This window comes from Tamandua tetradactyla, chromosome 5 (genome assembly GCF_023851605.1).
Source record: "Tamandua tetradactyla isolate mTamTet1 chromosome 5, mTamTet1.pri, whole genome shotgun sequence".
In the NCBI taxonomy this organism is placed as follows: Eukaryota; Metazoa; Chordata; class Mammalia; order Pilosa; family Myrmecophagidae; genus Tamandua; species Tamandua tetradactyla.
Genome location: NC_135331.1, coordinates 190,223,344 through 191,376,776, shown reverse-complemented (window position 1 = coordinate 191,376,776; position 1,153,433 = coordinate 190,223,344). Strand labels below are relative to the sequence as shown.

The 1,153,433-nt window shown below is 40.9% G+C and overlaps 2 protein-coding genes, 2 long non-coding RNA genes, 4 other non-coding genes and 1 pseudogene across 18 annotated transcripts; 4 read left to right on the top strand and 5 right to left on the bottom strand.

The window, feature by feature from the left end:
• The first annotated feature begins 26,259 nt into the window (after positions 1-26,259).
• Positions 26,260-48,385, top strand: LOC143682946 (uncharacterized). 2 transcript variants are annotated; one of them, XR_013175383.1, is made up of 4 exons: positions 26,260-26,676; positions 28,936-28,987; positions 36,849-36,916; positions 47,707-48,385. It is a non-coding gene; the product is annotated as an uncharacterized LOC143682946 (long non-coding RNA). The 2 variants fall into 2 exon arrangements; XR_013175384.1 differs by having other exon boundaries at positions 36,820-36,916.
• Positions 48,386-114,146: 65,761 nt separating this feature from the next.
• LOC143685318 (U6 spliceosomal RNA) lies at positions 114,147-114,253 on the bottom strand. Its single transcript, XR_013176564.1, has one exon. It is a non-coding gene; the product is annotated as a U6 spliceosomal RNA (small nuclear RNA).
• Positions 114,254-123,525: 9,272 nt separating this feature from the next.
• LOC143682945 (transmembrane emp24 domain-containing protein 10 pseudogene) lies at positions 123,526-124,177 on the bottom strand (annotated as a pseudogene).
• Positions 124,178-230,853: 106,676 nt separating this feature from the next.
• ARHGAP18 (Rho GTPase activating protein 18) lies at positions 230,854-354,349 on the top strand. 8 transcript variants are annotated; one of them, XM_077162876.1, is made up of 16 exons: positions 259,449-259,641; positions 259,872-261,936; positions 286,980-287,179; positions 289,915-290,150; positions 294,921-294,984; positions 300,105-300,277; positions 312,866-313,031; positions 315,259-315,350; positions 319,943-320,020; positions 323,678-323,837; positions 325,393-325,475; positions 329,893-330,099; positions 331,339-331,479; positions 346,329-346,453; positions 351,592-351,653; positions 352,837-354,349. In XM_077162876.1, the coding sequence occupies exons 3-16, from the start codon at positions 287,002-287,004 to the stop codon at positions 352,935-352,937; spliced, it is 1,866 nt and encodes a 621-aa protein (XP_077018991.1). In that variant the 5' UTR covers positions 259,449-259,641; positions 259,872-261,936; positions 286,980-287,001; the 3' UTR covers positions 352,938-354,349. The 8 variants fall into 8 exon arrangements, with proteins under 8 accessions (XP_077018988.1, XP_077018987.1, XP_077018989.1 ...); XM_077162873.1 differs by lacking the exons at positions 259,449-259,641; positions 259,872-261,936 and adding an exon at positions 230,854-231,043 and having other exon boundaries at positions 353,341-354,349; XM_077162872.1 differs by lacking the exons at positions 259,449-259,641; positions 259,872-261,936 and adding an exon at positions 230,854-231,043.
• LOC143685376 (U6 spliceosomal RNA) lies at positions 343,754-343,860 on the bottom strand. The gene has a single exon (XR_013176618.1). It is a non-coding gene; the product is annotated as a U6 spliceosomal RNA (small nuclear RNA).
• A 75,603-nt stretch (positions 354,350-429,952) lies between the features above and the next one.
• On the bottom strand, positions 429,953-976,254 carry LAMA2 (laminin subunit alpha 2). Of its 3 annotated transcripts, XM_077162869.1 has the most exons (64): positions 976,149-976,254; positions 844,709-844,879; positions 834,485-834,597; positions 805,678-805,920; positions 759,322-759,501; positions 756,370-756,459; positions 754,902-755,019; positions 748,733-748,911; positions 745,900-745,999; positions 742,082-742,242; positions 729,496-729,636; positions 726,259-726,414; positions 679,872-679,973; positions 678,371-678,582; positions 668,927-669,038; positions 663,003-663,056; positions 662,723-662,836; positions 656,799-656,926; positions 648,049-648,135; positions 642,133-642,344; positions 638,964-639,070; positions 633,021-633,201; positions 630,058-630,194; positions 619,164-619,400; positions 617,757-617,900; positions 616,842-617,021; positions 616,561-616,749; positions 616,330-616,463; positions 610,120-610,237; positions 595,668-595,802; positions 584,615-584,739; positions 579,291-579,377; positions 576,786-576,979; positions 558,351-558,493; positions 555,634-555,732; positions 547,732-547,843; positions 542,553-542,715; positions 541,075-541,285; positions 535,601-535,717; positions 534,760-534,923; positions 533,255-533,393; positions 516,233-516,335; positions 503,938-504,054; positions 502,265-502,447; positions 497,351-497,505; positions 489,404-489,547; positions 488,387-488,520; positions 486,324-486,483; positions 483,161-483,285; positions 477,403-477,565; positions 476,556-476,700; positions 466,488-466,626; positions 461,094-461,214; positions 459,156-459,332; positions 454,796-454,944; positions 450,370-450,546; positions 449,965-450,133; positions 440,573-440,685; positions 440,068-440,257; positions 437,637-437,792; positions 436,174-436,327; positions 433,615-433,745; positions 431,532-431,754; positions 429,953-430,214 (listed from the first exon to the last, which is right to left on the bottom strand). In XM_077162869.1, the coding sequence occupies exons 1-64, from the start codon at positions 976,237-976,239 to the stop codon at positions 430,057-430,059; spliced, it is 9,366 nt and encodes a 3,121-aa protein (XP_077018984.1). In that variant the 5' UTR covers positions 976,240-976,254; the 3' UTR covers positions 429,953-430,056. The 3 variants fall into 3 exon arrangements, with proteins under 3 accessions (XP_077018984.1, XP_077018985.1, XP_077018986.1); XM_077162870.1 differs by lacking the exon at positions 663,003-663,056; XM_077162871.1 differs by lacking the exon at positions 663,003-663,056 and having other exon boundaries at positions 576,924-576,979.
• On the top strand, positions 956,260-956,367 carry LOC143685278 (U6 spliceosomal RNA). Its single transcript, XR_013176526.1, has one exon. It is a non-coding gene; the product is annotated as a U6 spliceosomal RNA (small nuclear RNA).
• A 30,387-nt stretch (positions 976,255-1,006,641) lies between the features above and the next one.
• LOC143682944 (uncharacterized) lies at positions 1,006,642-1,142,553 on the bottom strand. The gene is made up of 5 exons (XR_013175381.1): positions 1,141,994-1,142,553; positions 1,129,285-1,129,429; positions 1,128,962-1,129,064; positions 1,007,087-1,007,287; positions 1,006,642-1,006,717 (listed from the first exon to the last, which is right to left on the bottom strand). It is a non-coding gene; the product is annotated as an uncharacterized LOC143682944 (long non-coding RNA).
• On the top strand, positions 1,116,490-1,116,595 carry LOC143685361 (U6 spliceosomal RNA). The gene has a single exon (XR_013176604.1). It is a non-coding gene; the product is annotated as a U6 spliceosomal RNA (small nuclear RNA).
• Positions 1,142,554-1,153,433: the final 10,880 nt, after the last annotated feature.

Sequence of the window (1,153,433 nt, the reverse complement as noted above, 5' to 3'; positions counted from 1 at the left end):
GAATAACATCTTCATGGGTGGGAACATAAGATGTCCTTCTAGGGCCAGAGGGTGTTTCCATCAGAAGAGGAAGGAGAATACCTGCCCAGCAGAGAGGAAGGAGAAATTCAAGTGTGCCCCCGCCAGGTTCCGCTCACGCCCTCTCTCTTTTGGTCCAGGAGCCCGACCCGCCCGGCGACCACGCGCTCTGCTTACAGCACCTTCTCGGAGGCCCTGCAGCCCCGGCAGCCCCTGGTCCAGCTCTGCCCAGCGGGACAGGGTCAGAGGTCAGGGAAAGGCCCAGCCAGCCCCTCTGTGGCCCTCCACCCCTCGTCCCTTCTTGCTGGGGGGCATGCAGGCGTGTGGTCCGGTTAAGAAGACACTCAGGAGAGCCACGAGGGCAGCCCAGAAATGCGGGCTTGGGTCCCGGCCGCTCGTCCAGCAGCCGCAGCTCCCCAAGCGCACCCGCGGCCTGGCGCGGCGAGATGACTGACCCTGCGGGCAACGACCGGCCTGGAATGTTCTGCGCTGGGAAGCCAAGCGGATCCCAGGCGGGCCTCCAGGGCTGCTCGTGCGGGCGGCAGAAGGCCTCGTTTTTGCCCCCGGCTTCAGCACGACAGGTCCGAGCTGAACAGAGCGCGCAGCCCCTGTGTGCGCACCCCACCTCCACCCCCGCGGTCCGCGGCGCGCTTTGGGCATGCCTCTGTCTTGGGGCGCCACCAGGGCCCACCATGCTGTGACTTTGGTTGTTTTAAGGGGAAAATGCATGTGGAAAAGGCCTTCGGATGCGCTAGCACGTGCTGGAGCTCAGCCCGCGGCCGCGCGCAGGGCTGTCAGTCGGCGAGGCCTTGGGTGCGTGTCCGCGGGCCGCTGTGGTTGTGTAGGAGGTGGACGATATGTGAGCAGCATAGAGTCAGACTCACGCAGGGGGGACATTGTCAAGGAATCTTCTACCTGGAAGATGTCTTTGCCCCCCAGAATTCAGCCTGGCCTCTAAAGCCACTCCCACGGCTACGACAGAGCAGATACAGCCCAGAGAAAACTCTAATAGAGACAAGGTTCTTGTGGGGTCAGGGCTGGCTGTGACAGCGCTCTTGTCCTCGCGAGGGAGACCCAGCCGCGTGGGGGCGGTCGGCTCTGGTGGAGGGGTACGCGCTGACCACACCAAGGCCCCGTGGGGGGCAGTGGGCTCCGGTGGAGGGGCACACGGTGACCACACCCAGGCGTGCCTGGTTCCCGCGCTCTGTTCCCTGCACCCAGGACCCCATTGTACGGCTGCTGACTGGGTGAAGTGTGAACTCTCGGCAGGCCTAAGAAGAGACGAAGAGCCCTCCACAATGAAGGGCAAAATAAATTGGGTGGATGGAAACACTAGTCCTCAGGGAAAGGGAGGTGAGGGGTATGGGCTGCACCGGTGTTTTTCTTTCTCCTTGACTAAACCTTTTTCTGGAGTGATGCAAATGTTCTAAGAAAGATGATGGTGATGAATATACAATATGTTGTGAGCCCTTGATTGTACACCATGGATGGAATGTTTTATGTTAAGAATGTTCGGATGTTGGTTTACCAATAAAAATATATAAAAAGGAAAAAGAAACAAAGAACTCTGCACAAAGCCTCAGGAAATGGCCATCGGACCCAGACCCATGGCCTATAAAATTCCTCCGATCACCAGCTGGGAGCAGAGCGCAGGTGGGGATGCGGGGTGGGGGCGGGGAGGTTGCTGAAGGGTGGGGCCCACCTCAGCACACATCTCCTGGGAGGCGGAGCTGCGCACCCCCATCCCGCCCCCAGGCGTGTGCACCCCGTGGGTGAGCGAGTCACGTTACTTGGTGAGAGGGAAAAGACTTAGAGTGACCAGAGAGGCCATTGCACTGCGACCAGTTCACACGCGCGGTGGCTGGACTGGAGAGGCACGGCCTGCCGGTCAGGGCCCTGACTGTACCACGCGGCGCCATCGAGTCGAATAATCTAGGGGGAGTTTAATAAAGGGGGTGCACACAAACGCATGCACAAGGAGACAAGGGGTAGGCAGCTTGCAGCAGCAGGGAGCCCCACCTCTCAGTCTGAGGGGACAAGGCGAGGGTGCCGGCGTGTGGGTATGTGAGACCCTGGACCCGAGCCAAGGCCTTCGGCAGAAGGACAGCTTGTGTGTGTGTGTGTGTGTGTGTGTGTGTGTGTGTGTGTGTGTGTGTGTGTGGAGGGGTGATAAATACCCTGACGCCACTTGCCCCCCGCCCTGGATCGCTTGCTGGTTCTTCCCTTCGGAGGAACCCAAACTGAAAGTCACTGGGCAGGGGAGTCCAGTGGGGCAGTCCAGAAGGTCCAGTTTGGGGGGACACAAACTATGGTGGAAGAGCATGGAGAGTGGGGTTTGGAGGGAACACCCAGCTATTCCAGATGGTTCTAAGGGGGAGACTTTAATAAGAGGCCACAGGGGCAGGCGTCCCCGAGACACGCCGGAGCACCAGGAGCTAGAGACCCCCAGCGCAGAAGGGACACGCGGCAGAAACCCCTGGGGGGCTGCAGGGGAGGGCAGGCTGCTGTTTTAGGGACCTTCGGTCGCTGCCAGGGGCGGGGCCCTGCAGCACCCAGGAAGCAGGGAAGGAATTCTGCAGGTTCTCCTGCCCTGCCCCATCCCTTGTCAGCGCTCCCCAGGAACCTGCCCAGGAAGGGGGCGGAGGGCGGATGTCCACAGGGTCAGCCTCCCAGGGCCCAGCGCAGCGCAGAGAAGGTGGGGACGGACACGGGGCGAGACCGAGCACAGCACCCAGCAACATCCATGTTCCCTTTAGTCCCGTCCACCTCCCTTCTCTGTGGGAGTGACTCCCTCCTAGCACGCGCCAGCCGCGCTTTCTCGCTAGACCTGGAACGTGAACGAGACAGCCTGGGGTTCACGACACTTACGACACAGCCAGAGAGAGAAAGAAAATGAACAAATGAACATGCAGGGTGACAGTGACGAGTGCTGTGAAGGCAAAAACACAAAAGCTACAATGACGAGTGGGGGTGACACTTCAGATGAGGTGGGAGGCTCATCACAGGGGTGGAGGGGACATGTAAGCTGAGACGGATGATGAGAAGGAGTCAACAATCCAGGAAACCAGAGGAACAAAATATTCCAGACAGAGGGAAGAACAAAACCAAAGACTGAGAGAGGGGAATTCGTTTGACATGCCCAAGGATCAGATAAAGGACCGAGATAGGCTCACAGGAAGAAGACAGCTCAGGAAGGCAGTCAGGGCCCCGATGGGGGCAGGCCTCGGAGGCCGGAAGAGGTGGCGTAAAGGGAAGCTGCCCGGAGGCACACTGCGGACCTGGGGCACGGCCTGGTTTCTATCCCAAAAGCTCACTCTGCCTGCTCCGGGAGAAGGGGTGCAAGGTGGAGGGGTGGTAGGAGTGGAAACAATGCTGGGACTCAGACAGTGAGTGGACATGGATGCGACTGGATTTGGGATCTAGTTCAGAAGGAGAGACATCAGGAGTCACTGCCGGCTTGGCAGTGGGGCATAAAAGAAAGGAAAAACACGTGGATTCTTTCCAAGCTTTGAGTTTGGGAAAATGGGTGCAAGGTTGTGTCACTTTCTGAGCAGGCAGAGGGATCAAGCATTCCCACTGAAAGCCTGTGCACAGACAAATGCTCATTCTGCCACTGTCCTCGCCTCCCGTTGCCTTCAGCCACGACCTCGTCTTTCTGTCCCTTCCATCGAGCGTCTTAAAAATGTTAGCTGCACCCACTCTCTGTGCGTCCACTCTCTCCACGTCGTTTGCCTGTGCTGGCTTCTTAATGCTTCCAGCATAGCAGCTGAATAATACTGTCCTCTCTGACGTCCCCTGCAGGGACACAAGTCAAGCTGAGGCTTTGGATGACTGTACTGGCTGGGCGATTGCTTCTGCCTACTAAGGGGAAACCGCTCTGCTTCTCTCCAGTGGGGGAAAGCAGGAGTGTGTCTGGAATGCGTTTTAGTCCTCGCATGCCCTGTGATTAAACAATGGTAAAGCACATCACCCCAGTCCAGGCAGGATGCTTACTGGAGCAGACCCTTCAGGAGTGAAGACGGACTCACCCACCAGGCAGGGCGGCCCAGCTAGCTGGGGCACTTGCTCAGGGCAAAGGGGGAGGGCAATGGAGATGGCAGTTATGGAGAAGTCCCGCTGGGACCACCTGGCCTGAGGCAGAGGTGAGGACTGTAATAGTTTTGAGTATTTTCTCGCTACTCTAACCCTATAAAATAACTGTACTGAGAACTTTCTATCTCAGTATTAAGTCAGGGGATATCACAGGGTGCATGCAGCTCAGCTAGAAGAGGAGCGAACACCACCTGAAGATGGAAAAAGGGCTTTCACCTTCTCTTTTGGGAAAAGGCTTCATGTTTCACCTTTCATTTTTTGTTTCTTTGCTGTGGTTGCATGTGGGACATTTGCATCAGATTAGGCAGGAACAGGATTTTGTTCCTGTCTCTGTTTGGAAGTTAAGTATGGTTACAAGAGGCGTCTATGGATGGCAAGTTGGCAAAGGGTAGACCGTGGGGGGCTCTGTAGCATGTAGGTAGAACTGCGTTTCTCAGAATTCCCCTTCCTGGGTGCATTCGAGTTAGCGTCACCCATAAGGGAAATCTGCAGGAATTTTGTAACATGGAAGGGAAGCTGCTGCCATTGTGTGACACTCCGAAGGCCAATGCAGAGCACAAGGCCTGGTGGCACTCGCACGCATTGTCTGTCTGCTAGCTCACCTTGTAGGTGCAGAACCAGCTGCTCTTCCCACTCCCGCCACACTGCACCCCCCGCCCTGGCACCCCCAGGGGCAGCTCCATGGTGGAGAGGCCACTTGTCCTGCAAGTCTGTTAAGGCGTTGGGTCACAAGTGGAGAGAAACAGACTTGGTTCTAGCGTGCCCATGCTTTCATCCACACCTGTCTTTCTTTCCTGATTGCTGGTCTGGTTTCCCTACAGCACTTGAGCCTTAACACTAGTTGCAGAAGCAACAGCCTGCTAGACTGCTCCACCAGCTCTGGCAGTTACATAAAGATCTAACCCCCATGATAAACCCCCCATTTTATATCACCTGCAGTGCTCTGCTTTGCTGTTCAAGCCCTGACCAATAGGCCTGTGTGAATGCTCATCTTTCTAAATTCTGGAAACAATCAAGTAGACTTTTCTGTTTTGTTTTTGATGTTTCATCATGTTGACACATTCATAGAACCTGGGCCAATTGTTTGGCGACTGCTCGACTTGGATTTCTTACTGTGTTCACATGAGTAGGTTCCATGAAGGCTCTCACTCTCCAAGGAGTTTTGTTTCCCCGTCAATGCTCACATCAGCGCACACTTGATTTCTGTTGGTCTCGTTATTGCTGATGTTAAATCTGAGCTCCTTGTTGAGACCCAATGCCCATATCTCACCTTTGGAAAGGTGCCTCCTTCCTTTGAAATCGCCATGTAAACTTACTGAGTGATGTTGTAAAACTGCGCATACTTCTTGCTCCCAAGGAATCTTTAACTTTCCAGTGACCGTCACTTATTACTATGGAAGTTGCAAAACAGTGATTTAGACATCACATCTCCTTGGTGGCATTCTCTGGTGAAGAAGAGCTTTCCATTCCTCCTTTCCTCCTCTTTTAATGGTCGTTGCAATCAGCATGAACTCATGCATTCTTTTATTTTATTCTGTGTGTTAAAATCTATTACTATCATTATTCATTTTAAAGCTTAAATTATCAAAAATTCAGCTCCTTCAAACCAATTCATATGCCCAATAGTGGTCTATAAATATTTTCTGCATCTTTTCATATATTTAATTCTTAAAAATCTTGTTTTTAAATATTTAAATGATATCTTTTCACTTCACTGTCATCTGTTTATCACTGATCTATAATACATAATCTTTGCATACTGATTTTGTATTCATCAATCTTGCTACTTTCTCTTATTAACTTTAATAACTTAAATCTAGATTTTTTGATATTTCTGTTCACTTGGTCATATCATCTGAAAATAATGACAGTGGTATTACTATATTTCCAGTATTTATACCTTTAATTTCATTTTGCCTTCCTGTACTTCCTAAGACCTCTAGTAAAATGTTGAATAAAGTACTGGCCATTGGCATTTTCAGCTTATTGCCAGTATTAGAAAGAAAGATGTTAACATTTCATTAAGACTGAGTGCTATAGGGTTTGGTAGCTATCCTTGTTTAAAATTTCAATTGAAGGCAAGATTAGCGGCTTAGCGAGGTGTGGGATTTAGTTCATCCTCCAGAGCAGCTAATAAATAACCAGAAACAGTACAGAACAACTGCTGGGCCCACGTCAGTGACCGGACACACAGCGTACCCTAGTCTTGACCAGCTGGACTGGCTGTGAGCCCCCCAGAACCATGAGTTCCCCAAGCCACGGTGGCCGGCACCCCTCCCCCACAGGCTGCTTCCCAGAGGGGGAAGGAAAGGGACTTTACCAGCAGCAGGGGCTGAGCACAACCAAACGCCAATTGTGGAATTAATTAATAAATTCTGACTACTAAAAATAGGCTCCCAGCTCAGCTGAACCTTGAGTAAAAGCAGAGGTCGCTGGTTTTTGCCCTGGCACAGAGGGGGCAGGGCTGACAGAAAAAGAAAAAAGAGAAAAAAAAAGAGGATTTTTGGATCTGAAAAGGTCTGGGCCCTGCAGGAAAGGAGGGGAACATAGGACCTGGAGATACACAAAGCAACATACCAACTTAAGCTCTTGATTGGCAAACCCGAGGAATGTGTTCCTGCTCTGAAAAGGAATTTTCTTTTTCTCTTTTGTGGCTGTATTTCTACAGGCTAATAACTCTTTGGATACAGCTGCAGGGCTTCTTGGGCTCCACTGCTCCAGGCATAGGCAGAATTAAGTTTGTTTGTTTGTCTGGAACCTGTGCCTTCCCCAGGAGATGGGTGGGGCCCAGCTCAGATGAAATCCCTTCCTCAAGGAATTCAGATCCCAGGGTCTGGAAAAATAAAGCAGTTAGAACCAGCCTACAATCTCTTCTCTGTCTCCACCATGCCCCAGGCAGGGAGAGTCTGCTGAAGTTAAAGGTACCACATCAACTTACGCTGGTAGGACCAGGCAGACAAGCACCACATGCTGGGCAGGTAGGAAAAACACAGAGTCCAGAGACTTTTAATCTGTTGGATCTCACCCTCAGGGAAAATTGATGCAGGTGACACTTTCCTCCTGAAAGGAGACCAATTTGGTATGGGAAAATCTGACTGGGGTCTATAATACATAAGTAGACCCTCCTAAGGGGTGGGAGAAAGGCACCATACAGGCAGGGCAAGAAAAAAACACAAGAACTGAAAAATTCAGATCTACTAAACAAAACCTAAGCTAGAGGACTAGAATAAGCTGAACTGAATGTCAAAGAACAGATAGACAACAAAGTCATCCAACAAGAAAATCCTAGGAAAAAAAAAGTGAAAACAATCTCCAGAATAAACTAATTAAGGTAATTAAATGCCTAGACACCACCAGCAAAAAATAACGCATCACACTAGGAAAATTGAAGCTATGGCCCAGTCAAAGGAATAAACCAACAATGCAAATGAGATACAGGAGTTGAAACAATTAATTCAGAATGTTTAAACAGACATGGAAAACCTCATCAAAAATCAAATCAATGAATTGAGGAAGGATATAAAGAAGGCAAGGAATGAACAAAAAGAAGAAATCAAAAGTCTGAAAAAACAAATCACAGAACTTATGGGAATGAAAGGCACAGTAGAAGAGATGAAAAAAATAATGTAAAGCTACAATGTCAGATTTTAAGAGGCAGAAGATAGGATTAGTGAACTTAGGGTGGGACATCTGAAATCTGACAAGCAAAAGAAAATATAGGGAAAAGAATGGAAAAATATGAGAAGGGACTCGGGAAATTGAATGACAACATGAAGCGCATGAATATACATGTTGTGGGTGTGCCAGGCAGAGAAGAGAAAGGAAAAGGAGGAGAAAAACTACTGGAGGAAATCATCACTGAAAATTTCCCAACTCTTAGGAAAGACTTAAAATTACAGACCCAAGAAGTGCAGCTTACCCCAAAAAGAACAGATTCAAATAGATGTACTCCAAGACACTTACTAATCAGAATGTCAGATGTCAAAGAGAAAGAGAGAATCTTGAAAGCAGCAAGAGAAAAATAATCCATCACATACAAGGGAAGCCCAATAAGACTATGCACAGATTTCTCAGCAGAAAGCATAGATGCAAGAAGACAGTGGGATGATATATTTAAGACACTGAAAGAGAAAAACTGCCAACCAAGAATTCTATACCTAGCAAAACTGTCCTTCAAAAATGAGTGGGAAATTAAAACATCTGCAGACAAAAATTCACTGAGAGAATTTATGACCAAGAGACTGGCTCTGCAAGAAATACTAAAGGGAGCACTAGAGACAGATGAGAAAAGACAGGAGAGAGAGGTGTGGGGAAGAGTGTAGAAAGGAAGACTATCAGTAAAGGTAAAAAGAAGAAAAATTAGATATGACATATAAAATCCAAAAGGCAAAATGGTAAAAGAAAGTACTGCCCTTACAGTAATAACATTAAATGTTAACGGATTAAACTCCCCAATCAAAAGACATCTACTGGCAGAATGGATTTAAAAACAAAACCCATACAGGAAACGCATCTTAGACCCAAGGATAAACATAGGTTGAAAGTGAAAGGTTGGGAAAAGATATTTCATGCAAATAATAATCAGAAAAGAGCAGGAGTAGCTATACTAATATCCAACAAATTAGACTTCTAATGTAAAACAGTTAAAAGAGACAAAGAAGGACACTATGTACTAATAAAAGGAACAATTCAACAAGAAGATATAACAATCATAAACATTTATGAACTTATCCAGAATGCTCCAAAATACATGAGGCAAACCCTGAAAACACTGAAAAGAGAAATAGACACATCTGCCACAATAGTTGGAGACTTCAATTCCCCACTCTCATCAATGGACAGAACATCTAGACAGGGGATCAGTAAAGAAACAGAGAATTTGAATAATACAATAAATGAGCTAGACTTAACAGACGGTTATAGAACATTACACCCCACAACAGCAGAATACACCTTTTTCTCAAGTGCTCATGGATCATTCTCAAGGATAAACCATATGCTGGGTTACAAAGCAAGTCTCAATAAATTTAAAAAGATTGAAATCATACAAAACACTTTCTCGGATCATAAAGGAATGAAGCTGGAAATCAATAATAGAGTGCCATAAAATTCACAAATATATGCAGGCTCAACAACACACTCTTAAACAACCAGTGGGTCAAGGAAGAAATTACAAGAGAAATCAGTAAATATCTTGAGGCAAATGAAAATGAAAACACAACATATCAAAATTTGTGGAATGCAGCAAAGGCAGAGGGAAATTTATTGCCCTTAATGCCTGTATCAAAAAAGAAGAAAGAGCAAAAAATCAAGGAATTAACTGTCCACTTGGAAAAACTAGAGAAAGAATAGCAAATTAACCCCAAAGCAAGCAAAAGGAAAGAAATAATGAAGATTAGAGCAGAAAAAAATGATATTTCATGTTGAGAACATGAAAACAATAGAGAAAATCAACAAAACTAGAAGTTGGTTCTATGAGAAAATCAATAAGATTGATGGACCCTTAGTGACATTGACAAAAAGAAGAAGAGAGAGGACGCAAATAAATAAAACCAGAAATGAAACAGGAGACATAATCACTGACCCCACAGAAATAAAGGAAGTAATAGAGGATACTATGAACAACTTTATGCTAATAAACTAGACAATGCAGATAAAATGGACAACTTCCTAGAAAGGCATGAACAGCTAACATTGACACCAAAAGAAATGGATGGCCTCAACAAACCAATCACAAGTAAAGAAATTGAATCAGTCATTAAGAAGCTCCACAAAAAGTAAAGTCCAGGACCAGATGGCTTCACATGTGAATTCTACCAAACATTCCAGAAAGAATTAGAACCAATCCTGCTCAAACTCTTCAAAAAAATTGAAGAGGAAGGAAAGCTACCTAACTCATTCTACAAAGCCAACATCACCCTCATACCAAAGCCAGACAAAGGTATTATAAGAAAAGAAAACTACAGACCAATCTCTCTAATGAATATAGGTGCATAAATCAACAGAATTCTAGCAAATCAAATCCAGCAGCACATTTAAAAAATTGCACCATGACCAAGTAGGATTCATCCCAGGTATGCAAGGATGGTTCCACATAAGGAAATCAATTAATGTAATATACCATTCAACAAATCAAGGCAGAAAAACCACACGATCATCTCAATTGATGCAGAAAAGGCATTTGATAAAATTCAACATCCTTTCTTTTTGAAAACCCCTCAAAGGATAGGAATAGAAGGGAACTTCCTCAACATAATGAAGGGAATACATGAAAAATCCACAGCTAACATCATGCTCAATGGGGAAAAACTGAAAACTTTTCCCCTAAGATCAGGAACAAGGCAAGGATGTCCACTATCACCATTGTTATTCAACATTGTGTTGGAAGTCCTAGCCAGAACAATTAGACAAGAAAAAGAAATACAAGGCATCCAAATTGGAAAGGAAGAAGTAAACTCTCACTGTTTGCAGATGATATGATACCATATGTCAAAAACTCTGAAAAATCCGCAGCAAAACTACTAGAGCTAATAAATGAATACAGCAAAATGTCAGGTTACAAGATCAACACTTAAAAATCTGTAGTGTTTCTATACACTAGTAATGAACAATCTGAGGGGGAAATCAAGAAAAGAATTCCATTTACAATTGCAACCAAAAGAATAAAATATTTAGGAATAAATTTAACTAAAGGTACAAAAGACCTATGCAAAGAAAACTACAAGAAGTTGTCAAAAGAAATCACTGAAGACCTAAATAAATGGAAGGGAATACCGTGTTCATGGATTGGAAGACTAAATATAGTTAAGATATCAATTTTACCTAAATTGACTTACAGATTCAATGCAATACCAATTTAAAATCCCAAAAATTTACTTTTCAGAAATAGAAAAACCCAAAACCAAATTTATCTGGAGAGGCAGGGTGCCCTGAATAGCTAAAAATATCCTGAGAAAGAAAAACAAAGCTGGAGGTCTCATGCTACCCGACTTTAAGGCATATTATGAAGCTACAGTGGTCAAAACAGCATGATACTGGCATAAAGATAGATATACTGACCAATGGAATCGAATAGAGTGTTCAGATATAGACCCTCTCATCTATGGACAATTGATCTTTGATAAGGCAGTCAAACCAACTCACCTGGGACAGAACAGTCTCTGCAATAAATGGTGCCTAGAGAACTGGATATCCACTTGCAAAAGAATGAAAGAGGATCCATATCTCACACCCTATACAAAAATTAACTCAAAATAGATCACAGACCTAAACATTAGATCTAAAGCCATAAAATTTTTTGAAGAAAATGCAGAGAAATATCTTATCAATCTTAAAATAGGAGGCAGTTTCCTTAGACCTTATACCCAAAACACAAGCACTGAAGAAATAAATAAATAAATGGGAGCTCCTCAAAAAAGACCTTTTGTGCATCAAAGATCTTCATCAAGAAAGTAAAAAGACAGCCTACACAATGGGAGACAATATTTTTTTAACTTTTTTTATTAATTAAAAAAATTAACAAACAAAATATTTAGAAATCATTCCATTCTACATATATAATCAGTAATTCTTAATATCATCACATAGTTGCATATTCATCATTTCTTAGTACATTTGCATCGATTTAGAAAAAGAAATAAAAAGACAACAGAAAAAGAAATAAAATGATAATAGAGAAAAAAACTATACGTACCATACCCCTTACCCCTCGCTTTCATTTACCACTATTTCAAACTGAATTTATTTTAACATTTGTTCCCCCTATTATTTATTTTTATTCCATATGTTCTACTCTTCTGTTGATATAGTAGCTAAAAGGAGCATCAGACATAAGGTTTTCACATTCACAGAGTCTCATTGTGAAAGCTATATCATTGTTCAATCATCATCAAGAAACATGGCTACTGGAACACAGCTCTACATTCTCAGGCAATTCCCTCCAGCCTCTCCACTACATCTTGAACAACAAGGTGATATCTACTTAATGCGTAAGAATAACCTCCAGGATAAACTCTCAACTCTGTTTGGAATCTCTCAGCCATTTCACTCTTCCCCCTTTGGTCGAGAAGTTTCTCTCAATCCCTTGATGTTAATTCTCAGCTCATTCTAGGGTTTTTCTCAGTCCCTTGATGCTGAGTCTCAGCTCATTCCAGGATCTCTGTCCCACGTTGCCAGGAAGGTCCAGACCCCTGGGAGTCATGTCCCACACAGAGAGGAGGAGGGTGGTGAGACTGCTCGTCATATTGGCTGGAGAGAGAGGCCACATCTGAGCAACAAAAGAGGCTCTCTTGAGGGGTGACTCTAAGGCCTAAATTTTAAGTAGGCTTTACCTGTCCTTTGTGGGTTTAAGTTTCATATGAACAAACCCCAAGACTGGGGGCTCAGCCTATAGCTTTGGTTGTCCACACTGCTTGTGAGAATATCAAGAAATCAACTTGGGGAAGTTGAATTTCTCCCCACTCTCACCATTCCCCGAAGGGGGCTTGCACATACTTTTCCAGTCACTGATCAAATCATTCTGGGATTCATCGGGGCATCACTCTGGACAAACCAACAAAATCTCATGTCCTACTTGAGATTTCGAGTAGTTATGACATTCAATCAAACTATCTACATGAGTTATATTAGGAAATGCTCTAGTCAAAATATAAATTTTATAACAAATAAACATTTTTTGCTTTAGTCTCACACATAAGGTGACATTTTAAAGTATTAATTATCATCTATTTTCAGCACCCTTCAATAATGACATTCCTTTGTTCTTCTTCATGCAAAAACATTTTTAAAATTTGTACATTGTACATTTCACTATTATTATACACTCTAGGCATTTCTAGATTATACCATCTCAATCTTTAACATCTATCTTTCTTTCTGATTTATTTATGTCCCCAGCCCTCCTCCCTCTATCATTCTCACATGCAGCTTCATTCAGTGTTTTAAGATAATTATATTACAGTTAGGTAGTATTGTGCTGTCCATTTCTGAGTTTTTGTATCCAGTCCTGTTGCACAGTCTGTATCCCTTCAGTTCCAATTACCCACTATCTTACCCTATTTCTATCTCCTGATGGTCTCTGTTACCAACGACATATTCCAAGTTTATTCATTAATGTCAGTTCATCTCAGCGAGACCATACAGTATTTGTCCTTTAGTTTTTGGCTAGTCTCACTCAGCATAATGTTCTCAAGGTCCATCCATGTTGTTACATACTTTATAACTTTATTCTGTCTTAGAGCTGCATAATATTCCATCGTATGTGTATATACCACAGTTTGTTAAGCCACTCATCTGTTGATGGACATTTTGGCTGTTTCCATCTCCTTGCAGTTGTAAATAATGCTGCTATAAACATTGGTGTACAAATGTCTATTTGTGTCTTTGCCCTTAAGTCCTCTGAGTAGATACCTAGCAATGATATTGCTGGGTCATATGGCAATTCTATATTCAGCTTTTTGAGGAACTGCCAAACTGCCTTTCACAGTGGTTGCACCATTTGACATTCCCACCAACAGTGAATAAGTGTGCCTCTTTCTCCACATCCTCTCCAGCACTTGTCATTTTCTGTTTTGTTGGTAATGGCCATTCTGGTGGGTGTGAGATGATATCTCATTGTGGTTTTGATTTGCATTTCTCTAATGGCCAGGGACATTGAGCATCTCTTCATGTGCCTTTTGGCCATTTGTATTTCCTCTTCTGAGAACTGTCTGTTCAAGTCTTTTTCCCATTTTGTAATTGGATTGGCTGTCTTTTTGTTGTTGAGTGGAAATGATATATCAGATAAAAGTCTAGTATCCAGAATATATAAAGAGATTGTTCAACTCAACAACAAAAAGACAAACCAATTACAAAATGGGCAAAAGACATGAACAGACACTTCTCAGAAGAGGAAATACAAATGGTCAAAAAGCACATGAAGAGATGCTCAATGTCCCCGGCCATTAGAGAAATGCAAATCAAAACCACAATGAGATATCATCTCACACCCACCAGAATGGTCATTATCAGTAAAACAGAAAATGACAAGTGTTGGAGAGGATGTGAAGAGAGAGGCACACTTATCTACTGTTGGTGGGAATGTCAAATGGTGGAACCACTGTGGAAGGCAGTTTGGCGATTCCTCGGGAAGCTAAATATAGAATTGCCATATGATCTGGCAATAGCATTGCTAGGTATCTATTCAGAGGACAAGAGTGCAAGGACACAAATGGACATTTGCACACCAATGTTTATAGCAGCATTATTTACAATTGCCAGGAGATGGAAACAGTCAAAATGTCCACCAACAGATGAGTGGATTAAATAGATATCACCTGCTTAGTTAAGGTGTAATGGAGAGGCCAGAGGGAACTGCCTGAAAATGTGGAGCTGTGCTCCAGTGGCCATGTTTCTTGAAGATAATTGTATGACGATTTGGCTGTCACAGTGTGACTGTGTGGTTGTGAGACCCTTGTGTCTGATGCTCCTTTTGTCTACCTTATCAATGGACGAGTAAAACACATGGATTAAAATAAATAAATAATAGGGGGAACAAATGTTAAAATAAATTTAGTAGATTGAAATGCTGGTGATCAGTGAACAGGAGGGGTAAGGGACATGTTATGTATGAATTTTTTTCTGTTTTCTTTTTATTGCTTTTTCTGAATTGTTGCAAATGTTCTAAGAAATTATGATGATGAATATAGAACTATGTAATGATAGTGTGAGTTATTGATTATATAACAAGAATGGAAGTATCATATAATAAGAATGTTTGTGTTTGTATGTGGTTATGTGTCATAAATGAAAATAAATTAATTTTTTAAAATTTCACTTTTATTACTAGTTGATCACAAAGATTTTTCTTAAATTATGAATTCATGCTGAATTGTATTAAATATTTTTGAATCTGTAGGATGATCATGTAAATTTTATCCTTTAATCTGTAATTTGTGAGAAATTATATTAATTTATTTTTTAATGTTAAACCAATCAAATTTTATTGAGTTAAATCCAATTTATCTGTGATCTGTTATCTTTTTGAGATTTTTTGCAACTATGTTAGTGAATGGACTTGACCTTTAATTTTCCTTTCTCTTAATGTGATTGTCAAGGTTTTGTATGAATATACCAGCCTCCTAAAATGATGTTTGAAATGCGATCTTTTTTTTATGTAAAGTATGTATAGGAACAGAATAATTTCTTCTTTGAGCATTTGAGAGAATCATATGGCTCTGGAATTCTCTTTTGTGGGCAGGACTTTCCTGATTCAAAGTCTCTAAAATGTATAGAACTATATATGTTTTCTATTTCTTTTCTAGTCAATTTGAGCCACGTGTATTTTTCTAGGAACTTGTCCATTTTGTCTAAATTTTCAAATTTTTTGGCAAAAGAACTTTATAATATTTTCTAAACTTTTAAATATTTCTAGTAATGTCTCCTTCATTCCTGATAACATTTTTTCATTTAAGTTCTCTTTTCTTTCTCATTCTCTATCTCTTTTTCCTTTGCATGCATTTTATTCAGTTAATCTCTGGTCTTTATCATTATTATTTTCATCCTCATTTTATTTTGCTTTTTATTTTTTTTTTCATTCTTGCAGTGGATGCTTAGCTCATTAAATTTCAGCCCTTTTTATTTCCCTAATACACACATTTAAGGTTACATTAGGGTTATAAATTTTCCTCTAAGAACTACTTTAGTTCCATCCCACAGTTAGTAGTGACCTATGGGTTAATTAGAACTGAATTCTTTCATCTATAAGCATTGGGATATTCTAGCTGCCTTTTTCAAAAAATTGATTTCTACATGAAATGAATGTGATCAGAAAATATGTTCTGAATTACTTCAATCCTCTGAAATTTAATGAAATTTGCTTACAGTTCAACATATTGCCAAGTTTTTTAAATGTTTCAGTTGTGCTTGAAATGTCTGTATTCAACATTAGTTCAATTTGTTCCTTAGGTCAACTTTATTAACCTTAGTTTTCAAATCTTGTATGAGAGAAGTGTGTTAAAAATATCTTCTGTAATTGTTGGTTTCTCCATTTCTCTTTTAATTTGTTAATTATTGTTTTGAATAATAGAATTGAAAGCTCTATTATTAGGTGAAGACCAATATACCGCTATATCTTCTTGATAAGTTAAAGCTTTTAATCAATATGATTAAAAGTAATCCTCTGTACTCTAGTAATGCATTTTGTCTTAGAATTTTTATTGTATAGTTTGTTTTTACAACCTTTCATCTTCAATCTTCGTATAAATATATTTGAGTTATACTGTTACACACTTCATGCAGTTGTATTTTTTGATTAATTTGGACAATCTTGTCTTTTAACTGGAAATTTAGCTTATTTGCATTAAATGCAATTTCTATAGTTATATTTAGTATAAATCTAACATCTTATTTTGTATGTTTACTCTGTCCCACCTATTCTATGTTTACTTTTTCTTCTTTCCTGTTTCTTCTGAATTCTGTACATGTATTTAAATTACTGGGAATTATTTTGAATTCGTTGTTTAGAATTTATCCACACTTTCTCTGTTCCTTTAGTGATTGCTCTGGAAATTTAAACTGTGTATTTAAAATAACCAAAATCAAAGGTAATCATTGCTTTTACTCTAGAACATTAGAACTTTTTAAACTCAATTTACTGCCCTCCTGATTCATATATGTTAGCTGTCATTTTCTCTTTATTCTTACCTTTAAAAAATATCCCACTATCATTATTATAGTTGTTACTATCACTTTATATTGCCAACATTTATTTAGATTTACTTACCTGTTTACCTTTTTCTTTACTCTTCATTCTTTTCAGCACCTGAACCACTATTTTGCCCTTTTTTCTTAAAATGTATTTTCACTGGGCTTAGGTTAAAAGTCGCTTCTTTCAGCATACTTTTTGAATGCCTCACTTCACTGTGCTTAGCTTCCATTATTACTGCTGAGAGTCAGTTGACTGCTATTCCCCTGCAGGTAACTGATCTTTGAGTTTTCTGATTGACTTAAGAAGTGGTTTGCCTTGGCTCTGGTATTCAGCAGCTGGCCTAGGAGACAGCCAGTGCTGGCTTCTCTTCATTCATTCTCCTTGGAATTTGACTCTCTCTGGGTCCCCATTTTCTATTTGATTTTGTCCTGGCAATTCCTTCCTTGTTTATTTGCATTTCAGTGCTTTCAAGAGAGTCGTACCAATTATTTTTTCTGGGTTTGGATTGTTTTCGTTCTAGAGTTGGTATAATTAGCACAGCCTGGCTTTCCCAGGAAGGGACGTCCCCACCAGAATGACCTCTCATCAGCGCAGGCCACAGTCAGCAGAGCAGTTCTCTCTAGCAGCTGCTCATGATGCTTAGGCCCAAATCCCAAGTTTTAAACCTGTCCGAGTTAAACTCTTCATCCACCTCCTGGAAACTTCTCTCCCCTGCAAGCTCTGCTCCGGTCCTGCTCTCACAATATCTGCACTGCTTTTGCAGAAATAGTTCCCACCGTAAGAAACAACTCCTCTCCTCTCTGTTATTATTTCCCTTGCCAACTTCTAGTTATATTTCAGTTTTTAATATAAGCGTTCTAGGAGATGAAAAAGGCTTATCAAATAAATTATGAGTGAGTTTTCTCTGTACCCTTCACATCACACCAGGTAAATTTAATTGCTTCCACCTCATTCTGTTCATTTCAATATATATTTGTAAGCACTTCTATATATCAAGTACTGTGTGGGAATTGGGGGTTCAGAATATGACATCATCCTTTCATCTCAAGGACGCCACAGTTTGCTGGGGAAGGCAGATACCTAAGAAAAGAGTTTTAATAATTGCTAGTTGGATGGCCATCTGCAAAGAGTTCTGGCGCCCAGTGCAGCGAGCCCCCTGGGCTCTGAGGGAAGACGTCTTGGTTCCATGCAGTCCCTGTGCCTGGAGTCAGGGGAAGCTTCGCTCAGATTACACTGTGTGGCGAGACAGGTAATTTTAGATCTAAAGATACTATTGTTCTTTGGCAGGAACATAATCATTTATTTTACTTAATGTAGCCAAAAGGTTTCTTTTTTACACACAACTAATAAAGAGTCAGCCAACCTTTTCAAAGAGGAACTTTTAAAATAATGATATTATTAGGTTTATCGACTGGGAAGTGAACTGTGACCAGCTGGTAAAGCAATGTCCGCACAGCCTATGTCTCGGCCGATAACTCCTCTCCTGAGAGTGGAGCAGCGCCTTCAAACCGAGGGTGCGTGCGCCTGGAAGCCCAGGAAACTGCTCGGCTGCACAGGCGAATGGCTTTAAAGAAACACATCCCAGATCTTCAACCTCCACCTATTCGCTCTCTTAAAACTCTCCTAAAATTCCCTCCTGTGCTTCCCATTTCCCACCGCTTCTCCCACTACCGACAGAGGGAAAGCATAGTACTCATCCCTCCCGCTGAATTTCCCTTGTTTGTAAAAAACTACGGAGGCACCAGTGAAGACCAAGGGGCAACCCCAAATATCAGCAACAGTGTTGAGAAAGTAAGTCTGATGATTGCTTAGCAAATCCTTCTAAGCTGAGAGGTTTCCCTTTCGGTTTTCCTTTCATTAAAATTCAATGGGGATCTAATAGAATTGCTAACTGGTAGATCATTAAAAACTAATTTTTGATGATAGATCGCTATGGAATTCTCATTACATAACTTCAGAAGGAGTTCAAATGATCGAATAACAGAGCCGCAACGAATTTCCTCCCAACCCCATCTTCTGATTTAGGTGAACTGGGCTTCTCAGTGCTTACATTTATAAAAATGAAAAATGGAAATATCACTTTCAATCTTAGTAATAAACAATATTCACATATAGATATAGCCCCATTGATCTCATTAAAAGATGCATTTCCAAAAAATTTTTTGTTTAATGTATATTTAGCAAAGTTTATAATACATGCTGTATTGATCAGCTGCACAGCTGCACACCACTGATAATCATGAAATAACTCAATCCAGACAGAAGTTTTGTTTGTTTGTTTTGTCTGGTGAGGGTCACATTTCCTTTTTTTTCCATGTGAGTACCCCGTTATTGTGGCACCATTTGTTGAATTTTTTGTTTGTTTGTTTCTTTGTTTTGGGGAAGTATATGGACTGGGAATCAAACCCGGGTCTCCTGCATGGCAGGCAGGAATTCTACCACTCAACTACTCTTGCACCCCGCCCCACACAGAATTTTTTTTAACATAGTCTTATGTTTGCAAACCTTGAAAAATTCAAATTATATACAAAAATGTTCCATAGATTAATAAAAGACTCTCAAGCAAAAATGTATTATAAACATATGTTAAAATCCTGTTGGAGGAGTAGATTAGAGGTAAGTATTTAAAAGAGAAAAGGAAAGATTTAAAATATCCTACAGTTAGGGTGGAGCTCGTCTATATGTCTTACTTTGATATGGGAAGATACAATTGTGATGGTAAAAAAATTTCCTTGATACAATTAAAAGGGTGAAGTAACTGTTTTATTTTAATAATACATGGATATTATATCCCCTGCATATTTAACCCTTATGATGATCACTATCCAAAGGCAATGTAACAAAATTTAAAAGGTTACAACTTTTCAAAGTTGGTTAAGGGGGTGCATGAGCAAAACACGTGGAATTCTCTCGGAGTTAAGGTGCTCGTTGCCCCTGCACTGCCCAGCCCCATCTTGAGAAAGCCGAGCTAGCAGGGACTGAGGCCAAATGCTTGCGCAGGTTACAATCTAGCTCACATACTTTTTAACCTGTGAAAATGCTTCTTTTAAGGAACAAAATTAAGCTTTCTATGTTTTTCACACCAAGTGTCAGCTCCTGGAGGAGAACAGATGAGGAGGTGAAGGGAACCACTTTTTCAAGAAAGTAGCACACAAAGTTGGCCTATTGCACATATTTAATTCTGTGTCTCGGAAAAATATGACCATCTATATATTCTTTAAAACTACTCTATCATTCAGGGTTGGAAATATTTATTATTACAAGTAATCTGACACTGTAATCTCCTCTTATGCGTCATTCAGGTAAGACCCCACACGACTCAGTGCTTAAAGGAAACCAAAACTAGAAGGAGAAAAATTATTTGGTCATTTTAACTGAGGAGAAAAAATATTAAGTTTGGGTGGATATTTATATTACTAGGGAAGTAAAGAAGGATTCAAGAAGCAAGCAAACTCCCTTTACTTATAAGTACATGTTGAATGAGGAATACCACTTTTATTTAAATTCAATTATTATAATTTTAATGAAAATCCCTTGACTTTGAAAGCAGGATTCAGAATGAATAGACTGGGGCTTTTTCTCAAAAATGGCTTGTTCCTAACTGTGGGTAATGAACTAGGTTTTAAATTTTTTGATTTTACTGAAATTGATTCCTAGCATCCATGTCAATTTTAACTTGATCTTTTTTCCCCAATGCTGGAAATCAATTCATAATTCAAGCCTATTTAAATCAGGCAGTCAACAAATATTGAATGCCACAGCCACCCAAGGCAACCAACCAGTCAATGAGCGATAAATGCATAGTGATTGCTCACTCTGTTTCCAGAATGGCTTAGAATTTCATCTCTGCCATCAAAGAGCAAACAAGATAGTCATGGCAACTGCACTGACAATTCAATGGAGTGAGCGCTAAAAGACACTTTATTTGGGTTTGAAATGCAGACAGCGATATTCGTTTAGTACAGTACACATTTATAAGCATCCACAAACATTACGTGTGTGCATGTGTGTGTGCACGTGTGCAGGTGTGATGGAGAGCCGGTCATCCTCTCCATGCTATCGTCTGGCAGTGGTTCTTCTAGGCACTAGAACAAAGGTAATCCACATCTGAGATTACCTACAGATCGGCGGGCTCCGACAGAGAAAGAACCTTTTAGAGTGGAAGGAGACCTGTGAGACTGAGCTAGGGCTAAGATCTCTCTCTGCCCCTACCTAGCCTGGACGGCGCTTTTTCAGGTGTGCTTGTCATTGTGTGGAGTCAGGAAACTGCTGGTTGGCCACAAAGAAAAATTTGGAAATTGAGCATAAGTGTTTGGAAAAAGTTACTGAAACATCCAAGCCTGTGGATCAGTGGACTCACCCCAGGGAGCAGGACCAAAGGGCTCAGGTGTTCCCGAGCTCACAGGGCAAGTCCTTACACAGCGGGCAGTGCCTACGGGCTGGGCGCTTCCCTATCCGGTTACAACGTGGCATCTTAAGGTTAGTCTGCCAGCTGTAACCCCAAGGTGTCTAACATCTAGACTCCAGTTCTTTCATTAAAAAGAATTTAAATTGAATTATGACTTCACAGAATAAGTTGTTGGAATTGACATCAGATAGAAAATAATATACATTCTTAATATACAGTAGCATTTGCTTCCTTTTGGATAAAAGTCAAAAATGAATACTCCATGATTGCTGAAATTGCTTCAAAATGCCTTCTTCCATTCCCGTCGGCATAGTTGATGTTTCTCTCTGCTGTGAGTGCTATTAAAACAAAAGAAGACCAGAGAACTTAACAAGCAAGAAGCCAGATTATGTGTCAGATAAGAAACTGTGTGTAAAGCTTGCATATAGATGTTTATTTTGGGAAATTGTTTTTCATAATTTTTTGTTTAGTTCCAATTATGGAATGACGGAAAGTTATAAGTAAAATAGTGATTTTATATATTAATTTTCCATATATATATTTTTTCACTGAACAATGTGCAGAGGTCTTCTATTTTTTAACGTTATGTTTGTTCCAGTAGCATTAGTTGAAATGTAATTTTATCTCTATTGAATGTAACAAAAATTGGACTTGGATTTTGTATGTGTTTTTCATTGGTTTATTTAAATTTCTAGTAGTTTATTTTATTGTATTTTTCAAAAGTGTTAGTTCATGACTGATTGGGGAAAAAATAAACAAGCAAAAAGCTCGTCCTTAGCCACAGATGATTTGAGAATTGCTGAATTGGGAGAACTTTCTGAGTCTGTTTTCTCTTCTTCTATAAAACAAGAACATCAATATTTTAGAAAGATATTGTATGATTAATAAAATTATGAAGAAGACATCCCTAGACTATAGTACTCATTCAAAAAATGAAAGTTATCAATGTATACACATCTAGACCAGTTTAACAATAATATCGAGCCTCGACCAGGCTAGGCATTGTTCAACATTCTATACATGCATTAACTCATTCGATACTCCCAGCCCGCTAAGATAAAGAGTAGTAGTAGTCCCATTTTTCCAGTGAAGAAACTGAGGTAGAAGTCATTATAGTAGTCAGTTTTCACTAGGTAATGCTATGGCAACAAGCAACCCGCACAGTCCAGAAGCTTATATATTCCTCATTCATCATAAGTTTCTGGAACCGTGGATCAGTTTCTCTCGCTGTCTTCTAGAGCGAGCTTCTCGTTCGGGCTCCAGGCAGCAGGAGTGGCCAGCTCTTACTAAGGACACTTCGTTCTCCTGATAGAGGGAAATGGTGAGCAAGCTGGTGGGAACCCAGAGCAGCTCTCTCAGCTGCTGCTTCCACATGACTACAACGTGTCTGCTCCCGCGCAGTTAGCCAAGGCAAACACGTGGCCAAGCCGAAGGGGATGGGGTGAGGATGTCTTGTCTTCTTACAACAGGGGGAAGTCAGTATGTGAGAGCAAGAATAGAATCTAACACAGTTATACACACTGTAAGTGGCATGCTAATATTCAAAGCTGGCAGTCAGTCTAGCTCTTAACCACAATATCGTATTTCCTATTGTTTGTTCCCCAAGTGGGTTGAATCAAATGGAGGAAGAAAAATCCCAACAGTATTTTTCTCTCCTCTACATTCATGTTATGAAAATTGATGACTGCGAAGAATCCACGAAGCCAGACAAGAGGCACTAGAACAATACATTCAAGGTCATTCAGGGTTATAGTACTTCACTGCCAGTGGAGCTTAACCACAGAGCGATGCCTTATTGGGGGCACAGATGAGGGAAATCATGAATTCCCAGTTCCACAAAAATGGTAAATGTTAAACTTTAAAGCCAAATATCTTCCACACTCACTCTTTACACACACACACACACAGAGTTCACTTTCATTTAAGACAAAGGAATCTTCACAGGGTACATTTTTCAGTATTTGTATCAGCCTTATGGTTCGAAGAGGCGATACTATAACAATATAGTAGAAGAGGCTGTGCTTGCCAGACATTTTGCACTGTCTAGTGTAATATGCATATATGATTCAGTGGATTTATAGATTTCTCTTTTGCATAATTCTATATGTAGATTGTTTGCCATCTAGTGGCAGTTTTCAATTCAAGCATTAATATTCATGATCAATCCTAATTTGGCAATGTGCTTTTTTTTTTAAGGAAAGATCCCAAAGTCATAAAATGTTTAAAGTAGTGACAATGACATTATTCTACTCTAGCAAACTTACAAAAAACACCTTGCAAATTTGGTTCATATTTAATCCTTGACAATGACAGATGGGATGGTGCATTCAAAAGTCATTTCTGTTGCAAGAAGAGTGTAGAGAAGGATAAAATGAACATCTCAGGTTTTAGCAAATAATCCTAAAATGTTCTTCAGATGCAGCGATTTTGTGTTTTGCATTCAGTATTACTTAGCAACATATATAAATAGCTGTGAAAATTCATTGATTAATCATATGCACAGTTTGGAGTATGTGATACTAAAGAGTTAATCAGTTGTTCCAGGTAGACATGTTCTAGTTTTCAGTATTTCATTAAAATTTATTACATAGTCAAAACTTCACAAAATCCTGGGCAGCAGGATTCAAATAATTGTCAGAAAGTGAAAATTAAAGCTAGAGAGCACGTCACACATATTAGACGAGCACAGATCAGAAAGCTGGCTCAGGTAAGCTGTTGGCAGGGATGTAGGGCCCTAAACACCCTGATGTGTTACTGGTGGGTGCGCAGACCAGCAGGGCCATCCTGCCTCCAGTAAGTGCTTTCCCTGTGACCTAGCACATCCACTCTGGGGTACCCACAGCCGAGACATTCCCAGCAGGCCCCCAGAGACGTGCATGAGCAAGTTCAGTACAATACTGGTTATAGTAGAAAGTCGGAAATAATGCAGGTGTCCATCCCTGGGGAAATGAACGGACGTTCCCCTTTACTACTACAGCAGTTAAAAGTATCAGCTATATGTACAGTTAGCAGAGAGAATCTTAAAAACAGTCCCAGGTGGAAAAGGGAAGTCAGAATGAGATTACATGTAATGGAAACCATTCTGCAAATTAAAAATACATGACCCAAAGCAACATTTGATGGGAACATCCAATCTCTGAATTGTGTATTTATTGTATTTCAATAATCAGACATTTGGAAGAGGGAAGAGATGGGATTGGGAAGTGGATATAAAGGGAACAATTTAAGGAATGAATTAATGACTAAATTAACTGGAAAGGGACTTTTTAGAGCTCAATGATGATGATGATGTTTATATGCCTTAAGCTAAGAGCTCGAGGATGATCAGCTCAATCTCTAAACATATCCAAATAATAATGATGTTGGTGATTTCAAGCGTCAGAAATAAATTTAAAAGTATTTTTAGTAAGCAAAGCTTTTTTTCCTAAGCAAAGGAGATATTCTCACAAGTTGAGGAGATATGTATTTTAGCTAGATGGTTTTGTTCTTTGGCTAAGTGTCAATAGCCTGACACTATTTATGCTTCGAGTTCACAGTGAATCAAGATTTTGGCTATACAGTTATTTCGTGGACAAAGCCTTGAGTTTAAGAAGGAAGGGCGCGAGCTGACCCCTCGGCTGGGCTCAGGCTTTCTCAGATGGCAGGAGCCCCCTCCTTGGAAGGCCCCTGGGCACCGTTCGTGGAAAACGTGGTGCAGCTGTGACAAAACAAACCTACGGGGACACTGTAAATTCTCCTCATTTTGCAGACTCGCAGAGAACACAACGTTAATGGCTCAGACACGTTCTGCATGGGAGAAGGAAACCTGTTTGGCTTCACCTAACTCACTGTTTCTCAGACTTTTTTGATAAAGGCGTCTTTCAGTTTTTCCCTTTGTCTCCTTTTTTTTATTTTTATTTTTATCTTTAAGCCATTAACATCCCACAAAACCAGCCTTCTGAGTCCTTTTTAGAAAATTCTAGCTTAGGGAGACTCCGCACCCGCCCTCGGGAAAGCCTGCGTTTCTCACCTCATCGGTCCGGACTGGTCAGTCAGCCCAAATTCCTTCCTCTCTACAACACAACGTGTCCTAGACCAGCTGGGCGCATTACACGCGCACACAGCGTCGCACATGTGACGGAAACAGCGGCCACAGGGAAGCAGCTTTTGTTTTTAAAAACATCCTGAAACGTACCTCCTCTTCCCCAGCCCAGACAGACCCAAGCCAGCCCCGGGCACAGCATCTCCAGCCGCGAGCGTGCGTGAGTGGGTGCATGCATGAGTGGGTGCGTGCGTGGGTGGGTGCGTGGGCGCGTGCTTGAATGCATGCTTGGGTGCATGGGTGCGTGAGTGAGTGCGTGTGTGGGTGGGTGCGTGGGCGCGTACTTGAATGCGTGCTTGGGTGCATGGGTGCACGCGTGGGTGCATGCTTGGATGTGTGGGCGCGTGTTTGAATGCGTGCCTGGGTGCGTGGGTGCGTGCGTGGGTGGGTGCGTGCATGCGCTCTCACAGCGCCGGCCCTGCCAGGTAGGCGCAATGCCCAGCCTGCGCGCGGCCTTGGCACTGAGTGTGGGGGCGCAGGTGGCTCGCCCAGGCCTGGCGGTGGGGGCGGAGGGGCCGGGCGGGGGGAGGGTGGGGCCGCGCGGACCCCGTAGCTGGCTGCCCAGCGCGCAGAGACCTAGGGGCCGTCTGAAAGCCAGAGGGCCTGGGGCGAGGCCCTGCAGGAGAGAGGACGAGAATCCGTGGCGAGTGGGGCAGGTCTCGGAGGAAAACGTCCCGCGTGTAGGAGCCGAGCGGCATTGCTGCAGTCTGAAAATGTGCATGCGCTAGACACTGAGCTTCATGCTTTCTACTTACTATTTTCTTTAAACTTAACACCCTTTCCCCGCCCCCCCCCAAAACCCCACCATTCTGTGGGTTAAGTGTCATCGTCATCACTTTGCATATCAGAAAACCAAGGATTAGAACATTGGAAAGAATTGCCGCGTCCCAAAGCTCGGACAGGCCCGGCAGAGCCGGCGGCCGCACGCCACGCTGTGACCCGGCGCGGGACGCAGGACAGGCCGTTTGCCCTGGCGGGGGCGCGTTCGGGGCAGCGCAGGTGGGGGCGCACCGCCAGCAGCTGGGGGAAGTGTGTCGCGCCCTGGTGTCTTCTCCACACTTCCCAGTCGGCTTCCTTTTGTGTTCTCCAAAACTGCTCAGGCCGCACACCCTGGCTCTGCTTCCACGAGGGCCTTCATTCCTCACTCCCTTCCGCGCGAGGCCTCCCTCGTCGTCGCCCGCGCCCGAGCTGCCCTCACTGCATTCGGTCGTGTGTCCCGCAGGGTAGGAGCAGTGACTCGGCGTCTTTGTGCTCAGGGTATCTGGCACAAAGAACAGGAGTCCAGAGCCTTGGTTGAAGAGATGCTAAGAGTTGGCCAAGTTCGGTTGGAAGAGAAGACCCGATGTAAGAGTCGCTCTCACGGTGTCCATGGCAACGGGATGAGAGGGAAAGGTGAGATCACGTGGCTGGGCACAAGGCCAAGAGGTTCACTAGGCAGGTGGCCGGAAGGTATGCAGCTCACTTTAAAAGGAGAAAGAAACGGAATCGAATTTGCCCATTTTTCTGTAGGTGCTTTACTCAGCCTATTTATTTTATAGTTTGTGCATAAAGAGCCAACTATAAATATATGTGTGTGTGTGTGCACTCTATTTATATATATGTGAGTGTGTATGCAATGTGTATTACCAGTATTATATATTTAATCCCCAGCTAAGCAGCCTAATCATCTATGCCTTAAAATCCACCTGCATGCTCTATGCAATTATAGGTATTGATGTATCATGATTTTATTGTATGAAGCACTTCATCATGAATTAGTTCCTTCCATATTGAGTGAAGATTTCTAGAACAAAAAGTTCTCACAATAGGGATGTTGGTGAGTCACCCCATTTTGGTGACTCATGCTACTTTGGTTTTATAACCTTTTTTGTAATATGATAATAGTATTGCTTAATTTGTATGTGCCTCTAGACCTCGAAAGAGCACAGAGGGAATGCAGAGCAGCAAACAGAGGCTTCGGAGTTTTAATTCCAGCTAGATTACTTCTGAAGTGTGTGCATTTGGGGCATTGGGTGCATTAAAGTCTCTAAGCTGTAATGTCTGTATGTGTAAAGGATCTACCATAGACAACTATTTTCTGGAATAAAGGAAGTAATTAACCAAAGACCCTACCTCATATTATAGTCTCAAAAACAGCAGATGCATTTTTATCCTCTTCTGCTCCTCTCAAGGACAAGATGAGAGTGAAGCAACAGGCACAACAAATATTAGCATTAAGTTAAAAATGAATGCATACATTTTATCTTATTTTTATCAATAGTGAAGTAAGGCTTCACCTTAGTTGCCCACCTGAATGGTATATGGTGAAGGCAAGATGTGAATTCATAATTTTTGGTCCAGGGTTTTCTGTTCTTTAATGGAACACATATTTTGAGCATTGACTTCTCACATTATGTTTGTAGGGAAGAGAGCATTGTAAGTATAATAAAGGTGAGGCACTGAGAAGTAAACTCGCTCCACATACTAAATCTGGAAAAGTATGAGTGGAAAACCAGCATCGTATATAACCAGCAGTCTCTGCGGTTTCCTGTTATTGTTGTGACTCTGACTTCGTACTATTTGTATGCTGCAGCAATGTTCAGCAATCCAAGGAAGGTGTTATTAAAGCCCTGTGTGGGTCAGCTTTTGAATATTTCAATTCACCAATATTTATTGACCCCAGATTGCAAATGTTAACTCTGAATATTTCTGGTATCCTGCTTTATCTCTCCCTGAGTCCTTTTGCTGATTAGTGAAAGCTCACCATTGGAAGTTAAGCCTTTGGATTAATGGTTTGTTCCTTGTCAAATTGCAAAGAGGTTTTTTGTTTGTTTGCTTTTGTCTTAGTATCACTACCAGGTGTTTTGGGTTTTTTTCCTATATTAATTTTCCCATATCAGCAATTTGTGCCTTAAAGTGAATTAGCTTGTCAGACCTTTGGCTACATTTTAACAATGGTGAGGAGTGAGCATCACTGAGCAGTAAAGAGTGAAAAGGAAGCCTGAGGCTACGCTGTGTTGCTCTTGTGTAATCCTCTGGCCTGATTCTCGACTCACCAGGCCCATTCAGCCCAGAGAACATTCTGGAACACAGCTGGTGCCTGTAGACAGTGGAATGTTCTGCACTTATGAAAATCAGATTTCTGGAGAAAGTGTAATAAAATAGGAAATCACTCCTAATTTAATATTAACTAAAAAGAATAGGAACAAAAAAATTGTACTTACTACATGATCCTAACTTTTCTTTTTGATCCTAACTTTTTTAAAGCATGTATGTGCATGTGTGTGAGGTTGAGTGTGTGAGTTCAGTGTGTGAGTTTGAGTATTAATGTGTGGATGTGTCTGTGGGTTTGAATTGGAGTTTGTGTATTCGTACGTGTGAGTGGGTGTGTGAGTACTAGGTGTGTGTGTTGGTGTCTGGTTGCATGTGGGTGGGAGAGTATTTTAGCAGAGTCAGAGACGAGAGTTTGTGAGCGCTCGCCGGGCCTGCAGAGGTGCAGAGGTGCTCTCAGAGCTCAGGCAGACCAGCCTCCCGCCTCTCATGAAGTGGTTCAAGGGTAGCTGGTGCTGTGTATCCTTCCACTTCCAGCTAAAATATAAAGAGAAGCACTTAAAACTGTGCAGCAGGGTGAGTGTAAAAGGTCTGACCCTCTGCCTCCTTTCCACCTCCCAGAATTGCACTCAGTGTTCCTTGTAGTGGCTTCTGGAACTGTTCCATTATGCAGGTGTGTATCCCACCCCTATCATTTCTGTACATATATGGGATTACATTGCTCTGTATCATTTTATTTTTAATTTTATGTACTTTAAACATCTTTCCTTAACAGTTTTTATTTCCTCTCACAAACACTGGTCTAGTGCTTCTATGTACCAGGCCCTTCTCTAAGCATTTTGAAAATACTGAATCATTTAATCCTCATAACAGCCTACGAGGCAGGTGCTATTCTTATGTCCCCTTTCAGACAAGCAAAGTGAGGCATATAGAGATTATGATACCTGCTATAGATAAATCCAGCCATAAGTGGTGGGCCCAGGATGCAAACACAGTCATCACTCCCAAGGCCGCCTTGAGGCTCTGGAAGCTTCCACCAGGCTAAGCAGCCTCGTGCATGGTTAGGTTCTGCTTCTGATAAGACAGCTGCAGTCTCCAGCCTACTGTGAGGAAGCTGCTTCCCAAACTCTGGTCTGCACTGAGGAGTCTGCCATCCAGCCCCACCTGAAGAGATTAACCCTTTAGTGCCTGCTATCCCTGCGGAATAGGCCTCACTCCTTGTCTGGAAAGATAGTCCTTTTCTCCAGATAAAACTGCAGTGCAGTGCCCTGAGGTAACCAGCTTGAAAGACGCTTCTACTCCTTTTCTGACCCACCCCCACCACCCCTCTTTTCTTCCAGGCCTATAACTAGATGAAGGTCCCGACAGGCTGTGAAAGGTGAAGTGCAAATTGTGACCCACGAGGAGGCACCTTACACTGCAGAAGGACTGCATGAGTTTTCCGATCTGTATAGACAGGAAGTGGGGAGTATGTGTGCAAAGGGATACCAAGGGGTGGGATAATGGTGGAAGGCATATAAAGTTGGATTCAGTGAATTTATTGCTATGGGCCCACTAAGCAGAGACTCTGCATTCAGTGGTGTAGCTCAAGGGGTTAGAAAGGGTGTTAACAGTTTGTTTGGTTGGTTGGCTGAACATGGATCAAAAGTGGCCAACATAATCTGAGGTCAAAATGCCAGAACTGCCGTGGTAGAATGTAGATGAGGGGATCCAGAGGCTTAAAGACATGGAAATGGTAGAGCGGATTCGTCATGCAAAGCCTGCTCACACCCCCAGGAATGTCCAGAGGATGCACCTTTCACCAGCACTTTGAGAAATAAATTCATGAGACTAGCTCCATCATCCCTGATGAGCCCTGTAGGTCAGCTATTACTGTGGGAACTGCTGTCACTGAGTGGAAATCCTTAAACACAATGGGGATGACAAGATCCTGAGTTGGCAGAAGCCAGGTGGTGACAGTTACTCATCATAGACAAGGTAGGTGTGGTCACCATAATGGACAGCATACTCAAAGCAGCATATGTCAAAATAATCCGACTTGTAGAGCTTGTGGCATTGGCTAGTAGATCATGGGGTACCTAGAAATACAATAGATGGGCAGTCTACTAAATTCTTGTTTGCTCTGTATAAACAGAGAAGTTCTAGGTCAAGTGAACATAAGTGTAATTTGAATTAGAAAAACACAGAGTCACATCCCTTTAATTAATTCCCAAACTTGAGTTTATAGACCCAGAGCCTCTCACATGAAGGGAAGTCCAGGTCCCCTTGGGGAAAACCCTGTTAAACTGCCGCAAGTTTATTCTGTTAATCTTCTTCCCAGCCTCCCCTAAAGAGATCTATGGCCTTTTACCAGGGTAACTATGCATTTGGGGAAGAGGAAACGATCAGACACTTCAGGGATTATTAGATACTGGCTCACAAATGACATTAATTCCAGGAGACCCAAAACGTCACTCTGGTCCATCAGTCAGAGTAGGAATTAATGGAAGTCAGGTGATTGATGGAGTTTTAACTCAAGTCCATTTCATAGTGGGTCCAGTGGATCTCTAGACCCATTCTGAGGTTATTGCCCCAGTTCCAGAATGCATAATTCAAAGCGATATACTCATCAACTGGCAGAATCTTCTCATTGCTCTCTGACTCATGCAGTGAGGGATAGAGGGTTATTATGGTAGGAAAGACTAAGTAGAAGCCACCAGAACTACCCCTACCTAGCAAAACAGTCAATCAGAACCAATACCAGATTCCTGGAAGGATTGCAGAGATAACTGCCCCTCTTGAAGACTTGAAGGGTGCAGAAGTGGTGATTCCTGCCGCATCCCTATTCAACTCTTTTATTTGGCCTCTACAGAAAACAGATGGATCTTGGAGAATGACAGTGGATTATCATAAGATCAACCAGGTGGTAACTCCAATTGCAGCTGCTGTTCCAGATGTGGTATCATTGCTTGAGCAAATCAACACATCGGCTGGTACCTGTTATGCAGCCATTGATCTGGCAAATGCTTTTTTCTCAATATCTGTTAGTTAGGACCACCAGAAACTGTTTGCATTCAGCTGGCAAGGCCAGCAGTAAACCTTTACTGTCCTAACTCAGGGTTATATCAGTTCTCCAGCCCTATGTCACAATCTTGTTCACAAGGAGTTTGATCATTTTTTTCTCCCACAAGACATCACACTGGTCCCTTATATTGATGATATCATGTTGATTGGACTTAGTGAGCAAGAAGTAGAAACTACTTTAGACTTAATGGTAAGGCATTTGCATGTCAGAGGAGAGGAGATAAATCCGACAAAAATACAGGGTACTTCCACCTCTGAAATTTCTAGGTGTCCAGTGATAAGGGGCATGTCAAGATATCCCTTCTAAGGTGAAGGATAAGCTGTTGCATCTGGCCCTTCCTATGACCAAAAAAGAGATGCAACACCTAGTTGGCTTCTTTGTATTTAGGAGACAACATATTCCTCATTTGGGTATGCTTTCAGCCTGTTTACTGAGTGACCAGAAAAGCTGCTAATTTTGAGTGAGGACCTGAACAAGAGGAGGCTCTGCAACAGGTCCAGGCTGCTGTACAAGCTGCTCTGCCAATTGGACCATATGATCCAGCAGATCCAATGGTGCTGGAAGCATCAGTGGCAATAGATATACTGTCTGGAGCCTTTGGCAGGCCCCTATAGGAGAGTCACAATGCAGACCCTTAGGATTTGGGAGCAAAGCCTTCCATCATCTGCAAATAACTACTCTCCTTTTGAGAAGCAGCTTTTGACCTACTACTTGGCCTTAGTAGAGACGCAGTGCTTAACCATGGGCCAACAAATTACCATAGGAACTGAGTTGCCTATCATGTGCTGGATGTTGTCTGACCCATCAGGCCATAAAGTTGGGCGTGCACAGCAGCACTACATCATAAAATGGAAATGGTATATACGAGATAGGGCCACAGTAGGTCCTGAAGGCACAAGTAAGTTATATGAGGAAGTGGCCCAAATGCCCATGGCCCCACTCCTGTCACGTTACCTTCTTTTTCTCAGACTGCAGCTATCACCTCTTGGGCAGTTCCTAACAGTCAGTTGACTGAGGAAGCAAAAACTCAGGCATGGTTTACAGATGGTTCTGCCTGATATGCAAGTACCACTAGGAACTGGACAGCTACAGTGCTACAACCCCTTTCTGGGGTGTCCTTGAAGGACAGTGGTGAGGGGAAATCCTCCCATTGGGTGGAACTTCAAGCAGTGCATCTGATTGTCCATTTTTCTTGGAAGGAGAACTGGCCAGAGGTGCGTTGGTATACTGACTCATGGGCTGTTGCTAACAGTTTGACTGGATGGTCAGGGACTTGGAAAGATCATTTTTGGAAAATTGGTGACAAAGGGGTCTGGGGAAGAGGTACGTGGATAGACATTTCTGAGTGGGCAAAAAACATGAAGATATGTATCCCACATGAATGCTTACGAGAAGGTGACCTCAGCAGAGGAAGGTTTTAATAATCGAGTAGATAAGATGACTCATTCTGTGAATACCAGTCATCTTCTTTCTCCAGGTACTCCTGTCATTGCCCAATGGGCTCATGAACAAAGTGGTCATGGTGGTAGGAATGGAGGTTATGCATGGGCTCAGCAACATGAACTTCCACTCACCAAGACCGACCTGACTATGGCCTCTGCTGAGTGTCCAGTCTGCCAGCAGCAGAGACCCACACTCAGCCCCTGATATGGCACCATTCCCCGAGGTGACCAGCCGGCTACATGATGGCAGATTGATTACATTGGACCACTCCCTTCATGGAAGGGGCAGTGACTTGTTCTAACTGGAATAGACACATACTCTGGATATAGGTTTGCTTTCCTTACACAAATGCCTCTGCCAAAACTACCATCCGTTGAATTACAGAATGCCTTACCACCATCATGGTATTCTGCACAGCATTGCCTCTGCTCCGGGAACCCACTTCATACCGTATGAAGTGTGGGAATGGTCACATGCTCATGGAATTCTCTGGCCTTACCATGTTCCCCATCATCCTGAAGCAGCTGGGTTGACAGAAAAGTGGAATGGCCTTTTGAAGACTCAATTACAGCACCAACTAGGTAACAACACTCTGAAGGGCTGGAACAGTGTTCTCCAGGAGGCTGTGTATGCTCTGACATGGTGTCAACTTTATAATGCTGTTTCTCTCATAGTCAGGATATAGGTCCAGGACTCAAGGAGTGGAAATTACCCCTAGTAATCCACTAGAACGGTTTTTGCTTCCTGTCCCTGCAGCCATAAGCACTGCTAGTCTACAGGTTAGTTCCAAAAGGAGGTTGGAGTGCTTCCACCAGGAGACACAACAATGATTCCATTGAATTGGAAGTTAAGATCACCGCCTGGACATTTTGGGCTTCTCATGTCTCTGATCAACATGCAAGAAAGGGGATTACTTTACTGGCTGGGATGATTGATCCAGACTATCAAGGGAAAATAGGACTGCAGCTACACAATGGGGGTAGAGAAGAGTTTTCCTGGGATACATGAGATCCCCTAGGGCATCTCTAGGTATTACCATGTCCTGTGATTAAAGTCAATGGAAAACTGCAACAACCCAATCCAGTCAGGACTATCAATGGCCCAAGCATTTCAGGAATGAAGATTTGGCTCACTCCACCAGGCAAAGAGCCACAGCCAGCTGAGGTGTTTGCTGAGTGTAAAAGGAACATGGAAAGGGAAGTGGAAGAAAATAGTGGTAACTGTGATCTACAACTATGTGATCAGGAATAGAAATGATGACTGTGATGGTATGAGTATTTCTTCCTTGCCTTGTTATGAGTATGTCTGTATATATGCATAAAGCAAGTATCTTTGTTTTCTTCTCTATCTTATCCTTTTATCATAAGACATAAATTTTATTGTTTCATATTGTAGTGTTTAAGTTATAGGATATCAAGTTCAAGGGTGAATCTCACCCAAGGACTTGTATCCTATTCTGGAAAGATTTAGTGCTTTTTTTGTTATATACAGGACAGTTGAATATTGTTAGATGAAAAATGTGTCTGTTATTGTTTTTTTATTTAGAGATTATCTATGATTTAAGGTGATGTGTATAGCTGCCAAGTTGATAAAGAGTGGACTGTGATGCTTGGGTTCAGGTGTCAACTTGGCCACATGATGGTGCCCAGTTGTCTCGTCAGGGAAGCACTGGCCTAACTGCTACTGCTAGGACATTTTGTGGACTTAAGTCATTAGTAAATTGATTGCATCCATGGCTGATTACATCTGCAGTCAACTTCTGCAATGAGTGATGTTTAATCCAGTCAGTTGAAGGCTTTAAAAGGAGAAGTGATGACTTCAGCAGTCAGAAGAAAGAACTTTTGTCTCTGCTTCAGCCAGCTAGCTTCTCCTAGAGAATTCATCAGAAACTTTCATTGACATGGAAGAACTGGATTTCAATAGCCAAAAGAATGAAAGAGGACCTCTACCTTACACCCTATACAAGAATTAATTCAAAATGGATCAAAGATCTAAATGTAAGAGCCAGTACCATAAAACTTCTTGAAATAAATGGAGAGAAAATCTTCAAGATCAATTAATAGGAGGTAGCTTCTTAAACATTACACCTAAAGTACAGGTTGTGAAAGAAAAAATAGACAAATGGGAACTCCTTAAGATCAAGAGCTTCTGTGCCTCAAAGGGCTTTGTTAAAAAGTTGAAGAGGCAGCCAGCTCAATGGGAGAAAATATTTGGGAACCACATATCAGATAAATGCTTGATATCCTGTGTACATAAAGAAATTATACAGCTCACCAACAAAAGAACATAAAGAAATTATACAGCTCACCAACAAAAGAACAAACAACCCAATTATAAAATGGGCAGATGAAATGAATAGGCACTTTTCTGAAGAGTAAATACAGATAGCAAAAAAGCACATGAAGAGCTGCTCATCTTCATTGGCTATAAGAGAAATGCAAATTAAGACGACAATGAGATATCACCTCACACCTGTAAGAATGGCTGCTATTAAACAAACAGGAAAATATAAATGTTGAAGGGGATATGGAGAAATTGGAACACTTATTCACTGTTGGTGAGAATGTAAAACGGTTCAGCCACTGTGGAAATCAGTTTGGTGATTCCTCAGAAAATTAATATTGAGTTGTCTTATGATCCAGCAATACCAATAGTCAGTATACACCCAGAAGAGTTGAGAGGGCAGTAACACGAACAAACATTTGCACACTGATATTCTTAGCGGGACTATTCACAATTGCCAGGAGATGGAAACAATCTAGGTGCCCATCAACAGATGAGTAGATAAACAAAATGTGGTAAATACATATGACGGAATATTATGCAGCATTTAGACAAAATGATGTCCTGAAACATATGACAACATGGATGAACCTTGAGGACATAATGCTGAGTGAAATGTCAGACACAAAGGAACAAATACTGTATGATTCCATTATTGTGACTCTGATAAAGCTGCCAGTGTTTTGGAGCAGCTAGAAGGAAAAATTTGAGTTGAGGGCATAGTAGCCCATGCCAAACTCTGGGAACTGTTCTGTAGCTGCTTGTTGAAGTGTGCTTTGAAAATTATTTCTCTGTTTCTTTCTTTATAAAATATATATGTTATATTTTTACAACTAAAAACGGTTTTAAAAAATTGGGGGGAGTTATAGCAATATTGGATAAAATAAATTCCTGAAATCAAATATTTGAAAATATCTACTAAACTCACTACTATAACAAAATTAATATTTTGTAATAACTTTTTCTTGATATTTTCAGAATGCATACAGTTTTGATAGTACTCAAATGGAATTTAAGATATTGTTTCATATTTATAATTCAAGTAACTCTGATATCAGTATTTATAGATTTTTTTCCTTTTTTGCTTTAATTTTAAATTGGTTTATGAAACATATTGTACAATCAGGCTTTATGATGACTACTTAGATATTTTTTTAATATGCCTATGGATAAGCTGACTAAGCTATCCATTTTAGGTGGTTAAGATTTCCATATGTTAATTGTAAAAATATTTGTATCTTCATATTTTCCTGAAATAAGGAAAATACTTAGTAACAGAGGTCATAACAAAGCAATGCAGATATTTGTAAGAACTTTCTACTTGATATTTTGAGAACATTCACAGTTTTGACAGCTGATCAAATGCTGTCTGTTAGTTTTTAATACTTAGAATGTAAGAACTTTGCTATCTGAATATGTAGTTTTTTTCTGGTTATCTTAATTTTAAATTGGTTTATGAAACTTACAGCAAGCACAGGCTTTACAGTGATTGTATGGATACTTTATTTAAATATGCCTATGGTTAAGCAAACTAAGATATCCATTTTTGGTGGTTCTAAGTGTATTGTTTGTTTTCTTAAATTAAAAAAACATTAAAATAAATAAATTTAAGAACCTCCATTGGAGTTGCCAACTTGAAGCCTGATCTATGGAATTTGGACTCGGGCATCCCCACAGTTACCTGAGACAGTTATAAAATCTCATCCTATTTACAGAAATCTCCTGTTGGTTCTGTTTCCCTAAGGAACTCTGACAAATGAATATGGCAGACATAAATCCTTGTGGATAAATATACATCGTTCTCCTTCACAAGTGAGTGCTTTTCCATTGTAGGAATTAACACAATCTTTACATCTAATTACTTGTTTGTGGGCACCTAGATTATTTTCTGGTTTTCTTACTCTTACAAAAATGGCCATAAAACATTGTATTATCACCTATTGCTGGGTAAATGTGCAGTATAGCCTGGGGTGACTGTTCAGCAGTGAAGTTGCAAAATCAAAAGATAAGGCATTTAAACATTTGATAAGTAATGCCAAATTATTTCACAAAAGTTTGTACCAATTTCTCTTTTAAAAACAGCCTAGAGAGTACTTTGTTTCCCTCACGCCCTAATGCTCTTTGCTTGCCAATTTATCCACAGGGGAGGGAAGAAGCTGAGAGTAATCTCTCATTATTTCTATCTGCAGGTTTTAAATTAAGTGTGAGGATGGGCATATTTTTGTATGTTTATTGAACAATTATACTTTTTCTTCTAAGAACTTCCTTTTATGTCCACTATCCTTTACTAATTTCTCTAGAGTTTTTTGTTCTTTCTTTTTTCTTATCAATTTGCAAGTGCCTTTTGCTTTTTAAAGATCTTAGCTTTCTGTCTGTCATATGTGGTCTATATATATTCCCCAGTTGGGAGGAAACCAGCATCGGCCAAATAAGCTTGTGAAATTGTGGGTCTGACAACACTGGACAACTGTGCGTCTTCATGTGCAGTGAAATGTCGGGTGAACGGGGCCCAGAGACTAGAGACACAGAAGAGCTGAAGTGGGGGTTCTACCATGTGCTGCACGGGCCGCACTGAGCCCAGCCCCGTCAGAGCTCTGCCGGGGAGAAGACCCAGCAGCTTCCGAGTCATCAGGTGCTTGGCCTACATGACCCTGAAATGAGTCCTTGCAAATGTGACACTGTTCTCACTGGCTGTTCAGGATGGTGAGATGGTGAGACGCAGTCTTAAGTCAGCCTGCCTGCCTTCGAGCCGGGGCTGTGATAGTGCTAGCTCCGGACCAGCTGTGTACTCTGTGTGTGTGTTTCTCACCCACGGGGGCTGGGGGCGCATGCCATCACCAAGAGCTGACGTGCACCTGCCCGTAGGAAGGCCCAGTAAAGGGGGGCCCTGGAGACAATGTGGGGGGCACCAAGGGGCGTGTCCAGCCCAGACACACCTGCAGTGTCTCCAGCAGGTGGGATCGTGGGAAATTTCGCCTTCTTTTGACTTCTCTGCATTTTCTTTAATGAACATATATTTTCACCACCTGAATGAAATATGATTTTTAATAACCTATTACCCCTCAATAGGCTCTGTTTATTAACCTCAACCCAGTGTTTATTAGTCATCTACCTAGCTAGTTGAATTTCTTCAACAAAGAATTTAAAATAGCATTCAGAAAATATACAGAGAAAATTGGGCATTGTAAATTCTAAAATAAAAACAAGTCCCGGGGAAGGAAAAAAGGAACATGCTCCTAAGATGTACGTAGGTCCTAAGATTTAACAGAACTGTTATCTTTTCACAACGGCTTTGACTCTGAGTTTCTGGAAAGACAAAGAAAAAAAAATGATCTCATTTTCTTCAGAGAGAAGAAAAAAGCCCTCAGGGAAAAGAGCTCTTCCTAGGTTAGGAGGCAGGATGAGATACAGTAGGCAGTATTTTAAGAAATGGTAGTTTACACAGCTATTCTTGAGGTGTCTCTCGGTGAAAAGTAAGGTAGTGATAAAGCTCAGTTAAAATAATTTTGGGGCCCAAGTATATGGCTTTTGGATGGTTGCACATGATTAGAATTAGAATATATGGTGAAATAGAGATACTACTTATGCTTTAAAAAAATTCTACTTTACTGAACACTTTGTGAGCCTTTCCTTTTAATGCTTGCGTCTCTTTCCTCTTATTGACTTATTGGCTGATACTATACATTTCATGGCACGTATGCCTTATCTTGAGAACAAGGATAATATTTTCCATTTTTGTTGTTTTTATAACCACACATAGTATATTTGGAAATCGGTATCTCACTAACTTGTTTGATCCAGTATCACATACATATTCCTTTTCATTTTCAGCTATCAATGTATGAATTTCAAATGTAATTTATTTTTAAATTTTGTTTGGACAAGATTAATTTGATGGTTTGAATTATATGAAGGCTTTATAAGAAAACATTAAAGTTAAGATTTTTTTATTGCCTGAAATTCAGAAAAGCCTTACTATACAAAATTGGGGTTGAAATATTATGTTAACTTCTGTCTTTCAATCACTCTGCCTTTTTAGAAAACACTTCAAATTGATGAGGTGCTCTCCTTATCAGACTGCTTGATGCTGAAATTTAGGGATGGCTCTGATTTCCCTACATTGTGTGTTTTAAATCTGAAATTTAAAGTAATGCCCCAGTTTATTTAGGTATGATAAAAATGGAGTTAAAAATACCCAAAGACATTCCCCTCTTTTATATTAAAGTTGAAGCAAATAGTCATAAATTACAACTCCTTCAATAACCTATTTCAAAAGTGAACATTACAATATTTTCAAGAAAAATCTATTCTTCTTAACAAATGTGGGAGACATTGATTTTTCCAAGAGCAGTTTTGTTTCTCCTTTATCTTATTGGCATAAATCCAGAAAAAAATGCAATTTCCTAAAATATTACAAATTTGGGATAATGACAGATTTACCTTTTTGTCTCTGGCATAATTATATAGGTTAATTTTGCATCTATTTTATTACTTGTCAATCTTCCATCAATTCAAATCATGGAGTCTTTTAGGGCTTTGTATTGTTTTAATAACTTTCCTCTTGATGAGAAAAGCCATCCCACTGTCCAAATACTATTAACCTGTGCGGTCCCTGTCTGCATTTATGTTGACAGCTTATTTAATTTTAATTTTATCACATGGGAACTGAAGTAATTTAAGATGTAGCATTACACTTTGGTTACTAACAAAAACTCTTTTTACACTAGAGCCTTGCTTGTTAGTCGGTTGCCCTCTGGGGGCGGGTGAAGGGTCTCTGAAGGACGACCCCACAGGAATGAGGGTTCTCTGCTCCGCTGAGAGTGATCTTTCCTTGGAGATGGTTCGAGATGGAGCCGCTGTAGAAGATTGTGTAATTTCAGCACTGTGGGGGATTGTGTAGCCCAAATTTTTATCCAGCAGAATGACCAATGAGATTCAAAATAATTTTAAAAAACTAAGGAGCAAATTTAGGCTCTTGAGAAACTTGAAGTATATTTTAAAAGCTTATTGAATATCGTGCTAACATTACTCCGAACAGTTTTTTCAGTGTTGTCCTGAAAGCGGGTCTGAAACAAGAAGCTCAAAATGCAATTAAGGTCTAAGTGGAATAAAAGTTATTTAGTAAATAGAGAAATTTTAATTATGAGACATCATAACAAATCATTATTGCTAATAAAAATACTGAGCTAGACAAAACATCACCCAAAGACATGCGGTAAAAACATTAATGCAAAGGATTCCTAAGCTCAATGAATTGCAGGCTCTTGTCTAATAATTTCAGTTACACTGTGATAAGTATACACAGCTGACGGTTAACACGAGCGGGTGCTTACATATGCCAGCAAACTCTCTTTAAATTCTCACAAAAACTCTCAGTGGTAGATGCTATTAGTATTCATGTTATGCAGGGGGGGAAACACACACAGAGGGTAAAGACATTTCCAAGGTTGGGGAGCATAAAAATAGCATAGCCAGAATTTGAACCTGTGATCAGGCTTCATTGTGAAACATCTTAACCTCCATAGAGGCTAAACTGACTCATCCACATTTATAAGTGGTTTTTGTTTAATTAAAATATGAGTTACTACATAACTATAACTAAATAATTGTGGGCCAGAAAGGTTAAGGCAGTTTCCCCAAGTTGTTCAGTTATTTGGTGGCAAAGTCAAGAATCCTGGTTCCCCTGTTCAGGTGTTTCTCAAAACTGTCCTGCCTACCAATGATAAATGTTAAGAAAGCAAAAGTAAATCTAGAGAGAATCTGCGGCAAAAACGACCACAGAATAATTAAATATCACCAAAGTGATTTAATCATCTCAGTTTGTATCGCCTGTCCAGGTTGCTGCCCCCACCTCCAGGTTTTCTGTTCATCGGGGCATTTTAAGACGCTTCAAGAAATTGAGCTGAATATTTTAGACACGTATAATTCTGCCCTAGTCCTCACTTATGACCGTGGAGACAACGCAGTTTTAGCTCTTTTGTGAATGGTGTTATTAGAAGACTGCCATTGTTTGGATCATAGATTAGAAAGATAGGAGCCTTCTGAGCTATGCATCTGACGTCCTTTATTAATTTTAAATTAACTCAGAAATTAAACTGAGTTCCTTTATTAGAAAGAAAAATTGGTTTGGCAATTATCTGAGTAGTCACTAGCTTGCCTTTTATGCTTAGGTCATATCTTGAGTTGCTTATATAACCTTCAGAAAGTCAATAAATCTCTCCTGCTCTTAAGATAAAAATGCTGAAGCATACTCTCATCCTGCTTTCTGCCACTTAGCACTCCCCAACAATTCTCCTACATGCGGTGGGTTCTGTTCACAGGGTTATTTGAAATAAACAGATGAAGTTCTAGAAACACGGCTGCACAGGAGCTGAGCCAGGCTTCCCTCAATCCCTCCCAGACAGGAGACCTGTGGCGCTGTCCCTTTATAACCCACGCAGGCGGGGGCAAGGCTGGAACCCGGGGTTGAGAAGACAACCCCACCTTTCTCCTTCCTCGGCGGTGTGGATGGCTTAACCTTGTAGAGCAGCATGTGTCAGTACCCAACAGAAGCCTTAGGCCTAGCAATTCCATGACTAGGAAGTTCCCTTAAAGAGGTAAGCAGAGATATAGCCAAAGATTTATTCACAATCACAAAAGAATTCACATTATGGCATTGTTTAAAATAGTAACACAGCAGCAGCTTCACAACCAAATCTGTATGCGGCACAAGTCAGCGATTAGGAACGGGTTAAGTAAAATAATGCTGTTCTGTATTGTGGGGACTGAACAGTGTTCCAAATATGGAATGGTTATTAGCATATGGAAATGCCAGTTATAAGTTTATAAAGTGTGATGTCTATTTTTAAATACTATATTAATAACTCTGAAATTCAATAAAGGTGGCCTCTGAGGAGTGAAGTTAGCTGTAGGTTTTATTTTCTTCATTGTGAATTTCCATATTCCCTTCCTTTTCACCAGTGAATTTGATGAGTCTCCGGGTCTGACGGTATTACAAGGCTGACCTGGGGTGGTTTATCTCCTGCTGGATTCTCACCCCACCTGGGTGCTGCTTCCAGCGCACCTGTCTTAGGGAAGCCGACACCTCCATCTCTTGCCTGGTATTGGTTTGGCCCTTACTCTTTCTTTCTTTCTTTTTTTTTCTTTCCTTCCCCCAAACTTTTTTTTTTTCTCTGCTGTTGTTTTATCAATATTCTGTAGGTGAGGTTAATGGGGGAGACCTTAAGAAATCTTCTTTCCGTTCTCTTTTAGTAAACCTTGAGCATCTTACTCATCACTGTGAGTTAAATGATTAAGAAATTATTAAAATCAAAACTTCGGAGTAACGAAGTGGGAGAAAACTTTCTCAAATAGTTTTACTGACATTTATTGTGTCAGCATATATAATGCCCTGGCAATGGCCAGGCTTGGGAATGAACAATTAGGTAAATACTGACAAAGGGAGTGGCTGTTTAGGGAGGTTTTCTCCAAAGTCTCTTTCTTATGTAGTAGGTGTGCTCCCCAAAGTAAGAAGGCAGAAAGAAAAGCCTTGTGAACTTGCAACTGAAAGGAGGGGGGTGGGGGGAAAGCTTCTTATAAGAGGAATATTCATTCTTTTATTTTGTGACTAGTATGTTTAAAATTTCATACGGAGTACTAAACATTTGCTGTCTTAGAGAAAGGCATGCTAAAGCTTTGCTGGAGAAAGCTGAATAGCTTCAGTTTTGCATGGGTTCAGTTTCATTCATTATTTTGTTAGCCCGTGTTGAAGAAACTGCACCAGTTTAGATTACAGCAATTTGTTAAACCTGCCTAATTTAATTAATTAATGTATCACGCCTTGACTCACCTGTGGGTTTTATGTAGCGCTTCAAACTAGCCAGGAATGTCATGGCTATAGGCAAGTATAAATATCCTGTGTTGGCACAGAACCTTCTGTGTAAATTTATATTTATTCAACTGTGCTCAACAGAGTTGCTGGACCCAAGAGCCATTAGGAGTGAATTTCAGAGGAACCCCAGGCTGGAAGTACAGAGCAAACAGAAGGTATGGGCTCGTTTATGGAACACCTGCCTGCAACGCGGTCCTCTGAAACGGTTTTACTGAATGGTTGGTTCTTTTCATAAATATTGAATATATTCAGTTCTGTCATACAGCATCTATTATAAGTCCAGCCGCAGTTTGGGTTCATTTATTTCCAGGTAGTTTTCAAGTGCTCTGGGCAAAACTCCAAAGCACTTCACCAGGCACCCCACACTCCCACCTCGTCAGAACTTTTCAGACTTCAAATTTAACTGAGTTCTTCTACAGATCTGTGTTAAATTAACCACTTATCATAGTGTGTTTTTTTCCTAAACTGATTTCTAAGAAGTTGTAGAATCTAGTTCATGAATTGTGGCTACTGTTTCTCCTCCTCCTTTTAAACTATAGGAAAGATGCATCCTCCAGTGCTCGGCAAAGCTAAATCTGGAAAGATTTGGAAAATTCAGCTTATTCTATACTTAGATTCCATGAAGCTTTGAGTGGATTCTAAATTTGGTAAAACCTGTTTTCTCATTTTTACTGTCAGCTTGCTTTAAAGTCATCTGGACTTGATTTTCATAAAGAAGAATCTGAAAATCAAAACTCAGCTGCACAACTTATTGCTAATCCAATACTTTACAGATGTACACGTGTGTGCGTGTGCATGTGTGCATGCATATCTGTGTTTTAATTAGAAAAACAAGCTGTTCATTGAACCTAGTGGTTATTCAAGTTTGGTGCCTCCCATCTCATCCCCTGGTGCTCACTGTGGCTTTGTGCTGGAAGGAACAGTGGAAAACTGTCAGGAAATCGGCCTAAATGTTCCAAAACTCTTTTTGGCACTATTTTCTTGAGGCAGCAATGCTGAAGGCAATCATTTCTTTCTGTAATTTCTGGGCCAAAGCACTAATATCTTTATTGGCCTAAGTTATGTTTGAAAAAAGGATGACAGAAATCTTAATTTTTCACAGCTGCTTTCACGGGACTATTATATAGCAGTTATTCAATAAATTTTAGTCAAGTAAATATATCAATGAATGGATGCTCCTATCTGTAAGAATATTTGGAATTTTCTGTGGTAAATACAATATCGTATTTTATGTATATACTATAATTAAGCATTTCTATTTAACACTATATTGTGACATTGTTGATTGCCATAATTGATTCACTCTCAGCCTTCATCACCGGTAAACAGCCTCCTTAGTCCTGGGACATCACCTCCTCGTATTGTCTGCCCACAACATTACCATTCAATGGTACTGGTGTTAACTAGCCTCCAGGGCAGCCCCAGTGACCTGTACCTTCCTGGACACCCCCAAGAGTCCCCATCTCTTCCCTGATAGACGACAGCAGAAGTGACAGGTATGACACTCACGATCAAGAAAAGCATTGCGCCTTCCACCTGCCCATGTGGGCAGGTCACCCCAGGGATGCAGGCAACCGTGTCACATCAACCTCAGGCAGCCCTTGGGAGAGGAACCTGCCCAACAGCCAGCGCCAAACTTCCAGGGAGATGTGGGCACTTCCTGGGACAGGATGCAAAGTCCACAGCTGCCCCCCGCACGGTCGGTCTGAAACGGCCAGAGAGCCCCGAGTGAGGGTCGCCCCACACGGCCCTTCCCCAGTTCCTGACCTAGGATCCATGCATGTAATAAATTGTCTTCTGCCGTTAATTTTGGGGTAATTTGTTACTCAGTCACAGTGACACTGGAAGTATGTCAGTGCACATGCTGTACATGTGACTCCGATTATTGAGAGTTTAGAACCTCAGTAGTGATTGTGAGATGAGGCACTTAGACCCCTTCACAGTCTTTGGTGAAACAAGTTTCTACATTGAGTGTGTTTGACGCTGGGCCCTTTAAGTCCCTTGCTGTCTTAGATGTTATTTAACATTGGAATTCTGTGAAGTCGTCAGTTCAGGGTCAGATTTTCTAGCCTTTAGACTCTCCAGTGAATTTACATCTTATCCTGCTCTGAAGACTTGCCTCCTTGACAGCATCTACCGTGGTCCCTGGGTTTGGTGAACTAAATCTAGTGAGTGAATGAATAAGGGAAAAATTAATAATGGGAGATAAACGTATGACACAACGAAGGAATTTGGGGGCTGACTATGTATCTGGCACTGTATTAAATGTTTTCACGTATTATGCCCCCTGTTTCTACTCCCTTTACCCATCTGTATGTGTGCAGTGCTCTTTCTAGTATTTCACATGGGTTTAAATGTCCCAATAATTCTATGCACTCAAAAAAAAACAAGGAGTCTTATGGACAAAGAAAGTTTATTGGCATCTAGAAGCTTCCTGACATGATTTTCTTTTTAAGGAAATACTCAGCTTTCGGTTTACAGAAAGGACATCTGAAAACAACTAAGATTTGTTCTTTACTAAGAACTTTGACTTTCCCAAAAGACATAAAGGCCCTGCTCTCAAAGTGCTTCATTCTTGCGAGGAAACCGGCAATAAACAACAACCAATAAAGAAAAATTACTCAACAGCGATAGGTTCTACGCAGAGACGTAAAGCAGAATGGCATGCTAGAGTCAGCCGATGGGTCTCTCAGATGACACACAGCCTTGAGATCTGAGGAAAAGACGCAGATGACCTTCGTTTTGTCTGCGCTGCTATGACAAACACGATGCAAGGGGACGGCTTACACAGCCAGCACTTATTGGTGCACAGTTTCGGAGGCCAGAAGTCCACTGAGACGTTGGCAAGGCCTGCTGTGTCCCTGGGGACTGTGGCATTCTAGTGCCAGCTTGTTGCCGCCCTTGGGGTTGCTTGCCTTTCCCACCACCTGGCGACGTCCCCTTCCTCTTCCAGGTGCAGTGATGTCTGGCTCCCAGCCCCTGCCCATGGCTTTGTCTTAGCTCTGAATTATTTCTGCTTATTTCAACACCGTATTACTGGGGTGTTGAGGCCATCCGCTTCAGTTGGGCCCCACCTTAACTAAAAATATCCCCAGGAGATGCCGCCTCTAATGGGCTCACACCCACAGGAACGTGGATTAGGGTGAAGAACATCCTAAACTGGGGGACAGAGTTGATCACAGGAGCAGAGTGTAAAGGCCATGCGGGGAAGGGCTTGGCATACTGGGGTACGGAGGAGGACCGGGAGGTGACACAGGAGTGCACACGGGTGTAAGATAAGGTCAGGGAGGTGGGCAGCGTGGGCTGGTATGGTGCCATAAAAAGTTAGTGTCGGGAGGTGCAAGGATAGTTCAGTGGTCGAATTCTCTCCCGTCATGCTAGAGACCCGGGTTCGATTCCCGGTCCATACACTTCCCCCAAAACAAACAAAGAAAAAATTCAACAAAAGGTTCTGCAATAATGAGATACTCCAATGGAAAAATAATGAAGTGAGACCCCACCATATAGCATACAAAAAGAAATTGGAATCTTTTCCCTAAAAGTGATGAGAAGCCAATGAGTGATTTTACTTGGGCTTTAAAACCATCCATCTGCCTGCTATCTGGGAACTGGGGTATCAGATGGGGACACAAATGCAAGCAGGGAGTTGTTAGGAGGTCGTTCGAGCATCACGGGGTGGATGATGCTGGCCTCGCTGGGGAGAGGAGGAGAGGATGAGGGGAGGAGAGGTGCACGGGGTGGGCTTTTGGAGAAGAGCAGAGGAGCTTGCTGACGGAGGCTGCTGCTGCCAACCTCGGACCATCCCGGCACTGCCACCTTCCTGGCCTGATGCACCAGTGCTTGTACAGTGCATTGTCTGTATTTAATCTGCATTGTCCTTTCCCTCATTATTTCATAAAGCAAGAGAAGTTAGAAAAATGTATATGCTGGTATCAGTGATAAACGCATAGGCCTCATAAACGTGAAGTCTCAAGACAGGTGGATGGCATTAGACACGCAGAAAGCAGCACGTTTTTAACTTTTATTGGTTTCACAATTAAACATCAAGCCGTCAACAGTGTACTCCAGGTTGAGGAAACGAAAAGTAGATGTTGCACAATACATGTTAATGATCACTGAAATTTGTTTCTAACAGAAAATTTGTACTTAAATTTTCCTGTAATTTTTGTACGACTCTGGGTGTGAGAGCACCAACAAGAAGGTGGGTGAATTGGCGTGGGGGTCTGAGCTGCATATTCTGTAGAATTGCGCCCAAGAGCTGGTCACCTGGCTAAGGTGTGAGCCCCGCCGTTCACCCAGCAGCCACACCTCGGCGTAGCATTTTCTTTTCTGTCCAACGTGGTGCATGCAGTAAGTCTGGTGAAGAGACAGAAAAAGTGTGTTTATCTTTTTAAACTAGCCATGGAGAGAAAGTCAATTGTTAAGGCCAAAAATAGCAGTGAAGATGAAATAAAATGATACAAGAAATAAATGGTCTTCAGCCAGGAAAATAGAAATCTGTGATATATTGAAAAGTAGTATATTGGGTTCACAATGGCCCTGCCAAATGAGCACCTGAGCTTCCCTGTGGGTTCTAAATGGACTCAAGAAAAGGCAGAGTGTGCAACTGATTCACCAAGAACCAGAGCCCATAAAGTGTACTTAATCAGTGAGGGAGAGAACTCATGTTTCTGAGGAAGTATACAAAAATGTTCACCTCTTTTTCTTGTTCGTTTTTGTTTTGGCTTTGCAGGAAAACAATATATTACGGTGGAATTCTCAAATTTGGGCAGTCGCAATGCTCTGCACAGATCCTGCCTGTGAATAGGAAGGTTCCTGCGGCCTTCTGATAGGTATCATATCTCCTCCAAAGAAACAACTGTAGGAATCTTGCATTTGTACACTGAGTCCCTCTCACCATCTTCTGAATAAATCCACCCACTTTTGTATTGCTCTTTGACCTTTCAGAGATCCTCTTCCCTCAGTGTGATATGGTATTGCCAGAGTCAAGAAGACAAGGGGACTGGCTTTCAAATATTTCAAATGTTATTTGGACAGCTAATTTAGTTTTCTGAGAAATGGATAAATCCTGGCAGCATCTGCTCTACAAATGACTGCCCAGTTCATCTTGGATTCCACTTAAAGCCTGCTCTTATTACTAGCTTATTAGCCAGAAATCTAAGTGCTTATTGATAAGTCTTATGCTCACCTGGAACCTTCCTTCTGAGGAGTTAGACCCCACCTACAAAGTCAGAAAAAGTGAGTTCACCAGCCCAGAGTCAAGAGCAAATCTGGAATAAGTCGAGGCTTCTGAAATCCTTGCTGAAATCCTGTGTAATAAGCCTAAATTATAGTCCCGTGGGGTGAGTACAATGAAGAGCATGATACTTTCTGAATTCCGTCCCCACAGATGGTCCCTCCGTGCATTCTATTCCTCCTATTTTCCCCTCATCAACAGATAGTGAACGTTTAGAAAATGTCTATCTGTATTGACATATTGCATGAACATAGATTTATTGTATGAGTAGGATGCTGTTTTTTTCTATCCACCAGAAAAAGGAATGGAAAAAAATATGTGCTGAAAAATATTTAGCACAATGAAGACAAAAAGACTGAGATTAAATATACATATTTACATACATATATGCATTTTCCTCATAAATCTTTTTGTTAATGCACGTTGTGCAGGCTTATAAAGTACCTTCGCGCTTATTTTGGCTAGCTAAGGCACCAGTTAGGGGAAATCTGGCTCTGTCTTATCCGATACTCGAAGTACCAAATGGACCTGGTGATAGCAAGTCTCACCCCGAGGGTATCTTCTTACTGGCATGCTGTGCACTTAAAAACAAACAAAACCGAAAGTACTGTAGACAATCATGCTATAGGTAAGCTTCACTAAGTGTTTTCATAAAATTCATCATTTTAGTTATTTTTGTTTATTTTAGTTTCATTTAGGTTGAGGGAGGGGAAAGGCCAACAAATAAAGCATTCCCTCGACAGCAGCAGGGTGTCCTACAGCAGTATCTGTGGAATTTGAGCATTAGAAGCTTATAAAACTACTCCATTTTGTCTCCATTTGATTTAGATTTGCTCTTAAATGCCCTTGGCCCGATCCTTTGAGAAGCTTGTGCTTGTCTGTGGAATTGCTAGCTGCCGCACAAGCAGAACTCATGTCTTCATTAAGTCACAACCAGGTCACTCTCAGCCCTTTTTAAAAATTACTATTGTAGCGTAGTGCACTTTATAGCAATGAAAGAATGTGGCAGAGTTTTGTGTCTACCAAAGCATCTCAGATTATCCCTCAAATGTTTTCGGTTCGGTAAAATCCCAAATGCCTTTGCCAAGGGCCTTTCCCTCCCTGACTTCCAAATCCATGCAAATTTCAGAGAAAATTTAATCCGTATGTTTCTGATTCATTCACTCTGAACTCATCATATTGTTGTTTTCAAAAAAACAATTCTTACGTCCAAGAAACCCTAGGGGTATTTTGAAAATATATATGTTTAATCTGTTTTTAATAAAATTTTCCCTCAGTTGGAAGTTCTGCATATTCAAGTATTCAACATTGCAGGAACTCTGCGCCCCGCCTGGGACCCCATTTTAACTTCCCATTGTTCTGGTAAGAGGTAAGTTCCAATCGGAACCCACAGGATGTGAAATGACTGCACATTTTCTGCCAGCAGGCAGCTGCCTTGCCAGAACCCGGGCTGACTTAATGCACTGAGCCTGCCGAGCCGAGCCGAGCTCGTCCTGCCGTCCCCAGAGCTCCCTGGCCAGCTTCCCCTCCTGAGTCAGCCCTGGAGGAAGCCGTGCTGCTGGGACCAGACCTGCCATTTTGCAAAAATGGTCTGGACGCTTCTGGAACAATGGAGTACCGTCCTTGACAGCCATCGTCTCCAAAGGGGGAAGAAAGTCTTTCTACAAACGGTACACTCCACAACTACCACGACAGCGTTTGCTTGCTTCTTTAAAACATCATTTTAAGGTCAAGTTGGTTTGGAGCAAAACCATCAAAGTGCATCAATATCCTGAGCACATTAACAAGTAAATAACAAATACATGTTTATGCATTGGCTTCTAGTTAAAGCAGTCTGGTTGGCATTTTCTCAAGGGGGTTATTTAAATTTTAAATGGAACAATTTCTCATTTCGATTTCTACAAATAAGCTAGGGCAGAGAAGTAATTTATATGTACATGACAACTCTTCATTTACACACCTGGGTACTCGAAAATAATTAAAATATGAAGTAGACTTATTAACTTTTCCTTTTCAACTTTCCACCCTCTTGCTTTTTCACAAAGACTCTGAGGAAATTTCGAGAGTAACTCCAAGTGGCCTTAGGTTCCTTGTCCCGCTGCCATGCCATGTCTGACTGCAAGTCACTCTTGACTCTTTCTGCTGCATCCTTCAACGGAAAAGATGCCACATCTTGTCTTGTATACACATTGACTGCTTTCAGAATGAGTGTTTTTATTTCTTAAACTTTCAGTCTCTTTTAGTCCACCTGCCAGACACCACACATTTATTTTACCTTAGTACCATCAATATAATTAAGGTAATAGAGGGTATAAAAATGATGAAAAGAACTATAAACCAGACATCTCCACGACCTAGTTTCAACAGTGGCCTGGGTATGGGAAATGTCCAGGTCTCCACCCCCACCTCCACCATCATTAACTGTCTTAGAAGACATTTCATGTCAGTGTTTCCCAAGGTGCGCTGCCCGGAAATGCCACCACTCAGCCCCACTGCTGTCCTGTGAATCAGCAACTCCGGGGTGGGACTGGGCAGTCGGGGCTGCAGTGACCCATCCGTGTGATTTGGGTGTGTGCTGAAGGCTGGGGTAGGACTGAGGCTCGTGTGCTGGACCCACTTAGCTCAGGCCCTGTCTCCTTAACCTCACCACTCACATCAGTAGCATCGCAATCTCCTTAAGTTGTTGATGTCAAGATCTTGAAATCATTTTCATTCGTCTTCATTTTGCTTTCTTTTCTAGACCCTCTTGATGAATGCTGCCTCTTTTGTCGCCAAAATGTCTTTTAAAATCTAATCCTTTTTGACTTAGTCTAGGCCCATGAAACCAAATTCCCGTCTTTTCTCATAGCCAACAGACATTCTCATCCTAGTCATTTATTTTATTTTGTTATTAATATAATTGTTCATATGTGCTGAGTTCTAGGCGTCATGCCCCTGCCTAAGGACTGTGCTATTTTCTTTTGAACCAAAATGATGCCAATCAAAAGCTGGGGGGTTTCTGCCCAACACACTTAAATGACCAAGTCCTGAGACACCAGAGTTTCAAAGAGAGAAAGATTTACTGCTAAGCATGGAACAGGAGATCAGATGGCCTATTGGCCTAAACATCTGCCTCCCCAAACTGCAGGAACTCTGATAGTTTTATAGCATGAAAAGATGCACAGATTTTAAGATAATGAGCACAATGGCTCGAGATGACATAGTTAGAGATGATCTAAGTATTGAGCATGCACAGACTGATTCCATGCCTAATCACGGAACATATGTAAGAAAACAGCAGCCTTAATATGATGACGGCTGTGATTGTTAGTACTATAATGAGGTATAGGTTACTTATAGGTTAAAGTTTAAGCTACTGCATGTGTCAGATGGGCCAGTTTTGGTTTGATCCAGCTTTGTCTAGTAAGATAGCTTAGGAATTGGGGTGGGTTAGCTCTGGGCTGACTCAACTTCCTTCATTAATAAGCACTAAGGGATGTCTTTTGTGATCTAAGACTATAAAGCTGAAAAGCAGAATAAGGGGGTACAAGGTTTTTACCATCACAAGATAAAGGTTTCATCATTATACAGTCATTACAGAAGATTGAGTACAGTTCAGTAATTTCAGATACTTCCTTCTACCTATCTTATTACACTAGAAGGTAAAAAGAACATCTATATGATGATTCAGTAATCAGAATTATTTGTTAATTCTTAATTTCTTGGTTATTAAAACAAAATTCCCCTGCCTGCCCTGTAGGGCCTCCCCCAAGCATTCTCCAGGGTCTTCGTTCTCCAGCGGAGACTCTCTGGTCCTCATGGGCTCGTCCTCACGAGCAGGTCTTTGGACTTTGACTCTCTTACCTGGAATGTCCCCCCACCCCTTCCACCACTCATTAGGTCTCTCCCGACTGAAATACAACTCACAATTCTTTGTGCCAGGGCCACAACCCTGGCATCCAATGTTTACTTTCACTTGGGGTTCATTGTATTGGATTTGTGCTGATTTATATGTTTCTTTCCCAAGCATTATTTCATGTTGATATTACGTACACGCTCACCAGTTCTTTCCCATGTCCTCCTAGTATATTCCCAATCTGATGTGCCTAATACAGGTCAGCACATGGTCAGCTGACTTAGACGGAGGCAAAGTTAAACTCGGTTTACTTTTATGGGAGGGAGGATGAAAACCCAGCATCTCCTAAGGCTTTGGATGTTCCCGGCTGATCATCGTCCTTTGTGTCCAGCGAGCCATCAGCTCCGACTGTGTCTGATGCTGCACCATCACCATTCAGTGGTCCTGTCCTATTGTGACTTCATCTTTCCAGACATAGTTTATTTCTGGACAAATCGGAACAAGGCAATCAGCGTGTTTCTTCTCTTTAACGTGGCCCCAGACCTGAAGGAAACTCCAACAAGACTCATTTTGATCATTATTTCTACCACTCCCTGGGATAAGAGGAGTCTGTTTGTTTTTAATATATATTTGTTATGATTTAGTGATATCCTGTAGGGCACCTTGTTTTAATTTCAAAAAGGCAGTGAATAACACATATGTTAGAAGGCCCTGAAAGAGAGAACTGAATTTGAGAAATCAGTAAAAATTAAAATATTTAACAGCAGGCTTACAAAGCAAGGCTGGCTCTAACAGGATGAGCAGAAGGCATTATGGGAGTCTGCTTCATTTAATGCTGGCACTAGGGGCAAAGGAAGTTTACTTCTTATTTCTTCTAGATAATCAGACATTATTAAAGGAGCATCTTTATCTTTCCCGTGTCATTTAAAAGTGTGTAGGAATTTTCTCATCAACACCAAACTGCAGTCTTATGATTACATTGTCCACTGTTCCTTATCTGTGAATCTAAAATCTAAAGGCTCCAAAAACTAAATAAAAGTATTTTTATAACCCCTATAGTGGCAAAACCCTACCTGACCTGTACAGGTTTGGTGGCAATACCTCACCTGAACTGACATCATATTATTTACAGTTTTTATTTATTCCCCTTGAGGATGACTCTTCACATATTTTGCTGCTCAGTTGTCCAAATTGTACAACAGGGCTGAAGATACTTGAAAACATATCAAAGCACAATAATTCAGTACCCAAGAATTTAAAGAGTTTTCTGTATTTTTATTTCTTAAGTTCCATATGGGCTGTGCTACATAACTATATATACATCTACATATTTACGTACATTACGGGTGTGTTTGTGTGCATTTTATGCATCTAACGGCAAACTTGGAAAACAGATTTGGAGCCTTTGGATAGCATGTCCTACTCTCAGAATAGATCAGGGCATAGTTTAAATCAAAGATGCTTGCTGTCAGAGATGCAATCATATATACAGCCAAATATAGCCATTATATTCTGTTGGCCATCTAATTTTTCTAGTGTGTTTCTCTCTCTCTTTGTAGTTTGAGCAGCAAAATAAAATAAATAGAAAATTAGTATTTCTCCATATTTCATCTGGTGGAGTCACTGTAAGGAAATAAATGTATTGGCCCCCGACGCGATAGGATGCGTTCTGGGGGCGCCCCGGGTCCCTGGGAGCCGAGCTGCACACAGAACCTCCTGCAGAGCTGGGGCAGGGCTGGGGCCCACGGCCGGGGGCCCTTGGGCTCTGTCCCGCGGCCTGACCCCCGCCTCAGCAGAGCCGAGGCTGCCCCAGCACCGCCACCAGCACGCCCAGTGCAGGACGCCAGATGTGGGTCAGCCTCTGATGGGCGCCCGCCTTGGAGCCGGGAAGCGGGCCGGGTGGGCCAAGACACGCTAAAGGGATGTCAGGGAATGCTCAGGAAAGCATCGTGGTGTCGTGCGTGGGCATTACCAAAGTCCGCTTTAATAATCTACCTAGACGAACAATGCCAAGGGGGTCTCCTCCTCTTTCCGGCTCGGTGCTCCGTGAGAACTGCGGGACGCGGTGTGAGGATTGCTGAAGGGGAGGAAGGCGCCCGAGGGGGAGAGCGCGTGGAGGGTGCCGGTGAACCCCATCTACACACGGTGTCAGTGCAAAGAGGTGGGACGGCAGGTTTGCCGAGCTTCGGAGCACGGCAAGGCGTGGGGCTCCCTTACCGCCCCTTCCAGTTTCTGAAAACCTTTCACAGATTACCTAAGAGCCACTATTTTAGAGCACAGGGACCCTTCTGCTTCCTAACAGAATTTTAATATTCCTTTGCCACGGTGTAAAGGCGACTAATGATTTCTTTCTTCAGAAGTACGCGGCCCAAAGGAGTGAAACAAAAAGCACATGGTACACTCCCGCGGAATGGCAGCGAGGCAGGCCACCCTTACAGACCTCCTAATGTGAAAACCCATGTTTCCTGAATTTCAGTGTGGGCCTGTAATTACTCATACAGCCAGGGAAAATTCACGTCCCCGCCCACTTGCAGCGCTGTCTAAGACCACTCAACTCATCTTTCCAATCCGACCAAACTACAAACGGTGAGGAGGTCAGTGGTCCACTAGGACCGCCGACTGCACGCTCAGCAGTGTGCGCGCTGCTCCCAGACGGCTCCCCCCTGATTTGGGGAAATCCAATCCCCCTGTTCCACTAGTCTCACACTTACACTTTGGGAGTAATTGAAAAGCTCCCAGTGAAAATGGACTTTTCCTCCAGATATCTTCGCTCTGAAGAGCTGCTTGGGCTTCCTCACCTGACGGAGGACGTGCACCTGGCTCTTAAGGTCACAGCGGCTCCAGGCAGGCAAGGAGGAGCCAGCCCTGGCGGAGAGGGCTTATGAAAGGCCTTGCTGTGAGCAGGCACTTTGCTTCACTGTTGGCCGGGCACCACCCAAAAAACCTGCGGCCCCACGGCTCACGCCATGTGGCAGTGATGCAAAAGAGAAGCCCCCGAAAGCACCGAGAGGGGTGCCTGTGCAGGAGGTGCCATCTGACTCAGAACCCGGCTCTCTGGCACAACACCCGTGCTGTGGCTCTCGCTTTCTGAAATCGCAGCAATCCGTCCTCAGCATCTCTTCCTGCAGGGGCTGGCTTTTATTTTCTAACTCCTAAGGAGGTGAAGACTTTAAAGATAAAGTCTGGAGACATTTGAAGCTCTAGGCTTGTTAGCTTCTTTTCCCCTTGAGGTTGCTGTTAATAGTTGAGTTTTATTTCAACATAAAAATATGCCTTTAAAAAAAAAAAACAAAAAACAAAGCACCTAAAACGAGGAAATAGGCAAAGCCACAAAGCAGCTGTAAAAATTAACACAGGCCTTGGGCCTATAAAGAGCTAGTCTTCAGGGAACGGCACTCTGGAAAATCAGATTTTTACTTAAAAATTATATTATGGTTATGAATTAGTGCTGAATTCATTTTAGTAAAATAACAGTGCTCTGTCTACTTCCTCAAGCTTTCTCTGTTCACTGCCATCATCACCACATACATCATCAGTGAGAAATGTTAAGTATGGCAACAGCTAAAAAAAGTTTTCTAGGTCAGTAAAAAAATATGATATCAGGGAAAAAACATTTTTAAAAACTTATTTTTAACAGGACTCTAAACTGTTCATAATTTATGTATAGTTTTGGATTGAACTAGCAATGATGAATTCTGTTGGCAACATAAAAGTTAAAATACAATATCCTTTTTCCCTTAAGTAGCTTACACAATGAATGGGGACTCTATATTTAGCCTGGACGTAAGTGTGGCCACACATACCTCACACACTCATTCCAGCTGAAATCTCCAGGTATTGCTGCAGCTCCTCACACTTTAAGAATCCCAAGCCTTATCTAGACTCAGGGCTTTAGAACATTAGTCCAATAGTGAATATATTCAAAAATGGGTACGTTGCTGAAAATCTGAATTCTCACGATGCATCTCAGTAAGTTATGAGTTAACTTTCCTTAAGTCCTTGTTCATTGTCAACATTATCAGCCCAGGACTTATTTATGTGCTCATAAATTAATAGTAATAGCAAAAGTGACCTTCATCTAAGGATAACACTAAGACTAGACAAACATTTATTGAGTGCATACAATGTGCCAGGCATTGGGCTAATTAAATTCCCCCTCTATCTCTACACTTTGAGAGAAAAGATGACTCAAGGGAAAGAGTCATGGCCAAAGGTCATTTAATTAATTTGCTGGCTGGGAAATAACACAGGAACTGGGAAGAAAGCCTAGGTATGAAGACTGCTGGGATGCTGTAAAACGCCAATGTATTGTTGTTTCAGAACACAGCATATTTTATTCCTGTAGGGTGCATATTTCATAACTACACTAAATTAGTGTAAACTTACAGTTGTAAAACAATGCTTAAGTTGCAAAATACTTAATGCTAGGAATTTTATATATGTTGAGAATTCACAACCTCTATGAGGTTTTACTTTATTTTATTGATGAATAAAACAATATGTTAATGGCCAATGTCACACACTTGCCAGAGAGAAAGCTGGAGCAGAAATCCCAGAGTATTTGATCTGAGTATTAATGGACTATGGTTCCCACTGAAGCAGGCTTTCATTAATTTTTTTTTTATTCCTTCATCCATTCACTAGCATTCAAGATATAAAGAACGAATACTCATGAAGGGCTAAGCAACTTTCATTGCCGCAGAATTAGACATGATTAAGTCAGTGTTTCTGTCTTTGGAGAAATGGACACCTCCAAAAATCAGTATGATGCTATCCGATCTGTATGTAAGACAGATGCAAAAAGCTATGGGAGCTATGATGAGGAGGAATTGATTTTGTTCTGGAGAGAGAGTTTGGGGGGAAGATAATATATGGGCTGGACATTGAAGGATCTCTCAGGCAGCAAGGGTGTACTGCTGTGCAAATTCACGTAAGGACTTCCAGTTTTCACAGAATAAATGGAGAAGGTTATTTTAAAAGACTAGGCCATTAAAGAATTCACAGGGTAATTCTTCTAAATCGTCAAAGATTATACTCTCCTGAATGCTACTTAAACTGTTTCAGAGTACAGAAAAAGAAGAAAAGCCACAAAATATTTTTATATAATAAATATTACATTGTTACTTAAACCTAATGAAGGTAGCACAAAAAAACTACAGTGCAATCTCCCTTATGAATATGGAAGCAAAATCTAAAAACACAATCTAAGAACTCATTATAAAAGTGGTAATTCATGAGAAAATGAGACTTATTTCAGAAATGCAAGGACGGTTCAATATTAGATAGTCTTAATATAATTAATTGCTGTTTGTAAATCTAAGTAGAAAAATCATATGTTCATCTCCATAGATGCTAACATGGCCTTTGACAAAGATTGACAATTCCTGATCAAAACATTAAATAAAAAAAGAGCTGACAATTTCTAATATATCTAGAGCTGCACACACAGACATGCACGTGCACACACACACACACACACACACACACACTGCAGTCCTAAAGTCAGCATCTTACTTCCTGGAGAACAGTAGAACCATTCATAGAAAAGCCAAGAACAAAGCAAGAATTTTACTCACTGCACTACTATTAAATATATTAGAGGCATTAGTCAATGCAATCAGCCTAAAATAATAGAATTGGATTAGAAGAGGTAAAACTATCTCTAATTACAGATGATATTGTAGTGGAGCTGGCAAACCCAAAAGAATCAATAATAACACTAATGCAAAAAATCAAAATATTCATAAGTTTATAGGATATTAATTAAAATTAAAAATCCAAAGCCTTTTGCCTTTGTTTCCCAGATGCTATGATAAGGATCCCACAATGGGTAGGCCTCACGCTGGGAATTTATCATCTCAGGGGTTCAGAGACCAGGAGGTTTGCACCCTCCTGGGGTAGGCAGCGTCTGGCTGGCTGGCAACCCTTGGGGTTCCTTGGCTTTCTGAGAAGCCGGTTATGTCCTTTCCTCTCTCTCCCAGGTTCTGTTGGCTTCCGGCTTCTGCTCCGCATGTGGTTCTTTCCATGGAACCTCCGCAGCCACAGGAGTAAGGCCTAATCTCCTCAGGTGGGCCACACCTCTACTCAAACTAAGCTCTTCAAAGGTCCTGTTTACAATGGGTCCATGCCCACAGGAAAGGATTATGAGGCGTTGTTGTTGTTGTTGTTGTGTGTGTGTGTGTGTGTGTGTGTGTGTGTGTGTGTGTGTGTGTGAGGGGGTATATAATTCAACCTACCATACTTTTATAAACACAAGCAACAGCTATTTCCATCATGTAATGCAAGATAGAACTTCATTTACATTAGCAGTAAAAAGAGGAACTATTTAAGGAGAAACAACAGGAAGTGTGTAAAATCTATATAAGGAAAGCTTAATATACTCTTGAAAGACACAAAAGCAGATAAGTTTGGAGAGATTTCTTGCTTGGGAATGTACGAGTAAACATTATAAAGCTATCAGTTATCTCCATTTTAATAATAGACTTATTATGATCCTGATGAAAATGACAAAGTTGTTTTATGGAACTATTCAAATAGCTGTTGAAGTTTATACAGGAAAATAAACCTGAAAATTAGTTATGAAACCCTAAAAAAAACAAACAGTGAGAGGTAACTAGCTTTACCAAACATTAAAATATACTATGAAGTTTCTATAATTAAAACAGTGTGATGTTGGTCCATGAACAGATAGAAAGACAGTCACCAGTGGAAAAGAACAGAATGTCTACAGACAGACAGACAGATGTGCACATGGAAACACAGTAATGAAGAAGGTGGTGTCTCACTAGGGATGATTTTTAAGGGCTTCTGGAAACCAGATAGTCATTTGGAAAAGGACACAGTTGAATCCATAACTTACATCATATATCAATAAACTAAGCAGGTCAGAGATATAAATATAATGAAGGAAAGTTCACAAATGACTCAAAAAAAAAATGAATTCCTGTACAATCTATGACTTATTTACTATGACTTTGACTGTGACTCAAATTCTAGATTTAATGAAAAAGAAGATTAAAGGATAAATCTGAGTATATAAATGTTTTTTTAAAAAACAACCTTTTAGCAGAGCAAAAAAATAAATTCAAAGGACAGATAATAAACTAAGAGGAAATATTGGACACAAATGCCTCGAAAATTAAGGCCAATCACCCTATTGTAAAATAACTCTAAAAATAAAGAAAAGAAAGATCAAGACCAAAACTCTATAGGAAAACAGGCAAAACATAGGAATTCACAGCAAAAATGCATGCAGATAGCCTATATACATATAAAAGACCCCAGACTGGACTTATAATAAGAGAAATGCAAATTGAAACTACATGAGCTACCATTTTTCTTGTATCACTTTGGCAAAAATTCAGAATTGGATAATACACTCTGGGAAGCCTGTGGAGAAAGCTAGCACAGGTACAGGATGATCAAACACCAGTGGCAGGGGTCTTGTCATATCTAGCAGAATCAAATACGCATTTACCCTAGGACTCAAAAGTCCCAGTTATAGGCGTTTACTCGGAATATACACCTCTACAAAAACCAAACAATATATGTACAGGGCTATTTATTGTGACATTATTATTAATAGTACAATATTGGAAACAACCTAAATGCCCACCTGTGGTGGCTGGTTGAATGAACCATGATATTTCTGCACAATCTACTCTACAACCATTAAAAACCTAGAGGTTTCCTATGAACCCCACAAGGGATGGTTCCCAGAATGTATTCTTACGTAAAAAAAGAGTAGTGCAATATCGTCCAGAGCAGGATTTGGCAAACTACGGTCTGTGGGCCAAATCCACAGAGGTGACCGGCGCTTTTCGTAGGTGAAGTTTGATTAGGACCCAGCCCTGCCCATTCGTTTACGTTTTGTCTTCGGCTGCTTCTGCGCTGGGGGGCAGAATGGGGTAGCTGTGAATGGGCAGCACGACCCACAGAACAGAGAACATTTACTCCAGGTCCAATTCAGAAAGTGTCTCGAGCTCCCGGTATAGAGTTTGCTATTTTTTTTTCACATGGGCAGGCACCAGAAATCGAACCCAGGTCTCTGGCACAGCAGGAGAGAATTCAGCCACTGAGCCACCATTGCACTACCCGAGTTTGCTATTTCTGAGTAAAGAAGAAAAGAGAAAATATGTAATATTTTTATGAAGCCTTTTATGTCTCTTCTGCCAGATAGTTTTGCCCTTATAATCCGACCACAAATCTTACTTTTTTACTCGGAGTACATAAAGTTGATATGAAATTGAAACTTCCCAGGACCAGCTGTGAGACCTTGTGAAAATCACTTGATTTCTCTGAGGCTCCATTTCTTCATCTATAAAGAGGTGATTATCATCCTGGCCCCCACGTCGTTTCAAAGGGTGAGCAAATCTACACGAGCAGCCTTTATGGGGGCATCACTCTGGGTAGTTTGCTTGTTGTGATCATTCACTGGGTAATAACTTGGTCTCATCTCACTTCTCCTGCATCCCCAGGAAGTTTGAAAACAGCTTTGGGCACCAGGTCAGTGCAGTAATTATCTGCTTATTGATGACCATCTCATGGGGCAGCAGAGATTGCTTTTCTTTGGGGGTGGCCTGAGCACAACCTATCCTAGTGAACACACCCTCACCTCGCAGGCGTCCTGCCGACCCTGCTGCGCGGCCGTCACGCTGCCACGCGGTCACTCAGCTCATGGTCACTGAGCCCCTACCGAGCCCTCACCTTGGGTCAGGGACCACAGGAGGGCAGGGCCGTGGCCCAGTCCCTTCCTAGAACACGCGTGTAAATGTTGCCGAACAACAGGGTCCACGCCTTTTGGCAGTCACCTGGAGAACTACCGTAACTCAGCGCGTGGAGACATCCCGCGGGGCGCTATTGCATGCGGGAGGGAGTCTAGAAACAAATGAAAACCAGACTGAAGGTGCTGCAGGAGAATGGAAGGAACATGAGCGATTCCTGGCGGGATTATGCCCCGTGAGCCAGTTCAGTGAGCTGCGTGCTGGCCTCGCACGGGCCACCGAGATTCACATTCTCAGCCACGCGCCACGTGCCCGCGCTCGCTCACGGCCTGGGGTCCCAGCCTGGCTCTTAGAAAGATACTAACCCTGGTCTGGGGGGACTTCTGAAGCCTCAACCCAACGGGACTGTCTTCTCCTCCTCTCTAGGAGGTGTAGTCCTGCCTTCATTTCAACTCATTTAAAACCACTTTATTGTTTGGAACACTGAAAGGAAAGCTGGCATCAAAATGTTTCATCAGAAATGGTGATGTAAGGGCCCAGTGGGAGCACGCAAAATTTTTCAAAATGTCTTATAAAGCATTTGCACAGCATAAATTTGCTCTCTTTGTAGATTTGCACACATGTATGCCACTTTCAGAATAGTTTTACAAACTGTGCACAAACAAAAAAAGGAGTGCAAGGTTTTTAAGAAGGAAATTGTATTTATAAATGGCCTGTATTATAATAGAGCATATTCCCAGCTTTGGCCAATTACCAGCCATATTAAGATGAATGAGGTCTCTGATACAGAAGAGGATGGTAAAGACCACCTAACAAAGAATAAAATGCCAAGGAAGTCTTCTTGGAGGAAGTGAGGTCTAAGCTGAGCGGGAGCTCACTTTCCAAAACCAGGAGCAGTTGGGGCTAAGAGGGTGGGAATAGATTGAACTTCCCCAGGAAGAGAACCCTGGTAAGTGTGGCTGGAGCGCCAGGGTGAACACAGGGGAACCGCAGGCTCTAGCGGTGAACTTCATACATGCAGGAAGATAATATTGAGAATCATTTTTGTGTTTTCCCTCTGACAGTTCCTCAGTTGCAGATGACATTGTCCCAGGGAATTAAGTTTGCTGTTGCAGAACGTAGTAAAAAGGAACTTTTGGAGTTGAGGTTGTTTAACTTCCGAATGTTCTCGGACATGAGACTTAATAGAGGACCCCAGAGGCACCCTGACCACCTCCCCAGGGATCCTGCTAAGGGGCGCCCAGATCTGGAGGAACGGAGGGGGCCTGGTGGGGAAGCTGCAGGGGCGAGAACCGCAGACTAAGTTGCAAGGAAGGACAGCATCTGGAGAAGGGCAGAGGGGGTGGGAGAGAGCCGCCTAGAACGCTCTGTGGCTCGTTCCAGGAAGTCACAATTAAGAAGTGCCGCGTATCCCCACTGGCGTGCTGTGGGCATGGAAGGCGTTTTACTTGTACCTGTGAGGGGCAGCTGACTGCCTGCCCCCTGCCCTTGGAGAGTCCAACAGAGAAGCCGGACTGCCAGGACCCTGGGACTTTGTTGTCTCCTTAGAACTCCCCAGGGACCCTCTTTCTCCCACCTCAAAGGTCTGCAGCACCATAAATCTCCTGAAACAGTTGCTGCCCTTGACCCCAAAGGAACAAAGAAGGGAAAGCCTTCTCTGGTTATCACAGATGCCGACACCGTTTCCTCGTGGGCAGTGTTGCTGGAACTCCAAGGAATCAAGGTTTGCAACGTGCTTAGCTTCGTGCCCGATGCCCAGTGGGGAGCAAACCAAGGACGCCCACATCCCCAAGAAATAGGGGCACCTCTCACAGCTTCATTAACTATACTGTGAAACCTTGCAAAGATGTTCTGTGCTTAAATTAATTTATTGAGAATTTTATTTTTATTTTTATTGTATAATATAACGCATATACAAAGCAAAACAATAAAAAAGCAATCATTTGCAACACACTCTTCAACAAGTAGTTACAGGACAGATCCCAGAGTTTGTCATGGACTAACATATGATCTTCTCACATTTTTCCTTCTAGCTGCTCCAGAATATAGGAGGCTAGAGGACTTAAATACTTTTTTATCACCACAATTGACTTTTTTTCTTTATTTTTTTTGTGAAAAATAACATATATACCCAAAAAAACAATAAATTTCAAGCACAGCACTACAGTTAGTCGGAGAGCATATTTCAGAGTTTGACCTGCATTATAATTCCACAATTTTAGGTTTTGACTTCTAACTGCTCTAAGATACTGGAGACTAAGAGAGATATCAATTTAATGATTCAGCATTCATATTCATTTGTTAAATCCTCCCTTCTCTGTGTAACTCCACCATCACCTTTGATCTTTCTGTCCCTCTCTTTAGGGGTATTTGGGCTATGGCCATTCTAACTTTTTCATATTGGAAGGGTCTGTCACTAATATGGGGTAGGGAGATGGAACTATCTAATGTTCTGGAGAGGCTGGGCCCTTTAGGTTTCAGGATTTATCTGGACCAGGGACCCATCTGGAGGTTGTAGGTTTCTGGAAAGTTACCCAGTGCGTAGAACCCTTGTGGAATCTTATATATTGCCCTAGGTGTTCTTTAGGATTGGCTGGAATGGTCCTGGTTGGGGATTGGCAGGTTATGATAGGCAGCAAGGTCTACCTGAAGATCTATGTAAGAGCAACCTCCAGAGTAGCCTCTCGACTCTATTTGAACTCTCTCTGTAACTGATACTTTACTAGTTACACTTCTTTTACCCCTTTTGGTCAGGATGGAATTGTTGATCCCACAGTTCCAGGGCCAGACTCATCCCTGGGAGTCATCTCCCACGGCGCCAGGGAGACTTTCACCCCTGGATGTCATGTCCCAACCCCCGTAGGGGGAGGGCAATGATTCCACTTGCAGAGTTGGGCTCGAAGAGACTGAGGCCACATCTGAGCAACAACAGAGGTCCTCCGGAAGTAACTCTTAGGCACACCTATAGGTAAGCTAAGTTTCTCTGCTACCTACATAAGCTTCACAAGAGTAAGCCTCAAGATCGAGGGCATGGCTTATGATTTGGGTGCCCTGAAGTTTGACACAGTATCAGGGATTTCCTGATGGTAAGGTTTAATAGCTCCATATTTTTTCTCCCATCCCTTGAGGAATTTTGCCAATATTTTTTTGTTTGTTTTTAAATTTTTTTAAAAAAAACAACATGCAAACACTCTTAACTTTTGATCATTCCATTCTACATATATAATCAGTAATTCACAATGTCATCACATAGTTGCATATTCATCATGATCATTTCTTAGAACATTTGCATCAATTCAGAAAAAGAAAAAGACAACAGAAAAAAATTCATACATACCATACCCCTTATGCCTCCCTTTCATTGATCACTAACATTTCAATCAATTTATTTTAACATTTGTTCCCCCTATTTTTATTTCATATGTTTTACTCATCTCTTGATAAGGTAGATAAAAGGAGCATCAGACATAAGATTTACACAAACATACAATCACATTATGGAAGCTATATCATTATACAATCATCTTCAAGAAACATGGCTACTGGAACACAGCTCTACATTTTCAGACAGTTCCCTCCAGCCTCCCCATTACATCTTGACTAACAAGGTGATATCTATTTAATGAGTAAGAGTAACCTCCAGGATAACCTCTCGAATCTCTCAAACATTGTCACTTTATTTTGTTTCATTTCTCTCTTCCCCCTTTTAGTCCAGAAGGTTTTCTCAATCCCTTGATGCTGAGTCTCAGTTCATTCTAGGATTTCTGTCCCACGTTGCCAGGAAGGTCCACACCCCTGGGAGTCATGTCCCACGTAGAGAGGGAAAGCAGTGAGTTTGCTTGTTGTGTTGGCTGAGAGAGAGGCCACATCTGAGCAACAAAAGAGGTTCTCTTGGGGGTGACTCTTAGGCCTAATTTTAAGTAGGCTTAGTCTATCATTTATGGGGTTAAGTTTCATATGAACAAACCCCAAGATTGGGGGCCCAGCCTATAGCTTTTGTTGTCCACACTACTTGTGAGAATATCAAGAATTCAACTTGGGGAAGTTGAACTTTCCCCCTTTCTCACTATTCGCACACAGACTTTGCAAATACTGTTTTATTCACTGTTCAAATCACTATGGGATTTATCAGGGCATCAATCTGGAAAAACCTATAAAATCTTACACCCTATTCAAGGTTCCATGTACTTATGGTGTTCAATTAAGCTGTCTACATAAGTTATATTAGGAAATTTTGCCAATATTTTTTGATTATCCGCTTGATATATTCTAGGATGTATCCAGGCATTGCAATAATCTATACAGGATTAAAGGACCTCTTTCTTATTCTGTGCTCCCTGTGTTTCACTTGTTCAAATGAGCTATACAGATAGAATGAGTTAGATTATGTGCTACAGAAAATTTTGGCTCCAGACCAAATAAACCTTTCTTCCTTTGGTCTCAAAGAGTATGTGTGGTTCTAAAATATAAACATTGTCTTCCTTACCCCTGTGTTCTGAATCACTTTAACCTCACCTGATCAGCTTCATTCTTATCTCTAAATATCAAGTTATATAATCACCACTCCAGACTAAATGTGTCTGCCATAAAAGCGTGCAATCTAGGCCCCTGTTTTCTTGTAAGCATTTTCTAAAGGAGACCATACCACATTGTTCTTTTGTTTCTGGCATATTTTGCCTCACCAAATGTCCCACACATTCATTTACATCCTTGCATGCCTCATGACTTTGTTCCTTTTTGTAGTAGCACAACCTTCGTTCATAAGCATACACCATCGTTCGCCAATCTACTTCTCTGTCAGTGCATCCTTCAGCCACCTGCATTCATTGGGGATCATGTAGAGGGCCCAAAGTCCACAATCCATCAACATTCTCAATTTTAGATAATTTCATTGTTCTCAAGAGAGAGACAACCAATAAACACACTCTCACCAAATAAGAAATCTAAATCTGCACTTATATGAATTTATTGAGAATTTTTAAAAATATGAAGTAATTAAAATGTGTATTATCATATACTGAGCTCTACCAACCAATCACACAGCTTCCCAACGATCCGCTCCTGTCTCCACCTATTTCTTCACCATTTTATTTTGACACCAGCGTGGACTCATATTATTTTGTCTGAAGATATTTCTATGTTTCTTTAAAGATAAAAATTAAAAAACCACAATACCATTAATTTGTCATTTTTATTTTTACAGTTTGATTCAGGATGCAAATACATTTTTTTAAATTTTATTTTTAAAGATCAATAAAACTTTTGACAGTAGCTAAATATCTACAAATTTGATCCTCATATACTAGATGTTCCTAAAGTGCAATAATGAAATTGTAGTTCGTCTTTGGGCAGCATTACACACACCGTTTTTCCTAAATTCAGTGCTGTCACCAAATAAAGTTGTGCCTTGGGCCATTTATTTGTCCCATCTGTGGTAGTTTAGAGCTCTGTGCACCCCAGAAAAGCATGTCCTTAAACTTAATGCATTCCCACTTGCTGCTTGAACCCAAGTAAGCAGGACCTTTGGATGAGGCCACTTCAGTTAAGGTGGGGCCCCCTCAACCAGGAAGGGCCTCCAGGGGAGGGAAAGCCACAGGAAGCAAGAAGCTGAAGGTCAGTGGAGCTTAGACAAGAACAGGAGGCCAAGAGAGGCGGTGCCATGCAACAGAGGGGCCCAGGAACAGGGTCCCGCAGCCAACCCCATACGCCAGAGTCTTTGGGGAGAAAGCATCCCCTTGACGATGCTTTCCGTGATGTGAACTTCCACCTCACCTCAAAACAGGGAGCAATTAAGTTCCCATCGTTCAAGCCAATCCATTGCATGGCATTTGCTCGAAGAGCCAAGGAAACTAAAGCACCATCCAAGTCTCGGTTTCTGTAATTGCAAAAAGAAAGCGTTGAGCTAGAATTAAGTCTTCAAAGTGCCTTCATGGTGAGCCTACCAGGTGGGAAGTTGAGCAGAGTCTCCAATGCTCCTCATGTCTGGCCATAGCCCTGCCACCTACACGCCACAAGAGCTGAGATGAATTTCTTAATCTTCTTTTGCCTCAGCTTCCTAATCTATAAAATGCAGATGATGATTACTCAAATCCAAATAATTTTTCATAAGTGTGGGGGGGTAGATGGGGGATGGATAACATGAGGAAATATGAGTCCAGTGTTTGGCACTTAGCAATCCCTCAATAACCAGTGGCTGTAGTTAGCCATCAGCTGATTGGGGCAAGGGTGAGGGGATGAAGCATGAAGGACAGCAGAGACTGAAACTGCATGTCCAATACAGCAGCCACGGGCCACATCTGGCTATTGAGTCCTGGAACTATGGATGCAGCTAGGCCAAATTCAGATATGCTATTAAGGAAAATATGTACTGGACTTGGAAGATGTACATAAAAATGAACGTAAAATATCTCCTTAACATTTTTTAAGCATCCACTGCATGTTGAATTGATAATATGTTGGTTATACTGGGGTAAAGTAAATTTATTATTAAAACTAATTTTATCCCTATTTCTTTTGACTTTTATTACTCTATTTACTAGGAAATTTAACGTAACCTCTGTGGCCTGCATCTTATTTCTATGGGGCAGCATTGGCCAGATCATCCACTGCTATTCCAATCATTTTGACTTTGATTTGTACCTTTTCCTGTGGTCCATCCAAAGTGAGAAAACTGGGGGACATGGTTAACTACTGCCTCTCCCTCAACCCTGTAACTTCTCAGTTCTGTTTCCTCACTCACTCACACTCTGTCCTCTTGTCCACCCCACTGCTGGCATAGAGTGTTCCAAGCATACTGACGTGCTCTGCCAGACCAATGGCCCATTACCTACACTCTACACGGTTCCTTCTTAAATCATTCACAACCTCCCCACAACTTTCAGACCTTCAGAATTCCTCATCATGACACAAATTCCCTTCATGATCTGATCTGGACTCTTCCAGCACTCTCTATCATCCCTCCCCCAATTCCAAGTTCCGCTTGCCTCATGTTTTTGTGGGTGCTTATCTTTTGCCTATACCAGTGCCTCACTCTCACCCCAGCTAACCCATGGGTTCATGGACCGGGAGAGATATTATTAAGATACCAACAGTACCCAAAGCAATTTGCAGATTCAATGCAACCCAATCAAAATCCCCATGGTCTGCGGTCTCTGCATCATTGTCGAGAGCATATGATGGTTCTGTGGCCAGAGGCCACTTCTCTTCCAAGCCATAGGAGAATTCTCCATGATTTCTGGGCATGGAAACTTGGTGCAAGGAGTTGCCAAGAGGGTGGGGAAGGGAGACTTCGCCAGATGTGACCCTGTCTTCCAGCTCTGTTCTTGTTCTATGGCTCTATGTGGCTGCCACTCAGAGCTAGAGGGATGGGCTGGCTTCTTAATAAATCAAACCAAGTTTCATACTTTTAAATTGATATTTCACAGGTCATCAGCCTACCTCACGGCCTGCTGCTCTTGGAGAGGATGGAGAAATAATTTGAATCACATGAACTGGTATGATTAGAATCGTGATGTGGTTTGGCGTGAAGGCTTGCCTTCCCTGTCCTTGGTAGCTAATTTGACCTCCTTCCCCCAAACTTAAACCCTTCAGAGACAAAGCTACACTCCTGCTCAGAGAACTTTTCCCATTTTAAGAGGCCAGAAGGCACCTACTCCCCCAGAGGCGAAGGCTGTTCAACCACCACAACAAACAGCTGGAAAGTGAAAACCTCACCCTGCAGTGGCTGCCCGCTCCAGCGCAGGGAGCAGTGGTCTGGGCAGCGGTGGGCACAGCTGTGGATGCCACAGCTGAGGATGCCACAGGGGAGGACACCACAGCTTCCAGACAACCTGGAGGACTGCTAACGACCCAGAGGCTCCGAGCTTGCTGGACAGACTACGTCACACTTGCAAAGCAGTAACAGAAGTGATAACGTGGGGGAAAGCTGGGGGTTACATAAATGAATCTTTGTTAGCATTAAAAGAAAAAAAATTCCAGCAGCCTGCTTGAAAGAGGAAGGAAAAGCCAGTCAAATTCCTAGAGAATGGCAAGGAACTCCAAATAGACAAAATTGTCTTGAAAAACAGCAATGTTGGAGAACTCCCAATATCAAAATTAAAAACTACAAAGTTACAGTAATCAAACAGTGTGGTCCTGGCAAAAGGACAGACAAATAGACCAATGTAATAGAATTTGATTTTTGACAAGGGTACCAAGTCCATTCAATAGGGAAAGAAGGGTCTCTACATTAAATGTTCAGGGAAAACTGGATGGCATGTAAAAAAGAATGAAATTGGATCTCTATATCACATAATTAATCATGTGAGATAATTAATTTAATAACTAATTTAATAATTAGTTAACTTATTAATGCACAAATAATTCAAATGGACCATGTAAATTTAAGAGCAAAAACCTTAAAAATCTTAGAAGAAAACAGGAGAAAATCTGCAGGAGCTTGAATTAGGCAAAGGATTCTTAGATATGACACCAAAAACACGAGCAACAAAAGAAATAATAGATAAATGTGACTTCATCAAAATTTTAAAAATCTTTTGTGCATTAAAGGATATTACTAAGAAAGTGAAAGAGCAATGTATAGAACGGGAGAAAATATTTGGAAAGTACATATCTGATAAGAGTTCAGTATCCAGAATATATAAAGAACTCTTAAAATTCAACAACAAAAAGACAAGCAACCCAATTAAAAAATGGGCAAACTAATTAAATAGAAATTTATCCAGAGAAGATACACAAATAGCCAATAAACATATGAAAAGGTGCATGCAACATTAGCCAGCAGGGAAATGCAAATCAAAACCCACAATAATAACCACTTCATACCCGCTAAGACGACTATTTGAGAAACTGGAAAATATTGGCAAGAAACGATATGGGAAACTTTGTACATTGTTGGTGTGAATGTAAAGCGGCAGCCACTGCGGAAAGCAGTTTGGCAGTTCCTCAATAAGTTAAACATAGAATTACCATATGACCCAGCAATCCTACTTCTAAGTCTATATCCAGAGGAATTCTGAACAGAGACTTGAACAGATATTGTATAGCAAAGGTCGTGGCTACGTTATTTATATAGCTATAAAGAGGGAGCAACTCGAGTATTCATAAAAAGACGAACGGATAGAGAAAACCCGGTATATACACTCAATGGAATACTATTCAGCTTGAAAAAGTTCTAACAGAAACTGCAATATAGATCAACTTGAAGATACCATGCTGAGTGAAATAAGCCAGACACAAAAGGATAAATACTCTCTTACTCCACTTCTGAGGTACCTAGTATTCTAGAATAGGCAGAAGTACCTAGTATTCTAGAATAGGCAGATTCATGGAAAGTACGTTGCAGCGTACCAGGGGCCAGGAGTGTTGGGGTGAATGGGGAGATACTAATTCACGCGTACGAAATTTCTGTTTGGGGAGATGAAAAGGTTTTGGTAATGGATGGTGGTGATGATAACACAATATTGTAAATATAATTAATATCATTGGATCGTACACATTGAAGTGGTTTAAATGGAACATTGTGCTCTATATATGCTGCCACAAAAAATGAAAATAAAAAAGACCGGGAAGGGGCGGGCCACGGTGGCTCAGCAGGCAGAGTTCTCCCCTGCCATGCTGGAGACCCGGGTTCGGTTCCCGGCGCAGCCCCTGTGAAAACCAGCCCAGACAGAAGAAGGGGATGGGTTAAGGACAGGGCCGATTCTGACGGCCCCTGAACCTGCAGCCCGAGCTTCCCGTGGCCCTCGGAGGCCTGACACTCCCGGCATTAACTAGTTGAAAGAAGTAAGTGCTTCCGAGAGTGGTCGGTTTTGACCGTTGGGCCGACTGGTTTTTGTGTGCTCGGCTGCTAACTCCTCGTAGAGAGCTCCCTCTGCACCCAGGGAGTGCAGAGGAAGCTCTGCACCAAAAACATTTTTTGTTGTGAAATATGGACATAATTTAAAGATGTGGTGAATTGGTCAAGCACAGAAAATGAAGAATCCTAAAGCTACAATATTGGCCAACTAGAAATTAACTTTGAAAGAGATTCCAAAGTAAGAAGAACCAACTCAAACATTTCCACGTGATTTGCTGAAATGCCTGTTATAATTGTAGGAATACTTTTTAAAATATTAATGGGGTGCAGCACATTTTCAAATGTGTATCGGCTTTTTGCATGCTCCTTGTGAACTGCGTATTTATATATTTTTCCCACTTTTCTATTAGTTTGTCTTTTTTAAGAATGTATATGAGTTTTATGTATTGGAGCTGTGGATCCTATGCCTGTTGTACACCTTGCAAATATTTTCTCCCAATCTGTTTCTTGGTATTTAAGCTATTAATCCCTCTGGAATTTATTTCGGAGTCTGGTATAAGACTGGAAGCTAATGGGATTTTTCTTCCTAGACGTTAGACAATTTTCACAACACCGTTTGTTGAATAATCTGTCTGGTCCATATTAATCTGTGCTGCTTCCTTCTGAAGTCTCCTATGTGAGCCCATTTCAGGGCCATCTACTTTGTGTTAGCTAATTAGTCTGTAAATTCTTGTACACAGATTTAATTGTCATATTATTAAGCGGTTTTGATCATATTTCAAAATTTCTTAGTTGTTCCTGTATGTTTATTATTATTACAGCTAACATTTAGAATCCTTTTGGCAAGCTAAAATACCAATATTGACACTTAGGAGGTTTGTTCAAGTGAATGGAGGGTAAGTGATAAGGGTTTATACACCGCCCCGATCCACAGTGTAAATGTAGAGTGCACCAGCCTCTCCAACAGCAGCCCCTTCATGACACACATCACGGTTCTCCAAGCATTGCACATCTGGCCAATATGGGTTAGCAACTATTTGTCATTTTAATTTGTCAGACTAGCAACTAATAACCATGTAACAAAGCTCTCGGCTTTTGGACTTCACACCTGTGCTCCCTGCGTTGTTTTCCAGAACCTCCTTTTCTGTGTCATCCTGCTCTACGTCAGGTACCGCGTGCCTCTGAGCACGCGTCACATCATGCTTTTAAGTAGCTTATTGTCTTCAAATGGAATTAAAAAGCTAAGATTGAATATGAACGCAGTTCATATCTAACACTTGAGGTGTCTTTATGGAATAGAGGATGTGGATTTGTTTCTCATTCTTCATTTACTTTTTATTTTTTTCACAGTCATGACAGTCACATTGTAAAAACTATACAGTTATACAGTCATCTTCAAGAATCAAGGCTCCTGGAACACAGCTCTATAGTTTCAGGTACTTCCCTCCAGCCACTTCAATACACCCTAAACTGAAAAGGGATATCTATATAATGTTCTAGAATAACCTCCAGGATAACCTCCTGACTGTTTGAAATCTCTCAGCCACTGACACTTTATTTGTCTCATTTTTCTCCTCCCCTTTTGGTCAAGAGGTTTTCTCAATCCCATGATGCCAGGTCCCAGCTCATCCTGAGAGTCCTGTCCCACGTTGCCAGGGAGATTTTCACCCCTGAGAGTCATGTCCCACATAGGGGTGAGGCCAGTGAGTTCACCTGCCAAGCTGGATTAGAGAGAGAGGCCACATCTGAGCAATAAAAGGGACCCTCAAGGGTGACTCTTAGGCATAATTATCAGCAGGCTTAACCTCTCCTTTGCAGGAACAAGCTTTATAAGGGCGAGCCCCAAGATTGCGAGACTATCAGGAATTTCCCAGATGGGGAAATTTAATATTTCCTCCTTTCTCCCACATCCCCCAAGGGGATTTTAGGATAAAGATTTTTAAAAGATGGCATTTTTTTTATATTTTAAGTAAAAATAAGCAAATATCCCCACTTTGAAAATGATAAAAGTAACAATCACAAACAGAAGTGGACAGTGACAGGCAGGGCTGTTTCTCTTTTTTGGAGAACGGTTATGGAAAGAAAATGAAGATGTTACTCCTTGAGTTGTTGTTAAATAAGAGGAGGTTTGAACTAGAAGAGAGCTTAAAGATCATCTAAATCCATTTTCATCATTTCTGATATATACTAGAAAATAAGTTTGGGCTGCAATTCAGGAGAGCTGCATTCCCGCCCAGGCACTCACTGACTTCCAGGGCCATCTTGGCAAGCCATAGATACTCTCTTATTTCAGTGCCTTCATTTGGTAAACAAGGATAATAATCCCAGAGAAGGTTATCTTGAGGGCAAAGTGGGATAACACATAGATTGCTTCTGCAAAACATGTTTTTTTAAAACATTTTTTATTGTGAAATATACTGTATATGCAGAAAAGTGATAGACTTCAAAGTACATTTTAATAAGCAATCATAGAACCAACTTCAAAGTGTGGTATGGGTTATGGTTCTACAATTTCACTGAATATTTCTTTCTAGCTGCTCTAACACACTGGAGACTGGATGTCCATATAATGATTCCATAGTCGTATTCATTTGTTAAATCCTAACATCTCTGTTACAATTCTTCCCTCTCATCTGAGCCTTCTCTCAATCTTTATGGATTGGGCAATGACCATTCTAACCTCTTCATGCTGAGAAGGGGTGTCAACATTATGGGGTGGGGGGATGGGACTGTTAAATTCTTGGAGAGACGGGTATCTCTGGGTTTCAGGACTTCCGTGACACAGGAACAATCTGGAGGTTTGAGGTTTCTAAAAAATAAACTCAGTAAAACTATTATAGAATTTCATATAGAGCCCCGAGAACACTTTAAGGTTTTCAGGAATACTATTGGTTGGGGCTTGGCAAACCGTGGCAATTTATAATATCTACCTAAAGCTTGCTTAAGTGGAACCTCCAGAGTAGCCTCTTGATTCTATTTGAAATCTCTTAGCCACTGAGCCTTATTTTTTATATTTCTTTCCCTCCCTTTTGGTCAGGAAGGCATTGTCGATCCCATGGTGCCAGGGTCAGGCTCATCCCTGGGAGTCGTGTCCCACATTGTCAGAGGGACTAATATCTGTGAAAGTCATGTCCCATGTAGGGGCATAGATTAATGAGTTTATTTGCAGAGTTAGGCTTAGAGAGAGAGAGAGAGGCCACATCTGAGCAACAAAAGAGGTTCTCTGGGGGTGACTCTTAGGCATAATTATACGTAGGCTTAGCTTCCCCGTTTGAATTTGAATTTCCTCAAGACCAAGGGATTGGCTCATTAGCCTGGGCATCCCTAATACTAACACATGCATAGATACCTGGTATCTATTCTTTGTAATTGTGGGACATTGAGTTTTCAGGTAATTTTTTTGTCTTGCTATAGCGGAATTTTTTCCCTACAAAGTTATATTGCCAATAAATTGATTGCCTTAAAATACAATATGTATAATTACAAACAATTTTATAGATGTTGAGTGTTTATGTAATTTAATCTTATTACTCATGCAAGTAGTCTGTGCCTCTCAATAACAATAGACAAATTAATACCAAAAAAATTCAGCTATACCAGCTTTTGCAATGGGAAGTATTTTAGTTTGCTAGCTGCTAGAATGCAATATACCAGAAACAGAATGGCTTTTGAAAGGGAGAATTTAATGAGTTGCTGGTTTACAGTTCTAAGACCGAGAAAATGTCCCAATTAAAACAAGTCTAAAGAAATGTCCAATCAAAGGCATCCAGGGAAAGATACCTTGGTTCAAGAAGGCCGATGAAGTTCAGTGTTTCTCTCTCGAGTGAGAAGGCACATGGCGAACAGGGTCAGGGTTTGTTTCTTGGCTGGAAGGGCACATGGCAAACATGGCGTCATCTGCTAGCTTTTTTCTCTTCCTGGCTTCCCTTCATGAAGCTCCCCGGGAGGTGTTTTCTTTCTTCATCTCCAATGGTCGCTGGCTTATGGACTCTGCTTCGTAGTGCTGCAGCATTCTCTGCTCTCTCTGAATCTCTCATTCTCCAAAATGTTTCCTCTTTCATAGGACTAATCAAGACCCACTCAAAGGGGTGGAGACATGTCATCCCCTAATCCAGTTTAACAACCATTCTTAACTAAATCACATCATCCAGGGAGATGATCTCATTACAGTTTCAAACATACAGTATTGAATAGAGATTATTCTACCTTTATGAAATGGGATTTATATTAAAACATGGCTTTTCTTAGGGGGCATACTTCCTTTCAAACCAGTACATTCCACCCTCTGGCCCCTAAAAAAGACATGCTTTTCCCATATACAAAATACACTAATTTCATAACAATATTAGAAAACCTTAAACCTTTCAGTAGCAATACAATGAAGTACAAAATTAGAGACAGCATAAAATCTCATCAAGTCAGTTACAGGCATGGTCTGTTCTAAGGCAAAATTCTCTTCATTTGCTATGGACAATTGAAAACTCATAACAAGTTATTTGCTGCCAACACACAAAGGAGGAACATTCACAGGATACATATACACATTTCCATAGGGAGGAAGGAACACAGGGGTCACTGGGCCCATACAGTTTCAAAAACCAGCAGGGCAAAGTCTATTGGATTTCAAAGTCTGAGACTCATTTATCCTCAGGGCTTTAGAAAGCGGCAGTCCCACCCTTTCCAAATGCCTACACAGAGGCCTGCCTCTCTTCAAATGCAATCTTGGGGAACATTGGGGAGACCACCTTTTTCTCAGCTCCACCCTCTCCAAGCATTGGGGCCACACCTGGGCTTTCTGCCTTCTCCGGGGCACACGCTCAACCCCTCCATGTGGTGGCAGCCGAACTCTCCCCAAACCCCAACGAATGTGCTTCACCTTCTCCAAGACCTGAGGCGGCATGACTCTTCCACTGCAAAGAGGTGGAAGGCCCATTCTCTGCCTTTGGGGCAAATTCACCCTCTCCACGGGCTTGGGTGGGTCCGCTCTCCTGGCCCAAAGCTTCTTGACTTTAGACCTCAGCCTCCACAGTTTTGCCTCTGAAGTTATTTTTCCTCCAATGTGTCCCTTCTCTGAACCCCTCAGTCCCAACTGGCAGCAGCTCTGTTTACACAGGTCCCACAGCACTCTCGTTGGCTTTCTATGCAGTAGCCTCGGATCATGCCCATCAGACAGAAGGAGTTTCCACAAATCCTGACTTTCTCTGAAATGGCTGGCTGGTTTCACATTTGGTTAAGACCTCATGTGGGGCACTATTCTCTGGGGTCTCCTTTCCTGGAGGCCCAGAATTTTCCAGAACTTCAATTTCTGGTTTCTTTGTATCTAAGAGTTCAGTTCTCAGCTTATCTCTTTCCTGTCGCATTTCACTATAAGCTGCAAGGAGAAACCAGACTGCACTTTCGACATTTAATTTGGAGATCTCTTCTGCTAAATATCCAAGTTCACAGCTTTTAAAATCTGCCTTCCAGCCAAAGCCACTAGTCAATTTTGCCAGATTATCTACCATTTTAAAACAAGGATCACCTTCCTTCCAGTTTGCAATAACACATGCCTCATTTCTGTCTAAGGCCTCATCAGAGGTATCTTTAGAGTCCACATTTCTACCAACAGTCTCTCCAAAGCATTCTAGGACTTCTCTATCAAACTTCTCACAACCCCTCCAGATTCTTCCCTTCATCCATTTAAAAAGCCGTTCCAACATGTTTGGTATCTGCGAACTGCAGCAGCAGCACCCCACTTGCCGGTACCAAAATCTGTTCTAGTTTGTTAGCTGCCGGAATGCAATATACCAGAAATGGAACAGCTTTTAAAAGGGATAATTTAATGAGTTGCTGGTTTACAGTTCTAAGACCGAGAAAATGTCCCAATTAAAACAAGTCTAAAGAAATGTCCAATCAAAGGCATCCAGGGAAAGATACCTTGGTTCAAGAAGGCCGATGAAGTTCAGAGTTTCTCTCTCAAGTGAGACAGCACATGGTGAACACAGTCAGGGCTTCTCTCTTGGCTGGAAGGGCACATGGCGAATACGGCATCATCTGTTAGCTTTCTCTCCTGGCTTCCTATTTCATGAAGCTCCCTGGGAGGCGTTTTCCTTCTTCATCTCCAAAGGTCGCTGGCTTCTGGACTCTGCTTCGTAGTGCTGCAGCATTCTCTGCTCTCTCTGAATCTCTCATTCTCCAAAATGTTTCCTCTTTTATAGGACTCCAGAAACTAATCAAGACCCACTCAAATGGGGGGAGACATGTCATCCCCTAATCCAGTTTAACAATCATTCTTAACTAAATCACATCATGCAGGGAGATGATCTCATTACAGTTTCAAACATACAGTATTGAATAGAGATTATTCTACTTTTATGAAATGGGATTTATATTAAAACATGGCTTTTCTTAGGGGGCACACTTCCTTTCAAACCAGCACAGGAAGAATATTCTTCTGTGTGTTTACAGACAAACTCACTGGGGAAACCCACTGGTGCTCACACAGCCTCAGCTGCTGCCTGTGACTGGGAAGGTGTGGAAAGAAAAGAGACACTTCAGGACTCTCCGAGGATGGGACTGGGGAGGTGTAGTGGGTCAGACCCAAGGAGTCTGAAGTAATTGGGCTTTAAATTTCCACAAGGCAGCTGATTGACCAGCAGCACACAGCTACAACTACAACACAACTCAGTGGAAAGTCCAAGTGTATACTTTATGTATATAGACACAGATTTTAGGACAAGGAGAGATCTCAAAAGCAATTTCTTCAATTTACAGATAAGAAACTGAAGCCAAGCGACGTTAACTTTCTACGATCACAGATGATGACACCACCAGGATTAAACTAGTTCTTCTAGCTCCTAAGCCTGTAGTCTCCCCACCCTATCAGGCTCTCATCCCACCTATGATGAAAGGAGCTCCCAAGATTACAGCTGAGACCTCAAATATGTTTAAGTCCCTGTGGTGGACAGAGGGGTGTTGTTTGGACAAGGAGGACAATGTGGCCGGAGAGTGCCTTTAGCTGCCACCAGAGCCAGCTGGTTCCCCCGATGTGACAGAGCCTGGGGGTGGGGGGACAGGTCACTTTGTATGTGACCAGTGAGGGCAGAGCCTTGGACTATGGACTGCCTCCTGCAAAGGGAGCTATTGCAGCTGTCATATCTGCAGGGCACTTGAATTGGATAGCCTGGCAACGTTTGATTTCAAAGCAAATCCCTCATGGCTCAACGCAAATTATAAAAGTGATTGGTTTTAACTTTTTAATCTTTGTCAACTTTGTAAATTGAGCATCTCCAAAAAGCAAAATATTTTTTGTCTCATGAAAGTTACAAAAATACCAGGCCTTCTTCTCAGCCATCTGTATCATACATCAGCCTTCAAAAATTAACCAGGAAAAGTGCCATAAAAATGTTTAGAGTGGTTTTTCCTAGGAGATGGAACAGGATGGAATAGATGGAGGGAGTAGAGTTCTAATGTGAATTTTATCTGGTAATATTATGGATTATTTTTTGTGCATTTAAATATTTTTCAAAGCAAAGGAGGAAGAATTATTTAATGTACTGATATAGATATGAAATAGAAATGCAGATTACAAAAGAGTTTGCACGTTGTAGAAAAGAGTAAAACACCCGATATCAGGGGTAAGAGGTCTGGAGAATTGAACTCCCAGCTGGCGTAATAGAGAACTTTCATTTTTCTGCCATGTACATTTCTGCTTTGTTTTAGTTTGTTTATTTGCAAAACTAATACGCAACTTTTTGCAAAGGCAAAACAACTCAGATATGTCTATGAAATATTTCTATGTCTAATATAAATATGTCTATGAAAATATGTCTATGAAATAATTACTAATTGATAATTACTGTGTTCAGAAATCTTACATGTGGGACTCATAGCCCGTTTGGAGTGAATATATGTCTAGTGTACTTGCTTTCAGGATGTTTATGGTGAGTTTGCCCAACAAAGATTTAAAAAATAAAATGTTAATGTTATTTTTCATTATAAAATAATACATAACAAGTAATGAATGCTTAGAAAATACCCACAGGTAGAACACAGAGAAGAATTTTGAAAACAATCACAATTTTACTTTCTAAATGAAATAATTCTTAATATTCTCTTAAATTCCTCCCTACTCTTTTTTAATGCCTGGTAGATTCTTTAAAGATTGCAATTATCTAGAGAACGATTGGATAATCTTTTGGGGGGACAAATATGCAAATAAACAAAAATCACCTGAGGCTAAAGAAACCAGATTTCAAATATGATTTATATAGGAAACTTGGTCAGCTAAAGTTATTAAATTGAAAAGAATAAAAAGCTTTACAACAGCCTCCTCAAATGGGTAATCCCGTTTGGTGCCATAATTGATTCAATTTTCTATAGACAAAGAATCTGTGAGGACAAGAGACTTTTGTCCTAATGGGAGACAAGAGGTCATAACATTCTATCATAAATTTCTCTTCAGGCACTTCCCACTGCAGATGGAATGAGCTTGTTTTCTAACAAGACTACGGCATGATAAGGAAATCAACACTTAAAGAGTTCAGTGCTGGTTATGTTTGTGTTTTGGGGAGCAGAGAAATTTAAATCCTAACCGTCCTAATTTAATTCTTGCCTTTGGATCAAGGGAAGACAGGACAATGGCAGAGGTTTGTTGTAAAGGCTGTGTTTTTACATAGCGGAGAGCAGTGACACTGCCCCAGTGTGTCTGGCTCAGTTTACAACCGCACATGAAACACTAACATTTATGCAGCGATACATTGAGCCCTTAGCGTAGTAGAGCTTTAGTTTTGGGTGTGGGGAGATAAGCATTACAGTGCTTCAAAGGTGTTGCTTTGAGAATGTAGGCGCTTTCAATCTTGGAGATAAAATGAATGAGTAATCACAGAGCCTGGGGCACTCAACATGAGGTTTCTCTTCTGTTTCAATAATTCTGTCACCCTGGATATCTGTCCAGTAAGGGCACTGGAGAGCGTGAGTCCAGGTAAAACATTTTGATTACTAATAACTTTCCTTTGAGTGGCTGAGTATGGTTTATAAATTTCTTCCACTTTAAATTAAAATCCTCCAAACAATCTGTGATGTAGGTAAGACAGTTCTCCACTCCCCAATTTACAGGGGGGGAAACACTGACCCAGAGGTTAAAATCCTGTCCGCAGTCTTAGAACCCTTAGCTGAAGGGCATGGCAAGAGTTCTGACACACTTCCTTCAAATCCTCTACTATGTCCTTTAAATCATGTTTTCTTTCATATCATAACAAAGATAGCCATTCTCCACCAGCATACGCAACTACAGCTTTGCGAGACTGAAATTGCTCTCTCCAAGCTGCGGCACGTTCACTTCCAGACTCTCTAAATGCTGACAGAAGGGGCATCTCGGCCTCTCTATAAAACCGGAGGTTCTGTGGGCCCTGACGGAGCAAGGAGTGGAATTTTGATGTGGGGAGCTGGTGTCACTGTCATCCAGCCCTGCAGCTCCTTCCACACCCTGAATTTCAGGGGGCAGGATATGCTGACCTGAGCGGCATTGGTCAAAGGAATTCCCATGCAATAGAGGGAATAAGGTGACTTTTCCATTCAACTTTCGAATTCTGTTGAGTTGAATTAAATCGAATTGAAGAGGAATAAGTGTGAAGCCCTTTAAAAGGATGCCATGTGGGACCTGCTCATCTGCTGAGAGTCTTGCTCACTCACTGGGGCACCGCTGGGTGCCGGGTGATCAATTACTTCTGCACAAGGGGGCACCGGGTGATTGTTTTACTTTTTACTTTGAGAGACATGGGGTTGGCCTGCCTAGATTTATTGAGTCCTGAATTATATGAACATACAAATCATTTACCTCGTATTACAAGGCAAGGAAAGTCATTTTTGTTGAAGGTAATATTTACAAAGGGACCTCGGCAGTAGATTAAATGTATTTGTCACTTGAGAGTTTGATGGATCTCTCGTTTGAAAGCACTGAGCCTAAGCATCCATATCCAAAACAAGAAGCAAAAGAACCCCTCTTATGGCCAGGGTTCTCAGAGATTTGTGGTCCTGGTCCGAACAACTAGTTCTTTTTACATGGTCAGGAAAGCACAGCCATGGCCTTAGAAGAGCAGCTCCTTCCCCACTGTCATGTGTGAGACAAATGTCCCCCAGGCGACCAGTCATCTTCCCCAGTGACTACCTGAACACACCACTTCATTACTAAGACCCAAAGGAATGCACTTTCAGGTTACGCAATGATTGGTACTAAAGAAACACGGCCGCTCAATAAATTCCTACATTTTCCCCCTTTCTGAAAACTCAGAATGGAACTTTTCATTAGTTTTTAATACATTTTAAAAGGAGATGTGAAATCCAATTACAGACCAGCATGTATCGGGGGTACTGTAACTTTATTGTATTTCATCTTCTAAAAAGCTAAGTATAAAGAATGTAGAACAGAATTTATATATTGTTAGTTTTATAGATCTAGGGATTAGTGAGAGGTGGAATATGTTAAAGAAAATTCTTACCCCAAATTTGAGGATTATTAAGGGAAAGGACATTTTAAAAATTCTTAGCAAAATTCCTTGATAGAGTAAATTTTGATGATCTTGTTCTTAATCGTATTTAAAACTTGCTAGCTGCTCTTGTCCCAAATAATGGCACTTTGCCTTTCCCTTTGCAGTTCTTTTAGATTCAGCAGAGGTCACCTACTGTGTTTTTGGATTACTTTTCGATCTGGTTGTGGAAGAATGGGTTTGGGGTTATGCTGTTTCAGTAACTATCCTTCATGTTACCATTATGTCAACTGGTAAGCAAATTCAAAGCAAAAGAAATGAAGAAAATGTATTCAGTCTGATGTTGCATCTAAGTCACTTCCTAAGAGAAGCAATTTCCTATATGCACATTCTCCTATGATAGCTAAACAATGAAAACTAATGAAGAAAGTTCTTTGAACCTCTCTTCACTCTACCTGCTCACCAAATTCTTTCTCTTTGAGAGATTTTGGTAGCTACATCTTCCAATGTAGAACAGTAGGTGTGCCGGTTTGAAAGGATTTATGTGCCTAGAAAAGCCATGTTTTATTTCTAACCAATCTTGTGAGAGCAACTGTTTCTAATCCCTCTTCAGTACCGAAGGCTGGAAACTTAATTAGGTCATCTCCACAGAGATGGGACTCAAGCAATTGCGGGTATTAAACTTGATTAGATGGAGACGTGTCCCCACCCATTCTGCATGGGTCTTGATTAGTTTACTGGAATCCTGTAGAAGAGGAGGCATTTTGGAGAGAGTCCTTTTGAGAATGAGGAGAGAGCCATGACAGAAAGATGAGAGAACCACAGAGCCCACCAGCCAGCGACCTTTGGAGATGAAGAAGACTTCTGGGGAGCTTCAGAAGCAAGAGGCCTGGAGAGGAAGCCAGTGGGTGTTGCCATGTTCGCCATGTCCCTTTCCAATGGAGAAAGAAACGCTGAACTTCATTGGCCTTCTTGAACCAAGGTATCTTTCCCTGGATGCCTTAGATTGGACATTTCTATAGACTTGCTTTTGGACCTTTCCATGGCCTTAGAACTGTAAACTAGTGACTTCTTAGGTTCCCCCTTTCAAAAGCCATTCCAGTTCTGGTGTATCACATTCCAGCAGCCAGCAAACTATAACAGTAGATCTTTCCTATATTTCTCTCTCATTCAGCCTATCATCAAACTGTATGGGATTTGCCTCTAAAAATAACATTTTTCCTCCAAAATCCTTCCCAGAAGCAGAAATTGGCCAAAGACTGGGAAAACTGGGATCTGAGGAAATCTTCCGTACTTGTAGGCCTGCAAATTTTTCATAAGTAAACAGTTATGTTACAAGAATATAGGGGGTGCACAGGTGGTTCAGTGGTTAGAACGCCTGCCTTCCATGTGGAAGACCCAGGTTCGATTCCCAGACATGCACCCCCCTAAAAAAGAATATAGGATTCTTAGAGTATATATTTTTTTCTTTTTCTATCTATGATCTTTGGAATCAAAAAGAGATGGATTCAAATTCCAGTCCTCCCTTTTACTAGGTATGTAATCTTGGGCAAGTCATAACATTTCATATATCCATTTTCTAATCTACAAAATAGTAAAGTTTCAATGAAATAATGAGAAATTGTCTAGCACAGTGTCTGGCATATAATAAATGCTTAGTAAATGACAGTTTCATCCATTTATTTATCCATTCATTCAAAATTTATCTTCCTACTGTAACCTTTTCTTGCTTACTATCCTCCATTATGAAGTTTTAAAAAGCATATTAGTTAAAGCATGGGTAGTGGTCATTCACAAGATTATAACTCAAAATTTATTACTACATATGGCCAACTTATATCACTCTTGTTTTTTCAATGTCCTGGTTTCTTATTATCAATTTCCAAATGGCTTGTTACTTCCCAGTTTCATTGCTATTAGAGAATGTCATATTGACCCTTGGCATCAGTTTCCTCAAACACAAACCCTCCCTCAGTAACTGGGAAAATCACTGAAATTCCCATCTCAAGTGCACTGTTTTACCTGGGGGATGAAGCTTTTGCCAAGACAGTCGTAGAATATTGCAGAAGGGCTTGGGGTTCATCAAAGTAGTTCAGTCCTCAGAAATGAGTTGGGAAATAGATTCTGGATGCAGGAAAGTTCTGAGTTAATTTTCCAGCACATGGCACATAGAAATGCTTAACAACTGATTGCCAAATTGAATCGAGTTCAAACTGAGGAAGCTGAGCGCTGCAGAAGAAGCTGTGCACTGAGGACTCAATCTCGCATTTCTTTAAATCAACTTTGTGCACTGGTCTGAGAACATAACTATTCGTGATACCTTTTCCAGGAGAGGACTTCCAAATATCTGACTTAAATGACATTTTAGAACGCAATTTAAGTACAACTTTGAGGCTACTTGATTTTGTGAGCATGGATAAAATTTCTCCTTGTTATGTGTATATCACTTGCCAAAACAAAAGTGTTTCTTCATAAGTAAAAAAAATGAATGCATGTTTTGAAAGTGAACAACCCCTTCTACATTTTTTCTGTTACAGTTGTACTGGAAGTCCCCCTGATGTCACTTTGGTAGGCTGTTTTAGGTATATCAGAATTTCTCCAGTTTAGATTCTCTAATGCCTAAAAATGTTAGGTTTTTGAAATGAATTTTATTATCTTAGATATAGATTTTATTACACTATCATCTTTCTAAATTAGTAATGCCTAAGATAGTAAAAATAGTTTATTTTCCATTAAAGATGGATCCATGTGATTTTCTCTTCTATCTTTACTCTCAGACCAGCCCAAGTATGTTCCACATGTGGGAAGCTGTCACCTGAACATGTACTTGGAACAAAAACTGATCAGTAAATAGGAAAAATCTATTATACCCTTCTTTACTTTTGACAAGTTTGAATTTACAAAGGAATAACATAAATTTTACTTTGTATATTGAGCAATGCTGGAGGGTTTGGAAGTGAGCAAAGGTCATAAAAGCTCTGCATCATGGCACAGATTTCCTTAACTTGTCCCCAAGTCTGTCCCACACCAGTTGTTTCCTCCCTTTCTTTCCTATTGTTTTTCATTCATGGCAGGAAATAAGGGCTGTGCTACCATGAGTAGATAAATAAGAGCCGTCTATCTTCTGCAAAGCAAAATGTCTTTTTTAATGCAAGTTTTGCAGTTTTACTGGAAACCAAATACAGAGCTTTGATCATATATGCTCAGGAGTATCAAATATTCTAGTGCCCTAGAGGGCGACCCGGGGGGATGCACAGGTGCACACGAGACCTGATGCTGAACGATGCTGTCCCCCTACTTTCCTTCTCTGACGTCTCCTTGTCTCTCCTCAGAGCTTCCTACCTGCTCACACCTTCTCATACCTTCATGGGACTGTCATTCATTGGCTCCCTCCAGTTTCCTAGTGGACACAACCTGTTTAGATAAATCTTCTTCCAAATTTAAGGATCCTCTAAAAAGTTGAATGTTTAAGTAGGGCAGGTGGGTTGAAACCTGGCTTAAGGGTCACTGGAGGAAACTGCCCTGGACAGGAATAGTCAAGGGACAGCTAAGAGTCCAGGGAGCTCTATAGATAAAGTCAAAAGTATGGCCAAGGGAAGAGCAGTAACCACAAGAAATAAAGAATGAAAGGAACTCACGGGTAAAGAACAAGAGGTATAGAAGTTACTAAGGTAAATTATCCTCCATTCTTTATTCCCCTATTAATATGGAGACCCAGAAGTCTAGCTTAGGGCAGAGCCTCTGAAACTTTAATGTGCACAATGCATGGGAATCACCTGAAGATCTTGCTAAAATGTAGATTCTGATTTAGTCGTTCAGGGCTAGGAACCAAGATCCCGCATTTCTAACCAACTCCCAGGTGATGCCGGCACCGTTGATTTTTGGACCACACTTCACCTTTTTTTTTTTTTTTTTTTTTTTTTCGCATGGACAGGCACCAGGAGTTGCGCCCAGGTCTCCGGCATGGCAGGCGAGAACTCTGCCACGCAGCCACCGTCACACGGCCCCGTTGGACCACAATTTGATTAGCCAGGACGTAAAGCATGTTCTAAGCCTTTTTTATTCTCTTGTGTAACCCCTAACTTCAAATGCAGTCACTACATTTATAGCTTTACAGGATTTTCAAATTCTTACAATTGAGAAATTCTTCAGGACATCTACCTGTAATCTCTCCTGTGCTTTTCTGATACCATCATCCTTTAAAAGTGAAGGGATCATCACATTAGGCTCATTCTCTGTTTTAAACAATTCAACTTAAATATTTGGTTTCCATAGAAATCTATTTTATGAAACAGAAAAATCAGCACATGTACAAGCAAAAATGTATGAAATGAGATTGTTATAATACCATTTTTATTTATTTGCTTCCTTATTCATATTATGTAATAATAATCAGAAATTTAGAGAGGAAAAGCAACCTCACAATATTAACACTCATTTGTGTTAATAGACTGCCACAGAAAGCAAAGTTGGATGCTTTTAAGCAGATTTCAATATTTGTCAAATATGGAAACTATTCCAACTCTGTTGTATCTGGTTTTCAAATATAAAGGTCATATACTATTTTAAGTAATTTTGCTCTTCTAGGTTTGGCAATAATCTTGTCTAATATTGTCAATCTATTTCTGACAATAGCAAACAAACCTAATCATGCTCTGGTATTGCCACTCAATTTTAATGGCCTACACAATAATAACAGAATTACCATATTGACTGCTTAATATGAGCCAGGAACGCGGCATTTATCTCACTAGCAGTTGTTTCAACCATGTGAGACAGGTAATTTTTTCCAACTTTGCAGATGTGGAAACTGAAGTTTATGAAATTTAATAATGTATTAGAGCTTCTACAGCCTCTAAGGTGAGCTCCCTATCTAGCTTTTTCTTTGAACATAGATTGCCACCCTTGAGGCACTCCTACGCAGAAATCCTGAAGCTACTGTGATGCAAATGTGATGGCTGCTCCTTCTGCAGTGCATCAGATCTCTGAGTTAGAGAAGAAACAGTAAAGAGCAGAGGTACAGAGAAGTCCACTGTTCAGGCAGGGGAAAGTAAAGGGAAGCTGAAGAGAATATGAGTAATTAGCATCTCAAGCTCTGATACGAACTCCCTATTGCTTCCTCGTTCTATGACTGTTATTTAAAATTGAGCAGAAGTAGGTAAATATGATGTGACATAGAGAAAAACATGTAGGTACATGGTCAAATTATTTGTTTTTAAACTCAACTGGAAAAAAATCAAAATGCTGCTTTGTCCTTTAAAAAAACTATAGAATAGCTTAACTTTTATTTTCAAGTATTTAAAATATTTAAGATTAAAATATTTATAATAAAATATTCAGTCCCAACCACAGTACCCAAACACATCGGGGAGCCATCATGAAAATGCATAAGTGTGAATGACTTCAGTTAGACGGTTAAATAGAAGATATTTCCCTAGTATGTAATAAGTACATTTTGGCTGCCGCAAAGAACACACCACAGGGGAGGATTTGGGGAAGATGGCAGAGCAGGAAGCTCCAGGAATCAGCCCCTTCACCAGGATAACCATTAAACAGACAAGAACTATCTGAACCAGCTATTTCAGCCTCCAGAGTTCAGCAGAACCACGACCAGAAGGAAGAGGCTGGCAGAGCGCGGGACACACCAGGGACTTGCCTTCTTGGGGCAGTGGCTCCATTGCTCGTCCTGCAGACTCGTGGCGGGCACAGCAGTGAGGTCCTCCACTGTGCCCCTAGCTCAGCTCACTGCTGCCAGGGTAGGGTATAAAGACAGTTCTCCTGCAAAAGAGGCAGAGAAGGCTTAAAGGCCCTTCCTCAAAACAACGGAAAACAGTTGAAAGGCTGTATTTACTGGGCAAATCTGGGAAGCACAGCTTCAAAGAGCCATGGAATATTGAGGATGAACAAGATGGAAAGGGGCTGTATAGACCTACGTGCCCCACTGACTCACACTAGAAATATGAACGAGTTCTTGCAAGAATTACTTCAAAGATATAATTCTTGTACAAAGCATGTTTAAGTCCAGGATACAGGGGGAAACTGCCATTGCATGTTCTGCGCTATGTTCAAAAGGAAACCATCAGCACTATCACAGCAACAGCAGAGGTAAATAATGGGGGGAGGGACAAGAGGTAAGAGGAGGTTTAGATTTCCTGTTTGGTGAGGGTGTGTTTATTGGTTTTCTTTCTCTTGGGAACAATGAAATTATCTAAAATTAAGAATGTTTATGAACTGTGGACTTTGGGCATTATATATGATGCCCAATGAATGCAGGTGGCTGAAGGATGCACTGATGGAGAAGTAGATTGGTGAACTATCATGTATACTTATGAATGAAGGTTGTGCTGCTACAAAAAGGAACAGTTGTGAGGCATGCAACGATGAGAATGAACATGTGGGACATTTGGTGAGACAAGATAAGCCAGAAACAAAAGAACAAGAATGGTATGGTCACCTTTAGAAAATGCTTATAAGAAAACAGGGGCCTAGATTGTAAGCTTTTAGAGCAGACACATTAAGTCTGGAGTGGTGATGATTATTTCTGGATTTTGAGAGGCTGTTTTATATATATTTTAACCTGATATATAGAGATAAAAATGAAGCTGATCAGGTTGGGGTTAAAGTAATTCAGAACACAGGGGAAAGGAAGACAGTGTCTATATTTTAGAACCACACATACTCTTTGAGACCAAAGGAAGAAAGGTTTGTTGGGTCTGGAACTGAAACCTTCTGTAGCACATAATCTAAGTCAACCTATCTGTATAACTCATTTGAACAATTGAAACACAGGGAGCCCAGAATGAGAAAGAAGTCCTTTAATCTTGTATAGATTATTGTAATGCCTGAAAACATCCTAGAGTATATTAAGTAGATAATCAAACAGTATTGGCAAAGTCCCCTGAGGGAGGGGAGAAAGACTATGGAACTATTAAACCTTACCTACAGGGAATCCCTTGATACTGTGTCAAACTTTAGGGACACCTAAATCAATAGGCCATGCCCTCAATCCTGAAGCTTACTCTTGTGAAGCTTATGTAGGAAGTGGAGAAGCTTAGAGTCTAGAAAACATCACTGAAGAAGATCAGACTATGGACAAACTAGACAGAGACGTAAAATAAAATGGTCCTCAGTATGTTCAAGGAGATAAATAAAAATACAGAGAAAGAACTAAAGGATATCAGGAAAACAATGGATGAATAATATGAGACTCTAAATAAAGAGACAGAAAATTTTTAAAGGAACCAAACAGAACTACTGGGGTTGAAGATCACTGTAACCAAAACGAAACATCTCCCAGAAAGTTCCAACAGCACATTGAAGCTGGCAAAGGAAAAAACTCAGTAAACTCAAAGACGAGACCATTGAAAAGAGTCAGGCTGAGGACCAGAAAGAAAAAGAGTCATAAAGAGCAAAAATAGCCTGAGAGAGAACCTCTTTTGTTGTTCAGATGTAGCCTCTTTCTCTCAGCCAACTCAGCAGGTGAACTCTCTGCCCTCCCTTCTACATGGGTCATGACTCCCAGGGGTGTAAATCTCCCTGGCAATGTAGAATAGAACTCCCAGGATAAGCCAGAACCTGGCCTCAAGAGATTGAGAAAACCTTCTTGACCAAAAGAGAGAAATGAGACAAAATAAACTTTCAGTGGCTGAGAGATTTCAAACAGAGTCAAGAGGTTATCCTGGAAGTCATTCTTACCCATTATATAGATATCCCTTCTTAGTTTATGATGCATTGGAGTGGCTGGAGGGAAATATTTGAAAGTGTTGAGCTGTGTTCCAATAGCCTTGATTATTGAAGACGATTGTATAAAGGTATAACTTTTACAATGTGACTGTGTGTTTGTGAAAACCTTGTGTCTGGTGCTCCTTTTATTCAAGGTATGGACAGATGAGTAAAAAAATGGATAAACAATAAATAAATAATAGGGGGATAAAGGGTAAAATAAATTGGGTAGATGGAAATACTAGTGGTCAGTGAGAGGGAGAGGTAAGGGGTATGGTTTGTATGAGTTTTTTCTTTTTTCTTTTTATTTCTTTTTCTAGAGTGATGCAAATGTTCTAAAAAACAATCATGGTGATGAATACACAACTACATGATGATATTGTGAGCCATTGATTGTACACCATGTATAGGCCACATGTGTGTAAAATATCTCAATAAAAATATTTCTTTAGAAATAACCTGAGACATGCGGGACACCGTCAAGGCGAAGTGAATGGACATGCATATTATGGGACCCCACAGGGTGAAGAGGTAGAGAAAAGGGCAGAAGGAATATTCAAAGAAATAATGACAGAAAACTTCCCCAAGCTGGCAAAAGATGAGAGTATGCACGTCCAAGGAGCCCCATTAAACACAAACAGGATAAACATGAAGTGAAATACATGCAGACAGACGCATGCCAAGCTGTCAAATGCAAAGGGCAAGTAGAGAATTCTGAAAACTCTGAGAGAAAAACAATGTGTTACATACAAAGGCATCCCAATTAGATTAAGTGATGATTTCTCATCAGAAACCATAAAGGCAAGAAAGCAGTGGGTTAGAGTACTTTAAGTGCTGAGAGAAAGCATTTTTTTAAATATCCAGTGAAGCATTCTTACAAAAATGAGGGTGAGATTAAACTGAGGGAGTTCATTACCACTAGACCTGGCCAGAAAGCAATGTCAATGGAAGTTTTTCATACTGAAAGGACAGTAAACTAGATAGTGGATCAAAAGGGAATAAATAAATAAATAAATTCTGGTAAGGGTAAGCATTGGGGTCATTATAAATGCTAGTATACTGTATATATATATTTTGGGGGGGGGGTATGTAACTCCATTTCTTCTCCTGGGTGCTAAAATGCAGATGCATGAAAAAGGATGATAAAGCAATGGCTTGTGATACACAATGCAAGAAAGAGAAAATTTGTAACAAGTTCTGAAAAAAGGTGGGACATCAGGGGGGTATATGCTATTGAAGTTATGTTATGATCAAATAAAAAATTATTGTTATATATTTAAGATGTTAAATTTTAACTACATGGTAACAACAAAGAAAGCATATGAAAATGTATGCAGAAAGAAATGAGAAGAGACTAAATAAATAAGGAACTGGGCATTATCAGAAGAATTAAGAGTTAAAAAAAAGAGTATAAGATTTAAGACTTGCAAAAACAAAATACCAAAATAGCAGATGAAAGTCCCGCTTAAATTCAAAATAGGATAAAAGGAAAAGGATAGGAAAAAAATATAGCATGCAAATAGTAATCAAAGACAGCTAAGGTAGCCATAGGCTTTAAGTAAAAAACAAACAAACAAAATTGTTACAAGGGATAAAGAGGATCATTATGTACTGATAAAGGAGTCAATTCAACAAGAAGACATAATAATTATAAATATACATATTCACCTAACAGTGGAGCATCAAAATATATGAAGCAAATAGTGACAAATTTAAAGGGAGAAAAATAGAGTTCTATGGCCATTATCAACAAAACAGAAAATGACAAGTGCTGGAGAGGATGCGGAGAAAGAGGCACACTTATCCACTGTTGGTGGGAATGTCAAATGGTGCAACCACTGGGGAAGGCAGTTTGGCAGTTCCTCAAAAAGCTGAATATAGAATTGCCATACGACCCAGCAATACCATTGCTGGGAATCTACTCAAAGGACTTAAGGGCAAAGACACAAACGGACATTTGCACACCAATGTTTATAGCAGCGTTATTTACAATTGCAAAGAGATGGAAACAGCCGAAATCTCCATCAACAGAAGAGTGGCTAAACAAACTGTGGTATATACATACGATGGAATACTATGCAGCTTTAAGACAGGATAAACTTATGAAGCATGTAATAACATGGATGGACCTAGAGAACATTATGCTGAGTGAGTCTAGCCAAAAACTAAAGGACAAATACTGTATGGTCCCACTGATGTGAACAGACATTCGAGAATAAATTTGGAATATGTCATTGGTAACAGAGTCCAGCAGGAGGTAGAAACAGGGTAAGATAATGGGCAATTGGAGTTGAAGGGATACAGACGGTGTAACAGGACTAGATACAAAAACTCAAAAATGGACAGCACAATAATACCTAATTGTAAAGTAATCTTGTTAAAACACTGAATGAAGCTGCATCTGAGCTATAGGTTTTTGTTTTGTTTTGTTTTGTTTTGTTTTGATTTTACTATTATTACTTTTATTTTTGTCTCTATATTAACATTCTATATCTTTTTCGGTTATGTTGCTAGTTCTTCTAAACCGATGCAAATGTACTAAGAAATGATGATCATGCATCTATGTGATGATGTTAAGAATTACTGATTGCATATGTAGAATGGTATGATTTCTAAATGTTGGGTTAATTTCTTTTTTTCCGTTAATTAAAAAAAAAAAAGAGAAGGGGTAATTGGAGCTGAAGGGATACAGACTGTACAACGGGACTGGATATAAAAACTCAGAAATGGACAGCACAATACTACCCAATTGTAATGCAATTATGTTAAAACACTGAATGAAGCTGCATGTGAGGCATAGGTTTTTTGTTTTTGTTTTTTTTTCTTTCTATTATTGTTTTAATTCTTATTCTGTTGTCTTTTTATTTCTTTTTCTAAATCGATACAAATGTACTAAGAAATGATGAATATGCAACTATGTGATGTTATTAAGAATTACTGATTGTACATGTAGAATGGAATGATTTCTAATTGTTTTGTTAATTCTTTTTTTAATTAATAAAAAAATAGAGTTCTACATTAATAATAGAGGACTTTAATACACAACTTTCAATAATGAATAGACCATCTAGACAAAGGTCAAGAAGGAAATGGAAGACTTGAATGATACTCTAAACCAACAAGGTCTAATGTACAATTCTCAGAGCAGTAGCAGAATACACATTCTTCTTGAATGCACATGGATCATTCTCCAGTATAGACCACATGTTGGATCACAGAACAAGTTTCAATAAATTGAAAAAGACTGAAATTGTACAAAGCACTTTCTTTGACCATAAAGGAAGGAAACTGGAAATCAATAACAGGCAGAGAACTGGAAAATTCACAAATATATGGAGGTTAACAATACTCTTAAACAATCAGTAGGTCAAAGAAGAAATTGCAAGAGAATCAGTAAATAACTCCAGATGAATGAAAAGGAGAGCACAAAATATCAAAACTATGGGATGCACCAAAGGCAGCGCTGAGGAAAAATTACAGCCCTTTTTAACAACATTTAAAAAGAAGAAAGAGCTAAAATTAAAAAACTAATTGCACACCTGGAGGAACAAAAAAAAGAACAGCAAACTATTCCCAAACCAAACAAACAGAAAGATATAACAAAGATTAGAGAAGAAAGAAATGAAATTGAGATTAAAAAACAATAGAGAGAGTTAACAAACCAAAAGTTGGTTCTTTGAAAAGATCAATAAGAATGGCAAACCCTTAGTTAGAATAACAATAAGAAAGAGAGAAAATGCAAATAAAACCAGGAATGGAGGAGGCATCACTACTGACCACACAGAAGAAAAAGGATCATAAGAGGATGCTTGAATAACTGTATGCCAACAAATTAGACAGCTTAGATGAAATGGGCAAATTCCTAGAAACACACAAACAACCTACACTGACTCTAAAAGAAACAGAAGATCTTAACAGACTGATTTAGTTTGCTAATGCTGCCAGAAATGCAATATACAAAAAAAAGGAATTTATTAAGTTACAAATTTGTAGTTCTAAGGCCATAAAAAAATGTCCAAACTAAGGCATCCAGGGAAGGATACCTTGACTCGAGAAAAATCAATAGATCTGGAATACCTCTGTCACCTGGGAAGACATGGGGCTGGCATCTGCTGGTCCTTTATCTTCTGGTTTCAAGCAGCTTTCCTGTTGGTGTTTTCTGTCTACATCTCCAAATGTCTTTCTGTGTTGGCTCTAAGCTTTTTCAAAAATGGCTCCCTCTTAAAGGGCTCCAGTAAGTGGATTAAGACTCATCTTGAATGGGAGAAGAGGCATCTCTATGAAAACCACCTAATCAAAAGTTCCACCCCCACTTGGGCACATCACATCTCCATGGAAGCAACTTAATCAAAAAGATCCCACCTAACAATAGGTGTGCTCACACATGATTGGATTAGAATAAGGAACATGGTGTTTCTGGGACCTAACCACACACAGACCAATTACCAGTGAAGACACTGAATCAATCATCAAAAATCTCCTAACAAAGAAAACTCAAGACCAGATGGCTTCACAGGTGAATTCTACCACTCACGCCAAGAAAAATTATAATAATCCTCAAATTATTATAATGCTCAAATTCTTCCAAAAGAAAATGAAGAGAAGGGAACACTACCTCCTCTATCTAACTCATTCTATGAAGCCAACATTGCCCTATTATCAAAACCAGATAAAGACACCACAAGAATACAAAATTTCAGACCAATTTCTCTAATGAATATAGATGCAAAAATCCTCTATAAAATACTTGCAAATTGAATCTGATAGCACATTAAAAGAATTATATGACATAATCAAGTGAGTTTTATCCCAGGTATGCAAGGGTGGTTCAATATAAGAAAATCAATTAATGTAATTTACCATATTAACAGAATGAAGAGGATAAAGCACTTGATCATCTCAATTGGTGCAGAAAAAGCATTTGAAAGCATACTTTCCTGATAAAAACATTTAGAAAAATAGCAGTAGAAAGAAACTTCCTCAATGTGATAAAGGACATAGATGGAAAAAGCTGCCACTAAAATCATACGCAAATGTGAAAGACTGAAAGCTTTTCCTCTAAGATCAGGAAGAAGACATGGATGCCCACTGTCACCATTGCTATTCATCATTGTAATAGAAGTTCTAGATAGAGCAATTAGCAAGAAAAGGAAATCATTCATATCTTGCAGTAGACAATGGTTTCTTAGACTTTACACCTTAAGCACAAACAATGGAAGAAAAAACAGATCAAAGAGACTTCCTCAAAATTAAAAACTTTTGTGCTTCAAAAGACTTTGTCAAGAAATTGCAAAGGTAGTCTGCTCAATGAGAGAAGATAGTTGGAAGCCACATATCCAATAAGGATTTAATATCCAAAATATATAAAGGAATCCTACAACTCAACAATAAAAAGGAAAACATTACCATTAAAAATGTGCAAAAGACTTGAATAGATATTTTTCCAAACAGGAAATACTAAATAAAAAGCACATGAAGGGCAGTGTGATGGTAGCAGAATTCTTGCCTGCTATGCTGGAGACCTGGAAAAGCCCATGTGAAAAAAAAAAGCACATGAAAAGATGATCAACATCACTAGCTATTAGGGGAATGCAAATCGAAACCATAGTGAGTTCACACCTACTAGAATTTATGAAAAACAGAAAACTACAACTGTTGGAGAGGATGTGGAGAAAGAGGAACACCCATTCACTGCTGGTAGGAATGTAAAATGGTGCAGTCGCTGTGGAATGCAGTTCCTCAGGAAACTAATTAACTTGTCATATGATCTGGCAATCCCGTTATTATGTATGAACCCAGAATAACTAAAAACAGGAAAGTAAGCAGATATTTGTACATTGACATTCCTGGCGGCATTGATCACAATTGCCAAAAGATGGAAGCAACCCAAGTGTCCATCAGCAGATGAATGGATAAAGAAAATATGGTATATACATATGATGAAATATTATTCAGCTGTAAAAAGGAGTAATATCCTGATGCATGTGACAAAATGGATGAACTTTGAGGACATTATCCTGAGTGAAATATGTTAGACACAAAAGAACAGATACTGTATGATATAACTAATATGAACTAATTATAATAAGCAAACTCAAAGGCATAAAATAAAGAATATAAATTACCAGGAGATAGAATGAGGGTATATAATTAGGAGCTGGTCCTTAATTTGTGCAGAATTCCTAATTAGATTGATGGCAAATGTTTGGCAATGGATAGACATGATGATAGCACATTATTGTGAATGTAAATAACAGCACTGACTTGTGTGTGTGAATGTGGTTGAAAGGGGAAGTTTAGGGTCATGTATGTTACTAGAGGAAAAGCTAGAGAATAAAGCATGGAACTGTATAACACAGTAAATCCTATTGTCGATGATGACTGTGGTTAATAGTACAAATATAAGAATGTTCTTTCATAAACTATAACAAATGCATGTCCCTATTAAAAAAGGTGTTAATAATATGGTGGCATGGGGAAAATACACCTAATGCAAACTATGACCACAGTTAACAGTGATATTTTAATGTTCTTTCATCAGTTGTAACAAAGGTAACACACCAATGCTAAGTGTCAGCGATAGCAGATATAACGGGTATGGGATTTTCTTTTGGAGTACGAAAATGTTCTAAAATTGATTAAAAGAGAGTGTGATGAAATTCAACTCTTTGATTTTATTAAGAGACACTGATTGTACTTCCTGGATAGATTGCATGGTGTGTTAATATATCTCATAAAACTTCTTATGAAAAATTATATGGAAGAGTAATGCTACCTGAGTAGGCAAAGCCATCTTGAAAAAGAAAAACAAAGTTGGAGAGTTCCACATCCTGTTCTCAAATCTTTATTACAAAGCCACATGTATTAAGCTGCCAGAATGTAATATACCAGAAATGAAAGAGCTTTTAAAAAGGGAATTTAAGAAGTTACAATTTTGCAGTCTAAGGAAGTGAAAGTGTCTAAATTAAGGCACCAACAAGAGGCTACCTTCACTCAAGAAAGGCTGATGACTTTTCTGAACACCTCTGTCAGCTGGGAGGTCACGTGGCTGGCATCTGCTGGCTCCTGGGCTCCGTTGCTTTCAGCCTCTGTTCCTGTGGGGTCCCTCACTTGGCTTCTCTGGGGCTGGCGTTCCTCTCCTGGCTCCCCTCAGCTCTCCCCAGGTTCTGGCTTGCTTGACATCTCATGGGAAGCCACATGGCAATGTCTGCTGGGCTCCAAGCATCTCCAAACATCCATATCTGTGTTCTCCAATTGTCAGCATCTGAGTCAGCTCTGCTTTCTCCAAAATGCTTCCTCTTTTAAAGGATTCCAATAAACTAATCAAGACCCACCTGGAATGGGTGGAGTCACATCTTCATCTAATCTAAATGTCATACCCACAATTGGGCATGCCACATCTCCATTGAGATAATCTAATCAAAAGTTTCCAGCCACAATACTGAATCAGGATTAAAAGAATGGCAGCCCCACAAGATAGGATCAGGATTAAAACATGGGTTTTCTGGGGTACATAACAGCTTCAAACTGGCATAACACTGTAATCAACACAGCATGGTATTTGTGCCAGCCTAGAGACTTCCCAGCTGACAAAGTTTTTCTAGACCCATGGCTTTCCTTGAACTAAGGCATCTTTCCCTGGATGTCTTAGTTTGAACATTTTTATAGGCTTAGATCTGTAAACTTATAACTCCTTATTTTCCCTTTTTAAAAAACCATTCCATTTCTGGTACTTTGCATTCTGGCAGCTTCCAAACTAAAATAATATTGGAAAAGGACAGACACATAGACCAATAGAACCAGATTAAGAGTTCAGAAATCAACCCTCATATTTATCATCAACTGACTTTTGACAAGGGTGCCAAGTTCACTCAATGGGCAAAGAATAGTCTCTTCAACAAATGGTGCTAAGAAATCTGGATGTTGCATGTGACAGAATGAAGGTGACTCCTACCTCACACCATATACAAAAATCAACTCAGAATGGATCAAAGACCGTTTAAATATAAGAACATGAACTATAAAATGCCTAGAAAAAAACATAGTGAGGCATTTTCAAGACCTTGCATTAGGCACTGGTTCCTTAGAATTTACACCCTAAACACAAATAACAAAAGAAAATATAGATGAATGGGACCTCATCAAAACTAAAAACTTTTGAGTATTGAAGGACTTTATCATGAAAGTAAAACAACAACTTACATAATGGGAGAAGATATTTGGAAACCACATATCCAATAAGGGTTTAATATCCAGAATATATAAAGAAATCCTACAATTCAGCAATAAAAGTACTAACAAACCAATTTTAAAATGGGAAAAAGACTTGAATAAACATTTTTCCAAAGAAGATATACAAATGGCCAAAAAGCACATGACATGATGCTCAACATATTTATTAGCTGTTTTGATTTGCTAAAGTTGTTGAAATGCAATATACTAGAAGTGGGTTGGTTTTTACAATGGGGATTTATAGCCTACAATTTGCTATTTTAGGCTGTGAAAGTGTCCAACTCAGGGCAACGACAGGATGATACTGAGACTTTGAAGACAGGGTGCTGGCATTTGGGGCTTTTCTGTCAGATGGCCAGGCACATGGCAACCTCTACTGGTTCTTCACTCATGGGTTTCATTGCTTCAGCTTCCAAATTCTCCCTCTGTGGCTTTTCTCTAAATTTCTCTGGGTGTTTTCTCTGTAAGCGTCTCTTAATTTCACCTCTAGCTCCCTTGTGACTTTTATTCTTTCATAAAGTGCTCCAGTAAGAGGGTTATTGACCTCAAATGAGGTGGGTCACGTCTCAATTGGAACAACCTACTCAAAAGCTCCCAACTACAATAGGTCTGCACCCACATGAAAGGACTAAAAGAAGATGTCGTTTTGGGGGGTACATAACAGCTTCAAGCTACCACATTAGCCATGAGGGAAATGCAAATCAAAACCACAATGAGATAACATTTCATACTCACTAGAATGGCTGCTATTAAAAAAATGGAAAATTACAGGTGGTGGAGAGGATGTGAAGAAATAGAAATACTCATTCATTGTTTCAGTGTAAAATGGTGCTACCACTGTAGAAAACTGTTTGGCATTTCCTCAGAAAATTAAACACAGAATTACCATTTGACCCAGTAATCCAAATTCTGGGAATGTACTCAAAAAAATTGAAAGCAGGAACTCAAACAGATATTTGCACACCGAAGTTCATGGTGGCATTACTCACACTTGGTAAAAGGTGGAAGTAACCCAAATGTCCATCAGTTGACAAATGGAAAAGGAAAATGTGGCATATGCACACAATGGAATACTATTTTCCCATGAAGAGGAATGCAGTTCTGATATCTGGGAACCTTGAGGACACTGTGTTGAGTGAAATGAGCCAGACATAAAAGGACACTATTGTATGACCTCACAGATATGAAGCAATTAGAATAAGCAAATTTCATAGTCAGAAACGAGAATATAGGTTACCAGGGGCTGGGGTGGGGAAAGGGTGGGGAGTTGATGCTTAAATTGTATAGAGTTTCTGTCAGGGATGAAGGAAAAGTTATAGTAATGGATGGTGGTGATGGTAGCAAATATTGTGACTGCAATTAACTACACCAAAATATATATTTGAATGTGGTTAAAATGGGAAATTTTAGGTTGTGTATATGTTACTAGATTTAAACTTTTTAAAAAATCCAGAGGAATGGAGAGCACAGTGAACCCTAGAGTAAACCATGGACTATATTTAATAATACAATTATAAAAATGTTCTTTCATTAATTACAGCAAAAGTACCACACTAACGTAAGGTGCTAATAATAGGGTAGTATATGGGAACTTCCTATTTTATGCATGATTTTTCTGTAAACCTGCAACTTCTCTATTTAAAAAATGATAATATTAGCACACTGCAGTGAACTACCAAAGGATTCTGCTTAGTTTTCATGCTGGGAAATTTCAGAAAGAAAGTAGATAATTGCATGTTATGGATCATTACCTATTGTAGGCCACTTTATGTATTTATTTTTATATTTAACTTTGTAATTTAATATACTAATATATAATATATATAGTGGGGCATAAAATATACACATTTTTATATTGGTTCAGGTCAGTGGACCACAAGACCACTCAAGAGCTTTATTCTTTTAAAATTACAGGTTGTATAACACTGGGTATGTATTTGTGACACATTCTTTTGGGTCTCTTTCCTACATAAATGAGGTTACTATCTTTATAGTGATACCAGAAGTGGCGCAGTTATTCAATGTACTTGCTTTTTGCCCACAAATTGAACAACTGAATTAATCAATCATATATGAGCAAGAAAATTAGCCAACGGAAAGCAGATTTTTTAAAGCTCTTTCTTTAGCGCATGCCAGATAGTGATGAATAAACATTTTCAGGTGTTCTCTTTTAAGAAAATTTAGTAATAGCTTATATCTAATCTTTATCACAATTAATGGTGAGGAATGGAAGTGTGGCACTTTATCACATTCCTTTTCCTAAAGACAAGCTACCAGTAGTAGCTTGTGCCAGTATCACTGACATTACCTTCTAACCCCTTCACTAGAGTTCAATTATCGACTCCTCTTGCACAGCTGTAGGTCTCAGGTGTGTACTTTTCTCCAGCAGTGTTTACTGTATACAGAAAACACATGACAGTCCGCATTGCTTTTCACAAGCCTTTCAGAGTTGTAAATCTTTAATTGCAAGAAAAAAAAATCTAAACTAAAAGAGCTGTAAGTCTAAGTGTGAATAATATTTTCTCTATTGAACACAAGAATTTTTCTCTTTTGGAGTTTATGTACAGTGCCACAAAAGATACTGTCACCTGGTGAGAGCCTCCTTGATGCTAAGTGGCACCAAACCAGGCATAATGGATGCCCCATAGAATATACTAAAATAGGTATGTGACTATTTTAGTTTCAGTAAATGAGATTAGATTACTCAGATGACCAGCTGCCAAATGAAAGCTGATATAACAATTTTGGTTTCTCCCTGAATGAGAAATTCAGCACAAGAGAAGCGTGACAGAACGTCTTAGAGACTGCCTTCCAGACTCTTCTTGGGTGTGTGTCTTTGTGTGAGGAAGCTGTGTGGACCTACAGACGACTTGCCTAAGGGAACTTTACCTTTTGGTGGAGTTATGCTGTTGCACCCATTCAAGGAACCACAGATTTATGAAATCCTGTAAGGCTGGATCAACATTTTAAAGAATTATCATTAGGCCACTGAAATCAGAGCTAAAGGCATTCTCATAAAACCAGAGTTCTGGTAGGTGGAATTCTGATTTTCAAAATATTTTCTATATTTAAAAATATTTTCCAAGTTGGTGGTCATGCTTTACTTTAAGGGAAAACACCTTATAAAATATATATTTTAAAATAGTGATAACACAGATAGATGGCAGATCTGAAAGAGCTAAAGGAAGGATTGAGAATTATGATTTCCTGGCATGTACTCTGACTTCATTGCCTTCGAATTTCTGAGTTTTAAGAGCTCCTGACTATTTAATTTGACAGAACCATGCACCTACTTCCTGAAGGAATTTTTGAATTTCAAAAATTTACCAGACTTAGATATATACCACATTCTCTTAGCTGAATCTATACTCTATTTCAAATGTTACATCAGTTTCAAGAACATTATTTCAGTTGACAATTGTTCTTATTCATAATCACAGCAATGAATTATTCATTATTATTAGCTAACCAAAACTTCCTTATCATTTTTCAAAGTATCTGGCTTCATTTCAATGATATGTGGAGGCCAGATTTTATCATACTATTTGTTTAAGATGACTAGATCCAGCTCTGAGTGATTTTAATAGAACAGCTGTATTAATTTGCCTCAGAAATTCTATGCTATTACCCTGTGTCAGAGTTAAATTTCTTTTCATACGTATATTGCAGCTTGAATTTATTCAGGATACTTTAAAACTACAAAAAGAAAAGGAGAAGTTAATGGCAAAAAAGTGCCCTGTAAGGAATTCATGAGCAAAATGTTGCAAGATTCCTGAAATGCAGTGTTTTCCAAAATGTGCTCCATAGAGCACTGCTTCTGAAGCATGGCAGTGGTTTCATATAAGGAAAAAATAAAAGCTTTTATGTTTCATGATATTTGTGTAATCCCAGGTTTATGTAAAATAAACATAATAATTCTCTGAATCTTTGACACACTATTGTGAACAGGGTATCTCTTCCATGATAGAATACATATGTACTGTTTCCAAAAAATATTTGATCAAGGACATACTGTTAGGAATTGCTATATAATGTGGGGAGGAAAATAATGTAGAAAAGGAGAGATTTAAAGCTGCTGCAAGTTTCTGCACCCAGAATTAGATTATATTATTTTTCCATAGTAGTTGTTTTGTGTTAGAGCATTTCTTACATAATTAATGCTTTTTTAATATTAATAGCTATTTTCTTCCTTAGTCAGTGATCTTTAACGCAGTGCTTCCCAAGGGCTGACCCAATGGTCCTGTTCACTGCAAGTGCTGGGGTAAGGGTTGCAACACTGGGGGACATTGGGGAGACCACCTTTTTTTTTGGCTCTACCCTCTCCAAACATCAGGGCAGCACCTGGGCTGTCTGCCATTTCTGGGGTACATGCTCAACCCCTTCAAAACAATGGGGTGATCACCAGCCTACCCCCAAGCCCAGGGGAATTTGCTCCACCCTATCTGGGGCCTGAGTTGGTGAAACTCTTCCTCAGCAAGGAAGTAGGAGGCCCACCCTCTGCCTTCCAGGCAAACCCTCCCTTTCCATATGGATGGGTGGGTCTTCTCTCCTTTCCACTTTCCTGGCTTGAGGTTTCTTGGTTTCAGACCTTAGTTTCCATGGTTCTACCTTTGAAGATATTTTTCCTTCAATCTTTCCCTTTTCTGTCTTTTTTAGCCCAGACTGGCAATGGTTCCATTTATACAGATCTTGCAATGATTTTCCATGTAGCACACAGGGTCAAAGCCATCAGACAATAGGACTTTCTACAAATCCTTTCTAAGTAACTCCATTTCCAGTCCTGGCTTTTCCTATAATGGCTGACTGGTTCCATGTTTGGTTAAATCCTTATGTGGGGCACTATTCTCTCTGGTCTCACTTTTTGGAAGCCCAGAATTTTCCAGACCATCAATTTTTTGTTGTTGTTTTCTTTGTATCCAAGAGCTCAGTTTTCAATGTGTCTCTATATGCTGCAAGGAGAAATCAGGTTGTATTTTTCACATTTCATTTGGAAATTCCCTCGGCTAAGTATCTCAGGTTATTGCCTTTAAATTTTAACTTCCATCCAACAGCAGTACACAATTGTGCCAAATTCTCTGCAACTTCCTTCCAGTTTGCATTTCTGTCTAAGGTCTCATTGGAAGTGCCTTTAGCATTCACATTTCTACCAACAGTCTCTTCACAGCATTTTAGGCCTTCTTTACCAAGCTCCTCACAACTCTTCCAGAATCTTCCTCTTATGCATTTCAAAAACCATTCCAACATGTTTGGTATTTGCAGAACACAACACCCCACTTCTCTGGTACTGAAATCTGTTTTGGTTAATGCTGCTGGAATGCAATATACCAGAAATGGAATGACTTTTATAAAGGGGATTTATTAAGTTACAGGTTTACAGTACTGAGGCCATGAAAATGTCCAAACCAAGGCATCCAGAGGAAGATAACTTGACTCAACAAAGGCTGATTCTTCACATGGGAAAGCACATGGCTTGTGTGTGCTGGTCCTTGTTCCCAGATCTTTTGTTTACAGTTTCTGGTGCCAGTGGTTTCCTCTCTAAGCATCTGTGGGCCTTCCCTTTCAAAACAGCAGAGGGGACATACTTAAAGCACTGAAAGAAAAAAAATGTTACCCAAGAATAATACACATGGCCAAGTTGTGCTGGTTAGAAAGTTTTGTGTATCCCAGAAAAGCTATGTCCTTTAATCCTAATTCAATTTGTGTAGTAGGAACTTTTGATTAGGTTGTTTCCATGGAAATATAATCCATTCAATTGTGGGTGTGACCTTTTGATTAGATGGAGCCATGACTCTGCCCATTTAAGGTGTGTCTTGATTAGTTTACTGAAGTCCTTCAAAAGGGGAAAACATTTTGACAGAGAGAGCAACACAAGACCCAGATGTTTGGAGATGCAGACACTAAATGCCCCATGGGAAAGCTGCTTGAAACCAGAAGCCAAAATTCTAGCAGATGCCAGCCATGTGCCTTCCCAGCTGACAGAAGTGTTTGGGACCCATCAGCTTTTCTTGAGTCAAAGTATCTTTCTCTGGATGCCTTAGTTTGGGCATTTTTTTTTTTTACTTTAGAACTGTAAACTTGCAACTTGTTAAATTCCCTTTTAAAAAGCCATTCCATTTCTGGTATATTTGCTTTTCAGCAGTATTAACTAACCAAAACAGTTGTCCTTCAACAATTAGGAAGAAATTAAGACATTTTAGGACAAACGAAAACTGGTGGATTTCGTTACCACAAGACCCGCCTTACAGGAGTTGCTAAGGAAGTCCTGCCAGTTGAAAGGAAAGGACACTAGGCTATTTCAATGCTTGTGTGAAGAAATGAAAGGTTCTGGTGTGACTACACGGTAAATATAAAACAAGTATTAGTTCATTTTTCATTTGTAATGTTATATTTTAGATAACATACAAATGCATAAAAACAAACATGTCTTTGTTACTGTGCACAAAATGCATAAAGCTGTAATTTGTGGCAGGAACAGCATATAAGGGAGGGATGAAAGGATATAGGTATTGTGTATGTGTGCACTATTAAAGTCTAGTTGGAATAAACAAAATCAAATTGTAATAGGCATAGTATGCTAAATGTAACCCTCATTGTAACCATAAGAAAGTAGCTTTAAAAATCTACACAAAGGAAAGGATAAGTGATTCCAAATGGCTCATTATAAAATAAATAAAAAGGAAGACAAAGCAATGGGGAATGGGAGGAGCAAAAAAGTTATAACTTACAAAACACAATTAGCAAAATGGCAGAAGTAAATCTTGCCTTATCAGTAACTTTCTTACATGTAAACAGATTAACCTCTCCTATAAAAAGGCAGAGATTGGCAGAATGGATAAACATGACTCAACTATATGCTGTTTACAAGATACCTATCTTAGATCTCTAGATATAGATGAGTTGAATGAGAATGAATAGTAAAAATATTTCATGTAAACATACAATATTAATATAAGACAAAATAAATTTTAATGAGATAAAGACATTATTGATAAGAGGATCAGTTCAACAGAAGATTTAACAATTGTAGACATTTATACCCATAACAACGGTGCACCAAAATATATGAAGCAAACATTGACAGAACTGAAGAAAGAAATAGAAAGTTATATGATTATAGTATGAGATTCCAATAAACCACTTTCAATACTGGATAGAACATCTGTTCTAGTTTGCTAGCTGCTGGAATGCAATATACCAGAAACAGAGTGGTTTTCAAAAGGGGGGATTTAATGATTTGCTAGTTTACAGTCCTATGGCCGAGAAAATGTCCCAATTAAAACAAGTCTATAAAAATGTCCAATCAAATGCATCCATCCAGGGAAAGATACCTCGGTTAAAGAGGGCCGATGAAGTTCAGGGTTTCTCTCTCAAGTGAGGAGGCACATGGCAAACACAGTCAGGGTTTCTCTATCATCTGGAAGGGCACATGGCGAACATGGCATCATCTGCTAGCTTTCTCTCCTGGCTTCTGCTTTCGTGAAGCTCCCGGGAGGCATTTTCCTTCTTCATCTCCAAAGGTCACTGGCTGGTGGACTTCCTGCTCCGTGGTGCTCCAACATTCTCTGCTCGCTCTGAATCTCCCATTCTCCAGAATGTTTCCTCTTTATAGGACTCCAGGAAACCAATCAAGACCCACCCAAATGGGTGGAGACATGTCGTCACCTAATCCAGGTTAACAACCACTCCTGACCAAATCTCATCATCCAGGGAGATGATCTGATTAGAGTTTCAAACATACAATATTGAATAGGGATTATTCTGCCTTTATGGAATGGGATTTTGATTAAAACATGGATTTTCTAGGGGGCATACTTCCTTTCAAACCAGCACAACATCTAAACAAAAGATCAACAGGGAAATAGAACAACACTATAACCCAACTAGGTCTAAATGACACCTAGAGAACACTCCACCCCACGGCAGCAGAATTTACATTCTTTCCAGGTGCACACTGATCGTTCTCTAGGACAGACAACACATTAGGGGGAAAAAAGCCTTAAAACATTTTAAAGTAATAGAATCATAAAAAGTGACCCCTCTGACCACATGGACAAAGCTAGACACCGAGAGCAGAAGGAGAAATAAGTGAGTACGTGGAAATTAAACCACATCCTCTCAAGCAATCAATGGGTTAAAGAGAAATTAGAAAATATTTAGAGACAAATGAAAACAAGGATACAATTTACCAAAACTTATGGGATGAAGTAAAGGGAGTGCTCAGAGGGAATTTTTTTTGTTGATCTATATTATATATCCAAATACCAGATACCCATCCAAAGTGTGCAATCAATGGTTCACAGTATCATCAAATGGCTGTGCATTCATCATCACAACTGATTTTTGAACACTTTAATTTCTCAAAAAAATAAAAGTAAAGGTAGAAAAGAATATCCAAAACATCCCATACTGCTCATACTGCCCTATTATTTATCTATTTTTTTCTCTTTTTCTTACTTATTTGTCCAAACACTGATAAAGAGAGTGTTATGCACAAGGTTTTCACCATCACACGGTAATATCATAAACGCTGTATAGTTATACAATCATCTTCAAGAATCAAGCCTGTTGGATAACAGTTTAACTGTTTCAGTTATTTCCCTCTAGCTACTCCAAATACATCGAAAACTAAAATAGATATCTATATTTTGCATAAGAATAACCTCCAGAATGAGTTCTCAATTCCAGTTGAAATCTCTCAGCCACTGAAACTATATTGTTTCACTTCTCTTCCCCCTTTTGGTCAAAAAGGCTTTTTCAATCCCATAATGCCAGCGCCAGCCACATCCCCAGGCATCATGCCAGGGAGATTTACACCCCTGGGAGTCATGTCTCACATAAGAAAGAAGGCAGTGAGTTCACCTGCTGGGTTGGCTTAGAGAGAAGCCACATCTGAGAAAGAAAGAGGTTCTCAGAGGTAAATTTATAGCCATGAATGCCTATGTTAAAAAGGAAGAGAGCGGTGCAGCGTTGGTTCAGTGGCTGAGTTCTCACCTGCCATGCCAGAGACGCGGGTTCGATTCCTGGTGGCCTGCCCATGCTAAAAAAATATATATGAGTAAAAAAGAAGAAAGATTTAAAATTAATGACCTGACTTTGTATCACGAGGAACTAGAAAAACAAGAGCAAAGTAAAGTCAAGTTTAGAAGAAAGGAAATAATAAAGATTAGAGAACAGGAAAACGAAATAGAGACTAAACAGAACAACTGAGAGAGTAAACAAAAAAAAAAGTTCGTTCTTTGAAAAAATAAAATTTACAAACCATTACCTATACTGACAAAGGGAAAAAGAAAGATGCAAATAGCTAAAATAGAAAGGAATATGGTGATATCACTACTGACCTTATAGAATTAAAGGGATTATGAGAGAATATTCTGAACAGTTGGCCAACAACAAAACTAGATAATCTAGAAGAAATGAAAAAATCCCTAGAAATATGAAAATTGCCCAAATTGATTTAAGAAGAAATAAAAAACATCAACAAACCTATGACAAACACAAGGATTGAATCAATCATCAAAAACCTTCTACCAAAGGAAAGTCCAGAGCCAGATGGCTTCAGTGGTGAAGTCCACCAAAGATCTGAGAATAATTAATTATCAATCCTTCCCAAACGTTTCCAAAGAATTTAAGAGGAGGGAACACTTCCTAATTCATTCTATGAGGCCAGAATTACTCTGATACTGAAGCCTGATAAGGACAAACATAAGAGAGGGAAAAAAAAGAGCAATTTACCTTGTAAATATAAGTGCAAAAGTCTTTATCATAAAACTAGCAAACTGAATCTTTTTTCTCATATTAAAAAGATTAAACACCATGTAACAAGTGGATTTCATCCCACCTATAAATAGAATGAAATGAAAAAACACAAAATTAGCTCAAAAGAAGCAAAAAAAAAGCATTTGACTAAATCCAGAGCACTTATTTGATAATAACATTCAGAAAAGTACGAGTAGAAGAGAATTGTCTCAACGCAATAAAGACCATTATGTAAAATCCACAACTAACATTATGCTCAATGATGAAAGACTTAAGGCTTTCCCCCTAAGACCAGGAACAAGACAAGTATGCCTACTTTCACCACTACTAGTATATAAATAATATCGTAAAATAAGTTCTAATAAAATATTCAATGTTATACCATAAGTTCTTCTTGCCAGAGCAATTAGGCAAGAAAAAGATTGAAGCACTTTAAAGCGCCGCACGGTCAGCACCCGGCCGCGGGTGGGGTGGCACTCAGTAGGGACGCGCACGGTCAGCACCCGGCCGGGATGGGGTGGCACTCAGTAGGGACGCGCACGGTCAGCACCCGGCCGGGGATGGGGGGGCACTCAGCGGGGATGCACCGCACGGTCAGCACCCGGCCGGGGATAGGGCGGCACTCAGCAGGGACGCGCACGGTCAGCACCCGGCCGGGATGGGGTGGCACTCAGTAGGGACGCGCACGGTCAGCACCCGGCCGGGGATGGGGCGGCACTCAGCGGGGACGCGCCGCACGGTCAGCACCCGGCCGCGGGTGGGGCGGCACTCGGCAGGGATGCGCCGCACGGTCAGTACCCGGCCGCGGGTGGGGTGGCACTCAGTAGGGACACGCACGGTCAGCACCCGGCCGGGATGGGGTGGCACTCAGTAGGGACGCGCACGGTCAGCACCCGGCCGGGGATGGGGGGGCACTCAGCGGGGATGCACCGCACGGTCAGCACCCGGCAGAGCAGATGGAGCCCAGGTGGGAGAAGAACACATCGACCTTGCACAAGGTGGGGTCTGCCACGTGCCGACTGGGGGCCCGCGGCGCCCACCAATCATGAACGGTTGGGGAACTTAGGGATAACTTCCGTTTCTCAGTAGCTCTGAGAAGGAATTAGCTTTAACTGGTCATTTCAGAAGATAAGATCAAATATGTTTAATCCTGTCTAATAACTATCCCCATTGTTTTTAACCAGAATGTCCTGTAATCGTCTCTAAATTTGCTGCTTTTTAAATCTTTAAATTTTAAAGATTTCAGATTTTCATTTTCTCGTCAATCCTAAATTGTGCGTGTGTATATGGCTCATTCAGGAGCTTTCTAGTGGACTTGCAGTTTATTTTCTAACAACCCTGAAGTAGTCAGCAAGTGTTCTAATGAGTGTATCAGTGGAGTCTGGTACGACTCCCCTGATACGAGCATCCCCTTCTAGGAAAGCACTGTCACAGGATGCCTAAGATGCTCATGATAGCTAATGAGGGCGAGAATTGGGCACAAAAATTACTACTTGGTACTTTCTGAAAACTTAAAGGTTTTTCTGATAACCAGACTACGGTAAATCACGTAAAGTGTGAGCAAGTTCAAACCATGTCACTGCTGACAAGTGCATTCAGTCACAACTGTGAGTTTACGGGTCGGGGCCGCCCCTTGGGTGGCAGCCTCCAACTCAGGCCCTGCCGCGTCTGCTTCACCCACTGGCTGCCTCCTGGTCTCCTTCACTTTCCTCCACGCCAGCTCTTTGGGCGGGATTATTCCTTTGAAATGTTTCCTTTCATAACAGTTTAATGCCTCCTCCTGATCTTGCCAAAGCTGGGACTCTCCGTGCCAAAATTTGAAGCAGACCCCACGGCAGCCCCTCTCCAAGGTCAGTGTGGGCACCAGGACAGTGTTTTCCACAAGCTGCCCGTACACAGGCTAGGATGGTGGAGGTCGCAGGAAGGCGGATGCAAATCCAACTTCCTCCCCTCACAGCAGCCTCACTCTAAGGAGGACTGAGCCCTGCTGCAGGCCGAGTGCCTGGGCTGGCTTCCCCCGGCCTCAATCCCCTGTGATCTGTTTCCCCTACGTCCACACCCCTCCCCTCCCAGCTTCAAGCACCGCATGGACCCGGGACCTGGACTCAGCGAAGCCTCGTCGTCTCCCAGGAGCCCCACAGCGGGAAGGACGCAGGGATCTGTAGGAAAGGGGGCAGCTGCTGGACGCGGCCATTAGGAAAGCAGAGTCCCAGTGGTGTCCCATCCTCCCCGAACCCCACCCTCCCCGGAACCCCACCCTCCCCGAACCCCATCCTCCCCCGAACCCCACCCTCCCCGAACCCCACCCTCCCCGGAACCCCACCCTCCCCGAACCCCATCCTCCCCGAACCCCATCCTTCCCGGAACCCCATACTCCCCCGAACCCCATCCTCCCCGGAACCCCACCCTCCCCAAACCCCAATCTCCCCCGAACCCCACCCTCCCCGGAACCCCACACTCCCCGAACCCCACCCTCCCCGAACCCCAACCCCCCCCGAACCCCATCCTTCCCCGAACCCCATTCTCCCCGAACCCCACCCTCCCCAGAACCCCATCCTCCCCGAACCCCACCCTCCCCGGAACCCCACCCTCCCCGGAACCCCATACTCCCCGAACCCCATCCTTCCCGGAACCCCATCCTCCCCAGAACCCCACCCTCCCCAGAACCCCATCCTTCCCCGAACCCCATCCTTCCCGGAACCCCATCCTCCCCAGAACCCCACCCTCCCCGGAACCCCAACCTCCCCCGAACCCCACCCTCCCCGGAACCCCATACTCCCCGAACCCCATCCTTCCCGGAACCCCAACCTCCCCCGAACCCCACCCTCCCCGGAACCCCATCCTCCCCGAACCCCATCCTCCCCAGAACCCCAACCTCCCCCGAACCCCACCCTCCCCCACCTCAACTCACCCCCACAGAGGAACCCTCTGGAAGATCTGGTCTGGGTCAAGCAACCCAGAAAGGCAATTCGAGGAAACCACCCCCCCAAACCCGAGCACAGCTCGTGTGCAGAAATCCCACACAGCCCTCCCCGAATGACCGGTACATTGAAGAAACCCACCTCCGTGAAGACAGCACATACAGGATACAGAAAATTTCAACCACAGAGATAAAAATATTGCAGCAATTAAAAAAACACACACAAATAAATATAAATTCCCCCTCAAAGAGAAATCAGGGGAAATATCATCTCTGCAATGAAAACAGTTGGTAAGCATCCCAAGCAGGCAGTTATATATAAGATCAATTTAGAAATCATGGAAATGAAAAATGTACTCATTGCTATAAAAAGCTAATTGGACAACATAATTAGTGGTCTAAATATGGCTGGGAAGATGGAATTGGTGACATGAAGAAAGAACTGAGAAATTTACTCAGAATCCACCACAGAAAAAAGAGATGGGAAATATGGAAGATAAATTGAGACAGGGAGGATAGTTTGAGAAGCCAAGAGCAATTTAATCAGAGTCTAGAAGGATATATGAGTAAAAATGAAAGAGAGAAAACAGGTGGGTGTAATGGCAGGAGGGTTTCCAGAACTACATGGCCACCTGCGTTTCTGGAATCAAAGGGCTCACCACATGCCAAGCCAGATAAATGAGATGACCCAGACCTGGGGATGGCACACAGTGAGGACCAGTGATGGCGAAGATAAAATTCCTAAAAGCAAGCAGAGATCAAAGAAAGGAGACCTAGTGTAGGAAAATGGACTTCCAGAGGCAGAGATTCTGCCGGGATTGGCTTCCCGCCCCACTCTCCCCCAGCCCCCACGCACCACCCACCCCCACCCCCACTCAGGAGAGGATCTGGCCTCACTGATACTGAGTCTGGTGCAGAAAGCCTCGTGTTTACAAACATATAAAGGAAGCAAATAGATTATTGGTGTAAATTTGTCTTAAATGGGACTGAAATCCTTGATTATAAAACAGTGGTGGCATTAAAATGAATTATTCTTACCAGATCTGACAAGCTTCCACCTTGTGTGAAAAAGTTCTACTACTGATCAAGACAGAGAGAAAAAAAAAACGATGATATTAGGAATAGCAGATATAATTCAGGTGCAGTAGAGGATTTTTTAAATCATAAAATTAAAACCTTGAGAACTTGATAAAATGGAAAATTTCTAAGAAAAAATAGAAGATATTTTAGAAACCCTAAATAAATCAATAAATATTAAGGTACTTAATTTGGCAGTGAAAATCAATAATCCTCTCCCTAAGAGCATATCTAACTCAGGTGGTTTTATAGTAAATGATATCAAAGCATTTATTTTGGATAGAATATAGGCTATGTGAATATATCTCAACAAAATCTGCAGGTCCAAAATAAATTAACAAACTTAAAAAAATCCTAAGTAAACCTATAAGCAAATTTAACCCAACTGTGTATTTTTTTATTTTAATTTATCACTGTAAAATGCATCCCAAGAATGCAGGGAAAATTCAACACTTGAAAGTCTATCAATATAAGTCATAACGTAGCAGATTAATGGAGAAAACTGTTATTCTTAAGAGAAGTCAAGAGAAAATTGACTTTAAAAAAATCATATTTTAGAAAAAAATCCCAAGCTAGAAACAAATTTATTTAATTAGAATTACTTCTCAAAACCTAAAGTAAATAGTATATTTAATGGTTAGACACTATGCAAATAATAAATTAATAATGAGACAAGAATATCTATTACTTCTCCTTCGTTATTCAACATTCTATTGAAAGTCTTAGCCAAATCAATGAGATAAATAAAAACTAAAGATTAATGGATCATTGTTGATAGATGGCATGACACATGATATTTAAAATAAGAAAGAAATGAAACATCTAATAAGAACTAAAAAGAGAATAGAGCAACGGTGTGGGAAATGAGATACACATATGATAGTATGTAATTCGTTCTCTCCAACAGCCAATTAGAGGATATTCCAACAAAACAAATTAGAGAATAAATTAGAGAATATTCCAACAAAGTGAAGATCTCACTTAAAATTAGCCACGAGAATTATAAATTACCAGGAGTAAAACTACACAGGTATGTTTAGGAAAAATTGTAAAACTATTCTGAAATACACTTAAAAGTCATTGAATAACTGAACAGATGTCCATGGACGGAGAAAAGTAATCCTGTAAAAAAAATTAATTTTCTCCATATTAATGTCTATGTAATTTCAAATAATGCTATCAATGGGATTTTCAATGAATTAGGCAAACTGATAGCAAAATTCACGTAAATGAATGGAGATCTAAGAATAGCTCAGATAATTTTGAAAAAGAAGTTTGAAAGAAGATTTGCTATATTTGATATCAAAATTTGCTATTAAGCTGTAGTAAAAAGCAATTAGTTTTGGAACAGATAAAAAAGTCAATGGAACAAAATAAAGTCTGCACATACCCGCGGAGGTAGAGGACCAAGGCTGCCTTATCAACCGGTGGTGAAAGTATGTAACATTCAATAAATGACTTTCAGTAAGGAAAAAAGAAACGTTAGGCTTCTTCCTTACATCATACACACACAAAATGCTCCTGGTGGATTAGAAATCTAAACTCTTTAAAAAGTAAACAATATTTTCTAAGAAGAAACTTTGAGACAGAAAAAAATTGGCATCACAACCAAAGTTAAAAGACAAGCAATACCCAGGCCACAGTGTCTCAGTGGCAGAGTTCTTACCTGCCATGCTGGAGACCCGGGTTCGATTCTTGGTACCTGTCCATGCAAAAATAATAATAATGAAGTAGACATAAAGTTAAAAAATAAAACAAGCAATACAATGTGAAGTTATTTGCTTCATGCTATCCCTTTATATGAAGACATAAATTCTTTTACGTAAGAAAGTACAAACAGTGCAATAGAAAAATGAACAAAGGATATAAACTTAACCAGAAAAGAAATACTGAAGGCAAATATACCTGTAAAAAGTTGTCCAACCACAGTGGAAATCAAGAAAATTTCATTTAAAATGATTGTAAAATACTTCTTTTAAAAATAAGTTAGGTTAAAATAAAAATTTGATACAGTCAATTTGTGTCATCAATTTTACTAGATGTGGTCAAATGGCAAACTAAAGTGCACACACCGATCAATTTGTACTCTCTTCAGAGAGTGACACTGCCCCCGCCTTGCGGCCACCACTCGCTCCTCTCTGTGGATCTGTGAATGACACTCAGTGAGAATGTGCTTTGGAGCCTTCGAAAGACGTCTGCACTTACGTTATTGAGGCACTTTGAAGTTTAGATATCCAAGGTTGCTGTGAACATATTGAATGTGAGAGAGCATTTGGTCGTCAGATATGGATTAGACCCTTTCATTTATGAAAATGGATTGTATCATCAGGGTGTCATGCAGCGCAGGGTTTCAGGAGAAATTAATAGGGAGGGGATTGGCGCATCCAGTTGGTATAGCAAAATTATATTACAGATTATATTTGGGGAACTTGTCAAAAGTGGCTTACAATTAGAGAATTTCAAATTGAAAATGCAGATGTTGTCAAGGACGTAGAGAAAATGGAATGCTTACCCACTGCTGCAGGAGTTACATTGCACAGCCTCTTTGGAGCGCAATGTGTACTTAGTGTTATAGTACGCAATACCCCAGCAAGTCTGCTTGCTGCAACTTTGCAATAGAGAAACAAAGAGGCCCATTAATGAGTATGGGGTTTTTTAAAAGCTTGGTAATTGGAGAAATACTATACAGTCCTTAAAGAAATGAACAAAGGTTGATGAGAGAAAATGATAGATCTTGAAAATATATTTTGTGCAAAAAATTAAAAATGTATGTTATTTTCTTTATGTAAATTTCTAACATGCATGCAAATACTGCTATATATGATATATTGTTGCGCATTTGAATGAAAGAAATGATAAGGAATTTCACCTCAAATTCATGATATTGATTACCTGGGGCAGGGTGAGAGGGACTGGGAATGGGACAGAAAAATAAAGATTTAGTTTAAGTATTAGGCATGTTGATTTTGAGCTGGCAATAGATTTTCAAACAGAAATATCCACTTGACAGTTGAACATGTCAAACTTGGTCTCAGTCAGCCTTTTCCAAAGAGCATTTCTCAGGTTCCTTGTGAATTTCAAGTTACTGACCACTCAAACTACCATAATAGACAATTTTTAGGTGTGTATCATAGTTTGAAAACTTACCAAAGTTATAAGCTCACTGAAGTTTCTCAGGCTTAAGGAAGTTCAATTCCAAATGTAGCTTCAAAATATTGTAGTACAAACAAGATGGGTTGTGTATCATATTGGTTAAGAAAAATGTGAGATTCATTTTCTGAGCTAAGTTGTCATTGCTGGATTCTCTTCTGCTTAGGACAAATACTCTATTGACTGAAGTACTTGGTCCTATGAAATAAGACCTAATTTGCACTTACATTTTTACAAGATATATTTTTCTTTTTTTGTTTTTAATATGGAACGCTTCACGAATTTGCGTGTCATCCTTGCACAGGTGCCATGCTAATCTTCTCTGTTTCGTTCCATTTTTAGAATATGTGCTGCTGAAGTGAGCACTACAAGATATATTTTTATAATAAGGAAATCTAATGTTTCCAAATACTGTTATTTTCCTGACCACTTATAAAATCAAACTGAATCTGATTTGACAGTTACATGGAAGTTTAATTTAATATGTTCATTTTTCTTTTTGTGTTGTTTATGCTTACACAGTAAAAAGATTAGGCAAATGGTGCCAAGTTTTGCTTTGTTATTTGTACCAGGGACATCAGTTCATTTTCACAGTCATTAACTGACGTTTATCCTACAAATGTGTCCTACCAGTTACAGGATAATTGTCCTCGAAAGTTTTGGTAGGTACTCAAAAAATATTTGTTGAATTTGAGCAAGTGAATGAATGAATTATTGTCTGTGGAAAGCTACTAGGAATATAAATCCAAAACCATGTTAATGCATATATTTAATTGTATAATTTTTCTACATGAAAATCTAGGTACCAATGGCATTGCAGATGCTCCATAAGTGTTTATTGAATGAATGAATAAATGGATACGGTGTACTATGTTTATAACCTTGGCAAAAACTCAATAATTACTTATTGCCTGTGTTCTTACAATCATGAGCTACACCAGAATTATACAACATTGTCTATATTGTATCGGTTAAGATCTTTGAAAATGGCAGAAACTGATCTTAAGAATAAAGACATTAATTGGCATATGGGTTTGAAAAGTTCAGAAGTGTGCTGGCTTTGGGTGAAGTTTGAAATGTTGGTTTATTTCTCTCCATTCTCCGATCTGCTCCCTTGTTGGGGCTCCACTCTTGGCAGGTTTCACCTCCTATATTTCCTAACCGGTTTCCCGTGGCTCAGGATCCCTGCCTGGATCCAGTGGGGAAAACAAGGGCATTTCTTTTCCACAAGGGGACCACTAGGTCCTGAGTCAATCACTGCCGCCAGACAGTGGGTTGTGCTGGTGGCTTAAGCCCATCTAAATCCATCTGAAACCAAAGAGCTATTTTGAAGGAAATGGAATTCTGAATGGAAATTGGGTTACTGTCATAAGAAGTTCAAACAGCAAATGTCCACTCTACCAACCAAAAGAAGCTAGTGCTTAGTTATGGAAATAAGAGAAACACGAATGAAGCAATGAATTGGCAAGGTGGTACTATGTGAAACATTATGCATTGATAATAATTGCTTAATTATGTAATACACAAAAATAATAGAATAGAAGGAAGGACAAAATAAACAACTCTGCTGTGGGTTTACAACATCAGAAAACAACCCAAATATTTACCAGTCATCTACTTTATGCCAGGAACTCTTCAAGGCTCTGCTGTTTACCTGTGAAATCATTGCTTTCCTTTCTCGGATATTAAAATGGTTAGAACACTCACCCGACTTTTCCCAAAAGATCAAAGAAGTTAGTCTATGTGCAAGTATCAAGGATATGTCACTACATAGATGCGGTACAATTTGCAATGACATGCTTTGCTGTCTTAACTTATGCTCTTTCCTTTGCTGGGAATATTTCCTTCTTGGTTCAGTAAAATCCTACTCCTCATTCAAAACTGAACTAGAAGATAATTCCTATGAGACCTTCTCAGGTATCTATCTCTTTCCCAACTGAGGCAGACTTAGTTACCCCTTCTGCTTGGTACTTTGATCTCACCTCTGTGATAATAACTAGCATGTGACTGGGATGTGCTGTTGGTAAAGCGTTTCCAAGTCCATCATCTCAGCTGATTCTCACAACTCCCTGTGGAGGAAATTGTCCCCATTTTTGCTAAAGAGGCTGAAAGTGCCTACCAAATCTTCAAAGATTTGACAATCTATTGCTCTTTCATGACACTATTGAAGAGCATTCCAAACGAAGGAAGACATCCTAATTTTCTATGAAGTAAACATAACATTGGTGATTAATCCTGCTGAAGACAGTACAAAAATAGAAAAATGCAGTCCAAACTCCTTTATGAATATTGATGCAAAGATTCTAAATACTAGAAAGAAAAACGATCCAATTCCACATTAGAAAAAGTAATAAGCTATAAACAAGCAGAATTTGTCAAGAAGGCTATGTTATTTCAATATTAGAAAAATCATTAGTATTATACACATTGTTAAAAATTTTAAGAAGAAAAATGATATGACTGTCTCCATGGATCCTGTAGAAAGTCTTAGGAAAAATATTCAATACCATTTCCTATAAAAGCACTCAAGTAAATGGGAACTGATAAATACTTCCTTAACACGATAAAATCCATTCTTCTTGGTCCCAAGGTCAGGGCTGGTCGCTTCATCATTGACACCAGAGAACTGGCTTGGACACTCGGAGTCTTCCCTAGATTTTGAGCCCCCAGCACAGAGCCAGGGTGTGGCTCGTGCTACAGGCACTGCCTTGGCAGTGAGGCTTGTCCTCTAAGACACTGTCCAGTAGTCCAAGATGCAATGCCCACAAGGTGTCATTTGGATCGGCATTCACACCTGAGCTCTCTGACCTTTAGGAGCAGGTGTCCACCTCTGGGTGAGAGGCAGCATCCATTCCCGTGGTGATGGTGGTGGCGCCTGATTGAGGAGGGGTCCCAGCCAGCGGCCTGGGGTACAGCAGCATGGCTCGCCTTCACAGGTAGAGAAGGATGGCAAAGATAGGCAGGCTGGCACAGAGATTCAATTCCGACTGGAAGCCAGTGCTAGTTGGAAAGTGGAACCCAGTCCAAGGAAGGTGCCCCTCTTCTGTGCACCCCCTGCGGTTGACCCTTTTAGGGCTGCTCCCGCGTGAGCGCTCCCGGCGTGCGCGTCCCCGAAGCGCGCGCCCCGAGCGGCGTCTGCTCGGCCAGTGCCTGGGAGGCGGGTGGGCGGCGCGTGGGGACCGCGCGGGCACGCGCCCACCGTGGGGAGCGAGGAGCCGCGCGGACGCCGAGGGGCCTCTGTCCCGGCGCTGCGGGGGCTGCGGAGGACGCGGGGGGCGGCTGCAACAGGGCGCGAGCCTCATCTCCCCCAGCCGCAGCCTCTCCCCTGTGGAGGCCACTGCCTCAGTTTCCCCGGGTACCCTGGACCGCGAGGCCACCCTTTACTGGCACCACCTTTCGGTTCGGAATAGGTTTAATCTGCGCGAGTTCCTCCTCAGGTCTAAGATGAAGTTATCATTCCGTTGGTTCCGCATTGGACCCGCTTCTGCCATCTGAGAGAACTCAAGAATTCTGATTGTTCCTTCTTATGTTTTAGGTGTGATGAGAAACTTAGAGAAAGCTCACCGTGTTGGAAGGTACACCCCAGTTTTTCTTCCAAAAACGCAAATGCACCCGCCTTCCCGCAGGGTCAGCATCCTCTCCCTCCTCGGAGCCCCGAGGCTCCGCTCCTGTCACGCGCTGCCCGGGTACCTCCGGCCTGCACGGGGCTCTCTGCTCCCCAGCACCCTGAGGGGCACGGAGCCCTCCGCACCCTTGACAGCGCTCCAGCCCTCCAGCCTCGCGCGGGCTTCTCCTCCTCTCTCCCCGAGGAAGCGTGGGTTTCCTCGGCCCGGCCTCAGCCCTCTCCCCCTTCTCCACCCTCTTCCACCTTCTCCACCCTCCCCCCGGGAGATTTCATTCACTCGCCCCTTGGCTGTGCTTAACTCGCAAAAATTATAGGCAGCGCACTCATAAATCTCTCTCCGTCCTAAATCACTTTCCAGGTCTTCCGACACGTGCCTGCACCTGGCCACTAGGCCTCTCCCGGAGGACTCCCTGCAGGACCGCACACTCCGCATTTCCAGCCTCGGGCTTCCAAGCCAGGATACGGGGGATCTCCCTGGATTCTTCTCTCTTCCTGCCACAGCCTCTCTCCTCCCCCCCACCCGATCGTCACCAGACCCTGTCAGGCACGTGACCTGGATTCTCCTCAGTCCATTCCTTGGACCTGTTATCCCCAGCACACCACGAAGGCTCTAGCTTTGCTTCCTGCACGCGCCTCCGGCCGGCCAGCCTGCCTCCAGGCCTGCTTGCTCCCACCGGGATACCTCTTCTCCGTGCACACTGCACCCTGCCGCAGACCCCCGGGCATCAGCCTGCACGGGAGAGTACAGTCAACCTACTGGTACAAGCCCTGCAGAGCCGCAGCTACCCTGCGCTTTTCTGATGGCACTTGGGGCCTCAGCCAGGCTGAGCTACTTTAGTTTCCCCAGTTTACTCACCTCCTCACCGTGCGTTTTTGGGAATGCTGGTCTCTCTCGCTGAATCTTTCTCTACCCGCCACTCCTCTTGCCTGCATCACGCCCCTCCCTTTTCCTGGGCAACGCTGTGGCCTCAGTTTGGACGCCCCTTCCTTCAGGAGGACGTGTCTTACCCTCTACCTCTCAGAACAGGGGCAATCCCGCCCCTCGCAGAGCGCCCTAGAGCCCAACAGCTGTGCTCCTCGGGGCTCCCCCACCACGACACTGGCCACTCCTCACTGCCAGGGGCCCCCGCCCTGTCCTTGCCCTGGGAGCAGGAAGCACTCCACGTGTTCACAGCTGTCCTGGAGCCTGACACCGTGCCTGACACTGTACGGTGCCAGGAAGTCCTTAAGTGGAAGACACCTGCATTTTTTTTATTAAGGAAGTTGTAGGTTTAGAGAAAAATCATGCATAAAATTCAGCATTTCCATATACCACCCCATTATTACCACCTTGCATTAGTACAGTACATTGGTTGCAGTTCTCAAAGGAACATTTAGATAATTGTACTGTTAACTATAGTCCATCATTTACAGTAGGGTTGCTGCTGGTACAGCCCTGTGTTCTTCTAATTGTTTTAATTCCAGTGACCTACACACAGCCTAAAATTTACCACTTTTAACCACGCTTACATACGTAGTTCAGGACTGCTGATTACATTCACAGTGTTATGCCACTATTTTTCTAAAATATCAGATTTATAAGTACATGGTCAAGTAGTAGGGGACAGCTTTTTAATTTGCTAATGGGGTGGGCTTTGGCTGTTTCCTGGAACACTGGTGTTCCACGTTGGTGTTGAGGAAGGGAAGGCCAACTCAACTCAACTCTAAACGCTTTGAGCACTAAAGGATTTTCTGGTTTTCTAAAGCTACACTGTCATTTGTTCCAGTACTGGGCAAGTACCCATAGCCTTTTCCCCAATGCATCACAAATCCAACCAGAAATTATTATATCACAATGACCAAAGATTTTTGATGCTTAGCATATTCAATATGTGAAGAATATTTTTAAATTTTTAATGAGATGCAGCACTCAGACAATGGGGTTTTGGTTTGCTAAACTGCTGGAATGCAGTACACCAGAAATGGAACAACTTTTAGAAAGGGGGTTTATTAAGTTGCAAGCCTACAGTTCTATAAGGCCATAGAAAATGTCCAAACTAGGACATCCAGGGAAAGATACCTTGACTCAAGAAAGGACCAATGACATTCAGAGTTTCTCTGTCAGCTGGAAAGGCACAGGGCCATGTCTATTTGCTCTGTCTTCTCATTTCATAAGGATTCCCCAGGGACACTTTCCTTCTGCATCTCCAAAGGTCTTTGGGCTCTCTCAGCAACAAAACTTTTTCCAAAATGGTTGCCTCTTAAAGGGCTCCGGTAAGCAACATCTCCCCCAAATGGGAGGAGACACATCTCCATGGAAACCATCTAACCAAAAGGTCCCACCCACAACTGGGTGGGTCACATCTCCTTGGAAACTTAATCAAAAAGATCTCACCCAGCAATATTGAATCAGGATTAAAGGACGTGGCTTTTCTGGGAACACAATAGTTCTAAACGAGCACACATGGGTAAACACTAACAAGGAGGACAATAAAAGAATTGAAGTGGTGGACATGTAAACAGAGAGAAAGGGACAGAATAGAAAAGGAGAGGAAAGTCTATAAGATTGTGCTGGCGATTTACAGCTTTAGGGAAATACTTTATAATAGTAGCCTAGGCTATCATTTCTGACAGCCATAATTTTTTTCCATTATATTTTCTAAGGAAATACCCTATTTTCACTGCAGATAGGATAAGGATGGGCTATTTTTCAATGACAAGATGATACCATTGTCATATCTAGCACACTTTATTGCAATTGTTTCTATACACCAGAGTAATTTTTTTTTTAGGGAAAAAGTAATGACAAAAATAAACAAGCAACTCACTGTCTAGATTTACATAATAATCTAGGCTAATTTGCCCAAACATTTTTCAGGTTAGAAAGTTAACTAGCCCTGTCTGCTTTATTCAATGTTTCATGAAGGTGATTCTGGTGTGAACCAGTGATTTATAGATCAAGGTACATAACTGCAGCCTTCCTTTCTGATTTCTTTTGACCTTGACTGAATTTCTTTAGGCTAATTTACTTGCATCGCTGCTCTCCAGAGTTACCTGTCTCTTCTATCATATGACCCCTGGGTGCTACTAGGGTGATTATCAGGTATGTATCCAGACCCCCTGTTTGTTATTGGAATCTGATTTAATGACTGTCAACCAGTCTCCAACCCATTGCTAACTGTTGAGGGGCATGCGATATACCATAGCACTAAATATCCAAACATTAAAATTAAGCCATAATATTCTTGAATAAAATATTTTCTATCTCCCTACTGTGTTAAAACAATATATAAATGACAATAAAATTACCAAAATAAGTAAAGCTATGACTTCTATATAACAGAAAGAGAAAAAGATGTCAGGAAGAATAATTTCATTAATACTGCCAAAATCTGGGAGGTTTATAGACGGGGTGGTGTTGTGTGAATGAGTAATAAAATGAAGAAATTTCATAGTTCATAAACTATAATATATTTATTCCATAAAATTTCTTTCTCATTTGAGGAAATAAATACTATTTGTTAGAATCAGGATTTTCTCAGTTTCTGTTCTATTAACAGTAATGCCAAATTGAATCATCATAGTTCTTACACAGTTTTTAATTCATTTAAATTTGGAAAACACTTTGCCCTGCTGAAGAACAGTAAATGAAGCTGTTAATAAAATGTTCAATATGTATATTTGGGAATGAAGCAGAACTTTTATGTTTAAACATTATAGAAACTTTTAGGAAATAGTTCATTGTCATCATAAAAACATCTAATATATAGGTGGAGATTTTCATGAGCTCTTAAAGCAATATCTTCATTCAGTCTTCATTTAAGAAAGACTATAACACTGCGTGGTTTTCATTTGAATTGTTCAAGTTGTTGGTTTGATAAAAATAATTTTTGCTCATTTCCATCATATTAGTTAGTAATGAAAAACTTTATTTACTAAAAATTTGTAATGTCCTGTTTGCCAATTTTATGTAGGCCACGTTCAATATAAATCTCACTTTGCTTCCAGTTTTAAAAAAATGTAAGCAGGCTGTCTCTCTGAAGTTTTCTATTTCTTTATGCGTCTCTGTTTTTACCCCTTGAGTTCTACTTAGGCATTTTCTGTTTCTAGTATGACAGCAACTTGAACTCATTCTCACTGACTGTATTGGTCAGGGTTCTCTAGAGAAACAAACCAACAGGAGAGACCTGTAAATATGAGACTCATAAAGGTGTCCCCTGCAACCGTGGGGATGCAGGCGTCCCAAATCCGTAGGGCAGGCTGCGAGCTGGCAGCTCCAATGAAGGGTCAGTGAAAATGCTCTCTTCTCCCTTAAACGTCTTCAGCAGACTGGATCAAATCCAGCTGAGTGGATTCTCCCGCTTCCCTTAATTGGTGGTAGATGTCATCAGCCACAGAGGCAGTCAACTGACTGATGATTCAATACACCGGCCTTCTGGTTTATCAATTAGCCATGAAACACCCTTGCAGCGATGGTCAGGCCAGTGCTTTCCTGAGCAGACAACTGGGCGTCATCACCTGCCAAGCCCACACCTGCATCTAACAAACACACTGACCTGAACAAATGAGAAATAAAATGTGCTTGTATTCAAAGTGAACTCAATTTGCATTTCTTTTTCCATTAAAAATACAAATTAAAATTTGACTTATATGGTTTAAAAAAGGTGTGTTCCAAAATATTTAAAATGATATATTGTAATTTAAAATGATAAAGGCAAATTAAAATGAAAAAAGTATAATTATTCATAAAATTCTCTATTTGAAATGATTTATTTGGGGAAAATTAATAAAATGTCATCAAAGACTTTTTTGTTGTTGTTGTTCATAGCAGCTTCACTCATAATGGCCAAACTCTGAAAACAACATGGACATCCGTCAGCAATGAACGGTTAAACAAGCGGTGGTGTGTCACAACACGGAATACTGCTTAGTGATAATAAAGAACAATCTATTGATACATGAAATGACTTAGATGGTTCACAAGGGAATTATGCTGAGTGAAAAAAATTTCAAAAAGTTATCTATTATATGATCCCATTTATGGAACATTCTTGTAATGACAAAATTAGAGACATGGCATTTGGGACCAGGTGCCAGGGCGGCTGGAGTGCTGCCACCGTGGAAGAGCCTACCTGGGTTTACGACGTGGCTCCGACACACACCCAAATCGTGCTCTCCACCACCATTTTCCATAATGTAGAAGAGATTATTGGCCGCCAGTGGTCGGACAGAGTGGAGAGGGAGGAAAGGGAGGCGTCCAAAATACAAAGAGCAGCACAAGGGATCTATGTGATATGACTGTTTTGTATCTTGGGGTGGTAATCACACAAATTTACACATGATAAAAATGCATACAAGTAAATACATGCACAGAAAGGAGAGTTCAAGCGGTTGGGCACAAATATTTTAATTCTCTGAACAAAATGAAATTTTCTTTAAGAGTTATCTACAGTTCAAAGCTCACTTCTATGAGATGCCATGCCCTCCACCCTTTTAAAAGATGAAAACTATGAGAGTATATCATAAGAAGCTACCTAAACATTTCAGCTAAGGGTCAGAGAAAGTTAAAGGTGTTTTCACAAAGAAACGCAAAAAAAGAGAATCCGAACGAAACAAGTTCGGTATGGTCACACAAATCTCTGTAGAAGGACTAGAGTGGAAGCCCAAGCTGGTGGGCAAGTGGGAGAGGGAAAGAAAACATGGTTCAAACAGATCACGCGAGGAAACCCAGTACAGATGCTGGCTCTGTCACCATCTAGGCAACCCCTATTGTTGTTGTTGTTATTGTTATAGGTGACCCTAATAATAGTCTAATTTTGCAAAACCAGTCCAAACCCTACCAAGTTAAAAAGACGTCACTCATTGGCCTGTTGGGTCTAGGCGGTCCAGCATGTCGCCCCACCCTGAAAGAAGTCAGTTCTGTCGAGAAAGCTCCAGCGTGCCCTGGCGGTGCTGTTGGTAAGCTACCACAGACCAAGCATGCTCCAGCGATGCTTTGCTGGCTGAGACACGAGGTGGGAGGGGATGCACCTCATTACTCAATCAACTTCTGGGCCTTGAAGAAGCGACACAGGTAGAAGACCTGCCAGGTGGCTGGTCCAATGAGGCAGAACATTGGAAAGATGCTGATGTACGGGACCCAAGTGTGTGTGGACTCACTGGTATCATGTATCTCCTCCTCTCGCTCCTTCATGCAGGCAGAATCATCAATGGTGGGTTCTGAAAGGTTCTCTAAGCATCGCAGTTCTACTTCTAAAGGTTTGAGCTTCTCAACTTTTGCCATCTCCTCATAATTTTTTGTCTCCACTCCAGACTTCATGTCACGAGTTGGTCAGGTATCTGCCCTGTTCCTTTGCTCTCAAAACATACTTCAAACATATCATAATCTTCAGTGGTAAAGGCAAATTTGCCCTTAGCTGCATCTTCCTTGGAGTACAGAGTATGGCCAGCAGAATCTGTGATCCTGAGGTGGGGGCGCAGGTTGCCAGCGCCCCCAGACTGGTCGGTTGTGTCATGCGCTCCTGTCACTAGGGGGTCCTTGTGAATTTCCCCTGGAGGCACTCACGGGAGTTACCGGGAAGATGGAAGAAAATGGCTAGGAGCGAGCTGGGACCAAGCAGCAGCAAAAACAGCAATACCAATGGGCAAGGGCCAGGCTGGGGTAGCAGCCCTGGCAAACCAGACATCCTCTTCAAATACTTTCATGAAAATAAAACTGTTTGCAATTCTAGCATGTAATGTTCATTTAATCACCATTGAAATGGGCACAACCCCCCACACTCTGGCCAGCCATAGGGGGAGACGCGAGCTGCTTCCCTGCCAATGGGAAAGTGGTGCCCACAAGAGCAGATGGCCAGAGCTGTGCGGCCTGGTGTGCCTTGCCAAGCACCAACTCACAAGGGACGCGAGGGGCATGGCTCTTTCCCAGGTGTTCAGGGCCCCGGGGACCCTCTGAAGTGGGGGGTCCAGCTGGGAGCTGGCTCTGACCGTGGGGAAGCCTCCCTGGCAGCTGTGCTCTTCAGAGGTGCTGGTCACAGCTCATAGGGCATTTGGGACCAGGTGCCAGGGCGGCTGGAGTGCTGCCACTGTGGAAGAGCCTATCTGGGTTTACGACGTGGCTCCGACACACACCCAAATCGTGCTCTCCACCACCATTTTCCATTGCGTGGTCTTGGATAATGTGCTACTTACTTCTGTTGGGTCTTGGTTTCCTCTTCCAATAAATGGATTCACTAAAACTACTTCCCAGAGTTGTTTTGAAGATTAAATGAGCTGATGAATTACAAAAATATATTGCCCATCGCCTAGCAGATTCCTATCGACATTAGCAGTAATTACTAATTAGTAGTAAGGCACAACTTACGCCTAAACCCTCCATCGCACTGTTTAACCAATAAGCTCTATGGACTCTCCCAGAGATTCCTTTGGATAAGAAAATAGATGGGTTGTCATCTACAGCAATGTTATGCCCAAGAAAATCACTCTAATCAAATCTGTAGGAAAGGGTGACCACGTTTCCATGGCTGGGTGGCAGTGAGGCTGCAGGCCTGTGCTGTGGCTCCGGCTGAACCAGAGGCACTCATCACCTGCCGTGCCTGTACATGGCTTCCGGTGGGACCTGTCACCTGGAGTCTGCACCTAAATTACAACACACAAGTAACCACCCGGAACAGCGCACTTGCCAACCTGTCAACCCTGGACATTCTCAGCTCCCCACTTCTCCCCACCTACACTCATGCAGCCTGTCACTGCTGAGCAGCCCAGACAACTCCGCAGCAGCCACTGCTTTAAATTCAGGGGTACACATTTTATCTAGACCCTCAGCCCCAACCAAGAATCCTGACGTTTCCTTGTTGGTCCAGTGACTGTTTCAGAACTTGTCTTCTTCTGTCCAATACTCCACTTCTCGCCATCTCAACAGGTTAGCCTGCCTTTTATTCCACAGTGGAAATAAATTCACAAGACAGGAACTCTGAACCAGGCCTGTAAAAGGAATTTCTGTGTACTCATCCCTTCCATCTTCGCTCTTCTTAGCTAAGGTTAGGCCTTTACTTGTATCATGGTCACATTTCTCCCTGAGGCCTCTTGGATTTTGCATCATCCTTTATCAATTTCTCCTTTCCCCTTAGGTCCTTTCCATCAATATTTAATCATATTCATGCTTGTTTCATCTCAAAAAAGAAAAAAAAGAAAGCCTCCCTAGACCTGCCCCCACTAGCTTCTAGGATATCTCTTCTTCTTCTACAAACCCCAGCTCTTGAATAAGCTGTCTCTATTCATGGTCCCAATTTCTCCAACTTCCACCCCTTCCTCAGCCATTTACCTCAGGTTCTCCTTCACCACATCACTTCACTGCTCTCACCAGCACTTCAAGGTCATTCAGTCAGTTTCATGGCACCAAAGCCAATTTTCCAGTTGTATCTTGATTGTCCTTGGGAAGCAGTTAATATTGGTGATCCTTCTCTGCTTCGTGAAGCTGCCTTCTCATGACCATCATGACACCCGCTTTCTACCTCTCTCTCTGTCTACCCACCTACTCCTTCTCAGTCCCAGAAGAAGTAAAGTGAGGAGCCCCCACAGGAACAGAGGCTGAAAGCAATGGAGCCCAGGAGAAAGGGACCAGCAGATGCCAGCCACATGACTGACCAGCTGACAGAGGGGTTCCAGACCCATTGGCCTTCCTTGAGTGAAGGTAACCTCTCGTTGGTGCCTTAATTTGGACAATTTCACTTCCTTAGAACTGTAAATCTGTAACTTGTTAAATTCCCCTTTATAAAAGCCACTCCCTTTCTGGTATACTGCATTCCAGCAGCTAGCAAGCCAACACAGCTGGCTGGTGACCCTAGTTCCTAAACTTTGGGGGATTCTGTCGTATAAATTAGGTTGGTTCCCTGCTTTCCCCACTGTTGGCTTGGGATTCAGTTTTCTTGAGTCTGCTAAATCCCTTACCATATGCCAAATGTTTCCTAGCTTCCAAAATTTTATGATGCCTCCTTTTCTATTCTCCTCGACATCTTGGGATTATGCCTTTTAAAATAATTACCTTTGCAGTCATTTTAGAAGGAAATTGCAGAGCAGTTACAGTCGATATGTTGTATTTGTTCTATCTGCCATATTTCCATAAATATTCCCTATTTATTCTGCATATTTATGTTAAGAATGTAAGTCTAATCATGTTGCTCACTTGCTTAAAAGTCTTTAAATACTCCCTAGTTCCTTTTTCAAAATTTCAAAATTTTGACAAGGCTGAGAAGCGAGCCATAGGACAGCCTCCAGCCCCCCGCCGCCTTCTTTCTCACAGTCTCCAGACACCACTGCTGTCAAATCGCCGTGCTCGTCACCACGGCCATGGACCACAGGGGTCCATGAGTTCCTTTGTCTGGATTTATCTTCCTTTAATAGTCACCTGACTAAATCCCCCCACAGTGCCCTCCCCTCCAACTTGTACGCTTTTTACCAAACTGTTCTTCAAAGTCTGTGTGCCTCATCTATGGTGGCTGTTCCAGCAGGTTCATGCTCTTTTGTGGAATCTTTTTTTGACACTTAAAGTTAAGAAGCCATGAGACAAGGTGGGGCAGGAGTGCTCATTTTGAAATGTTATATGCATTATACTGATGATGGACTTGCTTTTCCTCACTGCTGTTCCGGAATGCTGAGGGGCTCAGTGCATGCTAATTTGAATAAAAGGATGTCCCTTGCGGTCAGGAAAAATACAGAAAAGGGCTAGCTTGAACTGGGAGGTGTGACTCTGAGCCTATGATCATGCCAAGACCAGATGTCTTAGTTTGCTAGGGTGCTATAACAAACACCACACAATGAGTTGGCTTAAACAATAAGCATTCATTAGCTCACAGTTTTTGGAGCAACGAGTCTAAAATCAAGACATCAGGAGGACCATGCTTTCTCCCCAGGGTCTGCAGTGTTCTGGCGCTGGCATGCCAGGATGCTGGTGGTACCTGGGCTGGCATCTCTGGCTCCCACCGCGGCGTGATCACTCTCTCCTTCGTCTGTTCTTCTGGTTTCTGCTGAGCCCTCCCTATGGCTTTCTCTGCGTCTGAATTTCTTCCTTCTCCGGTGATAAGGATGAAGGCCAACCTGATTCAGTTGGACCTCACCTGAACTAAAACTAACACCTTCAAAAGGTCCTACTTACACATGAGTTCACACCCACAGGAACGTGATTAAGGTTAGGTGCCTTCCAATCCGCCACAGCAAATCAGGACATCAAAACATAAAGGGATGGCCAAATTTGTGAGTCAGGAGAGATGGAACTGGTTGCAAAACACAGGGACAAAGTATGGAATGAGTTTGTCACATGGGGTAAAAGACAGTAACAAGGCTGAAGAAGCAGATTCGACTGGATATTGCATTCTGAAGGAAAGGGACTCATCATACTACTTCGTAGGGTTGTTGTGGTAGGAATAGGTTGAGTCTATAAACTATATATGCATGTTTTACATGTTAGGTTTTTAACAAATAACACCATCATATTACTTTTATTTAAGATGGCACCTCACACTTTTAAAATTAGATTTATTTTCAGATATAACCAAGGGGAGTGTATCTGGAAAGTATTTACGAAGAGATCATATGTGGTCCTGGAAACAGATATGAGTAATGCACTTTGAGTTTTGTATCCTTCTAAGCCTGTAATTGATGCTTTCTGTGTCACTAACAAGAGGGAAAATCCCATAAAAACTGAAACAAAATTGAGGGTTTGAGCCAGAGACCACAGTGAGGGGAGGAGTTAAAATCGACTGTCTAGAACTTCCATCCAAAAAAGACAATAATTGGCCAAGCTGGAAGATAAAAGGGGGGAGGTGCAAGGGTAGTTCAGTGGTAGAATTCTTGCTTGCCATGTGGGAGACCCAGGTTCAATTCCCAGTCCATGTACTTCCAAAAAATACAAACAAACAAGCAAAAACCAAACAAACAAACAAAAATTCAACAAATGCTGCAGCAATAATGGGATATTCACATGGAAAACTAATGAAATGTGACCCCACCAAACAGCATACAAAAGCTTGGGTCCTATCGGGGAAAACGAGAGGATATTAAGGGAGCAGTTTGGGAGCTCTATAGATTCTAGGTCAACACTGTTGAATGAAAGCTTCAAGACCATGTGGCCAATTTTTTAAACACAAAAGAAATGCCAGCAAACAACTCTGATGGTCTCACTTGGATGTGTGTGGTAGTCAGCTCACTTCTCAAGGAAAGGGACAAAAGTCCTTTCCTTCCCTCCTGCTAATTCTCCAGGGGTCCTTTCACCTTATAGCTCTCGGGGGGGTTGCATGGGGAAGCACCCTCACGTGGCAGTAAGACTGTGACAGGAAGACCTGGCTTGGCATCAACACCACGGGACAGCCAGCTAGCAGGGCTTCAGTGCAGATGGTTTCCTCCTTCTGAGAGTTCAGGGCCAGTGATCCACCATGCTTCCTGGCTTTCTCTCTGCCCACGTTGCCCGCTGTCTCCTGGGCTGCAGCCCTTTGCTGTTCTCACCTGCTTCAGCCTTCTCCTGTCATCCGCCTTCCCTCCAATACCCTTACCTTCAACACCACAACTTTTTGTCTTTCCACATCAAAGACCCTCTTCTCTTCTAATAGCTCAGATTGGTTAATCGGGAAGTGCAAGGATCACCAATTAAGTATGGAACCCAAAAACTAGCAACAGGAAATCTCATCATTCTTCCTTGGGTAAGGCAAACTCTGACTTCAGAAACAACGTTGGCTCATACCCATTCTGTGAGGCTGAGAGGTGTTTTTGTATTACTTTTTGAAGAAAATTAATCCACACCTTCACTATCACCACTCATCTCTGCCTGACTTAGAATGGGGCTGGAATTCTCTTAATGCAGAAACAAGGTTTCATTTTCGTTTAAAATCAGGTTGAATATTCTTATCCCACACTCTATCTTTAGAGTTGGACTAAAAGCTTCACTTGTGCCCCTCTTTCTTTTCCTGATTGTTCCCTTTCTGCAAACCTTCATTTTCTTCTCTTCCTTCCTTCCTAGGTATCTTATTATACACCAGACACTGGGAGATGCTGAGGTAAAAAGAGCATTAAAGCAGTTCCTCTGATCCTGAGTTGTGCTGTAGACGTACTTGGCACAGGCTGCCCAGCGACTTCCCTAATTGTGGGAGAGACACTCGATGTGGGCTCGGCCAGTTGTATGTCCCAGCCCACGACATGAAATCTCAAGGAAATGAGAGATATGCAAAAAATAACTAGAGAGTATGAATGACAGATGCAGCTGGGTTGGGAGTTTAGGGCAGCAGTACCGAGTGTCCATGGGCAGTGGCCCCACTGCATCTGTCCAGAGTGGTGCCGTGGGGCAGTCGTGGCTGCCTTGCCTCCCTTGAGTCCTGCCCATGTTCTGAAACTTGGTCTCTGCTTTCTAGTCAATTCCTCGCACTAGGCATTATCTTTTCAATTAATATATATATATATATTTTGCTTAACTAATCTAGAGCTAGTTTTTATGTGTGTGTGTGTATGCTGTCTGAAGGGGTCGCATTTCACTATTTTTCCATTTGAGTATCCTGGAATTGCAGCACCATTTGTTGAATTTTTGTTTGTTTGTTTTTTGGAATGTGGACGCACCGGGAATCACACCCGGGTCTCCTGCATGGCCGGTGAGAATTCTACCACTGAACTACCCTCGCAACCCCCTCCCCCATCAGAGCCACTTTTTATTTGTTTGTCTATTTTGTTTTGTTGTGTTTTGGTTTGGAACCAAAAAGCTTGATCAAATTTGAGGTGATCTCAATTACTTAGAGAATTCTGGTTAAGAGCAACAGAAATCAACTATGGCTGACATGAGCTAAAAAGAAACCTTTGAAGTATTCTGGGTATCTCATTCAACTAGATAAAATGCTGCCCAACCTTGGAGAGGACAGGAACCAACTAGCCTCCTAGGGTCTCTCCGGCAGGAACTCACAGATGGCTATCTCTGAGATGACTCATTGCCTTTCCTTCCTATCTTCAAATCTCCACTGAAGATTCAAACCCCCAACAGAGTCTAGTTAACTTAGCTTGGGGCTTGGTGCCCATCTCACAGGGGTGGCCCAAACAATTACAGTAATAATAATGATAATACGACCCAATGTTCCAAACACGGATTCAAACCTAAAGAGGAAATATCAATAAACCATGAAAAGTGCAACAATTGTGATCTAAAATTCACTTTACTGGATCCACTTAGGCACCTCAGGGCAGTGCTTTGGTGCTTTCTTTGGAAGCCAGATTCCAGGTTAGAGTTCTCAAGGCCTGAAGGGAATGTGCTGCAATCGCCTCTGTGAAATTCCCACTTCCCCTCTGGCGTTTCAGGCAACAGGAAATGCGATAAAGGCCGTCCCTAAACGATGACTTCACCTACCCGAACCGTATCTCTGGACGGCCTGATATCTAGAAACTTAGTACTTTCCAGTTTTGATGGCAATTCGTCTTTGAAATCACAGCAATGAAACAGAGGTTGCTATTTTCTTATGCTATATTGTGCTATTCATCATAGGTAGCCAATGCCTTGTTTACATTGCATTACACAATGCCTTATTAAATAGCAATCCCATTTCACTTCTTTAGAAAGGTTTCTTTTCACATTAGAGAAATGTTGTTAATTTTTAAGCGGTCAAAAACGAGTTATAACACTTATTCAGCTAAACAAAAACGATGGAAATAAAAGGACAAATGGCAGGTATATAAAGGGGCTGCTGGGAGAAGGTGGGCTATTTCCCTTTTGACTTTAGCTGCTTGTTGTTATCTCTGTATAAGTTCTATTGATCTTAAATTTCATCTATTTCTTTAATAAAAACAATTGGGTTCTACTGAATTTTATATGCAGTCAAGGCATTTCCTATATATTTCTGATTTTTACACATAGACAGCATGAAATACTTGATATCATACTCAAGTTTGCCAATTTTTATCTGATATTCCATTTCAGTAAAAAATATGACACTGATCTAAAAGGAAGAATTTCGGGCTGCATATAAGTGACAGACTTTTATTCTTATAGAATCTGATAGTGTAAATGACAGTAAAAAACTTGTAGAAGAAATATTCCAGAAGGAAACTGAAACTCTCTGTTTTGTTCAAAAGCTGTCCTGCAACTTTGGAGGGCTGTGGAGCTACAAAAAGCTCTGGTCTGGGAGGAGGGGGGCGGGGGGTCAGAAGATTTGGGATGTGCTTCTGGCTCTGCTACTAAAACACCCGCACGATGCTGAGGAACTCGCTCAGCCTTCCGCCACTTGTTTCCCTCTCGGTGCAGCGTGGCAGGGCTAGGGGCTTCCACCTGCCAAGACTCTACTGGTAACGTCATCACAAGCAAAGTGCTGACAGCACAGGAAGAGCTGCTAACTGCCGTGGTATTTCTACCTCAGCTCAGCCCCGAACATCTCTGTGACCTCAGGTGACTCACAAACCCTCAGTCTCCTTACATATTTACCCAGGGATAGAATCACACACCTCACAAGTTTTTTGTAAGGATTCAAGATAAAAATATATTTTTTTCTTAGCAAATTAAAGGACGAGGTCCTGTTATTCTCTTATCCTGATTACATGACACTTCAAACATCCCCAAGATTTCAAGAAGCAGCAGAGTACTCTTTTTTCTAAAGTTATGGCATACATAGCATTGTTTTTTTAAGTATGACATTGTATGAATGCACTAATTATGTACATTTTTTAAATATTTTATTTCAATCCTTAATCAATATATGCATATTCTGTTAAGTTGTTAATAAAATGTGAATTAGTTTTTTTGTTTTGATGTTTTGACATTATTATTCATTGTCTTTTCTATATATCTATTTAGTTTTCATATGCATTCTCTTTAAATCACCTTAACTGAAGTATAATCTACATACAATAAAAATCACCTTAATTTTATATAGTTCAGTGAATTTTGACAAGTATGTGCCGTTGTGTAACCACACCACAATAAATATATGGAACAATTCCATCACCCCAAAAAGTTTCCTTGTGCTCCTTTCTAATCGACCCCCTTGGCCCCACCAAGATGCTGGCAAACTCCAATCTGCATTCTGTCATACGGGCTAACCTATTTCAAGATAAAATGGAATCACTTACTACATCATATTTTCTGACTTACTTCACTTAGCATAATGTTCTGAGATTCACTGATGCTGTTGAATACATCTGTAGTTTATTTTTTTATTTGGTTGAATACTATTTCATTTTATGGGTAGACCTCCCTTTATTTATCCATTATCTAATAAACAGATATTTGGGTGGGGGAGGTTCCAGTCCAAGGCTGTGTGCTGGTTTGGAGCTGTTACCTTCCCCAGAAAAGTCATGTTCTTTAATCCAGTCCTGCGGGGGCAGACCCGTCCTTGGGGGGGACCTCTTCATTAGGCTGTTTCCATGGAGATGTGACCCTGCCTATTCAAGGTGGTCTTAATCCACGCACTGGAGTCTAAGAAGGAGACATTTTGGAGAGCGCCACTGAAGCCAGAGCCCAGGAGAGAGAAACTGGCAGACGTCGCCATGTGCCTTCCCACATGACAGAGAAACCCTGATACCAGCAGCCTTTCCTCTGAGAAGGTGTCTTATTGATGCCTTAATATGGACATTTTCATGGCTTTAGAATTGTAATCTGTAACATAATAAATCCCCCCTACAAAAGCCAATCCATTTCCAGTATATTGCATTCTGGCAGCTTTAGCAAACCAAAACAGGCTGCTATGAATAAAACTTCTACAAAAATTCCTGTATCAGTATTTGTGTAGTCAAATGTTGTCATTTCTTTTGAGTGAACATTTAGGAATGGGATTGTTGGGTCACATTATAAACGTATGTATGCTTAGCTTTATAGGAAATCGCCAAACTGTTTCCCAAAGCGACTTGATCACTGCATCACCACGGGCTGTGTATGAGCATTCCATTTGCTCCTCTATCGTGGTAACATTTGCTGTCGTCAGCCTTCTAACAGTTGCCACTGTAATGAGAATGTAAGCCGTTGCACTGCGGTTTTAATATGCACGTTCCTAATGACGAATGTTGCTGAGCACCTTTTCACGTGCTTCTGTGTCACCTGTCTTTCTTCTTCAGATAAGTTTCCATTCAAATATTTGCACATAATGATTATCACGTTGTTTTCTTTCCTATAGTTGAGGCCTTTCTATATTCTGGATACAAAAATATTTGCAAATATTTTCTCCCAGCTGGTGGTTTGCCTTTTGTTTTCTTAACAATGTCCTCAAAGAACAAAATTCTTTAATTTTTTGAAGTCCAATTTATCAATTTTTTCTATTATACTTTGTGCTTTTGTAAAGAAATCCTGCCTAATCAAATAACACAAAGATTTCTCCCTTATTTTTTTCTAGAAATTTTGTATTTTATCTCTTACATTTAATGTATCATTAATTTTTTGTTATTTTTCATATGGTTTGAGGTACAAATCGAGTTTTATTGTTTCAGCGCTTGGATGTTGAAAAAATTATCTTACGCCGTTGAATTACCTTGACACTTTTGCTTAAAATCAGTTGGTTAGATATATATATATGTGTGTGGGTCTATCTCTGGACTTACTCAATTCCAAACGCTCTATGTGTTTATTATGCCAATACCACACTCTCTTGATTACTGAAGCTTTAGAGTAAGTCCTAAATCATGTAAGATAAGTCCAGAAATTTCACTCTTCTTTTTAAAAAATACTTTCATTATTCTAGGTCATTTGCTTCTCCATAAAAAGTTTAGAATCAGCTTATCAATCTCTACATTTAAAAAGCCTGTTGCAATTTTTATTAGGATTGTATTGAATATATAGATCTATTTGGGTTTCATTGACATCATAACAATATTTTCCAATATATGAAGAATATATTTCTATATGTAGTCAGTCTCTAATTTGTCTCAGCAATATTTCAGAGTTTTAGTGTATAGGTCATGTACATATTTCACTAAATTTATCCTTAAATGCTTCATATTTCTGAGGCTATTGTAAATGGCATTTTTTTTTTTTTTTTTTTTTTTTTTTAAAGGAAAGACAGAGAGAAGGAAGGAAGGAAGGAAGAAAGGGAAACATCTTTAAACATTTTCTTGTTTTATTGTATTCTGTTTCTCCGTTTTTTTTTGTTACATGGGCTGGGGCCGGGAATCGAACCGAGGTCCTCCGGCATAGCAGGCAAGCACTTTGCCCGCTGAGCCACCGCGGCCCGCCCTGTAAATGGCATTTTAAGAATCACTTTCAATTGTTTATATAGGAATACATTTATTTTAAAAAATATTTTAATGAGAAATATCCACACATGTACAGTCCAACCATATTATACAATCAATGGCTCACAACAGCATCACACAGTTGTGTAGTCTTCACCATGATCATTTTTAGAACATTTGTATCACTCTAGAAAAAGCAATGAAAAGAGAAAATAAAAAACTCATATACCATACCCCTTACCCCTTGCTCTCACTGACCACTAGTATTTCCATCTACCCAATTTATTTTACCCCTCATTCCACCATTATTTATTTATTTTTATCCATTTTTTTTTTTAACTCATCTGTCCATACCCTGGATATAAAGAACATCAGACACAAGTTTCTAACTATCACACAGTCATATTGTAAACATTATATCTTCATGCAATTGTCTTCAAGAATCTAGGCTACTGGAACACAGCTTAACAGTTTCAGATACTTCCCTTCAGCCACTCCAATACACCATAAACTAAAAAGGGATATCTATGTAATACATAAGAATAACCTCCAGGATAACTTCTCGACTCTGTTTGAAATGTCTCAGCCACGGAGACTTTATTTTGTCTCATTTCTCTTTTCCCTTTTGGTCAAGAAGGTTTTCTCAATTCCCTGATGCTGGGTCCTGGCTCATCCCAGGAGTCGTGTCCCACGTTTTCAGGGAGAATCACACCCCTGAGAGTCATGTCCTCCGTAGCGGGGAGGGCACTGAGTTCACCCACTAAGTTGGCTTGGAAGGAGCAACAAAAGAGGTTCTCTGGTGACTCTTAGGCATAATCATCCGTAGGCTTAGCCTCTCCTCTGCAGGAATAAGTTTCACAGGGGTGAGCCCTAAGATTGAAGGCTCAGCCTATTGAATTAGTTGTCCCTACTGTTTGTAGAATATCAGGAATTCCCCAGATGAGAAGTCGAATATTTCTTCCTTTCTCCCCAGTTCCCCAAGGGGACAATGCAAATACTTTTTCATTATTTGCCCAAATTACGCTGGGATATATCGGGGCATCACACTAACCTATACAAACCAGCAAGATCTCATGCCCTATTCAAGGTTCTGTGTAATTATGGTGTTCAACTAAACTGACCATACAAGTTAAATTTCATAACATGCTACCCAAAATATAGATTTTGCACCCGATAAATACCTCTCCCTTTGATCTCTCCCAGAGGTTGAAATTTGAAAATATGGGCCATATCATACTTTACCCTGTATTCTGACTTACCTTAGTCTTATCCAGACCAGCTTCATTCCTATTTCTAGTTGAAGTCTGATCGCTTTCCCAGCTATTTTAACAGTTGCTGAATGGGGTCATGCTGACTTCCATAGCTGCAGTGCTCTAAGTCAGGGTCTCAGGTGTCACATAAATACCTGAAGTTTCAGCCAACAAGGAGGTTATATTCAAACAACTCAGTATCTCAGAATTTAGAAGTATCAGTTACAACTCCTAAATATATGCGACTGCTGTAAGAGTTTACAATCCAGGACCCTTTACAATAGGCCCCAACCTGACAATCCGTGCTCTTGACTTCAGTTCTCTGACTTCGTGTATTACAGTTAGTCCACACGAGTGAGGCATGGTAATATTTGTCTTTTTGTTTCTCACAATTGCAATGATTGTCGTGTATTGACCTTGGGTCCTCCAATCTAGATCTTCACATTTACACCCCTTTTATTTTTGCAGTGTCTAATATACTTACTGTTAGTCCCCTCCAGTGTATTTTTCATTTCGGATATTATGTTTTCATCTCCAGAAGTTCCAGTCAGCTCTTTTTTTATATCTCTAATTTCTCTCAAATTCTCACAAATCATACTGTGTTTCTTTACATATTTGAGCATATGCATCCTATTTATAATAGATGCTTTAATATCCTTTTCTGCTAAGCCCATCATCTCTGTCATTTCTTGTCTATTTCTAGCGACTGATTTTTTTCTGGTTATGGGTTACATTTTCCTTCTTCATATCTGGAGAGTTTTTGTGGGTTGCTGAACATTGTGAATTTTATATTATTGTCTGCTGGCCTTTGATGTATTTTTAAAATACTACTGGATCTTTTTCTATCAGGCAGTGAAATTTCTTTTCAAATGGTATATTCCTTTTGAAATTTTGTTTTAAGTAGTCGTTACTCTGGAACCAATTGAGACCCACTTTTAATCAGAGTTCCTCCTGGCCTCGCGTCTGCAGTGAGGTTATTTCCCTGTGGCTGAAGGGACTGGACCAATGTCGGGGTCTGTGTGGCCTCGGGGAACCGGCCCTATAAATCCTCGTTAATTGTTTTTCCTTTAAAATTTGTTTTCGTCTGACCTTATGGAGCATGTGTCCTATGCACAACATCCTGGTATTCAAACAGACCGAAGCATTCCTTACTGCGGATTCCCAGAGACTTTTCTTTGTGTAGCTCCTCCTTTGGGGAAAACGCCCCACAAATTCCATCTAGCTGGCTCAGCCTCTTTAGGTTCTGATCCTGGTCTGTTCTGTTCAACTCAGTGACTGCCAGACTTCATTCACGTTCCCTGTAGGTGCCACACGGGGTTTCCTCTGGGCAGGAGGTCCGGACATCGGTAGCAGTTAATCAGTTTCTCCCATCAGGGGTCACAGTACTGTGCTGCCAGTTCTCCAGCGTCTGAAAATAGCTGTTTTTCTAGAACTTCCAACTGTTTAGGTATTTGTGACTGGAGGTTAAATCTGGACTGTCTTACTCCTTTATAGACTAAAGAAAAATTCCACGTACTCACTTTTCATCCTATCATTATAAGCCTTCATATTGTGTTGGAGGGACTCATGTTGATAATTTTTTAGTGTTACAAGTTTTCAAGCCTTATGTAGATAATATATATCTACTGGAGGGCCAGAGTTGGGGTATGAAAGTAGGAGAGGAAATCTACGATTTCACAGGGAAAAGAATCATGTCCAAATGATATCTTTATTCATACAATTAATCATAATGATTTGGTTCCTCAAACTCTGGTCATCAATGAGCAAAGGAAGGAAGCAATGGATGAGTGAAAGTTTTTTTAAATGCTATATAATCAGAAATTCCCTTCTTTTATCAAGTGATATAAATATATTTTTAAGATCTTGTTACATATTGCCCTTTTGTTCCCTAGAAAAATGGCACCAATTTATATTGCCATCAGCCTTACAGGCATTTACTCATTCCCTTGCAGCTCTGCCAACACTGAGCTAAATCAATTTCATGTCCCTGAGAATTGATGAGCATCAAACATTCAGTACCGTTAATTCACAGGCTAGACCTTCAAAACATGATGCAAATTTTCTTATTAGAGTTAGGATCCCTTTATAATAAATATTTTGCCTAATAAGACAATTTATTCACACAATTATTCCATCATAATGACTTCTGTAGTCACTGTTTTTTGATATGAGGAAGTTGCAGAATTTCTAGACCATTACACTATGTATTAACCTATGATCAGAATGTCCAAGTGGATACTTCAAAAATTGATAAATAAAATAATGACATCACCAATGAGTGGAGAAAAGGTGAACTTTTTAATAGGTAGTTCTACAAAATTAACTATCTATATGAAAATAATAAAATTGGGTTCTTATCTCACAAATACTAAATAGATAAATAAATTTTAGCTTGACAAACCTAAATATGAGATGCAAACTTGCAGCGATTTTAGCAGAGAATTTAGGAGAATATCTTAATGATTTTGGAGTGGGAAATAATTGTTTGAGACACAGAAATCTCAATCCACAAAGGAAAATATTGATAAATTTGACCAAACACTGAGTGGCAACCTGAGTAAAGATATTCATAAATATAAATTGATAAAGAATTAATACCTCCCAAAATAAATTAACCCCCCCAAGTTGAGAGGAAAGGAAGTAATAATCCAAAGAAAAAATTAACAAAGGATATGAACAGGCAATTCAGAAAAGGGAAAATGCAAATGGTCAAATGAAAATATCTGAAGATGTCAAACTCACTACTTAATCAAGGAAATGAAAAATGAAAACCAGATTGTCTGACATTTGTGTTTATCAGATTGAAAATTTTACTTTAAGTTTGACATACCAAGTGTTGCTGAGGATGAGAAGAAATGGGAAATCCCGTGGCAGCACGACTTGTTAGGAAAAGTCTGGAGAGCACCACGGCAGTATTCATGAGAATTAAAGGCGCCGTTCTCCTTGTGCTCAACAGCCTCACTCTTAGACACACATAAATTCTAGAGAAACTCTCTCATCTGTACACCTGGGGCTGTATAATAATAATAATTATGGTGTTATACGAAATTGTGAAAATTTATGAAAACATAAATGCCCAACCACAGGAAAATAATGAATAAGTTGCAGTATGTTGTTACAATGGGGTCCTACGCAACTCTTGAGTAGAGCTACATTTATCGATATGGATAAATCTGAAAAAGAGGGTACTGAGGAAAATTAAGCTACACAACAACAGATTCAGTCTGACAGCAGTTACACAAAATTTTAAACAAGCAAAATTTTTTAACTTAAAAAAATCAAAATCTAAAAAAGCCAAATTGCCCTGTCTATTTTCAGGATACGTGCAGACTGAAGGGAAGTGTAAAAGCATGACTGGCCTCGCTCCCCTGGGCGGACCTGTGTTCTCTGTATTTCCCTGACTCTCCAGGTTTAGGGGGGCAGTTTGCCCTTTGCCCTTGAATCTCTGATTGCTCTAAGAAAAGCTGCTGATGCTCAGTTCGCGTAGTTTTCTCCTGGCTGAGAAGGCAGGAGTTAGGATGTGTGAGTTCTTTCCGTGATGGTGCGGAGACCAGAAACTTCACATCTTCTCTGAGCCGGCGTATTTCTCGGTCTCACCGTGGTGGCAGCACAGCCTCTGCCTGAGTCACATGTTGGGTCTTAAACGCTGTCCGAGGCACTGTTTGGTACTTGACATCGACTAAATTCACCTCTCCAGTCTTCAGCTGCCAGACATTCAACCCACGACGAGGTTCAGGCTTCCGTCAGCGACGCAGAAACGGATCTCCATCCCTACTGCAGCAAAATTATCTTCCGTCATATTTTTTGAGTAGTTTTCATTTCCTTTTGTTTTTTCTGTTTCATTCTGTCATGTGAAATGGATATCACTTAGCTTATCAGCCTTTTCCCTGAGTAGAATAATCTGCCTCTCAAAAGAAGGGGGAATTTTTTATTTTCATAATAGTTTTTGGAGGATTTTCGGCCAGTCATCTCCAATTTTAAAGGACTTCAAACACCTCCGTTTTTAAAAAGTGGACTCTCTAGTTCAGCCGTGCCACTCACCTCCCGCGCAGCCTTCCCCTCCGTGCGCAAACGCCCCGCCTTCTCCCCGACAGCTGGTGCGCGCGGGGCCGTCGCGCGGCCGCTGCCCCGGGTGGGCCGTCACGCGTGCACATTCACTACACTGCTTGGCAAATGCCTGTGTCGCATGGCGGGTCAGGAGGTGGGCGACGCATCACACGGAGGAAGAACTGATCTTGCCTTGTGTACTAGGTGAAGAGGCCAAAGGGTCCAGAGACGCGGTGAGGGCGGCGTGGGGCGGACTCAGGGCCAGGCGTCTCAGTGCCGCGGCCTCATCGCGGTCTCCGGCCTCAGGAGCACCTGCCGAATCCAGGTGTCGCCAAAGTGAGCTTGCAGGGAGGCGGGGAGGGCTCTTCCCGGCTGGGTGCACCTTCTGGCACCCCTGCTCCTACAGCCTGGGGTGCGGCTCCCACGGGACCCCTCTTGCGGGGTTCAGCCCACGCTTGCGGCGAGTTCCCAAGGCAAGCCCCGCCTGGCCTTCCAGCCGGGGGCTCAGCGGGACCTCCTGAGGGGCCGGGTCCTCAGGGCCATCGCCCCCGCTCTCCCCAGCAGCTTCTGGATGAGTTCTCAGCCACCCCAGCTGATGCCACCCCAGTAACCTTAGAGGAACTGGCCTCTGAGGCCTGTGGATGGCTCCACGGGTGGGTTCCGGTAAGTGCTGCAGGTGCCTAGAAAGTTGAACAGTAACCCTTGCAGGGCCCCCCACCTTTCCATCACGTTCAGCAGCCATCTCTCAGCACATCTGGTCAGCGCCTCCTCAGGCAGCATCCTTCCAGTAGCCTGAGCCCCTGACACCTGACAGGGGGCTCCTAGCTTCTGAGTCCAGCTGCTGTTCCCTCCCCTGCCTGGACCAGCCCTGGCCCCAGCAGCCACCCAGTGCAGGTCACCATCCCTGGGCAACAGCCTCTCTCCCTCCAAAGACATCTGAGCCAGTTTGAGAGTATTATGTCCTCCAGAAAAGCCCTGTTTAATCCTGACCCAATCTTGTGGGGCCAGACCTAAAGTTTAGGGTGGAAACCTTTTGACTGGGTTGTTTCCATGGAGATGAGATATTCCCAATTGTGGTGTGGCCTTTTGACTAGATGGAAATGTGACTCTGACCATTTGAGGCAGCTCCTGATTAGTTTACTGGAGTCTTAAAAACAGGGAATATTTTGGAGAACCCTCAGAAGGGACAGAGCGGGCAGAGACAACAGGAGACCCAGACATTTGGAGATGCAGAAAGAAAATGTCCCCAGGGATGGTGTTTGAAACCAGAAGCCGCAGGACCAGCAGTCGCCACCACGTGCCCTCCCAGCTGGCAGAGGTTCTGGGGACCCATCAGCCCTTCTTTGAGCCAAGATGTCTTTCTCTGGATGCCTTAGTTTGGACACTTTTTATGGCCTTAGAGCTGTAAACCTGTAATGTAATAAATTCCCTTTTTAAAAGCTGTTCATTTGTAGTATAATGCATTCCGGCAGCTTTAGCAAACCCAAACAAGTTCTGACTCCCATTTTTGGGGAGTTCCATCCTGCATTCCCTTCCCTCAGCCTTAACGTAGGCTTTAGGATTTGCTTTTATTCCCTCTTTGAAGTTAAATCTCTGCATATAGTTATAGCTTCTTTATATTAAACTGTCTCTTTTTAAATTACTGTGGGATTGATCTCTTTACTGGACCCTACTTGACACAGGCCCTGTTTGTTATATTTTAACCATCAGTAAATCCATTAGCCTTCGACAGGGAGGCTAGAATGCTATTGATGTGGGATACAGCGATGTGCCAGAGTATGTGTTTTACACATTTTTCCTCTTAGCTTAATAACTTATACTGTATCTTAAATAATCAGATTTTTTTGTCTCCTTTTTTTACCTAGGGGCCACTATTAATCTTCCTTTTAACTGAGCAATTTACCTGAAACATCTATTCTCATGTAACCTAAAAATGAATGCTGAGGACATAATACATAGTGCATAAGGCCAGAGAAAATGAGTTCTCCAGTCAGAACCAAAATCCAATTTCACTTGCCTTACGGATTATGTTTGTGAAGAATGGGGCATTTATCAGAACCCCCCCCAGCTCGCTGCCTCAGGACACTGACAGTTCAGAATAGACCTTGGAGGTGGGACACTCAGGCCTCCTGGACGTCAAGACCCAGTAAGGGAGACTGAATATATGTATACACACACATATATACACACACATATATGTGGTGGAATCGTATTCTACATCTTCTGGGAGCAATTTCTCATGCCTTTGGTGGGAATCGCCGGGTCTTTTTTGTAGGGAGCTGCTAGTCGGGGGAATGAGGGAACCGCCCACAGTTGAGGTCCGCGCCAGCCCGGGCTGCCGGGTCCTCTTACAGGAAACTCACATCCCCGGGCCTGCCCTTAAGGGGCCTGTAATCCAATCGGGAAGAGAATCACTTCTGTGACAAACAGAACGTAAGAAATACGGAAATCACAACTGACAAAGAGCCAGGCAGCTCGGAAAATGTGCGTCTGGAGCCCCCAAGCGCAGAGGGCGGGACGGCCGGGCCGCGGTTGTGCTCTGACGTCACCGCAGCTTTGGGGCCGAAACTGCCCCTCCTGCTCCGGGCTCGGCCACACGAAGCCGCCCCTTTCTGGGTGATACGGTGCTCACTCGGCCGATGCCCTCCTTTGGCTTGAGGACTGGCTCACAGGACTCTCCTTAGAACCGCACTGCCCCAATCTTCCTTCCTTCCCCCTCCCCGCTTCCTTCTTTCCTTCCTTCCTTCTCCCTCTTCTCTACCCAAGGTCAGACATATGTCATGGCTCTCCCAGACCCCCCCCCCCCCCGGCCCCCTGTCCATTTCATCTTACGGACATTTTCTTTAATAAAGTTCTTACACGTTTATCCCTGTCCTGTGTCTGCTTCTTAAAGGACCCAGATTTGCACAGAGCAGTATAAGCAACATGCATAAAAATATAGAAGGAGGGAGCATTAGTTCTGAAAACATATTTCAGAAAAAATGTCTTTTAATCCGGACCTTGAAGGAAGAGGTAGACTATGGAGCACAAAGGCAGGTGGGGTTGTGGGAGAGCAGAAGGCATGGTTAGAGCAAGTGTGCAGCATGGCGAGTAAAATGCACCGCAGAAGATGCTGCGAGACACTAGAACAAAGACAGACGACAGACGGGGCCGGGAGAAAGCTCAAACACCATGCTAAGTGGTTCAGCTTATTCTCTGGGCAGAGGGAAATAATCACGGCATTCTTAGAAGGAAAATGATCAAAGCTTGTCTCAGACAAGAGGCCCTTTGGCTACTAACAGAAAACCCAAATTAATGGGGCTTTAAGTAAAATGTATAGACTCACACTCCCCCCAAAATCCAGAAGTGCGGCAGGCATTTGGGTGAGTTGATCAATTCAGTATCACCAAGGGCCAAGCTTTTCCGTGTCTGTCCTTCATTCCGAGCAGTCTCACTTGCTCCTCAGCCACCACCACGGAATTCAAAGCTTGCCCCCCTTTCAGCCCTTAAAGCCTTGTTTTCGCCATCTGTGCAGTGCAGACAATAATATTCTCTGCCTTTATCCATTACCAGTTGTTGCTGTGTGCCTGCTTCCTTTGGACATAAACACATTCGTCTACACCATAAATCCACACGGCGAGGTTGCAGAGTGTGCTCGTGATGGGTAAATGTGAAGAATTTAGCGTGGCCTGGCAGAGAATTGGGCACCAGGTAAACGGCAGCTCCGATTTTCATCCAGCCTGACGGTGTCTTGGGTTTTGATGGTTGGGGCACCTCTGATGACCTGTGGGAACAGGGAAGGCGGAGGGGAGGACCGTGCTGGGGAAGGTGAGAGCCACCAGGGCCCAGGTGCCAGCCCGGGTCTCCGCCTCTGCTTCGCTTCCTCCTGGGGGACGGAGAGGCAGGGAGGAGGCCCTGGGCAGCCCGGCCCCCACCTGCCCTCCTCGGGTCTGCACGGACACGTGCGCCTCCTTTCCGGTTGCCAAGTCTTTGGTTCAGTTGTACTGAAAAAGTTCCTTTTTCCTTACGGAATCGCTTCCTCAGGAAGTGTCCCCAAATTAACTCCCTCCACTTTGTCGTTTGTCCCCACAGTCCCGGCTCCCTCCTGTGCCTTATCTAACCTGACAGCTCCTGTGAACCAGGGATTGTGCAGAGCCCTTAACCCGGTGGACATAACTGAGCAGCACTGTCTCTGCCCTTTGGGAATTCGCAGCTGGTGGGAGGCGGGACTGGAGGCAGCCAGGGACAATGCAGAAACTGACCACTGTGGGCGCCCAAAGGAGAGGCTAGGGGTGGGGGAGACATGGCACCCCACCTCTCTTAGGAAAGAAAACATGTTTCCACCCTATTTGATTACGATTGTTATATGTTACACAATACTTGTACAGCCTCCCATTGCGTGATATTAACTAAGCCTTTTCTTGGGAACATGCTCTCTTAAAACCCCTAGCCAAGTTAATGGAACTGATACTGCCGCTATTATCAGATGACATTTTGAATGGTTTTTCTTCAATAGTACAGAGTTAAATACCTTTATTCAAATGCTCTTGCTTTACTGTCCTAAAAGTCTTAAGTAGGTGGGTAGCTAGAGGAGGAGGAGGGGAAGGGAGGGAGAGGACTTCCCTGACCCAAGGGACTGGACCATGGTGCAGGCAGGCACCTGGCTGGGACTTACCGTCCGCCCGAGGCCCAGCTGACCCTCGTTTTCTTTCTGGTCTCGCACAGGTGCGGCTCCCAGGCTGGTGCCTCATTTCAGCCGTGGCAGCCTCTGGAACTCACCCTCCACAGACCCAGCAGCAAAGGTTGGCTAGAAGATTTCAAAATGAAATAATTTTGTTATTTGCAAATCATGGAGAGTCGGCGTCCTTACCTGGCGACCTGGTGAGTGGCATCCTAGAGGACTGAGACAGAAGGAGAAAAAGGGCCACAAAAGGCATAAACATGAAAATCATATTTAAAAGCAAATTTGCTTATTCATTGGACACTTACATGGAAATATTTTATAGTGTATTCTTATTTTCAAATACGCCAAGTCCCAAGTGGAAAGCTGAGAAGGATTTAGAAGTTGAACTCCAGTCTCCTGTCGGTGCTGTTTACAGCATGCCTGCACTAACAGGTATGGCTTACTGGGTATTTACCAGCAAGAATTTGGGTCTACAATCCCCAGTAAGCCAGACATTCCCTGCCTTCAGGGAATTTGCGATCTGAAAGGTTTAAGTTTTAAATGTATGTTATTATAACAAAGGCTGTTAATATTTAAATTTAAAAAACTATGGTTACTTGATAAAATTCTTGTGGCTGCTTAAGAAAAGTCATTGCGATGAGGTTGATTTCACTTGTGCAGAGATCCATTCATTCAGGGCACATTCCCTCGGTTTTGAGTGATTGGCAACCCCATCCCTCAACATCTAGCGGCAGTGTTGTGATAGGATTAAAACCCTCTCACCGCCTACACCGCCTGCTTGCCCCCAGGGAACACCTGATCAGGCCGGGGAAGAGTTAAAGACCCGAGGCTGGCTGAGAGCGTCCCAGCCTCCCACCCGCCGATCTCGTCAATCCCTAGGGTTGGCTCAGCGCAGCCACGGCGTTCCTTTGTGCTTTGGGGCGCGGAGGGAAGGGGGTGGCACGCACCGCCGAGAGAAAGAAATAACTCCACCGGCGCTCGGCCTCCGCCCCTGGACCGCTCTCGCTCTGAAATCAGGAAGAGAAGTTGCTGGAAGCGGAGCATGTCCAGCAGTGGGGCAGCCGGCCTCGGCCTCGGCCTCGCCGCCGCGGGGGACTGGGCTAGTGGGGAGGACGCTTGAACTCTAGCCAGTGGCTTGTCAGGGCGGCAGCGGGTCCCAGGCGCAGGGCGGGCTACGGCGCCCCTGCCCGCGCTGAGACCCTGCCTGCCGCACCCCGGCCCCTGCGCCCCTGCCCGCCGCGCCCTGGCTCCTGCTCCCCGGCCCCTGCGCCCCTGCCCGCCCTGCGCCCCTGCCCGCCGCGCCCTGGCTCCTGCTCCCCGGCCCCTGCGCCCCTGCCCGCCGCGCCCTGGCTCCTGCTCCCCGGCCCGCCCCGGCCCGCGCTGCTCCCCTGCCCGCCGCGCCCCGGCCCCTGCGCCCTCGCTCGGACCGCCTCCTCCGCCTGCAGCTGCGGCGCGCCGGGAGGTGATGGCCGGCGGTCCCCGACCAGCGCGGACGAGCCGCTCTCCTCTCACGCGGGAGAGGTAGGAGGTGTGCCTGGCAGAAAGGGCCCTGGAGAGATTCTTGCAGGGTCTGGGTGTCCGCTCTGTCGACACTTCTCGTGATCCCGACCCGGGGACGAAGTGACAAAGCTGGCCCGTCGCCTTGATCTCAGGTAAGGGGAGCACCTCCAGGTTTTCTCTTTTCAGCGCGTTTAATGGCTCTGAGGTCTGCAGCCCCGCAAGGCGCTTTTCAATACTTGCCTTGTTCTCACACTGCTAGTTTGTTCAGGATGAAGACTGGGGAAAAGGACTTCGTGTGAGTTTTAAGATTCTTTCAAGTTAAGGTTGAAGCCAAGCATCAGAGTTCTGTCCTTCTTGGCTCTGTCTCTGACTCTGGGGCACCTTTGCCTGAGCCCACCAGTAAGGTCCCCAGACGGGAGGTGAGGTGAAGGTTTCTTTAAAAATGCTGAGCTCTGAGCTAGTCTGTGGAAAGCTACTCCATGTCAGACAGGCAAACGGAGATCATAACTTACAGCCTTTCTGAGGCGATTTCAATTATAGTTAAGAGAGAATAATTCATAATATTATACTTCAATGTCAACCTTGTTCAGTGCTGAACTTAGGCTGACTACCGGAAATACTCACACACAGAAAGCAGGCAAACAGAACCACCGCCTCCGACAAAAAACATCAGATTTTCAACTCATTAAAAGGAGCCCACGACTTTACACAAAAATTAAAAATACCCCCTCCCATTTTATTTTGGAGTTGAGCAAGGTAGCTCCTGGCTAACGACATCAGTTCAAAAGTTAGAAAACATTTTCATAATGCAGTTTTATGTTTGCAAATTAACGTTTTAAATGAAAATTGTGGAATTAACATCTCCAGATAATTTTTCAAATAAAAGAAAAAAAATGAGAGAACAGACTTTAGGACAGTAAAACAAGAGCATTTGAATGAACATATTTAACTCTGTTACTAAAGGGAAACCATTCAAAATGTCACCTAATAATAGCTACAGTATCAATTACTATTAACTTGGCTGAGGTATTTTAAGAGCATTTTCCCAAGATAACCTCAAATTAATATTAGGCAACAAGAGGTTACATTTATTGTGTAACATGTCACAATTGTAATCAAATAAGGAAGAAAATAGTTTTCTTTCCTAATTTGGGATTTAATGTCTTCATGTCTTGTCTAATCTAAAGGTAATTATATTAATAACATTTAAAATAATAATTATATGTAATACATCAAAGGAGTTTTTTCTTACCAAAACTATGGTAACACAAAGGAAAAAAAAGATGGGGAAATATTTGATGTTGCATGGTAAATACTTGACTGGAAAAAAGTTGGAATTTCTAGAAGACATACTGCTTTTACATTCTTCTTTTGAACATAATTTAGTATTTATGATGCATTTGTGTTGCCTCGTGCTTTCGTTTCACCAAGAAGAATTGACAGTAGCTTTGTAGGCAGAACTCAATATGGGTTCAAATTTTGCTTTATAATAGTATAAAGCAAAATTCACTTCACAGGAGCACTTGCTATTTTTCCAAAGCTTTCCCTAGCAAGTCTATGCAAGTTTATAAATACATGCCTGGTGCATGAAGTTAAGACAGATATAAAGAATGAGTGGGTCAGGTGGAAGAGGTATACCTCAGTCCTGAGAAGAGTCAGCTTCGAGATAATGACTAGAAAGAGTCAACAAGTTCTGACAATGAGAGATAAAAGGGAAGGAGGTGCAAACTCCGGGAAACGGCCTCTTCTAAGCAAGGGTAACAGATCAAGAGTGTACAGAACTGAAAATTCTTATTTCTAGTTTATTCTATTGGGACTAAAACCAGAGTACCTTCAGCCGCCAGACTTTGTTTTACACAGAGAGCAAGAGTTTTTAGAAAGTCTGATTAAGTATCTGGAAGTTTAGAGAAAAACCACTCCTTCCTCCTCTTTTTTTGTGTAAATGCCCCCAGCTCACCCATTCTGGGCACCCAGGTCCTCAGCTTTCTGCGGAACCCTAGGAAGACAAAAGCTGCCTGGGGGACTCTGTTGTTGATAGCCTGCCCTCCGATCTTTACCTAATCACAGGCGCTCCCTTGGGTCCCCAGCCAGGCAGAACCCCACCGGGTCGGCTCTCAGGGGCACTGGCATACGATAAGATGTGCCCTGTTCAGAAGACTCCCGGGCACCCAGGATTCTACTGAGAAAAGCTGTCTGCCTCTGGCCTGACTGCCTGTGCTTGTTCTGGGTTGTGATTTCCTGGAGCTGTCTTTGAGTTCCTGATCGGCAGAGGTCGTTCCTTTTCTAGGTAGACGTAAGATTTGTCCTAATGCAAAGCACTGTAGTCAGCAGTCCTACACACTGACAGCACAAGGGTCGGAGTCCCACACAGTAACAGCACACAAGGGTCGGAGTCCCACACAGTAACAGCACACAAGGGGTGTGAGAAGAAAAAAGTGGGAAGAAAGGTATTCTGCATTTGCATACTGAGTGGACTAGGTAGGAAGCTCTGTCCCTTCCTCTCCTTCTCTCCCACATTGTCCAGTTCTGGCACATGATGAAGAGTGTATTAGTTTCCCAGGGCTGCTGCAACACGTTAGCACAACTGGTTAGGAGAAGTTTATTGTCTCACAGTTTTGGGGTCCAGAAATCTAAAATCAAGGTGCCAGCAGGGCCAGGCGCCCTCTGACACCTCTCGGGGGTGGTGGGTGAGGGAGCCCTTCCCTGCCTCTTCCAGCCTCTGGTGGTCCCCCAGGTGTTCCTTGGCTTGTGGCAGATTCACTCTAATTCCATCTCTGTCTTCACATGGCCATCTCCCCTCTGTGCCCCGTCATTGTGTCCTCTTCTTACAAGGACACCAGTCATACTGAATTGAGGGCCCACCCTAACCCAGTATAAACTCATTGTTCTAGCTTGCTAGCTGCCAGAATGCAACACATCAGAGATGGATTGGCTTTTAATAAAAGGGGATTTATTTAGTTAAAAACATATAGTTCTTCAGAGGAAAGGCAGCTAACTTTCCACTGAGGTTCTTTCTTACGCAGGAAGGCACAGGGTGATCTCTGTTGGCCTTCTCTCCAGGCCTCTGTGTTCCACCAACTTTCCCCAGGGTGATTCCTTTCTGCATCTCCAAAGGCCTGGGCTGAGCTGCGAGTGCTGAGATGAGCTTTGCTGAGCTGCTTGGGCTGTGCTACGTTGTGCTCTCTCATTTAAGCACCAGCCAATTAAGTCAAACATCATTCATTGCAGCAGGCACGCCTCCTAGTCGACTGCAGATGTAATCAGTGACAGATGAGGTTCATGTACCATTGGCTCATGTCCACAGCAACAGAACTAGGCACCGTCACCTGGCCAAGTTGACACCTGAACCTAACTACCACACTCATCTTACCTAATAAGTGCAAAGACCCTGTTTCCAAAGAAGGTCATGTACTAAGGTTCCTGATAGGCATGAATTTAGGGCCACTGGTTCAACCCAGTACAAGGAGTAAAGCTCTTTTCCAATGGAAGCCATTATTTTCCCCATGGTTGAGGGTCGAGAATGGCGGCAGAGCTGTCCCTCCTTTGTCACTAACCTGTCCTGCCCCCACTACCTACCTTTGGTATTTCACTATCAGATTTTACAAATTCTGGTTTCTAAAAATTCTGGTTTTTTTAAAGCAAACTAGTAGTACCAGAATGCCAGTTCTAATATATATATCATCCTTATCTTTTCTTTCATGAAGGAAAAATTGTGCCTGCTTCTTTTTTATTTCAGTCATTATTTTTGAAATATGTATGTTTAGGCTGAGAACACTGTTCAGCTGTTGTTTGCTCATTCTCAACCTGGAAAAGATGTATCCCAAGTACTTCCAACAGAGGGCCATATGATCAGAAATGTTTTTATTTTAACAATAATAAAATATAGGATGTTCTCAGCTATTCCAAAAAAGTCAGTCTTTTTTTAGACTAAAAAGATTTAGTCAACTGTATCTGTATAACATGGAAGATTTTAAGCGTAGGACTGGTAACTGATTGATTTTGATTTTGATTTCATAAATGAATTTTCCATTACTTAGGGTGATTCCTAGCTCTGGTTTCAACAATTCCCTGAAAGCCATAATCATACCTTTACAAAGCTAGCAATATTCAAACATTAGCTTGAATCTAGGCAAGAACCCAGAAATATCAAAATAGTTCTGCGATTGATAGGTTCATGTCCAAAATTCCAGGGATATTATGTCTTCCTCAAGGACAAAATTGGCTTCCAGCCCAGCCAGGGACTTTTAGATTTTTCACTTTGCCAGGAATACAGCTTTAGAACACAGACAGGTCCTGAGGCTTGAGGAAAAGTGTGGTATTTTCTCTCTGTGACATTGTTTCTTCCAAATAGGTCAGCAAGAAGGGATGAGAGTCAGGCATGGTTGGCATCTTTTCAAATATACAAGTCCAGTTTGACTCAGTATCTACATTTCTTAGACAAATAACTCGTATTTATTTTCCACTCCCTCCCCGCTGCATCTTTTTCATTCCCTCCTGCATCTTGCATTATTGTTTGAATATCTTGATTATATTTTGTTTTTTGTTTGTTTTTTAATGTCATAAGCCCCTGCAGAGCTAACCTGATGAATCCCTTAGAGCCCTTCTGTTTCAAGAAGTCTCCAAGGGAAAACATGCCAAGGAACTATCGTAACCTAAATCTCCACTTCCTGCTTCTACTTTAGTACATCGCACAGACTGGTTATGTTCATGCTGAGAAAGAGAAGGCACATCTTAATCATTTCCTCAAGCACATCACGAAATAAACTTGATGACAATGTGTAGATAAACTCTTTCCAGCTGATACTTATTTCCTCCCTCCTGTGTCACAAGGTCTGCTGTAGATATGGGAGTAGACCTTAGAACAGGTCTACTTGTCCTCGAGGAGCTTATAATAGAGTTGTGGGGGGAGGGCAGTGGCGGCCGAAAGGAGACAGCAAGTAAGGCAGTAGCAGATGTGCTGAGTGCTATGCAGATCAAATGGGGAAATGGTATGGAGTGTGGCCTGAGATAGGGAACTCAGGGAAGCCCTCTCTGAAGAAATGACATTTGCTGTTAGACTGGAAGGAAGAGGAAATATGGGGAAATGTTCTGTGTTGCATGATTTTCCTAGGAACAGATATAAAGCAGGGTGACCAGAACTTCGAGCATAGAGTGGGGTGTCAGGAGTTAGGGCCAGAGAAGCAGACAAGAGCCAGATCAGAGGGTACGGTAAACCATGCTCTAGTTTTATAAGTGTAATGGAATCCACTGGAGGACCTTAAATGTTAAAAAGGAGCATCATGGCTGCTTGGTGGAGAAAGCTCTGTAGCCTCAAGAGGGAAGCCTGAGATGCGCAGTAGACAGAAGAGAGGTACTGGTGGCACAGAGTCAGAGGGACTGACAGACATGGAAGTCACCGCATAGACTTTCTTTCTTCTATAGATTGTATTGTACTTTTTATTAAAAGGTATTTTTGTTGAGGGAAAATCAGAAAATACACAGACATGTCCCCCAAAGAAATTAAATCATCTATAGTTCCACTACCCAATTAATCACTGAAAATATGTTTGGTATCTAGTCTAGGAAACCTTTTGGAAGCCAATGTATTCTTTTTAGGAAAGTGGTTTATTTTGGATATTTTGATAAAATCTCTCTTTCAGCTTAAATAAACTAAAAAAGTACCTGCTTTAAGTCCAGATGGAAAACTGAGTGTGTCTGCCAAAGAGTAACTTCATCCATTCATTGAACGTTTTCTTGGGCCCCAGGGGTTGGGCTGGGCTCGGTCATCCTTAGCAGTCACTCTCAGTAACTACCCTCCCCAATCCAAATCATCCCCCTCTCTTCCTCGGAGTTTGGAGGGCGTAATTTGACCCTCAGGCCCTATACGTAAATCCTGCTGTCACTACTTTAGCAGTGATTTGGGTATGAGAACTCCTGGGGCATTCTGGGAATCCTCACACTCAAGGAAGAGGCTAGACTTGGCCGGCCAGAGTGGACTCTGAGCTGGGAGGATCAGACATTTTTTTTCTTGGTTTTTGTCATAGGTCTTCACCTTTCCAGAGGTACGTATCAGTAAGGCAGGAATAGGGCTGCCTGAGACATGAAAGGGAGATACCTCACAGTAGTGTTAGGAGAATGTGCCCACATCACCTCTGTACTCTGGCTCCAAATTATCTTACATTTTACAAATGTGTCATATCTTGATTATTATTTAAAAATATTAGTATTGTTTGTTTGCATTGCATTTATTTATTTGAGAAGTTACAGGTTTACAGAAAAACCATGCAGAAAATACAGTGTTTCCATATGCCAACCCCCCCCCCCCCCCCGCATGCACACTTTCCCTATTCAAAACACTTTTGATTAGACTGGTGCCTGTGTTCCAACTGATGAGACAATATGATCATAATTATACTATTAACTACAGCCCATAGTTAACATTGGGGTTCGTTGCGTTGTACATACTATGGTTTAAAATATATACCATATTTCCATTTTAATCACTTTCAAATATGCAATTCAGAGATGTTGGTTACATCGACAAAAGGTGCAGCCATCACCACCATCCTTAACCAAAAGTCCTCCATCACCCAAGACAGAAACTCTTCACCAATTAAGCAATAGATTCTATTCCCTAACCCACCCACCCCCAGCCCCTGTTAACCTGCATTCTAGTTTCTGATTCTATGAATGTGCAAATTCTAATGCTTATAAGTGAGCTCATCTAATATTTATCCTTTTGTGTCTGTCTTATTTCACTCAACAGGATGTCTTCAAGGTTCATCCATGTTGTCACATGCATCAACACTTCATTTCCTTTTACAGTTGAATAATGTACATTGTACATATATATATATGCAAATCATTGTGTGTATATATATATATATATATGTATATATATATAAAATGATTTGTTCTCCATCTGTTGATGAGCACATGGGTCACTGCCATCTTTTGGCAATTGTGAATAATGCCACTGTGGACCTCAGTGTGCAAATATCTGCTCAAATCCATACTTTCAATTCTTTTGGTATATACCTAGACATGGGATAAATGGGTCAGATGGTTATTCTATCCTCAACTTGATGAGGAAACTCCAAAGTTTTCTCCACAGTGGTTGCACCTTTTTGAATTCCAGTGGGTGTGTTCCTACTTCTCCACATCCTCTCTAACACACGTTGTTCTCCAACTTTTAATTGTAGCTATTTTAGTTTCCTAGGCTGCTCAAACAAATGCCATGAAATGAGTTGGCTTAAACAGTGGGAATTTATTAACTTATGGTTTTGAGGCTAAAAAATCCTAATCAAGACATCAGCAAGGTGATGGTTTCTTCCTAAACACTGGAATTGTGGGACAGGCTGCCAGTGACCCTTGGCTTTTCTGTCTCATGGCGATGTACATGGCAACATCTCCTGGTATGTCCCTTCTCTTCTGAGTTCCATCTGTGTCCAGCATCTTGCTCGCTGTGGCTTTCCCTATCTCTCATGTCTGAATTCATTCCAGTCGTAAAGAACTCCAGTAATAGGACCAAGGCTCATCCTGACTGAGGTGGGCCTCACACACCTTAACTGACGTGACTTCATCCAAACATCCTGTTTACAATGGGTTCACACCCACAGAAATGGATTAACTTCAAGAACCTGTTTTTCTGGGGTACATAGAGCTTCAACCTACCACAGCAGCCTTTCTAGTGAGTGTGAAATAGTATCTCATTGTGATTTTGATCTGCATTTCCCGAAAGGCTGATTATATTCCACATCTTTTCATGTGCTTATTGGCCATTTTTAATATCTTCTTTGGAGAAATGTCTAGTCAAGTATTTGGCCCATTTTTCAGTTGAGTTGTTTGGGTTTTTTATTGTTGAGTTGTAGAATATCTTTATACATTGTGAATATCAAACCCTTCATCTGATATGAAGTTCCCAAATATTTTCTTCCATTGTGTAAATTATCTTTTTACCATCATGATGCCCCAAAGTTTTTAATTTTGATAGAAGTCCCATTTATGTAGTTTTTTTATTATTGTTGCTCATCTTTGTAAAGTCCAAGAAATCATTGCCTAACACAAAGGTTCTGGAGATATGTCCTGTTTTTCTTAGTTTTATAGTTTTGGTTCTTATATTTGGGACTTTGATCCATTTTGAGTTAATTTTTGTGTATGGTGTGAGGTAGGGACCTCCCATCCTTTTACATATAGAGATCCAGTTTCCCCAGCATCCTTTGTTTAATAGACTGTTCTTTCCCGATTGAGTGGGTGTGGCACCCTTGTCAAAAATCATCTGGCCATTGATGTTAAGGTTTATTTCTGAACCTTTTGATTCCATTGGTATATATGTCTTCCCTGTGCCAATATCATGCTGTTTTGATTATTTTAGCTTTGTAATAAATTTTAAAATCAGAGATTGTGAGCCCTCCACATATGCTCTTCTTTTTAAAGATGGGTTTAGGAATTCAGGGCCACTTATCCTTCCATATAGATTTGATGATTGGTTTTTCCATTTCTGCAAAGAAGGCTGTTTTTCCATTTATGCAGAGAATGAATTTTGATTGGATTTTCATTGCATCTGTAAATTGCTTTGGGTAGAATTGATCTCATAATAATATTTAGTCTTCCAATCCATGACATATAATGTCCTTCCATTTATTTAGGTCTTTGATTTCTTTTTGGCAATGTGTTACAGTTTCCTATGTGTAAGTCCTTCATATGCTTGGTTAAATTTGTTCCTATTTATTTGCTATTGTAAATGGGTTTTTTTCTTGCTTTCCTCTTCAGATTGTTCACTAGTGATCTTTATGTATTGCTCTTGTACCCCACCACTTTGCTGAATTAGTTTATTAGCTCTAGTAGCTTTGCTGTGGATTTTCAGGATTTTCTATGTAAACTTTCATGTAATCTGCAAATAAGGAAAATTTTACATCTTCGTTTCTAACATGGATATCTTTTATTTCTTATTGTTGCCTAATTTCTCTGGCTAGAACTCTCTGTACAATGTTGATCTTAGAGGGAAAGTTTTCAGTCTTTCACTGTTTAGTATGATGTTAGTGGTGGTGTTTTCTTTTTCATATATGCCCCTTGTCCTGGTTGAGGAAAGTTCCTTCTATTCCTCGTTTTCTTGAGTATTTTTATCAAGAAGTGATGCTCAATTTTATCAAATGACTTTTCTGCATCAATGGAGAAGAAATAGAATTCCTTCTATTTATGTGATGTATTACACTAATTGTTTTTAATATTGAACCACCCTTGCATGCCTGTGATAAATCTCATTTGATAATTCTGTATAATTCTTTAATGTGCTGGTGGATTTTGTTTGCTAATATGTTATTGAGGATTTTGCATTTATATTCATAAGGGATATTTTGTCTGTAATTTTCTTTTCTTGTCGTATCTTTATCTGGCTTTGATATTAGGCTGATACTGGCCTCAAAGAAGCAGTTAGGTAGTGTTCCCTCCTTTGCAATTTTTTTTTTCCTGAAGAATTTGAGCTGGACAGCTGTTAATTCTTCTTGAAATATTTGGTTAAATTCACTAGTGAAGACACCTAGTTCTGGTCTTTTTTTTTGTTGGGAGGATTTTGATGACTGATTCAATCTCTTTATTAGTTACTAGTCTGTTGAGATCTGTTTCTTTTTAAGATTGTGTAGGTAGTTTGTGTATTTCTAGGAATTTGTCCATTTCATCTAAGTTACCTAATTTATTGGCATAGAGTGTTTTCATGGTATCCTCTTATAATCTTCTTTATGATGTCAGTAGTAATGGTCCCATTCCATTTCTGATTTTAGTTATTTTCTTTCTCTTTTTGTCAGTTTCACTAAAACTTTGTCAATTTTATTGGTCTTTTCAAAGAAAAAACTGTTGGTTTCATTGATTCTCTTTATTTTTTATTCTCTATTTCATTTATCCTGTTTCTAATTTTTATTAATTTCTTTTTCACTTTGGGTTTAGTTTGCACTTGTTTTTCTAGATCTTCCAGTTCTTAAGTTAGGTCTCTGACTTGAGATCTTTCTTCTACTTCTAATGTAAACCTTTAGACCTACAAATATCCCTCTCAGCAACGTCTTTTGCCACATCCCTTAAGTTTTGGTATGTTGTGTTTAATTTTCATTCGCCTCAAGATGTTTCCTAATTTCCCTGTGATTTCTTCTTTGACCCAGTGGTTGTTTGAGTGTGTCATTTAATGTTCATATATTTGTGAATTTTCCTTTTCTCCCTCCCTTATTGATTTCTAACTTCATCCCATTGTGGTTAGAAGAGATACAGTGTATTATTTCAATACTTTTAAATTTATTGAGACTTGTTTTATGACCTAACGTATAGTCTATCCCAGAGAATGGCCCATGGCACTAGAGAAGAATGGGTATATCTGCTGCTGGGTGTCAAGTGTTCTAAAAGTATCTTTTAGGTCTAGATGGTTTGTTGTTCTGTTCCAGTCTTCTTTTTTGATCTACTCTCTAGATATTCTGTTCTTTATTGAAAGTGGTACATTGAAGTATAACTGTCTATTTTTCCCATCAAATCTATCAATAGTCAAAGGGAGAGATGTTTATTTGGTACAAAATTTATAATTTGGGTAGCACATTATCTAATCTAACTTGTATGATCACTTACTTGAACATCATAATTACATGAAATCTTGAATAGGACATGAGATCTTGTTGATTTGTATAGGCTAATGTGATGCCCTGATATATCCCAGAACAATTTGGGCAAGGAATAAATAAGTATTTGCAAAGTCCCTTGGAGGACTAGGGAGAAAGGAGGAAATATTCAACTTCCCCATCTGGGGAATTCGTGATATTCTTGAAAGCGGTGGGGACAACCCATTCAATAGACTGAGCCCTCAATCTTGGGACTTGCCCCTAGGAAGCTTATTCCTGCAAACAGGAAGCTAAGCCTACTGATAATTATGCCTTAGAGTCACACCCAGAGACCCTCTTTTGTTGCTCAGATGTGGCCTCTCTAACTAAGCCAATATGGCAGGTGAACTCACTGTCTCCCCTCTACATGGGACAGGACTCCCAGGGGTGTAAATCTCCCTGGCAATGTGGGACCTGATTCCCAGGGATGAGCTGGGTCCTGGCATCATGAGAATAAGAAAGACTTCTTGACTAAAAGGGAGAAGAGAAAAATGAGTCAAAATAAAGTCTCAGTGGCTAAGAGATTTCAAAGAGAGTCGGGAGGTTATCCTGGAGGTTTATTCTTATGCATAATATAGGGATCCCTTTTTAGTTTATAGTGCATTGGAGTGGCTAGAGGGAATTACCTGAAACTGTTGAACGGTGTTCCAATTGCCTTGATTCTTGAAAAAGATTGTATAACTATATAGCTTTTACAGTGAAACTGTGATTGTGAAAACCTTGTTTATGATGCTCCTTTTATACAGGATAATGGAAGATGAGTTTAAAAATAAGGATAAAAATACATAAATAATAGGGAAAGATAAAGGGTAAAAATTGGGTAGATTGAAAGGCAGTGGGTCAATGAGAAGGAGGGGTAAGGGATATGGAATATATGAGGTTTCTTTTTATTTCTTTTTCTGGAGTGATGCAAATGTTCTAAAAGTGATCATGGTGAAGAATATACAATTATGTGATGATATTGTGAGCCATTGATTGTATAATATGGTTGAACTATATGTGAATGGATATTTCTCAATAAAAATATTTTTAAAATATCAATATTTTCTTCCTATAATTGGGGGCTCTGCATTAAGTACATATATATTTATAATTGTTATGCCTTCTTGTTGAATTGACCCCTTTGTCAGTGTACTTTTTTGTCACTCATAACAGTTTTTTAATATATATCTGATATTATATATATCAAATATATTAGTACACCTACTCCAACTGTCTTTTGGTTACTATTTGCTTGGTATATTTTTTCTGTTCTTTCAGTTCCACCTTTCTTGTGCTTTTTATTATAAGTTGAGTCTCCTGTAACAGCATGTGCTTTTGTCATGCTTTTTAAATTCCATTTCTGTCATTGTCTGCCTTTTGACTGGAGGGTTTAATCAATTTATATTTAAAGTAACTACTGATAATGCAGGATTTTTTTCTGCCATTTTACTATTTGGTCTTTGTCAGTCTTACAATTTTTGTCCCTCAGTTCTTATTCTTCTACTTATTTTTACTTATTTGATTTTTTATATTGTGTCATTTTGTATCCTTTCTCACTGATTTCTAGATATATTTTTCAGTTTTTCATGTGTGTGTAGTTACCATAAGGCTTAAATTTAACATGCTAAATATTTAATAGTCATGTTTTCTTTGAAAGTAAAAAGCAGAGTTACATACCAAAAAACAGTATGATTCTACTGGCATTTGTATTTACCGAAATGGTTAGATTTACTGGAGCTTTTTTTTAGCTCTTGAAACTCAAGGAAATACATGTCATATCAGGAACTGGACACAAACTTGAGGAGCTTCAGGCAGCTTTGATCCACTGTCTACTGGCCTTTCCTTTCCATCTGAAGAGCTCTCTTTAGCATTTTTGTAGGGCAGGACTAGTGGTAATACATTTTCTCAGCTTTTGCTTTTTGGGGACTGTCTTAATTTCTCCCCCTTTTGAAAGACAGTTTTGGATGATATAAAATTCTTTTTGCCAATTGTTTTCTTTCACCACTTGAAATATTTCATCTCACTGCTTTCTTGACTCCATGGTTTCTAATGAGAAATAGGCTCTTAATCTTATAGGGGTTTTCTTGGACAAAGCACAATGCTTTTCCCTTTCAGCAGAACTTGCCCTTGGCATTTGACAGTTTGACTACTGTAGGTATTGACATGGTTTTCTTTAACTTTATCCTGTTTGGAATTCATTGGTCTTCTTCAATGCACATATTCATGTCTTTCATTAAATTTGGGAGGTTTTCTGCCATTTCTTTAATTATTTCTTCTTCCCCTTTCTCTTTTGCTTTTCCTTCTGGACTCCCATAATGTGTATACCTTTATGCTTGATGGTATCCCTGCGGTCTCTTAGACTGTTCAATTCTTTTTTTTCATTTCATTCTTTTCTCTTTCTGTTCTTCTGTCTGAGTCATCTGAATTGTCTTTCTTCAAGTTTACCGATTCTTTCTACAGCCCACTCCAAACTGCTGTTGAATCACTCTGGGGGACTTTTTATTTCAGTTATTGTGTTCTTCAACTCTATTATTTCTGTTTGGTTCTTTTTTAAATATTTTAATATTTTTATTGAGATTCTCATATTATTTCATCATTTTCTTGATATCATTTAGTTCTTAATGTTTTCCTTTATCTTCTTGAACATATTGAAAATCATTTTTAAAAATTTGTTGTCCAGGAGAGAAAGACACAGAAGTCAAGAGAGCAAGTCATGGAAACCAAAAGTTGAATGCAAGGAAACCTGGAAGAAAAGTAAGAGACCAACAGACACTGCCATCTGCCTTGCCATGTGACAAAGGACTCCAAGACAGCCAGCACCTGGGGAGGGAGTATTACATGATAATGATTTGATATGGACATTTCCATGGCCTCAGAACTGAAACATTTTGGAGAGAGCCAGAAATGACAAGCTTCAGAGATGACAGAAATTGCTTCAGAAAACAGAGACATGGATATTTGGAGATGCTTAGAGCCCAGCAGATGTCACCATGAGATGTTAAGCAAGCCAGAACCTGGAGAGAGCCAAGACCAGAGAAGCAAAGTGAAGACCCCCTACAGGAAAAGAGGACGAAAGCAACAGAGCCCAGGAGCAAGGGACCAGCAGATGTCAGTTGTGTGACTTCCCAGCTGACAGAGGTGTTCCAGAATGGTCAGCCATTCTTGAATTAAGGTTTCTAGGAAGAAGTAACATGCAGTGTTAAGGGGCAGAGGCCTGGCTTCGAATCCTGGCTCTACCACCTATTCACTCTGGGACTTTAGATAAGTTGCTTAAACATTTTATGCCTCATGTCATTCATTTTTAAAACAGTGACATTAATAAAACTGATTATAACCCTGGGTTATTGTGAGGTATAAACCAAATAATTTCAGTCATTTTGCCTAACATACTCACCAGTTAATATTGTAATATTAAGGGAAGCCTTTTATTTAAAAGGTTGCCAGACCTCATTATGTAGTCATCCATGCAAAACCATAGAGGTACTTCTGCTCTGGAATTACTGATATTTGGCATAGGGTGGTGTACCAGTTTGAAGCTATAATGTACCCCAGAAAAGCCATGTCCTTTAATCCTCATTCAATATTGCTGGGTGGGAGCTTTTTTGATTGTTTCCATGGAGTATGACCCACCCAACTGTGGGTAATAACTTTTGATTAGATGGTTTCCGTTGAGATGTGTCTCCACCCATTCAAGGTAGAGCTACTTACTAGAGCTATTTAAGAGGGAACCATTAAGGAAAAAGCTTTAGAGCCACCAGAACAAACAGAGTTCACACAGACAGAGGCCATTGGATGTGAAGAAAATATCCTCAGGGAAGCTATTGGAGAAAACCAGCAGATGTTGCCATGTGCCTTTTCAGTTGAGAAAGAAACCCTGAACATCACTGGTGTTCTTGAGCCTAGGAGATTCATGGAAGCTGGAAGGACTTTGAAGATCCTGTTAAGAAAAGCCTGAAGGGATTTGAGGAGTGTGTCATTGGAAGCCTGATGAGATTTGAAGACACTAATGATGCTCATCCTTGGAACCCAGATATCATAAACTGAGGAAGCACAAAAAGACTATGGAGAGTTCTATCTGGGGAACAACTTAAGTCCTCAGTCTACAGCCTTGGCTGGCTTCCTAATCACAGCCAGCACCAACTTTCCAACCAAATAAGTAAGGCATTTTGGAATACCCAGTCAGTCTACTCCAGCTGATGCCACATAGAGCAAAAATAAACCATACCATGCTACCCAAATTGCAGATGCATAAGCAGAACAAGAATGCTGTTTGGGGGTGGTTCTGGGGTGGTTTTTTAGACTGCAGTAAATAAATGGAATAGAAATAAATATCTCCAAATCCTTTGTGGAACAAGATGAGATATAAATATATAAATTAAATTAAAACATTATCATTGATTAATAGTAGCCTTCTGGAATCAGCAATCTCTAGCTATTTCATCAGCAAGTTAAAAAAAATTGTGTGTGTGTGTGTGTGTTTGTTTTAGATTATCTAGAAAATTACCTCCAGCAATTATTATGGTCATAAAATAATTATAAAGACTGTTTTGCAGCGCATATGAAGGTGCAATTGGAAAACCAATCATCACTGATTCTACACTTTCCAAATTACAACAAAGTGGTTGATGTACATGACGTTAGAAGAAATAAAGCTTCTATGAGTCCTTAAATAAAAAAAAATTGTTGTCCAGTAAGTTCAAATTCTGTTCTTCTTCATTGACAGTTTCTTGTTTTTTGCTTTGCTTTGTATTAGTCATCATACCTCGTTTCTTTGTTTGTCTTATAATTCTTTTTGCATTCTGTAAGTTTTAATATTTTAAAGTTTTAACTCTGGGATTTAGTCCCTGAACTGTCAGTTCATCAATATTTTTGCCCCATTTCCTCATATGACAAAAATTTCCTTGAGTGTCAAGAATTAACAGAAAAACTAATACATAAAGTACCTTTCACGGTCTTCTTAAATTGGCTTAGTATTGACCAGTGTTCTCCTGTAGAATTCGTGCCTCTCATGCAGAAGACCAGCCTGAGGGAAAGGTGAAGTGCCCACAGCCTGAGATGTGTCCTGATCTTGTCTGCACCCATGACCTTAGGAGCTTCCCCCTTAGTGTGGACTGGGAAGTCCCCTCTATTCCCTCTGAAATAGACTTTTCCCTTCCAGGTGCTCTGTTGTGCGTCTTAAACCAGGTAGTCCTTGCCCCAGGCCTCTGAAATTCAATAGTTTCTTACACTGTTTTAGGTTTATGAAAGTTGCCTCTGCCTGTAGAGCAAGTTCTGCCGGGGGGTCCAAGAATGAGTTTCTTGGTTTAGCCACTCGGGATGCCAAATGATAGACTGGCATGAGCATACAGGCACCTCGATACACATAGGGGTTAATCTGCTCCCTCCAGAACTGGGCCAGGGTCCCATCATGGGCACTCAGAATGGCTCCATACCCTGCTGGGGGCTGAGGGGTCAGAACTAGGGGACAGGCCAGCCATGGTCTGAGGGCTTTCCCTATCTTTTTTCTTTTTTTTTTTTTGATGCTGTATGGTGGGGGTCACATTTTATGCTTTTTCCATGCCACTACCCTGTTATTGCAGCACCATTTGTCAGTTATTTGGAGGCAGGGGGCATGCATAGGCTGGGAATTAAACCTGGGTCTCCCAAATGGCAGGTGAAAATTCTACTACTGAATTATCCTTGGATCCCCTTTCCCTACCATTTTTAACATACGTGTTTTCTTGATTTGATACTCAGTTACTACAACCCTTTAACTACTTTCTAGAAGTTTTGAGGCTCTGCCAGTTTTTTGCTGGTTGTACACAATTCAGCAGGAATGGCAACCTGGGGTGTCTTAGGCCACCATCTTAGCCAGGTAGAACTGTTTGCATTGTGTTTTTAAAGCTTCCAGAGTGCTTCTCCATGTTAAGTAAACATTAGAGACTATGCTTCTTTACCTGTCCCCAGGCATTTGATTATGACAGTCACCACTTATACAATACCACATATCTAGATAAAATTCAAACTTCTCAGTCAGACGTTCAAGGTGCATCTCAATTTGCCTCCATTTCTAACTCTGTGTCCTTCCCTTCCCCACCTCTTTGCCGCATGGTCCAGCCATGTCCGTCCTCCTTTTGGTTCTTGAATGTGTTAATCTTGAACGTTATGACTTTGCACAGGCTATTTCATCTCCCTGGAATATCTTTCTTCTTTTCTCAGTGGCTTAATCCTATTCACTCCTAGAATCTTACTCATTCAAAGGTCATCTTTTGTGAATCATCTCTTGGCTTCTTTGTAGCTTCTTAGTCACCCCATCTACACTCACAGACACATTGACGCATCGGTATTAAAGCATTATTTCTTTCTCATTTTTCCCTTTTAAATGTTTTCTTCTGTTGGACTTGGGCCTCTGAGGACAGGGCCCTGATGTTTGGCTCTAGGCACATAATTAAAATTTACTCTGTGAATGAATGATAAATTAATGGAAGAGACATTTCTCTTTTTCATATCTAGTCCTTCTCCAACTGGAAGTAGCTACCACATTGGATGTGTTTGTTCTTATGGGGGACAGTGTCTTCAGGGGTGAGGGATGATGTGATTTTTCCCCCCAACTGGTCTGCCATCATTTCTTAAATTCTGGGCCAGCAAACTATAGTATTAGGTGATCTACCACTTGCTTTTGTAAATAAAGTTTTATTGGAACACAGCTGTGCCTATTCATTTATGTGCTGTGTAGACCAAAGGTGAGTAGTTGTGACACACCCTGTGACCTGCAAAGCTGAAAGCATTTACCATCTGGCCCTTTGCAGCTCTAACCCAGGGAAGGAACTGGAGGCTGAGATCAGGTTGGCAAAAGTGATTGTTTCTAAGAACATTTAGAAAGTAACAGCTGTTAGGTCTTTTCATGGAATAGTAAATTCTGCAACTTATGTTGATTTGTGTGTTAAACATAAAAATTACAAAAGAAATTCTGGAGAAAACCTTGGTAGGTTTGTTTTAGAAATTAAGACAGATGATTTTGACCTAATTCATCTTTAGATTGAATGGTGATTGTTAAAGATACACACGCCTTGGAGTAACCTGGAGGGCTTATTAAAATACAGATTGCCTCCCTACCCCACCCCCCACACGCCTCGCACTTCCAGTTTCTAGTTGAGTCGATCTGGTGTGCTGCTTTCAAAGTGTGAGAAGAGTGTTTCTAACAAGTTGCCAGAGGTTGGTGCCATGGTCTGGAGACTCCACTTTTTGTCCCTCTAGTCTAGAACAATGGTTCTGAGTTTTCCCTATGTCTCAGAATCACCTAGGAAGTTTTAAAAATGTCATTTAAAACATTTTTATATTAATAATGAACATACTTGGGCCTCACCCCAGATTTACCAAATCAGAATCCCCAGGGTTGGTTGGTATTTTTAAAAGAATGATTCTGAAGAATAGTTAAATAATCATCATGCTTTCAGAACTAATCTTACAGGCTTTGCTGGTTTAGGTTTCTATGAGATGTTTGGATTAATAAGTTTAAAGGCGCAATTAGATATACATTTCATTAAATTCTGTTTCAAGAAAAGCTATGCAGTGGAACATTTTTTTATTGTGTGTATATTACATTTACTTATCAATGGACTATAATAAAACTATAGTACAAAAAGCACATGGTTCAATTCAGCAAAACTTTTTTCTTCTCCTTAGTAAATTTGTTGGAGACTGATTTGTAGATTTTGCGTGTGTTCTCACTGTCACCTGGTACCTGAATGAGTGACAGTTCCATACCTGATACGGTTCCTTTCCGCGTTTCCTTGGAAGCGGGTGTGGTTTTCACTTGAAGGGCGTGTGAACGGCTCACATCCCGCCTTTGCTCTGGGGGTTGGCGGCAAAGCACCTTTGCGCGTCCAAGTGCACCCAGAAGAGGCTCTGGTCCCGGGCTGACCTTCTCTGGCCCCTTCTCCTGGGCTTCAGGGGAGAAGCGCCCCTTTTCACCCGGGCGGAGGAGCTCTGAACGGCAGGCAGCCCAGTGCCTTCTGTATGTGCCTCCCTTTGGGACCGTGCCCCCACCACCGTGCTGACGTGCTCCACGGCTGTGCTCGTCGGACTTGAGCTGATTGCTCTTTGTAATATTGAAGCCAAGTCTTATTTCAGAACACGAATAAGGCAAAATCAAAACGGAACTGAAGATGTAGAAAGACCAAACCCCTGGCGGGTAATATGGGAGCCGCAACAAACCCTGAGCCCCACAAACGACTCCCAGGTGTCCATGAAGGGACAAGGAGGTCTGTCCAGCTTTTGTCCAGAATGCTTTTTTTTTTCTTTTTAACTTTTTGGCCTTACAAAGATAAGGATAAATCACAAGATTAGGGTTTATAGGTCCCCAAATCCACACAACAGAACAGTCATCAGTTTCTTAAACTACATAAATCTGTATTATGGAATCATGACGATTACTAACATGAAATGTCAGAATATGAGTTTGAAAAATGGCTTAACAGCAATAGTGTTCCCAAGAATGGAAGAGTTCATTGATTAAGTACATTTGATTAATTCAGTTTTCAACCTGCCTGTGTTGCATGAAAATCTTCTTATTCTTTTTTTTTTTTTTTGGTATTTCATGAAGATTAGAAAGGGTATTTAGAAGCTATTTGGGAATTATGTAGAAAGGAAACTCATTATTCTTTTTCTTGAACCCATCTATTTCACTTGGATATACCTTCATCTGCCCTACAAAGGGGAGACTTTCATTCCTTAGGATTTATTTTTACATCTTCTAAAAAGAAATAGCTTCCAGGAAACTATCAAACTAATGGAGACAGTGAATTCGTTCTTGCTCTGTCATTCTATTTTAAACACAATCACTGGAAGCACAAGGACCAGTTATTTATTCAGCTAGGAGAACTGTTGAAATAGAGTCTGTTCCTTAATGATAATAAGTATTCTTTGGATAAGCTCATCACCTTTTGCCTGATTGAATTTCATTTCTCAGGTGGGAATGTTCTGGACTGCCCCCTCCAACAGGCAGCACCAGCTTCATGACGCATCTCTGAAGACTCTGCTTGTGCAGAGAGCAAAGGAAGTGCACGCTGTTGCTTTTTGCATTGCTCATGAGAGTGTAGTTTAGGTCACTTTATTCTCAAAATGAATCTGTTTCAGACATCGTCAGTGGACGGTTGAGTAGTTGAGTAGAAGAGGGAGTATTCTCTCGCCCCAACTCAACCTTTCTGAGTCAGAACGTCCTGAGAAAGAGGCTCAGGAATTGGGCATTTAAAAGTTTCCTAGGTGCTGTGCCTGTGTACGGAGCACAGCCTTCTCATACACGGCTCAACGCTGTCTACAGCTCCAGCCGTGGAAGTGGGTGGGTTTCTCTTACGCAGGATGGAGTTTGTCAGTTTTCATGAAAAGCCCAACCCCAGTGACCTCAAGTAAAATTTAGGAGAAGATGGGGGAGTAAAATTGAAAACTATGCTCAGAAACACTGGAAAATCAGGGTAAGAATGAGTCCAGTGTACCTGGGTATGAGATGTTCCTCAGTGCTACCAACAGGGCTGCCATTTGTTGAATTGCCCACGCCCCTGTTGGAAGGGATGTGGTACTCTGTGAAGTTGGGGTTCACAAACCCCCAAAGTCTGAGGAACAGGCTGGCCTGGCGAGTGCTGCTACAACATGAGGTGCCCTGCTGGGCCCCTGGCCCTCCTAGGCTTGGCAAGATGAGCTCTACCTCTAAGCGGAGAGGGCAGGGGGCAAATGAACCATGCGCTGCTTGGATGGCCAACCTGGTGCCTCATGGAGTATGGGTGTGGGCCTTGCCAGCACCTCCACAACTTGCATTTTTTTTTGGCAGGGGGCCAGGGGGAAGGTTGGACTAAAGGGACTTGTGGAGGTAGACTTGTCCATCTTCCACAGTACTGAATGGGCTTTGCACTATAATTGAGAAAGCAAAGGCTCAGAGTGTGAGTGCCATCTTAGGCATGTCATGGTCAGAATGGTATAGAGTGTTTGCATCTACTGATGGGAGGTAAAGATGCCGACATAAAGAGCATCATAAGTCTACACATGATGGAGATGGTCAAGAAAGCGCATGCTGCTGTATAAGAGCATCTGGTCCAGGAGACGATCTTTAAGAAAGAAATTTAAAAGGAAAGGTGGAACCAATCCCCAAATGTCTCTTGTACTGCAGAAGGGGGTATGCTTGGAGGGCAAGCATCCTCAGAGCTCAGGGGGAAGACCCTAACAGCCAAATGCCAACTATCACTGCCTGTCATCCTCTATGAAGCTTTTTCAGATCAAGACACATTGGTTGGCCAGAGTGGGGGAGATGGTCATAGTGGGTGGAGAGGTGGACGATAACCAACAGCAAGGGCTTAGGGATCAAATTTACCCAGAAAAAGGAAGTCATAGTGGAACAACTGGTAGGATCTCATCTTGTAACTCGGTAGATATGTTCTGTGTATCCACTCTGGGCTACAGGGCACAGAGGTGAGAAGAAAGGAAATTCCTGATGTCACTTTGGGAGACAATTAATAAACAAACACACATTGCACTATGGGCACTGAGGACACAAGGCAAACCGTGTTTTGTGAAGGACTGTGGGCCTCACAATGGACAGTAAGGGACGTGGGGGTGTCCTCTTCTTTCGACACTCACATGTTAATTTGTGAGCTTGTCAAGAAGGCAATGCTCTTATCTCAGGAGCCACTACAGAATTCACAGTCTGGGCCAGTCTGTTGAACAGCCCCAGCTGTTGGGGAAGAGTTAGGGAACTTAGATTTAGCTCAGTACCATCTCCTCTGGTTCCACAATAGCTGGTAGCTGCGTTCCAGCTGCTGGATGCATAGTCAATGACTGCTGAATTACGTAGGATCGCACCAGTCTTACTGTCCACCTATTACTTTAAAATTTGGTTGGCCTACTTGAAGAAAATAAAAACAAAATGCTGGTAGGTGATGGTTTCCTCTTAATGTGTAGATTGACTTGTGATGGATTTCCCCTTGTTTTATATTTACTAAAATAAAGAAATTAGGACTGGTTGATGAGTCTAAAGAGATGACATTTTCAATGTTAAATATGTAAATATTATAGAACAAGAGAAGAATATGCAGAAATAATCGAGAAAGCAATACCATATTAAGCCATATGGTATTGCTTATTTTAATATAGATTTAATATATCATATATTTTGCTTGAGAATTTAAACCCTCTGGCATAGGTTTTCAGACATCATTAAAATGACCAAATACAGAGTTGTATACGAAATAATAGATGTCCTTATACCATTTGTATTTGAAATTAGATATCAAGTCTAACCATCTATCTTTTAAAGTGATATAGATGACATAAATTTTAGAGCACCAATTAGAAAATCCAACAGAAAAATCCTGAGCAGATTTTTTTTTTAAATTTTTAAATAAATAAATTCCTGGACTTACCAACCAAATGAAGTAAAAATATTTACTTTAAATTCTGGAGTTGGCAGCATTTTGGACCCTCTGATCCTATCACTGATTTCATATCTAAGGAAAACTGGGACTTTAGAGAAGCTAGCAGTTTGCTTAGGATCTGGGGATTATTTCATTTTGAATCATTCGCAAGACACTGATTTAACTATTTACAAGTGAAAAGGCAGTTTACATAGTAGTTATAAACATTTCTGGATTTGGACCCTGTTTTTTGTACATTTCTCATTTATGCAGTCTAGAAAATGGTCATGGTTTCTTTCCTCAGATGTTGTCATGGGGACTAAGTGACGTTATAACTGCCAGCACACAGCATGCTTGGTATGGGGTGTTTAGAAAGAATTCCAGGAGTGTCAACTATATTATTAATTAAACTTAAGTATGAATATTTCTATAACCCAGATTTTCCAGAAAATGATGTTTTAAAAATAGTATTATTAGAAACATCTAAAATATAAAATTTTCTTAGTTAAGGCTTGTTGTAGTTTGCTAGCTGCCAGAATGCGATATACCAGAAACAGAATGGCTTTCAAAAGGGGGAATTTAATAAGTTGCTAGTATACAGTTCTAAGGCCGAGAAAATGTCCCAATTAAAACAAGTCTGTAGAAATGTCCAATCTAAGACATCCAGGGAAGATGCCTTCGTTCATGAAGGCCAATGAAGTTCAGGGTTTCTCTCTCAAGTGGAAGGGCACATGGCAAACCCGGTGTCATCTGCTAGCTTCTTCTCCTGGCTCCCTGTTTCATGAAGCTTCCTGGAAGGCATTTTCCTTCTTCATCACCAAAGGTGGTGGACTCTGCTTCTTGGTGCTACAGCATTCTCTGCTCTCTCCGAATCTCTCATTCTCCAAAATGTTTCCTCTTTTATAGAACTTCAGAAACTAATCAAGACCCACCCAAATGGGTGGAGACATGCCTCCACCTAATCCAGCTTAACCACTCTTGATTAAATCACATCTGCAGGGAGATCATCTGATTACAGTTTCAAGCATACAGTACTGAATAGGGATTAGAAGAAAGGGCTACCTTTACAATTTGGGATTAGGATTAAAACATGGCTTTTCTAGGGGACACACATCCTTTCAAACCAGCACATTCTACCCTCTGGACCCTAAAAAACGCATGTTTTCCCCATACAAAATACATTAATTTCATAACAATATCAGATATCCTTAAATGATTTCAGTAGCAATACACATGAAATACAAAGTTAGAAATGTATGAACTCCTATCAAAGTTAGTTACAGGCATGGTCTGTTCTAAGGCAAAATTATCCTCTGACTCTGGACCTGTAAAAACCCAAGACAAGTCATTTGCTGCCAACATATAAAGGAGGAACATTCATGGCATACATATACCCATTTCCATAGGGAGGAAAGAACACGGGTGTCACTGGACCTATATAGTTTCAAAAACTTGCAGGGCAAAGTCCATTAGATTTCAAAGTCTGAGAGTCATTTATCTTTGGGACTTTAGACAGCGGCAGTCCCACCCTTTCCAAAGGCCTACGCAGAGGCCTGCCTCTCTCCAAATGCAACCTTGGGCGACACTGGGGAGACCACCTTTTCCTTGGCTCCACCCTCTCCAAGCATTGGGGCTGCACCCAGGCTCTCTGCCATCTACGGGACACACGCTCAACCCCACCATGTGGTGGCAGCCAGGCTCCCCCCAAACCCCCAGAAATGTGCTTCACCCTCTCCAAGGCCTGAGGTGGCATGACTCTTCCACTGCAACCAGGTGGAAGGCCCATCCTCTGCCTTTGCAGCAGATTCACCCTCTTCATGTGCTTGGGTGGGTCTGCTCTCCTGGCCCCAGGCTTCTTGACTTCAGACTCCAGCCTCCATGGTTTTGCCTCTGAAGTTATTTTTCCTCCAATGTGTCCTTTCTCTGTCCTCCTCAGTCCAGACTGGCAGCGGCTCTGTTTATACAGGTCCCACAGCCCTCTTGGCTTTCTATGCAGTAGCCTTGGATCGTGCTTATCAGACATAAGGAGTTTCCATAAATCCTTCCTGGATAACTCCATGCCCGAGCCTGACTATCTCTGAAATGGCTGAGTGGTTTCACATTTGGCCAAATCCTCACATGAGGCACTATTCTGTGGGGTGTCCCCTCCTGGATGCCCAGAATTTTCCAGAACATCAATTTCTGGTTTCTTTGTATGCAAGAGTTCAGTTCTCAGCTTATCTCTCTCCTGTTGCATTTCACTATAAGCTGTGAGAAGAAGCCAGGCTGCACTTTCCACATTTAATTTAGAAGTCTCTTGTGCTAAATATCCAAGTTCATGGCTTTTAAAATCTGCTTTCCAGCCAAAGCCATTCGTCAATTTTGCCAACTTATCTGCAATTTTAAAACAAGGCTCGTCTTCCTTCCAGTCTATAACTCACGCCTCATTTTTGTCTAAGGCTTTACCAGAAGTATCTTTAGAGTCCACATTTCTACCAACAGTCTCTTCAAAGCATTCTAGGCCTCTCTGTCAAGCTCCTCACAACTCTTCTAGAATCTTCCCCTTATCCATTTAAAAAGCCGTTCCAACATGTTTGGTATTTGCAAACTGCAGCAGCAAGCACCCCATTCTCCAGTACCAAAATCTGTTCTAGTTTGCTAGCTGCCAGAATGCAATATACCAGAAACTGAATGGCTTAAACAAAGGGAATTTTAATAAGTTGCTATTTTACAGTTCTAGGGCTGTGAAATTATCCAAATTGAAGTGAGTCTACAGAAATGTCCAATCTAGGGCATCCAGGGAGAGATACCTTGCTTCAAGAGGGCTGATGACGTTCAGCGCTTCTCCCTCAGCTGGAAGGGCACGTGGCGAACGTGGCGTCATCTGCTAGCTTTCCCTCCTGGCCTCCTTTCGTGAAGCTCCCTGGGAGGCATTTTCCTTCTTCATCTCCAAAGGTCGCTGGCTGGTGGGCTCTGGTTCTCTCATCCTTCTGTCGTGGCTCTCTCCTCATTCTCAAAGGGACTCTCTCCAAAATGTCTCCTCTTCTAGAGGATTCCAGTAAACTAATCAAGACCCATGCAGAATGGGTGGGGACACGTCTCCATCTAATCAAGTTTAATACCCGCAATTGCTTGAGTCCCATCTCCATGGAGATAACCAAATCAAGTTTCCAACCTATAGTACTGACTAGGGATTAGAAGAAACCATTGCTCCCACAGGAGTGATTAGGATTAAAACATGGCTTTTCTAGGGTACATAAAGCCTTTCAAACTGGCACAGCTTTTAAGGAAGAAGAGAGACATTTTTGCTGTTTCTTCAGCCCATGAACCTCTTCTGTGGAGTTCGTCCAGACCCTTCATAGTTGCTGCCAGCCTCACAGCCTGCCCTAATGAGTTTGGACTCTTCCATCCCAACAGTTGCATGAGACACCTTTATAAATCTCCTATTCTCAGCTACCTACTATTGGTTCTGTTTCTCTAAAGAATCCTGACTAATACAAGGCTGATTAAGGAACTCTTCTTCCATATTGTAGCATCTTTTTCTTAACAATTTAGGTTATGGTTAAATAAATCATTTACAATAGTGTTATTAGCACATAAACCAAGAAAAGGATTTTTTTTTTCCCTTAAAGTACAGCTAATACTTAACAACAGCTAAATTATAAAGCACTTGCTATGTACTGGCTACATTTAGCTTAATCCATACCAATTGTCATTGAAACGTTGCACCCAGAAGCTGAGCAGAAAATCTAAGGTGGCTGGGCTGGTGTGGACAAGCTGGGGTTTGAATCCGCAAAGGACACTTTCGTCGCTGGGACAAACTGTATGCAATGATACCCCATTTACAGACGATGGGACCGAGTCCAAATGACGGATGTAACTTGTCCCAAATCAGAGTTATTTGTCTCACTCCAACCACTTAATTTTCTGCAATGAAAGTAAGCGGCACTGTGTTTCTCTCAATTCCGTGCCACCGAAACGCTTCATAGATGATGATTATGAACAGTGAATGAAGTCACGCTCAGGTCACCACTGGCAGTTACCTGTAGAATTATCCAGAAAGCAGGGATTCTGCTCTCTAGAGCAGGGGGCAGGGCGTGCCACCAAGCCGGGCCAGCTGCAGGCCGGGTCTGGGCAGGAGACCTTAGCTGGGTGTTCCCATAAGCAACGCCAGATGGCGCCCGAGAACAAGAGCCCGAGGCGTTCCCAGCCCAGGCAGCCCTGGTCAGCCTGGTGACCGGCTGTACCGCTTAGTGAGTCACTGATGACTTCGGGCTACTGATAACCCACATAAGGAACACGTTTTCCTTGATCCGTCGCCAGGCCTGAGATTTGTCAATATAGAACTTTGTCTTCCATACGCCTTGGAGCAGAACATTGATAAATCTCAGCAGGGAGCCAATTATGTTTGGCAAAATGTGAACCAAGCAGACCTCCTGGCATCCTTTCTACTACGTCACACTGTCCCTAAATGTTGCGAAATTTAAGTAACTTGGGTGTCTGAAAAGGACGATCTAGTTGAGGAACACTCCTGTGAGCTCCATAAATTGAATTGCTCTTCCTTTTTGGAAACTACGGCAGGTGTTGTCAGGAGCAGCTGGCTGATGACATGCAGGGCCCAGGAGCACAACCCAAAACGCTGCAACGTCGACTTCCTGGATTCTCATGTCTTCAGCTCGTGAAACTTCGAGGCATTGGTCCCTGTTGACTCACTTACTTGGATTTCCAACTCTAATTCATACTTTTTTTCATGTTCCACATATCATCTGCGTGTCTTTTGAGAAGCAGAACCCACTGAGACAGGATAAAGCGAAGGTCGGGGACAGAAGGGTGTTTGTTACCACGGAACAGACAAAGAATGAACCTTAGGTCAGAGGCTTCGGGCAGCCGGGACCGTGGAATCGTACCTCCTTCTCTGAGCGTCTCCAAACAAATAAAAATAATGGTGAGCCGAAGGATCAGTTTAAACCCTGTAGCTCCAAGAAGGAAACTTCAAAAAGGGACACACTAGTCTCTGTTAATTTTTTAAATGCAGTTTTCCAAGAGAGAAGAAACATAATATCCTTGAAGGAAACACTCTGTGAGCCTGCTGCCTTTTCATAACTCCACAAACCATTCAGGAGCAAACACTTCAAGTAAAGACAAACCAACTGTGTTCATGCTAGTTTAGAAGCCAGTTTATAGAGCACTCGCCACACGCTTCACACCTGCCCTGATCGTGTGTGCTGTTTTATTTCACTCTCCTGGCAGATCTGTGAGAGGGTTTGGTGGACACCCACCTTACGGATGAGGAAACTGAGGCTTTGGGAGAGAGCGTCAGAAGCCCGGGATCTCATGGAGTGGGGTGTGTCCGATTCTTAAGGCCCGACTCTCAGCCTTCGTGTCTTCCCTGGGAGAAGCGCGCTGGGAGCCAGGTCCTCGCCGGAATGTCCCGTAGCTGCTCTGTCCACGTTCCGTGTCTCTCTGTCACTCGCATTAATCTCCAGAGTCCTCACTGCCCACTCAGGTGGCCTATTGCTGTCCAGACAACCTGGGCACTTTAGGTCACTTAAAACAAACAAACCCTATTTCCCTGTCGCCGCTACCCCTCTGTAATGCCACCCTTGAACCCAGGCCTGATGGTCCGAGCCAAGCTGAGTGGACTTTTTCACCTCTAGGCACGGCTTTCGTGTATTTGAACACAGCTCGTCTCTTTCAGCTCCAGAATCGCAGGCAATTCATCACGCAGTGTTGAGGAACTGCGTTTTTGGGGGTGACACGACTGGGGAAAATTTCAGGAGGGGAAACAGGTTTAAGCAGCCACGTGGTCTATTTTACTGCAAAGACCTTCCACCTACATGCTGGCCTTGTGGCCAAGAAAGTTAATCATAAACTTAATTGATTATTTTGGTAACTTAGGAGATGAGTGGGTAAGGGAGGACTGTGTTGTTTTGGCAAGAGCTCAAGCGAGGCCGCAGAGAACAGGATGTGGTCTGCTCTCTGCTAAGGCAGCCTCGTGACCAGCTGGGTGAGGCCGGGCAGACCTCTCACCCTCAGCAGTCTCAGAACCCTCGTCTGCAGACCGTGAGGGTGAGACGTGGGCTCTGAGATCTTTTCAAGCGCTTGCTTTCTAGGATTCTTCCGTGTCCCCATCTTTCCAGAGTAACCGAAAGTAGGGCACATAATTTTAATCGTAACCAAAAATTATTTCAGGACAGTGTTGTTATAATTAATATTCAAAGGTTCTTAGAGACACGTAGATGAAAGCTCAGAAGGAAAGATGATCATGGCACTGAAAATTCACTGAGTAATTAATTACAGGTGGCTGCTGTGCTTCCTCCTGCCCGCCTCTCCTTCGGGAACCGAGGACAGGGCAAGCAAGGAAAGCTGTGAGGTCACACACACGTGCATGCACACACACACACACACACCGGCATACCTAAGAGCTGAAGGGAATTTCGGATGTGATTTAACATCCACAGGTTTCTATCCTGGTTGATTATTGTGAAATAGAACATGCTTAATATCTGATAGTACGTCCAGCCTGATTTGTAATTCAGAACATTCTAATAACATCCTTTGTATAATACCATCAAATAATGACCTTTCATTTCACATAGGTTCTGCTGACAGTTCATCCCTCCTGCCTCCTGAGCTCTGCATTTCTTTTTTGCAAAATTAGAGCAGGTGTTTGGTTAGCTTTGTGGCAGAGAGCTCTCCCCACTCCTTGGGGGTGCTGGGTGATAAAAATTTTCCAGCTGTCTGGACACCCTGCTTAGTCCAAGTAAAGGCTCAAGGTTGAGAAGCTTCATCAGAGGCTGATCAGTGGTCTCTGAAGTGGAATCAGAGCGGGTTGGACCAAGAGGGATCTTAGAAATTATTTCTTCGATTTCCCCTTTTCACATATAAGGAAACCAAGACCAGAGAAGGGAAGGCACTTGCCCACAGTCACACAGCGAGTTGGTGGTAGAGGCTGGACTAGAATCCTGGGCTCCCGGCACTCAGGCTCTCCCAGCACACTGCACTGCCTGCCCGGGCAGTGACAGGATGAAGAGGGAAATGGAAAGCAGATAAAATGCCAACATGAAATCCTGCTGAACGTGCCGACTTCCGTGTTGGATTTCTCCTTTTGACAGCAGGAGACTTCAAGCCCTCCTTCTGTGCTCTTCACGTTACAGCATATACGGCATCTGAGTGATCTAATCCTTACTTTCGGGAGAAAAGATATGTGGAAGGACTTGTCTTTTCTTCCCAAAGAGAAATAACTGCATTTTGGGACGGGCTCAGGGTACTTGCTGCTGGCATTCATGTTTTGTGTGATGCTCACTCGTCCTAGTGACCCGTTTGTATGGCGTGTGTGCCTGTGTGGAAGTAAAAGCAAAACCAAATGACTCATTAAGACAGAGAGAAGAGTCAGGGCGTGAGAGGGCCGGGTGGGGGTGGGGGGATCCTGCCCGGCTGAGGGTGGAGGCCCCATGACCCACCTGCTATCTCCAGGAGCCTGTGGGCCACGCGGCGTGCGCGGGGACTGGTTTGGCCTCGGTGCACCCAGCGCTGCGCCTTTTCCCTCGGCCTGAGCTCCTGGTTTCAGTGGATCGAGAAGATTGTGCCACTCGGTGGTCGCTCTCGAGGATTTTATTTTCATTTCTTGAGATATCCTGGAGAAATTTAGAGACAGAGTCCTCAGTCTCTCCCACGTGAGGCAAACTGAGCCTTACGGAATACACTCCTACGGTAGATTTTGATTCATTGAGCTATTATCAAAAAAAAGGAAGACCTGTGTCCCTGCTCTGGGCACATTGTACCTGCTCTCGCCTGGCATTCAGGGACTTCCAAAACTGAGTGTGAATTCCGGTTTTACCCCTCATTATCCAGAGAGAAACAATTAGTGAGCTTGGATTTCCTCTGCTTATGAGCTGACATTGGGCTCGACACCTGCAGCGTGGTGACTACCATTCATGTAAAGGCTGACTGGTATTTTAGTGGGTCAGAAAATCAAGTTGAATTCTTAGAGAAGAAAGAACGGAGTATGAAGAGGGTCTTTTTTTTAATGCTATGCTCTAAGGTTGAGATTTATTGGGAAGGGGAAGTGCATTAGAAGAAGTGTTCAAGGATACCCGAATATCTACTTCCCAAAACCTCCAAAGAATTGTGAGAAAGGCATAAAAAAAAGAGCTGCATTCTTATTTCTGATCCCCAGTCTTTTTAAATTATTAGATTACCTTGTAGCTAAATTATAGCTGTTCTTTTAGAATTTGTTCTTCATTATAATTCTCCTTTTAAGTAAACTTTTGTTTTAAACAAAAAAAACAAGAGAGTTCCTTCGGAGTCTTTTCCTTTTTATGCGTGGGAATTTGTCATTGGACCTTAATGTCAAAGTCCCCTATTCCTTGCTAGTAACACAAATTGAGGCACCTTCCCATCCGCTGCTTCCTGTCCACCGGAGACCAAAGGGTAGCGCCACACCGTCAGGGTCAGACTGTGACACACGACGGGCATTGCTTGGAGGAAACCCCAGAGCTAAAAGATTTGTCCATCGCTCATGCCCCATTCATTTCACTAAAGGAAAACTGAAAATCCACAGAAGGCAAGCTCACTCGGGACCACAGGTAGGTCTCTTGGCCACAGACGTTTAAACAGCCAAAGTTAATTTTTTATTAAAATACTGCAGATAAACAGGGACAAGAAGCCGGGTTCTCTAGTGGGCCTGCGAGTAATATTACCATCCTGAAGACGGACAAGAGGTTGTGTAGACCTACGTGTCTCACTAATTCACATGAGAACTATGAATGAGTTCTCACAAGAACTACTTCGAACATATGATTTTTGTATAAAGAGTGTTTAAGTCCAGGGTACAGGGGAAAACTGCTATCACATGCTATGAGCTATGTTCCAGAGGAAACCATCAGCACTACCACAGCAACAGCAGAGGTAAATAATGGGGGAGGGACAAGACTTAAGAGGAGGTTTAGATTTCCTATTTGGTGAGGGTGTGTTTATTGGTTTTCTTTCTCTTGGGAACAATGAAATTATCTAAAATTGAGAGTTCTGATGGACTGTGGACTTTGGGCCCTATACATGATGCCCGATGAATGCAGGTGGCTGAAGGATGCACTGACAGAGAAGTAGATTGGCGGATGATGGTGTAAACTTATGAATAAAGGTTGTGCTGCTACAAAAAGGAGTGAAGTCATGAGGCATGCAGTGATGTGAATGAACATGCGGGACATTTGGTGAGCCAAAAGAAGCCAGAAACGAAAGAACGACAGTGTTATGGTCACCTTTAGAAAGTGCTTATACTAAAACAGGGACCCAGATTGTAAGCTTTTAGAGTAGATACATTTATTCCAGAGTGGTGATTATATCACCTGATATCTAGAGATAAGAACAAAGCTGATCAGGTTGGGGTTAAAGTAATTCAGAACAGAGGGGTAAGGAAGATGGCGTCTACATTTTAGAACCACACATACTCTTTGAGACCAAAGGAAGAATGGTTTATTTGGTCTGGAACTGAAATTTTCTGTAGCACATAATCTAACTCAACCTATCTGTATACCTCATCTGAACAATTGAAACACAGGGAGCCCAGAAAAAGAAAGAAGCCCTTTAATCTTGTATAGATTATTCCAATACCTGGATACATCCTAGAGTATATTAAGCAGATAATCAAACAGTATTGACAGAGTCCCCTGAGGGAGGGGAGAAAGAATATGGAACTATTAAACCTTACCATCAGGGAATCCCCTGATACTGTGTCAAACTTTAGGGACTCCCAAATCAATAGGCCATGCCCTCAATCATGAGGCTTACTCTCGTGAAGCTGATGTAGGTAGTGGAGAATCTTAGCCTACCTCTAGGCATGCCTAAGAGTTACTTCTGGAGGACCTCTGTTGTTGCTCAGATGTGGCCTCAGTCTCTCTAAGCTCGACTCTTCAAGTGAAATCATTGCCCTCCCCCCTATGTGGGACATGACATCCAGGGGTGAAAGTCTCCCTGGTGATGTGGGAGATGACTCCCAGGTATGAATCCAGACCTGGCACTGTGGGATCAACAATTCCATCCTGACCCAAAGGGGAAAAAGAAGTGTAACTAATAAAGTATCATTGGCAGGGAGAGTTCAAATAGAGTCGAGAGGCTACTCTGAGGGTTGCTGTTACACAAGCTTCAGGTAGACCTTGCTACCTATCATAACCTGCCAACCCTCAACCAGGACCATTTCAGCCAATCCTAAAGAACACCTAGGGCAATATATAAGATTCCATAAGGGTTCCATACACTAGAGTAACTTTCCAGAAACCTACAACCTCCAGATGGGTCCCTGGTCCAGATAAGTCTAGAAACCTAAAGGGCCCAGTCTCTCCAGAACATGAGATAGTTCCATCTCCCTACCCCATATTAGTGACAGACCCTTCCAATATGAAAAATTAGAATGGCCATAGCCCAACACTCCCAAAGAGAGGAATGGAAAAATCAAAGATGGTGGTGGAGTTATACAGAGAAGATAGAATTTAACAAATGTACATGAATGCTGAATCATTTAAACTATCTCTTTTAGTCTCCAGTATCTTAGAGCAGCCAGAAGTAAAAACTAAAATTGTGGAATTGTAACCCATGTCAAAGTCTGAAGTACGTTCTACAACTAATTGTGGTTCTGTGCTTTGAAATTTTTTGCTTTTTTGTATATATGTTATTTTTTACAAAAAAAGTAAGGAAAAAAAAGTTTATTGTAATGATAAAAAAAATTATTTAAGCCCTCTTGCCTCCTATATTCTGGAGCATCTAGAAGGAAAAATATGAGAGCATCGTATGGTAACCCATGACAAACTCTGAGATCTGTCCTTTAATTACTTGTTGAAGAGTGCCTTGAAAACTATTGCTTTTTTATTTCTTTGCTTTGTATATGTTATAGTATACATCAAAAAAGTTAAAAAAAACAACAACAAAAAAAGAGAAACAAGAAACAATGTGGAGCTTAAAGCCATCTGTGGCCACTAAGAGTGCAGCAGCTGCGACACAGCCAGTCCCTCGGCACCCAAGGAATGAAGTCACAGATTCTGGAATGTGGATGGCAGAGATAGTTCACTGTGGTGTTTCCCCTCTTGCAAAAAAATGTACTCTGCCAGGGAGGACCAAAAGTGATTTTCATGCAATGTCTAAGCATTGATTTTCCTAAAATTAGTCCCATGGTCTCTTCTTTCTTTCTTTTTTTTTTAGTTAAAAATAATTCAAATTGAAAATTCGTCTTCTGAATTTTCTTCTGTTGACATAAATAATAATGCTCATTGTAAAATATTCAATTGATAAAGGAAAGTATGAAAGAAAGTTAAAGAGGAGGAGCCATGATGGCGGTTTAGTGAGATGTGGGATTTAGTTCGTCCTCCAGAGCAGCTAGTAAATAGCCAGGAACAGGACAGAACAACGGCTGGGGCCCTGTCAGTAACCAGACACACAGCATACCCCAGTCTGGACAAACTGGACTGGCTGTGAGCCCCCCCCAGAACCGTGAGTCCGCAAGCCGTGGAGGCCACCCCTCTCCCCGGCAGGCTGTTTCCCAGAGGGGAAAGGAAAGAGACTTTACCAGCAGCAGGGGCTGAGTGCAAGCAAGCTCCAATTGTGGAATTAATTAACATATTCTGACTACTAAAAATAGGCCCCCTGCTCAGCAGAACCTGAGTAAAAGCTGAGACTGCTGGTTTTTGCCCCAGTGCAGAGGAGGCAGGGCTGACAGAGAAAGAAAAAAAAAAAAAAGGTTTTTTTTGGGGATCGGATAGCACATAATACTTGAAATAGTCTGGGCCCTGAAGGAAAGGAGGGGGTACATAGGACCTGGGGGTACAGAGAACAACATACCAACAAGTTCTTGACTGGCAAACCCAAGGAAGAGGGGTCCTGCTCTGAAAAGGATTTTTTTTCTTTTCTTTTTTGTGGCTGTTTCTATGGCTTGACTGCTCTTTGGATACAGCTGCAGGGCTTCTCAGATTCCAACTGCCCCAGGCATAAGCAAAATTAAGCTTGTTTGAGTGTTTGTCCGGAGCCTGTGCCTTCCCCAGGAGAGGGGTGGGGCCGAGCTCAGATGGAATCCCTCCCTCAAGGAATTCAGACCGCAGAGTCTGGAAAACTGAGGGATTAAAGCCAGCCTACAACCTCTACTCTGTCTCAACAACGTCCCAGCAGGGAGAGTCTGCTGAAATTAAAGGTACCACAAATAACTTATGCTGGTGGGACCTGCAGGCAGACAAGCACCACATACTGGGCAGGATAGGAAAAATGGAGAGTCCAGAGGTTTCACAGAAAAGCTTTTCAACCTGCTGGGTCTCACCTCAGGGAAAACTGATGCAGGTGACTCTTTCCTCCTGAGAGGAGGCAAGTTTGGTCTAGGAAAATCTGACTGGGGTCTATAATACCTAAATAGGGTTTCTTAAAGGGGGGGTGGGGAAAGGCACCATACAGGCAGGGCAAGAAACAAGAACTGAAAAATTCTGATCTGTTAAACAAAACATTAAGCTTAACTGAATGTCAAAGAACAGATGGACAATAAAGTCATCCAGCAAGAAAATCATAGGTAAAAAAAGTGAAAACAATGTCCAGAATAAACTAATTAAGGAAACTAAAGGCCTAGACACCAGGAAAAAATAACAAATCATACTAAGAAAATTGAAGATATGGCCCAGTCAAAAGAATAAACCAAGAATTCAAATGAGATAAACCAACAATTCAAAGGAGTTGAAACAATTAATTCAGAATGTTCGAACAGACATGGAAAACCTCATCAAAAACCAAATCAATGAATTGAGGGAGGATATAAAGAAGGCAAGGAATGAACAAAAAGAAGAAATTGAAGTCTGAAAAAACAAATCACAAAACTTATGGGAATGAAAGGCACAGTAGAAGAGATGAAAAAATAATGGAAACCGACAATGTTACATTTCAAGAGGCAAAAGATAGGAATAATGAACTGGAGGTCAGAACATCTGAAATCTGACAAGCAAAAGAAACTATAAGGAAAAGAATGGAAAAATATGAGCAGGGATTCAGGGAATTGAGTGACTACATGAAGCACACAAATATACTTGTTGTGGGTGTCTCAGGAGAAGAGAAAGGAAAAGGAGGAGAAAAACTAATGGAGGAAATTATCACTGAAAATTTCCCAACTCTTATGAAAGACTTAAAATTACAGATCCAAGAAGTGCAGCGTACACCAAACAGAATAGGTCCAAATAGATGTACTCTAAGACACTTACTAATCAGAATGTCAGATGTCAAAGAGAAAGAGAGAATCTTGAAAGCAGCAAGAGAAAAATAATCCATCACATACAAGGGAAGCCCAATAAGACTGTGTAGATTTCTCAGCAGAAACCATGGAGGCCTGAAGACAGTGGGATGATATATTTAAGATACTAAAAGAGAAAAACTGCCAACCAAGAATTCTATATCCAGAAAAATTGTCCTTCAAAAATGAGGGGGAAATTAAAACATTTTCAGACAAAAAATCACTGAGAGAATTTGTGGCAAGAGACTGGCTCTACATGAAATAATAAAGGGAGCACTAGAGACAGATAAGAAACGACAGGAGAGGGAGATGTGGAGAAGAGTGTAGAAAGGAAGACTACCAGTAAAGATAACAAGAAGAAAACTTAGATATGACATATAAAATCCAAAAGGCAAAATGGTAGAAGAAATTACTGTCCTTACAGTAATAACACTAAATGTTAATGGATTAAACTCCCCAATCATAAGAGAAAGGCTGGCAGAATGGATTAAAAAAAAACATCTATATGCTGTCTACAGGAGACACATATTAGACCCAAGGATAAACATATGTTGAAAGTGAAAGGCTGGGAAAAGATATTTCATGCAAACAACAATCAGAAAAGAGCAGGAGTAGCTATACTAATATCCAACAAATTAGACTTCAAATGTAAAACCATTAGAAGAGACAAAGAAGGACACTATGTATGAATCAAAGGAACAATTCAACAAGAAGACATAACAGTCATAAATATTTATGCACTAAGCCAGAGTGCTCCAAATAAATGAGGCAAACACTGAAAAGAGAAATAGACAAATCTACCATAATAGTTGGAGACTTCAATTCCCCACTCTCATCAATGGACAGAACATCTAGACAGAGGATCAATAAAGAAACAGAGAATTTGAATAATACAATAAATGAGCTAGACTTAACAGACGTTTATAGAACATTACACCCCACAACAGCAGGATACACTTTTTTTCTCAAGTGCTCATGGATGATTCTCAAGGACAGACCATATGCTGGGTCACAAAGCAAGTCTAAACACATTTAAAAAGATTGAAATCATACAAAACACTTTCTCAGATCATAAAGGAATGAAGTTGGAAGTCAATAATAGGCAGAGTGCCAGAAAATTCACAAATATATGGAGGCTCAACAACACACTCTTAAACAAGGATTGGGTCAAGGAAGAAATTGCAAGAGAAGTCAGTAAATATCTCAAGACAAATGTAAATGAAAACACAACATATCAAAATTTATGGGATGCAGCAATGGCAGTGCTACAAGGGAAACTTATTGCCCTAAATACCTATATCAAAAAATAAGAAAGAGCAAAAATTGAGGGATTAACTGTCCACTTGGAAGAATTAGAGGAAGAACAGCAAACTAACTCCAAAGCAAGCAAAAGGAAAGAAATAGCAAAGATTAGAGAAGAAATAAATGAAATTGAGACTATGAAAACAAGAAAATCAACAAAACCAGAAGATGGTTCTAGGAGAGAATCAACAAGATTGATGGACCCATAGTGAGGTTGACAAAAAGAAGAAGAGAGAGGATGCAAATAAAATCAGAAATGGAAGAGGAGAAACAACCACTGACCCTGCAGAAATAAAGGAGGTAATGAGAGGATATTATGAACAACTTTATGGTAATAAAGTTGACAATGTAGATGAAATGGACAACTTCCTAGAAAGGCAAGAACAACCAACATTGACTCGAGAAGAAACAGATGACCTCAACAAACCAATCACAAGGAAAGAAATTGAATTAGTCATTAAGAAGCTTCCAAAAAAGAAAAGTCCAAGACCAGATGGCTTCACGTGTGAATTCTACCAAACATTCAAGAAAGAGTTAATACCAATCCTGCTCAAACGCTTCAAAAAAATTGAAGAGGAGGGAAAGCTACCTAACTCATTCTATGAAGCCAACATCACCCTCATACCAAAGCCAGAGAAACATATTACAAAAAAAGAAAATTATAGACCAGTCTCTGTAATGAATATAGATGCAAAAACCCTCAACAAAATTCTTGCAAATTGAATCCAGAAATACGTTAAAAGAATTATACACCATGACCAAGTAGGATTCATCCCAGGTATGCAAGGATGGTTTAACATAAGTATATCAATTAAATGTAATACACCATATCAAAAAATCAAAGCAGAAAAACCATATGATCATCTCAATTAATGCAGAAAAGGCATTTCACAAAATTCAACATCCTTTCTTGTTGAAAACACTTCAAAGGATAGAAATAGCAGGGAACTTTCTTAACATGATAAAGGGAACATATGAAAAACCCACAGCTAACATCATCCTCAATGGGGAAAAACTGACAACTTTCCCCCTAAGATCAGGAACAAGACAAGGATGTCCACTATCACCATTGTTATTCAACATTGTGTTGGAAGTTCTAGCCAGAGCAATTAGACAAGAAAAAGAAATACAAGGCTTCCAAATTGGAAAGGAAGAAGTAAAACTCTCACTGTTTGCAGATGATATGATACTACATGTTGAAAACCCCAAAAACTCCACAGTTAAACTACTAGAGATAATAAATGAATACAGCAAAGTGGCAGGTTACAAGATCAACCCTCAAAAATCTATAGTGTTTCTATAAACCAGTAATGAACAATCTGAGGGGGTAATCAAGAAAAAACTTCCATTTACAATTTCAACCAAAAGAATAAAATATTTAGGAATAAATTTAACTAAGGATACAAAAAGTCCTATACAAAGAAATCACTAAAAGAAATCACAGAAGACCCAAATAAATGGAAGGGCGTACCATATTCATGGATTGGAAGACTAAATATATTTAAGATGTATCAATTCTACCTAAATTGATTTACAGATTCAAGGCAAAACCAATTAAAATCCCCAAAATTTACTTTTCAGAAATAGAAAAACCTATTACCAAATTTATCTGGAAGGGCAGGGTGCCCCAAATAGCTAAAAATATCCTGAGAAAGAAAGATGAAGTCAGAGGTCTCACACTACCTGACTTTAAGGCATGTTATGAAGATACAGTGGTCAAAACAGCATGGTACTGGCATAGATAGATATACTACCAATGGAATCAATAGATTGTTCAGATATACACCTCTCATTTATGGACAATTGATCTTTGATAAGGTAGTCAAGCCAACTCACCTGGAACAGAAAATCTCTTCAGTAGATGGTGCCCAGAGAACTGGATATCCACATGCAAAAGAATGAAGAAAGATCCATATCTCACACTTTATACAAAAATTAACTCAAAATGGATCAAAGACCTAAACATGAGATCTAAGGCCTTAAAACTTTTAGAAGAAAATGTAGGGAAATATCTTATAAATCTTATAATAGGAGGTGGTTTCCTAGCTGTTCACTGAAAGCATGAGCATTGAAGAAAGAAAGAAAGAAATGGGAACTCCTCAAAATTAAATACTTTTGTGCATCAAGAAAGCAAAAAGAAAGCCTACACAATGGGAGACAACCTTTGGAAATGATATATCAGATAAAGGTCTAGTATCCAGAATTTATAAAGAGATTGTTCAACTCAACAATATAAAGACAGACAACACAATTACAAAATGGGCAAGTGACATGAACAGACAATTCTCAGAAGAGGAAACATAAATGGCCAAAAGGCACATGAAAAGAGGCTCAACTTCCCAGGCTATTAGAGAAATGCAAATCAAAACCACAATGAGATATCATCTCACACCCACTAGAATGGCCATTATCAATAAAATAGAAAACCACAAGTGCTGGAGAGGATGTGGAGAAAGAGGCACACTTATCCACTGTTGGTGGGAATGTCAAATGGTGCAACCACTGTGGAAGGCAGTTTGGCGGTTCCTCAGGAAGCTAAGTATAGAAGTGCCATATGATCTGGCAATACCATTGCTAGGTATCTACTCAGAGGACATGAAGGCAAGGACACAAACAGACATTTGCACACCAATGTTTATAGCAGCATTATTTACAATTGCCAAGAGATGGAAACAGCCAAAATGTCCATCAACAGACGAGTGGGTAAACAAGCTGTGGTATATACATATGCTGTAATATTGTGCAGCTGTAAGACAGAATAAAGTTATGAAGTATGTAACAACATGGACATTATGCTGAGTGAGATTAGCCAGAAACAAAAGGACAAATACTGTATGGTCTCACTGATATGAACTAACATTAGTGAATGAACTTGGAGAATTTCAGCTAAGAACAGAGACCATCAGGAGATAGAAATAGGGTAGATACTGGGTAGTTGGAGCTGAAGGGATACAGACCGTGCAACAGGACTGACTGTAAAAATTCAGAAATGGATAGCACAATACTACCTAACTGTAATACAATAATGTCAGTACACTGAATGAAGCTACATGTGAGAATGATAGAGGGAGGAGGGCTGGGGGCACAAATGAAATCAGAAACAAAGATGATAAAGACTGAGATGGTATAATCTAGGAATGCCTAGACTGTATAATGATAGTGACTAAATGTACAAATTAAAAAATGTTTTTTGCATGATGAAGAACAAAGGAATGTCAATATTGCAGGGTGTTGAAAATAGATGGTAATTCATATTTTCAAACTTTAACTTCTGTGTATGACTAAAGCAAAAAAGTGTTTATTTGGTACAAAATCTATAATTTGACTAGTGCATTTCCTAATATAACTTATGTGGACAGTTTAATTGAACACCGTAAGTACATGGAACCTTGAGTAGGGAATGAGAGTTGGTAGGTTTGTCCAGCATGATGCCCCGATAAATCCCAGAGTGATTTAAACAGTGAATAAAAAAGTATTTGCAAAGTCTGCTTGGGGGAATGGTAAGAAAGAGGGAAAATTCAACTTCCCCATGTGGTGAATTCCTGTTATTCCTGCAAGCAGTGGGAACAACCAAAGCAATAGGCCGAACCCTCAATCTTGGGGTTTGTTCATATGAAACTTATCCCCACAAAGGATAGGTCAAGCCTACTTAAAATTAGGCCTAAGAGTCACCCCCAGAGAACCTCTTTTGTAGCTCAGATATGGCCTCTCTCTCTCAGCCAACACAGCAAGCAAACTCATTTCCCTCCCCCTCTCTACGTGGGACATGACTCCCAGAGGTGTAAACCTTCCTGGCAACGTGGGACAGAAATCCTAGAATGAGCTGGGACTCAGTATCAAGGGATTGAGAAAACCTTCTCAACCAAAAGGGGGAAGAGAGAAATGAGATAAAATGAAGTGTCAATGGCTGAGAGATTTCAAACAGAGTCAAGAGGTTATCCTGGAAGTTATTCTTATCATTTTATAGCTATTACCTTTTTAGTTAAGGTATATTGGAGAGGCTGGAGGGAAATGCCTGAAAATATAAATCTTCGTATACATTGAAGATGATTGCATAATGATATAACTTTTACAATGTGATTGTGTGATTGTAAAAACCTTGTGTCTGATGCTCCTTTTATCTATGGTATAGACAGATGAGTAAGACACATGGATTAAAAATAAATAATAAGGGAACAAGTGTTAAAATAAATTTAGTAGATTGGAATGCTAGCAATCAATGAAAGGGAATGATAAGGGGTATAGAAAAAAAATAGGGGAAACAAAGGCTAAAATACATAGGGTAAATGGAAAGTAAGGGTTATGGTATGTATGAGTTTTTTCTTTCTTTTTTTGAATTGATGCAAATGTTCTAAGAAATGATCATGGTGATGAATATACACCTATGTGATGATATTGTGAGTTATTGATTATATACCAAGAATGGAATGATCATATGGTAAGAATGGTCATGTTTGTATGTTGTTACATTTAAAAAAATTTTTTTAATGAAAAAAAAAGTTAAAATCATTCCAAGTTAACCACCATTACTATTTCAGTTGGCCATCCTTTCAGGTTTCTCTTTATAGTGATGTTTATTTACTGTGTAGCATATTTTTCTCATACAGGCTTCCCTATACCTCTTCCCAATAACCTCTTTAAGACAAAGTAACACAGAAACAGGAAACTCGCATTTACAATCTGGGATGTACCTCTCTCTGTCCTTGTCCAGACTCATATAATCAGACAGACACATATGGACATAAACGTATTTTGGAGGTGTATCATTTTATAAAAACAAGAATCTTACTTTTGCATGTTTCTTGCTCACTTACATCACATTGAAGAATTCTTCCCAGTTGACTGGTAAAATCTACTGTTTCCCCTCCCTGTGCCCTTCTGCCTCCACCCTATCCAGATCATTAGGGAGAGTTAGGAAGTTTTTAAGGTGTTTGGACACCTGGATATGCTCCTCTCGGACTTTTCTCCTCATATGGCTGCCCACTTTAAAAAATTAGGGACTCTTTATCTTATTTTTGTACGTGGCAGGGGTCTGCTTTTATATTCAGTTAACTAGCCAGTGGTACCCGCACCATGTGCTAGATCACGGCTCTCCTACTCAAATAATTTAGTATCAGCTTCTGTATCAGATTCTCGTGCACAGCAGGCATCCGTTTTTGAACTCTGTATAGGTTCCATGTTACATAGACTGGCATAGAGGAAAAGGTTATCGGTTTTGGTGAATTTTATGTGTCTAGCACCTTACCAAATTCTTGTATTAATGAGCAGATTTTTCCTAAGACCATTGGATTTTATAAATATACAAATTAGCCATCAGCAAGAAGAAACAATTTCATGCTCCTTAAAACGATTTAAACTTTCAACCTACTTGTGGCTCATGGATAGTTCTCTGATTCACCCCCAACAATTTCATGCTCTGTAGTGAAGGCAGCGCAGCCTGTGGCTGAAAGCGCTGGCTCCAGAGCTGGGCTGCCTGGGATTGCATTTTAGTTCTCCTTGAAGGCTGGGGGACTTTAGAGAAGTCATCAAACTTATCCGTGCCTCAGTTTCCTCGTCTGTCAAATGGAAATAGTAAAAGAGCCCTCCTCGCAACCTTTTCTCGAGTGCTGGTGATGGAATGTAATGGGTGTGGGCATTACTTCCTTCTGATAGGAGATTGGGTCACATGGGTGCTGCCTGGAGGGTGGGCTCCTTCCAACACCTGTTCATTCAAAACCTCGTGGTGAAGGCGCCGTACGCTCCGGAGGTGGGTAAAACATGGCTCCTGCCCTTGAAATGGAGCCTGGCTTCTGTGGGGAAAAGGGCGGATAATTACAACACACTGTAAAAGTGTTGCTCATGTGTAACACCATAGACAGGTAAATTTTGCTCAAATATGCGTCTGTGAGGAGCGCGGGGTAGCTGAGTGTGTAATCTCGATCCTTTGACAGGTAGCACGTTCCTCCCCTCATCTCTGCTCCCCTTACAGGAGCTGGTGCATGGGGTAACACAGGTGTGGCTGCAGTGCACGCATATGTATTTTGAATCTCTGCGGGTTTTTGAAATTTCAAAGGCAGTGCACATTGTGAAGTTTTCAAACAATTTAAGTGCATAGGAAAGGGAATGACCGCTGTTAATATTTGTTAGATTTTTAAAAAGATACTATGTGTTTTTCAGAATGAAATGTATCTTCAGGGTCCTCAGTTCAAACACAGCAAAAGAATACACTGTGCCCTTTATTCACTAGCTATACAGGCATCTGCAAGGTCTCACCCTGTACCTGTGCACTTCAGAAGGCCCTCCTGGGGCAGGTAAGTGCTCTCCCACCTGGATCCGCCCACTGCCAGCTGCTCAGTCTCCTCCCCAGAGGCCAAGCGCTGGTGGATGCCTCAGTGGGTGGTCTGGGCACACAGCACAGGCTTCCTACCTGATGCGCTTACCTGGCACCATCAGGGTCTACCATTGGAGAGGAAACTGAAAACTTGGTGCAAAGTGCTGAGTGAAAAAAAAAAAAGGAACATATATATATATATATATTGAATATTTTAAAACAAAAAACACAAATAAATGTCTATTTATTTGCAGTCTTGAGAAACGGGGCCGATGCCTCTACTTTGACGATGGGTTGTTGAGACTGAAGTGGCAGCTTCTCATCCCTGTGTAAACCACACCTGTCCTACATCATATACCATTTCCGGTTCGGATTTCCTCAAAATCGTACTAGAGCTTAAAACCTCTTCTGAAATGAGTGGAGAATTTGTCTCGATTTTTATACATTTCTCTCTAATTTTTCTGTTGTCTCACTCTCACCTATGTCAGCAGCCTTTATCGAGGATGCCCAAGATATTCAACTTTAGTTTCATAGAAATAATTCCTTTTGAACTCTCATTTCATCAGACTGAATAATACATAATTAAATTACTTAATTAAAATAATTGGCCCAACTAGGCCAGACGACTTGATAGCTCTCCACTAACCCAGCGTAAGTGTGCATCGCCCGCACTGTGGTGCAGAGGCTTGGGAGGCTGTGTGACAGCTCACTCGCTTTTCCTGTCTTCCCCCAAACGGTAGAAGCCACACAACCCGTTCCGTGTCTCCCCCATGGGTCAGCCCCATGATATTATCCAGAGAGTCTTTTAATTTGTCGTTTCATGAAGGGGAAAAAAGATTTGTTGAGGCTGAGCAAACTTACTATTTACCAACTGTACTTACAATGTGCTTTAAAGACTCTATAATGTGCTCTGATACCAGTTCCCAGTTCCCCTTAGGAAATACGGATGATAAACCTTATTTGATGCCACATGTGGTGGTTGTGTTGAGCCTCGTGCGTTGTTTCACATTTTGTTAACGAGAGATAGCCTTTACCTTGATATATTATGTCTCTCCTTGCATCAGAGTCCTTAGTGGCAGGACTCAGTCTTTGGCTATGAAGATGTGTCTCTTCTCCCACCCCCCAAAAGAGCCTGGGGATATAACTACAAAATAACTTCATTATGTTGTGGATGACGCAGTTTAGAAGTTCAGTTGAGTCACAGCCTGGGAATTTGTTCAGCCAGCAGTGAGCTGGCTGCTATCATCAGTCTGGCGAGTGAGAAGGGAAGCTTGGGGAAAGTGGCTGAGTTATGAGGAATGAATTGGGAGCCCACAGCCTAGGCAGCCGAAGTGTCCAATCTGAGAAACTAACAGGGGGATCAGCCAGAAGCTCAGGTGTAGAACCCTGTGGAGAAGAAGCCACACAACCAGGCAGAAGAGCAGCCCGGCCAGGCGTCTGGGAGACCTGCTTGGCGAGTCCTTGTGCCTGGACCTAAGACTCGGCCATGGCAGCAGATCAAGGGCACAAGGCAGGTCATGCAGAACTAATGCTCGGTTTTGCTTTGTACCCCTTCCCTCAGTTTCTTAGTGTTCTAGTTTGCTAGCTGCCGGAATGCAACACACCAGAGATGGATTGGATTTCAATAAAAGGGGATTTATTTCATTAGTTCTTCAGAGGAAAGGCAGCTAACTTTCATCTGAGGTTCTTTCTTAGGTGGGAAGGCACAGGATGGTCTCTGCTGGTCTTCTCTCCAGGCCTCTGGGTTCCAACAACTTTCCCCGGGGTGATTCCTTTCTGCATCTCCAAAGGCCTGGGCTGAGCTGCGAGTGCTGAGATGAGGAAGGCTGAGCTGCTGGGGCTGTGCTATGTTGAGTCTCTCATTTAAGCACCAGTCAATTAAGTCAAACGTCCTTCACTGCAGCAGGCACACCTCCAGGCAGACTGCAGATGTAAATCAGCAACAGATGAGGTTCAGGTACCATTGGCTCATGTCCACAGCAACAGAACTAGGTGCCTTCACCTGGCCAAGTTGACACCTGAATCTAACTCCACACTTAGGTACCTGTAAAATGTCCCCACCTGGCCTAGAACTCTGAATGAGTCAGAGGCCAGGATGAAAGGTGGTGGCGGTGCTCAGTGCCGTGGGTACCACCTGCCATAACTGCTCAGGGGACAGAAGAGGAGGCGCCGCCTTCCTGTGACTTTCTTCACTCATTCTAGACCAACTGGCTTCATCAAATCTACGATTTCGGGCTAGTGGTCTATAAAAAATAGTGGAACAAATAGGCCCATTAACCCAGGGTAGCTGATAGCAGATTGTATAGTGGAGATGATAAAATTGCCACGATTCCTGGTGTTATTGTGGATAAACATAAGGTGACAGGAAATTCTAAACTCGTCCCCTGCCAAATCATGAAGTCAATGGTTGTTTCCCTCATCTTTTATCACATTTGATTAAGAGAAGTAATGGCTACAAGAGGTGAGCAGAGAACATTCTAGAAATATGTATATGTTTTGTTCTAGAAAGTTTATATTGTTTCATATTATTCTGTAACTGCTTTTAGTAGCATGTCTTTTCTGTTGCTGGATTGGCACATTTTATGTGATTAATTGTACTTATTTCTTTTTCTTTAATAATCGTTTCTCATCACGGTTACATGTTACCATTCTTATGATGGAAAATGGGGGGTCTTAAGTAAGGCAATTTAAAAGGTGTTTATTTTTAAGTATGGCAGAAATTCAAGAACCAGAATGTTTCTGATCTGGGTATCTGTAAGTTATGGAAGGATGGACCCAGATGAACTGTTGTTGCTTTTTCTGCACATGTTGCAAATACTGGGGATTTGGGTTGAGGTTCTAGAATCAACAGTTTGCTGTAAAGTTACTACTGATTGCTCTAAAACAAAGCAGAGATGTTGTCTCTGTTGAGGGAAATCTATGAGGAGTACATGCCTTGGAGATATGCTGCTAGCATGAGTCTCTCACGTGTTAAAGTGGTTTAGGGTTTAAGGACTCTTTGCTTGGGTATCTTTTAAATTGGCTTATGAGCCACATAAAAATCTGTCTCCTAGACCATTCTTGGGTGGCGGTGTTAGAATGTCCTTTATTGTAAAGCCAGTTAACTGACTTTATAGTCACATATGAGCTGTAAGCTGTTATTCTCACGTAGGTAGTTCTAATGGGCTTCTCATTTACAACGTCGTGTCTCTATTTTCTCTAATTAAGGGACTCATATTTTAATTTCATAATAAAAACACATCTTTGCTTTTATAGCTTTTTTCACTTACTTGTTTTTACGCTTAGTTTTCTGTTTCATTTCAGTTCAGCACATTTTAAAAAGTGCTGGTGTATTCAAAGAAAGCATAAACACAGTGCATATGTATTGTATTACTTGATTAAGCATGTCTTCCCCCTTGAGAACCATCAGATAATATTTGTTGTGTTCTTTTGCTTCTCTGTCAATGACAAATGGGGAGAACTAGTGTCATGTAGCAGTGCTTTTAGTGAGACTACAAATGCCAGGCGTTAGTTAATGAAATAAGAATCTGGGTGCCGTGAGGTCACTGCTATTCCGTTTGATTCCTCTCCTGGAGAAGAACTTGTGTCATAATTTACTTCTCATTCATTTACTTCTTCATTTAACCTGGATTTGTTTAAGAATCACCTCTCTGCTACTGCACTAAGTAAAAGGTCAAAGAGAAAGGCCTTCTGTTCCATCTAGGGACCTGCCTGGACGTGTGTGGCGGCCCCACATGGAGGCCACCGAAGCTGGACACACTGTGGCGATGCCTGTCCGACGGCAAGACCTGGGCTGCAACAGAAACTGGGGCAGTAACGCTCTTGAGAGGATGAGTGGGCGTCGCAGGCACTCAGGGTGTCAGTGGACGCGAGGAGAGGTGGGGTCAGGGCGAGAAGGGGAGGCCCTGCTGGGCCCAGGGCAGCCTGTGCTGGCCTCCAGCGTGGGGTCTCACCCTGCAGTGTGGCCTGGGTCGGGTGTGAATGCAGTGGCGGGAACTGCGTCCTGAGCCCACCGACCCAGGCCCCCCCCGGCCCCCACTGGGAACTGCTGCTGGGGGGCAAGGGGCCGTACCCCACTTTATTCTTGGGCTCTCTAATCTGCCTGTAAGGTTGTGGATCCTTCGGGTAGTGTAAACCCCGACGGTACACAGTGATGGAAACGAGGGGTCCTCGGGCTCAAGGCTCTTCTTCAATGTGATTGAAACTTACTTTGTAGCGGTCACCTGGGCCCATATTCCCTTCGTTTGCTGTGAAAAGCTGTGAGTACAACACACCATAGCTGAGTTCCGTGTTTGGTTGGTTGTTCTGTTTTCTATGATGATTATGACTTGGGGATGAAGAAAATGCAATTATGATGACACTGAACTGGAATAAAAATAGCAGAGCATGACGTCAGCAAGGAGTGCTTCAGAGGTTTCAGATCAAGTTATGTTATTAGCTGTGTATTTTTCTGGGATTGGTCAAAAGAAGTTAATAATCACAATAGATGATCCATTTTTCTCTTTTTTATCACAGTTTGTTTACTGCTTAGAACAGGGCCTATGCACGCTCTCTTGTGAATGCTGCACTGGGGATGCGCAGGTGCCCTGAGTACACAGCGGAGGGAGTCGGGCAGGTGTGTACCTGTGTGATCACGGGCCCAGGTGGTGACATTTCCATCCTCCGGAAAGGTCCCCATGCCCTTTTTCAGTCAAAACCATCTCCTCTCAGCAAACTGTTACAAATTCTTTCAATTTGCCTGTAAAAATAAAGGCACAAGCATAAGGCACACCTTAAAAGCTTGATGTCATTTTAATGTTTGTTTTATATTTGTAGCTTTTCAAAACATTAACAGTGAAATGAGACCCTAAATACTATATGTGCCAATCTCAATAATGAAAAAACTTAGGCCCACAAAAACTGGAGATAGTGCCAGTCTTTAATTCCCAGTGGTATAAATTCTGTTATATCAGGCTTGTTACAAAAAAGACAGAAACTCAGATATCCAGGAATGAATCATAAGGATTGATTCATAGGAAGCCCGAAATATTTGCTTCTGTCCCACTATTATTTATTCCTTTAGTCCTTTGTACATTTACCAAGTGGTAGATGACAAATAAAGCAAATGACCCTGAAATCAATTAAAAAAACAAATCTGACTCCTCTCTCCCCCATTCTGATTTCCCCATCACAGATTAGCTTTGTCTATTATTGAGGTTCATTTAAAATGTAGTCATATAATATTTATGCTTTTTATCCTTAACCAATGCTTTTGCAATTCACCTGTATTGTTTATGTATCAGAAGTTATTTTTATTTTTATTTTTTTTGCTGGGTAGTGTTCTATTGTATGAAAGTACCAGAATCGGTTTATCCATTTTTCTGTAAAGGGGCATTTACATGGTTTCCTGTTTGGGGCTAATATTAGTGAAGTTAGCATCCCATCTTGATTTGGATTATTCAAAAAAGAATAAGGACAATAAAAAAGGAATACCAGAATCAAAATTTTTTCATTCAATGAGTTGATTTCTCAAGGATGAATATAATTTTAAGTTAAGACCTTTATACAAAGTTAACTATTTAATTTCAACAAATATTCTTGAGCTCTTATATTCACCTGCATGAAATATAAAGATGAGTAAAGCTTTAAAATTTATGATCTAGTCGTGTAGATAAGGCTGGAATAGCGATATCCACAATGTAAAGCATAATATGATAAACAGAATAAGATAAATAGATTGCTATCAGAGTCAACAGAAGGAAGCATTTTTTAAAGATAATAGCTATAACATTAACTGAAATAGTGAAACTGAGGGAAAAGGACTTGTATTAGAGTTCTCCAGGGAAACAGATCAATAGGAGATATATATATGTGTGTGTGTGTGTGTGTGTGTGTGTGTATTTATCTATCTATCAATTTCTATCTATCATCTGTCTATCTAAATGAGATTTATTATAGGAAGTGGCTCATCACCTGTGGCGATGGGCAGGTCCCAGTTCCTTGCAGCAGCCACAAGCTGGGAACTCGGATGAAGATTTGCGGTGAATTCCCCAGAAGAAGCTGGCTGGCTGAAGTCAGGATGGACATTCTCTCTCCTGACTGCTGAAACAATAAGTTCTCCTCTGTTGGTTGTAGATGTAATCAGCCATAGATGCAGTGAGTTTACCGATGATTTGAATTCATGAAGTTTTCTCGCGGCCACATCTGGCCAGTGCTGTTTGTCCAAGCAAGTAGGCACCGTGCCCGGGCCGAGTCGTCACGTCATCTTCACCATCGCAGGGACCTTGGGGAAGGGGGATATTACGAGTTTGTTTCGATTGTAAACAGTAGAATGAGAAATAGCAAGAATAAGAAAGAGGGGGGAAAAGAAAATACAAGAATGAAAATGAATAAACAGGAGCTAGCGAAGAGCTGAGAATACCTTTAGAGCACCCTCCAAAAGGTGACCTCCAGCACCTTTCAGCAGCAGCAAAGGTTCTACCTGTTGGCGTCGTGGGCAGAACTCGGGTCTGTGAATGCAGATAGGGAAAAAACTACATCTTTATCCTCACTAACATCTCTCTGAAATGGAACATTTCCTTCAATTAGAAATGTGAGAATAGTATCAGCAGAACCTGTTAGTTTGTCAGCAATACTATCGTGGATAGTTTCCCATCATGTAACTGTAGCTGCAGATATCTTGAAAAGCTGTTGATCACTGGTTTGAAATTGTAGAGGTTATAGACCCACCACTAGACTGGGTTATTGCATGCATAGGTATCATCATGCTGTGAGAGTCACCACATATTTGACGAGACTAACAAACAAAGGGGTCCGGCCACAAAGGTAGAAAGCTCCTGACCCAGGGACCCTGCGGGTACAGGAAATCAGCAGGCCTTCAGAGGCTCACTCTACATAGCACTCACCGGAGTCTGAAGCAGAGATCAGCGTGCCAGCGCATTAAGTTGTAATGAGAAATAACTGCCACATAAAATTGACAGGACCTTAAGGAGAAGTGGACAGATCTGCAGCCATGATGGGAGATGTTAGCACTTCTCTGTAAGTAACTTCTAAAGCGAGAAGGGAGAAACAGGAAGGAGTAGAAAATTTGAATAGATTAGTAAATCTGACTTGATAAGCAGATACGGAGCTCACAGACTGCAGTACAAAGGCCCGTGTCCTTCTACTGGACTTTGTTTTATTGCCCTTCACAGATACTGTGGTTTTCACAAACTGAAGGTTTTGGCAAGCCTGCATCAAGCAAGCCTATGGACACCATTTTTCCAGCAGCAGGTGCTCTCTATGTCTTTGTGCCCTGTTTTAGTAATTCTCGCGGAGTGTCAGACTTTCGTTATAATACCTGTCATGGTGGTCTGTGATCTGTGATGTTACTACCGTAACTGAGGGTGCCGCGGTCCACACCCGCACAGGACGGCTAACTGGGCCTAGAAATGTGTGCTCCGACGCTCCCCCAACCACCCTCCCTGTTTCTCTCCCTCTCCTCCAGTCTCCTCTTCCCTGACACACAACAATAGTGAAATCAGGCCAGGTAACAGGCCTGCTGTGAGCTCTGAGTGTCCACGTGGAAAGAAGGTTCTTCCTAAGGCCGCAGCTGCTGTGGGAAGCGGTCCCTCTGGTGATCTGGGCAAAGTCAGCTGAAAACCCTCTGGAGAGGATCCACCATTCCAGATGCCATTGAGAAGATCTGTGTTGGTGGGAGGTCGCAGGAGCGGCGTCAGCAGGAGTTTGGAAGCCGCTGATTCCAGTCTTCACGGACGACTGCGGGGTGGAAGACGTCAGTGGAAGAAGCAACTGCGGGTGTGGTAGAAACAGCAAGAGAACTAGAATTGGAGGTGACACCTGAAGACGTATCTGAATTGCTGCAATCTCAGGATAAAGCTTCAGCGGATGCAGAGCTGCTTCTTATGAGCATGGAAAGTGGTTTCTTGAGAGATGGACTCTACTCCTGGTGAAGATGCTGCGACCATTGTTGAAATGACAACAAAGGATTTAGAATATTACGTAACTTTAGTTGATAAAGTAACTGCTGGGTTTGAGAGAATTTTTTTAAAATATATTTTTATTGATGCCAGAGACCCAGGTTCGATTCCCAGTGCCTGCCCATGCAAAATAAATACATATATGCATATATTTTTATTGAGATATATCCACACACATACAGTCCGACCATATTGTATAATCAGTGGCTCACAATATCATCACATAGTTGTGTATTCATCACCATGATCATTTTTAAAACATGTGCATCACTCCAGGAAAAGAAGTAAAAATAAAAAAAAAGAACTTGTACATCCCCATACCCCTTACTCCTCCCTCTCATTGACCCACAATATTTCAATCCACGTAATTTTTACCCTTTATCTCCCCCTATTATTTATTTATTTTTTATCCTTATTACTATTATTATTTTTTTACTCATCTGTCCATACCCTGGCTAAAAGGAGCATGAAACACAAGGTTTTCACAACCACACAGTCACACTATAAAAGCTATATCTTTTATTTTTATTTCATTTTTTGAGTGCATGGTACAGGAATCAAACCCGGGTCTCCCGCATGAAAGGTGAGCATTCTACCACTGATCCACCCGTGCACCCTAAAAGCTACATCATTATACAATCATCTTGAAGAATCAAGGCTGCTGGAACACAGTTCAACAGTTTCAGGTACTTCCCTCCAGCCTCTCCAATACACCATAAACTAAAAAGGGAACCCTATATAATGCATAAGAACAACCACCAGGATAACCTCTCGACTCTGTTTGAAGTCTCTCAGTCACTGAAACTTTATTTTGTCTCATTTCTCTCTTACCTGTTTTGGTCAAGAAAGTTTTCTCATTCTCATGATGCCAGGTCCCAGCTTGTCCTCGAAAGTCAGGTCCCACATTGCCAGGGAGATTTACACCCCTGGGAGTCCTGTCCCTTGTAGGAGGGAGGGCAGTGAGTTCACCTGTTGAGAGGCCACATCTGAGCAACAAAAGTGGTTCTCTGCTGGTGACTCAAGCATAATCATAAGTAGGCTTAGCTTCTCCTGTGCAGGATATAGGCTTCCTAGGGGTGAGCCCTAAGATTGAGGGCTCAGCCTATTGAATTGGTTGGCCCCACTGCTTATGAAATATCAGGAATTCCCCAGATTGGGAAGTTGAATGTTTCCTCCTTTCTCCCCAGTCCCACAAGGGGACTTTGCATATACTTTTTTATTCTCTGCCCAAATTACTCTGGGATATTTCGAGGCATCACACTAACCTGGGAAAACCAACAAGATTTGAGGGGGGTTTTAAATCCTGCAATTTTGGAAGAAGTTCTCCTGTGGCTGAAATGCAATCCAACAGCGTCACTTGCTACAGAGAAATCTTTTCTGGACGGAAGAGTCAATCGATGCAGCAAAATTCAGTTTGTCTTATTTTAAGAAACTGCCACAGCCACTCCCCTTCGGCACCCACCACCCTGAGTAGTCAGCAGCCATCAGCATCAAGGCAGGAACCTCCAGCAGCCAAAATGCTACAACTCGCTGAAGGCTCAGATGGCGGTGAGCATATTTAGTAATAAAACATTTCTAAGTTAAGGTACGTACCTTGTTTTGGTTTTCTTCAGGCATAATGCTATTGCACACTTAATAGCATTACATAATAATAGACTACAGTACAGTGTAAACATAACTTTCATATGCACTGGGAAACCAAAAACTTACTGTGAATTGCTTTATTGCAATGTTCGCTTCACTATGGTGGCCTGGACCAGACCTTGCAATGCCTCCGAGATAAAGCTGTGTACCTTTTTAGCAAAACATTGGGGAAAAGAGGCAAGATTCTGGGCCGAAGACAAGTCTCAGCAGATGTCAAAGGACTGAAGTCTTACAGAGTAGGTTTTCTGATTACAATTCAAATAAGTTAAGAAATCAACAAAAAGATCATTAGAAAAATCCCATGTGGCTGAAAATAAAGAAATATACTTCTAAGTAATCTTTGGGTGTAAAAGTAACTCATAAGTAAGATTAGAAAATATTTTGAGCTGAATGAAAATAAAAAATACTGCATATTACTACATGTGCGATGTAGCTAAGCCTGAGCCCTATTTAGAAGGAAATGCATAGCTTTATGTGCATGTGTTACAAAAGAAAGTCTGAGTATCAATGGTCCAGATGTCTTCATTGAAGAATTCTACAAAACTCTCACAGGAAAAAAGTGACACGAGTGTGTGTCAAACTCTGAGAGAGTAGAAAAAGATGGCACATTTCCATCTTTGTAAATGAGGTAAGCATAAATTTGATATCAGACATTGACAAGGATATTACAAGAAATTGATATGATAAGCAATGCCTTGCTTTTTAAATTTTTAAATAGAATTGCCACTGAAGCACATGTTTTAGTCTTCTATTGCTGCTGTAACAAATTACCACAAACTTAGTGGTCTAAAATAATACGAACTTATTAACTTACAGTTCTTTTGGTCAGAGGTCCAACAATGGTTGCATGGGGCTAAAAGTAGCGTGACAGCCAGGCTAGTTGCTTGCCAGGCCAGGTTCTAGGGGAGAGTTTGTGTCTTTGCCATCTCCCACTTGCAGAGGCAGCCAGCATTCCTTGGCTTGTGACCTCTTCCTCCCTCTTCAAAGCCAGTAGCAGCAGCTGAGTCCCCCTCACATAGCATCCATGAGAGCCTCTCTGCCTTCCTCTTCCACTTTTAAGGACCCTTGAAAATTACATTGATTCCATCCATGTCATCCCAGATAATCTCTCTGTTTTAAGTTCAGCTGACTAGCAACCTCATTTCCAGCTGCACCTTTAACTCTCTGGACAGAATGCCTGCACTCCGAATCTGGCAATATGTGAAAACAGTAATACAGAGCAACTGAGTTGGGTTTGCTCAAGAAATGCACCATTGGTTTAATATTCAAAAGTCAGTCATTGCGGTGTCAGGGCAGCTCAGTGGTAGAATTCTTGCCTGCCATGCAGGAGACCCAGGTTTGATTCTGGGCCCGTGCACTTCCCAAAACACAAACAAACAAACAAAAAGAAAGAAAAAAACCAAACCAAACAAAAATTCAACAGATGGTGCTGCAATAACAGAATACTCACATGGAAAAAGAATAAAATGTGTCCCCCTTCATATAACATACAAAGAAAAAAAAGTCATTATAACTTATCACATTAGCAGAAGAATGGAGAAAAATTATTTGTCTAAATAGATACATACAATGTCTGATAATTCAACTCTGTTTATGATTAAAGAAATATTCCCAACAGACTGGCTAAAATTTAAAAGACTGACAATACCAAGTGTTGACAGTGATGTGGAGCAGGAGGGATTCTCCTGTATTGCAGAGAGAATATACAGGCCCAGCCCCTCCGGAGAACTATTTGGCATTATCTGCCAAAGTTGCAGATATGCCTGCCCTAAGACCCAGCAGTTCTATTCTTCAATGTGTATGTAATTATACCACATGCACCAAGAGACACATATAAGAATATTCACAGCACATTATTTGTATGGATGAAATCTGGAAACAATTCTAACGTCTGTTCATGGTGGAGTGGGTGGGCTGTGTTCTTTTCACACAGTGGTACCCTGTATACAATTACAATGAATAAAATACACCTCTAAGAACAATGTGAGTGACGCTTGTTAACATAAGTTTAAGCAAAAAATGTAGGCATTAAAATAGTACGCATGCAGGCAGCAGTGGCTCGGTGGCAGAGTTCTGGCTTATCATGCTGAAGACCCAGGTTCAATTCCTGGTGCCTGCCCATGCAAAAAAAAAAAAAAAAAAAAAAATTGGGCAGGCCATGGTAGCTCAGCAGGCAGAATTCTCGCCTGCCATGCCTGAGACCAAGGTTCGCTTCCCAGTGCCTGCCCGTGCAGAAAAACACAAACAAACAAAAACAATACACGTCATACCTGCCCCAGTCAACATATCGGAGTGAAGTGCTTCAAGGCTCCGTTCCACCCGGGAAGCACTGAACCATCAGCAAGAACAGGCAGAAACATCTTTCTACAACTCCAGGAAACAGCTGGAAGATGGTGGCACTAGGGTGATCTCCAGCAGAATGCAGAATTTTTTTTAAAAGTCCACGTTTTTAAAGTGGTGAGATCCAGCGGTGCCTGGCCAGACTCTCCCTGCCCTCAGGGAGACAGCCAATGCCCCAGGGCAGGTCTCTGGCCTCAGTTTTGGAGGGAGCCGAGCAACCCTTGTGCACATACCAAGAACCTTTTTGTCTGGCTCACTCTGTCTGCTGCTGGCCTGAGGGACTCCCTGTCCCAGAACTTGAGTCACCGAGTTCTCCTGCAGAATGCTGTAGGGAAACAGCAGGTCATGCTACCTGGGGTGGTTTGTTGCTGGCTGTAGGACATACAGCGCAGTGCCCAGGGCCAGGAGGAGACGGCTTCGTAGGGGAGAGGGAACATCTGTACACTTGTAAACAGTGCAATTCCATGCCCTAGATAAGACATTTGCCCAGAAAAGATCAGGGAGGCCCCTGTGCTTTGGCCTGGAGCTCTTCTCTAAATTCATTGTACGGATAAGCCCTGAAGGAGAGCATTTGCACAGGTCAAGCTGCAAAGGCTGGGGAATTTCTTCATTTTCTCCTTCTTTCTGTTAGCTCCTGGCATTCAGTGGGAGCTTCATCATAACACCAGCTGAATACAAGCTCAAGGAACAAACTCTAAACCAGTGAAAATACATTAAAATATCAAAATGTCCAAGTTTCAACAAAAAATATGAAACACACAAAGAAACAGTAAGGGACGGTCCAGACAAAGAAGATTAAAGCATTTGAAATGGTCAGTGAAGATCAGAATTGGGGCATACCAGACAAAGACTTTGAATATGTGATCCTAAACGTGCTCAAAGAGTGAAAGGAAAACATGAACAAACTACGAAAGGAAACCAGAAAACAATAGAGGAACGCAAAGAGAATATCAACAGATACGGAAATTATGAAAGGGAACCAAACAGAGCTGAAGACCACAGTGATCAAAATTTAAAATGTCCTGGAGTTGTTCAGCAGCGTGAATGCAAAGACAAGACAGTGGAAATTGTTCTGTCTGTGGAGCAGGAAGAGGGAGGAATGAAGACAAGTGAAGAGAGCCTGAGGAGCCTGGGAGAGGCTGTCAGATGTCCCGTGTGCATCCGGTGCTGTGGGAATCCAGGGGAGGAGGATGAGAACGGGACAGAGAGAACATTCACATGGCTGAACGGTTGAAAACCATGGTTGAAAACTTCCCCAATTTAACAAAAGACATGAATATCCACATCCACGGTCTTCGAACTCCACACAGGATAAACCTAAATAGACCCACACTGTAACCACAACGTCAAATGCTGAAGGCAAAGGGAGAACACTGAAAGCTGCAGGGAGGAGCTCAGGTCACAAACAAGGGTGCCTCCACGAGATTAAGGGCTGGTTTCGCATCAGAAACCACGGAGGCGATAAGGCTGCAGGAAGACATAAAGTGCTGAAAGCAAACATTTGCCAACTAAGAATGGCAAAGTTCTTTCAAAAATAAGGGAGGAATTAAAACATTCCTAGATAAATAAAAACTGAGGGAGTTAGTCACCATCAGACTTACCCTACCAGAAATGCTTTTAAAAGGAGCTGAAAAGAAAGGACACTAAACAGTTGACAGAAGCCATATGAAAAAATAGGGATTTCTGGTAAAGATAATGACGTGGGTTAGTGGACATATCGGTACTACTGTATTTTTTCATTTGTAACTATACTTTTTCTTCCTACAAGATCTAAAAGGCAAATACATAAAATGGAATGACAAAGTAATAGTTTGGGATTCAAAAATGAATAAATATGGCGTTGTGACTATATAAAGGTGGGAGGAGGGGATGGTATAGGAACACAGCTCGTGTGTGTTATTAAATAATTGACATTACAGCACACAAGATTGCTGTAGGTGTGGGCTGTGAAATTTAGGCCCCCCGGTAACCACGGAGGAAATATTGGAGACTGTAGATTCACAGTGACGGAAAGGGGAGTGCAGGTCGCTGGGTGGAGGACGGGGCAATGGGAAGTTACTGCAAAAGGAGCATTTGGATTCCGTATGGGATGAGGGGGGAGTTGTGGCGGGAGGGGGTGAGGGCACAGCCACCTCGCGCATGTGAGTAACTCACCGCACGGTTTGCTTACGAGGGGCTTGGGATGGGAGAATTTACTGTGTATATGTGTTTCCACAATAACAACATAAAGATAAATTGGGAAGACAATGACAGCTGAAATGCAAGCATGATACTGGATGGGATTTAAAAATGGAGGGAGAGGGCTCAAAGGATGTTATTGGGGCATAAAAAATTTGGAGTGTTGGATGTAAGTTTTATGTCAACGTGAAATTTCTTGAACTTGGATAACTGCACTTAAGTTGATTCCATCAATGAAAATCGTTGTTCGTAGGAAATGGACACGGAGATACTGAGTATTCAGAGATTATCCCAGATAATCTCTCTGTTTTAAGTTCAGCTGACTAGCAACCTCATTTCCAGCTGCACCTTTAACTCTCTGGACAGAATGCCTGCACTCCGAATCTGGCAATATGTGAAAACAGTAATACGGAGCAACTGAGTTGGGTCTGCCCAAGAAATGCACCATTGGTTTAATATTCAAAAGTCAGTCATTGTGGTGCCAGGGCAGCTCAGTGGTAGAATTCTTGCCTGCCGTGCAGGAGACCCAGGTTTGATTCTGGGCCCGTGCACTTAGTCTGGCAAGTGCCCAGAAGATCAATAGGGTGAGGGGTGGGTAGGGAGAGTGATATGGCAAAGGGGGTGGAATGTTGAGGTATGTGGGTCTGGGAATCGGAGTCGGGGGGTAAGGGGGTGTTGGAGTTCTCTGTGTGGGGTTTGTATTGTTTTTGCCACTATCCTAAAAGTTTGAAATTATTTCAAAATAAAATTTTTTTCAAAAAATGAATATATATTGTATCTTTACATTTATATAAGGTTCAAAACACAGGCAAAACTCTTCCAGGGATGAGTCCCGCCCTGGCACCATGGGATCAACAATTCCATCCTGACCAAAAAGGGAAAAAGAAGTGTCACAAAGTATCAGTGGCAGAGAGGGTTCAAATAGAGTGGAGAGGTTACTCTGGTGGTTGCTCTTACACAAGCTTCAGGTAGACCTGGCTGCCTAGCATAACCTGCCAACCCCCAACCAGGACCATTCCAGCCAACCCTAAAGAACACCTAGGGCAGTATATAAGATTCCACAAGGGTTCCGTGCACTAGGGTAATTCACCAGAAACCTAAAACCTCCAGATGGGTCTCTGGTCCAGATAAGTCCTGAAACCTAGCCCAGCCTCTCCAGAATATCAGACAGTTCCATCTCCCCACCCCATATTAGTGACAGACCCTTCCAATATGAAAAAGTTTCATATTGCCCATTCTAGGGCCTAGCCCAAACACCTCTAAAGAGTAGGAGAAAGATCAAAGGTGATGGTGGAGTTGCACAGAGAAGGTAGGGTTTAACAAACTAGTATGATTGCTGAATTATATTGATATTTCTTTTAGTCTCCAAGACCTTAGAGCAGCTGGGAGTAAAAACCTTAAGTTGTGGAATGTAACCCATGCCAAATTCTGAAATCTGTTCTACAGCTAATTGAAATATATTGCTTTTTTGTATATATGTTATTTTTCACAAAAAGAAAGAAAAGTCGATTGTGGTGATAAAAATATTTATTCCTTCTAGCCTCCAATGTTCTGGAGCAGCAAGAAGGAAAAATCTGAGAGGATCGTATGACAGACTCTGGAATCTGTCCTATAACAGCTTATTGAAGAGTGCTCTGATAACTATTGCTTTTTTCTTTCTTTGCTTTGTATATATGTTATACAATTTAAAAAAGCCAAACTTGCACCATGGTTTTAGGGGTTACTACTTAGGTGGCAATTCCACAAAGAAAAGCAATGTAGAGATTATCATGGAAATTCAGAGAGTGGGGGGCAGTGACTGAGAAGGAAGGGGTGCAGGGTTTCTGGGGGGGCTGGCAGAGCCCCGAGGTGATCCCTTCGGGGTTGGCCTTGCCATGGAACACGGAAGTGTCTATTCCTCTTCCATCTGCTTTTCTTCCAGATCCCGAGAACTGAGGACTCAGCGGGTCTGGGTGTGGGCACACTCTAAAGCTGTGGCAACTGGAAGGCGTTTTGCTCCTACGTGATGAGACCAGCGACACAGAAACAGATGAAATTCTCAAGAGTTTGTCTGATGAGTCCAGCGTCTCCTTGTAGGCAGGGCAGCATGTCAAGGCACGCCACAAGCGAAGGGGTTTTCTCTGCAGAAACATGGGGCACTGGGGCTGCTTTTGCTGACAAACTGTGCACGAATGCAAAACGCCGTGTTTGTTTGTTTGTTTGTTTCTTTTTGGGGAAGTGCATGGGCCAGGAATCGAGCCCAGGTCTCCTGCATGCCAGGCGAGAATCTACCACTGAAACCACCCGTGCTCCCCCTTGATCAGACATTTTACCTGCCATTGCTTGTTATCAAATAAGTAACGTAGAAATTTCCATATTCAATCTAGCATTCAAATCGGTGCAATTTCAGTTCCACAAAAATGAAAACCTGTAAAGAAAATATCCTGATGTCCTGTGTTAACCAACCTTATAGGAGAAGCCTATAAAATGTACATTCCCTAAATCCCTTAGTATTGAACACTGCAGCAAGTAATACATTGCCTTTGTAGGTACTCTTAATTCCCTAAAGCACTGCAGAGACTCAGAATGCCTCTATTTTTAAACTTTTCAGGGATGTGTGCTATCGTTTCATGCATCTCCAAAGGCTTGGGGTGTCATGTGATGTGTGCTGCACTTTCGTTTGATGCATCACCGTCTGCAGATTGCAGCGTATGCTTCCTGTAACTGCTGAAGAAAAATGGAAAGATCAGAGAAGATGACGATTTTCCTTAATGGTTTGCTTATGTTCACCATTCTTTAGAGGTGGGGCCCTTTGCAGTAGGCTCTGCCGACCCCCAGCGTGGGCCGACCAAGCTGGGATGGTGAAGGGGTGACCCATGGAGATGTCTCCAGGCAGCTAGAAATGCAAGACCGGCATTGAGGAGAGAGACAGAGAGAAATCACAACTGCAAGTCATATCCATGCGAATGATGGTTTAATTTTTAGAGATGGCTGTACAATGTCAACTTACCGTCCAGGTCTTAAAATTATTTACTATGAACTTAGTTTGGTAGAAAAATAATTATACATTGTCAGCTAAAACATTTCTATATTTGAAAGTAGATTGTTCCAATAAAGACCTTCAACATGAAGATTTTTTTGTTGTTGATTATGGATATTCTTGAAATATTTTTCATTAGCACTGCCAAATCTATAATATATTTAACCTAATTTAAGTCTGTAGAATCCTTTTAGCACTTAAGGGATTCAGAATTTGATTAATTCCCTTAAAAGATATGCCTGCGATATAAGAGAAAAGTAACAAATGTAAGGTTAACAGAATATATTATTAGAAATATTGGGTTTTATAAAACGTGAGTTTGGGTCCTATTTTTGGCTCTATTACACCAGTTTTAGGTATATATCAAAATACTGATAGAACAGATATTATTTAACACGGAGTGGATGAATTTCAGGCCCATGTTTTCATTTATTCTGTTATTTTGTGGCTCTTTGCATTGCATTTTATTCTTGAGCACTGCTAGAAAAGTTCATGTGTTGTAGACAGTTGCTCTCTGTAGTTCTCATTTGTTCTAGTTCTGCCATCCTGAGCCACACAAAATTAATCCCTCCCCTTTTCAGTCCATGGAGATATTTGGAGTTCTAGAATTCGGGCTAGAAGACGCTTTAGCGACCACCCCAACCCTGGTTTCACGGGTGACGAAGCAGGGGCACGCTGAGGCGGTTGGTCCACGGAAGGTGGCAGCGGCAGCGGCAGTGCCACTACAGCTTCTGTCTGCTACCGCTGTGTCTGGGCAGCTAGGCAGCTGCCGTGGAGGACAGAGCACGACAGGATTTGTGTAAGGCGGATGGCAGAGAGGCTGCCTCTCCTGTGTGCTCACTGGCCATCTTGGGTAAGGACGGACTCTTTACACGCCTCGGCTGCTTCCTCTGAACACTGTAACTATTCTTACGTTATATGGTGCTTCCGAGGGTTCAATGAGATAAGACTGTGAATTATTTAGTACAGTGCAGGGGACATCGTAAGAATTCAATAAATGTTATTCCTGAATAACTTGTTATTCCTGAATGTTTTTTCCTTCTCAAGGGAAAATAAGAAAAATCCTTATTTTCTTTCACTTTCTTTCATGTGGTTTATTTGGGGCATTTCATATCATCCTGATCACCCTCTCTAGATACACATTTTTCTTGTTGTGATAGTGGAGCTTGGGACATGGGCAGTTCATTCAGCTCAGGGACATCTGTCTTTAAGTTACTGGCAATGATTCTAAAGCGTATTAGAACAATGAAAATGATAAACTCACTGGTACAATTCTCCATAGAATCACCTGCAGTTACTAATGCACCTTTTTCTCTTTGCACTAGTTTTTTCTCCTTCCGATAGCCTAATAGAAGAAAACAAACCCATTACTGTATGGGAAATAAATATAAGCTTTAATGCCCTGAGAAGTGGAATAAAATGAGTCCCACATTTTATTTGGGACATTTGTTGAATTCCTTTGGTCTATTCTCAGGTGACCTCCGGCCTTGACTCTTTCTAATTCTGGACGGGGTAATTTCCTTACGTACCTATATATTACCTGTCTGTCCGTCTGTCTGTCTGTCTAATCATCACATGTGCACACTGCCTTCAGGGTCACCATTTTGTGGGATTTGGTGGTAAACACTACTTATAACTCTGTCTTCCGATTATGGCAGCTTCAGATGAATGTGAGAAATGTTTACTAAACAATAATCTGTATTCCCCCTAAAACTTCCGAGTAAAATTTCATCTGAGGATGATGAATTAATGCCGGTGTACCTTCTAGGGGGGTGTTTGGTGTGGAGCGCAATTCTCGTATCTTTCCAATGAACTCTTGAATTTTAACCAGAAGCTAATTATCCTCATAATTTGATAAACCGCATAGATGGAAGCTCCCACGCCGGCCTCGCCGAGGTGCCCGGTTAATTGCTCCTCCTTGCTTCCAGCATCACTGCTTTGTGCCGGGCCCCTGGGTCTCCAAGACAGAGGACGAGCTGACAGCCGGATGGGGAAGGCGGACAGGCAATTACAGCACTGAGCGGCACCTCTGGCGGCGGGCAAAGTGAAATGGGGCGAACCAGAAGGAAGGATTTTCTGACAAGGGTTGGGAAAGCACCAGGGATAACCATTCTGCACGCTTCAGCCACCCCATGAGCATTGCTGAGTCCCCGTCCAGGGACCCCACAGCCTGGGAAACGGTGGACTCGGCCCTCCAGCACCTCATCACGGCCTGGCACGTTTGCTCGCTCTCACAGACCGGGAAGGGGTGAGAAAGGACAGAACGATCTGGGAAAACAGCCCACACTTCAAGAAAAGTAGGTACCGCCGCAGCGCTGGTGCCTGGTGGAACTGTTTTCACCCACCCGACTCTCCGTCACCCAGGGCATCCCTCTTTGGCCAAGCTGAATTCACGTCAGTGCTTCATAAAGGAGTGGTCTGCTCTGAGCCACTGTCCGGTCAGGGTCCCACCTCTGCAAACCCCAGCCTCAGTCTGCTGGTGGGAAGAAGAGACGAGGCATGACGGGATTCACGCGCAGATTCCCAGGGTGCGCGTCACTACCTGCGCGTCCCCGCCAGGCCCTACGCAGTCTCGGGGCACTACGGGCTGTGATGACAAAGCTGCCTTTAACCGATCCATGCCACGTTTCAGGCATGTCCCAATAAGTTTCGCTGGACTGATACATTTATTTCAATCATATTGGCCATGATTACAGAACCCTTTTAGGGGTCTTCTCTAGGAATTCATGTTTCTAAATGTCATTTTATTTATGTCATTCTCCTTACCCAGATTTTCTTCTCCTTGCCAGTCCCCATTCCTTGATTGTTATTTTTGAGCTTGGCTGTGAAGTCACTCACAGCCTCCGAGCACCCTTGCTTTGAACAAACCTACTCTGTTGTCATCAGATCAGCTTCTGTTCCAGCAACTTCACCTTGAACCCCTTTAGGTCACGAGCACGGATCATCTCACACTTGTTGTATTCTGATTTTCATTTTAAGAAGCAGCACAATGCTAAGAGCCAAAATTTAGACCAGTGAGTAGGAGAATTAGGTTCAACTTCTGGCCCTGCTGACCACTTAACTGTGCAACATCTGAAAAGTGACTTGACCTTTCTGTTTCTGTTCTGGGAAATAAAATCATGCTCCTCTTGAGAGGCCATATAGTCACTTTAGTTGAACACCATAAGTACATGGAATCTTGAATAGGGCGTGAGACTTTGCTGGTTTGTCCAGGTTAGTGTGACGCCCCAATATATCCCAGAGTAATTTGGCCAGTGAATATAGAAGTATTTGCAAGGTCCCCTTGGGGCACTGGGGAGAAAGGAGGAAATATTCAACTTCTCCATTTGGAGAGTTCCTGATATTCTTGCAAGCAATGGAGACAACCAAATCAATAGGCCAAGCCCTCAGTCTTGGGGTTTGCCTCTATGAAACTTATTCCTGCAAAGAGAAGCTAAGCCTTCCTAAAATTAGGCCTAAGAGTCACCCCAGAGAACATCTTTTGTTGCTCAGATGTGGCCTCTCTCCCTAAGCCAACATGGAAAGTGAACTCACTGTCCTCCCCTCTGGGACATGACTCCCAGGGGCGTAAACATGCCTGGTGATGTGGGATCTGACTCCCAGGGATGAGCCAGGACCCAGCATCAGAGGGACTGAGAAAACCTTCTTAACCAAAAGGGAGAAGAGAGAAATGAGACAAAATAAAGTCTCAGCGGCTGAGAGAGTTCAGAGTTGAGAGGTTATCCTGGAGGTGATTCTTCTGCATTATACACATATCCCTTTTTAGTTTATGGTGTATTGAAGTGGCTGGAGGGAAGTACCTGAAACTGCTGAGCTATGTTCCAGTAGCCTTGATTCTTTTTTTTTTAATTTATTTATTAATTAAAAAATTAAGAAACCAAATAAAACATCAACATATAGAATCAGTAATTCACAATATCATCACTTAGTTGCATATTCATCATTTCTTAGAACATTTGCATTACTTCAGAAAAAGAAATAAAATGAACACAGGAAAGAAAAAAAGAAAAAAAAATTATACCTACCATACCCCTTACCCCTCGCTTTCGTTGATCACTAGCATTTCAAACTAAATTTCTTTTAGCATTTATTCCCCCTATTATTTATTTTTATTCCATATGTTCTACTCCTTTGTTGACAAGGTAGATAAAAGGAGCATCAGACACAAGGTTTTCACAATCACACAGTCACATTGTGACAGCTGTATCGTTATTCAATCATCCCCAGCAGTCTTGATTCTTGAAGACAGTTGTATACGATATACCTTTTACAATATGACTGTGTGATTGTGAAAACTCTGTGTCTGATGCTCCTTTTATCCAGGGTGTGGACAGATGAGTAAAAAAAAAAATGGATAAAGAGTAAATACATAATGGGATGGGGCGTGAGGGGTAAAATTAATTGGGTAGATGGAAATACTACTAATCAATGAGAGGGAGGGTTAAAAGGTATGGTATATATGAGGTTTTTATTTTTATTTCTTTTTCTGGACTGATGCAAATGTTCTAAAAAATTAATCATGATGATGAATACACAACTATGTGATTGATATTATGACCCATTGATTGTACAGCATGTATGGAATATTTGTGTGTTAAGACTAATCTATAAAAATATTTTTTTAAAAACCTTACTAAGAATAATAATATTAATTTTAAAAAGAGGCCGTATAGTCTACTGGTTAAGTGTACAAACTCTGGAGCGAAGTGCCTGGTTTTGAACACAGCTTCCATCACTCAACAGACCTCTAGGATCTTAAGCAAATTACTTAACCTTGCATCTATAAAATAGAGATTAAAGATGCACATATTCTCATATGGTTATGTGGAGATTAAGTTAGTTAATTTATGTAAAGTGCTTGGAACAGTGCCTGGCAGTTGTCACACAAATAGTAGCCATCTTGGCGAAGGGCAGTACCTCTCAGAGACAAAAGGAGACGTTGATGAGAGGGGCTGGGAAATGTCTAAGGAAATGTGCGGGGGTCTCCCTTTTATGTTTGTGTCTAGCCAACCAGACCGCAAGCCCCTTGAGGCCGGCTGTGTGGGTGCGTCAGCAGAAAGAAGGGTGTGCAGGTGACAGCTTCCTAAACGGGCAAAACAAAAACACGCAGTCCCCCATTTTCCTGCTAAAGGACCGAATGTTTGAAAGGATCATTTGGGAGTCAATGTTTTTTTCCTGACCCTTGAAGTCACTTTTATGGGATATTCTCATTCTACCTTACTTTGACTAAGTTTTGATGCTCTCCCTGCCAAATTTATAAAGCATTTTCCTGGCCCGTCTCTGCTTAACTCGTGACATATCATGAAGGCTTTGCGACTCGCTGCAGGGAGCTGCAGCTCTGCCCCTCGTATGGCTAAGCCTCGACGCGACTGCATTTTCTGGATGGTGCGAGGTCCCTTGGCCATGCCGTGGTGAAGGAGCATCCTGGGAGCATGAGAGAGGAATGCTGGTGTCTGCGTGAAATCCGGTCTTGACTCTTCCTCCGCCTTCTGGCTGTGTCATCTGAAGCCACCGACTGGTTTTCCCTTCTCCACCTGCGCAACTGATACCAAGTCGCATGGCTTGGGGCTGATCAGCTGTGATTATGCAGGGGAAGCACCTCGCACCGTGCCTGGCATTCAGTAGACACATTCCATACCAGTTCCCCAAGAACACTTGATGCTGCCAAACCTACTGTGCCAGTGGCATGGAATTCATCTGTCTACGCTGGTCCTTACCAGTTAGTTGTCAAGCGGATTTTGTTGCTGAAGGAAGATTTTGTCTTTTAGCCAGCAGGTGGCAACCAAATTAAAGCTAAAGTTCCCTTCAAGATGATAACAGGTTTCCCTTTTTCATTTTAATGCTGGATGGAAAGGGCCGGTAGAGGAAAAGCATTTGGTGCTGACGAAGGCATTTTCAGCAGTGGGGCAGCTGAGTTTTCCCATTGCTGACTTTGATTTCAATACCTGAATTGTATTCTCTGACCTCTTCTGACAAGGCTTGTCAGTGGAATCGTGATTATGCAACATTGTGTTTAAGATAATGAATCTACTCACTTGGTTTGGTAGTTTAAAAAGAATAAAAAGGAAGTCAGTTGATGAAATAAAAAGGTTATAAATGTATTACTTCATTTTCTTTTTAATCTGTTTTATTGCGATTTTTAATTTTTTTTTATGGTTTGGTTTGCCTGCTATGAATTTGGGTGTGATTTTAAACATTACGCACCCTTGACTAAAAAGTCTTTAAAGGGTATAAGCGATGTTGGGATTTTGATGGGGATTGCGTTGAGTCTATAGATAAATTTGGGACATTTGCCATCTTGACAATATTGAGTTTTCTGGTCCATGAGCATGGGACATATTTCCATTTGTTTAAGACTTCTTTGATTTTTTCAACAATATTTGGTTATTTTCACTCTACAGGTTTTGCACTACTTTTGTTATTTTATTCTTAAGTATTTTTACATTTTTTGGTACTGTTGTGAATGGAATTATTGTCTCAGTTTCATTTGAGGGCTGTTCATTGCTAGTGTATAGAAATACAATTGATTTTTTGTATATTGCTCTTGTATTCCTCCATCGTGCTGAATTCCTTATGCTATAATAATTTTTAGTGAGTTCCTTAGGATTTTCTGTAAAGAGGAACATATCTTCTGCAAATTAGTTTTGCTTTTTCCTTTAAAAAAAAAAAAGTATAAGCCAACTCGAGCCCCTTGCAAACATTGTGTCTTAGAGTCCTAGCGGTTTTGGCTGTAGGATGGGGATATCCCCATCGCATCCTGTCGTGGGCAGGACACGTGATGGCGTGTGAGAAGCAGCTGCTCTAGTGCATGGGACTCGGTAAGCACGTGTAAGGAAAGGAAACTTTCAGATGACTTCCCTTATTTTCACAGAACCCCTAACGGTGGAAGGGATCTGAGAGTGCATAGGGTCTAACAAACCTTTTTTCTGATGAGGAAACCAAGGCATAGGAAAGATAACTTGCACAAAATGCCTAATTAGTGATTGGAATCCACGTCGATTCTGGGAGCAGGTCTGCCGAGGCTCCCCGGCGCGCTTAGCTGTGGCTGGAGCCAGACAGCACCGAGAGGCTGCGCGACCCGGTCGCCCCTTTCCTCGGGCTGAGTGGGCGCAGTGGCGTTTGCGTTTCGAAGAGGTGTCATGTGTGACCCGCTGTCCCATGAGGTTAGGTCAGCCTAACGAGAAGGTAAGTCCCTAATACTGGCTTCTGGTTCCACAGCAAGTCCCTGCGAGGCCACCTCCCACCCGGGAGGCTGCGGCACCTGATGCACGGTCAGCATCCCGGGACCGTCCGCCGCGCCTGCCTGTCACCCCCACCGTCCGTACGCCAGGACGCTGCTGTCCCACGGCTCCCCTTGGTGACTCACACCGTCTCCTGAAAGGTCTTTCCAGGAGGAGGAAGCCGGAGGAAGAAACATTTTTCCCCTTGCTGCTCGTTGCTCGCGGCCCACCAGTGTCTCCAGCTCAGGGACCCTGGGCCGCTGGGACGTGGTCAGCGTGTGACAGTCACCGTCACGTCTCCATTCCCTGCGAGCGCGTGAGTGTGTTCCACGGTCAGCGGGCGCAGCTGTGCGGTGACGGGCCTCCAAGGTGATGCGCCTCCAGCCCATCGCGGCGGGCCGGGAAGGTTCCGGATGTCCTCAGGTGCGCGTGAGCCCCAGTTCCAAATCAGAAAGCTCCGCGGGTGCCACTGGGACCTCACATCCCAAACGGCCACACTGGTTTCCCCTTCCTTTCCTTTTCAACTGTATTCTGATTTAACAGAATATATGTATATGTGTATATTTATATATATAATAAAATTTGCCATTTTACCCGATTATAAGTGTACAATTGAGTGACATTAACCATATGCAATGTTGTGCAACCATCCCCACCATCCATTACCAAAACCTTTTCATTATCCCAAACAGAAATCCTGTACCCATTAAGCAATGCCCCCCATTCACTCATCCCCCAGTGTCTGCTAATTTCTAATATTACTGTCTCTAAGAATTTGTGTATTCCAGGTATTTCATATAAGTAGTATTGTGTCATTTTTGTCGTTTCATGGTGGCTCTTTCACTTAGCACAGTGTCTTTGAGGTTTACACGTGACAGGAGTCATCAAATCTTCCTTTCTTATACGGCTGAATAATATTATATTGAATGTACGTACCACATTTTGTGTATCCATTCATCTCTTGATGGTTCATGGATTGTTTCCACCCTTGGGCTTCATCAGTGACGCCGCTGTGAACTTTGGAGTACCAGTCCTCCGTTTTTACGCCAGTGCTTATACCTGGAAACCACCTCAGGGGTCACTGGAAACATTCAACACCCACTGGGAGCAGAATTGAAAGCTGTTCAGAGCTGGAAGCAAGCAGCTGGTGTCTCTACCATGAACTTGAATATATTCTGCATCAGAACTCTTCCTTTCTGAGACTTCTTTTCCCATTTCAGGGCTTTCCCAAACTCAGATCTTTATTAATTGATAAGGATAGAATATGCCACATGACCTGGGACTATTTATGTAAAGAAATCATACCAGGACCTCAGGGAAGCAATTAAAATAAAATCTGAGGGTGGGCCATGGTGGCTCAGCAGACAGAGTTCTTGCCTGCCATGCCGGGGACCCAGGTTCGATTCCCAGTGCCTGCCCATGCAAAAAAATAAAATCTGAAACCCAAGGGGGATGCTCTAGGTATATGCAGAAGAGAGGGTAGGGTGGGCAGCACACAGGCGCCTTCCCAGAGCTGCTCAGGTCCTGGGAAGCGAATTGCTGCCTCTGAGCCCTTCCAAACCTGAGGCGGGGATGGGATTGCACAGCTGCTTCCAGTCCACATGCCTCAGGTAAGAAAGCAACGATCACTGGAAGGCTATTTGCAGCCCTGGAAAAATTTCAAGTTGCTGAGTTAGTTAACGTTTCTCGCGTGTAGGATTTATAAAGCAAAGGCCTTCTAAAATTAGATACTTGTAATTTATAATTAGATTTAATTATAGTTGTTAATTAGTGATGCCAGTGCTGTTTTAATGCTGTGCTGTGCAATGTTAGAAGCTCTATGTTCTTCTCTCGGTGCATTTTTATCATGTATTCGGAAGCGCAGAAAGATGGAGACAGGTTGAGACCACTGACAAATTAGGCAATTCTACAGTGGCAGGGATTCTGTTTTCTTTAAGAGAGGGGAGGTAAAAGAATAGAGTGAAAATGATTATTTTTTCTTCCTATTTCAGAACGTGCAGTTGACATTACTTTCCCTCCGCAGGTGATGTAGGGTGTATTAACAGTGACTGATTCAGAGCCAGAGCTGCCTCTTACCACAGATTTCCTGCATTTATCTTATCAGACAAGAAGCTCTTCTTGTGGGGATCCAAATCTACTGAATTTCTCTCTTATGCTGTCCTCAGTCGTTCCACAGACCAGCCACCTCCTTGCGGCGACAGGCAGCGCGCTTGAGGCTTCAGTCGTGTCCCTGCCCAGATCAGGAGCTTTTATCTCAGCCTGTCTCACCTGCAAACACTAGTGAGTGACATGTGCCCGGCTCGAGACTGGCAGTACAGAGATGGTTGGAAGTCCTGCCTCAAGGGACTCATGGTGTGTGTGTGTGTGTGTGTGTGTGTGTGTGTGTGTGTGTGTGTGTAGGGGCATGGGGGTTGTCGGAAACATAAATAATTCTAGTATAGCATGGTGAGTGGGAGGATAAAGGATCAGGCATATTCCATGGGAATGCATCATACACAAAATAATCACAGCATGAGGTGGTTTTCGTACTTCAGTAATTGAATCTTTCTAAAATGCTGCCCAAGGCATATCTAAATCAATACCTAGCTCTTCCCTGTGGGAAATAAAGGCTTTCACTTTTCAAAAAACTTGTTTTAGGGACACACATTTAACTAAAATACTTAGAAGAACAGCCCTGAACACCTCTGAAGTGGGGCAGGGTGCAGAGAGAGAACGAGAGAAAGCAAGGGGGCAAGTGAGTTGCCTACAGCCGGCTGTGATTCGAAAGGACTTCTGTTGGGACTAAGTGTTCCCTCGGTGTCAGAGTGGGTCACCTGTGGGATAACCCTTTGTTATGGACCTGAAATACATGCTAATGAGGTTCCAATGACTACATTATAACTTTGAAATATATTAATAGCTTAATGTTTTCTCTAAAAGGACAAGATAGCTCATTATAGACAGAATTTGTGGAGCCCTTGTATGAATAAAAGATGAATCATGGTATACATCCTTTGTCAAATGAAAATAAGTATGAGGGGGTCTTAATTGTCTACCTGTTGAATTGAGGGATTTAATAGCGTTCAGACTCCTGTAGCTTTAGTACTTGCCCCAGCGGCCGGGACACATAGTAATTTGTGCTCCTAAGTTTTATTAATGGCCCAACAGTGTCCAAACCAACACAAGACAGGCCTCCTGAGATGGGAGCTTCTGATGGCACACCACGCCCCTTCCCAAGTGGGGAGCCGTGAACAGCATGCTTAGTAAGAAGAGCATGTGAGTACCAGGAAGTCAGGGGACATGCATTGCCTCTGTTATCTCCAGTAAACGGCTTAATCCTTCTGACTAATCTTTCAGTTTCCTCATTTGTCAAATAGAAGCAAAGAGGTGAGGGTTAATTGAGATGGAAATGAGATAAAACAGAGTCACATATAGTTGGCATTTAATAAATGCCTTTGTTTTTCAGCTTGGGGGTCGGAAGAATTTAGGTTCATTAGGTTTTTTCCTTTTTTTGCAAGCATAGTTTTTCATCTTTAAAAAATCAATTTATTGCTGTCAGCCATTACAGTACCTGGCATTAGGTGTAGGTGCATGTCAGAAGAAATTGCTGAATGAAAACATTGATGAGTGGCCAAGGAACACATCTTCATAAAACAATAAACAAATGAAGTGACAATATTTATGGCATGGTGATATTTTAGAACAATTCAGTGACCTCACAGTAATCCAGGAAATGGAGAGTTCAGAGAAAATTCCTGAACTAAAAAAAGATCGTTTAGGAATCTCGCAAAAAATTTCCATTTACAATTGTAACTGAAAGAATCAAATATCCAGGAATAGGTTTAACTAAGCATAGACTTACAGATGGAAAACTATAAAACATTGCTAAAAGAAATCAAAGAAGACTTAAATACATGGAAGGACATTCCACACTGAGGGATTAGAAGACTAAATATTGTCAGGATGTCAATTCTACCCAAAATGATTTTTTAATTTAATGCAATCCCAATCAAAATTCCAACAGCCTTCTTTGAAGAAATGAAAACTCAATCATCAAATTTATTTGGAACACTAAGTGGTCCCAAATAGACAAAAGCATCTTTAAAATGAAGAATGAAATTGAAAGCCTCATACTGCCCGATTTTAAAATCTACAGTGGTCTAAACAGCCTGTTACTGGGACAAGGCCAGATATCTAGACCAAAGGAATCAGAGGTTCAGAGATAGACTCTCACATCATAGCTAACTGGTGTCTGACAAGGCTGCCAAGTCCACTCAGTGGGGGAAGAATAGTCTCTTTCAGAAAGGAAGCTGGGAAAACTGGACATCCGTATGCAAAAGAATGAAGAGGGAAGTGTAGGGATGAAGAGTTAGAGCTTCGTTGGTGCAGAATTTCCACCGGGGGTGTTGGGGAAGTTGTGGTCGGGCCGGTGATGATGGGATCATAAACTAGTGCATGTAATTAACTGCAGCGTGCGTCGGAAAGTGGTCAAAGGTGGGACTTTTAGGTCATATATATGTTAATAAAACACAAATTGTAAAAGGAAAGGTGGTTTAGGAGTTTCCTTCTTTAGCTAATTAACTTAGTTTGCTGGCCTGTGAAAGGGACGAGTCAGTAACTTTGGTGTTCAGATCCCGGACGAGCAGACCACTGCGGGCTTTGTGCTCAGGTCCGGATGAGCAGACCGCTGCGGGCTTTGCGCTCGGGTCCCAGGCAAGGAGACCGTTCCGGGCTTTGCGCTCAGGTCCGCACGAGCAGACCGCTGCGGGCTTTGCGCTCAGGTCTGCACGAGCAGACCGCCGCCGGCTTTGTGCAGCCTCCGTCCTGCCGCTTTCCGTCGCCGCGCCCAGAGCACTCAGTTGCAATGCTTTGGGAACAAGTTCCTTTCCTTCGAGGGCAGTGACAGTGCCAAGCACGTGTGGTTAAATAAATGAATGACTATATTTTAATAAATGGCTGCATCAGCATTACTTATTAAAGGTTTGAAATACCTGCTAAATCTTAAAAGGACCAAGTTTATAACTTTTGGGTGAAATTAAATAATTAGTTTTATTTGGTCAGTTTATTTCTGTATTTCATCAATTCTAAAAAAAACCCATTTATTTCATTCCCGTTTGAACATCTCTGAGATTGTGATGCGCCTTTCAGCTGATGTTGTTTGCAGTTCAGTCGGCAATATTCTTCCTTTACCGACTGAGACACAGAGAAGGTGGCCCAGCAAGGGCCCATAATACCAAGACTGAGCTTACCCTGGCGGCGCTCGGGGCGCCTTATTCCTGGGACAGAGTAACAGGAAAACAATGGGTTTAGGATCAAAAGCATCTTATTTTTTGTGCTGGCTCTGTGTCTTTTTTTTTTTAATCTGAGAGAAGAACCGACATTCTCATCTGTATGACGGCGATAAGCAGTCATGAGGATTCTGTGCTATAGAGACACTGAATGGACAGAATCGGAGAATGCATGCCTGCCCTTTTCTCTCCCCACGCCCTCCACGGGCACATCCGGACCTTAGAACAGCCTTGTTGGGTGCCAATGTGCGGGCTGAGAAACGGAGTCTTAGCAGCTAAGAGAGAAGCTAAAAGAGCTGCCTCCCTGGAGCTTGGGTCTTCCAGTATTCTCCAGTGTTTCCACAAACTTCCAGCCAGTAATGCTCACAGAGGCGAGAGCCTTGCTGCTCCTTCATTTCCTTCGGTGGCCAGTGCAACGATTTTAGACAATAATTTCATAACAATTTCATCCGACATCCTTTTTGGAAAGGATTTTGCCTCTTGCCCTCATCCTGTGAACACAGATGGGCTCTATTTAAGGCAGAGGAAAAGGAAGAAGGAAAAGGATGTTATATCACCTAGTCCGGCATTTTTGGGAGCAGATGTTTTCCTCACCTCATTGTTCACAGAAAACTGGTTCAAGTGTGGTAGAAAGCAAATGTGTAAAAATACTGTGATCCGTAAGTCAATTCGTACTATTCTTTAGCTTAGATAGAACAAAACTATGAGAAGGGATTGAAAATTAAAGACCGGCATTGACACTGCAGGGCTGGGTGTAAAACGCAAAAGCAAGCTATCGCTTCTCTGCCTGATGCAGCAGAGGCCCGTGGACAGGGGCCCTCAGCCTTACACTGCCACGTGGGGGCCTGGCAGGTGCAGTATTTTCTCAGTTTAGCTCCAAAATTCAATGACAAGAGTTCTTTCTAACCTCAGAATTCCTTTTTTTCTGTTAAGCAGTCACACTGTTTAATTTGGTTATAAATGGATCAAGTAAAAAGGGAGTAGACTTATTTCAGTAACGAAATACCAGACCTGAGGAGTAAACGATGTGGGTGCCGATGGTCTGAAGTTGCAGTTGGCCGAGCGAGCCTCGCCTACTTCCACAGCCGGCCGAGGACTCACTGTGATGTTGGACAAGTTTCTGATGCATCTTAAAACTCTGGCATGCCTCTATGTATAAAATTGGGGATTAAAAGAGAGAAAATATTTTAAATGGCTTCATAAATGCCTGAAAATCGGTAGCTGCTCAGTAAATTTACCTTCGTGATTTTTCCTGCCTCCTCACTCCTCAACCCTTTGTCCTTGATTCACAGTCTCACTGCGATGCGTGAGAATTTAGACATCTCTGAGAAATGGAGAAATGCATCCCTTGGGTCCATGAGGCAGGTACAGGAAAAACCCTTTGGGCAACTAGTTCTCTTGGAGACAGTGGGCTCGAAATCCGAAGCACCACGTATGCCAAAAGTTTTCCCCATTTTTTGCTCACCCATCATCTGCCACCTGGTTCCTCAAAATCTCACGTTACCTGACGCCTTTCCACGGTGGGCCATATCTGAGCCTGACCCCAAAACTTTGCTTCCCAGCTTTTGTTAGACATCTCCGTTGATCTGGACCCCTCCCTCTTCCATTGCCACCGACCCCCATCTACCAGGCCCCGACAGCTGTCCTGCCACAGGGTCTCTGCGCTGCCACCGCCCTACCCAACACGGAGAGGGGAGAAGAGGAAGAGCAGACGGAGCTGCCCCTGCTGTCCCGTTGCAGCAACCTCCACGAGCCGCTGATGCACCAGTGGCAGCTGCCTCCTGACCAAGGTCTCATCTCTGCCTCCTGCCTCGCATCTGTGCTCTTTACAGCCACCGCTGCATGCTCTCTGGACATAGCTCTGAAGGTGCTTCTATTTTGCTCAGTAACCTTCAATGACTCCCCACTGCTGTGCGACAGAAAGTAAATACTTGCAAGACCCTAGGCGTCCCTGTGCGCCTGTGTGAATTTATGTAGTTTTGTATATTTGGGTCCCCTGTTCCGTCTCCCATCCACTGCTCTGCATTCTTCACAGCTCCTTTACTCTGTGGGAAGAGTCCTGGAAATCTGTGCATTAGCTGCCTTTGTCCTCCCCTTTCCCCGCTGGAAAGCCCTGTTCTACCCTCCCCAATTCACGACCACCTGAACAGTTATTACTTTATATACGTCCACCAGCATTTTCTCTAATTATAAAACAATAAATGTTTAATACAGAAAGCTTTGGGGGAAAAAGCACATACACAAAATACATTTAGAGCAACCTCTTCCCTGAAACCCCAATGCTGCTTCCCCTTGAGATTCTTTTTCTGCAGTTATCGCACAGTGCTCAGTGCCTGAATGAGATACACAGTTCTCTAAGATTCCATCTTAGTGGAATGCCAGCTTCTAAGGGCGGTGCTGCCTCTGGCCCGTCTCTGCCTCCCCAGGGCTTGGTGTGGGGTGCGCCCCTGGCTGTGCAGTTAAACCTACCCCGGAGCTGTCGGGGAATTACGCTGTGGTTGTGGTTTAAGAGGCTTGTTTATTAGTTCCTCCCCAATGCTTGCGCCCAGTGCCTGCTCTTGGGACAGTCCAGGAATCTCTGTGGAGGCGTTTCCTGCCCCGTTGTCCTCGAGGTGGAGGGTTTTTACTCTGGGTTGGAGCCTTTGACAACTTTTATTTTTCCCTTTCTTGGTGACGCTAGTGCATCTCGTTTTCTGTTTCTCTCATACCTGCGTGCGCACAGCATTGCCCTGGAATTCTGGAAAGGCAGTCTCTCGGGAAAGAATCCAGCTCCTGAGGGACTCTGCTCGCTGCCCTCTGTTTTCTCTAAGTGATATGTTCATTGTTCACCTCAGACTTTATTTTCATGCTCTTCGTGAGGTAAGACAAGTATTACTTTTGAGAAGGGCAGACCTGCCCCAAGGAGAATTCTGCTATAGTTCCATTTTCGTGACCAAAAATGTGACTCTACTGCCTTGATTTGAATCCTTGATAATATATGGTAATTTAAATTCCCCAGAATGTCACAGAGTCTGATTAAAGCAGCTCAAAGACTTGAAGGTTATTTTCACCTTCTGGAAAAATTTAAAATGACTTCTGTCCATCATTATCTGCCATGATATAATGCATGTGTGGGAACTCCTAAAGAACAGTCTACATTTGTCACACCAAGACTCTTTACTTCTTGTTTTTCTTCTCTCTCCTGCCAGTTTGTGATAAAAAGCTGTTCCTGATGAATAGGATGTCTCTATTCTGCAGTGTTTGTGGGTACTCGATGTACGTATAGGTGCACTGTGGCAGAGGCCTGGTGGCAATTTTATTATGTTTATTGTTATTTATTATATCTTACCTGCAGGAATATGACAGATGTGATATTAAACATGCAATTTCAATATTGGGAACTGAAATATATATCTTACATACTTCTAAAGAAAAATACAAAGATGAAATATAGTTTCAGGGAAGGCAGGGTGATGGAAAATAATATATTTTCCATGCAGACTACGTAGATGAATTAAAATTCTTTCACTGGTTGGATTATATAGACCCTTCTCGTTTGTTTTTCCTTGAAGGAAAGACAGAAATTCTGAAGGTGTTATCTGGGGGTGACGCCTGGGAGTTTGGCATCAGTTCTTACATGGACATTCTGATGCTGCCAAGACTGGGTGTTGAGGGAATCTCCAAACTTGAGCAGTTTAGACTGCAAGACAGCATTTGGGTGCGAAGGTACGGAGTTTTCCTCAATGCCACAGCCCTGGTCCTGGGACTGTCCCATGCACCAGCTGTGAGCGAGCTGCTCTTTCATTAGTTGCGGCTTCTATAAAAGAAGGAGGCTGCTCCAGCCAACCATTGGCTCCTCAACCCTGTCATTCTAAGTCTGTTATAAAACTTCTAAAGGTCGAGTTCCTCACCATGATAGCTGTGCCCTTTGAGCCTTGAAATAAACCAGCTAGCTGAATTAGGATGCAGAATGATGACACGCAACTTGTCCAGATATTTCCAGAGCCTATTTCAGGAGCACAGACAATTTGGGGCTAGGTTATTATGTAGGGAAATCTTTCTCAATTAGAGCTAGGATTGAGACATTTGGGTGAAACACCTTTTCAGTAATGCCTGGAGCGATGCTTCTTTATCTTTTCTGGAAGGACTTTGAAAATCTGTTAAACCTTGCCTCAAAAGAAAAATCATTATAAACAATTATACTCTAAAATTTGAATATAATCTCCTTATTTGATTGGAAATTTATCCTGTCACAGAGAAATCCATTTCCAATGAAATCATTGTAACCAATGAGGCAAATAAATTATACATGATAAAGTAAATTAGAATGATATTTTGCAGATAGATTATTTTAGTTCCTAGATTCTAGATTGCCAGTAACTGTAAGACAAGCCATCAAGTTAATAGATTTTGTCAAAAGATTTCACACTGATTAAATTGTCTAATTGATTTTAAGATACATACTAACTTCAAAAGATGTTCAAATCTATTCCTTGGAATATTTTTGCAAAGAACTCTGTCTCACTTATTAAGAAGTTATTGGTTATCTTCTAAAAAAACAAAAACAAAAACAAAACAACAAAAAACAGAACACACACACATACACAAAAGCAAACAAAAAATAAACCCAAATCTGCCAGACAGATTAAAATAAAGCAAATTCTCAAAATAAAGTTTAATAAAACAGCCATTTTTTTTTCACAAAGCAATGCACACATTCTTTTATATATATATATATATATTTTTTTTTTGCAGGGGCAGGCACCTGGAATTGAACCCGGGTCTCCAGCATGGCAGGTGAGAACTCTGCCTGCTGAGCCACTGTGGCCCACCCATAAATTCATTTTTGAGTGTTTTAGTAATAACAATTGCTGAAAACTCTCATTCTCAGAGACACAGAGTAGTAGAAGAAATTAAAATTCATTCTGAACACAAGTGAGTTTGAATCCTTGAAGCCTCTGGAGTGGAAATCATGTCAGGAAGTCAAGAATTGTTACTCTACCATTCATCTGAGCATAAGCAAACTTGAAATAGGTCTCCAGAGAGTTTTGCTTTTAGAAAAAATTGAGAACTTATAGTATTTCTCTGTGACAGCATTCAAAAGTTTGCCTAGTATTTCAATTTCCAACCTCCACTGACATGGTCCAAAAAACCCCTACTTTTTCTGCGTCTTTAAAAACGAAAAGATTTACTTATGCAACTGAGCAGAAACAATTACCATTAAGTAAACCAAGTCCCCTCAAATTCCTCTTTAAAATTATCTTAAGAGTAGGTTTTTCTTTTCTCTTACAAACTAAACATTCTCCATGAAGTACAAACACATGTAGACATCTTCTGGAAAACTAGTGAAGCTCTGGGTAATAAAATGAAGGTTAAGCTTTACCTATTGCTTCTTGGCACCCAATGCAAACTGAAGGACTAAGGCCCAAGCTCTGACGTTGTTGACACTTGATCATTGTTTTTTCCCACCAGTTCTACACATGAAGAGAGCCTTGATTCATGATGACATGTGAATTTATTTTCTTTACTGGGAAACAAAAGCAAGCTTGTGGCTAAGCAGGTGCTCCCTCCATAAATAGAGTGCCAGGATGTTTTTTTCCAGTAAAATTTTGCTTCACCATTTTGGAAGATATTTCTATCCTTAGAAATTTCCCTTAGGGCTCACAAAATAATTTTTTTCTTTAATGACATCTCTGTAGTTTCATGAAGTATCTTGGTCAAAGTAATTCGATAACTACTCCAGGAGTTATACTAAAATATTAGAAGAAACACTTCATTCTGGAGCGGACGCTGTCCTGTTTTCCAATAGGCTTCCATTTCCTTCCTTTTCTCTGAGCCACCAAGCAACTCAGCCCTTCCCTTAGATGTGCAACACTGCAGGTCGTCCCACTGTCCACTGCAATCGTGCTGTCGCCTTTTACTGGGCAATGACATAAGTCTCCTTTGTCGTTTGCTTCAAGACAAGGCTTTTATAGTAGAGCAAATCTAAATATTGATAAAATTCCAGATTTGAGCAAGTTGAAATTCCTAACCTATTCATTAGCAAACTTCCACCTTTCCAGCATGCTCCACAAGGCCTCCGGTCTTGTTGGCTTCATGCTCTCATTTGCAGGTGTTTCTACCACGCGTCCTGCTGTGTCCAGCAATGAAAAGAAACCTGGAGGAAACACTAGGATCACTACGACTTCTTTTCTTGGATATTTTCTAACGAAGGCAGCTTCGATGTTAAGGTGGCTCTACCATGAAGCTGAACGAGGCTGAACCCCCAGAGTCGCTCGCACTCTTGCCTGTGCCCTGTCTGCGGCACCTGCTTTCACAATGCCACAAACTCAGGGTCCACAGAGTTTGATCTGTCTTTGTCTGATATCTTTAAAAGCGTATGTTCATCATCATGATGGCCACAGCATCCTTTTCCTTCCTTCCTACCGGTGACAGTCATTTCAGACACAATGGCATAGCAGGACGATTCGTATAGGAGTCTGCACGGTGCGTCACACTGCCCCAGAACTTGACATAAAAGTTCCAAATGACAGAAGAGACACTCACGTATTTGTGCCTGCGTGAACGCCAGTTGTGGCCCTCTGTGTCCGTCACTATCCATGCAGGTGAGCTGTTGATTGTTTTACCTTGTTACTTACTCCTGCCGCTCTTCTCTCGGAAACCGTGGGGTTGGCTCGGGGATGGAGGTGGCGGTGCCCGTGTTTGGGAGCCCAGGGTCAGGTCACCTCCAGGCCAGGGATGGCCCCCCTTCTCCTTAAGTCCTGACACTCTTCCTCTCTCACACAGCCCGAATACTCCTCTTTTAGGATTGCGACAATTAACGGAGAGCGTGTGTCCCAGGCCCGAGAAACAGCGAGACTCAAATAGCAGTGTGTCTCGGCACCAAACTCTTCACCGGTGTGCAAGGCTTTCCCAGACGCTTGCCAAGGAGCCTGAACGAGCCTCAGCAGTTCCCAATCATCCCAGATATGGCAACTACTTTTTCTCCTGGAGTTAGGAAAACAGCTTTGAGGGTGGGCAGAAATGTTTAGAACACAGTGGGAGAGAGGGAAAGGTTTATTCCTTGTTACCGCAGAGGGCAGAATAGTTAACAAGTGCGGTTTCCAAGGAACTAGGGTTAGAACCCATACAGGGAGGAATTTTAGTCACAGTTTCCCAACACAGAACTGGGGAATTTGCACTCATGAGAAATCTTCACTACAGCCTGATACAGCAGCTGGCAGGAGGTACTGGAAACACTCCATCTTCATTAGGCAATGCTCCTGTGTAAATCTAGGTTTTATCACCCATGTAAAGCTTTACCTTCACAGATGATGAATAATTTATTCAAGTTCTTTTTATACTATATTATTGTAAGTTTGATGTAACTTTGCCAATGAAACGATTCGTTTTCACGTGGCTTCGTGTCCCTAAATTGGCTTGCAGTCACTTAACAGAGAGATCAAGTGGACATATTCCCCTAAGTTAAGTCCTTTTAAAGCAAAAGAAAACATTTGAGAATATCTCTGATAAATATGTTGATTTTAGTGTCCTACAACTATGCTGACTATAATTCCACATTAATTAATAGGCTTCCAAATCAAAATATGAAAACCTGTTAATAAACTTTTTGATATTACTAGAACAGAACTTAAAAACAAAAATTTCATTTATTTTTCAACATGGCTGTCAGATCGGATGAGGCTTCAGTACTCTCTCCACCCTATTTTTAACAATCTATTTGTGCACATAAATTATGGCTTCCTTTTTCCTCTCTACGCCATCGGGGATGCCACATTTAAAGTGAATGAGTGAGGTGAAGGTTTGCAATGCCTTGATGATGTGAATTACTTGGTAAGATATTTCATAACAGGAAACCATTTGGCCCGCGGTCAGTACCCTAGAATATTAACATCTTCAAGGACATTAGATTCCAGTGTTTGTTTAAAATAGTTTGTTCAAAAAGGAGCAAGATAGCACTGTTTTCATAAAATGTGCCTCTGTGTGAAAGGTTGGGGTGCTGTAAGGGATGGACCCCAGCTAAGTCTTGTTGGTCTGGGAGTGAAATAAAAGGTCTGTCAGGGAGCATTTAGGTAGAGAGGCTTAGTTAGAGGGAAACTCTGGAAAAAGCATTTCTGCCTACCTATGCCTGCGTTTGCGGCTGCCCAATGGCCTGATTCGACCAGCCACGAGAGGGGACAGCCGAGGCTCTTGGGGACAGGGCATGGTGGGAGACAGGAGGAGCCAGGGGACTGCCATGTACCAGGATGTGAACCGAGCAGGATTCAAATTATTTTGCAAGAAGTTGTGTAAAGCAGACCATCTCACTTTTTATTCTTTGCCTCACAGGAATGAACAAACAAGGTTATTCTGAACCCAAATATCATTTCCAACTTGTTAAATATTTACATTTCAATCTATGTATTAAATGATGTATTTGTTATTAAACAAGTGAAGAGGATACAATTAGACAAAGCTGTAACTTAGTCACTGTTTTGGCTAATACTGGACAAAAGCCCTCTTTACTGTGACTTGACTCAGGAGAGTCAGCAGTGCCCGGGGCTGCAGTGGGAGGGAGCAACACAGGGTGACAAAGGGAGAAGGGAAAACGGGAGAGAAATAAAGGCAGAAGATCAATGGAAGCCAAGAGGGTGAGGGAAAGGAAGGAGGGGGAGGAGAGGAAAACGGAAGAGTTTCCAAAAGATAGGGTGTGGGTGACTAAGAATGGGGGGGGGGGCATCTTGTTACTTATTTCTCCACCTAAGGACATAAAAAGACAGAGCTCATACCTGCCAGTCTACTTATCCTTTCCTTCTCTCCCTATATTCTGCTTTTTGCCTGAACTGGTGGACAGTTCATCACAGTTTAGCACTGATCTGTGCATGGAAACTGCTTGTCTAAAGTTACCAATTTTATATATTTTTAAATACTCTTATTGAGATCTTTTCACATACATACAGTCATACATGTACGATCAAAGGCTAACAACATCATTGCATCATTGTTTATTCATCACCATGATTTTTTATATTTATTTTTTATATATATATATTTATTTTTTGCATCACTTCAGAAAAAGAGATAAAAAGAAAAAACTTACGTCCCATATCCCTTACCCCTCCCTCTCACTGAACACTAGTATTTCCATCTACCCAATTTATTTGACCCTTTGTCCTCCCTATTATTTTTTTACTTTTTTATTCCTTTTTTTTCACTCATCTGTTCATACCCTGGATAAAAGGAGCATCAGACACAAGGTTTTCACAATTACATGGTCACACTGCAAAAGTTGTATCATTATACACTCATCTGAAAGAATCAAGGCTACTGGAACACAGCTCAACAGTTTCAGGCAGTTCCCCTCCAGCCACGGCAATACACTATAAACTACAAAGGGATATATCTATATAATGCATAAGAATAACCTCCAGGATAATCTCTCGACTCTGTTTGAAATCTCTCAGCTACTGACATTTAATTTTGCCTCATTTCTCTCTTCCCCTTTTTGGTTAAGAAGCCTTTCTCAGTCCCTTGATGCTGGGTCCTGGCCCATTCCGGGAGTCCTGTCCCATGTTGCCAGGGACATTTACAACCCTGGAGTCATGTCCCATGTAGGCGGGGAGGGCAGTGGGTTCACCTGCTAAGTTGGCTGAGAGAAACAGGCCACACCTGAACAACAAAACAGGTTCTCTGGGGGTGACTCTTAGGCCTAATTTTAAGAGGCTTAGCCTGTCCTTTGCAGGAAGAAGTTTCATAGGGGTGAACCCCATGGCCTGGGACTTGGCTTACTGACCTGGTTGTCCCCACTGCTTGAAGAATATAAAAAATTCTCCAAATGGGGAAGTTGAATATTTCCTTATTTCTCCCCAGTCCCCCAAAGGACTTTTTTTTTCCCAGATACTTTTTTATTCTCTGCCCAAATCACTCTGGGGTATATGAGGGCATCACATTAACTTGACAAACCAACAAAATCTCACGCCCTATTCAAGATTCTGTGTATTTATGTTGTTTAAGTAAATTGACCGTCTAAGTTAAATTAGGTATGTGCTACCCAACATATAAATTTTGCACGCAATAAACATCTCTCCCCTTTGGTCTCATACAGAAGTAGAAGTTTTAAAATATGGACGATATCATCCTTTACGCTGCACCCTGCTCTACCTTAGTCCTGTCCAGATCAGCTTCATTCATACCTCTATTTGAAGTCTGATCCCCTTTTCAGCTTTTTAAGCAGTTCCTGTATGGGGTATGCTGATATTCATAGCTTCTCAGTCTCAGTTGTCATATAAGTATCTGAAGTTTCTGGGGACTGGGAACGACCAGGTTATAAACAGTTTGCTCAGTATCTTAGAAACCAATTTTAATTTAAAACATTAATATGCAGTTTGAGGACACTGTATGTACTCTGCCTTCACTGTGTGGCGGGGGACGTGGGAGCCCCCCGCGGACAGCCTGTCAGACCCACAGGGAAGGGAAACAGCAGAGGCTTCAGCGATGCATGAAAGGTGGCACCTGGGGGGTGGGCGGTGGGGAGCCAGTGAAGGTATTTCACCGGAGGAGAGACTTGAGTTCTGTGCTTGGCTGTGATAATAATGTGCAGAGGACGGAAGCAGCTGCGCGAAAAGGGGTGTTGTCATAAGGGAGCGAAGACTGAACTGGAGGGCGCCGTTGGCGCTGGGCCCGGGGATGGGAAGGCGAGGGCAGTGAGTCCTGGGAAGGCAGAAATGCACAGGCTCTGCAACTGGGTGCCCAGGGGGAGGAGGGAAAAGGCAATGGCCAGCCCCATTTTAGGGAAGCTTTTGTAAACGACAACTCGCTGTAGAGATATGATTATTTGTAAAATCAAATTTGATTCTTCATGAGTATTTAAGTAGGACTCAACTACCTATTTCGCATGATGATTTTAAGAAATGACAAAGTAAACATTTATGGAATGATGAAATTGAAAGCTTGCTTATGATGAATTTTAGATAGACCAAGAAATAATGAAGATAAGATTTAACAACAAGGTAAAACTTTCAACTATTATGTATATAGAAGAAGGCATAAGTTTTTCGGCGAGGACGGAACAGAGCTGCCTCTTGCATTTTTCGTAACACTTGTATTTTTCTTAACTTTTGATCTTGTTTTCTAATCTACACAATAAAGAGCAGCATGGTGGTTTAAAAAGAACAGGATTTGGTCTAGAATTCAGTTCAAATTCAGCCTGTGGCACTTAATGACCGTCCCTCAGCCTCACTTTCCTGCCACTATGTAAAACACAGATAATAATGATACCTATCTTATAGTGTGTGTGTGTGTGTGTGTGTGTGTGTGTGTGTGAAGGGGGGATGGAGAGAGAGAACTGAGTTGACTTGAACTGAGGTCAGGTATGTAAAACATTGGTCAAGGAGCATGACACCTGGAAGGTTCTCACCAAAGGACAGGTACCGCTGCTAGACTCAGCAACAACTTTTGAAGGTGCACTGGTGGATGTGTCTCTATTTAGTACTGAAGGGTGTTGTGACAAAGCAAGAGGTAAAGTAAGCATTGGCTTGTATGGAAAGAAGATGGCATTCCAGGGCATACAATAATTCTTAAATACGTATTTTTTCTTTTATTTGTTTAGAGAAGTTGTAGGTTTACAGAAATATCATGCATAAAACAATAAAATACAGAGTTCTATATACCACCCCACTATCACCGTGCATTAGTGAGCTCATTTGTTCTCATTCATCAAAGAATATTTTCATGATTGTACTATTAACTGAAGTCAGCTGTTTACAGCAGGATTCACGGTGTTGTACAGTCATGCGAATTTTTTTCTTTCAATTTTTATTCAGGTGCCATATATACACCTAAGATTTCCCCTTTACATCGCTTTCCCCGGACACGCTAGGTAAAGGCTCTCCCGTGCGCTGCACCGCCGGGTGGTGCCGCGAGTTCCTGCCCGCGGTCGGGTGAAGGCTGAACCCGAGGGGTGCAGAGCGCCCTGACTCCCGTTACGCAGGTAGCCAGGGAGACCAGGTGGAGGCAGGGGGACGCGGGGGGGGCGCGGGGGGCGGGGCGGCAGCCCCCTTCTGCCTGCCTGGGGGGCTCTGCGGACCCTGCGCTGACGGCTTCCTTGGAGTCGGTAACCCCGCAGTTTACTGAGATCCGCAGGTCTGGGGGGGCGGAGGCACCCTCCGCTTTGACAAAAGCCTCTGGGCCAGGACTGCGGGCGGGGGCGGCTGCGGGCTCCCAGCTTCCGATTGGAGCGCGCCGAGCGGGGCGCGCCCGCCCCGCCCGAGTCCCTCACCCCTCCGGAGGAGGGGCCCATGCTAATGAGACCCGGGGGCGGGCCCATGCTAATGAGCGGCCTGGCCGGGCGGGCCGGAGCTCCTTCCCGGTTCCCCGGCCAGGCCCGCAGGGATTATGCCCCTGCCCGCAGCATGAGCTGGCTGAGCGGCTCCCCGGGCGTGGTGCTGACCGCCTACCACCCCAGCGCCAAGGACCCGGCGGCCGAGGGGCGCCCCGCGCGGGAGCCCGCGCCCAGGTGAGTGCTGGCTCCGGGGGGAACCTACCTGCGGCAGGAGATCCGAGCCGGGGGTCCTACCTGTGTCGAGGGCACCTACCTGCGTCCGGGAGCCGAGCCGGAGGCACCTTCCTGCGCCGAGGGGAACTACCTGCGCCGGGGAGCCGAGCCGGGGGAACCTACCTGCGTCCGGGAGCCGAGCCGGGGGGACCTACCTGCGCCGCGGCGACCTACCTGCGCCGGGGAGCCGAGCCGGGGGACCTTCCTGCGCCGGGCGGCGGCGGGCCGCGGCCAGGGAAGCCGCTCTCGGGCCGCTGCGGAGGGGCGGGGTGCACTTGGAGGCGGTCTTGGAGTTGTCGAGCCTGAGCCGGCCGCGCGGCCTCTCGGTGGGGCGGGGGGCGGCCGCGCCGTCGGACCGGGGCTCGGCAGGTGGCGGCGGCGCGGGGCTGCTCGCCGCGCCGGGGGGGACAGACGCGGCGGGCCGGCTGGGGTGCGGGCGCGCGCGGCTACCCGCTGGGTTGTGCCGAGAGCCGCTGCCGCGCTTGCTGCGCGCGTGTCTCCTGCGCTCGCGCCTCGCCGGAAGCCGGCCTCTGGGCCGGGCCGCGCGCCCTTCGCTCCCCGGGCTCTGCTCTCAGGCTCTCGGGAAGGAGTGTGCAGGGGGCTGCGCCCGGCGGCCGAGCCGGGGGTGCTGGGTGTTCAGTCACTGGGTAGAGGGCGGCCGCTCCGTCGGCAGAGGCGCGCTTCCCACCGCGTCGGTGGTTCTCTTCTCGAGGGCCGCGCCGCCCCCCCCCCCCACCGCCTCTCCCCCCCCCGCCCCCCCCCGGCGGCCGCGTCGGCTGGACGCTCTGTCCCCGTCTTAGGTGTGTAAATGGGAACCGTCTGCGGGAGGCAACCCCCCCCCCCCCCCCCCAAAGCCCAGAGCACCCACGTAGCGAGCAGGAAGCACATTTCCTCCTGGATGGTTGGAGTGATAATACAACCTTCTTTGTTCTGTGACTTATGCATGTGCCTTAAGCTGAAAGAATGCCCTCTTTCGCTTGGTTTTAAAATCCCCAAATACGGGGGAGGGGGAAAATCAGAGGAATCCCTGGAAGGCACCCTACTCCCGGGATGAACAGATCTTTTTTCTCACCGTGATCGCGGTCAGTATTCCATTGAATTAGTTTATTTCCAGAGATACAAGGGAACTGCAGTTTGCGCTTTAGATATGTTCCCGGTTCATTTTCTGAGAGCTCATAGAGTGTTTTAATTCATTTTTCTGTAGCGTGCGGAGGGCATCACCAACCATTCAGCAGGAGGCAGCCTCCGGTGTCAACCCCACGCCGGATATAATTTGGTTTCCTGTGACAAAATGCTCCCGGAACGGTGCAAGCTCAGCGCGAATGGCCTGAGGCTGGGATGGCCTGAGGACCTGAGCTGAATTTGGGATCTTGGATTGTGAAAGTGGGAAACAACTTTTGGGACCTTTCGCCCAGTCCCTCCTTGTCACCCTGCCGGCTCGCAGGGCCTGGATTGTTGCCAGGCCTTTGGCTCTGGGCCTCTGCCTGGGGCTGCAGCGCCGGCTCAGGAGTCTACTCACCCGCGCTGGCACTCTCACGGTTCCTTGTGGGTGGGTGGCCTGTATTGGAGTGGGTAGAGAGAACTGAAGAGAGGAACACATCATTCTCAGCCTGTGTTACAGCTTGACTAGGTGGCAGGGTGGGTACCTGCTCACCAGGCCGGGGCTGCTCTGCTCTGGCTGCCACATTGCATACACAAACATATCTGTCCCAGCTTCCATGCCCAGGGGACAGTTACCTGCATTGCCTGGAGAGGATGGGAGCTTGGCTGGCGGCCTGGGAGAGAAGGGCAAAGGAGGAAGGAGGGGCAGTCCTCATTAGTTTTTACCCTCCAGCTTGGAGTAATTGGCCAGTTAGGCTTTTTGCTGCTTTGGGATAGGTGAAGTTAGCCTTCTGCACTCTCTCCCTTACTTTTAAATAAGCAGGGAGTGCAGAAGTCTAACTCTGCTTCTTGGAAGACTTTTTTGTGCTTTGTGTCCATCCTTTGTGTCCCCTGGCAGGGTTGACATCCTGGGACTGGGGTGGCGGTGGTGATGGATGGAGGGAGGAGGGATTTTAGGGTGGGAGAAAAAAACAAATAAAGGTGGTCAGGGGTGGGGTCGACGGGGTGGGCTTTGGTGCTGACTGGGTTGGTGGGCGCCTGCTGGAACATTTGGGAGGCAGCTCCAAGGAGCTGGGCTGATGGTGGGTGTCTATTTTTAAAAGCTCTTAAAGCAAAGCGAAACAAACAAAAAAAGTCTCCAAAGAAGCAAAGTTAGACTTCCGTGCTTCCTTATGTAAAAGTAAGGGAGAGAGTGCAGAAGGTGAACTTCACTTATCACAATTTTGTTTAAGTAATATGGATTACATGTCAAATATTTAGCTTACTAAGATGAACTAATGCATATATTATGTCCTTTAAAAAAGTGTAAAGGACTGTCAGTTCAATTTAAGATATTTATAGAAAATGTTTATGATTTTTAGCTTTGCCTTCCCAGATCCATTTTTGTTGTTGTTTTGGTCTTTTGAAAAGCTGGGATAGTAAAGAATGAATATTTTCATAAATAATCTATTAATCTAAAATTCCCTTCATTCCATTCTATTTGTCCTTCTTTATCAAGACATGTTCATTGAATGCCAGATTAAAGAATTCCTCCCACTCCTGGGAAAATCCTCTCAAATATTTGTACAATTCAGTTTTCAGGTTTTTTTTTAGCAGGTGGGGGAGTGAAGTAATATTTTCTCCTGCACATCTCAGGATTTAAAGAAATGGGGTAAAAGTAGTTGTTCCGTCTGACTTTTATGTAGTCAGATGTTCCCAAAGGAAACTGCATTTTACAAGTAGCTATATTTAAAATAAGACTTTGTTTACTTGTTAATTTTTCAAATGACTTTCTTATTATTGCCTTGTGAAAAGCAATTTTCCAAAGTAGACTGCATTTTGCCATTTCTTATTGTGCTCTCTTGACTTTCCTCCCTTTTTTTAAGAAAAACTATTCTGATCATTGGTGTCTTTTTTTGCTAATATTTTGACTGAAACCTCAAATGATATTTTCCTTCTTATTGGGTCTTTTAATTCCTCTCTGTAACTGCCTCTATAGGATTATGGCTGTGTTATTTTTATCCCTCCAAATTTATCTGTGACGCTCATTGTTTTAGTTTGCTAGCTGTCAGAATGCAGTATATCAGAAACGGAATGGCTTTTAAAAAGGGGAATTTAATAAGTTGCTAGTTTACAGTTCTAAGGCCGAGAAAATGTCCCAATTAAAACAAGTCTATAGAAATGTCCAATCTAAGGCATCCATCCAGGGAAAGATACCTTGGTTCAAGAAGGCAGATGAAGTTCATGGTTTCTCTTTCATCTGGAAGGGCACATGGTGAGCACAGTCAGAATTTCTCTCTAATCTGGAAAGGCACATGGTGAACACGGTCAGGGCTTCTCTCTCAGCTGGAAGGGCACATGGCGAACACAGCGTCATCTGCTAGCTTCTCCTACTGGCTTCCTGTTTGATGAAGCTCCCCGAGAGGCATTTTCCTTCTTCATCTCCAAAGGCCACTGGGTGGTGGACTCTGCTTCTCGTGGCTATGTCGTTCTGCTCTGCTCTCTCTGAATCTCTCATTCTCCAAAATGTTACCTCTTTTATAGGACTCCAGAAATTAATCAGGACCTACCTGAATGGGTGGAGACATGTCCTCACCTAATCCAGTTTAACAACCACTCTCGATTACGTCACATCTCCAGGGAGATGATCTAATTGCAGTTTCAAACATACAATGTCGAACAGGGATTAGAAGAAACGGCTGCCTTTACAAAATGGGATTAGGATTAAAACATGGCTTTTCTAGGGGACACACATCCTTTCAAACCAGCACATTCATTGTGTGAAACCTTGTTGTGTTGGTCCCATTTACCACTGGTACCAGATGAGCAGGGCTAAGGGGCCCTGTTGCATGGGGAAGTGAACCCCCAAGGCCTGCCTCAGGAGCCGACCTGGACCTGGAGGAGATACTTAACTTTCTACCTGATTTGCAAATTGAATTTCCTAATCCCACTGCCAGTGAGGGGAGGGGCACGCAGGGGATGGGTGTAGGGCCACGTCTCTGTCCTAGCTAGCTGTCACTTTCCTTAACACCAGAAAAAGAAAAAGAAAAAAATTATTGAGCTTTCCAGGATATAGCATATTCTTCCTAGTTTCAGGAACATTTTATAAATAAATTTTGGTGTGTATTGAGAAACCTGGTGACTTTCCATGCATTTAACTAAGGATGGTATAACTCACTCACCTGATCCGTGCCGTAAAATCTGGGCCTTTGAAGATTTAAAGACCTTGGAAGGGCTTTGGATGCACAGCAGCATTTATGAACCCAGCTGGGACAGCAGCGTGTCGCAGGGGGGCCCAGGGGCCTGGACCGCAGGCCAGGCTGAGGCCTGGAGACGGCGACCTCTGCGGCAAGGTGAAAGGGGGCGAATCCCGGTGGGGCTGAGTGGCTGCACCCTCTGCGCCCCCTGTGCTTCCTGCGCCCTGTGCGCCTCGTGAGCTGGGAAGGAGGGCGGGCATCCTCAGACCCTGAGCTGAGACCCAGCCCTCTGCAACCCTCACCCGTTTCCTGATCTGCCGAGCACCTGAGCAGGGCAGCAGCCCTTGGGCACTTCACGCGCACCCACCGCGCCCTCAGCGTGCGTGGGCGGTTTCTGGGCAGGAAAGTGGCCAACACCGGCGTGTGTACGGGGTGGGCGTCAGGGGAGAGTGGAAAATGAGCTGAAGTAGGTTGGGGAAGAGCCCCACGGATATCTGGGGGTCGCGAGGGGAGGAGCTTTCTGCAGGGTGCAGGGGGTACAGGCTGCACTTCCTGGCAGACCAGCTGGGGGTGGTGGGAGGAGAGGGGCGGGGGTGGGGGGGTGTGCAGAGCAGATTAGAGTTCCGAGGTCTCTGCTGCTGCACTGGGGTAGACGGTTACTGGGGAGCACTCGGGCTCGAGGGGTGGCGTGGAGCTGCGTTGTTCCGGGTGTGGAGGCGGTGAGGGGAGAGCTGTCTGCATCATGCCCTGGTGGCTGGGTGGTGCCGTTTATTTAAATGGGGAGGACCCCCACATCTGCCAGCGGGGGGTGGGCTGGACACGGTCTGAAGCCCAGTTTGGGGGATACAGCTCAGAAACACCCTTTTGAGAGAAACATTAAAGGTCAGCATTTTTACATGAAATGCACAGCGTGCTTTTTTAAACTCATGTACCATAGTTCTTTCACCCTGACTTAGTAGTAAACTGTGTGATGCATACTTTTTGGTGAAGGAAGGGATGGTAATGATGAGTTTTATAATGCAACTGTGTAATATGTGAAGTAGCATTTCCTTTTATTTCTCCTAACCCTAGCTTTTAAGACATTTTGTTATCCCAATCCTGCAGGATTGTGTGCATTTTTATCCTGTCCTGATGGCTAATTGTTTTCTAAATCAGCCTGGTCTTCAATTTCATGACATAAGGGTATTTTTTGGTAACATTTTTATTACTGCGTTTATTATTCTAGAAGTCTTCTTCATAATTTTCTGTTGAATTTGTAAAGCTACGCGCGGTATAACTGGACAGGTCTTAGCTTCATTTAGGGATGGGGTGATATTTTCCTTGAAGTTGACCTCAGCTGGGAGACTGTGACTTCTGTGGGAGGTTTAAAGTCATCTTTGTGGAACTTCTGTCAGGATTATTGCACTCAAATATAAGGATTTAGAAATCATTAAAAAAAATAAAGCAATCCTTCCCCCCAAAAAACCTGCTGAAACTGTATTTTCCCTAGCACCTCTTCTGCTTTCATTGTGCAACTACGCCGTGAACGTTGGGCTCTCTTCTGCATTGCGCCTGCACATTTTAAAGGTTTGTCGTTGTTCCTTCTATGTTTTAGGTACTTAGTCCTTGTCACACTTTTTAGAGTGTTGCAGCAAAGTAAATTTAAGAGCACTGATGTATTTAATGTTGCACACGTCTGCCACGTGAGTGTGGCAGTTAGGCTTAAATAGCTTTTAATAACTGGACAACTAATGCAAATTATGTTTTTCCCTTATTTTTTAAACATTTCTCTGACTGGTAACCTTGATGTAGTTCACACATTAGGGAAGCGGCGCAGCCTCCTTGAGGCCAGGCGAGGTTGTCCGGAGCTGTGCTGGGGCCTGTGCGCTCTCACTCCTTCACTCTCTTCTCTCTCCGGCCTCTCCTCGGCGCTGCCCAGGGGTGTCGAGACGCCTCCTTCCTTGCCATCCAGGAGGAATGAAAATGAGGAGCTGGAACCTGCGTGCCGGCTGTGTGGTCAGGGAGGGGTGGCTGGGATGTGAAGTCCGGCCGCCTGGTTCCAGGAGGGAGGCTGCTGGGCCACGCGGTGACAACTGTGCGGATGTCCCGGTGCTGCCATCGCGAAGGGCCACGCGTGGGCAGCTTACAGCACCCGTGTCGTATTTTCTCACGGTTCTGGAGGCCAGGAGCATGAGGTCCAGGCACCCCCAAGGTTCCCGGGAGGGGTCCTGCCCTGCCTCGTGCAGCCTCTGGTGGTCCCAGGTGGTCCCTCCAGCCTCCGCCTGTGTTGCCACCAGCCGCCTTCTCTCCATGTCTCCAGGCTCCCACCCCTCTCGTAAGGCACCGGCCATCCTGGATGTCACGCCCCCGATCCTGTAGGATTAATCTCACCAATTCCATCTGCAGCAGGTCTCTTTCCAAGCCAGGTCCTGGTCGCAGGTCTTGCAGGTAGGGGGTGAGCCTCTCCTTCAGGGGGTCACAGGCCAGCCCAGGACAGCTTCTGCTCACTCCTCGGGGGGCTGACTCAGACTTTCCTTCCAGACAGGGACTGGCCTGTGCCTAAGGTGTTGGTCAGCACTGAGATTCAGTGGCCTCTTTTTTCCTTTTGATCAAAGGAGATGGAGGATGAGGAGAATGCGGGGGATGGGTGGAGACAGGTGTCAGAGGCAGAGCAGGAGGCCTGTCTGCAGGATTCCGAAGACATCTTTTTAAAAAATTTTTTTTATTAAAAAAAATTTTTTTTATTAGAGAAGTTGAAGGTTTACAGATACATCATGCAGGAAGTACTGAGTTCTTACTCATCCCCATGTTTCCGTGCTCTCGGTTTCCCCATTGTTGGCACTCTGTGTTAGCGAGGTGCCTTTCTTTCAGTTGATGAAAGATATTCTAATTGTGCCATTGGCCGCGGAGTACAAGCTTACACTGGGGCACTGTGTTGTACAGTCCTGTGGGTTTCTTTTTTATTATTATTTTTATTTGGTAGACTACATACAGTGTAAATTATTTTTTTACCTCTGCTTGTTGCTGTGAGCTGGACACCTTTATCCTTCCTGTAAGATGCGATCAGAAGCCCGGGGCCGCCTTACATTGTCCACAGCGTCAGCAGTTCTTTCAAACCCAAGTCCATGAAGCGTCTGAATTTCCATGTGGAAAGAGTCTGAAGCATCCTCTCCTCCACGCCTCCTAGATGCTTTTTGACTGCAAAGGATCCTGACGTTTCTTTGGGGGGAATGAGGTGTATGGCAGGGTGAAATCCTGGTAGACGGACCAATCCGAAAGCCAGAGGGGAAGGAGGCACTGCCCCCTCCCGCGGCCCCTGCTCACGGGCTCCCCCTTTCCTGCCTGTGGGTCTTGCATCTTGTCTCATCTCTCGTTTTCCTAATTTCAGATTTTTGGAAGGGGATTTGATTGGCCCAGTTGATCTTTCTGAGCAGGCCATGGTGGATCCCTGGGGCGCCTATGAATTGGCCATTTGGGGTCTCGTAGAGAAGGTAGGACAGGCACCCACAGAAGGAGTGTTCAGGACCTCATACTTTCATGTTTCCTCATCTGTAAAATGGGTGCAATAATGTTCCTTCTGCCTGAAAAGACTTGTTATAAGGGTCAAATGTGTAGCTTTTGAGACTTTAAATATATATATATATATACAGACGGGCATTATCGTTATTAAATCCTTTTCAATAGGGTATCTTTCCCCCCAGACATTTCACCTACAGAATTGTCGTACTGAACTTTGTGTTCTGTTTACATTTTGCTTCTTTGTCTGTATATACTGAGATGTGGTTCCTTGAACATGGAGATGGTGCCTTATTTGGCTTTTAATACCTAGGCCTTATCTGGCTTAGCGCTTGACCCACTTAGACAGGCAAGCCGAGTGTGAGTGGATGAGTGTGAGCGGGCTGGTGCGTGTGGTGTCGCACACGCACATTTTGCAGCCAGACTGCCTGCTTGGAGTCCCGCTTTTGTTCTTTAATAGCTGTGAGACTGTGGGACTCAGTTATTTCTTTTCTTCCTGCAAAATGGAGATTGTAGTAGTCCCTTTGTCCTAGGGTGATGCGTAACTGAGTTGACATCTGTAACATACTTAGTGGCCTGCTTGCCCTAAAGAAAAGTCCATGTTTCCTATGATGTTGAAAGACAGTCAAAACCCATCACCTGTCAGTTATTTAATTTGAGAATCGTATTAAAAACTGTTTTCGAGATTAATTTGTAAGTGCTTTGGGAGAAGAATGTTTGTGTTAGCACATTTGCAGAATAACTTCTTTATTTTACATGATATTGATGAAGTAAGTTAGGAAAAAATATCCTGAAAGCCCTTAAACCCAGGTGAAAAGAACCTTTCCAGGTGGCTGTTTTGAATAGCATATGTAAATTAATTTGGGCCAGTATAAATTTGTGAATCATTTGCTGGTCTCAGTAAGATGAAAGACCATCTAATGTACAGAAAGGAAAAGCTGCCTGGGCGTGTTCTTGAGAGAGCAGACCAACCTTAGGTGGGTGGAATATCTACAGGTAAAATGCCAGTTATCGCTGCCGCTACAGCTAATATTTCAGAAAAAGATAATTTTTACCCCTTTTTCCCTTCAAATACACTTAGGTACTTAGTGGACAGTTGCTGGTGTTGTAAGCGAGGAGGGATGTTTCATGAGCAGAGAGCTAAGCTGAAGGTCTGATGTCTAAGACACAGGTCTGGGGGACTGTGCTCCCCAAGCATTTCCCCTTAAGCTCACTCCTTGCGTAGAGCAGTCTCCCTGTGCCTCACCACCATCCCATTTAGCGTGAAATTTTGAAAACTACTGTTAGTTTTTGTCTTCTTCTCTAGCATGCAGGATGCATTTATTCTGGGCTGTGCCCTCAGCGTTAGGCTGGGAAACCTAGAGCCCCTGCTCTGTCCTCCTGGTCAGTTCTTCTCAGACCCTCCGTGCCACGTGCACTTCAAATTCCAGTGCACCCAGGAGCTCCTGCCTGTGGACGGCTCGTGAGCACAGGCGGCTTTGCTGCCACCACTGTCTGGGGACTCTTCGGTGAAAATGGAAGGAGCTAGAAGATGGGATGAGACGGGGAACTGGAAGGAAGGTAGAGCGGTATGTTTATTAGAGAAGCAGAAACCCTTTTCCATAGGGGGAAAAAGGCAAATATGGTATTTAAATTCCATAGTGCTGTAAATTTCCCTCTTCCGCCATATTATGGATTTGAAAGATTTCTTTCTTTTCACTGTCCAGAAAATTCAGAACATTATGTACACCACCGTTGTGAAGGGAAAATGTGTTCTGAGGTCCCAATGACAGGTTTAGAAATAAACTTTTCAAACTCAATTAAATATTTAACTCATTTGGGGCTTACGGTTCAATATTTCCTTGTTGCCTCTCAAGACCATGGTTAGTTGAGAAGGGAAAGTGTTGTGGTTTCTGCTGTCTTAGTTTTATCTTCCTGTAGTCCAAGCTCCTCCCCAAGGCCTCCGAGAACTTTGCACACCGCAATAAATATCTTTTTCCATGTCTCTTAAGCACATGCTTGTGTGTCACTAGAAATATGTATTTGTTAAAATTTGTCATTTATTTTGGAAGATGAAGGAAGGTGAAAATTGGCACATGCCCTTGTGATCCTATTGTATTATGCCAGAACTGTATCATTTAACTTAATAAATCTGTAAACACCGTAACACGCTACTGCTGTGAAATTAGAACTGTGTAAATTAATATTGGGGTACCAACCAGAATTTCAAATTTGAGGGGTTTTGACTGTTTATTTCTAAATGCTAATGTCCATCAGATATCATCTATTTTTTTAGGAAAATAGGAAGAACTATAGATTGTTGATAATAAAATTCAAATCCCACTTGGAAAGTGATTTGAATAGCCCAGAAAAGCAGTAAGGATATGCATGTATGGAAGATCTTAAATTTTTTAATTGTTTTAAAATAATCTAAATAGATGTTGTAGTTAAACCACTGTGAAGGAAGTGGTGGTACTTGCTGGGTGAGAAGAATAACTGAGAATAAAAGTACATATAATTTTGGGGGATCTGGAGGAACTTGCAGTATAATTTATGCAGATTCTAAAATACCTTTTTCTGCACCCTGTTTAGGAAGCCTTGGCATGGCTCTCTCTTTTGAGGTATAAAAGTTCAAAAAATTTTGTTGCTGAGTATTTGGGCTCTAGTTTGAATAAGAAAAGGTAAGTTGGCAACTGAATGTTGGAACTTAGACTATTTATAGGTGGTCTAGAAACATGCAACTTGATCAACTTATTCTATAATTAATGTTTTTACTAGAGTTACTGGGTGTGCACCGCTTCATTTCTCTCTGGTCCCAATAATACAGGCACAAGTATGGTTCATCATATGATAGAAGAAGTTAACTGGGTGAATTTAGAAATATATTTGTATAGTGTCTTAGTTTTTCTAACTAAATCATTAATGGTTTATTATTATTATTGGAAATGGGGATATGTACTTTAGTACTTCCAGAATAAAATTCTTTTGAATTATAGTATTTGTGAAGTGTGCTGTATTATAGGGTGTGTCATCACACTGGATACATTTGAGTGATGAGATAAGAGCATATTAAATCTTTGCTCCCCGTTTCTTAGAGTGAGATGAGTGTACTTAGGACTCACTAGAGACCCGGGAGGTGATGTGATAAATGAGTGAGGTGGGTGCCCGCAAAGTGCAGGCCTTAGAGAGCATGGGCTTTGGTAGGAAGTGTTGGCTAACGTGTTTTAAACACCGTGTAAGCCAAACAGACTCCGCGTGCAGGCTGGCTCTGGTCCAGGCAGCAAAGTGGCTTCAGGCACAACGCAGTGGCCCGAAATGATTTTCTATCCTAATTCTGAGGGTCGCAGTCAGGTGCTTCCTTGGGTCCCCTGCAGAGCCGGGCTTAGGCTGGTGTCACCAGAGGCTTCATCCGCGGCGGGGCTCTCGGGGCCGGATCCCAGGGGTGGAGGGAGCTGCAGGCCTGTCCTCACCTCCTCAGGTCTCTCCGGTCATTTCACCGTGTTGGTCAGCCACACAGGCCAGTGCAGGCTGATGAGCGGGAGGGGGGATGGTGTCGCCTCTCGGAGGGGGAGGGCTGGCTCCCAGGGCAGGGGAGCTGCGGGGGTCATCTTTGGGGACACGCCACACGGTTGTCCCCCCGTCTCCCGCTGTGGGGCTCTGCTGGCCTCTCCGTGGCTGGTCACTCGCTGCTCTCATGCAGAAACGTGGACTTGTGGAACTGGGCTTCAGAAATCCACATCAGCATTTGCACCTTCCCTGGGTTTTTACCTCACTGCCTGGCTTTCTCGGGCAAAATCACAACAGGTGTTTATCCCTCACGAACAGAACTGCAGGAGCCTGGTGTTAATTTTCCTTTATCCTCGGCACCAGGTGGACCCAGGGCCCTGCTTGTAGCAGGAATTCGGTTGTATTTGTTACTTGCTTGATACTAATATTTTGGTAGAGTTGTGCTGTGATCATTTTTGCAGGACAACTTATTATAGAGACTCTTTTTCTTCCAACCAAAAAATTAGGCTTGAGCCCCACAAAAAGTTTTTCAGAGGGGGATCTAAATTTGACTTTTAGTTTAGGCACAAGTGTCAGTTTGCATCTGGGAAGAACCGAGTCCTGGGAAGAGAGGTCCTTATAAAGAGCGAGGCGGGGTGTGGCATGTAGTACGCTCCCTGGAGCTGCTGGCTAGCTGTTCTTCTTTGCAGGATAATAAATTAAGCATTTCCCTCCATTTGATGGCCACAAAATTGCCAAAGGCCCTTATTTGTTTGCATCCTGTGAAATGTCCTCCAAGGGGCTATTGGACACAGATGTAGTGTTTTGGATTACAGGCTATTTCTGAGACCACTTTTTATGTATGGAAAAGAGTCCAGAGGCTATATGAAAATTAATTACCAGTATTTGAGTTTCGTGGTTTCCTACTCCCAGAACAATCGTTACATTTAGCCGTGGTGCAGTAACTGTTTACCAGTGTGCCTTAGCATGTCTAAATAGCGTCACTGTAGGATTTCCTTTCTGTGTTGTTTAGAAACTTGGGCTTCACTGCACTATTGCTCAACTGTACTTGCTTCTTTCCACACTTCCCTCAAAGAAAGGAGAAAGGTAAGTGGCTAGGAAACGCTCTGAACTCAGGAGGAAAAGTCTTTTCCCCTTAAATAAATAAGGGTCATTATTTTTTTTCTTAAAACAGTACTCCAAGATAAGAATATATTTCCATTTCCTTTAAAAATACTTTGTATTTCCAACTTCTGACTGCCTGTGCTTTCGCAGGAGCCTCGTGTAAATTTAAATGATTTATCTGTAGAAGTGATGGTAATGTGTTGTTTGTCAGCTCACTTAAATCCTGAGATTTCAGTGTCATTTAGAGAGAGAAATTTTCACCAGTTTTCTCATCCCAATTACCAGCTGCAGATCAAAAATCGTATCATCCCCATTTTGTAGCAAAGGAGAGAAACTAGCACTGTTTGAGCTCAGTCCAGGCTCGGGGTCTTTGAATAGTGAAAGGTGCATTTTCTTAACTATTTAAATGTTTCAGGAAGGACTCACACTGTATTAATCTGCTTAAAACAAAATTTCTTCAATAAATAATCCTAAGTGTTTGATTCCTGTTTCCTAAATTGTATGTGGACCCTGTTAATGGGTGTTTTGTAGAAAGGGTTTGTGGCCTAATGTTGAGAGGCAAACAGAGTTTGCTGCAGGACTTCTGGTACTAATAGCCTAATGTGCATTATGAGTTCCTGAAAGAGAGATGGGGAGGTTTTCTGGTAAGGAACATATTACATATTTATTTAACTTTGGAACCCTCATTTTTTGAGAACATGTATTGCCAATGTCTTGAGGAACACAATTTGTAAAATCCCCCCAAATTGCTACCTTTTTATATGTCAGAAAAAGTTAATTGCATGCTCAAGAATTAGTGAGTTTTTGTGCCAGTAGTAGTAATAACAATTATATTGTCATTGTTGTTAACCTGCCCTTCTTTCTGAATAGATTCCAATAAAAATGTTTCTTAGTTTTTAATACCTGAGCTTCATAAAACACGGGTCTCTCATACAACATTTTGTGGCTTTTATTTCCATAGGAAAAACTTGTATTTATTTTACCAAGCATTCCAATGCATTTTTTCAATGCATTTGAACACAGATGTGGGAGAAATGTCTTGTTACCTTTTTAGTATGCTGTAGACATTTTGAAAAGCGTACAGAGTGTCAGGGAAGGCGCTGGGTGCCATGCTAGCACCCAGAAGCAGCATTAGCCATATGCATTGTTTCGTCTTCAGTGGACAGTACTTTAAACGTTTTGGGTTCTGACATGATGACTAATTATATATTGGAGTTTTGCTGTGTGTGTTAGGTTTGAGCAAACTGGTTGGGGGTTTTGGATAGCTGTGTAATATGTGTATTTTTTTTTCATTTAGAAGAATGGGACAATCTTGGTTAGTGGTTTCCTCGCAGAGTACTGATTTTCAGATGAAGGTCCTGGCCGTGCGGCAGAGAGTTGCCTTTGCAGGGCAGGAGGTCCTCCTCTGAGCTACTTTAACCCATTTCCCGGACAAAGAAGAGGAAGCGTGGAGGGGAAGCCCCCGGGTCGGGGCGCGCAGCCGGCGGCGGGGTGGGCTCTTGCGTGCGCAGTGCGGTTCCGGGGAATTGTCTGGTATGAAGTGGGGCGTGGCCGCTGGTGGCCTACGCTGAGCAGGCTCGAGCGGGACAGCGTCCGCGCGTGGGGCCCTGCGTCCACGGGCGTGGCGGGCGGGCGGGTGCACAGCCGCCTTCTCGGCGCCCAGCAGCCCGACGTGGCCAAACGGGCTCACCTAAAGCGCCCTGGAGACTCCCTGCAGGCTTGACATCCCCTTCACCGCGCAGCAGGAGTAAGCAGTTTTACTAAGTTCTGCCACTTTTAATAAATTCTACACTGTACACCGTCTAGTGTAGCCTGGAGCGCCTCCGGGGTGCTGTGGTCAGTGATTCCCATAATGGACACTTTCTGCAGCATGGGAGGGGACAACGCAATCAAATAGTTATCGACCGCTGCCACCTTCACGCACTCTAAAATGGGGTTTTGCTTAATCCTTGGAAGGGGAGAATTATTTTCCTCCTCGTGGGTATGGAATACCTGGTCGCCGGCCCCAGCTTGCGTGGGCCCCAGCTGGGTTTGCACCCTGGTCATTTTCACCAGGCCAGAGGGGGATGTGTGCAGTCACCACTGGGCTGCCTGCAGGGGCCCTGTGCAGGGGACAAGGCCTGGGGGCCAACCTGGGGCCATGGGGAGTCCGTGTCCCTCCCCTGTAGACGGAGAGAGAGAAAGGCCTGCGTGCCCTGACTCCATCAGGAAGCGATTGTGCCCGGGCAACTCTGCAAATGCTTCCCAGCTCTCCCGCACCCAGTGTGACACAGCCACACAATCTGCCTTTTGACAGCGCCCCCACCATCCCTGCTGCCATCAGTGGCTGCACTTTACTGTGCCGACTGAATAATCCACTTTTCCTTAGCCCCCCGAACCGGACGGTCAGGTGGCTGTGTGTCCACAGTGTCTGTGGGTCTCTACTCAGCAACCTCCAAGGTCTCAGGACCATTTCTGTATCCTGAGAACGTCTCCCTAAAATCCCGGTGAGCAGCTCCCTTTGCTGTGATCAGGGTGGTTCCCACCTTTGCCAATGAACAGTTTCTTTTCACTCAGTAAATTCATTCAAATACTTCGTAGGGCCACAGCGACATTCGACTCTTGGCCTGCCACAGACCCAAAGGTCCCAAAATAAAATGACCTATTTGGAGTTTCAAAAGGGCCTTTGATGAAATTACCGAGAATACTGGAGAAGGTGTGCGGGAGGGCTGGCTGGAGGCTGCGTGCTGCCTGCTGTCTCTCAGCCATGGCTCTTGTTCATGCCATTTCGGTTCTCTTGGTTTATAAATATTGACCAAGTGACCCATTCGGGGCAGCTCTTCAGGAGCTCCCCTGTTTTTAGGCAAAGTCATTTGAAACTTGTCAGAAAGCCTAAGGTGGCCATTGCCGTGTTCTTGGTCCCCAACCCAGGACTGTTTTATAAATATTAGCTGTCCAGGCCAAGGTGTCCCTGCCTGACATGTGCTCGTAAATGTCCAGCTGCCACGGGTTGCTAAGCTTAGCAAAAATAGAATCCTGTGTCCACCCACACCATTCCTGCTTTCCTAAGGTGTCCTGTGTGCTTCTGGCCAGTACAGCCCTTTGGGCAGTGTCTGTGCTTTTGTATTTGTCCATCAAAGCCCCAAGCCCGGCTCCTTGGCCTTCAAGCCTTAACTTGGCCCAGCCTGTGGTCTCTGTGCCCGAGGACGGGGTGAAGGAGGACGGGCCTCGGGCTGCTGGAGTCTGGCCTGCAGGGGAGGCTGGGGACGGGACTCCTGGACGAGCAGCCTCTGCTGAGCTGTCAGGAGGGATGCACGCGTTTCCACACAGCAAAGCACTGCCAGGACAGAAGCAGAATATAGCTGGGGTGCAGGGCCTTTGGCTGGGATGAGCGGCCGCGGAGGAACAGAGGGTGCCCTGAGGTCAGGGGCTGGTTCAGCCAGAGGGGCAGGGGCCTGGGACTAGAAAGCAGGCGTGGGAGGGGCTGGTGGGGCCCTGCCAGGGTCAGGGGCAGGAGAGGGGCTGCCTGAGGGGGCAGCGGAGGTGGCCTGCGGGAACAGACAGCGATGGAGAGGTCACGGCAGCTGACCTGAGAGTGCTGGTCCTGAGCTCCTGCCAGGAGGCGGGAGGGCATGCAGCCCCTTGGCAGCCCTCGAGGAACCCGCAAACCAACTGGGCAGGAGAAATTCCCACCAGGGCTGGCTAGGGTATCAGCTGGACACCACTTATTGGTGCCATTGTGAGAGGGTTCAGACCCCTTGCTTAGGCTCCTGGGTGGGTGACCAGGGACACATCTGGCCGAGGTGAACTTCCTTTTATTTCCTAACTGAAGCCACAGCCAGTGGGTTTTAAAACAGGGAGAGCCAGGCTCCAGATTTCCACCTGAAATCTTAGTAATCTGTGCATGCTGAAGAAATGCTGAAACAGTGATTTGGAAGGTGGAGCAGGGTGTAAAGTCCATGGGACTTGCTGTAGGTTGGGGGGGCCCTCCCTGCGGCTGAGGGCCTGCCTGGCCCAGGCACTCCTGGCACCCCACTCCTGGCTGTCTAGGTGAGTGGCCCCAGGCCCGGTAAGGGCTGGGTGCTGTCCCTGCAGGCCCTTAGGGAGGAGGGCTGAGGGAAAGGGTCCACTCTGGAACTGGGAAGGCAGCATCTGCGCCACTCGCTCCCCACCTCCCTCCGTGCAGGCCCACGCCACCTCCCGCACGTCGGTTTTGTGGTGGGCTCGGTTAAGGGCTCAGTGACCTGTCCCAGTGCAGGGTCTGTGGGTAGTGACCTAACGTGCCTTATGCTGCTCACCGAAGGCACAGTGTCAGCGGGGCCCCAGGTAAATGATGAAGACATCCGGCAGCTGTGGCCCTGCTGTTCGGGCCCTGCTGGTGTGCAAAGAATAACGCCACATCGTTCGAATTGAACTGAATGAAGCTGACTGTGAGAAGGACAGAGGGAGGAGGGCTGGGGGCTCGTATGAAATCAGAGGGAAAGATAGACGATAAAGGCTGAGATGGTATCATCTAGGAATGCCTAGAGTGTATAATGATAGTGACTAAATGTACACATTTAAAAATGTGTTTGCATGAGGAAGAACAAAGGAATGTCAGTATTGCAGGGTGTTGAAAATAGATGGTCATTCATATTTTAAAACTTCAGCTTCTGTGTGAGACTAAAGCAAAAAATATTTATTTAGTACAAAATTTATATTCTGAGTAGTGCATTTCCTAATTTAACTTTATGGACATTTAATTGAGCACCATAAGTACGTGGAACCTTGAGTAGGGCATGAGATTTTATAGGTTTGTCCAGGTTAGAATGATGCCCTGATAAATCCCAGAGAGATTTGAACAATAACTCAAGAAGTATTTGCAAAGCCCCTTGGGGGAATGGCGAGAAAGGGGGAAAATTCAACTTCCCCATTTGGAGAATTCATGATGTTCTTGCATATCAGACAGTAAGGATAACCAAATCAATAGGCTGAGCCCTCAACCTTGGGGTTTGTTCATATGAAACTTAACCCCACAAAGGATAGATTAAGTCTACTTAAAATTAGGCCTAAGAGTCACCCCCAGAGAACCTCTTTTGTGGCTCAGATGTGGCCTCTCTCTCTCTCTCTCAGCCAACATGACAAGCAAACTCACTGCCCTCCCCCTCTCTATGTGGGACATGACTCCCAGGGGTGTGGACCTTCCTGGCAATGTGGGACAGAAATCCTAGAATGAGCTGGGATTCAGCATCAAGGGATTGAGAAAACCTTCTTGACCAAAGGGGGAAGAGAGAAATGAGACAAAAGAAAGTGTCAATGGCTGAGAGATTTCAAACAGAGTCTAGAGGTTATCCTGGAGGTTATTCTTACGCATTATGTAGATATCACCTTTTTAGTTTAAGGTGTATTAGAGAGGCTAGAGAGAAGTACTGAAAATGTAGAGCTGTGTTCCAGTAGCTATGTGTCTTGAAGATGGTTGTATAATGATGTAGCTTTTGCAGTGTGTACTGTGTGATTGTGAAAACCTCATGTCTGATGCTCCTTTTATCTACAGTATGGACAGATGAGTGAAAAATATGGGTAAAAAATAAACAAATAATAGGGGGAACAAATGTTAAAATGAATTGAGTACATTGAAACACTAGTGATCAATGAAAGGGAGTGGTAAGGGTATAGGAAAAAAATAGTGGGAACAAAGGTTAAAATAAATTGGGTAGATGGAAATACTGGTCAATGAGAGGGAGGGGTAAGGGGTTTGGTATGAATGAGTTTTTTCTTTTTATTTCCTTTTCTGGAGTGATACAGATGTTCTAAGAAATGATCATGGTGATGCCTGTACAACTATGTGATAATATTGTGAGCCATCGATTGTACACCAAGTATGGAATATTCATATGTTAAGAATGTTTGTGTTTTGTATGTTGTTGTGTCAATAAAAATATTTTTTTAAAAAAGATAATTTGCATTGAATAGAGAATGATAGCACTGAAATGACTTTTCATTTTCGGAGATGTTAACAACTTCCTAATGTTGTGGAAAGCATGTAAGATTTTGTTCCTCCTGAATCTTCTAGCTTGTGGTGTCTTGTTAACCCCCTGAGAATAGAGCAGGAAATATTCTTCTTCTTTTTGAGAGGAAGATTAAAACCCTGAAGTGTGCAGAATGCTGCGTTATTGTAATGTGCCCTCTGTTTTATGCCTGGATATTTCCAAAATGAGCATTTGCCCTTATAAATACATTCTTTGCTTTACGTTTTGGATAAAAGTAAACAAGAAAAATATTACTTGGCTGAAAACAAAGCTTATCTGTAGATTCTAAAATTGTACTCATGAGTAATGTAAACAACCTCCTGTTTCCTTACTGTCTGGATTGTCCTCGTGTTTATTATATTTGTGACATGACTCATTTTGCATTTTGGAGAAGGTATGTGTTATGTATAATGACGGAGGCCTAATTCAGCAGTGGTTTCATCCATTTTCGTGGCATGTACCACTTTAGGTGCTCCTGTGAAACTACTATTAGTATTTTATGAATAAATCATTCAGTGCATTTTTTACTTATAGGCTCTAAGTGTATCACTTCATATACACACATAGCTGCAGGTTATTTGGGCAAGAAATTTATATTGATTTTATGATTTATAAAATGCTAAAAATCGACTGGACAAAGTGCTTGTATATCTTCTCGTTATTAACATTAGACATGTAATTCAAATTTATGTAATGATTTCAAACAAAAATTAGCCTCCTTTTGAAATGAAATGACAAGTTGGTATTACTCATTAACAGTCAAGCTTCTTTGTAGTTTCTGAATGAAGATTTGAAGGCTGAAATGCCGTGTGTGAAGGAGTTATAGAAATAATTATTTTTCCCAGGGGTGCTTTTTTCCAAGGTTCCCTTGAAAAGAAATATTAAAAAAGCATGATTTTTTTTTCCAGTGACAAAAAGGAATAAGTGATAAATCAGAGCCCATATGCATGCATTCTGCCTTCCTACATCAAATGATTTCTGAATCTATCAAAAGGCCGTCTCCGTGTAAGTTGGTCATTCCTGAGTCCTTGAGTGAAGTGCAGAGAAGCTGTCAAATGCAGAAACAACATGTGCTGTCTTAACTTGCTGGCCACTGCGGCCAGTGGCGCAGTGTTGGCTCAACCACAGGGAGTCGTGGGCTCTGGTGCTGAGGCAGCCCAAGTCCAAGATCCAGTTATTGGGGGCGGGGGGCTCGCGTCCCCTGGCACCTGAGCCTGTGGGCGCTGGCTGTCGGGCACCCCTCCCGGCTCATGGCGACATGCTCTCCATCCGTCCCCTCTTCTGGCCAACCCCACCTCCAGCTTCTGACTCCCGTCATGTCCCTCTGACTTCTAGTTCCTTCTTTTTATAAGGCCTCCAGTAATGGGGTTGAAGGCCCACCGTGATTCCGGTGGCTGCACCTTGGGCAGGCCCTGTGTCCCCGTGCACGCACAGAGCACAGGGGCGATTTAGGGCCAGCTGTTGCTGGGGTCCATGGAGCAGCCCACCGTGTGCCCAGTTCTGGTCCACAGGGACGCGTCCCTCTTCCCTGCAGGCAGGATTCACTGTCTCAGCTGGTGGGTCTCTCGCTGTGTCCTTCTTGCTTGAGATTGAGAAGTTTGATCCCGGTTCTGAGGCCTGGCAGGGTGTGCGTGGTGGTGGCACCCACTTTTGCCTCCAGAAATTTATAGGTAGAGCTTTTATTCTCCTTGTCCAGTCAAGTCTAGGTAAAGGAAAGGAATGGCATGCACTTTTTTGGATGTTGAAGTACTTGGGATCTGCTGCTTTATGACCCTGTAACATTGACATCCTCGAGGGAACAGGAAAAATTGTTTTGTGACTATTTGTCAGATTTTTATATTAGACAATAGTATAGATGCATGCACTTAGCATTGGTCTCCTGAATCTCCAAAAGATGGAACCACTGTGACTAGTGGCAGCTATATTTGGTTTTCGTCACCCAGCATAGCAGCTATCGATGGTGAGGCTTCATTTAACTCCTTGGAGTTTGTCGAGCATCCACTCTGTGAGCCATCCTGTGCGATGCGTGCTGTGCTGCACAGGGCTGCACTCCTGCACGAATTTGCACATTTCAGCTTTGGGCGATGAGCTGTGTCTCATATCTGTTAGAAAGGACAATCAGCTCTATGGGCATTTCTAAAGGAAGGACATCTTACATCCAACCACAAGGATGAAGGAAATTTGCAAGTTTCGTCTTGCTGTGGTTGGCTGGGTAGGATTTGGCTTTGAAGGAAGAAGGGAAAGGTCCTTTCGAAGGGGGGGGGTGGGTGGTTGGGGTTAGCACTGTGAGGGTTCTAATTTGGAAGGAGGAAGAAAAGCCTGGAAGGGGAGGTTGAGGCCAGTTTGTGGCAGGCCTTCAAGGCCAATCTTCAAAGAAGAACTGGGTTGTCTTTTTTCTTTTTTGAGACTTTATTGCAATCTATTTTCAGCAATAAGTGGAAAGTAACTGTAAAGACTGATCAGATTTTATTCAACAAAACAGTTTTTCTTGAATGCTTAAGGTTAGGGCACGGTCAGCTCAGCTTCCAGTGTCAACTTGAGTATCTCATCGTGGAAACTGATGCCAGAATGACAATTCCAAGGCATTGCAAGCTCCTGATTCATCCAGGAGTAAACTGCATTTTACATTGTATAATTTTTACAGTGGTCAAGTATACTAACATTCTACAAGTTAGAATTTGAAAAATATATTGCTTAGCTCTTGTTAACTAAATTCAGTTATTAGCTTCTTCAAGTACTCCTTGATTGTACTTCAAGAACTCTTTTTCCAAAGATAAAACATTAGTTCTTGTTATGACAAAAATTAAGCCTAAAAGCATATTTACACTTGTCCTTGAACGCATGCTTACATTACGGACGACATGACCACTCATGCCTGGAGACAAAGTTTATGTGGCAGAAAGAGATACATGCAAAGAACGAGAGGGGAACCTCCTACATCCTCCCAAAAGCCACACGGCCTCAGTGTAAAAGCCGTGCTACGAATGTACGGAGTTGTCACGGACAGGGAGAAACAAAACAAAGAGTGGGGAGGGATGAAGGGCAAACAATGCTGTTAACATATGATGAGGTTTAATTAACGGTGGTGAGTTTGGGGAATATTAAAAATCCAAACCAAAATGTAAAATGCTGATATGAAACCACACTAAAAGACACTTTATGCATAACACAGTATCACTTATGTCTTTTATTAGAAAATACAGAATGTTCGTAAGAGAAATTAACCATAGCAGATACAATTCACATCTCATATACAAGAATTGGGATTTCCTCCGAGCAGTATCTGCTTGAGACCTGCCTGCTCTTCAGAAAACCCGCCTCGTTCATCAGAGGCCCTTGCCCCTGCCTGTTCTGTGGGAGGGCATCGTGGTGAGGGAGGGGCTCGGAATCGTGAGGCTGTTTCACATCCTGGATCCATCGCTTACTAGCTCTGTGAACTGGGGCAGGTTAAGGAGCCTGCCTGGGTCTCGCTGCTGGGGGAGGCTCTAAGGAGGGAATCGCTGTAAATAACTAAAAACTCTTGGTCCCTCCCGATTTCTTCCGCCATCTGAGAGCATCCGCCCCTTCTGTCTTGTGGGAGCACAGTTTGTGGTCCGTCTGTGGGTGAATCCAGGTAAGCAGCGTGTGATGAGGTAGGGAGATGGTCAGTACAGTGAAGATGCACTGAGAAGGGACAGGATTTGTATGAAAAGTAGGTTGTTGTTGTTTCCTGCAATGCCTGCCTTCTGGAATGCCCACCTCCCTCCTTACCATGCTCAGGGAGGAAAATGGAGCCGAGGCATCAGGCTAAGCCGATGGGCTTTGAGTGTGCCTTGGGGTGTCCTGACGGACCCTGGGAGAGGACAGAGGCCCACCGCTGGTCAGGCAGTGCAGGCGGGAAGCGCTTTCTTCCGTCTGTGGGGCCGAGGTGACAACCCCGTGGTCTAGACCCCCCAGGCCCTGGGCTTTCCCAGGGTTAGCATTCCTTCCCTTTGGGGTAGCTGGGAAGGTCTGGCCTGGGGGTATTTCACAGTCCCTCTGAGGCCTGTCCCACGGACGCACAGGCCCCGAGGCTGTGGTCACTGGAGGTGGGTCCTGAGCAGGTGAACTGAGCCCCTGCACGGGCCCTGCACCCTGTTGTCTTCCTGACGTGAAGACGTGTCAAATGGCTTTTTTAGGGAGCAAATCCAATGAAAGCGGACAAGGCGACCTCCTCATTTCTCAAAGAAATGAGAACCTGGAAAAAGCCAGAAATCTATATAAACACTTCATTGGTTGCATCTGCCCCAGGCCTTCTAAATACCAGGGCAGTTGGCTTTGTCTGCGCCCTGGGGAGGAGGCTGAGCTCGGAGAAGACACTCCTGTGCAGCCGAGGGAGTTCTGCGAAGCCTCTGGCAGCTGGCCCTCACCTGCCTGGGAACCTCTGAGCTGGTATTTTATTAGTGGAGCCCTAGGCAAGACAGTACTGCGGTTGGCTGGATTTGGGGGTGCGGCGCCACCCTGCCCCTCCCAGGAAATAGGCTCAGGGAGCCCTTTCTTGGGTGTTGAGCAGAGCCAGTTCTCCCCCGGGGCTGCAGGGCAGGTGAGCGGCTGCAGCCCTGGTAGAAGGACCCTGCAGGTGGCCGGCCTGCAGGGGAAAGCTTCTTTTATCCAGGGAAATGACTTGGGGAGATACTCTAGTGGGTTGAGGAGGGGCCGTCCCATCACTGGAGATAATCTACCTTTCCTAAAACATATTCCTTTAATTTTCCTCTTGTCCAGACTTTTCCCTTTGCAGTAGAGTTAATTTGCTTTTGATTTGGAAAGTTCTTGTTAACATACTGGGCTGGTGAGTGAAGAAGCTCCCCTGGTTTCCCAGGGGACGGTTTGGGTAGGGAAAACTGACACAGCAAGGGAGAATATCTGGGCCTCCCGCTCGCTCGCAGGCTGATGTCATTTTTGAAGCACTCTGGTGTCAACATTCATCTCTGCATGTAGGTCAGAGGGGAGAAGAAGAGGAAGCGGGAGCAAAAGAGCGCCTTGTATTTTTGACTTTTGAAAATATCAAGTGATCAGCAACACGGTTAGCGCGGTTTATGGCTACATTTAAGGAGCGTTTGGGGGAAGGCTGGGCTTTTCTGACATCTTGCTTTGAGATGAATTTGTGCACAATAACAATAGCTAACCCTTAGGCAGCCTCGTCTGGCCCTGTCCGGGGTGCTGTGTGTTGTCAGTCCCCGTGTACTTCAGACCGTTCGGTGTCTGTCTTATCTCCGGTTGACAGTGGGGTCACTGCGCCCAGAGATGAAGTAATTTGCTGAAGGTGACATACCAGGGAAGGGCGGAGCTGGACACCAGCCCTGGCCCTGGAATCTGCTCCTGTATCGCACCATCCACTCTCCCAGGTCTGGGGTAGCCTCAGGGCTGCTTTATGTCTGTTCTGTTTCAGTAACCAGGCACACGGGTGTGTCCTGTCTGCTTCGAAGTCCCCATTCCACTTTTCACAACCTTATTCAATACTAGAAAACCTTGGTGATACTGTCGTCTGCCATTCTTGAGGGCTGGCTTCTCACTGATCTCTGTGAAAAATTCCATGTGATAAAAGTTTTTGGTGAAGTGAGGCTTTAGGTTCAATAAGTTTTTATTGGGACTAACTTTTCTTGGCCTTCATGATAAACTATGGCTAAATTACGGTCAATCTTTGTCCTTCTGAAATATGTTAAATATCCCAAATTCACGAGATGTTACCTTCAATGGAGATATTTTGGAGTGATGTTTTGGGGTGCCTCCGATGTGCTAAGGGCTCCATAATACTTCAGGTAGACTTGCTCTGTGTGTGTTCATGAAACTTGCAAACTAACACACAGCCTTCTGATACTAATATTCACTTATGAAATATCACAGATTCAACCAAGCAAGCAATATATACTTAGAGAAAATTTGGAAAAACTAAACACAGGACACAGAGGAAAATAAAGTTCACTTACAACAGTTCACCAGAATCAGCCACTAAATCAATGACTTTCCTCCAGTATTTTTTTTTCTTCCATGTACATTTCTGGACACATTTTAAAGCAGCAATTTGTGTAATTAATCTTTAGTTAAACGTTAACCGAGGCTGAGCCCTCAGGACGTGTCACACACGCGTCTGAGCTGGAGAAGCCGCAGCGCTGTGGCTATTTACAGGGTCTCCGAGCACCTCCTCCCCCCACCCTGCACCCCCGTGGTCCCCTCCTGACACCTGAGTCATCCCTGGCAGCGCTCACCTCGGGCCAGCTCAGGGACCCGCTGCTAAGCTGGGCTGTTTTTCACCTCCTCGAAATTTCTCAGCTGTGTACTTGCCGTCTCAGCCGCACAGCTGGGGCGCTCCTGTCATCCCCTGGCCCCAGCTTCGCCCTCCGCGTCCATGCGTGGAGAAGTGGCTCTGGCCTGCGTTTGCTCAGCGCTTCGTCCCCCGAGGCGTCCCCAGGCAGAAAGCCCTGCAGCCCCGGGGTAGCCCGGCCCCTGCAGCACTGGCCGCCTTCCTGACCGCATCTCCCGCCCCGGCTTCTGCAGGCGAGACGGACGGGCCCAGGGCTCCTGGTGTCGGCGTCCCCAGGACCAGTGGAGGCCGGTCAGTAGGGCTGACCATGTGACAGCTGGGAAGTAAGGCAAGTCCCGCTGCTCGCCATTAGGTTTCAGCCTCGTCACAGTCCCCTCTTCCTCCATGGCGTGGTTCGCTGCTGTCTGGCTTGGGAACCGGAGTTAATCAGAAGGGAAAGTCTCTGGTATTGAGACCCAGATGTGAGTGTGTTTCTGGCACATATTCTTTTGTGGGCTTCGAGTGCCTTTAATGGAATGAAGCAAATGCTCGTAGATACCATTTTTCATGTTTTAAGCAATACCCCTATTTGACAAATAAAATGTTTGTAACTCTAATTTGAGTCCCTCCAACCCAAACTAAAAAAAAAAAAAAAAAATTCCTGAATAACTGAAGTCTGCAAATAACTACTTTAACCACAGCAATAAAAGAGGAAGGGAGAAGCAGAAGTGAGGGAGAGAAGGAAGTGGAATAGCCCTTTGAAGATAGCCTTATCAGGCTGTGTCTTCTGATGAAAGTGCAGTCTTACGAGGCTGATTTTGTAGGATACCAGTGCGTCATGGCTGCCATCCTTTCAATAAGCAAACCGTATCCTCTCCATCTGGGGCTTAGCCCCTTCTTACTTCCCAGCTCTGTGTCCTGTTAATGTGTCCTTCTTAGACTGGAAGCCATAAAAGCATGGCACACGCCATTCTCTTTATTTATTTTGCACCTCAACCTCTAGTTGGTGCCAGCTATTCTTAATACATATTGGCTGGTTTATGCAGCAATGCTTTGAAACATAAGAATATCTATCTCTGAGGTTTTAGTTGATTTTTAACCAAACAGAATTTAAGAGTTTGACTCAACAGCAGTATCAGAAATCCATGTTTTAATAGCTGCGTATGACCCCTGTGTTCAAGGAGACTCCACCTGCCTGCTGGGTGCGGGACGGCCGGGTCAGTTCCTCTCAGGCTCTGAGCGCTCAGCGCCTGCTTCGGGTCAGCAAGGGAAGCCCACCCCAGGCCACCTGCAAGGATGCCTTAGTCGTCGTGTCCAGATTCTGGCTTGGCAGCGAGAAAATGCTTGGCAGTTTTAAATTCCAAAGCCAGAGTTATGTCTTCTGTGGCTTTGGCACACCTTTGTACTCACACATCCTGGTTCTGTCTGTTCTTTGGTTTAGCCAAAACTGGGGGTGGGTGGGGTGTCAGGTGGAGGGACTTCTCCCCAGTAAGCATGAGAGAAATTGATGCAATGGCTGCTTTCAGGCACCCATCTCCAGTACCCTTTCCTCTTTTCTAAAAGTCTGTGATTCTGTAATTATGGTGCATTCTATTGGCACAATCGTCACATTATAAATTTAGATTAAAATGTACTCTCGGAGAATATAGCCTTCTCACTGTAGTAGAAGGATACTGCATGGTGAGATAACAGAAAGGAAACAATAGACTTATTATGTAGCTGCTAGAACATCTGCTACCTGAAGGCAAGCCAATACATGAGGGAGAGGAGAGGATAGCTTGCCTAGCCTGTGAGCTTGCTCGCAAGTTGTTTGAAAAGAAGAAGGTGAAATTCACTGGGTTATGTCTTTGGACTATCGCAGTGCTTGTCTACATCTGAGAGCGCATGACTAATATGCCAGGGGTTTTAATTTGTTATTCATTTTGCATCTCCTTTGTGTTGCTGTATTGTAGGCCGATGCAATAATTAAACGAATTATTTCATTTTGTTTATAAAAGCAAAAATGGTTAGCAGCCCAAATAAAATGGAAATATATGCACTATAGCATCGTGGCATGTGAAGTGGTATTTTTGTTCTTGTCTGAGGCTGTGGACTGAATCTATGCACTAGTTCAGACCTGGATTGGGAAGAGAATAAATGGGGCTTGCGTTCAAGCGATTTGTGTTAGATTTCCGAGATCAGGATGTTTTTTGTTTTGAAGGATATTCTTAAGTATTAACCATATCGAGAAATATTTCTGAATATGATTTTTGGTAAAGGGCTCAGACAGATTGAATTACATACCCCAGAAAAAAACAAGTTCTTAATGCTGACGTGCGCCTGTGGAGGGGAGCACGTCGTGAAGAAGACGCTGTGCAGGTGTTGTTTTTAGTCCAGGTGTGGCAGCGGCCTGGGACCAGCCTAACTCCTACTGAGGCGTATGGAGAGAAAGCCCCAAGCAGGGGCAGGAGTCTTACAAGGAGAGCTGGGGGTCAGGGAGACCCTGGAAGTGAGGGGAGAGGCCTTGTCCATGGAAGGAAAGCTGGACCCCCCACGGGCGGGAAGCTGGACCCCCCACGGGCGGGAAGCTGGACCTCCCCCCCCCCCAGGGCTGCCAGCCCAGCCGGCACTGCCGACAGGGAAAGTCCACCTTTGGCCTCTGGAACAGTGACACTATAAATCCCCACTCTTTAAGCCAATCCATGGTGTGGTATTTGTCATAGCAGCTGGGAAATCGAGGCCACAGCCTAATGGGTTCTAGGATGGGAGCAGAACCCCACATCGAGACGACTGGGGAACGGGGCAGCCGGGTGGGGTGGTCTGTGCGGGGCTCACCCAGCTGGGTCGGTCAGTAGAGGAGGACTGGGTCCAGCCTCCACCAGTGGTGGCTGCAGGGCAGAGGCCGCGTGCACCTCTGCTTTTGCTAGACTGTCGAGGCTCCTTCCACCTCTGTCTTGTCTGTATACTTGTGGCCCACATGTCTGGGCATCTTCAGCCAGGGCTTAGTGTTGTACTTATGCAACAGGAAGTCCCTGGGGCGTGATGCCTCCCGTTTGAGAGACAAAGCTTCAGGCTCCAGGGCCCCAGCATGGCAGCCTCGCCTTTGACTGGCCTTGCCCCTGGCCCTGGTGACTGCTGGGACCACTGGCCCTGGTGACCGCTGGGAGTGCTGGCCTTCGTGACCTCTAGGAGCCCTGGCCCTGGTGACTGCTGGGAGTGCTGGCCCTGGTGACCACTGTGACTGTTGGCCCTGGTGACCGCTGGGAGTGCTGGCCCTGGTGACCGCTGGGAGTGTTGGCCCCAGTGACCGCTGGGAGTGCTGGCCCTGGTGACCGCTGGGAGTGCTGGCCTTCGTGACCTCTAGGAGCCCTGGCCCTGGTGACTGCTGGGAGCCCTGGCCCTGGTGACCACTGGGACTGCTGGCCCTGGTGACCACTGCGACTGCTGGCCCTGGTGACCACTGCGACTGCTGGCCATGGTGACCGCTGGGAGTGCTGGCCCCGGTGACCGCTGGGACTGCTGGCCCTGGTGACCACTGGGACTGCTGGCCCTGGTGACCTGCGACTGCTGGCCCTGGTGACCACTGTGACTGCTGGCCCTGGTGACTGCTGGAAGTGCTGGCCCCGGTGACCGCTGGGACTGCTGGCCCTGGTGACTGTTGGGAGTTCTGTGTGGGGGCCACCTTGCCAAACTTTGTTGGGCTCTTTCTCCCAGGACATAAAATAGTGAAAACTCACTCCAGGTCCCTGGCGTGGGTAAGTGAAAGCTAGGGGAGCTGTTTTGGGGGGACTTTCAAAAGAGGGGAAAATGGTACTTGGTGTTTGCATGCTCCGTGGCAGTCTCATTTCATTAGATTCTCATCATGAACACGTGAAGTAGCAGAGGAGTCACAGCCTCGGTTTCACAGACCTGCCTGGAAGCAGATAAACGCTTCAGATGTGTTTGGAGATGAGCTATAGATGCTCTGTTTCGGTGAGGTGGCTTTTTCATATTATCCTTTGACTCTTTCACTTTTTAAGTTTTCTGCATGCGTATGGCAAATGGATGGCCCCAGAGACATCAGGTCTTATCCCCAGGACCTGTAAGTGTTCCTCTTTCTGGAAAAAGGGTCTCTAGCTGTGATGTAGTGAAGGCTCTCGTGTTGGGGAGATGAGGGGGGCTCTGGGAAGGTCTAATGCAGCCACATTGTCTTTCTGAACCAGGGGAGGCTTGACACAAGGCAGAGCCTGGAGTGATGTTGCACAAGCCAAGGAATGTTGGTCGCTACGGGAAGCTGGAAGATGGAGGAAGGGGTTCTCCCTGCTGAGCCCCGGGAGTGCAGCTCTACAGGTGCTGATTTCTGGCTTTTGGCCTCCAGAACAGCAAGAGGATGAAATAGTTGTTTTAAGCAATTCAGCTGATGATAATTTGTTACAGCCTCTCTGTGAAAGTAACGTGGTAGGGAAGAGAAATAAAATGGAGCAGAAGGGGTGGGACACGGTGGCTCAGTGGCAGAGTTCTCACCTGTCATGCTGGAGACCCGGGTTTGATTCCCGGTGCTGCCCATGCAAAAAAAAATGGGCCAGAAGGAGACCCAGTCAGGAAGACCTAGAATCAGACTTAATTTTTGTGCATAATATACACTTCTAATAGAGTCAGGTTTAGTTGATCTTAATTCAGATCTTCAGATTAACTTGCCAAAAGCGATCCTCTCGTCGTGCTCTGTGTGTCTGTGTCCTGATGTAGCTGTGAGTTGGGGACCTGTTTGATCTGTTTATAATCGTGTCTACACTGCTTGGGCACAGCAGCTTCATGGCACATATTTTCCAAGTTGAATATACACTGAGTATCAACATCCTCTTAATCAGGGCTCCAATCTGCCTTTCCAGACATATTTTTTTACTATTCTTTTTATGTTCTTGCCAGGGAAAAAAAAATCAAGTTGGTGAGATATAAATAATGACTAAAAACCCAGTTTCCCTTATGAATAATAACTGTCCAGAACACAGGTGGCACTAGAATAGACTGATTGTATAGTAAATATTCACTGGAAAATTTTTGGGCTTCTTTTAGGAGAAAGAGGCAAATTAGGACAAATCCGATGTATGAGAAGGATTTATTTAAAGATGAACTTTAAAGTGTGTTTCTAGGGTCAGTATAGAGAAAACCAAAATGCCTTCTATGACTGCAGTGTCCTGTAGAGGCGCTTAACATAAAGACTAATGGCAAGGAGGCAGTGAAAGGCAGGATGATTTTGGACTAAAATTTTTTTACATTTAAAAAAAATAATTATCATCGAAACAAAAAGTATTTAAAATAGTGTGAGTATTTTAATAAATTGAAATTAAGCTACTTGTAGAATTCTTAAATATTTGCTGTCATCTGAAATTGGTTCTCTGCTTGTGATGTGCTGACTTTTGTACTCAGGATAATATTGTGTCTAAGATTATCAAATACAGAACATGGCTGATTTTGTCTCCCCCACTTTTTATCATGAAGAACTGAAGCATTTAGAAACGTTTTTAAAATGGATTGATGAAAGCACATAAGTCTAACATCTGAATTTGAACTTTTTAATCAAGTAAAACTTCATTGGGACCATTATCTCTGAATGTTCCCTTTTCCTTCCTTCTTTGGGAAAAATGTACAAGCAATTCTTCATCTGTTTTCAGACAAATCACTCACTCGAAGATAATCTTCAAGAATCTTAGCTTTACCCCTTCCTCATAGATGTGTGCCCCAGGGATCAAGTATCAGTTGGCTAGACCTGTCCTTCCACGCAGGAGGTTCATCAAAGAAGTAACCTGATGACTTGGGTTATTTGCATCCAGCTACATGATGCCACAAAGAACAGAACTTAGAATCCCTGGTGAAGTCAAGTGCCTGCTGCATGTATCTTACTTTCCGCATATTTTAGAGTATTACTACAGCATTCTATTACAGAACTCTACAAAGTGTAGTGTTTTTATGGGGCTCCATGGATGGGTGTTTTCATTCCATTTTCAACGATGGAGGAGATGTCCTTAGTACGAACTCCAAGTTTGAAGAGCTGGATGTGATTGACGGCTCACAAGCTGTCTCCAGGGCCGTGCCATGCCTGTGCATTCCTGGGGAGTTGGCAGTTGCTCTCAGATCGTTTGGTGGTTTCATGTACAGTATTGGCACATGTTCAAGGACTAAAGCCCTTAGTGGATTAGCCAAGGCAGCAGTTTGGTGGTGTTACTGACCTGCTGACCCTCTCTAGTCCCCGGGAGTCATTTCATCTTTGTGGGTGAGCAGGAGTCACAGGTGAGGAGACGTTGATGCCTTTTGTCCCTGATTGATGACACATGCACTGTGTGGTCCTGGCCACTGTGTCCGGGCTGAGGAGGCCTGGCCGGCCGGCCGCCCCACCTGTTCCTTCCCAGGCTACTCAGTGTGCCCACATTTTTCTGGAATGTTGCTGGGAGAGAATCAGAGTTGGATGCTCAACACAGGAGCAAGCATCTGACCCTGCTGAGAGCAACCAGAATTTTTGGTGTATCTGTTTCAGTAAAAATAAGAGCTGCCGTTTAAAATGACCCTGACCGGTTATTGGTCAGCCCTTATATGAGATACATTTGCTCCTCCGGTTGCTGTTCAGCGTGGAAGGGACGGGTGGAAGGGGTGGTGCGAAGTGGCTGTGGGTTTGGTCTTGGAGCAGGGGTTGTTCCCGAATTGGGAGCTGTTTGATTGACAGCCCAGGTAGGCCTGGGGAGGTGGTGGGGGGGCTGATTTACGTGCCTCATCGAGGGAACGAGGGATGGGGAAAAGCTCTGCTCTTCATTCCTTCCGAGATACTGTCTCTCAGGGCTGGGACCAGGACTGCTTTCTGTGGCTATAGATCTATTACTGGGTAGGGCAAAGGACAGATGCTGCCGAGAGAAATGCCACTATTTTTTAGGTGTCTGCAGGAAAAGCTCATGTGAACTTTACAGATTGCAGCACCAGACAGTGGGATATTAGAGCTGTTCCCACATCCACCCTCCCGCTGTAGATGTGGGCAGTGTGTGTACACACACACACACTAATCCTTTGTGTAGTCATGCTGTAGAAAAATAATTCAGTACTTCTTTGGGGGTAATTTTCAAGAACTATAGAGTTTTGGAGCTGAAACAGACATTATGTTCATATGCTCTGCTCCTCCGAGAGTAGAGATTTGAGTGGCACAAGCAATGCCACACAGTTAGTGAACGAGCCCGGCACTGTCCTCCCTTTAGCCTGTAGAAACGGATCACAAGTCTTCATGTACATCACCCGCCTCGCTAATGTCTTATTCTAGTTTGCTACGATACTGAGTGGTTGTAAAAAGGAGAATTTCAGTGAACACCTTTCATACAGATAGAAATAATTAATTGACATTTATAACGGTTTAGAATAGGCTTCTATAAAAGGTATTTTCTTAATGGTGGAGATTGAAAGGTTGAGGTATTGGGAAAAAATGAAAAACAGATCAATGACTGTCACCTTTTTCAAAGGGTGGCCTGTTGTGTGTGTGTGTGTGTCTGGGTGAGAATTCCTCTGCGGGTTTAGAGGTTAAGAAGATGAAATTTGAGCCAGTATGTTGGAAACTTTTCCCTATTTTATCGTTCAATTGAATGGCTTTGGGAAAATATATTAACTTTCCTTTTCCATATTTTGATGATGTTTAAAATAGAGCATAAGATAACCATTCTTCAAAAGCTAGGAACACCCGTTACAGCACTGGTGGGCTCACTCAGTGCAGTGACAAATGGCAGGTGGCTGAAAGCTTGAGCTGAATTCGCATTATGGATTGTGACTGGGGGCTTCTCTTTAGAAGAGTCAGCTGCTGGTCAATTAATTAAAAAGAGTCAAATAGTCTGTGAAAAGAACAGAAATAAAGTAATTTAATCTGATCATTCAAGACATTTGCCTTCTAAATAGCTGTGAGCTGAGAAGTTGTGAGGAGACAAAGAATGTGTGGCTCCTTGCTAACTAATTTGCAATAGTTAAGCATGCAAGGCACACTTCTAAAACTTAAGAAATGATTGCAGAGTAAATGACTTGATTTTCTTTACCACTTCCTTCTTTTATAGTCATGAAATAAAGAGAAAAAACACTCATAAAATAAACCTTGTTTCAACTGAAGTGCTGTAAAACATAGGAAACTTCATGTGGGACATTAATTTGGCCACTCCATTTAAGATGGCTATTTTGTACTGGAGGCAAACTGGAGATGGTTTTTTGACTTGAAAAATTGGAATGAGCAAGGAAAATTGAAATGGAATATTTGCATTAAATTTTTGTGCAGTGTGAAAATATGTAGCAAATGAAAAAAAAATCCATGTTAAGAACTGAATGGATCTCAAGGACACAGATTGAAGGTGAAAGGATGGAAAAAGATCTTCTATGCAAGCTGTAACCAAAAGAAAGCAGGAGTAGTTATGCTAATATCAGAAAAAGTAGACTTTAAATGTAAGAGCAAAGAAGGACACTACATATTAATAAAAAAGACAATTTACCTGTCTCCTGACATCCCCAAAATGCTGTGGCTATGATTTGAAGAGGTAGGTTTTCCAACATGGGGGAGTGTTCAAAACAGCCAGCATGGGCTGGGGTGAGAACAGACACCTAAATCCAGGCAGACCCAGGAGGCTGAGGTCTGTCTGGAGGGAGGACATAATGGGTCATCCTTCCATCCATCTGTCCTTCCATCCCTTCATCCATCCGTCTGCCCATCCATCCATCCATCCATCCATCCGTCCGTCCGTCCATTCATCCATCCATCCACCTGTCCATCCATCCACCTGTCCATCCATCCCTGGAGCTGCTCTTGCTGGTCCCAGAGCAGGCAGGGGTGAGGAAGGGAGAAGGATCCATCCTGCTGCTGGTTGGGCAGCTCCCCTGGGAAGAGGAGTGGCAGGGAAGGCTCTGCGGGAAGAGGAGATTTTTTCAAAATTGGATGCAGGACTTCACCATCATTATTTCAGAGCTGCAGCTGGATGATTCTCCTTTGATGGGAAGCAGGTGATGAAAGAGATTTTTCAAAGAATTTAGCAACCTGCCCATGTCTCCCTTTCCTCTGGCAGCTTATTTAGCTTTAAAATTATGAGACAGTGCCGTCACTTATCATCAGTGAGTGTCCTCTACTGGAATGTAGGAAAGAAGTCAGCGGTGATGGTTCGGTGGACGTGCAACCCCAGCTTGGTTCTGGAACGCCCTGTGGATTCAGGCAGTCACTGCTCTGATTGTGACAGTGGCAGGCTCAGCGGGTTTGTCATCAGTCGGCTGATTGCGTCCAGGCCTGAATATATCTGCCACCGACAGAGGAGAGGGTCTCGGCCCCAGAGCTCTTCTACAGCCATCTGGAGGCCTTACGGGGAGAAGTGATGACTCCAGCAGTCGGAAGGCAGAACTCGCATCTCTAGTCCAGACAGCCACCTCTGGAAGATTCTCGAAATCTTCATGGGAATTCCCAGCGTGTGGCTCCACCCTCTGGAATTCAGGCTTTCCAATCTCCACACTCATGTGAACCAGTTGTAGGATAAATTTCGTGTGCGTGTGTGTGTGTGTACACGTGTGTGTGTGTGTGTGTGTGTGTATATGTATATGTCGTGTCTGGTCTGTTTCCCTGGAGGGTCCCTGTTAATACGCTACCCATTTTATGTGAGCTCCCTTTTTATTCTGACAGGTCCTCGGTATTGCCACTTCAGTTTGAGAGAATTTCCCCATTTTCCTTGTGTAAGCTTGAATAGTATATAAAAGAATATCAAAAATATTAAAGCTGCGGGTGACTGTGGCTACCTGCCATATGAGAAAGTAGGAATAATATCAAAGTAATGAAGCTTCCCTTCAGAAAAATACTGTAGGATTTCTTAGTCTCAGTTCCTTTTATTCCCCTCCGAGTTGATTTTAGACCCAAGGAAGTTTGGACTTGAAGTTGACACCCAACATTGACACACTAGGATCACAGACGAAATCTGAGGAGATATTGTAGAGTAGAATTTAAGGGGAATTTTAGTAAAACTTGTCTTCGTTTTGGCCTTAAAGTTGCTTTTAATAAGCATAAGTTTTTGAGGAGAAAAATTAGACAACACATGAAAGGATAGACACATATAAAGTCATATGACAAAAGGAAACAATTGTTAATGTAGTTTATTTAGATATGAAATGAGTATGGGGGCTACAAAGTTATGGTGTGACATCAAATACATTTAACATCACATTTATAATATTTGCTGCCAATTGTTTCCTGGATGTATCCAGGCATTACGTTAAACCATACGGGATTAAAGGCCCTCGTTCTTATCTGGGCTCCCTGTGTTTGGATTGTTTAAATGATCTACCCAGACAGGTTGCGTTACATTATGTGCTACAGAAAATTTAAGTTCTGGACAGACCTTTCTTCCTTTGATCACAAAGCCAATCAGGTCAGGATTAAGGGAATTCAGAATACAGGGATAAGGAAGACACTGTCTGTATTTGGTCACAAGGAATAGATGAGGTTCTAAAAGCCTGATTGGTTTCATTCTTATCTCTAAATGCCAGGTTATGCATATGTAAAACAACCTCGCAGTGCCAGGAGTTTTAACGCGGGATTAAAGGTCGGTGGTTTTAACATGGGCTTGCTGTCCTGCCACTCAGTTGCTTTGATGAGTTTGGTGCTGATGTGAAGGCAGGTGGAAGATCCTGAGGGCTGGACGCATTTAGAGAAGGAGAAGCAAGGTGCCGAGTGACGCTTCATCACTTTGCAGTGGGGACTATAGGAACTTAACACGCGCCTAACAAGTGTCAGGATTCGGTTTGCACAGTGTTGAATTTTCACTGCAATACCCCACACAGGAACTGTTTAAAAAGTTTAAAAAGTGATCAGACATTTAGTAGAGCTATGAATGAAACTGATCTAGATAGGACTAAGGTATATCAGAAGACTGGGTAAAGGATGATACTGTCCACATTTTAAAACTTCAACTTCTGTGTGAGACTAGAGAGACAGATGTTTATCTGGTGCAAAATTTATGTTTTGGATAGTGCATTTCCTAATTTAATTTGTATCGTCAGTTTAGTTGAACACCATAAGTACATCAAATCTTGACTAGGGTGTAAGATCTTGTTGGTTTGTCCAGGTTAGTGTGATGCTTCAATAAATCCCAGAGTGATGTGGGTAGTGAATAAAGAAGTATTTGCAAAGTCCCCTTAGGGGAATGGTGAGAAAGGGGGAAATATTCAACTTCCCTGTTTGGAGACTTTTCGATATCTTCGCAAGCAGTGGGAACAACCAAACCAATAGGCTGAGCCCTCGATCTTGGGATTTGTCCCTATGAAACCTATTCCTGCAAAGGATAGGCTAAGCCTACTAAAATTATGCCTGAGTCACCCCCCAGAGAACCTCTTTTGTTGCTCTTTTGTGGCCTCTCTCTCTAAGCCAACTTGGCAGGTGAACTCACTGCCCTCCCTCCCACATGGGACATGACGCCCAGGGGTGTAAATCTCCCTGGCAATGTGAGACAGAAATCCCCAGATAAGCCAGGCCACACCATCATAGGACTGAGAAAGCCTTCTTGACCAAAAAGAGGAAGAGAGAAATGAGACAAAATAAAGTATCAGTGGCTGAGAGATTTCAAACAGAGTCCAGAGGTTATCCTGGAGATGATTCTTACTCATTATATAGATACCCCTTTTTAGTTGAGGGTGTATTGGAGTGACTGGAGGAAAGTACCTGAAACTGTTGAGCTGTGTTCCCGTAGCCTTGATTTTTGAACACGATTGCATAATGATATTGTGTGATTATGAAAACCTTGTGTCTGCTGTTCCTTTATCCAGGGTCTGGATGGATGAGTTAAATATATGGATAAAAAAATAAATAAATGATAGGGAGACAAAGGGTAAAATAAATTGGGTAGATGGACTGTGAGCTTCCTGAGCGCGTGGCTTGCTTTGTGCACGCCTGATCCCCAGCATTTAGTATGACCCTGATATGCAGTAGATGCCCCGCCCATAGATTTATCCTTCGCATAAATGAACCAGTTTGAGGAAACTGGGACTCGAGGGTTTTAGACAATGCGCCTGACTTCTCATCGAAAGTCTCGCAGCCAGGTTCCAAATTCTAGCCTCTCGGACTTCCCAAACCCCTGTGATCCCTGCTTCACTGATGCCTGTTCGTCTGAGAAAATTCCTTTATTTGAACACAATTGGGGGAAAGGCATCTCACGGGATTTGTGAGTTGGGAAAAATCAAAGCATCTTAAAGAGCCAGGCCAACTTTGCTATTTTATAAATGGGATGTAACCGGAGGCCCACGGGGTTGGGTGACGCAACCCCGTCCGCTGTTAGTGAAGGCAGGACTTGAAGCCACACACCGTCTCCCAGCTGAGTCCCGTTTCTCCTGCCTGCCGCTGCACTTTCTTCTTGATAAAGTAAGCCTTCCTTTGATGCAGATTTCAGTTATCAGTTGCTGGCACTGGGTTTGAAATAGTGTGCCCTGTTATTTTATTTTTTAGGGGCATGGTCCGGGAATCGAACCCTGGTCTCCTGCATGGAGGGCGGGCATTCTCCCACACTCTGTTATTTTACATGCCATAATATTAATGCAGTAAAGCAGAGACTGCACACCCCCAGTGCACAGGGACCAGCATGGAGCCCACACAGGGCACGTGGGACTGGTGGGGACTGCGGCTAACTGGAAAGTGTACCCCCGTGCAAAGGGACAGCCCTTCCACACCTGCATCACAGAATCGTGCTTCCAGGAAACACGTGGAAAATCAATCTAAAAATGGTTGAACCACCACACTGGCCAAACAAAACATAGCTGCCAACAGGTCTGTAGCTCCTGGTCTGTGACTGTGGAAATCTTCCTAACAGCCTTTTCTTTCCGAAGGAGCAAGGTTCAATTAGTGAGAATATGTTGGCAGGTATGTGAAGTGCTCTTGCTGTGGTTAATTGTTCTTTAGACTAGCCAAACAATCAGTTCTTGGGCTGTCAAAGTTCACAGAAGGAAAATAATTGTGAGCAGGAGAGTATTTATTGCCTCTTTTTTATTACCCTGGCGATAAATTTGAGGAGTAATATGTTTTCTCTGTCCTACCGCCATCTGTGCTAATGGAGGTTGCCTGGCGATGCTGTTTCTTGACTGGGAACCAGGAAACCCACTTACAGGGTTGGCTCAGCGATGAACTACCTGTGTGCTACTGGACACATCACCGGTTTTTCTGGCTGGCAGTATTCATATTTGGATAATTACTGGCTGGATCTTATAAGGCCCAGGAAAGGAAGGGCACAGAAGATTTCATCCAGAACTTGATCATCGTATCTAGAAAAAAAGTCAGTGTTGTCGGAGAAAGACCAAGATGGCAGAGACAGTCTCCATCGTGTGTGACTCCTGCAGATCGATAGCCGCCGTGTGCCGTGTGCCGTGTGCTGCTGGCTCTCGCCTGACCCGCCTCTGACGCTCAGATGGGCTGCGGACGAGTGAACTCAGTAACCTCCAATGGTCATTCCACCTCCGAACCCCATCACTCCTTGACTTACCTTTCCCGGGGCACACTGCCCGTTTTTTGTGGTTGTTGAGGCTGGGAGCACGGGGTGCCCGGCCAGGTACCCGGTGCATCCTGACTTTGCTGGCCAGGCCACGTTCCATTTCTCCAAGCCTCAGTGTCCTCATCCTGAAAATGGGGATAATAGTAGCACTCATTAGTCTTGCTGCTGAGGGCAAATACTAAGTTAACAGATGTTCCTTTTATTGTAATGGAGCAACCAAATGGCGTAGATAATCATTAATGTAACATTTTAACCAAATGGCGTAGATAATCATTAATGTAACATTTCAACCAAATGGCATAGATAATCATTAATGTAACATTTACATTTGAAATGCAGCAGGAGAATTTCCCCCTGTCCCTCGCAGAGTTTGGATTACAATTTTTTTTGGAACTAAAATGGGTTGGGTTTAAAAGTTGGCAGAGGTCGTGGGTATTGTGCAGTATTCACATACTCATTGCAGTTTTGTGTGCCTCTTGATATTTGAATGTTGCCAGTTGATCAGGGTGCGGATCTAAAGACAGACCAGCCTGTTCGCAGGTGGCACGAGCCTTAGGTATCCTGATGTGAACTACAGCGCCAACTCTTGGCCACGTGGCCCGGCAGAGGTACCCATGGATGCTTCCTCAGTGAGGCAGAGACAAGTTGTGCCTGAGTCGCTGGCAGGCCATTTGAGGCTGGGATGTTTATTCCGTGAGAAGATGCCTCTGTCACTTCCAGGAGCTAATGTGAAGGGCACCTGTACTGGGGTAACAAGCCCGCTGCTCCAGGTAATTGAAGGCCATGGGTGACAATAGACAAATCACACCCATGGCAGCTGGGGAGCGAGACTTTGCGATGCGCGTTTGTGCCAATTTGCTGAGCAGTCGGAGCCCCTTGCTGGGGCCTACGGTCATTGCTGAAAGAGCAGTCTATCCTTCTGCCATGCCCCGAGTGTCTCTGCCGTGTGCCCATGTGTGCTGGTGCAAAATGATTAAAAAAATAGTAAGTCTTTTATGTGGAACAGGCTCCGAACTGAGTGAGAAGCATCCTGAGGGTCCTGAGTCGTGGGCAGTGGTGGGTGTGGGCTCGGGTGGGCACCGGGCGGCAGGTAGCTGCACACTGGGCATGCGCTGGGCAGACCGGGCAACAGCCTCGGCGTCCTGGGGAACCAGGACACAGAAGAGCTCTTGGTGGGCGTGAAGCCAGCTCCAAACAGCTGGTGGATTCTGCAGAAAACATTGGGAAGTTGTTTGCTGGGTGAGGTGGTGGGATAAGGAGGTGGGGAAGGGCCAAAGAGTGGAGAATGGAGCGCTTACCGTGGACACTTTACACATTGAGGTCAGAGGGCACTGGAGAGGCAGCACCGGGCTCTCACCTTGCTGCCAAGGTGTAAAGGCACAGCTGGACATGACCTTAGAGAAGATCTTGCCCTCAACCCCCTTATCGTACAGCTGAGGTGGACAGAGTGCAGGGTGCTGCCTGGAGAAGCTGCTGGAATCCAGCCCTCCTGAAGCCCCCAAGGCTCCTCTCCTGGGTTTCCGTCCAGGCCCACCTCTGTCCAGATGCGGTTCCCCACCCTGTGTGTGTCTTAGCTTCTGTGCTTCCCACTTCCTGGGAAGCCGTCTGGTCACTTTCTGCCTAGCCCAGTCCTACTAAGCCTTCATGACCCAGCTCATTTCACTCTTCTGAGGCGCTTCAGTGAGTCTCCCAGGAGAGCTGTGGCCCGCCTAGTCTGTGCTCCTTGGCCGTCACCATGTGCAGTCTGATGTTTGCCTTGGTTGTCCAAACTTTGGTGTCTTAAGTCCTGTGCCCACCTTGTTGTAAATACGTCTGCATCCCACAGGTTTGCGTGGCGTGGAGGCAAGTCGGTTTTCACTAAATACTTGCTGAATCAAGGAAGAAACAAATATTCTGTAGATGAACGGTAGTAACTATTGCCTGGCAGAGCGGAATGACATTTACGTTATGGGCTCTCCTACGTGCCGACTGCCTCATTCCCTCTGGAGCTGCAGATCCAGAAGCCAGCAGCCACCTGTGGCGATCGGGCACTGGAAATGTGGCTGGTCCAGATGGGGTTGCAGTGTGTGTGCACGTCTCACACTGGATTCAGAAGATGTGGAACGAACCAAAATAGATGAAAGAGTTCATTAATAATGTTTTATAATGATTATATTGGAAAGATCGTATTTTGGGTACATTGGATTAGATTATTATATTCTGATTCATTTCACTTGTTTCTTTTTACTTTATTAAAAGGGTGGTTTTTAGAATATTTAAAATAGCTTTTGTGGCTGGCCTTTTATTTCTATCAGACAGCACTCTTCAAAAATAATAAATTGCTTGTACATTCACACCTTTGCTGAGTCACAGAACTGACTCAAGAACTTTACTTTGACGTCACCTGTAACATAAAACCCAACATAGTTGTTACTATCATGATTAGCCATGAGTTGGAAACAAGAAGACGTTGGGTGTGAGCAGTTTTAGTGGAGACTTCGCAGAGACCTGCCGCCAGCCCCCCACGTGCATGGTGGCTTCTCCTGCCCGGCCCCAGGTGTGTGCCCCCCAGGCTGGGATCACAGAGTGTGCAGAGCTCAAGGTGGCCGCCAGCCCCCCACGTGCATGGTGGCCTCTCCTACCCGGCCCCAGGTGTGTGCCCCCCAGGCTGGGATCACAGGTAGTGTGCAGAGCACAAGGCTGCTGCAAGCCCCCCACATGTCTAAAAATTTGAGGTGTCTGAGGCAATCGTTTTCCCCATTTCCTGCAGTCCTGGTAGAACCCTTCTTGTAATGCTCCTTAAATGAACCCGGCATGCAGAGGCCATCCTGCGCCTGTTGCCTTTGAGGGGTGGTGAATGGCGGCCCCTCCCTGCCGCGCTGGCCTCGCTTTCTTTTCACCGCAGCCACTAAGGCTCCTTGAGGCATTCTTTGAAAAATACAGCACTACGCAAAATGACAGCCTAAATTAAGGCTTTATAGGTGAAAAAAGTCCATGTGAAAAGAGTGGAGTTCTATAACTTTTCAAACTGGAGGAGACTTGCAGCATTCCCCCACCTCTTATAGGGTCAGTGTGCATGGCCCGCCACCCAGTGAAGGGCAGAGCTGGAGTCCAGCCAGCTTCTCCTGTAATAACTGACGGTAGTGCTCAGAGAGGCTTCCTGGGACGTCAGGCTGACCTAAGAATAATGGCTGTGCTTCAGGGTGAGTCAGCAGCTAGTGGAGATAAGGCCAGGGGCAGGACTGATGCAGCCCGAGCCCACAGAGGGTTGGGTGGCCACCCAGAGGAGCCAGTGAATGCCGGTCTCTGCCCTCCCCATGCGCCCCGTCCCGCAGCCCCCCTGCCCTCCCCACGTGCCCCGCCCCGCAGCCCCCCTGCCCTCCCCACGTGCCCCGCCCCGCAGCCCCCCTGCCCTCCCCACGCGCCCCGCCCCGCAGCCCCCGTGTCCTCCCCACGCGCCCCGCCCCGCAGCCCCCGTGTCCTCCCCACGCGCCCCGCCCCGCAGCCCCCCTGCCCTCCCCACGCGCCCCGCCCCGCAGCCCCCCTGCCCTCCCCACGCGCCCCGCCCCGCAGCCCCCCTGCCCTCCCCACGCGCCCCGCCCCGCAGCCCCCCTGCCCTCCCCACGCGCCCCGCCCCGCAGCCCCCCTGCCCTCCCCATGCGCCCCGCCCCACAGTGCGTGTCCTCCCCACACGCCCCGCCCCGCAGCCCCTCTGCCCTCCCCACGCACCTCGCCGCCCCTCTGCCCTCCCCACGCGCCCCGCCCCGCAGCCCCCCTGCCCTCCCCACGCGCCCCGCAGCCCCTCTGCCCTCCCCATGTTCTCCACGTCTCACTGCAGTTCACTGAAGAGACATTAACATGGCCCAATGAATTATGCAAAAGCTGTTTCTGCAGGAGAGACTGTCTTGCAGCTAATGCAACACAGATGGAAAGATCCTCTTTTAATCATTGTTCTCACAATACTCGGAAGCTTTTTGAGGAATAAGCACTCAGAAGTGGAAGTGAATGGCTTTCCCCAGTAAATGGATTCCGTCTGCAGAGAGGAACTGAAATGTACTTGTGATGCAGACGCTTACCCGGGGTCTTGAATACTCATCCTTGGCGGAGGTCCTGCTTAGAAGCAAAATGTCTCCTGGAATACTGGGTTTTACATGGTTGCTCTGGAGAAATTACTTCTGCCCAGGCTGATCCCCCATATGTACATATATATATATATATTTTAAATGATGACAATTTTTAGATGCCAATTCATTTCAATCAAGAAAACATGCAAATTACCTCTCAGATCCTTGGTTACTGCCGCAGAGACTGAATTAGTTAGCATCCCCTTACTTTTATTAGCATAATATCAATGCAGACCATCAGCAAAGGCTTTTTTAAAAAGAAAGCAAGACCATGGAAAGCAATTAATGGCCACGCTCGTTCCCACAGTAAGGAAGGATGAGCATTTGTTCACATTTCTGAGTTTGTGTCTGTGCCAAGGGCCTCCACCTGCACTGCCAGGGTGCCTGCTTCTGAAGTGGGCGCCCGCGGAGGTCTCACTTGCAGGACAAGAACCAATCTACAGAAGGTCCACAGGAAGGGTGCCAGAAGATGATACCTGCAGAACTACCTGTTACCTGCATGCAATTCTTCATAATTCAGGGGCCTTTAAGAATATGTGCTGTAGTGTGCATTCCTAAGGAATTACTTTTTAAAATGTAGGAGGAAGAGGTTAAGGGGTTGATATTAGTTAGCAGTTGATATTCCTCAACTCAAGGTCTGATCTGATAAAAGATGACTTTTCAAGCTGTTTCCCAGAAAAGGGGTTAATATAAAGAGGACACTGATTAATTCTTTATTTGCTCAGAGGAAATGGGCTTGAATTAGAGGGAAGTACAGTTGAATCAAACAACAGGAAGATGTTGTTGGTGATAGAGGAAGCTTTATAAAACTGGAATGGGCTACAGCAAGGTCTGGAATCTCCCTTTTATCATCCTGTAGAATCTTTGCTCTGTTTGGGAATAAACACTGCAGCACCTGTTGTCTGCACCTCACATGTGGTCTGAAGCAAACGTTGCCTTGCATTGTTGTTTTTCTACATTCTTCATCTCCTCTGTTAGTGTGTCGACTTGGGACCATCAGAGGTGAAGCCCTGTCCTCTGGGGATGTGGACACGCGCTGTGCCTTGCATCCAGCGAAGCCTCAGAGTTCATTGAATATGCATTTGCATCATGAATTAATGATCCGCTTGTTATTAACGAGCAAGAGCCCAAGTTCTGTAGGTTGCGCCACCAAAAAACCGAGACATAGGCTTCCAGTGCAGTGTTCTTCTTAGTGCCCAGTTTATTTGCTTGAAACTAAAAGCATACTTCATTGTGTGGGTTAATCTCACTTTAAAACTGTAAATACGTTAATTTTAGAAAAATGAACCTTACATACAGTATGGATACAGTATCCATAATGCAGGAGAACCAGTGAAGATGGCCATTTAGCATCGCCATCTATTCACAAGACTATTGGATTAGATTAAAAGATTGGCGTTGCTTTACTATGTGAAAGGATGCTTAGAGGTACACAGATATTTGACTTATAGTAGCTGTGCATTGTACTTTATGGTACTGAGTTCAGCAAACAACCAAAGTCCTTTATGAGGTGGGAATTGTTAACTGTCGGCCCTTGAACACCTCACCTGAAAAGAAAATAGAGATAGATTGTAGATTTTATAGCTCACAGGAGGGCAAGAAGGGATTATTGCTTAATGGGTACAGAATTTCTGCTTGAGGCGATGGAAAAATTAATTAATAGTCACCAAATTGGATATTGGTGAAGGTAGCACAGATGTGCGAGTGTGATTCATACTAAGGATTGGACACTTGAAAGTGGTTAAAAATGGAAAATTTTGAGCTGTATAAACATATGCTGTTACAACAAAAAAGTTTTAAAACAAAACAAAGAAGAGGAAGTATTTCTGAGCCTTGAATCATTCCCTTAGAGTAGCTGACAGCCCCAGGTCGTTGAGGGAAAGGCAGGAGAGTAAAGGAGATGCATTTTTGATGCCTTCCTCCACTTTCCTGGGTGTTTGTTTCTTGATATCAATCCTCTCCTCTCCTCTTCTCCCTTTAGAATTTAGACTCTTCCGGTCTTTAGAAGCTCTGTTCTTTCCCTTGTCTCTTGGCAAAGCCCTTCTGGAGCATCACTGCCTGGTGTGGTCCTTCCTGGGAGACATCCTCTTTACCATCCTCTTCCGCCTCTTTGCTGACAGCTGAGGGCGCGGCACGGCCACCAGTCCTGGAGCTATGGCCAGGGTAGCGTTTAAGGCTCAGGAGGGCCATCCTGCCAGCAGCAGCTTGGGGAGAAATAGAGGTCAGCCAGCCTAGGTTATTTCTTTCAGGGACGGGGCAGACAGGATCCAGACGTGGGGCAATGGAGAAAGCGGAGGAGAGAAAGTGGGTTTGAGACACAAGGCTGAAAGAGAAATCTTGAGTTAGCCATCACTTTAGTATGAGCTTTGTAGAGGTGCCAGCAGACTTGGCAGGGGCTGGGGAGGGCATTGGTTTCTTTGACTTTCTTAACTGGTTTGAAAGTCCCACGTATAATGACATTTTAGAACTGGATGCCACGTTGATGCTGTGTTGCTTTTGGATGTGGGAATCCTGGGCCCCATGTGAGCAACCCAGGATGGAAATAAACGTGGGCAAATTCAGAAACTTCCATTTTAGGCGGTTTATTTCTTGCAGGGTTTGATGTGTCTGTGAGTTGTAGTTATCAGAGTTTAGTATGCCAGTAAGTATGCCAGCTGAACTCATAATACTGAGGAAGAATATTGTTTTCTCCTTAGGAAATTTTGTCCCTTTATGTGTTGGTTTGACCCCAGAAAAGCCATGTCCTTGGATCCTCATTCAGTATTGCTGGGTAAGAGCTTTTTTGATTGTTTCCATGGAGTTGTGACCCACCCGATTGGGGTGTGGTATCTGTGATTAGGTGGTTTCCATGGAGATGCTTCTCCACCCACTCAAGGTGGGGTTGCTTACTAGAGCCCTTTAGGAGGGAACCATTTGGGAAAAAGCTTTAGAGCCCACGCAGCCAGAGACCTTTGGAGATGAAGAAGGAAAACACCCCTGGGGGAGCCGGGAGAGAAAGCTAGCAGGTGTTGCCTGGTGCCTTGCCCGCTGAGAGAGGAGTTCCAGATGGCTTCAGCCTTTCTTGAGTGAAGGTGACCTCTTGTTGCTGCCTTAGTTTGGGCATTTTTGTAGCTTTAGGACAATAAAGTTGCAACTAAATAAATTTCCTTTTTAAAGCCATTCCATTCATGGTATATTGCATTCTGGCAGCTTTAGCCAACGGAAACACTTTACTTTCTGCATGTCCTCCCCTCTTCCTTGCATGTTCCCACAAGCCCTTGTCCATTCTCGTGGTCACCTTGGGTCTTACTGCGCTGTGAGCCCTGATCCTTCCTCTAAACAGAGCCCAGCAGCTTTTACTGAAAACATTTAGCTTTGGTTTTTTTTTTTTTTTTTTTCTTGGTTTGTTTATTCCTTCAAATAAGAATAAAGCTCCCCAACCCCACCCCCAGCAGTGTTTTACAACTCGGTTTTCATGGAACAGCCACACTGTTGTAGCTGCTACTCCAGGGGATTTTATATTTCATGCAGCTTTTAGTAAGAAAAGCGTCATCACGGATGATCTCACATAGAAAGGGAAAATTGTCCGATGATTATTCACACTCTGCTCGGAGATGGCAGCCACACTTCTGCAGAGGAAGGCGTCATGGATGGAGTGTGTGGGCTTACGTGGCTTTGATGAGCTTCAGCTCTCTCCTCTCCTCCATCGCCTCTCTCCCTGTCCTCCGTGGAGCCGACACTTCACTCCTGCCTCATGGAGGTGTTTCCTGGCTGTGGAAGTGCCCCCTGTAGAAGCTGCAGTACCTCCTGCCAGGAGCATTGCAGTGCTCGCAGGTCTTAGGGAGCCCCCCATTGAAGTCACACTCTGCAGCCTAAGGGAAGCAGCTCCCCTCCCCACCCTCCAGGTATTGGCCACTGTGTTGATGCCATTTTCATTGTTCAGTAGAAGAGTTAAGTAAAGGGACAAAATTTCACTATTTTTACAGGTGTTACTGTAAAAAAAAAGTCCTCTCTTTATTTTCCAGTGCACACAGAAAAAAATCTTTCACTTTTACCATTTTAGCTCAGTTTTTGTCAGTGGCTTGCCTTTGCCTGCTGGTGGAAGGTTGGTTTTTTGTCTCTCTAGCTCGACTTGACACACGAGATCATTTCTCTACTTTGTTGCAATAGATAATCGCAAAGAACTAAGACAAGTTTGATAATAAGTTATATATCTCTTCCATAATATGCCTTTGCACTTAACTTTGGTTATTGTCCAAAGGGATTTTTAAAATTCAACTCTGCCTTGTGTCCTAGTTTTTCAGAATAGGAAAGTTGATATGACTATGTATATGAGAGTCGTATTGAGGGGCAGGAGGTTTGCCTGTAGGAAATAAGTAAAGCCAGTATTCCAACATTAAGTTAATGTTTAAGATTAACATTTAAATTAAATTAGAAATATTAGTGTTTATATTTTTGCATTGTCAGCAAACATTTTGTTAGTGCCTATGCCCTGGCAGATATTAAGAGTCAATATCAGTCTTCCTTACAAACTGGAGAGAGATCAGAAAATTGTAATTTGTGAATTTGCAGTCAATTCCAAAAGTCCATTCCAAAGAAAGGAATTCTGGCCCACATTTAAATACCTTCCTGGACCCCAGAGCTGAGAGAAGATTGTGCAGTCTCGGACCTGAGGGAAGGTGGAGCACTGGTGGAATTGATTGGTATCTCTGTGTTTGAGGCCATGGCCATGAGATTCTGACCTAAGGGAGGGCGTGATGCGGCTTCCGAGCTCACAACACTCAGGGGGACAGGAGGCTTAGGTCTTGACTGGGGAATTCCTGTCTTCATCTCACCTCTGAAAATACGTTGAGAACTCAGTGGATTCTTCAGAAAGAAGACGGGAGCACAGCTTTGAAATGGAAAAGGCGAAAATTGAGTTTGCCAAGGGCAATAGAAGTAGCTGGAGAGAAGGCAAACATTTTGGATGCTGACCCCCACCTGTGAAACCCCACGGCCGAGAAACAGGAACCAGGCACTGGACAGGCGTGGGAAGGAGGCTGGGCTCCTTCTCTCAGGTCGACCTCGGTCATGGGGCAGCCCTGGAGCCTGTGAGACACCGGCCTGGGGAGAGGGGCTTCGAGGACCTCAAACCGCTGGCCTGAACGTAGGGAAGTGATTGCGGAAACGAGACACGGACGTGTGGTGGCAGTGGCCGCTGTAGCCGTGGTCAGCCAGGGAAGTGCAGCCCGTGCTGGGGAGGGAACTGGAGAGCCAGCCACAGTGCGGCCCGAGGGGAGGTAGGGACAGTGCTGCAGCAGAGGTCACGACCCAAGGCCCATCCTGGAATGCTGTGTGGGTCACTGTGAGGATCTGGAAAATTCCACCTGTCCCTGGTGCAGGTGCCATTTAAAATCTGCGTCCCTGTACAGGCCGAACAGGCAGCTCTGATCAATTCTGATAAGGTGCCCAGCACATAGCAGGCACTCAGTAAGTGTCCACTGCCTCAATAATTTTCAGATTTCCTGATGATTGATAGTACTTTATTGTGTACTTTATAACAGTCCTGCCTGGGTTTTTGTAGTTTGTGCAGATAAATGAGAAATGCTTTAGAAATGAAGAAGCAGTTATTGTTTCAGAGACAACAATAGCTCAGTAATTAATAATTCAGCAGTTCACCAGTGTCCGCTAGGGCGAGTGGCTTTCTCAACCGGGGATCCCACACTGAAGACAAACACACACGCGTCTTTGCTCCAAGGCACACACAGTTTAGTGGTGGAGACACAGACGTGGGCAGCTCATCTCGGGTCAGGATGTGGTCAGGGCTGTGGGGAGCCTAGAGACGTGAGGAAACGTTCTTTATTCCAGCCCCGAGTCGTGAGGAAACGTTCTTTATTCCAGCCCCGAGACATGAGGAAACGTTCTTTATTCCAGCCCCGTGGGCAGAGGTACCTGCCTGGGAAAGACAGGCTGGAAACCAGACCAGACTGGGGCGCCTTAGGCCAGACGCGAGCTCAGTGCTGATGCTGATCCCCAGGCGACAGGTTTCTCTGCGGGAGTCCTGGAGGAGAGCTGCAGGTCAGGCTGCCAGCTGGATGCGAGCCAGGGTGACACATACATGCATGAAGTGGATGGGTGAAGTTTGACCTGCTCTGAGCCATTGTCCTGAGACCTGTTTTGCCATGAAGACCCCCTGGCTCCCGTTGGGAGTTTATTGAGGTGTCGTACCGCATGAGGAAGAAAAACTGTGTCCTGGGAGATTTGGGGAGCTTAAGACCAAAGGTCTCACTCCTCTCCAGAACACGAGCTTGCAGCCTTGTCCCTTTCCATGCCGCATATTTCTTCTTAAAGGAAGTGAGTTTTGGAGCTTGCCTCATCCGCCTCCTGACTTCCCTCTTTCCTTCCCTCCTTCCTTGCCCCTGAACCTGGTGGCGGTTGCTGCCTATGTCCCTATCCAGTAAAAAACAAACAAGCAAACAAAATGACATATATGAATTGGTTTTGCCATATTTTCTTTAAACAAGATAAAGGCCAGCTTTGTTAGCTAGCTCTCAAGAGTGTCACCGTCGGACCCCTAAGTTTTGCTTAGGTAAGGGCGCGTGGACAGTGGGTCGCTGGGTCACCTGCCCACTGTTTTGCTGCATGTCAGAAGCAGATGGAGACTCTTGGAAGATCTTCGGAGGACTATAAGTGTTAGTGTTGCATGAAGCAGGGACAAGGCTGCAAGCACCCTGGAACATCATGTGGAAACAGACAAACTGGGGCCAAGGCTCTGCAGTTTCAGGAAGTAGGTTTCATTCATCTGCGGCCGTAGGGCTCAGCCGAGTCGCCTCTGAATGTCTGAGCCCCGGACTCAGTTAACGCCAGTTTTATAGACAGTATGACAGGTTAAAGACAAGGTAATGGTTGGCTGGTTTGAATCGGGAAGGGCGTGAAGCTGGGTTTGGAGGAGCAGATGAGCGGTTAGGGGGGCTTCGCAGGGGCTTCCTGGGACTTCTCTTGTCCTGCCCATTGAGTAGCCTTGGGGCCTGGGAGATTGTTCAACAGGGAGTGGCCTGACAAACAGGGGCCTGCCTGCTGCCACAGGAAGTGGCTTTAACAAACCAGGGCTGCCTGTAACAGTAGGTGACATTTATTTTTAAAGAAAGAGAATAGGGTAAGATATGCAAGGAGAAAAAGTTAATTTACATGAAGTATGAAAATTAGCTACTTCTTTCCTGAAATCCCCATAGCCATTGGGTGGGGGGAGGGACAAGGGGGCCTTCCCTGGACTCTGCCTGGTCTGGGCTTGGACAGGGACACTGTGGTCTTCGCTGCACGTCGCCTCCTTCCTGCTCTCAGGCCTCGCTGGCATTTTCTTTCTTCTTGGACGGCAGAGCTCCATCTAGTAATAACCGCTTTCAGTGCAGCGGCAGAGACGCTCACTCCCAAGGAGGGACAGTGGCTTGGGCCGCACAGAGGCTGCAGTTCCCCATCGCCTGTCACATTTGGCGTGTCTGATGGACAGGGCCGTTGCCCGGCACCCATCACGTCGCCATTGCACAGTGGCAGGAATTACTTCTTTACCGTCACTGTGAAATGAAAGAGAATGTTTTTCACAGCAGAAACTAGCTTTTTATTTTTTAATAGCAACAGAGAGATAATGTCAGTGGAGAAGCAGAGTGAATTTTAAAAATACTTTAAAATGTTTAAACTTTTTCAAAACAAAAGACTTCTATTGGCAGCCATGGCCCAGCATGACACAAATCGTATTTCAGAGAGTTCATCAGATAATCAGGTTTCTCATGTATTTTTAAGAGGTATGGTTTGATTTTTAAGTGTATTTTTTTCTAGGTAAGTGTCACAGTCATTTAAAAGTGCTGATTGTAGACTGTCACTGAGATCACTTTTGGTTTTGCTGTGTACATAAAAACTCGGAATGAGTGGAGGATCTGAGATAAGAAAAGTGAATGCCACCCTTTCTAGTCTATTTGGTATAAGAAAAAGACTGAAGGGAGAAATGCAGAGACTAATCTTGGTTCTCCGACTGCTTCTGGGGTGACTTTGGGAGAAAAACTAACGTGGGAACCTCATTGTCTGATTACAAAAGCGAAGGGATAGCTGTGAGTCTCTCCGGTGCAGTCCAGCTCTCTGATCTGTGGTTCAATAACTGTGATTTTATCTAAAATAACTCAGTCATTATGTTTGATGACAAGTCAGAATCAGGTAAAAACTCTGTTTTTTTTTCAGGTTAAAAATAGAACAAAACCAAAATAAACCTTATTTTTGGGTCTGATGTCCAACGCAGTCCCTTCTACGACGTCGGAAATAAACGTAGGATAAGGAGCATGAAGTACAGCTTTTCTAGAAAGGATCTTGTAAGAAAACAAAACGAAACACGCGAAAACGAGGCCCAGTGTCTGAGGACTTCAGGAAAGCTGCTTTGAGATTTTAAAAGGGTCTGGATGGGTGGAGTCAGGATGGAGACGGGACATGGGATGCAGAAACGGAACCCTCAGTCAGGGGTAGGAGACACGAAGTAGAAACTGCACCAGAAGGTGAAATCAAAGTTCAAAGAAACCTCCTATTTTTTTTTAATCTGTCTTGAGATGACTGTAAGAAGAGGACACAGATAACAAAGGACCATTAAGGAAAATACCCATTGTCAAGTCACTGGCCGAAGGAGGGACCTGGAGAGAACTGCTGGCCTCACATGTGGCGGGTTCAAGCACGAGGTAGAGGCTTTGCGAGGTGGAGGCTTTAAATGACTCCTTTACTCGCTCTGCCGTCATAGTAGAGATTAAAGACAGTCGTATCACTGGAGTAAATCCTAGTTTTGATGGAAAGCCACAAAACTAAATAAAATGAGCAGAAAAGTACGTCCGGAGTCTCTAGGAAAGCACGTGTTTCTTTCCGTAGAGCTTTCCAGAGTGTCGCTACCTTCAGGCTTGAGAAGGGCTTGTCCAGCTTCACGAGCCCTTGTGTTTGAGAAATTCTCGAACGGCAGCTCCCTAAGTGTGTCCTGAACACTTGGGCGATCCTCCGGCTGCTTCAGGGCTTCAGGAAATCAAAACTATTTTCATAATAGCGCTAAGAAGATATCTGCCTTCTGCAGTCTCATTCTCTCGTGAGAATATGGTGGAGTTTCCCAGAGACTGCATGAGTGCAGCATTGCAAAAGATTGAATGCAGACGCATACGTGAGGACCTGCTAAATCTGTCTGTCTTCTGTTAAACCTGGCATTAAAGATATTTTCAAATATGTAAAACAGTGCCCTCATCTCAATATATTTTTCGATTGAAAAGTAGTTATTTTTTCCAAAAAATATTTTATTTCTGTTGACATGTTTATTATTCTTATTTTTATATGAATCAATATTTTCAAAAATTTTAGTTTTAATTTTAGTTCTGTACATAAGCAGAAGCTCGTGTAAAGGCATCCTGAGGATGAAAAGTTTGAGAACCGCTACTTTAGAGGCTGATTCCTCTGAAGCTTAGAGAGGGCAGTATGACCTTACCAGACCCAAGGAGGGGCAGTGAGGGCCAGGAGTTCGGGTGTTAGGGTGCCACTAGCCTGTGGACCTTCTCCATGGGGGTAAAGGCGCCTCAACAGAAATTTTCATTTGCTTCACAGCAAACCTGTAGGATCGGTCAAGGGATTGGCATTCTTCCCAGTTTATAGAGATGGAGAGTGAAGCTCAGACACTCGAGGACATGATTTTCCAAACATGATAGAGATAGGAAGGAGAGCTGGAACTGTCATTTGATTCTTAACGACCCTGTGCTAGTTTGAAGCTATTATGTACCCCAGAAAAGCCATGTCCTTTAAACCTCGTTCGATATTGGTAGATGGAATCTTTTTAAATTGTTTCCATGGATGGTAACTTTGGATTAGATGGTTTCCATGGAGATGTGTCTCCACCCTTTCAGGGTGGGATTGTTTACTGGAGCCCTTTAAGAAAGAAACAATTTGGAAAAAGCTTTAGAAATACCAGAACCAACTGAGCTACCAGAATGGACGGAGTCCACACAGCCAGAGACCTCTGGAGATGAAAAAGGTAAACAACCCAAGGAAACTTCATGATTCCAGGAGGCTGGAGAGAAAGCCAGCAGACGTCGCCACGTTCGCCGTATGCCCTTTCCAGTTGAGAGAAACGGTGGACTTCATCGAGCTTTCTTGAGTGAAGGCAACCTCTTGTTGGTGCCTTACTTTGGATATTTTCACAGCCTTAGAACTGTAAAAGTGCAACTTAATAAATTCCCTTTTTAAAAGCCGTTCCGTTTCTGGTGTACCGCTTTCCGGCAAGAGCAGGCGCCTAGTCCTGTATGCTTCATTTCAGGCGCTGACTCCACAAATGAGGATGAAACGTGGGAGGACCATCTCAGTCCTCTAGCAGAGCCCAGGGCCACCAGCCCTTTCTGCGAAGAGCAGATTGTGTCGGACCAGTAATACCTGCTGTGGCAGTGTGAATGCCAGGCATTACTAGTACCTTGGACGACAGTAGTGACCTTGAGATTCACTGACTACATGTCATGGACGTGTGGGATAAAATATGTCTGGGGAACATTCCAGGAAACAAGCCCTTCCATTTACTAAATACAGCGTGGCGGAGTACTAGCAACATTTTTTAAAAAAAAAAGGCCCATTCCCTCCAGGTCCTGAGGCTCAGAAAGTGAGCGTGTGCCAGTGCCATCCGTGTCCTGTGAGAAAAGACACAGTGGTAACTCTGTGATGCGTTGGGAAGAGCGAGGCGTGTGCAGCCTGCCAGGAAGCCTCTCTGTAGAGCAGCGCAGGCAGCTTCTTTTAGAGCACGAGGTCTCCTGTGGTTATAGTCGCCCAAGATGAGACATGGGGAGTTTCTGAAAGTGGCCGTCCATGGCCGATGAGCACAGGGGATTCTGGAGCCAGGACAGAGCAGTAATTCGGGTGGGGGTCATTTGCAGCTGCCTGTGGTGTAAACCATGTTTCTCTGAGTGAGTTCAGCACTGTTATGTCTGCTTGGTTCTTTCTTTTGGAAACATCAAGTTTTCCAGCTCTGCAATTAATTATGTCTTGCTGATGTGGCTTTGTGTTTTAGAACCTGATTTGCAGAATGCACGTGGTGTTGTAGAACATGCTTTTTTTTTTTTTTTTTTTTTAAATGGGCAGGCACTGGGAATGGAACCCAGTCCTCTGGCATAGCAGGCGAGCATTCTTGCTTGCTGAGCCACCATGGCCCGCCCAGAACATGCTTTTAAACACAGGAAAGGGAAAATCAGTTGACCAGCAGAAGACATAAAACAGTTTCAAGAAGGGCCAGGCTCATAGCTGGAGTCTATGGGAGTCCAAAAGTGCAATATTCCAAGAAGGAAAGACTTGACATGGCAAGTTTATCAGTGTAAAGTACAATGAAAGAATATCCAGTTGCATTTTTGCAAAAAATATAAAATACATGACAGGCTAAGGAGAGCATTTTATTAGTGGCGGAGCCCCTGCCCCCCACCACCAATGCTTCAGAAAGAAAAGGCTTCTTTTCACCTTTACCAGCGGTCTGAAACCATAGAAAGCAACGCACTAGCCAAACAAAACCCTGCTTTCCATGAGTCGGTGTCTTCAGGTTGTCGGAACTCATTCAGCTTCGGAATCTTATAAACTCAAATACTGGTCAGTTCAAGACTAAGCTGTTGGACTCTCGGTCTCTGCGTGTTTTGAAGCAGGGTGTGCTGTGGATGGTGTATTGAGCTCACAGAGCTGTTACTCAATGCCATTGCATTTTTCCACACATGCTATCTTAATGGAAATTTACTGGCGAGTCCTTGCCAAAATAATACATTCCTTCAGGAGTGAAAGGCTTGATGTGCTTCTAGTTCAGTGGCACCTCTTTCTTGTGAACAGATAAACCAAATTATTTGGCATTTGTCGTTGTACTTCACTCAGTCCAGAGTAATGATTGTGGTCTCCGGTGGGGGCTAAGAGTTGGAGGAGACAAGAATAAGATAGGCAGTTTTGTTCTATCATGAGAGGTTAAGCAAAAGCAAGGATAGGACAGCTACATAGTTGCCGCGAAATAAAAGTGAATCTGGTAGAGGTTCTCTAAATTAGCTTCAATTAGCCCGTTAAAGCAAGATTAAGGAATATGACCCATTCATAACCACTGAAATAAAAAAAAAATACAATCTGTTTTTTTTGTTTTTAAGAGCTGCCCTTAGAAATGCTCTGAAATGAAATGCTAATTGCATGATAGTGACTGAGGAGAGAAGGGCTTGGGCTCGGAAACAGATGTTAACAGGGTGCCTGGGGCCAGGGAGGGGGGAATGGAGGAGGCAAACAATGCACAATGGAGGTTTAAGGAAGTAGAATTACACGGGCACCTCGCACTTCCTTCTCTTGGTCCTGACTCCAACACCACCCAGGGCACCCAAGGCTAGAGGGGAGAGGTGGTAGCAATTGTTCATTAATTCCTGCAGCCACGTTAATCTAGTTGGGTAGTCAAGGCCGAGGGGCCCATCGTTAATGGAATAAAACTAGCTTATTAGCCTATCACGGCTAATTACTCAATTATATTGTTATTTGCAATAATGAGCAACTAAGCTCTGACTTTTTCTAATAAACCAGTTGGATATAAACTGCTGGATAGATTTACATAGAGTTTAGTGATCCTCTTTCTCACATAGTATGAACATTCTACTGTCTTAAAGTACTCACAAGAAAGACCAGTTTAAATGTGGCAGTGTGCTCATGCTATTAAAGAATTTTTAAAATTGCTTTTCATTTTATTTTCAATATGTGCAGTACTGTCTGGCATAATATTACTTCCTTGAAGTCATTTTTGGGATGTATAAGAGCAGTTTGAAATTAGAAGATCAAAATGCTAGTTCGCCAGTTATTGTCCCTAACTTGAATTGTAATTTTCAAAAAAATTTTCGGGAAGGCACCATAGCGGAAAACTTTCCTCTTTCAGTAATGAGCTTTTTTCTGTGCCACAATAAAAATTTAATATTTCTATTATAGTTGTGTTTTTACTGTAAGTCTCTCTAATTTACTTTTCAAAGTGGGTGGGATATGAATTATAAAGAAAATTTTTTTTCCTTGAAGTTTTAAATGGCTTCATTTACTCAACGTACCTTTCTCTTCATACCTAATATAGTAAGGTAAGTCTTTAGGAGGTAATTCCCAGCTATTTTGGCAGAATCGCCAAATTGGTGAGCTTTTATTGTATTTTTAAATTATTGGTACACATGAGTAATGACTACATTTGTAGTAAAGAGTAAAACTTGTTCTCTACAGTGGAGTGTAACAACAAACTTTGTTTAAATTACCCTCCTATTTTTATCTTGATTCAAAAAATAAAATGGAAATTCACATAATAACTTACCCCTCATCACGGATCTTTGCTATGTAAGCTTAGGCTTGCAAATAAAGTTTGGTTTACAAATATAAAGTTTAAATATCAAATATTGTAGGGTCTTCAGTCCCAAATGTAATTAATTAATAACCTCTTACCAGGATCCAGCCTGCCGCTTCCCAAGGGCATTTGTTTCAGGTGTCAAGGAGTCTTAAAATAATTTGAGTGAGATGTAAATGGAAAAATAAGTTAGCACACTGCTAATGGCTCTACCCCATACTTCTCGGTAGAAGCATATTGCAATCAGTTGCACTTCAGTGTAAACTGTTTCAAAATACATGTCTCTTTGGTTTTATTAAGGAGAACTTAAAGCGTTTCTGTATTTTCCACCTCCATGCTATATGATGTTTGAGAAATTGTGCTGCTTCCTCATGTTTCCCTTTGACTTTTCAGTCGCAGACATGGCCAGTATACCATGAGCCCGGAAAATGCCACCGGAGCTACGGAGAAGCCGCCGTTCGACCGCTCCAGTTCGCAGGATTCTTTGGACGAACTGTCTATGGAGGACTATTGGACAGAACTTGAAAATATCAAGAAATCCAATGAGAATAGACAGGAAAACCAAGAGGTGGTGGTCGTCAAAGAACCTGATGGTAATAACCAAATAAATAAAACTTTTGTTGTTAAATGTATTTATGGGATTTGAATGCATGGGAAAAAAGTATAGAAGGAAAAAAAACAGTTGTGCATAAGAGGCAACATTACTTTTCAACTTGAACATTGCTGGTTTGTGGCAGGTTTATGCGTTTGTGGCGTGAGTAAATTCAGTTGACCCTAGTTGTGGCTAGAATTCTGTTGGCTAAGCTTTGCGAAGCATGGACTCTTCAGGTGAGCGTTGGTCTTGGAGGGCTTTGGACTTTGCTTCTGTGAGACCTTAGGCCCCTGGCCGCTCAGCTTCTGGGGAGGGTTTGATGGTGATGGAGCATTTATTGCTTTGCAGAGGCACTGCTTTTCCAGTGGCCTGGCAGCCTGGATTGTTTTAATATTCCTCATTTTTTTGACTTACAAACTGTTTTCCTCTGACTTAGACTGCCTTAGTCATGGTTCTGCCTTCTGGTAGAGCTGAAACAGTCTATTCTGTTTTTGATAGCCTTTTAAATATTTGAGGACAGTTATCTTGTTCCTAGCCAAGTTTCTTCTAGAAGGAAAATTCATATAAACCAATCTTTGTGGGTGGTTTCGGGCTAGGCCATCCCATCATCCTGCCTTCCTAGGTAGGACACCCCGCGTAGGCTCAGTGCCACAGGGTTAGCCAGACAACCTCAGGCCTAGAGTGGGCAGGGGAAGTCGGTATTTGCATTTTTCCCTCCGTATTTGCTCCTTTCCTGTATTTGGCCCATAGTTTCTCTGGCCTCTTTCCAGTTGTATGTCCCACAGTCTCCATTATTGTACTTTATTTTCTGCAAGAAAAATTGCAAAACTTGACATTTTTCCCCTTAAATTTCATATCGTTGGTGTCAACCTCTTGTATTCAAAAAGTCATAAGTTTTTTGCTGCCCTATCCTGTCGTCTGTTATGGAAGCTCACTTTCTCTGCTTTTTCCCATACACGTATCTGTGTGTGTGTTTTGTGTGTAAGCTGATATAAATGCCGAGCAGGTGAAAGAGCTGTGATCAGTGCCTCATGTGACCCACTAATAGAAGCTGCTTCTCAACTGGATGCCACATTAAGTGTCCCAGGCCCGAGTTGTTTATGTGGCTAAATCTATGTGATGGGTTTTCCCCCCTTACTGCAACATTGCTTGAAAAATCTACCAGTGATACTTTAAAAAGAAAAATTTAGGATTATTGTCAACATTCCTTAGCTTTTCAAAGGAAATCGTGTCATCATAGTCTTGGTGTTGGGTCTCTTCCCTTTTACTCTTATTCATTCACCAATACATTCCAGTAAAGTTGAGCGTATTTGGGGTAATGGGTAGCACCACTCAACTCTCAGTGTTTCAGAATGGAAGCAGCTCTGCTGAACGGGGAGAGAGCATGCTCGAGCAAAACCAGCATTCAAACCTGCTTTAGATTATGTTTCTTTTTCTCCAAGGATAAAATCAACCCATATATTACTGTTCACAGTGTGATTGTGTTTCTACAAGCCCACACTTTTTCGTGGACTTCACACTGTTTGACTTTATTTCCACTTGCTCATGGAACAGGCAACAATATATGTGCTTGATCACTCCTCTTCTCTCTCTCTACATATATGTCGCTTGTTTGTTTTCTTTGCCTTGGCAGTGCCAGCTTTTTTCTGGCAGTCTGGTTTTACTGCCAGAACCACCCATACAGAGTTCTCTCGACAGCATTAATAATGGTGATTGACTTTTCACCTCTTGGAAACAGTTACTGCTGCCGGCACGCGGAATGCCTGGTCCTGGGCAGTGATGCTCGAAGCCCAGGTCGCTGATGCTTGCTTTCTGCCCGTAAGGAGTTTATGCTCCTCCTGCAGAGCATTCCCCCCTGCGGCTGTGAGCAGCAGGCTGCTGGGGCTCAGTCTTGGTTTCCACATAAGAAAATGGGGTGTCCAAAGCAACATGGCTCTCCAGGTGTAGACATGGATTCCAAGCCCAGGCCTTTTGTGTCCCGGGGCGTTGCTTTTCTCACTTTCTCTCTTACCGACATGGCACCTGGAGTGAGCCCATTCTGGTTATCTTTCTGTCCTTTACCAATTTTCATTAGCTCTCATACAATACTCCACTATTTACTACCTGCTTTTAGTATCTAGTATTGATTCAGTTGTTCGGTTAGTTCCCATAATAAGCTCTTCTTTGCTGAAAGATAGTGTGTTGCTTTTTTTATAAAAATAAAATGAACCTGATATGCTGACCAGGTGGATTAAAAAAATAAGTGAGGAATGAGTCGTTCCTGATGTCAAAATGATCTATTCTTCTTTGCCACTTTCCCTGCCCACTGCAGAGAGCAGAGAAAAACAAGTGTATCCATCCGTTAGTGTCGGATTTACTCTGAGAAACCAGGGTCCAGTATGTATCCCCAGTGTTGGCTTCCTTTGGGACCTCACGGAAGCAAGTTCTCTCTTCATCGCTTGCTCATCTCTGGAAGAGGCAGTGTCTCATCTTCCCTCATTAACCTGCAGGGAAATGTTGGAGGTTAATCACATACGGAGTTATTTAAGTTCTCAAACGGAGTCTAGATGAGATTGATCTGAAGTTTGGTGTCTCTGTGGGGCTGGAGTCCGTGGCCGTTCTTCAAGTCCACGATAATGGTCCGTAGCGCTGCGGGTCGGTTGTGATGGGAGAGTTCAGGAAGAGTTTTAGCACTTTAGAAGAAAGTGAAAGTTCTCAGGCTTCGTGATTGAAGTACCATTTTCTGTGCTGTTTCAGAGGGAGAACTGGAGGAAGAGTGGCTCAAAGAGGCCGGCCTGTCCAATCTGTTCGGGGAGTCTGCCGGCGACCCCCAGGAGAGCGTGGTGCTGCTGTCCACGCTCACGCGCACGCAGGCGGCCGCCGTGCAGAAGCGGGTGGAGACGGTCTCTCAGACCCTGAGGAAGAGGAATAGACCGTACCAGATTCCTGACGTCAGAGACATCTTTGCTCAGCAGAGAGAGCCAAAGGAAAAAGTAGGTTCTGTTTTGATGGTGACGCAAAGGAAAGGCTGCTTCCAGTCCCCTTGGCCAGAGTGGTTTAATCCCCATCATTAGGAACTTAATGCACGCCACGGGGCACACCTGTCCCATGCCGGCACTGACGCTCCTGGCTGGCTGCCACCAAGAGGGACTGAATACTTGCCCTCCCAGGACCCCTACTGATGGGGCAGAAAACCAGGCAAGCTAAAATTCAGTGTAGAAATCCTTGCGTTAGGGGACAGTGGTGTCCTTGGAGCATTAGAAGTGGGCCTGACCCCAGTGGCGTTGGCAGAGAAGTCTTCCCAGGTAGCATGTTTGCCAGTTATTACCTCTAGGCAAGTGGGAAGTAAGCGCTGCTTCATTCCAGCTTGTGTAGGGACAGTTGGCTATTCACAGGCCCATTTGGGGATGGCTGGAAATAGATTGTGAGGGAGCTCATTGCTGCAGAATTATAAGGTAGGTGCTCTGAGACATGAAATAACTTCCCCTGTTTGTCTTGGGCTTAGCATAGAGCCTAGTGCCTGGATAACATCAGTGAAAATTTGTCAAAGTGATTAATTTATTAATGGAAGTGATTGGCATCTGCTAGGGTACTGAGATATCACAGAAGAAGTTCACAAGCTGTGTGGCCCAGAGAGCGGGTAGACTGTTTGATACCCATCTGTGGGGGAAGAGGCGCTTGCCCAGAATATAAATGAATATTGCTCCTTCCTCATCAAGGAAGTCTTGCTACCAAAAATCAAAAATTAAAAGGGAAGCTGAATTAAGAGTGTGCTTGAGCTGATAGTGTGCCTAGGGTTAGTGGTTTCCGTCCTGGCCTGTCCACAGACCACATTTTGAGGATCTCTGGCCTGGAAGACCCAGTGGGGGGGTGAAATGGGAACAAACAAAGGGAATCTTGGACAATTTGTTGACAACAATAATTGCTACCGCCACTGCAGACACTGTGGTTTTATCTTACGCCATCTTTACTGCCGTCCTATGAGACACAGTGTTTCCATCCTGTTGCTGAGGCTCACAGGCTCTTTTTTCTTAGATGAAAATGAGTTTTAATTAGTTAACTCATCATTAGCAGGTCCCTGTTTTTCTTGTTCCTCACTGAGCACCACCCACTCTTCTGCAGTCGTAGAGTCACCACCTTGAATGAATCTCTCCTGCAGCAGATGCCTCCATAGAATAGTGCGTGGCAGCCCCCAGCATCTCTTCCAGTTCTAAAATCCTGTGAGTTTAGAGGCTGACCCCCGACTCCTGGCCTTTGCTGCTGCCCCAGATTCTCCCGTCTCTCTAGCTCAGCAGAGGGAGCAGAAGGGATTAGCCAAACCTCACGGGCAGTGCAGAGGCACCAGGAGAATCTTCCCAGGCCAGGCCGAGCGGTTGGCATCCTCTGGAACCCGACACCCCTGTTCCCAGATGAGTTTGAGGCTAGAGCTGTGTCCCTTTAAAGGCAAACATCAGACGGCCTCAGCCAAATGAAAACGGTTTTCTCTGGACAATGACAACTTTGTGTGTGTTGGGGGGGGGGGCGGGGAGGAGAAACTTTTCTTCATCTAGTGTTTTAACTTATGGGGAGAACAGATGAAACCGAAGGAGAAGGAACGTGTAGAGGCCAGCACTCTGGATCTGCCTGGTTTTGGGTATCTGTGGCTCAGAGAGGACCCCAAAACAGGGCACTGTGACCCATTACCATCCTAAATAAAGGAATAACAGTGGCAGCATTTACATTCGCTCAGGGTCTCCACCTAAGAAGTTCATGATTCACCTGCACGCCCTCAATTCTCATGACATCATGATGGAGAATGGGGACAACGAGGAGTCACAGGCGGCTCTTTGTCATGAGAGTTGTTTGTCAGAGCCCACTCTCCGTGAGTCAGTCCTTGGAAGTTGGGTTCAGTGCCGGAGGCAGGGCCGCTGGCTGGCTTAGCGACGTGTCCACCAGGCTGACGCTAGCATCATGCTTTTCAACGTCCTCACAAAGCATCCAGGACGAGTCATGCTCGAGTCATTGGCACCAGGGAAATCATGTGGACAGCGTTCCCCATTCCTTTGGAGAAATAATGGAAAAATGTTGCTGACACTCTCCCGTTTATAAAGGTAATAGATGTTGCCAGGTCTTTTCCCCATATTACCAGCTACATGGTGTGAGTCGGCATCTCTCCGAGCACCTTCCAGTTCCTTCCTGGCTTATTATTCTTACAAGTGCTGGACTGGCTCAGCTGTGACCACCAGCTCGTTGGTGGCATTTGCTCGGATGAATTCACCAGCATGTCACTGACCATGTCTCTTGATTTTCAGGGATTCCCTTGACTGCGCTGGCATTGCAGCGCTTTAGCCTCCCTTCTCCCCACCGAGGCCTGTGAAGTAGCTCACTGTCCTCTGGACGGCAAACCCAGAACCCATCTGACTGTAAATACGTGCCTTAAACCCTCCTTCTGCTCTGTTCCACGCAGGAGTTTGCTGCTAAGCAATCTGATTGTCAGATTCTATATTTACTGTAAGTCGAGGGTTGATTCTTCAAAAGTAAGGGAGGCGGGTAACGCAAGGGCTTGTATGTAAGCTATTTTTCTGTTATGTAGAGATCTTTTGCTTTTCCTAGGTATTTCATTCTTCCAAGAAATCATTGGAAGCCCGTGCGCACAGTTGATTGTGACTCAGACCCAGGCTCTGTGGGCGCAGGGGTCACGAGCCAGGCCCACAGGCAGGCGTCCGGCTGCGGTGAGGCAGTCAGGACTTGCTTACCACCCTGTGGCTGTTTGGGGAAGCCACCGAAGTTGAAGGAGTAGATTGAGTTTCCAGCTGTAGAAAAATGAATGGTCAGGAAATACAGTATTATGACATTTCCTTCTCAAATCAATGAACCCTCCCTAAGAGAATTACGAGGAAGTGAAAGGGGGAGGGGCAGGGAGCTGAGCCTTAGCAAAAGGACAACATATACTGTAGGATTCCTGCCAGCCTCCAAATGGATGTCACTGCTCCACGCTAGCAGCAGCAACTTCCAGCAAGTTCTTGGTAATGTCTAAAACCGCTTGGTTTGAGTCCAAAGTAATTGGTGGATGGTATCCATCTGATGACGGCATTACGAGAGAAGTAGCACAACTGAATGAAAGGATGTGAACTGGCTTAAACTGCATGCCTTCAATCGAAACACAGCCCCGCCTCCTGTTAGAAATTTGCTTGGCACCCCCCAGCCGTCGAGCAAATACAGGCCAGCCCCCCTCATGGTCAGTTCTTCTGTTCTCCAAGTGGAAACGCACTCGGCTCGTTCATTTTAATTGCATCTTCATGAAGTGCTTGCTGACACCGGGAAACCTAACACAGGAACGAATCCCAGCTGCACTGTCGTCATCTGTTGCTAAGGAAAACAGTTCCCAGCCACACTCATCTGCATGCACAGGAGGATGACTCACCGTGCTCATTGGGCCTGAGGGCGTGCCCTCTGTGGCCGCGGGCAGAGGGGGGGTTGCTCTGTCCCCGGGGGCGGGGGAGTGCAGCTAAGATGGGTCCATGCACCCTCCAACTGCTGCTGCTGTGCTGGTGGCTGGGCACCGGTCTGGGCACTGGCAGGCTGTAGGCAGGACAGCAGGGGCCTGTCCACACCTGCCCACGGCTTCTCCATCCTCTGTTGGGCTGGAAGTGGAGGGGGCAGCCCTGGGCCACCAGCCAGCTGAGGGTTGTGGGGGCGGGGAAGCGGCAGGGACCTTCTGTCTCTTGTGTGGAGATGAGCGTCCAGTAGAATGATCATTTAAAGAGTAGTGCATTCAAGTGGGACTCTAGGTGTTGCTCCAGCACCCGTTCCTCCTCTCCAGATTCCCTCCGAAGCCTTCCTGAGCACAGAGGAAGTGCTGTCTGGTCGCTGCAGAAGCACGTCAGAGCTCTTGGTTCTTCAGGTGTCACCGCCCAGCCCTTGAACAAGGAGTCCTTCGAAAACGTCTCCCTTAGCGCCTGCTTCATCATTGGCTCCATGTTATCTCATGGATGACAAGCTTTTTTTTTTAATTTTAAAGAATTTATATTTTTATTACCTACATGTCAGCTTGTAATTTTGTTTTATAACAGTGTCATTGAGATACAATTAATGTCCCATATAGTTCACCAATCTAAAGTGTACAGTTCACAGGTTTTTAGTGTATTCACGGTCATCCAACCATCACCACACCCAACCTCAGCACATTTCCATCCCCCCAAAAAGAACCTCTGTGCCCGTGTGTCGGCACTCCCTCTCTACCCACCTTCGCCCTCCGCAACCTCTAATTTACTTTCTGTCTTTACAAATGTGTCTGTTTGGACATTTCGTCTAAGTGGAACTGCACAGTGTATGGCTCTTTGTGACTGCTGTGTTTCACTTAGGTACTGTTTTCAAGGATCACGTGTGTTGTAGCGTGTGGCAGTACGTCTCTTTTTCTTGTCAAATAGTATCCCCTTCTGTGAGTATACCTCGTCTTGTTTATTTGCTCATCATTGGATGAATGGGACTAACTTAGTAACATGCTCTTCTTTCATCACCAACTAAAGAGCGGCTCTCTGATGTCAGGGACGGTCGGTGTTTTTCATATTCCCCACAGGACTCAGAGTCGTTTCGCAGCTTGTAGGTCATCAAATATTTGTCGGGTGATGGCTTGTAGGTTAAAATCAAGGCTTTAAAATTTTTTTTTTTAACTGTGCTTCTTTTAATTATGTACTCTGAAGGTTGGTAATGGAATTATTTGCAATACCGTTTTCTCTGCGTGTGAGTTGGAGACGACTAAATGGCCCATTTTCTCTCTTTAGGCTCCAGATGGCACTGAAGCACAGTCAGTCGGAACAAACGAAAACAAATATCCAGAAAAAGATGGTATGTTGGACCTGTTCACTCACATTTTCCCATTTATTAGTACGACAGACAAGTCCATCAATAAACACTCATCCTCAATTTTAGTGTGCAAATCGTATTAAAGGGCGAAGGTGAGATGTCCTGTGGATAATTACAGAAGGATGGCGTGTAGTGGGCGTTGGTTTTTAGGTTTGTGTACCCCTTGCTGTCCCGTCTCAACCTCATCTTTCCAGATGCTCACCAGGCACCGGGAACTAGGGGAGAGGTTTGCCTCCCTTAACATACTCAAGGGCCCTATGGAGGAGGTCAAGGCTGTGTCCCATTTTACAGATGAGGGAACTGAGGTTTAGAGATGCAAAGTCACTTTCCCAAAGCCCCACAGCTAGAGAGTGGAACAGCGAAGTGGGAACCTTGTTCTCAAATCACAGGCTCGTCAGTTCGTAAATGACTTGCTCTTCAGGAGGTTTAGAAACGTTTTAAAAGGATGGTTCAAGGTTTCTTGCACAATTGATTACAATTTCCCTTTTCATAAATTCTTCTTCTGTTTTTGTTATGTAAGAAATAAAAACTCAAAGCCTGGATGAAAATACATATTAGGACTTTTTTAGTACTTACCAAGAAATAAATTATAGCTCTTTTATTCGTTTACAAAAAGAGAAAGAATTGTTCATTACTGGTCTGGGTTAAGCTTATAACTTTGGTCCATAACGTGTTATGTAACAAACTCTGACTGCGTGGACAGACTCGGGGACTGTCCTTCTTGCCTGTCCAGATTCTTAACCCCTGCCTGCCTGACACCAGTGGGGGTGCCCCTGGGTTGGGATTTGGGGGGGAAGGGAATGTGGTAAACCGCAGAAGAGGGGGAGATGGCTCCCACCTTCCCGTAAAAATCGTGTGTTCGTCCAGATTTTATGGGACATTCTGAAATCCCAGCATCTCTATTGTTCCTTCTGTAGTTTCCTCAGAACATCTCTCCGGTACCTGTCTCAGATTTTTTTTTTTTAATGTGTGTGAGACAGATACATATCCATATAATATTTATATCTATAAAAACTTGATTTTAACTATTCTGCGAAGATTTGTTTGATTACCTGTTTTATATCAGGATGAAATTGCAAGGCTTTTCCCTAGATCTGCAAACACCGAAGCGGCCAGCTTGCCGGCCTAGCAAGCTCTGGCCTGCTGGAGAGCCGGTCATCACGGCAGACGAGCCTTCCGTCCAGTGTCAGTGTGCTGTGGGTCTGCGGGGAGGGGGACCACAGCTGCGGAACAGTTAGTGAGGAAGACGCTGTCCTCTCCTGGTGGCGTCCATCCTTGCCAGAGGTCATGACGCAGGCTGTGCAGACAGCAGTTCTGGAAGATGAGTTTGTTCTGTGAGCACTTTTTGGCACAGCTTGTGGCAAGCATGGGAAATGTGACAGACTTGCTGCCTGATTTACCTCTACTTTTGCTGGAAAGTGGGCGTAGAGCCTCGAGTCATGCCGTGAGGCTGTGTCCTGGCATCCCGGTCAGAGAGTGTGGCCGCTGCACCTGTTCTGGGCGGCCCCTCCGCCGGCCGGGCAGTCAGCCCGGGAGTCGGCCGGTGTCCTGCAGACGTCGGAGGGCTCCTCAGGAAGTACCCGGGAAGTGCTGTCTGCAGTCCAGAGGGAAGCTGCTGCTGCTGCAGCCCCCGGGAATGGGCGGCATTGTCCATTTCGAACGTGGCACCCACCCTTGGGTTTTTAATCATGTTTAATCAAAGATACTTATTTAAATGAAAATGGTATAACATTTTAAGGCTACATGGGTTGTCGCATTTCAAATTAATTAATCCACTGTTAAGCATCAGGTTTTTTTCCATCAAATTTCACTACTCGGTACATATGAAAGCCTTCGCACTGAATATATACATTTAGAGATATTAATAATACCAAAATAATTCCTTTTTTTAATAATTATTTTTAACCGCCCCATAATGATATATTTATTTTATTATTTTATTTTGGATTGTTGTGGAGAAAGGAAAATTATTATTTAAAATAAAGCACTTCAGAATGTTTTGGACAACTGCAAACCTTTGAGGGACTTTGTAAAATTTTCTAAAATAGTACTACTGTTTATTTGAAAGCCAGAGGAGAACAGAGTAAAGAAATAATAGTGTTTATGCTTTAGGACTTTAAGAACCAAAATCTTATTTCAGCATTTTTTGTCAACTCTTCTGTTTGAGAGTAGATAATTGATTCATTAGATACTTGGCTTAATCAGCCAATTAACCTTCCAGTTCCTGTATTTCTTATAGTAGGGCTCCCTTCGCCCCCAAACTGTTTCTCCTACCACCAGCTGCCCTAACTTGGTTCCCCATTGGGACCTTTAGGCTTTTAGCTACCATATTTTTATTTGCTGTGGTTTCAGAGGAAATTTCATCGTTTAACTGTGCCCTAACAATTCTAATTCCTCTGCTCATTTTGAATCCTGCAAAACCCAGCTGTGGGCAGAGGGGGAGTTTACCTTAACTCTGGAATCAGAGTTTGGGAGAAGAGGGAGTCATTTTAAAATTCTTGTCCATAGACACTTGGTTGCTGGATAGATAGCTTCTAATTTAAGAAAATGGCTAATCATTTTTCCCTTCTTAGAATAGTTTCCTAGGAAACCAACATACATATACACAGTAAAGCATAAAACGGTACGAACCAGTGGGAAAATAAAAGAAAAGTTTGTGTTGACTTTTATGTTAATACTGTAAAAATTAATCAGAAAACAGTACAGGTATTCTAATTTTAAAAATATGTTACCATAGGCTGTTAAAAAAACAATATATCAATGGCAGCAGATAACAATTTATTAACAGCTTCAAGGAGATTCAAATTTATTCTTAGTTACACAGGTAAATAAATGTTGATTTACTTTGTTAACTGAAACACCTCCAGCACCAGCTACATAATTTAAGAAGCCCAGGGCACAGAGACCTTGCTGACAATCCAGTTGGCTGGAGGGGGGCATCAAACCAGCCTGGCGCTGCTGAGCTGGGGACACTGCTGAGCTGGGGGCACTGCTGAGCTGGAGGTACTGCTGAGCTGGGGGCACTGCTGAGCTGGTGGCACTGCTGAGCTGGGGGTACTGCTGAGCTGGGGGCACTGCTGAGCTGGGGGTACTGCTGAGCTGGGGGCACTGCTGAGCTGGGGGCACTGCTGAGCTGGGGCGCTGCTGAGCTGGGGGCACTGCTGAGCTGGGGGTACTGCTGAGCTGGGGGCACTGCTGAGCTGGGGTACTGCTGAGCTGGGGTACTGCTGAGCTGGGGGCACTGCTGAGCTGGGGGTACTGCTGAGCTGGGGTACTGCTGAGCTGGGGGTACTGCTGAGCTGGGGGCACTGCTGAGCTGGGGGTACAGCTGAGCTGGGGTACTGCTGAGCTGGGGGTACTGCTGAGCTGGGGGCACTGCTGAGCTGGGGGTACTGCTGAGCTGGGGGCACTGCTGAGCTGGGGGCACTGCTGAGCTGGGGCGCTGCTGAGCTGGGGGTACTGCTGAGCTGGGGGCACTGCTGAGCTGGGGGTACTGCTGAGCTGGGGTACTGCTGAGCTGGGGGCACTGCTGAGCTGGGGGTACTGCTGAGCTGGGGCGCTGCTGAGCTGGGGGCACTGCTGAGCTGGGGGTACTGCTGAGCTGGGGCGCTGCTGAGCCTAGGCCCATCTGAGCTGGGGGTACTGCTGGGCTGGGGTACTGCTGAGCTGGGGGCACTGCTGAGCTGGGGGTACTGCTGAGCTGGGGCGCTGCTGAGCTGGGGGCACTGCTGAGCTGGGGGTACTGCTGAGCTGGGGTACTGCTGAGCTGGGGGTACTACTAAGCTGCAGTGCTGCTGAGCCTAGGCCCATCTGAGCTGGGGGTACTGCTGGGCTGGGGTGCTCCTGAGCTGGGGGGCCCTTCTGAGCTGGGGGCCTTCTGAATTGGGGGCGCTGTGTCCCTGCGTAGGTAGGTTCAGGCCCATGAAGCTGCCTTATTCAATGAGTCACACTTACTTGCTGAATGGGAGTGAGTAAGGTTGGATTTATATTTACTTGTTAATTTTCTCTTGATTGAAGGAAAGTTTTTTAATTTAAATGACTGTAAACCTGATGATTTTCTGAAGACTGCAGTGTTTAATGATGTGCCGCGACCTCGCCAGCACTTCCTCTTCAGTCCCCTTTCCGTGTTAGTGTGTGAGCACATGAGTGCATCATGCAGGTCATCCTATACGAGCATCTCACCATGAATTAATGGTCTGCAGTGAGAAAATATTAGTAACCCCTGTCATTTTTTGGTTTTGTTTTTGTTTTTGTTGTTTTAATGTGAGTTGCGTTAAAAACCAAAAACTTCCTAAGTAATTGAGTTTAGAGGTTATTTTCTTCAAAGGTTGAAGCTGACGTTTCAGCAAAGATGTTTCTGAACGTTAACCCTTTCCTTGAGGCTTAATAACAACAAACAAACAAAAAGAAGAATTAAACTTATTTTACCCTTGAAATGTTGACATAAATATCTGAAACTTACTTGACTAGTGTTTGTATTTGTCTTAGCTTTGTATGCCCTTTGATAGGAGATCAGGTGTAAAGCCTGTTGGTTCCTGTACCAGGTACCTGCAGAACTCGCTCCTGCAGTGATGTGTTTTGGCGTGAATTCTTGTTTGGAATTTTCTCTGCGATGGGTGGGTAACATTCCAGAAGAGAAATGTAGGGTGTGAAAGAGGTTTATTCCAGGAATCTGCTCAACTGGGAGTAGATGAGATGGTGTGTTGCTAGTTCAAAGAGAGAGTACATGTCATCGCTCTCCTTTTTTTTACTTTTAACTCCTCACTATAATATAAAACAAACAATCTACTTAATCTCTACTAGGTTTTTCGTTAAGGTTTGGATTTTCTCCAGCGATGTCTTGGAATTGGATCTTGTTTAAGGATTGTGGTCACAAGGAAAGATTCCACAACTGAATTATGACTCTCTAGTCATTCCTTCCCTCTTCATCCCCTGACTGTTGGTAGGGTTCCATGCATATACTTTTTTCCCATTAAAATAACAGTTTAATACCTAGAGAAAATAGCACTTTTCCAAAGATTTTTGTACAGCCCATGTATCAGAAGGAAAAAAAGAAACAAAGCTTGTGGATTGGGGTCTCTCTTCTTTCCTTTTTCCCTCAGATCAGGCATCTACCTTGGACGGCAAAACGGTGCTGGGCCCTTGCACACCTGAGGAGGCCCCTGTGTCTGAAGCAGACATCAACCTGGAGGTTTCCTTCGCGGAGCAGGCGGTCGGCCAGAAGGAGAGCGCGAGGAAGACTCAGAGGAGCGGAGGCCATGACGCCCCGTTACCTGTACGTAGCTTCCTGTGCAGATGTCACTAAACTTGATGTAATGTATTTTTCATCAGGTTTTAGTCTGAAGACTCCCACACCTGTGGAGAAGTTGAAATAACAGTGTAGCAAACACCCATGCAACCTTCACTGCAATCAAAGCCGCCTGGCTTTAGGTGGCTCAAAGCCATCCTGACCGTACCAGCTGTCACTATATGCTGTGCTGTCAGGTAGATAAACATCTGCTTTTTTTTCATTCTTCATTTTGAGCTTAACATGGGCATATGAAACACAACAGTTATAATGCTCAAGAAACTGAACACTGATGCAAAAACTGTGACTTACACAGCCATATTAAAACGTCCTGAGTTTGTCAGCGTCATCCCGAATAGTTTCTTTCCCCACCTCCATCTGGAATTCACTCAGGGAATTTAATTGACCTATCTTTTTGGTTTCCTTGAATCTGGATTAGCACCCTTACCCTTGCTTTTCTCTTCTTTAATATTTTTGAAGAGTCCAAACTAGTTTTTGGAATTTGCTGGATGGGTTCCTCATAATTGGATTCAGATCATATATATTTAGCCAAATCCTACTGCACAGATATATTTCTGGCTTCTGTTGCATCATAGGGAGAGGTCCATAGGGTCATTTGTTCCCATTATTGATGAAAGTTTGATCATTTGGTTCAGGAGGGGCCCACCCAGTCTCCCCATTGTAAACGGACCTTTTTTCTATTTACAGTTATTACGAATTTGTTGGGAAATCCATGACATTGGGTGAATATCCTATTTGCCACTAATGACCAAGTGCTTACCATTCACTTGTAATCCTTGGCTGAAACCATAATTGAACCTGGTGTCTGAATAATAGCAATTTTCTAATCCTCATATTCCTTATTGGCTGACATCCTTCTGTAAATGTGCTTTCCTTCCCTTCTCTCGTTTTGTTTTTGAATACCACTACCACACACTGCTGGCTTCTTTTTTATTCAGTGTTTATAGATCATTATTGTCATCTGTTTTTGATGATGATGTAAAATTTACCTGACTTTCACCAGCAAGACCCCTACAAAGCTGGTTCCTTTTACTTCTGAACCTTCTAGCACAATTGTTCCAGGTTCAGTTTCCTCCACTCAGACCTGGAAAGTGTCATTTCTTCATTTCTCCAAGGCTTCAGCTCTCCTTCCTTGTCCTGGCAAATTGTATTTCGAAAACAAACTGGGCACTGAAAGTTCTCACTGCCCCTGAATGCCTTGTGTTTTTAAAAATGCAGAATTTCAAAAATGCAAAATTTAAAAAGAATAGTATAAGGAACTCCCACAGGCGTTAACCCATGGCCAGTCTTGACCTCTGCATATCCCCATCCGCTTTCCTACTCTGTGTTGTTTCAAAACACATCTCTGAATCATATCTTGTCATCCAGAAATATTTCAGCATGCATTTCTGAAAGATTAGGAGGATTAAAAAAAAAATTCATATTATCACATCTAAAAAATGCGAATAATTCTTTATTTGCTATGTGCAGTCAATGTTCAAATTTCAAGTTGTATTACAAATTTCATGACTTTTTTTGGGTACAATTTGTTTGAATTAGGATCCAAAAAAAGTCCATGCATTGTAATTCTTTCCTTCCTTCTCCCTTTCTCCCTCTTTCCCTTGCAATTAATTTGTTAATTTATTTGTTAAGGTCCCTCATTGTTAACTTGTAGAGAAGTTTACCCTTTGGCTGATTGCATCCCATTTGAACCCATTTATCTCTTTCTTGTATGAATTAGTTGGCTCTGGAGGCTTTATTGGGTTCAGGACAAGTCTGTTTCCTACATGGAGCATTCTATCTGGAGACATGCATTCTGGATGGTCTCTCTCCTATGGTGATATTGCCAGCTGTTGAGACCAGCATCTGGACCCATTAATTTAATTAACAGCTGCAGAATGGTAATATTCTGTTATTTTCTTTCTCTTTTTCATTTATTACAAAATACTTCTTTTAAGTAAAATCTTCCCTCATTTATTGTCTAGAGGAACAGTTCATGTAGGGAGAGAAAGATAAATACTTCATTCATTCTTTTTATTCTTTTTAGCACTTTCTAAAAATTTTAAGTTCTCTAGGAGAGATAGGAATATGCATTCCTGGCTGCCACAGGCACATGGCTCTGGGTTGCTTAGGGCTCTCCAGCCTCTCCCGGGATAGAAGTTCACCCGTCACTCCTTTCTCTCATGTTAACAGCCTCAGTTCTCAGGGGACAGTGGAATTCCGCCCAACTGATTGTTTACATTAATGCATGGTATTTTCAGAATAGCAACTAGTGCTACCATCCGCAGTTCAGTTACCAAAGGACAATTTCAACTTGGTTTAGGTTTTTTTTCGTCCTCTCCTTTTTTGTGTGTCATTAACGGTATATCCCAGAAGGAATGTACAGAAAATTCCCGTATTTTAGGATGCTGGCACAATTGTTTTCTGTATGATGAAGCCATCGACTGCACACCCAAACTGGGTTCATTTGTTTCATGTTCTTTACAACTATTAAGGATTGCTTTTATGAAATGCCCTTTTTTCCCCTTTTTTTAATAGTACATAATACATTTTATGACTCAAAAGTCGAATCTCATATCAAGTTGTATTAAAATTCTAGCTTCTGTCCTTGAGTCACCACTCTAGTCCCTCCCCCCTTTAGAGTTAAACTTAAAAAAACGTATATATATGTATATATACATTTTTCTCTACCTTAATATTTTCTTAATTTAACAGTATAGTCTGGGGATCACTTTAGAGTAGCACAGAGTAGTATTTCTTTTTCCTTTGTAGATATATTATATTCCATTAAGAGGATGTACCATGCTTTATTCAACCAGAGAGCTAGAGATGAACAGCTGAATGTGTTCCAGGCTTTATCACATACTTTTTCCCCTTGACTTTTATATTTATTTTATTAAAGCAGTTGTAAGTTTCCAGTAAAATCAGCAGAGGATACTGAATTTTCCCATATACAATCCCCTCACACAGTTTTCCCTCTCCTGGACAGTTGGGTTAGTGTGTGGCACCTTTGTTATAATTGACAAAGCAGTATTATTATACTTGTACTATTAATTAGAGTCATTACACTAGGGTTCACCTGCATTGTGCTAGTCTATGTGTTTTTTCTTTTTTTTATTCTGGTAACAAACAACCTAAAATTTCCAATTGTATGCTATTTCAAATATACAATTCAATGGTGTTATTTCATTCACAGTGAGGGAAGGATTATTTTTGAGATCTTAGAAAATGTCTTTTTTTTCAACTCTTGCTTGATAGGGAATTTGGCTGGGAATTAATTCTGGGTGGGAAATATACAACTTTTAGCATGGTTTGCTATTTCTAGTTTTTAGAAAATATTGCCATTGAGAGGCCAGATGTCCTTCTGCTCCCACGGCCATCTCGTTCGCACGCTCTGTGTTCTTACAGTTTTTTTACACCTTAAGGTTTTTAAGTGTTTTTTTTATTGTGAAAAATAACATATATACAAAAAGCAAATTTCAAAGCACACAACAACGATTAGTTGTCGAACAGATTTCAGAGTTTGGTATGGGTTACAATTCCACGATTTTAGGTTTTTACTACTAGCTGCTCTGAGACTCTGGAGACTTAAGGAAATATCAGTATAATGATTCAGCTCTCATACTCGTTTATTGAATCCTGTCTTCTCTATTATACTCTTTCTTCTGTTTGAATAACGTATATACATAAAAGCAATAAATTTCAAAGTACATCACATCGATTAGTTGTAGAACAGGTGTTAGAGTTTGGTATGGGTTACATACAGTTCCACAATTTTAGGTTTTTATTTCTAACTGCTCTCAGATACTGGAGACTAAAAGAAATATCAGTATAATGAATCCGCAATCATACTCTTTTGTTAAACCTGACCTTCTCTGTATAACTCCACCACCATCTTTGGTCTTTCTCCCACTCTTTCAGGGTATTTGGGCTGTGCCCATTCTAACTTTTTGATGTTGGAAGGATCTGTCCATAATGTGAGGTAGGGAGATGGAACCAGTTGATGTTCTGGAGAGGCTGGGCCCTCTAGGTTTCAGGACTTGCCTGGCCCAGGGACCCATCTGGAGGTTATAGGTTTCTGGAAAATTACCCTATTGCATGGGACCTTCGTAGAATCTCATATAAGTCCCTAGGTGATCTTTACGGTTGGCAGAAATGGTTTAGGTTGGGGGGTTGGCAAACTGTGATATGTAGCAATGTTTAATTGGAGCTTGCAGAAGACTAGCCTCCGGAGTAGCCTCTCGACTATTTGAACTGTCTCAGCCATTGATCCCTTATTTGTTATGGTGTTGTCGATCCCACTGTGCCAGAGCCAGGCTCATGGCTGGGACTCATCTCTCACACCACCAGAGAGAATTTCACCCCTGGATGTCCTTATCATATATATATATATATTGTGTGTGTGCGTGTGGGGGCAGGCGCCAGGAATCGAACCCTGGTCTCGGGCATGGCAGGTGAGAACTCTACCACTGAGCCACTGTGGCCCACACCCATTATCATTATATATTTTTAAGAATCTGTTTTTATAGGTAGTGGGAAAAGAAAAGAATCATTTGGCCTAAAGAGATGATAGTTATATTCAGATTATCCTTAGCAAAAGGACCTTTAAAAAGTGATACTGTCTTTACCTCAACATTTGGAAGTGTTTTAAACTGAAGAATATTAGGCTTGACTAAAGAAAATTAAAACATTGCTGACTTTTAAGTTCTTGATTAAAACGATATATTAAGTATAAGTTAATCTTCCACTTGAAAACGAAAACTTCTTCTGCCATTTTATTCTGCTTAACAAATCTGTGCTCGTGTCTCAGCTGTGCGGGCGCTGTGCCTGAGCCCAGAGTGACCACCCATTTCCATCGCTCTGCTGTTTGCCAGAGGTCTCTGCTCAGTGACGCCACTATTACATGTCCCGATTGTGAAGACTTGAGATTATAGTGTGTGGGATTACCTTTTCAGCTGTCAGGTGCCGTGCTTCTGATAATGATCAATCCGTGAATGCTGTTATGCATGTCTCCACCTGTTCGCCTGTGCAGCCATTTGTCCGTCTCCCAGAATCAGGCACATCGTGTGTCTCCCAAGGTCACAGCAAGGTGATAAAGGGACGGTTTATAGTCACCACTCTGGGACAGGTGTCTAAGCAGATAAACCCTCAAATTCCATTCCTACGCCATACTCTCCTGCCTCTGGAAATGAGCAGTAAGGCTGGTATGTAAGACCCTGTTCCCTGGTGACCCTAATTCACATTCACTTCCTTTTCTTAAAGCGTTGAGCAGTCTTCTGTCAATTCTTTAGGATCTCCAGCAGTGGATTCAAATTTCTCTTCTTAAATCTGGAGATTGGATTTGTTACCCTTTAATTGTTTCAGTTTAAAAATGTAGCTATGACCTATTGGGTACCTACTGTATCTCAGAGATTATGCCCTGTAATTATTTATTTAATACATGATCTCTTGAGATAAATACTATTTTCTCCACTTTTCATACAAGAAAACAGATGAGAGAGATTTTATGTGGCAGGCTGAGTCTGGCTTCAACAACTGAGCTTTCAAAGCTGGAGCTTTCTTTGGATAAGCATCGACTCCACTTAATGTGCCTTACGGGTCAGTGCCCACCTGATGCAGGTGTGAGTTTAAGTGCCCCAGTGTTGGAGCTTCTGACAGCTTGCTCAGGAGAGTGTAGAAGAGAATACAAAGAAGACTCTGCTTTACTGGATCTAATAGCCTCTGTTCTGCCCCAGTGACTGACCACATTGAGGCTTTGCAGAGGTTTCTAAGATGATAGCTTTGAAATAATAGCTGTGATAAATCCCATATGCTAGATGCATGCCTGTATCTTCATTCTGAGGTGATTATTCAGAGTCTTTTGGACTCTTATTGACTCATGTTTAATTTGAGTTTATCACATTTATTAACAACCTCTGCTGCCTGGGAGCGACATCCAGGGCATGCTTGGGCCACTAACTGGACAGGGAGGTACAAGTGGGAGGCTGTGGAGGATGGAGCTTCTCAGGGGTGGGCAGAAGGACAGTGGAGGAAGTGACGGGTCAGGATTGGGTGAAAAGACTGACACTCTAAGGCAGACGCAAACTTGATTGTTAGACAGTATTAAAATCGCTGTTTCAGGGCACAGTCCTGAATTGTCATGCAAAAATTAAATTGTGCCTCTTGTTATCCATGATAAAAATAAGGAAATATGGAAAAATGCAAATTTGAAAGAATCCTAACACATTGATTATCTGAAAAAGTATTTATCCTCTGGAAATGACAAAGAATGAAATGCTATAATAAGTTCACATTTCACACATGGAAAAATCTTAGGTCTCAAATGCCTTTCCTAGAAGATGATGGAAAGAAGCCATCTGTGGAAGCTGGCTGTTGAAGAAAGGATTTTCTTGCCTTCCAGGGTGAAGCTAGAGTGATTTGATCACTGAGAAAGTCAAGTTTATCATTTCTAGATGAATCTAGAAATTTCTACCTATCATTTCTGAGCAACGTCCCATGGGACGTCCGTCCCCAGCTGCCCAGCCCACTGAAGAGGCTGAGAGAGGCAGAGCTGCCTCAGTCATTTCCAGTAATTCTGGGGGTCAAGGACCTTATTATTATTATTTTTTTTTTGCATTTTATTTTCCTCTTTTTTTAAAAACTAGACACATGTATTCAAGCGGTAAAAAGCTTTTTTTTTTTTTTGCCAATATTGCACTGCCTTCTCCTAGCCAAGGAACTGAAGCATCTAGTCCACTAACTAAACAAAACGACAGGAAACTTTATAAATATTTGAAGCCGCTGCTATGAATTAAACATCAGGATAAAGAACTAAACTCTTTTCATTAAGCACCATGTTAAAGTAAATAAATAAATAAAGCTCATGATATGCATTGCCAGGCAAATCAAATGTTTGAACGAATAAAATTTCAGGTGTCTCTTAAACATTTGCCTCTGGTAATGCTTTAAATAACTCTATTACATGTTTGGCCCAAAGCCATTGATTTTAATACAATATTTAGAACTCTTATTGCATGTATGGGGTGCAGGGGAGTAGACATGAGATAAATGTAAGCCCTTTTGCTTGATTGGAAAAGTCAAATTCAGTGACCATCATAGGAAATCAGGGCTGCTTCCAGCCAGGATATCTCACCTCACTGAGCTTGTTTCTGGGCTCTTCTCCCTGGGAGAGGCTGCTCATTTCATTTACCTTAGCCTGCCAGTTTGGACCTCTGCAGTGTCTTTAATTTTCCCCTTGATAACCTGTGGCCCTTCTGAAGTGACCTCATGACTTCTGCTGAAGCTTTAAAGTCCTGAATTTTGAGCAATTTTTTTTTTTTTTTTGCGTGGGCAGGCACAGGAATCAAGCCTGGGTCTTCGGCGTGGCAGGTGAGAACTCTGCCACTGAGCCACCGTGGCCGCCCTTGAGCAAGTTTTAATGTTTCTGAATCTTGACTTCCTTGACTGTGAAATAAAAATAGAAATGCTTTGGGGGAACTTCCTGGTATAAATCAGTTTGCTTCTGGCATCCTTGCTGCAGGCTGTGGGATTCCACCCTCTTGCCTTTGGTAGGTCAGTTGTCTTCAGACTCTTTTGCAGGAACGCATCCTTACAATCTCGGTACCCAGACACACATTTTAAAATTTGGCATTCCACATTATCGAAAGTTTAGACAGATGCTAAAGTTGTTGTTTCTGACACACTATTAAGACATTTTGGAGTGAGACTCATATTCTTTTAAATGTATCCAAAAGAGTCTAAAAGGCAGAGCAAGTTGATACCCAGTATTCCCTGAGCAGACCGCGGACAGGGCACCTGTGGAGGGTCAGGCCTTGGGGCAGCAGGTCACCGAGGCCAGGGGACTTGGCTTCTGTCCGTAGGGGCTCGCACTCCTGCGTCCGTGACCTTCGCCCCCGAGGTCCTTCTGCCTGCTGGGTGGACTAGGAAACTGCAGCACAACGGAGTGGGTACCGAATTCAGAATCAGGAGAACTGCATTTGCATCGTCCCTGCACCCTGTGGCCATGCGTAAATTCTTACCTGCACCGAGCCTCAATTTCCCTGCTTAGAATATGACGTGATAATTCTTACCCTATTGGGACTTTTGGGGAAGATATATCCGATGGGAGTATTATCCTTACCAATTTTGTTTTACCTTGCCCTGATATTAAGAAGAAAAGGAAAATGTGATTTTTTTCATCATTCAGGGTTCAAAACTGAAATTATTTAGTGCTGCTCAAAAATACAGTAATCATTTTTTTGAGCGATTACTATGCACCATCTGCTCCTGACCACAACCCCACAAGGAAGGTTCTGTTGTTGTTCCCGTTTTGCAGGGAAAAGGCTGAGGCACAGAAAGTGATGGGATGTGCCACCTGCAGGGCGCCGTGCCACAGAGGCCATTGGTACCTGCGCCACAGATTCACTGCAGCTACGTCTTCAGTTATCCCCAGCACTTAAAAAAAAAGTATTATAAAAGTGTTCGGAAAGACCCCTCTTCTCCTAGAGTGGACTTGAAGGTTCCTTCTTGGAGTTGAGTTTTCCTGCATTAGCTGCTCGAGCACCTGAGAAAAGTGTTAGGTAGAGGGGATTGCTCTGGGACAGTGATGGGACATTGGGACAAAATGTTGGTTTCTGAGTCCCTCTGTGTTCTTCAGAATGGCCAAGAACTTCAGGAAGTTTTGGTTTGTGTGACCTTTTGGTATTTTTGGTATTGGAAATTAAATTGAAAAAAAATTAAAAACCCATTTAAATTAAAAATAATAAGGCTGATCTAGATAATGTTTTTATGAAAAATAACTTTTCCAATAAGAAAATTAGTAAGACATGGCACATGGTTTTGCGTTAATCCCGTAGATTCTCCTGTCTGCTCCTACCTTCAGTCTGTTGCAATAGTTTACATCATGTATCTCTGGAAAATTCCACAGGGCCCTCAGGCGATCAGGAGAGTGAAAAAGGCGATGAAGTTTTGCTGTTTATTCAGGGAAGCCTTGGCGGGTCTTGGGACTCCCCTCCCCAAGGACCTCTGGAGCACAGTTTGAGAACAAGTGCTCCGGGATATGTCTTATGCACTAGTTTTTTTGTTTTGTTTTGTTTTTTCCTCTATTTTTGGCATGTGCCGGCTCAGGGAATAGAACCTGGGTCCCCCTCATGGCGGGTGAGGATTTACAGTAGCTTTTTAGGCCATGAAGTGTTGATGACATAGTGCAGAAATCATAAAGCAAAGGGAATAAAAAGGAATCATTGGAATGTCCTTGGCAATTAAATTAAACGAGGAAGCCAACTGATACAATCTTGATAATAAGATATTGATCAAGCTACCAGAGAATGATCGTTGTTTTAGCAATGTAAATTCAGTGTAACTATAATTTGTATTGAACATGCTAGAGAAATTTACAGTTTTACATTACAGCCCTTTCAGATTGTGGTTAGTTAATAGATACTTGAGAAAAGCAAAAACAGTAACTGAACACCCAGCTCTTTTCCCAAAAAGATTTCCCTTCTCTCCAAGCTGGGAAACCAAGCCCAGCAAGCCCATTGGTTTGGGGTAGAAAATAACGGTAACATGGGAAGTCCGAAATAAACTAGTATGGGTGCGAATGCTATAGCCTAGCTTTTTCAGTGGTATCGATTTGGTATAGAAGATACGGGTTTTCTTTTTTTTTTTCCCCCTTCTCCCTAGTTCTTTTTGTGTTTGGGTGAGAGGGGAGATAGAAGTAGGGAGGATACCAAGAACTGAGTTACTAAGAAAAAACACCAGGTTTCTTTTCAGTTGAGGCTGTTTCTGTCTTCTGCCTTGTCATCACCAGAGGTGCCTGTATTTCCCCCCTGGGGGTGGTTTTCCAGGCTCAGGAGTGAAGACGGGAATGTGTCTGGAATTTGCTTCCTGGGCTCTCTGTCCTTTTCCACCCACCGCATGTCAGGCATGAACTGACATGGTAGCAAGAGGGGACGAGGCCTGGCGGAAGGCGCCCGTCCAGTTCGTGTTTGTCCCGGTGCCGCCATTGGTTTGGGTCATCTCTTGAAGCCTTGATCTCTCCATCTGTTCCGTCGTAAGAACGGTGACAGCAGCCATGTGAGAGTGCTGAGCACGTGCTCGGTGTGGACGCCTCACGGCCAGCCTTTGGTTAGGTGGCCTTATCATCATCACTCACAGAAACAGTGCGCCCTCATCACGTCACCCGGCTGGCACGGTGGCTCGTAGGCGTTCTGGCCCTCATGTCTCTGTTTGTCCCCCTGCCCCAGACAGCCTTTCTGTGCCCACCCCACTGGGCTTTCATGACAGTTAAAGGTCCGTCGTGTGTGGAAAGGCCCCTGGCCTTCCCGAAGCACCCGCCGCGGCTGCTGTGCCTCCCCCTTCCTGTCTTCCACGTCCCCTCCGCCTTTTCCTTCCAGCTCTAGTTTGCTGGACTTGTGAGCGTCCTTGGCTCCTGAAGGTCATTAACAAGGGTCTTTTCTCTTTCGGGTGGGCTGGGCCCCCGGCCTGCTGGGGGTTCTCCTGGGCTGGGGGTCCCGTGGGCTGAGGGTCCTCCTGGGCTGAGGGTCCTGTGGGCTGAGGGTCCTGTGGGCTGGGGGTCCTCCTGGGCTGGGGGTCCTGTGGGCTGAGGGTCCTGTGGGCTGGGGGTCCTGTGGGCTGAGGGTCCTGTGGGCTGGGGGTCCTCCTGGGCTGGGGGTCCTGTGGGCTGAGGGTCCTGTGGGCTGGGGGTCCTCCTGGGCTGAGGGGCCTGTGGGCTGAGGGTCCTCCTGGGCTGGGGGTCCTCCTGGGCTGAGGGTCCTGTGGGCTGAGGGTCCTCCTGGGCTGGGGGTCCTGTGGGCTGAGGGTCCTGTGGGCTGAGGGTCCTCCTGGGCTGAGGGTCCTGTGGGCTGAGGGTCCTCCTGGGCTGAGGGTCCTGTGGGCTGAGGGTCCTCCTGGGCTGAGGGTCCTGTAGGCTGGGGGTCCTGTGGGTTGGGGGTCCTCCTGGGCTGAGGGGCCTGTGGGCTGAGGGTCCTCCTGGGCTGGGGGTCCTGTGGGCTGAGGGTCCTCCTGGGCTGAGGGTCCTGTAGGCTGGGGGTCCTGTGGGCTGGGGGTCCTCCTGGGCTGAGGGGCCTGTGGGCTGAGGGTCCTCCTGGGCTGGGGGTCCTGTGGGCTGAGGGTCCTCCTGGGCTGGGGGTCCTGTGGGCTGAGGGTCCTGTGGGCTGGAGGTCCTCCTGGGCTGAGGGGCCTGTGGGCTGAGGGTCCTCCTGGGCTGGGGGTCCTCTTGGGCTGGGGGTCCTCCTGGGCTGAGGGTCTTGTAGGCTGGGGGTCCTCCTGGGCTGGGGGTCCTGTGGGCTGAGGGGCCTGTGGGCTGAGGGTCCTCCTGGGCTGGGGGTCCTCCTGGGCTGAGGGTCCTGTAGGCTGGGGGTCCTCCTGGGCTGGGGGTCCTTTGGGCTGAGGGGCCTGTGGGCTGGGGGTCCTGTGGGCTGGGGGTCCTCCTGGGCTGGGGATCCTGTGGGCTGAGGGTCCTGTGGGCTGGGGGTCCTGTGGGCTGAGGGTCCTGTGGGCTGGGGGTCCCGTGGGCTGAGGGTCCTCCTGGGCTGAGGGGCCTGTGGGCTGAGGGTCCTCCTGGGCTGGGGGTCCTCCTGGGCTGGGGGTCCTGTGGGCTGAAGGTCCTGTGGGCTGGGGGTCCTCCTGGGCTGAGGGGCCTGTGGGCTGAGGGTCCTCCTGGGCTGGGGGTCCTCCTGGGCTGAGGGTCCTGTGGGCTGAGGGTCCTCCTGGGCTGAGGGGCCTGTGGGCTGAGGGTCCTCCTGGGCTGGGGGTCCTCCTGGGCTGAGGGTCCTGTAGGCTGGGGGTCCTCCTGGGCTGGGGGTCCTGTGGGCTGAGGGGCCTGTGGGCTGAGGGTCCTCCTGGGTTGGGGGTCCTCCTGGGCTGAGGGTCCTGTAGGCTGGGGGTCCTCCTGGGCTGGGGGTCCTCCTGGGCTGGGGGTCCTGTGGGCTGAAGGTCCTGTGGGCTGGGGGTCCTCCTGGGCTGAGGGTCCTGTGGGCTGAGGGTCCTCCTGGGCTGGGGGTCCTCCTGGGCTGAGGGTCCTGTGGGCTGAGGGTCCTCCTGGGCTGAGGGGCCTGTGGGCTGAGGGTCTTCCTGGGCTGGGGGTCCTCCTGGGCTGGGGGTCCTGTGGGCTGAGGGGCCTGTGGGCTGAGGGTCCTCCTGGGCTGGGAGTCCTCCTGGGCTGAGGGTCCTGTAGGCTGGGGGTCCTCCTGGGCTGGGTGTCCTGTGGGCTGAGGGTCCTGTGGGCTGAGGGTCCTCCTGGGCTGCGGGTCCTCCTGGGCTGAGGGTCCTGTGGGCTGAGGGTCCTCCTGGGCTGGGGGTCCTGTGGGCTGAGGGTCCTGTGGGCTGGGGGTCCCGTGGGCTGAGGGTCCTCCTGGGCTGAGGGTCCTGTGGGCTGAGGGTCCTCCTGGGCTGGGGGTCCTGTGGGCTGGCCTGGAGCCATGGTCCATCGGACCCTGATGACCCTCGTCGTGGGACAGGGTGAGGAGGAGCCACCAGGGTGGTGCTCATGTCAGGTGTTACCGTTATTTCCTTCTTTCATCAGGAAAAGTGTTTGCACGCGGCGAGCCTCTCCTGCATTCATGGTATCTATTTCAGAGTTTCAGATTGCCAAAAGACAAGACGGGCACCACGAGGGTGGGGGACCTGGCAGCTCAGGACATGAAGAAGGTCTGCTGCTTAGCCCTGATCGAGCTCACCGCCCTCTATGATGTGCTGGGCGTTGAACTGAAACAACAAAAAGCTGTGAAAATCAAAACAAAAGGTAATCTGAAGATGAAAAACGGGTTTCTTTCTAAAGTAGCAAGGGTGGACTTGGTTTTTATCAGGATTCTTGGGAGGAAAAACACATACAAAGCAAACTGACCCTTGGATACGTCTGTGGTTCAGATTCTAAGTGATTGCTTTCCAGAATTTTGTGACTTGATTGGAATACCCTGTCCCCTAGACTTCAGGTAATAAAGAAATGAGCAAACAATTTAGTTCCCAGGGAAGGAAATTCTTAATCAAGGAGTCAGAACTTTGTGTGCTCTCCTTTTGAAAACTATACGTTTAAAAGGACACATTTGGCACATCTAGCTATTTATTTCAAAATTAGATCTTGAGAAATGATGTTAAGATGGTTGAGCCTGACTGATTTCTGTTGTTCTCCGTCTGGTGAGAAGTGCATATGGCTGTTCAGAGCCCATCCCTTTCTTCTTTTGTGTTCAACTTTTACCTGTGTGCAAAAATATTCTTCATCAAGAAATAGTGCCATCACACTCACCATGGATACGTGCAGTTTTTCTTTTGAAAGAAGCTTGCTTTACCCATTACATACGCAGAGTTCATTTTTCATAACATGGTAGAGGACGGATATTTCCTCAGTTTTTATTTTTCCTAGATTTTGTGTTCTGAAATCCACAAAATTCTCTGTACATGAAGGTTTACTGTTTAGGAATCGCTCCTCTTGTTCAACCTTAAAGGTTTCTCCTAAACAGAAGCCACCACTGAGGAGGATTGCGTTGCTATAGTAACATTAGCAAGGCCGAGCATTCACCTGATTTAGGTTTTAGAGGCGCTTTCTCCATAGGACTCAGGTGAGTCTTCCCCTCAGGTCCACCCATCCACAGCCGGCCCCTGAAGAGCTCGTTCCGTGTTCATTTCCTTCGAGTATTTTAGCTGGCGGCCTGGATGATGAATTTCTGCGTTAAATAGTGCTTCTGGTTTTGCACAAGCCCTGACTTCTTATACTTTTTAACATGCTCATGACAAAGCCTTCTCCAAATATAAAATAGAAATGTAATTTAAAAAGTTGTGACTCAGTGCAGGAGGCTTTTGAAATGGCTTAGGGAGGTTATTTTTTTTTATTTTTTATTTTTTTTGGTCTTACATCCTTGCAGAAATACAAATGTTGCCATTCTTGTTAAGATTATCACTGTTAATAGAATAGATTGACTTTCTATTTTTTTAATATCTGTGTATCTTGTCCAAGATGTTCTCTTATAGTATAAACTAGATCTTGATATTCTAGAGGATTACATCTTTCCATAATTTCCCAACTGAAAAATTATTTGATGGGTTATTGGCATTCTTTGAATGGCATCTTGATTTAAATGTCACAGTTTCCAATATCTGTCCTCATGTCACTAGGTAATCCCCTTTTCCATGTTCACAAATGAGGCGTGTCTCCCCTGCAGATGCTTGTCAGAAAGGAAAATTTTATCATCACTTCTACATTAACTATATACCCAGCAGTGAGGGCGGGGATAGAGATCCGATGAGAAAAAGATGTTGGGGAGATAGAACATATGCTTACAGCTGACTCAAGGCATATGATTTTAATTTAGAAAAATTATAAATTGTTACCTGTCATTGCTTCTGGGGTTATTGACAAATAACCTAACAGTACAAATTTGAAATCTAGTGTATGCTCTACTTTCTAAATAGAAAATTTGTGAAACAAGACCCTAATGCTGGTTGATTTCCCAGAAAACAGGTACTTTAGTCATGTATTTTGCTGTGTTGTAAAATGTGGAATTTCAGTTCAGTGTGGAGGAGATATGTGATATTTGCCCAATGCCAGAACTTTTAACTTATTTACGTTCAGAGAAGTATTTGCATGTTTTCTGACTCCCACAGCACTCTATTTGTCTTATCTAGAAGTTTGTACTTTTCGAATTATTTTGGTAATTATTTGCAGTAGTTTCCATTGACTGTTTTTTTTTGCATGGGCTAGTACTGGGAATCAAACCCGGGTCTCCCGGCCTGCCTGCTGAGCCACCGTGACCCGCCCTCCATTGTCTTTTGCTGCTAGATTGCTCTGTAAGACAGAGTCAGTGTCTCCTTATTGGCCTCTGTTTTCTGATGGTGAGGACAGCACCCTTCACTTAGGAGGGCTCAGTAAATAATTGTGGGATGGAGCATCAGTACAAGAAATCCTATGCCTTACATTTTTGGTGTTAATATTTTATAGATTTGTAGAAGTGAAGAATTTTCTTTTCTTTTTGCAGACGTTGGTCTTTTTGGTGTTCCATTGACAGTGTTGCTAGAGCAAGATCAGAGGAAGGTACCAGGAGCTCGAATTCCTTTGATCTTTCAAAAGGTAAGTAGGCTGAACAGGTCAGCTTAAAGAGAACATGCTTGCACTAATAGTGATTTTCTTTTTGCAGTCATACTATTACAATATAGTTTTCCAGTGGATATGCTTTTTTATTTTGTACTTTGATTTTCTATTCAGGAAGCAAATTTGTTTCAAGGGCTCATAATTTTTATTTCATGATGGTGCTTTGCGTATTATTATCACTGTAACTGTGGTTACCCAAGACCCCTTTCCTGTCTTTTGTGGCTGGTGTTGTATAATTGAGATTTCAGTTCTATACTGCATAGGAGTGGGAGTTGCTTAGAAATTTCTAGGGAATTGAGTCCTCATGAATATTTTATGCTTGTATGTATTTCCCCAGTTTTGCTATTTACAGTCAGGATGTCAATTTAATTTACCATTGACTACTTCTAGAATAGGCAGAGAAACCATCAAGTAGAATTAGAAGACGATGGTTAAACTATCAAGTCATTCTTGTAGTCAGCACTCAGTTATTCGAAAGGGATTTATTCATGGCGATATAAAACTTTCAGCTCAACCTCTGAGCCATCCTGCTTGCATTTGGTGATGGCCAGGCAGTGCACCACCCCAGCAAAGCAGGTCTGCTCCCTTCAGGTAGCTTCCAGAGAGAAATCAGTCATGCACTGCCCAAGCTCTAGGTTCTTTTCAATAGCCCAGGCATATCACAGTTTCTGAAATTTCTGGGGCAGCACAAGTGGCAACTTAACATTGTTAAATGCCTGAGAAAATCCTGTTACAGCACTGGCCTCTCCTCATTAAACTCATACTTAATACCTCCAAGAAACTGTCCCCGCGGAAGGCGCCAGTTCTATTTCCAGGAACAGCTTTGCCATCATTTGCCTCGCTGAAGCCAATAATCTTGTAGTTATCCTTGACTGTCTCTCACTTCTGCCTTCCATATTCCGTCAGCTTCTAAGTTTGTACCTCTCCAGCATCTTTAATTCGCCGTTTGATTCCTATGGCCATGTTGGAGAACCTCATTACTTCTTGCTAAGGCTTATTAGCTTTGAATGTTGGGTAACTTTTAATGTTTCTGAATTGTAGCTTCCTTGACTATAAAATGAAGATAGAAATGCTTGCCTTTCGGGTATTTTCTGATAGAAACCAGATTGTCTCTGGCTTTCTTACTGCTGCCGTTAGGGTGCATCTCTCTTTCCTCTGCTAAATCAAACTTTTTTGCAGAAATAAACGTTTATAATCTAAGCACCCTGTTGTGCATTTTTTATTTGACATCTAAAATTATCGTAATTTTAAATAGATGCAAAAGATATAATTTCCAGCATAATATAAATATTGACATTTTGGAATGAAACTCACATCATTCTAATGTATCCACTAGAATCTGAGTACCACTCAGTATCCCCTATCATCTTTCAAAAGATATATATATGCAAGTGAGCTCTTTCGTATGGGCGAATTTTACACCATTTTCTTTTCCTTCCTTGAGTTTTTTATTTATTTATATTTCATTTCCTACATAGAATTTTATTCTAGCAACACAGAAGTTGGAAAGGCTTTTGTCATTTAGTATGCTTTTATGTCACAATAAATGTTTAATAAAATGAAATCTTAATATATAAAATACCATTTTCAAATGTAAGTTTCTAAATATTAAAAATATTTATTTTGAATTGAGTTCTCTTTATTTGGAATTCAGAAACATGGGCCAATAGATAGAAATTTTAACAAGTAATTAATAAGGAAAAATAAAATTTTATTAAATACGTGTGTATCTCTTAATGAGATATATCTTTAAGAATATTGCTTACTCTATGGGTGAACATCTCTTATTTCTAGAGTGACACATATTGGTTCAACAATGTCTAATTCCATTTTAGTTTTTATCAATATAAGCACTGAAAAGCTTTGTTCACAGTAAAATTAAAGAAGACTGGAAATACTTTACTCTCAGATAACACTCATCTTTTTTGTCTCCCCTCTCTGTTATTAACAAAATTTCACCATGCTCCATCATGAAATACATATTTTTTTCATTTATCAGCTGACAACTCAATTAAGTCCTCCTTCAGTTTTGTAGAAAGGATTTGAATAATTTGAATAATGCAGTGTATTGTGGTAGCTAAAAATATGTTATTTTCAAAGAGAAGTGTGAGAAAATATATGTCATTCTATTGTCCAGTGTACAGTTCATACCTCTGTCGAGCGCTGGCATTCAGGTTTAGAGAATTTTAAAATGGACGTGAATATAAACATTCATAAATTACTCCATTCATTAATTTAAAAATCACAGTCATTTTATCCTGTGTATTTAATGAAAGTGAATGGCGCATATTGCTAAAAACTAATTTGCTCCAGCAGCTAACGTAATTTTATTTTTTGTCCATAGGAGAGAGAAACATTTTATAAGATGAAATAAAATGAAAACTCCCTGTGCATTGAATAAATTTTGCATGGTGTGATTCGATGAGCTTGGCTTTAAATACTTGAGTAATGGCCGCCTAATCTAAAATGATTCATGTAAACTTTTTTGCTCTGGGCAACTTTATCCCAGTGTAACTTTAAAAATGTGGTCCTGAAAAATATTCCAGTCGAAGTTTTAAAAATCATGTATGCCTTTGACTGGTCAAAGATGCTTCTCTTTTCAGCTAATAATAAGTCCTTGGGAGAATTTTGAGGCTATTCTTTGCTTTGTTCTTGCCAGACTCCTTCAAGAGCAGTGCGTTCTTTGGCAATAATCCAGAGATAGAAGAGGTGAGGTCATTAAAGAAAAACTGCCATCCCTTCCAGTGTCTACACACTACAGTATCTCTGATTTCAGAGCATCTAGGCAAAGGTCAAAAGACTTCATTTGTGATGCATGTTTTGCTCCTGATACTGGTATAAGCAAGGGAAAACAGCAGGCTCTATGTAGTATAGGGCGCTGTTCTAGTTTGCTAGCTGCCAGAACGCAATATACCAGAATCAGAATGGCTTTTAAAAAGGAAAATTTAATAAGTTGTTAGTTTACAGTTCCAAGGCTAAGAAAATGTCCCAATTAAAACAAGTCTATAGAAATGTCCAATCAAAAGCATCCATCCAGAAAGATACCTTGGTTTAAGAAGGCCGATGAAGTTCAGGGTTTCTCTCTCAAGTGAGAAAGCACATGGCGAACACAGTCAGGGTTTCTCTCTCATCTGGAAGTGCACATGGTGAACACGGCGTCATCCGCTAGCTTCTTCTCCTGGCTTCCGGTTTCATGAAGCTCCCTGGGAGGCATTTTCCTTCTTCATCTCCAAAGGTCGCTAGCTCGTGGACTCTCTGCTTCGTGGTGCTGCAGCATTCTCTGCTCTCTCCGAATCTCCTTTCTCCAAAATGTTTCCTATTTTATAGGACTCCAGAAACTAATCAAGACCCACCCAAATGGGTGGAGACATGCCTCCAGCTAATCCAGTTTAACAACCACTCTTGATTAAATCACATCTCCAGGGAGATGATCTGATTACAGTTTCAAACATTCAATACTGAATAGGGATTAGAAGAAACACTTCCTTTACAAAATGGGATTAGGATTAAAACGTGGCTTTTCTAGGGTCCATACTCATTTCAAACCAGCAGAGATGCCTTGCCTAATCATTAAAAGAAGCTTCCCTGAAAAAAAATAAAAATAAAGATTTACATTCCTTTAGCATTCTGTCAGATTTTGCCCCTAGCACAGAGAGTGTTGTAAGATTGAGGATGAGGGAAAGTGAAGTAGGAGAAGGCTGTTGTGAAATGGGAGTGGGTGAGCAGGAAGGAAAGCCTACCTGATGCTAGCAAATGCCTTAACTTTAGATTGAGGACAGGAACTTGGACTTCCCTAAGACAGCAGAGTTCTTCCTTGATAGTCTTTGCGTAACCTACTGCCTGAGGAATGCAGACTCCCCCCCAGAGACCACTCTGCCAAGAAAGGAACCACTCTAACCTGCTTCCCCAGCCTTCAACAGCTTGTCATTGCATTTTCCCCATTTGCCTTATCCTTGTGGATTTCTGCCTTAAAAAAAAAATCTTCAGCTGTGATTTTAATGGGGTTCTGAAAGTAGAGAAGATTGGTATGTTTCCATTGGGCATTGGGTATGACTGAGACACCAGAGACAGAAATTGTTTACGTCTACGACCAAACGCTTAAAAAAGGATATTTGCAAACAGGTTTTTTTCTTCTCATCTCCTCACTTAAATAATTATTTCTTTGAACAAACTAAAAACAAGATGCAAATGTGCAAATACTAGAATTTCATAGATTTATTTGATTGCAGAATGTAGGTTTCTGGAAAAGCAGATGAAATGGATATTTTCAGTTGCTTTTAGAAAATGAACATCTTCGGTCTCCATTTGTTTGGAGTACTACAGCTGTTGTGTGAAATTCTACACTCTGCACAAAGGAGAATAAGACCCAACTTTTTCTGAATTTAACTCAAGTCTTGGGACTTATGGGTTGAAAGGATGGGATATTGCAATAGCATATTTACAAAAGCATTGTAAAATTCAGTTTACGTCTTATTGTAATCAGTTTCACTTTCTTATATGTGAAACAGATGTTGCATTTGGAATCGTACCTGTTATGAATACCAAAATCAGAATGTTCTGTTTACACACAGCTGGTTTCTCGTATTGAAGAAGGAGGTTTGGAAACTGAAGGCCTCTTACGAATTCCCGGAGCTGCCAGCAGAATCAAGGTGAGCCTCTAGGTTCTCCTAGTGTCCAAATTTATTGTTTAATTATTCTTTTGTATTTTCAAAGTGAACTTGTCCCTCCCGTGGTTAGTAAAGAGGATAAAATAAAAAAACAGTAGCACGTCTACAATTCAGTGAGAATTTGGTTTTTTTTTCCAGTCACTTCCTTTTTTACAAATAAAATAAGAATCATAATAAGCAAGCGAGAAACAGGAGCAATGCTGCACTTCTGATGAACAGACAGCACAGAGTCCCAGCGTTTGCAAGGGCACGGGCAGTGGGTGTAGTCAGAATGAGTGATACCAGTGGAGTTAAAGGAAAAAAAGGCAGAATCATGGGCTCCAGCAGGTGAGCAGGTAGGGGATCTTGACAGCAGTCTTATGGGGCTGGTAGAATAAGCGCTTTGCGGCCTGGGGCTCCTTCTCTGCGCCCGCCCGCAGGGTCCCCTGTCTTCCTGAATCCAGGTGGTCTGGCCTGTGGAAGGGGCCTTCCCCTTTCCTTGTCTCTTCTCTCCGGGTGGCATTTTCTTCCCCTCAGGTGATGCTCTCCCTCCTGCTTTTATCTCTGTGGCCCAGCTCCTGCCCTGGGGGAATAAGCTGCAAGAAAAAGGTGGGGTGACCCAGGAGGTGGTGCCCAGGAGGGGCTTGAGGTGCCTCCAGGATATTTGCATTTTAAAGGGGCCTCCTCCTTGGAATTTTGGCTCGATCTGGAAAATCTGTCTAGGGAAAATTCTGGGCTAGCCATCACTAGCTCTCTCTGTTACCCTAACTACCCTGCCAGTCCAGTGTTATCACTAAGCTTTGATGGCACAAGCAACTGTCCATGGCCAATATATTGTTTTCCTGAATTCGAAAATCCAAGCGAAAATGTGATGAAAGCGGATCTATTACCTGTGCTTTTCCTTCAAACCTGTTCTCTGGAATCTGTAGAGCTGGGGCAGGCCATACTGATTTTTGGTGGGAGCTGTCTTCAGTGCTCCTGGGCTGTGTTCTCCCAGCAATGGAATTGTCCGTCATCTGCTTCAGCCTTGCAGCACCTGCTTTTTTTTTTTTTTGGATAAGTTTCCTACATTTGGAACGCTGGCTTCGGCCTCCTTGGGTCTTACTACACAGTGAGCTCAGTCGAAGACCCTCCGGGTATCCTGACGTGTCCCGCTCACAGGTTTCAGCTTGTGTCCCCAGGGTTTGGTTTCGGGTGCATAGAGGCCCCCCAGATGTTCGGGTGGGTCTGCATGTTCGGTGACTTGCCAGCATCTCACTTCGTTGACTACTACCTGAGGTGGTTTCACCCGCAGCCAGTAATCCGTTGTGTGTGCTTCTGAGTTCTGGGAAAAGTACACTTTCTTAAATAGGAATAATCCCACAGAAACAGGTACCCTGAATCGCTGTTGCCCATATCAGCAGGAGCACCGCGTCTCGATTCCCTGCCGACATCCCGCAGCAGGCTCTCTCCTGCGCGGCGAGGCCCTGGCAAACTGCAGTGTAGACTGACGGAAGCAGGGTGTTTTGTGTTGTGCCTCGAAGGCTGTCCCGGGAACAAGTTCACTGCTACAACTCAGTGAGTGTAATTTCCAAAAAAGCCAATTAAGTGGATTCAGCTGGCTCAACTCTTCCAGCTATAGTCACATACCAAACTATGCAGCAGCTGGTCCATTATAAATTATTTAAAGATAATATGCAAAAATTTCAGTTGGCTCTTCCCCCTTGCCCTACCAAATGTCCCCTTCCCCAAAGATCTCTCTCTCTTTACTATTTCTAGTGTCACCTTCATGTGTTTCACAGATGACAAAAATCATTGGTAGAGGATGGGATTGTGTGGGGAGATAAAATGTGACAAATTCATCTTACTAAATAACCAAAATATTCTGAGAGAAAACTGTTTCCAATATTAGAAGGAAGTAGCATAACCTTGGAAGAATTTCTAACCTACTAGGATTTTTGCCGCCATAAAAAAGCATACAGGAAACAGTCATTGTGGGACAAAACAGATTTACTAGTAATAATTTGTCTGGCTAGTTTTTGTAGAGTCTTTAGGGTGCACAGACTAGGTATTTCTAGTTCTGCATGGACTCAACCCCTTTCCTCAGCTGGCTATGCTGTTCCTTACCGTGTGTGCACTTACAGTATATTGATGAATTTTAATGTTTTGTTTGCTATAGAATTTTGTTCTCCATTTCCCAGAGGTGACTAATCACAGGTAGCCTTCTGCCTTAGCCCCAGGGATTGTGTTTGAGTTACGTAACAGACTTCTATATAATTGAAAACATAGACTTGTTTTTTCTGTTTTTTGTTTTTCACATAGGCAGGTACCTGGAATCGAACCTGGGTCTCCCTCATGGCAGGCGAGAATTCTGCCACTGAGCCACCGTCGCACCAGATTTGGTTTTTTAGTGATTTTTTTATTTAATAATAAACTGTAGTATTTAGATAGAGTCCCCAAATGGGAAGATGATTTTAACTTTTTTTTCTTTATTAGAGAAGACATGGGTTTACAGAACAATCAGGCATAAAATATGGGATTCCCATATACCAGCTTATTATTAACCCCTTGCATTGATGGGAAACATTTGTTACAATTGATGAAAGCCTATTTTTTTTTATAATGGCACTGTTGACTGTTGCCTGTGGTTTAACTGGCGGCTGCCTGGGTACCGCAGTTCTATGGACTTTACTGTTACCATATACAACATAGCACTCCCTCTTTTAAGCACATTCAGATATGTTTCAGTGCTGGTCATTATGTGCAGTGTTGGGTGCCAGCATTACCAAAACATTCCTCTTGTTCCAAATAGCAGCCTTGTCCCCACCCATCCCCTGGTGACCTGTTTTCTAGGTTCCACTCTGTGGGTTCACTGATTCTAATGACTTCACATCACCGAGATCATGATACAATTCTGATAGACGTTTAGTGTCCAGAATAGAGAAGGAAATCCTTCAGTGCAGCAACAAAAAGACAAACAATCCCATTTAAAAATGGGCAAAAGACTCAAGCAGACATCTCTTCCAAGAAGTTAGACACATGGCCGATGAGCACATGTAAAGAAGTTTAATCCTTAGCCAGCAGAGAAATGCAAATCAAACCCTCAGTGAGACACTGTTCACGCCCGTTAGAATGGGTGCTGTTAAAAAAGTGGAAATTTACAAGTGTTGGAGCGGATGTGGAGAAATAGGGACTCTCAATTGCCCCAAATTGGAAGCAACCCAAGTGTCACTGATGAATAGGGAGAAAAAGGTAATACATACATGCAAAGGAGTATTATTCAGCCATAAAAAGGGGAAAAAGTTCTAATATGTGTGACAACAGAATGAACCTTAAAGATATCAAGTTGAGGGAAATGGACCAGGTACAAAAGGACAAATATTGTCTGATCTCACTGATAAACTAATATTTCAGTGAAACTTTAACTACCTAAAGTTTATTGAGTGTCCAGACAGAAGTTTAAAGTTTTTGAACTTTTGGTCTTGGGTACAATTTTTCATTGATGGACTACAATTGAAGTGGTAACAGTGGTATTTTCTTGAGTACAGAAAGATACTGGCCTTTGATAATCGTTTTAGATGTATTTTCTAAAGAGTAGACTCTCTTTCGGCAAATGTATCACACTCTCAGCAGGAAAGAAAAAATGCACTTGCTGGTAATTTTTTTTTCTTCTCTTTGCAGAATCTTTGCCAAGAACTAGAAGCAAAGTTCTATGAAGGAACTTTTAATTGGGAAAGTGTCAAACAGCACGACGCAGCCAGCCTTCTCAAGCTCCTTATTCGGGAGCTGCCTCAGCCCCTACTCAGTGTAGAATATCTCAGAGCCTTCCAGGCTGTCCAGAGTAAGTGTCACCACCCGGAAGCATCCGCAGTCGTTGTCCTGATGACACTTTGTATGACCAAGAGCATAGCCAGAAATATATGGGTAGACACAGGCACTTAACGTCAATTGGTGCTTAAATGCCACACATCATTTTCCTTATACTTTATAAATATGTGTGTCTGACTGAGTGCATAACACAGCGTTCTCTTCCGGTACCGATAATTGCATGACATTTAAGCAAGATGATATATTTTAGTGTTACAACCTGGAAACTTCACATTCCTTTTGTAATAGCATGAGTCATATGAGATTGCTGGTCTGTTTTTCTTGCCAAGTATTAAAAGCAACACTTACTGGAGGAGCTGTGGATTAACAGTTATCATAAAAGCCAAAAGAGATGGGGCAGAATCTGTTAGCATTGCCCAAGAAATTAAATTTAAAATCATCATGCAGGAACATGGAACCAAGCCTTTTGTTGTCTCGCTGGTGCCGGGCAGCAGACTTCTCATGTCCTGCCTTTCTCTGGTCTCGGACAGGGTCCGAAGTAAGGTCTCCAAAAGTTCTTGGTTGCTTTTCCAGAGAAAACAGAGCTATTAGAAGGCTTATGTATTGGCCTAATTATCCCATTTTCTCTTAGAAGCCATGGAAAAACTCAGCAGCCTCCCTTGAGTCACTATGTTTACTACCAAATTGGAGGCGCGCTTTTGAGCATGGAAGGGGCTGTTAGTGGTCCCCGGGAGCTTGGCCCTCAGCCACAGCTGTTCTAGGCTCTCCCTGAAGCGGACAATGGCGCGATGTCCTCATGGGTCATTTTGTATCAGAACATTTCATTTCCTCAGAAGTTCCAAGAGAGAAGAGACTAAAATTATCCTCTTTCTAAAATCTGTGTTTTTAATAAATAAATAGTTTTTATTTTAATGATTAATTGCACACACCCTTGGATGTGGATTAAAGTACCAAATTTATCCCTAATAAACACCTGCTGGAATAATTCTGAATATCCATGAGCATTGCTTAAATGAATACGGAGGACTGAAAATGATGGTGTCCATGATACTGTGCCTTTGAGACTCTTGAATTGCTGCTCGGTTTTTTGATTCATTCCACACGCATTTACTGAGGTCCAGTTTCATCTGTTCCCATTGGAATTAACAGACTCTTCCCATGCAGTTTGTTCACTTCCCATTAACAGAAGCAAACTTCAGCCCATTGTAGATGTATCTGACACTGTATTATGGCCGGCCCAACCATCTATATTTTCTCATTGGGAAATGATTCTCATGCAGAAGTTAGTTCATGTCCAAAGCCCCGTGGTATGTCTGCAGACCTATGAGCACAGCAGCAAATGAGCATTTTGTACCCACCTGGGTAGGAAGCCACCCTACCCAGCTTCCAGGTCTCCTCGTCTCCCACAAACCACGCTCAGCAAGGCTTATGGCTCAGTCGTCGTGTCTTGCATTTCACAGTCATGTTTATGCCAAATCAGTTTTTTTTTTGCTGAAAAATTGAAAAAAGAAAGGAAGGGAAAATGTTCCTTAAAGAAAAGAGTTCAGTCTTATTTAATCTGTCTACAGATCTTCCAACCAAGAGGCAGCAGCTCCAGGCATTGAATCTTCTTGTCCTCCTGCTTCCTGACACAAACAGGGACATGCTGAAGGTCAGCCGCTTCCATTGCCTTCGGTTCCTCTTACAGCTAAGCAGGGTGATCTTGCATTATTTGTGGCCAAACAATACTTTATTTATCTTGGAAATATTAAAAACAGGCCGTAAAGAAAAGGCCTATTTTCAAAAACAAGTGGTGAAAAGAAATCTTTAAATTCTTTATTTATTAATTTATTGGATTGGTTATATTATTAGCATTATTAGGGTTGTGCTTTTTTTTTTTGAGCTTTCACGATAGAACATTTCTTAAATGAAAACAAATGATCAGAGTTCACCAATTAATAGAAACTTGGGTACTTTTGAGTTTGCCTTCTTTTCATTTCCCTGCAGTTTCCAGATTTTTAGTTTAATGAGCATGTATTATTAGAGTGAAAAGAATAAATGTTTCAAAAGAAAATCCCAAGGCTTTTCAATTAGGACTCACTGTTGGCTTTTCAACGAAGGTGTTAAAATTGTTTGCAGCTCCAAATGGTAGAGTTGTAAATGAGCCATAATGATTTTGAAATGTTTGCTAGCCAGAAGGCAGGCCAACTGGAACAAATTCTAGTTATATCTCTAAAAGTCCGCCCTGAGTTTCTGATTTATGTCATCATTTCAATGTGATTTGGTCTAATAGTCATATAATTTAAACCGTTTTCTAGATGTGTTGTCAGACGCTCTTATGGTAGCTGGTGGAATGTTCCACGTTGATTTATTTTCCTTAAGGGCAAAAGTTTATGGAGTAGTTGTAAAACTCTGAGTCAAACTTTTATAAAATAATTAAAAAAAACAAACTCCTTTAATTCAGAAAAGGTATCTAGCTTAAGTTTTGTCAGTACCTTAAAATTTTGGGGTGGGCCGCGGTGGCTCAGCGGGCAAAGTGCTTGCCTGCTATGCCGGAGGACCTCGGTTCGATTCCCGGCCCCAGCCCATGTAACAAAAACGGAGAAACAGAATACAATAAAACAAGAAAATGTTTAAAAATGTTTCCCTTTCTTCCTTCCTTCCTTCCTTCTATCCTTCCTTCCTTCTCTCTGTCTTTAAAAAAAAAAAATTTTATGTATCAGGTAAGGGGCTCTCTCCTCTTTAGGGTTCCCCCCAATTTAGCATGCTGAGTCGGCAAACGAAAGCAGGCGCGGCGATTGGGAAACCTTGGAAAAGTTTTCCTGTAACTCATCAGACACCTTCATCTGCCACTGTGTGAATGATGTTCCTTTAATGCCTGTGGAATGGATTTTAATACTCACCTTTTCCGGGTGAAGCACCTACGAGGATTACTGGGATAAAAGCACTCCATCCACTGCTGGAGCTTCCAAAGTCCTGCCCTTGGTACCGAGTCGGGGAGACCGCTGCTGCGCCCACTGTCTAATGAGTAACTGACCAGCGACCTTAGGTCTCATTGGATTTGAACTGAGGCCGAGGCCAGCTCCGGCCGCTTAGGTTCAGGCGTGGCGTGGCTGGGTCTCGGGGGGCGTGGGCTGGTGGCCGTTCCGGGATGACCACACCGACGCTGGGAATTGAGAATCACATGGCTTGCTGACAGATGCCCTCAGGAGAGCTCAGATAGCTGTGAGGGAAGCACCCATTTGACGACGCCTGGGGCGACGAGCCGGCCCAGAGGGCTTCCTTGCATGCTGCCTTCAAAGACCCTGTATAATGACACTTTACAGTTCTTAGGGAAGCGCTCATTTTCTCATAGAAGGTTTTTTTGGTGGTCAAAACTGGGTGTCTTTGGCTGCCAGGCTGCTACAACAAATGCCACGCAATGGGTTGGCATAAACAAGGATGTCTTTTGGCTCTGGGTTTGGAAGCTGGAAGACCAGGTCCAAACTGAAGATACCAGCAAGGCTTCCTTTCCTGGAGCCCGTGGCGTGGGGACACTGGCTCCCGGCAACCCCTGGGGTCCCCAGGCTTGTCTCTGCCTCCCGTCCCCTGGCAGTGGCCTTTCCTTCTCTGCTTTTCCAGTTTCTGCTGGCTTCTAACTTCTTCCTGTGTGGGCTTCTCCAGCTTCTGGTCTTTTCTTTCCATAGGATCACCAGTGATATGGATTAAGAGCCGCCCGCATTCACTTGGCCACAGAATAACCTGTGGAGGTGGTCTTGTTTACGATGGGGTCACACCTGTGGGCAGGTGAAGACTCTGGCTACGCTGGGGTGCCTCACTTAACTGCTGCTCTGGGAGATGCAGAAAAGTATTTTTCCTTATGAAGTTTGCCTTTAATGGTTTAATTAAGCAGTCCCGATGAAGGTTTCAAACAAGGATTCTGGTAATGGAATCATCAAACTAAGTATGCTCTCTGCGCCAGAGAGGCGGGTTCTGCAGAGGAGAAGGGTCGCTCGGTGGCAGGGTAATGTCAGGAAGCCTGACCAGAGCTCTTCGCACGTCCCGTGCCGGCCCCGCTGCTCCGTGTCGTCTCCCAGTGGCCTGTGGAGGAGACTTCTCCAGTGCACCCAGGGGGCCGAGGCTCCCCGCCGAGCCCCATGTCCTGGCTGGGCATGCGGTGGCAGGAGCCTTGGGGCCGCCGCTGGATCCCTGAACCTTTTCACCTCGGATCCCTGAGCCCTTGGACTGGGGCAGTAACTCCCCTTGACCTGCGGGAATACTGAGGATTGGTCTTAAGACACCCACACAGCATCCTTGGTAATAGAGCTGTTGACAGCTGTCTCCCCTTCTATTTGTTTTAGGAAGGCCTTCGTGACGTCCGCCCAGGCTACGTGGTTAATATACCCGTTTCACAAATGAGGACACTTTAAAGAGCAGAGATGGAGAAAGATTCACTCCCAGAGCAGGCATAGCTCAGGGGTCACGGACAGTGCTGTGACTCCACAAGGCTTGCAAGGGTGGGGCAGCGTATCTCACATCAGACTGTGATGAAGCAAAGGTGAAAAAGGAAGAGGCATTATATTCCGGTGAAGAAGAAACACTGCAGTTCATTCAGCAAAGGCTCAAGGCTAGACTTGCATCTTATTTATCTCATGTCCTCACACATGCACATACATCCTAACAGTAGTATTTTGACTCACCTTACTGCAGATGCACACCGCAATTGAAATGGCTTATTACCCAGTCGCTGTAATTTATGCCGTTAAAGAAAGTGAGATGCTGTTCCCTGAACAATTATCCTAGCCTCTCAGGAACAAAATTAAATATTTTTCCAAACTTTACCAATTAATCTTTTGTCCTCATTTGAGAACATGTTGTCTCAGTATAATGATGTATTTAGATTACAATTTAATTTTCTAAGCACTTTACTAGGAATTAGAAACATAAATCTCTTTGTTAGATACTAAGGTTATACTTTTACCTTGTTTAAAATTTTTGAGATCTGTACAGCAGCTGCAGTTGATTAAAGGTCTACCTGTTAGCACAAAGAAGGCTTTTTCCCTTGCAATCCTCTGAGATAGGTACATTTTTTTTTCTTTTGCCATATTGTTATAGTTTAGTTGGCCTTTTAAAGGTAGGAATTTGGGGCTAACATTGAAAAACAGGCCTGTTTTCATTCTCAAGTGTTCAGAAACAAAAGCTGAATAGGTCTGTGATTACTCTCCTTCTCTGGGCTTTGTTAGCGGGATGCTCCCATCTCTGTTTTCCCATCTGTGAAGTGGGGAGAATGAGCACACCTGCCCCATGGGGAGGGGGAGGATATAGTGAGATGCCCTTCCAGGTGCTTTCTGCAGTGACCGGCCAGTAGGGAGCGTTGCCTACCTGGGCATTTTCACTCTTCTGGACTGGAAGAATTAAGAAGTGAAGGGTTTAACCCCTGTGGAACTGGCTCACCTGTGGCCTCTGGGGTGGGTGACTTGAGGACTCTGGGGAGCTGTGAAGAAGGTGGGAGCTGGTGGCCTCAAGCTGGCCGTCATCTCGCTATTGTGGTGAGAAGTTCCCACCCAGTCATTTATTCTTTTCCCCAACTCTCTTCTCCTACGGTTCTCCTCCTTCCTCCCTTTCTCCCATCACCACATCCATAACTTTTAGGTTTCATGGCAGCAGCTGTTGGCTGCTTAAAAGCAAATGAAACTTTTTAGTGGGATCTTTGTTCCCCCACCCACAAGGAAGAGAGTACATCCCTTTCTGAAACTGTTTGTGGGGAGCCCGGTGGCTCCGGTCCCCTCGAGCCCGGTGGCTCTGGTCCCCTCGAGCCCGAGGTCTGTCCCTCTCCACCCTGCTTCCACCTGCACCCTATGTCGCGTGCCTGGTGCCTCGGTCCTCAGGAGAACAGAGCCCTGTGCAGGTGTATGAGCCGAGTGGAGAGGCTGTGACGACAAGGCCCGCTGTGCGGCTGCCTGGCGGGGGTGATGCGCAATTTGGTCCTAAAATTAACTAGAAATCCAAAAAAATAAAATAAGAAATTAAATGAAAATCCTGTATGCTGCGGTGCACTTATCTCCTACCTCACATACGACGCAGATCTCAAAGAGTCACTATTGTTCCAGGCTCTGCTCGAATTTCTCCAGAGAGTAATTGACAATAAAGAGAAAAATAAGATGACGGCCCTGAACGTGGCGATGGTGATGGCTCCCAGCCTCTTTATGTGCCGGGCTGAGGGTCTGAAGGCCAGCGAGCAGCAGGAATTTGCCATGGCAGCGGGGACGGCCAGTAGCATGCACTTACTGATTAAGTACCAAAACCTTCTGTGGACTGTGAGTATGTATATTCTGAACTCTGTGAGTGACCATATAAGTTCTTAACATAATTGTTGACAGCAACTTTAAAACGTAATTTTATAAAATGGTGGTATGGTATTGACAAAGCAATATCTTTCTTTCCTTTAATGGTTTAAAAAAAAGCACATTACATTTTGATTTCCGGCTTTATGGAATTATGCTTAAAATTGTGAGTGCAGAAAATATTAAAGATGACTTGTTCATCTGTGTGGGGAGGCTCTGTGAATTGCTATTTTAAAATAGTGACATTATGTCAAACAAACATAGCCTGTAAGAATTGCTTTTTATTTACTTCTGCCCATTTTCCTTTCTCTCAGTATTTAGATCTGTCATCTATTTAAAAGCTCATTATATCTCGGAATAAGCTCATTTACAGTTATTTTTCATAGACTCTTTATTCGAAGGGGCATATGCATTTTGCACTGTGATTGCTGAGAATGTCTTGAAAATGGTTTTCCCATTTTAGCCTTATTTTGAGCTCTAGTTTTGACAGATAATCAGCATTTGCTTCATGGTGGTAGATGAGAGGCTTAGTTGATTAAGGTCTCATCTTCCAGTGAAATTTATAATTTTTGAGAGAGACATCTTCTTAGCATTTCGAAAAATGAACTAAAGAAACTCTAAGTAAAATTATAAAATTTAATGTCTTAATCTCTTATTTAGGAACCTCCAAATATTAATTTATTGCAGTCTTTTATTTAATTCAGTTTTATATTCTCTAAAAAAAAAACAACTGATACAGGGGGACTCAGAATTAAAAAGAAATGTAGTGCGCGTTTATTAGATCTGAATTTTAAAATGCCAGTGTTGTTTCATGATTAAATTCCAGTAGCTTTTGAAATATCTCGTTTTGACTGACGTGCTTTCTGAGGGTGACTCCTGCCTGGCTCGTGCTGGGGTGCCTTCCCTGCAGCTCCCCGGTGAGGCCAGGCTCCCTCTGTCACAGAGGCTGCTTATTCAAGGAAAGGAGCTCGGTGCCCGGTTGCCTCGGCCGGCTGCCCTGGAAGCTGGACGCTGTCCTGGTTCCTCGCAGGATCAGCAGACGCTATCACGGGCGCTCTGTGCATACGGTGCAGGGATGATATGATCCATCGAATAGAGGGTTTAAAGTGGCTTAGTGGACAGTTGGCAATGCCAGAAGGACAGTTGTCTCTGCAGTTGACAGTACTGCCATGTCTTTTTTCCCTCCCTAAACTTAATTTCATTTCTTCTTAGATTCCCAAGTTTATTGTCAACCAAGTGAGGAAACAAAACACCGAAAATCAAAAAAAAGATAAAAAAGCCATGAAGAAACTGCTGAAGAAGATGGCTTATGACCGAGAAAAATATGAAAAGCAAGAGAAGAATTCAAACGATGTAAGAAAAACTTGAAGATGGGTTTTTCCGCAGATTGATTTTCCACCCCATAAAAGAATTCTGTTTTCCTGCTGTGGCTTGCTCCGCACTTCCCAGGCCCTGGGGCTTCCAGGCGCTTAACGAACAACCGGTAGCCCCAGAGCCCCCTGGGCCGGAGCCCCCTGGGTGCGTCCTTGGCTCGGGCACGTGGCCTAGGCTGGGTGACTGGGCCGGGAGTTGCTGTTGGGACGCAGGGGCCCGAGAACACCTGAACGCGTGACCCAGTAGCGCCTTCACCTGGTGAGGGTCGCAGGGGCAGGTAGCGCGCAGGTGGCCGTCGGCCACAGCCGGGAGACAGAACCCCGATGCCAGGTCTGTGCCTAGCAGAGCACCTGGGCTCCAGTGAGCATCTGTGGACCTGGAGAAGCATTTGGTGAGTTGTTTACTTCTGAAAAGAAGAAAATTGAGATGTTCCAAAAAAAAATCAGCGGTTACAAACTGCTGCAAAAAGCAGATTGAGCCATTGGACTTAGAGTATTTGTGCGAGGGCGCAGTCCTGAAGCGAGCCTGGCCAGCATTGCAACTTTTGAGGGTGAAACAAACGACAGTGCTTCTCTCTGCTGTTCCCCGTGTCTGACCCCCAGCCCCCAGCCCCCAGCCCACTGGGGTTCCCAGTGAAGTGCTGACATCTTGTGGAGTGACGTGGAAGTGCACTCACCTGCTTTGGTCTGAAATTCTGCTTTGACCTCCTTAAAGACGCAGCAATGATAAAAAAATTTTCTCCTACTTTTATGGACAGATTTTCCCCCTATAAACACTTTCTTGGCATTATTTGATTAAGTTTTAAGTACTTTTTTGAAAGTATAAAATTTAATAAAGGGGAGAGGGTAGCTACTAGTGGCACTTTGAGAAAAAACTTGAAAATCGTGCTTCTCATTGGACTCAGACATTTCTTCAAAGGGAAAAAACTGAGCATGCCAGTATGCATGCTTAATTTCATTGCCATTTTTTTTTAAGCTGGCTGAAATTAGAAATGATCTGAAAGGATGCAGGTCAGTTAAATATGTGACAGCATATCCATAGAACCATGTAACATGAAAACATATACCTATATATAATGACATGAAAAGATATTCATAATATTCTACTATGTGGGAAAAAATACAAATGCAGGTGGGTAGTATACTCCTGTATTTGTAAGGGGTTATATTAACTGTCGTTTATAGAATACTTGCCAGAGGTCAGGCATGTTGCTAAATATTTTGCCAACACTGCCCCATTCAATATTCATAGCAGTGTAACCGGAGTGTGTTGTCTCATTTTTTACAAATAAAGAAAGTAAGGATGAGCAATCTTAAGTAACTTACTTAGGCTTATCTGGATAGGAAGTGGTAGAGCTGTAACTGGAAACCGAATTAGATGACTTTAAATCCGGGTCCCAGCATTATCCTGTTTCGCCACGTGTCACAGTAAAATTCTTAGGACACATGCTGACCTACTGGGCTGGGCTTGCGGGTGGTAACCGGTAGATGTGTGTTGCGGCTGTTATAATGTCTTTAATGCACAGCTTTTAAAACTGTCCTGGGCCCAGCCAAGCCCAGCAGTGCAGGGAGAGGATGTTCTGAATGTGAGACAGAGCGACCCGCAGGGCTTGGAGGCAGATGGAATGTCTGTCCAATTGGATGAGGAAGATGGAGGAATCCAGGGTTTTACCGCTGGTGCTTTATCATCAGACGCTGCATCAAGGAAAATGCACAACGTGAAAGAAACGATGAGGGAGTCAGGAGCTGCGTTTTGGGCAGATCATCAAGCCCAGGGAGGAGGGTGTCCGCTTGGGCTCAGCGTAGGTTCTGTCATTGGAGCCGTGGAGTAGTTCATAATCCACACAGCGGTACATGCAGCAAGAAAAGAGAAGGCAAAGGCAGGTGTCTGGGGGCCCTGAAGCAGTGGGCCGTGGAAGAAGGCTGGTAAAGAGGCCGAGAAGTAATAGAAACTAGAATATGGTGGAGAGTGTAGCCTCTTGGAAACCCAAGGAGAAAAGTTTTCTGTGAAAACCAGCTTTGTCACCCCTGCCGGTTGCCACAGAGAGTTGAGTGTGGTTGATGCTGAGCCCGCTGCGTTTGCATGGGGGTCAGGTAGGACCTTCTGCAGAGGATTTTGGTGACTTTTGATGGAAAAATGTGGATCACCAAGCATTGAAAAGTGACAGAATGTGGAGGTCATGAAAATGTATCAGTGTAACATTTTTTGAAACACTTTGTATGCTAGTAATGCTAATGGTATAATTGGACGTTCTTATCATTAAGACATGCTTGACTAGGTAAATTAATAGTTTGAACCGTGCTGTAAGGGATGCTCTCCATCTACTTAAAAAGACAAACGTTTTTAATGACTACGGCATATTAATTGTTTAGTGCAAACATAGATGTTCTTAAATACTAATGAGACATCTCTGTTAATTACAGCAGGAGGAACACTTGGTAAAAAATAACAAAATTGTAGACCACTAAAAATAACTATTTCCCGATAGTTTTAATTTGTGATTGTGATGGATGCCGTAAAGACACACATAGTCCCACCCTGTGCACACCGGAACTCACGTGGCTTGGGGGTGTAGCTCCGCTCTGCCATTAACGAGTGTGGCAAGGCATTTTTTCTCTCTGGACCTCAGTTTCCCTGTAGAATGAAGAGGTAACGTCAGAGTAGTGGTGCTCAGCCAGCAGTGTCAGCCCAGGCCTCCGTAGTGTTGCTAGAATTATTTTTTTAAAGTACGTGCCTGGGCCAGGCAGGAATCCACTGAATCAGAACCTCCTAGAACAAGAGCTGGGTGTGATATCTTACGACAAATTGTGAGGGTGTTTTTAAAAGTTTTCTGTTTGGCATGTGTGGATGCATATTTCATTTTCTTATGGAATTTTTCCCCCATGAACCCATCTCCAGTACATAAACGCATTTTTCTGGTAGCATTTCATTTGGTATCCCTCCCACCCTCTGTTTTCTCTTAGCGGTTTTGAGAAAATTGTGGCTTTCCAGTCTTTTCACCCAGAATTATTCGAGGTTGCCTCCCTACCCAGGGGTGACCTTCATGTGCCTGTGGCTGGGAATTTTATTTTTTTTCAAAATTTTTTTTTAAATACCAAAAAAAAAAAAACACCAAACAAATGCAGACATTCTTATTTTTGATCATTCCGTTCTACATATATAATCAGTAATTCACAATATCATCACATAGTTGCATGTTCATCATCATGCCCATTTCTTGGAACATTTACATCTATTCAGAAGAAGAAATAAAACAAAAACAGAAAAAAAATTATACATACCATACCCCTTACCCCTCCCTTTCATTGATCACTAGCATTTCAAACTAAATCTATTTTAACATTTGTTCCCCCTATTATTTATTTTTATTCCATATGTTCTACTCGTCTGTTGATGAGGTAGATAAAAGAAGCATCAGACACAAGGTTTTCACGATCACACAGTCACATTGTGAAAGCTATATCATTACACAACCATCTTCAAGAAACATGGCTACTGGAACACAGCTCTACATTTTCAGGCAGTTCCCTCCAGCCTCTCCATTACATCTTGTATAACAAGGTGATATCTACTTAATGCGTAAGAATAACCTCCAGGATAAGCTCTTGACTCTTGTTTGGAATCTCTCAGCCATTGCTACTTTGTCTCATTTCACTCTTCCCCCTTTTGGTGGAAAAGGTTTTCTCAATCCCTTGATGCTGAGTCTCAGCTCATTCCAGGATTTCTGTCCCACGTTGCCAGGAAGATCCACACCCCTGGGAGTCCTGTCCCACGTAGACAGGGGGAGGGTGGAGAGTTTGCTTGTTGTGTTGGCTGGAGAGAGAGGCCACATCTGAGCAACAAAAGAGGCTCTCTTAGGGGTGACTCTTAGGCCAGGTTTTAAGTAGCCTTAGCCTATCCTTTGTGGGGTTAAGTTTCATATGAACAAACCCCAAGATTGGGGGCTCAGCCTATAGCTTATGTTGTCCCCACTGCTTGTGAGAATATCAAGAATTCATGTTGGGGAAGCTGGGTTTTCCCCCTTTCTCACCATTTCCCAAAGGGGACTTTGCAAATACCCTTTTATTCACTATTCAAATTACTCTGGGATTTATTGGGGCATCACTCTGAATAAAACCACAAAATCTCATGCCTTACTCAAGGTTCCATGTACTTATGGTGTTCAGTTAAACAGCTTATTGAATTTCCTAATTGTATTAGGAAATGCACTAGTCAAAATATAAATTTTGTACCAAATAAACATTTTTTGCTTGTCTCACACATAAGTTGAAAATTTTAAATATGAATTACCATCTATTTTCAACACCCTGCAATAATGACATCCCTTTGTTCTTCCTCATGCAAAACATTTTTTAAGTTTGTACATTTAGATGTGGCTGGGAATTGATGAGTTGTCCCGGCTTCGGGGTCAGTGTGGACGTAGGTTTGTTTGGTTCTTCGGCCGCTGACGCTCACCTCTCAAAGTACAGGGAGCTGTGCGTTTCGGAGAGAGGTTGGGCACAGACCCGGCTCGGGGAAGGTCTCCGAAATGGGCCCGGCTGCTCCCCACAACCGGTCTTTCGGTGGCGGGAACAGGAGATCCCTCCTGTGGAGTCAGCGGGGGGTGATCGGGGCCGCCTGAAGTGTACAGCCGGGCGGCGTGTTAGAGAATGCCTCGTGGCGCGCATTTCGCGGTTGGTTCTTGGAACACAGGGAGTACGGCGTTGAAGAGCCCCGAGTTGGCAACGGGGCCTGGCTCGCGGTGGCTGGGGGCGGGTCTCTGGCCACTCGGTTGACTGCCTCACTCTGGCTTCCCCAGCAGCTCTGACCAGCGCGTCCAGCGTCTGCTTTAGGTCCGGAAACTGTTCAGATTACGTGGAGACCTCGTATCGGAAATCAAATTGCAGTTACAAGTACAAGCTCTTGTTTCTTTTAAAGACATTCCCTGATTTTTTTCCTTTATAAGAGAGTATGAGAGTAAAAGAGAAAATGATCAGAACTTATTTCACTGTAAATCAAATGCTTATTCCCTGTGGACATTATTTCAGGCCCTTTTTACAATTCTCCAAATCAGTGAGTTAGATGCAAGTTTAAGACATTTGTATAGCAAAGGCCCAATTATGATCAGAACATAGTTTAAGGTAGTAGAGAATTTCTTATGTATCTCCACCCCCCAGTACTGTCAGTTCAGCCTAGCATGATGAATACACCATTTTAGTTTAAGATACCTTGCTAAAATGTCCTCATTTGATTTGCTAAACTATGTGTTATATTGGGCCTTCTTTAGAGAAAGCTATATTTCCAATTTGTCCTTTTTAAGATAAAAGGTTTTTCTGTCGTATTAAAGATGACGGTTTTACATTTAAATTAGACTTTTTAACAAAAGAAAAAGTGGAAGAAATTAATGCACATCTTCCAAAGGTCTGACAAGGGCTTAAATTTCTGATCTCTAGAGTGCAAACTTCTGAGCTAGGAAATGTTTATCTACCCCTTATGAAAAAATATTAAAATCCTTGTTTGTTTAGTTGAATACCAAGAAATAAAATCAGATTTAAAAAATACTTTAGTTCAATATGCAAAACATGCCAAGTCCATATGAGAGCATGTGTTCTGTTACAATGGTCTTTGTATGGTTAAGAAATTAACTGTAACATATTTTAAAGTTGTAAAATCCTTTGTGACTAAACTGAAGTCGTTTGTTAGTCAAATACTGCTTTTTTACAATAGCTGCTGTATGTACATCACATAACTTCAGTTCACAAGCATGCCAAAAAAAATAATAAGTAGGGGGTCGGTTTACAGCTGTTAGACAAGAAAGCATGAAATAGGAAGGTTACAAGGATTATACTCTGCACGGATTCAGCTATTATGATAGCTCAAGTTAAGACCGGAGGGTTTGGCCTAATGATCAAACCTATCTTTTCAGACATATCTTTTCAGAGCTTGGAAGCTCAATATAATTAGTGTACTAATAGCTTTAGTATTTGATGCAGCGTTATTTTGGAGTTTATTAGTAGTTGTCATACACCATTTAAACGGGAGCTTTGGTATCATTTATTGTTTATCGTCTTTATGTAAACAACATTTGGTTGTTTACAAACCAAACTATCCAGCAAAAACTTTCCAGAACAAATTTGAAAATTCTCCTCATTTACCATCAGGTCTGCCAGCTAAACTCCTTTCTGCTGCAAAGGCAGGGTGTGTCTGAGTGTGCCGGGTGCTGGTGCAGGCAGCCCCCAGTGGGGGGCCGCCCATGGGAATGCATCGGCTTGGGGTTAGGAAGGCAGTGAGCCGTGGGGCAGGGCCGTGCCTTCTCCCTGCCCTGGGGTGGGTGGCGCCGGCCGCGGCGAGCCTTGGGGAGCCCTGGTGGCGGCTCTGCTCCAGCACGTGGCCAGTCGCTCGCTCCTGGTCCGCACCCCTGGGTCCGCCGACCCCAGCTTCTGGCTCCTCCGGCTACCTCTGCATGTCGCCTCTTAGTAAAGCTCGGGGAACGCCGGGAAGGCCACCCTCGCCCAGTCGGGGCCCACCCACGAGGGGCTCAGGAGCCGCCCGTCGCAGAGGAGTGCACACCGGGCCGACTCGCCCGGAGGCGCTGTGACACGCGAGGGCACGTCCACAGCAGGTGGGCTGACACGAGGAGCTCCGTCTAGTGCACCACGCTGGGGTCAGCGTCAGACCCTCCGGCTTTGTGTGGGTGCGAGGCTTTTGGATGTGTTATCGCAGAAATAGACGGACTGAGAACCGGGCCTGTCCACGCGCGCACGCGGAGTCGGGGTACCAGGCCGGCCACCTCCTGTCTAACCGTGCGCGCGCTGCTGGTGGAGGACGTCCTCGCAAGGGCGGCGGGGTGCCGGCTCCCCTCTATGTGAAATGGGGTACGGGTTTCCCAGCTTGGGGAGGGCTCGGCCGCGTCAGGGCTGCCCCCTTCTCGTCCCTGCTTGGCGCCGAGGCAGCCGCGAGGAGCGTGTGGGCAGCGCTCACGCCATTCCGCCCGTGCAGCGCAGCCCGCTCCTGCGCCCCGTCGGGCAGCCCTGCTGGGCCTTCCCGGGCACGGGACACCCCGCAGAAGCCGACCCAGGCGGCCAGGCCGGTGGAGGTGCTCTCTGTGGCGGCCATCTCCCTGCCCCGCTTCGGACGAGGAAGGCCCGCGGGCTGCGGGACACGGCTGGGGTCACCTGCCCGTGCGGAGGTGGGAGGGGGCCGCCCCTGCAGGCATGGGCGCGCCGATGGGGGGCCGCGCGTTTCTCCTCGGCTCGTGGTGGGCGTTGACTGAACTGTGTTCCCGTCACCTTTCCTTCCGTCCCTCCCAGCTCTCTTCTCCCCCTGCCTTTTCTCAGCAGTACAGGGAATAACGGGGTAGATGGAAGCAGTGTGACTTGTTTAGACAGTGTGTTTCTTCCTGCAAATTCTATTGGATATAGTCACATACCATATAATCCGTCCAGAGTATACAGCCAGTACCTCACAGTGTCCCCACCTGATTGTGCAATCATCACATTCAGTTTTTTGTTAATTTAATTTATTTTGCATTATAAAACAAAAACAGCATACAAACATGGACGTTCCTAACATACAAATGTTCCATGCATGGTGGACAATCAATGGCTCACAATATCATCACACAGTAGTGTAGTCATCACCATGATCATTTTTTAGAACATTTGCATCACTCCAGAAAAAGAAATAAAAAGAAAAAAGGAAAACTTACACATACCATACCCCTAACTCCTCCCTCTCATTGCCCACTAGTATTTCCATCTATTCAGTGTATTTTAACCTTTGTTCCCCCTATGTTTTTTCTATACCCCTTACCACTCCCTTTCATTGTTCACTAGTATTTCAATTTACTCAATTTATTTTAACTTTTGTTTCCCCTGCTATTTATTTTTAGTCCATATTTTTTACTCATCTGTCAATATCATAGATAAAAGGAGCAACAGACACAAGGTTTTCATAATCATATAGTCATATTGCAGAAGCTATATCATTATACATTCATCTTCAAGAAACATGGCTACTGGAACACAGCTCTACAGTTTCAGGTACTTCCCTCTAGCCTCTCTAACACACCTTAAACTAAAAAGGGGATACCTATAAAATGCATAAGAATAACCTCCAGGGTAACCTCTCGACTCTGTTTGAAATCTCTCAGCCATTGACACTTTATTTTGTCTCATTTCTCTCTTCCCCCTTTGGCCAAGAAGGTTTTCTCAATCCCTTGATGCTGAGTCTCAGCTCATTCTAGGATTTCTGTCCTACGTTGCCAGGAAGGTCCACACCCCTGGGAGTCACGTCCCACACAGAGTGGGGGAGGGCAGTGAGTTTGCTTGTTGGCTGGCGAGAGAGGCCACATCTGAGCAACAAAAAAGGTTCTCTGGGAGTGACTCTTAGGCCTAATTTTAAGTAGGTATAGTATATCCTTTGTGGGGATAAGTTTCATATGAACAAACCCCAAGATTGGTGGGTTAGTGTATTCATTTGGTTGTCCCCACTGCTTGAGAGAATATCAGGAATTCTCCACATGGGGAACTTGGATTTTCCCCCTTTCTCCCTGTTCCCCCAAGGGGACTTTGCAAATACTACATTCAGGTTTAAACCATTTCGTTGCTCCAAAGAAAAAAATGACAGACATAAAAAAAGAAAACCCAAACACCCCAGACCCATTTCCCCCATTACTGACCCTTTGTACTGGAGTGGTGCGTCTGTCACCATTGATGAACAAATATTAAGACGCTACTATTAACGATAGTCCATCCCTTGCAGTCGGTGCTTTTCCCACACATACCAACCCGCTACTGACTCATTGTACAAGTTAGACAATATGCTCAAGGTCATTTTTTCCCATTAAGGAATTACATGCAGGAATACTTTCTTTCCTTCTTTAGTGAGGAATGTTGTTGTGTGATTCATTTAATCAGCATTAATGAGTGCTGGGACACACAGGTATGGATGTCCTATGTCAGGGTGCCCCTTCGGAGGGAGGGTCAGCTGTTGGTGAAAGGGCACAAGATTCCTCCTGACCCCGGGGCCCACGACGGCTCCATGGGGCCTGAGGAGTTAGGGCTGGGCGATGACAGTGGGTCAAGGCCATGGACAGGGTATCTCCAGAGGGCACTGGACCGTGCACAAGGCTAGGGAAGCCTGCCACGTTCTCAGGGGATTGTGAGTGGGCTTTGTTTTGTTGTTTAATCTAAACTGCCGAATGTCACGGGGAGTAGTGGCAGAGCAGTGAGAGGCTAAGGTTGAGCTGGAACCCTCTGTGGCTCTATGTTATATTTCTGGATGATCTGGGTTTTCTGATGCATTTATTGTGTGCCCTCTCTGTGTAAAAACTGCTTGTCATCTTACCTCATTTTAGGTGTCAGCATAGATTTTCCTTTTTTGATATTCTAGGATTGGGTAAAACATAATTATGGGAAGAATTTTTGTCACTATTATTCATCAAATACAGCCTCTGTGTTAAGGTCTTTGCCACCGTGACCTGGCCAGGATTTCCTAACTATTAACATCAGCAAAAAGTATAGGATACTTGCAAACACCAGCCTGCCACAGAATCCAAAATACCAATATTTGTTGCCTTTACTGAGAGGACAGGTGGGCTGGGGGTTTTACTAACACAGACTCAGTGCTTCCAAGGTTGGTATTTCAGCCCTGACTGCATTGCTAAAGTCCTCTCTGCCACGTTATCGTCCCCACCCCCTGGGAGGAATTAGAGCGGCCAGGCCAGGCCAGCAGGGATAGTGGCCAGCACAGGATAGAAGCCGGGGATTGAGTCCCAGGGACAGCCTCGTGTAATGTTGTTCCTCAGCCACGAGATTGACCCTTAGATTAATACTCCCTCCCAATAAATGGTAACAGCACCACTGGGTGAAATGCCCCATCTACTATAAGAAACAGTTCCTTTTCCACAACGTTGCAAATGAAAATGAAGTCTGTCTCAGAACCAAGGGCAAAGGTAAATTAAAGACTGTGTGCAGTTAGTTTGCATCCTCAGGAAGGGTCAGGGCTGGGAACTAGACTAAGGCACTGAGTCCCACTACGTGGCCCAGAAAGTAGAAGTCGGGAAACAAGCCCAGGGTCCAGGCTGGACAGGGGTGGGGGCTGGGCACGGGCTGGCATTTGGTATCCCACAGACACTGCGTTGAGCACTCGCGCCCAGGAGTGAAACTGGACAGGATGCTATGCCTGGGTTCCTTACCAGCAGGAGTGCAAAGGGTTTTGTCTGTCTCAGTCCAGGTTTGAAGTAAGAGCCCTTGGTGGACCATCCCTGAGTGGTCAGCTGTGGGCTGAAGATGGGGGCCGTGCCATTTCTGGGGCTGGGGTCACACCCTCTGGGGTACGCTCACAGGTGTAGCAGCTGTTTGCAGTCCCATGGGGGGAGAGAAGCCTTGGTCTTGCACGACTCTGTGCTCCCTTGTACAGCCGTCAACAATGTAGAATCTTTCCTTCCTTGTCTCCATTCTAAATCTCAGATGTTACTGAGCAGCAATTTTAAATCTTCTTTTGGGTCATCTATATTTTTATATAGCCTAATTGTAAAGCTTTGAAGGAAATCAGATTAACGACACCTTTAGTATCTCTGTGCTATAAAAAAGCAATGCAGAGACATCTAAATTGCAAAAGAAGAAGTAAAACTTGCCCTATTTGCAGATGACATGATCCTATAATTAGAATGCTGACAACCCCATGACAGCTACTAGAGCTAATAAATGGATTCAGCAGAGTGGCAGGGTACAGCATCAACACCCAAATGTCAGTAGTGTTTCTATACACTAGTAATGAATAATCTGAAGAGGAAATAAAGAAAAACCTCCATTTACTATACCAAATAAAGGAATCAAATATCTAGGAATAAATTTAACCAAGGATATAAAGGATTTCTACATGGAAAACTACAAAACTGAAAGTTTGCTGGAAGAAGTTGTTGTAGTTTGTTAATGCTGCCAGAAATACAATATACCAGAAATGGGTTGGCTCTTATAAAGGGAATTTATTAAGTTGCAAGTTTACAGTTCTAAGGCCTTAAAAAATGTCCAAACTAAGGCATCCAGAGAAAGATACCTTGATGCAAGAAAGGGCCAATGGTGTTCAGGGTTTCTCTGTCAGCTGAGAAGGCACATGGGGACGTCTGCTAGCTTTCTCTCCCAGCTTCTCCTTTCAAACGGCTTCCCTGGAAACATTTTCTTTCCACATCTTCAAAGGTCTCTGTCTATGTCAGTTCTGAAGCTTTTTTCAAATGTTTCCCTTGCTAATCTTGTCTGTATCACTTGAACAGATATTTGCACACTGATGTTATAGGGGCATTATTCACAGTTGTCAAAAGATGGAAGCAAGTTTCTATCAACCAATGTATTGATAAACAAAATGCGGTATATTCTTATGATGGGATATTATTCAGCTGTGAAAAAAATAAGGACTCCATTAAGTGACCCATTTGGAATGGAAAGAGAAATATCTCCATGGAAACCACCTAATCAAAAGGTCGCACCCACAATTGGGTGGCTCACATCTCCATAGAAACACCTTAATGAAAATATCCCACTCTGGGGTGCACAACAATTTCAAACTGGCACAGAAGTCTAAGAAGACTTAAATAAATGGAAGGACATCCCATGTTCATGGATTAGAAGACTAAATATTGTTAAAGACGTCAGTTCTACGCAAAGTGGTCTACATTCCCAGTCAGAATTCCCACAGCATGTATACAAAAGGAGCCCCAAATAGCCAAAACCATCTTGAAAGAGAAAAAAATGTACTACAAATCTACAGTAATCAAAAGACTATTGTCTTGAGGACAGACATATAGACAAATAGAATCAAATTGAGAGTTCAGAAATAAACCCTCATATTGTGGCTAATTGATATATATATATATTTTTTTATTATTTATTTAATCAAGGTGACAAAAATTTGAAAGTAAATAGAGTTTCCATGATTCTGAAAGGACATTATTTTTTTTAAAGTGAAGAGGCATTGTCTAAAACAAGGAAGGAGACGGTCAACATGCATATCAGTAAGTACATCGGTCTGATAAGACGTAGAATCTTCCTCATCTAAGTAGATTACGCAGATGGTTCAAAAACCGTTTATAGCTTCTCACTAAGAGCAAACAAATAATCCAAGAAAACGTTGTCATTTTAACAGAATGGAAACCAAATTCTTGTCTTGTGTGAAATACGTCTGCTATGAATGCTATGAAAAGTATTAAAAATCTTATAAAACTATAAAATCTTAGCTGACCTTAACCACACCCTCCAATTGATTTTTTTTCTTTTTTTAATGTGAATGCTTCATGAATTTGTGTGTTATCCTTGCACAGGGGCCTTGCTAATCTTGTCTGTATCACTCCAATTTTAGAATATGTGCTGCTGAAGTAAGCACTCCAAATAATTTTTTTTTTGCATGGGCAGGCCCCGGGAATCGAACCCGGGTCTCCAGCATGGCAGGCGAGAACTCTGCCACTGAGCCACCGTGGCCCGCTCCCCAAATTGACTTTTGACAATGGTGCAAGAACACTCAGTGGGGAAAGAATAGTCTCCTCAACAAGTGGTGCTGGGAAACTGGCTATTCGTATGCAAAAGCATTTTGTATCTTACACCAGACACAAAAAGTAACCCAAAAATAGGTCAGAGACAGCAATACCAAACTAAAATTATAAAATTCCTAGAAGAAAATATAGGGAAGTGTCATCAGTACCTTGAGTTAAGTGATGGTTTCTTAGACTTTCCACCAAAATCACAAGCAAACAACAACACAAAAATAGGTAAGTGGGACGACATCAAAATTAAAAACTTTAGTGCATCAGAGGACTTCATCATGAAAGTAGGAAGACAACCTTTAGAATATGAGAAAATATTTGGAAACCACATAGCCATCCACTGTGTTTAATATCCGAAATATATAACTCAATAACAAAAGGACTAATAACCTGATTTAAAAACGGCAAAAGACTTAAAAGACATCTTTCCAAAGAGGATAGACAAATGGCCAATAAGGACATGAAAAGATGCTCAACATCATTAGCCATTAGGGAAATGCAAATCAAAGCCTCCATGAGACGCTACTCAAAAAACAGAAAATGGTAAGTGCCGGTGAGGATGTGGAGAACTAGGAACACTCATTCATCGTTGGTGGGGATGTAAAATGGTGCAGCTGCTGTGGGAAAGTTTGACAATTCCTCAGAGCTAAGTATAGAATTACATTATGACCCAGCAGTCCCACTCTAGGTATATACCCAAAAGAGTTGAAAGTGGGGACTTGAACAGATATTTGCACACTGATGTTATAGGGGCATTATTCACAGTTGTCAAAAGATGGAAGCAAGTTTCTATCAACCAATGTATTGATAAACAAAATGCGGTATATTCTTATGGGATATTATTCAGCTGTGAAAAAAATAAAATTTTGATGCTGCAACAACATGGGTGAACCTTGAAGATATCATGTTGACTGAAATAAGCCAGACACAAAAGGATAGGATATGATCTCACTGATGTGAAGTCATTAGAATAAGCAAATTCATAAAGTCGGAAGTTAGAGTCCAGGTTAGCAGGGGCAGGGAAAGGGGAGTTAGTGCTGAATTTGTGCTTAGTTTCCGTTTGGAATGATGGTTTGGTAAAGGATGGTGGTGATGGTGGCACAACCTTGTGAATGTATTAACTGAATGGTGTGGTTAGAAGTGGTTAAAACGAGACAAGTTATACGACTTGTGTATATTCACCAGAATGAAAAATTTAAAAACCATTAAACCGTGCCACACAAGCAGTGAACCCTAATGTAAACTGTGAATGGTAGTTTGTAGCATAATCGTAATAATATTGTCTCAAAAATTATGGAAGAGGTTACACGCTAATGCAAAGGTTTAAAAGGGGAGTGCAATATATGGAAACTATTTTTGGTAAGATCTGTAAATCTACAACTGTTCTAGTAAAAAAAAACTAAAGATCATTTACATTAAAACTACTTGATATTGTGGGCAAAAAAATAATACTGTGTCTTATTCTATATATCTGCGAGGTAAAGCGACCTAGCACAGTCCCTGTAGTTGATTAGTAATTTTGGTGCATTAAACAAGGTACTGTTTTTGTATTGGTAGTGCTTAAAGCTTTATCTCCAAACATAATTTGTGCATGCTGCTTGTTTAAAGGCCTAAGATCTGTTTGACGTACAGTTATAAATAATATACTAAAGTTTACTTTAGGAGAAATATCTAGGAATTCATTAAGTCTTTAATTTTGGGTGCTTTGACTACTATTTGGTACTACAGAACCTCAAAATGTTCTTGTTTCCCCCAAATACAAATAAAAGGCACTTAACATGGGCAAAGGGCTTAGAATTGGTTAAAAATGGAAGCTCATTAACCACATGGGGAACAGAAACAATTTTGCTATATTAGGAAAATATGTTTTCCTTGACTTTTGGGAGCAAATTTTTGCATGTGAAGTTTTATGAATGTACAGGACGATTTTTTAAAAAGCATGAATTGCAATAGCCCGTGAGGTCCCTGCTTTCTGATTCAATTTCCTAAACTGCTACCTGCAGGGACACCCTCTCAAAGAGAACGCTCAGAAATCAGCACTTAATACAGCAGTGATGGTTATTGCTATCATTCTTTACCTCTTTAAAAATAATTAAGCATCACTGCACAGGCATTATAAGGTTCCCCTACTGCCGTTAAGAGGATGTTGGAGGTTTGATGTCATTTAGCAAATTGCATTATGCAGTAGTTAAGGCTTTTATGTAGTGAAGTGTAATGTGCCGTCCCCAGGCGTGCTTCCTGGTGGCGCGGCGTGCCCAGTGTCACGAGTGTGTGCTGCCAGCTTTGCTCCAGTGTCGCCATTGCTTTGCAGGCTGACGTTCCTCGGGGAGTGATCCGAGTGCAAGCTCCCCATCTTTCCAGAGTTTCCATGGCGATACAGCTCACGGAAGAACTGAAAGCCGGCGACGTTCTTACCAGGTTTCTCAGTCAAGAAAGGTAGAGACGTGACTGTCCCCCCATCACTCACTTTCTGTGTCTGTGCCTCTGTCTCCTGCCCACCCCCCGCCCCTTTCTTTCTTGAACTGTGGCATGGCATGGAGTGCTTAGAGCGTCTGTCTCTCCAGCAATGAACACGAGCAGGCTTGACAGTTGGGGTGTTGGAGCGAGCTCAGCCTGCTTGTAGTTTGTTTCCAAAGCTGAGCCTTTCGAGTGGAGTGTCTGAGGGTTCCTTCACCTCCTGCCTGTGGCCTTGGCACGGGAGGCCACTCAGTATTCCTTCCAGAATCTGCTGATTGGACATTAATTACTGTCAATAGACTGTTAGGAAATTGCTAATTAGGAGACAGTGGGATTCAAACAAATACATTAAAAATGCAGCTTTTTAAGAAATTAAAGATAATGAATAAAAAGTAACCCCAAATTTAAACAGCAAGGGTGCATGGGTGGTTCAGTGGTAGAATGCTCGCCTTTCATGCAGGAGACCTGGGTTCAATTCCTGGACCACGCAGTCCCCCCCAAAATAAAAATTAAACAGCAAAATCTAACGAAAGGTCTAAAGAATTGGGAAACAACAGCCTGTTCCTGAGCTGGACCCCAAGGCAGCAGAGCACCTGTCCCCGTTCGAGGTGACTGACCCCCCCCCCTTTTCCTGGGCTTTTCAGCGCAGTAAAGTCCTTTGAAAACCACTGGCAACTTTAGCACACTATCAGATATGCGCTTTCCGAGAGACATTGCACAGTATCTCCTCTTGAATTTTAGGGGTTCAGTCAAGTGTGTTGAGTTTTCAGTTTTTACACTTTGAATTCTTATTTTTAGCTACAGTTATATTACTTTTTTTCAAACTAAATTTATTTTAGCATTTGTTCCCCCTATTATTTATTTTTATTCCATATGTTCTACTTGTTTGTTGACAAGATAGATAAAAGGAGCATCAGACACAAGGTTTTCACAATCACACAGTCTCATTGTGACAACTATATCATTATACAATCATCCTCAAGAAACATGGCTACTGGAACACAGCTCTACATTTTCAGGCAGTTCCCTCCAGCCTCTCCATTACATCTTGGATAACAAGGTGATATCTGCATAATGTGTAAGAATAACCTCCAGGATAACCTTTCAACTCTGTTTGGAATCTCTCAGCCATTGATACTTTGTCTCATTTCACTCTTCCCCCTTTTGGTCGAGAAGGTTTTCTCAATCCCTTGATGCTGAGTCTCAGCTCATTCTAGGATTTCTGTCCCACGTTGCCAGGAAGGTCCACACCCCTGGGAGTCATGTCCCACGTAGACAGGGGGAGGGTGGAGAGTTTGCTTGTTGTGTCGGCTGGAGAGAGAGGTCACATCTGAGCAACAAAAGAGGCTCTCTTGGGGGTGACTCTTAGGCTTAAATTTTAAGTAGACTTGACCTATCCTTTGTGGGGTTAAGTTTCATCTGAACAAACCCCAAGACTGAGGGCTCAGCCTATAGCTTTGGTTCTCCCCACTGCTTGTAAGAATATCAAGAATTCAACTTGGGGAAGTTGAATTTCTCCCCATTCTCACCATTCCCCAAAGGGAACTTTGCAAATACTTTTCCAGTCACTGATCAGATCACTCTGGGATTCATTGGGGCATCACTCTGGACAAACCAACAAAATCTCATGTCCTACCTGAGATTCCAAGTACTTATGGTGTTCAATCAAACTATCTACATAAGTTATATTAGGAAATGCACTAGTCAAAATATAAATTTTGTAACAAATAAACAATTTTTGCTTTAGTCTCACACATAAGGTGACATTTTAAAATATTAATTACCATCTATTTTCAGCATCCTGCAATAATGACATTCCTTTGTTCTTCCTCATGCAAAAACATTTTTAAAATTTGTACATTTAGTCACTATTATTATACATTCTAGGCATTCCTAGATTATACCATCTCAATCTTTAACATCTATCTTTCTGATTTCATTTACGTCCCCAGCCCTCCTCCCTCTATCATTCTCACATGCAGCTTCATTCAGTGTTTTAACATAATTACATTACAATTAGGTAGTATTGTGCTGTCCACTTTTGAGTTTTTGTATCCAGTCCTGTTGTACAGTCTGTATCCCTTCAGCTCCAGTTACCCAATATCTTACCCTATTTCTATCTCCTGATGGTCTCTGTTACCAATGACATATTCCAAGTTTATTCACTAATGTCAGTTCATATCAGTGGGACCATACAGTATTTGTCCTTTAGTTTTTGGCTAGACTCACTCAGCATAATGTTCTCTAGGTCCATCCATGTTATTACATGCTTCATAAGTTTATTCTGTCTTAAAGTTGCATAATATTCCATTGTATGTATATACGCAGTTTGTTTAGCCCAGTCATATTACTTTAATTTATTTTTACAAACACCCTCCTTTCTGAATTTTAGGCTTTGTTCCCCCTTTCCATTCATTGAAATACACCAATCTTATTTCAGAAAAGTGAAAGCAGAAGCATTGGCATCCTACTTTACTGATGCTCGTTTTTGGTCTTTTGTGGAACTTTATCTCTTTGTTCTAATATTGAGGGGCTTCAATCAAGTTTTCTGCTGAAATCACCAATTTTAATACAGGCCCACAAGTATTTAGTATGTGCTTGCTGGGTTTAAGGCTCTCTGCTGGGTGTTGGAAAGAATTAAAACTACATTTTAAAGCACCTCCTCTCGGTTTATAAGTTGGAAAAGGAGAGAAGTCTTTGCAGTTAACAGATGGTGATAAAATGAAAGAGAGGCTGTTTGGAAATATCTGGGCTTCCAGGAAGCCAAGATAAACGCTCTCAACAATACTCTGAAGTAAGTACTATTATTATTTCTGTTTTGCTGATAACAACACTGAGACTTGACAAGGGGTAGGGGGTAATGCTGGGACTCCAGGCCTGCGGTTTCTGTTTCCAGAACCATCCCTTATCCATCTCATCTGCTGGCCACAGCGGCACTGCGGGGCTCGCAGCCATGGTGTGAGGCTGGGAGGAGGTGGGATTTCTTGGGATTTTAAGTCCTGGGAATAACTGGAATTTTTGAGATGTCTTTGGTCCTTAAAGGATCTCTCCCGTTCAACAAGTCAGTCCAGTTCCTCTGTACTCCCTCCCTTCACCTAGTACCAACTCTTCCCGTCTTCCCACCAGAGAGAACTCCCCTTCCTCTCCCCGAGTGTGTCCTGAAGATCTGACGTCTCATATACACAGCTCTTACAAACTGGACCCAAATAATTGGTACAGCGTTTGCTTCCAGGACCAAAGTGCTCAATTTAGCCTGCGCTTTGGTTCCTGCACTGGCTGAAAATGTACAATGCAATAGGAAGTTGCACGCAGTGCTCAAGGTGACTTTATAGAGCTATTGTGAGAGAACACCCGAGTTTTGTGATGATCGCCCTCCACGTCTGGGCATTTTCAGTTGTGCTTTTAATAAACAAGCATTTGCTACCCCCTGAAGCTGCATCTCGTCTTCCACCTCCACCCCTCTCATCCTGCTCACCCGAGGCTGGTCCCGTAAAGCCCCTTCTCAGTTAACTGGAAAATGACCAGGGCATGCTTAGCACTCTGTCTGCGCCCCGCAGGAAGGGAGACCTTCAGGACATGCTCGTAGGTTTTTCCCCTTATTCCCGACCTTCTCCCACTTGCCTTCCACCTGTGGGTGGGCACGGGAAGCCCTACTTCCCTCTGTCCTTTTCCTCCTCCACTTTCTCCACTGAAGCCAATGAACTCGCAAATGACATAAAATAAATGTACAATACATTGTGCATTCACTCCCCGGTCTTTGGTGAAGGACTCTTGCCCTTTTTCTGGTGATGGATTTGTTGATTAGCATTAAGCAAAGGTTTGCATTTACCGGAAACTCCAGTTTTGCTTTCTTTCAAGTGGAAAAGGAACATGGATTCCTTAGCATCAGTCCGAGAGCAATATCTGATAAGAACTTTTTTTATGAAATCTCCCAAAACATTCAACTTTCTCTTCATAGAACCAATGACTCTTTTTATATTTAGAGTTTATTGGCTTGAATACTATATTGTAAATAACAATAATAAAATTATTTAATTAAAAAAATAAGCACACAGCAGTTTGGAAAGAAACTGAGTTGACTCTCAGCCTCTGACTCAGCAGGTGAGGGCTGAATGGAAGGGTTCATTCACCCAGTACTAGTGTCCTGGTGTGCCGAGGGCAGCAAGGGGACAGGAAGCTGTATGATCAGACGAGTCACCCAATAGATGCTGCCGGTTAGGAAAAGCTTCTGCTATGCCAGGTTTTTTTCACAACAGCTGGGATAACAGTTGAAACTGGTTTTCTCCTTTCAGTTCCAGGTAGTGTACATTAGTGGCTCCCACACCTGTCTGTGCATGGGAATCCATGACAGGGCATTTTAAAAGCAGATTTGAGGGGCTTTATCCCAGACACAGTAAATCAGATTCTCTAGAGCTCTAAATCTGCATTTTAAGGCTTCCAAGAAAATTCTTAAACGGAATGTTTTTGGAAACCACTGAACTTTACAGATTTTTATCGTTTGAGCCTTGTGTTCTGAAAGCGTTATTTCTCGGAAGAGTTGATTTGCAATCCATCACCCTTCCTCATAAAGAGTATTTGTGTCTGCTCTGGGTGCGTGCCCCTCCCTCACTGGGTGGCCCCCCAGGCGGGCTCTAAACTGAGGCTTACTCCTTACATCCCCTAGCACTCTGTTAGGGTTGTCAGCCCAGCAAGCACATGGTAAGCACTTACTGAATAAACTCGGGGTGGAAACAAAGGTGGAAACATTTCCTCTTTGAGGTTTGCAAGGACTTTCCTGCCCCGCCCCCCACACAAGTAGGCTATCATCTTAATAATTTAATTGGCAGCTAAAATGTTGCATGTCACTTTTCTTTTTAATTTTACAAATTTAGATACTTATCTCTTCTTTTGCCTTCAAACGTAAGATGCAATTTGTTTATTTTAATTTACAGGAGTGGCATTTTATTACTTATTCGCCACATTTATCAGATGGGAAAACACAAATGTGTAGCTAATCACAGTGTGGCTAAGTTATGGATTTTCCATACAAGCCAAAATTCCCCAAACCCATTAGAGTGATTGACTTGTGAGCTCTTTGATGATGCAACTAACTAATTGGTTTGTTTTGTCCCTAATAGTGGGGCTGCTCCGACTCTCCAGAGAGGGGACATTTTTTTGTTTGAAATCGGAGGAAATATTGGTAAGCACTTTGTTTTTTCTGTGTATTCACATGCTGATTTAGCACTGCTGATGGTTATTGTTTGTATATTTGGAGAGGAAAAAAAAAAGGAATATACCAGGCTGTAGGTAGTTGCTAACTAGTACAGATCGCTTAGTGGTCTTACCTTCCATTCTGAATTCTATTTAAGCTCCTTCTGTGCAACTGCGTAAGTGTGTTCAGCCTCAGCAAAGGCAAGTTTCCCACCATAGGGATAACTTTTAGCATGCTTAATGATGCAAAGTTTTCAAAACTTCTTTTTTATGTACTAAGTCACATCTTAATAATGAAAACAGTTGAGTTTATTTAAGACCAGAGTAACACTTCTATTATAGTACAATGCTAGATCTTTTTATGAAAACAGAAATTGTTTTTGCCTCAGTTAATCTCCTACTAAATAATATATATATACATTGGTAACATAGGAAATGGAAATAGGATAATGAATTTACTTTGGCCTAGTCTTCTATTTTATTTTGCCCGTGTTAAATTATCAGCATAGTGGCTCTTACTCATCTTTTTAAAAAATTTAAAATAAATGTTCTCTATTTTCCTTTTATGATTCTCGAAAATGGTAATGTGAAATTGTTAAGAAATAAATAGAATGATGTTAAATTCAAAATAGAAAGGGAAAATATTTTAAGGTAAATTTCATTGTTTTTTTTTTACTTCAGGGACTTAAAAATGTTAACAAATAAAAGTCAAATACAAGAAGATGAAGGCTTGTACTTAAAACTTAAAGAAACCATAATGAGATTAGACCCATGAAATTGCTAGCTCTATTAGTAACTAGTATTTGAATATTAATGTATCTGATATTTCAGTTTGCTTGGAGATGATTGGGAATTAAGTGTGGTTCCCGATTTAGGTGGATTCGAAGTTGGTGCCACTCTTTATAAAGGTGAATAAGCTTTTAAGGAATCCTTTAAAAGCCCGTTTCACCAAGTATTTACAACTTCCTAATTTGAAGCCTGTTTATATAGAGAAAGGCTACTCCATGGACTTTTCAAGCGTTTTGGCCAAGTCCTGAGATGTTGTTAGGGGAGGCGGGAAAGGACGCGAAGGGCTCTGAAGTCCACGACTGCAGAGTGAGACCAGCAGGCTCACGTTTAAAACCGCATTCCCGTGACTTTCTGTACTGAGGTGACGAACTGTCTCTGTGTAGGGGAGCGCTGCCTCGATGATGACACTTACATGAAGGATTTACATCAGCTCAACCCAAATGCCGAGTGGGTGATAAAGCCCAGGCTCCTGCAGAGGACTTAACCAGCGGCAGCCCAGCCGGGGGACTTCGTCGTACTGCCAGGTCGAGGGGGCCAATGAGAGAAATGGCAGGAGCCTCTATTTTTCCACCACACCCAACTATTAAACAGTGACACGCTCCAGCCTTTAAAAAAGTGTGGGTTTGTGCTGCTGCCAGAATGACAGGTTTTGTTGGTATTGATGTTATTATTAGAAAATGTCTATCTCTGGAGTGAGAGAAAAGAGGCTTAATTGGCTTGTGGGCTATTTTCAGAAACGCCAGGAAACGTGCCCAGATGTGACATACATTTTTCTCATATGAAAATATACTCTCTTCCCTCTCGTGCTTTTCTCTTAAAATCGTTTCTACTGTGATCAGTGCTTTCTCACCATTCTGTCCTCCTCTCTGTTCCCTTCCCTCACCCAGGTGTGCCTTGAACAAAAAGGCTGTCATGATGACAACTGCAGGTATGCCCAGTTGTCACGGCAGCGTGCCTCAGAGCAGACTGAGTTCAGCAGTATTCCCGTCACTACCGAGCGTTAATATTCATCTCTTTGAATCATTTGTTCAAACAATAACGTCTTACTTTTTCCTGCTGTAGCACATGAAGTGATTTGGATTTTTTCAGCTCATCTGACATACACAGAACTGCCTCCACTATCAAGAATTTGGAACTGTCAGAAACTGCAAGTTGTTACTGACCCATGAAATATGGATATATGGAGAGTAAATAAAATATATCCAGGTTGAAGAGCTGGGTAACAAGCTGAGTACAAGCGAAAGCAGTCAGCGTACTCTGTACTCTTCAAAATGGAATTTAAAAAGTCATAGCTGGATTTACCTGTTGGCCTGTTAGCATTATAAATACACATTGCATTATAATCCAGTAATGGAGAATGTATTCTACTTAAAGAAGGATTTTTTTACTCATAGAATATCTGCCAGAACAGTTATTCTTTTGGGTCTGAATGACACAGTCAGTCACGTGAACAAGTTTTGCTTGTGTACTTATTTTAAATAATCAGAATAAATTTATTAAAATGTTGTGAAAACTACTCCTCCCAGGGATTTTAATGCATAAACCATATTGCAACAAAAATGAGCCTCCTTACATATGTAGAAGAGTGAAATGAGAGCGAAATATTAAATGTTTTACAAGATCAGAGTGTAGTAAATAAAAGGTGATGTAGATGAATACTGCACAAACTGTGTATGACACTTTTAGTAGTACTTTAGGAAAAATTACACATTCTCAGAAGCTCTTGATGTCACTCTAATTAGGAGGGAAAATGCTGTTAACGAGAACAGTCGTAAATTTTATCGTATAATTGCAAGAGCAGCCTGTGGACAGGATCACTTAAATAACTTTGTGGTGATTAGTGCCATTGCTTTTTTATTTCAAAAGAAATTTTATAATTAAATGCATTTTTCTAAATTATCTTCTCTTGGAATTATTACTTTTTATCCTATGTGTTCACGAGTCAACTAATCCTGTTGTTATGGTTACAAAGTGTTTCTACTGTTTCATTGCTTCTGTGTAATTTTGAAAGTGGGAAAATATCTTGGAAATATAAGTTTGTTTCCCTAATTTTTGGGGGGAGGGGGTGCACTTTTCAAAACACATTGGTTACTCTGTTTCTGGTTTTGACGATGTGTTTCCCAACAGCATTTCCCAACAGCAAAATGATATTCAACAGTTGGACTTAATTGAAAAGAATTAACAATATGAAAGATCAAAATGAAGTGCTTAAAACATTTTTAGAGGTCAGAACTTCAAAACAGGAGGGAACTGCCTTGAACAACCTGGACACAATAATTGGTTTCCTAAAGTGTGTGCCAACTAATTTTCACTGTGTTCACCACCCTCCTGGGGCAGGGAGGACGCATCGGAGGTTTATAATGAAAAACTGCCAGATCTTGTTAAGTAAAAATACAGAGGCGACTGTCTTTTGAGTCTGTGTTAGGACTCAGGCCAAAGAGAGTCATTGCCATCATACAATATCTCACTTAAAAACTCTAGAAAGATGTCTTTACTTCTAAAGAGGAGAAACTTGACAGTGTATGTATAACCTTAAATCAACAACAACAGCATTTTCTCTGAGGCTGTAACTTTGAATCTCATATTGGACTTTCGGGTGAGTGGTCTTCATGGTAGAAGACGGATCTGGCTGTCCCTGTTTTGGGGATGCTCCTCTTTTCTGAGAAAGGTCATTGTAATTCCGCACAGTTGCCTGTATTGCTGTTGTCGAATTCAGTGTAAACTCCTTGCCAGCAGTCTTTGGGAAAAGTTGTTTATTTTACTGACTTCAGGGATTTTTCATTGCTGTCTTTCCTATGTTTCACTCCATGGAATCCGTTTCTACCTCATTGTCCTGTTTTCTCACCTACTTATCAGCAGGTGGCAGCATTGGTCAGGGATTTGTTTGCATCTAAACAAGGGGAAGTTCTGAACGTGCACCTGAGTTCATAGGTAAGTTCCACACACGCAGTGTCCAGGTGTCCGAGGCAATGCGGTAGGGTGACACGAATCTCTCCTCTTCGTCTCTGATGCTGAGGCTGTAATTCACTTTTAACTTCAGTGATTGTTATGTTCAGTCTATTAGTCCACTTTTATCCTTAGCCCATTGAGTGGGAAGGGAGGGAGTAAAGGAGGTTTTTTAGAGTGAAAATGAGGTGTTATGGCAATGTCTTTTGTAAGCAAAAGGATTATGACAAGAGACAAGACAGTGAACCAAGAAATTAGACATGTCTCGTAGATAGAGGGACAAAATATCCCTCTGTCCTTATTTTAGTGTATACATGTTCCTTTCTCCATTCAGCAAATATTTTTGGACACCTATGAATGTGCAAACATGTTCTGCCCTTGGGATCCATCAGTAAACAACAGCAAAAAATCCCTCTTGCATAAAATTTACCTTCTCGTGGAGGTGGAGAGTTGACGAATCAGATACAATGCATTGAGAATAAATAAAATCCCAGTGTGCTGTGAGGTGCAAGTGGCATTGGGGACGGAAAGCAGGCCTGGGCTCAAGGGGCCCCACGGTGGTGGGAGGCAAAGGTGTGCACGTGGCCGTCCGAACAGGTCACATCCAAGGGCCTGAGCCAGGGCGAGCCGGGGTGGCCAGGGCTTAGCAGGAAGAGCAGTGTGGCTGGAACCGAGCGAGCCGGGGTCGGGGAGGTGGTGGGGGCCCGTGAGATGATGGGAGCCTCTGTCCCTGCTCGTGTCAGCACGTTGCCGAGTGAGGGCGGCCCTGGCGTGAGGGCGGTGGCGGTGGGGATGGTGGTCAGATGGTGTAAACAGCTCCAAAGGGAGAGTCCACAGGGTTCTGGCCCGAGAGCGTGATCGTGGGTAACTAGGAGGCGTTTGCCTTGAGTGGTTGGAAGGGCAGTGTCTGCCACCACCCATGAGGAGGGTGGAGGTGAAGCAGGTCTTCTGGGGAAGGAGGGTTTCAGGAGTTCGGAGAATTTGAGCGTTGAGGTGCCTGTGAGACACGCGAGTGGTGACATCCAGGAAGCATTTACAGGGCTGTGCGCTGCAGAGTGAAGGACTTAGCACTTCAGCCAGGGCTTGGTGAGGTCACCAAGGCAGCAACGTTGCTGTGGACGAGATGACCGAGGCCAGCCTTCAGGGACCCCAGTTAGACGTTAGGAAGCGGAGAAAGCATCAGCAAAGAGCGAGAAGAACTGGCCTTGGAGATGTGGGGAGCCGTGGTGTGGCCAAGGAAGAAAGCGTGGCAGGGACAGGGGCCTCCGCCCGTCCGATCGCACACAGCCCGCATGAGCTGCCGTAGGAACTGGCCTGGGTGTGGTCGAGTGGCCGCAGGTCCATGGGGAAGGCTGAAGGCCCGACGGCGGAAGGGGGCGGAATTGAGTCTGGGCAGCCCCGGGCGAGGAGTTCTGGGCACGAGAGAGCAAATGTAGGGGCTGCTACCCGGGGGAATGAGGAGGGGAGGCGGGTAGCTTATTTAGAGGGTCTTGAACGTCAGGCCAAAGATTTGTTTCGCATTTTTGCGGTTAACTAATATTGGGGAGAGGTGACGTGAGTACTGAGCGAACACCCGGGTAACCACAGGCCTGGCCTGGCTTCCCTAATGTGTGCCTCCTTTCCTGCTCTGTAACGAAAGTGGTGAGAATGTTTACTTCTTAGAGGCTGTTAGAATGCAGTGAATTAATCCATATAAAGGGCTCCACAGAGGCCTGCCTGTAGTAAGTATTCACACCTCTGAGGGTTTTTTATTAATGGTTTCATGATCAATACTTTCAGAGCTGTACCTTAAAAAGTTAACTCAAAACCTTCTGCTGCCATGATCTTCATCCGTTCTCCCCTCAATATAAAGAAGAGGTGTGTTCTAGTTTGCTAGCTGCCAGAATGCAATATACTGGAGATGAGATGGCTTCTAAAAAAGGGGAGTTTAATAAGTTGCTAGTTTACAGTTCTAAGGCCGAGAAAATGTCCCAATGAAAACAAGTCTATAGAAATGTCCAATGAAAGGCATCCAGGGAAAGATACCTTGGTTCAAGAAGGCCAGTGAAGTTCACGGTTTCTTCTCAAGTGGAAGGGCACACGGCGAACACAGCGTCATCTGCTAGCTTCCTCTCCTGTCTTCTGATTTCATGACGCTCCCTGGGAGGTGTTTTCCTTCTTCATCTCCAAAAGTCTCTGGCTGGTGGACTCTCTGCTTTGTGGTGCTGCAGCATTCTCTGCTCTCTCTGAATCTCCCATTCTCCAAAATGTTTCCTCTTTTATAGGACTCCAATAAACCAATCGAGACCCACCCAAATGGGTGGAGACATGTCGTCACCTAATCCAGTTTAACAACCACTCTTGATTAAATCACATCATCCAGGGAGATGATCTGATTACAGTTTCAAACATACAGTATTGAATAGAGATTATTCTACCTTTATGAAATGGGATTTTGATTAAAACATGGTTTTTCTAGGGTCCATACACCCTTTCAGACCAGCACAAGGTGTCCGAGGAGATTGCCCTGGACAAGCTGAGAAGGGAAAGGAGGGTGGGGGGTAGCAGCTGCATCATCAGACCCCTCCCCGCAGCTCCTGTGCCCTCTCCTCTCCCCGGGTGGGGCCAGTTCTCGGATATTTCAGGAAAGCCTCCGCGTCTCAGTCAGGGGTTCTGGCCCTGAGGTCTCCTGCTTCCCCACAGGAAATGGGCGGCCGTGGCCGCAGCGCTCCCTCCGTCCGTCTGTGGTCCTGGAAGGGCACGGAAGGGATTCTCGAGCGTCTTCTCAATACTCCAGGTGAGCTCAGCTCAGCTCTGAGGATTATTTGTTTCATTACAGTAAATGAACGGGCAGAAGGGCCAGAGTTCTCTCTCTGAAAGAAAGGGAAACAGGCGTTTGCCCCGGTTGTTTTCCGTACTTGGGAACTTACTCCTGGAGTGACTCTGGGACCCTCCCGTTGGTGCAGCCGCCCCTGCCTTCAGGGGTCCCACCTCGTTGTCCTGGGTTTTGTGGGGCCTTTGTCTTGCACATTTCATATTTGGAAACTAGTAAATAGCAAGAATAATTTTCCTTCCATTTCAGTTGGCCTCACGTCGTGGCCGCTAGATTGGCCTTCTAGCTTCTCTTTTTCACGTCTTCGTCTGAAGCATTGTATTTTGTGACTTGGCTCTCCTAGGAGGGGTTAAAGGAAACATTAGAGCCCCCTTCCTCCTCAAGCTTTCTTAAACTCCTCAAGGTTTCTATGAAGGTTTGTGTGTTGTTTTCACCCGTAGTTTTATGCTGCGTAAGAGAATCAGATCGGTTGCAAGAAAAGCGGTGTTTTCAGTATTTCCAACTAAAACCAAGAGGTGCTGGCTTTGTCACAAGCAAGCTTTTTATTTTGAGATTTCGAGTCTTGATTACTCCACCAAGGGAGCCGGAATAAGCTTCAGAGAAAGCCGCCCGCTCTCCCTGTCTTTACCTCCCTTTTGATGTTCACCCCTCATTGCAGCAGCTCTGTTCTCTTATCGAATCTCCTGTAACCTGTACAAAATGGCTGTTTTCATGTAGTCTGTGCCCTAAATCAGGCTCCCCTCCAGCCGGGGCCGCAGCGAGCAAGGGCTTTCCCCTGGAGGGAAGAGTCCCAGAAAATGGCCCAATTCTGAAGAGTCCATCCATTAAAATTTTCTTTCTCTCACCTGACAGAAACCTTGCTACAAATACAAAAAGGCAGTGATTTAATCGTTATCTGTGCCTTTAAAGCTCTTTTTTCCGCAGAGAAATCTTGGGGCGTCTTAGCTGGGTTGCTTGCATTACCCAGCTTGTCTTTGGCAAGAGGGAATTCTACTGAGATCAGCAGAATTAACAAAGGATCTTTGAGAACAAAGAATCAACTACTGAGACAGTATCACCCTTGTCCCAGAATCTTGAATCGCTGCTTAGGACGCATCTTATTTTCCCCTAGCTTGTCTTCATGTTAAGGGGGGGTGATTTACATTCTTTGTTCTTAAAAAATTGTTAGACAGAACCATAACCAGATAATGCCTTAAAAGTATACTCTTGAGTTCACTAGAAAATGTTACTATGATTAAACTATTTTAAAGTTTCAGAAAGAAACATGGCTCTCCATTCATGCCTCCCTCTTTCTCTCCTTTCCAAGTATTTTAGCACTTGCTATGAGCTGCACCATGGTTTGTATCGTGGGGATGTAAAAATCAGTCCTGTGATGCATTTCCAGGAGAAGATTGGCTGTAGGCTTGTGGGCGGCACTGAAACAGGCTGGTGATCGGGAAAGCATGCTTGGTGAATGGGCTCTGGTTTTAGGGAGGCACATGCCGGTACAACTGACTGTAAAATGTAAGCAGAGCAGAGAGGAAGCACAGGGTTAGCCGAGGGCTCACGGAGGCGTGTAGAAGCTGGAAGACCAGTTAGGATGCCATGACATAGACCAAGACAGAAGTGATGAGCCTTGTGGGCAGTGAACACCAGCAGGGATGGGTAGACTGATGTTGCAGGGGGGCGCCCAGAGGACTCGGTGATCTCACTGGGTGCAGAGTTGTGCGGGAGGGGAGCGGGAGGGACCCCATGCCTGAGCCTTAGAACAGAGGGAATGTTGGTTGGAGATAAATGGATTGGGGCAAGAGAGATGGAAGTATTAGGGCCTGAGAGGGGAGAAAAACAGTCCCTGTAATTATAGCTTAAACGTTACTGTTCTGATATTAAAAATTAAGAAACTTCTCCAAGTATCAAGCAAAATGATTTAAAAATAAGCCTGTTTAGAAGTTGGTGTTAAAGAAAAGGGCTGGTAACTGATACATTAAAGTTCGGTCTGTATGCGAGCTCTTTTTTTTTTTTAATATTTTAATTGAGAAATATCCACACACATACAGCCCAATCACATATTATAAACACATTGGCTCACAATGTCATCGCATCACTGTGTGTTTTTCACCATGGTCATTTTTAGAACATTTGCATCACTCTGGAAAAAGAAAGAAAGAAAAAAAAACTCAGATCCCATATCCCTTACCCTTCCATCTCATTGACCCACAGTATTTCAATCTACCCAATTTTTAAATATTTTTTCTTTGATTCGTGTTAATTGGCCCAATTTTTGCCCTTCATCTCCCCTTATTATTTAGTTTAGTTTTTTTTTATTTTTAACTCATCTGGTGCGAGTTCTTGATAATACCCTTGGTTAGGAAATGCTGCCGTCTCTTGTCTTTTTCTATATCACCAATTATAAGAGTATTTCAGTCTGCTGACGATGATCTACCAAGAAAAATCTGTGAAGTGTAAACTGGATAAGTTGGAGAATACGAACAAGTGTTATGTAATGTTTTGTTTCCAAACCCTGCTTATTGAAAGGTAAGGAGAACCATTGAAGTGCTCTATCTCTATTCAAATTTTTATACTTTGTAGGCTCTTAAAATTATTTTTACAAACCATGTATTGCCTTGCCTAACTTTAAATTGAAATCAAAATTGTTTTTCAAAAATTTAATTAATTGCTAAGGATATTATAATGCATTAAAATGGTTACAGTGGAATTTCAAACACAGTGATTTAATACTCTGCCATCTGTTTAGAAGAGTATATGAAAGTTCTTCATCGATAGCATGAAATTTCAGTATCTTTTTTTACCCTGAACTATTTCCATTGCATTTTCCCTTAGAAGTTTGTTCTCTACTGCATTTCTCTGCAACAAAAATATGTGTATAGATTGAAGTTATTGTGACAATTTTTAGTAATATAAACTCCACCAAAACAGCAGTATATAAAAAATTTGATGAAGTTACTAAATATAAAAAGTTAAATTTTATTGAAAATGGGGTTCTTAATGAGAGGAATAGGGTTTTCGTTTTTTCTCAGTGTAAGTTTAAATGTTCCTAAGTGCAGCGTCAATTCTATTCCTAATTTATAGATGAGAAATGTGTTCACAGATGAAAGTAAATGGAAATGAAAGACTTCAGTTACAAGCAGCAATGCTCCATTTTTCAGAACTCCTTTGAAGGTTGCTTTATGCCCCAAAGCAGTACGCTCTGTCTTTGAAATCGTTTGTGATACTCCACCAGCCAGCGGGTCCTTGTTCATATTTGTTGAAAGCAAAACGTCTTAAACCTTCGGACTCCCTTGGTGATCTGTTACCCGGCCGTCCGGCCACCCGATTTCTGAGTGTGTGAGAAGGGTGCCAGGAAGTGGCTGTCCGGGGAGCACCCCTCTGTCTGCTCTTCTCACCTCGAGGTTCCTTGTTTGACCGGATGTTCTCAGAAAGGGCTGGACGCATGGAAACATTGCCGTGGCCACTGAGAGAGATTGTATATTCGTACAAACACTGATCGTATTGCTGATCATTTGATAATCGGTCTTAGGTGCTGTTATTGTACATATTTTTCAAACCTTGGCAGTGTCTACATATCATCTAATCAGCCGCGTAATCCTCCCTGCTAAGCCAATCAGCCAAGTCAGACTTGTTTTCTGTCTGAAAAAGTTGGGCTTCATGTTTCCATGAAATAGCTTGTTAGTAAGGGACCTCACGAAGCCGTCTCACTTCTGATATGATTTGAGAGAAGAAGGCAGAAGCCTTGTCATGGGCTTGTCTCCTAGTTAAGGTGAGCCGCCTCCTCAGTATTCCCTCCAGGCGCTCTCTGCTTTGCTTTTCTGGGACTCTCTGCTCACAGTGGTGCCTCCTTTCTCGGCGATGGGTGCAAGAGGCGAGCTGTCCCTTAGTGGACAAGGCTGTCACCCTTCTCACACCATGCTAGAAAGAAGATGGATTCTGCAGGGACCACACACCCTGCTTCTGATGCCACCCTAAGCTTATCCTCGAGCAGATCACTTCTTAGGAATGAGTTTGCAAGAAAGTTTAAAACCTAGGTATTGAGTCTCTGAAAATGACTTGTCCCCTCTGGCACTTGAGCAGTCTACTTGTCTCAGCGGGCGAGAGGCACGTGCTCTTAGGGTGCCAGCGGGAATCACTGGGCGCGGGGGACCCGGGAGGTGGGAGGGTCAACACGAGGCAGGTCAGCAGGGGTGGAAAGGTACAAAGTTACACAGCAGAAGAGGAGGCCGTTCAGACCTGGGAGACACCGCCGCCAAGCTGGGAAATGCGTAGAGCAAGTACAAGCGTGGTGATTTATTTTTAGTTCCCATGATGCTAGCAGATTGTAGTATTGGCTGTGACGTTTGGGTTGAGAAAGCGACCTTTGCATGCAAAGGTTCTCGTTCGGGCCTTTAGTGGGGGCGTGTCCAATGCTGGTGTCACACGAGGAAACGTGATGGTGACAACCAACCAGCAAAATGGGGGATGGGAACTAAAAACTAATGGGGCAGATGGTAGAAGCTGGCATTATTTTGTGTAGAACAGAATTCTAGTGAATCAGATATGCACTGCCTCCAAATATAGTAATGATTAATTAATTTTCCGCGTCCTAAAGTAAGATTGTCCCCAGAGGGCAGTATTCATGTTTAATGGGCTTGTGTCGTTTTTCCTGGTTTCTTTTTTTCTGCTTATACACATGATTGACAATTTGAAAAATATTTTAGAAAATCAAAAAGGAAATAAACATAATTTCACAACTAGAGAGAATTGCTGTTAATATTTTATTTATCATGCTTTTTATTTATTGTGGTTTTTTGTCACAATATATTTAAGAATTTCTGGTATTTTACAAATCATTTAAAAACATTTCAATGATTCCAAATTTCCCATTGCATTGATGTTTAAGTAAACAATAACTTATATAGTGAGCCCCCCTAATGTTGGTTATTTATGTTGTTTTTTATTTTTTTCACCCTAAAAAACAATGTTATAAATTGGGGACCCTAATATATAACAATAGCTTTTCTTTCCTGAGCACGTGTTATGGTCCAAGCACTGTGCTCGCTGCTTTGCATGGATTATTTCTTTTAAGCCTTTTGCTCTCCAACTGAGAGGAGAACATCTGGCACCAGAGAGGCAAAAGTCGCCTGCCCCACACCTCTGTACTGCCCAATCTTCCGTCCTGAGGACAGACTTCCAAAGGGGGAAATGACAGGCTCCAAGTTCATAAAAATGCTTCGAGGGCGTGTTACAGGTATTGCCACAGTGCTTGGGGGAAATTTTATACTAATTTATGGCTCCATCAACGGCACGTGAAGAATGATCTTTATGTCTTCCCCACCAGTATTATTTTCCTTCACATTCACTGATGTTGTAGGTGAAGAAATGACATTTTCCTGTTTTAATTTGTATTTCATGGATAACTAATAAGGCCAATCATGTTTCATATATCTATTCATGAATTCATAAACCCAGCAAGGTTATCTCTTTATATTCTTTGTCCATTTATCAATCATAAGAGTATGTATGTGTGTACATATATGTATGCATGCATGCGTGACGCACATATATTTTCATTTAGGATACTTAGACTTGTATTTGTGCATTAAGTGAATATATGTGTATGTACAAATGCATGTTTTTCACACTAGACAGAAGAGCACCTGGCCCCTAGTAAGCAATGCAAGTCAGTCAGCATTGGGATTGTTATTACCAGCGGAAAATAGTTCCCCTGGTTTCATTTTAGATGTTTTGATTTTTCAAATATCATTTAAAAAAATCTCAGTACTTAAGAGTTTGTCTGAGCTGGGTGCAGGGGTCTTGTTATTCAGTAAAGAAGGCTTGCTTAGGAATTATGAACTTCCCATCTTTGCCAATATAGGGTCAAAATAGCCGTGATCCTCATGTGTGCCTGTAATGGAGGAATTGCTGGAGAATAAGGATTTCCTTTCAGGCCCTTTTATCTTTGGATTTCCTGACATTCAGTATTTTTCTTGGAAGTCAAACAATAGTTACAAGTTTTCTATCCTATGTTAAAAAGCATATGCGTAATCTTGTGGAGCCAGGCGTGATGTTCTAATTGTAATTCCAGTGTGGCAGCACAGGCGCTGTCTGACCAGAGTACTCATGTGCTTCCCCCCGAGTGGGGTGAAGAGACGATCGGATGGAGAGAAACCGGTTTCATGTATTTGAGATTTAAAAGTGTTTCCCAAACTTGTAGATCAAGATCCATCTAAGTAAGTTCAACTGACATTTCTAGAGAATGGTCAGGGTTGTTTGGCTAGGGAGCTCTGTATAGAAGCAATGATAAAGGGGCAGGATAATGAGCTTCTTGATTATGTCATGATTGAGTTATAAGCTATAAACTACATTTTACACCTCTTTGATTGGAATAAGCTGCTTTGGAGTCTGACCTCTGACTCTAAGAAAAATGTGCAAGTCTCTGAATGGATGGAATGCAGCAGATGGCCTTTAAGCATGGGGAGGACAGAGCCACGTTTGGGAAAAACATTAATTCAGATTTGACACATAATATCCATGACCCTGGGGCTGAATCTGGGGTAGGATCTTGGTAGGTGCTTATGTGGGTTGTTCCACGGAGACAACTTGTGGCCGAAAAGCACACTGACCGTCTGGGTTTATCAAAAGAGGTGCTAAAAGCCAGGCCTACGCCTGTGGTAAACCACCCCCACGGAGGCTGCACTGCATAAGAGTCCGTCCATGTGAACACACTTGGTAGGTTGTGCACGGCATTTCATCCATGTGAACACACGTGGTAGGTTGTGCACGGCATTTCGTCCATGTGAACACACTTGGTAGGTTGTGCACGGCATTTCGTCCATGTGAACACACTTGGTAGGTTGTGCACGGCATTTCGTCCATGTGAACACACTTGGTAGGTTGTGCGCGGCATTTCATGGACATCAGTGTGCGTGCTGGCCATGGTGAAGGTGCTGTTTTGATGGAACCCAATCATGTCTTACATCCAAGGAAGGTTGGTAGTTACGGCACGAGGGATGCTGTGATTGGGAAAAGATGACTTTTCAGTTTGAAAACATGGAGACGGGGAGGTAAAATCACTGCAAGTTAAGTCGTGTGAATCGTGGGTAGGTGAAGGTGAAGGGAACGTGAAACTAAGTCAAGGCAGATGGTGCCTTCGGGAGTGGCCCTGCCCTTCGTTAGTGTCTCCAGCGTTTAGCGTGGCAGTTGGCGCGTGGTAGTGCTCAGTGAATGTTCGTGTGGAGTCACACCTGGCATTGCCCCACATGCCATAATGGCAGGATGCTAATAGGATTCCAAGTGGATGGGCAAGGTTGCCGTGAGAGAGGCTGAAAACTGGGATTGTTGTAATATTTAAAGTTGTCGTTGGGGAAGGTATCTTTGCCAACCTGTTAAGCCTTTGGCTGGAGGTACTGGCCTTCCTTCTGTTACTTCATTTCTGGTCCTTGTACTTAGGAAGTACTCAGATGGCAGTGAGATACAAACGGTGCCCTCAAGAAATAATAACAAGGATGATATTAGCATTTATTGAGTTACTTTGTACCAGACCATGTACCCTATATTTCATGTTGCCACTTAATTGCCGTGACATACCTAAGGGGTAAAGAGCCCCCCCCCCCCCCGCATGGATCACACAGCTCACGGGGCTGAGCCAGGATTGGAACTGACCATGGAGCACCTGCTGACCACCGTGCTCTATGGTGCTTCCATCCTAGTCAGGAGAGGACAGCAAAATGCTCTTGGAATGGCAAAAAGGAGAGACATCCAGTCCCGTCCCGATGAGAAGGCCCTGGGCTGGGTCTGCACGCTAAGCCTGTGTGCTCGGCGCCTGCTGGGCCACAAGACTGCAGATGAGAATCCCATGCCCCCAGACTGATGCCTTTCTGTGACTGCATGCTGGAGGCCGGGTCGTCCAATTCAACAACACGGCACTGGGGATGCCAGTGTTTTTCCTTTTGTAATTTAAAGTTGGATTCATATAACAAATAATTTATCATTTTAAAATGTACACTTCACTAAGCCTACTTATAATTATGCCTAAGAGGGCCTCTTTTGTTGCTCAGATGTGGCCTCACTCTCTCCAAGCTTAACTCTGCAAGTAACATCACTGCCCTCCTCCCCTATGTGGGACATGACATCCAGGGCTGAAAGTCTCCCTGGCAGCGTGGGAGAGGACTCCAGGGATGAGCCTGGCCCTGGCACCATGGAATTGACAATGCCTTCCTGGTCAAAAGGGGGAAAGAAAAGCAACATAATAAGGTACCAGTGACTAAGAGATTTCAAGTAGAGTCGAGAGGCTACTCTTAAGCAAGCTTCAGCCAGATATTGCTAATTTTACATGGTTTACCAAACGCCAACCAACATCAGTCCTGTTAATCTTAAAGAAGGTCTATCTGAGACCTACAGAAGTTTCATGTACTTAGTTTACTTTTCTGAAACCTAAAACCTTCAAATGGTTCCTAGGCCAGATAAGTCCTGAAACCCAGAGGTGTCAGTCTCTCCAAGAAGTCTGACAAGTTCGATTTTTGCATTTTTGCAAAAAAAAAAAAAAAAATTAAGTTTTACGTTTTGAGGATCCAAAAACTATTTTCCACAGCAGCTGCACCATTTTCCATTCCCGCCAACACTGTATGAGGGGTCAAATATTTCCATATCCTCAACGATACTTGTTAGTTCCCTTTTTTTTTTTACTATAGCCACCCCATTGGGTATGAAATGATATTTCATTGTGATTTTTGATTCGTGAGGCTCTTTTTAAGGTAATTATATACCATGTCAAAGAGAATTGAGCTTAAAAGAGATTCCTATCGTTGACACCCCTTTTCAACATGAGGAAAGTTAGAACGGGCAAAACCCACATACCCCTAAAGATTGGGAGAAGAATCAAAGGAGAAGAAGGAGTTAGGGAAGACAGGATTTAGCAAATAAGGATGACTGCTGAATCATTATATTGATATCTCTTTTAGTCTCCAGTGTCTTGGAGCAGCTGGAAGTAAAAACCTGAGATTGTGGAACTGTAACCAATACCAAATTCTGAAATCTGTTCTACAACTACTTGTTAAAATGTGCTCTGACGAGAATGAAAGTACAAAAAGCACTTCTGGAGAACATGGCGGCTTAGTAAGACGCGCGGGTCTTAGTTCCTCCTCCAGAACAGCTACTAGGGGAGTAGAAACGATACAGAACAGCTCCCGGAGCCATGACAGAGATCAAGAAGACAGCGTACCCCATTCTGGAATGGCTGACTGGCTGGGAGAACCCGCTCTGGTGAGATCGCCGAGGGGCGTGGGCTTCCCTGGGCCAGGGTGGCAGGCAGCCAGAGTCCCTCCCTCCCTCCTTCCCGGGTGGGCTGGGAGAACTGGACAGGCGGTCCCCTCAAGCCGCGGCGGCTGGCGCCCCCCCCACGCGCGGCCCCCCCGGACCAGCTGGGAGAATTGGATCGGAGATCCCCAGGCCGCGGAGAATGGTGACTGGGGTCTCTTCCAAACACGTGGCTTCCTGGTCTGGCTGGGAACAGTGCACTCCCGTGGGCCGCGGCGGCTGGCGCCCTCCCGCCACGCTTGGCGCCCCAGGCTGGCTAGGAGATTCGGACGGGCGCTCTCCCGGGCTGCGGCGGCCGGCGACACTCCTCGCGTTCGGATCCCCGGGCTGGCTGGGAGATTCGGATTGGCACTCCTCCAAGCCACTTCGGCTGACGAACCTCCCCCACGGCGAGAGTTTTCCACAGTTAAAGGACCCACAGCACCTTGTACTGGTGGGACCCGCAGACAAACGAGTGCCACAAGCGCCACCTACTGGGCAGGATAAGAAAAACAGAACCCAGAGATTTCACAGAAAAATCTTTCAACCTGTTGGGTCCAACACCCAGGGAAATCTGATTAAATGCCCAGACGCCAGCAGAAGATAATGGATCATGCTCAGAAAATTGAAAATATAGCCCAATCAAAGGAACAAACCAATAGTTCAAATGAGATACAGGAGCTGAGACAACTAATGCTGAATATACGAACAGAAATGGAAAACCTCTTCAAAACGAAATCGATAAATTGAGGGAGGACATGAAGAAGACATGGGCTGAACAAAAAGAAGAAATAGAAAAACTGAAAAAACAAATCACAGAACTTATGGAAATGAAGGACAAAGTAGAAAAGATGGAAAAAACAATGGATACCTACAATGATAGATTTAAAGAGACAGAAGATAGAATTAGTGATTTGGAGGCTGGAACATCTGAATTCCAAAAAGAAACAGAAACTATAGGGAAAATAATGGAAAAATTTGAACAGGGGATCAGGGAACTCAAGGACAATATGAAGCGCACAAATATACGTGTTGTGGGTGTCCCAGAAGGAGAAGAGAAGGGAAAAGGAGGAGAAAAACTAATGGAAGAAATTATCACTGAAAGTTTCCCAACTCTTATGAAAGACCTAAAAGTACAGATCCAAGAAGTGCAGCGCACACCAAGGAGAATAGACCCAAATAGGCGTTCTCCAAGACACTTACTAGTTAGAATGTCAGAGGTCAAAGAGAAAGAGAGGATCTTGAAAGCAGCAAGAGAAAAACAATCCATCACATACAAGGGAAACCCAATAAGACTATGTGTAGATTTCTCAGCAGAAACCATGGAAGCTAGAAGACAGTGGGATGATATATTTAAATTACTAAAAGAGAAAAACTGCCAACCAGGACTTCTATATCCAGTAAAATTGTCCTTCAAAAATGAAGGAGAAATTAAAACATTTATAGACAAAAAGTCACTGAGAGAATTTGTGACCAAGAGACCAGCTCTGCAAGAAATACTAAAGGGAGCACTAGAGTCAGATACAAAAAGACAGAAGAGAGAGGTATGGAGAAGAGTGTAGAAAGAAGGAAAATCAGATATGATGTACATAATACAAAAGGCAAAATGTTAGAGGAAAATATTATCCAAACAGTAATAACACTAAATGTCAATGGACTGAATTCCCCAATCAAAAGACATTGACTGGCAGAATGGATTAAAAAACAGGATCCTTCTATATGGTGTCTACAGCAAACACATCTTAGACCCAAAGATAAACATAGGTTGAAAGTGAAAGGTTGGGAAAAGATATTTCATGCAAATAGCAACCAGAAAAGAGCAGGAGCAGCTATACTAATATCCAACAAATTAGACTCCAAATGTAAAACAGTTAAAAGAGACAAAGAAGGACACTATATACTAATAAAAGGAACAATTAAACAAGAAGACATAACAATCATAAATATTTATGCACTGAACCGGAATGCCCCTAAATATGTGAGGAATACACTGTAAACACTGAAAAGGGAAATAGACACATATACCGTAATAGTTGGAGACTTCAATTCACCACTCTCATCAATGGACAGAACATCTAGACAGAGGATCAATAAAGAAATAGAGAATCTGAATATTACTATAAAGGAGCTAGACTTAACAGACATTTATAAGACATTACATCCCACAACAGCAGGATACACCTTTTTCTCAAGTGCTCATGGATCATTCTCAAAGATAGACCATATGCTGGGTCACAAAGCAAGTCTTAACAAATTTAAAAAGATTGAAATCATACACAACACTTTCTCGGATCATAAAGGAATGAAGTTGGAAATCAATAATAGGCAGAGTGCCAGAAAATTCACAAATACATGGAGGCTCAACAACACACTCCTAAACAATGAGTGGGTCAAAGAAGAAATTGCAAGAGAAATTAGTAAATACCTCGAGGCGAATGAAAACGAAAACACAACATATCAAAACTTATGGGATGCAGTAAAGGCAGTGCTAAGAGGGAAATTTATTGCCCTAAATGCCTATATCAGAAAAGAAGAAAAGGCAAAAATGCAGGAATTAACTGTCCACTTGGAAGAACTGGAGAAAGAACAGCAAACTAATCCCAAAGCAAGCAAAAGGAAAGAAATAACAAAGATTAGAGCAGAAATAAATGAAATTGAAAACATGAAAACAATAGAGAAAATCAATAAGACCAGAAGTTAGTTCTATGAGAAAATCAGTAAGATTGATGGGCCCTTAGCAAGATTGACAAAAAGAAGAAGAGAGAGGATGCAAATAAATAAGATCAGAAATGGAAGAGGAGACGTAACTACTGACCTCACAGAAATAAAGGAGGTAATAACAGGATACTATGAACAACTTTACGCTAATAAATACAACAATTTAGATGAAATGGACGGGTTCCTGGAAAGACATGAACAACCAACTTTGAATCAAGAAGAAATAGATGACCTCAACAAACCAATCACAAGTAAAGAAATTGAATCAGTCATTCAAAAGCTTCCTAAAAAGAAAAGTCCAGGACCAGATGGCTTCACATGTGAATTCTGTCAAACATTCCATAAAGAATTAGTACCAACTCTCCTCAAACTCTTCAAAAAAATCGAAGTGGAGGGAAAGCTACCTAATTCATTCTATGAAGCCAACATCACCCTCATACCAAAACCAGGCAAAGATATTACAAAAAAAGAAAACTACAGACCAATCTCTCTAATGAATATAGATGCAAAAATCCTCAATAAAATTCTAGCAAATCGTATCCAACAACACATTAAAAGAATTATACATCATGACCAAGTAGGATTCATCCCAGGTATGCAAGGTTGGTTCAACATAAGAAAATCAATTAATGTAATACACCATATCAACAAATCAAAGCAGAAAAATCACATGATCATCTCAATTGATGCAGAGAAGGCATTTGACAAGATTCAACATCCTTTCTTGTTGAAAACACTTCAAAGGATAGGAATACAAGGGAACCTCCTTAAAATGATAGAGGGAATATATGAAAAACCCACAGCTAATATCATCCTCAATGGGGAAAAATTGAAAACTTTCCCCCTAAGATCAGGAACAAGACAAGGATGTCCACTATCACCACTATTATTCAACATCGTGTTGGAGGTTCTAGCCAGAGCAATCAGACAAGAAAAAGAAATACAAGGCATCAAAATTGGAAAGGAAGAAGTAAAACTATCACTGTTTGCAGACGATATGATACTATACGTCAAAAACCCGGAAAAATCCACAACAAAACTACTAGAGCTAATAAATGAGTACAGCAAAGTAGCAGGTTACAAGATCAACATTCAAAAATCTGTAGCATTTCTATACACTAGTAATGAACAAGCTGAGGGGGAAATCAAGAAACGAATCCCATTTACAATTGCAACTAAAAGAATAAAATACCTAGGAATAAATTTAACTAAAGAGACAAAAAACCTATATAAAGAAAACTGCAAAAAACTGTTAAAAGAAATCACAGAAGACCTAAATAGATGGAAGGGCATACCGTGTTCATGGATTGGAAGACTAAATATAGTTAACATGTCAATCCTACGTAAATTGATTTATAGATTCAATGCAATACCAATCAAAATCCCAACAACTTATTTTTCAGAAGTAGAAAAACCAATAAGCAAATTTATCTGGAAGGGCAGGGTGCCCCGAATTGCTAAAAACATCTTGAGGAAAGAAAACGAAGCTGGAGGTCTCGCGCTGCCTGACTTTAAAGCGTATTATGAAGCCACAGTGGTCAAAACAGCATGGTATTGGCATAAAGATAGATATATCGACCAATGGAATCGAATAGAGTGCTCAGATATAGACCCTCTCATCTATGGACATTCGATCTTTGATAAGGCAGTCAAGCCAACTCACCTGGGACAGAACAGTCTCTTCAATAAATGGTGCCTAGAGAACTGGATATCCATATGCAAAAGAATAGAGAAGACCCGTATCTCACACCCTATACAAAAGTTAACTCAAAATGGATCAAAGATCTAAACATTAGGTCTAAGACCATAAAACAGTTAGAGGAAAATGTAGGGAGGTATCTTATGAATATTACAATCAGAGGCGGTTTTATGGACCTTAAACCTAAAGCAAGAGCACTGAATAAATAAATAAATAAATGGGAGCTCCTCAAAATTAAACACTTTTGTGCATCAAAGAACTTCATCAAGAAAGTAGAAAGACAGCCTACACAATGGGAGACAATATTTGGAAATGACATATCAGATAAAGGTCTAGTATCCAGAATTTATAAAGAGATTGTCCAACTCAACAACAAAAAGACAGCCAACCCAATTACAAAATGGGAAAAAGACTTGAACAGACACCTCTCAGAAGAGGAAATACAAATGGCCAAAAGGCACATGAAGAGATGCTCAATGTCCCTGGCCATTAGAGAAATGCAAATCAAAACCACAATGAGATATCATCTCACACCCACCAGAATGGCCATTATCAACAAAACAGAAAATGACAAGTGCTGGAGAGGATGCGGAGAAAGAGGCACACTTATCCACTGTTGGTGGGAATGTCAAATGGTGCAACCACTGTGGAAGGCAGTTTGGCGGTTCCTCAAATAACTGAATATAGAATTGCCATATGACCCAGCAATACCATTGCTAGGTATCTACTCAGAGGACTTAAGGGCAAAGACACAAACGGACATTTGCACACCAATGTTTATAGCAGCGTTATTTACAATTGCAAAGAGATGGAAACAGCCAAAATGTCCATCAACAGACGAGTGGCTAAACAAACTGTGGTATATACATACGATGGAATATTATGCAGCTTTAAGACAGAATAAACTTATGAAGCATGTAATAACATGGATGGACCTAGAGAACATTATGCTGAGTGAGTCTAGCCAAAAACTAAAGGACAAATACTGTATGGTCCCACTGATGTGAACTGACATTCGAGAATAAACTTGGAATATGTCATTGGTAACAGAGACCAACAGGACTTAGAAACAGGGTAAGATAATGGGTAATTGGAGCTGTTGGGATACAGACTGTGCAACAGGACTAGATACAAAAACTCAAAAATGGACAGCACAATAATACCTAATTGTAAAGTAATCGTGTTAAAACACTGAATGAAGCTGCATCTGAGCTATAGGTTTTTTTTTTGTCTGTCTGTTTGTTTGTTTGTTTGTTTGTGTCTTTTTTTACTATTATTATTATTTTTATTTTTTTCTCTATATTAACATTCTATATCTTTTTCTGTTGTTTTGCTAGTTCTTTTCCTAAATCGATGCAAATGTACTAAGAAATGATGATCATGCATCTATGTGATGATGTTAAGAATTAATGATTGCATATGTAGAATGGAATGATTTCTAAATGTTGTGTTAATTTCTTTTTTTCTTTAATTAATAAAAACAACAACAACAACAACAAAAAATGTGCTCTGACATGTATTGCTTTTTTTGTATATATGTTATATTTCACAATTAAAAAAATGTACACTTCAGTGCCTTCTGGCCCATTTGCCGTGTTGTGCAGTTGCCACCACTATCTAATTTAAGAGCATCTTCATTGCCACAAAAAGCAACCCCACGCCCCGTGAAGCAGTCATCCCCCAGTCCCCCCTCTCCCCAGCCACTGGAAGCCACTATCTGCTTTTCGCTTCTATGGATTTGCCTCTTCTAGACATTTCATATAAATGGAATCATGCAGTTTGTAGTTTTTTGTGTCTGCCTTTTTTCGCACAGCATAACGTTTTCAAGTTATAACGAGTTAAACGAGTTGTAACGTGTCAACAGTTCATTCCTACCGATGCTATTCCATTATGTGGACATCAGAGTTTGCTTATTCACCAGTGGATGGACACTTGGGTTGTTTCCACTTTTTGATTATTATGAATGCTTTTAATTATGAATAATGTTTCTATGGACATGTCTGTAGCAGTTTTTGTTTGAACATCTGTTTTCAATTCTCTTGGGTATATTCTTAGGATTGGAATTTCTGGGTCATGTGGTAATTTTAAGTTTTGCATTTTGAAGATCCAAAAACTGTTTTCCACAGCAGCTGCACCATTTTTCATTCCCATCAAGTCTCTATGAGGGCTTAAGTGTTTCTGTATCCTTGACGATACCTGTTATTTCACGTTCTTTTCTTATTATAGCCACCCTGTTGTGTATGAAATGACATCTCATTGTGATTTTGATTTGTGATGATCTTTTAAAGGTAATTTTGCTGCCATATCAAAGAGAGTTGGGATTAAAAGAGATTAAAAAACCCCAGCGCCTGACTCCACGACATGGGGACATATCCACACCTGTCCCTAGACAGGAGCCAGCACACACCAGAAGCTCCGTCTCTGAACGTCTCCATCTCAATGCCGTCTTGTGACCTTTACTGAGACCTGTAGCCTTCAAACTTACCAAAGTATAATTTGTTTGCGATCTAAGGGTCTGTTTGTGTATTCTGACCAATTCCTAAACTTAGTCCTTGCAGGATATATCTCATTTCTTTTTCAATGGGTAAATCGATGCAAGTCGGCATTCCAAACTGAGGAAGTCAGGAGGAAACCCAGAGGCAGGAGGTGGAAGGAATGGCAAACCGCCTAAGGTGGCCGAGTGTAAGCACAGGAGGGAGACTGAGGGAGAGGTCGGCTCTCCCAAATCCAGGCTCCCCCTCCCAGTGCATGCATGTGGGTCTCCGGCAGCGCGTGTGGGGGTGAGCTGGCATGACTAATTGGACCCACGTGGACACTTGTGATGAACGGTCACTGTTTCCTGGGGACTTTGGATTTGGAAGGTGTGGAAGGAGTTGCTGTGTGGAGTGGAACACTGGCTAAGGCACAACAGAAACTTCAGCAAATGACCGTTTGAATCTGTCATGAACCCCAGAGAAGCCGTGCTCTTTAGTCCTCATTCAGTATTGCTGAGTGGGATCCTTTCATTGTTTCCATGGAGATGTGACCCACTCAATTGTGGGTGGGAAATTTTGATGGTATGGTTTCCATGGAGATGTGATGTGTCTCCACCCATCATTCAAGGTGGGGTTGCTTACTGGAGCCCTTTAAGAGGGAACCGTTTTGGGAAAAAGCTTTAGAGCCAACAAAGCCCACACAACCTTTGGAGACACAGAAGGAAAACGCCCCCGGGGAAGCCTTATGAATGAGGAGAGAAAGCTAGCAGACCGTGTGCTCTCCCAACTGAGGGAGAAACCCTGACCTTCATTGGCCCTTTCTTTGGAGTCAAGGAATCTTTTTCTGGATGCCTTAGTTTGGACATTTCTGTGGCCTTAGAAATGTCAACTTGCAACTTAATAACTTCCCTCTTTAAGAGGCGTTCCAGTTCTGGTATACTGCGTTCTGGCAGCTTTAATAAACTAAAGCACTTATATAGCGCAGAGGATCCAAAGAGCGAAAGAAGAGATTGCATCATGACTGCAGTGAGGTTGGCGGGGGCAGCTCGAGGTGCCCCCCTTCCCACCAGGCCTACTTCATTAGACCTAACATCTCCTCTGGGCTGACGAATGGAAGGACACAAACCTCTGTGCACATTAGGAAAGGAGGAGGGTAGGCAAGGGCTGGGAGATGCCTGCCCTGACCCACTCAGCAGATAGCATCACCTTGTTTCCCACACATGCCTGGTCTGCCAGAGACGTCTAACACTTCCTGGTTCCGAGAATGGCTAAATCCATTTTCTGAGAGCCATCCCAGTGCAGATCTACTGCACTTCGCTGAGATGGAGTCAAAGTACCTCCTTCCCACAGCGTCTCCTGCGCTTCTCTCAGCCTGAGTCCGGGGTGCCAGGAAGGAAGAAAATCAGCCAAACGGTTCTCCCCTTCCCCCCGCTTCTGGAGGACGCCCAGTCATGAGGACTTTCCTTCCTTTCCGTTGACTTCCACTTCTCCCCTTGGCGTTTTGAAAATCAGATTTTATCTATTTTTTTTTCCTTAACCATATGCAACTTGCAAAGCTTGGCAGGCCAACCCTGTTGGAAAGCTCGAAACACTGGGCTCCTTTAGTCTTGGCAACATCTCACGAGATTGTGTCTTCAGAATTTTATTTAGTGGCGACAGCTGCCTTGTTATTTCTAAGTGGTTCTTTTTCTTACTCAGATGGCAGGCACTTAATGCCCTCTGGGGTAGGCTGCAAACAAAGAGCTTCCCCCTTTCACTTGAGGCTGCCTGGGCCGGTTGCCTCGGCGGGGGCAGCTGCAGCCAAGAGCAGGACTGCTGGCCTCCTCGTCCTCGTCCTCTGGGGCGTGGTCAGTCCTGTGAGGGCCGCCGGCCTCCGCGGGAGGAGCTCCCTGGGCCCCTCCCCGTGGCTCTGCTGGCCTCTTCTCTTGCCTGCTGTTTGCTGACATCCTTCACCTGTGACACGTTTCCCGGGCCTTGCTTGAATCACAGGCAAGTATGTCCTTTGGTAAAGATGACTCGGCTCCGACCCTGCCTTCCTCTGCTGCTCTTGGTTCTCCCAGCCCCGGCCTCCCTTACCTCCCAGGATTAGCTATTCACGATGACCATGAAAGGCCTGGGATGATGACAGCACAAGGAACCACCAGCATGTCCGCATTCGATGATTAGCGATGACAGGAACAAGATTGGGGCACTAAACGTGCCGGACACTGCGCCAAGCCCTTGCCAGGGGCTTTCTCATTTCCTTCTGATGAAGACCCAGGCAGGAGACATTTTTGAATTATTAATTTCATTTTCAGAAATAGTAACTGAGATTCAAAGTAACTCTCCCTGGGTCCGAGCCTTGAACCCTTCTCGTGCCCTGAATCTCAGGGTCACCTCATGGCTTGGTGACACTAAGGAAGGCACTTCTGAGAACCCCCAGCTTTGTTCACGTTTGTAGTAGTCTTTGGCAAGCAGACTTCCTAGGGGTGATTTATTTCCCCCTTGTTTCATTGTTACGGAAATCCGATGCCGAAGGTCTCAGCCCATGGCCATCCTGTCCCCCCGCAGAACCTGCCTTCCCGGCCCACCAGCCTGCAGGCCCAGCCCCTCACCCCACTGCGCCGGCGTCACGGCTCTGTGCTTTTCAAATCATTTGGGTGAGGTGTATTCAGCAGCTTGTTTCCTGTTAAACAGTATCCCCAAGATTTTGCGTTAGGAATGGGTAGGTCGGATCTGACTCAGAGTCACGACGCCAGTAACCAGAGCATTTTCTGTGCCGCCCAACGTCCTTTGGGAATTCTCCTTGAATCATTTCAGTAGGCAGGTGAGGTTGATAAAAACAGTTTGCAGAGAGGAAACGAAGACTCAGAGAAGATTAACCAACTTAGATAAAATAGACTTAGAGCCTGGTCAATATGACTTCACAGCTGGTGTTTTAATGATTCCAAAAAATAAGCCACTAAAACAAAAAAACGAGCCACTGTCACTGGATGACGGGTCAGTCTCTGAGCTGGCCTTTTCACACACCCTTTGGTTCTTCCATCCTTTCTCTACGTTACTGCCACAGTGATAGGTTTTAAAATGTAAATCTGATCAGGCGACTTAGCTCTTAACATTGCTTCAATGGTTTCCCATTTCCTCAGAACCAAGTCCAAAATCTTCCATGCAATTTAGGAGACTTTAGGTCTCCCCTGACTGAGTTCACCGAGTCAGATCTTACCGCTTTGCTCAAAACTTCCTAACCCAACTCTACTGGTTTTCTCTGCATCTCTAGTATATGGCTAAATAGAAATTATATTGTCTGTCTCCCGAGTTATCTGAGGAAAGCATGATTCCTTATTTGTGTCTCAGTGTACCTGATACACCCGCAAACAGACAAGTTTCTTCTATGTCTCTTCAGCTGCTGCCTGGCCCCAGCTGGGCTTCATGTAGTCAGCCACAGGACTGTTTCTACACGTGGTTCGCTGAGTAATGTTGGCCCCTAAGACAGCCATATCCCATTCCCGAGGACATGTAAATGTTGCCTTATATTGCAAAAAGTACTCTGCAGGTGTGATTAAGTTGATGGGTTTGAGATGGGAAGATCAGATCGCTTATCCTGGATTATCTGGATGGACCCAACGCAGTCACAGGGTCCTTATAAGTGGGAGGTGGGAGGTGGGAGATGAGCGTGAGTAGGAGATGTGACAATAGGAGCAGGACATTGGAGCAATGTAAGGAAGGAGCTGGGAGCCAAGGAACACAGGCTACATATAGAAGCTAAAACAGGCAAGAAGCAGGCTCTCTGAAACCTCTAAAAGGGAAGCAGCCTTGCTGACACTTCAATTTCAGACTTCTGACTCCAGAGCTGTGTGAGAATATATTGTACAGTTTTATCCCAACTCAATTTGTGGTGATTAGTTTCAGCAGCAACAGGAAACTAACGCACCACGTGACCCAACATTCACAATTCCAGATAAGTGAGCGCCTGCAGTCATTCATTCAGTCGTGATGGAGAGCCAGGTCTCTGTCTGAGATCGTACCCTCATGTGCTTGTATTCTAGCAGAGGGAAACTAAAACAATATAATGTTGGAGTTATAAGTGCTATATAATTAAAAAGGAAAGACCCGCAGGATGAAGGAGATCTGTGTAGAGATTTGCATGGCCGGGAAGAGACTGGGAATCGCGGTGTGATGTGGGGCGGTCAGCAGGGCCTGACTGGGAAAGCGAGCCATCGAGAGTCAGATACCTGGACTTCTTGGGCAGGGACATTCATCAAGCGAATGGAAAACCAACACAAAGGCAGTGCGAAGGCAATAGGTCCGGTAGAGGCCAACATGGCTGGGGCAGAGTGACTGGGGAAGTGGGGTACGATGAGGAGCTCCAGTGGGATGGTGGGGTAGGGAGAGGGTTCCTTTTGGAGGGACATGAGCAGAACCATGACACACACTCCTGCAGGTTTAGAAAGAATCACTCTGTTCCTTCACAGGGCTGGGGGGGGGTGGGGACTCACCAAGGCAGGGACCACTGAGAAGCCCATTCCTACAGCTCAGGCAAGAGATGATGGCAACTCAGACCAGAGTGGGTGCTGTGGGTGTAAGGAGAAGTGGCCACACCCTGGTTAGGTCTCGGAGGATGGGGCCAGCCCGATTTCCTGAGGGGATGGAGGTGGAATTGCATCTCCAAGGTCTTTGGTCTAATCAAAGGGAGACTGGAGGAGCCATTCACTAGGATGGGAAAACTGTGGGTGGAGGTGGGTCAGAGGGGAGAGTTCAGTTACAGAAGAGTCCTTAAACATTTATTAAAATAAATTTGTATGTGTGTGTATGTGTGTGTGTGTGTGTGTTAATGTAGCTCAAGGTAAGAAATTGAGTAGAGCACAAAAGAAATTGAGTAGAGCACATTTTCTGGGATTGTTGGAAATGATTTCTACTAGCCATTAAAGCTCTGTAATGTGTAAAATGTAATATAAAGAAAATTAGACTACTATACATAATACACTTCTTCTAGGGAATTACTCTTTCTTAATTCTTCTGTGCTTGCCTGTTGAACAGATTATTTTGCAATAGGGCATAACAGTTTCTTGAATGTTCCAAAGCAGCCTTGAGAGTGGTTGATGTTGGAAAGCATCACATAATGGCTGTTGAAGAAGACTAATTATATGCCGTGGTTCATTGAAATGGGGCTTGCTAAAGGCCACAATCATCCTAAAATATCTTTCTTAAGTTCCTGTTACCCTTCTCTTATGTTTTTAGAAAACATAAAATCTGTGCCATGTGACTTTCTCACAGAGAATTAAAAAGCAATATTCTAAGAATTAGTGAACCATTTTCTGAGTATTGCTGCAAAGAAGAGGCTTATGGTAAGTGAGGATGTACCATCACTTTTATAAGCAGTTGGCATGAGGGTGAGTTTCTAGCTTAGTTATTTGCTATCATGGGTGACAAGTTTGGCGTCATATGGAGGAAGTGTCAGATAAGTGGTCTATTGTAGGCACCACTTTAAGGTATTAAAAAAAAATGGGAAATCTTTGAAGGAAAAGGGACTGGAAATATAAGGCTAGTGCTGATTGGTGAACCCCCGATATGTAGACGGCACCAAAGGATGATTGTAGGAGGTGGTTGGAACATGGAAATGATGTTTAATAAGGTACACATAGAGGTGGAGATGAAACAATAGACCCCAAATTGTGGCAAAATGGCAGTTGTATCTGGATGCCTCCATGTGAAAGAGAGAAGATGTCAGAGAATCCACTGATGGTGTGACAATGAAAAAACCAATAAAGAGATTGGTTTGGTAGAAATGGGCTGGCGTGGGGAGAACACTCAGAAACGGTTAAGATTGAATGGTACTGTCTGTTCCTTAGTCCACCTCCTACCCCTATATTTGAACAGTTATATGCAAGGCACTTGTGTTTCGGGAGACTACTATTGGCTTAGTATAATCAATATGTCTGCTTTAAATAAAGTAGGCTGTTCCTGAAAGCACTGATGCGGGCACTTCATGGCACTTACAGTTGTCAAGGATGTATGCCCATCTCACTCTATTTTCCTAGGTTTATCTATGGCAGAGAATAAATGAAAATTGCTATTTACCTAGGCTAAGATAACGAAAGAAGATAGTAGGCGGCAATCAAAATGTTTATAAAAAGTTTGTTTTATTATAAAGAAGAGGAAAACAAATCTTTAGAAAGAAAATTATTAGTTAAAGACACTATTGATCAATAATTGGGAGAAAGTCAAGAAAAAGGAATCTTATCTTTATTAAATGCTTCAGTAGTAGTTTCGTCCTTGCAACCAAATTGTAATAAAGGTATTGTATTGGATTGCATTCTCATTGACACCTAAAGAAATGAAAAACAGAGAGGTCAGGTAGTATAGTTGGTAAGTTTTACATTGAAACTAATCCTGACACACTTCCAAATGTATCTGCCTTTTCATTCAGAAAGAAAATATAAAACTCGTCTAAAGATTTTACATTCTCCCCATTGTTTATTTACCAAACTACTGTAGGAAACATGTTTCAGAAAGGTCACAGGAAAAAGGAGCTGTGATTCTCCATCGAAGGAAACTGCATCCTGTTCAGTCCAGAGCTAATACCATGTATGTATAGCTGCGATGACTATAACCCACAGGCATGGTTATGAGGGCCTGCAACAGGCTCACTAGGAAAGTCATCCCAAGTGAGTCTCATTTTCTTTTCTCTCTCTTTTTTGTAAGCTAGGCCTAGTAAATTAGGAGAATGCCATAGAATTAGGCAAGTGTTTGGCCACATCTTTCTTGTTTTCCAACAGAAAATTGTGAAATGTGAGTTCAATTATAGCATGCTAACCTTAAGCAAGTTCTCAAACAGGGTTAATTGGGTAGATCTTTTTTTTTTTTTTTTAGTATAGAGAGGTCTCCAGCATGTTGCTAAATATTCTGTTGAAGATTTTCTGTGGTTCTCAACTTGGATGAGGAAAAAGACAAATCAAATCGACAGATTGAAGACAGCTGGTTATCCCCGGCAGTTAAATTAAGGATTTTCACAGGCCTGGCTTTGAAGTGAAGCATGCTGGGAACAGGCAGCGACAGAAGGACGAGGGCGAAGGGGGTGGAGGAGGGCTGGGACTGGGCTGGCTGTGAGGCTGGACCGACTTGGAGAAGGCAGGCCTGCCTCTTAGATGCTGTCCAAGGGGACTGCCAACCTCGGCTTGATTAAGCAGCCCAAGACCTTACTTATGGCTGGGGAGGAAAGCAAGCGATTAAGGTGAAGACAAGATGCCAGGTGTCAGGTACGAGGAGTGAAACGGCACCACTGAAGGGCAGAGGCATTAGGAGACCAGAAGCTAGCAGCCTGGACACCCGATGCATGGCGGGAGAGTCCTGGTTCAGGACCGAGGCCCCGAACTGCAGCAGGGTGGGGAGAGCTGCCAGCAGGAGCCAGGTCCCATGGCAGCCCACTCAAGGGAAGGGGCCGGCGGCGCTGGCCAGCAGCTGATGCCTTCACCAGGTCCCATGGCAGCCCACTCAAGGGAAGGGGCTGGCGGCGCTGGCCAGCAGCTGATGCCTTCAGCTTCTGAAGCTCGTTACTCTACTGAAAGATGAACTGACAGAAATTGGAAAGTCTTTTGTCAGGATTTTTCAAAAAGTAACTTTAAGTGAACAGATTTGATGCAGCTCTCTGAGCAAAAGTTCCTCTGAATTAAGAGAGTACATTGTTCTTGAAATTATGAAAAAAATGGTGGAGTAAGAAGCTCCAGGAAACCATCCCTCCACCAGAAGAAGCGGAGCCAGGCAGAACGGTCTGCAGCAACTGTTCTGAAGCCCTAGATTTCAGTCCATCAGGCGCACCCAGGGGAGTGCAGGGGGAGAGGGAGGGAATTACAGCAAATGCCAGTCAACTGCTCGTGTCCTGCGGTGGTTGCCAGTGTCCCTTCCCCTTTCTCTTAGGGGCCTGCAGTGGGTCCGGCCCCTGTTGGAGCTTGTTCCAGCTGAAAGAGGGATGTAAAAATCCACATTCCCGTGCTCCGGGGGTGGTGGGGGGCAACGGGTGGGGGCGGGAGCAATGCTGACCACTGCTTTCAATGAGCTGTTTTGGATCGCTCCGCAGATGGGCATTGGACCCGTCCTGGACCAGGCCGCAGTGAAGACTTAAAAATAGGAGCTTCCTTGGGTCTGTGGAGGACAGTTTGGCAGTCCCCAGCGAGTTAGGTGCAGCATTACCATGTGGCCTGGCATCTACACGAAGAAATTGAAAGCAGGGACTGGAACAGATGTTGGCTCAGATGTTCATAGCGGCTTTATTCATAATTGCCCAAAGATGGAAGCAACCTGTCCATACACAAATAAATGAACAGACAAAATGTGGTACATGCACACAATGGAATATTATTCAGTTGTAAAAAGGAATGCAGTTCCTCAATGCACAACAATGTTGGTGAACCTTGAAGACTTCATGTTGACTGAAATATATCAGGTGCAAAAGGACCTGCTCATATGAAATAATTAGAGTAAGCAAACTCATGTAGTCAGAATCTAGAATATAGGCTACCAGGGAAAAGGGGGGAACAGGGAGTTACGGCTTATGACGTCACAGTTTCTATCTGGAATGATGGAAAGCTGTGGTAACGGACGGCAGTGATGGCAGCACAACATTGTGGCTGTAATTAAAAGCACTGAAAAGTATATATTTGATATGTAATACCTAATATTATATACTGTGGTTTTAAAGGGGGTAATTTTAACCTGGATAGATGGTAGTAGAATGAAATTTTTAGAAAGTTCATGGGACAGGACAGCAGAGCGAACCCTAGTTAAACCATGGATACAGCTAATTGTACAATTCCACATGTGCTGTAATCATCTGTAACAAGTGTACCACACCAATGCAAGGTGTTATAAATAGTGTGGTATTTGGGAACTGTGTATTTTACACATGACTCTTTGCAAAACCACAACTTCTCTAATGAAAAAAATATGTTCTCTAGTTGACGCCACATTTAATATCCTCTGCATTGTGCAGTACATTTGTGGGATAAAAGCAGTGATCCTGAATGCCATCAGCTAAAGTAGGGAGATCAATTATAGGGAAGCAACAGCCTCCAAATCTGGATTTTCCAAGTATCCCTGAGGAATTATAGTAAGAGGATGTGATGGTCAAGTTCATGTGATAACTTGTCTAGGGTCCCATTGTTAGGTCAAGTAAGCACTGGCTGATTGTTACTGTGAGGTTATTTTGTGGATTTAAATCATTAGAGGTGATTGCATCCATGTCCAATTACATCTGCAGTCAGCAAAGGAGATGGCCTTTGGCAATGAGAGAATCTCATCCAGCTAGTTGAAGGCCTTAAGGGAAGAACTGAGGACTTCATCAGCCAGAAAGAATTTCTATCTTCAGCCAGCCAGCTTCTACTGAGGAATCCATCAAAACCTTCATTGGAGTTTCCAACTTGCAGTCTATCCTACAGAATTTGGATTTGCCAATCCCCATGATTGTGTGTGAGCCAATTTCTTTGATAAATCTCCTTAATATTTGCATGTGTATATATATATATATATATATATATATATATATATATATACACCATCAGTTCTTTTTTTCTCCAGAAAGCCCTAATACAAAGGACTTGTGATAACCCAAAGAACATTCAGAGAATGAGGACCATGGTGGCTGGCATGATGTCACATGAGACACAGTTGAAGGTAGACTGGGAAAGATGGGCTGGCAAAGGTAGGCATGGCAGCAGTCTTCAGATATTTAAAGACCTTTGGTCTGTGTGTAAGAGCAGACAGATTAGATGTATTCCAAGTATTCTAAAGAATAAAACTCAGATCATTGAGTAGAAATTTCTCAAAAGCTTATAGCAGGAACTTAGCAGTCATTTCTTATATTAAATAAGGTAGCTCTTTCTAACAATGAAGAATTTCAGCACCGAGTGGGCTGTCCAGGTATTCAGGTGGAAATGAGATGTGACCATCTGTCAGAAGTCCCCTATAGGATTCTCTTATTGCATGAGAGACTTTATGGCAAAAGTAAATAGCTAAGGCCCCTTCAAAAATATTGTCTCAACATTTAGCTTTGTTTTAGTAGCATAGACATATACCAAAACTGTTTAACCTATAGTAAAGAAGCATAGATTGTTCTATGGGGTGTCGTAACTTGATTTGAAGCAATTGTATGTTGTGATTGATGCAAAGTACAGTGATTTAGAAATTAGAAGAGAGTCTTATTACCAAGTTGCAGTTGGGTGAGTGTTGAGCAAGTCGCTCTATCTGTCTGAGTCTTATTGGTGTCACCTAAAATGAGGATGTAAGCCTTGGTAAATTGGCCAGACTGTTCATCCGGCATTTTCTGGACAACCTCTGTATGCCTGGCTCTGTGCTTCATTTGGGGGATGTGGGGTCATCTCAACCCTCCAGAGCTTCAGTCTGGTCTGATTGCTGTAAAGAGTAAATGACTTAATGAGATGCACGTGACAGCACCGTTAGGCTCGTGAGCCATGACGCAGTGTAAGGTGGTAGGACTTGCGTCGGTGAGCATTCATGAGCACTGACTGCGCAGTAGACCCTGAACAGACATAAAACTAAAACATTGTAGGAGAACATTGTACTCTGCTTCTAATTTTTCTTCCCCTTAATGTTTGTGTTTCTAAGTAGAACTTCCTTGCAAACAAAGAAACTCTAAGAAGTATCACAACCACGATAAAACCCTTTATTTTTAGCTTTCTCTCTCTATTATTTAGAAAATACAAAAGCTGAAAGAGAGAAACTCCCAGGAGGAAGCGTGAGGAAAACGTCACCGTTGCCATTTAGTGAACAGCAGAAATTTACAAGCAAAGTGCCAAATGTAACACTGTGGGCAATTTGAAGGTAGCAAAAGGATTATTTTCTAATGGTTTGGATATGTGGTTGAGAGTAACAAAGGGTTCAAAGCTGCTTTCAAAGATCTTGGCTTGAGAAACTGAAGGGATTGGTTTGCCGTCATTTAAAATGAAGACAACTTCTGGGAGATAAAGTTTGGGTGATGGCACCTTTCAGGTATTTGAGATGTCTGCCTCCCATGTGGAGATGTTACTTAGCCATTAGGATATGTGCATGTATAGTCGACGCTTGAAGTCTGGGCTGCAGATGTAAATCTGGGAGTCATTACTGTCTTTGAAGCCAGAAGACTGGCCTGATGGCCAAAAGAGTGAATCTCGGTTGAAAAGAGAAGAGGGTCAAACTGAGACTCAGCGCACTCCAGCGTTAAGGAATCAAGGAAAAGAGGAAAATGAAACTGAGAGATGAGGGAAATCCAGAGGCTGTGGAGTCCTGAAGCCAAAGTGGGTAGGTGGGAAAACCAGCTGTGGCACCCAGTGGGATATATCCTATCTAATGCTGACAGAGGCAAAACAGGATTGACAACTGATCGTTGAATTTAGAAACATGGAGACCATTTGTTCTTGACAAGAGCAATTTGGATAGAATTGCAGAGGGGAAAGCTTGGTTGAAATGCACTGTGGTTGCGAGATGCTGTTCCATTTCTGGGAAGGGGCCCCTGGTCCCAGTTTACCCTGGACTCAGGGATTTCCTGGGATGTGAGACTGCCAGCACCTAAGAATGGGATAATCTTGGGCACACCAGGGTGGTTGATTACTCTGTCCCCGCTAATGAATTGGGTGCATTTACCATTATTATTTCTTATTCTGCAGCCATGACTAACTAGTTTCGGCAGGGGCAGGATTAAAATAGGCAGAGGCAGAGAAAGTTGGTCAATGTTGTGGTTTTACCAAAGAATACAATGAACGAAGCAAGACAGTGGCAAAAATGTTGGAGGAAATTATGAAGCAATCCAAACCAACTTATGTATAACCAATTATATACAACTTTTTTTTTCTATAGGAGTTTTGATTTTTCTTTTGGTAGGGTGGGGAAGAAAAGGTCAAGATTTGGGTTTTGGATATATACAATTTGAGATGCCTGTTAGACATCCAAGTAGAGATTTTGAAAAGGCATTTGGTATGTGGAAGGTCTGAGCTTTAGATATAAATTTAGGTGGTAACAAGTACAGTAACTCATCATTATGGGGCTTTAAGATTTCCAAGATACCGGCAGTGTTGGCTTGGGAAGGCTCATTGCATCCTGACTGAAATGTTTAAAATTCATTTTTAAGATTTTTATCAAAGTAATACTTTGCAGGCTATTTTACTTTTTACAAAAGAAGTGGCTTGGTTTTCAAACAGCAATCCTCTGCCTCATGGATACCCTCACCCCCGATCGCCTTAGTTCAGCTCTTCCCCTGGCATCCTGCATATTTCTACCTTTTTCCTACCTTTAAAATACCCGCAATGCTGCGTTGCCTTGATATCCAGATCTTGTCATGCATACCCGATGTATGTCCATCTGGATTAATCCTGGGATTTGTCTCTGCTTATGTCAATTGCCTCCAAGAGGCCCCACCTGCCAGGAGACCTTTCAGCTCCTGTTCTCTGACCCACAAAAAACCTACCCTGACTTGTCTGGCCCCTTCCCCCTTCCTGAAACTCTGCGAAACACTGGAATTCATGGGCCTTTAAGAGCAGCATATTCTCTATCCCCACCTCTGTTCTCAATGGTCAGGTCACTGTCTTCTTAGGACTCTGCCTCCTCTGAAGCCTCATTTTCCCCCATGGTTCTTGTTCCACTGGGGTCTGCAGGAGGAGTGTGTGTCCTCCAAGCCGTGTGCCACGTCTAGACCATCTCCCTCTCCTTTACCAAGGACAACAACAAAAAGTGGACTTGATAGCAACAGTCTGATCCACCCCAGTCCCTCCTGCCTTCCTCACCAGCAACCCTCCCTCTTCTCGGTGACTTTTATTCTTGGCTCCCTGGTGCCCCTTCCTACACTGCACCAGTGTGGTGACCAGTGTGTGCGTGAATGGCAACTGACCACCTCTCCCCGAGCAGCTCCTTCTGAAGATGTTGACTCCAGCCCTGCCATTATCACAGGGGCTCTTTCCGCCACACTTGACTGGGGAACGGCCGCTGTGGCCGGCCACTGCACATTAACTGGCTCTTAGTGGATCTGTCATAATCGAGGTGCCATGGAGGGAGGTGCTGTGAATGTGCGTCGTGGGAACAGAGGTACGGGGCACAGCAACACCTTCAGCAAATCACGTCTTTATTACTTGCATGGTGTGAAGCGTACAGAAGGGAAAATAATCTCTTGTCACTTGCACAACACAAGGAGTCCAAAAGAGCGGGGGAAGAGTGCCCATCATGACTGGTCTCCTGGGGAAGCTGTAAGATGCTCCGTGCGGACATCAGTAGACGGCAGCTTCACGTACCCCACTTTACACTGTAGTGCGAAAACCAGGAACAAGGCCACAGGCCTCCGGGAAAGTTCTGCGAAGTTAGAACAGGCTGAGACTAAGGATCCGCAGTTTCGGGAAGCAGGTTTTTATTAGCTCGTGCCCACGAGGGCCCAGCTAAGTCACCTCAAAAGTCTGAGCCCCGAACAAAAGGCAACCTTAGCTTTTATAGACTTTTTGACATGTTAAAGACAAGGTACACAATTGGCTGATTTACGTTGAGAATTGCCCATTGCTGAACCTTGAGGGGCCCCCACCCCAGGAATGTCTTCTTTTGCCTATGTGCATTTTTACCAGTACCTGAAGGCTGGGGGAGGGGGTTTCTATACCAGGAAATGAACCTTATCTTATCTCACTTGCCTGCAAGGAGAGGGAGTTTGGGGATTTTCCACAGAGAGCACAGCTAAACCAGAAAGAGGGCAAGGCCTGCCTGCTGCAACACCAGAGAAGAGAGAACCAGCTGTGCTGTTTGAGTGTGGATCTTATCCACCTTGGCTCAGGTCCTGCCCCCGAGAAGTCCTGTTCTGCTAGCATCTGAACACTGGTTAAGATCTGGACAGGCCTTTTCATCAGACCCTGTAGGAGTTAAAAGGTTGTTGTTTAACCTAAAGCTTGCAGACACAAGTCTATGAGGAAATGCAGACTTGAGCTTTCAGGATCTGGAACTTCAGCAGAAGCTGAGATATGTAGATAAAGCACAATGAGGTGTGGAAGAGACTTGCTTAAGGGAAATTAACATCCTAGCGTTAAAAGTATTTACTTCCGGAACTTGTTTTTGCATTGTATAGCTTTTGCATGCAAGCAACCTTTATCACCTTTCTTTCTAGTATATAATTTTGTACTTGGCTGAAAATAAACTTGTCTGAAGACTGATGTCTCTGGATCCCCTGATCCTTTTCTCTCTCTCGTTTTACTTTAACATTCCTTAGGGTCATAGCTGCGGCCAACAAGACACCACATCTGCTCCAGGCTGTGGGTGGTGCACAGTAAAACAGAAGGTGAGGGGAGCAGAAGGCCGGAGGATGGCTGCTCACCATATGTGTGTGACTTCACCAGAGAAGGAGGTGGGGATAGGGGAGGGCAGAGCACTGGCCACTTTACAAGTGTCTGTGATTTCCCTGACAGGTGCTAACTGGGGGCCTCATAACTGTGCCTGATTCCACCACTTACTAGAGTTGCTCTCACCCTGGCATGCAAATTATAATTGCTAGAGAACATAAAAATACTGAAGCTTGGCCATCCTCGGGTATTCTGACTCAATTCAAAAGAGCATCAGTTTTATGTTTTGTTTTGCTTTTTAATTTGCCAGGTAATTCTAATGTTGAGAACCATTGAATTAATCACAAACATGAGCAGAGCCTTTTCTGGATGAATCACAAATGCTCTGATCCAGATTTTCTCAACCTCACTTCACATTAGAATCTCCTGGGAGCTTAAAAAAAATTCTCCAAGCCCAGGCCACACACCATATCAATTAAATTCTGAAGTTTGGTGGGGGACCCAGGTATGCCTGAAGCTTCTCGTGTCGTTCTAAGTGCCGGCTATGGTTGAGAACTTTATAGCTCTAAGGTAGCTGGCGCCGAGGCATGGAGGTTGGCACAAAGGGACTCCTTTGAGCTACCAGCAGAGTCTTGAGAAAGCAGGGACAGGAAGCAGTTAGGCCTACAGAAGAGGTGGCCTAGCATCTTAGGTTGTTGTTCTAGTTTGCTAGCTGCTGGAATGCAATATGCCAGAAACGGGATGGCTTTTAAAAAGAGGAATTTAATAAGTTGCTAGTTTACAGTTCTAAGGCCAAGAAAATGTCCCAGTTAAAACAAGTCTATAGAAATGTCCAATCATAGGCATCCAGGGAAAGATACCTTGGTTCAAGAAGGTCAATGAAGTTCAGGGTTTCTCTCTCAAGTGAGAAGGCACATGGCAAACACAGTCAGGGCTTCTCCGTCAGCTGGAAGGGCACATGGTGAATACAGCATCATCTGCTAGCTTTCTCTCCTGGCTTCCTGTTTCATGAAGCTCCCCGGGAGGTGTTTTCCTTCTTCGTCTTCAACAATCACTGGCTTATGGGCTCTCTGTTCTCATGGCCATGTCGTTCTGCTCTCTCTGAATCTCCATCCTCCAAGATGATTCCTCTTTTATAGGACTCCAGTAAACCAATCAAGACCCACCCAAATGGGTGGAGACATGTCGTCACCTAATCCAGGTTAACAACCACTCCTGACTAAATCACATCATCCAGGGAGATGATCTGATTACAGTTTCAAACATACAGTATTGAATAGGGATTATTCTACCTTTATGAAATGGGATTTTGCTTAAAACATGGCTTTTCTAGGGGGCATACTTCCTTTCAAAGCAGCACAGTTGTAATGTTTGAGAGCCGCTGTATCTTGTTCACACGTGTTCTACTCTCCATCCAAGGAGAAATACTTTCCACTGAGAGGACAGTATCATGACTGCTTCAAATGGACTTGTAGAAATGGAGTCTTGAGTGTAGGCAACTGGATGAGTAACAGGAGAAGGAACCTGTATCTGTCCGTCATAAATCTGATTCTGGATGGGATTATTCTGTGGTGGGCTGAAGCTGTATGTACCGTAGAAAAATACTTTCTCAAATCTAATCCATTCCTGTGGACGTAAAGCTGTTGTAAGTGGGGCCTTTTGACGAGGCTACTTCAGTTAAGGTGTGGCCCACCTTACTCAGGACAGGTCTTTGGAGTCCTTTATAGATGGAATGAATACAGAAGGGGTGGGGGAAATACATGGAAGCAAGAAGCTGAAAGCAGTGAGAGGTGGGAGAGGAGGGAGAGGCAGCTGAGGCGCCACATGCCCTGCCGTGTGGCTGAGGAGCCCAGGATCCCTGAGAGCTGGTCTTTGAGAAGAAAATTGCCTTGATGATGCGTTGATTTGGACATTTCCTCAGCCTCAAAACCGTACGCTAGTATGCTCTCCTTATTTACGCCAACCCATTTCATGGTATCTGCTTTAAAGAGTCTAGGAAACTAAAACCATTCAAAGAGCCCAAAATAGGGGCCTAACTGTTTAGAAGTGTGTGAAGTGAGTTCAGATGAGGAGTCACGCAGAACCTCATTTTGTCACCTTCCTTGGCAGCAGCTGCTCCTCCAGTTCCGCTCCCCTCTCAGCCACCCACAGCGCTTCCCTCCCATGTCCCAAGGTTAAAACGTGAGTCCTCCAGCCCCTCCGCCCTTACCTTTGGGTGCCTGTCGTCCCCTCTGGTGGGGCGAATCTAGTCCCTCTACAACTTCAGGGCTCCATGCTCAGTGCCTCCTAAACACCTGTACTCTCTGGATTTAGTGATTTCTAAATCCCCTTGGGGCACCCGGTGGCGGGGCAGCAGGGGAGGCCTGGGGTGCTGAGGCTGTGAAGGGGGTCAAAAAGAATACAAGGAAAGTCAAAACCCAACCTGTTTTCCCAGGCACAACCTGGGCTGAGCCTCGGGTCAGTGCTTGCTCAGGATCTAGGAACTGGGTTCCATGCCATACTCTTAAGGGAGTGAATTCCAAACGTGCAGCACACAGCTCTGCGCCTGTTCAGCCTGCTGTGAACTAGAACTTGACCATTAGTATTCTATGCTCAGGTTTTAATTTTTCAGATGACTCACTCTTTATACGCAGAGGTTCATTTGCCTCCCTAGGGGAATGACCGGAGCCTATTTGGGCCAAGAGGACTGAGTCATTGGAGGAATCAGATCAGAGAAATACCTCTGGAGTCCATGTCAGCGCCTCTAACTTTACCACCTTCACTGGCCTGCAGGTTACTGTGCTGGAACACAGAAAAGTGAGTCTCGTGGTGCGTGTCTTTCTTTTATAGGGTTCATGGGACGTCAGTTTGTCACTCCTCTGGTCACACACTGGGGAGTTAGGTAATGAGCACGGGTCCTCTCTGTGCGGGGACCGGGCTGCCTTACAGCATCAAAGCCAGGGCCCGTGGCTGCGGTCGCGTCCGACGCAGTGCAGAAATCCCGGCCGACCTTCACGTGTCGGACGCTTCCCGCTGTGTCTCAGCCTGAGTTTCAGGGACCTTCGCTAACCTGGCAGTTTGCAATGTTGATCCTCTCCAAGTTCCTGTTACAAAAAATCAAGCTGGGAGTTTTTTTAAAGGTAGAGGCACAGATTTTACCTCCGTGCATTTCATGGAGATGTTCAAGGGCTCCTCCTTCCTCAGTCCCCTAAAGACGTGTCTCACATGGGCACGGAGAGAGGGGAGAGCAGGGTCCCGGCGGGCCTTCTCCAGGCCGCAGCCAGTGATGTTAGGGTGACGGGTGGAGGTGAGACCAACATCCCAGGACTGAGCCTTGCTTCCTACTGACGCCGCTTCTTCCTTCCAACCCGGCTCCAGCCAGGAGACAGAAAGCTCACCGTCCTTTAGAACAAAGGGAAAATGTTTTCTGCAAATCATTAACAGGGGCTCTCAGCAACGGGCTTCGCTGATGAGAGCTGGAATGGGGGGCAGCAGAGGGAGGGGACGTCACCCCTCTGGGCGACAGCTCCCAAGGGACAGGCTGCCCACCCTGCGGAGACCCAGGCCTCGCCCCCCACCCCCGGATGTGCAGGCTCAGCGCTGCAGGGACAGGTGGGGGGTGGCCCTGGCCGGGGACTGAGAGAGCCAGCGTCTTCCCTGCTCCGCCGGGAGGGCTCCCACGGGGCTACAATGTGGGGGCCTCCAAAGGAGAGGCTGCGTGCTGCGGGTCAAAGGTCTGCACCCTGGGCGAGAGGTGGGCCCCGCGCGGGCACCTGGGCTTCCTCCCCCAACCCGGCTTTTCCGAGTCAGCAGGGTGCAGCAGGGAAGGACAGGGGGGTGCAGCGGGGAAGGACAAGGGGGTGCAGCAGGGAAGGACAGGTGGGTGCGGCAGGGAGGAACAGGGGGGCACGGTGGGAAGGAGAGGGGGGTGCAGCAGGGAAGGACAGGTGGGTGCAGCGGGGAAGGACAGGTGGGTGCAGCAGGGAAGGACAGGTGGGTGCGGCGGGGAAGGACAGGTGGGTGCAGCAGGGAAGGACAGGGGGGTGCAGCGGGGAAGGACAGGTGGGTGCAGCAGGGAAGGACAGGTGGGTGCGGCAGGGAAGAACGGGGGCACGGTGGGAAGGACAGGGGGGTGCAGCAGGGAAGGACAGGTGGGTGCAGCGGGGAAGGACAGGGGGGCACAGCAGTAAGGGCAGGTGGGTGCAGCGGGGAAGGACAGGTGGGTGCGGTGGGGAAGCACAGGGGCGTGCGGCGGGGAAGGACAGGTGGGCGCAGCGGGGAAGGACAGGGGGCCCAGCGGGGAAGGACAGGTGGGTGCAGCGGGGAAGGACAGGGGGGCGTGGTGGGGAAGGACGGGTGGGTGCAGCAGGGAGGGACGGGCGGGCGCAGCGGGGAAGGACGGGGGGCCCAGTGGGGAAGGACGGGTGGGTGCAGCAGGGAGGGACGGGCGGGCACAGCGGGGAAGGACGGGGGGCCCAGTGGGGAAGGATGGGGGGTGCAGCGGGGAAGGACAGGTGGGCACAGCGGGGAAGGACAGGGGGCCCAGCGGGGAAGGATGGGGGGTGCAGCGGGGAAGGACAGGTGGGTGCGGTGGGGAAGGACGGGTGGGTGCAGCGGGGAGGGACGGGCAGGCGCAGCGGGGAAGGACGGGGGGCCCAGCGGGGAAGGATGGGGGGTGCAGCGGGGAAGGACGGGTGGGTGCAGCGGGCAGTGGCTCACACCTGCGGGCTGCAGCTGTCTCCCAGCGCCCCTCGCTTCCTGAGACATTCTCTTTCCACCGACGCCTCTTCAGGGCTGGAAGCCCACCATGAGTCAGAGTCTCCTAATGGGGACAAAGGCTCAGTGCCCCACGTTGCCTGTCTACCAGGTGTGGGACTCGGGACGAGTCCTCCCAGCGCAGCCGGAGATGGTCAGAGGATCTGGCAGAGCACAGCAGGAGGCAATGTGGAAAAGCAAAGCAAAAATAAAGTGGGTGGCGGCCGCCAAAGTCTAGTCACAGGGAATTACCTTAAATATATTTGCCGTTTTGGTTTTCTGGAGTGTTTCCTTTGTAATTAGACGAGGCCTCTAAGGAGCCTTAGTTTCTCCATCAGCTCCTCCAGATTACAGCTGCATAAGACAACGCAAATGGTTACTTAGGTCAGCATAGTTCTCATATTTATTTATTTTCAAAATATACTTCTTAACAAACAATGGAAAAGAAATGGCACTTAGTCTTAACAAAGAAAAACGAAAACACACCCTTTTCATGGGATTGGAGTAAACTGACATCAAAACAGAACCAATACTTCTTCATTAACTTGGGGGGAAAAGAGACTATTTCTTCGGTAGATTTGCTGATTTGCCATTTTCTGGGCTGAAGCTCTCCCACTCCCGCCCCTCCCCCCGCCCCCGGCGGTCTCACACCCACCCACACGAGCCCTGGGGTCCCTGAGGTCACAGCCCTCAGAAGGAAGATGGGCGTGGAAATGTCTGCTCCTCCCGGGGGCCGGGCTCGCTGCGAAGCCCCTGACAGCAGAACAGAGAGGCTGTGAAAGCTGGGCTTCACGGCTTCACGGCGTCACGCGAACGGGGAGCCTCTGGCCTGGGCATAATGAGTCATCTCTCCAGCCTCCTTGCTTTCACTGCTGCTGAAAAGGATGAAAAAGATAATCTGCAGTCAGGGCAGGAGAAGCCGTTTCCTGTCTGCTCAGAAGGGAAATTAGCTAACATAGTTCCAGCAGGGAGGAGGCTCTGCGAGAGGCTGTAACAAAGGACAAAAGGTGTCTCTAGCACCCAGAAGTGTGGACTAAACACCACCAGGACGCAGAGAAGCACATTTTTTTCTGATACAAATGAGTGAATAGAATGATGGAAAATTAGAGATGGGGGAAGGAGGTTTTGGAGATGTGGAGAGGACACAAACAAAAGTTATGCCATGCAAATGAGAACTCTGGTAGCTTTTACAGGCATTTTTTTTCCTGGAGGGCAATCATATGGAAGAAAATACCACTCATTCTAGGGTCTAAATATATACACAGTAGGCCTTAAAGTTTTGGAGAAAAAGTCACTGAATTAAAAAAAAAAATCAAGTCTTCTGTACCTGTTAAACTCATTTCTAGGGAGATAATGCTGTAACGGGAACTATGGTCTCAGATTTCCAGTGGGAAAACAGTGTATCCCACAAGAGTTTTACAGAAATGAGTAATCTGATATTGTACCCCTTTCACGTTTTATTTTACTAGGAATTAGAGTGCCCTGATTTTTTACAATTCATCGTATGGAAGGCTTTTGAAATCATTGTTTACTATGCTATTATTATTTAGCACAGATGACACGATGGATGGATTCAGGGACTAATGATCAGCTGATCACTTTTAAGATTGCGTGCTTCAAACTTTCCCAAGCTAGTAGTGACCACAGCCCATTACCGATGGATAGTTTTCCCATAGATCACTGTATTTATATTTCCCTAGGCTCAAGCCTGAAACAGGAAGGATTTTCCGCCACTGGAGCCTCCTTTCTCTGAACCATAACTTTTGTGTTCCATTCCTGTTGGTTTTCCCTCAGTACCTCTAATTTGGGTTGTTCAGTGAAGTTCTGCCATCCTATCACTACATGTGCCGTGAAACTCGATCACGTAGCAGAGTTGGTTATAGCACACCCAGCACGAGAAGATGCAGGGTCAGAAATGCACTGAATCAGCTTCTCCTTCTGCATAAGCTGCTCCCCCAAAGGGAGTGAGCTCATTGGGAGTCTGTAGTAACCCAGGCCGCTGGGCAACACTTCGTAATTTGCAACTTCTTCATGATCAGCTGTTCCCTTCAGTTGCCATTTCCTTGGCTGCTAATGGTGACTGTTAGCAATAGTAAAAAAAAGTGAAAAATTGGGGCAAGGAGAGGGAAATAATAGAAGCAGGATGCAGGGCTTGAAATAGTTTGAGGCTAGCATGGCTGATTGTAAAACATGGTCTACTGAGTGGAGTAATGTTAGATGGTTGTATCCTTCCATCCTTCCATCTGTTCACCCATATGGCAGGACAAATACTCTAAAAAGACTTGGACACTATGCAGGGAAAAATGTGGGAAGGATACATCTAAGTCCCAAATTTATCTGTAAAAATTAATCATACAATTTCAGGATGAAGGATTACTACCTTGAGTGTGTAGAAAATAAAAGGTGATTAAAAGGTCAGCATCAGTTAATAGTTACTAAAAAACAAAAAAGGAAAAATTAAACTGGGATCCTGTTTGCTGAATTAGTGTGTCTAGCTCGGTGGGCTCAGAGTCGTATTTCCCGTGGTGATGTGCGACACACATCGGGCAGTGCAGCTCTGGACACCACATTTCAGGGGAGTGGTGTGCCCTGGAATTCTCAAGCTGAACCTCGGAGGTGAAATTTCACTTCCTGCTCTTCTCATGAAGCTCTTGGAGCGTGCCCCCGGGAAATGCTGGTAGCCATCTTTCCAGCTATAAGGAGAGCATTTTCCTCAATAGGAAGGAATCAAGCTGACACATATGGAGACAGGTATGTTCAGTTAGTATTTGAAGCTCATCAGGAATGCACTGTTGGTGGTGGGTGCCTAGAACTTCACCATCAAAATCTGCACCAGAGAGTTTGTTAATTTGTATAAGAGATTTAGGAACACTGTCTACATTGGTGAAGTGAGTCCTGTTCAAGACTAGGAACAATGTGCAGCTACAAATTATAAAGATCCAGCTAGGCCGGCAGACTTCTGTGATTGTGGGAGAGCCTGAGGTCCACGGGCCCACTGGTCGGATGCTCCTCCAGCTCACCAGGCCATTGACCTGATGCTAAGCTGGTGAGTTCTGCCATCACAAGGTTGCCTCCATGTTGGAGCAAGCTGTTCGTGCAGAGACGTTAAGGCAAAGCCCACAGGCACACAGACGTGCAACTATTTTTGCACTTGCTTGCCAATAAATATTTGCTTTTTCTATTTTTGGAGGGGTGGGGGGGGGTGAGGGTGAGCAGAATTTGGCCCCTGATTTACTTTCATTGGGTCACACCACCTGATATGGAGCTTATGTGTGTGTTGCATGTATTTCCTCAAAATTTGCGTTTTACTGAATGACCAGATTGTCTTACATAGGTTTGCAGAAAAGGGTGGGGTCTTAATAGCCGTGCACAGGCGGCGCTGAGGTGGCAGGCCCCGAAATGCGAGAGGGGGAGCTCTGGACTAGAGCTCTGCTCAGAACGGACAGGAAGCTGCCCGTGGAGATTTCTTCAGGGCAGGCTTCAAACTCTCCTTTTGGGAAGCACACAGCCAGGCGTTATGACACACAGGCTGTCAGCAGGCACAGCAACGGGGAGCATTCCTGTTCAAGATCTACACACAGCATAGCAACTTAAAATGAATTTAAAACGTAAGTATGTTTAAAATGTTTAGAAATATAGAAGAAATTGAATCCAAAAGACAGGAAGAGGATATGTTTGTTATTATAGGAAGATGTGACAAGGGAAAATGGAAATTTTAGAAATAAGTAGTCATCAAAATGAAAAGTTCAATAGATAGCCTAAATGGTAGACTTGATTCCACTGAAAGCAGAATTAGTGAAATGCAAAATAGAGGTGAAAGAAGAACTCAGTAGAGAGGGGCAAAGAAATGAGAAATATAGAGAGACGGATTTACCATGAAGTAACAATTCTTAAAGTCCAGGCCCCTCATTCGTGTGGGTCCCTTCCATGGCCCTGGACGGAGGCTCACCATTGTGCTTACCTGGTCAGATATTTCTGAAAAAATTGCATATGAGAAATTTTTAACTGCAGTTGGTTAAGCCGGATAGCTCTTTCCCCTCTGCTCTGCTCCCCCCGCAGTCACGGCTAGGTTGGTGTTAGAGCCGCTATGCACATTTTGGGGAAGGTTGATGTGGAGTCGGCTTGGTTTGGCTGTTGTGGGCTGTTGTGGGCTGTGCTTGTTTGGTTTGCGTTAACTTCCCTGTAGAGATAGGTGACTGTATCTATACGCTGTATCCAAGTATAGGAATGGCTTCCCAGAATACTTCTGCCACCGCTCTGCCAACACAGCTGGCATCATTTCACAGAAAAGCAGGGCCCGAGGGTTTTCTGGACGGGCACACAGTCCCTGGCACCTGGCGCTGAGACTGTGAGGACGTTAGAGTAGGAATGAAACTTGGTATGCATGCAAGTAGTCTTTACATTCCCATAAAAAAGATGCTTGATAAATATTTTCCCCACATTTGACAATAATCCTAATTATTTACAGATATTACCAACAATTAGTTGTGGCACTAGATGAGATTAAAAAAAAAAGATGAACTATCAATAATAAAAACCAAGCTAGAGAAGAGACTGAAATTTTTTTCTTTCCTCAAATGAAACAAATATTACATAATATTATCATCATAGAAGGATATACACCCAAAAATGAAGGGGAGAAAAGGTACCATGGAGGTGTTCCAATAGTTAATATACATATTGTATTTTTTTTAGGGTTATCATGTTTCTAGAGTTTTTTAAATTAATAACTTGTTTTAATTAATAATTTGGATGATTTATTATTCTTAATCTAAAGAAATATTCACATCATGTCTAATTTTTTAGTCATACTTTTGGATTCTTTTATATTGCCCAGTTGTATAAATTGCAAATCCCAGAAATCTGATTTACCTCTAGAATTTGCCAAGTTGAGCCATGGAAGGTAAATTGAGAAGCTCCAATTTATATTAAGTAGGATTCAAATGGACAGAATAGGACAGATGGGGAGAGGCACTATTCAAAGAGACAATGTTGGAGAATTTTCCAAATTACAGGGTGTTAAATTTTATATTGAAAAAAGTGCATTGAGTTCTGAATATCACATAAAAACCCAAACCTCCACCTAAATACCATGTAGTGAAACTACAGAAACAATATTGACAAAGAAAAAACATTAAAAACTAGCTGAGAGAAGAGAACGAAAACCTACAAAGGCTGTCAATCAACGTGATATTTTATTCTATTTCTTATTAATGATAATTGATGGAGGAGAAGAAAGGCATTGTATCCTCGACGTGCTGAGAAAAAATGTCAATCTAGAATTCTATATCCCAAAACTATTATTCAAGATTGAAAGTGGAATAAACACATTTCCTGACATTTAAAAAACAAGAGGCTTACCCTCTTAAATTACATCTCAGCAAGAAAAAGAAGAAAAAAAAAAGAATATAGAAGGAAAGGATGGAATCCAGCAGACAACAGTAGGCAAAGAAATGTTTTCAAATGGAAATGAATTGTGCCTGGGGATAAAAACACCCAGGAACAGCCAATTTTAGTGAACTTAAAAGCAAAGTGAAACTAAGACTCTGGGCAGAAATAAAATGTAAGATGGGAAGATGAAGACAACCAAAGTTCTTCATTTAAGGGTTACAAGTAAAATAATAAAAATAGAAAGTCTAACTACCAAATCTGTAGAGCAACAAAGTAGGGGGTGGAATTGTTTATTCCACATAATATAGTAAAAGAGGAAGAAAAGACCCAAAAGTGAAGTCTCTGGAATGGGTAAAACACAAGGTATTATATTTATTTATAAATGAGGTGAATGAGGCTTAGCAAGCTTTAAATTATTTTAAGCAGACATCTAAGTGATGGAAACCAAGCTCTGGTCTTCTGCCTTCTGTAATTTTTAGTTCTCACTAAACTATAATGTCACCTTCCATATTTAAGAGGAATCTCCTGGCCGCGCGGCGCCCACACCCCGCAGCAGCCGACCCGCCTGCCCTCCTTCTCCCCCCTCTTTCTCCGCCGGCCCGCCGCGCGGCGCCCACGCCCCGCAGCAGCCGACCCGCCCGCCCTCCTTCTCCCCCCTTCCCCCTCCTGCTCCGGCGGCTCTCCAACCACCACGGTGCCCTCTTCCCCGCCTTCACCGGCTCCTCCGCCACCAGCCTCGACAGCCTTGCCGCCCTCACCTTTCCTCCTCCAGAACAGCTACTGGGGGAGTGGACATAATACAGAGCAGCTCCCGGAGCCACGAGGGAGATCAAAGGGACAGCGTACCCCATCCTGGAACGGCTGGGACAGCGTACCCCATCCTGGAACGGCTGACTATCTGGGAGAACCAGCTCCGGTGAGATCACCAAGGGGCACGGGCTTTCCTGGGTGGGACGGCAAGCGACCGGAGTCCCTCCCTTCCACCTTCCCAGGCCAGCTGGTAGAATTGAACAGGCGGTCCCCTTAGGCCACGGCGGCTGGTGCCCCCACCACGCGAGGCCCCCTGGACCAACTGAGATAGTTGGGTTGGAAATCCCCAGACTGCAGAGAACAGTGACTGGGGGATCCCTTCCAAACACGTGACTCCCCCGTCCAGCTGGGAACAGTGCACTTTCCCGGGCTGAGACAGCTGGCGCCCTCCTGCCACGCTTGGCATCCCGGGCCGACTAGCTAATTCGGCCGGACGCTCTCCTGTGCTGCGGTGGCCGGCGACCCTCCCTGCATTCGGAACCCCAGGCCGGCTGGCATTCTTCCAAGACGCTTCGGCTGCCGAACCTCCCCTACGGCGAGAATTTTCCAGAGTTAAAGGACCCACAGCAACTTTCACTGGTGGAACCCGTAGACAAACGTGTGCCACGAGCGCCACCTACTGGGCAGGATAAGAAAAACAGAACCCAGAGATTTCACAGAAAAATCTTTCAACCTGTGGGGTCGAAAACCCAGGGAAATCTGACTAAATGCCCAGACGCCAGCAGAAGATAACGGATCACGCTCAGAAAATTGAACATATGGCCCAGTCAAACGAAGAAACCAATAGTTCAAATGAGATACAGGAGCTGAAACAACTAATGCTGAATATACGAACAGAAATGGAAAACCTCTTCAAAAACGAAATCGATAAATTGAGGGAGGACATGAAGAAGACATGGGCTGAACATAAAGAAGAAATAGAAAAACTGAAAAAACAAATCACAGAACTTATGGAAGTGAAAGATAAAGTAGAAAAGATGGAAAAAACAATGGATACCTACAATGACAGATTTAAAGAGACAGAAGATAGAATTAGTGATTTGGAGGATGAAACATCTGAATTCCAAAAAGAAACAGAAACTATCCGGAAAAGAATGGAAAAATTTGAACAAGATATCAGGGAACTCAAGGACAATGTGAACCGTACAAATATACGTGTAGTGGGTGTCCCAGAAGGAGAAAAGAAGGGAAAAGGAGGAGAAAAACTAATGGAAGAAATTATCACTGAAAATTTCCCAACTCTTATGAAAGACCTAAAATTACAGATCCAAGAAGTGCAGCGCACCCCAAAGAGATTAGACACAAATAGGCGTTCCCCAAGACACTTACTAGTTAGAATGTCAGAGGTCAAAGAGAAAGAGAGGATCTTGAAAGCAGCAAGAGAAAAACAATCTGTCACATACAAGGGAAGCCCAATAAGACTATGTGTAGATTTCTCAGCAGAAACCATGGAAGCTAGAAGACAGTGGGAGGATATATTTAAGTTACTAAAAGAGAAAAACTGCCAGCCAAGACTCCTATATCCAGCAAAATTATCCTTCAAAAATGAGGGAGAAATTAAAACATTCTCAGACAAAAAGTCACTAAGAGAATTTGTGACCAAGAGACCAGCTCTGCAAGAAATACTAAAGGAAGCACTAGAGTCAGATACAAAAAGACAGAAGAGAGAGGCATGGAGAAAAGTGTAGAAAGAAGGAAAGTCAGATATGGTATATATAATACAAAAGGCAAAATGGTAGAGGAAAATATTATCCAAACAGTAATAACTCTAAATGTTAATGGACTGAATTCCCCAATCAAAAGACATAGACTGGCAGAATGGATTAAAAAACAGGATCCTTCTATATGCTGTCTACAGGAAACACATCTTAGACCCAAAGATAAATATAGGTTGAAAGTGAAAGGTTGGGAAAAGATATTTCATGCAAATAACAACCAGAAAAGAGCAGGAGTGGCAATACTAATATCCAACAAATTAGACTTCAAATGTAAAACAGTTAAAAGAGACAAAGAAGGACACTATATATTATTAAAAGGAACAATTAAGCAAGAAGACATAACAATCATAAATATTTACGCACCGAACCAGAATGCCCCAAAATACGTGAGGAATACACTGCAAACACTGAAAAGGGAAATAGACACATATACCATAATAGTTGGAGACTTCAATTCCCCACTCTCATCAATGGACAGAACATCTAGACAGAGGATCAATAAAGAAATAGAGAACCTGAATATTACTATAAATGAGCTTGACTTAACAGACATTTATAGGACATTATATGCCACAACAGCAGGATACACCTTTTTTTCAAGTGCTCATGGATCATTCTCAAAGATAGACCATATGCTGGGTCACAAAGCAAGTCTTAACAAATTTAAAAAGATTGAAATCATACACAACACTTTCTCGGATCATAAAGGAATGAAGTTGGAAATCAATAATAGGCGGAGTGCCAGAAAATTCATAAATACATGGAGGCTCAACAACACACTCTTAAACAACGAGTGGGTCAAAGAAGAAATTGCAAGAGAAATTAGTAAATACCTAGAGGCAAATGAAAATGAAGACACAACATATCAAAACTTATGGGACGCAGCAAAGGCAGTGCTAAGAGGGAAATTTATTGCCCTAAATGCCTTTATCAGAAAAGAAGAAAAGGCAAAAATGCAGGAATTAACTGTCCACTTGGAAGAACTGGAGAAAGAACAGCAAACTAATCCCAAAGCAAGCAAAAGGAAAGAAATAACAAAGATTAGAGCAGAAATAAATGAAATTGAAAACATGAAAACAATAGAGAAAATCAATAAGACCAGAAGTTGGTTCTATGAGAAAACCAACAAGATTGATGGGCCCTTAGCAAGATTGACAAAAAGAAGAAGAGAGAGGATGCAAATAAATAAGATTAGAAATGGAAGAGGAGACATAACTAATGACCTCACAGAAATAAAGGAGGTAATAACAGGATACTATGAACAACTTTACGCTAATAAATACAACAATTTAGAGGAAATGGACGGGTTCCTGGAAAGACATGAACAACCAACTTTGACTCAAGAAGAAATAGACGACCTCAACAAACCAATCACAAGTAAAGAGATTGAATTAGTTATTCAAAAGCTTCCTAAAAAGAAAAGTCCAGGACCAGACGGCTTCACATGTGAATTCTATCAAACGTTCCAGAAAGAATTAGTACCAACTCTCCTCAAACTCTTCAACATAATCGAAGTGGAGGGAAAACTACCTAATTCATTCTATGAAGCCAACATCACCCTTATACCAAAACCAGGCAAAGATATTACAAAAAAAGAAAACTATAGACCAATCTCTCTAATGAATACAGATGCAAAAATCCTCAATAAAATTCTAGCAAATCGTATCCAACAACACATTAAAAGAATTATACATCATGACCAAGTAGGATTCATCCCAGGTATGCAAGGATGGTTCAACATAAGAAAATCAATTAATGTAATACACCATATCAACAAATCAAAGCAGAAAAATCACATGATCATCTCAATTGATGCAGAGAAGGCATTTGACAAGATTCAACATCCTTTCCTGCTGAAAACACTTCAAAAGATAGGAATACAAGGGAACTTCCTTAAAATGATAGAGGGAATATATGAAAAACCCACAGCTATTATCATCCTCAATGGGGAAAAATTGAAAACTTTCCCCCTAAGATCAGGAACAAGACAAGGATGTCCACTATCACCACTATTATTCAACATTGTGTTGGAAGTTCTAGCCAGAGCAATTAGACAAGAAAAAGAAATAGGGGCATCAAAATTGGAAAGGAAGAAGTAAAACTATCACTGCAGACGATATGATACTATACGTAGAAAACCCAGAAAAATCCACAACAAAATTACTAGAGCTAATAAATGAGTACAGCAAAGTAGCAGGTTACAAGATCAACATTCAAAAATCTGTAGCTTTTCTATACACTAGTAATGAACAAGCTGAGGCGGAAATCAAGAAACGAATCCCATTTACAATCGCAACTAAAAGAATAAAATACCTAGGAATAAATTTAACCAAAGAGACAAAAAACCTATACAAAGAAAACTACAAAAAACTGTTAAAAGAAATCACAGAAGACCTAAATAGATGGAAGGGCATACCGTGTTCATGGATTGGAAGACTAAATATAATTAAGATGTCAATCCTACCTAAACTCATCTACAGATTCAATGCAATACCAATCAAAATCCCAACAACTTATTTTTCAGAAATAGAAAAACCAATAAGCAAATTTATCTGGAAGGGCAGGGTGCCCCGAATTGCTAAAAACATCTTGAGGAAAAAAAACGAAGCTGGAGGTCTCGCGCTGCCTGACTTTAAAGCGTATTATGAAGCCACAGTGGTCAAAACAGCATGGTATTGGCATAAAGATAGATATATCGACCAATGGAATTGAATAGAGTGCTCAGATATAGACCCTCTCATCTATGGACATTTGATCTTTGATAAGGCAGTCAAGCCAACTCACCTGGGACAGAACAGTCTCTTCAATAAATGGTGCCTAGAGAACTGGATATCCATATGTAAAAGAATGAAAGAAGACCCGTATCTCACACCTTATACAAAAATAACTCAAGATGGATCAAAGATCTAAGCATTAGGTCTAAGACCATAAAACAGTTAGAGGAAAATGTAGGGAGATATCTTACGAATCTTACAACTGGAGGCGGTTTTATGGACCTTAAACTTAAAGCAAGAGCACTGAAGAAAGAAATAAATAAATGGGAGCTCCTCAAAATTAAACACTTTTGTGCATCAAAGAACTTCATCAAGAAAGTAGAAAGACAGCCTACACAATGGGAGACAATATTTGGAAATGACATATCAGATAAAGGTCTAGTATCCAGAATTTATAAAGAGATTGTTCAACTCAACAACAAAAAGACAGCCAACCCAATTACAAAATGGGAAAAAGACTTGAACAGACACCTACCAGAAGAAGAAATACGGATGGCCAAGAGGCACATGAAGAGATGCTCAATGTCCCTGGCCATTAGAGAAATGCAAATCAAAACCACAATGAGATATCATCTCACACCCACCAGAATGGCCATTATCAACAAAATAGAAAATGACAAGTGCTGGAGAGGATGCGGAGAAAGAGGCACACTTATCCACTGTTGGTGGGAATGTCAAAGGGTGCAACCACTGTGGAAGGCAGTTTGGCGGTTCCTCAAAAAGCTGAATATAGAATTGCCATATGACCCAGCAATACCATTGCTAGGTATCTACTCAAAGGACTTAAGGGCAAAGACACAAACGGACATTTGCACACCAATGTTTATAGCAGTGTTATTTACAATTGCAAAGAGATGGAAACAGCCAAAATGTCCATCAACAGAAGAATGGCTAAACAAACTGTGGTATATACATACGATGGAATATTATGCAGCTTTAAGACAAGATAAACTTATGAACCATGTAATAACATGGATGGACCTAGAGAATATTATGCTGAGTGAATCCAGCCAAAAACTAAAGGACAAATACTGTATGGTCCCACTGATGTGAACAGACATTCGAGAATAAACTTGAAATATGTCATTGGTAACAGAGTTCAGCAGGAGTTAGAAACAGGGTAAGACAATGGGTAATTGAAGCTGAAGGGATACAGACTGTGCAACATGACTAGATACAAAAACTCAAAAATGGACAGCACAATAATACCTAATTGTAAAGTAATCATGTTAAAACACTGAATGAAGCTGCATCTGAGCTATAGGGTTTTTTTTGTTTTTGTTTGCTTGTTTGTTTGTTGTTGTTTTTTATTATTATTACTACTTTTATTTCTTTTCTTTATATTAACATTTTATATCTTTTTCTGTTGTGTTGCTAGTTCCTCTAAACCGATGCAAATGTACTAAGAAACGATGATCATGCATCTATGTGATGATGTTAAGAATTACTGAGTGCATATGTAGAACGGTATGATTTCTAAATGTTGTGTTAATTTCTTTTTTTTTTCTTTCCGTTAATAAAAAAATAAAAAAATAAGAGGAATCTCCTACAACATCTCTGACAGGTGGTTATCATTTAATACTTTCAAAATGGCTCTCATGGCAAATGCTTCCATCCTAAAATTTTCTTCCACTTGATCATCTAAGCCCAGACCTGCTGGCCACAGCAGAGCAGTCTTCTGAATGCTGCATGTGAAGATGGGGCGTTGTCAGCTGTCCCTGCCCCTTGTACCTACGCCAGGTGGACAGGGCCACTTCCACAGCCTCTCGGTACACCATTAAGTAAAACAGGAAGGGATTTGGAGGATGTGAATTAAGGCCTGTCCTTACAAACCCAATTGTACTTGCTGCTTTTTGAAGCTTCCCAGGGAGATCTTTGCTGGATTTTGTGGTCACGTTGGAGTTCCCTAAGAATGGAGGCTCTCCTCGCACCCTAACTACCCAGCTCAGCCCGGGAACAGCCCAGGAGCCCGACACCCTCTGCAGCCTTCTCATCCTAAAGGACCCCGGGAGGATGGCAGCAATAGGTCTTGCCTTTTATTTAACTTTATCTTTTTGTCTACTATATTGTATGGGATTATCTTTATTTTGATGTTTTATTTCATTTGTTTTTATTGCATTCTGTTAAATGTGTAAGGCTTTATTACTTATTGACGGAGGGAGAGTGATTTACTTTAACTGAATTATTTAAGCTCTAGAATTCTGGGAACATTCTGCCTTTTCCATTCCCAAGTCAGAGCCTGGCTTGGCGTGTCTAGGTACGAGGTCCTCCTGTGATATGTTGGTGAGCAGCTCTCAGCTACCAGTGCCTTTTACCGGTGGCATCAGCTCGTTCAGTGGACCAGCCTCTTTGATCAGAATTGTATCGGCACACATATGTTCAAATGATTTGTGTTCTAATTTTGTCTCACTCATTTGGTGAGAAAGGCAAGTTTATATGCCCAGGCATTGTCTTACACAAAGTAATCCCTTTACAGGAAAATTACTGAATTGTGTGTGGGTGCTCTCTTTAGTTCCTTGTTTTCCATTCGCTGCTCAAGCCGCTCCCCACCCCACGCCCCACTCTACAGAAACAGCTCTTGCTGAAGTCATCATATGGTCTGCAAAGGACGTTTTTCTGCCTTTATCTTTCAAAAATACACATTCAACCACTCCCTGCATCTCAAAATGCATCCCTCTCCTGTCTTTCCTGATGCCACATTTTTCTAAAATCTCATGATCTGCTCCTTTTTCTCATGCCCACCTCTGTCCATCCCTAGGCACAGTGGTTCTTCAAGCCTGGTCCTGGGGCCTTCTCACTCTTTCTCTCTCCTCTCCCTTCCTAGGAGACCTTATTAATCGCAGTGGATTTTTATGTCTTTGCTTCCTAAATTCATATCTCTAGTCCAGATCCTTCGTTTGAGTGTCAACTGCCCACTCAGTACGTCTGCAGACGCTGAGCCTCTCACAGTAAATACGCTCAGAGAGGAACATTAGTCCTTCCCTCACCTATCACAGAACTGATAGCCAACAGTGCAGCTTCTTTTCCCTGCATTTCTTGCCAGAGAACACTGATTTTATGATGTGCAATTTGATTCATGACTTGGGGAAAGAGGACTCTAACTTCAGTTTCAGGAAATGTCCTAGCTGAAAGGAGAGGACAGCGAGACCCTTCTCCATGCATGCACTTGGTTTGGGGAGGTCATGTCTGATTGATGAGCCCCGAGTCCAGTCTGTTGGGAGTCTCCTAGGAAATCTTCCTGCATTCCTGAGGAGGAGGTGCCCATCAAGCTGGCCACTGTCAGGCCTGGATGCGACATGATGCCTGGAACGGCTGCAGCTGCGGGGCCTGAGGACAGACTCTACATGGAAAAGGGCACAGCTAAGGTGGCCATGGATGGATGGCCCCAGAGCCCTAAAGTATCCCTGGATCTTGCCCCACCATGACTTCCCACTGTGTCAGATAATACATTTCCATACGATTTAGGACACATCGAGTCTGGGCTTTCTGTGAACACAAACATCCTGCTTCACTCCACTCACCTCCACACTCTTCCTTAGTCCAGCAGATGGCATCCTCGGCGCCCACCTGGTCACTCGAGACAAGAATCTGAACGTTACCCTCCACTGCCCCCCCACCCGCTCCCTCAGGCGCCTCCCCCAGCGTCCATCTGGAACAATGCCAACAGCTTCCTCAAACTCTTACATCCTTTGCCCTCTTCTCTCCATTCCCACAAGCGCATCTCCGTCGGGGTCACCTCACGTCTTTCTCGGGGTTTCTGCAGGACCTCCCTGCCCCACCTGTGTCCTTCCAGTCTCACCTGCAGGCAGCAGCTACGAAATGGAACCAGGCTCTATGTTGAAACAGTTTCTTTGCCTTCCCATGCTTTTAAGGCAGGACCCAAAATATCCCCACGGCATGGCCCTGCCCTCTGCCCTCCCTACGTTCGCCCTGCACCAACGCGGCTCTCCTGGGTCCTGGATGACGTCCCTTTCTGTCTGCCTCAGGGCCTTTGCACGTTCTCCGCCTCCCTTTAGCTGCTTCCTGCAGACCACACCCAACTCTCACCTGCTGGTCCTTACCTTCTCTGCACACGCATTCCCAAGGCGGCTTCCACCATCTCTCTCTGTTTGAGTCCCTCGTTTGTTTCCTTTGTAGCGTTTGCTGCAGAGTTTTGTTTTATTTATTGCTCCACTTACCTGTGTCAGAAGAGTGGAAAGGACAAGGGTTCTGTCTGTCTTATTCAGCAGCGGGTATCCCCCACACGGCCAGTGGCAGGCACTCAGCACTAGGTGTTGGATGTGTGAGGAGTGAAAACATTTTATTTTTCTTATTTTAATAGCCACATTTGTTGATATCGATCTGGCGCTCTTCAAGTTACTATTGCTTTTAATGAGACAGTGACAAAGTGGAGAGGCTGAGAAACGGGAGAAGACAGATGGGTGAGAGAGGCATTTTATAATTTATCAGCTATGAATATTAGAACCTCCTTTTTCAAGTAATTGAAAAGTCACTTGTGAGAATCATAATGTTCGATGTATGAAGCATAAGTAAGACTCAGTATGCGAACTCTACAGTCTTTATTCCATTGCAACGCCGGGGGGGGGGGGGATCTAGTTTACTTCTCTAGAGACGATATGGCTCCCAGGACTGTGCCCCTGTGGGCACGCTTACAGAGTGCTTCTAGATAACGAGAAAGAGGTCACTGCAATCACTGTTGAAATCGCTCTGGAGAGATGTTTTTATTTAATGTCTGGATTATTGCCATGAGGAAAAGTAGCTTTATTAATCTTTCAGAAATACATGAGATGGAGGCAATTCTAGCCCTTCCATTAAGAAAATTAGATTTTTTCCCCATATTTGCACTGTATTGACGGCAATAAACATGCAAACCAAATCTTTTGAGTAGACATACGACTTTTAAATTATGAAGAAATTTGGGTTGACTTCTCAGGCAGATGAGGTTGTGGGGGAGAAAGAAGAAGGATTTTAAAAACTCATTATCATTTAATCAACGACTAAATATTTTTCAGTTGTGGTGCTAAAGCTTTCATTTCAAAACCAGTGCTTAGTTTACAAATTCATTTGTCAGCTGTCTTTGGGGAAGGATCCTAAGCTTTACCCCATAGTCTTTACAATCTCTTTGGGAATATCGAAAGAAGCTCTAGCTTCAACACATCAGCTCATTTTTCTTCAATGTCTGTTTCTGTTGTTACAGATTTAATAAGAAAATGATACCTTCATTCATCAGACCGATCTGTAGGAGGCCAGTTTCAGATGTCCCTGTTGGATCACCTTTCCCTCTCCCGCCCGGATCCCTTGTGGCCCAGCTCAAGTCCTACCTGGCTCAAAGCCCTCCAGGCGGGCCCAGCAGTGACCTTCTCCCCTGGACTTCGGTGCACCCCAAACTTAGCCCTGAATGTGTTTGCTCTTGTGTTGCTTCTGTGCCACAGCCAGTCAAGGCTTGACACTTGGTCCATGCCCAGCTAATCATGCATTTTTTTTTCGAGAATGTAACATTTGGAGTGAGAGAAACGAATCATTCACTGTGGGCCACGTGGAGGTAATTTTGATCACGGAGTGTGTCTGTTTATACGCAGCCGAAGCAGGGACTGCTGTGCATACACCGAGAAGACCGAAGCAGCAACCCCCAGGAAAGCAGAGGTGGCAGCAGAATAGCTGGTTCCTTGGTTTCATGTTGTGCCGGTTTGAATCTGTGGTGAACCCCAGAAAAGCCATGTCCTTTAATCCTCATTCAGTATTGCTGGGTGGGACCATTTTCATTGTTTCCATGGTGGGTGGTAACTTCTGATTAGATGATTTCCTTGGAGGTGTGTCTCCACCCATTGAAAGTGGAGTTGCTTACTGGAATCCTTTAAAAGAGGAAACATTTTGGAGAGAGTCCCTTTTGTAGAGCCACAAGAAGCCAGCAGACGCCACCATGTTCTCCATGTGCCCTTCCAGCCGAGAGAGAAACCCTGAATGTCATCAGCCTTCTTGAACCAAAGTGTCTTTCCCTGGATGCCTTAAATTGAATATTTCTATAGAGTTGTTTTAATTGGGACATTTTCTCAGCCTTAGAACTGTAAGCTTGTAACTTATCAAATTCCCCCTTTTAAAAGCCATTCTGTTTCTGGTATATTGCATTCTGGCAGCTAGCAAACTAGAACACATGTCTTCATGGGTCAGGCTTTTCTTGGGCTCCAGGAAAAACCCTGCTATTTTGATAATAAACTCCTTGTGTTGCTTTGGCTGATTCAAAGGTTTTACATACAAACTAAAGAATCTTCATAAGACATGTGCTTCTTGTATCAACAGTGCCTGTATACTTTAGGATTTAAATAAATATTGGTGGAAAGAAAGATCAGGAATGATGACTTTTACCTCTCTTTTCAATGAGAACAGCACTGGGTTCACAATAACTGCTTTTCAACCTGACCTTAATCCTGCCAATTCCATTAAAAACAACTTCAGTGTAGAAACATAATAACCTAGTACTTTACTTTTAGAGAATGGTCACGCTACTAGGAATGTTTTACATATAAAATTCATGGTTGCAGAACTTCCTGGCTGGGTGATTTTGGGCTAGTTACTTGTTTTAATTAATCCTCTTTTTTCCCTATCTCAAATGGGGTAATAACAGTGCTGCCTTGCGTGGCTGTTGAGAGACCTGACTTGGAGATCGCATTGACAATGTTGAGTGCGTAGCATGTGCATCAATTAGAACCCAAGGTTGCAGGTTGCAGAAACTTTGACTCTAACAACAACAGGACTACCTGGGTTCACGTAGCTGGAGGTCAGAGTGACGGCAGGCTTCCGACGCAGTCTTATTCTCCAGCGGTGTGGTTTCTCCTTTGGCAGTGTGAGCTTCGTCCCTGGGTTCCGTGGCCCAGTCCCTTAGCTGATCTGGGCGCCCCTAGGTCTAGCAGTCTCGGCTCTCGGACACCTCCTTCCATTCGGCCCGGTCCAGGGCAGGCAGCGTCTCTTCGGGGAGGCTCATAGGAACCGCGTCCCTGATCGGACTCATCTTCCAGGAGATGGACAGGGTCCACTCACGGCTTATCCACACGTCCCTGAAGCTGGTGGCGGGGCACGGCAGGTCCCCAGGGGAAATGCAGGGAGTTCTTCCCAGAAGTGAGGGGAACACGCTGGAAAAGTCTTCTGCATTTCCATAAATTCAATACATGTGTGTTCTTTTTACGTTAGAGACTTTGAAGAGCCCGCACAAAATAGAGGCCAGTATTTCATTAGGCATAAGCTGTTACAACTTTACCTCATCTTTTAGTAGCTTATAGTTCGATGGAGTTTCTGGAAATGGAATCTGATATTTTATTCTTAATTGAAAGGTTGATTTGAACAAATTGTCTTTTTAGTTGCTTTTTTTTCTTCTTTTGATAGGGGCTCTACTCTTCAGAGTCAGCTAGGTAACAGGGGAGTTTGGTGAAGCTTTAATTAAGAAAAAGAACCCCTTTAGTTTTGATGTTCTGGATTGCGATGTCTTCGGACTCTGCCGAGCTCCTGCTCAGTCCTTCCTCTAAGCACGTGTCCTTCGCGACTCTTCTCCGCTGTCAGTTTTCAGAGATGAGCTAGAAATTGGACACAGCTGAGGCACCTGGCAGCTGGTAGAATGGGAGCACGAGCAGATTGGGGAGTTGTTTACTAAGCCACATTTTGTGATTGGGCACTTGGAAAGATGCTTGACATAAGTCATAGGCAGTTTCGTCAGAGAGGAATTCATCTTAGTAGTATGCACTCGTGTTGGCTTAAACCAAGGTGATTTGGGTTAGTACATCACTCTTACCAATTTGTTATTCTAATCTCCCTGGAGAAAAAAACATTAATATTATTTCCTTTATTCACTTTCATATTTTCACCATTAAGTCAAATTATTATTATTTCTGAATCTCTGTTTCAAGGTAGTGACTTCCAAAAATTTTAAATAGTAACTCACAGAAGTACATTCACATACATTTTACATTATGATCCAGGATATATATGTATTCATAAACACACACACACACACACACACACACACACAAGCTTCACAAAATAATTCTTAGTTTGTACAATGTACCTTGATGTCAACTCTTTTATATTCTCTTCTCTTCTTCCATTCCATTCTAACTTATTCAATAAACTGCTTTTTTCAAAACTGTAATTTTATTCATGATCCATTGATGTATCTCCACAACAAAACGTGATAATTATTGCAAAAGCAGTACTGCGAAAGTGGTACTTCCTCACCAGTGGTTTGGTGCCCGCAGGGATTTATGATTGTGGTTGAGAGTTCTTTCTTTACAAAGGCAGCACTAGTGAATATTTCTATTCCCATGCAAAAGGGAAATATTAAAAATAAACTAATTATTTAAATTTTTCTCAACTTAATTAGACAGTTGAGAGTCCACTAGTGTGCAGCAATGGAGGGTGCATGCCAATTAGTGAAAACCAGATAATTATCATCATTTAAATACTCCCAACAGAGTGAGGCTGGACCCCTTAGTGATTTTCATAATAGTTCTGCAAATCTGCCTCATAAGATGCATAATCTGCATTCATCTGATAAAAATTCTTATATGATACATCATGATTATCACTAATATATTAAAAACCAATTTATAAGAAAAATAGTTTAATTCTATCTAGTTTACTTTCATTTACTAGGACCAAACTGCCCATAGCAACTGTGTTAGTTAGATTCAGTTGTCAACTTGGCCAGGTGAGCATACCTAGTTCTGTTGCTGCGGACACAAACCAATGGTACGTGAACCTCATCTGTTGCTAATTACATCTGCAGTTGGCTAGGAGGCATGTCTGCTGCAATGAGTGACGTTTGACTTAATTGGCTGGTGGTTAAATGAGAGAACGCAATGTAGCACAGCCTAGCAGCTTGGCATTCCTCATCTCAGCACTAGCAGCTCAGCCCAGGCCTTTGGAGATGGAGAAAGAAATCACCCTGGGGAAAGTTGTTGGAACCCAAGGGCCTGGAGAGAAGACCAGCAGAGACCATCCTGTGCCTTCCACGTAAGAAAGAACCTCAGTGGAAAGTTAGCTGCCTTTCCTCTGAAGAACCAACAAAATAAATCCCCTTTTATTAAGAGCCAATCCGTCTCTGGTGTGTTGCATTCCGGCAGCTAGCAAACTAGAACAGAGTTGGTACCAGGAGTGGGGTGCTGCTGCGGTTTGCAAATACCAGATATGTTGGAACAGTTTTTGGATGGCTAAAGGGAAGATTTTGGAGGAACCGTGAAGAGAATGATGGACAAGTCCTGGAGGGCTTGAAGAGACTGTTGGTGTAAATGGAACCACTGCCAATCTTGGCAAAGGAGGACACAAAAGGGAAAAATTGGAGTTTGCAGAGTAAGAACCATGGAAGCTCGGGTCTGAAGCCAAGAAACCTCGGCCAGGAGAGTGGACCCACCCATATACATGGAGAGGGTGAGTTTACCCTAAAGGGCGAGGATGAGTCTCCCCTCTCATTGCAGGGGAAGAGTTGTGCAGCCTCGGGCCTTGGAAAAGGCGTAGCACACTCCTTGGGGGACTGGGAGAGCCTGGCTGCCACCATGTGGAGGGGTTGAGCGTGTGCCCCAGAAACGGCAGAGAGCCCAGGGGTGGCCCTGATGCCTGAAGAGAGTGGAGCCCAGAGGTGGTCTCCTCGATGTTCCCCGAGGTTGATTTGAAAAGAGGCGGGCCACTGCATAGGCCCTTGGAAGGGGTGGGACTGCCACTTTCTAAAGCCGAAGGATAAATGACTTTCAGACTTTGAGATCCCACGGCGCTTGCCCTGCAGGTTTTACATCTGTGTTTCTTCCAATTTCTCCCTATGGAAATGACAATCTATATCCTGTGAGTATCCTCCTTTGCATCTTGGCACCAGACAACTTGTTTTGAGATTCACAGGTCCACAGCAAGAACAGAATTTTTTGCATCTGTGTAAGGTGATGCTTGAAGTTGCCAAGTTGACAAGGGGTGGACATGTGTTAGTTAGATTCAGTTGTCAACTTGGCCAGGTGAGCATACCTAGTTCTGTTGCTGTGGACACGAGCCAATGGTACGTGAACCTCATCTGTTGCTAATTACATCTGCAGTCGGCTAGGAGGCGTGTCTGCTGCAATGAGTGACATTTGACTTAATTGGCTGGTGCTTAAATGAGAGAATGCAATGTAGCACAGCCTAGCAGCTTGGCATTCATCTCAGCACTAGTAGCTCAGCCCAGGCCTTTGGAGATGCAGATGGAAGTCACCCCAGGGAAAGTTGTTGGAACCCAGGGGCCTGGAGAGAAGACCAGCAGAGACCATCCTGTGCCTTCCATGTAAGAAAGAACCTCAGTGAAAGTTAGCTGCCTTTCCTCTGAAGAACCAACAAAATAAATCCCCTTTTATTAAAAGCCAATCTGTCTCTGGTGTGTTGCATTCCGGCAGCTAGCAAACTAGAACAGCAACAATGTATTGTTTTTGAGAAGTCCCATAATGTTGTAGTGCAAAAACTCCTCTTGTCATTGTCATTGAGAAAATAAAGATGAAAGTTACCAAAACAAAACAATCAATATGTTAAAGTACAAAATTGTAGAAATTGCAAGCATTAGGTCATGAAGTTAGTTTTGGTCTACTGTTGATGCCATAGCATATTGTTAAAATTTCAAAGTATTAATGATACATTTGATACATTAAGATGAAGGAAATTTATCAATACATTTGCATGTAATTATAAATTTAAATTAGTTGGGTATCCCTTTTAAAATGTGGAAAGTCCAAATTCTTCCTTCTCTCTGTCCCTCTGTCTATACAAAAAGAGACCAGCAGGGCTATCTTACACCTCTCAGAAGCACCATGAATCATCCTTTATTTAAATAAATTCTGGATGGTTCTAGACCTGGAACAGACTCTAGAGAATCGCAAAATATATCTTTAAAAAATTTTTTTTATGAAATATAACATATGTACAAAAAAGCAATAAATTTCAAAGTACAATAAAACAAGTAGTTGCAGAAGAGATGTCAGAGTTTGGTATGGGTTATGGTTCCACAATGTTAGGTTTTTCCTTCTAGTTGCTTGAGGACAGTGACAACTAAAAGAAATATCAATATAATAATTCAGCAGTCATACTCATTTGTTGAATCCTGTCTTCTCTGTTATAACTCCTCCTTCTCCTTTGATCTCTCTCCCAATCTTGAGGGATATTTGGGCTATGCCCATTCTGACATTTTCATGTTGGAAAGGAGTGTTGATAATATGGGATAAGGGAATGGAACTAGTTGATGTTCTATAAAGGCTAGCTTCTCTGCATTTCAGGATTTATCTGGCCTAGGAACCCATCTGGAGATTGTAGGTTTCTGGAGAGTAGTCTTACTGCATGAAACGTTTGTAGAATCTTAGATAGAGCCCTAGGTGTTCTTTAGGGTTAACAGGAATGGTTTGGGTTGGGGTTTGCTAAACCCTGGTAATTGGCAGTTTCTGGCTGAAGCCTATGTTATAGTAGCCTCCAGAATAACCTTTTGACTCTTTAACTCTCTTAGCCACTGACACCTTATTTGTTACATTTCTTTTCCCCCTTTTGGTCAGGAAGACATTCTTGATTCCACAGTATGAAGGGCCAGGCTCATTCCTGGGAGTCATGTCCACGTTATCAGGGAGACTTTCACCCCTGGGTGTCATGTCCATGACAGAGGGGAGGGCAATGGGTTCATTTGCGGAATTGGGCTTAGAGAGGGAGAGACCACATCTGAGCAACAAAAGAGGTCCTCCAGAAGTAACTCTTAGAAATACCTATAGGTAGACTTAGCTTCTCCACGACATATAGAAGCTTCACAAGAGCAAGCTCCAAGATCAAGAGAGCATGACCTATTGACTCGGATGTCCCTAATGTTTGAGACAGTATTAGGAATTTCCCTGGGTTAAAGCTTAATAGCTCCATATTCCTCCCCCTGCCCCCTTGTCCCTAAAGGTGCTTTGCCAATACTTTTTAATTATATGACCAACACATTCTGGGATGTACCCACGCTTCACATTAAGCTATATAGAATTATGAGCCCTCATTCCCGTTCTGGGCTCCTGTGTTTGGGTTGTTCAAATGAGCTCTCCAGACAGATTGAGTAAGAGTATGTGCTATAGAAAATTTAGGTTTTGGACAAAATAAACCTCTCTTCCTTTGATCTCATAGAATAGGTAATGTTACCTACTTACCCCTGTATTCTGATTTATATTAGTCCTGGCCCAGTGGGGTTTGTTATAGACCTGGAGCAGACTTTAGAGAGCTGCCAATGCAAAATACATCTTTTTTTTTTTTTTTTTTTTTTTTTTTAGGAAGACTCAGTATAATTTATTCCAGTGAAAGAATATGAAGCTATATCAGCAAAGAGAAAAGGTTCATGAACATAGTTCAGGGAAAGCCAGACTCAAGTTTCTGAATTCCTTTCTCAGGAGAGTTGCACAGGATGTGCCTAATTCCCCTGGTGACAAGTCGTGATGAATCACATGAAACGTTGTCTACCAGGGAAGCTCATTAGAACCTCAGTGTCCAAGGTATTTATTGAGGGCATGTCACATAGGCACCACTGCCTAGAACATACCCTATTTAAAGGCTCTCAGATAGAAAGCAGGTGTTCAGCAGAAATCAGATTGTGTGCCCAGTTTATGCACTGTGAACCACTCTTACCAGTTAGTGGTAAGAGTGTTCCTGAAATCTGCTCTTCTCAGACACCAGCCATGATGGTTAATTTCATGTGTCCACTTGGCTAGGTGATGATGTCCAGTTTGGTCAAACAAACAGTGGCCTGATTGTTACTGTGAGGACATCTCATAGATGGAATTATGTCATTGGTCAGTTGATTGCATCTACGACTGATTGCATTTACAACCAACAAAGGTGATCGCCGTCAGCAGTGAGAGGAATCTCCTCATTCAATCAGATGTGGGTCTTAAAGCCAGAACCTAGGATTTCAGCAGTCAGAAAGAAAAGTCCTGCCTCTACTTCAGCCATCTGCCTCCCCCTGGGGAATTCAATTTTGCCTTCATCAGTTTCCTGCTGTGGCCTGCCCTATGGAATATGGACTTGCTGGTCCCCACAGCTGCATGACCCAATTCCTGTAATAACTCTGTTTATATACTGTGGTAGTTAGATTCAGGTGTCAACTTGGCCAGGTGAAGGCACCTAGTTCTGTTGCTGTGGACATGAGCCAATGGTACATGAACCTCATCTGTTGCTGATTATATCTGCAGTCGACTAGGAGGCGTGCCTGCTGCAATGAATGATGTTTGACTTAGTTGGCTGGTGCTTAAATGAGAGACTCAATGTAGCACAGCCCAAGCAGCTCAGCATACCTCATCTTAGCACTCGCAGCTCAGCCCAGACCTTTGGAGATGCAGAAAGGAATCACCCTGGGGAAAGTTGTTGGAACCCAGAGGCCTGGAGAGAAGGCCAGCAGAGACCATCCTGTACCTTCCCACGTAAGAAAGAACCTCAGTGGAAAGTTAGCTGCCTTTCCTCTGAAGAACTAATGAAATAAATCCCCTTTTATTCAAAGCCAATCCATCTCTGGTGTGTTGTATTCACACAGCTAGCAAACTAGAACATATATGTTCTATACCCTATCAGTTCTGTTTCTTTCTCTGGAGAACCTGATTGATACAACCCTCGTGGATACACTTGCAAGTAGGCTTTCAGAGGCAGCAGTCGGGCCTGCGGTGTTAATCCTTTTCCAGACAGGCCAGCCTTGGCCCTTGACCAAGGCACTTTACAGGGAAGTTATGATCAGCAGGACCCTGTGATCAGGGTGAAATGCCCCTGCACTATTGACCTCACTTACCCCTTTAGGGGCCAGGACTTAATGAGCTAAAACAAGCCCCATCAGCCATCAGGCCCACCTAAGTAGGCCAGGCGGCACCTGAGTAGGTCAGGTGGCTCCCGCTTTAAGGTACCCTTTGCACCAAGGCACCCATTCAGGCAGCCCATCCCTGGTCAGTAAGCCGAAGCTGCCCTGGGGGCCTTCCAGGCCTGAGCAGAGCTACCAGGGTCAGGGCACAGGCCAGGAGGGCAGTGGTGGGAACACGTGGTGCCCCTGGAAAGAAAGAGTTCCAGTGTGAGGACACCCGGAGAAGGACGTGTGTTAGACGGGCAGGTCGGCTGGCCCCAGCTGGCCTCTACCCTGTCCAGTCCTGATCATTCGGTCTGGCCCTTGGCTTCAGAGGGACAGCTGAGGAAGGCGTGTTCAGAACCCCAGTTTCTCATCCTTTGAGAGAGGGATGACACCTGGAGGAGGTGTGTGTGGAAAGTGCAGGAGCTGGGGGTGCCTCCTACCGTCTCCTGTCAGTGCTGTCAGGTGTGAGGTTGGCGCACACATCTGAATTCAAAGCCCTCACAGTACCTGGGAGAGGCTGAACGGGGAGTTTTCCTTTGGGAGCGGGGGGAAGCGTCCAGGAAGAATTCTGCAAAGCAAATAGCATCCTTGTCCTGTCCTCTCCCTCACCTCTCCAGGTCCAGTTTTTAAATCATTCCCTCCTCTCATCCAGACATTTCTGGAAGGGTCCGGAAAGGTAGCCTGTGAAAGGGCAAAGCATTTTCACAGTAGAACTTGTTTATCCAACTTAAACAGAAAGGCACATCATGTTCAAGAAGTGGGACAGCATGAAATCCTGAATGTTCAAAAATTTTCATACTGGGTTTACAGAACCTCCCATTCCTTCTGGTCTGGTCATTTGTCTGGTGGGGAGCCTGGGAAAGATCCATCCCGTTCTGGGGACAGCTGCCCTTATCAATCAAACTTTGGCCTGAGGGTGTGTGCTCCAGGAGAAAGGGAGGCTGCTGGTCACTGGGGCAAAGTGCAAATGATCTGGGAAGTCGTGAGTCCACAGCAGGGGCAGGGGGACAGCCCCAGAAAGGCTCACAAGTCAGACCTGATGGGGCGGGAGGAGGGGCCGTCCCCCAACCAGCACTTTGGTGGCAACCACCGGTTAGGAATAAGATCAGACATGGGATTGGAAATACAGAGCAGAGCAGCAGTTCAATTTCTGCTCAAACCTTTCTCTGTGGGCATTTGAGGGGCCTGGCTGAGCAGCCAGCAGACGTGACCTTTCCATACTTTATGGGCCCACAGAGGGCATCCAAAATATGTAATAGTCCGTGAATCAGAGGTGGGTTTGTGGAGAGGAGCGATTTTGCCTGCCTTTGGTTCAGCAGGGCTTGTGCTGAGGCTCAGTGCCCAAGGGTTTACACTGGGGCAGGTCAGGCAGGCACTCCCTGCCTGGCACATACCCAATTCCAGACCCCACAAGAGAGCAGTTGTGCATAAATCACACTGCTTGTGTGAGCAGTTTTGGCACAGGCACTCTTCTTAGTTCTTTGTGCAGCCCCTCCTGGAATCTGAGTCCCAAGCTTGCAATAGGCCTTTCAAACGGTAGCTCCCAGGACTACCATGGGAACTCTTTATTGAAAATTAAAAAAAAAATTGTTTTGTTTTTGCTTCTTAGTTTAATTTTTTCTACTAGGAAAAGGCAACTAAATACAAAAGGCAGTAATGGAGTAATTGAGGAAAGAAACCCATACAAAACATGCAGAAAACAGAAAGCCAAATGGCAGAAGTAAATCCTTCCGCCTCGGTTATGACCTTAAATGTCAGTGGATTGAACACACCTATAAAAAGGGAGAGACTCACAGACTGGGTGAAAAGCATGACCACAAAGAGGTTAAAGGTAAGAGGGTGGAAAAGCATCCCCAATAGCGCATCACACATACAATTTGTAGCCTCCTCTAGGTGAGATTTGATTTGGGGCTCATGTTGACACTGTTCTTTTCTCTCCGCCATGGCTTAGCGTGTATGACTCGTCTTTCTTCATCAACAGCCACAGCACAGAAAGAGGAAACCTTAATGTAACCGTCGGCGTCTGATGTAACTGTCGACGTCTGTTACTAAAAGAGCATCAGTATCAGTTGTAACAAATGAACCACATAATGCAAGGCATTAATATTAGGGGAACTCTGCGTGTGTGGAAGGAATGCAGATTCTGTCTTTTTATGCAAGTTTTCTGTGAACCTAAAACTGCTCTAAAACTGAAGTGGATTTTTTTTTAAAAGAGTATTGATTCTGGTTTTAACTGCTCCTTAAGTAAAGTTTTTTTGTTTTTTAAAAATCAATATTTTTACTCCTGTTACATGTAAGATAATAGACTCCTTAGAAAATTTTATCTAAATAAATTTATTACAATGATCTTAAATAATATGCTGGTCTAAAATTTTTTTAACTTAAAAACCAATGTTTTGTCTTATGTAATGCAAAAGCAACACAATGATTTACTAGTTCTCTGCATGTTCTTGAGATTATGTGTTACTAATCAAGCCTTTGGGTGTCAAAAGTTTGGTCCATACTTTCATAAAGTGACATCAAAGGCAGCAGTGTCTTTGGTCACAAATAATCTGTCCCTGGCTCCTCCAATATTACCAAACAGGCAAGACTGGATTTGTGAGTGTGCATGTGTGAGTGTGCATGTGTGTGTGTAAAATTTGAGACTAAATAAACAGGTGGGAAAGAGTGGCAATAAAAAGTGAAACAAAAAGCCATAACCCTTTTCTTAAGCCTTTTTCCCATTTAAATTACTTTAAAAATATATATATATTTTTAAGAAGACAATACACTTAGGACGACCAAAAATGAACATCTTAGTTAGCTTATCACAGGCATATTTAAATAAAGTATCCAAATACAATTGCAAAACCTGTGTTTGCACAGTAAGTTTCATAAACTGATTTAAAATTAAGGCAACAAGGAAAAAATCTACAAATTCTGATAGCAGTTTCTTAAGTTCTAAATATTAAACACTAACTTAAATGCCACTTGAACAGCTGTCAAAACTGTGAATGTTCTCAAAATATCAAGTAGAAAATTATTACAGACATCAAAGTTGCTATAGTAATGACCTATGTCACTAAGCAGTTTCCTGATTTCAGAGAAATATGAAGATACAAATGTTTTTACAATTAACATGAAAATTTTAACCACCTAAAATGGATATCTTCCTTTTAGATTACATCTAAAGTAACTTTCTGAAGTAATATTTCACAAGAAATATAGCAATGGAAACATAGGCTTAGAGAGTTCAGGAAATACAGTCATAAATAAATTGTGTGACCTGAGGGTTTTTGGTTTTGAATCAGGCTGAGAAAATTCAGCTGGCTCCTCCTTCTCTCATATTAAAGTATAATTTTCAAAAGGTTAAAAAATGCTGACTCTTAGGCAAATATAAAATTAACACATGCCGAAGATGTTGTCAGTACTTAATGAGGGGACCAGTAAGGTGCTAAAACTGGCTCAAAGAGCATCTGAGAAGCCATATATATATATATAAATTCTCCCCTTAAAGGAATATTAGGGTAGTATTTCTCAGTTACAAAAGTATTACCTTTAGGATTTTCTCTTCCACTCAACAAACATTAATTGCATCTCAACTAGACAAAAATCTACAAGTTAACCTTTGTTCCTCTAGAGTTGTAAAATCACCCACTCAACAGAAAGTCATGGCCAGCACTGCACTGGAAGAAACCCAGCAATTTCTTTGCATAATTCCAAGGTTTGAATAATTTTTCTGACCACAGTGCACTTAATGTTGGAGGGTGTCAATTATCTACACTCACTTTCTTGATGACTTCATTCCATCTTGTGCTATAAATAGCATCAATATTCTGCTGATGCCCATATTTGTATCCTTTGTTCAGCCCCACACTCCTCAGAAATGCAACTGCACTTGTACATCCAACTGAGCACAATGTGCTTAGCTACCCAAGTGGCATTTTGAAATTAGCCTAAAACTACCCTCTGTTTTCTTATCCCCAGAAAGCTAGTCCCCCCTCCCTTCAAATAATGGCTACTTCATCCCTTCCAATGATTAGAAGTCATAGGCAGTAACTCAGGAGCTAATTATCCACCTTCAAAATATGTGCAGAACAGAATTACTTCCCATTACATCCACAGCTACCACCTCTTCTGTGTCTAGGGGAGATAGAGCAACTGTGCTGAGCTCCAGGGAGACAATCATCCCAAATCTACCCTGGGAGAGTCCGAGGGTGAATGAGCAGCTCTCCAAACCTGAGTCTCCAAACCTGCTCTCAAGAGTATTCATTCTCCTTGAAGCTCAACAAGTGCTGACATCAAATAGAACATAATTTCTTGACCTATAATTGCTAAGCAATTCTTTCTCATATCCCCAAAGCACATATAAAACCAAGCACTCTCTTTAACATGTTATTAGTATTCTTTTAGTTTTTCATCCTTCAACATTTTCGAATGATTGCATAGGTGATAAGAGTCACTGTTCAAAATAATTATTTTGCTGATATACATCACCTTTCAGGGAACCTGTAGGTATTTTCATTTTTAAATTTTTTAGTGAAGAAAGGCTTACTTAAGTGATGGGCATAAAAAGCATACTCGCTTAAGTAACTGGTACAAATACCAAACAGGGAGTGAGCCCCAGAACTGCATGTGAAAAGTCAACATCTGGCCTGGCCACCCCTTTCCTCCCATTTCCCCTGGGTTTAAGGTATGTGTTAACTTGAGACTCACAAATTAATAAAATGTAAGGACCTGGGCCCGGGCCCCACCCCTCCTCCATTTTGAGAGCAAGTTACACAGCTGCCTACATGACAGGAACAGACATTAAAGCTCAAAGAAGGTAAAGACCTCCTCCCCTCATAACCAAATCTCATGACAGTCTGCTGAAATTCCATTGTAACAAAATTTCATGAGACTGTTAACTTTATAAGCTGTTCTCTGGCATGCCTCTCTCTTTTCCTCTCTCAGCTTTAGGTGGAATGCAGTCTTTCACCTTCTAACTGGCCACCATTGGTAAAATCTTCCCCATCTGTACGACCCTAACTAAATTCATGGACAATCTTCTGTCTATCATGTTCTCTGGTCTTGGGATTATGCTGGCTGGAAATTTGGTGAGCCAGTCAGGAGACCCAAGAGCCACTGGCCATAGAGAGCATGAGACTGGGGAAGGGAGACTCTGCAGGGGTCATCCCAGTGTGGCCTGCTTCCTTGGTCACCCATCTGTTTGACTGCGCTACAGTCTGTTGGCCATTGCATGTGGTGCAGCCAGTTAGGGCAGGCTGTCTCGAGGAAGACTGGGAAATGTGTACGTTTGTGGTGGCCATTGGGGCAGACTGCTTCAGAAAGACATAGAAACCAGCAGGTTTGGAGGATGCATTGAATGAGAGGCTATGCCTTGTAGATAAGAGTTTAGAAATATTAACATGCTAGAGTAAGATGTCATATTCTGACTTCCCCTGAATGGAATCCCATAGATTCTTTAAATGATAAGGAAAAGGAGAAAAAAGAAGAAATTTGGGAGGCAAAGAGTTGAGTGACATCACCTTTGTATGCTGTGTTTCCAAAGGTTGCCTCTTTGCTACAAGAAATTAACATTCAATTCTTTAGTATTCCCTTAAATAGGGCCAGTCAACCTGTTTTCCTGCTCACCTGGGAAGGAGAACAAAGGAGTGTGATCATGCTCCCATGAGGATATACACGTAGCCTGACTACCTGCTGCGGGCTCCTAGCAAAGGATTTGGCTAAATGGAAAAATATAACTCTATTTAATTATATTGATGCTATCATTTAACCAGTAACTCTTTTTCAGAACTCAACAAAGCCTGCAGCTCATTGCTATCTCATCTTAACAGCTGGGGATGGACAACTGATTGTGGTGCACTGAAATGCCTTGGCTGCCCGGTCAAATTCTTGGTTACTGTATAGTTGGGAAAGGTAAAATTGATCACTTTTGTAGTAATTGATAACGTACAATGTTTTTCTATGCTGCATATTCCAAAACAACTAATGGCTTTCTTGGGATAGTTGGGGTATTGGAAACCTTTGGTTCTTCACTCAGCCCAAATGTTAAAACCTGTGTATGTTTTGATTAAGAAAAGCTATCCCTGGGAATGAGATATTCCCAGCAGGCTGAGTTTGAATAGCCAAGGAAGCATGCCACACTGGGATGACCTCTGCAGAGTCTCCCTTCCCTAGTCTCATGCTCTCTATGGCCGGCGGCTCTTGGGTCTCCTGACTGGCTCACCAAATTTCCAGCCATTGCACTGGTTCAGACTTTGTGGGGGGTGGACACAGATATGCCTTGTGGATTAGATATGGCCAGTACTGATATTGACTTTGGATGGGGCTTGTGGCAAAAGCATCAGGTAAAGTGAGTTAAAAGAGCCGAACTATGGTAGAGTGCCTTAGGAAAACAATTGTGTGCTGCTATAATGCCTTCCTGCAAGGTGAAGGACTGATTCAGAAACTGCCTGTGAAATTAAGAACAGCCATCCCCATACAGTGCATCAACAAAATGGAAAGCTTTTCTGATACAGCACAGCACTTTAACAACAGCCCCTTAAGTGCAGAAATGCATGCTCTCCTGAGACCAGGTTCCTATGTGGAAGAACAACACTTTCCCCTCCCCGCTGATCCTCCTGAGGTGGCTGTCTCTGTGCCCTCCGCTGATGGATGTGGATATATGGATATGGATCAGCACAGGGGCAGCCTGCGACCTGGATGGCAGTAGTTGTGCAACCTGGTACCGACACTACATGCTGGGAAACTGGGACTCTGCAAAGCTGCCAATGGGCTGAACTAAGGGCTCTGTGCATGGTCATCGTTCATGAACCAGGAGATGCAGCATCTCTTTGTGCTGACAATGGGGCAGGGCACTGGGGCCCAGCAGCGTGGATGGCCACATGGAAGCAAGAGCAATGGGCTGTGGTCAGCTGCCCCTTATGGGGAAAAGAGCTGTGGGAAGACATCTGGGCTGCCTGTCACAAGAGAAAGGTACCCATGTTCAATGTCTCTGCCCATAACACTGATTCTTTACCTGGCGATATTGAAGAGATGCTTTAGCAAAGACTTGTAGCCTAAAGTCAACATCACACGAGGCTGTTAAATGGTTGCCTAGAAAGACAGGACGCCAAGGGCACTGGACTCTGTGGAGACTGGCACAGCCATTACAGATGCCCATCACCAGACGACAACTGGAAGAAGTCGTGGATGCCTGCCCCTCCTGTCCTCTATGATGCACAAGGATGCATCACATCAGCCATGAGAAGATTCTGGTCACCAGGTGGTAGGTAGCTTATATTGGGCCCCTTCCCTCATTCACAGGTGCAAAGTCCGCTTGTACATCCGTAGATACAGCCGCTGGACTGCTGCGGGCCTCCCCTGTAGGGAAAGCTAATCAAAGAGCCACAACATGTAGCTTAATTCTTTGGGGTCCCCATCTGTACGCACAGTAATGGGGGCCCCTCTCTTCTGGACAATTAACCCAAGCCTGGGCTACTGAGCATGACAACTTACAGACACTTCATTGGCCTTACAACCCCATAGCAGGGGGTTAATTGAGAGGATGATGGGTTTTTAAAAGAGCAATCAAATGATAAGAACTCTGCACAGTGGACACACTGGCTATATCTGGCCCTCGCCAGCCTCTTCTCACGCCAAGAGCAGCTGTTCCCGCCTCTGCTGAGCGGGTCACAGCTGGGCCCTCACGGGGGCTGGGAATCCAGGTGAAAGGACTGGTCATGCTACAGCCACAACCAGGGAATGAAAGCAAGTAGCACTTGCCTGTGCCACAAGTATTAGAAACTGGGGAAAATGAGGTGAATTGGCTGTGGTCCTACCCGCTGCAGCTGTGCCGGTTGGGAATCCTAGGTCTGTGGGGTATACAAAAGCTGTGCATGTAACCAGCAGGGATCCCCCAGCCCCAAGGCACAGTACCTATGACTCTGTGGATGCTCACGCCCAGGCTAGGTCTGGATTTGACTCCAGAAAGCTCTCTGCAATTACAGGGGAAAGGTGGAGTATCTGTCTTCTAAAGGAAGTGTAGCTTGTATCCTTGCTCCTTTGGTGTCATAGCAAATACCTCCCTGCAACAGGCCTCTGCGGTGACCTATGTGCACAGTTGATCTCAGAGCCACGCGTGCACTGGACAGCCACCGTTGGGTGCCACCGGCCTGCCGTGGACGTGACCCTCTGAACTGACTGCTTAGAATACCCCGGAGACGTCTGGAGGAGAGTCCCTTCATTTAGGACTGAAGTCACAGGTTTATCAGTTGTAGGATGGTGACTTCCCCTTCTTGGCCTCTCTCTGTGGAGCTGTCACCACGGTGTGGGGCTCCCGGAGCACTCTGCCGCTCTCCCCTGGTACTGAAGGCAGCGCCTGTCCCGTGCTCCACCCTGGGTGGGGGCAGGGGATGGTGAGGACCCGGTGCTCCCCATCTTGGTAGCGAGCCCCAGGGCGCCCACGGGGTGGGCAGACGGTGAGGGTGGAAGGACGTAAGCCCCCTCCCCTCTGACCACGTCTCCAGGGTCTGCTGGCACCCCAATGGAGGCGATCACATGAGACTGTCAGCCTGCAGGCACTGCTCCTGGGCCGCCTGCCCCCCCGCCCCCGGCCTGGCTTTGGGTGGGCGCAGACACCCCCGCCCCACCGGCTGCTGCCCCTGACTGAGCATGGGTCCCCTCCTGTCCGCAGAGTCCCCTCCTGTCCATGGGGTCCCCTCCTGTCCACGGGGTCCCCTCCTGTCCGTGGGGTCCCCTCCTGTCCACGGGGTCCCCTCCTGTCCGTGGGGTCCCCTCCTGTCCGCAGAGTCCCCTCCTGTCCGCAGAGTCCCCTCCTGTCCACGGGGTCCCCTCCTGTCCGTGGGGTCCCCTCCTGTCCGCAGAGTCCCCTCCTGTCCACGGGGTCCCCTCCTGTCCGTGGGGTCCCCTCCTGTCCGCAGAGTCCCCTCCTGTCCGCAGAGTCCCCTCCTGTCCATGGGGTCCCCTCCTGTCCACGGGGTCCCCTCCTGTCCGTGGGGTCCCCTCCTGTCCGCAGAGTCCCCTCCTGTCCACGGGGTCCCCTCCTGTCCGTGGGTTCCCCTCCTGTCCGTGGGGTCCCCTCCTGTCCGCAGAGTCCCCTCCTGTCCACGGGGTCCCCTCCTGTCCACGGGGTCCCCTCCTGTCCGTGGGGTCCTGGGTCTCGGGTTGTGCCGGGCTGTAACATGAAGTGAGTATATGTTTGTACCTCTCTCTTGATTAAATAGAGATGAAAAAACTTTAAAAAGTTGCCTCAGCAATAAGCGGTTGTGAAAAAGATTACAGTCTGGGCGCGTGAAAACTGACCGCTGTGCTGTTCGTGTTTGAGTCAGATTTCAATTCCGTAAGCAACATAATTCAGGGGCCCACGTAAAACCAAGAGGCGTCCAATTTGTCAAAGTAGTCATCCTGTGCTGTTGAGCACAAAGTCTAGAAGGCTCTGGGGCTGGGGACAAGAGGCTCAGTCGGAGAAAATAGTCATGATTTTTAAGACATTAATTGAAGCTTTGCGTTTCTGGCGGGTGTCGGCGATTCGGGGCTCAAATCTGCTCCTGTTCTTTGTTTTCCCTCATCAGCGGCGCTCACCATGGTAACTGTGATAAAAGCCCCCTCGCAAATGTGTTTCCTCTAATGTGCAAAGCACCTTCTTACAGCAGAATGCTGACAACCTGGCAGCAGTGGGTGTTTGGAAAATAAAGGAAAAGTGTTCTGCCTTTTTCTTCATTGCTGTGTGTGACAGGAGGTGAGGACATTATCGAGGGGATATGGCTGGGTGAGGGAAGCATTTTGTCTTGTTTGGGGATAAAAATTAGTTTGACCTTTGAGCTAGAAAATTAGTTTAAAATGTGCTAATAAACTTACCCAATAGAAAATTTCATTATTTCTGTTCTTGCAATTTGGACTAGGTTTGTCTGTATAAACTTATGGGGCCACTCTGGAGTTTGGAATTCGCAAGCCAAAACTGCGATTCGGTGAGTTCTGCTTGGGTCGTAGAGGCAAGTAACATGGGGCTTTGAGAGAGACCTCAAATTCCCTGGGTTCCCTCCAGTTCTCCCCCATAAAATGTGGAGGCCACAGATGCCCAGGGTTTAGGCCTCTCTGCATACTGGAATTACCTGGGCATCTTGTAGAAAATGCCAGAGCCAGGCCCCTACCCAGAGGTTGTCATTTAGTTGGTCTGGGGTGATACCCAGACACATCCCCTCAATAATGTCCTCACCTCCTGTCACTCCTGTCCTGTACTTTTTGAAAGTACCCGAACTAATTCTACTGTATAACCAGGAGTGACAGTCACCGTATTCAGAGATCTCAAAGGCCCCTTCCTGTCCTAGCATGGTAGGGCACTGCCCCACAAATTGACTTCGGCAGCACTTAACTCTATTGGGACTGTTAACTAAGTTGGTTTGCTTTCAAAGTTGCTGTTTCTTTCTGTGTGGGACTCAGGAAAGAAAGGCATTCGCTTTTTTTTGGGGGGGAGGTGCATGGTCCGGGAATCGAACCCGGGTCTCCTGCATGAAAAGCGAGCATTCTACCACTGAACTACCCATGCACCCCAGAAAGGCATTCACTTTTAATTAAAGGATGCTAGCATTTTTATCCCTGTTAGCCTTTCTCAATATCCAGAATAAGCCCCAAATCATGTCGGTGTTCAGTGTAGAAGTCACATTTTCACTTTCAAAACACGTTGGCTTTTGAATACTTTAATTGCTTAAAGGTTGAATGAAAGGCATTAACCTGATTCAATATCATATTATTTTTATGTGGCGGAAATGGCCAAGACTAAGTTCGCGGTCAGGTTCTCAGATGACCATACAACTCTTTGGTGGTGTGGTAGGTGAATTTTCCCATTAGAATAGTGGTTCCGGCCCTTGGCTGCACATGAGGATTGCCTGGGAAGTGCTTTAAAAATCCTGATGCCCAACCTATGTCCTAGGCCAGCTCAGAACTGCTGGACCAGGCCCTAGTTAATTTTAAAGCTCCCCAGGTAACTCCAAGATGGAGCCAAGGTTGAGAACCACTGCTCTAGAATGAAGTCCTGTGGACACATTGTTTTGAGCAACTGGCCAAGGAAGAAATGCAGAGGGCACTGGCCACCACACTTCTTCCCCTCAGGGGTGACACGTTCACAAGGATTGTTCTTCTTTTGTGAAGGCAGTCTCCTGGGCTTTTGAATGCTCCATATTATTAGATCACAACCATTTCTTCTGAAAATGGCAAATGAAATACATCCTTCTTAAGTTGGTGAATAAAATCTAGGCCAGTATTTTTTTCCACAGACCCTGAAATAGTGGGCAAAAGGAGTGCAAAATACAGATTTCTTTTTTTTTAGGAAATGAATGTTTTAGGTCAAACTATAACACATTACAATGCAGGCCAATGGTGTATGCCCTTTACATATCTGGTTTATTGTCGCGTCGTAGGTCATTTTGGCATCCTTCTTCTCCACTTACTGCAGACTGTGAGGTCCACGGGAAACTTACGAGCCCAAAGCCTCGATGCTGCTGTATAAGTGTGTGCATAATTGTTACTGTGGGACTTGGTTCTGGAGTCTTCCCAAAGCCTATAAATCATCATCAAACAAGAAAATCAAGTAATTAAGCTCTCCACCCTGAATCTGATCTTTACTCTTTACCTTCAGCATAGAAAAGTATTCACTCATACAGCTGATTTAACTCTCTAATAATGAGCCTGGGTCAAGGAAATGACTTGCTAATTCTCTCACAAACAGAGAGAGTAAAGTAGCTGATTTCCTCCCTTCCAAGTGCACTGTTGGCTTTCGGTGGTCTGGATGGGAAAGCAAAGCTGACATACATGGAAAAGAATGATAAAAAGTATTAATGCGGGTATGTTAAAAAAAAAGTTACCTTCAGAAATTAAATCTGAAATCTTCTTGAGAGGACTCTGGGACACGGTGCAAATTCAACAATCTATGGTCAGCCGCTTTTTTTCCCTCAAAATCACACCAAACAAGTGGTTATTTAGAATGGGATAGCTGGTTTAATATTCATGGACTCGAGAAAGAACTTGAGTTAAAATTCAATCTGGGATCTGAATTAGCACCACTCAAATACAGAAAGAATCCAATACATGTGCACAAATGCGTTTTATTGACATACATGGGCAAAATAGGTGAGTTTTACTCGCTGTGCTTTACGGAGGCAGCCGCCCGGGGGAGGCTGCTCAGGCGGCCGGGCAGGCCACCGGCTGAACGCCGCGCAGCTCCAGCGCCCTGGCGAAGCTCACGTGTAGAGGCTTGCCGCTGCCTTTGGTGAGCCGCAGCGCCCGGATGCAGCCTCGGAAGCGCACGCTGGTGGTCAGGCCAAACTGGGGGATGCCGTCTGGGAAACACAAGAGAGCGGCTTAGTGGGGGAATGTCGCTGCTCCACGGGAACGGCCCGTTCCCGAGGTCAGCTGCTAGCGCGTGTTTGCAGGGGAGGCTGTCTCCTGTGAGGTCAGTGACTTCAGCTCTTAGTAACTGAAGCGGTAGAGCCATCAACTCCTTTGCACTCAGGTATCAGGGAATATGAAAACGTCCAGTACTATATGTTTTAAAACATTAGACAAAGACTCTGCTTTGGTATGAGCTAACATACAGTTGTGACTTAAAACCATTCAATTTTATTTAATGAAATAAAGGAGTTGATTGAAAACTCAACTGAATCAGGATATGGTTTCTGAAGGTGACTTGATTACTCTCTTATATTGTAAAGAGTATATCCCAAAGGTTAAGTGGGTCAACAAGTCATGCAAAAGCCTCTTCCTGTTATTAAGGAGAGACTTTCCTCTCCCCACTGCCTACACAAATGAGGCAGCCTGTGAATGGAGATGTAAATTTTATGCGTCATAATAGCATGGGGAATATCCTGACTGAAGCTGAAGTAGGCCTTTTAAAAGCCCAGATGAAGCCTAAATCAGTCCCTATTTCTCCCGTATCTTTTCCTCCTTCAACCACTGTTGAGTATATATTTTGTTTGTTTTGTTAAGCAGAGGAATTTTATATAGATGTAGACAAAAAGCTTCCCTTGCCAAAATGATGCAAGACCATTTGAGAAGCTTGTATCACCGCAGTGTTTATCAAGAAGCACTTGGCTTTTTTCTTTTCAAGTTGGCCACTTTTGTTTATGACACTTTGGGAAACTCTTGGCAGTTCATACACTATATTTAATGTGCTGGAGAGGAATTTGGAATGCAGTTTTATTGCTTGGGTTTCTTTGCAATATAAATATAAACTCAGTAATAACCTAAGGGGGAAATCAGCTATGTTTAACCCAATTACTTCCAGATCTGGAGGAAATAATTTCCATAATATTTTATGAATCCTCTGGTATATTAATTTAAAATAATCAGAAAGAACAACAACTATGGTATCCATTTCTGTTAAATGCGTTCTCTCTTTAATAAGCCAAATTCATTTCCTCCAGCTTCAGTCTCCCCACAAATGAAACTGTGGGGACTGTCATGAAAAGTTCTGCCCCATGTGGTTTCTATACGTAATGTGTTCATTTTGCAGGCCGGGGTCAGGTCAGGAGGTATTTATGGAGCCGGGAAGCAGGTACACCTGAGCACATAGCCTGGTACCTATGAACATCAATGTCAATGTCTCTGAAAGCACTAGCATAACAGACCAGAGCCATGCTTGCTGGGCAGTCACGCACCTGGGAAGCCTCCCACAAACACGGGGTCATTGGTGTCGGCTGACGTGGATGCTCGATCTGGGCTCTGTGCCTCCACCTGGTGTCCATCCACGACCAGCTCCAGGCGGTGCTTGGCCTTGTGGGCGGTGACCCTGTGCCACCGCCCATCGCACAGCCGCCCTGGGATCCCCGCATCGTAGACAGCGGTGAACCTGCCCGCGCCATTGTCCACGTGCGCCATCAGCTGCAAGGTGGGCATCAAAGGGGCATGGAGGGCTCGTTAGAGGGCTGTGAGATGGCTGCTCCCACACGCGGCCCCTCTCTGCGCAGGCCTGCAGGGGTCTGCAGTACACACAACTGGGCCACACTAAAAACATTCAGTATTTGGTGAAAATTAAAATACAAACCCAGTCCCTGGGAGTGGCAGGTAATGGCTTTTGCTTGTTTGGGGGAAACAAACAAAATATTCTGATTTTGCTTTCAGAAAATGTGAAATCCAATTTGAGGCTAGATAACAAGAAAAGGACCTAATGTACATGAGCAGGCACCCTTTGAATGCTTATTCTGTGCATGCACTCTTCTTGAGTTCTTGTGAACCTTACACGGTCCTCTTTAAAAGGTATTTTTAAAGTAATTCACTAGTGGGGTTTAAAAATTCATTTTAAAGGATAAGCATTGTGGGTTTTCTTTTTTAAATTGAACTTTTGATGTTTTCACTACATTTTTCTTTGCACATGGATTCCATTTTAGAGACAGGATTAAGAATTACGTGAATTACTCTAGGGGTAGGCTTCAAGTCACAGGTGCCAAAGACCTTGAGCCTGAAGGCGAGTTACTTTCCTAACTGTGAGGAAGAGACAGTGGAAATTTTGTCTAAATGAGAAAAATCTGTACTTGGTAACATGGAAAGTTGAGACCACAGAATTCTCTTGAAGCCAACGACAAAAGGAAACATATTGAAGCATTAAAAAAAACTTGAACAATTCAGCAATATATTGACAAAGTAGAAAAAAAGGATATATGATTTTTAAAAAGATTAAGTGCAAGAAAAAAGTGTAAGAAAAGTTTGTAAACTATACAGTGATATATATATATCAGTTACTAGTTTTACTATTTTGAGTGGAGTTTGTAATAACAGGATTTTGCATATGAAAGGGACCTGGTGAGAACTCCGCAGGCATTGCCAGGGAACTTGGTACACTGACAGGGTGACTGTAACAGCAGTTAGAACAGGTGATGAAATGACACTAAATCAAACAAGATGTAGTGGATGTGTATTTTGAAATTTGACAAAACTATTCAGTGTTGCTTATTTGTTCACTGCTGATGCCTCAGAGCTGCTGGGTCTTTTCTACTTATTGCTTTAGAGGGTGGGTTGGAGACTGGAGGCAGGAAGGTAGGAAGGGATGCAGACAGAGATTGCTAGGTGGTTTCTCTTCCTAGGAGGTGACCCTGCCCATAGAATGGAATACGAACAGAGCTGAATTATGATTCCTACTTCATAGCCAACCAGGAGACTTGTGAATTTCTTAGTTTGCTTTCTCTTTATACTGGACCCCCACGTTACAAAGTGGGTAGTGTACAAACGAGTTCTCTCACTGTAGACCCTGCTAACAGGCAGGGACTAAAGAGGAGTTTTAAAAGAGATCAATCCACTGTGAGCAAATTGGCACAATACTGTTATTATGAATTGGATTTTCTTTGTAATGATCTCTGGACACTTTTAAATAACAACTGAGACACCTATGTCAGCCTGAGCCCTTCTGAGAGGCGTCCACCCTGATCAGTGTTGGTGATCTGAGCACCTCCCATTGTTCCCACTGGAACCAGCACCTGCAGACTGAGCTCGGAAGGGAGAGGACGACAGCGCTTTAGGGCAGCGAGGGCAGTGCCTGACGTCTCAGACGAGGCTTCCTAAAGACACAATGGCTCGCCAGGGAATGAGCACACAGACTAATTTTACTGAGATAATCTAGAAGGATGAAAAGATACAATCTAGATTTCTCCCAACAAGGAACGCAGCGAGGCGTCAACCCAAAGAGCTCCGGGTCGAATTCCCCACCCAGGAACAAGACGATGGGGAGAGGCAGGAATGTCCGCTCACCTTTCCATCAATCATTTCGATGCCCAGTCCATCCATTTTTTGGCTGCTGATTCCCAGAAGAACTCCAGTGGTTCTGGTTGTGCGGAATTCAAATTCTATAAGAAGGTCCAATCCCACTTTGAATCCACCAACTGTAAGATGAAATTGTTTTTAACTGTAGTTTAGAGTTTAGGGAATGTTATCTCAAAATTATACAATGTAATAGCTTCCCTAGATTTTAAATCAGGTGTTAGACAGTTATAAGGATGCAAGCTACAGATTCCTATGTGGTCTTTACTTCCACTGCTGTGTTACTGACACGCCTGGCAGTTATTACTTACTTTCTCAGTTGTCTTCTTTGCAAGAATCTAAGTCTCTTGAAGGCAGGAACTTTGTCTATATTGCTCACCATTTTATCCCTTGCATCTAACAAAGTATCTGACACATGGTGCAAGTTTAATATACAATTTGTTGAATAAATGAATGAATGAACCTCAGAGATTGACTCAAACGATCTCACAGACAGGTAGGATTATGCTAGAAGTCTTTCTGTTGGCTGAAACAGAGCAATTCAGTGATTATTTAATAAAATTTTATTGGGGCACTGAAAATGGTAACACAATGATCTGAAAGCTTTCAAAAAGTTCCCAAACATTTTATTTATAAAGAGAGGATTCCAAGTATTATCTGAATGGGAAGATTCTGGAACATATATAGACTTCTCTAGTTCATTCAGTTCAGTCTTTTCTCTACACTTTTCCATATTTGATTCATTCATTTATTTAATCTTTTAGCAAGCATTTAAGACATGCCTCTGAGAAGCAAAGTGATTTGTTAAGGTCCATACTAGATCACATCAGTTGCATGGAGCATTAGGAAAGAACTCATGACAACTTTTTCCATGTCTTCTACTCATTAAGCAACAGAAAAAATAAATGCTATCTGTAACCACAATCATCTCCAAAGAAGGGTGGAACTTCTTGCATGAAGGGTTTTTTGCTCTCAGTGGGTTTGGTATGGCGGAGGTGGATCTAGAATAGATTTCAAGAGTAAAGCATAGAAGGAATTGAATTGTTTTGCAAAATAAAGCCGTAAGACTTTGTTTCTGTTGCCAAAAGAAGAAGCAAGGAGAACAGACGGTGACATAAGCAGTTCAGCTGGGCACAGAGGGTTAAGAGGCCAGAAAAACCCCAGTGAGGTTTTTTTAAAAAAAAAACAACTTTAAAAAATAAAGATGAGCAAGATTTAAACAGAAGTTGCATGTTTTCCAGTGACAGACCATCCAAGTCTCGTGCAGATTGTATTACACTGTGTGTTAAGAGAGTGACGAGTTAGATGACATTGGAGAAGTGGCTGATTTTCTGGTTAGAACTTAAAGAGCCCAGCAGGGTGGTAAGTCAGTGCATGAGCTGTGGAAGCTGCAGACTGCCGCCCAATTTGACCAAGAGACTGTTGGCCCCTGTGAACCGCAGAAATCTTGGCGAAGAATTTGGGCTTCCACAGTGCATGGTATTGGGGTCCGATATAACCCCCACTGTTTAGATATTTAATGTCCCCTGTGGTTTTCTGTTTTCTGCTTCTACCTACTTTGGGTTTTCAGCTGTGCTCGTTGTGGAAGTGCCCTGTGTTTGCTTCCACCTCCCACGACTTCTGCATGTGCGTCGTCTTCTAAACCCTCTTTAAATGTCCCTCCCTCCGTGACGTTTTTCTTCATCTCCTCACTTGGATATTTCTTCTAGTCACAGAAGTTTACTTGTGTTTCTTTCATGGTTTTGTATTTGAGGTATATTCTTAAATGAAGGAATGACATCTTATTTACTTCTCTGTTTCCCATAATAACTTGCACATATATATGTGCTCATTATTTTAATTTAATTTAATTTTTTGTGGGGGAGGGTGCATGGCCTGGGAATTGAACCTGGGTCTCCTGCACAGAAGGAGAACATTCTACCACTGAGCCGCCTGTGCACCCTGTTATTTCTTTTTTAATGAACGAATGCAGGTGTCTATGATAGTTATAATGAGTGAGGAGTCTAGCTTACAGTATGTTACCGTCAGATTTTTGGGCATTTATGTAGAGCCTATTCTTACTTTACTCTTCATATTATATATTCACTATCAGTGATGCAGACCTGCATTAGACATGCTCACTGGAAAGGGTGGAGCGGTACTTAGAGAAAGCCAGGGAAGGGAGCAGCCTGCAAGGGATTGAAGAGGAAGAAAGAAAAGTGGGAGTTCATCTCCAGAGGGGCAGACCAGGAAAACCGGAAGATAAACAAAATACATAGTGTAAGCATATGGGCCCTCTTGAGGAATTACATTTATTTTGTTGTTATTGATCTCCAATGATGGGGAGGGAATGAACTCTTTACATAGCCTTTTACTTTATTTCTTCTCTCAGTTCTAATCAGAATCAGATACAATAATGTTTAAGAGGCATTTTTATTACCTCTATAAGTTTTCATTTCTAGGTGAAATTAGAAGAAACTGGGTCAGGACACCAGCTTTTATGCATTTGTTTTTGGCACAGGCAAGAAGACATTATTTGCATTCAGGAGGAAGGAAAGAGAAGAGCCTCACCTGCTGCGGCATAGCCGGTCCCATCAAAGTAGGTCCCCTTCTCAGCACTTGCAAAACACGTTCCCACATGGAAGCTGGAGGTTGGCTTTTCGAGATCAGCCGGAGCCTCTGCCATCTGCAGGTTCCTGATGCAGCCAGCAATGCTGTAGGTCACCTGGACGTTCAGGCAAGAAGGAGCCAACGTGAGGTTAAGGTAGACCTTTCCCCTTCAGGGCAGGCAATCCTTTGTGGTGTGCTCTAGACATGTGCTCCTCTGCCAGTTGTCTCTGGGGTCTGCAAAGGCTTCCTGGGCGTGTGCCGTCGCCCCAAGCTTCGCAGCTGGGGTGCTGAGAGCCTGTGCATCCTCTCGGCTGGGATGTGTGCATCATCCTGGTGGTCCCCTGTCTGACTTAGAGCTATTAGCCCTGCATTAGCCCTGATTTCATGTTCCTATGGGGAGTTTATTAACCTTACTATAAATACATTTTGTTATTATCTATGTTCAAGAGATAATTGGGTGCGGGTCAATGCTTCTTCCTGGGGCAAATTTAACAAGAGCAGTGGACCGTTCCCTATGAAAATGCACACACACAGAAAATGTGAAACTTTGCAATAAACATCTAGGGTTCAGGGACTCCGGCCATACATCAGTCATACTCTGCTCCGTTATACTTCATCTGGTTTCAGGGACTCAAGTTCAGCACTTTCTGCCCCTCTCATGCAAAGACTCTCATTTCAGTTGGCCTAGTTGTGTACCCCTCAGTGATGACGGAAAAGTAATGTTGACGAGCACGAGGGAGCCCAGTGCTGGGAGTCACAACCATCCTGCGCAACTGTCTGTGATGGGGGACAGAGCCATGTGTGTCCCTCGCGTTCGGATTTGAATGTGAGCATAGACAGGTGTCGTATTTGTCTGTAGTGACGTCTCCGCAGACACCGATCTGTTGAGCCTCTCGGGCCAGTGTTTTCCAAGTCAGACCAGAACACATGGTCTGACAACAAGTTATTCTGTGAATGTTGGTTCACAAAACTGTGGGGCTTTAAGTTCTGAATCCAATATTGGGCAACTGGAACCCACTTCATCTCCCGCTACTTTTCACCCCCGCCCCGGGCCAACGAGGGCAGCCACACCCTCTCCCTTCTTGCGGAGCTTCTACGTGCCTGGTACTATTGCCAGCACTTTAAATTTGTTACCCCAATTCAACCTCAGAGCAACGCTGTTTGTTTGGTATTATTACTACCTTATCTTACAACCGCGGGCGCGGTGGCACAGGAAGGCTAAGTAACCCGAGAAGGCCACTCAGATGGTGGACAGCGCGCGCCACCCCGCCCGAGGGGGCAGCTCCAGGCCCCGAGTCACACGGCGGGGAAACCTGCCCACTTCGAACACATCGTTTCCCCGTTTCCCCCTCCCTGAGCCGCTCGGGGAAGGGGTCTCATCACCCAGAAGCCACACCCCACAGGGGCACAGCCTGGACACTCACGGGGCCGATCCGCTGGGTTGTGTAGTTGGGAGGCAGCCCGCCCACGTACAGCATCCCCACCACGTCCAGGATGTCAGCCTTCCTGGGGCTGACGGTTCTGTTGGTGGCATCGTCCACAGACAGGATTCCTTCTTGCTTCGTTCGCATGATCTTAATCTACGAAAAGAGGAGTTGTGAATGCCAGTCTCGGGCAATTTCAAATAGCGTCGAGTCCAAAGCACACCATCTGTGATATCTCCGAGGAAAGGGGAAATTACTTTTGCTGAGGGCCTAGATGGCGTTACCCCCGATATAAGTGGAATTAGACCTATTTTACAAAACATTTTTAAATCTGTCCTCTCCCCGTCACGTCTAAAAGAGTATTTTCCCAGAGAGCTGTACACGGATGATCTCCTCGGTAGGTTGTCCAGCTCGCACCTGCACCCAGGGGAGGCGGGTGGGCAGCCAACAGCGCCCACCAATAGCACGGCACGAGTTTAGGGGGCTGCCAAACCAACGTCCGGTTTAAAAAGTGCATTCGTTTGTCTGAGCAAAGCCTGGGCTAATTCACACATGCCGCCTCTGCCTCACGGGCCGGGCCGCACAGAGGGAAGGGACAGCGGCGCATCCAGGCTGCACCACGGCCTGCAGTGGTGACCAGCAGGGCGCCCCGGATGAGGGGTGCTGGCCCATGCCGACAGGGCGGCGCGGAGCAAATGACCTTCGTGGAAGGAGGGAAGTCAGAGTGTGAAGACTAGCTCGGCTATAAGAATTCAGGTTCTGAATTTAGGAGAATGCGTGGGTAAAACCTAGCATTGTCAAATGCTAGAGTACAATGTTTAAAAATGAATCCAGGCCAGGCAACGGTGGCTCAGTGGCAGAGTTCTCGCCTGCCATGCCGGAGACCTGGGTTTGATTCCTGGAGCCTGCCCATGCAAAAATAAAGGAAGAAAGAAAGAATCCAGATTGGGGGTGCAAGGGCAGTGCAGTGGTAGAATTCTCACCTGCCATGTGAGAGACCCAGGTTCAATTCCCGGCCCATACACTTCCCAAAAAACAAACAAAAATTCAACAAATGGTGCTGCAATAACAGGATATACACATAGAAAAAAGAACGAAATGTGACCCCCACCATGGGGCATACAAAAAAACAAAGAATGAACCCAGATGGGATGGGTTGTATGGTATGTGAACAAACCTGTTAAAAATGAATCTAGGATAATTTAAGATTAGCGTTATATAAGACCTTATTTTTCACTTATCTATTCTGGTTTGGGAAGTAATTTTTAACAACCTAAAAATAAATCCCTCCCTAATTTGGCTAACTATAGTAATTAAGTTTCCCTTCTTAATCCCAGCCTCATTGTAGCCCAACAATGTCTTTTTCTCAAGTGTTATGTTACTATTCTGGTAGCCAGAGAACAAACACTTAATGAGAACTTCTTCATGAAGACCTATGTCTGCTGGTCATTAGCATCCAAGCAAATGCAAAGGTAGGTAGATTCCATTCTTATCTCCAAAATAAAAAGTTGGGTGGCATTGCATGTTTATTTTTTCAGATTCTTTGACTTTCTACAGGATATGAAGAGTCAAAGTATATTAATATATCAAATCCAACAGCTAGTGATATCCTACTCTGAAAATTAAACATTTTATTGGTCTACTTAGGGAAGCATTACTTAATAGGCTACCCCAGGTGCAGAGACAGATTCTGAGTTTTTGTTTGAATCAGGCCATATATTATCTATTTGCAATCATGCCAAAGACATCTGACAGCAGGCTGGAAGAGGACCCTTCTGCGCCCATAACAGCACCAGTTTCTGGGTGTGAGGCCAACACTTAAAAAGTGATCCAAATGAATGTAGGTAGAGAGGAAACCCTAGAACCTTTTAGGCATGCTGGGGCAGAGATGCTCCAACTCTTCTGGTTTTCACACAGTAGTAGGGGATGGGGGTCAGGGTAAGTCTTGGGACCCGTCTTAGTGCTGCCAATGTTTAGTCTTGCCAAATATTATTTCATAAAAGAGGGGGCTTTTAGCACCTTAAAAATAGGGAACGGCCTGGGAATAAAATGGTCCTTTGAATGGAGTGGACAGAGCTCCGTGGCCAGTGCTCTCGGTGTCTGAGATCTCACACCAACCGCAGGGCAATGCCTTCAGCTTCCTGGACCAGGTGTGGGGACAGATGTTGGGAACCCAGCTGTACAGATCAGTGATGGAACCCTGCGGCCCCTTGGCGAGGCATGGGGATGGTCAGCGATAGACCTCGCCAGGCCCCATCGCCTGTCCAAGGTCATGGCCCTGGCTTTATCTTAGCCCCTGCCCCCCTGCAGCAGTGGCTCCAGCATCAGTGTTTGCACTGGCAGGCTAAGACTGGCACCAGGGGAAGGCGGATGGGGCCACCAGTGCCGGCCCCCCTCATCTAAGGGCACTGCCAACGTCCGGGACTATTACCTTGTGCCACTGGCCATCATTGATTTTGGTTGGGATCATGGTTTTGGTGTCTCCACTTCCCAAGTCATAGCTGAAGTAAGGCAACCCATTTCTCAGCTGAACTGTAGCAAAATCAGCGTGATTGATCCGAGCCATGTAAAAAAGCAAGCCTGACTCAGCTTCGGTTCGCACTTCAAACTCAATTGTGAGGCTGTGAAATTCAAATAATAAGAATACAAGATTAAAAGAGCAAACCAAGAGCATCTTATTTCTATCCTTGCTCCAGGACACAGTGACAGCAGATCATGTGCCCATTCCCACGGAAGTAGGGCAGACCTCCTCAGGCATGACTGCTCTCCAGGTCTGCTGGTTGCTTGAGAAATAGAATTCTACTCTTTACTATGCTCAGTGAAGGTAAAATACAGCCTCAGTCATTAATAAGTGTAGTTGATTAAACCTGATTGAATGCAAATACTCAGTGCCCCCATTTATTGGTTCTCATCCGATATCTCAGAATAATACATACCGGTTTTTAACTTTGGTGTCATCAAATGCAATTGCGATGTGGCTGTTTTTTGAAAGCCCAAACTGCTTGCTTCCCAACAAAAGGGCTGGTTCTGATTCTGCAGCACAAAGACCCTGTAAAATAGGAAAGAGAGAGGAAGAAATGGACTCTGTTCTTTAAAAATGTAATGTTGCTGTCCAATTGTTTCTTATATATTAGCACGGTGCCCTCGTATAGTCTTATCCAAGCTCCTTGAGAATAAAAATTGCCTCTTACTTATCTTTGTATTCTACTCCGTCATAGGTAATTATTATTAAATGCTTATTGAATGGGAATCAGTTTTCTTATATTGCATCCTGGGATTACCAAATGAATGTCCTCAAGACATTTATTGATTAAGTGGTGCTTTCATTATCCTCAAAGGAAAAATATTGCTTATATTTCTGAGGAAACTGGAATTTCCTTTCCACTTTTGCTTCACTTATGAGGAGTTTTTACTCTTAGGAGATTGTCACCAGGAAAATGACAAGCTAACTACACAGGAGGTGATAAGAGTAGAAAAAGGTTTCCCTTCTTGCTTATCCCTGTTGCCTGCTCTATTACTTTTCCTTGAAAATTACTGGCCCGCTGCAAGGTTTCTGTGAATTTAGACTTTAAGGGGATGTCTCTAAACCTGCAAGTCAGCCTGTTCAGGACCTCAGCCAGTTGCTAGGCAACCCAGCACATTTTAAAATGCAACCCACCATACACCATCTCAGCTGCCACCGCTCAAAGATTAGCAACACAGGGGTGGGGGTGGGGCACGGGATGGGCTTGGCAGCAGAAGACTTGTGCAGTCATTTTGGTCACTGCTCTGCTGTCACCGTCTCGAAATCCTGCATGATTTTTGAACAGGGGCCCTGCATTTTCATTTGCACTGGGCCTGCAAGGTGGGCTTGGCTACGTGGACCATATGTGGCTACTGTGACCCTCAGCTCAACAGATACGTCAACCCAAATAATTAAGGCCATAGTCCCTTCCCTCCCCTCTGTATTCGCACAAGACAAGCTCCTGCACAGGCTGCTTTGGCGGTCCTTCAGAACGCACAGTCCCTGAGAAGATACCAAGCCTGCGTGCTCTGATCCACACATCTGCTTTTCAAATGCTAAGATCCTAAGATGCACTTCACAGCTCTGGATGGCCACTGCCCTGGAGAGCCTGGCTCAGCAGACGTTTCTAAACAGCCCGGGCAGCGTCTTTGATGCAACCAGTGTACCTCAGTTTACCTTGGTGCACAGGGAATTGTGTATTCATGAGGAAAGCCTTGTTCTCTTTTCTCTCAAGCCTAATCAAGCCGAGCACTTGGCTGCGGCAGGGGAGGGGCTCTGAGTGTTTTCAAATGCTATCACATTGGTCTTCGTGGAAGTTATTTCCCTCCTTGGTTCCCAGGAGATGGTCAGTTATAAAAAACAGACTGGGGCTGGACATGCAAAGCCCAGCATGCAGGACAGGAGAACGCGGTCCCTCCGCACAGCTGACCGGCCGCTGTGGCTGCACCAGGCAGCACCTCGGCCCGCAGAGAGCGCCCGGGCGGGAAAGGCTTCCCGGCTCAGAGCAGAGGCGCTGCTGACAGGGTGGGGACCACCTGCCGGGCAGTCCCGGTGGCCCCTGCACTGAGACTCGGTGCCTCCCACAACCCCCACAGAGACCCCAAAGAGAGTCAGTGCGGCCTGCTCTGTGGCCATGGGGCCAGAACGCCACAGAGCACCCGCAAGCTCTCAACTCTGAAAATTGAGGGGTTAAAAACCCCAATGCTGAGGAATTATGGCCCGATAATGGGTGGCCTTAAAGAGAGTCCCCAGCAGGTTATTTCCACATTATCCTTGCCGCCTGTCTGGCTCCTATCTGTAAATGTTACGGTAAAATGACTTTTCTAATATAACGTTTAATATCATCGAGGTGGCAGTTCTAAGGATTAGGTATTGCACTGGTGGCCACTATGAGCTTTGGGGAGCAGACAGGTATTTCTGAAACTGGTCCGAGCTGAGCTGCAGTGCTCTGTCACCTGGTATAGGTGTGACGACTTATGCCATTTTAGGAAAACCTCTGACTGGAAATGAGCAGGGGCTCTGCAGGGGTCCTTTTAAGAAGCCCTGCCTGCAACACCTCTTGAAATTGGGGAAGAGCACGTGCTGTAGGGGGTCCCTCTTCATTTCTGCATGGGGTGGGGGTGGGTGGGGGGGTGAGGGGTGGCTTGAGGACTAGGCAGAAGCCACGGCTGGCCAAATAGTGTCCTCGGATTGGCCAGTTACTGAAGAGAGGTGCTAACAAACTGATGACTCTAACAGGTGAGCTAAACGTGGGAAGTCATTATGGCAGGTTTACTTTTCTTTAAAGGGACTCTGAACTGCTGTTTGCTGTCACTGATTTGCAACAGGATGGCCATCAGAGATGTTGCATTAATAAAACTTGATGGTGGATTGGGCTGTGTTCCCCAGAACAAACATAATCTGCCTCTCTGTGGGTGGGAACCTGTGGTAGAGAGGACATTTGGGGGATGTGAGTTTTAGTTACGGTGTGCTCCTTAATCAGGATGGCAGGAGGCCTTAGAGAGGCCAGGATGTCAGTGGAAACCAGGAGAGTAAAAGCAGAGTCACCGCTATGTGACAGAGGGTCCAGCCAAGCCAGCCCGAGGCAGCCAGCCCACAAGCTGCTGACCCCAGGGGGAGGCAGCCTCGGAGCCTGCGATGCTTCCTGGTGTTGCCACCCCACTGCACGGTGCTTGTTACGGCAGGGCATACGGAGACGAGCAGCTCCCACCTCCCTCTAGGACACGAGCAGCTGCAGACTGCTGAGAAGCGCCCGAGTAAGAGGATTTCTGTATTACAGCCACTTCAGAGTTTACACGGGGAAGAAAAGAATCAGACCTCTAGCTAGTAAATTTTGGGGTGCAAATCTTGACCTCTTCTCTCCCTCAGAGGGAGGGAGACTGCACGGCACCTGCTGTGCACCGCCCCGCCCCCGTACGGGAGGGTGGGGCTCGCATCCTGCCATGCAAGCTCCTTTCCTTCCAGTGCTGTAAAGGGAATACGTGAGATGGAACCGAAAATGCCCCCGGTTCTCACAGGAATAAAACAACTCTGTCCCTGAGGATGTTTTCAACCCTGCTTCTATGCTAGGAAGGGGGGCAGCTAGGAGGGGGAGGGGACTTCAAGGACCCCTGAAAGAATGACCATCGCGGGCTGTGTCTTCTGGGGGTCACCCGCGGTGCGGACGGGGTGCTTTCGCTGGGTTGTTGTGGAATTACTGATCTTTGCAATGCATTAAAACAACAAAAAATTAGGGTCACAGGAGAAGCTCATCAATCTCAACGCATGACAATCCTGCCACCTGGTGGGGACTCTGTACAGTACCGCAAGTTTACATGGGGGAGGAGTGGTGAAAACCAAGGACACGATGTACCTGCTGCTTGTTTATCTCCGCCTGGCAGGTGACCAGTGGTGGGCAGACTGGCAGGAGCGGGTGGGGGCAGAGGCGATGTGGGGTGCACCTGTGAGTAGGGCAGGGTGGCTGATGGGAGATGAGGGCAGATGTGCTTCTGAAAACCAGGTTTGGAGAAGTGGGCAGTGCAGCAGATTCATAACAGGGCAAAACCCACTCATTTCATTCTGGTCAGAATAAAGCAGTAGTCATTTCCAACGGCCGGCTGCTGGCTGACACTTGGAAATGAGTTGTTGTATTCGGGATAGCATACGATTGGTTGACAGGCATTCCCTGAATTCAGATTGGTCCAGAGCAGAGATTTAAATTACACTGATCTAAACTGGCATCTTTACTCTTGTCATTGAAAGCACCCAGTAATGAATGGTCATAACAACTGCATCATTTTCTTCTTTCTCAAGTCAATTATCTCTTTCACAAACATGGGCAACAGAGTCACAATCAAGAAGTTGGATGTGTATTTGTGATGTTACTAAGGGAAAGATACTTTTTAACAGCCCTAATTCTAATATTCTGAAATATAAGATCCCCTATCAAGTGATTTGTAGGGAAACTGAATTATAGTAACTCCCTGTACATGAGCTGTTTGGCAGTACTATTTACCTTAATGCCTGAACAGAGATTCTGGGCAGCATGGAAACATGGGTTTTGCTTTAAATACATTTCAGTACCCAATCTCTGTACCCTTTGATCTGGACTGCAATGAGCTTTTTTCTTTCCTTTTTCTGCTCACCCCTTTTTCCTAATCCCAAATTAGCAAAGGGACTTACACGGCTGCTCACATATAGCCTCTTAGTTTTCACACTTTAAACTTTGAGATTCAAAGTTCAATTTAGCAATAAAATTCAAGTAAAAAAAATGCAGCCCACTCACTGGTTTACAAAACCCCACAGGCCAATTGTGTTCACGATTTGGTATAAACACTTGCAGAGAACGCATCATGTTTTGGTAAATCTAACTGTTCTCCAAGAGAACTATGCAGAAATCTATGAAGGAAAGTTTCCTCTAGCTCAAAAAGGGCTAAAAACCAAGACAGAAACATAAAGGGAAGATACTTCTTTTTATATTTATTAACACTGCCAAGGGAGTTAATGAGCTCGCAGTCTCTTCTAATCTATGATGTTGTAACATTAATAATAACAGGGTTGACATAGTCCACTTCACCTGGCCAGGGATTTTCAAAATACTAAAGCTTCCATGAAGAAAAGCAAATGTCTTGGTCCTGCAAATGGCTGGCGGGGTGCGATGGGGCTGGGAGGGGTGGGGTGGGGTGCAGAGGGTGGGGGTGGGGTGGGGTGCAGAGAGTGGGGGTGGGGTGGGGTGTAGAGGGTGGGTTTAAAGAAGGAAAAGCAGGGCACAGGAATAGGGGGCGTGCCTGTCGGCCCTGCTAGGACAACCATGGAGCTCAGAGATCCGCAGGTCCCATTCCAGGAAACAACCTCTAAGTCTCAGTTCTTCAATTAATTCTTAGAAGTCTAAATTGTGATCCAAAGGGAAACGGATGGGAATTGATAAGTAGGGGAAACTTGAGAGAATAATGAGTTTGCTTAAAAGCAGGATATGCAGTCCCTCCACTTTCTCAATGTTTCCCCCACCCTAAAAGGGTGACAGGCTTCAACTGCTTTTAGGGGGGAGACGACTTGTTGCTCTGGAGGGGTCAGGGGCCAGGCGCCCGCTAAGCCAACGCAGAGCTTCTTCTCTCACAGTAGGCTTCAGAGGTAGATCTGATTGACCTTCTTTTTCTGTGAGTTTCTCCCACGTAGAGCGGACAAGTAACCTGAGTTCACGGCGTACAGGTGGGTGGGCGGGGGCGCGGCGGGGGCGTGGCGCGGCTGGGTCCCTCCTCCCACAGAGACGCAGCCATTGGACTGAGTGTTGGGGGGGTGGGGTGGGAATGGAGGTCGAAAACCACTACTTCCGATTTATCTTTTTTTCCCTAAATTATAAGAGCAAACCACTTTAAAGAATATTTTTTTAAATCGTGAAAATCACCTCTAGTCTGTAAATACATTTGCTGTTAGAATTTGCTGTATTTATGGCAAAAGTTTTCATGGTTTTCTATTAATACAGATGTGATTATGCAGAATATTATCGTTTACATCCTGCTTTTCCTACTTAACAGAATGCCCTAAGGATTTCATCATCATTTTGTATGGTTTCAGTGGAAAGAGTTTAAGCATTAGAGTGTGGGGACACATTCAGACCTGCATTTGATGGCCCTGTTTCCATGCTTCTGGGCACCACTAACTATTTTCTTAGATGGCATTAATGCTGTCCCATGCTCTCCACTTATCCTGACCAGCCTCCCCACCTATTTTCTTTTTTGCATTATTTACGTCCATGTCAGACTTTCTTAACTCTTTCTCGCTCGCTGGCTATCATGATATTTTATTCATCCCTGCATTTAGTAGGTTCTTAATAAACGTCTGTTACAAAATTAATGGGTGAAACTTTTAACTTTCAGTAACTTCTAAAAAGCAGGTATCATCCCCACTCCCCGCCTAAAAAGAAAGAATAAAAGAAAGAAAGAAACCAAATTTAAAAAGAAGATAGCTATGGCTTTATGAATTGAGCTCAAAAACACAGGTCAGCTCGATAGAGATGGAAAGTTCTGGAACACATAATGCGGGCCCCATGCTCGTAAATCATCAGAACATGCAGGAGCAAGGCCACAGGGCTGGGGCTCAGGCCCCGGTGTCAGCGCCAGGTGCTCGGCCATGGCCGTGGCCGTGACGGCCCTTCCAGGCTCTGCTCCCTCACGGGGAGAGCAGGAGTCGAGGTCTGGGGCCCCTCTCGCCTCCGGTCCTCTAGGCTCCTTCCCCAAGCAGCCTCTCGGGCCACCACTCAACTCCTCTCCCGCTTTTGTACTAATTAAAGTGGATGCTGCTTTGGAAAAGCAAAAGCACACACTGCTGAGAGGAAATGGAAGCTGGAATTAGAACAGAAGGATATTAAAGTCCCAGATGGGCAAATATCGTCATTTCCAGTAAAAGAGAAAAAAACGTGGTCTCAAGAAACTGCACAGGGATGTGCTAAAGACACCCTATAAAATTAAGGCTGGGTGCGCAGCACCTTTCAGAAAGAAAGGGGATTGCTGGGGCCAGAGGGGCTCTCCCCAAATAACCCAAACCACCTGGGCTGGGCTGAGGGGCTCCAGGGGAGGGCAGTGGGGGTGACATGAGGCCCCCGAGGGCCCGGCTGACTGCCTTCGGCTCCGATGATGAACTCACAGCGTGGCGCAGCTGCTGAGAACTGCACTCTCAGACGTGGTAACAGAAACGTGAGGACGGGGGAAGGGGGGCAGCTCTCACTGCCCCTACACGGGTCACTCCATTTTGGCTCTTATGGGCTATTCTAGGTGCCATATTTTGAAAGGGACATTTCAAACTTAAGAGTACTGATTGGTGAGGATATGGGAGTTAGAAATCAGGTGGTTTGATGAATGCCTTGGAAAGGAGAATAGGTGGCTATTTTCAAAACCTTGACAGATGTTGGACAGAAACAGGTATAAATGCAAACTGCAGGGACAGAGAAACACAATCATTACATGAGGGTTAGCGAGGCGGTTTCTTCAATATACGGCTTCCTAACAAGTGAGTCTGTCTCATGGGACCCTGGCAAGTCCTTGTTCAAGCAAAGGCTACAAGTCCACATCATGTGAAAAGATTTCTTGGATAAAGATGGCGATTGGACCAGATGCAAATTACAGTGTGTCTATTTTCTTATATAAACAGTTTTAGAATGGGCATTAAAATTCTAGGTCCAAAATTGCATCCATGAGCTTCTCAGTTCTTCCAATGAAAACACATCCCTGAGTCCAGGTAACAGACAGATGCTCTTCAGACACATAAAGGAGAAGAGCAGGAAATTCACTGCCTTCCCGTTGTTGAGGAAAGACCTGTGGGTTGAGGAGAGATCACTGTGTGATCTGCGTGGCACAGCTTGGCCATGTCTGGTTGAGAAACCAACTTGAACACATTCCCACGTGACTGATGGCCCTTCATGTCACTTGCTTAAATAGCTTCTGTTGTGAATTGGGGCTAGTGATACTTTCAATAATATAAATAAATATAAAAACAACTACGACAGAAAATATGCTGTTCACTATTGCATTTTTAGGAATTCAGCACTACAGCATCGCTGCCGTTTAAAGTCTTCTATTGGTGCATGTGAATTTTAAGGAAGCCTAATTCGAGGTGATATTAAAGGGATACCACTCATTAAAGAAAAAAAGCAACAACAATTAGTAGCTTGTGGGGATAAAATGATAAAAAGTGCCCAGCAGAACAGTGGGACCCATTATAGTTTATTCAGTAAATGCAGAAATTCTTCGTGTCATCTGTGTGCATGTATTTCTTTCAATTTACAAAACACTTCCACATACATATACTCCCTCATCTGATTTTTAAAATAACCCCAGGCGGTGGGCAAGGAAGGCACAATCCTCATATTTTATGGAGGATGAATATGATGATTAGAGCATTCTGAAAGTTTAGACCAGTTCTTCTGAAAGATGATTACTTGGCCTCTTGTTTAAAATATACTTCTAGTGAATGGAGCTGAGTGCTCTATAGCACAATCAATCCCATCATGGGAACTAAGGAAGAGAAATGAAGTATGTAAGAATTTAAAAAATCTGTAGTCAAGCCTGTGCGTTCCACCCATCAATTAGCAAGGATGGTAATCTGCATGACTGCTGTCAAGAGGGTAGTGGGATGGGCCCTGTTGGATACATTGATAGAGAGAAGACAAATGGGTGTAACCTTTGGAAAAAGCAATCCAGATAAATGTGCTGGGAACCTTAGACGTATTCACCTGTTAGCCTCATAATTCTCCAAAAAACTCTTTTAAGAAAACAATTAGAAATGATGAAAAAGTTTGGTGTGCAAAGATACTCATCAGAGCAGCCCTTCTAGAGGTGAAAAACTGGAAACAATCTAAATGGCCCCCACTGGGAAAATGTAGACTAAATGGTGAGGGCAGAATGTGGCCGTGATAAGTAGTCAGACTTTGGAGTTGGACTCACTGGATTAAAATCCCCACCCTGCCATTTACTTGTTGTATTGAGTGGATTAGTTATTTAAGCTAGCTACTTCTCAGTTGATTCACCTAAAATGGGATAACGATTACCTATTTTACAGTGCTGTTGGGAGAATTACGTGCAATATTGAATAGAAGTCATTTAGCCAGTGGCAGGCACACAGAAAGTATTTATTAAAATAGAAATAGACTATGTCATAATGATGACATCTATTAAATACCACTATATGCCAGGCATGGTGTGCTGTTTAACAAATACTATTTTTTAATGTTAATAATAGCTATTAATATCCTCATTTTACACATGAGGAAACTGAGGAATAGATTGGTGAAATAGCTTTCCCAAGTTCCGACGGAATGTGACAGTGTCAGGATTTGAACCCAGTCAGTCGGACTCTGGAGTCCCTGCCCTACTCGAGGATATACTGTCCCCCATACTATGAAATAGCGTGTCTGTGTATGTATATAGTCATTTACACACATTTACATGATGTTTAGAAACAGCTTAATTATGGACTACCAGTCGTTAGAACCAGGCATTGTATATATGGTATGAGATCTGCTACGGAAAATGCACACAAAAGGGACACGATAAATATGGTTACAGTGGTATTAGAGGTGGGCTTATTCTTAATTATTTGGATATTTCTGTGCTTTCCAACTCTTCAAGTGAAGGTGGGTTTTGTTTTATAAACACGCAAATGGAAACAGAACAGATCCATCAATAAAAAAAATCCAAGGACGATGTTAGGAGAATAATTTCTCCGGGATAAGTCCCCCTCCCTCTGAGTCTAGTAGTGTGGGGTAGACCAGTTATCCCAAACAACCTTCCTTCTGAAAAGGACCCAAAAGGCTGGATACAAAACAGAAAACACAGAAATTTAAACACTTACATTTGCCAGAACTGGAGTGGGCGTGGGGAAGGTTGGGGTAGGGACTGGCTCAGGGTGGACAACAGTTTCAGCTGGAGCTGCTTCATCTCCATCCTCGGGGGGCTTCTGATCGGCACAGCGCCCAATGTCAGCACTTTTGAAGGACACAGGCTGTGCAAAGTCCATGGGGCTAAAGGGGTAGAGTTTAAATGAAGATTTTATCTTTTTTTTTCTTGTTTCCTTCCTTAAATTAATTCAGGTCCCCCTTCTTCTGAAGGTCATCAGAGCCATTTCTAAATGCAACTCGAAGATCTCCAAGGATTCCTCTCCCCCAGCTCTTTGACCACATGGTTCTGAATGGTGCAGAAGCAACAGCGCACCCCATACTAAGGCACATGGATATTTGTATGAAGGAGTTTCACTTACACAGAGTTAATAACGAGGTTCCATACGCAGCCTTCAAAAGGAGGAATGTTTCGGAGTGGGGAAGGCTGGAATTCAGGCGGGGCACCCCCGACGAAAAGCTTTTTCACCTCGATAGTCTGTTCCACCGTCAGGTTTTGCATATGCCTTCTGTCTTCGTCGACTTGAACAGTGAAGACGCTGATGAAATATTAAAAATAAACAAGTCTAAAGCACATAACAGTCAGTGCCACTGGAAATCAAACTTTGTCCCGCTATCCCTCACCCTTCCCTCCTGCAGCTTTTCAGTGAGCCCAAAGTTGGTGATTAGGAACTCTGCATTAAGCCAAAGTTACTGCTTCTCAGGACTTGTCCCGCTGCCTCCTTCGTAAACTCTCCCCAAGAGCTGACAGACGTCAGGCTGCTGCGGGACTGCGACATTAACTGCTGTGGGGTTGACAACAGTGGTCTGCGACCCAACTCATGAACCTGGAGGAGAGGAGCTTCTGTGCTGTGCAATAATGTCTAATTATATCAGGCTTGGTAGGCTTAGCGCAGCATGGGGTCATGTTTTGTTTGGCTCTTTATTTCTCGGTTTGTGCTAGCAATTATCTTCTTGCTAGGGGACAAACTGTACTCCTGAGAGCTTAGATTGCAGGAATCAACAGTAAACACATCGAATACGTTTTTTAAGGAATGTAGCTTCAGGCTTCTGCCTAGAAGAGGCAAGCAAAATACCATGCGAATTGTCCTGGCGATGATTTTCCTTAGGGGTTGTTTCATTAGTTTCCCTAATTTGCTTAAGAGATAACTCACACATTACTAATAGAGAGCCTCATGCTACTTACTCACAACAGTCCTTGGATCCTGGGTCAAAGAGTCGGAAAGAAACAAAGACTTGGGATGATGAAAACAACCAAAGGCATTTTCTGCTTTGTTCTAGAAGCCATTTTTGAGCTTCACCCCCGACAGTTGGCATTATTATTATTAGTCACAAGTATTAGTCACTAGCCTGAGGCTCATTAATGAGTTACTGTAAACTTACTTCATTTCTGGGGAAAAATTCAAAATAATTGAGTGCAAATCTCAGCCCTAAATTACCATCTTCCTTGACTTTGAAAAGAAGAAAAACCACACGCAGAACTGGGGACAATAAACCAGGGCAAAGACGTTCTGAATTGGCACTGAGCAACTGGCCCTTTTTCAGACAATTCAAATGTAAGAGAAGGGAACAAAAGATGGGTGCCACCACTGCTTGAAAAGTCTCTGTTTGGGGGGTGGAGAGGGAGCAGGTTGGCGTGAGTTGCAAAGGAAAAACAGGGGAAGATGACATGTTGGCTTTTTCCCTGGCTTTGGAAAGGTGTGTTAGCAAAAACCAACTGCTAAGTGTTGATGATTTACTTTTAGAAAACCACTGACCTCCAGGTGTCTTCACTCACTGAGGGGTCCTCAACTGCCCCTTCCAAACACCTTCTTTTTCTCTCTTGCTAAAAGCAACCCCTAACTAACATATACTGCTGGGTTTTTAGGGGTTTTAATGAGGAACCAAGCTGCTATCAAAAATTGTCCAAGGAGAGCAGATCTCTGGTCTTGATTAGGATTTTTGAGGACCCAGGAGCCCTTGGGATAGCTCCTTTGAGTTTGGTCCTGCCCCTAGGAACATAAAAGCAGTCCGTTCTTACTAGACCATGGTGGGGTGTGTGATGGAGAACAAACATGGGCTGTGACAGACTGGAATTAAGCATTGGCTAGCTCAGAAGCTTCCTAGCTAAGTGTCACTGGGCGAGTTATTTAACCCTCTCAGTGTCATTCCATTCATTTATAAAATGGGGATAAAATTACCTACTTCAGACAGTGGAGAACATTAATTTAGGGATAGCACTGAGCTTGGGTTATGTACCAAGGGCATTGCCGGAAGGCCACAGCCCATTCCTGCTTGCACTTTACATTCTAGGAGCATCAAACAGAGATCATTTATTTAGTTCTTTTGTAAAGAAGGACATTACTCAAATGTCCATTATGATTCTGATATGCTTTTTGTTTTTTTTTTAAGCACTTATTCAATAATGTTACTAAGAATGTCTGGGTTGTAAAGCACTATAATAAATGTTGTGTTACATTAGTACTGGGATAGGCCAGCTAATTTTCTTACAATTTCAATAGTTGATTTTCAGAGTTTCATAATTAAATATTTCAATACTTAAACATTCTGTTTCTTGTTCATCTGGAATATTGGTCTATGATTTTTTCCCCCCAAACTACCACCAGTTGGATTGCACAGGAGAAAGAGGGCATGAAGAGAAGAAAGAACCCTGACGGTTGTAACATAAAAGAAAACCAAAATTTAATTTTATTTCTTTGATCAACTATATTGTGGATGGCCAGAAGGAAGTGTGCAGCTTGCGATGTCACAATCCTCACCCATCCTGGGTGCTCACGTTCCTCCTGAAACATCCGATCCAACTTCCTGCCTTCATCCCAACTCTGTGCCTGAGTGAAGACTGCTCTCCCTTCACTCAGAAGATCCCTCAGCCCTTTATCCCACTTGCCTGAGCTGCTGCTGCTCCACGCTCCTAAGGTTAGCACTGCCTGCCCCCGAGGGGGGCTCTGAAGGGGCAGAGGGCGAAGAGGGCAGGAGCCGTTGAGGAGCCAGGGGGTTAGATGCCTGGGTGAATGAAATGAGATGTTTGAGGAGGAAGGTGTATGGCAGAGGGAGAGGAGGGAAAGGGCAATCTTCAGAAGGCTGTCCCTAAATTTAGTAAAAGTCTAGTTATTTTGTGCAGTAGTATTGAAGTTACCACTTTTGTCCAGAATTTGAGGAAAATAAATAACTGACCTTTGCAGTCTGAAAAGTGCTGAGAGAAAGCAAATATTTCCAAACTACTAATAGCATCATTGTCAGCATGAAGTAATACAGATCTGTGAGAGCACAATAAAAGAGTAAGGGTGAAAAACGGACTCCCCAGGGACGGTGGTGCTGTGTCTCAGTCCCGGCTGAGTGAGCAGCTAGTGACTTTGGAGATGTGAGTTAATACTTGGTCATTGGTAATGAAAGGACATTAATACACATCTCGTGCCCATTTATAAGGATTAAAGGATATAATTTTTGTCTGTTCTCTGACACAGACCATGCCATAGGGCAGGCATTGAAAAGCGTTCCCGGGTGCCATGCTAAGGGCGTCAGCAGTTGCGTTATTCAGCTTCCTGCAATGCTTGCTTGGAGGGTAGATGAGGATTATTTTTTGACCTTAGACTGCTGATGAGACGTTACGGCAACCAACGTGTTCTTGTTTTGGCGCAGAGTTCAGTACTGCCCCCTAATATGTCCAGAACACGGTCCTGTAATTAACGGTGAATGGCAAACCTGTTTGTTTATACGGCCAATTAACTGAATGGGCAGTTTTCACTGATGTACTTTACACTGAGCTTAATCAAATAAAGGTAGGATTGATGGCCAACAGCTGTGAAGTTGGCATAATAAAATGCCCTTCTTGAAGGAACACCTGTTCAAAGGACACCGTAGTCTAACATCGAGGCATCTGGGAATTTCCAAATTCTCTCTCTCTTTTTTTTTTCACAAAATAACATATTTTGGATTATTTTTGGTCAACCATATTTCTCAAGTGTGCATTTCCTTCCTGATATTCTTTAAAGTTTAAAGACTTTAAAAATCCTCCCCTCCATAAGAAGGATTAAAGTTTGGCAAAGGGCCCGGATCTAATCTAGACGAAATGTAAAACCTTTTAGTATTCTAAAGCATGTCCTACGATTTGAATGGGAAATTCAGTTTGCATTTCTCTTCAGAGCCCATGAGTACAATTATCGAGCTATGCAATTAGTGCAAGTTCTTAGGTTGGCCGGGGATGGATTCCGTATTTGTTTTCGTCAGGGTTTCTAGGCACCTCGGTTAGTGGGCACTGTGCGAATGCTTAGGGCCACCCAGCCCAGAGCCGACTGCTCTACATGCTAAGAAAACGAGCCAAGGAAAGCGTGGCCGCTGTGTGTGCACAGGGCTCCGCCGTTCCTGGAGCTGCCGCAGCTTCTCCATCCCAGGTTTCCGAGCGCCTGCCCTGACTGCCTGGGGACCTGAGGGACACTGCTGCCTTCAGCTGAGCTCCTGCATGCCTGTCACTAGGCAAGGACCTTCTCTAGAAGAGAATACTGGAGCGGTGCAGAGGGAGGGGTTTTCTTATCTATGGAGTCAGAAGACGCAGTTGGTTTCTGCCGAGGGGGTGGGGAGGACTGCACAGGATACAAATCGTAAGGGAGAACTCTTAGGGCCAAGGGGAGTGAGGTTCTTGGAGCAGGAAACGTACGAGAACATGAAGCCACTTTCTGGCCTCGCCACCCTATGCCCACGCGCCCGGGGCTCGGGCAGAGCCTGGAGGAAGGGGAGGACACCCCGCCGGCAGCAGGCTGCACGGTGGGGAGCACGCACTGCTGCTCTTACCCTCTGGTCCTCTCCACGTGCACGGAATGTTCTCTCCCGTTGTGAAAGGCACCGGGCTCTGGCCTGACCACGAGCTTCCTCCCCGTCCGCGCCCCTGAGGACAGGTGCACCTCCAGCCGGCCCTTGCTCAGGAAAATCGCGTAATAGGCCTGCAACAGCAAGGGGCCGCCGTCACCCACCACCCGTGCTCGCGGGGCCCTGCCCGCGGCTGGGGGCTCATGCCCTCTGCACGCTTACCTGGGAAGCAGCTCATTTTCCTAAACAGGAAATTGGAGGCTGCTGGGAATATCTTTTACCATTTGTGCTTGTTAGATGGTGTGGGAAGTGGCTGTAATAATGGTATTGCCGAGGCAAAGCGGAGCGGGCGCTGAGATATGCTGCTGGGCTTCTAATTTAGAAAGCCCATCAGGAAACAGGGGTGTGGACGCCGCCCTCACGCTCACACAGGCCAGGCCTGGCTCTCAGCCTCCAGGTGCTCGGGATGTTTAGATTTCAATTCTGGTCTCACAAACATGCAACTTGTCTCCCACCTTCAGAAAGGAGGAATACAAATTTCCATCCACAAACACGCCGCCTCCTTTCTTCTAGTTCCTGTTACTATAGCAACCGGCATGGTTTTGATAAAAGACGATGAGCCCGGGGAGCTGGAATGCAACCCTCCTGCCCAGAGCCGAAGCCAGGAGCCCCGTGCGTCCTCCAGGGACAGCAGGTTCTCCAGAACCATCTGCAGTGGCGGAGATGCTTCCAACCAAACACCAAGATGTCTCCAATAAGTCACTGAATTCGCCAAGCAGCAATGTGTCCCTCACACAGTGTCCGAGGAGCTGGCTTGCTGCTCACCATCCAGCCAAGAGGCCAGAGTCAAAACAGCCACTCAAGGGAAACTTCTCAGTCGACTGGTCATCTGCCCTCCCAGCCCGCTCAGCAGAACAGGAGCCATGTTTTATTCCCATGTGCCATGACCCTCCTCACTGTCAAAATGCTGAAGGAGCAAAGTGTTATTTCTAATTACTCCGGACTACTTCTTATTTTACTTGTCTTAATAGGAACATATTCGATTTTAAGACAAGTCCTCATTTAGTCCTGATGAGGAGAAATTTGGAGCCCGTGGGCCATACTTAATCATTTGGCAATGACCAAGAAAACAATTATCCTTTAATGGAAATCTATTTCAGAACGTCTGATCTTGTCTCTTAATATCATTACCATGTAATTTGTAAAAGTGAGAAGATAATTTTTATCTTTCAGGATTCAAAGATAAAGGATTTGAGAAAGCATTTATATTTTATATTTATTCAGTGCTTATTTGATGCAGGAAGAAATGAAAAAAGTAACTTTTTGCCCTTTTACTCTCAAAAAAATATTTTTGTTATAATTACTTCATCATATAAATGATGAACCCAAGCTCACACCTATACAATGGAACGTCTGTAAATGTACCACCCAACTTAAAAAATAATGCTCTTGCATCTATTTCTGAGCTTCTTTCCAATCCATCCTTCATCTCAGAGGTAGCCACTAACATGAATTTTATGCTTAATTTTCCTTTTTTTCAATCAATTTTGAAAATTCACACATGTATGTATCTATAAACAGGACTCTGTCTATTGTTGCTTGCATCTGAAATACATAAAAATGTACATGATACAGTATATAGTGCATTTTTCATTTCTATTAATAGTGCTTAATATTCATCTATATTGTTTTGTCTGGTTATAATTTACCCATATCTACTGAAGATTAATATTGCATTATGTGAAATGCTGCTTTTGTTTATCCAGCCTCCTGTTGATGAATATTAGTTGCTGACAGCTGGTATTATGTGTAATGCTGGGCTACCATCCCTGTGGGTTTCTCATCGTGAGCGTGCGAGAGTTGGGGCCGTGCCTAGGAACGTGCGAGAGCTGGGGCTATACCCGTGAGCGTGCGAGAGTTGGGGCCGTGCCTAGGAACGTGCGAGAGCTGGGGCTATACCTGTGAGCGTGCGAGAGTTAGGGCCGTGCCTAGGAGCGGAGCTGCTGGCTCGCGGGAGGTGCACACTGCAACACTGCAAGACAGCGGCTTCCAACAGTGGTAATTAGAGTTCCCTTTGACCCACATGTGCCGATACTCGGTATTTCCTGTTTCCTAATGTTTGCCAAGGCAATGGGTGCAAAATGGTACAACATGGTGGCCTTACATTGCATTTTCCGGATTACAGATGAAGTTGAGAATTTCATTTGTTGTGAAGGCGTTTCTCTGCTAGTCCTGTTCACCCTTTGCCCACTGTTTTACATGTCGTTTTGTGTTTTTTTTATTGACCTGTGAATGTTATTTTTGTATTCTGGTTGCCAATTTTTTTGTATGTCTTGTAGTCACTTAATGACTAGTTTTAATTTTAAGGAAGTTACACTTTTAATCTTGCTTTGTTCAGTAACTCCTTCCTTCCCCAAAGTTAAAATCTGTCCTTCTATATTTTCTTATAAAAATTTTAGTTGCATCTTTGATATATAAAATGTTAATTCATTGGGAATTTATTTTTCTCCTCGATGTGAGGTAGAAATTGATTTTCACTTTTCCCATAGAGATAACAGATTGCTGTGGAATAGTTCATAGAAAGGCCCACTATTTTACCTAATGACCGGCTATGCCATTTATGTCAAATATTCAGGTGAGTTCAGAGCTCTCTATTCCCTTCCAGCAGCACAGAGTTATCCATGAATTACTGCAAGTTCCACTGTTCAAAACTCTAGCTTCTAACCAAGTGGATATGTGATAATGCAGCCAACTTAATCTTCTATTTTGGGGCTTTTGATCTTCATATAAATTTTAGAATGAGCTTCTAATGACCCACAAAAAAGATAAGGTGCTATTTTTATTGGAAGTAAATCTACAATAGTACTTGGGGGAGAATTAGCATATTTTTGATATTGAGTTTTTCTAGCCATTAATATCTTGAATATCTACATTTATTTAGGACTACTACTGTAAGGTCTTTCAATAAAATTTTGTGATTTTCTCATATACCTGATTTGTTGTATTAATTCTTAAATTATATGCTTGTTTTTGTCTTATATTTAGTTCTTCTTTTCTAATTGCACTGGCTAAGACCAGCACAGTAATACTATTCATCCTTTTTTTGAACTAATTTTAAAGGAATTATTTCAAATGTGCTCCTATTGAGACTATTTGTTATATCTTTTGACAGATGGTTGAGGAAGATCCCTCCTCTTCATTTACTGGGTGTTTTTATTTTTTAAATCATGAATAGATGTCAAATTTTATCAAATGTTTTTTCTTCATCTACTAAGATGATGATAAAGTTGTTAAATCTAATATAGATCACCATTAATGTCCTGAGATTAAGATAAGCCCAACTTATCTTTAATCAACTTTGGGTTCTGTTCACTAATATTTTGCCTAAGCATTGTTATTTTGAAAGGAAATTAATAAGATCTATTGTGTACTACTCTGCTAAACACAATGCAAACATTAACTAAAAGCATGCATATAATCACAATACCACAACCTGGCTTACAAGGCTGTGCAAATATCTAAGGGCATATTTATACAGCATTCTCATCCCCTGGTCACGGCAGAACACACAATCCTATGAACCCTTTCAATGAGAAAAATCAGATTAAATGTAAAATTATATTTAAAATATGATAGAGCTGATTGAAAGGCTATCAGGGCAGTGAAGAGTTCTGAAGTCTGGGTGTGGGCAGCTGAAACAGTGGCCAGCAGAGTCCAGTGGCTGGGGCGCACAGCAGTGAAGTTCACACTCTTACGAAGGCGGACACCGTTCAGGCTTTACCGTCATGTCACGAGAGGGACTGGGCTGTACCATGTCGTTCCTGCCTGTCTGGGCTGTGTCCACTTCCCCCTCCAGCCCCTGGTTCTTCTCTGTCCTTCTGAGCACCCAGAGAGGGTGGAGCAGGTCAGCCCCCAACTGATTGTGTCACCTTAGCTAAAGAAACTGGGAAACTGATCTTAGAAGGAATTTATATTTAAAAGACTGCAGCTAGATATCCAGGGATGTGGTGAGGGATTGCATTTAGCGACAAGAAAAGATGGGCATAATTTTGAATATTTGCTAGGCTTTCTATCTCTGTATGTGTGTGTGTTAAACCCATCTGAAATGGAGGTGCAGATAACCTGGAATAGGTCAATCAGAGAACTCTAGTGGGGGACACAGGAGACATGCACGCGTGAACGGTGTGTTCAGTCCCTGCTAGCCAGGATGACAATGAAAAAGAAAAATGATGCAGATCTAAAATCATAATAGCCATTTACAAACCCTAAAGGCCACTAATCTCTTGATAAAATAATTGCTTTGTGGAAACCCTAAAGGAAAGGCACAGTAAGCAGGTGTGTGCACCTGTCCGGCCTGCCTCCGCTTCCTCCTGGGCGGTGCTGGCGGTCCTCCACTGCCCAAAAGGATGAGCCCGGACTCGTTCCTGGTGCTGAAGGAGAGGGTGATTTCCGTTCCCACGCCCAGCGGCACGGGGGCCAGCTCCAAGTAGCCAGGCTTGGGGAAGCTGACTGTGTAAACATTCTGCGGGTAAGAGGGAGCGAGGAAAAGCAAGCATTAGAAAGGAAATTTTTTTGCCCCATTCCCAAATCTGTGTAGAAGCAGAGTGTTAAAACATTCATTTATTCATTCATTTTCTCTGTAACTTTTCATTCCCTCCCCACCCGCCATATATTCAAATGAGTCACAATAGACATGGTCATTTGTAATTTCTTTTTTTCACTTTAAGTATGTGGGAGATATTGCTCCATTGGCAAACAGATCTTGTCGTCACTTTGAGTGGAGGCAGACATTCCATGGTGTAACTGTGCTATAATTTATTTAAGCAAGCCTGTTGTTGCTGGGCATTCAGAGTGCTTAGAATGTTCATTTTTAAAGTCCCAGATTTTGCTGGAGCCAAAGTCAGGATCCTTGTAACAGAGGTTTTTCCCCCAAGGTGTCTCAAACTCAGTGAAAGCAGTTAAGTGACACAAGTGTTGTTAAAATGCATAATCTGTTTTTTTTTTAAATTCCAATTTTTCAAATCATGGAGTTTTAGATAGTTCAGATAAAACTACTGTATATACTTTTCAGTATCTATCCACATCAAATTCTTGCCTCATATTTTATTTGCAAAATAATTCCTGGTTACTGAAGCGTGCCTTTACAGAGTCATCATTTCCACGCATGTAGGCTATTCGTTTTCTGGACAGTTCTTCATCCACACACATATTTTGAACGTGGATGAGAGTTGGGCTTTGGAAGATTGAAACTCTAAGAAAAACTTTAAGAAGTCATCATTGATTCCTAGAGTTTCAATTCTTTATGTATTTCCTTTCTACTCGTCATTCTCCAGTCTCTCAGAGTGGGAGTCTTTGCCCGATTCCAGTTGGGAGCCTGAGGCTGTGAACAATGAAGACCCAGAAAGTTCTGTTCCCACTTTCAAACTCTGGAGTTTACATGGTGGATTCTTTTTTCTTTCTCCCCATTTCCTTCATTACCCTAAATTCTGTAAGAATGCTTTAAAAGAATTTTAAGTGGTGGAAGCAACCAAAACAAACAGTTGTATAATATCAAGGTAACTGGACATTAAATAATGATATATTTAACATTTTCTGGTTTTAAAACAAGCTTGTTGCTTTCGAGGTTCGACACAATTCTTATTAATATCGAGAATGAAAGCAGGCTCTTGATTACTGATACTTTAGAAGAGGAGAGAGCTGTGGCCTGTGGTTCTCTACATCTGGATCAGCTCCTCCGGGACAGTCAGTGCAGGACAGGCAGCTACAGGCAAGGAGCTGCTTTGGCACTGAGCTCCTGAGGACACCTGGTCTGTAGGTGAGCTTTAGCCTCCTGATGGCTTCTCTAACCTCTGCAGTCACGGCAAAGACAAGTTGCTGCAGAACTGGATGCCACAGTTCCCAGCCTGTGCCATTTTCAAAGAATGACTCTTCAGCATTAGGCAGGACACCATATACTACCACTTCACTATGTGTCAGCATCCCATAAAAAAAGAGTTAGGGTTGCTAGTAAAGTAATACAAAAATGTTAAAATATTTTAAAAGTAGATTGACAAAAATAAGGAAGAGAGAAAATCAGCGTTGGTAGGGCAGATAGGACCAGAAAAGTGATTACTAAAGTTTGGTGATTTATAAAACCGCACTGTTTTGCTTTATCATTTGTGCGTAACTAAGACTGGGATCAGTAGGGACTTAAATACATTCACGAGGGACTTGTCCACGTGACACCCAAATGGAGCAAGGTCTGATATGAGTGTGTTTAGGGAGCCATTAAAAACAGACCAACCTCCAGGGAACACCCTTTGGTGACGCCGACATAGTCAGGGCTGCTGAGTATATTGTATGGGGTTCTTGAAATTTCGATGTCTTTGAGGCAGCCAGAATATTTCTTCAAATTTACTTCAGGCCTGTTGAAAAGCCAAATAGAAAACAAAAGCCTTATTAGGGCGATGGCAGCGCAGTTCCTGTGACTGCTGGAAGCAAGCTTTGTGAGGCAAACTCACATGCAGGCAGGTTTGCGTTTATCAACCCGTGCACGTACACACACTAACACACACACACACACACTAACACACACACACACACGCACGCGTGCACCCTGCAACTATGCTGTCCATTTCCTACTAGGCTGGATTACACAGATGCTAAATCATCCTGCAGGAGTTTCTGTGTAATTCTTCTTCTTTTTTAAAACAACCTCACCCCCAACATTTAAATAGAAGGCACAGGAATTAATTGGCTTCTTATTAAGTGCTGCCTCACACGCGTGATGACAGTGTCTTTTTTTTTTTCCTCTGAAGTGGGGATAATGGTGTAGTCAACATAATCAAACTACATACAAAGAGAAGTAAAAAGAAAAAAACTTTCTCAACATTTAGAAGACTAGTTCTACAGACTTATTTTTTATTTTGAAAAGAACGTAAATCTCTCATTGAGATTTTTTTTTTTTGGTAGGGGGTGAGGGTAGCTCTCTTTGAAACTTTTAACCAAAACAAAGCACTAGATGCATTCATTTGGATTCCATAGTCTCAAAAACTGTATTTTAAAATTGGATTCACAGGGCGGTGCCACGGTCGCTCAGCAGGCAGAGTTCTCGCCTGCCATGCCAGAGACCCGGGTTCAATTCCTTGGCTCGCCCATGGTTATGTAATTTTAATCAAAGTTAAATCGCCACGGTGGCTCTGGATTCTGTATTGGACAGCACAGGTTTATAGGCGTAAATCCTTCTTTACTTGGTGCTAAGAAGCACCTGTAAAAATTGTCCATTGGACACCCAAATCTTGGGTGATGATTCGATCTTTCTTTCTTGTCCCATGGTGCCAAGATTCCCTCTCTGCCTTCAAAAAAGCCACAGGGCATGAGGAAGGAGAGGTGGGCACACACACCCCACCTTGGCCATGCCTAGCAGGAGATTTACAGGTGGCCAGGTGCTTTCTGTTTCCTTTCTCTCTGGAATGGCTTTATTTCCTTTGATCATTTTCTCCCATTCCCAGGGTTTCTCCTTTTCAGTCTGTTGGTTATTATGAAAAATGTGCCCAGCGGGAGGGGAGGGTCTCGCTTATGCAGCAAAAGGGAATGGGTACGTGCCATCTGCAGGGTTCACCTGCTTCCATATTGGCCTTTAGGGGAAGGCTGACCTGTCTCACTTCTCAGAGGCCTTGCCAATGAAGTAAGTCACTCCTACGTGCTATATAGTTTGCTATTTCATGGAAATACAAAGGGCCGCTTCAAAAGGTGATAATGTAGAGAGCTCAGTGTTACAGAAATCACAGGGGCTGCATGCCCACATGTCAGGACCAGAATCATAAGTGAAACCACAGCCTTGTTCCTGAGGCCCAGCACTCAGGGCAAGGCCCCAGAGCTCCAGAGCCAGTCTGGGGTTCTATTCGCAGACATCTCCATCCAAACTAGCCTTAGCCTTTTAGCCATCCTAGCAAACCTAGCATGCCTCGTCTCATAACCATACTGTGATAGATCAACTTGTTTTAGTTTTTATTTTTATACATTCTAGTTTCTCAAACCATAAGTCTAGTCTTCATTTTAAACATTTCCCAAATTGGCACAGTTACATGATTCCCTTCCCAGAACATTGGCGCAGAACTTTGGGCTCTGAGGGCAGCTCTGGCTTGAGCTGGGGTGCACCAGTCTCACTCTCCTCTGGGCTGGAGCACCCCTTCACCCCTGTTCTGGGGCTGGAGCACCCCTCCACCTCTCCTCTGGGGCTGGAGCACCCCTTCACCTCCCCTCTGGGGCTGGAGCACCCCTTCACCTCCCCTCTGGCGCAGGAGCACCCCTTCACCCCCCTTCTAGGGCTGGAGCACCCCTTCACCTCTCCTCTGGGGCAGGAGTACCCCTTCACCTCCCTTCTGGGGCTGGAGCACCCCTTCACCTCTCCTCTGGGGCTGGAGCACCCCTTCACCTCTCCTCTGGGGCTGGAGCACCCCTTCACCTCTCCTCTGGGGCTGGGGCATCCCTTCACCTCCCCTCTGGGGCTGGAGCACCCCTCCACCTCCCCTCTGGGGCTGGGGCATCCCTTCACCTCCCCTCTGGGGCTGGAGCACCCCTCCACCTCTCCTCTGGGACTGGAGCATCCCTTCAACTCCCCTCTGGGGCTGGAGCACCCCTCCACTTCTCCTCTGGGGCAGGAGCACCCCTCCACCTCCCCTCTGGGGCTGGAGCACCCCTTCACCTCCCCTCTGGGGCTGGAGCACCCCTTCATTTCTCCTCTGGGGCTGGAGCACCCTTTCACCTGACTGCAAATGAGAATTAACAGGATCCTACGAAGGTAGGGGGACCATCCACAAACTTCTTCACCATCAGTGCAAACCCTTATTTTACATAGAGCAATTCTTTAAATCTTGTTCGAAAGCTGTTTCTAAAGAAATATGGCAATAAGTAAACAGCTTTGCCAAGAGGCACAGACGCCACATAAACATCTGTTTATTTGCAGGCCTGCGGGAAGCACAAGACAGTGGCAAGCGCCGGGGGCGCGGGTTGACGGTTCAGTGGGTGGCGTGGGGCTGGGGCATCCCAGGTGCCACGGCGAGAAGGAGGAGCACTTGCTCTGGTCCCCAGAACTAGACTGGGTCCCTAGACCTGACCGGATGGTGAGCGCTGCTGGCTCAGGCCACCTGCTGGTGACCTGAGCCCGCAACGCAGACCCATCACCACTGCTGGAGAAATCACGGGATCGCAGCCCAGCTGGCGGTCAGTAAGCAGCAGCATCTTTGAAAGCAAAGGGCAGTGGGAGAACTTTCTCAGGAGGCATTGCTTGCTCAGGAAACACACTACAGCTAAAGCTGCACAGGTGCCTGCTTCCGCATGCCTGCTTTAGCTAAGAAGCCCTTTACCCAACCCATGCACTTGAAGAGGGCATGCATACATGTAAATGTTACCTTGCTTTCATACTAGGTCAAAGGAAAGAGAAAAAAAAACAATTTACTTATCATTGAATTTCCATTTATAAAACATTAAACTTTAATTATAAATCTTTAAGTAAAGCAACTCAAATCTACAAAGGTAAGGATGTAAAACCCCAACAGAATAAAAAACGGATACATGCCCCTGACTGCAGTGAAATTAGAATCTAAAAATGACCAATTTCCCATTAAAATTTTTAATTTGGAATATGAATTTAATTATTTTTTATCACTCTAACGAATGGGGAAATGCAAATGTGTCTGTGGTTTTAATGAGTGGCTTATAAATATTGCTCCTTTTAGAGCTTTAACTGAATAGCTGCAAAAATAATTTGTTTTACCATGTCTTTTGCACTTTTTCACACTGAGATAATGTCTGTGGGCAATATAGCAGATAACTGACTACTTGGCTTTTTGGTCAGTCACAAATATATGTCTAGAGATTGTTTTGAAATAACGTCAGACAGTAGCAATATCATTCTGAAATGCTGTACTGTGGAAGTAAAATATCTTAGCAACAAAGAAAACATTCATTAGGTATACAAACTGCAAACCAAGTAACACACAAACCCACCGACTAACACATAAACCCATCTCAATGGAATTAACAAGCACACCTTCGTAGATAATCCCTAAAAATCACTTTATGATCATTTAAATCTTTGTAGATAATCCCTAAAAACCACTTTATGATCATTTAAAGCAAGTCATCTCTAGAAGAAATAACCAAGGTTTGGAAAGCCTTATTTTGGTTATATTTCGCACATAGAAGAATATAATAAATGATCTTGGAAAGTAAATCTGGGGCTTAAAAAACTGCTGAATCCCTAGCAGGTACCTGGCACACACTAGATGCTCAACAAACATGTAGGGGTGAATGTTGAATGAATTTCCAGGTAATAACAATGCCATTACTAATACATGTATGATCTGCAATGGGCTTTTTTTTATTGTTTGACCTTCTTTTTTTTTTTTATTGTTTTTTTAATTGTTTATTTATTTTTTTATTAATTAAAAAAAATTAATTAACACAACATTTAGAAATCATTCCATTCTACATATTGCAATGGTTTTTGACTGAATATTTTGAATCAATATTCCTAATACAAACTGCATTGTGATGGAAATGAATATAGAGCCAGTCTATCTGCATCATGAAGCTTATCAATTCATACCCCTGAAGGGTATAAGCTGCTGCCTAATCAGGTCGTCCGTTGCCTTATCGATGAGTGTACACAGAAGAAGGAGGGTGAAGTTCAGCCTGGGCGTGAGCCGCCACGAAACAATACTTATGTTTTCCTGACCATCTGGGGAAAATGGAAATAAGTGACCATCATACTTCTCAGCTATTCTAAAATCCCGCCACATGTAATGTGATTTTTGACAGTAGAAACCCACAGACAGGACTCGGGTACCCATTAAAAACAAACAAATTAACTAACAAAACAGAACAAAAAATTAAAAATATGGTAGTCTGTGTTTGATTTAAGCACTTATGGTTTAATAATCAATTCATTCCAACCTATGAAATTCAATTCACATTTATTGGGCACCAAGTACTTTGGAGATATTATTTCTTATGTTTTGTAACAAGTAGTAAATTAAATGAATAGTATATGAAGTATTTTCTGAGATTTTAATGTTGCTTGTATTTATTTTTTGAGCCAACTAAACTATGAGCTAAAAATGCTCCTTCCTGTTAGCTAAATGCCCCTCCTGCTAGCAAAAAGAATATGCAAATTAAAAAAAAATATATATATATATATACTGGCAAAGACGTAGAATCCCTAACATAGCTCTAGTACTGGACATCCAGGACCACTCCACTGCACTCTCGTGATACTAATATTTAGTAACGGAAGAGGTTGTACCTAACATAACCTGAAACACTGACTAACTTTCAAAACACTAGGCAATATCAGTGTACCATTATCTCTGATGAATGTGCAAGGAGAACACAATTATAAGACCCACATTAAATTCTGGTTCCAACTTTAATTACTTCCCTAATTCTTTTCATCAGGTGAATATAAGGGAAACAGTGACTCTCATCCATCTCTTCAACAAAGATGTCAAATTAATCCTTTGGTTTCTAAATTCTAGTGTTGTTCTAATACACAACATGATTGTTTTTTTATTAGGACTTCCTGTAACTAAAGGTTATATGACATTCCTATTGTAATTAAACTTCAGAACTCTAGTGGGCATAGCAGCCATTTAATTAAAATTTAATCCTTAGTTCTAAATATAAACTAAATTACCTCAAGTTTCTCAGTGTTGGCAAGCCACCAAAGTATATTTTGTCATCTGCTTTCAAGTCAAGACCAAAGTTGCTTCCGGAAGATGAAGTGACTATGCTCTCCTCCTGGTTAGTGTCAATATCCACAATTGAGATATTGGCTGGAAAGGAGATAGGAAGGGTCACATTTTATTTGAGCAATATCAACCGGATCTGTATCATCACTGTTACGTCAAGATAAAGTTATGTTAATTCTCAAATTTACACAGACTTTTCCAAGCACTTGCACTATGCACAGTCACTTAGCAATTGCAAAATACTTTATTAAATTATCCACAATAACAGAACATGAAAATAGTAGCTTCTTAAGGCAATGCCCATGAGGATAAGTCTAGATGACCATTGAAGAGCCATTTGACCAAGTTTCTCAAAATATAGATGAGTGAGGAAATAATTAGAAATAAGATCATTAGATTTTAAAACAGATATTACTGGGAATTAAATACTTAATTACAAATATGCTGAATCTGTGGCTGTGATGGTCTGAAGTTGTATGTACCCCAGAAAAGATCAGCTAATCCATTCCTGTGGGTACAGACCTATTGTAGGTGGGAACTTTGACTAGGTTATTTCATTTGAGATGTGACCGGCCTCAATCAAGGTGGAGTCCTTTAAAAGAGGACATACAACCTGGACAAAAGCCACAGCGAGGTTGAGAGGGAAAAGCTCAGAGAGGAAACCACTGAAGCCAGAAGCTGAAGCAACAAAATGCGGAGAGAAGGAGCAGCAGGCACCGAGCCACGTGCATCACCACGCGACAGAGAAGGCCAGGTACTATCTGACGACGCCTTGATTTGGATGTTTTCACAGCCTAAGAACTGTGAGCTTGCAAGTTAATAAGCGCCCATTGTAAAAGCCAACCCGTTTCTGGTATTTTGTATTTCATCAGCTTTAGCAAACTGAAACAGTGGCTCTTTGTGTAAATTTCAGAATCCACAGAACTCCTGGGATTTAGGCTCCTTCCAAAAAGCATTATCCCTGTGTGAGATAGGTGTGTGTGGAAGTGGAGATGGGTGTGTTTCACGCTGCAGGTGAAGGGATCCACACCCACCGTAAATTACATTTTGGTCCGAGGAGGCTGAGTGGAGGGCGAGGACCAAGTCCTTATATCCCTTAGAGCTTTTTCTCTCCAGTCTCTAAAGGTATTTCTGATATGATGAGGATAAGAATTCAGAAATAGAAAGGAAAAAGGAAAGAAGAGAGGCATATCTCTGTTTAAACTGCTTTGTTAAGAAAGCAGATGGGATTCCCTTATCTCATTGATGTTTCCCCCTTAATCTCAAGGGTCACAGTAGTCAGTTTCTGAATTATGGGCTTTCTCATGATAACCTTTTTTTTAGGCCCAGACCTGAACTACTTCATATATTTAGGGCCATTGATGTGTATAAAGGTATCAGCTCATTAACATGATAGATTTGACCTCTCTTTGCTTGATATTAAGATCTGAATGAGCAGAAAATGGACATTTGAACCAATGAATTATAAGGGCATTTCTAAATGTCCATCTTGTGGAACATTAGTTTCTTGGATGCTAATGGATCAAATAAATTTGTCAATCACTGGGTTAGACAAAGTTAAACATATATCTTAATTTTATGAGTGTATAGAGCTTTTGCCATGCTGATATACTATGTAATGTTCAAAGAGAGATATGGTACCTGAAGCATTTCCCATATGTATTTGCCTGTGGAACATTATTATTTTCCTGCACCTCTTAAGACTATTGTTTTTAGAAAACATAGAGAAATGTCAAACCCCAAAATTCCATTGTAGTCTGTAGCATTGCCGCTCCAATAGGAAATAGCTCAAAACCAAACACAATTGCCTTAAATGTCATAAAAAATGACCAAAATAAAATACTCAAACCTAGTGACACCTCACATCATCAAGCAGACATTTTAAGAAACAAACAACAAAACACCTAAAAAGAAAAATCAGGCTACTAAAAAGTATTTCAGCAAGTTAAAATCTAAAACTTCACTTTTCAAAAATATATTTAAAGGATTATATTTCTTTGAATGGACTGGTGGCTAAAAAGAGATTTATAAAACTGCTTTCATGAGTTTTTTCATATAAATTCGTTTTTATCCAGATCGGCAAATAAGTTTCATATGGGGCTGCTGACCGGAACATGAAATAACCTTTTTGCAGACCTGGTGGATATTTTAATGGTGTTTGTGAAAATGAGATTCGGCCTCTCTATCGCAGGCAAGCCAGTGACTGGAGGAAGCTTTCCTCCTTATCCTTGGATGAATATACATTTTTAGAAATCATTCTAAGAAAAACTGATTAAAGAGCAGCAACACAATGAATTGAAATTCACTGGCCCAAGGGTTCACTCTGGGAGAGAGACGTTGAATGACTTATTTTTACTGACTTTTGTGAAGTTCTTTATTGGTAAAGTGGGTTCTGCCATGAATCCTAGCACATCCTCTTATTTCTTTCCCTCACAGAATAGAGAAATAAGCTATTAACACAAAATTTGAGTTGATGAATACACATCATTCATGGGTGAGTAGGGAATCGGGTTTCATGAAACACTAGACACAGAGGAAGGGCTTAATAAGTATTTTGTAACCAATGCTGTATTATAAGCTAATCATTTCTACTTTGGCAATTCTTTTCCTCTCATTCTTACCCTGTTGAAAATATGAATAGTCCTTCTCAGCCTTGTTTTCATGTCGAGGCACTCGGGGGGCGCTAACAACCTCTGTCGCAGACTCTGGTTCTACTGACGGAGTCTCAAGGAAGAGAGGGCACGCCCCTTGAGGCGGGTTATTGGAATTTCAAGGGCCAGTGTTTTTACCAACAGGCTGAGAATAACTCGTCTAAAACAAGTCAGCCAGTCATTGAACAGGGGTATTTGGATCCCTCTCCCACTACTCCATGGACTCTGATCCTGCTCAAGTCCCACTGACGTCCCCATGTCCAATCCCAATGGGTTCTTCTGGTTCCTTTTGGAATTAATTTTAACGCAGTATTTGATGCTGTGAGCATCTCCTTCCTTCTAGGGGATGTTCTCCTTTGGCTCCCACAATGCCATGCTCCCAGCTTCTCTTCTTACCTTTCTCACTCAGTCTCCTTCCCTGGGTCTTAGTTCTTTGCTGAAATGTCAGTATGCCCTTCATGCCCCTTCCTTTTAAAACACCTTAGGTTTTAAAAGTCTGTGTAAATTCAAGTTTTTATCTACTGACTATAGGTTGATGACCCAGAGATTTGTGTGCCTGGACTTTAGCCTAAACAGTGACACTCAATAGGTGAGACAACATCATCTGTAGTTCACTTCAGTACATCAAACTAAGCCAAGTGATTCAAACCAAAATGATTATTATTTTACTCCCAAATCTGTATTGCATATTTTATTTGGCAGTTCTAAGTACCCAATCTCCTAAACTAGAAACCATCTGGCTTTTCTCCTCACCATTCCACATCTAATAATCAACTAGAGCCTTGGTAAATAAGTCTAACATCTGGCCTATTTTAAAAACAGTGTTACTGAGTTGTAATTGATATGCTATGATTTGCCTATGTTTAATATGTGCAATTCATAAAGTTGTTTAAATTGAGTTTTGAGATCTATTACACCCATGAAACCATCATCACAATCAAGAAAATGAACTTATCTATCACCCCAAAATTTTCTTTGCAATTGCTCCTTCCTGCCTGTCCCTGCCTCATCACATCCAGAAATAGCCTCTGATCTGCTTTCTGTTACTGCTGATTAGCTTGAATTTTCTAGAATTTCATAGTCAGGTATACTCTTTTGTCTGCCTTTCACTCAGAATAATTATTTTGATATTCATACATTCTATTATGTATTAACATTATTTTATTAATGAGTGGTATATCCATTCACCTGCTGGTGGACCTTTGTGTTGTTTTCCGTTTTTGACTGTTAGGAACATTCTGGTATAAACCTTTGCATGAATATATGGCTACGTGGGTTTGGTGAATACCTAGGAGGGAATGGCTTCATCACACGGGAGGCGTATGCTTCACGTTTCAAGGAAATGTCAACCTATTTTCCAATGCTGTTTACTATTTTACTTCCTCATCAGCAATGCATGAGCATTCTAGTTGCACCACATTCTCTCCAGCACTTGTATGGTCGGTCTTCGTAATTTTCGACATGCTAATTGACTGCGTGGTGGTATCTCACTACGGATTTTTTCTTCCATTTCCCTAATGTCTAAGCCCACTGCTAGTGCTTATTTCAAGCTGTGATGGTTTGAAGCTATATGTACCCAAGAAAAGACCATGTTCTTTTAATCCATTCCTGTAGGTGTAGACCTAATGCAGGTGGGACTTTTGATTGGGTTATTTCAATTGAGATGCGACCCTCCTCATTTAAGGTAGGTTTAATCTTCTCACTCTTCAGTAAGGGTATAAAATATCCTTTATAAAGAGAATAAAACACAGAAAAGAGCCCTAGAGAAGCTGAGAAAGGAACCACTGAAGTGAAACTGAAACGAAGGAATCCCAGGAGAGACGGACCAGCAGATGACACCATGTCCCTTGCTATCTAACACAGGAGCCCAAGCTCACCAGTAGCTGCTTTTGAGGGAGAAAGCATTGTCTGTTGACCTGTAAGTTACACATTTCCACAGCCTAAGAACCATAAACTTGTAAGTTAATAAATACCCACTGTAAAAGTCAACTCATTTCTGGTATAATGCATTTCATCAGTTGTAGCAAACTAAAACACAAACATTTAATCATCTCCTGCCTGGACTATTATTGGAGCTTAAATGGCCACTCTGTCTTCAGTTTGGTCTTTTGAACATCTACCTTTCACTCTGACACCTAGTCTAATTTATTAAAAATTAAAGTCACTATGTCACATCTCTACTTAAAATCTTCCAACAGCTCCTCAAGAGGAATTCCAACCTTCTCTGTCGAGCATAAATGGAGCCCTGTGGTCTGGCTCTTGACATGGCCAGTATTTTCTTCTACTGACCCCTTAAATTTTAACTCCAGTAATCCAAACTCATTACAATTTTCCCTTAATCCATCTTTTATATATCTTTGCCTTTTCATGTGATGCTGCTTTGCTTCAATCACCCTCAACTGCCTCTACCCCAGAAAAGGGTCTTAGAGCCTGGTTAAGTGCCCTACCTCTGTGCTCCCAGCCTGTCTACTGTAGTAGTTACTGAACCCCACTGAACTGATCCATTTACTTCTCATCGTGGACTGTAAACTATTCAAAGATAGAAAACATGCTCTTCCTCAGGGGTTCTGCACATCATCCAGCACATAAGCAGAACCCAATAAACGCTAAACTTATCAGAGCAGGTAGTGTGGCTATTTTCCCAAGCTTGCTTTCTTTTCCTTTCATTGTTTTTAAGTGTGACTTTTGAAAATTGCCACTGCAGGTAAATGATTGTATTCTTGCATTCTATTGAGATTACATTTTTCAACTATATACTAGAAATCTGTATCTGTTTTTCTTTTGTGAATTATCTGTTGATAAACTCAGTTTCTCTTTCTATTGTGGCTTCAGTGCTTTTCTTTACAATATAAAACTTAATATATGCTTATTAACCTGTAAGAGCAATAAAATGTTTTAACTATATCTGAGAAAATATATAGAATATATATGAGATTACATCTGAGAAAATAGAACTATAGGGAGTTTCATTAAAATACAGTTTTGCACTGATTTGTTCTGAAATTGGTGAAATGGCAGAGACAGAAGAGATCAGGCTTCAACCATAGGCAGGAGAAGGTATAGAGCTTGTAACCTAATTTCAGGATCAAAGCACACAACCTTCTTAGGCTAAGTGTGATTTTTATTGTAATGCCCATACTATAAAGACACACGAGAAGTGGAAAGAAGATACAGCATGCCATTAATCCCAAAATAAAAGTGACAATGACTGTGTGGGACATGAGACTGGGCTCAGGAAGGCAGTAACCAGTGTAAGAGTCTAGAGGCACTTGAAGACCAGGGAGGGACAAAGGAAAGAAAAATAAGAAAAAAAAAATAAAGACAATAAAAGCCAACTGTATCAAAGAGATAGAGCCAGAGGATAGGAATTGGGCAGAAGACACTTAATGAGCACAGTAGAGGAAAGTTCTTTCCAATTTCTGGACCACAGAGCAGTTACTAAGTAGCTCTAGTAAAGTTTTGGGAAAAGCAGGTCTATTGGGAGGAGGAGCTTTCTGAATTGGTGAGATGCTCGAATTCTGATAGATGTGAAAAATATTTTGAACTACTTTTAGGGTTAAGCAGTACTATAATTTGATCTTTGATTAATATTACTTCAGAGCACAGACCTTACTCATCTGTTACTTGGTTACTTGTTTGAATATATAGAATAGAAGCCTTGATTGTGAAAATGGGTGTCTCACAGTGACCATTTTGGCCATTGCTCTCCCGAGCAGCTGCATCTGTCCATCCCTGCTTCACACTATGTTTAATGTGCTATTTTTTTTTTCATGGGCTGCACCGGGAATGGAACCTGGGTCTCCGGCATGGCAGGCGGGAACTCTGCCTGCTGAGCCACCGTGGCCCGTCCCAATGTACTATTTTACTTAGACTTTCCAGCCCTTGTCAGTCCAGCTAGTGTCCCTGCTGTCCATGGTCAGTCCCTTCACCTTTCCTACAAGGCCCAGCAGTCCTTTCCCTCCTTCAAACCCCTCATCATTCCTGGTCTCAATTTTCTGTGCCTAATGTCAATCAAAAAAGGAGGACACCAGGAGAGAAGTATCTCAAAATCCCAGTTTAAACTTACAAGCTTGTCTCCATCTTCAGTTGTCCCTCTCCCCCTTCCCTCCTATCTTGGGGAGGGTTTCTCTTTCTGTCTCAGCTTGAGCACTTGTCTGTTATTCTGGGTGTCATCCTCGCAGGCTCCCTAATGGCGCATGTTACCTTACACACCCCCATTTCTGTGTATCTCCATTCACTTCATCTTTACTGGCACATCCCCTACAGCCTACCAACTGATCAAGACTCATCCACTCATTCAGTATTTACTGAGTGCCTACTACGTGCTAGGGACTAATGGCCAAAACCAAGAGGGCCCCTCACCTTCTGAGCTCTGCCCTGCCACTCCATATCTCTCTCTTAACTACTGCCTTCCTTTCTGAACTTCAGAGCCAAACTCCCTTAAGGCTCAGTCTACACTGACCCTATCTGCTTCCCCTCAGCCCATTTCCTCAGTAATCCCCCACAACTGGCTTTCACTTGGACTAGTCCACCTTTCTCACCGAGACCCAATGACCCCCATGTTGCCAAAGACAATGGATTCCTTTGTCCTTGTCTTCCTTGAGCTTTCTGTGCCATCTGCTAAGTTAACCCTCATTCTTTCAGAAACTCTCTTTCTTTTGCTTTGGTGACACCACACTTTCTCAAGGATTTATTTATACTCTCTCTATTTCTTTATAGTCTCCTTTGTGGGTTCTTGTTTACTCTTTTAATATACATGCACCCAGATATCTAGATAGGAATGTGCAGCTTTTCACATCCTTCTTAATCTTCAACTCTGTAGAACATGATAATGATTGCTAGTTATCCATCCCTTTCCTAGAAGTTTGCTGAACCTCAGATCTATATATCTAATTGCCTGCCAATTAAACAGCTTCCTTTGGCTATTACAGAAGTCCATAAGCTCCAAGTTGTTCTAAATAAAACTCAACATCCTTTCCAGTAAACCTGTTCTTTTTCTTGTATTCCATAAAATGGTGATAGAACTGACATATAATTATTATCCAAGGAAAACGAACACAAAAAAGGAACCATTCTAGATCCACAGTGTTTTCAGCATAGGCTTTACACTGAGCACAACACAATGCTCTTCAATTTTAAAATGCACACTGTGGTGGTTAGGGTCAGGTGTCAACTCGGCCAGGTGACAGCGCCTAGTTCTGTTGTTGTGGAATGAGCCAATGGTACATGAACCTCATCTGTTGCTGATTACATCTGCAGTTGGCTAGGAGCCATGCCTGCTGCAATGAATGATGTTTGACTTAATCGGCTGGTGCTTAAATGAGAGGCTCAACGTAGCACAGCCCAAGCAGCTCAGCATTCCTCATCTCAGCACTCGTAGCTCAGCCCAGGCCTTGGGAAATGCAGAAAGGAATCACCCTGGGGAAAGTTGTTGGAACCCGGAAGCCTGGAGAGAAGACCAGCAGAGACCATCTTGTGCCTTCCACGTAAGAAAGAACCTCAGACGAAACTTAGCTGGTTTTCCTCTGAAGAACTATATGTTAACTAAATAAATCCCCTTTTATTGAAAGCCAATCCTTCTCTGGTGTGTTGCATTCTGGCAGCTAGCAGACTAGAACACACACTATCTTTCAACTCCAGTCTTTGCGCTCGATTACTGACTTTTTTTTTTTCATTCTCCTCACTCTGGCCTGTTTTAGTGCAGTAGCATTCTAAATTGTCACAAATCTACCTTCCAAGCTGCTAAAGAAACTTTACTAAAGCACCAATATGATGGTGTCACACCTTGATTAAACTCCACAGCATTTTCCTGTAGCTTTCAGGATAAATTGAAACTCATTACCTTAGCTCATAAATCCCTTTATGAAATGCCTCTGTTACCTCTCTAGTCTCATCTGATAACTCTCTGCCATCATTCATCTTTTATCTATGGATTTTTTTGTTTGTTTGTTTGTAGTTAATAATGTTTTCCCCAAACCATGTTCAGCAGAACACTAGTATTGCAGGATTGGAAGGATTTCTGTGATCAGAGAGATTTGGGAAATGTTGGGTCAAACAGTTAACCAGTTCCTTCTCACTGGACTAGGATGCACAGCCTCTAACCTACAAATGCCTCTTGTGCTCCTCTCCTAGAGCAATCAGTTATGCAGCAGTCTTCCAATTCACAGAAGTGCAAACCCAGCTGAGGAGCTTCTCTAGGGTTTCATGTTCCAAGGAAAAGCAGATGGAAAATGATACATTATACTTCTGCGGCCTCCATGCTTCCATACAACTTTCACTGCTCCGAAAAGTCCGGACGTGCTTTCCATCTAGTTAACTGCTCAACTCCTGTTTACGCCTCGGGGCATGCTTCCAGGCGCTGACCTCCCTGACTTAGATTTGTCTTTCCTCTGAGATTGCCAGTCCTGCACAGAAGTTAGCTCTTTAGGCCCCAACCATTTGGAGTTACTATTCATTTCCCCCATTAGACTGCAAGCTCCTGGAAGGCAAGGAGCTGTCTTAGATGTCATTTAGTTTTGCATGGTATTTAGTAGGTTCTTCGCAGATATTTGTTCAACATAGGCAAGGAACAACAATTAACATAAATTTTCATGAAATTTCACATTGGCATGGCGAAAATTAATTAGTTCTATTTATATTAGCAGAAGTATCAAAGGAACGTATGCAGATACGGGTTCTTCTGTAGAACACAGAATTGGAGGGATCGTACTTAAATAGCACTAGTACCCACGAGTCCCTCACAGACTCAGGTACCCATAGACTCGGGTTTCTATCTTGGTTGTGGGAGTTTATGTGTGTCTGTGACCACGTCTAAGTTTGAGTCTGTTTCCTTTTCTCCAACACCAGAACAAAATATCTTCTTATATGATCAGATAACATATGCAAAAATGTTTTGAAAATACCCTGGAACCATAAACATGTCAAGCTATTGCACATCAATTATTTACTTGCAAGCATACACATTCTGGCATTTTTAGAGTAAAGAGCTGGTAGCCATGCCTTACCATCCCTACATCTTCTACCCGTGGGCTGCTCTACAGGAAACATCTGGGCAAAATAGGGGGGAAGGAAGCCCATGACATTTTTCAAAGCTATCACAGGATATAATTTCAAAAGTTGTAAGAAGTTTTATGCTTTCAACTCAAGCTCTCAGTTTCAAAAGAAAATGTCAGAGAATCATTTGGCTCTTCAGACTGTCTAACCCAAACCACCTATAATCTAAGCAAAATAAATGACTTATATCATTGTTCACAGGATCTGTGAGTGACTAAAATTACAGACAGGATCCTCCCCATGATTAGGTACACAGGTGTTTTGATAGCATGATCAAGGGCATACTGCATTATTACTACAAAAACTCACCTTGCTTTTGAATTCTTGACAGGGTGAATGATTTCCATTTCCCATCGTTATGGTTTTGACTGCTGACAACGGAAGCCATTCCTGAGCCCAGATCATAGCTAACTTTTATGTGTCCGTCAGTGAGCTCTACACTCATGAAATCTTTCTGTTAATAGTTAAAAAAACAAAAAAGAACAAAAAACCCAGTGATTATACACACGGAGAAATACATGGGCGTTCAGTTTCTTCACATAGTTCATAGTAGGGAGTCACAGCTAAAGTACTGAATGTGTTGCTGTGTAATAACAATCCATTCTGGGAACGAAATTGGTGGCTTTATAGTCGTGTATTTTTGAGGGCGTGGTGCTATGTTGCAAAGCGCCACAATCAAATTACTGGGATGTATCCTTTTATTACAAGTAGTGTAATGTCGGTTCTTCTGAAAAAATACTGAGCAAGCCATGAGGTCTGTTCCTCAAAAGCACTTACTAATAAACATTGATACAGAATAAAATGATGCAAAAGAAATTTAGAATCCCTTTTCAACTTAGATCTCTGAAAGGAGACTGAGGAAGCAATTTTCCAGAAGCATGATTTTATACAGGGACAATTTTTATTGGGTGCCTCTCTTAATGGATGGTATGGGGCTTATACTGAAAATAAATAGCAATTAAGTTGTACCTTGATTAGGGTTATCAAAGAAAACTATCAACACTGTATCGGTATCTTTGACTCTCAGTTATCACACAGTCATCCTACACTGCTTTCAACAACACATTAACAATAACTGACAATTTCATTAGAATCCTAAGGAAAAGAAGCAAACATATACTAATCCTGGAAGACGCGCTGTACATATAGTGTTTACCAGGTCTCGCGTGGCAAGGTACATCAGGAGAGCACTTGAGGAAAACGTCCTGAACTTGAACAGAACAGTGGAGATGTTGGGGTACCAGCGAATGGGGCGGCTGACCAAGGCATAACCTTCTCCATCAAACTGGATAGTCCCCTCGCTATCTTCCACCTGTGGGCTGAAGAGACATTTCACATGAATCAGATGACATCTACTTGGCCCATCGCCATGCAACATATCAAACTGTCCTCCAGGACAGCACTGCAAGCTGCATACAGTGCAGTCAGTGTACCAAATTCACCTGTCCTGAACCCTTCCCTGTCCACTGTCACCATTCTAACCATCTTCTCGTGCCCTCTAAGCTCTATTGATAGGCAGTCATCCACTCACCTGGCTCAGGACCTTTAACCACCGGGTTTCTTCACTCCTCTCACTACCTCCATGTTTCAGTTTATTTATTTCTCTAGAGAAGACTTCCCAGACCAATCAAAGAAAGGTAGGCCTCTTAATATTTTCTTACTAAGCCTACATTTTTTTTCTTTTATAGCAGTCAGCACATTTGTAATTACATTCAGGTATCCCTCACTGTCTGAATGTCCGCTATAATGTACAACATTTTAACATGAAATTCACTAACTGAAACCTGCTATGATGAATTGCATGAGTAGGTAATCAAAATCACTTAAGTTTGAGTCTGCATGGGACAATGTAGAATGCTCTTGAGTAGTATCTCAGCTGTTTTCCCACCTCCTGTTTGCAGGATTTTAACATATTTTTTTGGTGGGGGTGGTGCATAGGCTGGGAATCGCGCCCGGGTCTCCGCGTGGCAGGCGAGCCTTCTACATATTCTTATTCCTATCAGTTTTCCCATTTTCCCTGAAGGTTTAGTTCTTCGTGGATCCCAGTATTTGCTGGGACTCAAGGTGTTGCCAATCTAGGGTCAAATTAGATAGTCCTCTTGGCATATAAAATCTATTATCTCATTGTACATTAAAGTAAATGTTCCTTGTGTTCTAGAAGGAAAGTGTAATTTGCATATGATTCTGACGGTCTTTTAGGAACCGGGAAGAAACACAGCCTCTAATTTCATTAGGTGTTGAAATAATTAGGCCATTGATGCTTTAAATGCTTTATGTTTTGCAGGAGCCATCAGTGGATGGTTACGCTGGGCGCTTCAGTGCTGTAGTATTTGTGGGAACTGGTGGGGATTTGGAAGGCTTGGGGTGTATTAGTATACAGTATTCCCACTTATGCAATAGAATCTATAGGCCCCTGTTCTCTGAGCACTTGCCATACAATATGTTTGTCTGGGAGAGAGTAGATTTGGACAATGAAGGATGATGGTAATTATCTGTATGTTTGTTTTACTGTCTCTTTCATTAGAGTGTAAGATTCATTAGACTAACTGGGAAAGATTGGCCAGAACCTCGATAGAGCAAGTTCAGACTCAGGGTCTAGTGTGGGAGCTGGTACACAGGCATGTTTGTGGCATGAAGGAGAGTTTAGTATAGCAAATTGCCTTACAGAGAAAACATGTTCTATCAATATTGGTTTAAACATTAAGGACTATTGAATATCATTCTAGTAAATACAACATTTAAATGCATTTATTTAGCAACTGTGAAGCTATCTCTATCATCTCTATTTATTATCCATCCATCTATCTATCTATCTATCTAATCTTTTATCACCTATCTACGCATCCATTTGTGATCGTTTGGTTCACGTGTCTACTTGGCTAGGTTACGGTGTCCAGTTGTTTGGAAAAGCAAGCACTGGCCTGACTGTTACTATGAGGATTTCTGTGGATTTTAATAGTCAGTGGATTGCGTCTATGGCTAATGACATCTACCATCAGCAAAGGAGATGCCTTCAGCAGTGGGAGACATGTCATCTGATCATTTGAGGGCCTTAAGGGAAAACTGATGATTTCAGCAGTCAGAAAGAAGAATTTCTAATTCCACTTCAGCCAGCCTGCTTCTAGGGAATTCATCAAAACCTTCATCAAACTTCCCAACTTGAGGTCTGCCTTCTGGAAATTGTACCTGCCAATCCCCATGGCTGCATGAGCCTATTCCTATAATAAAACGCCTAATATTTACATGTATACACAGTCTGTCAGTTCTGTTTCTCTGGAGTACATTGATTAATTACCTATCTATCAATTATCTACCATATGTCTAAATCTAACATCTACCTATATGATGTTGTTATAGAGTAACTCTTAATTATGGTGGTATTTGTTTAAACTTTAAATATCTGCCTATGAGCATGTATTAGAATCTCTGAGGTTGGAGTATTATATTAACTTGAAAGTAGGGAGGAGACATTGAGAAATAACAGTAATGTTCTTATAAAATAACACAAACCTGGAATTTTGTTTTCATGAGATGTTAGCTAATGAGAAAAATAATAATGTACAAATACAAATACAATGGGCTTGCAACACATTTCAGACAGGTTGTCTTTCTCTCTATGGCTGGACTAGAGAGAAACAAAGCACAGGAGACAAAAGGCGGAATCTTGTTCTATATCTTTCAGGGTCAGCTCTTTGTATTTTAAGTTATAGCTGATCTGTAATTATACATGATGACTCCATCAATGATGTTTTCTAATACAAACTTAAAATATACTTTTGCAGTATTCATGAGAAGTGCTGGGAGCTTAAGGAACTAAATCAACCTAACATGTATTCAGAGTGAATACATGTACTATTAGCCTTCCCTCATCGTTAGAGCAAATACAATGATTTCTGGAACATCACATTGGGGTAGGAGAATGTTGTGTCCAGTCTACTTAGGACAAGTTTCCTCAATGCTGTCAAACACGAAGAGTCTGCACTAAACTCTGCCACGGTGCTAATGACACACCAGGAGAGGGTTGTAGGCAGCAGTGCTGAGAGTTTCCCAGAAGCCTTGACTGAATACATTGTTACTTAATGTAAAGAACAAAAACCGGAAACACAAACTCTTACTACACAATGTCAAGACTAATGTTGGAATCAAAATGAGTATCACTTTTTTTTTCTTCTCCAAACTCTGGGACCTTTATACCCAATGTCCTTTTGTTCTTAATCTATTTATTAATTCCCTCAACAGATAATAGAAGAAACGGTGAATTAACAGCAGGTTCCCTGGGGTCTGGTGTGAAATGGCACTAAGGGGCTGTGTTTTTTGCTACAAGTCATTCCACTCTTCAATTCTCAGTTTGTCGGTCACGAGATGAAAGGGTTACATCACTGAATGGCTTCTAAGGACTCTTCCAAGTCCAGCATTAGAGGACTATAGGGGATTCTCCTATTCAGGAAAAGGGAAAAACTGCGTGAAAGAGTTTATGTAACTAAATGAACAGAGGTAGATCAGCCAATCTCACTTACTTCATTAGCTGATATTAGCCATAACCAGACAAGTTCGGATTTGAACTGATGACCTTGGGATGGGACAAAAGTGAGTCTTCCCAACATATGTTACTATATTTCAACATCTAACATTATATTACATAGCATTTTCCTATTCATTTAAAATATATTTTCCAGGAAAAGTAACTATTATTTTATAATTAATTAGTTAATTATAGTTGATTGATAAATTCCTAAACTTGCCTTTTGTTTCTCCTTTGAACCGTGATGACCGGTCAAGTTAGTAGGGATTAACTATGTTATTTTTGGAACAGCCACCTTCTCCCACATGTAACTTGTTAACTGTAGAACTTAATTTATATTGGAATTCAATATAAGAAAAATTCATTATCATTTCAATGTTCAGCTAAATACATTTTACTTGTGGTAACTTTTTTCTATTTTAATCTTAATGTGATTTTCAGAACTTTAATAAAAATAGGGTAGACTTCTTTTTTATACCACTGACAGATTAATTCTTCCAAAGCATAACAACAATTTTGCCCTTTATGCAGACTACTGAAAAAATACAAATTTCTAACACTGATGTTCTAAAGACTTCTACAGAAGTCTCCCAGTCAACCTCTGGTAGCCTCATCTTTCACAGTCTTACTACGTAATCATTTCTGCTCTTTAATTGGAATGACAGGCCTTTATACCGGAATGCAATATATGTTCTTCTGAAGAGAAAACAGAAATGAAACAAAACCAAGTAACCAGGAGTTCTGTAAAATCACCCCCACAAACACCAGGGCTCAGGGGCCGGTGGGGTGTTGGGAGTGCCCTAAAACCTACGCGCGTCATCAGAGCAGCCCACAGACACCAGCGGTGCTGGTCAAAATCCTAGCACAGCTCAGAAAGGCAGGGCCACCGAATAGAAAAATAATCATTCCAAAAGATAGAGACCTCTACCTTACAAGGAAAAGTTGAAGGTAGTTTGATGGCAAGGGGTGTAAGGAAGGGGTCACCCTGCTGAGTGACAGAAACATCATAAAACGGCACAGACGGAAGTGGAGGGCGCACACTTCCTAGAGACAGCTGCACACCGAATCGAGCAGGGGCGGATGTGTGGGTGAGGGCCTGCGGGGGCACTGGTGGGCACCCACGCCTGGACTTGGGGTCTGCAGCTGCGTGGGGAAGACTTACAGCTAGCTCCCCTCACCTGGTGATGCAAAACAGTAACATGCCATGAAGAATCACGAATGAAGCCCCGAGACTTCTGTATCCTATGTGTCCTGACACTCTCCTATTTGCCAGTCCTGAGTAAGTGAACGCGCATTTGTGTGTTATGGTAGAACAGTTTATCTGCTTCTTTCTAAAAATATCGCTGGCTCTCCAGCCCCCCTACATCTGCTCTAGCTGTTCCCTGGGACCAGCAGGCTCTCCCCAGCCCACTGGCCATTCTCCCCACGTCAAGGCTCACCCAAGGGTCACCTCCCCCATGAGACCCTCAGCCTGGTCCTGCCCATGTGTGTGTGCCTTTCACATTGGAAGGAAAAATACAAACACATTAGCACCAAATGCTTTTAGAGGTGCTGTGTGTGTACATTAGCTTCCAGGTGTTTAATCAAAAAACTACAGCTTTAATTTAATACGATTTTTATTTTAGGTTCAGTTGATTAGCGGGCTCTAGGTTTTTTGATGCTGAGAAATCCTCTACTTCTAGCTATTTGTTCTACCTTCCTATTCAATAGGTTCTAAGTAAAAATTTATCTTCTCTCTATATGCTTTGCCCGCTTGCTAAATATTTTCAAATTCCTACTCCTTCCCTATCCTTCCTCTTACAATTAATGGCCTGGATTCTGTCCCTTGCCTGGTCTCTTGACCCCTTTCTCTCCTTCTGTACTCAAGTGGAATCTCCGAGGCCCTTGGGTCTTTATTGAAGCTCCTCCAATATCCGACAGTTGATTTGAAAATTTTTCTAGCAGATAAAACCTGGCTAGGGTCTCATACCTTGTTATAAACATAAGCAAAGGAAATTCGGGTACTTAATCAGTTTGGGGAGGGCTATTTTTTAAGAAAAAAAAATATATGACTACAAAATACCCAGAGACAGGCAAACACACCCAGTTCCGAGGGACGACAGAGCCCAGATCGTCTTAACTATTCTAAGTGATTGTGTTGAAATACACCACTTCTGCAAACTTTACAAAAACACATGAGCATGTAAAACACCGTGAGGGCAGCTCTGGGCCTGGGAAAGCATCTGCACAAACAGGGCAGAGACCTGACATTTCACTGGCTTCCTGGGAAATCCACCTCTGAGCGGTTATTGCAAACCTGCCACCCCATCCCCATGACAGAACATGGCAGAATAAAATCATGAAATAAAATACGATGCACGGCAGCCCTGGCGAGACCCTCATGTCAACGAACCTGACAGCACATCCTTTGCAGTCGCCTTCTTTTTCTCGGAAATTCCACAACCCTATGGGTTTGTTGTCAAAGTATGTGTCGCCCATGCAGCCGGTGAACGTGATCACACGGACCGCGTCCGCCTTCTGCGGAGAGACGGGGGCAGGCGTTAGAGTTCAGCATTTCACAATCAATCCTGGCGTTTCCGCGACAGTTGTGGCACTGGAATGCGCAGTAGTCACCCACATTTTCCTCCCAGCTCTCCTGGCTCCCCACACAGGCGCCTTTTAACCGTGTTTCATCCCCACAGGGATGGCAGAGGGCTCGGCCAAAGGGAAAAGCCCAAATATTTCATCTATGGGTCCCGGTTATTTTGTACTAAACCAGTTAATCGCTATTAGCAAATAAACGCTTCCTAGCTTCTGACCTTAGGCCAGCTGCCCATCCTCTCTGAAGATTCTAATTTCCCTCCATGAAAAGGGATTACTGCGGGGGATTAAATCAGATAAATTATTTGTGGTGTCAAGCTCTGTGCCGCTCCCGGAAAGGTGTTTACACGCATCAGTGCTCTGCCCTGCTCTTGGGGCAAATTTGAGCCAGTGATGCACTAACATTTCTCTCCAGTACGTGAGAAGTACAAGTGACCACACTAATGGAGAAACAAGCTGACATAGAGATTACCCTATGACAGGGCGACCGTCCCAATTTTTCACTTCTTTGCCCACCCACACGGCTTCCTAGTTCAGGAGAATGAAGGGAAAGCAACTAACTTTGCAAAAGAAGGGAGCATGCCGCTTGTATTTGCTGGTATGCACAGCACAGAGCTTGGCAACCAGTAAGGATGCAATGGAATTTGCTGAATGACAACCCTGGTGCATTTCTCAAAGAGAAGTATCATGTTCCACTGTCAGGACAGAGTGAGGTGGCCAGTCCACGCTAGAATATCTTGTAATTTGAACAACTGTTATTTATTATTTTACAAATAAACATATATGCTGGTGTCTATAACTTTACAAATGTGTACCAAAGCTATTACACTTTTCCCTTAATAATCTGGGCGAAAAAGGGAATTGACATGTTTGGCTTTTGGAATAGATGTCAGAAGATGGCCAGTGAGGAGTTAACAATTTCTAGGGGTGCTTGGCCCTGCAGGAAGAGTGCTAATCCCAGCGGCTCACGTGTAAGTCAGTGGGGCATGGAGGGCCCTGTCAATGGAGCTGGGACCTCCTAATTTTCCAGAGGTTGATAATCTTATTTGTGGATTCTACTTGCCTTTTGCGTTTCCTTCTTTCACGCTGAAAGTCTATACTCATGGCATGTTCATCAGCGAGTTCATTTGGTTACTTGTTTTCAGTTTTGGGTTCATATCCTGGTGTGACAGGAGCCTTTTAAACTCTTGGCCAAAATGATTTTTTAAAGATTTTCTGTGGACTTCACGTCTCTATGTTTTCTCTTTCTCTGAGACTGACATCATAAAGTTACTCTGTACCGGTGACATTCGCATAATAACAATTCTTTTTCAAAAGCTTCCTTGTTTGAATTAATTTCAAACATAGAGACAGTTGCAAAAATGGTACTAAACCCATACTGAGAACTCCAACATACAGTCCGGCCAGACACCCAGATCCCAGCTTTGAACAGTTTTGCTACATTTGCCAAATCATTCTCTACCTACCTATCATCTATCTGTCTGTCTATCTATCATCCATCTATCTTCTAAACTTTTGAGAGCAGGTTTGTATCCCTCATGTTCCTTGATCACTTATTACGTCCACGTGCTGAATAATCACAGTTCTTGTCATTTAAAGTGTGACTACCATGTCTTAGGCATTTATCACATTTTCTACATATAATTTCACTAACCATTGTGGAAATGAAGATGGGTGTTTAAAAGTAGAACTCTCCCGCCAGATTACCCAGGTTCAAACTCTAGCTCTGTACTTTCTATCTATCTGTGTGACCTTGATCAAGTCACTTAACCTCTCTGTGCCTCATTTTGCTAATATATAAAATGTGGGAGGATTTATTACCTACCTTTTGGGGTTGTGAGAATTAAATAAGTTTATTTATGTAAATTACTTAGAGCAGCACTTGGCCTATAGTAAGGACACTGTAAATGCTACAAAAATTTATTATTGTATCTTATAAATGGAATGGCAAGATGGATATTTTTATCTTCCCTTTTTAGTTGAAGAAGGTGAAGCCCAAGAGGCTAAGTGACTTGCCTGTGTTCATATTTTAGTAAACGTTAGAGCAGGGAATCCAAACCAGATTTGATTTCATGATTCAAGGCTTTGGCACTATAATGTGCTACCTCTATATTTATCTTCCTGGGAAGGAGAGAAAGTTGGAGATATGATGACATATTACTATGTGCCATATATATTTATATGCAGCTCTAAGAAATGAGGATGATTTTAGTATGTAGTGGAATCACTCTCAATACTTTAAAGTCACATCTCGTACACAGAGCAAATAAAACAACCTCACTCCATGTAAAGGTTGAGAGCTCATAAATTTGGGTCACCTTGGTTTTTCACATTTTCTGACTAATCTCATCCCAGGATGGTTCTGACAAGCACAGGATTATCCCTTATATTTGCCTGTGCTCTTACATCTCACCCACAGGTCGTTTTCCCACACCTAATTCCATTTAATCAATATGCGCTTGGTTAAAAAGCAGGCACTCTGCAATCTGAAATGCACAAGGACCTGTCGTGAGGCGATTATGAATATTAAGTGCATTACCCTATAAGAATGAAGAGAAGAGCAACTTGAAAACTTTTAAACCAGATCATGATTTGAAAGCCTATGGCTCCTGTGATATTTCCCAAGGTATTCACAAATCTTTTAATTAGATGTGAGTTTGAACTTTTATAGCACTTCATATCTATAAATCATAAAATGAAGTATATTTAAAAAAACACCCTGGGATGGTGGCAACTAAAATGAGAACATGTAAAGTTGGTGCCACAGAAGAGTGCAAGAGAGCTGCTTGAGGCAAAGATGCACAGGTTTAAAAATACTGTATTTCCAGTTTGAATATTCTCACTGAAAATAGATTTGTTTTCATAAACACAAGTTAAATAAAAAGTGGTTGGGTCTTTGGAGAGCTTTCCTGAGAGTGATGAATGTCAAGAGCTGCCTATCCATAAAGATAGAAACAAGGGGGGGGGCACATTACCTTTAGTTTCCCGGTCAAGCCCCCCACAAAGAGCATGGCGTCCGCGCCCACGTCGAGGATGGTGTACCCCGGCGGCGAGGACGACCAGTGGGTCCCGGCCACCATGCTGGCTCTCGGGCCGTCCAGGGCTCTAACGGAAATGCTTCCGTTTCTCCCGGTTCTTCCAGGACATGCGTTCAGGCGCAGGGGAGAAAATACAGACAACGGATCGCGTGTCACATTTCTGATAACTTCAGATTTGAGAGGTATAACACAAAGAGACTTGTTTTGGAATATTTAGGTGATAGCTGGCTGCTCTGCTTCAAACATTCCAGATTTGGGAATCTCAAGTCAAGCCTGAGTGTGAGCTTTTTTAGAGGTGTCCCAACCGATGCGGCGAAGAGCAGTGAGAGATGCGCCCTGATCCTGCGGGCGGGGCCATCGAAGAGGAACCTCAAGGGAAACAGCTGATGGAGCTGCCGTTCATTAAGCAGAAAACCCGTTTTTCCTAGCACGTGACATAATATTCTACTGTTGACCAACACACACTATTCTACAATTTATATGATTTCATTAGCATTTTGTTTAATTCAGTAAGTGAATCCTGAATGAACCACCCTTCTGCATTATAAGCTGTATGATTTTTTTCTAAAATCCCTTGTTGTATCTTGGATGGAAATTTGCTGAAACAATCTTCCTGGAATTGCCTGTCTTTTAGTGTTTGGCAGTGATCTTAATGTACAGGGTGTAAAATCTAATCTTCAGAGTTAGGTATACAAACTGGATAGAAGAATTCTACTTTTAAATTTGGTTAATAGAATTTTGAAAGCTATTATAATTTTATTTAATTATTTTTCAACTGACTGCATTCCATAGACTGCTGAAGAAGTAAATCTGGTCCTTCTCCTCAGGCAAGCAGTCATAACAAAACTCCAGCGTTACATTTCTCTCCCGTCTGCCTTACTTTGATTATTCTTTGAGGGTGTAGTACAAAGTGAAACAGATAGAAACAACAGGATGAATTCATTCAAATCGAGCACATCTTTAATGAAATGCTGCTCCCCAGATAGAAGAACTGCCCTTGGTTGAGGATAAATGTCCTTAGAACTAGTAAAGCACTTAATTTCCCCAATACCCCGATATATGCAACCGCCCCCCCCATAAATAATTTCCTGAAGATTAAAAAAAGAAACTGGACCTATTGCTTCTTATTGATTGATTTTAATGACTATTTTATTATGGAACAGCTCAAACCTATATGGAAGCGGAATGCAATTCTTTGCATTCATCACCTAGATTGGTGATGACTGGTTTTTCAAGGCTTTTCTCCCCTTCTGTCCTGCCTGCCCTTACCCACACCGCACACCTCTTAGATGTTTTGTGTTTGGCAGGGACTGGAGAAGGAAAAGAAGAGAAAATGGAGGAGATGTACTGAGGAGAAGAATGGGTACGATAAGTAATTCATAAGCTGCTAGAAGTTGATAACTGAAGAAGGCTTCAGAGAAGGAATTACCCAAGTAATGCCCTTTTCTACCCCCCCCCCCGCCTGCTCTTTTTTTTGACATGGGCAGGCTCCAGAATCGAACCCGGGTCTCCGGCATGGCAGGTGAGAATTCTGCCACTAAGCCACCGTTGCCCACCCTATTTCTTCCCATTTTAAGTACTGTGGACTTGCCACATCGCACTTGGAGGGGGCATTTGATAGCACGTGTGGTTGCAAGTGGGGTGCTGCCCCCCAAAGCGGGTGGCAATGGTAGCTCTTCTCCTCTGGCTTGTGTTGGATAAGGACGAAGGTCGGAGGTGAGGGAGGTACCTGAAAACAGTTTAAATCCCCCAAGACCTGCAGACCGCCAGGTAAATGGGCAATTCCTTGATGTTTGGTCAATTCCTAACAGGCACACCAAGCACCGCATCTACCTCACACATTTGTACATGTATGTTTAATAGCTGAAATCCACACACTTCTGCGTACATACATTCACAGCAACCTTAATGAACTGGAAATAAGAATTTTCTTACAATCTGAATAACTGCTTCAAAATTCTGTCAGTTTCAATTATTTTCAATCTTACTGAGTTAATTACCTTGATGCTTCAATGCGGTACCAGTGTGAGTCATCAATAGTCAAGTCTGGGTACTCGACGCGTCCAACTCCAGACCCAACATCCCAGAGGAAGCTGACTTTTCCTTTGCGCATTTCTATAGCCAGAAAGTCGACCTGGGACAGAGAGAAAGAGCACCCAACACCAGATATAAACACCCTGAATGGGGAGGCCCGTGGATTCTTTTCTCTTGTGCCAATTACAGACGTGTAATAATTGCGAGCTGCACCATAAAGCTTCCCAAGTGATATACTCCACTATTATGTACAATTAAAATGATATTTTATTATTACATCTTTAGGTAACGTATAAGTCACCTAAAGTCTCCAAGGCATGGAGAACATATGTTAATTTTACCAATTCTAATTAGGTCTAATTTTGAGACAAAGGCTATTCTCACTCAGTTCTTGTGGTAGAAATAAAAGCAAATGTTTGAATTCAGAATTTATCATTGTTTTCAGTGAGGATACTGGCATTTTTGAAGGGGTGGCTATCCTTTTTTGCCCAACGTGACCCAGAACTCTTCATTTGAAGGCAAGTACTGACTGTCATCACTGGCCTATGGAAAGGTGTATTCCCTTTGGGAGACGTCCACACCTGCCAAGTTGAAGAGTTCCCGTGGAAAGAATTAGAGCTTTCTGAGTGGGTTTTTGTAGCTGACTCCTGTTATTTCACTCCAAGTCAGAAATTCAACTGGATCACAAGATTCTCATTGGCAAGAAATGAGTATACAGTTTGCCATTTTTATTTCATTAACATGAAAGTTCATTGTAAAGTTATTTTCTTAATGTGGGAAAAGTAAAAATTAATGGCTTTATTTCTACCCTTATCTTAAATAGTAGTGTCTGAAAATATGCTCACAAGTGAAAGCAAACATGTCTAAACTCTGCACACTGGGGGCCACACTATTGGGGAGTACAGCTTTTCCTCCACCAGCAGACTCACCTCTGACCACACATACACACAGGAGGCAAAAGTAAAGCTGAAGATTAGACTTACAAATTTGGCACTTCCAAGATAGAAAAGGAGATTGTCAGCAACAGCAGTCTTTACATTGACAATTATATTATTGTAGCTTCCTTTCTTGATTTCAGGCTTGTATGTTCGAATGCAGTCACCTCCGGAAGATACAGATACTTTGATCTTCAAGAAAAAACAGGGAACAAAGAAGCAAGGCTAAATCTCTTGGAAGGTCTGAAATAGCTTCCAAACAACCACAAAGCCATCGTTATTTCTTCTTTGAAGTTATTTTTCTGTCATCAAATAGTATCACTCATTATACTCATTAACGAGGGCACAGAAGAGCAGTTTTCCACTAACCTTTCCACAATGAGCTGTTCACAGCCTCATGTCTTCCAGCATGCTACAATTTTTTGAAGTGTGCGACAAACAAATCCTTACCCTCACGCTTTCTCCTTTACGAAAATGGTAACAAAGAAACATTTCCAAAAGATGATTTTTACATGAAGCTGATGGTAATGATCTTCATTAAAGTTGTTTAATGAAATTTTAAGATTCAAATTTCAACAACCTTTGGTATAACTTTAAATAGGGAACTGTTTTCCTTTTACCTTTCAAGAGGAAAATTACCTACTTCCTTCTTACAGTTGAAAGAGGTCAAATAGATTTTGTTCTAGATGTTGTAACAATCAGAATAGTACTAATCATTCCACTCAGAACATGCAATTCAGAACAAATTATACCTGTATAGTAAACTGCCGGGCAGTGAGATGGAAATAATTTGCAGTGGCTATCACTGCTAACTTATTTAAACGGCTCCTTTTTCTTTGGACTAAGAATTACTATAAATTGTTAATAAAGAAATGCCTATGTGAACAGAAATGATACTGTTCTGTTCCATACGGGTTTTACTTTCATTTTGAGAGCCTTCCTTTGATGACTAGTAAATTCTTTGAGTGGATTCCCTTCAGGCTAGGTGTGAAGTGCACTCGGTGGACTGAGAGAGAAACAACATTCAGAGCAGCGTTTGGCTTAGCAACAGCACTCAAAGCCGAAGGCAGAGAGTGGGGAAGATGCAAACAGCCTCTTGCCCCCACTAACTGCGAATCTGCGTTTTCTCATTTCTTCCAGCACCTTGTGCTCCTGTACTTGGGCACTTGGAAGGAAGACAACTCTCACTACTGCTACCCCACGGGAGGGCTCTGCACACCCGGATGGGAGGCCCCAGGACACCAAGTGAGTCTCCACGCCTTGGTGACACATGGAAGTGTCTCTAAGAGCCTGATCAGGGGTGGAGCAAGGTGACACCATGGCTGCTCGTGAAAAGGAGTGCTGCGGGCAGAGCTGGCAGGTTCAGAAGAGACAGTCAAGGAGGCATCCTTGGTTCTGAGAAAGACGTAAACCGGATGCGTACCTGTGAGAATGCAGCGGGTCTTTTGCAACCCCTTTGAGCTGCATAAATCATGTCCTTGCCTATCGCTTTTGCCTCACCTGATCTGCTGAGAAGAGGAATCTCCACGTGGAGGAAATGGGGGTCTGGAGAGACACAGCGGCCCCTGGGAAGGCTGTGTGCGGCCTGGGCTTGGACTCAGTTAAAAAGCGCGCCACTCAGATGTCTTTCCCTGCCCTTGCCTCCACCCGAGGGGCCCAGGCTGGCAGGTGAGGGCCCAGTCAGTACTGGGGTCTACTAGAGCCCCAGGGTTTGCCTCCTTGGGTGAGGGTCTGAGTGGGGCGTGGGTGCCAGTCAGAATGTTCTTTTTTCCTCCACAAATGATGGGACGCACCCAAGGGAGAGTAAACATCCTCTCTAGGGACAGAGCTGAGGGATGGTGGGCCGAACTGCCGAAAAATTGTGAACAGGAACTGCACTACTTTTACTGTGGAGGAAATAACCCGAAACAGAAAACCCTGTATGCGGAGCAAGTTTACCGCTGGAGACTGGCTCTAACGCCAGTGACTTTGACAAAAGCATCAGGGAGAAGAAACCGTGACTGTCCAGGACCACAAGCCCGTCTAACAGACGTGGCCGTCCCTGGCTGGAAATCCCACCTGATCTCCTAGTGCGGCTGGATTAGTTAAAAGTAACCACATTTGCAGTGGTTATCTTCTCACTCTGTAAATGCTTCACAGCTGGGCCATATTTAATCATGAAGAAGCCATTTTTGTTTAAAGAACATGATGAAAATGTTCTCTTCAGCGCTGCTTAGAGCAGAGATTACGGACAACCCGTGGAAGTGTGACCACTTGGTCCCAGGATGAGTTTCCGCTGGATAAATCTTCCTTGCAGACACACCCTTGTTAGAAGTGCTGGGGCGCTTATGCTCGGCGTCCTGAAAAGGGGTTGCCCAAGCGTAGGAGACAGCCCAGCAGTCGTAAAATACTGCTGAGAGGATGAGGCTTCATCTCAGAGTTTAAAGCACGAGAAGGGCAGCTGGCATCACTAGGAGTTACAATTAATCCACTCTATTGCCTAATTTACATACTAAAAAAGATGGATCTCTGAACAAAGCGATGCTCCAGGACCCAATACACTGGCAATTCATCTCCTAAAGTAACTGCTACTCAACTCTCACTCATTCCTATGCAGAACCCTCTGGACTGTCTGCTTTCTGACTTCAGGTTTTGAATAAGTCCTCAGTCCCTGAAAAACTCAGGCAGCCCAAACTGTTGTCAGCAAGTCTATAGCTACTAATTTATCCTTTTAAATACTTTGTGGTTTGATTTCACATTTTAAGTGTTTGCCGTAACCAACTTATAACAGATAAGTCACAGTACAGTATTTATGTACTTCTCTAGAAGAAAGCCCTGGGATTTATCGCTCTTAAATAAATTTCTCCCCCAAAATAAATAAATGGGGGAGAAATTTCTGAGATACAAACATCTTCTTAAAATCTGTGCTTCTACAATAATACAATTCCTTCACAGTAAAAGTAGTGCAGTTCCTGTTCACAATTTTTCGGCAGTTCGGCCCACCATCCCTCAGCTCTGTCCCTAGAGAGGATGTTTACTCTCCCTTGGGTGCGTCCCATCATTTGTGGAGGAAAAAAGAAAAAAAAGAGGCTGAATGTGAGTATGATAGAAGGAGAAGGGCCGGGGGCACGTACAAAACCAGAAGGAAAGAGAGAGGATAAGAGTGAGAAAGTATAATTTAGGAATGCTTAGACTGGACAAGGATGGTAATTAAATGTACAAATTAAAACTGTTTTTTTTATGAGGAAGAACAAAGGAATGTTAGTATTGCAGGGTGTTGAAAATAGATGATATAGGGGAAAAATACAATCAATGCAAGTTAGGGTCTAGAGTCAACAGTAACACTGCAATATGCTTCCACTGAATGTAACAAAGGCATTGTGTCAACCTAAATGTCAACAGATGGGGGAATTAAGGAAGGGGTATGGAGTATTTGTGGAAGAAAAGGAAATGTCTTCAGATACAGTATGGTGGTGAAGGCATGTCCATATACTTAGGCTGGATTATATGATGTGTGAATAAAACTGTTTAAAAATAAACAAAGAGAAACAAGTGCTAGAAAAAATGTGGAGAAAGAGATGCACCTACTCACTGTTGTAGGGAAATGAGAGGTGCAGCCCCTTGGAGGGCAGTGTGGTGGCTCCACAGGAAGCCAGAGGTGGGGCTGCCATAGGATCCTGCAACCCCATTGCTCAGAATATACCTGGAGGAACTGAGTGTGGGAACAGGAATGGACATTTGCACACTGGTGTTTTGTGATCCACAATGGGTGGAGGTGGCCTAAAGGTACAAGGACTGAGGAATGGAAGGGGGAGCTGTGGTGTGCACATACAACGGACCACTGAGCAGCCTCAAGAAGGGATGAAGCTGTGAGGTATGCCACTAGACGAATGAGCCTTAAGAGCTGTATGTGGGATGAAATGTCAGAAATTGAAAGGCAAATATTATCATACCTCAATCATATGGATTAATTATAATATAAAAATATGGTAAACTAAAGTTGAGAGCATGGGTTATCAGGTTGGGGCTTACTGTAAAGGGTCCTAGATTGTAAGCTCTTATAGCAGTCACATATATTCAGGAGGTGTAACTGTTAATTCTAAATTCTGAGATACTAAGCTGTTTGTATATAACCTGATCTTTTCCAGAAACCTGGGTGTTTATATTATACCTGAGGCTCCGAGTCAGAGCTCTGAAGCTAGGATAGTCAGCAGTAATCCATAAAAGAACTGTTTAAAAAGTTGAAAAAGTGATCAGACGTCGAACAGAGACACGAATGAAGCTGATCTGGACAGGACTAAGGTGTATCGGAAGACTGGGTAAAGGATGATATCGTCCATGTTTTAAAACTTCAACTTCTGTGTGAGACTAAAGGAAGTGACGTTTATTTGGTGCAAAATTTATAGTTTGGGCAGTGCATTTCTTAATTTAACTTGTATGATTAGTTTAGTTGAACACCATAAGTACATGGAGTCTTGAATAGGGCATGAGATCTTGTTGGTTTGCCCAGGTTAGTGTGATGCCCCGATAAATCCCAGAGTGATTTGGATAGTGAATAAAGAAATATTCGCAAAGTCCCCTTGGGGAAATGGAGAGAAAGGGGGCAATATTCAATTTCCCCATTTGGAGAATTTCTGATATTCTCACAAGCAGTGGGGACAACCAAATCAATAGGCTGAGCCCTAGATCTTGGGGTTTGCCCCTATAAAGCTTATTCATGCAATGGACAGGCTAAGCCTACTTAAAATTAGGCTTAAGAGTCACCCCCAGAGAACTTCTTTTGTTGCTCAGATGTGGCCTCTCTTTAAGCCAACACAGCAAATGAACTCACTGCCCCCCCCCCCCCTCTATGGGGGACATGACTCCCAGCGGGTACAAATCTTCGTGGCAATGTGGGACAGAAAACATGGCATGAGCTGGGACCCAGCGTCAAGGGATTGAGAAAACATTCTTGACCAAAGGGGGAAGAGAGAAATGAGACAAAATAAAGTGTCAGTGGCTGAGAGATTTCAGAGTCAAGAGGTTATCCTGGAGGTGATTCTTACGCATTATATTAATATCCCCTTTTATTTTATGTTGTTTTGAAGTAGCTAGAGTGAAGTGCCTGAAATTGTAGAGTTGTGTTCCAGTAGCCATGCTTCTTGAAAATGATCGTGTAACGATACAGCTTTTACAGTGTGACTATGTGATTGTGAAAACCTTGTGTCTGATGTTCCCTTTTTCTCAGGTATGTAAAAAATATGGATTAAAAAAAATCTGTGCTTCTATCAATTATGGTTATTTCTAATGTGAATCCTGAGTAAGACCTCTAACCAAAAATCATTAAGCATTAGGTACCCCTAAGGCATTTCTCATATAACATTATTTACCAGTTAATCATCGTGAACTCAATTAAACATTATTGAGTAGACCATTATTATGTCTATTGCATTTTCACTGCATTTTCCATCTAGTAAGTAGGTCATTCATTTAAAAAGATTAGCAACTACTCAATAACGAAGTCAACAAACCAAAAGAAAGTACTTTAAAATAAATGTCTTCAATTTCTTGGTCATATCCAGTATGTGTTAAGGCCACAGGTAGACATTCACGGCAGGTTATAAACTACATTCATAAAACAGGCAGATGTAATTGTCAGCACAAAAGTCATTTGAAATAAATTTGGCTGCTTTCATATTTCTGCTATCCTATAAAATATGAGGTAGTTTGCTGTAACTTTCCTTTCCAAAAGTGATGGAAAATCTCTTTGAAAGGCATGGGTAATGGTTTATTTTTCTAGCATGACTTTTATGCTTTTCTTTCACTTTGTATTTTGAGACAGGTTTACATATACTTTCATGTCACAATTTTATCACTTTTGGGAGGGAAGCACTCAAAACTGATAAACAGATGGGGATATTTTTAGATTTCTTAACAATGAGGAAATAAGAAAAATACTGAGATTTTCCACCTTTGATGATTAAGCCAGATAACACTGCTAAATATGTGAGTCACATAGAATCTCTGCTATCATTGCCTCTTCAAAGTTTACATTGCAAAATATAGGAGTGATCTATCAATCTCTTCACTTCTCTTGTCACTGCCACAGCTACAGTTGGGTCTCTTATTAAATTTCTTTTCTTCTTTTTAGTTGCTCTCATCAATCCTGCAAACCACTTTCAGGTTTGCATTGAAAAAAAAGCACAGCTCTGATTATTATACCTTTCATGCTCAAAGCTTTGCGCTTACCCCCTCCTTGAGGTTTAACTTAAGTACAGTTGTTGCTAAATGAGAATGCCTTCACAGCCTGACAAGACTTGACTCCACTAGCCTTTCCAGTTTAAGGTTTGCTTTACCGACTGCTCTTGGCAAACCAGGCTGCACTTTCATGAGCTGACCTCAGAACTTCCCCTGCCTTGGCACAAGCCATTCCATCTTCTCAGAATGCTCTCCTTTGCTCCCCTCCCTCCTTTCTCCATTCTATCCCACTTCAAGGTAAGGCTCAAATTGCTTTCCTTTCTCAGCTCTACAGCACTTCTTATTGCCCACCAAATGGAGTACGCTAGTCTGGATAATCTAAGAGTTATTTGTGTAGCTGCCTTGCTTTTTCTAATAGATTACAACCTCCGTGAGTGGAGGCACCGCCTCACTCATCCTACGTGCCTCGTGCCCAGCAGCCTTGAATGTAGGAGATGAGTTTTCTGCGTTGGCTTAATCTTAGACAAAACCCCAGACCTTAGAGGAACATCTGGACCCTTTATCGGACCTTGTGCCTCATATAGATAACGAGCCCTTGCCTTTACCCTGGGTGTCATACTGCCGCATGGTGTCTGTCTTCTCAGACCCTGTGGCTGCCTCCGATTTTCTGAAACATCATCATCATCAAGAGCACCTTGTTATTTCCAAGTATTTGTGCGGCCAGTCATGAGTTCTTTTTCAAGGTTCATCCTGGGCTTATTGTCTTGGAATATTAGATATGTATATTAGATATGTATAAGGACAGAGTATTAGATATGTGTAAGGACAGAAAAGGATAGAATATCTCTTGGGCATCATATTCTGGGTCACCATTAAAAATATATAAATTGATGGATTAAAAAAAAATAGGCATTTCTGGTTATCCTGGCCTCAAGGTTGTTAGGCTAACAGAACTGTTGAGATGGGGCACTCAGGTTTCTAAAGTGTTTGTGTTTAAACCTGATAGCATGAAAGTTGCAGCATGAAGGATTTGAGCAAAGAATGATAAAGACCTTCAGTCTATGGTGTTGTTCAGTTGTTGTTATTATGCTGTCACTAAATTGATGTTATTATAATTTGTTTCTATTTCTGAAACAAATCGTCACGGGATGGCTCTTCTAGGTGAGATAAGTTTCACACTGGCACTTAGGAACTCTGTCCTGATTCATTACAATGCCATATTCCAGGAAGTTCTGCTTCTGTCCTAATAGTTTTTTAACTGGGTTAATAAATAAGAAGCACAATTTTGAGACAAATGACGCATTTCCTGTTCTTACTCCACAATAAAAATTATTCATAAATAAAATATTTTTAGCTGTTGCTTATACTCAAACCAAATAATTTATATATTATGTGTGTATTATATATATAAGCCCATCATTCCTTTTTGCTTTTACTCCAAGTTGTCTCATGCATTTGCTCCTTCATTCTGCTACAATCCTTATGTTGGCCTCATTTGCGTCCATCAAGAGAAAGGCACTCATCCCGTGCCTTTGTAGTCTACAGTAACACAATTTTCCATTCCTGGAATATTATAATCAACTGCTCTTTGGATTATTCTATTCTACAATAAAAATGCAAGAATTTCCATTTCTAAGACAATAAGTGACCATTATTTTCCCCATGAAATGTCTATTGAAATTTCTGTTAAGAGTAAAACAAAATAAAATGCCTAACTTAGAAATGTTTTAAGTTAGAAGAACCAAAGATCAGTCAACAGGGTACACTGGAGTCATTCCCACCAGGAATTACAATAACAATTGCGGTCAGTGACTAACACAGAAGATGAAAAGAGCTTACAGAGTTGGCCTGTTTCCGGGCTTGGTTTATCAGTTCTTTGATCTCAGAGATGTTTTTCTTCAGGTTATCCTCAAGTTCCTTGATGGGTTTGAGTTTATCTATCAGCCGATCAGCTTCTTGTTCTAGATTTTTCACAGTGGTATCTGCATCTGCAACTGCACAGAACAAAGTTAACTGGCAAACACAGAGGTTAGAATAGCAGTTTACTCTAATAAGCAACTGAAAAATTTCCTCTGATCCACATGACAAAGCAAGGCCATGACTGCTGGAAGGAAGGAGAGCTGGTAGCAAATGAGGATAGTTCAGACTCAAGCACGGATGTTAGAGGAAAAGGTCAAACTGGCTTCATGATTAGGGTGAAAATTAGCATAGACAACAGAGAATATGATGCTTATTTTCCAGCTACAGCCATAAAGCTAAAGGTTGGAATGGACCGTCAGCCATGGAATTAAGGAAATGGAAGTGTCTTTAAACTGTCACCTACTCTGTCCAAGCTTTATCCATCTTTAAACCAAAGTACTCACACAAAATTGGATTCCTTTTCTTCTCTCATTGTCTTTGCACATCTTAAAGAGAGGAGCTATCAAATGCCTTCTGGAAAATATCTCAAGGCTGAACACCTCATAGACTGAAGGTGTGTAATACTTATTAAATCTTCCATGCTGCAGTTCAATTTCCTTTCAAGAGCAGTTGATTGTCCATTTCTAATATTCAGTAGAACCATATGAAACTGTTGTTTGGTGCGTCAAAGAAACAGTGGAATATTGGCTACTTCAAGAGGTTCAATGCCTGAATACTTGAGGGTTATTATTGATCTGTAGACTTTCAACATAGGGTTTTCATAGGAGGGCACATGACACATGGAAAACCAATTACTCTATCTCCATGATGCTTGCAGTTTGATCTAAACCATGTCATCTACTATCCGACTGAGTATGAGTTGTTCTGCCTTCTGTCCTTGTGACCCTGATGAAAAAGTGACACAACTTAAGGTCCAAAGCTGTATGCCCTGCAAAGCTCATGAATGACTGCTCTCGGGCTGACACTGGACCATCGATAACCAACCTTCAGGAATGAACCAAACGTGCCCAAAAAGGAAGTACATCGTTATTATTTTTAAACTAGTTTTTAAAGTAGGTATTTTGAACTCATGCTAATATATATGAGTTACATTGTTATAGATATTTAAGATAGATCAATCATTAACCTAATTAATAAAGTTGCTATAACAAGAATTGAGTATGCATTATCTGCCTGAAGTGCAGTTTAACAGAGTCAGAGCGCTTCCTATAAAATTGTATAAATAGTCAACATAAACACAATGATCAATTTGTTTGTATACCATTTGTCCATTTCCCCCTTCCTTTAATTCTCCAATATTACTTTGATACTCTACAAATCAATCTAGAAGTAAGGAAAACGATTTAGCACCCAGAAGGTTTTTGTCAAATATTTCAAAATGGATCTGGCAGTTGTCTTTTTTTCTTTGTTCTTTTTTCTCTGTTGTGGCAATCCAGGAATTGGGACCCCCGCACTGAGGGAAGCATGTAGCAGCTTGCCTGACATTCACTAATGTTGGAAACCAGTTTTCACAAGACTCTGCTGAACCAAATCTCACACCAGTCTGATGACACCCCATTGCAACCAGATCTCATGGGAGTGTGTCAAACTTCATAAGCTGCCCTTGGCTCTCCTCCCCCTTTTGGTTTTGTGCGTAGTGCTGATTTCATTTCCCATCTGGCCACCATTAGGAAGGTCTTCTCCTGTTGGTAAGTCCCTAATTAAAACTCAAAGGCAATATTCTGCCTCATGTATTCGTTGGCCTTTGGGTTGTGCTGGGCTCTAACAAACATCGGAACAGTCAGACGGAAACGATCTTCTTGAAGGGTTGGACAATAAATCAACTCTGATGGTGTCTGTTGCTTTCTTATCGGGTAGCTTTAGAAAACTTTCTCACTTTCATAATTATTTGATTATTTAGATTTTAAACAACTTCTGGAAGTCAATTTTGATAATTTAATATTTGTATAGAAAATTATCCACATATTTGAAACTTAAAAATTTTTTTAGCATGGATTTTTTCCAAGTAGTTTAATATAAGGTGTTAAAGTTCCTCCCTTATCTAGTTATATCTCTTTTTGAACTTTGTCTATTAAATTTTATTTTCTTTAATGAATTAAGAAAAATACTAAAACCTACAAATAGTTTTATTTTATTACTTAATTTAAAAATTTTTAAATTATTTTATTCACATAGATTCACCTCATTTTTTCATGGAGTATATTATTTTCTGGCTTCTAAAACATTAAGATTTTCTTTCATCTTCTTTAAGATAATTTATTTTTTCTGACTTACTGATTTGATTGCCCAAATTGTTTACTTCAATACTTGTTTAGCAAAGTTGTTGCTCTCATTTCCCTTTGAGGATAGCTTTGGCCATATTTTTTTGGGTTCTCAAATGATGGATTTCAAAACTATCATTTTTAAGCTATTTTTCCATTTTACTTTTGACTTTCAATTTAAACTATAAAAGATGATTATGAGAGACTATTTCATATCTCAGTGATGGCATATTTGTTAAGGCCTGATTTTATTAGGTGTTTCTCCAGGTTTAACTCTTCAGAAGCTGAGAATAATTGCTTATAAGAAAGGGGGAAAGTGAAGTACAGGTGGGAGCAGTCAATGACAACAGAGGCCTAATCTGTTTTTAAACCTGCTGCAAAGAATTCATTTGACTTTTAATGGCTGAAGTTGTATTATCAGAAACATAACAATTCAGGTTCAATCCATGGAGGAATTAAATATTTCCACATTTTCATATGTGGATATCCTAAAGATGTTTCACTGATTTTAATAAAATTGAAAATATTTTTTGTCAACTACATTCACATACTACCTTCTTTATATATATGCATATATATGCATTAATACTGTGGCATTGGAAAGAATTGTTATACAATGTTTAAGGCAATATCAAAGCATGCATCATGCAGAGCTGAAGCTTTTTGCAACAGGCAACCAAGCATAAAGTTACTAAAAAGTATATAAGTTAAAATATACATACTGATTTCTGTAGGTAATTTCAGATGGAAGTAAAACAAAAAGAAGTTAGAAAACTCATGAGGAAATACTATCCATAGATACTATAACCTAGTGAGTATCAAAATAAATGATATTTCCTACAACAGGTACTAATTACAAATGTACCTGAATTTAAGACAAACAAACGTTATCAAATAAAAATGCATAAAAATATGGCATATAAGAAGCTATATTCATATTAAAAGAAGCTTTAATATAAAATGCTATAAATACTTTATTATATTATAGTTATTTATATATTTATAATAATTATAATATTATTGTTTTATAATAATAATACTCTATAAATACTTTATAAATACTTAAAACAGATCTAATTTAATTAATGTTTACAGAAAATTAAGCATTTCTTATGATAGAGGACAGGATAAAAAAAGGTAGGGATAAATGTTATGAAAAGATCACTTTTTTTTGAGAATAAACCTGAAGCTGAATGGTATGATATCTTAAAGTATAAAATAAGTAAACTGAGCAGTGACATTAAGTTAAAAGGTTATTTTCATTCATTTTGAGGGGAAATATCGTGATTTGGCAAGCATCAGGACTAGTCATTCAGACAGTCTTTGCCCCATAGGGGAAGGAATATCTGGGCTTTCATAAGAAAAGATAATATATCACCCATAAGAAAAGATAATGTATCACCCCTCCTACTCCCTTGAAGAAATGGCAAGTAATGAATCTTCTCCCTAGCTCTGCAGTGCATGTTTCCTGTGTCAGCACTTCTCCTTGCTCACGAGGAGTCATATGAGAGCATTTATGGTTTCGCAGCGTCTTTAGCCTTTGCTTTGAGTCTGGTATGCTGAAGCAGGCTCAGTTCCCCAGTCAGACAGCACCGGAGTTAGACAGCGTACATGGTCCATCATAGTGAGACATTCCTTACTGCATGCTACAAGTATTCTGATACCCAACGAAAGTGTTGGTCAATGAAAAGGGTTAATTCTTTAGCAGTGAAAAGTGTGAAAACCAAACTGACACCTCCTTTGTGGAATCCTATACTAAGATATTGTTTTATCATTTAATAGACTGGAGAAGATGCATAAAAAATCCTAATGGTTATTGACTGCACTTCATAATTTGAATGATCATTTTATAAAGTTATCCCTCATTTCCCTCAAATTTGTCTTCACTAGGTCCTTATTAAGTCAATATAAGTTGATGTAATATTTAAACAATGTGGAGAAATACTCTTATTTATAAGCTGGATAAATGTCTTATTATTATTTATTTTTATTTGTTTATTTTTTTGCCAAGGAAAGGCTGAGAGTGGAACCCGGGTCTCTGGCATGGCAGGCAAGGATTCTGCCACTGAGTCACCATGTCGCACTGCCCAATGCTTTATTCTTACTTCCTGAAAATCTTAACTAATAGGGATCTAAACAATAAATACCAAGATTTCAAGTTTTAAAGCATTGCAAGTCGACATCATTCTAAGGCCTGCTGACGTGTGTGCTCCGTAATCTCTACGTTCCGTGAAATGTCACTGACTCCGAGGATAGTTTCCCAAAGCGCATCTGCGCCTTCGAATGTGCTAAGGAATTAAGGCCTGCCTGGAGTCCCCACACTGGTGCCCTCAGGCCCTGAGGGTCGCAGCCTCCTGCACCCGGCAGCGGGTGAGCTGCAGCTCCGGGGCACGCGGGGAGACTCGTGTCCTCATGAGATCTTTAGGATGCTCCACCCTGGGGCCGGGCCTGACAACCAGTGGGCGGACACACTACTGGGGGGCCTTTTCGGGCCCCAGTGTTTACGGGTTTAGGACGCCTTTGTAGGGTGAAAAAGGAAACGATAAGACCAAGGTGAAAGAGGAGCGCTTACTGTTCTTGGCAGGGTCTCTCACGACGGCGTTGGTCCTGGCCACGCTGTCTGCCAGCTGCTGGTAGCTTGTCCTGAGGCCGTCCAGGTGCTGGTGGAGGTCTCTAATCTGGGCCAGCACGTCTTTCGCTGTGTCGTTGGCCTGTCCTGCTTGCTCCTTGACGGCTTGCAGCTTAGCGGCTGTGTCTGTCGGCAGAAGAGGCCATGGGCACCCAAACGAAAGGGCTGCCTTCCCCCACACTTGGCATGTGAGGCTGCGGCCAGCTGACCCCAGGGGCACAGCACAGAGAGAAGAGGCCCAAGGCTGGCTCATGCAGCGGTAGAATGTGAAGTAAATTTTTAGCAACATTAAATGCACTCAGAGACTTTTGCTGTGACTACCTGATTAGCTCTTAATATACCAGTGTGGTTATTCTAAATGCTTATTGCATAAGTGTATATTGGGATATGCTGCTGAACAGATTAAAGGGAGAAATGTATCCACATGAGCTACATAGCTTCATCAAAACTAGGCTTAAAATTTCATCAGCACATCCAATTTTGGGGTAAGTTAGACCATATATTTGTGTGTTTATGCTTGTTTTCAGTGACTAGAGCACTTGGAAATTTTCTATCCATTTCCTCTCTTACTATAGAACAGATGACATGAAAATCTGGAAAGTTACTCAGGTTTTTTAATGTTAAGACATGCAAAAACCTTTTAGACTGCAGCATTTGCTGTGTGGTATAGATGTGTGCATTTGTCTCCTTGATCAAAGCCTGCATAGAGAAAGAACAGCTCTTGCACTGCAGATGCTTCCCGTGTGTGTGGCTTATGCCTAAGGCCAGACTCTCAAGCTCAACTGCGGGATTCGAGTCTCATGTATGGCCTCGAGTATCACTACTCTACTGGGCATCACTGGGTTTATACTACTTCCTGCATTCTGAGAGCAAACACTGGCTGACCAATTAGGCCAATTATTCAGGAGAAAGACTGATTTGAATAACGTTTTACTCCCGCCCGTCCCTTAAGTTCTAAAGCAAACTAACCTTTACAGTGGGGGTAGTAAACCTGGTGGGTTTTGACATGAGGGATAAACACAGTGAACGTAAACATATTGAGTGAGCATTCGATACACGTTCCCAACTCTTATTATCACCCTATCATGACATTAACAGCATGACTACGGTGTTCCTAAAAGAATATGTGCTTTAAGGAACTAATATCAAACAATAGCATTAGGTAAATCTGATCAGTTAAAATGACATCACAGAGACATAGTCAACCATTAAAGTCCTGAAAGTTAGAATAATTAAGGAATTGATCTTTGCCAAGAGAGATATATTGCAAGGAAGATGGCTCTCATTATAACTGTGGTTACTGTAATAAAGAAGGACATAGTGGCAGCACATCAACGTGTAAGGGGCCAGTGTCCAAGGGATTTTATTCTTTACTACTAATACAAGAACTCCTGGGCTGAAACAAATGAGAACAATATAATGATGATATGGCTCTATCTTCCTTTGTGAAACATACTGCTATGGGTGCCAGCTAAGGTAACAAAGGATAAGAGATATTACAACATGAAGTATGGCTTAGTTTATCATTCTAACAAAGAAGAATTCATAAAGATACTAAAAGTTTACAGCATTCTTCAGACATTCAAGTTAGAGATTTCAGTGTACTGAAATCTTACCATTTGGAATGGCTGATAATTTTCCCAAAGTGTCATTCAAAGCTTTCAGGAGTTCTCCATTTCTAACATCTGCATTTTCTAACCTGCTCTTCAAGCCATTCAGATGACCTTCATTTTCTGTAGATGGAAAAAAAGGACAAAACAATATATTCAAATTTAATCATCCCCGAGCTCATAACTGGATGTACAATTTCATGTTATCTTTTACATGGCCTTCCAACAAAGTAAGAAAATGAATTTAATTTAATTGGTTTATTAGCAGCTGCTCATAAACATATTTTTAATCATAATATAAAACGTGTTTATATGATCACAGGACAGTTCAGCATGTTCAACAGTTACATCCTCGTCTTAGAATCTGATCTTTATCTGACCCAATTTGATAGCAAATTAAGCAAAAATGCCAAATAACAGGGAACTATTTATATCAATATGTCACATTCATCCAACGGATCTATGCAGCCTTATAAAGAACTCCATCAGTCAGTGCTGATGTGAACAGACCCTTAACACCTCTCCATGAAAGTAAGTGAGGGGCGCCATGTGTGTGCCGACATCTACACAGAAATTTGGCAGGGAGGGGGGCGGACAAAATAACAACAACAAAAAACACCAAAATCTCTGACAGTCCTTACAGAGGATCTAGGAAGGGAGGAGCAATTAGAGGTGGAGTGAGGGCCAGTGTGCTCAAGTCTTTCATTTTACACCTTGTTGGTTGGGTAAGTGGTTTGCTCTGTGCATACATGACTATTTTTGTCTTTAAAACAGCTAAGAGTAAGCTTCAGTAACCTGAACTGGAGAGGGCTGCTGCTGGCTGCCACCTTCCTAGCACCGAGCAGGCTGACCAGGGGAGAATGCCGCCCCCAGGACAGAGAGGCCAGCCCTCCCACCTGGCCCCTGCGCAGGCCTCGCCTGTATCAGCTCGCAGCTGAGAAGAAGAGGTCGCGGGGAAGGGAGGGAGGCAGAGGAAACTAAAGGTTTTCGGGTGTGACGACGAGAACCGTATTAATTATGTAATAGTGCACTGCATTTTGTATAATGGGCATTAGAGACAGATAAACAACCGAAGATGCTCACGTGGTCTAAGGGGAGCCGACAGGTGCTAAACTGAAGACCTGACATCACCGGAAACAGTGTAAAACACTCCAGCAACGCGTGACCCTAAAACATCGGTATGCCCACTGCAGTCACTGACACGTGACTTTCAATTCCAGCCCTTCAAAATACACTTTCCAAGTAATTAGGTTTTCTCCTTTGTTGATCACAATTCATCTTTCCTTTAATACTTACATTATTTTTCACTGTTTGCACTAAAATAACATTTCTGGAGCATTTCCTGAAAGTACACTTCTTGAAATAAGGCCAGTCTGATTGAAAGTGAGATCTATACGAATTCCTTGGTAATAGTGAAGAGGCTGCATTCATTTTTATTATTTTATTTTTTATTTTATTATTATTCACTCGGATGACTTCATCAATTAAGGAAAGGGAATATGCAAGTTTCATCTCCTAGCTTCTTGATTAGATTTGATGTTTTAAATAATGAAGCATTTAAAATGTTCTGGGAAGCAAGAAATTCATGTACAGTGAAAATTAATTTAGGGGGCATCACTGGGTTTCTACCATTTCCTATATTCTGAGAGCATGTACTGGCTGAACAATTAGGCCAATTACTTAGTAGAAACACTGACCTTACTCCTGTCCCTCCAGCCTAAAGCAGTAGTTTTGATCCTCTTCAATCTGTACTAGAAAGTCAAAATGTGTATATTCTGACCTCATTCCAATTACTACACTTCATTTGCATGACTCTGGTTCCTTCTTAATTTATCCTTCCTATACTGTGATTATTTTTTTCTAAAGTAGTTTCTGGAATTTCTCAAACCCAGTTTGAACATGTTGTAGCTCTGGGAGTGGAGCTTGGAGAATGGCAGATTTTAAAATGGAAAACCCAGAAAATGTAGTGATGACAACCTAAAACAGTAAGCACACCAAGCTTAGTTTGTAAATAAAAGACATTTGGGCCACGGTTTAGCTCATGGTCCAGTTTGAATTATAATACAAAGGTCCAAACAACAGAATTATTAACAGTCAAAAAAAATCAAAACAATACTTGTCATTCTTGGCAAAGAAGAAAAGGACCCAAATGACAATCCACAACATTTTGTAAGGTTCTTTCTCCCTGTTTCTTCAGCGCTCATCCCCAACAGCTGTGGCCAATTCATTCTCTTTGTCTTCTCTTTAAATGTTTCCCCTGCCAAACTGCAAAGGTCCCCCTTCCCTCTGCCACCAGCTTCTTCAGCTCCCTTCCTAATTCTGTCCTCATGCAGAGGACAGATGCCCATGAATGGGCTTGGCAAGGAGAGGGACCATAGGGGAGGGAGGGGAAGCAGCAGAACAGCCAGAGAAGATCTGAACTTCCCCGGCTTACTGTCATTTCCCTTGGCCATTATTCCATTGAAATGGAACAAGGCAGACACATCCAGATTGTAAGTGACTAGATGGAGTGCCAAGTCACCACCATTAATAATAAACATCTACCCGTGTTTGCCATGTGCCCAGCACTCTACAAAGTGGATTAGAATTTAATTAAATAAGAAAATTAGAACTGCAACACTGAACTCTGCTATATAAGAAATCAAGATAAAGCTATACAAGTAATTTATTTGATCATCAATATCTTCTCATAAAATTCTAGTTAATAAAAATAGGGAAACAATCAAATGCACATAGGACTTGGAAGATGTAGGTTTAAAAATTTGATGTGTGTGAAATGAAGATGGTAGCACCCTCCTTCACATGACTGATATGAGAAATCAATCAGAGGATGCATGAAAAAGTACTGGAATTACCACAGGCACTTAGTACATGATAATGCACTCATGTCGGCTTGGTAATTGCCCTGGTGTTTAATGATGTTGTCAATAACGTTACTGATGACTTATTTTCTTCTTTGCCTACCCATAGTCTAGAGCCTATCTTTGTCTATTTCCCTTTTAAATGTTCAAAGTATATTTATTTATCCCTCATTTTTAAATTAAAAATCAGGATCGTTTTTATAGATTTTAGTAGATTCTTGTGATGTTAAGTTCAAACTCCATCTAGTTAAGTTTCTCAAATGCAATTTTTATTGTTTCTTCATACAAACAGAGCACAAATAAATGCCTCCAGGGAGTCCCAACCACAAGGATGAAATTTGTGGAACTGCTATTAATTTTGAAGGGATCTGGTTAAATGGAATCTAAAGGCAAGCTGCCCATCTAGATAACACTTTGCAGTGAATGCTTGCATTATCATGACATTTGTCCAGTTATGAACAACTATTCATACACACACATTAACACTTCTGATTTGCTCCTTTTCCAAAAGATGGAAGGATATCCTCTTTAAGACTTCCTTTAGAGAAAAATCAGTTAATTCATAGAGCTTCTATTTCCTGTATGTGTTTCACCTTTGGTTCCAGAGGTTATTTCTGAGTTAGAGATCAAGTTCTGCAGTGTTTCCATCTGCAATTCTGAGGCAGGAGGTTTGGGATGGACTTAAGTCTGCATGTGGTGGACACTCTGACTTTGCCTTCCTGGTAGTGAGTGATATTCTAGTACGCAGAGGTGTCCACGTACTCACCCCTTAGCTCCTTGATCATTTATTAGGGCCGTGCATTAATGTGCCACATTAGGGCCCATAACAGAAGTTCAAAGTGTTTGCCCAGCAGTGGTTAAAAGTATCATCTCTTGAGACAGACCGACATGGTCTGAAATGCTGACTCCACTATACACGTGCTGTGGGACTTAGGGCAGTTTGTTTAAACTCTTTGAACTCAGTTTTACTAAGTGGGGATGATATCTACCACATCAGGAAATCATGTGGAAGAATAAGATAGCAAATGTAAATTGCTTAAGGTTCCCTGTTGCTTTTGGGAGCAAGACGTAGGGGATCCTCTCCATGCAGAATTCCAGTTTAATCTCCTCGGTTGACTCAGTGACTGCTCTTAAGTAATTGAAACATTAGCATCAAATGGATGGAACTTTCTGGCTAAAAGTGTGTGTTTTTTTAATATTAGGCAATTTTGGCACAATAATGCACAACGTTTTAAAACTAAATAGTACCAAAGGACTTCTAAAAATAGTAGTTACCTGTTGTTCCAGCCCATTTAAATCCAGTTCCTCTCTAAGGACCCTCACTTTAAATCCTTGCAGCTGCTCCGGCTGGAATATATCCTCTTTGCAGGTCTAAAATATTTTATATTGTTATCTATCGATGGTTAACTTTCATAAAATATCTGTTGACATCAGTGTCGTACATGGTGAGGACTAAGTCTTCTCCCGTGCGTTCTTATTTACCCCATCCTTTCCACACAGCAGACTCTCTAGTCAAACATTCTACCTCGCCTTTGCTCACTGCTGCAAACAGCATATAGAGAGGGTCCACGCTCAAGCAAATCATGTACATGACCACATCTTCTTTGATAGATCTTTATTTTTCCCTCTGAGGATGTTTTAAAACAGTGACTTAAAATTGCAATTTGGAACGAGGGATGGGAAAACCACTACGAAACTCCTGACATTATGAGCTTCCTTGAAAGTTTTAACATAATCCACCCAGGCTAATCTTACTTTTAGTAAATAAATTAACCTGTAGTCAAGGTTTCAAAACCTTTTTTCATCCAGCTTCTTAGAAGATAACTTTCCTATAAGGAGAAGGTGTGTGAGCCACATTGGTCTGTGTCAACTCGGGAGGTAAGTGTCTTCCCACTTACTGATTACGCTTCTTTATACCAACTCAGTGTACATCAAAGCACATTAAGCCATACATATAAATATTATACTAAATTATATGTCTCATATAATTATACATGATATATGACTATATGATTCCTGAGATACATGGAACCAGTAGTTGTCCATCAGCTGACCTGCTGCCATGATAAATCAGAGCAGGCAGTGACAAAGTTTCTAGTTGCCCTCCTATAAGAGACCTGGATTGGAGCGTCTATTTCCTTAGGGATCTTTATTCCAGAGTTTGCTTCCTGAACCAAATATAAAATAAAAAATGGCTTAATATCTTAACATTAGTCCAGTTCTTGGCTTTTTGGAGACATGATTTCCTTTAAATCTAAACTTAGATATCTGTTGCTTATGAAGCTTGATCTCTCAAAATCAGGTAGGAGAATGGATATATTTTAACATTTGTATATTTTTAAGTTATTTACAAAGCACTAATTGATGAATGTAGAAAGCCCTTATTAGGTTGATGGAGCGATTTGGAAGAATTAGAAACTCTGGCTCCTGTTCTTGGGGAGCTTATGACAGTGCAGACAGAGAGAAACAGAGGTGTAGGAATTTTTAGAGCAATTGCAAAGACTGTATCAAGAAGAACAGCATAATTTAATGTTAAATATGTATATATACATTTACTTTTCGTCTTTTTTTATTGCATGGGCAGGCAATGGAAAGTGAATATATGCATTTACTTCTACAAATATTGTTCTAGAATGAAGTATAGTAAAAGTGTGATTAAAGTGTGGTTAACCAAGAGATTCAATTTTAAGCTGACTATTAAAAGGGCAAGGATTAGTAAAGAAAGAGGGATGGGCCCCTCAGATACGGGGAACCACATGTGGTGGATGGGTGGGTAAAGAATGGCAGAGGTTGGGGTGAAGAGGAGAGAGTGTTTATACAGAACAGGAGTCAGTGCAGCTCCGTGAAGAAAGAGAAAGGTCATGGAGGGCATCTGCTACCGGCCTAAGGATCACAGATTATTTTATAGAGTAACATGCACTAGGTCAAATAGCACCTTGGTACAAATTAGCAAACCCCATCCCTTCATGCAAACACTTAACTAGCACCTGCTAGAAAATTCTTTTATAGTAAATATACACATCTACAGGGACATCCACTGTTGGTGCTGTGCTGGGTTGGGCCGTGCTGGGTTGGGCTGTGCTGGGGTCATGCTGGGATTGTGCCGTGCTGGGGTTGTGCCGTGCTGGGGTTGTGCCGTGCTGGGGTTGGGCCGTGCTGGGTTGGGCCGTGCTGGGTTGGGCCGTGCTGGGGTTGGGCCGTGCTGGGGTTGGGCCGTGCTGGGTTGGGCCGTGCTGGGGTTGGGCCGTGCTGGGGTCGTGCTAGGGTTGGGCCGTGCTGGGGTTGGGCCATGCTGGGGTTGGGCCGTGCTGGGTTGGGCCGTGCTGGGGTTGGGCCGTGCTGGGTTGGGCCGTGCTGGGGTTGGGCCGTGCTGGGTTGGGCCGTGCTGGGGTTGGGCCGTGCTGGGGTTGTGCTGGGGTTGGGCCTTGCTGGGTTGGGCCGTGCTGGGGTTGTGCTGGGGTTGTGCTGGGTTGGGCTGTGCTGGGTTGGGCTGTGCTGGGGTTGGGCCGTGCTGGGGTTGTGCTGGGGTTGGGCCGTGCTGGGTTGGGCCGTGCTGGGTTGGGCCGTGCTGGGGTTGGGCTGTGCTGGGTTGGGCTGTGCTGGGTTGGGCCGTGCTGGGGCCGTGCTGGGTTGGGCTGTGCTGGGTTGGGCCGTGGTTGGGCAGTGCTGGATTGGGCTGTGCTGGGTTGGGCCATGCTGGGTTGGGCCGTGCTGGGGTTGGGCCGTGCTGGGGTTGGGCCGTGCTGGGTTGGGCCGTGCTGGGTTGGGCCGTGCTGGGGTTGGGCCGTGCTGGGTTGGGTTGTGCTGGGTTGGGCCGTGCTGGGTTGGGCCGTGCTGGGTTGGGCCGTGCTGGGGTTGGGCCGTGCTGGGGTTGGGCCGTGCTGGGTTGGGCCGTGCTGGGTTGGGCCGTGCTGGGGTTGGGCCGTGCTGGGTTGGGCCGTGCTGGGGTTGGGCCGTGCTGGGTTGGGCCGTGCTGGGGTTGGGCCGTGCTGGGGTTGTGCTGGGGTTGGGCCTTGCTGGGTTGGGCCGTGCTGGGGTTGTGCTGGGGTTGTGCTGGGTTGGGCTGTGCTGGGTTGGGCTGTGCTGGGTTGGGCTGTGCTGGGTTGGGCCGTGCTGGGGCCGTGCTGGGTTGGGCTGTGCTGGGTTGGGCCGTGGTTGGGCAGTGCTGGATTGGGCTGTGCTGGGTTGGGCCATGCTGGGTTGGGCCGTGCTGGGGTTGGGCCGTGCTGGGTTGGGCTGTGCTGGGTTGGGCCGTGCTGGGTTGGGCTGTGCTGGGTTGGGCTGTGTACCACCTGGACAGCCATATGCAGCATCCCTGGAATTGGGAGCCAGTTTAAATTACGGCTCACGAGCACGTTCTGATATTCAGAGGAAGATCACTCGGTTAGGTGTGCATACGAGTAGGGGAAGACCAGCTCTGGCTCTGCTGAGCCCCACACTGCTGCTGGTTTAGCAGGTCAGGTGTGAGGTGGAAACAGTAACCACAGAAACAAAATTACAGATCTGAAAAATGAAAGGAAGCAAAGGGTTGGCAGGATTTGGAAACAGATCTGATTTGGAGAGTGATATAGAGAAGGGTTCAAAAAACAAAGTGGTTAAAACAGGGAAAAGTAATATACAAAACAAGCAATAGCACAAAGAAGAAACAGTGGTGAAAAATAATTCATCTTGCTGTCCATTACAGATGACAATAGTATAAGAGCACTGTGTACAACTCTCATCACTTTTTGGGTTTTTTTTGCATGGACAGGCACTGGGAAACGCTCATCACTTTAATAATAGAAGTAAAATGAAAAGAAATTAACAGAAATTTATTCAGCTGTTGGTGTTTTATCCACTTGGCCCTGCTTTATGCACTACAAGTTGTCAACTCTACTAAATTCATAATATTATTCCATTTTGTTAATTTTATTATATTATATTGTATTTTCATCTTCAGGTATTTAAAGGATATGAGAAGTACAGTTCCACTCAAGTTGCTTTATTATACTCTTCCAGCCATCTGGACAGTCCTTCACCTCTGTAACGCTGAGGTGTCCACACACCTGTCCCCTGCCGCCTCCACCACCCAGTGCAGGGTCCTCAGTCTGCAAGAGGGACGAGCAGCAAGGAAAGGACGGGAGGACCTTGTTCCTGTCCTGACCTCTGGCCAGCGGATTTGATGACACTGCTGTACCCAGTCTTTCCACTTTTCTTCGTAAGTCTCCAAATTCCCGGTGTCACGTGGGTGACCATGGAGGTGGGTGAGGATGACATGCTTTCTTGAGCCCGTTATACCCTCCAGCTTCTTCAGGACATGCTCCTGGACCTTCCTTCCCCGGCAGCATCGCAGGTTTGGGGCCTGTGTTCGGACTGGGACTGCCTATCTTGTGCAGACTTGTATTCTAGAGGCTCTGGCTGGGAGACCCTGGAATCACTGCGCTTTACAGGGAGGCACGCTACCGCAGAGCCCTGTTCTGATTTCAAAGTGCCAAATTAGGTCTTGTTGATGGGCCCAGCTCCTGGCAGGTCTGGGACAGCAGCTGCTGCCCTGCCTACGCTCTTCCTCACTCTGGAGGGTCACAGCAGGAGCCCCGGAAAGGAGGGAATGGGCGCGCGGCTGGTGTTAGGATCCCAAAGACCCAGGACACCAGGAGAGAAGCGAGTCCCATCTGCAGCCAGGGGAACGAGGAACCAAAATGACCAGACATTGGAACCCACTTTTGGTTTCTCAAGGACAGACGTAAAGCCAGCTGCAGGCCTGCAGGGTGATTTTGTTTTGGCCGGCAAGGAGTTTTTAAAAGAAATTGAAATTGAGTAGCGTCAAGTAAGGCAAGCATCCTCTGGACTAACACAGGACTCCAGTCCCTTCTACCATCTGCCAGGCTCTCGAAGGCATTTATCACTCTTGCTGGTCCAGGCATCGTGTGCAAAGCTCGGCCCCCAGATTCTGATTCCACATACAGCACAGCCCAGACGAGCTCTCAGCTGCAGCCTGGCCTTCACTGCATAGTACTTGGTCTCCTGCTAAGATGAGCCAAAGGAATGCTCTGTAAGACCTGCTTTCTGTCCTCTACACACAGGATGTATTTGGGTATGGCAAGCCAAGCTCATTTTGAGGAAAGAGCTTTTCAATAGCTCCATATTTTGCACTCTTTTGCTATCCCCCCCCACCCCTGTTTCATTTTTTACCTTGGTCCAAGTCCCACTTAGCTTTATTTCCTTGATTTTCTCTGCATCCTGAAGCGGTGACTAAACCTCTGTAGGGGGAATTGGCAATTTCATCAACAGGAAAATATTACTTTGTTCTCTGGATTTCAGACAAGCCAGGACCCAGGTTAGATTTCATTAATTTAGTCCAAAATTGTTCTTTTTCAGTGGAGCAGACTGTGTGACTGGCTTTCACATACTTACTAACGGAAAGGTAGATTCAGGCACTGGCGGCATTTGGATTCAAAGGAGTCTATCATTAATAATAAAAGTCAAAAGTCAACTCCTGCTTCATACTTTAGTTTAATAGCAATGAAGCATTCTTTATTCTCTCGTTTGAGTATAAAATAACCTAGAATACCAACAGGATAATTTCAAGTGTGTCACATCTATGATCTCCGACTCTTTTTGATGTCCTTGTCTGGACTAGATGACCGAGCATTTGGAGGGCAGAGCATGTTGACTGGTTTGACAAAAATTAATCTTTGGAATAATGTTTGGTACTGTTCTGACTGGCTTTGGACAGCACTGTATGTCATAAATACACCAAATCAATGCTCTTGGGCTTGGGAATAGATTTTTTAATTTCATGTGCCAGTCATTCATTTCACTGAAATGTTACCCATTAATCCTAAGTAATTAAATATTTTCACTTGTTTGAGGCAGAGAGAAAAATGAGCAGTAAATTAAGAAGTAAATAAAATGGAGTTACTCTAACACGTTCACTCTTAAAATCCTATTATTGTTGGCCTCTAACATACCATCCTCCACTTGACTTCCTGGGTGCAGACAGCCCACGAGGGCGCCAACTGCCCGCTGCACCGACAGCTTCTCTTGTCCATCCGCAAAGTCGTATTCTTTTGGTCACTTAGTCCAGACAAGTGTATCAAAAAGAGTCTGTGATCATAGATGCGACAGACTTGAAATTACTCTGTGGGGACTCTGCCGATGGCATTAATTCATCTTCCAACTCTGTCATCAGTCTGTACCAAGCCTCACATTCAGCAGCAAAAGGCTTTTTGTCTCTGTAGACATTCAATCAGCACAATACAGACCAACGTCAAGTCTCAAACAAGGCATGGGGGCACGTTTACTTTTAACAGATGTATATTCAAAAATTAAAAAGCAAGACAAATTGTTCCTGACACATGCCAACATCCTCCAGGCAAGGACAGTGTACACATGGCAGGGAGGGGAGCTGCGTCATTCTTGACAAAATATTCAGGGACTAACCAAATTCAATTGAACCGAACCAAGCAGCAAATTAGAAATGTGGAGGGTATACTGGTCCCACCATTTTTATTCCTTATAACTCCAGGCACCACCATGAGAAAAATGACTAAATCTCTGCCTTAATAGCTGCTGACAAGAATTTTGCTCTGTGGGGCCTATTTTGGCAGTTCCAGGTGGTACGATAGAGCATTTTCCTTATTAACAGCCATTTTATAACTTGTCTAATTGGCCACAAATCAAGAAAATGTCATAATGCAGCAAGAAAACATTATAAATTCCATCACAGCCTTGGCTTGGCCTTCTGGGGAAATTATTCCTTCAGTAGTTTGTGAGTTTTCATTACTTTAAATAATGTACTGCGTGAACTACAAAAAAAACATAATATTTAACTAATGAACATTTTGCCTAACTCTTTCTACCATGCCTGTTGTTACATTCATTTTTCCCTAAAAATGGAATTCCATTTTTAGGAAGAAAGGATTTGTGGAGACAAGGGCAGTGCTGGGAATAGGGTGAGGTGAGAGAGGCCCTAAAACTCTCAATAACCAAGGTAAAATATTTTAATGGAATATTTTCAAAAATCAGTGCAAAAAGGTCTATGATGAAAAAGAAAATAAAAATTTTAAATAAAGACAGACTCTGACCCTGCACCTGTTTGATGGCCTAGCTGCTTCGCCCTGCTCCCAGCTCTGGACCAAGGGTACTGGACGGGAAGGAGTGACCACAAGATAAACGAGATCTTCTCCTTCCATCCAATAGGAAAACAGGTTTTGATTATTTATAGCAACTCTTCAGGCTGTCATCAGAGCTATCTGCTGAACTGAATTATGTACACGGGGAGTCTTATTTCACTTTTAACATGTAGCCCAAAGTACTTGACTGTCAAAGTGCCATTTATATTGGAGACAGACCTCATAATTCCATATCAGCTTCGATTAGAGACCGAGGACTATTAGTCTAAAGCATGCCAAAGAGAAATGATTATAAAACTCTCTTCTCTTCCTAAGACAAAGACTCACACCACTTTTCATTTATAAAATTAATCATTGCCTATAGTGAGCCAGATACGATAATATGGACTAGCAACACTAAGTTTAAAGGACCCCATCTCTGTTCTCAGGAAGATGGAAAATTAAGCCATGATCTTAGAGGTGTGAGAACTATACAGAGAGAAGGAGCAGGCACACTGGATTTGGAGTTAAGTCTCCTGGAGGAGATGGCGTTTGCAGTTAATCTTGGTGGCCTGGTGGACGACAGAGGTGGGACAGTGCTGAGAGAGAATGCAGCACGAAGAAAAGGAAAAGCTCTGGGAAAACGTGGAGTTGGGAAAGGTAGAATGATCTGGCGGGGCTGCGAGTGCTCAGATAAGGCTGGAGAGAGGGCTTCAAGCCAGAGAAAGGCAAAGGATGAGACTGGAGGGAGAAACCGGAGGTGACTCTAGATATTCCAATGCGATAGTGAATATAACTGCCTATCTGTAAATCAGTCACATTGAATAATATATTCTTAACACAGAACCCATAAAAGATCATGGCAGATACTTTATGTAATTTGATCCCTGAATCAGGAATCAATACACAAAAGAAATACATTTAAAAGCTTTGAAAACTTTTCAGAAAATGTGACCCACTAACACAATTAAGTCTCCAAAAAGATATCCTCTGCCCACTGGACTCGTTCGTTTTGTCTTTCACTCCTAAAGCCAAAACAAAGTAGGGTTTGGTTCTCTGGAAAGTCATTATACATTCTTTTAAAAGTTACTTTACTTTAAATATAGGTGAAGTGATGCTATGGGAGTTAGGTTTAAAACTTACGAAATATTACCTAATGTAAAACGAGATATGAAGGCAAACTACTGTAGAACTGGTGAGAATGTTTATTGCTTGCATTAGGTTCAAATAATAAAATAATCATAAAAATGACCGTGAAATGACATTCTTTCAATACTGTGATAAAAATCTATTACGAGTTACAACTACAATTAACCAGAAAATAACAACAGCAGAGGTCACACTAACCTTTTACATCGTTTGCTAACTTCTTGGCTTCGTTGAGGACCCTAAAGCTTTTCTGAAGGGAGCCTTTGGCGCTGTCCTTCAGTGAGCCCTCGGGACCTGCTGCCTGTGGATGGGAGAAGAAATGGCACGTTTCTAAGATTGCACAGTTACCGAGCACAACAGTCGGGGCACAGAGTTCCTTTCAGCAAAGAGGTAAACGCATCAGTTTTCAGCACAGTTGATGGTTAATGTCAGGGAGGTCACTTGTGGGGAGAAGGGAGGGGTGCCCGCGCGGGGCCCCAGCACACGCACCCCGACACTGGACAGGCGAGCGGGCAGCGGGGCGCTGGTCCCGGCCGCTCACGGCGGGGACGAGGAGGTCACTGCACCCACCCGCGGAGCTGAGCTGAGGGGCAGGGGCTGTGGGAGGCCGGCAGGGCAGTAAGAAGGTGTGGAGGCGGCCCGGTCCCCGCAGGAGGAGGTGCCAGCCTTGGGTGCTGGGTTCTGCGGGCTGGAGGGCGGAGGCCAGCGCCCGGGGAGCGCAGCGACGGCCAGCAGGCCTTCCCAGGGGCAGGGGACGGAGCTGGCAGCCAAGCACCCGAGGGCCTCCTGGCTTTCCCCGACGCCAAGGCGGCGCTCAGCATGGGATCTCCGCATTACAGCAGAACCCTGAGGAGCATCAGCACGCAAGGAGTGGGCAGAGGGAACAGGCCGGCGAGTAACCAGGATCCCAGAGGGGCTGAGGGAAAACCAGGAGGGTGTGACACAGTCGAAGTCGGTCCGGACGGCTGCTGGAGTTGTCAGGATGCAAGCGATTGGGACTACCGAGGTCAGCGGAGCAGCCAAGCAAGCTAAGAACTCTGAACACCACTGACGTTGTCCCCATAAGGACATGCCACTCGTGGGGTGAGTGAAGGAGCCTCCCCCTCTCCCCCGGGTGTTGAAATGAGAAAGAAAAGCACTCTTCTTTTCCCAAACACAACTCAAATTAGTATAGGAAAACAAAGGCTTCGAAATGACAGTATCTGCACAACAACAGTTTCCCAGCAAAGATGTATTTGTTAAAGCTTAGATGAAAAGAGATGACGGGAAGATAGCAGAATGATGCGGGAAAAGGATCATTTAACTTCAGTGTCCAGTTTATCCATTTTAAGCGTTTGCTCCTTAGCAAGCCATGACATTATACATTTATACCAAGAGATAAATCAGGCAGGGCCTTATGTGTAACTCTTAAATTGGAAAAGTAATTCAGGTGCAATAAGGGCCAGAGAATGCTAAATACCTTCTATTGAAGTTGTAGATCTGAGCTCAGGTCATTTCCAACATAATAGTCTTCAAAGAAATTTTCGGTATCTGAGAAACACTTTTTTTTTTTTTATCAAACACATTACTTGATCATTAAACTAGGAAAATTACAGAACTTGCTGCTGTTGTGGCCAACTCTACTCTAAGGTGCTACACCCACTATTTCCATCTAAATAATCAATTGTTCAAAGAACAGACTGATAATGTAATACTACAAAAGGACCTACTAGAAACATCTGCCATTAACCATCAAAGCACAAACATGGTGCATCTATATCTAATACTTGCAAAAAGAGCTATCAGACAATCTTGGCAAATTATTCTATGGAAAACTGGCAATGTCCACAGATGAGAACGCAGGAGCTCAGTCCTACAGCTTCCCTTGGGAATTAGGTACAGTAACATCACATAGAGGTCATCCTGAGAAAAATGAGTGTTAAAATAAATGATACAAGTTCTATGGACTTTGCACTTTACCCATAAAAATAAGCTTCAGTTACCTATTCACGTTCTGTGTTTGTTCCAGTTGCACACTATTCTTACTCTTACTCCCTTGGTTACAGATTTTCTGAATTAAGAAAGATTAGAGACAGGAAATTATAATGAAAGAAGGGTGAAGAGTCTCTAAGAAGGCACAGGAAAACAGCAGATGTGACAGCAACGATCTACCTGACAATGAGGAAAGAGAAAGAAGAACCCTAAGAAGTAGGGAGAATAATTTTTAAAGCTCAGTATTCCAAGTAAATATGGATAGAGGTAAAACGGGTTTCTAGGTCTCAGTAGATGCCAACATTATCAGAGTAAGACAACTCACATTGATAATGATGATCCTGCCATTAAGATAACACGGTACACTGGTATTACTAGATGAAAGGAGACAAACAACCAAAAAAAAACCCTCACAGCTTTTCCCACAGCCGGGGGTGGGAATGCCCTTACATGAGAATATCATCTGGCAAGCACTTAAACACCATAATTTCAAAACTACATTTGGAAATGCAAATTAAGGAATGGGAGTAAAGGAGGAAGAGAGAATTGACTAGCTGTGCTTAAGAAAATTTCATGGATGAGAGGGGAGAGAAGAGAGGGAGAAGGACCACACAGCATGGAAAGAGGTCAAAGCTTGGGCTGTGGAAATTGTTGTGGTACTATGAAAACAATGGTGACTGAAACTCATTAAAATTTTTTTAAAATACTTTTTAACAGCTTCATTGAGGTATAACTGCCATACAATAAACTGCACATGTTTAAAATTTACACTTTGATAAGTTTTGACATATTTACACCCATCAAACTATCACCACAATTAAGATAATGAAGATGTCCATAGCTTCTTTTTAATCTCGTCTTCCCATCTCTCCTGGTCTGCCTCCTTCGCAGGCAATCACTGAGCTGCCTTCTGTCACCATGGATTAGTTTTTATTTATTTTTTTCATGATTTTATGTAAAAAGTTATTCACATATACTTTTTTCTGCCTTCTTTCACTCAGACTACCTATTTTGGCATTTATCCGTGTTATGTGCATACTGTTTCTTCATTCTTTGTCATTGCTGAGTAGTACTTCATCATATGGGCATACCACAGTCTGTTTCTCCATTCACTTCCTTACGGACATTTGGGTTGTTTTCAGCCCTGGCTGGTATAAATAAATCTGCTCTGAACATTTTTGTACAAATCTTTTTACAGACATTAGGCATCCTCTTCCCTTGGGCAAACACCTAAAAGTAGAATGGCTTGGTCACATGTGGGTGTATGTTAACTTTTTAAGAAACTGCCGTCTTGTTTTCCAAAATAGTCGCACTATTTTAAATTTCCACTAGCAGTGCATGGGAGTTCTTTTTGCCCCACAGCCTTGCCAATACTTGGGATTGTCAGTGTTTTTAATTCTAGACTTTCTAATAGACATTCTAATAAGACCATCATTTTGGTTTGAATTTGAATTTTCTAGCAACGAATAATGTTGAGCATCTTTTCATATGCTTATTTGCTATCTTTTCTGGGGGAGTATCTTTCTAAATCCTTTGCTAATTTTTCGTTGTGTCGTTATGTTTTTTTATTATTGAGTTCAGAGAGATCATTATACTTAACCTGGATACAGGTTCTTTATCAGATACATATATATTTTTTTTCCTTTGTAAATTAAGTTTTATTGGAATACAACCACACTTATCCTTTACTTCATTGATTGCTGCTTTCACACTACAATACCAGAGTTGAGTAGTTGCCACAGAAACAATTTGGCTCACAAAACCTAAAATATTTTCTAACTGGCCTTTTACAGAAAAGTTTAGTAACTCCTGATCTAAAGTATGCTTGAGTTTTTATGAATGCTCACATGTCCTTCCATTTGAACTACATCCTTTAATAATTATTAGAAAGTGTCTGCAGGAGAGAAGCGTCAGATACATATTTTGTAAATATATTCTTGCAGTTTGTGACTTGTCTTTTCATTTCCTTAATGTTTTTTGAAGAGAAGAAATTCTCAATTTTGATGAAGTCTAATTGATCAATTTTATTTTTCTTTTGGTAGTAGCTAAGAATCTTTTCTTAACCAAGGTTGCAAAGGCTTCCTCCTATGTTTTGTTCTAGAAGTTTTATATGTTTATGTTTAACATTTAGGTCTCTACTTCATTTTGAGTTAATTTCGCTGTAGGATATGGACTTGGATATTAAACTGTTTTAATAATATTTGTTGAATAGATTGTTCTTTATCTACTGAATTATCTTTGGGCTTTTGCCAAAAATAAATTGACTGTGTACATCTGGGTCTATTTCTGGATGTTACATCCTGTTTTGATGATACATTTATCTACATTGATGACATCTTGATTATTGTAGCTTTATGATAAATCATAAAATCAGGTAGTAATACTCTTCTAATATATTTCTCCTTTTCAACTGCATATGATTTTTTTTTTTTTTTTTTGCATGGGCAGGCACCAGGAATCGAACCCAGGTCTCTGGCAGGGCAGGTGAGAATTCTGCCATTGCGCCACCGTTGCACCACCCTAACTCCATATGACTTTTAAAATCCACTTGTCAGTTTCTACAAGAAGCATGCTAGGATTTTAAGTGGACTGAATTAAATTTATAGAACAATTTGGGTAAAACTGACATCGTAATAATACTGAGTCTTCTGATCCATGGACATGGTTCATCTCTTGATTTCCTTCAGACTTTTTAATTTTCTCTCAGCAATGTTTCATATTACTCAGTGTTTTACTCTTGCATATTTTTTTCTCAAAGCTATCCCTACATATTTCACATTTTGATGCTTACTTTTCCATCTGCTAAATCAAATACCATGCAATGGTTTGGTATAACAACAGGAAATTATTGGCTCACAGTCTCAGGGTAGAAGGCTGGCCTCTTTCCGTGGTCTATGACTTAATGCTGGCCCACAATCTCAGGGTTTCTTGGCTTTTCTGCCACATGGCAATGAAGAAGGCAGCATCTTCTTCTTTCTCCTCCAGGTGCCATTGATACCAGCTTCTGGAAGCTCCGCAGGCTTCTCTTTCCATGACCAACTTCCTTTGCTAGGACTTGAGTCATACTGGACTAAGGCATGCACTTCTGCAGTGTGGCTCACCTTAGCTAATAACATCTCAAAAGGTCCTATTTACAAATGGGTTCATGCCATAGGACCAGGGGTGGGGCCCAAACATGCCTTTTATAGGGATGTGATTCAATCCCCAATAGGGGGTGTTGAGAATGGATATTTCTTTAAATGTCAGCTTCTAATTTCTCTGCCAGTGTAAAGAAATACAACTGAATTTTGTATATTAATCTCATTTCCTGCAACACAAACTCACTTCATTCTGGAAAACTTTTATAAATCCCATTGGTTTTATGAATAGACTGCCATGTCGTCTGTGTATAAAGGTGGTTACATTTCTTTTTCAATCTGGATACCTTTTACTTCTTTTTTCTCACCTATTACACTGGCTAGCATCTACAATACAATGTTGAATGGAAGTGATAAGAACAGACATTCTTGCCCTGTTCTTTTTTTTTTTTTTTGCATAGGTACCTAAGTTTATTATAAATTTTACTGATTAAAGGATTGTAATACACAATTTATAAAAGATAAAATTTACAAACCTCTTTATCAGCTTCCATATAGCCAATTATCTCAGAATGTCTTTTTTTTAAAAGCTGGGTATTTTATTTCCTTTAATGCAATTTTCTTGAGATATATTCACACACCGTACAAACCATCCAAAGAATACAGTCAATGGTTCATAGTATTATCAGATAGTTGTTCATGCCCTGTTCTTGATCTTAAGAAGGAAGCATTAAGTCTTTTACCATTAAGGATAATGCTGGATGTAAGTTTTTCATTGATTCACTTTATTGGGTGGAGAAGTTTCCTCCTGTTGCTGGTTTGCTGAGGTTTTTTTGTTTGAATAGATGTTGGATTTTGTCAAATGTTTTTGTTCTGTGTTCCCTGAGGTGACCACATGGTTTTTCTTTTTAGTTTGTTAATATGGTAAATTAAATTGATTGATTTTCAAATACTAAACAAAGTTGACATTCCTAGGAAAAATTCCACTTATTCATAATGTATAATCCCTTTTATTTATGGTTAGATTCCATTTATTATAACTTTGTCAAGAATATTTGCATCTATGTACACAAGGAATATTGATTTGTGGTTCTCTTTTCTTGTAATGTCTGTCATTGGTTTTGGTATCAGAATAATACTGGCCTCATAGAACGAGGTGAGAAGTATTTTCTTCTCTTCAATTTTCCAGAAGAAATTTGAATATTTTCTTAAATATTTGGTGGAATTCATCAGCAATGCCATCCTGGACTGGCTTTCTGTGTGCATATGACAGAGAGGGAGAGGGAGAGAGATAGAGAGAGAGAGAGAGAGAGAGAGAGAGTTTAAACCACCAACTAAATTATTTAACAAATATAGGGCTATTAGGGTATGCCCTTCTTTATGGGTGAGCTTCGGTAGTTTGTGATTTTTGAAGAATTTGTTCATTTCAGCCATGTGGTTTAATTATTATCCTAAAGATGCTCACAATATTCTCTTATGATCCTTTACTACCTGTAGAAGTGGTAATGGCTTCATCTTTTTTATTCCTCATGGGTCATGTGTGACTTTTATGACTTTTCTGGGCCAGTCCAGCATTCAAGAGCTGTGGGGGAACGAGGATGGTCTCACTGTTTCACGAAGCACTCCGTATTAGGAAAGGGGAGAGCTGATGGTGTGCAGCTGTCAGTCGTACACAGAGCCCACACAGTCCAGGTCCAAAGGGCAGGAAACAGAACGGAAAACCCCAGCGTAGGATGGACGCATGGAACGTCTCATCTCGCTGGAGTGTGGAGAGCGCCTTCTCCGACACTGCTTAGTAAGTCTCTGAAGCACATCAACAATCTCAGGCAGATGATGAAGCAGCATTTTCCAAGCTAATTATACTTCATACATATTCATCAGCATCACATCTGAGTTTCTGAGCTGTATCTACAGCAAATGTGAAATTTAAATGAGGTTCTTAGAATTACAAGGTATTGTGTTCTTTTGCCTTTTGGAGGTTGTATTTTTATAAATAATAAGCTCTTTTTTTTTCAAGTTTAAAAATATGAAGTACAATATTTTGTCAAGTGATACATATACATAGATACACTAAATAATAAGTTCTTTAGGGCTCTGAATATGTGAATACACACATATATAAATTATATAAATTTTTGTAATGTATGATGGAGAATGTATCGTTTATATGTAGGTTGCTATGGGTTTTATTAGCCTTAATCATTTGTAGAAAATGTGAGACAATGTAAGACTTCATTATGGAGGAAAAAACAGAGCAAAATACAAAATGATGTTGTGTAAAGCATTTAACCAAGAAGCCCTTCATTGGCTTTTCAATAGCGTTAGTTTCTTTCTACTATTTGTTAAAAATTCATGGTGACTTTTGTTCAAGCACCAAGTTAGTAATTAATTGATGAATCAATTGGTTCATTGATTTACCCAACAAAAGTTTTTAGATGTCTCAAGCTCTAAAGAGGGCTGAAGGGCTTTTGCTGTTGTCTTTTAAGAAAGCCGGGATTGAAAATTCATCAGCATGGTTTATGGCTTATTCCATAACTCCCTATTTATGAAATAACTTATTTTAGAAGGCAAGTCTCACACATTTCCACAGGGATTAATGTGGTAATATAATACATAATTTAGATGATTTAAATTTAAAATATGTTCAAATACAGAAAATTGTTCAAAATGTGAATGAACAAATGTAATGGCTGGTGTTTAGTTGCAATGTGTTTATGGAAAGTACACACCAGAAATAACTTGTACTCTTAGAAATCAGATTACTATTAAAAGTCAGGAAGTACTTCCTTACTATAATAAAATAAATTCTCAGAAGAGATAGTAGAATCTAATCCTATATATATTTTAAAGAATACAATTTTTGAGAACTAAAAAACCCAGTGTGTACATGTTCATTGATATATTAGGTTACAAAACAGACATTTGTGCAAAAAGTTATTTGCGTAAGAAAAGGCATGGGTAGAAACACAACAAAAGGATAAACATGACTATTTGTGGTTGCTTGGATTATTCACATTTTACATTTCTCTCACTGGCTTTTCTGTACTTCCTGTTTTTTTCTATGATGGACATAAGCTGGGCAGTTCCTTAGCTGCTAAAACAAATACCACACATATGGGTTGGCTTAAACAATGCGAATATATTGGCTCATGTTTCCAGAGGCCAGAAGGCTTGTTTCCTTCTTGGGATGGGATCCTCTGGTGGGTTGGGTATCTTGGTATTCCTTGGCTTTTCCATTACATGGCAGTGCAGATGGCCAGGACTTCTCCTCTCTGTTCTGGATTCCCTGTCTCCCACCTCCCTGCTTCTCCTGTGGCTTCTTCTCAGCATCCATTTCCCTTGGCTTATGAAGGCGGCAGCCATAGTGGACGAAGGCGCAGCCTCCCCCAGTCCGGGCATACCTTAGCCAGTAAACTCTCCAGTTAAAAAGGCCATATTTATAAATACACAGAAAACACCCACAAGACCAGGGGTCAGGGCTTGAGCATGCCTTTTGTAGGCGACATGATTCAGTCCTCAAAAAACTGCTCTTGTAATAATTAAAAAGATCATACACAGTTTTAGAAGAGAAAAAACCACTGTGTATTGACTAAAAGGTGCCTTAATATAATCCATATTTTAAAAATAGTACAGGGTATTTAATATGAAATTTTTAATAAAAAAACAAATCCAGCGACAACCTAAAGAGAAGGCCTTGGAGCGAAACCCGAGGAGGCCGTTGGCGGTGCACGGGCCCCACGCGCGTGGGCACAGTCTGGAACCTCGGGGGGAGGCGGCAACCCCACGCCCAGAAGAGCCGAGGGACAAAACATGAAACCCTAAAGGCCCTCGTGAGAAGTCTGAGTTTGTGACTGTAAATCACCAACTTGACAGGAACACCGGGAAAGACAATCCACAGGGGATCCGACCAGCAGGTAGCTGAGGAGGTAAGGTTCCCGCAGGCACAGCACAACAGCCGGGGATCCCCAAGCTCCCTGGCACCCCCAGCTGCTGCCCTGAGGCCGGGACTGGCCAAGCGCAGGCCCCAGGTCCACACGGTGGAGACACGAGGGTCCCTGGTTTCGAGTAAGGGCTGTGGGGAGGCGACCGTGGTGCTGGTGAACGTCCTTACGGGGTACAGAGCTTCCCCCCCAGCTCACGCCCAGAAATCAAACCCCACACATGACACTCTCACTTCCTGATCACTCCCCTTGTAGGGAGAACCTCAGTGAGATCTTCGTTGTTGGGGAAAATTAGTTCAAACTTATATTGAATTGTAGCATTATCCCAAAGAGTTTCTGGGTTTCTGTAGGGTGGCATCAGCATCTTGATTTTTAACATTTGAAACCCTGATTTTTTATGTGTCTTATATGTTGGGACATGAAACAGAAGCTTGCTTCTCTGCTTCTATAGTAGTTTGGAGCTATGTGCCCCCCAAAATACGTTCTTAAGCTTAATCCATTCCAGGGAGTGTGACCCCATTGTAAGCAGGACGATGAGGTGATTTCAGTAAAGATGTGACCCAATTCAATCAGGATGGGGCTTAATTGCTCTACTGGAGTCCTTTATCAGCAGAAGGGAATTCAGGCAGATGGAGAGAGAGCCCTGGGAAGCAAGAAACCAAAGGTCACTGGAACCAGGAGAAGGGAGAGGCCAGGAGAAGCTGCCACGTGAGGGCCATGCGACAGAGACAGGGCCACGGTCATGGGGGGCCAGCCACAGAGCGCCCGTCTGCAGGAAGGAGGTCACCTTGATGAGGGAGGATTTGGACGCTAGCCCAGCCTCAAAACCATGAGCTAATAAATTCCCATCGTCATGCCAACCCGTTGCATGGTATTCGCTTGAGCAGCCAAGGGAATTGCAACAGCTTCCAATAGGTTTTTCATTTTTGACTCCAGTGAATGTGTGATACACACAGAAAATTGCTAAACTCATGGTGGCTTAATGAATGTTATTTTCACATAGCGATTCAATATTTTTCTATGTAACTCAGATTCTCACTCATTTTTTCATATTTGCTATTAGGTGAAGCACTCAGTTTTCATACAAGTTACTAAATTGCTGATGAAGCAATGAGAAGAGATGCTCACCAATTTTAGTGGAAGATTCAATTGTCATATCAATTATGTTTTTATAGGATTTTCACACTAGCACTACAGTGGTATATAATTTAAATTGCAGTGCTTATAGATATTAATTAAAAAGTTAAAATTAGTGTTTTAACAACGAAGTAACTTGGCTGACAAGGATAAAATCCAAGGTACAAGTGAATGAAAGTTTACAACTTGGCTGACACCATATTTTGACCTGCTGAATGTGATGTGTACTCTGCTAATATTTACACAGTCTTTTATGTAGAAAATAAAAACTCAAAAATCACCTTGCAAGTATTCTTTATGTATTTGGTTTGTCCAATTACAAAAAGCAAATATTAAATAAGACAGACTGAAGAGAAGATCAGACCTCATGTCTAAACAAGCCCTCATTAGCAATGCCTTTGTGTTTAATTATATTTTTGCAAGATTCACAGTGTTTTATAACATCGGCTAATAGCAGGTATCAAAAGAATCATGCAATTATGAGCACTGAAAAACTAAAATATTAAAAGAACAATTATTAGGATACAAAAGCTGGAAAAGCACTATGAGTATTAGAATGGCAAATGACAAAAACATAGATCACTTTTGCTAGTCTGAGGGCAGGTAAGAATTCACATTATTTTTGATTACCCTGTGCGTTTTACAATGCTATTCCTAAATTCCTAAATTTAAATATGTGCTTAAAAAAAGAGTTTAAAAATTTAAAGAGAAATTAAAAACATGTTGCCATGCTTAATTCCTCATAACAATAAGTAGTTAATTAGCACCTAACAATAAGCAGCATAATTCTGCCCATAAGAGGTAAGAGATGACCTTACGTAATTGAAGATTAAACATGAAATCACATAAAAAATTAAGTTCTAAGTTCTGGGGACTATATTTACTTTAGAAATTAAACCAAGGAGGGATTAGAATAGACCACACACAGGTTCTTGGAAATGGTAGTATTTTAGCTGGTACAGCTCACTCAATGCACAGACAACATGCACTCAACTTGGAGACAGAATTTCTGAGTCCCAATTTCTGACCTGCTAGTATCTTCTGCCAACTGGAATAGGAATTTACAGCCTACTACTTCAACTTAATTTTGACCAATTTTTAAAAAAATCCTACATGACATCTATATCAAAACAGATACTAAGACATGATCTCAAACTATATAGGGAATATAATTTGATTTTTAACATTTCTTCTTTGTTTAACTTCTCTGTTTCATGATGAAATGAATATTTCGTTAATTCTGAAATTTGGAGCCTCCCAGCCGTTCTAGATTTTAGCATTCATGTCAGCAGGTGGGAGGACCGAGCGACATTTAGTGAACAGCTACTGAGTTCCAGGTGTTAGTGATTTGAAAATCAGAATGGTGAATGTGAAATAGTGAGAAAAGGAAATGCTAAGGGGGCTATTGGGGTTATACATGTTTCTACCCACTGGGGATCCACTGTCAGCTCAAATTTTCATTCTGAAGGTGTTTTTCCTGAGAAAGAAAACAGGAATAAAAACAGAGAATCCCAGCCACCAAGCCACGACTGGCAAAGCAGCCGTAGAGGGGTCAGCACTTCCCACACACAGAACAGAAGCCCCTGGAGCTGGGGGTGCAGTCTGTGAACCCACAGCTCTGAAACAGCACCGCTCACCCAGCTGCCCTGCACATCTCCGCTGCTGGGAGGCCTTTTTCTAACTCATCAAGATCTCCATGGGCAAGCAGAGGCCTGAGCATACCATCCCTAAGAGGAAGTTAAAGATGCAGTAAAAAAGCAAAGCCTTCTCAGGAACATGGGTTGTTGAATTAAAAATCTGAACAATGAAACAGATATGGCTGCAGCACACGAATCCACCTCCACCCAGCAGGGCCGGCAGCCTTCCCGAAGCCTCTGTGGGTGGCTCCAGACATCTAATCCCCGTATCTTCTGTAGTTACCGTGCCCACATCTCACACAGCAGGGTGCAGGCTAGGGAGGTGGGCGGGACTCAGAAACCACCAGTAAGATGGAAGAGAGGCAGGCAAGAGAGTGAAGACAGGTAACTCATCGACAGCTCTTCTACTGAACAGAATTTCCTCCTCCACTTCACTCACACACACAGCAACAGACAACCAGGCGTCCTTCACTGAAGAGAGATGGGACATGGTCTTTAAAAGAGAATGGTGGCTCTGGGGAAAAGACGGCACCTTCCATGACGGAATGCTCAATTACGTTCTAGACAGAATGCAAGTGGGGCTGACTGTGGTAACAGGAAAGGCCAAGGGCAGAGGTGGGAGGTGAAGGTAGGAAGGGCAGCTACACGGCAGGGTGAAGGCGTGGAAACCTTCACAGTGTGGAGTCCATCACTGAAGGCGCAGCAAATAAAGCTCCAAGTATATTACTAAAGGTTAAAAAGCAAAGAGGGAGGGATCTAAACACAGTGATGGTTCTGTCTTGGGAAACGGATGGGAGGGAGATGTGATTTGATCCACCTTAAGGGAACTATATCTCATTCATTATGGCAGTGGGTAAATACATCATTTCTCAAATTAATGAGTGAAGAAGTAGCGTGATAAAATAGTATTCAGAGATATGGTTGTTCAAATGGAGTCAAGAGGCTACTCTGGAGGCTACTCTTACACAAGCTTCAGCTAGATATTGTCAATTATCACAATTGCCAAACCCCAATCAAAACATTTCCTGCCAACCTTAAAGAACACCTAGGGCTTTATCTGAGATTCTACAAAGGTCCCATGTTACTAGGTTTACTTTCCAGACACCTCCAACCTCCAGATGGATTCCTAGGCCAGCTAAGTCCTGAAACCCAGAGGGGTCAAACTCTTCCTATATCCCATATGATCGACCACCCCTTCCAACACGAAAAAATTAGAATGGCCATAGCTGAAATACCCCTGAAGACTGGGAGAAAGATGAAAGGAGAAGGTGGAGTTATAACAGAGAAGACAGGATTTAACACATGAGCATGACTCCTGAATCATTATACCTATATTTCTTTTAGTCTCCAGTGTCTTGGAATAGACAGAAGGAAAAACCTAAAATTGTGGAATTGTAACCCATACCAAACTCTGAAATCTGTTCTATAACACATTGTTGCAATGTGCTTTGAAATTTATTGTTTTTTTAATATATATGTTATTTTTCTCAATAAATAAATAAGAAAAAAAGAGAGATGGTAGTAGAAGAAATAGTTGGAAAATTAGAAGTGGTTACAAGCTTGGGGTGAGAAAAGTTAGGTCAAGGAGTTGTTGCATGAAATTATCAGCCTTTCTTTTCAATTTAGAAAGCAATCAATCCGTCAACCTAAGGTCTCCTGTGGCTGTAAAAGATGTGGCTGCTGTCTCATTTCCAGGATGCTTTTAGGTACATGCTTCTTTTTCTTTTCATGACAGATCATTCTGCAGTACTGACTTTTACCTCATCTTTCTTTCATTTTAATTAAAACATTTAACTAGGAATTACAAATAAGGACAGAAATTAATGACAAATAGCTGGATTTCCCTCATTCACACTTGGCGAATATTAACAATTTGCTGTAGTTGACCAGATCTTTTAAAAAGTATACATTCGAATTTGGTTTGCTAATATTTTATTTGTATGTATGTAACACCTGCATATGTATTTATAATCAGCTGTAGCTTTAATACTGTCCCAGGCTGGGTTTTGCTTTCCAAATTATACTGCTGAATAAAATATGTTGACAATTTTCCTTCATTTTCTATTGTTTGAAATGTTGTGGATGATAGGTCCTTGAATTTGGTAGAAGCTATTTTGTGGTAGGTAAATTATTAAAGGCTAATTTGGTTTATTTAATGGTTATAAGTCCACTCGGGTTTGACAGTTCTTTTTGAGTAAATTTCGGTTTTTGTCTATTTCACTTAAGTATCAAATTTTTTGGCGTAAAGTTGCCTATGTATGCTATGTCCACATTTATTTGTTAATCTATGCCGTCTACATAATTATGTCCCCTTTCACTCCTAATATTGTTTATATGCATCATCTCTCTTTGTTTGCTTAATTGTTCTTTTCTTCCCCATTTATTTGCCTGTTTATTCTACGAATCAGTTTTCTATTCTGTCAACCCTGTCTAATGATTTTTCTAAGTCATTAATTTCTGCTTTCATTTTCATTATTCCCTTCCTTAAACATTTTTGGGTAATTCTTCTAACTACTGGAGCAGACAACTTGGCTGATTGATTTCAATTTTTATCCTTTTCCAACATCTGAATTAAAAACTACAGTTTCTTGTAAGTGCCACTTCATTTGTGCACCACAACTTTTGATATGTAGATATTTCATTCATTCCGTTATTAAATATTTTTTTCATTTCCAATTGTATTTTTTTCTCTGACTCATGAATTACTTTGAAGTGTGTTTTTCATTTTAAGATTTTTGCACACACTTACCATTGACTTGTAATATAGTTGCATTCTGGTCAGAGAATACAGTCCAAGTGCTATTGGTCCAAGTGCTGATACTTGCTTTGTGATATAGTTTGTGGGCTATGTTTTTATTAATTCCCTATGTGCTTTATCTAATGATACATATAGAATCTTAATGTCTTTTTTTCAAATCTTCTGCATCCTTAAATCTCTTTGCTTGACACTCCAAATTTTAAGACAGGTATGGTAAATCTCCCACCATCATAGATATGTTCATTTCTCTGTCTTCTCCTGACATTTATTTTGAGGCTATGTTGTTGTGACCTTGCAGGTCAAAAATGTTGCGTCTTCCTGCTAACTTGTCCCACCCTTTGTTCTTTCTAATGACTCTCTTTATACCTAATATACTTTTTAAATTTTAAAGTCCACTTTGATTCCTATTAAACCTGGTTACCAACTTCCTTCTGGTTGGTAGTCCCTGGAGTACTTGCCCATCGCTTTTGTATTCAGCCTTTCTGAAACTTTACAGTTCAGTTGTCTTTTGGGAAGTCATATCCAGATGGTGGCTTTTGTCAAACTGTTTCCTCTCAAATTTTCTCACCTCCATTTTCTTCTCAGTACCAATTGGTTGTTTTATTGCTTGCCTACTAGGTCTTTTTGTTCTCCTGTAAATGCCTGCGCTGTTTCTAAGTGTTTTCTTTTTACTTCATTGAAAACATTCTTCCTTCTTTACAGGGCTCTATTCAAATGACTAGAGGACTTTTCTGTATTATCATTCTTTGAATTCTTGCATAAATAAATAATAAATTTGGTCTCACCTACCCTTGTTTATTTCTAGCTCTCACAATAACACCAGATCTTATATTTATGAGATGCTAGTTTTATCAAGGTAATTGCTCATCTTAATGTTTGGCAAGTATATTTCCTTCTTGCAAAATAGAACTACATTGTAGTAACTTATTAAAATTAAAGCTGCATTTATTCTGTTCAGGGAACACAGTCCAACAAACTCCATGGGACAAATCAGTCTTCTTTGTGTTCACTGATAGCCATTTAATACATCAAAACTGATTCTCTTTAGCACTTATCTTGTAATTTTTCAGACATTTATTATTTTTACATAATTTGTGGAAAGAGAGAAGGAACAATGATAATGAGGGTGGGTAGCAATGCATTACCGCTCGCCATAACTCTGTGTCTAGCCTACAATGCACAAACATCGGTGGTGAAAAATTCACATTTCAAGTTAGCATAAAAATTATAGTCTGGTTAGTGTAAAGTGATAGTAGTAAATTTGGGTGAAATTAAATAGCTCTCTAATAAAATGTTAAAGGAAATTAATAAAGACAGAACAATGATGATGGCTGGACTTTTATGGTATAAAAGAATGGAAATAGGCATGAAAAATGTCAATTTTGATGAATGAAATATGTCCCTTCCTTCTGAGTGCCTATTATTTTCCAGGCACTGTGCTACATGCTGATAATAGTTACTTGATAAAAATCCCCAAATACTGTGGCCCTCTGAAGTTGCCTGCTGGCAATCCTTGGCTCCTGGATACTTGGCAAGGCACATGGCATGGTCTCCTGGTCTCTCTCTTCTCTTCCGGGTTCTACTGATGTAGCTTCTTGCTTCCTGTGGCTTTTTCTTCTCTCCATCTGAATTTCATTCGCTTATGAAGGACTCCAGTAACATAAGACCCATCCCGGTTGAGGTGGTCACAGCTGAACTGGAGTAAACCTCAACCAAAGGTCCTTCTTACAATGGGTTCTAAGACACAGGAATGGATTAGACTTAAGAATATGTTTTTCTGGGGGTACATATAGCTTAAATCACCACAATGATGAACAAAGAGTTTGGATGTGAAAAAATACATTCTTTGTAAAGAACAACTGAGCATAGGAAGGTTTCACAAATGATTGTGTTACCATTTCAAAGAAGAGATATGCAGAACACATGGCCTTAGTAGAACTCTTTCCAGAGAAATCAAACATAGTAGTAATTGTTGATGGAACATGATGTTTTCATTCTGACCACAAAACAAAACTGCTGAGATTGCGGTAAAAAACTCTACTATCACTGAGATCCAAGAAATAATTTACACCAAATATAAAAACAAATATTGATCTGTATCTTTATCACCAATTTGCTGTGCATATTTCTTTCTGAGAGTCAAATGTTCACTTAATCATCAACTGTTTGTACATATTTCATTTAAAGAGTCAAATGTCCAATCAGGGTTGTTGTTTTCTTAAATAAATTTCAGAAAATCTGATGTATTTGGGCAATCTGTATGAGACAAAGGAATAAATGGTGGTTCTGAACATTTTAACTCACAATCTACTTCCTATGAAATGTTTTTTGACCTAAAATAGCATTCCCAAGATTTATCACACAACTTATTTACAAAATGCTGCTCTCCACGTGAAGGATGACGATCTGTCCCTGTGTGACATCAGTGTGAGTTGGTGGTACAGATCTGCATGGCCTCCGGGAAAACTTCAAGATCTTGAGAGCTGCGAGTGGTACAACTGAGGCAAGAGTTCTACTATGATCGTGGCATACTGAGAGTTTAGTTTATATAAGGTTTGAAAAAGGGCTTTGAGAATAATTTGAAACAAATGTTTTTATCTACTGGGATTTTCCAGAGTTCACTCACATTTAAGAAATTTCATTTTGGTACTTAAACAGGTTGAACTCCATTGTCAAGACATAATGCTACATATTCTTACCAGTTCTGTAGCTTCATGTGCAAGATCTTTGGCTTCTTTGGCAATTTTCTCAGCTTCATCAATAAAGTCCTTAATATTGCTGTACGCATGAAAGGCTGCAGTGGCATTGAAAGAGATGTTTTTAGCTTCGTCAAGGATCCTGTTGGGATGACCCCCCCAAAAAAAGAACATCAGAGCAGGTGGTACTGAAATGATGAAACATCCTACTTAAAACAAGTATGGTTTCGAGACAACACCTGCCAACCTCGTTCCAGCAGTTCCAAATCACGTGAGGTGGTATCGATTGATTGAGTTGTGTTGTAATTGGCAGCTCCAACTCGTGTTCCTAAGTAATTGAGCTGTGAAAGATTTCCATCCTATCTTAGAATACCCACAGCATCCTCCCAAAGCTTCTGAGACCACCCGCATCATGCAAGCGTGTGAAGTGAGACAACCTTGCGTTATTTGTGGGCGCACGACAGGTTTCAGAGCATTTGTTTCACATTCCTAAACTGGATTTTCATCATGTCTCTCTGGGGCAGACATACTTTCGAGATGAGGATAAATGAATCTCGGGAAGGTTAAATGGCTTGTCTCAAGTTGCACAGCCAATAAACTGCCGACTGGATCTCAGCCTGGGTTGGCTGACCCTACACCTTACTGCTTCACCTACCACCCTTCATCCTAGACGGTAACAATTTGCTGTGTAAAATGGGTCATTTGTATAATTTCCAAGTGCTCCAAGTGTTAATATTTTCATCGAGTATTAAGCATTGGAATAGGGCCTTGCACTTGACAGATGTTAAATGCAGATTAATTGGGGAGAATTATTCTTGGGATTAACAGCATCTATATTTATTGACACAATCCCCCAAGCACTCTATATAGTAATGGAGGGGATGCATTCCATAATTACCTAGACAGATGTTTACAAACCATGCTCTTGCCACTTGCCCCTCCCTCCACTGATCCATTCATTTAAGAATCCAGGTTAAGGTGAGCTGTTATTATAAAGGGGGCATGGAGGATCTTTCCAAGTTTGGAACAGAAAAAAAAAGATCAAAGCCCACTGGTTTGAAGGCAATGTATAGGGCCACATTTTCCAAAGCCATACTTTTAAAAATAAATGATATTGATTCCACAGAAATAAAAAGCTGAAATTTAAAGAGAGATGTATGTGTGTTTACATACTGTTATTTAAAATGCTAATAAAGGCAACTGCTGGGCTTTCTAATAAAGTGGAGATATTTTTTGTAGGTGCAGCCCAGGGCTCTGCTCCCTCCTTACCAAGCCATATTTGCATCCACTTTTTTTTTTTTGCACCCACTTTTAATAAGCTTTTGATGCTGTTCTGGAGAGAGCTCTGCCCAAACCTTCACAGTTAGGGTCCTCCACGGAAAGGCCCTGGAGCGCGTTACGTTCATAATTACAGAAATCAAGGATTGAAGGAAATTCCCTACCTTTCTGTTAGTCAAAACTTGAGAACAAGTGTCAGACAGAGGCGTTGTCAACAACCAGTGACATACCCATCGAGGACGGCAGATGAGTCACTCAACTGCGCTGCGTGCCGCTCAGCCTGGGACACCTTCTCAGCAACCTTCCTGTCCTTCACCGCCTGGGAGAGGTCATCGATCTCATTTTTAAGCTCCTTAGACATCGGCGGCAATTTTGTTTCAATGTCTTCCACATACTGATAGGCAAAGAAGAGAAGATACTTTCAGCAACTGACTGAGGCACCACGCATTGACCAATCTATGACACACATATGCGGGCTCCCTTTTTAATGAAATTTAAAATTTACTAACATAGCACATAGAGAGTAGAGAATAAAAGCACTTATTTAATGAAAAAGATTAGGAAATACAATTTATGAAATCAATTTACACCAAAAAGAAACCGAATTATCTCTGAAAATGCCACTTTATAGGTACAAATGCATAAATGATAGTCCATTTGCATTACCATATATCACTGTGTGTAGGACATTAGACAGTAGGTTAACAAGTCTGTTTGTAGATTTACATTTCTCTTTACACTGATGTTAGGTAAACACTGATGCAGACTGTACATGCTGTCCCGAGAATAAGAGATGCCCTTCATCTCCGGGGAAAAGAGAAAACAAAGTTTGCCTGAGCGTGCGAGTGCCTTACAGAGTCACCCGTGTCTACAGAGAGAACAATATGAAGTTTCCACACCAAAAGGCCGTCAGGGTCCCCAGGGAATGATGGGAAAACAATTCTACCCCGAGTAAAAACATCTGAGGAATTCAACGTTTGCTCCTGCTGGGCTGCAGCATCGGTTCCCATCTATGAACGCCTACATCTCATCACCGCCTCTCATTTCACTTCGGGTTTATCAGATACTCACGTCTAGACCTGAGCTGATTTCATCTGCAAGACGTTTGGCTTCATCGAGTATGGCATTGCCCTCTTTTAAGGTGTTCTCAGTTTGCCATTTGCCACTTTCAACCACCTCCTTCTTTCTCTGTAGTACAGGACAAACAAAACAGCAAAATGTCATCTGGGTGGAACCCAAACTTTCCCGAGTGATCTGAACAAACAAGTCATGTCGTGTTGACAGTGTGGCACACGGGAGAGATACAAACCAGATACAGGAGTCGCCCAGTTAGGTGCCAGCACAGGGCATCTCTTCCTCCCACTCCGAGAAAGGCATTCAAGTCAGTGCAGGTGAGGGACAGCATATGAGGATTCAGAACTAATTTCTTCTTTAACAGCAATACAGACTTCCATTTTTAAATGAAAATGTAAGTACTGACTATACTGAATACACTGAATTACATTGGGGCTGCATATCAGATTCCACAATCTATTTCCAAATTAGCACTATAAGAGCAAATATAAGCAGATTGATTTTGCGGGAATTCTGTAAAATTTACAGATAGGAGATTTTTAGGAAATTTAGGGTTTTTTTTTAGGATAAAAGAAACTATCATGGGAAGACCATCTAATGGATGGTTCGGCGAGACAAGAACAGACTTTTTTTTTAATGTATAGCTTGTCTCCAAACTACATGTTGGCCAAGAAAGTAAAATCAAAGAGGGCAAAACTGCTATTTCCATCTGGAGTGTACCTTTGACTATTCTTCTCTTTATGCTTCTGACTCAGGTGTATTCTTCCACATTCTTTTTACTTGTGGATTTAACTTCATCTGATAAAATTTTTAAGCCTGTATAATTTACATATTTATATAAACAATAATGCTACCTTATACTGATTTGGAGCTCAATCTATACCAGGCAGTTGATAAGCTTTTCTCATTTAATTCTATACCAATTTTATAGCCCTGTATTTATCACCATTTAAACGGATGGGGAACTGAACAAATTAAGTGATTTGCCCAAGGTCACATGTGTACTGAAGAACGGGGTAAAGATTTGAACCCAGGTCTCCCTATTGGCAGATCCTGGGCTGTGGGTGATGAAAGAATGCCTGTCGTGCTTTAGAAAGCCCACTGCTCATCTTCCCTGGGCACAGCTAACATCAGACTTCTTTCCCCATCTCTCACCAACCACTTCAGCACGTGGCTAGCTGCACCCGTGCCAGTTCCCACCTCTGAGCCTTGGCCCTTGTGGTTCCCCCACTGCGTGCTGTCCCCGGGTCCCTGCCTGGCTGGCTCCTCCATTCTCCACCCCTCATCACTTCTCCGACCACCTGCACAAACAGCACCCATCCTCATCCCCCCTCGTCCCCATCCTTCTGACACACCGCCTGGGTCGGGGACCCACCCTGCCCACACACAAGCTCTGGCCCCCTGGCTCAGCCTCTCGGGGAAGGCGCCGTCCCTCACCCTGCAAATCGACCAGCAGCGGGCGCATCACCTCTGCCCCGGAGCTTGTTAGAAATGTACAACCTCATCCCCTTCTCTGGGACGACTGATCAGAATCTGTATTCTAGAAGACCACCGGTGACTAGGGCAGACATTAAAATTTGAGAACTGACTTAGAACACTTCCTGGCACACAGAAATGCTAAGCAACCACTAACTATTATAATGACATTATTTTATTCTTCTTAGCACTCGTCGATCTGAATTATAATCTAAAGTGTGGCCATAGACATAGAAACATGGTAATATTTTATCTTTTATAGATGGAACTGTCGCAATGACTTCTCCTGGGATATGCTAAATGAAAGCCCATGTTTTTAAATGAACAGCCGAGACGCCTATCTCTCGGCCACTCGGCAAAGCTGCACAGGGACCCGCAACAGCGCAGCCTGCCGGGCTGGTGGAGGCTAAATGCCGGATGCATCGGCAATAAACCACTTACTACGTACAAAAGCCAGTGTCTCCAGACTCCATGGCCACATTATATGCTTATTTATCTTTCTAGTGATTATCACTCTGAATATAAATAAATTCCATTAAAAACCTCATTTAACACGGTGGCTCCTCGACCTAGATGTGCTTCCTCAATAAACATTTTTGAACGAATCAATGAAAATAGAGTCCATTCCTGGGGCTTGTGCTGGTGACGCTTGGCGCCTTCAGTTATTCCTGACACTGGTTAGCTCAGGGGAACTGGTCTCGACATGTCAATTCCTCGTCACGGACAACCACTGGAGGGGCAGTGCCGCCGTTCCTGACACCATACACCTCCTCTCCCAAGGACCTGGCACTTTCACATAGCTGCCAATTTTAGCTCTTTGCTTCTGTACAGAAATTCAAGAATCTTTTTTGCACTTTGGCTGGTTTGTATTAATGACTCAAGGTAACTTAAGCAGCTGCACAAATGGAAGAGAATATTTCCACGTGTGTTAAGAAAAGAGCTACAGGCATTTGGTTTCAATAAAACAGAGGATTAGAATTTTTATTGAAGGTCTAAATGAGTCACTTTAGAGAGCCAATTGTCATCCAAAGATTAAAATACGTTCTTTATCATATTAAAGCAGAAATGATGCTCTAGAGATGAAGGAGCTTTCAGAGGTGGCTTAATTTTCAGCTTAGACAGGGATGGAATCTGGCTGTGAATGGAGGAATGACGAGTTACAGAGATTTGGAGCGTCCAAATCTTGTTAAAAGTATAGAACTATCATTTATTTGTTTTTGCTTTATGGCATTTTATTTATTCACTGAAATAAAATCTCAGTTCAGCGTCTGTGCTAGACTCTGCTCTAGGCTCTGGGGATGTCAGGAAGAAGATGTGTTGCTTAGGGGTTTGTCTGGAGGAGGGAGAAAATGAATAAGCAAATTAATGTCTACTGTATGTTTAAGTAATGATGAAGGCGATAAAAGTAAATGCAGAGGATGGATAGGGAATGATGTAGGATATAAAATACCAAAGGTAGGAAGCTCACAGCACTTGAGACACAAAAAAGAAGGCCCGGCTACATGCAGTAAGAATTACGCTCCGAAAGTATGATGAGTGCATGCAATCGTCGTGATTCTGTTTGGAAACCAAGGTTGAATATAATTCTACATTTAACTTCGAATTAATGGGATCTTAATTCATCCCAGAGGGCTGCACATTGAACACCAAGTTTTTAATTTGTTTTATGAGTGGGGGGGGGGCGGGGGGTGGTGGCGCATATTCTTGATGAACCCGCTAAAGCAATCTTTTTATCCCTTATCTAGCAAGTTACCTTTCACTTTTTGTGGTCACAGACTCGCCCCTTGCACGATGACAGCGGCAGACTTTGGGGCAGACCACTGTGTCCGCGTCCCCTGGCTGAAGTGAGTTGCTCGCCTGGTCTCCTTCTGCCCATCGACCCGCCCCTCATGCCCTCTCGCCCCTCAGAGCGCCCTTCGCACCCACCTCCTCGCAGCGGGCTGCGCACGAAGCAGCGTGGAACACGACGGCGCCTGCCACGCCCGGTGCGGGAGGGAAGCCGGTCCCCGCACGTGCGCCACCCGAGCCCGTCGGGAAGGACGTCCCGGACTCTCGGTAGCTCTCTGCACGGGCCTGTCTCATCTCTCACTGTTCCTCATGTTAATGTCTTAAACAGTTTAATGTCTTAAACTGCGGAAGGCACCCGGGCTGTGTGGCCTTCCCCAGCCTCCTGCCTCCCTCCTCCTGCCTCAGCCTCCTGCCTCAGCCTCCTGCCCCTGCCTCCTGCCCCTGTCCCCTGCCTCCTGCCTCCTGCCTACTCCCCCTGTCCCCTGCCTCCTGCCCCTGCCTCCTGCCTCAGCCTCCTGCCCCTGATACCTGCCCCTGCCTCCTGCCCCTGCCTCCTGCCTCAGCCTCCTGCCCCTGATACCTGCCCCTGCCTCCTGCCCCTGCCTCCTGCCTCAGCCTCCTGCCCCTGATACCTGCCCCTGCCTCCTGCCCCTGCCTCCTGCCTCCTGCCCCAGCCTCTTGCCCCTGCCTACTCCCCCTGTTCCCTGCCTCCTGCCCCTGATACCTGCCCCTGCCTCCTGCCCCAGCCTCCTGCCTACTCCCCCTGCCCCCTGCCTCCTGCCCCAGCCTCCTGCCTACTCCCCCTGCCCCCTGCCTCCTGCCCCAGCCTCCTGCCTACTCCCCCTGCCCCCTGCCTCCTGCCCCGCCTTCCAGGACAGTATTTCTGCTGTCTCACCGCCAGCACGCTGCACACTCCAGACTAAGATTAGACACACCAGTTAAGATAAAAGGGAAGCCTCTCCATCTTTCACCAGCATAACAAGGTTAAATCTCAGGAGAGGGACTCAGAAAAAGAAAATGCTTCTAAAATCGAATTCATCCTCTAACCTCTTAATCCAAAGGATAATGGAAAGAAAAGAATGACTAAAAAAATCCGGATTTTTATTCAGCTGTCATTCAACAAACATTTTCTGAGAGCATAACATATGCCGCTGAGTGTTTCATTTTAGTTGAAGAGGCGATCATACATTAGAAAGTATATCAGTCCCTCTGCTCTCAGATCTGTCAGGATAAGATACTTTGAAAATGGCAAAAGTAGCTTTGTTTCTGGGGAGAAAGTTAATGCTGTTGTTGTTTTCCAAACACAAAATTCAAGTTTGTGTCATCATATGTGCTGACTCTACTCATGGAAAAAGTTATCAATCTGACATGTTAAGTATTTAAGAACAAACTGAAAAAAGAGAGAAAGAGATGGAGAAATAAGTTTTAGCTATAGCACTGGGGAAAAGGCAGAGGGTGCCCATAATTTCCTGAGAAGTACCTCTTGTCTCTGAGGGAGAGCTGAGAAAAATAATCCAGACTTGATCTTTTCATGCTAGTCCTCTTTTTTTTCTTTTTGCATGGGCAGGCACCGGGAATTAAACCCAGGTCTCTGGCATGGTAGGTGAGAACTCTGCCACTGAGCCACCACTGCCTGCCCTCATGTTAGTCCTTTTAAAATGCCATTGGTATAGAGCACAGCCCAAGGAAAGGGGAATCCATTTACCCCCGAGCTCTGACCTCTCCATGAGCTTTTTCTCATGTGCCCAGATTCCATTTGAGAGCACGGGGGACTTCTGTGAGTTTTGGCAGCTCCATGTCTGAACCTCGGCCAGAGGACAGGGCTGGGTGGACTGTAAGGTGATGTGACAGCAGTACTTGAAGATACCGCAGGGACTCTAGGATAAGGCACCCACTGCTTAGTTGGGGAACTGAGGTAAAGGAGAAGCGACTCGCCGAAGCTCATACCCCTAGTGAGAGGCACAGCTGGTGCTAAAACCCAGGCACCTCGACTCCAGATAAGGAGCACCTTCCACCGTCCTTAAAAATTGTTCATAGTTTGTTTACATTTTATTTGACTGTTTGGGTAGTGGACATTGAGGAGAAAACATAGAAGAGCCCCGGTTCCTATCCAAGTTGACATTCCTGACCTTGGTGAGTGTGACTCAGCTGGACTGGCCCCAGGCATTGTCCCCCCAGACTCAGGAGAGCACACCCCTAAGACTCACCTCCAAAGCAGCCATGGTTTCCTGGTTAGCCACCGACAAGCGATTAACTTCTCTGATCTTATCCGCGGCCTCTCTCAACAGGGCCCACGCGTCATTTTTTCTGTCGTGGTAGTCATCCAGTCTCTCCCTGAGAGCCGCTTCCTTCTTCTCGTTCTCCTCCCGGAGCTGCCCAAACAGCCTCCGGACTTTCTTCAGGAGAGCCTCGGCCGCGCTGCAGCACCCGACAGGACACACCGTGAGGCAGAGCGCAGGGCACGAGTGCGTTACGGGGGTGCAAACATTACAGGGGGAGCAAATGCACTTAGAGCAGATCTGCTACGCACTAAACCAAATCTGAAACTGGTACCTGAAACGTGGCAGGCCATTTATAACTAAAATGAAAGCAAAAAAACTTAAAAAAAATTATTAGTAGTAGAATGTTTTCAATAGGAAAGGATCTCAAACCATCCTCATAATCAGACTGATGAAATGAGTTTTAAGAGGCACTCCACCCACCAAAAAAATGCCACCTCATTTACTATAACGAGCTATTTTTCTATTACTTTGTACGTAAGGTCTGAGTACTGACATGCCTGGTTAGAAATCGTCTGTGAACAGGACTCTATGTTATATTCATGCCAGTATAATATCGTTGTTTTGAGCTACTTTTGTTTTCTTCACTGGAATGATTTTGCAGTTTCCTGGGTTTAACGTAATAATATTCCTAAAACGGAAATAATACCTGAGCCTTTATGAAAGGCTGCAAGCACCATAAACCTGGAAGAGCTTGTTAAACACAGATTGTGGGTCCCATCCCCAAAGTTTCTGTCTCAGTAGGTCTGGGGTGGGGCCCGAAAATTTGCATTTCTAATGAGTTCGTAGAAGTTCTGATGCTGCTGGTTTCTCATATATTATTTAAGCATTAATAACTCAAGCACCTTAAAATCAACTGAGTGTGAATTTATGAAAGCATCTATTTTATTCAGTGTGCACACGGTTTATTTGTGTTAGCAAAGTTACCATCCCTTTCCCCAAATCTCAATAGTTATTACAAAGTATAAAGGTTTCTAATTTGATAACTTTTCTTTTCAGCATTTCTTAAGGTGAGACAACATATAGGATATCCTGGTGATTTCATAACTATAGTCACACAAATAGATTGTTATTAAAACAAAAATTATTGATAACTTAAAAACCCTAATGCAGGCAACTAATAAATCAAGCCCACTAGCCTAATTATAAGAAGGGACAACACCAGAAAACATCAATTATTTGATTAGTTATATAGAGGGAAGAACATGTGTTTGATCCTTTTTTACAGCAAAGTGAAGTGTAAATGAATGAATGAATGAATGAATGAATCAATCAATAGTAAAAATCTCCAGATCAGAAAAACGAAGCATCTTCTGCTCATAAGTCATGGAAATTTTAGAAAACTGTAAGTCCCAACTTGGGAAGTTCAGTTTATCAAATGAAAAGATAATAAAGGATCTACTTACACCAACTCATCTTCAGCAACTTCTTTTTGTGTGTCTAGATTTTTTCTCCTGAGTTCTCTCATCATCTGATCAACCTCTTTCTGAAGTCCTTGCAAATTTCTCTCAAAGGCCTTGTCTTGAACTCCTAGAGTTTCATTCAGTTTTACAGCTTTTTCATTTACAGCTGTAGGGGATAAAACAAATTTTGCAAATTAGCAAATAAAAATGCCACATGCAAAAGCGGCATTCAGTGTCTGCTCTTCATTACTGTCTCCAATTGAAATGGAGTTTGCCAAGGATGCTCCTGCTGGGAAGGAGAGAGGTGGTTAGAGAGAGATGCAGTAATAAACAGGAAACGTGACACATTTCTCCAGCTCTTGTATTATATTTCATTCGGGGGCACAGTAATTAAAGCGTGGTGTTTCTAACTCTCAGGAAGAAATATATGAGGGCCAACCCCTCTTCAGGCAAGAGGTAGAAAAATTAAGATGTGCAGTATGACACTCGGAAGCTGAAAACAGAAGGTTTGCATTGTTAATCAAATGCGGTCACACAAAATTGATAGTCAATTTTAAAATACTGAGGTCAGAAATACTATCAGTGATGGGCCTGACAATGAAAACGTGCCTGTCCTTCCACAGGGTTTTCCTTGTGTACTTTTTTTTTTAAGGGAGTCAAAAAGAAGCACTAGACTAAGGACAGGGGTTATAAATTGCTCCGAAGATACCTTCCAGCAATAACATCCACTAAGAGTCTGTGCTTATTATGCATTAAATGGGGATTCAAACTGTGCTCTTTGGAATCTTAGGGGTCTCCAGATGCTTCAGGTATTCTACAAACGATATCTATTCTGCCAAGAATCTATTTTATAGGTTGGTGTTTTGGGCAAGATTTCATTTGAAGAAAGAATTCTATGTCACATAAAAATCTGAAAAATATTTGAATTGAAACATTTACTCAGTTGCACCGTGGCTTTTAGATGAGTTTTCTGAAGCGTATTCCATGGAACATTAATCTGGGAAGCTCAAGGGTGATCCTTTCTCAAACCCTTTTGTCTGTGAACGATTATGACTGCCAGGGTCGGCCAAGAGGCACCCTCTACTCTTCGAGGCTACCCTAAGGCTTCTTTAGGACATAAAGAACCTGAAAGTACTTTTCCATTCTTGGGGAAACTGTTCTGATTTGCTTTGGCCCCAGCTGTTCCAAGGGGAGCATGGCCAGCCTTTCTGAAATAGGTGCATGGCCAGGGTGGGTGGGCTTAGGCTATGGTCCTCCAGCCTGGCCCCAGCCAGCAGCCCTGGCATCACCAGGGAGCCTGTTAGAAACGCAGATTCTCAGGCCCCACCACAGACCTACTGAGCCCGAAACTCTGCGCCTGGGGCACTTCAGTCTCTGTTTTAACAAGCACGATGCGTGCTGGTCTGGGAACCACAGGCATAGTAGGAGGAAATGATTTGCAATATCTAATGTACCCTTCTAAACTCCCCTTTTCATTATAAATGTCTTTGGTTAGAAACTTGCTGCAGTTGACTTCTCATCCCTGATGGAGCCCTAACTTTGTTTGTAGGACAGTTTGGATCCATCATTTTAGAGGGAACACAGCCAGTCCTAGATCCGTATTAAAAACTAATGCTCAGGTGATGTCGCCCTAGAAGTGGGTGAGGGGGTTGTCCTTCTTGGCCCAGTGCCTACTAGCAAGACATACCTTGGCGTATGCCCAACGCCCTTCCCCGGACCCCACCACTGCAGTCGGCCAGACGCTGCCGGGACTGTGCCATGCGTGTTACGGAACCTCCGTGACCCTGGACTGAGCCATCTGAAAGCTCCCTGGCCCTGTGGCCTGTGTGCAAACCAGCCCAGGACACCAGTGATTACGTGTGATCGCCATCTGCCTTATGTTCTGCTCTTTAGATTGTGGGAAAGGCAGTAGTCAGCTTGCTATGCTTGCCCACCTGGCCCCACCCTTCAGGATGACCCATGCCTGCCCGGACAGTTGTTTTTAACCAATTGCAGCATAGAACCACTGACATCACTCGCATTATTTTTTTAGCACTTCCCAACTTGCTGAGGTTGTAAGTTTTTCAGATACTGAATTAATATATAAATGAGCTTTGATACTTTGGAAATTCAGTCTAGTTTAGTTCCTGGGCCTGTACTGCATCGAAGAAGGAAGGAACATGGGATGCACAGTCACTCTTTTTTATGCTTCATTCTCAAAGCTCTCAAAACGTAACTTCTGCAGAGAAGAATTTGTTGGAAAAAGATTGATGGCAGAAAGAGAAAGGGAACTGGCAAAGGTGGCTGGGCCTTCTGTAATGTGTGCATCATTTCTTTTAAACTGAAGTGATATATAAGCAACTAGGAGAAATGAAACATTAGCATACACAAAACTGCTTTGGCAAAATTAAGGTGTTTTATGAAAGAAAGCATCATTTTAGTAGAAGAGGCCTGATTCTTCACTGCTGGCATAAACAGGATTCGGAACATCTCTCAGTATTTTTCAAAGGCTAATGTATTATTCAGTCTCTTATTCAAAGATCTACGTTGCCAGTTCAGTATGTTTTCTTTTCCATAGTATCAAAAAAAATTATAAAATGTACCTTTTGACTTTATTTCTACCTTATGTCAATGGAGATTTAAGGTAGTTTAAAAGTAACTTTAAAACAAGGCAAAATTAATTGAAAAGGAAATAGGGATAAAAGCTAAAAAAATCCAAATCCCGAGACGCATGCCTTAATACTCAGCGCAGTGGGTCCTAAACTTAGCTCTCAGCCTCTCAGGAGCCAGTGCTGGGGGCAGGGTGGGGGGGCAGGAAGGGGTGCTTAGGAGTACAGTATCTATCAAATAAAAAATTCATTCCTCAAAAGGAAAAAAGTTATCATACTGAACCTGAAAAAAAACACTTTCTGGGTGGTATAATTTATCAGGACTGGAAGCACTACTTTAACATGGGACACAGGAAAGAAGAGCGTCTAGCACTTACGAAGCCCTATAGTAAATCAGGAACATTCATTAATGGCTTTATATGTGGTCATTTACTAATTCTAACAGTGCATGGAATAAAATATAGCTTATTCCTAGTCTAATCAGGACTCATAGCACAGTAAATGCTATAAAATGGTAGTGAGATAAGGATACCTTCGATTAATAGAGGGTGATTATCCATAAAGAGGCTATGTGAACTAATGAGAGAGAGGATGAGTAAGGTATTACATCTATCTAAAAAAGAAACTGAGATAGACAAATGCCAGGCTAAAGCATGTACTTTTCCAACAGTCATTTATTTCCCCTAATAAAGCCTGAAAGCACTCATGATTATCCTCTATTATTGTAGTTTTGAGAAAAAAAAAAAGTAGATATGTTGTATAACCTACTCAAAGTCTTGCTGAGTTTTTTCTTCTTTGTCTTTCTTTCATTTTTTAGGCCTTACCCTGCCAAACCTTGTAGTGGGGATTTTCTTTAGCGCCGGCATATTCCCATTTGAACATTCATTAGATTTTAACATTAGATTAAGTTTTAAATAGAAGGTTGTGGGCATTTTCCACCGTGCCCGCTGCAGAAATGGCACCCCATTTTCTTGGGTGCAGGATCACAGCTCTCCCATGTGGCAGTCTGCGGGAATCAGAGAAACGCCCCCATCTGGGCAGGTACAAACTGACCCTCGGACCAAGGCACGATTCAGGGAATGGAAGACATCTGTGACAGGTCCCCCTTCTCTGGGCGGATAAGCCAGGGATTGGATTGGTGAGCCAAGCCTGGGTTCGTGACCATCTTCACTCAGCTCCCACGCTGCTGCCTTTGTGCAGTGCACACACTGAGCAACCTGACACAGTGATCCTACAGACTCAGAAAAAAAGTCCATACTAACAAGGGATAAAGTAGACACAGAGGGCAAGGGGGAGGCCAGGAGGTAGAGGTCTTGGTGGAGAGAAGAAAGCAGTGCTGATACCGGGGTCTATTAAACACGTATCAGCATTTAATCTCATGTATCAATATTTGATTGAAACAATGACCAAGTAAGTCCCCCGGGTAGACTGCTGCGGGCTGAGTGTTGGAGATCTGAGTTGGCTGGAAAAGAGAAGTTCTCAGAGTACTGACTTCGGAGATTCAAGTTCAGCTAAACTGCTTCAACTGCGTGAGATTATTATTATTATTATGTTTTACACTGTCATGTGATAGTAATAGGAAAGGGGATCAGGGAAAACACAACCACCTCATTTAGCAAAGAAGAGGGCAAGACGAATTAATTGAATCTTTTGCTGATAGGAATGACTTCTGTTCCAGGTCCTGACAGGTCACGTCTCAGACTATGTCTCAAATTAGAGTTCTGTTGTTTCTTGCAGAGGAAAATCTTGGGGAGCTTCTGTTTCTTTTTGGCCAGTGATCCCTAAGACTTATCGGATAAGCCTTCCCTTGAAGGTGACCTCCTGGTCTGAGTTATTTGGCTACATTATAAAGCAAAGTATCTAAGCCTCATGATATTGTACAATAATAGAATATGAATAATGCTTTTTCCTCCCTTCTAAACATGCATGCATGTTGATTATGTATTATGTTTTTCGTACTAATAGTAGAAGATAATTAAGAGCTAGATTTTTCTTTTTCTTTTACATTATCTGCTTTCTATGAGTTTCTTAACTTGGGCTGTTGCCAAAAATGGCTTTGACTTTGGTTCTCAGTCCGACAAGTACACGCCAGAAACTAACTCCTCGAGAACTATGGACTAGAAGCAGGGCCCGTTCTGGTAAGGTAGCACATCCAAATTCCAAGCAACAGATGCTCATTAAAAACGAGCACTAAGTATTTTAAAAGCCATTTTGAGAAATGAAACTGCTGCTTTAATATATCAAATTAGAATGATAGAATTCGCTTAAAAAAATTAAGATCTTTAAAATTGTTTTGAATACAAACAATAGCAAAGCACAAATTGCCCATTAGTTATTTAATCATAATAGTTATTCCCCAAGGATCAGAGCATTCCTTTAGGAATTACCAATTCAGTGACTGTTTTCGCTAACTTCAATTCAGGTTGCATATTTTCAGCAGATAATGCCCTTGAGTTTCTTTACCAGAAAACTTTAAAAAATTTAAGCCTTGAATGTAAAGACATCATCTCTCACTAGAGAAATTCCAGGCCTGTGCAATTCTTTTTGCTATTCTGTTGGGAGAAATAATTATTAAATTGTTCTATTTGGAATACCTTCTGCATCCCGGACAAGGTCCGTAATGAATTCTCCTAAAGACGCTGCTCTCTTGTTGGTCCTCTCTGCATCCTGGCCAGTCTGCTCACCATCTGCTGTCACTTTGGTAGCCTGATGATCCAAATTCAGGAAAAGCGTAATTAATAGGGATGATGGAGCTGCAGCTGGATAAGTCCCACTGGCTACATTTTCTTTCAAATATTACTTTGCGCCAACTGCAATCGAAGAATTATTGATCAGATGTACTGGAAATAAACCCTGTGCTCAAGTATACAATTAAACTTTATTACTTCTTCCATTAAATGGAAATCAGAGAGCAGTATTTGGTCTTTTTAAAACCCTCATTATATGCAATAGGACAAAAGAAGAGATAAAGTACAATTATTTAAAAAATATCCTTAAGGTACGGTTGCCAAAAGTCTTTAACGGATTCTTCAACCTCCACATGTTGCAGTTTTGCCCTTATTTTATTAACTGAAAAAGTGGAGTGCAGCCAGGATCTCTTGGGGGAGACACAGGCAGGAGGTCTTGAGAAGCTTGATTGTGTGCATTCAGTTTAGATCAATATGTTAATTAAAGAAACACAGAGGGGAAATGCCTAACTACTAAGTGGTAAATGCCTGCTTTGTAACACTTGCGAGATGCAGGAAAACACTGAGAGAATAAATGCTAATCTTCCCATATGATATCACCAAAAAAGATGACTGTTAATCATAGAACCACACACCATCATTAACAAAATCAAACAGAACCCCAGAACAGTCCCTATCCCCCCCAAATATCCTCAGACATTTTCACCTTTTTTCACATTGACAATGCTATTTTGACACAATGGAATCTATTTAATGTGTTCATAGTTAACATATAATGTTTAGCCAAATAAAAATAACATGTGGAGCTTTAACAGTTCCTTTAAAAAGATACTACAAGGTTTAGAGCACCTTGAGAAAAGTTTTCACTTCGTTTGCCTATGTGTATGCATATGCTAATAAATTAAAGTTCTTCTCTTTGACTCAAAAGGTATGGCTAATCTAACTACAGACGAGGGCTCAGAGAATCACAAACCGTCCCCATATAACTTGAATTGGGTCCAAGTTGGCAGAATATTAAACTCTACAATCCTGGCCAGAGTACTTGCATTCTACACGTGCCCAGAGAATCTAAATTATTTTTACATGTAAGTGGATTTTAAATGGAACTAAATGTCTGGCCAGCAGAGAACATGGTAAGAGATGCCACAGGGATACTACTGCATTTTGTGATTTCCCAGGGACAGCAAGAAGCTTAATTATGAAAGTTTTTGCATAAAAGGCAGAATACAAAGTCCAAATACCAACATATAATTCATCAACCTGTAAGTGTTAGCATTGCAAATAAAAGGATGAAAAGATAAAAACCCACTGGAAGTTCTGAAATGTATACACAATGATTTGAAGGGTTTTAATGCATTATAACGTTCTGGATTGCTTCTTTTAAAAATAATGGAATTTTTTTCCTTTTAGATTTTTAAAAATTCTTCTTGTAATTAAACTATGCACGGAATCCCTACCTAACTAAAATCTTTGCTTTTGGGGTGGGTATTGCAATTATGGCACAGTAATGCCCTCAAATTTGGTTCTGGACACGCAGTTGCACTCAAGGCTCACACAGTCAAATGACTTTTTTCTTTTCTTTTTTTTTTTTTTTTTGCATGAACAGGCACCGGGAATCAAATGACTTTTTACCCTCCCCTCTCAAATACATGCACATATAATTTTTTAAACATTACTTCTGAATCACTCACGAGGGTCAACTGCTCAGGATGCTGGCAGATGACTCCACACGGTGTCACGTGAATGCCGAAACAAGGACTGACCTATACTCTGACCTTCTTCCAGCACCTCGTCTTAGGAATTAATGTATCATCAACACCATAGAGAAAACTTCCATCATAATAATGGGAAGTTAAAAATCTATTATCTGCTTTACTAATATCTTACCTATAGAACCAAAATGTAAATTTACATAAATATTTACATTATCAGGCTTTACTGATTCTTGATAATAGCCCCCAAATTCTTGTATATGTCCAAAACCTCAAAATTACTGAAAATAATTGTATAGTGACACACTGTCTCTCATAAGTTGTGAATGATCGAGACAGTATTCAATGCCTTGACTTCTTCTACTCCTATTCTACTCTTTCAACAGGAATTTATGGGTATCTGTAGGAGTCACCATTAACAGACGTTTCACTCTCAGGCTGACTGCATGAGCATTCCAACATGAAGATGTCAAGAATCCCATACGAAACACGCTGGAAGAGGTGTCACTAAGCCCCACGCCATCAGCCTCTCCGCATCCTTCTTCCCTTTAGTATATTTATCATGCCAACTCTTCCCGTCCTGGGGCCTCCTCGCAGCTGTTGTCCTTCCCTGAGGTGAGCCTCTCAGTTCTTTGCATGACGAGCTTTCAGCTGATGCATCCTCTTCAATGAGGCGGCACCCAGGGCACACCTCTCGGCTCCCACACCACCTCCCGCAGAACATCCGCTCCTCTGCCCCATGCACTTTAATCACTGATATTTGTGGAGTTACGCATTGACCAGCCTCCTTCGTGGCTAGATGACAAGCTCGAGGAGGGTGGACACTTGGCCTGTTCTGGCCATCACTTTACATCCAGCTTCTAGAACTATGCCTAACACACAGCGAATACACAATGCCTACTGTTCAATGTATGATGAAAACTTTCCCCCGCTAGTCTCGTCCACCTTATTAATCTGGCCAGTGTATCCCTATTGCCTGCTCGGGGACTACCTTTCTTTGAACATTCTCTGAAAAAGTTTTTGTCTTCATCATTGCTTCTTAGCTCCTCTCTACTTAGCCAAAATCAATTCAGCCTCCAGATTCAGGTCCGACCTGCCTTCTCTGGGAAGCTGTCCGTGGTTATTCCAGCACATGTGCTCAGCCCTTGGATTTCCCAAATGTCAGCATTACCAGCATTTGGGGCCTTCATAGGTAACTGCTTCGGTAGGTGACCTCCACATCTATCCATCTCTGCCCTGGAGGCGGGGACGGTGTGTTTTCTCTTTTTATTCATGAGAGGGCATGGCATACTGCCTGGGAAATTGTAGATGGTCAGAGACATGGCTGATGGGCTCACCGAAGGGTCATCAGACTAACTATCCCTTCAGAGTTCTAAAGCCTGTTGGAGGCATAAAAGAAAAACAACAACTCTCCATCCATACGCCTTCCCAAGACCAGTCAAACTGACCAGATGTCCAGTGCCACGCTTGCCTGTGAACGTGGGTGGCCAGGCGGGTTCTGGGTGTCTTTCTGAGCATCATAAGAAGCAGATGCCCCAGAGGTGCGGCTAAGTGCCCGGGGGAGAGCCAGGCATGGGGGAGAGCCAGGCACGGCCTCCAGATCCAAGAACACTGCATTCGGCCACCAGCCTCAAGGCAGCTCAAAACCAGGCCGGCGGCTGCCCACCATGTGCCACAGGGTGGAGGTGGGGTGGCATCTTCAGGGCCAGCCCAGCACTTATAGCACGGCATGTCCTTCCCTGTGTGCATCCAAGGAAAGCTGCAGCTTTTGGCGTGCCCAGGCAGGGAGGGCTCAGGAGGCTCCCGGGGTCAGCTGCGCACCCCTGGGCGGACTTACGTGGACCGCGCTCTAAAAGCTGGTGCCCTGGGCAGGCTCGGCTGGGCCTGGGGTTGGAGGGGCTTCAGAAGGTCTTACAGCACACCTGGGGTCTCATTCCTGCCCCGACAGAGACAGAGCATGGGAGTCCGTGAAAATGAAGGTACGGTGAGGTTAAGTGACTTCTCTGATTCACACACATGGGGAGTTAGAACGCCACACAAATTATCTGGTTCATAGCTTTACAAATTCTACCTAATCTTTTTGGCTAACATCCAGGAAGACAGGATAATGCATGAAAAGCTGACTGTCTGATGGGGGGATGAACACAGTTTTGGCTTGTGAAGTACTTTAAGTGGATAAGCTTTGGGTTTTATTAAATTAATTAAAACATTTCAAAAGCCATATCAGAACACCAAATCAACGTGTATTTTCAAACCCTGGATCATTACAGAGTAATGAAGTTGAAGGTTCACCCAGAAGAACCCCATAAAGGAAGCCTACGACAGATACTCTGTAACTCCTGGAGAATGTATCACTGTCAGGATGAAACTTGCAGAATTCAGTTTCACCCGGCAACCACTACAGAGAAACGTCGCGGAGAAATGATAAGTACTGCACGCTCGGAGCTCTCTATCTGACTCATCTTGCTTCTTCCAGTGTTTTATTAAATTACCATCTCCATCCTTGACTCATCTTCCCTCATTCACTATTATCTTGTTGTTTGAGTATATAACAAATGTCTTTTCATTTATCCAAAGATGTTGTGCAATCTTTCTTTCATTCTCTATCTAAAATATCCTTATTTTTACATCCTCTTTCCAATGAGCTCTGGTAAATGATGCCTTACACAATACTTTGTCTATATTTCTCTTACCTTTGATTATCTTTTTTTTTTTTTTACATTCAAGTTCACTTGACTAGGTCTTTTTCTCTTTTCCTTCGTGGATTTTTTTTTTTTTCGGATTTGTTTTGTTTCGAGTATTTATATCTAGGCAGCATGCATTACCATTAGGTGCACATTAATTTACTTCTGAACAATGTAGCTGCTACTTTCTTGCTTTAGCTCAAGCAGTGCTCACTGTGCCCCTTGAAATCTGCACATAATTTTCTTGGTTGGATATCACTAGTGTCTTTCATTCTCTGCCTTCTTTATGTTAAAACTAGAATCTACTGGAGCAAATTTAACTACTGAATAGACAACATCGCTTCGATGCCATCCACCTCTGCCTTTGCAGACTCATGTGGTTTCCTGCTAAAATTGAATTTCAGATCTAATCACTTCTATGAGGTTTCAGGGTTCCTCTTCAGACACTGCCAGCTCTGTGTACCTCAGTGGCAGTGACGTCGTACTCCTAGCATTAGGACAGACAGCGCCAAGGAAAGTGGCGGGGGCACCCCTGTGGAATGAGGACACGCCAGGACCGCGGGGCATTCCTCCTTAAATGATGCTGGTGTCAACTGTGACAGGTCCAAACACATATGATATGTTTTGAATTTATGACATATTATCTTTCTTTAGAAACACAGCAACAGAAATAACACTACTGTTGCAACAAGATTGTAAACCTCATGAGAAGTATAAATGAGACAGTATAAACTCTACTTGCCATGTAGAGGCTGATGGCTCCTAAGTCAGTATTTTCAAGACAGACCTCACGCTCATATTTCCATCCCACACGTCACCCTCGGGTTATGATTCCATGGGTGTCAATTCACCTTTGATTATCATGCAGCTTGACCCCAGGGGAAGAAAGAATTGATCATGTTGACTTGTATTTATGGTCTTCATGGCATTTACATTTCTAATTAAAAATGTGGTAGGAACAAGATTAATTAACAAGTGATATTTCCCTTTTCTCCCCATCCTCACCACCTCAAGGAGATCTGTGCTTTCAGCAGTCTTATTTAAAGTTTTTTTTTCCTTTGTGTAATGGAATCTGAAGACTAGGTAGATAAAAATGGTATTGGAATATGGAAAGGGGAAGAAATAACCTTTCAGTGGAGAAATCTGACAAACACTGCCTCCGCCAAGTGGTCAAGGGCGACATCCACAGGATATGTCAGATCAATGGCACCTGTCCTCAACACGATGTCATGGCCAGGGCACTTCACCCCTGGGGTCTTTCTCACAAAAACCCCGTAACTTTAGTCCAATCGGGAGAAAAACGTCAGGCAAATCTCCATTTAGGGACATTTTATCAGCGACACGAGCACTCCTCCTGAAAACTGTCAAAGCCATCAAAAATAAGAAGGTCTGAGAAACTGTCACGGTCTAGAGGAGCCCAAGGAGACGTGATGGCTAAAGGTAATGTGGGGCCTGGGTGGGTCCCTGGAGCAGAAAAAAACCATCAGGTAAAACCGAGCAAATCTGAACAAATTTAATGACTAATGATATATCAATATTAGCTCATGGGCTGTGACAAATACACCACAGTGATGTAGAATGCCAGCAAAAGGGGAAACTCAGTGTGGGATATGGGACTCTCCATACTATCTTTGCAACTTTTCTGTGAACTTAAAACTACTTTAAAATAAAAAGCTTATTTTAAAAATAGTGTTGGAGAGTCTACTGGAAAGACGAAAGGACTTAGGCTAAGGCACAGTAAAGAGCTGATTTTCTCAGGGAACTATTCCTTGTGCCTCCAGGCTCAGGGCATTCATCTGTAATACGCTCCGTGGAGGCAAGGGCGGTGCCATACTTGCTGCCACAGGTCTCCTCAGCATCTACTGCAGCCCCTACAGCAAGGTAGACCCCCGGTGAGTACTAATCCAGAGAACGAATGAATGGCATGCACCTGCTCCATGGACTTTTCCTAATGACCCTAACCAGATGAAACTGTTTTATTTGTAGGCATTCATCAGGCATATTTCTTGTTCCTTTATCTCATTGCATTTTGCATTATATATTTGTGTGCCATTGTCTCATATGACTCTATGACCTCACACAACTGCAAGCTCTTGGAAGACAGAGATTGAGCTTTATTTATATTTTTCGTCTGCTAACGCAACTTGAGTTTTATATGCGGTGGAATTCATATGTGCTGGTTGAATCGAATTTACTCTGCTAGAATCTGTTTGCCCTCTCTTATTTAGTATTTATTTGTGTTCAACCAGCACATACAAAATTATTCAATATAAATTAATTTAAGATATGTTTACACATTTGTGCAACAATGTCTGAATACATTTGGCTAGAAACTACTCTGTTGTTATGCATTCTATATTGCTGGTATGAGATTCTGAAAAAGGGCTCAGATGCTAATTTGTGGCATCAGGCTGCTGGCCAGGGCGAGGAGCTGAGATGCCCACTTGATCACCCTGAGGAAGTTTTTCTGAGCCAGCAGCAGGTTTGGGCAGAAAAGTGCCGATGGGTTCTGGAGACTGGGTGCTGATTACGGCCCTCAGTTTCGGGAATTGAGGATCCTGTAAATCCATTTTACTGCCACGGCCCGAGGCAGCTCTTCTTTAAAATACATGGATTGGATAATCCTAGGACCCTTCCAGCTTCAGCACCCTTGGCCATTTGAAGCTTTTAGACAAACTAGATCCCTCGATCGCAGGCCGGTTTCCCTGTTCGTGGACTTCCGGCCGCAAGATGGCGCAATTTATGTGGTTTTCTTCATTCCCTAATGGCTAAAAGAAACTTAACTCTGAAAATTTAAAAAGTCTGGTGAACTTTAAAATTTAAAAACTTAAAAAGTCTGGTGAACTTTAAAATTTAAAAACTTAAAAAGTCTGGTGAACTTTAAAATTTAAAAAACTTAAAATTTAAAAAAACTTAAGAAAGTCTGGTGAACATAGCTTGAACTTTAACTTATGACTTCAAAAAAATGTCTTAAATGCTTTGTATTTCACAATACATAAGAGTTTCCTGTTTTGTGTAGGAAGTGATTTGGACTGTATTTCTACACAAATGCAAAAAGCCCATGATGGATGGGGTCAGAAACAACACAAAGTTTTCATTTGCTTTTCTTTTTCCTTACATACTCAAAGAGAGGACTTCTGGAGTCAGAATTGGTAAAAATGCTGGATGACCTTCTTAAAACTTACTGTCATTCTGGTATTTATAACCAACCAACAGAGACCCAGCTTTGTGGGTGCTACTGGGGTCCAGGACTTGACCAGGGGCAGAAACATCCAGTCAAAAGACAGCTGTTTCACACGCTCAATTGGGAACGAAGGAAAACGAGGCTTGCATTTCACAGGCTGAAAGTAAACCCCCCCAACTGTGACTTTGGGAGCTCTCTGCTCCGGGGCGAGCCCTGGTTTCCCACTTACCCGGGTCCGAAGCTCGTTCATTTCGGTCACGAGCGAGCGGAGGCTGCCCTCGGCCAGGAGAAGGAGCCGCTCTGGGGCGCGCTGCGGCGACAGCAGGTGCTGCAACACACGTCAATCCTGCACGTCAGCGAGAGGACACGCACCGGCACATGCTCAACAGAACGCACTTACCCTGCGCTACAGACAACTCACCCTCCTCACCTCTGCGGGGAGTGAAAGCAGGCATTGTGACTGGACACACAGACGGAGCATCGGGCTGCACATTGAGGCAAATGAGGACAACTGCCGCAGTTTTTACTGAGCAGCTGACCCTGAGCCCGGCTTTTTGGTGTGGTTTGGTTTGGCTTCGATCATCCTCAGAGCAGCTCTGTGAGTTGAATCCCATTCGACTCAGTAGACAAGAAAGCTTTCCCCAACCCCGCACAGACCTGTGGCTCCTCAAACCTGCCCCATGCTGTCCAGCACAAGCCATAATATCATGTGCAGTTATCCTTAACACCCTCCTATGGAGATGACCCACAGAACCACGGTGTCCAGTCTCCCTTGTTGGAAAAATCCAACCCAATTCTTTTCAATCCCCGTGTGTGATGTGTGGCCTCAGGAACTGGAGAGCATTGAGGGATTAAAGGAGCTGAGTACAAAGAAGTTAAACAACTGCTCGTGGTTTTAATGGGATCCTAAGCACCTATATATTAAATGAATTATGCATGACTTTAAAAACCAAGGAATACAGAAATATTGGAATTTTAAGGAAATCCCAGGCCATCTTGATTAGCATCAATTCAAGCTGCTGTCCCCAGGCTGGAAGGTCCTAACCTCTTCCATGGGGCCTTTCAGTCATTCATTATCCACTGCTTCAGTGTTACTTAAAATTCTTATGTCCAACTGAATTATTTGCTTTTCTATTTTAATTTCCTTTTTTGTTTTGGTATTCCTCCATGTACAAAGGAAAGAACTGCTCAGCATCCTTCTATGAAACCCTCTCATCCTCGAACACTGGGCACAACAGGTGAACTCAGTTTCCTTGGCCTCGCTTTCAAGCTCATCCGTCACTCCCAGGCCCCCTTGAGTCCCCAGCCTGATTCCTCAACAGTGGACCTGGCTCCCAGCACCAGAAAGGTCTTGCGAATGCGTGCCTCAGCCCCTGTGCTCACATTTGCACCTGGTCAGCTGGGGCTGGGGGTGCAGAGACCCCACCCTGCTGCCTGGGCCCCCCAGGCAAGTCCTTTACTCCCTCTGGGCTCTGGCAGGGCAGTTCCGTTCTCACAGGCCCTGAAGTTTTCCTGCTTCACTCTCAGTAGCCCCAGGACCGCTGCCTCACACACAACCTCTCAGTCTCCCCCCTTGGAAAATGCAGGCAATACGGTGCTCCTTCCCAGCACCCAGAGAAGCTGTAAGACTTCTGTGGGGAAGTCCGTGTGGAGCCCAAGGCCCTGCCTCCCGCACGGCGGCCTCACAGCCAATGCCGTCGCCGGCTGCTTCTGGGAAACGGGGATAAAGCACCGCCCCCAGGGCCGTGGTTAAGGTTAAAGATCACAGTCCCTTGAGGAGTGGCCCGTGGCCTCCTACACAAACCTTACAGTCCTCCCTCCAGTGCCCACTGGTTTTCCTCTGCCTGTTAAAATTGTGTCTATTCTTGAAATTCCAACTCAAATCGCACCTTCTGTAGTGGTGCATCCCCTGCTTGTTCCGAGTCTTCCTCATTTCTCTAGCCTGTGATTCCCCTTGTACTTCAACTCTGTACAAAGCACATGGCAATTACATGTGTGCGCTCATCAGGAGCTTGATTGCTGTCTTCTGATCTTATTCTTACCACGCGACTCCAAGGTTTTTGAGTGCAATGGTCATGTCACAGGAGTCACGGGTCCCCCAGGGAGCCCTGTGCATTCCCCAATAAATATCAGGTCATTGGCTCCTCTTCCATGACATGAAAGAATCCCAATTTCCTTAGCATTTCCCACTACTTCCTTAACTCATGAAAGCTTTAATTATCTTTTAAAGAGTATTTCTCAAAGTGGCTCCTGTTGTACTTTCAAGTTTCTACGAGTCCGCTAGTGTGGACTTTTCATCTTGTGTTTTTGTTTGGACAGTAAACTTAAGTATTAACGTGAGCATTTCTGGAACCCTGGCCGTGCTCACATTTGCACCTGCGTGTGCTCACACTGCAGACACGAATGTGCTGAGTGAGGCCGAGTGCCATTTCGAGGTGGCACAGGGGTTGCTGCTCACCCAGGGAGGAAGGAGATGGGCAGGGCACAGAGAGGTTACCGTGCTGGGGGAAGAGCTGGGTGGAAGCTGGCAGGCAGGACCACATACTCCTGTTCCACTCACATTCAGCAGAAGTCATGTTACCCTATACTAATGTTTCTAAATTGAATTTTATTGGGTTTTGCAGGTTTGCAGGGCTTCATTTGTTTTGATTTTATGTTTGTACATATTTAAATAACAATAAAACAAATTCAGGCCAACACTGGGGGTGCTCATGAGACTGTTTTCCCTTAATACCAGTCTGTACATTTCAGTTCTCAAGTTTGACAAACACTCTGAAAGCCTCTGAATTCCCTAGCACCGCTCCCTTTAATCTGGGGCCTAGGAGAGAGCACGTGCCAACTGCAATGACCACCCCCCGGAGAGGAGAGGGCACGTGCCAACAGCCTGACCACCCCCTGGAGCTCCTGTCACTCAGCCCCCAGCTCCTGCTGTGACTGCCCACCTACCTTCAGTTCCTGAGTCGCGTTCTCGAGAGCGTGCAGCGTCCTATAGGGAGCAGGCAGCGGGCCAGTGAGGTTGACGCTTGTGACCATCTGCTCCAGACGAGCCAGGTCCCCGAGAAGGAGACCTGTGCACTCGTCCCCACAAACTGTGCAAGGAAAGGGACAAAGCCCAGTTACTTCTGCCGCGCTCCCGGGCGGGTGGTGCGGGGCCCGGCTGCGGAATAGGTCACGGCCCGGGGGAGATCTGTGAGAGGGGATCCCTCATCTCCGACAACTATCACCATCAAATGGATGGCAGTCAGGAAAAGGGGAAGCAAACAGCAAGACAGCAGACACCCCTGCCTCCCAGAACCCGAAATGGGGCAGATCATGCAAAGCTAGGGCCTGAGTAGGAGGTGCCAACAGATTCTCAGGGGAAAGCGCATCGCAGGGGTGTAAGGGTAGAGGGGAGGCTGGGATAGGACCGTTTATAAATGCCCCAGAAGTCCCTCCCTGACAGTCCAGAAGAAACCTGCGAGTAGAAAGTCTCCAGGGTCTGAAAAGGGAGGCGCACGTGTGCAGCACTACGTCAGATGCTCAGGGGTGGCTGTAGTGACCTGGCGACCCCATACTCTGGGCAACACACAGTCAAAACTTACAGAACTTGTTAGCATGACATCTAGTGAGCAGAATTATGTCTCTTTCAATGCCAAAAAGAAAGAACATACGATTCCCTAAAAAAATATAGTTTAAGTTTTTTTTCTTATGATGATTTTACTTATTTACTTCATTTGCCATCTCTTGCTTTTTAGCCATTTGGCATCTTCTTCCCTATGATCAAACACAGCACAAATCGCTACTTTGGTGATTAATCTTACCTAGTTTTGTTGATAAATAAGTGCTAAGGGCACGAACAATTTTATTCTTTAAATAGCCAAGAGTGCTAACAGTCACCCCACAGTCTTTTCAGTGGTGAGGAAGAGGATCTGTTCAAATCTGGAGGGGGAAGGCAGCAGGTGGGGGAGGGGAGGATTTGCTGGGGGGGGGTCAGTGGAGAGGAAAATAGGTGGTGTCTCTTTCTTGTCAAATTAAGCTTATAAATAGTAGTGCAATTTCTAAAAGCAAAAGAAATATTGATATTTTTGTAGGCCTTTAAAAATAAATGAATCTCAGTTTTAATTTTTCAGTACCTTCATATTTATATGCATTTTTAGGCAATGTACAGTTTTCATTTCTAGCATACATTTTGTAGACAGAGTTATCTGAGCTATGCATGTGCTAGAAGAGAGAAAAATAGATGACATGGAAAAACATCAAGACCTGGAGCAGCTTTGCCCAAAACTGGCAAGCATTCAATTACTTTCTAAATAGTACTCCCCTGAGCTGTCTAATGGAGAGAAAACCATTAACTAAGGCTTGTAAACAGAGAGAAGAAGTGCGAAGGTGATTTTTTGACAGGACAGCAGTTAGAAGTTACGATACTCCTGCCCAGGGATTACACCTCTCCAGCTGGGCTTTCTAGACCTCAGGCCACCAGGCAACACCTGCAACCACAGGGTGTCACTGCAGGGGCCACAGGCCCTTCACACTGCAGCGGCCCAGTGAGCAAAGGGGCTTTGGAGGCAGGAGCTTGGCTGTAAGGAGAGCCCGATCTCTGGTTCTTGCTCTGAATGGAAGCCAAGTCAAAGGATGAGAACATGGTGGCCTCTTTCCTTCAGTTCAATTCAAGGGCCTGAGAAGCTCTTGCAGATCTTTCTACGTGAAACAATTATAGCAAACACAATATAGAGGACAACTGGGTGCCAAACTGACAGTGTCTAAATGCCTAGTTCCACAGTCTGGTTCTCAAACCTTAGCGAGCACTAAAATCACCTAGAGGACTTTGTTAAATCCCAGATGGCTGGACAGCACCCCAGAATTACTGATTCAGGAAGTCTGGGGAGCGGCCTGAGAATGTGCTTTTCTAACACTCTCCCTGTTGAAGCTGACACCGCTGGTTTGCTGACACACTATGAGTAGCAGTGTGGGCATCACCTGGGAGCTGAAGAGCAAAGCATCCTCTTGGGCTCCAGCCCACCACCCCACACCTAGTAAATCATAATCTGCATTTTAGCAAGATCCTCAGGGGATCCGTGTCTTTTTAAGCTTGAAAGGCCCTGCGCTAGATCAGGGAGTCTCAGATGTGGCCTCATGTTGGAATCAATGGGGATTTTTAACTATAGGTGCTGGGACCTTCTCCAGGGAAGCTGATGTAATGGGTCTGAGGCAGGAGTCAGGGATCAGAATTATAAAAGAATTCCAGATGATTCTGTTGTGCAACCAGAACCTCTGGACCAGATGCTAAACTTCGGGGATGCTCAATTCTAAAGGAAGGAGAGACTCGGAGAATGTCATTTTTCTTGCTACCTTATTGTTTCTAGAACACTTTTCTCTCCCTCTTCAACTCACTGGTTCAAACATCCCATCTCTGCACAAGTGGAAGACTTTCGGAACTCTGACGTGTGGGGTCCCCCCCAGCCACGACTACCCCATTCCCTTGATTGCGTCATCTTCTTAATGCTTCGTGGGTATGGGCTCTCTTGTTACCTCGTGTATTTATATCCTGTTTCTCCCTCACTAGAGAAGGATGGCCATAGGGCCCAGGAATGTGTCTCACACACTGTAAGCAATCAATAAATATTTGCTCACTACTATCTTTGTGAAAGAAGGCAAACAAATACTTTGGACCAAGGGAGTGGCAGAGTCAATATTAGAGCGTGGCCTGTACACAAGTATATGAGACAGTTAGAGGATCGAGGAATATTATGGGCTCAACTGGGATCCTGAAAGACATGTTCAGGTCTAACTTCCACTCCCCTGATGTGACCTTATTTGTAAATACGATCTTTGAAGATGTTGTTAGTTAAGACTAGGCCAAACACAATAGGACTTGTGAGCTTATAAGTAAAGAAGATTTAGACCCAGAGAGAAAGACCATGTGGCAGAGGTGGAGAGAATTGAAGTTGCCACAAGCCAAGGCATGCCTTGGATGGCTTGACACCCACCAGAAGCCAGGGGAGGGTCATGGAATAGATTCTCCCCTGTAAGAGGAAACCTGGCTCTGCTGACATCTTGGTTTTGAACGTCTAGTCTCGAAAAACTGTGAGATAATAATTTCTGTTGTTTAAGTCAGCTAGTTTGTGGTGCTTTGTTACAGCAGCCCTGGGAAGTTAAAACAGAAAGTTAGAATGTCAGAAGAAGAGGAGAAAGAGAGAGATGGAGAATTAGGAAGAGAGGAAGAAAGAGATAGAAAAATGGAGGGGAAGACCCATCCATTCTAGCTGAGACCCCTCAGGCATGACAACAAAAGAATTGTTCAACCAAGCCCAGCCCAGAACTGTGAGGAAATATTGTTTATTGCTTTAAGCCACTAAATCTGGGAATGGCAGCTATAGAAACTGATACACTTCTTCAAGCTTTGCATGTGTGATTTAGAGTGTGGGTTCCAATCAGAGACTTTCAAATTGCAATTCATAGTATAAAAGCAAATATTGTATTGGTAACTGTTGAATTATACAATCTTAGAAGGACATGGCCTTAATCTTAATCCACTCCAGTGGGTGTGAACCCATTTGTAAATAAGACCTTTGTAGATGTCTTTAGTTAAGGCTCACCTAAAGTGAATGAGGGTGGGCCTTAATCCAATAAGGTGGAGGTCTGTATAAGATAAGGAGATTGGACACAGAAAGAGAAGCTACGGGTAGTGGCCAGAAGTCAACGGAACCCAGAGAAGAGAAGAGAAGATCTGCGACCAAGTGCAGGGCCATGTGGCAGAAAAGCCAGGGACCCAAAGATTACCAGCCAGACAGAAGACACAGCCCCAGGGAAGCAAGCCTTCAAGCTTCAGAAATTGTGAGCCAATAAATTCCTGTTGTTAATGTTTTAGCAGCTGAGAAACTGAAACAGTAACCATTTTTAAGTTTATGAAGAATTATGAAGAATATGAAAAATTCTTCCTCAATTGAAGCTAAGTTCGTTACTGTTTGAAAAATTTCCTCAGGCTTCCAGACAACCAAAGTGGCAGTGTGTGATGCTCCAAGCTACAGCTGCCCCACAGAATTTTTGAACAACTAGCAAAAATTGGCAGATTTATCTTCCTCAAAACTCCAGAAAACAGTTAAAGGAATGCAGTATTTCAGAAAAGGCTGATCAAGAAAATCCAGCTTTAAAATACGTAGGAGAGGCTTGTGGAGCCCTTGCCGTCCCCTTCCCCACTGTCTTCTCAGCCAGACTGCACCCATGTGGGTCCCTAGTGCTGTACCAGAGGGAGCAGAGTAAGCCCTATGCACACAGCGTATGTGTTCATAGGGCTACGTAAGCCTTATGCACACCGGTATGTAAGCCCTATGGACACCTGCATGTCTGTGCCAATCTATCAGGTGGCAGACTGAAAGTCTGAACCAGGAAACCCATCTCTAGCTCAGCCTCACAAAATTGCCCCATAGGTAGAAACAGCTTGTAGACATCTAAAGCAGTATAGGAACAATTAAATCAAAGATGCCTAGGGCAAAGGATTACCTGCTTTAATTCATACAACAGAGAACCCCAGAGGTGGAAGAAGTCTGTTTCATATGGAGGGGTGGGTGGTGGTGGTGGTTGAATTCCTGCAAATGTGGGAATTCCTAAGGGCAGGAGCAAGAAAAGATTTAGGATCAGAAAAGACAGAAAGGACACAACAGGCCACATTTGCCTTGAGTTGACCTTAATGATAGGAAGGCTAAACTCTGAAGGAAGCAGCAGCCAATGCAGAACCAGTTTGCAAAGACTTTGAAGATTATTTGTGTATGTGTTTTATTCAGCTTAGCTCCTGGTGCTCAAGGAAGTCTCTGTCATATCACTAACTAGATACAAACTTAAGGAACACAACAGCTCAGGGTCTAAATCCCAGAGTTAACCATTTAAAATACTGACAGTAGTACACAAATGATTAGGGGCAAACAATGAAACAAGAAATGATGGCACATCCAAGAGAACAAAATAAAAGTCCAGAAACCATCAACAAAGAAGATGAACTCTTGGACATACCAATACTTTCAAAAAAAGATCCTAAATATGCTCAAGGAGATAAGGGAAAAACAGAAATAACTAAAGGATATCAGAAAATGATGAATGAACAATATGAGAACCTCAATAAAGAGATAGAAATTTTAAAAAGGAACCAAACAGAGCTATTAGAGTTGAAGACCCCAAAAATCAAACAGAAAAATTCTCTGCAGGGTTTCACAGTTACAGAAGAAAGAATCAGTGAACTTGAAGACAAGACAATTGAAATGATTCAAGCTTAGGAGCAAAAAGAAAAAAATCATGGCAAACAGTGAACAGAACATAAAAGACCTGGGGACACCATCAAGTGAAGCAATATATGCACTACGGGCAGCCCATAAGAGGAGACAAAAGACAGAAAAAGGGGAGGAATTATTCAAAGAAACAATGGCAGAAGACTTCCCAAATTTAGTGAAGGACATGGATATTCACATGCAAGAAACCCAACAAACTCCAAACAATATAAACTTGAAGAGAACTGTACCCAGATACATAGTATTCATAATGTCAAATGCAAAGGACAAGGAGCGAGTTCTGAAAGCTGTAAGATAAAAGCAATGTACCAATAAGATTGAGGCAGTCCCCAAAAGATTAAGTGCTAATTTCACATAAGATACCATACAGGAAAGAGTCCAGTGGGATGAAATATTTAAAGGGCTGAGAGAAAATAATTGGTAACCAAGAATGTTGTATCTGGCAAGACTGTCTTTGACAAATAAGGATGAGATTGAGACATTTCCAGATTAACAAAAGCTGAGGGAGTTTGTTACAACAAGACCTGTCCTATGAACAATGCGAAAAGGTGTTCTTCAGCCTGAAAGGAAAGGACATGAAACAGTGGACTGAGGTGGCATAAGGAGAAACATACCTCTAGTAAAAGTACCTGTATGGGTAATTACAAAGGCCAGCTCTATTGTATTTTTTAGTACGTAATTCCATTTTTTACTTCTTATGGGTTCTAAAATGCATAAAAAGTAATGATAAATGTATGGTACAGAACACACAGTATATATATAAAGATATAATTTGCAACAAGAGGACAAACAGTGTTATGAACAGTATTGGCATATGATATCGAATTTAACTAGGTATCAAATCAAGTGATTGTTATAGATTTAGGTTATTAAATTTAAACCCAATGGTGGCCACAATGACAATAGCTGAAAAATATATACAGAAAGAGCATGATCCAATTGCTGCTGTCTACAAGAGACTCAGCTTAAATTCAAAGACACAAGGTGGCCGAAAGTGAAAGGATGTAAAAATACATATCATGTAAATAATAACCAAAAAAGAGCTGGAGTATCTATACTTGTGCCAGCTAAAATAGATTTTACGTCAAATCTGTTAAGAGGGACAAAGAAGGTCACCCTATACTGATAAAGGGGTCAATTCAACAAGAAGCCATGACAATTATAAATATATATATACCTAATAGCAGAACCCCCCAATTAATGAAACAATACTGACTGATGAAAGGGAGAAATAGACACCTCTACATTAATAGTAAGAAACATCAATATATTACTTTCAGTAATGGATAAAACATGTAGTCAGGAGATCAGTAAGGAAATAGAAGACCTGAATGTCACAATAAACCAACTAGACCTAACAGACATAGACAGACATTCCATGCAATAGCAGCAGAACGCACATTCTTCTCAGGTGCATGGATCACTGCGCAAGACAGACCATATGTCAGGACACACAAAAAGTCTCAATAAATTGAGAAAATATGAAATCATACAATATATTTTCTTTGACAACCTGGAATGAAGCTAGAGATCAATAACAGAGGAAGAACTGGAAAATTGATAAATATATGGAAATTAAACAACATACTCTTAAACAACCAATGGATCAAAGAAGAAATCACAAGGGAAATCAGGAACTATCTTGAGGTAAAAGGAAATGAAAGCACAATCTACCAAAACTTGTGGGATGCAGCAAAAACAAGGCTGAGGAGGGAAAAATAACCATCAATGCTTACATTAAAAAGGCAGAAAATCTCAAATCAGAAACCTGATCTCACAACTGGAAGATCTAGAAAACTAAACACAAAGCAACCAGAAAGAAGGAAATAATAAAGATCAGAATGGAGGTAAATGAAATAGAGAATAAAACAACAGAGAATCAGCAGAAGTTTGTTCTTTGAAAGATCAATAAAACTAACAAGACTTTAGCTAGGCTGACAAAAAATGACTCAAAGCACTAAAATCAGAAGTGACAGGGGAAGGGGAGGTTACTACTGACTCCACAGAAATATAAAGGGCTATGATAGCGTACTACGAACAATTATGCACCAAAAACTTAGAGAACCTAGGTGAAACTGTCAAATTTCTGAACACACCAACTACGTGCACTGAATCAAGAAGGAAATAGAAGACTTCAGTAGAACAATAACAAGTAAAGATGCCGGATCAGGAATAAAAAATCTTCTAACAAAGAAAAGCCCAGGACCAGATGGCTTCCCTGGTGAAATTTACCAAACATTCCAAGAAGAATCTGGTCAAACTCTTCCAAAAAATCGAACTGGGGGGAACATTCCTTAACTCATTCTATGAGACTATCATCCTAATACCAAAGTTAAATAAAGATGCCACAGAAAAGGAAATTTCAGACAAATATTCCTTATGAATATTGATGTAAAAATCTTCCACAAAACACTAGCAAGCCAAATCCAACAGCACTTTAACCGAAATATACACCATGATCAAGTGGGATTATTCCAGTTATGTTAAAAGAAAATCAATTTATGTAATATAAAACATTAATAGAATGAGGAAAAAAACCCACATGGTAATCTCAATTGATGTAGAAAATGCATTTGCAAAATCCAGCAGCACTTCTTGATAAAACACTCAAAAAACTAAGATTAGAAGGTCACTTTCTCAACATTATAAAGGGCATATATGAAAACCGCACAGCGAACATCATGCTCAGTGATGAAAAACTGAGACCTTTCCCTCTTAAATCAGAACAAGAAGAGGATGCCCACTGTCACCATTGTTAATCACGTTATACTGGAAGATTTAGCCAGAGAAATTAGGCAAGAAAAAAGAAATAAAAGTATCCAATTTGGAAAAGAAGGAGTAAAACTTTCCCTATTTGCAGAACATATGATCCTATTTACAGAAAATTTTTAAAAATCCACAAGAAAGCTTTCAGAGATAATAAATGAATTAAGCAAAGTGACAGTACAAGATCAACACCTAAAAAATCAGTAGTGTGGCTATACATAAGCAATGAACAATTGGATGAAGAAGTTTAGAAAAATATTCCATTTACAATAGCAACTAAAAGAATCGATTATCTAGGAATATTTCTAATCAAGGCTATAAAGGACCTGTATCCAGCAACTACAGAACATTGTTAAAAGAAATCAAAGATGGCCTAAATAAATGGAAGGACATTCTCTGTTCATGAATTGAAAGACTAAACATTGTTAAGATGTCAATTTTACCCAAAATGATTTACAGATTCGAGGCATTCCCAATCAAAAGTCCAATAGCCTTCTTCGCAGAAATGAAAACGCCAATCCTCAAGTTTCTATGGAAGGGCAAGGGACCCCGACTAGCCAAAACTGTCTTGAAAATAGAAGAACAAAGTTGGAGCACTCACACTTTCTGATTTTAAAACTTATTACAAAGCACAGTAATGAAAACAGGATGGTACTGGCCTGAGGATAGACACAGAGCCCCACGGAATCAACTTGAGAATTTAGAAATAATCCCTCATATTTATGGCTGATTGATTTTTGACAAGGGTGTCAAGTCCACTCGCTGAGGAAGAACAGTCTCTTTAACAAATGGAAAAACTGGATATCCATGTGCAAAATCATGCAGGTGGACCACAATGTCACACCACTTAAAAAATTAACTCAAAATGGATCAAAGACCTAAATATAAGAGCCCAAACTGTAAAACTCCTAGGTGAGAATATAGGAAGCCATCTTCAGGACCCTGGTTTAGGCAATGGTTCCTTAAATTTTTTTTCCCAAAGCACAAACCACAAAAGAAAAAAAAATAGAGTCATGGGACTTCATCAAAATTAAAAACTTTTATGCACGAAAGGATTTTATAAAAAGAAAGCAATAACCTACACGATGGGAAAATATTTGGAAACCACATATCCTATAATTGTTCAATATCCAGAATATATAAAGAAACCTGCAAATGTATACCAAAAAATAAACAACACAATTATAAATGGGCAAAAGAGTTGAACAGCTATTTCTCCAAAAAAGATACACAAATATCCAGAAGGTGCATGAAAAGATTCTCTGTATCATTAATCATTAAGAAAAGGCAAATCAAGATGACAATGAGTTAACTTTTTTCACCCATTATAATGGCTACTATTAAAAAAATGGAAAATAACAAGTGTTGGAGAGCATGTGGAAAAATAGGAATGCTCATTCATTATTGATGAGAATATAAAATTGTGCAACAGCTGTGGTAAAGAGTTTGGCAGTTTCTCAGAAGTTAAATATAGAATTACCATGTAACACAGCAATCCCAATTCTAGGTATATACCCAAAAGAACTGAAAGCAGGGACTCAAACAGATATTTGCACACCAATGTTTATAGATGCATTTTCACAGTTGTCAAAAGGTTGAAGCAACCCAACTGTCCATCAACCCAATGAATGGATAAACAAAATGAGGTGTATATATACACACATATATGATGGAACATCGTTCTGCTGTAAACAGGAATGAAGTTTTGACTCCTGAAGAGTGAAATAAGCCAGACACAAAAGGACAGATACTGTCTGATCACTCACATGAAATAATCAGTACAAGCAAATCCAGAGAGTCAGAAACCAGGGGATGGGTAGAGGTAGGGAATGGGGACTTAATGTTTGATTGCTACAGACTTTCAGTTTGGGGTGATGGAAAATTTTTGGCAATGCATCGTGGTGATGGCATCACAACATTGCGAATGCAACTGACTCCACAGAATGGCATATTTCATTGGGGTTAAAAGTGGGAAATTTAGGTTGTGTATATGATAGTAGAATAAAAATTAAAAATAAAAGATCAAAATAGGACTGTACAATGCAGCGGACCCTAATGTGAATTATGACTTTAGTTAGTAGTTACAATAATATTCTTTCATCAGTTATAACAAAGGAACCACACTAGTGCAAAATACTAATAAAGGGGGGGGTATGGGAGCTCTAATTTCTGCGTGATTTTTCTGTAAACCTATAACTTCTCTAATAAAAAATTACAAAATAAAGTTTGGTCCAACTTTCAGTGAAGACATATTTTTGGCAAATGTTCTCAGGGTGTAAGTAGGCAATTTGCTCTATTTTCACTTTGAAGCTTTTGAAAAAATACTTGACAATATGACATCTCACAACACGCTGAGGGCAGTGTGTTCTCTGGGAATCCTTTGTTAGCCCTCTGTCTAATTTTTCTATAATTTATATCCCACACATTTCCCAGAAGGAATTGAGTCGGTTTTTGATAATGGTACGTGGCTGGTGGTTCCTTGCTGGTAATTCTAGAAATCTGCAGGGAAATGTACCTACGGTTTTCTCAGTTTTTCTTCACGCAAGAATAAACCAGGGACTGGAATGCAGAATGAGATCTGATTTACTGTAATGTTCTCCAGAATAAATTGGGGGGCTAGAATGCTAAGATGCATGATGAATGCTGACTTCCTCCTCATTTATTTTACCCCTCCCCATCTATTTGGTTCTTCATCTTCGGTGGCTGAAATGAAAATATATTTAATTGCTCTTTAAAAGGCTCATACATTCCAGTTTATATCTCGGTGTCCAAAGGTCTATTATTCCATGTCTTACAGTCTTGCATTTGCTTTTTGGGGAACAAAGAGCAAGCACATTTCCATAAGTGAACAGTAAATTTTATTAGCATGCTCCAAATAATATACTAACATCTGTCCAAGTGGGTCAGAAAGACTTATGAATATGACAGCTAGGGGATTTTTTAAAGCTTCTGAACCCATCTAGCTCATGCAGTTATAAGATACACATAAGGGAAAATGTGTCCTTTACTTAATGGCTTACTATTTTATTTTGACACAAAATATTTTACTTACACCACAAGCTACTTTCATTTGCCCTCAAAGAATCTGATGCTCAATAACAAACATTGGAAATGGGATGCAAATTAAAACCAAATTTAATTTACTATGATAGAGGAGATTTAAAAGGCTCACCAAAACATGGAGTATTCACATCATATAAACAACTGTGCTGTGATAAAGGTCCAGTAAGTGCTCAGCAGAAATCAACACCTGCCTTATAACCAGGGCTCCCAAAGGACCTCTCCACACGATTTCAGCACCACCGATAAGATTATAAAGTGAGAGCCTGCCGAAAATGCATGGGCACAAAAGCGAATATTTCAAGACTATGATTATATTTTACATGGCTAAATGTTTCCAAGGCTTAGACTATAAAAGTGTCAGGATAAATTTGTGTCTAATATTAACAAATGCGGCACTAAATTCAGATCGTTATAACTGGGCACACATAAGGGGCAAATCAAGCAGCTAATATTACAGATCTTTCTGTTAGCAATTAGCACAAAATATTTCATTTTGACTGGACTCCCCCATGCATAATAACCACTGGCTTACTGTCACAAAAAATTCATACACTGCATCCAAACCAAAGTGGCGGTGGCTGAAATGAGTAGACTGAGTATTTTTGAAAAGGCCAAGCCTATTAATAAACGAGGTAAAGACACATAAATTATTTCCTTTAATCAAAGAGGGATAAAATGAGTAAATATACAAACGGTAAAATGTGTGTGTTTATGTGTGTGTGTCTGTGTTTAAAGGCGAGTCTTCTACATGGGTATAACGTTGATAGTTTCCTGGGCTTGAATTTTTTATTTCTCCTTTTCCCCATTCACCTTCAAGAGGAAATTGTATTAGTGTCATAGGGTTACCTATGATGAACATATATTCAGGATTTATGTTATGGGTTTAACTGTGTCCCCTAAAAGGTATGATAACACCCTAACTCCTTGTCCTGTGAACGTGACCTAATTTGCAATAAGATCTTTGATGAGTTAAGACGAAGTCACACTCTACTAGGGCGGCCCTAATTCTTCACGACCAGAGTCCCGCAGGGAGAGGGGACTCTGGGGCGCAGGTTCAGACAGACATGCGAGGCTGACAAGGCCACGTGACGTCGGAGGCCGAGATGGAAGGGCTGCGGCTGCAGGCCAAGGAGTGCAAGGATTGTTGGCACCCTACTGGCTAGGAAGAGGTGAGTAGGGATTCTCTCCTCTAGGTTGCAGAGAAAGCACGGTTCTGCAGAGATCTTGACTTCAGACTTGTAGCCTCCAGAACTATGGCATAAGTTTCTTGTTTTAAGCCACTAAGGTCAAGGAACTTTGTTATGGTAGTCTTATGAAACTAATGCAATTGGTTAGATTCATTTATTCTATAATATTTTAAAATAAGTATATTCTGGAATAATAATTTGATTTTCAGATCCATTATGAAGGCCTTTTCGCCTGTTATTTCTTTGAATAGAGGGAAAGGTCTTCTGTAGGCTTCACATGAGACTGGTGGATCTGTTCATATGCCAAGATGTGATATACATATTTTAACTAAATAAAATTCTGCACATGCATAAATGTGAAATGCAAGTTTAACATCACTGAAGTATGGTGTCACTTTTTTAAAAATAGGACCTCTGCGCGAGCAGAAGTAGAGCGTCCACGCGAAGCACGTTTCTCACCACCACGGTGTTGCCCGCAGCTCAGGCCGTGGGAGTGGACTCGAAGAGCGCGGTCCACAGCGACAGACACGGGCGGGTAATGCGTCTAGCTTCACAGCCCCCACGACAGTGCAGGTTCTGTGCTGTTTGCCATCACCTCATCTTATATTCACAGCAATTTTATGAGGTAAGTACTATTAATATCCTCATTTTATAGACAAGAAAAACAGTTGCAATCAGGGTACTTATGAATCTATAAATAACGCTATGCGATGAGCTTAAAGAGAAGAAAAAACTAAAGCATCCAGGGAAGTGGTTTTCAGTGACTTACAGGGCCTAGAATCAGAGCTAAATACAGAAAACCAGAACCAGCCAAACCTCAAGAAAATATCTCACCAGAAACTGATGTGCACAAAAACATTATGTCCTTGAAGGAAAGGGTAAAAAATTGTGACGATGAAGATGATGAGATTATGGCCAGAATTTAGCAAGCACCTATTGTATCCATGTACTTTATATATACATACACAGCATTGTATTTCCACCTTATAGACAATGAAATGTGGTTTGGAAAAGGTAATTGACTAATCTCACATCACATGACTTGGCTCATGTCAAGTCAGGATTCAAGCCTGCCAGAGCCACTTCGTAACAGAAGCTTCCTTGCCTAGTAGATGTCTGCGTTAGGGACACAACAGAAAAGATGATGAGGCTGCCAACTCCAGGATCACATGATTCTAGTGTGCTTTGAGGTCAGTAAAATTCACAGGGCCAGGCAGACTGAAAACTGTCCTTCACCATGAAATTTGTCTTACTGTTAAAATAAAGCCTGGTTGCAAATAAAGGCAATAGTGATCCGCCTTGCTTATGACAATGCAACCACAAGTTCCTTAATCCACTAGCAGAACAGCTTTCTCAGTGTGGTTTATAAGCCCCTGAGATGGAACCACAATAACTAGCAAAACTATCGAGGAATATTGCAGCATCCTGGACTTACTAGTCTGGACTTATGCTAAGAAGGTTGCCAGCAAGAAACTCAATTACCTTTTGCTAAGAAGACAGCTGAAGAGAAGGTGCAAACAGTTTGAGCTGAAGCTGCTTTGATGGATTTCTTGAAACCTGGCTTTGAGCAATGTGGCACAGCCCAGGATTAAGGGAAAAAACAGACAGACTGGCCTTTAAGTAGGAACCAGTACTTGGGGACTAAGTGCAGGCAGTGGAAGGAAAACATTTAAGGGGCTACGATGGACACTGATCACATGTCCAGGAAAGTCACAGTTCTTTAAATACAGGTGTGGGAGCAAATGACGCTTGTTAATCATCTTTTAGGGTAGGAAGCCTGTTTTCCTTGCAATGATCAATCACATTCCACTATTTTGTTTCCACTGCCGTGCACAGGGAGCAATAACTGGCATTAGGAGTCATCTCTGACCCTCAACCTACATCAGTGTTCTAATGACAATACAGAAGGACCGCGGCATAACTGTGATCCCACCCTTGATTGTGATCCCAATCAAGAGCAAGGCATCTTGATTGTGTCTCCACTGGCTCAGTATCAATGCAATATAGAACTTTAGACTTCAGATTTCACCTAGGAGCTGGAAGTTGCATTTCTCACTGGGCTAAGGTGAATTATCCCCTTTGGCTGGGCACACCTGAGGTTCCAGGTAAAAATCACATTCATGATCACTTTTGCAACATTGGTAAGCAAGGCAGCATTTTGTTTCATTTTAAATAAATGACTATAACTAATAAAACTGATATATCCCTAATACCTCATATGCAATGAGTAAAAATATGGAGCAGCAATTTGGTATTTATAAAATTCTATTTTGGGCACTCTTTATGGTATAACATCTTGCCAACAGCTACTAATTTTAACTTCTGTTCTCTCTGAGAGTAATATATTTTACTACACCACTTATAATCTATTTTAAACATCACATGAGTTTATTTTTTGTGTTAACTTTCAGTCTGCAGAAAATGGGACGTGAACACATTCGAGTTCTGTATTGCACGAAACCAAACTTTACTATTAAATAATAATGGCCTTCTTGCCTATTCCCGAATTTCAGAAGGGCAGGTGGCCGTTCTTATTTTATAAAATGACATGTAAATTATAAATGAGGGTTGTAAAAGGAGGGTGAATTTTTATTAACCCAATTTCCTAGGGAGAAATGCTGACTTGGGAGGTCCAGTAAAAGATCTCTTCAGAACTCACCAGAATGTATAAGGTGAGAACCCACTGTATGGCTGTCCAAATAATTCCTATTAGGGAAAAAAGGGAAGTCAGTGAAGGGACCCTGCAGACAAGATAGGATTCCACTGAACAGTCTCTGATGAATAAGAATATATTATGACTGTCATAATATTTTTAAATAGTAGGGAAGAGGGTCTCACTGATTAGCAGAAAAAAAAAAACCCTACTTTTTTACCTTACATTTATTTAGAATTTGTCATTTTGTATTTTTAGCTCATTTTATCTTGACTTTTCGGTAAAGGTAAAATAGGCTCCAAGTCCAAAACAAGGAAATGAGCAAAGGACAGGTTTCAAATTAATGTTAACTACATTGGAAAAACATCTCTCCATGCCTTGCAGTGACAGTCAGTGCAGGCGTTAAGAAAGTAAGATTTGCAAGACAGAGGAGGTTCAAATCACGGCTCTGCCACGATGCCCCTGGACACCTTGGGAAAGTGGCTTAGGCCACCCAAGTTCAGTTTCCATATCACACAGGTGGAGACGATCATGTACCAGGATGCTGCGTGAATTAAACAAACAATACAGAAGCTGCTAAACTTGGTGCCTCTCCAATGGCCAGCTTTCAGCAAAGGCGAGCCTTTAGAATAATCTCTATTATGATTAGTCCATCCATGCGAGTGAAAGGGACTTCAGGGAATGCCTGGAACCTGGGGGCAGGTATACTGCTTATGGACAGCAGGCAAGACTCTGCTTTCTTCCCAAGATAAAGATGACCTTGGTGGGGTTGAATCTGGCTCATCAGCTATGAAAGTCTAGTGTCTATAAGTATTTTTTGACTAAGGGCACAGATTATCTGCATGTACTCTGCATGATATATGGAGATATCATATTTCAGACATAAAAATAGGCCTGTGTCCTGCAAGACACTAGACATTTCGGATTCAGTAAGACCCTACTTTGCTCCCTGGACACTGTGTGACTTCCTTAGGGACTTAGGTGACCAGGGGAAGTTCTCCCGTGACACTTGATCTGCTTCGTGTGGTCTTCTCTCTACAGCATAACTTTTACCCTTTTTAAATAAAGAAAGAATGCAATCTAACTTTATAGTCTATAGATTCTTTCCACCAAAGGCAGCATACCCGAGACTCTGCAATGCTGACGCCCAAGTCAATTTTTCTGCACTGATTTTTAAACATAACTACACAAATCCATGATGTGGACCAAATTAAATAGAATGTCCTAGAGAATTAACTAAAGAAAGCAAAATCACATCTTCTACAGCACCAGCTACTCAACTGTTAATATATGTCTGATAAGAGAAACACCTTATTTTCTACACTCAGCTGCATTGAAGAGCCAGCACCACAGACATTTCTCTTACTACAAATCCATTCTCGGACCTGACACGAGCTACCTCCCCCATGCTCATCCCTGGACTTATAAAATTCCACCACGATCACATGTGATAAAACAGGCTCTGCAGCTCACACGTGCCAGGGAAGACTATTCATTCCTCCCTTACTCTGATTTAAATCGCTTAGGGTTTTAGAAATGCATTTAAAAGAGAACTGAGGTTAAGTTAGAGTTACGTCCTCACTTATTGCATCTTGTTTACTACATCATTTCAAATCGAGGAGCAGAAACTGACTCTCAGGGGGAGCCAACTCAGCAGACCCATGGCATGTGTTTCCATAACAGGAGAAATGTTAAAAGACAAGAAAAGAAGACAATATGAAGATATCTGTGTAACAATTCTTATATTTAACCTAATGAAAGGGAAAGGGAAAATGTTCCTAGAAGAAAGTGAAATCACTAAAGCTTATGAGCAGCGTGAGGAAAATCAATACAGAATTATTATAAAATAATTATAAGAGCTTTAATAAAATGGTCTAGGTATCAAAAGCAATCCTGTAGTTTAATGCTTTTTGCAGATGAAAAACCACTATTATTTAATCCTCTAGAAGAACAACAAAACTTTCAGGAAACAGTCACTGAATTGCATAGCAAGCAGGGCAGTTGGAAGTACTTTTCCCTATGGGACAATGTACCTTACCTATAAGGCTGGTGGGGAATTCACACTATTGCTAATACCACAAGGGGCCCCTGGAGATTAGAAATTTACAGATGTGACAAGAAAAAACAACCAACTTTTCTTGTACTAAAGGTATTTAAAATGAGTGTAAAGATAGGCCATCAATAGAAAAAGAACTTGGAGTCGTCAGCGATGTTTTAAGAAAAGTTAAGTTGATAGACAATTCCTGTTAGGGAAATGATCAGAAAATAATCCCATTATTTAATCTTTCCCATATTTGGAGGTGTTATTCTTTAGTTTTCATGCTTCGTATTAAACATGACACTTTTCTTTTAAGTTTACTTCTAGGCAATTTATAAAGTTAATGATTTAAAATTTAAGGATGGTTTAGCTTTGGGTTAACATTGGGAGTATCTATATATTATCTAGTTAGGTATATACACGTTAATAATTTAACATGAAAATAATCATAAAACTAGTTGGATTAATAAACCTCCTTAATCATCATTAAATACGCCATTATACCTAGGGGAAAAGTGAATATGTCTATATTAATAATAGAATATGAAAATGCAATGTATATTTTATATTACATTCAGTCTCTCCTTTCCCATCAACCTCTACATTTATTTGAATAAAATACATTATCATTAAAGATGATTGAAAAGAAAAAAAAAATAACTCTATTTTCCCAAGCTTATCCAGTCGTAAACTATGCTATTAATACACACACACACACACACACACACACACACACACAGGATGTTAAAACCAGAAAATACAACAAATTTTAAAACAGGGTAATGTTGAAATAGAAGGTATTAAAGTATTTTACATTTCTTATTGTTAAAAAGAATGAAGACAGCTAATGGAAATTCCCTTAAGGAACAGAATGACATAGTTAACACCTATTTTAGATTAGGATTTATGGAATATCCAAGAATTACATTTCTCTACGGGAATCTGATGTACTTTCAATATGGCAGCACTGAATCCAGAAGCAGTAAAAGAAAACCCATGAGCCAACTACTCTCCATTTATTGTACAAGTGAGTAAAAAGACTTGGGGCTTTTTTACTGCTCCCAGGTTTGGCAGCTCAAGAGAAAGGAAGGAAGCAGTAGGCACATGGACGCTTATGAGAGCTGGGATAAGGAAAATCAGTCCTAATTGAAGGCATAAAGGGTCTGTCCAGACGATGACAAATTCAGGAGGATTCTAAAGCATTTAATGTACCGGATCTTTAATCTGTCACCAAGGCGATGCCAGATTCAGGCAGAACTGCCAGCCCTGAGGTGGGCCACAGGCAAGCCCCGAAGTAGCCGAGCGTGAGCGCAGCATGGGGGGCTGAGCGGGCTGGAGAGGGGCGCGTGGACAGCGGGGGCGCGTGGAGGTGGGTGGGAGTGTCACAGCGAGGTGGGGCCGGGTGGGCATACGTACACACACACTGCACGCCCTGGCGCGCGTGCCAGCGCTGGCAGCCGTCACACTTGCGCCCCGTGGCCCCGGGCCGGCACTGGCAGGCGCCCGAGACGGGGTCGCAGGGCCCAGGCAGCGAGCCGTGGGGGTCGCACTCACACTCTCGGCAGGAACCTCCGGGGCTGCTCGGGCTGCCCGCGTAGCCGGGGGCACACCTGCGTCGGAAAAGCAACCGACGTCAAGGCAACGGTTAACAGCAAGTCCTGTCTCTAAGCTCTGTGTGTGTGTGTGCGCGCGTGCGTGTGCGCGTGCTGTGAATGAAACAAAACTGATATCAAGAATTGATGGCTCCGGAGTCAGCAAACTTTTTATGTCAAGGGCCAGACAGCAAATGCTTTGGGCTTGGCAGCCCAAGAGGCTAAACAGACGCTGTTGTGTAGGAACTTACACAAAAAACATTCCCGACACATTTTTTTATTGATGGATTCCAGACAATTATTGAGTGCAAATCATTTTGTAGTGCTGATCCACTAATGAGAAGAACGGAATTCTTTTTTGCAGCATCACATTTTACTTGTTTGGTGTGGAAAGGAAATAATTCTTATCACCAAACTGATTGTAAGTGGTTTTTCTCCTGGGCACGTGGGCTGGAATCGACCTGCGGCCTCCACGTGGCAAGCGAGCGTGCTGCCACTGAGCCACTGTGCAGCCCATGTTTCTCTGTAAAATCTGTTCTTAGCTCATGTGCCGTGTAAAATCAATTTGCCCTGCACTGCTCTAAGGTCAAAAGTTTTTAAGTCTTCTATTTTATATATATATATATTAGAGATGCATACGGTTATGTATTAACTCCTAGGCTCTCCTACACTCATGCATTTTATTTTATTTTTTTATTTTTTTTAACATGGGCAGGCACCAGGAATCGAACTCGGGTCCTTTGGCATGGCAGGCAAGCATTCTTGCCTGCTGAGCCACTGTGGCCCGCCCCACTCATGCATTTTAGATATCAAGATGGCCAAAACAAATGAAAATATTTTTGGACTTCTCATTGTTTTGGTTTATTTAACTGTTGCTAATGTGATTGCACGACTATATTCCTATATATGTCAGATACTGTGTTTAGAGCTCCACATACAGATTTACTTGGAAATACACTTTGCAAATGGAAAGGCCATGCCTGTATAGAGCCTCGACTACACCAGAATTTACAAAACTTAATTATTTATTCACTTAATGAGTGCCAACACTTGTATTGCCATTGGTGATTATTTCAAAAGAAGATTCTTAAGTGAGTGATAACATTACTTAATATTGGTTTATAGCTGCAAAGAGATTCATAATCTACTGAAGTGCTCCTAGAAGAACCCAGCAAAGGAGTGGGTGAAGCAGAGCATGACAGAGAGAGAATCCTGGCAACGGTGTGATACCAGGTGAAGTCCAGTCAGCCAGACTGATTCCATGGAGAGTTCTTGACAAAAATACCCTCTCAGACTGTGTGCTGCTTTGGGGCAAAGGGGTGGGATTTCTGTACTCTCTACCGCTTGGCCATTGACTATGGGCCACCAGGAGAGAGGGGTACGTTCTCAGACAGCTTTGGCCATCTTCTGGAAGAGGGGGCTCATTTGTAGGTGCCAGGGCAGGACACCAATGAGACCTTTACACACTTGATCTTGACAATAATAGTGCAAAAGTAATTGGTGTACCAGCTACTCCTGATATTAAAGAGGGAAAATGGAACCCAGCCAAGTTGGTGGAACCAGTCTATGTACATGGATCTTTCAAAAAGTTTTATACTGCTATTATGCTTAATAATTATCATGTGTATTTAATGTTAATAAGTAATAATATTCTGTTATGTTAGTGATAATATCTTTAAAATGCTAAAAATGGATGCTGCATCTTACAGAAAATATGGATCAGGAAGATATTAATTATACCCTTGCTAGACAGTCAAGTTGGAATTGTATTCCTTAATTTACCATTTGTGTTAATGCAGTATTCATTTTAATAGCTAAATATATGCACTATCAGATTTTGTAAGAAGTATGATAAAAGAAAGTATTCAAATAATATTGTTTGCCTGTTGAAGAAGAGAACTGAATAATAAATACTTTGTACTAATTAAAAATGCTTGGAAAAGTTTATATTCTGAATTATCTACACACTTGCTACGGTAGTGCTTTTGTGCCTTCACAGTGACTTGCAAGCAGTTATTGCTGGAAAATACTTTTCAATAAATTAAAATGAGTATTATGTGGTCAGTTTTTATTATTGGTAACTACTGATAAGCTTTTGGCAATCAATTTCATTTCTTTGTAGTTATGAATCATACATTAGATAATTTCTGAAATGATGTGGATTTTTAACGAAAATCTAAATATAACATGGATGTAACGAAGAGCTCTAGTGAGGAGAAAGTCTAAAGACATAAACCTAATTTTGCAAGCTTCACATGCAAGCTGCCAGGGCTTAGGAGGATGCGGGATTATGAGAGGGGCGCGCCCGCTGCAGGGTGGCACATCGTACCTTTGGCAGTGCTGGCCCTCGTAGCCGCGCGGGCACGCCGTGCACCGGTAATCGTCCTGCCCCTCCATCACACACGACGGGCTGAAGCTGAAGCAGAAAGAGGAATTAGCTACTCCCCTCCGTTACCGAGGTTACTGGGCCTCTTTTTGGGTGACCATAACTGCTACGTGGAGAACTACTGCTGAAGTTTTTATTCAAGGGTAGGACATCACAACTGAATGCTTCCAATAGTAGTGGATGGATAGACAGACAGACAGATAGATAGATATTGACTGTTTGATAAAGGAATTAACAGTTGTCACACTAAACATCTTATAATTTTGGAATTTTAATAGAGATAGGGCAGCCATGGAAACAGTAAACACTAGAAGATATGTCATTTTTCACTCATAGGGGAAAAAACATAACTGAATTCAAACACCCATGTCTGATGACAGAATAAGTATTACAGAATCTTTCAGGTAATAAAGGAAGCATGGAGCTATATAATTTTTTTCGTATTTGCCAATGGCATTTCAACACATGAAGTGTGAATATATGTTTCATTTAAATTCAAAAGTGCTTTTTCTAACTAACAGCTAGATTTCAGACTACATTTTACTTTAAACATAAAGCAATATAAGTTAGTGTGAGGAAAGAAGAGAAATCTTTTTTTACATGAAACTGGATAAGAACTGACTATTTTATGATCTTTTCTAATAATTAGGTCTCTTATAACTTGCCCTGTGCTTTCACTTCCACACTGGTACGTCACCAGTTTGCCTTGTTCCAGGATTTCTGATTATTTCTCTCTACAAACTATAGACATGAGAAGATTTAAAGACTAGACTAAACTAACATGCAGTTTTGGACTGTTTCAACTTCTCTCCCATGCGAATAGTGCTTCATTCCCTATTTGTTGCAAATGGTGCAATGTTGCAAACACCATAATTTGATTGGCTTGTCCTGCTAAATCAGCTGGTGCTGAAAAAAAGCAAGAAGGAGGAAAGGCCAGAGTCAGAACTCCTACTGGTCCATCAGGACGCTATTTAGGTTCTTTTAATGCATTAAATCAATAATGCATAAATGAGTGATACAGTAAACTCTTAATCTTTACAAAATGTGAACAAATTGTTCTGCTACTTAAACTCATTATCCAACAAATATAATTTTTATCTTCACTACTTAAACTCATTATCCAACAAATTTATTTTTTATCTTCACAAAAATAGACCTCTAAGCATATAATCGACAAAATTCTGTCAAGTTTTTAAATCTCCAATTTAAAACTTGATGCTTAGTGCATATGCACACACACACACACTATATATATATATGCACACATATATATGTGCATATATAAATGTGCACTTGAAAACAGATTTTATATATTTCAAGTGTAATTCTGGAAGGTCAACATAAATAAGAAGTACAGAAATGTACTATTTCTAGACCTCTCCTCTTCCCTTTTCTCCCCTCACCTCTCCTTCCTTTTCCTCCATTCCTTTCCCTCCCTTCCTGTGTTAGATTCAGTTGTCAACTTGGCCAGGTGAGCATACTTAGTCTTGTTGCTGCGGACACAAGCCAATGGTACGTGAATCTCATCTGTTGCTAATTACATCTGCAGTCGGCTAGGAGGCGTGTCTGCTGCAATGAATGATGTTTGACTTAATTGGCTGGTGCTTAAATGAGAGAGCGCAATGTAGCACAGCTAAGCAGCTCGGCATTCCTCATCTCAGCATTCCTCATCTCAGCACTTGCAGCTCAGCCCAGGCCTTTGGAGATGCAGAAAGAAGTCACCCTGGGGAAAGTTGTTGGAATCCAGGGGCCTGGAGAGAAGACCAGCAGAGACCATCCTGTGCCTTCCCACGTAAGAAAGAACCTCAGTGGAAAGTTAGCTGCTTTTCCTCTGAAGAACCAACAAAATAAATCCCCTTTTATTAAAAGCCAATCCGTCTCTGGTGTGTTGCATTCCGGCAGCTAGCAAACACTTCCTTACCCTTCCCTCCTCTCCATCCTCTTCTCTCTCCCCTAAATGATCTCCTTCAGTCTTGGAGGATTTAAATACCACAGTTACCTAGATAACTCATTCATTTCTATCTCTAAGCTTGGCTGGCAGCAGCAAACTCCTGAGGGGATGTGAGTGGTAACGCACTGTCACAGTGTAAAGAAGCTGGCCATGTTTCCTTTGGTAAGAGATAACAAGACTTGAAGTAAGGTCCTGGAGGAAGCCAGCAATCACTCATCACTCCTTACCCCTTACTTTCATTGCCTGCACAGATTGATATTCAAGTGAAATATTTCAGTGTCCATCTCCCTCCAACTATATCTCAGACTTTATTTTTATTATATCTCAGGAACGAGTGCCTCTCTTCTTTGCTCTGGCTACTTTCTTTGCTTCTCATCTTAATCCTTTCCTTTTCACCATATATGGCCCTTGCCTTGTTGACTAGCCCCATATCTTCCAGGCTTTAGGTGGTGATAGTAGAAGGTCCATGAAATCAATTTAGTGGGTTGTGATTGAAATTTAAATATAAATATACATGAGTAAAAATTAAATGAGTAATAGTAAATATGTATAATGTAAAAGTTCATTTCTTAAAAATGTCTTCCAACTCTCTATCATATTGTATTATATAAACATATGGATGGATAGATAGATGCATGCGTAAAATAGAGAGATGCACACAGGTTTCTGTATACTAGTTCATGATGTAAAAAAAAAGTATTTCTTACAATGTTTTGTGACCGATAAAGATCGCAAGTCATTGAACTAGCCCCTTTGATTTCTGAGTCCTGGATATTTTGTTTTTTTTTTTACAGCATCCTCTGCAAAGCAACAATATACTTAGATTATAAAAAGCAGATAAAGCAAAAAAAAAGAATACATGCTTTCATTATTGCTAACCAATCAAGATCATACTTATTATTCTGGAAATTTCTGAAAGCTGTCAACTCACACCTTTGTAAACTAATGTCTGCTCTCACCGTTGATTGTCAGAATTCACTAGTTCGCCCTCCTATTTCTTTGCCTCATAGTTACTCCATCCCCCTTGCCATGTCCACAGAACTCCAGGCTTGCTGGCCGCTCCTCTGCCTTGGCAGCTCCTGCCTCATGCCATGCCCTCCTTTCTCTTCTGACTTCCCAAATTCCTTAGCTCTGACTTTCCTTCTTTCCACGCGTCTTCCTTGGGTGACGTTCCTCTGGGAAATCATTTCTGACTTTCATTCATTTATTAGCATATCTCTTTCTTCACCTGCTCCTCCAGTTTTCACATTTCCATTTCTTGCAGCAATTTTTAGCATATTTCCATTCGGATAGAACCTTCAGATAAATTTAACCTATTTGCAACATAAACTGTCTTTCTTCCACAGCAACTATTTCGTTGCACGGCACCACCTTTTTGAGGGTCAATCTGTCTCAAACCTTGGTATTCAACCCGTCCGACCCTCAGCCCACATAGCTTTTAGTTGTCACTTCCACAGAGCTGTGGTCAACAATGTTCCTGCATCTGTCTCCTTGTCTCCTTTCGTGCCGCTGTCACCTACCTGTGGGCTCTAATTATCTCTTGCCTAAGATCCCGAGACAACCTCCCAATCAGACGCTCTGCTTTTCCTTCCCGCCTGTTTCAATTCATTGTACTCAGATCTAAGATAACAATCTTCCTAAAGTGTGGACCTGATCACGTTAACCTTTTCTTTTTTTAAAATACAAATTTGCAGTGCTTCCCCAATACACAGAAACTTAAACAGCAATTTCTTAGACTGATATTCAAGGATTTCTACAAGATAGCCTCCATTCTCCCATTCATTTTCATCTATATTAAATTCTATTTGAACTCCATTCTCTAATATCTATTACTTGTTAGTTCCTAAATATGCCTTGTGTTTTCCATTTTATGTTTCTGCTCATCTAATTCCCTATTATCTCCACCAGTAAAAAATCCACCCGTATTCCCTATTATCTCCACCAGCAAAAAAATAACAATTGTTTATTGTAAATACCACTACTTCTTCTTGTATTTCCTTGAATCTTCCCAAATTAAATGTTTTATTTTGTACCTTTGAATTCTCTTTACATTTTAGGTTGACTTCTCTTAAGACACACGTTTTATAGTGAGCTCTGACAAGAACTGGTATGTTCCCTTTTCTATCTACTGCAGCTTTTGGTGGAGTGGCTTTTTAACTAACTGTTAACTTTTTGTAATCCAAATGGTTCAAATTTTAACAAATAATAAAATCGACACCTCTTACTTAAGGCTGGGCATCAAGGTAAAAAATATTCTTTTTCATACACCTGCCCCTTGGCGCGTGGAACGACTCCGGGACGGCACGTTTTCCTCAGCCACAGCCACGTTACCTAAACGTTGACAGCTGACATCCCATGAAAAGCACATGAGTCTGGCCAAATGAAAGAAGAGCTTAGAGAGGAAAAGATGGTGATTTAGTCTAAAATGTTTTTACAATATTTACAAAGCTGAAGATGAAGAAGAAAATGGAATGGACACGGGTGGAAAGGTCTCTCCATAGGAATTGCTGTGGGATTCTTTCATACCGAAGGGAAGGTGCCTAGGGTTCTGGTACTGAACAAACAGCATTTTCAAAACCAAATTCTTAGGGGGAAAACTGTCCTACCATCTAGAGATTGAAGTTTATAAATACCTAAGAAGAAAGTGTAGACAGCTTAGAGAAAAGGTAAATGAAAACACCTAGGGGTTTTCATCATAAATAAACCAATGCAGAATGTTCAGGCAGCGCTGAAATAAAATATTCCAGCTTTTGTTTCCCCTTATGGCTGTTTCCATGGTACCAAGCTCAGGCGATCTTAACAGAAAGGGGCTGTGATTCCGTGAGAGCCTACCTTATTTTGGAGTATAACAAACCACATTGCTTTAATTCTACTAATTTTCAGTCATTTGCTTGATTTTTCTTTATCAATGTTGCATTAAACACATATAATGAATGGAAACAGTCTATAAAGGTGATATAATATGTACCCAAACAGTCCTTTATACCTGAATTTATGGCAGAACTATGTGCAAGCAGTAGACATATATATATATATGAAATTATGTGCATTTTGATAAACATTTATCTTATAAATATTTTTTCTATTAATATTAATATTTACATTTTAATTAATAAGGGCTATTGATTTAGAACAGGGTTTCACCATATGGTATGTCATGTGCTTACTTTTGTCAGCTTTTTATGTTGTTAAAAAATTTCTATCTTAGATTGAAATTTTGTCTATACAGAAAAAAAACTAGCCAAATCAGACACAGCCCATGCGTAGACAGATGGCGTCACTGATCAGGAAACCTGGTTGTTCTTCTCGGTCTTACTTGTTGCTGGAGGAGAGCAGAGGGCAAGCACATTGCCGGCAGTCATCTGGCTTCCCCTTGACAATTCCGTAATATCCGAGAGCACAGCGCTCACAGAAGTCGCCCGCAGTGTGATGCTGACAATTCTGTAAAGGAAAATGGAGAAAAAGGTTATTTTTTTATTTTTCCCCTGCAGAGCATAATTTATCATGCAGCTCCCCACCTAAAGTGTGTGTGCACGTATGTGAACAAACACACAGAAACATACACTTTATCACTGACAGAGAACTCAGTTCCCGATATAAATATTTTTAAAGATTTATCGTGTGAGAAACAAGTACTGGGTCACTGCAAACACACAGAGTGTAAGAGCTTCCCCTTTTCGCTACAGCAATCGCTGTGCAAGTTCTTCTCTTACTATAGATCGGGGAATAGACTTTAAGAGTGTTTACAATTTATTATATCATTTGACCACTTAACTTTCATCCCAGGTTTGAGCTATCCCAGGTGCTGGGAAAAGTGCCAGAAATAGTGGGTTCTCAGCACATCATTAGATTTTTAAAGTCAAACTATGATCGGAAGGATAACTGTCTTATGGCACAACAATAGCTGAAAAAGGTCAGACTAGCTACCATGAGAATGTTACTCAACTAACTAGACAGGGCACAGTCTGAAATTAGCAATCTCAGGACAATATTTTATTTTCATAGTTGGAACTTTAGGACACATTTGAGTAATAAGCCTTTAAGACATTTACATAAGGAAATGAGAACAGTTTCAGGACAGTGTATACATAGTTTTGAAATTAAAATTCTCATAAAGTAGAATAATATTTAACGATAGCAATTGTTCCTATAGTAAGGAATTATGAAGTGTTACATGCAAGTCATTGAAACAGACCCTGGGAAGAATTAGGAAGGAAGAAAAGGTAAAATAGCATCCTATATCTACGAATTTATTTCCACGCTGGGAAAAAAAAAGTTGACAAATAAGGAGCGAGGCTTCTTGGGTAAGAAGTGACCTTTGGCTTTGAGATGAAAAAAGAGGGAACAGAGGGAATTGGGAGTTAGACTTGAACTTGATTTTATAAGACAGGATTTGAAGAGGTCAGAAGGCTGACTTACTTCTAAGCAACATCAGAAGAAAAGCTGAAAAGCAAAACAGCCAAGAGCCACATAGATGTGCACGCTAGTGGGCTCGTCTGCAGGTGAGCTGGGCTGCAGCCGCGGGGCCTCTGCCGCCCCTGTTGGACCTGGAAGACGTCCCAGGTACGGGTGCTTCGCTCATGGGTCAGGAAGGAAGAACATACTATGCTTTATGCGTTCTCCAATGGCCACACAACGCTGGGCACGGAACGCATTGCCTTCCATGATGAAATAGAAGTGAAGTAATTTCACCACAGACATGGCCTTGTTTTTTCTACTTAGAAATTCTCTTGAAACTTTTTGAGGTTGGATGACATTCTCTGTGGCAAACCTTGATGCTGCCATGATGAGTTTTAGCCCGTTACTTTTTGTTTTTTTTATATTTCTGGTGCTATATTTGAAAATATATTGTCACCTACAGATACATCTTATAACAGTGTAAAATGGATCCAGTTTTCCGATAGGAAGGGGTACAAATCTCAAGCCTCCTAATGCTTTGCCTTGCTCTCGGCAGATGATAGCTCCCTACTTCCTGAGAAAAACAAAGCCCTCCTTTGGGGGTTCCCTCACTTTCCTGACAAGCCGTTCACCCTCCTGCCTGCATTCTTTCCCTTCCCTTTAATATTTATTCCTGCCCCTGCAAAGTGGTGTTATTTTCCCTTTCTAAAGGGACCCACTCCTCCTCTGGTTCCCTGCTGTCCCGCCTCCCCCCTTTCTCCCACATTTCAACCTCCCTGTCTTTGTTGGTATCAACATTTGAATTTACTCTAAACTGTCCTACCTCAAAAAAGCCTCAGGGGTCTCAAGTTGCTTGACAATTTATAACAGTTAACACTCATAGTGTCCAACTCTTCATTTCCCACTCATTCTTCAATCTGACTTCTGAGTCCATCATTGAACACAGTGCAGGCTCATAGGTAAGCTCCCTGTCACTACATCAAAATTTACTGACAATAATCAGTCCTCACAATATACGGATTTTCTGTAGCCATTGACATTTTAAAACTGTAATTTCTTTGAAATTTTCTTTTTTCATGGTTTCTTTGATAGTGCCATCTGCTGGTGTTCCTCCTACTTCTACAGCTACTGTTCCTTATTCTCCTCTGTGAACTCTCTTTCCCTTCCTGTTCAGTCACTTCTGGTGTCCTTGACTGCAACCTTGACTCTTGTCACCTTTTGCTCTGCACATTCTAACTTGGTGATTCATCCATTACAAGACTGCAGCTGTCATCGCTATGTCCCCAAACTCTAAATGTTATATACTCAGCTTGGATAGATCTAATGAGCTCCAGACTTACATGTCTAATTGCTTCTTGGATATATCTTACTGCTTATCACAGAAGCACCTTGAATTTGAAATACCAAGAGTTAAGCTCATCTCACTTCAAACCTGCTGACACCCCTGCGTTTCCCATTTCATCCGATGTGACTATCATGTACTCAGTTGCCCAGCCACCAAGGTGGCCCCTGCGCCCTAGACACCGTTTTATCACTTACCCCATGGTTCGATTATTTTTCTTTACTTCTCCTATTTCTATCTGGCCACCATCATCTTTTATCTGGATGATTAAAACATTCAGGTAAGGCTTCGGCTTCCAAATGTTCTCTTGCAGTGATTTCTGCACATTGCAATTAGAGTGACCATTCTCCAGAACATATAAAACCTTTGCACACCCATATTGGACCATCTGAAAACCCTCAAATAGGCAATATTCTCTCTCACTTCTGGGATCTTTCATCTGCAACTCCTTGGTCTGCGATGTTTTTACCTCCTTCTACTTTCTAACACCAACTCATCTCAGTTCCTGCTCTCTGCCAACACTCCCTGACACCCTAAGGCTGAGTGAAGTACTCCAAGCTCAGCACAGTGACTTAAACACTGTAGGAATTCAATGACTATTTTGAATGAGTGAATCAATGAATACAAGTTCTAGGCAGTGTGGATAAAATTGGTCAGGTTTCTTAAACAAGCCAAGTTTCATAAAAAAACAAACAAACAAAAAAAACTACCAGCTATGCAAGATGGTTTGTTGTATTTTGATATTGCACAAAGTCCCATAATCCTTCCTTATTTGACTATCTGAAAGAATCACTGTATACCAGCAATGAAACAGCCATTCCATATTTAACCGTAGCATTATTAAAGATAATGGTTCCAAGATAAAAGTAATTATCTTTTAGACTCAATTCATTCAGCAAGGTGTCAAATGATGAATGAGAGTTAACTGGGGAGGGCTTTAAGAACATTTTTATACAGTTATAGAAAAGATTGTGTGCCAAAAATACACAAGATCTTTAACAATAATCATATTTTGCTTTTATAATAAAATTGCTGCATAATGGACTGTCCAGCCTAAATATAATGCTGATAACTAAATCAAAATACTTAAAAATAATGTTGATCATTACTAAAAATACAGAGATTCAAAAATATGGTTTTGTTTCTCTTATACCTACAACCCTTTATAATTTCTTCATAGAGCAAACAAGTGTTTTTTGTTTTTTGCATGGGTAGGCACCGGGAAACGAACAAACAAGTGTTTTAACTTTTTCTGGACAGTCAATATTTTACAGCGTTGCTGACTTACTAAACTTTATTAACTGACTTAACTTATCCTGGCTAAGTCTACAAACCCAACATATAAATCATCATATTTCTGAAACTTTTTGACATAGACTTTCATATGACGCTCCTGCCTTCTTCAAAAGAGTGGGCGTAGTTTCTCTTGTATAGAACTTAACTTTTGGGAAAAACTTCTATATTTTAGATGCCTAATAAAAAGTTTAATTACATTCTGAAGAGTGAATATGCTAGTAGTGTCTTCCCAATAATACATGAGAATATGAGATTTATACGTTTTTTGACTTGTTCGAAAATTAGTGATATATATTCTTTATCTTAAATCAAATGAATATAGCATTGATATTATACTGTCTTAGACCTGAGGTGAGGATTTACTTACTTACTCTAACCTGCTATCATTATAGGGATGCCCTCTGCACTTTCCTTGAGATATTGTAAAATGCAGTAATTTTTTTAAGGCAGCCCTGCTCATCTTGTGTAACTATGCTGTGAAGCTTTTTCTTCTGCTGAATAGAAATTTGGTTCATTCTAATTTTCAGCCAGGGCTCTAAATTCTGCCTTCTGAAGCTATGCAGACAAAAATCTATCCCCTATTTCCCTCAAATATCTAAAGAATACTAACACTTCCTAAATCCCTTTCAAGCTAAACATTTTTTTCTAGCTAAACACTTAATTATCGTAGTTTCTTTGAGTTTCTCTTAAAATACAGTAGACTACAAATCTCCAGCTGTGGTTTGTAAATATACTGAATGTACTGCTTTCCTTGATCTGGCTTTTGTTCAAATGCCTGGTGTTGGCACCTGATCAATCTGCAAGCAAGTTAAGCCCTCCTCTCTCACAAGATTGCTACTATGTACCATTTCCTCTGTTCTTTCCTTTGAACACTAGGAAAAGGCAAGACCCCTGCATCTCCCATCTGCATATTCCCACAAGACCTTCATGTTGGAAACGAGGAACGAACGTCATGAGCATGAATGCATGTGTGGATCTACCTAAGTATAAAACTTCTGATGTTAATTTCATCTTGTCAGTTGTGGCTTACAGTTCCACCTGTCAGGGTGGAGCTTGAATATGTGATACTCTCATCCAAATCACTGATAAAGATTATTAACAGACAGGGCCGAACACAGCCTGTGCCTCATCATTGGAGGTGTCTCCAGAGGCTTCTCAGGGATCACGTTGTCCACCAAGTCATATCCCATAAACTCAGGCATGGCCTCCCCCCGGCCCATGTTCTCAGCCTTCTTTGTGAGGATATCATGAAAACATCTTGTCAAATGCCCATTTAAACAAACCAGGGTTTGGACCCTACTGATTTATCAGTCAAGCTAACTAATTTATCTCAGCACCAATTCTTCAACTGTAAAGGAATAAACAATCCTGTCTACCTTTTAAGTATTTAAGGATAAATGAGATAACCCATGTACAGCGGCCAGCCCTGGTGCTGGTATGTTCATAGGACTGGAAACATTGTTATTATTTTTCTAAATTTGAGATATGATGTGTCATACACTATGAAAAATGTGTGATTGCACCAGAGTTCAAGAAACTAGGGTCTCAGATATTGTGTGTGTGTGTGTATGTGTACAGTAACCCTAATGATTAGTTTTAAGAGCATTATTCTTAGTGAACTTTTTCTGATTCCTAATGAACACTATTTATTTTTACCACAGTTGAGATACTGGTTAAATAAGCAATCCTTACATTTTATTGGAGGTCAAAATCAATCTGTTTCCTATATTCTGTTTTCCTTTATGAAACCTAGAATGACATTTCACTGCTTTCCATTCTGTGGCAACCTTCATATCTCATGATTTCTCAAGGACTTTTCAGAGGTGGCGCTTCATCACGCTCACAGATTCTATTAGCACTCCAGACTTTAATCCACCCGGGCCTGCGCACTCGGACGCACTTGGTTGTCTCCGCCTGCGCACTCGGACGCACCTGGTTGTCTCCGCGTGCATTTACTCTCTCTCAAGGTCTGGGGGAAGCACCTTGTAGTGGATTTGAAACCTGATTCTAACACTTTGTAGCCAAAGCTCTGTAGATTTAAAGTTTGCTAGCCTTAATTTTCAGAGCTGTAATAAGATGCTGATAATTCCTATTTTGGCTGGGTTGTTAGAAAGATTAAATAAGATGAGGTTATGAAACACCAAAAACCCAGAAGATTCTAGTTACGAATCTGTATATTTACTGAATATAGGGCTAAATGCTTAATCACAGATTTTATTGGTGTTACAGACAACAAGGCAGTCAGTGATGGAGATTTATTTTTTCTTTACTTTTTTCTTTTATTTTTTCTTTTTATAAGAATGCTGGTAGAGTGAAATAATATTTTCACTATTTGATCCTGGGAAGGTTATTTGAGCCAGCTGTGTCTTCAGTATCCCCGTGTGAAAAACAGGAGAAGTGCTACTGAGCACGGGGTGAACTGAGGATGAAATGAGATCTACAGGGAAATTCTGAGCAGTGTTTCTTCTCTTACCTTCTCCCACCCATCCCCCGTGCTGCAATGCTGGCCAGGGTTTACGCTTCCATCTCCAAGAAAAATTTCCTTCAGGGTAACAGTTACTCAACTACTGGGAATAAAAGAGGTATGTGCAGGATTTATAACTGCCTACGATGAGAAAACAGCTCTCTTGCAAGAGTCATTAGGATTATGAAGAGAATAATTACAAAGTATTGGGGTATTTATTTAATGGCAGGAATTCTAGGCCTGTAGAGCTTTCTATAGCTTCGCCCCCACACTACCCCATATTTTTGAAGAAATGTGTATAAAAAAACAAAAATGAAAAGAAAAAAAGATAAGCAAGAAAATCTAGCATAGTGCTAGAATTAAAAATGGTTTTTACACCTTTGTTTAATTATCAACTGATTGGTTGTTAGAAAATAAATGAGGGATAGCAGGTATGGTAATTATTTCATCATCTTATCCCCATCTTATCATCATCACGATCCCTTTTAGGGAATTTAAAGTGCTAAGCAATATTCTAAGCATTTTCTCCATTATTTCACTGAATCCTTAAAATACTCTCATGAGTAGGTAAATTATGACCTCCATATTCTGATGAGGAAACTAAGAATGCACCAAGGATAAATACACTAGGGAGGGGTGAAGCCAGGTTTGAATGAAGACAGGCTGAACTCCAGTCCATATCCTTTCTTAATCAATAAAGCAAAGTATAAATGGTTGCAATTTTAAGCTGGGATCCAGGAGACTGGGGTCAATTGCTATCCATATTGCAAGTAGAAAAAGAAATCAGTCTGCTTCAGTTTCCTTAGTTATAATGTGAGTGTTATAACAGCTATTTCCTATGGGACACACTGGGCTGTGAAAGATAGATAATGCTGCCTAAATTCAAAAGCTATACGTTCCCTGAAGGAAGTTATAAAAATTCTGAGCACAACAATTTATACTCACTGTGGATGTCTGATGTAAGACTTTATTTATTTTTTTATTTCCTATTTGGTTACTTCACAAAATAGACCTGTATTTAGGATCTTTAAGGTAGGAAAATAGCTAATTAGGCAAAGAGGACAGTATAAAGACAACTTTTACCCTCAATAAAAATGAAGTTAAAGTGTATCTTTTATGAAAGCTTCTCAATTTGTCAAAAGAAGCAAACGTAACCCTGTTAAAAAGGGCTAGCAAAAACTGCATAAGAAAGTTGCATTTAATGCTCACTTAAGAATGTGTATTAAAAAAACATTACCCCCTCAACATAATTATAGAATTTTGCAGGCCAGCAGATTGGTGGAAGATTATTAGACCAAACCTAATACTAATTGTTTCAAGAATGTAAGTGTGTTTAATAATAGTCAATTATTCTCTTAGACCATAATGTCATTCATTATTCTATTGAAGATGAAAAACTCTATAATCACCTTTGAGATATATCATCATTAGCCCCTCTCCCTTCCATAAACATCTGATAAGTTTCGATATTCTATCTTGATTTAAAGAAGACATTCTTAGGAAGCCAGGAATAGAAGGAAGTTTTCTAAACACGATGAAGGTTATTCATCATAAATTCACCATCAGCATCATAGTTTAGGGAACTTGAGGCATTCATATTAAAATCAGGGGTAAGATAGGAAGCTGATTATCCTTCTAGTTTACATTTTTGGAAGACAATGTAGAAAATTTGAAGTCATTATAGTTCTCAAGCAAGGAAAAATGCAATTATAATTATTTGGAGATGATATTGTTGTCAACAGAAAAATAAATGAAAGAATCAACTGAAATACTCTGGAAACAAAGAGAAAGTGTCTGGATATCAAATAAATGTACAAAAATCTATTCTGTTTATGTTTACTAGTAATGACCGGTTAGTGAATATGTTAAAAAGAAAAAAGGGTGGGGTGCATGGGTAGTCTAGTGGTTAGAATACCGGCCTTTCATGTGGGAGAAAGAACCCCCTTTCATGGGTTCGATTAGTGGACTGTGCACTCCCCCCCACCAAAAAAAAGAAAAATGGTGATATTCTCTCCTTTGAGATGAAAGTGTAACACACTTGGAAATGATTTTAATATGAGAAATATGGTCCTATGTAAATAATAATAAAACAATTTACTGTGAGACATGAAATGTCTGAAAAGGGAAGGATATCATATCCTGGGTTGAGAGGTGAGAATTGAAAACTGTAAAAATAGTTCTTTCCAAATATGTTTAACAATATTCCAGTCAAAATCTTAGTTATATATATTTTTTTAGGGGAAAGATTGAAGTAATGAATTAAAATGTCATCTGGAGGGCGGGCCATGGTGGCTCAGCAGGTAAGAGTGCTTGCTTGCCATGCCTGAGGACCCGGGTTTGATTCCCGGTGCCTGCCCATGTAAAAAAAATAAAAAAATTAAAAAAAAAATGTCATCTGGAAGAAAATGTAAGTACATTTGGTTAAGAAAATTAGAAAAAGACAAGAAGGGGTCTTCCTTTAGTAGCTGCTATAACTACTATAAAATAAAGACAATCAGAATCTTATAATAAAAACTAAAAGGTAAATGGAGCAGTCAAGATAATTCTTCAACAGATTTTATAAAAGGGTAAAACAAATTTGTATATATTCAAATATTATACTACATTGACAAGAATACAGAAATATTAAACGTTTCCGTACTGTAAAATATATTTGAAGAAAGATAGATTATTGTCCCACATCCAATAAATATTAGAGTTGGATCTAAAATTAAATCATAAAAATAACAGTTAGTGCTATGGGACCTCAGCAGAGGAGCCGCAAGTCACGGGACTGGCTGGGGTCGTCGTGACGCCGAGCGCAGTCAAGGGTGCGGGTTTCTCCCGGGCCTGGGGCGGGGCGCGCCCCCCGCAGAGGCCAGCGTGCTGGCGTGGAGGCGGCCCAGTGACAGGGAAGGGGCAGCTGCTGGGTCTGCGAACCTCCGCTCGCCACGGCCCGGCAGGCAAAGTGGACCAAGAGCTGTGAGCGTGGGGTATTCACGACGCCAAACACTGACGACAGGCAAACGAGGTGGAGACCGACGGCAAACACAGCCACTGGCCTCGGCACAGCGCAGCTGAAAGCCGGATTTTAGGTTCAAGAGGGAATGTGGGGAGAAGCTGCAGGCAGCGCACACCTTCGAGGACGAGATGGTGCGGGACAGAAGGGAGAGTGGGGCCGGGGAAAGAGAACAGCAGCTCACCGAGTGGTGGGAAGGACACAGCGACCAAGTAGAGGCAGAGCGCTGGGCACAGGGGCAGTGGGACTGTCAGTTCTCTCCCCACGGCCTCCACTTTCTCAATGGGAAAAAAGCAAAGCCACGAGCTGGGAGCAAGGACGGGTCTCGGAGGAGAGGTCTGGGTTTGGGGGTGATTGCAGGGGACCTGAGACAGTCTTCCAGGAGTCGGGAGAGGAACTGGTGGAGACGTGGCTGAGGGCAGGGCAGCACTTGAAGTGAGGGGCCGTAAGTCTAATGGGAGGCCAAACAGCAGAGATGTCTGTTTTGCCACATTCGCATAGGGGTGTGGCAAAGAAAGGGAGATTTAACCAGTTTTGGGGTCAAATGAGTGAAAAAAAAAAAAGAAGAAGAAGAAAAAGGAAAGGAAGTGGTCAGAGAGCAGTATATGTAAAACCGGGAAAACAGAGGGGCTGCAGTAACTAATGACGAGGTCTAGGAGGTGACCCGGAGTGAGGGGCTTGGAAGGGCCAGTGGCATGGATCTGAGACGGAGCTGCGACAGGAGGGTGCAACCAGAGCAGGAGTGGAAATCTCCAGAGAACGAGGTGCTGGCCTGAGGGTTGGTGGGTGATGCCGACAGGCAGGTGCAGTGGGTAAAGGATGATGGCACGAGATGCACAGCTGGGCGGTTTCAGGGAGGAGAGAAGGATGAAGGAAAGTGGCAGAGAGAAGCACAGGCAGCTGCTCCACCAGGCGCAGGGGGCTGGACAGTGCAGGGGAAACAAGTGCTACCGCTCGGGAGGTGGTCAGGCCGCAGGCGGATCAAGAGGAAGAGAACGTTCAGCATGAGATTTCATAGTGGGCTTTGCTACGTCTGCCCATGAGCTCCGGAAGATTCCACAAACTCAGTGGAGAGAGATGGACAGAGTTGTGTAGGAATTAATCTAGGGAGAGACAGCACGGGAGATCTGAATTTCTTATGGTGCCTGAAATAAAAGGGGTGAAAGCCATGATGGCATTAGGATAGTTCCAGGGCAGACAGGGTACAGCCTCAGGGTTTGCAGTAGCAAAACAAGAGCAACCTGGATGTTTAGGGAAATTAAGTTATGGGACAGCCAATGAAGATTTTAAAGATTATCTAACAACATGGTATGTTCATGACAGATAAATTTAAAATTTTTTTTAGAGAATATAAAACTGCATTTGCGGGCTTATATCAGTTGTGTTTATGACACCTGCATAAAATTGGCAGGCGATACCTAAAATGCTAAACGCTTATTTCATTATATCGGATTTGGGGTAATTTAAAAATGTTTTCTTACTGCTTGTCTATATTTCCCAGATCTCTTATGAGAAGCTTGTTTTTGCTGATAATCAGAAAAAAGCAATACATGTGATTTTTAAACAGTTGTGTTCTCTGGTCCTCTTTGCAGACTCTAACTGTGGACACCAGTTCTCATCTTACGGTTACCTGTAAAGTGTATAATAGGGTGTCTTTTTTCCTGCGTGTTTTATCTCACACACGCTCCTGCGGCTCAGCCCTCTGCCTGCAGCGGCCGAGCCGTGTGAAGCATAACTGGCGCGCGCGCACACACACACGCGCACACACACACACACACACACACACGCGTGCGGGCCGAGCCCGTGTGAAGCATACCTGGCGCGCGCGCACACACACACGCGCGTGCGGGCCGAGCCCGTGTGAAGCGTACCTGGCACACGGCGGTCTCCGGGTCGCACAGGCTGCTGTGGCCGTTGCACCTGCAGGGCACGCAGGGGCCCAGGGCAGGCGCCGGAGCACGGCCGCCGGGCGCGGCAGGCAGGCGGTAGAATCCTGGCAGGCACGTCTGCAAGGGAAGGAAGCCCGTGAGGACAGCCAGGCCGCACGTCTCGCTGGGGCAGCACCCGGCCGGCACGCACGGGAAAGGCCCCTGAGAAACGCGAGGGCCGGTCTCCACGCCGTGCGTGTGCGCTGGCCTGGCCCCGGGTGCGCGGCAGCCCCCACGGGACGAGCCTATCTCCAGCAGAGGAGAGCTTTCCTTGGCATCTAACTCTTCATTCGGAAAGCTCTGACACTCTTCTTGAGAAAGAGGTTTGTTTTTAAATAAAATTCTCACACGGACTAACGAGAGAATTTCAATGTCCTTCGCAACCCAAAAGCTGCTTCTGCTGTTCTTGATGGATCACTAGCAAATGCCCAAAGAAACTCAGTGAAAAATGAAATAAATAAAACGGCCCGATGGTTGCATTCTTTATAGGGCTATAATTTAAAGACTATAAAAGCAAGAAATTCAAAATAATGAAAACTCAACACGTCTTGGGACTATGAAGCCACAAAATAAAATTTAGCTTCCCCTAATCTGTTTTTTTTTTTTTTTTGTCTTCTCATTTTGCAGTAAAAATCTGAGCACAAACCAAATGCTGTCGGCAAAGTAGACACCTGCTAAGCCAAGAGTTACGTCTCCGTCGGGGTTCATCATGGAAGCGCGTGAAGAGCGTGGCTGGACCTGCGGAGGCCGCTGCGGGCGGGGCGCGGACAGGCTGCGCTCGGCCCGCGATGACAGTGCGACACGCTACCACCCGGCTACTTAATATTTCTTCCCAGGCTATCCCGTGCCCACGGATGAAAAGAAAAGGACTGCGGAATATGTCGGAAACAATATATGGGTTAACACTCCCTACTGCCAGCACTGCTTCTGGTTCTAGGTCAGTCAGAGACGGCTATGCGAAGGGTTCTTAGAGGTAAAGGTAAAGGGTCCGCAGTCTCCTCGCTTATTTTGATTTGGAAAATGCTAAATTCCTCAATTAAGAGTCTCCCTGCTTTTATCGCAACTTATAAGAAATTCTAAGGAGATTTATTAATGCCCTAGCTCTGAACAGGCTGATAAAGAAAACCAAGGATAGTATTCAAAATATTTTGAGTCTCATCTATCTTATCGTGGGCATAATAATATATTTTAATAAATTAATTCATATTATTTTAAATGGCAGTTCATTTTGCCATTGTTATGAGATAAGTTCTGGAAATTAAGACAGGGAATTTATTTAAGGAAATCTGAAGAAACAATCAAAGGTATATAATTGTTCCAATTCTTTAGCACAGTGACTGTTGAATAAAACTGGATTTCCTCTGAATGGATTTCATCGGAGATATCTATATAACTCCTGTTCTTTGCTGTGTAATTGTTTGGTGTGTGTATGCGTGAATCATGGTAGCATCTGAGTGCACGAAAAGCTCATAGAAAGTGAGAGCGTTACCAGCTCCATTCCACATCTCAAACAAAAGTTTGAGATCTCAATAACTCTTAGAAGGAGAGCAAACGAGGAAAGAAGGCGTCTCATTGAGGAACCACGTGAAATTCAACACTGCGGACTGAGGTCTGAAGGTGGGCAGCTTGGGTGAAGTTTTAAGTAATGCATGTCAAACTGTCCGGCCGCTGTGGCCAGCTCTGGGCAGGCTGGCTCTGCGGGGCTCTGCAGTTTCCTCGGCCGACCCTGCGGCGCCTGCAGCCGCCTGTGACGCTTTTAAGGTCCCGAAGCTGCACGCTGTCAGGGAGCCCAGTTCAATCGGCTGAGAGACGGAGCCAGAGTTTATTGGAAATCGCCCAGTTCTTCCTAAGCAGTCAGGGTGAGAACCACTGGCCTCTCCTCATTCTCTGCTGTGAATATGCGCCTTTAAAACAGGAAATGGACTCCTGGGTCCTGAATTAATATGAAGCCCTGATTTCACAGGTGTTATTGTCTGAGCGATCCGGGCAATCCTTAGTCTCTTTGAGACTCAGTTTCTCAACCATCAAATGAGCAGGTGCGTGACTCAGATGATTTCTAAAATGTCTTTCCATTCTAAATACTCTAGGTTAGTCTTGTGTCCCGATGGTGAATTAAATCTCTAAGAATCACAAAAAGAGTCTTTTTTGCAGTGCAGGAGTTAGACACTCCTAAAACACTTTTTTTTTTTTTTAAAGGAATGGGATCTCTTTATCTGCTTTAACTGCTTTCCCAGGATCCTCTCCTATCTGCTCATTTGCTTATTTCCTTGCTGATCCAGGAGGGTCTTTCAGCACCGGACCTTTCTCCTCAGTGAACGTAACAAGACCCACGAGAAGGGTCAGGTTTGTGTTGGGAAAAGCAGGGGAAAGGCAACACCTATTTGAGTCACACCCAAAATCTTGTTTTTGGAATAAAGTGGAAAATTAAAGAAGATCAAATAAATAAATAGTTTTCTGCGCTCCTTTCATGGCGCAGGAAGGAGGCTGTACTGCCCAAAGCCAGGCCTGGTCTGTCCTCGCTGCTGGGAGGCGAACCCTGGGAAGCTTCCCAGCCATGCGCACCATGCGTTCAGGGTGGTCCCCTGGGTGTGGGGGTGTGGGGTGAGGTGGGGTGGGGTGAGGTGGGTGCGGTGGGGTGCAGTGGGGTGCAGTGGGGTGCGGTGGGGCCGGCCAAGCCGGCATGACCAGGGTCTTGGCTTCCGGTCATGTGGAATCAGCCGACCTAGAGAACGCGTACAGCCTCTTGGAAGTTAACTTCAGTCGTGGCCAGGTAATGAAATTCCAGTAAAGGCTCAGGACCCCAAGCCTGGGAGAGCCCCCACCTTGGCACTTACGCACATTCACGCTGCGAGGGCAACAGAGGCTTGGGGCCGGGACCTCCTGTGCACAGCCCTGCACCCCTCTTCCTCTGGCCAATTTCAACGTGTTCTTTCCCTGCATGTGCCTGACTGCAGAGAAGCAGAACCGGCTTTGGTGTGTGCTGTGAGACCCTCTCGTGAAGGACTGAGGCTGACGGTGGTTTAGGGAAACCTCAAACGTGCAGATGGGATCAAAGGGAAGGTGCGTTTGTGGGTGCTCTTCCCTCCTACTTGTATTGGACCCCAACTCCTAGCAGTAGGGTCAGAGGTCATGGGCAGACCTGCTGCATTGAAGGCTGCACCCACAACCTTGCAAAGCTTGGCCAAATGCCTCCTGGTACTTATCCTACCCTCTACCCCAATTCAAACTTTTTTAAAGATCGCTTACCATGCACTGAAATTATTCATAGCTCAATTTAATTCTGCCCACCTTCCACCTCTAATTTATTTTCACAATATGATGCCTCACCAAAAGGGTAGAATTAAATTCACACAGAAATGTAGGAGGCAGGAGAGAAGGAATTAGGAGACAGAATGAGCAAAGAGCCCATATGCCCCAGATGCAGACTGGCACAGCACCTCTCTCTCCTTGGAGCTTAATCATAAAAATAGATACTTTCACTAGGGTCGATACAAAAACACTCTATCTTACATCCACACGCAGGGGGTCTGCAATCAGGCAAACCCGAATTGAATTCCTGTTCCACCACTTACTACACATAATTCTTTAGTTTCTGTTCCACCATTTACTACATATGATTCTGGGCAGGTTTTGAGTTATGAGGTTTCAGTTTACTTCCCTGGAATGTAAGGATTTTATATAACCAAATTGTGATTTGCAAATTCATCTAGTTTCTTCTGAAACAGACTTTATCTACATTCAAATTCTAATTCTACTACTTCCCAGCTGTGTGTGACTGTGGGCAGGTTTCTCAACCTACCTGGGCCTCAATTTCCCCTTCTGTAAAATGGGGACAATAATACAAACTCAACAGTAATGTAGGTACTATATTAGGAAGTGTGCTGAGCATTGTACAGGCTCTAGTAAGCACTCAATAAGCTTTTTTTTAATATGGTTGCTGTGAGGATTAAATGAAATGATGTATGTTTAGTACCTGACATATGAAAATCTCAATATTTTTCAGTCCTCTATCCCAGATCATTTTTTAGATGTAGTTATTGAGGATAAACTAAAATTAAGGGTAACTATAATAGTTCTAAGTTGTATTATATTTGGGAAACAGAATCAAAATACATGCCACTTAGCCAGGCCATATCCCTCAATACTTGTGTACATAAAAACAGACCCCCTCTCTTTCTCCGCCGGACCGCCGCGCGGCGCACGCGCCCCGCAGCAGCCGAGCCGCCCGACCTCCCTACCCCCTCTCTTTCTCCGCTGGACCGCCGCGCGGCGCACGCGCCCCGCAGCAGCCGAGCCGCCCGACCTCCCTACCCCCTCTCTTTCTCCGCCGGACCGCCGCGCGGCGCACGCGCCCCGCAGCAGCCGAGCCGCCCGACCTCCCTACCCCCCTCCTCCCCCTCCTGCTCCGGCTGCTCTCCAACCAACACGGTGCCCTCTTCCCCCGCCTTCACCGTGCTCCTCCGCCACCAGCCTCGACAGCCTTGCCGCCCTCACCTTTCCTCCTCCAGAACAACTACTGGGGGAGTGGAGATAATACAGAGCAGCTCCCGGAGCCACGAGGGAGATCAAAGGGACAGCGTACCCCATCCTGGAACGGCTGACTATCTGGGAGAACCAGCTCCGGTGAGATCACCAAGGGGCACGGGCTTTCCTGGGTGGGACAGCAAGCGACCGGAGTCCCTCCCTTCCACCTTCCCAGGCCAGCTGGTAGAATTGGACAGGCGGTCCCCTTAGGCCGCGGCGGCTGGTGCCCCCACCACACGAGGCCCCCCGGAACAACTGAGATAGTTGGGTCGGAAATCCCCAGACTGCGGAGAACAGTGACCGGGGGATCCCTTCCAAACACGTGACTCCCCCGTCGGCTGGGAGCAGTGCACTCTCCCGGGCTGCGACAGCTGGCGCCCTCCCGCCACGCTTGGTGCCCCGGGCCGACTAGCTAATTTGGCCGGACGCTCTCCTGTGCTGCGACAGCCGGCGACCCTCCCCGCGTTTGGAACCCCGGGCCGGCTGGCATTCTTCCAAGACGCTTCGGTTGCCGAACCTCCCCTACGGCGAGAGTTTTCCAGAGTTGAGGGACCCACAGCAACTTTCGCTGGTGGAACCCACAGACAGGCGTGTGCCACGTGCGCCACCTACTGGGCAGGATAGGAAGAACAGAACCCAGAGACTGCGCAGAAAAATCTTTCAACCTGTGGGGTCGAACACCCGGGGAAATCTGACTAAATGCCCAGACGCCAGCAGAAGATAACGGATCACGCTCAGAAAATTGAACATATGGCCCAGTCAAACGAAGAAACCAATAGTTCAAATGAGATACAGGAGCTGAAACAACTAATGCTGAATATACGAACAGAAATGGAAAACCTCTTCAAAAACGAAATCGATAAATTGAGGGAGGACATGAAGAAGACATGGGCTGAACATAAAGAAGAAATAGAAAAACTGAAAAAACAAATCACAGAACTTATGGAAGTGAAAGATAAAGTAGAAAAGATGGAAAAAACAATGGATACCTACAATGACAGATTTAAAGAAACAGAAGATAGAATTAGTGATTTGGAGGATGAAACATCTGAACTCCAAAAAGAAACAGAAACTATCCGGAAAAGAATGGAAAAATTTGAACAAGGTATCAGGGAACTCAAGGACAATGTGAACCGTACAAATATACGTGTAGTGGGTATCCCAGAAGGAGAAGAGAAGGGAAAAGGAGGAGAAAAACTAATGGAAGAAATTATCACTGAAAATTTCCCAACTCTTATGAAAGACCTAAAATTACAGATCCAAGAAGTGCAGCGCACCCCAAAGAGATTAGACACAAATAGGCGTTCCCCAAGACACTTACTAGTTAGAATGTCAGAGGTCAAAGAGAAAGAGAGGATCTTGAAGGCAGCGAGAGAAAAACAATCCGTCACATACAAGGGAAACCCAATAAGACTATGTGTAGATTTCTCAGCAGAAACCATGGAAGCTAGAAGACAGTGGGATGATATATTTAAGTTACTAAAAGAGAAAAACTGCCAGCCAAGACTCCTATATCCAGCAAAATTGTCCTTCAAAAATGAGGGAGAATTTAAAACATTCTCAGACAAAAAGTCACTAAGAGAATTTGTGACCAAGAGACCAGCTTTGCAAGAAATACTAAAGGAAGCACTAGAGTCAGATACAAAAAGACAGAAGAGAGAGACATGGAGAAAAGTGTAGAAAGAAGGAAAGACAGATATGATATATATAATACAAAAGACAAAATGGTAGAGGAAAATATTATCCAAACAGTAATAACTCTAAATGTCAATGGACTGAATTCCCCAATTAAAAGACATAGACTGGCAGAATGGATTAAAAAACAGGATCCTTCTATATGCTGTCTACAGGAAACACATCTTAGACCCAAAGATAAATATAGGTTGAAAGTGAAAGGTTGGGAAAAGATATTTCATGCAAACAACAACCAGAAAAGAGCAGGAGTGGCTATACTAATATCCAACAAATTAGACTTCAAATGTAAAACAGTTAAAAGAGACAAAGAAGGACACTATATACTAATAAAAGGAACAATTAAACAAGAAGACATAACAATCATAAATATTTACGCACCGAACCAGAATGCCCCAAAATACGTGAGGAATACACTGCAAACACTGAAAAGGGAAATAGACACATATACCATAATAGTTGGAGACTTCAATTCACCACTCTCATCAATGGACAGAACATCTACACAGAGGATCAATAAAGAAATAGAGAACCTGAATATTACTATAAATGAACTTGACTTAACAGACATTTATAGGACATTACATCCCACAACAGCAGGATACACCTTTTTTTCAAGTGCTCATGGATCATTCTCAAAGATAGACCATATGCTGGGTCACAAAGCAAGTCTTAACAAATTTAAAAAGATTGAAATCATACACAACACTTTCTCGGATCATAAAGGAATGAAGTTGGAAATCAATAATAGGCGGAGTGCCAGAAAATTCATAAATACATGGAGGCTCAACAACACACTCTTAAACAACAAGTGGGTCAAAGAAGAAATTGCAAGAGAAATTAGTAAATACCTAGAGGCAAATGAAAATGAAGACACAACATATCAAAACTTATGGGACGCAGCAAAGGCAGTGCTAAGAGGGAAATTTATTGCCCTAAATGCCTTTATCAGAAAAGAAGAAAAGGCAAAAATGCAGGAATTAACTGTCCACTTGGAAGAACTGGAGAAAGAACAGCAAACTAATCCCAAAGCAAGCAAAAGGAAAGAAATAACAAAGATTAGAGCAGAAATAAATGAAATTGAAAACATGAAAACAATAGAGAAAATCAATAAGACCAGAAGTTGGTTCTATGAGAAAATCAACAAGATTGATGGGCCCTTAGCAAGATTGACAAAAAGAAGAAGAGAGAGGATGCAAATAAATAAGATTAGAAATGAAAGAGGAGACATAACTACTGACCTCACAGAAATAAAGGAGGTAATAACAGGATACTATGAACAACTTTACGCTAATAAATACAACAATTTAGAAGAAATGGACAGGTTCCTGGAAAGACAGGAACAACCAAATTTGACTCAAGAAGAAATAGACGACCTCAACAAACCAATCACAAGTAAAGAGATTGAATTAGTTATTCAAAACCTCCCTAAAAAGAAAAGTCCAGGACCAGACGGCTTCACATGTGAATTCTATCAAACATTCCAGAAAGAATTAGTACCTACTCTCCTCAAACTCTTCAACATAATCGAAGTGGAGGGAAAACTACCTAATTCATTCTATGAAGCCAACATCACCCTCATACCAAAACCAGGCAAAGATATTACAAAAAAAGAAAACTACAGACCAATCTCTCTAATGAATATAGATGCAAAAATCCTCAATAAAATCTAGCAAATCGTATCCAACAACACATTAAAAGAATTATACATCATGACCAAGTAGGATTCATCCCAGGTATGCAAGGATGGTTCAACATAAGAAAATCAATTAATGTAATACACCATATCAACAAATCAAAGCAGAAAAATCACATGATCATCTCAATTGATGCAGAGAAGGCATTTGACAAGATTCAACATCCTTTCCTGCTGAAAACACTTCAAAAGATAGGAATACAAGGGAACTTCCTTAAAATGATAGAGGGAATATATGAAAAACCCACAGCTAATATCATCCTCAATGGGGAAAAATTGAAAACTTTCCCCCTAAGATCAGGAACAAGACAAGGATGTCCACTATCACCACTATTATTCAACATTGTGTTGGAAGTTCTAGCCAGAGCAATTAGGCAAGAAAAAGAAATACAAGGCATCAAAATTGGAAAGGAAGAAGTAAAACTATCACTGTTTGCAGATGATATGATACTATATGTAGAAAACCCAGAAAAATCCACAACAAAATTACTAGAGCTAATAAATGAGTACAGCAAAGTAGCAGGCTACAAGATCAACATTCAAAAATCTGTAGCTTTTCTATACACTAGTAATGAACAAGCTGAGGGGGAAATCAAGAAACGAATCCCATTTACAATCGCAACTAAAAGAATAAAATACCTAGGAATAAATTTAACCAAAGAGACAAAAAACCTATATAAAGAAAACTACAAAAAACTGTTAAAAGAAATCACAGAAGACCTAAATAGATGGAAGGGCGTACCGTGTTCATGGATTGGAAGACTAAATATAGTTAAGATGTCAATCCTACCTAAATTGATTTACAGATTCAATGCAATACCAATCAAAATCCCAACAACATATTTTTCAGAAATAGAAAAACCAATAAGCAAATTTATCTGGAAGGGCAGGGTACCCCGAATTGCTAAAAACATCTTGAGGAAAAAAAACGAAGCTGGAGGTCTCGCGCTGCCTGACTTTAAGGCATATTATGAAGCCACAGTGGTCAAAACAGCATGGTATTGGCATAAAGATAGATATATCGACCAATGGAATCGAATAGAGTGCTCAGATATAGACCCTCTCATCTATGGACATTTGATCTTTGATAAGGCAGTCAAGCCAACTCACCTGGGACAGAACAGTCTCTTCAATAAATGGTGCCTAGAGAACTGGATATCCATATGCAAAAGAATGAAAGAAGACCCATCTCTCACACCCTATACAAAAGTTAACTCAAAATGGATCAAAGATCTAAACATTAGGTCTAAGACCATAAAACAGTTAGAGGAAAATGTTGGGAGATATCTTATGGATCTTACAACTGGAGGTGGTTTTATGGACCTTAAACCTAAAGCAAGAACACTGAAGAAGGAAATAAATAAATGGGAGCTTCTCAAAATTAAACACTTTTGTGCATCAGAGAACTTCACCAAGAAAGTAGAAAGACAGCCTACACAATGGGAGACAATATTTGGAAATGACATATCAGATAAGGGTCTAGTATCCAGAATTTATAAAGAGATTATTCAACTCAACAACAAAAAGACAGCCAACCCAATTACAAAATGGGAAAAAGACTTAAACAGACACCTACCAGAAGAAGAAATACGGATGGCCAAGAGGCACATGAAGAGATGCTCAATGTCCCTGGCCATTAGAGAAATGCAAATCAAAACCACAATGAGATATCATCTCACACCCACCAGAATGGCCATCATCAACAAAACAGAAAATGACAAGTGCTGGAGAGGATGCGGAGAAAGAGGCACACTTATTCACTGTTGGTGGGAATGTCAAAGGGTGCAACCACTGTGGAAGGCAGTTTGGCGGTTCCTCAAAAAGCTGAATATAGAATTGCCATACGACCCAGCAATACCATTGCTAGGTATCTACTCAAAGGACTTAAGGGCAAAGACACAAACGGACATTTGCACACCAATGTTTATAGCAGCGTTATTTACAATTGCAAAGAGATGGAAACAGCAAAAATCTCCATCAACAGAAGAGTGGCTAAACAAACTGTGGTATATACATACGATGGAATATTATGCAGCTTTAAGACAAGATAAACTTGTGAACCATGTAATAACATGGATGGACCTAGAGAATATTATGCTGAGTGAATCCAGCCAAAAACTAAAGGACAAATACTGTATGGTCCCACTGTTGTGAACGGACATTCGAGAATAAACTTGAAATATGTCATTGGTAACAGAGTTCAGCAGGAGTTAGAAACAGGGTAAGACAATGGGTAATTGAAGCTGAAGGGATACAGATTGTGCAACAGGACTAGATACAAAAACTCAAAAATGGACAGCACAATAATACCTAATTGTAAAGTAATCATGTTAAAATACTGAATGAAGCTGCATCTGAGCTATAGGGTTTTTTTTTGTTTTTGATTGCTTGTTGGTTTGTTTGTTGTTGTTGTTTTTTACTATTACTACTACTTTTATTTCTTTTCTTTATATTAACATTTTATATCTTTTTCTGTTGTGTTGCTAGTTCCTCTAAACTGATGCAAATGTACTAAGAAACAATGATCATGCATCTATGTGATGATGTTAAGAATTACTGAGTGCATATGTAGAATGGTATGATTTCTAAAAAAAAAAAAAAAAAAAAAAAAAAAAAAACAGACTCCTGGGTCTTACTCGTGCAATGGAAGTGGCGGAGTACCCCAACAGTGCATGTATTTAAGGAGAAAACTCTCTTTCCACAATTTCATCTTCTGGGTGAGCTTTATGGGTTGATACTAGATCTGAACTATTTAGAGCTTTAAGACCTTATTTTTAATAGCTACAAATGACAGTTCAGAGTGGTGAGCCCAGAGGCACCAGCCAGCCACCAGTGTGCCAGAAGCCCCATTAAAAATGAAATATGTGAGGGGAGCCGAGGGAGGGGAACTATCAAAATATGACCAAGATCATCTGCAAATTTTTAATTTCCATGACATTATTGCAGAGAACCACAAATTCCATGCTGAACCATTTCCATTTTTCAGAGAGAAAGTCATAAATAAGAATGGTATCTGCATATGACCTAAGCTGAGTTCAAGTTAGTTTAGACATCAATGTAAACTGAGACATTGATGAAAAGCATTTAAGTAAAGTGCGGTAAACAGAATGGCTCCCATGTTCACACATCTGGTGAGAAACGTGTCCTTCGTTTGACGGGTAAAGTAATCTGGTCTCCAGTTCAAATCATAAATTATGATAATTAGGTGTAGTTGTAGAACCAGCATTTTCGATGACCCGGGCTGCAGTGTCCTCACACTACAGCAAATGGCAAAGGCTAAGCATCTTGACAACTGGCTATATTTTTAGTGGTGACCAGTACTTAATTTTGTTTATTTGCAAACACATTTTGGGTAAGAATATGCAGATGTCTCCAGAATACCACACATGTGGTGAGAATATTGTAAAGGAATTGCTTTGTGTATTCATGACCCAAAGCATATGTTACTGGAATGGGATACAGTATTTCAAAACTGTCCTTAGCTCTCGCTTTGATGATTAGATTTTAGGTCTGGGTAATTACACTTTAGGGCCAGGATGAATTATAAATAAGATGTCTCAGATTAGAGGCAATGGGGTGTGGAGAACACCTCAGATACCTTATTAGAAGAGAGAGGCCTTTATCCCCCTACTTCCCCCACTAAGGTATTATTGTAATTACTATCTGTAAATAGATGCTTAAGTGAAATTCACAGGACATACGTGAGGCCACTAATGTAGACAATAGTTTGTATATATTTCTAACTTCTCTTGATTTTATTCATTTTTCATTTGCTTTACTTTTACTAAAGCATACTTTCATGTTGATGAAAAATTACTAAATTTAATGGGAAAGTTTGTCCTAGAACACAGTATTCAAAAAGCCTACCCATCACAATAAAGAAGAGCTTTTAAAATCTGGAAAGGAAGGCAGGCTGCATTAAAATGATTTGCTATTCTACTAACATTTTGTTCAGAAGTGAACAATATTATTCGCAGTGAATGCAGAAAAAATATAGCTGCTGTAACTTTCTTTTCAAGATATCTAAAGGCCCATCTTGACTACTTGTTGAATAATTTCTATAGCAAAATAATTTTGCAGAATCAGAGATTTTAGAACTTCAAAACTCAAGTTTTCATTTCATACTTTGGATGACTATATTATAAGTAAGGCTATAGCAATTAAGAGAATTGCTCCAGGCGCACAGGTAGTTGCTGTATAGCCAGACATCCCCACCGAGGATGCATAAAACTTCATTTCATGGGCGGGCCGCGGTGGCTCAGCGGGCAAGAGTGCTTGCCTGCCGTGCCGGAGGACCCCGGTTCGATTCCTGGCCCCAGCCCATGTAAAAAACAAACAAACAAACAAAATATAATAAAACAAGAAAATGTTTAAAAATGTTTCCCTTTCTTCCTCCCTTCCTTCCTTCCATCCTTCCTTCCTTCTCTGTCTTTCCTTCCTTTCCTCCCTCTCTCTTAAAAAAAAAAAAAAAAAAAAAAAAAAAAAATTCATTTCATGTCTAGAAAATATCAAGTTCTATCTTTTAATTTCCACACTCCCTGGAAACACAGCATGTATTCTACGGGCCACAGACCACAATTAGGTTTAGATACACATCATGTGTACAGGGGCAGTGTATGCTTACTGGGGGTTTGTATTAATCTGTCTATGTATCCATCTATCTATCTGTCTATCCATCTGTCTATCTATCTATCTGTCTGTCTATCTATCTGTCTGTCTGTCTATCTATCTATCTATCTATCTATCTATCTATCTATCTATCTATCTATCTATCTATCTATCTATCTATCTATCTATCTATCTATCTATCTATCTATCTATCTACCTGTCTAGATACAAGTAGGAGTTATGTTTTAATAGTGAGGTAGATTATTTGAGTATTCATGAGATCAAATGGACATGTTCAAACAATACTGTCCTCAGAGCTGTCACTAACAGGACTATAAAATTATGCCAAGAACGCTTCATGAGGCACTTATAGTTAGGAAACTGTTCTCTGACGACATGAATCCATTCGATGGTAACTGAGCCGAATGGCACTTCAGCATACAACAGGGCTTTCTTTCATGCATAATTTTTCATTTAAATTCGTCCTCATGATGAACCCACAGATAAAGAACCTGAGGTTCAACCAGCAGGGCAAGTCATGGGTCCAAGCCGTAGAGCCAGGCAGGATTCACCAAAACCAAATACCTTTTCCTTTCCATTATGCTTTGTCATCTCTCAAGAAGTTTATTTCCACCATTTTGAAGTTTTACTTAAAAATCTTCTCAAATCTTATTTACAAGATAAGATTATAAAAGTATTCCTAAATGAATCCATAGGGGGATATATAAGTAGTTATTATAGTTATATATAAATAGCTATTATAGTACTGACCACAGATGTAACCAACTAACTAATGCAACCAAGCACCCTCCAGGCCCTGTCATGGGAGCTTTATTTCACAGCTCACTTGTCTTCATAAGGCTCTCGTGACGTTAGGTGATGGGGATGTGAGAAGCCCCTGGTGGGACGTGTGGCCACCCGCCGGTCGGGCTGATGGCAACGCGACATGCGCAGGCGGGGGACAGGCCGGCTGGCTGTCCAGGCCAGGCTTTAGTGGCCGGGCCATGGGGGGCTCTGGGGGGACTGCGGGGCACTGGGTAAGTGCAGTGGGGGTGGAGCTCAGAGGCGGGGGCATTTGCCAGCTGGAGCATGAAGAGGGCTAGCACTAGAGCGAGGGCTCAGTCTAGCTGCATTGAAGTTAAGCCCCAAACCCAGCCTGTTTTTACTTTCTGTGCTGCCCTTCCCTGACCGATACTTCTTATCATTTTTTTTTTTTTTTTTACATGGGCAGGCATTGGGGAGTGAACCCCGGGTCCTCTGGCATGGCAGGCAAGCATTCTTACCTGCTGAGCCACCATGGCCCCTTCTTATTCATTTTAATAGTTGCAGAAATTAAACTTACCAAGAAGATGAATTTCTAGAAAATTTACCTTTTTTGAAGACAGTCAAAGGACTCCCCCACAAAGTTAAAAAGCAGAGTTTTTCGAATGCCAGGACTGAATGATAGGGCACTGCTGGAACAAATGGATGCCCTCTGCAGAAGCCTATCTCAAAGCAGACAGCCCACTATTTGGAGCACAAATTCTTTCATGTTCTATAGAAAAATAACCATTCAGATGACAATATAATTCTATCTCATAATCTCTGCGGTCTAGACGTTTTTAACCGCTCAGAAGTAGGGCTAAGGAAACAGATCAGTCACAATAAATGTCCTTATGAAAACATTCTTATTTCCTGACTTTTTTTAAAAATAAATCTTTTAATTTCTATCAACTATTTCCCTTCAGTTGTGAGTCTGACTACCAGGCAACGATACCATCTCCTGCTGCCAGAGGCAGGTCAGAGAGAGGAGGATAAGGGTGTCCATGAAAGCAAAACTGACTGCAGTTCTGGGTTTTTCCATTTGGCTTGCCCGGTGGATTGGGGCTACCTTACCTCACAGGACAGGCCCGAGTAGCCAGGGGGACAGTCACACTTTTCTATCAAATGCACTGGAGCAGCCACTGCTGATACCCGTCCTGGTTCGGCCACCTCCATTGAGATTTCAGAAATCCTGAAAAACAATGAGGACAGACTTAAAGCGATCAGATCTGAGCAAACTGAGACTGCCTGGCAAGTAATTCATCCCAAGTCTTTATCAATAACTCCAAGCTTGTCCTATTGCTTTGACACCATCTAAATTCCACAGGCTTATGTGGCACACCTTATTATTCTATCTTCGCTTCCATTAGCAAAATACTCACAGGAATCATAAGAAATTTAGTAATTCGGATGTCTGATGTCCTGATGAGAAGTTATTATAAAATAAATTTTTTCCCACTTTTTAAAATGTGAGTGGCTTCAGGTAGACATAGTCAATTAATTAGGAGTTTATATTCTTTCCAACAGACAATCCAAGGTCACTGCCCATTAGAACATCCCTGGCAGTCACTAGGGAAATTGCTTCTGATTTTTTGCTACCACCCCCAACTGCTTCCTCTAGTCTCTAGCCCTCTCAAGAACATCCGAAAACCACCTGGCAAATACTGATCAAGCAACATCTGATAATATTAATCTCTTTCTGAAGCTTAAAGAACCTTTCAAATGAGCATTTTGTTAACTTTATTAAATAAATCCCTCTAGTAACTGAACTCACCCTTCCTATCTGTGAGAAGGTCTTTATAATCGAAAAAACAATTATTTGCAGTGAAAATGGTGATACCCTTTTCATCAATTTTAAATTGACTGCAAATAATATATGCAGTCCATAAATTCAGACAATTTCATGACTGACTAACTGGTAACATGAAAATGTTCTGCAAATAAACTTTTAAATGAGACAATGAATTGTTTTGCTTTAATAAAATGCACCTCCTGTAGCTGAAGGGGTTTGAATCATAAACTTTATAACTGTTTTATTGAAACTGAATTATGACCACACTTTCTGGCTTCACTAGCGCTGAAATCTGCATTTGAAGACAGGCCAGCCTTCATGAGACACATTGGGCAGAACTTGAGATTTTCTCAGCCTCTCCTTACAGCTACTCGCTGTTAGCAAGTAGCTTCCCACCTGTCGGGAAGACCCTCCCGCCCCCGCCGCATGCCAGACTCTCTGAGCGAGTAAGAAGGTAAACGGTGCTTTCTGACAACTCATCTGCACTGGCGGCTCCACAGTGTCTTACAGGCTGAGGAATTACTAGCATCACTTCCCTTCTCTCTCCTACACACACAACACACCAGCAGGTCTTAAAGAAATCAAGTGTACCCTGAATGGCAACAGTAACAGATATTTCTGGAAAACGTCCTTTCTCTCAGAGGATTAAAGAGCAATGGTTTATACTTCTACCAAGCGTGAGGCCAAATTCAGGCTTCTGTTTACCCAAATGCAAAAGTTATTTCCTTTAAATAAATGTAAGAGAAGATTTTGGCTTTGCTTTTGGCAAAGACAAAAGAAAATACCAATCTTGGCAAAATATACAAAGTGTGAATCTCAAATCACATACTCTTAAACTCTCTGCTTCTGAGACTAGTTAACATTTATAACTGAATGATTAAGGATGTAGGACTATGTCATAACTACTTCTGCGATTATAGTAAATAACTTTTGGGGTAATATTTTTTACCTTCTGCTGGTTTGAGGCTTTGTGCACTCAAAAAAAGCCATATTCTTTTTTCATAACCCAATCTTGTGGGGGCAGACCTACCGTTTAGGGCGGTACCTTTTCATTAAGTTGTTTTCAGGCAGATATGACCCATCCAATTGTGGCTGGGACCTTTCATTTAGGTGGCTCCCATGGAAAGGTGTCTCTGCCCCTTCAAGATGGGCCTAATTCCACTAACTGGAGTCCTTTAAGAGGGAACCGTTTTGGAAAAAGCTCAGAGCCAGCACAGGTTTTGAGATGCAGAAATAAGACCAGCAGACACCAGCTGACAGGTGTTTCAGACCTCATCAGCCTTTCTTGGGTCAAGCTTTCTCTGGATGCCTTAGTTTGGACATTTTTTTAAGAAAATATTTGCAGTTTATATATCTTATAGGTCTTTGTTTCAAGATGTATCCACATGCAAAAGAATGAAAGAGGATCCACATCTCACACCCTATATAAAAATTAACTCAAAATGGATCCAAGACCTAAACATTAGATCTAAGACCATAAAACTTTTAGAAGAAAATGTAGGGAAATATAAATCTTATAATAGGAGGCAGTTTCCTAGACCTTATACCCAAAGCAAGAACATTGAAGAAAGAAAGAAATAAATGGAAACTCCTCAAAATTAAACACTTTTGTGCATCAAAGAACTTCCCCATGTGGAGAATTCCTGATATTCTCACAAGCAGTGGGGACAACCAAAGCAATAGGCTGAGCCCGCAATCTTGGGGTTTATTTATATGAAACTTAACCCCGCAAAGGATAGCCTAAGCCTACTTAAAATAAGTCCTGAGAGTCACCCCCAGAGAACCTCTTTTGTTGCTCAGATGTGGCCTCTCTCTCTCAGCCAACACAACAAGCAAACTCATTGCCCTCCCCCTCTCTATGTGGGACATGACTCCCAGGGGTGTGGACCTTCCTGGCAACGTCGGACAGAAATCCTAGAATGAGCTGGAACTCAGCATTAAGGGATTGAGAAACCTTCTTGACCAAAAGGGGGAAATGCAAAATGAGACAAAATAAAGTGTCAATGGCTGAGAGATTCCAAACAGAGTCAAGAGGTTATCCTGGAGGTTATTCTTATGCATCATATAGATATCACCTTTCTAGTTAAGGTGTAGTGGAGAGGCTGGAGGGAACTGCCTGAAAATGTAGAGCTGTGTTCCAGTAGCCATGTTTCTTGAAGATAGTTGTATAATGATACAGCTTTCACAATGTGACTGTGTGATTGTGAAAAAAGAAAGTATTAGAGTCCAAAATCAAAAGACTTCAAAGAAAGAATGACAGGTTCTAGAAATGAAATAGTTTGGACATTTTTATGGGGCCTTAGAACTGTAAACTTGCAGTTCAATAAATCCCTTTGATAAAAGGTAACCCATTTCTGGTAGATTGCATTCCAGCTTAGCAAACTAAATCAGAACTTTCTCACAATTCCACTCTCTTACAAAATCAAGCGTTAATCCCCTGCCTTCTTTGTTCTTATCATTGTTAGACTATGACTCTAGTTTCTATTGAGCTTAGAAAAGTGAAATATTTAAAATTATTCTAAAGTTTCAAAAAATGGTCACTTAAGGCAAAGAACATTATGTTTAGTGAGGTTTGCAAAATAAGAGCAAAAGACATACAGGAAGAAAGACAAAGTGGCACTGTGTAAAGTTCAGGCAGTGGGAGAGAGGCAAAAAAAGTGTAATGAAAAATGCATGACAAAATTGTTTCTATCAGTTCCACTAACAAAATGTTCTGTGTACTAGGACATTCTTTTACTGAACCTGGAACAATTTGAGTAATATGTTTGAAAAATCACAAAGTTACCTCTTGTTTTTTATGAAGAAAAAAACCTGCTTTGGCATCTGCCACCCAATTTAAACTTGATATTCTAAAATAATTAACTATATAGGTGACAGCATATTTTGGCACATATATCTTTATTATTTCATATAAAATGTTTTTATGTTAAAGGTGAGAAATATGAAAAGAAAACCAAAGGAATACAGATTTAAAAGTGAACTTTGGTCCTCGAATTTTTCTTGTACCCAAAGTGCCTAAATCAATCCGAAAAGCAATATGGGTCTTCTCCATGTAATAATAAAGTTTTATGCTCTATAATGGGCTTAGTACAACATAAACGTTTGAATTATGGTATTTTGTATTCAGCTAGTTTGCAAATGAGAGGATTTATAATTTCTTTGCTTTGCTTCCTTGGCCTGGTCTACTAATGTAGTCTACAAAACCATATAAAAACATATACAATCGCAAATTCTTATATGACAAGACAGAGAAACTGAGGCTGTGTGTATGAACTCAACTCACCTTCCTGCCTCCATGGATCAAACTCACCTACATCTGTGCATTTCCCCATTTAAATCCCTTTGGATAAATGGCCCCTTCTACTTCAACATGACCACGTGTGCTGTGATGACGAAGCCCCCAGAATCCTCCATTACTATTCTCTATTTGTAATACTTGCCTTGCTACTAATTCCTTTCCCTGTGATCTATAAACGTGGTCACTTCTCTCTGAAATGAAGCAGCCATCTCTCAACCTTTGACATTATTTCTTTCCTTTCTTTTACAATTACATTCTTGGAAAACAAGAGTCTATGCTCACAACCCCTTCCTTTCCCATTAATTATTCCAAATGTTGAGAAACATCTGGCCCAGGATTGCACTGAAACCGGAATTATATCTGCCAGCAGTGTGCTCCTAAGGGTCATGCTCAGTAGGCTTCATTTTAATCGGGCCTTTGGGTCCTAGGACAGCTTCCCTGACACCACAGTTATTCCTGCGGCTCGTGCTCCTCAAGTTCCGTGCTCTGCTCTGTTCTCAGTCAATGTTCTCCCCAGGCGGCCCCTCTGCTCATCCAACATCAGCTGCCTCAAGCATGCCGATGAGCCCAGGCTAGATTCGGCCAGTGATCTCCCCGCAGGGTTTTAGAGGCAACACCATGTTTCACATCACGATGCACAGAGAAAATGATAATGCGGTGGGACACACTGGTGTGAACAGCTGAGACTGCTCAGGGTTGGTACTGGACCTCGGTTGGCCCTGCCTGGCTCCCCAGTGGGCTGAAGGAGGGCATTTTCTTGGTAAACTTGTAATGCATTTGCAGCACAATCATCAGTTATCTCAGACCTATAGAAGGCCGTCACCTGAATTTATGACAGGTATCTTGCAATCACCATGCAAAAATTCAGTATTTTTTCCCTAAACTTGCTTCTCATACTATTTCTTTTTTGATTGTCTATGTCTGGAGAAAGCTAACCCTAATGGTGACAAATAAGTTTATGTATATTTTTCTTTTTGTTTTCCTTTTGGAGGATATCACCACCAACCCATGGATTTTATATATATTCAATGTGTTTTTGTGTCAGTTTGGAAGTATTATGTACCCCAGAAAAGCCATGTTTCAATCCTGATCCAATCTTGTGGGGATGGCATTTCTTTTAATCCTGATACAGAACTGCAGGTTGGAAACTTGATTAGATTATCTCCATGGAGATATGACACACCCAATTGTGGGCATGACCTTTTGATTAGATGGAGATGTGACTCCACCCATTCCAGGTGGATCTTAATTAGTTTACATGAATCCATTAAAAGAGGAAACATTTTGCAGAGGGTCAGAAACAACAGAAATGACAGAGATGACAGAGAGCCAACAGAAACTTCAGAGCTGGCAGAGAGAGCAGAGACATAGATGTCTGAGGATGCTTGGAGCCCAGCAGTCATTGCGGCGTGCTTCCCCTGAGATGTTAAGCAAGCCAGAATGTGGATAGAGCCAAGAGAAGCCAAGAGATGAAAGCCAGACCCAGAGAAGTAAAGTGAGGAACCCCCACAGGAACAGAGGCTGAAAGCAACAGAGCCCAGGAGCAGGGGACCAGCATACCTTCCCAGCTGACAGAGGTTTTCCAGATACATTGGCCTTTCTTGAATTAAGGTCTCTTTCCCTGGATGCCTTAGTTTGGACATTTTCAAAGGCTTAGAACTATAAACTTGTAACATTAAATTTTCTTTATAAAAGCTGTCCCAATTCTGGTATATTGTATGCTAGCAGCATGTAAGAAACTAATACAATCTCAATAAATTACAGTTATTTAATGTTTAATTTGTCTCAAATGTAACTAGGAGACTTCCTTTCAAGCTGGCTGCTATGTCCCTGGGAAATGATCTAAGCCTTTGATAACTTCCCTCATTTCCAGACCCAAAAAGATGTCTCTAGTTCTCCTGTATATTTCCTATTTCAAACTCAAAATCCATGTGTCCTGGCTCCTTCTAGTAGGAAATGCTAGAGACAAAACTGGGCTCCTAAGTGTAATTCTCTGAATCAGATATCAGTGCCCCTGGTGCTGATATTTTCCTGTTTCGATGATGTCTGTAACTTCCACTGGATGACCCAGAAGCCAGTCTTGACCTGAATCAACCACTTTAAAATTGTTTCTTTTTTTTTTTTTGTCTGATATCTTACTGATATTCTCTATAAATTCTAGAATAAGAACCTGGATTTTTTTATCATCATTTACCTGCTCTGTCGCATGATATTCCCATAAGTGGCCTTGATGAGAATATAATGGATATCATAGAGTACATCCAAGAAGTCTTCACGGGTTACAGTCCTGCTGATTCGTGGATCACGATCATAATACTTCCATTCTTTCTGTTAACAAAATTAAAAAACACACACACACACACACTTTGACAAAACTGAACACAAAATCATTGGCGCCATTGCACCAAATAATGACTAACCTTACCTCTGTCATTTCAATCTCGTGTCTGGTCAGTTGGCCAATGAGAGGGGCAGGCATATGCCTGACGATGACTCTGGTGTGAGAAGGAGTCCCGCCCCGAATAATCACTTGGGGATTATACGTAGAGAAACCTGTCTCCTCCCGAGCCTCAAAATAGATGGCGTACTTGAGTTTGCCCCCATAGGCCATCAACTAATGAAATACAAAGAGCAGTAGTTATTTAGGCAAGTTGTGGTCCCAGAAACATACTTTACTTTGCTCTTAAGTGGTTTCAAAATTCTTACCTTCCTTCCTTCAAACTGTTCTGGAAGCTTCCAATAAAAAGGCTCCAAGTGGAGAACTTGGGTCACCTGCTCCATGTGTGCGACAATCTCCGGGTGTTGGAAGGCAAGACCTTTGGTCGTCGTGTGCTGCCGAGCCTCGTCCACCAGGGGCAGGACGGTCTGCTCTGGGGTCAGGGTCAGCTGTAGCCATGGGGTCAAAGCAGAGGGCTAAGGCCACGTCTCCCGGTGCCCCTTAAACCTGCACTGCGGGCGGCACGTCCCTCTCAGCCCCTCTCCCACACTGAGGTGGCAGATCCCGCATCATGCACGCGGGACAGGGGTTAAATCCCGCTGACTTGTCTGCACAGCAGAAACCACAGCAGCTGTGAAAAGTGGAGTCTTTGAAAATAATAAAACGTAGGATCTAAAATAGGGACAATTATAGGAAAATTAAAGTAAAAATGAGCATGATTTCCTCCTAAATGCTGATGATTCCTGAGGCTGGTTGGAATAAATGTACAAGTTCTGGGTTTCTTTGCTGCATTCGACTTTCATCTTCTTCCTGATAGCCATGTTTTATAGAATGCAGCCTCTTCCCATCCCAAAGCAGAATACCCCTTTTGTCAGCTGGCATCTATTACCTTATCAATAATAAATTATTTTTAAGAAAGAAACATTAAGACATCTACACCAGCTGCCTAATGGTGTATAGCTTTTACCATGTCTAAACGCACACAGGGAGAAGGGTATTCAAATATTTTGCAACGTCCTGGTGCCCCTCAGTGTTCAGCAAAAGGACTTTATCATGGCTAAACGTGCACAGGGAGATGGGTACTCAAATATTTTGCCATTTCCTAGTGCCCCTCAGCGTCCAGCTAAAAGGGGTCTGCAGGGTGGGCATCCTACTACCTTGCGGCTTGGCAGGCCCCAACTCACCCGGGCACGAACCAGCCCTTCTGCTTCCGAGCACCGAGTGGTCACGCCAAAGCAATAGCAGCTGCTGCAGCCCACGGGGTTCTTGGGCTCCAGGCCAAACGTGCCCGGCCGGCACCTGTCGCAGTGGACCCCTTCCACGTTGACCTGGACAGAAACGAGAGGCCCTCAGAGTCCGGCACGGTAGAGTTAGGCATGAAATAAACTTCAGAATGAGTCACAGGGACACAGCCTTTAACTACACAATTACAACAAAAAGAGAGGACTGAGTTGCCGACTCCCATCTCAAATGGCACAGGGAGTTAATATTGCTAGGATACCTCAAGCCTAAAAAGTATGTCATTTATTTATGAATATGTGCACTACTAAGGGCATTGTATACAGCTTTTTAAATTTCGGCAGCATGTTTCCACAAGTCTGCTATGAGCCAGGCGAATGCCTCATGAGGATTTCAGAAGCAAAATAAAAATACTGATTCCTAGACAGTGGCGGCATGCAAATTTGTAAAAATAGCCAGGATAGTAAAATGTACCTGCATATAACTGTTTACATACTGCATACTGTAAATATAGATGCATGGCATTTATTCCCCGTGATGCATAGCTGTAACTATGATATGCAATAAACCAGCACTGTGCTTTTGTTTTATGAGTGGGGCCCTTCCTCGATGACAGAAATGCCATTTTCCTAAATTCTCAAGACTGCCTGAGTCACCACTGCCCGGGTTTGGTCCTCAGCTTCCTCGGGCCCTCCCTGCAGTCACTTAATCTTATAAAGATACTTCTGACAGTCTTCACCGCATTTATTCCAGGATTGATTTTGGCCCCCCCCCCCCCCCGAGAAATTTCTTAAGGGAAACATCCCTCTTCTACTTTTTAATTGGTTCTTCTTCAACATCACTTGACACTATCAATGAGGACTCAAATGTGCAGACAGCCACTGTCTGTGACATCAGTGGTCCTATGGGAGGCTATTTTACTCAACAACCAATACAGCGAATGTACTTTTCAGTGTATACTAACTGCAGATTACTTTTAGGAGAAACTTTTTTTACAAGACATCATTTAGCTATGATTGTCTCTGATGACACCAAGAACCATCTTTCTTTTCAGATTATTTTTGTTTAAGCAAAGGGAATATATAAAGATAAATTATTTATTTTAACATAGACAATACATCATCTCTACCAATGGGGAAAAGAAAAAAGCTGGGTTTGGTTGAAAACAAGCTCTCAAAAAACGGCACTTATCTGTATGCCAGTGAACATTTACTGGTGAAAACTTCATGTCTGGCAATGATTTTTCGTGTTTTTATTGGGTTAGCTTACTGCAGCAGGGAGAGAGAACGCTGAGCACGGGCCCTGGAATCACGTGGGGTTTATTTAGCCCTGCTGCATTCCTCAGCACACACCTTACACACGCACTGCCCAGTCTGGTCGCTGCATGCACACTTGTTAGTGTCTGAGTCACAGGTCGCATCGTCCGTCCCAGGCAGGAAGCAGTCACAGAGGTTGCAGTGAGGGAAATTCCAGTGACCAAGACTGCACTGTGTGCATTTTGCACCGGAGAATTTTGGATGACAGTTGCACTGTCCTGTGCTCAGGTGGCACTGGAGACCCAGTGACCCCACCACACTGCAGTTACAGGCCTAGAGAACAGATAAAAACAACCATTAACACAATTTCATTGGAAACAACTTAAATTTTTAATTTCAGTGTTTCTATACTTCCACTAAACAAATATGAATATGTGTCCACGATATGCTTTGCATTGTTCTCGTCTCGTTGCTAGGGAAACATCAGTGAACATAACATAAAAACGGCTTCCTGCATTTACTAAAATATATGACTGCCTGGAAACCATAATACCATGTGAATAAAAACATCTGACTTTTTTTCCATCCTTTTTCATGGTGGGAAGGAGTTTCAAAGACTACACCTTAGACAGACAATTCTACCTTATCATGTCATTATTCCATTAAACTTCACAGAGACACAACTTAGAACTGAGTGGAAGGTGACAAGCACACATATAGATACCAGGTGACTTAATAAGCATGGCCTGATAGGAGAAGTACAAAACGCGATGAAGACAGAGAAGCCAACCAGACGCGGGAAGAGGAGAACCTGGAGAAGTGATGCGAGCGTGTTGTCTTCCGGCATTTAGGTTGGCAGACAAACCCTGTCGGACACTGCTGCAAACCTTTTTTCTTCTCCCTTGATGTATACAGATTTTTCTCCTTATTTATGTAATTCAAAATTCTGCTAGAATTTTATAGGTCTCATCTTTTCTTCATTAATTTATTGGAACATGATGAGTGTTTTCAGGTTGGGAACATAACTGGTGTTCTAGTTTGCTAGGTGTCAGAATGCAATACACCAGAGACAGAACGGCTTTTAAAATAGGAAATTTAATAAGTTGTTAGTTTACAGTTCTAAGGCTGAGAAAATGTCCCAATTAAAGCAAGTCTATAGAAATGTCCAATCTAAGGCATCTAGGGAAAGATAGCTTGGTTCAAGAATGCCAGTGAAGTTCAGGGCTTCTCTCTCAAGTGGAAGGGCACATGGTGAACACAACATCATCTGCTGGCTTCCTCTCCAGCTCTCCAGGAGGTGTTTTCCTCCTTCATCTCCAAAAGTCGCTGGCTGGTGGACTCTCTGCTTCATGGTGCCGTGGCATTCTCTGCTCTCTCCGAATCTCCTACATTCTCCAAAATGTTTCCTCTTTTATAGGATTCCATTAAACTAATCAAGAACCACCCAGATGGGTGGAGACACGTCTCCATCTAATCCAGTTTAACAAGCACTCTTGATTGAGTCTCATCTGATTACAGTATTGAATAGGGATTAGAAGAAACGGCTGCCTTTACAAAATGGGATTGGGATTAAACCATGGCTTTTCCAGGGTACATACATCCTTTCAAACTGGCACAACTGGTTTTTCTTTCATTGCTATTTCTTCAAACCTGTGTCTAATTTCTATTTCTGTTCTAATTTATCAATTGTTTTCTTCAGGAACAACTATACCTCTGAAAGCACATCCCTCACATCAGTCAGCCGATCTATGCCATCCTAATAGCCACTGTAATTATTTTCCTCAGCTTTATCCTTCCTGCTGTATTTACCTCTCAAGTGTTTCCTCCTTCTGCAAGTCCTGTTTTCCCAGTCAAAACTGTTTTATGTATGTACCTCCGATGTTTATTTTAATTACACTATTGCGATTTTAGTTTCTTTTCTGTCGTCTTCCTATTTTCCTCACTCATCTCCTTGAATTAGAGCTCATCCTCCTGTTTTTTCATCTTATATTCTCCTTTAACGCTTTTTGCTCTTGATTCACAGTGTTCACATAATTTTGAACTATACTAAAAAGGACAAGGAGATTTCTAAAATTTCATTTGGAATCTTGAAATAAATCATTTCCGAGGCCAGCAGTGCCAGTTACCCACTTACAGCCCCCTGGCTCCGAATCTTCGACCTTCCCTGGGCCTGACCCTCCCAGATCCGCAGCCGCTCATGCCCAGCGCCTGCCAAATCCCCAACTCACTCTGTACATCTCCTGCCTTCATTACGGAACTTAGCCTTCATATCTACCAGACCAGGGAATTCCTACTTGTGCTCCCCCAGCATTATTTTGCTTACAGGATGCCCTTTTTTGGGTGGGCTGCACAGCCACCTCTTTTTCCTCTATCTTCTCTATTCTGCCCAAATGTCTGGTCAAACAGTTTCCCAGACTCTGAAATTAAAATAATTTTCAGGCCTTGTTTTTTGTGTTTTTGGGGTTAAAATTTTTCAACGTCTTCACTGCTACCTAGTAATAAGACTTGCTAGTTAGAAATTATTATAAATCCAAGGATACAAAATGTTATTTATTATATTACAATATTTTGTAATTACAGTTAATACAGTTATTTATTACGTTACATTGAATGGCTTCCAAATGATAGAATAAACAACTGTTATGACACCAAGCAACTTATCCTTATAGAGCATCAGATGTAGAATGAGATTTTAAAATTAGGATAATTTACTTATTTACTTAATTTTTTCTTGCCAATTACTTTGAATGTGCATTGACTCACATAAATAGAATGAGCCATAACCAGGAACAGAAAATTATGATATGTTATGAAAACTATAATCAGCTAATGAAAAATTATTTAGAGGCATTCTTGAAATAACTAAAATTTGAAATGTCTGCCACCCAATTTACTACATGAAACCAAGGCACTAATTCGGAAAGACGCTGAGATTTTTCCAAAGCAGGAAGTTGATAAAAGAAGTTATAGTGGAAAATAAATGAGACCATTAACCATATGTCTGATAGCACTGGAGGCATCATCAAAACTTAAATCATAGCTAGATGTAATATTTGTGTATCAGCAGAGAATTTATGCACTCTGGTAGTGAAGGATGCATGCTTTCTATTTTATTTCAGTAAAAGCTCAGATGTGTGCACACACACCTCAGCACAGAGAAATTATCCATGACGCAAAAGAGAGCAAGCTATAAGTATCACATCACTGTTTATTTAGATTGCAGTCATCAAAGTTTGTAAACGGCAGAATACATGCTCAGAGACACATGTGTGCAAGTCCCAGGACATTTTTAAAACTGTTTATAATGGTGAAGTCCAGCTATTCAGAAATCCAGACTCCTAAAAGTGGTTCACAGTAGTCCAAAACATTTCAATCAATTTCAGCAGACAGAAACGCTTATTTAATAATCAGTCTCAACTGAATTAGTCAAAGTATGGAATCAAGGCTATAGCTACTTTTCCTTGTCAAGACATTTGGACTGCATTACATCCAGATTTACATCATGAATATCAGGTATCAGCTTCAATTTTAAGAGTTTTACCAGAGTTTAGCCACATCACTAGGATTTTGAGACTAGAATAGAAACCTCATATGTTTCCTTATGGCTTATTTATGAGTCAAATTGACAAGGAGATGCTTGGATTGAAAGTTGAAAATCCAAGAAGTTAATCATAGAAATACAGAGCATTGCTCATTCATCAAAAAAATATTGAATCTCTTGAGAAACGTTTGCTTTGTTACCAAAATGTAGCTCTGCAGAACTTCAAACCTCATACTGATGTTGGCAATAGAAAAATGAGTCTCTTTCAAGTTTTTATTTTCTGTAATCATATGTCTAATGGAAGCCAGATAGCTGAACTTTCATGAACAATCACTGATACCTTTGTTTTCCTCAGCTGTTTCTAAATTGAGTACTGAGTATATTCAGATATTTTACCATGTATGTAAAAATGATTAGACTCTACTATTTTGTATGTGCTAGCGAAGTGGAAAAGATAGTCTATAACTCTAGAGGGTACTGCCATGTGCTCAAACAGGCGTGACGTCCCACTATTTTCAACCCGGCCCCATCACTGTAATGATTCTCCGTAACATCAGTAACACTCTTATTTAATAGAACAGTTGGGCTCTAATCTTCCATCACCTCTGTGTCACATTTGGCACTTAAGAGCATTCCTTTTCTTTAAGCACTCTCTTCTCTTCAGTTTTTATAACACTTACATCTTTTACCTTTTCGTCCTTAAGTTTTTATTTCTTCATGTTTTCATCATGCATCTTCTTTCCTCGTCCATCTTTAAAAGTGTTCCATTTTGACACCTCCCCCTTCTAACCTCTGGTGGTTCCCTTAAAATTCTCCCCATGACCCACTGATCCTTTCATACATTTCTAACAAACATCCTTCCTGTGCTTCTAACTGCTCGCTGGACTTCTCCACCTGAGTACTCCACAGGCACCTTGTGCTCAGATGTTCAAAGTTAACTCATCTTTTCTTTTCTATCCATGAAATATTAACTGTTATGAGAATTTATCTCCAATCACAAAGAATAAACTCTCCAAAAAAGTAAGAGAAAAAAAGGGGTGGGGAACAACTATTTTCAGACTTTGATAAGAGAAAGCACAGAACTGTGATTTCCAAGAGAAGCAAATCAAAAGATATAGGGCATGGAGACAGTTTCTAGGCTGCAACACAGAGAGACGGTGGGCCAAGAGAGGCCCAGGACTCTCGCTGAGTTGGGAAACATAATGGAGGCTGGACAGGCTGAGACAACCAGAACTCGTGTTTTAAAAGGAGGGAATTACACAGAGAAAAGATTCCAGAGATTTGCAGAAAGTACCAATGCGTGTGTGCATGGGACGGAATTCTGCAAGTTTGTGGCGGAAAAGCACTGGAAAACCCTAGGATGAAAAACTCACCAGATCTCACAGAAAGCTGGGAATAGCTCATGTTCCTAACAACGAGATTGGAGAGACATAGAAGTACACTGAGGAATATTCTCAGAATGTTTAGACCCTAATAGTGGGACTAAATGACCCCCATTCTAAAGGCTGCTCTGGGTCTTCCCTTACAAAACTTCAAAGCAAGCTTCAAGAGGATCCAAGTTATCAGTGAGTAACTAAATTGTTTGCTACGATAAAGTTCAAAATTTCTAAAGGAATACAACAAAATCTGATACTCGACAATTAAATATGTATAATATCTCGTATCCAAATAAAAATTACTGGAAATAGAAATAAGTAAGGAAATATGACTCATAATCAGGAGCAATATAAACCAATATGAATATTTCTGAAAAACAAGAGAAATATTATTAGCAGAAAACCATGTTAAAGAAGTTACTATGGCTATTATAAATATGCTCAAGGATGTAATGGAAAATGTGACTATAAAGATGAGTGATTAAAGATACAAAATCAACCAAAAGGAAATTTTAAAGATGAAAAATACCATATTTGAAATAAAAAAAAAAAACACTGCACTGGATTGACAACAGAGGAGACACTACATGAAAAAAAGATCAGTCAACCTGGATTCTTAACAACAGAACTATAAAAAATGAAGAATATAGAGAAAAGAGACTGAAAAAATGAAAAGAACCTCAGTGAACCATGAGAAAATATCAAGTGGTGCAATACACATATAGTGAGCCCCAGAGGGAGAGGATGGGCGGGGGATAGGAAATCATTTGAAGATACGATGGCTGGGAATTATCCAAATTGATGAAAACTGTAACCCTACAAATCCAACAGATTCAACTACTCTCATGCAGAGTAAGAATAAGAAAACTACAAAAAAACAAAGCATAAGCAAATTGCTGAAAACCAGTGAACTTAGGATTCCATATCGGGCAAAAATATTAAAACATATTTGAAAAAATACTTAAATCAAAAGGCTTATTGTTAGCAGACATGGATTATTAGAAATAACACAAATTAGGAAGGTAGCTGAATGGAAGAAAGAAAATGATACAAAATGGAAAACCGGATGTACACAAAGGAACGGAATGCATTGGAACTGTAATATATATATAGTAAGATATAAAATATTTTTCTTCTTTTTAAAAGGTAATTGTTTCAATCAAACACATAAGAATATGTTGTGGTATTTATAATATATATAAGTGAGTTATATGACAATAATACCACAAAGAATGAGAAAAGGATTTGAAGGTTTACCATTGTAAGGCTCTTTTTTTTATTTATTATTATTATTTTTTTACATGGGCAGGCACCGGGAATCAAACCTGGGTCCCCTGGCATGGCAGGCGAGCATTCTTGCCTGCTGAGCCACCGTCGCCCACCTGTAAGGCTCTTATGCTAAATGTCAAGTGATATAATATTTTTTTAAGGTAAATTCTGAAAAGTTTAAAATATATATATATATATATATATATATATATATATATATACTTAGAGTAGTCACTAAAATCATAAAAAAGATAAGCTAAAAGTAAAGGTAAAATGCAATTATAAAAATAACAATCCTAAAGAAATCAATAACAGAAAAGTAAAAAGTAAATAGTAAAATGGTAGATTTAATCAAACTATATTGACAATTAGAGTAAATGGGAAAAATTTAAATACTCCACTTAAATGTCAAGTTTGTAAGATTAGATTTAAAACCGTGTATATGCTATATAAAAATTAATTTTACGTATTAATAAAGAGATGGGATAAGTGATAGTGTAGAAAATATATACCATATAAAAATCAATCAAAAGAAAATGGAATTGCTACATGAATATCAGAAAAAGTATACTTCAGAACAAATAATATAATCCAGGATAAAGAAGAACATTTCACAGACAAAGGGGTCAAATTTTCAAAAAGACAGAACAATCCTAAATATGTACGGTCCTAATGTCACTGCTCCAAAATATATGAAACAAGACCTAGAAAATGGAAGGAAGAAATAGACAAATCCAAATTATAGCTGAAGGTTTCAACTCTTCCAGTAATTTAGAGAAGATGTAGGCATAGAAATCATTAAGGATAATTGAGATTTATAGGATATTTCACCCAATAACTCCAGAAAACACAAAATTTTCAGTTGCACAAGTTAAATTAATCAAGCTGGATGATATTCTGGGAAATAAAATGCAAAACTGAAACCACAGAGATTATGTTCTTCCTTCCAATATAGAACACTAAACTAGAAACCAGTAATAGAAATTATCTTGCAAAACTGCAAATATTCGAAAATTAAACAGCATCCTTCTAAATAATCAACTCATTAGCAATAAATTAAAGAATATTTAATTTATTGAATGAAGTTAAACACAACATTTCAAAATTATGGAATGCAAATAAAATAGTGCCTTTAAGAAAATGTATAACATGAAATGCTCATATTAGGAAAGAATAAAGTCTCAAATCAGTGATCTATACTTTTGCCTTAAGAAACTTGGGAAACGAGCAAATTAAATGCAAAGGAAGCAAAGGAAGTAAATAATAAAAATAAGAGCAAAATCAATGAAACAGCAAACAAATACTTTAGGGAAAAATCAATGAAAATATTAGCTGGTTCTTTGAAAAAACTAAATAAAATTGATAATCCTCTAGAAATATTGATCAAGAAAATAAAAGAGAAAGTAATCATCAGCATCATGAATAAAAAGGTATATCACTATAGATCCTATCAACACATTACCAAACTCATCCAAGGAGCAATAGGGAACCTGAACAGGCCTGTATCTATTTAAAAATTTGAAACTGCAGTAAAAAACAACTTTCCATGAGGACAAGTCCAGGCACAGATGGCTTCAGAATTGACTTCTATGAAATAGTTAATGGAAAAGGAATGTCAATTTTAAGCAAATTCTTCCAGAAAACATAAGAAAGGGGAACACTTTCCAACCCATTTCATGAGACTAGCATTATCCCCTACCAGAACCAGACAACACTACAAGGAAAACAAAGCACCAAACCACAGACACATATCCCTTGTGAACATAGATAAAAAAATCATTGTAAAAATCCAAGCCAAATCCCACATCATTTAAGTGAGACAATATGCATGACCAACCAGGGTTAACCTGGGCACCGGAGGGTTGTGTCAAGATTTGAACCCTGATCAATATGATTCACCATTTCGACACATTAAAAAGAAAATCCACATGATCACCTTAATAGATTTAGGAAAGAAATGTGTCAAAATCAAACACGTTTCTGATACACGTGCTTGGCAAATGAGGAATATAAGGGGCATCCTGAAACAGATAGAGGACGTCTAAGAATACACCACACCTAATATCGTTTCTAATTGCGGGAGACTGGATGCTTTCCATTCAGCATCAGGGAGAAGGCAAGGGCATTTGCTCTCACTCCTCATCAACAGTTTCTGAGGATTTGAGGTAATGCAATAGGTCAAGAAAATGATATAAAATCATACAAATTGGAAAGAAAGAAGTAAAACTCTATACAGAGATGACAATTGTCTACAGAGAAAATCCTAAGGAATCTACTAAAATACAACTACAATTAATAAGTTTAGCAGGTTTGCAATGTAGCAGGTTAATATACAAAAATAACTGCATTTTCTATATCAGCAACAAACTGGAAAGAAATACTATTTCCACCGGTATGAAAATACAACACACTTGATACATTCAAGAAAATACGTGCAACATTTGTAGACCAAAAACTATAAAACACTGCTGAGAAAAATTAAGAAGAATGAAATAAATGGAAGGCTCACATTGGTAAGATGTCAATTATTCCCAAATTGATTGATGGATCCAATAAATTCCAAATCAAATACTAACAGTCTTTTTGTTAAAGCAATTGATAAGCTAATTCTGAAATTTATATAGATGTGCAAAGGACCTAGAATAACCAAAAGATATTGAAAAAGAAGAACAAAGTTGGGAAATTTACATTACCTGCTTTTGTGACTTACTAGAAAGTTACACTAATCAAGTGTGGAATTGGTGAAAGATGGTTATATAGATGACGGAAGCACCTGAAATGGCTCAATACATATACGGCCAATTGATATTTTACAAAATGGCCAAAGTAATTCTATGGGAAAAAAGATAGTTTCAACAAATGGTGCTGGAGAATTTAGATATCCATAAAATGTAAACTTTGACCATTACCTCATACCATATATAAAACTTAATATTAAAAATGAATAAAGGGCCTAAATTTAAGAGCTAAAAATATAAAATTCTTGAAGAGGAAATTGAAAAACAGTATTTGGACTTTAGCTTACATGTATATTTATTTCTTAGATAAAGCATAAAAAGCATGAACCACAAAAGAAAAACTAAAAAATGAGTTTTTTATAAAAATGAAATGAATACATTATATAGGAAGTGAAAAGCAAGCTATATTCTAGAAGAAAATAGTTGTAGAACATGTACATGTCAAAGGACTGGTATTCAACATATATAAAGAACTCTTACAACTCATGCTTAAGAAGACAAGCCAAAGTAAAAATGAGTAATAGATTTATACAGACATTTCATAAAAGAAGATACATCAGTGTCAAATAAATAAATAAAAAATATTCCCCAGTGTCATTAGTTATTAAAGAAATACAAAAGAAACACACCACAAAAAGAATGGCTAAAATTTAAAAACTTAGAATCCCAAATACTGGCAAGGATTGGAATATTCTTGTGGAGAGAAATGAAAACAATATGTCTATACACACATTTTTAACTTAAACACAAATGTTCATGGTAAAATTATTCATAATGGCCCCTACTGGAAATCAGTTGGATTGTTGACCATCAAAAACAATGATAAACTGATAAACAAGGGGTGGTACATCCATGCAATGGCAAATTATTATGCATTTAAAAAAAGTAAACTGCTGATACATGCAATCCTATGAATGAATTGCAGAAGCATTACACCAAATGAAGGAAGCCAGATTTAAAAATAGCCCCCCCAAAACAAACAAAAAACATCCTAAACAACAATGATTCTATTTACATGAAGTTCTAAAAATGGCAAAACTACAATGGTAGTATTCCTAACAGTTGTCTAGTGCCGAGTAAACGATGGGGTGGGGCTTTGACTGCAAATGGTTATAGGGAATGGAGAAAATATTCCTTTTTATATTTGCTCTGATTATCTGGCTGTGATCACTAGTCAAAACCCATCAAATTGCACACTTTAAAAAGGGAATTTAATTTAATTTAACTTGACGTGTATCTCACAAAAAGCTGATAAACATGGATTCATCACCCTTCCCTCCTTGAACCTGCTTCTTCTCCATTCCCTTTTCATAGCAAATGGGGCCACCATCCACTCTGGTGCAACGCGGAAACTGGGGAGTCATTCTCTAGCCCACTGCTCCTTACCCTCCCCCAATCCATGACTTCACCTATCAGTTTACTTAGTTCTATGACTGAGGCTCCTTGACCAGGCCCCGGTTTCCATCCTAGCTCACTACTTCTGCATCAGCTTCTCAATGGTCTCTAGCTCTCATACAGTTCCCCGCCTTCAGTTCACCTCCCACGTAGCTGCTGGACAGATCTCTATAAATATAAGTCCAGTCAAGCCACTTTACGTGGTCCCAGTCACGGAAAACAATTAGACTGTTTTCAAGCTCAAGGTGCTATCCTGACTGTTCAGAATTTTCTCTACTACTTTCTGAAAAGTGAAATCTAGTCATGAATTGCTGACAATTCCTATAGGTTTTTGGCAAATTTCTTAAATTAGGATGTGTCTAGGTATGAGTTTATGTCTGTTTCCTGGTTTTAACTTACTTGTAGTTTCCTTCCCTATCTTTGTGACTTGTTATTGTTTGGGGGTGGTGGGTTGTAAACATCATGGAGTAACTGGTACAAATATATACCTACTTTCTTAATCTTTCTCACATGTAAAATTCAAGAAACCAACTAACATCTGCAATCACAATATAGTTATAATTCTATATTATTTTGTAATTTACAATATTGGGTTTGCTCGCTATATTAGAGAACTCTACCAAAATGGGAAACTTTAAAAAATGATCCATGAAATAAAGTGCTTTACTCACCTTACAACCGCTGATAATGCTGTGGCCCCACGTATTGGGTGCACATTTAGAACATTTCTTTCCAGTGGTATTGGGAGGGCAAATGCATCGGCCAGTTTTGGGGTCACAATTATTACCCAGATGTGAACAGTCACAAGCTGCATAGGTGAAAAGGGGGAGCAAAGACAGGCAAAAAGATAAAAAGTTATTTGATATAAAGTGCTGAATTTTATATTGTGGTGAATTGTGTTGTTTTGTTTTCCATACCATGTTTTTGTATCCTTGAAAATATAAACTTGTCTTATTCATCTTTTATGTCAAACTACATAGTATATTTCACAGAGGAGTCAGTTCCTAAATATATGTTGTATTTAATCCAAAAGTTAAAGCATTTCCAGCTTTTTGCTTAAGTTTGAGGAATGAAATAACTGGTGATCAGTTTGGATACCATGAAGTTTAAAAGTTTGTTTCTAAGTTTATTTTAAGTTCATTACTAAATTTTTGATCCTGCCTGTCAATGACCTTGACTTGCAATAAAAACCAACAAACTTAACAGACTTCTTAAATTATAGTCCTTCATGCACACAACAGGACATACCAATTGAGCAAATATTTTAAAATCAACAAATTGTGGACGCTCCTGCTATCTGAAGATATTTTTTTTAGCTTCATTGCTCATATGCCTTATTTCTTTTCAATAACTTTTTTATTTTCTTTAATATGATACAAAATTCATCCTTGCCCCATTGCACTTTCTCAAAGAATGCATAGGGAGGTTTAAGACCTCCAAAGCTGTCCAAGACAAAGAATGCATTCCATTCATTAGCTAAGGTTGACCTGGCTACTAAGGAAGAGTATTTTAGTGCAGGATTTCATATCAACAAGTGAAGGCAAGAGATGAAACACTAATCACTGGGATTTAAACAGAAGAGTAATGTTATGAGAAATCGTTTAATTGGGTATATGGTGAGTAGATCTTTTTAAACTAAATACATTGAGGATATTTGATTATGTTTGCCTTTTAAGGAACCACAATTATTACTGCTCATTGCATACCATACCAGCTGTGAAAAATGTTTAGTACGATGCTTAACAATGAGTAAGCACGAAATAATTGTTCATCATGGTTGTTTTTGTTATTGTTGTTGCTAATTTTAAGCCAAATAATTTACTTTATATGTGTCATTCATTATGAAAAAGAACAGCTAACATTGTACTTGAATTTATCTGCAAAAATGTCTTAGGCCAGTTCAAATCATCACTTTGCAAATGGAAAGCCTTTAAATAGTTGTTCATGGGAATCATAGCAAGAAAATGGCCTGGGTAATGAGTTTTCTTTGACAAAAGACAGACTGTTTAGTACAATTAATAATCTAAAAAGGAAATAATGATAATAATAATGACAAACACTTGCATGGCCCTTATCTGCCAGGCACAACTCTAAATAGTTTTACAGGCATTAACTCAACCAAGCCTCACAGAACCCTATGGAGGAGATATTATTTACTAGGTGGATTTTGCTGAAGGGCAGAGGGGCTGAGTCACTGAGTCAAGGTCACACAACTAGCTGATGGTGGACCCACTGGACAAACCCAGGCGGCCAGTCTTGAGCGATGCTCTGAGCCACAAGCTATCGGCGTGTCCCATACCCTTTTCCTGTTCTGTTTCTCTGGGCTAGAATTCTTAGTACCTCTGCATTTCTAAACTATCACCATTTCACAGTCTCAAATTACATTCTTGGACTCATTTATAGTTTCTAATGGTGGATGCATTTGAATGCATGTAACATCTCATGAATTCACATTAAGTAAAAATGGAAGGAGAAACTGATTTAAAGAACAGCGCACATTTTACATGGCAGCTTCATGATTTTTTATAATATACAAATATTGACTTAGAGATCACACATGGATTCTTGCAGGATATAGGATGATAATATGTAGTGTGGCTTAATTTGTGATAAAATTGTATATCCAAATTGCTTGAGAATGTCTGAAAGGTACCGGTTCTCCATAAACTTAAAATATTTTTCATGCTGCTTCCCATATACATTTATACAATAGTCAGCAGTCACATCTTAAGATCTTATAATGTGTTTTATTCCCAGCACTGAGAATGCAGAAGCATCATCAGTACTGAATCGATGCATTTACTAAGCAGGGATCATATTCAACCTACTGGTTGTTGGAATCAGGGCCAATTATAAATTAGTGGCATACAAATTAAGGCTAAAATTTAATCTTTACTTTCATCTGCAATGCGTTTTTTTTTTTTTTTTTCCTGTTTTCTTAATTCATGATTCGTGGGAAGGCTGTTACCGGGACACCTGAGAAAACTGCTTGAGGGACTCATGAGTGGAGACCCCCGATGCATTTTTTTTTTTCACATGGGCAGGTACTGAGAATCAGGTCTCTGGCATGGCAGATGAGAATTCTACCACTGAGCCACTGTTGCACCGCCCCGCATGCATAACTATCTGAAGACAACCGTTTTTCTCTCAGAACATCACAGCTTCAAGGCACCTAAAAGTTGATGAAAACATATTTTTTGTACCAGAAAAAATTATTAACTTCCCTGTTTCTTGGACCAATTTGCAAAATGAAAAGGAAAAGTTGAATTGAATTAGCTTAGAAGTAGAGCATAAACTAAGATAAACTTTGACAGGAAGAAAAATGGCACATTTGATTTTCTCGCTACAGCCACCACTGAATACCTGGCCCAGTGAGGTCACAGACAGGGAGGAAGGGACAAACGAATGGACATCTGCTGATGGATTCTCATGTTTGCTGGGCGCCGGCAGTCAGTCATTTAAAGGGCTGTGCTTTGAATGGCAAAGTATTTCATTTGTTAAATTCTTTAAATTAAATGAATACATATCAAAATGTGCATTTTGTTTAGTCTCTAGAATCCTGAAGAACAAACTGCTACAGAAGCTGAGGCCAAAAGCAGAGGACAAGCAGGGAGGACCCGTCTGGCTTACAGACCTGTGCATCCTCCTTCCTGGAAGTTGAAATAGCCACGGGCACAATGGTCACACTTCTTTCCGGTCACACCAGGCTGGCACCAACACTGTCCACTCTCATCACAGTCAAAAGATTTAGATCCAAAGGAATTGCAGTTGCAGGGAACACACCCCCTGGCTGAGTGTAGGCCGAAGGTTCCAGGCTGGCATAAAAGGGCAGGGAGGAAAATGAGATGTAAACCTACTGATGGGCAATGAGACAAGATGCACACTACTGGAAGACCGGACAGGGAAAGGGCAGCCTCTCAGGGCTCTTCACTGCAGGTATGACAATTAGGGGGTCATTTAATTTAGTGGGCTTTTTCCTACCATCTCCAAAGAGAAAGGTTCAAATCTTTTAAAATCCCATTAAGATTAAGGCTCGAATTAGGGCATTTTCTTTCTGTCTGCCGCGTTTTCACCAACCTTTCTCTGTACTTCCCAAGGCTCTAACAGCTATTTGGAAATAAGCTATGAGCGTTACTTCCAGCTTTAACTGAAAGTTTTACTTGTTGAATTCCCTACAGGACTTTCCAATCCTAGGCACTCCTTTTTGGTAAAAGTGTTTTGCTCTATTATTGGCCAGCAGTCTAGAGTTAAAACAAACCACCCCCTAAATATTTGATCTACTAGTTGTCATATACCCATAGATACCTCCAGCCATTACCATACTACTTATTTTATAAATGCAACTCACAGGTTATGCCTACACTAAATGTTTGACTGGTGAGACAAACATTTAGTTACTTAGGCATTATCTTAACAATTTACATCGATTGTGGGGTCGTGTATCTAAGCAGCAGACTGAGGCAGGTGGAGGGAAACTTGCATTTTCCGTATACATTTCTCATCCACTCGTAATAACCTTCCATGACGGACTCTGTATTACTGACTTTGACTTTCCAGAGGCTGGAGTGACCACGTTAGAAAATGCTGACGGATATGAAACGCACATGTCCTACTTAAAGTACGCCAGAAGTATCTTTTTTAAAAGCATATCACATTATTATGAAGCTTGAATCTAGATAATTACTCTTAGTAATGGTTTCTTTGTAAAAAAATCTTTACATTTAAAACTTAGACCTAATAACTACTTTTTGGTAAAAAAAAAAATTTGCCACTTCAAGTCAACCATCCCAAAGAGAAATGAATAAGCATTATTATACATTTTTCATTATTATTTACTTTATTAAAAATAAATAAGTTCCAGAAAATAAAATCACACTGAAACTTAGTCTTTTAAAATAACTGTAGCTAAGAACAGTTTTATTTTATTAATTTAAAATGGGGTGATTGCATTTGAAAATCATTTTAACCTTTATATTTACTGCTGGCTTTATTTTTTATTTCTAATTCTAACTCAGATTTCATTCTATGATAAAAGGAGAAATTGTATAACTCTTCTAGCAAATGACCTAAAACATGAATCTGAAATTAAGCTAAACTTTATAAGGCAAAATTAAACATACAATATTTTTATTCATGTAAAGCAAGTCAATGTAAAATTTTAGAAATATGGCCTAGAGAAATAATCAGAAATTAGGACAATCACAGTAATCAGAATAATCACAAAAAGGTTAAAGCATGAACATGCCCATTACAATATTATTTATTACAATGAGTAACTATAGGGACACTCAGACATTCGCTGTTAGAGAATAGCTGAATAAGTTATGATGCCTTCATGCTATGAATGATATGCAATCTTTAAAATCCTTTTTTGAAGCAGAATATACCATTAAGCAAAGTATTTTAAAAGTAGGATATGCAATTATGTCTACACTATTATACCAATTACATGCCTACATAGATGCACACAGCACTCAGGCTCACACAAATGAAAACCCAGAAGAAAACTTGAACAAACTATATTAACGCATTTTGTAAGAAAACTGAAGTGTAGAGATAGTATTTTAAATTTGTCTTTATTTCCTAAATTCTCTTCACTTTGCATATATGTGTGTGTGTCTGTGTCTGTGTCTGTGTGTGTGTGTGTATATACATATATATATACCTCTATTATGTATCAATTACTAAAATGTTAAAGGAATTTCCACATCATAGTTATCATTAAAAAAAATTCCAAAGTGGATTATGTAAGGAAATATGCAAGAAATGCCTCTATGATACTTTTCAAATATTTAAATACTGTAATTTTTAAAGCCTAATTTAAGACTTAATAAATACCACCAAAATTCAGTAATAAAATTTTAATAAATACAGCCTTCAAAAATTTATTTCAAAAGCTAAGACTCACCTAGTAAACAAATTTAAGGAGTAAACATCCCTATTCCATAACTGGGATTAATGAAGTAAATCAAACATGGGAGAGACTGCCAGTCACAGGCAGAGGGAACTTGGATGGGCGTCCATAAGTTCTCACTGAGGACGCAGCAGCAGTACTTACGTCTTGTACTTGCTGTGTGCCAAGAGCTGCTCTAAAGCCCTTTACAAATATGAGCGCACTTCATTCTCAAGATAACACTGAGAGATCGGCAAATCATCATCACTGTTTGGCAGAATAGTAAAAAGGAGGCACGGAAAGGTTAAGTAAGTGCCGAGTGTGGAGTCTGGTTGCCGAAACCCTTCTGAGACCCAGCTCTTAACTATGACACATGCAGGGTGAAAAGCCTCAAGACAAGACATCGCTTCTGCCACGGCCCTGAACAATACCCAGAAGCAGGCATGAATGAGGGCTGGTCGCCTGCTTATTTTATATTTTGGAGACACTGTGATCAGTTCCGGCCTCGTTCTTTTATTTTTAATTGATGTATTGGTTTTTGAGAAACCAAAAGATGTCCTCTGTTCCAAAGATGTCCTCACTCAATACCAGGGTAAAAATTATCCTGAGGACAGCGCCGATGACAATAAGTAACAGCAGCGCTTACTGAGAACCCCAGGCTAGCCTCAGACACTCCTCCAGCTACTGTGCCCGGGCGGGCGTGGAGGTGACTCAACGGCCCTCTTAGCAGATCGACAACCCCCGCTTCCACCCTTTGGGAGCCCACACTTCCCCGCTTCTCCCAGCCAACAACTGGTTCTGACTGGGTACTAGCTTCCTGCTGAACCCAGGATTCCTCTACTGGGTAAATGTTGCTTGTGAGTTTCTTAGCCAAATGCACGGTCCAGTACTCTTCCACCCCAATCTTTCCTTCCCTCTCCCTGCCTGCTCTGTTGTGCACCTCCATCCCTTCAGTCTTGCCCCAGGAAATCTCTAGGCGTTGGCATGTTGAGGACCCAAGCAGAAACATACCCTTTGAAGTGGGTGCAACTAACGATGAAGAAGCTAAATTCCAAAAAAAATTTAAGGAACTTGTCTTATAACTAGGAAGTGGTCAGCGTGGGAATTGATCCCAGGAAATCTGATAAACAGGATTCATTTTCTTAAAATGTACTATATTGAGCCAAGAAAGGAAAACATGAATATGCCATTTTTCTACTTCTCCTTTACCGCTTAGCTCATTCTCACCGTCTTCTACTCCCTGCCCTTAACTCCTCACGCGCTCCAAACGACGCTAGCAAGGCTTGTCCCTTGTTACCCATCTGTGGGCCCCTTCCTGGATCTTCTGCTCTGACACTCTTTCCCTCCTTTCCCCTCAGCATTTTAATTTTGCCTTGTGTGAAGGGCTAGTGAACTTTTAGTGTCCTAGGTCCTTTATCTTGTGGTAGAAAGCAACCTTCTTCTCTTTTGTATGCTGCGTGTTTGTGGTGTGGAGAGGTGAGTTTCTTGTATAGAACAGCAAAATCATGATGTGGACATATTACAAAATCATTATTACGATGAAATGCCAGGCAGGAAAGTGCAAGTGCGGCCATGTGGAGAATGCCCGGTGATGGAGAGCAGTGGAGTGGAGGGAAATGCGTGAGAGTAGCTGTGGAGACACAGCTGTGACCTGTGGGCTGAATGTTCTCGGGCAAGTCACATCCTTGCTGGGTTCATTCATTCAAGCGCGTTTGCTCCAGGTGACGCCTGAGACCTCGTCCGCTTCTAAGATGATAGAGTGTAAATGTTTCTTTGATTTCTACACATCCGTGTATAACTGAAATTTTCATGAACCCATGAGCTTGAATACCCCCTTTAAAGCGTATTAATAGTTATTTTCAAAAGGCACGGCTCAGACCGAACGCGGCATTCTTGCGTCTGCAGCCCGCACACTCAGCAGCCGTCGTGGGGGACAAGGCCCGGGCAGGTCAGCCACAGCACACGAGAGCGCGCGGGGCCAGGCCCCGGCCGTTACCCGAGCCGACGGCGCCCGGTGCGCTCCGCGGGGACACCCGCCCGAGCCGCGGAAGGCGCTCTGGGGAGAGGCCGGGACGCGCTGCGCCCTCCGGGCCGCCTGCTCCCTCCGGGCCGCCTGCCCGCCGCGCGCCTCCCCCGCCGAGCCCAGGGTGCAGGCGCCGCGTCCCGTCGGGTCGGCGCCGGGGCGGCAGGTCCAGGACACACACGGCCGCTCCTCTGGGCCCCGGCGCAGGCTGGGCTGGAAAGGCCGTGGAAGGACAGGGTGAGATGAGAAAGCCCGAGACAGGGCTGGAGAGGCAGAAGCAGGTGGCGTTTTCAGATGTTCCTACAGATGGAGGGGCCGGTTTGACCTCTGAGAAATGCTCGCGTCTGGTGAACCAAGTTTACTGCCCATTAAACAGACTGATGTGCAAGGGCGCGTGCAAATCCACCTCCTCCCCCGAGGAGGCTCGGAGTGCACCACACTGGGCCGGGAAGTATGTTCAGGTCAGGGGAGGACATATTACAGTAAAATGTTTCATTTTAGGACACGAAGTATCTGCATTAACCCTGCTTAGCTTCTTTACTGAAGATTTCTTAAGTAATCACTGGAACCAATTTTCTTTTCTTTTCTTTTTTTTTTTGAGGTGTATATGGGAACCCCAATTCTTTTTCATTTTTATTCTTTATGCGATTTTACTGAGATATAGTCACATACCATATAATCAACCAAGTGTACAATCAACGGTTCACAATATCATCATATAGTTGCGCATCCATCACCACAGTTTTTGAACATTTTCATTACTCCAAAATATACATATAAGAACAGGAATAAAAATAAAAATGAAAAAGAACACCCAAAACATCCCACGTCCCTTATCTCTCCCCCCATTATTTATTTATTTATTCCTTACTTTTTTACTCATCTGGATAAAAGGAGCATCAGACACGTGGTTTCCACAATCACACGGTCACACTAAAAGCTATCTTTATACAATCATTTTCAAGAATCAAGGCTACCGGAACACAGCTCTATAGTTTCAGGCACTTCCCTCCAGCCACTCCAATACACCATAGACTGAAAAGGGATATCTACATAATGTGTAAGAATAACCTCCAGTATCACCTCTCGACTCTGTTTGAAATCTCTCAGCCACTGAGACTTTATTTTGTCTCATTTCTCCCTTTCCCTTTTGGTCAAGAAGGTTTTCTTGATCCCACAATGTTGGGTCCCAGCTCATCCCGGGAGTCCTGTCCCACGTTCCAGGGAAATTTACAGCCCCGGGAGTCATGTACCACGTAGGTGGAACCAAATTTTCAATGATGGAACTAGAAGAAGGAGTTTTCTAAACCCAAAAGGAATAATACATTTTATTCTGCAAAAACATAAAGGCAAAGGAAACAGTGTTTTACTCCTCATGGAACGGGATTAAATTTGAATGTTACTCATTTCAGGAACATCTGAATAACAGCAAACAATCCACACACCCACTGCTGGGCAGGGCACTTGGAAGGTCTGCTGTCAACGCATACCTTGTTATAATTTGAGAAAACCTTTCACCCATCACAGTAATTTTACAGGTGGCGTTAGCTCCATAGCTCCAAACCTTTCTCTCAACATACTAAGATATATAAAACATGTCCTTGAAAGCCAATGAAAAAGTTCCAGGAGGAGATAGTTGCTGGGGCAGCTGCTGCCCTTACCTGGCACTCGTCACAGCGCTGTCCCTGCACGCCGGGTCTGCACTCACACTGGCCCGTCCGCACGTGGCAAGTCTCGGAGAGGGAGCCATTGATGTTACAGCGACAGGCTGCAAAGGGAAGAGAGTTCTGCACTCAGGGAGAACTTGCCAGTCATCTCAACAGATTTGTCAAGTAACGACACATCCCAAATGTAACATCGACAGGCACGTTTTAGAATAGAAAGCATCCTGATTTGCTAAGTGCTCTGTTGTGCATCTTACCATTTGAACTCACAGCAGCTCTGCAAGCTGTAGAGATAATTTCTGGGGTGGTGTTAGCACAGTGCCTGGCACAGCATGGGCTATTTATGTAGTTCTTTATTGCTATTCCAATTTCAAGAATGAGTATACCGCAGATGAAAAAAGCCAGAAGTTCTACCAGGTCACAGGGTGACTTGGTGATAAAGCCAGGTTCAGAGACTCAGCCTCCTGATCCCAAGTCCTGAGTTATTTCCATCACTCCTGGAGCTATTTCACTTCTTCATGAAAGGTCAAAATATTATAATCACATTGTAAGTAATGCATTCTGACTCTATGGCTTAAGTAAATTTAGGAAAGTGTCAAAACTAATAGCACCCATGGCATAGTACTCATGTCATTATTAATCAAGCATCATTTTAATAAAATTTTCAATTTAATGATTATCTATTATGTGCCAGTTTCCGTGTTAAGTTCATATAATGAACTTGAAGTAAAATAAATGTATATAACTTTAGGATTGGAAAAGTATATAGGATAACAAAAACATTTAGTTTCAAGGGTGTTAGGAGTATAGCGCTACACTTCGAAGAAAAAAAATTACTTTTGTTTTTTTTCTGCATGGGCAGGCACCCGGGAATCGAACCTGGGTCTCCAGCATGGCAGGTGGGAACTCTGCCACTGAGCCGCCATCGCACTGCCCACTTTTATTTTACAATTTATATACTATCACCCAAGATAGGAAATACCTTTGGTTTAAGAAATCTTGTCATTTTGTGTTATGAGGCTGTCAGACATTATTCTGAAACAGCTATCTAAAACTTAGTGGCCTTTTCATAAAAAGAAAAGTAATGAATGATTTTCTCTGTATTCTATAAGTATATTTTTAGTGGAACATATAATTGCATCAACACCAGAATAAAAATGTGAGGGGATAACATAAGGATTTGTCATATGGTTTTGGTAAATTTTGTACAATGTCTCTGAATATTTTAATTTGATCACAGTATATAGATATACTATAAATAGCTATTCCATCAGGCTATCCTCTTATTCTGTCCATCTGACTTCTTTTACTGCTTTTCTAAAACCTCTTTTTTCCTTCCAGTAAATTTGGCTTTCAGTCTCTGCTAACTTGTGGATAGTGGGTGGCCCCTGAGAAACTTCCCCATCAGCATCTAGAACCAACTAAAATAACGGTTTATCATGAATTTTCTTTTCTCTGAAGGCTACCACATAGCCCAGAAGGGCTATTGTATCCATGAAAATTATAAAAACAGATAACAAATTTGTTTCTCATATTTTTAGTCTTAATTATATGCTGAAGAGCATTGAAGGTCATAATCGTGTCTGTACTTCATGGCAAGTGGCACAAAAATAGATGACGGTTCAAAATGTTTGTATTCCCACATTCTTCTGTGTTTCTAAGGCTTCCCGCTACAGTTCATGGGTCCACACAACAGAACCGGTGGGGCCATCGCTCACCTTTATGGAGGGGTCACTGGAGGACAGGGAAGAGCTATGGAAGGATGGGCTCAGCCCTAGGACTGGTCAACCACGAAGACCCCAGACCGTTTCGAGAGCTCGTGCCAAGGGTGGGAGCATGTGTGAGCATGCCCAACCCACTGGACGCTCCATCTGTGCCAGATCCTCAGGTCCCCTGAGAAATGTAAGCACCCTTTCCGTAGATGTGGAAACCGGTCTCAGTGATATCTAAAGTCTGGCCTGGGGTCACACAGCTAGGAAGTACAGGTCCCAGATGACCCATGGGAAGAGATGCATGTCTTAAGCTTCCCGTGATTCTACAGGATGCTGTAAACCCACAGGGTGCAAAGGCACTCCTGAGCCTCCTGGAAATTTTACTTAAAAAATGTGTTGGTTTATAGATAATACCAATGGGGGTAATTGTTACAGAAAGAGCCTGTGGCTGAACACAAATATGAAGTGCTTTGGTTTTGATCCTACAAATTGTGCTTTTTCAATGTCCCAAATTTGGTACTCATATTCCAAATTGATGAGGAGACACATTTCTTATTGAAATTGGCACTCTGCCTATTCTTTGGTGCTGCCAGCAGTGACTACTGCACACACCGAGTAGATGACGGTCAGAGCCCCTTCTAAGGAAATGCATCTGGCAGAAATGAGCTCAAGAACTGCTCTGACCAGAGGCGATGACAAAGCTGACGACGGTGGCATCCAGCAACCGAACACTAAAGTGTGCTCACATTTCCTCTGACTTCCTTGCATATTGTATCATCCTAATCCAAAGCATCTATAAACTCTATGAGCACTGAACATAACAGCTAAGGAGGTGAAGAGGAGGGAAGAATGCACTAATATGGGGGAAGCCCATGGGAGCTTATTTTATGGATGGAATACAGAAATAGCATTCTATGAGTCGTCCAAAGGAGAAGGCTGGTCAGTCAACAATTATAAAAGTCAGAATGTAAAAATGTTGCTGGAGTATTTGCGCCAATTATGAAATACAAGGATGTGAGGTTCACATATGAGAGCACAACTGATTAACACCTTCTGACAGCCACTAATGAAATAATATGAGCAGATAAATTTATTTCAAACAAATGATTAGAGTAGATATAAACAAACAAAAAAATGCACAGGGCCTACCTAAATTCCAAAGTGTCCTTCCTTGCTGTGGAAAAATGTTCATTTTAAAATATTCATTCCACCTTAAACAGAAACGTGCAACATTTGAAAAACAACACTTCAATAATGCAGCAATTTTCAGAGGATTTACTCTGAGTTATTGTAGAGAAATACTTTAGAATACGCAGCTCTGGGCGTATGCCATGCATCTCTCAGATATATTTTAAACTAATTTCTAGCTCTTCAGTCCCCACTCAGGAATCTCTCAGCCACCCTGAGTTATAAAGCATCAATTCTGTCAGGGGCATCAATAGTTCAGGACTTACGCTGACAGTTCTTTGCAACAACTGCGTCTCCGAAATATCCATCAGCGCAAAGCTCACAATAGCGTCCCGTTGTCCCTGGCTTACATATCAGACAAGAGCCCGACAAGCTGTCACAGCTGCCCGGGATGGAGAAGTCGAGGTTGTCACTGCATCGGCATGGCTGACATGATCCTCCAGGTACAAAGGGTTGCCCAAAATAACCTTCTGCACACCTAGGGGAGAAATTTCAGCAGTGAGTATTTGGGGAGAACTCACAGAGCCCACTGGGGCAATGTTTACATACTTCTCAGCCACCCATCTCTGGAGATGTTTAAGTTTTCTTCTAAGTACCTCCTTTCTCAAATAGTAGGCAATTAAAAAAATGCTTCCTGTAACTGCAGCCTAGCTACAAGATGAAATCCTGCCAGCCCCTCTAGAAATTAGATTTCAGCCAGGAAAAAAAAAATCTTGTCACTGGCACTGAAGACAAGACAAAAGCATACTAAGAAATCTGCTCTGGCACCCTAGAGGAATCCAGGTCCATGTGGGAAAGCCTCTGTAGCACAACACGTCGTGTGTATCCACTCCAGTTGGCTGTTTTCTGTACAAATATGTAAGGCTCACTTTTTTTGTTGTCGCAGCAAGAGCTTGTTATGAGGAAACAGACTCACAAGGAAATTCAGTAGTGAGAATTCAGAATTTATTAAATAGAAAATTGTGACTCAAAATATTCTCATTATCATTTGGGTCCCTGTCCAAATAATATCTCTGTGGGTATGTTTGCATTTAAAATAGGTTTAAATGCATTTGCAAATCCACTCAGAAGCAGATTTTCATGGGAGAGAGTTTAGTAATGGGAACTCAGAGGAGGAAAGCTTGCATACTATGGTAATATCACATACAGTGATGCCTAATTGTGCCCCAACCCATATCAACAAACCCCAAGCCTTTTTGTTTTTAATGACCCAAAACTATCATGCATAATATTGGACAAACAAAATGTCACTTATTTTTATAACAGGACAGAGAAGATTAAAAAGTATATATAGTATCAAATTTTCTTTGATCCAAATGGTATGCTGTGAAATGCTACTGAAGGTGACACTGCCCAGATGCACTCTTACGGGAAAGATCATTAACCTGTCTGTCCTCTTCAGTTACATTTGCTCATCATGCTTCATAATAAGCCACACTTGCCAAAGGAGAAATGAAACAAGTTATCTAAAGTCTTACGGTCAGGCGAGCTCTGTTATCTGTACCATCAGCTCAGAATAAAAAGTCTTTTGCAGCAAAGGTCAGAATCAAATGGGAACAGAAACAAGGTGGGACAACGCAATTTCTTCAAATAGGACACTACTCTCATGCTCTTCTAGTCACAGAGACGAAAGTCATGGTTTTGTAAAACGTTCTCTGCCATTTGAAATACAAATGATTTAAACCAGTACATTACATCACAGATCTATATCTATATCTAATCTATATCTCTATCTATACATATTTTTTGCACGGGCAGGCACCGTAAATCGAACTCGGGTTTTTAGTATGGCAAGTGAGAACTCTGCCACTGAGCTACTATAACAGAGATATTTTAATAAGTATCAAATTATGGGGCAAAGTTATTAATTTGGGACAGATAACATTGATTATTCTAAATTCTCTAGAAAAATTTATATAATCTTGTAGATTTAATTTTTTATCATAATGTTTTAAATGAAGAGGTTACTAGCTTTAATTACATTCATCAAATATTTTATAAAATTTTGAAAATATTATATAAACATTGCTTGGAATAATACTGTCAACTGCAAACATAACTGCTTATTAGTTCTCTACTGTAAAACATGGACTATATCTGAATGTATAGAATTCCTCACCCATACACCCCCAATCCTTTTAGGATTGGCATTCAATAAAAATAAGAAGATCCTTTTGAATTTTAACCCTAATTCTTCTTACCTTATTTATATTCAGAACTTATAATCACATCCACATCTCATCTTGTTTACCACTAAGAGAGGAGAGTGACTTTGCTCCCCTGGAATAAGGATATACAATGATCATTATCACAGCCAACGAAAACCCATTATTTTCAGCTCACTCTCTTCAAAATGACTTAACGCCTCAGGAGAGATAGCATTATATAACAAGGTCTGGGAATTTTTCTTAACATAGATGCCAATTAATGCAGTCCAACATTCTCACACAATAACAAAACAACTCAGTCCAGGGAGAAAATGACTATAATAAGCTAGAATAACTGCAGAAGCACCTGTCTTTCCTCCTTGTCTTTTGTGGGACATGTAAGAAGTTTTGGAAATACATATGATAGATAATTCATATCACACTTTTCTGAAAGTAGCACCACTCTCCACTGCTGCATTCAGGTTTTATTCCTGGAGTATGTGCCTTGGTGTGTTTCTATATATAGAATAGAATTCTTAGAGGTTTATAACAATTTCCATTAGGAATTAAAAAGTAATTCTAGGGTCAATGAATACAATACTGCTAATCATATCACTATTTCATTGATGTTAATAGCGTTTTATCAACTGATCAAGTTGGATTCGCCTAATTAAAATTAGCATAAATCACAATCCTTCTGACCTTTCCAGCTTCTGAGATTTTTACTTCACTAAGATTGATTATAATTTGCAATCTCATGCCTTCTCATTTTCACAGAATGAAGATATTTTTAACATAGTTTATCGGATCCTTTCCTAGAGGTGGACATCTTGACATAACAAAGTCACTAATCCTTTCTACATTTGTTGATATTTTCAAATCAAATTGCAGTATTTTAGAAGGGGATACCCGGACATAGATGAGACCGTATAATGCGGGAAGGTGTGCAACATGGCTGCTGCTGCGATGATTTAGGAAGAATGCTAGAGGGAGAGAGAGTGAGCAAGAGAAAAAGGCAGAAGTGGAGGGAGACAACGAGGAGAAAAGAAAGCAACGGCATTGAAGGGCCTTTGATCTCATTCAGTCCTAACACTTTTTCAGCAACTTTTCACTAAAATCTATGACCTACACTCCCAGTACTTTTGGACTCCAAACAATGACAAGCTGACTTCAACCTCTGTAGGCAAATTAGAAAGCTCTTACTATTTTCCCACCTTCATTTCCTTAAACTCTAAATCTACTGATCACTTGTGCATGATACCAAGGTAAGTAAGGCACAGTTCTGATACTAAGTTCCTGGAGAAAGACGAAAAATACATCGCAGTGAAACTACTAGAGATATGCACACACTCTTATGGAAGCAAGGAAAAAAGGCAAACAACTTAGATTGGGATTGATCACGGATGCTTTCAGGTTGATTGAGCTGGATCTTTAGAGCAGAACAGGGGTCAGCCCCGGGGGCTGCGGTCTGCCAGACAGAGGGGCCCTTACTGGCAAAGGCACAGGGGAGGTAGCTGGGGCATGAGAAGGGACAGCTGCTGCTGCAACACTGTCTTCTTACCACTTCCCATCTGACTCAACCAGCTGAAGACTGAGGGGCTTGCCTGTTTACACAGTGGCTTTGCACAAATTAGGAAAAAGTACCCTCTTTGGACATAAGCAGAAAAAATGAGGAGACAGTGGACATGGCCAGGTGCCTGGGCAAGAAGACAGCAGTCTGGATTTCAGCTTTGGCTGAGTGCTTTGTACAGGATGCAACCGCACAACCACATGTCAGCATTCTGAAACCTGTCACAATCAGTTTTGCTGCAGGTACAGTCATGGAGATAGAACTTTCTCTCGTCCTTACTTCCGTAACTTCATCATCTCTGTGAAGGGGGCACCCCTCCCAAAATCTAGCTCTGTTTCAAAATAGAAATTAAATTGAAACAAAGCAGGTGGGGATATAAATCTTGCCCATCTGAACTGTATCCCTGCTAAGTAACAAAAGCAGGGGATTTATGGTCACACAGGTTTAAAATATGTTGAGTTAAACAAATTGAACAGATTTCTTTACTACAGGATGTCTCAGAGCTTTTGATATGAGCACTTCCCAAACTGCTGTGCTCACAGAAGTCCTTAGGCAGGAACAGCTATGGCTGGGAAACTGCCTCAGTTTTAAAATGCTGATTCCTTCTGGGTGATCTGTCTAAACTGATTTCAGAAATCATTCAGAAAGCATTCACAGAACACTTCTGCCTGCAGTATTTTCATTGCAGATACTTTCTCTTCCTCACCCTGACTCTGCCTCCCTCCCTCCACTTCAATGTGCAAAGCTCGAAAACTATTTTTCCTAATATTCCAAATCCATCTAATGGACTTTTTGGCAGAGATGAACACAGAGAAATGATAAATCCTAAATATTTCTGGAAAATCCTAATCCGAATTCTGCCAGAAAAATGCAGGGTCCCATCTTGAGGATGGAAGGTCAAGATTATTTTTGACTGAAAACTTGAATTGGAGATAAGATATGCCCTTGGCTCAACTACATATGCACATTTCCATCTTTTAAACCAGATTAATAAAGATTTTAGGTAATACATCTGCTGACTTTTTTTTTCTTTTGTGATTTTTATTATTCAGTTTAGGATTCTCTCCCGAGTTCCTGCAGCCACTTTCACTGTATTAAATAAAGACATGCATGGCTTGAGGAAAGGGTGCTATGGCGCACCTGTCTATCTCCCAAGCCCAGTTCCACGCCTGATGCAGGATGGCTGCTCAACGCGCTGTGTAAACAACGTGCAGGATTTTAATTTGAGGATGGTTCAGAAGCTGTTGTCTCACACGTATGGAAGATACAAGGCACGAACACAGCAGGATGGACACGACAGAGATTCTCCTAGACACGCGGGTGTAACTGCCTTAAATGACAGAACAGCGTTTTCCAGTTGCTAAAAAGAAGGCTGCTGTCGTGAGCTGGGCTGGGGGCGGTGGGCATCGGATGGAAACCTCTCTTGGCAATTACATGTTCTCCTACCACAGCGAGTAATAGCCACGTGCCCTTTTTTTTCTAAAACATAATTAAAGACCTCCAGTTTCTCCCATGTTTCATTGCAAATAAATCCTACTTATTCTGGACCTGTTCTTCCATTAGTAATGTACAGATGCTACTCTGCTCCCAGACAGTCCTCGTGGCTGTTAGGGACAGGCATTGGCGCCCTGTCCAGACTGCTGGCCGTTGGCTAAACTCCCTCTGGGAGGCCGGCTCCTGCCTCGCTGGCTGTGCACTCTGGCTGAAACGGGCAACAGCTGCCGAGAAGGCAGGGAAGGAAGGGCAGAAAAAGCCCTCTAAGGGCCAGCCTTGGTGATGGAGGGTGAAAGCGGGTCGCTTCCCCTGCCCTGCAGTGGGCAGCAACGGGAACTATTTTCAGTGCTGAAACCAAAGCGAAGTGGTCATGTTTGGCAGTGACACCGAGAGGGCAGGGAATGAGGTTTTCACACCGAGACCAAATCTACAGGAGGACCTTTTCTCCAAAAACGTTCTGGGAGGAAAATTAATCATGCAAATTACATGAAATAATATCCATGGTTCAACAGGAATTAAAATATTGGCTCAGGAGTAATTAGAAGAGGGTATCAATCATCGTAATAAATTACATTTGGTTTGTATTTTCAAATATATTTAAGGTAAATGATGGACCACTTGCTGCAATACGAACTCCACACTGAAGCCACATTTTAAAGGCACAAAGCTAATTATGAAAAATAAATGGTGCCAAGGTAGACAGTAAGATAAATCTTTAAGTGTATGACTTCCACTTGAGCAATACTTTCTAGAAAGATTGTAGGTCAATGCTTAACCTTTAAGATGAAAACATTAATCAAATATTCTTGGAGTGAATGGAGATTTATAGAGCAATTTCCAGAGGATAAATAAACCGTAAACATATAATGCATTTGTTTGACAAGTGTGGTGAGACTTCAGCCTTCTTGGGCCAGTGCAAAGGAGCACACGAGGCAGAGCTCGTGCAGAAGGCTGGTGCAGGGCGTGCTTACCTCTCACAGCGCGGGCCGGTGTGCCCGGCGGGACACTCGTCACAGACCAATCCAAGGCTGCGGTCTAAGTGGCACGTCGGGCTAAAGCTAGGTGGGCGTTGTTGAGAGATGACAGGGACAAGAGAGAAGCAAATACACCAAGTCAGTAGCCACATCTCTTCATCCCCCTTCCACCAGCAGTGCTATTACAGAGGGCAGCAGGCTGGTGGCTCCCATCTCCCCAACAGGCACCTGGCCTGGCCAACAGAGCATGAAAAGACACAGCTATTTCTGCAGATGTGGAGTGGCCCCGTGGAGAGCAGGATCCCAGGGACATGTTATTAATGGACGTGTGACTGTCACAAGTGGGAATGTCCGGCTACTTTTTAGGGACTCCCCCGGCTTGGTAAGCCACAGCCTCCCAGACTCTCTTTGCACCCAGAGCAATTTGTCAGAAATACTGCAGAGCTCAGTGTGTGTGTGTGTGTGTGTGTGAGGGGGAACACATCCTACTTCCAGCACTGCTACCAGGGGTGTGTGTGCATGTGCTGCAAATGTGTGTTCACAGGCTTACACAGCAGGGAGCCTAGGGAAAACCTTCCCAAGAGACGAAGTGTGCACATTTGCATAAACAAATCAAAACAAAATGACTCTGCCATTTTACACCTCTTGGCATGTTTCAAAGCGTACCTCTCGCTTGCACATATGTACAGTTTGGGTCTACCGAAAGAGAGGTGACACCGCAGCAGAAACCAGCAGAGCAGTTCTGTGCCAGCTGCAGACGTTGGCTGTCCTCTCCGGCCACCCCTGTGGCTCTGGGGGAGAAGTGAACCCCCACGAGGCTGGCACACTGCCCCAGTGGCCGCCCTGCCATGGGAACACAACACCCAGGTATTATTCTCTCTAAACAGAGTGACTTTCTGTTATATATGAGAGCACACGTCAGCAGAGGCTTGCTTGATGACTAAAGGTCTTCAAGGGTGGATGACAAATTAAGGTCTGCAAGGCCTGGTCTCCTTCTCTTCCCGACACCTGTGTGACTTCGCAATATTTTACTTCTGAGCAAATCAGATCATGGGTGGCATTTTTAAATAATACTTAATATTCCTCTAGCTTAACTCATAGGAGTCTTGTAAAGATTTGATAACAATAATTATGATTTTTAAATTTTATTTGAACATTTTCAAAATTGATAAACACTCTGTAGCCATCAAGCAACAATTTCCCCTCCCCCTCCCGCCATCCCTTGGTAACCTCAAATCTATTTTCTGTCCCTATGAATTTGCTATTTCCAGGTATTTCACACAACTGAAATTATATAGTATTTAGACTTGTGTGCCTGGCTCATTTCATCAGTACAATGCTTCTAAGGTTTATCCACATCACAGCAGGTCTCAGAACCTCATGCTTTCTTATGGCCAAAGAATATTCCAGTGCGCACGTGTGCCACATTTTGTGCATCCATTCAGCAATACTTGGGCTGCTTCTGCCTTTCGGCTATTGTAAATACTTCTGCAGTGAACACTGGCATACAAGTATCGGTCTGAGTCCCTGTTTTTGGTTTCTTTGGGGACAATCCTAGGAGAGGAACTTTTGGGTCACATGGTAATTCTAAACTTAACTTTCTGAGGAACTGGCAGAGAAGCTGCACCGTTCACCATCCTAACAATAATGGCTCCGCTCTGATGGTGGAAAGCAGTCAGAGCCAAGTGGTTCCAGCACTTTAAACTACTCAGCTCAGTGGAAACCCTAAATGAATGTAGTGGGGCAAGAAGAGAAAGTCTTGCTGGAGGTGATCTGAATTTGCAAGTGTTCCCCAATACGAGCGCGGTGGTTCTGGGTCTGGGTGGGTGCCGCGGCCCTGTGGGAGGGAAGCTTCCCTTAGGGGCTTCCTTTCAGGGGCTTTAGGAGAGAGTGGATTCAATAAACATTTTGAAAAAAAATCTCTCCAGTGCACTTCTATCTTCTCCAAAAGCTGGCACGCCACACGACCTCACGTCTGCAGAGAAACGACTCCACCCGCGTGAGTCCCGGGCTTTGCAGCACTCAGGCACTGGCAGGACCGAAAGGAAACTGCACCGACTATTTTGAAAGCCCTGAATCAACTCACCACAAGCCGTGTTGAGGGTGGCTGACGAGGCTCCTGACACTTGAAAACTATTTATAACACAGAATTCAAATTCCTTAAATAAACTCACGAGTCAGTTAAAACTGACAGAAATAAAGTAAAATGTGTCTCAGTGACAAAAGTCAACGCTTTTGAAGGAAAAAAAATTAAGTAATGAGAATATATTAGATTTGACTAGCTATTTCCAGTTTCAGAGTATTTTTACAAATTATTTTATTTCATCTTCACAATAATTTTATGAGCTGGCATCATCTTTGCTGCCCACATTCATATGGTAACACCAGGAGAACTTAGCAGGGACCCAGGACTGCTACTCCATCTAAAGCTCGTCTTCCTATACCCGCAGTCATTCAAACCTACCGGGAAGGATTCAGCGAGTTTAAGCTTCTATATCAACACCCAACATAATGTATATAAATGAAACATCCTCATGAAATAGTTCTGGATTCATCTTCAAGATTCTTGAAACCACACAGACTGAAGATTCACTTCCTTACAGTATAGCTATGGCAGAGTATGGCATTTATCAGCAAAAATAAAATTATAATGAAAAACAAAAAACACAGAGTGAAAACTGTCTACCAAATTTGGATTGGCAAATATAGCAACTTCGCTCTGAATTTGGCCCAACCCTGAAACTGCCGGTTGTGTGACGGGAAGTGGGAGCTAGCGGCCAGGGCTGAGCTACAGGGCTCCTGGAGGTATGTCCCTTAACTCCGAGGGAATATTCTGCTTCCTGGATAGCTGCTCCATGCCACAGAGGAAACACCAGGTCCAGGAACAGCAGGAATATTCCATACACAGGGCAAAGGAAGAGATGCTGCTGCTGGAATAAATGGGTAGGATCTACACAGGGAAATAGGTATTTCAGTGACAGAACATGCATTTTTAATGTTTATTCTGATCAATTTGTAAAGATGAATATGCATGTAGGTATGCAGATACTTGCGTGAATATTTACATGAGTGCATGCATGTAAATAGGTATGTGGATATGTATATGGGCATATACGTGGATACATTCATACAGATACAATCAGCATTGATCCCAAAAGGATTTAACTCTACTTATCAGAATATGTACATCGAGATAAAATGATGCAATAAGGTTAAAAAGAATATAATGCCAAAATAATAATATGAAGTCTAGGGTGCGTTTAGAGTGCAAAGGACACGCTGTAAGGGAAGTTCAGCTGACAGTGGTTGGTCAACATATGTCCTTGGGCCTTTCCATGGCCCATGGAAACAGGGGAATGACTCAGAGCATCAACAAGCTGACAGTACATCAGGAGCTCAATAGAAGGTCAATGGTTTCTGACAAGAAAACCCGTGGGCCCTGAAATTCAGTCTTAACATAAAATGGTCCCATATAAGGTGAATTCAATGTCCCCAAACAAAATTAAACACATATTAAGTAAATATGTGAAAGTATTTTGTATCTCTTTACCTCTCTTGCATTTGGAACATAAAACACTAAATTACCTCTTGGGTCTGTGTTGCGGTAAGAAATAACTTCTCACCACCTGGTCGTGGGGTAAAATTTGCATCATTAGGTTTAGACAAGCAGGGCTGTTCTGTATTTGGATATACAATAGGAGGCAGGAGGCCCCTGAGCCAATTGTTATCTTGGACACCTTGTAGGGAAAGAGAAGCCAAAGGAGATGAGCCATTGCAGTGTCCATGAGGAAGCAGGGGGCAAGGGAAATGAGAATCTGGGAAGACAACTGCTAGAGGGACAGGAGACCGAGAGGAGAAAGAGAAAAATGAAGAAAAAACTTCACCAGCTTGATTTGAGTCGCATGAATTTTTGAAGTTTCTCTGTAAGCTTTTCCTTCTTCAGTTCAGTGATCTCTGTTCTACTTATTCTCAGGAGAACCATCAAGCAAACATATTTCTTTAATCATCTTTAAATCCTGTGAAATTTGATTTAATGTCTGCGAATGGATTTTGTAATTAGACTTGGGCTATTTTCTAACTGTGTCTTTGGTTGCAATCTTTCCCTAAACATGGGAAAAGGGGGCACTGTCATAGGCCTGGTTCATCTTTTCACACAACAAAATATAAAAGCAAAGACTTGGCGTAGTACCACAATAAAGTACAGCTCCAATTTAATAATACATTAAAAAGTTTGCTAGAGTATGTCGATTTGTTTACTGCTCACGGTACTCACTTTACTTAAAGAATTAACCTTGTACTTTCTTACCTGTCCTAGTTCCTTACATTTGAGCTGGCTTAACTGCTGTAAACCCTAAAGTCATGTTTTACAGCAAACACCCACAGTTTATCTCACACTAAGTCATATTAATTTTTTTGCTTGTTTGCAATGTCTCCACAATGGTTTCTATTTCTACAGCCCCAGTGGAAGAAGCACAGAGAGGTGAGTCAGAATATATAGGTTCTAATATTGCTTCTGCCACAAGCAAGCTGTGCAATCACAACTGAGGCATTTCATTCCTCTGGACTTTAGTTTTCCCCTCAGGAATAAAGAATTAGAAGGAGTCCTCATAATCACACACCCACGTGAATACAAAACACTGCTCAGGATAATGTTCTAATATATCTAAAACTCTATCATTTTTAAAGAAATGTTGCTGAATTGGATAGTCCCTTTTATTTACCTTTTATCTTGGAATATTTATGTCACTGTTATAAGTACTAATTTTAACAGTAATTCAATGTGGCCCCTTGAATGAGCCAAAAAGCCTGCTCCAGAACAGTTCCATTCTTTCAAAAATTAAATTTTCACATTCCTGATACATGCAAAAGAGTAGTATTCACAATTGAATTAGTAGGGAGAACTTATAGAGGGCTTAATGCTCTCCAGACTCATGCCAAGAATATTTCAACTTTTATGATATATATATCTGGTAAAAATCTGTGGCTATTTCAATAATTTCTACTAAAACACATCCTAAGTGCTCAAGGGCAGAAATCCACGTGTCTCTTTCATTCCTTATCTAGACTATAAGCTATGTGATGCCAAAAACTTAATGATTATAAAACACTGGAAACATTTACATTTGATTTTCTCCTCCCGGGATAAATTTCACTATCTAGTAACCATCTATAGCTAGAATATATACATCATTAAGGTGAGAAGGCCAAGTAAACAGTGGACACTGTAAATAACTGATGAAGTGATACATGTATAATTCAAATATTATATGCTTATCTGTATTCATACATCATAATAATTATACCAATATATCTCTATCTCCCTACACATTTGATTTATTTAGCAATATTATCTAAGAAATTTAGAGCCAAAATGCCTGTGATTTATAAGATTTATGACCAAGGATTAAATAGATAAATCACCAAGCAAAACTATCACTAAGCTGTACATTTCTAGATGAAGGTTGCAGCAACCTTTAGCTCTTTTTTTCCTGAACAGGCTCTGAAAATTCAGATTTCATCTTATGGATTATGTGCAAATATTCAATTTTGTCATGAGCTTCTAATTCATAACAACAATGAGTTTTTAAAAGTTTTTTATTTTTAAATAATAATTCCCCTAAGCCGTTACGTGTCCCACTGCTTAGAGATTTAAAAAAAAACAATTGAGGTTATTAGATTAAAATGGATTTTCCCTGACAATTGTACATCTAAACTATGACAATTTTCCAAGTTGTCTTAAATGTCAAGACTTCGTAATTGCAAACACACATAAAAAATAGGATTTATAAACTTTATAAGTTGATAACTAACCTCTCAAGGTATGAAAATGCTGCTTTTAAATTGGATTTTTAAATAGGATACTATTACATTCCCAATTCTACTTCAAAGGATAAAATTAAATAATATGGGTAAAGCATCTTGAAAATTGAAGGATATTTAAATGCTCAGTGTAATGACTATTGTTATAATTGAGTTGTCCTTATTTACAAAAATCAAGATCAGCTTAATTATACCAAATTGGAATCCATATATTTTAGAATATATCATCCCAGACACAGGGGCCCCAAACCCTTTGTCACTGCTGGATGATACCTCAATACTTGTCAATTTTCTTTTTCTTTCATTAACAGAGTTAGAACCCATTGGCAAAGTGGAAGCACCACGAAATAGAGACAACAGTGGGTAGTGAATGCCTATAACTACCTATGCAAATATTTCTCCCTGAGGGCACCTCTGCATTTATACTAAAATTTGGTCAGTTTTGAGAGTAAAGCCATAATATCTACAAATTCAATCAATCACATAGTCTTAAAAATGTATTAGCCAGGTTTTGCAAGTCACAATGAGTGGCCAGCTCTGTGGGACTGGGCTGTGTCAGTATCTGTGCTGTTCGGGCTGAGAAGTAGATGCAGCGGAAATGAGTGTCCAGAGCCACCCTGCAGCCTTCCTCGGTGAAAGCGATGGGTCATGTGGACGTGTGGATGGTGCCTGAGGACACCACAGAGCCAGAGGGAATGCGCAGGTCTCCGCTGCTGGTCCAGGGCTTCCCCTGTGCACCTGAGGGCAGCCTTGGGTCATATTGTGGCCAACGTAGGCTTGGCTAGTTGTTAATTATGGGGGGATTTACTTCATTTATCGTCTTATACTCAGTATTTTTCAGTTCGTTTCCCTCTTGCCTCCACCTTCTTCTCTGACACCTTGGTTGTCAAAGGCTCGTCAGACAGGGGCCCACATTCAGGCTCATCCCTAAACTCTAGAAATTTTCTAATCTCAAATACATATTAAACCAATCTCCCATTTTCTCAGGGACTTGCTAGGGAACTGGATTTATCTCCTGGATCAGTTAATTTTTTTAGTGTTATCATTTAAAATGTAACCTGTATTTTTAATATTTAGAAGCCCTCAGAGCATGCTATAGAGAACTGGGAAACACATGGGATTTAAGGAAAAATTCTGAGTCCAACAATTTAATACTTTGTTACCTGAACAAGTTACTTAACAACAGCTAGTCTTTGCATTGGGCTCACCATGTCCAATCACTCTGTTAGGTGCTTGATGTGTTTTACTTTACGTAATCCTCACAAAAAACCATACAAGAGGGTCCTATCATCATAATTGATGATGGAAGAACTGAGGCGCAGGTTTAAGGAACTTGCCCAAAGTCACACAGCTGGAAAGTATGGAGCACAGCATTTAAACCAACATGAATTGGTACCATAATGCTATTTTTTAACTCAGAGCCTCCATTTCCCATTCTGTAAAATGAGGTTAACATTACCATTTAGTTTTGAACATAAAATATGACCTAATACAGTGCTTAGTCCTCAGCTTAGTACACAACAATCTGCTCTCATTAAACATTCAGTTTTTTCCCTACCTTTCTAAACTATGACTAAGGTAGAAAATCCTGATAGGAGATTGTTGGGGAGGAGGATAAGGATTTAATTTGGGCTGGACAGTAGGAAGCACCGCTCCAGAAAGGATTTTTAAACCTAATCACAGAATTATCCTCAAAGCCTTCATTCTGTCGTCTTCCTTTGAATGGACTAACAGAAGACCACTTTCCTGAGAAGCTTCTCAGGTAGGAGCTCAGGGTCTGAGCTGCTCGGTGACACCTTCACCCTGAAAGACCAGCCCCGAGGGCTTTCACTAAAATATCCAGGACCACAGCCTGTAGAAATATCTAGAAGTGCATCAAGACGCTCTCCTTCGCACCCAATTTCCTTTGCTTCTAAGGACTTCGCCATGTTGGATGAAGGCCCATCTTCATTCAGTGGAACTAACTAACACTTAATGACAGTAGCATCTTCCAAGATTCCACGTGGGAAGGAGTCCACACCGCAGACCCAGGGTTTGGGATTTGGTTGTGGTTTTCTGGGAGACACTAAGTTTAGGAGGATTCTCAGAAAAAAAATCCCTTTCACTTAAAGGTATTATTATTTACAATTGTGTACTAGTTAAAAAAATGTTGATTTAGGTTCAAAAGAAAATGTTCTATTAACAATGATTTTTGGTTTCACGTCTTGTTTTAGTTATTGACTTGGGATAGCTGCCTTTAGGGAAGGGAGGGTAGCCGTAAGAGAGAAATCTGGAAAAGGCAGACAGAAGAGGCAAAATGGTGTGCCTGGTTTGTTTTGGTTTGCTTTGTTTCATCTGTTCTAAGCTATTATTGTCCTGGGTGAATAATTAGAAAAAAAAAAAAATGAAGAAGAAAATTGGATGGCAAGAGAAATTGAATGAAGTTTGTGCTAAACTGTTTCAAGACATTTATGTACGTTAAGATGGAAATTACAACCCATATGTCAAAACTCATGTTATTTACAATATGATACTTGCAATTACAACTACTTTAATGAGATAAACTAATATATATATATATATATATATATATATATATATATATATATATATATAAATGCTCTTTTAGTTATATCATAAGGCAGTGTGTGCATGTGTATATATAAAATATTTTTGCCCTTTGGGATAGGTTTAGAAATTCCATTTGACTTTTCTCTCACTAACTACATGCCAAAACGAGAGCAAAAGATTAAAATTCTGAGGAATAAATATTCACAACTTAAATATTTTCTGCTCAGAAAAAATTCATATTACTTTCCTGAGAAATTCACTCAGGCATCTATTGCTTATTGACGCGTGATGAGATCTGAGAAAGGACATGTTCGGTGCCAACACCAGTTTGCCTAACTGGATGCCAGGCTCGCTGGCGGAGGTGCGGTGGGACTCACTTATTGGCGCGGGCACTGAGTGGACACGCACACGGCTGACAGTCCTCAGCGGTCCCTTTCGTCGCGTCGCCATAGAAACCCGGAAGACATTCGCTGCACTGTGGCCCGCCCGTGTGGTCCCTGCAGTTCTGAGGAAGAAATGCACAGCAGAGGGGCACGTTTCAGGCCCACACATCAATACGTGGCCAAAAATAGGCCCACGAAGTCATCAGCCCGTTTCCTGTCAAGAACAACCACGTCTTCCCATTAAATGGTCAATTTTGCAGCAGATGACGTGGCATTGAAAGTAATTTACTATCTAGCTTACAAAGGACATGCTAGTTTCAGCATATGCCTGTTTACCCAAGATGGCTGGGGTTCATTATAAAACACTTTTTCAGTATGCAGATCCTCTTTCCTTTCTCCTGAAGTTGTCTTCTCCTCGGTGTACATGTTTACACAGTCACGGAGCCCGGAGCACACATGCCTCGTGGAAGTTAGAGCCGATTCAAGGCAAAACCATTTGTTCGCTTAAACTGATGGTTTAACCAGGACTGTGGCTAATCACCCAAACTCTTTAGGCCCATCACCCCCACCTCTGGGCCCATCACCCCCACCTCTGGGCCCATCACCCCCACCTCTGGGCCCATCCCCTCCACCCTTGGGCCCATCACCCCCACCTCTGGGCCCATCACCCCCACCTCAGGGCCCATCACCTCCACCTCTGGGCCCATCACCCCCACCTCTGGGCCCATCATCTCCACCTCTGGGCCCATCATCTCCACCTCTGGGCCCATCACCCCCACCTCTGGGCCCATCACCCCCACCCTTGGGCCCATCATCTCCACCTCTGGGCCCATCACCCCCACCTCTGGGCCCATCACCCCCACCTCTGGGCCCATCATCTCAACCTCTGGGCCCATCACCTCCACCTCTGGGCCCATCATCTCCACCTCTGAGCTCATTACCCCCACCTCTGGGCCCATCACCCCCACCTCTGGGCCCATCACCTCCACCCCTGGGCCCATCACCCCCACCTCTGGGCCCATCACCCCCACCTCTGGGCCCATCATCTCCACCTCTGGGCCCATCACCCCCACCTCTGGGCCCATCATCTCCACCTCTGGGCCCATCATCTCCACCTCTGGGCCCATCACCCCCACCTCTGGGCCCATCACCTCCACCCTTGGGCCCATCACCCCCACCTCTGGGCCCATCACCCCCACCTCTGGGCCCATCATCTCCACCTCTGGGCCCATCACCCCCACCTCTGGGCCCATCACCTCCACCTCTGGGCCCATCATCTCCACCTCTGAGCTCATTACCCCCACCTCTGGGCCCATCACCCCCACCTCTGGGCCCATCACCTCCACCCTTGGGCCCATCACCCCCACCTCTGGGCCCATCACCCCCACCTCTGGGCCCATCATCTCCACCTCTGGGCCCATCACCCCCACCTCTGGGCCCATCATCTCCACCTCTGGGCCCATCATCTCCACCTCTGGGCCCATCACCCCCACCTCTGGGCCCATCACCTCCACCCTTGGGCCCATCACCCCCACCTCTGGGCCCATCACCCCCACCTCTGGGCCCATCACCCCCACCTCTGGGCCCATCACCCCCACCTCTGGGCCCATCACCTCCACCTCTGGGCCCATCACCTCCACCTCTGGGCCCATCATCTCCACCTCTGGGCTCATTACCCCCACCTCTGGGCCCATTACCTCCACCTCTGGGCCCATCACCCCCACCTCTGGGCCCATCATCTCCACCTCTGGGCCCATCATCTCCACCTCTGGGTCCATCACCCCCACCTCTGGGCCCATCACCTCCACCTCTGGGCCCATCACCCCCACCTCTGGGCCCATCATCTCCACCTCTGGGCTCATTACCCCCACCTCTGGGCCCATCACCTCCACCTCTGGGTCCATCACCCCCACCTCTGGGCCCATCACCCCCACCTCTGGGCCCATCACCCCCACCTCTGGGCCCATCATCTCCACCTCTGGGCCCATCACCTCCACCTCTGGGCCCATCCCCTCCACCCTTGGGCCCATCACCCCCACCTCTGGGCCCATCACGCCCACCTCTGGGCCCATCATCTCCACCTCTGGGCCCATCACCCCCACCTCTGGGCCCATCACCTCCACCTCTGGGCCCATCACCTCCACCTCTGGGCCCATCATCTCCACCTCTGGGCCCATCACCCCCACCTCTGGGCCCATCCCCTCCCTCTCAGACACTAACTATGGCCTCTGTGTCCTTTGCTGTAGACGAGGTGCTAAGGTATTAGATCTGTCAGGGGCTTGCTCAACTCGTCATTAAATTCTGAGAAAATAGAAAAATTTACAACTTACACCAACACATAATAAAACCACAAAGCACATAACAATTTCCCATGGACACGTGAAAGAAAATTGAAATGGCATTTTCCTGCTCACTAGTACTTTTTGGACTAACATATTTTGTCATTCTCAAAAATACAAAACTGTAATGCATTTATTTATAAGTCTTGATTTCATCATTATCAATCAAAGATATTCATCAATTCAGGTTTTGTCCACAAAATCCACTAGGGCTGGAATAAAGATGAACAGTTCTATTAATCAGAGGGATTGTCTATAAAGCTTCCAATGGCAAAATGTGATAGATTTTTATGATGTTTTGATATCATGTAGACCTAACTTCAGTCCCAACGGCACAATAAAACGTCCTGAATTCCTACCAAAAATCATTCATACAGTATGGATTCATTGTGACTGAAATACATCTTTAACTTAATAAGCATATAAAATTGCAATCTTTGACCACAGGTCATCAGAGCTCAGGGGTGCATAACCTTTATTTTTAAGGTCAAACTAAACCACCACAAGCAAAACATGTGGAAGAAACAGCTGAAATGAATTCATTTTAAACGTGGGTTAAATGGATTAATCTGGATGACCTTTGGTATGACCAGCCTAAGTCAATGAGAACTCTGAATTATTATTAATTTCAATACATTTTAAAGGAAGTTAAATTTTAATTGCATATTGTTAATGGATTTAATAAAATCCTAGTAAATAAATACATAATTTTGAATACAGTTTATTAAAGGTCTTTTGCAGGGGAGGTTATTGAATAGAAGATGTTTTAATTATAACCAAATAATTTAATTCCCTGAGCCCCCAATTTACATTCTGTAAAATGAGGGAGCTGAAGTCAATGATTTCTAAAGTTTTCACACTCTGAATTCCCATGTCAAGTTCATCAACAATACATAAGTGGGTAATTCTACAGTATTGGATGATACTTGAAAATAATTTTTATGTTATTTTATGTTAAATTCTTTCTCAAATTTATTTATCAACCCTTTTTTTCAAGATATCATAAAGATTAAATTCAATTTTAGCACATGTCTATATGATATAGCATATTGGAATAGAACAGGGAAATACAGGTAAATTGAAGAAAAATTTCCCCTTTGATTTGATCTTCATATTGTTTGTTTTCAGTTTTCAAATTTAGCCTGAGTTGGCAAACACCAACAAGTGTTTGCTTGTTTGCAAAAACTCTTAGCATACTGTCATAGTGACAAAAATCAAAACATAGCTTTGAAGACTTAGGTAAATTAAAAATAGGATCAGAAAATTGATTACACCTAACCATGTTAAAAATGGTATTCCTAAAACTCAAGTGAAAAATCTTGCATCACTCAGAGACCTGGTCTGTCTTACAACTACTGATTAAAAAGAGAAAAAAACATTTAGAATTTCTTACATTTTCTGAATATCAAGTTTCACCAAAACAAAATAATGGATATAATCTTAAAACTCAAATGATCCTTGCAACTGAAACTATAAAAAAGCATTAGACAACCAATGTAAAGAAACTCCAAACAGAAATAATGAAAGGTTCACTCTGACATGTTGGTTATTTTTATGGTGTCCTGCTACAAAAGCGCAATTCAAATGCACTCTGTTCACTGAGCAATGATGTATTCTGCACAGGTGGCTTTGAATGTTTCCTGGGTCTTTTCAAGATGTAAGTTCAAGTAACCTTTTTATACAGACCCACATGACAGTACAAATCTGGATTTTGATCTGATATTGAAAATATAGCTCAGTTTATTTATAATCAGATTTCAAAGCCAAACAAATCTGAACAGCAGTTTATCTGTAAATTTCATAAATTATCTGCTTAATACTAGGGGGAAATTTGGATAATAAAAAGGAAGCTGTAACAATGGGCCTACCAACAGGAAACATATCCCTGATGTGCAACATGCAAGCATTTTTTTCTCTTTGTGGGTCATATCAGGACCATTAGTTCAAATGTGGGTATCAACATTTGATTACCAATACCATTTCAGAGGAAGGGCATTTGGAGGTCACCAGGAAGTACGTGCATGATCACCAATCGACCAGCTACAACGGGAAACCCAGGGAGCACCAGATTCAGTCTCTGTCATCAAGTTCTCCACTGTTTCCCCAAGAGTCCCGCTACTTGGAGGTGGGTTCCGATCTCCTTGCCCATGCATGGAGCCAATTCCCTAGAGTTCATCAGGAGAAGGTCACAGACAACTGCTGCTTCCCTGCTTTCTTCACAGTATCCTGAGAAAAACTGTTTCATTCTAAAAACTGGCTGCCATTCTTACACAACCATATGGCCTGCCAGCATGATGTGATATCACCCTAATAAGTTCAACAAGAATATTGCTGTCAGGGACATTGTAAGTTTAGTATTGGTTTATTTTTGTCTTTTCAGGTTTAAGCAAAGCAAATCCATATCAGTTTGTAGCCAAATATTTCCTATTGCATATTGGTAAAGTGTTTAAAGGTAACTCAATATTTTTCCCAAAGCACATTTTAGAAGACTTATGGTATAATTAAAATAAAAATCACTTAGTCTCTCTATTCATAAAAATGCCATTTGGAAAATCCACTGATCCACAAATTAAGGCTATCATGCTTTATACTGCAATGCAATTAAATAAAAATCTGATATAGAGCAGAAAAAGTATCAATAAACCTAAATGCCATGTTATATTGAAAATAACAAAGCCCTGAATTTTAATTTTGGCTTTTTCCCAGAAGCTTATACGTAGAAGAAAAAGGAAAAAAGTGAGCAAGTGAAAAAAATAACATTAAGAAATACAGATAACAGAGTCTGCCTTAAATTCTATTGGGAAATAGGAATCTGATATCCTCCTAAGTTGGCACTATTTCAAATTGTGTTTCTGCAAGACTAATGAAATGAGAAGTGTTTCAAGCTTCATGCTATGTTAGAGGATATAAAGCTAAAATGCCCTTGAGTCCATCAGAATGATGTATTCAGCGTAATTCTCCAATTCAAAGGTTTCTTAGCAAGATGGAAAGTGCTTTGCCCTTTGTAGAGGTTTTCTCTGGTTAAAAGTGCAGACTTAATCTCTGAAGGAGTAAGTGGCTCTGGTGAGCACATATTGTTTATATTTACTATTTTTTATTTCACACATGAAACTTTGTATTTAGTTAAATGTTGGACATCTAAAATAAAAAACACAGTATGCTTTCATTTTCAATATGAATGAAACTGAATTATGTCTATTACAAAGCTTATATTTTATACTTTTCATATCATGAGGACACAAATCATTTCTTATTTTAGAAGCAGAGTCTACTTTGGGTAGATTTATGGAGGGGTGTGAAGCCATGCATATCCATGGTAGATTGGTCTCTGAGCCATCCATTATAATTTATAATGATATATGTGATCCTAATACAGTCGCTAAACCAGTATGTATAAACCCTTCCTAATACTTGCCAGAATGAAAAGGCATTCTCAGCTTCCAACTCAGCTCAATAAAACAATCTTCGTCAAACCACTTCTTGTCTCAAGTGTTTAAGGTCCCAAAGGGGGAGACTGACTTGCAGGGTCTCCCGAGCAGATTTGGGCCTGTCGCTCAGCCCCCGGGGAAGGTCGCTTACCTGGCACGCACCGCTGATGTCATCACAGGACTCGGCGTGGCCAAAGCACTGACAGGGCTCACAGATGCCTCCAAACACCGTGCTGTTGACGCGCCTGTGCCTGGGCCAACAGGACTGAAAAGGAGAGAATGTTTCTGTCAGCCTTGGGATCTTCTAAATAAGTGTCTTCTTGGACAAAATAATTGGGCTAGCAAATTCAGCAAATGTGCTCATCAAAGAATTGATATGACTGCAGCACCGCTGCCCAGCGATGCCGCCTCTCGCTGGACTTCATACTGACCTTTGAAGTATCAGCAGGTATAAGATTAGAAGAAGCATTAGCTTGGTTTCTCTTCTGAAATGGTAAAATAGAGCAGAGATATAAAGAGTTGAAATAGAAAGGCAGTATCAAGGAAAAAAGAAAAGACAGGAAAATAGCAAAAGTACTGGCAAAGAAGCAGTAAATATAGCAGGACTCCAGAGAATCATAGCCGAGAGATCACCCAACATCAGCCTAAGTAATTCTGATTTTCTGGAAGGTACTGTCTTTCCCAGACATGAACTGACCATTATGCCTCTGCTTGCAGAAACCCTCTGAAGTCATTTGGGAGAAAGGAAGCATCTTGCTCTTATATTTGACCACAGAAACAGCTGACTTTCAAGCATACATAATTTATATATTTCATTCTGAAGTCCTTCATCCGGTTATATTTTCTCAAATCTACACAAAATTGTTTATGATTTATTTATTATATTTTCCCTTAAAATTGTGTTTTATGTTATCATTCTATAACCTTGTTTATAGTCACCATTCATTTTTTAAAATGTGACATGCTGTCTTTTATAAGCCAGGAAACTGGTTAAAGGGGAATGGTTCTGTCTTATATAGGCCCTGCACTGGTGCCTACCCCAAGTTCAGCATCACTCTTCCTAATTTCACTTCTGTGCGGCTTCCTGCAACCTAGATTGGGATGCAAAATAAGTATAAAGCAAATCACTGCTGCTATCCAGGAGCTTATGATCTCCCTGGAGTAAGAAATGAATTTTGTAGGTTAACTATATTTCTGGATGGTTAAATACAACATCATACATCATGAAAAAGTTATTTTTTCTAGTTGAAAACAGAAACAAGAGAGAACCCACTGAAGTAATAAAATATACAGAATTGTGCTATGCATGGTTGGAAATGGTCTTTCTGCCTCAGGATATGAGGCCTCATATTTGAACACTAATAGTAAACACATAAAAAAGGGATTTGCTGATACTTCATATCTGAAAGGAAAGCAAAAGCAACTTCCCTCTTAATTTTGGCAGCACAAAAAAAGGTGTTAATTTTCTAATTCTCTCTAATAGTTTTTCCCGTTAAAAATTTTGCCAACATCTATTTCCATCTGCTACAGATAGCTTTAAAAACAGATGAAGCTACATACCCAGAAAGGGATAGAAGTGATAATGCCAAGAACAGGGAGAGAACTGATTTCTGCTGTCAGGGAAAACGTTCTTGGAGTTTTCCATTAGAAGGTTTTACATACCCTTTAAGAGAATGGTTCATACCCTGTCTTCTCTCCTCAAACTCCCCACCTTCTTACATCTCCTCCCAGCCAGTGATTGCACCTGAGTTGCAGAGAAGACTGGAGCCATCAGGAGGTAAGCCTGTCTTCGCCCACCAAAGGAAGCATGCAGGTATCTTCCTATGGGACAAGGCACAGGGCAGTGGGGGGAGGGGGGGAGGGGAGCTGGCTGCAAGATTCTTCCTGGTCTCAAAGGGATGTCACGCCCCTGCTAATCTGGATGTCATTATCTGTTGTCTTCCCAACAGTCCTGCCCTCTGCTGCGTCTCTGAAAGCATCGTAGCTTCCTTTACATTGGACCACTGCCATCAACACAAAATCATGGTCCAGTATCAACTATCAAAAATTAACTAACAAATGACAAAAGCAAGAAAACTACACCCTTAATGCCACATAACTTTCCAGTCCTGACCTGTTTTTCTCTTCAGTGAAACTTTTGTAAACAGCTGTCTACCCTTTCTCTTTCCCTCCGCCTTGCCTCGCACACTTCATTCCATTCTAACCTGTCTGGCATCACTTCAAACTCTCGCCAGTTTCACCAACCACCAGGCAGCTGGTGGCAATTCTGGCAGGACATCTCATCTGGCCTCCTGTCAACATTTATCCTAACTGACTGTCTCCTCCAAGCACCCTTTTCTCTTACCTTTCCTGACTCCCCAAGCTGTGACCCGATGTCTGCGGTCTCCTCTGCTTTGACCTCTCCCTGTCCGGACCTCCTCGGGACTGGGTTTGGTCACCTTTCTCTTCTCATCACACTCTCTCTGAGATCATTTTATTCAGTCCCACAGTTTATAACATCATCCAAATACACATTTCTAGACCAGACAGCCTTTCTGAGCTCCAGACGTTCATTTTCTAACTTCATAATGACATCTCTTCACAGCTTTTCAAACCAAACATTTCTAAAATGGACTCCTGGCTTTTCCCCACCCAAACAGTTCCTCTCCCAGTCTTCTCCAGGGTCGCCGACGGTGCCACATAACACCGCTCAGGCCAGGACCCAAACCACTCTCAAACCCTTTCTTTCTTTCATCCCTCCCCCCACAAGCAACCCCCTGGGAAGTTCCGTCGGGTCTGCCGCCAAAGCATGCAGAACACACCCACACTCATCTACTTCCCGGGCGTTTATCCCGACACAGCCACCACCGCTGCTCCAGTGCAGCCACAGCAGCCACCTGCTCTCCCTCCTCCCTCTCTTGTCCTCCTGCAATGGGTGCTCCACACAGGAGTCATGACTTTCTGTAACTCAGGTCATGGCACGCTGCTACTTGAAGTCTTCTAATGGTTTTCCACTGCACTTAGAATAAAACCTCCACTTCTCACTATGAAGCCAAGGCCGGAATAACCTGCCACCTCCCATCATTTCTTGTGCCATGCAGCCCCTTGCTTCCCAAGTCCAGCCATACCTGCCTTGCCTCAGGTCCCTGCAGACTTCAAGCTCAATCACACGTGCTCACCAGCTCTGTTTACGGAGCTGACCCTTTGCCCCTCAGTTGAAATGCCACCATCTCAGAGAGGCCTTCCCTGACAACACTGCATAAAGCAGGTCCTTCTAGCCCCCCTCGCCACACCCACTCTCAGTACCCCCATCATGGCACCCTGCTTATTTTCCTCAAGGCTCCCATCACATTTATTTAAATTTGCTTTCTGGAATGCTGTCTAGCCCACCACTGAATGTACTGCCAGGCACCATATTTGCACCGTTCATGGCATTACTGTTAGCTAAATGAAGGTAGGGGTGCTTCTGTGAGGTGGTCAGTATTACTTCCATTGTACAAAAGAGGAAACTGAGAATTAAACTGAAGCTTGCTCTTTTTTTTTTTAGTACTTTGTTTTGTTTTCATTTCCTCACCTGTCTCGCCTGTCAAGTGAAATACATTATGCTGGTACTAGGAAAGTAAGCATGGAGCGGTTTATAAGATGTCAAGTAGAAATGAAGAACAGGATTTCTTCTTTTGCAGGGGCAGGCACCGGGAACTGAACCCAGGTCTCTGGCACAGCAGGTGAGACCCCTGCCACTGAGCCTCTGTGGCCTGCCCCAAGAACAGGATTTTGAATCAACACTGTGGCCCCAGTGAAGTCAAAGAAAATGACTTCATAATGGAGTTGTCTGATGTGATTTAACTAGATGTTCTCAACAACCTAGAATTAAGACATAATGGTCACTGGAGTTTACTCAACTTTTAAGGGCTCTGAGGATATGTTTTAGAACAAAGCTAGAGTTAGCAGCCCTGGGAACCTAGATCCACTAGCAAGGAAATGACCTCAGGGAAGTGTAAGATGAGAGAAAAGCCGGTCTTGGGACAGAACATGATAAAGACAGGAAGGAATTATTAAATAGTAAAAGAAATGGAGACATCAGAGAGAAACTCCAGAGTTCCAGAATTCATTGTCTCCTGATTCAATTAAGTTCTTGTATGGATTTCAAAGCAATTTTACTTATCACACAATCATTGTGTGACAGGCACAGAAAGCTTTTATCATCTGTGGTAGTTAGAGTCAGTTGTCAACTTGGCCAGGTGAAGGCACCTAGTTCTGTTGCTGTGGACATGAGCCAATGGTACGTGAACCTCATCTGTTGCTGATTACATCTGCAGTCGGTCAGGAGGCATGCCTGCTGCAATGAATGATGTTTGACTTAATTGGCTGGTGCTTAAATGAGAGACTCAACGTAGTACAGCCCAAGCAGCTCAGCACAACCATCTCAGCACTCACAGCTCAGCCCAGGCCTTTGGAGATGCAGAAAGGAATCACTCTGGGGAAAGTTGTTGGAACCCAGAGGCCTGGAGAGAAGGCCAGCAGAGATCACCCTGTGCCTTCCCACGTAAGAAAGAACCTCAGTGGAAAGTTGGCTGCCTTTCCTTTGAAGAACTAACAAAATAAATCCCCTTTTAGTAAAAGCCAATCTGTGTCTGGTGTGTTGCATTCCAGCAGCTGGCAAACTAGAACATCATCTCACCTTTGTTTTTTTGTTTTGAATCTTTTCCAAACTTGCATGCTTCCCTTTTCCTATCTCCTACCTGTTACCATTATTTAGCATTCAATTTGAGATCTCCCCACTCCAGGATACTTTCCATCACATTTCTCTTCACTAGAATAGTTTACTCCCTTGAATAATTATGGCACTTACATTCCATGCCACGTAGTAGTCTCTTATTACATGGTGCTATGACCCAATTTTTCATAGGTGTTCTATTTTCCTAAAAAAATTGTTACCTCCTTAAGGACAGGGATTATGCTCTATACTTCTTAAAATCCCCCCCAGCATCTAGTGAAAAATTAATCAAACAATATCAATAAATATTTTTAAAGGAAGGAAGGGAAAAAAACAGCATACCCAATTAAACAATATTCAGACAATTTTATATTAACTTTGTATAAAAAATGCCGAAGGGGACTGAGAATACCTAAGCTGGGATGAAGTATCAATGCAAAATAGAATCAAGGTATTTATTATTCCAATTAAGATAGGAACTTAAAGGTTCAAAGGGAGTTTTCTAGTTTGAAATCAAACCTGCAAGCCTCTTAATAACAGAATTTGTTTAATCAAATATGACACTATATACAAAAGCAAACATAGCTCATTCACATCCATGGTTATGTTTCTCTTATCTTCGTGAATTTTGGAAAAGCAAGCACTTCTGTGAATTATATTTAGTTTTATTTCTGGATTGGTGAATCTGAGCCCAGTTAGAGAAAACACGTTTAACATGAATGTGACTCTACACCCTGTGTGTTCTCTGGAAACGTGCATTATTTTAAAGTTTAAGAGAACTGACAAAGCAATGCTTAGAGACTTTCTATAACTGGCATAATGTAGTAAGGTCTGGAAAGGAACATCTTCTACACTCAGATGATTCCTTACAGGCACTATTTGTGAACAACTTAAGCTCCTATTTATCTGCAAGCCATGCCCTCTATCAGAGAAATGCTGTTTATATTTTTTGACCAGGTTGCAAGTTTGCAAGTAAAACCAATTTTCAAGCTATCTAAAATACACACACAGAAGTAAATAAAAATTTTTACGTTACAATAACACAATGTGGTATTAAGGTAGAAACATTAATCTTATAAATCTGGAATACTGAAATACCAATAACTATCCCAAACTCTAGATACTAAACAAACAAAAAATAACATGTAGGGATTTTCTAGATCAATTCATTTCCTTCATACATTATGTTCTTGACATTCTGAAGATTGTCTGTGTCACATGGCTGTGGCTTGATTGTATTCATGGGAATAAAGTACAGAAAAAGGGCAGTACACAAGATTTCAAAGATGGGAGAAAAGTTAAACAATTTTCATGCTGATTCCCTGATAACCACTGTGGTTGAAATGAATGGAAAATATTTAGAAATATTATTGTGCTAGCATCCAGCACGCAAACACTTATGGAGACACGGGATTTTCAGTTACACTGAAGCAAGAGGTCTCAAAAAGAAGGATAATCAAGGCATTCTGCTATGTGGTTAGTAGCACTTGATTTGAAAGCTGGGAATTTGGGGCAGTCATCCAAGTAACTTCTTTACGTCACCGCTATCATTTGTTTATGCAATCACCGACGGGAAGACCGAAGTCTTTCAGTCTAGTTTATTGAAAGCAATGTTGACGGAACTTGGCCCGCCTTGAAGATCTGTTCTCGCAAACTTACTTCACAAGAAGAACCGCTGTATCCGGGGGGACACTGACAGAGCTCCACAGCGGCTGCAGCGCCTCCATCGGTGACATAGGGAACTGCAGACTCGAGGCTCACGGCGCTCAACCTGGCCGGGGCACAAAGACGGGACATGCACAGCGTCTCTTAGAATACACAGCTTGTGCAACGGCACAGCCACCAAGGCACAGATCTAAAGAGACTGTCTAGGTTGAAAAAGGAAACTAATGAATGTTCCTAATTTGAAATCCTTGCCATTCATTACATTAGGTCAAGTATGCTCAGTAAAAACTGCTTACACTCACTGCCACCGTCAAACACTGAAAATACATAAGAACATTTTTACACATGTTTTGGTTCTTGGCTACATGCACTGACTTCCTATTTCTTGGAGATGGATAGACAGAGAGACTGAGTTTACAATCATACAGCTGAAGGGATTTTTAAGTCAGAAACTATTCCCTTGGACCGATTTATTTTAACATTCAAAAGGAAAAGCACAGAGATGATATGAAAAGTCAGTCAAACTTTCAAATTGAAAGAAAAGATGGAAGTTATTTTGGTTTCTTTTCCTCAGAGATAAACCTGTATATGGCTGGGTACAAGTGAAAATTTCTCAGATGCTTACCTGAATTAGTTAGAACTATTTCTCTTAATTTTTTGGCCCAAATTAAATTTATTGCTGTTTGTATCTAAGTGCTTCTTTTTATTGGTGCTTCTCTACAAGCCGGTAATTCTAGAGAGTGATTCGGCATCACTCAATATTTTACAGAGAAGTTGATATGTTCAATTAGAAAACCGCTGTTACTTAAGTTGGATGTAAATGTATGTATATGTATTTATGTGAGTGTGTGCATTTGTGTATGTATGCATACATATTTATAATATTATACTGTATGTATCATAAAATATACACAGATAATGTATATATCACACACAAGTACACACACACTCATATATATATATTTCATGGAAACAACATATAGTCACAATTTAAACAAATGTTACTGAAATTTTATTGGCTTTTACCCATTTTTTCCTAAGAGAAAATGTTAAAAGCTTCATTTTTGAGAACACAGAACAGTAGTCACTCATGAGCAGGATTCATATACTTTTTCTGACACCAGCTTTGAAGTTTGGGAAAAATTACTTAATTTCTCTAAGTTTCAATTTTCTCACTCACTTCATAGGAATAATATGAGACCATATATCATAAACTTGATTAAGGATTAAATAAAATATTGAGTGTAAAGTTCTTGATATAACACATAAAATTCATTGGATGTTGAAACAGAATAAAAATAATGTATGTAATAGAGGAAATACTATTTCTATCCTTTTCTATCCTAGCTTTTTATTATTTAATGCATTAAAATAAATTTTAAGCAAATTCTTTACGAGCACAAGATTAATGACTGCCTTTGACTGATAATAGTAATTATTGTTTTTTAAAACAATTGATAGACTTTCAAAACACATAATAGACTATCCTTTAAGCACAGGGATAAGAAAGGATAGTGCATCCATAATACACTATTCTTTCTTAATTATTTAATTAGGAAAGACTCAACTGACTTTTGCTAGAGCAGGCATTCTGAGTTGTTTGCTCAAGAGGAATGGTAGGTGAGTGGGCCACAGTGACTCAGTGGCAGAGTTCTCACCTGCCATGCCAGAGACCCGGGTTCAATTCCCAGTGATGGCAGGTTTCACTGATCAATTTCTCACATTTCCTTAAGAGCTGCCAGATATTGGAATCTACTGATAGTCCAACCCAGAGAGCAAAGCTAACGAGCTCTTAGTAAGGTTTAAATGCATCTCCAAAAGTTACAGCCTTACACTAGACGGGAAGCTCCACAGCCACGGATTTCTACAATCCTTCTTTCACTCCACCAACTAAGCTTTGACCCTTAAGAGTACTGTGGAATATGTGTGCATTCATACATGAATAAGGAGAGTCAGGAAAAGAAAGTTAGCTTGAAATCACCAAAAATAGGCAGCGGATGAAATTATCTTAGGTGCTGATGGCCTGGCATCATTGAAAGACAGTAGATCACCTTTATCTACAGGTTAACTCAGCCAACACCACCTTCTAAGCACCTTCCATACGGGCATAGCGTGAGCAACATGGTAGAAGGCCCTAGATTGATAAGCGTTAAAAATCACTGTATAGCATTTAGGTTACATGTGCATTTGAAAGTCCCTAAATGGTCCTTTCTTTTCCCCACTAAGTAAACTGGCACATAAAGAGTTTCGGAGTCACTGCCAATTCTTCTTTTTAAAAGTAATGTAAAATCTGCACGATACAAAATTAACCATTTTAAGTGTACAATTCCATGGAATTTAGTACCTTCTCAATATTGCATAACTATCACCTCTTTCTATTCCAAAAACCTTTTTCCTTGCCTCAAAAGACAATCTCATCCCATTAACAGGGATTCTCTACTTCACCCTCTCTCCAGGGCCTGACAACATCAAGCTGTCTCTACGAATATATCTATCCTGGATATTTCATACACATGGAATCATAAAATATGTGACCTTCGTTTGGCTTACTTCACTTATCATGTTTTTGAGGTTTATCCATTTGTGGAGATACTTCAGCCCTTATTATGGCTGAGTAATATTCCATTGTGTGCATGCACTATATTTTTCTACGTCCATTCATTTACTGATGGGCATATAGGTGTGTCCACCTTTTGGCCCTTGTGAACAGTGGCACTACAAACACTGACATACAAGTATTGGTTTGAGTACCTGCTTTCAGTTCTTTGGGGAATACACCTAGAGTGAGAATTGCTGGGTCTGGTAATTCTTACCACAACACACGGTGAAAAGAGTTACTAAACTAAGCACAGCACTCCCTTATGCTGACAAGAGCTTAGAGGAGCTCATTGAGAACTGAGACCTGTCACGTGATCTCTGTACCTACCACCTCAGTACATGCTGTGTGCACTTCTGTGGGATGGATGGATGGACTCAAGATTTATTGAGTGAATGAATGAAGGGATGAATGATAAACTGACAAATAAAGAGATGAATAAGTGAATGAACAGATGATGAAATGATAAGTATGTTACAATGACTAACATACTCCATAACAAATAATACACTAAAGCGTAGCATCCCCATTTCAGATGAATAAAATCAGATAAGTAAAAGACAAATTAGCTGTTTAATTTGACACAGAAAATAAATTGAAAAATGCTACAGAGTTAGGACTCGACAACAGGGGCCAGAACTCACCTGAATGCATTGTGACATCTAACTGCCTGGAATTACTGGGCTGCCAAAACAGGATCCCATATCTCTGATAATTTTAATTGCCAAATTAGATTATTTCATGGTTGATGTACTAATAGATTATCATATAACAGACTGCCACAATTTACTAAAGAGCAGACTGGTCAACTATACAAAGTTATAGCACAAGGGTTTTCAATACAAATTTCAAAGGCCAAACTTAGAGAAAGTCTATTGGAGTGTTTCGAAATAAAATGGAAGAATGACCAATTAAATTTGGAACAATTTTAAAATACATCCCAAACCACAAATATTTCAGTGAGCTGACAAATTTCATTTGTCCTTTTAACAGCAGACGTTTCTCTCCCTAATTTGTGTAACCATTTTGTGTTATGAGAAATTTTAACACTCCACAGCATTTTCCTCAGTAATATCCCACATTAGCATTCACTGAATAGTCCCAACATTCATTAGTTCTGCTATTTGAGAAATGGGATTGTAATGCACTCACTAGTTTTACATGTTCCTCATGAAGAAGATCGTGCTTATTTTTTTTTTTCCACTTCAGTATGGTAAGTTTCCTTTCTTGAAACCAGGCTGTGTTCATTTAAACACATAATGCTGCCAGTAATAAAACCAAATTGTGGAGATGCATAAACTTCCAAAGAATTGTCAACTAAGTTAAAAGTGTTAGATGACTTTTCTTGCCTATTATTACTGCTTAAAAATACACATAAGATGATGAATAAAGAGAAAAAATATATCAGCTACTATGGAAAATATTGGAATCACATTAGAAATACTGTCCTGGTACTGACTTAAAGATTGGTCTCTATCTTCTTATTTTACTCTATTTCCAACCAGAGTTAGACATGCTATGCTATCCTAAAAGCAAAGCTATTATACTTTGAAATAACAAAGAATTTGATCTTAATAATCTTTTAAATAATTAAGTCTTCAGTCTCCATAATATTTTATATAATTAATTTTTCCTATTCCTCCTTTCTTTATATTTAAGGCTTCTCTTTCACATAACTTAAAAGACTGTTGCTTTGGGGAAGCCCCTATAGCTCAAGAATTTATTACTGTTCAGGTGCTCTGTTTTTGTCAAAATGTAAGATGATGACCCAGAATCTCCTCTAGCCTGTATTTTGGGAATTCCACCATATACTCTTCAATTAGAGGAGACTGAAAATTTTTAGTCCATTCTTCAAAAAGGCAACAGAATCATTCAGTGCCTCAGTATCTGAGTAGGCCATTGGGGAAAGTGCTAAACATTTTCTCTAGACACAATCTCTTGCTGTTATAGCCATTCAACAACAACACATTTCAGGCTACCATGAGAGCCCACCTCTTCCTCCTTATTTCTCCTTGCACACACTTCTATTGCACCATTTCTTAAATCATCATAAATGTGCATGTGCCTTCTCTACTGGGCCATGCTCTCTTTCAGTTCAGTGATCCATCTTTGTATCCTTGTTGTTCGGCCTAGCACTAATGCATCACAGTAATTACTGAGTCACAAGTGTTTGCTATCTTCTGTGCCCTCTCATGGAGACTCGGCCGTCACCTCATTTAGTACCAACAAACCCAGTGCAGTAATCATTTATCCACATTTAGAGATGAAGAACCTAAAGCTCAAAGGAATGCAGAGTCTTGTCCAAGATAATACAGCTACCAAATGGTGGGGTGTAGGTTCGAAACCTAGGGTGATCAGCTTACTTTCCTACAATGTCTCTCGTATTAGTTTCCTGGAGCTGCCGTAACAAGGTACGGCAGAAATGCATTGTGTGAATACAATGGCAATGTATCATCTCACGGTTCTGGAGGCCAGAAGTCTGCCATCAAGGTGGCAGCAGAAGCCAGCTCTTGCTAGTTTGCAGGCAATCTTTGGTATTCCTTGGCTTGCAGAACTTCAACCTGGGCTCAGTCCTCGCATGGCTTTCTCCCCCATGTCTGGAGGTGTGTCTCAAGCCCTCTTCTAATAAGGACATCAGTCGCCTTGGATGAGGACTCATCCTAATCCAGTTTAGCCACCTCTTAACTAATTGCATGTTCAAATAAGTCACTTTTTTTTACATACCATGGGTTAGGACCTTACATTTTCTTTCTGGAGGACACAATTCAGCCCATACCACCTCCCAACACATGCTTGATATTACATCAGGTTTTGTGCTTACATTATTTTATGATTTAATCTTCACTTCAATCTTGAAAGTTATATATTGTTTCTGCCATTCTACAGAAGGGGAACTGAGACTTGGAGAGAAATCATGGCAGGTCTCAGTAAACATTTGCTGACTGAATGAATCCGATATTTACAGAATGGCCCTGCAAGGCAGTTAATGATAAAGGGGAGGAAATGCACGGGGGGTAAAACCTGGCTGCCCTTCTAACCAACAGCCCAATGCCAAGCTAGTTACATATTCCTGTCAAGTCCTCATTTCTTTTCAGTAAAATTTCTTCAAAATTTGATTACCTTTAACATTAATTTCAAGAGAAAGAAGCATATTGTGTACCTATCAACACTATTTCTATAACAATCAAGAGTCTACTTTGTTTAGAATGATTTTCCTAGGTAATTTATGAAATAAATTCTGTGTAATCTTTTTTCAGTGCAAAAACAAAAAACCACAAATTTTCTCTAAAAGCCATGTGAAACTATTCTGTTGAAAACATTCTGTATTTGTTTATCTCAAGCAATAAAGACACATGGAGTATATCATGACAAGGAGATAAAAGACACAATGGGCTTGATTAAGCTGTGGTACCAAGTGACTTCAGATTCCAGGGGTTTAAGAGAAGACAAAAATTTACTGGTGCAAGTCTCGACAGGTCTGGGTAGGTGACTGCTGCGTGTTTTCAGAATTTCAGGCTATCTGGAACTTCTGGTAGCTGAAAAAGCTCCAGAGTCTCATACTGGTAATCCAGTGCTTTTTCCCAGCAAAAAGAATTACATTATTTCTGGTCACATTTTCTTGGCCAAAGCAAGTCACATGAACACATCTACCCCTCAAAGATTAGGGAAATGCAGGATCTTGAAAAGAACGCACTGGAAATTTGGCTAACAGTGGTAACATCTGCTATAAGGGAAAGGAAATATGTGTTTTGTGCTGAGTTCTACATCTAATAAGTGTTTGAGAAGAGCTGAACATGCTCTTTGCTTGAGTTAAAGATCAAGGATGCTACTAAATTTAAGGTTTGGAGAGTTTAAAGGAGAAAGATGTGCAATTGGGTTAAATTTGATTTTGCCTTCCACTTAAAAAGAAAACAAAAAGATTTCTATTTCTACCTTCATTTTACCAATGAGGACAGTGAGAAAGAAATCAAGTAATTTTATTGTATGAGCCTTTCAGCATCTTGGCAGAGAATGACAGCAAAAACTGTCACAACCACGGGACTATCAGTATGCACCTTATTCTAGATGGCACCAAGTTTTAATACACTTGGGGAAAATGTTATTCCTTGCAACAATGCAGGTCAGATAGAAACTGTGCCAATCTGAAAGGATGATGTACCCTTGAAAAGCAATATTTTAATCCTGACCCGTCTTGTAGAGACAGACTTTTCTTTTAATTCCTATTCAGTTCTGTAGTTTGGAACCCTGATTAGATCATTTCCACAGAGACGTGACACACCCAGTTGTGGGTATTAACCTTGGACTAGACGGAGCTGTGGCTCTACCTATTCCAGGTGGGTCTTGATTAGTTTACTGGAATGATTAAAGAGGAAACACTTTGGAAAGAACCAAGAGAACCACAGGAGACCACATAGCCAGAGCACCTTGAAGATGAAGACAGAATATACCCCCAAAGGAACTTCATGAAACAAAGAAGCCTGGAGAGAAAGTTAGCAGACCATGTGCCTTTCCAGTTGAGAGAGAAACCCTGAACTTCACTGGCCCTTCTTGAGTGAAGGTAACCTCTTGTTGGTGCCTTAATTTGGACATTTTTATGGACTTGCTTTAATTGGGACATTTTCCGGCCTTAGAACTGTAAACTTGCAACTCAGTAAATTACCCCTTTAAAAAGTCATTCTGTTTCTGGTATATTGCATTCCAGCAGCTAGCAAACTAGAACAGAAATACTGCAAATTTTGTTGTGATTTTCCATTAGCAAACTGTTTTTACAGATTTCTAATTCCATTCTCACAGTGACCCTTTGAGGTTGGCACAGCAGCTGTCCTCATCATTTTACCGATGAGGTCACTGAAGCCCAAAGAGGGCAAAGCCTTACTTATGTTTACAGCTATTAAATAGCTGAGTTGAAAACAGAAGTCAAAATCCTTGACCTCCAGCCCAGTAGTTCTCCCACTATACAAGACCATCAAACCATAATACTGGAGGGATTTAAGTCCATAGTTGAGGCAACTACAACAGAAGTAATTTTCCCATAAATAAATCTAAACAGGACTTTTCACTGCAATAGCTTCAATTTACCTGTGCTTGCACAAACCTGTATAGCAAGTCAGAAACTTTCTTTGTAAAACATGTTGAAATCAAGTCAAGTGATGTTTTACAAATATGACTCGACCCACCAGTAGATCATAGCTAAATAAAATATAATGCCCTCACTGACTCAGGATTCATGCTGACGTTCAGCTTAGCTGAAGTGAGGAGGAATTTTAAGTCTGACACTGACTTTGACATCTCTAACCACTGGGCTTTTGTAATGCACGCAGCAGAGAGGTCACTGCGTTAGGTTCAGGCTTGTTCAAGTAAACCACCCTCTGTGAACACGGCACCTATGCAGAGGGGAAACTTCTGAAGACTTCAATGGGAACCAATGATTTTTAGATGGACAGACAATGAAACTGTCTGATATAAATTGGGGGGTGGGGAAAGCCTTTGAATTAACTAGTCTGAGAAGAAATGCTGAGAAAAAATATAAATAAGCCCCCCAGCCACTTTTTGTCAAATTGGTTGTCATTCAGTTTGAAAGCAAAAGGATTCACCTCCTTTGCACTACTGAAACATCATGCAATCTCTATTTACTAAATGGGAAAAACAAAATTAATCCGTAAGTCCCACTTCTCATCTTCAAGGCATTTTAACCCAGCTTCTAGCAGAACTGCCTATGTAAAAGGGGTGCCTTGTTTGGCAAGGGTTCTGCTTAGGAGCCTGCAGTTCCCTCCTCTGGGAGGTGAAAATGATGATTACACTTAGTTGAAATATTTCGAGTGAAAGACAAACCAGGCAGCACAGGCAACTTATACGGGGTGTCAGCAGCCCACACCCCTCCTGCAGATGATCCAGTATTGGAGATACTGCTTTGATCACGGGTATGCCAAGCTGTCAGTTTTGGATCACAGCTGATCGTCTACCTCTGATTCTGAATGAAGTCACCATGATATATTTTGTTTCTTCTTATGAGAGCAGAAAAGGAGGAGGAAAGTGAGCTCATTCAGACACAGTTAAAACTTTGTCCGACAAAAATATCATTGTTTTAAAAATGGCAAGCATAGTAGCCTACAGTTGCTCAGAGAGGGGCATGTCTGAAAGTCTCCCTTTAAAGAAAAAATGGAGAACAAAATGGAACTAACCTTTGAAAGTGTTCTAGGTAATGAGCTCTTTACATAATTATCACATGTCATCTTCACAACGGCCCTGAAAGGTGGGCATTACTAGTTCCATCCTCATACTCGAAAACCTCAAGGTTCTAGCAGGACCGATCATTTGCCAAAGGTCACACACATAATGAGCACGAGAGCTTGAATTTCTACTCCGCTGTGGTTCCAAAGCTCAGACTCTTTATACTCTGCCAGCCATTACAGTCTTATAGGGTTTCATACAGAGAAATGTGGTCATTCAAATGAAGATGCCTATGTTTCTTATTATAGGCTATATCCTATTAAGTCAGAAACTAGATAATTGCTTAATGGAGGAAAACATTTAACAAACCCCTTTCTGAATCAAGGGACCCTGGAATTACATCGCCATCATTTCTGGGCATATAAGTCATCATGAAAGAGAGGTCATTTAACATAATAACAATCCAATACTTATCACATGCTCTGGACAAATTGCAAAGGACCCATCAATAGTAACTGAGGACCAAAACATATTTATACGGCGCATTAAAAATGCAAAGATTTCATAGAAGCACCTTCTGGCCAACCAGTGCCCCGTTCCTATCCCTTATTTGAAGACAATGCTGCACTCTCCTGGCCACGGTAAACGCAGGGGGCCTGTCTTGACTGTACCTGAAGACGGCGTTCCCCCCATGGCTGGGCGGGGTCTGTATGAGGAGCCTCTCCAGATTGGCGAGCACCGTCATGAATTCCTTTCTGCTGACCGGTAAACGCGTGCCGTGTCTGGTAAACGAGCCCTCTCTAAGTGACAGCACGCTGGTGTGTTCCTCAGGTGGCTGCAGGTACGCCTCAACTGGGGCCGTGCTGATGCGCAAGTCATTTCCCTGCAGGGTGAAAGTAAGATACAGACGGGAACAAACATGAGTGTCTCCTACAGCAAGCAGCTCAGGTCTGCATGTGGATTCTCTATCTTTTGGATTATTTTCAGCAGCTTTTTATTTTCAGGACGGCTTTCCCTGTCATCCCATGTATTTCTGGTATACATTACGGGAAGGCAATGCGATTTAAATATCAGCCATAACTGAATGCATTGCAAATCAAAGGCTCTCGGCTCTGTATGCCCTCGCCCACCTCCCCTCCCCACCCCCTATCCTCCGTAACTAAGCTAACAGATCCCCGGCCGCACCTGGACACAGATGTGCTTAGAACCCCGTGCTTTTACCCAGCATATAAAAACTGTGCATTTCAAATCCAGTATATTATGGTAAATAGTAAAATACAGAAGAAAACTAGAACAGCATATTAAACTATCATTTTAAGTGACTTTTCTATTGCTTTTCAATGGGAGAACAAAAAGTAAACAAGCAAAAATCAAACAGGAAAGCCCTGCCTTCTAACGTCCCGTCGGATCACGGCGTCAGGACAAGATGCTTCAGGGATGGACCTAAGACACCAAGACTGCCCCTTCTCCTGGATCCTTCCCTGTCCCAGTCTATAAAAGTATTTCATCTCTGATTCACATGCACAAAAGGTTCAAGACAAAGAATAACAGATCCAGATGCCAAATCAGCACCCACCCACCTTGAAGTGTAAAGATACCTGTGAGTGTGAGTGTGAGTGTGAGTGTGTGGGGGGATGGATACCTCATGTGATGAGAGACATCCTATGAGGAAACTTGAGGCATCCAGCATTTTAGAATTGCCTAGGGCAGCCCAAATCCAGCAAGCAGTTTCTTAGATATCTTTCTTACCTAAATTAAGATTTTTTTTACATCAAGATTTAACTCAAATAAATAAACAAGTTTCCTTTTTCATTTACTTTTGCTCAATATAAACAAAGATGTAGACAATAAAATATACTTAAAAGCCAGAGACGATAGCAAAAATACAATTATGTAAACCAGAATTTGACTATCATATTTTTATCATTCTTGGAAAACATGATCATTATGTGTTTAAATCTGATTTCTTGTCTGGCCTAAAACCCTCCTTTATCATTGGAACCCAGTGAATATACTTAGTCTTCTAGGTATGTCTCAGAGCGAAACGAAACACTGTTAAATTATAATCTTTCTCTTTAGCAGCACATACATTAGTCTGAAATCAGCCAAGTCAAAACCAGTGTGAGTGACCTTCAGCCACACAGAGGCGCACAGTGGCTGAGCACAGTCTACCTCTAAGACAATCCTGAGTTGGAGAACATGTTCCGTGTCTGCTTCCCCTTCTTCAAGGTCGTAGGCGATGGTGAACGCCAACTGTCCTCCAGCTGCTGAGAGCTACAAGAGAGGAGACGTGCGGTTACTCCACGAGGGGAGGTGGGCTTTTCAATCACTTCTTACTTACTACTTTAAAATCTTCTCACTGTTTAGGAGGACAGCACTTGGAAGAGGCAGAAAAGGCGGGAGTACCGAGCGGGAATGACACGCATTTCTTTAGAAGTAACCTCTCTACGAGCCTTGTCCATCAACCACAAGCCTGGCACAACTATCAGTGTATGTATTATTTTCCCCAGGACTGCAGGTTTGTTGAAATAGGTCAAGTTCTATGAAACAGACACAGCCTCTCCTGTCATCTCCCGAGTCTCTAGTTGGAGCTTTACAGTTTGCAAAGAGAGGAGGATCTATGTTACAAATGGGTGATTTCCAGGCGTGCCTGCAGGTCACTGATGTTCAGGGGGCTTGAATGCTGTCAACAGAGACGTCACTCCACTCCGCACGCCCCTTCCCAGACCGTAAACTAAGCTGAAACGCTGCCGGACACAGAAAAAGAAAGGGCAGCAGCAAATTTTTATGTTACGGTAAAAAAAATATAAAATGCTTTTACATTATGATAACACTCAATCAAAACTAACAAAGAAGGTATACTTTCCCCTGTGCACTCAAATAAGCTTAGTTTGAAGGAATGCTATTATTTCCTTTTCATTAAGCAAACTTTGTTCTTCAGAAACACGTGCCAAGCCCCACCAAATATAAGCTTGAGCTGCATGTTTTCTGACATTGACAGTAACATTGTAAAAAAAAATGTAAAAAATAGGAAAGCAAGGTCATGTATAGGACAGATTCCATGCACCGAGGCAGGCCTTCCTTTCCTAAGCCTCCGCTCCAGCACTGTAAATAAAGACTTGCAGAGAACAAAGCTGGTGATTTGTATTCTGCTGTTTCCTCCAGGCTGCTGCGCAGAGACCCGTTTCCGCAGCAGAGGGCTCCTGGCCCTTCCCCACACACCCAGACCCCACAGCAATTCCTGGAGAGGAGCTGGGCTCTGGCTCCCAGCGGCGTCCCGCGGGGAATGGCACACAGCTCATGAAGGCTTAGCACTCACGAGTTTTAAAATCGCAGCAGCTCCACCATGTCTTCTAAGAGCTCATTACATGGACCTCTACCAGCACTAAAATTCAGACAACTTTTATTCCCCTGGTCCCCTGAGAAATGGCCCTAATCTAATGTCCTTTTGAATATAAAATAATAAATATCTGCCCGGACTATAGCATTTGGCATTATTGTGAGTAAGGAGGAGTGAACCTATGTAAAAGGTTTTCAGTTCTATTAAGATAAGCATCCAAAATTTCACATGGCGTGCTTGTTCAAATGAGCTGGACATTTCCTCAGTGAGAGGGGACCAGAAATGCAGTAGAAAAGAATGCCTCATAGATCTCAAAGAGAACTGAACAGAATGTTCTAACTTAATCAAATTGCTTAGTAAGTGGTAAGGACTGGTTTAGGAAGGACGTTGGGAGATGTATATATATATATATATAGGTCTATCTATAGCATTCCCAAACTTTTGAGCTTCTAAATATATTTTGAATATTTAAAATTTTGATTACATGTTATTATTTTTCTGGAATATGACTCCATAAAAATGAAAAGATAAATGAATTCTTATTAACTACATATTAATAAGAATTATATATTACATATTATAATACGCTTCCCGAAGTAAGAAGCTTTGTATTAGCCATGCTCCCATTTTGCCAATAAAAAGAGCCAAAGTATGCCTAATTTGAATAGTCACGCTTTTAATACTATAGACAAAATGGAAAAATATCTCACAAGGTTTGGTTTGTTAATGTAGTTGAATCTATTTATAATTGGTAAAAATGGCCTGGTATATAAAATAATATAACATTAGAGAGGATATGGGTGGAAAAGGGAAATAGGAACAAATGGACATACAGAAGAAGAGAAGGGGCTTATGCAGTCAGTGTTAGTAAAAATACAAAGCAATGAGAGGGACAAATTCAACCTACTCCCCTGAGGCATAATAATAATAGTGAAAATCTGCTTTTTCAGTCTCATATTTTATGAACAGTATTTTTCAAACTTCTTCATGCATCTTTGATATCCATGCTTTAGCATTATTAGAACCATTTTTTGTATCATCTAACAATTTTTGGGAATGAATCCATTTTACTTCCAAGTTGTGTGAACAACAGACAATTTTTAAAATGTACCTTATACCGTCACTAGCTTTTTTTTCCTCAAGCCACAAGTACCCAGTAGTATAAGACTACACTCATGGTCTCTTTCATTCACCCTAAAGATGTTATTTAAGTGATTTTTAGAAAGGATTACTTATGAACTCACCCCATAATTTAGAAGATAAATTCCTAAGAGTAAAATGACTTATTCTCTGTTAAATTCCTTTGCTTCCAGTTTTCCTTCAACTCCATAAAGTCGGAGGCAATGAAATCACACATTTCAGGATGCTGTTTCCAGCTGATGTGTCTTCCCCAAAAGTGCATCCCCTTGTATGAGGGACTTCATAGTGAGTCAATCAGCAGACAACACCTTTTTTCTTGAGGGATACTGGATTACTTTGGAGAAAAAAAATTTAAATATATTCAGAGTATAAATTGTCCTTTCTTTTGGCTTTCAATGAAGCATCTTTGCCTTTTCTCCATCTAACTATTTCTCCATACTCCAGTTGCCACCATTACTTGGGTCCTTGACGTCTGGGTTTCTTCTCTCCGTGGCTACAGCAGCCAACTTTTCCCTATTTCTATAAAATCAAATGTGCACAGGGCTGCCAATCATCTGCTGACTTTATTGTCTCCTCTAGCTATCATCTATGGTTATTTATTTGTTTAATTGTCAAACTTTGAGATTTGGGGTATCATCCTCATTTTCTATTCCTAACCATCCATCCTTTTCTATTTTGTCTTCTTTTAACACTCCATTAAATGTGCTTATTGAAAGATCATTTATGAATGCTACTAGCAACCACTAAGGGCTCCTCTGCTGTTTTATTCTGAGTCGTTATGTGACATATGATGCTTGTTAAGACTCCTGATCCCCTTTGTCTTCTATTACATTGAATTTTTCTGATCTTCCTCCTGCTTTAGTCATACCTCTATCTCTTTCACAGATACATTTAAAAAAATTCCATACCCAGTCTGTGGATTTCTCTCAGGCTCTGCTCTCAGTCCCTCTTTATTACTTTCATATTGACTTTCTTGGAAAACTCCTTCCTTTCTGTCTCTCAGGGATTCAAGTATATTTATTACAACCTCCTCAATCTACTTCTTAAGTTGTGTGCTCTGTCCCCTACCGAATATTTGTGCAATGATGTCTCAAACACTCACATGTCCAAAGTGCATCTCATTTCCTGGATCTTTCCAGGCACCAAATTTGATTCTTTTCCCAATTTACATAATTGGGCCAATACAATTGCTTTATTTCTCTATATTTAAACTGGAAACCTTAGGTTCAATGTACTATTGTTTTCATCTTATTCCTTAGATCAGATTTGTCTCTCAATCCTCTTCTCTTAAAACATTTTTTTGCTTAACTCTCCATCCCCATTGCCACATCATATTTCCTACGTCCTCCTCAAGCATCTGAATCATTCCAGACTTCACTTGTTGGGAGAAATGTCACCACGATCACGCCTGTTTTGTGCCCTCCTAAGGCAGAGCCTCCCGTGGCCCCGGGTCCATGACCCTGTTGAGTGTTCTGCGCAGTTTCGATGCCCTCCCACCCCTCTGCAGCCCACACACCTCACCACCAAGAGGTGCCCCCTGGAGGGGCTGCAGGGGACTCCCACGGACAGTGAGGGGCAGCTGAAATGTTTCCAGGGGACACAGGAAGACTAATATTGGCGGGACACTGAGTGAACAACTGGTTCCAGGTGGTTCACAAATTAAAAATGATTTACTGTTATATTCTTTTTAATGATCTCAAGTTTTTGAGCTACGATTTTATTTACTTGTACTTTTGAGCATGTTGTATCTCTGTTAAGCATGGTTTGCAGTAGTTATGGTGATAAAGAGCAAGTATGCATAAAAATCAACGTAGAATAGGAAATAAGGGCGGTGAAATCCAAACTGATTCTAAGGCTTGCGAACTGCCCAACAGACACACAGTTCTCATTAGTAAGTAGTTCTGGTTATTTAAGAAAATAGTAAAAAAAAAAAAAAAAAGCTGTCTTTAAATGTATGTACACGATTTTTTCAAATGATTACTAAGTTATTAAAACATAAATGTACTTTGAGTTTTGGGTCCTCACTACTTCACAAATCAAACCGCAGACTCTGGCTTTGGTCCTGGGAGAACTGTGAGTCAAAATGAAGGAGAGTAGGACTAGCGAAACTCGGAAAGTTCTGTTCCAGCCTCTCTTTCTCTCCATTTTGCTACTTAAATTTACTTAAACTGATGTTTCCTGCTGAAGTCCTCATCTCTCCAACTCTCCAACCACTCAACCCTTGATTCTCTCTGTTTGCTTAGTTGTCTTTTAAAGTCACAGGTTTTTAGGTGATTTCCCTGAAGTTAGATGAGGAGGCAACGGCAACCAGAACAGATAGGAGAGTAACAAATTGTAACAGGTAGAGTTTGGTATAAACAAATCCATTCATTAACACTGACTAATTTAAAATTACTCAATTTTGGTGAAAACATTGATTTCTGTAATGTTGTAAAGCATTATATAGAACATTTCATTTGCTCCTGCTATTAAGGAACTAAAATGTCCAGCATTCCTTGGACAGACAAATGCAGTTTTCCACAGGTAAAAGAGAGTGCAATAAGGCAATTCTTATATTTCCTGGAAAGACCAGACTATATTTACCAGAGAGGAAAGTTGTATTTCTTTTCAATACAAAGAGGAAATGAATTCAGTGAGAGTTGTCCAGTCTAGAAGGGCTGCCAAGACTTAGCCTTCTGCCTCTCACTCCATCTGTATTGAGGGACACTCTCTCCAGGGGCCTGAGATGGCTAACTGAGAAGGTAGTGAAGGAAAAGGAGGCACTCCCATCCATTCCTGGAGCTGGGGAATGGCTAAGTCCTTCACTCACCTGATCCTCAAATTCACCTCATTAAGAGAAGAGCAACCCGAGCGGCTGTTCCCCATGAGCACCTGCTTTAATTCTACCTGCAGGGGAAAGGAACAGCTTGTTTGCAAGGAACATTATAGCTCCTCTGCAATATATAACCGACTGTCACACATAATAATGTAGTGAGCACGCTGCACATTGCATTAAAGATTTAATGAGGCAGGAAAGTTTCCCCTCATGAGTGGAAAAGGCTAAAGGTAATTCATAAAACTAAGCTTTACAAAACTGTGTATTACAGGCTATTTGTGTTCTAGCCTCTATTTTTTCCCTCCAATCTCAAGACCTATGAACTGAGAGGTGAAGGATGGGTGACCTATAGAGGACAATGTATCTGAAGAGGAAATCCTTTTCAAAAACTATGCCTGAAATATTTGGCTCTCTAATACTGTCAGATGATCATCATTCTTACTCCACTAAATGGAATGCAAAACCTAATATTTGTGTTTGCTTACCAGAGCAAATATTTCAGGAAGGAGACATTAAAATCAAATGATGAAAAGGCTTTGTAATACTGAGCAAGATAAAATAAACATATCTGTCAATTTCAATTTAGTATCACAAACAGGGCAAGTAATTCTTTCTAGATTCCAATGCCCCAGAGCCTTAACTCTGAAAATAACCTGGCAGTGGTTATTAATGCAGCTCTTCATAGAAACAGTATTTCAACACAGAAACAGTATTCTACTGCAGATTTTGTTATGCTCTTCTATACATTTGTATCATCAAATTAAGAGCATGTTTCTCTTCTTTCAAAGCTTGATACTTATTAGAATACAACAGGCACAAAGGGATATTAAATTAGGGAAAAGAAAATTTGCATGGGAAGTTTTAAAGTTATAGTACCTTTAAGGCATAGAAAATAAACCAGGAGTCATGGGTCTCACACAGAGAAAATAAATTTAAGAAAATCTGGCTTAGAAGACAAAAGACCAGGTTATGTAATTACAGAGGACATGACAAAGAAAGTCTTGAAGAAGTGTCACGCCTGCCTTCATTCCTTCCTGTCTACTTTTTCTACCTCCTTTCCTTCCTTTTCCTTTTTTTCTTGGAACCACAGCCGTTCTGATAACAGCAATGCACTATTCACGTGTGCAGCCATCAGCCATCAGAACTGGTTTGGGGAAGAACTGAGTGTGGAAAGTTTTGCTTATAGGCTTGGCCTCTACAGGCACTCAACGTGACAAAATAATTTTATATTCCTCTGGATTTCATTAGTATCTGAAATAATGGTGAAAATTCTGAATGCGACAGGGCCATAGACTGAGATTTACGTAGTCCATCAGAGCGCCCCCCTCGCGGACTGATTAATCAATGTCCTTGCAGCCCAGGGCAGCTGCTCACTCAACTCCTCTACCGCTTTTTCTCCACGTCGCCACACCTCCAAACATTCTCACAGGCGAGTCAACACCGGCAACCAGTGTTCCTTGTGGGTAATGCCAAGGGATGATCATTATAGCGTTTTATTGGCAGAAGGGAAAAAGTAATTCTGAAAGACATATATCTAGAGGAACTAGGCCAACCTGAATTCCCAGAAGAATTTCTATTAAATTGTTTATTCACTTGCATAATGTCAACCTATCTTCCACGTAAGCTGTCTATCTTCACTGTAACAAAGTAAGGCCAATTATACCTTTCCTGTAATCAGTTAGGACTGAAAGCAAATGGAATTACAATGATTTGATCAGTTAAAAATGCTTCTGGCTGCAACTGAAAACCAGAAAGTAAGTTTTCTCACATCACGAGAAGTCGAGGTAGACAGACCACACTTTGAAATGTAAAAACAAACCAAACTAAAAAAAATGGATTTTTCTTTTCCTATTTCACACGTCTTCTTCAACCACTTAGATCCATTTTAGGACACTCAAAAGTACAAACACCCTACAGATATATCTGCTTAGCATTGTACAGAAGAGGATGCAATACTTAGAAAGGCAAAGTCCCATAAAATAAATTAGTGTTGAATGCCTGTTATGATTTTTCTGGCTTAGAGAACTACTTTCTGCTTTGTTACATAAACTGATCAAGCCCTGAGTTGAAATACTACCATCTCAACAGAGTGACTACATGGTAACAGGCAAGCTCTTCTGCTTTGTGTTACCAGGCCTGGACTGAACCCAGGGACTTTGCAACAGCTGCTTTTCTCCTGTTTACTTATGTTTGGATGAAACATTCCATAACTATTCTAGCTGTGGATTGCGTTAATTGATGTGGAAATATACAGTACAACAAAAATATACATGTAATACGCAATTAAACATTTATTTAATCAAATAAACCACACGTTATGGCTTTACATACATACATCAATTTCTTATTGAAGGGGGCTCACAAAAAGTTCTCTGTCAAGAAAAGGGAAAACTGCATGTTCATGACATACAGTATTGATGGCTGATTACAATAACAGGACACATTTTAATCCAAGTTCCATTAAGTTAAAAAGAAACAGACTTACTATTTTCACAAAGATGCCAAATGTATGAAAACAAAATACATAATCCTTGTGGAAATTTATAAGAATTCTGTAAAAAAGAGATAGAGGCACTGCTATTTTCTATTTGAATGAGAATTTTAGTTTACCTTTCACTGTTTAAGGATTCTGTCTTTTAAGAATATTCACTATCTTTGAGGGCAAGTGACTCTTTATGCTCTTTCATTGATTTAAAAAAAAAAAAGGAGTGTGGGAAAAACAGAGTTTTCTTCCTACCCATATGCAATCCTTGATTGGCTCAGCCTACTGAACATGCCTGAGTGCTGACTGTGCAAAATGAGCTCGGTCAAGCTCAGGTTACTTTACGAGGATGGAGGGCATTTTGAGTAACATTCAACTTATTTCTCCCCAAAGCAGGAGCCAGGGTACCAGCCCTTAGGAACAATATTTTTCATTAGATGATAAATGTTATTGATCTGCCATTATTCCCTTTTCTCTCTTCTCTCATTCGTAAACTCTGCAAGCGATTCTTTATTACACCGCTAGCAGTTGGTTATGAATTTTAGAAGCTAGGACTCTCAAAGGTGCCATGTAAACTAAGTCACACTTCAGAGGAGAATCAACAGACTAATAAAACACATTCAAGAGTCTTCTTCCAGACTACACAGGTACAAAGTTGTTCATTATGTGGCAGGCCTGTTAATAGTGGAGACATTTATAAATCACACAAAAGATCAAGCTGATTCCTGGAGATTCTCCAGACTGATTTTTTATGCAACCTCTGCCTTTAACTGCTACACAGCCCTTGGGAAGGTAATTTACGCTCTCAGAGCCTCAGGTAAAATGAGCTGAGTTATACCTAGCCCAGAGTTTGTTCTGAGAATGAAATGAGAAAATATACATAAAGCTCCTTACCAGGGACAACGCACACGGCTTGGATTCAGTGAGTGTTCTCAGTCACACTCTTCAGGAAGGGTAGCATTCCAAATTAAAACACCACAAACACTTCACACTTAAAACCTAATGACAATGACATTTACTGCGTGATTCTAAATGTATTCTAAAATCTCATGGTTCTGGCCTTCTGCCACAGCGATGGCAGGATTCGGAAGCTATTCATGTTTTTACGTTTCCTTGTGGTACTTTGCATAAGCACATTAGACTCTGCATAAATATCTGCTGAATTCCAATCAAATGCAACATCATGGATCATTTCAATGTATTAACCTTGTAGAAGGTATAAAAAGCTGAGACAGATTAAAACGGTCCTAATGAAATATCGTGCCATTGTTATTAAAAATATATTTTTATTGGTTTCTCTATTCTCTTTATCAGTCCTAAAACCAAAGCCAAAGGAGATGTGTTTGAGTTTTTCTGCGATTTGCACTTACTATAGGAGCTAACTGTTCCATAGAAGCACAAATGCATTTGCTTTAAAATAGGGAACTTCAGCATTCAAGAAGTTGAAGGGGGGAAATCAATATTTAAGTAATTTAGACATTTACACACGTAAATCAACATATGTGCTTTTTGTCAGCTTCTATATGCTAGATGACGGTGTAAGTTCAAGCACCCACTAATACATGCTTTATAAGCCATAAATACATTTTCAAAATGTTTCGACATATCAGCAAACTCAAGTTACTCAGCATCAATGAGACGCGTCAGGCACAGACTATAGGAGGAAGGTCCAGCCACCGTGGTCACTAGTCCAACACTGAGATTGATTCCTGACATCACCGTTTAAGAGAAGACAAACTGGAGTTCATCCAAACAGGGGTGACCAGGTACTGGCGGCTCTAAAAGCCAAACAAGTGGCTGAGAAAGGAGGTGGCAGTCTTTAACCTTAAAAGGAGAAGATGTAGGGAAAATACAATTGTTTTCTTAATTGTTTCAAACATTTGAATGTCAATTATGTATGACAGGAAGAAAACTTGCTCTGTCATAAAGCAGATTTAGAACCTATATAAGGAAATGTTTGGGGCAGGGGGTGTTTTTTGATCTTGTGTAAGAATAAACTTTAAATACCAAGATCTGTTGAAATGGACTAAGCTCCTTCCTAAGGCATTCGCACTTTTAAATACTTGTAAACGGTCTATTGGTTTGGGATGATGGACAAGTTCCTAAATCTGCTGAGAGGTGGGACAAGGTGATTTCACTGAGCAACTTGCGATTCCACCAGCTGATCCCTTAATAGTTGGTTGCTTAAATATTAGGGTTAATTTTCTGCAATTCCTACTGCAGAACACCAGAATAGTATTCAGCTTTATATACACCTACTCCATGTGACGTGGCTTTAGAGCTAAAGCTTATACAGGACAAAAATACAAATTTTGTTAAGAGAGAATCCTTGAACAGACAGTATTCTGTCTGTTCAGTACAATCCGTACAATCTATACATTTAAAGTTTAAAAATGAAAACATGTCAGTTATTTTTTAGGCAAGATGCAGATAAAATAAAAACCATATTTAAATGACCAGTCTCAAAAAATAAGGGGGCACAATTACTGAGTTATGCATAGTCAAAACCATTAAAATCAAAGTATTATATATATATACATATTTTATTTTTTTTTGCATGGGCAGGCACAGGGAATTGAACCCTGGTCTCTGGCATGGCAGGTGAGAACTCTGCCTGCTGAGTCACAGTGGCCCACCCTGACAACTATGGCCCACTCCTATTATGTTTTATAATGAAGAACTTGAATCTCTAAGAGGTTAATTTTTTCTAGGTCACACTATTACTTTAGCAATATTGACACACATCCTTGATTTGCCTACCTTTTTAACCATTTCCTCTCAAAGCACACGCACGTCCAAACATACACACAGACACACACTCAAACACTCTCATGAACGCATGCTATGTCTGTATTGCAAAGATCACATGCTTCAAAAAATGTCCACTCTCTAATCTTAGCTCATATATTTACTGTATGACCTTGAGCAAATTCACTTATCTCTGTAACTACTTGATGCCTAAAAGAGAATGAAAATACCTACCTTGAGGGACTGTTATAAGAAATTCATGAAAGAAATAGGTAAAATCTATTCTCCCTGTTCTATACCAGGCATCTAAAATTTGTTTAAGCATTACCTCTTCCTTTACTACTAATACTGGGAACTCAATATACATTTGAAAGAGTTTTTATTGATTTGATTTTTTGTTTGTTTTTCGCATGGGCAGGTACTGGGAACCAAACCCAGGTCTCCAGCATGGCAGGCAAGAGTTCTGCCTGCTGAGCCATCATGGCCCACCCTGATTTGATTTTAAGTGTATAGAAAATGAAATACTATTTTCTCTTAAACATAAAAATATATTCTTTTTATTCATAATAAGAGAAAAACAAAGAAAAACTTTGCAATATGCCCATTTTTCACCTGTCAGATTAGTGAAGACGCCAGTGTTTGAAAATACACTCTACTGGTGAGCGGGTTAGGAAAACAAGTGCCTCATTGGTGATCAGAGGTATAAAATCCACAGGAACAATCTGGCAATAGCTACCAAAATTCCACGCGCAGATATCCTCTGGCACAGCAATTCCACCTCTAGAAATTTTTTTTTTTTTTTTTTTTTAACATGGGCAGGCACTGGGAAGCGAACCCGGGTCCTCTGGCATGGCAGGCAAGTACTCTGCCTGCTGAGCCACCGTGGCCCGCCCCACCTCTAGAAATTTATCCAGTTGGTATACATGCATACATGGGATTTATCTGTTTCACTGCCACAATGTTTGTAATAGAAAACAATACTGAAAACAGCCTCACCTCCATCAATAGGGACTGATAATAGACGTAACGGCAGGGATAATGACAGACACAACAACTAACACTCACATCAGCTTACTAAATGTCATGCATCCTGCAGTGTGACTCTACATATACTAACTCATTTAATCCTCAAAACAACGTTGGCCCAGGCTTACACAGCTGGCATGTTATTATTCTAAAGATGAAAAATCTGAAGCACAGAGTAATTAAGTGCTTGTTCAATGTTACAGAGTTGGGAAAACCAAGATTTGAACCCGCTCAGTTGGCACTAGAATAAGTGTTTAATCTCTAAACTAATGGCCAAATTAATTTGAGAGTATTTTTTCAATGAATACAATTGACAGCAATAAAAATGGAGAAGGAAACTTTATCCACTAATCTGGAATTCTTTTCAAATTATATTAGATTGCAATGTGGTTTTAGAATGCATATGTCAACATGTGTGTAAAAGGAAGAATTGTATATATATGCATATATGTACATATGTGACTATGTATGTATACATACATATGAGCATGTATTATCTCTTAAAACTTGAAAGTGTAGAAATAAAGAAAATAAAAATGAGTGCCAAAAATAATGGTGGTCCATGCCGGAGACCCGGGTTCAATTCCCAGAGCCTGCTTATGCCAAAATAAATAAATAAATAAAAAATACATGGTAGTTAATGTTTCAGTATTATTTATAATTAATTATCTCAGATGAAATGCCTCAAACAGACAATCAGCATTGCTATATGGAATATCTGAATGAAGTAAAATATTTGTGATTTCACCACCTAAAAATCACCACTGCTAGTCCATCAGAAAATGCATTTCATACAGTGAGAACATATTTAGAGGGGTTCCTGGAAGAGAGACACTGGAAAATACAATGAAAAGAGAGGCAAGAGACCTGAGTATGAGGCAGTGCTACCTCAAACCAATCAAGCTATTTTAAAAAATATTTGTTTCTTAAGAACAAAACCAAAAACAAAATACAGACTGTGGAGCTGAAACGTACTGAAGTTATGTCTCAGAGTGAGTACTTTGTGGAAATATGACCTCAAACAAATAATTTACCTAAGTGAGCTTAAAGTCATTCCTACTGTATGGGTTTTAACATTTTCCTACTTCCTTTATTGTATTTCCTTGTGATAAGGATGAAATAAAAATGCTGACATGTTTTGAAGACTAAATAAATACACACATGTAGAATTTTATTCTTTGACACCTATAGTTCTAAGATTTCCTGACGTAAATGATGATAAAAATCAGATACCCATAAGGTCATACTTCTTAAATTAAGTTTTCCAGATACCTTGCTTCATTAGGGAAATTTTCTAGCACAAAGAAATTGTTACTTTCAGGTAAATAAATTACATAGCATTTTAGATTCGCCTTCATACGATAATTTTTTCCTGGTAAATAAATAATAAGAATAAAAGAGTCCTACCAGAATCTGCAAATTTCATTGCACATACCTTCCCAGTTCAAAAATTTTCTTTCTAATTTAAAGGAAATGGTGACTAAAGTTTCAAGATAAAGTGGAATATTTCTTATGAGACATTTGAGAAAGTTTGTGATTTTTCTACTAACTACCCCAGTTCCCATAAACCTAAAGTACCTTTTTAGAACAAACAGAGTATAGACAGTGTTCTTTACTGTTTTCTAAGAAAACAGAGTTCCTGCCACACAAAGACAGACAGACCCTCAGGACACTCCCAAGCTCCTGCTAAGAGTTCAGAGCGGGCCACGGAAGCAGCCCTGTCAATCACAGCATGAAACACACTTCTGCCTTTCTCACGGGGCTGCAGATGTTTACGCAGCTTTGGACACTTATTTTCTTCGTGCACTTTCATATCAGCACAGCAACTGCATACTTCTTGGGGCAGGGGGGACCTTTACTTGTTCTGCGAACTTTAACTTATTGCATTGGATTTGGTAGTAGGTATTTTATTTTAAATATTAATTCTGAAGATTTTTTTTCTATTTCCTCTGTTTCTCTCTTTCTTCTCAGTCGTAATTGAACTTCCCTCCCACACAGAACAGCTGTTTCTCTGTTTAAAAGAAGGAAAGGAATTTAACACCATAAATACCACACCCCAGTCACAACTCATAGGCGAAAGCTTCTGTGCCCCATTGATTTTTGAGGTCCTCATCAACGTTTCCCGTTGTGCTAGCATTTAGACCTTGGTCTGTGGATTTAGACCTCGGTCTGCGGAAAAGCACAGGACCTGAGCTGCCAGTTGAAAGAGGAAGCTTCCACCGTGGAAGTTATGCTCTGCAGCTCCTGAAGTCAGGTCATAAAAGACCAAGCGGCTGCCCTTGTTTTCTGGGCACACACTCCACCGGTGCCCTGAGCTGCCCTGAGGAGGCAACCACCCTGAGGTCACCATGCTTTGAGGAAGCCCGAGCTACAGAGACAGGCCGTGTGTCAGCGCGCTGGCTGTCAGTCCTCTGGCTGTCAGTTCCAGCCGAGCACAGCCTTCGGTCACCACAGTCCAGGCACCAGACAGGAAAGAGAGCGAGCCCCAAACCATCCGATTGACCCGCAGCCCTGTGAGTCTGCCTGCCTGGGACTGTGGATGTAACAGCCCGACAGTGAGCCACCCTGAGTTGCAAAGCCCTGCCTAAATTCCTGATCCCCAGAATTTCTAAGCATAATTTGAGGTGGTTTGTTACTCAGCGATAGATAACTGGAGCACCCCAGGTTTTCATTTTCTTCCAAATGACGCTGAGTGCTTAGCCACCACCCGCCACCATCTGCACTTCTACAGATGTGCTTTTATTTAAAATGATTTTTCCTTGGGACTCATGATTATTCAGTCTATTCACATATTACCATTTTGGGGGGGGGGCATGGTCTGGGAATCGAACCCAGGTCTTCCACATAGAAGGCAGGCATTCTATCCACTGAACCACCCGTGCACCCAAATATTCATATATTATTTTTATGAGCAAAGAACAGAGTGGCTTTGCCCTACCTAAAGTTTTTGGTCACATTTCTTTATTTCATTTCATTCATTCATCCTCTAAACATTCACTGAAAGAGTAATTCATGTTTAAAACTTGGACAGACTTCAAAAATACAGAGATGAACAGAATAAGGTAACTGATCTCTGGGAGACAGAGAAAGAGAAACTGGTCAGCAGTGACACAGTGTATGATAAGCATTATGTGTCATTTTTCCCCTAGATTCTTGACTTAAATTCTTGATTTATCCCCCTTCTTTTCCCTCTTCCTCCAATGTCTTACTGCTCTTCTTATTTTATGATGAAAGCATTGAGGAGGTGGGCATTACTTCTGGGCAATGCTTTGGGCCACATATGAGAGATTTTTGCTTTATAATACTTTTTTCATTTTCTAAACAATATATATATAATTTACATTCATCACAATAGGGATTTTAGAGCATATTCTTAAGATTTTTATGTGGGTACTTGATCTATTTATTCATTTATTTATTTGTAATTTTAATTTACACTTGCCTCACCAAGGTCAGAGTAAGAAACCTGAACACACATAATTGTGTGTGTGTGCGTATGTGTGCATGTGTGTGTATGTGTGAGTGTATGTGTGTGTATGTGGTTTACCATGAAATAATTTAATAAGTATTCCATAGGTGTAGAAATACCTTCACCCTGTCTATGGAAGTAAAATTAACATGCCTCTATTAATCATTATTTTTCCACAATATTTTAATATTCAACAAGTTTTATTTGCTAAGTTTTACACCTTCTCTTCTTACTTTTCAAAGACTGAATCATGTATTAAAGTCTGTCCTTACTGCAGTTGGGTTTGCTTGTATACCAATAATGAAGTATCAGAGAATATGAAGTGAGTATTATTTAAACATGAGATTAGTAATATATTGCCATAGAGTTTAAAAAATTTTAACAAGGAAGTGCTGAAGAAACTAATGGTGTGAATAGTTTCATAGCTAGAAGTCAAAGTTAGAAGCATTTCTAATTAGCAGCTAAGTGTAGCAAATTATACTAAGAAGAAAAAACTGCTTCTCTGTTTAATCATGTGATTTATTTATTTAAAATAATAAATTAAGAATCCAATAAACAATATAATGCAAGGAACCTCACTATTTCTAAAAAGGAGATCAAATTTGACAACATGCTTTAAATTCATTTCAAAATGTTTAAAAATGAGAGAACGTATTATTGAAAAATATCCTTTATGCAAGCAAAGTGGCATAATAAATTTTTAGCAAATTAATGCCATAATAGACATTATTGGTGTTACACCATATTTGGCTAATGAGAATTGAGGAAATGTGAATGTGTATCATAAACATCGGGCAAGCACATACATATTACTTTTGCTAATATCTTATTTTATACAGCTGACATTCAAGAAAATGTTATCAATTTTCTAGACCAAATAAGGTTCTTATAATCGTGATTACTATTAGGTAATTCAATAAGCGTATTTTTACACCTGGCTTGGTGTTAAGCTTGAACTCATGGAAAGTGAGTATAAAATAGCAAAGAGACTCAATGTATTTCTTCAGATCATTATTCCATAAAAATTCTCAAAAATAAATAAAATTGTCTTTGTTATATCAAGGCAGAGTTACAGGAAAGCCTGGTGGCTCTATCCCAGGATGAGGAGGTGAAGATTCCTCTCGGGAGACGCAGGTGCTGTCCTGGAGGGAGCCTCCTGCCAAGCAGGTGTGCAGGGGCAGGGCGGGGCTCTGAGCCGTCGCTGTGGAGCCACCAGTGAGGTATTGTCGCAGCAAAACAGAGCTGCAGATAATTGAGGAGCATCATAATCGGTAAGAACCTATATATATGTATATATTTTGTCCTCAAACTCCATGCACTGAAATGCCTAATGTTTATTTTGTTGCTATTCAGTTGGTTCTAAACTTCGTGTCCCTAGAAGTTTCCTGCTCGCATTCAAGGCAATGTGCACGCTCTTGTGACAGTGAGGCACACTCAGCTGGGCCACCTAACTTGTGTAAATGTGTGAACTGCGATCAGCGTCTGTAATATTTTAGAGGCATGTTTAATACTTCACTTCTAGCTCCTTTACAGTATACAGTTAGGGCTAAACTCAATTACAATAAAAGCAGTTGAACTTACTCCACTGCATTTCATTCACTCAGACTCAGAGACCAAGATTTGTGATTGGTGACAGAGGCCAACTCGGACAAGTTCTTCTTTCCTTACATAGTTTCATAAAGATGCAGAAGAGATCATCAGTTACGTCCCCCAGGATATTACCTAGGTGATTTATCTACTGACTATTTAAAACGCCATCCATGTACTTGAATATCCTAATAACATCAACAGAACCTATATAATTAACAATGAACACATTAACTTTGCCTATTTGCATTAAAAGGCTTGATTCAAAAACAGGCAGTTTTGATTTTACAGTTGTTCGTAAAATGTACCCCCCCAATAAACATTTTGTGGCTCTAATAAAATTCACTTATTCAATTTAAAGTATATTTATGCTAATGGATTTCTTATGGCAAAAATAGTCCCAATATAACATGTGCATGGGAAAGGAAAATGCCATTATTATATTCCCTTTTCAGTTTAACATCCTGTTTTTGTTCTACTTTAAACACACTTGCTGTGTAAAATAGGTGAATAATTTAAAAAAATAAGGAAAACCAGGTGTCCGATGAGGGACTTCCACATAATGACAAAGTGCTAGATGGAATAATTCTCATGAGGGATGATTCCGTTTTTGGGTTTTCATCTATACTTGACATTCTGTGGACAACATTCAAAAAACACCTGAAGAATCAGACATGAATTCTCTCCCTTAATAACCTGAGGTTTCTCTAATTGTATCATGTTTTTATATAACCCACTTACAAACCTATGGTAGAAGTGAAGTCTCAAACAGCAGTGGTGTCCAATAAAAGTAATTCTTAGGCTCCCTTAAATCACTGAAGGAAAGCTGTCCCTCAGTGCACCAGAGCAGCAGGTGCTCTTGGAACCCAGCCCAGCCCAGCCCCAGCTCAGCCCCAGCCCCAGCCCAGCCCAGTCCCAGCCTAGCCCAGCCCAGCCCCAGCCCCAGCCCAGTCCCAGCCTAGCCCAGCCCAGCCCAGCCCCAGCCCCAGCCCCAGCCCCAGCCCAGCCTAGCCCAGTCCAGCCCCAGCCGAGCCCAGCCCTAGTCCCAGCCCAGCCCAGTCCCAGCCCAGCCCAGCCCAGCCCAGTTCAGACCCAGCCCAGCCCAGCCCCAGCCCAGCCCCAGCCCTAGTCCCAGCCCAGCCCCAACCCAGCCCAGCCCAGTCCAGCCCAGTCCAGCCCCAGCCCAGCCCAGCCCAGCTCAGACCCAGCCCAGCCCAGCCCCAGCCCAGCCCAGCCCAGCCGAGCCGAGCCCAGCCCCAGCCCAGCCCCAGCCCTAGTCCCAGCCCAGCCCCAACCCAGCCCAGCCCAGCCCCAGCTCAGCCCCAGCCCCAGCCCAGCCCAGTCCCAGCCTAGCCCAGCCCAGCCCAGCCCAGCCCAGCCCCAGCCCCAGCCCCAGCCCCAGCCCAGCCCAGCCCAGTCCAGCCCCAGCCGAGCCCAGCCCTAGTCCCAGCCCAGCCCAGTCCCAGCCCAGCCCAGCCCAGCCCAGTTCAGACCCAGCCCAGCCCAGCCCCAGCCCAGCCCCAGCCCTAGTCCCAGCCCAGCCCCAACCCAGCCCAGCCCAGTCCAGCCCAGTCCAGCCCCAGCCCAGCCCAGCCCAGCTCAGACCCAGCCCAGCCCAGCCCCAGCCCAGCCCAGCCCAGCCCAGTCCCACCCAGCCCAGCCCAGCCCAGCCCAGCCCCAGCTCCAGCCATAGCCCCAGCTGCCCTTAACTCTCAGACCAAACCTGCTCTTTGTTCAGAGCTGGGGGAACCGAACTTTTATGCCAAGCTGTGTCACAATTTGTCTCACAACATTTTTCCACAAGAATAGCTCCTTCACTTCTGTCCTCCACCTTTTTCTATATGGAGGTGAAGCTTCAAGCCACATTTTCAGAGTCTCAGGGAAAGGGGGAGGAGAAATGGGTGATTACCATGACATCTTCTCCATTCATTTTTTTTCATCCCATTATTTCTTCCTGGTCTTGTGCAAAAAAGGATGTCAGCCCAAAGAGGAAAGTACTCATATACATTGTATAAATTTCTTACTCATATACATTGTATAAGTTTCTTACTGATGTTAATAAAAATTAACTCAAATGTAGCAGCTTAGAGAAACACACATTTATTATCTCCCTCCTACAGGTTAGAGTACCACTGCCATCTCAGAGGTCTAAAATCATGGTGCTGGTTGGGCAGAGTTCCTGCTTGGAGACTCTTGGGGACAACAGTTTCCTTACTCACTCATGCTGTTGGCTAAGCTCATTTTTTGCAGTTGTAGAAGTAAGGTGCCCGTTTCCTTGCTGGCAGTCAGCAAAGACCCATTCTCAGCTTCTAAGAGGCCACCCACTTCCCCCTTCAGAGCCAGCAAAGTGGTCTCAGTCTCTTTGATGCTTTAAATCTTTCCTGGCTCTCCTTCTACTGTCATATCATTCTGTCCTGCTTTTCTGCATTCCTCTTTTCTACTTTCAAGGATTCATGTGATTAGATTGGGTCCACCAGCCCATCTCATAAAGGACATAAATGTACAAGTCCAAGAAGCCCAAAGAACTCCAAACAGAATAAATCCCGGTATGCCTTCCCCAAGGCACATACTACTCAGTCTGTCAAATGTTGAACATATGTAGAGCTGTGTTCCAGTAGTCATGTTTCTTGAGGATGATTGAATAATGATACAGCTGTCACAATGTGACTGTGTGATTGTGAAAACCTTGTGTCTGATGCTCCTTTTATCTACCTGGTCAACAAAGGAGTAGAACATATGGAATAAAGATAAATAATAGGGGGAAAAATGCTAAAATAAATTTAGTTTAAATGCTAGTGATCAATGAAAGAAAGGGGTGGGGGGTATGGTAGGTATAATTTTTTTTTTCCTGTGTTCGTTTTATTTCTTTTTCTATTGTCTTTTTATTTCTTTTCTGAATTAATGAAAATGTTCTAAGAAATGATGAATATGCAACTAAGTGATGATATTGTGAATTATTGATTATGTATGTTGTTTTATTTTGTTTCTTTATTTTTTTAATTAATAAATAAATTTTTAAAAAATGTTGAAGAGAAGAAGAAATCCTGAAAGTGGCAAGAGAAAAAAAATCTACTATATACAAGGGAAACCAAACAAGACTCAGTTCAGACTACTCAACTAGCACCCTGGAGGCAAGAAGGCAGTGGTATGATATATTCAAGATCATGAAGGAGAAAGACTTCCAGCCAAGAATGCTGTACCCGGCCAAACTACCCTTCAGAATTAAGGGACAGATTAAAATTTTCACAGACTAAGAAGTCTTGAAAGAATCTGTCAACAAGAGACCGGCCCTATAAGCAATACTAAATGAAGTTCTGTTGGCTGAAAAAAAAAAAAAAAGACAGGAGAGGGAGGTCTGGAGACAGAATTGAAGAATACCACTAAGGGTAATTTAAAGAACACAAAGAAAAAGAGGGAAAAGAATATATAGATGTGACAAATAAAATAAAAAAGATTAGATGGTGGATTAAAAAAATACCTTTTCAGTAATAACTTTGAATGTTATTTACCAATTAAAAGATACAGATTGGCAGAATGGATTAAAAAACGTAATCCAGCTGCTTACAAGAGACTCATCTTAGACACAAGGATACAAACACATCGATAGTGAAAGGATGGAAAAAAGATGTTCCATGCGAGTTGTAATCAAAAGAAAGCCTGAGTAGCTATACTAATATCAGACAAAATAGACTTTAAATGTAAAGACATCATAAGAGACAAAGAAGGACACAATATACTAATTAAAGTGTCAACTCTCCAAGAAGATAAAACAATCGTAAATGTTTATGCTCCCAATCAAGGAGCTCCAAATCATCTGAGACAGACCTTGGGAAAACTAAAGGGAGCTAGATGTTTCAACAATAATAGGAGGAGACTTCAATACACCACTCTCCTCTATAGATAGAACATCCAGACAGAAGATTAACAAGGAAATAGAGAAGTTACATAACTTGATAAATGAATTAGACCTAACACATATATATAGGTCATTGCACCCCAAGGCACAAGCATTTACATTCTTCTCTACTGCTCATGGAACGTTCTCCAGGATAGATCATACACTGGGGCACAAACAGGTCCCTATACATTTAAAAATACTGAAATTATTCAAAGGACTTTCTCTGATCACAATGGGATGAAGCTGGATCTCAATAACCACCAAAGAACGAGAACATTCACAAATATATGGAATTAAATACAAATCTGCCAGACACAAAAGGACAGATACTGTATGATTCCACTTTTATGACCAGCATAAAGGTATAATCAGAGGCTTTTACTGCAGAATATAGAGGACTTAGAGATACATAGAAGCTAGAGATGGGCGAACAGTTAGCTAATGAGGTTCAACTCCAATGTAAGGGAATAGATAGGAGCAAAGGTGATTCTCTAGTGGGTCTAGAAGTAATATTACCATATTCAAGATGAACAAGATTGAAAGGGGTTGTATAGACCTACATGTTCCATTGATTCACACTAGAAATATGAATGAGTTCTCGTAAGAATTACTTCAAAGATATGATTCTTGTATAAAGAGTGTTTAAGTCCAGGGTAGAGGGGGAAAACTGCTATTGCATGCTCTGAGCTATGTTCAAAAGTAAACCATCGGGCAGGTCAGGGTGGCTCAGCAGGCAGAGTTCTTGCCTACCACACCGGAGACCCAGGTTCGATTCCCGGTGCCTGCCCATGTGCAAAAAAAAAAACAAACCATCAGTACTACCACAGCAACAGCAGAGGTAAATAATGGGGTGAGGGACAAGAGTTAAGAGGTGGGTTAGATTTCCTATTTGGTGAGGGTGTGTTTATTGGTTTTCTGCCTCTTTGGAAGCAGACTGGCCAAGGGTGGTGTACACTTATGAACAAAGATTGGGCTGCTACAAAAAGGAACAATGTAACGATGTGAATGAACATGTGGGACATGTTGGTGAGACAAAATAAACCAGACAAAAAAACAACACCTTTAGAAAGTGCTTATAAGAAAACAGAGGCCTAGATTGTAAGCTGTTAGAGCACACACATTAAGTCTGGAGTGGTGATTATTATTTCTCGATTTTGAGAAGTTGTTTTATATGTGTAACCTGATATTTAGAGGTAAGAATGAAGCCAAACAGGTTGGGGTTAAAGAAATTCAGAACATAGGGATAAGGAAGACAGTGCCTATATTTTAGAACCACACATACTCTTTGAGACCAATGAAAGAAAGGTTTATTTGATCTGGAACTGAAATTTTCTGTAGAGCATAATCTAACTCAACCTACCTGCACAGCTCATTTGAACAATTGAAACACAGGGAGCACAGAATAAGAAAGAGGTCCTTTAATTCTGTATAGATTATTGAAATGCCCGGAAACATCCTAGAGTATATTAAGCAGATAATCAAAAAGTATTGGCAGAGTCCCCTGCAGGAGAGGAGAAAGACTATGGAACTATTAAACCTTACCATCAGGGAATCCTCTGATACTGCATCAAACTTTAAGGATATCCAAATCAATAGGCCATGCCCTCAATCATGAGGCTTAATCTTGTAGAGCTTATGTAGGTAGTGGAGAAGCTTAGACTACCTATAGGCAAGCCTAAGAGTTACTTCTGGAGGACCTCTGTTGTCGCTCAGATGTGGCCTCAGTCTCTCTAAGTCCAATTCTGCAAATGAAATCATTGCCCTCCCCACTACAAGGGACATGACATCCAGGGGTGGAAGTCTCCCTGGAGACATGGGAGATGACTCCCAGGGACGAATCCAGATGTGGCTGTGGGATCAACAATTCCATCCTCACCAAAAGGGGGAAAAGAAGTGTAACTTCTAATAAAGTATCAGTGGCAGAGAGAGTTCAAATACAGTCAATATGCTGCTCTTATGCTAGCTTCAGGTAGACCTGGCTACCTAGCATAACCTGCCAACCCCCAAACAGGACCATTCCAGCCAATTCTAAAGAATACCTAGGGCAACATATAAGATTCCTCAAGGGTTCCGTGCACTAGAGTAACTTTCCAGTAACCTACAACATTCAGATGGTTCCCTGGTTCAGACAAATCCTGAAACCTTGTCCAGCCTCTCCAGAACTTCAGACAGTTCCTTCTCCCTACCCCACACTAGTGACAGACCCTTCCAACATGAAAACGTTAGAATGGTCATAGCCCAAGCAACCCTAAAGAGAGGTGTGGAAAGATCAAAGGTGATGGTGGAGTTATACATAGAAGATAGGACTTAACAAATGAATATGAATGCTGAATTATTAAATTGCTATCTCTTTTAGTCTTCAGTATCTTAGAGCAGTTAGAAGTAAAAACCTAAAATTATGAAATTGTAACCCGTGTCAAACTCTGAAATATGTTCTACAACTAATTGTAGTGCTGTGCTTTGAAATTTACAGACTTTTTGTATATATGTTATTTTTCACAAAAAAAGAAGGAAAAAAAAGTTGATTGGATGATCAAAATGTATTTAAGCCCTCTAGCTTCCTATATTCTGGAGCAGCTAGAAGGAAAAATGCAAGAAGATCATATGTTCACCCATGATAAACTCTAGGATCTGTCCTGTAACTACTTGTTGAAGAGTGCTTTGAAAACCATTGCTTTTTTCTTTGTTTTGTATATATGTTATACAATTTAACAAGTTAAAAAAAAAACCTAAGCAAATATTTTAAAATATAAAATACAAAATAAATAACATTTAAAATATTTAAAATTTACTTTAATATTGATATAAAATCCCTTTTTACTCTTAACTATATTATTCTTTTTTTTGAAAAAGCAATATAATTGAATATGCTTTTCTATTTTTGAAAATCTTAGTTTTATACTTAGTGATATACAAAGTACTAAAATTTGAAAGTCTTTTTTTTTCAGGTTCACTTTATTTTAATACTCAGTATTAACGTTCACAACTGAAAAAAGGAGACACAACCAGAAAAAAATACATGGGTTGCAAAGTAAGAATTACATCATTAACTGAGCAAACTAAATTATGATGTTCATTTTTCAATCCTTTTCACCAACTATTTTGAAATTCTCATAGAAACTTGATTAATAAGTTTCCTGATGCTAATTGGTAGTACATAAAAATTATTTGGAAAGTGTGACATTCTAATACCTTTAACAAAAAGGTTCAAAAATCACTGAAACTGTTTTCAGATTTTAAAAATAGATGAGATGATTCTGTTTTTCAATTCTAAATATGCAGAAAAGTATGTGGTTGTCAGACTCCCATTAATTTCAGCCACAAAATTTCTCTAATGATGGCAACTTCCTGTGCAACTGCTTTCTAAATGCTTTCTCGATAATAAAAACAGCTTTTGCAAGGGAGTGAATGTCCCATTCATTGTCTGAATACTTGTCAAGTTGTCATTGCTTTCCCTCATTTTGTGAAATGGAGTGGTGGTAAAGCTGTATTTTCTGGTAGTTGGCTTTCACTTGCATTGTTAATACTACCACAGTGTAGTTTCTTGAAGGGATCTATTTTGTGAGGTTTCATTTAGTGAAAAACAAGGTGCTATAATTCATAAATAAACTGGCCTGGACCAATCTAAAGCATGACATTTCCTATGCTAAACGCTTACTAACATGGGAGGTTTTCACTGAGTCGTTTCACATTATCAATGCCTGTTTTCCCCCAGAGCCAGGTGAGCAGACACGTCAGTCCAGATACCGAATGTTAGAAAAGCCCTTAATCTGTATTATTTCTGAGATAAAATAAAATAAAATACACATTTAGAAGTGTGAATATTGCTACGGCATATACACTGCTATGGACTGAACATCTTAGGTGCTCGGAGACCATCAACTTACAGGGCCTTTTTGACCCATAGGTTTTTGACATACATGGTTCAGGGTATTATCAGAGAATCTTAATCCAAACTCATGAAAACTAGTAAATTATCAGAGATTCTTGAAGGGATAAAAAATTGGTGAATCTCTACTAAACACAGGGTACCATCATTAAGATAAATGTAATTTAAGGACTTACATCTAATTTTAATAGCAAATTGTTACATTAATAAAAATGATTACAGTATTAAATATATATTAAATATAAACACTGGGATATTAAAATATTGTATTTCTACATTTATTCAACATAAAATACAGAATATGAACAATACTGAGGTGTTTTAGAAGCACAAATTTCATCTCTTCTCCAATTTAAATGCTTTCTATATTTGGATTGTCAAACTTCTCTTACTTTTTTTTCATGCCTCAGAATAAATGACAATTTTATAATGGTCAGAAATTCTTCATTATGATCAGTTTTCAGAAAGCACATAATTGTATTAGGCATTTAATAAATGTTACTGAAAAATGAGAAAATCATTATTTTCATTTGGAGCCTACTGCTATTTCATATTGTGGAGGTAGTTCGCATCTAATTTACTTTGTGTTCAGAATTTTAGCAGGTAAATAAATATGCTTTAGCCAGTTTTCAAAAAAAGCTTTTATACTGTGCACCTGTATGCTGAATGCATAGCAAACCCTTGCAAAGATTTACAGTAATTCCACTGCCCACAGGCAGCACTTGGTGAGTACCTGTGACGTGTAAGTAACACGAAGGAGGGTGGCTATAAGATGGATACAGTACTGACCTTCCCATCAAGAAGCTTAAAGTCTGCAAGAGGAGAAACACCTCACAAAGCATTCTAATTTGTAAGGAGTTTGCATTGGAATAGTGTTATTATATTCCTGATGTATAAATATCCTTACACTCTTGATATCCTAAGAAGCAGATTGCAGTGCCATTGGGTATGACAGCACAGCTACTCATAGCATCATCGTACAATAAGCTATGAATCTGGGATGCAATCACACCTGTCAGGTATTACCTTTCTTGATCTGGATTGCACTTTTCCAGTGCTTTAGACTTTGATGTGCTGATCACAGGGCCTGCACTTACTCGTAAAATCTGCCATGACCCCTAGGGGATGAAGGTTTGGTTTTTGAAGACTGAATTCAGCTGGATTCCGGCGACGTGAGCCAGAGCACTGGGCTTTGGGACAGTGCTGGCTGACCTCTAAGACCACCACCTCCTTCTCTGTACACTGCTAAGAAGCAACGACAGAGGGTGGTTTCGTGACTCCACCATGCTCACATGGAGTCTCTGGAATATATCACAAATTACTGTCTCCTGGCTACTGGCCCAAGCCATTTTCCTTAAGGCTCTTTAAGACACATTTGCCAAGCTTCACAAGATCTTTTATTTTTTGAGATTCAGAACTATATCTTTAGGTTATAGAGACAGAACTGCCCCAGGTCTATAAATAGGAAGCTGTCTTTGTCCATGACTGGCAGTGTAGGGTATATTACATCCTGAGGTTTCCCAGACACACTGACATTTGTTTAAAATTTTCCTCCATTTTTCTCTATGAAAAATAGCTAAAAGATTCTCAACCTGATCTACTGGCAATGTTGTTTGAAAGGAAACACTTCATAAGGGCCGAGTATTTCAAAAGAGAAAAGGTTTGAATTTACTCATAACTTGGTAACATGATCTCCACAGCAAGGACTTGGGAACATTTTGGGGAGAAAGATCTTTAGAGCAGAGCACTGGGTAACTCTCCAAGCCACTGCAGAGGTCTTGCTGAGAGGAGCCTGTCGCACCCTTTTCTGACTTAAAGGCCAGGCTGATTTAAAAGGCAGGCTGAATTTGACTTGAAGAAGAGTAGATAATTGTGGAAAAGATTTCAAAGACTGACCAAACCTTTTGGTATTCAAGTAAAGTTACATAATTAGCATAATTACAAAGCTAATAGACATGAACCTGATTATCGAAACCAGGAGTGGATATTTCACATGAAAAGAAGTCACTTTGGACTTCAGATGGAATTAAATATTTTGTATTCAATACACACTCACCATATTTCCCTGCATTTTAAGAACATAATTATACTTTGCTGCTACAAAATCTAATTTCAAAACAAAGGTCTTGAGACAAGTTTAGGTCTAATAGTATTTTTGATAAGTATAACCCTTCTGAGTATTTTCAATTTCGTTCAAGTATTTTCTCATTGAGCAACAAAAATCATCCATCATAAATTACATACTGATATTACACTTTATTTTAGTGCCCTTTTATTATTTATTCATTAATTATTAATTCATTGCATTAATGAAGTGAAATAATTTTCATTTAGAATGAAAACAGCTGTCATCTCTCTCTCCATGGTTCAACACTGACTAGCATTTATCGTGATAAATACCTTATGACCTAATCCCAAGAAAATGTCTTTTGAACTTTGATCATTAACCAATGCCTACTTGTAGCATAGCATCATTCATCACACATTCTAAGAGAGGAGAAAACTACTTACTGCCAAGCTGCTCAAGGCTATGCAGATAATCATGGGTCTCTATCCTCATTCTAAGGAACATTATTTTAATGAAAGGAATTAACTTAGCATTTATATAATGTGCCAGAATATGTTCTAGGGTCCTCTAATGTATGAAAGGCATGCTTTGCCCTCAAGGATCGTTGCTTACCCTCAGACTGCCATGAAAACGAATGAATGAAATATAAATAATAAGTTTCCACTGCTACACAGTATTGATTTGTAGAATGTGGCTGCAAGTTACTGCAGTTACATAACCAGAGACTTTATTTCCTAGCTGCTGTTCGGTTATCTATCATTTGAATTTGCGCTCTGATTCAAGATTTCCAACACATATTACAGTTCAACTTTGCCTTGCACAGTAAGGCATAGTCAGCCATTATTTTCTTTGTTCATACCAAATTAGTAGGCAGCAGTTTGTTTATAGTCATTGATTTTATTTTCATGGGTACTTTTAAAAAAGAAAAAACAAGTGACAAGCACCTTTACCCCCAGATTCCACTAGTCTACTGGAATCTATTATTTAATTTTAGATACTGAAACAAGCTTCATTTTTCTGAATACAACAAAGGAAAACAAGCGGTTAATCATTATCCATTTCAGGTTACATATTAACTGTTTTCATGTGTTGTCTGATTTAATTAAGTCTCCAAGATAACTCTATGAAGTAGCTTTTACAACCTCCATATTATGGATAAAGTGACTAAGAATATGAGCTCAAGGAATTTCTCTAAGATCTCACAGCTGGTGCAGCGTTAGCTTCTACAAACAAAATCAGGTCTACGTGACTCCGTCACCCTTCTTAGAATATCATAATACCATAACACTTAAGTGGCTGGACTTAAGAAATACATATCCCTTATCCTCCTAGCATCCTCCAGAAATGCATCCTTGTGGCATCTGGCAAAGCAATGTCCCTCATTATTCTCACTGTGACAAACACCCCTCCAGACAGGGGGAGGTGGCCTAGGTGAGAAGCTTTATCTTAGGCTAAAATGGCAGGTAACATACTCTACATAACCCTGCATGAATCCACTGGGAATCCCAAATTCTGATATTGATTCATCATTTGGGCCCTACCTGTTCAGCCTTTGAGCCCATAAGGCTTCCCTGGATTTGTAGGCAATACTTAACCCATTTTTCCAGAGGTAGGAGAGCAACACAGTCCACTTCTAAGGTACTTGATTCCATCCGGCAAATAAAGAAAATGGCCTATCCCATCTCTGGCACTTCTTAAAAAAATGATATGAACCCACCGTGTGCAATGGAAATATGTGCTGCCAAAAGAGTGTCACGTGTGTGTGGGGGGGTGGGCGCAGAGGGGAGGGAGAGCAATGGAGAGACATCCAGTCCTAGAGCAACATGATAAACACTGAAATGCTTCAAAACGTAGCAGCTCCTCTCACAGAGAATACTTTGGAATTCAGCAGACTAAACAGCACTAAATCAAATATTTAAATTAGAAGCCACCGCTGACCAAATATTGTTGTATCTGTTTATTTTATTATCTTAAAAGGCAGCTGCTTCTGCTTTCCTAAGAGAAAAGCCAATCAAACCTCGCCAGCCAACTCCTTACATGTGATGGCATCAACTCCAAACTGGTGTTTGACAACGAGGAACACAATTCTAACCTACCTCGGCCATAAAGTAAATAGTCTACTATGTTTTTATGTCTCACAAAGAGAGTGGAAGGGGATCCTCAGTGGAAGGCAGAAGGTCATAAATCTAGTGTTGAAGAAACCAAAGTGGACTAACAACTTGGTCTCCATATTGTGCTTCAGGGGCTCTTGGCCGCAGAGCAGATCACCACTCCCACCCCAGCTCTGGAGGGAATCCACAGAGCAGATCACCACTCCCACCCCAGCCCTGGAGGGAATCCACAGAGCAGATCACCACTCCCACCCCAGCCCTGAGGACTCCGCAGAGCAGATCACCACACCCACCCCAGCTCCGGGGACTCTGTAGAGCAGATCACATCTCCCACCCCAGCCCTGAGGACTCCGCAGAGCAGATCACCACTCCCACCCCAGCCCCGGGGACTCCGCAGAGCAGATCACATCTCCCACCCCAGCCCTGAGGACTCCGCAGAGCAGATCACATCTCCCACCCCAGCCCTGGGGACTCTGCAGAGCAGATCACCACTCCCACCCCAGCCCTGAGGACTCCACAGAGCAGATCACCACACCCACCCCAGCCCAGGGGACTCTGTAGAGCAGATCACATCTCCCACCCCAGCCGTGGGGACTCCGTAGAGCAGATCACATCTCCCACCCCAGCCCTGGGGACTCCGCAGAGCAGATCACATCTCCCACCCCAGCCCTGGGGACTCCTCAGAGCAGATCACCACTCCCACCTCAGCCCTGGGGACTCCACGGGGCACAGCAGGGAGCCACGGGCAGACACAACGTTGCTCAAGTTCTCTCCAGTCTTGAAATTCTTTGTTTCCACGTAAATATCCAAAACACCTTAACTTCCTCCTGAACTGCAGAGAACAGGGCTTCGGCCCAAACAATGCAGCTCAGAAACATATAATTACAAAGCTGGAGAAGAATCTGGCAGCCTCTGTGATCGTGCTCCTGGCTCTAAATCGATGTGGCCTTAAATGATCCCAGATTTCTATTTATTTATTTATTTTTTAATATTTAGGAAACCCAGACTGGCAGGCACTTCAGTAAAAGCGTTAATCACTTTTTGTAAGATTTCAAAAACATCATGTTTACTAGAACTCTACCTATATTTCCTCTTGTCATGTTCAATGGAAACAGGAATAATAACTGCTCACGCAGAGCACCCAGTCATTCAGGCAACAAGGGATGCACTGAGCTTCCACTCTGCACAAAGCAATCTGCTAGGTTGTAGGGGTGAAAGTGAACTGAATGCAGCTGCAACCCTCTACGAACTCACAGTTTTGCAAGAGAGTCAGAAAGGAATGTGCCTGCACGCTGCAGGGTGAGGGGCTCTGGGGAAGGGTGCAAGGCAGCCCTAAGGCAGCCAGGGCCGCCAGACCGCGTGCCAGAAAGTTTCCCTACAGAAGTCAACGCTTGTTCTGCGTTTGGACGGGTGAACAGGAGAAACCCTCAGGGGGAAGTGGAAGGGGATCCCGGAGAGGAGCACGGGGTAGAAGCTGCTGGAAGAGAAGGAGGAAGGAAAGCAGGAGAGAGAAGGGCCGGTGACAGGCATCCCAAAGGCTGGCGGACGGGGTCCTCCTGAGCGGGGAATGTGTCCAGCGGGTGATAACCCCAGCGCGGTCTCAGAGCTTCACTGCATCCTGAAGACAGCCGGGCTTCAAAGATGGGCCAGAGGTGGTCAAATTCGAGTTTTATAAAGATCCTCCTCCAGCAGGTACGTGAATAAAATATTAGACTAGAGATGCTAGATATGCAGAGAAAGTTAGATGGCTTTTCCTGTAACCTAGGTAAGAAATGAGAGGTCTGGACGCCAACTGTTCAGGGCCCTGAATCTTCTCAGCTGCCTGGCTTCGCCGTGACACCCCATACTTTCCACGGCTGGGCTTATGTGCCACCAGCGCATCTGGATATAGAAAACAGCCCAGTGCCGCACAATTTTTCTTTTCAACTGATGTCATGTAGTCATCATGTTTACCACACTTTGGATTTTTAAATTAGATTTATCATTTCACTGTTAGTAGTCAGTTGAGTTGACGATTCCATTCCATGTTTGAGCTGTGACATTTTCAATCTGCAGAGGACTTCTAACTCAGCTCGAGATTGTTAGCTTCTATACCATGTTTCATAGATATCACAGAGAAGGCCCCGGGGCCAGAATGCAGAGAGAGCCTGAGGCCGTGCCCCTCTGTGACCCCCTTGCTGCCCTCCGTGATGAGCACCGCCCGTCACCCACCTGAACCACTGTTCTTGGATTTTGGTGTCCGGATTAAGACTTAGTTTGCGCAGCAAGTTCTGCTGCGAAGAAACCGCAACCCCAGCTTCGCCATGCAGACCTGAGGCCCAGTGAAGCTGAGGGTCTTGTGTGTGCTGGCACCAGATGAGTCGGCAGCAGTGCCCCAATCGTGACACCGCAGTGACATACCAGGAAGAGCTGGAACGTCACGTGGACTCGGAAGCTCACTGTCCCCCACGTGCTACTCGACTCCGCCCAGCAGGCCTCCTGCCTTGCCCAGTGTCTCAATGCAGCGCACCGCAGGTCCCCTGTCAGAGGTAACACCCCGGCCCAGAGGACCGTGTGCATGAGAGTGTGTGTTTGCCGTGCGCTTGTGCCCGCGTCTGAGTGTTTCTATTTGTAGTGAGATGAATGGACGTGGATTTACATGGTCACTTGCGGTGGCGAATACAGGGTATTTTAGGAACCTCTCAACAGGCTCCATTACTGGATAAGAAGGTCAGTCTTTGTATTCAGACTAAAGAACTCTGCAAGATGTTTTCTTTTCTTTTCAGCTTTGGGAAGTCTAAGCCCTGGGAATCATCCATACTTAACTGATTACTGGTAGTTTTTAAAAATCATCATAAAAGAGCGGGCCTCAAAATTTTATGCCTGAAGAATCACTCGGGAGTCCTGTTAAGGACAGAAAGTTCCACACATTGCCCCAGATTGTCTGACGGAGGGACCTGTCGTGAACATCGGCATTTGTGACAAAGACTCCAGCTAACCGTCTGAGCAGTCCACTTGGGAGACGCCGTTGGGGCTGTAACTAGATTTTAAAACAATGAGCTAGTTTAATGGTTTTACTCAACTCCTTAACCTGCTGGTCAGTCTCCTCCAAGTGAAAACACTGTACTTACTGCACGAGTCCGGGGCGTGGGGTCAAACCGTGTCCCTGCTCAATCCTGCAGGCTCAGGCCAACCTGGGTTTCATTCCCAGCACAGTTTACATTTCCCTTAGTCTCAATGTCTCTCACCAGGCACAGAGCTCAAGAGCTTGGAATAATAGAAAAGTATTTCCTGTTTCAAACAGTTTTTCCACCCTTCACATTCCAAATAGCTGCCAGAGAGAGAGACGCATTAAACCGCCCCAATGCTTCTGATACAAAGTTTCAAAACTTCCTGATCACGAGTACAATTAAGATTAGATATTAACATAAATTTTATCTCTATACTGGTTTTGAAAAAAATTAAAGCATTTTGACTTCTATAAGTAAACACATCACATCTGAATTTGAAATTATTTGCTATAAGAACAACTCCCTCTTCATTTTTTTTCCTGGGCTGAAGAGTGAAAATAAGCACATGAAGGGAATGGGCTAGGGGGGCTTCAACCACCTGCAAAGCTTTTTCACCTATGGGTTATTTCTGATTCCATTCCAGTATACAGAACTGACTGCCTGCGTCTGAGGACCTCTCACACCCGGACCCAGATGATAACTGGGTCTGAGACTAGACTGTGTCGTGCGGGATTTGAGCTAATAGAGAGAAGCCCTCAGAGACAACTCTTTTCTAAATCCAAACACTGTGAAAATTAAATGTCTACAGGCAGATTCTTCCTCTCCTTTGCCCTTTCCTTCTATAGCTTCATTTCTTCTCCTTTTCTTTTCCTTACTTTCTTTTGAGTGTATGGGAATGAGGGTGGAAGCCTTTTTAAGGTTTCAGTGGAATAATGGTTAAACTCAAACTATGTCCAGATGGGTTAATAAAATTTAATTCTGAATACTTATTTAGCAATGTCTTGAGTGCTTTATATATGTTCATTCATTTCATCTTAAAAGTAGTGCAATGAAGCAGATGAGGTTGGTTTTTTGTTTGTTTGGGTTTTGCCTTTAAAGAAACAGTGGTGGGGCACAGGAAAACCAAGTGCCTTGACTATGGTCATACAGCTACTGTTTGTAAGATTAAAACTAACAAAATTCCCTATCCCTATGATAACCAAAGCAGGGAATAAGCACAGTCTCCTAACCCCACTTTAAACACTGCTGGGAGCTAGGAAGTATAACAGTACTTGCTCCAGGACAGTTTGCTTCTGAAAGTTAAGACTATATCAACAGAACTAGTCTGCTGACCAGGTTGACAGCCCACTTTTTGGCCCTCCATTCAAGACTTGCTCTGCCAACAAATCTAAAGTGACAGTGTCATAAACGCTGCCCGGTCTCAATCAGCGTCTTGTCATGCAAAAGCGGCCTTGAAATCACGCACCCTTCCCTTAAGACCTGAGAAGTATTCTCCCCCAATGAAATCCCCTTCTGAAATGCTACTGAGATTCAGTTAAAGCGGGGCCCTCTCTGACCGTGGTAACTTCATAAATCCAGCTTTGCTTGGTCAGCAGGTTTTTTCAGAGATATCTTCAGAAAGTGGGTAGAAGATAACTGCCCAATCCAAGTAAGAATGGAGAAGATTATATTTTGATATGCAAGCAACCATTTTCCCTATTTTCCTTAAACCAAAGAATTGCTACAGCAGAGTGAGGAAATTATCAAATTCAGTGTCTACTTACATAAAAAAGGACTGGCATTGATGTTATTTAAAAACAACCTAAACTGAAGTATTTGTGCTCACATGACTCAAGTTTTATAAAACTTCTCTACAAATATAAAAGAGCCTCTCAATATTCTCTCAACCAATGCTAAATGTAACCTGGGCAATTTAAGAGGATTAAATTAATTAAAAACAAAGCAGATAAAAAAGAAACAAGAAATAAAAACAAAATGAACAAAAAAACCCAAAGTAGAACATTAGTCTGTATATTATAAATGTCTTCAGGGTAGGAAGACTTTGAATTCTGAAATTTTACTAAACCAGGAGGTCAGCAAGAATGAAAAATTCAAGCACTGCAAACAAAAACTAAACAAACAAAAAATCCAGCTGTCGCCCAATGACAAGGCAAGGAGTTCTTCTTACTTACGTAGGAAACGCCATGTGGTAGGTATCTGGGGTATAAGAACACACGGGGTGGGGTGCATTTCTCTGGCAATTGCCATAAATAAATTCACCTGAGTTAAACACGTCTGTCCAGCCATGTCTGCCCTCGGTTTGCACAACTGTCACAGCTGTGGACGTACGGCCCTCATGACTCAGGGAAACTGCTGGCATGTGTGCTCAGGCTGCAGTCCGAGAGACGGGTTCATTTATCATCATAACAAGCTATCACCATCCATAGGTCACAACTCACCCAAGAGACAATTGGCCTAATTGGCTCAATCCTGTTAGCTGTTGATGTGCCTCAAAGAGATAAGCACTCTTTCGCAGGTAATTTTCGATCACCCAACAAACACCCCGTTTAATAACTCATCACATTTCAAATTGGGGTCCCACCATGTAGCTCCTTTCTCAATGTAGCAAATGCCTGATTTTAACTGCTCAGAATATCAGACCCAGGAAACAGAGAGCTTCAGAAAACATAAGGCCACATTTGACTCAGACGTGAATGTTGGAAATTATAAGACAACCTCAAGAATAAAAATGTAAACGTTATGCTTCTCTAATTGGCCCTGCTGACAATAAAGAATTTTCTGAAAATATCTGTAAAAATAAGAGAATTATTGAATGTTTGGGATTAATTAAGCATGCCAACCAATTTTTAGTTTATAGGATTGGGGGACTTATTATTTAAGTGATCACACCATAAGAAACAACTTTTACAACAAGGTTTTGAATGGAAAACTAGATAGCTGTAATAGATCAAAATAGAAATAAAAATAAAGACTGAGTTGAAATTTCTTATTGTACAACTTGCTAGTGTTCTGTTCTTCAGTGGGACAATAGAACAAATGCATTTGAGATAACCTCACCCCAATTCATATGCTAGATTTAACTTTAAATTGCTAAGTAATTTTATGTTTGCAAACATATATTATTTTTATCCTCTTTTTCAACACAAATATAGTCATACACACGCTATTCTACTTCTAGGTTTAATCACTTAACAATTTATTTGCTTCATTCCACATTAGTATACAAAGTGCTTCCTCTTTATTCAGAGTTTTATGGTATTTAATTGAATGGCTGTAACAAAATTCATTTAATCAGTTTCTCACTGATAGGCAATTCTGAGGCTACCACAACTTTTGGAATGAATAACAGCATATATGTCATTTCACATGCGTTTATATAAACCTGTATAATAAATTCCCAGAGGAGAAATTAGAGTGTGAAAGATATGTGCGTTTGTAATTTCTATGATTCCTAAATCGGCTTTCTTAGATTGCATCACGCCCATCCCTAAACCAGCACACAAGGCTCCTTGTGCTCTAGAGTTTCAGTAAGAAAGGGAGGCACCCATCGTGCTCTCTTCAAGATATGAAAGATGATAAATGGTTTCTAGGTATACTTATCATATTATGAATCAGGTTGAACATCATTTCATATATTTAACAAAAAACATTTGTAGTACTTCCTTTTCTGTGAACTGTCTGTTCATGTAGGTGGTTCGTATTTTTGTTGGGTCACTCACTTTTTCTCATCCCTTTCTAGACATTCTTTAGATACTAGAGAGATTTGCCTTTCTTTTACTTGATATAAATTCTAACAAAAATGAACATTATGGGATTTTTAAAAAGATTCATATGTTTGCTTTCTTAATTTTCATGAGAATTGATTGAATGTTATTATTTATGCAAGGAGATGGCCAGTTTCAGTTTTTTCTTGGTTTTGTTTGATTAGGGATTTGGTCCTTATACATTTCACAGATCTGATTCAGTGCTGGAACTCTGCCTTATTAGCTTTATGATCTTGAACCCATACCTTAATTTGGTTGAATTTCATTTTCAGCGTTTGCACAATGAGAGTCCCAGCACCCACTCATAATTAAGTAAAGCACTCACTGCATTGTGAACAGTATGACATACTGATTTATATCTGAGGTAATCTTTAAGTCAGTGAAAGCCATTTGTTAAAGGACCATTTGTCCCCTAATTTATTGCTAACTGTCAGAGCATCTGGTAGTAATAGGAGACGATATCATTAACAACTGGACAATCACAGAGAATTAATTTCAGCCAGTAGGTAGATTTATATGGGTTAAATGGCAGTTTTGCAGCAAAGGAAAAACATTAATATCAGTTCATTAGCTTTTAGAGAGAACGGTAGTGTGTTTGAGGGTGCCAAAACAGAACATGCATTGCTTCATGTCTTATTAAGCAATGACATGGTAAGTATCTCACTATTCCTGCTTCACTGAAGACCTGAGCATTTAAGGGGATTCAGTATTTTGGCCACCAGTAACAGATTAGAGAATAAACATCCATGATATCCTGCAGCTATAATACAGAGATGTAATAACTGTCTCAAAATTAACATTTTGGAGATTTCTTAGTTTACATATCTGAAGATGAACTTACCTCAGGATGTACACTTCGTAAAATGTATTTGGCCAAAATAAATGTAACAATTTTGGTAATGAAAGTAAAGGCCACTGTTAAAATAATTCAAATAACCACTTTAATAAAAACACCAACTATATCATACTTGTGGAGAATATGTACCATCACCATCATCAGAATGTATCAGGAGGTACACACCAAATATAAGACCTTTATTTAGCTAGTTCAAGAATCCACTTTTTCTGATATTAATACAACCACTCCAGCTTTCTTAACATTGGTTTTCCCCTTTTATTTTTTAATTTATCTATATCATTTAATTTTAGGTATGTTACTTATAGAGAATATAGATACCCATCTTATTTTTCTATCAATCTGACAATCTCTCCATTTTATTGGAAGTATATTAGCCATTTATATTTAATATAATTATGAGGATGGCTGAATTTGTAACTGCCATCTTCCTAATTTTTTTCCTTTTTCTCCTTCTATTCTATCTTTTTTCTTCTTCAATTCCTTCTTTTTGATGAATTAGCAACTTTTATGATTTCATTTTACCTACATTATTGTTTCTTATTAGCTATATGCATTAGTTTTATTTTTGAGAGGTTGCTCTGGGGTTTACAATACACCTCCTTAGCTTACCACATCTATGTTCAAGTGATATCATTACACTTCACATTAATACAAGCACATTACAACTTCCATTTCCTCTCTCTGTACTCTGTGCTATTGTTATATATTTTACTTTGCTTTATACCCCATAATACATTTTTATTATTTTCACTTTAAACAACTGCTTTTCTTTTAAGGAGACTGATAAAGTTAAGAAAAGAATCTTTATATTTTCCCACAAATTTACTATGTCTAGTACTCTTTATTTATATTAGCATAGGGTAGCATTTCCTCTTGCACAAAGGACTTCCTATACTGTTACTTATAGTCCATTCCACTGGGATGACCTTATTTAGCTTTTGTAACAATGTCTGAAATGTCCTTTTCTCACTTTCAAATTTGAACAATATTTGTGCTGAGTACAGAATTCCAGGTTAACAGGTTTTTTTCCCTATAGCATTTTAAATGTGTTCCTCTACATTTCCAATGTTGGCTGTTACTCTTATCTTATTCCACTGTATGTACTACGCCTTTTTTCTCTGGAAACTTTACATTTTTTCTCTTTACCATTTGTTTTTGGCAATTTGAGTATGCTGTACCTTTGCACTTTATTTTGCTTGAGATTCATTGAACTTCTTGGATGTGTAGATTTATATTTTTCATGAAATTTGAAAAGTGGCCACTATTCTCTCAAATATTTTTTTCTGTCTCCCCTTCTCTCCTATCCTTTAGGAACTACAATTACTCTATTCAGTTTTTTTTTTCTTCATTTTCCTTTTCCTCTCCTTCATTTGTTCAGTGTCCATTCTGATGTTAATTCTGCCTGGTATGATATTTTTGTTACAATGTTTATTTTTTTTTTACCCTCTCAAAATTCCAATTGGGTGTTTAAAATACATATATCTTTTATTTTTCATCTACCTCTTTTAACTTTATGGAAAATATTTATAATAATTGTTTTAATGTTTTTTTGGGCTTGAAAATCATCTCTGTCATTTCTGGATCTGTCTGCATTATTCTATTTTTTTCCTGGTTATAGGTGATATTTTCCTGCTTACTTGAGCGCATGATAATTTCTTATTGGATATTGGATATTGCCATCTGTATTTCTGGCTCCCTAAAATTTTGGATTTCTGAGTGTGTGTGTGTATATGTGTGTGTGTGTGTGCACTCAGTTAATTTTCTTAGGATGAAACAGATCTTTTTTTTTTCTTTTAGAGCAGCCTTTTGTCCAATGCCCTGTGTATTGCCCTGTGTACATCTCCCCTCTCTGGGGAGTGGGAACACAATTGTTAAGAGCTCTCTGTCAGTTCTGGAAATTGTTCTGCCTTTCTTTCCAGAGTCTTTCCAGGCCTCTCTTTAATATCTAGACTCGTACTCAGCCAAAGGGAGTAAAGGGGCTCCTCTGAAGACACGTCATCCTGTAGTGCACCTCGCTCCTCCCTGGAACTCTGATTTACAGAGCTCAGCGGCTTGACTGTCCAAGCACCCGTCTCTGTCTCTGAAACTCAGCGAGGTTGCTGGACTCTCCTTACCCTTCTTTCCCCTGCACTGCACCTAAAAACTGCCATTAGGCCATGAGCTGAGGTGATACTAAGAATCCCCCTGCCTTTATTTGCCCTTTTTTCCCCTGCTTTTGGGGATCATAATCTTGTACTACAATTGTCCAATGTGCATATCTGAAAACCATGTGCCACATATTTTGTCCAGTTTTCTAGTTATTTAAGGCAGGGAATAAGTTCAATCCCTATTATTTCATCCAATCCACTGATGATGTATATTTCCAGGGGTTTAAGTTTTTGGTTTATTATCAGATAGAGAAAATGTTTTTTCTAAAGTAGATTTACCACTTTATCTGACGCTACCCCAAAAGGGAATGAATAATCCTGTTGCTTTAGGTCATTGCCAGGAACTGGTATAGTTGAACTTTTAAAATTCATTTCTAAAGAGGTTGAGATATTTTCATATATTTTTGGACTATTTATGTAACTTTTTCTCTGAAAAGTATGGTCATGTTTTATGCTGTATTCTCTCTCTTTTTTTTTCCTTGTTATTAGTCTTTCCTTATTGATTTGTAGGAGTTTTATATATATTAGGGCTGGAAATGATAACGAAATGCATTCTTATGGATTTTTTCTCATTTTATGTTTTGAAAACATCCTTTTCCAGGTTAAGATTTTTTCACTCTCTTTACAATGTGTTTCAATGGACAGGAAGGCTGGATTTTAATATAGTATTCGTTATTATTCTGTTTCTTTATTGTTTATACATTTTTTATCTTCCTTAAGAAACATTTATCTTCATTAAGGTCCCTATGATATTACAATATGTTGTACTTTATTTCAGTTGTACTGGAGGAAGTGTCTCTCAGATTTTTAAAAACACCTAAATAAATCATTCCTGACAAGAACCTGCTATCATTTTTATGTCTGATCCTCTGCACACGTCCTGTCTTGTTCTCTGCCTGCTTGTAAAATTTTCTCTTTATTTCTTTACCACTGGTTTTTTATAACTTGATTCTAATATACATTGGCATGGCTTTCTTGGGGTTTTTCTTAATTTGGGTTTTGTTTTTAGTTATTTGCATCGGCAGTTTTATAATTTTCATTACATTTGGAAAAAATTTTGGCCATTATTTTTTCAAATACATTTGCATGTTCTCCAATCCCATTTCTCCTACCCCAACTACAATTACGTGTTTATTAGATGCTTGATAGTATCACTTGTTTTATTTTTTAGTATCTTTACTTTCTGTGCTTTATTTTGGATAATTTTGATTGTCATGTCTTTATGCTCACTAATCTTTTCTTCTGCAGAATCAAATTTGCTTTCATTTCCATAGAGTGCATGTTTTATTCACAGAACTTCCATGTCTGGATGAATGTAGAGCCTTCACCCCTTCCCCGACGTCCTCTCTCTCACTGAAGGCTTTCCACTCTGAGTGGGGGAAAATGAACTGTCACCGGCATCAGTCCCAGGAATCTTTTCTCTTGCGACATCTTGGTGGGTCTTTCTCCAGCCTTCAATAGTTTTCTCTCATGCATTTGGAGCTCAATACTGCCAGACCAGGGATCTCCTTTTACAGATATCTGGATTTCTACCCCCGGCCCCTTCCCCGTCTCTCTCTCGCTCTCTCTCTCTGTCTGTGCAGCTCCCTCTTTTTTTGGACTCTCACCTAGGAATTCTTGCTGCCCTGGCCTCCCTGAATTCCGTTTCATCCTACCTGACGATGACCAGTGTCTGGGTTCCCACCAGGCACTTCCCTCTGGAAATTGCCTCTGGGCTACCATGGGGGCAGCTGCAAACCTCACTAATTTGTTTTGTTTTTTTCTCAGGGATCAGCCCTAAAACGTTGATTGCCCAGTGTCTAGAAACTGCTATTTCACATTTTCCTCAAGTTTTCTTGTTGTTTTTGGTAGGTGGGCAAATCTAGAGCTGGTTATTTAGTCACTATCAGAAGCAGACATCTCAATGTATTTTGTTTAATCCTTTCATAGCGTGATTTTTTTTTAAAGCTTAATCTTTGTTTTCACTGGAATTTATTTTTATCTATAATGTAAGGTGAAGATGCAAGACTTTCTGTCTCCCTCTTTAGATAACCAGTGGTTTCAGAACCATTTATTTACTCTATGGTGTCTCTGAGTCCCACCGGACCCTAGTGGCTATGTGGGGGGAACCAGGTGTCCCCACATGCATGGGGCATTTCTGAGTTTGTTTATCTCTTTTCCCATTAATACTGTTTTGTACCAATCATTACAGCCTTCTAAGCATACCCTAAGTCTTTGTATCACATAAGATTTGATTCCAACCTCCTCTCTCGCCTTCTTTTAGGAGGATTCTTGGCCCTTTGCTTTTACTCACAGATTTAATAATTGGTGTTTTTAATATGTTTTGCTATTATAAATGACTTTTTAAAGTGATTTTTTAAAAGTGATTGTTGCTGATGTAAAGAAACACAATCGACTTTTAAACATCACTTTCATATACAACCCCTTTCTTGATTCACTTACAAATAATTTCCCCATAGGTTCTTTTGAATCTACAAAGCAGACAACCATATCATCTGTAAATGATAGTTTTATTTCTTCCTTTCCAACCCTTGTGTCTTTCTTCTTATCTCACTACACTGCCTAGCTCCTCTAATAAAATGCTAAATAAAAGAGGTGACAGTGAGAATTGTTTCATTTTCATCTTAAGAAATATTTTCAACATTTTATATTACATATTTGCTATAGATTTTAGTATAGCTGCCCTTTCTCATTTATAGAAGTGCCTTTCCAATACTAGTTATTGGATGAATGGTTATGTAACTTCATTCTATTCTTTTTTTTCATCTATTGAGATCATTGGGTTTTTTATCCCTCTTTTAATCAGTCAGTGTGGTCAATGACTTAAATTGATTTTTTAACAGTAAAACAATTTTGAATTCCTCCATATCCCCAACCTGGCCCGGTTTTAACATTTTATTCCTTATAAATTCCAATTTTTAGTATTCTGTTTAGGCTGTTTGCATCTATTTTCAGGAGCAAGTTTGGATTGCTATTTTGTTTTTGAAACCCCTCTTGTCAAGATTTGCTAAAAAGTATACATGCCACATGAAATTAATTTAGGAGTGTTCCCCATTATTCTATTTTCTGTGTTATCTTTGTGGAAAGTCCTTTTGATTACTGTTTCTGTTACTTTAATATTTATGTGGCTCAAGCTTTCTTCTCAAGTCAGTTTTATTAAATTGCATTTTTTCTAGAAATTTATTCATTTCTCTAAGTATTCAAATGTCTTGCCTATAAAGTTTTTCATTATATACCTCACTTTTATTTTCTGAAGTAATTTTAGTTATGTTCATTTACATTCCCAAAATTGTTTATGTGTGCCTTCATTTCATTTGTTTCCTCGATCAGCCTAGACTTAGTTATGCTTTTAAAAACAAGCTTTTGGTTTCCTGTCCTCTCTGTTGATATTTGTTTTCTATTTCAATTAATTTATAAATTTATATCTTTATTGTCTCCTGTCTTATACTTTCTTTTGGGTCAGCTGCTTCAACAATTCTACTCCAAACCTAAATATGTTACTAGAACCAATAAACATAACTGAAATAAAAAATGATTATTTAAAAAGGGCTAAACATATTTAGCTTACAATCTGGGCTCTATCTTTATGAGTTGGGATACTTTGGTTTATTAGTAGGTAGCCTTGGTCAGGTAACTTAAAATTTTGAAAACAGAAACTCACAAGCAAGCTGAGTAGTTTAGGTGACACATGCTTTGGGGCCCCTGTACTGACCGGTAAATTTCTATCAGTGTCGCCTTCGATTGTCTTAGGTTTACTGACAATCACATTATAAAGGCAGCTCACACTCAGATTACTGCTAAGCAAACCCTTTAACTTTTCCCACCAACATGATATTAAGCCATATCTTCCCCATCTAGTACTTCAGCTGATCAAGGGTTAAAAAGGACTTTTTCTCTATCACATGCATTATAAGTCAATGAGAACAGATGAATATACATGGATATTAAAATAATCTTTTACAAGATAATCTGCAATATTAGAACCAGTACTTCATAAAGTTATTTAGGAAAAGTATCAAGGTACTATTATACCTTCCACACCAAATATGGAAGGTTAGGAGATTTTTATGCCTGACTTTGAGTCCTTCTAGGTGAGTTAATTTTGCATAGGCTCTACCATAATATAAACGAGTGCTTTAAAAAAAAAGTTGTTTTCTCACGTACTCCTAACAAGTTCATTTGGTTTGTTCTAGGCAGTAAGTCTTCTCTTGGGACTACTCCATTGCCAAATTTTTCTTGATAAGCCTGAGACATGGAATACAAAATCAATCACAGTTTATTCATCCTATTTATCTTTATGGCCGTGCCATTCTCCACATACCTAATGACCTTTTTAACTGCTCCATTTAATCCAGGACAAACTGCAGGAACTTAAATGTGGAAGAGAGGGTTCTGAATTCACTTTGAAATAATTTTTAGAAATGTAAAGCAAAGACATCACAAATACAAATTATACTGCCAAAAAAGAATGGATCTTCCTGGTAGGTTTTAGTTCTTTTTAATGAGATCAAAATCATTTCTTAACTCTCACATAAATCCCAACTCAAGGACCATTTCTGAACAAATCAAAGCCGTCTTCTCATCGTGGTTTTGTTAAGCATGTAGCATCCCCCACAAGACATTTGTTGAGCCTCCTTCTGTGTGACAAGAACTACTTCCCAGCCCTGCAAAGCTCCAGCATCAACCTCCTTCTTCAAACCCACAGCTTTAATTTGGAATCTGTGAGGGAGAACTGAAAGGCAAGCAGCCACAGCAAAGAAGTTTAACGAAGATTACTTTTAGAAGCCAGATGCTATTCCATCAGCAGATTCTCAGAGTGTGCATCTCAAGCTGGCTACAGGTATTCTTGGCAAGTACCTGATTCAATTCAAGAGCTTCCCTAAGCTAGAAACAGAAAAAGACAGCTTGATGTTGGAGAAATAAGCATTGTTTTATAAAGAACAAATCACATAATGTGACTTTAATAATGTTCGGAGACAGACTTTCAAGTCCCAGTAGCAATGCAGGAACAGCAGACAGGCTGAGCCAGATGCTCTGGAAATTTCCACTGAGAACTGCTTTTGGAAGCTGCACTAACCATTTCAGACCACTAGGGTAATCTTAAGTAAATGACTATTTCAATGTTCCAATAGCATTAGCTTACTAAAACAGTAAATTATCCCAACTCTGAAACTCCCAAATTGTTTCTGAAGAGCTGCAGCTTGTAGAAAATCAGCAGGACTCTCTGTCCTAGTTCTTTTCCTTCTTGCCTCCTCCATTCTTTAACAAATGCCCTAAAACCAAGCATTAACATTTGCCAAGCATTTTGAAAATGAAATGCTGCCTTGTTTAGCCGTGGGTGCCGGACTAAATTCTCATTGACTATCTAGAATGAGGGCAAAAATTAGCAGTTGATTGTGCCAATTGAGACAAAATATTCACTCACATAAGAGGAAAAGCATTTTTCAAGATTGCTATGGAGGAATTCACTCATAGTTGCATAATGGGAATTTTTGTCAACAGGCAATATAAAACTGCACTTGGTTTTTCTAGGCCACATCCACTATTCACGCACATTTATAATCACTTATTTACACCTCGCTAGTCCAAAGAAAAACTACAATCCATAAAAATGCTTCATGGGATAAAGTACTCCTTTGCAAAAGTGGCCTGTACAATCAGGCAGACAGACCCTTGTCAGTAGATCAAAGCATGTCTAACCGGAGGGACCCCGTAATCTGGTGTCTTATTTGGAGTTAAGTGCTACAATAGGGGGGGACCCGCACGTAGCACCTTCATTCTAAAGGGCTATTCACACGGCAGTTCCTTCACGTTACAAGTCTCAGAATCAAGTTTCTTGGAAAATGTTTGAATACTGGGGATCTAAATATTTAGGAAAAGTTAATAGCATCTCACGAATAATTTTTGGACTTAGTAATTAACATTAAAAAGGGGGGAGAGAGGTTACTTTCTCACAGCCTCCGAGTCATGGGTGTAAATATAATTCAGTATTTATACAGACGCACTTGTATTTGATATACTATTTCTCTCAGTTTCTGGCAATGGCGCTCACTCATGTAGCAATTACTGGGAAAGAATTTAGCCTTCACTATTTAGAAAAGTGACTTTATTGAATTTACAAACAAGCCCCTATAATTTTCCATTTCCTTAGCAAGACATTAAATCAACCAAGCTAAGCATGTCATCATGACTATAATTTACGTGATATGACATGACAGTTAAGATGTACTATGGCAATTTGTGAGAGCTTGCAGTATTATTGTAATATCAAAAATTTATATGGTTCAGTTATTAAGGGAAATTGTTTCGTTCATACTGAGATGCCTGACAGTGAACCACCAAGGGCTTCCTGCATTACATTAAAAAAAAAATATTCAAACAATTTGCACACCGTGTTACCATCATTTTGTTCACTGAATGGAAACTGGAGCACAGACAAGCACGGCTTTTTGATGTGAAAATGATCTGTAGGAGATGAAGTGCTTCCCTGAGGGTGGTTGTAAGAGGCAGGTCAGCCAGGATAAGGGAAGTTATCTCTGGGAACCAACAATTATGAACAGGCTGTCTAAATTCTTTGCCTGATGCTATTTAACATCCCATTTGCTTGCTTTCCTTCTGTCAGGTTGATTTTCAGCCAATAGAAAGAAAAAGCATATGATCAAGGAGGAAATGATAGAAAATGTAGCAAAGACAATGTCTGCTATAAGCTATCTTTAAATAAATTTCACCATTGTCAGGGAAATAAGACCTTTGAAACCCATCCAATTTTTGACCCAAAGCTGTTCTCTGAACTCCTGAAAGCTTTTAGTAAAAATAAAAGGCAAACATTTTGTTCTTGGCGATTGTAAGCAGTAGGCATTCCCATCTTCCGCATGATTGCATTCATGGAGGAAATACAGCGGATCCCTCTACAGACAAAATGACTTCTTGTCACAAAGGGCCTTGCAAATAGAGTTTAATTAGATTTTTATTACAGCTATTGAATTTTATGCAACATATGGAGGCTCTTTAAAATACATATTCATTGAAACATCTTCTATTCATTTACACATTTTTCATAGTAGCTTTTAGAAGCCTGTTAAAAATAAGATAGTCCTGAGCTGAAAGTGTTTCCCCAGTTCCCATTGGCTGAGCAGCACACGAACTGTTAGTGTTTTCTGTGTGAACACTGGCATGCCATGAAGGAGGACGGCTAACTATAAATATACATTTATTTGATTAATCAATGAAGGCTTCTTCAAAAGTAACGTTATATTCTTACAGGTGAAAAGTAGGCTTTAAATAGCATCATTATCCTAAGGGATTTTTTCTGTGGCCACCATAGTTTTTCAGGTCATTGGGTAATTTAACTCAATTGACTAGGTATTAACTCATAGAATAAGCAAACATTCACATTTAAAATTAATCATACTTTGTTTCCAAAAACTTACTGGATGAAATAAAATAAAATAAATTCTAAACACCAAGGCACCAATCGAGATGGTGTTAATGCATGTAAAAAAATAAAATAAAAAAAGCCTGCATACCTGACGCGGCTACATTTGTTTAGCTGTGTATGTTTTATATATTTGTGAGTGGACTTCAAAACCAACACATGCTTTCAATCTGGCTTCTTGTTGGGGAAGTTCTCTTTCTGGGTTCCAGGAAATATGCTGTTTACATAAGCTTTGCCACAAGCATTTAATTAATTATGTAATACATTTCATTTCCAATTAACATTCATACAAGGTAGAAGGAAAAAGGCCCTCTTGAGCATCAGTTTTGAAAAGAGATAGAAGCAGACAAGGAAAACTTAGTAAATACACCACCTGAGACTATTCTAGAAAAACAGCCATTTCAAGTAAGCACAGCCTAGTTTCTTCCAATATCTGTCATCTGTGTCACAAAATGCCCAACGGCTTCATTAATACGTCTGCTCACTCAAAATCTGCATGAGGGCGCCACAGGAGGGCACCGCAGGAGGGGGCCGCAGGAGGACACCGTGCAGGGACTCCGCACGAGGACGCTGCATGGGGACACTGCACTAGAGCCCCGCATGAGGACACGGCGCCCCCGCAGACCTGCTCTCAGGCAGGGCGCAAATGCCCGCCCCACCTGACTCTGCTGGGTGTCATAGTCCATTCCAGTGTAGGTCTGATTTCATTTTTTAAAAATACCATATAAAAACCATTCCCATTTCGGGTCGGCTAAAGCCAAGTGGTGCGAGGCCAGCCGAGCGGGGCTTACCTTGTTGCCCAGGTAGGGTTGCGGCGCGCTCCAGTAGGCCCCCTGCAGCCAGGCCCCGTGTGCGACCTTCCGGGCGGGATCCCAGCCGGCCTGCCCCGGGGCCCCTCGTCTGCGGCCGGAGATGTCGGTCAGATACCAGCCACTCATGTCCTGAATCTTAAAGGAAACACCCGAGCATCACTAATTAGAAAAACACAATCCCCCAGTGTCCTTTCTCTTCCCTATTCTTGTGGTGTCAATTTTTTGGAACTAAAACACAAGATCTATAAACCTGAGCCTTGAACAGATCACTAAACTCAGCATGTGCACGCATGCGGGCTTCCACTTTTTCCTGATACTTCCAGAAGTTTGGATGATATTCTTTTGTTTATACTGATTCAATGATATATATATATATATATTTTTTAGTGGGGTGCATGGTCCAGGAATCAAACCTGGGTCTCCTGCATGGAAGGTGAGCATTCTACCACTGAACCACCCGTGCACCCTGATTTTTTTTTTTTTATTAATTAACGGAAAAAAAAGAAATTAACCCAACATTTAGAAATCATACCATTCTACATATGCAATCAGTAATTCTTAACATCATCACAGATGCATGATCATCGTTTCTTAGTACATTTGCATCGGTTTAGAGGAACTAGGAGCTGAAGGGATACAGACTGTGCAACAGGACTAGATACAAAAACTCAAAAATGGACAGCACAATAATACCTAAGTGTAAAGTAATCATGTTAAAACACTGAATGAAGCTGCATCTGAGCTATAGGTTTTTTGTTTTGTTTTGTTTTGTTTTTTACTATTATTACTTTTATTTCTTTTCTCTATATTAACATTCTATATCTTTTTCTGTTGTGTTGCTAGTTCACCCTGATTTTTTTAAATGGTGATTCCAAATACCATCTTCTTAATATGAGAAATTCATTCAAAGTTAGGCAATGGTCACAAAGTTATACAATTTGTTGCATAGTCTGCACTGTGAAGTTCATATTTTCATTCATAGTAACTTCCCATTGCTTATGGGGAAAACAATTTGCAAAGGGTGTTACGTAGGTATCTGTAAAGCAGAGGCAGAAAAGAGAAACTACGGGAGTGCCTGAATAGTGGCTCTGCACCATCTCCTCCCTCCCACCCACTGGCAGCTCCCCTCTGAGGCTGAAGAACTCTGACCCCAGCAGCTCGTTGCCATGGCCACAGCTCACCAGCTGTACCTCGTCCTGTCCACAAGCTCGGGAGGGTGGGGACCCTTAGCCAGTGTCCCAGCCAAAGGAAGAGCCTCCAAGGAGGGGCAGGGGACAGTGCTGGTTCCTTCTTCCCTTTTCATGCCCCAGCAAGGGTGGGCACAAGGCAGGAACCTGAAACTGCCCCGCCCGGCCAGGACTGAAGGCAGCTCGTGGGCACAGCAGGCCTGTGCAAGCCCCCATGATGCGGGGCCGGGGGGTAGAGTGGGAATGATGAAGACGCATGGCTGAAATATTTCAAAAATGTCTTCTTTAAATGGGTAAGGCTAAGGTTAACAGCTGATAGAAAAAAATATGCAAATATCCAGGTGAATACTATCTCTGATGACTGGAGAACAGAATGTAAATCTTCCATAGAAAATAAGGAAAAATAAAATGAAAAAAAAGTTCAAATATCTGGAACCCAGATTTTATGACAATTTAAAGCAATAAATCATTTAGGATGGAAAGTAATAAAGGTAATATAAACCATCCTCAGCTTTCCCTCTTATTTTATAAATGAGCCCCTGATAAATGCTCCTGGCCACCATGGGGCAGTTGGTGAGGCGTTTATGTCATGCAGAGGTCCCTGGATTCTGCATCCCCCAGAACTGTGGCCTCCCTGGGGCTGCCTCCAACACAGAACAGAAAGAGATGCAGATATTTTCTTTCCTCCTCTTCCCTTGCCAACGCTACCCCTCAGACACCCTACGACCCATGAAAGATCTTTCCAGAAGTTTTATTGAAGTGGACTTAATTATGAAAACCAAGGCTTGAGTGGCAGCCCTTGCCACTCGCTGGCTATGAAATTTGAAATATTGAGCAGTCTGTAGCTAAGCAGTCTACAGCAGTCTAAGCCCTGTTTCCAGAGGGCTTCTCTAAACAAAATGAAGACATCAGATGCCCATTTGTGGATTCCATTAAGACTGTGCCCAAAGGAAGTCATGTGATACATTCGTATACATTCCAGTTTAGACGGGAGTTGGATGGACAACGAAAAACTACCCATGTTTCAGATTTGGTTTAAAAGCAATATAAGCAAAAGAAAGGTATGCGATAATTATGTATGGATTAGTTAGCTGGTTGAGATTGAAAGGAAAAAGGTTTGGGAAGATAGTTCATTGAATAGTCATTGAAAAACATGAATCTGATCATGTCCCTCTCCTGTCCTTCCGTGACCTCCCAGGTAGGAGATCCCAATTTCTGAGCATGCTCAGCCCTGCATGGCGTGGGTTCTTATTCGGCCTCTAGACTTCTCTCTCTTCTCCTACATCCTGACAAGCTGTACTCTTAAGTGCCAGCCGCATTGACTATTTGCAATTTCCCAAAGGGCCATTCTCCTCTTACCTCTTTTAAGGTAAACGGAGACAAACCTCTCTCTGCTCAAAGTGGAAAAGGGAGTGGGGAGAAGAGTGAGGAGTGGAAGTTAGAAAGGTAAATGTTTATTTTACGATAAGAAAATCACACTATTGACTACATGGTTTAATAACAAAAATTATTTCATATTCAAACTATTGCTTATTGAAATTCTTTAACTTTGAACATGGAAAAATTCAAACCAATTAAGAATGAAGGTGATGTTCAAATTTAGTGACCTATGTCATGAACGAAAGAGCTCATGTAACTTCAATAATACCTAAAGAATGGTTGGTAAAACGCATTATGTATATAGATGATGGAGTTTTTCTTAACCTCTATGCAAAAATTAGAAGTGCAATGGAAAATGTAATTCTTCCGATCACAAGTTGATGTCTTCCCATGGAACCATCTCTTCTTGGGTTCAAAACAACATTAATTTCATTCCTATTTCATATACTAATGGTGGACACTCAAAAGGCTAGTGGCTGTTATTCTAAGAGATTCCAGACATTGTTACAGATAAACCCTTAAAGCATTGATCAAAGACACACAAGCAGAAGCGCACTACAAGAATTCTTTTTTAAATGTCTTATCAAAGAAAGACAACTGTAAGAAAGCAGCCCACGCAGAGGAGAGCAGAATGAAGGCTCCCGCTCACCTTGCCATAGGTCCAGGGGGAGCTCACACATCTACTTGAAACCCCGGAGCAGAAACACTCGTCACAGCCTTTTGGATTATCCTCCCGCAAATTGAAGAAGCCAGATTTGCAACGGCTGCAGTCTCTTCCTTCGACGTTCTCCTGTGAGGTTTAGAAACAGAGGCTCCCTTCACCATTCAGCTTGACTGTATCTATTTCTGTATGAGGAAAATGGTCTATATGTCCTTCATTTTACCTTCTCAACCGTATTTAAACTATAATGATATTAAAATATTCAGCTCAAAATCTCCTTATGAAGCTACCTCCCCGCTAACCACACTAGTGGGAAAGAATTTTAGACGCCAATCTATTATTCCAGAAGTTACAGCTGTGATCCTCTACACACACGTCAAGGGTGAGGAAGACAGGTCCTGCTAATCTAGTTTTAAGCTTGACTGACTCATGGGGTTGGTTTGATCCACTGTTCATCAAAGAGCCTTCCTTAAGTGCCATACATGCATATGTAATAAAACCAAAGACATCAGGGTAATATGTGGATGTACAGTCCAATATTGGTACTACACAGGTAATAAACTACTTTTCACATTACATGCTAAAACTGTGTCTACTGAAGGCAAGCATAAAAACCTGTAAGAGATTGGAATTAACAGCCATGGTATTTCCCTGGCCAGACCAAATAGAAAATAAGGAACATTTTCCCTGGTTCAGATTCTCATTGTTTCTTTAACACATTATTATAGTCAGTTAATCACAGAATGACATTACAGGAAAAAATGTCACATGGTGACTGTTCTACAGACCGGTTTCATTAAGCATAGTTATGTACACTGAAGAAGTATCTGTTTGTCGGGGTACCTCTAATGTGGACTAAGGTCTGCGAAAACTGATTCTCTAAGAAAAGTTAGGAAGAGTATAAGTTCTCGATTTAAAGAATGGTTCATCTCACCAAAAACATCCAAACGAAAGCTCTTCACTTCCCAGGTAACACACCCTTCATAATTGTGAACAGGTCCTCGGTCAGCATTTTCCCTTCCCCTTGAATTCCCTTCCTACCTCGGTTCAGAAGCTATTCTTTTCCTCAGAGAACTAATGCTCCTCAACTGTGTCCCCACTGTAACTATGATAACCACAAAAAACGCAGCTGTTTCTCCTGAGATTTGTCACTCAAGCTGTACCATAATCGACTTGGAGGTTGAAACCTGGTCTTTCTCATCTTCAGAGTCTCCAAAACGGTAAGAAGTGTTCTTACCACAACACTGAACACCACCTTCATAAAATTCTACTAAATTTAAACTAATCTCCTGGTGGTCATGCTTTGCAAGCATAGCCAAGTGCCATGCACATAGTAGATGTTTAATAAAAATATTTTTGAGTAAATCAACATGGCAGATGACAGGGATGATAAAATATGAGAACATATAGGGGAAATAGAAGAGGAGAGAAAACAGCATAAAAATAGAGTGTTAGAATAAATAAAGAAAGCAGTTCTCTGTGTATCCAAGAGAATACTTTGAAATTAACTTTTTGACTCTTAATTTCATAACTTCAATCACTTTTCCATTGCTGGAGCCTAAACAAGGGGCATCACTAATCCCAGCTCATTTGTTAAACTTTAACATCCTAATGGGGACACACACTGAAGTACTTCCATTAACATTCTTGCTAGCTTTTATTTTAAGGTAGATTTTAGATATTTTGAGACAGTAGATTTCAGCAAAGCAATTACCCCAATTTGAGATCAATGGTGACAAATCCCCTAAGTACCAAAGTTGAAAGCATCTTTGGAAGAGTACGTGAACAAGGGAGATGGAACATCTTTATAATTGTAATTTAGCTTATTCCATTGAAAACACAGTACAGCTGCTCAGTACACTCTGTTCTCACGTGCTTGGTCAAATCTACTCTTCATTTACTCTAGTTTGAAAGCTTCTAATACTATTTTTCTGAGATTCAGACTGTGTTTGGCAATTTGAAATTTTTAGACAGTTACATCAATATGACCTTGAAAAAATGATGATCAAATAATTGCAATATTCACATTATTATAATAATCTTAATAGACACATTAGGATAGGCATTCTAGGGGATCAAAAGATGGGGGGGGTCAATGTCTCTGACTTTAAAAGCCAACATCTAGTTGGGTAAAAAGGTACATTCACAATCAACTGTGATGCCAGGTAGAATATGATAAAAGCATCTCAGAAACAAAGTCAATCGTGGGAACACAGAGGGGGAGTTAGTTAGGAACACTAACTCCTTCTCCGAAGGTGTGGGGCCAGCAGCTTAGGACAGGTGGAATTTGACCTGAAGCTAAAATTTGACTGAGAGAAAGTGAGGGACCCATGTTAGTAAAGATACTGGAACCAACGGATAATTCAAAATGGTAGATGGCTCATTCATTATTTATTCTTTCAAAAATATGGTATTGAATGCTTCTTATATTTCCTAAATTCTAGGAACTTCATTTAATACTTAGGATCCAAAGTCCCTGTCCTTCAAAAATGAACTTTTACAGCTACCCTAAGAAAAAGGAATCTTTTCCCTTAGAAATCGATGTTACTAAACATTATTCAGCAAGAGATAAACCAACCATATACCCTAGGTAATTGTAGTAGTAGGTGAAATGTCTATGAGATGTGGGAGATTGGAAAAAAAGACTCTTGCATTCTCATAATAACCATGAGTAAGTGCCTCCTCCTATAAGAAGAGGGTAACCAAGTGGTTGTTTCACCTTCCTTACAGTGTCAAATCTCTGAAAGACTAATTCAAACTCTGTTACATGTTCTGAACCTAATCCTATTCTACCCCTCCCATGTCCAATTTACTTCAACCCTTGCCACACATGATTATCATCTCTTATGACATTTTCATAGACCTTAAATTTGAACAGCAGGCCAGCTTAATACCACAATTTTAGGTTTCTAGAGTCTGACATTTTAGCCCTGAGGTTATACTTTACTTCTTCTCAGACAGTGGTAGTTCCTAATCCGATTGAGACAGGCTCTTTCAACCAAAAGTTGACTTTTCTTAGGCCAGGCTGATATTAAATAACTACTTCAGGCTAATATTAAATTACTACTAAATAGCAAATATGGTGGACACAGTATTTACTCCTATACCTGTTCCTATGGTCCAGTTGTGAGGACCTTTGCGGCTGGTGGGCCACCTCTGCTTTCTAAGCCTGTCTCAACATGTACTTAGAGAAGATTCCATTTGCCCTGGCCTTCTCCAGCCTCCTTTGAGAGTGAACATTTTTAAATACGTATCAAGCTAATTTCTTACTTAGAGGATTGTGTTTCCTGAATGTTCTTTCAAAAAAATATTACTTTTAAAACAACGATTAACAGAAATCATCACAATTTGATGTCCAATATATTTTATATATTTCTACAGTTTAAAGCACAGAAGTATTGTATGTTCCAGGACTTTGATGTGGCTCATAATTAAGGTCACCCACTTCTATTAGTTTGCTAATGAACCCGATCCTGGCAGGCTGGGTTTCAGTGCTTCTCTGCTTTCCCAAGGGCACAACTGCACTTTGGAAACTTCTCTCTGACCCAACAACCATTGCATCCATGAATCAACTGCTAATTGCACTCCTGACTCATTTTTGGAAGAGATTCTTGATATGAATAGTCCAGGACTTAAATATTTGATACTCAGTTCGAGACCAAACCATTGTCTTTAAGGGTAAGCTCTTCGGGTAATTTAATTTCCTTTGTTATCAACAGCAAATTATAAATAAATACTCTGCACATTATTACATTTCCTTTTCCTCATTATTTCTCTACTATTTATATTACTCATTCATTCATCAAGTCATAGCTGATTCACTATAAACAAGGCATTATAGAGGGGCTGGAGGGAATACAAAACTGCCCTCAAGAGGCTGAAGCAAAAGGGGTAAGAGAATGTACTGCATCCTAACAAGTACAACAAAAGGGAGAAGGAAGCCAGTGCCTAGAGGTCCAGAAAACTCGCTCTGGGCCCACATCAGAGCCCTTCATGGCCCTGCAGGAGAAATAAGGAAGACAAGCCATAGGGATGAGAGTGAAAGATGTATCGCCAGGACTTTATAAGATTAAGATCAGCTACTCCAGAACTGTTCTCTTGGATTGGAGCATTTCCATGGTAGAATACATACTAAAGGTCATTTATTGTAATAAATAAATGGAAAATAAAGGAGCTCCTCAAGGGCGGAGACCATGTCTTGTAACTTTTTATCATCCAACTCAGTCTCTAAAACTCAGACATAAATATCATTGATCCTAAATATCTAATAATTATGGTAAAAATGTTCAACCTCCAGCCTGAATATTATTTTATTCCTGATGAGATTTCTTTTCCCTTTCACTATTCATTCTAGCACTGCTTTGTACGGATTAACATTAAAATTATTGACACATAATTTAACACATTTTTAAAAAGCTGCTCTATCTAAACAAAATGGAATTTAAGCTGGTCCCTCTTGGCATTTCCATTGGGAGGCTCCTGTCAACCCAGTAAATTCATTTTAACACTTAATTTGTTTAGAGGCCATTAGAGACACTTTCCAATTTACAAATTTAATGATAATTTTTGCTCCTACACCTACAAAATAAGGCAATTTTCAGAATGCTCCAGACCTCCACTCTATGGAGATTAATCCTCCCTCATGGGGTAGACTGAGTCACGCGGCCCAGCACAGACTTGGTCTGAATCTGGACCCTCCTCCCGTGGCTGGGAACCCACTGTGGGGAAGACTTCTTGAGGATGGTTCTTTTAGTTCAGGTGTGGCCGAACTGAATGGGGTGGGTCTTAATCCATATGAAGAAAAGCAAACCGAAGTCAGAAATTCGAGAAGGCCACAAAGGAAGAAGCCAGAAGTTGGTAGAAACAAAGGAGAACAAAGGAGAAGACACGAGAGGAGAGCGAGGTCATTGTCCGGCCACAGAGGCAGAGATGCCCATGGGGGGGGGTGGGGGCAGCTCCAGGACACTGCAAGGTCCAGAAGCAAAGCCCTGTCAATATCTTGATTTTGGACTTCGTTTAGCCTCTAAACTGTGAATCCATAAATTCCTGTTGCTTAAGCTACCCCAATCTATGGTATTTGAGAAGAGCAGCAAATTAAAATGCCTTGTATCACCATATCTTCTTAAGGTAAAACATTCTGCTTTCATCGCTGACTTCTAAATAATTACCCTACATTCTACTTTATGTCTATTTCTAAACCATCATCCTGACAGGTTATATTAACAGAAAGTTAAATATGAACTAATAATAGATAATTCTATTCCATTTAAATAATCCATATAATAAGTATGTTTACACTCTTCCGTAATGCCACATTAAAAAGTGTTGTAGGGTAAAATTCACTTTAGACCAGTATTTACCAACCTATTTTTTATGACCTATTTTTTTCTATCTCCTTAGAGATTTTTTCTTAACTCCACTAGAAATTTTAATACGACTGATACACTATACATTCAGATGCACTGTATGAATGTTTGCTTATACATAAAAAGAATATTTAATTTTTATATCTTCACTGCCTGTTTTGGTCCCCTCGGGAAGAGACATGTACTTTGACAAATAATTGCGCTAAACACATTTACCTGAGTGCCTAATCAGAAATGCCATGGCCTGCCCTACTAAAATAATGCCTACCACTTTTTTTCTTTTGTGCTCTTTTCCCTTAAAAAAAAAAAATCAAATTAGAGAAGTCTTACCAAATTCTTTCATTTTTAAATTCTTGAAGTCAGACACTACAGGGTTTTCATCAATTTTCTTTTTGCTACAGTTTCTTCAGTACAGTTTCTCTCTAGAGAAATAGAGTCACAATTGTTTTCCTATATTCTTTCTCATGAAGCTGCCTCCTTATAAATTGGGAACAACTTCAGCAGTGCATGTATAACTGTGGCTGTGGGTCAACTGGGAATCCCACTGACAAGGTAATCACGAATATCTCTAGTGACATTTAAGTTGTTTCTTGTAATAATTGCTTCAGGAAATTTGTTGTCATGCTTTATGGGTGTTTTTAGTCAATTAGAGGTTTTCATCAGCTCTGGCCTTCATTGTAAGGCATCCTAACATTAAAAGAAGTTAACAAAAGGCACCATAATCAGTTAATTAACAGCATTTGAGGACTGCTTACTCAGTTACTAAACACAGGGTGCCAAGGCTGGATAATAGATAGTTGATGGGTTAAAGAAGACAGAGAGAAAACAAAACAAATGAAAACTAGCTTTCATTTTTCATAAACTTATCTGTCAATACAAAGGGTTGATCTGTAGCTCTTTCAAGAGACAAATTTCTGTGTGAACTTCTCTTGCTAAAAATCCCACATCTGTAACTTTGACTTACTATCAAACATATAAATTGAAGGCCCTCTGCAGAAATGCCCCACGTTAAACTCTAACCAGTCAATGAGATGAAAAGTCCCAAACACAAATGGAAAAGCAAAGGGGACATCTAAAACCAACACACATATTAGCACACACCATAAAAATCCTATTGTGAACGAGAATGAAAGCTTATCTCTAATTCTGAAAGGCAATATAAATAAAACATGTAATCCAGAAGGTATTTATGCTTGTACTTTATATTTATGGAAGGCTTCAATGTGACAACTATAGCTATAGAGTGTTAGGCAGAAAAGGCTTAATATCACTATTTTGTATATTAAGAAACCCAAACCAGAAAGGTCAAGCAATTGTTAAGTCATGACCATTTTTCAGCTTTCTTTCTTCTTATATTTGTCACTCTGTTAGCTTCTTATTGTGCAATGATGAGGAAAAGATACGGAATCTATACCATCACTGAGGTGAGAGGGACATTACATAGGACTGGAAATTGTGAAAAGAGAGTAAACCAGAAGGCAAGGATGTGACAGGGAATTTCTGGGAAGGTGGGGGTTAAGGGCAGCCTGAAAAATGTCTTGTCCACACAGCCTCAACAGAACCTGTACAAAAGGTAGAAAGAGCTCAGTCCTCAAGGAACTGCAGCCGGGCCGGGACCACGACTCAACCGAAAGAACATCAGAGGGTCAGCTGAGCCAAGCCCACAGCCCTGTGGGTGATAAGATACCCTAAAAACACAAACCCAAGGAAGATGCAATACAGACTTCTGGATAGTGTCATCTTTTTACTTCACTAGGATCTTTCTATTTACAAGACTTTGATAAAAATAAAAGCACACGTTCCCACTCGGATCAGGGTCTACTCATCTTCTTTATCAGATCCTGAAATCCAGCTGACTTTGAATAGACACTGTCACACCAAACAGATGGCAAAGAGCTGGCTTCCCACATGTGGTCCATAAAATAAACAAATACCAGAGTCCAAACAGCATTTACTTTCATATCACTCGACCCGTAACTTGCTTCTTGTGTTTCATGAGAAGAAGCGGAACTTTCAAAAATGACAATAATTGCATGAAGACCTATAAGCATTTTTGCATGTTGAGTATAATGAGGATAGTAAGCATTAATATCACTGACTAAATCAGGACATTATAGGAAATCATATATGTAAAGATGGTTAGCTGACACTGTATTCAGTTAAAGAAGAATTTCATTTACCTCTTTGTAAACCAGGAAATATTTTTCTTTCAAATAAATAAATTTTATAATAGGAATTAGTTCAAAGCATTTTAAAGGTACACATAATATGACATATCCATTAACCACAAACTAGTTGTAAGAATATATTAACAATTTTTTCATGTTTGCATTAGTTGTATTTTAAAAGAACTGAATCTTCCTTTACTTCTGTTCTATTTTCTTTCCTCTTTCTTTAGAGTTAACTATTATCCTGAAATCAGTAAAAAATGTTTCGGTATATTTTTTAAAAATTGAATTCTATATGTAGTGTCCACAAACAATATAGAATTTTTTTGTTTTAAAACTTTAAATAAATAGTTACGTAAGGACATTTGCTTTTTTGTTTCACTCTGTTTCTGAAAGCTGATGTTTATATTCGTAGACCTATTTCATTCGCTTTGTTTCTTGTATCAGGTTATATTAATAAATTACAACTTATTTTATTTATTTTTGTATATTTACATGGTTTATTGTTTTCTCTGTAAGAAGTGAGTGTGTGTTAACATCTTTTATAAATGTCTTTGTACATATTGCATGAATTTCTTTAGGGCAAATATCTAGAAGTGGAGTTGTTAACTCACAGGGTTTTGGAATCTTCGATGATAGTAGATAATGCCATATTGTCCTCCTAAATTCTGGTGTTAATTTGCCCTAAACATAGTAATACTAAACATTTCCATAGCCTCAGACGCTCACCAGCACTTGGTATTATCCACACTGTCCCCATTTAAAGACTTATTTTATGTTCTTCAATAATCTTTTAAGACGATAGCCCTTTGGAAACATTTATTGCTAGGGATCATAGTTTTTGTCACATGTAAATATTTTTATTACATTTTCTAGTTGGTTGTCACTGGTTGTTACTGCTTTTTATAAATTGATCCTTGTATCCTGCAAGTTAGTGGAATTCTCTTCTGGGTTCAACATTCTTTTTACTAAAGTACATCATTTAATAGTTGTTTCAATAAAGTTGTGCTGCAAGTGATAAAAGCAACAAGCTGACTTTTCTATCTACTTTTAATTTTTTTTCTTTTTCTTGGCTGGCATGAGTTGTGGTGGTATGAAGCTCTGCTTACCCTAGAAAGACATGTTTTTAAATCTAATCCATTCCTGTGGACGTGAGCCCATTGTAAGTGGGATGTTTTGATGAGGCTACGGAAGGTAAGGAGGAACCCACCTCACGAAGGATGGGACTAAATCCTGTTATTGGAGTCCTTTATTAAATGGAATGAATGCAGAGAGGGAGAAAAAGCCATGGATCCAAGGAGCTGAAAGCAACAAAACCCAGAAGAGAAGGGAGAGACCAGCAGGTGCCACCATGTGCCTTGCCATGCGGCAGAGGAGCCAAGGATCGCTGGCAGCCAGTCTTTGGGGAACAAGCATCGCCTTGGTGATGCTTTGATTTGGGCATTTTCCTGGGCTCTAATCATAAGCAAATAAATTCCCATTGCTTCAGCCAAACTATTTCACTGTATATGCTTTGAACAGCCTAGGAAAATAAAACATCCATTTTAGGCCCTGGTAGTGGATTTTTCCTTTTCTAATCTTCAAATGGAGGATGCATACTTTTCTTTACTTCTTGAAAATTCTCTTCAATTATTTCTTGAATATAGTTTCTCCTGAATTGGATCTAGTTGTTTCTTTGGTAACTCCTCCTAAACTTATGTTGAATTTTATCATCTTATCGATCATATCTCAACATTTTGTAATTGTATTTCTTTACCTTCGTTATATATGTGTGTATATGTAATTTCTTGAAGTAGATTACATTGGCTTTTTTCTCAATTGGCCTATTCTTTTTTTTTTTGATAAAGTGCCTCAGGTTTGTGTTTATCTCTATTTTTTCTTTTTTATTTCTAGAACTTAATAACCATATTTAATTTTATATAATTTCCTTCAAATTATCCTATTATTTCTAGTTCTTAGTGTACAAGTGTTCTGCCTTTCGTGGCTGCTTCCTTTTGTAGCTATTTTATTTTTTTCATTGCATTGCTTTATTGTGAACCCAGTTCCACCTGAAGTTGTATATTATTTTTCCTGTGGTAATGCCATTTGTCTGACTTATCAAAGAATTCCAGCGTATAAAGGGAGAATAAAATCGACACCATACTCATGTGACACACAGGTTTTAGGACTGGATTCCTATTCAAAGAAGAGAGAAAGTTTTCTAGCTGCCTTTCCAGGCTTGCAAGTGGAATTTTTCTATCTGCCAGGTCAGAGAGCACTGCAAGACTGCAAAGTGAAGGGGGGTTAGCCCGAACTTCCTTCTGTAAATATAAATCCGGGAGTGTCAAGTCTTGGTGAAGGCATTTAACCCTAAAACTGAGTTCTCCGTGAGGACTCATCCCCTCCCCCCAACTCCACCCCACCACGATCCGAGTTGCACAGGTTTTTGCCTAAGCCTATGTTTAACTTGGATTTCTCTTTTGAGTATGACTCTAGGCATTTCTCTTTTTTTCCTGAATTCCAATGTTTACAAATTTATTTGCTATGTTTTATCCAGTATATTGACATATTTTAAATGGGGGAAATGGAAAAAGTGGTATCCATATCAGCTCAGGTTACATTTTATCAGAATATCAGTCATTTAATTTATAATAGAAAATAACTTAGGCCCAAGCTTCATGCAAAGAGCCTCCTTAAAATGTCTGCATATGTCAGTAAATGAGATATTCCTTTTTCATGAAAATTATCCAAAATCTATTTTATGTTATAGTTTAGGGGAATAAGTACGCAAATGTTTATTGGTTAGCATACACTTAGGTTGACATTATTTTACATTTAATTTATATTCTTTTTATTGACAAACACATAGTTATTCAGTTATCAACTTTGATATGACTATATAGACATATTAGTACATATTCTTTCTATCTAGCTAAAAATACGTAATGTTCTTTAAATTTAAGTCTACGGTATCTTAGCCTTTCTTTGAAGTTGTGCTTTTTCAGTATCATTTTGATATATGTTATTTTTAATAATCGCTTGAGATACCTATGTTAAATCACATTATTTTTTAAACAGAATGAATTGTCAGATTTCTCTGCATTTGCAAATGTTTATTCAGTATTTAAATAGTTGGCATATGGTTTTGGAATATTGGACTATTTGTTATTCTTATACATAAGAGGTTATAGGTACTAAATTATAGTAGTTTATATGCATACAAATTGTGATGTAATTCATATACCATATGTACATAATTTATGATTTTTAAATTGCATATATATTTAATGAAACTTGTTTTCTGATTCTTTATTCTCAAAAATCGTTTAGTGTATAAGAATTTATAGGCACTGATTTAGAATATCACATGGTTAAAAGGCAGTTCTTTTAATGATGCTTTAATTTTTCATCCTCTTTTATGGTTTCTTAATTGCTGTTTTCCATTCTGTGTAGAGCCGGAAGAGGCTCTGCAGGTGGCGTTTTCCTAATTATGGTGGCGCTCGCCCTGCAGCACTGGGTCAGGTAGGGAGCAGGCAGGAGCCCGGGGGCTTGCCCTTGGGTCTCTGCTGATGTTGAAGAGCCCTCCTTCTAGCCTTGCTCACTGTTTTTATCCATGAAAACAAACAAAATTAGGCCCGCCTCTCTCCTTCAAAAGTTACTCTTTTCTTGTGACTATCATGTACCCCCATTCTAGAAGGGCATATGTATGAAAACCTTTTCTTTTTAGTTTAATTTCCAATTCTAGAAACTCGGGCAGTCTCCCGTCCATTTTCAGCTCATGTTTGCCTTTCATTGGAGCAAGCCGTAAAGAGGAGAGATTCCTGCAGACTTTTAGAGAAGGAGTAAGGTTGCACAGGCTGTATTTTGGTAAATATTAGAGAAGATATATTAAGAACCGATAAGATTACCCCCACAGGCCTGGAGGACGGAGAGAGAAAGTGCTCTCAACAGGTACTCACAGAGAACTCGCCATCTTGGGCTCAGGGAGCACTTTTTCACTTTAGATAACATTGGAATGAAATGTACTAGATCTAGAAAATTTACTATATTCCAGCACATGACAACTCTTTACCATGGGGTTGTTAGAAATTCTGCCTGTTTGTGTAGACAGGAGTTTTATTACTGAAATTGTCCCTGATGCAATATAAGCCTATTATATAACTTTTATAATATTAGCTTGAGTTTGAGGCATTCTTGCCCCAATATTTTATAACTTCCTAGTTAAGATCAATGAAATAATAAAGAAAAGACTCAAGAAAATTTCATCCACCATTGAGAAAAAAGTAAAAGAGGAATAACATTTATTTTTTATAGCAATGTAGCATGCTAACATCTAAAATGTACTGTTCAATCTCTCAGTTAATGTGGCTATACATAGTCTAGTCAGAATGTTAGGGAACTGATATACTACAGCTAAAAGAAACCAATTTTATCATTTGAGACTTGTTTTCTCTATGTGTACATACTGCAGGAGTAATGTGTCTTGTGGTGCTAAAATGATGAGCTATTAGCTAAGCAAATACAACAAATATACTCCTGTATGGAAACATTGTACCTTTAAATGATTCCTCTAAGGTGTCTCACATTTTTGGTAATTAAACAGAAGAGCTCAAATATGGTGGATATTTTAAGACCAATCTGGATTCATATTTCAAATTATTTAGAAATCTCGAATGAAAAACTTAGGCAGAATTATTTTCAGTAGATGCAAACCTGTAGTGGATTTGAGTATACTATAGAATACTCAACACTGTAGTATATGTTTCTAAATTAACAGGCTAGATGGGTAATGAGGAAAAATGTGTTTTTGTTATAAAATGGCACAGCCCTCAGGGTGACTTATCTTCTGCAGAGGTGTTTGGACAGACGGCGGTGACTTATGCATGTCCTGCCACAGAAAAGCTGGTGGCACTGAGATGTGTACAGGGGCACCCCACACAGTACACACCGTGGTATTTACAGGAGAGGCTGGTAACCGCTGTTGAATGCCAGTGGACAGAAAAGCCAAGGAAGATGCGCTTCTGTCTCGACAGAGGGACCGAGGTAGAACAAGCAGTGTACCTTGCAGTGGCAGGGCCCCAAACAAGGGTCCTCATTTCTGCTCCCAGCGGCGCTGCAGTTGCAGGGCTGACAGTGTGGGTAGCCTGTGTAGCCCCTGGAGCAGCGATCGCAGCTCACTCCCCCAAAGCCAGTTCTGCAGCGGCAGGATCCAGGGGCAAGACCTAAGGAAACGTGGTCACATGGCGACATTCTCAGTACAAATCCATGACATAGTTTCTAAGGCTTAAGTAAACATGCCTTAAAACTTCCATTTGGACATACAAATGAGATACAGGATGCATATCTACAAGGCAAAGTTAAAACTGATGGGTGTAGGGTTAAATTAGAAGCAGGTTGCTATTTGCTAACATAGTATGTTCTAAACATGTACATATTTAAAAATATTCAGAATGAAAAAAAATCAAATCTCAACACATCTACCATAATGAAGGTTACAGGAAGATTCTAACAGTCATCAAGAGGCATTTCCATAAACTTTAAGGCTGATGATACTGAACCAAACCTGCCCGCCAGACCAGCCCAAGGTGGGAGGGAGCTGGGGGGGAAGACAAGGTACATAACCACCAGCTCAACAGTGACAGCATGAGTGCTCCATGGCCAGCAGTGTCCCACCAGATGTCAACTGCTAAATATCCAGGTGAATGACATTCGGGGAATAATTAATAAGAAATAGAGGAGGAAAATGAGAGCAGTTTAAATTTCTTTTTTTTTTTCTGCTTCACATGGAAAAATGCAAAAGGCATTTTTTAATCTTGTCCTTGGTGATTAGAAAATAGAAATTAAATGAAGTAGGAATAAATACCAATTATTGACCTTTTAAATCTGGAAAAACATAATATCAAACCAATAAAATATAGTCCACTCAAAAAAGGAAATGAGGGGTAGGGAACAAGAGAACATTATGGTGAGCTGGCATAAAACAAAATGAAGGAAATAGCCTCATGCATACATATATAAATGAGCTAAAACAGTCTTACTGTTCCTTCTAAAATCATGTACATGTAACACGCACAAGAAATACAAAAAAATGACAAGAAATATTAAAATAAAAACTGATAAATATACATTAAGAAAGCATATAGAAAAGAAAAACAATGGCAGTACTATTAATTTAGGCCAAGGAGAATTCAATTGACATAGATTCAACAGGACAAGCCAACATTTTGCATTGATAAAGGTATAATTAAAAACACAATTTAGCAGTTATTATGTTTATGCTCCAAATAATCACAAATTACAAGTAAAAAATATATAGAGATGACAAAAAGAAAAAATGAAGGAAATAAACAGAAAATTCACCAAAGAAATACATTTATATTTCTTTAGTAATCAGGTTAATGCAAATGAGACACTGGAATATCATTTTCTACGATGTGGCTATGCAATTTGAGTAAGAACCCTGAACCATTAAACCACATCTTAGACTCTTTCCTAACAAGATCATCAGGCTAACCACGAAAAAAAAGAATATATATATATATATATATATATATATATGTAGATACAATCCAGTTTTGGAACTCAGTTCTATACTGAATAGATGAAATTATAAGTCTTGATTATTCAAGTCAGAAGAATGAATTATTGGCCTAGAACAGAATATAGGTGCAAAATTTCTAAAAAATATAAACATGTTGCTAACAAACATCCCCCTGTGGGTTGGAAGATCAGTGGAGAGTGTAGGGATAGTCCTTTTCTCACCTGCATATTAGATGAGAGTCTAAATTTAATAGACCTCGCAACAGAGATTTAAGCTTTTTATTTCACATGACAAAGATATCTCAGAAGAGCTACATAATAAAAATATAGAGATGGATGATGGAGAGAAGGGGGGAGTAGTATGAATGAAATATTTTTGTCTTTCAAAATAGAGTCAGTAGGCAACATTTAATGTTTCTAGAATAAAAACACTAATGATAATATGATTTCAATAATGGAAGCAACTCTAAAAATAAGTGAATGAAAGAAAAGGCTTAATATGGTTAAATTTGGAAATGCAATTGAGGGTTAATGAGCTGAACAGCACACTATTGCTATTTATTTTATTCCCTGCCTTACTGTTAAATTTTTATTTTACTATATACTGTGCTTACAATAATTGAAAAGTATCTGTACCCCAGGGTGTTCCTTAAACACTGGTTACAATAAACAAAAATTAGAAACATGCTCAATATCCATAAAAAATTGAGTGGTCCTTAATTATGGTGCACTCATGTAATTATACATTAACCAGGTACTAAATCACATTTTTGAAGAAACATTTACTAGAGATGGAGAAAAACATCCCATAACATTAAAAGGAGCAAAATTAAAAGTGTCTTAATGTATTATGGCAAAATATACAAAAAAGTATTAATAATGGTATCTCTGTTGAATTATCACTGCATTTTATATTCCTTTTTTTTCCTAAATTTTCAATGGTAATATATTTATCCTTTGAAAGGAGAGGAGTTAAATGATTCTACTGAAAATAACATTGTAGTTCAGTTGTTTCTACAGAAAGTAAAGGGGTCATTAAAGATATATGTGATCTGGGGAGTATGGGTAGTTCAGTGGTAGATTCTCGCCTGCCATGTGGGAGATCCGGGTTCGATTTCTGGCCCATGCGCTACCCCAAAAACAAACAAGTAAACAAACAAAAAACCAACCAAACAAAAAAAAAATCAACAAATGGTGCTGCAATAATGGGATAATCACATGGAAAAAGAATGAAATGTGACCCTGAAATACAGCATACAAAAAATGTATATATGTGATTCCAGTAATATAAATTTAAGCATTGAAATATACCAGCTTTCTAATCTTTCAAGATTTAAGACTGTGAGGCTCAAATTGATAATTCTACAATTCCATAAAGAAAGAAGGTAAGTTAAAATGCATCAAAGAAACATTGCTAGTCTTTTAGCTCTAAAGTCACTGTGGGAAAAATACCTACATTGCACCCAGGATTAATTTTTAGCCTTTCCAAAGAAAATAATCCACTCAGAGATATGAAGAAACTGTTCCAGATACATTCTATGAATTTTCTACTTAAACTTGGGGAGCAACTGCCCTGAAAGTAGCTTTCAAACATTTTATATCATGGAGTTACATTGGCATTTGATTCCTCAGTGTTTGGCATTCACCGTGAATTTCATGCCTCAAAGTGAGCATTAGGTTTAAATCAGTACCAGCCTCTCTCCCTTCCTTACTCAGTCCTTTGAGTACACTTCCTTCTTTCTATGTTACTGTCAACATCTCATCCTCATTACTATTTGATTACCTCTACTCTTTTTTTTTTTGCATGGGCAGGTACCGGGAATCGAACCCAGGTCTCTGGCATGTCAGGCGAGAACTTTGCTTGCTGAGCCATCGTGGCCCACCCTGATTACCTCTACTCTTGTCACTGCAACACACACCTTTCAATGAACACTGCCATTTTACCGTAGAAACCACAGTGTAATAAAGCAACGTAATAAATAACAGGAAGCATTTAAAAATTACATACAAGACAGATTTGTGACTGACCAGAAGTTTAGATAGATAGATAGATAGATAGATAGATAGACAGGGAGATAGTGTAGGTAGACAGATGGACAGATGGATGGATAGATGGACAGACGAGATGGATGGATAGATAGATCTGTAAAACAAATGACTAAACTCTTCTTGCTTTTAAAGCATTATGATAAAACAAAATTAATAATTTGGGTGAATAATAAACTGTCCCCTGGAAGAAACACTGGTGGCTTAAAAGTAAATCTATTATACGAATGAAAAATACTACAAACTTTTCCCTGGAAACAACCGTATTTGGCAACTCTCTACTGCAGCCTTACCTTGTGGAGCGTGTCTCTCATCCTTGACGCAGACTTTATCTAAGGAACCAACTGAGTCACAGTGACACGGCTGACAGGGCCTCGGGTAACTTGGAGATACCTAACAAGATGTAGTAAAATCTTTTAATCAAGTGTAATAAAAGCACTAATGTTTTCAATTCAGAAACATTTTAAAGAAAAATGGATATATACTAATGATAACACATAGCAATAAATTATTTTGAGAAAAATTATAAGAAATTTCCTTGCATATATATTCGCAATTTCTAAAAAGTAATTTCTTCTAAGAGTTTATAAATTACAAAAATCATCTACCAACATTTCCACTTCCTAATTTACTATACAAATATTCAAATATATACACAAAAGATACAAAACTATACACAGAAAATGTAATAAAAAGGCAAACGTTTTTGATAAGACTAAGAAAACTGACAAATCCCCAGCAAAATCAATCAATAAAAGACAAAAAAATGAACAATTTTGGGAATTAATGAAGAGGTAATAGCACTGAGACTACAAATTATAAAAGGACAAGGGAATATTAGAAAAACTTTATGTCAATCAGCTTGACAACTGAGATGAAATAAACAAACCCTCTGAAAACCACAATGTATCAAAACTGATACAAGGAAAAATGCAAAACCTAGTTGGCCCTATATCTATGGCAAAATGATATTCCTTATCAAAGTCTTTCTCATCAAAAAAACCAGAGGCCTAGATAGTTTCACTGAGGAATTCTCACAAATGCATTCATTCCAATGTTATACAAATTCTTCTGAGAAACAAAGGAAAAAGAAACCTTCCTAGCTATTTTTTTGAGGTCAGCATGCGCTGCTAGATAAACCTGGCAAAGACATTACAAGAAAACAAAATTCCAGACCAATACAAAAACTCTTAACCAAATATTAGCAAACCAAACCATCCAATATCTAAAAAAGATAATATATTATAACTAAGTTTTATCCTAGGAATGCAAGACTCAATATTAAAAAAAAAATCCACTAATGAAAATTCACTACATTAATAAGAAGAAAACTGATGTGTTTATTTCAGTAGATGTGAAAAGCATTTGACAAAATCAATATTTTTTATTATAAGAACTCTCAGCAACTTAGGAACAGAAGGGAACTTCCTGAATCTGATAAAGGGTCTCTGTGGAAATTCTACAGCTCACATAATACTCAATGATAAAGATAAGATATTTCCTTTGACGGCCGAGAACAAAAGCAGAGATGTCTGATCTCACTGTTTTTATTTAACATAGGCATACAGATTAGAAAGGAGTAAACCTGAATTTATTTGCAAAGAACATAACTATTTATGGTAAACTTCTAAAAAGTCTAGTTTAAAACTAGTTGAACTAAGAAGTGAACTTAGCATGGGTATAGGACAAAGTCAATAAAGTAAAATATTTTATATAATGGCAACAAAAAATTGATTACTTAGTAAAACAGTTTTTAAAATAGTACAAAAATTAAATGTTGAGGATTAAGCTTGAGAGACATGCAAGATCTTCAGACTGCAAACAATGCTGTGAATAATTAAAGAAGATAAAAATAGACGGTGGGGTGTGTTACGTCCATTGATTGGAAGATTCAATATTTTTAAGAGATCAATTTTCGTAGATCCTATACAACAACGCTTTCTAATATTTTCTGTAATTGACAAGTTGATTCTAAAATACGTATGGAAGAACAAAGAACTTAGAAGCCCCAGAACAATCTTCCAAGAGAGAACAAGGTCAGTGCACTTACTTGAACTGAATTCTGGGCTTACTAAAACTAAAGCAATCAAAATGGTAAGATATCAGCCTAAGAACGGGCTCACGATCAGTGAAAGAGAAGAGAGGCTTGAAAGAGTGACTCACATTATGTGACCATTAGATTTTCAATTAACGTTCCAAAGTAATTCAAAGGAAAAAGGAAAGTATTGTAAACAAAAGTTGCTGGAACAACAGGTAAACCATGCTAGCTTCAACCCTTAACTCACACCACACACAAAAGTCTTGTCAAGATGGGCCATGATGCTAAAAGTTAAAATTATAATGTTTCTAGAAGAAAACAGAATAACATCTTGACATAAACAGGGCTTTACTAGAAAAGATAAAGGTATGGCCAATAAGCATATGAAATGAAAATTAAATCCCTACGAGCGCCTCACTAGATTGGCTAAAATGTAAAAAGACAGTCAATGCCAACTATTAGAGACACTACAGAACAGCTGGGATTCACACACATTTTTGGTGAACGTGTAAAATGTTATTACTAACGCAGCAAACAGTTGGCAGTATCTCATAAAATCAAACATACACTTATCCTGTGAAACAAGAATTCTAGTTCTCGGTACTCACACAAGATAAATGAAGTCAGACCAAAAAAGACCTGTATACAGATGGCTGTAAAAGTTTGCCAGAAATTGGAGAGACCCCAAATGCCCATCGACAGAGAGACATGCAACACACCGCAACCTGAATAAATATGAAGACGTTATGACGAGGGGAGGACGGAAGACACAAAAAGAACGGGTATTGTAAGATTTCATTGTCACTGTCAATAACAGGCAATTTATGTTCTAAAAAGAGGAGCAGCGTCGCCTTCAGTGGTGGAGACTGACAAGAATGAGGCACAAGAGAACTTTCTGGAATGTCGGAAATGTTTTATATCTCATCTTTAAATATCTGTGTCAGTTTCCATTACAAAAAGCTACTAGTCATTTTTTTTAGAATTTGAAATCCTACTTTTTAGAGAAACAAATTTATTTTTCTATAATGTACATCTCTGTGTGAAAAAGTCATCATAATGCTCCATAAGAGAAAAAAAGCATACTTTACCCCTTTGGGTCTGAAGAAGCCATCAAGACACGTCTCGCAGTTTATACCGGCAGTGTTTTGGGTACAATTCATGCAAACACCCCCTCCGATGTACTTTCCCTGTATGTTTAAACTCAGATTTCCTCTGTCAACATTTTCATCATAATAGCATTCTTCAGCTTTCCCGTGACAATTGCATGCTGCATTGGGGAAAAATATATTAGCAAACATTAAATTCAGGTTTCAGTTATATTTAAAATCATTTTCTTTTATACATTAATAATATTTTTATATACTATTTTTATACTTAGTGTGTATGTATATAATATAAATCATTACAAAAGTTCCTAGAAAGTATTTGGATTTATTGGAGGTATAACCACATTCAAAAATTTTAATGTAAGTTATAAGAATTCAACCATATAAATTAAGCTGAACCATGTGAAATTGCTGATATTTTAACAATTTTGACTTGTAAAAATATAAGTTCCTATTATGACAAACAATAAATTTAGAATGATGACACTGAATGAGTAACAGCCAGATAATCTGTAAAGAATAATTACCATACGCAAATCTCAGTATTAGACCTTATGGGTGAAAAAGGCTGTATAGGACAGAGTCCCTTTCTTTTACTACTAATAATGACTAAAATTTAGTTAGCATTTTTAAAAGTGCCAGGCTCTTTTCCAAGTGTTTTGCCACTGTTTTAATCCTCAAAATAGCTTTATGAATTAGGTGTATTATTAACCTTTTCATATGTTAGGAATCTGAGGTCAGGAGAAATGAAGCAACTTAGCATGTTCAGGATTAGAAGTCAAACTCTAAAATCAAGCTCCAGAACTTTCATTGCTAATCACCTGCCATAGTTCCTCGGGTTTTGGTGAAAGAGATAAGATACATGATGGGTGCCAGGAAATCAGTAAAAAATGGGAGCTGGTTCCCTTAGTGCCTGTGGTAGTTAGATTCAGTTGTCAACTTGGCCAGGTGAAGGCACCTAGTTCTGTTGCTGTGGACATGGTTCAGTGGTACATGAACCTCATCTGTTGCTGATTACATCTGCAGTCGACTAGGAGGTGTTCCTGCTGCAATGAATGACGTTTGACTTAATTGGCTGGTGCTTAAATGAAAGAACGGAACGTAGCACAGCCAAGCAGCTCGGCATTCCTCATCTCAGCACTCGCAGCTCAGCCCAGGCCTTTGGAGATGCAGAAAGGAATCACCCCGGGGAAAGTTGTTGGAACCCAGAGGCCTGGAGAGAAGACCAGCAGAGACCATTCTGTGCCTTCCCACCTAAGAAAGAACCTCAGTGGAAAGTTAGCTACCTTTCCTCTGAAGAACTAACAAAATAAATCCCCTTTCATTAAAAGCCAATCCGTCTCTGGTGTGTTGCATTCCGGCAGTTAGCAAACTAGAACAGTGCCTAAGAGCACACTGTTCTGTACCAAACAGTCTTGCAGTTGGCGTCCTCTCCACTAATTGGTATAGTCTTGGGACTTGAGCTAGTTTTACTAAGGCTCAGTTTCCACATGAAACCTGAGGGTGGTCAATAGTAATTACCAGATCGGGATATTTAAAAGTATCAAGTGAGATAACACATATAAAGTGACTAGCAGCATGCCTTAGAAATAAGTTGTCAAGTGATTTTTTCTCTCCCCTTCCTCTCCTCTTCTTCCTCCTTACTGTTACACCTCTTTCTTCTCTTCTTCCTCCTCCTTTCCTTTTTCATGATAGATTATAGTAGTTCAGAGACGTGAACAATCACTTTCTCCAGAAAGGACTGGGTAAGGTGCTCAGTAATGGGTGGAATTGAGATTAAGATGGGGAGGGACGAGGGAAAAGAGATTTTAGGCAGGGTCTCCTCCCTACCTCAGACTTCCAGATCGTCAGTTCTGCTCCACAGGTGCAGAAGCATGTTGGACATTTCTTCGATCTTCTTATGTGCATTTCCATACATACAAGTGTGTGCATACATGCACAGCTTAATCTTTTTTATATTCCAGAGGGAGACATTTACATGCTGCTCTGGTTTCGTTTTACCAACAGTCAATCTGAGCTCTTTCCAATTTAGCCTAGGCTTCCCCTAATGCTCTAAAAGAGTCTTCTTGAATGCCAGTGCCATCATTTATGAGGCCCCTATTAATGGGCAGGCTGAGAATGTGTCCAGACTTTCGCTGTTACAAACAGGCTGTAACGATCGGACCTGGAGATGCTGTGGGTGGAGGGGCTAGCGCTAGATTGCTTCTCACGTGCCAGCCGAGTGGCTTTGAGGAGGAACTCAACTCATTTTCATCTCCCATGCTTGCTTTGGAAGGCAAGATGCCTAGCAGAATGGCTTAGACACAGAAAATGCTCAGCTCGATAAACAGCAGTAGCAGTTGTAATAGCAACTGAATGATTGTGATAAGGAGCACAACAGCCCTTGTATACAAATTTCTTCACAAACCTTTTATATCTTCAAAAATTTCCCTCTAAAAATGCTCTAAAAGATTATTCTCCCTACAACAGCCTCACTGTTTCCCCAAAGTCTCACCGACACTGTGTATTATCAAACTTTCCAATACAATTCCTGGACATAGTAAGCATTCATGTATTTATTGACTGAATGAATACTTTGATAAATTAAAATAGCTTTTTTCGTTGTTTTAATTGGTACTTCCCTAATCATGAGTGAGTATAATAATCTTTTTATATTATAAATAATTTGTTTTCCTAAAAATGCCCATTTTGTCCTTTGCGCATTTAAGCATTATTAATCATTTTTCCTATTGATTTGTAAGATTTCTTAATCTGGTGTTGGACATGTTTTATATCACATTGTTGCAAATACTTTCCCCAATCTAGCTGACTTTCCATTTACAATAAGTAATTTTGTTATACGACTGGAGAGTTTTCAAACTTATCCTAGGGAACACACAGTAATAGGTATAGACTACCAAGCATTATAAGCAGATTTACATCTCTAGAACAATACACAGGAATTCTTAAAACCCCTGTTTATGGCAGGTTGACTTCCGGATGACAGGTAAAAAGAGGTTCTTAATTGAAACCCATCCCTGTGGGTGTGAAGCACCGTAAACAAGACGTGTTGAATCAGGAAGGTGTGATCCACCTGAATGCGGATGTCCAAATCCTGTCGTGACACGGCGCAGAGGAGACCCGGGGGAAAAGTGAGGGCTGGAGGACCACGGGCCCCAGAAGCGGGAGGGGAAGACCCGGCTGCCTGCACTGCCGGTGACCAAACGCCCCGACCGCGCGGCCCCGCCAGCCCCGAGCACCCGGGCGGAGCTGGGCCTCGGCGAGCCCCAGTTTCGGAGCCTTCCCGGCCTCAAATCTGGGAGCCCCTACGCGGCCGCTGGCCTGGCCAGCCCGCTGCAGGGCACCGAAAGCAGCTGAGAACGGAGACGGCGCGGGGAACGTGCACGGTGAGGTCCCTAGTGCCGGGTAAGTAGCAAGAACTTATGCTTACGCTGTTAGAGCGAGTGTCGGTGCCCAGACGTGAAGTAGCCGACCCCGCGCGCGCAGCCGGGACCCCCACACAGCGCCGCGCACCGCCGCATACCTCCGCAGCCGGGACCCCCGCGCACCCCCGCGCACCCCCGCATACCTCCGCAGCCGGGACCCCTGCGCACCCCGCACACCCCAGTAGCCGGGACCCCAACACACCCCCGCACTGGGACACCTCCCCCCACGCACAGCCCCGCGCACCCCCGCAGCTGGGACACACCCCCACGCACAGCCCCGCGCACCCCTGCAGCTGGGATACCCGCCGCCTCCCGGGCGCGGTCCCGAGCCCCTGCCCGCCACAGCTCCAGGGCCACAGCCTTGGAGAAGGGCTCGGCTCCCCCGGAGCATCTTGGCTGCCTCGCCAGCAGCGCACTCATCTGCAGGACGCCCTCCATGCTTTTAGCTTTTAGAGGATGCTCCTTAGCAAAGGATCAGCAGGGGAGTTACCAGCCTCTGCTCTGTAAAGGTAAACTTCACCTTCAGCAAGCAGGCTGATGAAATTCCAAGTTAAACTCAAATGAATTAGTTGGTGATTATTCATTTTGCAGAGGGATTTGTCCTGTCACAGACGGGTTTTTCTAAATATTAAGGCAATTGGCATGCAATCCAACTTGGAAAAGAAAATTTTCATAGAAGCCTTCCACAATGCATGCATTGCCCAAAGCACCATATTTATGAAAGGTTTTATGGCTAAGACCCGCCTTTAATTGCTTTTTTAAAATATTTATTTTTCAATTTGGAAATGCAGCCTTGCATCTGCTCTGCAAAGCAAAAAATAATTTTCATAATCCCACTATTTTTAAAATGCATGCAGTAGCAAGTGAAAATCTTTCTCACTTCTTGTAGCCACCCCATTGCTAACAAGTTTCCTCTGTCCTGTTGTTTTCTGTGTCCAAACATCTCTATGCCAGTGGAGAGTGGCGAAGGATCTTCAGACCCACTTGGGCAGGTACCAAAGCTGTAACTGTGCAACGAACTCTCAGAAACAACAGGAAGAGTCCCTGACCTCACATGCCACACCCCTTGTGACTTTGACATTCCACCAGCAGAAATGAAATGTAATTAAATTTAAAGAGGCTCGAAGACAAATTGTGTCACGTGTCATTTGATTTAAGTTCACCCTTTGGAACAAATATCTACTTTTTAGGGGTGAAGTTTCTGAGCCCCTGTGGGACTGGCCCGAGGGGGCAGGTCACTGAGGAAAACAAAGTCCAGGTGTCCCAGCGCCCTCCAGAGCTGGGGGCAGTGAGGGGCCTCCTCCAGGATGGCCCGGCAGGGACCAGAAAGTTCCAAACAAAAATATCTTTTCAGAAGGCAGACACAGAGTAGAAAGAGAAGGTGGGACTGAAGAAGACGGAGAGATCCGAGGCATTGACAGTAGGTGACGAATCTCAAACTGAGAAGAAACTGTATTTGGTAGTCCGGGTACACGTTACCATCAGTTTGCTCCGACTCAGTAGTTGTAAAGACCACCATGACATGATGGTCGATACACATGAGACGAGTCAATTTGTCATTCAAAAATATATAAGGTTGGTGCTAGTTTAGAAGATCTGCCGAGCATTTTTTTTTTTTTTTTTTTGGAGGCCATGGGGAGTGGGTTGAACTGAAAAACTGTGGTGAGGGATGATTCATTAACATATGGATATCTGACTTCAATTGACCTGGGCTTCATACCAGTGTGGGTTTCAGTCCAGCACGAGTCTTTGTGTCTAGGTCTCTTCCCTGGCCTGAGCTGAGCCCCCCACCAGTGGGGCAGGGTGGGGGGGGTGCGCAGGGGGCTGGCACAAGGCTACACTGCGGCACCTCGTGGGTGTCTCCCTTCAGGACAACTAGACGCATAGCCCGTCTTCAGAGGTGATAATGTTCATGACATAGTTTCAGAGCCGGCCTTCGTATTTCTCTTCATTATTGGCTTTTTTCTCAGCTGTCAGTCCGATAATTGCTATAGCCCAGTTAATACTGATGACTGTCACGGACGCCACTTCCAATAGCAGAATTTATACACTCCTGTGATTAATGTGAAGCCATATATTGAAAGCATCAAAGCTTATTATGGAAATAAGCATTCATTTTCCACAAATTTGATCTTTTACCTTCTCCGTCAACTCTTATCCCCTATGCTTCCCAGCTACTGCCCCACAAGTGCCCCTTTAACGGGGTGCCTGATGGCCACGGTGTTCTTTATTTCAGACAATACCCTGACACTAACGCGAAGCAGGTGATAGCTCACCTCTGATTTTCCTATCTGCATTTGAGGTTGGCTACTCAAGGCTATTTACTAGAAGATGGGCTGCTAAGGCTGCAGACAGAAGGGGCAGGAGCTACCGCTGGTTTCAGAACCATTTTATGAGTCCACACGCTTAGGACGCTCCATCTAATGTAGGCTTTGCCTCCCGTTTATTCGCATTTCTATTAGTCTACACACATGTGACGCTGCAAGCTAGTTGCACACGAATGACAATAAGTGCATCCTATGTCTATCTGCATTTCATAATCCTTCACACATTGGTGAATTCATAGGTATTTAGCAAATATTTGCCAAATTGGAAAAAAAAAAAACCAAAACCCTGAAACACTGAGCCATTAAGATAGCAGGGTAAAAGACCCCACCAGCTATGGCCCTGGATAAATCACATCCAAGCGTGAGCTTTCCTACAGCCCGGCGGCAGGAGGCACGTACCTTCGCACTCGGTTCTCGTCAGGAAGGTCCCGGGCCTCCAGGGCTTCTGGTGGAACCCGGGGCAGCAGCGGTCACAGCTGTCCCCACACGTATTGTGCTCACATTCACAGCGGGATTTCTGGTGAAAACAAGGCGGGGAGGTTACTTCTGGCATTAGACAGAGCCACACAGGAGGTCATACAAACAAAAGAGGAAACTTCTAAACTCTGTACCCACATGGAGAAACCACCCATCGGCCTTGGGCCAGCAGCACCGGCCTTGAACTGGGGTGTGTGGCCAGCCCAGCTCCCGGGCGCCAACGTGCTCTGGAGCCGCTGGTCTTAGGCTTGGAGCCCTGAAGGGAATTCTTCCTCCATGCTGGGGAGCTGGAGGCTTGGGGCGTGGGGTCTATGTATGGGAAGGCTTCCCTCAGGTACTGTGGCATTTTTAGGGAGTGGGAAGGGTGGAGGGGGTGAGTCTAGGCTTCCAGGGGCAGAGGTAGACGAGACCAGCATCCCAGGACTAGGTCGCCTGGGTGTGAGCTGCAGTCACGGTCCCGAGTCCCGCGCGGAAAGCTGCCCTGTGGACTCGGGGCCTGGGAAGGAGAGCCCGTCAGGGCAGCCAGTCAAGAACCCCCTGACTCTGCAGAAAGCACTGCAACCTCACCCTGAAAAATACGCTCAGGTATTTTACCCTTCCATAGGAGATAACCTGATGATCCATTAGTCAGAAAACTCTCATTCATGTTACATTCCCAGGAAGAAAAAAATTCCAAAGCCCCACATATATCCACTGATCTTACTATTCAGTGCTGCTTCTAAATGCTGTACAGTAGAGGATTTTGATTTCTCCAGTTTATTTATGACAAAAAAAATCAGGTACTCATTCATCTTCTTTATGTTATGATCACTTAATACCTGAACAGCATTTAGAAATCGTTGGGTTAATTTCTTTTTTTCCGTTAATTAATAAAAAAAAAAAAAAATCCCACCCAAAGCATTCCAGCATTTTCGGGCCTGGCAAGTTCAGCCCTCTTTGAAAACTCTCTTTTACCCCACTGTCATGCCTGCCCGACCCCAATACCCTGTTCCATGGCCAGTATGTTTTTCTTCCATGCACGTTTTTTATTTGTTGGCATTAACTTTTTTTATTAAACATTTTTAAAGAAATGGGCAGGTTGATTGATGGGAGGCATTCTCTAAAGCTAAATCATGCAGCAGGCTGTCATAGCTAGAGAGTTTTCAAAATAGACCAGTTTGCAGCCTTTTTGGAAAGAAAACTAAAGTGTTTTAAGAAACCATGATGCTGACTTCAAAGCCGATCACCCTAAGTGCTGGCTCTCTTTCACCCTGGCACCGCCTCGGGTTCCACCAGAGGTCTCAGCGGGGACCCGATACCCATTCACAGCAGCTCCATCAGCAAAGCCTCTTGTGAAGCCTTTTGCAGCTCAGGGTTTCCTTCCGCCTCCACAGCCTATAAATATACGTACATTTGTTGCTGGATCGAGTGGACAAGCCCTGGCATGTCCGTAGCAGATGCACATCCCGCCAACGGAAATGTCTTTGATGGAGTAATAGTACTGCAGAAAGCAATCCAGAGAGAAATCCTGTTAAGATGACTGCAATTGCACGTCACAAAGGCAAACACTCGGCGAGCAACTTTCCTTTCTGTTTTTATCCTCACTGGGAGGTAAGTTTGTGTGCCTGGAGGACAACCAAGGGCTCACAAAACTGATCAAATGACTCCTGGCACAGTAATCGTAGCCCAAAGAAAGAATGCCTCTAATTGATATTAGGTGAGCATTTTAGACATGTCTCTCCCAGGGACAGTACAAAGTTCACTCTGGAATACCCGTTATTCAGAGCAGTTTTTATCTGGGGTCAAGGGCACTAACACTTCATAAAATTTGTTTTACTTAGTTGCTTGAAAGAAAACCTCTTTTACTGTCATTATAGGAATTTCGATATTCACAAATCATATGCAGACAGCTTTACTTGATAGATTTGAAATGAATCAACAAATATATCTGTGTTCATAACAGTAAATTTCTTAACCATATCACAAAGGAAATAGAAAGTAGCGACAACTTGGTTTAAAAATAATGTGAATTAAGAAAATAATGAAAATAAATTTAAAAATGTGAGTAGCAAACTCTGCAGGCAGTGCATTTATTTTTTTCATTATTATCTTAAAATGCCCTTGTAATTACCTATTTGTTTAAAGCTAGTGTAGATCTATGTTCTTAATTATTTTAATCTACCACCTATTTTTAAAAGATTTATAATTACAAAAATAGATTATTTGTTAAATTTTAATTAATAAGTATATAGCATTTTATAATTGTCAGAGCATTTTGGATTATTTTATGTAATTCAAATAACCTCTTCAGTGGTAGATAATTGTGTTATTCTAATTTATATAAAGGATAAAAAGAGACTTAGTGAGGTTAAGTGAGTTGGATGCACATCTGAGTTCCTTGACTACAAATCTTCCTTTTCTCATATACTTATTTTTTTTTCTTTTTCCCTTTTGTTTGTTTGCTTTTACTGTTTACATCTAGTACTTTACATTTTCTTATTTGATATAGACCTTGTACTAATGAAAAGTGCTCAGAAGTTTTTAGGCAATGTAAAAATCTGCTTTTCCCTTAACTATACCGCTTAATAATAATAGACATATATGTTCAGAAAGCTGATACAGCAGTATTTGTAGATGTTTTTGAAAATTGGAAAATCTATTTTAAATATAAATGTATAATTTTTTGCTTTGGGCTCCCAAAGGGAGCTGATTTCAATGTAGTATTTTTATATATTGAGATTTATATGTATTATCTACTGATCTTCAGTATTTTCAAAAACCATGTTTATATGTTGAATTTTACTGCAGTGCTTTGAAGGCTTCTGTACATCCCCCGTCTTGCCTTTGCAAAAGATCATAAAAAGAACAGTAATTTGTTTTCACTGATTTTTTTTCTCTGATAGATATACAGTCAGGGAAGATTAAATTTTCCTTCAATATTATTCAGTCTTCCTCAGTGTATATTTCTAAATCATGTCAAAATTAGGATTAAAGTGTTTTTTTCAACAAGTGAAGAATTAAGCATTGCTATAAAATAATGATTACTTTTGCCTGTGACAAATGACAATATGCTGAAATATAATACAGGATTTGAAATTTGGGGGAGTTAAAACATCTGACATATGTTGCATGGGGATAACTAAAACATTCAAGTTATTTTGTGATAATGGAGAGGCTGGATGTGGAGGAGTTAGGCAATAAGGAGAGAAAACACGAGAGGGGTATTCAGAAACCACTAAAAGGGTCGCTGCTTAATCTTCAGCTTACGGGTTCAGCAATCTGGCAATCGGTGGCAGTGGTACGACATCACTAGAATCAATCTGCCCCTAAGAGCATTGTCCCACAATCTTAGTTTCTTCCCTAAAGTCTTCTTTTCCACCTGGGCCTCGAGTCCATCAAACAGTGGACACAGCACACACTGGCTTTGTGCCTTTGTGGTCAGGCTGATTCACTTGGTGACAGAGTCATTAGTGGAATATAGGGATGGTGACATAAACCAGAGGATGGGGCAGACAGGAAGGAGCCCAGTGAGTGCTCACAGCAGCCTGGCTAACCATTTACATCATCATCTCCCAAATTCCAAGGTACCACCAGAAAACAGAACCTCGCTCAGCTCCTCATGTTCAAAGATCTGCTGAGAGGATGCTTTAACATTTTCTCCCCTATATTCTATTTGTAAAGGTACATAAGACAATCTTTGAAATCAGTTTTCCTCTGCAGCAGTGTGTTGTGTGTGTGTGTGTGTGTAAGTCTTTATTGGGGCATAAAACCAAATCGCGTGACTGGTCAAATGGTCCACAGGCCAGCAGCACTGGCATCACCCAGGAACTTACTGCAACTGCAGAATCTCAGCTCTGCTCTAGACCTACTGAATCATAATCTGCATTCCCACAAGATCACCAGATGCTTCACGCACAATAAGGGGTAAAATGCATTGCTGCGTGTGTGCGCGCGTGCTGGGTAATGACGTAAAATGTATTTCTGAGTGTGGGATATGGCCCAAAATGCTTCGAGGCCTCTGTATTTCAGAAGTAACCCCTGAAACCAAGGTGTCCCTGAAATGACAGAAACTACCTAATTTAGTCCTCTAAAATAAAAATTTGAACCAAGCATTATGATCTTCATTTTACAAAAAAAAAAGGAAACCAAGGTTTATAAGGTTAAAAGGTTTGATAAATGTTATGCACCTAATAAGAGGCAGAGCTTGGGTTTGAACCAAAGTCTGCCTAATTGTAAAGCTCTCGATAATAATAATAACTCCTATGAATCAGTGAAAGATTTCTTTTTAAGTGCTTTAACTGGCAGTTTAAAAAGATTGTTGCCATGTCATTAACAACTGCCAAAGCCACCCATCAAAACTTACTCTTCTTGTGACGATGGGGTCGATCTCCCTTGGATCTCTGTGGGCAAACATCATCAGATCAGCGTTCAAGGTTCGGATCCTCTGAAATCTCAGGCGGATGTAGCGGGCGGAGGTGAATTCCAGCAGCTCAGGGGAAGGGTCCTCAGCACTCGGCCTCCCGTTGATCAGAGAGATGTGAATCTAAACAATGTGAACAGTAAGTTAACAGCTAACCCTTTCCAGAAGTATAAGCTGACCTATCTGGTTTCGTTAGTTTTTTCTTGAAAAACAGAAGGTAAGGTTCCCTTCTCTCAGTCAGGCAGATGCAGGCTCAAGTTTACTCTCTGAAATATAATAAAATCATCCATATTTTAAGACCTTTGGATACATGTACACGCCTTTTACATGCTTATATCTTAGGGACTGCCTATAGACTACAGCTACCCACATCCGTCAGTTCCCAGGCACACGCATCAGCTTCACCTCCTTAGGATTTCCATAATTTAAACCCATCATTCTTTTTCAAAAATAATTACAGCCTAAGTTATTTAAGCATCAGGTGCATAACCATGGAAACCATAAGACTTGGTGAAATAAAATGTTACAAAATATCCGACAAAAACAAGAAACCATCAGGAACTTTAAAATAGTTTGAACTTGAAAGCACCCAAATATATATACATATAGCCTTAAAATATAAAGAACAAACATTTCTAGAATTACAAGGAAAATTAGACAATCTACAACCACAATGAGAGATTTCCATATTTTATTTTAGCAATTGATTAAGAAGACAAAAATTTACCAAAGATACAGCTCTCTCTATGAAAAACACGCTCTGAAGACATTAAAACATGTATGGAATGGCCAAATTTCTAGGAAAATAATCTAGCAAAATTGACAACAGAAGAAATGAAATCTAACTCCGCTGTTTCCCATGTGAACGAAACAGAGAGAAATTAGCCTTCAAAGGAACACCAGGCCCATAAGCCTTTATAAGGATATCACAAGAGCAGAGATTTCTAAGGAAGGATATACTGTTGGATAAAATAAAAAGAACTATCACCGATAGAGAAATGATTTTCCTAATACCTAAATAACTCCTACTACTCAAAAATAAAAAGATACCAACATAACACAAAAAGAAATAAAGATACGAGGAGAAAGAAACTTGCTAAACTATTGATAAGACACTGAACTTCACTTATAATAAGTGAAATATTCATTAAAACCACACGGATAGACTTTTTCCATATTCCACATTGTCATAAACCACAAATACTGAAATACTCTCTCTGATTACAAGACTGAAGGGGAACAGGCATTCTTGCACACTCAGGCAGGAGTGTAAAATAGTTCCAATCCCTATGAAAGTCAATTTAGCAATAACTGTAAAAATTACAAGTGCATAAAATTTTTGACCTACAATTCTACTTCTGGGAATTTATCCTGCAGATTTGTTCATTATACCAATGTATATGTGTGTATATAGATATGTATATGTACATATAAATAGATGTTGTTTTTGCAACTTTTTTTGTAATTATAAAACACTAGGAACAGCCTAGATGACCAGCAGTGTGGGACTGCTTGAATAAACCACATATCTGCGTAGTGAATTATGTGCAGCCATAAAAAAGAATAAGAAAATTCCCAAAGTACTTTTTACTTTTCCTGTACCTTGTAAAAATGAATTATTATCTATGCCATAAATTTAAAAAAAATCAAAATGGTTAAAGACATAGAAATTAAGTGGTAGATTTTGAAATGAAAACACACAAACATGCGACCACTCCAGCGCACACCCGCGGCTGAAGAGACAGGAGCAAAGGCAGTGAGAAGCCCTGAGCTGGGGCGGGAGGCGGCAGGTACAGGACGGTCTCTCTGCGCATCTGGGAAGCCTGGGACTTGAGGCTGTGGAATTTTCATCCACTTTGCAAGATGACATATCATGTGTGTGAAACACATTTTTGACAGGAGAGGCATGATCTGTGCTTCCATTCCAAACATCCTGCATTTAGATAATTCCAAAGAGAATTTCACAAACTGACTGCCAACAAACTATTTGAGTCATCAGAGAAATCTATCAAATTCTGAGATTTGAAATAAATTCTTTTGTTGCAAAGAATAACAAAACACCTCATGATAAAAATATGAAATCTCCTGGCTAATTGAATGCCCTTTGGATACGCAGTAAAAACTTTATTTAATCAACACATTTGCGAATGGCAGAATGAGTTCTCCTGAAAAACTAATTCTCAATACACATTCTCTTATGTAGGAAATTCTAAAAGAGTAAAGCAAATTTTGTATATTCCACAGTTCTGGCATCAGCAGGTGAGCTTGAAATATGTTGAAAATCAAATTGTCTCTATTGCTTAAGGAAGTATCACTTAAATGTTAAAAGAATGAATAAATTAAGGTGTGAAGCAATTAAAACTAGAGTCTCTTAGAGATTTATCTTGGCATCCAAAAAATCACTACTGCCCTTGAATCTGTGATTAAATTTCTGTCTTAACAAGTTCTCCCTTGTCTACCCCAATGAAACACTATTTGAAAGACAGGAGGAAATCATCACATGTCTGGGATTAAAGTCCCTAAAAACTATTAAGCCTTATTTGGGGTTACTGTTACAGTAGGGCTATACATAGAATTAGCAAGTTCATCATTAAAAAAAACATGAACTGATTAAATAGGGTGCCCATGTTCTCGCTGAAGTGAATAAACCATACGATAGTTACAAAAAGAATTCAACAGAAGAACACTTCTGCTCGTGCTTTGGTATTTTCATCCTTTCATCCAGCTACTCCGGCAAGAGACCTGGCAAGTCTCGATGTTCCGATCTGTTGCCAGGCGTAAAGGCAGCCAGCCGCTGGCCATGTCAGTATACAGCAGCTTCCTTCCAGCCTTCTCCCTCTTTTTTTTTCCCTACCCTCCTTCAAATAAATCATAATATTGGAGAGGCCACTTCCACTGGCACCACACTAGCAGTTCTAAGTACACTGGACAGCTTAGCAAGCTTCCTGGCTTCCTAGAGAGTGACAGCTGGTGTTGTCATCTTTCTTCAAGGAAGACGAACCCAGCCACTCCCAGCCTGGCCCCTGCTGCCCGAGGCCCCGGGGCAACGTGCAGTCTGGGATCTTTTGAACTGATCTCCACCAGTGGCACGTTGTCCACGTGGCCACAGGAAATCATCCCAACTGCAAATACCAGTCTAAGTTTATCAACTGCTTATTATTATTTTTTTAATTTTTAAAATTACACTACCCTTGAATTACTTTTCACAGACAAATAAAAAATAATCTTACGAAAAAGATCCCTTTCCACGGCCGAATGATTACATCAAATTATACTCTGCCCGCCAAATTATGAGTTTTCCTGGGGTAAGTGTGTTGTAACAGTCATGTTTTCCTCGTGGAAGGAAAAGGCCTCTGTGCTGCCGTGGCATTTCCCTCTTTATGATTAGAAGGCAGTGGGAAAATGGTTTATACAACAATTAGATTTATATGTAAATATCACACATTATTATTGGTATACTTTTCCATTTCTATTACTAGATCTGCTTTAGACTTTATAAAAGCTATAGTCCTGATACTTACCCTAATACTATGAATTTGTTGAATGAATGAAAAATGTAACAACAAGGGATGCTTAAGGATCATTAATAAATACTGGAAACATTGACATGAGTAGTGGACGTGGGAGGAGTTGAAGTTTGATGTGTGTATGCTCCTTTCAGGCATTTAAAATCCCACTCAAGTTACTATTCTCTAAGAGTGCGCAAACAAAAGAGGTCCAATAACTTCAAAGTAAGGTGACCCCAGGGTACAGTACAAAAAAATTCATACATGTAGGATGAGATAAACCATCTCTCAGTGGAGCCAAATAATTTGTATATAAATAAGTGGCTGAGATATCTGTGACTGTCTGAAAAAATCCAATCCTGCTTAGTATGAAATTGTTTTAGGGTGGGAGAATTAGATCATGAACACTTTGAAAGCTGAACCTAATCACCTGCATCATACCCTGTGTGAAAAGCCCTACGCTAGGAGAAGGGGACGGAGCTGTGTGGAGCTCAGGAACCATGGTGACAATCTGTCTTGTGTTTCTAGCACAGCTCAGGGCTCTGGCCCTGGCACCTCCGCTCTCCACCGAGCTCCCAGAGGCGCACTGAGCACCCCTAGGGAAGGTCACCGGGGTCCTTCACAGTACTGAGATGGCCAGTTCTCAGGTCTCACCTTACCTCCTCTGTCAGCAACATTTGAAGCACTCAGTAACGCTGCTGGCTCCCAGGACACCCCACTGTGCTTGTTTTCCTCCTGTTTCCGTGGCCCCCTCTTCTCAATCTCCATTGTTGCTACCTCCTCTTCTCCCTAACTTCCCTGTAGTGGAGAGTCACACTTGGCCTTCTTTCCTGCTGTAGCTACCCCCACTCCCCGAGTGATCCTATTGGAGCTCACAGCTTCAAATACCATCTAACCTGACGTCTCCGACACGTCTATCCCCAGCCCTGATATCTCCCCTGAAGGTTAGAATGCAGAATCCAACTGCCTACTCGATAATTTACTTGGTTCCCTAACAGACATCTCAAACCCACCTCATACCGAGCTCTTCTCCTCACTCCCAGTCTTGCCAACCTCTCCATGTGACCATTTCATCATTCCGGACATTGGAGCCCAGAAATTTGGGGTCATTCCAGATTCCTTTTGTTTTCTTTCATCCTGCATGCATCCGTCTGCACATCCTGATGGTGCTAATCTCTACAATGCATCCAGCTGCCAACCACTTCCCACTCCCACTAGTACCGCCTTGGCCCTAGGTTTCCTCTTCCTCTACCTGGGTCTCTACAAACAGCCCCAAACAGTCCTTGTGCTACCACCCTTACATCCCTAAGGTCTCCTTTCAAAACAGCAGCCAAATGTTCCTTTTACCATAACCCAGGTCATTCTTTTCCTTAAAATCTTCCAATGCTTTACTCAGTCCAAATAAAAGCCAAAATCTTGCCAATGAACTGTGACACCCCATGTGATCTGCACCCACCCCACTCCCCTCAATCACCACTGCAGAGGGAAACAGTGACTTTTAGGGCCTCTTTTCCTACCTCTTCTCTCCCCAGCCCATCCCCCCTGCTCTGGCCAGACTGCCAGCTTTAATGAAGCAAAGTAAAGTTTCAGTGGTGATGCGATTTCAACTAGAGTTGAGAGATTATTCTCACATCTTCACTTCCTTCTAACTTTCATAGTGAGCCTTTCCATGACTATTTACAGTGCAAACTCCAGCTGACATTCCCTGTTACCTACCTGCTTCATTTTTCTCCATTTTCTCATTGTCTAACACAGCTGTGTATGATTTATATACTTAACTTGTTTATTGTTTCCCTCCAGCCACTAGAACATAAGGTCCAGAAGTTCAGGGAATTTTATCTGCTTTGTTAACTGATATAATCCACAGAACATAAGACAATATATATAAAAAGTAAGTGCTCAGCAATTGTATTGAATGAATGAACTACAATTCCTAAATATTCAGCAAATTCAATTAGCTTTCTATCTAAAAAGCAATTTCATAGAAACAATGATCATAATTTTTTCTGTTATCATAAATCAATCTTCAAGTTTGCTATTTCCCCAAAATGAAATTAAAGCCAGTCATCCTTCATATCATTTTCCACCCAAGCATACTGAGTCATGTTGATTTAGAGAAAATTAGGAAATTAATGGCTTTGCTCACAGATTCCCTTATATCTAAGCTCACTATATTTGTTAACAGTAGTTAATCATTAGGTAACTTTATTTTCCATTATACAAGAGGCTCATTTAGACAGACTACTTTCAGCCAGGAAGAACTACATAAATGTGTTTTCTGAGGCAGAAGACTTTGCATTTGAACATGAGTACGATTAACTTAGTTTTTGTGAACCACGGCAGAGTGGACCTTAACCAGTGGTTACTTCTTTCTTTGAGCAAACCATACCTGGGTTATTTCATTGTCCAACCAATAAGTTTGATGTACTAGCATTTACAAAGAGTCAATGAAAACAACAATAAAACAGCATAGATTTATTATACCCTAAGGGTATTGAATAACTGTCAAAAAGGTTGACAATTACAAAGTTACATACTCCTAGAGGAAAAGTCATTAATAAGTGTATTGTCATCCTTATGGGTTATCAATAGCTTTGATCAGCAAGGTTTCATGGTAATTTAAAAAACCTTTTCAAATCAGTTTAATATTGGGATATTTTTAAATGTTATAAAATATGAAAACATGAATATATGGAGCAATAAAAGAATGGGTAACAAAAATACACTGGATAAATAAAATACAGTACATGTCATTTATAATATAGGACAATAAAATGGTTAAACATTTAGGAGTAGCGATTTCTTTGTCTTCCAAGAGTCTTTAGGGTCTTGATGAGTAAACGGGGAATTATGGAATCAATCTTTACCTGTCCATCAATTCCAGTTAAATCGAGCATAGTTTATTTGAGATCCTCTTTCCTTCCCTCCCATGTTTTGTCATTTCCTCCAACTAACAGCTATCCTTTTCTTTAGTATTTTTATCAATTCAAATGCAGATCATTTGCATTTCCAGAAAATAAGGTACTCTGATGGGCTAAAACACGTGCTTACCTCCGCTCCCTCTTCACACCCACATGTCTCATTCACTCATTCAATAACCATTCATATAAACACATCTATTAGCGTCCCACTGTTTTCCAGAACATTGAATAATTTTCACTTCCCCTTTGTGTCAAATTCGATCTCACGTCTGGGCCTTTTCCTCAACCCCTTTTCTGCCACCTCACTCCTCTCCATTGTCAAGGACATACTTTACACACCATTCAGGTTTCAGCTGAGACCCAGTTCTTTCTGGGCTTGGTCTGGGAGTGGCCCCGCTGACTTCTCGGGGCACCTGACCCTCCCTTGTGGGCCTGCCTGTGTCCCCGTCTGCGCACCCACCCAGCCACATGGTCTCGGGAGGCCACAGCAAGCAGCACAGAGAAGACTGGTAATAAGTGATTGATGAAAGGATGACTCCCATCTGCACCTACACAGTACAGACTGCAGCAGGACCCCCGATGAATTCATTCTTTCCTCAACGAAACAGTCACAATTGTGTGTGTTGTGTATATCACTTTAAAGTTGGTATATGTCTTCACCCTATTTTACCTCTATTTTTAATTCCACGTTATTTAGCATGTTCTAATAAATCTATCTACAATTGTAATAGTTCAATTACCTTTGAAAAGACATTATGTCAGTTTCTGTAAAACCCCAACATTTGGATAAAGCATCTAAAAATTATTTAAGAAACCCAAAGAGTCATTTCTGCAGAGGAAAATAATGGAGTGCACTTAGATAAAGGAATATATCCATTCATGTGCCTCAATATTCCTATCAGATACAACTGGAAATACTTTCTTGCCACATAGAGTATGGTACACTGAATTAGAGTTTGGAAGCTCTTTACTAACATCCCACTATCATTAGAAGTTTACCAAGTCCAACCAAAACAGCTACTATCCAATGGTTTATGAACACTGAGTTGGTTAAAAAGTAATCCTTTAATTCATAAAACGTCAAGGATTGTGTGTGTCCTCAACTTCCTTAACTAATCTATTCCAAGAAGACAAGGAAGCGCCAGCTTAATGAACTGTTTCTTGCATCACTGACAAGTGAACCTAGAAGCTTCGTCTTAATAGGTCTTCTCCCAAAAGACAATATTTCGCTTTGACACCAACTTGGTTCCAATTGCCCCTGAAACTTATATTGCTTTTTTCCTGTTCTTTAGAATTACAATTCTTGCATTTGTCATCCAGCTTGACAGCTTTGCCTTCCATAAAATATTTAAACAGATTCTTCACTGTCAAAGCAATAGTCATTAATAAATTGTGGCATAATAAGAAAATTAGTTCTCTTCATTGAATATTTGTCACCTTAATATTCTTTTTATTTGTCTTCTCTCCTAGTGAATCTGGTTAAAAATATTGAACCACAAAGGTTTGTGCCATTTCTCATATGGTGAAAGCCCTAAATGGCTGGCATGCATTTAAATTCTAATTTAAGGCACGCTAGGTGTCTTCTCTCTCCCTTCTACCCTCCCTCTCTCTCCTTCCCTATCTTTCTTCACTTTCTCCCTCTCTTTTATATTGCAACAGAGTTAGCTGCATCATTCTTTGTATCAGCAGAGATTTCCTGAGACAGTGTTTTCTTATTCTTATGGAACTACTCAACTCAGATTTTTGGAAAGATCTAAAAATAGAAGCAAAGTCTCAGCTGCTTTCGGAGGTCTAATTTTCTCAGTCTCAAAATTGGTACAGTCCTTCTGTTTTAAAACCTTCTGGTGATCTTCTTGCCTTGTGCTGTACAAAGCAATTCAGCAAAACATTTATTTCTAAGCCCCTTTTTCAAGATGAGCTTAAATTAATTTCATCACATCCAGATGGTTGACCAGTAATCCATCATAACTGAATGAAAGATCTTGGTATAATTCCCACTTGCCATGATATATAAAAGAAACTGTAGCAATTAAGTGAATGAATTGAAACTTTCAAAAAGAGAGAATCATTACTAAATGTAAATATCGTGCCTTTTGTTCTGAAAGGAGTTTGAGACACAGGAACTTGTTTTACATATATTTCTAATTACATATATTTCTAAATGTTTTCAAATAATTTAAGAAAAGTACTCCAAGTTGAAAATTTTTCATTTGTCATCTGTATTTTTTTTCCAGTTAGATATATAATACTTGTATGCATAAAAGAAGAGAAGTCAAAATAGGTCTCCTTGGTTTCTTTTCGGAGTTTCTCATTTGAATTCTATCAAAAGCAGATGTTATTGGTAAATCTTTGAGCTGTCATGCTACATATGCATAGGGCTAAAATCATCACCTGAATTTTGCAGCCAGGAAAGAATGGAAGGGAATAAGTTTCCAAGTAGACCATGGGGCAAATCACCAGGCCTCGGAGTCCCCTCAAACATCTGCATTGCTCCAAATTTATTTTGGGTAGACCCCTACCAGAACGGCCTGGGCATCGGGATCATTAGCCATCCATTCAAACCCCATAGCTACTTCATAAGGCCCTTTAGTCCTCAGGACCTTACAAGTGAAAACCAGAGCTGCTGCTAACATGTGCCTACTGGGTGGGTTACTGACACAGGTGATCTCTGTGGGCTAACTCAAATATTTCAGCTCATTTAATGCTTGTACCAACCTCATGAGCGAGGTCTTATGTCCATTTTTTAGAAGAGAACCAAGATTTCAATCTCAAATCTGGATTTTAGATTGAAATACACTGAGATTTTTGCATTTATGGAACTTAAGAAATATGGCTGAGAGATTTAAAAATATGGCTAAGTCCATATAGCTAGGTGCGTCCCCATCCCAGTCCGGCCTCGTTGGCTGTGTGCCTCACCTCAGCACTGCATGGCCTCACCGAGTGGTGCTGTATGCATTGCTGAACTAGTAACAGCTGATAGTGGAGGCGCTATTTGAAGGCAGGAAGTTCACACAATGGAGAGAAACTATTCCCTGTACCCCTTCCTCCATTCTTTCTCCTGATTTATTTTCATTACAATTCTGATTGTTACTGTTCTGGGTCTTTTAATTCCATTTCCTCTTTATTATCCTACTCCTGCTTCTTCGGAATTATCTTTAGTGCTTAAATTATCCAGCTGTGATGGTTAGAAGCTGTATGGAAAGATCATGTTCAGAAAAGATCAGTTAATCCATTCCTGTGGGTACAGACCTATTGTAAGTGGGACCTCTTGATGAGGTTATTTCAGTTGAGGCCTGCCCCAGGAGGGTCCTAATTCTCTTACTGGAGTCCTTTATAAGAGGTTGAAAGGCAGAGAGAAGATACAGAAAAAAGCCCCAGAAAAGCTTAGGGAGAATGAAACCAAGAGAGAGAGAAGCTGAAAGAGAGAAATACGCAGAAGCTCAGAGCAGAAGCACTGATGCCAGAAGCTGGAAGTAATGAAACTGAGGAGGGATGGAAGGTGTGCCACGTGCCCTCCATGTGACAGAGAAGCCAAGGATGTTGGCAGCCTGTCTTCAGAGTCCCGGTATCTTCCTGCTGGTGCCCTGATTTGGACATTTTCATGGCCTCAGAATTGTAAACTTGTAAATTACTAAATCCCCATTGTAAAAGTCAACCCATTTCTGGTATTTTGCATTCCATCTGCTTTAGCAAACTAAAACACCAGCTATTGGCTTTTCTTCGTGAATTTGGGTCATATTTATCCTACTGGTTCTACCTTTTCTAGACTCCCTTGGTAACCTGCTCACCTGGCTCCAGGTCCCCTCTCAGGACCAACCACTGGGGGAGATGGGCCCTGACCTCAGGGCAGGGGCCAGGGCTGAGGCAGACTAGAGCCCGAAGGAGCACTTTCCAATGGACAACCCAGGCCCCACAATATCTCCCAGCACTGATGCAAACAAGGAGAGGCCCTCCTGGGGAAAGGACGTTACCCATACAACGTCCCTACCCATAAACCCCACTAGGGCTTGGCTAAGACCTCAGGGCTATGGTATTCATTACACAGAAGAGAGCCTACAGCCCCTAGCGTCAGACTAACATAAAAGCAAGTGAAGGCAGTTATAAAAGTATTCATGCTTCAGCATTTTGGTCAGTAAAACCTTTCACTGCCCTGGAAGAACAAAATAAATTTATAGTAGTGGTAAATTCTATTAAGAAGGAAGTATTAAAATCCAAATTAGAGAGAGAGGGAAAAGTAATATGTTAATACCAAAAATAAATACAGGTGAAAGCAGCATGGTCTCCCCTAATATAGAAAATCATTAGAAAAACTTTTGAAAAGGAAAAAAAAGCAGCTAGAATACCATGACCCACTTTGGTGGGACAGAACAATCGGTTCACTTGAAAAACTTATAGCAGCACAGATGAAAACTTAAGCAACATTTTCCAGTTTTGTTTTCGTGCCCGTGTGGGAACACTTGTTTAAAATAAGACCTTGGAGCAGAAGGTCTAAAGGCAGTGCCAGGCCCTGTGTCATCGGATTAGAGCAACGCCTAGACACGAACTTAAGAGAAACTCTCTCATCCTCTGTCTCGAAGGCTCCTCAGTGAGAAATGTGTGTGTGTGTGTGTCTAAGCATGGATTTTGCAAGTATGTAAGAGAACAGCTGTGCAGATACATTACTTGAAGCTCTTCCCACTTGCATAGAAACAGCATTTTGAGATGGCCGTTGGCAATCTCAACCGATTTAATGTTCAGAAAGTTGCAACCTCAAACTCCAAAATGTCAGAGATTTTAAATTACAGAGTCATACTGATACTTAGAGAAAGATTTGATCAAAGATACAAGCGCCCCAAGACTGCGCGCATCCCATAGACTAGCTACATTCCTAATAGCCATACAGTTTGTGTAATTTGGCCTACTGGAGGCCCCCACACCTCCCCAGCCTGACACCTGCTTCTGACGCCATCTCCTGGCCACCATGGGCGGTTCATTCCGCAAATGTTCCCTCCCTTTGCCACTTTGACATCTCATTTTATTTTTCATTCTATTAATTTTTTGTGGTGCCTCCTTCTATATCCTTACTTACTATCCACCACCCATCTTTCTGTGTACTCTTGACCTGCTTCATTTAATTTCATCTCTACAGTGAAATTGCATCTACAGCTGGTCAAGATCCTATGCTCTCAAAGAGGAATCACATGCACTAAAACTCCAACTACAGCTCCTAGCCCAGCTTGGTAGAGGAAACTACTGGTCTTCCCTTTCAGATCTTATTTTTCACTGTACAAGAAGGAAAAAATGCAGAAAATTCTTAAGTTTTTTTTTGAGAATGAGATTTTGAATTTCCACAAATGACGAGTTTTCATTTCAGTTGGTTTATATGTCTGGGTATTATATTGATTTATACATCTGAGTTTATAAATCTGTCTAAGCCTATGAGATGTTTGTAAATTTATGTTTTCCTGATTTTGACTTTCCTGATTTATTCTGTGTTTGATGCTGCGTTTGCATGTGCGTGTGCTGTATGTGCGTGTGTGCTGTGCTTGTGCTGTGTGTGAGTGCTGTGTGTGTGTGTGCTGTGCGTGTGCTGTGTGTTTGTGTGTGCTGTGCATGTGTGTGTGCTGTGCATGTGCATGTGCTGTGTGTGTGCTGTGCATGTGCATGCGCTGTGCATGCGTGTGTGCTGTGTGTGCACATGTGCTATGTGTGTGCATGTGCTGTGTTTGCATGTACTGTGCATATGCGTGTGCTGTGTGTGTATGCACTGTGCGTGTGCTGTGTTTGCATGTGCATGTGCTGTGTGTGTGCATGTGCTGTGCATATGCGTGTGCTGTGCATGTGCATGTGCTGTGCGTGTGCATGTGCTGTGCGTGTGCTGTGTGTTTGCATGTGCATGTGCTGTGTGTGTTCTGTGCATGTGCATGTGCTGTGTGTGTGCTGTGCGTGTGCTGTATGTTTGTGTGTGCATGTGTTGTGTGTGTGCTGTGCGTGTGCTGTGTGTTTGTGTGTGCATGTGCTGTGCATGTGTGTGCATGTGCTGTGTGTGTGTGCTGTGCACGTGTGTGTGCTGTGCATGTGCATGTGCTGTGCGTGCGTGTGAATGTACTGTGTGTGTGCGTGTGCTGTGCATGTGGATGTGCTGTGTGTGTGCGTGTGCTGTGTTTGTGTGTGCTGTGTGTATGCGTGTGCTGTGTGCGTGTGCTGTGTGCTGTGTTTGCATGTGTGTGTGCTGTGTGTGTGCGTGTTGCTGTGTGTGCATGTACTGTGTGTGTGTGCTGTGCGTGTGCTGTTTGCGTGTGCTGTGCATGTGTGTGCTGTGTGTGCGTGTGCTGTGTGTGTGTGTGCGTGTGCTGTGTGCTGTGTGTGTGTGTGTGTGCTGTGCGTGTGTGTGTGGGCACATCCATAAACAGACCTGGAGGCAGACTGAGCCCACATTCTGGCTGTGCCACTCAATGCCTGTGTAAATTGCACCTTGGGCAATTTATGTTATCTGTCTGTGCCTCAGTTTCCCTTGAAAAAAGCAAGATAATATCTACCCTATAGGTATGTTCGGTAGATTGAAAGGCATGATTCCTGTGAAATGATTAGACTAATGACCAGCACTCAGGAAAACTGTCATGTTAGCTCGTTGTTATCCTTGAAAGAGTAAGCACATAACACAAACGACCGTGTCCTCTGCTCAGCAGGACGCCATTTACAGCAGCCGCATCTACCTGCTCCTGGACGACAGGAGCAGCAGTGGCGAAGTTCCTGCTCGTGGTGGGGAGGGATTCTGGGCATGCAAGAGGACTGAGCATCAGGGAGAGACCACGTGCCAAGGAGGACAAATGTGTCCCTGTGTTTGCTTTCCTATCCTATTTCCACACAAGCACGGCAGAGAAGTAGGGTCAGAGGACTTCCTAACCCGACCCTCCCCAGCTCTGGGCTGGGCTGTTTTTCCAGGGATGGCCTGCGTGATTGTTAGGGTCAGGTGACAACTCGGCCAAGGGTGGTGCCAGTTGTTCTACTGCTATGGGCATGAATCATCACATGTGGAACTCATCTATGGCTGATGACTCTACACTGGGCTAGGGGAGTGTCTTCAGCAATGAGCGATGTTTCATTTAGTCAGCTGGAGACATGAAAGGAGAAGACAGGAGAGAGAGAAGGAGCACAGCACACCTCAGCTCAGTGCTTAGAGCCGACTCACCCAGATGTTTGGAGCTGCAGAGTGGCAATGCTACAAGGGAAACCATTTGAAACCAGCAGCCCGGGGAGAAGGCCAGCAGACACCATGTGCCTCCCCACATGATGGGAACCCAGGTGAAAGCCTGCTGCCTTTCCTCCAAAGAGCTGTAAATTTTTAACCAAATTAAATCCCTTTTCTAAAAGCCAGTCCATTTGTGGTGTATTGCATTTCAGCAGCCTCAGCAAACTAGAAATAGCCTGTCTTGCCATTCCCTGACACTGTGGCCTCTGGGGCAAAGCCAGTGGAGATGACCAAGTGTCACCCAAGGCTGTAGGAAGGAGAGGCTGTGGAACCACTGACATCTGGGCAGGAGCTTGTAAAAGCAAAAAGATGAAGATGAAAAAATAGTCATGTTAGAAGGGGCCCTGTGTAATCCTGCTCTCATACCTCATGTTTTACCAGAGGCACTAGCTTTGCAGCTCATCACTGCAGCATGCTCAGGTGGCCCAATACGTCACCACAGCCTTAAGATTCTAAGGCTACATTTCATTGAGGAGGTTTGGTGTTAATTTACATGTTTTATAGAATAATAATAAGGACATTATATGTGAACAGTACTCTAAGTTTAGGTTCCTGACATTATTCTGTACAGGGCAGGCTCTTAATCTTCTACTTTCTAGGCTTGTAGGATGTTGGCTCTGTGCACTCCGACATCCGTCCAGCACCAACAGATCTCTAGTCCCTTCAAAGGAACAGCATGCACAAAGGGGCATCTCCTCCCACACAACCAGAAGACAAAGTTTTCTGAAGGTTTACGGAGTACACAGTGTTCTTGTTCCTTTGCTGGACTCCGACTAACAAGCAGCCACAGGCAGCTGCAGGGGCCTGCCCTCAAAGAAGCTGACACAGTTCACGTTAGCTGGCTGGGAGGCAGGCAGCACGCTGACATTCACTGCCTCATTTTCAGCAGGAACCCAAGCAGAACAGCTAATATTTAGAAGCATTAAAAAAAAAAGGAGAAGAAAAAATGAATAAACAACTCATTGGAGGTCATTGATTATTATTGTAACTTTTTTGTCTAAAGTTGATTTTGTTTCACAACGTTCCTTTTCTCTTGGCAAACACAGTCTGAATGAAAGGTAAAGGGAATAACACATTTAATCAATCATCCAGGGGCCAGGGCCAAATTGCTTTCTGGTATTCACTTACTGCCAAGTTCACAGAATAAGGTTTGTTTTCAATTATTTGTAAAATGCTTTCCCAGAAGAATTTATAATAGGCTGTTTAGGCACCATTCCCTTTTCTATTAATGACAAAAATACAACTGTTCCTCCTTAGCAAAAAGAAAAGGGAAATTGTTATGAAGGTTGCTGTTGGATTTAAGGGTTTTGGTTTGTTTTTGTTTATTTATTTGTTTGTTTTCATTGCAAACTGGCTCCATTGAGAAATGGAAACAAAACTGCCTCATCTCTTCTTCTCTCGTGCCATGCTTTCCAAAATAAGAAGCTAACACTGATCTCTTCATTGAGATAATTTTTAACAGTGACAACTATCAAAAATTGAAAACAAGCACATGTCATGATTATCTAATGTTGCTTTTGTAAGAGCTGAGAACATGGTTCCTTTGGAAGAAGGTACACTGCAAGTCTGGTTATGTACTGTCTGGAATGCCACGCTTCCAATCTTCTCATTTCTAAAAATTACCTGTCCTCTCCTTTCTCCAGCTTTCTTGCAGCTTTTCTCAAGGCTCCCCATGTCTGATTATTTATGATAAATCAGAGGGGATGCCTGGAGAGCTAGTTTTGAAAAGGCTCAAGGCCAGTGATTGGCTTGAGCACGAGTTGGATTTGTTCATAGGTTTTCCTGAAATTCTGACCTACACATTGAGTTCCGTCTTTGGCTTCAATCCTGACCATTGATCTTCTCTGTTTCGAATCCTTCCTTCTTCTATCATAATGTGACTCTTTTTCTGGAATATCTCATGACCTTTATATTCTCCAATAATGGACTTCCAGTGAAATCATCCTTCCTCTTAATTGCTGCATCCAACCACTGCATTTTAAAGTTTCTTTATTGATTCTCTAAAAAAAAATTTTTTAATAAAATTTGACTTTTAAATTACAAGGGCATTTACCACTATTTTTTAACTGGATCACATCTTTCATAGTCACATATCCCTATATCCTTCCAGCAATATATTTGAGAAAAGACAATAAAGTATCAACAAAGAGAAAGGTAAATATTCCCTTACGATACAAACATCAAATTTATATAATCTGTACAGTATACAGAGAACACAAACAAACCTGTTTCCTTCTCAAGTAAAAATACATATCTGTAAGTAGGTCAATAAACTAATAAGCAAATTTAAAATAGACATTCCAGAGTTTATACATCCAAATGTGTGTCGTCCTTTCAAAATAATTCTTTGGGGATGCTCTATTTATAACAATATTACTGCTTCTCCAACCATTCTATTATTCCTTATTTTCTTCATTTTTATTCCTAGCTTTTTTATTTAAGTGGTAGAAGCAAGACTATTTCAAAAACAGTGGTTATTGGAGAAAAGAAAACTAGGTCACACAAATTGAAGGTCAGAATAGAGGTAGAAAATTCAAGCTTAAAATGGAAAAAGGTACAAATAGTGGAACCTACACATATATTTCCTCCATCATTCAGAATTCCAAGCCTACTCTGAGCTCCAGTATTTGCTAAGAATCAAATATAGGGAGCTAATGATAATGTACTTGAGAAATCTTTCCACTTACATAAAATCAAATCCTTGTAGTCCAATTAGGACTAATAACCAATCACCATGGAGGGGATCTTACTATGCCAATTTCACTTAAAAAAAAAAGAGTTTAAAAAAAACTGGCAAAAAATATGCCACATGCTTGAACCTTAAATATAATTTATAATTCTGCCTCCTGCTGTTTTCAGTCATTAATAGCATTAAAACACAACAGGTTAAGTCAAAGCACGACACATTATCATTCTAGTGTACAATCTCACATTTATCAAGTAACCTACTCTATCTTCACACATCACTGAACAGATTACATTAACAAAATGTGTTTCTCTTTAACTGTGAGGGACAGAAGTGCAATCATAGTTAGGTGGGTCATCTAAAATGTCCTTTCAGCTGTGGAATAAGGTTGTGTTCGTATTTCAATGAACATCTGTTTGACAAATTGAAATGCTAATCATGATTTATCATTTCCATGACATCAAATATCCAGATAGTAATAAACATTGATGACTAACTATATTTTTTCAGTTTCATCCAGATGTTTGGCACTCTGTGAGACACCACCTTTTTTTTACATAAAAATAAAATCTTGAGCTCTGGCACACTAAATTTGAGAGGAAACTAATATGAAGGAAGTAGTGGGTCCTTGCCATTTTTTTTCAATATAAAAAATTCTACCAGCAAGGTTAAAAATATATGTGTATCATAAACAAAATTGTACTGAGTATAAATGTCTTTAAATTTAAAAATACAACCAAAAGTGAGGAACAAAACCTAATTTTCAGTAGTCAGTGGTAATTCTGAATATCAGAAATGGCATATAATATGCTATCTTACATCATACCAATTTCTTCAGGAAAAGTCCCTAGATTCAGAGTTTATCCTTCAGCTCTTATTTCAAGAATGTAATTTATAGATCCAAATGGTGATATATCCTTGATTTATGTATGTGATATTGAAGATCTGCTGTGACAATTTGGAGCATGAATCCTAAGGGACATAAAATAGTAAACACTAGTTCTTCTGCTTTTGTTTAACATATACCAAAGCTTATACCTTTCCTAGAAAAACCCCAAGCTCATCTTTATAGGTCCCTTTCCCTGACCCTGTTCATTTAATAAGATCCTTTTATTCCTTAGGAAACAAATGGGATTAGCAAATTATCAATTACTTATTACATAAAATCACAGCAAAGTCTGAGTGACATTTTCAAAACATTATTTTCACATCCAGCAACAGAGAGAATGTACAACGCATGTGATGACCTTGCAAGAAATCTCTTTGTTCAAAACTGTGTATGTCTGTTCTTGGATTTTGTTCATTCTGCTTCCCCTCTCTGACATCTAAAGATTAGAGTGCTCCGGGGCTTGATTCTAGAACTGTTTCTCTTCTTGGTTTTCATGCATTTCTTTGGTGGCCTCCTGCAGTCTCATGGCTTTAAGTAAAGTCTTCCTGCTAATATACCCAAATTCATGTATTTAAGCAATATTTCCCCCTGTACTCCAGCCTACTATACACAACCCCTATTAACCTCCTCACCATGTTGCACAGACATCTTAGGCTTCACACATTCACGATGGAACACCGGTTCTTTCCACCGTCTTCTCCAACTCACTTCATGGTGACTCAGTCCTTCCAGCGCTCAGGCCAAAAACCACGGGCTCATCCTTTGCTCATCTCATCCTCTCAGACCTCATGGAAAATCCACCAGCACAACGACTCTTTCAGGAAGTCCTGCTGGCTCTACTTTTAAAACATATCTTCTATTCAGCAACTTCTTACCACCAAATTCGAAGCCGCTATCATTTATCCCTTCACTGGTCTTCATGCTTCCAGCCTTTCCTCCTGCACTCTTAACTCCAACCCAGCAAGGTGAGAGTCGGGGGGCAGGGGAGGGGCAGGACTCTAACCTGTATGGGCTTCTTTTCCGGGTGCTGAAATGTTCTAAAATTAGATTGTGTTCTTGGCTGCATAATTCTGTGTATATTGTAAAATGCCACTAAACTGTACTGTTTGTTTAAGTGGATGAAATTTATGGTATTTGAAAAATACCTCAATAAAGCTGTTAAAAAAGAGGAAAAAAATTATGGTTTGTGATTTTACCTTATTTGCAAACTAACAATTCCAACAAGTTAACCTGCCACCAATGCATGGCTGCTGGTAGAATGTACAAGATTTCTTTACTATTCAGTCCAGGAAGCAGCCTGGGCATCAGCCTATTTGGGGTCAGTGCCCTGAGACCCACTTCCCACAGGGAGCTAGGCATTGGGTCAGCTGATCCCTGCACTTGCAATGGGTTCTGTGACAGAAGAGAAGCCTGAACCCAGGGAACCCACAGCTTTTATTATGGGCGGTGAGCGTATCCACTCCCGGCCTTGTTGGGAGACACCACCTATACCTTCCAAGGCCATAAGCGAGCTTGCACTTTTCTTCAGGTGGAGACTTAGCTCTGTCCTGATAGGCTGTTTCCCCTACAAACAGCCACGGAGAGACAGTCTGGAGCAAAGATGGGCAGTGCCTCTGGTTTCAAAATTTATAGCCAGTTTGCAAAAATTTGTTATCAGAGTTTAGACCTAAGCTTGTATTTAGAATACTAACCAAGATATTATTTCAAGAAAACATGACATGAATTAGGTAGTTTTAAACTGTAATAACAAAATAGGCATTTATATGCTTACTTTGTAATTTAGGTTTAGCTCATTTAATCCTCAGAGAAACAGGCTCAGAGAGGTTAAAGAACTCACCCAAATAAAGGACAGGTAAGGTTTTCAGGTTCACCAGTAAATTCACACAGCAGGACCACGTGGTGAGCTGGCAACTGCCAGTGCAGGGGAGATGTTGTCTGCCCACCCCTGTCCAGCAAACCCAGTGGGCTTCAGTCCCCACAGGAGCTCCTGTGAGCACCATTTGGGTGAAATCAAGAGCTCACTGTTACACATAATTCTACTTTCCCGTGTTGCTGGGTTTTTCCTAGTGACATAAGCCCTCCCACAGATTTCCCGAGGTGAGAAGCAAAGAATAACATAAGAGCCTGTGGGCCATACTTCTCTGACGCTCCGTTTTGGAGCACAAGCGCCAGCAAGTCTGACTGAGGTAACAGCACATTCACACCACCACTCCCCAGAACGAAATCCAGCCACGTGGGGAGACGCAGAGATGCATGCTGGAGCCCCCCGGGGGGAGCACGCAGCAAAGGGGAACCCATTCTGAGAGAAGAGCTTTGAAAAAACCACCTTATAAACTTGACTACAAATTCGGTTAAGAAAAAATTCCATTTCCTTCAATAGCCCGTTAGTAATATAAATTATCAGTTCATAAGACGGAAGATTTACATAGATTTAAGCCTAAACTTTTCATAGGATTTTTAGCTCTACACACAAGTAAAGATTAATCAACTTAGAGAACTTCAAAGTCTTACTTATAAGTTTTAGGGAAAGACTAAAATAATATTTGGCAATGTTTTTCACATAATTTTAAGGATTTACTGAAATTTTGGTGGTAGCTATCATAATCATTAATAACCTCAAATCTGATTTTTTTCCTGCTGGTTTAGGCAGTGAAGCAGCAAATAGGATATCTCTCCTTTACGTCAACTGAAGAGATTACTTAAAGAAAGCTTTGAGATTTTAGGCAACTCATAAATCTTTAATAGTTCAATGCCTCAGAAAATTGACTCTGGTTAATTTTAATCATAATTGCAAAATACAGTGTTTACAATTTGTTACTGCCTTATAATTTCTTTGATCCACAGCCTTTTCCATAGTTTTCAGAGGCTATCAATATAATTAATTTAAAACCCACTTACAATGGTATTAGAAAGACTAATCCGGAGCTTCACTAACAAGATGATTTTGTATTCCTAATGCATGCAATTCCCAGACTTGAGGTTCTTTGTTGGCACCTCCTACTGTGGCTCCCAGCTCTTGCTGCAGGTGGCATGACACTCCACCAGCTCTAAGAGGTAGGGGTCTGGGAGACCTTTAGAGTAGCAGAGACACACTGAAAATGCAGGGTGAGGAGATACGGGGGATTTAGAATGGAAAGTTGTTGAGCCGCAGGACTGAGTCAGACTCAATTAAAATATTCCGATTAAATAAAAATACAATGGTAAACAACAGCATCAAGAGGGTTTGAAATAAAAATGGAAAGCACAGTTGCAGAAGACCCTGAGGGCCTCAAAGAAATAGTAAATATTTCTATTAAATTGCTAAATGTCCCATTACCAGCCTCGTAGACAAACATTCTAAAATGAACAAGTGCAGTGATGCTGCTGATTCATTTGTTCCAATAGGTGCTCTGTAACAATTACTTCTGAAAATGTACTGCGGGTCTGCCCGCGGCGAGCGTCTCTGGGGAAAGAGGCTCTGTCCTGCACACCTGAGCGGCCTCTGGACTAAGACGTGCCCCTACCATGAGCCCCAAACGGCCTTGTGAGTTCAGCGTCAGATACTGCTAACCATCTCCACATCCCCAAAATCTCCTTGAAAGACCAGTTGAAGAAGCACGCTGAATCACATGGCTTAAAAATATCCTTGCATTTAGAAGCTACTATTTTTTAGCTAAAGATGATATGAAAAAAGCCTGAGAAGACCTTCAATACGTCTGGACTCTTCTGCATTGCTCACTTCTTCACTGTCCTGTCCATTTTGCCATCATTTCAAGTCACAGCAAATACAATGCCAAAAGGCTCTGCAGACTTCGAGGATACGGATTCATTCAGGATTCCTCGGGCGAATGGGAAGAGACGCGCTGAAACAAGCCGTCCATCGATCACTTGAGAGAGGACAGATAAGGGAACAAGCCTGTCAACGAGGTGCCCGGGAGACGGAAGGGAAGTGGTTGGCAAGGTCAGGTCTGACTCCCAAAGCCCCATAAATCCGATCCAAAGTCCAGAAGGCTCGCGGTATACTGTCTCAGTTTCTCGCTGCTAAGACGGTTATACAGCGGGCTGGGCTGCCCTAAACAATGGGGATTTATCGGCTCAAGACTGGAGGCTTGGAGAAGTCCGAGACGAAGGTATCAGCAAGGTGCTGCTTTCTTCCTGAAGACACGGTGTGCTGGCACCAGCATGGCCTGGCTGTGCCCTTCCCGGGGCAGGTCCTTTCCTCTCCCCTCCCGGGGCCTGGGACCTGCGGCTGCAACCCCCGCCTTGGCTGCCCCCACTGCTTCAGCTGGCCCCACCCTAGCTGAAAATAACACCTTCAAGAGACCCTACTGACAGTGGACCCCAGGAGTGGGACTGCCAACTGAAAACTGGATTTTTCTGGGGCACATACTCCAACCCACCACAGTCTACTAATCTTTAAACTTTTCAAACCTTGTGAAAATATTTGCTCTTCTTGATTTTTGAATCTGAAATCCCAACTGCTTTTATTTGCAAAATGATTATATACTTTTACTCCGTCTGATTCCACTAAAATCCTGTAAACTAAAAAAAAATTATTAAACTCCAACAGTGTCCATTTTTATGCATGACAATGCTCCACAGAATAAAGTTTATTTCATTTCATTTTAATTTGACTTTTCCTTTTCTGTTTTATTAAAATAAATATTTTTAATTTGCAATGGTTACATTATGGATTTTCACTTATTCTGTTAAATTCCAAAACATTTAAAATGACATTTTAAAGCTTACCCTGCTGCATTGACTATTCTGTACATATAGTGAGTGGGATTCTGGAAATACAAATAATTCCTTTTGACTCTTTTGAGCATATTAAAATATGTATCTGAGGAACTCAGGCTGGGACATCCTGAAACTCTGGGACATTTTTGACAACTTTAAATGTGGACCTGACAGTTTCTAGTTATAAACAGAATTTCTCTTTCTAGCATTAGAATACAAAGATGAGATTGTAAAGCTTCTCAAATACTATAAAATTTCCTAAATTGATCATATCACATATATATTTAGAGGCATTATAGGTGATAGATAATCTTCCAAAAACAATGAAAACTTTTATTTTCCTTGGATATATACAATTACTGGTAACTACTCAATTTTGTGCTATTGCATGTCAAAATAAAATGTGTACATACCCTCTGACCGAGCAAGTCCTCTTACCAGACTTATTTACAGATACAGAGTAGCACAAAAATATTTGTAATAAGATGTCCATTGCAGCAGTGTTTATAATCATGAAAACTTGGAACAAACCTAAAAGATCATCACTGGGAACATGATTAAATAAATTGTGGCATATACTTACACTTCAGTGGAATATTATGCAACACAAATTTAAAATCGTGGCAAATCTGCCAGTACCAAAACGAAAAATAATTATCACCCACAACATCACGAGTGAAAAAGAAAATCATATATACCATGTAGAGGAGAATTCTATTAGTATAAAAAAAGAATAGATTTATACTTCTATACATACATATATACATATGTGTTTATATATGCATAGAAAATCTGAGAGGACACACGTAAAACCATTAAGAGTTGTTCGCAGTGGACAGGCCATGAGGAGAAAAGAGAACTCTGCTCCGCTTTGGTTGCTGATCACAACGTGATTCTCTTTATATAATTTTGTACGTTTTATTTTTTGATTGCCATTTAAAAACATTAAAACAAAGTTTCAAACACTATATCACTTTTTGTTTCCTTAGTGAATTATCAAAAAAGCTCTATCCTTTGTTCCCTTAGAGATTTTTCACATTGGGCGCCTCGCTCTCTGTCAGGAGCTAACAGCCGTTCCATGGCCCTTGCTTCACTTCTTTCGCTCTTCAGGGACCAAGCGAAAACCAATAAAGCGTTTTTCACAGCTTTCGGAGGTTTCCCCTCGGCCTTTGATCCTTAAAGAGTCTCTAACTCTCTAGATCTCATAGAGCCTCACTCTCTTAAATTTTCCTCAAAGACAGTGTCAAGAGTTGTTAAAAACAGATTTATAGCAGATGAAATACCTATTTTTAATGCTATGAAATGGGCCTATAGCTCAGCTGCTTGTCTCTTTACTAAAATAACTTCGTACTGCTTTTACATTAATCAGAGTCATTTATCTATAGAAAGTATGTACAACCTACATCTGTAGGTTGATTTGGAACGCAGGACGGACATGCACTCCAGTATCTCATTTGGTATCACTCAAAGCTGGAGGGAGAATGGAGCAGGAATCTGTAATCAACTTACAGATTAAAAAAACTGCCTGTCCAAGAAGGCACACCTCACATTCCAGACAAAGGAGAGGCGATGAGATTTGGAATCACTGATTGGTAGAACTGAGAATCAACCCTGCTTTTATTTTTGTTTTTTCTTCAAATTCATTGCATTTTTCATTTGACTATAACCACCTCTGTAAGAAAAGCACGCTTCGGGAGGATGATAGGTTAATCCATTCAATCAACTATTTCAGCGCCCATTTTTCAACCTGACCTGCTGATCACAATGTGATCCTCTCCTTAATCAGATTTTTGGCAGAGAGTCACAGTGATATTCTTTCAGAGTTAAGGCAAGCGAATATTAGTCTTCACTATCCTCATTAGTATCCGCTCTGCTATCCCTTCCATGGTATGTGGGCATCCATTCTGGATTATTCCTGTGCTTAGGCAGATGCAAAGCCAGGGCAAGATGGGTCCCCCTCTGTGGCTGTGCCCATGGGCTGCAGCACCAGCCAGCTGGGTTCATGAGCTCTGCAGCCAGGGCCAGGGTGAGAAACCTGCCCGTTTCCTGGCTGGCAGATTGAAACAAGAAGCCTGTCCACTGCATGGGGCTGTGGCGGAGGTTTGATGAGTTAAGAGCTGCAAGGTCCTTCACTGGAGCCTGGCAGGTGGCAGGTGGTCAATGAATGTTAGCTATTATTATTCTAAATGTATGTTGGAGGAAAATTGGTTCTAGACACAAAGCTCTTATGTGCAGCAGTGGACAGGCTCTCCATTTGGGGAGAAGTACAATCTGTGTCGATGATTACCTGGCAACAGAGAACACTGACGCTCGAGTCCCTGTCACATAAATCACCCCTGGGGACTTGATCGCTCATTTGACATTTGAGAGTGACAATGAAACAGACACACAAACCACCCATCTCCAGGGCTCCATCTGGGCTAACTGAGACTTCGAGAAAATAATGGAACTGAATCCTATTATCTTAGGTCGTGAGAGCCACAAATACCATTATTGAGGGAAAATTTAAAGGCTGTATACTTAGCTTTCTTTTGTGGTAGAACAAATAAACAAGTAATATTTTCCTCATACTTGACACTTGAAAACCATGTGCTTTTCACTATCTGAAGTCATTAAATTTTCTCTGAAAATTTACTGCCAGCAAAATGTTGTCTTGAGAACTTGGAAGCTCTTTTCTGTCAGACAAGGAGACCATGTCATTTAACATTTTCCATTTTTGCCCTAATTGTCTGAAAATTCTGCATTAAATTAAGAGTTCAACTGCAAGAACTAACTCATTCCAGATGAGCTGTAAATGTGCATTCGCTTTCAATTTTTTGTTCAGTTAAATTTTTATTTTTAGCTGTCAGTTTAAAGTTGTGTTTTGCTATGAATGCCACCTAGACTGTTCTTGGAAATAAGTGAAGGCATAAAAAAGGAACACCTCCTTAACAAATGGTGGCAATTAATTAATTTATTTTGTCTCCCCTTTATTCAATCACTCAATTAGCATTATCAAGCACCAATGCTGGTAAGTATCAGGGAAAGAAGGAAAAATGAGACAATCTACCATTCCTCAATGGTAGATTTAAGGTGGTATTAGGGTACAGGGTAGAATACATTTTAAAAAACTATTGAGTTTTCAGAAATAAATATATGAAATCTGCATTATTAAAATCATTTCCCTGAAACTCTGTTAACTCAAACTCACTTGAAAACCACCCGTTAATCTATGAATATAAAATGAAGCTGCTAATTTTTTTAAAAAGATATAAAAATGTAAAACTAAACGAATGAAAATCCCCTTACATTAATCACCTCTGCTCTACACATATTACAAAAATGCTCAAGACGTTTTGGAACTGCCCAGAGCTGTGCTCAGAACCTTCAGTACATTTCCTTTGACTATCTCTACATTGCAGCATTTCATGTTGAAAGTGAATAATTTTTGGCTCTTTGGGAATGAATAAAAGTCATTTCAAGTCAAAACTGGTGAATAAGACTTCAGTATAAAAGCAGCCAGCTCCAAGACGTGTTCCCAAAGCATTCGAACAACATCAGATTCTAACTAACATAGAGCTCGTTTCGCTCGTCGTCATCCTCCCACCTCAGCACCAGCACAATTGCTTGGACTTGGAGATCTCAAGCACGGAAATACTGAAGCGGTGCTCAAGCTCAGATCATAGCCTGGGCTCTGGTGCTCAGGAAGGAAACATTTTATAGCTTCCTCTATGCTGTCATGAGCCAGTCACCACTCCCTTCTCTTTCCACTCAAACAGCAAGTTTTCAATAAAAAAGGCTCAGTACCAGCCCTCAAAAAGCTTGTGCTCTGGAAGAAGAAACACTCTGCCAAACTGCTAACTGCATATAATAAAATCTCAAAAAGTCAGGAAAAGAAGAAACTGTAAGCTGCCTTCTGTCATACACTGAAATAAATGACAATAACAACTACCACTGATTGAGTACCCACTGTGAGCCAGCTATTTTATATAAATCATCGCATTTTGTCTGATGAACTTTGGAAAGCATGTGTTTAGACTTTCCCATTCTTGAGATAAAGAACCTGAACTTCAAAGAGCTGCCCAGGTTTAACAGCTATTGAGCAGCAGCCTGGGATTCCAAACCTGGCCAGATTTCAAAGGCTCTATTGCTCCATGACAGCACCTGTTACCTCTCTAAATTCTTCCTTCTGCAAAGATCTCCACTATTTCTGCCATGGGAAAGACTGGTAGGAGAGAAAATAGACTGGCAGGACTTCAGACCAAATGTTCTTCCTCTCTGTAAGGAACCTTAGCGGCTGTTATACTCACTTAACCATGTCTCTTTGAAATGAATAAACAGCAGCTGGGAAAATACATTTCTTACAAAATTATTCTATATGCATCAGACAAATTACAAATTCTCAATTCCAGATGTTAACATAAAACTATCCAGATGCTAGAAAATGATTATCCAGAATACCCAGAGGCAAAAGAAAATTAAATTGGAAATTAATTTCAAAAGAAAAATCAAAGTGGGAGACACCAATTTGGTTTTATGCTGTTATAAGAGATGGATTATTTCTCTGCTTGTTTTTTGGTACACACATGTAGAAAGCACAATGCTAGATGGTGAAGTAAGTTTGCAAAACTAAGTGTTTTCTGACTTGAGGCAGCATTCCTGGGCCCTGTACCATTTTGCCTATGTGCTGTTTTTCAATTAAAGAAGTATTGATCCTGAGGTACCCAAGTGATGAGAGTAAGCAAATAAAGACCATTGTCATAAAAGTCATTTTTGCCTATCAGTATTAGGTGGATGTTTCAATTAGAATCCAGAATAACAGGTTACCATTTTGTCTGTGATTTCCTGGGACTCTGGTCTCTAATTTTAGCACAAAAATGAATGACTCATGCAAATTCTACAATATACTAAGGTGTTATTCCTGTCACAAATTTAATAAGTATTCGAAGGCTAGCTGCTTTATTGATCAGGACAGTCAAAGTAGCTCAGTCAAGACCCACATTCTACCCCCAAGCAGGGATTATCTGATATGATCAGCCACATGGAAGGAGGCCTTACACATATGTTTAGGGGATATGAGCGCAGAGATGGGTGGAATACAAACACAATTAATAAGCCCTGGTCCCTTCCCTCCAGGAACTCGATACTTTTTACAGTGCCTAATCAATGGTGCTACCTTTTAACTACCTAATGGTCAATGAAAAGACAGTGGGAAAAAATTTTGTTAAATAACTGTATATAAAGTAGAGAGATAACTTTTTAAATAAAGCAAGCACAGAAAATAATCTATTATCGAATATTCTCATGTTATCTGATTTTTAAATAAATAAACAGAAAGAACTGGGAGGGAAAAAGAACAAGCAAAATCCATTCTTTTTGCTTCCTCTCTCTAGAACCATCCTTTTGTAGTTTTCTTTTAGGGAATTATATGAGCCATGATCATATCATTGGGAACTAACAAGAACTTCATTTAGTTTTGAATCTTTAGTTCTTTAACCTTGCAGTCCTCTAATGGGATGACTTGTTTACTTCTGTTTCTGCAGCTGTGAGTTCTGGACAGCGTTGTAGTGACGTTATATTTCAAAATAATCCCAAATCCGCATTCCAGACCAGAATATCAAAGTATTGTTTTGTTTGGCATATATTTCACTGATTGCTCTTGTCCTATTTATTTTATATCTTGTCAACCTTGATTTGCATTTACGTAATGCTGTACAAGTTCCCTAAATTATTTTTCCATATATGAATATTCTATTTGTCATTATTTGATCTGCTTCTAATTTTGGAGACTAAAGTGTCTGGAGATACGGGTTATTTTATTATTTTAAAACAAATTTTAATATTAGAAGCACTGGCATCAGCTCCTTTTTCACGTTTTGCTTTTGTTTCCTCTTTTGATAAAAATCTCATTTGGCTGAAAAATCACCTGCACATTTTCAGAAAAGAAAGTTCTGCACCAACTGTGCTATTTTCCCAGTATTAGGGATAAAATGTCATGAGCCACCTCTCCTGTGTGTCCGAATGCAGGGCTTCACGGGGTGCAAAGGAGGGGCTGCCACCCCTGGCTGCTCTCACAGGGTGCTTCTAAATGACTAGGAATCTTGGCAAATTTCAGCCAAGTGCCTCCATGGGTAGGAACAAGGGATAAACAAAAATTTCATTGCCCAGGACACCATTTTCCCACATTTTGCTACTGCCCTATTATGATTTATCTTCCTGAGAGCCCCATTTGTAGCTTCTGCTCAAACTGAGGCTCCTTCTGTGGTCGCAGAATGTGTTTTCTGCTCATGTTTAAACAGGCCCATGTAAGTAGCAAGACCTCATTAGCAAGCTTCATAACAAATGCTTAACTGGATTAATTACCTGAGTCCATGTCACAGCACCCAGACAAAACTGGTTGCTTTGGACTTTTCTCTCCCTATCTGCAGTCCATCAGTTCTCTGATGCCTTTCTCTGGCCACTGTCTCAAGAAAACTGTGCCTGCTTTCTCAGCTGGGAGCCCTAGAACAAGAATGTACACATTTCCTGAAAACTATCCTGGCCCATCTGTGACAATATGGTAGAAGTCAGACATTATTCCATGCTCATTTGGGGAATTATTAAGGGGTCACCTTTAAATGAAAGATGTATCAGAACATTTGGGGAAAAATGAGGGCTGAAATATTGCAACTCTAGTAATAGAGTCCCACATGTTAAAGAGCGAACTTCACACTTTAGGAACAATATTAGACAAAAATTGCCAAATAGGTCACAATTTATAAATGAAAGTAAAATTTCCCAAATGTTTTCTGCCCTATATTGATACACATTATTTTTCTCTTCTTAAATAGTTAGCCATATTTATTATATATTAAAGAATTCGATCCCCTAGAATCTGTTTCCTTGACATAATTCTGCAAGGTAAGAGATTTTTTTGCTCTAGGTTTTCTTTTTCTCCCTAACTTTAAGTTACCTAAGTTTAAATGAAGGTACTCATTCTGAAACTGTTTTACAGCTCAGTACAGGCAGTTTCTCTGCTCAATTTGTTCAGACATTCAGTAGTTGAAATAATCACAGTGAGTCGAAGCAATTGCTGGAATAAGCCTCTCTGCTAGGTCACCCCTCCCATGGGGGGCAGCATGCCGTTCCCCAAAGGGGACATTGCCGGTCCCTCTTCTCTCTCTTCTGTTCTCTCCCCACTGCTGTGCCTGTAACCAAGTCTGCACTAGGATGCCTTCACCACCTTCTCCCAGATGCCAGTGTTTTTCTTCTGATTTCCTTCATCACTCATCTTATTCCCCTAAAATGCAATGCCCTCTAGCCACAGCACCCCAGACAGTGTTTGCCACATGGGAGGTGCTCAGTGTGTTTTACCTGAAAATATACGCAAATGTTGAGAAATAATTCCTGGCTGCACAAACCCATGACAATTATTCCTAACAGCGAATCACCGGGTGGGTAAACCGACACAGCCTCTCAGCACACTCTGCTCCCTTTCTCGTCGATAACACATTTGCTTGGTGGTGATTAATGTGAGAGCTGCTCCACCGCAGTTAATTTCAGACCAAAGTTCGTGTTGTTAGCAGATAAATGAACACAACCTAACACAGGGTGAGAAGGAAAAGCATGATGTTCTTTATCCATGGGTGGAAAGAACATGTGATGATAAGACGATAAGAAAGAAAGCAAAAGTCTGTCATTACTATGAAACTTTTCCTTAAAGAAGGCAATAAAAGGTTTTTATAAAAACCAATAACCTCCAAGGAGTTTCACCAATGGACTTGCACTAAGGTAATTCACTTTAGAGACTAGTGAATATGTGCTTGTGACTGTGACAGTGGTGGACATATAAGGCTCCTGGGATGTGCCCTGTGGTAACACAGACATAGGCACATGGGACATTCTACGGGCCAAACTTCACGGCCCCAAGCTAACCAATGTACCTTCAACTTCCGTCTTGCTTCTCATGACACCTCGTGTGATGCCAGATTATTCACAGCAAAATGCTCTTTCCTATTATCCACACCCCCCAAAACTGAGAAACAAATCCAATCTAACTCACTTTTGGCTGGATACTCATCATGTCGCTAACACAATAAGAGAAAGACCTTCACAAAATAACTTAGGACCTTTTATGAATTATTGTTTCCGTGAAGGAACTTGATTTCCCTGTAAGGTTTTTGCTAAAACATTGTGTACAATTGAGGTTACATTTAGGGCTGTCTAAATATCTGCAATTACCTCTGTTCATGCTTTGGCATACAATGATTTGAAGCTTATGAAATTGCCATTTTTATTGGCTAAAAATAGTCAAATATTGGCATTTTCCTAGCGCTCACTCTAATATTAGACTTGAACTTAAAAGTACTTATTGGTTGAACGAGAAAATAAATAATTCTTAGTACTGAATGAAGCTAAAGAACAAATTTACACAAGGGAAATGTAATTTTCTACCTTGTTAATCTAGCCAGGGTAGCCTTTCTCCTGTGTAAAATGAAAATGATAGGATTTTTGCACCCCGTGATCGGAATTTAAATTGTATGCCTCCCGTACTTCCCAGGTAGCAGAATTCAGCTAAGTTATCCATTTACAGGTTTCCAGTGAAAATATTTGGCTGCATGTTGGTCTACCACAGTGCAAAACAGTACACATCCTCAGGCTACCCAGCTTTGCAGTAGATTTTTCTCGTTTTCATTTCATTGCAGGGGACCAGATAAAGCAGCTCCTGATATCTTTTTAGGTCCTCTTGTGAAGTGTAATCGTAACCATTCCACTGCTATGTGACTTGTCTCAAGGACTTCTGATGATAGCTCTAGTGCTAAAATAGTTTCCCTAAGGATCAGAAGCTTATTTTAATAGCTCTTAGAGCCTTTGTTGTGTTCTCAAGTATACTTCTGCAATAAAGAAAAGATTAAGTTATGTTTCCTGTGTGAGACTGATTAGCTGACACATCCTTGGGCTTTTCCCAGCAGAAATGATGGACGGCGCTTACCTGCCCACATAGTGCCCCATCAGCCCTTGTGACCGCTGGGAAATACGTATTTGGAAGGTGGCTGGTTGCAGCTAAGAGTTCAGTTTATGAACTGGTACAGTTATGGTATTTGCCATCAGAAGATCTGGACTGCATCTGGGACAGATAATGTCAAACATTTACCACCTGTGTGATCTCAAATGAGTTCCTTAAACTCCATCTGTAAAGTGAGAATAATAAAAATTTGGGTTTCAAGCCCCAAAGCTATATTGAGGATCAAATGGTAAAGCGTATAGTGAAGTGCTCTGAAACCGACAAAGCATCCTAGACAAAAGGGTTATTGCCAAGACTACTGGTGACAATAGCAATTATTAAGTCCTGAACCTTCTTTGTTTCCTTGGGATTCACATTTTAACTGAAATGCTTAGTCTCTACTTTAGTAATATGAAATAAAAAGGATCAGATACCATCGAGTCTGGCATGGCGTGCCTTCCCAGGATGAGACGGTGGTGCATTACTTCAGGTTTGACTTTTAAGGACACAAGATGAGTTTTGATGATTTCAAATGCTTTTTCTTATATCTGGCGATTTAATAGTTCCTTTTCCTCTTTGCATAAACAATAGATATTGTGCCTGCTTCATGATTTTGTAATCTCAATGCACATTAGAATTGAGATTACAGCTGAATCACATTACTGACAACAGTTTATAATTCCCAGTTGAGAGACTTTTAACATGGGCTTGTCTCTGATAAACCACAATGAGGATAACTGTTTTACCCAGCTTTCTTGTCACTCTTCTAAAAAACACTTGCATATTTAAATGCGTGTTTCTACAATACTTACGTGGAAGAAAAGCACTTTCAGATGGATAGGGTAGAGTAAATAGAGACTCTATATACTATTAAAGTGTATTTAGCCCTTTGTGGCTTTCCCTACAAGAGGGGAGTGGTTTTAGGAATAAAAAAGAACGGCATGTATGAACACACAGTCCTCCCCATACAGAAAAGCGTCGGTTAGAAAATGGAATCTGAAATGTTTTCAGGTCAAAATTGATACATTTTCTAAATGAGGCCCAAAACATTTACAGATTGGGAAATCGAAGGGTCTAGGTACCTGTCTTTATTGACAATGAGATAGGTGCTGCCAATTCAGTCCAGATTTGATTTTACCTACGCAATTAACTCATAATACAAGTAACAATTTGAAAAACTTGTCATGAGCCAAAATAAAAGCAAAACACAAAATGTGAAAGGTTTTGATGGAGCAAAAAATGTATTCACCTGATGTTTTGCTTCATATTTTTAATAAACCACAAGTTGGAGAATCATTTATCTTTGGTAAATGTAATTTTGACTTATCTATAGTTTGGAGAAATGAATCTCTAAGAAGTACTTTAAAACACTGGTTTTCGATACCTTTCTTACTACATACATAAAATGGGTAACTACTTTCCAAAATAAAATAAAATTTTAGTATTGATATTGGCAGCTGTATCTAAGACATCAGAGACTGATTCCATACCAGGGTACTTCAGAAATGTCCTGTGAGTAGGAATTACGTTATTTTAATCATGCTCCTGTTTGTCTAACATGGCGTGTGTTCTTTCTTACAAAGACGGACTGGAAGAGAAAGCGTCCCCCCGCCAAGGGTCATCGGTGGAGCGCTGTGGGGGGCTGAGCTGTGCGGCTAGCCTGGACATGGACGTGACCTTCGCCCACACTCCATGGTGTGGACCCGAGCTCTTCAAGACGCGCTTCAGAGGAGGCAGCCCCTGCATCAGGCTGGCCTTCACCTGGGCTGCGGCGCCCTCACAGGCAGGGGGAGAGTCCGACAAAGAGAAGCCAGCAGAGGCCACCAAGCCCATCACATGGACGGAAAAGCCACCGGCAGCCAGCTCCAAAGCATCACCGTCTTTTGGGAGAAAGCATCGCCTTGCTGACACCTCATTCTGGACTTCTTGTTGCCTCAAAATCTTGAACAAATAAATTCCTACTGTTTAAGGCAACCCATTGTGCGATATTTGTTTAAGCAGCCAGGAAAGTAAAACAGGCACTAAAACTTTTAGGGGTCGAAACCTGAAGTATGTATGTGGTTCTTGAAAAGTTTTCAAGTTCTAAGTGCACTTGAGTACTCCCCAGGGGTTCTCTTTAAAAGGGTGACCCAGGAGAATCAATAGCGTTCATCCTTCACATCCTCCTGAGGCAAACGCCTTGTCCCACCCGGTGCGTCCCCTGCCTATTTAATACAGGTGGCCTCTGGGCACCTACACGCTAGGTGACTTACTCCATAGACAGGTCTGGAAGAAGTGAAATCCGATAGCCAAAGCCATATTAGAATCAAATTAAAATAAAAAACAATTTCTAAAAACCTCTTTATAAATCTTCTACTGGGTCCTCGGAAATGTGATTCCTATTAAAAAATTGATATGGGTTTTGGGGTCCTTCCCTGAGTGAAATACATCCATCTCCTTATCTGTTTAAAATATTTATTCAGTATCCAATCATTTCAAACAGTAGAAAGTTTAGAGGAATGACTTTTTTCTTAAGAGCTTCAATAGTAAAAAATCCTTTAAAAATGTCTTAATTATCATGTACATAAATTAAAATTATCATCTTGGGAAGGAACGTTGGTCATGGATCTTCTGGGTTGCTATAAGTTTTGGGGGATTCTGTTGAGGGAAAGTTTTGGGGGACCCCCTTTAAGAACCCCTGAAAGGGTTACTACTAAATTAGACTGGGGGGAAAAGAATGCCAGTGTGGTCCGCTTTCCGTGGTCTTTATGACTGCATTTCCTGCCAGCTATGTGAAGGTAATGAATGAAAACAATAAAATTCAAAATATCCAGTATGATATCAAAACAACACAAAATAAACAGAAAATAAAGTGATTAAAAATCATGTAAAAATAGCTTAAAAGTTTAAGCCAAAATAAAATTTATAAAAATAAAGGGAAAAAATTACTTGAGAAGTAAAAGCCAGGTTAAAAATTTTTTTTTAATTCTAAGTATATAACACCATTGGAACCCACAAAATTCCAGAAATAAAAAAAGCGTTGCAATAAATACAAATAAAGTTTAAGAGGGAAAATTCAGATAAATGTTAGTATACCAAGATAAAACTCTCCAATCAGATATAAAAGCAGTAAATGATAAAAACCCAACAAACTAAAACAGTTAAGAAAATGAGTTAAAGCAAAGTTAAAAAAAAAAGAACAGAAGGTGAAGATTTCTTTATTTACTTATTTATTTTTTGGCATGGGCAGGCACGAGGAAACGAAAGGATTTTTTTTTAACCCAAAACATGTGAAGATTAAACCTGGCAATTGTAATGCTAGAGGCTGTTTGCCTGCTCTGCAGCTGGGTGCTGGGCCCGTGCGAACCCCGCAGCAGGCTGGGGGGGCCTGTGCTTGCAGCGCCCCCAGGTTTTGCAGCCGAGACCCGGGCACAGAAGAAGAGCTTTAGCCCTGTGTCCTACCGGTGCTCTGGAGACTGCACTGTCCGGCAGTCAGGAGCTGTGCAGCCCTGGGCACGCCCCCTGACCTCTCTGTGCCGCACGGTCATTGAGTATAAAACGGGAAGAATATATACACATGAGCTCGTACTCGTAAAGCCCACAGAGCAGCGCCCGCCACGGGACAGATGTGCAATAAACGTTAGCCACCGTTTACCTTCCTGCACACAGACAAACCGCCCATGGGCGTCCGGGAGCCCCGCCTGTCCTCTGGCCCCCTGACCTCTGGCCACCTGACCTCAGCAGGCCCCTGACTTCGGCCTCACATTTTCCTCCTCATGTGTGGTCGCCTCTGCCACCCTGGCGCTGACCCCAGGGGAACACCTGGCAGCCCTGCCAGCCTCCCCACTCCGATTCCAGGCTGAGCCTACCGGGAACCCCACAACCAGGGGTGGGCTTAAGCCAGCATTAGCTACTCAGCCTAAGGAATTTGCCATCACATTGCACAGGTCAAAGGGGCATTACCATCAATTGCCCAATTTGGTCACCCCCACAGCCGTATGAACTGATGGGACAGCTATTAGAGTTCACTCATCTGCCCAAGGGCCACAGTGAATTAAATGGCGGAACTACACCTGAAAGGCCAATACAGAGAACAGCCTACAAGACAGCGCGCAGTGCCCTGTGTCTCTGTGACAGTCCTGGACTTCGTTACCCGGCTTGACAGGAAGGAGCCTTCTGCTTCTGCTTAGTAGATCCTGGTTAGAACCTTTTCCGCAATGCCGAGATAACCATGTCTCTAAAATATTGGTGTTATCCCTTTAAGATTCCATTGTCATTCATTTCTCTGGACTTTTGTGATGGTTTAAGGGTTCATGGACCCCGGAAAATAATATTATTAAAATTAATCCATTTCTGTGAGTGTGGACCCATTGAAAGTAGAATTTATTTGGTGACTGTGGTAGTTAGATTCAGGTGTCAACTTAGTTCTATTGCTGTGGACATGAGCCAATGGTACCTGAACCTCATCTGTTGCTGATTACATCTGCAGTCGGCTAGGAGGCGTGCCTGCTGCAATGAGTGACGTTTGACTTAATTGGCTGGTGCTTAAATGAGAGAGCTCAAAGTAGCACAGCCCAAGCAGCTCAGCACACCTCATCTCAGTGCTCGCAGCTCAGTTCAGGCCTTTGGAGATGCAGAAAGGAATCACCCTGGGGAAAGTTGTTGGAACCCAGGGGCCTGGAGAGAAGGCCAGCAGAGACCATCCTGTGCCTTCCCACGTAAGAAAGAACCTCAGATGAAAGTTAGCTGCCTTTCCTCTGAAGAAATAATGAAATAAACCCCCTTTTATTAAAAGCCAATCTGTCTCTGGTGTGTTACATTTCGGCAACAAGCAAACTAGAACAGTAAGTAAGATCTTAGGTTAAGATATGACCCCCCTCATTCAGGGTGGGTCTTAATCTTCACATGGCATGCTTATAAGAGGATAAAATTCAGAGAAAGACACAGAAACAGAGAGCAAGCCACTGAAGCCAGATACTGGAAGCAACAGAACCGGGAAGAGAAGGGAGAGACCAGCAGATGCTGTGCGCTCTGCCATGTGACAGAGCAGTCCAGGACAGCCTGCAGTCTGCCGTGAGGAGGAGGGTACCATCTTCATAATGTCTGGATTTGGACATTTTCATGGCCTCAGAGCTGCATGCTTGTAAACAAATAAATTGCCATTGTTAAAACCAGCATATTGCATTTTGGCTGCTTTAGCAAACTAAAACATCATTTTTGCTGTTCAACAATACAGAATTAATTTGATGAAGATTTACTGATACTTTCTAGGTACAATAATTGGTGGGGGCAAGGAAAGCGGGGAGAAGGTCCATAAACTGATTAACAAGAGAAATGAGGAATGAAAATCTGGTTAACTTCATTTAAAGCTATATTTGTTAAACATAAAAGTCTAAGCACTTGAAAGAAATGATAAGTTTTATATGTGTGTAATTTCACAATATTTCAAGCACTCTATACAAAAATATACTCAGTGTATTCAAAATGGAATCAAAACATTTTGTTTTTCAGAGGACACCCTGCTAACCTCATTATAATAAGGCATTTTCATGTTGTTAGAAGTACTGATCATTCATGCTGATCAATATGAGAATTATTTTTAGAGAAAGGAAGTCTGTAACCCCATATAATTATTTTCCTACATCTCTATTCATAACTAAATACAAATGAATAATACCCTGCTGCTTCTCCCTAAAGGGGCAGCTCCGGGGGTGAATGAGAAAGGCGGGTTCCTCATTTATATTCCCCCATTTCAAGCCAAACTCACATATGCAAGCATGCTATCGCCTTAACAATATCAGATCAAAGGAGAATCTCTGAAGCATTTTTCAATACAGCATTGGGTGTGTGTCTTCATTCCCAAGTGTTTGCAATTCTAAGGGTCATCATAATGCCAGGTGATGAAAAAAGGAAGAAAAAGATTCTGTCTGTATATATACAACCCTGTCACATAGGAAATCAAAATAAAATCAAAGCTTCACATACAGTTTACAAAAAAAAAAGTGTCTTCAAGAATTAATGATGGTTTCTCTAGGGATTTTTAAACAAGCCTACCATATTTCAAAAACAGAATCAAAGTAAATCGAAGTTCCATCAGAGCTGCAATCCAGGAGGGTAGAAAGCGTTGTGGTAAAGAGAGGAAGCCATACGTAAATAACTTAAAGGGCTCTGTAGGAGGAATTGAAGCAAAATCACCATGGTAACCATGAATATTTAGATAGAAGTCTAGTGACAATCCAAAGAAATTAAAAGTAATGATCTCAGTCACAGAAAGGGGAGAATCTCATATAAAGGGAAAAAAGCACCTATTATAATTTGAACACTAAGACCCTAAAGTAGTGTCGTCCATACAACCCCATTCTCCTAATATTACTGATGCAATTCTTCTCTCTCAGCCACTTCTTCAACCATAAGTTTGATACCCTAGTTGTAGCTCAAAATTTATTTATTCGACGCAAACCCAACCAGAGTCTGTCCACTAAAGTCTATCTTGTTTTCTGACAGAAGACTTTCAGGCTCTTTCTTCAGCTGGAAGTAACCAACATGACTAGGCCTCTTTCCCGAAACAACAGTGCCTGGGTTCTTCTCCCACAAGGTGGTGAGAGGCAGAAAACTCGGAGGAAGAAGGCAGGAGCAGGGGTGCATGGAGCACCAGGAATACCGATTTTAAAATACAGATATGGCTTCCTAAACCCTTTCCCACATCTGCTGAACTTCAAGTTTTGGTCTCAGGCATAGCTAAGTCTGAAACACTCCCAGGTGGTTTCCAAGGAAAGCCATGTTACAGAGGAATCATTGCTTTAAGAAGAGTTTTCAGTGGTGCCTTCAAGTGACAGTTCTTGCTGGCAGCTCTCAATAGTGCCCAGGGGCAAGTCCTTTGAGGAGAGGCAGCACTTGGGCTGTGATGGCAGCTCTTGGTAGAGGTGGCTTCCTGTGGTCACTGCTGGAGAGGCTTTCTAGGTAGCTGCTCCCATCAGAGCTGTTCTCTTGGGCGGGCCTCAAAGCAAAGGAGGACCCCCACAGACTGCTGCTTCACAGCCTGCAACTCCTACCAGGGACTTCCGCATCATTCTCTCAAAGCAGGGCAAAGCAAGGTCCCTGCTGGGCCTTTCTTGGCATGGATGACCCAAAATTACACTTCTGAAATGAAACCCTTTTAAGGCTTTTGCTCAAAGCCTCTTTCTGTTTACAGCCTGGATAACTACACACAGTATCATGCTGTCTTCCATTATCCCTCCTTCGCTAGGCCAGGAGGTTTGATGCTCTATGATTATCTCCTAGCTCAGAGTCAGTGTGTCTTCTCCCCTTGGACACAGTTCCCAGGATGTTCCCACAGGGACACATCTCTTTCCTGGTAGCAGTGGAGCCTAGTTATCTAGGGGGCTGGGTAAATGCCCTAAAGGACCCTTGTGGCCAATGATTAACATTAACTGGGGTGGGGCAGGTAGTGTGGGGTGGAGGATGGGGAAGAAGTGAAGCCAGACAGAAGGGACAAGGACGGGGGTGGCAGGAGCAATCACATAAAGCTGAAAAAATAAGCAAAGATAAGATGCTGCTAAGGTTTCAGAAGCCAGAAGGAGAGGCTGGATGGTCCCCACTGATGATGGAGAGACAGGGCTGTAGTTCTATACTGGATACAGAGGCAGGGGTGTTCAGAATACCCTCTGATAGATGGGTAGGGATTTATCAAAGGCATCTTTGAGCCCTAAACTGACATACTTTTGGACATGAACTGAAATATAACATTTTAGAATGTTTGAAAAGTCTGGGCACTTCTTTCCAAAATTGTTGACACAAGTAAAAATGCAGAAATCTTTAGACTCAGAAGACTTTGTCTTAGTTTCAAGGAAGACTATTTCCTATTAACATTCTGCCCTAATACATGTATTAATTAATTAATACTAATTAATTAGTGTGTTGTCATTGAGACGTATTTATTTCGGAGTGCCTGGTTTCATGAGTGGCTATATCTTAATTTCTTTTATTCTCTGACAAACTTATATTTGAAGGATATTTTGAAGGTCAGGTAGCAAATGATTATTCAGTACTTTGCCAAAAACTATAATTGCAAATTATTGTGAATATTTACACACAGTTGTCCAAATAAAAATCTATCTAGAAGCAGACTAAGACTTATAAACCAATAGATGGGAAATTCACGAAAGAGAAATGCATATAAGAATGAGTAAGCGTGATGTGATGAGAAGGACATTTTACCTCTTTGGTCTTCTTCCTCCAAATCCTGAAGCCCAGAAAATCATGACAAATCACACAAATCTGAATGGAGGGACAGGCTACAAAATATCTGACCATTTCTCTTAAAAATGATCAAGGTCATGAAAGGCAAAGACAGCCTAAGAAATGGTCCCACATCGGAGGAGACTAGGAGACACTATGACTGAATGCAATATGGGATCCTCCACTGGTTCCCAGAAAAGGAAAAACAAAACATTAATGGTAAAACTGAAGAAATCTGAGTAAAGCCTGTGGGCTTAGTAATAGTAATGTACCAATATTGATTTCTTAATAATTACAAATGCACTCTGGTTAAGTAGAATGTTAACCTTAGGAAAAGCTGGGTAAATGAGATTAGATGCTGTATTATTCTTGCAATTTTTAGCATAAATTTAAAATTGTTCCAAAATAAAAGTATTTTAAAGAGTATATGAGACTTTGCTTCCATTTATTATATACTTAGGACCAACATTGAAAAACTGGACAAAGTATAGCAAAAAAATAAAACCTATTTGGAGCCATTTGAGGGTTATTAAGATAGTGAAGAAAAACTGTTCCAATATCAAGAAGAAAAACTTATAAAGCATTGTGAAAGCTTTTTGTCCTATGGGCAATTACCCATCCAAAAGCCATGGCTTAAAGAGTGAGAGGCACTGTTGACAGACTTGCTACACTAGGAGAACAAATCTTGGATTCCAAAACTTGGATGGGTGGGACTTCAGGAAATACCATACATTTTGGTTGGGGCTCCAAATAGAGGCAGCCTTGGAAAGAGGGTAAACTGGAATTAGAAAAGCACTCATAGGTTACGGCACAGCTCTAATCATCTACAAGTCAGTCTTAGTCACTCAGCTGCTAAAACATATACTATGCAATGGATTGGCTTACACAACAGGAATTTATTGGCTCATGGTTTTGAGGCTAAAAGTCCAATATTGAGGCATCAGAAACTGATGCTTTCTCCCTGAAGACTGTGGAATCTGGGGCTGGCTGCCTGCAATATTTGGTCCTTGGCTTTTTTCATACACGGCAATGCACATAGCAGCATCTTCTTTCTCTTTGAGCTCGCTGACTTTTTGATTCTGTCTTGTTCCCCCATGGCATCTCTCTTTCCATATACAACTGCCTTTGCTGATAAGAACCTCAGCCATATTGGATTAAGGCCCAACCTCATCCAGTTGAGTGCATCTTAATTAATAACACCTTCAAAGTCCCTGTTTACAAATGAGTTCATACCCACAGGACCAGGGGTTGGGACCTGAACATGTTCTTTGTGGGGGACATGATTCAATTCCCAACTGTCTGCCCTCTGGAATGCCCAAAGACATTTTATTCCCGCATGTAAAAAACATCCATGCCATCACCATATCCCAATATGACTTACATGACTGAGCCTTAAGTCATTTCAGTAACAAAGCTAAGTACAAAGTCTCATCAAAAGCAGTTATGCCTGTGGTTCATCCTGGGGCCAAATTCCTCTGTCCAAACCTGGAAAACAAGTAATCTGCTTCCATATACAATGCTAGAACAGGCATAGGATAAACATTCCCATTTCAGAAGGGAGAAATTGGAAAGAAAACAGGGGTCACAGGTCCCAAACAAGTCCAAAACCCAGCAAGGGAAACTCCATTAGGTCTCAAGATCTAACAGTCATCTGTGGATCGATGCTTTATCCTCTGGGTCTGATGGAGTGGCAGCCCCATCCCTTCCAAGCTTTTGCACAGTGGCCATGCATTACTCTAATGCCAGGGGCACATACTCTGCCAACACAGCACTGGAGTACTGGTGCTTTTCCTGAATAATGGGGTGCAAGGTCCACCCACTCCAAGCCTAGGCAGATGTCCTGCCCCCTCCAAGCAGAGGGACAACATGCCCTTTACAAATAAGGCTATCACTTCGCTCCAGACTTCAGCTTTCACAATTGTGCCCTTGAAATTATTTTTCTTCAGTTCATCATTTCTATGTCCCTTTTAATCCACGCTGGCAGTGGTTCTACTCACACAAATTTTACAAAAAATCTTGTCAGCTTATATGCAGTTCAAGGGGCTCCACAACATCAGAGGAAAAGAATTTGCCACTGATCCTTCCTAGATAGCTGCACTTTCAATACTACCTTCCACTAATATGTTGCACTGGATCCTCTTACACTCACACCCTTTTTAGCAAAGGGTTATTTAGTTAAATCCTCCAATGGAGCCCTATCCTCTGGGAACATATTTCATGAAAGCTTAGAAACATCTCCAACAGAGCCTCTTCTGGCTCTCATCTCAGAGCATGCTACCTGGTTAGGCTGAAAATCTTCAAAATCATCAAATCCTGGTTCATTTCTGCTTAAGAGTTGAATTCTCCACTTATTCCTTTCCTCTCACATTTCACTAGAAGCTGCAAGAGGAAACCAGGATGCATCTTCCACACTCAGCTAAACATCCAAGTTCATAGTTCTCAATTTCCGTCTTCCATCCAACATCAGAACACAATTTTGCCAAGTTCTCTGCCACTTCTATCAAGGCTCACCTTTCCTCCACTATTCAATAACACATCCATCATTTCTTTCTAAGGCCTCATAGGGAGTAGCTTTAACATCCATATTTATACCAACAAACTCTTGGAAGCAAACTGGGCTTTTTCTATCACATGCCTCACAATTCTTATAGCTTCTCCTTATTATTATCCATTTCCAAAGCTCTTTTCACATTCTTAGATATTTGTAATAGCAGAAACCCATTTCTGGTACCAAAACTTAGTTTCTCAGCTGTTAAAACAAATACCATACAACGGATTAGCTTAAACAATGTGAACTTTTTGCTCACAGTTTTGAAGCTAGAGGTCCAAAATCAAGGCAGCAGCAAGGCAATACTTTCTCCCTGCACATGGGCACACAGGGGCTGCCAGAATTCCTTGGTCCTTGGCTTCTCTGTCACATGGCAATGCACACAGCAGTGTCTTTCCTTTCTCTTCTGAAGTCTGTTGTCTTCCTGATTCTGTCTGCCCCCTGACTTCTCTCTTACTGCATCCAAGTCCTTTTACTTAAAAATACTTCAGCCCTATCAGACTAAGGCTTACCCCCACTCAGTTTGGGCACATCTTCATTAATAACGCTTTCAAAGGCCCTATTTACAAATGGGCTCAGACCTACAGAACCAGGAGTTAACATGTGAGCACAACTTTTTGAGGGACGTGATTCATTCACCAGTTCCAGAAACCCAAATCCCTGACACTGGATTGAAATTATCCAGGCTATTATTGCCTGGAAGAAGCATAGGAAAAAAACCTCACAGGATAAAGCTAATCTCATTATTTCTATGAATCCTCTTTAAAATATAACTTTTGGCACATACAGCTAAGCATATGAGGGTATAAGAGATCATAAAAAAGAATCAATAAGAGAAACAGACAATAAAAATATCCACAAAGATGAGATATTAGAATTATCAAACAAAAACCCTAAAATAATTTATTTTATGCTTTAGGAGATAAAAAAGATTGAGATTTCAAAGTAAAACTGGTAACTCCAAACTTCTCTTTGAAAACAAACCAAAGAGAAGTTCTAGAACTGAAAAAATTTCATAAATGAAATTAAGAATCCTATGAATAGGTTCAACAGCAGATTTAAGATAGCTGAAGAGAGAATTAGTGAACTGAAAGTAGGTCAGAACAAAATATCTAGAATGAAGAAAAGAAAACAAAGGATGAAAATTGCAGAAGAGAAGGTCAGATACATAGTGTTTATACTAAAGAGTGCCAAAATATTTTTAAATGTACTTATACACAGAATGAGAGGAAACAACATTTGGAGAATTAATGGCTGAATTAAGCCCTAAACTGATTGAAAGACATCATTCCACAGATCTAACAAAGAAAACATATCTAAATAAAAATAGCAAAAAGGTACACCCTAGAGAAGAGCTGTTCAAAAGAAAATTCTGCAATGATGAAAACATTTTATTCTGTGCAGTCCAATATGGTAGCTGCTACCCATATGTGGCTACTGATCACTTGAAATGTGGCTAGTGCAACTGAGAAACTCAATTTAATTTTAATTTTAATTAATTTTAATTTAAATGGCCACAGATAACTAGTTGATATTGTATTTGACAGGCAGATCTGGAGCATCATAGTAAATCTACTGAACAACAAAGACAAAGACAAAATATTTAAAGAAATCAGAGGGGAAAAAACTCCAAAAGAGACTATTAGGCAACTACCTCCTCTAGATAAACAATGGAAGCCAGAAAATAACAAAATGTGCTGAAAGAAAATAACTGTCAATCTAGAATACTATAGTCAATAAAAATATCCTTCAAGAATGGAGGTGGATACTTTAATATACCTAGTTTAATCCATGGCCTCTATTGGAGATTAATTTGCCTCTTGTCTTGAAACTTTTGAAATACAGTTTTTCCAGGTTTCCCTATATCTGAGAAGTCATTTCAAAATAGCTCTTTCCACTCATGCAGGGGGATTTACAGCCCTCTGTACATACTCTGTTGTAACCCTTGCAAGGTCATCCTGTATTTACTGGTTTATTTGTTTGTCTCTTTTACTTGCCTGTCATTTTCCTGGGAAGTTTTTGAGAAAATACTCAATTAAATTTCTGGTGGTATCCAAATGTACATCCTTTTAAAATTTAAAGCTAATGAAATGAAGATTTATTTCACAGTTACTTTTCTGAGACATGTTGGCAAAAAGCACCCAAAACTTAGGGAATATCCTTGAATGTTATATTATAGGTGACGTCCAAAACTATATTACTTTAACTGAAAGATGCCTTAGAAAAATTAACGTACTGAGTTAATTCATGTGTTCAACAAATTCAATCACGCAGAGAGTAACTCACCTGGGAAGGTCACACAAAGGTTAGAACCAGGACTAGCACCCAGGTCTTGTGAGTCTCACATACACTCTTCTATGCCATGGTGTCTCCAAATTCTGACTCTTTCTATGTACTTTGGGTGCAGCAACACTAAGTTTCCTCTAAGACATTTGTGAGTTTAGCAGTTATCAACTTGATCAAACTATCAACTTCCATTCTTTACTAGAGTAGTGTAAGAAGCAATAGTCTAAAAATCATGGGACATGTTCTCAGCTCTGTTGCCTGTTGAGCTGGGAGTATTGGAGAATATTATCTACCTTCTTTGGGACTATTTATTCAAGAGCCATTTTCAAGGACACTTCCATAAAGTCAGCTTACAGAAGCCCATAGGAGAGGGCTGAACTTCATCCTTATTCTTATATCCTAACATTAACCTTCCAACGTGGAACCAAACATTTTGAATTACTCTCTGTTCCTCACCTCAAGCACTTACCAAGTTGAGATAAACAGACTTAAAGAAACATGTCATGTAATTGAATCTGCTGTTCTTAATGGTCACCATCAATGAATAGCTTTTACTGAAAGTCATCTAAGAGCAAAAACATGTAGCTAGTTCACAAACAAACAAGCAAACACTTTTGTTGGTTCCACATTGGAAGGTTAAACTGATCTAAAGGACAGAGGACTTCCATCAGAGTGGGAAGCCACAGTTTAGGGATTCAAATGTAATACGTACTTTACATTTCTATCTAGGTCATTTTTGGGTTTTTGCTTTTTGTTTTTTCGGTTTTTTGCCCAACCAATTTCTGAATTGGATCATTTTTTAAAAAGTAAAGGGTAATAACTTAATACATATTAGATAATTATAAGTCCTGGATAAACACTTAAAACAGGAGAAAAATAAAACATTCAACTCAAACATATTCTTTCTCTGTGCTCCAGCTGCTCCCACATCCACAGGCCAAAATGGCCAGGAAGTGGACATCTCTGAGCACTAACCAGGCGGAAATGCCCTCTGACTCACTGAGTGTGACTCACTACTGTCTGGCACACTGAGATCGCTGCTGAGAGCACCATTTGGAGTCTTTCCCCCAAATGATGTTTCTACATGTGGAACCTGAAATATAGTGAGGGGCTGGTAGATACTCATAGAATAATAATTCCAAAATCAAGTTTGATAGAGTAATGTCAAAAATTATCCCCCTTTGTTTAAAGAAATAACCCTAGATTGGTAAGACCAGCATGGCAGAAAGTGCATGTCGGTTTTCTGAAAACATTAATACAAAAGAGGATACTAGCTTCAGATGTGTGGAAAAGTGAAGTAAGAATATCAGGCAGGAGTATAAAAGCAGATACACATAAGCAGGTGGGATGAAATTAACTAGAACACGTGCAAAAGTTGAAAGGTTAGAGAAATACAATAAAGAGGCATCGCAGTCAAGGTCTGGCAATCTTGGAGAGAATAACAATGATAGTAACAGTAACACCCACGCACCAGTAGAGGCCTGGGAGGCAGGTAGTGCATGCCGGCCCTGCTCTAAACGCTCTAAGCAGGATGATTCATTTAATCCTCTTTACAATCAAACGAGATAAGAACTATTACTATCGTTCCCAATTTACAGGACAGGAAACTGAGGCATAAAGAATTTAAGTAACTGGATTAAGGTCACAGCTAGTAAGAGGTGAAGCCAGGGTTTGAATCTGTGAGTGATTCCATAAATGAATCTGAACTCTTAACCACAGGAGAAAAGACACTGCCGAGAAGCAGAACACATTTGGATTAAGCGTGTGACTGAGCTTGCATGCAATTGTGATCTGGAGATTCCTTGCCCTTTACTATTCAGCACACCTGGCCCAAAGGGATGGGCTTCACTGCAGCTCAGCATGCGGCAGCAGAGAGTCAGACAAAGATGGGCTCCATGCCCTCGAGGTTCCGTTTATTTGGGCCTTTCGTGTGGATGACATTTCTCCAGCAATTCGCCCCTTTCATCGCCACCCTCAGACCAGAGCACACACATGTCTAAGGCTTCCTTTCAATTCTCCAATCATTCTCTAATCATCAGCAGTCCTCATTGTCAGGAAATTCTCTTTATAAGTAAAATTAATCACCAACTTTCCAAATTAAGCCCATTTCCTTGTCTCTGATCTCTACTGGAGATGGAAGACACATATTTGTGAAAGTAGTTAAAATTCTAATCACCTCAGGTTTTTCTTTTTGATTTAATAATTCATTTAAATGCACTTTTGCTAAATCCTTTGTAAAAATCTCTCTGACATTAATTACAGATATATCCAGCTCTTTCTGACAAGTCTATTTTGCCATCTTAAATGTACTTACGGTGCATGTTCTCAGCTTACCTCTCCGTTTTCTAAAGGGTGTATCTTGGAATAAAATGAAGTGCAGATGACATCGTCGTCTTTGGCGTAGGACGGGGGTCCGGTGCGGGGGTGAATGTTGTAGAGGGTCAGACACTCAGTGTCCGTCACAGCATGATACTGCCACGGCTTGAAGTCTACACCATCAAGGGAGCGTTCCAAAATCCAGTTCCCAGGCCGAGGGGAGTTCGCTGCTTTCACAATCACATACGCAATCTGGAACACCTGGGGTCGGCCAACAGCAACAAGGCAGCTTTTAGTTCCAAAGTATTCTCACCATTTTACGTGAAATGTAAGGCTAAATGCTACAAACGATTTTACTTAAGGTTTGATTCCACAATCCATGCTAGTATGTTCTCTAAAATGACTTGGCTATTACATGCTTTATTTAATACCTTTTTGCTAAGAAGAGATGCTTCATTTAGGCAGCCAGGGCTTTAAAGGAAATGGGGCCAAGACTGGACTTTAATTCTCTAACAACTCATTCACATCATTTTGCTTCATTTTTAAAGTTCTATCATAATTATTGCACCTAAAGCATTTGTTAGATACGATTTACTCACTTTACTGGGTTAGAGACCATAAAATTGAGTTAGAAATTCCATGTGTGGATAAGGGGTCAGCAGTTTAGAAAACATTTTTACTCAAATCACTTAATCTTCATAAAAACTGCAATGTTTACATGGAATTATGGTTTGGTGCAGCAAAAATAATAGGGAATCTTGGAGGGACAGTACTGCGTTCAACGTATCATTTCAGCATTTATGTGATTTGGGGCAGATTATTTTACTTTTCCAACTCTTAATTTCTTTTCCTGTGAATTTAGATCACAATAAGTACACCAGGGAGAGACAATTTGGATTAAATGAGAAAACGTATGCAGAGTTCTTGATAAAGGCTTTAGCAGTGAATATTTAGAACATGTCATTTCCTCTACACCCCCAAATAGAAAATAATGGAGACAGAAATTTCAATGACTTGTTTGCAGTCACTGAATTGAAATAGAAACATATTCAATGAAGGGGTTCTATTTTGTACCAGCCAGTAGGTAAACGTGTAAAGGAAGGGAAAGGAAGAAGGAGCCAGCAGTTCCTATACATCAGCTGGGTGACAACTGGGTGGAGATGTGGAGATTCTATGTTTAAATCTACATGAAATGTGAAGTTACAAAAAGGAAACATTCTGGATGTTTTGTGAAAGTACGCATTTCTACCGATGGCAGTCCAAAGGCCATTAGCGGCTAGGAATCACGCACAAACATTATTGAGTGACGTGTGCATATGCAACCCTTGTGGGAGAACATGTACATACAGTTTCAATCCACTCCCTGCCCTCCGCGGGTTGTTTATATATTGGAATAATGACAAATATGAAAATGAAACCAATGGAAAGCAAGATGATATGTTTGATTGGTAAACGCATACGATGTGGGTAGACTGACAGTCACCAGTGCTGGGTAGTTGGGGTCAGGAGAGGGACATGAGCGCCGGACCCCCTGCTGTGGCTCTAAGGGCCCGCCGCGCCCCAGGGGGAATCAGGAAGGGAAGGTGCAAGCAGCAAACTTCATCTGCTTCACAGCACTGATGTGGGCTCTTTGTGAATGGGTGCTTTGTGTCCACGGCACACTCGAAGGTCAAGAATATGAGAAGTTAGCCTAGAAGGGGCATGACACAGATGGGTCCAAGTCTGGTTCTTTGGGACACATGCTAGGAAACAGCACAGCTGTGCACCGTGCGGCAGCACCAGGAGCCGCTGAGACGAGAGCTGAGCTGCTGGTCACCTTCTAGGCACAGGTGGGGAAGAGGTGGCAGCTAAAATACTGAGATGCTCCCGTACTGGTCGGTAAGTCACCTCTGCACCAGCCTCCCAAATGCCTCCTCTCCTCTAAGGCCAGCTGGAACCCAGCCAGCAAGGAAGAGCCAAGACAGCTGTTCTAATTTGCTTGGGCTTTGATCGTTCTGTTTTACTGAATATCACTCCAGGTGGGAGACACAGATGGATTTGTATTTACAAAGGGATACAGTGAAGTATGATTGTAGTTATACGCAAGCCTGTGTAAGTGCATATAGATGATTGAATACACTCAGGCGTGTTGTGGAGGGACAAACATGAAAGTATTCCAGCTGCTACCTCTGAGGCCTAGGAATGAGGAGTCAAGGAGAAAAAGAAAAGGGAGTTGACTTTTCATTCCATGTTGTTTGTGTTAAAATACCCTGTCTTAATTTTTTATTTTTTCAAATTTTATATTATATTATATAATTTTTATATTATAAAAATAATATTTTAAACAAAGAAAATTAAAGTAACTATCAGTGAAAGGACAAGAGTATGCATAAGATGGAAAATACTCCAACTACCATCATTATCCAAAATATTGGCTCTCGATGCATTTTTAGGTATTATAAGGAATTGTTCCTTTCAGACATTTCCTATTCAGCAACTGCTGTGATTTTGTCACTCACATGGAACTTATTTGTAAAGAAATTTGCTGAGGAAAACACTAATTGATTAATCTATTAGAATACAGAGAGAGAAAGTTGTCTCTGCTAAAAAATATGAAACACTCTGGTCTTAATTGTGGGTAATTCTAAAGTATTACTGACAAGGTGGAAGCAATGATAAAGGATACCACTTCCCAAATGGTGAGGTCTCGGCAGAGATGGCAGCTTTTATTCTTCAAGGCCACTACAATTCTTGTTACAAGTCTTTTGAAATAGAGGACATTCGATATTTATTAGACGTACTTGAATAAGTCAATTTCTACTGTATCATGCTTCCATGTTATTTCTATTAATTTAACACAGATCTTTTCTATTTTTTAGAGCTTGAATCTCAGTCAGCACCAGCATTTTTGTAACTCTCAACAGCATTTTGCCGCTTACAGAACATAAGGCATACATTTCTTGGGTTTCTGTCTTATTATGTCTTTACGAGCTGAGAAAGTTACTTAAATTCTTTTGCCCTCTGCTTCCCAATCTTTCTTTTCCCAAAGACAAAACCACAGAAGAGACTATGACATAATAAATATAAAATATGGCATGGTCTTTAGAAGAAGGGATCTGTATAAATATTTTAAATCTAGTATCATTCCTACCAGGAAAAAAATATCATTGATACAATTTTAAAGATAGGAAACAAAAAGAGAAATAGCAAAGCTTATGAGAAATCACAGGAACCCAAGGAGAAAAAATAAAGATACCATGAGGCTATGGGTAAAGAACCTTGTTTAGAAATCAGATCAGCAGGTAAATATCAGAAGAAGTCAAATCCTCTTGGAGGTAGAGAGCAGATTTATGACTTATGAGCTTCCATATTGACTCTGGAGTAACAGATAAAATCTATGGAAGAAAGTTCTACTAGGAACCCCACAGGTGCTCTCTTAAATTTAACATGAGAGTCAGCATTAAATGACATAGAATAGTAGTCACTGCCTTATAAAATATTAGAGGACTCCTATTTCAAAACAATATCCCTCTCTTTCATCTAATTTCTATTTAAAAAAAGAATAAAATTACTGTGTCAAAGAATGGGATTCTTTCAGATCCCATGCAAAATTAGTTGGCCTGCAGTAGTTTGAATAAATTTTTTAAAATATGGTTACAGCATTTTTGAGAAGCACAATGAATAGAAGTGTTGTTTGAAGACTTCAGAGAATGAAAATTTTAAAAGGGATTTTCTAAGTACTCCAAAATTGTAATGGTACTAATAGAATAATTCTCTAATGTGTCTATGTTACTTATCTTAACTATGCTTTGTGTATTTACTGTGAAGACTTTTCAGAGGCAATGTTCTCTAACCTTATTCCTAGACATATAAAACCCTGGACTCTAATGGTGTGCAATGAAGAAAGTAAACACCCCAGAATAAGATCTACTAACATGCTATGCTTGCTAGGTTTCAATGAACCTAAGAATCAACAATCAATGCCCAAATGTTTTTCTGTTGGAGGACACTTTTTACAAACTTGGTGTCTGAAATTTAAAAAAAAAAAAAATCCAAAGCAACTTTTGAAATACCAAATGTGTTGCATTTTTTCATCCCAAGAGACCATCCTATTTCACATTTCATTTGTTACTTATTTGCATGCCACTTAACACACTATCATGGAATTACTTCACTAATGCAGCATTAACTTGTACATTTATTCTATAATATGCATAGTATTAAGAATTTGATCTCATTTAGGAGTGGAAATAGAGCCTTTCTGAAGTAATCCTTCATTCTCAGGGTAGCAGGGAACATGCAATGACCATCACATAGCGCTGTTCAACCTTCTCCACTTCTTGACTGAGATGCAACGGTACTTGTATAGCACTTGGGCAAAAGGAGGGCAGGAGCTCCCTGTTCACCTAAGACCCACATGGGTAAGCCTGACATATAGAACCGAGCAGAGCATGCATTGCTGTGGGGATTTTTAAAAATACATCCTCTGCTATGACTCTCCAGAACCCACTTTATCCCAGTTCCTTTTCCCTCCAAAAATCACAGACCTAAAATGATGCTACCAAAGTTTACTGTGCTTCAAAGATTTTAACAGGACTTTTGAATGTCACTGGCACAAAGTCAGGGGAGGCTGACTAATGTAGTCATGCGATCTCTGTTTCCTATGGCCCAACCCCGCAGAACTACAAGAACATTCAAGAAGCCCACTCTCTACAGAAGATGACTCTCCGTGGGACTTGACCCGAATGTCCCCCTTTCCTGACCTTCTCTCAAAGAACAGCGTAGGGCTCTCAAACTTCTGCTCACTGTTGAACTTCTCTCCCTGCTGCTGGGACCTTCTTCTGCCTTCTCATGGGCCCAGGTACTCCCTGGCTGGTAAATGGATAACTCCAAATCTGCCTGTCTTTCCACGGCCATTCTCTTGCTGTCTCCATTTTGGCACGACCATCTTCTCCTCGTGTGTCTCCATCTTCACAGCAATTCTTTCTTTTTCTTTTAGATATTAATGACCATCTATTTTCAACACCCTGCAGTATTAACATTCCTCTCTTCAACCTCTTGCAAAAACATTTTTAAATGTGTACATTTAGTCACTATCATTGTACACTCTAGGCATTCCTAGATTATACCATCTCAGTCTTTATCATCTATCTTTCCTTCTGTTTTCATATGTGCCCTCAGCCCTCCTCCCTCTGTCCTTCTCACCACATTCAGCTTCATTCAGTGTACTTACATTATTTCCACAGCAATTCTCGTCTCTGTGTCTGTGCTTCTTCTCCTCTTCTTTGGAGGACACCAGTCATATTGGATTAGCTCCCTGCCACCACCCTATTTCAGTATGACCTCATTGTAACTTAATTACATCCACAGGGACCCGGTTTTCAAATAAGTTCCCATTTATAGCAACCTGAGTTAGACGCCAACATATTTTAGAGGACACAACTGAACCTACAACACTCCTCTCTGTTCTTCCCAGTATGTTTGAGAATTTTCATAATTAGAATAAACAGATTATAAATACATCTCATTTTAATAAACAAACCATTTTCCTTCAGGTAATGATATTACCTCTACTGGTAAATTAGTGTTTGCTCGTAAGCAAACATTTAATGCATTTTCTTAATTATCTTGATAAATGGACTATCTCTGCTTCACACTGTGACTATAGTACATTCTGAGCTCAAGAACCATGCCTTAATAATTTCTGTCAAATTAATGATCAACTCTGAAGAGCGATCATTGGCCCAGAAGACATCAAAATTTTTGTCCTATTTTAAGAAAACTAGGAAAAAGAGCAAATGAAATTCAAAATGGACCAGGTCATCCTCACTCAACTTATTAATGCAATGAGTATTCTGTGCTTCATTAAGTTGCTACCACTTTTAACATTAGCTGAAAGCAGTTTTTTTCCTGCCCTTAACACTTACTCTCTCCTCACATATTTCTCTCTTATTTGAAACAACCTATGGTTTTAGAAAACTGACCCACCTCCCACACTGGCACAGCTCAACTCTCAGAGGAGCTAGTGGTAAAGACCAGATTTCAATGCAAACCATCCTAGGGTACCACACTGGTGTGAATCACAGATGACCAGAAACGTGGCACTTTAAAGCTTGACTTCTAACGTTGGTTCAACCTGGAGAAATACCTGGCACTGCCTTGGTTTCTGCGATTTTACAGTTATCAGGGTAAGAAGAACCTATGCATTCTCTAACTTATAACATTACACACATGAATGAATCATTCTAGTTCAAAGCATTTGGAGACTAATTGCGAAGATTTGTAGTGAGATGGGATGAGTTAGAAATATAGCATTAACATTGCAGAATAAAAAATCAAAGAACTGAATGAAACTGTCTTGATCTTGGTTCATGACTTATTTTAACAGATAAGTCACTTAACACTCTTACTCAAATCTGGCTGTTACAGATGTAACAGTACCAGTTATCCTCACGCTTGTCTATTGCCCCACTTTCTTGTCCTTCTCCAGGAACTTTCTTAAGAGTAGGTTGTGCCCTCTGTTGTTTATACTTGACTGGTCTTTCTTTATTCAACCCCTGCAATACATTGACATCCCTTCACTCTACTGCAGCTGCTCCAGAAGAGCTACTGGTGACCTGGTGGGAAAAATCATAGTCTTTTTTCCCCACCCTTATCTTCTTTGAAGTCTCTGCACTTTTGACTACGCTGTACTTCTCCGTTTCGAAAATCTTTTCCTCTTTGGAAAAGTATTTATTTATAATTTAGGGATTTTTTTTTTTTTTTAAGAAAAGCATGCTTTCCCAATACAGCACTTTGCCTAACATGGAAAGTAAATAACGGGAAGGAAGTGACGACAGAAAGGAGTATTCGGAAGGTGGCACTGGCCTGGCCTGCGATGGGTGCTGCAGTGGATGTGTTTAATTCACGTTCCCCATCAAACAGGTGGGGAAAGGTTCTGTCCTATTGCCTCAAAATCTTTTCTTTGGGAAAAATAACATTTTATTTATCTCGGGACTAGGTACTCTGGCATACAGAAGCTAGTTTTTATTAACAAGCACTCTGAGATAGGAGGTCACTAGTTAGGAGATCAAAACGAGCGAGGCTAGTTGTGGTCGCCGGAATTACAGCTGCAAAGATGCCCCTGGAAACCGGACATATGACATTACGTGCAAGGGGGACTTTGCAGAAATGAATAAATAAAAGTGTCTGAGAGGGGGTTTATCTTAGATTATCCTGTGGGGCCCAATGTGCTCATAAGGGTCCTTTCCTAGTGGAAGAGGGTGGAGACGAGGTCAGAGCAAGGCTGTAGGAGCCTGCAGGCTCTTCTACTGGCTTGGGGAGGGGGAGGCGGGGGCCGAGGAGCTGGGTGGTCTGGAGGCTGGAGAGGGGCAGGCACCGCAGTCTGCCCCGAGCCTTCAGACGGGAACCCACGCTCCCCCCCACCTGCCTGTCAGCCTGTGAGACCCATTTCAGATTTCCAACTTATAAAGCTATAAGACAACAAATTTGTGCTATTTTAAAACACTAAGTTATGTGTTTTAACTCAGTGTCTATCATGTTTATTACCATGCGTGTGGTAATTTTTGTTATGGCAGCAGCAGTGAACCTAAACCCTAGGTAACTTGTTCCACTTCCCACGGTTAGTAAATTATTATTTGGATCAGTTGTCATGCCTAAAATTTCAACTAACTCCTTTATACAGATGCTTTCCCCATCTCGATTTCTAACCCCAACCACAGTCTTATGTCCCAAATTTACATTTCTAACTAATAACAGAATATCTCTTAAGGGAATTTTCTTTTGCTTTGTAATGAAGTAATTTTTCCCTGGTTTGACCACCAAAAGTAAGTTATAAAGTTGTTAGCCATAGAAACTACAGAATCCCCTATAATTGGCTAGTATATGTTTTCTACATACTGGCTGCTCATTTTTTAAAATTGCAATTGAATAAATTATCAAAAATGCAGTATCATCTCTGAGGTGGGTTCCGGGACCCCACAGGTTGAACGTACCCACCTACCCCATAATATGAACAGGCACTGATGGCGCAGGCCTCGTCATCCACAGAGAGGGACTCCCACCAAGGTAACCCTGCCATTCATTTGCTAAATTACATATTCTCCTTCTGAAAGGAAAATCTACAAAAGCAAGCATTCTGCCAAGGTTTGTGAAGCTGGCCTGTACCCCAGATTTTAGAGGGGTGACTTCATTTGCCAGGGAAGCATGTAAAGTGTAAATGAAATGAAAAATGAGAAAGCTGTTAGAGCCTGATGTTATTCTAGGTGAGATTTTAAAATAAAGATAGGAGATGGTGCTCATGTGACTAGATAGACATCTCCTAAGGACTGAGTGCCAAAATTATTACAAATATTTCTGAAAGGTGACCACTTTAAGAGGACATATGCTAATGCGCCAGCAACAACCACCCTGCAAATTCTTTGCCCTTTGCATTCTGCCTAGATTTCTTCTGATGCCTGGGGAGGTAGAAACCCACCAAATTATAACTTCAGTGATGAAAAGTCAAAGATGATTTCTGAAGTGCTGAGAGCTGGATTTTAGTGGCTCCAAAAGGGTCCACCCCCCCACAACGCTTACGGAATATCACAAACCTCTCTATGCTACCTTCACAGACCAGCATTTGGCTCTGTTTACAAGTTTGACTCCCATCAACTTTAAAAACTCTCCAACTAGGCTTAATTGGTTATACCAGAGTAAGTCCTTTTTTTGACCTTCAGGACTAGAGAAAATCAAGGCTGTCTAGGTTAATCAGAGGAAGGCTATGCAGGAGATACCCTCCCCCCACAAAAAAAGTGACATAAGAACAATTTCATAGAATTGAAATTCTTTCATTTCAACAGGCTGTGAGTGTCACATAAACTCATGGTTGTAGTTGTCCAGAAAAAGAGAAATTATTTTGGACATTTTATAATGGAACTGTGAGCATTCAATCAGCCTTCCTATGATTGACTTTAAATACTTCCACCAGAAAAACCTTATGAAAATTTCCATTTAAAGTATTACATACTGCCACTGAATTCTGATTCTTAACTTGCCATTCAATAGAACATTTAATCACAAAGTCTAGAAAAAATCTTAAATATCACATCTTTGGGAAACAGAAGTAGGATGCCACTGATATGGAATCAACCTCTACCTCAAACCAAAGGCTTCAGATCTCCAAATTTTTGTACATCTGTGACACCCAAATCATGAAACATAATCCATGGAGCTTTATGTGCAGTTTAATTAACTAGAACTAGTTAGTTTCAAACCGTCAAGCAGCAAGATCTTCAATAATAAAATCTGACACCATAAGCTGAGTCTAGACGCATATCAGAAGATGGAGGACAGCAGAACATCTACGCAATTTCTCTCATAAAAATATATGGGGAGAGAATTGTAAATTGAGAAAGGGCAAGAAACACTCTGACAAAGAGTGTCATTATGGATCCAAGACTATTAAACCTAAACATAACAGTGGATGGCTGGGAAATTACTTACTAACAAAGCATTGTAAGAGAGAGAAAAGATGGAGGCTTCCTAACTTCTCCTTAGCCCAGGATCCATGTCTGCAGTAAGGATACGGATGGTACTGCTAACAGTGATGTCCAGAGAAGGCAGTAAATGCCACCACTTACTGATGAAGCTACCATGACATACATTTTACATGAAGGAGACTTTTCTCCCATCGTTTGCTGGTTCAGTGTTATACAGCATCAAGTAGCATCACTGACAGAAGTGAGAAGAGCAATTTGACTATTATAATTCTTAGTGTAATTTTTTATTATGTCTAGCTTATAAATTTTAAAATTATAATGCAAGCCAACAGAAGGTCATGATTTGAATTGTAGATATTCTTGACATGAATGTTTTAGAAATGCATCAAGTGCTTAGAATACACAGCCTTCTAGATGAACTTCAGATTAATTTCTGCAACCTAGACATAAATGAAATTATTTAAATAGGCATAGGATCATTTAAACATCTAAATTCTCAGTTACCTCTTTTAGGGAGGTTAAGCAGATAATATTCCAGGGGGGATTGTGGTGGCTTCCTGATTCCAGTTAGACCTGAAGTCAAACCTCCTTTGGTTTCTATTATTCTTAACTTTGTTTTCCTAGATTCCTATTTCATCCCCTGACATTTTGCACTTCTATCTGTATTTTAAAGCTCACATGGCAATTCATTAATTAGTTCAAAAATTCATTTATTCAGTAAATTTCACTGAGGAGCACGTTCTATATTACACAGATCATTGGGTAACACACTGCGCTTTTCATCCAGGTGTTGACGTACAGTGATGAGACAGTTCCTCTCTCATGAGTCTCATATTCTAAAAAAGCAGGCAAAACAGCAGTGGTGGGCTGCTGCCAGCTTACACTGGCTTTCAAAAACCAATTGTGTGGATCTCTTCCCACTCCTCATTCAGTGGCATTATGTGTTGGTAGTTTGAAATCAGCCGTCATGGAAGTATCTACACCATGGAAATTGGCTAATGCTACAAATCAGGTCTTTTATAGCACCTGGAGAGTCAGTTGATAAATATTTGCTGGGGAACCCATGCGATGAACAATGTAAATGAATAATTGATACAATTTTAAGTAGAGGTTTCTTTAATAGTTAGAGATCAGGGAAGGATTTTCTAAGATGGTGATGTGGGCAGAAACCTTAGTGACACAAGAAATGAAACCATATCAAGGTATTACAAAAAAAGCATTTAAGGCAGAGGAAATGGCAAGTGTAAAAAGTCTGAAGCAGGAATGACCTGTGCATCCCAAGAAAGCCAGTGCGGCTAGGATAAAATGGAGCAGCAGATGCAGTCAGCTGTGATGGGGAAGCAGCGCACAGGGGCAGGTCACATTAGCTGTAAAGGAGATGGTAGCAGGTATGGATTTTTGGTGTATGTATTTTGGGAAGCCATTGGAGAACTTTTGGGCAAAGGGGTGATGAGAGCCAAGGTGTATTCTTAAAAGAGCACTCTGGCCACTGTTTGATGAGTGGGTTATAAGGAGAGGATATGGATGTAAACAGATGAGTTAGGTGGCTATTTGAGTACTCTTGGTGGGAAATGATGGTGCTGAGGTTAGGGTGATAGTGCTGCAAGTAAATAATGGTCAGATTCAGGATATATTGAAGGCAGGACCATTGTAGGACTTGGCTATGGGACATGAGGGGCAAAGAATAATCAAAAGTAATTTCCAGGTTTTTGGTTTTTTGTTTGTTTGCCTAAACAACTGGATCAAGAAAGGTGCTATTTACAGAAAGGTGTATGTTTCGGGGAAGGATTTCAAGACTTGTTTTTATCTGTAAGGTTTATGGTGCTCTATTAGACATTTGAGTAGGATTACTGGTTAAGGGACAGATGGAATTTAGTGTTAAATGGGTTCTGTGACTTACTGGCCATGTGACATAGAACCTTTTGGTGTCTCATATTTTCCTTCTGGACAATGAAAATAATATACTTCCTTCATAAAGTCAAGGGGATTACAAAACATGGCACATATGAAATACCCCCAACAGTGTCTGGTCCATAGGAAACACTCATTAAATATTATTTCTATGGCTAGCCATGCTTTCACCTATTTCCTAGTTAATACATAGCACTAAGAAAAGAGAGAGAAATTATATTAGTGTTATATCTTTTCACTGAGTGTGAAGTCCACATGGGTCCCTAACCTAATTAACTTTATAATACCTCTGCCAATAGTCATTGTTTTTTGTTGTTGTTGCTATTTGGGGGGTCGTTTTAATTATTGTAATGAATAGAGAATGAAGAAAAGGGGCTGTAAATGACACAGTGGCAGAACAAGTTTATAAGATTTACTTACTATTGACAGACATGCATTACTTGATTTGAAATCTCCTACAGCCTACTCACATGATGGCAAGCACCGCACAGCACCAGTGTTTCCTGGGATGCTGCTAACTATTCTTTCTCACTTACACTATCCTGCATTTCAGAAAGTCCACAAGCCCAAGGACAACTGGTAACAGGACAGTAAGACCATATATTTGCAATTTAATTTTTAAATAACTAAATTTCAGAAATGATTTAATTACATTGGGAAATGCCTCATGATATAGTATCAACTTTAAAAACCCCAGGCTATATAAAACTTTATTTACAGTATACTCACAATTCAAAATATGTGAGTATGTCTGTACCTGTGTGTGTGTGTGTGTGTGTGTGTGTGTGTGTGTGTAGAAGAGAACTGGAAGGAAAGAAACCCAAATGTTAATGCTATCAATGAACTTTTATAAGACAAAAGGGCAGAATCTATAACAAAAATTAGTTCATGAGACAATAAAAATTCCTAAATAGAATCATCTTTCTTATGGAATCTAGGTAAAAAACCCAAGAGAAAAACAATGCATAGGAAAGCACTAACAGAAAAATCAAATGGTTAAAAAGAAAATTAAAATCACTAATTTAAAAGCATCCTGGAAATCGGGGGTGCGAGGGTAGTTCAGTGGTAGAATTCTCACCTGCCAGGCAGAAGACCGCCGTTCCATTCCTAGCCCACACACTTCCCCCAAAAACAAACAAACAAGCAAAACAAATAAGCAAAAAACCAATAAACAACAATTCAACAAATGGTGCTGCAGTAACAGGATACTCACATGGAAGAATAATGAAATGTGACCCCACCATACAGCATACACACACACACACACACGACGCTGGAAATAATAAAATATAATGACAAACAGTTGAAGAAAAAGGTATTTGACAGAGTGCATTTATGTAGTCATGCAGATCACAAATAATTTTGGCATCAGAAGTTTCAATGAAAATCAAGAGAATTAAAGCAAATCTTAATCTAGTTAGTATATAGAAGGGAGAGATAAAGATACAGTTATTCTCAGAAAACTGACGATATAGACAAATTTGGAAAGGAATGCAAATAAATTAAAGTCTCATTTTGTTTCAGTTTAGAATACCATCTATTTCTAGTATTTTAGGGCATACCCAAGGAAAGAATCCCACATTGTGCAAAAAACCAAACACTCTTGGAAATTTAAGCGGGATCCTACAGGAGAAGCAACATAGTACATTCTGACTTTATTGGATGCTGAAAATATTTAGATCACTAAAATGCTGCATTAAGTCTGAGGAGTTGGTATAATAATTCATGCAATTCCTCAGCAGTGTATAATTTATATGGTTTATTATTGAGAAGGAAAAGCATATAGTTAAGGAAAAGTCATAGAAACACAGGGAGGCAGGCACAGAGATGGGAAGATGCGGCACAACAGTCTATTTCTGTACATCGGCCAGGCGGGCACTGACCACGGGCCAGGCTCCAGCGCCTTCACAGGAGCTGGGAAGGGCAATGAAAATGTGACACAGGGTCACAGGCACCACGCACATATTTCTGCATGCAAATATGCAAATGCCAGAATATGCAACTTCCACTCACTAATCCAAGCATGGAGTACTTATTCAAATATAAAATATTGTTTTGTCAAAGTTCTCTTCATTTCTTAGGAATATTTTGATTGTGAGATATGACATAAATATTTGGCACACAGATTAAACAGGTTTATAATAAACCATTTCTTTCTAGCAAGTTTTTAAGCATCTTGACTTCAATTTTTCTACATTTGATAATGATATAAAAACCATTTAATTTCTTGCATTTAAGAGATTCCCCTTATTCTCTATGTTTACAGAAATGTTTCTTTTATAAAATCCAGACCATGGAATTCTAGTTAACATCTCTAAGTATATGAAGACTTACTAATGTATTGATAGTAAACATTCAGACAGGCTTTCACTATGACTACTGGAGAGAAATTTGACGCCCTTCCTTAGGAAAATCAATGAATCACATTAAAAATGAAAAAACAACAATAAAGATTTAAACTCCTGGAGATCATTTTGACCAAATTGGGTCAATAATAATCTTCCTCAATTGTTTGAGCACAATGTCTAGTCTACCGTAACTGAAGTTAAATTGGCCAAATAATTTTTATCAAAGACCCACAAATTCTACATGATTCCTTAAAGAAAAGGTACTTATGTTCCCTCATCAATAGCATTTAATAGCGCAATAACTCTCTCCAAACACTGTGAGAAAATCCAGGACACAACTAGACCTTTAAATAGTCAACTCAGTATTTCAAATTCTATCTTTACATTTGTTAGGCGTTAGTAACAGTTCTGGCAAATCTTAAATTCCACTTAGAAATGGAGTTTTAAATTTTCATAATTTTTTGTAGTCATCTTCTTGCTTTCATGATATTAGCATGCTTATGGCTATGTGTAGCATCGTGTACAGCAGAACAGCTCATATTCTGATGCACTTCACTCCTTTCAGGCTGGGGCAGGAATTCAGATGCATGATTTACATCTGGAGAGCAGAAAGCAGGCTCTGAGGTCAGAGAGAACTGGGTTTGGATCCTGGCTCTTGTTTGCCAACTGCGGAATCTAAACAAATTTTTCTCATCTGCAATAATATCTGTCTATTTCTAATTCTGCAAGTATTCATAATTGTTTGTGATAGAGTTGAGAGAATCCCATGAAATGATTGATACAGAACATTTTGCCTAGGATCTTGGACAAAATATGTTCTCAAATGTGCCAGTAGTAAGTCTTTCAGAGACAAAAATTCCTGAACTGAAATCCCAGACACCAGTACTCACATATTCGATTTACAATATGAAATGTTTTATATCATAATTATAAAAACTATAATTCATACCGAAAATAAATACAATAGTTCATTCACTAACTGGCTCTTTTTGAGTCATCATGAGCCTTACGTTGAGACGCAGTTCAGTAACACTGCCCAGGACTTGACTTCATTGAACAGAATGCCCGAATCTCTCCTATTCCATAACACTCACGTTTTACATGGGCACCCTTCACTCCCGTGCTTCCTGACAGCACACGGCCCAGAAGTTATTACATCTCTCTCACAATGTGCCATATTATATTAAGAAAGATGGGAAAATTATGCCTAAAAGTCCGTAGCCCAGCATGCTCCAAGCAACGCACCATAATGGGCAATATGGGTCCACTGTTAAACATTGCTCATCTTTAGAAGAAAAGGACAGTGTTTAATAAAGAGGAGTTCAAGAACGTAGGTTTTCTTTTTAAAGAAAGTGGAAAATAGTGTTGTTGATTTTCAGCTTGTAAGAGAAGAATATTTATGATATATCAAAGGGCAATTTAAGAAGTGGGAACTGGGTCAGTGATGAATTAGGAAGCACCAGGAGGTTCTCTTCAAAGAAAGATGGATAGGGTGCAACACTGCATATCAAAGGATACTCCACATCACATAACCAATAGAGCGATACCCCTACTCTTTTCCTTTCCCTCTGCATCTACATCCATGCTTTATTTATCTAGATGCATATAGCAAAGGAAGGCAAATCCAGCTGAATCTAATAATGATAAGTGGAGTTATGCTAATCATATAATGGTGCTACTTATTCACAAAAAATTTCTGTGAATACTTCAGTTATGTGACTATACTAAAATAAAATAAATGATAATCTTAGAATAGAATATATTTTATCATTAGTTTAATTTTCTTGAGTATATTCTAGAAACATTTAAGTATCTGTGCCAGTTTGAAGCTATTGTGTACCCCAGAAAAGCCTTAAGGATAAAAGGATGTCCTTTAATCCTCATTCAATATTGCTTTGGGGGATTGTTTTAATTGTTTCCAAGGGTGGGTGGTAACTTTTGATTAGGTGGTTTCCATGGAGATGTGTCTCCACCCATTCAAGGTGGGGCTGCTTATGGAGCCTATAAAAGAGAACCATATTTTAGAAGACGCTTTGGAGCCCACGCAGCCAGAGACCTTTGGAGATGCAGAAAGAAAACACCCCCGGGAAGCCTTATGAAATGAGGAGAGAAAGCTAGCGACATAGCCCTGTGCCTTCCCAGCTGATAGAGTGGATCAGACCGCATTAGCTTTCTTGAGTGAAGGTAACCTCTTGTTGGTGCCTTAATTTGGACATTTTCATGGCCTTAGAACTGTAAACTTGTAACTTAATATATTGCCTTTTTAAAAGCCATTGCATTTCTGGTGTATCACATTCCAGCAGCTTACAAACTAAAACAGTATCCAAAATAAGTGGAAAAAATATTTTCTCACATTTTTACTAACTACATGTCTTCAGATTTTGCACTTCTTTTTTTTGCACATTTTTACTGTTTTTTTGTTATTTCACTTTTTTAATTAAGAAAACAAACAATATACTTAGAACCACCAACAATGGATATTTTAGCTAGCTTAAACTTTTGTACTTCATTTTATAAATATTGACATATTTCCAGAATCATTCATGAAACAAATTATTCTCAGTGTTAATGTATGGAAAAGCTTATGACTAAAAATTAATTAATTGAGAGTGGAAGTGATGTTGACAATGAAGTAGGAATTAAAATTGTATTTAAATATTTTTTACTGAAAAAATCACGTATCTCAACCCTGTACTACAAGATTTTAGTAAAAAAAGTAAATACTGTGAAGGCAGACAGTTAAATTAAGTATTTACTCTGTATTATGAAGATTATTCATCCTTGTTCCCCAGCCTGACTTATTAGTATAATAATGACCCAATGCTAAGAGGCAACTGCTCATTAGTGTTTCAGAATTATTTCCTTGGTTGTACTGTATCATAAGGTCTTTTTTGATTTTAGTTGTATTCATTGTTTCAGCTAATCTGTGATTATTCTACTATGACCTTCCTACAGCAAACTTGACTGAAAAGTCACATTTAAATATGTGCAAAGACAAACATTGCTGAATTATTTTCACAAGAGCATGTATTACTTTTAACATTTAGACACAACCTGACTAATCAGTAAAGAATGATATAATCTTCTTCTACCCCTTTTTTTCTGTACAATTTTATTGGCTGCTACCTTAATAGAAACATTACACTATCGATATTTGTGCATTTAAATAAATAAACTGTGCACTAGTAGATGCTGCCGAGGTGGGAGCTCCAAATTACATCTCAATGTTTGGAGTGATTTGCCTTTTATTAAAGATTCTGTGGCATTAAAAAAAGTCATCACTCATTGGAATTTAATATGTTTTCCCCCCGGTGTTCTGATATTTCTAACGCTTGACGGTTTGCCTCATCCCTCTCAGCAGCTGCACTGCCACAGTTGCCCCTCCCTCCTTCTTGTTTTCTCTGATTTCACCCTCCTCTCCTCCTCTGTTTTATTCAGCTCTAAATTTGAAGTCCCTAGAATTCAGTTCTTGGACACTTTACCATCTGCACTTTCTTGACCGATGACCTCAAGCAGCAGAGCTGTAGCACTCAACACAATCTCCTTGCCAGTGATACCCAAAATCTGTCACTAATTATAGCCAGAACCCTTAATTACTACCCCACATCTCCAACGTGTTCTTCCTTCAGTTCATGCCATCTCGGTAAAATGAATTTTTTTTGGCCCAAATCCTAAGAGTCAACATTTTTAACTTCACTCTCCGCATCCATTTCCCAAGTCACTTACAACCCACCCCGTCTGTCCATTTTTACCACTTATCCTCTTAGCCTCACATATCATTCTTTTCCAGCTAGAAAACTGCAGAGGCTTCCTGGGAGGCCAACCATCTTCCACTCTTGCCTTGCTACGATCACTCTCCATGTAGCAGAAAGAGTGGCATTTCTAATGAAGTAAATGAAGCCCGTTATCTCTAGCATAAATCCCTCCAGAGGCTTCTCGTTATCCTCAGAGGTCACCACCAGCCTCATCATGGCTCACTCTCTGCTCCCTGCAGGAGGTAAGCCCTGTGCTCTCCCTGATACCGTCACGGGCCCGCCTTCCCCTGGGGCACCCGGCTGCAGCCACACAGCTTCTCTCCCTTCCTCAGCATACCAACTTTGTGTCTGCTTGGCTTTTTCCAAGCCCGGCACTTTCTGTTATTTAATTCTTAGCTCAATTATCACTTACTCAAAAAATGCATGGTTAGAGTATACAAGTGAAGAAAATTATTTCATCACTCTCTATCATATTATCTTGTTTTGTTTTTTCCATGAAAATCTCACTATTCTAAATTTGTTTACTTACTATTCTGCATTCCTTTTCCCTCCTTAACACTCCCACCTCAACAGACGCGCATACACCCAAGCACATACCTTTCTCCAGGATATAAACTCTTCAAAAGCAAGGACTTCTGATTCTTTCATGACTATAAAAGAGTGCTCGCCAAGCATCAGTTCTCAATAAGAGTTTTCGAATCTATTATTGTGAAATCACTTTCTTCGTGCATTCCTTGGGGCAGCTGCCATGGGGTGTGGTGTTTCCTCCATGGAATAGCACCTATTTTGTTTAAGTCTACTCAGATGACAATTTCATGAATACCATATTTTCCAAAACTATATTTTCCAAGATAGTTCCAAGTTTAAATATTCTTTCTTGCTTACCCCATAACTTACCAAAATATCTCAGTAATAAGTATATTTTAATATTATAGCAATAATTCTGACCATTCCTTAAATTTACAAAGAGCAAAAGAAAAATTTTATCAGATGATATACCAATATTTATTTTAAACTATAAATAAGTGTATATTTTTCCAGCGAAAACAACTATAAAAGCTGCATAAAATACTGAAAAAAAAAAGCTATTTGAAAACAACAGAGAGCAACCAAGGCAACCAGATTCAAGTAAAGAGAAACAGATCAAAGCGAGCTGGCCAGTTTGTTCTCTGGGTTATTTGCTGATTTGCTGACAGGAGAATAGGGGTTACAAAGAAAGCTACATTCTAGAGCTTGCAGTTCACAGGACTTCAAAGACAAGCATTGGAATTCAAGGCTACTGAGTTAGCTAGGAAGTAAGGAATCATGATCCATAAAGAAATGAGCCCTACATTCTGCTCAGTTGTTGCCATTAAGAGATGGCCAAATTCAAAGTGTTAGAGGGGCCAGAAGATTAAAAAAACCACGCAAAGAGTAAGTGCTAAGAGAGAAAAAGCTAAGTAGAGCTTTGGGCAGTCTCACAGAGCTGGGAAGACAAAGTTTGGAGCTCAGGGTCAGGCTAGAAGGAAAGTCGCTGGTAAACAATCCAAGGTTTTGGCTGGAAAACCTGAAGGACTACCCTTAGAAATAAGGCCAACCCATTATTGGCCCTCAAAAGACTTAAAACCAAGCCACAAAATACCTAAATTGCTGCTTGAGGCAAGGTAATCTGGCCCAATTCTAAATCTTAGAAATAATATTAATCTAATATTAAAGCTCACTATTCTAATAATTCCAATATTAATTGGAAAATAATAATCCTTTAAAGAGAATAATAACATAATCTAGAATTTCTATAACTTCTCAGACACAATGTGTAATATTTAATCAAAAATACCAGCTCGCCATGAATCAGTAAACCAAGGGTGGAGGTGGCAAAAGACAATAGAAGCCGATTCACAATGCTTTAAAAGTCACAGTTAACAGAGAATATAAATTGTATGTGATTAATAGGTTCTAGATGACAAAATGGAAAATTTTGTCTGGAACCTATAAAAAAAGTATTCCACCTAGAAATTCTAAACTAAAAAAAATACTGAAATTAAGAATTTGGTCAATTCTAGTGTTTAAGAAAATACTAGACCCAGGAGAAGACAGGACTAGTAGATCTAAAAGATCATTAAAAAAACATAAAACTCAGTGGCAGTGTTCTTGCCTGCTATGCTAGAGACCCAGGTTCGATTCCCGGTGCCAGCCCATGTTAAAAAAAAACAACAACAACAACAAAAAACACACAGACTGAAGAATCCTAGAAAGAGGTGGGGTGGAGGGGAGACAGAAAAATAAAAAAAAGCCTAGAGTTCATAATGGTCACGGTGAATAGTCTAACACATGTGTCACTGGTATCCCAGAAGTAGAAGAGAAAAAGAAGGGACGGCAACAATATCTGAGAAAATATGTGCTGGCAATTTTCCAAAACTGATAAAATATGCCAGAAACTTTTGATCCCAAATAATATTTATCCAAATAATATCATTCTTAGGCCCACTGTGGTAAACATCTAAATACAAAAGACAAAGAAAAAAAATTATAGGAAACAATGAAAAAAAGACAACCAACTTTCAAAGGAGTAATAATAAAATTTTCCACTGACTTCACATTACAAATGATGATTTCCAAGTAATGATGGTATGACATCTTTAAAGTGCTGAAAGAAAATAAATTCCGATCAAGAATTCCATACCCAATGAAAACTATTCATCAAAAATGAAGGCAATATTGAAAAATGAAGGCAAAATAAAGACTTTTTTAGGACAAAATTGAGAAAATTGGTCACTAGCAAGACCCTCATTAAAAGAAATACCAAAAGGAGTTCTCCAGGCTACAGAGAATTACCTCAGATGAAAGTATACTAACAGAGGAACAAAAAAAGTATACCAGAAAAAGTTGGAGTTCAATATATACCTAGAATTAAACACATGAGAACTGTAGGATAAAATATGATAGGAGGGATGGGATAAAGATAAAGTGTTATAAGGTTTTTGCCTGGTCTAGGAATTGATGAATGTACCAATAATTTATAGCGGATTTTGCTAAATCAGGGATATATGCTATAATCTCTGTGGTAATTAATACAACAATAGTATGACAATGAATAGGACACAAGCTAAGGAAAGAAGAAACGGAATAGTTAAATGTGGGAGTTTAGGGGTGGGGGGAGGCAGGGGGTTGGAATTTTAATATTCTAAGAGAAGGCAAGTCAGGAGAAAGAAATAATGGAAAATAGGACAATTAAAAAATAGAAATATGATCATTTAAAACCCAATACAAGAAATAGCATTAAGTATAAATGAGTTAATCTTTAAGACATAGTAATAAGAGTTAGCATCATAGACCTTACACCAAAGCACAAGCAATTTAAGAAAAAATAGATAAATGGGAAGTCCTCAAAAATCAAATGTTTCTATGCCTCAGTGGACTGTCAAAAAGGTGAAGAGGCAGCCAACTCAATGGGAGAAAATATTTGGAAACCATATATCTGATAAGGGTTTGATAAGCAGTATATATAAAGAAATCCTACAACTCAACAACAAAAGAACAAATAATACAGTTATAAAATGGGCAAAAGATGTGAATACACATCTTTCCAAAGAGGAGATACAAATGGCTACAAAGTACATGGAAAAAAACCTCATCTTCATTAGCTGTTAGGGAAATGCTAATCAAAACTACAACAAGATATCTTACACCTATAAGAATGGCTGGCACAAAACAAACAGGCACTGCAAATGCTGGAGAGGATGTGGAGAAACTGGAATACAGATTCACTGCTGGTGGGGATGTGCAATGTTTCAACCACTGTGGAAGACAGAAAGCTAAATATCAAGTCACCCAGTGAAGATCCCCGACATTCTTCTCATGTACACAAATGTTCTTTACCAGATGCTGGATGAAAAGAAGGTCTCAAAATACTATCAAACTATATTGACCACAGGAGAATTAAGGGAGAGAAAAATAACCAAAAAAAGTGATAATGAGAAAAATACTTAATATTATGAAAATTGAGCATTTCATTGCTAAATAATCTAGAGGAATTGTAATGGAATTGTAATGGAAAGTTTAAAATATTTTAAAATAAATGACAATAAAAATTCACCCTATCAAACTTGTAAGATATAGTTCAAGTCATATGTAGAGCAAATATGTAAGAAAGGCTGAAAAATATATTATCTAAGTATCAATTTCAAGAAGCTAGAAAAATTATGGTAATAAAAATCTCAGAGTAGAAGCAAAAATAGAATAATACATAAAATCAGAATTCAATGTAAAATAACAATCTCATAGTAAAGAAAATCAACCAAACCAAAAGCTGACAATTTGGAAAGACCAAAAAAATGATTTTTAAAAAAACTACTAAGTTGTCAAGAAAAAAAAAGTCATATCTTGAATAAAAAAGAGGACATCATTAGAGATTGTTTCTACATCAAAAAGGAAATAAGAGTTTACGAATAATTTTATGCCAATATATTCAAGAATGTAGGGAAATAGATAAAGTTTTTGAAAAGGCCAATATAACTACACTAGTGTTCCAGTTATAACTCGACCCATTTGTTCTCTCCTCAGCATCGTTTCGACATTCACTATTTGTATCACTTTATTCTTATAATAATGCTCTTAATAAAGAACTCATATAATATGAGCTCTATTTTACAAATAAAATAAAGGAGCATGGAGTGGGACACATTACCTAAAGTGGGACAACATTTTATTTTTCTAGGGTTAATGAACTCTCAGTAATAGACAAGGAGACGTGTCCTATCTCCTTCTTTCTCTTTCTCCTGACTCGCATCTTCCTTGCCATGCTTGTGCTTTAGAGACTTGGAGTAATCTTGAAAATCCCTCTTATTTATGAATTAGCGCATACACACTATCTCATAACTTAATTTTGTAGTCAATTTCCTAGGGAAAAAATGTGTGTGTGTATACACACACACACACACACACACACACACACACATATATACATATAAAGCCAAAACTTAGACTCTGAGAATAAAAATGGAGTCCAACAAAATAATGAAATACCATTGACTTTTGGGTAGAAAGCATCAGACAGTTGTGAAAAATTGTCCATTTAGTCTACATTAGGCAGTTCTGTTCAGACTTCCAGAATAGAATTAGTTAATTTTTTCTTTGTTTCTCTTCTTCCCTTTTCCTTTTTTTCCCTCTTTTTTCTTTCCTTCTTCAGCTTTTCCTTGTTTTTCTTTTTTCTTTGTCCTCTTTTCTTCTTATTTTTTAGTTAATTTAGGTACCATCTTAATAGATCTTTTCCCACACATCTTTCACAGATCGCTTCCTTATATTTTATGGCTTTGGTTTTATAGAAGCAATTCTCTATTTTATCACCTGGCTCGAAGAAGCATTTTCCAGGGCAGTCACCTTGAGTCTATTTGAAGGAGGATTTGTATCTTCACAATATTTATATTTTCATGATATTCTAGAATTTACTTTATCAGCATTGCATATTCAAATACATGATATTCTATGTCTAACACAGTTGTGTAAAAACCATGGCGATGGCCTTCCTTTCCCCTTTTTTATTCCTACATCCCCCACCCCGAGGAAAAAATATATAACATCAAGTAAAAAATAGTTATAGCCCCAGACTTCTCTCATATAAAAAAAAAAAGAATGAAATTGATTAAAACCCCTTTTTTCCACCAATAAAGCTGCATATGCGGTGAAGTCATACAGACTGACTAGTAGACCAAATTGAACATGTTTAGAAAGAAGATTAGAGAGAAAACTTACTTACTGGTATTCATCCAGAGACTTAAAGGGTATTCCATACATTTTAAAAATGCACAGTGTATTTTATCGTGAGAAACAGAACAGTGAGGATTTTTAACCTTTTGTTCAATTTCCAGCTTTAACCAGGCTCTCAAATTATGAATTGATGATTTGCATTGTCTATTCATTCAATCATGCAATAAATATTAATTGAGGGTCTCCTATATGTTGACACTGTTCTAAGTGGGCAGAATGTGACAATTTTTTTAAAAAGCAGACACTAGCTCAACTTTCATGAAATTCACATTTAGTAAGGGAAGACAAACAACATATAGCATAAATAAGTAAAATAATATATTAAGTGAGATGGTGTTATATTCTATGGAGGAATAAAAAAAGGTGGGAGGTAGGTTAGGAAGTGGAGAGGGGTTGCAAACTCAAGTAAGTTGGGGGTAAATAAAATAAAAACCCAAAGGAGGGGGAAATCATTCCTTGCAGAAGGGGCAGCAGATGCAAAGGCCCTGAAGCAGCGCCAGCCTGGGTGTGCTAGGGACACACAGGAGTTAGGAGGGCACAGCAGCAGGAGAGAAGCGGCGCCCGGTGTGGAGGTGTCCGGCGCGTGGCCCCTGGTGTGGCTTCCTGCCCAGAGCAGGCGGCCTTAGGGCTGCCAGCGGAGGAGTCACCGGATTGGACTTAGTCTAACAAGATGCATGGAGGCCACTTAGAACTAATGCTCTGCAAAGTGTGGATAACGACACTTGTTGTCCCCTTTATTAATGATTCAAAGGTCAGCACAAATTCATTTAGAGGGGGAACACACTTACTAATTAACCACAGATCCCACTCGAATCAGTGTTATTTAAAAAAATTTTTAAATGTAAAGCTGGTAAAGAGTGATGATTATATTGATATTGTGCTATAGTAGACAAGGCCTAGCAGTGCATCACCAAATCCTTAATCTTAATCTTAATCTTAATCCACACTCCTGGGCTTTTCACAGTGACCCTGTTGAACATGTCATTTTCATTAAGGTGTGGCCAACTAAATGAGAGTACATCTTAATCCCATTACGGGGAGCCTTATGAAGAGAAGGGTGCAGGAAGGAGCCAGAACGCAGGAGGCCAGTGGGAACCCGGGAGCGGAGGGAGGAGGTGCCGCAGCCCGGGACTGACCCCCAGCCAAGCTCCAGCGACCCCAGAGGCAGCCCCCCCACAACCAGAGGCAATAAACTTCGGTCAGCCCCCAGCCAGTCTGTGGCACCTGTGATGGCAGCTCAGGCAAACCCAGACAAGGCGAACCTTGAGTGCCCAGGGGAGCCCAGGACCTCAGTATATATTAACAAAGTCTACTAAAAAGCTGCCTCTCAATTTTAAGTTATATATAGACATATAACTATAATAAAAATAAAAAACAGACATTGGACTGAACCATACACACAGTGAACCCTAACCATGGACGCTAGTTAATAATACAATCATAATAATATTCCTTCAACAAACATAACAAAGGAACCACAGGATGCAAAGTGCAAATGGCAGGGAGAACCGCGCAGCCGGAGTACGTGGGAACTCTGTTTTCTGCGTGATTCTTCTGTTAGCTGACAATGTCTCCAATAATAAGAACAATAAAAGCTGTCCCTCTGCCAATCAGCTCTCTCCCTAAACAAACTGAAAGAAACGACTGAGAAAGCGGCCAGATTTTTTAAATCATAAAAATGAGGTCAGGTGTCATACTGTGCGAAAATCTGGCTGGAAAGGATCTAAAATGGAGTGTTCAAGACACCCCATCAACTTTCAAGTCCCTATTATTGTTTTTTAAATTACTGTATATTTTATTTGCTGGCATACTGGGTTTTTTACATACTTATTACTGGAAATAGTTAAGCTCCTCTCCAAATCTATTCTGATACGAGGTCTTCATAATAACCATAATTGCCAGATGGAGTTTAGTTGTTATAGTGCTATTATCATTATTTCAAATTTCTTGCCATGATATTATAATATTTATTTTGCTAATCTTGAAGTCAGGGCACAGCACAATTAAGTCATTTGCTCCAGATATGCTGTGAGTAAATAGCAGAACTGGGAAAATTTAATAATCCCTTAATAATAAAACTCTAAAACAATACACTTATAAGTTGCAACTTTCTTCTAAATAAATTGTTACATCTTTTCCAGTACTTATCTTGAATGTTAAATGTAGAAGAAATTTCCCAGTGTAATCTGTAATGATTTAATAAAGGAAATCCAATGGTTGCTGCTTATATACATACATCGTAGTTTATTTAAGGCGTTTCACAGAGAAGCCAAGTCTATATCAACACAAATACTGGTACTTACTGGAAGTCATACATCTCAAAATAAAAAGGAGACAAGATAAATGGTCAAACTTCCTGCTGAGTCGATGGTTTGGTATTCACCTATTCACTGTAACCGCTGCCCTTTCCCCCCCTCGGATGGCGTTCATATAGTGTTGAACACACAGTGTTAGTCCTTCTGGATGTAGGTGAGAGACAGAAGTCATGCATGTGACACAGGCATCCCAGGGCACACTAGAAGCAGAGCTCTAGCCCCTCTGCATTACAGAAGCCAGGAGAACACACTGTGAGGTTTCCTGAACCTGGACAATGCATGGACCCCTTAAAAATAAACACAAAAAATTCTCATGTGCTCCCCAGGCTAAGGCTTCAGATCCCTATTCAGGAAATACTGGGGCTAGTGGCTAAGAGTTTGGAGACTGGATTTGACTATTCAGGTTGAGATTCCCAGCTCTGCCATCAGTAAGCTGTGTAGCGTGGGCCAAGGCACTTCACCTCTCGGTCTCAGCGCTCTTCAACTGTTAATCAGGGGCAATAATACTCGCTGCCCTATAGGATCATGATGGGAAGGCAATGAAATACTTAGGATGTCCTCATTCTCTGTCGACAATGTGCTGAAACACGCCTTCTTGCAGCTTTCCTCCTTAACCAAGTAGGAGTATGTGCTATGAATAAGCTCCACAGTTCATTACTCCAAAGGCTGTGAAATCTGAAGAATTCCATCATAAAACCTGATTACAAAACTTCCTTCACTTTTACACCATTAAAGTCATTGGCTAAATTAAAATCTTAAATCAACTGGAGATAAGGGTTTCTTCCATTTTGTGCATTACCTTTGCCTCCTTCCCTTGAACCCACGGTTAGTTCACTTTCAGGGAATAGGAGGGCTGAAGGTAGAGAAGGATATGAGAGGGAGCCGTCTGGGATGTGACTCTAGGATGCCTCTACTCTATCATGCTCACATGGTCTGTTCCAGATTGGAGTCAGGGAAATCTGGGTCATAAACACAGCTCTACCACATATAGTAAAGACTGATTTTTAAAAGTCAACTTAGAAGTATTCACCAATCTTAAGGCTACTAAACTAAATGAAAGGCTGAGAAAACAGGAGAAACAAATTCACATGACCCTTAAGAGACCATGTGAAAACAGATGAGTAGGGATGCAAAGTAAATTTACATCTCTTAGAAGAGATATAAATGGCTTCATTTAGATAGAGGCTTCCCTGTGAACTCTGTGATTTGCTGAATTAATGATAGGTAGGTTGCGTAGGAATGCTTAAGTAAAAACTTGTGATTGCCCCATCCAGTTGTATATTAAAAAGGAAAAAAAGCTGCTATGTTTGTTAACAAGTAAGACAATATTGTGGTTAGACTCAAAGAGTAATGTAAGTGATTGGTGCAAATCATAGTAGTAACCGACCCTCTGTGTCCAGGTATGGTCTAAAAGAAGACGTGGAGAGTAATCCAGAGCAATCAAGCACCCCCGTTCGCTGACCCCCTCCTTACTGACAGCCAATTCTTTCCTGCTTGGGGTGGGCTTCCAGGGATTACCTGGAAGGGAGAGGGCAACTGTGAGTGATAAAGGACACGTGCTCATTAGGAAGGGGGTGAGGCCCCGTTTGAGGCTTGTACCCCCAGGAAACTCATGCCCAGGAAGGAACTGACCTAGGACATGAGTTACCACCGTCGCCATCCCTGGATCGGGCTCCGAGAAGTTCTATCAATTCAGGGCTGATCTCAGCGGCTGTGCACCAAGCCTGGCAGAAGGAGTCCATGCCACCGGTGATTTAGCTACAGCACCCTGCACCGCGGCTGCTCAGGTGCTGGGGGCCCAAGGCGGGAGGAAGGGGTGTCTTCCAGCCTTTCTGGTCTCAGGTCTGAGCATCCCCTGCTATGGCGTGCCCGACCCTGAGGGAGGAGTGGAACTCCGAGGAAGGAGGTGGGCACAGCATCCAGTGAGGGGACGCCTGCAGCCTGGCTGGCCCTGGGAGAAGGTGACTGGCCCCCACACAGCGGTCACCTGAGGAAACATGGCCTCCTGCAGCACACGCCGCACTAACCCCACACCACCCTGCTCTGCGTCCCCGTGGCCAGGGAGAAGTGCTGGGGGGCTCCCTCTGCTGATGCCAGAGAGCGAGGGGCTGTCTCAGGCCACATCCCAGGTTCAGCCTCCGAGCAACTGGAAAAGCCTTTGTATTTGGAATAACAGCAAAACAGGGGCCATGGTCAGGTTCATGTGTCACCTTGGCCAGGTGGTGGGACCTGTTTGTCCGGTTGGGCAAGTGCTGGACTGTCTGTTGCAATGAGGACATTTCATAGGATTAAGTCATGATCATGTCAGCTGCATCCACAGCTGATTCCATTTGTAATCAGTCAAAGGGGAGTGTCTTCTGCAATGAGTGATGCTTAATCTGATCACTGGAAGTCTTTTAGGGAGGGTTCAGAAGAGACAGACTCTTCCTGCTTCGGCTGGTGAGCCTCTCCTGTGGAGTTGGTCCAGACCCTCCATCGGAATTGTCACTTCACAGCCTGCCCTGCGGATTTTGGACTCTGCATTCCCACGGTCACATGAGACACTTATAAATTTTATATTTGCAAGTGTTCCCTGTTGATTCTGTTTCTCTAGAGAACCCTAACTAATACACTAGGGGAACCTTTTTTCCAGATCCCCTCCTATTTGCAGCTGAAGTAGCTGGGTGAGGGCTCACTCCTGAGGCACGACTTCAGCCTGACCTCAATATTCTGGGCAGAAGCAGCTCAAGCCGATGCAGAACAAACTGGAACTCCCAGCACCAGCTGTAGCGGCCACTAGGCTTGTTACCTGACTTAGTGGCCCAGTTTAATTTAAGAATCAACTAGCACAGCTGGCTCAACTCTCATTAATTGAGGCAATTTACTCAAGAGCCTTGTTATCCAAAACCTTTAAGCACCCACACCACCAGCAGACTGGGAGTACTGTATTCTTTTAAGAATGTTGTGTTTTTTTAAGGACACTATCCTATTTCCCTTATGTGAATTTTTTTTGATCCATGTTTAAATCATTAACTCTAATGAGTCAAAACTGAGTCAATTCCTAATTCAGTACTAAACCTTTCATGTGGATTTTAGTTATGCGCTAGAAATAAATGCCAAATAGTTTTAAATGACAATACACCAAATAAATAGCCCCCTTTGTTCACTGTATTCACAAGCAAATAACGGAGGGTGAGGAGATAAAGTACCCTTTCTTCTAACTAAACAAGTGCTACCCAAGAACTATTAACCAAACAAAGAAAATCCAAGACACAATTTCAACAGTAGAAAATGATAAGAAAGAGGCACTATACCTGCTGTAAATCTAGTGTGATTGTCACATAGTGGTATTCAATTCCATTCTTAATACTGGGACTCTGCCACCAGGTGTTCTTTCCATCGATAGCATTTGTAATCGGGTGTCTCTCTATCAAATCCACAGCAGCATGTGAAAGGAAGAGAAAAGATCAATTAACTAAATTTACAGCTAGTTCTTTATAAAAAAAAAAAGTCAAAACGAGATTAAAACAGCCATCAAATGGATGTACAACATGAAAACAATAAAATAATTGAAGAAAACAATTCGCACCATCCAGAGTTTATTGGATGTCATTTTTTTTTTTGGTAGTGGAAAATGGTTCACTGTGAAGGCTCACAGAGAAGAAGCTGTCCAGTATGCTGGCCCAAGTGGGTGACTTTAAAGATAACCACAGAAATAAAGTGTGAAAAAATAATATTGAAATTGAATTGATGTGTCAATCATTCGAAGAAGCAAAACCTCTACAGTTTGAGGCAGTTCTGATTGCCATCGACTTTGTAAACAGAAACATAAAACCCTGAATTATGGTTGAAAGATACTTGAAGATTTGCCCTTCTGACACATTCATTATTACCAAGGCTTGGGCAATCCAATACGTATGTGGTTTTAATATAAAATGCTGTCAGATCCATTCTATGAGGCTCCTCGCAGTAAGCCTTTAACTTGCCAACTTTCCACTGCTATTTAAAAATACAGTGAAAGTACCTTAAACCTCCCACCCAGCACCTGCCCGTCTCCGTCATCAGTAATTCTCAGTCTCAGGGAAGTCTGGGCCATAATGACGAGCCAGGCGTGGGCGGCAGACGCAGCTCCACCCTGCCACCCAGGCGGGGGCGAATGGCTCCCCTTGACTCCAGGTGGGTGAGGACGGGACCCACCATGAGAATTAAAAAGGCGACTAGAGACAGAAAGTGGAGAGGGGACCATCACTGCCATCTCAGGCTCCTTTCCGCTGGCTCCCTGCCTTCTTTGTGCAATCCTCACGCATTCCTCATCTTCTCCAATTGAACTCCACGTGTCTGAGAACGGCAGCCATCAGCCCTGTGCTGTCGAAGGCCTCGCTCCCTTCTGGTTCCCAGCTAGTGGTCCTTGCCTGGCATCTTTGCTTCTCACTTGCCAGGAAACACGAGTTCTATTCCTTTTCTCCTCCTCTACACACCCCAGCTCAACCACCCCCCTGAGGCCGGCTGGGGCGGGGAGGTTGGAGATGACCCCACTTCTAGTCCCAAGGCTACAGTAAGGGCAAGTCCCTACATCTCGCTTTGAGGTCAGCATATTTTCCTGCCGACACGTAAACAGAGTGAGAAGTTCGCTTTTCTGTACTCTTCTGTTCCTTATAGATTAAATATAGGGGATATCAGTCTGGGGAACATTTATAACACTAATCCTCTGGGAAGATATTTCAAATGAATGGGTTAGAATATAAATAACCTTTCAGGTCAGAACACAGTCCTTTTGCAAATTGCAGGAATATCTCAAACCGTGAACAAGTCACATCACTGCAAGGAACCACTGCCAGCACTCAACAGCCTACATTTTAATTTATTCCAATAAAAGTAGGTGATGAGGCAGGATAATATTTGGAAAATGAAGGGCTGGAATGTGAGGAGCCCCGTCACTTAGTCCTTACCATGGGCAGCCACTTCAACTCTCCGTGCCACCTTTGAAATAGGAATAATAAAACTCTGCTTAGAGGGGTGCTTTCTAGATTTCAGAAGAAGGTGAAAAAGTGTTTTAAATGATAGAGAGATTCCAGGAACTGACAGAGGCATTCCTGGGTTTTATTTTTCCAAGTGAAAACATGCAAATTACAAATGATAGCAATCTCCTATGTATTTTGCTGCCATTTAATATAACATCAGTATTATTTTATAAAATAAAAGTCATTCAAAAGTCAACAAAACTTAAAAAGAAATATCAAAATGAAGGGCAATTTTTAAAAAAATGTATTCAATTTATTTTCACACCAAAAATTGGAATGGACCAGTAAAAGCACCTTGGATGGGAACTTCTGAATCCCAGGGTAATTTTAGGAACATTGCAACTATTAAAATTCAAATTATTATTATTATGATGCACGTACATGAACTAAATGGTACTTCTGTTCAAAATGCCCACTATTCTGAATCTCAGACAAAATATTGCACTTAATTTAAAAATAAAGTCAAGCAAAGTTAGGTCCTTGGTATAGTAGCAATCTGATAGAAAACATCTTCAAAAGAAAAAAAATTAGTAAAAACTGAATATTCACTAAATTTGCTATTTTCAGATTGTGATACTTATGATTACATACTAATATTATTAGTAGTAGAGTCTGCTATAACTGATTTAGATGAAAATAAGGCTTTTGGCTTTGATTTACTTATAGTAATAAAAGTATAAAGGGCAGTCCTGAAAACCCTGAATTCTAAGATTCTATAAGCATTTCACTTAGTAAGCTTATTTTTTGAGAAACTTAAGGCCTCCAGATGGTTTCTATGCCAGATAAGCACTGAAACCCAGAGGTACCAGCCTCTCCAAGTGCATCAACCAGCCGCATCTCTCTACCCCATGAAGTCACTGTGGTAGAGTCAGTTGTCAACTTGGCCAGGTGAGCATACCTAGTCTTGTTGCTGCGGACATAAGCCAATGGTACGTGAACCTCATCTGTTGCTAATTACATCTGCAGTCAGCTAGGAGGCGTGTCTGCTGCAATGAGTGATGATTGACTTAATTGGCTGGTGCTTAAATGAGAGAGCGCAACATAGCACAGCTAAGCAGCTCGGCATTCCTCATTTCAGCACTCGCAGCTCAGCCCAGGCCTTTGGAGATGCAGAAAGAACTCACCCTGGGGAAAGTTGTTGGAACCCAGGGGCCTGGAGAGAAGACCAGCAGAGACCATCCTGTGCCTTCCACGTAAGAAAGAACCTCAGTGGAAAGTTAGCTGCCTTTCCTCTGAAGAACTAACAAAATAAATCCCCTTTTATTAAAAGCCAATCCATCTCTGGTGTGTTGCATCCCTGCAGCTAGCAAACTAGAACAGCGGTCATTGCCCAGATATCCCTGAAGATTGAGAGAACGATCAAATGAGAGGGAGGAGGTGTAACTGCGAAGTTAGAATTTAACAAATGATTATAACTACTGATTCATTATATAGATACTTAAGTTTCTAGCATATGAGAATAGCTAGAAGGAAGCACTTCTATCATGATCTTTGATAATGATTGTACAACCACCACGTGTGACCTGAGTGATTGTAAACTCCTCGTGACTGGCACTCCCTTTATCTGATGTATGGGTAGATGAGTAATACAGCATACATGGAAAACAAATATCAGGTAGGGAATACGGGGGAAAATACCCTCATGTAACGTATGGACAATAGTTATAGTACTACCTTAATAATCTTTCATCAATGGTAGCAAATGTAACTACTGTTTTAAAAAAAATAGTAGAATTACAAAAGAAGTGTTAACATCAATTGCAACAAATTTTCCACACCAAAGCAAGTGGTGGTGATGGGGCAGTGTGTGGGAATCCAGTATTTTATGCACAGTTGTTCCGTAGACCCACAACTTCTCTAATAAAAATATTAATGATAAAGAATATAGGACAGGTTAAAAATATTCCATTTTTATTGGTGAATTATTGAATGCAACTAAACAGCAAATGAACTTTGTTTTGTACCAAGTCTTATCCCATTAGCAATCCATTGAAGTGAAGCATCCTATCTCATTAATAGAAAGTAAATACTGCTGAATATATTTAATAATTATCACTAGTTAAATTGTTCTGTTGAAGGTAGGGAAGGTGTTAGGTCTTTATAATGACAGCAAATATCAGAAGCATAACTAAATATCAGATAAATGCCTCTGGTGGTGTGAGTGGGTGCTACTGAAATCGGTATGTTAGGAATTGGTGCCATAAATGAAATATCACTGGCACTGATTCTAATAAAATAAATATCACAGCAAACCCTCCCCAAACATCCTCCTAAATCTTCTTCACAGACCTAGGGTTTAATGTGTGAGAGGAAAACACAGAAACAGCCATATTTTGAAATCCAATACGGCTCTTAGGTAACTGTGAGAGAAGCTGTCTAATTGGAAATTTTTTTATCTGCCACTTCAGGTCAAACTGATATGAGAATTAGTCACGAAAAGGAGGATTGGGAGATGAATCAACAATTAACCATAATCCCCATTATGAAAGTTTAATCAAAATTAATTAGCAAATACTGATTAATTGTTGGCATATTTCCCTTATTCAAGTAGAGATAGAAGCTTATAACATCCTCAGCAGGGAGAGCTGTGCAAGTCAACCCAAGGGCTAAATGCAACCGAAGACTGACAGGAAATTATTGAAGTAAATCTTGCAAACTGCTAGTTTTAATTGAGATGAATAATCTATTAACAGTCAGGAAGTTCAAGTTTAATTTCTTTATATGGAAACTCAGTGCAAACCTTCCAGATTTATTATCCTATGTGGTTGCTTTCTAAATTTCTAGTGTCAGAACAGGGCTTTGAAATGTAATGGAGCTGGTAAAGAAAAAATAATAATCACATAAAATACATCTGGGCTGTGATAAATTTAAAACAACGCAAACAAAGAAAACGAGGAGCTACTAAGTATACTTCATGTGCATCTTGCTAAACAAAAACATTGTATTCACTTTTTACCTCGATGTGAAAACCGGGTGAAACTGTAAGCCTGGGCTGCTTTCTCCCAGGCACAAGAGGCCCTGAGGATGGAGCTCTGAGGTGGAAGTGACAGTGTAGTTCTTGAACTCAAGCTGGCAAAAGTATCTCATTCATTTTTCCAAGACTCTCCCTTCAATTTTATTCCGCTCCAATCTTTGTATCCTTCTTCCATCCTGACCCTACGACTGTACACATTTCCCTTCTTCCTCTACTTTCCTGGAATGCCTCATCTTCTTATCTCAGACACTCATATTTTTTAATGCCCAGCTAATCTTACCATGTTCTTTGAGTTTTCCCTTGTGACTTGGGTTCCCACTGATATTTTCCTTCTCAGAAATTCTACATTATTTATAATAAGTACCACAAGGTTTAGCCCTTGAAATTACTGTTTGAAGTGCTTCTTAAATTAGCTTCCATGCCCAAGTCTTGTTTGCTCTCACACCCTACATGTAGGCTGAACAGCTGTCTCTCTCTCCGTCTCTTTCCGTCTCTCTCTGTCTCTGTCTCTCACCCATCGTCTACCATCTATCAGTTCTCTATCTCCCTGCCTGCCTGTCATCTCGCTAACATATTCTCTATCTATCTACTCTATCACTTCTCTACATTTCTACATCCTCTCTCTCTCCGCCTTCTCCATCCTAAACACGAACCGCACGCTCAAGACCACCGCTGCCTGCCTTCAGGCTCTCTCACGCTCTCTAACTAATCCTCAAGGCCATCATTCCCGGAAATAACGGGAGCTTCTCCCCATCAGGCTGTATCTTCACCCCTAATGAATCAAAAACTCAGAGTCTATTAATCCATTTATTCTTTGGCCTTGACTTACATTTCACGTACTCTGTAAAACGCCACGAGTATCCGCCCAAACATTTGATTCCTTTATTCTACCCCAGTGGGATCTCATCACGGCCTGGCAGTCCTCTGCCCAGCACCCAAGAACCTAGTCTAAACTTGCACTTCTTCCCTTAGAAAAGGACCTAGACTCACAGCTGAGTGAGGAAACCAAGACCACCTACTAACTATTTCTACTCCCTAGTGCTTTCTCTATCTTCCCCCGATCATCCTACTCTCTGATTCGGCCAGTTGAGAGGTGCACATTCCCAAACTTAGGTTTTCACCTGCTCTTGATGTCCTATCTGCTTTTCCCTCCAGAGTGATGTCACCACCACACTCCCTTTGTCTTCAATCTGTCCCTGGGCCACAGCATTAAAACGGACACAAATATCTCCTGTGTTTGAAGACTTTCTCAATACCACATTCTCCTCTGCCCAGGTCCTTCTTTCTCACACTAAGGACACTGGGGAGGATACTCCTATGCTCCTCTTTTCTCCTTCTACAGCATCCACTTATCAACTCAGCGCTGTGCACCTCTTGCCGTCTCAGTCCACTGAGGGCACCAGCAAGGTCAGCCATGGCCACCTACATTGTCAAAATCAAGGGAAACCCCCTTCAAGCTTGTATTACTTGGCATCTGGGAAGCACTTAACATTGCTGATTGCTCCCTCTTCCTGAAAGTGCTTTCCTTCTCCAGGTACCTGATGAGTTCATCTCCTGGCTCCCTGAGTGCTGCTTCCCTCCACTGCCTTCCTGGTCCCCACCTGCGCTCCCTGCCTCAGCTTGTAATGTTCCCACGGGGCTCGGGCCATGCCCTTTGCTCATCTCATTCTACACAAGAAGGGCAACGCGGGATGCTGCCTCCCTCTCACTCCTCCTGCACCGCGGCCCACACCCTAGAAAACGCCCAGACTCACTATCAGAGGAGCCAGTCGGTCCCCCATGGCAGCCTCCTTTGGTGCCTTAACTGCTTTTTTCTTTTTTTTTTAAACATTCCATGATCTGGAAGATCACCCATTTTAATGATAAACATCCCAATCCTCCAAACATACTAACACTTCCAGCATTCCTAATTATATAATAGAGAAGGGGACACGCCCTTTTCCCTGTAACTAGTTCCAAGGAAGAAGGCAAAATACCTCCTGTCTTTCTTTTTGAGAGTAAAGAAAAGGCAAATTGTGGGAGAAAGCTTTTTCCATTTTATTGGGTTTAATAACTTTTTAAAAAGAGAAGGAAAACTGAACAAATTTAGAAATCATTTATTTGTGAATGTTTATCCCCATCAGAGCACCCAATTGAAATTATTCACTTTATTAACCTCCTCTATACATATATACATATATATGATGATCATTTGCCAACAGTTATCTCAATATCAGATTCTATGTCTAGAAGTATATCATCCCATTTTCTCCTGCACACAAATTCTTTATCCATTAAATCAGTAACTTTTAGTTCCCTGTTTCAGACCTTCATGATTTACATGCTCTTTTCCTTTCATTATACCTTCTTTTTTTATATAATACTTTTCCTCCTCATCTTACTAATTCCTGCTTTCCAGGCTAGACTCAGTACATGGATCCCTTTCTCCACGGAGTCTTTAGTTGACTCTCTACATGTTCCCTTAGCACCCAGTTTACTTCTCCATTTGCTCCCTTCCCCCTAAGTTCTTTAACTCACAGAGCACATGCGATTTAACATTTTACTCCAGTACATGCACTGCCGCGGAGGGGTTCAAACACTTGTCAGATAAACTCAGGGATGTGCTGTGTGGTACAGCGGGACTTGCCGAGACCAGCCGGGGGCTGCACGTGCCACTGCTCCACTCACTCCCACCTCGGGTTTTAGGAGCAGCTGTGGCCTGCCTCCAGCCGCCTGCACCAGACCCTCTGGCCTCCGATGCTTTCAGCCCCAGCCATTCCTGAGCACATGTAGTTCCCTGGACAAGTAAGAGTTTTTGTCTTATTCTGACCCTCATCCTGGTTCTATCTTCCCAAGCTTGAGCTTCCGTGTCTGGTTCTCATTTAGATATGGCCTCTTCTGGAGGCCCTCACACAACCAAGACTGGATTTGTGGCTCTCTTCTTTCTCCCCAGGCATCTGAGCTCACTTTCCTTTGTACTTACATTATACAGCAGGTGCCTGTTTCTGGTCCCTTATTCTTTGCTAGTCGAGACCCAGGACCTTAGCCGAGGCCGAGAACATGTCTTATCCTTGACGGATCCCCACGACACATGACACATAGGTGGCCAATGTGTCATTAATGAGATAATAGGTGCATAATAAATATTTGTTGAAAGTTTGAATTAATAACCACATCAGGACAAAATGCTGAACAGCCATCTCCCAGCCCTCATCTACCCTGCCCTCTCCTTTTCTATTACATGCAGATGTTTGCATTCTGCAGTCCAGGGGACACTCCAGGAGGTCTAACGGAGAACCTTCACTGAAGACACCAGGAACGAGCAGCACCAGCTGCTCAGAGGCAGGCCCCACCTCCCTGGTGGTATAAATCCCCTGCGGGGGGCAGCCAGGATTTGTCTGTTCTCCACACCCTGAAGTGGAGTGGGTGGAGCCACATCCGCAGACTCTGATCCAAGCAGCTGGCCCCCAATGGGCTCTCCATCCCCTGCTCTTTTGGTCCCTTTGTGCTGGGTGAGCCCTTTGGCTTTAATACAACTTGACCTCGAAATCACTCAGTTAGAACCAAGTGCTAGAGAAAACGCAGAGAGAGAGATGTGCTATTCACCGTCGGTAGGAAAATGAGAGGTGCAGCCCCTTGGAGGGCAGGGTGGTGGCTCCACAGGAGGCTGGGGTGGGGCTGCCATAGGATCCTGCAACCCCACTGCTTAGTACACACCTGGAGGCAGAGTGTGGGGACAAGAATGGACATTTGCACGCTGGTGTTTATGGTGGCTGTGTTCATGCTTCACAATGGATGGAGGTGGCCTAAGGGTACAATGACTGAGGAATGGAAGGGGGAACTGTGGTGTACACATACAACGGACCACTGCGCAACTGCAAGAAGGAATGAAGTGTGAGGCATGCAGCTAGATGAATGAACCTTAAAGACTATATGTTGAATGAAATGTCAGGAACAGAAGACAAACATTATCATGCCTCGCTCACATGAACTAACCATAACATAAAAACTCGGTGAACTGAAGTTGAGAGCGTGGTTTATCAGGTTGGGGCCTGCTGTAAAGGGTACCAGACTGTAAGCTCTTTCAGCAGTCACATATATTCAGGAGTTGTAACTGTTATCTCTAAATTCCAAGATACTGAGCTGTTCACATATAACCTGGTCATTCCTAGAAACTTCGTGTATTTATGTGACATCTGAGACTCTGAGTTAGAGCTCCGAAGCTGTGAAAGCCAGCATTACCCCATACAGGAGCTGTTTAAAAAGTTGACAAAATCATCAGGCTTCAACTGGAGATATTAATGCAGCTGATCTGGATAGGATTAAGGTAAAAGATGATATGGTCCTTATTTTAAAACTTCACTTTTTGTGTGGGACCAAAAGGAGAGATATTTATTTGGTACAAAATTTATATTTTAGGTAGTGCATTATCTAATTTAATTTGCATGGTCAGTTTATTTGAACAACATAATTCCATGAATCTTGAATAAGGTGTGAGATCTTGTTGATTTGTGTAGGTCAATGTGATACCCCAATATAGCCCAGAGTAATTTGGGCAGAGAATAAAAAGTATTTGTAAAGTCCCCTTGGGGGACTGGGGAGAGAAGAGGAAATATTCAACTTTCCAATCTGGAGAATTCCTGATATTCTCACAGGCAGTGGGAACAAGCAAACCAATAGGCCAAGTCCTCAATCTTGGGGTTCATCCCTGTGAAACTTAGTCTTGCAGAGGAGAAGCTAAGCCTACTTATAACGATGCCTAAGAGTCTCCCCCAGAGAACCTCTTTTGTTGCTCGATGTGACTGCTTTCTCTAAGCGAACTGAGCAGGGGAACTCACTGCCTCCCCTCTATGTGGGACATGACTCCCAGGGATAGAAGTCTCCCTGGCAATGTGGGACCTGACTCCCGGATGTGAGCCAGGCCAGGCATCAGGGGATTGAGAAAGGCTTCTTGAGCAAATGGGGGAAGACAGAAATGAGACAAAATAAAGTTTCAGAGGCTGAGAGATCTCAAACAGGTTCAAGAGGTTATCCTGGAGGTTATTCTTACGCATAAACAGACATCCCTTTTTAGTTTATGGTGTATTGGTGTGGCTGGAGAGAAGTACCCAAAACTGTCGAACTGTGTCCCAGTAGCCTTGATTCTTGAGGATGATTATACAATTATATAGCTTTTACAGTGTGACCGTGTGATTGTGAACACCTTGTATGTGATGCTCCTTTTATGCAGAGTACAGGTAGATGAGTTTAAAATAAGAATAAAAAATAAACAAACAATAGTGGGGGATAAAGGGCAAAAAATTGGCTAAATTGAAATAATAGTGGACAATGAGAGGAGTGTTAGGGGTATGGGATATATGGATTTTTTCTTTTCATTTCTTTTTCTGGAGTGATACAAATGTTAAAAATGATCATGGTGAGGAATACACAACTATGTGATGATATTGTGAGCTATTGATTGTGTACTACAGATGGGCTGTATATTGTGAATATTCCTCAACAAAAACATTTTTTTTTAAAAAGCACCCAATCATATGTGCTCACCCACACACTTTGATACGTACGATATGGACTGCTGCTATTCTGATTGCAGATTCGACACTGGGGGTTCCTCACCGGCTGTCCGGGAACATGCTCTACCAATTTGCAGTACATTTCCGGGCCTCTTTCTCCACATGTGGCATTGGTAGTGATAAGAGCATTTGAAGCAAGATTCAGCACAGCAGGGAATAAACCTGAAAAAGAAGGACAAATGAAGATGTATGGCCCAGAAGCCAAGTGGTATGTTTGGGTATATTTTAAAAGGTAATTATGGTATGATATTTTTCAGAGCCTTAAATTAAACCCACAATTAAATAATTAGTGATAGTTATTTTATTCTATAAATTGGCACATAATACACAATTAAATTAAGTCTGTCTGTATATCTTCCTCTCCTGCCATTCATCACCATTGTATATTTAACTATACAATTATCCTTTCAACAAATATATTTTGAGCACAATGTGCCAGAAATGTTCCAGGTACAGTAGAAAGAGTAGGGATGAAAGCCGGGCTTATTGTGAGAAGTGATCTCAATTGAAGGATAAATAGAAATGTGTCAGGTAGAGAAAAGGGAAAAAGCAAACATTCTAGCCAGAGGGAACAGCATGTGTTTACAGACTTTACTCAAAAGTTTATGCCAAGTGGCATGCCCGAGAGAGGACAAGAATTTGTAAAGGTTCTAACTGCAAGGTCACATGATTACACAGCGATTGCTGAGGCATAGATATAGGTAGGCAGACACTTATAGATATAAATTACACGTGGAGTAAACATGTGGGTCACACACATATATCAAAAACAACACGGCTGTCACTATTAGTAATTGCTTCAGTGGAGTTTTCCCTCCAGTTTGACTCACTGTGTAAGGATAAAAAGGGTACTAAGAAGGATGAGATATGGGGGGGTATCCTGATTTCACAAGGACAAAACTCGGCATCTCATCCTTCTGGCCTGCAGGATGGGTTTTCCAGTCCGGCTAGTTCTGGTCCCTAGCCAGAGGCCAGGTCACCCACTCAAAAGCCATCTCCAGCAGTGGCCAACAACTCTGAAACTGCCCAAGGTGTGTGAGGTTTTGCCTGGAGATCCCTGTCTTCCCTCCTACCCACGATGCTGATGGGGCTGTACGTTGCTTCTTAGGAAGCCCGACGCCCTGCCTGGGGCCGTCCTGCAGGACCCGGCTTCAGCAGTCCAGGCCTAACTTTCCAGAACTGAGTATCACGAAGGAGGCCAAAAAGTGAAGATGGCTGGCAAAAATTATTTTACTGTGTATTGTATGAGTTCAGAAAACATATCACTGAATTCTTGTCAGTTCCCTACAGAATAAAATGTGAACAAAATTGCATAGAAATAAAAGGGTTGCTGGCCTGGAAGTCATATTTACTCAGAGGCTATTTCAGAGCCCTCATTCCATGATCCCTCACCAGCAGAACTGGGCACATTCTAGTGGCTCCATTTTACGGGTGAAGAAACTTCAGCTCACACAGCAGAAACATCTTTCATAAATCTAAGAACTTGTACCATTGATGGGTAAGATTTGATTCAGCTCTTGAATTCAGAGCCTATTCTCGTCAGGGTATGGACAAGAGCCAAACCTGGTCCTCGGCAAACCTTATCAGTTTAAACATTGAATAAAGGAATTAACTTATGCTATCATCACCCCATTATTGCTTCATTGACTTTTATGCCCATAAATTAAAGTTATTAATAAAATATACATTTATTATCTTTCAGTTTTTTCCACTGATTTGTTTCTATTATGCTTTTAGACCATGTCCTCAAAATTAACCTTTTTATAATTTAGTTGCTTTGCTTTGCAGTCAGGTAACAGTTGCTTTTTGAAATATCATCAGTTAATTTGCTGTACCCTTTTTTTTTTTTAGATCAGCAAAGTATATTCATCAGGAAAGGTCCCCAGTTAGTTGCTAACAATCAGTTTGAAGGCTCAGTCGATAGCTGAGATTTTCCAGAATTTTCACGTCATATTATAGATTGCAGCCCATTTTCAATAGACATTAAATCTATCAAGTTGCACCTGTTTTTCCCATACAAAACCAGCAGAGCAATATATATTGCCATATTCAATATGGATTACTTTGTTAAGATTATGTAAACATTGCAAGTGTAAATGAGCTGCACATAGCCAATGAACCTTTACACAGTATTGACTTATAGCCCCTTAATTTAATCTGTTGTCACATAATGCTAATGACAAAAAGCCAGTGACCATTTATGCATACAGTTAGGACTGACATTTTTTTCTGAATAGTATTTAGACTAAATAAATTTAGTTGATTTGTGGTTATAAGCAACAAAGGGTGAACAAAATAAATATTTTATATATATATGTTAGAGATTGAAATTTGCGCTTTATAAAAATACTATATTTTTCTGTTACATTTGTGCTTTGTAAAAGGACAATTGAGAAAAAAGCTAAATATATAAAATATAAAAAAAAATCTTCCACCCTATGGTAAATGTCTAGAAAATTTACCAAAATTTTCAGTTTTTATTTGATGTTTTTGAACTAAGTTTGCTTGCTTATATAATGTGGTATGTTCATGTATGTTTGCATGATTTTATTGATTTTTCTCCTGAAAAATCCCACTTTTTGGTTTCAAATGGCAGAAAGGATTTTTAAAAATCTGCATGTAGAGGTCCTGCTTTCAGTGACTGTGGAGGAGCCGCCATTGAATGACGCTCCCGCACGCAGCCGCGCATCGTCCACTGCACCCAGGACATCCAAAACACTTGACATACCATAAATAATAAAATGTGACCCATAAATAAGGAAAACGCAATCAATGGAAACTAACACTGAGAGGACCCAGATGCTGGAATGAACACATAAATATTTTAAAGCATTTTTTTTACACTATACTCAGGAACACAACAAAGAATATTTGGAAACAACATATCAGATAGGGTCTAGCATCCAGTACATATAAAGAGATTGTTCAACTCAACGACAAAAAGTCAAACAACCCAATTACAAAGCGGGCAAAAGACATGAACAGACACTTCTCAGAAGAGGAAATACAAAATGCTAAAAGGTGCTCAACTTCCCTGGCTATTAGGGAAATATAAATCAAAACCACAATGAGATATCATCTCACATCCACCAGAATGGCCATTATCAAAAAATCAGAAAACAACAAGTGCTGGAGAGGATGTGGAGAGAGAGGTACACTGACCCACTGTTGGTGGGAATGTAAACTGTCACAACCACTCTGGAAGGCAGTTTGACAGTTCCTTAGGAAGCTAAGTACAGAATTGCCATATGATCCAGCAATACCATTGCTAGGTATCTATTCAGAGGACATGAGGGCAAGGACACAAATGGACAATTGCACACCAATGCTTACAGCAGCATTATTTACAATTGTCAAGAGATAGAAACAGCCTAAATGTCGATCAACAGATGAGTGGTTAAATAAGCTGTGTGCAGTATATACATACGATGGAATATTATGCAACTGTAAGGTGGAATAAAGTTATGAAGTATGTAACAGCATGGATGTACCTTGAGGACATTATGCTGAGTGAGATTAGCCAGAAAGCAAAGGACAAATACTGTATGGTCTCATTGATATGAACTAACATTAATGAGTGAACTTGGAGAATTTCAGTTAAGAACACAGGTTATTAGGAGATAGAAATAGGGTAGAGAGTGGGTGATTGGAGCTGAAGGGATACAGATTGTACAACAGGACTGATTGTAAAGATTCAGAAATGGATAGCACAATGCTACCTAACTGTAATACAATGATGTTAGTACACTGAATGAAGCTAAATGAGAGAATGATAGAGGGAGGAGGGCTGGGGGCACATATGAAACCAGAAGGAAAGATAGATGATAAAAACTGAGATGGTATAATCTAGGAATGCCTAGAGAGTACAATGATAGTGACTAGATGTACAAATTATAAAACATTTTTGCATGAGGAAGAACAAAGGAATTTCAATACTGCAATACTGCAGTGTTGAAAATAGATGGTAATTCATATTTTAAAACTTCAACTTCTGTGTGAGACTAAAGCAAAAAATGTTTATTTGGTTCATAATTTATAATTTGACTAGTGCATTTCCTAATTTAACTTATGTGGCCAGTTTAACTGAACCCCATAAGTACATGAACCTTGAGTAGGGCATGAAATTTTGTAGGTTTGTCCAGGTTAGTGTGATGCCCTGATAAAAATCCAAGAGTAATTTGAACAGTGAATAAAGAAGTATTTGTAAAGTCCCCTTGGGGAAATGGGAGAAAGAGGGAAAATTCAACTTCCCCATTTGGAGAATTCCTGATATTCTCACAAACAGTGGGGACAACCAAACCAACAGGCTAGACCTTCAATCTTGGGGTTTGCCCCTATGAAACTTATCCCTGCAAAGGATAGGCTAAACCTACTTAAAATTAGGCCTAAGAGTCACCCCAAGAGAACCTCTTTTGTTGCTCAGATGTAGCCTCTCTCTCTTAGCCAACACTGCAAGTGGACTCCCCGCCCTCGCTCTCTACATGGGACATGACTCCCAGTGGTGTAAACCTCCCTGGCAATGTGGGACAGAAATCCTAGAATGAGCTGGGACTTGGCATCAAGGGATTGAGAAAACTTTCTCGACCAAAAGGGGGAAGAGAGAAATGAGACAAAATAAAGTGTCAGTGGCTGAGAGATTTCAGAGACACGAGGTTATCCTGGAGGTTATTCTTACACATTATATAGACATCCCCTTTAAATTTATGCTGTATTAGAGTGGCTAGAGGGAAGCATCTGGAACTGTAGAGCTGTGTTCCCACAGCCACATTTCTTAAAGATGACTGTATAACTATTTAACTTTCACAATGTGACTGTGTGATTGTGAAAACCTTGTGTCTGATGTTCCTTTTATCTACAGTATGGACAGATGAGTAAAAAGTATGGATAAGAAATAAACAAATAATGGGGGGAAAAGGTTAAAATAAATTGAGTAGATTGAAATACAGGTGGTCAATGTGAGGGAGTCGTAAGGGGTATGGCATGTATGAGATTTTTCGTTTTCCTTTCTTTTGCTGGAGAGATGCAGATGTTAAAAAAAGGATCATGGTGATGAATACACAACTATGTGATGATATTGTGAGGCATTGATTGTAACTATGTCAAAAATGTTTGTTCACTGTTTACAATAAAAATATTTTTTAAAAAAGAATACAACAAAGAGTATTTTAAAATGGAAAACAAATAAGTAATCTCAGCAGAGAGAGAGAAACAATAAAAAATACCGAATGCAAATTTTAGAACTGAAAAATACACTATCTTAAATTTTAAAAATTGCTGTATGGAAGTAATAGAGAACTGGTGATGACAAAAGAAAGTATAAGCAAGCATGAAGATATATCAATAGGCAATTTTTTCCTAAGTTCTGTAAAATGCATGGATGTTTAAATCTAAAAAATAAGATTGCTTTTTGGGATTTAAAATGCATACAGATGTAATAATATGACAACTATAAAGGTGGGGTGGGAAGGTGTTGATAATAGACATATATTTGCAAGAGTCTTATGTTCACATTAACGGGCATGGTATAATTCCAGAACAAACGACACATGTTTACCAGTTTGTGGAGCAACTGGAACTCTAATCCATTGCTGTTGAGGGGTAAATAAGTACAAGTACTTTAAAAAACCATTCGGCGGTTTCCGATAAATTTAGTCCTATCCCTGCGCGTCGACACTACAATCCCACTCCTAGGAAAATACCCAAGAGAAATGAGAGCATAGCTCCACAAAAAGCCCTGTACATGGAAGTTCATGATGGGTTTTCTCCTAACAGGCAAATCTGAAACAGCCCAAGTTTCCATCCGTGGGTGAACGGAGGAAGAAGCGGGGTGCATTCCTCTAACCATCAAAACGACAAAAATCCCGACAGGTGCAGCACCCTCGATGACTAAAAACTACATCATGCCAAGTGGAAGAAGCTTCGCAGAAAAGAGTGCATACTCTAGTGTTTCTATCATATAAGTTTTTGAACAGGTAAATATAACCTTTGGAGAACACGAAACACAACAGTTGCCTCTAGGGGATGGGCATGAGGGAGACTGGGAGGAAACAAAGGAAATATCTGGGGCGCTGGCAATATTCCACTTGCTAGGAGTCTGGGAATGACACGCACTAATTAGAACCCAGCCAGGTACACCGCACAAGATTTCATGCATCTTACTGTTGGTAAATTGTACCTTGAAAAAGATAGAAAATCAATATTGAAGACTTTTAGTGATATCCATGGTGAAGTGTTAATGGACGAAGTTTGCAATGCATCCGATAATAAGATGGGTTCATCAATAGATTTGTTCAGATGGATATATGGGTAAAGTAAATATCACAAAATGCTAATTGTAGACTCTAGTTGAGTAGATAGTGTTTGCTGTGCAATTCAACTTTTCCATATGTGGGAAATTTTTTATATTAAAAGACTGGCAAATCATATACACAAACATATTTGTGAGATTTAAATTGTCAATAAGATACCAATAAAAATAAACTGTCACCTTCTAAATCAAATGTGGATTAGGTTGTTGGACATTAATACGTCAATGGGAAACCATATTTTCAATCCCCTTCTGAACCAGAGGAAGGGAAAGAAAACACCGGGTTGGCAAAAGCAGCTGAAAGTCTGTCCAGGGCCCCCTGCACCTGCCATCCATGAGTGACTCTCTTTCCCTCGTACAGCTTTCTAGTTTCCCAGTTTTTATTTCATAAATATGAAAAACTTTGCCTCAGATTTATATTTAACACACAAGTGTTAAGTGCATTTACAGAGAAACACATTTAACAAATTAGTCAGGGATCTTGTGTGACATAACGAAGACTGACTGGTTCTTGGACTTCAGCCCGTGAGTGCTGGTAGTAAAATAGATGGTTATTATCCAGTAGCAAAAAAAGAATTAGGATGAAAGAAGCCAAGTTCAAACTTTAACTTCACAAATGTAAAAAATAGCGCCCAGAATTTAAATGGCACACCTAGTTTTCAGACACTGTTATAGTAACCCTAAATCAATGAAAATTAACTGTATCATTAAAAACCTACTCACATCCTCCCCACAGTAAGTGAAAATCCTCATTTCTGAGTCTTATGCAGCCTAGTTCTCTTTTTTCCCTTATACGCACACACACAGGCCAACGGCTATCACAACTTTACAATGCCCAAAACCCATTTCCCAATTTGCCCATATTAAGAAAGTGCTCCTTCAACCTCCTTATTTCAGTTAAAGCCTTGATTTCCTCTTGTAATGGCGCCACTTCTCAGATATCCCAACGAAGTGCCGGAATTGCCGGGAGAGGAAAAGTCAGTCACTGCTCGCTCCTTAATGCTACTTACAAATCTGTTCCTTCCATTGTCGCTCAGTGATTTCTTTTTCAAAAGTCCATGTTGCCCACCCTTTACCTGCAATCACCCCCATTACTGGCCGACCCCGTGAAGAGCACCCACAAAGACACTGGCTCTTGATTCATAGGCTTCTTGATCCCCCAACCTCTGTGGAATCCATTCTTACCAAGTAGACAAGCACAAGCCAATATTAATAAAATTTTATCCCAGAGAAAGCAGAATATGTTAAAAGGTGCCTTATGAACAAAATGCCTTGCTTTTCTCCATTTGAAGGTTTCTGTTTTCACTTTGCATTCTTGTCTCTAGCTTAGCTGTGTCTCTGCACATACCTACTACATGTGCTGATTTTCCACCTTGCTTCTACTGCAGGGGCACCCCCACTATTCCTTCTGCCATGACTTCACTTCTGCACACCTTCCAAAGCACTACTGAAATTATCTCCCTAAAAATTAAATCTGATCATGGCACCTTCTTGCTTAAAAACCTCTGCAAGTTGCCTGTTGCTCACATAGCCACCCAACTCACCAGTAACGTGAGCATTTATAATCAGCTCCCTGCCAGCCTCTGGGACATCACGGGCGCCCATCCCCCTCCAGGCCTCCCCACGTGCCCAGGGCACTGAGGTCTCACTGGTCACAAACACTCCGGCAGCTCTGGGGACGCCTCGTCACGGCAGCGTCCTGTCTTTCCTACACTGACTGCTCTGAGGCCACATGGCCACCTACTCGCCTTTCCTGACCCAGCTCAAATATCCCCTGCTCCGTTCAAGTGTTTTCTGACTCTGCCACACAGATTGAGTTGTTTCCTTTCTGGTGTCCACATAGAATTTAATTGATATTTTATTATAAGCCTCATCACACTGTAGCTTTAACATCTTTTACAGTGAATCTCTAGTCTATAAAATTCCTGAGTACAGAGACAGCTCCATTCTCGTTCTCGTTGCCTTAGTAACTAACACTAGCTGGCATATAGTAGCATTCCCATTTAAATTCAAGTGAGAATCAATAGATACACTAGTAGAATCTTTCTGGAGAGAAACCTGGCCAAAAAAAAAAAAAAGAAAAGAAAAGAGCAATGAACTAATCAAAGCCTTGATTTAGTGGCTATGTAGAACTCGGTTTTGGTAATATGGCTCAATAAAATAATTCAAAGAAAGCCTTCACCTATTTGAAAAATGCAGTGGACTTCTGTCAGCTCTCGGCTGTCCACCACTCTGCCTCCATTTCTATTCTTGGGTAACTGGCATTGTGTTTAATATTGATGATAAGCAGAGCCCGACCTCCCATCAGTGAAGCTTCCACGCCAAACTTCTCTCTCTCTGCCCTCCAGCAGTTAGGTACATGCACATGAGCTTGGCGTGGGGCTCTGACTCTGGAGCAGCCAAAGCAAGGGCACGCGAGATAAGGAAGGTCAGCTCAGGACAGCAGGACCAGTGGGGGTCAGAGAGAGTGATGACCTCAATGGCCATCCCTGTAGCTGTCATCTCCTGAGACCGGTTTCCACATTTTTCCAACAGTTCTACAAGTTATGTGGGATATTTCGAATACACTTCTGCTTAAATTAAGCAGAATCTGAGGTTTCTGTTGTGAACAAAAAGCAAAATGGACAAGATCATTTATTTATTTATACTCGTGCACTCACACGCACATGCACACACAGGCATACACATAAAGATAGATCAGAAAAGAAAACAACTTCATCGTAACTGAAAAGAGACAAATATGTAGACATCATTCCAATATCTATAGGATAGAATGTGAAGGTCAGTAGCATACCAAAAAAATGTAAGTGACACGAATATACAGTGACTGTCTACGCAATGTTTATACAATGAGCATGATCAGAAGCAGCCATCACGTCTCTAAAAAATCTGTTTCATGCTGAAAGCCTCCTATTTTTTTCCCGTTGTGCTCTCTATTTTGATTAATGTTGGGAAGTGTGGTAAACCATCATTTAAACTTGACCGCTATCAAGTTCATGTCTGTGAAGGAAATCTACTGTAATCTGGCATAAAGAATGTCTATAGACTAAAAATTGCTTGCATAATGTTCTCATCAGCTTAAATATTAGCCTAAACGAATGTTGTGGGGTAGCTGTCTTCATTGCCTGTTTCTAGCACTCGCATTTACTTTAGTAACACTCAAAGACACTAATATATATCTGCCCATATCAGTAGGCACATGTATATACATTTATGTTTATCTTTTAATTAATTTCTCAAACAATCTTTCTTGTTACATTTATAGTCCAGCCTGCAAAGACCACCACTAATTTAATTGACACCATATGGCTCACAGAAACGTGCTGAGAAAAAGTAGTCGGTCTTTTCTGAAGATAATGAAACTATTATCTTCAATATATTCAGTGTTTAAATAAGTTTTAAAAAAACAATTTATGTTGTTTACAGCAATATATTGTCGATTTCTCACTCCCTCCATTTCTCTCTCCTTCTGCCATCCTGGACTTGGTACACAATATTTCTTCTGCTAGTTCATGACCAAGCACAGCTCACTCACCTCTCAACAGAATGAGAGGAAACATTCTGTTTGAATGTTTCTAACTTTCCATTTCAGCCTTCCAGGTCTGTGGAGTGTTAAAAAAAAATTCATGCAAGCAAACAGAGCTGTTCGCAAGTGATTCAGTATTTAAAAGACAAAAGAGTACATGCCAATTTAAAATGTTCTAAGAAGTGTCAAGAAAAAAAAGGAGATACTTGTCTGTTGGACTCCTGAGCTATGCGGGCCTGCAGGAACTCACTGGGTATGAAATAAAACGGGACTAACCCACATGTTGCCGAAGAGAATGATTTCCAGCTGCGCATCGCAGGAAATAACTTAACGCACTCAATCCATGAAGCAGATGAAGAGTTTTAGAGAACTGGAAAATCAGTCCAATTTGAACTAATAGCTGTCCAGACACAACAATGCTTGTGAGCTGGGAAAATTTTACCGCTAAATTCAGTTGCTCAGAAGCAGACAGAACCAAGGAGAGCACATCTCTAGTCCTAACCGGTGTTTACAGGCCTTTCAAATTTATCATGTGCTATTACTTAGTTCTGCCCTTTCCTGCACCCAAGAAGAAAGGATATTTTGGGAAACTTCTAGTTTGATTTGGTCCCCTTTCATGTTATCAATCAGAAAAGTAGTTCAGGCTCTTCCATGGAGTTAATTAAAAAAATATTTACTATCTTCATTCCAAGCAGATTAAGGTGAAGGTTGGAGGATTTTTATTATAGCCAAAACCAAAATAAACCACATGTACCCATACACTAGGGGACCTCGGGCTGCAGCTGCTCAGAGCCTCCCGGCGCTCTGTATGGAGCAGGCCTCCCCGCCCAGTGAGGACTCAGAGGCCACTGTGAACTCAAGTATCACTTTGGCCGCTTGGCTCAGCCAAGTACTAGACGATGGTATTAAATTCCTGACCAAGTGTTCATTTGCATTTTAAGACAGGACCACATCATAAATTTACAGTGACCTAAAACTCAGATATGCAAAAAGAACAGAAATGCCATTATGCAGCGAGCTAAAACTTAGACACACATGAGGAAACACGTGCCGTCACACCAAGCTCTATGGGAACATAAAGGATCCACGAGGAAGGACATAAACTTCCTCTGGGTGCCGGGGACTTCAAGGAAGTCATGTCTATTTCAGAGTTCCTCAACTTCCCCAAACTCATACAGATACTCTTTGAAACCAACTCTGACCATCTTGTACTTGATAAACGGAAGTTGCCACTACCTAAGACCAATAAGGTTTCCTAAAATGCAAAAGTAATCATAATAAAAATAAAACAAAAATCGAATTTAGCAAAATTATCATCCCCAGGCCTAGAATGAACAGATTCTCCATCTACCTTCAAATCTGCCTTGCTGAGGTACAGTCTCTACTCACTGCTACTTCTCTCATTTATGGAGAACCTATCATCTGGTGGGCATCATTCTAGAAACAAAATTTCCAGTCCTTGCAATTTTCATGGATAGCTTTTCAACCACCACTATGAAAATTAGAGTCCACAAATCATTTCCACTTATAGAGCAATCCTGAATAGACCTAAAGTTTTTCAGAATCATTATGATAAAAAAATAATCATCATAGCAGGAGTACTTATTTAGAGTGTTCTAGCATACGGGAACCTAAAATATTCACAGAGGGGGTGGTGGCTGGGGAGAAATAGACTGCTTCCAAGAGTCTTCCAAACTCGCTTCATCGATATCGGCAGAGCATATGCTCGGTGTCTGCTCTCTTGTGCCTGGCTTCCAAACCCCAGCCTGTAAACTAGATGTCTCTTTGAAAGGTCTGTGTGCAAACTCCAAATGAGAAGCAAAAAAAGGCGAAGGAGAGGAAATGCCAAACACTTTTACGAAAACGAAATTCAGAGCCCGATTGGCATTTACACCACCACAAACTTGTTTGTGATATGAAAAGATCAAATGCACAACTTAGTGGTTATGTCTGCTGTTGGTGACCCCCCCAAAAAAAATAAAAATAAAAAGAGGATAACTCTCTAAACTAACTGCTATGCCCAGTCTAACCAGGAGGACGAAGTGATACGAGCCTCCTCTGACAGCAGTGCCAGGGGGGCTCAGGCGCACTGGGGAGGATGCAACCGGGTCAGGAGAGACTCAGGCCTCAGCCCTTCTACAGGCCCTGCTCTTCAAGGGCTTGGACAATTCCTTACCTCCAGTGATTAAAAATGCAACCAAACGCGGCCCCATACCACACTTCCCCTAGCTTAAAAGTCCGGGAAAAAATGAAAAAAAAGTCACATTCATTTCGTTCTCTTTTTCATTTGTTTTATCAGTAAGTATTAAAGTTCCTCCAGGCTTAATCCTCAATCTTTCTCTTCCTTCGTTCTTCTCCCCAGGTGATCTCATCCACTTCCAAGCCATCTGTGCACCAGCTGGTGTGCCACCCACCCCCGAGTTGCATCTGCAGGAAAGATCTTTTCTCAAGCTCCAGACCTATTTACCCAATCCCTGGCTGACACATACGTGTGGATGGCTCACAGGCATCTGAAACCTTATCTACCCTGAGAAGAGCTCCTGGTGTCCGGGCATCCACACCCACACTCACAGGCTGCCCCTTCGCCCCAGCGCCCGCCCCCCCCCCCCCAGGTCCCTCAAGCCCAGCACACGCAACGCCCCCCGACCCAGCGCCTTGAGCAGAAACCTGGGAACCACTGCTGACTGCCCTCTGTCACTAGACGCTAACCTAACCCCAAACCCATTTCAGACCCACCCTCTTCCTTCCATCACCACCGCGGACCCCAGCACCCAGCCACAGCATTTTTAACATCAGAACTTCTGAAATAACCTCTTAAGTGGGCTCCTGATTATCCGCTGCCTTTCTTCAATCACAGCATAGCAGAGTGGTTTTCATAAATGCAGATCCTCTTAAAACTTTCTAACGCATTTTAATCATGCCTAGGTTCAACTCAAGATATTTGTTCCTAGCGTCCAATATCCTCTCACCACATTCGAAGGACACTGACCTTACTCGGTGTCTAGGGCAAGGACGGGGTCCGCCTCCTGAAGGACTCACCAAGAAACTGCCCCTTACCTTTCCTCCCCTTTACACTCTTCTCTCTCACAGTCCTTCTCCTCCGAGTCTCATTTCCTCCAGGAAACCTTTCCTGACCTGCTCTCAACAGGTCCCACCATAATCTCTAGCCACACAGTATGTTTCCCGCCGAACCCTGATTGCAATGTGTCATTTTATATCACGATGGTTTGCACAAGGTCCACGGCCCTTGTTAAAGCGTGAGCTCCGTGATGGAAGAAGGCAATTTGTTTTGTTTCTTTTGTTTCCAGCTGGATTTTGAAAGCCTCATGCCAGGCCGAGCTCATAAATGTGGCTCAAAAAAATTTCTCAAAGGAAACATTCATCCCAGAATTTAGTGCATAAATCGTGTGTCTGTTCTGAAGAAGTGGCAAATCTCCTGCTGCCACAAAATTAAAATACAAAAGCAAGAAACAAAGTGCAACACAACACCACATGACAACAAAATACAGATGTATTTCTCCTTTTGCTTTAATGACTTAGCAGTCCAGATAATGTTAGCATCAAAAGCCAATTTCCTAACAGGCTGTGTGTGGACTGTCTCTCTAAACCCAAACCCTGGCCTCCTTAGGTCATTTCTCATCTCCCATCTTGGAAAATAAACTAATAAACCTTTCTGTCTATTTGTAATTTGTTATGAGTCACTTTGAATTCTCTCTGGGATTAGGTTGGTTTGGTTGATAAATTGGGTGTTTGATTGATTGATTGGTTTTTCAACGGCCCAGTCTATATCCCCTACACCCCCAAATGCCCACAGGAGGCAAAGTTAGTTATGCTCACTGCTGGGAGCCCTTCCAGCTTTGGGACTATTGCATCATCACTTTCAAATGGTCCCAGACCTCAGCTGAGCCATAAGGTAAAGAATTAGAATGAGGGCTGCATGGAAAAAATATGTTCTGCTGACTCAAGCAACTAATTCTGTTTTATGCTTTAAAAGCAAATTCTAAGCACTCTCGTATATCTATCGAAATACTTGTTTTATAGACAATTTTTTTTGAAGTGAGATTTGACAGTGTTTATAGCAAAACACTGTTCTCTAGCAGCTGTTTGAACACACACATAAATATGCAGGAAAACTCACAAATATTCTATTCCCTCCTAATAATACTTGAAGTAAAAATCAGCATTTTACATTTAGCAAGTGTTGCTAATATTTCTTTTCATTTACCAGGTACATATGAACTCTCAGATACAATGAATTTTGGCTCAAGGTGTTATTTTTGCATTTAAACAACATTTAAACAACATTCTCTGACCACTAAACTCTAAATTCCTTGAAGGCAGAGACTACGATGTACTAATCTTTTTATTCCCAGGGACCACCAGTGCCATTGACAAAAAATAAGTTCTCAGTGAATATCCAGAAATTAAAAAATAACCTCAGAGATCAACTCTGTGAGCCACACCAGTTCTCACTTCATTTCTAAAATTCTGCATAGGACCTATTTTTTCCAGTCTATCCGATCCTTCAAAACAAACAAAAGTAAAACCAACCGTCCTGAGCCCTTCATTGTCGTATGGTATATTATTGCTAACCTGCTGTTGAGGAAACAATTCTTCATTCTTAATAGGCGTGCAACACTGAAAAATATTTTCCACTTCTCTCCTGATTCTCACAGCAAACTCTTATGGTAGACGAATGGGGTTTATTAGTGCGACTTTATGGATAAGAAAATGGAAGGTCAGTAACCATAGGTGATTTCCTAAGTATAGAAGTTGCTTTCTCAAGCCCAACCCGAGGCTCTCCTACTGTGTCCCATCCATGGTCACTGATTCTTCCAGCCGCCCAGGTACTGGGCTGGGCCACTAACCCCCAAGCGTGGGCACACACGAGGTACTGCCTTCACAAAGTGCAAGGCAATTACACGCGAGAGCGTCTGTATAACTTGTATTCGACACATTTTAATAATGGTGATAGTAAAGAAAAAAACCAGAACTGGAGGTTTACAACAGGGCAGCAAGAAGAGAGTTTCACAGATATTCAAAGTGATTTGAGCCACAGGTCAAAGCTCGGAGGCGAGAGAAGGGAAGGGTGGACACAAGTCCAGACACCAGCGTCACCTGACCTTTATCTTCACTGCTTAGGCAAGGTTAGGACCCCAAGTCTGGAGATGATGCCGTTAAAGAGAAGAGCCTTGGAGAAAAGGATGTGATACTGGGTCAACTGCTTCCCAACATGAACTCTGTATTCTAGGCGAGAGTCAGAGACAGACCTCCAGGTGCAGGCAGGTGAGTCAACGGTAGAGGGGACACTACAGGTGGTTGTCTAGAGGCCTGAGGTGACCACACCTTTCCTAAAGATCAACTCAAGATTTTCAAAATCAGAAAATTTCTGAAGAACTGCTTTCAAAATACTAAGGAAAATAGCTGACTAATGCTTGCAAAAAAACAGTTCCCTAGTTTCCCATGGTTTCATGGCATTGTTTGTTTTGTATTTTCAGGCCTTCTCACAACTCAGACACTTGGAAGCATGTCTTCTGCCTCCAATTTATTACCAGGCATTAAGGAAATCACATCACCAATTTTATTCTTTTATAACCTGTCACCTTTACATGTTTAATTATAGACTTCCCCAGGATAAATACCATTTGTCTTGGTTTGCCAGGGCTGCTGTAACAAAGTACCCCAGACAGTTGGCTTAAATAACCAGAACTTATTGTCTCGCACTTTTGGAGGCTGGAAGCCCAAGGTCAAGATGTCAGCAGAGGCATGCCTTCTCTGCAGACTTTCGCAGTGCATGTGGCTCCCCAGCAGGCACTCTACACCTCAGCCTCTACCTGCAACAGGCCATCTGTCCCCATGTACCTCCCACTCCTGTATCCAAGTTTCCCCAGCCTACGAGAACCCTAGTCATAGCTGATTAAGGGCCACCATAACCAGTCACATCTTCAAAGATCCTATTTAAAATTCGGCTCATGTCCATACATGAACATGTCTTTGAGGATGACATGATTCAATCCCTAACACCATTTTAAGAATTTCCAGATGTTTAAAACGTGTTTTATCTTTTCTGAAGTCAAATCTGGGATATAACTGGAGAGGAGAGGGATATGACTTGGAGTGGACGCCTCACCACATGGTGAGGTTCTCGGTCTCCCCACTGTCCCGGATTCGGTTCCCAGCCCTGCTTGGCACCCAAGCCGACAGAGGGAAGGTGATGGGGTCTGGGACATGACACCGCAGAGGAAAAAACCCCCTGTAAGGGTCCGGGGATGGTGCATCCTTGGTGTACCAATCTTACTATAAGTAAGATATCCAAAATCCATTCTTGTTTGAAAGTTGTTACAGAGGATGTCTATGTAACTGAATATTCCTAATCAGTTTACTTTTTCAAGTATATCACTCTACTAAAGTTCCAATCCCTTCTGAGATGTTATGCACCACTGTGCACGGTACCCCTTATTTGTGCTCTCTAGTAGTGTAAGTGCCTGGCAGTTACAGCTTCTCATTGCTGAAGTGCAATGAGCTCTCCGCTCACTACGGTTCACAACCTGTCTTTTCTCCCCACTTGCACACATAGTGATTTCTTCAACATCTTGTTTTAGTGTCATGAGATTTTTGCTTCTAAGATTAATTGCTCTTCAATTTTCTATATGAAACTTCTGATTTGTGTCTGCCCATTTCTCTAACTTATTGTTCTCTCTGTAGCTTTAATAACATTTCACCTATTTTGTACTACTGATTAGCAATATACTGTATATCTAAATTCACACCTAGATAATATATACCATGATTATTTTGAAAGTGAAACACATAATATGTTTGGTAGATTCAGACATGTCAAGACAGCCAAAGATTGGACATTTTTTTCATGTTGATTTTGAATTATATAAGTATCACCATACAAGTTTGTGGCTATAAGTTATTAGAGTAAAACATTCCAAGAGATCATTAATTTATTGAAAATAATAACCATAAGTGGACAGCTGTACAAAGAGCTTGAATTTAGCATGTATCAAAAGATTATACTTAAGGACCAAAGCTGATTTCTCAGGACCCAAAATTAAAACTTAAGATGCCAAACTGCTGAATGGCATGTTTTCAGTGGATAGAGTTAGTCACTCACAAAATGCAGACATGAACTGGTCCCAAACATGTTGGAGCAAGAGATTTAGATAACAGTTTCAGATTAATATCTTTGCTTGCTACAATAGGCATGCTCAGTAAATTGTTATGCTTTAGAGAAATACTTCTTCCTCTGCCAACCCTTTCAGTAATCTAACACCTTGTAATTCATGTTTATGAAACTGAAGAAGGATTGGGGGGCATTAGATTTCTGCATTCTCATAACAATACTTGTTTATTGTCTTTATTTCTCTACACTAATTTGTAAGCTTTTTTTTTTAGTAATATATCTGTTTAACGAAAAGCCTGACCCAAGAAAGTACTCAAAGAATATTTGATAAGTGAATCAATGAATGCATGAAGGTGTCAGACCACAAGCGGCTGCAGAGAAAGCATGCCTCTGCTGACCCCAACATAAAAGTCTGGCTTTCAACATGAATAAGAAAAACTCATACTGCAGAGAGTAACACAAATAGTTTATCATTTAAATAAGCATGTGTGTAAGCATGTACTTGTGCCTGTGTGTGTATTATGCTTGTATTTCTATTGTCCTAGAGTTATCTAAGATAATCCTTTCTTTTCTTATCATCTTATCTATTGTTTTTTTTCAAAATATTGTAATAATTAAATTACATTAAATTAAATTAAATTAAAATAATGTAAATTCACATTATTCTCTATCAGTATTGATACAGCCTGAGTCGGCATCGTTTTTAAGGCAGAGGTATTATAATATTCTCTCATTAGAATCCATTATGTCATCTCTATGTTTGGGCATAACTGCCAGATGCCCTCCACTGAAGAACACTTCTTAAGCCCCTACTCCACCCAGAAACCTTGAATAGCTCTCACTTGGCCCTTAGACCAAACATAAATGCGCCTGGGTATTTCACGTATTCCACAGTCTCACTCTAACCCCCCTTCCCTCTCTGAATTTCTCTAAATGTATCTCATATTATTCTCAAACTTCCATGCGTTAGTCAAATGATTTCCTGACCTCGCCCTGAATGCAGCCTGCCTCTGCCCACCTCACCTTGGTTGTGCTAATTTCACCAACTGCCACATTTTCCATAGGTCAAATTTAGTTTTTTTTTTTAATCAACCTTAGCTCAACCCCCCCCCCCCTTTCCTGGTCATTATCCATTGATCTATATTATGCAATTTTCCCATTTTTTAAAAATAGTCTCTTGCTTTATTTTTCATGTGGATGGTCTCATGATGCTAGAAAACCACGCTGTGCGCTCCCTTCTCTTGACTCTCCAGAAGGCCTATCATATTGCTAGGTGCATAATCCACGTTCAGAAGTCTATAGTATCAAACTCACTTTCATTCACTTACAACACATAAATGCACACACACACCACACACACACACACTCCCTCAAATGTAACTCCACCTATTAAAACATGTAAGTGGTTGGGCAAAATTTTGTACAAATAGACAAGCTATTATGTACGGATTATGACTCATTCATTCATTCATTCAGTAAATATTTACATATAAGAAAGACTGGCCTTGGACTGTCACTGTGGAGCTACTTCAGTCCTGTAACTTCTTCAGCGTCTAGCTGAGAGCTTAGCACACAGTTAAAATAAACTGAATCGATAAGAAGATGAGGTCTCTGCTCTCAAAGAGGCTATTTCTTGTGCACAGCTATTTCAGTTCAGAGGTTATTACTAATCGAATGATATGTATCACCTTTTATTTTTAATGTTCAGTACTAGATTTCTGTTCTTTTATAATCAAAACTACCTGGAATTTTCCATTTTGAAAAATGTTCAATTTTAGCTACAGCTGAAGAGAAAAGTAAGTTCTGAGCAGATGGTTGTCAAAACACCAATGACTACATACCATGGCTGAGAACTTGCACACAAAAATATGCAACTTGGTACACAGTAGACTTCTTCCATGTAAATGCCAAGGACATCTGGCTTGAAAACTCTGCAAAATCAATTTGATCCTATTCTATATTTGCTCTTTCTTCCACGAATATTAAATTATAGCAGCATCTGCCAGAGTCCACGACAAGAAAGACTCAGAACCATTTCAAACCCCTGTGTTTCCCTTTCCAACATTAGAAAACAGCTGGACACTGAAACCTGACTTACTCAAAGCTTATCACTTGCATAAATGGAGTAATTAGAAAACAGGAGAATTCTTATGTCTGAAAGAGTTAATGTACCCCCACTCACAGTAAATTCTCCTTCTAACAAAACATATACGTTGATTTGCTTGTAAACAACTTTATTCTTGGAGCCTTTACTAAATAAGTAGATGCTGCATTAATCATTGCAGTTAGACTGAGTTTTAGTGTGCATTTATACAATTGCTTAAAGCAAATTACTTTTAACCACTCCATTACTTGCAAATTTATATTTAATAAAAAAAGTTATATATATTAATAGGAGAAATCGATATTCCACATATTTAGTTGATACAGTATGAATGTACTTAATTACATAAATACTGTCTCTACCTGCACAAAGTACCTATTTTACTCTGCATAATAGAAAGATAATCGATACAGTGATTCTAACTTCACATCCTCTCATCCATTTCCATGTCATATTGACGATGGGATCCTGACCACATGTTATGTAAAAGGGTCTGTACATAAAGCTAGAAAGGGAAGATTATTTTAAAGATGAGGTAAATTAATATTCAAACAAAAACACAAATTCCAGTTGGTAGCGCGGCTTGGCACGCGCAGAGAAATGCATCGGTGGTCCGCAGAGCCCTGCGTGTGCAAGGGAGTGCAGCGGTGTGCACTACAAAAAACATTTCTTGACAGAGCCTTGGACCCCCAGTAAGCACAGCAAGACTAGAAAACGATTCTGAGCTGAAAAGAACAAGAACTTTGTTCCATTAAAAAGAAATCACTGTAAATTTTTCTGTGGCTCCATAACGTAGTCAGAATGTTTCAAATGCAATATCTTTAAATAAGTGAGAACTTCCACAGGTGCAGGGTGCCCTGCAAGCACCCCGACCACAGGCCCTCACCCTGCTGCTCAGCCACGATGGAATTTCCCAAGTCCTATTTAAAATGTATGAATTCGCACACATAAAGAAAGACGCCAAAGTGGTTTGCTTGATTTAAATATTTTCAATTTAATTTTAATTCTGATATATTTCTCCATGGAGCCTTCTAGTTGGGTATGATTTCTCCTTGACCTACTAACAAAGCTGTCGACAAAAAGGTGTTCATAGCTGCAGTAAAGCAAAATGCAATGTCTCCACCTTTACTGGAAATGCTAACCATTCTCAGACCAACATTGTTTTAAATTCTCAATATAAACACAAAACTGTCCTTCCAGCTTTAATTTTTTTTAAATAGTCATGTGTGTCTGCACAGATACTCCTTTCTTTCAATTGTAAAGACAATGTGTGTGAATATTTGCACTTTGCTTTAAAAGTTCCTTACTACAGATAATAAACAACTCAGGAAGGAGAAAAACTATATTGTTTATTTTGTAAATGGAATTGGAAGGTCAAATTTATGTACAAATAGCAAAGGTGCACATTTAATTGTTTTAATACCTTGATTCTATCTTTTCCTAATGATTCAAACTAAATTAGATTCTTGAATAGAGTCACTTGAATGTAGTCACTTACTACGTGTACTGGGGAGCTGCTGTTGCAAGATTCATTTCTATAAATTGTGTGTCTCAAGCCTATTTAGCTCTAAATTAACTTCCAAATGTCTGAAGTTAAACAAAAGTACCTCTTTTGGACAGTATTTTGACTATTAGCACATTTCTGTCTAATCAAAACTGGAATGATGTTTAAATATATCATTACTATGATAATATAATGTAGATTTATTTAGATAGATATACAGTATACAGTAATTGGGTAAAATCTGTTCCTTGGACATACTATTATTTATCCTAGAATCCAAGAAAAAATTTTATCATGTTCCCTTCATATTTTTCACATTTTATTTGATTTGTTTATCACATGTACTCAATATATGATATAGTATTTAACCAGACCCAACACAGAGGTTGTATTTCAGTTCTATGTTGAATTAAATTACCCTATACAGTGTAACTTTCACAAACAAAAGGAAGAGACAGAGAAATACAGCAGCTGCTGAAAGACAGAAATCTTTCCAATCTCAATGACTTAGCTCTCATCCGGCCTCGCTACTCATCTGGTCATTATTATCTGGCTTAGCAGGAGTCAGCCTGAACATATTCATCACTCACCAAAATACATATATATATATATATTTTAATGCAGTATATGACAGAGACAAACAATAATATTTATATAGGCTTGGTACTTGACAAGCTAACAAAGATTGAGACTTATAAGTGAATAAGTAGAATTAATTATATAATACGATTTGATGAGTGAAATGGTAAGTGTTAAAAAGATGAATTCTGCAGAGGAGTGGACTAAGTAGGTGTGGCAGGGCAAAGGGCAAGATAGTAGAATGGGGTGCTTTTCCAGTAATGCAGTCAACTTATAACCAGGGCCAAAGGCAGTGCTGCCAACATACAGAGAAAGGAGGAACAATTTAAGAGATGTTAAGAAGGTAATATTCAATGAGCCTTGGTCATTCATTAAAAGTAGAGACAAGAGAGAAGGAGGACTGAAGACAACCCTGGGTTTCTGAGGTCTGGGGTACCGAAGGAGCAATGGGTCAGGGTGGAGGTCTAGACCAGCATGCACTTGGAACGGAGCCAGCGGGGTGCACGCAGCTCCCCAGAGAAGCCCTACGGAACTGGAAAAGAGGAGAAGCCTTTTTAGAGCATTTAGGGAGCATACAGAGGAATCTGTGAGGGTCACCCAGGAGGACAAACCTAAGAGCGCAGAAGAAAATTAGAAGATGGTCTTGTCTTAGAAATCATGGGAAAGGAGCCCTCAAAGAGACAGTGCTCAGATACGTTAAATGCCACAAAGAATTCAGGGAAGAGAGAGAAAAATCTTCATTGAATTTTCAGGTTAAGGGCTTACAGAGGACTTTAATGAGAACAACTTTCTAGAGCGATGGAAACTGCCTGCAGACTGCAACTAGCCAGAAGCACGGGTCCGAGGGAGCGCAGCCAATAGCTTTAGGCTTGGATACACGGAAGGAAACACTTCTTTGTGTCTTGTGATGGTACATGCTAAAATATTAGGTTGAGTGGAATAAGCCAGACACAAAAGGCCAGTTACTGTACAGTTTCTCTCAGATGAAACACTTAGAATTAGCAAATTCACAGAGACAGAGTAGAGCAGTGGCTACCAGGGGTGTGGGGAGAGAGAGGAAAGGGACATTATTGCTAATGAGTGAGAGCTTCGGTTTCGGGTGAGGAAAATGTGAAAATTGTGGTGAGATTTATATAGCGTTGTCAATGTACTTAATGTTAAAGAATTGATCACTTAGATTGATGTAAATGAGTTTATGCTTTGTGTATTTACCACAATTAAAAATAAATTCTTAATTATAATCCAAGAAAATATTTTATCATGTTCCCTTCACATTTTTCACATTTTATTTGATTTATCACATGTATTCAATATATGATTTAGGGAGTATACAGAGGAACCTGTGAGGGTCGCCCAGGAGGACCCTTTTAAAAAGGGAAAGAAAAAAGCATTTGCCGTGCTATAGGGAAAGTGGCATATTGACGGTATAAATGAGAGAGGGAAAATAAAGGATGGAGTGGGAGACTGATATGAAGAATATTCAAACTCACAGTGTCAACCTATAAAATGGCAAGTAGCTGCAAATAGTGTCTTCAAATATCTAAACTGAAACCCTAGAGAATTCTATGGCATAAACTTTCACTACAATAGCATTCTGAAGTTAGTAATTCTATTTACTATTCGAGTTATCTTCTGCCCCCTGAAAGGAAGTCTTCTTTCAATAGAAAGTTGGGTGTTTTGTTTTGTTTTGTTTTTGGGGGGTGCATGTGGGTGTTTTGTAGTTATGAAAACTGTTTTCTCTTTTTACCAAAAGGAAAACCTTATAGCTTTGACTTATGTTAGAAAATGCTTTTGCTGTATGATCATTTTATGTGGGTTCTCCTCATGCATCTATCTATTGATTTTATCCACATTTATCAAAATCTAAGAACACGCTGACATTGTATGTCAAAGTACTGTTTTGTTTTTAACTTTTTGGCCAAAAGTGAATAAGTACAATTTCTTAAGCATCAAGGAAATTTTGCAATTGGGAATGAATTCTTAACATGTAGATCTTCAAACCCTTCATTTGAGAGTAACTGAGGGTTTGGTGTGGTGACACACACAGCGAGAGTTTGTCAATGGGAAATTTCTCTCGAGTTTCATAAATAAGCAAAAAAGTGCAACATTGTAACATTCCTTTTAAGTAAAACAAAACAGAATCTCAGCTTTCAAAACCTCAAAAATGTATGATGCTATCTTTGTCTTCTGAAAGAGGACTTTATTTTGTTAGCCCCGTGACGTCTCATTTATATAGAAAAACTCAACAGGAAGGGAAGCAAGTGAGACTCAACTCAAACCTCCCAACTGACTAAACAGCAGCAACAACCGTGCAACTTCTTAAGCTCTACAACTCAGTAATCTCTGTGGAAGAGATTTCTACCACCCTACTTGACTTGTACTGCAGATTCCTTTCTAACACTGTTCAAAGCACCGGGGCCCTCTCGAATGCAGGAAAGCCTGGGCCCTCGAAGTTCGCAGAGATGCCTGACGAGGCTGGGGGCCTATTTCTCGGCCCATGGCCTACTTACAACCACATCCTAGAGGAGTCTTTTTCTTTTAGAAAAAGAGGTAAGTAAGTAACATCCCAAATTACTCCTCAACTCTTTGTAAAACCTGCAGCCCCTAAGAAATTATGTGTATTTAAGTGGAAAAACACAGCAAGCTTTTCTGGCTTTCTTTCCTTCAGCTATTTACTAGGCCCTTGTTTCCTTAGCCACGAGTCCTTAATCAGTGCAGCCACACTTCCCATTACACAGAAGTCACTCACAGTTTCCTCCTGGGATAATAGCACCTGTTCTTGCTGGAGCTATTCAAAGGGATGCTCAGGGCATTCTTTTTTCCTACCTTTTCTCTCCAAAGCTGATAATTCTCTTATGGCTGGAGAAGAATTTATATATATGATGTCTGTAGCAAATGGAAGAAAAACATAAAAGAAACTAAATAGAGCTTGTTAGCTCTTGAAAATTTTTACTTCCACAGTTATGGAAACTTTCTTTATAATTTCAAGGAATAAGCTATATTAGATAAAGCATATATTTAATTCTACCAACATTCAATCTGCTTGAAATCAATGAAAATCTAATTTCAGCCTCAGAATATTTTGCCTTTTCAAAATTATTTTAGCTTTTGTATAAAGAAAAGTCAGTATAGAGGAAAGTCTATTTATAGGTGGAATTATAACAATAGGAAAAGTAAATAGTCTAATTTTTAAACAAATAGGTGATAGAATATGCTGTACAAGTCAACATTTTACCCAGTGTGTGAAATACCGCAATTTCTCCAAGGCTTGACTATAAGGAAGTGGGCTGTGATTCAAAAACTGGAGCTTTTTCAAACATTGGGCTTTAAGCCTACCATATATTGAAATAAAAATCCAAAAAAGAGGAAGGTTCAAAGAATTACTGGGGAATTAAAGCTATGAAGTTTTCTTCAACGAATCAGTTATAGGAAACAAAACTTGCACCTAAGATGTGACTATATTAAGACACATAATTTGATAAAGGTACCAGACACTTTTCTTCATAGGTAAACACTACTTCCACCTGTGCCCAGGGATAGCTGTGGCCCTAGAATACTTGAACCTACCCACCACCCCCCGCCCCCCGGGGGGTAAGTGTGGAGGTTTCCTTTCTGGAGAAAAACAATACGTTCCCAGAGGAGAGAGTGTCCACATTCCTGCCTTAGATGCTGACCCAGCAAAACAGCTGGGCCTGCACACGATCACTTGGTTTTAAAGCCTGAAACACGCCCCGCCTCACACACACAGCTGTCAATGAACATTTTAGGATTTCACAGTTCAATGTTAAAGGAGCATGAAGAACTTGAGTAGAGTTCTGCATAGGAAAAAAGACCTAAGATAAATTGGAGGGAGGTGGGATCTGAAAGACAAAAGACTATATGGTAACAATGGAAAAATTCCCTTTAATTACTATTCTCAAGAGATTCAAGAAGAGAAACAAGAATAGGATAACATGAAAAAAGAATATTACAAATATTACTGCAATAAAATTTCAATAGACCTTCTAAAAGATAAAGTTGGAGACCGTGCCTAGAGAGAAAAACAAAAGAAAATGAGATTAAAACTATGGGTCATAAAATGTCACAAATTATCAACACAAAAAGGTCAAATTTGACAGCTGGGAGCTCAAAAAAAACCCACAAAAAACCCAGGACAGAGAAACTGGATAGAAGGAATTTGCATTAAAAAATGTTAATAACAACAAAGAAATTACCCAAAGATGAAGGAATAAACATGTAGACTATAAAACCTACCATTAGCATAATACAATGAATTAAACATAGACTCAGAAAACTTAATGTCCATGTAATTTTTCTTAACAACTATTTGAGTATGTCCTACAGCAAAATAAGGAAGAAACCCAAGAAAGGGGACGGTGTGGGTTCCCAGACAAGGTGGATGGAGCAGAGGACAGCAGGACAGCAGGTCCAGGGAGCATCCAATGCAAGCTCAAGCAGAACACAAGGAACTGCGGACCCAGAGCTTCTGTTTATTTTACTGCTGTGCCATTGCTGGCTCTTATTGCTGCTTCTTTCCAACACTGTTTAAAGCCCTGGGGAACTTGTCAATGGAAGGCATTTCCTAGAACATGTGAAGGTCATAAAGCTTCTTGACCTCCCATTACCACATCCCAAATGCACTGAAATATTTGTGAGGGGGAAGAGAATAGGATAATGGCAAATAGTGCAATAAGCAAATAAAAGCAATTGGAAATGCAGGAAAAACAACAAACAGAAAGCAAGAGTTAGGGCAGGCCACCGTGGCTCAGTGGCAGTATTCTCGCCTGCCTTGCCAGAGGCCCAGGTTTGATTCCCAGTGTCTGCCTGTGCATCAATAACAACAAAAAAAAGTATTAGAGGTGAGAAACGTAAATATGGAATGGTAGACTAGATTTAACATTGCAAAATATTTACATCATGATAAGATGTACACACTGCCTATAAAAATTACGATTAAATTAAAAATTATATTAGAAGGATGGCGGGGAGATGATTGTAATAAAGCTAAATTGTGATTTATAAAAACAATGTCACTTGACAATATCTGAGCTTGACAAATTGAGACACAGAGACACGTATTATTTAGAAATATTGGAAGAAACAACCACAAGTATTAACGTCAGCCATCTAAAAGAAACACGACTGGAAACTGAAGAGGGGTGGGATGTGGGCTTTATTTTTTTATCTCGGGCTTCTTAATACTAGTTAACATTTTTGTGCTTGTATTATGATTTTAAACACTCAAAACTTTCATAGTGATAAATCTCACCAATCTTTTCCTTTGACTCTTACATCACTTTTAACATGTCCTATCAATTCTTCCTTTATATGTAAGACCCTTGTCATCTTTCTGATTCTCTTCATATATGCAAGTTTGACTCAAGATTATTTTCCTGACATTTTCAACCTCCTTGGAGGTTGCACATGCTTCTTAAAGCAACATAAAAGATTATTGTGTCCTCTCTTTTAAAACATCCTCTTCTAAAACACTTCAATTTTGTTTCTTAAAAGAAATCTCTAACTCGGTTTGACACTATTATTTCATAGCAGATTCCAACATGAATAACAAAAACATCTTAAAGTGTCCAACACATCTCCTCCCTTTCATTCTCATTTGAAGACAACTATATTTGACAAAGAAACATTCTTAAACTATCCTTTGCCATGCAAACAAGACAGGAAGATCCTAAAAAATCTCAAACCACATTATGAAAAGAGACACTCTCAGAAACAAAACCTGTGGTTTAGGATGTTAGATATGTCTATTCATCTATTTATAACTACAAGACCTAAGGTAAGATAACTGCATTTTCTTTTATCCCCTCTCAATGCTAACTTTCTAAAAGAAGCTTGACTCATCTCTGATGACGGCTATCAAAGGCCAATTTTCTCTTTAATATGATAAATGAAAAATTGTTTTAGGGAAAATGCTTCATCGACTTTAAGGCAGAAATAAGCGCCTTGCTTAAATTAACTTTTCTGGAAACGTACACATGATTCATATCATCAGCCATGGCAGTATGGCATACGCCTAGTAAATGGCAGCTGCAGTTACTTTATCATCTTCTTGGATGAGATATTACAAGGAACTGTGAAAAATAATTATTAAAAATAAATGTCGTATACATCTGAATAATAAAAATGTGCTAGACCTGATGTTCAGCTGCCAAGTGTCAGGGACGCGCATGCAGACTGAACAAAATAAGGCACTTTTTCAGCAACAGGTAAGTAATCTATAGATTTACACAGTTGATTTTTCTCTACTCATTTGCTAAACTAAATATTCTTGTGAACAAAGTATTGCGATTGGGCGCCAGAATCTGGGAAACTTATTATATAGAAACCTTGGCACCTCACATACAGTAGGAGTAAAATTAAGTGTTTGGACCTAAAATTGAAGTGAATTGTTGAACTTGATAATGAAAACTAAGATGGATTCTCCCATCCTTGAGTTGTGACACCTTTAAAATAATTACTTATATTAAATTTACTTATGTAATACACTTGAGGATATAGTAATTCAGAGAAAAAAACTGTTTTCACTTGAATTATTTCTTTAGCTGGTTAAATAAAATGCAATTAAACCCAGATCTGCTTTGTGATCCATGAGCAAGTCTAAATTTGGCACCATTTAATTGCTTATTCAGCATATTTCAGTAAACACACACAAATACATAGTGGAGGTGATAAGTATTCCTTTTCTCCTATTTTTTCTTTTTATAAAATATTTTTATATGCTTAGAAAATGCACACTTACATTTATAGATCAATATATTATCACAAAAAAAAGACCTATAAAACCATCTCCCAGGTCAAGTCAAAGAATATCACTCAGTCCCAGGAAGCCGTCCTCTCAATCCCCATCTCACCTCCCCATAGATAGGTTACCCTGACACCACTCTTGACTTGGGTCTGGTTTTGAATTTTATATAAACGGAATCACACAGTATGTCCTGCTTCATGCCTAAGCTCTTTTACTGAATATTATGTCTGAGAATTCACTCACACTCTTGCACACAGCTGCTGTTTGTTCCTTTTTATGGCTCTCTAGTACTCCTTATGTGACTCTATCACAAAGTTTCTGGCCATGCTGATCTTGACACTGCTTGACCTGAGGCATTATGCTTTGTGAAGTGAGAAGCACCCCTGGAGGGCATGTGGGTGCAAAGCGCATACCCTTCTGTTGGGTAAAGTTGAATTGCCAGATCAAAAAGCATGTACATATTAACTTCAGTAAATAATGCCAAACTGTTTCCCAAAGTGGTTTATACCACATACTTGTTTTTAAAAACTTTTTGTGTCTACTCTGGATCCTAGAGGCTCTGTTTGGTATACAGATAATGGTCTTGGTCTATTATGCATGATACTTTAAAAACTTATTTTGTTTTATTGTTAACACTGTTAAAAATCATATCTTCAGCTGTTCTTCAGCAAGCAGAATTTTCTGTGGCATCTGACATTTAAGCCACAAGGACAAAAGAAACTTTCTCTGTCAAATATTGTATACCATGCAGATGACAGGCCCTCGTTTTTCTAAACAAACTAAAAGAAAACCTCCTGCTGACTGCAGGAGACAAGAGTGATGGTTTTTCCCAGCTGTATGCAAGGTTATATTCTGTACCTCACAGCACCCAGTGTTTTCACTACAGCCAAAACCCAGAAGAGCCCCAAATTCAAATGGCAATTTTAAAAAGCACACAATTGCAAAAATAAGGAAACCCGAGATGCATAAACTACTTGGTATATTAAAAAGCTGTATTTTACATGTACCATTTCATATTCCTAGTATAGGCTACACAAAAAAGACATACTTTGAGTAGGACAATGAGGAATACTATTTAAATACCATAAACAAACAAATGGGAAAATGTAAAATTTTAGTGTTTTAAGGTATAAGATTTCTTAATAAAATTAAAGTTGACAAGACTATGGTCAATTAAAATAATCAACAAAGATGGTGTAATTCATATCCCACAACATTTAAAATGTTTAATGCTTTACATGGGGAAACACATGTGGATAGTATTATATTAAGCACATTAAAAATACCCATATAATCCTTACTAGAAGATCAACTCTAGGGTGGAGCAAGGACTGGCTGAGTTGTACTATTGTTTGTTTCCCTTGGCTTATGAACCCTTCTTTTCTGGTTCTCTTGCTATACTCTCATTTGTCACTGGTCCTTCTTTTTTATTTTTTAACATTTTGCTTTATATTTATTTTTAACTTTTTATCATGGAAGTTTTCAACATAAAAGCAGATAGAATAGCATAATGAACCTCCATCTATCCTTTCTAGCTTCAAAAATTATGAACATTTAGTTAATCATATTTGAAAGGAATAACATACATAGTTCCTTTTAAATCTTATAGTATTTTCTGAATTAAATAGCGCAACTAATTGTTTTTCTACCATAAACTCCATCTAGCTCACTTTCTAGAAACACTAAAGTACACGTATAATTAGATATACATCTGCTCCAAAAGATATATTACATATTCTAAGATAAGCGCGTTTACATAGATGTTTTTTAAAATGAAATAGAAGTTAATCATGCCATTATTAGTTGAATTATCTGGATCATACTGTATTCTGCCTCTTCAGGGTAGAGGGAACAGCATATCTAAGCTCTTTTCTATGGAAGACATAAAGCGCAGGACTGTGGGGGTCCCTCAAGGATGAGGCATGTTGACAGTGCCACCAATCCTTCTACAGGTGACTTCCGTGACCTCTGAAGCAAAGACCTCAATGAGCCTGAACAGCCTAAACGTGTACTATTTGTGCTTTCAAGGAAAAACAAACTTGTATTATATGTGTTTTTAAGGAAAAAGTTAACTTCTCCTCAAGACCTATGTTCTGAATTTGTACCTCCAAATTAGATTATCAGAATTACTTAACGCCTAAGTTTATATCAATTAATTAATATAACTTTTACATTTATACTGATAAATGATCTCTATTGAGTTCAATTTCAGACCAGTCATTTTAAGAAGCATTAATTGGTTACTTTGGAGCAAATTCTATTTAATTTCTAATTTGAATAGACTTTTGAGCTATTGGTTACTTTGGAGTAAATTCTATTTAATTTCTAATTTGAATAGATTTCTGAGTTATATTTCAAAGCTCTGAGAGTAGACAGCTTTCCACTAAAATATAATATCTGATATACTCATTTGGTTAGAGTCTAATGACCATATTGAATATTTATTATTTTATAATCTTTCTATCTTACTTTTCATAATCATGTTATCAGCTCCATTAGTTAGATTTTATGTTCCTCACTTTGAAGATGGGAGGTAAGTAATTTCCCCATGGCCATGTATCTTGTAAGTGGGGGAACTGGGATTTGGATATGTTTGCCAGATTCAAAATAAATATGTAGTAAGAATATTTAACCTGAAAATTAGAAATCCAAACATAAAGAGCATATATTTTTTCTTTTCCATGACATTCTTCAGTAAACTTAATAGCAACATAGCATCTGCTCACAGAACGAAGGTATCTTTCTTTGATTTTGTACAGAGAAGGCATAGCTTCAGAGTTCAGAGACTTGTGGTATCATGAATTACCCATCTGCAGGCACCTTTTACTTGGCTACTCGTGATGCATCTGAAATCCAGACACTGGGGGACAAAAAACTAAACCTTAGAACGATTAAATGCGTTTCCAGTACTCAGTAAGTTGACATGCAATAAATACTTGTCCATAAAGAACTAATGAGCTATGAGAGGGTCAAACATTGAACTAGACCTGCCAACGGAATTGGGAATCATGCAAAGGGACAAGTTCAGCTTCAGGTTTTGCTAGGCAGTCCAGGCCAGCATAAAAAATGCAAAGAACCAGATGTAAGATACCAGAAGAAAGTGAAATATAGAAGAGGCATCCACAGTGCTCCTTGCCCCTGAAACCTACCAGATCCCTCTCTTTCCTGTCTTCTTATCCATTGCTGGTCCTGCCTCACACTCTATCACGGAACGAGAAGTAATGAGACAGAAACACTCTTGTGTTGTGCTCACGACACCATTACACCAGCCTATCAGCACCCTTCTCTACCCTCTGCCTTCCAACCCCTTGCTGCAGATGAAACCGAGCTTCCCCTATCAAAGGCCAAGGTCTCCACCTGTATCTGCAAATCTGTATCACAACCCATCCTGCCTTCTCAAGGACTTTGTACCTGCAGTTATCCCTTTCTTTTCTGAATCATCACTTTGTCCCATTCTGTTGGATCATTCCCGTAAGTTTACATGATACAACCTTAAAAAAATAATAACAATATTTTACTTAGTTCTTCTTTTCTCTGCTTTTTATTCCATTTTTCATCTTTCTTTCAGGGAAAACTTCACTGAAGAAGTTGGCTATTTTTCTCTTTCCATTCCCTTCTTAATATTCCCCAATCCTTCTCAAAATTCTACAGAAACTGTCCTTGCCAGATACTAATGACCTCCATTTTTCCCAAATACAATGGTCAAGTCTTGATTCTCACTTGATTTGAATCCTCAACAACATTTGATACAGGTAGCCGTGTTGTTTATGTTAACAGTTACTTTTCTTGACTTCCACTAACTATAGTCTTTTTTGTTTTTCTTCCATTTCATGGCTGCACTTTAGCAGTCTAATTTGTTTCTTGCTCCTTTGCTAACCACTAAATGTGGGGGTACTGCCAGGCTTGGAAAGGCCTCCCTCTTATTACCCCTTCTTCTCAGTCCTATGGCTTTAGACAGTATCTTCAAGCCAAAGGCTCCCAAGTCTATAACTGCAGTTCTCATCTCTTCCAGAACACTAACCAATATACCCAAATACCAAATCAATGCTTCTACTTGGGAGCTAAGTTCAATATGGCAAAAGTATCAGTATTACTTAGTCTTTGCTCCTTGAAAAGTCTGGTCCCCTCCCAATCTACTCCATCACATTCAATGACATCTCCGTCAGCATGTTGCTCATGACTGAAATTTAGGATCAATCTATCCTTAATTCTTCTTTCCACTCACCTTAACTAAACTTCCTTTTCTTTCTCTAACCACTATCTGATCCATCAGCCAAATACTACTGATTCTGTCTGCCAAAAATATCCTATCTGTGTCTGCTTTTCTCCATCCCCATGAAATCCACATTCCTGAGGTCTTCCAATTTCCTAATTTTTCTCCTTATATCAAATCTTAGCACCTCAACAACAAGGTCTCCAAATGGTAACCAAAGATCTTTTTTCTAAACTATAAGACAGAAGCATGCAACAGCTCTACTTAAAATCTACTTAAAATGAGATGCAAATGTCTCTCCTAGCTTACAATGTCCTACAGGTTCTGGCTTCTGCCTAACTCTCTAACATTTTATACTCCGTCATACCAGCATTCTTTTGGTGCCTACAAAATTCCATGCTGGTTTTGTATATTGGTTCTTCAATGACCATCTTAGAGCTCTCTTGTCCTTTTCCATCATATTACTCTATTTTTTTTCCAATTTTAAAAGAAAAATTTCAATCATACCAAAGTTGAAAGACTACTTCAAAGAACACATGTATATCACTACTTAGAGTCAATAATTAACATTTTGCCATATTTGCTTTATCTTTAAAAGTAGAGTTCATGACATAGCCTGATGACAACAGGAAGTGCTTCAAGGAGAGATGGGAATTCAGCCAGTCTTCAAAGGCTCAGTGTCATATGACTATGTTGAAGGGGTAGGGGATGTGGCAGCACCACCCTATTTAAGACAAATACTTTATATTTTATCATATAAATGATGCACATGCTATTGATTCTGATATAAAGGATCCAAAAATCTATATCCCATGTGCAAAAACATAAACAGTGAGGACACAGCACAGCAGGTGTGAAAATGATTGTCTCTTCATTGTCCTATAATTCATTTCAAAAGCTATTCAGCTAATTTTTTCAAGGAAACATTTATTTATCCTTTATGTACCATCACCCTGATGAAACAAAAAACAATACAGCATATTCTTATACTTTCATGAGTTAGCATTATTTGCATTATTTCTATAGCACCTTTCCTCTAGAACAAAAATCTATTATCTTTAATGAAATTTCAGAAATTTTGAGAGACATGTAAAAATTAAGCTGGCCATTTCCAGTAAACAGTCCAAGAAAAAAAGAAGCATGCCAAAAACAAGTCATCTAAACATAAAAAACATGTATACTTTATTCATAGAGTCTAATTTCATGAAAAACTGTGATGATTTTAATCATTTTGATTCCAAATTGCAGTAATTTGGGTGAAGCAAATTAAGCATAAGGACTATATAGAAGATTGGGGCTATTTTCTGATAGACAAAGTTTCAGACATGAGACAAAGAAGAACTGTAATCAACAGGGCATAATTGATCACTGCATTCATATCAGAACTATAATGACAAAAATGGCAAATGAGTCACAAAAATAGGTAGAATTGTTATCTGTACTCTGTTTAAGAATGTAGGTAAGTATAAAATATAACTAAGGAATTTTTAAATGTTCTTGCTGAAAAATAATAAAAGCATATTCCCTCGGGGTGTGGACAGCTGAGTTCTGAATTACAATACTATCTTTGCTTTGCAGAAAGGCAGTAGAGTACGGAATTGCATGAAATGACTAAAATTAATCCTGAGAGCAGGCAATTTGGTTCTGAGTTGGGCAGAAGGGAAAAAGGGCAAAGGATGCAGGCAAGAGTAGAGACCAGTGTGCTTTTCTGTTGTCCCCTTTTAATACACTTTCTGTATCCAACAACATTAAGCCTTGTTTTTACAGTTTTTTCTATGTAACCAGACAAAATTTATGAAAAAATTCATATGATAAAAGAGCCTTAAGGTATTTAAAATCTGACTTACCCGTTATCTCCATCCTTTACCACTTAAAATGAATTACCTGTTATCTCCATCCTTTACCACTTAAAATGAATTATCGGGCACATGTAAGACAGCTACCAAAAAAAAGCTTTTTTAAAAAAATAAACCACACTTGTCGAAAATATTTCTTACTGACCCTAAAAAGTCCTGAAATAGCACTGAGAGAAACAGGTGCTGTCAGAATAGAAGATTTTACGAGCAATCTCTGGAAGGTCTTGCCTTCGGCTCAGCCTCAACAGGATGCGCGCTGCAGCCCTAAGTGCTTAAAAGGACTCGCTGATGGGCGAGCACCTGTGCTCAGAATAAGAGCGATTTGCCTCCAGCAGGTAGAGCCTAACCCAATTACAGGGGCGCTTGGAAAGACATAAAGGGCGAGTCACAGTGGTTTCATAAATGTGTAAAGGGTTGGGGGTGGGCACATCTTAGGCTTCTAGACAGGAGGACAATCAGCAGACCTCTTCTCTCCGCATGAGGCGCTCACGCAGCGTTTGCTCCCACTGTTACCCGGGACTTGGGACAATAACGAGGGTTGTAGCTGCGAGATTTGCCACCAAAGTGATGTCTGCGGTGAATCGCGGCTGCTCTTCAGAAGGGGGTCCTTGGACGCCTCAGGAGCCAAAGGCTCCGTTAGTGACAATTTAAAAAGAAAGGGAAAGAGGTGAGAAGAGCTGGTGGGTTAGCAAAGTAAAACGAGCCAGGTGAGCTAGTCTCCTTATAGATAAAAGAGATTAGGAATAAATCTGCTCTTCTCACGAATGAAATGTGAATATGAAAAATGAACCCTTGAATACTTATAGCGACATCTGTTTTTCGATGCATATGTCTACGTACTAAATACATTCACCTCCCCCATCGAACCCCCAAAAGAACTTCTCAGTTTTTTGAAAGGTTACCTCGGGCAGAGCATACAGTTAGACAAGCAGGATTGATGGATTGTGTAAGTATTGCCATGACAAATAATGAATTAGTAAACCACATTCCTCTCCTCCCCATTCACCCATGAATGATTCTCCCTAGTTTGCCTCAACTGACAAGCGGTGCTACTATATTCTAGGAAGGGAAAAGGGAATTCCACATTACAACCTTGGAGTCACTTTGCCTCAAAGTAGGAGAAAGTGATGCTGAATTTTAATACACCGTGAAAGTTTTAAAAAACCCCTTTCCCAGATGGGTGGAAAGTGATCTCCTTCGAGGCACCGCACCTGTGGGCACCTGCCACACGCGCCCAGGAGCGATGGCACACGGGGCGGCGCCTCACCCGGGCTGGCGCGGGCCTTCCTGCCGAGCGCCAGGGTGGGGCGGCAGCGGCAGCTCAGCACCCAGGGCTCCCAGCTGGGGCCGGAAGAGCACCCAGGGCTCCCAGCTGGGACTGGAAGAGCACCCAGGGCTCCCAGCTGGGGCCGGAAGAACACCCACGATGCTCCCAGCTGGGACTGGAAGAGCACCCACGGTGCTCCCAGCTGGGACTGGAAGAGCACCCAGGGCTCCCAGCTGGGACTGGAAGAGCACTCAGGGCTCTCAGCTGGGGCCGGAAGAGCACCCAGGGCTCCCAGCTGGGACTGGAAGAGCACCCAGGGCTCCCAGCTGGGGCCGGAAGAACACCCACGATGCTCCCAGCTGGGACTGGAAGAGCACCCACGGTGCTCCCAGCTGGGACTGGAAGAGCACCCAGGGCTCCCAGCTGGGACTGGAAGAGTACCCAGGGCTCCCAGCTGGGACTGGAAGAGCACCCAGGGCTCCCAGCTGGGGCCGGAAGAGCACCCACGTGCTCGAAGCAAACCCCTTGGTGGGCGGCTTCAGTGTGACCGATGGTGCTGCCCTCCTGCTCCCTGTGCAGTGCCATGCCCGGGCTGCCTGGTGGCCCTGAACCCGCGCCGCTGCCTAGTCAAGGGGCCTGGCTCCTTTTCCCACCCCGACCGCTGTCCTCAGGGCCCACGCAGTCTGTGGTTTACCATGGAACCCACAGGGCACGGCAGGGCTGAAGAGGAACAGACACAACTGGAGGGGATAAGAATCCCGGGGCGCGGGGGGCGCGGGTGCACATGGCTCGTTCTGGGCCGCACGCGCCACAGCCAAGAGTTTACCCTGAGAAGGTCTCATTTACTATCTGTAAATCTGTATCAAGGCAATTTAAACTGTTCTGTCCTTTGGCCTTGCCTCTGCATTCATAGTCTCTTCCTCTAACTGCTTCTATCATTCTGAAAATGCAATTAGAAGCCGCAAAGGTCAAATCTTTGATTTGTGACTCTAAAATTCTCAAAAATTCATTTCCTCATTTTTCTGAAGACCCATTCTAGACTCTTTACTGCCTAGATTTTGTTTTTCTTTAGTCTGTGGTGCCTTTAAAGTAACTATCCTAATTACTGTGAAATGTGAAATATTTGTCAAAATTTTGAGGTTTATGGAAAACCCATGACAACGCTCTGTGTTTAAAGAATCTGGACCATAATTCCAAAATATTTAGAAGAAAAAAGCCAGAGAGAAATCCTAAAATTTACTTTAGAGGTTGAGGTTTGGGTAGGAGGAAGGTTAGCTTATATCTACCAGGTACCTCAAGCATTTTATAACTACTTTTTTATATAATGGAGTCTTTAACTAGCTCATATGTCTACTCTCCAAAGACTCCCCAGCGGAGAGAGCTTCAAATCCCTTTTGGCAGCAGGTGAAATGCTAATGGGATGATGGCTTGCTCACTTGATTAATTATATCTGTTAGAGATACTAGTATGTTTTATATGAATGAATAGATTCCTCTGTAGGAAAGTTTTTGTTTGGTAGTGAAGTGTGCTGTACGCCAAAGCAGCCCCCTCTACCTGGTATTTGGATTATGCGTGCCAAACCAAAAATCACAGCCCACGCTGCAGTAAGCATGCTGTGTCCTGGGTACAATATGTATTCATGGTTCCTAAAATGTTTTCCAGAAGATTAAGTTGACTCTGTGTGAATCATTTGGAAAATTCCTGGAAGTGATTCCATCCAAAAAGTAATCTCTTCTCTTGTAAAGGTCTTGGCAATATACAGATCCTGACTGTATCACATTTGGAGAAAATTTAAAGAGATAGAAAAAAATATGAGAGGACTAGAGATATGCATGAGCATAAATAGATTTTTGTCAGCATTCCTTTATTTACAGAAATATGTTTTTGGCATCTAGATTTAAGAAAGAGCAAAAATGGAGTAAAAGAGGAGACTCTGTAAGGAACTTCATAATTAAGAACATGGCCCATGGTTGCAGGTAGACCTGGAGTCAGATACCAGCAAATCACTTAGTTTCTCATTGATAAAGTAGAAATGACAATATTTCCACTCTCACAGGACTATGACTAAATTTGGTAATGTATGCAAACTTCTCAGCAGGTATTATCTTGTGTGTCAGTAATAACATGTGGCTCTGAACTTTATATTTTCAGTGCTGGCAGAAAATGAACATGTCTTACCTTCACTGACTTCCTTTAAAGGTTCAGCAGCCTTTTATTACCTTACATCCCAAAGGAATAATCGTGAGATCAAAAAGATGGACAGCAGGTTTATGTCCGAGAGTGCACCTGGGGTTTCTGCAAGCGTTGGCACAAAGATAAATTCCAGACTCTGAGGCAGCACCGGTTTCCCATCGTGCAGTTAACACCACCATGTGCAAGAGCAAAATAAGCATGTTGTCATCATCTTCAGTGATTTCAATCCCGAAGTGCCCTGTGTTGTGTGCATTGATTTTTTTTCTTTCAAATTATATAGCTATTAAAATGGCAAAGGAAGTTTTTCAAGAATGTATTTCATTAGGTTTAAAACTGCCCATAAAATCTGACAATCTGTGTCAGTGTCGCTGCTGGGAAACCAATAAAGCCCACACACCATAGCAGGTTGCAGGAAATGCCAGCAGTGTCTCCATCAGCTGATGAAGCAACTACACCCCAAAGACAAACTAATCAACACAGAACATTTTACTGACAATACACTTGTGTCCCCATATATCAGAAAGGCAATTTAAGTATGCTTGATATGCAACAGCTCTTAGAAAAAAAAATGCCAGCTTAAAATGGGAAAGCAATCTTTTATATTTCTGACTTATTTCTCCATCAGAAAACACTGACTGAAGAAGTCCATGTTACTAAATCTACGTTAGTCGGTAAAACAGTAGACCAGTTACGCAGGCAGTATCTACATATACATGGCAACTGTTCGATTTAATCCCAGTTAAACCCACATGTTAATCAAATCAAATGGATGAGACATTTCATTTGGTAAAAAAAGTGTATTTCCAGTTTATTTCAATACCACAGAGGATTTACTTTTTTGAAAGCCATTAACTATGGGTGAGTGAATAGCATCAAGAATTCTCCATTCAGTTACTAGTTAAGAACCTACTATCTACAAGGCATACAATCCATTTGCCAAACACCACGTGGTGCTCATGGGACGGAGAGGACAGACAGAGCTCCTGCTTTCCAGGAGCGCACTCCAAGTGGGGGACCAGCAGTGGGACCAAGAGGTCTTAGGGTCCCTTCTACCTGCTCTCTCCCCAATAATCTGAGCCTCGCTAAAACCACCTCAAATGAATACAAAGCTAAATAAAACATCGTTCTGCCTGTGCATCCTCAAGATGAGTTTCTCTCGACATCTTCCAGCCAGATGCTTCTGCTAAGTCCCTTCTGCGGGGCAACCCAGGAGCCACGACATTAGCAGACACTTAAGCTGCTGGTGGCAATACTGCACAATAAATTATATAAGAAGATTTATGTGAGCAAAGTGGGATCGTTTGGGGATTAGAGTGTCAGGAAAGTTTCAGGAAGTTCTTGAAAGATGAAGACACGCTAACCAGGCAAATAATGGGAAGCGCAGAAGAAGAGAGGCAGGACAGCCTCGAGAAAGCATGCTAGGACACTGCACAGGACATGTATTTTAGTGTGACACAAGTACAGTGCCAGTGGGAGAGGTGGCAAAGACTGGCTGGAATGCTTAGCAGGGAGCAGATTCTAAGGGGTCTGCACATCATTAAAAGGTTCGATGTAAGTTTTATATTGGGGACCATGGGGATCCCTAGAAGGGTATTAAGCAGGAGACTGGTATGAGAATGCAGGGAAAGAAGAGAAAGTGACAGACAACTAACATAAGATGTTGTTCAGAAATCAAGGGAAGAAATATTTGAATTCTCAGTGAAGGCATTGGCTCTAGAATTGGAAAGAAAGAGACATAAGAAAGATATCAGCTTCAGCCACCACAGGATTTGGTGAGTAGGTAGATAAAAACTGTAAAAGAGGGTTCCATGATGTGGCTTAAGGCATGGATAGATGAGTGAATGGAATACCATTTCCAAATTTCAGGGATACAGGGGAAGAGATGAGATTGGCTACACAGAAATCACTGAGAAAAATGGGTTTAAATTAGAAAAAATTAAGTTAAATTAAATTGAGATTCTCAATTATTTCTTACCGAAAAATCTACCGATACAAATAAAAGACCCTAAACTCCATGAAAAAGCACTTTAAAATTTCACATTAAAATTCTATAAAGTTGTCATGCAGGGAATGATGTCATTTCCTATATAGGGTAATAAACACCAAATGACACATCACTGGGTCCCAATTATAGCAGTTTACATTTTAAAGATTTAGCAAGGTGTTTCTTGTCTAACCTGTTAAATTTGCCACCAAATACTTTTATTTAATAATAGTTTTATTTTATTTTATGGTACTTTTTGTTTTATTTAATGGTACTTTTATTTATTTGGTACTGGTCTACCCTTTAAGATAAACTCCCTAACAGTAGGCTTTGCCATCAGTGATACTAATGGACAATTTTCAAACACTTTCACCAAAAATAAAGATATTCACATCAAACTTACATATGTTTTCTTTAAAGTTACAACGTACATCAAACAAGCAGTTCTGGACAAGAAGGAAAAGAATAGATAGACAATCATGCTCATCAACAGACAGAACATCTAGACAGAGGATCAATAAGGAAATGGAGAAGTTGAATAATGTACTAACTGAACTAGACCTAACAGACATTCACAGAACGTTGTGCCCCACAACAGCAGGATATATATTCTTCTCAGTCGCCCATGGATCTTTGCCCAGGATAGACCACATGTTATGTCACAAAACAGGTCTCAATAAATGTAAAACTATTGAAATTATACAAAGGCCCCTCTCTGAGCATAATGGAATGAAACTGGAAATAAATAACAGGCAGAGGACTGGAAAATTCACAAATTTACAGAGATTAAACAATATGCTCTTAAACAATGAGTCAAAGAAGAAATTACAAGATAAATCAGTAAATATCTCAAGACAAATGGAAATGAGAACACAACATAACTTATCAAAACTTATGGGATGCAGCAAAGGGAGTGCTGAGAGAGAAATCTATTGCCCAAAACACCTATATTAACAAAGAAGAAAGAGCTAAAATCAAAGACCTAACTGCATACCCAGCAGAACTAGATGAACAGAAAACTAACCAAAAAGCAAATAGAAAGAGAGGATCAGCAAAGATTAGAGCAGAATAAAGGACCTTGAAAATAAAAGAACAATAGAATTTTTTTAGTGGTTCTTTGAGAAAATCAATAAAATTGAAAAACCCTTAGCTAGATTGACAAAGAAAAGAAGAGAGAAAGATACAAATATAATCTCACAAATGGGGTGGGGAAGGGACCATTACTACTGACCCCACAGCAATAAAAAGATCATAAAAGGATGCTATAAGCAACTGTATCCCAACAAACAAGAAGACTTAGATGGAATGGACAACTTTCTAGAAACACACGAATAATCTACACTGACTCTAGAGGAAACAAAAGATGACAACAAGCCAATCACAAGTAAAGGGACTGAACTGATCATCAAAAACCTCCCCACAAATAAAAGCCCAGATCAGATGGCTTTTTTTACTAAGCATTCCAAGAAGAATTAATACCAATTCTGCTCAAACTCTTCCAGAAAACTGAAGAGGAAGGAACACTACCTCACTTGTTCTGTGAAACCAACGTCATTCTAATATCAAAGTCAGTCAAATATACTACAAGAGAAAATTACAGACCAATTTCTTTAATGGGAATCTAGATGCAAAAATCCTCAACAAAATACTTGCAAATCAAATCCAACAGCTCATTAAAAGAATTACACACCATCATCAAATGGGTTTTAATCCACTTATGCAAAGGTGGTCCAACATAACACACCACATGAACAGACTGAATGGGCCCAACCACATGATTGTCCCGATTGACACAGAAAAGGCATTTGACCAAATTCAGCATTCTTTCTTGATAAAAATACCTCAAAAGATAGGAATAGAAGAAAACCTCCTTAATATGACAAAGAGCATGTTTACATGTGGGAAAAAAAGCACAGTTAACATTATATTCCATGGTGAAAGACTGAAAGCTTTCCCTCTGAGGTCTGGAAAAAGACTAGGATATCCACTGTCACCATTGCTGTGCCAGTTTGAATCTATTGTGGACCCCAGAAAAGCCAAATTCTTTAATCCTCATTCAATATTGCTGGGCGAGAGCTTTTTAATTGTTTCCATGGAGTTGTGACCCACCCAATTGTGGGTGGCTTACTGGAGCTGTTTAAGAGGGAACCATTTCGGAAAAAGCTTTAGAGCCATGACAGCAATCAGAACCAGCAGAGCCCATGCAGCCAGAGACCTGAGTAGATGAAAAGGGAAAACACTCCCAGGGGACATTCATGAAACTAGAAGCTGGGACAGAAAGCCAGCAGACTTCACCATGTGTCCTGCAAGCTGAGAGAGAAACCCTGAACTTCATTAGCCTTTCTTGAGTGCAGGTAACCTCTTGTTGGTGCCTTAGATTGGACATTTTCATAGCCTTGCCTTAATTTGGACATTTTCACGGACTTAGAGCTGTAAACTTGTAACTTAATAAATTCCCCTTTTTAAAAGCCATTCTGTTTCTGGTATAGTGTATTCCAGCAGCTTGCAAACTAGAACAGTTGTTATTTAACATTTTTCTGGAAATTCTAGCTAGAGCAATTAGGCAAGAAAAAGAAATAAAAGGCTTCCAAATTGGAAAAGAAGAATTAAAACTTTCACTGATTATAGTGAAGGCCTCCCCAAAACTACAATAAATATACTAGAACTAATAAACAAGTTCATCAAAGTGGGAGGATACAAGAGAAACATGCAAAAATCAGGAGTGCTTCTATACATTAGTAAGAAGCAATCTGAGCAGGAAATCAAGAAAAAAAATTCATTCACAATAGCAACTTAAAAGAATCAAATACCTAGGAATAAACTTAACCAAAGATGTAAAGGACCAATACACAAAAAATATAAAACATTGCTAAAAGAAATCAAGGAAGATCTAAAATGGAAAGATATGGATTGAAAGACTAAATATAGTTGATATCAATTACACCCAAATTGATTTACACATTCAATGTAATAATCAAAATTCCAACAGTTTACTTTGCTGAAATGTAAAAGACAAACATCATACCTATTTGGAAGTGCAAGGTGCTCAGAATTGCCAAAAACATCTTGAAAAAGAAAAACAAAGTTGGAGGACTCACATTTCCTGACTTTAAAGCCTACTACAAAGCTACAGTGGTCAAAACAGCATGGTACTGGTATAAGGATAGAAATATTGACCAATGGAATCAAATTGAGAGTTCAGAAATAGACCCTCACATCTGTGGTCAAGTGATTTTTGACAAGGCATCCAAGTCTACTCAACTGGGACAGAGCAGTCTCTTCAATAAATGGTGCTTGGAGAACTGGATATCCATATCCAAAAGAATAAAAGAAGACCCACATTTCACACCTTCTACAAAAATTAACTAAAAATGGATCAAAGACCTAAACATTAGAGCTGGGACCATAAAATTCTGAGGAGAATATTTAGGGAAGCATCTTAAAAATCTTGTGATAGGAGGTGATTTCTTAGAGCTTAAACCCAAAGCACAAGCAATGAAAGAAGAAAGAGATAAATGGGATCTCCTCAGAATTGAATATTTTTGTCCTTCAAATGACTTTGTCAGGAAAGTAAAAATGCAGCCTACTTAATGGGAGAAAATATTTGGAAACCATATATTCAATAAGGGTTTAATGTCCAGAATATATAAATACATCCTACAACTCAAATATAAAAAGTTTAAAAATGGGCAGAAGGCATGGATAAACACTTTACAAGGAGAAAATAAAAATGGCTAAAACATACATGAAAAGATGTTCAATGTCACTAGCTATTAGGGAAATGCTAATTAAAACCACAATGAAATATCACGTCACACCTATTAAAATGGCCATAATAAAAAAAAATCACTGCCTTTTAAAAATTTAAGCTCATTTGTTACTATAAACACCAAGAACAAGCTCTGGGAAAGAAATGTTAGCCTTTATCTACAAAAGGACAGCAAACTCATAACCAGTAGGTGTTTCTATTCAAAATAAAACAGATCAGAGTAAATAGAATTTTTCTTTCCAGCACATTTTTCTTTCCAAAATAAATGTCTGAAAACTCAGCAGATGTCTTATAAAAGTTTTGAATGTTACTGAAGAATCTGATAATTTCATGAGATTTTACTTGAAAATTTGGATCACATAAATTGAAATCTGGATGAAATCATTTTAACAAGCACTAACTATAAATATGTCCTCAATGTGTTTAGTGGGGAAGGTGTTAAATGCCAGCCAATGGAATACTGTGAAGTGTCAATAAGATACCAATGAATAATATTTGCAATATTATAATAATTAGAATGTGTCAAAATATGAGCATATAATTTAATCACATTTAACAAAAGAAATTAGAAGTAAAACCAGAAAATAAGGAAAATATATTGTCCCTAATTTGCAAATCAGAATCAAAGTAGTTTACTTTGCCTAAGTATCTCATCATTTAATTAGACATGTAATTCCAATCTCATTTTATTTTCTGCAACCATAGATTTCATAGCTAACCATAAGTCTCATCCAACATGTTCCTTATAGAAGATAGCAACTATCACAGATTTTTTTGTATCTTAGCAAAACAGAAATCAGGCTTTTTACTGTTTACTACAACAGGATTGTTTTATCTTCTACAATGTATTGTGAAGAAATCTAACATGGGTTTTATGTTATGTTGCAAACCTGACTGTATTTTGTAAAGCAAACATGAAGCTGTTTTTGCTTACATAATAGATTGGATGGATCACCTTAATCCATTTAAATTTTGGAGAGCACTAGCTGTACCAAAACATAGTAATAATGTCTCATGTTTCAAGAACACAGAAACATTTTGAGACCAACAGTAGAAGGGAAAATAACTATGTCAGTTGACACAAATTTCTATTTGCAAACCGCTCATCATTCTGGGGCGGGGGGAGGAAACAAAACTTAGGAGAATAAAATAAGTTTCCCAGCAGAATGCAGTTTGGGGGGGGGATAAAAATCACAAGGTGATTTTTCCCCCTGAATGGGGACAGATTGTACAATATCCCAAATCCCAAAAATTTACTCTTTGAATTAAAATCCAATTTAAATATTAATCTCCACGTAAATAGCTGTTTGAACGACTGGATCAGAACATTCCTTCCAAAACTGAAGACATAACACTGGAATTTTACCCTTTAGAACATGATTAAAGATCATGTTACAACTACCTGCATTCCTAACTCTATAGGGTGGTTCTTCCAACCTTTAAATACAGGAAGGCTAGTTGATTAAAATATCCTCCTGAGGCATATAAAGAAATGTAGAACATTATGTGATTCATGGACTTCGAGATGTCATCACTGGCAGCTCAATGAAAACATTTCTTAAGCCTATTTGTTTTTGGTAACATGTACACACAACAAAAGTATTTCAGATTAAATCTTTTCAACAAACAATGAACCCTCTGATTAAGGCAAGAAACAAAACTAAAAGCCAGTCTTTTACCATGTACTTGGTTGAAGGCAAAATGATAAATATTTAATCACTAACCACAGGGCAGCCCACTTCTTCCCAGACGCAAACCTGATTGGGTGCTGTCACCTCTAGCTGTCCATCCTGAGATCCCATTTGCAGGATCTATTACAATAGGAAGCTGAAACATGGAACAACTTGTTAGGTGCTCGGGCAGCAAGCCAGGATCTAAATGCATATTCATATCTGAAGATGTATGTTTCCTTTGTTAGGGACACATTTATGAGCTGTTTCACATGCATCTCATTTGTTGTTGTTTTATTCCTATGAGTTAGAATAAAATGGTTCCCCACTTAAACCATAAATAATCAATAATTAAAATAATTGCTTCCTTCAGGGAATCCACAGGCAATACGGATGAGAATTTTTTTCTGATGTAGCACAGACTGAGAACCTGAAAACAGAAAAAGCTAAATGCGCATTGCACATTTCAGAAGGCTGATTAACACGCCTCTGAAACAAAGCCACATGAGATGTCCTAGCTGGTACTAGAGATTTGTGCTTTTTTTTTGTTTGTTTCTGTTTTTGTTTTTTTTAACAGAGGCCATAATAAAGCAAGAAAGTATTTTAAAACAATATGTATTTATAATTATTCTTAATTCTAATAGGAAAATTTTCTACAAAACTGACTTTTTAAGTATCAACACATCCCAGGGTGAAGTGGAAAATAATGTTACAATTTATGAGCACCTACTACGTGTTTTCTATCCATCGTTGCTCCCCTTTACGGATGGGGCACCTGAGACAGGGAGAGGCACATGCCTTGCTTTCTAGTAGCCCAGCTAGAAAATGCAAATGGAGGAATTTAACGAGAGTCAGAAAGCCCCTGCCTTTGCAGCCTACAGGGGCCCATCAAATACCCATCGGTAAACTGACATTTTATAAACAGCATCTATGAGCAGCGTGCATGGCTTCACTTGTTCTAAGAGACCAAGCTCACCTGGTTCAGAATTACTCCTTCCCTTCTTTAAACTTTCTCCATTACTCCATTCTCAAACTATAGGTTTGCTTTTTGTAAACTTTAAGAACAAATATTTCACTTGTATATTCTTTACTCTGTTGTTAGAACTTTGAAGGATGGAGCTTCATTTTCATTCTCTCGCTCTCCCTCGCTAATTATATATAAACTTTACATTTATTCAATAAATGTGTGCCATTAATATAATACTATCTCTAATATATTAAAGAAGTCAGGCTCAAACATACTTATAACATCTTTTAAACAATCATCATTTTTAAGTACCCAGCCTCCACACACCACTACTATTATTTCTTTCAGACAAATAATCCTTTTGCTTCTCTAGAAACTCAATATATATTATTTATAAATTACTTTGTTCTCTTTTTCATTTAATTGTCCAGGATTGGATAACTTCATTTTTTTCAATATCATATTAATTTGAACTGAATCTAATAGACTTGTTTAAATGAACAATTTTAACCTAAAGAAATTTCAGAGTTTTCTGTCAATTGCTTCAGTTTTAATTTATTTGACCCATCTCTGATGAAATTTAATCTCCATCCTGCACAGAAAATGAAAGTGGAGAAATAAATTCCTCTCAGTCCTATGATTTCAAAGGCTCAAAGTAAAGAACATTTCCATTTTCGTCATAATCCTTAGCCCGGCGAGAGTGGTGGTGACTGAGGTTTGGTGGCCGGTGCGGCAGCCGCGGGGACTCGCTGCCCAGAGCCACTTCCCGCCTCTGGCCACATCTGGGATGATATTGTCCCCCTGCCCTCAGCTCCCGCTGGCCCGTTGGGTTCCTTTCACAGAAAATAACCAGCACTCACTAAATAAAAATTTTTCCCATGCCAATATGTTTTACTTAATAGTGAAAAGTGCAATTGATAGAGAAATTAAACATTCACATGGTCAGGATCCCATATCATACATAGCCTGTGCGTTGGTTTGACAATAGCAAGGCTATTTTGTTAACATCAGCAGACATTCTTACTCTTTTTCATATAACGTGCACTGGTCTTGTCCACTCTTAAAAGATCATTAGAAATAAATTTCAGTGGATGAAAAAAGATGCAGATAAAAAAAATATTTTAAATAAAAACTTTAAAATTCTAAATGAACATATAAGCATTAACATATGGTGTATTTTCTTTAAAAAATGAAACACGCTTCATAGCGTTCCCTCTACATGGTCCAAGATGACAGTTTTGATGATCAAATACTCAGCAGCACTCACACAAAAAATAACGTGCATACATACATGAATGTACATACATGTGCCCTGCATGCATACACCTGTGCATATAGACATATACACATAAAACCACACTGCGACACACCATTTACCTTGGGTTTCTGCTTTACTTCAGAAAGGAAAATATGGTTATATAATAATTGTAAAAAGTCATTTCCACTTCAAATTGGTGACATATATCCCTGAGACAAGAGGATGAGGATGAAGTAACATGAATATAAACATTTAGATGAGTACTCAATTCTCGAGTGAGCTTGGTCTCTTTACTGCCATTACTTACAATGGACCAGTTAAAGGTCACTTATTCAAATTAAAAAGAATCATTCAGTACCCATTTTCCAGGCATTGCTCTAAGCCCTGGAAACAGATGGACTGATAAAATGTAGGGAACATCTACAACTCCAGACTGAGCCCTGTCAGGGAACACAGATCAAGAAAAATAATTAGCCATGGTTGCTGGCTGAATCCAGCACACATGGGAGAAAAAGGATACATACACACACACATATATATATATATAAAATATATATATACACATACATGTATATATATATATGGTATACTAAGTTTTATCTAAGAAAGGGAGATATAGGACTATCCATATCTCTATCTATTGATGGGTCAATAAATTGATTGATCCATCTATCCACTTACTATTTACATATATTCCTAAAATATGTAAAGATAATATAAAACTAAAGAAAATGGTTCTATATGGAAGAAGGAGAAATTAGGGAGGACAAAAACAGAGTCAAAGTTTCTCTGAATATACCTTATTTCTGAGATTAAGAGTAGATGTATTAGGTGCACGGGTGGTTCAGTGGTTAGAATGCCTGCCTTTCATGCGGGAGACCTGGGTTTGATTCCCGGACCATGCACCTCCCCCCCCGCAAAAAGAGGAGATGTAGTAGTTTTACATCATTATCAACCAAAACTAAGTTCAAAATTAAAAATCCCTTAAAATCAAAAGTAGCATGAAACAAATGAAGCTGTGATTAGAGTTGGTGTCTTAATCATAAAGGAATTTTTCAAGTGTTTTTTTTTTAATGATAATTTGCAGCACATGCCTAGTGAGATATTTCATAAATACAAAAGAATGGTTAGGAAATCTTTAAAAATAGTTTTCAGTAACTCAATTGTAAATGATATTATTAGTGCTATTATTCTAAAACTAGATAGAGAGATGCATGATGGAGCAAATAAGTCATTAGAAATTAATTTCAGTGGATGAAAAAAGATGCAGATATAAAATTAATTTTTTAAATAAAAGCTTTAAAATTCTAAATGAACATATTAGCATTAACATATGGTGTATTTTCTTTAAAAAAAAAAACCAAAACACACTTCCCACTTTTTCCACTTCAAAGACCAACCATCATATTAGCAGTAAGCATCCCTAGCAGTAAGCATCTGGAGGTGTGGTCTCGAAATACGGTTTCCCACTGAAAAGAAGCAGGCTTTCTGGGGAAAATGACTGATTCTAAGGCTCAGGCAGGAAATACGCAAGACAATCCTGCAACATGGTAAAACAGAAAGTAAAGAGAATATTAAGAAATACTGAATTGAAAGGAATCAGGAGCCAAGTTGAAGATCTGCCCACCAATCAAAAACTAAACAGTCTGAGCTTTGAAAAGAATAATAACTACAGTGGAATGAAACATATCAGCTATGTTAAAAATTTCTGAGTTCAACCTGTCCGGATAGATCATTTAAACAATCCAAACACATGGAGCCCAGAATGGGAACGAAGGCTTATACTTCTGTATAGCTTAGACTAATGCCCAGATACACACCAGAGGATACTGAGCAGATAATTTTAAAGTATTGGCAAAGTCCCTTAAGGGACAGGAGAAAAAAATATGGATCTATTAAGTTTTACCACCAGGGAAAACCCTGATACTGTCTCAAACATTAGGGAATTCCCAAGCCCTAGGCCAAGCCCTTGATCCTGAGGCTCGCTCTTGGGAAGCTTATTTATGTAAAGAAGCCAAACCTACCTATAGGTATGCCTAAGAGCTACCTCTGGAGGACCTCTTTTGTTGCTCAGATGTGGCCTCTCTCTCTCTCTAAGTAAAATTGTTATCTTCCCCCAGTGTGGGACATGACATCCAAACATAAAAATGTCTCCCTGGCAACATGGGATGTGAATCCCAGGGATGAGCCTGGCCCTGGCACCGTGGGATCAACAATGCCCTACTGAACATCAGGGGAAAAGAATGATAACAAAATAAGGTATCTGTGGCTGGGAGAACTCAAATAGTTGAGAGGCCTTCTAGAGGCTACTCTTATGCAAGCTTCAGCTAGATATTGCTATTCACTGCGCTTTGCCAAACCCCAACTAAAACCATTCCTGCCCACCCCAATGAACACCTAGGGCTCTATCTGTGATTCTAAAAGGGTTCCATACACTATGATTACTTTCCAGAAACCTACAACCTCCAGATGGTTCCCAGGCCAGATAAGTCCTGAAATGCAGAGAGGCCCGCCTCTCAGGAACATCAGCCAGGTCCATCCCCCATCCCATACAGTAACAGCCCTCTCACCATGAAAAAGTCAGAATGAGCATAGCCCAAATTCAAAGGAGAAAGACTATTCGTAACAGAGAAGAAAGGATTTAACAAATGCGCATGAATGCTAAATCATTATATTGATATTTCTCTTAGCCTCCAATGTCTTGGAGCAGCTAGAAAGAAAAACCTAAAATTGTGGAACTGTAACCCATACCACACTCTGAAATCTGTTCTAAAAACGACTTATCTCAATGGTCCTTGAAATTTATTGCTTTTTGGTAAATACATTATATTTCAAAATAAAATGTTTCAAAAAATGCATGAGTCCATTAAGATACAAAACAGAAAGTGGTCACCATTAAAGCATACTAGGGAACCCACTTAATTTTTCCAAAAAACTTGAAAGTAATGGAGAACCTAAAGCATTTGATTTTCTTTTCTGCGTAAACTTTATCAGGGGAATAGAGAGTTGATATAGGAAAGTTTGCTTTAAATATATATCCCAGCTAATAGATAAAGAAGGAATGACAGATCATTACTATCTGACCATGTGGAATAATTAGAGTTCAACTTTTAACATGCAATGGTATTGGGATTATATTTTTAAAAGAATCTTTATCTTTTAGAGATGCATGACTAAATAGTTAAACAATCTAGTGGTGAATGTGGGGAGTTGGTCGGGTCATAGACAAAAAATTTAATTTTTGTTTTGTTTTGCTTTTGTTTGCTATTTTGTTGCCATTTCCAGATCTTGCCATTTATTTCTTATTAAAAGAAAGTGACAAAGGGCAGGCAGCTGTGGCTCAGTGGCAGAGTTCTTGCCTGTCATGCCAGAGACCGGGTTTAATTCCTGGTACCTGCCCATGTTAAAAAAAAAAGAAAGAAAGAAAGAATGTGACAAAACAAAATTTAATTTAGAGTCCACTTAAGAATCTGATATTACTCTTCAAATGGTTTTAAAATATTTTCATTATGAAAAATGTCAGACTTACAAAAAATAGACAATACAGCATAAAGAACTCCTCAAAAATTACCAACTCGTTACCTAGATTTTTTGTCAATGGATTGATTGATCCATCTATCCACTTACTATGTACATAGTTCTTAAAATATGTAAGGATAGCATAAAACTAAAGAAAATGCAGGAGGAAGAAATCTAGTGACCCCCTCCCAACAGTCATCCATTGTTTTTGTCTGTACTTTTGCCTCACTTTCCAATAAACTGTCTACTCCTGTCCCAACATCAAAAGATCAGAATTCTGCCAAAAGCACTGAATAGTTTAAATTGCATGGCGGTTTGAAGTTTTCAGCTGGTTAACAGTACTGTAAGCCTTGACTAATCGCGCTTTAAAACGGCAATTTTCAAAAGAGCCTGGAAGGGAAGCCATCAGTTTCTCCCCACTCTGCACAAGCCACCCTCTGACCCACTTTCCTTCCCAGAGACCCATTCCTCATTTAGGACCAGGCACAACAGGAGCATAAATCTAAAAAGAATGAGGCAAGCTATGAACAAGAGTTTTTAAAATGCTGTACATCTGAGACACTGTATTTTCATTTATATCAAAAGAATAAAAGGTAATACAGTGTTTGAGTGCACAATAAAAATCATATATTTTAGACCATACAACTAATCAATTTGTAGAAGATTTACACCAAAGAGCAAAAAAGTGATAATATCTAAACTGGTAAAATAGTCATGCATCTTTATTTGTTACTACCGTGATTCAGTGCAGTCAAGCAATTCCCAAGGGGTGTATGTGCACTTTGTGTTGTGTGTGTGTGTGTGTGTGTGTGTTTTAATCACATGAGTAGGCACTGAGAGTCGAACCCAGGTCTCTGGCATGGCGGGCAAGAACTCTGTCCACTGAGCCATCATGGCCCACTCTGTGTTGTGTTTTAATAAAAGCACTTTCAGTTTAAGGTACTCACACAGGAAAACTAAGGGATAGAATAAAATTTAGGTAGGCAATGTCTGTCTATATAACTACATAAAAATTCAAACAGAAACCAGTAAGACTGGTGAAAAGTGACTCCCTTTCCTTGCAAAAAAAACAAAAAAAAAACTCACCTAAATGTTCATCTGTACAAAGAAACTTTCTTTTATCCCATAGAAATATGCCTTTTAGTACAAGAGATTTGTAAATCAACTCCATGGGTTTTGCAAGACTTGGATTTTTCTTTACAGGTGTCCAGAAAGTTAAAAGATGGAAATGTTCTGAACAGAGATAAGGAGTAGTGAGGGTGAAGGAGAGAGGAGCTGAGGGAGGTCACATCTGAATACTTGTCTCTTAAGGGGTTCACACTCAAATACATACGAATGGGCCATCAAGGAGAGATGTCACTTTCCAAACATCTGGGGTGAATGAGGAGGGATTAGTCAATGGGTTATACATAGTGGCCAGAGGGACACGAAAAGATTAAGTCAGATTAAGAGTGAGGATTTGTCGGTTTCCAGAAGCTGAAGCAGGGAACAAAAAGACCTGGCGGTTGAATCGTGTCGGGGCATCGGCAGACAAGGACGACAGAGGGACAGGGAGGGAAGGGAGAGATTGGTGAGCACGACCACACTCTATAAAATTCTGGTGTCCATGTATGCACTCACTGAACACTTTCTACTTACTGTCACTGGTGATTCAGTAGTGAACACAGGGTAAATAATATTTAATAGGGTTCACTGGTCATAATTTTCAATTTAGTAAAGGAAAAATAATTAATATCAGTGGTATATTTTAAACGGGTCACGATTCGCATCTACATTACGTGCGTACAATACTGATTTTTATTTCTAATCCAATCCAGGTTCCTGAAATGCAATTTTCTAAATAAACTTTGCTCAATCTCCAATTCCTCTGCTTATTTCCAACCAATACTATCATGCCTTGTCTGGTCTATCGTAATCCTTTTTACATCACTATCCTCCTCCAAATCTTTCCCTCTATGCCACCTTGGCCCTAAATCTCACAAGCTGATTTTTTAAAACTGGATACAAGCAGTTGCTCCCTGGTTAGAGCCCATCACCAAATTTCCATCCCATGAAGATGACACTCCCACCTCTCAGCCAGGCAGGAGAGGGGGACCCGGCCGTCCAGCCGCCTCCTCTCCACCTCGCACTTGACCGCTCCCCACTTCACACCGGGCTCCCCCAGCCCTGCTGCCTCCCGTCCTTCACTGCCCACACTTCCTTAAGCCTGTGGGTGTTCATGCGCTCATTCTCTGGCAAAAAAACAACCAACATTAATTTATAGGAAATGAAGCATCACAAGCATCTGTAAGGCAAATGGGAAAAAGCCCAACCTCCTCATTAATAAAAAAGACAAACGCATGCAACAACAACATACCATTTGCACTCACAATATTGACAAAAATCAAACTTCACATAACATTCTGCCTCTTTCCATTTTCACTCAACATTATGTTTTTGAGATCGATACACACCAACATAAGATGGAGACAAGATGCATATGAGATAGCATATTAAGTACATTCTAGTTAAAAAATGGAAACACTAAAAACACAGAAAGACAGAATAGACTGGCTATAGACCCATCATATGGGTGTCAAAGCATCTATATTGGGCAGGAGATGACAACAAACCAAGATGGTGTTTGCCTCCAAGACAGGCAGAAGAGTGGAAAATAAGGTAAGATCAGCTAGATTTGATTTCTTTAGTAAGAAAAAGGAAACATGAAAAAAATCAAGAGCTGTTGTTTCTAAGAAACAGGAATTTGAGACTTTATTTTGTCATTGCTATTTTTCGTACGTTTCCATTTTCTCGGTAGAAAAAGGTCAACCACAAAGGTGACCCAGCAGCCGGCCTGGAGCCGCAGCACAGGGGGTGCGGGGAGCGACGCGCCCAGCGGTGAGGGGCGCACTGCGGGTGGTGGGTGCTCGGGGAGAGCCCCGGGCTGGGCTCCGGGGACCTGGCGCAGCTTCTCTCAGCCGGCCGGTCGGAGCACTTGGGGGATGAGTCGCAGCCCCTGGGCTGGAAGCTGGGAGCTGGGGGTTGAGTTTCCGAGGTGAAGACGGTAAGCAAAGGATTTATAAAGAAGGCCTGCGGGAGAGAACGTCCTGGGGCACAGGCCGCGCGGGGAGAAGCAGTGAGCGCAGAGACAGCGAGGGAAGGCTCTGAAAGGGGACTCGGCAACACTCCAGGACTCTGGGCTTTCTCCGGAGTGACGGGGCCCCAGAGACTTTTAATCTGGGCAGTGATATTCTCAGGTGTGAATTCTAGAATTCCGGGAGGCTGAAAGGTGGGTCATGTACTTGGCTGGATGGAAAGTGATGATGAGCTGAGGCAGTCGCACAGAGCAGAGGGGATGGGGAAGTATTTAGAGACTTCTGCTTGTTTGGAGCAAGTAACAGTTGCCACTGTGACCTGGAAGAGAAGTATGAAGACCTCCCAAATGCTTTCTTACATTAATTTAAGTAATATATATACACATATACATTTTAAAATCAAGTCTTTTGTCGTGGTTTTAAAATCATTCTCAAGAATCAAGAAAAAATTAAATACCCCAATTTTCTAAAATACAAACAGTTCACTGAGTATTCGTGGAGGAAATATTAGAATAACAATCATGATATTGCAGCTGGGAGATATATTTTTACATAAAAGTTTCATTATCTCTCAGGCACCATGGAAAAATAAGCTTATTTATTTATAGATTTGAAATTCCTTTAGAAGATATGCAGAGCTCAATAAACATGAGTTTCCTAAACTTAACCTAATATGACCCATTATTCCATGAGAAATGACCCAAAAAAAAAGAAATAATATGTTTTCTTTTTCATAAAGAAAATTGAATCTCAAGAACATCTTGCCTTCTGGGGCCACCGGCATGCTCTCCCTACCAAAGCCCACCGGACACGCCCTGCTGGGGTGCTCACTGCGGGGGTCTAAGACCTGCAGGCTTGGGGCTCCGGCAGGCTGTGCCCCCCACCCGGCAGTCACAGCCTGTAACAGGATAACAAGCAAAGCATCTACTCACACGTATCAAACACTAGTGTGTGTGACATCAATCTATAGAAGTAAGCAACCATTTTTTTCTTGTATCAGTCTAATATTTGATATCAGAAGTGGTTTCTGACACCACTTCATAAATGTGGTTCCTAACAGGAGGTTAATAGACCAACCTTCTAGCCTGCGTTTACTGGACCTGGGACTGACTCCAAAAGCCCAAGCACTTTCTTCTTTATACTCTTTATTATTTAATCATCAAATGTTACAGCAATCCTTTTTGCTCTAGTGAGTTCCACATCCAGGATAGAGCACTACCAAAGGGGCTCCTCTACACAGCTACATGCAAACGCGGGACTTTCAGCTGCCTCTGCCCCATTATCTTGTGTTAGAAAAAGTGGTGCCCTCCAAACATGCTATCCCCCCTGCCTCATCGCCCAGATCCCTTGCATCTCATGGGGCCACATGGCTGGTTGCGACCAATGAGCTGTGAGTAGAAGCAGCGCTGTCACCTCCCTGGCCAAAGCATGGAAGACCTAGCAAGTGACCTCTCCAGCTGGCTCCTCTCAGTCAAGGCCACCAGCAAGTGTCCAGGTAGTGGGGCATCCATTAGCCTCAGTCCCAGTGTGACTCTACAGGACCAGGCCCCTTTTTCCTCCTCCCTACAACCTTAGATGGAAGAGTAGTGTGAGAGAGAGAGAAAACTTTGTTGTGTTAATCCACCAGTATTTGGGGGGTTGTCTATTTCTTCAGAATAGCCTTGATTAATATGAACCAACAGAGTAAACCCCTAAACTTAATTGTTCCACATCTCTGCAGTCTCTCCTGTCAGAGTGGGGAAAAGGGTCATTTTTAAATACTATCCTCTGGTCCTTGTAAACAGTGTAAATGTTTTTTCTTTTTTGCATGGGCAGGTACCGGGAATTGAACCCAGGTCTCCAGCATGGCAGGTGGAGCTCCAGCTGAGCCACTGTGGCCCACCCAACCGTATAAATGTTTTAAAGACAGTTTCCTGGCTATCATTTTCAACAATAATTTTACAACTACTTCCAAGGGTAACATTGCACAGAATCCACATTTGTGAAGATTTTGACCACAGGAAGAGGTGGATTATTCTCGATGGCTCGAGAGCGGCACTGAGAGGCTAGATAGATAGAAGGCTGAATCCACACGGCAGGTATCTGTCGAGTTCCTCCTGGTGCCAGGAACTGTTCTAGACACATGCTGTGGAAAACTGTGGGGAAAAAATACAATCACAATTCCTGCTGTTATGCTGCGCCCAGTCTAGTCAAAGAGATGGTCAGTAATAAAATAATTACACAAACAAATACATAAGAGCCCGTGGTCAGCTGTGGCACAGTTCACTAAATAGTCTCAATGTTCCACATTGTGGGTACATGGCCGGGCTGAATATCCTGGCCCAAAATGGGCAGGTGGTGGACATTTGACTAGTTCTGGCCATTGCAGCATGAGAAAAATGCATGTGTCTCTTCCAGGCCACGTACTGAACTCTCCAGAGCTCTCCGCTTTGTCGAAGCCCCAGGAGCATAGGGAGGCGGTGTCCGCTCACACGCTGGAGCGGCGGTAACCAGGCTGTGCAGGGCCTCTGCCGACCACACGGGCAGGGAGCACGAGTGGGTGGGGTTGTTCATTTCTGCGGCATATCCTAGCCCATTCTGAGTGATAAGTATCTCTTTCAACTGTGTCCAGGGTTAAAAAAAAATTTTCAAAATATTTAAGGTTAATATGTGATTTTGATATTAAATTGACCATTGGATCATTTCAACATAGAAAAGAAAGTTTTTATGAAATTATCAAAGAAGTTACTCTTTTAGAAGAGTAAAAGAGCGAGCAAAGCCCACTTTCAAAGGATTCTGCGCACTTCTAGACTTTGTCCGAGCATCTTTGTGACGGCACATCCTTCTCTACGCCATGAGCACTACGAAACCCACTTTTGCCGGCCGTGGAGACCCAGCTGCGGCCCATCAGACGAGCGGCGCAGGGCCCTAAGCGTCCGTTCTCAACAGAGGCAACTCAGCGCGCACGGCGGACACAGCCTCCCACGTGATCCCTGCTTTTTAAGAAACCTTTTTAATATTTTCTTAACATTCATTCCCTCTAGTAATCCAGTTTCTGGCATTTGATTGTGTCTTTTATGCTCTTCCTCTTGGCTGAAATACCAGCCTGCTGCTTTCTTCTTGTGACATTACTTCAAAGGGGAATCAAAGGAATCCAGTTCTCTGCTCATAACCCACTTGCCGACGTGTACAGTTCACTGACGTCTGCTGAGCACGCAGATAGCCTCTAACTAGCCCTGCACCAGGTCAACGAGAAAAACGTGGAAATGCAGGATTAACTTTAGGATTCCCCTGAGCACGGGGCTCTGCAGACAGCCGCCTGTGCGGGGCGGTTCGCATAAGTAAAGTTCACTGGAACACAACCGCGCCGGGTGACGTATCTGTTGTCCTCGGTCGCCCTTACACATAAGCGCGTAGGCCCTTCAGCCTGCTCTGGCCCATTTATCTGTGTGTCAAAAAAGCGGTGCCCTCCAACATGCCATCTGCTCCCAGCACCCCATCTGCTCTGCCACATCGCCCAGATCCGTGCATTATCAGAGTTGGCTGGTCACAACAAAGTCCACAGCCTGCCAAGCCTAAAACGTTTACTCTCTTGCCCTCGAAAGAACAAGTTTGTGGACCCCAGACCACTACTGTCAACACTTAATCAGTGCGATGCCCTAGGTCCAGGATATAGACTTTAAGTCTCGCATGCTCCGGCCTCTTCCTCATTTCAAACTTTTTCCCCCTCACTTTTGTGCTCCAGCCAGGACATCTGTAGATCCCTAAGTGCTCTGTGCTTTCCAGAGGGCACCAGGAGAACTAAGTGCCTACAGTTCTCTCTCTTTCTAAATATCTTCCCCAACTCTTTGCTCTACCCCAATTTACAAGCTCCTTAACTCCTACTCATTCTTCCAAGAGTCATCTCCTTAGAGAAGTTCACCGCTACTGCCATCTGCCCTGTAGGCTGCACTCTTGGGTTACAAACTAATGAGAACTCCGTTCCCTCCTTTACCTCAGGTTTTATCATTTTACATTAGCCTGATCATCTGATTAAATTTGGTCGTCCCCAGAATCCTACAAGTGCCTTTAGAGCGAGGACAGGTCTGAAGGCACAAAGTCAGCAGTCAAAAACTATTTGCTGGAAGGATGGTTGGATTCTTGGCACCCGCAGATCTAATATTTGAAGTTTTGGTTATTCAGAAACAGCTGCAATAATTCATTACAAATATTCATTGATAGTTTTCTCCAGGCCTGGCTTTGACCCCAAAAATGTTTGATTAATGTGTGGGAGTGAGCACATCAGTGAGTGAGTGAATCGGGTGGATGCCCAGGATGCTCACTGGACCTCAGTTTACTGCTCCCTGCCCGTTGTTGGGACTGAATCATGCTCCCCACAAAACACACGTCCAGTCTCTACCCTGGGCTCTGTATGGGGAACCTATTTGCAAACAGGACCTTTGAGGATGTTTTCAGTTAAGGTATGCCCAAATTGAATGAAGGTAGGTTTTAGTCCAACTCTTATAAGCAAAGGATATTGAACACAGAAAGAAAAGCCATGTAAGAAGAAAGCAGCAGAAAGTCAACAGAAGCCAGAAGAGAACAGAGATGCACCATGCGCACAGCCATGTGATGGAGGAGCCAAGGAACCCCAAAGATGGCCAGCCAGCCAGGAGATCCCGAACCAGCCTTCTAGCCTCTGAAGCTGCCAGCCAATATCTGTCTTTGCCAAGCCAACTCATTCTGTGATATCTGTTTTAGCAGTCAAGATACTAAAGCACTCACCTTCTATTATAGATTATTCCATGAATAGATGGATTTTTTAATGGTCTTTTAAAAAAAGAATTTCCTTTTAAAGAAGTCAACTGGTAGGAATTAGCTATTGTATATATATATATATATAGGATTCATTTACAAATAAAATGTTGACTTTGCAGTGACTCTAATCTAAGGAGAGAATAAATTAACCGTGCTTCCTGAGGCAAACAAGAAAAAAAAAAACCGTGAAATTGTTTTGTTATGTCCTCTTCCACTGTAAAACTGCTATTCACAACAGTGGTAAAACTGGAGAGAAGTGAAAATAAATTAATTTAGAGAAGTGAAGATACATTCAGAAAATATTTGTCTCAAAATGTTACTCAGGAAAAATGTAAAGACTCTTTAATTTTTGCTTTGAAACAACAGAGGCTGAAGGCACTATTGAAGCTAATGAATCAGCATCTCTCACAAGTAAAATTCTAAGTATTTTACTTAGAATTTTCTAAGTATTAGTCTAAGTATTAGTCTCTGTCTGTCTGTCTGTCTCTCTCTGCCTCTCTGTGTCTCTCTCTCTGCCTCCCTCCCTCTCATAAAAGAGCACTGAGAGGAAAGGCTGAGAGTTGACCACATCGACATGTGAAGTTCTTTTTATCAGAGCTGCTCATAGAGGAAAAGGTGTGGAGGCCAGAAAGGCATTCATCATACACACACATATATAAAAATTCATCTAGGAACCTGTCCAAAGAGGAGAAGGTGGCCAAGTGTGGACTGTACCTTGTACCAGGTAGCACATAATTACCTTGCTAATTATGCGAGGGCCCCTATCTCTAGGGTTAGAATTGCAGTCTTTGCCTGTACATTGGCATTGGGTCATAAAGCTACTGCACAAGTCAGTTTCTATGATCTTTTTGCAAAATATCTTGTAGCACAGAACCATGAACCTGAGAGTCGCAGAATGTTTTGGGATTGGTCTGTAACCAAATTGCATCTATGGAAAGGTCCCAAGATGCATTCCACATGAATGCCAATAATATTTACATATTAATCTCTTCATTAGTAAGGTAACATTTTAATAGTAGTCTGAAATGTAGAAGAAATTGAATTTCATATTATGCTTCTCTGAATGAGAAAATTAAAATGGAGCGTATACCCTTCAGCAAAATCTCTCTTCCTCTGCCATGCTGATAGTCTTTTATGGTGACACTTCTCCTCTTTCTCACTTTGCATATCGGCCTGGGCAATGGCACCTACCGTCTTGAGTTCTGATGGGTATTTATACCCAAATAATTATCCCCAGCTAGAGTTCTCCCCTGAGCTGCAATCTGTACACAACCGCCTCCTAAACACTGCCTGCGGCCGCCTCTCGGGCACTGGGAACTACCCTGCCCCAACGTAAAAACCTCAGATTATCTGTTGCCTCTCTCAGGAAGCCTTCTGGGACTCGTCTAAGATTCTGAGTTTGGTCTGCCCCATGCATAGCATTTTACTTGGCACTGTACTGAATTCACTGTACGAGATACCCTTGTGTAAATGCTTTTCGGTAGGCTATAAAGTACTGCAGGGCACATACAATGCCTAGTTGATTAATTTTGATAATCAAAGTTAATAACAAATTACCTAGTCCAGAAAAGTGACTCAATAAACATTGTAAGAATGAATGAGTTAGTGAATTCATGGGCTTATTTCTACTCACTTGTTAAGTTGATTAATTCTGCAAATATTTCCCGGAAAACCAATGACAGTCTAGGATAGCACTCTGTGGCATGTGACCACGGCTTTGAATTACGATGGTCCCAAAGAAGAAACATCTCGGCTCTTAGGGCCATGATTGCTGAATTACCAGTCTTGAAACTACTTTTTGTAAATTGCAATATAATAATTTTCTAGTAGCTGTTTTTAAAATGAATGTGCCCATTGATTAATTTGTGATTCATTATTTTTTCTGTGTACTTTCAACACATGCATAGCTGCCATAGAGTTTATATCTAAATATTTGAATCTAAATAGCAGTATCATAATTAAAACAATGTTATCACTTTTCATAGACTATTGGAAAGCTCCATCACAAGAGACAGAAATATTTGGAATTAGACAGTCTCGCAGTACTACTAAAACCATTTCACTATTAACACATATTCCTTTATAACGAATTTTATGGATACTCTAACATTTCTATAAACAAGACTTTCAAATACCAATTTTTTTTTTCTAATTCAACCTAAAGATTTATTTAGAGGTGAGAGAGGAACCTATGCACACAATTTAGAAAGGCACCCTTTCAGGGCCCTGCACGTTCCAGGGGGCCCCTGACATTTCCTTTGCCTCACTCTGGCCCAGCCCTGTCAACCTCCTGCAGAAAAGCAACGGTCCCAGAGACCCTGCACCCAAGGAACAGAAGCTGCACCCAAGGAACAGAAGCTGCACTCGCTGGGAACGAGATCGTGCGTGCCATCCATGTAACATGTATTCTGTACGAGGTGCTGCAGTAAGTGCTTCTCGTGGTTATTGCATTTGATGTACACGAGCATTAAATAACCCACATGCTACAGATGAGAGTTTGGGGCTCAGAGTACTCAGGAAACCTGTGCAGAGCCGTTTGTAAGGAAAGGGACCGGGCCAGGGCGTTAAGTCCAGGCCTGCCTCACCCCAAACCTACTGCTGCAAACCAATAACCTGTTCCGCCTCTGAGAAAGGGAATGGGATGGATTTTTGAGTGTGTTTATAAAACACTTGTAAAAACAACCGTTGTTTCAAAACATGTAAAGAAGCAATATCTCATGGTAATATAAAGTATTACCAATGGGAAGTCTCAACCAATCTGCCTTAGTAAATCCTCCTATCAGGCTGGTCGCCACTCTCACACCCAACGTTGAGGGGCCTAACGTTTATTCTTAGTGTGGGAAATTCTGATGGTGCTGTACCTAGACCCCCATACCAGGCCTGTCCACTGCAGCAAGATGGGCTGCTGACAGCCTGCAGTTACACCGTTCCAGGCACCAGCCTCTGTGATAGGAGCCCCTCACCCCAGGAAGCCCAGGAGGTTAGGGCACTTGTACCCTGCCCCCCAACCCCCTTTATCTGCAACCAGTGGCTGACTGATGGGGGATAAACCCTGGCCTCCAGGCCTTAAGGGGGGACCCACTTCTGTGGTTCTGTCCTCTCTCCAGACCTCCCCAGGGATTAGACTGAGGCTCAGCTGCACTTGAGCTCATCTTTTTCCCTCGCTGCTTCTCCTCCTCTACTGCCTCCCTCGCTTTCCCAGGGCTTCCTCCTTAGACCACTCCTGCAATAAATCACTCACAGTAAGATTCCTGCTGCAGACTCTGCCTCTAGAGCTTAGAAGATCTGCCAATCTTCCTTTTCATCTCTCTTCTTGAAACCCCACATACCCTCCAAGACCCAGCTCAAGTACCATCTCAAATCCCATCTCTTCCAGAATGCTCTCTTCGATTCCCCACCCGGCAATGACTGCCCCCCCCCCCCTTGCATTCTTACATTACCTGTTTGCCTAAAATTAGTGTTTAATCATTAACTCTTTTTCTTATAAAACACTCATTTCTCATCTTTCTCCTAATAAGATTGTATACTTTCTTGAGGGCAGGTACCCTATTTCATTTATATCTGCTGCAACACTAAGCATATAAAAACACACTAATAATTACTTGCTAAAATAACATGTTAAATTTTAAATTATCAGTAAGATATTGGTATCGTTAAATTAGAAACATAGGTAATAAATTGCTTATACTGTCACTGTGTAAGAAAATGAACATTTTTTCCTTTCTGCTGTTGCTGTGCCTTGTCTGTGTCAGGTATAGGAGATGGGACCTGCCTGACTCGTCCACGTCTCGGGCAGAGGAGAAAGGAGTCACTTGGACTCCTCTTCTCACCTTCTCACATGCCCACACACAATCAGTGCTACCCCAAACGAACCCTGCTTCAAGGGGCATGCAGGAGGTAGCTGGGGGAGACACACTTAGCTAGGTATGTTCACAACCATTCCAAATTAGATCTTAATTTATTACAGCTAGTGTAAGCAAACCCACGGGACGAGGGACATAGCGATGCTGCTTCCATCATGAGTTATAAAACACGCTTTAAGGAAAAGCATCCTGACACGTTAGAAACCAGTGATCAGAATAAGCTAGAATATGATTTCTAGCAACTGAATTGTCTACCTTGCAATGCAAAAATGTAATTCTATCTTGAAATTTATGGAAGCTCAGAAATAAATTTTAGAAAAAAGTCATTTGAGCAATTTTTAAAAATGTAATTTTTAGTTAAAATCTGTTTGTATCTGTTGAACCTTGGAACCTTATCTAATTTAGCAGCTATAAAATAACTCTTCTTCCTAACTACTCAAAGGTATTGGTAAAATCAAATCCAGCTAAAGAAACTCTTACTGCCTATTGGCATGGGTAGGTCATAAGATAGAGGAGAACTATTAAAAGTGACAGAATCTTTGAAGACTCTTCAAACTTTAATTTCCAGCACTTAGGATTTGCATCCAAACTCCACAGTGTTTATTTAAGCCAGAACTTAAAAACCTACTTTGTAGCATAATAAAAGTCATCATAACATTGCGTTCTTTCAAGCATTGTTGGTTAAACAAAACAAAAAGACCTGTGGCTAAAATATGACCCAGGCTTCATAGAGGATTATTTCAATTTTCATAATGCTACTGGTGTTCTGTTTTCTTCTATAAACTAACATAAATTTAAATAAACAGATACCACAATTTCCTCTAATACCCAGAATCTTTATTTCATTCAATTTAATCTTAATCCTAAAATAAAAATTATTTCCACTGATTTCTATTTAGATTCTGTTTCTTAGTATAAATGTTTATTTTTTTTTTAATTTATAGACCCCAAAATAATTGCAATACCATCTATAATTGTATTTGGTGTTGATTTTCACCCAGCATTGGCCCTGGGCCTACCTGCCTGAGAATATCAGTTCTTTACAAACTATGAGATATCTACTATTTCCAGAACACTTTTAATTTTCCTTATTTTATACAAGTAGCAAAGTTGTTGTTTTGACTTCTGTATATAGAATATTAATTTGTTTTAAATACAAAGGAAATATTAACTCAAGAGTTTAAAGCTATTTAAGACATTTAGCATGACAGCTAAAATTCACAGAGACTATGGGAATTCATATGAAACTGCCTTTAGAAATTGGAATGTCAGTGGATGATCCAAAATTTCAAAACATCCCAGAAGCTGCATAAATATTATTAAGTGCTAGTACCATCCTGTGGAGATCAAAAAAGAAGGCAATAAATGATGCTTCCTCCGTCGTCTTCCTTCAAGGCATCACAGAATGAACAGTGCACTCAGTCTCAGATTTTATCTGCTCGGGGTCTTGGCCCATAACGAGTGAAAGCAACTGAGGAAGAAGCCCTGGTGTTCTCTTTGGGAGTCCGGGAATTGTCAAAACTGAACTTGGCAAAGTCAGCCTTTGACAAGAAGCATCGCCTACTTCCAACTCTTATCTCCCTAAAATCCATTTTCCAAAGAGGCGTCAGAGGGACACAGCACTGAGCAAGTGTTCTAATCCCATCACTTCGCAGTTAAGTCCTCCTGCGGCTCCCCTGCCCTCTGAGCACAATTCCCAGGGCCCCGCAGCTCTCGGGGCTCCAGGGGCTGGCCCGCATCTGTCTCCTGATTTGCCCTCACACCTCCCTTGCCCTGGCCCACAATACTGTATTCTTACTGCCTTTGCTTCTGTTCCTCCAAGAAAGACCCTACCCTATCTCAGGACTGTCCTTCCAGAACGGCCTGTCTCGGACGTTTCCGGGCCGGAAAATCCTCCCCCTGGCTTCAGCTAACTCATCACGTGTTTGCAAGCCCTCTTCCAGCCACCCAGCCCAACAGCTCCCACCCCCACCCCAAGCCCTCTCTCACACCTCGCCTGTTTTCTACGTAGCCCTTGTTACTATATGACATTATTTTGATTTGTTTCCTTGTTGACTGGCTTTTTTACCCTGGGCTCCACACTCTTTAAAATGAAAACTTCGAGAAAATAGAGACTTGTTCAGTTTCCCCACAGTTTAGAACAGTGCCTGGCACTTACCAGGAGCTCAAAGTTTTTTATTGAGTAAATAAATGAATGGCTAAGTGAATCACTGAAATTATAATGCTTTGGATCCCCATACATCTAAGCAATATTTCCCAAAACAGACAGAAATGCCCAGGGTATCAGTGTCACCGAGCCCTCATTTCTGCCTTGTAAAGACATTCCAGAGCTGAGCCAGCAAAGCAGCTGCTCACCAGACGGGGGAAAGCCCATCTTTAACAGCTGTATCACAACATCGAATGATTTCCTTTTGTTTGATGGGATAAACCCAGCTTCATCTGTAGAAAGAAACCGGAATGACTGCCATGTTTAATGCAAATCTTTAAGAAGCAAAAAGGACAGGGACACGCTCCTTTGGGACTGAGTATCTTACAGATAACCTGCGGTGCAAAGCTCCCCCTCATGCTTCCGTCACCCATTGAGCAGCAGGACCTGTGCTTCCCTGGGGAGGGAAGTGAGTCCCTGAGGAGCTGGGAGGTAAACAGGTCTCCCTAGGTCTCCTCCTCCTGGGGCCCCTGAAAAGCTTGTCCTCCTGGTTGGCAGGGACTCCACAGCTCTTTTGAGCAGAATTAGTTTTTAAATATCTGGCAAACGTACGTACTCCTCATACATTGGTCAGCAGAGCTTCTGGTGGCCTCCTCAGTACAATGCCAGACCGGGGTCATACCCGGCACTGTGGAGGCACGGCTTATCTCCCAAGCTCATAGGAGATGGGTGCTCAGGTAAAGCACCCGAGATCAATCGAAGTGCCTGACAGAAATGTTTTCCTCGATAAATATTAAATGAAATAACTGCTATCAGCTGACTTTTTATTTTCTTTGGCACCTTTTGTAAAACATTTCATTTTCTTTCCTTTTGAAAATTTATTTCAATACTATTTCTTTGTTTAATCAGTGTTTCATCTTGCACGTCTTTGGAACTGGAAAATGACTCAAATGTATAGATGGTCACTGGTGTTGGACAAACTCCACTGGGCATGGGCAGCAGACAAAGCTCCCCCAGGTGATGTCCTGTCTCCCTGTGAATGACCTGGGCCACGAAGCTGTGTAGCAGGAAACTGAGCCTCGTGAGTTCTGAGCGTGCACCTGGTCATCAGCACTCACGTGACCTTACGGAAGGCTTGCTCACAGGTACACAGAGTTTATGAACACATTCCCCCCTACATCTGCGTTGGTCATTGAAATGTGGACCTGGCTGGTTGCATAAAAAGCCAGAGCTGTGCCCTTGAAATGTGTTTCTTGCAGTCTACCTACAATGAAGTTTAATTAAATCAACACGAGATTAAAAACAAAAGGACAGTTTTCTTGTGTATATAGTACCTTCATTATTACAAGTAATAATGAAGATTGCTGAGCTGATCTTTGCTCTTTGTAAAGAATTCAGAAGTAACTCTTAGGGAAAGAAAAGCTCAGTTCTCAACACATTGACCTATTTTTTCCTTAATTTACCTCATTTTAAAAGGGATTATGTGAATGAATAGAAGCTTTTTGTGAATATTTAGCATGGAAACAAAATCGAATCATTAATCAAGACCACAAGGACTTTTCAGTGTACTTCCAGAGCTCAGCCTGGCCTTCCTGGGTAATGCCTTAAGGGGAGCTGGCACCTCCCGTGTAGCCCTGCCCAGGAAAATCCCTTCACTTCAAATTATTCTTCTTTTGTTTCCAGCCTTTGTCCAGATGTATTGTTTAATTTTATCAAAATTGAAGGGCCTCTGTGTTAACCAAGAGCAACAAGAGAGATCTCAAAGTTGCTACAGAAAGTGGAAATTACCGAACCAACTTGAATTTCCTAAAAACAATTTAACTCAGTTATTCAAGGCTCTTCCACAAGTATCTAACCTCTAAACTGGCATAAATATAGAATATAGAAACAGTCACAACGCTTTTAAATTCATGACCAATTTCTTAGACCATTGCTTAGCAAAATAAATATATCAAAGCACTTGTATTTCAGAGACCACATGGAACCCAATCTGCAGTCCTATAAATTGAAAACTTCATTTTTTAAATCTAGCTTTTATCCCCTCCTACTTAAATATTAAAATTTATTCAAAAGAAATTTCTATCCCTTATAATATTATCTGCTGATTCCAATGTTCCTTATTCACCATTAGTGATATCCTAAAAAATATTTCAAAATAGCAGATTGTTCTAAGCATTTAAAAACAAAATAGACTGGTTTACATGCTAATCTTAAGAATAACTTTATTTTAACAGAAGAAAAGGAACTAGGCTCCTAGAAGCATAGGCCTTTGCACATTATTTTAATTTATTGCCTCTACACTTAAGAAAGGGAAAAGTACAGTAAAAGATGAATTAAGAAGGATTCAGATACTGCTATCTGGAGGGAAAGTAATGCTAAGAAATATTTAGAAGAGTCAATCTTTAAACATTATAGAATAAATATAACTCATAAGGTGATATTTTAAATACAGTATTTTAATGGCATAAAATAATGCCATTGAAAACTCGTTTACAAACACCCACACGGACACCCATGCATTTTAAATTGCTTTTCAATCCTTTTTAAGAGCTAGTCCCTCTGAACAAAAAGGAGAATAAAATGAATGACCCAAATTAATAGAAACAAGATGGGACTAAACTAAAAATGGACAAATCCCTATTATTTTTCACAATTTGACCTATTTAAAATAAGTAAATTGATGACTATGTACCAAAGTTATGATTCATATCCTCAGGCCAATTTTCTTCTAAATAGAAGTTTTTGACTTTCAAGATGCTAGCTAATGTTTAAAGAAATTTATCAAACTTGCGCAGGCGTTAAAGAAAATGGTACCAAGGCAGCCATCGGTGGGCCCAGCCAGGTGCTGAATAGAGCAAAATCTCCAACACAGAGGAGAGACCACTGTCCTGCTTTATTTAGTCCTCTAATGTATTGGTCTGCCCAGTACTTTGAAAAAATATAAACCCTTCCTTCTAATTGTTTTTTTTTTTTACCAAAAATATACAGTTGCAGTAACATTAATAAATCCTTGACAGTATATATTTTTTCCATGATTTAAAGTACCTTAACAACACCCCATTCCCTGCAGTCGCTTATGCTACAGCTGAACTTCATTTTATGACCCTCTCATATAAATTGTTCATGAGGGGCCTCCTCTTACAGACTCTTGAAACAGGAATGCATCCTCCACGTTTATGTTACAGGTTTATTATGATAGATCGTTCTTGCCACAGGAGAGGATGCTACTAAGACAGTTTATAAAATCTGTTAATAAAAAACAGCCTCACACTGAAGTCGACTCATTTACCCAGCAACCCAAACCTACCAGACAGATATTCCATTTTCCAAATAAAATCAGGAATGTCCTGTTACATAAGAAGTCTGTGTGTAATAAGAACAAACACTTTGGAATATTTTTCTAATTAAAAGTAAATGGGGGGGGCAGGCCACAGTGGCTCAGTGGCAGAGTTCTCACCTGCCACCCTGGAGACCTGAGTTCAATTCCCAGAACTATTTTTGCCCATGCAAAATAAATAAATACATCATTTATTTAAAAAAAATAATAAATGGGATATGGGAGACCCAGGTTCGATTCCTAGCCGGCAATTTCATTGCCCATCCACTGCTCCTCCTCCCCCTGCTGCAAAAGAAAAATTTTTTTTTCAACAAACGGTGCAGCAATAACAGGACAGTCACATGGGAAAATAATGAAATATGACCCCCACTATATAGCATACAAAAAAAAAGTAAATGGGGTGCATGGGTGGTCAGTGGTAGAATACTTGCCTTCCATATAGGAGACACAGGTTAGATTCCTAGACCATGCAACCACCCCCCCCCCAAAAAAAAAGTAAACATGATGACTTGATAAAGTAGTATGCCTCCTAAATTTTAGGTGATACATCCACAAAGCATTTTAAGTTGCATTATTCCAACAACTGAGGGAGATGTAAGATTTTGCCAACAAAGTGTTGAGTGCTAATGTTCATCTACTTTGATTCAAACGCCTTCTTTTTTACTTCAATATACTGACATTTGAAGGTACAGATTCAAACATTGTAGATGTTCTGTGCACGATGAAGGAAACTGGCATTATACACAGTAACAGCTGAGCATTCTGCGGTCCCACATCCCATAACATTATGCTAACGCTCACTCTGGGAGAGGTGAATTGTATTTGACAACATATTCACAGGCACTGTGTAATGAACCTTCAAACTCCAATTAGAACCTATCAGAAAGAAAAACAAATACAATTTCACTAAAATACTGCCTTTGTAAGGAAATTAAGTCATCTGGAAAATACAAGTTCAACATTATTGGCTACTCATGAAGCATTCCTTTCCCATGTCAGGTATCGCATAAAATACAGGTTCTTTTAAGAAGAGAGATCACTCATTTTAAAACTACAGCACGTCCACCTCATTTGATATCCTTTCAATCAACAACAATGCTCACACCAGTCTTTAATGATTTGTCTTTCTAATCATTCACAGTCGAAGAAAAATAGATTATTTTTTAACAAAACACGTTATTGAATGCCACTGTTTATGAAAGGCGATCAGCATATTCAAAACTCAGAAAAGATAACACAACCTTTTGGGATACCCCGTGTGAAGCATATAAAGCATCTGCATGATGGTTTAAATTAAGCGAGAACAATGCTGAAGTGACATCCTGAAAGTGGATTACATTATTCATGTACTATAATTCAGACCATTTATAGGATGAATTTCTCGTGCTTCCCACATAGCATTTCAATGAATGTTTTGTCAGCTAAAATGCAAGAGCTTGCCTTTTTAAACTTGCTCCTTGCCAGTGTTTATTAGTAATATACAGACATCTTGGCCATGGCAAAAGCACACATAGAACGGCCAAAATTTGGAATCCGGTAGTCTTCTAAAACAGGACAACATGCTGCCCTTTGCTAATGATTTAAACAGACAAGTAGCATGTCTGGTTGCTTTGAGGCTTTGCTGATGTTCTTTTGACGGAACCTTTCCTTTGATGTAATATTTTGATTTAAGATTTTATACCAGTAAACAAAGCACTCAGAGGAAAATACTCGGTGAGTTTCACATAACATTGGGCCTAAAGATAGCAAATGTGAAAATCTCAGCCCTGGGAGACACTACTTCCATGATGCCTCCCTGGTTGGAAGTCTTAAATGTTTGGTAGAAAAGAAATAATTATCAAGAAAAACTGGACAGCACCCCAGAATTAGCTCCGTATATTTTATAGTAGTAACAAGACCACATAGCCTGCATTTATTTACACCTTCCGTCTCCCACCCAACCCTACATGTTCCATCATTTCCCACCTACAGGGCAAGAGCCACGCCTCTGCCTGAGCAGGGGAAGAAAGGCAAAACTGAGGAAAAGCAGGGCATAGGGAGAAGAAGACATTACTGATCATTTGTCCTTTATTTACTTTAACTGCAAATTCTAAAGCCACCAGTTAATGAGAGAACTGAGCCAAAGCAAGACCAGCTATTTCTCATGTCAATAATCTTCCCCCCAACACAACCGTGATTTTTTCCCAAAAGGTAATTATAACCTAAAAGGCAGTAAAAATACCCCCTCAGTTTGCTAGGCTGTTATGACAAATGCCACACGACGTGTTGGCTTAAACGATGGGAATGTATTCGCTCGTGGTTTCAGAGCCAGTGACCAAGTCCAGGCTTTGGCTGGAAGGCCTCCTTCCTTCCAGCTGGCATCTGCGGCTGGCAGCGCTTGGGTGCCATGGTTTCCCATCTAACGGTTTCTCTCCTGGGTGCCTTCGGACTTCCACAGCTTTCTCTGATTATGTCTGAGTGTCTTCTGCTTCTAAAGGTTCCAGCAGTGTCGATTAAGATCCTCCTTTCATTTAATTAGAACAACATCTTATCTACAGTAGGTTCACAGCCAAGGAATGTGGATTCAGATGAAGAATGTCTAAATTAAGTGCATAATCCAATCTACCACAAGCCAGAAAGTAATTAGCCAAATCTCTCATCATTACTTTCTTTCAATGAGGAGAAGGAGAAATGAGGGTATTTGTTTGTTTCCTTTTCATCAACAAAAGATTTAGATGACAGACTTTCTCTTTGACATTTTAGGTTATTTCATTTTCAGACAAATGGAAATGGAACCACTGAATTTGAAGTCATTTTTAAATGTTCCTATTTCTGCCATTAACAAAATAAAAAAGATATAATTTTTATCCAATTAATTATTTTTTATTAGAGAACTGGCAGGCATACAGAAAGATCATGCAGAAACACAGAGCTTCATATACCAGTCCCCATTTTAAACATCTTGCATTAGTGTGGTAATTATGTCACAATTGATGAAAGATATAACTATAGTTGTACTACTTAACTATGGTCCATAGCTTACATTAGGATTTTGTGCTTGTGTTATACAGCCCTATGTTTGTCTATTTTTTTTAATTTTTACTCTAGCAACATATATCCCACCTGACATTTCCCCTTTCAGCCACATTCCCATGCATGATTCAGTGATTTCAACCACATTCACACATTGTTCTAAAATCACCGCTGCACATTATCATCGTTTTTCCATCATCCCAAACACAAGCTCTGCACTGATTAAGCACTAACTCCACGCTCCCTACCCCAGCCCTGGCCCCTGGTAACCTATATTCTGGTTTCTGACTCTATGAATTTACTTACTCTAATTATTTTAAATCAGTAGGATATAAAAAATTGTTCTTTTGTGTCTGGCTTATTTCACTCAACATGATATCTTCAAGTTCCATCCATGTTGTTGCAGGTATCAAAACTTTATTCTTTTTCACAACTGAATAATATTCCATTGTACGAATACACCACATTTTGTTTATCAATTCAACCCAGTGGGCACTTGGGTAGCTTCAATCTTTTGGCAATTGTGAATAATGCCACTATGAACATCGGTGAGCAACTATTCATTTGATTCCCTGCTTTTCATTCTTTGGGGCATATACCTAGAAGTGGTAATCTGGGTCATATGAAATGTGCTTGTGCTGTACAGCCCTATGTTTGTCTATTATTTTAATTTTTACTCTAGCAACATATATTCCACCTGACATTTCCCCTTTCAGTCACATTCCCACGCATGATTCAGTGATTTCAACTACAGTCACACCTTGTTCTAAAATCACCGCTGCACATTATCATCATTTTTTTAGCCTAACACTCTGAGGAACCACCAAACTGTTTTGAACAATTATTCACCCATTTTACATTTACACCAACAATAAATAAGGGTTCCTATTTCTCTACATCGTCTCTAACACTTGTTACTTTCATTTTTTTAATAGCAGTCATTCTAATGGATGTGAAATGGTACCTTATGGTGGTTTTGATTTGTATTTCCCTAATACCTAATAAAATTGTGCAAATTTTAGGTGTTTTATCTTCTTGGAATGTTTGGTAAAATTCACCAGGGAAGCCACCTGGTCCTGGACTTCTTTATTGGAAGGTTTTTATTATTTCAACATCTACTTATAATTGATCTGATGAGATTTTCTGTTTCTTCTTAATTCAATGTAGGTAATTCATGTGTTTCTAAGACTTTGCCCATTTCATCCAGGTTATCTAATTTGTTAGTGCATAGTTGTTCATAGTATCCTTATAACCTTTTTTTAAATTTCTGTGAGTTTAGTAGTAGCAATGCCCTTTCATTTCTGATTTTAGTTTTTTATGTCATCTCTCTTTTTCTTTGTCAGTCAAGCTAATGGTTTGCCAATTACGTGGATCTTTTCAAAGAACCAATTTTTGGTTAAGTTGATACTATTGTTTTTTTCTTATTCTAGATTTCATTTATTTCCACTCTAAACATTTGTTATTTCTTTCCTACTGCTCAGTGTGAATTTATTTTGCTTTTCTTTTTCTAGCTCCTCGGATTGTGAGGTCAGGTCTCTGATTTGAGATTGTTCTTATTTTTTAATGTAAGAATTTAGAGCTATAAATTTACCTTTTATCACAGTCTTTGCTGCATCCCATAAATTTTTATGTTATATTTTCATTTTCATTTGCCTCACAATATTTCCTAATTTCCATTGTGATTTCTTCTTTCACCCATTGGTTGTTTAAGATCATATTGTTTAATTTCTATATATTTGCCAGTTTTCCAGTTCTCAATCTTTTATTGATTACCAGCTCCATTCCATTGTGGTCACAGAATATACATTTTATGATTTCAGTATTTTAAGATTTTCTAAGACTTGCTTTCTGGATTAATGTATGATCTATCCTGGAGAATGATCTGTGTGCACTAGAGAAGAATGTATATTCTTTTGTTCTATATGTCTCTTAGGTCTAGTTCATTTATTGTACCATTTAGGTCTTCTATTTCCTTACTGACTTTAGTCTTGATATGTTCTCTTCATTATTAAAAGCTGTTCATTGAAGTCTCCTTCTTTTAATGTAGACCCACCTGTTTCTCCCTTCAAATCTGTTATTAGCTGCTTCATATATTTTGGGGCACAGCCATTTGGTGCATATGAATTTATAATTGTTATGCCTTCTTGTTGAATTGACCCCTCCATCAATATATAGTGACATTCTTTGTCCATGTAACTGCTTTTGACTGGAAGTCTATTTTATTTGATATTAGTATAGCTACCCTACCTTTCTTTTTGTTACTATTGGTATGGTATAAATTTTTCCATACTTTCTCTTTCAGCCTACTTCTGTCTTCAAATTTAAGGTGAGTCTCTCTCATAAGCAGCATAGAGTTGGGCAAGCTTTTTCATTCATTCTGCCTTTTGACAAGAGAGTTTAAACTATCTATATTTAAAGTAACCACTGACAATGCAGACTTTCTACTGTTATTTTACTACAGGGCCTTTGTAACTCTTATTCCCTTTTTGTCCCTCAATTCTTCTGTTAATGTCTTCTTTCACATTTGCTTATTTGTAATGTACCATCTTGAGTCGCTCCTTAACTCTTTCTGTCTATATTATTCATTTACTTTCTTTATACTTACCATGGGGCTAAAGAAAGCCAGTTTGAGTGAGCAGCTATGCCACCAAACAGCCTCTGGAATTGAAGGCACCACATAACTGAAAAGGTAGGTTTAAAAATGAGTAGGCAGATTGCCTCACTCACCCAGTAAAGTCTACCCAGTATCCCACTGCTGAACGACTCCAGAGACAGGCATGGCACATGCTGTAGAGGACACAGGTGAGAATAGGATTCCTTCCGTATTGGAAACAGAAATATGAAAATCTGCATAATGAATAGTGTGACCTTTACAAGACTTAGTTCTTACTCAATTCCTACTAGGAATGCAGCCAATGGACAAAATATTGGAGAAATCCTGCCCAGAAAAAAATGGCTTACAGATCAGGTATTTGAGGGTCTCCCAGTGAAATGACAACTTGACCAAATTCCACTGAGTTAAGTTTTCTGACACTCAGAGACTTAGTGATTTTGGTACCTTAGCTAAATATGATTGCACAGCCAAATTTCCCCAGACATTTTATGAAAATCTCTACTATGAAAGATAGGAACCAAAACAAAGAGATAGAGACAAAGGAAACAAAAGCAAAGATAACACAAAAACTAAAAAATATCCAATACCCTCAGAAACTAGGAAAATATACAGAATTCATGAAACAAAAGCAGTATGATATATTAATTTTTAATTTATTAAAGAAATATTCTAAGCACAATTGTTATCAAAATAAAGTAAAATGGTAATAAAATATGTAAAAAATCAACAGAAGTGTTGGAAGTTAAAGGTGAGGAAGCCTCTCAAAGAAAAAAGAGAATAAAGCGAAAGAGAAATCGAAACCTTAGAGGAAAAAATAACAATTTAGAAGGTCAATCACTGAAATTAAATAGAAGAGCTCCATAAAGAGATAATATATTATTAAATAAAAAATAACAATAACAATTAAAATCCATGAACTATAGGATATAAGTTTTCAGGGGTCAAAAAATTCGCAGTACCAGGCATGATGTCATCAAATTGCAGAACCCTGGGGGTCAAGGTAAGACCTTAACAATGTACAAAGACAAAAATACTAACACATAAATGGGGGTGTAACCTCTTTAATAAGGGAAATCAGAATACCACTCATTCATTTACTAGTTCCTATTATGTGCTCGACACTATCCCAGTTTTTTAGGGAGACGTCAGAGTGCTGGGAACATAGCATTTTAAAATGTATACATATAAGGCAAAAGTCCCTAACTTCATGGGTTGACATTTTGAAAGAAGAGAGAAAGCAGGTTAGGGGTACAGAAGAGGAGCCACAGAAACGCCACTCATATGTAAAAAGCTCAGGAGGCTATCCGCAGATAAGGTCGCCAGAGGGGTCACTAGAGCTTCTTTGGGGGGACTGGGAATACCAGGACTTGGAGACAATTTTTCAAAATCAGATAAAAAAAATAAAGAAAGGCTCATGGGAAATGGTACATTTTGCAGTTTTTAAAGGAGAGAAGGAATTTGGGCATGCACACGTCTCAGGGAGGAGCACAGCAGTGATTTCTGGAGTGGAAATATTCCCAAACCCAAAGCAATTAAGAGGCCAGAGTGGCTGGAGTGATGTAAGTGAGGAAGGGAGCAAAGGGGCCACGAAGCAAGACCTTCAAAATGTGGACAGGAGGTGATTCAGACCTAGAATTCTGTCAATATTTGAAAGAGGAGAGAATTAAGACATTTTTACACATGTAAGCTGTAAAATAATTTACCTTTCATTCATTCTTTATTGGAAAGCTATTGGAAAATGTGATCCACACAGATGCTGGAATTGAGTTCCAGGAGGAAGGTGTTTACAAGAAAAATAATTTAACTAATAGATTTCCTAATGTACTTGAGTCTATTGAGGGAAGTTTTACAATTCAGTCAGACAGCTTGGTTTAGAATTAAGGACAGATACACAGAAACTCTCAGGAAAGTAAAGAAACAAGGCAATCACTAATGCTAAGAAAAAATGCACAAGAAAGGAAAATGTAGGCATAGTGAACCACAAAGCTCAGCTGTGAATAATATTCATATCATTTAATAATGTCAGCATTAAATATTTATTTTTAAAAATAAATATATGTTGGAGGATGTCAGGAATGGAAGTGTGTGTGAGGGTAAGGATGAGAGAGCTCAATCTTTGTCTCCCATAATAGGAAGGAGCAGATCATGTTTAAAATTTAAAAATCAAGATATAACTGTTTAAATACATTATTTAGAAATCTGTGGGCAAAGGAAGATGGAGGCATAGTGATTTTTTGTTACGAGCTTTTCAATATTATTTGACTCAAACTGGTAATACTTGAATACAATTAAACTAATCAAAATAAGTGAAGTAGGTTGAATAGTATCCCCCCCCCCTTCAAATTCACTTCTACCCAGAACCCCAGAACGTACCCTATTTGGAAAGAGGGTCTTTGCAGATGTAATTAGTTAAGACGAGGTCACATTGGTTCGGGGCTGGTGGCCCTAAATAAGGACTGTTCTCCTTATAAGAAGAGGAGGGCACACACAGGGCACACACAGGGCACACACAGGGCACACACAGGGCACACACACACGGGGTACACAAAGAGACAGCCTCAGGGGCAGGGGGGTGGTGTGAAGATTGGGGCAGAGCTGGAGTGATGCTGCCACAGGCTCAGGAGGCTGCTAGGGGCCTCCGGAATCTGGAAGATGCAAGGAAGGGCTCTCTCCCCGGGCCTTCAGAAAGAGCATCGCCCACCAACACTTTGATTTTGGGTTTCTAGCCTCCAGAACTGTGACATCATAAATGCAGGTTGTTTTAAGCCACCCAGTTTGTGACATTTTATTATGGCAACCCCAGGAAACTAATACAATACACATAACTTCCTCTAAAATACAACCTAGAACTTGCTGGTGGTAATTAAATCCCAAGCACATCAACATGTCTGTTATTTCTGGGTTATGAAGCCCAGAGAAAGGGTGATTATGAAGGATAAGGTGCAGGATAAACACAAATATCATAACAATTAGTTAGAATCATTCATGACATCCAATTGAAAATATAACAAGTTCCCCATGGCAGGGGGTATGTGGAGAAAAACATGTGATGGAAGGGTACAGAGAGGACTTCAGCTGTACATATAATATTTTACTTCTCTCTAATAAAAAAAAGAAAAATATACGTATAATAAACACCATGGGTACAAGTATCTTCTTGCCTTCTTAATAAACTAAGAAAAAAAATAAAACACACTAATATCTAAATTAGTGTTTCAAGATATTTGCATTAAAAAGCTAAGAGGCTTTAATCATTTGGAAGTCATAAAAGTATGTGTGCCACAGATCAAGATCAGTTGCTGAAAAATAAAGTAAAAAATACATGAGTATCTACAATGATTAAGAAACACCATCTTGAACATAAGCATAGATTGCTTTGTAATAAATTATTTTTAAAAGTTGTCATGGGAGAAGTTGAATTCCTTATTTACAAATATAAGAAAATAACCAAAGGTGAAAACCCCCAAAGTACAAACCTACTAGCAACTGTGTAACACTGAGAAGAACTAAAGGTAAATTTTAGAAGGGGGTTCATTATACATTGTTCAAGGTTTCCAAAGATTTTTAAAAATCCACCTGGTAATTTTATAAGATCACTTGGTAAGCATAGAAAAAGGCTCATGCTCAGATAATAAAAAAAGATAGATGATAATTTAAAAGCTGTGAAGAAAGAAATGCATACTTAAATGGTGGTAAAGGGTGTGCCAAATATTTGCAAAGAAAATAATAACGTGCTAAATGTTAGCAGACTTTATTTTTGATTGATGGATGTTCTGCCTTTAAGGATTTTCAAAATATTTATATAAATATGAAATATTTTATCATCAGAAAAAGGGATAAATGATCCTTTTAAAAAAGCATAAATGAAATAGATATAGGAGACAGGGTGGGGATAAAAAGAACCTTCTCAAGACAAAGTGAATTATCCTCAGTATGGCTAAGATTATTTTCGAGTGAAACCTCAAATTTGCAGGTGATACAACTCTTCTGATAGTGAAATACATAGAGGAGAGAAATACATTTCAGGACCTCTCGATAAAATTGGAAGAAAATTGACATGAAGTTGTACAGCCTGGGAAAAGTACTCCGAACTATACTTAGTGATGACGAGCTGTGAGCACAGAGACCCAGTAAACGCTCCTTAAACACAACAGACTAAGTCTCCGAAACAGCCAACAAGATCAGTGAAACGAGCAGCTTCACGACAGGGCTCAAAACCAAACTATCACCCTACATTTGTGACAAAAAAAAAAGCAACACACAACAGCAAACCAAAGTACCCCCCCCCCCCCCCCGCACACACTTCTGTAGTAACCAAACGTTTCAGGAGAAATACATAGGGACCCCAAGAGGAGCTCAAAAGAGAAGGGAGGGCAATATTGCAGTGGGTCAGCTGTTAGAGAATAGATTTTGAAAGATAAATATTTCACCCAAAATATGAAAAAGGGAATGTATACAACTGGAAAATATAGACTGATCTAACTACAAAAACCATGGGCGGTATTCAAACCCCAATTGAGTACTAAAAAATGACCCCCAAAAAAGGAATTCTAAGGCCTTACTGGTTTGTAAATTGACACAGACTGAAAATTAAAATATCTTCAATATTAGTACTAGAAGTTCATAAACCTTTATATTTAACCACAGCTATTAGCCTGGTGCGTTCCACATAATTAACACTAATTTGGATTGAGTGTTTGGAAAAACATCCCTAATGTGATGATATTGGCAAATAAGAAGAAATCATTTCTTATCCACCTGGTAAGCCTCATGGTACCAAAACCAAAACCAGAGGAGAGAAGAGGCCTGAAGGAATTATGGTTCCATCAAGATATTATCATGTTCTATAGAGGCCAAAAGCAGAATGGAAGTATAACCTCTAATTTATGGAAGAACGGTCCTGCTCTGATATTTCCACGCAGTGTGTCTCCCAGAGCTTTTCAGTGTGAATTACTTACCCTTCAGCCCACACAAACTCAGTCACTTACAAACTCCATCCACGCCATAATTCAAGTTCCACATTCCTTTTCTTAAAAATGCTCCCTCTTTACGACCGCCACAAACAGGAATACTTGAGAAATGAACATGAATTTGTATGACATGACAGATAAAATAGGCACAATAGATGATAATGGTTGGAACAAGCTGCAGTATCTCTACAGACAGAACAGCAGTAAAAAGATATACAGAAAGCAATCATTATCAAGGTGAAAGAAAAAAGCTGGACACAGTTTTCAATCCTATACTATGTAAAATATCACCTAACTTCGATAGGTGCTTATTATTAGCTGCCCTTTACCTTCTTTCACTAATAAGACTGCTCATCTATCTATCTTATTTGATTAGCATAGACCCGTAGATAGGAGGGGATATAAAAATATACAACCCTGTGCTTCACCTTCACTCTTGAGTTCATGATAAAAATCAAAAATTCAATACTAACCTACAAATAAAATAACTGTGGGAAACTGAATTATCTCAGCATTTCTCAAACTTATTCTTCAAAATGTCCCCTAAGGCAGAGGAGAATAAACGAATATTTCTCAAGGTCTGGTGGCATAGCCCCAATTTGACAGCTACGACTGAAATTTCTTCGACTAGGCAGGCTGGAGCTTTTAAAAATTCAAGTATATTTTATTCTACTCCACAATATGCTTATTTTAAATTGAAAATACTATTTAAAATTGCCCTTGAGTAAAACTGAAGACCAGATTCAGTGTGCCTTTGTACCCCCTGTCAGGTCGCTAGGTAATTGACGCAAATGGCACCCCATATTGTAAATTGCATGAATTATTTTTACAAAAGTGTTCATGAAATTTATGAATATGTAAAATTTAATGAAGCAAATGAATTCATATGTTTTCATCAGCTGAGTCAAAAATTATTTTTGCCCCAAAACTTTTTTTTCCTGAATTTTTTGGATCCTGGAATCTATTTAAATAAACTAGAATCTATTACAACCACCATCCTACCTACACCCCATCCTCAGTGTATGGCTCTTATCTAAAAAAAGAGAGAGCCATTTAAAATGTTTTGGTAATGATTACAGCTCAGTTTAATGCCTAGATTTTTAAACCCTTTAGCCTTCACATGGATAGCTCTGTTTTTGCGCCTTAAATTTGGTAACACTGGCAAAGATAAATACAACAGAGGTGATAGATACATATCTATCTATATATATATTATATATATATATATATATATTATTATTTTCATTTATATATAAATTTAGAAACCCAAAATGTATGCATATGCCCATAATTGGAGTGGCAAAAGTAACATAATGAAACTTTTTTTTCTAATTAATGATTGTTTCCATTTCCCAGCTGCTAAACCAAATACCATACAGTGGCTTGGCTTTGGAACAGGAATTTGCTGTCTCGGGGTTTCAGAGGCTGTAAGGCTGGCTTCCTCCTGAACTTGGGGTCTTCTGGCTGGCAGTCTTTGGGGTTCCTTGGCTTTTCCATCCCATGACAGTGCACATGGCGGCGTCTTCCCTTTTGCTTCTGGCTTCCAGGGACCTCAGCTTCCGGCTGCTCCCTGCGGCCTCCCCAGGTGTGTCCAGTTCCTTTCCCTCATGAGGAGGAGTGGGACGCAGGGCCACTGCGTGCAGACTGGGCACACCTTAACTAACACCACCTCAGAGACCCACTCCCAATGGGGCCCCCAGCCCGTGGTGGGGGCTGGGACTGAACGTGCCTTCTGTGGGGGTCACGGTTCAAGCCCAACAGTAATTTTTTTAAAATTACCAATTTCGAATGACTTTGACCTTTTATTTTCAAGTTTTGATGAAGGAACCTATAACCAACACTTGTTTTCTCCCTATAACTCACTTGATGAGGCAGCACAGCCGGGGTGAGGGACACAGATTCCAGGACCTTTCTACGCGCGTCCAAGCTCCGGCCCTGACGTTTCCCGGCTGGGTGGCTTCAGGAAAATGACCGAAACTTCCATCTGCTTCTGTGTGTTCATCTGTAAAATGGGAACAACAAGAGTTCCCACCTCACAGAGTCTATGGAGAAAATTAATGAGTCTTATGCAAAAAGCTCAGAACATTTCCTGGCCCATAATAAGCACTACATAAGCCTTTGCTTGTATTAATCCTCTAATATTAAATACATGATACTACAAACATGAGATATAGTGCTACCTTTAATAGAATAATTGCAATGATTGTCAGATTGAACTTTCCCTCTTTATAAAGACATTAGTTCTTATTACTGCAGAGAAAAGTATTTGTCTAAAGTTTCTCTATTTCAGCATGAGTTATCACCTTGTGAAAAGTGATTCTTACCCCTATTTTCCTTACTTACTCCTATGTCATGTAAGTCTAGCTTATAAATCATAATCTTCTTCTACTGACACACTGAAAGATTCCCACTAACATTACTGAATTTTAAGTACAAATATGGAGAGTACTTAGAATGATGAAGAAAATTGAAACGTGCGCAAATCATCTCATGCAATCTATTGTTAATGGTAGAGAATTTTTCTGCCTTAAACCAAAAGATTATTTTAAAACCTCTCAAATAGATCTCCTTCCTATGTTTCTGTAATTTTTTCACTCAAATATATTATATCTAGCTATGTATTTGAGCACAACAGAGCTCTGATGTACTGTAGATTTATCCTGTATGACAAGTCTGCAATGATAGTAAAAAATCAAATCAAGGAGTTACTAATGTAAAAATGCCAACAAACCCTATCTCCATAAAAACAACTGCTGCATGTTTCCAAAATCTTAAATAAAGTCAAATAAGATGACTGTTAGCAATCTTCTGCTGATGCAGAGATTTCTTTAAAACAGCTATAAAAACCAGAACCCTCTTTCATGAGGATACAAGGAATTTCCAGAGTTTACAATTTCTCCCTCAGATAGTATAGTATAAAACACAAATTCTAACTTAAATATTCATGCCTTCACTTTAGTTTATGGTATGCTGCTGTGACTGTAGATATATTTTAATGCTCTGTGATGTTTCTTCCTGTTTTATAAAGCTAAAATGAGAGTCACTATCAAAAGTAATATTATAATACATCATTATGAAGTTCATATTTTCTTTCTTTGAAAGATATTTTCTACTACTAATACTGATAACACACTGACATTCAAAATAAACACCTTCTTCAAAGCCCACGCTGCATTGTCAACAATTAAGAAGCAATCCACTGGTCAAGGACACTAACTTCAGCATCTCAACATACCCTTGCAGAACAAAGCAGAAGAAGAGATGAAAACCTGAAATTTTGCAGAACAAAACCAAAAAAATACCCCTACAGGATATAATTTCATCCCTGAACTTTTTTAAGATCAAGAAAAATCTGCTGGGATTCAACATTTAAAGGACACTGCCAATAAAATAAACCAAGAATAATGAAAAATGTACTGGGCAGGTTTATCATTTTTACCAGAAATATCTGAGAAATGAGCTTATTTTAAAATTGCCCTCAGTAGAGGAAAAAAAGTTCATCTCCTTTAAACATCACAGCAAAAATGGTCCTTTTATCAGTTTGGTAGAGGAAAAATGAAATATTCAACAAAATCGTCATAACATGTTAGTAAGCTTTTCTCTCCTCTTGCCTCTTACACACACCACACGTGCATACACACACATTCACACACAAAATACATACTTCTAATAGACTTTTTTGTACAAAAGGATTCCCATTTTGTGGCTCACAAAAGCTGCCAACTATATTACAGTCCAGGAGGCATTAAATAATAAAATGTGTCCTCGTATTTTATACAAAGTATGTTTCTCTTCTTTAATGGGACCTACCCACTAAAAATTAATCCACTATATGTAAAAGCTCATTTCCTTACAAGCAGCAAGTATCAGAGGGCCTTTTTTACTGCTTTTACTTAAAAGTGAGGATGATGAGTTCCCCCCCGCAAAACTAAAGAAACAAACCAGGAAACAGTATCAACTGAGAAGTCCCCCAAGTAGAAGCAAGGGTGGGAGGTGGGTGGAAGCAGCACAGATTCCAAGCCCAGCTGCCGTTTCCTAGCTGTGGCAATTCCACTCTCAGCTGCCCAGGAAATAGTTCCCAGCTGGCTGGCCGAGTTCCTCTTGTGAGCATGTTTGGACGCATGACCCACACAAGGCTCAGACCTTTTTCAGACATTACCAGGACCTTAGCAGTAGGAGGTCTTTTTGCTCCTGAGATTTCAGGTGCCACAGGCTATCTGATCCCGAGGTTCCCGGTGTCCACCTTAGCCATGCAGCTAAATGGATATAGTGCCCACATGAAGGTGAGGAGAATAAAGAGGGACGCTGAGAGGAGAGAGGGAAGGTCCTACCATGCAAGTGCAATCCCCTGCCATTCAGTGGAGATGCCAGCTCTTTGCATGTCCACCGGACAGACCCATAGAGGACCCTAGACGCTGAATTTGGATTTCTTTCATCTGCAACTGAAGACTAACATGAGAAAAACTAACCCCCTGTCTTACATAAGCCTAGGAATAAGGCAAGTAGTTACTGCAGTTCATAGAAGGTAACGCACAGTGTTAAAATTATCATTACTATGAATGGGAAAGGGTGGTCCTCTTTCTTTTACAAGCCAAAGGTCTGCCCAGAGTTTTTAACACCTACAAACATCTCCCAAACGTAGATGTGATTACTTTCTGAATATTCAAGCTTTATTTTCTTTGAATACCACACTTATTTGTCATGCAACCTCAACAAATCATGAGATCCTCAAATATCTCAGCACATACTGCATCAAGACCCAGCACCTAATACAATGCCAAATTTATGCTATATACTCAAAAATTGTGTGTTGATAATGTATGGAATTAATTTCTATTCCTGTTGGCTAATATCCAGACAACCACAATACTAGGCCACTTACCTGAATTTTCAAGAGCTGTTAAAATCCAGCGCACTATAGGACCTTTACTTTTCCATACCATTGAAGAAAGCCTTTTATTCTGATTCAGAAAATACAATCGTTGGGCTTGAAGTGCCTTTAAAATAGTTTTGTGACTTAGTATTGTTCATGGAATACAGAAATTTTTAAACAATAAATTAAAAAGGATAAAGAATTTTTAAAATAGGAAAACCAAAACGAATAAACCACATTTCTGTGGCATGCTGAGTAAAATTCAATACCAACAGTTTTGAGAACAGTAAGAAGCTTCTCCCTCTGTAAAGGAAAACTAAATCTGATGACACTAGATTGAAAATACCCATAATGTAGCCTGCAATTTTTGCCTTGGGGTCTGCATACACACACAGCCTTGAATATAGTACACTGTTCTGTAACTTGGACTCCAAGCCACAACTTGGTGGATTTGTTTGAACAATTCATAACCTCATTTAAAATGTGTTCGAAACAAAACTTTTAATTTTGGACATCATGCCAGAAGGAGATTTCTCTTAAAGCATTTTTTTCCATGATTTCACTGGGATTTTTCTTTGAAAATTACACTGTATTTCCTCTAATCTTCCTCCCGATAATAGCTACCATTTATTGAGGGTTTATCTATGCCAGAAACTCCAGTCACTTATACCTGTATCATATTTAATATTTAATCCTCCTTACAATCATGTAAGGGAAGGCATCCTAACTTACAGAATAAAAACAGAGTCAACAGCATTGCACAAAGTCGTAGACTTAGTAAATACACAACCTAGAGTTTAAATTCAGATCTGTCTGATCCCAAAGTTGACGGTCTTAATGAGTCAATGAAAATGACCACCAGAGAAAATTCACAGACAAAAAAACATAATCACATTATTGTTTTAAAGGTTTGCTGTAACTTAGATACAACTGTGTTACTAGATTATCCTAAATCTCGAACATAGATATCCCAAATCCAATATTATAGCTATATAATAATACATAATCCTTACTGAGTGCTTACAGATGCCAGGGAATCACCTTTACGTACACATATGCCCCTTAGCCACTGCCCTGCTGGGCTTTTCACATGTCACTCAGTAGGACAACACTTGGACATCTAAAAGCTTTCCAGAAGAAAAAGCTAAGTAAGCAAATTTTCCATATGCTGTCTACTACTGAAGTTGAGACAGATGGAGAAACATGAAAACGAGCAGCGGCCTCCAACCCACCCGCTCTCCCTCCCTCCCGCCTTTCTCTTTCTTCCTCCCTCTTCACTTTTCTCCTTTTTTTCCTTCCTTTCCTCAAAGAGAGACTTCTTGGTCCTGCTGATTCTCCTGGTTTCTCTTTGGTCCCATGAATTACCTGGCATGTTTCTGATTTCCTGGCAAGTGACCTGGCCAGGCAGCATGGAACAGGCTTGCTTTCCCTTCACTGTGATTGCTGGGTGAGGAAGGAACAGGGTCTCCTAGGGCTAAGGGAAGGGAGAAAGACTCCTTCTGGCCCCCGAAAATGGAGAGAATGATAAACAGCCAATATCAAATTGGAAACCAAAGCTACTTATTGACAAAGTCACAGTCTGGTTTTGAGTTCCTTCTTGCATACTTTGTTGCTGTGTGACCTACAAAGATAGCAACCCTTACTGGCCATGGCTTCCTCATTTTTAAATGAAATAAAAATAAGACCTACTGTACTGGGGTTGTTGTGAGAATTAAATAAGATTAAATATTAATTGTTAAAAACATTAAAATATCCCTGCTCTAATTATCCCAGATTTGGGGTACGTATGCTAACGAACTGGGAAATAGCAAAGTTTGCACTTCCCTGATTTCCTTCTAATGTTCAGGGGGAATGAGTGATCAGAGCAGCTGCAGCAGCGTCCACCTGCTGTGGTTGCAGAGGGCAGTCTGGAAGTGGTGGCACGTGTCGGGGCCTGAGACCTGCAGGCCAGGGCAAGCGGATAAGGGTTACCTGGGATGAGCACATGCACGCACACATCCCCTGCACACAATCAAAAACACCCTACCTGCTTTCTCAGGTAAATACTGGGGAAACGTGCTTTAAAAAGAACAAAGCCTGTAAGCCTTGCTTTAGAGAGACCCTGGAGGTGCAGGCGTGAACTGGGAAGAGAGGAGCCTCTTTCGGGGCCAGCAGGATATCTCTGTGCTGAAGGGGAAACAAACTCCCCAGCGTCCCCTCCACTAGTTTACCTCCGAGACCACCCGATCAGCCACAGGTCTGCTCCCGGTCTGAAACCAAGTCCCTCTCCTGTAACCGCTGCGTCTGAATCTTCCAAGAGCAACTCGGCACAACCACCCCACTCTGCTCCGTGCCATGTAGCCTCCAGGCCAGCACCTCCAGCTGCAAATCCCTCTCCATTTCCCTTTCCAAACCAACCTCCACAAAAGGATGTGAAACAATCACTGTCTCACCTCCTCAATCTTAAATCACTCCTTTCTCTTTTAAATTATTTTTTAAGTATCAAATTAATGTGCCAATTATACAGAAAATATATATTTTTAGAAGTCACGCACAATCTCACTTATCAGGGACAAAACTTTTTACGCTTGTAACATGTTTTCAATAAAGTCATTTCCAACCTCTTTGGAAGTGTATTATATTTGCATATATACAGTGAGAATAGATTTATGAAATTGGGATTGCCCTCAATATACAAGTTTAAAGGTATTTTTTTTCCAGGCAACGTTATATGGAAAACACACTGTTTTCATACAGACAGATATTTGTATTTTTTATCAGTGTACACAGCATTAAATGAGCATCCTTCTAAATAAATTTTTATCTCTGATTTTTTTCTTAAAATAAATTCTATGAGTATCACTAATAAGTCAAAAGATATGCTTATTTTAAGAGTTTTGGCATATGCTGAAAATAGATTTTTAGAAATTTTTAGACAACCAAGATCAGCGGATGATAGTACATCTCTCTTACAATCTCATAATCACCATGTATGCTTTTTCTACATTTTTCTGATTCAAGAAACAAAAAATGGCATCTTAACTTGAATTTCGTTGTTGCTGACTATGATATATAATTTTTCATACGTATTTTAGCCTTTATCTTCACTGAAATGTATTGTGGTAGTTAGATTCAGTTGTCAACTTGGCCAGGTGAAGGCACCTAGTTCTGTTGCTGTGGACATGATTCAATGGTACGTGAACCTCATCTGTTGCTGATTACATCTGCAGTCGGCTAGGAGGCGTGCATGCTGCAGTGAATGACATTTGACTTATTTGGTTGATGCTTAAATGAGAGACTCAACGTAGCACAGCCCAAGCAGCTCAGCATTCCTCATCTCAGCACTCGCAGCTCAGCCCAGGCCTTTGGAGATGCAGAAAGGAATCACCCCGGGGAAAGTTGTTGGAACCCAGAGGCCTGGAGAGAAGGCCAGCAGAGACCATCCTGTGCCTTCCCACCTAAGAAAGAACCTCAGTTGAAAGTTAGCTGCCTTTCCTCTGAAGAACTAACAAAATAAATCCCCTTTTATTAAAAGCCAATCCATCTCTGGTGTGTTGCATTCCAGCAGCTAGCAAACTAGAACATGTATATTCGTGTCAATTGTCCATTTCCCTACATTTTGAAATTAATGTGTAAAAGTTCTCCATGGTTCAATATATTGTTTGCCATTTGTTTCAAATTTTTAAATTCTTCCTTTGCTTTATAATTTTTTACTGTCTTTTGATACATACAATTTATCTTTATTTTCATGTAGTCACATTTTTTTCTTTGTGATTTTATTCTATCATCTTTGCTTGAAACCCTTTCATATCCTGAGATGTCACTTACGTTTTCTTTCCTTATTTGTTTTCTTTTTTACATTTATCTTTCCACTCACTCCCTGAACTCTGTGGTTAAAATTATACTGCCCAGTGCCTCCACTGACACTGTTCAAATGTCAATGAGCTTTCAATTATCGGATTTTCCATCTTGAAACTCTTCTTTCTTGGCTTCTGTGACACATCCTCTTGTTTTCCCTCTGATTATCCCTGCTCACTTATTCCTCTTTGCTTCCCCTTATCCCCTCTGAAAGGGCATCTCCAGGACTCTGGCTTTGATGTTTCGCTCTGATTTTGCATATTCTATGGCTTCAACAAGGACCACCATTTTAATGACTCCCAAATTTATAGCCTTAGCCTAGGCCATTTTCCTTAATTTTGTAATTTCATATCTAACTGCCAACTTGTCATCTCCATGTAGATGCCTAATGGGATTTTCAAATCTGCATGTCCAGAATAGAACCTGTCCTCTTCCACTTGCTAAAACCGCTCTTCCTCCTTTACTCTCTAATGTAATGCATGACATTATTGTACATTAAATGCCAAAACTAGATGTTTTTGGTATTTACCAAACCTCTACTAAGATGACTCCTTTCTCCCATCTCCCTCAGTCACTAAAGATTTAATTTACTTAGCTCTCAAATCTGGCTCCTCTTCTTCTTCTCTTTAGCCCCAATGCTTCCTGAATTAGGTCTCCTCATCTCTCTTCCCTCAAAGTAGCATCTCCAATACTTCCTCTACTCTGCTTTGGGAGGAATAGTCTAACCTGGAAAACATGGTCATGTCACCTTACCAATTAAAAATGTCCAATGTTTCCCATTTTTAAGACTAAGGTTCAAGGGCCAACTCATTCATTAAAATTAATTGTTCCTTCTTAACATTTCCACTATATACCTAACTCTAAAGACAGTAGCCAAAATGCTTTGACACATTTATTTGCTTATATATAAGTTTATATAATGTTTATGTTTCTCTTTCCATACTATGCTAAAATGTTCTATAGGTTAGAAATCTTGTCTTATTTATCTTTATATTTCCGTACCTAGTGTGCTACTTAAGACAGACTGTCAAAGATTGGTGAATAAATGACTAAACAAATTTGAGAAATTTGCACTTGGAAAAGCTATCTATAACATTTTACTTTCCAGATAGTTTCATTGTTTAATAAGTATGTTGCCTAACCTATTTAAATAGTTCGATTTTGATATCCAGTGAGTCATATTTGTCAAAGGCTAACAGAGGATTATCAATAAGTGATTCTCAGCTTTCTTCAGTTTAGAACCTGAGACTAAATTTTGGCAATGTCCAGACTGAATGCCGATTGGTAGTCAAGGCTTAAAAAAAAAATGCATAAATTATTCAACATTTTCAATTCTGTTAGCATCCAATCCACTTTAAAATAATTGCATACTATATAAATAGAAGTTATATGTATTAAAGAAAAAAGTTCAGCCTTTCTCTAATGGTTGCTGTTGGTAGCAATGATCTTTAACCTTAGATGTGTTTGGTCTCTACTGCTGTACAACAAATGACCCAAAGCACAGCCACGTTCATCTGGGCAGGGGGCCCAGCCCAGCTCAGCCAGGTCCTCTGCTTCCTGACCACCGCCAGCCCGGCTGGTCCCAACCCTCCACACAGCTCTCACACGGTCCCTCGCCCGTGGGCCACAGGAGAGTCCTGGGACCCCTGGAACATGTTTCATGAGCTCGCCTGATTGGGTCAGACCCATGCAGGACACTTTCCTGCTTGATTAACTCAAAGCCAACTGCTTAGGGACCCTCGTTATATCTGCGAAGAATCCTTCTGTCTTCGCCACCTACCATACCCCAGTGGTTGGGAGCGACATCCCTTCAAGCCACAGGCCCCGCACACACTCGGGGAGGCGTTCTGTCGGGTGTGCACGTCAGGAGCAGGAATGCTTGGGGCATCTTAGAATCTGCCTGCCACACTCAGTTACCCGATTAGCCACAAATACAGGTGTACCTACACAAAGCCCTCGTATGTCCAGGGGAGTCATTCAAACACCATCACAATAAGACTCGCATTCTCCAAACAGTTCATCTTATGCCACTACTGAAATGTCCGTTAAACTTCAATTTGCAGGCAATGGTTGGCATTTAAGTCCCAGCTACTATAGCAAGCACGTGGTAAATGCCGATCCCTGTTATGTCTGCCAGGAGGTCATGGCAGACAGAAGGAGAACGAGCGGTGCTCTTCTCTTCCCTCTGCTGTGGCAGTGTGGCACGCTCAGCGGGGCCAGTAGTCTGCCCAGGTCATCGGCCTGGGGGCAGCGCTGCCGACCTAAATGTCCAGAACTGAGAAGGCTGGTGGAACAAATGTGTTTTACTGAGATAAATTTTTTCATAGGTCTATGTCTTCAAAATTCCAACAGATGGCCTCTAGAGGAAAAAAGCACAATTAAATCTATTGAAAATGTATTCTTACGCAAAAACTTTAAGTTTATAAAGATCATAAGCAAGACACACTTGTGGGTATGCTTCTACTACTGTTATTCTCCCGGATATCTGAAGAGGAGTGTATCTTTTTTAGACTGCTCCTGTGTATGCGTATTTACCCTTATCCAGCTATTGCTCAGGTGACATGATGCTTCGGACCTCCATTTGCACAGCTTTTCTTTCCTTGAAGTCATCCGCTCCCCTGGGTCCCTCTGATGTGTTTCACCTGAAACTTAATTTTTCCCAACTTCACGCAGCAAGCAGCAGATAGATCAATGACTAGCAAACTTTGGGGTGGAACTAAGGAACTTGTTTAAAATGTAAATTTATGGACCGAAATTACAAAGATTCTAATTAATTCATTAATCTGAGTACTTTTAACATACTAGGTGATCTGAACTCAGATAAACCACTATTTCAGAAACACCATCTATTAAAATTGTAATAAGATTCCATTTTCTCTTCTCTAACCCTATCTGAGGAGTGGCACTTAATGAGCTTTTTATCACCTAAACCCTCGATATATATATATACGTTTGTGTGTGTTTATATATGTACATATATATACACACATATATATGCGTACATACACACACATACATAAACTAAGCCCTGGATTCCCATGCATTAGTGGACTGTCAACTCTTGGGAATAAACCACAAGAGCTTTGACATATCACTCTTAAGTTGTCTGATATTAGATGTATCGCTTTAACTTTGAAGGTCTTTGAGAGCTTACTTTCCTCATACATATGTACCTAGCCAGCTTGCCGCCATCCATATATTTTACAAGTAGTCTCCATGAATCTGTATTGATGCCAGGAGTTTTCTTCCTCAAGTGCTTCTATCTGAACAGCCTCTTGCCTGGCCCATGGTGGTGCTCTCCCAGTATACACATTTTCTCCTCCTCTCCATCAGCGTCACCTAACTGTATTCTTTGTTGATCTATAAGTCGTATTTGGCCATTTCTTTTCAGTATCGTTTCCATCAGTGTTTTCTAATAAACTACTGAGTAGAAAAAGTTTATACAGCTTGCATTGTTTCCTGGAAATTGGAAAACGTATTATGTCCAAGACCACAAAGAAATTCAGTTGCTTCCAAAAAATAGCAGTCAGTGAGGACATATTCTCTGATCAGGCTGAAATAAAATCTCCATACCCAAGAGTTGTGTTAAACAAACCAACAAAAAAACCACCTTTGCTATGAGAACAGGTGGGACCGAATGACAATGAGAACCCTTGCAGGGGGCAAACTGGAGGAAAGCTTGCACAGACAGCACTCCTCTCCGTCAAGAGTCCGATCTCAGCTAGCACACGGCCTGCAGGCAGCCAAGCGGTCCCTCAGCCCCCACACCCTGCCATTAGCCCCGCCACCCCATGTTTCCCTCCATAGGCACTTAAGATTTACTGCAGCCAAGGCAAGTACAAATAGAATTGATAATTGTTCAATAATAAGGAGCAAAATGCAATGGTGAAAATCTAAGTCATTAAAAAATATCCAAAACAAGACCATATATTCACAATCCCATTAAGATATCTCTTCCTTAACAAACCTATTATTTATTCTACAGAATCATCACTCTAGAGGTAATATTTATTCTGCCATTCCCAGTATACACAGCTGAAAAAAAGTTTTAATCTCCATGACAACAGCATTCAGGCACACACATTAAAAAAAAAAAACTTTTAGAATCTATTTAAATGAGTCTATTCATAATTTTTAATTAAATAAAAAGGATAATTTATTCCACAATTCTGGCTGCTATCCATCTTTTTTTACTTTTCCTTTTAAGCCGAACTAGAAGAAAAAGATTTCTCCAGTCAATAAACAGTAATTTACATGACAATCAAACAGGCACTTTTAAATTATATTACAGACATATTGCTATTCTAAAAGCACTTTAAAACCTGTGTTTATAAAAATGAAAATCTTTGTTTATAAAGACATTTTTCAAGTTTTTCTTAAAAAAAAAAACCTCAACAAAAAATATAAGGAGAAAATAATAAGGGGGATAGGTGAATAAGCACAAAAGTTATGGGTATAAACAAAGTTGAGCATCCAAAGCAGAACTTGAATAAGTGATGCTGTGAAAATAGAAGTCGAGAAGGTCACACCATTTGTGCTTCAGTTGTCTGATTTGCTTTTAATCGTGTATCTTCAAATTGTTTTCAGAGCTTGTTTTAATGAGATTATTCTTGCTGCTCTTTCTGTTGTGGAGACTTTGGACATAGCTAAATTTAGATGGTGTTGTCTAGAGGTTCTCTGTTCAAGCTAAGATTAATGAAGGCCAGCATTGTCCCCTTCATCTTTTACCTATGACCTTCTCAGTGATGAAGGTGTGAGTGGATTGTGTGATGAAAAATCACTGCCAGGAGAAAGCAGACTCAGCAGGGCAAATACAACAACCGGCTACCATGTGAGAATATATTAGCATTTAATGGGGAATCTTGTTAATGAAACTCATTATCATGCCTTTCACTTATCGTTTCCCATCTCCTTCATATTTCAGTTCCATACTCATCTACTTGTTCAGTTTGTCATTTATTTTTATTTCTGTGACATGCAAAAATATACATATTTTTATATATTTTTAACTGAATTTAAAAGAACCATAGAATTAGTGGTATATAAAGTCAAATTTCAGTGTCAAGGAAACCAAACTACATAGGGGTACACAGGATATTCACTAAAAGCATGACTAGTTTATTAAGACATTTGACTCATTAATTCCTCCTTTCCTTCATTCAACAAAACTCTTCCCTCTCCCAGCTCCATCTTTCAGAAGCTTTCAGACTAATCCTCCTAACAGACTTTGATTATGTACTTTGCTTTTCAAGAGCACAAAATAATGCTCTCCCGCCTCATTCTACTCACCTCGATTTCTCCAGCACATAATGTAATGAGTGGTAACCAGTAGACATCCAGTCGATGTTTGTTGAAAGTTTGAAACAAATTCATTTAGTCTAAATTGCTCTCTCTGACCCAAGGCTTTCTATTCCTTTGCTTCACTCCACCAAGTCTTATTTCCACCATTGCCCAAAGCAAATCCTCTGCTCAGAAGAGTTATCTCGAAAGCCACAGGCTCATCCCATGTCTTTGTTCCACCTTCTTCTTTTCTAGTATAAATGGTTCTGTATCCCTGTAAATACTACACATCCCTCAGCAACATTTAAAATACTCTTTTGGATTCCATGGCTTTCAGGCCATATTTCAGAATATGGCAGCCTCTTGATTTTAGCTACAGAGGTCAACAAGATATTTATCACAAAATGTTTTTTATCCATTCATGAATGCATTATCCATTTATTCACTCATTCAATATTCATATATTTCGACAAATGTGTTTGGGTGTCTACCACGTGCCAGACAATGCACTAAGCATTAGAGAGAGAGAGAGAGAAACCAAGGGAAACAGAAAAACTCCTTACCCTTCTAAAGCTTACAACAGAGACAGGAGGGACATTAAACAACTCACTCGATAAGTCAACAATTATAAGGGAAGCAATCTTTGAACTGAAGTTTGTAAAATCAGTCCAATTGGTGGGGCTAGGCATCTTCTATGGCGAGGGAAGACTCAGAGATGAGGGTTTTTTCAAGTAGCGGAAAGAGAGAACTGAACACACGCAGAGACTAAAAGGACCCGGTATGGACATAACACAGGCGGAAGAAGAGGACCGCACCAGGTTAACACGGACACATCCTCTTTTTGTCTTTATAAAAGGAACAATGGTAGATTACTAGAAACTTTAACACAGAAGAATGACAAAAATCTCCCCTACAGTGAACAGAACAGACTGGGGTGGCAAGAATGGAAAAGGGAAGTCTCTAGGAGGCAACGTTGGGGCTTGTACTGAGCACTCAGGGAAAACCAGGACAGACAGCTGTATCTGCCTGGGAGAGACATTTGTTTCTCAGAGGAAGGACTGCTTGAGTCAAATATCTTATGAGAAGTAGGAGTTGCAAATAAGATGAGGGAGGGATGGGTAGTGCAGTCTCTACTCAACTTACTTGGTTGTTTATTTCTTTCTGACCCTCTTATTTCTCTTTGCCTCTATGACCCCACACATGGGACTCTGCTTACCGACTTGTAGCCATGGCACCCATTTGTTCTCACATCTCTGAGTCGAATTCCTGGACACTGAAATCTTCTTCTCTGTCTCCCTCTAAAATACTCATGTTTTTTGTTTATTCATATGTTTAATTTTTGTACTATGTATCAGATACTCAGCTAAATGAAAGAAAGCACATGAATTGGTAGCAGTTGTACCTCTTAGAAAACTCATAGTGCATTGAAGGAAGGGAACTTATAAACAGAGTCACACTTTCATTCAACATCTACTATTGAATGCCTAATAGGTACCAAGCATAAAGACAGAACCTAATGTGGGAAGATAAATTAATATACATCATCATGATAATAAGGGCTATTAAAGAGATAAAATAAGTAAAAATCAAAAGTGTTGCTGCTAAGAGAACAGAAGAGTACACATTTTCCTGAAAAAACAAGATTTTCATTGAGTCTTAAAAGGATCAAAAGAAGTTTTCCATGCAAAATTCTGTGGCAAGTGTCTCCAGACTGAGTGATGAGCGTGTGAAGGATTTAATCGGGAAGTAAGGATATATTAAAAGTTGCATAACGTTTGCATTTTTGGAAAATACTCTCGGACTTAATGTGTAGGCTCACACAAAATGAGGAGACCAACACACAAAATAAGAAGAGACCAACAGCAGGAAGAGAGTTAAAAGTCAGCAGTGCACGTATAGGAGGAAAATGCCCGCGTCTGGACTCTGCAGAGGCAACGAGCAGTGCAGCTGGGAAGAGGGCTGTGGGCCCATCTCAGGTCTCTGGCTCAAGCACCAGGGTTATTAACAGATGAAGACACCCCACATGGAGTGGGTTTGAAAGTTAAGATGATAGAATCCTGTCCCTCTGCTGGCTACCATTCCTCTGTTCACCTTAAATGTGGGGGCTCTGCAGGCCTCCCCTTCTTTCCTTGTAGTGCATTGGAAATCACACACCCACGTCTACCAACAAACAGACAAAACCAAGTGAGGAGGAGGAGGGACGGCTCAGCGAGGGGCATCCTCTGAAGAGTCTGAGTTATAAATGCTCAGTGCCTTGATCTTTCCCTGAGCCTGCCCTTTTGCCCACAGAATCCAGAATGAATGCTACACTCATACACATGTGGGGAGGTCGATATGGTGATTCAACACTCAGATTCTTAGTAATGGGAGACTGAAATCAACTGCTATAACCTCCCAAGTGTTTCTTCATCTAAAAGAGGGGACAATAAAAATTTCGTCCAGAATTGGTACAAAGATCGAATAAAATAATTCATATATACAGTACTTGGCAGTTGAAAGCCTTTATAAAATATTCATCATAAGTAGTAATAAGAACAAATACAATTTGCCATGCGCTGTTTTAACGACTTTTTACCTAACAACTCATTTGATTTTCACAAAAATCCAATGAGATAAGCACTCACATTTATTATTATTATCACCACCACCCCTATTTTTACAGATAAGGGAACTACAGGCATAGAGTTTAAGTGGCACAGAGAATTCAAGTAACTTGCCTAAAGTCCTACAGTTTTTATGAGTTTATAAGCAAATCCAGCAGCCTGGCTTTGGAGTCAGAGATCCTCTAGGACTCAGTGCTTTCTAGCATGATCCCAAGAGCTCTCACAAAATACTCACGCTCTCATTTCTGACTCTGCTTAAGGACCCCTCTCACACTACTCACGTCCCATAGCGCTTTCTCCTTTTCTCAGTCCTCTTCACTCAAAGACTGTGAGACTTAGAACTTATTCATCTACTCTCTTCCACTTCTCTCCAGTCTGGTCACAAGCATAAGCTCTGGAGACAAAGAGTTCAGGGCCTTAGTATCAGCAAGCTCTCAGTAAATACTTATTGAGGGATTGATTCTCGGGCTCCGAGGCACCAGTGCTGGCGGAAACAACCGTGGAGAGATTTGATTAAAGGCCTCAGTCACTCCCCCCGAAGTTTCACATTAGCGAATGTGCACTCAATGGCTCCAAGTTCCATTGAGGAGAATACTGCTGAGGGCCACAGCCGAGGGGCCAAGTGAAGAATGACTCAATCTTGTCTATTTGGTTTTTAAAATGGAGATCAATTTTACAGTAAAAAGTAGAAGCATATTGAGGTATAACTTTGTAGAATAGTTCCTAGAGTTTTTCTTTTTTCCTTTTAGTAACCAAGCTCAGGATAATGTAGAAGAATATTAATTGATCTGAGTTTTTATATTGCCCAGAATAGCACGGCTGGCAAATTTAAAGCTGTTTGAGAAAAAATTACAATGAACAATTATTACTTTTTTAAACAAAATAATGGAATTAAAATGAAAAGCGTAAGAACAGATTTTACACTAACAGTCCAAAAGCACTACTTGGAAAGTAACTGTTGGTGAGTAATAGTTATCTTAATGTTTATTTTCTAATTTTTAAAGAAACTGAAGTCACAAAGAATTGTGTGAAAACAGATTCAAATAAGTTAGAAAAAAAAAAACAGTAAAAGTCAGAGCTGACCTTAGAAGAATAGTCTTTAATAAGATCACTTTGAAAAAAAAATGATTACCATTCCATTTATGTGTTTAACTTAAGACATATTTCATTTGCAGCACTTGTCCTATTTCAGTTGCCAGTAAACATGTGGCTTCCAAAGAGCAAAGTGGCAGTTTTAAAATAAAATGCAACCTTAGTTTCATTCATTCATTCATTTACTCAGCTTTCAAATATTTAGTAGGCATTATGCAAGGGAATTTGCAATAATATGGAAGCGAAAGAAGACCATTTCCTTCCTGAAAGAAGCTAAAAATCTATGCAGAATCGCACCCATGCTGCAATGTGTGATGACAAAAATAACAGAGGTCCAAAGTCCTTTGAGAGCTGGAGCAGGGATGTGTCTCCTGTCTGTTATATGCAAAGGTTAAAAAAAAAAAGCCTCATGGAGATAGTGGCATTTGAATTTGTTACTTAGGTACTGGTAGCACCACTTCCACAGGATGGGAAAAGGGTGGCATCCTAGATTGCAGGATTAGAAATGCAAGAAAAGAGAAAGTATTCAAGGTATGCGCATGTAAAGAAAGCAGGAATTTTTTTTTTAATGTTGAGAAGCATGCTATAAAGGTCTTGAAAACTGAGTAAAAACAATTGGGAAATATTGAAAGAATTTACTAAGAAATTTATGTAATTAGCCTTGTATTTTAGCTAGATGCACTTGGCAATGCTATAGAATAATTGGAAGGTGTAGCGATTTTAAGCAGAAAAATAAGAAGAGGCAGGCTAGGGTGCTCAATAACCCGAAACTCCAAAGTCTCAATGGATTGACCACAAAGACTCATGTTGTGATCCTGCTCCGCAAGGACGCTGGGTCCACTGGGGGCATTGAGCTATATTCTCCTCACTCAGGCATCCGTCTGGAAGATCATTTGTCTCCACAGCATGGTGAATGCTCATTGGCTTTGAAAGAAGTTAGTCCAAAAGTGACACATCACTTCTGTTTACATGCCATTGGCCATAGTTATGCCTAACTTCAGGGGATGAGCAAGTGCAATCCTACTATGTACCTGGAAGAGGGAGAACTGGAAATACCCATGAATAGTACCAGTGAGTACCCAAAGAGGCAGTGGTGATAATTCAGGTAAAAGGTGAGGAAGACGTGAGCTGTAGGAAGGGAGAGAAACAGAAGAGTATAAGATATATTATAGAATTAGAATTAAGCCATGGCTGACTCGCAGAATACAGGAGGAAAGAAAGGGATCTAGTATTCTTGTTCAATACTAGATTATGCCTGGAAGACTGGTGTTCCATTTAGCAGAAATTGGAAATAAGAGGAGCAGCAGCTGATTTCATGAGTTAGGGAAAGAGAATGAGTAAGATCAGACAGAGGAAGTCATTCCTCTGTGTAGGCTATGTTAAACTGTAAGTTTTTGGTAGAGATTATAAGCAAACAAGTCCAAAGACACTCAGAAATTTGGATCAGGAGTTCTCACAAGAGGTCACATATGGAAATAGGGATTTTGGTGTCACAATGTTTAAATTAGATGAGATACAAACCTCACATCCTTAGGCTGACCTTACCACAGTCTTGAGCCAATGGGGAAAATGTTGATCTTATTTCATTGGCTCCATATTCTTGGAAAAAAACAACTACAATGACAAAAATAATCTAGATAAATTGAATTTGCAATGTTGTTCAAGAATAAGGGACACTACTCATTTGAAAATATTAAAATGAGTGAGAGCTGTGAATGTTTAATCCCTCAGGAGTCGTTTATTAATGTAATCTTACAGTCTTGTATCTCATTCCTAGAAGTTCACAATATAAATAAATGTGGAGACTGTTGATCTCCCCTGGGAAAATTAAGAAGTGCAAGATCTTTCTTTTCCCTTTGGCTTAGCATGTATAGACATGAACTTTTAGTAAAAAACTAATGAGGTGAATCCTTTATGAAGATCTTCAAGTTATTTTTCTGAACAAAGATTATAGCTCACAGTAACTTTTTATCTATCAAGATAGATTGGAAGTGGTCCATTATTCAACCAATTATCCTCAGAATTCATGTCAAACATATAAAATTAAATAATCTGAGCAGTATTTTTCAAATTATTATTACGATCTGTTTGCAGGCCTTCATGTCCGTTTAGTAGGTCACAACCAGTATTAAAAAAAAAGAATGTTGACTAGAAATATCAGTGTGCATTAAACATGATAAGTCTTAGTATTGCTTTATCACATTATGGCATTTTTATTATGTTTAGGTATGTGAGTGTATGTATTTGTGTTTAGAGGAAGGTAGAAGGAAGAGAGAAAAAAAGAGAGAGAGAGAAGAGAACTGATCACAATTTAAACATATTTCTTCCCAAGAAAAGAGTTCAAAGGCCACTGTTCAGAGGAGTCAGGAGAGAGGAAGAACACTGAACACCGATGGGCTGTCCAGGAAAATGGAATCTACAATTCTATAGGGAATGCTTTATTACTAGTTATGGACAAATATCCACTAGGAGCCCATTTTACATTCCATTTCAATAGCCATAGAATATTCCCAGTCCCTTAAAACCCAACAGATCTTTGTTTCTTTCTGCTCTCAAATTCACCATTCTATGCTTGGTTGATGATTTATACCCCACACTACCCTTTAGAGGATGAATTCAGACTCAATGTCAACCTTAATCAAATTCAGCATAGAGCTACTTAATCTTCTACTTCATTTTGTCTTTGTTAGCAGAGCTTAAGTGCACTGGGATTTGTTTCACAGTCTTGCCAATAAAACTACAACATTATATCTGTTGAATACTAAATCACCTTTTCAACTCTGGATTTACCAGTCTACGAAATATTTTATTAGGCAAATATTTTAAGTGGTATTTATCTAATTCCAACTGGAGAGGGGTAGGATAAAGCTCAGATTTCCTGTACTTACATATCATAGAAGATTACCAATTTTAAAAGGTACATAAACATTCAAAATACTGCCTATAATATATTTTATTAACCAAGCCATAATATTGGCATTAAACAACAGTTAGCAATATAGTAATTAACTATTATTTTTTATTTCTCCATGTTCAAAAGAGAAACAGGGGGACCTGAGCTATCAGTCAGAGTCAATTAGAGCATCTGAAATTTGAAACTCTTCCTTTCAATTCATTTGGATCCAGCCTACCCATCAAGAACAAATCAACTTACTATTGAAGTATAAGAAAAACATCTGGGTAGCCTCCGAGGATTATATTTTGGGGTTTGGTATGTTTGGATAATTGAAACTTATAAACTGCCCTTATCTAAAGAACAAAAGATTAAAGGGGAGATAATATTTTATTCCAACCCCTATTTCCACCACCATCATAAAAATTTTAAAAGAAATTTAGAAGAGACTCAAAGCAAAGGGCATTTGAAGTGCTGTGAAAAGATACAATTTCAACTTTGAAGCCCAATGCTCCACCCTCTCCCCCAATAACACTCACATGCACAGCGCCATATGTGCCCCGTCTTCAAGAAAAGGGACTTACGGGAGAAGTTAATGTGGAAATGGGAGGAGTGGCAGGTAGAGACCTCAGAGTAGGTGGGGCATGGAAAGTCCGCTCATGAGTAAAGGACCCACGGAGAGAGTCTTAGTCCAGGGGAAATGAGACCACAAAGTACGTGTCCGAGAAGGAAATGAGAGGGCTTGTCAGGAAGCTTTGCTGCTCCGTCTCTAATAAGAAGATTTAAAGAATATTGGGCATGCAAAACCAATGGGCAGTGAGATAGTATTTATGTGAAAAATAAAACTAATCAAAGAATAAACCACCTGTTTCTACATGAGCCCACGTGGGCACGTAAATGCACAAGCAAAGACCTAATAACTGATGAATAAAGAGTGTGGCTTTGTCTGGGTAGTAGGAGCGAGGGGATTACATTTTAATTTATTACAGCCAAAATATATTCGTAAGTTTTGTGAACACATGTAAATGTCTCAAAACCACGTTGTGAGACTCAAGGATATGTATTCTGCAAAAGGCCTGTTGGTGTTATTTGTGGTCAAGTGATTCTCTTCCCACAAGAGGATGTGACTGTGCAAAGAGCAGTGGCCCGTAATTGCGGAAGTGCACCGTGGGGCGGCGTGGAGAAAGCTGCTCCCAGGCCTGCGGGGAGCGGGTCCGAGCACCGTGCCTGGGGCCACAGCAGCACCTAAGAGGAGAGCGTAAGTGTTTCCTAGAAGGAACTAAGAAGGGTGTCCAGTTCTACTGGGGTAAGTTTTCCCTCGATACATTTTCCTCAATTATCAACCGATAATTCAATTTGTACAAAAAAAGAATATAGTTAAGATGTCAGAATATTTTTTTACTCTGAAAATTTCAGTAGCTTCTTCTTGTCCTCCCCCATCTCCTCTACCCCTCCTTCTAGGGAACAAGTTGCTACAACGGCGTGTCATCAGAACCCAGGTTCAGAGCACAACAGAAATGTTCAGCAAATGATTCCTTGGTCAGTTGCACAGTATAGAGACCAGAAAGGGAAAACCTCCCCCACGTCACTCCCACCGCAGGAAGGGCAGGGGAAGAAATGCTGTCTGGGTGGATCCCCAGGGAGGCCAGACCTGCTCGGGTGGGGCTGGTGGATGGCAGGTCTACACTGGACAGTTGTCACTCACCCGGAGGGGAGGAAGCCTGCCCCGGGGAATTCTCGTTCTGATAAGGATCTGGGCCTCCCCAGGTCGCGGGCGGACACGCAGAGCTGGGGGGTCAGTCAGGACAAGAGGGGAGAGGCCGGCGCCACAGCCTGTGCACACCTGCCTGGGGGGGCGGGTAGGTGACACAGCTGTGACTCCCCTGGCACCTCCTTCCTCTCCTCCATCTTATCCAAAAGAGATCTACACATGTAGGCACTGAGCATTAGTAAGTGTTTAAATACAGAACTGTTTTAGAGGAGAGTGTGATTTCTGGGGTCAGTAGTGGCGGCGTGGCAAAGCTGACCCAGGTTAACAGAGGGACTTGCAGCACAGCTGCGAATGGATGGGGACGGGTTGGTGGGCTGGACTTGCCCCGGGACCGCAGTGCGAAGCACTGAGCAGACGGTGATTTTAATAGCCTAAAAGGCTTCTGCCAGGACTCGCCTGGCACCTCCATCCTCTCCTCCAGGCGGAGAGTGCAGGCCTCCCCACGCGACCTCTGTGTCCCGTGCATTCCCAGCCCCACCCTCAGTTCCACGCGACGTGCCGTGGGAGGAGTAACCACTGTGCCCCCTGCTGGGGCACCAAGGGCCCGGCACGCCCAGGCCACCCGCCCGTCTTCTTGGGCTGCAGTGGCCAGGGCCCGCGCAGAGCTGGGGCCCTCGGGAGAGGAGGGGAAGCCCAGGGCCACAGGCCCCACGGGGGACAGCTCAGGAGTAAAGCCTGTCGCGTTGAGCCATGGACACCTGGGGGCTGTCTGCTGACACCTGGGGGCTGTCTGCTGACACCATGGACACTGGGGGGCTGTCAGCTGATGCCATGGACACCTGGGGGCTGTCTGCTGATGCCATGGACACTGGAGGGCTGTCTGCTGACACCTGGGGGCTGTCTGCTGACGCCATGGACACCTGGGGGCTGTCTGCTGACACCTGGGGGCTGTCTGCTGACGCCATGGACACCTGGGGGCTGTCTGCCCCTGGAGGTGACCTAGCGCTGGGCCCTCATTGTGTCATTAAAGAATTAGGGGCACGAACAAGAGCAAGAGAGCACAGCACACAAGGTAGACCCGTGCACCCTCCATGTCCTCCCGTCTTTTACTCTACCCTGTCCACATCAAATGCACCGGATATGCTCGTTTCCCTTTTAAAATATCTTACAAATGAAATTCCCCTTCAGCTCCCACTTTCAATTTCTGGATGTAAATTCTATAAATTGAATTCAAACAGTCCTTACCGTTAGACACCATTTCAGAAACTGTTTTTGTTAGACGCAATGGTTACCAACTTTTTAAAAGACAGATTATGTTAGGCCAATACTCCCTCAAATTCAAATAGAAGTACTTTCTGCACTTACTGAAAATTATGTTACTATGTAATATGTTTTAATAAGTTTGCAAACTGCTAGCAAAACATAATAAGATTTAGGCTTTTTAAGTTCCCCCACTAAGAGGTGCCAGAAGCAGTGCCAAAACAGACCAGACAATCACGAATAAAATGTTGGTGGCCATCAAAATTGTCCAAGGCTGCTTTTTTTTTTCATTCATTCTTTTTTTTTTTAGTGTTCAATATGTGGCCTTTTTCTATTCTTTCACTGTGTGGTTCTCCCTTGTACTAGTGCTTCATATTCTCTCAACATCTCCTCCCTAACATAAAAGGTCAAGACATCTCTTCACCTTTTATGTTAGGGGGAGAATGTGCAGAGGCATCCTGAAATTTTTTTCTCTCATTCATTCATATAGTGAATATATTTTTGTACCATATATGATGCACTTATTAAACATTGGAAATACAATGGCAAATAAATTGAGAAATCCTGTCTTATCAGAATTTACACTCTAGAATGGAGCACAAAACTTAATATACAAGCATGATTGTGTGGGAAGAGCGCCGAGTGGCTGCACAGACCAAACACGGGTAGAGAAAATAGGGGAATTCAAAATGGTCCAGCAATCAGGAAGCATTTCTCGCAGAAAGTAAAATGCAAACCTGACAAATTGGCATGAGCTTGGCCAACAGAGGGATGGTTCAGGCAGGGCCGACAGCATGAGCTCCGGCCCAGGCCTGAGGGACACATTCCATAAATCCAAAGCAGTTCAGAATGGCTCCAGCTTAGATGGTGATTTAAAAATTGGTGACAGATAAGGCTGGGGAGAAAGCAGAGGGCAGATCATGAGATACCTTATAAATAAGATGAACAGGCAATTCACCACCCGAGCCAGGTCACTTGTGATGATAAAAAGGGGCACCCCTGATAATTATGCGGGGGCAGCTGGTGTAGACCAGGGCTGCCCAGACTAACTGGGGTTTGTGGCAACATGACTCATAAACCACACGAGTGGAGCTTGGATTTTATCTGAAGGTCATTTGGATGCTGTTGCAGCATTTTGTCTAGGGGAGTGGCTCAATACTATTGTATTTTATAAAGCTTACTCCGAGTAAGTAAGCTTTATACTTACTGAAGTATAACAAACTGAAGAGTAACAAACAAACTTCAGAGGGTAAATCGGAAGCAGGAGGGTCCATTAAAAGATCCTCATGTTGACTGTACTTGTGTGGAGATGGTGAGGATAGTGAGCCTGGAAGGACACTGATGATGTAATGTTAGGTTGAACCATATGAAATTGCAGCTAAATCTCTATTTTAATCTAAAAACTGGCAGTTTCATAAGTTTCACTTAAAAGACTTGAAGAAAATAGGATTTATTGGACCTGTTAAATGTGCATTAAGCCAAATAAGAATTTGAAATATTAACTGATATGTCCTGCTTTTCTGCCATATGATCAAAGCTGGCAGAATCTAAGAAAAGGTGCATCTGTCTGTTTTAGGGAGTCAGGGGTTGGAGGAAAGGAGGAAGAGAACAACAAATAAAGTTCCCATGTCTATGGTTTCTGAATAAAGAAGAGCATTCAGGGGTGAGAGTCAATAGGGGTCCCTGATAACAGATAGGACTCACTCTCCAGCTGAGCACATCTTCCACGGTCCCCCACTGCCACCCTCTAGAACAGACCTGCCCCTGGACCACGGAAGGCAGAGGAAGTGGCAGAGGTGGGGGGAGGAGAGTTAGATATGCGGGGGGCGCCACACAGTTCAGGGATTGGGAGTGCAGAGTTCAGAGTCACACTACTCAGGGGTGACAAAGGGTGTGACCCTGCATGAGTCATTTAATTTTTACCTCTGTGCCTCAGGTTCACCTACAAAGTGGGAACAACATTAACTACACCATTGTGTAGGCAATATTAATTGAATAATATTGCCAATTACAAATATTAATTCAATATTAATATTTCAAGCATTAATATTTCAAGCATTTCTAATAGTTCCTAGAAACTATGAAGTGCCATATAATTCCTAGATATTATTACTATTATGATTATTGAGAGTACTGTTATTAGCAGGATTGATTGATATAACTCGGTACACTAAAGTTTAAAAAGTAACAAGCTTAAAACTGCTACCTCTGGGTATCAGGAGCACAGTTGCTATGTAGTTCATGCCGAAAGAGGTACGGACGGGCGGGAGCCAACCACAGAACAGTGAGCCCCATTAGTTCCCCAGAGTCCTCAAAGGAGGAGGCAGAAGAAAAACCCCAAACTCTCAAGGGCTCATCACTGCAGAAGCAGGAGAGGTCAGCTCGGCTGCTGGAGAGCAGCAGGTCACCTCCGCCAGAGGAGCGTCTGCACAGCTGCCTTGGGGGCCGGTGGGGTGCAGGGTTGAAGCAGATTCAGGGTTACCGTGGAGGCTGCGTCCCCACCAGGAGGGATTTCCCGTCCCCACTAGCTGAAGCAGCCCCAGCGCACCCCCACTGCTGATATATTTCTCGGAGACCAAAATGCACACCTCCCTGTCCTGACACTGCGGTGTGACACGTGCTTTACCCTGCACTCAGATTCCACAGCAGGAGGGGAGCAGGAGGCTGAACCTTGAACTGACTTGGTTTTAAATGGAATAGCAACCAAAAAAATTACTGGATTGTGCTGAAATTGCCTGAAAGCCTCTAGATTAAGTTGTCTGTGCTAGGCAAACTGGAGGGAGGGTCAATTTAAATTAGAGATTTTAAAACCACGTGCTTTGCACATCATTGCGAACATTCTACCTGCTAGAAAGGAATGCTGGTTTTAACGAAGGGAAGGAAGACTACCAAGTTTCTGGTTGGACAGCAGGTCGGGTGACAGAGCCTTTCCAGATAGTGTCAATTATAGAAGAGATGGGTTAGGAGGTGAAAAAGATCAACTCAGTTTGGGACATAAGTATGCAAATTCCAACATTCCTTTACTTCTTTATTAACTTCAACCTCTCAACTTCATGTAGACTTTTATGATTAATATATACTATGTTTTCAGATAAACACAATTATTACTAGAATGCAAATATAGGCACATTCATTCTAGAGAATGTGCTTTAGACCCTGAATTGAATGTTTCCAATATTTTAAAACTCAACCACAGAATTCCTACTTCATTTATTTGAATTATAAGTTTAGAAAATTAACAGTAATTTAAAAACTGGAACCAGCCCTTTGGTAAACACAACAACATTTACCTACCCACAGACATTTCAGTCACACACAAAAAAAGTAATAAGACTCTAACCTTACTCTATAGCAATGGGTTTGAAGAAAAGAGAATAAGAGAAATTAGATATTAGGAAGAGCAAAAGAAGTAGGAAAATAAAATAGTGCTCAAAAATTGTTTTGCATACATTCAACAATGAGGTTGTGGTGAAATTAAAATTCCATGGGGAGGAACTAGTACTGATGTCAAGCTTTTCTCATTTTCCTTACCTCTAGGGCTAAATATAATAATATATAAATTCTGAAACACACAACGGTGCCTCTTTCTCCACTGAGAAGAATAGGCCACATATAAAGCAAACAAAATTTAATTTAGTTTTTGTGACATGGAAAAGGAGCTAAAGAGAAAGTAAAATGAAAGATAAACTGACTTTTTAAATTGACAACATGGATCAAACTTTCAAGTAGCAAAGAAAAATAAGGTAAATTACATTTTCTATGTACCTATTACTAATCTCCAAGGCAACTAATTTCTGGTGGTGGAATGATGGGAAAATTTCCCTTTTTTTTTTTCTTCCTTATATATAGTCTCCAATTGTCCTAAAATACATACACACTACTTCTAAAACTTTTTTTTTTTAAAGGGGGCTCTTCAATTTCACATTTTATTTGTAGAGGGGAAAAAGTGATTCCAGGACAAGGCAATGAAACAATGGAATAGAGAAAAGGGAAAGAAGTCCAATATGAGAAGGATAAAAGAAAAAGGAACAGGAATCAGGTGTGGAGGGGCAGAGAAAAGGGAAGAGTGAATCCAAACATGAAGATAATGGGGAGACAGGACAGAGAGAGGTCACCAATCTCACCTGGCTTAAAACTGAGGCTTCAAGGGTTCCAGTTCCCAAAACTGCACTTCCTCAAATCCACTCTGACCATCTATCTGTTCCCACCTTAGTCAAGTTCTCATTAAAACAGAGAGAAGATCCAGCTTGAAGGCCAATGAGAGTCCAATATTGTTTGAAAGTACAGTAGGAAAGGAAGTCGAGGGGAGGCTCCGACTGCCAGGCCTCACAGCTCCTGCCACCACAACCTAAGCAGCTTCTTGAAGTCATCCAATGCCCCCTGGACTTCCCTGCGTCCCCACTATTGGAAAAGTGCAACCCTACAGGAAAGGACCTGACCTTGTGGCTCTAAGCAACTGGATTCTAATTTAAAAAGCGATCCTTGGCGTGTCTCCTTGTCTCCCCCGCACACCCGCACTCACCCCTTGAGCATGTACCTACTTTCTCTTCAACAGACTTTTCTCATTTGTTTAAAAAAAAAAGCAGTCATTGGAAAAAGACAAAGCCATGATAAGGGAAGGAAGACCTGAAGTGCCACTCACTCTACTTAAGTATGATCAGGGGGATGAAATTTCTCAGGTTACAGCACTGTAACCTCAATTCACATAATGGTAAACACTCTACATACTCCAGTTTACAAGTAGCCACAGAGTCATGTATTAGCATGTGAGAAGCTCAGTGATTCAAATTTCAATTGTTTCTGCTGCTGAAATTGGTACCCACACTGGTATTCTCTCTGGTTATTACCATGGCTTTGGAAAGCCTACAAACTCAGTGAATAGGATTAGGAATCAATAGAATCTTTCAAAAATTTGCCAAGGACTTCTAGATTTTGGGACTTCATTCCCATAACCCTCTTAGCCAAATACATTTTTTGGTCACCTCACTATTGTGCTACCAGCAGGGACCATAAGACCATTATTGAAACTTGTCCCTCACCAAGGGACAGCCAGGGGAAAACCAGGGCCAGCAGCACAGAAGGAGAGCAGTTTCTGACATGTAGATAATATGGTATTAGGTACAGATGCTTGCATTTCTATGTAAACTATATCTAGAAAAACTTTTTTTTTAATAATGACAATTAGTCTATGTAGCAATTTAAGAAATAAACAGCAGGCAAGTCATCCCTCACCACACATACTTGGTACACCCTGAATGGGCTGGCATTAGCTCCCACAAGGCACAGTTACAGGTTTCACTACAAATATCCAAATAAAGACCTGGGGTTTATATCGAGGTCCATTTTTAAAACTACAAAAAACTGGTAGGAAAAAAAAACTGACAGACTCTCCACTTGCCTAAACATCATTCTAAATTGTGATACAATCTTTGTCAGACAATGTATTTCCCACTGTTTAAGTAATACTTCCACTGAGTGGGATCATATAAGGCACTGCCAGGTTTGCCTGCAGAAAGACAGACTTCAATAGTTTTCACACAGCATGAAAGCATTTATCATTATTCAAATAGAGAAGAAAAGAAAAGGTTCCAATGTCTTTGACATTATAACTGGCTTGCGGTAAACTCTACTAAGAAGTGTTCCAGAGGCTGCCTTACCCTATGCCCATGGAAGGCAGCTCACATGCTGTTCCACAGCAGACTGAGAATTCCTTCCTCGGCCCTTACCCCATACACCCATAATTCTCCAGAGGCAACCACAGACAAACCTAAAACAGGCTAGCAATTAAAAAGGGGGGAGATATGTGTGTGTACATATGTGTGCATGTTTATATTTACACGTATAAGTGTTTTGTTTTGTTTAAGAAAAGTGATATTTCCCCCTTAACCTTCCTGTCTTATTCACGTAAGAGTGTGTGGGGAATGTTTACAAAATGTTTCGACAGAGGCAAACGTATGTTGATTTTCCGCCTTTGGTCAAATATCGAATGCCTAGCAATGGTATTCAGGCAAGGTTCAATGTTAAGCCAAAATATTCTAAATTAGACCAGTTACTCTCCCATCTCAGCTTCATCCACATCACCTATAGGGGCTGGCGGCAGGCTGCTCTGAATACGGTCTGCATCTAGCTAATTGTTTTCACAAGTGTCTGTCACCCAAATGTGCAATGTACATTACATACTAGGAAAGGAAACACTTGGAGGGAAATAATGTTTTGTTGTTTTTAGTAAAAAAAAAAAAAAAATGAAAAGTTACATATATTTTGATATCCTACTGAATTTAGAAATTTGAAAAATACTAGATAATATGAATATCCTACTGAATACATGACCACATTTTAGAAATCATTATAAATGAAAACATATTTAGGTTCAAGAACAATGAATTCAAAATGACTGACCAATGTTCAATGATCAGTCTGTTTTAGAGGATTTACTATCTTCACTGCAAGGTTTATGCAAAAGAATTAGGTGATTAGCTCACATTTTTGCCATCTCACAAAGAGCTCATAAGACTATATGGGGGTGTCCACAAGAATTGCCTTTGTTATATACCTAGGATTTCAACTTTATAAAGCTTTAGAAAACTCTTCTTTTGCAGCAAGCATAGTCATTTCAAAACGAGACAGGCTGGGATTGATTGGTCCTAGGAGCAACGCTGAACTTGAAGCAAATATCACACATGTACGTTATAGCGTACACTCCAAATACACTGCTCGGTGCTCATCACAGGTGTCATTGCTTTGTCGCTCACTTTCGGCTGCTGATTTCAGCATCCACTGTTCTCATAACCATGTAAATGTTCTTAAGTTCAAAATCAAATGAACCTAAATAGGATTGCAGTAACGTTTATCTCCCTATTTATATCAGGGAGCCAATGAGGACAAACCATCGGTTCAAACTATCAACTTAATATGACCATCCCAAGCCAGTTGGCTTGGAGAGTTGTGGCAGTAAAATGACAGAACTAAATCTTGAGGCATGTTGAGCTATTTTTAATAGGGAAATAAAATACCTTCTTTTTCCTCTAACCATTAAGGTTGAAAATTATTTTAGTTAACAACCTTGAGAAGCAAAGGGTAAGGAGGAAGTTAGCTTTCCTATTCTCATCCATTCCCTCAGAAGCCCTTTATTTTTTAAATGATAGTCTTGGTTTGCTACATCCCTGTGCTCCCAGAAAAAAAGGACAGCTGCATTTACTCTCTCAAAGGACATCTAAGACTTTGGCTGTGATGCTAAAAACATTTAGAGTCTACATCACAGATGAATTTTCTTTTCCCTCGCACACAAACCTCAATTATAAACCCATTTAATTTAGATTAACTGTGTGCTAAGGTATTTTCATTGCATCAAAATACGTTTATGCCTGGTATGCTTTACTATATTTCACTACTAATAAGCACTCCCTAATCTAGCAAGGACTTAGCCGATTGCTTTACTTTAATGTACTGTGGACAATGCCCACCAATCAAATTCCAAAGGTAGAAGTATAGCATCTTAGTCACTGTTGCAATAAGTTACAAGTACACAATTTTTAAAAAGAATTTTGCATTAAAATGCCTTTTGTTAATAACAAGTAAAATCAGATTATTAACTTCTTCCAAACCATAGAGAAAAAGAAGCTTAGGTTCACCCGGGTGTTTACCCCACATGAAGAAGCCTGATGTTTCCATTTCCTGGCTGCTAAAGCAAATATCATGCAATTGGTGACATAAAAGGCAGGAATCTACTGGCTCACAGTTTTGAGGCTAGGAGACGTTCAAAATTAAGGTGTCAGCACAGCAATGCTTTCTCCCCAAGGGCCGTGGCATTCCAGGACCGGCTCCTGGTGGTCTTTTGCCTTGGCCTTTGTCACACAGCAAGTACACGGCCGTGTTTCCCCTTTCAGTTCCGGGTCCCCTTGACACCCAGCTTCTGACAGCTCCTCCCCATGGCCTCTCTCTGTCTGACCATCACCCTTTTACAAAGGACTCCCGTTCCCTGGATTAAAGCCCAGTGCAATTCAGGTGGGCCACACCTAGCCTGACTGACCTCATCGAAGGCCCTATTTATGAGGGGTTCCCACCCACAGGAATGGAACAAGATTAAGAACATGTTTTTCTGGGGTATATAATTCCAAGCCACCACACCTGGGTAGAGTAGAACTGCTCTTTCTTCATTGAAATATAACTTATTTAGAGAAAAAGTACCCTGTCAAATAAGTCATTATATTAATTGGTCAAATCAATTGATAGGGTGTCTTTTTCCTGGGCTGAATTAATCAAATTTGGAAAGTTGCTAAATATGTGAAATTTGAAATTTAAAGTATCTCCAGCTAGTTAGGAATATTAACCTAGTGACGAGCTTCCTAGCAGCTTCCAGGCTGGGCTGGAGGCCAATGACCAACCCATTGCAATAACACATCAGCAGACCACAGCTTTAGTTTTCATAATTCCCCACAGAGATAAGTTTTCAAAGTTTTAATTTTGGGTTCCTTTCCTCATCATGAACTAATCTCTTTCCTAACAAAGAACGAACCTAAATGCTATCCTTATTTTGATTTAATTCCCTTAATCCATTGGTCTCCCCTGCCTTACCTTCCCTGCCTCTCTAATCAGCCACTGCTTATAACTCACAATCCCTCCACCTGAACTGCGCTTTCCTGATACACCCATCAGAATAGGCTCAGCCACATTGCATCTCCCCTCGGAAACTGTCCCTATTCCCATGAGATGTAAAGCTTTCCACCTCCTAGGACTTCACAAACATTTTTAATAATTTTATTAAAGCCCTTTCAACATACTGCCAGTACTAATCTCATCACATGTGTACATTTGGTTTTTTTCTGTACTTACACAGTTCTTAAAAGAAAAGATTATGTCTTGTTCATCTTTGTGCCATGGTATAGAAAACGTTTTCCCACTTATAGCACACGTTCAACACATTCTTGTTTAGTGAAAAATTGGGATTACGTTTTTCTCTGTCCCCCTTGTCCTACCTATGATAACAATAAATGTAAAACAATTAGATACCAAGTGACTAAAAGCCTGATTTAAAAGTTAAACAAAATATATTTCTTCTATTTTTTATGGCTATGTTGAATTTTTTAAAATTCTTACATTTGTCAAAACACCCCTTTAAAAACAAAATCCTTCCCAAAAGTGTAAGCATTTTATCCTTAGATTTTAATTCTCTAGAAAAAAAGAAAAGGAAAGGAAGGGTTGAAGAGGAATAAAATATCAGTTAGGGTATCATTTTTTATCCCAAAACTTAGCTTACCAAATAATTATGCTGCTACAAGTAAGTAACGTTACTGAATTAATATCCTGCCTTTAGTTTTGGAAAAGTAAAACTGTATAACCACCTTGGAAAACAGTTTGGTCATTTCTTATAAAACTAAATATAGGTTTACCATGTAGAATTCTGCTCCTAGATAAATATGAGAAATGAAAATAGATGTCAATAAAAAGGCTTGTATATGAGTTGTACAGCAACTTTATTCATCATAGTTAAAAACTGGAAACAGTATGAATGTCATCAACAGGAGAATGGATAAAAAGCTTGGACATATCTATACACTGGAATACCTTTTGCAATTAAAAATAAAACCGATGTGCCTGCTTCGGCGGCACATATACTAAAATTGGAATGATACAGAGAAGATTAGCATGGTTCCCTGCACAAGGATGACACACAAATTCGTGAAGCGTTCCATATTTTAAAAAAATAACAATAAAAAAGGAAAACTGATGATCGTTTCAAAATGTGCATTATTTTTAAAGACATGCTAAACAAAAGAAGGCAGATAGTTTTTGATTCATAAGCAGGAAATTCTCAAAGAGATGAACTGATGAGATAAGATGCTGGGGGGTGTGATGGGTTGAGTCGTGTACCCCGATGCAGATGTGCTCTCCATCTTCATCAGCAATCCTGTGAATGGGAACTTACTGTAGACAGGAGCCCCTGAGTGAGGGTAAGTCTGAACCCCAATTCCTGGAGGCTTTAGAAAGGGAACCAGGGGGTCCCAGAAGCAAGAAAGGAGAGGACTCACCATGTGAGGGGGCCAGAAATACCAGCGACAGAACCCCAAGGATTGCCGGAAAAATCTGCATCCCCAGAAAGCTACACGTTGTCCAGAGATAGCAGACCTTGCTGATATCGTGATTTTGGACTTCTTCTAACCCTCTAAACTGAGCCAACAAATTCCGGCTGTTTAAGCCAACCCGTTAAATTCGTATTTTGAGTTGAAACCTTTTATTTCCATTTAGCTTGACAAGCTTTATTATTTTTTTGGGTGGGATAGTTCCAATTATGTGGCAGACATTTTCCTCACTTTTTCCCAACTATTCCTGAGACGTTGAAAGGCAGGGATCCTTGCAGCAGTTACTGTTCTACAGCTGAGGAAAGGAGGCTGCCCGGGACTGCAAGATGTTTATCGTGTTACATAAAGGCACGGGCTCCTATCAAAACTAAAAAGGCCTATAATTTACATGCCATGCAATTCACACATAAGCACTGAGATCAGTGACGTCTGACACACGTGTGCCCCCGTGTCACCACCACGCAGTCCAGAAATAGAAAACATCCACTTCCCAAGAAGGTTCCCGCTTGCCCTTGGCACATCTCTCCCTCTGGACCCCGTTTTCAGTCTCCTTTCTCACTTCTGGGACCCCAAGGATTGCCTATGCTTTTCAAAGGAATCTCATTACACACACCTACACAAACGTGGGTAATCTAAGTAATTAACAACATATCATAAAACAACAGTGTTTGAACTGCGAGCATTCATTAGACCAGGCTTCAAAATTGTGATCTCCATAAAAGCTGATATTGGAAATAGAATTTTTCTCTCTGGCTTAGCAATTAGATGCTACAGGAAACCATGCTCTAGAATACAGTGGGGGATCAGGGAAGTTATTTGGTTTCTAGAACTTTACACACCATTCAAATGAGATCAAGTTAACCAATTTCCAGTTAAAATTTTAAAAATGTTTTGTTACTGTATTCAGCTTACTAATTCCTTCATCGATTAGAATTTTTACATAAGCAAAAGAAAAACCATAAAGTCCGTGGGAAAGACCCATTGTTCTGTTTACTCCCACAAACCCAGAAGACTAATCTTAAACAGCTGCCTTTTCATTAGCTCAATTAACAATGCTTATTATATTCTGTCTCCAGATGCAGAGCAGCAGGTCTCGTGTCCCTGTGCCTAGTTTCTGACCTGGAAATAACGCTAAGAAACTCAGCAGGAAATCCAAGCTCTAGATACTTCTGTCTTGGGAGATAGAGACAAAGGAAAATGATTCTCTGAATCACTTTATTGTGGAGTGAAAAATGCTTAAAACTGTTTGCCAAGGACATTTCTACTCCAAATCTGTTACTGTGTGTCTGAAGAGCAGGCCCTCAAACCAAGCTCAAGAACGAAGATTGTGGGTGGCTTAAGGGTGCGATTAAAGCTGTCTCTGCAGGTGGTTCCCAGCTCGGGTACAATTTTCTCCCCAAACAGGAAAGAGCCCAAAGGAAAGAAGTGGGGGAGGTACGGCTACAGTGAAGCTCAGAGCTAGAGGGTGCACTTGACCTGGATGGACTTAAAACGTTCCTAGGGTCCATGCATTGGTCAGTCCTGGAGTTCAGATTCTTGAAGAACCAGTAGTTCTAAAGCTGACCGCTGGCCTCCCACTTCCGAGGTCCTCTAGGATGCAGAGACCCGGGACAAGGGCCTTGTGGAACCAATGCCCACTGCCACCTTCTCCTCCACTGCAGTCCCTGTGCCACCAAATCCCACAGAATCCAATTAAAAGATATAATCCCCACCAACCTTTCCCCTGAGGTTGGGACACATGAAGGATTTTACTTACACTCTTTAAGAAAAGAAAGACATTTGAAACGCTACATAAAGCACTTAATTTCCTCCCAGTGCTTTTATAATATAGGTTACAATAGAAGCAAGGTAAGAATGAAAGCTAGTTATAGTTTAAAATACACAAAGGTTTTATAAAGATTTACTGTGAGAGGAAACTGGCATAAACAAATTTATCACCCATAAATATTATCTCATTTTTATCCAATGGTTTCAAATACACTAAGAAATGTCTCCAAGTGGTTTCAGAAAGAAATAAAAGCCACTATGAAACCAAGAAATAGAGCTTAAACAGAATTCTTCTATACAATCATGTAAATCAATAGAAATTTCTCTGAAACAGAACTGAAAGCACACATAATGCATTTTAATGCAGAATATACAAAGACACTAAGATCTGTAATTCTACTAAATGTCAACGATACTGGAACCCACTTACTGTGGAGTCAGATACAATGAAATTCCATTTATAGTGAAGTAGAATGGAAGTTTAAAATTACATCAATGGAAAGTAATGCACAAAATACAATTCCAGTAATAGTGAAGGTCTTCTTAGAAAGTAATCTTGGTGAAACGAAGATTTTACTGTAAGTCTCCCATGGACTTCAAAGACGAAAGTCAAAATAAACATGTTTTTTTAAAAAAATATGTTATATTTTACGATCAATGTTTTACTAAACAAAGTTTCTAAAAACCTCAATTTATAATTGCCTGACGTGAAATAACACAAATGTGTCAGGAAAAACAGAAAATATAAAGTATAAATATAGAATAATACAGCCTATACATCTTCTAAGTTGTTTTGGTCACATTTGTGAATATAATGCAAAAATGAAGGAGGAAAGATAAAAAAATGGCCCGGAACACACTGATAACATGAATGGATATTTACCTTTGGAAAACATGAAAAAACACCACTAACTGGAGACTAAAAACAACTTGTTATAGATTATCCATGGATTCAATTTTCAGAAGCCACATCCCAAGCATCTCTAAATATTGTTACAATACTGCTAGTTTCATATTAGATGTCTCCTTTTAAAAAAGCAGTTACTTTCTATAATATAGAGAAAAAAATTATATAGAACTGAAATGCACGCCTGAGTTGTAGAAAATCTGGGATTCTATATTTGTGCCATGTGTTTCTCAGGTAAGCCAGTCCCTTTAAGCACTGCTACCCCTCTGCTCCAGTGGCAGGGATATACTGCCTTACAGGCCACAATAGTCAGAAACTTTGTAAAGGGGAATAGAAATAATGGTGAATAATCCCAGATGCCAGATGCCACACAAATGTAAAGCTTACAAAGGCATCATGGTAGAAGGGAAGCAGAAATTAGGACAATCAGATAGGGTTTGATTTTCCCTCTCCATGGAAATCATAATAACTGAGTTATGTAGTAACTGGAATTGAGATATTTAGTTTACGGGATCTGCTCTACCTGAAAGTTATATTAGTTAATCACTGAACAGAAATTTTTAAAGTATTCCATATTAATTCCCAGCCTCAAGAGAATTATTCAGCTTCAAAGAAAATTGCCAGTGTGCTGACAGTTCCATAGTTGACGACAGAGTCTCTTCATTATTTGATTCATGTTGCCTTTTCAATCCCATTACTGTCTCTTGATCCATGAGGGATACATGCCTAGAGAGAAAAAATTAAAGCGGCATGCTACAGTCCTGTTCCCTTGAAGGGTCCCCAGATGAAATGGTTACCACAGCTTTGTGAATTCATACAGAATTCAACCACTAGGTATTTCAATCGGTATAAAAATGAAGAAAACATGCAAAACTTTGAGACAAACTCCACCTTTTCCACACTCTCAGCATATAAACATATAAATCAAGCAAGAAAAATGTAAAAAAAAAATCAAATACATAATATGGTGAAGAATCATACACTGTACACTGACCTCTCAGAAGTTAAGCAGAAGTGGATTCACCAAAAGGGCTGAATGTGTTTAAACCACATTTTTTAAGTAGAAGAAGAGGTAGGGTGCTCACAGGGGGATGGGCTCAGGAGGGGGTATAAGGCTTCTCAGTCACTCAAAGAGCTTAAGAAAAGACAGAGAGGGAAGAATTGTCTTTTTAGAGAAAGTGGATGAAAAATAGATTTATTTGGAAAAAGTAAAAGGGAGAAATCCATCCAAATGATGAACTCACAGAGTACAGAAACTAGGAAGACGGAAGGAACCCTGAATATTCGTTTCTATGATATATTTAAAATCATAAGCAGTACAGCCCTAAACTCATCACTGTATTTTAAATGCTTAACTTGTTCCAAGGACCCTTTACCCTTTCCTTCCTGCCTTTGTGAGTTCCATCTCTTTAATCCTTGGTCCTCTGTTCTATACTTAGTAGAAATTTTAACTGCCCACTTCTGATACATTTCTAACTTCAGCTCCAGGTATTTTCAATACCTAGAAGTGTGGACCCTGCCCTAAAGTCAGACCTCCCTTCCTTTTATATCCTGTGTCCAGTATTCATAGCAACCAACTCTGTGCAGCTTTTATCCTAGGCACTGCGGATGCAGCAGCACAAACGGAGCCAGTCTCCCGCAGAGGCCGCATGCGCTTCTGCTTTCTCGGGAACTCATTCCTGCAAGAGAAAGCTCCCACTTGCTGAATGAAGGGCCAGTTCTGCCTTGTCTTACATTAGAGTCCAACTCCTAAAATAAGGAGGAGAATACAGATATCATGTTCTTTGATCTACAAATGTCTTTTATTAATTGTAACCTCCCCCCATTTTGATGGTTAAAATTCCCAGAAAGAGATCACATCTAACGGTGTGGTACGTGCACTATTTCACACATTGTAGGGACCTGTTGAGTAATTTTTTGAAAGTTCTAAAATAAAAAGGACTTGGGTAGTGTCTAAGAACTAACAAAGAAAAATGGAAACAGGTGCCAATCAAGCCGCCCTATGTGAGTCATTTACATTCAATTCCTAAAATTTAGGTCGTAAACGGGCATCTAATCTTGTACATTGCAGTTCTCACCCAGAACAGGGTCACATATAGAAAAGTCCTGGCAGAGCCGAGAAACATGCTCTTACCCGAATCTTAAATATTGTCCAATTCTTATTGAAATATCCTAAAGAAAAAATCACATCTCCAGCCTGATTTTCTTAAATATTTTATCACCCAAATGACATTGATAACAATAGGGAGTACCTGTTCACAGTGTGTATCAATATTTTGGGCACATCTTAAAGAAATATTCATTCAAATTACAAAAGTCCTAGGAGAGAAAAGTACATGCAAAAAATTTTTTTAAAGATACACTTTCAGTATGTCAAAAAAAGCGTGCCGTCTTTATTTACAGTTTAGACAGAGTGCTCAGTTTATGCCAGCCTAGGAGGTGAGACAAAGCAATGGGGGTAAAAAACACAAAAAGTCCTATCCTTAGGAAGTTTCCTTTATTAGTTTTAAGTCTTAACAACCTGAAGACCATGGAAGATGAGCTAGTTGGTCAAATGCCCTTCTAGCTTTCTGCAACGGCATCAACTCTTGAGTTTTATGTGAAATATTCTTGAATTTGTCTTTGAACTCATTATACAATTAAAAACCAAAAGCAGGACAAACACAGGAATCCAATTTTGGCTTAATCCATGGAAGTATGACCAGAAGAGCCAGAAAACAACCCTGTGTTAATTGGAAAAAAAAATGAATGTATTGATCTCCTATGTGTTCTGGGCCCTGGAGACAGAGGATCTTTTCCAATAGAGTTTATATTCTAACATTAGAGGAAGACCTCCTCTAAGGCAGGTAGTAATTACAACGGTGAGGAAAATGAGGTTCATAGGAGGTAAATAATTTTACCTTCACACAGCTACCCACAAGTGAAGCTAGGATTCCAACCCAGGAAATGTAACTTCAGAAGTGGTGAACTCAGGGCCTACATTAGCTGGACTTCTGGTGCAAAGTCCCAGCTTAGGACTAGGGTGCCTGTGAATCAAAACACAGCCAGTAAGATTTCCCTTGTAGCCCATCAATCTCAAAAGTACTGGCCTACTGGTTGACACTCTCTACTCTGGAAGTTACCAGGAGCACACCGACAAGATAGTTGATAGATAAAAAGGTAAGATACTCCCCTTTATTGCTTAAATTATTTATTCCCTTATATAAATAAAGGTTATAAGAACAAAACTGCCATTTTTGTAGCAGAGCAGTTCCAACTCTGGCCTCTGGGTGATGAAGGGCTGACTGGGGTCATGATTTTAGCTATGTTTTTACTATCACTTGACATAGATATTCATTAAGAGGCCAAGAAGAGCCCTGGGCCTTGATTGTTTTTGCTTCAATACTTCACAACGACAAAAAGGAAAAAAGCACTGCTTACCAATTAGGATAAAAATTCCACAGATGCCACAAATGCATATAATTCTTACCAATTTAAAGCAAAGCTGACATAATTAGGAATTTTCTTTATTAGTTGCTATCTCTGAAGTTTCCTTTAAATAAATAAAATGCTCAGACTTTTCTAGCACATGAGGCTATAGCTCTGAATCCAGAGGACAAATACTGCCCAGATGATAACTTTGTGGAGAGCATTGCACTAAAGAGGAAACACAATCAGCATCTCTGCGTGCCCTGAGCCCTTCCCTTGGCATTCCCGGTATCGAGGCAGGCACATCACCCTGCGGTGAACAGGCCATGGAGCCAAGCCACCTTGGTCTGAATCCTGGTTGTACCAGTTCACTGGTTGTTTGACCTTGGGCAAGTCATTCAGCAATTGGAGTTTAACGTTCTTATCTGTATAACGAGACTAACAGCATCTACCTTTCATAAATTAAGGCCTGAAACATGGTGATAGAGTGCCATCCATGTTTAAACATTCAATACATGTTTAGTTTTACTTCACTGCATTTTTCTCAATAAGCAGCTCTAAAACCTTAATGCAGCCCTAGACTATTAGAGAGCTGATTAAGTCACACTAAAGTGGAATAATATCAGCATAGAAAAGATTTTGGAAAAGAATGTTTATCCAAAGGAAATAACACCTACAGGTAAAATTTTGGATACTGGATGAGTAAGGAACTTTAGGAGAGTGTTGTTTTATCAGCACTTCTCTGATTGTACCATATCAGGAAACCTACGGATAAAATAAGTCTTTAAAAGTTAAGTGAAAAATTTGTTTTGTAGAAACTAGAGAAAGAATAAAGAGGATGGAAAGTATTTTTCAGGATTTTTACACATCTCATTGTCTACATCTAAAGTGTAGACACTTTAGTATAGTAACTTTCTATAGTTATTTACAAAATCATTGATGATAGGATATGCATTTTAAACATTTCCCTCCCATAATGATTAAACTTTTCTATGTCAGCAAGTTGTACATGACAAATAAAAAAATTAAAAATGGAAGGAGATTGAGAGCATGTAATATATTAATTAATCATCAGTAGTTTCCCAATTAATGTTGACATTGGTTCCATCAAAAACAATAGAACTAATGTTAGTACACTCAACGAAGCTGAATGTGAGAATGATAGAGGGAGGAGTGTTGGGGGCACAAATGAAACCAGAAGGAAAGATAAGTGATTGATTTGAACAGTGAATAAAAAAGTGTTTGCAGGGTAGGCCATGGTGGCTTGCCTGCCATGCTGAAGACCCCAGTTCAATTCCTGGTCCCTGCCCATGCAAAAAAAATAAATAATTTTTGCAAAGTCCCCTTGGGGGAATGGTGAGAAAGGGGGAAAATTCAACTTCCCCATTTGGAGAATTCCTGATATTCTCGAAAGCAGTGGGAACAACCAAATCAACCTTGAGCCATCAATCTTGAAATTTGTTCATACGAAACTTATCCCCGCAAAGGATAGACTAAACCTACTTAAAATTAGGCCTAACAATCACTGCCAGAGAACCTCTTTTGTTGCTCAGATGTGGCCTATCTGTCTCTCAGTCAACGTGGCAGGCAAACTCACAGCTCTCCCCCTCTCTACATGGGACGTGACTCCCAGGAGTGTAAATCTCCCTGGAAACGTGGGACAGAAATCCTAGAATGAGCTGGGACTCAGCATCAAGGAATTGAGAAAACCTTCTTGACTGAAAGGGGAAAGAGAGAAATGAGACAAAATAAAGTGTCAATGGCTGAGAGATTTCAAACAGAGTCGAGAGGTTACCCTGGAGGTTATTCTTATGCATTTTATAGATATCCCCTTTTTAGTTTAAGGTGTGTTAGAGAGGCTAGAGGGAAGTGCCTGAAACTGTAAGGCTGTGCTCCTGTAGCCATGTGTCTTGAAGATGATTGTATAATGATATAGCTTTTGCAATGTGACTATGTGACTGTGAAAACCTAGTGTCTGATGCTCCTTTCATCTATGGTATTGACAGATGAGTAAAAAATATGGATTAAAAATGAATAATAGGGGGAACAAATGTTAAAACAAATTGAGTAGATTGAAATATTAGTGAACAATGAAAGGAAGTGGTAAGGGGTATAGAAAAAAAATGGGAACAAAGGTTAAAATTTACTGAGTAGATGGAAATACTAGTGGTCAATGAGAGAGAGGGTAAGGGGTATGGTATGTGTGAGTTTTTTCTTCTTTCTTTTTACCTCCTTTTCTGGAGTGATGCAAATGTTCTAAAAAATGATCATGGTGATGAACATACAACTATGTGATGATATTGTGAGCCACTGATTGTCCACCATGCACAGAACATTTGTATGTTAAGAATGTTCATGTTTGTATGTTGTTTTGGCTTGATAATAAAAAATCAATTAAATTAAAAAAACAATATAGCAACAATTCAGACGTAAGTGTCTTTAATGGGTTAAAAATAATAGTCACTGGGGCAGCCACGGTGGCTCATTGGCAGAGTTCTCACCTGCCATGCCAGAGACGCGGGTTCGATTCCCGATGCCTACCCATGCAAAAATAAAATAATAGTAACTAAAACATCAGGAAAATACATCATTAGTCTTGTTCATCCATTAAATTGTGAAATAAAACTAATGAGCCTCATTGCTTTAACCATTTTTCCACTAGAGCTCAGTGAATAAAAAGGAGGTAGGAAAGAACTCCCTTGTGTTCGTGATTCTAGGGTCCAGGGACAGTTGTTTGAAAACAGGAAGAATTTTCCACTGAAGCACTGACAACTAATCAATTTAAGGCACAAGCACGACCCCCACAGAAAAATGGGTAAATAAACGTATTTACACCCCGACATTAAAAGAGTTAAGCGTAACAAAATAAAGTCTAAGGAGGAGAGCTGGGATGAAGAATTGACACAGTGCCAGTATTCTCTGCTGGCAGTTCAATCAGAAGGCAACTCCATACCTAGGGTTTACAGAGCAGGTGCTGCCAAGGGAAACACCTTGCTCAGCGCCTAAAGGTTGGCCGTTTTTGACCCAATCCCAAGAAGCATCACAGTCTCATGTGATTGCTTGCTGCCCGACCAGAAAGTGGGGAGAGATTCTGAAATTATCAGAAGGATTTGTACCTAGAGATCAAGTATTTAGTTTAGGGCAAAATCTCTACTCTTTCAAGTGAGTAGATTGTCATGTAAATATAAAACTCAGAGATGGCTTTGGGTCTGACTGTCCACCCCTGGCCCTTATCTAGACTGGGTTCAATCAGCCAGTCTGTAATGTAGATTACATCCTCTGACTTCTGCCTTATCACATTGGATCACGGGAGTACAAGCTCTCACTGACTCCCATTGTGAACTTTATGATTGAGTAGGCATCAAAACAGCTTAAGGGAAATGTATGCTCCAAACAGCATCCTTAGGTTGAACTTCCAGCTGGCTTAAGTCTGACATTAAATTGTACAAGCCATGACATCTCTAAGGCTTTCAGTGCGACACGGATTTCACAGGGGTCTTTCATTTGGCCTAAAACTGAATCGTTTCTAAGGACAAATATATATATATATTTATACACATATATATACATAAATATGAGAAAGTCTCTTAAACTTTGATAAATACAAAATCAGCCTAATGATTAAAGATAAGTTTCATTAGAAAGGGAGAGGACATAGTCAGTCTTGAAATACAAGAACCTCAAAAATTTAATTATTTAAAATTGTGATGAAGAAAAGATCCTGAGCCATTTGTCCACTGAGTCTGTGAACACTCCACCACCTTTCATGCCTTAACCCATCAGGGTTTTGATAAGCAAGCTTTATACTTCTGTGTTTCGTGGCTATTACAAGAAATGTGGAACACTTACTACATGTAACATACACACACTGTTCTAAACATATTACATATATCAAAGGGACTCTAAAAAATAGTTTATCCACACTTAATGGATGCATATCCACCAAAAATATTTATGGTATCATATATCTTATTTGAAACATAAATTGCCACAAAGTAGTGCTAAAATTTCCATTGTGTTGCCTGTCTAAATAATTTTTCACAATGAACTACAAACATATTAGCTAATTATAGGAACTTGGATTTCCTCCTATCTCTGTTACTGACTTGTTATGTAACCTTGACAGAATTCTTCAATCTCTTGGGCAATGAGATAATATGTTCCCATCTATAATCTCTTACGGTCTACTCAAAGAAACTTAAGACTACTTTATTTTTCTTAAGCAAAATGAATATATCAGATACATTGCAAATATCATTTGTGAGCTTTATGAGCAAATAATAAAGGAGAAAAGAGCTAATATTTACTGATTAGCTGCAAGTATTTTCACATACCTTATCTAACTTTTTTCCTATTTTACTGATAGGAAATTTAAACTCAATTGACTCAGATTTTCACTCTGAGTGAAGTGGTTCCTTCGCAATGAGTCTGATTCTTGTTATCTCCCAAGCACATTCTCTTTCTACTATTCTAAGTTCTCCCTAAAGCCGAGGAACATATACAGAAAGTTCAGGTGTAAAGAGGTATTTATTCATTAGGTCTTTATTGTAGGCAAAGCTATGAAGTTCAGAATACAGAAATATTACAGGATATATTCCAACAGAAACTGAATATATATATACATTAGTATTTTCAAGTATATAAGCAAATGTATTCACAAACAGCTTCAGCTGAGTTTGGTATAATCACACAGTGCTAGATAAAAGTGCTTCTTTGAGCCAGAGAAATTCTTGGCACTAAGACAGATGTTAGACTTAATTCACTTTTCTTGAGGCACTCTGAAAATTCACATTTATTGGGGTCCTGCTAGATGCTCTGTGTTTTATATTCATTGTTTTATAAACTCTTCACAGCAAACCAATGAGATAAAGTGGCTTACCAGAAATGGCAACTGCACTGCTTCATATTCTCCCTCAGACTTTTGACCTCGTTCAATAATTGAAAAACACACAGCATGAGATAAGCCAGAAAATCGTGGTAGCATACAGGCTTTAGAAAAAATGCTATTTGATGTGGCAAACTCTACTACCTGTGTATCCCCCTTTAGAATAGGGCCTTAAATGTTACAAGTAACCTGAAAGGGTTATACCTCAGAGCCTTAACAGTTTACTACCGCACTGAAAAATACAATGATTCTATTAACAATTTATTATTTGATGCATAATCATGTATTCAGGACAACTAGACTTTTCTAGAAACACAATCTGTAGATTACTTCATTACATGATTTTTTTATAAAACAGAAAATCCAGCATGCACGGGTGGTTCAGTGATAGAATACTTGCCCTTCATGCAGGAGACCCAGGTTGGAGACCCAGATTTGATTCCCAGGACCATGCACTCAAAAAAAAAAAGAGATTAAAATCCAATGGTTTAAGAAAATGAAAAGCAAATACAGAATATGCTAATTTGGGACTGTGAGTACCAAAATATGAACAGTACCTACCTACCTACATACGTACATATATATACATGCATACTACATATGTACATGTGTATACATACATACATATACACATACTGGTTCGGTACATAAGAAGCCTAGGAGGTTTGCAAAATTTTCTGTCTTAACTAAGGAGTTCAGCTTCACATGGAACTCCTCAAGTCTTTCTCTAAGATGCTAATGATCTGTATTTTTACTGAAAGATGGAATTTTGAGATTAACTTTGCTCTCATTTTTAGGTACATTTGCTTTTCATTCTTGCCCTTTTCATTCACAAACACATGTCTGGCCTGTTTTTTAAAGAAATTCATTATGTAGTAAATACCAATATGTGTCTAACCTGCTGAAGTAACTTCTGCGAAGTGACTTCAGAAAAGCCAAAGAAGAGTTAATACTTTCTTACAGTCCCGTTTCTAATACTCTGAATCCTAAGAGTGTAAAGACTAAGATTTGATCAATGGTTTTGATTTTCTGCAATTTTAAGTAATATATGTGTGTATATATATCTCTAAGTAATAAGTAGTTCTAAGTAATAAATGTGTATGTATGTGTATGTTTAAGTGAAAAAGAGCCTGTAATACTGTTTTCCCATAATACTTAATGAATCCCTGGTTTCAAATTAGACTACAATGCTAACCCAATTCAGAAACGGAAATATATCAGTTTTTCAAGGAATTTTCTAAAAGATAAAGATCTAAAACTCCAAAAGAAATGACAGTTTATGAGCCAAAAAACAGGAGCAGAGACATATTCTAATTTCTAATTCTCAGACTACACTCTGTCCTTGACAAGACTCTAGGCATCACTTTCCTTCTGCAAAGTGAAGATATTTATGTTACCTACTAAACAGCTCTGCTACGTCAATGCATGTGTTAGTACTTACAAGGCACTAAATACTATTAAGTCGACCCAAACCCCTTGAGGTGCCTTACAGGGCACAGCTCCATGATTACCCGACAAGGCCTCGCATGGAAAGACATCCCTGCACGAAGCCCCTTTCCTAAGTCCCAGCACTACACACTTCCCCTGGCCGCTGCCAGTTGTAATTTGCCCGATTTAACTTACTATTCAAACTAGATTACATGTGTAGTCGACGGCTGAAGTCATGAGAAAAAGCCTAGAACAGATTCTCCCACAGAACCTTTTCTAAATGCTATGTGAATACAATAAAAGTCAAATAGGGTCATGCTCCCATGTTGAAATCCACATTCAAAATGACTGGGAGAAGATTCTTTTTACACCCATATCAGGCATCTTCAACAAGCAAATGTCTAACTTTTAAGTCACCATGTGAGTTTAGGTTATGCCTCAAAACTATCTTCAGATAATAATTATCAGTGTTTTTTAAAAAGAGGAGAGAATGAAGTTAATTTGCCTTAGGAATCTTTTAAAGGTAAATTTTGCTAGAATCATTTCATTCATAAACAGTAGATGAAAGTTAAGAGAATTAAAACTAAAAAAATGGAACGAAGGAAAGAAGAGAGGGAGGAAGGGAGAGAGGGAGGGAGGGAGGGAGGGGGGAGGGAAGGAAGGAAGGAAGGAAGGAAGGAAGGAAGGAAGGAAGGAAGGAAGGAAGGAAGGAAGGAAGGAAGGAAGGAAGGAAGGAAGGAAGGAAGGAAGGAAGGAAGGAAGGAATGAAAAGATACAGAGGGAGGGAGGAAAAGCTATGCAATTTTCTTTACCTAACTTTTGTTCAAAATAAATAGAATTAAGTCAGGCCAAATTTGCATTACTTTACCCCACAGGTTACTGCAAAACTTACAATGATACGTAAAGAAGTAAAAAAATCAAAATAGAGCATAGAATAAATTTCTGATTATAAAAAAGGTAACTTTTCAAACCTCATTTCATAAAAGAAGTCATCAGATCTATACATCACTGTCTCATTTTTAACAATCTTATCTAATCTTTAACTCTGATTTGGAAATGGATAACAAAAAATACATCCAGGGGAATTGTGGAAAAAAGCACTTTTGTCTTTAAAGTACATGTTATTTAAAATTACTTGAAGAAACCTATGGTATATTTCTAAGTGCACTGGGGCAAAATAAAAGGAGACAGATGTTCCCTGTCTTTGAATTGTTTTGAGGGACTGATGTACTTTTAATCACGGGATAGGGCTGAGATGACAAAAGGGGAGAAAAAAAGTGCTACAAAGATGCATCTGAACTTCCCAATGATAAGATCCTTGAGTTGGAACAAATTGATCTGTAAGTGTGAAGTTTGGAACAAGAGATGAATCTAAAATATTCTGTTTGGACTGCAGTTCTAGTCCCATAGATTAGTGCTCCCTTTAGACAAGACATAGCAACTATTATTTTATTCATGAATTTAATTCTGCTCAAAACTTTCCAATAGCTCCCCATCTCACTCAGACTAAAAGTCAAAATCTAAAATGGCCAACACAGCCATCTGACCCAGACCCCACTCCTTCTCTAACCTCTCCAGTACGTGCAGTCTTAAACTCTTCAAGTCTGGGCACCTCTGCCCGAACGCTCTTCCCCCAAAAGTGTGACATCTCCCATATCAGTCTCAAGTGCTGGCTCCAGTGTGGCCTTCTCACGGACGTCAGCCTATCACAGGATGCAAACTGCAACCAGTGTCCTTCTGTTCCTGGAACCCCTGGCTCCCCTGACACTGCTGTACTTGCTTCTCCAGGACACTTGCCATCCACTGCCCACTACGAAATGCAGTTATCTGTTAGATTTACATATTCACTTTGGAGTAACTGTATTCCTGTCTCCGCACCTCCACCTGGAACGGAATACACGCTCCACAAGACAGGTAGGTTTTGCGTGTGTCTCTTTTCCTCATTGAATGCATTCATTCATTAGCCACATTTTAATACGCATAGGCCCAACTCCATCAATTTCCTGCACAAGTTCTTCAAACTCAGACTTACCAATTGGTAAAGCCCCACATTAGCCTTGTTTCCATCAGCCCAAGATAGACTGAGCTTGGCATGAGTTTTGCCCTTCTCTCACCTCTACCACATTTTCTCATTCATTACCCCTGGGCTTCTGCTGAATTCCTTCTTTGGTCCCCAGTTCACACCTGTGGCTACAAGCAGCTCTTCAACTCCAGTGTTCTGGTCGAGGGCCTAACCACTGCGGGGGGCCATCACCAACCCTCTCCTCCTCAGCTTCTCCACACTACCTCCAGATGTTACACACGGACCTACTGCAAACTGGACAGAAATGAAATCCTAGAGTAGCCTTCTTCTTTGTTGTCATCACTTGCTTGGAAACTCAGCCATGCTCCACACACAAGACAGAATCCCACTGGAGAGCTATGCTGTCTTGAACCGCGCCTGCAGTTGGTATGTCCCTTGGGATCTGTCGTTTGTACAGCCCATTCCTCCACTAATCTTGCTATAGATGGGTTAGGTTGAGGTCAGTTTCCCTATTCTGGGCCCCACTAGGCCCCAATTCTTCCTGTTCCGTTGTGACCCAGAGTTGTGGTCCCACTGTTCCAAAGTGGACTACGAAAGGAGGTGTGAGTTCCCACACGAAGGTTAAGTGAATTCTTCCATTACAGTCCACTGCTAAATCTGCACAGACTGAAAGGACAACACAGCAGTCTCAGAGTCTAAACTAAAATGCTCAGCATGTAGTCATTGCCAACAAATAATAATGATTTATTAAAGGGCTGGACAGGAAAATAGAGAGTTCTGTCTTTAAAAAATGGTAACTGGGAAAACAGAGATGTGAAACCTATCAAAAGAAAACTTTTTTTCAGAGTTATCGCAGTCAAGTTCAAAGTGTGAGAATTCCAGACCCTGCTCTATACAAATTCTCCCAGCTTCACTAAATCTCTCCCATAAAACATCCGCTCATGTTTCCTCACAGCAGTCATATCAGGGTAGAACTCTTGGGATACAGTTTTAAAATAACTATACCTACAGAAGAACAATATTTACAGTAGAATTATCATAGTGTAGGTGATGGCATCTCATTCCTCAGGAACTTGGGTCACTGAAACAAAGGGAGGAAGAACTGGCAAGCATGGACAATTTTTTCATAATCCCCAGCGACTCTTGATATAGATTCAGTTCATGACTTTGCATGAAATCCTAGAGTAGAAAATTCTGAAGAATAAGATACACAAGTACTTCCATATACTGTGTGAGATAATATAATATTCATACCAATTTTTAAATTCTACCACATTTAGTCAATGTTGGAACATATTCTTATTCTCAGCCACATTTTTGTTTGTTATGAATCATTTTCACTAAGTATTAGATCAGTGTTTAGTGAGAAAGCCAATAAGTTACATATGTCGCCAAAGAAAATACAGTAAAAAAATGAATTCCAGGTTTTTATGACCACAAAAAGTCCCCTGAAAATTTCTCACAATTTATAAACTGTTTTCACATTTTATAACACAGGATGTTTTAATTATGCAATTGATGGCAATGTGGAAATTCCATACAAATTTTAAGTATTATTGCCAAAATGTTCAATGATTGTCTTAGAACGTGTTTTTCTTTTAATCCCAGAAGGTGTCTAGAAGCACATTTATATAAATTTCATATTTTCTTGACATTTTTAAAGAATTCAGAAATTTAAATACAAGTATGTACTCCAAAAGCAATAGAGTATAGAATCTTGGATTTGGGACAGGTCTGGAGACTTAATGAGTCTTAAAGTTTCTCTCAGGATAGAAATCCTATCCTAAAGCATCTCTGATAAATTGTCCATCTGATGACTGATTTCCAGAACAAGGTGCTCACACACTGCCCAGTTATTTCACCGCAGCTCAAAGTGGGGAGGGGCAGGTAGTGGGCGAGGAGAGGGAGGAGGTGGAGAGCAGGTGTCCTCCCATTTTATTAAACTCAAATCTTCTTCATTCTCACATTCTCCTCTGGATCTCAGTTCAGCCTTCAGAGAGGACATTTTAGTCCCTCTCTCACATAAGAACCCTTCTAAAAACGTGAGCGGCTCTCTTATGATTTATTCTCCCTAAGTCTTACCTTCTCTAGATCAAAGGGCTTCTCTTGGAAAATTCACCCTCTGAAAGTCTTTTTAGACTCCTAACTAGTCTATGCTCCCTCTTCTGGGCTCACACCCATGTGTCAATGAAGCACACAAATGTGATTTAACTAACTGACCTGTCTGCTTTGAAGAGCTTTGCACAGAATATGTTAATATTTCTGTCACCATGTCACATGGCATGTTCTGATTAAGCTTGCTGCAACTTAGACTATTTTTTCTCATCCTGTATTTCTTTGGCATTCATTCCCGTACCTAAAAAGGACACAACAAATTTCCAGAAGCAGGCAAATGAAATTTTTGCATATCTAGACACAAATAACAAAGGAAACTCCTTGAAGGTTCTGTTTATGGTTCAGTCTATAGAGACTTTTAAAATTCCTGAATCTGTCATTAATCAGCTTAGCCACCGAAGTCAATCCTGGGTCACCTGGAATTCTGATAAACCCAAGTACGAAACTTGGGTTTTGTACTTTCCATCAAGCCAGTACCAAGCCAGGTGAATACAAGGAAACCTGTCACACTCCTAGGGACTTCTTTCTAGATTGAACTTGATCAACTCAGCAAAAGGCTTTGGAAACTATTTTTCAATCACCTGGGATTTACCTGACATTACACTTCCATTTCAACATATTATTCTCAAGAAAACTAGAAAAGATTTTATTCAGGGCCTTGCTGAAACACAGAACCACGTTAATTTCATCACCATTCTTTTTTGTCAACCTTAAATCTAGTTAAAGAACACCCGTGGAATATCATTCTCATTGAATTAATGGTGTTTATACTACAGTGCAGCATTCTTTAAAAGCCATGCAAGATTTTAAAGTAAAAAAATAATAATAAACCAAGCATACAAAAGAAGTTAGTTGAGTTTTTAACTCAATTACAACTAGAAATGGTTGCTCTATGTCAACATTCTTAATAAATTGGCACTGTGTTATAAGGAAGAACAGCCAGTGGTTGGCCAGGAAGGTCAATGTTAGGATAATGAAAAGCAGGAAAGGCGATACTAGCCAAGAAAACATTTCTTCAGTCAAACTCAAACCCAGCAATCCTCACCAAGAGCCTGTTTCAGCAGAACAGCATCCACAAGGAAACACGGCCTCAAGAAATGCATGGAAAGAAGCCTTGGTACCAGAAAAAGGGGAACTTCAGCATTAACAATCCTGGAATTGTTTCTAGCTGTCGAAAAGTAAGTTATTCTGATCAGCTGCGTGGAGGAAAGCCACAGCTCCTCCAAGCCTCGGATGCTAATTTGTCCACCAAGAATAAGAGGAAGGTAAAAGAAGATAAGGCATTTTTAAATTATAAACTGTATACAAATTTAAGGTTTTATGAAATACAGTTTATGTATATTTTCAATATTAATAGGTTTGATCATTTGTCTTAACCCAACCTCAAAATACACTGCAAATGGTCTCCCTTCACAGTCCCCTCACCTTATGCCTGAACCGTAATTACAGTTGCTTTCACCTCAATTAAAGCACAGAAAGAGGAAGAGAAGAACAGGGGTCACATTAGAGAAAATTCGCAGGACCCACCCATCCCCTCTACCGCTTTGAGCTTCAGCCACGCTGCAAGTGGACAGGACTGCTGCCTCTCCGTCCTCTTCTCCCCAGCAGCCACCGATGGAAAAATGCATTGTTAAAGTATATCATATAACTGAGAAAAGTTGACAGCTATAAGTAACATTTAAAAAAAAAACAGCTGCCAGAGATGTTTTTTAAAAGTCTCATAAATTCTTATTAATTAAGCCAAACTGCCCCACTTCACTGAGAATGAAAAGTAAAAATAGAAGAAAAAAGTTATCCAGTGAACTCAAGGTCATTGTTATTCTAGGAATTTTAATCAGGGAGTTATTATTGTAACCATGCACTTAGGGTATAACTTCTTCAAAATAAATAGTACTGCTAAAAAGGCCCGAGTGTAAGAAGTAAAGCTATCAGAAATACTGACAGCTTTATCCCAGTTAACCAGAAGAGGAATAGCATATTTTAAAACTTCAGATTCAGCCTCAAAAATCCTTCCAAGAGCTTCTGACCTCCAGAGTTTATACTCTTAAAATAAACATTTTGAAATCAAATTTAAAATAGATTCTTAATTTTTTTTACTTTGATACATGTTTTCCAAGTTACAGAAATACTTGCTGAAACAATTTATTTCAAATCATGTTGTAAAATGCTGCATATGTGCTCCATTTAAAATTCATGACACTAAAATGACTCTTCAAAGGTTCCCAAGAGTTTCAGAAATGATATGCATATAAACACCAGGAAGCTCTAAGGAGAATAATTTGAGTTCCCTTAACTGTGACCGCTGTAAAATTCCCCCGCAGTGTCTACCTGGCCACCGTGTCTTCGATTAAAGTGGAAGTCCACGCGGCGCCTCTCCTGCATTTCAGCAGGAGGAGCAGAGCCGCCCCAAGGGGACCGAGGCTACCGGGAGAGGTGCGCGGAGAGAGCAGGGGCGAGGCTGCCCCACGGAGGAAGGCCCCGCGCACTCTACCTCGCACACGCTCCCGAACAGTCCCCGTGTCGCTCTGCATCGGAAACATGTCCCTTGAAAGAGAAAAAGACGTGTCGGCTTCGCGCCACAACTTCCAAGGAGGACCAAGTGTGGGAAAGTTCCTCCCGCAGGGAGCCCACTGATGCCGAGAAACTTTTCCCTCCCTGGGTAGAAGCGCGCGTCCCGGAAAGCCTGGGACGACCGCTGTGCCGCCTCGACGGGAGGAGCCGCCACCCGGGGGCCGCAGCGCGCAGTCCCGGGGGGCGTCCCTCGCGCCAGGAGCTTTGGGGGACCCGCCCCGCGCGCGCCCGCCCGCCAGTCCGCAGCGCACCCCGGGGCGAAACTGCGCGGGAAGGAGCCCCGGCCGACCCCGTACCTCGCTGTGGGTGCGCCTGGGGGGGCCGCTGCGCCCGGCCGAGCCCGAGCCCCGCGAGCCCGGCGAGCAGCAGGAGGAGGAGGCGCGGCATCCTGGAGGTCCCAGCCGATCCCCTTCTCGGCAGCCACCCGCGCCCGGCCCGTCCTCGGCGCGGAGTGAGCGGCGCTGCGGGGAGGAGCGGGACTCGGCCCTGCCGGGGGGCGAGGACACTCCCCCAGCCCCCCCTTCCCGGCCTTAAAGGGTCCTCCCGCCAGAGGCCGTGCTCGCGGCGGCCCTCCCTGGAGAAGGGCGCATCCCTGTGCCTGCTCTGCTCACTGAGCTTCTTTCCAGTTCCAGGAGCCAGGGACGCCACGCGCTGGGCGCTCTGTCCAGTCCCTGCACGTGGGAAGCGTCATCTGTGGGCAGGCTGCAGGGCTGGCAAACCTTCCCGACGCAGGGGACAGGGCCGCAGACTGCGGGCAGCCCTCGGGTTCCCCGCGATGCGCACGGGAGACCAAGCTGTCCCCAAGGCCAAAGGATCCAGCCAGGCACAGGCGACGGGGTGGGCTCTGGGGACACTGCAGCTCAGACGGGAAGCGCCCGCTAGGTGGTGGCTGGCCGGGCGAGGAAGGGAGGCCAAGATGAAGCATGGCCCCTCGTCCACTCAAGTTTTATGACAATCACAGACATCAGAATGAAAGTTTTAGTTCAGCCACGAGCCCGTATTCAAAGGGGGGAAGGGCCTTTGCGACTGTTTCTTTCACTGGAAATTTCATCTCTTCAGGTCTGCGCTCCTTCCCTTGAACCCGCAGAACTTCTGGAATTTTTTCTACCACCCCGGCTTCAGATGATGGCTCGTACCAGTTCTGTGGTTGTGTTTGTCTACTTAGGGCCCACACCCATAGTCCCCCGGGTCACTGGGCGCTAGGAGCCTTGGGGACGTTACTCAGGAACTGAGGGATTGCGGGGTGCACCTGGCTCCACTGACGGGGTCGGGGTTACTGCCGTCCACATGGATTCCAAAATCAGACACTGGCATCCGTGCAGGTCAGAAGCTTTGTTTTATACTTGAAGCCTAACTTCAATCGGTTTTGTGCATTTAAAAAATTGTGTGGTTTTAATAGGCACCTCTTCTCCCAAGAAGTATCTGCTGTAAAACAGAAGAAATAATGTACTTTGTTTTTTTAAACCTTTACCAAGACTCGTTTGCCATTTGACGAGTGACAGCCCTGCATGTGGGATTTGAGTCCCAAGGCAGTATGGACCCCAAATGAGCAGCAAGTCCAGGAAAAGGGCAGGCCTCTTTCATTTCACCTATAAAGTACTTTTATCCAAGCACTTACATACTGAAGCACATATTGTTTACATAAGTGATTTTTTCTTTTTTCTTTTTGTAGTTAAGGCTTATATTGAGTTTTTTAAATATTAGGTTGTACTTACATTATATTATCACTGAATTTCCTTCCAGTAAAGGAGTATTGTTGAGAATCACCCCTCAATATCAGCCCGTCATCTGCCTCCTTAGTCCTGTCAACCAGCACAGGAACCCCGGCTCTCTTGTCCTAAGGTGGAGAGTTACAAATGGACTCTGACCCAAGTCTGCGCCCTTATGCAGTTTATTATTTATCATTAGCAATAGTAAAATCTATACTTTTTGAGTATTTATTATCATTAATACACAAATATTTTACATTTTCTCTAATTTTGCTTGAAAGTGTTTTTCAGACACTTCATAGCAGAGACACACCCTCGACTAAGCTTCTTGACCTACTTCCACGTCAGAAAGATGATGTTCACTTAACGGCCTATCACAACCTCAACTCAAATTAGCCTCTGTGAGATGCCTAGAAAAGCAAAACCAGAATGGCACATGCGCATCTGTACCTGTGCGATGGGGACACACCGCTCTCCTTCTAGAACCCTCTTCTTTGCCCTACCCACCTCTAAACACATATTAATTTTTGTAATCAATATTTGCACCCAGTTTCCTGAAGTCAATAAACTTGACTGGTTTCCCTGTTTCATACAAAGTGTACTGAGGATATCACTGTGACCTCTGCTGTTAATTCTACTTGTTTGAGTCCACACGGAGAGAAAAGTTCAAAAATCTTTTAACCAAGATTAACATGCAGACCCAGTATTATCAGAGCTATGCTTCTTCAAAGAAAGCTAATTGATATATAATTTAAACACAAAAAAGTATCCATTTGACATATTTTGGAGATTGTAAACACTCATTTAACAATCACCCTAACTGATAAATTGTATATTTCTATTATTCCCAAGCATTCCTTCTGGACCTTTTAAATCCCTACCCCGGCCCCACCTCCACAAACAGCAATTTGATCTGATTTCTGTCACTATGGATTCATTTTAGCAATTGTCTTCCTTTCCAAACTATTAAGACAAATACTATGGGGTGGGGGTGGGGAGGTGGGAGGGTAGCTTAACAACAGGAATTTATTGGCTCATGGTTTCAGAGATGAGAAGGCTTGCTCTCTCTCTCGCTCTCTCTCTCTCTCTCTCTCTGGGCCAGCAGCATTTTGGCCAGCAATGCTTGTGTCCCTGGACGTTCTTATTGGGTGACCACGTGCTCTCCTTTCTCTCTTGTTCCACCGACTTCCCGCATTCAGATCCCAGGCCTTCTCCTCCTGTGTCCAATGTCCTGTGCCTGTGAGGATTTCAGACATACTGGGTCCAGGCCCCCCTCATTCAGTGTGGTGACGCCTCACCTAATCAGGACATATTCAGATGTCCAGTTTGCAAATGGAGTCACACTCGCCAAACCAGGGGGGGACCCGAAGGTGCCTTCTGCGGGAAACATGATTCAATCCCCAACAGCCATTCTCAAATTTCACATAAATGGAATAATAAGGCAGAGAGTCTTTTGTACCTGGCTTCTTCCACGATGGCATCATATTTTGGAGTATACAGCTATGTTGTTGCTTTGTATCAGCAATTTGCATTCTGTATTAGTTAGGGTTCTCTAGAGAGACAGAATCAACAGGGAACACTTGCAAATAAAAAATCTATAAAAGTGTCTCACGTGACCGTAGGAACACAGAGTCCAAAATCCACAGGGCAGGCTGTGAAGCCGACAACTCTGATGGAGGGTCTGGATGAACTCCACAGGAGAGGCTCACCAGCCAAAGCAGGAATGGGGCCTGTCTCCTCTGAGTCCTCCTTAAAAGGCTTCCGGTGATTAGATTTAGCATCACTAATTGCAGAAGACAATCCCCTTTGGCTGATTACAAATGGAATCAGCTGTGGATGTAGCTGACGTGATCATGACCTAATCCTATGAAATGTCCTCATTGCAACAGACAGGCCAGAGCTTGCCCAATCAGATAAACAGGTACCACAGCTTTGCCAAGTTGACACCTGTCCCTAACCATGACACATTCCTTTTCGTGGCTGAGCAGTATCCCATTGTATGGACACACCGCTATTTGTTTATCTATTCACCCGTTGGGGTACATTTGGATTGTACTAGGTTAGGGCTATTATATATAAAGTTTCTGTGAATATTTGGGTACAGTATTTGTGTCAGACATTTGCTTATATTTCTCAATTCTTAGGAGTGAAATTTTTGGTGGGAATACAATTCTATAAGAAACTGTGAAACTCTTTTCCAGTATGGTATATCATTTCGTATATCCCCCAGCAATAGAGGTGTGCTCCAGATGCTCCCCCTATTTACCAGCATCTAATATGTCCCTTCTTTTTACTTTTAGCCACTCTAGCGATGGCATGGCAGGATCTCACTGGAGACATGTGCATTTCTCAGATGATGATGAACATGATTTCATGAGGTTAATGGACATTTCTATATCTTCTTTTGTAAAATGTGTCTGTTCAAATATTTTGCCCATTTGTAAAAATCATTTTATTTGTCATATTATTTAAATATGTATTCAGAGGGAAAATCCTTTGTCAAATATGTTAAATACATTATATATTGCTGTAACCTGTGGTTTGATATTTTTTTCTTTTTCTTGAGTGTTTTAGAAGAGCAGAAGTGTTTAATTCTGTTTCAGAAATCTTTACCTACTTGTGAAGATTTTTCTAGTTTTTTCTACAAGTTTTATAGTCTTAGTTTCTACATTTGGATCTATAACTTATTTCAAGTAAATTTTTATGTTTGCTGTACAGTAAAGACTTAGGTTCATCTTTGTTTTCCTATGCAGATATCCAGTCACTTCTCTGTCCATTGTTGAGAAAGAGATCATTTCTACCTCTTGTTACCTCAGCCCCTTTATCAAAAGTCAGAACTCTCTGATGCAAATGTTCTAAGAAATGATCATGGTGATGAATATACAACCATGTGATGATATTGTGAGCCAATGATTGTACAGCAAATATGGAATTTAATGTTAAGAATGCTTGTGTTTGTATGTGGTTTTGTCAATAAAAATATTTTTTTAAAAAGTCAGAACTCTCATTTCATTGGCGTAAGGATGTATGTATGCATGTATGTATGTATGTATACTTGAAACAATATTGCAGTCTGGATTACTTTAGCATTATTGTAAGCTACAAAGTTACATAATATAAATTCTACAGTTTCATTTACAAAAAAATTATTATGACTATTCTAAGTTCCTTTCTATTTTCATGCAGTTTTTTTAAACCAACATGTCAATTTCTACCAGAAAAAAAAAACTGCAGGAAGTTTGATTTCAATTGGATTGAATCTATAGATTAATTTTGGCAGAATTTCTATCCTAGCAATTTTGAATCTGTTAATCCATTAATACTATATGCTGCCATTTATTTAATTCTTTAATATTCTGAGCAGTGATTTATAATTTTCAATGTATGTCTTGAACAAAATTTATCCCAGTTTCATGTTTTTGATGCCACTGTAGACAGTTCTTTTAAATTTAAAATTTCCTACTAATAGTAATATAATTGACATTGGACCATGAAACCTTGTTTAAAAGTTCATATCAAGTAGCCTATATGTAAATTCCTTAGGATTTTCTATGTACAGGATCATGTCATCCACAAATAAAGGGAGCTTTACTTCTTCCATATCAAATTGTACGCCTTTTATATTTTGTCTTGCTATATTGCACTGGCTATGGCCTCCAGTACAAAGCTGAATAGAAATGAAGAAAGTGGGTACCTCTGCTTTGTTTCTGATAATAATGAAGAGGCAGCCATTCCTTCACTATAGGTTTTCAATATGTGCTCTTTATCAAGTTGAAGACAGTCAGTTCTTAGTTTGCTGACAATATTATATGTTGGAAGTATTAAAATTTGTCAAAGGCTTATTCTGTGTCTGTTTTGATAAGCATGACTTTTTTTCTTTGTTCAGTTGATTTGATGAGTTACAGTAGCTGTTTTTTTTCAATGTTAAATCAAACTTACAATCCCCAGTTAGTCATGATATAATATCCCTTTTATATATGTTAGTTTTGATTTACTAATATTTTGTTAAGTATTTTTTGTCTGTTCATCTGGGATATCATTCTATAATACTTTTTCTTGAAATATCTTTATTTGGCTTTGGTGTCAGAGAAATGCTGGCCTTATACAATTACTTGGAAAATTATCTTTCTTGAAAGAATTCATGTAGGATTTTTATTATTTCTTCCCTAAATGTTTAATAGAATTAACTCATGAAACCATCTGGGCCAACAATAAACTTTTGGAAGGCTTTTAATTATAAATTACAAATTCAATGTTTTAAATAGGTTGATTCTGATTTTCTATGTCTTCCTGTATCATTTTTGGTAATTAATGTCTTTAAGAAATTTATCCATTTGTCTAATTTATCAAATTTATTAGCATACAGCTATTCATAATATTTCTTTATTATCCTTTTAATATCTGTAGGATCTGTAGTGATGGCCCCCTTTTACCAAATATTGATCATTTTGATAATTTGTGTCTATGTTTTTGTATCATTCTAACTGGAGGTGTGTAAATTTTATTGATTCTTTCAATTACTTAGATTTTGGTTTCATTGATTTCTTCTATTGTTTGTCCATTTTCTGTTCCATTGATTGTGATTTCTTTAAAATGTTCTTCCTTCAACTTATTTTAGTTTTATTAACTCTTATTTATGGCATTTTATGGTAGAAGCTCAGACAATTTAGGCATTTTTCCTTTCCTTACATAAGTACTTAAAGCTCTGAATTTTTCTCTAAGCATAGATTTAGTTGCAACGCATTAGGATCATTTTTTAATTTTCATTCATTTTCAACTTTTTTTTTCATTTCTTTTGTGGTTTCTTCATTGGCCTATGTGTTATTTTAAAGTGTAATATCTTTATTTGGCTTTGGTGTCAGAGAAATGCTGGCCTTATACAATTACTTGGAAAATTATCTTTCTTGAAAGAATTCATGTAGGATTTTTATTATTTCTTCCCTAAATTCAAAATTTGGATGTTTTAAAATATGTCTTGTGATTAATTTCTAATTTAATTTCCTTTTGTCAGAGAAGATATTCTAGATAATTTCAATACTTTTAAAATTATTGAGACTTGTTTTCTATTCCAGCACATGGTCTATCTTGGTGAGTGTTTTGGGTGCAATTGGAAATATCAGTTTCTACTGTGCTTAGGAGGAGTGGTCTATTATGGTCAGTTAGGTGAGGTAGATTGAAAATGTGTTTCTTGATGCTTATTCATTTGCTGTTTATTTGTTCTGTAAATTACTAAAAGAAAATCATTGCCCTTTCTAACTATAATTGTGAACATTTCTAGTTCATCTCTGGGCTCTTATATTAGTTATCAATAACAAATTACCTACAGCCCTGTCCACTTAAAATAACAGGCATTATTATCTCAAAGTTACTGTAGATCAAGAATTAAGGAACAGTTTACTTGGTGGTTCTTATTCCTGGTCTCACAGAAGTTTGTAGTTAAGATGTTAGCCAGGACTACAGTGTTCTGCATGCTAGGCTGGGGTGGAAGCTTCACTTCTATGACGGGTGTTGGTAGCCAGAGCTATAGTGTTCTGCAGGTTAGACTGAGGTGGAGGCTTCCCTACTATGATGGGTGTTGGTAGCCAGAGCTACAGTCATCTGCAGTCTAGGCTGGGGTGGAGGCTACACTCCTAAGATGAGTGTTGTTAGGCAGGGCTACAGTCATCTGCAGGCTAGGCTGGGGTGGAGGCTACACTCCTAAGATGAGTGTTGTTAGGCAGGGCTACAGTCATCTGAAGGCTAGGCTGGGGTGGAGGCTTCACTTCTATGATGGGTGTTGGCGGGGTTGTCAGCTCCTTGCTATGCGTGCTTCATCCTAGGGCTGCTTGGGTATCCTTGTGACATGGCAGTTGACTTTCCCCAGATCGAGTGATCTAAGAGAAGAAGAGCAAGGAGGAATCTACACTGTCATTTATGACCTAGTCGGAGAAGTCACACATCATCTCTTCTGTCAAATTCTATTCATTTGAAGCAGATTAATAAGTACAAATCACACTCAAGAGGAGGGAAATTATTCTCTACCTTTTGAAGGGAGCAGTATCAAAGAATGTGTGGGAACACTTTAAATCTACCACAATCCCATGAGTTCTTGTTTTGTGTAATATGATGCCCTTTTATAATGTGTATTCACATCAGTATTCCTATGGTTTCTTCAATTTCAGATCTTTGATCACTGAAAAATAACCCTTTTTATCTCTGATGATAATTAGGGCTACAATCCACTTGTTTGACATCAGTGTACCACCAAAGTGTTCATATAATTATATTTTGTTTGGCATATTTTACCATTCTTTCATTTTCAGTCTGAGTGTTTCTGTGTAAAGGGTACCAGTTACAGTTGGCATGTAATTGAGTCTGGCTTTTACATCTAGACTGATAATTTTACTAGAGTGTTTTGGCTTGAACTGTTTGATTCAGCAGCCACTAGCCACATTTGACATTCTAAATTTGAATGTAAATAAGTTAAAACTAAATAAAACTTAAAAATCCATTTTTCAGTCAGCCTAGCCACATGTCAAGGGTTCAAAAGCAATATGTGGCTCGTGGCTAATATACTGAAGAGTGCATATACAGAACATTTCCCCCCTGTGACCAAAACTTCTATTATACAGTGCTGGTTTAGATTATTTATACTCATTATAATTATTGATATGGTTGGGTTCAAATCTAATATCTTGCTTTCTATTTGTTGCATCTGGTTTCTGCTCCTTTTTCTTCTTTTCTGATTTTTTTTATAAAGTAATTTTTTAATATTTTATTTTATCTGCATTATTGGATTTATTTTTAGTTAAATATTGGACATTGTAAAATTTTTATATGTGGACTTTACCTTCTTTTGAAGAATCCTTTTTGTTTTGTGGATGACCATGATCCTTTCAGTGCTAATTTTTAAACTTTGTTGGGGCAGATCTAGGATTGCCTTTGCTCTAAGTCTAGTTCAGCTCTCCTACGCAGGCATATCTCCTCTAAAGACTCCACTTAATTCCCCAGCTGTTAAATAATGCCTCTTTACTTTAGCTGGCTTGAAACAAGATATCTCCTAGTCCTGTATGTTCAGCTTCAACTTTGTAGTACTTCTTTTGATTTCAGAATTGCAACATTTGCGTGAGAAGTTTGGTATTCAACCATAGATACGAGGGGACCCCTTTGTAGATCTCTGGAGTGCTATACCTCATAGCACACCCCTGTGGTACTCTGCTCCCCAACTTGCAGCTGCTAGAATTCCAGATTCTGATCTCTATCTCTTCAGCCAGTGGGACCTCTATGCTTGGACTTTCCCTCCTTATGCTGCAGCTCAGAAACTGACTCTAGACAGAAAGCTGGGTCGATTCTTGGACTCATTTTGTTTGTTTCTCTTTTTTTCATGGAGTACAGTTTTTCACTGCCTGTTTTCCAATATCTGAAAACAGATTTATATGTATTTTTCCAGTTTTCTAATTTTTAGTCCCTCGTGGCTAAGAGAGGTCTCAGAATTATATGTTTCAAATAAGAAAAAAAAAAAAAACTAGGAAGAATCATAATAATTCACTTAATGATTTAAGAAATATAATCAATTAGAACAATTTTAAGGATTGCTGGTGATTGACTCATGTATCCCACAAAAGATAAGTTCAGATCTTAATAGGCATTTCTGTGGCTGTAAACCCATTTTTAAATAGAATCCTGGAAGATTTTATTATTAATTAGGTATTGCCACACTGAGGGAAGGCAGGCCTCCATCCAATATGCCTAAAGTACAAATAAGCAAAGTAACTGGACATGAAAGTAGAAGCCAGAAACCAGAAGCCTGTGGAAGTGAGAGGAGCAGACCCGAGAGGCTATTGCCATGTGACAGGAGACAGGGGTGCAAGCCAAGGAGGCCCAAAGACTGCAGCCAGCCAGCACAGGGCGCCAGGGACTCCAGAGGGTGGCACGACCTGTCAGGATTGAGTGGCGATGTCCACCCTCCACACGTTTGAGACAATGAATCCCTGTTGCTTAAGCCAACCAGTGAGCTGCATGTGTCATGGCATCCCTGGAAAACTGCGACAAGGAGCGAGCCTGAGACACTTCTCTGCTGTTCATATTAACAATACGACCTTTGAAATGGGTCACAGTAATAAAAGTTCACATTGTATTTGAACAGTGCCTTACAAACTGAACCTTAAGAATATATAAGATAAAGAATGCAAAAAATAATTATGGCTAGCCCAATTAATTATTTCAGAAACCTATAAAATATGTCAGAGAATTTTTATAATTAATTATTGATATTATAGATTATGATGAAGTCATAGCACAATTTATTAATGATAAGGACTTATTTATAAAACACATTCTCTAAGTAATTAATCACAAAATATTGGAGTGGCAACAAATGTGGAAATTTTTATATAGAAAGTAGCAGAAAATTAACGAGTTGCTTTACAAAGTAGGAAATTTCCACATATAAAAAATGCATCTTGTCCATATAATTACAAGTATATCTTCTCTATATAACTACAAAAGAAAACTGTATAGGTGAATAACATAGATATGAAAAGTACACAGCATAATTCAAGTTAAATTTATTTAAAATAATTCTAAAAATAAAATAAAAACTTTGAAATAGTTCCTTAGGTCCATCTCAGAAGGACTGATTAAAGCACATCATTAACCTACATGGAAATGTATTCAGTAGGTTAAGAAATATATATTATGGCCAATAAATAGTCAATTATATGTACTTTATAAAAATTTCTATTTAAAAAAGACAAATAATAGAAGTTCTATGCCTCGCTAATAGCCACACAAACACATGGTCTGTGAAAGAGAAAATGGGGTGAGCGAAACCAATTCCACAAGCTAATTACAAATAAAATTGTTTTCTGTAGAATTCCTTTAGCTCAACACAGAAAAGAATAATATTTAATAAGATTCTTAAATACAGAAAAAGATTGAAAGTATAAACAAAAATAAAAAATAAAGAAACAATGGGGAATAGAGAAAATAGTTAGGAACATCTATGAAATGAGGTTACCATAACTTAGACGAACTCATTTCCTCCCCTCTAAGGCTGTATAGAGAATCAGTTTGGCAGTAATGCAGAATTTAAGGCCTAATAGGAATTTAAGATTTGGCACAATATTGTATATTCAATTCTACTCTAAATCTCATTTAAAGTAGATATAAAATTAGTTATAACACTTATCTTCTAAGGAAAGTGATATTTACTTATCTTATTCTTAAGAAGGAACTGGAGGTTTTTGGCCTGGGAAAATGTTTTTATAAACAATTTTATCAGTGTTGAGGGTTTGTTGGAAAAGATGAGTAGTGGGCATGGAAGAGAAAAACACCTGATAAGGCGTTGTTGTGGTACTCACACACCCATTCTCATAGCAATAATCACTGAGTGCCTACTGAGAACTAGAAACATCCTTAGACATGTAGCTACTACAGACAACAAGACAAACAAGGCCCTACCGTGTCCACTCAGAGTCTAGTGGAGAAACAAAGAGGTAGTGCTTTTCATGAGTCATTTAAATTCATGCCTTTAAAGGAAACAAGCAAGGTAATACAGCAGTAAGTTCACGGTGAAGGCTTCGTTCAGTAGGTTGTTGGGCAGCCCCCTCGTAAGGGTGACATTTAAGCTGACATCTGACAGAGGACAGGGCCCCACTGTGTCATAGGGAGGAGAGAAAATATTTGGAAGATGTTTGAGAGAGTGAATTTAACAAGACTTGCCAGCCGACCGGATATGGGGATTTAGGGATTATCCTGAAGTTTCTGGCTGGAGCAACTGGCCGTCTGGTGGTGCTGATGACCGAGATAGGAACCGCAGCAAGACAGCCAGGTGTGGGTTACACACGTCGTGGTTACTGCCACTGGAGATGCCAGGGCATATTTTTAGTTCCTATGGCGGCATTTCACAGTCATCTCATGTCCAGGCCACACAGTCAAGACCAGCCATTTCTCTCTGAAGCTGAAGAACAGGAGCAGACGGAATAACTGGAAGACACAGCTAGCCTAGAATCAAATGTGAGCATACGCAACAATAAAATATATGCTTATTTGCATATAAATTAGTGAGCGGAAAAAAGGAATGTTCAATTAAAGAGGCTTAAACAATAGGCTGAGAAGTTGAAAAGAATAAAAGCAAGTTAGAGCTTCACTAAACAACACACATAAAAAATTCCAAATAAATTTAATGATTAAACACAAAAAAATGACAAATTATTTTTAAAATAATTGAGCACAGCAAGGAAGATATATTTAAAATTACTGTAGAAATAAAATACTATTAATTAGAAAAATGAGAGCCTATTCAAACTAGATTTGAAAAATCATATCTAGAAAATATATCTAATAAGTAATATGTAAGACCTATATGTAAAATATTTTTAAAAATCTGAGGAATATAAAAGAAGATCTAAGTTATGCCATAATCTTGAGAAAGGAATAGTCAACATTTTAAGGAGCCACTTCAAATTAATTTATAAATCTGATGCAAACTGTAAAGAACATTTATCTTTTTTTCCTTATTTAGCTTGTCCTTCTTTGCATAACGCAGCTACTATTTGATTCTTGGAAGGAGGACTTTTCTCCCAATATAGAAGATGGAAAGCCAGAGCCTTTCTCAGGAGATGATGAAGACTAGACGTAGAGATGTCACTTAGGGGGTCCCCCGGCAGGCCTCTGAATCCACTCCTCATGGCGGCAGAAAACAGTTCAAACGCATTGTGGTGGCACTGCTGGGCACACCCAGTGAGTGGCTCAATGCCGGCACTCATTCTTTCCACTCAGCAGACTGATATTTATTAAAGGCCTACTATGTGCTAGGCATTGTTCTTGAGGATGGATATATAGCCATCAACAAAAGAGATTTCTGTTTTTCTATAGCTACAAAGCTTTAACTAGGGAGGCAATCAGAGAAAAGTAATAATAAGTAAGTTACCTGTTAGATGAGAATAAATGCATGGATCCCATGGAAAAGTAGAGCCAGGTCAAGGAGGTGTGGGGTGGGGCTGAATCTGGGTTGCTGGGGTGGGTCCCTGTGAAAATATGTAATTTGAAGGGAAACTTGCCCTAGTCTTAGTACTCTAGAAAACAGAGCCTGAAGTAAACACTTATGTTCTAATATTTCATCACGGAGTACAATCCCGGGAAAGTAGGAATGCCAGAAAACTGGGGTGAGGCAGGGAATGAGATGGAGCCGATACAAGGAAGTGTCTTATTGAGCTGTACACAGCTTTATGACAAGCTGACAGCTTGGTCTGCTGAGGATTCAGCTGTTTGTTCGTCATAAAGACGTGTTCAAGACCTGACCCCTAGCCATGTAAGTGGGACTCATTTGTGAATAAAATACTCAAAGGCTCTCTTTAGGTGAGGCCGAATTGAACCAAGATGGGCCCTAATCCGCATGAGCGGGGTCCTTATAAGCAGAGCAACTTCCAACAGAGTCAGGTAGGAGAAGACAGAGGAGAAGAGGGATCACCACCTAACGGGGGCAGAAAGGCGGCTACAACCAAAGGACAGAGGAATGCTGGCCGGCCAGCAACAGAGCTACAGACTCCAGGAGAAAGTGTGGCTGGTTGATACCCTCGATGCTGGATTTCTAGCCTTCAAAAATGTGGAGCCAATAAATTCCTGTTTTTTTTTAAGCCAACCAGCCCATGGTGTTCATCACGGCAGCCCTGACAAATTAAGATAGATCTTCAAAGAGATCGCATGAAGCTGTTCTGCTTGCAGAAGGAGGGAGAGTATGTCCCTCGACTCCTATTCCCCTTTGGCCAAGGTCCACCATTGAGGAATTAACCGCGAACACTGGAGGTGTACGTGCCCAGGTGCTTGGAAGAATGGGGAGTGCCCCTGTCTAGAAGCTCAGCAGTGACAGAGGAATCAAAAAACAGCAGAGAGAGGTCCGGCCGTACATGAACGAGGGGGCAGGGACCCAGCCCAGCAGGCCCAGATGTCTGAAGCAGCGGCGCTAAGCTTGCTTGAGGCCTGCGGGCACAGAACAGAATTCTCTGGAACATTCGGCAGAGGGTTCGGGCACAGGGTACAGGCACAAGTCTCTAGTGACCTAGCATTTGAAACTAAGGCAGATACGATGACAGTGAGGGATGGGGGAAAGGGGGTGGGTAGAAGACAGGGCAGGGGCAACGGTTTCAGGTAAAGTTAAGGAGCTCTGGCTATGTTCACTTACAAAGGATGCTCTCGCTGCAGTGTTGAGAACAGCCTAAGGGAACCAGTGCAGGGAAGGGCAGAAATCCAGAACCTTCAGTGGTAGCTGCAATAGGAGGGGTGTGGGTGAGGTGGAAAGATTCTGAATTTTTTTGCAATTCTGAAAATAGAGTACAAGATTTCCTTGCTTCATATTCTTCCAAAATCAAATTTCTGATGGATTAAGAAGCTAACTGTTAAAAATAAAATTATGAAAGCATTAAGAGGAAATAGAGTCAGAGAAAGCCTTTCTAAAACCCACAATTCAAAAGCCATAGACTCTAACAGCATTATAATGAATAAAATGAACAGGTAAGCAAAAGACAGGTAGAAAATATGTGAAACATACCTAACAGATAAAAGTTGAAAACTTAGACTATATACAATACTCTTATAATCAGCAAGAGAAAGGTAAACAATTCAATAGAAAAATGGGCAAAGATTATAGAGCTTTAACGAAAGAGGAAAAACAAAAAGCAATACATACAAAAAAGACACCCAACTTTGCCAGTCACTAGAAGACACAAATTAAAGCAACAATGAAATTCAGGTTTCATGCATCATGTGAGCAAAAACAAAAAGGTGAAACATTCAAGTGCTGGACAGAGTGCTTGTACCCTGTCCATGAAAGTGTATAACTAGTAAATGCATTTATGAGTACAAAAATACTGGATGTAAAATCCGTATAATTCTAAACCAGCAAGTCCACCTTATTCACTGTAGAGAAATATTCTAATATCACTAACAAAGGCAGTGCAAGATTTTCATTGTAATATTGAAAAATGGAAGTCTCCTAAATTTTCAACAGAAGACTAGATAAAACATCCATTTTGGTAAAGGAATAAAGTATTTCCATAGGTCCTGACATGAAAGTATCTCTAACATATAACTTACAATAAAATAGACACTATCAGAAAATATCTAGTTTAACAATACCTATATGATAAAGGGACGAAATGATTATTTGAGTAAAAGTTTCCTGACTCCCCACAGTTGTGAGGTTAGACAAACCAAAGTCTTGTAACATTGGAATAGTCACTAATGGGACTGCTTGGCTTAAAATCAGTTTCCAAATTTAAGCAAGGCATCTATCCCAGTCGGTCACACCAAATTACATGTTGATCAGTCTTTACTGACGAGCAGATACTACTTCTAATAGTGCAATAAAAATACATTGCAAATAGGGCAGGCCACAGTGGCTCAGCAGGCAGAGTTCTCACCTGTCATGCCAGAGACCAGGGTTCAATTTCTGGTGCCTGCCCCTGCAAAAAAAATCATTGCAAATAAATTCTGATTTGAGAATAAAATCTTGCACAAACTATAACACTGAATGAAATCAGTGAAAGTGAGTTGGAGAACTACACAAATCACCACATCATTGGAAATCAACCCAGTTAGCAACTGAAGAAGAGAAAATGAACAAGGGTAGTGATGAGATGGTTTTAAGCTCCGAATGGAAGTAAATAGCACTTGCAAACTTTAGCAAAAGTTACCTTTCTTAATAATACCCTGCTGCAAAAGTCAAGCATGAAATAAATAATTTCCTAATGATTTTTATACAATTTTGTCTGAAAAATTTACACCAAAATACTGCAACCTCGATTCATTCTTTACACATGCTAAAAATAAGATCAATAAAATGATAGCCCTATTTTGATAAAATTAAAAGAACCATTTATTTTTATAATTTTGGTCTTATTTTCAAAACAAAATGCCAATAATAACTTTTCACCTCTATTGTCTATGAAAATGTTGCCCTTGTTTGTAAGAAATTGACTCTGAGTAGCCTTGAGTAAAACAAAAGTTGATTCTGTTCTATGATGTGTCCCAAAAAACCTGATGCAGTTTTCAGAATTACAAGTGCTCAAACCTATCCAAAATATCATTGAAAGTTTATTTATTTACATCTCCTATACATTTATTTGATTATGAGTCAAATTCTTAATTTTGTTTTATTCTCTCTGATTGAAGGTGGCAATATAAAGAACGTGGTATTGCAGAGCAGTTAATAATAGTGAGCAAGGGGGGGAGGTGGTTAGAGGAGGCACAGACTGTTAGTGTTTAAAGGAGAGCAGTTAAAAGATCCCTTTCCTTGCCTAACTTCAGAATCCAATAAGAGATAGACAAAATGCTCACACACAGAGGATCAAAGCCAGATACATGAGAGCAGCCCTAGGGAATAGAGCTTAAATGTACAGCCACAAAGATTTGCTAATGCCAGATACCAAATGCCAGAGTTAGACATTATCCACACTCACCCACCCAGTGGCCGTCAGCTCTGGGAAACAAGCCCAGCGCCCCACCTAAACAAAACATACCAAAGAAAGAAGAGTCTCAGCTTCACAGGCCCAGTTCCTGCTCCCTAATTTATCAACCTGGTAATTCCTTACTCTTCCCATGAAGAAGAGAAAGAGGGAAAGAGAGGGCCAGAATTGTCAATCGAAATGAAGTCCCTCCACGCGGAAACAAGAAAGCAGGAGAAAGGAGGCCAGAAGAGAGCTGGGAGATTGAAATTTGTAACGATGGAAGAGAAGAGATGAAGGACCTTCAAAGAATAATTAACTCAGTTGTTAACATAAATTATATACATGCTGTAAAAGAGTTTATACCGCTTTAAAGGAAATTTGTTCATTTCAGACTTTTCTTTCTAACAGTTCTATAATAGATAAACTTAAAGCCCTTAAATGAAATGTAAAATGTATCATTAACCTTGACTTAGAATGTTTCCTGAATCAGCATTCCTCTGAAGGAGAAAAAGAGTTTAAATTTATATTTTAAATGTCAAATAATGTTCTTCAGAATCCACACATCCCCCCATCCTATTTTACCTTACATTGTTTCATAATGTAATTGAGATCAAATGTTTCCATGATCTACACTGAGGCCAAATTTATGAAAGGAATAAAGAATTACAAGTTCTTCTAGATTCATTAAAACTAGTATAGTGCTACAGACGTTTTCAACTGAAAGAACTTACATCAAAAGAGGTATTCGGACAGAAAAGAACTAAACAGAGCTCTCTTAATTTTTAGTCAGGGAATTGCCCTTATAGAATTCATGCTGTGTGTTCATGTCAAGACATATTGCTTTAAAACACTCAACTTAACCGTGGTAATCTGGGGATGGCTAGAGGAGACACCCAGAAAAAAAGGTCAACCTTCATCTTTTCTCCCACATCAGAGAAATGACCACCTAACACACACACACACAACTCTTCTCTGGTGCAGGTCTGCAGGGGATTTGACAAGGCTGCCTTCAGCTACCTCTGTAATAAGCATTTCACTAGGTGTCACCGAACCTATCCAGAATGAGGCCTCCCTGCTGAGCCAGACCCAGGCGCGCCGGCAGACGTGCCTCGGCCACTGAAGTAGGACACAGACTTGTCACTTCCATGTGCTTCACCGTGTTTCCCCCCACTCCGGCACGAGAATGAGTGATGTTCCAGGCGTGACGGGACAAGGCCTGGGTCGGAGTGAGCCATGCACACTGGCTGTCACAAGGCCTGACACAAGAGTCTGGGGCCGCTGTAGACTGAGCCTAGCACACCACTCCCTACGGATGCAAAAGCATCCAGGAGAGGGGAGAGGAAAAGCTTTTGGCCTCGTCTCCCCTTCTCAATTAAAAGTAAGCAAAAAATATTCTTTTTTGAATTGTCATTCCTAAGTGCCTGCTTGAATTGAGTTATAAAAACAGAAAAAAAATCATCTTGTGTAATAATCCATAGACTTACCATCATCATTTCTATAAAAACTGCTTACAAAATATGGGCACTTTATTTCGGTCTCACCTTTTTAAAAAATTCACTTTCTGATCTGGATCTATGTAAATGGCCACTTATTAAAAGAAAACAAAATACTTTTATTCCATTAGTAGGAAAATACATTATTCTCTAATTCCTGAGTCAAAAAGCTTCTATTTATTTTTACTGTGAATAAGCACACTTTCAATTAATAATAAAATGAAAAATGTTGGTGCTTTTAGAAAACTATGTAATTTCCAAATGAAAAACTTTAACACATTCTTAGGCAAAGAAGGTATGGCCTACTAAAGAGGATGGATGTTTTCAATTAAGCCAATGCTTTTGAAAAGAGTCTCTACCTCCTTTACTTGAATAATACTTCTGTTGCAAGAGAAAAGCTGCAGAATGTGTCTAGAATTGATTAATAAGGAGAATTGCCTCCTACTAATTTTAATATTTGTATAGCTTTGTCTTTTACGGGATAAACATGAGGACTATGTGGTTTCATCATCAAATCCGAATCTAACTATACCCTTGCCAGCAGCCAATGAGGTGCAAGCCCAAATTAAGCCAGATTTGAGGTTTATATTACTTGGCTGTTTGCACATTTATATTACTGCAAAGCACGCAGGCAGAGAGAAGCAGGTTGGCAGCACCAAGCTAGATTTTCCTTCTGGATACTGCCCATCTGTTTTCCTCTCTGCATTATTACTTCAGGCGATTGTAGATGTCCTCATTTTTTTGCAGTTGCATGAATTGGTTATTCAAATTTTCAGTGGTCAAACAAATTAACACAGATTTGAACACTTCCTATAAGCAAGGTCTCAGCACCTAAAATCAATAAATTGCACATGATCCAAAATGTTGTCCTTTCCTCCTTGGCCTGGACCATGAGTTAGCAAATTTTCCTGCAAATACACGGATAGTAAACTCTTTAACTTCGTAAACTTGACAGTCACTGAAGCAACCATTCATTTTTGCTATGTTCATGCTGAAGCAAGCATAAACGTCTCATAAAATGTGTAAAGCTGTTTTCTGATAAAGTTTTATTTACAAAAACAGCCAGCAGAGCAGATTTAGCTCATGGGCATTAGTTTGCTGAGGCCTGGTCTAAACACTCAAAATATACCTTACATATATAGTCACCAGACTTTTTCCCATATAAACTTGAAAATTCTTGCAACTCTTTGTACACACGTACACATATATACATGCTTTGTTTATCTTATTTATTTATTTGTTTCTGTGCATTTAATCGAGTCCTGGAGCATGACGGAATCTAACTTTTCTTTTAGCTCCAGAGATGAGGAAAACTATTAGGGCGAGGCCTGCATAGAATTGGCTTCCACTGACAAGTAGCTCTCTCAGTGAGCAAAGCAAGGGGGGCAACTCGTCAAAGGGAGATAAGGAGGCTCAGCAAGCACTGGAGGCCAAGGCTTCTCTGAATTTTCCAAATATCTCAACTCCATTTTCATGGGCACTTTTACCCAATACGTGCTCTAACTTTCATTTAAGAAAGATGGTGTGGCAATGAATTCACCAAACATAATGCAGAAATACACAAATTTAAATTTATGTTTCATTTTCAGTATAGCCCTGCACAATAAAATAAAAAAAAGGTTTTTCTTTCTGTCTTTTATCATCAATGTGGAAATATTTAGAGTCTGTGCCTTAAGCCAAGAATTTTGGAATTTGAGTCAATCATTCTAGTTCCTTAAGATGTCTATATGATTAGAAAAAATTTTACCCCAAAGTCATGGGACTGTACTTCATCCTCCATTGCAGCAGCCACCAGGTCACTCCAAGCCTTTCTTTGAATGGTTTTTTCATAGTAGGTGATGATGGGATCATTTCATTAGTGGTTTGGATACCACATGCCACTGGCTACCAAAGTTCCATCCTTTAATATTAGCTAGAATTTTCATGCCTTTAAGCCAGTTCACAAATCCCAGACTTCCCAAGCCCCACCTCGTCCCCCATTTTCACTTAGGTTTGTTGCTTGCAAACATTTCTAGTTCTAATTTTTACATCAGTCAGCAACCTGCATTGAAAGCAACAGAGACTGGCACTGTCTGATTCAAGTAAACAGAATGTACGGAAAGCAATCCATACATTGAAGGAGGAGGAAAGCCAGACTCGGGTAACAGCCAGAGCAGCAACTAAAATCACCACCACCCTATCTGCCACTCCTCAAGCCAGTGTCACCCTGCTGGACATCCACATCTACAGTGCGCCCCACCAGCCACCCTGGCTGTCCCCACTGGGGCTGTAATGCACCCCTGGTCTCTTCTTCCACATGCCACTAGTTCCCAGTTCAAGGTTTGGGCTACGTCAACCTGGTTTCCAAGATATGTGCAGGAGAGGTTGGACAAGCAAGAACATAAATACTTGCCATTTCAGTTTCTCTATAGGAAAGTGGGCTCTCCCTCCCTCTGAGGTTTTTCTGGGGGGCAATTCCCTGTCTATTGAAAAGTGGTATGTCTCATGGACAGCTTAAAACAAACAAGCAAACAGAAAGGCATATAACCAATAGAAATTGTTAATGTATAACAAGTTCTTGCCATGGCCAGGCACTATTTTATGAGTTTCCTATCAATTTATTTAGTTCTTACAACTCTATAATCTCTATTTTTCCCAGTTTTGGAGAGGAAACTAATTTTTAGGGAGGTTAAATAACTTCTCTGAGGTGACAGCTAATTAGTGACAGATAAAAATTATATTTTGGTTAATCCTCCCTCTCACCCACTATGTACACTGTTTACACTTGGATAATTAACTTCTCACACAGTCCAAAATGTATAGTAATTTTTGTACATGATATTGTTTTATCTTTTGGGAAAAAAACTGATAAAGCACTAACAAAATGTTTTATGAAAGAAAAAAAAATGTAAGATTATCACTGAATTTAAAACTTGACCTGTTAGGTTAAGATTTTTGTCATGGGCCTAAAAGAACTTGGAATTGTGAAACTGGTTCCGAAGATTCTTATACAATTGCATATTCCTCTAGAATATACCATAAACCTCTCAGCAGACCTCAGGAGGCAGTTTTTTCTACTTTGGAACAATCACCCAATATCTTGCTTTCTGGAAAGATAATAAAGGAAGTGATATTGCCAGAGGCCCGTTTCTCTTTACTGGACAACAAAATAGCAAAATAATAGATTTCAGCCTTGGTAGCTGCTGTATGTTTTGGAGAAATGTTTACTTTCGGGGCTTAACTAATCTAACTTTTTTTTGCTTAGTTAATAAATATTTTCATATTTTAGAGTAATGGTAGCATTTATATGCATTTTGAGATAGCATAGCCAAAATAATTAGAAAGGAAAGACAAAGATAAGGTAATAGTTTGTATTATTTGTCAGGTGTAATGGTCTCAATTGTGCTCAGTATGGGACATGATACATAGCAAGTTTTGTGTAATCGCTCATTGATTGAAGAAATGCCAATGTTTTGACTCATTGATTATCCATCTACACCATCTCCTCATCACCTTTCCCCGACTTCTCTCCTACACTCGAGCCTGCATCTTCTTGCCCCATTATCTCAGGTACTGAATTCTTCTCTATAGAAAAGAAGAACATCTGGCTTAAACTCTCAATATCCTTCTGCCATTTCCATTTTTCCTGTCATTTTACTCCTTCTTCCCTCCCTCTCTCATTTTCCTTCTTCGTTCTTTCCTTTGTTTCCCTTTCTCTCACTTCCTAATTTCTTTCCTTCTTTAAAACATTTCTTTCTTCCCTTTCCTTCAGGAAATACTAGTCAGGGAAGCACAATAAGAAAGAAAAAAAAAAATCAGAAGACCAAAGGCATGAATTTGAGTTTCAGGGAGAAGATTCCAGTCCCTCAAAGGAAAGCTTAAGATCAGGATAGAGTCAAATATTCCACAATCCTACAGGATTTAGAATGCATAAGGGTGACCTTAGATCAAGGGATCTTGGATCCAGGGATTTACATCAAGGGATCTTAGATCAAGGGATTTAGATCAAGGGATTTAGGGGAAATAAGGCAAAATCAGGGTTAGTCCCAGTTCAGTTCAATAGCCAACAATTTATTAAGAGACCAAAATGGGCCAAATCTAGCCCAAGATCCAAATACAATAATAAATAATATATGTCCCCTTGACGGAACATCACACAGTCCAAAGAAGGTGAAAGAAGAAATGAAAGCTAACAAATGTCCTGTGGTATAATGTTCTAAGTAACACAAATAGAATATGTAAGAAGTTATCTGGAAATGCAGATGAAGGAGTGTATTACTTTGAGAACACCAGTCAAGAATTCAAATGTAGGCAGTTTTGTTTTATTTTGTTTGGTTTTTTTTGACAGGAAGAAAGAAAGACAGTAAAGGACCCATTGTTAAACTATCACAATGAGGAAACTCCAGGAAACTACATGAAACATGTACCTCAGAACTGCCTCAGCTAATCCCATACCCCACCACATAGCAACAATAGGGAATTTAGCAATTGTTTTAGGGCTATTCCCAGGAGCATTTTACTTCTCAGGCACCTGCAGTCTGAGGAGTGAAATGGATTCAGTAGCAGGAGACCAAAGTGGGTTCAACAGTCCAAGGTTACCCTTAGACAAAAATGATTCTTAGAAATAATGCTGTTGTGCATGGAAAAGATAAGTAGATCTGAAGGGAGATGGGCAAAACACCGAAATGTCCACTACAAGAAGCAATTAGCATTATAGAAAGAGACTGGTAAAGCTACAGGAAGAGGTAGATTTAAGTTTGTCAATAGAAATGGAGATTTTCCAGGCAATAAGCAAGGCAAGATCCTCCTAGGAAGTGAGACTCAGGAGATATGTCAATATGACATATAATACACATCTGCAAAAAAAAACCATAAACTTTAGAATAGGTAGGGGACAGGGGTCATGGGGTGTACAGACAGGGCTGGAGGGGTAGCCTGGGTTCATTGCAGATGGGAAAGGGAGAGGTAACCTGGGTTCATAGCAAAACCCTTGAATGCTGGGATACAGATATACTCAGTAGGTCAAGAAGAGCCAATCAGCTCAGAACCACATTTTGTGACAGTCAACATTCATGTATGCGCTCTTCTAAGAACCTCACGTATATCCACAACATAGGTATTGCTATCTCCATTTTCTAGAATAGGAAACTGAAGCACAGAAGAGTTAGGCAACGACTATTAACCACTTATAGCTACCAAAGTAGAGGTAGAATTCAACCTCAAGTAGTCTGACAGCAGAATCAAGCTCTTAACCGCTGGACATATTAACTCCAACTCTCCCAGGGGCAGTTTGAAAGATGAATTACAAAGGGAACCCTATCAGAAATGAAAGTCAACAAGACATCATAACAAATGGCCAGATAAAACAGGGAAAATAAGAGTTGAGAGATGAAGGGAGAAGATACACTTTTGAGGAATAAACAATAGAACTCGATGAACAATGGATTGAGGGACATGAGGTAAAAGGAAGAATTAAGGACCATTCTAAGCTGTCTTGCTTGGATATCTGTGTTAGTGTTGATGCTGAGGGGGAAATTTGGAAGAAAGAACAGGGCCAGACTCATGAAGAATTTTGAGTTCATTTAACAGATCACTGAGCCTACTAATGGAAGCAAGTCCAAATCACAATTTTCAGACAGAAGGAAAAGTTGAGGGCTGGAGCAGTGTCATGCTGATGATGCTGAGTCTCAATCTACTGAACAGGAGATCCTTCCCTCTGTCAAAGCCAGCTCTTGAACAAGTGCATGATTATGAGAGAAAAACTGAAGAGTTTAGCAAACCATCAGACCCTGACACCCAATACAATAATGTATCTTGACTACAAATAAAATAAAATAAAATAAGATACTTAAACTCCATTGAGTTGCTTAATGGAAAATATGCTCTATAGTTTACTCCAAGGCTTTTGTTCCAAACAGAGTTCTTGGTCAAATTCCTGAAGCCAATCATAAGCAGAACAAGGAATATATTGAAAGGCTGTCGTATAGCTCACACGCGTCAAATGTACTTTACCAAAAGAATTTCTACCAAAAACATGAGTAGAGAAGTCATTTATGCCAACCCATCAAAGACCATCCATGATTTTCTCTTATGTAATTATTTCTGAAATCTGACTTTAAGCAAACTGAGGAATTACTTTCTAAAGCTTTCTATATGTAATGTTAGCTTCTCACCCTATAAAAGGTGACTCATGGATTTTGCTTTATTTACTTAATTATCCATATCCCAGGTTATCATAGAAATCTCTAAATGTAAACTAAGTAACCTACCACTATCCTTTAGAAACTGAAGTTAGAAATAATGGACATAGAAACAATGCAGATGAGAAATAGTGTTATCTTGAAATACATAGCATAAATATAAGACAACATTCTTTGCTATGAGAGCTCACTAATTTTGTCTTTGCTTTGCTTGTTTAAATTTATGGGATCATGTTGCTAATTAATGGGGCATTGACTGCATCTCTTACTCATATAAAGTAATCTTATCAACAGCAGCAATATCTCAAATGTCTTTAGATTATGATCTCATCCATCTATAAAAAAGATTTTGCACCACCAAATAGTAAGCCATACCAATTGTTTAGTGCTGTATAAAATCACAAGCCATCCGCAGGTCTTATTCCAACATTTCTCGGAAGTTTGCAATCTACGAAGGTGCTCTGGGGGTGGCTCCTCACACAGCTACATCTATCTATCCCCTTCTAAAAAGTATTATTTCCAGATAAGAGTAGCTTCTCTTGTTGCTTGCAAAGCTCTAAGCTCACTAAAGGGACCAAATGGCAGCGCACTTTCTTCACACTTCAATATGTGTCTGTCAGGCTGTTGTTCACAAAAAGGGTAAGTGAATGGAATCTGTCTCTCTCTCTCTCTCTCTCTCTCTCTCTCACACACACACACACACACACACACACATTTTAGACCAGAGCACTGAGCCCACATTGCTGGAGCTGCCCTTGTTTCATGTGGGCTTTTATATAGAAAGCTTTCTCACCCTCTGGCTGCTGCCCCTCATATGTAGGCTCAGTGGGCCCCATGGGTCCTTCTCTGCACCTCCCCATCCTTCCTCCATAGCCAAGAATAAACCGTCTCCAAGCTCTTTCTCCATTATGCAAACAACTTATGGACAGCCTGACTTAGCATTTGTTCCTTTTACAAAAAGTGGACAATACCATGACTATTGAAAAGTTGGCTAAATCTGTTCTTCTGGATGATTTTAAGAAATATTAGAACCATAATCTTTCTGGATTGAACTGAAGCTAGGCACACTGTCAGGAATCCTTCATGAAATTATTTTCTAGGTTACATAAAGCTCCCTATATTTCTGATCATTCTAATTCTTTCCTCCAAAGACAAACATATACCTACCTATTTTACTGGTGTATTTGTTCAGTGAACATTGCTTGTTTAAAGTAGGTCATTACATGCAGATTAAATATTCAGAGAACTGAAGAATTTTGACTCTGATGTCTTAAAAGGTTTGGAGCATATCCTTTCTCTCACTCATTTGAACTGTAAACAAAGTTCTTTTCAGGACCTAAAGAAAATCTTAAAGCATTTGTCAACATTTAATAGTCAAACCACCCCGAGCTTGTGCTGTATCATTGGCCTTGGGTTTTCCTTCTCTTTGGAATTTTGCCTCAGCTCATCTAGAATTTCTGCTAAAATTAAAAAAGACAGAAGAGGAACATTACCTCTTTCTTCCCTCTTCAGAGGGATGGTTATCAGTCCCAGAAGTCTACTGGAAATATGAGGTTGCTGCAGGTACCACAAAAATGGAAGAATTAAACCAATTACAACTTGCATAGGCTATATCTAACTCCAGCATTCTTAAAACAGTCCAGGATTAAAACAGCTCTAGAAATTCAATTTTATTCATGCTTTCAGAAGAAAATGTATCTGAACAAATCCACATTGCAAGCATCAGCCAATGCCAACAGTAACTAAGTTAATTGGCGGGGGTGGCGGTATTTTCAAAACAAGCATGCAATTTCCATAACTAATAATGCATTCAGTTGGAACACATTACCCAATGCACACTTAGTCACAGTCATTTAAGAGATTTGGATTGCCAGGTCAATAAACTGCAATATGATTTACACCACAAAATGGATAAAATCTGGGGATAGAAGTTCATTTCGATAGAAGAAAAAAAAGTTAAACTATTACTGTAATATCCGTAGACATGTTATTTAGATGCCTTTCTATTTATTTCTAGATGTAATTTAAGATATATAGTTCTATTTACAAAAACCTAAGGACTACTTTTCATGATTTTTGTAATTCTTTTGTTGACTCTGACAGAAGTGTCTGTAGTGAATTTGTAGGTATTATGGTCAGCATCTATCGACATCTTTCTCCTGTCTAAAAACAACATTAATTTGTTTGGGTGTCTATAATTCCGCCATACAGCCCTCCTTTGAGGAGGGGAGGCTCAGAATGACGTAAGTCAATCAGCGCAGTCTCATTCCCTTGTGCAACGACTGGTTCCAGGCTGTGCCTGACCTTAGCCAAGCCAGAGTGAATTTTAGGGCCCCTGAATGCTGGGAAAGAAACACTCCCATGTCTATGTGATGTGGTGTGTGGCGATAAAGACGGGAACTGCTCCAACTACTTTTCCATTGTGAGCAAAAGCTCTAAGCTATAGTTGACAATGAAAGAGAGAATGAAGAAAAAAAAAAAAGAAAGGAAGAAAGGAACTGAATCCTTGAAGATACTACTAAGCTGCTGGACCAGGCCCTATGCCTCCAGACTTAGATATTATGAGAGCCAGTTTCAGTCACAGTTCTCATTATATGTAATGCAAGGAATAAGAAAGATACAGTATCCTATAGCATGATAGATAAACCAAAACCTGTGGGCAGTGGATGTGGATTTCTTTCTCTAGAGAAAGAAAACCCAGCAACTTGGTGCAAGTGGCTTTAATCCTCTGCCATTTTTATGTTGTGAAAATAAAATATCAGTTAATCTAATTATTTATCACCCATTTTTGAAATATTACTCCAAGTGGAAACAGTAATAATTTCTTATAAATTCATATTAGAGTTGTTGAAAGTCCACATGATTTTTGCTTAACCTTAGAGATTATGCATTCCAGGCACTTCACTAGTAATGGAAAGAGCAGATGGCCAGGTTAATATGTTAGACTACCTTAGATTTTGATTAAACATGGCTCAAAACATAAGGGTTTTTCCCTCTAAACTTTCACCAAAATTATTAAGTTGTTGCATTTTTTTACAAAGAGATTGACTATTTAATGCTAAAACCCTTATTTCTCAAAATCATTAAAAATAGATTATTTAAAAATATGTGGAGTTGCAAAAGAAAAATATTGGGCATTTAAAATATTATATTTATTCTTAGGAATAAATATAATGATATTATAGAATAATATTTATTCTTAGGAATATCATACATCATTACATGTAACTATGTCATGTAACCATGACATGTAACCATGACATATTCAAAACTATGACAAAGTTGTATATTATACTGTTCTTTTGTGATTGATAATACCCAATGATATAAATGTCATGGAATTTGATACTGTTTCGGTTTCCTAAAGCTGCTAAAATGCAATATACCAGAAATGGATTGGCTTTTCATAATGGGGATTTATTAGCTCACAAATTACAATTCTAAGGCCATGAAAATGCCGAATTAAGGCTCAACAGGAGGATATCGTCTCTGAAAAAACGCTGCTGGCACCCGGAGACCTCTGTCACATGGCTGGAGTCTGCTGGTCCTTCTCTCCCAAGTTTCGAGGACTTTCAGCCTCTGGCTTCAGGGGCTCTCTAAGCAACTCGAATGTGACCCACCTTGAGTGGGAGAGTCAGAGCTCAAATTTAAATAACCCAACCAAATGTCCCACCTACACACAGGTCTGTACCCATAGGAACGGATTAAAAGAACATGGCCTTTTCTAGGGCACATAACTTCAAACCAGCATACTTATAAACAACTAAATATAATTATTTAGATACTGTAGATGTCTATAATATGAACTATATGTACTAATAACAATTCAAAATTTTTCATTGATGACCTATCAAAAATATGTTTTTATGTGTGCCTCATAACAATTCTAGTAGATCAATATTGATATCATTTCTTATTTTACAGATTAAGAAACTAAGGTTTATAGCAATTCAATAATATGTCCAAAGTAAACAGCTTCCAAGGAGGAAGCCAGGGCTCAAATTCATGGAATCTGGCTTCAAGCTGATGGGATTAACCAGCACAAGATTCTTCCCAACACATCAGTCCTTTTCCAGTTTAAAATTCAGGAAAATAAAAATAATTGCTACAAATATAGTAAGGGACAGATGGTAAACAAGCAATTATACAACAGAATTAAATCTAACAAATAAGCTAATTATTTTTAATAGTGATGTACATTAAGCTGTATACTATGGAAGTTATGAGTTACGAGTTTATAGTTTCAGATAGACTGTACTTAGAAATATATGTTGGAGGAGATGAAGTTTTAGAAACTATTTAAAAGATAGATTTTCTGGTCAATCATAATATATTATATTTTAGAAAGCCAAGATGGGAGTAAATGATCAGATCAAAGTAAATTGATCAGATTAATTTTATTTATAATTGTTTCATTTATTTTGATACATTAGGTAAAAATATATTATAAAACTATTCTGTTTTTTGTTGTTTTGTGGGCATGTATACTTAGTTATTTCCTACTACCCTGCCAAAATTTATTTTAGTACTTAATATATTTTATGCTCACATAATGTCCTGAAAATACTATCCAATTATATTGAATCTAAGTTCCATCCAGCTACCTCAGAAGTGTCTAAATCTGTACAACTCTTTCCAAAGATAGAAAGACTTTGTCACCCTGTGAATATTGCCAAGATGTAACTAACTGTCAATGCCATCTCAAAACAATGGATTCCTGTAGGGCATGTCCTCCACATGGATAGGGAAAATATCTTACATCAGCCATGCAATCACCATGACACCAAGCACAAGTTCAGAAAAAAAAATAATAATAATTAGGCCACCATTAAGTAAATCAGTCAATTGGCCAAATAGGTTTTTATTAAAATACAAACTTTTTCTTTGGTGGTAAATTCTTCAATCCATTGTAGTCATTTTTATTCCACCAGATTAAAAAGCAAAACCAAGTTGTAAGCAACTTTCCTCCGTTTCTCTCACCCCCGGTGATTTCTCTCTGCCTGAACTCCCACTTTTGGTAAGTTACTTAGTCATAATTGTTTGCTATCATTTATGGCTCAGTAATTTTTCACATGTGATACATAGACTTCTTCACAATTTGATTTAAGAGGCAAAAGAATACAGGATTACTTCATAATGGCAGTGCTTGACCTAGAAGCATTCTGGTTTGGCTAAAGGCTTCTCTAGCTGTGATCCCAACCCCACTACTGCCTCTGGGCTGATTATGCACTGCTACCCCTTCCATGCCAAGTCTAGTCAACTCTCTTCCTGCCGGTCCTAGTGGACCTCATGCCCAAGTGCCCTCACTGCCTGACTCCCTGCAGGGTTTGGCCAAAAGAAGGCTCCATCAGGAGAACACAGGCAGAAGAGGAGGGAGGCTGAAATGTATTCTCACTACTCCTTGTTTGGGTCGTGATACTGAGAGCAGTTTTGTCCCTCCCATCTACAGCACCCCCTGTCTCACCTTCCTCCATGTGTCTGCTTCTCACTGGGCTCCAATTCCAGGATTTCCTTCCTGTGACCCTTCAGATCTAAGCATGGCAAAGCTCTGAGAACCTCAATATAGTTTGTTTCCTCGGCCCAGCCCACACACCCCTAAGTAGTTATTTCACAGCAAGATCTTCCTTTGAACCAACTGGAAAGAACTAATCATTACTAGGATCATTTGGTCACCAAAACTGTTCTCTCCAAGACTCCTGTAGATAACTTGAGTCATTCCCCAATCATGTCCTAGAATGTGAGCTCCATTCAACTAAGGATTTGTCCTTCTTACCTAGTGCTGAGAAAGCTGCTGAGGACTCTTTCATGTCCTTGGATGCTACTCTAAACACTTGGGTAAATGTCTAACAGATGTTTGCTGAATGAATAAATGAATTAAGGTTACAGCTAAAGATCCAAGAGTAAAGTTTTTGCTGTACTGACTAAAAGTTGTCCCCATTTTACCAATATGCGGTAAATACCGCAAGAAAATCTGTATTATTCTTGTCCAAATTAGAATTAGGTTAGCTTATATTGTGAATTATACAATAGTTCAACCTCATTTCATATTGAATGTACTTTTTGAATTTTGTGGGGAAAGTGGCCCTCAACTAAAATATTGTTTCTATAAGACTATGAGTTAAGATTTACAAATAAATACATTTAAAATAGACATTTAGAAAAGCCTTCGAAATTTAAGGTAGAGCGTGCTTCCTTTATTCCCTCTGCTCCTCCTACAAATATAGTAGCCCTTCAATATATGCTAATAGAAGAACTTGTGGAAAAAAGAAAAGATGATATTTTAGAAACAAATTCAGTGGGGACAATTTTAAAGTTGTATCCTCAAGGGTATGTTTACTTATAACAGCTATGAGTATCTCAAGCTATTGCTTATAAGTAAAACGTCTTAAGCCTACCTCAATTTTCAGATTTAATGAGGTGTTTTCAAAGCCAATCAATGATCATTCGGTAAATAAAACACACATATGGTAAAAATTTGAGTGATTTTAAAATGATGCGGAAACATGAAATGGCGCATAAAAGCCACAGAGTGACAATTGTCCTGTGACATAAACTGAACCTGGACACTAAATCAGAATTATCCCCTTGAGTAAAAACAATGTAGTTTCTCTTCCTTTTTGTCCACAGGTTTTGACACGCAGTAGGTACTCAGATATTTTTATATTGAATGGATGAGTTGAGACTAAATAAACTCATATTTTACAGCAGTGGTTCTTCCAGTGTGGGTCCTGGACCATCAACATCAACATCTCCTAAGAACTTCTTAAATAAGCATGTTCCCCAATCCCACCCCAGACTCCGCACCAAAAATGCTGGACGTGGGTGCAGCAATCTAAGTTTTAATGGCCTTCCAGTGATTCTGATGCAAACTAAACTTTGAGAACCACTGTTTGCAGTAACTACAAACCGGTACCTCAATACTAAATGAATGAATTTGGAAGAGGGTGGGGGGGAAAAGAATTCCTTGTCTCAACAACAAATTGAGGGGGTGCAAGGGCAGCTCAGTGGTAGAATTCTCACCCGCCATGCAGGAGTTGGAGTCCCAGTCCATGCACTTCCTAAAAAGCAAACAAGCAAAACAAACAAACAAACAAAAATTCAACAAATGGTGCTGCAATAATGGGATACTCACATGGAAAAATAACGAAATGTGACCCCGCCATATAGCATACAAAAAAAAACTGAATTATTTTCTCAGGATATTATTTTAATAATGATTGATATTTATTAAAATGGAAAGTATTTCATTAATTATTATTTGGATTCTAAATCTTTCAGGGTTTGCAAATAGGAACTCATTAATATTATAGTAAACTTGATAAAATAAATCATAACATTAAAAATCTAATTAAGTACTAATTTAAAAATTTAAAGATGTCTTTCATAGAAGTCATAGAAAGTCATAGAAGGTAACATGTTGTACTTACATAGTGAGCATTAGCAGTGTTTGTCGAACATTAGCAGTGCTAGTCCATTCAAAATCAATCACCTAATAGTTACATGGAAAGAAGACTAAAGCACAGTTTTCCACTGTTCTTTTATTTGCAGTTGTTTCTTTTCACTGTTCTTTGTTTTCTTCATATCCAAGCAACACAGATTGAGAGAAATTATTTTTAATTGATTTAGGCCTGTCAAAAGAAACATCAGAATCTACTTCAACACATATAGTTCTAAGAATTCTTTCACATATATAAACAGCCACCCTGAAGTCGAGTTTCACTGGCAATTTTTCACCATGTAGGTGCTTTGTCGTCATAGCAGACAGTGTTAAAAAGGGTAGTAGACAGAAAAAAGAGAGACTCTGCAGTTTACAGCACGTAGCGTTGGTGGGCACTGCACTTGTAGTGGTAATAGGCAGGTGGCATTGCAAGCACACACGGCATTTATCTCAGTGCTCAGATGAATTTGAACTTGCTTTCTCTTCCCGTGTCCTCACTGTGGTGTTGCTGCTGAATAATTTTTAGGCCCAGAACTGCCTCCTAGTTTGCTAGCTAGATTTGTGGACAAGGAGACTTGGGATCTAGAAAAACATCTTATAACCACAATAAAACTGTAAAGTAGCTTTAAGGGAAAATGATACTTCAAGATCTCTGCAACAACTATAATGTATGGTAAACATAAAAAGTTCTATTTATAACAAATAGAAAAAGCATATCCATATAATAACACTAATATTTCTAAGATTTGCTACCTATATTCAATATGAAGAAATGACTACAGGCCTGGGAACCCCAGGTTGAGGATTCAGAAATGGGGGAACATTTTATACAAAACCATGAAGTCACTGCCAGCCAAATGCAGAGGATTAGAAGTTCCACAGACAAGTGATACAGTTATTTCAACAAATAAACAATATATGTATTAAAAAGGAAAAATTGTTATAGATCTTTTTCAACTTAAGAGACTTTCAACCAAATCAACATTTAGAACCTAATTTAAATAAACTAACCATAAAGGGTTTTTTTTTTTAAACAGTCAGGGAAAAATGAACACGGGATGCCTATTAGATGTAGTTTATTTTGTTAAATGTAATAATGATATTGGGATTAGGTTTAAAAAATTCTTATCTAGTAAGTGAAATGCTTATGGATGAATAATAACATGGTGTGCTAGTTTGAAACTGTTCTGCACCCCAGAAAAGACATGTTCTTTTAATCCTAATCCAATCCTGTGGGCAGACCTATTTAAGGGGGGACCTTTTGAGTAGGTTTTCCCATGGAGCTGTGACCTACCCAATTGTGAGTGTGACCTTTTGATTAGATTATTTCCATGGAAGTGTGACCCCACCCATTCAAGGTGGGTCTTGGTTTACTGGATTCTTTAGAGGAGCTCATGGAGAGAGAGGACTCAGAGCCTACACAGAGAGCAGAGAGATGAAACCAGACACAGATGTTTGGAGATGCAGAAGATGCCAGAAGCCCCAGGAGATGCCAGAAGCTAAGAGAGCCATCTGAAACCAAAAGCCGGGAGAGAAGACAGCAGACGTTGCTGTGTGCCTTCCCATTTCACAGAGAAACCCCAGATGCCATTGTCCTTTTCTTCTCAGTCAAGGTATCTTTCCCTGGATTTGGACACTGCCATGGCTATAGGATGGTGAATTTATAACCTAAAAAATCCCCTTTATAAAGGCCAATCCATTTCTGGTATATTGCATTATAGCAGCATTAGCAAACCAAAACATATGATATCTTGGATTTGCTTTAAAATATGCCAGAAAAAAAAAAGTGTGAAAGGGATTGACAAAATAAATGTACCAGAACATTGATAGTTGTTAAAGATAAGTATGTAAGGCTCTCCTACACCTCCTTTTTATTTTCATGTGTATTTCAGAATTTTATTAATAGATGCATTTAAGGATGAAAACTTGCCAGAAGACCTTAAGATGGGAGAAATGTAACCTAACTTAAGTAGCAATAAAGCTTCTAAAGATGGTTTATTGGCTACCTCTTGAGCCCCACCTCATATCCTCTTGATCTACCTTTCCATCCCAGCCATTACTGCAGGCACCACCCATGCACAGGTGTAAACGGCAGCATCTTGCTTCAGCTGCTCTAATCTCTCTCACTTCTAGCTTCCACACTTGCATACTGCCAGCAGGAATCCATTCAGCCATCTGACACATGGGCAAACCTGGCTCCCCAAAGCGACACTTGACCACTGAGGGATGGGAGCTGATGAAAACGACTCCCTTGTTCCATCCTTGCACAGACAATTCTGAGAGATAACAGCTGTCCCAAGGGGTTTTAGAGGAATGTGTCTTCAATAGCCCAAAGTGATCAACTCAGAAATCACCCTTGAAATATTTTGTTCACACTAGCCAGCAGCGCACTCCCCATTCTTTGCAATGACTTTCCATAATAAGCTATCTGGACATAAGCCTTGTCTCAAGGTCTGCATTTTAGGGGAACTTAGTTAAATATAGGGAGTTAAAAGGAAAAATAGATTATAAACCACAGCATCTATTTTTAAGCATTAAACAAACCAGTTAAAATTCTATGTCAATTAGTTTCCCTGGGAAGCTGACTGAGACACACCGAGGAAGTGAAGGGCTTTACTGAGTGACAATGAATATGAAAGGTAAAAATTGTAGGAGGCAGGATTCAGTAGGGAAAAGCTTGAGATCATAATGAAAAACTGATGCTAGTGATTAGTACGATTAGGCAGGGAGATCTCCCAACACTGATGCAATCCCAGATTGTTCTTTGGAAGAGTCCCACCAGGACCAGAACCCATACTATGCTCAGTCATTGACCAGGGGCTGTCTGGGAATAGCATGGATCAGAACCTGGGCAGAGAGTAAAGGCCCCAGAGCTGCTGGCCATCAGCTTGCTGCACTAATTGCAGTTAAACAACAAGCTTCTTCCTGAAGGGACAGTTCAACAGCCCAACTCCAGGGCTGCCAAAGTACATTTTTTTTCTCTTTCTTTCTTTTTTTTTTTTTTTTTTTTGCATAGGCAGGCACAGGGAATCAAACCTGGATGTCCTGCATGGCAGGTGAGAACTCTGACTGTTGAGCCACCAAGGCCCACCCTTTTTTTTTTTTTTTTGCCAAAGTAAATTTTTGAAAAAAAATTTTAAAATTATATTTAATTACATCTTTTCTTGTAACCTCAATTTAAAGGACTATAAAGCTGAAGAAACAACATTGAGAGATAAATTATACATTGTTGGTCACTTATGTTGATCGGTAAAGAAAATTTCTTCCAACTCTGGACTTTTCGGGAAGTGAGTGGTGCTGTTTGGAGATGAGAGAAAAGAGTAAGCACTGATGAGAAAAACACACTGAATTACAATTCTAATGGTATGCGTGGTAGGCAGGCACCCCTAGGCCCACAGGGGCTTCTCAGAGGTAGCAGAAGCAGCAGTCAAAGCAAGAGATGGCCTGGGTTCTCAGAGAAAGGGTGAATGAAAACATACGTACAGAAGCCACAAAGTGACCTGCACTCCTGCCACAGACCTAGGAGGAGCTTAGAGACCAAGGCCTTGGTACCTCTACCTTTACACTTAGCTTGTCCACGAGGCTGGTGTGGTCTCACTCCTGAGGTCTAAGAAAGGCAAAGGAAGGCAGGCGCAATCAATAGTACCTCCAGTTGTCTCTTAGAGATTGTGATGCTCATTTCCAAAAGGCTGTTTTCTGAATTCTTCAAATAAACCAATAAATAGAAAGTGACCCAGAGAAAGATGTTGTGATTGTCCTTCAAAAAAGGACCAGTCCATAAATAATTGAACTCTTAACAGTTAAGAACACATGTGTAAGGGCACTCAGAAAAGGTCTACACTAAACTCACTTGGTCACATTTGCCATATGTAAAAAATAACCATTGATAAAAGCCTTACTATCTATGTCTAGTTGTACTGAGTTTTTTTTCATGCAGGGTTTTGCCTTGCTTGATCATAATTATACTTAGAGAGCATATATGCCTGCATACTGGGCACTCTCAAAGTGATCTTGTCAAGAATCCCAAATAGTCTTTCTGGTTTTAACAATTTCTAACCCCATGCAATTTCAAAATAAGAACCAGCTGAAGTTTATGGAAGGGACAAAGCCAAAGTATCAGACCCAAACCGGTATGGGAGAGCTGGCAGGCAAAGCCTCGGTTTGCTTACAGCTCTCTATGGCTTTCAAGAGACTGTTTTTTGTCACTGTTGTTTGCTTCATTTTGTCTTTAAGAAAGCTAATAACTGGAGAAGACAGCCTTTAAGCAAATTCTCTTGGGGATAGCGTCTACATGTATTCATAGAGAAAAAGACAGTTTTTACCTTCAATGGCACAATGGGAGAAAACTTGTATTGTGGTCTGAAATAAAAGCACAGTTTTGCCTCGAAACAAATGCAGAAATACATCTTGCCTTTTTGAATATTCTAAATTACCCACTAGGGAAAAAGTACCATAGTTCATTTAATCAAGTTATTGATTAATTTGGTATATGATTCACATATGCCATATAGAATAACTTAGAAAGGTATATATTCAGAATACTCTGGCACAGAGATATGAAAATATTCAGAGGGATAGCAAAGGTTATTTTATATAGGCATACCAATTTTCTATACAGGTGCTCTTTGTGCAACATTCATATTATTTATATTATTCATAAATATTATGACATTCTTGATAATTTTTTACCTTTTCTTTAAAAAGAAAATCCCGACCAAGTACTGTTCATTTTGTTATTATAAAACAGCAAAGATCCTTAGATATCTGATAACCAGTTGACTAACCCAGACCCTGTATTTAGTTGTCACATTTATATATAACAGAGCAAAATATAGGCAGCTATTCATAGTTACTACTTCACAATTCTGGGAATAAGCTTTGTAAAGTCATAAGGACATGGTGTAACTGCTCCATTTTTGTTGTGTTCAATAATATACTCGGAACATTCCAGCGATTAGGGGTTTGCCATATCACATTACCATGTGATGAGCCGCATTTCTTATTCAGTGATAGGCAGCAAATTCTTTCCATGCTTACTTCATGTCATATTAAAATCATAAAGATACCAAAGAGGCAGAACAGAGTAAATCCTTAACGGCAGAAGGAAAAAATAGTAGAATGACAAAAGAAAGTTACTGAAGAATGATGTCATCAACATGGTGACGTAAGACCCCCTGGAAAAGTCTCCCTTGGAAACAACTAATAAACCCTCACTTGCTAGATTGGCAAATGATGGTGTATACTTACGACCAAAGTTGCACTGCTACAAAAAGGAACAAAGTCGTGAGGCCTGCAATGATGTGAATGAACATGTGGGACATGGTGAGACAAAATAAGCCAGAAACAAAAGAACAGCAATGGCATGGTCACCTCTAGAAAATGCTTCTAAGAAACAGGGGCCTAGGTTGTAAGCTTTCAGAGCAGACACTTTAAGTCTGAAGTGGTGATTACTATTTCTGGATTTTGGAAGGCTGTTTTATATATATAACCTGATATTTAGAGTAAGAACAAAGCTAAACAGGCTGAGGTTAAAGTAATTCAGAACCCAGGGGTAAGGAAGACAGTGTCTATATTTTAGAACCACATATACTCTTTGAGACCAATGGAAGAAAAGTTTATTTGATCTGGAACTGAAATTTTCTGTAGTGCATAATCTAATTCAACCTATCTGTATAGCTCATTTGAACAACTGAAACACAGAGAGCACAGAATGAGAAAGAGGTCCTTTAAGCCTATATAGACTATTGTAATGCCTGGAAACATCCTAGAGTATATTAAGCAGATAATCACAAAGTACTGGCAAAGTTCCCTGAGGGAGGGGAGAAAGAACATGGAACTATTAAACCTTAACATCAGGGAATCCCCTGATACTGTGTCAAACTTTAGAGACACACAAATCAATAGGCAGTGCTGGATCCTGAGGTTTACTCTCGTGAAGCTTATGTAGGCCGCACAGAAGCTCAGACTACCTATAGGCATGCCTAAGAGTTACTTCTGGAGGACCTCTGTTGTTGCTCAGATGTGGCCTCAGTCTCTCTAAGCCCAACTCTGCAAGTTAAATCATTGCCCTCCCCACTACATGGGACATGACATCCAGGGGTTAAAGTCTCCCTAGCGACGTGGGAGAGGACTCCCAGGGATGAATCCAGACCTGGCACCATGAGATCAACAATTCCACCCTGACCAAAAGGGGGGAAAGAAGTGAAACTAATAAAGTATCAGTGATAGAGAGAGTTCAAATAGAGTCGAGAGACTACTCTAGAGGTTGCTTATGCAAGCTTCAGGTTAGTTAGAGATTGTTACCTAATCATAACCTGTCAAACCCCACCCAGGACCATTCCAGCCAATCCTAAAGAACACCTAGGGCAATTCGTAAGATTCCACAAGGGTTCTATGCACTAGAGTAACTTTCCAGAAACCTACACCCTCCAAATGGGTCCTTGGTCCATATAAGTCCTGACACCTAGCCCAGCCTCTCCAGAACATCAGATAGTTCCATCTTCCTATCCCATATAAGTGACAGACTCTTCCAATATCAAAACTTTACAATATCTATAGCCCAAATAACACTAAAGAGAGGTATGGAAAGATCAAAGGTGATGGCAGAATTATACATAGAAGATAGGATTTAACAAATGAATATGAATGCTGAATCATTAACTTGATATTCCTTTTAGTCTCCAGTATTTTAGAGCAGCTAGAAGTAAAAAATATAAAATTGTGAAATTGTAACCCATGTCAAAGTCTGAAATAAGTTGTACAACTAATTGTGGTGCTGTGCTTTGAAATTTATAGCTTTTTGGTACATATGTTACTTTTCACAAAAAAAGAGGAAGGAAAAAAGTCAATTGTGATGATAAAATAAATAGTTAAACCCTCTAGCCTCCTATATTCTGGAACAGCTAGAAGGAAAAATATAAGAGGATCATATGGTTGTCCATGACAAACTCTGGGTCTGTCCTGTAACTTTTTGTTGAAGAGTGCTTTGAAAACTACTGCTTTTTTATTTCTTTGCTTTATATATATGTTATACTATTCAATAAAAAAAGTTAAAAATAAAAAATAAAAAAACACTTGCTTTGGAGCTCTGGATGACAACAGAGAGTGGAGAAGGATCCACAAATGCTGAAGCAAAGAAAACAATTTTTAAAAACATGATAAAAAGGTAAGAGATCCACAAATGGGACCTCCTGGTCTGGACCCTCCTCTCACTCGCCCTGGGCAGCTAAAAGTCACGAAGGCAGGACGGCGAGGTCCCCCTGGGCAGGAGTAGGCTGTGGAGCCTCTCATAGCAGTGGATGAAAACCCCACCTCCTAGGTTCAGGGACCCAAGTCCTCAGAGGCCCGGGACAGAACCCGGGCAGCTGGTGAGCCCCTACATACAAAAGGTCCCCCAGGGAGCAAAAGAGCCTTGGCTGAATGGTTGCCATGAGCTCATACCTTCATCTGGTTTCTGATTTCTGGATCACCTAAGTGAAAAAGTGGGCCTTTCTGAACATTGGCCCCACCTGGCTCTGTGTGGAGGCAGAAAAGCATCACAGGGGGAGAAAGAAAGGAAAACTGAACGCTGTAAGGCAGGACAGACCCCAGGACTAAAAAGTGTAATGAAATGGGGGCACTGGAGGAGGGAGAGGCAGGGGACAGATAAAAAAATCATAAGAGTGGGGAGAAAATTCTACAGAAAAACAAACAGAACAGATTTGGATTCCTGGGAAAGGGACAGAGGAAAGGAAGTTTTCTCCTGGAGATGAAACAATTGCACATTAGAGGGAAATTGTAAAGTTAATCACATGTCCAATGCAAGGCAAGAAACTGGTGCTGAAGACCTGAGGAAAACTGAATAGTTGAACATGGGCTACTCTAAACATTCAGTATAAGCTGGACCAAATATCAAAGAAGAGGCTTAAAACTTAGCCAAGCTACAGTAAAGCCCTAAGTAAGAGGGAGAAACTGCCCTTCAGAGTTAACATATCAAAATAATCAGATGCCCAGACATCAGCAAAAAATTACAAGCAATAATAAGGAACATGAAGATATGGTTCAGTCAAGGGAACAACTTAAAACTTCAGAGGAGAGATGGACTTTGGAACAACTAATCAAAGAAGTACAAACAATCTAAATCAACTCAAGGAGATGAAAGAAAATAGAGATAAAAATAAGTTAATAGTAGATGTAAAGCTAAAGGATATTAAGAATGTAATGTGCAAGCAAAAAAGGAGAGTTAGAAAGTTTATAAAAGAAACCACAGAAATACAGGGGATAAAAATGCAATATTAGAGATTAAAAATACACTAGAGGCATAAACAGAAGATTTGAGCAGGCAAAAGAAAGAATGAGTAAACTACTAGACAGGACAATTGAAATCATACAGTCAAGAGAAAAGAATAGAAAAAATTGAGCAGTATCTGTGAGAATTAAGTGATAACATGAAGCATACAAACATTTGTGTCTCAGAAAAAGAGAAGTGAAAAGGGACAGAAAGAATATTTGAGGAAATAATGGGTGAAAAGCACATGGCCGACTTAACAGGCCGACTCAAAGACACATCCTAATTAGAAGACTGCGTGCCATTTTCCCATCGGCACTTCAGAACCATGAAGCTGACAAGGCAGTAGTATGATATATTTAAGATACAGAAACAGAAAAACTGCCAGCCAAAAAATATATATATTTACCTAGCAAAACCATCCTTCAAAAATGAGAAAGTTTAATTCAGAGTTAAATAAAACTGAGAGTTTGTTACCAAAATACCTACCCTACAGGAATTGCTAAAGTGATTCCTTCAGGTTGAAAGGAAAATATAGGACAGTGGCTTGGAACAGTGTAAAGAAGTGAAGGTCTTTGGTAGAAGGTAACTAAATGGGTAAATGTAAAACCCCATACTATGTCCTCAATATATAACTGTAATCTTTAACTATTTAAGAGTTAGAATACAGTTGAATAAAAAGGTCATGTTTCCTGATAATGGACACGCAAAATATAAAGAGGCAATATGGGACAAAAACAATATAAAGAGGAAAACAGGAATATGGGAGCAGAAAACATGTATCTTTTCAAATTAGAAGGTTCTAGATGTAGGTTGTGAATACAAACCCCAAAGTAACGAAAAAGAAAATATTTTTAAAATATACAGAAACAGAAATCAGAAAGGAGTCATTCATATACATCATAAAAGATCAACTTTACAGAAACGGCTACAATAAGGGAAACGATATACAAAAATAATAATAATAATAAAAGATATGACATATAAGAACCAAAGGAAAAAAAGGTTGGAATACTGCTTTCCAATAAACACTGAATGTTAATAGATTATACTACCCAATCAAAATACACAGAATGACAGAATGGATAAAAAGCATGATCCAACTATATGCTAGTTAAAAAGCCTCACCTTAGGCCCAAAGACACAAACAGTTTAAAAGTGAAAGGATGGAAAAAGATTCATGCAAACAGGTAGCCAAAAGAGAGTGGGGTAGCTATACTAATAATGGACAAAATATACTTTTAAGCCAAAAGCTGTTACAAGAGATGAAGAATGATACTGCATATTAATAAAAGGGGCAAGCCAGTAAGAAGAAATAACAATCATGAATATGTATGCACCTAACCACGGGGCCCAGAAATACATGAGGTAAATGCTGGCAAAACTGAAAGGAGAAATAGACATCTCTGAAATAATATCTGGAGACTTCAATGCACCACCCTGTTCTATAGATAAACATCTAGATAGAGGCTCAATAAAGAAACAGAGAACTTGAGTAATATGACAAACCAACTAGCCCTAACTGACATCAACAGAACACTGCACCCCAAAACAGCAGAATACACATTTTTCTCAAGAACACATGTATCAGTCACCAGGTTAGACCACATATTGGGTCACAAAACAAATTTCAATAAATTTTAAAAGATTGAAATTATACAAAGCATCTTCTCTGACCATAATTTATCCCTCTGGAAACCAATAACAGACAGAGAACTGGAAAATCCACAAATATTTGAAAGTTAAGAACACACTCTTAAACAGTCAATGGGTCAAAGAAGATATCACAATGGAAAGCAGTAAATATCTTAAGACAAATGAAAATGTGTCCACAATGTACCAAACTTACGGGACAGAGCAAAGGCAGCGCTCAGAAGGAAATGTATAGCCCTAAATTGCTTACATTAAAAAAGAAGAGTCAAATCAAAGACCAGATTGTACACCTGGAGGAACGAGTTAAAGAAAAACAGCAAACTAAACCCAAAGTGAGCAGAAGGAAAGAAATAACAAAGATTAGAGCAGAAATAAGTGAAATAGAGAATTTTAAAATAGAGAGCATTAACAATACCAAAAGTTCGTTCTTTAAAAAAAATCAATAAAATTTTCAAAACTTTACCCATACTGACAAAGAAAAAAAGAAATAGATAAAATCATAAATGAGAGGAGGCATTACTACTAACCACATAGAAATAAAAAAGATTATAAGAGGTCATTTGTTGTATATGCCAACAAATTATGCAACCGAAATGAAATGGACAAATTCCTAAACATCCAAACCGCCTATACTGACTCTAGAAGAAACAGAAGATCTTAACAAACCAATAGAAGTAAAGAGATTAAATCAGTCGTCAAAAACTTCCCAAAAAGAAAAGTAGGTGAATTCTACCAAATATTCTAAGAAGAATGAACCCCAATTCTGCTAAAACTTTTCCAAAAAATTGAAAAAAGAGAACACTACCTAACTTAATCTATGAGGCCAATATCACCCTAATACCAAAGCCAGATAAAAATTCAACAGGAAAAGAAACTTAAAGACCAAATTCCCTAATGAATATACCTACAGAAATCCTCAACAAAATACTAGCAAACCAAATCCAACAGCACATTAAAAGAATTAGACACCATGATCAAGTGGGATTTATCCAAGGTATGCAAGGGTGGTTCAATATAAGAAAATCAAATATTGTAATGAACTATATTAGCAGAAACACATAATTGTCTCAGTTGATGCAGAAAAAACATTTGACAAAATCTACAATCCTTTCTTGATAAAACACTAACAGAAAAATAGGAACAGAAAGAAATTTCCTCAACATGATAAAAAGCATATATGAAAAGCCCATTGCTAACATCATACTTGTGATGGTTAGATTCTGGTGTCAACTTGTCCAAATGATTATGCCCATTGTCTCATCAGACAAACGCTGATATTTCATGGCTGGTCGATAAACAAGAAGGCAGGTGTATGAAATCATCAGTCAATTGATTGCATCTGTGGCTGATTACATCCATGATCAACTAAGTTGTGTCTCCCACAATGAGATATTCCAATCAGTTGAAGGATTTTAAGGAGAAAGAGAGACTCTTTCATTGCTTCTTCAGCCAGTGAGCCTCTCCTGTGGAGTTCGTCCAGACCCTTCACTGGAGCCACCAGCTTCACAGCCTGCCGTATGGATTTTGGACTCTTACATTCCCATGGTTGCATGAGACACTTTTATAAATCTCACATTTATGGATATCTCCTTTTGGAACTGTTTCTCCAGAGAAATCTGACTAATACAGTTTGACTCAAGAAGTGGTTCTTGAAAAACAGAATCTTAAAAACGGGTTTTTACAATTGTTTTTCTATTCTGACTAAACTCTGTATTCTGTTTCCAATAATCAAGATGGCACTGACAATCTATGGGGTGATTTGGAAAAAGAGGTACTAAAAATATCACCACTAGATTCTGCTAATTGTACACTTATACGAGGCAAGACTCTAGGTGAGAGTGTATTTGACACCTTTACAGAGTTTCGTGGAATTAAGAGGTATAGTAATGTTTGCTGGTTGTTGTTAGATATGCTGCATAAATGAAGGAAAGGGATGAATTGAAAGCTTCAAATTTGAAACTTAAGCGCTGTATGAGTGATGTAAAACTTTCCGTGTTTGTCTTGAAAGAAAATCTTATTTCCTGTGGTCCCCGACTTGAGATGTCTGAAAAGCCTCATAGTGTGAGTCGCAGATTTACAATGCAAATTAAAATTTCAATCTTCCAGTGTGTCTGCTGTTAAAAGTAAAAGCTCTGATTGGAAAAGAATGGGGTCCTGAAACTTGGGGTGGTGATATATGTCTTGATAATGATGGCAATGGGGAGATTGACTCCCTGGAAGCTGTTGAGCCTTTGCTAGATAGACCTGCAATGACTGCCCTGAGAACAGAGCTTCTTCTGTTCTCCAGGAACCAGAGCCTGTTCTCCAGGCTGCCTTGAGGAAGCAGCTTCCTAACTTCCAGTCTGCTCAGAAGAGTCTGCCATCCAACCTCCACAGAGCGAGATCAACCTTTCAGTGCCTGCTAACTCTGTCACCACCTCCCCTGGGGAAACAGCCCTCACTCCTCTGTCTGGAGTGACAAATAGTGTCTCACCCCATGAAACTGAAATGGAATGCCCTGAGGTAACTGCCTTGAAAGACATTTCTAATTCTTTTCATGACCTACCTCCACCACCCTTCTTTTCTTCAAGACCTATGACTAAAGTCCCAACAGGAAAGGTGAGGAACAAAGTGTGACCCATGAGAAGGTACACTATACTCCAAAAGAACTGCATGGGTTTTCCAATCTATATAGACAGAAATCAGGGAAATATGTGTGGGAAAGGATATTAAGGATGTGGGATAATGGTGGAAGGAATATAAAACTGGATCAGGCTGAATTTAGTGATAAGAGCCCACTAAGCGGAGATTCTGCATTCAATGTCATAGCTCGAGGGATTAGAAAGGGTATTAACAGTTTGTGTGGATGGTTGGCTGAACATGGATCAAAGGTGGCTGACATTACCTGAGGTTGAAAGTCCAGAACTGCTCTGGTATAATGTAGATGAGGGGACCCAGAGACTTAGAGAGAGGGAATTTTAGAATAGATTTATCATGAAAGACCTGCTCACACACCCCAGGAATTTCCAGAGGACACATCTTTCATTAAAACCTTGAGAAATAAATTTGTGAGACTAGTTACAACATCCTTGAGGAGCTCTGTTGTAGCCCTTCTCTGTAGGTCAGATATTACTGTGGGAACTGCAGTCACTAAGCTAGAATCCTTAGAATGAGGATGACTGGCTCCCAAGTTGGCAGAAGCCATGTAGCAACAGTTTATCACCATAGACAAAGTGGACATGAACACCATAATGGACAGCAGACTCAAATCAGCAGTCAAAATAATCTGACACAGGAACTTGTCATGTTGGCTAGTAGATCATGGGGTACCTAGTAGTAAAATAGATGAGCAGTCTACTAAATTCTTGTTTGAGCTGCATAGGCAGAAGAGTTCTAGGTCAAGTGAAACAAAGCAGAAGTCTAACTTAAATTACAAAAACAGAGTTACAACCCCTTAATCAATTCCCAGATTTGAGATAGTTTACAGACCCAGAGCCCCTGGAATAAGGGGAAGGCCAGGTTCCCTGGGGGAAGATCCTTCAACACTACTCAAAATTTATACTGTTAACCTTCCCCTTAGCCTTCGTTAAGGAGACCTAAGGCCCTTTACCAGGGTGACTGTGCACTGGAGAAAAGGAAATGATCAGATGTTTGGGGGGTTATTGGGCACTGGCTCAGAAGTGACACTAATTCCAGAAGACCCAAAACATCATTTTGGTCCACCAGTCAGAGTACAGGCTTATGGAGGTCAGGTGATTGATGGAGTTTTAGCTCAGGTCTGTCTCACAGTGTGTTGAGTGTGTCCCTGAACCAATTCTGCGGTCATTTCCCCAGTTCCAGAATACATAATTAGAATCAAAATACTCAGCAACTGGCAGAATCCCCACATTGGTTCTCTGACTCATGGAGTGAGGGCTATTATGGAAGGAAAGGACAAGTAGATGTCACTAGGACTTCCCCTACCTAGCACAATAGTGAATCAAAAGCAATACCATATATCTGGAGGGATTGGAGAGATTAGTGCCACTTGTAAGAACCTGAAGGATACAGGGGTGGCGATTCCCGCCACATCCTTGTTCAACTCTCCTATTTGGCCTGTACAGAAAACAGATGGGACTTGGAGGATCGCAATGGATTACTGCAAACTTAACCAGGGGGTGACATCAATTACAACTGCTGTTTCAGATGTAGTATCATTGCTTGAGCAAATCAATACATCCCCTGGTACCTAGTATGGAGCTATTGATCGGGCAAATGCTTTTATCTCAATAGCTGTCAGTAAGGACCACCAGAAACAGTTTGCATTCAGCTGGCAAGGCCAGCAGTATACCTTCATGATCCTGATTTAGAGGTATATCAACTCTCCTGCCCTATGTCACAATTTTGTCTGCAGGGACCTTGATTGTTTCTCCCTCCCACAGGACATCACATTTGTCCATTATATTGATGATATCACGTTGATCGAACCTTGTAAGAAAAAAGTAGCAACTACTCTAGACTTATTGGTAAGGCATGTGTGGGTCAGGGGATGGGAGATAAAACCAACAAAGATACATGGGCCTTCCACCTAGAAGTGAAATTTCTAGGTGCCCAGTAGTGTGAGGCATGTTGAGATATCCCTTCTAAGATGAAGGAAAACCTATTGCATCTAGCCCCTCCTATGACCAGAAAGAGGCACAATGCCTGGTTGGCATCTTTGGATTTTGGAGACAACATATTTCTCACTTGAGGGTGCTACTCTGGCCCATTTAACAAGTGACCAGAAAAGCCGCTAGTTTTGAGTGGTGACCAGAACAAGAGGAGGCTCTGCGACAGGTCCAGACTACTGTGCAAGCTGCTCTGCCAGTTGGGTCATATGATCCAGCAGATCCAATGGTGCTGGAAGTGTCAGTGGTGAATAAGGATGCTGTCTGGAGCCTTTGGCAGGCCTATATAGGAGAACCACAATGCAGACTCTTAGGATTTTGGAGCAAAGCCTTACCATCTGCTGCAGAAAACTACTCTCCATTTGAGAAACAACTTTTGGCCTACTACTGGGCCTTAGTAAAGACTGAACGCTTATACGTGGGCCACCAAGTTACCATGAGACCTGAGTTGCCTATCATGAGCCATGTGTTGCCTGACCCACCAATTGATAGAGTTGGGCATGCACAACAGCACTCCATCATAAAATGGAAATTGTACATAGGAGATAGGGCTCAAGCAAGCCCTGAAAGCACAAGTAAGTTACATGAGGAAGTGGCCCAAATGCCTATGGCCCCCACTCCTGCCACATTATTTCTCTTTCTCAGACCAGAGCTATGGTCTCTTGGGGAGTTCTTTACAGTCAGTTGACTGAGGAAGAGAAAGCTCGGGCCTGGTTTACTGATGGTTCTGCATGATATGCAGGGACCACCCAGAAGTGAACAGCTGCAGCACTACAACCCTTTTCTAGGATGTCTTAAAGGATAGTAGTGGAGGGAGATCCTCCCAGAGGGCAGAACTTCTAGAAGTGCACCTGGTTGTTCATTTTGCTTGGAAGAAGAACTGGCCAGAGGTGCATACTGACTCATGGCCTGTTGTTAATGGTTTGGTTGGAAGATCAGGGACTTGGAAGGACATGACTGGAAGATTGGTGACAAAGAGGTCTGGGGAAGAGGTATGTGGCTAGACCTTTCTGAGTGGGCAAAGAACATGAAGATATTTGTGTCCCATGTGACTACACACCAGAGGGTGACTTCAGCAGAGGAAAGCTTTAATAATCAAGTGGATAAGATGACCCGTTCTGTGAATATCAGTCAGCCTCTTCCACAGCTACTACTGTAACAAATCATAATATCCCACACAGCATTACTTCTGAACAAAGAACCACTTCACAGAAAATGAAGTGCGGGAATGGGCACATGCTCATGGAACTCTCTGGTCTTACCATATTCTTCATCATCCTGAAGCAGCTGGATTGACAGAATGGTGAAATGGCCTTTTGAAGACCCACCTATGGCACCAAGTAGGGGACAATATCTTACAGGGTTGGGGCAGTGTTCTCCAGGAGGCTCTGTATGCTCTGAATCAGCATTCACTGTATGGTGGTGTTTATCCCATAGCCAGGATTCACAGGTCCAAAAAAGGGGTGGAAATGGGAGTGGCACCACTCACTATTACCCCTAGTGATCCACTAGGAAAAGTTTTTCTTCCAGTCCCTGAAACCTTGAGCTCTGCTGGTCTATGGGTTTTAGTTCCACAAGGAAGAGTGCTTCTCCCAGGAGAAACAACAATGATTCTATTGAATTGGAAGCTAAGACTGCCATCAGTCGCTTTAAGCTACTCATGCCTCTGGATCAACAGGCAAAGAAGGGAGATTATTGTACTGCCTAGGTTGATTGACCCTGACTATGAGGGGAAAATAGGACTGCAACTATACAATAGGGAGGTAAAGAAGAGTTTTCCTGGAATACAGGAGATCTTCTAGGGCATCTCTTACTACTACCATGCCCTGTGATGAAAGCAATAGCACAATCCAGGCAGGACTATCAATGACCAAGAAACTTCAGGAATGAAGGTTTGGGTCACCCCACCTAGCAAAGAACCACAGCCAGCTATTGTGCTTGCTGAGGGTAAAGGAAACATGGAATGGGCAGTAGAAGAAGGTAGTGACAAATATGAACTACAACCACGTGACCAGTTGCAGAAATGAGGACTGTGATTATATGACTATTTCCTCCCTGTTTTATTGTGAGTATGTTTGCATTTGTACATAAGCAAATATCTTGTTTTCCTTTTATCATATGTCATAAATTACAGTGTTCATATTATAGTATTTAAGTCATAGGAAATGAAGTTTAAGAGTGAATGTTGCCTAAGGTCTTGCCCCCTATTCTGGAGAAATGTAGTGCATTTCCAGTTGTACTCAGGACACTTGAATATTGTTAGGCAAAACATATATCTGTGATTTTGTTCTATTTGGAAATTAAGCCTGTTTCAAGGTGATATGTATAGCTGCCAAGTTGACAAAGGGGAGGTGGTAGGTTCTGGTGTCAACTTGTCCAAGTGATTATGCACAGTTCCTAGTCAAGCAAGCAGTGGCCTGGCTGTTGCTGCAAGATTATTTCGTGGTTGGTTGTTAAATGAGAAGGTTAGTGTATGAAAGCTGAAGTCAGTTGATTGCATCTGTGGGTGCATCTACGATCAACTAAGGCGTGTCTCCCACAATGGGATAATCCAATCAGTTGAAGGGGTTAAAGGAAGAAGAGAGACTCTTTCACTGTTTCTTCAGCCGGCAAGCCTCTCCTGTGGAGTTTGTCCAGATTCTTCATCGGAGCTACCACCTTCACAGCCTGCCCTGCAGATTTTGGCTCTTCCACTCCCACGGTTGCATGAGACAACTTTATAAATCTCATATTTATGGATACATCCTGTTGATTCTGTTTCTCTAGAGAACCCTGACTAACACAATACTCAATGGTGAAAAACTGAAAACTTTCTCTGAAAGCCCTGGACAAGACAAGATGACTACAGCCACCACTTACTCAACACTGTACTAGAAGTACTAGCCAGAACATTTAGGCAAGAAAAAGAAATAAAATCCATCCAAATTGGAATGGAAGAAATAAAAATTTCACTACCTGCAGATGACATGATGCTATATGTAGAAAATCCTGAAAAAATCTACAACACACTACTAGAGCCAAAAACAAATTCAACAATTTGGTTAGTACAAGACCAAAATGCAAAAGTCAGTAGTGTTTCTATACAAAAGTAATGAACAATCTGAGCTGGAAATCAAGAAAAACTCTATTTATGATTGCAGCTAAAAGAATCAAATATTTAGAAATAAATTTAACCAAGGATGTAAAGGACTTATGGACAGAAAACTACAAAATGCTGCTAAAAGAAATCAAAGATTTAAATCAACGAAAGGATAGCCCATGCTCATGAATTGGAAGACTAAATATTGTCAAGATGTCAATTCTACCCAAAGTGATTTACAGATTCAATGCAATTCCAATCAAAATTCCAAAGCTTTATTTGCAGAAATGGCAAATTCAATCATGAAATATATTTGGAAGGGTAAAGGACCCTAAACAGCCAGCAACCGTATTGAAAAAGAATAATGAAGCTGGAGGACTTACACTTCCCGCTTTAAAACTTATTACAAAGCTACAGCAATCAAAACAACACTATGCTAGCAGAAGGATAAATATATGGACCAACAGAATCAAAGTGAGAGTTTGGAAATGGACCCAAATTCTATGGCCAGTTAATATTTGACAAGGGTGCCACATCCACTCAGCAGGTAAAGAACAGTCTTCAACAAATGATGCTGGGTGCACTGGGTCTCTACATGCAAAAGAATAAAGGTGGACCCTTACTTCACACCACATACAAAAATTAACTCAAAGAGCATCAAGGGCCTAACAGAAGAACCAAAACTATAAAACTTCTAGAAGAAAAGACATGGGAACAACTACAAGACCTTGTGTTAGGCAATGGCTTCTTAGACTTTACACTAAAAGCACGAGCAACAAAAGAAAAAATAGATAAATGAGACGTCATCAAAATTGAAAACCTTTGCACATCAAAGGACTTTATCATAGAATTAAATGACCAATATTTGGAAATTACACACCAAATAAGGGTTTAATATTCAGAATATATAAAGAAATCATGCAACTCAACAATAAAAAGATGAGCAACCCAATTAAAAATTGGGCAAAAGACTTGAATAGAAATCTCTTCAAAGAAGATATACAAATGGCCAAAAAGCACATGAAAAGATGTTCAACATCATAAGCCATCAGGGAAATTCAAATCAAAATCCCAATGAGATACCACTTCACACACATTAGAATGGGTATGTACTATGCACAACTCTCCAAAAGTACACGGTAGTTCATGTTTTTATTTCCATGTCTCTCTCTCACTGTATTGTAAGTTCCCTAATGGCAGAGAATCTGACTGTCACCCGAGGGCCTCTAGGGCCTAGTAGAGTCTCTGGTACATAGCTGTGCTATTTGATACCCAAGGGCAATGCTTTCACATGTTGAGAAGTTATAGTAGATAAATGGACTTTTCCCACATCTGAAGTCTTTAATATAGAACTAATATTGATACTATCATCAGTATGATCTGACAATGGCATCTCTTCACAAAACAGTTCTGTTTATTTTTCTGAACTCTAAATAGTAAACCCATCCTCTACTCCCAACTCTAAAGATATTTTTCTTCTCAGGACATATTCCTTCTAAAAATACTGTATGAATTAAATAAATATCATGATATTTTGCAAAATGATTTCTTAATTCATATTTAATGATTGATTTCAAGTCTGCCCTCCCTCCAAAATATTTTTCATCATAAGTATTCATAATTTTGTGGTTTTGGGTGTCAGTGGCAGTTTGTGTTTATTGTTCTTGTTTTGCTCACTTTCTGATACGTCTTTCGTCTCTGAAAATTAGGAGATAACTAGGAGAGAATGATGAGTATCAGTAATTCTATTGTGTTCATTCTTTCTCTATCTTTTTTATTTTTAAATCAATGATTCTGCTTAGCACTCCTCTAAAGTTGAAAGATTTAGGCTTTGCAAACTTCTGCTTCTTGGTTTATATATTCCAACTTCTGAAAGAAAAAATGACTTTAATTTATCCAATTGTACCTCCACCAATTTTCTCTAACTTAAGCTGTCACTTTCAGCTGCTGAGTCAAAACTGTTCTACAGGGATGATAGCAGCTTCTGCTCACGGCCTTTCCTTCTACACAGGAGGGGGCCAGATGCACAATGCAAAAAATATACAGGGAGAGATTTTATGACATTATTTTTCTGGGGCAACTTAAATGATGTCACTTTATAGTCATTCTAGCCAACTTAATATCTATATGTTGCAATAGATTTTTGCCATTTCTTTGTGTTTGGTGATGACATAAATCTTCATCTAAATATAAGCACTTCTTCCTGTACCCCTTTTAACTTTTTTAAGTCTCAATATTGAACTTTTCTGCTTCCAAAATAAAATCCCCTCATTACTTAGGCATCTCATTTTACCTTCTCGTTTACCTGGTCTGCTCTTACTGTATTTAATCTGAACTATTGAACACCTTGTATTTCAACCATCTTGTCCCTTCCCCTCCAGTCAAAATGCAGCTGTCTTGGTCAAATTCTCTACGTATTAGGCTAGGAAACTGGTTGTTTGAGTCAATGATTTGCATTTAATATTCTATTTGTAACTTTTACTGGTGAGTCTTCAGCAAATCTGACTCACTTGTCAATTCCATAAGATTGTCTCCACCACATTTTTACTTAAATTTGTTCATTTAGTTACTTCAAAAATCAGAGTATTTCTTTATGTGATGAAGGGTCATTTTTTTGTCCTCCCCCACTTTGCCTGCCACTCTCACTTCCCTTTCCACCAGCCAAATATCACAGTGCCTGCCCTCCCTCCATGAAACCCAAAGGCACATTCAGAGGCCTTCTTTGATGCTTTATTTTAAAATATTGTGAGAATGCTAGGCATCTCAGCAATCATATTAAGGAATTATGTGGAAAGCGATAGCCTCACTACTTAAAAGATTTATAAAATACTTTTTTTGTATAAAATGTTTTTATGTATTTTTATATTTCATCTTCTGATTGTTTATTGCTAGTATATAGAACTATAATCAATTTTTATATTATCTTGTATCCTAAGCTACTGCTAAACTCACTTATCACTTACAGTAGCTTTTTTGGAACGCTCAGAGGCTATGCATTACAATGTCGAATGACTAGAACTGGTAGGAGTGACTACCCTTGCCTTGGTCTTCATCTTAGGAAGAGAGCAGTCAGTCTCCCATCACTGAGTGTGATGTTAGATGTGGGTTTTTCACAGATGCTTTTTATCAAGTTGCAGGCATTCCCTTCTATTCCTAGTTTGCTGAGGTTTTTAAATAGGAATAGAGGTTGGATTTTTATCAAATAGTTTTCTGTAGTAAATCACATTGCTTTATTTTCAAATGTTAAACGGCATCTAATCATAATATTTTATTTGTTGTTGGAATGGTTTTGATAAAATTTTGTTACCAATTTTGGTATCTGTTTTCATAAGAGATACAGGTCTATACTTTTCTTTCCTTGTAATGAATTTTGGTGACAGAGTAAGCCAGGCCTCAAAAATAAATTAGAAAATATTCTGTCATCTTCAATTTTCTATAAGAGTTGTTTTATGACCATGCTAAGTTCACTTATTAGTTAGAACAGATTTTTTAAATTCTGATTTATGTTTATAAAATGCATAGGATTTTTTTAATGTACACAAAATGCCATCATCTTCAAAGATAGTTTTACTTCTTCCTTCCAAGTCACCCTGCTTTCTTTTCTTTAACTTGCTTGCTTTATTGAACTAATTAGGACCTTCATTTCAATGTTGAATAGAAGTGGCAGAAGAAATAGGTCTCTTATTCTTTATCCAGTTTTTCACTATTATCTATAATGCAGATACAGGTTTTTCCTAGTTATTCATTTTCAGGTTAAGAATGCTTCCTTTGCTGAGAATATTTTATCTGATACCTGCTGAATTTTGACAAATGTGTTTTTCAGCATCTATTGAGATGATCATATTTTTCTCCTTTTTTCTGTTAATATGTTGAAGTTATATTGATTTATTTCAAATATTAAACTAACCTCATATTTCTGGAATAAACTTCACCTGGTCATGATTTTTCATCTTTGTCAAAATTGTTGTCTGTCATCTGCTCACATTTTGCTGAGGATTTTTAAATATATTCATGAGGCATATTAGTCTATAATTTTATTTTCTTTTAATATCCTTATAATGCAAAAACATATCCCCATTAAAAATTTATAAAGAAGCTAATGTGTTGCCTCAATGCAATAGATGCATAAGAGTAATAAATGAGCAAAACATAATCCCTGGCTGCCAAGAGCTTATGGTAGTTCACAAACTCATCCTCCTCCCCCAGACCTCATGCTTACCACTTTCTCTCCAGCCTCATTGCCAAATTTCTAATATGTATTTTATAACACCTCTAAAACATTGCAACCTTGTATGAGGCAATGCAGGACAGTGGAAAGAACTTTGAGAGTCACAGAGAACTGGATTGAAATCCTAACCTACACAGTTAAATTTTAAAATATTTGCCCTTGGAAAGTTATTTCCACTCCCTGGGCCTCAATTTCATCATTTGTAATATGTGAGTATTAACACATAAATCGAAGTGGTTTTACAGGGAGTAAATGATAAAAACATTGTGTGAATCTCCTGGGAAATTATCAAGGCTAAATAAGGCTTCGTTTCCTTCCTTCCAATAGCACAGAGAAAATGGATGTAAATATATTCTGTAGACTGTAAATAAACCTACTAATTTTAATTTTATTTTGAATTCATCAAGCATGTTGCTGCTAATCTTCTTAAAATTGTTTTAACATGCATTATGCCTCAGAAGCCTTGATCAGCTTTCTCTTCAGGAGCCCAGCCCTTGACTTTCAAGGTGACCAAAATATGTTCTCATCGTCCGAGTCCAATCATTTCCCCTGTGCTCCCTACTATAATCACTCAGTCTTCTCTGGACATCGTGGACAGGCGTGCACCTTCTCTCCCCTCTGCACCTTTGATCACATCTGAAGCATGCTCTTTTCAATTCATCGACATCTTACCTCTTGTTCTTCAAAACTCAGGTCAACTCTTGGTTCAAATAAAACTCTTGCCAATTTTACAGACTTCCATTCAGCTCTCCTGTTTCAACTCCTAAGCCTCCATGTAGCATTCAATTTTTCATGTACTTAGAGTTACCCCCTCCCATGTGTTTGCAAGTTCCTTAAAGTCAGGAACCTTTCATTATATACATTATAAATGCATTCTATGGATTAAATAAAATGCTTTGATTAATCTTTTTATTTCTGAATAAAAAATTTAAAAAGATAAGGATAAGATGTTGGAATTTGTTATGTAGTTTTTTAATTTTCCATAATGCTCCCATAAAAAACAGGCAAAATGCCAGAGACCCAAGTTCAATTCCCGGTGCCTTGAACTTAGGTCTCTGGCAAAGCTCACAGGATAGCAAAATCAAAAAGTGGATAACTTCTGCATCGAAAGTGTTGCCATAGATGTCACCTATGTCATACTAGGTGACAAATTATCCCAATAGACCTTAAAATGCTAATTGGTAAGTTTGCATCACTGCAGCAAGAGCTGCATTGCAGGAGGAAGCAGAGCAAAAGCTCTGGGACTTTTGAGAACTAAGAAACCCTAAAGAATCCTCAAATCATCAAGCTTGGAAAGCAAATACAGTAACAACTGATTTAGGAAAGGACTGACAGGCTCCAATGTGTAAGCACAATTAAAAACAATTTGTTAAAATCAGATGGTGTATGGCGCCAGGGGGCCATCACTGCCATGCAAAAAAAAAAAAAAAAAAAAAGATCAAATGGTGTGGAATAGTCTGGGTCCTTGAACTCTATAACCAGCTTGGCAAAACCCCTTTTAGAAGTCTGGAGAGTAGTATCCAAGCTGAGAAGGACCTGGGTAATGTGCTCAAAGAGAAATATAAAACAAACTTCTCAAACTTTTTTTTTAAATAACAGTAGAGAACGTATGATACACTAGAATCTGTGGGTTATAGTAAGAACAATTACTATAGGCCAATGTATGGCATTGCATACTTACAGCAATAAAAATGACAAATGAAAAACATAAATTAAACATACAACTTCACAAGTTAACGAAAGAACCAAAAATGAAACCAAGAAAAAAAAGCATAAAAGGGTTCATACTGATAAATTAATAAAAGATAAATAAGTTATAAAACAGAAAAAAGGTAGAACAAATAAAACCAGAGTTTGGACCTTTGAAATTACCAACAAAATAAACACAACCAGCTAAAGCTATCGAAGGAAAAAGAGGGGAAGTAATTACAAATATATAAAGTGAGAAACACCATGAAACCTAGGTGTCATGGTTAAGGACATGTGTCAACTCGGCCAAGTTGTGGTAGCTGTTTATCTGATTGGGCAAGTGCTGGCCTGTCTGTTGCAATGAGGACATTTCATAGGATTAGGTCATGATCACGTCAGTTGCATCCACAGTTGATTCCATTTGTAATCAGCCAAAGGGGAGTGTCTTCTGCAATTAGTGATGCTAAATCTAATCACGGGAAACCTTTTAAGGAGGACTCAGAGGAGACAGGCCCCATTCCTGCTTCAGCTGGTGAGCCTCTCCTGCGGAGTTCATCCAGACCCTCCATCGGAGTCGTCGGCTTCACAGCCTGCCCTGTGGATTTGGACTCTGCATTCCTGCGGTCACGTGAGACACTTTTATAAATTTTATATTTGCACGTGTTCCCTGTTGATTCTGTTTATTTAGAGAACCCTAACTAATACACTAGGAATGATAAAAAACGATGAAGGGTCAGTGGCAGAGTTCTCACCTGCCATGCCGGAGACCTGGGTTCGATTGCAGGCAAAAACATGAGGGATGCAAGGGTAGTACAGTGGTAGAATTCTCGCCTACTATTCAGGAGATCCAGGCTCAATTCCCCGCCCGTGCACTTCCCCAAAAAACAAACAACCAAGCAAATAACAACAAAACAAAAACAAACCAAACAAAAACTCAACAAATGGAGCTGCAATAACAGGATACTCACATGGGAAAATAATGAAATGTGATCCCTGCCATAAAGCATACAAAAACAAAACAAAACAATGAGATTCCTGGGCAAAAAAAATAAAAAATAAACAACAAGGAAAAACCACTAGTGTGATTTCACAAGACAGCTCTACCAATCTTTTAAGGATCAGATAATCCCTATGCTTCTATTCCAGAGCATAGGAAAAAAAGAAATCTTCAAAGTTCACTTTATGAAACAAGTCCGACATTGATTCCCAAACCTGGCAAAGTAACAAAAAAAGTTTAAAAAATAAAAAAACAAGCAAACAAATAAAAACATATTACAACCCAATCTTATCCATAAATACTAGAGAAAAAAACGCTGAAAATACTAGCTAAAAGAATATATCAAAAACCTGGCAAAATTAAAAAAAAAACAAGCAAACAAACAAAAACATCAAAACGCAATCGTATTCATAAATAGTGGTGCAAAAAAACCTTTAAAATACTAGCAAGAAGAATACATCAACACATTAAAAATTAATCCACAATGAACAAGTAGGATTTATTTCAACTTTCATATTAGGAAATCTTTCATTTAATCCCCATATTCTTAGAGGTAAACATAAAAATCACAAAGTTATTTCCATATATAGAGAAAACACATTTTATAAAATTCAGCACTTTCTCTATAAAAATGAATATATAAATATATAAACAAGCAAACACATGCAACTGTATGATACTTCCTTAACATGATAAATTATATACACCTCAGTGCAAAAAGCCAGTATCTTACCTAATAGGAGAGAATTTGAGGTGTTCCTGCTAAAATCAATAATAAGACAAAATACCTACCATTTCCACAACTATTTAACTTATTTGTTGGAGGCATTAATCAAAGAAACAAAACAGAATGAAACAATTAAGGGCACAATATTTGGAAAGAAGGAGGAAAAACTTTTTCTGTTTTCAAATGAAAGGATTAATAACTGGAAATTCCAAAAGAGTTAATAGAGAAACTACTCCAACAATAAAATAATTTGCTAAAATAGTATCATAAAATCAATGTAAAAATGTAAAAACATATATAACTGGGCAGTGCAATGGTGGCTAAGTGGCAGAATTCTTGCTTGCCGTGCCAGAGACCTGGGTTCAATTCTTGGAGCCTGCTCATGCCAAAAAAAAAAACCCAAAAACATATCAGTGAAGATAGCATTTATATAGCAAATATGTATATACAGAGATAAACTGGATATATAAATGCATTAAATATGCATATATACATACGTACAGATGCCAAAAAGTAAACTTTCCAAGAAATGTTCAAAACCTACATGAGATGTTAAGAATTAATGATTGCATGTGTAGAATGGTATGATCTCTAAATGTTGGGTTAATTTCTTTTTTTCCGTTAATTAAAAAAAAAAAAAAAAAGAGAAGGGATAATCGGAGATGAAGGGATACAGACTGTACAACGGGACTGGATATAAAAACTCAGAAATGGACAGCACAATACTACCCAATTGTAATGCAATTATGTTAAAACACTGAATGAAGCTGCATGTGAGGTATAGGTTTTTTGTTTTTGTTTTTTTTTTGTTTTTTTTTCTTTCTATTATTGTTTTAATTCTTATTCTGTTGTCTTTTTATTTCTTTTTCTAAATCGATGCAAATGTACTAAGAAATGATGAATATGCAACTATGTGATGTTATTAAGAATTACTGATTGTACATGTAGATTGGAATGATTTCTAATTGTTTTGTTAATTCTTTTTTTAATTAATAAAAAAAAAAAAAACCTACATGAGGAAAACTATAAATCACTTCTGAAAAACATGAAAGTAAACTTGGAAAAGAAGACTCAATGCCAAAAAGACATCAATACATACAAAGCTAATTTATAAATTTAATGTAAGTGCTATAGAGGTGACATTAAGGAGCTAGATAAAACTATTTGGAAGAACAAATAAATAAGAAAAGGTGGGAAAATCCTGCAAAAGATAAGATCAAGGCTCTAGACCTCAATGTCAATTTGTAAGAAATTTAGGTGACAGAATGTTATGTTAAACGACACTACAGAAATGAGATCAGTAAAATCCAGATTGTAGGAAAATACAAGACAAATGGTCTTGTTTCTTCAACAAATTGTGAGAGAAATAAAGATTCTGATAGAAAGTCCACAGATTACGGGAGACCCAAGAGACCTCTAGCACTGCAGTGCCTGGACTTTATTTATATGTTGGTTATACCAGAAAGTAGTAAAAAGAAGAAAATGAAAATTCTAGAAAATTTACACACTGACTAGATATTTAATGATAATAAGGAATTACTGTTAATTTTTAGAAGTGTGATAATGGCATTTTGATTACATTTACAGGCAACATGATATACTCCTGGGATTTCCTAGGAAATAATCAAGGGTTAAGAGCATATAGGAATGAAATTGGCATGGATTGATAATTGTTAATCCCATGTGATGAATACATTTATTATACTGTTCTCAATCAATTTTTACATGTTTGACATTTCCATTTAAAAAATGTAATGTAAAATAAAAGCTATAATAGCTCTGACAGAAAAATCAGCAGTAAAATCCCACAATATTCAATCTTTAGTATGAAATATAATTTCTTAGACTGATACTCTGTATTTTTCCATCAAACCAATTAGCCTACAAAGAAATCTACAAGGCCACATAGCAATGGCCTGGAATGTTGGGGCAGTCAGAAAAATATTTTGTATGTAAGGGGTCGTTTGTGTCTATGCCATGGCAAAATGCCCACTGCTGAACTAAACCATAAAAGATGAATAATGTCTTTATGTTCAAAATAAAAGCCCACAATATATTTGTTGTCTTGATATCACAAAATGTTCAGTTCACAATCCAGATTCTTGCTCATTTTAGTAGAGAAAATCTATTAATTATGCTGTCACATAAGTGGAATCATAGTATATTCCAGCTCAAAGAAAATTAAAAGATCCTTTAACAGATGAGGGAAGAGGATGTTTTAAACTTCCCAGGTGTTATTGTTTGAGCGGGGACCAAACCTCAGGGTTCCTGCCTCCCAACCCCGTGCTCTTCCACTATAAGATGGGATGGTGTACCCTGCAAATAAATCCATTCTGACCACCGCTAGGTCAGACTGCCCCGGGAATGGTCAAGAAGGCTGGACCCCTCAAACCCTGCTCTGATAAATCCATTCCACTGCCATCCTCGTAGCCCCTGAGGGCTCCTGAGGGGACTTTGGTTGCTGATGTTCATTCTTCCTTGACTCCTCAGGATCTATCACAGTGCCTGGCATACAATAAGCAGTTAATAAATGCTCACTGGAGAATAAGGGATGTGCCAGATCTATACGTAAAGAGTTACAAATGAGATTAAAGACGTGATGTGTCTGTGATCTATAAATTTAATTAAATTAACATAATTTTTGCATTTTGGACACTAGTTGTTGGTTTGGTTTCTTTGATTTTGTATGAAAAGCAATTCATTCACTCCCAATATGCAGTATGTGAAGTATCTCGTAATTTATGTAAGACTCATAAAAGCCCAATACACTATTTCACTCTACAATCCAAATAACGAAGAAAAATTGGCATAATGCTAGCAAAATGTATTCAAGTTTTCATAGTTCATAATTAGAATACATGCTAAAGTCCCGTCACTTTTTCTCCCATGAAATTAAAAATCCTTTTTATGAATAAAACTGTGTTGTAAACTTATCAAAGAATAAAAATTCCCTTACTAAATGCATCTTCATGCCTGAAACAATCTATGAAATATTTAAAGACTTAATAATTAATTACTGAAAAGAAAGCTTGTCTTCTGGGTTTTATCTGTAAGGACAATATGTTTGTGTTCTGCGGCACAGCATCTCGCACAACATAGGAAGGTTCTGAGAGTAAGAACACCATCAAGTGAATCCAATGGAAACGCTCTACTGCTCTGGATAAGAGACTCACAGCAAATTAAATTGCTGTTTCTTGCGTTTATGAGGGCTTATTAGTGCACCCTTGTGGTAAAGTAATAAATTACAAATGCAATTTTTCTCCACGATTTCAGAGCATAAGAAAGCTTTAATGGAAACAAACTGAGTCATTAGTTCAGTACCTTTAGGAAGCATCATTTATTGTCCTAGAAGTTGGTGGAAAGAAAGTTTAGTATGAGCTTTGCTTTGCAAAAAGGAGACAAGATGAAGGATTTGATAAAGAAGTTTAGGACAAAATGACAACCTTAAATTAAGTTGTAAGAAGGCCAATGGAAGAGATGTTGAATAATATCAACATATTGAATATGTATCAGTGGGTTCACTTCAAATTGTTTATTCGAACTTCTGTGCTCTGCTCTATGACAATAATTGTATTTGGACAACGCTTCCTAGTTTCTATTTGTCAAATCTGGTTATGACACTTGCCGTGGATTTTTTAGCATGAAAAATGCTTCCTCCTGTGTGGAAAATGAATGTTTTGCTCACATTATTAAGAAACAACATTGTAGCTATTTAGCATGTTTTTAAATTGGGAAGGCAAGCATCATATGCACCTTGGAAAATAAAACAGCAACACATCTGACCTCATGAATTAAAATAATTTTTTTCTGTATTACATTTCACTATGTAACATTATTTTGCAGGAAATTTTCTATATACTAAATTTTTAAGTTTGAATCGATATATATCTAAACATTATTGTCAGTTCTCTTGCTGAAAGTTTTAGGTAAAAATGTCTGAAATTCTAAATCCTCTGCCCCATTCTAGTTGCTAGCTTTTTGCTTTTCATCGAGATCTGAATTAGAGAAGTCATGGTAGGTATTTTCTAGGAGCGATAACAAATGAGAGAAAGCAATATGTCCTGACTAATTAAATTTGCTTAAAGTTGTGTAACCTTGAGGACTTTTAAAAACTATCTGACAAATGACCACGTTGGGCAAAGTTAACAAATGAGAACCAGCAGAAAGCTCTGTAAGCCTGTCTTTTAAGCTAGTAGCTCTGGCCTCCAGCTGCGGGGCTTAAGACACACACTCACCCACTTTCCTGGTCTCCCATGCAGCAGTCACAATACAAGTTGAATTTAATCCTTGAACAGAAAATGTGAGATTTCCAAAAACAAAAAACTCTCAGAAAATTATTATTACATTTTCACACACATGCATATCTCAAAAAAAATAGAATTGATCTTGGATACATGAGTTCATATAATCTCAGTAAAGAACATTCCTATCTTTCCTGATAACTTTCGGGAAAGTCACAGTTAACTCTGATATACTTAACTCTGATAAGTATATAATAAACAGAATCTATTGTAAAGGTAAACAAGGACATATATACAACATTTTTATGTCAGTATTGTTCATAATAGCAAAAATCCGAAAACAACCCAAAATCCCTCTAATAGGAAAAGTTGGGTGAATGGATGAGCAAGTTATTATATATTCACAAGATATGATGATCAAGTAATGAATGAAAAAAATGCTACATACAATGATACAAATGAATACAAGCAATGTAAAATTGAGTGAAAAAAAGCAGGTTCCAAAAGTGAAAATATTGCACAATTCATTTTTTATAAAATTTAAAACAAAGCAATGTATTGAAAAAAATACATAGCGATGACTATTTCGTATTTTTAAAAGTAAGAGAATGTCCTTATGGGGTCCAGGATGGGAGTGACCACAAGATCACCAGAGGACCAAAGCGGGGAAGAAATGGGGAGGACAAGATTGTTAGATGTTCTAATTTCTAAACTGGGTGTTCTGTTAACTGGTATTTGGTACATTGTTCCCTGAAAACAAAAGCAAACTAATAAATAAAAGAATAAGGCATGCAAGAGCTACTGACAAGAGATGTGATAAAACAATGATAAAATATTAAACTAATTTTGTGCCCATGAAGTACAAAGAAACAGCAGGAAAGACAAACTGCACTGTTCACTGTTTACCCTTATATAACCCCCAAATCAAGTACAGTGCCTTGCCCATAACAGTGCTTAATAAATATCTTATGACAATTGATATATGATTCAATGTTAAATCCAGCCTATAGTCAAGAAGTCCTCAAAAATTAAAAGGGGAGAAAAAATCATTATTTTTTTCAAAAAGCATTATTGTACACATACTTCAAAGTCACTTAACCTAAAAAAAAAAGTCCTTTGAAACATGTCCCAAAGTACAGTTTTGTGTAATAATTAAAAACAATATTAAAGGTTTTTATAAAAATATTGTTTGGGGGGCATTTATCTGAAGTATTGAAACAAGATTTTGGCCTTTATTTTTATCCTTTGATTTTTTTTTAATTTTAAATGTCATCTTTTCTTATTAGTTAAATAATTCCTGCCTGGTGATTTTTAATAGGACTAGGAATTTTGCCCACCACCAGTCAAGGAAAATAGCTTTGGCCTCGCTAGAAAATCTGGTATGCTGTGAGAAACGGACAAGGCAAGAGGAAACTGGAACGTGAAATAGCCTGCGAATATTGGAAAGGACTTTAAGAAGATGCCAGCTGGCCTAGGTGAAGAGTGAAGGGCCTTTCATGGAATAAAATTAAATGACTATGCCAACTGTGTATTGGGTGAAATCTGGCACTTAAAGGAGAACACTAGAGAAAGGCCAGACGACTCAGTACAAGTGATGAGAAAAGGGAGCAGGTGGATAAACTCCATTGCAAACTTGAGTTTGTTGAAAACAGCCATATTTATGAATTATTCAGTACATATAATAAGTTACTGAGAATATAAGCACAAATAACATAATTTTGTTGAGAATTCATTTAATGTTAAAAGCAAAATATCACAAACATGCAGGATGCTACCCTCTACACTCCAAACCCAAATATTAATATGCTTAAGGATTTGCCTATTCATTCATTAGATCACTCAGGAAATATTTATTCTTTGCCTGCTGTAGCCTAAACCTAGAGAGTAGGCTTTAAATAGGGTAGTGAAGGATTAGTAAGAGATAGCAGGGAGAAAGAGGCAAGTACATATGAAAATCGAAAGATGGGAGACTTCCTAGTACCTCTGAAGAATTCCCAAGTTCAATGTTAAAGGAGTATAGGCTATGAAAGGCAGAAGTGGAAAAAATTTAGTTGGAGGAGTTAAGACAAAAATTGGAAGAAAGTCTTTTAAGCCACTTAAGAGTTTTATTACATTTTGTGCTAAATGCAATGGGAGACAATGAAAGATTTTAACAGAGATCTTCTAGATTAACTATGTATTGCAGTAAAACCAACTTACTTGAAGGAAGTGAGAAGGTAGGAAACATCACTAGTATACAGGTAAAATAGAAAGGTGACAAGAAGGAGTAAAATGGACCAGATATACCCTCTCAACTGAAACAACTTAAAAAGCAAACAAAAATATATGAAACAACAGTTCCCAATATATTAGATTCAGGACAGTGATCTCTAAAAGTTGGGAAATAAATAAGGTGAGTTGTTCTAGTTTGCTAGCTGCCAGAATGCAAAATATCAGAAATGGAATGGCTTTAAAAGGGGAATTTAACAAGTTGCCAGTTTATATTTCTAAAGCCAAGAAACTGTCCCAATTAAAACAAGTCTATAGACATGTCCAATTAAAGGCATCCAGAGAAAGATACCTTGGTTCAAGAAGGCTGATGAAGGTCAGGGTTTCTGTCTCATCTGGAAGGGCACATGGCGAACATGGTGGTGTCTGCTGGCTTTCTCATGGCTCCATGAAAAGGGGCTCTCTCCAAAATATTCCCTCTTTTAAAGGATTCCATTAAGCCACTCCACCTTCAATGGGTGGAGACACACCTCCAAGGAAATCATCTAATCAGAAGTTACTATCCACAATTGGGTGGGTCACATCTTCATGGGAACAATCAAAATGCTCCCACCCAGCAATACTGAATCCGGATTAAAGCACATGACTTTTCTGGGGTGCACCACAGATTCAAACTGGCACATGAGTCCTACTACTGCCCCAGCCTATTGCCCTGTCTGAGTTTCCTGGCTTCAGTGCAAGGAGGAGGGACATAGGAGGACACTAGCCAACCCTGCACTCATGGAGAAAATGAGCTGAAATCCAAGAAGTACATGGCAACCAGAATCACACAGACCCAGAAACAATGCCTGCTCTCACAAACTAGACTGGAAAACCTCATGATTCAAGTACATTGTATAGGTACTAAGAACAGTTTTGCTGAAGTAATAGGGTACAATTAGCCCTAAATTAAAAGCTGCTTCTGTACTGACAAAAACATTTTAAAAGCAAGACCAGAAAGGATCAAACTATTGCCATGTAAATTAGCTACACTAAGAATAAAGATCAAGACTACATCAAGAAATACAAAAGTGTCTAGCACCTAACAAAGTAAAAACACTGCTTGTTACCCAATAAAAAACAAATCAGCAAGCCCCCAAGGAACAGGAAAACATAAACCACCATTCAGAGAAAATCCAGTCAAGTATAACTGAATCACACAGGCACAGATGCTAGAATTAGCTGACAGGACATTAAAATAGTTACTATAACTGTTGTCCCATATGTGCAAAAGCCAGAGAAAAGATTGAATATATTATGTAGAAATATGGAAATAATATATATATTTCAAAGACCCAAATCAAAACTAGAAGAGATGAAAACTAAAATTTCTGATATAAATAGGACTAGATGAGATAATTTGAAGATTAGATATTATAGAAGAAAATATTAGTACACTTGAAGACAGACCAACAGAAACTATCTAAAATTAAACATGAAGGGGAAAAATGAATTAAAATAAACTAAACAGAGAATCAGTGAGCTGTGAAACAAGTTCAAATATATGTAATTGGAGAACTCAAAGGAAAGAAGAGGATGGTCAAACAGAAAATTATTTCAACAAATAAGGGTCAAATTTTTCCAAAATATATTAAGAAATATAAATATAAAGATTCAACAAGATCAAAGAAACCCAAGCTCAAGAAGCTTAAAGAAATTTACACCAACACACATCATAATCAAAAGCTCAAAGCCTGTGATAAATTTCTAAAAATTATAAAAGTAGTTAAATAAACAAAAGGAACAAAGGTAAGCATAGCAGTATATTTTTAGTAAAAACAATGCAATCTAGAAAACAAGAGCAATGTATTTAAAATACTAAAATTAAAAAAAAAACTGTCATCTTAAAATTCTATGCCAGAGAAAATATCTTTGAAAAAGGAATATAACACATAAAATTTTCAATATATATAAAAGCTTAAAGAATTCTTCACCCAAATATACACTGAAAGAAATGTTAAGGAAGAACTTCAGACAGAAAGAAAACTATACCAGAGGTGTATCTGAATCAACAGAAAGGAATGAAGAGTACTGAAAACAGAAACTACATGGTTAAATATATAAGATTTTTCCTTATTATTTAATTGAATAATATTGTTAAAGCAAAAATAATTGCAATGCTGTATAGATTTATCTTGAAATAAAACATATGGTAATAATAGCATAAAGGTCTAAAGTAGAGAAATGAAAGTATACAACTATAGACTTTGTCAGGCCCTGGTCTTATAGTGGCTGGTGAACTAAGAATTATTTTTACATTTTTAATGAGTTCTAAAGAAATACACTCAAGAAAGATGTGCCACAGAGATTGCATGTGACTGTCTTGGGTTTCTGGGGCTGATACGACAAATACCACACAAAGGGTTGACTTATGCAAGCACAGATTGTCTCAAGGTTTTGATGGATAGAAGGGTCAAGAGCTTCCTTGCTGGGTCAGTGGCATTCTGGGGACTGCAGACCTCTGTGACATGGCCATCTCACTCTCCTGTCTGATTTCTTCTGGCTGTTGGTTTCTACTTTTCTGACTCGTTGCATTCACATTTCCTCTCTTTACAAGGCTCCTACCATGTGGACTAAGCCTCACTTAGATTCAGTTTGGCTACACCTTAGCTATTAATAACATCTTCAAATGGGCTCCTGGTCACAGGGATGCAGATGAAGGTTTGACCATGTCCTCGCGAGGTGCATGATGTCAAACCCAACAAAGCCCTTCGCATCTAAAATGTTACCACTTGGCCTTTACAGGAAAAAGTTTGCTAACAGCAATGCAAGAAGATACAAAAGAAGAGCAAAATAAACATAAAGTAAACTGAAAGAAGGAAATAATACAGAGCAGAGCAGAAGAACAATAGAGAAAATCTATGAAGCAAAAAGCTAGTTCCCTGAAAAAATCAATAAAGTTAGTAAGAATTTAACATGTCTAGCAGAGTTTAAGAGAGAGAAGATACAAATTACCAATGTCAGAAATGAAAGAAGGGATATCAGTCCAGACCCTGAAGAAGTTAGAATAATAATAATAATATATATATATATATATGGACAATGCTGTATTCATAAACCAAAAAACTTAAGTGAAATGAACCAATTTCTTAAGTACCATAAGCTACTAAACCCACCCAAGATGAAGCAGACAACATGACCACTCCTGTTGCTGTTAGAGAAATTGAATCTGTAATTTTAAAGCTTCTGAAAAACAAATTTCCAGATCCAGATGGTTTCAGTGGAGAACTCTGCCAAATATTTAAAGAAGAATTAATATCACACAACCTCTTCCAGAAAACAGAAGAGGAGGGAACATTACCAATAAATTTGGTGAGGCTGGCATTCACAGGCAAATATTGTACAAAAAAGACTACAGCCCATTATCCTTCATGTACATAGATATAAAAATCCTCACTGAAATATAAGCAAATCAAATCCAATAAAAGATAAATTATACAGATACACACCACAGTCAAGTGGAGTTTATTTATGAAAGGTTTCTAATTCAACATTAGAAGATCCATCAATGTAATCCACCATATTAACAGACAAAGAATAAAAACCACATGGTTTCTATCAATTGAAGCCAAAAAAAAGCTTCTGACAAGATGCAACATCTACTCCTGAAAACTCTCTGCAAATGTGGACAGAAGGTGCACTGGCTTGAAATCATTTTGTACCCCAGAAAAGCCGAGTTCTTCTAATCCAATCTTGTGGGGGCCATCTTATTGTGGGTGGGATCATTTGATTAAGTTGTTTCCATGAAGATGTGACCCACCTAACTGTGGGTAGGGCCTTTAATTAGGTTATTCCCGTGGAGATATAACCCTGTCCATTCAAGGTGGGTCTTGATTAAATTACTGGAGGAAAGAGCTCAGAGAGCTCCGAGCTGGCACAGAGAGCAGAGAGATGAAACACAGATGTTTGGAGATGCTTGGAGACAGTCAGGAGAGGAGGGTACTGGAACCAGAAACTGAAAGCAACAGAACCCAGGAGCAAAGGGCCAGCAGATGTCGCCATGTGCCTTCCCTTTGTGGCAGAGAAACCCTGGAAATGACCGGCCCTTCTAGAGGACACTATCCTCTCACTGATGCTTTAATTTGAATATTTTCATGGCCAAGTTAGAACTGTAACTTGTAACTTAATAAGTCCCCTTTATACAAGCCAATCCATTCTGGCATATTGCATTCTGGCAGCTTTAGCAAACTGAAACAGACAGGAACTTCCTCAACCTGATAAATCTATGAAAACTTCCAACTATCAACAGACTCAATGTGAAACACTAAATACACTGTAAACAAGGCAAGGATATCTTCTCTAATGCGCTTATTTAACACGGTACTGAAAGACCTTGACAATACATAAGGGAAGAAAAGGAAATAAAAAGCATGATGGGAAGGAATACACTGTCCCTACAAGAGATAGCATGATTTTCTGCCTACAAAACTTTAGCAACTCTCCAAAAGTCTCCTAGAACTACTAATTGGGTTTAGTAAGGTCACAAATACAAGATCAACTCACAAAAGTCAACTGTATTTTTAGTACAATTGCACTAACAACTAACTATTGAAAACCAAGTTTTAAAACAAAACAATTTGCAATATTCATAAAAGGAATTTTAGGCAAAGAGTTCCTGGACATGACACCAGCAGTATGATCCATAAAGAAAAAAATGAATAAATTGGACTTTATCCAAATTTTAAAATGTTTACTTTGCCAAGACTATCAAGAGGATGAAAACACAAGTCACAGACTGTGTGAAAATATTTGCAACTTGCATACCTGACAAAGAACTTGAATCCAGAATATAAAAGGAACACTTTCAATAGTAAGAAAATAAGCAATAAGAAAATAGGTGAAAATCTTGAGCAGACACTGCACCCAATACCATATACAAGTAGTAAATAAACACTTGAAAGATTTTCAACATCACTGGCTATCAGAGAAATACAAACTAAAGTCACAATGAGATTCTACTACAAACTTCTCAGAAGGGATAAAATAAAAAATACTAAGAGTATCAACGGTTGATGATGATACAGAAAAACAGGATCCCTCATTATTTTGCTGGTGGGAATTAAAATGGTAAAGTGACACTGGAAATCAGTCTGGCAGTTTCTTAAAAAGCTAAATATACACTTACCATACGACCCAGCAATCACACTACTGGTTATTTATTTTAGAGAAAAGAAAATCTATGTTTACACAAAAAAACCTGTAAATGAATGTCCCCACTTTATTTGTAATGGCCCTAAACTGGGAAACAAACCAAATAACCTTCAAGTGAATGGTTAATCAAACTGTGGTATATTCATACAATGGAATACTACCAAGCAGTAAAATCAATGAACTACTGATACATGCAACAACTTGTATGGATCTCAAGGTCAGTATGCTGAATTTTAAAAACTAAACTCAACAAGTTACATTGTGTATGATTCCATTTATGTAATAGTCTCAAAATAGCAATTGTTTTTATCAATTCTTTATTTAGGTAACAAGTCGGCTATGCTTACTGCATTGTATGAGTAATCCATCATGAAACTGATGGGTGGTTGCCAGGGATTGGAGAAGGAAGGAGGAACAATGACTGACTACAAAGTGGTGCCGTGGGGAAGTGCCCTCGTGGGGACAGTACAGTTCTGCCTTGAATATAGTGGTGGTTAAACAAATCTACACAAGTAGTAAAATATCATAGAATTACATGCAGACATACAAAAAAAAATTATTGCATTGAAAACCTGGTGAGATTGAAAACGATCTGTAGTCTAATCAAATGCAATATGCCGATGTCAATGTTCTGGGTTGGATAATGCACTGGGTAAGAAACCACCTTTGGGCAATGGTACACAGACCACCTCCGTCCTATTTTTGCAAGATCTAGTGAACATATATTGTTTCAAATTGAAAGTTGAATAAGAGATGTATATTTTTATAGTAATTATTAATAATTTGTTAAACTACACAAATTAATTCAGCTGTTTATTTATATATTTGTTTTCTTTTTACATGAGCAGGCACCGGGAATTGAACCCGGGTCTCTGGCATGGCAGGCGAGAATTCTGCCACTGTGCCACCATCGCACTGCCCTCAGCTATTTATTTTTATAAGAGAATTTCTAACCCGTGATTTTCAGTTTGTTGTTCTCTCTGTGTCTGCAACCCTTCTTAGGATTGAATTGGCCATGTATAAGCAGGAAAAAAGCTCTCCTCCACTTGTTCTGCAGGTTTTTATTGTGGAAGTGCTCAAAGGATGCTTCAGTTGCCCAGAAACGAGTCTGTCAACTACAGGCATTCTAAGACGTTGGCACTCTTCTGCAGCTCTCTTCTAGGTCCCACAAGTTCGTTCCCCTTGACTGCAGAACCCCTTGGAAAAGACTTACTACTTCTAGAAATGGAAATGCCAATGCCCTAAGCTGTAGGGCAATCTAAGGGACTACTGAGATGACCGTAAATAGCTTGTGTATCAGACCAACCCTGACTCAGTCCTCCAGTATGTCTGACAGATGTCCACGGCAATGTTACCTTAGACATATGGTTTCTGAGTTTCTAAATTCACATAGTTTCTAAGTGTACACTAAGTGCCAGCAACTATGCTATGTGCAGGTGAGAGATAAAATGAGATTTGTGACAAATTGGTCTTAGAGCATTCTATTGGCTCTTAATATGTGGTAGTAAAAATTATTCTACTGTATCTCACCAAAAGAACTTGCTGCGATTTATACAGACTTTATTATGTCTTTGCTTAAAAAGCAAATGAACAGCAACAAAAAGAGCTAGGGTTCTTTTCAATTTTGTTACCCTCTGCTATGCTCATTTTAAGATATTGCATTAGCACATCAATTAGTTGGTAGCAAAAATAAAACCATTATTATTTTCAGGCACCTATGTTACTTCCTTAATCTAGTCACCACATTTTTTTTCTCTTCTGATTTTGCCTTCCCAAGGCCAAATACTAAATTCAAAAAACTAACATTTCACTCTGTCTTTTCCTTTAAAATTATCTTTAAGTTTTCCTAGACACCCACTAGGAAATCTCAAATATCTGTTCTTTCATATATAAAGTTACAAGTGGAAAGTTATATAATTAAAGTTGTACCCAGGTTAATTTTGTTTAGTAAAATGTACACATACAACTATGTTTCAGGGATTATAAATTTATAAGAAGGCCTAGAGATCTGACAATGTCTACACGCTCTGTAATACGGCCCTTACCCTCAGAAGAAAGCTTGACAGAGCCTGCTGCAATGCGTAAGCTAAAAACTGGAACCTCAGCAATGAAGGACAGTCTGGGTGCCTATTGGAAAGAACCAAATCTGGTCCTTTGAATCACTGCTCCTTGAAGAAACAGTCTCATGAGTCCAGGCTCAGGAGTTCACAGTGCCGTTATTTAGCCAACTGTCAGCTGTCCCAGAGGGCTGGTTAGGGACTACCAGGACCCCTAGTCCAGAAACAAACAAAAATAAAAACCATGAATGCAGACTGTCGACCTAGATCTGATAGAATCAGAATAAATCACACGAACTGAATGAATCAGTGAGGGAAATTTAATTGTGGTTATTTATTTTGGAATATTAAAGAATTTCTAGTGTTTCATTTACTGCTAAGTTTCTGAGAAAGCCCTTTTTCTTTCTTTCTTCTTGATACAATGCTAACACTCATTTTAGTAGGTCTGCTTCTGTAGAGTGAAATAAAACATTATTTAAATGGTATCTGATTCTCACCAAACCTTCAAAATTCAGAATCTCTTAACAGTAATGGCAATATAGCTATTTGCACAGGCCAGTAAGAATCTGTGTTCCTTTTTACAGCATATAACTAGACATATTGTGCAACCAAGGCCATACTTGGAGTGTTATATTTGAGAATAAATCTTATGTAATCAGGTATGAAAGACCCACCATTAAGAAATAAGAATTAATGCTTTACAAGCCTCAGGAATATGGCCGGAAACCTATTCTAAAAGGCTGTCTGAGGGAGATGAACCCTAATTGAAGTGACTTTCTTGAGTTCGTTTTACTAGACTTCGAATTGAAGAGCAAATAAAAGTGATAGTTTAGGAAAAAAAAAATGTTGACAAAATAGAGGTGACTGAAAATAATAGTTTAATTTATATTTCTTATGAAAACTCACAACCAGTAAACTTTCTGGCCTTAGTAATTATTTGAAACTCTCTGGCTCTAAACTCTGTTGATCATTATACAAGGTGTTAAATAGGTGTTAATTGTGACTCTTGCTGCACTTATAGAAAGGAATCAAGCCCAAGTCCAATGAAACCAGCCTTCTTTGTGTGATAAAGAAAAATCTTAGGAGATTGTTTGTGTTCACAAGGGAGGTACTATCAAGGAAAAGAAAATTTCCAAAACTTGGAAATAGGCAAAAGGATCTTTGCATGTCCTTTCAAAATTATAGTAAAGCATGGTTTAACAAGCTTATCGAAGGCGGAGTACACAACCCCTAAGGGCATGTACCTTTGATTAGTCATTTACAACTCTGTAAGGTGAGGTGTTGCAGAAGAACTGATAGTAATGCAGATGATTCTGTCCCTGCAGCAACAGACTCATTCTGTGTCCTGCAGTGATCCAGATGGTTTTTATCCCACTGAAAATATTACATGCCCTGTAGGACATTAAATTTTTTACATATAATTTATTAATCTATTCTATTATTCTTTCTTTCCATGGGCTATAAATATTTCTATCTACACTATAGTGTTGTGGTTTGTTGTTGTTGCTGCTTTTAACCAGTTTTACTATCTACTGGTTCTATCACTGAGTTCATGTATTTTTGATACATAGCCTTTCAGTAAAAATAGCCACCTCCAAAGATTCTTGTGAGTTAAACTATTCAGATCACCACCTCTTCCCCACTGCATCAGGGTAAATGTGCCTACCTTGTCTCTAGTGCAAGCAGCACTGCCACTTGGTTTCTGTCACTATGGGATGCTATCGTCCCTATTGAAATCAGGGAACACATCTTACTGGCAGCATCTTATATGATTATCACTGGTTTACAGAAGACAGTCACCACAGACCTTTTCAACAACAGTGATGGTCCTCTAAGTCTCCTTTCAAACACCTATTTCCTTAAGCCTTTGGAATTCTTCCTTTACATTATGCTTGGAAAGTTTGGACATTTCAACCTCCTTCAAAGTTTCAATCACAAACAAAACAAATTAATAAAGCCATTTCCAGCTGCTCAATCTAATACCCAGAATCTAGAATATCTGCTAATATTACCCATTAAAAAAAAAAACAACAGTCCATTCTAGTATTTGCTTGTGGGTTCTTTGTAGAACCCACAAAATGGATCTTCCCATTTTCTGAGCCTGTTCCCCTGTCTTCCCACCTACCTTGTAAGCTATCCCATAGCCTTTCAGTAAATTCTATTCTGCTCTAGTTAGCCAGAGCAGTTTCTATTACTTGCATCCAGGATTCCTGACGGAAACCCTCTGGTTTTGCCCAGCAGATGGGAATAGAAAGACAATTAAATATGAGACTGAAGCTGTTAGAGAGTGCAATGGTAAACCCAAACACATCTTCTGAATAAGAATGCAAATGAAGGCAGGAGTAGGGCAAAGAGGAAAATTAGAGGTTCAGATGCTAGAAATTCCAGGGAGGGCAGAAAAAAGATAGAGTCCAAGTATCCAGGAGAGAAAGTTGACATGGGAAGGAGTTGTGACCAGCAATTGGAACACTGAATTGGATGTTTCAGAGGTGGGTAAGGGCTGGGTGCTGAAAATTTCTAGGCTATGATTAGAGCTTAGAGAGTGAAGAAGGGTGAAAATAAGAAGGCAAGGAGCTGAGAAGTTAGAATGAGGCATAAAAATACAGAAGTCTGGAGGAAGGAGAGAAACTTGACCAAAGTTTGATTAATAAGGATTTCGTTCCAAGTGATCAGTGAGGACAAGCAGTTCAACCAATTATTTCTGAGGGTAAAGAATAGCAGTTTGGAGGACCTATGTCTGTCCTTCCTATGGGTAAACAAGGAGCACCACACATGCTGTAGAAGTCACACAGGGAAGGGCATTCTTAGCAGTAAGCCAATTTGGGTAACACAGGAAATCAGAGGACTTCTGAAACCCCTCTATTCTCCAGGATCCCAAGTTGTGGGTAAAGTTGGGCATTATCATCTTCCACAAGTTTGTGGCAGTCCTCGAGGATGATGAAGGAAGTTAGTGTGAAATAAGAAACTAATTTATATATGAAGGCTTAGTGAATAGGATGAAAACACTGACAAAGCCTGTTAATGAAAGAAATGAGCAGGATGATTTATGGTATCAGTAAAGGTCTTAAAAGAAACAGAGTACTTTACATGGCACTAGAAGACTAATGGTTTGCAAATAAAAGAAGAGAGTTCTAGTATCTGATGACAGGGCTAGGGGCCGGAATATGCAGAGTCATGAGGAGAGGCAAAGAATCTCAGAAGGACTCATCTGTTTAAAAAAATTAAAAAGTGCCTTTTGGGCCACAGTGGTTCAGCAGGCAGAGTTCTCACCTGCCATGCTGGAGACCCAGGTTCGATTCCCAGTGCCTGCCCATGCAAAATAAAACAAAACAAAATGCATTCAGGAATAAGTTTAAAATTTTTCTTGGAAATATACCAGTTTTTTGAACATGGAAATTTTTTACTTAGTGGCTTGTTTTCTTAGAATAAGTGGTAGATCTGGTTATACTTTTTGTCTAATAATTAGTTTACCATCAATATGAAAAGTGGCATTATTCTTAAATGGTCCCAGACTTCTCCTTTCTACTCTTAGGGGCCAAATAAACAACAAATGCTTTCCTGCTAAGTAAGCAGGAAAAATTAAATCAATTTAACTGTCAACACTTAAACATTTAGTACTAATACAAAATCCAACCAAGCAGGAAAACTCCCACTCTTCTATAATAGCCAGCAGACAACAAGGCATGGGACTCCAGGGCAACTGCAGTAAGGCTGGCATATCTTAAGGCAGTTTTTTTTTTTTTAGCCACTCCCAGGCTCTAAAGCCACTTAGGTAGTCATTGTTTCTGACTGTCAAGCCAGATAGTTATTAGTCTTTGTGAATATTTCCCTAATAGCTCCACCAATCATTTTTATCTCTGCTGCCAACCTGAGTTTTCATTAGTAAGTATGAAAGATGCTCAAGAAGCAACATAAAGTGGTACTGAAACAATTCAGTCATTTGGAGGGGTTCACATATTCTGTGAGAATTGCTGCTTTACTAAGGAAGACTATGGGAATCACTACTTTCCTAATGTGATTTTTCACTCTCAATAAAATGGCAACTGCTATTCTTCCTGTTTTCGAGGTGAAAAATCAGGGTGTCAGTTTAGCTTTTCTCACATTCACCCCTACAACTCAATCATTGGCAAATCCTGTTGGCTCTGCCTTTGAAATATATGGAGAATTTGACCACTTTGGACTTTCTATACATGCCACACATCCCAGCATCCTTATTTCTAGCCTGTATTATTTCAGTCTCCTACGAATGCCTTTATCTGCTTTTACATTAGTCCCCCCCAAATCTATTCTTTACACAGCACAACTATTTTCTTAAATGTATCATTTCTTAAACAAAAGGTTTCTTAAACATTCCTAGACTTAAAACCCTCCAATATATACCCTTTCCATAGAGAATAAAATCCAAAGATCTTATTAAGGTTAAAACATCTCAGACTCCATCTTCTATCACTCTCCTCTTTGTTCATAGTCCTTCAGCCACAATGCTTCTTTGTGATTCTGCAAACATACGAAGCAAGCTCTTTCCTTTATCTGAATGCTCTTCCCTCAGATATCACCCAGGCTCACTCTTTCATATAATCTATATCTCTACTTCCTTGTCACTTCATCAGAAAGGCATTCACTGACTAGCCAAAAAGGCTCTGTGAAAATCTCCGACCCCTTACTCTGCTTCATTTTTTTGGCACACACACACTCACATACTCAGAGACACACAGAGGCACATGCACACATATGCATCCCAATCAGACTGCTAGAATATAATTCTAATCAGAACAAGATCAAAGAGCTTGTTTCATCAACTGCTGAGTCCGTCAGCCTGAGGAAAGTGTCTGGCACATTGTAAGCACTCAGCAAATATTTTTTAAATGAATAAATGACTCTCTACTGAAAGAATGTAATTCTAATTGTGTTTATACACATACACACTTAATAGATAAAAAGAAAGGTCTAAAAACATCCTCCAAAGCTTTTAAACTGCATTTCGCCGCTCAGCAAGATGGTGCCATAAGAAACTCCAAAGGGTTCCCATGATGGAAACATGAAGACACAAGTAGAAACTGTCAGAACCAACTTTCCCGGAATTCTGAAAATGGTCAAGAGTAGCAACCGAGTGAATGCTGAATCCAGAAAAAGGCAACCTACAGACAGTGAGAAGGCTGCACAGCAAGTGAGCCTGACCTGGCTCCCCTCCCCCAGCACAACATGCGTGTTAGCGGGAATGAAGGTGACCTAGTGCATCTGTCCACGCTCCCAGTGCAGGTCCCTGGTATCTGATTAGGAAGGAGCATACCTACTGCATAAATTTAATGTGTCTGTAAGTCTGCTACAAGTTGTTCCATGAAAGGTACTCAATCACCTACCTGTTTTTTACCTGGAACTGACCCAGCATGGGAAATTAGGACAGAGAAGTGGCACAAAACTGAGCAAACAATAAATGTCTAGAGTGAGAGATTTCCATTGAGACATAAAATGCAACACCTGGTGCCTGGAAGAAGCTAGAAAGAGAGTTTCTTTCTTGGTGAGAGGGGGGACTAGAGAGCAATTGTGCATACTGGAGAATTTGGGGACGCTTTACCACGCAGGCCCAAAGCAAGACACATGCACTGAAAGAACTGGGAAGACTCTAATCATTCACCTTGGGCTGATATATAGGCTCAGAATAAACTAAACTAAATGTTCAAGCTCAGCACAGAACCACTTCGCACTACAGCTTTCAACAACAACAATAAAGATCAGCAAAACTTGGTGAAGGGAGAGAACCTGATTTCCAGAGTTAACACATAAAAATATTCAAATGTTCAAATTCAACAAAATAAAGTGACAGAAACTATCCCTATAGAATCCCAGGCACTGGAATTACAAATCAAAGTCATTAAGTCAATGCTCCTGAATCAAGTCAGTGAGTAAATGAAGCCAGTACAAAGAACTAAATGAAATCAAGAAAACAACACATGAACAAAATGAGAAATTTAATAAAGAGATACAAATTAAAAAAAAAACAGATTTTCTGGAGGTGAAAGGTACAATAACTAACATTAAATTAAAAAGTAATTTGAGGGCTCTAACAGCAGATTGGTACAGGATAAGAAGGAAGTTTTTAAGCAAACTTAAAGATAGGGCAATTGAAAGTATTCAGTCTTGGGAGTTGAAAGAAAATAGAATGAAAAGATGTAAACAGAGCCTTAGGGGGACTTGTGAGACACGAAGAAGCAAATGAACATGTTCACTGTGGGAATACCAGAAGGAGAAGAGAAAAAGAAAGGGACAGAAAGAAAAATGAAAGAAATAATGACTAAAAACTTTGCAAATTTGATGACAGGCATGTATATATGCCAAGAAGCGCAATGAACTTCAAAGAGCATCACACCAACATGCATTATAGTCAAACTATAAAGGTCAACCACAAAGAAACGATCTTAAAAGCAGCAAGAGAGAAGTGGCTCATTATGTACATGGATCCCTAATTAGTTTGAATGCAAATTTATCATTAGAAGCCATGAAGGCAAGAAACTAGTGGGATATTATAACATAAAATACTCAAAGAACAAAACCATCAACCAAGAATTCTATATCCTGCAAACTACCCTTAAAAAATGAGGGAAACAGAATATATTAAACAGATAATCAAACAATATTGGCAAAGTCACTTGAGGGATGGTAGAAAAGTATGGAACTATTAAAACTTTATAACCAGAAAAACTTGGATACTGTGTCAAACCTTAGCAGCACCCAAGTCAACAGGCAAACCCTTGATCTTGAGGCTTGCTCTTGTGAAGCTTATTTTAGCCTACCTATAGGTATGCCTTAGAGTTACCTCCAGAGGACCTCTTTTATTGCTCAGATGTGGCCTCTCTGTCTCTCTAAGCCCAACTCTGCAAATGAAACCATTGCCTTCCCCCTTACGTGGGACATAACATCCAGGGATGAAAAGTCTTTCTGATGGTATAGAAGATGACCCCCAAGGATGAACCTGGTGCTGACACCAGGCCATCCTGACCAAAAGAGGGAAAAGAAGTAAAACAAGTAAGGTATCAGTGGCTGAGAAAGTTCAAATAGAGTTGAGAGGCTACTCTGGAGGTCACTCTTACACAAGCTTCAGTTGGACAATGCCACCTACCATAGCTTGCCAAACCCCAACAAAACCATTCCTTCCAATCCTAAAGAAACCTAGTGCATTATTTAAGATTCTACAATGGTTCCATGCACTAGGGTAACCTTCCAGAAACCTATAACCTCCAGATGGGTCCCTGGACCAGATAAATTCTGAAATGCAGAGAGGCCAGCTTCTCCAGAATATCAACTAGTTCCATTTCCCTATCCCATATTATCAAGAGCTCCTTCAAACATGAAAAAGTTAGAGTGGACACAGGCAATATGTATTTTTCCTACTCTGATTTCATGGAGGTAAACTTGTTTGGGCAGGATCTTTTTTATTAAGTTGTTTCCACAGAGATGTGACCCACCCAGTGTTGGGTGGGACCTTTTGATTAGGTGGTTTCTATGGAGATGCATCTCTGCCTATTCGAGGTGGGTCTTATTCTGCTTACTGGAGTCCTTTAAGAGGGAATCATTTTGGAAAATAACTCAGAGCCAACACTTCCTGTATTTGGAAATACAGGAAGAAAACACTGTCTGGAGAAGCTGTTTGAAACCAGAAGCAAAAGGACCAGCAGACACCAGCCATATGCCTTCTCAGCTGACAAAAATGTTCCAGATGCCATTGGCTTTGCTTCAGTCAAGGTATATGTCTCTGGATGCCTTAGTTTGGACATTTTTATGGCCTTAGAACTGTGAACTTTAAGCTTAATAAAACGGCTTTATAAAAGCCAGCCCATTTCTGGTATATTGCATTCTGGCAGCATTAGCAAACTAAAACATTTTATCAATAATTACACTGAATGTAAATGGATTAAATTCTCTATGTAGAGATTAAACAAGGCAGAGATTGACAGAATGGATTTTAAAAGCATGACACAACTATATGCTGTTTAAAAGGACTCATCTCGAATTCAAAGACACAAACAATTTGAAAGTGAAAGGATGGTAAAAATATTCCATGAAGATAGTAACCAAAATAGAGCTCAGTGACCCTGCTAATATTACACAGAATATACTTTATGTCAAAAACTATTATAAGAGACTAAGAAGGGCATTATACATTGATCAAAGTGTTAATCCACCAAGAAGATATAACAATTATAAACATACATGCACCTTATAACAAAGCTTCAAAATATATGAAGCAAACATTTGACAAAATTGAAGGAAGTAGACAGTTCTGCAACAATAGTTAAAAACGTCAATACACCACTTTCAATAATGGATAGAACATCTACACAGAAAATCAATAAGGAATAGAGGACTTCATCATTATAAACCAACTAGGCCTAAATATATATATATAACACTCCACCCAGCAACTGCAGAATACATACTCTTCTCAATTGCATGGATCATTCTCCAGGAGAGACCTTGTTAGGTCACTAAACAAATCTCAATAAATTTAAAAAGATTAAAATCATGCAGATCATATTCTCCAACCACAAAAGAATGAAGGTGAAAATCCATAATAGGAGGAAAACTGGAAATGCATAAATATATGGAAATTAAACAATATACTATTAAACAATCAATGATCAAAGAAGAAATCACAAGGGAAATCAGACAGCCTACAGAACAGGGGAAAATAGTTGAAAATCATATTCTGAAAAGGATTTAATATCCAAAATATATAAAGAACAGGTAGAGTACAACAAAGACAACCCAATTTAAAAGAAAGCAGCCCGAAAAAGCAATGAAGCTCTGATACAAGCTGTAACATGGATGAACTTTGAAACCATTAAGTTGAGTGAAATAAGCCAGACACAAAAGGTCAAAAGTATGATTGCATTTAAATGGAAATATCTAGAATAAGAAAATTCTTAAAGAATAAAAAGTAAATTAGAAGTTCCCAAGTGGCAGGGTTCTGTTTGAGGTATTAAAAATCTTGGTAATGGATGATGGTGATGGTAGCACAATAGTGTGATTGTAATTAACATGACAAAATATATTTTAAAATGGTTAAAATTTTGTGTTTTATATGTATTACCACAAAGGAAAAAAATGAAGTCATGACAAAGCAAGCTAGGTCTTCTCAGATTATATATATGCATATAGAATATGCTAATACATATATATATATATATATACACACATGCACATATATATACACATATTTCTATTATGTATATCTCAAAAAGACATAGTTAATTTTATGTAATTTATAGAACAAGGCATTTAATAGCAGTCCCTTTGTGCAGAGTTTTTAAGAGCCCTATTAGAAATAATTATTCCTCCTTCAAACAGAGGAATAAAATGTTTGAAAGAAGGCTCTGCTTATAAGTGAAAATGAAATTCCTATGATAGACAATGTTTTCATGAGTCCCTTCATCTGCATGACAAAATTTCTTCTATCCCACACTTTCTCACATACAGACATGTAAAAGCACCTCCCCAGTTACACGTAGAGGCACCTCCCAGTTTAAGATCCCTTGTATCTCTCCTCTGTTGATTCTGATTTCATAAAACTACATGCAGATTTCTTATAAATAATTTTCTACAGATATGTCCATATAATCCCTCACCTCATTTATTCTCTTTCTTGGTCTCTCTCCCTCATTCTCTCTTTTTCACTCTCTCTAAAATATTTGTCCACTCTTTAAGAAAGGAGGTCTGTTGTGCTGTATAAACATACTAAAAGAAATGGAAATTTGGCTGTTTAGAACACTTGCATATATAAAATGCTTGTCACTACACACTGGATGCCTCTCTGCATTTTCATCTGAAACCAGGGTCAGTGGAGACACTGGAAAATGTAGACGCAGAGGTCGGAGAGAAAGCCAGAGGGGAAGCCAGAAAACAGCAGAAAGCAGAGGAGCAGTGCAGGGCAAGTAAAGGCGATGCAATGGGGGACTGTCACAAAAGGATGTTACAGACTTCGAGACAAAGTATGGCACTGCATCTTGATTTTGGGCTTCTGACCTTCAAAACCATGAGACAAAATGCTTGCTTGTCTGTGGGGTATTTGTCATAGAGTCTCTGGAAAACTAAGATATAATACTTCTCTATCATCTCCCAATCTGTCACCAAGATTCTGAGATTCCATCCCTTTAGGAACCTCTACAGTGGGTTGCCACTGTTACCTCGAGGAGTTGGTTGTTTCCCTCCAGTGTGTTGAGGAGGGGGGAAGTGGTTGAAAACCATAAGAAAAATAGTGTCTTTCAGATCTAACGCTTTTGGATGTACAAAATCATTAAGAATTTACCCACCCCAGAAAGATAATAATATATTCCTTCGAAAATTGTCAATAGTTTCATTTATTCTATTGGTTTGTGCACTCTGATTACAAGTATTTCTCTATATAGAAAGTAACTATTGTGTCTGCTATGATTCAGAACCTCTGTTTCCCTATAAAACTAAAATACGTACCTAAAATACACATACAATGCCTTTTATTTTACTGGAAACCATTACATCATTTCCTTTTTCTATCCCTCTTGAAACAATAATATTCTCTCAGAGGACCAATCTTGAATCTAAATTTATAAATAATTTGCGTTTTCTTAGCTATAAATGCAAAAAAAATTTAAAATATCTAGATAGATGAGTACTTTAGGTAGCAGTTTGTTCTTAATTCCAAATATGCTCCATTTGATTTCCTGTATGGACTATTTACTTAAATAATGGGGAAGTTGTGGTCTTCAGTAAATGGTATATGATCTGGAGTGAAAAAAAAAAGAAGGAAACATATGGCTAGAATAATTTTATGCCATATACTGAGATTAACTATATTTTATTATGATTTACACTAAATTTGTATAGCCCCCCAAACCTGTTATTCATCATTTTAATTATAAATATACTGAAAGAAAAAATTTAGTATTTTTAAATAACAAAAAAAAAAAAATGTTTTTTAAGGTATAGTTAGGATCAGGTAGTTAAAAAAAATCACGAATCCTTCCAATAAGCAGGAAAGGCCCCACCAAACAAAGGTATGATTATCAGCCCCCTTAGGGGGTTGTTTTAAAGAAAACTTCTTTCATGGTTTTGGAAATATCTTTGTCTCTTTTCTGAAATTTCCAATAACAGAATCATCTATTTGAATTATGACATTGACTCTAAAAGGCCATTATTACCTTGAACAAATTATCTGAGTTGCAAATTCCAGGATTAAGCAATTATTATTCACGTTCAAACACAACTTTCTTTGGTCAATTTGCTCAATGGCATCTTGAAAACAGACACAAGGGTACAAAGGAAATTATCCTCTAGAGAGGTGGGGATTCAGAGAGGAGATCTTCGGTATAGGACACAGTCCAAGGAGGTTGATCCTGGGAGCTGTTCAATGTGGAGGCTCTGAGCACCCTAGCTATAATGTGAATAAGGTGACTGGATAAAATACAGGAAGCCTAGTTAAATCTGAACTTTAGAAAACAACAAATAGTGCAATATTTAAGACATACTTAAGTAAAAAGCTATTCATTGTTTGACAAATTCAGATTTAACTAGGCATTCCATATTATTATTATCATTCGCTAAATCTGGCAAACTTGACTGTGAAGACACCACAAGTTGGGATAACTGGTTGGGAAAAAGGACTATTGTCTTCTTGCTTTGTTTGTACCTACAACTAGAGGCTTCAGAATTTCACCTTGTTCAAAGAAATGCTTTGCTTTTTTCTGTAGAATTTGATTCGTATTATTATAGTATTCAAACATCTATTCTTCCATAAAGTTCATAGTATGTATAATATGTAGCATCAGGCCCTAAGGATGATAGAAAGAAAATTCTTTCCTTTATGGAACTCATACTTGTGTAGGACTAAAATGCACGTAAACTAGCAATGATTATAGCACTGAACATGTTAAACGCAATAAAAAATAAACTAAAAAGTACTGGAGGGTTTCACAGGATGAAAATTGTATTCCATGTGGGTGGATGAATGATTGAAAGCTGTGTCAGGACATAAAGAACTGACTTATGCTTTCTGTTCATACTGCACACTGGATATTGTTCAACCACAGATCACCTAGGAATGCTAGATAAAATGTAGAAAACAAGCTTTTAAATGAAGATTTTAGCTCTCATGAAGATAATGGACTTCCTCAGGGGTCACTACAAGACAGAGAAGTGAGGAAGTAAAATAGAAAGCACTGACAGCCTGGATTGAATGCTGCAATCTAATCATGGCTGTTCATGAGATGTGTTGATTTCAATGATCTAGAAGCTTGGATTTTAAGAAGCAGATGGAGAGCAAGAGACAAGAAACTCCATATACTCATAAGCTGGCCCTGTGGAGGGCTATATCCTTAGTCAAAGGTTTGAGGAAATAAGTTGGTCTGTCAGCAAAGAGACAACAAGGATAATTCCATTTCTTTACAATATAAGATGGTTGAGAAAAGGATGTAGAAGGGTATTAAAAAGACCTACATTTCATGGTAGCAATCAGAAAAATGATAAATAATAAAAATATGGATAATTATTTTATGGGAGTATCAAAGATTGGTGGATGCATGGAAGCTCAGGAATTAAATACCTTAAAGAAATAAACTTTGCCTTATAGGAGCAGAAAGCCAAGAGAGCTCCTACGCCTGGGGGCACATAGCTGGCCTGGAAACTAATGGGCAGGAAGAGGGACCTGTCATCAAAAGATTTCTCAGGAATAAGGAGAAACCAGACTAGCTTTTAAAAACAGCTATGAGCCCCAGATGCAAAAAAACCTGCCTGACATTTTTCCTCACTGCCCCCTGCATTTTGCTGAGAAAATGACAGTAGGAAAAGAGATGAAACAGAATTCATGCCATCTATACCTTATAGATGCAAGGTTTCCAGATCCCTGCTGAAATTAATTCCAATGATGAAATAAAACTATTCCAAACTGTGGCCAAGCCAGTTCAACTTGACCCCTGGTGGAATTTGAGTGCTTAGTCATCAGACCTGCACACTTTGAGAAAGGAACATAATGTCTAGAATTAAATATAAATTATGATATGTTAAGAAGCATAAAAATGTGACATATACTCAAGAATGAAAGTCAACAGAAATAGATCCACAGATGATCCAGATTTTTAAAATAGCAGACAGCACATCAAAACAAGAGTTACCAATATGTTAAAAGAATTTGCAGGAAAAGATATATATAAAGTGGGCAAAGGCAAATGGAATTAGAGGAAGGAGAGGGAAAACTTAAAAAAAATAACAAATGGGAACTCTGAAAATGAGAATACAATAGCTGAAATTAAAAATATATATATCATGAATAAGCTGAAAAGCAGATTAGCTACTGAAGAAGAAAGGATCAGTGAATCTCAGGAGAGATCAAAAGAGATAATCATCATGAAGCACAGAAATTTAAAAGATTGAAAACTGTGTAGAGTATGACCATTGGGATAATATCAAATGATGGTATAATGTATGTGTTTTTGGATTCCCAGAAGAGGAGAAAAGAATAGAACAGAAAAAATATAGGCTGAAGAAGCAATTGGAAATGACTGTATACTATGGTTGAACTGTATTTGTATGGCTATTTCTCAACAAAAATATTTACAAAAAAGAAATAGGAGAATTTTTACCAAATACAATGAAACATCATGCACAGATGCAAGACGTTCAACAAACCACAAACAGTATAAACATAAAGAAAACAACAACTAAACACTTAATAAGCAAACTTGCGAAAAGCAAGGATAATCCTAGAAACCTGCAGAGAAGAAAAGGACAATGAAAAGAGTAATGGGCTAACTTCTCATCAGAAACAATGGAAACCAAAAGACAGTGAAACAATGTGTCTAGTGCTGGGTATTGAAGGAAGATGTGTGAGAGGAACTGTCAGAGCAAATTACCATTCCCAGTGAAAATATCTTCATAAATTAAGGTGAAATAAAAACATTTTCATATTCTTCAAAAGCTGAGGGAATTCATTAGTGGTACAGCCGAAATACAAATAATTGCAAATAATTTTTTTCTCAAGCTGAAGAAAAATGATACTGGATAGAAACAAGAATCTATAGGAAGACATAAAGTTATGTGGGAAATACAAAACATTTTTTAATATTTTACTCTAATAGATACTAGACTACTTTAAAACAAAAATAATAATTATATATTGTGAGATTATTACATAAATAGATGTAAGATAAATGAAAATGGAAAGCAAAAGGGATGGAAAAGTGAATGGAATTAATCTGTCACATGATGAGGTGGTATAATTTTGATATAAGTAGGTTGGGTGAATGAAGGGTGTATACTGCAATCTCTAGAGAAATCCTTAAAAACTTAAATAAAACAAAGAATCATAATGTTAAAACTAATAGAAGATGTGAATCCAAAGAATGACAGGAAGGGAGGAGCAAAGGGACAAAGAAGAAACAGAATAAACAGGAAACAAAAAGCAAGAGGTTGGTCTACAACCGAATTCTATTAATAACTGCATTAAATAGAAAATGGATTAAACAGAAATCAGAAAGATAGCTCGTTAGACGAGAGTTTTTAAAAATTTAATTAAAAAAATTAAAACAGACACATACAAAGACTCAGATATGTTGCTAGTAAAAGTTTGCAAAAAGATGTACTATATAAACAATAATCATAAGAAAGCAGATTTGACTATATTAGTATGAATTGACGTATACGTCAAGACAAAGAGTACTGATAACAAGGAAAGGAGATATTTCGTAATAATAAATAGGTCAATTCTTAAAGAACACTTAACAAATTTAACTGTATTTTTACATATAATAGAATGTCAAAATACATGAAGCAATAATTGACAGAAATAAATCAAGAAATATCTCACTCTCCAAGTAAAATTGGACATTTTAACATTCATCATTTGGGAATTAATAAAACAATTAGACTGAAATTCAGTAAAGTTGAAGATTTCAACAACTTTATCAACCAACTTGATCTAATGGACATTTGTGGAACACTACACTCATTAACTGCAGAACATACATTCTTGTCATATGTACATGGAAGATTCATCGAGACAGATCATGGCCTGAACCATAAATGGAACCTCAGTAATTTGCTATGGATGGGGACAGCCTGAACACGGCCTGCTGCTTTCCCCTGTAACCTACAAAGACCCCCAAGCTCGGGACTAGATTGGTGGGCCTGGCACCTAAGATGGATGAGGAATGTGAGCTACCTTCCTCCTGTGGCACCTTGCTGTAAAACACATCCCCTGGCAAATAGTGGTTTGCCGGCATATTCCTTGCCCTTTTGTCCTAGCACATGCAAACATTCACAAAGACTGCCTGGTTTTGTGCATGTATTTTATGGCACCTGGCCAGCCCTGCTGCTATCTCTGTTTCTGGCAAGGAAGGAGTAGGGTCCTTCCCCCTTTGTACAAGAGTTGTGCACACATGCTATCTCCCTGTGTCAGCTAGCTGCACATTAAGACCCACTGGCCAGAAGTGACCAAAACACACTGTTGAAGATGACATTGCTGTCTCTTCTTTCTGAGAGTAGAGTGTTGTTCCATCCAGTGCCTGTGGAAGTCAAGCTTCTGTTGGTGACCCCAGCACTGGCCCTTACCCTCCATAGTGTGAGACCCCTCCCTTGGGAGTGATAATGAGCGGCTCTTGCAGAGCAATTGCAAAGAGCTGCCACAGCAGAGATCATTTTGTCCTCTAGTGGCCAACTGAATTAAATCTGGATCAATAACAAAAAAGTATCCATAAAATCCCAGATATATGGAAATAAGCAGCACGCTCAAAAGATTATGGTAAAATAAATCAGAGATAAATATATATCTTTATAAAAGCAACAATCCATTGTGGAAGGAAATATCCTAAAATACCATTTATTTTAGAATATGAGAACGTAAGACATTTGGGGATAAATTTAAGGCAATATATGTGAGTCTTATACACTGAAAACTACAAACTTTTCCAAGAGAAATTAAAGAAAACAAACAGAGATGTAGTATAAGTTCATAGAAGGGACTGATTTTGTGGGAGGCTGCCGTGAGGCTGTGTCTCATGTGCCTCTGGTTCTGTTAAAGCTCAAATTTCTGCCTTGTTCCCCAATGCTTGGGCACAGTTGCAGGCTATAAAACAACTTAGCTATGGTATAAAAACATCTAAGACATGGAAGTTGCCCTCATGTAATTTAAATCTTTATTAAGACCAAAATTTCCCTAATTGTGGCAATGAAAGCAATATTAATTTTTGCAGTGTTGGGCTCAAAGGAAAAAGAAAAACCTCAGATAAGTCTACTTTGTCTAATAAAAAAAGCTTCATCCTGAAATTCAAAAAGATATCCTGTGTCAAACCAAGGGGAAAGCAACATGTAGGTTGCATTCTCACAAGTATTTTAAAGTTGAAACAATTCATTTGCTACCGGATCTCATACCTGCCCCCCCAAAAAGTGCAACTACTGTATTCAATAAAAATAAATCAAGGACAAAGTGACCTACCATAAAAGTTTAATGTATATTTGATCAGATCTAATTAGCACTTAATATGATGTTTAAAACCATTTAATGGCAACTTTTATATGTCAATTTGGAAGTAGCCTTTTATACAGGAACTCAACTCAACTGAATTAATCCAGTGTTTTATAGACACAATTTTTCAATTCTAATTTAATAAGGATGCTGAATATTGGATAACTGGTGAGAGATTTTCATTAAATCTAAATGGGTTCAGCAAACTAATAGTACGCATAAGCTCAGTGCATCTCACTGAGCAGTTTCTAAACTGTCATCTCATTTGAATCTGAGCTGCAAATATATATATTCATGGATGAATGTAATTGTTTTAAATGTTACTACTTATAAATTAAAACCTAAAAAATGGTATTCTCATATTAAATGGTTAGAGGAATAATCAAGACAAGACATTGAATTTAGATTTAATATTATAAGACACATTTTATTTGTTATATTGTTCTCTCAAAAAAGGTTCTCCAATTAATTGGTCTGGATTCTGCAGGATGTTTCTAATATGATATAATATAGAATATGATAGAATATGATATAATATAACAAAATAAAGTAAAATATGTGAGTTTGAATGTATATTGTCAGAATGGTCATCTCTCTCCTCTGGAGATAGGGACTCACGTCACAAAGGAAAGGACCATAATTGCCATTTGTTTCTTCCATTGTTTAAGTAGAGATGTGAATGTTTTAGACAAATTTAGCATTTCAGTACAATCTCTACAAATGTGCACATTTTAATTTGATTTACACCTTCCCAAGTTCAGGAGCAGTGATTTGACAGGCAAACGTAAATCTTGAAAGCTGGTGTAACATGAGGATTTTATTGCGAGAAGGCAGAATTTAAAGAGAACTTACACAAGATTCACATAGTAGAACAAATACCTAGATGCAAACGGGAGGGAGCAGGAATAGAGCTCATTTCAAACAACCATTTTCAGTCATCATTTGTAAACTTACTACAATAAAACACTAATTAATGCTATTTTTTCTAGTGTCTTTAATAAATTAAATTAAATGCATTAGAAAGGTTAATATCTGCAACTATTTCAAATAAAGTGCATTTTTTTCAATATGTATTTATCATATAACTGAGTGACTGCATAATTGTTTTTCAACTTTCTGCTTATTTCTTTGGTGATAGGTACCCCCCAATAATTGATTTAACAGAAAGTTTTTATGCGATGGTACCCAAAACATGACTTTCCATCCTGAAACTCTAGGTTCCTCAGCAAGTTTATTTAATTATAAACATTTTATTAGGCTATTGTTTCCAAATTTGTTTCTAAATTTAAAGCCATTAGATTATTCATTCATTCAAATAGCCTCTTGTGACAGAACTGGCTAGTTGTTCAACAAAAATTCATGCCCCTTCTCAATAACACAAGAGTTGCTGCTAGGAAGCAGCTCTCCATCCAAAGTCTACAATTCTAATCCTTTCCCACCTTTAGACAAGGACACTGATACAATATGAGTGAAAATGATGCATGTCATGTTAAGCTGAGTAACAATTCTCCTTTATTCACATGCTTTTTCCCTATCTGCCAACTAAATGCAGGAAACTTAAAGACCCTAAAGCATGGAGGAGATATGAGATAGAAGAGGCAGAGGTTCTGAATCATGGGTTCAAGGGCATTTATCAGCCAAGTGCACTGTAGACTGTTATTTGAACAAAACCTTATCTTCAGTTAGATAAACCTGCTTAAATTTTGTTTGGTTAGTGAATTCTTTGCTGATTTTAAAGCATCTGATGTTAATGTTACAGATGATAGTCCTTTGGTACTTTGACATGGGTCATTTCATTTAAGAAATAACTTGGTCTTTTTGGCATTGACTTAGTGGTCATTCAGTAGGCAATGAGGAAACTGATAGCAGAAATGAAAATGATGGATGACTATACTATGAAATGGCAAAATATTTGGTAAAATTGTCAAAATCAACAATTTGGAAGTTATCCCAGGTATCTTCCACAGTCTAGCTCTAGAGGAAGCTGTTGGAAAAAGTCAGAATACTAATAGTATAAATTAGTTTTTACCTTCTTTGCTTATAAGGAATTACAAGAAAGAGATATACTCAGGCAAGAATTGGCTAAATAAGAAGTGGAATAAGACCAAACAAAAGGAGTATAGAAATTAGGAACTTCTCAAATTTGGAAATAAACATCTTCTGGATCCCAAACAAGAAGATAAAGATGAACAAAATATCTGACTCGCAAAATTCCATTAAGATCAGAAGGATTCACCATTTTGATAAAGATCAGATTAAGGATATTTTGTCATACTGTTCAGGATTATAGAGTGATGTGACTTCAAGGATGCCACAAATAAGTTAAGAGACAGGAAGTCTTGGGAGTGAGAAACAAAGAATCCAGTTTTGATAGTTATTTTCAGGAATAACCAGAAACAAAATAGATGAAGATTCATATCATTCAATGGAAAAACATGTGGTATAACTGTCCCTTGCAGCTTCAGGGTAGCTATGAGCACACAGAAGTAAGTGAAAGCCTACTGAATTTTTGAGAGAATTATAATGACAAAAAAATTGGGGGGCTTTCCCCAAAAGCCTGTGACTCTAAAACATCCTATAAGCCATCCAAACATGCACCAGAAGAAGAGTATTGCAAAATCTCTGCAGCTCCCATGAGATTATACACTGACGATCACCACAGATTATTGTCACATAAATCATAGGGAAGAATAACACAGGGGCCACAGAAACAATAAGCAAGGAAATTTACCTCAAAGGCAAAAAATAGGATTTAATCAAGGGACCTTCTCCTCCACCAGTGGGTTTTGTTTTCCCACATGAATTTCTCCTCTCTGCTAACTAAGAGCACAGAACCCGAATACTCTGGCGGATAGTGCACCCACAAAATGGTAAGATGGGGTCACTGAATCATCACACAGAGGAAAACTTTTGTGCTGAAAAGGAAAACCCAGGACTATTTCATGAGCAAGAAATACACACCTATTCAGGGAAGCCACTGAATTTTTGTTGTTTTATTTTTAATTATGATAAATAGGTGTAGGCCAATGAATGACTCTCTACTGGGTAAGGCTTTATTTGCAGCAATATAAAGGAGTGCAAAGATATATAATCCATATGCTACACAAGTGTGCTCTCAAGGAAATATTATCAAATATTAGTTGATGGGGTAAAGAGACAAATATTTAAATGGTAACAATAATATCTACTCTTTAATAAATGTCTAATATGGCTACAAAAATTGTACTGAGTAACATCATATAGTATATTTGACATAATCCTTTTAAAGCATCTTCAAAACCATATAGCAATTTTCATTTTGTAGAAGAGGAAACAGGCTCAGAGAACAATTTATCCAAGATCACTCTGAGAGGAACTATTAAATATTTGTTCAACAACAAAGTGATTCCAAAACTGACTCTCTTTAGAACAATCATATGCCTTCCAAAGCAGAGTCTGACACATACAAAACAGAAAGTAATAGCAAAACAAACAAGAATAAACAATTACTTCAAGCTGGGGAAATCTTGGAAGTTTTCATGGCAGAGATGGCAATTTCATCAGTTTTGAAGAAGCAGCAAAATAGGGAAGAGCAAAAAAATATTGTAGGCAGGTGCAAAAAACTAGCCTTATTTCAAAACATGAAAATTAATCATTTTGGTAATATATGGTATATAGAAGGTAATAAGGATTCAAGACCAGAAAACTACTTTAGGCTCTGTTGTAATAAATATAGACCACTACAACAGAGTATTTGGGTTTTGTTTCATGTGTAAAGTGCATCACATGAGTTTCTAAGCAGGGAGATCTTAAATTCTCAATAATGCTTTAGGAAAATTTTTGTCTATGACATTAGACTTTCAAAAGGAGAGACAGAACAGAAAGGCCTTCACTATGGAAGAACTTTATTGAAAATGCATGCAGTAGAGTTATTAGCTACCAGAATGGTGAAAGAGAGCATGCAAAGAAGGAGATTAATATAAGCAACATTTATATGATAAAATGGTTTGTAGGCTAGAAAAGATAGAGCAAGGATCAATGACAAAGACTTCCGGTCAGGCAAGATGGTGGCATAAGACACTACAAGATGTGTTTCTCCAGAGAATCTTTGAAAAACTGAATAAAACTAACAGGACTCTCTTCCTCAAAACTCTGGAAAAAAGCTGAACAGTTGTAATAAATGGGTGAGTACCGAATCAAGAAAACACAGCTTTAAAAATGTCAGAATAGCTTGTGGCACTTTTGCTGCCCTTTCCACCACCTGCGTGGTGTGGGGCTGGCCTGCACTTCCATGGTGGGTCCCTGGCCCTGCTCTGGAGTGAGCAGAGGAACTCCTGTATGTCAGTGCCAGACTATCCAGTGGGAACCTGAAACACTGAGCCAGAAAAATCACCTCTGGATCACCTGCCCAGAAATTTCCCCAAAGTTCAAAAGAAGCATATGGATAGTAGAAACAACTAAGTCAGAGCAGCCTGGGCAAAACATTACCAGCTTTAAGACGTGCATTAAAGCACTAGAGAGGTAAGAAAAATCTATTTCATAGGAATAGAGGAGACACTCTGATTCCTGTAAATGGGGAAATTCCAAGGCCACAAGAGAGCACAAGCCCAGTAAAAGACCAAGGCTCATAAAAGACAAAAAGGATTCAGCATTTATACTCACATTAGGCTGACCTTCCTGATAGGAGGGCTAAACTCTGAAGGAGAACACCAGCCAATTTGCAAAGACTGTGAAAGATGCTTTTGTGTTGGTTTGTTTATTTTTGTTACTTCCTGGCACTCAAGGAAATCTCTCTCATATCACTACTGGATACAAATTTAAGAAACAGACAACTCAAGGACTAAATTCCAGAATCAACGTATTAAAATGTAAAGCAAACATCATAAGATTACAAGACAAAGAAACAGGAAATGATGGCCTATCAATGGATTAAGACCAAAATTCATAAATCATCAACAAAGATCAGATTTTGGACATACAGAACAAAGCTTTTTTTAGAGTAATCAGGTAGAAAATTTATTGAGGAAACAACTGAGAAAGCATGTGGGTACTCTCATGTTCTACTTTGCTAGCTGCCGGAATGCAATATACCAGAAACAGAATGGCTTTTAAAAGGGGGAGTTTAACAAGTTGCTACTTTATAGTTCTAAGGCCAAAAAAATGCCCCAGTTAAATCAGATCTATAGAAATGTCCAATCTAAGGCATCCAGGGAAAGATACCCTGATTCAAGAAGGTCGATGAAGTCCAGGGTACTCTTTCAAGTGGAAGAGCACATGGCAAACACAGCCAGGGTTTCTCTCTCATCTGGAAAGGCACATGTTGAACATGGTCAGGGTTCCTCTCTCATCTGGAAGAGCACATGGTGAGCACAGCGTCATCTGCTAGCTTTCTCTCTGGCTTCCTGTTTCATGAAGCTCCCCAGGAAGCATGTTCGTCTCCAAAGGTCACTGGTTGGTGGACACTGCTTCTCCTGGCTATGTCATTCTCTGCTCTCTCAGAAATCTCTCATTCTCCAAAATGTTTCCTCTTTTATAGGACTTCAGAAACTAATCAAGACCCACCCAAGACAGGTGGAGACATGTCATCATCCTAATCCATCTTAAAACAATCACCCTTGATTAAATCACATCTCCGGGGAGATGATCTAATTACAGTTTCAAACATACAGTATTGAATAGGGATTATTCTGCCTTTATGAAATGGGATTTTGATTAAAACATGGCTTTTCTAGGGGACATACATCCTTTCAAACCAGCACATCTCATGAAGACTGAGGTGAGAAAAGCAAGAGGCCTGAACAAAGACTTTTAAAAAATGTTCTTCAATATCTCAAAGAGGTAAGTTAAAACACGAAGAATGAAATGCTACCAGGAAAGCAACAAATTAACAATATGAGATTTTCAGTAAAGAGATAGAATTTTTAAAAAAATAACCAAGCAGAAACACTGGGGCTGAAGACCATGCTAATTGAAATGACTGATCACATAGATGCTATCAACAGCAGATTGGACCAGGCAGAAACACAGCAAATTTGAAGGTAAGACAGTTGAAGTGATTCAGACTCAGGAGCCAAAAGAAAGAAAATAGTAAAAAGTGAGCAGACCTGTGGAAAACTAAGTGTACAAATATATGCGATATGGGATTACCAAAAGGAGAAGATTGAGAGAAAGGGTCAAAAGGAATATGAAAAAATCATGGCAGAAAATTTCCCAGACATCGTGAAAGACATGAGTATGCATGTACCAGAAGCCCAGAGAAGAACTGCAGGACAAAAATGGTTACAGTTTACAAAAACCAAGTAGCAAAATGACAGAAGAAAATCCTTCATTATGAGTAGTTATTTGAAATGTAAATGGATTATACTTTCAGTCAGAGGCAGTGGTTGGCAGAATGGATAAAAAAAAGTATGACCCAACTATCTGCTATTTACGAGAGACTCACCTGAAGTTGACAGATTTGAAAGCACAAGTAGATGATCTAAATCAAGAGTAGGAAACTTCAATAAACCACTTTCAACAATGACCAGAGCATCTAGAAAGAAGATCAATATGGAAATAGAAGAATTAAACAATATTATAAGCCAACTAAACCTAACAGAAATACATAGAACACTTCACCCAACAGCAGCAGAAAACACATACTTCTCTAGTGCACATGGGCCATTCTCCAGGAAAGACCGTACGTCAGCTCACAAAATAAGCCTCCATAAATTTAAAAATATTGAAATCATACAATGTATCTTCATTGACATCAATGGAATAAAATCAGAAATCAATAACAGAGGGAGAAATGCAGAATTCAAAATATGTGGAAATTAAGCAGCACATGTTAAATAACCAATGGATCAAAGAAGAAATGAGGAAATATCTTGAGATCAATAAAAATGAAAACACAACATACCAAACTTATAGGATGCAGCAAAGGAGTGTTGAGAGGGGTATTAATAGGCAATTTATTATTAGTTCAGAGACCTAACCTCACAACTGAAGAATCTAGAAAAAGAAGAGCAAACTTAATCTAAAGTGAGCAGAAGGAAGGAAATTAAAAAGAATGGAGCAGAGATAAAATAGAGAATAAAAGAACAATAAAAAGAGTCAAGGAAACCAAAAGTTAATTCTTTGTAAAGATCATGTGCTGGTTTGAAAGGAAGTATGCCCCCTAGAAAAGTCATGTTTTAATCAAAATATCATTTCGTAAAGGTAGAATAATCTCTATTCAATACTGTATATTTCAAACTGTAATCAGATCATCTCCCTGGATGATGGGATTTAGTCAAGGGTGGTTGTTAAACTGGATTAGGGGATGACATGTCTCCACCCATTTGGGTGGATCTTGATTGGTTTATTGGAGTCCTATAAAAGAGGAAATATTTTGGAAAATGAGATTCAGAGAGAGCAGAGCAGAACGACATAGCCAGGAGAAGCTGAAGTCCACCAGTCAGCAGCCCTGGAGATGAAGAAGGGAAATGCCTCCCAGGGAGCTTCATGAAACTGGAAGCCAGGAGAAGCTAGCAGATGATGCCATGGTTGCCATATGCCCTTCCAGATGAGAGAGGAACCCCGAGCCTATTCACTATGTGCCCTTCCAGCTGAGAGAGACATTGAACGTCGCTGGCCTTCTTGAACCAAGATATATTTCCCCGGATGCCTTAAATTGGACATTTCTATAGACTTGTCTAATTGGGATATCTCCTCAGCCTTAGAACTATAAACTAGCAACTCATTAAATTACCCCTTTTAAAAGCCATTCCGTTTCTGGTGTATTGCATTTCAGCAGCTAGCAAACTACAACAATCAAATTGATAAATCTTTAGCTATTCTGAAAAAGAAAAGAGAAGTGCAAATAAATAAAATTAGAAATGAAAGGAGGGGCATTACTACTGACTGTACAGAAGTAAAAGGATTATAAAAGAACACTAATAATAACTATAGACCCAAAAAATTAGATAAACTAGATTAAATGGGCAAATTCCCAGAAACATACAATCTATACTGACACAGAAGAAATTCTATTTCTCAACAGACAAATAACTTACAAAAAGAGAATCACTACTCAAAAACTTCCTAACAAATAAAAGTCCAAGATCAGATGACTTTTTTAGTGAATTTTATCAAACATTCAAAGAAAAATTAACACCATTCATGCTCAAACACTTCCCAAAAATTAAAGAAGAGAGAACACTTCCTAACTTATTCTATGAGGCCACCGTCACCCTAATACCAAAGCCAGATAACATTCCACAAGAAAAGAAAATTATAAACCAGTATCCCTTAAGAATAAAGATGCTAAACTCTTTAACAAAATATCAGCAACTGAATCCACCACACATTAAGAAAAACTATGCACCATGATCAAGTGGGATTTATTACAATTATGCAAGGGTGTTTCATTGTAACAAAATCAATAGATTTCATCAATTAATAGATCAGAGGGAAAATGTTATCATCTCAATTGACACAGAAAAGGTATTTGAGGAAATCCAGCACCCTTCTTGATTAAACCACTTTAAAAAGAGGAAGAGAAGGAAATCTATTCAACATAACAAAGGACATTTATGAAAAACCCATAGCAAACATCACACACAATGGCGAAAGACTGAAACTTTCCCCCTATAATCAGGAACAAGACAAGAAGGCCCGCTGCCACCATTGTTATTAATCAATATACTGGAATTTCTAGCCAGAAAAGATTAGGTAAAATAAAAGTTATCTGAATCAGAAAGGAAGAGGTAAACTTTACCTATTTGCAGATGACATGATCCTATATAGAGAAAATCCTGATAAATCCACAACAAAGCTACTGTGACAATAAACAAATTTATCAAGCTGGTGTGTTACAATTATCAACACACAATAATCAATAGTGTTTCTATATATGACTAGTGAAAAATTTGTATAGATATCCAAGAAAAAATTCCACCTACAGTAGAAACTAAAAGAGGGTAATATCTAATTATAAATTTACCCAAAGATGTAAAGGATTTATAAGTGGAGAACTACAAAACATTGCTAAAAGAAATCAGTGAGGATCTACTAAATGGAAAGGTATTTCATGTTCATGGATTGGAAAACTAAGCATTGTTAAGATGTCAATTCTACCATAAGCAATTTACAGGCTTAACGCAATCCCAACTAAATTCCAACATCCTTCTTTGTAGAAAGGGAAAAGCCAATTTCAAATTTATATGGAAGGGTAAGAAGATCTTAATAGCCAGTCATCTTGAAAAGAAGTACGAAGGTAGAGGACTCACACTTTCTAATTTTAAAACTTATTACAGTGCTATAGTAATTGAAATTGCATGCACTGGCACAAAAATTAGACATATGGCCAAAGGAATCAAACTGAATCTTCAGAAATAAATGCTCACACTCTTGGACAAAATTGGTGTTTGACAATGATGCTTTGTCCATTCCACAGGAAAGAACAGTCTCTTCAACAAACTTTATATCTATATGCAAAAGAATGAAGGTGGATCCTTACCTCATCACCATATACAAAAATTAATTCAAAGTGCATCAAAGACCTAAATAGAAGAACCAAAACTATAAAACTTCTTTCAGAAATGTTAGTGAAGCAACTTCAAGACCTTTTGTCATGCATTGGTTTATTAGACTTTACACTAAAGATATAAGCACAAAAGAAAAAATGGATAAATTGAACTTCCTAAAAATTAATAACTTGTGCACTAAAGCACTTTATCATGAAAACCAAAACCCATCTTACAGAATGGGATAAAATATTTCAAAATCACATGTCGAATAAGGATTTACTATCCTGAATATATAAAGAGCACCTACAATTTATAAATAGGCAAACAACCTAGTTTAAAAATGGGCAAAAGTCTTGAAAAGACATTTCTCCAAAGAAGATATACAAATGCCATAAGGTGCTGAATATCATTAGCCATTAGAGTAGTGCAAATGAAAACCACAATGAGATACCATCTTACTCCTGCTAGAATGGCTACTATTCAAGAAACAGAAAATAAAAGTATTGGAGAGGATCTGGAGAAATAGGAGCACTCATTCACTATTAATGGGAATGTACAATAAGGTAACTGCTGTGGAAAACAATTTTGCAGTCCCTATGAAGATTAAGTATAGAATTACCATATGACCTGGCAATCCCATTTCTAGGTATAAATTTTAAAAAAAATGAAAGCAGGGAATCAAATAGATATTTGCACACATTATTCATTGCAGCATTATTCAAAATTGCCAAAAGATGGAAGCAATCCAAGTCCATCCACAGATGAATGGATAAACAAAATGTGGTCTTTAGATACAGTGTCATATTATGAAGCTAGAAAAAAGAATGAAGCACTGATACATGCAACAACACAGATAAATCTTGAAGACATCATGTTGAGTGAAATAAATTGGACAGAAAAGGAAAAATATCGTATTATCTCACTGATATGAAATAATTAGAATAAGAAAATTCATAGAGCCAGAAACTGGAATACAGACTACCAGGGGCCAGGGTAGAGGTAGGGAACAGGGCGTTAATGCTTAAGTGGTTCAGAGTTTGGGGTGATGGAACAGTTTTGGTAATGGATGGTAGTGATCATAGCACATCCTTGCGATTGTAATTAACACCAAGAATTATATATATATATGAATGTGGTTAAAAAGAGAAATTTTAGATTGTACATATTACTAGATGTTTCAGTTTGCTAATGCTGGCAGAATGCAATATACACCAAATGGATTTTTTATAATGGGGCTATATTGTTACAAGTTACAATTCTAAGGCCATAAAAACATCCAAATTAAGGCACCAACTGGAGAACACCTTCATTCAAGAAAGGCAGATGGCATCCAGGGTTTCTCTGTCAACTGGGAAGGCACGTGGCAATGTCTGCTCTTCTCTTCTAGCTTCTGGTTCAAAGACCTTGTGTCAGGCAAGCTTTCTGATAGCTCCTGGAGCGTTTTCTTCTGTAGCCCCAAACGTCTATATTGTTTTACCTGTGTCAGCTCTGAGTTCTCTGTTTCCTGTCTTTTATACTCTTCATGAAGGGCTCCAGTAAAAGGATTAAGAACCACCTTGAATTGGGTGGGTCGCATCTCCATGGAAACAATTTAATCAGTAGGTCTCACCCACAGTTGGGTGGGTCACATACCCATGGAAACAACCTAATCAAGAGGTCCCACCCAACAACAGGTCTGCCCCCACAGGACTGGATAAAAAGAATGCAGCTTTTCTGGCATACATAAGAACTCCAAACTAGCACACTAGAATAAAAAAGTTTTTAAACCATAGTACTTTACAACACAAATGGTGAACCCTAATGTAAACTATGGACTATAGATAATAGTGTAATGATAATAATATGGTTTCATCAGTTATAACAAAGGTACCATACTAATACAAATTGCTAATAATTGGGAAAACTGTGGGAGGGGAGTATATGGCAACACCAGTTTCTACATGATTTTTCTGTAAACCTACAACTTTTCTAATTAAAAAAAAAGTCAACAACTAAGCAAACAAATACAAATCACTGGAAAATAGTAAAACAAAGTAGAATAGTAATTCCTTATTGTGAAAATTGATAATTCAAAGGAAAAATTCAGAAGTTATCCTTCCTTTCCTATGGGGACTAGTTCAGAGAATAACCCAAATGCTTTAAATGGTAAGTAATAACTCTTCAAAAAAGAACAATTATAGCTACTAAATGCTGAAGGGAAAATCAGAAAGTCACCAATCTGTAATCCTTACTTAAATCATTGATTTAGGCAACGATCATTAATGGATGATAACTTTTGATGAAAGATGAAAAAGATATGGCAAATTGACTGAGGATGGTTCTGGCTGTTACCGCCCAAATACACTGCCCAATTTTAACACCTCTATAAGACATGTGACCTCATTGTGCAACAGTTATTTAATTCTCAAAAAGGAGAGAGGATGTGAGTGGATCTTCAATTTTAAAAAAACAAAGAAAAGATACAACCAAATATGATACGTGGTCCTTCCTCAAATCCTAACTTGGACCTACTGTGAAGGTACATTTTTGAGACAGTCGAGGGAAATTAATTATGGGTTAGGTTTTAGATGATACAAGAGAATTATTCTTAATTTGTTAAATGTAATAACAGCAGAGTTTAAGAATGTAAAGAAAAGACCACATTTTCAAAGATGCATTTTAAGGTCTGTAGGAGTAAAATAAAATAAAGGATAGGACTGCCCTGAAAGTAGTTCAGAAAAGAAACTTAATTTGGCATAAGATAAAGGAAACATGAAAAATCTTTCATCTGTTAGTTTTTAAAATCTGGATGATGAATATTTGGGAGTTTATTTAATTACTTTTTCAACTTTCGTTTACATTTGAAAACTTTCATGGCTAAAAAGAAATCATTCTTGTGACCATATTTTTCCAATTACCTGAGTTCCTTCAAGAATGATAGTAGCTGAGACTGCTAAATGCCCCAATATTTGTTATATTCCTTCTCTAAAGGTCAAACACACCATTTTAGCTTGTCACATGGTTGGTCAGACTACTGACATGTACCAGCCGTCTTTGGAGGTTGTGTTGCTATGATAATAAGTTCTGGTCAAAGGGATGAATGCAGAAAGTTACGGGCAACTTCCAAAAATTGCATATACAGAGAGTAGACATTCCTTGCTCTGTTACTTCTTCCTTTCTGTTAATTAAAATATTGACATAGATGACAAAAGCCTTAACAGCATATTGGATCACATGCAGACATACCATCCCTGAGCTATTAATCACATAGTTCTTTTACCTGAGAGAGAGAGAAACATTTTTCCTGTTAAAGCACCATTATTTGTTTTAGATTTTCTGTCCCTTGCATTTCATAGCCCACATTTTTCTTAATAAAGATTTTAATAGTCAATATGTTTTCCAGAGTGTGAAGCTTGTTGGGCTTAATATTTTAAGGGCCTTTAGAATAATTACATTCATTCTTTTATGGATTTATTCATTTGCAAAATATTTATCAAGCACTACCATACACCAGACACTGTTTAAGGCACTTGAAGTACATCCATGAACAAATTCATGCCACCATGTTACCTCTTCTACCAGGGAAGACAGACAATAAACAACAACCATAATAAAGAAGTAAAATATAGTGTGTTCAAACGCAATACTATGAAATATGAGCGCAGACGAAGAAGGAGAAAGAGAAGGAAGAGAACAGAGAGAAGGGGAAATGGGCTAGAGGGGGGGAAGAGAGAGTTATAGGTGTGTAGAAGACTGAGCAGAGCAGACAGAGGGAAGAGTCAACATAAGGGTCCCAACGAGGGCAGCATGCCAGACACCTGAGTGACTTCACAAGGACGGCAGTGTGACAGAAGACATGTCAGCTGGCCACATCATGTAGGGCTACAGGGCCACTGTGAGAATGTTGGCTTTTTCTCCGATTGACATGGGGAACGAGTGGAGGATCTCAGCAGAGAAGTGACATGCACATGAATTATGTTTTAAATAGATGGCTCTGGCTGCTGGAATGGGATTGAATTGTAAGGAAGCAAGGTGAGAGTTAGGAAGTCCATTTAGAAGTCTTCTGCAATCATCTAGGCTGGAGATGGTGATTTAGACAGGGAAACACTCAGATACTGGATGTACTTTCAAAGTAGAGGCAACAGGATTGGGTGATATCTGGATGATGGGAAAGGGCAAGAGAGAGCGAAGTCAAGAATGATTCCAAGTTTTGTGGCCAGAGCAATTGGAAGTACTAAGTGCTAGTAATTAAAATGGAGACACCCGGGGGGAGTTTAGGACTGGGGCATGGACTGGGGGAGGGGACAAATAATAAGTTCAGTTTGGAATTCATTCATTGTAGGCAGGTAGACACAAAAATCCAGTGATTGGGGAATGATCTACAGGAGAAAGAAATGTGTGAATGTATTTAATTTGACAACTGAAATTGATCTAAATAAAACTAAGTGCACTGAATCAAATTGAGAACTGAGAATATTTATTGTGAGATCAGTTTCTTTCCTATTTCTGTCATCATTTTCAGGCTATATTGTCTATGAAGAGTTAGGATAACTGGTAAATTCCAATAAAAAAGAATGTTTTGTTTTGCCAGAAGATACGAGCTTACCGATACTCAAACTGAGAAATTTTGAAACTTACAACACATATTTTTTCAGCTGTCAGTAAGATCTAGGCTGCCAAAATTCAGGTGGATGTGAAAAATATTGAAGAAGTTCAGATTTCTACCTGGGAAGATGACTAGAATTTCACCAATGCAGTATATTTGCTTTGCCTTTTCCACTCTCACATCAATTTTTACCACTTAAGTATAGTCAATATGTCACTATGTCAATGGAAAGGCAATAAATTAGTCATGGAATAATTTTCTATTGTTTGGCAAGAAAGTAAGTTGCTAAAAAACGAAATGAGGATAAAAGACAGAAAAGGAAACCAGTAGATATCTTGCATTATTGAGAGTAAACGATCTAGAGAGTAGCTATATGTGAAGTTGAATAATTTTGACAACAATATTAAACGATTTGGTGATATTTGATTTGTTGTACCATTTCTGAACACAGCAAGCATTTAGAGAAAAGGAAGAAAGAAAAAAAAGATGTGTTTAGAACATCTCAGAATGTCAGCTTCCCCATTTCAAATAATTTGGTTATGAAAGAGAGGACATAAAATTATTAGTTTAGAAAAGGCCATTTTAAAAAGATAGAATAAGGTGCACAGGTGGTTCAATGGTAGAAGACTCACCTTCCATGCGGGAGACCTGGGTTCAATTCCCAGACCATGCTCCTCCCTCCCCCACAAAAAAGACAGAATATATGTGTCATTTATGCATAGAAATGTCATATATTTATGTATATATATATTGCATCTTAACTATGGTGTTTTTTTAAAAAAAATAAATTTTAAAATTAAAATTTGGCATACATTACAATAGTTCTCTAATTAGCAGACTTTGTTATCCTCAAGGCACTGAGAAACGATACACCATAGGAGAACCAAGCTCATCTTAACAACTAATCAATGTATGAGCCATGAAAGAGATCTCAAACCACCTATTTCTTCCACACACACAAAAGAAGTCATTTTATGTGTGTGTGAAGATAGGCCATATAGATTTGCAAAAAAAATTAATCTTAAGGAAGAGTAATATATTGTCTGGAATTATTGCAAAGCAAATAATAGAAACATTTGATTACTAGTCTTTCCAATTCATGATTTCCATTCTATGTGAAGAAAAGGAATTTTTTTAATGCAATAATATAGATGTTAAGTCTTCAAAATATATCCAGAATTCTACCATTCAAAACCCAGGCCTGAGCCACCATCATGTCTGCCTGTTTTGCTTCAGCAGCCTCCCAATTCATCTTCCTGCATCTCCTTTGGGTGCATTAGATTCATTCTCAGAGCTCTGACCAGAGGGCTCATTTCAAAGTACTCAGATCAGACTGCCTCTGCTCTGACTTCTCTTCTTCCGTTGACTCAGGTCGCTCAGCTCCTGCCCTCCACCCACCCTATTCTTAATCACCCTGGCAATCCCGGGCTTGGGTACAGCAGTTGCCTCTGACTGAATAACCCTCTTCTCCTACCCCCACTCCCTACCATTCCTACAAGACCTAATCACCTCCCTCTTCCAGGGTTTTACCCCAACAGCAACTTCTCAAGGGGATTTGTCCCGCCTCTGTGTCCTCCAGCCTCCCAATTCCCCTGACTCAGCTCAGCTTCTTTTCCCACAGCGCTTCTCACCTACCACACTATATAATTTGCTTACTTCTTATGTTTTCATTTATCATTTATCTTCCCTGCTAGAAGGTGAACTCAAAGATGCCACAAATCTTGGCTGTTTTTTCACTGATATACCTCAATTGCCTAGAATAGAGCCTGCCACTTATAAATATTTAATAACGACAGAATGTAAAGTAAAGCTTTAACTTGAAAATATTATCAAAAATATTTTCTGAGAAACAAGAAACTTAAAAACTTCCCAGTATCATTTTTTAAAAATCAAGAGAAAAAACACAGCATGCTATATCTGTTTCTTTAGAATTCCAAATTCATGTCACAACTTAATTTCCATACATACAAGTGATTCCACTGTGCCTAAAATTGCTCCATAAGAAATCACAACAAAAGGAAAACTACAATTAAGTTGTGTATGCTTTGGCAAAGGAATAGAAAGAACACAGTTAAAAAATAACTCAGTATTTTACTTACTGACACAGTGGGAGTGTTCTAATGGATGCATTATCACATTGTATATGTTTAGTGTTCCTGCTTATTTGAAAAGAGTTATAGTCTCTTTTAGTTATAGTCTCTTTTTCTTTAATAACTTCTTTTCGTAAAAGGCAAAATAAACCAAAAAAATTTTTTTCTAAATTTCTATATGATTTCTTTCTGTAGTGCCATATTATAGAATAAAAGAAAAATGCCGACTACATTTAATAAATGTCATTGAAAATTTAAAAATAAACATTGGAGAGAGTTGGTTGGTGGTGTTATTACGAGTAAGTTATCATAAAAACATATTCCATATTATTTATTAAAAATTACTTTTAGATAAAATAATTTTTTAAAAGAATAATGATACAGCTCCATAGGAAAAACACAGCTGCATTTATATTTTTGTTACCAAGCAAGGGCTCACTGCCAGACACACACAGAGGCCAATACTATGGCACTGGGATTTTGAGAAAAGAAAGAGTTTCACTGCGAGGTCAACTGGCAAGGAGACAAGAAGTAAGGCTCAAATCTCTCTCCCCAATCTGAGAGTTAAAGGAGATTTTAGGGGAAGGGGAGGTGAGGGATGGGATGGAAGTGGGAAGGTATGATTTGGCATAGTCTCATTATAAAGTTGCCATATGAGGGAGGAGTTGGGTTTTAGGCCAGACCTCCCTTTCTGAAGGACTTCTCACACTTGATTTGCTTTCCATGTCCCCTTGTGTTTCTCATCTCGGTTCTGAGTTCCTGGTGTCTCCCAAGTATCTAGAGGACAAGGGTCTCTGCGCATGCTCAGGGCACAAAACCAGCAGCTAAACAAACACAGAAGCAAACCTTACAGGGACAGAGGACGTCCCCCCAAACCAGTTCTGTCCTGCCATTGTTTCATTTTCTGGAAGAAAACATTCTCAGAGCCCAATCAGAAAAAAAATGATGATAACACACATTGAATTGTATTCCTATGTCCAGAAACGACAAAGTAATAATAAAATATGAGGAAGAATCAGTCCACTTGATTGACTCAAGAGAATAAGTTACTCTCTCCATTCCTACTATAAAAATACTGACTGATGCCACTGTGGAGTGAATGCCACCAAATACTCTCTAAGTGCCCTAAACTTCTGTTAGAGAGTTTATGCTGGAGAATATCTTCAGCCAGATGTGAACCTTTTTCAACCTGATAAAGTTAATCCTGGAGAAAAGACCTTTGAATGCATTGACTCTGGGATGGCAGCAGGAACCTCTGACAGGCAGAGGACATGTTGTGCATTAGAGAAGTTGTACTTATTAGGTAACTTACGGGATTCTCATCTCTTTTACTCACTGCAGTATCACCAGGTCACAGCATGGAGTCACAGCACACGACTACTCAGTAAATATTTTTGAGAGAATATCATAATGCTCCCCCCAGCAGAGTTGTACATTTACCAAGAATCAGTTGAATTTCCTAAGCTGTTTATGCCAGTTGTATTTGTTGCTACAATTATGTAATTAAATTAAATGCTATGCAAATTCATGAAATGTGATTGATGATAAGTTTGCTATGTAAACTAAGTTAAATTGCTTTCAAAGTCTCTATCAATGTGAGTCATTATAATATATTCTCGGTTAAATGAAATATAGTCAAGAAAATTATAAAAAGTTGACAGGTGACTGGAAAACAAATCTAGAAGGAATTGACAATCAAATTTTTCTGCAAGTACATGAGTCCTTATTGTGAATTTAAGGAAACCAAAACTGGAAATTACAAAGAGTGCATTATGGATGTATTTATGCAAGAAAGAAAACATAGAAATTCTCTAAACAGACCCATGAAAATAAAGCTTGGCAAGTGAATAAAAATTAATTTGTTTATAATTCTAAATAAAAAAAGTATGTATCTATCTTTATTCTGATCTCCCACTTTAAATAATTCCAGTTAACTTTCCGCTTCCTAGTCCTGCATTAGGTTGGAGGGCTACTGTTGTATAAATTATAGAACATATAACCTAATATATATTATGGAAATTTATTCTTTATTTATAATTATTATACATTGTTGATGAAGGTAACCAAGTTCTGCTGATCATAATGAATCTCAGGATAAAAATATTTTAGTTTTAATTCATGCTTTATCTGAAGAAAACAATACCTCCCTTCATGTGGAAACCTATTTTGATGACAATGTTGTTTATCAAAATAATTATTTCAGATAACCAATGTTTTCAAAGGATATGTTTCAAATTCTTCAATGGAATCTGCAAATGAAACTTTGTTTGTGTTTGAAATGCCTCTGAATAAGGTACAAAGCCTAAAACAATAACTCTATTCAAACAGATAAAAAGAAAGAACAACCAGTGTTATCCTGACTCCAGTAGTTTTTCTCAATAGCCATGAAAATCATTCCATTTTGCATTACAGTTTTTAGTAGCCAGTATGAATATTTGCCTATTATCAACTTAGGAAATATTTAAAAGGAGTTGGATTAAAACACTCTTGAATTTGCATGGTGATGTCTTTGCCTCTGAATGATATCTCTTCAGCTAGCTAATTATTGAAATTAAATTGTCTTGTAGAACAGTTTGTGACCATTTTTAGCCTTCTCACTGGAGTAGAAATCAATGTGACATCCCTGCTAAAATCACAAAAACAATGGAGATAATAAACAGGTAAATACAGACTTCTTGCCAGTTGTAACATTATAAATGTTAGTTATGTATTTGGAATGCACTTAGAAAGATTTATCATTTTACCCATTAAATAATTAGTTTAACACTATGCAAACAGAGAAGGAAGTAAAGGAAAAGAGGTAGTAAAACTCTAAAACACCACTCCAACTGAGCCCTTAGACTCACTTTCAGGCATACCATCCAAAACTCTGCTCTTTAAAACACTCAGGTTGGTCCGCCTCTCCCCTCTTCCCCCTCCTGCTCCGGCGGCTCTCCAACCACCACGGTGCCCTCTTCCGCCTTCACTGGCTCCTCCGCCACCAGCCTCGACAGCTTTGCCACCCTCACCTTTCCTCCTCCAGAACAGCTACTGGGGGAGTGGAGACAATACAGAGCAGCTCCGGGAGCCACGACGGAGATCAAAGGGACAGCGTACCCCATCCTGGAACAGCTGACTGTCTGGGAGAACCAGCTCCTGTGAGATCACCGAGGGGCGCGGGCTTTCCTGGGTGGGACGGCAAGCAGCCGGAGTCCCTCCCTTCCTCCTTCCCAGGCCAGCTGGCAGAATTGGGCAGGCGGTGCCCTTGGGCCGCGGTGGCTGGCGCCCCCACCATGCAAGGCCCCACAGACCAACTGAGAGAGTTGGGTCGGAAATCCCCAGACTGCAGAGAACGGTGACCAGGGGGTCCCTTCCAAACACGTGACTTCCCGGTCCGGCTGGGAACAGTGCACTCTCCCAGGCTGTGACAGCTGGCGCCCTTCCGCCACGCTTGGCGCCCCGGGCCGACTAGGAAATTCGGTCGGGCGCTCTCCCGGGCTGCGGCGGCCGGCGACCCTCCCCGCATTTGGACCCTCGGGCTGGCTGGCACACTTCCAAGATGCTTCGGCTGCCGAACCTCCCTTACAGCGAGAGTTTTCCAGAGTTAAAGGACCCACAGCAACTTTTACTGGTGGAGCCCATAGACAAACGTGTGCCACGAGCGCCACCTACTGGGAAGGATAAGAAAAACAGAACCCAGAGATTTCACAGAAAAATCTTTCAACCTGTGGGGTTGAACACCCAGGGAAATCTGACTAAATGCCCAGACGCCAGCAGAAGATAATGGATCACGCTCAGAAAATTGAAAATATGGCCCAGTCAAAGGAACAAACCAATAGTTCAAATGAGATGCAGGAGCTGAAACAACTAATGCTGAATATACGAACAGAAATGGAAAACCTCTTCAAAAATGAAATCGATAAATTGAGGGAGGACATGAAGAAGACATGGGCTGATCAAAAAGAAGAAATAGAAAAACTGAATAAACAAATCACAGAGCTTATGGAAGTGAAGGATAAAGTAGAAAAGATGGAAAAAAACAATGGATACCTACAATGATAGATTTAAAGAGACAGAAGATAGAATTAGTGATTTGGAGGATGGAACATCTGAATTCCAAAAAGAAACAGAAACTATCCGGAAAAGAATGGAAAAATTTGAACAGGGTATCAGGGAACTCAAGGACAATATGAACTGCACAAATATACATGTTGTGGGTGTCCCAGAAGGAGAAGAGAAGGAAAAAGGAGGAGAAAAACTAATGGAAGAAATTATCACTGAAAATTCCCCAACTCTTATGAAAGACCTAAAATTACAGATCCAAGAAGTGCAGCGCACCCCAAAGAAATTAGACCCAAATAGGCATTCCCCAAGACACTTACTAGTTAGAATGTCAGAGGTCAAAGAGAAAGAGAGGATCTTGAAAGCAGCGAGAGAGAAGCAATCCATCACATACAAGGGAAACCCAATAAGACTATGTGTAGATTTCTCAGCAGAAACCATGGAAGCTAGAAGACAGTGGGATGATATATTTAAGTTACTAAAAGAGAAAAACTGCCAACCAAGACTCCTATATCCAGCAAAATTGTCCTTCAAAAATGAGGGAGAAATTAAAACATTCTCAGACAAAAAGTCATTGAGAGAATTTGTGACCAAGAGACCAGCTCTGCAAGAAATACTAAAGGGAGCACTAGAGTCAGATACAAAAAGACAGAAGAGAGAGACATGGAGAAGAGTGTAGAAAGAAGGAAAGTCAGATATGATATATATAATACAAAAGGCAAAATGGTAGAGGAAAATATTATCCAAACAGTAATAACTCTAAATGTTAATGGACTGAATTCCCCAATCAAAAGACATAGACTGGCAGAATGGATAAAAAACAGGATCCTTCTATATGCTGTCTACAGGAAACACATCTTAGACCCAAAGATAAATATAGGTTGAAAGTGAACGGTTGGGAAAAGATATTTCATGCAAATAACAACCAGAAAAGAGCAGGAGTGGCTATACTAATATCCAACAAATTAGACTTCAAATGTAAAACAGTTAAAAGAGACAAAGAAGGACACTATATACTAATAAAAGGAACAATTAAACAAGAAGACATAACAATCATAAATATTTATGCACCGAACCAGAATGCCCCAAAATACGTGAGGAATACACTGCAAACACTGAAAAGGGAAATAGACACATAAAACACTCAGGTCAACGACACAGTCCTCGTTTTCTGTCCCTAATCACACCTTGCAACCAACTCCTATAATCCAGTTTGGAGAAGGAAATTAAAGGCTTACCTAAGCCTCCCCTCAAATTGCAATATAGGTTGCAAAAACTACCCTGTGAATTCAACAATGTTTGCTTTGAAAGAAGCAAAAAGGCACAAGGAAAGAAGCTGTAGGCTTCCCTCGGAGTCAGTAGGGACAAGGTTATCAAGGGCACTGCTGGAATCTGAGTACCTTTCAGAACAGAAGGAACAGGAGGAATAGAGGACTTCTCAAAAGGACTAGCTGGGTACTATGGCATATAGGAAAAGCAAACCTATGTACGGAGAGCAACCTAAAACATTCAGAAGAGACTGCCGAAACATGGCACCAACATCTGCTGTGAGATCAAATATGAAATGGATGAATACAAGTTAAACAGAGGATGTAGACAAGATGGTTGGTTTCTGAGTTTGAATTTCCACAGAAACAAACCCAGAAAAAAAGGGTTAGAAGGTAAGTGATTTGTTTGAGAAGTGATCCAGGCAAATGCCTGTATAGAAGGGTAGAGAAAAGGGGAAGGAAAAGAAGCCAATAAAAGCTACATGAACAAGTGAATTCCCACTGAGGGCAACTGGTACTTTACCCCACTGGGAAACACTGTGGAACAGACTTCAGTCACCCCAAAGAGGAGCTAGGAGCAAGTGGTAATTCTGTGCCACATCTTACCCAGCATTTCTGAAGACTGCTTCTGGGGATGTCAATACTCCAGGACTTTTAGTCTGTCCTGCATGTGGAGCTGAATAAGATACTGCAGCTAGAAAATAACTTCAAAGACAGCATCTTGTACAGTTGCCAGAAGCAAACCACAGCATTTAGAGGAAAACCAAGAGGATACACAGAAGGCACCAAGAGCATCTGCCCTAGTTAGAATAATCCAGATAAGACATGATCACACTTAGCAAGAACACAGCCTAAAATCAAGGACTCCACTGTCACATGGCTAGATTTAAGGATCCTTAAAATAAAATCTATTTTAGGTAGCAAATAGAGAAAATTCTGCACTAAGAGAAGAAACAAAGCATAGCAGATGAGAAGTAAGAGAAGAATAAAATATGACTCAAGGTAAAGTGCAGAGAAGCAAGGAACAGGGCAGGCTTAGGCCTAACAACAAAAGATCTGTTTCTTGGAAGGGTAGCACAAAGATTTATTATCCAATAGCCAGACACTAAACAAATTAAAGAATCTTGAAAGACCTGCAGTCAACTTTCAAAAAAAAAAGTGAGGAAACAAAGATAAGGGCAGGAACAGCTCATTTAAAAAGTAAATGTGTTAGTTAGATTCAGTTGTCAACTTGGCCAGGTGAGCATACCTAGTCTTGTTGCTGTGGACATAAGCCAATGGTACGTGAACCTCATCTGTTGCCAATTACATCTGCAGTCGGCTAGGAGGCATGTCTGCTGCAATGAGTGACGTTTGACTTAATTGGCTGGTGCTTAAATGAGAGATGGCAAAGTAGTACAGCTAAGCAGCTCAGCATTCCTCATCTCAGCACTCACAGCTCAGCCCAGGCCTTTGGAGATGCAGAAAGAAGTCACCCCGGGGAAAGTTGTTGGAACCCAGGGGCCTGGAGAGAAGACCAGCAGAGACCATCCTGTGCCTTCCACGTAAGAAAGAACCTCAGTGGAAAGTTAGCTGCCTTTCCTCTGAAGAATTAACAAAATAAATCCCCTTTTATTAAAAGCCAATCCGTCTCTGGTGTGTTGCATTCCAGCAGCTAGCAAGCTAGAACAGTAAACAATAAGAACTAAAAACCAAGCTTCCAAGATGGCAGTGTAAGATGCTCTTAGGTGCCATAACCCCCAAATCTGTGAATAAATAGCAGAAATTTGTAGACCATCTGTGCTGGTTTGAAAGGAAGTGTGCCCCCTAGAAAAGCCATGTTTTAATCAAAATACCATTTCATAAAGGTAGAATAATCTCTATTCAATACTGTATGTTTGAAAGTGTAATCAGATCATCTCCCTAGATGATGTGATTTAGTCAAGGGTGGTTGTTAAACTGGATTAAGGGACAACATGTCTTCACCCATTTGGGTGGGTCTTGATTAGTTTCTGAAGTCCTATAAAAGAGGAAACATTTTGGAGAATGAGAGATTCAGAGAGACCAACACTATGAAGCAGAGAGTCCACCAGCCAGCGACCTTTGGAGATGAAGAAAGAAAATGCCTCCTGGGGAGCTTCATGAAACCGGAAGCCAGGAGAAGAAGCTAGCAGATGATGCTGTGTTCGCCATGTGCCCTTCCAGATGAGAGAGAGAAGCCCTGACTGTGCTTGCCATGTGCCATTCCACTTGAGAGAGAAACCCTGAACTTCATCGGCCTTCTTGAACCAAGGTATCTTTCCCTGGATGCCTTAGATTGGACATTTCTATAAACTTGTTTTAATTGGGGCATTTTCTTGGCCTTAGAACTGTAAACTAGCAACTCACTAAATTCCCCTTGTTAAAAGCTGTTCTGTTTCTGGTATATTGCATTCCAGCAGCTAGCAAACTAGAACACCATCTTCCTCAAAACTGTGGAAAACAAAGGATTGCAGAAGTGTGCGATTGCTAAATCAAGAAAATAGGAGAAGCTTGAGGGGAGTCCATGTTTAAATTGTACAGAATTTATATTTGGGGTAACAGAAAAGTTCTGGTTATAGATGGTAGTATAGTAGCACAACATTGTGAACCTAATTAAAAGCCCTGAATTATATATTTGAATATGTTTAAAAGGGAAAATTTTAGATTGTTACTGGAATACCTTTTTTTCAGAAAAGGTCTATACAACACAAATGGTGAACCCTAATGTAAACCATAGACTGTAGTTAATAGTACAATTATTGAAATGTGTTTTAATCAGTTGTAATAAATGTACCACACCAATGCATGATGTTAATAACAGAGTGATATACAGGAAATTTTGTATTTTATGTATGATTGTTCTGTATATCTACAACTTCTCTTTAAAAAACACAGATGTTCATAGCACAAGGACAGACATATAGACCAACTGAATAAAATTAAGAATTCAGAAACAAACCTTCAAATCTATCTCCAATTGATTTTTGACAAGGGTTACAAGTCCACTTCGACAAAAGGAGCTGGGAAAACTAGATATCACATGCAAAAGAACGCAGATGGACCCCTACCTCACACCACAGACAAAAATTAACTCAAAATGTATCAAAGACCAAATGTAAGAACAAAAACTGTAAACATCCTAGAAGAAAACACAGAGATACAACTTTAGGATCTTATGTTAGCCAATGATTTCTTATTCTTTAAACCAAAAAAAAAAAAAGAGCAACAAATGAAAAAACAGATAAATAAGATTTCATAAAAATTTTAAACCTTTTGCATAAAAAGACTACATCAAAGTAAAAAGCCAACCTATTGAATGGGAGAAAATATTTAGAAACCACAAATATGATAAGGATTTAATATCCAGAATAAATCACAACAAAAGAAGAAACAACCTAATTTAAAAATGAAAGAGACTTGAATAGGCATTTCCCCAAAGAAGGTATATAAATGATGAAGAAGTACATGAAAAGATGCTCAATGTCATTAACCATCAGGGAAATGCAACTCAAAGCCACAATGAGATACCATTTCACTCCCATTAGAATGGCAACCAATTTAAAAATGGAAAATAACAAGTATTGGACAGGATCTGCAGAAATAGGAATACTGGTTCATGGTTGGTGGGAATGTACAATGGTGCAGCTGCTGTGGAAGACAGTTTGGCAGTTCCTCAGAAAGTTAAGTATAGAATTACCATATAACCCAGCAATTCCATTCTAGGTATATACACAAAAGAATTGAAAGCAGGTACTCAAACAGATATCTGCACACTGTTATTCATTGTACCTGCATTCACAACTGCCAAAAAAAAAGAAGTATCAATCCATAAACAAAATGGTACATTCATACAATGGAAAATTATTCCCAGAACAACAAGGGAATGCAGACCTGATACATGTGATAATATGGATAAACTTTGAAGACATCATGCTGAGTGAAATAAACTAGAAACAAATTATGGGTTCCACAGTTATGGTAATAGCAAGGAACTATGTAACAATTTTTTCTTGTTAATAAATAACTCATTCCCTGAAAAGTCTCCCATTCTAATTCCCATGAAAAACTTTTCTGAGTTAGTAATTTATTCCATTGAAAATTAAATGTTTCTTCCGGGAAAATGGCTGGATAGACTAGCTCAAGCTTAGCTCTGCTCCATGGAAAAGTTAGAGAAGGGACAGGAAGGTGACTGAGGTGGTGATTCGAGAGTGCAGCTGACCTGGGAGAGCTTTCTGCACCACATGCAGCAGCCCTGGTTGTAGAGGCCAAGGAACTGAGAGGCAGAAAGCTGGAGCCTGGCATGGAGGCATGGAGTGGCAGAGTCCATGAGAGTGCACAGATGGGAACCCGGGACTAGGAAGTAAGCCAAGCTGCATTCCTTGGGTGCACTACCCTCACTGGCACAGCGCCATGACTGGTGACTCAGCCCACACCCCACGCATCCGAACCCCATCACCTGCTCCCATTCCCCGTGCTCCAGGCGCCCCCACCCCACCAGCCCCCAGTGCATGTACCTGCCACCCACCCTACCTCCAAGTGTGGCCCAACCCACCTCTCCTGAATGACTCCCGAGCACTACCTCCCCCTCCCTATTCCCTGCAAGCCATTGCCAGCACATACAGGCTGTGGGCACCAACCACCATAATTAGGTGAGCCCTATCCACCCCCTCCCCATAGTGTCACACAGCCTCACTCTGCCCTGCCTGAACTCTGCGTATCCATTTATGGGACTCCCAGGCCCACGCATGTGCACAGGCCCCCATTCACATCCCTCAGCTCTGGGAACCACACTTCACAGCAGTCCTAGAACCATACATGTGCACAGCCCTCAGCCTCACTTCCCAGCTCAGAGAAAGTACTGATCTGTGCATCCGTGTCACATCTGCCCCCAATCTACAAAGGCATAATGCCAACCTGCTGCCACAGCAATGCATACACACAAAGGGCCCCGTGCCTTAGACCTGCACACACGAGGGTTACGCCCGTCAGACCAGTGCACCTGCACAGCTATATACTCCCTGGCTGCTGGGTGCCCACATTCACAAGCATCAGTGTAACATACTGAAATTGCACCAATACCTACCCTGAAACAAATCACCACACTGAGTGCCCCACCCCATACCATGCTCGCTGCTGTACAACCATCCTGCAAACACAAGGCCTTAGACTACTGAAAGAAATCAACTCCCAAAGTAAATCAATCAAGATATTTATATGCCAGGAAGACAGCAGAGGATCACTAAGCATATCACGATGCAGAGAGATATAGCCCTGCCTAATGACCAAATTAAAACACCAGAGGAGACACAGACATTGTAAAAACTAATCAAAGATGTTCATACAGCTTTACTTAATAAAATAAGTGGAATAGCAAATGACATGAAGGAGATAAAGAAGGCAGAAGAGCACAAAGTGGAATTTGAAAGACTAAATAGAAAAATAGTGGAAATCATATAAATTAAAGACCCTGTAGACCAAATAAAAAACATACTAGAGGCACAGAAAACCAGATTTGAGGAGATAGAAGAATGAATACGTGACATAGAGGACAGTATAATTGACTTCAAAGACTCCGAACAGCAAATGGCAAAAAAGATGGAAAAAAATTGAATGGGAACTCAGGGAAATGACAGACAAAACAAAGTGCATAAATATAAGAATCACTGGTATCCCAGAAGGAGAAGGGAAGAGTAAAGGGCTAGGAAGAGTAGTAGAGGATATAATGGGGGAAAATTCCCAAACCTCATAAACAATGTAAATATACAAGTCAAAGAAGCGCAACGAATTCTGAACAGAATAAATCCAAATAGGCCTTCCCCAGGGCACATACTAATCAGTCTGTCAAATGTTGAAGAGAAGCAGAAAATTCTGAAAGCAGCAAGAGAAAAACAATCTGCTACATACAAGGGAAATCAAATAAGACTGAGTTCAGACTACTCAACCAGCACCCTGAAGGCAAGAAGGCAGTGGTATGATATATTCAAGATCCTGAAAGAGAAAGACTTCCAGCCAAGAATTCTGTACCCAGCCAAACTGTCCTTCAAAATTGAGGGAGAGATTAAAGTTTTCACAGACAAAGAAGCCCTGAAAGAGTTTGTCAACAAGAGAATGGCCCTACAAGAAATATTAAAAGGAGTCTGCCAGCTAAAAAAAAAAGACAGGAAGGGGAAGTCTGGAGGAGGGCACAGAACTGAAGAGTATCACTAAGGGTAATTTAAAGAATACAAAGAGAAAAAGAGAAAAGAATATACAGATCTGACAAATAAAATTTAAAAAGATAAGATGGTGAATTCAAGAAATGCCTTTTCAGTAATAACTTTGAATGTTAACAGACTAAACTTACCAATTAAAAGATACAGATTGGCAGAATGGATTAAGAAACATAATCCAGCTATATGCTGCTTACAAAAGACTCATCTTAGACATATGGATACAAATAGATTGAAAGTGAAAGGATGGAAAAAGATTTTCCACACAAGTTGTAACCAGGATAAAGTAGCAGTAGCTATACTAATATCTGACAAAATAGACTTAAAATGTAAAGACATCATAAGAGACAAAAAAGGACACTAATTAAAGGGTCAATTCACCAAGAAGATATAAAATCATAAATGTTTATTCTCCCAATCAAAGAGCTCCAAAGTACACGAGACAGACATCAGCAAAACTGAAGGGAGCAATAGATATATCAACAATAATAATAGGAGATTTCAATACACCACTCTTCTCTACAGATAGAACGATCAGACAGAAGATCAGCAAGGAAATAGAGAAGTTAAATAACTTGATAAATGGATTAGACCTAACAGACATATATAGGTCACTGCACACCCAAGCACAAGTATATACATTCTTTTCTAGTGCTCATAGAACATTCTCCAGGATAGATCATATTCTGGGGCATAAAACAGTTCTTTATAAATTTGGAAATATTGAAATTATTCAAAGCACTTTCTCTGATCACAATGGGATGAAGCTGGATCTTCATAACCATCAAAGAATGAGAACATTCACAAATATATGGAGATAATCACATTCTTAAACAACTAGTGGGTCAAAGAAGAAACTGCTAGAGAAATCAGTAGCTATCTGGATATGAATGAAAATAAGAATACAACTTATCAGAACTTATGGGATACAACAAAGCCTGTGCTAACAGGGAAATTTATTGCCCTAAATGCCTAGATTAACAAACAAGAAAAAGCAAAAATCAAGGGCTTAAGAACAAACCTGGAAGAACTTAAGAAAGTACAGGAAACTTACCCCATGCAAATAAGAAAAGAGAAATACAAAGATTAAAGCAGAGATAAATGAATGGGGATGTAAAGGACTTGTACACAGAAAACTACACAAAATTGCTAAAAGAAATCAATGGAGATCTAAATAGGTGGAAAGTTATTCCCTGCTCATGGATAGGAGTTAAGATGTTACAGTTAAGTTGTCAACTAAAATGTCAATTAAGTTGTCAATTAAGACATCAATTCTCTCAAAATTGATCTACAGATTCAACACAGTACCAATCAAAATTCCAACACCCTACTTTGAAGATTTGGAAAAGCTAACTACCAAATTCATCTGGAAGGGAAAGAGACCCCAAATAGCTAAAAGCATTCTAAAAAAAGAAGAACGAAGTGGGAGGATTAATTTACCCTGACTTTAAAACTATCATAAAATAACAGTGGTCAAAATAGCATGGTACTTGCACAAAGACAGAAGCATTGACCAATGGAATCAAATCGAAAGTGCAGAAATAGACCACCAAATCTATGGTCAACCGATTTTTGACAGGGGCCCCAAATCCTCTGAACTGGGACAAAATAGTCTTTTCAATAATTGGACATGGAAACTGGATATCAATAGCCAAGAGAATGAAAAAGTACACTTATTTTACATTCTACACAAAAATTAACTCAAAGCAGATCAAACACCTGAATATAAGAACTAGCACCATAAAGCTTCTAGAAGAAAATGTAGGGAAACATCTTCAAGACCTAGTAATAGGAGGTAGCTCCCTAAACTTTACACCCAAGGTACAAACAACAAAAGAAGAAATAGATAAATGGGAACTCCTCAAATTCAAATGCTTCTGCACCTCAAAAAACTTTGTCAAAAAGGTGAAGAGGCAGCCAACTCAATGGAAGAAAATATTTGGAAATCACATATCAGACTAAGGTTTGATTTCCTGTATATACAAAGAAATCATACAACTCCACAACAAAAGAACAAACAACCCAATTATAAAATGGGCTAAAGATACCGATTGGCATTTTTCTGAAGAGCGAATACAGATGGCTCAAAAACACATGAAGAAATGCTCATTTTCATTGATTATAAGGGAAATGCAGATCAAGAATACAATGAGATACCACCTCACACCTATAAGAATGGCTGCTATTAAACAAAAGAGGAAACTATAAATGTTAATGAGAATGTGGAGAAACTGGGACACATCACTGCTGGTGGGAATGTATGATGGGGTAGCCACTATGGAAAACTATTTGGCAGTTCCTTAGGAAACTAAATATCAAGTTTCCCTATGACCCAGGAATAGCACTACTTAGAATATACCCAGAAGAGCTGAAAGCAATGATACAAACAGATATTTGCACACCGATGTTCATAGCACCATTATTCACAATTACGGAAAGATGGAAACAAACCAAATGCCCATCAACAGATGAGTGGATCAACAAAAGTGGTATATACATACGATGGAATATTATGCAGCAGTAAGACAAAATGACGTCCTGAAGCACATGAGAAGAAGGATGAGCCTTGAGGACATAATGCAGAGTGAAATTAGCCAGACACAAAAGGATAGATACTGTATGATTCCACTTTTATGACCAGCACAAAGTTATAATCAAGGCTTATAATACAGTATATAGGGGACTTAGAAATATATAGAAACTAGACATAGGTGAACCGTTAGCTAATGAGGTTGAATTCCAATATAAGAGAATAGACAGTAGCAAAGGTGATTCTCCAGTGGATCTACAAGTAATATTATTGTATTGAAGATGAGCAAGATTGAAAGGGGTTGTATAGACCTATTGTCCCACTGACTCTACTAGAAAAGAATGAGTTCTTGTAAGAATTACTTCAAAGATATGACTCCAGTATATAGAGTGTTTAACTCCAGGGCACAGGGGGAAAACTGCTTTTACATGCTATGAGCTATGTTCAAAAGGAAACAATCAGCACTACTACAGCAACAGCAGAGGCAAATAATGGGGAGAAGGACAAGAGTTAAGAGGAGGTTTAGATTTCCTATTTGGCGAGGGTGTGTTTATTGGTTTTCTTTCTCTTGGGAAAAATAAATTATCTAAAATTGAGAATGTTGATGGAACTGTGGACTTTGGGCCTTCTACATGATGCCCAAAGAATGTAGGTGGCTGAAGGATGCACAGATGTATACTGGTGAACGATGTGAATTAACATGTGGGACATTTGGTGAAACAAAATAAGCCAGAAACAAAAGAACAATGGTATGGTTACATTTAGAAAATGCATATAAGAAAACAGGGGCCAAGACTGTAAGCTTTTAGAGCAGACACATTAAGTCCAGAGTGGTGATTCATTTTTCTGGAGTTTGAGAGACTCTTTTATATATATAACCTGATATTTAGAGGTAAGAGTGAAGCAGAACAGGTTGGGGTTAAAATAATTCAGAACATTGGAGTAAGGAAGACAGTATCTATATTTTAGAATCATACATACTCTTTGAGACCAATGGAAGAAGGTTTATTTGATCTGGAACTGAAATTTTCCGTAGTGCATAATCCAATTCAACCTATCTGTATAGCTCATTTGAATAACTGAAACAGGAAGCACAGAATAAGAAAGAGGTCTTTTTAAATCTGTATAGATTATTGTAATGCCTGGAAACATCCTAGAGTATATTAAGCAGATAATTAAAAAGTATTGGCAAAGTCTCTTGAGGGAGGGGAGAAAGAATATGGAACTATTAAACCTTAACATTAGGGAATCTCCTGATACTGTGTCAAACTTTAGGGACACCCAAATCAATGGGTGATGCCCACGATCATGAGGCTTACTCTTGCAAAGCTTATGTAGGTAGTGGAGAAGCTCAGACTACCTATAGGCATGCCTAAGAGTTACTTCTGGAGGACCTCTGTTGTTGCTCAGATGTGGCCTCAGTCTCTGTAAACTCAACTCTGCAAGTGAAACCATTGCCCTCCCCACTATGTGGGACATGACATCCAGGGGTGAAAGTCTCCCTGGCGATGTAGGAGATGACTCCCAGGGATGAAACCAGACCTGGAACTGTGGAATCAACAATTCCATCCTGACCAAAAGGGGGAAAAGAAGTGTAATTAATAAAGTATCAGAGGCAGAGAGAGTTCAAATAGAATCGAGAGGCTATTCTGGAGGTTGCTCTTACACAAGCTTCAGGCAGACCTTCTACTTATAACCTGCCAATCCCCAACAGGACCATTCCAGCCAATCCTAAAGAACACCTAGGGCAATATATAAGATTCCACAAGGGTTCCATACGCTAGAGTAACTTTCCAGAAACTTACAACTTCCAGATGGGTCCCTGGTCCAGATAAGTCCTGAAACCTAGCCCAGCCTTTCCAGAACATCAGCTAGTTTCATCTCCCTACCCCATATGAGTGACAGACCCTTCCAATATCAAACATTTAGAATTGCCATAGCCCAAACAACCCTAAAGAGAGGTATGGAAAGATCAAAGGTGATGATGGAGTTATACATAGAAAATAGGATTTAACAAATGAATATGAATGCTAAATCATTAACTTGATATCTCTTTTAGTCTCCAGTATTTTAGAGCAGCTAGAAATATTTAAAACCTAAAATTGTGAAATGATAACCCATGTCAAAGTCTGAAATATGTTCTACAACTAATTGTGGTGCTATGCTTTGAAATGTATAGCTTTTTGGTATATATGTTATTTTTCACAAAGAAAGAAGGAAAAAAAGTTGATTGTGATGATAAAAAAATATTTACGCCCTCTAGTCTCCTTTATTCTGGAGCAGCTAGAAGGAAAAATATAAGAAGATCATATGGTAGCCCAAGACAAACTCTGGAATCGGTCCTGTAACTACTTGTTGAAAAGTGCTTTGAAAACTATTGCATTTTTATTTCTTTGCTTTGTATATATGTTATAATATACCATTTAAAAAGTTAGAAGAAAAAATAATAAAAGCATATACATACACTTCCTCGAAAACAAGCAACAGGTTTTAGGCACAGAACAATCTCAGTCCTAACTTATGAAAAAAGAAAATCTCTTTCAATAAAACAAAATAAAATGCAAAAAAATTAAATGTTTCTTACATGTAATATGGTTTAATACATTAATAATCATGTATAGGGGTATGTGCTTTGCATTTTAATAAATCCGTTTTAACTTTGCACCTTTGTACTATGATAATAAGACTGGCTTGCCTAATCAATAGGTTTTCTTTGATGGGGAAGAACTGCAAATTGAACCAAAAGGCTTGGTGTTTTTGTAATTTTTTTTTATAAAATAAATGATTTTTTTGTAAGTACAAAAAATCATCTTTCAACCTAACACTGTGGATCTTAACTCACCCATCCAAAAAAGGAAAAAGAATGCCTTTAAAGGTCCATTTAATTCTCCATTTATTTCTGCATAGAAAGATGCCATAGATGAATTGATAGGAATCTTACAATGGTATTTACTTAGAAACACTGTAATGTTGAAATGTTTTAAGAAGAATAACAAAGTTCAGACTTTCTCTGGATCGCTGGGCATGGGTGTGGGGGTAAGAAACTTTTACTGTTAATTAATCTGAAGTAGTTATTTGTGCCGTTTGTATTAGTTCACCTCTTCCTTAATTTATCTGTTCTTCCGTGGCACTCATGGTGTAAATCTGAGTAGAATATAGAGCCACTCAGCATTGCTTTCTAATGTGTTGACTCGGCTGATGAACTTCAACAAAGTATGATTAAGTCAAAAGGCAAGCCTAATAAAGTAGAAAGTCAACAGACCTCAGAATATCTTGCCAAGAAGTTTGGCACTTTCCTTCAACTTCTGAGTAAAATCTCAAGTAGAAAAAAATGAAGAACCAAAGAGAATTTGATAGCATTGTATCATATGAATCATGGTAACAAACTTGATATATGTGGCTGTTGAAGATTTAGGAATTTTTTCTCACATAAAGGGGGAATAAAAAAAATGTTGGATGGTGGGACATGAAACTCAAGGGTGCCTCCCAAGTTGGTTGTGGTGTTTTAAGGAGGGTACACTGAATGTACAACTCTGCAAAAAATACATGACCAAACATGGCAAAGCATTATTTTACAAAGATCTTGGTGCTATCCACTGAAGGCAAAGGAAGAAACAATGAGATAATAGGATGATGTTAATGCTGATGGTAGGTAATAAATAAACAACTATTTACTATGAGCCAGGCACTTTGTGAAGCCTTTTCCATGATTCAATTCCACTTACTTCTCACAAAGAACTATGGGAGAGGTTGTTATATCACCTGTATTTTATAGAGAAGGATACTACCCAATCTACACAAACCACAGTAAAGCCCAATCTTCACATTAAAAAAAAACAGACAGACATAAAAATATTTGTGTGATCTATATCATTACATTCTTCATGACTAAATAATAATGGGCAATCTTAAAGATGCATATTAAGCCATCTAAAATTACTGATTCTTAAATGAACCAACTAAAAATCTATTATGAGTAAACTCAGATAAAGATACATGAAAGAATTTGAATTGTACCTACAAGTGGCCTGTGCCATCATCTGAGATGAAGAGGGAGTACTTCCTCAGGTAAGATATTTTGTAATTACAGAAGTGAAATACGTTTATTATAAAAAAAAGTTTTGGAAATGTGTAAAAGCATAAAGAGGAAAAGATCAAATGCAAAAAATCACATCTAACCTGAATAACCACTGTTAACAGTTCGGTACATATATCCTTTAAACCATATGAATATATACCTGCTTTCAAAAATTTCTTACAAAATTGGGTGTACATGGCTTTGCAATCTGATTTTTTGGCTTAATAAAAGCTTTAAACAATTTCCCTTCACAGTAAAAATTTTTCAAGATGATTCTCAAGGCTCCTTTGAATCAAAGCATATGAAAATGTCATAATAAATTTAAGCAATCCCCGGTATTGGACTTTCAGAATAACCACACTTATTGTATTAATCTGTAGACATGCCAAGTATTTTCCTTAGGATGAATTCCTGGAAGTGGAATGATTAGGTCAACAGATAGGATTTTTGACCCTTGATACGTGCTTCTTTGTCACAGGCCTCCCCGACTGAATAACTATGTCACTAAGTGCAGTAACTCCTTGGTGCAGTGGTGGTTGGCAGAGTCACCCTCCCAACTTCGCCTCCCATCCTGACAGCGCTGGGTTGGAGGTGAAAAGGAGATGCCACCAGCTCTCTGGTCTCCCGGATGAGCTGTCCTCCAATCTCGCCATCCTCCCATTCTTCCCCATAGCCACTCGGCCGCTTCATCAACCCTGCCATATTGTCCTCCTCTGAACCCTGATGCTTTATCTCTTGTCAGCCAACAAGAAATCGCCCTCTTCTTCCTCATGATCTTGGGCTTTCACAAGCATGCAGCCTCTCAGGGCGCAGGTCTCTCCTCCAGATCACTGGCCTCTTCCTCAGATTGTAAAGGCAGGGCTAGAGGCAGACACCATGTGGTTTGGCGGATGGTCAGACAGTGTCCCCCAAGATTCTGGCTGGGCGTCTTTTTCCCATACTTTTCCTTTTTTCTCTCTCTTTTCTTTCTTTTAACCCATTTGAAAGGCAAAAATATTTCACTGTTGTTTCGGATTTCTTTGATTACTAATGAGGTTGTGCATTTTTTTAATAATTCATTTCCAAAATTCTGATTATATAACCCAGATCCTTTGAAAAAAGGTTCACACCACTTAGAAATACACAAAGAAATCAAAGTCTGTCATAATTTCACCATCAGAAGAAATCATTTTTATGTATTTCTTGCCAGAATTTCTCCTTTGCAAATATATACAAACATAGGTAAATATCTTTTATGCCAAAATATGTAGAACTAAACTTATCTCATTTTTGATAGCTGTAGAACAATTTTGCACAATGAATACCATAATTTATCCAACCAGTTCTATGTTAGCGAACTTTTAGTTTTGTTTCCAATATTTCACATGAATAATGGTGCTACAATAACGATCATTTCACATAAATCTTCATGCAACTGTGCAAGCTTTTCTGTAGGATAAATTTCTAGAAGTATATGTGTTGGGTTTATATATATTACAGGGCTTGTACTCTGTAAGTTTGCTAATGTGAAATTCCATGTTCACTGCTTTATCCCCTTTACCTAAAACAGTAACTGGGACTATTGTAAGTACTCAATGAATACTTTTGAGTCAATTCATGAAAATATTTTCCCAAGTCCTCCAAAAATTTTGTACAATTTACCCTACTGTCAAATTTGTATTAAAGTCCTGTTTGCTTTCTTTATTGCCATACTAGAATTTATTACATTTTCTGATTACCAATCTAAAGAATAAAAGAGCTTCTTACCTCATTTTCTTTTGCATCTCTCATATTTATCACCATTAGTATAGTTAATGTTTCTTTTTCCCATTTTCATTGAATTATTCCAGTGAATAATTCATTTATTTCATTGAATTAAAATATGTGTACTTATATCTATTAAATACTGCAAATAGTTCTAATTTATTTTTATATTAATGTTAAGTTTGCATTTAGTCAAATATGACTATCGTTTCGCCATGGCTCCTATGATTCTCTCATAAAAGGAAAGGTCTTTGCCATCCAAAAATTACAAAAAAACATAGACCTCTATATTTCCTTTTTGAAAATTTTATTTATATCTTCATTGTTTTTGGTAGTGTGATATATGGCCTTAGTTTGTCATAAGTTTTTTTTTTACTATTTTAATATTTTTTGTTCATAATTTTGTGTGTTTCTCTTAGGTTGATTATATTTTTCTTATCTACTGATGGAGATATTTATCTAGTAAGAGTATTTCCAGTCATGACTGTTCATGTTGTAAATGTCAGAAAGCCAACTTAAAATTTCAGAAAAGGGAAAACTTCTAAGACATCAAAGGAATATATTTCAAGGCTGACTAAATTCTAGCATCCAAACAATGTCACCAGGGTTGCATCTATTTCTTGTCTTGGATTCTCTCATATTAGTGTGCTCATTCTCTTTTACTTCAGACAGTTTCCTTCATAGGATGAAGATACTGGAAGAAAGGATTGCCAACAGCCATTCCAGACTTACATCATCCCCATTTAGCAATCCCAGATCAAAGAGGCCAGCCCTGTGCTGTGGCTGGCCCAAAAATGGAGAAATGTTAGTGGACACACAAAAAGATCAAGTGTCGAACACAAGTATTCACCACTTCTGACATAAAAGTATTGAAAATAATTTTCCCAGTCATCACTTTGGATTTAACCTTTGTTTATGCCGTATTTTAAAATAACATTTGAAATTTATGTTGTCAGTTTATTCCATTTTTTCCTAGGGTTAATTTCTTACTTATACATTTATAGGTGTCATACAGAATAGTTGCAGGCTAAGACAGGAAACATATGTAATCATTGCCTGAGCTGCTTAATTATGAGATGTGGATATGTTTAAATTTCCAGTAAGGATGGGATTTAGGGACTGCAGTTAGTGAACCAAGAGCACCTGGGTTTGCTCTTACAAATAAATCAAAGCTTTCTCATTATTTTGTGAGCTGAAAGACATATGAGAACAAATCTACAGGAGGAATGGGCAAAGACTGGATGGGCAGGAGCAGTTGGTTCTTGAGAGAAACTAGACTAGAGGAGTTTTTAAACATTCCTTTTGGGTAGAACTTACAAGTGAAAATATTTATATATTTATATTTATATATTATAAGTGAAATATTTATACAAGAAACTCCATTAGACATAGACAAGAGGCTTGGATTTAAGAGAAAGATTTGGAGAAAGAGGAAGAGGGAATTTGAAGAAACTAGTGCACCTCTCAGAAAGCCACAAAAGGCAGTAGAAACACTCACTGGAATCACACAAAAAATCACTGGATATACACAAAGCCTGGAAATAGCAAGACCAGAGTTTAAAGTAGATTCTGCCATTTACTGGGCATGTGACATTGGGCAGGTATTTTAACCATGTGAAGATTTAGCTCTATTTCAGCAAATTGGCGTTAAGTCATAACTTACCAGGGTATTAAAATGAAATCAGTTAACCCTCTGTTTTCAACTGAAGCTGAAAACAGAGACTCGTGGAGAGCGGTAAGTGGATCCAGTTTCGTGGGGTTTAAATCCCCACAAAAGGACTGGGGGGGTTTAGTAGAGACTTTCTGGAGAGAGTTGGTAGCTGTGCTTCTCTCCTGCACTAGGAGAAGGGAATTCAGGGTTCTTTCGTCTTCTGCTCAAGACCAAAATGAGGATCCTGAAGATGCCACTTGGAGAGGGTGATGTCTGTAGATGTAAAGGGGAGCTGGGGAGGGGAAGCAGCTCTCTCTCATGAGGCACTGCAGGTGAGAGGCCCCCAGCAAGAAGAGCTAGAAGTTGGGGAGTTTGTGAGAAACCCTAAAAGTGCCCATGAGAAAAAGTACACCTACAAGGCCCAGAGACCCCAGTGTCAGCTCAGGAAAGAATCAGTCAAGTAAGAACTTTCCTGCCTGTTTCTTCTTCTCTCACCACCAGTTGTGTCTAAGCTGCATCACTCTACATAGAGCTGGGATGGGTTGAAAGGACAGAGTAAGGCCAGCTCAGCGTTGGGCATGTGAATACCTTCTGTGGCCTCCTGAGACTTCAACAGATACCCAAACTCAAACAACCTGAGTGTGAGTGAGATTCTGTTGGGAGACATAGGAGAGTCTTTCACAACGAGGCTGATGCAGATCAAACAGGTGCAGCATGGGTGGACGCACAGAGACTCCGCAGACAGCCAGGTCGTGAGAGGTGCTTCCTCCAAGTTTGTCAGCTCTGACCAAGAAGGCGGGACGGTTTGATGGCCTGTTCCAGATTCAGCCTGGCAAAAGTTTAAGGTAACCCTTCCAGTACAATGCACCTAGGACTGCCAGGAATTGACCCCCAACAATTATCTTGTTCTAGGAGTAGTCTAAACCTCATTAAATTCCTTCCCTTCCTGGGATGCAACCTGGGCTCCCTCTCCCTCTCTCCTGGCCATGGGGACACCCACACCAGCCCCAGTGACCCCCTTGCCAGTGCCAAGTATTTAGTCTCATAATGCAAAACCTGACAGAGTCCTTGAAAAACTGCGAGTTCATTTCTTCACAACCACTTATTCAGCTGCTCATATGTCTGACACTGTGGTACATGTTGGGGATGCTAGAAAAAAATGTGTCTCAGCTTTAGTGTGCTTGTCACTGGGATGCAGAAACAGGCAGCCAAAGACAATTGTGAGGGAATGAGAAAATTATGATAATAATATACTTAAATTGCTACAGGATCACTAAATACAGAGAAATTTGTTCTTCCATAGAGTTTGGGAAAAAACTACATAGAAAAAAAAATCTTACCTTAAGAACCAATTCAACCCCCATTTCACCACTGCCAGCATCTGTCTTGGGATCAGTGGTGACCAAGCAGCAGGAGCATGTCTTCCCTTTATCGTCCATTAGGCTGCTGGCTCTGCTACCCCTTGAACAAAATGCTTCCCTCATGTTGACGTGGGGAAAATGCAGGTACCGTGTGACTCCTTCCATCCTCAAACAGCTGCCTTACTGATCCCGCTACTATGTTCAAAATGCTACTACCAGTGTCACCCCTCCAAAATTACACCACCACGGTCAGAAGGCCACAAAAAGAGCATTTTTGCCTCTGGCGGTGAGGATGTGAGCCCTTTGGGTGTTTGTACAAATAGGATGCATCTCAGCTTCAGCAGTGTGGGCAGCTGGCAAACTCAAGACAGCCTGGTGCTGGGGAGCGTGTCTCTGGGCAGGCAGCCTTCGTGGGTCCTGCCTCGTCCATTCTGCTTAAACCACTGAGCCTGGTGCTTCGTCTGCTGAAGCGTAGATGTGGTGGGCACTGAATGCCTAGCACCTTATAAGCATTCAGTAACTGCATGGTCTTTATCAGGTAAAGGTCTAAAATGAAAGATCAATGGGAAGCCATTCCAAAGAAGGAAGAAGTATATGGGAGAAGAGGGCAAAGGCAAGAGTTTTTAAAAGAAAGGAAAAAAGAATTTAAGACTTTTGTACAGAATTCTAGGAAGAAGGATTCTTTGGGATTCAGGGTGCTCTCTTTTAGAGCTATGTTGTACTTAAAATTTTCCAACTGAGAAGAAATAGGGGCAGAAAGATTCAAGCTTCTTCATAAAACTATAAAACCTATCTTCAAAATTGAACTGTGAACAGAATCTATGTACTCGTAATTGCTATCTACAAATCCCTTGCATTATTGTAGGTGGATATATCCTTTCACTCAGACACAAGCATAGACAAACAGACACGCACACCGAACCACCATAAAAGGCGTGGGCAGACAACAGTATAGGTCTCAGCATGTGTCTCTCATCTACAATTTCATTCTCAGCCAATTTTTATAAATCTATAGTTATTATCTGCATGACCATTAAGGTCCCAACTCCCCCATATCATTTTATGAAGCTATTTGGACTATTTTATTAACTAAAATCTTTATCATATCTGTTATATAAATGTTATTAAATGAAAATTTCAATTCTTAATTTAATAGTTTCAAGTAATATTTATATATTTATACCCTAAAATGCTTATCATCTTAAGAGTGCTGCTTCACACTAGCTGAGTTAATTTTTATTCTCAGAATATTCTGCCCAACCAAGCTCAGCAGGATTCCCACACTCATAAAATGCTGTTACAAATTTGGCCTTCAGCACCAGGCAAGAACAAAAAGCAAAATTACTAACACTCTTAGAGCCAAAAGACTTTCACTTTCCTTTCCCAAACTGCATACTTTTTCCTGAGATGAATGGATGGTCAGTGGGTACTGTGCAATGATTAAAACTTCAAATAAGGTAGTGTGACCCCTAGTGTTGGCCTTTAGAAACCAAATTCATACAAAACCACCTAACTCTAAAAGTGTGGGTAATCATTTACATGCATTATGAATAAGTAAAAATATTTCATTTATTTATGTTAATTGTCTGCAAATGCATAAATCAGTATTAAGATATTAGTGTAATGCTTTGAGAAAACCTCCCCAATGACAACACGGTTCCTTCCACCTAAACTCCCCTTTACTCACAGCAAGTGTACAACTCAGAAAAGAATACAGTCACAAGAAAAGGCACAAGATTTGTTTGAATAAGCAAAGAGAACTGGCCAAGGAAAAAATAATGCTGAAAACATTAACCCTACCCTTCAAAGCATCTTCTACCTGCATTGTCTTAAGCCCCAGCATTAGAATTGTGTGAAGTATTTAGGAAGGAAAGCTTGACAGAACCACTTACCTCCTTACCAGTATTGCATTTAAAATGCACCTTCAACAGGTCAAGGTTACCAGTCCCACAGAAAAAGGAAAAGAGTACAGCTTAAACACCTGTCACTTACGACAAAATGGAATGAAGTGAGAGGTCAAAGTGACTTACTGCATCATTTGAACTCACTGTCACTCATAAGGCGGATACTTTGGCAAACAAGGGACACGCTAGGACAGGGAACTGCATATATGATATTAAGGGAATTCTTCTTGGGGAAAAGATGAAGTTTGTACGAAAGGCCTACATTTCTTTCCTATTAAATTTTATTGGTGTTATTAACTAAGGCGCTTGACTGGCACTGGCATGGCACCAGCACAGGACTAAGCAAAACTTAGACATACAATGCACTCATTTTAAGTTTCAGGTGCCAACATGACATAAGAGTAGCTTAGGCAAAGTTTGTGCTGAGGTCAGCTCAGCCACTTTCCTTTACTCAGAAAGACTGGATAAGGGAAAATACACAATGCCCAGAGAAATAAAGATGAGAAGGAAATTGAATATGGTGATGAAATTGCCAATTTAATAAGATAGGTAGAATTTAAAAGGACAATAGAACTTCATCTATTAACAATGACTGCTGACATGTCATCCATCACCCATACAACACAAGTAGCTCTTACTGTATGGATTTTTTTTCTTGCTTTGTTCTAATGCTTCCATCAAAAGAAAACACATTTTGCTTGTTGAGACTAGCACAGCTGCCATCTTAAGCTTTCTAAGAGCCAGCTCACAATTTATCTTAGTCATTTAAATGCCCACGCTTTACAGGTGGCCCTAAATTTTGCACAAATTGTGTTTTCCTTTTTATTTTTCTCCTGTGTCCTCTGACTTGACCCTGTAGGTGCTCCTTCCTTTTTATTAAGAAACGTGCGCTTTTCTTGTGCCACATAAATAGTTCCTAGTAAACATCTGTTATCTAACTTGAAACTGTAAATTCTTTAGATCACAGATGTTAAATTATTTAAAATGCTTTGAAAGAATTGTATTTATAATGACAAAAAAAAGAGATCCAACTCTCTAAGGTGATTTTGTACTAAGAGCTTTATTTTGCTACATTTATGTTACTGATTTCAAACATTTGGGAGAAAGTAAAATGGCATTTTCTAATCTGCATCTTCATAATTTGTTCTTTTCGTTTTCATAATTTTTGTAAAAAGACTTCATTGAAACAGGTTGCCCCCAGTTCCTGCTGTCATTATATCCCTACAATCTAGAACTTTCAATTACAAGTAATATGCCTATCATAAAAATGTTCATTTATTTAGCAGAAAGGTAATCTTTAATAGATGCATACATAATTTCATTTTCTATGACTGATTTACCTGCCTATGGATGCTCATTCTAGCAGAGCATTAGCACTCTCTGGGAACCCGTTTCTTTTAAAAGCTGTAGCAATTCCTTCCAGTGACTAATTTCCTAAGACACTGAAGTGGCCTCTTTGAAATTCAGCTTTCAAAAGTGCATAGAAATTCCAAGAAGGAACTTATGGACACATTATGCTTTTCCTTAGGGATAACTCCTACAATTAAGCATAGTGAGACCCTAAAAGAAACATTGTGAAGGCAACATCTCCTTGCATAATAACACTACAAAATAATACCTACTCAAACAAGCACACTCTCAAATATACACATACATGAATGTTAACTAGCTTTGAGGGAGGTCATGTGCAAGGAAGCATGAGAAGTGATAGTATTAATAGAACACATCTTGGAGAGTCTGTTTTAAAGATTTTGTGAAATAAAATATTCTTTTTATTTCATATTTGAAACCATAATTTCATATTAAAATAAACACATTATGAAGTGGAATTCAATCATGCTTCAATTACAAAGATAAAACATGAGGTTTCAAAGAAAGTACGCATTTCCTGGGATGCTTTAAGCTATTTTCCCAAGCCCTTTGGATTTATAGAGACTTTATTCTTCTAATAGGGATACTTTTAAAGAAAATCTTGAGGTCAATATATAATACATATAATATATAAACATATAAAGGAGAGAAAATGTATACAGCTGTTGAAAGCAAAGTGTAAGTGAGTTTATCAGATCCATGAAAAATCAAGGGCTGCTGCCTATACAGAAAAAAAAGATAGATAAATAGATCGGGGAGGAGAGAGAGAGAGAAACACAGAGTGGGGAGTTTTGGGGGCTGTAGACCATATTTAAGGACTGTATAGGAACAGTCATGGGGAAAAACTGGAGGAGAACGAAAATGTAAGGAATGCTTTCAGGTGGGATGGGGGGACAAGACCAAAAAGGGGATATGGGAATGTAGGAATGAATCAAGGATGAATGGCTGACATCATAGCTCTATAAAAGTCTGCCTTTCTTTTATACCTGCATCCTGCAAACAGGGAGATTTTCGATATCAAAAATCAAACTTATATCCTGTCCTTGATTCTGTAGAAGGGAAACTTTGTAAATAAATTAAATACATATATGACATGGCATGAAACTAGGAAGAAATAGTACTGTTTCAATGGAGTAAACAATGGATTAGGTCAGCAGAACAGGCTACATTAACAAGATAACATTATAACAGGATAACATTAAATAAGATAAATGTGAGTTCTCACACTTCAGTGCAATTAGCCAACTCTAAAAGAAATACTGTGGTTTAGCTGAAGTAAGAGGGAATCTAGTTTCTGACACAGATCTGCCACTAATTACTAAATAAAGAAGAGGCTCTCTCTAAGGAAATCACTTAACTTTTCTGAGCCAGATTTCTCCCCCTCAGTCCATCTCATCCGTAATTACAAGCTTAACAACAAGTCTATCCAAAACCTTATGATTTTTTTCCCATTAGAATTCTATTTTAATTATAAAAAATATGTTCTTGGTTTAAAAAGAAACTAACTTTATATAACTGTTGACAGTAAATAGTAAAGAGTTCCTAACGCCACATCAGTTAACATCAGGGTACACATCTTTTGGGATATTTTCCATGTATACACAAATATATTTAAATACATAATTACGGATTTGTTAGCAAAACAAAGTTTTTTAACTTGCTTTAGCTTGGTAATATTTAATGAGTATCCCCACCAATCAATAAAGAACGACTCCACCGCTAGCTCAAAGGAAATACACATTGCACATGTAGATATATCATGCCAAATCAGTGACTCCAAAGTTTGTAGCAAAGAGTCCTTCAACCAAGTATATTGGAGAACATCCATTTCTTTGCACACATTAATCTTATCTGTTAAAATTTTGAATCAAAGCCCATTGAAAATTTTATTGAATTACCCTCAATTTATATTGAGCTTTCCTATCAAAGAACATCCCCTGTTTGCAAGAGTTTGGCTGACCCCTCTGTTTCCCAGGAGACAGACTTCCCTGTCCTGGGTATTTGATTCTGGCATGACTTTGTCCCAGACTGTCCATCTCTATAGTTCTTTACACTCCTTTCATTGTTTCTTGCTGCTTTTGCCTGGAGGAAAATTATGGGAGGAGGATCACCCCAGAGAGGACATTCCAATTCAGTCTTTCCCACCCAAAACAGCAACAGGGACCCACAAAGGCAGCTCAGACCAGCTGCAAAAGCCCAGAGAAGGGGATCAAGAAGGGCTCCAAAACCTTCTCTGGTGGCTTCCTGAAGGTGAGCTTTCCTGGCCTGTCCAACAAATGCAGCCCTTCAGCTAACTGATGCCCACAGCCTTGAGGAAGCACTGCATCTTTAAATCTCCACCTCCACAGCCATCTAGGGGAGGGGGGCTTGACACAATGCCTGCCACTGTCTTGGTTAGGTGAAGGTGAAACAATGGCTGCCACCGTCTTTGTCTGAGGCAGGTTGGAACAAAAGTTGCCCTCAGAACCAGGTACCAATGATCTGGATTCATTAACCAAAATCTGTGCTCAACCTCGTTCTTGGGGAAGAGGACTTTTAAGACCCTTTATGTCACTAGCAGCTAGCCAGGGACTGGGACCTGAAGTGGCCTACTGCAAGAGCTGGGAATCGGCACTGGTAGCTGCTACCCAGGAAAGCAAAATACAGTTCTTTACTATAATTTATCTGCTTCTTACTCCAGCTCTTCCCTGGATTGTGTATATTGTCCTACTGGCCTCTAGAGTTTTGAAATAGTTGTTCCAGACAATTTCTGCCTACTTAATAGCTGTTTTCATGGGAGGACTGAGTTCTGGAGCTCTGTACATGACTATCTGTTCTAGAAGATCCTTGCAGTTTTAAATATCAAAGTTTCAGGAAAAAATATAATTGGCACAGCTTCAGTGAGTTTTCTAGCACTTGTTCAATAAATTATGTCTATTGGGAAAGGACCACACACAACAGAGGGGGCCATCAAGAATCAACCTCTGCACATTGGGGGCCATCTCAGAGAAGGTGGAGTTGTAAGCTGGATTGTTAAAAGGTTTGACTACAACAGGTATTATTAATGTGTTTTCACTCTTTTATGTCCTTTTTCAAATTTGCCAATTTTTCCATTTTCATTTATCTTTCCTTGGTTTCATCTTATTTATATTTAATTCCTGCTTACAGTTTTCCTTATCTCTTCCGCTTTACCTTCCTTTGTCAATCCTTCTTTGTTCACTTGAATGTTTAGTTCATTTACTTTCAACATTTTAAATAAATGTCATGAATTTCCCCCAAGTACCATTCTGCCCACATCCTATAGATTTTAAAATGTGGTAAGCTTAATGTTATTAATTTCTAAATGCTCTGCAATTTTAGTTGATTTGTAATCAAAGAGCCATTGAAAAAAGTGTTTTTACATTTTCCTTGTGGAAACTTTTCACCTTTTACATAGATACCTAAAAAGCTTCCCTGACTTGCCTCTTGTTGATTCTCAGCAGAGCAGCCACAGTCATTTGAAGATGTAAATAGTTCATAGTACGGTCTCCTCAAAACTCTACAATAGATTTTCACCAAAATTAGGATAAATTGCAGACAGTTTTCCATGTGGCCTAGAGTGTTTTCTTTGATGTAGCTCATCATACTTACTATATTAGGCATGGTTCATTGTAGAAAAAGCACCAATAGGAGAGATCTATAAATACAAGATTTATAAAAGTGTCCGAAGCACCCAGAGGAATGGAAGAGTCCCAGGTTCATATTACAGGCTACAAGCCTTTGCAACTCCAATGAAGGATCCAACGAAATCCACAGGAAAGTTTCCCTGACTGAAACAGCAGTGAAAATTCTCTCTTTCCCCTTAAAAGCATTTGACTGATTGGATTATCTCATTGGCTAGAGATGTGGCCTTATTTGTAGATATAATCAACCACAGCTACTATCAACCGACTGATGATTTCATAAACCAGCCTTCTGGTTTATCAACTTACCATGAAATACTCTTGCAGTAACATTTAGGCCAGTGCTGGCCTGACCAGACAACTGGACACCATCCCCTGCCCAAGCTGACATCAAAACATAACCATCACAACAGGAGATATGCATGTGTGTGTATGCATACTTGTGTTAATCCGTTGTCAATTTACTCACACAACCATGGTAATTGGTAGGTCCAAATTCTGTAGGTTAGGTATAAGATGAGAACTCCAATGGAAGTGAAGTTGAATTCCTCAGAAGAAGCTGGCTGGTTGAAGTAAATAGAAATGCTTCTTTCTCACTGCTGCAATCATCAGTTCTCTTTTTAAGAGCTTTGAGAGCAATTTCTTTTGTTGATTGGAGATGTAATTAGCCATAGATGCATTTAACTGGTTAATGATTTAAATCCATGAAATAACCTCACAGTAACAATCTGGTCAGTGCTTCCTTAACCAAAAACAACTAGACACCATAACTGAGGCAAGTTGATATATGAACTTAACTATCATACACACCCATCCTCATCTATGATCTCTTCCTCATTCTGCCACTCAGACTACACTGGCCAACCACTTTTACTAGAGCACAATGAGCTTGTTGCTCTGTGAAGGACTTTGCAATTGCTGTTTACTTTGCCTGGAATTTTCTTTCCCCAGATCTTTACCTGGCAGGCTCAATCACTTCATTCAGGTCTCTACTCAACTATGACCTCATCAGAGAAGGCTTCATCACTCCTTGCCCATCACATTTAAAAAGAGGGATGGGGCTATCTTACTTGCCAGGCTCCTATGACAAATACCACACAATGGGTTGGCTAAAACAAGAATTTATTAGCTCACAGTTTCAGAGGCTATAAGTCCAAAATCAAGGTGTCAGCACGGCATGCCTTCTCTCAGAAATCTGCAGCATTCTGATGCTGGCTTGCAGCAAACTGTGGCTTGCATATCTGCCTCTTCTCACATTGAGATTTCTTTCCTAGTGTCTGTTCTTCTGGTTTACCTTGATTTCTGGCTGCTTCTTGTTTGGCCTTCTCTGACTATGTCCAAATTTCTCCTCCTTATAGAGGACACCAACAGTAAGGCTTAAGACCCACCCTGATTCAGCTGGGCCACACCTGAACTAATAAAAACAACATCTTCAAAGGGTCCTATTTACAATGGGCTCAAACACAAGAGAACGCAGGTTAAGACTAAGAACTTAACTCAATTTACCACAGGTAGTGTAGGTAATTTTTTAAATTATTTTTAATAAACTAATATTTATAATATTAATATATTATAATATTAATATTTTTAATGTACAGACCATCTTTGGAACTTGAAGGGACTAGCTGGGAGTCAGATATTTTAACTGTATGTCCCACGGCACATTCTGAGTCTTGTACCATGTGACTAAATCATTTACTTTATGCTATTTAAAAAGAATATATAGTGACATTAATGGGGAGGGAGATAAATGAGAACCACAGGAAAGATCTGATGGAGTAAAAACACACTTGCTGGGTGATGGAGTATAGAAGATTTATGTAACGGGAGAGCAGAAGGCATTCCAGGAGACTAAAATATCCTGTATAAAAGCATAAAGGATGAAAGGGAAATAAGGACATGCTACTAAATACTGTATGCAAATTTTTATCTTCAGGGCCTAGTTTACTAGAGACTAAACATATATATACCGTCTCAGTAGGGCAGTGGAAGCCTGTTAAAGAAAAACAGAAAATAATATTGCATAGAGACAAATGGTGGAGGATTTTAAATTCAGGTGAGTTTAGCTTTGCTGTGATAGGAAATCGAAAGCCACTGAAGGTTCTTGAACAAGGGAGTGGCATGGTCTGATGAGTATTTCAGGAGATAATTCTGACATCACTGTAATGAGTGGAATAGAAGAGCTACAACCTGGAGACAAGAAGGGCAAGCAGGAAAGACTTAAAATTATTCTCAGAGGACACTGAGACATGGTTAGAGGAGTGGCTTTGGGTTGCAGGGCAAAATAATGAGTATAAGAAATCTATTTATTTTTAATCAACAAGTTTTGGAGTAAAGATAGGAAAACTGGAGAATTGATATCAAAGTAAATACAATCAATGGATAATTAAAAGCTTTTTTGTATACAAGCCAGTGTGTCATTACTCAGGTAACATATGAAATACAAAAATGTACAAACCTAATTCCTCTGGTCAATTAATTAAAATTTTTTTTGTATGCTATATGGCAGGGCCACATTTCATTGTTTTTCCATGTGAGTATCCCAATATTGCAGCTTCATTTGTTGAATTTTTTTGCTTGTTTGTCATATTTGTTTTGCTTCATTTGCTTGTTTTGGGGGAAGTACATGGACTGGGAATTGAACCCAGGTCTTGCACATGACTGGCGAGAATTCTGCCACTGAACTACCCTTGCACCCCCCAAGTACATGATTTTAATAATCATTTTCACTTTACCAATAATTGTATAGTTTATGAACAACTTTATAGAGATTTTCTCATCTTATCTCACAAATGCTCAATAGCTATTATTATATCCCATTGTACACAGGAGGAAATAAAAGCCCAATGAGTTTAGGCAGCATGATGCCAAGTCACAGAACTGAAAAGCCAGGTGGCAAAAAACCGGGACCTGTATCTCCAAACACAAGGTTCTGCTTGGTTTCAAACATTACTCTCCAAGAGAGATGGTTAAAATTTTTTTGAGCACTTACTATGTTTCAGGTACATGGTATCTTTATTTAATCCTTTTAAGCTTCTGATGAAATAGGCATTATTATTATTATTAGCACTGCTTACTAATATAGAAATACTGAAACTTCAGAAAAATAAGTGACTCAGCTTGTCACTCAGCTTGTAAGGGTTGGACAAGGATCAGAGTTCAGATCTGTCTGACCCAAGAACTTCAGCTCTGACCAGTCACACTCTTCCGTAATACCATGGTAGGGAAGGAAAAGTGCCACAGGAACATAGAGCTGTGAAAAGATTCCTACAACATTGGGATCAGGTAAAGACCTGATGAAGGATTTAGTATTCAAACAGGCTTTTAAAGGATGGGTTGACAAGAAATGAAGAGGGCCACTAGAGATGATAACGTAGGTCAACCCCTTTGGAAGCCTCTATTGTTTGAAATAAAACTCTAAGATTTTGGACCCAATGACTTGGCTAGTAGTTGTATTATTTACCCCAATAGGAAAAGTTGGGAGGGGACATGGATAGGACAGAAAAATTATAAATTTAATCTTCAAAATATTTTGCTAGGCCACTATCAAAAATACCACAAACTGGTTTTGACTGAAACAACAAGAATTTATTGGCTCACAGTTTCAGAGGTTAGAAGGCTTACTTTTTCCTGGGGTCATGAGCATTCTGGCTGGCCAGCAATATCTGGGTTCCGTGGCTTTCTCGTCACATGGCCATGTCCTCTCCTTTCTCACCGACTTCTGGCTCCTCCCTGTGGATTTTTCTAGGTCTGAATTTCATCTGCCTATAAAGGACTCCAGGAATCAGACCAAGGCCCACCCTCGATCAGCTGGCCATGCCGTAACTGAACACCTTAAGAGAGCCAGACCAAGGCCAAGACTGCAGTTTTGGAGGATAGAGTATATAATTCCATCTACCATAATATGGTACTGTGCAATACTAAACGCCTGAGTACAAATGTCTAATCAATTTTTTGGAAAGTGGCCAGATTGAAGGTTGAAAATACAAATTTAAGAGTCTGTAAAATGAGGATAACAATATCTATTTCACCAATTCGTTTTGAAGGTTAGATATAATCATGTAAGCAAAAGGTCTTTGAAAATTGGAAATTATTGTTATTTTGTGAATTTTTCACACAGAAGAGACAGTTGACAGTTGTATCTCAAAGGAGATGAGATCTCTGAGGCTTCGTATTTCATTGAGAAAGCAACAGAGGAGTGGAAAGTACTAGTTAGAAAGACTGGATAATTGGGAGGTAGGAAGAAGAGAATCTGAGTATAGTAGAATAACATTATTTGCTGCCCCAAAACTCAAGGGAGGAACACCTTTAAGGAATGAAATGCATCAAATAATCAAGTAGATTGAAAGTAAAAATAAACAGCTGCCAGAGATGACAATAAGTTGACACTGGAGAGTAATTCTAATGGAATGGGAGAGGAGAGATATCAAGTAAATGAACTTAAGACCAGGTGCATAGAGCTGAAAGGGCCACTGAAAATGTTTGGTAGTAAAGGGATACAGGGTAATAAGATGGCACCTAGAAGGGGGAACAAACACATGTTAAGGAGGACTTGAGATTCCAGACTGGAAATATATATATATACTTCTCTTAGGAAACAGGAAGATATGTCAACAAGAAAGGAGACAGGTTGATTTTAGAGTAGAATAAACTCTCTAAATTGGAAGAGAAATGACAAGCTGAGGAAGAGTGAAAATGAGTTTATACTATACGCCCTTGACTGTCTCAAATAAACATGAATAATCATTTGATGAAGGATAAAGATAGAACTTGAGGAGAAAGAGAATATGGAATTGGTAAGGTGAGGGTAAAAAATATAGTTCTCTAAAAAAAATATTCAGGGTAGCTATTCTTTTGAGAACCAGTAAGAGATTTATGAAAATAGGAGAGCACTGATACAGACACAGTTAAAATTAGCATGAAATTGTGGTACGCCTCATCTGGAACAATTTCACGTCCTGTTCCTATAGAATTGTGCAGTCAGGGATAAGTATCTGATTACACAGGCAGAGGGTTATGGGTTGAATTTTATTCCCCAAAAAGGATGACTTCCTAATTCCCGGTACTTCAGAATGTGACTTTATTTGGAATAGGGTTATTAGAGATGGAAGTAGGCAAGTAAAATGAAGTCGAACTGGGGCAGGGTCTGCCCTTAATTCAATACGGTTGGTGTCCTTGGGAAGGAAAGGAGACAGAGAGAGAGAGAGAAGATGGCCAAGTGACAAAGGCAAAGACTGAGCTGTGCCACCAGGCAAAGAATGTCAAAAATTGCCAGCCAAGCCAGAAGCCAAGAGAAAGGAATGGGACAGATTCTGCCCTAAAGGCAGGAAGCACAGTTCTTTCAACACCTTGATATTGGGCTGCTGCTCAGGACTTAGAAGGAAATGAATGTATCATTGGAAACTGGAGAACCCTGATACAGAGCACTTCAGCTCAATTTTTTTGCCAGAAACATTGCATCACATAAAAGTCAGGTTCCACATTTCTACACTTCAGCTTCATTATGATATAAACAAACTAGCTTTGGGTCCATTCTTGGAAAATGTTCCACTCTTTTAATATTGAAATCAGAAAACTATTTCCAAAAGTAATAAACAAACACCTTAAAATGAACTTAAAAGCCCATTCTTAAGTTGATAAGTGCCTGTGTTGAAGAAGCTGGTCTTAAACTTCAACTTGAAGATTGTTTTCAGTAAATGGTTGAATAAATTAGTAATGATATTTTCATATTTGCAGTTCCATAGCTGAGATCTTCTGAAAAGAATTTTAGAGAAAGCTACTTGTGAATATATTTCGATTTAAAATGTTTAAATATAAAAATTTTTTAGCAAAAATGTGTATATTTTAAGGTAGGAATATGATTAGATGGATTCTGAAGTATTTACTGTAGTTTGTTTCAAAACTATGTAGAATTTAAATAAAATGTTAGGCAAAAGAGAAAGACAATAAATTCAAATTTATATCCAAAATTTTCTTAGATTAAAAATTCTGCAATACATATACCACACACACACACACATTCACACACATGCATGTGTGTTTTGGATCTTAAAAACTAAACAGAAGGACATCAGCATTCTAAAATTCTCTACAGGCTGAAGCCATGTCCTGTTTGTGCCAGAAAACAATTCTGTAGGGAGAAAAGGAACAAAGGAATGAGAGGTGAGAGGAGGGAAAACTAAAAAAGAAAATGAATGGAGGGAAAATCATATATAAAAACTTACTGTCTAAACTCTTATATATATGCCACTTATACTTTTAAATCTAAGACTACTGGTGGTCATGGCATTCTCTTACCTCCAAACTCTTTCTTTTTTTCTCAATTCTGGCGTGTTTCAGAGCAGTTCACTAAACACTGTCACATTTTCCTGTACTATATCTATCTTCCCTTTTGAGCCAAACAAAAACAATGCCTATCCTTCATATACAGGCTTTGCAGAATTGGGCACACATTAGCAGACACCAGTAAATTTATACAGCACAAATATTAACCACGAAATTCTTTAAACCAGGCATAATTCTAAAATTTGAAGCTTTATAAAACATAATCACAGAGTATCATCCTACTTCAATTTTATGCTTATTTAATTCACATACAACAAATAAGAAAACATTTCCTAATGCAAAAAAAAAAAAGGCTGTTACATTGTATTTTTTTTTAAATGCAGCATGTGAAAAAGAGATCAGGCTTCAATTAGAGATAAGCATGAAGCTGATCAGGTCGGAACTAATGTAAATCAGAATACAGGGGTAAAGGAGACACTGTCTTTATTTCAGAAATTCACCTACTCCATGAGACCAAAAGAAGAGAGGTTTATTTTGCCCAAAACCTAAATTTTCTGTAGCACATACTATAATTCAAACTATTTGGATCGGTCATTTGAACAACACAAATACATGGAGCTCAGAATGGGATCGAGGGCTTGTAACTCTGTATAGCTTAATGTAATTCCCAGATATATCCCAGAGCATGTTGAGCAGATAATCAAAAAGAATTGGCGACGTCCCTTGAGGGATGAGAGAAAAAATATGAAACTATTAAACTTTACCACCAGGGAAACCCCTCATACTGCCTTAACCATTAGGGACTCCCAAAGTCAATAGGCCAAGCCCTTGATCTGGAGGCTTGCTCTTGTGAAGCTTATTTACATAGCAGAGAAGCTAATCGTACCTGTGGTTATGCCTAAGAGTTACTTCCAGAGGACCTCTTTCGCTGCTCAGATATGGCCACTCTCTTTCTCAGCCCAATTCTACAAGTAAAATGGTTACCCTCCCCCCTAGGAGGGACATAATATCCTGGGGTGAAAGTCTCCCTGGCAGCATGGGAGATGACCCCCAGGGATGAGCCTGGCCCTGGCACCATGGAATTGACCACACCTTCCTGACCAAAAGTGGGGAAAGAAATGTAACAAAATAAGGTATCAGTGGCTAACAGAGTTCAAAAAGAGTCAAGAGGCTTTTCTGAAGGATACTCTAATGTAAGCTTCAGCTAAATATTGCTAATTACCATGGTTTGCTAACCCCCAGTAGAACCACTTCAGCTAACCCTAGAGAATACCTAGGGCTCTATCTGAGATTCCACAAGGGTTCCATGCACTAGAACAACTTTCCAGAAACCTACAACCTCCAGATGGTCCCTAGGCCAGATAAATCCTGAAACCCAGAGGGGCCAGCCTCTCCAGAACATCAGCCAGTTCCATTCCCCTAGCCACTTTCCAATGTGAAAAGGTTAGAATGGGTGTAGCCCAAATACCCCTAAAATTGGGAGAAGGTGGAGTTATAGCAGAGAAGATAGGATTTAACAAATGAGTATGACTGTTGAATCATTATATTGATATTTCTTTCAGTCTCCAGTGTCTTGCAGCAGCTAGATGGAAAAACCTGAAATTGTGGAACCCATACCAAACTTTGAAATGAATTCTACAACTAATTTTTGTGGTGTGCTTTGAAATTTATTGCTTTTTTGTATCCATGTTATTTTTCATGATAAAAAATAAAATACTGCTTACTTCGGCAGCACATATACTAAAATTGAACGATAAAGAGAGGATTAGCATGGCCCCTGTGCAAGGATGACATGCAAATTTGTGAAGCGTTCCATATTTAACAAAAAAGAAGAGAAGAAAAAATAAAATAATTAGGGTGGGCCATGGGAGCTCAACAGGCAGAGTTCTCACCTGCCATGCCAGAGACCCAGGTTCGATTCCCAGTGCCTGCCCATGCAAAAAAATAAATAAATAAAAATAATTTTAGAAATCTAAAAAAAATGTAGCATGTAATGTAAAATACTTTCTGTACAATATTAACTTTGGGAATGATCTTTCTTTTTAATCTCAGCAAAACAAAATATTCTAATTTAATAGGTTCCAGAAAACTACCTTGTTGGCAAATTATATACAAGTAAAAAACCTCAAGCTTACCCCCAAGCCTTCCCAAATGATACTTTAGATGTCTATTAACTCTGACCTAAATACAGCTTTCAATTTAATAAATGCATCACCTCTTACCATCCTCAGCTTTTAAAAATTAATAATACACTAAAACTGCACCCAGAAATGACATTGTGGCTTTTTATTTTAACAAGCCTACTTCTTGATTATGAAGTCTTGCTCTAAGCTGTTGATATATGCTTTTAATCAAATCAACATTAAATTTTAAACAGTAACTTTTCTTTATTGTTTTATTTTATTTTTACATCTTTTCAGGCACATAAGTTTGGGAAATGGCCATTTGTAACTAATTTAACACCTGTAAACACATGGTTTAAAGGAGTCATGATTTACTAAGACCACAAACACACTTATTTATTTGAGAAAGTAAATAAGTTCTACTTATTTACTTATTTTTTTCAGTCCTACAGGGAAGCATATTTGACAATTAAAAATGTTTACCCTGAAGATTTTACTTCTCCTACTCTGAACCTATTCCCTTTTATCCCTCTCTTTCTGTCTGGCCAGTTTCCATCCCTCCTGACCCAACATCCGCTCCTGTCCCGTTCACACCTGAGGACTGTCACTCATTACTCTGGCCAAGGCTGCCAAGTGGACAGCATTTCAATTGCTTGTCCATGAGCAAAACTGAAGAAGGAGGGGCGTAGGCGTGAGCAGCACAGAGGACAATATTGCTGACCCCGGAGCAAGGAGCCACCATTCACACAAGCAGCTAGGCTGCGTCTGGGCCTTGGATCATGTCTTATAGTCTGCATCTTCTTGTAAGTGGAAATCTGCTTACATTTAAGATTTCATTTGTCCTTGTGGCCAAAAATTACACCTGCTAAATATATATATATATATATAATATTAATATATATTAAAATTATACCATGCATTCATACCACATTTTATTTCAAAGAATACCTAAAGTAAGAATTATATTTTAAATCCTGGTTCCCTGTGTTTAGCCAAATCTTCAATATCAGAACTAAGCCAGGCCTATTAAGCTTTCTCAGTCCATTTCATTTTGTTGTCATGGTGAAGTATTATTGTCTGAAAAAAATACATCATTAGCCATCTACTGCTAATAAATCAGGAGCCCTAAAAGAAATGCATAATGCCCAGTGAGTTTGCAAATTGGGATGATAAATTTCAGTTTTACTTCCCAAGAATTCTTTTTTTCATAAAAGGCAGGTCATGTTCGTGTTGAACTGCACATTCTTTCTAGCTATAATCTTTAAGATAATGCCATATTGCATCCCTGAGCCAAGGAGGGAGACCTGAAGGAAAGGGCCATCAACAACCTGTCACTCTTCTTTCAAATGCCAGAGAACTTGAGACTCCTTATGATTGCTCTGCTGTCTTGTCCCGTTGCCTTATTTACATGCGCAGAAATATTCAAAATGTTGATATTTTAGGGGCACCTGGTTTCTTGACTGTTCTTAAGTGCTCTTCCACACACACGAGACTGTGTCTCAGCCATACGCAGTGGGTGAGTGGGCCAGCTCGTTGACATCAAGGGGACCACCATGATTTTTACTTTTTCCCTTATTTGTTCAATTGAAGCTAAGAGAGCGGAGGGTGGAGGCAATCATTTTGTTGGAAGGTGAAAAACATTGATGTTTTCCTAATTAATTTACAGTCTAGAAGTCATAATATGTAGGCTAAAAAGATCATGAGAAAAATTTGAAGGAACAATAGTTGCTCAAAAGCTAAAATTTTAAATACTTCTTTTTTAAAAACTAACATATATATAATAAAGGAAATAGAGGTACATGAGATTCGACTTCTTTCTTCACATTATAACTTTCCAAAGTGAGGACTCTTTCTGAAGACCCACAACAAATAATTCACCTCTCTGAAGGAAATCTCCAATCAATATACTCTGTTATTTTATTAACTGGGTAGTAAATAACATAATAGAATTCACTAAGTCTGGCATTCAACCAGACTCCAGGACAACTGGAAGAAAAATTTGGCTAAAATAGTTTTTCCTATATCAGGTAAACCCCAAATTACATTTGATTGATTTAAAGTTTTTATTAAAAATACATTTATTCATTCTATATGTATACACGCTGAAGGTTTTCATCTCAGTAAACGAAACAAAACTGTTGTAAAACTATATAATGAACTCTTAAAATTCAATAATAAAAAGACAACACAGCTTTTAAAGGGGGTGGGGAAGATGATCTGAACAGATATTTCCCCAAGGAAGATAAACAAATGGCCAATAACATAAACAGAGATTATATCTTATTAGCCTTCCAAGAAATGCAAATCAAAATCAGAATGAGGTGCCACTTCAAACCCACAGGATGGCTGCAGTAACAGGGATACGCAAGGATGTAGCGAAACTAAAACGCTTATACGCTGCTAATGGGGATGTAAAATAGTGCTGTCTCATTTGAAGACAATTTGGCAATTTCTCAGAAGATTCAACATGGAGTACCATATGACCCAGCAATTTTCGTCCAGGTCTATATCCAAGAAAAATGAAAACTTAGACCCGCCCCAAAACTCAGGCATGAATGTTCATAGCAGTATTATCAGTAATGGCCAAACAGTGGAAACATCCTAAATGGCCATCAACTGATGAATGGATGAATAAAAGGAGGTCTATCTACACAATGGAATATTATTTGACAATAAAAAGGAATAGAGTACTGATACATGCCTCAAAATGGATAAACCTTGAAAACATTATGCCAAGTGAAAGAAGCCAGACACAAAAGACTGCCTATGATTCCAGTTATCTGAAATGTCCAGAATAGCAAAATCACAGAGATGGAAGTAACTAAGTGGTTGCCTGGGAGAGAGGGAGGGCAGGATAGGGGAGCAGAATAGAGGCAGGCACTCACTGCTAATCGGTACAAGTTTTCTTTTGGGGTGATAAAAATGTTCTAAAATTGATTGTGGTGATGGTTGCATAATTATGTAAGTATACAAAAAAAAACCCACTGAATTGTGCAATTTAAATGGGTAAATTGTATGGTACATGAAATACATCTCAATAACCTTCTTTCAACAAAGTATTAGAATAATCTCAGTTGAGAATAAATCTTTTAACAGCCACAGAAAGTGACCCGGCATGAGAACTCACACCAGCTAAATAACAGCATCATCTCAGCACTCAGCAGTTTAGTGAATGACCCTCTCTCTCCAAAAATAAAACTAAAAGATGACTCAAAGTCAGTCAAAGTCAGTCTTGTTTGGTTGAATAAATACACATTTTGAAAAAAACCTTTAATTAGGGTTTCCTAATCCAATAAATAATGATTCAATAAAATCAATAGACAGTAACTTAGGCATGAACTGAGCTACTACTGTGCAGTAGCAGACACCTGGAAATGGTGCTGATGGCTCCGCCCTGCCTTTGTCAGCATGCCGTGAAGTCAACATCATTCAGCTCAGATGAAGCTCTTCAGGGCAATAATTAGATGCTTATTTAATAAACATTTATTTAAAGGATGTAAAGTTTTTTCAATCATTTGTTGTGAAATTCTTCTTGGTCTATTTCTTGAAATTCCCGTCTGCATGATGAAATTATCTGAAATGAATTTTTAAATGGGCAAATCTCATCTTACTAAGATTTGTCCATTTTAAAAATTTAATATATGGTTCACTTTTCTTATTATTCAGAATAACACTGCCTGTATTTTCTACATCTAACATAAGCCATAGTACTACAATTTAAGAGGAAGTAAATCAAACTTATTAAGCAAAAACAGAAGGGACTTATACCATTCTTTAATCCTAAGTGATAGTCATTAAGCAAAAGACATCAAAATTACAATTTATTTCACACTGGATACAATTTCTTATGATAGGAAGCAATCAATAAAGATTCTATTAAATGTCTAGCAATGCTTTTCACTAAAGCTGTGAGTTTATTTAAGGGATAAAAACAATTTGAAAGGAAAAAGTTTAAATTCTCACTATGGAGAATAGTGTCAACTTCACTGAATTATATTAAATTTACTAATCAACATAACCTTGGAGACAATATTCGTCCTTTATTGAAATACAGTTTATCAGAAAGTGATATTTTATACAAACCAAATTTTGAAACCTAGCCTGAGGATCATGTAGCAAAAATTTAATTCCTTATCATTGTGATATAAACAACCATAACTGGTTCTACGTCATATTTTTTGAAATGTGAAACAGCAGAGATCTGTAGTTAAGTATAATGTGACAATTCAAAGATTTGTACAAAGTTTCAAGTATCTATAGAATTTTTAGTACACATTAACAAGAAAATGCAGTTTTCTTTCTGTGAATTTATTTAAATAACAGCCTTTTTCCTTAAGAAATTATATAGCCTTTTTATTTTTATGCATTATGTACAATAAAAGAAAGAAGCACTGTGCAGTGATGTGGTTGAAAGGTTATTATTACACCAATGACAGAGACAAAAGTGTATTATCACTTGGATGATGTCAATGAAAGGGTATCATTACTTTTTCTGAGAAGAACATTCTGGTAAGTAAACACACAAGTACAGTATTTATTACTTTATTCCACATGTGTCTCCAAGGAAATCAGAAAGAAATACAATTAGTTTGTGATGTTGGGAGGATAAAGTCTTTGGTTTCATTTGTTCAACAAAAAACTCTGAATCAATTATATTTTCATCAAATTTTCCTTCACAGCATAGCATTCTATTTTGCCATCTATTTATATTTCTCACATATCTCAAAACTATCTTGCTAGAGAGAGTGAAAATAAAAATCCAAAGTCAAATATAAAGTGCTTAAAACTTCCAATGCTAAGTCTGTCCACGGTTACACATATTAAAAGGAATCATATATATTGCATCTTTATAAATCTGTGAAGATCAAGCATGTTATTCTAAGAAATGTCTAATGAAAACGCATTTTGTGAGATGTAAACAAAGGAATTTCCCTAATCTTTTAGATGAACCCAAATTAAGCTGATTTGCTATTTAAACTAATTTTTTTTAGCTTCTTAGAAATCATGATCATTGTTCTTTGCATTTATTTGTCCAAATGCACTGTCAAGCTGAAGACTTTTAAGTATCACTAATGCTAGTTGTAGGAATAACATCACAACTAAAGGAAAATAATTCAAAAGCAGAGTTCCTTTTACATAAAAATGGTCGCAGCTGAATCTTAGCATATGGTAATACAAGTGTTTTTCTCATCAAACATTTGTCTCTCCAAATCTACAAAAGGCCACCCCCCAAAAATTAGTTAGGAAACTACAAACACCAAAGCCCGTGCATGCCTTACTTCTATTGCTAGTCTGGTAACTAGGATAAAATATGTAGCCTACACATAGACACAAGCTTTCATCTCGAAAGTCAAGGAAAACCAGCTGAGCATGATGGCTAAGTGACATTTTCCAGTTGCCTATTGCAATCATCATTAAGTAAAGAAAGAGTATACTGCATGAATAAACAAGAAGGCTACACACTTTCACCTTATAGAGATTATTTGATTGGCCCAGTCATGGATGGATCAATCCAGAAGAATCACCTCTATATTTCTTTAGGCACTTTTTTTTTTGAGATTTTTCCTTCAGGTTATTTTTTTCTACACAACTAATACTTAATTTGCCTGTTCTTTTTTCTTCCTTCCCCTCTGATTTCTGCCCTTGATCTATTGATTTCTTATCTTCTACAGAGTGCAGTTCCCATTTATTTTCAATTTTCTGGGACAGAGATTGTGGCCAATGTCCCTCCCTATTTCACCACAGGCCCAACCTCAGCTTCCTTCACAACCTCTGCAAATGGACCAACTTCACTGTAATCACGGCAAGAATGAATTCCCAACTTTCCCACCTAACTCTCTACCTACTCATCAACTGATCAAGCATAATAAGAGCTAATAATTTATGGCTATGTGGCAGGCAACAAGCTAAGAATTTTACATCTCGTAACTCACATAATCTTCCCAAACCCTCTATGAGCTACATAATCCTGTTCTTATTTTACATATGAGAAAGCTGAGGGCAGAGAGTTAAATCACTTTAACCAGTGCATGCAGTTATTATAAGGCAAAGCTAGAATTTCAACCCAAACTCTTTACCCCTGTGCAACTGCTTCTGTCACCACCACATCAACACAATTTGTCAGTCTTTCTGTTAAGCTTTCAGGAAGCTCAGAAATCATGCCTAGAAAGTAAGGATTTAAACTAAATGAGGGTATCGTAGATTGTTCGATGCTGTAAAGCATGAAGGGAAAGAAACAATGATCTATTGAAAGTGACTGAAATCTGCATTGTACCAAAGGGCCTAAAATAAATAATTCTGTAAAATTAAAATGCAAACTAACAACACCATTCCAAGTTCCTTTGGCTACAGACACACAGGCTGAAATTCACAGTATTTTTGCATTGCTTAATGTAGAAGTTTGGTGGCGGTGGAAGGGACACTAAATTACACCTTCCCTCCCCCTTTAAGTTGTTAACCATTTAGAAATAAATGCAAGGATCAAAGCAATGGATGTCAAAATATCAAAATCGGGGTTAACAGTTCTACTTGGAAGGATGTGGTTTAAACTTGCAATCAAATGAGCTCCTGCCTCTTGCACCTAAGTCTAGTCCTTGAGACTCCCCTCCTGAGGCCAGTTAGGTGTGTGGAGCAGACAGCCTTACCTGACTAGGTAAGCTAGGTGTGTGGAGCAGACAGCCTTACCTGATCAGGTAAGCTAGGTGTGTGGAGCAGACAGCCTTACCTGATCAGGTAAGCTAGGTGTGTGGAGCAGACAGCCTTACCTGACCAGGTAAGCTAGGTGTGTGGAGCAGACAACCTTACCTGACAAGGTAAGCTAGGTGTGTGGAGCAGACAGCCTTACCTGACCAGCTGGAAGAAGATCCTGGCTTCATACAGTGCATTGCAAAGTTAGAGACCACATATGTGAGTGGCATTTTAACATGGAGCATGGTGTTAGATGCTTATCACTCACCATCAGAAAAATCACTCTTCCTCCCAAGGGAAGGATGGAGCAAGGTATGGAGGAAGAGTTACTGCCAATACTATGTATTGTTTTTATATGTCTTTGGAATTCTTTAACATCCACTAAATATAAAACAACAAAGAAGAATATTTTAACAAATTAAAATATGTATATCTTGTAATAATATATTGCACCTATATAAAAGATATGGTATCTTTCCAAAAAAAGGAACAGAGAAACATATATATACATATCTTTCTGTGTATATGTGTATATAAATACAGTTTTGGAAAAACATTTTAAAATAAGTTATTCTTGTGGACTACCAAATAAACTTTTATTTAACTCACTGCAACTCCATGGTATCTAAATGGTGGAAACAGCTGATGTATCTGATTCTGCCTAAACATACCTGTTGGAAGTTTTACACATTTAAAAGGATATTCAACAAAGTGACATATAATTAACACAGTAATGTCAGGATACCCAACATTTGTAATCCTCTCTTTTATATGTACACATTTCTATTTTAATTTTTGGGTGATAACAAATAAGACAATTTTCTTCGGATGGTATTAAGCTGTGCTTTAAATTCCACATGGCAGAACAAGTACCAGTAGGTGGTACTTTTTTTACTCTATATGAGGAACACTTTTGCAGTAATTAAAACGTATAACATTTCAAATCTGATATCTTATTAAGGAGATCTTCTACATAAGTACAATACCACTATCCCGACTAAAAAAAATTAACAATAATTTTATACTGTAGGCTACTTAAATCTATGTTCAAATTTTCCCACCTATTTTCAAAATGTTTTTGTAGCTTTTTAAAAGATCCAGTATCCAAATAAAAATTCACATACGGCATTAAAGATTGTCATGCCTCTGAAGTCAATTTTAATCTAGAAAGTTCTACATTTTTATTTTCTCTTGAATTTGACTTTTAAAAAAAACCTAGGCCAGATGACTTACAGAATATTCCAAATCATGCATTTGTCTGATCAATTCACATTTGTTTTTCTAATTACATTAGTCCTTGTATATTAGGAGTTACATAAATGGTTTATTCAGGATATACATCTCTGGCAAGAATACTTATAGTTAATTATTTTATATGGAATTAAAAAGAAGAAACAAACTGTCAGGTTGTCTTCTAATTATCAGTGGTTGAGGTAGTGACTGCCAGTTCTTTGCATACTAAAAGTAAATCTTCCTGTTTGCAATTAGTAAGCAATCTGTGGAGTATACTTTATCACTGTGAGAATATTGTGTTCCTCAACAATCTATCAACCAAAGATTATAGCTCTATGATGATCCTGCTTGAATAGGATATTAGATATTGGGGCTGCAATAGTGAGTTTTAACATACATTTAGTAGTCTCTCTCTCACTCCTTCCCTCCCTCTGTGTTTGAATTTTCCTTTTTGGTATATTACTATTGACGTATAGATTTTTTTGTTTGTACATCCAAATGTTTTATAATCATTGTTATTCACTCTTTTTTTTTTACAGCTCAAAATTTCCCAAATCAGACCAGCGGGAGCCCCAACAATCTGGTTCCTGAGTCCTTTTGACGGGGCCCCATTATTCCCTGAAGCACATCCTTGCTTTCTGACATCACAACACAATCCAGACACACCTGTGTTTTCATAGCCCAGCCATTCCCCAGGAGTTTTCATTCGTTTTAGAAATGGATACTGTTCAGAAATCAAGATCTAGGCCCTAAGTTTTGACTACTTGTATATCACTGCTTCCCAAAAACTCCCTCATTATTAAAGAAGGACAGAAATAAAAGAACTTAGTATACACATTAAGGAATTTGGAAAGATAAGAAAAATATTTCAAGATATATAGGCACCATGAAGGTAGAAATGAAGAACACTTTCCTTAACCAAAACTGAACATCAGGAGCTATAAGATTTTAAATATACTATAGCAAAAGAAAACCAATAGTTAAATACTATGACTGGAAGAGATATTCGCAATACAAATAAATGGCAAAAGTAAATACCTGTAACATCCAAATACACTTAAATATTGACAGAGAAAAGGCAAATAACCTAATGGAAAAACGTATAAAAATTTAAGTGGAACTGAACAGATGAGCAAATCCAATTAGCAAATGCCCAAATTTACTAGTCATCAGAGAAATTTAAATGCCAAGTCACATTTTACCTTTCTCAGTGACAAACCTCTTTAAATGAACCATTCAGACCTGTGTGAATTTGGGAGAAATGATGTATTTAGTAAAGGAGTGATTTATCACTTACATTTCAGAAAGTAATGTGGCAAATCTATCAAAATAAAACATAAATACAGCTTTTAAGGCAAAAATCTTATTCCTCAACTCCAAGCCATAGAAATAAAATCACCAGCACTTAAGAATACATATATAGCTGTGGTTGCTGGTCCAGTGGTTGTTGTGGGTGAAGAAATAAACCAAGAAACAAATTGAATACTCATCAGTAATGGAATGTTTACCATGGACTAGTATGCAGTCATTTAAAATAACACAGTAGAATCAATGGAGGAATTTCCATGAGGTATAATTGAGAGAGAAAATCAAGATGTTGAAAAGTATCTGGAGACATAATACGTTCTAATAAAACAAAAAAACACCAAATAAAACAAATGTGTATTTGTGGATACATGTTTTTATATAAGCATGACTTTAAAAGACACCATTAAGAAAAAGAAAATGAAAAGACATGTCAGAGGCAGGAAAAAAATATGTAGAAATCATACATGATAAATGACTTTTATCTAGAATATATAAAGAACTCTAACAACTCAATAGAATATATAAAGAACTCTAACAACTCAATAAGAAGATAACCCAACTGTTAATGAGCAAAATAATTGAATAGATATATCATAAAGAAGACATACAAGTACCTATAAGTACATAAAAAGACCAACATAATTAGTCATTAGGAAAATGCATCTATTAAACCACAATTTGATACCCTATCCACCAGTCAGAGTGGCTATAATCTAAAAAACTGACAATATCAAGTGTTGGTAAGAATGTGGAGAAACTGGAACCCTCTTACATTGCTGGGAACAATTTACAATGGTGCAACTGCTTTAGGAAAGTGTTAGTTGGACTTTCTTAAAAAAACAAAACAAAACATATACTTACCATTACCCTGCAATTCCAGCCCTAAGTATCTACTCATAAGGAATGAAAACATATGTCCACATGAAGACTTTTATGCAAGTAAGTATATTTATAATATCTTGTTTAGAACAAGATTTTTAAAAATACCTTCATAATGAGCAGAAGTGGAAGCAACCAAAATGTCCATCAACTGAGTAATACATCTAAACATGGAAAACCACTCAGTAATTAAAGGAACAAAGTACTAATAATACGTGAAGCAACATGCATGAATCCCAAAATAAAGTGAAAGAAACTAGACACAGAAGACTGCATGTTGTATGACTGCATTTATATAAAATTTCTAGAAAAGGCAAAATTACATAAAAGATCAGCAATTATCTAGGGCTGATATGGGAGCAGCTGTTAACTGCAAAGGGGCACAAGGGAAACTTTTTGGTGATTGAAATGCTATAAAACTTATTGTGGTGATGGTGCACAATTATATATATTTATTAAATCTCAATGAACTGAACATTTAAAATGTGAATTTTATGACATGTAAATTATATCTCAATAAAGTGGTGAAAAATATGATAGAATTCATAAGTTATTTGGAAAGTCAGAGGAGGCAGTTGAGGAAAAGAAGGGTTGGGACAGTAATTTAAAAAAGAAAAAGACCTTGGAGTTGATTGAGTACATATCTTCAAAAGCATAATTCAAAAATATACAGGGGTATCAGATATAAGATACTATAATATTTTTCACAATGTTATTCTCCATCTTAACACAAAAATGTGAATAACATTCTAAATTATCAGTAATATATCACTCAACTGAAAATGTTAATGTTTTAAATTATGTAACAAAAACGATACTAACTTGAAATTAATTTTATTACATAACCATTAATATAATGCCTTAAGAAGAAAATCTCACTGCAAACCAAAGGAAAGTGCCACACTCCTAAATGAAAAAAAAATCGAGAGGTTCCAAGGTAGGCCCTGGGAGAGCATCTCCTGATGGGAAGAATGGCTGGATGGCACAATGCCCCTGGCTTTCTCTGGAGATTCACATGGTCTTAGGTTTTCTTATAAATCACTGCTTCTACCACCACCAGACTAACCTCAGGGAGGATTTTTTTTTTTATATTAAGTTGGATAAATGATCCATTCCTTGGTTCCCCATAGAACAGCTGTGACATAGTTGGAAAGGTCACAGACTATTAAGGCAGAGACCATATCATATTCATCTGTGTATTTCTAGGATTGGTGACAGTGAGTGAGCAATATTAGGTGTCTGATAAAAGTATAAATAAATTTACTGAACAAAACCAAACAAAGAAAAAACAAGCATCCTTACTCAAGCTAAACTGGTTTATAACAAATACATATTTTTCCGTGGGGTTACAGATGGGACAAAGATTAGATCTCACTTAAGTATCTCTTTGTAGTCTCAGACCCATCTCCATCTGGTAGATGCCCACCACAAAAGATACTTCTTTGTATCTAGACACTTCATACTTAGGGCATGTTTTTGTAATTCAAGTTTTATGTAAAATTAATTACCTTTTCTCCAGTAACTAACACCAGAAACTACCTCCCCATTAACTGAGTCTCTACTTACCCCAAGGGTTTTCACCAGACCCTTGCAGACATTAGCAGAATCATCTAATCGCAATGTAAACTCTAACCTCAAAATTCATATAAGACACAGATACAACCAGGAGCCATGAAAGAATTGGGGTGGGGTTGGAGTGAGTGAAGGAGATTCTTTGTGTCACCAGTTATATTCTCATCATCATCTTTCCTCATTTATTTTCCATCAGCATTTTCCACGCTAATATATCAAGTAAACTTCAAAGAATCTCAATCATATTGCATAATTACTTTCCTATTCTTGCTCTCTCTGCCAGCGCTAACTCTATTCAAGTCATCATCTTAACTTTTTAAAGTATTTTCTCTATTTCTTGAGGTTTAGAAGATAAAGGAAAACATGAGGGATAAAATATTAATTACCCAGAACCACTGCCTCATTGCTTCTTTCTCTCTTTTCCAAGCCATCAATAAGAATATACTTCTTAACGAGCCACTTCACTTTCTAAAAAGCCTTAACTTTGCTCTGGAAACAAACATACCAAAAAAATGAAATTATAAAGAAAAGATCAGAATGATTCTGTGAAAGAAATAGCCAAATGTCTGAGGTGAACCACATTTTAAAATAAATAAACTGATAAATAAGCTAATAGGTAAATATTTCAATAGATTCTCATGGTACATAACAGTAAATGTACACTTTTCTGGAATCCCTCCTATGCAGAAAGCTTTTTATACTCAGTTACCGCATGAGCTTTTCCCGAACGGTGGGGTTTGCAGCTGGGTAATTTGAGGAAAGCTTCATACAGGACATTGATGCTGTGCAGGCAGGTTCAGGAGAGAGAGTGCAGCAGCTTGAGGCTGGTGGCAGGAGCTTCACCGGCCTGAGATCTGAAGGGGTAAAGACAGGGAGCAGTCATAAGACCAGAGGGCAGCTCTCTGGGAAGAGTCATCCGAAAGGTGTTACGCATCAAATGCAGGTGACCTGCTTACTTGGAAGAGGGAGCCGAGGAACAGATGCCTCAACCCCACTCTCCTCTCACTCTCTTCCCCTGGAAGTATCCCCATTGGCCAAACACAACCCAAGCCAACCTCAAGGGCCTTCTGGCATGAAGTCCAGCCAAGTCTGCAACGTGGTCACGAATGTGTGGAGAAGCCTGGAGTGTGGCTCTGGAAGGCCTGACGATGGAAGGTTTCCAGCACATCATGGGCTGCGAACAGTGGTTATATAAAAGGAAAGAAAAGGTATATTGGTAAAAGAAATGTGGGAACTGCTGACTGAAATAAAACCAAGCTATTATATATATATATATATATATATATATATATATATATATATATATATATATATATATATATATATATATATGATTTTATGTTCCCCCAAGGTGTAAGGAGGGAATAGTGAGTAGCCCTTTCTAAACTTTTTTTCTTAATCATAAAACTCTCTTAAAAGACACTAGCAGTCCCTGTGGGCAAAGATACAGTAGAGATACAATGACCGGTTTTCCTAACTCGTTCTGACTAGACGGTAAATTCCCTGAAAGGGGGAACAATGCCTCAAAAGTCTCTGTGTCCCCATGGCCTGAGATATAATGGCATGTGTGAGTGAATGAGTGAAAAGTATGAATCAATTCTGTAATCTAACCTAATATTCAAAGCTCTCCAAATTACATTTTCAATATTACTTGTCTATTTCCCTACTCCAGACAAACTTCTCCTGATACACATCTTATACTTTCTCATCCAGAATTTCTCACGACTGGCACTATTGACATTTAGGACCACATAATTCTGTGTCATGGGGGGCTGTTCTGTGCATTGTAGGGTATTTGGCAACGTCCCACTACATATCAAAAGCACTTCTGCAGTTGTGACTAACAAAAATGTCTCCAGACATTGCTAAACGTCTTCTAAGGGTGGTGGGTTACTGCTTTCTGTTAAAAACAATGGTTCCCTTTTTCTGTATTAAATCTAAAGGCACCTCTAAGATGTAATCTTCATGGAAATGTTGTGCTTCCTGAAACCGCGTATGATGTCTCCCTTTTCTAAGCCACTGTGATGCTGACTCTGTACCTTCTATACATCTACCACTTTTACCTTGAATTTCACAATCTGAATTCTTCCACTGGATAAAAGTTCCACAAGAACATTAATAAATTCTCCCTGGGTACTTGGTCGTTACCATCTGTAGGTTATAGCATATGCTTAACAAATTTTTCTTTCAGCTGAATGAATTTATTTTGTTTTTTCCATGTGTAGAATTGCCATCATATAGTGGTTCTTTCTCTTTACATTCAGAGAAATACAAATTTTACCAACTCTACAAGGTGAGCTTATTTTTGTAGTACTAGAACTGGGAGCAATACTCGCTCATTTGCTGGGATGAGAGAACGTTATGAATATGAGAAAAACAAATTCAGGAAAAGAAGTTACTGATAATTTCACAGTCTAAACATCCTGATTTGATGCAGAACCTCAAACATCCTTTTGGTAAGTATCGTTTTTAAAATTGCTAATTAACATAGCGACCCAAATGAAGCTTTTGAAAATAAGTTGGGGAGGCAAAATGTATGACTTTGGCTGGTTAATATTCACCTTTAGTAATGAGGCCTATAAAATTGTTTTCATCTTCAAAGTGTTTTAAAGCACTAATTAATTTTGTAAGATTCCTGTGCAATAAATTATTATCACTCCCTTTAATTGATGGGAAAATGAAACAAAATTGCTTATGAATTTTCATCCATTTATTTAGGTCAATGTTAAACATCCAATTCCTTGCAACACACCTTACTTTACTCTACAACATGATTTAAGAGTCATTTTTACTAAATATATTTTATGAAATTTAATAACAGAAAGATCAAATCGTTTCTAATATCAGAGATATAAATAATAAACTCTTCTGCTTCTACCAAATATTAAATCAAACTTCAATCTTCAATATTCTAGCTCATGAACTATAAAACTTTAAAAAGTAGTAAGTGATTTCTAGAAATTACATTTCCATTCCTTCAGCATCATTATTAGTAACAGGATGAACATTCTCTGCAAGAAAATATGTAATCTTTTAGAAGACTAGTGCAAAAAGAAATAAAGTTCAAAATATAGCTTGATGTTATTCTAGGATTTAGAAACCTAGCACTTCCCTTGGGAAATAAAATGACAAGAAATTTATTATGTTCTGTCATATTTTGTAATGCATTCAGAAGTATGCTACTGGAAAAGTTTTGCAGATTCCTGTCAATTTTGTGTTTGTGAATCTGCTGTTTCCGATCAATTACAGAGTATGTTCACAGACTTGGGAAAACAAATTGCATGTCCTCTTACTTCCATACAGTGTGTGGATATGTCTTTGTCTTTGCACCACATATGCCCAATACAGATATTCAGAATAAAATCTGCAGAAGCACAGTGAACATAACTGGATCTCTGCTTCTTTAGGAGCATCAACCATTTCTTTGCAACTTTTCCAAAGTGGTCACTTAAGTATATACTTCTCACTAAACACCTGACTTCCATAATCATAACTTACCTTCTGTTAAGCAGTGTTTATTTCCATAGAATATGGCAATTTACAATATTTATACTTAGAAAAACATAAATTCATCAGTTTTAAAGCAGTATCCCTTAGCTGTTGCTCAGAGTGCTACAAAGGAGGAAGCATTTAAGAAAGAGAAAAACAAGAGATGGATAATGAGAGAGAAACTTGGTCAGTGCTTTGTATTTTGAATAAAAGTTGCCCACTGAGTATGAAGAAGGGTGGGGGAGAGCAAGTGACTTGATGCAGAAGCACTATGACTTTCTTCTACATTAGCAGAGAGGAAAATTTGTAGGAGCAGATATTGTCAATGCTACTATGTCTTCACTAATGGGATAGCTCTTGACTAAAAACCATCACCACGATCATGAACTCTGGCACTTGAAATGCTGCCCTGAATCAGCCTCTTTTTTACTAGTACTTCTACATTTTCTCCATGCCTGCTACCACTATGACATTAATCAGAATGTGTGGGTGAGTGGAATCAAGAGCGGAATGAGAAAATACTCCTGAAATAATAAAGAAAGCAGCTAAGGCTGACATTTTTCTTAAGTTCACACTGAATATACCAATATAAAAATATACAAAGCTAGGAATATTTTGTGCGCTTCTTCATTTTCTTGCAGAGGTCATCTGAGTACCTGGTAATTGAATAAAAATCTGGCAAAGTATGACTTAACAGATAATGTAAAATTAAGCATTGGATTAGGAGACTATAATAGCCTCTATTTAATTACAAATGTTATTTTGGAGTGATGCAGAAAAAGACAGAGAGAGGGCTGGAAAAAATGCAAGGACAGAAAGAAAGAAAAATTTTATCTAGCCTAGCTACTTTACAAGGTGTACCCATTAAGCATTTTTTTATATGCAGCAACTCATTTAATCCTTACAACATATCTAAAGATAAATATATATATATATTATATATATATACACACACACACCAATACTTATAAATAAAACAATCATGCTCCAAGGCATTAGGTAAATTGTCTAAGATTACTCAGATAATATGAGTAATACTTCTAAACCAGACCTAACTCTGAAGACCACTCTTTTTCTACATCACAATCTTGGTTGTTAATCATCCTTTTATATAATTGAACACTTAAAAGTCCAATATCTTAGTGGGACCACTGGCACCTAAGAAAAGGGTACATAAGAAAAACAGTGGGGGAAAGAAAGAGGTCATTTAAGAAAGTAGGGCAAGGAAAAGAAATACTAGAAGAAAATGGTGACTGTTCCCTGCCCCAAAATGTTTCAAAAATAAAGAAAATGTGTAAAACAGGAGTCTGTAAAAGAACCTTACAACCACATATCCGTGAAAATGCAGCTACATGAAGAGCAGAGAAAGACACTGAAATTAAACAAAATAATAACTTTAGGTTCAATTCATCAGTTAATCAGTATTCTCAGTCCGCATCAGTTAACCATCCAATACATATTTCCTGGTTAATTGGTTAGAATACCATGTGACATTATCCCTCAGAAGACTGATTTTAAAATAAAGGAAGAAAAGAATAAAAAAAGAAAGAAAGAAAGAAAGGGGGAGGGAGGGAGGAAAGGAAAGGGAGAGAGAAACAGAGAAAGGAAGGAAGAGAGTAAGAGAGAGAAGGGAAGGAGAAAGGAAGGAAGACAAGAAGGAAGGGGGGAGGGAGGGAAGGAACAAGGGAAGCAGGGAGAGTAGGGAGAAAGAAAAGAAAACAAACCAAAAGAAAAGAAAATCTTAATAATGACTCATCTCAAGACAGCACAGCCAAAATCCAATGGGATGCCAGTAATCTTACTTTGTAGTTATCACCTATCAGTTTTGAATTCATTCCATGTCAGTTATTTCTCAGCCATAATGTCACTGCTAACTGAAATTAATTTTTCACATATTTCTTCAGATACTTTAAATGGTTTATTAAATTCTAGGGACTACATATTGTATCTACTGTATTTCGTCTATTCTCAAAGTTTTTCATTTCATATGAAGCAATCAATTTCAACATGGTTTATCCTTTTTATGTCCATGTTACTTATGATCCATTGATTCTACTGCCTTCTAAATTTTCCAAGATGTATATTATAGTTTATATTTTCTAAAAATAAATTTTTTATTACCACATACCCATTTGATTTGACCTTTCTTATTAACTATACATGTCACTTAGCAATAAAGACCTAATACATAGATCCTTTTATTCTATATTTTCTTGAAAAGCAATTGTCCAAAGATATCAGTTCCTTAAAAATGTAGAAAGTCAGGAGGGTTTTTTCATCTAAAAGAAAGGAAGATAATAGGGAGCTCAAGATTTTTTCTTTTTCCTAATATACATTATAATTTTTAGTCACCTGAGAATGGCAAAAAGTCCAGATTACCTGTTCTATTGATTTGTTGTGCTTTTTTGCTATTATGAAACTATGACATCTATTTGGGAAGAAGTGGCAATGTGAAGTATCAAATCTGGTTTCAGTGTGCCATGGAATTATTTTGTCTTAAACAATGGCATTTCCTGGTGTAGTATTAAGGATTCAGGCCAGTTGTATGAGACTTACACAAAATGTAATAGTGACTTGAACGAAATAGTAGTGTAAATTTCCCTCACATAAAAGAATTCTTGGGAAAAACAGCCAGAGCTTTCAGGGACCTAGACTTCTGGCTTCCTTTTCCACTATCCTGGTGAATGCTTCCCATTCTAAAGATCTAAAAACCAAACCATGGCTTTAAAAGGTAGATGAAGAGCACACTTACTAATTTTTAAGGAGATTTTGCAGAAATTCCATGTAATATTCTACATACTTACCACTGGAAAGAAATTAGTCACATGGTCATGTCCAACTATAAGAAAGGGGGCATAAGATTCTTTCAGTTGGGCAGTAATCAGAGTTTTGTTACAAAAAAATTAAGGAAAAAATGGACACTGAGGCAATTAAAAGTATGCCATATCAAGGTTCTATCATTGAACCACATTTTTAAAAAAATACTGTCTAAATCCCTTTTATAACCACTTGCTACACTCTTTCTTTCAGTGATCTCTTTCATTCTCCAACACCAACCAGTCAATCCTAAATTACTGTCATTGTCTTCCAAGCCTGTATTTGTCGTTCAGCCTTCTCTTCTAATTTCCAAATGCCTGTTGCTATCTCTACTTGGATATTCCACGGTGTGACAGAGACAATGCAATGGCCCAGCAAATCTATTTTCATTTCCTGGGCACACAGTATAACTACATTTCCTAGCCTTCCTTACTTTAAAATTGAAGCCATGTAACTAAATTCAGGCTAGATGAGCATCAGTAGAAGTGATATGTTCTTGAAAGGTCCCACCTGACTGTTCACTCTTTCTCTTTCCTATATCTGAGACAGGAAATGCAGCATTCCAAGACAGCAAGGGAGTCATTGCTTAGAGGTTAGATACCCAGGGAAGTTCCCCCACCCAAATCCATTATATACTTCATGCTAAACCAATGAGATTTGTGGGGTTACTTGTTCCAGTTGTATTAATTACTTTGATTAATGTGCATAGGTAGCAATTATCTAAGGAATCACTATATTCCCTATTGAATCAAATATAGTTCAAACCAGAATAGTTTTATAAAGAAGACAAATCACATTTGGAGTGACGGGTTTTGTTTATATGAACCAAATACATTAAAATTCAATATTAATAAGGCAGTGCAACAGTGGCTCAGTGGCAAGAATTCTTGCCTGCTGAGCTAGAGACCCGGGTTTGATTTCCAGAGACTGCCCATGCAAAAAAAAAAAAAAATTCAATGTTAATAAAATTATGACCATCAGAGGCCTTGTAATAATAACATGAAAAGGAAAAACAGAAACAATAAAGGCAAGTTCCAGGAGTTCTTCAAGTAAGTCTAATAATTGCCCATATTAGGACCCACCAAACATTCCCCGTTTGGTAGGTACAAATTCTGTCTCTGTTACCACTAGCATGTTCGTGATCAGAGTTCTTGTCTTATCTCTGCCTACAGTATAAACACATGACGTGTCACTTCATATGGAGTTCAAGGGTTACCACTAGCATGTTCGTGATCAGAGTTCTTGTCTTATCTCTGCCTACAGTATAAACACATGACGCGTCACTTCGTATGGAGTTCAAGGGTAACGACAATAGTGCCAGCGAGGACGAGAGTGATAATGACAGCATTGACAGAACTGAGGCAAAATGTGCATCAGCATCATTTCATCAATTTAGTAAATATCTACTACTCTGTATTTCCAAGTAAGGAGAGGGGAATTTGATTAAATCTATTTTCTTCTTCTTTTTTATTTCTCCCATTCCTAATGTAAATTTTCTAATAGTGGTAAATTCAGCTTTCATTTTTTTAAAAAAATTTTGCCAGTCTCACCTTTTACATAGGTACCAAGTTCTATCACCTGATCACTTTCACAAACACCTTAATTTATGAGTTTTCTTCTAACTCTTTATTTGCAAAAATGGATCAAAAGGTATATTTTCTAAAGAAGCATTTCCAAAGTCCCCTTGGGGGACTGGGGAGAAAGCAGGAAATATTCAACTTCCCAATTTGGAGAACTTGCAAGCAGTGGGGACAACCAAATCAACAGGCTGATCCCTCAGAGTTGGGGTTCACCCTATGAAACTTATTCCTGCAAAGGATAAGCTAAGCTTACTTAAAATTAGGCCTAAGTGTCACCCCCAGAGAATCTCTTTTGTTGCTCAAATGTGGCCTCTCTCTAAGCCAACTCTAAGTAGATGAACTCACTGCCCTCCCCACCTACATGGGACCTGACTCTTAGGAGTATAAATTTCCCTGGCAACGTGAGACAGGACTCCCAGGATGTGCTGGGATTGAGAAGGCCTTCTTGGTCAAAAGGGTGAAGAGAGAAATGAGGCAAAATAAAGTTTTAGTGGCTGAGAGATTTCAACCAGAGTCGAGAGGTTAACCTGGAGGTTATTCTTATGCATTATATAGATATCCCTTTTTAGTTTGTGGCATATTGAAGTGGCTGGAGGGAAGTACCTGAAAATGTTGAGTTGTGTCCCAGTAGCCTTGATTCTTGAAGATGATTATATAAAGACTTAACTTTTACAATGTGACTGTGGGATTGTGAAAACCTTGTGTCTGATGCTCCTTTTATCTTGGGTATGGACAGATGAAAAAAAATATGGATAAAAATAAATAAATATTAGGGGGGAGAAGGGTAAAATAAATTGGGTAGATGGGAATACTAGTGGTCAACAAGAGAGAGGGGTAAGGGCTATAGGATGTATGAGTTTTTTTCTTTTTATTCCCTTTTCTGGAGTAATGCAAATGTTCTAAAAAGTGATCGTGATGACGAATACAAAACTATATGATGGTATTGTGAGCAATTGATTGTATACCATGTATGGAATATTGACAATGTTTGTCAACAAAAATATTTAAAATATATATGTGTGTATATATATATATATATATATATATATATATACATATATATATATATATATATATATAATCCAAATTGGAACCATCTTTTGATAGTGCAAAGTGCCTCCTCTAGAAATCCAAATGTCTACACTACTGCCTTACTTTTTTTAGCTGATGTGAATAATTAGCGCTCCCATGTCTCCACATCCTGAAAAAAGTCACATGGAGGAGTCCGTACACAAATAAAGACCAGTTAGAGCGAATAAGCAATGCTGCTGAGATAAGGTTCTGAGAACCGTTTTTAAGCACATAAATGTGACTTGCAATACATATAAGCAGTTTTCAATTGAAAGTACAAGAATGAAGTCTTGTACATGTGGCATAATCTGTGCAGAAATAATGGTGGTATTTATTCTAGTTGTTCAGACAACTATACCACATTAAAGTCATGTAGAAGATGGAAAGAAGGGAGGAATGAAGAGATACTTTATACAAACATAATGGGATGCCTCTTAAAAATAGCTTTAGAAAAAAAATAGCTTTAGAAACACTGAGAAAATGTACCAAGTCAACTAAGACTAGCAGGACAAAAGAGAAAAAAGAAAAAGGGGGGGAAGGCATTCAGCAGATGGGGGAAAGCATGGACAAATGATTTTTTTTAAGTATTGGAGAAAGGAGACAGAAAAAAATTATGAGATATTATAAAGAGCACAAAGCAATACTGACTTGTCCACTCTACTTCCTTCCAATTTGCCCTGCAAAGAAAAATAGTCATGAAAACAGAAAAGAGACAGGGTTATCGCAGGTGGGAAACTGTGGGAAACAAACATGCGGAGCGCAAGGACGATATAAACAACAAAATACAAAATTTCAAGTACAAAGCGTAAAATTACCTGCCTTATTTGGTGACATACTCTTCTCTTCAAAACAGAATTTAAAAACTTCTTCACGTCTGAATAAAAGTAATGGCGGGTGATACGGAATTCAGGTCTGAGTGCCTTCTCAGGCACTTCTGTGCTTGGGCTCCTATCTTCATGTCCTCACCTCAGGCCCCAGCCCCAACCCCCACCACAGAGAGGCCGGCACAGAGTAAGCTTTCATTAGATGTCTGGGGAAGTATTCAAGGTGTGAATTGTTGTTCTGTATAGCAATACAAAAATTTTTCTTAAGCCCAATAATGGTTTATATTTTGGAAACTACTGAACTGATGTTGCAGATATGTATTTTCACACCTTTGATGAAAGTCCTTCTCTGCCTCGAAAGGTATCTTTAATTTGCTTAAGATTTGAGCACAATTGCAAGACTGTGTCACTATTTGTTAGGGATACAAATGGATAAGGAGAGAAGAGTGATCATAAGGAAACAAATTAATCCAGACAAATCTTCCCTAGTGATGAATGAACTGGCAGATGTCAATGCCAAATCACATCCCCGTCCATAGTGTTACTTTTCAGGAGATGAAGCTGCTGCTAACATACATATGTTAAAGAATCAATTTAGATGTTCATAATTTGACCTGGTGAGAGTGATGTGTAGGCATGAAGTCAATATCATATTTAGAAATTCTATCTGAAGGATGGGTATCTATGTGATATCTTCCTTAACAACCTGGCAGTCAGAGAGGTTGCTTTCTGACATGAAGGAAGATAGTAGGGAGCTCTTGGTTTTCGGGTGTTTGTTGTTTTTCTTCTTCCTGAAATGGTTCATAAGTTTGAGTGGTTTGAGAAGAACAGAAAGTCATGGACCACCTCCTCTACTGATTTTTTGTGCTTTTGCTATTACAAAACTCTGATGTCTCTCTTCCTGGAAAGAACTCAAAATAGGAAGTATCAAGTTGGGTTTCAGTGTGCCATGGGGCTAGATTGAAGGAAGCACAAGAACTACAGAATTTGATCTTTAAAGATTTACTTTTAGTAGAATAATATTTTAAACATAAATTAGGGAATATACAGAAAAACATCAAAGGAAAGGAAAACATACAGAGAAACACCAAAGGAAAGGAAAACAGCATGGAGTACTCTGCTTAAAAGAGGAAGAAGGAGCAATCTCCTAAAGGTTGACCTTTAACCTACAAAGACTTCAGGCATTGGTCCTCAGGGAGGACCAATGTCTTCTTTATTTCTCCTCAGGGAGATCAAAGACCTAATTAGTTTACAGACAAGTCATAATTACCACCTGCAGACTTATGACAGTGCTTGCCCAAAAGGGCCTAAGGAGAGCTGAGAAACTGATTGAAGGGAACAAGTTTCTCCCTGGGGAACAGACAGACAAATAAAAAGGAGGTATTGAAATCCAACAGGGACTTCCACTTCTGGCCCCATCTCGTGTCTCCTCCTCCCCTCCAATTTTCCTGATACCAATGGAACATGATTTTTACATCTAGCATTTTGCTGATTCTGTACTCCAAAGTCAACAACTACTGCCTGTAAACTATTTACGTGGCATACTTGCAACCAAAAATCCATTTATTGGCCTTATAATCAATTTTACACAATAGATAATCTTGTTCTGCAAAGGTTATTCCTTGCCTAAATACTTCTGTTTCTAACATGATAAAGCTTACATCTGTACAATGTTTTTCTTTTTTCAAGGCTCCTTCAGGTATGTTAATTCATTCTGTGAACTAAGGGAAGTTTCCCTGATTTTGAAGATGAAGAAAATGAAGGGCAAAAGGGACACACAGCCAAATCTAAGCATAGACTATATCTCCTGTTCCCAGCTTAATTAAATTAAGAAAATATGAAAGTTAAACTCTCTGCACATTGGATATTCCCTTCTACCCCAGCTGTAAATTTCAATCATAATATTTAACCTAGTTTGTAATTAAATATTAGAAAGACCTTTTAATGTCTTATCAGCCACAAATAAGATTCATAAATCTATTTTGTTTGCAGGCATATCTCTTGCACAAAGCATTGAACCTGACACATAAGTGGTGTTCTATAACTTGTTGCATGAATGGATGGATGATTTTCTTTTCATCAATTGATGCCTAATCTTTGTCCTTTCATCTACTTGCACCGCAGCTTTATTACCTGGCAGTTCTGTGCTGCACTTAGATATCTTTGCATGTACACATTCCATGCAAAGATATGTTCTTAATTTTCCATGGCTAACAATGACTTAGCACTGGCACAGGTCCAGTGGTGGTACCCAATAAATGTCTGAGAAAATGCAGTTTTCATCCATGCATTCTAGAAAGCTGCTGGAAAAATTTTTGAAGCTCTATGATCAGTTATTAGTGATAATCCACCCACACATTAAGCCCTCGAATTTTAAGACATCAAATCCTATCCCTAAGACATTTTCTGAATGAATGACTGATCTTCCCTCAGTCAGAAGCCATGACACCTAGGTTAGGAGACATCATCACCCCCTGTTGGTCCACATAAGACCACCTTACCAAAAAGAAGAAGCTTCTCAAGCCAGGATGGCAGAGTAAGTAATGTAAAAAGTGAACAGACTGGCCATTTAAACTCAGACATTGCTTGCCAACATGAATATTGTCAGAAATCACTCTCAGTTGGGTACCGAGTTCCCTGAAACAGGTGGGGATTTTTTGCAGGTTCTGCTTCATTTGTTTTTATACCAGCATCAAGTCCTTACATCTGAAAGTGAGAAATGCCAATGGCAAAAATGTTTGACCTAATACTCCACACAATTGTCAGTTGCAATTGTGAAACCAGAAGACTGAATATTTCCAAAAGATTTCCTCTACACCTCAAAAAAGAAAATATGACATTTTCAGTTCTTACTTTTCAATAAAGAATAAAGTTCTCCCAATTTAAGAAGGGAAAACAGCAGTAATTCTGAGGCATTTTAAAGGTCAGAAATATTTGACATAGAGTGAAGTCTGTGAAGAAAATCACTACTTAGAAAGGATACCTTCAAATACACTAATTAAAATGATACTTCCTAAAGAAAAAATGCTAAGTCAGGTACCATACAAAATACAGCCTAGTTTCACTGAAATTCAATTTCATACAACCAAGAGGCTCTTAAATGTCATTCACACCCTTACACAAATGGTGTCAACAGTGATCTAAAAAGAGGCAGTTGATAGGCCACATGATTCAAATCTCTGAATTTCCTAACTCAGACTTTATTTATCAATAGTTAAACTTTGTCTCTCGATTTACTTATTTCAAAGGACAGTGGAGAGCTATTTACTACCTTAACTTCCAGAATAACTGCATTTATTTTTACCTCTGAAAAATGTTGTCTGCTCAATTCATCACTAGTTCTTTATCAATTGCTTTAGGGTCTTTCTGTTTTCACTTTCAGTAATCAGAAAAATAAGAAAGTATCTTGATTTTCATCTATTTGAGCCATAGATTAAAACCTGTCTGTGGATTTTTAAAACTCTTGCAATGTCTTCTATATTTCTTAATTAGTTTACCAACTCAAGCTTTACTATAATGATGCTTAAGGTTTGGTTTTACTATATACATGAAAAATATAATTTATAAATACATCTAACATGACACCAGACCTCCAACCCGTCTGCTTTAGCTCCTTGAGAGTACAAAATATACCTACCTGCCTGAACAAAAGGCCTAAGCCCAATTCTGGGGACACACCAAGAATGGGGTAGTTGCTGTATCAGGAAGGCTGCTTTTGGGTACAAGAAATAGAAAAGCCATTAAGAGAAGAGTGGCTTCAGTAAAGACATTGTTATGTCATATAGGAGTTCAGAGTATGGCAGAGCAGGAATGATTCGTTGGTCAGTTCCTGAGTCCATTATGCCATGAAGAACCTGGTTCTCTCCATTGGCCACTATCACCAGTATGCAGACATATGTTCCCAGGCTTGTCCCTTCATAGTAGCAAGATGGTGATGGCAGCTTCAAACATTACTTTCTCAATGTATTTTCCAAAGGCTAGAATGGAAAGGCCATTTTCCCTTCTTGATAACCCCAAATAAGAATGAATAAAACTGTCTCAGAAGCTATCCAACTGATTCCTCCACACAGGTCATTGGCCAGCATTCTGTCACAAGCCACCAGAATGACTCAGTTGGCAGGGTTATGGAATTACCTTACTGGTATGGACTAATCAAGATTCACTCCTGCAACTGGGGAAGAAGCCAAATTCTCCTGAAACACAAGGCCCCAGGGCAGAGTTTGGGCAGAACCTGAACAAAATCAGAGAACATTTGTGTGGGGGCCACCAACCAACACTGATTGTCGTGGTTGTCAAGGACAGCTCTTATTGCTTTTCTCTGTCATTTTTTTTCTCTCCTACTGTGAACACATACTGAAAATAATGAAGTATTTGTTTTATTTTTCACAATCCCAAATTTGTAGCACCAGCTTAAAGAGTTCCCAGTAGACCACTTTGAGATACAGCTTATAAATAGGCTAACATTCCATTCACAGAAGAACTACTTACAAGCACATTAGGAAATGCAATTATCCATTAACTTTCCAAATCTTTGGAAAGATTTGGAAGATCAGCAACATAACTTACTGAAGATACCTGGGGTGTGGTGGGAGGGGGGCAGTAGCCACAATATTATTCAGTAGATTCCATTATTTTAGTTCTTCAGATACAAAGATGGTGATGTTTGTGGAACTTGATAGACTACTCAAGCACAAGACTCTCATTTCCACAGTAATATGCTGTGGGCAAATAATGAATATTCATTGGATAAGTTAATAAATTTATGTAATTCATTTTGTGACTCTTTTCCACACTCTGAATACAAAAAGATTGCCTTTTGGAAGCTCTTTAAACTTCCTGTCTCTATTTATAGTTTGACTCTCCTTCACCCCAGAGAATCCAGATTCATCCAACAAAAATGACTATTTGTTACACATTAGACTGCACCATCCTATTTTCTAACACTTCATGGAAGTGCTTTATTGCTTGACACATTGGGTTTAGGGATTATAATGATGGCCTTATTTCTTTTATAATTACAGGGCTACAAGGACTCCATTTCAGAAGATCCAATAACAATGGACTGTTATGCAAGGTTTCGTATGAGTTGACCCTTCCCACAGTCTCACGCATCATTCCTTATGACATACCACTTTGATGTATTTCCCTGATATGCTCTTTCTTACCTGGTCTACCTTTGGGAGTGTTCTAGCTTGCAAGCTGCTGGAATGCGATATACCAGAAACGAAACAGTTTTAAAAAGGGGGAATTTATTAAGTTGCACATTTACAGTTCTAAAGCTGTGAAAATGTTTAATTAAAGCAAGGAAGTCTATAGAAATGTCCAATCTAAGGCATCCAGGGAAAGACACCTTGGTTCAAGAAGGCCAATGACATTCAAGGTTTCTCTCTCAGCTGGAAAGGCACAGAGCAACATGATGATGTCTTCTAGCTTTCTCTCCAGGCTTCTTGTTTCATAACGCTTCCCGGGGGGCATTTTCCTTTTTCATCTCCAAAGGTCTTTGGCTGCATGGGCTCTAAAACTTTTTCCAAAATGGTTTCCTCTTACAGGCTCCAATAAACAACCCCACCTTGAATGGGTGGAGACACATCTAATCATATAATCAAAAGCTACCCTCACAATTGGGTGGCTCACATCTCCATGGGAATAATCAATGAGCTCTCACCCAACAATATTGAATGAAGATTAAAGGACATGGGGTACACAGAAGATTCAAACTGGCACAGGGAGTTGTCTTGAGATTTTCTCCTCTGGTATAGCTTGCCAGATAACTCTAGGCAGAATCCGGCATTCTTTTTCTAAGCTCCATTAAAATGTTGTATTATAGTTGTTTTTTTGTTTTGGCTTTGTTTCTTCACATGCTCTTTTCTCTATTTGGATGATGAATTTCTTAGAGACAGATTCTGTGTATTCTTTTACTTAATTTCCATTGCCTTGTATAGTACCTTGAACATAGATAGTATCTATTAAATATTTGCTAAATTAACTTTTTGAATTGCACATAAATCTACACCACATAGAGAAAGTGTCTAATATTATTATAAGGTTTGTGTCCCATGTGAACTGTAGCACCTTAAGTTCACTCTTTTATCAGTGCTTAGTAAGACTATAACAAGTCTGCCTTATTAGAGAAATACTCTAAAGAAAAGGGGATTTCCTATGACAAACATTGTTGGAAACCACCCATATACTGAACAACTGAGTAATAATTTGTTTAATATGATGATTAATACCCAATCAATTCAACACCACAATCTAGCATTCCAAAGCATTTTAGATCCTTTCAATTAATTTTTCTTTTTTCTATCAGACCATTGTAGAACATGTGAATAGCTAAATAATATTATTCTGAAACAAATGTTTAATATCATTTAAAGTTAATTTACTCTTTAGTTCAAATGGAATATTAATGACAAATAATACCATCTCTTCTGAATTGTAATGAACAAGTGTCTTATTTAATGTTTTGTCACAAAAATTTAGAAGTAGCTCCACTACTTTCTAACAGCTTCCCTTTCACAACTAGTATTTTGTCCACCATAATTGTTCCACTCACTAAGGATTGCTGTATCATCCCCTAGAACATAAACACCAACACCACAAGAGCACAAGCACTTCTTTGTTAACCAATGTATTCCAAGTTCCTAGAACAGGAACTGGCTCACAGGTTAGGTAGTCAATAATTTTTTGTTGTTGTGTATAAATGTATTTATAGTTCCTGTATATGACCATTTAGTTGAAAAAACCTTTCCATTTTTATCATTTTCTCAAGCTCATTTCTCCTTTTTCTTCCCTGTTAAGTCTCATACATGTACCTTGTAAACAAAAATAATCTAACACTAATTTCATTCATTTCTCAATAAAAATAATCTAACACTAATTTCATTCATTTCTCAATCTGTTTTATATACCATAGACAATTCTACTTTGAAAAACATTTGAAGACCCACTCCACTATGTCTTAAAACCAAAGCATCTGCAATTTGGCCCACCTTATTTAAACTCCAGTTCGACTTGCCTGCCTACTCATTATTCCCTGATCAAAATTACTTTACACTTTCTCACCTTCAATCATCCATTTGTAATGCTGACCTCTCTCAGAATGCCCTCCCTTTTCCCTATAAGTCTCTCCACTCACATACATCTTTCACATCTTTTAAGTTCCGAGTTTATCTGATTTTTTCCAAGAGACCATCCCTGATTACCCAACAGCTTCCTAAACAATGACAACAAATATGATTTTAAGATTTGGGGAGAGTCTAATGGAATGCATGAATTCTTTCTCAAGAAAACCATACATATACATCTACCTAATACCCTCCTGTGATAAGTGCAGGTCAGGTGTCAACTTGGCCGAACGATGATGCCCAGTTGTGGGGTCAGGCAAGCAGTGGCCTGACTGTGGCTGCAAGGATAGTTCCAGGCTGGCTGATAAAGCGGAAGGCTGATTTAGGAACTCATCAGTCAGTTGACTGCATCTGTGGTTGATCACATCTGCAATCAACGAAGGCATGTCTCCAACAATGAGATAAGCCAGTCAGTTGAAGGCTTTTGAGGAAGAAGAGAGATGATCACTGCTTCTTCAGCCAGTGAGCCTCTCCTGTGAAGTTCGTCCAGACCCGTCATCAGAGCTGCCAGCTTCACAGCTTGCCCTATGGATTCTAGACTCTTCCATTCCCACGGTTGCATGAGACACCTTTATAAATCTCATATTTACAGATCGCTTCTGTTGGTTCTTTTTCTCTAGGGAACCCTAACTTAATACACTTCCTCTAAGTCAAAAATGTCCTTAGTCTCCAGAACTATAATCAAATGTGTGCCATTCACATGACTAGTTTATATCTTCTCAGTGTCCACTTCTTTTCACTTCAACTAAATTATAAATACCTACAGAGTGTGGATCATGGCACATACATGTAAAAAGTCCCATATAAGTGCCACAATATCTTGATCAGAGCTTCAACATTTTAAATGTAAAAATATGTAGTTTATTGAAGCCCATTGTGGGAGATTGACTCATGCACCACACAAGGACATGTTCAGGTTCTAAACCTGGTCCTGTGGATATGAAGGATGTGAACTCATTTTTATACAGTATTTTTTTTTTTTTTTTTTTTTTAAGGAAAGACAGAGAGAAGGAAGGAAGGAAGGAAGAAAGGGAAACATCTTTAAACATTTTCTTGTTTTTATTGTATTTTGTTTCTTTGTTTTTGTTACATGGGCTGGGGCCGGGAATCGAACCGAGGTCCTCCGGCATAGCAGGCAAGCACTTTGCCCGCTGAGCCACCGCGGCCCGCCCTTTTATACAGTATTTTTGAGGTTCCTATTAAGAAAAGGTCAAACTGAATCAGGTTGAGCCTTAATTCAATATGACTGCAGTCTTTATAAACAGAGGAAGTTCGGACACAGCAATAGGAGATAGAAGGAAACAGATAGCCAGGTAACAGAAATAGAGATTAAGTTATAGATTGCCTGCTGGCAAGCCACTACCAAAATACTACAGACTTGAGGGAAAGTGTGATCCTGCCGACCTCCTGATTTTGAAAGTCTAGCCTCCAGCACCATGAGATGATGAATTCCTGCTATTTAAGCTAACCAGTCTTTCACATGTTACAGCAACCACGGCAAACTAAAATACCCATCTTAGAAACAATTTCCAATAGAATTCATGACAGCTAAGCTTGCATATATTTTCTACTCACGCTACCTCTACAAATATTTATGCTCGTGTTCATAACTGCATTTTAAAAATCTGCAAATGATATCCAGTGTCATTCCAATTTCAGAGAATTCTAAAAACACAGATATTTAAGTTTTGATAAGGATCTGATTAGATGGGAGGGGGGAGAAAAAGAAAATGAAGTAAATATGTGGAGAATTTTGTGCCTTAGTTGCCATATGCCTTCACTTTGCTTTGTTTTTTCTTCTCCAAAATCAACCATTTTATTGATATTTATATAAGCTATATGGAAACAAACTAATAGATCTCAGGATAAAATTGTATTTAAATGTTTAAGTGCCAAAGTACAGCTAATGCAGCACAAGAGGGAGTGAGAGAAATATCTGGAGTAGGAGGAAAGAAAAATCATAAATGTTTGAAGTTTCATAGTGATACACAGAAAAAAAACTTTTTAAAATACTTAAGTAGATGTATTTTAAGTAGTGATATACTCCTCTCCAGAAGAAACTAAAATGCCTTCTTGATTTAACTTGTTTCTACAATTTTCATTTTAAATATGAAATATAGATTTTTAGTATAAAGCATTCAAGTTGTAGAGAATTTTTAGAATGAATGATAAAGAATTTCAAATGAATAAGAAACTATATTAGGAGTCTTTTGCAAGAATGTATTTGTTTCATTCAGATTCTCTGGAGGAAATAAATGCATTTAAAATATACATAGAACTATTCATCATTTTTTTAAAAGTATAAATAATCCACTGGGGGAAAATGTAAGGAGAAAAGCCCAAGAGCAATATATAAGACTGGAATATGAAATTAGTTTGGAAAAATCATTAGAAAACATACTGTAAAGAATAACCCTTTGCTACTCCCCACAGACTAAACAAAGTAACAGAGAAAAATTCATATTTTTGTCATTAATAGACCTCTTCCCCTAGAACAACAGGAAATGAATCAACCTCTCACCGGAAGTAACCATTTCTTAATCTACAACATTCTCCAGCTTCTATAAAATGTCTTCACAATTTTAGAACTCTCCAAACAGATACATCATAGACTCAAAGAAAGACTGAAGGAATCTTTCAAATGTCATGAAGTGCTAGGTGCTACTCACAATCGGTACAAATCACAAAAGCCAGCTCTTCATTAATGAGTCAAACACATGAAACACCTTCTAAACCAGATTTTAAGTCCTTTTAGCTGTTGTGTAAGTGATTACATCTTTGGCCTATTAGTTCGGAATCTGTGGACCCATGTACATTGAGTGACGTGGTACTTTTCTCAGGAGATCCAAATTTTCTAAGTCTCGTTCCCTGGAAAGATAAGTTTGGTCCAAGTTCTGCTAATTCCACAGTGGATATAGGAACCCAACTGCCCTTGGCCCTTCAAATAGTAATTTGAAATCTTAGATCCTCTTAATAACTGTATGACTAAGCCTGCAATGCATCCTGGCCAAGCTGGCACGTTTGGGCAAGCACTGGATTGGTCTTGAAACCCTAGAGGAAGTAAATTCTAGATCTACTCCTTTTAAAGATCTCAAGCTACACTTCTAGTCCAAACCCTAAATACTTTATTTCTGTCTTATTTTTCCCCAAAACAGTAGTATTTACCATTTCACTCATGAGTCATTCATGTATACAGTCATTACTTAGGTGTGTTTTTTTTTTTAATTTAACAACCATCTACTATTGTCCAGTTATTTTTTTCAGGCACTTAACAGGTATTAACTCAATTAATTCTCATTACAATCCTATAAGGTATGTACCATTATTTTCCTCAATTTAAAAATGAAAACCCTGAGGCACAACAAGGTTGAATAAATTGCCCAAAGTCACATGAGTAGTGGAACTGGCATTTAAACCTAAGCAGTCTGACTCCAGAGTGCCTGCTCTTCACCACTGATAATCTCTGAAATTATCCTCTTTAGTGTTATTCTGATTCTATGATTACCCATTTTAATACCTGCCCCTCGAAAAGAGGAAATTAAAAAAAAACAATAAGTCATTTGATTCAAATTAATTTTTCTTACAACAGCCCATCATCCAATTTGGCCACCCTTCTATGACCCAGTTTATACTCACTGTTCAAGTCAAACAAATGGCTTTGTTTTTTATGAATCATCTGCTTTACTACCCAAACCACCATTGGTGCCTCCTGTTCCTCACCATCCACGCCCTTTTCCTGTGCGACATGCTCTTCTCCACTAGAAGGCCTGCTACAGGCCACAGCAAACTGTAATTTATCATTTCTTTACCCAATCACCATCTAACAGAACTTCTCTCTCTGCCAGCTGCAACACGACCTCTTGCTTGCTAGACCTACAGTGCCTACCAAGACTCCTTTTACCTAATCAGACACCTAGATTTGATTCTGCAGTCACCACCTACTCAGGTTTCTCTCTTCTTTCTGTGTTCAAGTGTTGCTCATGACTAACCTCAACAGTGCTTTGCCTTTGTCTGCTAATATATTTGCCATTACATTAATGTGTTTTTACCTTACTCAGGGAGTTCTCAATAAATATTTGTGGAAGGAAAAGAAGAGGAAATAATGGAGGTGGGAGGAGGCAGAGAGGAAAAGACAAAGAGAGACACAAAAAGAATTACTCATGTAAGATACTGTTTAAAAGGATAATCTTAAAGTAAATTTCTATTGCTCCTACATTTATACATCAAATTTCAATCTGCCTATTTAATCTAAACTTTCATCCCAAAAAGACAATTTTAATAATTGGCCCTTTAACAATATCTGTGATCCAATAGAAAAAAAAGATATAAACTAGGATAATACATACGCCCCCCCCCCCCCAGTAAAAACTTTGGTCTAATAGCCTTGAATTTCTTTTTCAAGCCCAATCTTTTAAGTAATGATTTATTTTTTATCATTCCTAGAAACGTTACTCCAGGGGAAAATGAGACCCAAAATGATAAATGTTAGCAATTAAACTAGAATCTTCTATCTTGTGCTAGATGGTGCATTTATAAAGCGACATCGAAAAATATGAATCATCTTTATGACAATTGTTACAAGAATCATTAGTACTGGTCTTGCATTAAGGAAGGAAATAAATTGCGTTACTCAGAATTTAATCCAACTATTTCTTTACATACTCACTATAGTGAAAATCATTTTACATGCTGGAAGGGCAGCAAATGACCCTAAACTCTTTGTAGCAAACAATTAATATGCTTTACTATCACAAAGCATCTAAATGTTGACAGTATAATTAGGATGGGGCATGGTATAGAAGCTTGTTTGATTGTTTTGATTGGCCTGACTTGTCAAATCAAGTTAAAACCATCAAATAATTTTTGACATGGACAAACAGTCCTGGACATGAGAATATCTTGCTCTATAACCCATTATCATAGAGATTTTGAGCAGTGTAAATAAGAGAGTAGAGAAAAAAAGATACTATCTATAATAGTAATAATAATTATCTTCATAGCAAGAGTTCCTATTTTCAAAGCCCCATAAAATTTTGTCTTTTCAATTTTCAATTATACAAGAATTAAAATATTTTTTGGTGCATTTGTTATTCCTGTACTTTCTCCTCCTTTTCTCTTCATCCTTCTGCCTTTCCCATAATCTTCTAACAATTAACGTTATGTCTGCTTATGATAAAGATTCAGGTAAAGGAGGGAAAGCATTAATCAATTGTTTTTGCTCTTGGGTATCTGCAGAAAGGTTGTAGAGGAAGCATATATTCACATATTTTTTTAAATGTTCATTAGAGAAATTGTGGGTCTACAGAAAAAATCATGCATAAAATACAGGATTCCCATATAACACGCTATTAGCAACACCTTGGATTGGTGAGCTATATCTGCTACACCTGGTGAAAGCCCACTTTTACAACTACACTATTACCTACAGTCCATGCCTTAACTTGGGGTTCACTGTCTGTATAGTACAGTTTCATGGATTTTTTTAAGTGTTATCCTATTACCATATATACAATATATCTCCCCCTTCAACCACACTCAGATATATATTTCAGGGCCATTAATCATGTTCACAATGTCATACTACTATCACCACTATCCATTACCAAATCATTTTCATCATTCCAAATAGGAGCTTTGTATATATTTTTAAAGAAAATAAAAATAAATGTAAAAAGAACATCCCAGCCTCCATCTTCCCCTATTGTTTATTTTTTTTTTTTTTGTCTTTTTCTTGCTCATCTGTCTTTATACTAGATAAAGGGAATGTCAGTCACAAGGTTTTCACAATCACACAGACAGAGCTTAAAAGCTCTACAGTTATTCAATCATCTTCAAGAATCAAGGCTATTGGTTACAGTTCAACAATTTCAAGTATTTCCCACTAGCTATTCTAATACACCATAAACTGAAAAGGGATATCTACACACTGCATAAGAAAAGCCTCCAGAATCCTGGCTCTGTTTGAAATCTCTCAGCCATTGAAACTGTTTAATTTCTCTTTCCTCTTTTGGTCAAGAAGGCTTTCTCAAATCCGCATTGCCAGGGCCAGGCTCATCCCTGAGAGTCATGTCCCATGTTGCCAGGGAGATTTACATCACTGGGAGTCATGTCCCATATATGGAGGAGGGCAGTGTGTTCACCTGCAGAGTTGGCTTAGAGAGAGAGGCCACATCTGAGCACCAAAAGAGGTTCCCTGGGGGTGACTCTTTGGCATAATTATAAGTAGATTTAACTTCAGTTCTGTAGGAAACAAGTTTCATAAGGCTAGCCCCAAAATCAAGGGCCGAGCCCTCATATTATCAGTCACCCAAGCTGCAAGAATATGAGGTCTTCCCCAGGTGGGGAAGTTAATATTTCCACATTTTTCCACAGAATCTCAAGGGCACTTTGTAAATATGTTTTAATCTTTTGCCCAGATTATTCTTGGATGCAAGGCATCACACCATCCTGTACAAACCAACAAGATCTCACTCCCTATTCAAGGTTCCATGCAATTATGGTGTTTGAATAAGATACCATACCAGTCAAATTATATACTGTGCTACAAAAATAGATTTTAAAAACAGTTTTTTAAATTACCAATGGAGTAAATTCATCAGCTTTATTAACTTCCCTCAGCAACATGGATGATAGTAATTGAACATATGAAAAAATTAATACAGAATGAAAAAAAGTATATTTTTATACCTATATCTTATTATAAAATTATTGTAAGAGGATAAATATTTTGTTGATTTTTTAAATTGAAATATTCATGATATTCTTTATTCTATACATATTTTATTATAATCTAGCAGTAAAACCAATGCTAATATATAACATCTGCAGAAGAGAAATAGCAACTTTCTGCCAAATCTTCTTAGAGAAGACCACATTTTCATTTCTGCTGAAAGAAAAAATCTCACATCAGTACTATTTCTGCATAGGAGATTTTAATACCAGTCTGCCCCTGTTTGTCACAACTTTCACACTGTTACTTTATTATATTTTTCTAAAAATCCATCAATTCATGTCAGTCCTCTGTTTAAAACACTGGTGAGCTCTTCATGCCTACAGAATAACTCCTTCTCTTGGCTCTAAAGCTCTCATTATTCCAACCTCATATAACTTCTAAGCCCCTTGCCCTACTTCGCCACCATCTCGCTCACTTACCAATGACCTGTGGCCATGAGAAATTTCTCACCTTCCCTGCACTGACTATGCTCTCTCACGCTAGTAGTTCTGTTGGGATGTCCTTCATCTCCAAACTCTGCCTGGGAAACTCCTATGCATCTCTCAAAGGCCAATATAAATGTTACTTCCTCTGTGAAATCATCACTTAAATTGTTTAGGTAAGAGTGAGTGGCTTCCTCCTCTGTTTTCCAGCAGAAATTGATCCATAATTATTATATTATGCATCAAATGGACCCACAGATTCTGTTTACATGAGCAGGACCGAGGTATGGTGAAAACCACATACTGTCCAGAGCCAGCCTGTTACTTCACAGGGTTTCCCCATCAGATAGAAATGTAGTAAGCATTTTGCCCAGTGCCAGATCCATTGTAAGAATTGTGTTAAGTAAATAAGAGATAAGGACTTTCACTTCCTTCTAAACCTATACAAGGGTATAATTTAATGACACATTTCAAATATATGAAATATTTTACATGTAAATGAAAATAAGAATGCACAAAAGTGGTTATCTGAGTCCTGCTTTATTTACATGTTCACTTTTTCTCTATAAAGCAGAGATTCTCTATCACATATGCTGACAATGTCACCATAAGAAATTGAAAGTATGACATTTTATCCTTAAGGGTTTTGAAATAGTTTATTTCAAAGGTAATGCAAGCATACTGATACTGGGTCTTTTATCAGCAACCCCAAGTATTGTTTTCAACATATTTTTGTCCAGAGTTTAAATTTTTCATTTTGTATCCAGTCTTCATCTGAGCCCTATGATTTTAAAT

Coding starts and splice junctions, on each gene's coding strand:
- ARHGAP18 (XM_077162872.1), top strand. CDS start 230,859: ATGAGCGGCCTGGCCGGGCGGGCCGGAGCTCCTTCCCGGTTCCCCGGC. Junction 231,044..286,979: donor GCGCGGGAGCCCGCGCCCAG/GTGAGTGCTGGC, acceptor TTGACTTTTCAG/TCGCAGACATGGCCAGTATA. Junction 325,476..329,892: donor CAAACAGGGACATGCTGAAG/GTCAGCCGCTTC, acceptor CTATTGTTCCAG/GCTCTGCTCGAATTTCTCCA.
- LAMA2 (XM_077162869.1), bottom strand. CDS start 976,239: ATGCCGCGCCTCCTCCTCCTGCTGCTCGCCGGGCTCGCGGGGCTCGGG. Junction 669,039..678,370: donor GGGGGGAACGCCGTCTTCAG/GTACAGTCAAGA, acceptor TGCCCCGGCCAG/GTTGAGCGCCGTGAGCCTCG. Junction 436,328..437,636: donor CAACCCAGCGGATCGGCCCC/GTGAGTGTCCAG, acceptor CTGAACGTCCAG/GTGACCTACAGCATTGCTGG.